A 1,087,484-nucleotide genomic window follows, 5' to 3' on the forward strand; every position below is an offset into this window, starting at 1 on the left:
AACTACGTCTTAATACGCAACTAAATTCATTACTGTTACCCTTTTTCTGTATTTTGTACTTTTTGTCTTCAGAAAATGTAACTCACAGAAAAACAAGGCTGTTATTCTGTGAAAAAATCATCTTTGTTTACCAAGTCAACTTACTTTGCTATCAAAGGTAAATTTTGGGCCTCTTAAGAAAAGCAGGTAACTTAAATGATAGATTTATATTCCTTTTAAATGTGGTCTGCTACACCTGTTTTGATTTTACTACACGAGTGCTGCAAGTAGCAGTATGCCACCACCCTGTGAAGCATTTCTACTCCTCCTTAGAGGGCATACAGAGCACAGAATTGTTCCCTGCTTACACTTGGGATGTTCACTGAAGTGCCCAGTCTTCTCTTCTGGATTGAGATGATGGATCCATCCCCATGATACAGATGAGCTTCTCTGGAGCATAAAGGTTGTGGCTTTTATTTCATTAAAATAAATTAAAATTAATACCCTGCTAACAAAACAGTTATTTTGCAAAGTTGAGCACTTGGACACCAAAATATAGAATAATGAAGACTGCTTCCCTTAGCATGGTATTTTCACATCAGATTAGAGCTTAAAGAAAAAGATCTGTTTAGGTAACTGCAACAAATGCCAGAGCTGATTTCACATGTACTGTGCTTGATTTTCACTCTGACGTGGTTTTGGTTCCTAGGCACTTGTATTTAGTTTCCTGATAGGGAGCTCTAAAATTCACCAGATGAGAAATGTGTGAAAAAAAAATGTCTAACTTCTGCTTGGTTCAGGAATTACAGACCTTCTTTCCCACTCCAACTGCAGGGACACCCTTAAACTCTTGGCTACCAGAGGCTTTGCTCATCCCTGCACATCTCAGGTTCTCTCCCTGCTGGTGCTGCTCAGTCATTACTTCTGCTAAGGAAAAGGACCAACCTGTCCCTAAGTCCTCCAAAGCCCAAGGCATCCAGTCTTGGGCCAGCTCATGGATCTACTCCCTCTTTGAGAGCCCAGGCATTAACCTAAGGGGAAAAGCAGACAGGGCAATGAGGAAGGGAAGCAGCTTCTGCTTGAGCGTTTTACATTCCACAGAACTGATTTCAGCCTTAATGACCTGTGGCAATCACAGCTGCCCTAAACCAGTCCCTTTGCTATTCACAGTCCTTTTGGTAACCACTTCTGTTAACTTGCATTTTTCATGGACCACCTGCCAGCCCCTTTGAGCAGCGGTTCAGCCACACGAATTGCTGACTGCACTGGGCAGTTTTTCTGCTCACACTTACAATGCCCATCTTTGATCCCACTGTCAGAAGTCACTACACACCCCATCTGCCTCAGTCGTCCTTTCCCTCCTTCCTTGTCCCAGAAATACAAAAGGAGAAAGGTCTAAGTGCACTGGGCAGGATTTCAATGCGAAAGGATTTGTGCAGTGCCAAGGAGCTCATGGGACGCAGTCCAGGAGCATTTGCCCATGAAAATGTGGCAACCAGCCATCGGATCGGGTGTCTATGAGGATGGGAGAAGAGCAGGGTTTGCCAGTGGGCTCACTGGAGGCTACAAGCAATGTTGTTTAAAACTCAGCAGTGTTGCATGGCTGAAATACAGAGCTGGAACAGCCCTGAGTAGGGATTACTCATATGTTAGTGATGAGGGACAAAGTAGTAATGACCTTAGGTGACATTCATCCAGACTGGATCCAGAATCCAGACAAAAATACTCTCATTTATAATGCTGTATGTTAAGGGCAGAAAACTTCAGAATACACCTTTTGCCACTTGGTCTTGCTTCTTACAGGAATGCAGTAACATAGTCCTCTACATGAAAAGGTCCATTTTTACATTAAGAAAGTAACAGTTCTTTAAAGTACTCTAGGAATTAATGAAAATTACTGTGCCATCAGAGGTATCAGTGTTGCTTTTCTTATCAGAGCTGACTAAGGCATTGAACATGATTTAAGACAAACACGAAGCAAACTAATTAGTACTTTTAAATACAGGTCACATATAACGTAGGTTTCTAAGACCTTATTTAGAAAACCCACAGTATTTTGGTTATTTGCTTTGTTTGCTAAAAAAGTATGTGATGGCACAACTTACTGTTATTTTTGGATTCTATCAAAATATGAAAAGAACAAAAAGCCAACCTGCTATGAATTGGAAATAACAAATTTAATTTTTAGATGGAAGGAATGATTGAAAACATACATGGCTGTTCATCTCTTGTTGTCTGATCTTCCTCAGTTTTTACATAAATCAAACCCTCTTGTGATTTCCAGTCGTAATATTAGAGCTTTAAAGGCCTGACTTACATTCAATGTGAGCTCTGCTGGCTGCCAACTTGGAGACAAATTACTTTATAATAGACCTCTGTAAGTTGCTAGAAAAATTATTTGTCTCACTTTTAACAGTCCTGGTTTTTAATGTGTTATTTTACTTCATTGCCTTCACTTTTGCTGGTTACATGACATCTAGTGAAAGTCAAAAGTAATACCATATTTTAAAGTTCAGAGGTTGGAACTTCTAGATCCAATTTTCACGTTTAAAAGAATGAGATGGTCAAAACCATCATTTGTTTTGTTTACACCGAGGGATTTGGATTGCAGGGAATTCTAGATTCTTACCTGACTTTCAAGATATGCTTCTGCTGGAGACACAGAAAACATGTCAGATTTTGCTCACATTGATCTGGCATCATGGAGCTTAGATGATACTAACTAGCAATTAAAACTTTTTTTAAGGGGAAGAAGAAAAAGAGGTGTTAGAGCTAATAATTTTATAAACAAACAAAATTTCCCATCTAAGATGCATGCTAGGGCAGATCCTGAAGTTCTCCAGTTCTTCCCAACTAAGAAGCCCCCTCAGCACTCGGTAACGTGAGAACAAAAACAACAACAAAAACATCTGATTACATAAAATGATCATACATTAAGCATTTACAGGATACCCAGTACATTGTTACCATACAACAAAATAATTATTACAACCAATAATTACAATCACTGTGAAGTCTGCCTTCATCTTTCCATGCATTTTGTCGTGCTATGACATTCAAGTAGAGGCCAGGCTTCCTAACAGGAGAAAGTAGCCAGCATACATACATGGAAGACACAACATAATTTCTACCACCTAATTTCAGTTAGAAGTCCTCACAATTTGTGACTTTTTAATTTTATAACCAGATTTTTCAAATGACTCCTCCAGCAAAGTTAGTGTCAAGGACAGAGGCTTTGCAGGAGTACAGAAGTTCTGTTGGAGGGTTTTGTACCAGTGAGTCGCTCAGCATATCTGGGCATTCTGGAGGAGCAGAGATCCACCGATTCCACATTGATTTCCAGTGACGTTATAAAAGCACCGAGCTGAAAAGTACTGATAATACAGAATATTTGGTAGAACTCGGCAGGGTTAGAGGATTCAAGAGAGTGCAGTTTGCTGTTGCCTTTCATTTCCCAACAAATTTGTTTTCCATACAAATGACTAAACAAAGTTACGGGAGACTCTCTATGGACCCAGTATTAAAACAAAGTGACTCTGAAGATGTTCAAATGTTTATGAAGAGTAATTACATTTAAAGCATTTGAGGTCTGCAAGTATTCCACAGGCACATCATTGCAAAACACTCTTTATTTATTGTAAAATCCATCTCCACCTGTATTTGTATATTATGTTCCTTAACACCTTTGGCCTCTCTACAGCCACCTATGTGCTAATCCAGCTCTCTCATCTCCTTTACATACTGAGATAAATTTACTTGATATAAACACTAGCTTTGATTATCCATAGTTTTAACCTCTGTTTTCACAGAAGTCTTTGTTTAAATGAGTAGAACATCTTAGAAATTAAAAATTATGTCTTTAAAATGTAAAATTACCTTTCAGCTCCTTGTTTCTTGGGTTTTCGGTCTTTCTTGTAATGCAATGTTGTATTTCCATTAGAGCTGATACAGCAAACCTTTAAAAAAATCACAGCACCCCAACACACACCAAACCTTAAGACAAATCAATGGCCACACTCCAGGGAAGACTGATCATTTTCTACTCACTGTATTCTCCCTGCACCTTTGATATCTTCATCATCAACACTAACATGGCCAAACAAGATGGTTTCTAAAATTGTATCATCTAGATCTGCCTTTGATTTTTTCCTCCCCTTCCCTGCCCCCTTATTTTTTAACACTTACAATATTGGAAGACTTTGTATAAGTATCATATTCATGAAAATGTAATAACAGTAGCAAAAAGTTTAATTTTGATGTAATTTCTTTTAGGCATGAAAGAAAAAAACACAGCTAGTACCCAGAATTCTTCTGGGCCAACTATTTATTTTCAAAGTATGTTAATGAAACACTTCTAAATGGCAATATTTCCATTAATTAGTTCTATTACCTTCATGTATTTAAAGGAGAAAATAATAAAGCATTTATGCAATCTTTTAAAAATCTACAAAAGACTTTTATACAAAATTTCTTCCATTTGCAGTTATTACCTTCTTTATCAAGACAGGTATGTTTTACAGACTTCTGTGGAATTAAAAACTTTAAGACCACTTAGTCTCAGCAATAAACCTCTGCAGAACTGTTTTTATTATTTATAAATAAACCCATAATTATGATTTTTGTAGCCATCTTCAGCACTTCTATTATTTTTCAGAGATGACGTAAAACAAAACAAACCACCCCAAAACCATCATTTCCTTACATATGTGCAAAACAGTATTTGTTGTGGCAGAAGAAAAGAGTGATTATTACTCTGAACACTTCAAAATTCACCAACATAGTTAAATGACTTTTCAGGACGTCTTAGGTGGACAGGAATCAGAGCAGGCTGCAGTAACTTTAACAGATGTCTCCAGTTAGAAGGGCTAAGACTAAAGTCCAAGTAAAAACAAAGTTCAGTTATTTGAATCTCTTCTTTTTCCTTGCCTGAAACTCTTCTGTTTTATTTTTGACAGACTTTATTAGCATTGACAGGGCAGGATCTATGACTTTCTTAGCAACATCTCCTTTCTTTGCCATCTTGCTCTCCAGGCCCTTGTTTGCTTCCTTAAGATCTTGCTCCTTTTCTTCTCTTCGGCGAGCTTTCTCTTCCAGGATCTTTTCTACTGCTTTTGTCTTCTTGAAATTTGGATCTGAAGGATCCAAATTAAACAGGGGAGAAGTAAACATGGCTTGGAATCTTGTATCAGCAACATTTACCTGAAGGGAGAAAAGAAGCATTTATTTTAGGTAAACTTTTCCCATGACAGCAAAGCTTTTAAGCCCAATAAAACATGAGCTGCTTCAGAAGTCACAGCTCATGAGATTCCTGGAACTGCTCCAGTCACAAAATCAAGGAGTACACAATTACCTGGAAGTCATCTTCTAGTAATTCTTTCTTTTTCATAAGAAGTTTCTTCTTCTTTTTGCTCAAATTCTGTTGTTCTACAATCTTTTTATAATTAAAATGTTTTCTAGTGTCCTCCTCATCATCCATCATCAGTAGGGCCATTTCAGCCTGTTACAAAATAGGAAAGTCCATGTACACAATGAAAGTTTTCTATGAAAAAATTCAGCGTCTCATTAATAAAGCCTGTATGAGTCTACATTTACATAAATGAGTTCAAATAGGGTCATTAGGGCAGTATTATTTCAGCCATAACAACACTCTTTTTAACATTTTGAGGTGTAGTATTAATATAAGTTGATTTCCTTCTTATTAGACATTAAAAAATTGCAAATACCCACATTCAATTTTCAAACACAGTAATAATCTCATCTGAAAATTGCACAGTTTAGAAATAACTAATGAATGCAATTTAATACAAGTATTCATATAGCAAAATAAAAGCTAACATATCTGGATTTAAGTAATTTCTAGTTAACTTGTTCTGAGAAAGAATGAAAAGAAAATGGCAAGCAACTCATCTTCAAGGACAAAAATATACAGGACAAAGTCTGAACTCACAAATGTTTCATATAATACTGATGTTAAAAAAATTAAAACTTGGCACTGCCCAACACACAAACTTCTTCTTGGTAGTTTTTGTTCCAAAAGCTCTCACTATTAAAATTGTATAGTTTTATTCCACTGGCATCCTATGAAATTCTGCAGTTCCGCTCACAAACACATAACAAATACTTGCAGAATTCATGCAATGCAACATTTTACATCACTTTACCTTCTGTTTTTCAACTTCATCTTCATCTTCTGAGGCACTTTCTACTGATTCCGGCTTCTTCTTTAAACCTAAGTGCAAATACAGGGCATGAACACATTTATCCAAGCTTATGCATGAGGGCATAATTTACCTACAGCTAGAACTTCTAAGTACATCTCATTTTCTTGCAGTCAGTATCTAAATGTCAGATGTGGAAAAAGGCTGCAAAGTTAAGAAAAACCAGGAAGACGTAAAGCAATAAAAATAGTTGTTCACTGAACAGTTGTTCAGTTTAAGGAGGCAGCAACATTCAAGTGGCATAAAGAAGTCAAAAACATGGTTTTACTGTATTTTTCAAAGGGCAGTAGAGAGAAGTATCACAATAGGGCAGGCAAACTCATGACATCACACCACTCCCAGAGTGTTTTATAGTGGAAATTAAAGTATGATTGACTCTGCTCAGACTGAATATTGTTCTGAGGAAGCTCCCCTACTCCCTTAGCTTTCAGATACACAGTGCTGATTAGACAGACATAATGAACAGTAACAGCATAAGATATTAGTCAAACATAACTTCTAATGAAAACAGACCTCTGTATAAATCCTACAAAATCAAATTATTCTCTTTGGAATGCCTGTAGACCTTGATCAAGAAGAAGGAGGAAAAGCAGAAGGTTTCCTGTCCTGAACCACACACTCTGACCTTTGAGCTTGGAATGACATTCCCAGGCAATTTACTGCAGTCCACTGGGGGTACTCTTAAGGAAGATATTTGGCTTCATTTTGTCAAGACAGGTTTGTACTCAGACTAGAAATACAGACATGCCAGACACATGTCAAGTTATATCACTAAGGAACAGGACATATTTCTTGAGGAATATTTTTTTTTCTGCCTTGACTATTCCCTTGACTATTTCTACATGGATTCCAAACTGGAAATGGATTTCCAGAAGAAACAAACCATCACCACCAAAAAATAAACTATCCAGATGCACAATGTCATCAGCTCCAAAACTGAACTGTTGGTTTAGTAGTTCCAGAAAATGTGCAGGAAAATCAGATTCAGATATAATATTGTTACCTAAACTCTACACAATTTAAGTTAATGTGTAGAAGGGAGAAATAGATGTCTTCTGTAAGACTTCAACAATTATGGAACTTTTTCCATCTTTCAGAAGTGGCTAAACTACAGAAAAGGAGCACAGAGATACAACTGGAGACAATTATATGAGAAGTTAGATCAGTGAATTTCTTTTCTTTCCACACATTTCCCAAAGGAAAGTCATTCAAGTCACCTTCCCTCATCTTTCTCTATATAGGGAATCACAGAAGTGATCCTTATGCCTTCAGTGTTTTCTGTGGATGCAGATGGGGCTGAACCAGGAGTTAGTATCAAACTGAGCTCTTCTACATGAAAATAAATAAATTAATAAAACCTTTATTTCTTACTTTGATACTATGCAGCTAATAAAACCAGCTCGGGACCTCAAATCACCCTAGGGATTCAAAAATTTGTATCACACTGAAAATGGTTCTGTTTAAAAATTCACAAATGCATCATTTTCTGTATTTTTAACATACTCCTGCCACAGTCCATATTCCCACATACATTCTGGAAGCCCCACCACACACACACTTGTTGCAAACTGATTGCATACCCTCAGATTTTTCCTAGCACCTCATCCCCACTGCCATCTTTTAATCAGATTTGTCCCACCTACAGCAGCAGGTACTTCAGCGTTACACAGAACCAACTGGTAGCTGTCACCAGCCAGTACAAGAAGCATCCAGTTTCTGCTGTAATCCCCGCTCAAGCTGCCATTCGACTCTTTCTCAGCTCAAGAATTTTGTTTGCAACATTAACTTTGTGCATCAACAACTTTCCAGTGCTGACGGTAAAAGCTAATCATAACTTTGAGACTTCAGACACAGAAACTAACCCCAAATCAAAAACTCCCCTCACAAGACCTCTTATCTGCCTTAGTCAGAAACATGAGTCAGGCTCAAAAGCCTTGCAAAGACACACAGTAAATGAATCTTTTCACCTACTTTATCTTCCAAATACAGGTTCTGCAAGTATACTCTGATTTTGTTGTTACGCTCTTAGGTCCCTGCACTCGTACTGCTCCCTTCCGGCTTTAAAAAGCCATCAATTCCTACATACATCATAAGTTACATCATGAGAAGGCATCTAATGGTTTGGAACTAATAGAAGTTACAATAATGTGTGAAGAATTCCTCAAAGACTCAACAGAAGCTACATTTAATAGTCTAATGTGTTCTGAAACTGTTCAGTGATCTCCAAAAGCAGGACCTTGCTCTCATGTTAATAAGCTATTAATTAACACTATTCAGCTATTAATTTTTCAGTTATTAATAGTTTAGGCTACAAGAGTCATTCTGTCTCCCTTTTCTAAGACCCCACAGAAGCTGATGAAGTAACAGTGAAACTGGCCAAGCCAAACCCAAGTTTTACAAGGCTTTTTGAAACAGTATGGGCATCAGTGTAAAACAAAAGTGACAAATTATTTCTTTCTTGACAATATGAAACTAGAGTTAAGCTTCTAGAATGCATCATCAAGGCTCATGTATCTGCAGCATCTGACATTTTAGCCCATGGTACTATTAAAAAGTCATATGAAAACTGTGCAAAGCAAGTACTACCATGAGCCCTGCACAGACAGCTTTTGGGGCACAGCAGGCACAAAGAATTTGTTCTACCTTGCCTCTCCCAAGATGAAGCACTCACACTGTAAGAATCACTGCCTCCTGTTATCAGGAACAAAGATGTACCCGAGGAACATACACTTTAGTAGATTTCCCATAATTTCCAATTTTCCTTTCAAAGCACTCAGTTTTTAGGCCCTTGGTCCAACAGCTCCTTACACTCTGGCTTCCCTTCAATTGCCTCAGCTTGAAAGAAACCAAGCTACCCAAGACGCATGCATGTTACAGCCAGCAAGTGAATCCAGCACTACTGCATCCCCAGTTTCTGCACTGGTCCACATGAGTCTGCAAATAAACCCCATCATGTGCTTTTTCAGCATAATCTAAAATAATCTGACAGTCAATTTAAGGGTGAAATTTCAATCGTTTAGGGGAATTGTGGAAGGCTTGTGAAAAAGGATGGTCATTTAAGTTGCCTGTACCCTAAATACAAAGTTGGCAGAATTATAGCCAAGTTCAAAGATGACTGTAACCCATTTTCCCTCACTGGATACATTGTGCTTAAAAGCAACCCCAACTATGAGACAGAGGTTGTTCTGGGTAAACTTGGTGAAAGCCAAAGCTGTGCCATGTAATTACCATTAAAATGTAAACTGGCTCGCAGCCAGCCACTGTACTGTCCCTTTAGAACCTCTCCAGGGCTAACCACATTCTGGTTTTCTCCTGTATCTCAGTAATTATCAGTAATCTTGAAGACAAAAACTTCTTAACCTTTATGTGTATTTTACTATCTTCTAAGACTCCACAAACATTAAAGTCTATTCTCCATGTTATGGACAAGGCTTAAAGACGTGCAGATAAGCTCATTCTCTGGTGAGCCCCTCTAGGACACAAAGAACTTCTCACATAATGCAGCAAAAAACATTTTTTCAGAGATTTCACAGAGAACATCACACATTCTATGACAGTACCTAGGTAATCTTGCTATTAAAGAAAAATTAAACAATTTGGTGAAAGGAATGGTTATCTTTACAATTAGTTACTTCAACCTATACACAAACCACCTGGAAAGCATGGTAGAAAACAGCACTGCATGACACATTGGACTGTGGTGTTTGTTTCTAAAACATGGACAGGACTCAGTCTACTGTTCTGTATTTCAGATTACTAAGCACAAAATCATCCAGATTTTGGGGTTTAGTTATTTATTTTATCCTAAGATAGATTTTAACAATCAGGACAGAAGCCTGTGCTGGGCAAGTATCAAATTAAAAGTAACTTACCCTTTTAAAATGGAACCTGGATCTGCATTGCTATGCTCAAAAAAAACCCAACCAAACAACAGAGTGGCAATATTAGTAAATCTGATGCTATATTCTTTATGTTTGTTTTCTTCTTTTGTTTTTATGTCATTTTTCTTCTTTTAATATACATGTGTAAGCCACCCTTAGGATCTGGCTCCTAGAATTACGGAACATCAAAAACCTACCTTTATTGATTTTGCTCAGCAAAATCACACTCAAATTTGATGTTACCATGGCAAAAGCTAATTTAAAAATCAGAATAAAAAGCTTGTAAAAAAGATATCTTAAAAATCTAAACTGGGCAAGTTGTTTTCTAAAATATTACATTTCACTATTCGAGTTTCTAAGCCACCAAGAGTACACCAGTAAAAATGTGTATCAGACTAAGAGAAAAGTGATTTCTTCTGAAAGACAACTTTGTTTATGATGCAAAAACATTTGATGTTTTTGTACTTCACCCAAGCTTCAAAGGGACCTATGTATATCTGGCTCTTCCTATATAAAAAGAAAAAGACTTCAAAGGCAATGGAGTTCTTTTCTCTGGAATACTTCAGGGAGCAGCTTGTTTTTAGCAGCCACCCCCAGAAACTGGATAACTAATGGTCTCTGGTGAAAGCCAAGAGAATATTCCCTACCACTCCATGTATTACAATAGGAATAATTTTACAGGAACAGCAATTTTAAGCAAATGACACCTACTTAATTTAATTCTGAACATTCTATCTCTGTGTTTAGTCCAGCCTGACTTTGTTTTGACGAGTCAGTATTTAACAAAAGGGCAGATTTACTTTCGAAGTCGCCTGTCTTGACTGACCTGTTTTCTCCAATTCTTCAGCAAAATACGGGTCATTGAGATCAACATCAGGTGGAAGTTCATCTTCACTCTCTTCTCTCTCAGCATTAGCCTGTAACAAAGCACAAACATTATTTCAATCAACATATAACTACCACTTAAGTTTCACTGGAATGAGATGTTCTGTGAGTAGCTAGCTATGAAGATGAAAACTGAAATACTGTACGTGGAACATCATAACACCAGAGTACACTAAAAATTGATAGTAAAGACAAATCAAGAATTTCAACCCTCTTTCACACATTTTTATTAGGCATATCCCCAAATTATGATGCACCAGACAACCATTCCAACAAATTACAGGATCAGCACCGTTGTCTCCTTACTTTATGTTCCACAAAAGCTCTGCTTGGGGACAAACTTGAGTAAGAAAGTTCATTTTGTGGAGCAAATTTCAAAAAGCTGGAGTTTGGATTTAAAAGAACAAATTTTCTTACTGGCAGTAGTGTGTCATACACCTTACTCCTTGACTTAACTTATCAAACTGAACAAGAATGTTATGCTAGACAAAGTTGCTCTGCTACTGAACAGTGCTACTGACTCCATTTTGAGCACTCATCAGCTTAAAGAAGTTTCTCATCAAGTGCCAGTTAAAACTGACATACACAGAGTAACTCAAGGTGTAGAGCTTACTCTTAGAAGTGTAATTGAGCAATGTGAGTTATATTGAGAGCAATTTAAGACTTTAGAGAACCTAGATTCTGCGTGCCACACGCTTTTTTTTTTTCCCCTTGCAATTTGAAATTTGAATAGTTCTTTGTAGCCATTAATTCTTTGCCATTACAGCTTTGGGAAACAGGTCTGTATTATTTTAGCCCCAAAATTCCCAAAACTACAATTACCATTGTCATAACAACTTTGAATTGATATGCACACAGTAGCAAAAAGACCACTTCTAATGCATTAAGAATGCAAATCAAAGCCAATTATTATTATGACTCATTTATCTTCACAGCAGCACAAGTAGATAAAAGATGTTTTGTGTAAGCATATGTATGGTCAGCAGTATGCTGAATATCCTTTTGCTCTGCAGGTTTGACGAAGTACTCTCAGTACTTCCACATGAATGAACACTGCATATTCTAACCTTAAAATAGCACTGGCAACTGGGCAATTTATTATTCTGTTTATCTGAAACAAACATTAACAACAAATTAAGAAAACAAACAAACAACTCCCCCTCAAATGGCCAGTAAAAACATTACCTTTCTCTTTTTCTTGAGAATTCTTTTTTCTTTCTTCTTCTCTAGGTATTTTTGCCATGGAGTCAGGTTATCCTTTCCTTCCAACCTGTTTTTGACCATTTCTTCAGCAGTTTCTTTGAGGCCTAGGAAAAAAAAAAACATAGTAAATTAAAAAAATGTGATGAATCTGAATTTTTAAAAATCAACTGTTTTCTCTTTTGTAAAAGAACAATCTAGCTTTTCTTCAACAAGTCTGTGGAAACAACATAAATATTGTTTTAAAAACCATCTTTATAAAGAAGATCACTTCACAGGATGTGTTTTTCCAAATAAAACATTCCTTCAGTAAAAACTGTACAAGAGTCAGAAGAAGAGCTTGCTGTGTGGTATCTGATTCCCACTCCTGCTGTTAATCAGAAAGGTCTCTTCTCCAGACATTCAACTGTGCAGTCTACAGATGCCAGAATGAGTAACACGATAAAACAAACAGATGTACACAGAGCCCTTACGTCTTATGTACCACACTATCATTAGTTAAGATTCTGAATTAGTTCAGTTGCTGAAACTTTGCCTCTGTGACAATACTCTGACAATGCTGCAGGATCTCTGCTGACCACTGTACTTTTCATTCTAGAAAAGTAAACCACATAGAAGTGCAACATGTCTGGCTCTTAATAATTCTGGCCTAACAGGATCAGACAGTTAAATCTGGATGTGTTAATTAGGTTTACATTAAATTCTGTAATTAGCAGGGATACCCAAGTTTCAATGCCCAGCACTTGCACCTGTATAGACAAGTGTGTCCTAACCTTTAAGCTTTTTGTAAATAAAACAGAATGAAGTTTTCTATAATATGCATTGTTAGAGTATTCAATGATGTAAGAATTTCACCTTAAAAATAAATCCATCAAATAACAGGAGCATTCCCATTTTACATGTAGAATACTTAAATCCAGAATAAGCAATTCATTTAAAAGCAATCTTCTAATTTTGGTAAAAAATTCCATACACATCAGGAATACTTTTCTAAAAATCACTGTATCACAGAGCACTTGGATGTTATGAGGATGAAAACTGATTTCAGATGCACCTTATACACTTTCAGCCTGTTCTTCACAAGATGGGCACTTGCAAAAACAAAATTTCATGATCTAAGGAGATTAACTGACCTGCCTTGCAATGCACTGGATCACAATTCAGTGGCAGAAACAGAATCCACTTCCCTGATCAGAGGTAACAGCCTGGGCAATGAAGTATTTTTCTCCTGCCTGCAACTCCTTGCTTCATTCACTACATACTTTTTTTTTAACTTCTGTGACAAAGCAGTCAAATATCCTATAGGTAACATCATCTCCCACAAAGTGACTAAATTATCTTGGGAGTAGGAATCCTGTTTCTGCTTCGCCCTCCAAGCCTGATATTTGTTGTCTCTTCCCCAGTCCTACTTCTAGTGGTCTCTCTTCAGCATTCTCTTCTGCCACCCCAGTCCAGCCCTGACCTGACCAGACCACATCCTACTCTCCCACCCTTCATTCCAGTTTTACTGCTTAGAAATCATAGTCAGACCTCTCCAGATGTCCTAGACCAGATCCCATTCTTTCTCCCAGATTTCCCAGTTGCCAAGTCCCCATTCCTCATTATTCCTTCCAGCTCTCCTCAGTATGGAGGAACTGAAAACAGTGATCCTGATGGAAGAAGCGGGCAGCTTTCATGGACAGTTCTACCTATCCCCAGAAGAGCAGGCAGAACATTTTTCTGAAAAACTGCAAACACTAATCGCTGGTTTTGTGCTTGCTGACACTCCAAAAATAATTCCAAGGCTGGGGAGCTAGTTACAACTTGTCTGAAATACGAAGTGTGGACAAGATCTAAAATCATATTAAACCATAGAACCATAGGAGGAAAAGAGTGGAGCAAAAACAAGATAAAGGATCCTTGTACTACTCTGGAAAGGTGCCAGAATGAACAGTAAGGGGCAAACTGTTACAGCCAAAAAAACTGGGTACTTAACCAGCAAACAAATCAGAACCACGATAAAGGAAGGATTTTGCATAGGTTCACTAAAAACAGGCCATTAAGAAACTCTCATACAACAAGAACAAATATTTAGTTATCTTCAAAGTCCATGAAAGCAGACTCATCAGCTTCCTTGAAATGGAACCACTATGACTTTGGATACTTTGTGGTACTTTTATGGAAAAAATTACTGGTCAGGTAACAACCTTGCAGATTCTCTTTGAAGATAGTAAATACAGAATTTTAAAAATATATGTCACATCTCCAGCAAAAGAGAAACCCAAAATCTGAAAGGAAGTTACAATATTTCTGATTTATTTGCCTGGAAAATGGAATCATTTGATCCATCTGGCACTGAAGAACTTGGAGGAAAATCCAGCCCTTTCTTGTGGTATTTGGCAGTCTCATGAAAGGCATCAGAGTTTCTCCACAGATTAGAATGGCTTAGAAACTACTGTCCAGACCACTTCCCGAGAATAAGAGTGTATTTAAGTGGTCAAAAGGATTTGGATTGCAGCAGGGGAAAGGAATTGTCTACTTTAGGTAGAAATATTAGCTGGCCATTGAAAGATCTAACTTATACACCCTTATTGAAATACATTTTTTTAGAATAAATTAATCACAATGGTTTCATTTAATCTTCACAAACGAGGGCAAGAAAAGAGAGGAAAAAGGTCATCTATGGTAAATACTACAGCAAACCTACATACACTGCCGTCACACTGCTGGGACAGCAAGAGAGAGGGGCAGGCCAGAATTTTTACTTCTCCAAACACTCTAAACTTGCAGAAGTTTAACAGCCTGCAACTGTCACTGTTATTAGAGGCCAGAGAGATACATTTCTGTTCTCAGGAAACCTAAATGAGCAAGTTCATCTTGCGTGTAATGCCTCACCAGAAAAATGAAACTCCTTGTTGCAGGTAGCTGAAAGGAAAGGCAAATAGAAATACTCTGATAACATTAGAATTTGTCACCCCCAAAGATGAAATTTGTTAAGTCAACAAGTCTTTCCTAAGACAGTAGAAGTGCCAGGGAGAACCCAGCACCCATCGCAGCTGCCAGGTGTGAGCCCCCACACAGCTCAGCGCATGCTGCTTCGTGCTGCAGCAGGTGAGGCCACTCCCGTCCGGGGACACACTCAGCAGTGATCCAGATGGAGATACATGTTCCATAGGAGCATTTCTGTGCTCTGCATGATCTCTGGCTGTACAGCTGGGCTTCACTATGCACTTTACAGACACCACAGCCTTCTGTTCTACTGTTCTTCTGTTCTACTTCGGATGAAAACAAATTTGAAATTTTCCTCCAAGCCTAGCTAAATATTTACATCTCATTCTTCCCAAAGGAAAAATTTTTAGATCAAAAAAAAAACCCTGGCTGAATATCATCAAGAAATGCAGTTGTGGTCTTCTCTCTCTTCACTTTCTAAGGGGAGCTTTGGGAACTGGATAAGGATTCATAGTAATTGTTGCTTAAATCAGATATGATTAAGAAAACAGATGGATGCTTAAATATAACACTGATTTTGTGCCTAGAAGAACAGACCAAAGAGAGTTGGAACTACATCTAATTTATTTTTGCTGGCACTGTGGTTTATTTAAAACTATTATGATTCAAGAATAACTGAATCATTGACAAAGTATGCTTTCTATAACCATGTGTAAATGACTGTGCCAAAACTCAAAATTTTAAATTAATTCAAATATCTGCCTTTCAATTGAAAAACTTCCTAGAGTTAACTGTTGTAATTCTTCCATGTATTAAACATTTGGGCAGGAAAATATTTTGCAATAAGTCAAGCACATTAAGGCAGAACTCGATAATAAAAATATTTCAACAGACATAAACCAGTTCTGAAAAAAATTAGGAGTCTTCAGAGATTACAACAAAAACTATTTTTGAATGTCCAGAATGCTCCAACTGAACATAAGTGGTTTTGAAATTTAAATAAGCACATTTGTTCAAGAAAAAATAACAACTAATGCTCCTCCCTCCCATAAAGAAGCACAACCTCAAGCATGTATATATTGCCAGAGCTATAAACTACTGTTCAGGATGTGCTGCCTATGCTCCACCATATAAAAAACATATATAAAAGAGTATCCCCTTCAGGTGTGCAGGACCTCTTCTCCAAATGTTGCCTGAAATCAGTAATGGCTGAATTTTTGATTCAAAAGCAAACTTAAGACACCCATTTTCACTTTTAGGACTTGGGTTTCGGACAAAACCGTATTGCAGGGGTCAATAGCCAGAAGTGGCACTGTTGACTTTGTGGAGGTGAACTGTCTCTAACAAAGGCAAGTGAACAAGTCCATGATTTCCAGAACCTCTGCTCTTCAATAATCCTCTACTTTTTCAGGGTAAGAAATGAGGAAATGTTAACATATCCTGTAAAACCATAGTTGCTAAAGTAACATTAAATACTATAAACTACCCATGTAAAATTCATTGCGCACACATGCACATTGAACCCAAAATTATATGAACAAACCTGACCCTGTGCATGGACATCCAGCTAAATTTAGACAAAGTCAGTCAAATTTATCAAGATAGGGGGTTTTTGTTTGCTTGTTTGGATTTCTTTACCATGCCTCCCTCAAAAGAGATGAGGACATGGCAAAAGTCTAGGAGTCCTACAAGAAGATGCAGTCAGGAAGGGGTTGGACTAGGTATAAGTATGCAACAAATCCAATTTTCTAAAGTCAAGTTCCATAGCAAAGAAACAGGGAGCCCATGCATTAAGGAACTGGATTCCATCCCTACTACAGTTAAAACTCCATTTCTACTAAATGTCAATGCAGTTTACTCGTAACATGCAAGGCACAGTCTTAAAGACAGCCTCTTAGAAAACCTCTTGTTCTCCCAGGGCAAGCAAGGCTAAAGAGTTTCCTTTGGTCTCCCTTAAAACAATTTTCCATCTCCTAAAATGAAGGGTTTGCTCTAGACTCCTGACTATGTTACCACATTAAGGTACCCAAACTTTTTTAAATTTACAGAACTTCTTTCATAAAATTTGCAAAATTCTTCAAAAAACAGAATGCATAACAAACAAAAAAAACCTCCAAACGTGTTTTTCAAAACCAACAGAAAAACACATAAATAAATATAAATACAAATATATATAAATACAAATATATATAAATACAAAACACGCTCCTAGCAGCAACTGGTTCATCTGTGGCTTCCACCTTCAATCTGAAAGGTGGCAACAAATCTCTGTAGAAATCTTACAAAGCTACGTATGTATGAAAACTCCTTGGCCTTGAATGCTCAGTGACACAATGAATTAACTACTGAGTGAGCAACATCGTGAATGCAAGTACTGACACACAGTGGACAGATGGAGTACAACGCTGTGTCAGCGAGCACTTGTCCTGGCTGCATGATACATGCTTTTCCAAAAGGGTTTTGACAGAATTCATGTCAGAAATTACTGGAATTATAAAAGCACGATTGAAAGCACACAACTATTTTTAATGCCCGTGTATCCTCTAGAACACAGATCTTATGAAGAAACAGGAATAAAATTGTTCCGTTCAGTTTAGTCCATTTCAGTGAACTGCTCCAGACCAGAGCATTTCAAACTGAGCAGAACTTCTGTTCAGCAGAAGTTATCTGAGTGAACTCAGAATAGTATTTGTGTAAATCATATCATTAGATATGCATTCCTAGCTGGGAATTCCCATCAGCAGTGAAGGGCCTAGATTCTGGTATGTGTCTGGTCTTGCTACTTGCAGTAAGAGATCAGGGCTGTGTCCTGACACAGGCTGCAGTCCCACACCTGCTGCACCTTGCTGCTCCCAAGAAGGGAATGTCATACTTCCCTAGTCTTTCAGCTGCACCATTTAACCCTCTGAACATCTGCCTATCTGACATGCTAACTCAGTGGAAAAGATCCAGATTTTTTCTTTTCCAGAGTAGTTCTGTTATTTTAGCGAACAAAATTAGGCTTGCAAGGAGACCTACCAAGTGCCAAGGCTGGTACAGGCAGTCAGAATGAGCTCTGGGCCAGGATCAAGGTGATGCCACAGTGAAAACCTTTCCCTTTGTGGCTATAGGGAGCTGTCAAACTGGCTCATTACACCTCAGGGAAAGCATTCAGTTTGAGTGGTTTTTTTGTCATAAAGAAAAAAAAAGAACTAGACACTCGGTTTTGGCTGTCAGGACGAGTTCTGCTGGGATGCTATATGATGAAGTTACCTTTCATTAATTTCCAATGTCAATCTGGATGTCACTATTCCCCAACCTTTCCTGGTACTTTGCTTTCTCCCAGAGCAGTTTCACTGGAAGGTCAGACTTCTCCCTTTTCTGCTCCCCCAAATCTTTAGCATTATGCAGGCAACATTTCCAAACCACTCTCCTCTAATTATACACTATGTTTCCAAATCATACTGGTTTTCATTTTTAAAAGTGCAAGTATGTTTTATGAATCTATAGCAAACACATAAATTCTACTTTAAAAAAAAGTCTATAAAGTGATAATTGAAAAAGCAAGTACAAAAAATCCTGGCGAAAAAATAATCTATAAAGAGAAACTTACAGCTGAGGAACTGAGTTCAGACATGTTATTTCTTCTATTTCCCTCACTGTAAACAATCTGGATTTCAATTTATGGGGAAAAAAAGGGTTTGTTTCTCCTACTATAAATTCAGCACCTTACACTATATCCCTGTCAGCAGACCAATATTGCATATCCTCCAAGGCAGGAAAATAAAAAAAATAAACCTTACCTGGAACCCATTTAATCTCCATTCCTATATCCTTTTCTTCCTGTTTTTTCTCTTTTTCTTGGATACTTTGCAAAAGTTCTCTGTACTTGGCAATTTGCTCTTCATCATCTTTTTGGCTTTTCCTCGGTTTGTCCTCTTCCATTTCATTAACTACATCACCATCTAGGAGGAGAGAGCAAAGTTATCACAGAGAGCCTCAAGAAAGCGAGCAACTGAAGTTAATCTTTAGGAAACAAACCTAAGACACACACATTACTTCTAAAAGATAATATAAAATATTTTCATCTGTTATTACCCCACAGAACAACCAGTTTAAGAATTCCCTTATTTAGATGAAATAAAAATAGTATCTGAAAAGACAAAAGAGAATTTGTCCAGTAAAGGAAATCACTGACTGGGCACAGCATCCTTTACTGTAATTTTAAATTATTAGAGTCCTTTCCAGCAGAGTAGTACCTAAACCTCTGAAACCAGTGGTGTAAAGCATTTTGAAAATAAAATGCTGATTTTTGACAAACAGCAAGAGTCTGTAAAAGAGATAATTATTCAATACCTTAATCTTCAGTGACTTGCTGAATGAACAAATGAAGCAAGACAGAAAAGAGGACTTCTTTTTTCCTTGTTTTTAGGAAAAAAATCAACTAAAATGTTACTTACAATAAGCTTTTAAACGAGTATTTCAGTGAAAACAGACTTGAAAAATGCTGCAACTCCTTTAACTGTAGAAACCTAGGTTTGGGGCAGGGTCATCTTTTCTTTTTCTCTGGATGAGCAGTAAAGCTGTGCTTCCTACAGTACTGAATTGAGTGGACAGCATAACTGGTGTCCAGAAATGTGTCCCAGTTCCAAGTCTGGTCTTTGGCTAAAACTGAGGTGTGGCAGCGTTCTCGCCCCATTCCATCACTGCAAGAAGCTGGTTGTTGGCTGGAGGCAGAAATCTTTACTGCCCACAGAATCACAGAATCATTTAGGCTGGAAAAGACCTTTAAGATCATCGAATCCAACTGTTAGCCCAGGATGGCTAAGCTGCCACTGCATCATGTCCACAAGTGCCTCATCTACATGGCTTTTAAATACCTCTGGGGATGGTGATCGAGCCACTTGCCTGGGCAGCCTGTTCCAATACCCACAGCCCTTCCCTCATTCACTAAGAGGGTTACCCTGCCATAAGAGGAGATTAATTTAGTCAAGCAGGAACCTGCCCTGCACAAACCTGTGCTGACTGGCCTGAGCCTCTGGTTGTCCTGTAAGTGCCACATGATGGCCCTCAAGATGACCCATTCCATGACCTCCCCAGCATCGATGCTGGGCTGACAGGCCTGTAGTTCCCTGCACTCTCCTTCCACCACTTTGTGTAGATGGGCATTACATTTGCTAACTTCCAGTCAACTGGGACTTCTCTGATTATCCAGGACTGCTGAAAAATGATGGAAAGTGGCTAAGTGAGCATATCATATCTGCCAGCTCCCTCAGTACCCTTGGGTGGATCCCATCTGGCCCCAGAGACTTGTGTGTCTCTAAGTAGTGGTGTAGCAGGTCACTGACCATTTCCCTTTGGGTTAAGGGGGCTTCTTTCTGCTCCCTGTTCCTGTCTCCCAGTTCAGGTACCCAGAGAACTGGTGTTACTATTTAAGACTGAGGGCAAAGGAGGCATTAGATACTGCAGTCTTTCCCTCATCCTTTGTCACTGCGCCTCTCTCTGCATCCAGTAAAGGATGGAGATTCTCCTCTTATTGTTAATGTATTTATAGAAACAATTTTTGTCTTTCACGGCAGTAACCAGGTTAAATTCTAGATTGGCTGTGACCCTTCTAATTTTCTCCCTGCATAACCTCGCAGCACCCTTGTAGTCCCCCTGAATTGCCTGCCCCATCTTCCAAAGTTCATAAACCTTCCTTTCTTTCCTAAGTTCCAGCCAAAGCTCTCTGTTCAGCCAGGCTGGGCTCGTTCCCTGCTGGCTCATCTTTTGCACGGCACATGGGGACAGTCAGCTGCAGCTGCTTTTCCACTTTCCTCATCAGAAGCTGAGATCTAAGAAGGAAGCATCTGCTCATTCAGAAAGCAAAAGGCAACTATGTTTTGAAGACAAGTAGAAAAAGAAGACATTTGGTTGATTCTTCTTCCTAGTGTCCTGAGAAAGAAGCTCTACTGGATGGGAACTGAAGAAATCTTTGAGCCAAAAGAGGATCCCTAGAACCTTGATAGGCAAGGGGCTACCAGTTTGTATTTATCACTCATTTTGCTAGGAGAAATTTAAGTGCCAGTGCATATTGTCATTCTTTCTCATTCAGATAAAAGTTGTGTTTCTTCTGTCAAAACTAACAGTTTTAAAACAAATGTTCAACATCGCCTTCAAAAGAACTGTAGGAGCTTTTAAATCTGTAAGCAAATAAAGCACATTTGACAACAGATGCAAGAAAGGAAAGTGAGCTGAGTATGTTCTCAAAGTTTGCTCAGAGTTCAAATAACCTTGTCAGCGGCTTTCAAGTATCACGCTGTATTGCACAACATCAGGAACCACTTGGATGGATATTAAGGCAGTAATGCTTTCTGCCAATAGCTTGTTCAAAGGCTTTTTGAAGAAAACACACAAACCAAAAAGTTCTGGGGCATTAACCGCTGCACTGCAAGAGAAATACAATCAACCTGGGAAGGAGAAAAAGGCAAAAACTGATGAAATCTAGAGTTTAAAATAAAGTATATTCTTATTGTTTTCAAAAGAAAGAAATAATAGAAGTGCTAAAAGATTTAAAAAGAATGAATTTCAAATCATGAGGCTGGTCAGAAACATTCCAATACAACAATTTGTTTTTAAAAGATGACATTAATACAAAATATAACCACATGCAGAGGCTCAATATGTTAAATTGGTGATTGGCAGCTGAGATCACGTTCTTGTAATCACAGGGTTGTGAAGAGATTGTGTTCGTAGTTTATCTTGCAATAGCTGAGTAGATGATTCCTTTTTTTAAAAAACCTCAGCCTTAAAAATTAAAGGCAGTAGAAAACTTGTAGCAGATATAACATTTGACAAGAGGTCTGCTGCAAGGCTGAATTTTTTTTAAAGATGAGGGGGAATTTTCTTTCCATGATGTAATGGCAAAGCAGAAAACTCAGCTAATGACTTGGATGCTGATGGCCATACCATAAAAATTGCCTTAAATGTCTCAATTTTATCCAGGGTAGTTATTCAAATTCAGATAGATAAAAAATAAAACCCAAAATACCTACAATGCATGTAGACCGACAGGATTAAAACTAAATGCTTCACACTCCAGTGTTCAAGAATCAAGTCTGAGGTAGAGGTTTTTGCACTGCACTACAGCATGCTATGAAAAATTAAATGTGCTGAATTCAGTCTTGAGCCAGAAAATAATGGCAAAGAAAACACTGGGGTTTAAACCCATTTTCCCACATTCTAAGCACTTCCTGAACATGGAGTTGTGCAAATCCCATTAGGTCATCCCAATGATAATAAAAAAATGGAAAAATTTAGAATATGAAATGAAGTTTATTCAAAGCCTGTCAGAGTTGATGCCTTTTTGGAAGATTTTTCAGAAAGAAAAGATATTAGAAGAAGAGAATGCAAACACAGATAACAGTAAATGAAGGGTAAACATTAATTTATGGCATTTTCTTAGATTTTTTTTGCATTTTCCTACAGGTCTTTGTAGTCTAACCATTGAGGGATGTGCACCGGGTCTTTAAACCTCCCCTTGCAAACCAGGTGAGTGTTGTAGCTGCAGCCTCTCAGCAGCTGTCTGTGCAGAGGTGACCTGGCATCAGTAGAGCCATGCCTCTGAGCCAGCCAGACCTAAGCCAAGGTTAACACTGGCAATCAGAGTCAGTCCTGAGTAGGGACTCACTGGCCTGCAAAAACACAGAGAGATGTGTTCTTCAAGTTACTGGACACCTCCCACAGTTTATACGAACTTCCTGGAAGGAATGCTGACATGACCCTTATTGGCCTTCCAAGCACCTTTAATTACAAAACAAACCCAACCCAACAGTTCCTGCAAGCATGCTTTGGAAAAGTATCCAACACCTGCATCAGCTGTATCCAGTTTCTGATGCTTCACAGAAAGAAAATAATCAGGTTGTGGTATTTGTATTCTGAAATTCCCATGATATTCCACCCAGGCTTGGCCAACTCATAAACTGCTAAATCCTCTTGCTTCTTCTTTCCAGAGACAATAATAAATAACTGCATGTTCTACTTCTGTCACCCTCCATTTCTTAGTCTTCTGTAATAGCTCTAGCAAATATAAACACATGTGGATACTGTTCATCTTTAAGAGAAAAAGGCTGTATTGTTATCTAATAAAATGCTATATTATGCATTTAAATTTATGTATATAGTCATGAGTTATTGCACCAAATAGTTCTCAGAATTGTAAAAAGATTTAATATCTGGTCTGACTCTATTTAACCTTAATTATTGAAAATAAGATTCAGCAGCATTATTTGAACAAAAACTCCTCCCTCCCAACCACTACATTTCCTTTCTCTGCACTTGTGCACCTCTGGCATCGGGGCAGCAGCACAAAACAAAGACCTACTGGGTTTGCAGAGTCTTATATCGGAAGTCAAATACCACAGGAGGCTGGGCTTCCTGATCAGATTCCTACTGAGGAGAGCAGGGATCTAACATGGAGTTTCCTACAAGCCTGGTGGTGTTCAGTAAGTGTTTGGACAACTCTTAGGTTTAGCTTTTAGGTTGCCCTTTGTGGAGTCACAACTTGGACCCAGTGGTCCTCATGGGTCCCTTCCAACTCAGGATATTCTGTGACTCCATGATTCTATCAAGACCAGCTAATTTAAAAAAATCCTATAAAAGTATTTTATCATATATTCTGTTTCAGTATTCGTGTGCTGTGCAAAGCAGAACAGCAGAAAAGATGTTGCTCTTGCAAAGATAAAAAACAGATGAAAAGCTTAGACATAAACCCCATAATGCTTAATTTGAAGCATATTTAAAATGCCATACACTAAGTCACTGGTGCTCATTGTCAAAATAGCAATTATGGACTGGATTTAATGAACGCCACAAACACTTCCTAACTGGGACAAATGTACCCAAGTAGCAGAAAATTCAGAAGCAATGTAAAGGAGAAATTTTGTGCTGTGAACCACAACATTCCAGGTCACTGAAATCCCTGATGTTACAGAACTGTTGTTTAACAGTAATACTAACATTCATGATGCACATATTTTAAGTTGAAAAAATTCCATGAAAAAAAAAAAATTAGAACAGGCCAACAAAAACCTGTTTATAAATAAAACATTTTAATAAGTTTGAAAAGTACAAATAGAAGTCCAGGACATTTTTTCCCTCCTTATCAGACTCCTACATTTCCATTCAAGCAGCTGACATTGATTTTTCCCATTTGTGCATAGCACCACATAATTCTGCTGGACGGAACCCTGACAGATGGAATCCTGTTTTGTATCACATAAGTGAATGGATAAAATGTCAGGAACACATTAAAGACATGACAACATAATTCCTCTCTTAATAACTTACTTTTCAAAACATCATTTGTATCTAGACATTTCCAGGTTTAAAATTTATTAGTGTGATAAGATTACTTAAGGTCATTTTTTTTTCCTTCCCAGAAATGGAATTTTACTCTTTAAAATTTCTGAAGTGTTGCTCCCATGGATATTTGCTTTCATCACCACCCTATCATAGATGCTGTAACATCATGGTAGCCTTGTACGTGAGAGGAGATGGAAATGCTTTACTCTGCATCCCCTGCTCCCCTTTACACTTCACTAAGCATTGATAGAGAAACTAAAGCTCACAACAGTGCAGTTTGTGAGTTTTTATGTAAGATGAGAAACAAATGGACATTATCCCTGCCAATATATTGCCAAGCTGAGTTTTCTGCCACAAGATTTCCCAACTCTACAACCAAAAAAAACTGCAATGTTTTTTTGCATGCTCCAAGCTCATCTCTGCTTGCAGCAAGCTGCTTTAATGCGGTATAAATCAATTTTAAGATCTGTTTGAAAGACCTAATTAAGGCTTAATGAAATTTTATTTGCCTTGTAATCTAGGCTGTAGGTATTATTAAGAGCAGGACACATTTCAGAATGAAAACAAGCAATGTAATAAGGAATTTAAACACTGGTGCACCATATGCAGAAGACTCAAGTACCTTGAGAAGTTAGATGAAATTCTCTTTATATTCTTAAGAAGTACATGAATCAAAAAGCATTTGAAAGATGTCCCTGTTCCTTTAATCATTAACCACCTTGCATTTCAAACTAGGACTTTTTCCTCTGAAAAGAAAACACTTCAACTTCTATGAGTCTGTAATTTATCTCAGAAATGGACAGATTAGAAGCAGATACTGCCAAACTTGACAAAGAGATGTCAAGGTACCCTGAAAAAAAAGAAAAAAGGGGGTAGGAGGAGAAATAAAAAAGCAAGAAAATTATTTTCCACACAGAGGTGCAAGCTCCTATTCAGAAAGCAACTACTGTAGTCCAGTGGAAGGTGTCCCTGCCAGTGGCAGGGTGTTGGAGCTAGTTGGTCTTTTAGGTCCCTTCCAGTCTGAACCATTTAGTGATTCTGCTTACAGGCTCAATCATTATACAACAAATATAATTGTCCTTGTAAAAGATGACATTCAAAGCATTTTCTATAAATATAACATTTAAATATTTAAATAATTTGTGTTTAAAACCCTGCAGCTAATGACTTTGTGTACATTTATCACCGAAGTACCTTGCTGCTGTTCCTCCTCTTCTTCACTCGATGAAGCCAAATAAGCTTGAAAATCCATGTCAAGAAGCTCCTCTTTGTTAAAAGTTCTGCTGAGTGATGTTACTCGCTCATGATCTGTCTCATCCCATGTGATATCTACCTTAAAAATAAGAATGCCAGTTGTAGAAGCTGGAACACTAAAACTAAACACTGTAATGTTGTCTTTTTAGGGAAAATTATTTTATACCTTCCATTCAAGACATAATATAAACCTGTTAGTCATGCTCTCTACTCACTATAATAACCATTTAGTAACAGGAATTTAATTTTAACACTTTGGAATTTATTCTACAGTCAGTTTCAATGAATTTGAACTACAAGAAGAACTGAAGAGATCTCCTCATGCACTGAATGGTTCTGTAAGAGCAGGTCCCACAACACAAAACCTCTGTAAGCCAAATTTCCTTTGTGGCAACAGATACTGGTGTTGAAGCAGCCACCAACCCCTCTCTTTTCCTCTTCCAGCAGCAATTCACTGGTGGAATCACATGCAGATTGCAATGGGGACAATGAAAGTGTTTGCGCAACTGCACCCTCAACCAGAACGTGAAACAGATCTGACTGAAAAATGATCCAGCAGAAAGTTCTTATTCCTCAACTAATCACTCCTCCAATCTGGTTCATTTCATGGCCAGATGGAAATTTTGGCTGTCAGTAGGACAGAGTAGGAATGAATTGCTACAAGGAGGGGAAGCAACTGTTGAAGCCTGGCATTACCACCAAAACGGCTCTTACCGATTAATACACTAACATCCATTTTAGGCAAATTAAAAGATTTAACTGTAAATAATAAAGTAATTTCATGTGCAACTTGTCACAGAGATATAATGAAACCCAATCTCTTTTAAAATGCAAACCAGGGTTGCAACTTGTGGGTCCTAACATGCTTAAATCTTTTAATACATTTGATGTCTTTATTTTGAAATGGTGAAGATAATCAGGAATCTTTTCCCCAGTACATATATCATTCAAAAGCTGACAGCAAAACTAAACAAATAAGAAAAACATTATAAAAACACTGTAAAGATACCTTTGATGTTCCCATAGCAGCAGATGTGAAGTACTTTGGCTTATAAGCAGCTATGTTCACTTCTGAGGCTACATCTTTTGGCTTATCATCAAATGTAACATTATCTGGAATAAATCTTAAAGGCAAATAAAACGTGTTATTCTTCAAATACATTGGGAAATTGCATAGTATAAACAGTCTAAGCTTTCATGAGTATGGTACATCAGCATGAAAGAATTAGCTAAAATAAAAAGGGGGTAAGCCTGAAAAGGGAACAAAAGAAATGGACAAGTACTCCACACATGTAAGATTCATTGCCTGGCTTCTGCAGGTCTGCTCCACAGGTTTTCAGTGTATAACAACACCCTGTTTGGGAAGTATTTCAATTTTCAGTCTGGTATAAACAGGGTTGCGGATGGTTTTTTGGGTGTTTTTCTTTGTTTTAAGAATCATCTTTTCAGAAAGTTTAATATTATTAATTATTTTATTATTAATAAAATTAAAAAGAAAAAAGCGAATAAAAGAGGATTTGGAAACAGATGAAAAAAAATTCCAAGTCTTTTAGGAAAGCCTGGTACATCTTGAAAATTATAATGAATAAGGAAAAAAAAAGTTTAAAAGACCAAAGTCATGAGTAGCAACCGAAGAACTTAGTTTAAAAAAACCAAAAACCTTGGTATACTACATGAGGAATTACTTGTGATTTTTTTAAAATCTTTGCAAATGTAATCTGATAAATAGTAGTCTACATTAAAATTTAACAAAGCAGAAGATTAGGAAAATCACTGGAGAATTTCAAACACCTGTGTTTGTTGTAAAACATTACCAGTGTTTAAAATATTTACACATTTTACATGTCTACATGTTCACACATGTTCACATGTTCACTTTAGCAAAGATGTCTTTTCCAAAATGGTTCAAAGCAAAGTAACTAAGTTCCCCTAGAAAATTATTCAAAGCAAAAAAAACCTTAACTTTCACTGATTTCCAAGAGTGTCCATAACGGAGGCCCCAGCAGACAAACAGGGCTTCTGCCACAACTTTTTATGATTTAGTAACTTTTCTGTTTAGACTGAAAGGGGTTTTTTGCAACAAAAGGAAATACTAACAATAAAGCAAACCACAATTTAAAATCCTTTCTTCCCCAAACATGACTTTGGAAATACCAGAGCATCCAGCTCATTCACAAGGGCTAACACATCTATTGCAGCTTTGTGACAACAGCAGCAATAATCTTGCCCTGTGGTAAGGAATCCCAAAAAAGAGCCACTTCTGGACCCTTGGGGAGAGAAAAAGAAAAAAGCAACAGTGCATTGTTTCATTTCCTGAATCCTATCACTTTACTTAATTGTACCAAAAGCTTGAAGATGTAATAAGAACATTTTATCTGGCTTTTCTGAAAATAATCTCTCTACGCAGACATCCTCTTGAACTTCCCGTATTACAATAAAATTGGTCAAAAAGAAGAAAGAAGAACCAAAGGGAAACCTAACAACTCACTGGATGCCCAATTTATCTTCATATCTTGTTTTGCTTACAGAGTGAAGTCAATAAAGTTTACTCCAAATTATTATAAACTGCCTTTAATTCACCCTCCCTGGCCCAACATGTAAAAATATCACCAGTGGAGTTACCTCAGGTCTATGAAAGAGCAGCTACTTTCAAATTCCAGTCCATCACATTCCTCATAAATTTTATTAGCTGTTTCAGGAGAATCACATTCTACAACTGCATAGAAGTATTTCAGTCGCTTAAACTGGTATTCCCGCAGTTTTTCCCTATAAATCCTGCAAAAGTGGAGAAAAGACCAGTCAGGTGAGCTGACTGTAACATCTTGTTCTTTGCAAAATATGTTAATCCAACTCGTTAAAAACATGTGCCAACCAACCACTCTTCTAATCTTGTAAGGCTCGATATTAAACAGCACAAAGTTCCACCAGTATTCAGTTTTGCTCAAGTAAAAAGACTATTTCACACAGTTTTATTAAGTGTAAAATCTGTATATGACTCCATTGAAAGATCACAAGGATGAGGTTCTGTGAATCTGAAGGGCACAGGCACAGGTATCACTGAGGTACCTCTGGGATACCTGGGTTTGTTTGTTGGATTGCAGATGCTCTCAAGCCCACTGAGCAGTAAATCTAACGCTTCAGGATGCACCTTGAGGCACACAGTGAAGAGAACCTCAGAACGCACTCTGCGTCCACCTTACACTCCCCTGATGCACTAGAGAATGCCTTCAAAGGGATCTGCCCTTATGTCAGAAGCATCTAGATTTTCTAAATACAGGGCAGTCCAGCAGGATGCATTATACAAATATGGCCCCAATCAGGCTACCAAACATCTGGGAATTCTGGAAAAATATCAAAGCAAAACCTTTAACAAAAGTTTAAAAAAAGCAAGAAAGACATGCCCGAAGAAGTCAGGACAATGGTAGGACTGAGGAGCTCAGCCTGGGAAGCCAGGGCTGCTGCTGATGGCACTCAAGAAATCTCAATCTGGGAATTCTTGGACTAAGTTAAAGTCCCTGTTGATTCACAGGTAAGAATTTTGACAGTGAGCACTAAGGGGAGTTTACTGCACAAATGGCAATTTGTAGAAGAGAAATGCTGGTTTTTTAATCTCCCCATGTATTTGTTCCACTGACTATTCCAATGAGCTACATCATAAAATTTTGAACTCACATCAACAAGCAAATCTTCTCAAGTTTCATCATAATGCATTTATTAAATGCACTGATAATGAACCAAGGGTTGTAAAACAACCCTTGAAAAAAACTGAAAAATTAAGCTGTCCACGGGACATTTCCACATATGAACTCCTGGAAACAGGAGTTGATTGGGATTTTCACTAAGAATTAAACACATTATATCTCTTATTTGAAGACAAAATTAAAATTAATACCCATCATCCTCTGTGGTATTCTCTGGAAGATCGAACAGTTCCACAGGTCCTTTTTGTTCTTCCTCTTTCAATCTCTCTTTTCCAAACTCCGAAGGATAAATCTACAAATACAACAATACAAAACTAAAGCTTAAACTGTGACACAATGTACACTAACTAAGAAAAAATATCTCTCCAGGCTTTTACACTTTACAGTTTTTATTTAAGATCAGTTAAGGGATCAATTCCATCAAATTTATTACCTTCCTAATTTTAATGTATGGAAAAGACAGCAGAATAACCAAACTGCCTGCCAGGAATCTTGAGACAGATGAAGAACAACAGGAACCCTAACTTTGCTCATTCTACTGTGGCCCTTTTCAGGAAGAGGTATCTGATTAAAATTTCTCAGAGAGCTGAGGCAGACACAAAATGGAAAAATATAACTTAATTGGCCAGAATACAACCAATTTATTAGTAAGGTCTAAGGCTGGGTTATCTGCCGTGCAGACCACTGAAAATTAAACTAATCAAGGAAATGTAGTCTCCTCCTACTAGAACTAAGAACTTCACTATTAGTGTCAGAGAACCAGCACTGAGAGCCAACCTCATAAACATGAGAAGTCAATGGCTTTGGCCTCTAACTCTGCCAAATACATGCCTGTTACAGCAAGTTAAATTGCAACACAGTTTCTCTTTAAACACATTAATATTTCTTTTGGTTCTCTACAGCACTGTCTTACTTCTTATTTTGTAGTCTATTTCTTTTATCAGTAAAAGTGAGTTCTCTTTTTAGAGATCAAGTCTTACCTTAACAGAAAACACTGTTCCTCCTTTGGGTGTGAAAGAATTAAATAGAGCCAGCAAATCCTTAGCCTTCAACCTATCCCAATCCATATTACAAACTGCCAATCTGCTTGTAATCTGAAAGAAAAGAACGTAAAATTCATAGGTTTAATTCTTAACTGTTGTGAGGAATACACAATTCTCTTGCAGAACTCAGTGGTAAAAATCAAGGTCAGCAATAAACTTTGCTGAAAAAAATAAAAGCAGCATTGTCCTCATGGCTTTTTATCACTTAAACTAGCAAAGATCAGAAGCAGCAATTACCAGAGCACATAAAAAGGACATAAATAGTGAAGCACCACAGACTGGACTGCTCCAATCACAGATTTAGAACTGCAGCGACAACATAATCACTTAGGATCCTGTTATCAAACATTGTTAGTTTCAAGAACAATCACTACCCCTGTATTGTGGCAGCACTAGAGTACTGTGATTTCTTACACACTGATTGTGCTAGTTGTGAAGTCCTATTTCACTGTCTAATGATATCTTAATTTCTTAAAGTGTGAGTTAAATAACTAAATTTTTGAAAAGTGAAAAAAATCAGTAGTGAACAAAAGCAGCACTATCCAAATTCTGGAATTTCTGAAAGGCTCAATTTTGTTTGTCCTTTCACCTGCAGACAGCTTATCTATAGGTATAGGTAAGTGTGCTTAGGGGGAAGAGGAGATACCAGTGAAAACTGCAAGTCTCTCATTGTCAGACAATTTCACCATCACTTCCATTCTGTCACTAAAAGGCTGAAAAACCTTTACAAAAAATACTCCCACAAACTGTATGAACTCATAACATTTCTGAGTTTATCATGTAGCAACTTTTCACATGCAAAGTATTGTTACCTCATCTCCACGAGGGGCATCTTTATCCAACTCGCGCCACAAGTGCTCGATCTCTGGCTCCTTTGGAAACAGCTCGTTCAAATCCTCATCATCCTCTGAGCTCGTTTCAATGTTCCCTATGCCTCTGGCTAGATCAGGCCCACTATCACTTTCTTCATCACCTTCTGAATCACTGTCATCCTCACCCATTTCCCCATCATCTTCTGGCTCCTCTTCCTCGCCTGTTTCTCCACCATCTTCTGATTCCTCTTCTTCCAATTCTGCATCCTCACTTGCAGAAGTTTCTTCCTCTAACTGGCTTTTACATTTTACACTTTGGTCACAGACGTCTGAGCACAGAAAGATAAACATTAGACACCTATTTTTATAGTAGAATTACATATGACCCTTTACAAAAAGGAAAACTTCAGGGCTTTTTCATACCTATTTACAGGACCCCCGAAAGGTGTAATGATGCAGGAGCAAATAACAGAAAACATTGGTGTTGCCTCTTTTGTTTGTCTAGTCTGGTCTAATCTAATGTAAATACTCTTTAGGCCCACAATTGTATTATCAATCTCAACTGTAATTAAATATACTGCTATTTCATTTATCTTACAGAACCAACAGGTAGAAATCAGTTTAATAATGGAGGCTATACACATGCGCAAGCAATATAAATAAAGTTTTTCTTCAAACTTTTCTTCAAGTTACCTGTTCTTTCTAATCTCCTTTAATATTAATGGCTCAATGCTGCCATGTTTACAATTTCAGTCCACAAGTTGTGATGTGCCTTCATGGTATCAGTTCATGTATCTGCTGTTCAGTTTGATAAATACAGCAGCGTATATGCTGTTATAAATTTTACTTTCCTAACTAACCAACAATTTCAGCACCAACAATTAAAAGGACAGGGATGCTCACAATCTTACTGAAGAATCAGAACTGATTCTATACAGAGCTGACCAACTCCAATCTTCCAGGAACGCTGAATCTGAGTCAGCCACCTATTTTATAACTTATCTTGCAAAATATCTTCCATGGACAAAACGAAAGCAACAACATCCAAATAAACACAGCTGAATTCTCCTCCTTATTCGAACAACTAACCTGATTCTTTTATTTTCTCTCCTAGGGAGTGGTCCCTTGTGGGAGCTTTGACTGACTTAGTACCACTTGCTTGTGAAGACTTTTCCTTGTTTTGAATTGAAATGGATCTTCCCCCTGATGCACCTCCTTGTTTGTTTTCCCCTCTGGGTAAAAGGCCCTTGTTTCCCCGAGAGCGATCAACTTCCATTGCCGTTTTCTGTGAATCCTCCTTCAAGCTGAACTTAGATTTACTTTTTTGCCCTTCTTTTTTAAGGTCATTTAGTGCCATCACCGCTTCACATGTTTGTTCCACCCCTTGTTTGGATCTTTTGCTCTCCTCCTTTGGGAGGCCACCGGCAATGGCCTTTGCAGAATCCGCTTGTCCTTTACCTTTCTTTTTCTTTTTTTTCTTTACAGTGAGTTCTTTACTATCACTTTCTGAAAGATCAGAGTCAGATTCCGACAAGGCATAAAACTTCCTGAGGTTCTCTGTAGAGGTATAGTTAACAGGGCGACCTCTTTTATCCACTGTGTATCTCAGCTTGAACTTCTTGTCATGAAACATCGCTCGGAATCGCTTGTCAATCTTGACTTTACGTTCCTTTTCAGGCATCTCCCAAAACCTGGGATCCCTTGCGACGCAGCTGAACCGGCCATCGCTCAGTATTTCCTCCTGGGATGACATTTTTGATGCCATTGAAGACTTGGACATCTACAATATGGAAAAAACCCAATCATTTCTGATTAAAAAAACCTCAACCAATGAACACAGATTTAGATATGTGACTGAAAAAAACAAGGATTAAACAAAGTTGGATTTCTAACCTATACCTAAAAAGTTCTTTCCAAAAGCACATATGACAATTTCAGAGCATCACACACCACCTGGCTGGAAAGGACCTCAAAGATCATCTGGCCCAACATTTCTTGGCAAAAGCATTGTATATACAAGACGGCCCAGCACTCTGTCCAGCCAAATCTTGTACGTGCGAATCCACCGCTTCCCTGCGGAGATTATTCCAATGGCTGAATGTTCTCACTGAGGAAAATGTTCCTCTTGTATCTAAGTGGAATCTCCCAAGGAATAACTTACACCCATTACCCCTTGTCTCTTGCTTGTGACTCCTTGTAGAGTCTCCATCATCTCTGTAGCCACCTTTTAAATACTGGAACATGAGGATAAGGTCTCCCCTGAGCCTTCTTTCCTCAAGGCTGAACAAACCCAGCTCTCTCTGCCTTTCCTCACATGGCAGCTTCCCAGTCCGTTGGTCATCTTTGTGGCCCTCCTCTGGACCCTCCCCAGTCTGCCCACATCTTTTTGTAGGGCAGGAACCAAAACTGAACACAGAATTCCCGATGTGACCTGACAAGCACCAAGTGGGATAATGACTTCTTTATCTCTGCTGGTGACGTCTGGTTGATGGAACTCGGCGCCCTGTTGGCTTTGCTGCAGCAGCAGATTTAAACAAGTCACAAATAATCCTGTACCTACCACAGTCTCAGCCACAAAGCTTTGCTTTGTCAGCTGTGCTGGCAGCCCAGAAACCCCCTGTGCCCTGGGCTGCATCCAAAGCTCCATGGGCAGCAGGTGAGGAAGGGAATTCTGCCCCTCTGCTCTGCTCAGGTGAGACCCCACCTCCAGTGCTGTGTCCAGATCTGGGGTCCCAGCAGATGAAGAACATGGAGCTGTTGGAGTCCAGAGACCACCAAGATAATTAGAGGGATGGAATTCCTCTCCTATGTAAAAAGACTGAGAGAATTGGGATTGTTCAGCTTGGAGAACAGAAGGCTTCAGAAGACCTAATTGTGGCATTCCAGTATTTGAAAGAAGCCTACAAGAAAGATAGAGAAGGACTATTTACAGGGGTCTGGAATAACAGGACAAAGGGGAATGGCTTCCAACTACTAGAAGGTAGGTTTAGATTAGATAGGAGGAAAAAATTCTTCAGTGTGAGGGTGGTGAGGAACTGGCACCGTTTACCCAGCGAAGCTCTGGCTGCCTCATCCCTGGAAATGTTCACAGCCAGGCTGGATGGAGCTCTGAGCAACGTGGTCTGGCGGAAGGTGCCCCTGCCCATGGAGAGGGTTTCGAACGAGATAGCGTTTGAGATTCCTTTCAACCCAGGCCATTCTATTACTCTACGAGAACGGACACACATGGTCTGCAGACACATCCCTCCGTGACTCCCCACCAGACCCACACACAGGGCCTTTGGCGAGCTTAGCCCGGTGTCCACCTCAGCTACAGCCCACCAGCAGCACCAGGTGCGCCGAGTCGGCTGCAGCCCCCGCTCCCGCTCCGTCCCCGACCCCAGCGACGGACGCGGCCGCAGGGAGGAGCCCAGAGGAAGCCCCGCTCGCACCGACCGTGCCCGAGGCCCGCCGCTCCCTCAAAGCGCCGCCCGCACGCTGCACGCCGCCACCGCACCGCCACTTCCGGCGGCGCTACGGCGGCCGCGGCGGGACACGGTTCCCCCGCCCGCCCGCGCGCGCGGCGCATGCGCAGAGGGGCGTGCGAGGCCGAGCCGATGAGGGGCCTGGCCCGGCCGGCGCTGAGGGCGCGATGGTGCCGCTGGCTCTGGGTGCTGCCGGCGCGGGCCGCCGCTGCTTCGCCTGCTCCTCCCACCGGAGCCTCGCCGGGCTCGGGAGCGCTGAACCCGTTCGACCGTCGGCTGAAGCGGAAGCAGAAGAACTGGGCGGCGCTGCAGGCCGAGCCCTCCAAGTGCGATTACCTGCGGGAGGAGGTGCGGGGCCGGGGGGGGCCTGGCGGGGTTGCCTTGAGTGCTGTTGCCAGTTCCGGGCCCCGCAGTTTAGGGGGGATACTGAGGAGCTGGAGCGGGTCCAGAGAAGGGCAGCGGGGCTGGTGAAGGGGCTGGAGCACAAGTCCTCTGAGGGAGCTGGGGTGTTCAGCGTGGAGAAAAGAAAGCTCAGGGGTGGCCTTATCACTCTACAATTCACCGAGAGCAGGATGTAGCCAGGTGGGGGTCGGTCTCTTGTCCCAAGCAGCCAGCGACAGGATAAGAGGACATCGTTTCAAGCTGTGGCAGGGGAAGTTGAGGTTGGACATTAGAATTCCTTCACAGAAAGGAGTGATCAGACATTGCAATGGGCTTCCCAGGGAGGTGGTGGAGTCGCCGTCCCTGAAGGTGTTTAAGGAAAGACTGGACGTGGCACTCAGTGCCATGGTTTAGTTGACGAGGTGGTGTTTACTCATAGGTTGGACTTGATGATCTCAGAGGTCTTTTCCAGCCTCATTGATCCTGTGTTTCTGACCGCCGGCTCTTCCCCCAGGTCGGCGGCAGGATCGCGGACCGGGTGTTTGACATCACCAGGTGAGCCCCGCCGTGTCCCGCGCCCTCCCCTCACCCCCAGGGGACGGGACCCTTGGGGAGAACCGCTGGGTGCGGAGCGCCTTTCCCCGCGGTGCCACAGAAGGATGCTCGACGGGCTGAGTTCAGTAAGGCCCGTAGAGATTAGTAGTGAAACTTGATATAACTAAAATCAAAAATGTTTTAAGGCTTGGTTATGTTATGTATTGCTAATCTTATCCTTTAGAACGTTTCCTCTCGCTTTGGATGTTGGCTCTGGAAGAGGTTACATAGCTCAGCACTTAACCAAGGTACTTTCTCTTCATACTTAAAGGTGTTTAAAGGGAGTTCATATGTGTTCCTCCCTTTCACAAAGAGCTCTGTTACAACTTAAAACAATCATCTGAGTCTTGATATGAGGTAAGTCGTCTCCCCCATACCTGTAGTTATCATTCAAAGCTCTGTGTTGTGCAGGCTATTCTTAATTTATTGCCACTGAAAGCTTGACAAATGGTAGTGCAAGGGAAGTTATCTGCTATATAACAGTTAACTTATAGTTTTATGTAGGAATATGCATGGGTTTTTGGGGAATTTATTGGCCACAGTTAATTGTTAAAGAGAGGTGTCATTATGGAGACTTTAAAGCCATTAACAATTTACCCTTCATGAACCACACTGTAAGTAGAGGTGCTTCCTTGGCTGTTAGTCCATGGTTTATATTTAACTAAATTTATGGCTAAAATTACAAAACGTGTTTTCTGTCACCATTTCTGCCTCAGCTGTTCTCCCTGGGAGCAGGTGCCATGTTGGGTGGGGAAAAGTGCTTTCTGCTTTATATAAAGCTTTTATCAAAAGCTGAGAAGACTCTTTCTAACTTATTGTAAATAGGTGTAAGTGCCAAAAAATGACTTATGTCCATTTACAAAACAACTTAAATATTTTATAGACTTCTAAAATTTTATTTCAGGAAACAGTTGAAAAACTTATTCAAGTTGATATCGCAGAGAATGCTTTAGTAAGTAACTTTTTGAATGCTACAGTGCTTCAATTCTGTAATACAGGAAATCAAAAGAAGTGAGTTTCTGATGAGTTGTTTGCCTTCTAACCCAACATTAGAAAAACGCTATAGAATCTGAAATCCCAACGGTCAGGGTCGTAGCTGATGAGGAATTCCTTCCTTTCAAAGAAGATACATTTGATCTTGTTGTTAGTAGCTTAAGGTATGTATTAATAATTTTTTTTTGTTTAAATTGTTAAGAATGTTCTTTTCAGAGTAGCTTTAAGAAAATAAATCTCACAAAGATTACTTGTCCATTAAAAAGCAATAAGAAATGTACTTGCATAGTTAATATGAGCATGCATTAGAAAAAACTGCTATCCTGGTGATTCTTCCTGTTTAGTTTGTTTACTTTCCTTCAAAACACTTGGAGCTTCTTTCTTTCCTGCATTTTGACAAGCTAGTCTCCAGGACTTGCATTTTCTCAACCAAAAAAAGAAAGAAAAAAGTGCCATGTGGATAAACTTTGGTTCTTGTTTAGTATCAGTTTCAAGCAGGTGTTTCAGCACGGTTGCAGCTTGAGAAACCAGTTTGTGGCTTTGGCTCCTGAAACTTACTTAGATAATTAAATAGTTACTTGAATTCCCTAAAATTTGATTTAATCTGAAATTGTAAAATGTACACTTCTGTTCTTTCAGTTTACATTGGGTGAATGACCTTCCTAAAGCTTTCAAAGAGGTAAGAAACTGGTTTTTAAAACTGTAAGTCAGCACTTGCCATTACTTGTACTCTGTATTTCCTGGTCTTCTTTAAATAAGAGACACAGAAATAACTCCTGTTGCACACAAGTATTTTTTTGCAATACTTTTGGCAGTTTGAGGAGCATCAGTTGATATTGCTGCTCATTTGCTCCCTCAAATCAGTTTGGAATAAATAGTTGAAACAACATGTTTGTGTAATATTTTGGATTCTCTACACCTGTGATCATGGTAACTAATGTCACCTGAGGCAGTGCTATTGATTTTTCTTGTTGTTAGTTCTTACTATTTGTAGTACAATACTAAGCTTCTCCAGAACTGCTTTATGGAGCTTGAGTTATTTTTATGTCTCAGCTGTTTATTTTGAAATACAGCTTTGATCAAGGCTTTTTGGTTTTGAAATGAAGCAAATTCTTGTTGAGGACAAAAATTTTTTTTTTTTTTTTTTTTCAGTAACAGTTTTGGTCATTTTGGATTAGTTCAGCTCTTCCCTGCAGGTGTAAACTTCAGTCAGATCAAAAACATGGAGCAAGGACAAGGAACATGTTAACCATTTTGCTGTTCTTTCCATTTGTTTCAAATTGATCAGTCATTGCAGTGCTGTTCTATCACCTGTTGGTAGGAATAGGACTGCCCTACTGTTACTGAAATAATAAAAACCAATTGAAATGCATTCAGTACTTATAAAAAATACTTCTAAAGAAATATACAATTTTCACTGGAACTTAAGTATTCTATGTAGTGTCAAATACTTTCTCCCACAGTAAATATAACTGACACTGTCTCACAATGGGGAGGGAACTGGGCCTCTTGGCCAACTTTCATGATTTCCTGTGTTGGTACCACTGTCTTTAACTAATGAAAACTGCCTTTAACTGCCTAATTTTCTTACCTATCAATTAAAGGCTTTTTTACTATCACAGAAAAGGCAGCTTGGTTAATACTTAATTAAAAAACAATTGAAAATATTTTTGTTTCTAAAGTGTTGGAAGCTTTTGCTGTCTTGTTAGCCTGATTATGTAATCAGGCTCTTCTGGATGTCTAAACCAGAGATCATTTCCAATTCTTAAAAAAAAAAGAAAGCATGAATTTATTGGCCTTCTCACTAAGAAGGGGGCTAGGACTTAGGAGACCAGAAAGCAGCTTGTCAGCCTTGGTGTTTGAGTCATGATATTGTTGTTCTGGCAAGTTAATAATAAGTAATGGTAGACATAATAGATATGGCATTACTTGGTTGTCTAAGAAGTGCAGAGATCACTACTGGAAACTAAAGCCTCCATTTCTCTTAAATCAAGCCATTAAGAAGTGCTTTTGCTCTCAGAAAGCAAAAGTAAATAGCATACTTATCTTAATCTACCCTCCTTTTAGGAGTAAATTAATTGAGAATATTGTTCTAGGAGTATTCTGCTGAAAATAGTTTACTCTCAATTTCCACAGTTCCTTCCATGTTTCCTGACTGTAAGTGTAATTTCTGAGGATTTACGCTTAGAAATAGAAAATAGCCTCTCTTCAGACAGAGTATTTGCTTACAGTGTGACCAGAAGCCGTGGCATAGCTTGTCCCACAGAATACAGCTAACATTAAAAGTCTGTTACAGCTCTTAAAATGATTGCTTGAGTTCACTAAGAAAAAAAGGTCTAAGAAGCACTTAGTTATGTAGGCTTCATGTAGCAAAGCTGTGACCTGTGTATTTCTGTGTTGTAGATTCACCAGGTCCTCAAGCCCAATGGGGTGTTCATCGGAGCCATGTTTGGGGGGGACACTCTGTACGAGCTCCGCTGCTCCCTGCAGCTGGCAGAGCTGGAGAGGGAAGGGGGCTTCTCTCCTCACGTGTCGCCGTTCACTGCCGTCGCCGATTTGGGACATCTGCTTTCCAGGGCTGGCTTTAACACCCTGACTGTGGTAATTATGAGTTAGAGAACAATCAGGCAGAACAATCCAGAGCATCAGAGCCGCTGGAATATAAAAATCGCTATTTGCTAATGTAGTAAAAACGTATTGCTTCCTTCTGTGTATGGTGCACCTCGCTGAAACGAGCTGCAGAAATAGCTTGGACTTCCTCTGGTTTTGGCTTTGTGGTGATTAATGGAACCAACCGAAGTGTGTCTTTGGCTCATGGCCCAGTAGAATTTGGATGGTTTTCTTGGAGAAATGTCAGAGAATGTTAGACCTGCATGAAAAACCTATAGACACTTGCTCTTTCTTTTAAAACCAAGAAGAAAATAATGGCATTTAAAATAAAATTTGATTGCATTTGGGCTACTAAGGAAAACTTTTTAGAAATGTTAAACTAGTACATGCTTCCTAGAAATACATTGTTTGAGCAGAAGAGGCAGATGAATAGAATTGCTGAGTGCTTTGGGTTGGAAGGGACCTTAAAAATCATCTCGTTCCAACCCTCCTGCCATGGGCAGGGAATAGTTTGGTGGTATAAGGTTGACATAATGCTATTGGTTTAGCTTGATATGCTCTAAAACTGAACTCAATTCTTTTAGGATACTGATGAAATCCAGGTCAACTACCCGGGGTTATTTGAGGTTATGGAAGACTTGCAAGGCAAGTATACTCTTTGTGGAAACATAAAGGTTTTCTATATCAGTGGTGCAGACACAGAAGAGTTTTACTGTGTGTTTCTTAATTCCAAATCATAGAATCATGTGGGTGGGAAAGAAGCTTTAAAGGCCATCTAGTCCAACTCCCTGCAGTGAGCAAAGACGTCTTGAACTAGATCAGGTTGCTCAGAGCTCCGTCCAACCTGGTCTTGGATGTTTCCAGGTGTGGGGCATCCACCACCTCTCTGAGCAACCTGAGCCAGTGTTTTACCATCATCATCACAAAAAATTGCTTTCTTAAAAAAATAAATCTTACTGCAACAGGGGAAGCAGTAGTTTTTTCCCTGCTATCTAGTGAGTCAGGAGATTATGCCTGTCAGGAGATTTGTGTTGGGAAGCACAAGTCAAAGATTTGCTACTTCATGGTCTGCTGTGAATGTTCTGCTTCCCTGGGGTTCCTGTTCTGCATGAGCCTGTGTCAGTGTGAGGTGCAGAAAAGCCCTTAAAGGGAGACAGAAGCCAGTATCCCACACACTGACGGTTTCCTGTGAGCCTTTCTAATTACCAGGGCATTCAGCAAACTGCTTTGGAATGAGAATAAATATATCTTTAATTTGGAGTCTGCTGAGGAGCAGCAAACAATTGAGTAACGATTTTGTTAATATTCTGATTGCATTTGTCATGGATTGTAAAGCAGTCATTCACATGCAGTCTGTTGTTACTGACAGCAACTCAGGGCATTTCTTATCTGGATCAACTGCTGTTTGGAGTAATTCCTTAACGGAAAGGCAACTTTTATTCTCAGCAGAAACATTCAGATGCAGTAAGTGATTAAAAAGATTAGAATTGTGGTTGTTTTATTTTGTATTTTAAATCTCTTGGGATAGTAATTTAAATGATTATCTGTTAAAACAATACAGTGATGTGTCTGAATAAACACTTTGTACTCATTCTTAAAATTAGTTATAACCCTAAATGTTTGAAGACTCAGGCTGAAGAAGTAATACCTTGAAATGATTCCTAGCAATGCAAACTGTAAATTGCAAAGCATGGGAATTAAAAGTTTTGGATTCTTACACGTAAGAAACTCACCTAATGATTTGTGCTATGTTCTCCCTTACAGTGAAGTGCACAGGTTCCGTACTTACTCTGGCATAGTAAGAATCTGTCCTTAGTGCATGACACTTAACTCATGGCATGTGCTATATCTTCTTTTTCTTAAAGCTGAAACATATTTTTAGGTATGGGGGAGAGTAATTGCTCTTGGAATAGAAAACCTCTGCTACACAGGGAGACAATGCTAGCAGCTGCTGCAATATACCAAGGTCAGTATTTGAGAGGTAATGAGTTCATCTAAAATGACTTTAAGAACATTTTTTTCTGTGTCTTTTTCTATGACATTTGTGTAAAAAAAAACCCAAAAAAACAAAAAAAAACCCCACAAAATACACCCGAAGCAAAACCAAAATCCCCAAATACTTCAGAACAAAATGCCATTGTCACAAGCTATTTTTAACCTTAATTATAATGCCAGGATTTGAACTATATGGATGCACCAGTATGAGATATTTTTATTGTCCCAAATCTTTCACCAGGAGTCATTATGATGAATATGTCACACTTAGTGCTGATGTGCTGAGAACTAAGTGTTTCTTAGAACTGACAGTCTGTACCTTTTCTGTCTCCCTTCCTGCCCTAACAGAAATGTATGGAAACAGCGATGGCTCAGTACCTGCCACGTTTCAGATCTACTACATGATTGGCTGGAAATACCATGAATCACAGGTAATGTGAAGCTCTTATTTTCTCTTTGAAGACACTTTTTAAAAAAGTGATGTTTTAAAAGCTTTTTACAAAACATTTTAATTTAAAATTAGCCCTTTATGTATTTTTTTCTTTTTTTTTCTTTTTTCTTAGGCAAAACCAGCCCAGCGAGGTTCTGCAACAGTTTCATTTGGAGATCTGTCAAAAATAGAAGGACTTCTTAAAAGAGGAAAAAAATAGTTGTTCATCAGAAATAATAATTGTCTTGAAACTTCTGTAAAACTTTTAATTGCAGACAGTCTTCACTTGTGTTTTTTTAGTGAAGACATCCTGAAATGCTAATAAAGTACATGCAGTAGAGGGTTTTTGTATTGTGCCACAGCATCATTTGTGTGAAATGGTGTTCATTTTTTTGTTTCTAGATAAACGTTTGAGCAGCTTGTTCTCTCAAGTCTTTGAGAAAACAATTCAACTCTCAACTTTTCATTAAATTACTATTTTCAAAAATAATGCCTCTTCCAGCATTTCAGTATCAGAGGCTGCTCCAGGTATAGTTTACATGTCTTGAATGTATTTTTGAGTTATTTCTCAAATAGTAGATCATAATAAATAATAGTGTATTATAAAAGTAAAGAATGGCAGCAGGTATGTTTATAAGACATCCTATAAGAGAAACTACCAGCAAATACAAAGATATAAATTATTATGGTTTTAATGGATTGGAAACTATGGGTAAAAAGTTATTGTAAGTATTGTTTGAGATTTGAATAATTGATAGTTAATCTAAATACTAGTTTAAAATTACATTTACACATTACTTTCCACTTTTCTATGTCAGAGGCTAAAAAAGCAGTAATTTTGTAAAAAGGAGTAATTTCCTTCTTAGCTGTGCCATGGAGCTATGACTTTTTCTGTCTATAACTGCATTACCAGAAATTTATATTAATTGCAACTGATCCATTAATACAAGAAGTTTAGAAAAAAGTATCTGCCCAGAGATTTTGCTTGATTGCAGCATTCATAGAGATGGGGAGAAACAAAAAGAACAAAGACTATACAACCAAATATACAGTTCAGTATGTTTTATCGTAGTATCTGAGTGGTATATCAATACTGGTGGAACTAAAGCCTTTTTAAGCTTATTTCCTAGGCTTTTTAAAGATTATCCACCAGGTGGAGTTTGACAGCATTTGTGTGTGGCACAAACCCAACAGGCTAGGAAGGCAGAAGCCTTCCCATCTGTAAGGTCCTGATTTGGGGGGGTTATTTTAACTACCAGGCTTTGACTTTGAATAAGAAATGGGCAGAGAAGGTACAAATCATGAGAAGGAGGGCAGGAATACTCTGTCCTGTTTTTGCTTAGCAAGCCTAACCTGTAATTATTCGAGGGAAATGAGTTCATCTTTCGTTTTCATAGAAAAGAACAGTAATGCTCCTGGAGAAAGGGGGAGAGACTCTAAATGGTCTGATAACCTTTAAAGCTGTCTAAAGACTAAATCTAAAACAAGAGCTTGTTTCTGTGAAAGCCTCTTTTTTTTTTTTTTTAATACTACATCAGTGGACTCAGTGCAAGATACTGCATCTCTTCAGGTCTTCTCGGGCTTAAATAAAATCCCTTGTTTCTGGAGGAATCTCTGGTTTCCCAGATGTAGTTTTACAGTGAAGTTATGCATCAAATTAATGTAACTTTATAAATCATTGCTTTAGTAGATTAATTTCCAGTCACTTGAGCTGGTGGTTGTGACTCAGACATGTTAAGGGAATGAGGAGGTGGAATGTGCTGGGTAAATGTTAATTGGAAAAGTGCTCCTACTGTGCTCCTTTGAAGTACTCAAGTAATGGAGAAAAGGAAGGATTTCCAGTTCTTTGATTTCGTATTTCATAGATGGCATACGTAAATAGTGTTTTGGTAGTGGGGACACTACCTTCTGTACCTTCTGAACAGGGAGAAAAGATGGGCAGTTTTCCTCCTAGTACTTGGGGGGGAAAAAAGGTGTAGATATTCCATTAAATTGGAGAAGGGCTGGGGAGTACTAGAAGTAAGGTGTAGTAAATATGCCATTGGAGCAGTGTGGGTTGGAATAAAGGGGCATGTGACAGGCAGGCAAGGTGTTCATTTCCCTGGCTATGTTTGAATAACTGCCTTTGTGTGGGTTTTTAACTGCAATTATGGGTTTTTTTTCTGTAGTACTTCTTGAAATTCTAGGTTATTCCTGGTTTCTACAAGTTGCTTGATTAAGTAACTTTGAAAACACTTCGTTTACTATGAACAGATGTTTTTATCACGAGGCTCTGTTTCATTTTACATTTTAATTCTTTTTCAGAGTTAAGTCTTTATGGCTTTCTAAAATTGTAATGAAGAAGAAAGTGGTTTCCAGTTGCTAGCCTAGTATTTTGTGTATGCTGAGAGTCAGCTTGTACAGAGTAAGTAACTTCTAAAAAGTTGTGAAAGTGACATAACGTCTCTTGTAAGCTTAGTTTAAAAAATCTTTATGCATAATACAGAGTATTTTTTCTCCTGATTACAGAATGAGAAAGATAATTATTTTGATTAATCAGAAGCTAGGAGCCCATAAATAAAATAAAAATAAGTTTAGAAGAAGCATGGTTGCACTTAATGAACATGAGTTTTTTTTATTTTAGGGTTTGAGTCACAGATCAGTGAGTATACTTGGTTTGTGTCTTTGGTTTCAAGATCTGTCAATGTATAGTTTTATTCGAGTCTGTTTAGGATAAAGGAATGAGATCCTATACTTTGAAGATTAAGAATTTGTGATGTTAAAACATGAGAGAGAATTCTTCATTACCTCTAATTTATAAAAATAGCATCCAGAAAGTACAGAAGTGAGCCATACAAAAATAAATTTAATTGTATTTCTTTACACTGTTTAAAAAAGAAAAATATTAATTACACTCTTCTAATGTTTTCTAGAAAAACTAGGAGCTAACACTGAGCTTTCAGTTGTGGGGGAGAAACACACCAAGATTTCATATAGTGTTTCATTGGAATTTCCTGAACCAAAAACCTGATCTCAGGGATTAAATTCATTAGAGCATCTTGTTTAAGAAGCCACGTTTTAGAAAGTTAGCATGTATGTTAAACCTCTTAAGTTTTCATTTGTCTAACCCAAAGACTTAATATCCACTTTTCAAAGATGCTATCTATTTTTGCCCAGGTTTTGGAGCCATTACTTTGGAGGAGTGCAATTCTTGTAGTGCTTTGATTGGAATCAGTCTGAGTACTGAAACAAATGTGACCTATGTAGATAGTGCTTTGATTTCCTGAATACCTTGGGTGTCTTCAGGTGAAGGAAAAGGAAGAAGAGAATAAAAACTTGAGATAGGTAAGTTTAGCTGAAGGCTACATATCAGAGTGAAGTGGAAAACACTGAAGGAGTGTATTTGCTGCTTGTAGGGGAAAAACAACTCATGGCTTACTTAAATCAAGTTAGAATTGAAGTGATTTGTTGATTTATTGATAGTTTGTAATTAACTGTTAGTCCATGAACTATACATGCAGGATTAATGGCAGCAATATAACAGATAAATGACTACTATACCCTTTACAAAACCTTAATAAACACCTTCACATGCCTAAACACACTCCTATAGCACCCCCCTCACCCCCCGAAATTTGCAGGTAAATGCTCACCCCTGTCCCTTTAACAGGAGGTTTCAGTGGTATGAGCCCACCCTTTTCAGAGTATGTTATCCTGTGTGCATCCATCATTTTAGGAGATGTGGATCCTGTAGCTGCATTCTTGCCTGGGCTGTTCTTATCACCCATGAGTCCACCCAGCTGTTGGGGCAGGACCCCCAAGGTGACCCCCCCAGGAGTGACCTGTGCTTGTTGCACCCTGTGCTCTCAGCCCACGGCCAGGGGAGGGTGTTCTCTCAGGCCTCCACAGAACTTGAGGTGCCAGGGGCAGCTTCTTGGTATCAGACCAGGTTTTCACTGCTTTTTTCTCCCTGTTAGGAAATGTTAGGGCTTTTTATATTTGATTTTTAAGCTGATTCTTCTTTCCCACCTGAGGTCTCTTGGTAACTGCCTGATTACTATTTCATGTGGTTGATGGTTATCTTCATTTTCAGACAATCTCAGCGGATTTGGAGCAAACACCCTCTCAGTCCTGGACATTTTGTTCACACACATAGCACTTGTATTTCTATCATAGCAGCTGATGTCCAGGATTTTCTGCCACATTGTACTCCATGTAGGTTTCCCCCATTACTTGGAGCTGTTTCCTGGGATACAAGGTATGTTGAGAAAGGAAGAGACAAATTCCTCAGAAGAAGTGTTCCTGTTTGGAACCTTATTTTGAAGCAGTGAATGATGCATACGGGGGAAGCTTATTTGGCCTCAAACTGTTCATGATAGGCCAGAATATATTAAAACTTACAAGTTTTCTAATAATAATACATAAAATAAGGAGGTTTCATTGTTATCATGCTAATAAATTCCAATTCATGCATTTGTTTTTCTGCATTCTGTAGGCGTTCCTTACAATTTGTACAAGTTGAAGAGCAACTTAAAAGTTGAGATCTGCACATTAATGTGTGACTTCTTATTTTATTCTTTTAGTAGTGCATCCACGGTTTGTGTGAGTACTCTAAGAAAACAAGTGTACAAGCGAAAAATAAAACTGCCCTTGTGAATCTACCATGAAAAATTCCATACTTCTGATCAAATATAATTTCTGGTTTCATAGATGACAAGACTACAGGGACAGAAATACATTGGGTACATTTCAGCAGCCTTCCAGTACTAAAGGAGCTGCAAAAGAGCTGGCGAGGGACTTTAAGGGCATGTAGTGACATGGGGTGATGGCTTTAAACTGAAAGGGAGTAGGTTTAGATTAAATAATAGAAAAAAAATTTTTCTCTGTGAGGGTGGTGAGGCCCTTGAACAGGTTGTCCAGGGGAGCTGTGGATGCCCCATCCCTGGAGAAGTGTTCAAGGCCAAGTTGGATGGGGCTTGCAGCAACCTGGTCTAGCAGGTCTCCCTGCCAGTGGCAGAGGGTGGGAACAAGGTGAGCTTTATCATTTCTCTCAACCCAAACCATTCTATGATCCTGTGTATAAAATACCACATTTTTAGCCAAATCAACAATGGAAAAGAATTCATTATTTTACTCGGTACATGCATTCGTTTAAATGGTTTGAATCTCTAACCTTGAACTTTTTACGTCTGAAGCACCCTAATATTAAAATATCATTTGTTCTGTGGAAATACTAGCCAAAATTAACAATTTACTAAGGGAATCTACTGGGTAACAGGCCTAAGAAGTAGTAACTTAAAGTTTTTGTTGATAGTGGAATCACTGTACTCCCTGAGGTTTTTTTTCTCCCTGGAATTTTTTCCTCCCAGAGTTGTTTTCTCCCTAAACTGAGACACTGATGGTTGTATGTAATGCCCATTTTTTCAGCTGTTCCATCATCTTCTCTTCACAAAGTGTGTATTGCTGTAGCATTCAGGTGCCAGGGGCATCAGTTCTTACCAAAAACTATTTAAGGAATGTTTTGAAGTCTCCCATTTCTTTTTCTACCATGTATTCTATTTTTAGTTTCGTGAAGATCTATTACTTTATTCCAGTTCTAGAACTATTGATTGCTTTAATTTGATGCAGAACTTGTATTTGTTACAGAACTCTTGATGTCAGTTGCTTTCACTTCTGTAATTAAAAATGTAATTGCCATTAAATACCACTTCAGATTTGGGGATTGTGTTCCCAGTCAATAGCTTTTCTGACTCAAAAGCAGGATGCCCAATCTTAGAGTAATATTGCAATTCTGAGGCAGCAGCTGTAGTGAGCTTTACTTGGTAAACTAATGCTGAACTTCATAGGTAGCTAAGTTCAAAATATAAGCCAAAGTCGTAACTCGGTATCCACTTAACACAGATTTGAATAGCCTCTTGTCCATGCCTGACTTTTTGTCTGTGAATTTTTTTTTTTTTTTTTGAACCTAGAATTGTTTCTGAAATTCTAAAAGAATAGCTGAGCTGGAGCTACTGCCAAGAGGTTTTGTTAATCACATCTCAAACAAAGCATTCCTCAGATGATTTTGCCTCCGGGATTCAACTTCGAAGGCATTCTCAGGGGGAGCTGCGGTGCTGTCACAGCACTGTTGAGTCAACAGATGTAGAGCACTTGTTTGATGCATGGATGACTGATCCTCGATTACCACCTTTCACAAAACAAACGAAAACATCTGTTCTTTTATTTATATGTGAGCTTTCCAAGTAGGAGTGTACAATTTTCTTTTGTTTATTTTTGTTGTGTGTGTTCTTTTTCCCTCCTGACTCACTGAATCTTCATTGTATGGGAAGTGAAACTTTGAGCACTGAATGGGTTGGGTGGTTGCATCTCTATTCAGGATGTTTTACAGCATGGTGGTTGGTATTTTTTGGTACCTAAAAGTTTATTATCCCTTAGAAGATAGCTAAGCACAGAGTTTTAAATTAAATTCTATCCCAAAGATATGGCATTAAGATAATGGTATGATTATTTATTAGCCTATGTTTGGAGCAGACTTAGTTGTTCTGCTTTGGGAAGGAATTCTGGTTTATGAACCCAAAGGCTTCCGAAGTGTTTCCCTGCAGAGAGTTAGTAAATCTTCACAAATACAAAATTACTCAGTCCCTGCTCTCCTTTCTGGCATTTTCTGCTGGGCAGCTTGGCTTTGTTATACTGGCTCTCCTAGATCTCTGAATAGTCGCATAGAGACTGTGCATAATTTTAGAAGTCTTGAGAATTGAAATCAGAGCCCCTTAGCTGTAAAAAGGATCTGAGAGTTAGACCACAGAATGGCTTGGGTTGGAAGGGGCCTTAAAGCTCATCTAGTTCAACCCCCCTGCCATGGGGAGGGACACCTTCCACTAGAGCACCACCCTGAGTGCTGCAGCAATACAAATGCTTCTGTGCACCTACTTGTTCAGGCTCTGTTTTTGAGTATTGCTGAATAACTCCATTTAACTGTACTGTAAATATTATTTGTTTTCAAGCAGTTAACCATCTTGAAAACACATCAACATGACTTAGTAAGTATAACACTTGATGAATTTACAAATGAATCTTGGCATAAGGCAAATGCATTTTAACACTGTGGTTTGTATGCATGCTCCCTGCATATTTATTTTCAACTTCCAGTTGATTAGCTGCTTTGTCTTGTGTGCAGAAATGGCCTGTTTAATGCAGTAGGAAGTCGAGTAGAAGCCAGCATTTGTTAATAGATGCTTTGAACAGGCACAGTCAGACATTTTATATTATTCTAACTAAGCAGGAATTCTAATTTATTTCTAAAGATAGAAGTACAACAACCCAATTACCTAGTTTCCTCACAGAGTGTAATGAGTACAATTAGCATAAAATTGGTCTATAAATTTAATGGGCAATTTCTTGTGTGGACATTGAAAACACTAGTAGAAATGTGGCAAGCTATATTAGAGTCCATATAGTAACTTGCTCCCATTGGATGCTTCCTTGACAGAAGGCATTACTGTAAAATATCAATCAAATCTGTTCAGTACAAGGAGTTTCTAAAGTATTGGTTCCAACAGGCATGCCAATAGGTTTAAAAGTTCCTTCAATAAGAGAATTTTGTTGGCTGGGTTGGCAGTAGGGTTTTTTACCTTTTAAAGATGGTATTCTGACTACAAATTCAAACTTGTAGTATATGTGAGGTTGTGGCCAGTTCTGTGTGTGTAGCCTCATAGGAACAGCTGGATCAGTTGTTCTAAATGCAGAATATATACACAGCTGATAATAAAGGTAATAATATTTAATACTCTTGAAAGTGAAAGGGGTGCTGGAGTCTTGCAGCTGATGCAGAGGTTCTCAAATCATGATTCTGGCTGGTGCCAGCACTTGTGCAGTTGGTTGGATGTAACCAGCTGTGGGCCATTTCAGAAGTTCTAGATGATGGAACCCAAAGGATAATTTTGCCTCCCTTCTACAGCTGATTTGTTTGTCATGGGAAGTTCTCTATATGAATGTATTTTCATCTAGTATAGTAAACTGAGACATAGAATAAGTTGTGGTGACCTGCTGAGACTAAAGTGGTGAAAATTAATGCTGTGAGAGAGAACACATACTTAGAAGAACATGAAGTTTCTTCTGCTCTGTCTGTTCCCTAGAGAATGAATAAACAGACAAAAAACCCAACCTTGAGGTTTGAAGATTCGGACCAAGTTCTTCAAAGTATATTTTCATGATGGATTTTTGATTTCACCCTAGTGCAAGCTGACATTACTGGAAGGAGAGAGAAATGTAAAAGACTTTTCTCTAAAACAAACTTACCAATCATGAAAATGCTTTAATTCCTTCAGGAGTGCATCCATTTTAAAGGTACTTTTATTGCACTGTGCTGTTAAGTACAATGAATAAAATTATAGCTGCGACTGTGAAAATAGCAAGTTATTTCTTGTGCATTACAACAGCAACTCTCTTAGGGATTTATGCCCTACCACGCTTTTCCCTGTCTGATAATTTCATACAGCGCACTTGCCTGCCTTCCTCTTTTGCCTTATCACTGAGCAAATGAAATAGTGTGGAGGTTCTGGGCTGCTCTGGAGAGCTGGTGGGCCACTGTGTGTACTCTGTGACTAGCAGCCTGCCAAAAAAACCCCAGGCAGTGTGTTCAATTTACTTGGTTGTAGGGCCATTAAAAGATGTATCTTTACATTTCTAGGATTTAACTCAGAGCAATGTAAATTATTTTATTAAAATATATTAACACATAATTAACAATTCTGTTCCAGGTTAAACCCAAAGAATGTTAATCCTATGGGATTTCTAACTTTGGTTTATTCAATAAATAGTATTTTAAAGTAGGTATGAAGAAAATGGGGTTTTTTTAAGTTCCTGAACTCAATGTGAACCCCACAGCAAGGGGAGAAAAGCATGGAGCAGTCCATTGCTGGGCTCCCTCAAACTGAGCTGTACGCTGCTAAAATAGATGTTCTTATGGAGGAGAAGTGTTCTTAGGTCTTTTGTTCAGAGAGAGTCACAGAAAAGATAGGTCAAAGTTTTAAATAAATCTCTTGGGAGAGTGTATTCATATCTTACCTGGTAAATCAGTGCATCTCTCTTCACTAGTAGCTGAAGATTAAAGACCTGATTCTCTGATAAGAGTGTTTTGGCAGTAGAACTAATAAGTAAAGTATTTTGTCAGTCTGTGTAGGAATTTGGGTGGTTTTGACTTGGTATGTGAGAACCACCTCACTTAATCCTGATTATGGGAATAAAGTTATTCACAGGTAGTGCAGGAAGGGGCTGATTTTTGTGGCTGTGCTCACATGGGTAGCTGCTCCTGAGCCCCAGCAGTGTTTCAGGGCTGCCCTTACTTCTGGAGGCAAAAAATTTTTTAAAAAAATTTGAAAGTTCCCATCTCTGGAAATATGGTCAAGCTGGATGGGATTCTGAGCAACCTGATCTAGTTGGTGTCCCTGCTCATTGCAGGGAGGTTGGACTAGATGGACTTTAATAGGCCTTTAAACCCAAACCTGTGATTCTGCGATCTTACTAAAGTGGAAATTATAATGTATTTCTCCCATAAAATGCTTTGTGATTAACAAAATAGAACTAGATGTAAGCACAAAGCAAACCCCTGTTTCCCAAGAAGTTTCAGAAGTTAAAAATATACGTATGGGTAAATTTGGAAGTTATCTGCAAGGTCAGGTAAGTAGAGCAACACTATTGCTTGTAAAAATAATTGTGTTGATTTTTCTCTTCTGTGAATTTTTTTCAGCACAGGCTTTTACTGTCTATTGGAAGCAGAACACTTGTGCTCTGAAATGAATAATTAGCTGTTGAAGTAGGTCTGTACTGTGTCAGTACTGTCTTCCACTTGCCTGCTCTTATGTAACAGAAATTAAAACTAAAATGGGGAAAAGTTACTAAATCCTATACAGAGGTTTAACTTTTAAGAATGGGATTGTAATGTTAGGAAGATGCTGCTTGGGAAAGACACCTTTCCAACTAGTGTTCTCCTAGTAATCATGTTTTCAGCAGTGTTCTTGAAGAACTGAATTTCTGAGCAAACTTCATTTTAAAAAATGATAGTAATTAAAACTCTAATATGGTGCCATTAACTGACTATTTTTGCGGAATGGTACCATGAGAAGCAAATCACTTAACAGTAATAAGGACATTAAATTCAGCATGCTATGAACCATGTATGGTTTGTATTTTAGTAAAACATGCACATTTCATTTTTCATAATGTATTTTGCATAAATGCTGAATGTAATTACTCTTTTTTGTCTATATTTGCAGCTATTGTCACTTGTATTAAGCTGTTTTGCAACTTCTCCAGCTCTGTGGAATACAACTAACTGTATGTTGCTGTCTATAATCAACTGTTTTATTAAAAGGCATAATTATTTATTTAAAAAATTATTAAAATCCCTGTTCTGGTAGAGTTTACTCAGCAACACAATATAAACTGACCACAGCAGAATGAAGTCTATGATGGAAAGGAAATGTAATTTGCAAAGGTACAGCTCTAATAGAGGAATGTGTGTGATAGCCATGAAGACCTGCCTCTTTCACTGAGAACTGGAATAGTGAAGACAAGGGAAGGAAACTGAAGAAAGAAAGATAGCTTATAACCTAAATATTTAAATTCATACTCAAAACTAATGAGAGAGATATTACCAGCTCAAGATTTTAAAAAGTAAAGTATCATATTTTTCATTAACTTTCTGTAATAATTTAGATTGCATGTGTGTTTTTCCATTTCACCTTTTCATGCCCTGCCTTCCCCTTTATATACTGTAGACAACTCTGCTAGTTTTTCATTTCCAAGCTCAGTTACTCAGAGGTACTCAATTATGTATCACAATGGTGTCTTTCTTTCCATTTCCTGAATGACAGAGTGCGTATCATTTCTGCATTGATTCATATGTTAGGTTGCCACAAATGCTTAGGCTTTAAGACCTTGACATTAATTCCTTCTTCACAGCCATTTATGTCAGGAAGACTCAATTGTTTGAGCACTCCTGGAAAGTAAATGCAAGAAGTGCCCAGATATCATTAGATCAAATTCACTGAAAAATATAAGAAGGGAAGGGGTACAAAGTGAAGATATATGGCTGCAGATCTCGAGTGTGGTTAGACATGGAGATAAGCCTTGTAGCCTGCTTGAGCTCAGGTATTTTTATTGCTTCTGCAGAAATTAGTTGCATGTATAATCTGACAGCAGGTCACACAGCAGTTCGGCTGGACCAGGTCTGGAACTTTGACGTCCGGATTGCCAAGTTACTGCAGTTGGTGTTTTCCTTTGCTGCAGGCATTTGTTAGCATTTTTAAAAGCTGCTCTGAAAGGGAGCAAAGGGTATAGCTACAAACAGTGAAACTGTGGCCAATATGTAAATATGTTCTAAGTGGTCCAAGATCGTTGCAGGGATGGAAGTTTAGGCTCCTGAAGGAGCCTCTGCAAAGGAAAGGCAGAAGGCACAAAGAATTGAGGAACGAATCTTAATCGTACTTTCTGTCTGCTCCTTGTTGCTCAGGCTCTGAAGTGCCAAGGTTGCTAAGTGGCTTGAATGTTTCTGAGATGGTTTTTTTTTTCCCCAAGTGGAATAAAAGCAGTTCAGAGCAGCACATTTGTTATAGTTCTGTGTTCAGTGGGAACATAGAAGGACTTCTGAGAGCAAAACCCTTGTTTTGGAACCTGACTCAAGAAAGCATTTTTGCTTGCTCTTCTTGTTACCAAAAATAAAAAGCATTACTAAGCCAATGGTGTTTGCAGTTATGCCAGGGAAGCTGTATTGCTTCCATGTGATTGCACAGAATATTGACAGAGAACACTAGGAAAAGGACTTGGAAACACGGGGCCTTTGGAGAGGAGAGCTCAGAGGGTACCACAGGCTAGGCTAAAGCCTGAGATACCAGTTCACATAAGAGTCAGAGAATTTCAAATCTGAAAATGAAAAGCCTAAGTGTCAAAGGTAAAGGAATGGTAAAAGCAGCTTGTCAAGGGTGGAGTGGTCAGCAGCTGGATCCCCAATACACCGAAGAACTCAGGGTGACAAGCAGGAAAAGGGGTACTGTCAAAAGTATCTACTATGGTTTCAGGATCAGAGAGAGAAAGAGGAAAACAGATTTATAGAACAGCATGAAAGATAGGATTTAGCAACAGCTTTGCTAAAGGAGAAATAGGTTTGAGTGTTCTAATGATGGGAAAGAAGAACAAGTTTGAATGAGGGGAAAGGGATCTGACAAACTTGAAACTTTCTTTTTGTTAGTTAGCTGGAGGTGACAAGGCACACCTTCATTTCTGGTGCTAAAAATGGGAGCTTGGAGTACAGCCAGCAGATATTTAGATCACTCAAAAGCAGAAATGACTTCTGGAAATAACTGAGAATAGGTGATGTCATTTAGGTGAAAGAGAGAAAGTGCACCAAAAGAGGCTGCAGGAGAAGGAAATCTGTCTTTTTATCAGCTTACACAATCAGATTAAGTTTTAGGAGGAGAAGCAGTTATTGCTTCTCCTTTCTTCTTTGATGTTATATAGATTGATACATGCAGTCATTGAAAATATTTTAAAAGTTATTAAGATTAGGCCTTTGTCATCCTGGTCACTCAGACATGTCAAATTTCAGTGAAGGAAAGGAGAAAGTACATTGTAGATTGAAAAGGATTGGAAGTAGTAGAGCAACAGGAATTACTTTGCTATACAAAACACTGAAAAAGTTTTGGAGAGGTTGACTGGAACAGGTTCAGTGATGAAGGTGAGGGGCTGAAAATGAGACGAGTCAGTGTGGGGAGTGGTACAGGCTGCCTCCTACTCTATGTGAAATTCACGGTCAGCTCAGTATTTCTTGGCACTGTGAACAAGGTTGAGTTTTAATGCCTAGGAGGTGAGAGGAAAATAAATTTCCTCTCCTAGAGAGGATGAAAGCTGACTCCTGTGGCTGCTGCTACCTGCCAGGGAGTGAGTAAATCTGCAGCCGTTGTAGACAAGATGTCAGATGCAGTGCCATGGCAACTGCTCTGAGACCAAGCAAGTCTGCCTCTTCTTGCTTTCTCATGTCATACTTTTTCCATCCCATTGGTCTGAAAGGTTATTTATCTTCTCTCTCCCTCCCCCCCAGTAATTGCTTGCTTTGACAATAGTGCATAAAAATGAGGAAAGATGTCATCCAAATTGTTAAGGAAAGATAAGAACACAAGGATTAAATCACTTGAGAAGGCATCAACAATACTGATTGTTTTTAATGGACAGATGAGAAGGTATGTTTCTCTTTTCTGAATAAAACATTTTCCTCAGCACAATAGCAAAATAAAGTCTGTCAGTAGGATTGATTTAAGGATACAGATGAGGAAGTGCTTCAGGATATCCGTTTTATGTTGGCAGCTTCATACAATACAGTCCGTTAGTTTTTGAAGGCTCCAATGGAGTCGTGCTGGCTTAAAAGTTTCTCAGAGTTTTCATGCTGATTGTGTAAAACTTTTTGTGCCTGGGGTCTTCAGGAGCTCGATATCTGTCTTTGGGGCATCACCTCTTAGGGACATCCTTCAGAATACTGAAGAAGCCTTGGTGATTTCAGTGAAGACATTCAATCTTGATTTTGGAGCTCAAATGCCAGAGAAGCTATCACAGGCCTTATTTCCAATGGTTAATTATTCACTATTTTAAAAATGTGAACCTTACTTTCAGCCTTAAATCTGGAGTTTGCAGCTGTTGCATTGATTATGGATTGCTATATTAAGACTGTAGCCCTTCAGATTAAAAACATACCCAAGAGTGGATGGTGATCAAATTATGTTTTAACACACTTGGATGAAAATAAAGTAAATGTCTTTAGAACTGCTTATTCTTTAAATAGCATTTAATTGAACTAAGGACTGTATATTTAAGAGGGAAGATATTTTTACCCGTTGCCCCTCAATTTTTATGCTTTATTTCTTTCAGTTTTTTGAGGGAACTTGATGACTTTTTTCTAGAAGAGATTCATTTAGCTAAAGACAATTTTTTTTTTCTTTTACTGACTGTATATGATGGTACAGAGTAGATAACTTTTGATGCAAAGAATATTTATGTATGATGATTATATAAGTGAGAGGTATGGTTTCACAACCTGAGGATGTGAAAACCTGCTGTCCATCATTTTTAATTTGCATAAAGCTTCATAGCATGCTATTTTGTGAACTGATCACAGAATAAATCCTTTGATGACAGAATAACTGCATTCTCAGGACCAAATGTGGATTGATTTCACCAGTGTGAGAAAGAATATATACAGTACAGAAGTTCTTAGAGCAGCTTTCCAGTTCAAAAGCCCTTTGGTAATGGTGGACAGAAAAGTAGCAGTAGAACTAAGTGAGATTTTACACTTCTGCAGCACAGCTAAGCAATGAGCCAGACCTTAGTGTTTTAACATGCATAAAGTATTCTATGGTTTAATGAGATCTTGAGCTTTGGCTCTGAAGATTGGTAGTGCCCTGGTGAATAGCCCTTCAGACTTCAGGCACACAATGAAAATTTGCTTCCTCTTTCAATTATTCAACTTCTTGGATAGAATTTATTATTTCCCTAAATATAAGCAGCTGTCAAAATTCATTATATATTATAGTACCTCTTTTTGCTATTTTTAACTCCATCTCATTAAGTGGATTACATGGTTTCCTTTAGTAATTAAGTGCCGATTAAATATTATATTGAAAACATAAGAAATGACAATGACACTTTTTCAACTGCCATTATGGAATTTTTAAAGGCAAAAGAGCTACTCTGATGTTTTTTTCCAGAAATGTTGGTCAATAAAATAAATATATCTTGTCCTTGCTGATGTGATTGTAGAGTCAAAAATGTCAAGATGAAATGTGCTCTGTTCTTTCCCACTTAAATTCCATTCAAAGAGAATTCGTTTTTTGCCTATTTTATCCTTTCATTCTTTGGGTAATAATGACTTCCTTCCAAGATTTTTTTGGATATGGGTTATCTGGACACCAAGAAACCTAAATATTAGTAGAGTCAGGGAACAGAGAAAACATGTAAATCTAGTAGGGGCTTGCATATTAATTTGGTAAGTATTGACTTTATTTGATAATAAAATAGCATTTCTATTTCCACCAGCTACATAGAGTCAAATCCGTCCATGAAAATTACTTGTGAAAATTCTCCTGCATGTTTTAAAATTTGATCAAGACAAGCATTATGGACCCAAACCTTTCTTCATGTGTACTTACGGAGTCCCAAATCTAAATTCAACCTGTTTAACATCAATCAATTAAGCATCTCTATAGAAATAAGGGAGGGATTAGTTCATCCAGGGATTTCATTCCCACCTAAGACTTGGCATCACCCTTGAAAGCACCTCTCTGCTTTTACTGCCCACAAGGCAGTGCAAGGCAGCCACTCTCCAGCTCCAAGTGGCATATTAATACCTAAAGTTGGGGGAATATAAACTCCGTGGTCCCCACTGAGCTCAGTGTAGCCAAACTGCTCAGTGTAACTTGGTCCTGTATCTTTGGAGTTAAGCTCTGTGTTCACCTCCTGCTTTTCTTCAAGTTTGGTTCAGGTATGGCTTAAGTAAAAAGTAAGTGTATGTTGTTAATTATCTCATTCTGGATCCTAGAGAGATTTCTTTGGGTAATACTGTTGCTAATTCTAATTTATCTGATTTCAAACTAAGTCACCAATACATAATTTCTAAGAGCTAAATTCTGCTCCCCAGGTTGGGATGTAGTGACAATCAGCCCATTCTGTCACAAGTGCTCAAGTGAAGCTACAGCATTTTCTGGAAAAGAACAAAAAGCAGCCATCATACTACCCTTATGCACCTGAACAGCTGCATTAGACTTAGCCATTATCAAGTCCTTAATGATGGCAATTTATCAAATTAGCCTTAAAAGAATACATACCTTTTTCCAAATGCTGTTATCATCGGCATGCCCTATTTTGCCTGTCTTTATCAAATAGTAAAAAGCTTTCTTCAAAATAAAAAACTCCACTCACCTCCAAAAGGTGAAATGAGTTTGTATATTCTACATTTTCATTTTGTTTCATATGAATTGAAAAATATTAAAATGCACAAAAATATGTTTCCCTGATTAGCTTTAATCTGATTTCTTGCTAAAAGTGATTATTGCACACACAGTCCCACTCAGATTTGTCATGACAAAATAGCCACAGTTTAGCATGGGAGGTGGAAAGTGGCTGAATTTGAGGTCATACGTGAAGAGTTAGATATTTCAGCAGGAAAGAATTCTGTCTAAATAACAAGGTCAGGTTACCTCTGCTAGAACCAGCCAAACCAGCAATCTGGAATGTTTATTGCAGTGCATTGGTATATATGGAAGATGGTACTTTTTATGAAAACGTGAAATAGTGTTCCAAAGTACTATCACTGAAAATACATTCCCTGCTCTTCCCAGCTGATGCTAGTATCTCTGAAAGTGCTCACCAAGTAGAAAATTAATGAATATATGTATATATATGTGTGTGTGTATGATTTATATATAGATCTTTTGAGAGGGCAAGCCTTAGGCACCAGAAACTACTTACATCTTTGTTATTTTGTACAGCCTTGCAGACTATGCTGACCTACTAAGTCAGAATTGTTCCTTCTTTTCTGACAGTGGGGATAGAAAGAAAAGAGACTCACCTTCTGGTTGAATTGCTTTTCCTACAGCACTGAAGTAGGAAGGAATTTTCTCCTAGTTTGATGCTGTCTGGCAGCCTCAGTTCCCCTTTTACTGGAGACCTAGAACCTACTTTGATTCCATATTTGCAGCCTATTATCTTTCTTTCATATTTCTGGGTTTTATAACTATTGCAATATTGGATCTTAGGATCTAGATCAAAATGTTATTATTCTGGGCACAGTGAAAACAAGTACAAAAACCAGCTTCCACCCTGAGAAGTCTTAAAATACAATCTGCTCTTCTGCAAGCTTTAAATTCTGTAGGCTGTGTCTGTGTTAGCAAATGGTGTGGAGCAGTGGATGTGGACGTGCAGGTACTCACTGTGTGGGTTTTGAAGGGGTGAGGGGTGGCTTTTCATCAGACTAGTGAAGGTCTCATTCTGTGAACTAAATGCCCATGGTGCCCTACCAATTTAGTTTCACCTTAAGCTAGTCGAGTTAGTGCACATCAAAACAGGTCCATAGTGTGAACCAAATCACATAAATGGGGACAGTAAGATTTGCTTTGGAAAGTACATTCTTGAGCACAAGGAGCAAACCTAGGACTTTTTGTGTAAAACTTGCTGTTGTAGTAGCGCAAACGTGATTGGTGTCCAGGACATACACATGCTGACTGCCTAAGGAATCCATGTATCTAAATGGATCCAGTTGAAAGCAGTGGCTTAATATCTTCTGGTAATGCCTGGTTTCTGTGATTTTCTGTGCCCAAAACACAGGCCCTAATGACTTACACACACAACACTCACAGGTTTTTTGTGTGTGACAGTGCCTGCCTTGAGCACAACTCAAGAAACCCTGTTAGAGCAGAGGGCTGAAACATATCCCCATAAACACCCAAACCACTTTTGCCTTTTGTGTTGCTCCCGTTTTGCCCCAGACCCCCAGATAATTTTAACAAAAAAAAAAAAAATCTGAGTTTCCCCCAAACCTTCTGTTACCCAACAGTTTAGTGCTTAAATGCTCAACTTTTGTCCATCTTCAATCTTTCTAATCCAACAGCAGTTGTTAAAAAACTGTAAGACCTGAAACTGAGATGAAAAAAGAGCAGTATATAGTGACCCAGAGATAACAAACAAGCCAGCTTATGCTAAACATAATGAAACTGCATAAACATGTTGGGTAACTAGAATAAACATGCACAAGGAAATATTTCCAATATTCTTTTCTCTTCTTAGTAATTATTGGATGGATCAGTAAAAAAAGAACAGTAGCTGGAAAAATTCAGTGCCAGGGCTTACATTGGAAATTATCAAGAATTCACCTGTCATGTGGTTGCAGATATAAGGCCAACAATAAATAAGAAATAATGGTCTTATTTACCAAAACATAGAGTTTCTGTTAGCTCTGTATGTTTGTGTTAGCTCTGTATTTGCTATTGCTGCACTAAGGACACTATTTCAAGACTGTTGGTTTGCAAAGTAAGATACTTTAATTTTACCATCACTCATGTAAACTGGATGTTCTACTGATGATGCTTTAAGGATAAAATTATCTCTGGCAAAAACAGAATAATATAAGAAAACTCAAATTGATTATATTAACTTCAAATGGTGAAATATGGTTTCAGCCATTACAAACAGAATTTCTTATGAAGCTCACTATGCTTCAGAAACAGAGTTAAAAGTAAAAATTTATGACTTAAAGTACAACATGGCTACTTTTTTTTTTTTTTTTGAAGTACAGCATAGTCTTGGGAATTAGGGAAACTTTGAGTTGGTGCTTCAGTATCACGGCTAGCAATGCTCTTACCCCTACCCACCTGCAGAACGGAGCTTGGCACCATTTCCCACAGGAAGCTTAGTCAGCTCTGTTAAATAAATTGCAATAGTATGGTTTTAAGTTGTATGACAAAACTTAACACCTACTCTTGCAGTTAATGTAGGGTACAGTCATTTTGAAAGAATAAAGTATTTGGGGAACCCGTAACTCAAAGGGCTGAGCTGGTTTTGCTTGTAACATCAGAGAAGCAGCAGAGGTCTCGTGAGCTATGGCTCTGTTGGCTCAGCTTGGTGTCTGAGAAGGCTTAAAAGTAGTTCTCTCATGCTCTGCAAGACTAAATAGGGTATAAATATAATCAAATATGAAGCCATTAAAGCTGCAAAACTGTGCAGTCAGGTTTGTTTCTTGGCTTAAAGCACTAGTGCACAGTTGAAATTTGAGATGCAAGGCTACAGTGGCACAAAATGCAGCAAGTTATGTCTGATGGAACCTCTGCATGGTGGGTTGTTTGGTTTGGTTTGGGGGTTTTTTTGGTTGGGTTTTTTTTGGGTTGGTTTGTTTGGTTGGTTTGGTTTGGGTTTGGGTTTTTTTTATGGAATATGTCAACTACTGAAACTAGAAATGTTTTTCAGGAATAGGGATACCTATTTGATTTCGTAAGGATTTCACAGGCACACATTGGAAATTCTGATGAAGAATTGGAAGAGATTGGATTGGCTTGTGGCTTTCATTTTAAAAAAATCAACAAAAATAACAAAAAACCACCCACCTCAAAACCTTAAGTTTTGTATGGAATTTAGAATAAAAATGGTCTTGATCACAATATCTTTAATATTTCCAGTATAGGCTACTGAGAACTGGACACAGTCCAGTGAACTCAATGGCTCAGAAATGCAGATAATCACAAAATCATAAGGGCTGGGAGCCCACAAATCAAGCCAATGGAAACGGATGTAGAGTCTGGGATATGCCATTTTTGCTGTGTGTTCCAAGATTTTTGGTAGGTACAATCTGGAATAAAAAGCATTAATGATAATTGAGATTAGAAAGATAGAAATCTACAGCAGATCCTGCAGATATTCTAGTGAAGCTCCTTCCGTGTACCCAAGGAAATAGTACTGTACCATATTCAAAATAGAGATAATTCTTAGAGATAATTCTAGATATTATTATTGTATCAGACATTATTATTTTGACTGAATTAATGTCCATTTTATGTATTAATGTATTTTTTGGTAAGGAATATACGATTCTTCAGAGCCTTTAAAATGAACGAAGGGGAAGTATAAGTGCATAGTTCATGGACAATTTACAGCCCACCATTCCACACAAGAGGGAAAGTTCAGAGAAAAAAAAAGCAATTACCTGTACAATTTAAAAGAAGTTGCTGTGATGTTAAATAAGGAAGAAATAGAACTTCTCTTCCACAGTTTCCTCTGAAATGTCAGTTAAGTCTAAAGGAAAACCATGCTAAAGCACTGGAGAGACTTTTGACCAAGGCGGTGGAGGTTTCACAGTTGGGAGTGTCAATTTCTAAATATAACTGCATTGTCGCACACTGTTTATTGCAAAGCTGTAACAAACTGCCATCCTAACAATCTCTTATTGTACAATTGCACTACAGAACGCCTTGCTGGTCATGTATTTTTAAATCTTGTCTACTGTAAAACTACAGGAAATACTGCAAAGGAACATTATAGAAAAAATAAATGTTATTTTTCAGGTTCTCTGCAGGAGACTGGAGCATGCTGCCAGGCAGAAATTTCAAAAGCAGACTTGCTGTCTGAGATGCCATGGGAGCATGGAGCAGCTGAGCAACAGAGAATTACTGTTATATAAGCCTTCTATTTCCTGGCTGAACAAGACAGGTCTCTTGTAGAAACTGAAGCCACGAACTAACATGAATCCCTAATATGTGTGACAAAGCGTAGCAGCGAAGTGGGAAAAGGCATCCAGGTGTCAGAGCTCTGCAGGATGCACCCCAGAGCTGTTCCAGGTGTCTGTCTCTGGGGTGCATCAGATGAAACGTAGGTGAGTGAAATTGTTCTACTGATAAAAAACTTTCACACAGGAAGCAGAATGGGCAGATCTGGTTTGTAGGGACAAGGGAAGGGGTAAATGGTGCTGGGCCAACGTGTTCCTTCTCTCCAGCTGGTGCCTTCCATGGCAGTTTTTATCAACTCTTTTGCAGTGGAATGCAGTCACTAAACTGTGCCACGTGTGGTATCTTGCTCCTTTGAAGTTCATACTTCAAGGGGAAGAGCAAAGAAAGATCCTGCCAGAGTATTCGAGTGGATTCAGTTCAGCCTTCTTTGTATCTTAAGAAGGAAGGAAAAAAGGCAAAGTAAGTGGAGAGGGAAAAGAAATTCTTGCTCAGTCCAGGACTGGGTAAAGTTGATGCAAATCTTGGTTTGATTAGCATGTATAGGAGTAATTTACAGTCATTTATCTGCTTTTTCCCTAGTGCTTTTGTCCTAAACTTCTTATTTTGCACTTCAAAATAAGGCAGTTATCAGCTGCTTTCTGTTATCCTCTGAGGGGAGCATTCTGCAGCTGCTCAATTGCACTCAGAACAGTGGAGAATGATCACCATGATTTACAAGGAGGCTTCAGGTCAATACCCTGCTGAGGAAGTGAAGGAGCAGGGGCTGATCAGACAAAGATAACTGCTTCTGCCTGGAAGTTAAACGGCTGCCCTTGAGGGGAGACCACATAGGGACTGCAGGTTCAATCGCTCCAGCGAAGTGGTAATCACTAGATGGGTCATTTACCTAAGGAGGCTGGAGATAGCAATAACTATTCATTACTGCAGAGCTATCAAAATGATGGCTCTCTTTTTTCCCTTATTTTCTTGGGCTTCTCTTCCCTGAGCATATAGAGAGCAAAACAGGAAAGTCATTATATTAGACAGCTCTTAAGTAAGATGTAACAATGAGCTTGGTTATAAATAGTATTTATAAATGGTACTGAAGAAGAATAAAATCCAGAGAGGACAGTCTACTGCTATTAACACAAATTATTTCCAGTCGTAGGTTTGTGAAGTTCTTAGTCCAAATGAACTGAACTTCTTACTTTGAAGAGAGTAATGTCACAAGAGATTGACAGTCTTCCCTGTCGGGAGTAAAAGGAGAAAGAAAGATGGGCATTCAAATTGGTGTCATGCAAAGAAGGGTAGACTCATGCCAAAAAAATCTTTGTTCAAACTGCCTGGGGCACTACGTGTCTAAAGAGTCTAAACATGTTATTCAAAGCTGCATGGCTGAAGAGCATAGGTTATAGAGGCCATACTGCTGATACCCATTAAAGGGAGAGCTGTTCTGGTGCTGATAAAATTGATCTGTTGGCTTAGACATTTAGCTGGGATGCAGAAGACTTGTATTCTATTTCAGGATTTATAAAGACAGCCCATGCTCCCTGGACAGTTAGTCATCCAACTTCTTCTGTGGTTCCTCTGTGAGAAATTGGTGTAATTATTCTCTTGCTCATGGTCATGTGCTGGTAACCAACAGAAAAGATGACTGCCATGGTGCTTTAACTCCATGCTCCCACTGCTAAAAGTTCAGAGAAACAAGGATGAATGTGTTTTTTCTGTGGGCTTTGCTTATGAAATATGTTCTCTCTGAAACCCATTAATCGAAGTAGAATTTGATGCATGGTTATTTGCTTGATCTAATGTTTACTGAAGTCACTAGAAATCTTTCACTGGATGTTTAATATCTTCCCCTCCCTGTCTTACTGTGATGCTTTATGGTCAGTGTAGCAGCTGAGGAAAAATGCTTGCAATTAAAAGCTCTTAGGATGAGTATTGAGGCAACAGGGATCCAGCAAAAATAAGCTGAAGGGTCACATAGTTCATATTTTAAAAGTAATTGTAGCCCTACAGAGACAGTGTTAGTATAAGGACTGTTGCAGCCTTGACGGTTCAAAGGTATATGGGAAATAAGGTTGTTTAACTCAAAGTCTAAATCAGATTTAAATGCATTTATTCTAACTTTTATTACACTTATCCTCATAGTCTGAACTGCAGAATAGAGTGCCCAATAAGCTGAACACTGACCCAATAAATCTTTGTATTTCATCAGGTAAAGCAATTGAATTTTGACATTGAAAATGCCATTGTTTCAACTTTCAGAACTCTTTGCTTGAGACATAACCTTCATTAGATACCACTGTCTTGAATTTGCCTTCTTTTCTCACAAAGACTTACAATAATAACCTGGAATACAGGCAAGGAACAGAAGCGGGAGGAGCATGTTGTACAAGGAAAGGCTGTGTCCAGCCACAGCCCACCCAGCTCTGCTCCAGGACAAGTGGTCCTGGTCACAGAGAGGAGCTTGGTGACGGAGGGGTCACATTCAAGCTCTGGGGACAGCAGTGTCAGCTCCAGACAAACTCAGTGCACAAGGATGTGGGCAGTGTGCTGAAAGAAGCCAGGGAGGTAGTTCCTGAAATTGCAGGATTTTGTTTGGACAGGAATGAGGAGGATTTCAGGTTTTACTTCTCTTAGGAAAAATAAAATTTTCACAAATTTTAGTCAGATTCACAAATCCTGACTTATTTTCTCATGTGTAAGAGCTACGTGATGAACTCTAGTCATAAATTTGGCATGTTTAGCCTCTTTTCATGTCAAATGCTTATTTAGGAAATACCTGGAGGACTATTTGTAATTACTATGACACATTCAGTATGTCCATAGAGTGTTTAAAAGGGGATTTACTATTATCTACTTTATCCTTCTGTTCATAGTTTCCAGAGTGATTTTTATGTCTTTAAGACAAATTAAGCAATGAACCTGGCCTGACAAGTAGCATTTAGATCTAAAGACCAAAATTCCTAAAAGGTCTTCAAGTTCTACAGCTATGGGATTTTTATGAATGAAGTAAGGAGCAGACACAAGAGGTCTTCAGGTAAGACACTTTCCACAGTCTCAGTAGTAAGTGAAAACGTATTGAAAATTCTGCCATCACTTGATATTTATTCTACTGTCCATTGTGCACTATCTTTTAGCCTATGCTTTCTATACCGTATTGTTATGCAGTGATAAAGGGTTCAATGAAATGAAAAATTACTAGAATGAAAAATGGGAATAAGACTATGACTTGCCTGGCTTGTACAGGTAAGGGGTATATGAAATATAATGTTATCAGTTTAATCCATGTTACTTTGGACATTACCACACTTATAGTTTATTAACAGTAGGATTTCTGCTCTGTAGGTTTTGTACCAGCTAAGTTGCTTAGCAACCTTAACTCCAAGATAACGATGTCTTGCTGCCTGTGATTAAGGAATGATTTTTCCTGTATTCTGTTTATGATCTATCTAACTTACATATTTTGTTGTTTGCGAAGTCTTTTCCTCAATTTTCATTCCAAATATAGCAAGGTATATATATGTTCCCTGAAGCATTTTATCTTTAAAGTTCACCACAGTCACCTACTTGAGTGAATGCAAGTAGCACAATAGTATTATGAGAAAACCCACACTATACTGTAATGCAAAGAACATAAAATGGAGAAGCAGCCCATAGAGCTGCTCCTGATACTGCTGCTTAAAACCTTTTCAGCACAAGTGCATTGCTAATAACCATGGATAATGCTCTAGTTCTGTGGTTTAATTCTCCTCTTAAATAAATAAATAGAAAGCTCTGGGACTTGCCCATACGTGATGCTGTGCTTTGGAAATGGTCCAGAAAAGTGAAATACTGTACTTTAAATGGTAGCAAATGTCTCTTGCTAAAGCTGGGAACTGGATCAATTACTTTAATAGTGTTACAGAAGTCCACTGGACCTCAGCACTAACAGTATTCTGAGCTAGCATCTGAAGGGTGGCACACATTAAAATGGATATGGGATGACATTAATATATTTCAAAATATTCTGTTAATTCCTGAACAGCTTATCACCATGGTTACTGTGACAGGAAATTAAACAAACAGGAAAAAAATTTAAATTAATCCATCCTGAATAAGATGCCGATGGAATCTAGACTCTTATTTACGCATTGGGACCCACAATAAAGAGTGACAGCTCTTTGGCTAATAATATAACCCATGCCTGCTGGAAGAGGAGGAGTTCTGTCCTGGGATTTGGGGTGTCTATCATAAATTACTTTCCATATTGTAGGAAGTGGTGGGTTTGCAGTGGAGGCCTAGATAGGAGCTACTGATGTAAACTGTCTGCTTCCAACAGACTGGTGTTAAATTGGTAACTCTTCATGGTGTAGAGGTTTGTAACTGAAGTACTGATATTGGTATGGATGCAATGGGAATATCTGTATGTGACAGCACCAGAAGTCACAGCAAAGTATTATGAGGCTGGAATCTGTCTTGAACTCCCAGGACATGGTACCCAGTGGTAACACTGAGGAAAATGTTCTTTAAATCCAAATGAGAAAGGAACGCAGCACAGAAGCTTCCTCAAGGCAAGACCCTCCATCCTAAATTAAGAGTGCAACAAGTTGCAGCACATAATGTGTGCCAATCCTTTCCTTTTTCCCCAACAGGAAAACATACATTTCAGTCAAACAAAAGAAAAAAAAAAATAAGGAAAAATAAACAATGCATAATGAGCTTACCAAAAGCTTATGGCTCTACTGGAATCAAAAGCAAAGTACTAGCTGTCAAAATCGGTAAATGTGTTGTCTTTGTGCTGAAGTATTAACTTAATTCTACATTCAACTCTCTTCATCTAAGAGATATGAATAAGTCCTGTAGTATGGATTTACCTGCTGCTTTGAAGAGTTTCTAACATATCAAGTTGTTTGCAGTTTCTAGATGTTTATTTGAACAATTGTCATTACTTAAAGTACAGTAATTCTGCTCTGAGTATTTGGAGTGAGTTTTTAGTGACTGACCTGCACTGGCTTCCACTGCAGTGTTGGGTGTGTGAGGGTGTTACAGAAGCAGGAAGGGAAGGTATCTGTGGTACACAAGGATGTTAATGTCTGTAGTGAACATTCTTTAGACCAATGATCGAAAAATCTGAGCATTTCTGCAGTGAATTCCTGCTGGATCAGCCTGGTGTTTCTTGAATATTTTTGTAAAAAATACTTTGAAGAACAGAAGCGTTGCCTCAATAGAAGTAGAAGTTGTGCCATGCAGGATATAGTTCCCCTACATGAAGCATTTGTTTCAAATGTCTACCTGCCAGGTGGATATCAAATCTGAGATTGTGTTTGGTGTTTAGTTTAAAGTGGAAACTCTGTCTGTTCATCCTATTGTTGCCATAGGTGCCGTGGGATCTGAAACAGATGAGAAAACTACTCTTTCTAGGGAAACTCATGCAACCAAAATGCAAAACCTTGGCAAGAGCAATACAAAGGCATAACAGGAATACAGTAACATCAATTAAAATACCCTCTTGAGTGACAGGTTTAGTTCACATTTGCTTTACTTCACGAAACAAACATGTTTATACAAGTAAATATTTGGCATCTGGAGATTCCCCCTTGACTTGAAATTAGGCATCAATTAAAGCACTTCATCTTGTGCTGAACTAAATATTAGTCTGTACTAAACAATACAGTGAGAAACATCTTAATGGATATACATGGTTGAGGATCTCATCCACTGATAATTATGAATGAAATTAATAGAATCTGGAGTACCTGATTTTGTAGTAAGATCCCCAGTGGGGAGCTCACAGTGGTAATGCTGGCTGGATTTGGAAATGAAGGTGCATTAAATGACAGTGAGTTGTAATGCGACGTGATTCTGGTATGAGTCATCAGAAAAGAGCAACTGGGAAAACCAGTATTTTTAAGGGAAGACCTTTAACCCATGTACTTGGTGCATATGTAGTCACAAAGGAGTTTCACTCAGACTAAAATTCTTCAAAATTATATCTGGTATTCAAGAGACTTAGGCAAATCAGAAAGTCTTCACTGTGAGAAGTTAAAGTATTTTCTATTTTTGAATTCTAGCTAATGTTTTTTCACAGGAAAATATTTTGACCTTGTTAGCATTTAAAGATGAACCTATAACTTTGACAGCTAAATATAGTCTTTGGTGGTAGAGTAAGAACATCTGAATTAAAATAGTCAAAACATCTCTCCCATTATGCATTCAGTCAAAATTCAGGTTTAAAACCTTCTTGGGATTCATATTTAATATTTAGTTAAACATTGCCAATTATCTTTGGAGCCACAGAATAAAACAGAACTTTAGTAATTGTCACAAAAAGTGACATGGAACAGCTTATTCCAATATGAATGAAGCTCTGAAGAAGTAATTCTTTTAAAGAATAAAAATGAAGTACATTAAAGGTTCAGTGGCACTCATTAATATTAGTTATTTCCAACATTGGTCAGGAAATGTGATCCTCTTAAAACTATTTCAAAAGGATGCTGTCATTTGGATAATTACACGTGACCCTAATTTATGCCAAGATATATGTAAAAGTAAACTACTTCTTACTGCTTTTCAAATATTTATAAGCTTTCCAGCAGAGTAGTGCTAATTAAAGCTTTATACGCTTACAAAGAAAATTTAAAATAGTGCTTTTAGCTTGGCTTTTAGAGAGTCTTTTTGTTTCTTTTCCCAAAGATGTCATGCAGCAACACAGCTGCAGTGGCATTGTGTGCAGAAGCCCATGAGGTCTGAAGAGTAAACCAGGACCTGCTCTTTCCATTGCATTCAGATTTCCTATGGCTGTTGTTTTGCTGGCATTGATAGACTCTAATTCAGAACTGAGGGGTTCATATAGAATTTGAATGTTCCTAAGGCCTTTAAGAGTAGTTACAGACAGTATACAGCAGTGGCCTGAACACCAACAGCTACTATTCCACTGTCTGCCAGCTAACTACAACACATTTTTTTGGCAACAAAGATCTTTCAAGTTCTGTTTCTCCTCCCACACACCCAGAGCTGTAGTTTCAACTTAACGTTACTACAACTTGGTAACATTAATATTAACATGAAGTTAGGGTTAATAACATCAAAGGAATAAAAAAGATTATCTCGAAGTTAACTTGCAGAAAAACAGTCTTGTTCAGGCTTACATAAAGCTTCTGGTGAGAGAGGACTTCTAAAGCCCTTTGCATTTATTAAAGGCAGGGCTGGATTTACACCCAAAGCTGCAGAAACCTAAAGGAAGCTACCAAAGGGCCAGTTAAAATACTGTCAGATTGAGACGCCGAGCCAGGGGTCAGCCCAGAGGTCTGGCTGCGTCTTGCTGAGAGACAATTTGGTGCCCAACAGCTTCAGAGGACGAGCTCCTCTCCCTAAGGAGTTAGCCCCAAGCTATGGTAGAAAGTGTGTTGGCGAAGGTAAAGGAGCAGGAGGGGGTCCTTTGTATAGGTTCCACAAGCTTGGTTTATTCAGAGAGCAGGTGAAGGGTTCAGGGACAAAGAACAAGGATAATGAGAGGGTCCAAGGGTTTTATACTTGGAGAAAAAAATAGGGCAGAGTTGAGGGGAACAGCCAATGAGGAAAAGTGGAGGGGGTGGCAAGGACAACAGAGCAACCAATAGAAGTAACACATAGGAGGGGTCCACAGCAGGGAGCCAGTGGGGTGTCGAGTAAGGGAGAACTTTCTAGAACTCATACATAAGTAAACAGGAGATTTGCATATTCAGGATCTAATACATAAAATGGGGAGAGAAAATATGAACCAACCAACATCAAGTAATCAAATTAGGAGCGCAAAGGCTTGTGGGCACTCGCCACAAGCAGGAGATGCCACACATCAGTGCCTTGCCGCCAAGGCTCATGATGCTGTGTATTGGTGGCTGTGGCTACAGCCACATGTGCAGCAGCATCGGGTCACTGACAGCCCAGATCAGTTTCTTCACTTGTGCTAGTGCAAGGGGCGGGTGGCACAAGGTAAGAATAAGGAATAGATGAATATTTCTTTTGGTGCCAATGCATTTCCAACTTAAACTTCGTGTGAAAAGGTAAGTTGTTGTTTTTGGTGTAAAGGAAATTCTGCTTGAAGATTAAGTGGAAGAGAAAGAAATGTTTTCCTCCACTCTACCTAAAGTACCAGTAATTCCATTGGAAATGTATTGTTCTGAAGCCTGATTTCTGGGTACAAAGTATGTGCTTTTGGAAACCTTGTTTCTACCAGACCCATAGAGTTTTCCTCTGAGTAAAAGAGGGACAGAGCATGTAACATATGTGCGTGTGCATCCATGTGTGCTACACAACTGCTCTGCACCTTGGTAGTTAGTCGTTCTGGGGAATAGATGGGGAAGTACTTCCATCAAAAGGAAAAATACACACCCTGAAATTGGTGGTTCCAAATGTTTGTCACTGGCTAAAAATAGCTCACTGTTGCTACTATTTGATAAGTAGAGTGCTGCAGCCTCAAGCATTCTCTCTGTGGCAGTCCTGTGCTTCAGGCCACAGTTCTTTATAGGAAGGTGCCTTAGGTGCTAAAATCTTTCAATGCACCTGTCTTATATTCTTAGTGAGCATGCTGGATGCTTCTTTTTCTGTCATAAAGATGAATGAGGGAATGCCATCAAAAGTTGTTTCTTTAATTCTTTAGTAGACTTTTGTGCTGTGAATGGCTGCTAGAAAAGTACAAATTGCTGCTCCCTCGCAAAGAACATGCTTCCTTCTCAATATATCTTCCCACATCCTCAAGCTCTAAATGAGGATTTCACCTATTTTTGTGCGTGTTTTTAAGGATTACAAGTTAACATTATCTTGCATATTTCTTCCTTTGATTTAATTATGTTAAAACCTACAACTACTTGAAGGAGAAGGTTATGTAAAAGATTGGGACCTATAAAATCTGTTAAGTCTTAATGTGTTTTATTCAGGTATGGCTGTGCTAGTTTTTACCTAAGCCGAATGAATGTCACTGTTTTTCAAAAGCTTTATTTCAATGCATAACTTTTTTTGCATATATGATATCTTATTTTTATAGAGTTATTTAACTTGTAATAGTCACACATTGATATGAGACAAATTAATCAAAGCATTTATCATTTGGGTAATCACATTAATATAACTGCATAAAGTAACATAATCTTCCTGCAATAATATTGTAAAATGATACATCTTATTATCACACTTACTGTGGAGTTTATACTGTGTTTGACATTTGCCAGTGGTCACACAGCTCAGACCACAGATCGTGTGGCCCCAGGCACTGACCAGTGTTCACCAGGTCATGTATATTTGAAGATAGCAGTCAAATGCTGTCAAGGGTGGTCTGGATCTCCTCCTTTTTTAATTTTTTTTTCTTCTTCATTTTGATCTTCCCTTCCACCTTTTCTGTTTTCTGTCTTCTGTAATTATTTGTTTCTTCCTGCATTGCTTACGGAAAACACTTCAGCCTGTCCCAAAGTGGAGACTCAAAGGAAGAGTGACCAAATGGGAATATTCTTGAAAGACTACAAAGGGGCTGAGTACACAGGATAGCTTCTAGCCTCCATCTGCTGAGTAGCTCAGAGACTTCTTGATCTAGATACAGTGCTTGAGTATTTAATAATCCTCAGTGGTTTTATTTTCTGTGAAGTTGTTCACTGTCCCCTAGTGCTCCTGCAAGTTTTTGGCACTCACCGCACCTTTTGGCATGTAGTTCCTTAGATCTCCTCTCTGCTACATGAAGAAAACTTTCATTTGTTTCCAGTGTAGCTCCCAATAGCTTAATTTGATCCCCCACAGGTTTTGTGTTGGAAGAGGCAATGAATACTTGGTCTCTATCCAACTTCTCCATGCAACTCATGATTTTGTAGATCTTTGTCATACCCCTTTTTAGTCATCCCTTTTTCAGATTAGAGAAAAATATCTTGGACAAGTTTAAGAAAAAGCAAAAAAACCCCTATTTTTAAGGCTTTCAGAAAACACTGCTGCTTATGTACTACACCATCTATTGTGTAGAACAGTGGGCAGCATTCTGCTTTGCTCCATGATTAATACATGGTGGAGCTGTCTAATTTCACATTTGTTATGCCTTTATCATCACTAGCAAGGGATTTACTTGCAAGGCAACAATCCTTACCGTGATGGAGTTTATTGTGGTCTGCCAGGTTGTTTTGCAGGCAAAAAGAACCACCCAAATAAATTACAGCACCAATCACAGCTAAGAGATGTTTTCTTTTTCCCTATCTATTATCTTACTGAAACAGCTTTAGTAGTAAATAGTTAGCAGAAACACTTCTCAATGTCTTTTTAAAAAGGACTGTCAATCACAATGAAAGTAAGGTAATCCTATCTCAAATCAGACAACATCAATAATGATCAAAAGAATTCTACTGTCAGTGCACTACTTGGAAAAATCCAGCAGTCAAATTAAATAAGAAATTACTATTTTTGAGTACTTGAGTATAGATTAGATTACATTAAGGGAAAAATACCATGACTCCAGTTTTTGTCTTTTGTAGTAAAGACAATTTGTTTTCTTTTCTTAATTTTATCACAGAATTACAGAGTGGATGAAGTTGGGTGGGATCTCTAGAGATAACCTGGTCCAGTGCCCCTGATCAGGCATGGTCTCCAGAGAGGTTGTGAAGGCTTCATCCTTGGACATATTCAAAACCTGATGGGATGGAGTCCTAGGCAAACTATTGTAGTGATCACCTTCACATAAATAAGCATTTTCTTATATTTAGCTGGAGTTTCCTGTATTTTTAGATGCTTCTTGTCTTGTCTAGATACCTCTGAGAAGAGAGTGGTGGTTTTCTTTACTGAAGGTCAGACAGAAGTGAAGAAGGCATCGATTACTTAGCTCTTTTCTGTGTCCTCTGTCATCAGTTCCTTGTCCCACTAAGGAGCAGTCCCACAATTTCCCTGGACTTCCTCTTGCTGATCTACTTGTAGAAACCCATCTTTTTGCTCCTCACATTTTTCAGTAATTCATCTGCAGATGGGTTTCAGTTTCAACGCAACAGATGCGTTTAGATAGATTTAGCTAATTCCAAAACTTCTTGCAAATTAGTCTGGTTGAGTTTTACAGATGCTACTTGTTACTTGTTTTTCTGAGGAAACAAAATGTCTTTGTTGCTCAGCTTAGCTGGAGTTTATGTAAAACTGGTAGCTTACTAGAATTAGCTTGTATATAATATATACTTTGCTAATTATATTTAATTTATTTCTGAGTAATGATAAAAATTTGGTCTAGATGGTTTAGCATTCCAAAAGCTCTAGGTTAGAAAATTTCTTTGCCTCACAAATCCCTCAGATACTACAGCACTGAAAATCACTGTTGACCGTTATATAGATCTAAAGACTGTGTATTTCACAGTTAAAATACACCAAACATTTAAGAAATGTTCATGATTTTCCTCTGTGACTATTTCTTCATTTTGATGTACTCACTGCACACTTCCCCACTGAGTCACTTTCTTGGATCATCAAACAATCTATAATCTGCATTTTACAGAACAGTTTTCAAAAAATAATAATCCACTCCCAAATGCAAATCAAGTGAATAATGATGAATTGGGTCCACATTCAATCAAAAGTTTAGGCAAATGCTCAAGCGTTTTACCACATCAAGCACTTCTGAATGTGAATTGAAAATTAACTCTGTATGGGATTAAGAAGCTGAACTGGGAAGGCAGGTCATGTGAGCACCTGGAAATCAAATATAACACCTGTATTAACTGACTCATTCATTGTCCCCTTTTATGGCAATATTAAGATTAGATTGGGGATGTATTGAGTTTGCATGACCTGGTTTTGGTAGCGGGGGCCTACAGGGGTGGCTTCTGTGAGGAGCTGCCAGAAGCTTCTACCATGTCTGGCAGAGCCAGTCCCTGCTGGCTCCAAAGATGGGCATGCCACAGGTTAGGGCTGGGCCAACTAGAAATGGTGGTAACGCCTCTTTGATAACACATTTAAGAAGAAAGAAAAAGTTATTGCATAGCTGTAATTGCGGCCAGAGAAGGGAGGAACGAGAATGTGTGGGAGGAACAACTCTGCAGACACCAGGGTCAGTGGGGAAGGCAAGGCAGGGCAGGAGGTGCTCCACGCACCAGAGCTGGGATTCCCTGCAGTCCGTGGTGAAAACCATGGTGAGGCAGCTGTGCCCTGCAGCCCATGGGGATCCACCTGCAACCCATGGAGGAGCTGTGGATGCCTGAGAGGTGGCTGTGACCCCATGGGAGGCCCATGGAGGGTGGAGCCCAGGCTGGAGCAGCCTGTCCTTGAAGGACTGCACCCCGTGCAAGAGTGACCCACGCTGCAGCGGTTTGGAGGGGACTGTTGCCCACAGGAGGGACTCACATTGCAGCGGTTTGTAGGGAGCTGCTGCTCGTGAGATGAACTCACATTGGAGAAGTTAATAGAGAACTGTCTCCTGTGGGAGGGACCGCCCAGCGTGGCAGGGTAACATCTGGAATGGACATGATGTTACATGTAAAAGTAGAAGAAAGGAAAATTTTTTGTTAAAGATGGTGCTTTAAATTTTTGAGACACACCTGCTTTAGAAAAGGTTTGTAATTCCATTGTCTCACACTGCCAGCATGCTTTACACAGAGCAAGCAGCACATGGGGAAAGCAGGTAAAGTCATGGCTCTTAACTTGCAGTGAGGCAATGTCTTCCATTCTTAATCTTTGAAATTCATTCAGTGTGTCCTGGATATGAGAAGAAAAGAAATGATGCACCATTTCTTTCAAAGCCATTGTTATTTCTGAGGCACACACACACATTTATGTGTATTTCTAGATATCATTCATCATTCATATTAGCAATAACTGACATAAAATGTCACTCAGTTCTCTACTTTTATTCTATAGGGTTTAAACAGTCTTGCTATGCTGCTGAGCTGTATTTGCAACATTTGTTAAGAATGACATCCCATACATAAAACATCTAAAAATTCAGCTTATCTGCTTTTGAGATGGCACAAATATGTTCACATATTGTATGAGCTGAAGGAATCTGGGCTCCTTAGATTGAAGAAAAGCAGGTTATAATTGGTAGCTGCAAACAGCGTGATCATTGAGAAAATATACTCTGTATGTATTGACTTCTAATAAACAGGATTAATGGCCCATTCACTGTTTAGAAGACACTTCAGTAAGTATTTAAATATTCTGCTTTACTAGCACTAGGAATTGATAACAGATATCAGAACTCTAGTGTTATCAATTAAATCTCATATTTAATGATATTTAATATTCATCAGATTTTGCAGAAAACAAAAAGTAAAAGACAATATGGTTGTGTAGTAAACATCTATTTGTTACTATTAATAATTTTGCACCTGTGCTTCTCTATTTTATTTTATTTTTTTCTTAAATTGTTCTCATTCAAGGAGGCTGCTCTTTTCCCAGACATGATGCGTTTTCTTACATGTGCACCACAGAGATTTCACCCAAGTCGACATGTTTCTAGAACTTACAAACCTGGAACCAAAACACTTGTCTCAATAAGCAAGTGAATCTGATAGACTCTTTCCAAGTATAGTATCTGACAGAATAACTGAGATCTAGTCTATTGTCATTGACTTCTACCAGCCTTACAAGTGTGACAGGCATAGAGTGAAAGCTGTTTTTCTTAGGGACAATTGTTCTGTCTAATGCTAGCGTTGCTCACATTTTGGTGACATCATTCATTATGTACTTTGAGGAGTCTTCCTGCTTAAGGCACATAAAAGTTCACCGCAATTCTCAAAAACCTTTTGTTTCATTTAGTGTGCCGTGGGCATCACAATCACTTGAACATTTTTTTTCTGAGTGTTTGCCTGATTGTGTTTCACATTAGCCTGACCTAATTTACCCATATCTGAAAGGCCATGCCAGGTTTCATTCCCTGTAAGTCAGCAGAGCCTCCACAGACAGCCTGGGGATATATACAGATCCAGTGAATGCAGCTATAGCCTTGTCTTATTATTGCTGGAATTTGACCTATAAGAAGAAACCTTGCTTCCATTTTTATCCTGCCAAAGCTGCTTCTTAAGCCAAGGAACCCAAATTCTGATTTTCCCTAAGAAAACAAACAAACTCCAACAAAACACATACACAATTTCCCACCCTTCTCCACCCACCAAAGTACTGTCCATGGCTATTGATACAAGTCTTGTTAATGCCCCTCAGTTAATGCCCCTCACTGTTACTTCCTGTTTGGAGCTATCCTTGATCTATTTTTTTCTTCCTGAAGAAAACTCTTGCAATCAACTTTTCTATAAAGGGAGTATCTGGTAAATCTTTGAAGAAATAAAATTTCAGCATTCTCATTAATATTTCTTCAGAATCTGGAGCACAGTGCTTGGTGATCAGGTAGTTCCCATTTTAGTTTTCTCTTTCAGGGTGCTACTTTTTCAGCTGGAACCTGACATCAGTTCTGAAATGGCATTTGTGACCACAGATGGTATTCAACCATCATTGAAGGCAATGGGCACTTTTGCCTGCACCATCTGCCCTTTGGGACTAAAAACCTTTTCAGGCTTCTCTCTAATCCTGCTCAGATGCAGGAGTATACCAGGAGAATCCAACAAGACTCTGACATCAGACCAGTTATGATAGTTTTATACAGTTTACTTATATTAAACTAGCATTAAAAAAAGGTCAAATGCAAACATTTTAAACTTGTAGCTGTCACTGCTGAATCACTGCAGTATTTCATTTGGATAGCACGATGTGAGACTGCCTAAAGAGGGTGATGGCCAATTAGGGATCGAAAGAAAGGCAGAGGCAGACCTTGTATGAGGGTGGATAACACACATGAAAAAGTCTGCTGGCAGAGTTATGTCAGTAAATGAGTATTTTGGCAAGGATTGGTTCATCAAGCAAAGTCAGCTGTGCTAACAAAAGCACTTAAATATCACCCTTGTTGTGTCTATGCTGGAAGGACAGTGGAGAATTAATAAAAATAAAATTCGCTGATGTTTCTACTTTAGAACTTTTTTTAGAGTGGGTTTAAATTGATTTTTCATTAAATAACTACTGCTAGGATTTCTAGTTTCTGTTTTTTCATTTCCCTCTATCCATGATTTGCACTGTGATGACCTCCTTAATCTAGGTTTTAAATCATTTCTATCAAACTAAGCTCAAACGATCTTATTTTGGTATTATAATACTAATATGCTTTGTTTTCTTACAGCTTGGCAGCCTTGTTCAAAAATGCACATCATTTATATTCAGTTAAGTCTTTATTTGCATGAAGAAGTTCCAAGTACAGCAGCTTTTCTATTTTCCCTGGAATATTTTTCACGTTTGAAACATGTAACCATTCTAGATTACCTTTTCTATAGCTTGTGGAAGTTTATCAAAATAAAATTTGCTCTAGGCAATAAAGCAGACTAAAGCTGAAATACTGACTGTGACCCTTTGGAAAAATGGAAAGAATTTATCAGTAAAAGTGTTATGTCCCTTTCGCAATGTCTCAATTAATTACCCTTGTGCCACTGTAGGTCTGGCAGCTATATTACCATCAAATGGCCAGGGTGAACTAAAATACATTCTGTTATTCCATCTCTAATATACAAACTATTTTAAATCTAAGCAGATGCTGTTATTATAGAAAGGGGGAAATTGTGCAAACTTACTGCAGAGCTCTGCTAAGGCAGATGTGGTTTAAAATGCCAGATTAACACTGTTAATCTGGCATTTTAACTTCTCATAAAGGTTGTGCTCTGTACCTTCTAACACTGTCTTAAGTTGTGTGTTTAACCAGAAAAACAGAAGTAGAAACCACAGAAAAATTGTAGCTGATCTTGTGATAGTTTAAGGTGAATATTACCTGCTGCATCTGGATATATGGCTTAGTGTTGGGGGACTGATAGAGAGTTATTCTGTCAGCTCCACTTGAACTAACCTCATTACTTTTGGATTCTTCCCTGAGGCTATTTCTACCCCATTTTGTACAACTAGAGCAACAAAATGAGACTGAAGTTTTGCAGACTCAAGTCTATGACATGAACTACTAATTCACCTCTTCTTTTTTTTCTTTTTAAGGTGAAGTTGATTTCCCTTGCATTGGAAACTTGTTAAATTGTCCAATTAGATTGCCAGAAGGGGCAATTTATTATTAAGGTCTGAGAAGTCATATTCTAGGTGGGTTTTTTGTGGGTTTACATCTGTTACGATTAAATAATATTTTTTGGTAACATTTCATATTACTTTATTTTTAGGCTGATGTTAAATAGGGGAAATTATTAGCAAGTAAGAGGAGTGTCAAACCCAGAAATTACCATGAAAACTGTTTTGCTGCCTTACAGAGGCAGTCTATAATAACATTTTTAAAAACTGGAATATATATTCTGTCCACAGAAAGCTGTTAATATTTCACGAACCACAGAAGTCCTTCATGATGAACATAGCATTTTTCTTATGGTTTACAGTGCTATTTAGCAATCCAGAAAAATTGAACTTTGGGCCAACTGAAGCAAGGCCTAAAGAACTAACTCAATTATTTAATAAATACACTGGTTTTGGATGGATTTTATATTGATAAACCTTCTTATTATCCTACATGCAAAGCATCAGCAGGAATAAATTCAGTCTAAAAGATGTGCAAGTCTCCAGCAGAAAAAAATTAGCAATAAAAAGCTTATGGAGAGCAGCCTATGATTCTCTTGTTTGCAGACAAGACTGACTCTGGTATAGCTTATTTCCAATACAAACATTCAAATGCAGCTGGATTTAGGCATGAAATAAGATTTCATTTCAAAAATTTACTACTAAAATAATTGCATCTGGAAGCAAATATTTGATAAGCATTCCTTACATACATCTCATCTATAGCTTAACACTTGAAATTGAACTCATTTAATAAGTGCCCTCTTCACAAATCACATCTACTAGGTATTGATTTGGATACTAAAAATGAGCAGAACCAAAATTAATGACCACTTTGCAATATGTGATTGTAATCAAATATTGTGGGGCAACTCTAGCTGTATGTGGTGAATTTCCATTTCCACCTGATTCCTAGTTTATGAACCTGGACTGATTCATTGGTCTTGGAAGGATTTTTCAGGTTCCTGCTTTATGAGCATCAAGATAAGGCATTGATAGTATATGCAGTTATATATAAGAGCAGCTTAATGCTATTTCATTTTTCCAATAGTAACAATATATCTCACCACAGTAATGATAGCATATTGTAAGACTTCATTGAAAATTGCAATTTTTAGCTATCACTTGAGAGAACACTTACTGTAAGAAACAGTCTTTAAGACTCAGGACTTAAAAATTAGCTCTCATTAGCTCCACCCATTTCTGTGGTCAAATGTATTTCACTGCCCTGTTCTGTAGTGGTGACCAGCTACCAGAGAGAGGGACAGATGATGAGAGATGCTTGTGGTTCAGCAAATTACTAGTAAGTCCATCTGTAGTGAGATGTGTGGCTGGGGGGAGGAAGAACAATTTCTGTGAGGTGGCAGCTGTTTACCAAATTAATTTCTTGGTCCTGGGGACAAATGCCAGGCAATGTATCCCACTGATGGTCCTGCTCCCCCTGAGCACCGGACACAGCTGCTGGACTTTACTGCTGTGTGAAGCGCAGACCTGAGATCTCCAGCAACTTCTGGTGACAAGTCATTTGGGAACATATGGTCTTGACATCTGTGGTGGCCATGGTTGGGCAGCCAAATTGCGAAGGTGGGCAGTTGCACTCTGAAGTGCACAGACTTACTTCTTCAGCATCTTCTTCTCTGTAGAAGCTGCCCTCCAGAGACTTGTTTAGATTGTATCCCATTATAGCCATTCATAAGAGCTGTGAGTGTCTCTGAGACATCTGATCTCTCTTGTTCCTGCCTGCTGTGTCCTCAAGTGTCATCTCAGTGTCCAGACAGAACAGTAACCCTCTGAGTGAGGGCTCGACAAGGAAGCGCAAGTCCCTGCCGTGTGTCCCTGGGAGTAACTGGAAATGTTGTCACTGCTTCGTGATCTTCCAGTCCTTCCAGGCTCTGCAAGTCATTCACACAAGTATCAGTGGTGCTGTTGTCTCACCTCCTGGAAACTCAGGGTACACACACTGTCTGATGCTCCCTTCCTGTTATTTCTCAACGATATGACTGGTTTATGCTGATTTTTGCCAAAACTTGGCCAACCTCATTACCACAGTATACCCAGCAGCTTCTCAGCTCCTGCTGGCCTCCACAGCACTGCTTTGGGTCACTCCAGATACCACCACAGCCTGCCTTGACCCTCCTGAAAGCTGCTTCCCAGGGGGGCACTAAGTGCTCCAGTTCCAAGGTTCTGGTAGCAGTGAATGTGTGGGACTGCTGCCTATCCATGCTACCTTTAAATAACTGTGTGGATGCATTTTGGGTGCTAGTAAAAAATACTGGTACTTCAGACAATTTTTCAAATTCATTAAGACAAGTAATGTGCAACACAGTTTGTGACTGTGTTGGAGGGACTAAACCTTCTTCCTGATAAATTATACAGTTATGCTTTCAAATGCATTTACTTGTTTTGAAACATTATTTCTCTGAAAATCATGTTTTCTGCTTCTGAAAATAAGCAAGTTATTGATAAGAGGGTTCATTTTGTTATAAAACTGTTTTGTTTCTATTCAAACATAATGTATCTGAGAGACAAATAGTCTTAATTTGCTAACTATTTATATCATTCTTTTTTCTTATTTTTTCCTTTTTTTTTTTTTTTTTTTTAGATAATTCTAGCACCTTAATAACCTCATAGGATAGTTATTAAAACATAAGAGATTAAATTCTAATGAGAACACTACAGTCCACTTCTTGAAAGGTCTTTCAGGAAGGGATTGCTAAAAGAAATAAAGAGTAAATTAATTTTCCAACTTATAACAAACAGCAGTATAGTAGTACCGAGCTGTAGCCACCTACATGAATAACCATAAATTAAGTGGTGTTTTAGCCAGCTAGTATTAGACTGCTACGCATGAGCAGGCAGAAAGTCTTCATTTTCCCTGGCATGGATTATTTGGAGAATTTGCTATATAACTACCTTAATTGTAGTACTTCTTGTACGTAAGTACAGATGAATTAACAACAGAGGATATCAGGACCTTTGTTAAGCTTGTAGATAACCCACGGAAGAGGATACACAATGCAAACTCCTCTGTGTTACTGTGCAGGCAGGAAATGGCCTGGAAGCAAGACAGCATGGGGATAAGGCTGCTGGATCACGGAGATCCTCCAAGGAGAGTGAGCAGTGACCAGCGCTGGAGTCCTGCCCAGCTCCCAGCAGGAGGGAGCAAAGTGTTTCATACTCCCTGCTCTCACTGACCATGTTAGCACCTGGATTTGGATTCAATGTTGCAAAGGACATTCTGTAGCCACAGTAAATAACTCACTCATGGTCAAAATAAAAGAGGGTTTCATGGGGAGTTCAATATGAGCAGAATAGAACTCATAATACAATTGTGACCGACTTGAGAGGGGAATAAAAGCAAACCTGCTTCCTACAGGTCAAGAAATACTTGTGGATTATGGATTACTAGTAAAAAGATTTGCACTGATTTGGGCACATAAGGAAAAGCTATTAACATACTAGCAACAACAACCACTGTAATATGGCAAAAAATAGATAATGGTGATGAGGACTATAAAAAAAATGAAAGTCAGAATTAAAACATCTTGCAAGAATTGTGACGTCAATCTCCTACTTTCCTTGTATATCATACAGTATGTCACTGATACAGTAACCACTATTTACAAAGCAATAAATTCCAGTTGATGGGGAGGACATTTTAATTAACACCATTCAGGCTCAGTATTATTATATATAATATAAAATTATTTTTAATTTTATCTCCTCTAAAACCTCAACTCCCAAATTTTGAATTAATTTTTGCCAAGTGATATAACATAATTACACTGAATACAATACACACAAATTGTTATGATACCCAGGTGCTTAAAGGTAAAACAGTTATTTTTATGACAGTTCTGTTGTCTTTTCACACTAAACAAATAATTTAGAACAATTTAATTGAGAGGAAAGTAGTGAAGTGGATATGGTGTACATTGCATTAAGATGAAAGAAAAAGAAAAGGAAAATGTAGATATGCTTGTGCAGTGCTGGAAGAATTACAAGAAAAGGAGCAGGAGCATGTGTTGCATTTACAGGGGATAAAAATACAGTGTGCTACTAATGGAAAGATGAGCAATAAACAACACAAAATGTTAGATGAAGCAAACAAAATGCAAGAGAAGACAAAAGAGTAAAATCAAATTAGAAAGAAAAATTACCTGGAAAGCAACCATGCCATTGCTTCAGCAGACACCCTCCACCCCAGCCCTTTTTTTCGTATTGGACTCCATACAGTATAAAGATACAGTTCTTTGCCTAAAAGCCACACTATCCAGCAGAGGTCTGAGGCAGCAGCAGGACCAATGTAGTGCAAGAAAGGTACAGAGTGTGGGGATATGCTCGCTCAGCCCTATGTATTGTGGTACATCAGTCAATTGAATTGAAATTCCTTGGACTATTCCTTTAAAGCTGGATTCTAGATGAAAATGTAAAAAGGATGGTGGTAAACTTCAGCAAATCCAGCCAAGGCTGGGACAGGTTGCCTGGAGAGGCTGTGAATCCACTACTCCAGGAGGTGTTCAGCACCTAACCTGTCAAATCCCCGAGCACCCTGATGTGAATTCGGTGCAACCTTGCTTTGGATGAAGATCTTCTGTTGGCCTTCCAGCCACAGTGTGTCCGTGATTCCTTCATTTTGAACATGCTGGGATTCTGTTTGTATCACACAGAGATTCTCACTAATGTTCTCTAGCACCTGTACTTCCATAATCAAAATGTGCCTTGATATTTGCTTCCAGTCTGGGCACCAAAAGATGTGTAGGAATAGATGGATTTAACAACAAAATCAATAGAAATGGTGAGAACAGCAAGCCATGAGTAGATGGCATCATTTGGAGGGAAAAAAGCTAAACCAAACAACCAAGCAAAGGAGAGAGATGGAAAAGCAGATTTTGAAAAATTAATTTAGTTATTTCTTGTTATATATGAAATAAACATATATTTGTAGGGGTATAATTCCACTGATTTTGATGATGCATGTTATCTGTTGAAATAAAAATTGTAAGATGTATAACATCTACATCCAAAATAGCCTTTATCTTTTTTAACTTTTTATCTACTGTTTTGTACCAGCTTTACACGGTATGTAATTTTAAAATTTCGAGTAATTTTTCCAATTCTTACACCATTTATCTGTTATCTCTGCTCATTCTTTCAATTCTCAACCATCTCTTAGCTTTTTTTTTTTGTGTGTCTGGTGACAAAGTTGTTATAAAAGACAAAGCAGATAAAATAGCAGAATAATGACAGCGGATGTCCCCTCTGGTGAGATCTTGATTTCCTCAGTGGAGAATGTATGACATTCTTTAATTTCTGACACTTGAAACCTTTCTTTAATAATGTAATTTCAGCCTAATTTAACAATCAGCATGTTAGATGTCTTTTAAAGGTACTCCCACCTTTTGTTGGTTTTAGCAACCAACTTCTTCCCAGCCCAACTAGCCCCAGTTCAGCTCTATAGTGGCACAGCATGTTGGAATAAATCGCTTGCCTTCTGCCCTTTGCAGTCGTAAAATAAAAATCCAAGCATAGATGTAGATGTGTGCAATGATGAGGGATGAACCAAAACAAGAAAATGCACGTTTACTTCTTCTTACGGTCACCTGCCTTGAAAGTTTCTAATGCCAGGATGTTGTTTTTCTGGAAAGAAAAGAAGCTATCATTTAAGGAATTTTATAACCAGGGAATATTTTTACTACTACTGCAGATTAACATTATGCTTTCCTCTGCTAGATGTGATCCCATTTAATTATGTTCTGTCTCTGTTGCAGACACACTTGATGATGTGATTCTCTTGATGATAAGAAGGTTGTACACAGCCTGCTGAGGTCAAGTTCCCAGCAGTCACAGAGTACGTCAGTGGTGCCAGTGAAGTCAATGGAACTGCTTTTATGTACTTCAAGTTTGAGCACATGGTTGAACCCTGCTTTTTTCTTTTTTTTTCTTAACCCTGTTCTTCTGTACTGAGGTCACATTGACTGTTTCATTCTGTTAGTGCTTTCAATCTCTGTTTTTTACTGAGGACATTGTAGGTTGAACAGGAATTCCGCTTTTTCAAGTGGCATACAGAAGAGTAATTTCCTACTTAAAAGTTTTCTTCTCTATCAAGTACTTTGTGGAATACATCTTTAGTTCATTTGGATACAGAATGACTGAGATAAAAAGGTACTTCTGTTTCCAGCAGCCCCTGGCAGAGGCCTGAAAAGCTTTTGTCAAGCACCACCGTCACACCTACAGACACCTGAACTGTGGCAAACTGCCAGGGAACCAGTGCGGCATTCCACTCCATGCTGCATTGAATCATCTCCGAGGTGGGACACTTCTCTTTTCTTCCTCTTTTCCTCTCTGAGCCAGGAATAGTTCCAGGAGCAGAAGACAGTTTCAGTCTGGATCAGCTGCTGACTTTTTAGCTTGTATTTTTATCTCTTCCATATGATGCTGATCTTGGAGAAGAGCCTAAGTTGAACATTCCTGCCTTTTTTTCCTGGATCTTCTGCTGCACATAAAAAATCAGGTCTGTGGAGTTATTGTGGAAACTCTGAAAAGCTCTTTCTCCTTTGCCTTTCTCCCCTGCCTCCTTTGCCTATGGCTGGAGTGAACAGCAGCACTCACTGCAGAACTCAGGTACAACATAGTACCAACAAGCAGTGATTGTAACATGCATCAGTCCCACACGGTGTACATAATCACACGCAGTATTTCGGAACTGTAATTAAGTCTTGGGAGAATGCTTCACTCATTTACATCACCAGACTGAACTGTGTTAAAATACTACTATATTGGAACAATGTTTACCAAAACAGTTGACTTAAAATAGGTCTTCAAGGGATCTACAAAATTCTCTTCTAAAAGTTTGTAATGCTGCAACAAATCAAAAATGAGACATGTATATCAAAATATTAAAAAATTAGTCTTGTCATAAGTGTCACTTAATAATGTGTATATATTATATTACTTGAATAATTAAATTATGTGTTTAATATTTATTTACTATCAAAAATTATGATATACAACTATAACCTTAGTGATATAGTTGAAACACTGTGCTTTTGATTACTTATAAAACAGTAGAATCATACAATCATATCAACAGACATATCAAAAGTACAGAAATATTAATTTTCTCTTTATTTGAATAGTTTAGCTATCACATTATGTGATGGACCAAAAGATAGTTCCCTGACAAAGTAGATTAAAATCATAAAGCTGTGAGTAACACGAGTATATTGCCTTTCATCTTCATCTCCACTCACCCACTTGGACAAATGGGGCTTGTAGTTACTTGTTTCCTCTTTAGCACGTTTGCCCAAGGCAACAAACCAAAGAAATTACAGGTCACAGTTTATCAAATGCTTGCAGGCAGTTAATTCCCTCTCTTCTGTCACTCAGTATCATTTTATTAATGGAACCTTGACCCAGGTGTGCCATGAGCTTGAAAGTTCAGTAGGTGGGATGCAGCTGTCACATGAAAGATGGATGATGTGCATTTATGTTTTCAGTTCATGTTAGAGTATCTCAGAATGGACGTGCTAATAAAAGGTGACATCTTAGCAGCGATATTGTGGGAGCCTTGGGAAAAGGACTCAGAACAGTTCCAGCATGTGATAGGAATGGACAGGAGGAGAGACTTCATGGTTAATGTACAGGGGCTGTAAGTTTGCATTCGGATTTCCAGAAGTGGAAACATGCATGGCACAGGGTTTATCAAAACCAGCAGGACCGTGTATAGTGCACAGTTTGCTACACAAGCAAGGTTTGAGAAGAGTAATGATGGTTGAAATACATTTTTATTAAATATAAATAATTTATAAACACATTTTAGATTATTATATTGCTCTGTTATTGGTGTAATAAATCAATTTTGTTTAATAGCTACAGTTATTATACATTTAAAAAGGTACTTTCACATACATGATGAAGGAATTTTTTCTTAACATAGGAAACTGTCCATAATGTTCTGTTGCTGTCTTTTTTAATGAGGTAGAAATTGAGGTAATAATCTAAATATAGAACTGCATTTTAAATTTTTATCAATAAAAGTGATATTTAAATTATGAAAATTCAAATTATTTAAGAATTTTTAAGATATCTGAATTTCATATTTACCTTTTTCACTGTATTCAAGGAAAAATTGAATAAACAGTGTAAAAGACAAATAAAGAACTGGTTTCCATTGTAAATGATGAGAAGAGATGCTTATTGCCATTTTCATACAAATTTTCTTCTTGTTAAACTTTGCACCTTTTGTCACAAAACTGCCCAGTTTTGCTGCCCATGGTTCAATGTCCACAAACACAGGCCCTGACTATGCACCATGTGGTCGTGAAGGTGGCACCAGTTTGCCCTTCCCTCTTTGAAACAGAATTTTTCAGATGTTTTTAAGACTGTCAAGAGTTGGAACGGCCAGCTTCCATTCCCATCCTCTATTTTTCCAGCTACTGATATTTTGATCCTTTCTTTAAAATCTGCGTCTCAAACCGGCTCTCTCCTGGTGTGCCACAGCTCCCACAGCACAGCTGACCCCCACGGAGCCAGTGCGCACCCAGTGGCCCCAAACTGCCTCCTGCAGGGCCCCGGATCTGCTCAGCTTTGCTCTGCAGTGGGCTCAGCACAGGATCTGCTGTGCCACTGCCTTTATTTTGGTCAGGATGGTTGATGGCAATGGAAATGCTGCATGTACGGGCCTTAATGCTGGTTTGGTTGGATGATCCAGCACTTTGGATTGAGGCTCTAGCTCTCCTTTGGTACATTTATTCCCTTCTATAGCGTAGTATTCATTCTCATATTAATTTACACTTCCTATTATATCTCTAATGGGAACTCTCTAACCAGTCATTACATTATCCATATGTTAAATGTTCATTTTGCAGCTATTAGTATTCTGCCTAGGCTATATATCTCTTAAATACTAATTTTGGACATTGCCCAGTTTTCCTGTCTTCCTCTGCAGAATGTCGCCATTCTGAACGAGGTTCACTGGGCCTTGGATGGACTAAATACACACAGCTCATTAGACCAACACCAATTTCCTGTTGGTGCCATTTTCATGCTCATTTTTTCAACAGAACATTTTTCAGCCCTTCTGAGCATTGCTTTAGCCCTCAATGTATACAGCTTGCTACGATGTTCTCAGAACATAACCTCCCAGTTTGTGGCATGATTGGGTTTCATCCAAATACTGAAATGCTACTTTTTAGGTAAATTTTCCCACCATGTATGATAATGCTGATTGTTCTGCCTTCAGGCCTCCAGAATCAACAAGTGTAAGAAGACAGGTCGTGCTCGTATCAGTCAGTGGCATGATTTCTTACTTCTTCAGTGGGATCAATTGTATCACCAGCACCCGAAGAAAAAAATATAAAATGCAGTAAGAATTTTCTTACTGGAATTGTAACATTTGGACACTTCTATTTTTAAGTTGAAGATCAGTTTTATTCCTGTCTTTTATTTTGTCTTTCATTTTGATGCTGGTGTAAACATCAGGGTTATTTTTTTTCCCCCTTTTGTATATGTACATACTTGCTTTAGATATTTTCCAAAATTGTGGCTATTGTAGCTCCTTTTGTGAATGAAACTGCAGAATGCAGATGGCCTCTACAGGAAGAGAGCTAAGTTTGCTCTTTCTCCCCTTCTGGTCCAATAAACATTGATTTATAAAATGTGGAACAGATCCCACAGGACACTAGAATATTCAGTAGCTTGGTAAATATGCAATGATCTAGGATATGCATTCAAATATTTTCTCCACATCATGGATGTAAAAAGAAGAAAAAAAAAATTACCTGTCTCTCATTTTTATTATCAAGATGAGAAAACTGTGCTTGCGCTACCAAGGCGTATCACCTGGGCAAAGTGAAGAAATCACGTAAAGATAACAACATCCCTTCAGGAGGTGGCCTAATATACATGTTCAAATATGCTTTGTAAAGAAGACTCAAGTCTGATTTATTTAAATGTAAACTGGGTTCTTCCCTGCATCACTGAGTTGGATAAGAGTCACGATTTTACTCTAAGGAACTGTACCAAGATTAATGGTTATAGTAGAGATGCTAATGTTTGTGTTTAGCAGAAACTATAAGAAAAGAAATGTTGCTAAGTTGTGCCTCACCTTTCTTTGATACAGGTGAAGCACTAGAGTGTGTCACCAGAGGCTGCACACAAGACATTCTCTGTATGATTTAGCTGGGATTCTGTTTTCCATATGAACACATGTAGACCCTGTGTTTGACTTCAATCAGGCATCCCTGTATCCTTGTGAACTGTTCTGTCTTGGTGAAGCTGTGTCAGATCATAAGCACAGTGAGGCACTGAAGGCTGTGACATGTCCTTTGTCACACCAGCCCCTCATCACTCCTGCTCCAAGTCAAGCACCCGCTGTGCTCCAGGGCTAAATCCATTCACCTGCATGGGGAAGGGCCTTTCCCTCCACAGGGGCACAAATGAAGCTAAGAGCATCTGTACAGCTGCAGGGAAGCTTTTCTATTTATTTATCTAGTCCATGGAAGCTGGTGTGAAGGAGAAAATTACTCTTGGTACAGAGAAGGGTGAGTGACACGGGCCAAGGTGCCTTCCCTGACCTTTGGACCCAGGTGAACCTTGGCCTCTGCTGCAGCCAGCGGTGATTTTCACAATAGGTGGGAGGAGGGGGTGGGGGCGTGATGTAGGGATCCCAGCGAGTCACAGAATCTCAGAATCAATTAGGTTGGAAACGACCTTTGAGATCATCGAGTTCAACCTTTAACTGAACACCACCGTGTAAACTACAACATGGCACTGAATGACATGTCCAGACTTTTCTTAAACACCTCCAGGGGTGGTAACTCCACCACCTCTCTGGGAAGCCCATTCCAATGTCTGATCACCCGTTCTGCAAAGAAATTCCTCCTGATGTCCAACGTGAACCTTCCTGGCCTAGCTTAAGATGATGTCCCTCTTGTCCTGATGCTGGTTGCCTGGGACAAGAGACCGACCCCCACCCGGCTACAGTTTCCTTTCAGGGAATTGTAGAGAGTGATAAGGCCACCTCTGAGCTTCCTTTTCTCCAGGCTGAACACCCCAGCTCCCTCAGCCGCTCCTCACAGGACTTGTGCTCCAGACCCTACACCAGCTCTCTTGCCCTTCTTTGGACACACCAGCGGAATCCCGCTCCCGGAAACCTCAGCCCGGCATCTGCAGCTCCAGCACCTGTTTTCAAACCGGCCGGGGCAGTTTCCTGCGTCCCGGACGCTCCAGGGCCGCATGGGTGCCGTGGCCCCACGGAAGGCGCTGGCGGGCGGGCGGGCCCCGGCCAGGCGTGGCGGGTGCCGCCGGTCCCCGGGTCCCGCCGCCGTCGCTCGGCAACAGCCCCGCCGTCCCGGGCACAGCCCGGTGCCGCCGCAACCCGGAAGCAGAGGGACGGAGGAGGCGGGCGAGGGGCGGTGGCGGGGCGGGACGGGACAGGGGTGCCCGCCCGCTCCCCTCCCCGCCCGCGGGGGCTCCGAGCGCCAGCCCCGCGCAGAGTCGCACCCAAGCACCCGCCAAGCCGTGTCCCCGCACAACACACTCCCCAAATCCTGCCGACCCGGCGCCACCGCGCTCAGGCTCCTCCTGGCCGGTGCGGGAGGAGGAGGAGGCGGCTGCTGAGCGGCGGCTGCCGGAGCCAACGGGCGGCGGGGAGCGGGGCGGGCGCTGCGGGGGTGTCGGGGTAGAGCGAGGCGTGACCCGGCTGACGGGCACCGTGCGGCGGGCGCGGAGCCGGAGCCGGACTCGGCGGGAGCAGCGGTACCAGCGGCGGCGCGGGGCGTCGGTATCGCTCGGCTCTGGCTCTGGCGCGGCGTCTCCTCCACCCCCTCGTGAGCCTGGGGAACCTGCAGCTCAAAGCCGCCGCCAGCCACACCACCATGTACCCCGGCAACAAACGGAAAAAGCTGTGGCGGGAGGAGAAAGGTATTATCGCCCTTCCCGGTGCCGGGCCCGCTTCTCCCGCCTTGAACTCCACGTAGAGCTGGGAGGGAGCGAGGGAAGGGGGGGTGGTCCCGGTGCCCTCAGAGCCGCCGCCTCACCGCGGGGTGTCCGGCAGCGCTTCCCGCCGGCCGCGGCTGAAGGGACGGGGTGGGGAAGGGGGAACTCCCTGCTCTCTGCCCTTGTCCTGGGGTCTCCTGGCTGACACAGCCTTCTTGGCAGCCCAGGCGTGCGGCAATTGGGGCTGTTCCCCCCACACCTCGGTGTATTCGTAAGGAGTGGAGCCCCAGGGCGGAGGGAAGTAAGCGAGGGAGGGCGGTAAACAACCCCCTCCTGAGGGCTTCCCGCCCCCGAGTCACCTTGTGGGAGTGTTTCAGGCCGAAAAGTTGGGCACGTGCCCTCAAAACGTGCTTTTTCTCCTTTCAATGCGTTTGTTTTCTGAGGGGAAACGTGGTTTATTGGGATCATTAGTGTAAACAGCTTAGATTCTAGTGTCGGTCAGACGGGGTGAAATGTTTGGGGTATGGGACTCTCAGAGCACCCCTGCTTCCCATCTTTTGAATTATTTATTTATTTTTATATATATTTTAAGGACCCCCACCTGTGTATTCTCAGTTTATAAAATCCCAAAGCTAAATTCTAGAGCATGAAAACTGTGGGCCAGGCATTTGATGCAGACCTTGCTGTTTCGGTACTTTATATCGATCCTGTGGAGAGCAATGTAAAAATTAAGAAAAAAATTCACGGAGTGGAAGTGCAACATTTATATCTGCGAGGAGTAAAGCTTCTTGCCCGGTGTGTTCCAAATAATGTAGTAATAGATGAGGAGAGGAAGAAAAACAGATCAGAGGGTCATATTTTAAGTTCTCTTTCTTTTCTTCCATCACCCTTGTGATTCTAAGTATGTTTCAAGCTAAGAAGGCAGAAGACTAGTTCAATGAATAGGATTCAAGTGCACCTTTCTAAGGAAAAAATGTTAAAACACAAATGAACTTATTTTTCTGTAGGTTAGTTGCTCCTCTCACACTCCTCCAAATGAAGTGAGTCTTTTTCTTTCAAACTGTCTTACAATCCATGTTTTTCTAGTAAAGGTGAGGCAACAAATTTCTACATGACAAGAGTTTCTGTTTTCAACGAAGAAGGTACAGTTAAATTGTCTCAAGCATTGTTTATGTGTGATCAATTATAACTGACTTTTCCCTTAATGCTGTTTGTTGTTACCTTCAAAAAATGCAAGGGGCAGATGGGGAAAAGTTTCTGGTAGGCTCTGGTGGATGTTCTTACTACTCCCACATGTCTCTTTCAGCTCTGTTGCTGTCTGTGTGAATTCATAGCCTGGCAGGTGAACTCAAAGCCTTAGTAAGGATGGCAGAGTGGAGAGTCTGGAGGGAAAACTGGAGCTGCTGACACACTTTTGGTGTCTCCATCAGCTGTGAGGATGGTGGTCTCTATAAGCATGGTGATGTTACTGAATGCCAACCAGTGCTGCTCACTGCTGCTGGGCTTTTTCATCCAGGAAGCATTTCTGAGTGCTGGCTGGCCACAACTCCCTGTCTTTTTGCCCAGTGAGAACGAAGAGCATTTGCCGGTCTTCTGCTCCAGTAAGTGTTCCAGCACCATGCTGATGGTGTTGGCCCCAAGTACTTTGAGTGAGGAGAGCAGAAAAAGCTTCTCTTCATTGCTGGCATTGCCCTTCAGTTTTCAGCCCTGTGACACTGTTCTTATCAAGTACCTTCTTTGCTAGAGAGGAAAACTACAGAATCCAAACTTCTTTCCTTCTTACCCAGTCAGTACTTTGGAAATCAAATCTTTTGTCAAGCCTGCCTTCACCTTTCACAAGTACCCCATAACCCCTGCAAAGCTGGCTGTGCTCACTGGCTCTGTTCTTTCCATGAAGCTCTGAGTGCAGTTGCTCTCAGCCTTTAATATTCTGAAGCACTTCTTGAAAAAAGCACTGATTGCTAGATATTGAGTTCAAACCCACTGATAATACTCTTGCTTTTCTTAATTACTTTCTTGGTAATTAAGGGTTGGTCCATGTCCTCCCTGGGGAGATCTTCCTTGAGGACAGCTGAAACAGAGCAGGAGCACGAGTGGAGGTGATTTCAGAGCCTTAGACACAGGAGTGGGCCACCTGCAAACTTCCCAAGTTTCTGCTACAGGCAGAAAATGGTACTTGCGGTGAAGGCTGTTGGGAGCATCCTCTGGGAGGTTTGGGTATAATTAAGACTCAGTTTAAGTTCTTGGCTGCTGACTCACAAGAGCAAACTTTTGTAAAACCTTCCTGTAGAGAAGAACTTGTGTTTTGAAGTCACAGGACTGGCTCTCTTGCCTCCTCAGCAAAAGGCACCTAGACTTGCTCTGCTCGTCAGTCCCTCAAAACTGACATGCTCTCTCAGGTCTGTCTACCCATGGGACTTCCAATGTGCATGTCAGATACTTGGAGTTTTGTATGCCTGGAGCTCAGGTAATGGAGGTGGGTATGTATCCATTGTGCTTAATGGTGACCCTTGTTACGTCAGTTCCACTTCGGCAGCTGTAAATATCCCAGTGAGATACCAAGCCTGAATAAGGAGAGAGAAGTGTTTTTGTCAACTGAAGAAATTGGTAATGCTGTCAAAAAATACCAAAATAAACTTATTTTGTTAAGGGAAGCTGTGCTCAAAACTTGCCTTATTAGACTGTGCTGAATGCAGCCTACATAACTAGGAAATTTATTTTGAAAAAAAAACAAACAAAAGAATCCCAAACCAGACCCCAGTGATTTTCTTTCTTGTTTTTTTTTTTAAGGTTCAATCTGACAAGCAGTTTCCATGTTCAGCTCTTCTGCTGCTTCTTCATCTTGAGATGAAAATGTTCTTTTCATGTCTGCCTAGTCCTTTATGTAAAATGCAAATAACATGGGTCTAGCCTTCCTCTACACCCCTAAAAATTCTTCAGTCATGGAAGAGCATTTATTATTGATTAACATGTGAAGAAAAACTGTTGGTGTGGTTAAAGTAGCACAGCGCTACTGGTGAAAACAGACCCAGAAATTTGAGTAGAGTATGGGTGCTGTAATGTTCTCTACTGTTCTTTTTCTTTTCCCCTCTTCTTTTGGGAGGGAAAAAGCTCTTCATCTTGTGCTGAGCTAATACTAAGCATTGATGAGGTATGGAGGGAGAAGAGGATGTGATGGCAAAAATGAGCTGAAGTACTGGGGTTGCTTGCTGTTTTGGGTCATTGGGATGGCTTTTTTTTTTTTTACTGTAAAAGTCCATTTATAGCAGGGTCTGAAGGAGAGTGAAGTTGGCAGTAGCTGTCATACTTGTGCGATGTTTGAGGCTTTACTTTTCACTAAACGTCTGAAGAAAGAGGTGGTGACATTCTCAGGAGAAAACAAAACCAACCATCTGTATGTATTTTAGTGTGGTAACCAGGTATGTCCTATTAATGTTCAAATGAAAATCTCTAAAGCTAAACTTGCCCTTCTTACCACCCCAGACACCTAGCAACTGACAGAACGTTTGCTTTAGTTCTGATCTCTTTTGTTATGTAGTAGCATTTTATTAATCTCCCACCATGCTCCCTGCCTTTACTTGAACTTCTGGTTTTTTGGTTCTGGTTTACAAATGCAGAACCTACAGAACAGACTTTGATACCTGAAAACTCCCTATAAAACAACAATTCCCTACTAAAGTTGCTGTTCTCTGATACAGGAATTAAAGTGGCAGGAAGAAGCAGCACAGTAGTGATGTGGGGAAGAAGCCTGGACAGCCCAGAGTGTGGGGAAGAGGTGTTAACTTTGCAGAACTGGGATATCCAGAAATAGGTGCATGCAGCTGTACAGATGCATCTTGTTTAGCTCCTGTTGTAACTCACTGGATCTCTCATGCTTGGTCCTCTCAGGTGGCATTTCATTCGTCAAGGGCACTGCACTGGTCACTACGTGGCTCATGTGCAACAACGTGTGAGAGCTTGCAAAACTTCTCTTATTTCTCTTTCCCCTAAACAGAGCGTTTGCTGAAGATGACCTTGGAAGAAAGACGCAAAGAGTACTTGGGGGATTACGTTGCATTGAAAACTATTCCGACATGGATGGAAGACTTAAAAAGCAAGAGCGAAAGCGATGGTAAGTGGGGGAGTCTTAAGATATAGACCACTCTGTTTTCTCACTCTGAAGTTACTTTTAGGAAGGCTAAGACTTAGAGCCCATGTTGTTATGAACAGTGATAGCCTAAAATTGGGATTGGGGGGAAAAAACCCTAGCAAAATTTCTTAAAGCCCCACTGGTGTCCCAGTACTCTGCCAGTATCCCCAGATGGAGTCACTAACCCTTAAGTGTGTAAAATTGCTCTTCTCTGCATGAGTCTTACTTTCCAGATACTCTAGCGGTCAGCCATGCCTAAAGAACTTTGTCTTTGAAACTTACTGAGCATAATGATATGGGAAATCTGGGCAAAACAGTGTTGCGGGTGACCCAAAAGCAGAGGGGAAGTGTGCGAGCTGTGTTGTTTTCTAAAAATCCAGAAACTGGAGAAGATGGGGTTTGGAGCCTCCTTACCTTTGGTCCTGCCTGCTTTCTTGGGCAGGAGCATCAGTCTGACTTGGATTAACTCCCATTTCCTTAGCGTATGCAGCCTTATCATGGTTGTGATCACCAGCAGAGTTGTCTAAATACTTGCAGTGAGAACTGACCAATGTGAATCCTATTCGCTTACAGACTTCTCCACTCTGCAAGTAATTCTGTAACTGTGCCTTGTTCTTTGTCTAGTTCCCTTTCATGCACACAAGGTTGTGGAGGAATAGGGATGACTTCTGAGCTGGTTTCCTCCTCCTCTTTCTGTTCCTGTCTTGCTATCCTACTTGGCTGAAGCCTGTGTTTTTTTGAAGGACTATCTAACTATGAGACCTAAAGTGCTTCCTGCCTCTGCAGATATAGGACTAATTTTCTGACCCTTTTGTTATCATTAATAGTGAATACTGGCCTGGGTGAAGAGGTGTGTAGAGTAATCTTGTGGCTGCAGGTGAACATGGTCTTTATGGTGATAATCCAGGTGAAATGAGGCCTGGAGCTAATCAGCTGTTTTTAATAAAATAGGAAGGCTGTAACTCTTATTTTAGCACAATCTAGAGGAGCTCACAGATTTTCAGATGTCCTTGTCAAAAGCAGCTATTGCTACTGTCTACTCCTAAAAGCATCTGGAATAACTTTTGAAGTGAAAATATGTCAAGAGTTTGTTGAGCTCTTCAGCCCTGCTGAGTAGCTGTATTATATCAGTACCCATAAACCTCTTTCTACCATTTGGGTAGGTCATTTATATCTTGCAACACTGGAAAGCCTGTCCATCTAGAAAACAAAGGCTGCATAAAAATAAAAAAATTACCTGACTTCTCGCAAGTTGATTTTGGAGGCCTGTGGTACGTGGGAATATACAGTATGTCATGTGGTTTAACTGGGAGACTATCCCTTCTAGCCCAAACTAGAATTTTTATTCCAGCTACTCTCAGATTCTCTGTAAAGCACTGAAATTCACAGATGTTGTATTACTTGGGCTGCTGAAAATGACAAGGTGTGGATTTACGTTGTGATTGCTGTTACACTTCACAGAAGCAAAATGTCGGTGTCTAATATGTGGGTATTGAATCATGGCAGTGGTGAATTTATTTCCTTGTAGCTGCTCTTACATTCTTTCTGTTAGTACCCAGTACACTGCAAAAAAATGCTGGAAGGCAAAAATTGTGCTGAAACCCTGCTCTGCTACTTGGTTTTGTTATACTGTACATTCAGGAGAAAATATCTGTAGTCACTCTTTCTTTGATGTATTTGTTATAAGTAAGCCATGTGTAATAGTGGACTGCTGAAATGCTTCCCTGTTCCCACAAATTAGTACAATTAAAAGAAATATGTGTATTAATGTGACTGTTAACTGCATCTGCTTCAAACGTTATTTCTCTTAAATGTTGACCCCATTTTGAAGGTATCATGTGTCTAAAAGCTGTCTTTTTGAGCTGAAATACAGAAGAATTAGAATTTAAATCTTCTTACTGATGAAAACTTCTGCTCCGTTTGATGGGACATATGGAGTGCAACAGGTACAGCCTGAATGAGATTCTGGAGGGAACAAGTGAAGCTCCAGGTGTGATGGAATTGGTGATGATCCAACAATGCCATGCCCAAGTTGTGATATTTTCTTCAAGTGAAAGGTGGCTGCTTGCACTGACAAACAGAAGAGGTCTGAAGGGTGGTGGTGGTGAAAATAAAATCTTCTGTATACCTGTCAAGCCAAAACAACAACTGATGGGGAATTCGGAAAAAATTCTTTACCATTTACTCCCAATACCATATACAGTAAAAAAATGACAGATTGATTAGTGAAGCATAGAGTGGCTGTTCAGGAAGAGTGATGAGGAGAAATCAAGAAAGCAACCAAGAACAAATCAAAGGAAGCAGGCACAATCAATCAGCTGCTGGAGTAAGAGGCTGTAGGAGAAGGGCAGAGCATCTGAGCTGGCAGCCAGCCCCATAGATACTCAATACTCAATTTGAGATTAAGGATGTTCAGTACTGCACAAATTTTAGTACTGGCTATTAGGAAAGACTGCGTGTACAATGTCAAATCTTTACGGTGCCCATTTTTGAATGTGAGTGACTCACTGGAGAGTGTTGGGAGGTCCCAGTTCGGCATACATTTTTGTTATGTGGAAGTTTAATGGAAGATTATTGAAAAGTCTGTCTGCAGAATTATTCAAACTGAAATGATCTAAGAGGTTCATATTGGGAAGGAACCAATCTCACTGCCAGGGTACTTCATGGGTGGTCTTTATTAGCAAATTGGAAGAACATACCTTAAGTTGTGGAAACAAACTTTTCCCCTACCCCTCCTCCTTTGAGAGGAAGTTGTGTTGAGAACTAAATTCTGAAGAAAACCAGTAAAGCTTGGAGTAAGTTTGGTGTTTTGGTGAGGATGGAAGTCTTTGTGATAGAGAAACATAACAGAGGGATGTGCATCTATGTAAAGGCTCCTGAGGAGTAAAGTTACTGAATTCTGAATGGCAGCTGACAAGGGCTTTGTCTCTTTGTAGCAGCGAAGCTATTAAAAAACTTTTGGAAGTTCAAAGAGGCAGTGTCTTTGTTAAAATGTCCTGCTCTGACTAAAAAAAAAAAACCTACATTTTTTTTGCAGGTGTCTTCATATGGACATGACTAGCCATAAGAAATTAGGTTGGTGTGTGTTTTGGCATGGAATTTGGTCAATGTTTGTGTTAAGTCTTGATTTTGGGAGGAGAGTGGCACAATGTGGAATGCAAAGACTAAGCCTAGTGCCCACTTCTCTGAGCTAAGGGAAGCAATCTAATGTGGGTTTGTGCATTTCCAGAAGGACTATGCTGTCAACACTCCTGATTTTTGGTGTGCCGCTTGCCAGGCTGCACAAGTGGATCTCAGAGATCAAGTGTTGCAGCAGTGGAAGGAAAAGGGACAGTTAGTGACAAGTGGCCCTCTTTAATGTCAAGAGTGTATGGTAGAAACAGAAAACTTGTTCTTGAAGTAGTCCTGTAAATATAAGCTTTCTTTGGTTTAACTATATTTATTAAGGAAGTGAGTTGCCCACTTTGGAAACAAAGAATGAACTTGTCTTAGAGGGCTGGATAGTGTGAATATACTGTAACTATCATTCTCCCCACTTGTTATCCATCAGATACTCAAAGCACACACGTCTCATCCGTTTTCTCACGTACTTTGAAGTAGGATGTCTTCCTGACAACATGTGAATAATGGACTTTTTTTATGAAGCTCTGGAATTTATATCCCTTTGTTTCAATGCTATATATTACACACCACTTTGTTAGGCACTCATCTTGTACAGCAACAGGAGCTAATGTTGCTCAGTGAATAAAATGCCACCATGTAGACTAACAACTAGAGTGTATTTTAAAGTTAAATACATATATTAGCTTTTTGTTGGGTACACACTAATTCCCAAAGATGTCTTTACTTTGCAGTGGTGAATCTGAGAGATGACTTCAGAAAACTTGTTCTGGAAAGCTTTTTTAAAAATTAGAGTCTTGGGAATTTTGTTGTCACTGAGTTATGTGTGTCACAGGTAGAAAAACATTTTGTTGTAATTATTGGGTAATTCAGAAAATGTACTAAGTGATATTGTTTAACTTCAGGCAGCTGATAGTCCTGCTGACTCTCACAGCCTCTGGAATACATTGCCGTGACAGTGATGCCAAGAAAACAGCAAATTTGGGTGGTGGTTCAAAGATCTTTGCTAGTGGTAAGAACTACTTTTGATAGGATGAAGTTAAAATGGAATGACACAGTAACTGAGTTCATTTTTGTCTGGGGTTAAATGACACAAAAGGTCTGCAGTCATTTTAATCAAGTCTTGAAATATGTTTAGATGTTTTGGCAGTCTCTGAATCTTTTTAATATGCTATTTTTAAAGAAAATGATATGGTTCAAACTATTCAAATTAATCTGTTTTAATCTGAGGGTTTTATGTATAATAATAAGGTTTGGATTTAATAAAAGCATCGTTGTATTAAGAATGTGTAGCTTTCTAAATACTCCCAGTGGGTTGACACAAGATTACAGAGACAAAACATGTAGATGAGCTGCTCCAAATGCTTCGTGGTGGAGAGAAAATGTGTGGTAATGCTGAGCTCTGACCAGCATTTCTTGGGGTGGATAACTAACACAAGTAAGTCTCCAAAGAACCTAGAGTCTCCGTGCAGCCCTGCTTGATATGAATATCTGTGCTGCAGGAACTAGGAACCAAGGTAACGAGTACTAGACTTTGGAAAGTGACACCACTACTCCACTACTAAGCTGCAGTGAAATTCAGCCAGATGTCTACAAGTAAGAGATGGCATCTCTCTAAACCACTCAATATTATCAGCGATTCATACAGGAAAAGAAATTATGTTCTAGTTGAACATTGAGATTGTTTGACAATCACAAGTTCTGTTTGTAACAGCTGTGTGAAACCTGTGTGGTTCAAGACCATCCCCCCACCAAAAATCCAAGTCCATCAGCTTTCATTGTGACTTGTTTTTCTTATAATGACTGTAACTACTGTCTTTATAACAGATCTTTAGCTGAGTGACAAGGATGAAAGTAAATTGAGACAGCTTAGTGTAATTTTTTGCTATCTCTCAAAAATAAAAAGAGCTTTTGCTACTGAAACTCTTTATTTGATGAGTTCAGAGTGCAGCAGTTTTTCTGCTAAGTACATGCAGAAAACAACAGTAACTTGTGTGCCACCGTTCAGGGTCTCCTCTGTTACCTGTGGCCCTGAATGTGAATTCCAGCTTTGCTTAAACTCGTGCTGTATTCGGTTTTGTCCTTACTTTCCATGTATTGGCATACCACTGTTACTCATGCTAAACATCACAAGGTCTCTTCAACACTGGTGTGTTTAAGGTTAGAAAACCGTGTCTCTTAGATGCACATGGAGAGCACTGCTTATCAATTGCTGTGTATAATTACTGTGAAAAAACTAACAACTGTGGTTTCTGTGAATTGTGTGAGGATTATGGTAATTAAGTATTTTGAATACTTAATTGTGAAATGACATGCTTTTTGTGGAAGTGGCTGAAAATCTGTTTGCTCATTTCTGCTTTCTATGTTATATACATATTAAGGAAGCAGCAAAGGAATTAGAGGGGTAAGAAGAGCAAACCATGTTTGCAGCTTCTTAGTCTGTGCTGAAGGGGTCTGTGTGTCCACGGCATAATGTGGAGTGACTTTAAGGCTGAGTTGGTATTTGTTTGGCTGCAACAGATATCCAAGGCTGCCAGGGCAGGAGGGTGTAACCAGAGCCCTGTGTGCTCTACTTTGCTCAGGCTCTTGGCTGCCCTTTTAGGATGTGTCCTGAACAGATGCAGAACTGCAGAGTTGTGCAAATCTGACTGTGATTTGGTGACCCTAGACCAATTCACACCTTGGCTATTGATTTCCAAAGATAGACTTGCACAGACATGGGAATAACTCTTCAGGTGCAAGTTTACTTGAGCATAAACTGAGAAATAATCTCTGTGTGTGAGTTGGTTTGTTTCTGGAGGTGAATAATCTCCAGTTAGTGATATACCTGATATAAGTAGATAAATTAGTGTGTTTAGTGTAAGGGGTGGAGGGAAACTACAGTAAACAAAAAGACTGAAGATGTATTCAGTTGACCTTGTAATTCCCTGGTGAGCTGCATGTGAATAACTTTTATAGGATGGATTAGCTGCCAAAGAGATGACACTTGTGTTACAGTTTGCATTAAAGTGTTCTTGAGAAAAACAAAGAAGTTTCTTGCTTTCAGCGTGAGATGATGATTATTAAAAAGTTCAGATCTGTTTACATAGATTAAGAACACAAAATCCAGTGTAGCTAATCCTTTCCCTAAGAAAGTAAATCATTTGTCTTTGATGTAATTAAGATGATGACTTCTCTTTAAGCTGCTGCTCTGTGACTTTTTTAACAAGGTAACTTCCACACAGCATTAAGCTTATACAGGTCCTGGATAGAGTTATTATTTTGTGGCTCTTCTGCATGCAGCTGAGAAAGCTCTCTTATCTACACTGGCAGACAGCTCCTTGAGGCGGAAGAGTTAACCATAGGAAAGGATGCTGCTCTGAACAACAAATTGATAAATTGGCATCCTTATTGAGGCTCTGCAAGCTCTTGATGGTTTTTAGAGAGGGCTGGTAGGTGGAGACACAAAGGGAAGTTAGGCACATCTTTGCCAGAAAGAAGAGTTCTAATGTTTAATTACTGATGACATGAATCTTGACCAGATGAATAACTTCCAAGCTTCTCTCCTGTGCAATATGAGAAACAATCCTTTTTTTTTTGTAGCTGCTGCTGAATGTCACTGCAGTGTCCCTAAGGAAGTACTAAGTAGAGTTAGGAAGTCAAGATGATGCAGTATGCTGTCAGCTGGCTTGTTCAGGGTGTGAGCGAGAACGGCTTTAGCAGCAGTGATGCTTTAAGTTGGGATGTGCTGTTCCTCAGAAACTGCTGAGAAAAATTTTAGGTTCCAGCTTGGAATATTTTGGTAGCTGACTTGAGCGAGATAGTTTAATATATGCAGGGAAAAAGTAACAGGTTATATATTTTGGCTTCTGTCTTCTCTTTGGGTTTTTTTTTTTTTTTCATTCTCCTTTTTATATATAAAGGGTGAGCTTCTTTTGAGCATGGGGAATTGCAAGATCAACTCCCCAAATTAATGTATTGCTCTACAAAGACAGTTTTAGGAAGTCATCTAGCTTTGCTCAGTATGGTAGCTTGGCTAATGCCCTAATCTATAATTTATGATGGATTGTGGCATATGTCCTCACAGTCTTTTGCAGACAGATGTGAGCCAATGTGCAAGCCTGATTAGAAGCCATGTGCCTATGATTAGGCTGAGGCCAAACCAAGCTGTTAAGTTGTACCCTTGTCGTGGCTCACTAATGTAGATCTGTTGCCTGGCTGCGTGACTTTTAGATATTTTCAAATGCAGGTGGAAAAAGCTGATGTCCTTCTGCAGAAGGTGGAACCCTCTTTTGATTAGACAGGTGGAGACTGGTATGGCTTGGTTTAATTTGATGTAGCTTAGATATGACAGGTATTTAAGAAGGTGCTGAACTATTGTCTCAACTAGGATTTGCTGCCTGGGACTCTTTATAATTAATTATGACACAGGGTAAGCCACCCAACTGTGCCTCTGTCTGGGTTTGGGGCACTTGCAACACGTTTGAAAACTAACCTCACACTCAAAGTAAGTAATGATACTGCCTTAACTCCCTTGATGGTGTTGGGGGATCACTGATGGAGTTTAAGCTCACCAAGCTCTCTGTTTGGATCATGTTAACTAACTTTCATGTGTAGCTGTATTTGCTTCATGCACAGTTAAACTCTTGATTACACGTGTTAAAAACCCAGTCACTGGCAACAACATAAGCCTGGCTTCTCTTTTTTGATTCAGTAGACCTAAACTCCTCAGCATGTAGAAATACCACTTAACAAGCCAGCGAGGGCCTGAATAAGTTGTAGTGTAGAATCATAGGATTGTTAAGGTTGCAAAAGACCTCTAAGTTCATTGAGTCCAACCATTAAATGGTAGTAGTTACTCTCTGAAGTGATACATAGCTTTCTCCATGTGAGGACATCTAGCTGATGTGTATTTGGAAAATGCAGTTAAGAGAAAATTTCTCAGTCCTGTAGGAAGTGCTGCTTATTTTTTATGATACCCAGAAAAAGCTCTTCTGTGCTGGACAGAAGGCTTAACAATCCAGTTGAAAGATGATAAATTTGAATTTTGCACAGATTTGAAAACCATTGAAATGATGCTGAGAAATATTTTCTATTTCAATTTGCAGTGTGAATGAGAAGCATAATGTTTGTGCACAGAGATTGTCCTGAGACTTGCAGGCTATTGCATGTTGACTTGGCATGTTTGTAGAAGTGTGTCACAAGGGCCTTCACCAAAGTTTCCAGATGATTTTTTTTTTGGGATGGGATGCTATAGAATGCACATGTTGGAAAATGAAACCTCTCAGCCTTGAGCTGATGTAGCCAAGACATTTATTTCTGAGAGTGGAAGTAGTTCTCTCCAAGCATCTTTGCACTAACAGCATCCCTGGGAGTTGGTGGTCAAATGCTGTGTTAGAAAAGACTGCTCTAGAGTTTACCTGAAGGCTCCTGTCCAAAAGACTCAGTCCATCTCTAATGTAGAGCAGGTATGAAGAAAGTGTAGATATAAAGAAACTGGTTGCACCTTTGTCTTTCTTTAAAACATTTCCCTGCCTTATCCTGCCCTTTGCTTTCCCACAAAGGCTTGTTTATGCAACGTTGGTCTTTTGTGATGGTCTCCTTGGTATGGCTGGTTAGACTGTAAAGGTGTTCCAAGTTCTGTGTTTTCCATTTGCTACACAGGTGTGACTTGTATTGAAGTTCAGCCTGCACTGGATTTATTCCCATGTGCTCAATGTAACCTTTTCTGTGTCCTCAAGGTACTCTACTGCTTGCCTACTGATGTATTGTGTGTTGCAGTGCTGTCCTTTGGTGGGATTTCCTAATGAGTCTACATCCACTGAAGGCAAGCCCCAGACTTCATGCAGCTGTCATTGAGAGTATGGGTCAGCCATATTTAAAGAAAAAATAGAATTCCATTCTGTTTTTTCCCCTCTTTCTGCATTCCCACCAGTGTTCTTATAGGGGAAGGACTGTAAGTGTACTGCAAATAACTAAATCCAGGAGAATAAGTGATGTACACAGACATTCTTATACTGACTTAAAGGCTTTGAGATTTGGTGTGTCTTTCATTTCTAGGTAGATACGTAAAAGAAGATAGCTAGTGAATTTGTAACTGCTTGAGAGTTCGTATTAATTTCCAGTTTTTAAGTCCTTGAATGAAGCAAGCATGACTGGCAACACTAATGAGTAGTGGTAGAATTGTCTTCAAATAGTCAAAGTTTCCTCTGTCCCTTGCTGTTCGGGTTGAAGCTCCAGTATTCTTTAGGGTAGCAAATTAAATGTGGTATCTTGGGGAGTAGGGGAAGGGAAATGCTGCAAGGTAAGAGCTATCCCAAGCCTAATGTCTTCATGTAGAAAGTATCATCTTTTGCACCTGCATAAGAACTTACCCTCTTGGTTTGCAAGACAGGTGTCTGCCAAGGGAGGTGGGAACCTCCCTTGGAATGGAGAATATGGCCCCCTTCCCTCTGACTTATTATAACTTTGAAAGTAAGGGGCTTTCAGGCAAAGATATGGGAAAAGGAATGACAGTTCTTTACTAGCTTGTGTGTGTATAATAAGGCAAACAAACAACAACACCGGCAGCAGCAGCAGCAAACAGAGCAGAAGCCCAGCACCAGCCTCTCTCGGCTGTCAGGCCCTTTCCCCTCGGGTGCAGTTCCGCTCACAGCCGGCAGGGGCGCTGGGGGCTCCCGGCCGGGCAGGGCGGCTGCGATGGTTCCCCGCGCCTGCAGGGGGCGCTGTGGCGCGAGCTCGGCCGCATCTCCCTCACGGGGTAATGGCGGGTGAGACGGCAGAAGGGATGGAAAAAGGGTTTCCTTTGCAAAGCCCCAGGGGCAGCTGATCCCGGTGCCCCTCTGGATAGCGAAATGAGCTGTAGCAGGAACCTCGGAAGCAGCAAGCTGGAACGGCAGGGACGAGCAGATGCCAGAGTAGCAAACAAAATGTATCAGAAACTCTGGAGCTGTAGCAGGAGCCATGGGGTGTCTGGGCAGGCACTGGGTGTTGGGTTACAGTGTAGCAAAAAATCCAGGGCAGCGGCAGAGAAACGGCGGGGCTGGGCAGTGGCATCCCTGTCTCCCGAACAGGGCCGGGAGAGGCTCCCTCAGAGGGGCTCATGGCTCGGAGTCCCAGGGTTTCCTCTGAGGCACCCGAGCAGATGGTGAAGGGTCCTTTGGTGAAGTCAGGTGTTAATAAGGTCCCAGTGCAATCAATGGCCACTCTTTCGAGCAGAGCTTCACTCATGGTAGGAGAAGACAGCAGGAGATGGAACCCCTCAGTGGTGGTGAATTCTTTCCAGAACAACCGCAGCCTGTTGGCCCTTGGAATGCTGAGAGAGCAAGAGAAGGCTAGGAGCTGCACCCAACCCCTTCCCCCAGCCCAATTCTCTTGGTATCTCTGCCCTTCCCAGAGAAACCCCCAGGTAAAGAGAGAGAGTAGCCAGCTGCACCCCTCCCCTGAGCTGTGGCAACTTCTTTTGTCTCTCTAAAGTACCCAATCGTTATTGTCTCCGAGCAGCATATGGGAGAAAATTCCCTGAGAAAAAGAAACAGAAGGAAAAAATCCTAAACCCCAATGTACCGACCTGTCCCCTGATACTAAAAATCTAAAGTTCCTTCTCCCACCTGGTAAGCTGTTGTCACTGTATGTCATGCAAAGAGGTTTTTGAATGACAATGCCATGAAATATTTGCTGATGATATTTTGCACAAGTTTTGGAGTTCTCTGGTAGTAACATTTTATTTCCAAGCTGTACTTCAAGTACTACAAAAGCCTGTAATACTCAACTAGAGAAGTCATTGCTCAGCAATGGTGTAGGGAATTAAAAAAGCAGAAAACATAGTATAAAAATTGTCTGACTGCTTAATAAGCTAATGAATGAAAGTAATGTTTTGGTGGATCCCCACTATAAACTTATTTTAATCCTTGATGCTGTATGTGCTCACCCATTTAAAATGTGTTCTCACATTTTGGTAAGTAAAACAGGTGCTGCTGAAGACTAAATACCTGGTTGGTCATGAAAAGTCGTTTTTTTTCCAGCCAGTTTATAAAGGTGAGTGGAGGAATGCTGCATTCCTAGTGGTATGTTTTGGATGAAGGCTCATAGTTACCCCAAGTGGTACTGGATCAATTTGAGCACACCAGGAATGGTTGTATGAATGCTGTGATATTTCCAAGACACAGCTCTTGCAGTGAAGGGATCTGCTTTGTCTTGGAAGGAATCTAGTGAAGTGGAATCACCTGTAGTCCTTTAGCTTTGTAGACAAGTATCAACATAGTCATGGGGCAATGAACAGTGATCTAAAGGAGTGTCATATGTTTGTCTCCATTTTTGAACTTCCGATGATAATTATGAACTCTCTGTAGTAGAGGGAGATTAAAAAGTAGGAATTGAGTCTGAGGCAATGCTGTGTAGTTCTTTCCTCCATGTGACCTTGGCTGACAATTTAATGTACTTCAGTACAACTCAGGCTGCCATTCACTGAGAAGAATCTATATTGAAATTCTTGGTGTCACCTAGAGTGAGGTACTGATAATCAGGCTTGGGCAAGAACTTAGCAAAATACCATATCCAACAGCATTTTTATTCCACTATATCATTACAAAGTCTGGAATCCCTCTGAAGTCCACATTATAAAACCAACCAAACAAGACAGTGATTGAATGGGTTTCTTCACACAGACAAAGCACGGCTCCTTCTGAGTCACAGCTGAACCAGCAGCCTTTTCTATGGACCCTAAATCATGAAATCTTCAGCAAGCCTAGCAACCACAGCAGCTGGATGCTGACTCTCCAAGTAAATGCACAAATACCCAAGGGCTTCAGCCTACTTATGTCGTGTCTGCTGTCAATGTGCATGCTGCTGAAGTGAGAAGACTTTGATTTATGAATTGACAGTTGCATGTCCCTGCAGATAAGGGTGCATCACAAATTAGAACTGGGAATGTATTCCTGTTCTTGTTCTCCTTGTTTGTTGTTACTCCTTTCTCAAACTTTGTTCTTTGGTACTTTTGCATTCCATACCAAGTCTTCTCTTGGTTTACAAACCTTCGTAAAAAAACCAGGCTTCTCTTTTCCTTCTACTTGTTTCTCTCCAGACTTAAAGGGTTTTTTTGCCTCTCAGCTTTGTTATTTTGGGGATACAGAGAGCTGTGTGGGATAGACTGAGAAAAAGGTTGTTTAAGGACTATGCAAGACCTTGTAACACAAGAAAATTGCATTTTGCATGAGCGTTGTGTGGGTTGTTCAGACTGACTGGCTGTTTGATCAATTCTCATGGTACACCACTCTTTATGTCTGTAATGTGTAAATATCTTCAATGGCTCCCATTTAAACATGTGGCTAAAATGTCAAGGCTCATACTTCCAACCTTGTTTGAGGGCTGCTGGTAGCCATATATCACTATGTTAAACTTGGTCTGAGTGAGCGAGCTCAGGGCTTTTTGCAGTAGTTGTGCAGGGGTGAGTTATAGCCCCTCAGATGGGGGATATTTCATGCCTCCTGTAGAACCTTGAATAGGCAATACCATGACCTTCTGACCTGGAAGATGGAGCAAAGTGTGACCTCAGCAGGTTGGTCAGTGGTGTAGAACTGAGAAGTGTAGTTAATGCACCAGATGAGCCACAAAGATCATTAAAACATGATTAGGGAACTGGAGCACCTCCTGTGCCTGGAGAGACTTAGAGAGCTGAAGTTCAGCCTGAAGAAGAGATACCCCAGATGGGATCTGCTCAGTGTTTATAAACATAGAGTGGAGGGTGTAAAAGAGATCTATTTCTCCAGATTCATCTCTGTGGCACATGGTGACAGGACAAGAGGTAGTAGGCACAAGTAGAAAGAGGAAGTTCTTTCTGAGCATTAAAAACCAAAACCACACACATACTGTGAGCCTGGCTGAACACTGGAACAGGTTGCTTGGAGAGGTTGTGGAATCTCTGTCTTTGGAGATACTTTAAATTCAACTGGGACAGGGTCCTGGACGACTTGCTCTGGGTGACTTGATGGTCACTAGAGGTGCCACCCAACCACATCCATTCTGTGATTCATGGTGTCTGTTTGCCTCTGGAGTTTGGTACTTAGCTGTAGTCATTGGCTAATACAATTACGCCTCCTGGTAATGAGCTGAAACAGACCATATTGGCAGAGTATGCAGTCAGGGAGAAGGTGTTGTGTTCATCACCAAGTGCTTTTGACTTGCATGTTGTGCTGCGTTTTTGGCTGGGTAGAAAGTGATTTGTCTGCAACAGATGTTTCTTCCTTGTGCTCAGGTTCTGATCTCGTTTAAGTCCAAGAAGTGATAGAGCAAATCTGTTCTACAAATCTGAAGTACTACAGTGCATCTGTGAATGCTTTTCCCCTGGTGATGGAACATATGGAAATAATGCTTATCTTGATTTAGATAAGCAATTGCCTTTCCTGTACAATCATCCATGCCTAGTAGGAGTAGAAGCAGACCCATAATAGTACAGGTCTTACAATCTGTCTTTTCTAACGCTCCATAAGCCTATGCAGGAACAAATGGAATGGAAAGCTGTGTTAGATGTGAGGTTAGTAATTGCTAATAGTTCATTATTTTTAGTCTGTACAGGAAACTTGCAAAAACAAAGCTTTAAGTTAAAAAAAAATAGGCACCTAAGGGAAAAAAGCACAGACCGTGTAGCAGAATTGTTGGTGCACATTCCCCCAGGGTCAGATGCACTCCTAATGCTCGCTCATCTCCTTTGTGTTTTTCAGCAACCCAAGAAAAATGGTTTAGTTTCCTAGTCAAATATTTGCTGAGGATTCTTTCAGGAGTGGAAGAGCTGCCTCTTGTCTGGGGATAGTGTGATTCTTGTCCCTTGCTCAGGTTCTTTTTCCAGGTCCTCTTACAGAAGCCTTCCTTGTGGGGATACGTGTCTCTGCTAGTAGCCATTGTAGCAGGGATGAGGTAGCGGGCAGACTTATTTCTGTTGAACTTGGAATTAATTTACGTCCTTCAGCTGTGAATTCTAAAGCTGACTAGAAATGAGGAAACTCTCCCATTTTCAGCTTTTATTTCTTGCAATCCAGTCTGCTACTTGCTTTTATGAACTTGAGGAGAAACGTGTCATGTGACTTGTTTAACAAACTTCCCTTATAACAGTGTGAGCCTGTGAGCCTCACTGCCATCAGTTGCTCTCACTTGTTCTGTCTTTGATTTCTTCTCTTACCGGCTTTTGCTCATGGAGTGCCAAAAGACTTTTACTTTGCCATAGGTATTGCTTTATACTATGGGGCTTTGGTACCTATTTTTACTACTTTGTGTGTGCTCTTCTCTTTCATTAACAGGCGTTTCAAAATGCAAATGTAATGGTTTTTCTTATAATAAGCTCTTCCAGCTGTAGGTTTTTCTCCTCCCTCTAGTGGTAAGCTCTTTGGTATTGCTGTGGGGATTTCTGTAATTGGAAGCTTGAGACCTGTTTAAAAAATTAATTTACTTTAAAGTATACTAGACTTTAAAACCCTGGCTATTTGAGCACTGATTGAGTTTCAGGGCTGATTTTCCAATGCTGTAGGTTTGTGCCATCCTTGTCCCTTGTACCAGCTGAGTACATTTATGTCCTGGGTGGGGGCTCCCTCTAGTGAGATATTCTGACAGTCCCTCATCCACTTGGTTCAGATGAACTTTACCCGTTTTCTTTTCAAGTGCAGTTGCTGCTGACTCAATCGAATGCGTGTTTCTACCCTTGTGTAAGCTGTAAAAGCCCTTTTCCTTTGGGGTGAGCTGGAAGGAGTTGTAAACAAAGCTGAGGGCTAGGACTGCCTATTTCCTGTATTTGGTGTGAAGAGCTCAGCTAATCAGCCTCATCCTACTTGAAGCTGTGGCTCTATGGACTCTTGAGATGTTTTGAATATGACTGAAGGATCAAAGGATGATGTAGGAGGAAGAGCTAAATGAACTTGGGTTGTATAGGCAGAGGGTTAGAGGATGATGGCTGGGTCTAGAGGGGAAAAAGTGGGGGTGGGACATGAATGTTCAACTGTTTCTGGTGAAGATTTTCAGCTGTATTGTGTTGCTGAGGTTGGGGCAGAGGAGACAAGAGGAGGACTTACAGCAGCGTTTCCACTCTTGTGTGTCATCAGTAGCAGCCTAAACCCTCAAATTTTGGAAAGGATGTACCAGGATCAACTCCATCATTCGTGAGTGTGTATGCAGAGATGATTTAGTGGCCATTGACTTCACTTCCTCGTAAGAATTGAAGTCAACTTGTTTGCAAGACTAAAGTTAAAACAAAATAAAAGCTGTCTTATTTAATAAATAATTTTAATAATAATAAAAAAGCTGGATTGGAAATCTTGCAGTATATTACTCCATTTGCCTAGCAGGTGTTGTTTTCTCAATCAGAGAAAAGCGCTGCCTCCTCGTCTAAGTCCTTCCACGCTTTCTTGTTCCTTCCTCTCTGGAGCACGTCCCCCCGCAGGCAGCGCTGGCGCAGGTGCCTCAGGTAGCTCTTGATGGAGGCAGAGTTCTCCTCCTGCCGGCCGATCACCTCGTCATGGAGGGGGGGGCAGTCAGCCAGGCAGCAGGTCCGTGGCCAAGCTGAGCGTGTCCAGGCCTTCTCCTGGGAGACACGGGGCAGGGAGCACGGTGAAAGGGGCAGAGGGGACTCAGGGGGCTGAGCCCCTTGGGCTCTCCTGGGGAAGCTGGGGCCTGGCTGGGCTGCCCCAGGGCACAGCTTGTGTGGAGAAGACCTCGGGCAGGATCTGTCTTGTTCTTGTGCCTCAGCCTGTCCTTGTTTCCTCCTGGGAGGAAGGGGGCTGAGCCCCACCTCTGCCTCTGGGCTCGGGCACAGGGCTGGGGAAGAGGCAGAGGACCCTTGGTGCCTGCCCAGGCTTTCCTCTCCACAGGGGCTGGCAGTCCTCTCCCTACACGTTGTAGCTCCCGGCCCCCTGGCACCATCCCAGCTGCCTGGTCCCCAGCCCTCACCTCTCTGCGCTGCCTCTCGGTTTTTCTCCGGAGGCTGCATCCAAGGCAAAGCACGGCGAGCAGCAGGGACAGGGCTAAGAAGGTGCAGCAGTGCACCTGCACCAACCACAGGCTGGCACTGCCTGTGCCAGTGTCCAGCTGCTGCACGTCCTGGGCTGGCACGTGCAGCCGGGCCGTGTTCCTGCTGGGACAGCTGTGAGCTCTGAGGGTGCTGGGGAGCAGCGAGGCCACGCAGAGCCCCAGGAGCAGGGAGAGCCCCGGGCGGAGCATGGCGGAGCTGCCTGAGGAGCTGCAATCTCTCGCCCTCACCCTGAGCTGAGCCGAGCAGTGCCCACGGGGTCTGTGCAAGGTGGTGGCATCAGCTGTGATGTCACAAGGCTGTTGCCTGGCAGCCAGAGGCTGGGAATGTCAAGGCAAGGCCAGGCCAGAGGGTCTGAGCATATGGCTGTCTCAGCCCACTGCTCTATCTTGCCATTGTGGGACTGGGCCTCAGGAGCTTGGGGATGTGCTCTCCAGTGCTCAGCAGGGAACTGCTGACACGTCTGAGTTGGTATTCTTGAGTTGATGAAAATGGAGGGTGAGACTAGAGGAACAAATTTGTTTGGGCTGTTTCTACCTTCTCACTAAATATTGAGGACTCTTCTTGCCTGTCATCAAACTTCACTTGTTCTGAAGATTTGGAATTGATTCACACTTTTGTTACCTCAAGAAATGAGTTCTATTTCTGACCAATAGATGAACTCAAGCTTCTTGAGACTTGTGTTGGAAAGAATGTTTAAAAAGTAACAGTAAAAGTGAATTTAATAATCTTCCCTCCTCAGTTCATTGCTGTGATGTGCGTGTCTAACTTGGCGAAGCTTTGGGCAGTATGTTTGTGCAAGGGTTTGAGGTAACTGAACTCTTCTATAGACTGAATCGGATGTAAATGAAGTGATTTGGTATAATGATAAAATCCACGCGTGCTGGCTCGAAGAGCAGCCCGGAGGTCTAGCTGCGCAGCTTGTGATTTACGGCGGCACACACAAAAGGATCAGAGAGGAGGCGTTCCTCATCCGAGGGAGCGGTCCCTTGAGCAGAGCGTGAGAGCACGCAGGGGGAGGCGAAGAAGCAGAGAGAGGGGACTCTCCGTATAAGTTCCACGCAGAAGGCTTATTCAGGTGAAACGATGGGGGGGGGATGGGGGAGAAGACGAAGAGCCAAATTTTTAACAGGGTCCAGGGATTTTATAGTGGGGAAAGGAAAGTCGGGGATAAGCGATACAGCCAATGGAATACTTGACAGGAGGTAGGGTAGCGGGTAAGGGAACCAATGGAAATAACACAAAGGAGGGACTTAGGGAAGGAACCAATGGGGTGTCCAGTACGACAGAACTTTCTAGAACTTAGACATATTAAATCAAGGGAAATAAATATACATAGACTCCTACATAAAATAGGGAGGGGAAAATATTAACCAACGATACAAAAGTATGTAGATAACTGAACTGGGGGATTATGGGCTGTCACCCTAATTAAGAGCAAGGCATTAAACCTCGGGGCCTGACCACCACAGCTTGGTGTCTGTTTTGTCTTCAGGGGCTGCAGCCACTTGCACCGCCACAATTTGGTGATGCAAAATCTCAGGAGTTTACAGGAATAAGGGAACTATGGTAACATTATTTAATAACAAATCTGTTGCCAGCTAGTGTACGTTGTCTTCACCACCTGCCTCCTCCTAGCTGAGCAATTTAAGGTGACAAAGCTCCAAGTTTAAAATTTGCATGGATTTTTTTTTCAGCCTTGTTGTCTGGCTACATGTCTTCAGAAGTAATTCTGAATTTTGGGGCTGTTGGCAAATGGTGTGATTGTGTATTTTTGTACTCATTTGGTATTATTCTGGATTGGAGAAATTACTCTAGTTAGGAGGGTAATCTTAATTAATTTCTCAATTTGTTTTTGCAATTTGCACCCTTGTGGTTACCAAATAAAACTACTGATGGATCTCACTTCAAAAAATATGTATGTTTTACAGTTTTGTAATCAAATGGTATATGGATTAGGATTCAGTGCTTCCTACTAGCTTGTATTTGGAAACAAGTAGCAAGCAAGCAGTGTGGTTAGGGCAGTGCTGGTGTCTTGTGGGTTGCCGGTGCCCTCTCGAGGTGAAACCGAAAGATGCTGCAGTCTGACATCAGTAGTGTCACTAGATTGCTGCCTGTTCAGGGCTTGTAAATAACGACCTTGGGCCCACGCTTGTAACCTGATTTTTCTGCTTTCTTGGTTTGTAGGTGAAAACGCTAAAGAAGATCTGCAAGGGAAGAAAAGTCTGAGTGAGAAAGTTTCTCTCTATAGAGGCGACATTACACTGCTTGAGGTTGATGCCATCGTTAATGCTGGTAGGTTGTTAAATATTATATTCAGCTATGTCTTGAAAATCCTTTATAGCTCCACAGTACAAGTGTGAACTCTGAAAAGTTGCCTAAAACTGGTGTGTCCTGTGGAAATCTGTTGGAAAATACAGCTTTTCCCCAGTTCCTTCGTATTGCATCTGGTCATCCTGCGTGAATTTACTGTGGCAGGGATTATTGTGAAACTTTTATAACATGGTTGCCATGAAAAAATTAATGTTCTCGTGTCCATCTTTTGGCTTAACTTGGTTAGCTGAGACTTCACACTTTGTGTTGTAGAAAGCCCAATTTTGATACTAAGCTAATGCAGTACATTCCAGTCTGCTTTTATAAATCAAGCCACTTGTGGGCTAGTTAATGTGATAACCTTAACAACAAGGTGATAGGAAAACAGAATTTGTTTTATGTGGTTTTCATATTTGCTTTCTTGTTGGGAGATTGTGTTTTTCAAATATTTGGCCATGATCTGCAGAGTTGTATTTTAGTACCTCTTCTTGTTCAGTGACTGTCTCCATGTGTGCAGCTGAGGTGAAGAACTGTGTGTAGCATCTTGTAACAAAAAGAGGGAAATGCCTGTGCAATTAATTCATTTGTGTATTAGGTTATAGCAAGCTAGTTCAGTTTTTTGGCAAAAAATGATGGGAAGGTTTACCCCTTCACACGTGCCCCCAGCCACATCTTGACTGCACTCTCTACTCCAAAAAGAGTGTGTGGTTTGTGTGTCCTGAGGCTGGAAATTTTTTCCCCCTAGTATTTGGGTGGCACTGATTAATTTTCGAGAACTAATTTTGCTGGTATTAATTTCTTGGAAGGAAACATACTGCAGTATCTTCTCTGTGATGGAATAAAGTTCAGAGGTTCCCAGGGTTGTAATGGCCAAAATGGATGTGTTTGCTTATCAGAGGAAAATGCCATGTGGAGCTACTGATTCATGTCTGTAAAGAGCACAGGAGTGTTTGCTTACACAGTGTAGAGGGCAGTGAACAGACTCTCTTGGACTGTTCAATTATATGACATCCACTTTAACTGTGGACATCTGCTAATGGGTTTTGTGAAGTAGGGGTGGAATCCTTAGCCATTTCGAAACACATTTTTGCATTCCAAGTACTGAGGCTGGTATTCCCATGCAAAAATTTTTAATTAATCTTCTAGTTTACTGATGCACAAAAGCCTTCCTAAATAACAATACAGTGGCATCCATGTAACATGATCCTCTCCTCAGTGTGTTGACAAGGCCTCTGAAGCATTAATATTTTTTTTTCTCATTCTTTTAAGATGATTTTCCCAGTAGTGCTTTTGCTGACTTCCTTACTTTATTGCTTTCCAGTAAGTCAATATTAGCATACTTCTCTCCATTTATATTTAGCTTTTCCTTGTTCATAGGCCTCCCTTGAATTACAGGCTGGAACTAGTTAAGGATTAGCTTTAGAACAGGAATACTTAGCATTTCTTGATTTAAATCGCCTTTTAATTCTCCTGAAAGGTCCAAAAAACCTATATCCCAGACTGCAAATGATATTATCTGCCTATAAACCTATTATATGCCTGCCATTGTGGTGAGAAATGCATCTCTCTGAGGAGAAATTAAAAAATAATCAAATCAATGCGTATTAATATGCAATTTTGAGAAAAGGTTTAAAGACCACTCAAAACAAACTGAGGTTGAAAGACCTAAAGAGGGACGTAACACTCTGAAAGTATCTAGAAAGCTTTTGGCAAAAAAAGTTGTTTCTACTGGTGCCTTCTGTTAATTGAATTTGGGTTTAATGGGAGATTCAGATTAGATGTTGGCAAAGCTACTTATTGAAGGGAACAGGTTTATACAGTGATACTTTGGTGTATCAGACTGACACAAAATAGCAGCCTTAGGGCCAGGGCATTGTTACAGGTGGATTTTTAAGATTCTTGTAAATCTTTTGTAACCTTCTATCCTTCCTAAAGGGCATAATATATTAACTATTATGAGATATTAATAATTCTATCTTAAAATACTAACCTACAGTTACTTTGGAAAAGCTGTATGTTCTCTATATGTCAGTGTAGTAATTAAGTCTAAGCCTTTGATTTGCTCATGGTTTCAGTGTTACTTTTTTTCTGTTAACCTTTCAAACTGTGGAAGATAGCTAGAAAGCTACATGAGGAAGGTGGTTTAGTTTAAGATCCGTATTATTTATGTGAAACATCTGCTGTGCTGAGATTCTTTTTAAATCAAACAGTTCCAGTGAAATTGCAGTGTCTCTTAGATGGTATCTAAACCCATGTTGCTGCACCATATGATGCTTTTGCAAAGAACTCCATTGTTTTTCCTTCTGCAACTGAAGTTATTCAAGCCTCAAAGACATAAAGCAGTAAGTAGGCACAGTACCAGTTTCTGTGTGTAAGTTGAATAAAATGCAGCCTGTTGAATATGGAATAGGAGATAGGTTTTTTGGAGGTAAATCTGTGCAAGTTCTTTTTATACTTAATGTCTTTTGACTACCCCAGATGTTAATGATTGACTCTCTCCTATCTGTTGCAAGCCCTGAGTTAGGAAGGAAGGAAGAGACCCTCCAGAGGCTTTCTCTCTGAATTTAGAAATTCCATTAACTCTCTCCTGTAAGAAATAGTTTAAAATACAGCAAGTCATGTCCAAATTAATGCCACAGGGAGATACTTAGAGGTTGAATGTTTACATTGACTTATGCAAAGAACTAAAAATGCTTGAAGTAAAGGGAATGGTCTGGCAAATTCTGGGGGTGTGGAAGGTTTCCAGGTGATTCAAATTGTCTCCAGATTTGGATGCAAACATATTGGCAAAAAAAAAAAAGTGTTCTTGAATATGTAAGGAGGAAGTGAGACAAAATGATATAAGTGGTGACCTTATGTAGCTAAATATCAGGACATCACTGAGGAACACTGCTGCAAAAGGATCCCTTTTTCTGCTAGACTTTTAGCAGACAAACTGAATGTTGCTTACTTTCCAAAAATATTTTACGCATAGTTTGTGTCATTGCTCATTGTCAAAAGAACCACATCAAAACAGCCTCTTTGAAACCATTCAACACTAGAGTGAGGATCTGAAATGCATTGTGAGAGAGAAAGGAGCTGAAAAACGGAGCTGATGTGCAATTTTGCTAAAATACATGTCAATTATCTCCCCCGTAAATGTCTTTTCCTTCCAGAATGGATTCCTAAAACTTCCTTACTACTGATTGCATTGCAGACAGGTATTAGTTTAACTTGATGTTTTGCTTAAGGTGTCCTGTTAAGCCATTTCCTCCACACATTTTTGTTAAGGATTCAGGTAAGACTTGTATGAAAATCTTATTTTTACTCCTATATACTCCTCTGCTCTTTGTTATTACCCTCTAAGAATGTAAACAGGCTCTCCTTGAGGCATGTACTTACTGCATTAATCTGTGCTGACTGGCCTTTTTAACAGATTAAATGTTCCTGGATGTCACTTCATCCTGATGCCAAAAGTGCTTCAAGCACTTGGAAGCCAGATAACCACAATTAGCCAATATCTGAATAAGTCATCAGAACGGAGCTTGGAGGGGGTGTGGTGTGTCTGTGTCTAGGGGAGGGGAGAGAGAGGTTGTTTAGTCGCTCCGGCAACCCCAAATACAGAAATAAGCAGTAAAAGCTTGAATAAGGTTTGAAAAATAATTTCTTCAGTATTTATAGTATCAACTAAGCAGTAAAGAACTGCTTTTTTACTTTCGTCTGCATTTTTACTAAGGAAAACTGTGTCGCTGTATATGTCATATGCAGTAACTATCTGAAGTAGTATTTTGGGAGTGGGTGTGCTGGGGGTGTCTGCGTATCTCGTATACCTTAAGGAGCAGTTCATCACTACTGACCTCGGGTATTCATTCACTTCCTACCTGTTAATAAATCTTACTGTCCATTTATAAGATAAGGAGGCATGTACTAATATGCTTGTGAGGGAATTTTTACTAGGAGGAAGATCAAGGGGAAACTACTATGTCGGGGAAAAAAGGATTCTCCTTATTTTTATTTGATAGGGAGGAGGAGGATGATGACTTGCAGAACACTAGAAGGGATGATATTTCTTTTTATCTTTGAAAAATATTCTTGGTATCAGTACAAAAGTATGGTACTGAGAACAGAAACCTTTAATCTTCAGGAAAAAGGAAGATGTTCAGTTCTATTGAATTAGATATTTCTGGTAATAGGTCTGTACTGTTGCGTCTAAGTTTGCAATTAGAGAGTTGCTACGGTTATAGCAACTAGATGTCTTCCTTTAAACTGTATTTGAGTGCTGGAATCATTTAATCATTGCTAATACTCACAGATTTGGGGAAGAAACTCTCAATTTTTAAAGGGAATATCTTTTCCATATGAGAAAACAAATGTGAATTAAAGTCTTCCTCTGGTAGAGAAAAGAGTTGGTGACTAACACAAGTAAACAACTCTTTATGTCCCTTTTCTACTAACCCCTGATGCTGGAATTTAGTTACTGAGCCTCATATTGCTCAAGAAGAGATTTCCTCTACAGGAAACCATCTGCCTGTGTGCAGTGAGTTGCCTCAGCTGGGAATGCTGGTTTGGCAGGCACAGGTTCCTCAGCTTGCTTGGCACAGTGTGCAGGGCCAGCTGAGGGAAGGTGCATGGAGGTGACGGTCTCCTGGTTGCTTTAAGAGACAGAGGTGTTTTCAGGGAGTGACTTACAGCTGAGTTTCTCAACAAATTTCTAAGAGTTTGGAATCCTTGTCCTCCTGTACCTCCCTGTCCCAGTACTGATTGTGCGTGGAGCTGAAAAATATTCAGTTTCAAATACTCTGTGTTTGCTTTGCTTGTTGCAGGACTGGTTTTCACTGGAGCCTCTGCATGACTCGATTTATAGGATGAAATAGGCATTTTCATATTGAATCTCACCTTTCCTAGTGAAATATGCCTTTCTTCCCTCAGGCTTCTGTCTTCACAACCATGTTTCAGTATTTTTGTGTCACAGCAATATCTTTATCCAGCTTTTTTATCTGGTGATAGCAACATATTTTCTTCCAGATTCATAACTTCCTGGCCTTGACCTTGAATATGATTGTTTAACTTAATGAGGTTCCCTTTTTTTCTTAAGTTCAGAATTACACATCAAGGTAGAAGAGCTCTGTATTGATACTGGGAACTGAATATATTATCAGTGAATTACGCTTATACAAGTGTGTAAGTGTAGATAGGGACTGAGCTCTGCCTTCCCACACAAACAGCTCCTTAATGCGCAATCAGTCACCGCAGTTGCCTTGAACTTGGTGCTTAATGAACAGGTGGGGAAAAAGGATGGATTCTAATCTGGAACAGATCTGACATCAGGCAATTTCACTGATTGCTAATCCATTTCATTTGGCAACTACTTAATTTATGGCACAGAGTTTTCATCTTGTAACTTCTGAAGTATAAATTACTTCAGAAGTGGCCTGTGTGAATATTATGAAGGTATTTGAGTCAGTCACTGAGCCTGATCTGGTGTTGTGTATATACTTATTCTTCCTTTTTTTATTTTGCAGTGACCTGTAATTCTTACTCTGGAGCTCATTTGAAATTATTCTTCAATAATTTGCTATGAAAATAAGTCCCTTAAGTAAAATGTTCCTGCTATTGAATGTGGAAGCAACAAAATGTAAAATCTGTCCTTAATTTGCTTATAGCATTTTGACATGGGATTTTTGCATTTATTAGTATTGATTTTTGTGGGGTTTTTTTTATGTTTTTTGTTTTTCAGTTGAGCTAAACATAAATGATTGATTATACTGGGAGCTTCTTAGTGAGTTTGCTGTCCATTAGAATGTTTTGTAAATATACTTTACATGTTTTATCTCCAGTGTACAAATAGGGAAATGGAAAACTTGTATTGAAATCTCCTGTATGGAGTCATCTGGCATCTGCTTATGTAACTTAGACTGTTATAATTTCCTCTAGGAATAGAACCAATATTGCTAACAAATTGTTGTTAATTTGGTTTTCATCTTTACTGTGAGCAGACTGTGGTGTTAATCAAAGGTTTGTCAAGTTAATTTACAGTTGGTACAATTACACTTGTGTGTAAAACCCCAGACTAATTTATATATACTCCTCACTTATTCACCAGGAAAGTCAATGTTAATAGTTGGGGGAATTGGTCATTCTCAGTTGTGACATCTGTGAGTGAATTTATTACTGCTTTCTGTGGAAAATGCTTTAAGCCTGGTTGGTGAGCAGTAGATGTGGTTAAACCTGCCTCTGCTTTTGGTCTAATTTAATTTCAATGCTGTTCTTCCCTGTAGTGTAATGCTCATTTGGATGAAAAGTCTGTGTATAGTGACAGTGATCAAGAGAATGAAATGGAAGGCGAGTACTGCTGGAGGTGTGGTTTAATTTAGGTGGAGAACTGTAGCTGCTGCCTCAGTCAAACACAATTTGCTGTAACCGTGTGGCCAAGACTTACGAGTGAGGAAGCTCACTCAGAATTGCACTGCAGAAAGGGTGGCTGCAATGCACTTTGAAAATATCTCAGGTATAACTAGTGTAACTCAAAACTTCAGCATTAAAAAAAGAAAGGTTTGGCAGTGCTGCAGACACATGTCAGGGTTAACTTTGTTTCTTGTTCTGGGGTGCTTTGGGAAGGGGAAATGAATTGTGGTGAAATGTTTTCATTCCAGTATTCCACCTGTGTGCTCACAGCCATCTCGTGTAGCTAATGGAGATGGCTTCCTGGGGGGAGATGTGCCTCAGACACCTGGACGTTATCCTGCCACATTGTGTGTGGTGCCAGCGAGCCAAGAGTCCTGGGTGGTGAAACGGAGGCCTAAACCTTGCATGCGTCAAGGAGAGCTTTGCCACTCAACTTGCCATATGGCCAGGCACTGCAAACAGATAGGCACTTCATGTTAATGATAATCAAGTGATGATTTCAAACAGTGGGATGTGAGTGTTCAGTGACTTACTGAGAAGACATAAAAAAAACAGCAGAGAAGAAAATGTACTTTCCACTGGAACAATACACTCAAAAGTCTCCTTAAACTAACAGATTGTGGGCTGAAGCACCAGATACAGATGTCAAGGTTCAGGGCTATGCTTTTGGACTTTCCATAGAAAGTCCACTTTTGGACTCCCATAGAAGTCTGAGAGGAATGAGATGAGCGTGCATGATCCTTAAGTATCTGATACTTAATTATTTAAAACGGTTTGCCCAGACAACTTGTGGATGCCCCATCCCTGGAAATGTTCAAGGTCGGGTTGGAGGGAAGTTGAGCAACCTGGATTAGTGAAAGATGTCCCTGCCCATGGTGAGGAGGAGTTGAACTAGATGATCTTTAATGGTTCCTTCCAAAACAGGAAATTTTGTGATTCTAGGAAATACCCTGGCACAAAGTTAATGGCCAACTGTCTCTGACAGGATGCAGCATACTCTGTTTGTCTTCTGAAAATCTAATATAAAATGGGCAAGGTAGATGTTTTAGTAGCCTAATATAACCTGATGGTCTATGATAGCTGTATTTATTTGCAACTCTTTTTTCAGTGTTGATGCTTTCAGGACAGTATCTATTTTACCTAGACCAAGTATTCTCCTTATTTCTTTGTGCATCAGTTTTTGAACCCATTTATTATGTCTGAGCCCAATGTGATTATTGATCCCTCATGCCATGGTTACCCAGGACCTTTTTTGTATGTGCCCTTTCTAGAGAAAACTAGCAGTATACAAGCAAAACACCTGCGAAGTTGGATTTCTTCAAAAGTCTTTGATTTCCCTCAGTTGGGAAGCGGGAGGTGGTGTGGGATGCCGTGAATCCTTTCTGACAGCAGGTGGCAATAGTGCCGCTGTTATCGTGAAGCCACTTTTTGGCTCGCGTACCTTAATTTTCCTGGACATAAAATCGGTAATGACTTAAGCAGAGGAAACAAAATGCATGCATTCGAGGCATGTTTGTTGGATAGGCCATCGATACAGCTCGTGCTTATTAAATGCCGACTCCATTTCATTACGTGTGTTCAGTGTGTGTTTGAAATAGAACAGGAGACAGGCGTGGTTTGGAAGAACTGTAAGCATCTGTTTTACTTCATAGAGGAAAATATTTTGGGGGGACCTTGCTATCAGCCTGTCTTATCATACATTTGACAGTGCAGCTGTCATCTTGAGTTTGCTGATGGAGCAGAGTGGTGTAAGAAACTACTCAAGGTCGTCTTGAACAATTATGCTTCGTTTCATAATATTAAATCCACTTTTAATCAGGACTTGTGGGGGATTATCTGAAGGATTGTGGGTTTTTTAAGCTGATAGTTGCAACAGTGTGTTCTCAGTCAAGATAGGCATGCAACGTTGTGGTTTTTTTCAAGCGTTTGCATTTTAAAAAACCCAAACCAGTCAAGTAATTTCCAAATGTTGGGACACAAAAGAGAAGACTTCTTTGAGGCCTCCTCTCTCTACTTATAAAATATTGGCAGCAAGAGGTCAGGCTGGGATTATCCCTGTGGTGTTAATATTGCCCCCCACATCCTCTGTCCAGATGTACGTTTGCTCTTTCCTCACTTTCTGTTTCTAACCATGAACACATTGGGTTGTTCTGGGTTTGCACAGATATCGCCTCGACATTATCTCAGTCACTGTAAGTAGTACAGTTGAGGTCAGCATGGAAATTAGCATTTCTGTATGTAATTTAATCTTGTTAAATATATGCAGTTAAATATTGAATAGGGGAAGGTCTACTTTGATTGGGACAAGTAAGCTTTAGGTTTATCTTATCTACATTCCTGGATGCAGAAAATGGGGTAAAAAAACAGTAGTCAGAGTTGATGTCCAAAACTGCTGTTGTGCAGCTGGCTGACCCTGTCTGTCTCCCCTGCCTTCTCCTCAGGCAGGGGGAATTGCTTTTGCTTAATTCTCTTAGCTGCTGAGTAAAAGATCAATGCAGAGTGTTCCACCCCTTGCTAGGATTTTGGGTTTGTGTAGTGCTTTGCCATTTGCTGCAGGTCTTGGAAATTTTAGTCCCTTGAAATACAGTTTCCATTACTTGTTAAATAAATAATTATGGACTGTGAAATGCAGTTTAGGTTTTGTTTTGACCTATGGATGTTAGCAACTGACTTTTCTGAGAAAAGAAAAATATTTCTGTTTGCAAAACCACAAGTTGCTTTCTTTAGGAATTCAGAATGCCTCTCACTTAGAAATTAGTATTAAGGATACAGCTTGGCTTTAAAAATCTGGGCTCTAAACTCCTTTGTGTGACCTGCTGTCACAGTCATAAAAATTAGTAATGGCAGCTAAATATACATCAAAGGTCGGTGGAAGCTTGTGAAAGCTGTATTTGCTTGTTAATCCAAGCACAAAGGCAAGTGTGTTTGCATCGTGTGCAAGGAGTAGTCACTTGGATGTTAATATACCGTTGTTCAGAGTTGTTTGGATGTGTTTGGGAATTGTTTTAATTACAGTATTGAAGGTGCTGCAAGGTCCTGTGCTTTCCTCACAGCAGTGGGGTGATGAGCTACTGCTGCTCCCAGGCTTCTTCCCTTTACTCTGAGGTGACAGGAACATTCAAGGTTCGTTTTTGTATCTCCTGCCTGGATTGTCACTTGCACAGTGCTGTTTGAATGGCCAAGAGGGGACGTGGGTGGTCCTGTTTCTTCTGCCCTTGGGGTACCCTGTCCCTAACACATTCCTCCTGCCTGCAGAGGAGCTCTTTGGAGCTCTGCAGCTTCTTGCCTGAGCTGCGCCGGAGGGCTGGCAGTCTCATGAAGAAAGGATGACTTGGCTCTTGCAGGAGCAATGTTGTAATGGTCCTTGTTCTCAGAGGGTTTCACCAGTGAAGCCTTGAAGCCTGGGGCTTTCATTGTCTATTGTGTCTGAGTAGTTCAAACTTGTGGGAAAAACACTGATTCGGAGAACTTTTTAGGATTATTGCTCCTTCTCTCTTTGATCACTTGCATGTCTGTGCTGCTGTAACTTTAATTTGGTGTGCAACATGAATCACTTAAATATGTCTCTGTAGCACCTTCATTTTATGCTTGTAAGCTGGTTTCTGTCGAGTAATAAATAGAAATAGTTAATATCTGGCATGCCTAGTTGTGGGCTGCCTCAAAAAGATAGTTCTGTCAGCTATATTTGATTTGTATTTAGAATGTTTTGCATTGCAAATCCATGTTAGAAATGCTTTTTAAATTTAAAGTGTGAACCATATTGCTTTTTCAAGGGAACTGTACTCTTGTGTCATGTGAAATAACTTTATGTAAGAAAGAGGTGGTATGGCTTTCAACTCTATCATACCAGGTTATAGAGGAATGTAGGTTTTCCCTGTGACTTGATACGCCAGATAATAGTAACTGGCAACCCATGCCCTTTACATTTCTAGAATTTGTGGTGTATAGGCTTTCAGAGGAACTTTCTTTTCTCATTCTGCCAGTTTCAGTCCACTTTGAAGGGATTATGTTGAGCAGGTCACTTGACTAGTTCTGAATTTCTGCAAATCTGAGTCATGATATTACTCTTTCTGAAATTAATATCAAATTTTAGAATGATTTCTAGAATAGTCAGTCAGTGAAGAATGGTGCATTTTAGCTGCAGAGTTCACCAAACTGGGGAAGCTGAGAGAAAGACAAAGCTGAGAGAATTTATTAATGGCCACATATTCCTTCTGAACCTCTAAGGTTTAGAAAAAATTTTCATTTTAGGTTGTCCATTACCTTAAAAAATAAAACAACTAAATCAACCTTGGGGGAAGGGTAGACCAGGGCAAATACTTACTTCTTGGTTTTCTTTGTTTCCTTGGATGAAGGCATCTCTGAGTGCAGGAGGCCAGACGATTTTTGCAATGTCCCAGAGGAGTTTTGCCAACCAGCAGTTCTAGCCTTGGCCATGGCTCAACTAATTATGGCTCCCCCTTCCCCCACTAGATAACAAACACAGCATTTCAGGGAGCTGAGTGATCAGTATTAGGGCTGTTTCACCACAAGAGTGATTTCTCTATCTTCCCCCTCCCTTCTGATATTAAAGAACCTGCTTAGGAGGCCCAAACTTGGAGATTTGGCAGGGCTTACAGCCCAAAGACTCTTTAGGTCAGGAGTTTACAGCTTCAGAGGCTGCAGCTCTAGTTCAGACTAGTCCCTACCACCAGTGATAGATGAGATTAAAACAGAAGCTGTTTCTTAAATTTGAAGTGAATCCTGTGTCAGACAGGCCAAAGGGGTGTTTTCAGGTGAGAGTACTTATCTCTATAGCTCTTATCAAAGACCCAGCAAAAGGTCTTGGGCTCCTTACTTCTTTCTTAGTGCCCATGTCCCAGGGGCTGAGTTACATGTGGCTTCTGCTCTTCTGTCATGCTGGCATTGTCACACTGAAACCAGGATTTGAGTCAGAAAGTGCAGCCTAGCAGTATCTCTGCTTCCTTCCTCTCCTGTCCTGTCCTCTAGTGCTAGCACCCAGCAGAGCAGCTTGGGTTGACTGCAGCCTCCCTTTCTGCCCTTATTTTTGGGGAGAAGGATGTGAGAGGGGAAGCATGCATGGTGTTGCCACTCTCCTTAGAAAGACCCCTGTGAGCTGTAACTGGATGTAGCCTTGTTACTACAAATCGGTGTCTCAAATCATGACCTCCTGCCTGTGCTTTCAGCAGCCAGAGAAGCTGTGCTCATGTATTTAAAATTTCTTATTTGGGCCACTGCTAATCATTCAGGAAAGCCAGGTTTTGTTCTTCTTGGCGGCCTCTTTTAGAGAGCCAAGGCTGTTCTGCTTTGCCTGAGGGTGAGAGTGAGATGGATGGCACTTTGGTGTCTTTGCTATAGACACCGTGCCTCAGGAGTCTCCCTGGAGCGCTGCTGGAGTCACTTCATATTTCATAATTCCTTGCTGACAATTAAGTCAATTTGCTGGTGCAGGCATGATGGAGCTAAGCTAGGACACGTTTCTTTTTTAGCCAAGATACGGAGTGAAAAGCTCACTCTTTTGCTTTGATTAAATTGAAAACTGAAGTATATCGTTACCTCTCCCTGGCTTGGAACGTGAATCTGATTTATCAGTGGCATTGTTATCCTCTCTGAACTTCTTGCTCATGAATTTATTTTCCTTTTTTTTTTTTGTTTTGTTTTGTTTAATGAGAGGAAGACTCAAGGCAGGCATGCCTTGATATTTGGTGCTGAAGGTGGTAAAGCATCACTCCTCAGTAAGAAAAGATGCAGCTGTGAGCTGGGGCCCCTGGAACTCAAGTGGGCTTGGGCTTGTTTGTGGCAGTGAGGGAAGAGCATAGTTTCATGATCCAGGGCTTTAGGAAAAGGGCACAGGCACTCTGGATCTGTGCAAACTGAGTAGTCTCTCTCTTCCCCAGCGTGGTCTCCTGAATCAAGGGATTTTTCTTTAAATTCCTTGGCCAAATGCAACATTCCTCCTGCTTTGATTTTTAATTTTTTTTTTTAACCTCTGTTAAACAACATTATCTTACATAGTCTTGCTAAATATATAATTTAGCAATTATAGTTGTTCTACCTTGGGTCTAATTTTTCTCCAGTCCTGGCATGAACACAGTGCTGCAAATGTGGACTTAGTCTGGTGAGAGAGAATGATTTAATGTCAGAAGTGGAATTTTGGGTGCTTTCTGGTTGTGGTGAAATCAGTTAATGGATTGGCTTAACTTTTTTCTTGGAGCTGTTATGCTGTTTAGACATGGGCTCTGTCTAGATGATGTGTATACACTTCAAGCATAGTATTTAATTTTCAATATCTGTACTGCAGCATATAATATGTGTATCTGCACTCTTTGTATTTTGCTTAAAAAAAAATTAGCTGCAGTTTTTAGTGTTTCTTCCAGATCAGCTAAGGAAATAGGCTGAACCATCAGCAGTCTGCGTGGCATTGTGCAAATACAGAAGATAAATCCTATATAATTAGTGAGACTGAAGAGTTTTAAATTACGACCCTGAATTTTGATCCCTTGTCAGTGCATATAATGAATCTATGGATTAGGTGAGAAAGAAAATGTGCATATGAACTGGAAATAAAATCAGTTGCTGAACAGCCCTAGGCTTTTAATTCAACTTTGGTACAAACTGGTCCAGGTAACCCAGAGGGCTGGTTCTTAGCAATATTGAGGTAAATGTGTTAATTCAGCTTCAGTGGTGCATAGGTGAAAGGACTGTTTTTATATTCCAGAAGGTTCTTTCAATTATGTCTTCTTTTAAATGCTTTTTTCTTTTTCTGTAGAGTGTCATAATTGAATTGCCTGCCATGCAATGTGCATGCTTGTGTGAAGACAGTTGATGGGAGAAGGGAATGGCAAGAAAACTGTTTGAAGAGATTGTTTATGGATTGTTATTACTGTTCTTTTACACCAGTGCAACTGGTGGCTCACTTTTTTCTTTTTAACACCTTGCTGAGAGGAGGTGTTAAGAGCTATTTGTTAATGGATGTAGGATTTCTATTCCCAACTTATATCAACTATTTCATCTTAAGGATGGGAAAGCCACATCTGGTACTTCCAAAGCATCTTTCTTCCTCCTTTGTCCAAATATTTCCTTTTCAGAGTGCACGGATGACTCTTTTTGGTACCAACACATTATGCTTCTGAAGCTTAATACCTACATCACATGTAATAGCTTGCAAGTTTAATGAAAATGCTGATTTTAAATAAGGCACTTGTGTCACTCAAAAGATTTGAGTTTAAGCGTTGAACCTAGAAAAAGCTGCACAAGTTCTTAAATTTAGTGCAGGCGTAGTCACGTTCACTTGGGAAGGATTGTTCATACATAATTTAAGGACATATAAAAGTCTTGAAAAATGGTGTGTTAAGAGACTATTTCTTATTGAAGCTCTCCCCTCCCCCCCCCCCCCCCCCCCCCCCCAGTATTTAATAAAAAGGCACTAAGTTTTGTTCTCTTTAAAAGCTGCTCTCTAATCATGTAGTTCATTATTTCAGCTTCAAAGTGTAGTCTGTACAGAGAGGCAATGAGGTGTATCCACATCTAGAAATTAAGCAATAATCATGTAGTTTAGTGTTTCAACAGGCTTTGTTCATTAGTAGGTACAATGATCCACTGTAAGTACTTGCTGTAGTCATAATGTTCTTAACAGTCTGAAACTTAAACTCTCCAGAATGATTTTTTGGAATATATATTCTTGACTGAAGTGGTGCTACCATGGGTACCAAATGTGTCTGGTGTAATGGTAATTGTTCTGCAAAGTCATTATGAGAAGAATGTCAGACATTGTGTGTTGGTGCAGTGTGTGTGTGCATATGTACGTGGCTTTGGATTAACCAATGCACTAAGATCAAGAACAACAGCTGTAGACATGGCAGAATGATTGGAAAAGCTTCTTTAATTTAAGCACTTTTGGACAAATTGAAGCAAGAGAAGGGGAAACAAAGGCACACTGGGAAACACAGAGAAACACTGGGAAAAACAGAGAAAGGGAAGAATTAAAACTGAAGTGCTGCAAATGAGTGGGAGAAGGAAGTCGGCACTGAAATGCAGGAGGGCACATGGGAAAAAAATGTAGTGGTTTGATGGGTTTGAATTATTGAGGCTTATTTTGTTGCTGAGTCCATGGAGTCACTAAGACAACACTTCCAGATTGTGAAGATTGGTCAATAAAACCACAGGATGTGGAAAAAAAAAAAGTTTTTAATTTGAGAAGATGAAGGAATGATGCACTAAAGGTGTGAGTAGGAAAGGGCCACTTGACCAAGGTGTTGTGAGTTGAAGCTGTAGTTACATGGCAATTTGGAAGCTTCTCAGCAATTGAAATGAGTAATACTTTACCTGGAATGAGAGGAGTCTGTCTCTGCTTGAACACTTCCTCTAGGACCTGCCAAGCCAGGGCTGTCCTGGGCAAGTGCATGAAAATGTGGAAGTCAGCCGTGCTGAATTCCTTTTATAATTTCTTTCTGGATTTCTTTCACTTTTCCAACCTTGGTGAAGCAATTTGTTTTGGGACTGTATATAAATATGTTTTCTTGATAGTGTTGTGCAAGGTAACTGAAAATGCTTACAGGGGGTGGGGAGGGAGAGAAGTCCATGTTTTTAGTTATTTTTGGTATTGCAAATGAACTGTTTGTTGCAGTAGCTGAACCACCTGTTGAAAAGCTGCTGATTTTTTCAGTGCAGACTCTATGTGTAGCCTAGAAACTGCAAGAATAAGCTATGGTGTGCAAAGATCCCTGGAATGTGGTGGTTTGTGGGGAGGAGTGTCCTAGTGTAGTTCTGCTGGAGCTGGGGTGCTGCTGTGGCATCTGCACACAAGTCCCACACTGTCGTTTGCTGCACGTTGGTTCTCAGCCAGTAAGACAAAGTGCAAAGCCATAGCTCATCAATGATTAATTACCAATGTTTAAATCTGCCTCAAAGAAATAGCAAACTGCGTAATAACCACAGTTGCCTTCACAGGGCAAGAGGGGAAAAAGGTTGGTGGTCCCAGACCAACACTGGTCTATCCTTTGCCTCCTAACAAGCATCAAATGTTTTAGAAATGGAGGCAGAGTTCAAATCACTGCTCTTTAGCTTTTTTGGGGGAGCTCAGCATTGAATTAATTTAGTTTTTACTGTGGAGACTTCGGGTCACTAGAGTGTGCTGCAGTCCCAGCCCTGGGCTGGTGTGAGCTCATCCCAGTGCTTTCCCTGCCACTGGGCGACTGGGAATTTTTCATCACGTTGCTTTGCTGTCGCCTGGGCAACTTAAGTGAATTTCCCTGCTATTTGCTTTGTATTGCACCCTGCTTCCCTGGCAGTGAATGACCTGGTGGCTTGTTAGCTTGGTACCTGTGTGCCCCGGGAGAGCATCTTGTTGTTAAGCATTGTATTGTCCCTATGGCCTCCTTTATTTTGCTGACTGAGGAGCCCATGAGAGGTTGCCACACTGATGGCTTATAAAGAGTAGTATCAACAGCATTTAATTAAACCATTTATAGGTGCCGGGTAGTAATGTTTATGGAGTTCAGCTTTGGAGCTTTGTAGTGGTGAATGTGGGGAAGAAAATGCAGACCTCCTGCCCAGGGCTGTGTATGGAAGAAAGCACATGGTGTATACCGAATTTGGAAATGTATTAGTTTTCTTTACCAAAAAGTATTAGTTCAGTCTTTTTAGAATAAATGTGGTCTGTTTTCTATGTTCCTGCAAGTTATTCTCTGATAGAGAGGCACAAATTTAAAGTAGTAATTTTTTTTGACATTCAGTGCTTTTTTGCTTGCTCAGGAGAAATTTGTACAGTTGAATTCCTTTCATACTTCTGGTGAAGGCTGAGGCAGTCTGGATGTCTAGCTTGAGGACAAATCCAAAACTGTAGAAGTGTAATTAAAAGGTTTTTTATTACTTCTGATGTCCTGACTTATTTTAATTAAGTTCATCCTCTGATGAAAATTGCGCTCTGAATTATAGTGGGAAATCCATAATGTCATCTCTTCTTCTTGGATGAAGATCACGGTTGACAATTCTCCACTGCGGGCACACTGTGAGTTTCTGCCGTGAGAAGAGAAGCTCAGTCGTGCAGGGAGCAGTTTTCATAGGGACAGAGCTGAAGTTGTGAGGCTTCATACAGAAGCAAGGGACAGTTGCCTTCCATCTGAAGTATGAGATTTACTGGTGTTCCATGTAAATATGTATTTGCGAGTTGTGATTTTCCAAAACCAAAGCCTGTTAAGAAAAAGCCCCATTATGTGTACATTTCTACATCTGTGCATTCTGCAAGGAGTCAAATAGATGGTGAACTTGTTACTTAAAACTCTTCTGGAAGGCAAACGAATGCAAGGGCAGAGCCCACCTGAGCACCCCTGATACACAGCAGGATTACTCACAGTTATGAGCATCAGGCTCCTCTCAAAGCCCTCTCTTTCATTTCCCTTATAGCTCCGTGTGCTGTTGCATGCTCCAGGATTCATCTCGTGACTCGTTCTGTGAAGCAGACAGACCATCTTGTGCAATTCAACAGAGAACTCTGGGAAATACGAGTGTGGATTAGGATCGTTAGGGAAAAATACTCTGCCAAAGGGCCCCCTTTCCTATTCTCTCTGATAACTTTGACTTTATGCAAAAATAGGTTATCCAGCTATTTTCTCTGTTGAGCATGTGGGTGAGGTGGCCGGATCAGAGCAGCTGAATCTTTAAGTGCTGTTAGTGTTTTATAGCAATGTGATAACATTATTTAATCTGGAAATAGTTAACAGCTGCTAATCTGTCTGGAATTTGTGCCAGATGGTCATTTTCTTGTCTAGAATGATACAAGCTAAACCAGAAAAAAACCAAACCCCAACCATACAAACAGGTCTAGCAGCTTTGCTGTGCATACACTGCACAGAGCTGTTGTGTCCAGTGTCTTTAATTGGATGTGATGAATATAGATTTGGCATAGCAACTTCTGAAAAATAAAAATTCTCTTTATAGGCCAGTGAGACATGGAGGCTTCTTGTTAATTTTTGTTTCACTAATAGGAGAAATATTTTTTTTATTATTTTTGAGCTATATGTTAAGGCTGTAAATTTCCTTGGAAAGCTAGCAAATGGAACATGCCTATGAAGAGATTAAAGTAATTATACTGCAATGCTCCACTAGGAACAGAGAGCAGTCTGGGATAAAATTATTTGGAGAGACGCCAAAGCCAAGCTTGGTTCCGTTTTAAGCTAAAACTAATTAAAGTTGTCAGGTCTTACAGTGGTCAAAGGTTGCTTAGCTGCTACTTGAAATAAATGAATCTTTTCCTCAGTCAGTAACACTAACAGCTACATGTTTGCAGCTGTCTTACAACAAAAAAAGCTCCAAGAACCTTCTAGTTCTTGTTTCCCTTTGTTCCTGTCTATTTTAGCATGTCAAATAGTATATCCTGGCCACAATATGGAGTTTTGAGTCTTTTTGTCTGTCTGCCTTCTCCTTTGTGATTTAATTTCACTTGTGAGGAGGAATTCTTATGGAAGAAACTTCCTCAGGAAGCTGATTTAACTCTTTCTGATTCAGAAAAGCTGCTTTGTGTCTGTATAGTCTGTATATTTAAAATAGCCGTACAAGACTCATGAGAACAAATACGGGTCCTTTAGAATGTAAAGTCTGATAGAATATTAGATTTCCTAAAATATTCTAGTACCCACAGGGAGCCTACTTTTTCATAGTGTGTAGTGACAGGACAAGTTGGAATGGATTCAAACTGGAAGAGAGTAGGTTCAGATTAGATATTAGGAGAAAGTTCTTTGCTATGAGGGTGCCCAGAGAAGTAGTGGATGCCCCATCCCTGGAAGTGTTCAAGGCCAGACTGGATGGGGCTCTGAGCAACTTGGTCTAGTGGAAGGTGTCGCTGCCCACAGCAAGGGGTTGGAAATAAATGATCATTAAGGTCCTTTCAAATGCAAACCATTCTATGATTCTGTAACTAAATTTTTCAAATGTCTTGTGTCAGATACAATTGATCTCAAATTTTGTTGAATGAGGAGTTGTTGATCATGAAGATAGGCATGTTTCAAATAAACACTGACATCAAAATATTCAAATCAAATCAAAATAATCTCATGGTATTTTGAAGAAAGGACAGTTTATGCTTCCGGTCATCAGTAGGCTTTTGTGAGAATCTGTATAAGGAATAACACTATATATAACAAGGATATATTATCCATATGTTACTAAAAATTAGAAATTATTTAGAAGAATGGAGTTGGAGATTGTTGTTCTTCTGTTTTTGTGATGTGGTCTTAGGTGTATTACTCAAGGTTTGATCTTGGCATGTTAAAACTGAATTTCTGCAATCTTGCATTTTGCAGTTTGTAGGTGGAAAGTTTGCAAATGTGTTTTGATATTTTACATACTCAGTTCTGGCAGCCTTACGCAAATTTGGAAACTGCTTCACTTATGCACCTGTGCATATGTGCAAGCACACATGTGTTAAAAAACATAGCCAAGCAGGCTGTTCTTCATGCTTCTCTTACAGATGAGTTGTAAAACTTAGGCACTGTTTGCCCTTTTTTTAATCAGAGTAGGGCTCAGGAGTGGTGCTGGGCCAGATTGCTGAGTGGAAGTGGTAGTTTTGCCCGTCTAGAAATGAATTTCTTTGCATTGCTCATTAGTCCAACTGTTTCCCCTCCAAAAACAACAACAACAAAACACTGATAACTTTCAAAACCCATTTTAAGTTTTATTATTAAATTTAGTTAGGTCTGTTTGTATGCTGGGAGAAAAAAAGGTCTGAGAAGACGTGTAGTACAACAGCTGATGCCAGTTTTATGTACTACTACTAATAAATAAACTTTTATCTAAAATTTCACCAAGCTCTACTGTAGATTTGCCGTGAAATTTATGTCAGACTTGACTGGCTAAATTCCAACTGGGATAATGAATAATTTGGCCTTGCAAAAAAATTTTTTTTTTAATTTTTTTTTTTTTATTCCTCTTGTTTTATTTTACCAGAACAGCTTTGAAGTGGTACTTCTAGGTATACTACCGTGTGTATATATGTATTTTACTACTGGTATCCTTTGTGTGTGAATATAAATAGGAGAATTGAGGAGATGAGCTTCAAAGTATGAGTTGGGATTGGATGTCTGTTGACTTTCCATGGTTTTGGGTGTCTCAGTCGTGATATTTCGTTGAAGGTATTAAGTTAAATTGACCTAGAGTATTAGTCTTAGGAAGAAAAAAGCTTAGTGGAGAGGCACTTTTATAGCAGCTATGTTGCCAAGGTATTTTTCATATTTGAAAACTGTAAACATATGAGATCAAACCGGTTGTGTAAGACTTGCTTTGAGTCCGTAGCGTCCGTAGCGTCTATGTGTAATGTCAGCAGTCATGTTTAAGTGCAGTTATGAAATAATACTGTTTCCTTTCCTGTGAATTTTTGGTGTTGTAGACTTTACCCTTACAGCAAATTCTTGTGTCTGTAGCTGTCCACAACAAGCTCTCAAAAGCAACTGCACAGAGAAGGCTTATTTAACCCATCGAGAGTGACAATCTAAATCGACACTAATGAAACCTGTGGGATTGGGATAACGCGAATTTAGAGCAGGTGCTCTCTGAGCTGGGGTTTAGCAATTTGTTGCCTCAAACTGTGAGGAAGGCAACCTGTCTGACCAGCACGTCAGTTTATGAAACTTCATGGAGATGACTCGAGTGATCAACATGTAATGTTAAAAACTTAATGAACCCCTTCTATTAAAAAGGGAATAATAGACTTATGCTGAGTGTTTTTAGAAGATTGAAGAAGTGCAATTGCTGGGCTTAATTTTTGGGTGAAAGAATCTTAAAACTATTTATTAACAACAACAAAAAAGGTACATAATAAGCATGTTAGACTGGATGCTGTCTTTAGGTGTTACTCACCTGAGAACTTCTTGGCCATGGCAGTTCCTCCATGTCTGTTGGATGAGGAAGGCACTGTTGAATCATAATGTGCTATTCTGTGTTCCTGGATGCAGGGAACTTGGGCTCTACATTGAGCAGCAACCTCTAAATGCCAACTTTCTTAATGCAAAAAAGTATCTTAAGTTGTTCACTCCTGTTGCTGTAAATTTCCTTGACCAATTTCTTTACTGAACTCCTCTGTTTTGGCCATTTCACTCACTGTGGGAGTAGCCTTTCAGAACACATATAGCTCCAGTGTTAAACGTCTCTTCCCAACCTCTGAATCTTCTTACAGTAGAAGTGATTAGGCAGATTCATAGTCTACAGGTCATAAATGGACAGCAATGGAACTGGACATAAATGTATGCTCTAACATCCTTAATGGAGCAGTTGTGGATGCAAGGGGGGAATGCGAAGGGAAGGGATTGCGCAGTTCCCAGGCTGACATGTTCTCCCTGAACATCATTCCCTGTTGCTCCCATCAGGGAGAAAATCCTGGTAGACAGACTATTAGTCTTGTGTGGTAAGGCATTTCTTCTTCTTAACAGTATCATGGACTAGGTGTTTCTCAGTCTTAAAATCCAAGCTGCTCAGGTTTCTCAGGCTCATTTCCACTAACTGCCCCTGTCAGCAGGAGTAAGTTTAAATTTTCATAAAATATGGAGGAAATGCTTCTGCATTTATTTTTTCCACTAGCACTGGTATCTGGAGCCATTTTTCCCTGTAGGAACAAGTGCTGTAAGCCAAGTCCACCTTCTCTAAATACTTTTTCTTTTGCCTTGTAATGAGCGACAGTTCAATTATTTCAACACCATGAAGCTATTTGGGATGCCATGGAGTGGCACATATATTCATAAAAGTGCACTTTAGTAGTTAAAGCTGACCAAGGGAGTGATGTGAAGTGGTGCACTGTACTCCTAAAATAGGAATAGCCAAGTGGCTATAACTGAATGATTGGAATGTGATACCTGTTGGGATTTGCTGTTGGGTGCATTAATAAACACTAAAATGGAGACATGCAGCTGTATATACCCGTGTTTCTTACCACAGCATTTGAATCAAGTATGGAATACATAGAGGAAAGTATTTTGTTGTTTTTGTGCACACAGGAGTCTGGAGTATTTTCTTGTGCAGGTCACAGTGGATTACCAGATTTTTTCGAATCTGCTTTCAAAACTACACCATGGCAAACTGCACTTGTCGCTTGAGTTGCTAATGATACCTAGAAACCTTATGTTAATCACTAAAATCCACAAGCCCCTGAACAAGCAAACAAATCAAAGAAGTCATGGATTAGCTTGTTACACTGTCCTGGATGACTTGTTTTTCAGTATGCTTATGGGGTTTGCTTTCTGCTGCCCACCCGTTATTTAATCCTGTTTTAACACACAAATTTGGTGGAAAAAGCAACTAAATCTCCTTTTCTGAAACAGGTCTTTATTGTTTATCATGGAACAATTAAAATGAATGTGACTGTCTGTTTATGAAAGCACTAAAGCTTGTAATACCTTTCTGGTTTGCTTTGGGTTTATTTAAAGTAATTTTGAGGTCTACCAGTGCCAGGTAGGAAATAAAGGACTTTTGAAGCAGAAACTGCATGGTCTTGTAATTTTTTTGTTTGAATTTTAGGATTAAACTATGATTATAAAGGAGACAGGTCTTCAAACAGTGCCAGAACAGTAACTGTAGTGTTTCAGTTACATGTCTTGTTTAATCAGTAAAATTAATGAACTTTCAGTACTTGTACATCAGAAGATAATTTGAGTGATACTATGTACACATCTGTAGTGGATTTTATCAGAGAGTCCTTTACTATAAGTATTGAGTATTTCTGATATTCTGTATTTCATGGAGAAATACAGTGGAATTTTTTTGCTTACTACTGGTAAAGAGTAAATAGGCTCTTCATGTTTCATACCAGTGCTTGAACAAATAAGTATCTACTGCTTTACCATGAAGGGTCCCCAAAGCTTCCAGGCTGCAGCTGGTGAGAGAGGTCACGTTTATATCTGTGAAGAGATACATCAGACCTGCTGGCTCTGCTATAATTTGGTTATTACCCATTGCCTGATCAATACTGCGCAAATAGAAAACCCCAAGTCCAGGCAGTAGTGAAACTCTTGCTTTTCCTGGTCAGCCGTAACTGAAGGGGCTGCCTGTCTCAAACAGAAAAGCTTTTGCTTTCATCTGTGGTCTGCAGTGGAAGGACAAAAGGGGAGACTTTCAAAAGCAGTAATGAGAATCAGGAGCCAAAATCCCATTGACTTTTAATGAAGGTTAGGGGCAGACGCTTTTGTTGTGCCTCAGAAACTTCCTCTTTCTCAATTGTCCAAGTTGCTGATGGTGGATGAGATCTGCCTGTGCCACCTTTTGGACTCTTACAGGAACAAAAGTTACCTCGAGTTATGTTTGCTGTGTGGCCCGAGCTAAACACTGGCTTTACTGGCTTCCATGAGGAACGGTCAGTAATCACACCCCCACCTCTGCTCTTCTCCTCTATGTGCTGCAGAGCCTCTTGAGAGATAAAAGCACTGAGAACTTACTGCTTGGTTACTCTGTGCTGCCACATTGGGTATCTTCAGAAAACAGAATAAAGGTTTTCCCAAAGTTAAGTTGTTCTGTTGTGAGAGAAACTTTATCTGCAAAAGATGCTGCAAAGGTCTCTGTCAAGCAGTGTTGGAAGTACCTTCCATGTACCTACATGTGGCTGTGCTTACAGGAAAGTGAGTTTAATGATTAAAATACTTCACTGCCTGAAAAAGTCACCTCCCTAATTTTTCTTTGATAATATGTGAAGCTACTGTAATAAGGATAGTACAGTAGTGCCAGTCACTACTTGGAAAAATGCTGCTAGGATACTTTTTTGGTCTTTAAATTTTTAAAAGACATTTAGATCTTCCTCTCCAGGTATGCTTTTCCCATGCTGACAAGAAGCTGCTCCCGTGATAAGGATTGGTTGGCACACACACACTTGCAAAATGCTCTGCAAAGTGCCCACGCAGCTTTCCGACTGTGGCTCTGGTACTCGTGGAATAGGGTCATAGCCTCCATGAGTGAAGGAGTGGGGAGGGAGGAGGGTTGTTTTGGGAATTATATGGGAAACGCAGAGACTTGTTTCTTTGAGACTTGAAGTATTCCTGAATACAGCATGGAATTAAACCTAGGTTTAAGTCTTGTTTGTGCTCTCCTAATTGCTAACTTGTTCCCCTCTCTCTGCACCTGAATGCATTGTATATTGTGTGCCATAATCTCTGGGAATTTAAGACTCAATTTGTAGTTATTTTTGAGAGAATTCTTGATTCCTTCTTTCATGCTTGAAGGTCTTTATATTTTGTGTGCTTATTGTAAGCGTAGCATTTGGTTTTAAAACATGCAACTAGTTTAAATATGGGGAATCTGCAGCAAGTCCCTCTATATTTCTGCCTTATGCTAGGAGTTGAGAAGGATCTGTATGCAACCCTCACTTCTTTTGAAGAAGGTCTTTGGATGCATTATGGATGAAGCTAGAGACAAAGTGCTTTTTAAAAAGTTTATCTTGCATAGTCACGCTATATATGAATGTACAATCTATACTTCTTACAGTGACTAGCTGGGTGTCCACCGTTTTTGCTTGTGGCTTTCTTCCACAGTTCAATAATCTTCTTTATTATTCATATATGAAATGATGAATGATTGCTTTATAAAACTTCACCAATACAGTGTTGGGAAGTATTGAAAGCAATGTAGGCTCACCGTTTGTCTTGAGCTGGGTTTCACAAATCCGTCCTCTTGCCTGACCTGGTACTCACCAAAGCTGCTCTTCCATATGGGCTGTCTGCAGGAAACCACTGTTCTTGCAAATTCATGGGCTCACTTCCATAGGTGTTGTACATGGATTTTACTTTACCATTCCATATCAGAAAACTCAGTATCACAGAACTAACATGCTTTCAGTAACATTTTGAAGTAATCTATATCAGTACTTATTTTTCTTAAAGGTTAGAATATATTTTTATAACCTGGACAGTTACTACTGGAACACTGAGCTGAGGTCTCTGATTTTGGCTATTAATACTACACCCTTCAGCTGTTCTGTCTGTGCCTTTATAGTTATGCAACTTTATTTTTGGCTTAATCTTTTCATTATATAAGCTTTTGTCATTTTTAAGAACAGATTATGAAAGCACAGGTCTGAAGAAACTAGTCTTGGGTGCTTCAGGAAAAAACTGAACATAAGGGCAGTATCTTTATTACTGATTTAAGAAAGAAAAAACTGTTGGAAGGAAGAAAGCAGGGAATTGTTTCTGAACAATGTTTTTTTGGCTATTGCCAGTAGTGTCTTTGTGCTGAACAGTAACATCCCGCATTACCTTTATCTGTGTTTTATGTTACATTTGCCCAAAACCTAAACTGTTTTCTGAGTGTTTTGATAACTGAGAATGTGACAGAATGTTATTAAAAAGTACACATCTTGGAAGTCTCCAAAATAATTTAAATGCATAAACCACCAGTAAGAAGCACATAGCAAACAAGTGGTTGAATTAAACCAGTAACTCTTTAAATACATAACCTTAGCAGCTAATGTGCTGACATGAAGGCTGTACTACAGCTCCTACCAGCATTGTTTTAATGATGGTAAGAGCTGAAATACGGTTTTAGAGACTACATTTAGAAAACAAAAAAAAGCTTGGTGGGTTTTAGGTTTGATCTCATCCTCCCTCCCCCATTCACATGGATTTTGTTCCTCAGACTGGTTTTCTGCAAACTCTTAATGTGGGCTTAAGGATGAAGTTGGTAGCTATCGCTTTTTGGTATTTAAAAATTAAAATGAAAGTAGGTTTGCCACATGAGTTTCAGTAAATATGGTCAAGGCTCAAATTGTGTTTGTTGCTTTGCGAAGGGAAGAAGTGTGATTTAGGAAGCTTTGAAGTGAGTGTAGCTGAGAAAATTGTTTTGATGGACTTTGATTTAACATCATCCCCATCACTTGCTTTCTGTTAGCTGGTGAAATTCGGACTCAGAGAATTGGCAGAGCGAGCTCTAAGAAGAGTTTAGACTGTGGCTTTTCTGCCTTTATATCCATCTGGTTATGGTACCTGCATTCTGATGTGTTTGTAAATGGAACGTTTTCTGGTTTTGCCATGAGAAGCCATGAGATTCATTTCGTTTCAGCTGCTAGCAAGTGTTATTTTAGGGCTTGTTTTGATTTTGGGCTTTGCATAGCAGCATTGCCAGTTCAAAAATGTCCTTTGTATTTCTGTTTTTTGCTAAGATTGGTCAGATGGTATCTGATGGACAAATTGCTTGCTGTGACAGCACGTACAGGATCACAACTGCTCCCTGCCTCCCTGGCAATGGACGTGCACACGGAACTCGGATGTACCTACTTGCAGTAGGAGAAATGGGCTTTGTTGCTAATTCTTCAGTTAAACTATGGAATAAATATTTGAAGGGTATTAGAGCCATTAACTGTATATATATAGTTATGGTAATGAAGACACCTGAGAAAATGCAAACCTAATCTAAATTTTTAAGAAACATGTTTTGATGGGGCATTATTTCTTTCTTATCTCTGCAGCTTAACTGACCCCATGGGAAAACAAGTTTGTTCATTGTACCCCCTGCCTCAAGTCCCCTGTCTTTCCAGCCTTGCAGACTTCTTTGAATATCCATGTTAGGCCGCATTGTGGTTTTGATCAATCCTGTGCCAATCTTCAGGACAGATGTCACACTCATTTTTATGTATCTAGCTTTTTTTCGTGAGGGGAAAGAAGAGTAAGAGTAAAGGAGAAGATTGTATTGATCCAGGTGTTAATTCCTGTGCTTTAACTTTCTCACTTCTCTTTTTTTCTTTCAATCACTTCATTTAAAAAATTAAAATATAAAATAGTACTGCAGGTTTTCATAAAGTCCCTAATAACCTTTCTTTTGGTGGTGGTGGTAGCTTTAGCTCAGCAGAATTCCTTGGAATGATTCCTTGGTGTTGTTGAATGTCATAATTAATGGGATTTCTCTGGAAATATGACAGGTAGCCAGGGCTTTGGAAGCAGAAATCCTTTGTAGGGAAGAAGTTAATGAGACCGACAAGGAGAAATGTAGTTGCAGAAGCATGTACTGAATTTCTTCAAAATTTTTCTTGTGCTGGGGCAACTTCCTGCTTCCCTTTCACTGCAGGCTGCTTCACTAAACCAAAGGAAAAATACAATTTAAACCTCAGCTTCCCTTGTCTTTCTGCTTCTTTTTAGGAAAAGCAGGGGCTGGGTTTGGTTACTTATTTGGGAGAGGGACAGCCCAAAATTTGTTTTCTGTCTGATCAATGCAGTTTCATGAAACCAGAGATATTTTGATGGAATGATAATATTGAAGATTTTTTGTCTTGAAAGTTTCATGTGACTTAATTAGAAATTTATATTTCCAAATGAGAACAAGATTTGTGAGTATCTGTACTTGGGCTTCTCTTAGTCATATTTTTTCACATTCAGCCTTCCTGGTGCTTTTGAAGAAAACAACAGAAATGTCTGAATAATTTAAAGCCATCTTTTAAAGCAGTATGTTATGACAATTTACTTTTGAAAATTTCTGTGGCAAAGCAAGATCATTCTCTTAGAACTGTAATGCAGGAGTTTAGTAGGATATCAAGATGCATCTACAGTGTATGGTAACAGAAAGGTAGCACTGGGTATTGCGTTAGTTGTGGCACTATTAAAAGTTACAGAAATATTTCCTGTTCTTTCTGATGGAAATTATTATTTTTCCTTAACTCACAACAGGAATGCTCAACCAGTCATTGAAATATCATTGCCAGATATTTTGAATACATTGTTTTCCTTGAGAAGGAAAAATTATCAACAAATTCAAGCGTGTATTCGGTTATGCCATATGTACAAATAAGAAATTTCAATATCCGTAAATAATTTACTTTGGATTGCTAATGAAGTTGACAGGCAAGAAAACAAGCGGTATGCATTTTTATTCAGTAAACTCATTATTGAATTGAAGAATATTGAAAACTTACTTCTTGAATCTTATCTTTATATCAGACTCTTCTTAATTGCTTTTAATTCCCTGTAACGTTTTATTATCCCCAGCCTTTTTAAGTGTTGTACATGATCTGAATCCAGACATGTGGGATTTGAGTTACGCTGAATCTGTTCTTCTGGTGCTCTCTGTGCTTGTGGCCATATGGACATCTTTGTTTTTCTTTTGTGAGCTTCCTTAAAAGCCTTATAGCTTACAGTTAACAGGAACACTTGCTTTGTCCTTCATTTTTATTTTTTCCACTTTTATAAAGATATTAAAATCCAGGAAGGGGAAGCAAAAGAAGGGTTATTCATGTGAAGCATGGATGTTGTTACTGGCACCTGGGTCAGGGCAGCTCCCAGTATCAATCCAGGATGGGGGATGAAGAGATTGGGAGCAGCCCTGCTGAGAAGAATTTAGGGATGCTCATGGAGGAGAGGCTGGACATGAGCCAAAGAGGAAGGCCACCAAGCTGATTAGAGATGGAGCTCCTCTGCTCTGAGGAAAGGCTGAGAGAATTGGGGTTGTTCAGCCTGGAAGAGAGAAGGCTTTGAGGTGATGTAATTGCAGCCTTCCAGTGCAGGAACATCGGGAGCTTGGGGTTCAGTCTGGACTGGGCGTAGACGGATGGTGACGAGAGATCTCTGTAGTCAGATCTTGGAACATGCGGTTTATTGCAAAGGGCGTGGGTACAGGGGCACTGCTTAGAGCTGCAGCTGGCAGCTCTGAGCAGGCCCAAGAGAGCAAGAGAGTAAGCGGGTAAGCAAAGAGAGAGAGTGGAAGTAGTAGTAAGAGTGAATAGTAAGAGAGAATAGTAAGAGTGTGTATTAAGAGTCTGTATAGTAAGAGTGTCTGAAGTCCTGGTTACAATACAATAAATCATCTTCTGTACTGAATATTCTAATTGTCACTAACCAATCTAATACAAGATACAAATCCTATAGCATTTACATACAGCCTATAAGAGTTCTTATATTACCATAGAGTGTTACATCTTAACTTCTAAAAACTACTCTTTGGACCCCTTCTGCTGAGCTAGTAGGGTCTGCTCTGACCCTTGGACCTGCCTGCAAGCAGAGGGTATTGTTCAATCAAGAGGGGATTACCTTCAGTCAGCCATACCATTGTTTTCCAGTTGTTCAGTAACTAAGATTTGGTATTTCAAAAATGGCTTTCATTTCGATGTTGCCTGTAGTTTTCATATTCCCAAAATCTTTTGTCAAGCAATCATATTTATAAGGCTTTCCTGTTTCATCTTCCCCAACATTCCAGTACCTGAAGGAAGCCTACAAGAATAATGTGGGAGACTGTTTACGAGGGCATGACGTGACAAGGGGGAATGGATCCAAACTGTCAGTGGGCAAGTTTAGATTACATATTAGGAGAAGGTCCTTTCCTGTGAGGGTGGTGAGTCACTGGCACAGCTTGCCTGGAGAGGCTGTGGATGCCCCATCTCTGGCACTGTTCAAGAACAGGCTGGATGGGGCTTGGAGCAACCTGGTCTAGGAGAAGGTGTCCCTGCCCATGGCAGGGGATTGGAATGATCCCTTCCAACCCAAGTCATTCTATGACTCTATGATTTTATCCTAACACACTAAGAAAAGTATCTGTTGGCATTTCAAACATAAATATATATATATGGATATAGTGGCATTTTACTGAGTTTGTTTGATAGCTCTATACAGACCAATTTTTTTCTCATTCATGTATCTAGAGTTTTTTCCTTGGTCTCTTTTCCTTGCTGCACAAATGATAAGTTTTTAAACAGCCAACATTGTTTTGGAATCTAAATACAAAGGATAAAATTCCTCTAAGACAGAATTTAGGTTTAAGATTGCAGTATAATGAAGAGAGATGGGAGTAGAGGTAGAGCTTGGTCTTTTTTAATGACATTAATTTTTCTTGTAGCTGCTTTGTACTTAAGCATTTTAGCTTGATTAAAATGAAGTTAAAGGTGCTCCTTTATTCTCCTTGAAATTTCCTACTGGGCTTCTGGAAAGCTTTTGTTAACTAATGTTTGCTTAGCTGATAACAGCAAAACAGTGGCTTTCAGGTGTGTGTCAGCAAGCTCGAAGCTGAGACTCACACCTGGTGGGCTGCATCAGTAGTGAGCCTCGGGGTGAGGTTCCCAATTGCCTTGGCAGTGACAAATTTCCCTCTGTCAGGTTCTGTTTACCTCTTTGTTTCTTAGCTGTTTCATACAAGTAACCAAATTCTTTAGAAATACCTGGGTTTTGAATTCGAAGTGTTTGGAAATCATTGTGGTATTTATATTCCTTAAGTATGCAGTTGTCTGGGTGACAGCCTGGAGAGGCGTCCCCTGAATGAGAGGAGGAGGATGAAGGTGTGGGGGTAACAAAGGCAGAGTGTACATCCTCTCTGAGGAGTGTGCCTGCAAGGAGAAATTATGGTTTGGAAATTGGAATGAATTTGAGAGAACTGAAAAATTTCAGTTGGATGATAGAGAAGACTTTGGAGCTTTCTCCTGTGGAAAATAGTCACAGCAGCTGAACTCCCTAATGCGAAAGCAAATGCAACACACTGCCTGCACCAGCTCCAAGATGAGGGATGGCCTGGCTTTGCACAGCTTGTGCCTCTAAAGCAGCCAGGAAGCCTGAGAGCATTTGCATTTTCTGCCTTGAATACAACTTTTTTCAACACACATTTATAATTTTTAAGTGTGTAATAGTAATGGAGTCAAAACTGCTTCATGGAATGAAATTTGCAAGGAAGTGCTGCTAAGGAGGGCAATTCAAGTGCAAGACTTGGATTCATTCATCAAATAATGCGTTGCAGAATTGAGCTCTCTCTAGGTTCAGCAGGTGAGATGCTCACGAGCCAGGTCTTCATAAAGCTTAATGGCAGGAGAAGTTTTGTGCATTGTAAACAGGAGCAGTGTCCCTTTTCCGGGAACTTGCCAGGCTTCTCGGAAGTTGCCAGGTTCTTAAATGGGTCTTGAAACAGGGCATTGCTGAAGGAATTTACGGGATAGGTTTATAATCAACTGATAGTTTAATTAATGTAGCATCTTAACTACTTGTCTCCAATTTAATTTTTTCCAGATGTTAAGTTTTAATGAAAGTCTCTTCAGAGACTCATGAGGAAGGTAACATCTGGGGAGAGCATTTAGGGCAAGCTTGCATGGAAGTAAAACAATATTCCCTTAGATGTTACCTTACATGTCAACACAAGACAATCCTGAGATTTGGAGAGGTTTTACATATTTTTACATTTAAATGTATACACACACAGACATACTCTGGGTCAGCTTGGCCTAAATACAGCTAATCTTGCTCCCGTGTTCCACTTTTCAATCCTTGTGTTGACTCTGTTCAGAGGAAAGATTGAGATAAAGACTGCTTTTCAATATCTTAGCAAGCTTTTGCTTTTGTAGTACACTATAGGAATTATAGGGCAAGTTATCTGCATTTTCTATCTGTATGCAAATACTTTAAAAAATCAGTATTATTCAAAAAGCAGTATTATCAGTCTTAGATGATCTAGTTGCTGTTTCTTTAGTTTGTGTGCCAAAGTCATTTTATTTCCAAATGTATTATGTTCTAGGAGAATACATACTAGGACTTCTAAATGGTAGTCCCCAAACCCAGAGAGTAGTAGGAAATGCTTTCCTGAAGTCTGGTCCCAATTGGACTTGGAGATACATTTAAAGGGTTAATTAAAAAAAAAAAAAATTCCCCAAAAGCTTTATGTTAAAACACATGTTTGTCCATATGTTTTAGATAAGCTATCTATATTTTTGTAGAAAACCGATATTAAATGGAAATTCAAGCCTTGGCAGCTTTCTTAACAAAAGACACTTGTGGTCGGAGCTCTGAGGTCCCAGGACAGTTCCATTACTGTAATTCCACAGCGTGAGCTTTAAATGTATCTGGAGATTTTAATGGATCACATGGGAAGTAAATCTCTTTGTACCTGCCTTAAGCCATATGTTACTGATACAAGATGTTGAGCTGCCTATCTCTTTCACTTGGACGCAGCTGTGTGCTTCCATAAGGGCCGGGTTTTGAACTGTAAAGGGAAGTTTCAGATTCCATTCTTCTCCCCTGTTACAGGAAATCTCATGCTTTCTAATTTCAATTGTGTAATTTTAAAGATTTTTCCAGAAGATGTAGGTTTTTGATACATTTCTAAATCTAATGAAGCTTTTAAAAATGCTTTATGACTTTTAATGTAGTTCATTCTTCTGTTCCTCTATGCATTTCCTGTTGTTGATCAAGTTTCTTTGTTCTTGCTATTTAAATAGCATGCACAAAACCTATTTGCACCCAATTGATATTGCTGAATATCGATGCAAAGCAAAATTAAACATTAGATTTAAATAATGGACTTGTTTTTCTTACTCCTTGTTTATTATTTTCTAATATAACTGTAATCTGTGAATATTGTAAACAATTCGTGTGACTGGGAGACAAATAAAACAGGATTGAAATTTTATGCCTGATAGGACACACAAACTGTTAATGTCTAAGATGCAATTTATTTGTAATAAACTAACAATTCTTATTTGCGACTCTCACCACTTTCCTGAAGGCTGCTTGTTTTATTTGGCTTTCAGAAGTCATATTAGTTACTTCACAGTTCTTTTGGGGACACTTCATATCACTGATTGAACTCCCCACCCTGGAAATCTGGGACTGATGTTCTCCCTCAATAACCAGGACCTTTTTTGCTGCAATTTCTGGGAAAAAACATTTATGGCCATCATTCAGTAAACCATCTATAGCAAAGGGAGGCTTCTTCCATCCAAAATATCTTGGTAGTAATTGTAAACCCAGGCTTTCTCTCATACACATAAGGGGCATGGGACTTAACGTGGTTAGTTACCACTCTTTTAATGCTCTTTTTTTTCAGTGTCAGAGGAAGAATATATTTTAAAATGGAAAATGTAGATGAGGGGGAGGTGCTTAGAAGTCTGCTCCTCACACAGCTGCTGTAGTAGGCAGCTCCTTTCTCGAAATTTTATTTTAAATAGCAGAGAGGAGGAACGTCTGTAGTAAAAGTTTTTAGTAGCAGGGGAGTAGTGTGATGACAGCAGAGAGTAACTTTGTACTACTTTTTCTCTTTGTAAGGAGTAGCTGGTTTTGAGAAGATATAAGTGAATGAAGGGGAAAAGCCTCCACAGACAATGCTGGGGTGGTGGTGGGTGTATGATGAGGTGAAGTGGCTAAGGGGGAAATTAGCAGAGCTGAGGGGGGCAGATAAAGTGTGAATGTTAGTGTGGAGGTTTTGAGAAGAAAAGAAGTTGATGATCTTTACTTGACTCTTCAGGATAGGTTTATTCCAGGCAAAGATGTAAAAACCCATTTTTAGTATGACTTCTGTTTCAGGGAATAATGACTAGAAGCTTAAATTTCTGTGGAAATCTTAATTTCTTTTAGCATTAAGCAATATGAAGCTTCTCCTTTCAAAAAGAAAATTTATGCAGTTACTCCTCATTTCAGCAAGATGCAAATTATATATGTAGTATTGTCAATAGAGTTTATACAAGATGCTCTGTATTCATTGTCTTAGGTTTAATGAGCTGGGCTAATTATACCATGCCATAACTAACAAAGTAACAACCAGATTGATTTTTTTCTTCTACAAGATGCTCTGGGCTTGTAGTTCTCAGATTTAATATACCCATGTAATTGTATAATGTTGCAGTTCAGCAAGTCATCGGGGAGTATTTGGATTGTTAGTAGCAGCATGAGAGCGTGTAGCTTCTTGTCCACTTTGTCCACACTTACAAGCCTGCCCTTGAGAATCACAGAATGATTTGGGTTAAAAGGGACCCTAAAGATCATTTAGTTTCCACCCTGCATCCGTGGGCAGGGCTTGACTGACTTCTGAGGAAAAACCTTGTTATCTTAAACACAGAGTAGCTGAATTTCAGTGGTCTGTGTGTGGGAAAGAAACCTTTCTCAATTTCACATTTTCATTTTCTCTTTTATTTAAGTGAGCCAGAGGCATGATGTTTTTGTAATAATGTATATCTTCTGTATTTTTTTTTCATCTGTGGATGAATTTGCCTCCCTTTCCACTGTCCAGTTTGTCCCTCTGCTTCTTCCATAGGCAGTGGAGCAGGAGCGCATCTCTGAAGGCAATCCAGCCTTTCCTTAGAGAGGTGCCGCACAGCTGAGGTAGATTCATTTGGAGTAACTGATACCTCTCCATTCCTTATAGACAGAGATGGGAAGTATTTAACCCAAGAAAAATGTCTAATTTAGACCTTCCTCTTGGTCATAACACATTAAAGGTAGCATCTTTCACTTCTTTGCTTGCAATAACTGTCTATTTCAGACTGCTACTTCCAGTTAGTCAGACTGGATTTTAGTGGATATTACTACCTGTTTATGTCAAGCTAGGTGGCTTCTTGCCCAGGAACATGGGCAGCCTTTGAACTGAGACACATTAGCAAGGTGCTTCCTAACGTTCTCCAAGTAGCCAGGTGGTGTTCCCAGGTAAGCCAGGTAGACTTGACTTCCATAAGCAGATATGGAAGGGTCAGAGTAGGGCTCAGCCACATAAACTGACATAAGTCTTTTTAATTTTGTAGCTAGGATTAGGCCTAATGATTTTGTCATATTTTCTGTTACCTTTCTGTAAGCAGGAAGTAAAAAAACCTGAATATGCTGTAAAATAACACCTTTCTTTAGTTCCTTTTAAATAAAAGACTTCATGGAGCAGCTAATTCTATTTAAAATATCACAGAATCTGTTATGCAGGAGGAAGAGCCACTAAATTAGTGGATTTAGAATCATAACTTGACCAGCAGAGGGTTCCTTTCAAATGTTGACCAATTAATACCAGTCTGAATTGTAAAACAAAGCAAAAATGCCTTTCTTTTTCATATTTTGTGTGAAGTGTTTTAGGTGTAAGCTTTTCAACTTGCTGTATTACTTCTTGAATTAAGTAAAACTGTTAAGCTGTAGGGCAAGTTGCCCATTATACTTGTCTTTTTAATAGCTGAAGAAGGTTTGCTTTTACCAACAGTATAATTTGTTTGGGTTTTTCCCCCCCTACTTTCTTGAAGAGTCAGCAGAATTTAAATGATAGATAGTCTTCAAATAGGTACCTGGTATTTCACATCATTAGAACTAATGCTGTTGTTGCCATAATGCTACAAAAATGCCTCCAGTGCATCTGTTTTCCTGGGACTGCATTCCAGATGTTAATTTACAGTCTGCCATCTGCTTGGTTTTGGTGGCTGTGTTAAGTTGCAGGTCAAAATTACAACTTGTTTGCTGTCAGGAGAATGGGGGCAGCATTTGCAGCTCTCAAATCTTACGCCGAATGCTTGGCTGTAATTGCAGCCTAATGTGTATTTCCCTTGCCTTGCTAGAGGGACTGCACACACAGCTTGGATCTGCTGTAATTGTATGCGGCCCTTCTCGTGTGCTCCTTGGTTTCTGGTGTGCAGAAGTGCCAGGCTGTGCCACTCTGCATTTGCTGCTTTCTGAGGCCGTGGAGCGGGTATGGCAATGCCGGGAAGCAGACGGTGACCTTCTCATCTTGCACAAGTGTTGAAACTCCTCCTTTCCGCAGCGATCAAAAGCTGTTTGTGATTTTGATTCTATAATGGCAGTAAATGTTGTAATCTCAATCTTATGACTGTAGTAAATGTTGGGTTTATTGCTGGGTGAAAATACTTTCAGCTATTAACTATGGAATTATAAACGATACCTCTGTGACAGCAAAAACTAAATTCCAGTCTCTCACTTTGAATCCTGGCTGAACAATGTGTGCTAACAAGTTAGTGTGATTTCTTTTTTTTCTAAGACTCCGTGTTTGAATTAATGTGGAATTTGTGACATGCAGCCTTACTTGGAAACTCATTATCGTTCCAATCATTATCTAACACTTCAAAAGATAACTACACTTAATCTCTGTTCAGACTTAGGTTGATAGTTGGTTTTTTTTCCACCAGAATTTGTCTTTTTTGTTGGTTTGATTTTATTTTTTTTCATGATCAGATAAAAAGGTAGTGAAGAAAGGGGATGATTGATGCTTCTGTGCTGTTGTTTTTGCCCTGGGGACACTGTAGAAGTTCGTTTTGCTCCAAAAGTGATAAATCATAGAATTATGGAATGGTTTGGGTTGTGAAAAACCTCAAAGACCATCTCATTCCCATCCCCTGCCATGGACAAGGACACCTTCTACTACACTAGACCAGGTGCTGAGAGCCCCATCCAGCCTGGCCTGGGGTCAGGTTCAGCAGACATGCAGGAGCAAAGCAGTGCATATGCACAAGTAATGGGAGCAGTCAAAACTCCTTAATTTAGCTTGTGGGCAAGCCTTCCCTGTAATTTGTCATCCTTGCCTTCCAAGAGTTCCTGATGTTGAAGTTCCTTAAAGCTGTAAAGCAGCAGCTGAGGATGCTCAGTGCTGACAGGAGAGTACCTGGGCTGTCTGCTGGGATTTTTACCTGGTATTGAGAACTGTGCTGTACACTTTTTAAGAAGTAACTGACTTCACATTTGGAAGATTTGCATTTCAGTGAATTTTTTTTCTGTAATGTAATGCCATGCATTAAATTTTAAATGTTTTGGCTTATAAGCATCACATAGAGGTAGTTAAAATGACTTTATTTTTTCATTTAGGTTCCAGTAACTTGAATTTGTGACACATCTGTTATCAGGCATATCCCTTTCATTTTTTCCTGGTCAGAAATATGTTCTGATATTTTAACTTACCTTCCCTCTTAAATGGAAGTTGCTATTGAGTCACTCTTTTGCAATGGATGGTGGTTTCACTCAGAAACCCTCTGTAGTAATCATGTCTGGTGGGTGCTTTTAACACATCTTTTTGCAATTGACTTAACTTAGTTCATGTATATTGGTGCTGTGAATGGCTGTATAAAAAATCTTTCTATTAAAATGCTTCATGCTTAGTGCTACCATGCAAATGAAATAATTCAAGACAGTTTTTTGCATGTAAATTTTTAAAAGGGATAAAAGCAGTAGAGCAGTAATGCGAGTCTCTAATGTGTTTAGAGAATGAAAGATCGGGTTGCAATGACTTCTTGAAAGGCAACAAAAAACTTGTATCTTTGCTTTTATAACCCAAAATTTGGGTGAGTAAATGTTCAGAGCAGGGAAGCACTTACAGCAGTTTAATTAATGTTTATCTTTTTTTTATATATATAAGAAACTAAAACACTTCTTGATGCAGTTAAAATGGAAATATTTTTTCTGGAAAGGTTACAACATAGAGAAAATAGGACCTTGTGTTTCTTCTACAGATTTACTTCCATCCTTCAGCTGGCACCAATTGAGCTTGCTTGCTTTGCATGTAGTGGTTTACCCAGATGTATATATGATGGTAATTGACAGCCCTGACTTAATTGCTATTTCCAGTTTATTAAGAGCTAAAATACACCTGTAAATCTCAACTACAATGGTTAGGATTAAATTGCAGCTGCCAGTTATAAGGCAGGAAAAAAAATAGTCTCTGAGTTTTCAGTTACCTATGTTAAACAAATGTGTGGGCTTGCAAACTCAAATAAGATGAATAAATTCTCCTTGTAACTTAAATTTTCCTGCAAGATTGCAAGAGAACTGAGTTTTTTGGTGTGGTTTTTATTTTTCCTCTCCTACCATGTGCTCACTGTATATTGCATTAAGTGTAAGCAACACTTGTTTAAAGAACTGAAAACCTCCAAATCCTGGAACTGGAGAAGATTATTCAAAGGAATGAGAAGCTTCAGGGAGTGCTTTTCTCCTTTTTTCTGAACATGGCTCTTCAGTGCTGGATGGCTGCACTTTTTTGCTTGTTCAGGAGTTTGGAGTGGAGATGGTGGTGGTGAGAAATTCAGGATGATGGAGAAGGTGGACAGGTGTCCTTGTCACTGCTTCCCCTTGCTTCAGTTATTGAATTTTTTCTGTCAGTGGTGTATGTGCATCAACAGACATGACATTATAACTCTTCCCATACGTTGGCATGGCCCAGTTTTTGGTCTTGTAATAAAATCTGATAAAGAAAGCTTTTGCTGTCTTTAAATAATTAATCCTCAATTAGGCATTTGTTCTAACTATTCAAAGTACATTTGAATAAGTTTTTTCCCTGCTCCTTCTCCCTAACCTACTTTTGCTTGTTTGCAACAGCTGCCAAACACAGTGTAACAAAGCAAAAGACAAAACTCAGGCTCAAGAAGTCAGATCTTGAGCATTATTGTTGGAAGCACTTTGCTGCATGTGTGTGCCCACCACCAATTTACATGGGATTTGGTATTGGATGTGAAAGAGGAATTGGTTAACCTCTTAGTTTGCATTTTGGTGCTTTAAATGACATTTTACTTAGTAGTGGTAATTTTCACAGGTTGAACTCCAGTTTGTTAGCGTATTTTGTTTCTTAGATGTAATGAAACCAAGTTCTCTTCTTATGTGTCTTGGTATGCTGTAAAAGTTAGTAAAGGATTTCCCTGGGTGGGCACAGGCAGAAGCTGATATCAGGAGCTGCTGGGGTCTGTCAGTGGTGATTGTGGCACTTAGAAAATGTCCACAAGTGGTGTATTTTTTGGCAAAACCCCCTTTTTTGCGCATTCTTATGCCCTCAATGGTGCTGCTACCAACCAGGGAATCATGGTAATAGTTCCCTTTTATGAGCTTTTTTCAGATAGAATTCACATGAGGGAGGAGGAACAACATCCCAGATATCTGATGTTTAAACTTTGTCTAAAGAATTCTAGTGAGTGTTTTTATTTCTTTAAAGAAAAAAAAAAGGGGAGTGAAGAAAAAGTATTGGTGACTAGATCGTATTTGTTATGAAAATGTTTGCTTTGTATATTAATAGAAATAGAAAAGTAGTCATTGTTTGTGCATAAAAGCAGCTGGTACTGCTTGGTGCCAAAGAGAAGTTCCAGCAAATCCTATGGAACAAAAACAGTGGGAGAGAGAAAGAGTGATTCATAGCAGTGAAGAAGTTACAATACCAAGAAAAAGGAAAGGCAACTCCCCCCAAACTGGTTGAGGCAGCGATGTTCCACGGGATGCAGTGAAATACCTTAATGGTGTTCACCTTCTACTGGGAACTCCAAGGGAATCCATTCAATGCCCATGCACAGGTGAGTGCAGTATTGGTCTCTGAAGAGGATAAGACTGTAGTAGTAAAAATTCCTTGCCCAAACTGCTTGAGCTTTATGGACACAATGCCAAACACTTATTGCAGGTACCTGTGACTTGCTGTTCTCTGTGAAGAAACACGTTGCTTTGGCTCAAAGTTTCTTAGGAGTTTTTACAGACAGGTACAAAGAAGGTTGAAGGTAGTGGGTGTTTTTCTGGGAGTGGGTGGGGAAGGTACTGCAGTTGGAATTGAATTTTGTCAAAACCCCTGAAGACTCAGCAAGATATTCACAAGATTTGACAGAATAATCCCACATAGGGTAGGTGCTGGCAAGGCCCTGAAGTGCCACATCACAGGAATGTGACAAAACATGGCAGATTTCTAATGGTCTATAAAAACACAGCCTGAGAGGCAGCATGTGCTGGTGTCTGCATCACTGAATTTCTTCTCCCTTAATAATGATGCCCTGAAGGCACCATTCAGCTTAGCTTCAAAATGGCTGTGATCATTAAAAGCAACAAGCTGCTTCAAAAGTATCTTGAAATTTCAGATACTCGATTTCAAAACAAGAAGAGAAATTACAAGGCTGGAGCAAACAAGCCAGGACATGCGGTATCAGGTGGTAACTCTTCTGCCTTACAAAACCAGCCATGATGCAGCTGCTCAAGTGCAGCCTAACATAAAGCATCAGTTGATAATGAGTGCTTTGAAAATAATGGAATTATTACCTTTCTAGAATTGAAAAACACATGAGGGAAAGTTGGTTTCTGAAAGAAATGGATTCAGAAAAAAAATCTTGAATGCATTGTGCAATAGGTGATGTTACACTTGCAGTACAAATGCTTAAATAGTTTAAAAGTTTAGCATGAAATAGTTATATAAAGCAGATGAGTAGAGTAAAATCAAACTCTTAGAGGAAAAGTAAATCTGCAAGACACAAATGACAGCTTATGGAATGTTTATCTCAGAATTAATTATTCATATATATATGCCTGTGTGTTTAAAAAAATATGTACCCCAGTAGTGATAATAGCCAGAAATTACAGGCCAAGTATGAGTCTCAGTTAATTGTTTGATTTTTATCGCTTCTGCAATATAAATTTCTAAATTTAATGTTTAAACAGTAAGTCACTGGAATGTGCATTTTCACACAAAGCGCACAAGGACTAATTAAAACAGCAACTTGCAGAGAATTGTTTATATGATGTCAGAATTCGTGTTTAAGGTAGCACATAAATCTGTAATTGCTCTTTTCTTGTTAATTACTATTACTACAAGGGTTTGGATCATTTGAAGAGGAGTAGCCATTTCTACCACGTAGTTTGAGTTGCATGTCTAATTATCAACAACAGTAGTTATGTATTGGCATTTTTTACAAATGTGACAATATCTTTTAGAATAAATGAGAATAATTTCCTCTGATAGAAATGTGAAGTGTTTCTTAGATTTCATAAGGAGAGATGGTGCAAGTTTGTTTTAGAGTTTATTAATTGGGTAAATAGTGCTCAGTCAGACCCGTTGCTTGTGCTCTCTGTAGGGTACCAGGATCACCAGCAGCTCATTGCCCCTGTGAGAGTGTGCACTGACAATCTCAAATGAGGCATTTTGATAACACTTATATAGTGCTGCCAAATGCAGTAGCTGATTTGTACTGTGGTGTCTGTTACTACTCTAAATTAATACATTTTCTGAAGTACATTTCTTATCTTCAAGTGGTGCACAGTAGTCATATGTGATGCTGCTCCTGCAGCACTGCTTTTGCATCTTTACATGGGACATACCACCCCTAGTACTACCAGAAGTTGAAGAAAAATCAGTTATCTTGTAAGCTAAAACATTATTTTTATAAAGACTGTCCTAGAAACCTGTGATATTTTAACTTTCTCAGCAATTTTATCTGAATTACTGTTTCATCTCTTACACCTTCCTGCATAGTAGCACCCGAAGTTTATTCTCATTTGATGTATTCTGGACTCTTAAACATGACAGGGATGTTGTTTTTGTATATGCTTTTAGTTTTCAAATGTTTCAGGGCTTGTATATATACAGTCAGTTTGTTCTATAAACATTTAAAGCTGGCCAGTCAACAGTTTGTGGTACGCAAGAGAGTGGTAAAATCAAGGTGTAATGGGTAATATAAAATGCTTCTTTTCTGAGAGAAAGGGAGGAGAAGAAATTGTAGAGATTAGTTGGTGTTTTTCCTTTTGCTTCTATAGTCAGTAAGCTTGGATTGAGCTTTAGACAGCCAGATTTGAAATGGATTCATTCTTACGATACTCTATACGAAAACTTAGTAAAAATTTCGTAAAATCTGGATCTCAATTAGATGACAAAACTTTTAGTAGTGATCTTGGCTAAATTGCTTGAACCTGTTCTGCTATTCACTTGAAGGAAAGATCCCTCAAGCACGAAGAATAGTATATTTTCCAGTTTCATTGTGTCACAAAACGAGGAAACAAGAGGGTATTTCGTGCTTTATATAGCACAAGAGGGTCACCAGATCCCTTTTTTCTTTACTGACTGCTTTTCATCCCCTTCATGGGCACTGACCAAGAGTAATAAACTGAACATTTATCTTCAGTATAAGCTCAGTACCGTGTCCATGCACTGCTGCAAGAGTGAAAACAATTCTCTTGTTTTTCATGGTCTAAAAGGCCCATGAATTTTTCTCTGCAGTGTCCGTGCAGATGTGCATTGATGTAAATATGTTCTTGTACCCAGATGTCAGAGTGCATCTTTCCCTCTGTGTCTTCAAATGCCATCTTTACATGTTTCCTTCTTTTTTGTTTGTCTGGTTTTTAAAAATTTTTAATATTTTTATTTTCCCACCCAAGTGCTGGCTGGGACAGAGGTCTCTGTGCCCTGGCGGATTCCTGCTTTGTAAGATTGGCAAAGTGTTAACCAGGTCTCTGTAATCCACACCAACTCAATGATTTGTTGCCAAACATACAATTGAAATACAATACAAACATACAATACCTTTAATCTCTGCCTCTGAAGTTAGCAAGCTGAAAGTTAATGCAGGAAGGAATGATCACAGAAGTCCCTTTCCCTAGGAAAAAAGATTACATTGGCAACAGTTTTGCCTATGGTGTGATATAATACTTTCCTATAAATCAGAAGTGTAGTCATTTGTTATTGTTTTATAAATTATTATAGCTCACTCAGGCACAGATGTTATTTACTGCCTTGAATTGAGTTCATGGTTCACTGTACTATTCAAATACTCCTTCTCTGCTCTTTTTGACCCCAGTTGCAGCTGAACTTCTGAATGCGAAGGCTCATTGCGGTTCGGACTGATATTGATTTCTGCTGCTCTTGTGAGGTGTATCTGCTTCCAAACTGAGTAAAATAAAGAAGGTTGTTTCTTAGGCCTGACTAATCTCTTAATACAACAGTTCTCAAGACCATTATGAAAACCAGCTGGTTTTGGCTCTTGAGCTGCCTTGGCCAATATCTTCCCTTTCTTACCTTGGAGTCACTTTGGAGGATGAGGCTCAAAGACTGCCAGTAGTTTGAGTTCTAGAAAATGCAAAAATAATATGGATCTCATACTGTACTTCTTAAAAGCAAACTAATGTTATTGCTAACAGTTGTTAATTCTGCATTTGAGAACATAGTTGCTGCTTGTGCAAGTGATTTTGGGAAGAAAAATCAGCATGGGTGCAAATGTGTAACAAAATGAGTATTAGTAAAAATTTGCTGAATATTTTATTGTGTATGTGTGTTTTGCACGAAGATGAGATTTTAAAAAATCCTAATATTGTGAAGTTCATGATCTGTCCTCTTGGTTTCCAAACTCTTTCATTCATACATTTAGGCATTCATCAGAATTTCTCATTTCCCTCAAATGTTCTGTAATTCTTAAGGGAAAAGGGGGTACTGCCCTGGATCACATTCCTGTTCATGCATAAGAATTTTCATTTCCCTGCAAATGTTCATCATTTGTTTATCAGATGTTTTCTGTTTTCATTTAGGAAAATTTCTGATACTTACTATAGCAGACTGTTTTCTCTGATACCATGAAATTTCACGGAATCTTCTCTCCTCAGATGCTTCTGAGGAAAATCTCTAGGTTTTTTCAATAACTGTGGCAATTTTTATATCTGAAGGCCCTGTATCACTCAGTCTTGCTTGGCTTTCACAGTCATGCTAACATATTTCTCAAGGTAGTTAAGGAATGATTTCTTTTTTTTTACTTCAGAGTTACTTTTATTCTTCTGAGGGAACAAGGAGAGGAAACAAAGTGGTGGAGAATTGATAGCATTACACAAACCCCTGAATATAAAACAGCTGCAATGTGTTCATGTGTTAGGGGAACTTGTGGCATTTTGAATTAACTGCTTTACCTAACTGCTGAAGCTGACTTACTACCTATGAGAAGTACTGACTAAGACTGTAAAAATCCAAGGTTTTGTGTCTGTAGTGCTGTGAAATAGGTGGTTATGAATAAGATTGGTGGTTATGAATAAGCTTATGAATTTACCTCTCTTTATTTCCCCTTCTGGGGATTCATTCAAAGATGACATGTCTAATTTCTCCGGGTAGCTTCGTTAGGTATCTCAGGGAGCCAACCACTTCATTTGTTGGCTGTGTGTGATGTATATAATACCTAGTTTATAGAAATGGGCATGTCAGTTTAGCAAAAATGGATCCAAGATCTTCAATTTTATTCCTTCCCATCTGTTAACCTGGCTCCTTTGTTCACCAGGCTTCATCTAGGAAATACAAATGCAAGAAGCCAGAAAGCTGGTAGGGATCTAAGTCTACATCGAATCAAAGTAATCTAATTCTATTGCTGCTCAGGGAATTCAAGCTTAAATCCTGGTATTCCTGATTGATCAGTGCAAGAGCATTGATCCAGAAGCCTCGAGTGCAGCAGCAGGAAGGCAAGTCTGTCCCTCAAGCCAGCACTTCTCTGGACATATGGTGGGACATATGGCTCTGGCAGGACTGCGTGCCTGGGCTGGGGATAGGTGATGAGCTCTGGATGTGCAAGGTGGGATGCAAACTGCACCTCTGATGGCTTTGTCTTTCCCTACACCATCCCAGGGACAGCTTCTTAGCTTGAATTAATCAGTTGCTCTTTTTTTTGGCAAGTGAAGAGAGATGATTGCACAAAGGTGGCTGAGACCATCTCTGACCTGATGCCGTAGGCTGCCTCTGCTGCCAGGAAGCTCACAGGGTCCTCTGCCCACTGGGTGAAAAATTATTTTTAGTGTTTTAAATGGACTTTGTCCTAGTTTTAAATACCTTTCATTGTCACATGTTTGTTTCAGCCTTTCCACAGAGGGTGCTACTTTGTAAACCGGGATTTCAGCTCACCTTTACTTTTCTCTTCCTGGTCTGGAGAGTCCCAGCCTTCCCAGTCTCCTGCTAATGTGAATGCATGAATGTATGTTTTCAGCTGTAGAGTTTTTAAATTGTAGTTTGCTGTGTAAGGTAGAGTACTTGAGGAGCATTTACAGTGAGGGTTTGCTGGGAGATAAGCAGGAGTCAGACCAAACCTTTTCACCTAAGAAAATGAATGTCCTTCTAGAGCTGTACTTAAGGGATTTGTAAAGAATTAAAACATGCTTTTAATGAAAGTTCTCACGACATTTCAGACGATGAAAACACACTGTAAGAGTGAGGCTGAGCCACTGTGTGTTTGTGTTTCTTGAGTTATTCTCAAAAAAGTCTTCTGTGGCACTAGAGTTCTTGAAAAAGAAGAAACCAAACCCTAAAATTAAGGGAAATGGTTGGGTTTGACATTAAACCATCCGGCGTCTCTTTTATTTTCCCCAGCTCAACTTTGCCACACAAGCATTGCATTCCTCAGATATCGGACATTGGGTTACTATGTGCACAGGAAAAGCTAGGAAGCTTTTATGCACATTTTCCTACCATCTGCTGAAGGCAGACAACCTGTGTGACTGGGTCTCTGATTCACACCAGTTGCCCAGCTGGGGCTGAAGTGATTAGTTCTATTTCAGTGTGAAGCAGTCCTGCCTTTTGGACAGGTTTACATCCATCTCACAACTAGGTTTTTTCAGGAATTGCATGGTTTTGTCCTTGTCTTGTCAGATGGCTCCAATTTTTTTTTTTTTTTTTGGTGTTAATTTTATGTCCATTATATCCCAATACCCAGATGGCTGGTGGCTATGTCTGCGTAGGCTGCAACTCTTGCCAAGTCTGGTGGCAAGTCACTGGGACAGGGGTTTCAGCTGTTCTGAGCGAGGCTGGTGTGTCAACCAAGTCACATCTTCTCACTTTCTAGCAGTGTTTTGGAGCCATGACTCTGGCCTTAGGCGTTACCATTGTAGCACAGTAGTTTTTACAATAATGTTTTATATAAGCAGATTAACAAGCATACTTCTAAATTTTGTATCCAACCCTTGCTTTTGTGCTCTTTTTCTATCTTAAACTATCTTCTATTTGTCTCTACTTCCACTCTCGTCTTGCTGTGTGCTTATTTCCCCTTCACGGTCTTTTTCTCAGTCAGTGACTTCTTCAATTTTCCTGCCTTCCAAGTTGCTGTAATCAAACTTTCATCTCTGTTTCCTTATAATCTGGCAATTTATATTTCACATTCTGCCACTTTCCCAGACTATGTGTTTGCTAAACCTCTTTCCATGGCTTGTGCTCCTTTCACTGTTCACCAGTCTTGGATGCACTGACATCCTCTCATGTATATTGATAGTGCTTTCGATTTTCTAGTTCCAAATACTCTTGTTTTGCTCTGGTTCCCCGCTGCTCCACTCCACTTCCCTCCAGTGTTACTCAGGAGCTAAGTTAGGAGCTCACATAGAAAGCCAATCTTTCTCCAGTTTCTTCCCAAGAAAAGTGGGGAAGAGCAGAAACTGAATCCAGCCTCCCCAGGAGCCTCTGCAACTGTGGGCTTTTTAAGAAGGTGTCACTTATGCCCCAAATAGAGAACCTTGCCCTGTACCTCACTTATTCTTCAGGTGAAGCTTTTTCCAAACATGCTTGCCATAGGAAAATGTGATACACTTTTCCACAAAGGCTTATTTTACATAATGGGATATGAGGATGGGGTCTAGATGATTTACATAAAAGTATAACAAAAGCTTGAGGAGAAGAAACCTACTACATTTTTTTAATCCCTTCTTCTAAGATAGGGTAGAAATTAGACACAGATAAATTTTATGTATTCACCACTGAGTAATCAGGTTCTGAAGTTGTTTTTCTCACTTTCTTACTTTCCTTTTGGTGTTCCATCATAAATTGTCATTCATGAAAATAAGCCACTCATTTCTGGAGACAGTGACATGAGGGACAGACAAGGTTACATGAGGCAGAAACTATATTAACATTATTTTTCTGAAAAACCTATTTAAGGGAAGTTGAGGTACATCTAGAGCTTACCATTAATGTCCAATTTTTGTTGTTTGTGGATTTTTTTGTTTGCTTCTTGTTTTGTTTTTTAAACAAGCTGTGGGTGTGGTGGTTTTTAGAAGTAGGTTTTAGGGTCCTCCGCCAGGCAGAACTTAAAGGTGGGTCTGCAGCAACTCCAGTGAATGCTAGAAGGCTTTGAAACGGGGGGAAAAAAGGGCAGGTTTTATTATACTATAAACTAGAATAATTGACTGTTTAGGCAGAAGTCAAATGATATGGGAGGTTGTAAAAGAAATTAAGAGGTTCACACAGAAGTCGTTCCTTGATCGTTGTGTCTTGGCGAGTGGCTTCATTCTCCCAGCCTTGATTTCAATTGTCCACTGACCCTGATGGCAAGTCCTTACCTTGAGATATGGTGTTTCCCTTGTTTAGTGTTCTAGTTTTCAATGAGGATGGGAGAAGGTTTTTCCAGGCCTGTCTAGGATTGGCTGCAGTGGGAACTGAGCAGTGAACATGCAGTAATAAATTTTCCTAGAGTGCTTTCAGCGTCCTCTGATGGGTAGCTCAGAGACTGCTTGAATACAGGAGCTTAACCTATAGGGTCTGAACTGTACATCCTTGACCTTTGCAGTAGGAAGGTCACTAGTGCTGTGTGCTGGAAACAGGGAACTTCAGCACATCCCTGTTTTATCTTCTCCCCAGGTCATGGTGATGAACGTCATGGTCTTATACCTTGGGGATTTCACCAATGGTACTTCTTTGGCCTTGAGACTGGCCACATGCTTTGTATTTCAGTCTCCTTTTAGCCACTTTGATATTCTGAGAAAAGAGCAAATGTTAGTAGACGTATCTAACCGTATTCCTTTGGGGCTGGTTTATTTTCTTCTGAGAAATCTTTCTTTGCTCAGCTCGTAAGCTTTTGAAAGTTGGTTTGCTTTCGGTGTGCAGTTAACATGACTTGATTGGGAAACAGCCATGTTAAAGGACTGAACAATGAGAAAACCTAATATATTGCGACAGGAAGAAATGAGAATGGAAACTGTTTCTTGTCTTCCTTGACTCAGCTTTCTATTTCAGTAGTAACTGAGAAAACAAAGTAGGGTGACAGCACTAGAAAATATGAAAACTAATTGATGAAATTGTAATTATTTTTTTAAATAACTCTTTCAAATTACAATTCCAAATTGGAAAGGCATCTGGTGTCACAGCAGCAATAAAAGTGACATAAACCTAATAGGAAATTACAAAACTTGTCTGAGACTTGATCACTTCTCTGTCACATTCAGGCTGCTGCATGTATTCGCATAGGAGTATTTTATTCTTATTAAAATAATTGTGTGTTTAGCCATTTTCTTTTTGGTGAAGAGGCGGCCTTAAAGGCAGCTTTGCAATTACAGATCAGTAGTGACTGTGTTCAAAAAAATAATCTATTTTGTTGCATTTACTGGAGCAACAATACTGTAATGTGTCTTTTTGTCCAAAGCAATCTGAGAAGTGGTTCATCATAGAATTGGTGAATTCAAAGGATAACTGTAGTGCTGACTTAAGAGTTCCTTAAATTAACATAATTTTAAACTCTATCAAAAGGGTTTTAGGGTATATTTGAATCTTAAAATGCTAGGGAAAAGAAATGTCTTTTTCTGATTAAATTTCTATTTACTTTTTGAAAATTTGGAGGGAATAACTCTGGTTTTTATATGGCAAATACATCATATTCTTTCTAAATACAAATACAGCTATTCTGAAATGGCCTCATTGACTTTGGCACTTTAACTGCATGTTTTAGGCTTCTATGTACCTGGACAGAAGAGTTCATTTTTCAAGTAAAATTATACATTTTGAAAGGACAACAGATAGCATCTTCATTTTCCCTTAAAAGAAATAACAGCAACAAACCCCCAGTCTGTAGGCAATTTTTCCTCTCTGATTTGCATTTGGGAAAGGGGAGAAAAAAGCACAGTGACATATTCAGTATGTCAATGTCTGATTACAAAATACAGGTGCATTGACACAGAACAAGAGGTCATGTGCGTTTCTAGCCAGTTTCTGCCACTCTTCTCTCAATTAAATATGCTAACATGGCAAAAAAACTTCGTGTCACTGACACACGCTTTAAAATCTTCATCTGGAGGCCTGTTCTTGTTTCATTAATTTTCCCTTAGGTAGCAGTGCATAATTATGAGCTGCATTAAAGCTTATATAAAAGAGAAAAAATCCAATGCAGATAAAATCAAATTTTCTTTCAATTTATAAGCTTTCTGGGGGCAACATTTGAACTGAAATAACTGTAATGACGATTAAAAGAAAAAGTCTCTGACTTCAGGGATCTTTTCAAACCACAGGAACTGGACAAATTGGAGTTGAAAGGACCTTGGCAATTAACATGTCATCTTCTGCTCCTGTGTTGGACAATACACTGAATACACTGACTAGCCAATTAATTACAGATGTTTCAGCCTGTGCGGTTTTAGGTCAGATCAGAGATGTGGCTCATGCCTCTTGATAGATATTTTTTTTCCCCCTTCTCTAGTAACCTAATGAGGAGAATAAGCAGTCCAGGGATGGAGGGGTAAGTTGGTGAGGTGACCGGGATCTAAATGTCGCGCTCACAGTGTTGGACCGAAACAGAACTGTTGGTGTGGGAGGTGTTCTGCTCTGTGGTGGCTTCTTTGCAGTGGCCTTGCTTCTCTTCTGCACAAAGGTTTGAAAAGCAAGGGTAGGGTAGCACTGAGCAACTTAGGATAAGTACAGATTTGCATATTCCAGTGGTTTTTAAGAAAGCTTGCAAAGGGTAATTGCTGATAATTTCCATTCACTGAAAACTTTGTCTTTTCTGCGTTGTTTTTGTTACGATAGCGTTTGGGTGGAAGAGTTGCCAAATGGCTGTAGCAGTTGTACTGCCCTGCTTATTTGCAACCTTAAAAGTAGCTGAACTTTGATACTGTTGTCTGCAGATTTAGAGATGAACCCAAATTCTTTGAGACAAGGGATTTACTGACAGCTATTTCAGCCTGGGTTTGTGTGGAAAATTTAAAATAACATGAATGAGGGTGGTAAGAACGTAGGCTCAAAAGCTTTCTACATCTCACTGGCACTCTTTCACAAACTCTTGTCCTCCCAAACTCTCTGGAAACCAAAATTAAGGCTGTTAATCTGTACACATTTATCGTACAACCTGCCTCACCCAAAGGCTCTCTCTCAGGAGACACACTTTTCCTTACTGCAGTACGGCTGTTTGCAAGGCCAGCAGTTCACTGGATGCTGACTATGGATTTCACTTGGCCTATAAACTATATTTTGCACCCACAGAGCAGAAATCTGTGCACCTTCTGCACCTAGGTACTGCTGCCAGCTTTCAGCAGCAAAGACATTGGTTTAAAAAAACCAAAATGCAGCCACAAAAGAGGATTCTGTGTTTCTCTACCTTTAGTGCACAATATTCTCCTCTACCCTTCAAACTTTAAAGGAAGTCTCCAGTGAGTGACAGATGGCTGATTAGGTAGAAAATGTGTGCCTGAGCCATATTAATAGAAATGTTTGTGGCTGAACCACATTAGTACTAACCTTGCTTGTTGTGATCCTGGGAGAGGATGATAATGCTTGTTATGAAATCTGGAAGTGACAAATTAGCCATTAGGATTTTATAGCCAACGTTTTTATTAAATGCTTGTTGCAGGGTGTTTGGGCCTCAGAAATCAATGTGCTAAGGGTGTAATGTTACTGCTGCCTTGGGCCACCCAAGAATATTATTCCCAGGGGGAGCAAGAAAAAAATTAAGGAACATCTAATTACATGCAGCATCTTAAAAGGATGCTCAGAACATTGATACTTCTAACTTTGCTCAGTTTGAGGGGCAGTTATGGCCTGATCCCTGAGAAAGCAGCTGGGTTTATTTAGGAGACAAAAGTGGGGAAGATCAAGGTGAAGATGAAGGACTGTTAGGACATGGAGGAGGATGCTGAGCACCAGTTCTATGGTTGAACCAGAAAAAACAGGAGTCAGAGCTCTTCTTCCCCTCGGTGTTGTCCCTTTGGGCTGGGCAGGGCCGGGGACAGCAGTAGGCAGCCGAACTGTGCTCTGCTGACCACTGAATGCGGAACAATGTAGATATTTAAAGCTGCCATGCTCAACAGCAGCCACAAACGTGTGGTTTCTAAAATCCTGGTTACTCTGGTCCTGGCAGAGATCTGGTGGTAATTTTAGGACTTCTTTAGTTCTTTCGTTGTGTAAGAAGCTGTTCAAGCTGGTGGTTATGGATAGTGGAAAAATTTCAAAGTTCCCAGGTATTAAATAACATCTTTTCTTTTCTCCCTGTAATGGAAAGATGGAGTAGAGGGCTCAGGAGTAATTCTGGATCTGTAAAACTGTATTGGAACAAATGAAGTGCCTCTCAAGTGCCAAATAAATAGGTATATATTGACGTCATCTAGTTTTAAGCTAATAGAATACATTTGCTGCTCAAAACCCGTTTCATTTTCTTATATCTGCACATTCAAAATAGGTCTGGCTTCAATCTATTTTCTTGACTTAAAAAAATAGTGTTTGGATGTCAAAAATTGAATTAACAATTCCATTATCCTCATCTACTTCAATTTCAGGTTTATCAGCATCAATGAAGAAGTCTTCTAGGAACAATTTTTTTTTTAACTGGAAAAAGTCTGTTATTACTTGCAAAACCTATGTAGAAAGTTGCATAGTTGCTAATAATCTGGGATTTCCCCAGTGTATATTTTTTCCTTGCTTAGGGTATTTGCAATTAGAAGTCTCCATCTCAGTGGGATAATTAAAAAATAATTTACCACTTGGAAAGAATAGGTCTCTTCAGGCAAACTGCACTGCTATTGGTTAATTATTACTAATTTTTGGTTATCTGATACAGTTCTTCCTGACCTGACATCTGCATAATGTAGAAGCTAATGAGAACAGAAATTAAGCCTGGTAGTTGACACGTCCTCTATTCAATTTGAGAGAGTAAGGTGGAAAGAGATTAAAAATAAAATTATCAAAGTGGGACTTCAGCATTACTGGCAACTTTATATGATGCACCAAATTTTTGATATAGATGGATAGATATGTAGAGGGAGAAAGACACGTGATTTAGCAACCTTCAGCTGATTTTTGTCCTGCTTGCTGAAATACTGACCACAAAACATGACTATTGCTGTGTACTTTGAGCAACCTTAATAACCAGTTGTTGTGGGATTTGCCATTAAATCAAAATTTTCTTCTTTCTTTGCAATAAATTAAATTTTTACTTTAACAGTTCTTAAGGTTATATTTCCATTGCATATCATCCTGTCTTTTACATTTTTAATGTATATGAGTAACATATCCATTTACAAACTGTACCGTTGTCACTCTCCTGTTTGCTCTACTTGGTTGGAGAGGTGAGGCCCTGCTGCAACTTGGGAGAGTCCCTCGTGTTGCACCACGCCAGCTCTTGCCTGGTGTTACACCCAGTGGGTTTTCTACACCTCTCCTGGCCCCAAAATGTCTACCTTTATGTCAAAGCTGGAACTATTAAAGGGGCTTACTTTGAGACATGATGGGAGGTGGACACTCTGAGATGTGATAGTGTTTAGAGTCACAGAACCATAGAATGGTTTGGGTTGGAAGGGACCTTAAAGGTTATCTGCCATGAGCAGGGACACCTCCCACTAGAGCAGGTTGTTCAGAGCCCCATCAGCCTGACCTTGAACGCTTGCATGGATGGAAAATCCACAACTTCTCTGGGCAGCCTGTGCCAGTGCCTCACCACCCTCACAGGGAAAAATTTCTTCCCTATGTCTAATCTAACCCTTCCCTGTGGCAGTTCAAGCCATTTCCTCTTGTCCTATTGCACTCCATGCCCTTGTCAGAAGTCCCTCTCCAGCTCTCTTGTAGACCCTTTAAGATAGTGGAAGGGGCTCTGAAGTCTCCCTGGTATCTCCTCTTCTCCAGACTGAACAACCCCAACTGTCTCAGCCTGTCCTCAGGACAGGTGCTCCAGCCCTCTGATCAGATTTGTGACCTCTTCTGGACTTGCTCCAACAGAATATTTCATATTTCAAAATAGTCTGTGTTTTAGCATCATAAAAAGCAGCACATAAATTTGGGTAAAAGGAGAAGACAGTCCTTCAGTATAAATACAAATTAAAGCTGGCTTATGGGCACAGGGAGGCAAATGGCGTAAATGGAGCGCATGTGCAAAATAAACTGTGATTGTTTTAAAGCAAATAAAGGTGAGATACATGACAGGACCATTACAGAAATGCTAATCTGATGTTCACCTTAGGTCTTGCAGCTCTTACACAGTGGTAAAAGGTTGTTCTATTTGGATAAGACCAAGTTATTCCAATTAGCTGTGGACATAGGTGTATTCAGAGACAAAAGGCCACCTACCATATTTTGCAAGTAGTTAACCTGTGTGGCTGTGGTCTTTATTGATCCAAAAGCATTATTCCACTTTTTTAAAATGTTCCATTTTGCTTTTGTTGACAGCAGAGGAATAGAACAATGTTACACTTTGAATTTTTCTAAGTGAGAAAATAACTGTATCCCAGTTGAGGGGAATTATTATGATAAATGGTCAAAATCTGCTCCCATCTCAAAAACAAAATATTTTTTTTCTTTTCAGAAGGCACACAGCTCACGAAATATGACAACAGATGCAAACAAGCAAGTTACAAAGCCATTACAATAAGATTGCAACAGAACTTTTGAAAAAGGGGGAGTGCAGCATATGAGCCGAAGCCATCTGTCTCTGTTACAGAGCATTCCTTCCCTTGGAGAGCATAATTATGGGTCTGGCTTTTCTGTTGCTGGATTTTTATACAAAATTATCCCTAAGAAAAACAGAATTTGTCCAGAATAAGGTGAAACTTACTTGTGCTACTATATATTCCTTGGACTGCGGCCACAGAGTTACAATTTCCATTGCTGTTCTCTATCTCTGCAGTGGCATTCGGGGAGAGTAGTGGAATCTGTGGTAGTGGGTTGCTGACCTTGTGGCTTGTCATTAAAAAAAGCTTTATCAATAATGGAATTTATTATGTTGGAACAATTTTTTTTAGAGGTGACAGGTAAATTCTCAGTCCTGCTGCTTTAAGTGATATATTGCTTTTGGGCTTGCTAAAGATTAATTACAACTTTTAAATAAAATCGAAACAGCAACTGAACTGTATTTCTTATAAGGGGGAAATTGAGCAAATTTTAGTATTTAGCTTAGAATTCTGGAATGTAATTTTTAATCTATTTTTAGATAAAATATTGTTTTGAATAATGCACGCTAGTACATGTGAATCATTCAAATTAGCCATCTCTTGTTCCATTAGTAATAAATGACTTATTAAATAAAAAAGTTTTAAGACTTTGTGTTGTACTAGAACTGAATCAGGTAATTTTTACTTGGACCACAGCTGACTTACAGTCCTGTCCTGAAGTTACAGTAGGTGGTGTTGAAGAATTTAGCACTGCTCTGTGCAAGCTATTGTAGTGCTTATGTAATTTCACATATTTAAAAAATGAAGTTTCTAAAAGAAACACAATGTGGAACAGAATCATCTCGAGTGGAAATAAGATTGCTTTTATCTCCTTATATTGGCTCTGAACTTTGTTTCATGATGGAGGTGGTGTCAGGTATGGAAGCGGTACTGAGATGTGTCTTGGCACAAAAAGTCATAATGCAGTTAAAGGAAACATTAGGAGGAATGAATTACAGTGATCTTCAAGTGCTTTTTACTTGGAGAAGTTGAGAATATTCAGCATGTTATTAAAATAAAAGAAGTTGGTTTATATTTTGTATGTATCTATTCCCTCTGAAAAACTCTGTCATCGATGTTACAGATGCACATCCCTCTCCAAATGCTGTCCATGTGCAGGCTGCACCCTGTTGTGGTTTGCGATTCCTGAAGTTTAATGGGATATCCGTGAGAATCCTGTTCCTTGAAATAATAATATGTATCTTCTTAAATTCCTGTCAAGTGTTTTAGGAAGGTCAGATTTGCCATCAGTTAGCTTAGCAGCTTTTTATCGTGTCGCCTCTGTGCACATGTTTGCTGCTTTCCCTACTGGGCTAGAGGAAAAGTAAGCCCGAGGAGGCAAGGGAGGAGGGAGAATGGGAGGCCCCTAAAATATCAATTAATCCCCTCCCAATTGTCTCAGATCCAGTATCAGGTGCTTCCTGACTTCAGGTGGCCAAGTATCTTTTTATTGGTGATAAGAAGGAAAATCTCTTTTTTTCTCCGTACACTCAGAATCAGTTGGCTCTATGAAATCTAGAGTTGCCTTTAATCTGTCTTTTAAATACTTGCACAAAAGTTTGGCTCTGAAACAGTTTCCAAGCTTTGTTTCTGTCCAGTCTCTCCTTTGGTCTTGCCCAAACTAGGTTCAGCTTTAATGTCCCTGTTCCCTGACAGTGGACAGGCAGATGCCAGTGACCTGCAGCCTTCCTTTTCCTAAACTGTTGTGTGCTTTGGGTAACATCTGCTTTTATGTTCTCTTCCAGTCTTCCAGTAGCAGATGCTTATTCTAAAAACAAATATTAATACATTAGTATGCAATGCTCAGAGCGGCAATTTGAGAACACAGTTAATGTGATTTTCCTGTTCTGTAACACTTGTTTTCCTTGTATGCAAACTCTGGTGGAGCAACTGTGACAGTCTTCTCAGTTGAAGTTTGAATATTAATTTTGCATTGGCTATAGGAGCTGGTACCAATGTAGACTTTAATGAGGCTGGCACTCAAAAGCATTCATGTGTAACTGGTGCTGTCTTGAGACAAGATGAAAACACTCTCAAGTCACCAAGGGGCAGCGGAAGTCGAGGAGCAGCTTGCCAGCTTTTATTATTTCCTCGACTGTCTCTTCTAGTTGTTTTTTCTCAGCTCAGCTGATGTTCTACATGAATGTGCAGGACTTCTGCCATTCTCTATTTAAGATTCTCCTATTAATTTACCACTTTTGTCTTTTTTTAAAGGGCCAAGACTAAACACTTTTGGAATCAAGTGTAAAGCAGCCCCTGACATCAGAGAATTTGGATAACAGATGCTATAGGGAACAGAGGAGAATTGTTATGGAGCTTCTGCTTGCTGACAGAAAACAAAATCTTCTCTATGTAAGACAAGTCAGTGAGGATGTTTGGACACCCAGCCCCACCCCATGCAGGGAGTGAATTGTTTGAGACAATGGTTACTGTGGTTTTGCACAATTTCTGTCTGGCGTTCAGTTAACTTAGAAGATAAATTGATGCTTAGCAGTAAGTTGCATTTTTTAATAGTAAGTTTAATCCTTTGGTGTGAGTTTTCCCAACAGGTTTTTATTTATCTTGAAGGTACATAGCTATTAATATTCATAACTGTTCTTAAAAAAAGAAACACCACCCCCCCAACCCCCCCGGCTGTAAGTAAATGGCCTTCCCACAGTGACCAAAAGTAGGTGGTAAAACCCAGCCCTCCAGTACTATTCGTTAAGGGATCTTTGGCAGAATTTGGCCAAGAGGCTTGGCCAAAGCCAAGAGCTGGAGCTGTAACCTTCTGTGCATGAGTAGGCTTTTTTTTTGTTTAAAGAGGATTAATTGGACAGATTTTCAATCTAGCCAGTTAAGGAAACTGGGACAAGTTCTGCTTGCTTTCTGCCATCAGTAATTCCTTGTGGTTAGTGGAGCTGCTTATCTGGAGAGAAACACTGACAGAATTTGGTCTGTTATGGAAAAGCACTAAAAAGTAAAATAACTGAGTCATAGCAACATGTGTGTGCTCTGTGGACAAATGCAGTGAAAACTGTGGGGGGCACATTTGAGTGGGAAAGAGACAGTATTCGCATGGTGTTGTCAACACATTTCCTACGTGGTGTTTGGAGGGGAGTTGATTCTTACTCTACTGAAGCTGTAGTAATGCCCTGGTTGGTTATGGCACTGCTTGGGAGCAAACTGAAGACTTGAATTCTTCAGAAATCTGTGAAAGGATTCTCAGTTTGAGAAACGTAGGTTGAAGGATTTTCTGCATGTTGTGCAGTGTGTATTGATTTCCTGCTCTGCACGTGAAATATGAAATGTGAGGTAATTCCCTAGTTACATGGAGTACTGGACTAAATCCAGAGGGGGACAGATGACTGACAGTGGAGCAGAGCTGGTCTGTACTGTAACATGTGTCTTGTTCTGCACAGTGACGGGCAGGTAAGCGATCTGGTGGAGTGGCTTAGGAGAAGAGGAGTCGAGGGAGTGGATTACAACCAGCAGCTCTGCTTCTAACTTGTGCCACTTGGGGCAAATCACTTCAACGTGGAGTGAAATACTGTTTTCATTAATTCAGACATAAACTTCTCTTGGTTTCGGTGGAATGTATTTTCCTCCTCTGCAGTTTCTTGTGTTTTCTTTCAGATATAATACACAGGTGGGAAAAAATGATATAATATTGAACATCATCAATGTTATTACAGTGCTGCCAGCAGAGAAGCAAGCAAATAAAGCCTATTGTGGCTGCATGTATTAAGGTTTTCCTTCCACCAATGCTTTCCTTGGTTATTGAACAATTTTGCATTTTCTCATTTCCATGTCTTAAAATCTGTTGTTTTAATGACATTTTATTGACTTGATACATTTTAAAACATATGGTTTCTGCCAAATTTGCCTGTGGTGTTTGCACATTCAGTATTATTGTACTTGTGTGACTCTTTCATCCACTGAAAAAAAACTCCACCCAACAACTGAAACAGTTTTAGGAAATGCATGTAGAAAATTATTTAACACTGTAGATACATAATTAATCTTGCCAACCATCAGAAAAAAATACATTTCAATACATTGTAATCAGTACAATTATTTCCAGATTATGACATGATAAACAATTATGTAGGGTTCCACAAATTAAAGCATACCCAATAAATGGCTATTGAAGACGGTTGAATAATTGCTGGTGGTGAAGGGTGGACTTTTCCTCTAGGTTAATCTCAAAGCACCTTATATGAATTTATAAATAAAACTCTTCCTTCCCTGCTCTCCTCCCAAGCCTGCAGTGCAGTCTGTGCAAGTCCAACTGGTCCTTCTTCTGCTGTTACATGTCTGGTTTTAGGCTCTAGATGGAGTTTACAGTATGCAAAAGTGCTTTTTATTTTTCACAGAGCTGGAAGAGCAGGTAGAGAGGAGAAGTCTCAGATACCAGTCTCCAAGTTTTTAGAGTGAAAAGAAAGATAATTATTACCGAGAAATGAAACCACCATCTAATTTTCCATAATCTGATAACTTTCAGTCACTGCTAACTATGGCCTGATTTGAACAAGCCACATAATAGTGAGCAATTATGTATAGGATTATTCAGTATATGCTAAACATTAATTGTCATGTTTGGAATGAAACAACTGGATCATTGCTCGCATGCCAGAGAAGAACGCCAGCAGTTTGTATTTCAGCATGAGAATATGCTGGGAATTGTCCATTGCTAATGAAAGAAGTGTGCAGAATTCTAGTTTTAATAAAAGGCTCCTAAGGACCTTCTCTCACTTGTTGGTTTTTTTAAACTTCAAAGAAAAACTTGTTTGCTAAGAATATTTGTTTGAACTTAGTCTTTATTTTTAACATAAAGTTAAAATCAACACTGCCAGCACAGTTCTAACAAAAGGTAGAATGCAGTGTCATTATATATTTCATTATAAGTGATTCATTGTATTATAGGTGAAATGTGTGTTTACTTCAGAGACTGAGTATGTGACAAGGAGGAAAAATAGTGGCCAAGAAACTTCTTAGAAGGCAGAACAAGATCTCATCCCCAGCCTCTTTTTTCCAGCACACTTTCTATGGTTCATTAAGGCAGCTGTTTTCCTATAATCATGACTATACAGAAAAACAGAAGCAGCTTCAAATGTTTCAGGGCAAAAGCAAAGCTGTGAATTCTGTAGACTATTGAGACCCTTAGTTAGCAACCCACCACTTTCTCACTTTGTTGGTTGTAGATGCTTGAGTAAAGAAGAAATTATTATTTAATATGCACCTCTGGTCATGAGCTTACTGGGGCTGGCTGCTGCAAAGGCACTTCTACCACATGTGGCACAACCTGAGTCTGCGTTTGGAACTGAGGTTTCTGTAGAGGGCTTTCAGGCAAACAAGTATGTTCCTTCCAAGTGCTTCTTGGGATTCGTATCTCCTGAGGAGGACTGTGCTGAAAACCTTCTGTGTGGTCACCGCAACTCTCATCTTGGGAAAGGGTTTAAAGTATTCCCCCATTCCTAGTGGTGTTTAAATGATTTTTGCCTTCAACTATGTCATCTGGAGAGAAAATATGTATAAGTATGTCTTACTATGCTCTGTGAGAAATTGAAGGTATAAAAGTACACCCTACTCAGGTGAGGTTTGCTATATGTTAGTTGTAGGGAAATGAAAAGAAAATCTTTGAATGAAATCCATGGCTTTGTATTTTTTTCTAGCTTAAAGATTAATCTCTTTGAATTGATAATGTGCTGCTTCACAGAGAAGATCTTAGTCTTTTTTAATCCAAGTCTTTAGTTTTGGAGGTGAGTTTTATGCAAGTATTCTTCATTTCAAACTATGACTATAATGTAGCCATATATTGGACTTAGTGTGCAGCAATCCTGTGCGATCCTGGAGTTCTTTGATGTGCAAGCCTTAGGAAAAAGAGATTAACCTCTCTCCCTCATAGACAAAGAGTTCTTATTTTTCATTTTTTTATGGGACCTTATCCAGAAGTCATCAAAGTCTATGGAAACCATCCTATTTACTTCAATGGGAATTGAATGAGGAACATGATTTTTGTGGTGTGCTGTTTAAAAAAAAAACCAACAAAAACTTTGCAGTAAAGTCATAATTGCATCCAGATGAGTTTCCCGACGTGGTTATGAAGCAGCTGGTGGAAACGCCTTGACATGACCAAATTCAGCATGCCACTTGTTTCTGTGTGTGGGAAAATCTGACACAATCTGGAAGTAATTAGTCTGGAACCAGCAGCACTCCCTGAGCAGTCCTTTTAAAATGAGTTGCAAATAAAAAGGCTAGAAAATTCCTAATAATAGGTATATTATCCTGTGTGTTGTGGAAGGTGTTTTTATCAGTAACATGACTTCCAGCTTTTTTGATGTGTTTTTGACCTGCATCACACTGTATGTGCAGCACACTGTAAAAATGATTGTCTTCCTATAGTTGGATTTTTTTCTGTTCTTTTGTACATTACACAGTCTTCTGGGCCAAAACGTCTTTTTTCATTAACATCTGGGACACTACATTGGAATTTCTAAGCAATACTAGTTTGGTGATGTAGGCACAGGAGCCTTTGCTGTGGACAATTTTCTGTACTCTGGCTGGTTTAAGAATAAAACCAAGAAGAAACGCAGTTAAACAGGGAGATGGAGGTAAGTGCACACATAATGTTCAACAGTGGGTTTATTCCTTGTGGTGCTGCTCTGTAGTGACTCATTCCCAAGCGCAGCCATCTCAGCGCAGAGCATCATCCTGCCTCTGATGGTGTTCAGTAGCAGCTGTTTAAAGGAAGACAATAAAAAAAGACAAAAAGCTAGTAAGAGCTCACCAAAATTATGTTCCCATCTTAAAAATGGGCTGTAAATGTATCTCCCCAATTTAAGGGGAATTACTTGTGCTGTTTCAAGTAAGGGAAAAATGAAGGCATTGTGGCCCTGTATCTTTTCTTCTGTGAGGTCAGTGCTGAATTGCTGAGCTATTACTGCTTGACTGGAGACCCTGAAAAAATAGGATGGGGCAAAATAGAGAAGAAACTAAAAAATTTAAAGATCTGATTTTTTTGAGAGGCAGCATGTACAAGGATGGAAGCGTTATTTGGTATGCTTTTTAAAGCAGCAATAGGACATAGGACATGTATTTCTTAATGTGAAATGGGAAGAGGGAACAAAAGAGGAATTTCAGAAAAATGTACTGATTGAAAACCAGCAAGACATAATATACTCTCTAGCTTCTGAAACGGAGAAATAAAATTAAGTTTTTCAATTCTGTTATGACTAGCCGAGCTGTAATGTAATATAGTAAATCTCTCAGTGTTATGTAATAAAATTAGTCAAAAGATGACAAAAGCATAAACCATGCATTAATGAAAAAGCCTTGCAGGACTTGTATTTAAATTGGATTGTGCCTGTTTGATTTATGCTGGTGTGTAAGTACACTTGGCTCAAGTGTTTGTGGAAGCACGGACAGTAACCTCTTTTTCTGTGTTTGCTGTTCCTTTTCATTGTTGTGGTTTGGTTTTTCTTAACATTTAGAAGTACATTACTAAATATTACAACAGCATTGTCAATTACAGGGTAGTGGGAATAGATAAGTCTGTTGCGTAGTCTGAGAATATAATCAGGAAGAAGCAAAAAGCCCTATTTTACTGCAGCATGGTAAATGGTAGAATTGCTAGATTGTCTTGAGCTCACTCGGCTCAGCTTAGATGCACATAAAACCCCTCAGCAGCAAACTTTTCACTCAAACAGTATCAATACATTTTAAGAGGAAGCATTCCCCTGGTTTCATTTAGATTGCAGGCCAGCTCTGCATGTGTTGATAGTTCAGAAAACAAAATATATTCAAATACCTGTTTTTTCCAACATGATTTCTGATGGTACCTCTGATAATGCTGTGGGTTTAATGATGGTAGCGACTCTTTGTTCATACATAACATGCATAAGCCTGCAAGCTGTGCAGACCCTGTTAGCAGCTTTTAAAACAGCCCCCCAAATCAGTTACAGAGATGAATATCTAATTTATAGCTGTGAAAAATGAGAGGAAACAGAGGTGGCTTATCAAGTTCCAAATCAATTCCTTTCCTTGTGTCTGAGCCTTATTTCTGCTCTCTGCTCCCGTCTGCTGATAGAAACACCCCTTGATGCTTCATCAGTATATTGTTTTCAGCTGCAGCATGCAAACACTGTCAGTGTTTTACTATCCCAAGACACTGGAGCTTAGCTCTTCCCTATTTCCGTTCAGCTTGACAGATGTGTTTGAAACCTCTTTCCTGAACAAAAAAATGCACAAATATGGGAAGCTGCTCTCTAACACAAGTTGTAAAGAAAGTAGCATAATGCTGTGGGAAATATTAAAGAAATACATTAAAATCGAGCTTTTCTTTGTAAAAATTAAGTCAGTTTAAATGAGGCAAAGAAAAGGATTGAAAATAAGCAAACATGATGCTAACTGCTCTGGAATGAAATAGCATGGACTGGGGGCTCAGATGTGTTCCTGCTTTCAGAATCCTGTTTGCTTCCAGCACTACTCCTGGATTGATTCCTGCCTTGCACTCCAGCCAGGCCAGGAGGCTCCGTGCTGTAGTAGCAGAGTGATTAGGACTGAGCCCTTTTCCCTGGTGGTGTGAGATGTCTGTCATCACATTGTCTGTTGTGGAAAGCACACCTGTCCTGTCCCTGGGGCTGCATCTTCTATGGAGCAAACCCCTGATTCGCTGTTGGGTGCCTCAGGCCTGCAGGAGATGGGGATCCTGTGTGCCAGCATGCTGGTCGACATGTGATGTGCCAGTTGGCATGGCTGGTGTGCCAGTCGGTGTGGCGTGGCGGGGTGAGCCGGTCAGCGTGGCTGGTTTGCCAGTTGGTGTGGTGTGCTGGTCAGTGTGCCTTGGGACAGCCTGTCCTTGTGTCACCTGCCACCTGCGCAAGGCGTTACCTGAGTGGGAGCAGGTGGGAGGCAGTGTCTGTCTGCCAAGGCTTTGTTGAGCTCTGCAGGGATGAGGTAACATTGCAGGATTTAATGGGATCCGTGTGACTCAGGTTGCTGATACCAATACACTGATTTATGTGCTGATGGATCTGACAAGCACCCAGTCTCCTTTGAGCCCTCCACCCTGGCCTGCGTTATGGAGATGCAACGAGGTAACGCTCATCCTGTTGTGGTTTCAGTCCACCCACACACACCATATGCATAATTTTTCCATAAAGGATGACTGTTGGGGTATACATTATCTCAATTAAAGATAGTTGCACGTACTCTTATTTTTCACATACAGCTGTTTAGCTATATAATTTATCTAACTAAACCCAGTTGTTGATAAGCCAAGCAAAGCTAATTGTTGCATTGACGGAACACATTGTGTGATGCTTATTGAACACAGGTCCTGATATTTGCTATCTTACTTTTCTATTTCTCAGTTCCACTGGATATCTTGTGTTTGTTAACAAAAATGCTCTCATGGGAATTTTTAATAGGTACAGTGATATTGTTTGCATCCCACGTTACAGATAAATGGTCGGCTTTTCAGAAGTGCTCATTGTTGGGTGACTCTCATTTAAGTTGGTGGTAAATCCTTCATTAGTATCAGAACTAGTAAAGGGAGCACACGAGCAGTTTTGGAAATGATGTGCTAAGAAGGTGTCTGCTTGCAGGACTGACAGGATAACAAGCTCATTGCTTCTGTTACAATGCTAGAATTTGGCTATTTGCATAATATAGAGCAATAACACTAATTTACAATTGATGAATAAGCCTTTCAGATAGGTTTTTCAGACACCACTGAAGTTTGTGGATTCTTCTCAAATGAATTGAAGGTTTTGAGCACATTTTGTTTATAGTGGGAAGCAGAAATTTTATTCGGATGCCCAAGCCTGAAAACAGAATGTAATTTGGCATTCGTGTGTAAACGGTTCCTGAACAAGGGCAGTGGGGGAATACTGATACAATTTGGTGTTTAGTTGTGCATGTAATAGATACTAACTTGGTCATTCTGTGCTTGCATTGTGAGAGGGAAGATGTGTGCCAATATCTTCACAAACAATTTGATGGGTGTTAACGTCTTTGAAAAAGGTCTTAATGCCTGTACTGACTTCGGGCAGCAGCTTCCTTACCGGGCCCAGACAGTGTGTCTCCTGAAATAGGCACCGTTTGCACAAGCCTGAACTTCTGAACTTTGGGGTAAAACAGTAGGTTCAAGGATGGATATGGGGTAGGTGGTTCGGGAAGGCTGTACCTTCCTAGAACCTCAGCCAATGGAGAAAGGAAGAGGGCACATGCAGCCAGGAGTTTAGGATAAACGGGAGGCTGTGCCCTCCGAAACCTAGAGAGAGAGAGAAAAGCCCGCGGCCGTGTGTCCAGTGGACTCTCTCCCTTTATTCGAATAAAGTTGAAGGACTCCTCTGTTTCCTTTTTGGACATAAACCTCTGGCTTTTGTGGATTTTCCTGACAACCGGGGGCGCGGTCCGGGATCCTTCCACCGTTCTGGGTCCGCCGTGCGGCAAGAGGAGCTGAAGGCGCGCCTCACCCAGTTTCGGTGACGAGCTCCCTTCGGCGCTGGCCAGCACCGGGCGATTGATTGGCTACCCGAGAGTGTCCAGGAGAGAGACGAGAGGCGAACCAGGGGAGTCCGTGAAGAGGTCCGCAAGGAGAGGCAAAGCAGGGGGAGTCTGTGAAGAGTCCATAGGAAAGGACCACTGGACATGGATGCCCAGAGGGAGCAGTAAGGGAAAGTCGACAAGGGTCTCGGCAAATCTCACCGGTGAGTACAACTTCGGGGAGTAAAACATGACAGGACGCCCAGGGTGGGCAGCAAAGGAAAATCAAAAAAGGGTCTCGACTGTAGAGGTGACGATCCCAGAATACCTCCGGAGGGTCCTTTAGGAGAATGTTGAGATGGTTTGCACATTCTCCCAGAAGTAGTTAAGGACATGGATTTCCAGAGTGGGCATTACGGTGTATGCCCAGAGGGGCTAGTATGGGGAACGTGGACGCCCAGAGGGGGCAGTAAGAGGTTCCGAGAAAGGGTTTTGGCAACCCATGTGCAGAGAGGGCATTATGGTGCTGGTTTGGGAAATGATTGGTCGAAGGGGAGTGTGAAGAAACATGGTTAAGGCAAATAGCAGCGGGGTGGCTATGCGATAAGGAAAGACTGGAAAGTTCTCTGCCTTATCTTCAAAATCTGCAGCCTAATACAGGACCAGCTGCAAGTCTTTAGTATTCCCGGCTTCCAGGATAGGGAAAACAGAGAGCTACACCTACACCCCTCCCCGGGTCATTATGGAGCCAGGGTGGAGGATATAGGGTTCCTCTATAGTGAGGAGTGCCGAGGCTGGGTACGACAGTGCGGGATCGGCAGCACGGGCAGGAGATCTATGGGGAGGTGCGGGACCGAGCCGAGGCTGTGGGGCGGCCGGGGCTCAGCGCCGGGCGGTGCCAGCGCCGCCACCCCCGCGGGCGGGGGCTGCAGTGGCTCCCCGGCTCCATGAGGCTGCCGGCCGCCTGCCTGTCCCTTCAGCACCGTCGGCTGTGCCCGCCCGCCGAGCTGCGCCGGCACCTGGTGCTTTACGGAGCTTGTGGTGCTGGGAGAGCGGCCCGGCGGCCCAGACGGGCGTGCTGCGGGGGTGTCTGGACACTGCGGCAGGACGGGGAGCGGCTTTGGTGTGCAGTGTGAGGTACAGCGGCTGGTTTTGGTATACGGTATAAGAGACTACGTGTCACCAAGGCCTGGCCTGATACACGAAGGGGATTTTGTTTGGGTCACTGGAGAAACGAGTGGTTTTGAGCTGTGGGAGAATGAGCACTCACAGCGGGGCTAGAGGAAGGGCAAAAGAAGTCCCTGGATGAACTGGTTAGAAAGTGTGTGTAGGAAGGAGTGAGGAAAAGGCGAAGGCAAAGGTAAGGGTGATGGCAGAGTTTTTACAGCCCCAGAGGGATAAACCCCGGGATAGAAGGCACGGGACTGTGGCCACAAGGACGTGGCAGAGGCATTCTCTCCTCGGCAGGGGAGAGCCGGCCCAAACAGCGGTTGGGACGGAATTTGCTATCGTTCCGGGGGCTCAGCTGAGAGAGTGTTTCGTAGTAGACACGGGAACTTCTCTATCTATGCCAAAGGGGGAAGAATTGTTCAAATGTTCTTTTCATAAGTGGGAAAGATGATTGGTGAATGTGTGTGTATATGGGGATGCCCGTGAGAGTTTGTTGAATGTGTGAGATAAGTTTGAAAAGCAAGAGTTTCTGATTACTCCTACTTGTGATTGTGGTTTGCTGGGAGGGCGATTTGATAGCTGGAGTTGGGAATGTGAGTTGGTGTTGTGGGGAGTAATGGGGATGCTAGCACTGTTGTGAATGCTGGAGTGAACCCCAGAGGTGTGGGCAGTCCCAGAGGAATATGGAAAACTGGATATGGAGCCTCTCCACATTACTCTGAGGCGACTTGGACAACTGGTGTCTAAAAAGCAATACCCTCCTTCAAGGGAAGGAAGGAAGGGGTTGCAAGCCTGTTGTTGAGCTAAAGGCAGGTCTTTTAAAACCATGCATGTCCCCCTATAACACTCTTATCCTGCCAGTTATGGTGCAGGACCTGAGAATAGCAGGTGAAACTGTTAAATCCAGGCACTGCACGCTACTGGACCATTAGACCATCTTGAACCAGATTCCCTCCTCACATTGCTACTATTCAGTACTTAATTTAAAGGATGCTTTCTGGGGATGTCCTAACACAGAGAATAGTAAACAGCATTTTGCCTTTGAGTGGGAACAAGAGGAAAAAGAGAAAATGGTAAAGCAATAATTGACGTGGACAGTCCTTGTGCTGGGGTATACAGAAGCACCAGTCCTATTCGTGCAAGCCCTACAAAAAATATTAAAGGAGTTTACTCCACCCCCAGGAATTAGGTTATTGTAGTATGTGGTTGACTTGCTCCTATCAGGAGAAAAAGAGGAAGTGGTAGAAGATGCCACTGTGAAATTACTTAATTTTCTAGCTAAAAGGGGCTTAGAGTATCTGAAAAGAAAGCACAAATGGTGGAGAAAAAGATTAAATATTTGGGACATATTTTAACTGAAAGGTTGTGGTGTATTGACTCAGAGAGGGTGCAGGGAATTTTAGATGAACTGTTAGCTAGAACTAAAAAGGCATTTTTTGGGATTAATGGGGTATTGCAGGACCTGGATTGAGGACTTTTCTGTTCTGGCCAGACCATTGTATGGCTTTTTAACCCAGGATAGTCCCAATGTTGTTTCATAGACACCAGAAGGAAAGCAGAACTTAAGAAATTAAAAGAAAGGTTTATTAATGCCCCAGCTTTAGCTCTCCCGGCCCAGAAGAAGAATTGGAATTGTATGTGGACTGGTTCCAAAGACTGATTTCTCCTGTGTGAATCATTCATGAATGTGGAAATACTCTTTGAAAATACTGCTTTTCTGGTGATCCCATGCCCAAACTCAGGAATGGTGAAGGAATTTTCTGAGCAGAGAAAATGCATAGGCTATTTATACTAACTGTAGGTTATACTGAAGGTACCCAGAATTGTAATACACAGTGTGGTCCTCTGGTACAGGGCTGTGCCAAAGGAATTCTGGTGCTAAAATGTTCGCAAAGCGAGGGGATGGCCCCATTTTTTGCTCTAATGATAACTGAGGCTCTGTTGTTTGCACAGTTGTGCAGCCACGGCTTTGATAATAACTGATAGCAGGATTGTTAAAGTGCAGCACCAAGTTCTAGCTGGATGACCAGCACTAGGCTGTTAAGGTGTGAAATGGAACAGGAGGATTTAGAATCGAGAACTCAGCCTCCTGTTTAACTGGCCCTGAAGAAGGAGTCTTAAAGGAGGCTCGTGACTGTGTCCAGGTGACAGATCTCCAGACTCGAACTAGGAAAGATTTACAGGACCCCTTTGTCAAATGGGGAAAAGGCGTTTATTAATGGATCTTCAAGGATAGTAGGAGGAAAACGAGTTATTGGATATGCTACAGTAAAGGGAAGGGAATTGCAAGAAGGGGAGAAGCTACCATACACGTGGTCAGCACAAAGCACAGAATTGTATGCCTTAATAAAAGCCTGCAAAGTGTATCAAGGAAAGGTAGTGAATATTTACAGATTCAGAGTATGCATGTGGGGTTTGGGTTTGGAAATACATGGGAGGAGAGAGGTTTGTTATACAACCCCATGTATACATGGGTTTGGAAAATGGGAGGAGAGAGGTTTGTTAACTTGCAGGGAAAAACGTTCGCTCTTGAGAGCTTGCTTGTTAAAGGTGGTAAATTTACCAAAACAGGTAGAAATAAGACCTGTTAAGGGACATAAGGCAGGGTACTCAGAAGAGACAATAGGTGGCCAATGGAGTGGTTCAGAAAGCAGCACTTCTGCCAGAGATCTCTGAGATCCTCTTGCTCCCTGTGGCTCAGCTGTTGCAGGGGGGAGGGGGGAAGTGGTGATGGTGCTGTCTTTTCCACCAGAGGACTGGGATATAATTAAAGGTGGTAGGGCTGAAGAAGGAGGGGAGAATTGAGTTACAAAGGACAATAAACAGTGGATGCCAGGAGCTATGAGCCTGCAAATGTTAACTCCATGGGGGAGGGGGAGTTATTGTGCCTCTCAAAGATTGGCAAAAACCTTCTCAAGATGTACTGCCTTGGGTCTTTTTGTTTAGCAAAACAAGCTATTAAGAGGTGCCTGGCTAAAGTTAATAGTCGGACTACAAAAGAGATTGCAAGTCGGGGGAGTGGCCTTGGGCTATACGGTGTATTTTGCTGAGATGCCCTGGGCAAGAAGGCTTAGATATCCTCTGGTAGTGGTATGCCGGCTGGCAGGGTGGCCAGAGGAGTTTCTAGTCGCTTCAGCACCTATTTGATCAGTTAACAAATAATTTCTGAGTAAAGGATTGTGAAGGCAGTGGACTTGGATGGGGTAACTCATTTTACAGGGGGATCCTTCAGGATTCAGTGGGACCTCCATACCCCCTGCCACCCTGAAAATTCAGGTCAAGTAAAATGGAATAAAGAAACACCCTTTGACAGAAACTATGCCATGGGTATGGCTTTGCCATTAGCTTTGGTGAGAATAAGAGCCAAACCCGAGGGAATATTCAATTATTCCCCTTTAAATTATTTGGGATTCTTACACTGATAATTTTCGATGTGGTGGGGAGGTGAAGATGTATATTTAAACCAGTCTGTGGCCAGGATACTGTGAACTGTGTAATCTTTTTGACAAGAAGCCCAGTTAGCACAGACGCTGCCTTTGGACTTTGCTGTTCATCACATGCAACCAGGACCGCAGAGACAGCAGCCAGGACAGCTGAACACAGGTGGACCCATACTTGGCTCAAGGCCTCTAAAGGCCCGGAGATTTGGATTTCTCAGCGGGAAGAAAAGGATGGGAGACCTCAGCTAGCAGTAGCCACGGATCATCTACAAGGATTAATGGGCTTATATAAACTGTTATTGTCTACTTTATTCTCTGTATTTGTTCTCCGCCTCTCTGTATTTACTTGCCACACCTGGTGCCGGGATCAGGCGTGGAAAAGTCAGGAGGGGATGTTTCAGATACTCTAGGTTGTTAAAAAAGAAAGGGTCAAGTTAATAATAACTAGGATTTATAAAGACAAATTGAGAAATAAGGAGAGGAGAGATTGAGAGGAAAGATGTGTCCCAATGGCTTCACAAACAATTTGATGGGTGTTAACGTCTTTGAAAAAGGTCTTAATGCCTGTACTGACTTGGGGCAGCAGGTTCCTTACCGGGCCCAGACAGTGTGTCTCCTGAAATAGACACCGTTTGCACAAGCCTGAACTTCTGAACTTTGGGGTAAAACAGTAGATTCAAGGATGGATATGGGGTAGGTGGTTCGGGAAGGCTGTACCTTCCTAGAACCTCAGCCAATGGAGAAAGGAAGAGGGCACATGCAGCCAGGAGTTTAGGATAAACGGGAGGCTGTGCCCTCCGAAACCTAGAGAGAGAGAGAAAAGCCCGTGGCCGTGTGTCCAGTGGACTCTCTCCCTTTATTCGAATAAAGTTGAAGGACTCCTCTGTCTCCTTTTTGGACATAAACCTCTGGCTTTTGTGGATTTTCCTGACAGTTGTAAACTTGCTTGTTTTGTTAATTGGTTGGCTATAAAGAGAAAAGGCTGCAGTTCAGAGGGACTCAAGATAAACTTTTTTAGTTTTTTAATCAATATTTAAGGGTAGTGCTAGTACCGAAGAAGGCCTGCTTCTTGCTTTAGAGCTGTAATAAACTGTGGTCTGTTTGAAAAGGCCTCCTGTTGAGTTGTGCACTTGCTGCAGCTGAAAGATGTTGCTGGAGTTTTTCCCCTGTTTGCTGTGCTGGTCTTTTGGTTTAAGGTGTGATAAAGCACAGGGTGGGGCCTGGGAAGTGGTTGGTGGTGGTGCTCCTGGGCTGCGAGAACGTGTCTCCCAGCCACGGGCTTGTGGTGTTCCCTGATGCCAGGGGAGCTGTGTGAAGATGAATGTAGGAGTAGTGGCAGATGTGCTGACTGAAGAGCTGCATCAGGAGATGCAGAGCTGAAAGAGAGATAGACGGTAAAGTCACGTATGATGTCTGTGATAAACATGATAAAAACTTGCTGAGGAGCAGCTTGGATTACAAAGAATTTTCTGCCTCTTTCATGTCTCATGATAATTAAACGGTCCATTTTTATTCAGCTTCTTTCAAATGGGGTTCTAATTAGGCAGTAACTAATGAAATATGAGATGAGGCATCAGCAGATTTCTGGTGGTCAGAGACGTGCCCAGGGCAAAGTTCAGAACAGTTTTGTAAAACTTTTTGAAACAAAGCAAAAATATTTATTACTGAAACAGGAGACAGATTCTGTGAGTGTAAATGCAGATTGAATGAATTTTCTTAATGTTATGCTGAACTGAAAAACATAAAATTCGATATGTATTCCTTTTAATGTGGTTGCTATATCATCACCACAAATTTTAAAAAAATGCATCTGTAACCAGATAAGAAGATGCTATCAGGCACTTCTAATTTTAATTAAGATTCAACCTATTGGGGGAATATATATTTAAAGAATTAATTAAAATGCTGTTTCACTGTATAAGAGATATCAGTAGAGGAAATTAGCTAATAGCAGTATCATAGAGGATCTGTGCTTTGCAAGCTATTTTGTGATGCTAAGAAAGCATCTTCATGAAGATGAGAGGGACATGTTGAGGGAACCAGGAGATGATGACAATGACCTTTCTGGGTTAGTTTGAGTAAAAGTGGTCTCTGGGCTTGCTGCATCTATGTATGTCAAAGAGTGTTATTTCAATTTTTGTTTTTCTTTGGGGTGGGTGGCTGGCACAAGTGCTCAAAATACTTGAGATAATTGGACATAATTTGATTGCATCATGATAATCCTGTCTCCTGCAAGAAGGGTTTTTGAGGTGGTTAAGATACCTTTAAAGACTGGAGTCTTTCAGTGCTGTCATTCTTGATAACCTTTTTATCGCTGCAAGTTCGTGCGAAGGTACTGCTGGAGTTCCTCAAAGATCAAATCGTGCTTTATTTAATACTTTCATTAGCAGCTTTACAGGAGAATTAAAAGTGTGCTAAATAAATTTGCCAACTCCAAAGCTGAGAGACATCAGCAAGGCGAGGAAGGACTGGATTATTATGTGAGAACTGCTTTCCTCTTCCTTTAATTGGTTTCAGGAGAATGTCATGTGCTTAAGGATAGATGATATTAATTTCTTCTATAAGCTCAACATCACCATTTGGGAGCAGCAAAGAATGAAGGTATCCTAACTGTACTTAGGAAGATGAGTTTAGACAGCCACAGGTCAAGAAAGGGTAATTAGGATAATGGTGGAAGGATCAGCCAGCATTTTACCAGTAGCCTGGAAGAGCTTGGCTTCAGCCTAGAAAGACATAAGCTGAGAGGAACTAGGATTGTTTGCCGGAAGTATATGGCAGAAAAAAACCCCAGGCAAACCACAGTTATTTAAGCTAAAGGATGGTTTTAGAAGGCGGCATGGGGCAGGAATATGGACTCCCATCTGGCAGGCAGGTGATTTCTCACCCTATTTGGTGCTTCCATGGGCATGGTGCCTTGAGCGTTTGCTAGTTTTGGCAACAAGGTCAAGTGTTGTAAGAGTCTCCCCCCAGAGCACATTTATGGGGAGCTTGCTTTAAATTATTTCTTTGAAAAGAAAGAACAAAGCTTGTAGGGAGAAGTACTTAAAAAGGGAACTTAATGCATAGGCAGCCCTGTCTTCTTTAAGGATTTACTGCTGCTCTTGGTGGGTGTGTGGATGCGCCAGACGTCTTCCAACACCTCTGAGTAGGTGCCAGTCTGTCAGATTAGCTCATCTAAAATAAACCTTTCTCCCACTCCCTGCCTGCTATCAGCCCTTTGAGAGAGAATTGGCTTTTAAAATGTACTGGGGTGTTCACTGGGCTTTTATTCTGTGGTTTTAAGCTAGTTTTGAAATTAGCAGAGAGGAGGAGAAAAATGTTGGACACTTTTAACACTGTCATTTAATGATCTCATCCCTTTGAGCCTGTTTGTGGAGAGATGGCTTATCTTGAGCTGTTCTCTCCTTTTCTTGCCTGTTTTCCAGGAGAATGTCTCCTATTGTGTTAAGCCAATAACCCTTTTTAATAGGTCAGTGTAGAGTATTAATGAGCTTTTACACTGTGGTTATAAATGTCACACATGTTTCTAAGAGTAGGAGTGGGCAATAGAAAATATTGCCTGGATTTGTTCTCTTTATTTTCAACAGTGTGAAACAGTTGATCTTCTGATTAAAAAAAGGGCTTTTAATCAGAGACTTTTAGCTTTTGCTATTTAAAATGCAATCCCAAGGACCAAGCATTGTGGTGCTTGCCTTCATAAACACCCACTGTAGGAAAGGTAAACAAATACGAATTTGCTGTGAAATAGGTGTATCTGTAAGGAGAGAATTTTGCAGGACAAATCTGCAAGTGAAAGTTGGGAGTTTTTATTTGTCTTGTGAACCCACAGTATGTTCGCTTGGCTGCGATGAACCTCTGCTTGCAGCACAGCAGTTTTGTCACCTCCTCAAAAGGCAGCAGAATTAGTGCTGACAGAGGTATAAGTGTGGCAGGCTTGGCTTATACCAGGAGTGGCCGATATGATTGACTTGGTGTAATGTGTCCAAGTCTCCATATGGGTGGCAGGTCTAAGAAAACTTATTGCACAGCCCAGAAAACAGCATAGTGGGAAAGGGACGCTGTGGTTCATAGAAGGGAGTGGGTGGCAGCTCTCCAAGGCTCCCACTCCTGCCTCCTTGCCAGTCTGAATTGCAGAGCTCCCCAGTAATGTCATCCTTCAGAGTTTCTACTGTTTAATTTCCTCCAGCAGCAACCATTCCAGCACAGCGTTGCTGCTGGCAAGGCGAAGTAGCCCTGGTGCTGTCACTTCCATTTTGTTTTCAGCCACAGTTACCTTTGTAAACAAAGGGCTGAACATCTGCAGTTTTGCTTTATCAAATGGTCCTATAATGCTGCAGACAAAGAAAAGGGAAGCTGAGGGCGTTTGAAAGTAGCTTAATAAATTAGTATTAGTATTGTAATTTGCTCACTCTTTACTTTTGGCTGCTTAGCAAAAATTACTTGGAAGACCTATTAATTTTATCGTAAGAATGATGATGCTGTATACAGAAAAATATCTGGCCATATGCTTATATCTTTATTTTAAAGGACAAAGATTAATGAAATGTAATTTCCAGGGAAAAATAATTTATTATTATACATTATGCTTTCAAAGAAAATGAAGAGTAGATGGATTTAAAGCACTAATGTTCCCATTTGCACTATGGCTGTGTATATAATACATGCTTTTGAGAGATCAGGGTAAGTGTCATGTAAAGAGTATTCTTGAATGGCAGAGTAAATATCACAAATTCTGTATTAAACAGACAATCTGATGTGGACTTGCATGGATTTCAGTATTGTATAGCTGACTTCATATCTGGTTAGTACATTTTATATTCCTCTGGCATACTGTGCTGATTTCTTCTATTGCTGCTACAGCTGAGCCAAAAAGCTGATTAGAAGAACATTTAAAAATCATTAGTAAAGGAAGAATATTACAAAAAGGCCTTATAAAGCACATTTCTTAAAAAGACTGTTCTGGACACAGAATATATTCAGTTTTTTACAATAAAGTTGGAACGTGGAAGTTGATCACTATGGCTGGAGGAGTGGGCCAAAGTGGTGCTTGTTTTCCTTTTCCTGCTAGTTTTCTTCTAATATGAAATAGCTGCAGTTATCACTGTCGCCTTTTCCTATATAGGAAATACTGGTTTTTTTTCTAGGCAGGTATAATGATTACTCCTGCAAAACTGTTGATGTAACAACAAATACCCCCAGCACTTCGCAGTGTTCAAGGAACCTGCATCATCAGCATTTAATCATATTCCACAGGTATTAAGTAATGAGTGGTTTTTTTACCATTAGAGAAATAGTCAGATCTGGGTCAGGTCCCAGAAGAATGAGAGTGTAAAGGTCTTGCACAACTTCCTAGTTGCCCATGTATGAATCGGCCGCTTCCCTGTTGTGCTTTAGTGGTTCAGGGAAACACTGGCAGTTTTTCATGGGCTCTCTGAGTCCTGTGCTGAGGTTACTCATCTGTGGGCTCACAGTGCTGCTGTCCTCCTTTGAAAGAGAGAGATGCTTCAGGCTGGCATGTGGCATCTTGGGATTGATGACAGAGCTGCTTTTAGATGTCTGTCGTGTACCTGAACAGGTGACCCCCCCCCCCCCCCCATAAATTTCTTCTGTTTACTCAGGTCACTGGGATGCATAATGCCCTAAAGTAACCCTGGTGCTCCTGTTAATTTTTCTGTTAATGGACCCAAAAGAAAAAAATAAATCAGGTCTTGCAGAAGGCAGGTTTTCTATCTTGGAAGTATTTGAAAATGGCTGTGGGAGCTCAGGACCACTCCTGGCCTCCCTGTTCTTGTTGCCATTGAGCCTGTACAGCATTCTTTTAATAAAGCACTAACCTGCTCAGCCAAGTGGTAAATGTCATAGAGACATCTTTATGTTTGTTTGGGTTTTTTTTCTGTGTGAGGTGGAGTAAACGTCAGTAAATCCCTCATCTGATCATGGAGAATAAATTTGTTGTTGCTTTTGGGCATACTTATTCCATATCTTCTTTCTTACTTGTTTTCAGGACATAAGTGACACTCATTTGCACTTGTACAGTTCCTCTATCTTGATTACCGAGCAGGCTGGATGATGTGGAGATTAGCAATGACATTTTGAAAGACCAAACCCCTGCCAGTGTCTTTAAAATTCGCTACTTTTCCTTCGTTGCATGATCAAGCCCTGGGGGGAGATGTCAGAGGCAGCTTCCTACAAATGTGAAAGCACTAGAAAACATGATCCCTAGCTTGTTTGACGGATGAAAGTTTATCCCAATGTTTGTTTTTTGCAAAGGAAGCAGCATTGACTGTTGATGAGACCTAGCAGAGGTAATGGCACCTGCTGGAGCTCCTTCTCAGCAGGGAAAAAATTTTTTCCCCCTGCACAGCAGCATTTTAGCTGGTTGTGAGACATGTGAACAGATGCCTTGGCAGGTCTCCAGCACCCATTGATACCTAGCATGGCTTATTTCCCTATCCTCAGGAATTCTGCTTCATTCCCAGGAAGGCTCAAGCATGTTCTAGATGGGTTCATCAGCTGATGGTGGTGCACCCAAGCGTACCCACACATGAGCTGCTTCTGATTTAAGACATTTTCCTATTTAATATTCTTAAGCACCAGTTTGTGGCAGCACTGTAGAGATTTCCATGAATGACTATGGGAGACTTCACTCGTAACTCACAGATTGACTTGAAAACCTTAGAAGAAGGTCAGTGGTGTGGAGATTTGACCTAATAACTTCCTAGAGCTACTGAGCAAAACAGATTAAGAAACTTTTTGAAGAGCTAGGTTTATTTTCTTTTCCTGAAGTATTGCCACAGAAATCTTCGCATCAGTCAATTGCTGCAAAAATTTTGCATAATCCAAACCAGGCTTTTGTTAATACTTCACCAGTGTCCTTTCAACCCGCTGAATGCGTTTTAATTGATTTGGCGGGATTATACTGAAGGATAAAGTTAGTCTTTATTAGCACAAAGGAGAACAGTAGGTAATTTTAAAATTTCTAAAAATTTTATTTAAATAAACCAGCAGTATCTAATGTAGCAGTGAGTGCTTTCAGTAGTGTTAGGTATTCTGTGGAGGAAAACTAAAATACCTGTCAGAAATATGCTGATGATGGCAGCCTGCCTGGAGCTGAATTCATTGTAATAAAACCTCCCGGACTGGAATTGGTGCTGTTCATGCTCCTCTCCTCCTGAGCTGTTTTTGCAGTGCGTAAACCCACAGCCAGCAGCCGTCGGGCCGTGCAGGAGGCACCGCTGGGCTGCGGGGCTCCTGTCCTTTGCAGGAGGTGTCAGTCGGGCCATGGCAACGGGGGCAGGAGCCTGGAGGAGCTCAAAGAGTGGGATTAGAGGAGCTTACATCCTTTGACTGTGTGCCGGATCACTGGATTGAAATCACTTTGATAGGTGCTTTTTGAGGATTTTGCAGGGTTGGTTGTTTTTTGATTTGTTTGGGGGTTTATTTGAAGTCCCTGGGACTGGGTTGCTTTGCTCTCTAGTTTTCCAGCAACACCAGCATTGAGTTTAAAATGGATATTAAGACAATCCAGCTTATACTGACTGTACCAGTGGGGTGCTTCTTCATGGGACATAGGATATCACCTTCAAATCCATATCAAAGACAGACATTCTCTCCCCCTCCCTTCCCAAAGTGGTGTGGTTGCTTTGGGAACAAGATGTGTTTCTTGCATGAGCAGCTCCATAGGTCCTTTTGTCAAAACAACTGAGTTTGTGAAAGTTTGTGGTTTTTTTTTTCCTTTCAGTAAAACAAAGAAAATCTCCCTGCAGCGTACAATAGCACCCTTTTCCCCGTAATTAGCATCTTGGACTGATGTCTCTGTCCTTTCCCTCTCCCATCCCTAAGACCCTAAAAAAATTTTGACAGACCACTTTTTGCACTGTTAGTATGTAATTGTTGGGGTCCGTGCCCCCTGGCGTGGGGTCCTGGGAGAGGGGCCCTGGTGGAAGGCACGGGGTTTTCCTGCCCCTGGTCAGCCTTGTTCCCCATTGCTTCTTTTGTGTTCCCCTGCGTGGGAAGGACCCTCGGGTCCCGTGACTGTAACAGTTCCTCGGCAGAGCCCTGGCCATGTGGCTGGAGAAATAAACATCTCTGAAACACCTATCAAGAATCTGTCCATATATATTTCTTTTCCACAGGCCTCCTTGTCTGATACGTGCGTTACAGTATCCGCACTGTAACATGTAATGACTCAAATGATGTAAGTGTTAAAGAAATAATTTGATAACACAGGGAAAATGGGAAGGTGTTGATGAACTGTACTGCACAAGCTGCCATTTACTTCTGTGCAGAACATGTATTGAGAAACACTGGGGAGGGCCTTACTAAACATGTGCTCATCATAGCATTGGGTACGAGTTCATATAAACAAAAAGATACGGTATTTGGGGTTTTTTTGGTTTGGTTGTGTTTTTTTTTGTTTTTTTTTTTTTTAAAAGAATAGTGTAGGATAGTAATAGATTTCAGAGTTTGGGACAAAATATTTTGGGCAAAACACAGAAATTGAGGACAATTTTTTTTTTTTTTGGACAAAACCAGTCCCTGTTAGTTTTGTTCAGGGGTATTTAGCTGTTTTTAATGCCTCTGTCTGTACCCAGGGAACGAGGTGATCAGTGCAGCTCTGTCCCTAGGCCAGCAGATCATGAAAGACCTGAGCATTTCCTGAGACAGATAAGTTATGACAAACCAAGTAGTTATTCTTTTTTTCAGCATAATTCAATTCTCAGAAGTAGAAATGTGATTTTGTGGTGTTGCACCTCTCCTCCAAAATTCTCTTTAATTGATCTTGTTTATTTGGACTTCTTAAATTTGTATATGGAACAGGGGAAAGCAACAGTAGTAAGAGGAACTTCTTAGGAATATATTATTATCTTGTTCCCCCACCCTTAATATCATGTATTTGTAAGTTCAGGGAATAGTGGAGATTTCCAGGGAAAATATTTTGTGATGTGCCTACCCTGGATTTAAGTGCAAACTCTGTAAAGAGGGTTCAGCACAATTCCACTATGTATCAACAAGTACCATTAGCAATGAAGAGGTTTTTACATGCATAGCAGTCCTGTTTACCAAACAAACTCTCTCAATGAGCTTTATTCAATTAACAATGGAAAACAAAAGAAAAAGAAGAAAGAATAGAAGAGCTTAGAGATGGTGGTTGTCCTGCTGGTGCTCAACCTTTTTGACCCTTCAAGGTACTTACAAATTTTCCTATAGTCAAAAGCACCAAGGTGCATAACTGGGAGAGGTGAGGGTCTGTCTGAGACAGCCGTGGTTGAGCTGGTGAGGCCCTACGTGCAGTTCCATCCCTGCCTTTTTTCCCTTATCCAAGGAAATTGCATGAGGTCAGCAGTTTAGTTCCCCCAGTGATATTGTCCTGACTGCTTACTTCATTTGGCTGCAAATTGCTGAATTTTAGCAACCAGAAAAACTCCCAAGACCTGGAAGTACTGTGGTGTTTTTTCTTAATTTTTATTTTAGTATGCTGTATGTCATTTCTGTATCAGGGAGAAATGAAACGGTTTTTAGTGGATGAAGTAGGTTACATGCCATTAAGGAGTTCTTAAGGTAAAATAATTGCTTTAAAGACATTAGGCAGAGGTTCTGTGTTATCAGCTAATGCTCTAAAATTGTATTTACTCAGTGGGTTAGCACTTCCCTGTATATGGCTTTCCTTCTGTTAATGAGCTCATGTTCCTCATGGGCAGTAATTTATTCCATCAGGCTTTGGAAATAAGTGTCTTAGTGTTTCTTGAGAAGATTATTGAGACCAGGTAAACAAACAAAATACCACAGATTCTGTACCTATCCACACTTTTACATTGTTGCTCAAACTGTGTAGAAAATGAAAATAGTTTGAGTTTCTAAATTACTTTCTATTACAGGAGTGCAATGCAAATAACTTGTTTCCATTAAACGTAACTTTAACAGGTGGTGAGCATATTATACACACAATCAGGAAGTGTGTAGGGTTTATGCAGGCTTGTTTGGGATGCAATTCTGGAATAAGGGTTAAAACATCATTTTTTAAATCCTCTGCTTTGTCAGCAACATTCCTTGGTAGAAGAGCTTACCTTTTTAAAAACTGTTACTTCTGTTCTTCCTTGTTGAATCCATGGAAAAACAATGCTTAAGGAAGCCAAATTAACTCCACTTTACACACACAAACTGGTAGCTGAAGATGATGTGTAAGGTAAGGAGGCTTTCTCTTACGCCTGTTCAAGCTGCTGATGTTTGGTCTAGTCATTTAGGAAATTTTCTTAATACAGCAGGCTCAGAGGTGAACAAAGGCTTCGATTTGCTGTGGCCTCCTGTGTGTAACCTGGCCTGAAAGACTCTGCTTCTAAGCCATGCCTGCATATGTAAATACAGCTCCTCGTGTGCATCTCAAAAAGTCCCCAGTTTTGATCTCACAGTAGTGAAAATTGATTTCATTACCCTTTTGCAATCCTTGCAATAAAAGCAAGGCTTCAAGTTAAAACCCTGGAAAGCATTATTGTGAGGTGAGAGGGGAAAGCAGAGTTTGTGGGGACATCTTTTATCCCACCAGCACCTGCTGTGTCTGAGGGCATTAACTTAAAATTATCAATCAGTTGACTTTTGTATCCCATGAGAAAATGGAAAGATCTGCAGTAAAATTATTTATTGTTCTTAATTACAAAAAAAAAAGCACAAGAAAAAAATTAAACAAAACCAATCCCCACATCCACAAAAACCATCTGTTTTAATGTGGAAAGCCAGTTTCCTAAGTTGGCATTTATCAGGGACTAAGGCCACTGGAGGAAAGTGGTATTACATAAATTGGATGTGCAGTTCTGAGCTAAATAAATTTTTAAATATTTTGCATAAATTAGGGAAATTAAATTATGCATAATGTGCATAATTTCATCCTTTTGTAAATGATGTTCCCACAGTTAGTGATTAAAGAACATGGTGCAGCCCCTCGAGTTTGAACAATTAGACCTTCCACATCTCTGTCTATAGATAGATATTCCTTAAGCTCAGCAAGGGGACGGGAGCGTGCGCTAGCACTTGGCTATGATCTGCTCCCTCTTTTTGATGACTTAAGAGGGCTGTTCAGGACAGAGCATCAGCCTGTATGAACACTATCAACCAGCTTGAACAAGTCAGATTATTTAATTAGCCCTATTAAGACCCTTCTATTTTTATAACTTATTTATGAGTGTTCTTGCTTAGCTTAGAAGGCCCAGCTTCAGGTATCAAGATTCAACTCATGTTGTTAATCTTGAGGGGTTCTATACTATAACTCCATTACATTTTCATCCCAAGCAAACAAAAAAAGGCTCTGAGAAGAAGTTGGGGAATTCATGTCTGCAGTCCCAACCTGCAGGTTTCAGGCATAAGGCATTTATAATGTCCATGCATGAGGGACACTTGCTTGGTTGCTAAAATGTGTATTGTATGCCTTTGCCTTAGACCATCAAAAATCCAGAGAATATTTATTTCTTTTAACAGCCATTTCGAAGTGTCTTGGTTTCTCCCCAGGGGAGAAATAAATGCTCCTCAGCCATTGTTTAAAGACTACCATGCTGTGAGTATTTTACTTGATGTCCAGTGCTGAGAAAACAAGGTGATGCTTGTTTTGAGCATCTGCTTTGCCACTGTCTTACTGAGATCCATGTTCTACTTTTATCTTATGTTTTTTGAGAGGAGCAGGAAATTATTTGATGAAATAACTATTAAATCAAGCTTCATGTTTCCAAAAAACAAAACCTTTTAAAGCAATTCTGTCCAGAATTTAATACCTTGTCATGGTTGTACTTCCAGAGTGTTTGAAAGGGCTCTAATTTCATCACAAGGGTGGGACTCTTGTCCACCACCCCAAAGTTAAATTCATTTGCAAAGAAAAAAAAAAAAAAAAGAAAAAAGAAAAAAAGAAAAAAAAAAAAGTAAAATTCTGATGTCTGAATTCAGTCAATGAGCTTTTTCTTTCTGATGGAACCACTTTGGGGTAGTTTGGAAGATGAAACTCCTATGGTATGGAGTAACTTTATGCTTTGGAAAAAAAAGAAATCACTGATGGTTAAGGGCTGGCTTGTGGCTTGAAGCTCTGGCTGTTCTGGTATCAGTAAAGAAACAATTAAACAACGATCAGTCCCAAGGTGATGCTGAAACAATATATGGATTTGGAAGTAAGGTTAAGGTGTTTTGAAAGTGGAGGGTACCCGTGTGAATTATGGGTCTGCCTGAAACTATCTCAAACAAATGTGGTTTGGATAAATCCAGGCAGATAGCATCTGCCAGCTCACTTCTGAAGATCTTATCCCACTTCAGCTGCAGGTGAATGTGCAAAATTTCATCCTCTTAGTAGGGAAGTCTATATATGTGTTTTAGTGCATTAGGTCGTCAGTAAATTATTTTAATAGCAAATAAACCTTTATTACTTTTGCTCTTGCTTTATTGCATTTGCTGCTCTACATTCAATATGTACAGCATTGGCATAAGATAGCTTGCATGCTCACTAGTGCATTAGCAGGAGAGATGGAAACTGTGTTCCAAGACGATAATACTTTGAATTTGGTACTGTTAAAGCCAGAAGAAAAAAACAAGACAAAAACCCCAACAGTTGCTGCACATCAGGCTCTGGTAGAAGGCTAGGAAATAACAGCTTATAAATGAAGCAAGTTTCTCACAGAATCATAGAACATGCGGAGTTCAAAGGACCCATCAGGATCATTGAGTCCAGCTCCTGGCCCTAGCGCTGGAAGGTGCCAAGGTGAGACAAAATTAATATGGTTTCCAAGGTACCAGGCTGTTTTTGGACACAGCTTTCAGGTTAAAACAGAACTGTGAGCAATTCAAGATAGCAATATAAATTAAAAAAGGGACAATGATAAAAAATGTAAAAGATACTTAGCATAGTATTAGAATATGGAGGGTACTGATCAAGTGAACTCTGCACATAGGTTTAGGCAACACTGAAAAAATCCCACCCCTTGCTCCACAATTAAATATTGAACAGTACACAGAAATAACATGGAATTCAAAAACCTGAGATAAATTTAATGTGGATTAATGTTATTTTGATAAATGTGTTGAGTAAACCGCCTACTGTAGTAATCCTCTTTGCCTGCATATATACCTGTCTAACAGAAGGGATTTATGATGGTGCTGGGGAGCACTGCATGCAGCAACTGCAGCACGATGATAAGTAGCAGAGTCTTGAAGAGATGGGCCTGACATGGAGAGGAACAGCAATGTGTATAAACAGCCAAAGGAAAAAATCACCCAGTTTAGTTTGAAAGCAATCTTACACTCGCCATATTAATTTTAACATTATGTGTGTGGAGTAAAAGTTGCTGTAGAACCCGAGGAAGGTCTTGTACGCTCCAGTGTACTACTTTTTGCATTGACATCACATGTGGTAAGAGGACAGCAGCTCTCCTGCCAGCCTGACCTGGTTCCCTATGGAGGACAGAGCCTTGTCCAGGTTTTCACTCCTGCTGGTGGAAGGTGAAGTAGGAACAACGGGCTGATTTACTGAAGTTGCTTTGCAATTGCACCCTACTGCCTCACAGACAAGAATGTCACACGAAAAGTCATTTTACTTAAGACTGTCATACAACTGTATCTTCCAATGCCAACTTTTCTATATCCTTACGACCTTGCATGGCATCCCTGGAGATGGTACATACCATTACCAGGTACTTCTGGCTCTGATTGTGTCAGAAGGCAAACTCACTGAGTGTTGTTTTACCTTTTTCACAACATAAATTTGGAGACAACTGGGAGAGAGGTTTTTACATAAATAGCTTGAAAAGCCAACAAAACCTATTTAATTTTGTTACTGGAGAACTGCTGGCAAAGGACTAGGCTCTCTTGCCAGTGACCCAGCCATTAAATGGGCTCAGGTATCAGGGATCCCGCTGTGCAAGTGTAGACACAGAACAGATCCGTCAGTCCCTCTGTGGCGTTTTCCTTTCCCGCTCACTGCTTGGGAAGCTTTTTGCACATCAACGTAACGGGGCTCCACATGCTCAGTCTTGGCTTTCTTGCCCTTCCCTAGACTGGCACCTGATGGGACAACAGAGCAAAAGAGTCTTGTCTGGTGCATTACACTGAGCTGAGCACACTGTTGTTTAGCGATACACTCCCCTTTCCATGGGCACAATCAATGCTCCATGCCAAGAAGACATGGTTTGTGTCAGGTGAGTAAGGAAGCAGCACAGTGCTGCTCCTCCACTGCTCAGGAAACTGTAGGAGACATTTTTGAAAGTGAGGTGTCAACAACTCCACGGTACAGGGAGTTTGGAGAGGAACTTCCCTGGGCACATCTGGAAAATGAGGATGAAAAAAATGTGTGTTACTGGAAATTTTGGGTCTGCACAGTTAGATGGATCCCTGGTAGGAGATTAATTTGTAGGCTGACTGCTGAACCCATCAGTCAGTGTTTGTCACTCTTTCTTCTTTTCATCTCCCATACTTTACTACTCTTAGGGAAACAGGCCAAGCACCACTAACATTCTCATAGAATTGAACTGCATTTGTTATACATTCCTTCTTGTCTGAGATACTGTCTGAAATATTAAATATTTTTCATTTGCTGTTTCTTTTAAAAAAACCTGTATTTTATAGGGTTGTAACTCCATGCCTTCCCTCCCTTTCATTGTTTACACTGTTCACTGTTGTGAAAACTTTTTTTCCAAGTCGTTAATAATGAAGAAAACCTGCAAGTGTAATACAGTCAACCTGAACACAGAGAGGTGAAGCTCATGACCTGAAAAGTAGTAGCTTCCAAGTGGGTTTCTTATCAGTGCACTGCAGAGATGCAGCATAATTTTGAAGTAGTTTTTCAACTTCATTAATGAATAAGACCAGTATTTTTCATAGTTAAGTTATGTATGAAAAAGTGGGTATTTTATTATTTCCTTTTTTCTTAGTTTTTAAAAGCTTGATACATGTAGCGTTGGATCAAGGCACACACAAAACTGGCCAAAGGGCGTACAAAGCACTTTGGTTTTTAGTTGAAGAAACAGAATGATTATTGCAACAAAGAGTGGCTTGGGGTTTAAACATGAAATAGCTCATAGTTCAGCAGGAAGGCAGAAAGAAACATGTTACCTTACAGATTTACCAAGGAATTTCTGGATAACTGTGACAGTAATGGGCAGTATTCCTGACTGTAACAGACTGAACACAGACTTGTATATGCATTGGAATAGCTGCATTCCCCATTTGTCTGCTCATCTTTGGGACTACAGTTTTTGAGACCTTGCTTTTATTGCCTTGGGTTTTGTCCTGCACTTTTTTCTTGTGAAACTTTTCAGCCCTTTTTCTTTTCAAAGCAGTTTCAAAGTGTTGTCTCTGTCTTCCTGCCCTTGTCTCCCAAATGCCTGTGAGCATCCATCAGTATTTCTCTGTAATATACAGACCACTGGTTCTGATAACCAAAAATCTATTCCTAAACTGTATCTACCCCCTTGGTTTGTAGAGTTTACCACTTTTTTTTTTTTTTTTTTAATTCCTTGCTAAACACTTGTCAAAAGCTTCAATCTCATGCATGTCATCAATTTGATTATTCTCTTTTAAATTGGATTTCACCGCTATTGAATTGATATATCCAGACAGCTGATATTGCCCATTACTACACACATTTTTGTTTATTGAATATTGTTGTGGTTTACAGATTTAATAGACCCAACACTGAAAGTTCTGTGAGTTTTTGTAACCACTTTTTTTGATCTTCCTGATTTGCCATGTTTAACATCGTTTTATTGATACCAAAGTGAAAAATGGCCTGTGCTTACACTTACAAGGATCTCAGATGAATGTTCTGACTGCTCAACACGGCAAGAAAATTCACTTTCACAGTCAACAAGTCATCTTACTCAGTAGAACACAAAAGTTAAATGGTCTGTAACTTCAATATTAGCAAGGAAAATACAGTACAAATTACTAAAAAATACTAAAATATAGAATTGTGGTCAGGTATCCCCACTACATTAATCGCAGCAGTAGCCTGAAATTTGAAACTTTTAATAAAAAGTTCTTAAATATAAATTATATGGCAAATGTACAGTACATTGCTTTGTCAGTCTTTTAATCCAGTGTTTTGCAGTAGAACAGCAACTGTTAAGTCAGTCTTTTCTTGTTTTCTTTAAAAAACAAAGCAAACCCAAAAAAACCAACAAAACCCAAACCAGTCTTTCATGTCCCTCAGTATCATGAGTGTGAATGATCTGAATCTGGAATACCACTGTCTCTATAGCTCCTGTTACTACTGCTTTCACTGTGGCTGTTCTTGTACAGATTCATGCCGTTAGGTGGGAAAATGGTGTGTATTACAAATTCCTCCTTGGACACTTGGTCACTGGTTATTGGTATCATCTGGAAAGAAGTCTCCCTGATTTCCAGGATGGAGTTATCCTTCTTAGTTCCTGCTTCAGCATAGTCGTCTTTTCTCCGGCGTCCCTTGCTGTAGGTGCAGTTCCGGGAGAACAGGGACCCGTTTCTATGGACATACCAGCAGACCAGGGCAAGCAGCCCTATGGCCACCAATGCCACTGCGCCGCCAATGATGGCGGCCAAGGGCAAGCTGGAGTTTTTGTAAGGTTCTTTCTCCTGCTCCCGATTGAGGGTGGTGGTAGGGTTGTACATCTTAAGAGGCGCCGTCTCAGTCTCGATGCATTCGGGTGTTTCATCGGAGAGATAGATGTTGCTGGTTTCCATGGGAACCATGCACACACGGTATGGTGACTCTGGTTCGAGAGCCGTGAGCAAATAGTCGTTTCTGTCGCCTGTAACTATTGTTTCAGTTATAGATCCAAAGGCAGGGCTGTGACCCATCTTGAGCCAGCTCAGTCTCAAAGCAGTCATTGGTAGTGCAACTTTCCAGGAGATGTGAATAGTTTCCGTGCTTACAGATTTCACAAATATTGTAATGATTTTGCGTACTGGGCTTGCTGTGGTTCTGTAGTTTTTATTTAGGTTGGGAGTCTTGATGTCTGGTTGTTTGGTCACAGAAATGGGCCAGTGTCCCTGGGCTGGGTATAATGTGTTTGGTACTGCAGTAGTGATTTGGATGGTGCTTATCACGCCATCGTCCTTACAGTCAAACAAGTCTGCGCTGAGGTCTTTGATAGCCATCCCACGTACTTTTTCTGGTGCCTGACACATCAGTCCACGTACATTCACTTTTAAAGGCAATGACTGTAACCAGTCGCGTACCCATTTCATTTTGCACCCGCAGTGCCAAGGGTTGTTGCGAAGAAAAAGTTGAGTGATGTTGTCCAGATCGTCAAAGACACCCTGAGGTAAATTGCTAAGATTGTTATTGGACATATCTAGTCGATACAACTGCCGTAAGTACGAGAAAGCATTGGGTGGCACACGGTTGATGTGGTTTTCTTGGAGATAAAGCTTTCTTAGGTTTGTTCCTGGCAAATTCACTGGTGCAGCTGTGAGTGAATTGCGGACCAATGACAATTCTGTAAGATTGACTAGATTCATGAAGACTTTGTCCCCTAATCCATGATTATTTAGAAGATTTCCATCTAAAACAAGGCGTTTTAGATTTGTAAGGTCTTGAAGGGACAGCTCAGAAATCGTGGAAATACGATTATCATCCAGGCGTAGTTCTTCTATGGTTTTAGGCAAACCCCAGGGAATGGTGCTAAGGTGATTTCGAGAGAGAAAAAGAAGTCTGAGATAGATGTTGTCCCGGAAAGCTCCATCCTCTATGCTAACGGCAGAAACAGAATTATCATCCAAATGCAGTTCTTCCAGATAAGGAATTTTTGAAAGTGAATCATAAGTAATGGTCCTTATATTATTCTCCTGCAAATGCAGTTCCTTAATGTACTTAGGGAGGTTAGTAGGGAATTCATCTAGGCTGTTGCGGTATAAATATATTCTTTCAACCCTAAGCAAGTTCTTCAGTTCTGAAGGAATCCCAGCATTATTTATTTGATTGTTCTGAAGGAAGAGGGTAGTTGCATCCTCTGGGATTCCTGTAGGAATAGACGTCAAATCGCGATCATTACAATATATGAAACCCACATCACAGCGACAAACTGAAGGGCATGGCTTGGCACTAACAGAACAAGGTGCCATGTCAAGTAACAGCCCTATTTTAGTCCAAACTAGGAAGATGCTCCAGGTAACACTAATCATGGTCAGGAATGATGAGATTTGTATAAGGTTCTGATCTTCAACAATCTAAAAAAACCAAACAAACAAAATTATCCAGATCATCAGTGAAGAAACCGCAATAAAAAATCAACTTCAACATTATAGAAGACATCTGAAATACACATTAAACCAAAATTCAAGGGCATAGATGCATTTTACTTTCTTTCCTTACACCTGTAATTCTACTACTTTTACTAATTCAATTAACTAATAGGTTATTCTGCATAGTGATTGAAAATAATATAATCAAGTATGTCTGATCTGTGAATTGTTTTGCTTAAGCAACAAGACTCTAAGGATTCCTTCACATTTCACGTGTACCAATAATCTTTGTTCACAGATACCAGATAAGTACAGAAATGAAGTCACACCAGAGTTCAAGTAAATCATTCTATATCTGAAAGATAAGAAGTAATTCCTAAGCCAGCTAACTTCCCCAGGAGCCCTTAAGTGAACTATAAAATCCAAACCAAACCTGCAAGTCTAGTGGTAGGTATTTCGGAAGGTCAGAAAAGGCCCTGAAGGCAAAGCATAAAATGCAGACAAAAGAGTGAGGGCCAGTGAAGACTTTTTCCCAAGTCTTTCCAAGTGCTCAACTTCACAGTGTGTAACTTACAAACACTGTGGACTACTTTGCTTGGTTTTCAAGCTTAAATGGGTGTTCAGAAAGGTGAATGTTACAACTGGCAGGTAACTGGTAGAGCTATTGCTGTCTAGTTCACTGGATGAAACATTTCATTACATCCTTAATTTCATGTTTAAATATTTGTCATTCTCAAAAGTCGTCTTACTAAGTAGCACACCTGTAAGAGTCTATACGGCAGCTTTAACCACATTTTCCCATCTTACTAGTAGCATAGTATAAATTAACTCTTGAGACTGAGATTGTACTTTGCATTGGTAGTGTGTTTGTACATTGAGCTCAGGTAATTAGCATTTTTATAGCTTTTAAAACAACATAATTCAATTACCATTGTAATTAGGGTTGTGAGAACTCCTGCAAGATGACCTATGCATTAAGCAGTGTCATGACCTTTTCTCTTATGGGTTCATATATTAATTGAACTTTATTCTCAGAGGCATGGAAAGGAAAATAAACTAATTATTGATCCTACCGTATTTAAAGGTATGAGTAAATTCTGTGCTCGAGGATATCCAGTAAAGGAATGTCTTTCTGCCCAGTCACTCTTACGGTTTACTCCATGAAGCAGTTTTTTCTCGATGGCGTTTACTCAGATGGTCCTTGGTGGTGGTGTGTGTTTCCTGACTCCTTGCACAATACTCAATGAGCATTCCAACCAAGATTTATCATGGTACATAAGCACACCAGGCCCCGGTGTAGAAAAGCTTCAGCTTCCCTCTATTTTTGTCCTCATGTAAAGTCTGTGAATGGAGAGCCTCTTTTGTTTGGTTTAATGCCTTTAGCAGGAATTACTTTCTTTGTAACTCTTGCAAACTCTTCTGTGCAGCGTAGTAGTCGGAGGAGGGAACTTCAGCACCGCGTGATAGAAACCATTCATTATGCTGAGGCTCGAAGGACTGCAGCCTCTTCAGGAGGTCAGGAAAAGGATGCTTTTTCCTATCCAGAATTATCCAAGTATGACCTTTGTACAGTAGCTACATCCTGATACATCCACACCTCTTTGAGAGAACCATTTTCCGACTCTCACTTTTTAACACTTCTTCCAAATTTGTAATGCAGGAAAGAATTCCTCCTGTGCTGCAAGAATTCAAGTTACTCTACCATAGAAACATCAGGCAATTCAGATGGTTTTCTTCATTATAAAAAACCCCCACAAAAAAAAAATTTCCTTCCCAGAAAACTCCCCTTTGAAAGCTTTCCTCGAACTCTTAATGTCCTGCAAAAGTAAAAACAAAAAAATCGGAATTAATAACAACTGGTGCACACTAGTTTTAAGAGTTGCATCCCCTGTACACATCAGTAGCACACCTTGTTTCCCCAAAGCATTGGTATTTCAGCAAAACACACAGAGCTCTTTCAGAAAATGTTTTGCTGTGTAGTTTCATGTTACTGCAGATTTGCTGGAACTGTATTTTCCCCCATTTCAGTAGAAAAATAAAGGCAGGGAGTAACAAAATATTTGTAAATTATGTTTTTCACCTGATGTCAAATGCCAGTGTTACCTCCTTGGAAAGGGCCAAAATGGTTTCTTGTCTTGTGTTCCTGGTAAATAGAGATAGATGATGATCCTCTCCTTGGTTTTAAGTGTAAGGGGAGCTAATTACTGTTCACTAGTTACTGGGTGAAAAGGGAAGCATTTTGCAAAAATATTGTGTGAATATTTCCCATTTGCAGCATGCTGATTCTGAGCTAGGGACTAGCCAGGCATCTCTGTCAGCTCTTTGGCAATACATAGGTGGGTTTAGTGTGTAAAATTTCAAAAAATAAAAATATTCTTTCATTTGTATTTCTTACAGAACTCTAATTATTTTTTAAACAGCATTCTTAACTTGGGCTACTTCATATCACTACATAAAGTATCCAGTGAGATACCAAGTCCATGCTCCATGTGAGCTTTTAGGTAGCATGTCTGAAATGGAAGTGGTTAAATTTGAAATTAAACAAATCCTTAATGTTTACTTGCTTTTCCCTTTTGTGACTTCACGTTTGTCCAAAGGATGAAGCACAATCCTCGGAACCAAAATGCTTGGCAGGAACAGCGTGCTGAGTTATGTTATGCCTGCTTAGCTGCCTTCCTGGGAGCAAAACTAGAACAGCTTCTGGTCCTCCATAAAATACTCGACCTAAACACAAACGCTCTCTGGTTTAAAACTATCTTTTGCAATTTGTAACAGGTCTGTTATGAAACAGACCAGTCATACTCCTTACAGCAACACAGAATATGCAGTGATACAAAGTTATTTAAATAGATACAAATTCTGCTCCACCTTTTCATAGAAAAATGCTAACCATTAAAAAAAAACCCCAAAGCCTTCCCCCCCACTTGAGAGATGATGTGACTGTCCAGTGAGGGAGTGAAAATCTTTTCTCTCCTGCTGCTGCTTTCGTGCTCCTCTGAGCTTTGTTTTCAGCACCTTGTTCTCAGCAGTTTTTCAATGAAAATAAGAACTCAAAATGAGAGACCCCCACTGTGGCTTAAGTAAGTATTTTTATGTATGCTTTATTTAAGGCAAAAACTCAATCTATGTGGCCACATTTTAGAATAGAAGGGAATGCATGTTTATTGGTAACTTATGTAATTTGGGTAAATTATATAATCATTATGAAATAGAACAAAAAAGCTCTGTATTCTTCCAGTATCTAGCTTTCTTGCTCTGTATTACTCAAGCGTTTGGGGAAAGAAGCCTAGGCCCTATTCCTAAAACTTCGAAATAAACAACAGCTTAATAGCTGTAGAAAAAAAATGGTATCTCTTAGGAACTAATGTGAAGTTGTGATAGAGGGTATTTTCTGGAAGGGTATGGTAAAATAGGAATATAAATTCCTTTAATAGGCCTTTGAAGGCTACAATAACTTTTAAGTACTTAAAATCATAAATTTTCTTTAGAACTCTGAGCTGTAAAAAACTTGTTAGTATTAAGCAAAACGTTGGCTCTAGTATGCATACATTACATAGATCCATGCACACACAGAAAGTAAGTTCATTTGTTTTACCTTTCTAGCATATAAACTGTTTCCTCTGTGCTTCATTTGATAGTCATCTCTTCATTTATTGCCACTATTATAATAGCAGCAATGTGTAGGATTAAAATGAAAGCACTAAAGCTCATTAAGTTCCTGGAATTTTTTTTATCCCTTCTCTCAAAATTACATGAAAACAAGAGCAAGAAAAAGAAAAGGTCTCTTTGGAGAAGACGACACTGTTTCAAAAATGTGGATTAAGACTATACCCCCCACTCCCTTTTCTAAACTTAGAATAGTTTTCTTCAGGTTTGATTGTTCGATATCTCGCACTTCCCTTTTATATCTCAAGCCATAGCTGAAAACAATGTTTTTGCATATCAAAGGCTCCAGTGATCTGTCTACAGAGAAGAAGGGAATCCTGCTGCCATGCTCCAACTTTCCTCTTCTTGAGCTGTCTCTAAATATTCCCTGACACCAAGTCATTATAGCTGATCTGGCAGGATGAAAAGAAAAGTGACCCCCACTGGTACAGACACTGTGTCCAGGTTTCTGCAACATCAGATTGGGAGGCTTCATGGACACATGGTTTTGAAAGAAGCCATTATTTTTGAACAGACCAAAGATTTTAGAAAGTCTGTGCTAAAATTAATTTTTAAATGCAAAAATCACTCTTTGTTTTTTGGTAACAAAAGTAACATTGAAAATTTTGAACAGCAGCCTTTTTGCTCTTTATTCTGAGTTGATGTTTTCCTGAACTTTGCTGAACCACATGGTTAAATTAGTTTTCCTAGGACTGTGTAAGCAAGTGAATTACCAGAGGCAGCAAGAACTTGTGGGCCTCGCATGTGGACTTATCGCTGTGGTACAGCTAAGGGGACATCTCATTTTAAAGTGCTCAACATAAGCTGAGCTATAGGAAAAAAAAAGTACCTAAGAAGAACATTGTATTTACTCTAAAGTATGGAGTCCAGCTGCACTCACTGTACTGTAGGCAGGCAATGGCTTAACAAAATAAATAGTTTTGGTATACTTGAAAAGTTGGGATTTTTTCTAAAAACAGCATGAAAGATTTCTTTCCAAGCTGTGATAAAATGTGAACAAAATCAAGACCTGCCTCGCTTGAGGTCACACAATGCTTATTTGAATTTCTAATCTACCTCTGTGTTCTCCAGCAGGAACTCTGGTAGTTCAGTGGCTTCTTTCTTACCATCAGAGTAACAGAGGAAAGGGAAACTACTAGGTATGTTTAGGTTATAAATGACTAAACTATCATTCAAAGCCACCACTAGAACATACATACGTGGCAAGCCAATTTGCTTAACCAGTGTACTTCTGTTCCAGAATTAGCTCTGTATTTGTTTAGAATCTGAAACATATCAGAAACACAAAATGTGCTTATTTTTTAAAATACTTGTGAAGTCCATCTACTGCTTATAATGTCAGTTGTGCTTACAAAGGTCATGCTGCAGCTTAAATAGCTTCACCAACTTTTTTTTTTTTTTTTTTAGTAAGTTCCACAGGGCTAATATAGACTTAAAACAATGTCCACACTTTGTTTTCTTCAAGTGTATTAGTCAGGGTTAGTTGATAGTGACAGCAAAATGCTTTCTAAGCACCCTGTCTAGGAGCTGCAATTTCCACGATCATCATATTTCAGGAAGGTGCCCCAGTCTTTTGTTTGGTGCTAGGCAAGCAGAAGGTTCTCTAGCGGTCTTTCTCCAAGGGGTAAAAAAATGCAAAGGAATTTGTTAAAGTGAGAGTGAGCCCTTCAGTCAGGCTGCATCACTGCGTGTTAGTGAAATTTTTTTTTGTTGTTTCTTGTTTTTTGTTGGAGGTTTCATTTACTTGCAGAAAACTCGCTCCCACTTCTTGTGCAGCAGGAATAATACTGCTTGTGTCTTATTAAGTCTAACTCAAGTGTCTTAAAAAATGGAAATTTTTATGTGATCTGCCCTCAAATGCACATAAATCTGACTTAAAAATGAATTCTCAGTAAAAGCTTGACTCCACACCTAAGATCAGCCAAACCAGTATTTGCTGTAGAGGATGGAAATGAACTCTGAGTGGTTCTCTTCTGAAGTTTACTTCTAAAATCTTTCCTAGTTTTGAAGATGCTGGGTTGAAAAGACACAGACTATTACTCTATTCCTTCTCCCTCTCTTGTTTTGACTACTCTGCTGCAGGAAAGGTTGCACGTTAAGAAAACACTTTTGAGGGGGAGTCTTTTGCAATGGATTTTTGTTTTGTTTTGTAGTGCTCTTTGAGTTTAGCCAATTATGGCTTCTAGGTTTTCTTTTGAGAGCTGCTGTTGAGGTAATTTGTCTGGGCATTAAATAAAAGAATAGAGAACAAATGCTGCCATTGTTTCAAGGGAAAAAAATCTATTTTCCCCCTCTTGACATGTTTAAGTAGAATTATACCTGATAGGGAATTTCTGGCACAAAACTCCAGACATGTAAAAACATTACTTAAACACTAGATCAAATTTCAGTAGTTTTGTTTCTTTCCTTTTTAAAGCAGTTGTTTGCTCATCTCCTGATTACTAAATTTGCTCCTCAAAAAATTATAAAGAATGTGAAGCTGTAAGAATGTTTGGATTCTTACAGGTCATGAAAGGCAAAGGAGAGTTAGTGATGCCATAAGATGTGTACTGAACACTTTTTAAGATTCCTGCCCTGAGTGGTATTTGGCTGCTTATTAAAAATAAATGTAAGCAATCACATATTAATTCTTCTGTGCATTCCTATGCTTTGAAGTGATTAAGGAAAAAACTTAAGAGCTAACTAGCCACTAGCATCCATGCTTCCTGCTACAAGGAGACAAAGATGGCCATCTCCCAACTGAAGCCACTTCAAATAACTGCGACTGCAAAGTTCGCAAACTCCAGCAATTGCTTTGATTAGTCACCACTGCCTTACACAGTATCTGACAACTTTTAGCTACTAGTAACAGAGGGGAAAAAAACCAAACCAAAACAAACACCAAAAACCCCAACCCAGAAACTCATCTTTATTTTGTTCTTGCTGTAAAATGTATCCACTTTATTTCTGGAGATCAAAGCTCGATGTGAGTTTACTACAGAGTTTTTTGCCCACTGGGGGGTGGTACATGCTACAGAACCTGTGCTTTTAAGAGCCACAAGTCAGATGTTTTTTGCTGCTGTCCAGTTTTCTCTGCTTTAATTACAACAAAGTCTCCTGTTGAGAAAAACAGAGACAGCCTGCAAAGGAGGGAGTTAAAAAAAATGAAATAAATCACTCTTTCAGAGTTTACAGAATTTCCCATGCTGATTACTTTCAGTATTTATCTGGTTATTCTCCAGTTAAAATGGTATAAGTGTACCAAAAAAAAAAAAAAAAAAAAAAGAAGAGGAAAGAGAATTAGCATTTTAAATATATGCCAAGGACTGTCACTGTTTCTGTTATACAGAAGGAGCACAGAAGACAGGAAAAAATACAGCTTTTAGAAGTGATTAAAAGGGATGGAAAAATAAAAAAGCTTGATAGCAGCATGAAGTAGAAGGATTAGAATAACCTCAGTATATTTTAAGATAATTGGCTTTCTGTAAACCCAGGTATACATTTTGTTTATGAAATATATGAAACCCTATCTTAAACAGGGCAGTATTGTATGGTTTTGGAACAAATTAAAGGAAACTTGAAGGTGGGTTTTCTTTTGAGGGAGGGAAGGGCACTGAAACCTCTTTAAGTATGACCTAATGCGTGGCATATATTGACAAGGAAAACATAGACTGATCTTTCTGTTTTAAAGCAAGTAATTCTTTCTTTATACACTTGAATTGACTAATGCATTTTTCAGTCTAATTCAAAGAAATCTTCATTAAGATGCCATATCCCCAGGCAATAGATGATGAGCATAACTGATGTTTCCATCTTTTTGGACAGTAAATTTTAGACAAGGAAATTGGGGTCAGGATAAGGAACTGCTTTTTAAAAGTCTGAACATCTTCAGCCTCCTTGTATGAATGATTTACATGGAAATGCAAAATGTGAATCTTCTTGTTTCAAAGAGGCAAAGAGAAAATACATTCAGCTGACGTGCAGGAGTAAGATTTAATTGTAAAATAAATTCTGCGTTTTGGTGTGAATCTGCTGTAGAAGATACTCCACTGTACTCTGCTAACTGAGAAGAATTGATCCCTTGCAGAAGGGAAGCGACTTGCCTTCAGCCCAAATTAATGACCCATCGGTAACAGCATTCCATGTATTAGTTAATTACCTACACTCGTCCTCGCGTTTGCAACACTCCTCGCAACTTTGCCTTGATGTGCCAGGGTTGAGCTCAAACCCTTCTGCGGTCAGAGAGATTAAAATTGAGGCGACCTCAAAGAGCAAGACTGAGCCAGAAAGGCAGCTGTCTGTGCAAGAGCTGAGCTTTTATTCACCAAGGGGATGAGCTTGGAAACTAAACAGGAATAAAAAAAAACCAAACCAACCAACCAACCCCAAAATCAGAAAGCTGTGCCTGGTGCTGTGAGCTATGGCAGATGCTGGGAAGCAGGACCGCTGCGTTGGGAAATACAGGAATACTCGGGTTTTGCCTGATCAACTAAGTTGCAGCTCCTAACTGCGTATGAAGAAAACGGTTAAAACAAAAGATTCTGGCACATCCAGCAGTCGTGAAACGATTTGGGGGTCAGAATCATGTAGAGATAAGATGTACAACGAAGTACGTGGTGCACTATTTATTTGCAAGCCATCTATAAATGAATAAGCTGCGCCTGTATGAGGGCAGACTATCACTTAAATACACCAAAAACAGCTGAAAAGTTGATTAGAACTAGGCGAGGACCTATGAAATGGCAGGAGGATTATGAGCCAGCTCTTCCTCCCAAAGAAAGTGGGGCGTCAGGGCGGGAATTTGGGCCTGTTGCATTCTTTCCGTGCAACCATTTTGTTGCCCATCTTCTCGCCCGCAGACTTTGTGGTGCGGGGGGCAGCGCTGCGCAGGGGCGCGAACGCATCGCCTCGGCTTTTTTTTTTTTTTTTTTTTTTTTTTTTTAATAGATGCCGCAAGAAGGGATGGAGGGAGGGGGAAGTTTCCCAACCGTGGGAGCGATGCGGGGTACGGGCAGGAGCACCCCCCACCATCCGCGTTAAAACGCGCGGCCGGGGTCCCAGCGCCGCGGGGCGCGGGCGCTGCTCTGCGGGTCCCCCCGCGCTGCTCTCCGCCCCCGCGCACGGCGGGTTTGCGCTGGCTCCTTCTCCTGGGGCCGGGGCAGCGCAGGCACCGCACGCCTAGCTCGGGGAGCCCCTGGGTGCGCTTCAAATGTGCGGGCTAAGCCCTCTGCGCTCCTGCGCGCCCCGCCGGGAGGGCGGGCGGGCGCTCCCCGCCGCAGCGCCGTGCCCGCACCCCGGCGCTGGGAAGCGGGTGGTGGTGTGGGGAACGCGCCCAAACTTCCCTCCACATCCTCCTCCTCCCCTGCACCCCCCGACCCGCGCAAGTCCCGCGGAGGAGAAAAAGCGCTTATCCCGCGCTTACCTGCGGAAAGGCGCGGGAAGGGGCGGTCCCGGCGGCGTCGGCGAGGCCGGGAGCGGAGCGCGGTGCGGAGCGGGCGCTGCGCTGTCGCGGGGCGGCCGCGGACGGAGCTCGGCGCGCGCCCCTCAAGTCGCGGCGGCAGCGGCGGAGCCGCGGGGGCGGGGCCGGACGTCACGGGGGGCGGGGCCGGGCCCGGGGCGTGGCGCGGGGCCGCCGCTAGGGGGCGCAGCAGGCGCCGCCACGGCCCCGTCACGCGGGGGGCGCTGGGCGAACGTGGCGGCTCTGCCTCGCACGGGGGCTTTTGAATTATCTCTGTACCCTTTTTCTAATGTGGCAGAGAAGCGGTGGTGCCGCTGGTGGCCATTCCGGGAGCGGGGTGCCTCCCGTTCATCCCCCGGTTCTTCCCCTAGTGCCCGGTTTTGGGCTGGGCAGGTGATCCCGGCTCCCCAGTTTTGGGTCCAAGGACCAAGGCAGGCCGCGAGTTTCACGAAGGCGCTTAAAAAAAAAACCTATTTAAAACACAAAAAATTTTATAAATTTCCTCAGTCTCAGTCGCCACATGACTGTGAGCGCCATCACTCCCCTGGCATTTCTCTGGCTTTGGCACTTTCTGTAAGGCATTGTAGGCTATGGCAGCTTTGGAAGATTTGAGGTTTTCCCGGGGTGATTCCTTTTGGAATCATCAATGGGTACTGTTCCACTCAGGACGGCGCTCACCGGGAGGTACCTTATCAGGCCCAGCAGGACTGAGATTGAGGGGGATTGTGTCCTGGCCAGGCTGCAGTCCTTAGGGATTTTTCCTGAACTTTCTGCTCTTCAAACGCAACCAAAAATTTATAGCAGTTAAAGGGCAAACTAGAAAACATCTTCCCTGGGTGTTTTTTCATAAAACCCAGTTTCCTTTAACCATAGCTTGCAAACACACATGTAGCATTGTTTTCGGTAGATGTGGTTGATGTTTCCATTGTTTTGGTTTTTTAAAAATTTTCCATCAAACGGGTTTTATTTTGCCAGCAGACATCTTAGCATCCTATTCTCTTCATTAGCCATGCACAAGTCATCCTGGCCACCTCATGCAGGGTTTTGACCAGCTTGTTCTCCAGCACAGAGCCAATGTCTGGGGGAAGGCTAGCTCCCAGAAAGTCTCTCCGCTGATCCTAGTTATCTTCCACTTGCACTTTTTGCTGGAATCAAAAGATTACAAGACCAAGCTCCATGAATTTCAGAGAAGGCTTGACTACTGTAAATCCTATGGAAACTGCTGCATAGGTGCACCTTCAGTGTAAAGTTTGAATACTTCAATCACTTGTGTTTATCTTTTGTCAAAAACAAAAGTAGACAAACTAAAAAGCGTCAATCCTCATCCTTTCTCAAGAGGAATTTTAATAAATTTTTGAATGCTGCTTGTTGTATTTGATATTTAGATATATGAAATGTTATATACATGCTGTATTTATTGTACAAATTAGAAAAAAAATCTGGGTTAAATTTCCTTGATAAGGAGGGAAAAGGATTTTTTCGCTGTCACTTCAATTCTAATCTTTCCCTGAAGAGAGTAAAAACTAGTAATAAATTGACTTCAGGTTAAGGTGCAATTGTCTGTACATCAATACAGTCCTGGCAGTGAGCTGTGCCTTAACCAGCTCAGAATAATCAACTGTATTGCATATACATCTTAATGCACATCTAGCATGTTATAGGCATATGGATACATATGTACATGTATTATATGAACAGTGATACATCTGGTGCTACAGCATGCCTGTGTCTCATCATGTGGGACAGAATAGTAGGCTGTGGAAATGCCAAGAGTTTGGAAATGCTGCAGCTATCCTGTTGATTTTTTTTTTTTTTAATTGAGATTCTTTTATGATTATAGTAGTATTTTTCAAAAATGTTGTGTATTTGGTATTTCTCATGCCTGACTTAGCTGTATTAGTTAACAGATTCCAGGGTTATGTTGCTGTGCCATGTTGCTAAGCCTTAACACAGATCTGTGGGATGCTCATAAAAGATGTATATGGTACTCATCCAGCTATCTCTCAGCTTAATTCCAAGGCTGGCCCAGTGCTTATGGCACTGGTTAGAAATTACAGTACATATTCCTAGAGAATTCCAAAGGGCATGTGAAAAATAATTAGATTTTACCAGGTCACAGCTGCTCTGGAGCATTGAAAGGTCTTTAATGTGCTGTTGCAAGCAGATTTTTGACTGTATTCTTTTATGTAAACTCCATAAATATACTTCTTAAGGACGTGGGTAGCCTTTAAAATACTCTGCACAAAAAACCTGTTGTACATGGAGATTTTGACCATGTTCTCCATCTTTTTCTTAAAATTTAGAAATTTAAGGTGTCTTCAATTCCAAGAGAATGAAGAAGTTCTGTTAATAAGGATGGAGTTACTCACATGTTGGGAATAAAAATATGAATATTTAACACAGACGTGACAAAGCCTAGGAATATAATGAGCGATTTTAATTGAATTTCTAAGTTAACATAGTGTTTTACCTGTATTTTGTTTATAGAATTAATTAATGCTCATGACACTGAGATTAAAGTTCTTGTCAGATCTACAGGGAAATTACCTTTCGGAAGACATGGTAATCTTGTTAACGCTTCATGGGCTGAGAGGGTTTAAAAGGTGTCGGGTGGGAAATGCAGAGTACTCACACTACATAATGCTTTTCGAAGAATTTTACTGCAAGTTTATAACAGACTCCTGTAAGGTGCTATTAGGTCAACATGCTAATGATGATGCTTGGTTTTTTTTCCCCTGAGCATCCTGATGGTGTGATAAGAGTTGAAGTTCTGGGAACTCCTTCAGCCAAGGGTTGACCTGAATGACTCTCCCTGTGACTTGGCAGGCTTTTTGGATATACTTTGTCCTGCTGTAGATCAGGTTCCAGTCACATACATTTCTGGGTAAGACATTTATGAAATGTTGAGAAAGCAAACACCTTGACTGGGAAGTGAAATTGAATCTGAGATCACTCATCCTCGGTGAAGAAGGAGAGGGCTGGCTGTCTTCAAGAATCAAAACTGAACCCTTGCTTCGTTGAGCGTCTCAAGGACAGATTTCTGTCAGATAAAGCTGAGAGTAATAGTTTGATATTCAATGGAATAAGCTGAAATGAATGTTAGTGGGTTTTAGCTTCAGGCTTTTATGAGGTTATATTGATTTTTCAAAGCAAGCTGTCCCAAATCCAAGTTAGACATAGGCTGATTTGTAGAGACATGTAAGGAAAGAGGACACTGTGATATATGGACTTCGGTATAACACATGTTCTGTAAGGTTTCGTGATACTCACTAAGTAGAGTTTCTCTGCAAATACATACTGCATTTCATATTAGACTTTAGTCTTTAAGTGATCTGAACCATTTCAGAATTAGAATCCAGTTTTGGATACATTCCTTCCAATTATAAATGTCTGTCAAATTCAGCTTTCAGCATTGTGTATGTACATATAGTTCCTTGTCAAAGTTGGTGCAGCAGCTCTGTATCCAATGCAACAAAAAAGGGAGTGTAATCATGCAAGACAGTCCACAGCAGAGCTAAAAAGGTATGAAGAGTCTAAAACTAAATCTTGTTTAAAATTAGGTGGGCTCACGTGTGCTTCTTTCTTTTCCCCTGTCAGAGGAATGTTAGCGATAATAGTTGTAATTGTAGTTATTTTGTCTCTCTGTAAAGGCCAGGAGGTTAGATCACTGCACCTGTATTTTCTGCCATTCCTCCCATTTCTCTCCATGCTTTCTCCCTGCTCTTCTTTCCAGCTCTCCTAATCAGCCGCAGGGAAAACCCCTGTCAACTGAGAAACGCCCGTGATGCAATCACATCTGTATTTTCCCTAAGGCAAATAAACAGCTTTGCTTGTGAGATCATGTGCTATGGATAGCAAAATTAAGTAGCTTAATAGGGTACTTGAAATTGCAAAGCCTTTGAGTAAGGTATTTATTTTATATTATTTACAGGACATACTGCAATGGATAAAGAAAGCCAAGTATGTAAAGTCCATACCAGGAAAGTTTGCTCCTAATGCTTGAAGTTGATGTTTGTATTTAAAAGGCGATTGCCTCTATTTATTAGATGTCAAACCACGAAGCCACCATGACAACATTTTTAGGAGAAATAGTGCTAACTCCTTCACAGCTATGAAGAACATGGCGTTTTTCCTGGCTTGACAAAGTAAGTGGTGCTGTCAGAACAGAATAGACTTTCCTTTCGCTTGATGTAGCTTTGCAAGTGTGTTAAAGAGAGGAAAAATAGTGTTCCTCCAAAACAACCTTGAAAACCTTAACTGAGATTGTTAGTAATGTCTGGTGTGTGTGAGGAAGAATCCTGTGAAGGAAAAAACCTGCTGTTCTGCCCTCAGGGTAGTTCTGCATTTGCAAATTCACGTTTTTATGGACAAGGCCTATACTGAGCTGAACTAAGTGGTAAATGGATTTTTACACCTTCCTCTATAAAAAGGGTTCCAATTGTACAGAAATACGTAAAAACCCCCCAAAACAGCAACATAAACCTTCTGAAATGGCAGAAAAAGTCTGGTGCAATTTTGGTCTTGGGCTCTTTCTTGGAGCTTTATTTGCTGCTTATGTAACAGTTGCCCAGAGCCAGCCTTTGAGGATAGATATGCATGGCAGGGGTGATTTGGGGCTTGCTAAGAAGGGGCTTGGGATGGATGACTCCTTTCTGTCCATGTTCCTGTTTTTCCTGTTAATGTTGGAACTCATTGCTGCTCCTGCTGTTGCCTGTTTAGATACTGATCAGACAATCAGTTGGGCAAAATTCATGTTTCTTGCTATATTTTCCTATGCAGTTTTCATAAATCTCAGTTCTTCATAGGTTTGTTCTGAAAGCTTGAAAGTCATATGCTTTCTCTCAAGTCTATTTTCAGGCCACGAAAATGGTTCTTCTGATCCTCTCTGATTTTACTTCCTGATAGCACCAGAGGATTTTCCACCTTTGTCTTTCCTTTCATGGTACTCGGCCTCCCCTCTGCCAGGTTCTCTGCGTACGCCCTGCCTCTTACCCACCTCCTCTCCTCTTCCTGCAGTGCCCAATAGCTGTTTCTCCACACATCAACCCACATGGCAACACTCACATTCCAGCTTTTTGTGCATTGATCTTATGCAGGGAGAAGCTGCTTCTGCTGAACTCTTTTCTCTCCCTCATTGTCCTTCTTTCACCCATTTTACATTTTAGATAGTTTCCTATTTTCTTTCCTCCTCCTATTAGTTGAGCAGTTTCACTTAGGTCTAATCTGGTAAAATTACAGTGGCCAAGTTTTCTGCAGCTGTATAATGTATGAGTTCCCCAATTTGAATATTTAGCATTCTTTGTAAACTCAAAGCAAGTGTATGGGGATACAGTGCTGCTGAAGGCATTAGGTGGTGATCTGTAAGCTCTACAAAAATGTACACCCCCTGCTTTGCAGGCAAATCAAATCAAAGCATTAGCACACGGTTTTGGCCAAATGCACCACCCTAGTTGTTTGTGTCTAGTCTCTGTTAACATCTAGCAATGAGCCGGAGTCTCTGCATTTGCTGATTTGCTTGTGTAATACCTGGGTTTGAAATTATGAAAGACTGTGCCAGTGTTGAATATATGAATAACTCAAAAGTGTTTATTCTCAGGAAGGACTAAGTTTACATTGTCTGAACAGATTTATTTAGTCGTGAGCAGGGGTTATTATTCTGTCTTCGTCTGTTCAGCAGGAAAGGGTGTTTCAGGAATGGCTTTGCACAACGGCAGTTAACGGAGTTGGCAGAATGTTATGGGTCGATATGGTCATTAAAAGCGAATTAACAGCAATTTTGAAATTTCCCTGACCGTGAGAAATGTAGTTACATTTGATGAAATTCTGACTCAGGAAAAGGACACACATGCAGAAACTTTATCTTAGTTGAGAAAACAAGTAATTTTTGTACAGGAGTCAACCCCACCAGCACCATCTGCATGAATTGGTGCAGGCGCTGGCGTTTTTTCAGCATCTGCTGGCTGAATGTGCTATGGAAAGATCCTTGAAGCTAAACAGAAAAAAAGATAGTTGTAAGGCATATGTGTGTGTTCTTTAACATTTCCTTTCCTTGTAGTACATTATTAATAGTGATTTTACTTGTTACCTGTGAAATTTTGTTTAGAATTTACCTCAAATGCAAAGGAGATCTCATTCCTAAAGCACTGGCATGCTCAGCAGAGGCATCCTATTTCCTTTGAGTCTCAGAAGCACATTCAAGTTGGAGGGTTTCCCAGGTATTTCTAGAGCAATCTCTCTTCAGTTTTCACCCAGTTCCAACACCTAGAATGACTAGGGACGCTGAGGAGTGAGGGAAGCTTTCCGCCACCAGGTCTCTGCCCAGAGCTTGCTGGTAAGCAGGGAAGTGAGGAGAAGGTCTGAGAACCGGGAATTACTTTGAGCAGGTGATGGACGTGCATTATTTAGTGGATAGGACTTGCTGCTACTGAAGATGAAGTTCCTTGAAGTGCTAAGAGGCTGAATTTTCATGGGAATCAGAATCTGAAATTCATTTTAAGCTTTGTATCTGGAGCAGTGTTGTATATTTCCTTTTTTTTTTTCCCCCCTTCCTTAATCCATCTTTAATCTCCTTCCTCAAAGGTTTTGTTCTTTGGCCTTTGGTGAAGACACACTAATTGCTGCTGCCAATCCCAAGGCCTTGGGGAAGTGTTGGGAGTCCTAAAGAGAAGTAACTTGTAGGAACCCATAAGAGACCTTCAGCTCTGTGACTCAGGAAAACATTGGCATTTTGGCTGACCTTGGGATGGATGTAGCTGTGCGTGATGTGCAGCACGTAACAGAGTTGACTTGCCTGAGAAGGTGACAACAGCAGCTTTGTTAGTGAAGAAGAGAGTCTGACTCTTTCTTTGAGTTCCTTGTTTCTCCTCACCTTAAAAGTAAGAAAACCAAACTCCTGCCTTTCACATACACAGCTGAGCATGTTTTAGTCTCCCCTAAGAGTGGTCTACACTGTAATAGCTTTGTATCCAATTCTGGTGGGGAAAAAGATTTTCAAAGCTGCTTCACTCTTCCACCTGCTTCTCCACCCTAAAGCCCACTGCTTTTTGCTGAAGGTTTGTGGCATTGGTGCCAGAGGCTTCTTCTCCATTCCCTTTGGAGAGGAGTTGTAAAAAGGGTCAAAGGCAGGCCTAGCTCTGCCAGGACAACAGGTTAAGTGCAAGCCTGTAGCAGTCATTACAGTTTAAGTGATGCCATGGGATAGAGAGATCAGTGATATACACTCTTGAGTGGTTTGGCTTTTCATTTCTTTGCTTGGAACTCTAGATGAGTTTTAAAACCAGAATATAAGGCCATTTCTAATCTTCAGGTATTTTGACAAAACTTGGAGGTGCAAAACTCAGTTTTGCACATTGCTGTGAAAGCAAAAACTACGTGGTGGTGGTATTGACAGGGCTAGCTGGACCTATGATCTGAATCAAATATGGTATGTCTGTAGTCCTAATTAAAGAATTACTGTATCTCTCTCCACATAAGCAGGCTTTCAGATACAGTAGCATGCATGAGAACTATTTAATTACCACTTATTGACAAAAAAAAAAAAAAATCTTCATTTGAATGAGAACAGCAGAGTCCCTCATTAAAACTGGAGTAGTTCTTGACCTTAGCAATGGTTCTTTAAAATCATGCATTTCTCAAACCACCAGCAGCCTAAACTAGCTCATAATTTATAGGTTTTGTTCACCTGATATGTACCTCAGCATATTAGGTAGATGAAAAACCATGCAAGATGCTTGTTACAATAGCAACATAGTTTTGTACATAAAACCTCAAACCTTTTGCAAATAAATTGACCGTAGTACCCCCTGAGATGCAAAGTATGATTTTTGAAGGTGATGCTTGAAACATCTGCTTCTGTAGTTTTAATGCACTGAAACCAGAAGTTTGCCTTGCAAATACCAGCAGATGCAACACCCAAACTCCAAGAGAAGCTCAGGAAGAGCTGTTAACAGCTGCACTGGGAAATTACCTTCATATTTAAATATGAATGCATCTAAAAATAGCCCCAGTGAGAAATGAAAACTCCATTTGTTGTTAGCCTGCCTAGTATTTGTCTTTATTTCTAGTTGATGTTATTTTACGTTATTGTTCGTGGATATAACAAAGCCTATTTCATTTCTTCTTGATCATTTTTCCCAGGGGTTGTAGAGAGGTTCTGATTGCAATTGAAAATTCTTTAGCGAACAAGTCATGATTGCTATGGATTGTTCAACCACAATCATTTAGAGCCTGTGCCAGGTCAGCTCTGTGCTCTCTGTGCTCTGTGCGCACAGTGGAGTGTAGAAGCACATAACAGAAGGGATTCAGGTTATTGAGTTCAGGTCCTCAATACTCCAGGCAAGAGCATCTAAAAATGGATTTGCGCAATACATCTGCCTGGCTCCTTCCGCAGAGGGCAGCCCCATCTCCACTTTTGCATCAGCTTGTGTTTGGCCAGGTCTTCAGTCAGCTCAGCTGCCAACTGCAGACTTCCTCCTAGAATGGAATACATTTTGCTGGTGCTGCTTTTCTGGGCAGCTCATGATGGAGCTAGACAAGTGCCTGTGGGACCATCCTGTTCCAGTGTACTTTGGTTGTTGGGTCTGGTGTGCTGCACTGTGTGGCTGAAGTTGGCTTTTGTGGTCAGCTTTAACAGTACTGCAGGTATGCTTTTCAGAGAGGTGAAAAGTCAAGTTTTAAGCCTCATTAGGTGCTCTATTTAGTCTCCATGGATTTAGGGGAAACTTTCTGTGCATGTGTGCATGGAACAGTTTCAAGTCAAATTCATCTGCTCAAAGAGCAGATGAGCCAGCTCTGAATGACAGCCAGTCACATTGCACGTCACAAATTGCTGCTGGCTCAGTTTCACTTATTTGTTTATTTACTTCACCATTCTGAGCTGCCTGCAAAACAACTGCAAAGCCATGCTGCCTGCTAGTTATGGTTTTTCACCCACCATCGCCGTTCAAAATTGACTTCAATGCTGCATCTGTGAACTTCTGCCTTAGAGGTCTCGTACAGACTTGTTCTTAGTAAACGTATGAGTTTGGCATATGCAGCTGTCAAATTTCTTACGGTTTATGTCGCCTGTCATATTACTACAAAAACATTTTTCTTCTTTGCTTTTTAATTTCTGAAACTAAAAAAAATACTCGTCTCTTTCTGTAACCTGTAATTCTACATCTACTGTATTTTTAATAACAATAGATGCCATAACATGCTGGGGCTGTTACTGTGGAATTACTTTGTTGTTTTCCTGATGGTCTAAGGATTTTAATATGTTGGCCAAATGCCTCATTGAAAGGATTGTGGTATTGGCATGGAAACTGGCACTTTCATCAAATTGTGTGGCAGCTGTTCATTTTGTCATGACTGTAGCAACCCTTTGCTCTCACAATGTGGTGCTTGCGTTACTTAAGGTTTCAAGTAGAATCAGTGTCATGTCTATTGCTGAAATGTGCAGCACTTATTCTGGGAGTCCCTGAGCAGTGGGTGCTGCCAAAGAACAGGGCAGGATCTCTTCACTCTTGTGACCAGTGACTCGAGGAAATGGAATGAAGCTGAGCTAGGGGAGGTTTAGGTTGAATATCAGGAAGGGTTTTTTTACCCAGAGGGTGGTTGGGCACTGAACAGGCTCCCCAGGGAAGCGGTCCCAGCACCAAGCCTGACAGAGCTCCAGAAGCATTTGTACAATGCTCTCAGGCACATGGTGAGATTCTTGGAATGTCCTGTGCAGGGCCAGGAGTTGGACTCAATGATCCTGATGGGTCCCTTCCAACTCAGCATATTCTGTGATTCTGTGATTATTAATCCTACGTAGCCAGCTCTGAAACCCACCTGCCTTCTCATCCTAGGGTGGTTTGGGCTAGTTCCCTTCTTCGAGATGAAGAGAAGTTACTAACATTGACCATTAGCTGCTTTTGGAGTGACTGCTGGGAAAACACCACTGTAACTCTGTAAACCCAGGAATGCTGTGTAGAAACGCAGGGAATGGGCAGTTTGTCCTTTGCTATGGTACCCCAATCTGTAGAACACTGTGTACTAGGAAAACATATTCATATAAGCTGGGCCAGAGAGCCAGGAGGACATGGTATGGGTTTGAATTTTCATTTTGTAGAGCAAACATGTTGCTGTGTTGTTTTTGTGGCAAAAGGCAGAGGTAGATGGGAATGAAGGCAGCCGTGGCAGCCAAACCAGGAGTCATTTACCAGAGGAACGATGAGGCATCACTGACAGGCACTGACCTGTTGCTGGCCTGTGAAGGGTTGTACCTTTCCACTTTGAAGCTCTACAAGTTTAATAGTTTTAACCCAGAGACTTTTGAATTCTGTTGGATATTCTTATAATACCATAGATAGCTTTGTATACGTATTTTTTATTTCATCTCATGGCAGTGATATGCTGCCTGGATTATAGGCATCTTTTTGAAATTGCTAATTAAGGTTCCTTTAAAGTTTTTGGATTTGCGGACTGAGCTGTCTTCTGTATTGTTTCAAAAGTGGGTGTTATAAATTTTGCAGGCATTAGTGTGTTGTTTAGAAAACAGATGTTATTTGATATCTTCAAGTCATCTGACTTTTTCTGGGTAAGAGGGAGAGCACTGCAGACAAAGAGGAATTTTAAAACCTGTGCTCTCGTGTGTCCTGTGGCTTGCCAGCTCTTTTACCTCTTTCTGCCTGGCTTAGTCATCCATCTAGTTAGTGGTGAGTCTGCTTTAATGTAGGCACTTGAGGCCTGTGTTTTGAGTCTGTTATTTGAAGTGGAGTTCATAGCATTTTAAAATTTTAAAACCATTACTTTGTAATAGTATATTTCAGTGATCTGCAGCAGAGAAAACAAATTGGTTAGTACAGGAGTAAATAATCTCCTAGAATAAGGAAAAAAACACACAGAAGAATAAAGGAAATATTTTATGGCTTCTAGAACTTTTTTTATAATCAAACGTGACTGCTTTTCTCCCTGGCTGTGCTCTGCACACACATGCACATACATATTTTCTTTGCATTCCAAAAGTTTCTGATCAGAGCAGCTAGTTGCAGGCACAAATGCTGTTAGGAAAATATCAGTCCTAGAAACAGCAGCTATTAAAAGATTAGAAGTGACTGAAAACAAAATCTTGTAGAAGAATTTCTAATGTAATTGTAACATAATTTGTTGCTGCTCTTGCTCTGCTATGGCATGATTAAGTACTGAATTTGAATTGCTTTTAAAGGAAAATGCTTAGTTTCATTCCACAGCACAATTGGCAACTAAATAAAAGTTCAGACTGGATTTTTTTTTTCCAGCCCTCTTTTCACAGAGAAAGAAAAATGTACATAGGGTCTTTTGTATTTTGCAGAGAGGAAGTGTAGCACAATAGACCGTCAGAGGAAAGCAATTCCGATAATCAGTTTTCTGTACTACTTACTACAACTGGTCAGGACTGAGGTTTAATTAAATTTTAGGGATAAAGGACAATAGAGTGTGCTAAGGATGGCGAGTCAGCTTAAACGTAGAATTTCCTGGCTTTAATCCATTTCTGTGCCAACTCAGTAGTACTTCAATGTATGACTTCAGATGGGATTCTCTTGTATAGAAAGTAATAACTGTTGAGGTTTTAGAAGTTTTCCAGGGTCTCTTGACTTCCAGAGTAATTATTCGTTCATGAGTGGGTAGTGGGAGCGCGGCACCTGGGAATGCCCCCCTTCTGTGCCAAGTTTTAGCACTGTGGGTTTACTCAGTAAGTTGGCATGTTTGTTAGTTTGTAACTGTTTTTAAAACTGCTAAAATATTGTGGTTTCTAAAGGATAGTTTATTAAGAGCAAATGCTTTTTGACTCTTAAATGTTTTGTATCAAGTTGAGAGAAGATGAAAATACCCTGGTGTGCCATTATGACATTTAGAGTGACCTTCTGTATAATGGGGCCCAAATAACCTCTTGACACTATTTTTTGGTATCACAGCTGTCACAGGCACAGCTTCAAAAGGCATCCTGTCTTCCAAGGTGAAGAGTCCGCTGTGTATCTTAAATATGAACTGGTGCACGCTTGTCCTCCAAACTGCCCTTGCTGTTGAAACCCGTTCCAGTTTGTGATCTGCCTGGTGTCAGTGGCATTGGACATTCTCAGCAAGACGAGTAATCTACGTGATAAGAATTATTCTGGGGTTTGATGGCTGCAGGTAGATCATTCCTACCTTGCTGTTGGATGCATACATTAATTACATTCTTCCATTTGCCCACACTGAAAAAAATTTTCAAGGTTTTGAATTCCTTCTTCAGAGCTTTTCTAGTGGTTTTCTAGAGCCATTAACATTTTTTTCCCCAGGATGGATACAGCTGCAGCAGTGATTGCTTCAGATTGTGTTCAACCAACAGTGCAAATTCAGAATCAAAAAGAATTAAACAAAATTTGAATTCTTTATTGATAGCATTCCCACTTTGGCATCCTTTTTGCTATGCTTTTTTGTCAGACTGGCAGTCTACAGACTTTTTAAAACTAGTTTTGTAGAATTCTATTTCTCAGGCACATCTAGAGTATCAAAAAAAAAAAGAAAAGAAGAAAGGACTATCTTGCAGGGTGCCTGGAATTTTGCTTTTCTATTCTTTAATGGTCACAAGAAGCTTGAGCTGGTACTTCTGCCCTGCAGTACTTCTGTACTACATTAATGTTTATTAATAAACAACTGGCACTGTTTTAGCATACGCTTACATAATTATTAGATAATTAAATAAAATATATTAACTGTGAGAACCCCAAAACACTATGTTGAGCTATGTTTAATTTTCCCGCCGTGAAAGAAGACACTGCTTCACAAGCTTTCCTTTACAGGCTTTTTCCTTCACACACTTTATACTTCTGTGGGTGATATGCTCAGCTAAACTGGCATGTTATGCACAGTCTGTGCTGCACTTTTGCATTACAATAGTTTTTCTTCAGTAATGATGTGAGAAATTCAAAAAACCCAACATGATAAATCAATATGTGTCTTAAATCTTTTGTATCTGTCTGCTTTTTAGCTGCTGTTACAGGGTACATTTGTGGTCCTACATGGTATGGGCTTTAATAACTAAAATTTGAAAAGCTTTTGGGCCTAAAAAAAAATGTTCGTAATTAGTTAATTCTGATGTAGAATTAATTTTATTGAATAAATTAGAAACTATAATAAAATGGAGGAGACAAGAATTTTGCTGATGCATGATTAAAATGAACACTGCTTCACACTACCTAATTGTATAAACAGTATTAGTAAGCCTAGTTTTATCGACTGTAAATATTTGGATTGGTATTTGTCATAGCATTTAGTTAGGACAAGCCCCTATACTGTATTTATTCCCAGCTTAAGACATGCTGCTTTTACACAGATGTTCCAAATCAGTGTATTCAGGCTGCTTATTCCCACCTACTTTCATGAATCATTTGAAAAGGGAGGATGGAAAACACTGACAATCTTAGCAGATTCAATTCCAAACTCATTAATAAATACGTTTCACACGCCCCCAAACCTTGAATTAACAATAAACCTGATATGAGAATGTGAAATTGATACCTACTGCCCATTTTTTCCAGTGTTTGTGCTGTAAATGGTACAGGAAAGGCTGTTGAGTATTCTTGCTCAATGATGGGCTACATAGTGCTTTTACAGAGACCAATTTTCTGCTTCAGACAACAAACTAGATTTTGTTGTTTTTTTTTTTTTTTAAATTCTAATTGCTGAAAAATTATTTCAGCTAGTCTTGCTTATCATATAACAATAAAGCTTTAGGGCAATTGACCTGCTGACCTTAATTCCCAGGAAACTGTCACATTTCTTCTTTATTCCTTTGTTCATCTTAACAATGTGACCCAAAATACTACTGAGCTTTAAAGTTTCTCAGCGTAGTACGGTCAAGCTTTAGTCGCCATAGTTACAGTTCAGCTCTGCAGGTCAGAGGGCAAAAAGATTAATGATGTCAGACACATCTTTAAATGGTTCTTACACTGCTTCGCCATGCGGTGAGCAGCTGAGCATATTTGAGATGACAAAGGCCTTCTTAAGTCTTGCTAATAGAGGATCTTTGGAGACGTCTGATGGAAAGGTCCTTTCCGCTGTGCGCCGGCGTTCAATATTGAGCGGCGGTGGGCACCGGCGGCGGCTGCTTCGCTGCACACTGTCAGAAGAATATTGCAAAGAGTGGATAAATAGCTGCTGCTCCCCTGCGCCTTTCGTTCTGGGCATCCAATTCCTTTGTCCAGGATTCAGTCTAGTGGTTAAAAGCCTCAGAGAGGATGTAAAATAGTAAGCTGGAAGAATGTATTGCCATTCTGGATGGAAGACGTGCTCTTTCCTTCGCATTGGTGAGGTGAAGCCAAGAGATCTGTGGTTGGCGTGCCTGTTTCCTGGTAGTTATTAATAAAAGCCCTTCTTCATACATGCAATAGTCAGACAGGTATTAAAAACATATCTACATTCTTTGTCTAGGTAATGAAACTTTTTAAATTAAAAAAGGAAGTATGGCTCGCTTGATGGCTTACATGGGTTCCTTGCGGAATAGGCCTTGGTGGTTTGGTCTCATGTAGCCCGTTTGTATCAGAATTCAACTAGACTAAGTAGCTGTTTGATCATTTTAATTTACGAGCAGGAGTATTTTTCCTTTATAAGATCTTATTACTTGCACACCTGCACTATTGCATTTTTTTCAGAGAATGAAGCATGTTGCACAAAAATGAGAAGCTGTGGGTGACTTGACATCATTGCTATGTTAGTTAAAAAAAACCCAAACAAACCAAAAACCCCCCAAACCCAAGCAAAGCACTTTCACATGCACTATATCCCAGTATCTTCAGCAAGCTGATTTTGAAATAACATCTGTGTGAACCATGAATTTATTCTTGAAATGGAAATCTAGCTGATGGCTTGTGTAAGTCTCCAAACTGAATAAAAAGAATAAAAACGTTATCTTCAAGTATATAAGCAACATCATTATTTTTTATTGCATGTGTACACTGTCTTTCATTAAAATGCATTATCAATTTATCACTGGGTAGTTGACAGCAGGAAAGTAGGAACCGTTGATGTAAAACTAATTTAGATGAAGAGTGGACTCAGAGCCTCTCCGCAACGGAGTGTCCTGATACTGCTTGATGGAAGAATATTGTCAGTCCTGGGAAGGACTTGGGTTACCTGGGGCTGCATTACAGCCTTTGCTTGCAACTGGCAGAACTGCGTAGTAGTTCCTCTTCAATCCACTGGAATTAATTGCAGCAGAAGACTTTGGACACCTTATGGTCAGCGAAATAAATGCTGTTCTGTCAGGGCTTACTCTGTTGAGCTGTATCAGGGGCATAAGAAACAAATATTTATGTTCTTTCAGAGTCTTTAATATATTACTTATGCCTCTGAAAGGTGCACTGTTAGCTTTTTGGATTGTTTTCCTAAATCTTTTTAATGTTTGATATTTAACAGATTGTTTTCCCTTCAATCTGAAGTTCAGGGAATGCAGTCTTGTCTTTATTCTAATACTAATGAAGACTAGACCACTCTAATCAGGTTTAAATACTTTTTTCTGTTGCTGTGTGGTGAAAGAAAAAGCTCCGTATTTTCCTGTATTACTTTTCCAGCCGTGTAGGATGTATTACAGCCTCTTTCTCTATAGCTCTCTTGTTCCCTTGTTGGCCAAGTGCAAAGTTTCCTGTTCTTCCTCAGAGCACTAATGAAGTACTTGAGAGTTAAGTGCTGCCTCCCATTGCTTGTGTTCACAGGTGCCCTTCTCCACCAGTCCAAATTGTTTCACTGATACTCTCACATCCTCCCCTGTGAGAAGTTGCTGCTTTAGCACCTACTTTTTCACATGAAGTAAGTTTTGATTCCTTCAATTTGTAGAATCATGGAAAGTTTGGGGTTGGAAGGGACCTTAACAATCGTCCAATTCCATCCTCCTGCCATGGACAGGGACACTTTTCACTAGACCGGGTTGCTCAAATGGGTCATCCACAACGTCTCTGGACAGCCTGTTTCAGTGCCACCCTCACAGTAAAGAATTTTTTCCTGTTGTCTGATCTAAACCTACTCTCTGTCAGTTTGGATCCATTCCCCCTTGTCCTGTCACTCCATGCTCTTGTAAATAATCTCTCTCCATCTTTCTTGCAGACTCCCTTCAGTTACTGGGAATATCACCCCTAAGTCTTCTGTTGTATAAATTCTTTCAAGCTTATTCGTGTTTTGAAGACTTTCATATGTCAGCTGAGTTTAAGAAGCTAACTGATATTTTTGAAGACTATTTCTCTTAAAGAGTAGCTGAGTTTGTCTTGGCCTTGGGAAAACTGAGGAGTTCCATGTATGTGGCATACCTGGATGTACCAAATACTGCAGCTGGGCTCATGGCATACAACCAAAGTGGGAAAGGGGGTCTGACTGCACAAGAACAGAGGCAGAGCTCCAACAATTCACATCGACAGTAAATCATAGATAGGGCACTGGGTACTAAATGAGTGAGGCGCTGCTGGTCCTTGGTACAGGTGCCATACCAGGACAGGGAGAGCTGTTTTCAGGCAAGATACTCTTGTGCAAGGTGAAAAAGCAGCTGCTGCAAACTTTCTGTAGAAAACTATTCCACTTGTTTCCTTACAGCTCTGTGCACCCTTCAATTCTTTATCGGTAGAACAGCTCAGCTAAGGGACTTCTTAATGTGGCAGGTTCTGGACTGACAGCACTTGTATCCCCTGGGAGCTGTCAGATACTGTTGCTGGGGTTCGATTTGCCTGTGATCATTCAATGATTAGTAATGACACTATTTATTTATGGTCATTATTTTGAGGGAATTTTATGTGATTGACACATAATTAAGAAAGATGAAAAAAAACCCCCACCCCAAACTGTGAGCCAGCCAGCTCTCAAAATGTGTTCTGTGATGTGGGAAAATGAAAGTGTTATGTCGTTCTGTAGATGTGTTGATTTAGACATTGACGACGTAACCTAAGATCCCTTGGTTTTTAGAGCCTTATCAGTGTGTGCTTTACTGGCCTGTTCAAATTGCTAGGAACTGCATCTCGAATTATAATTCTGTAACACTGCAGCAGACAAAGGTTAACCTTAGTTTCCATGTCCTAATCATGAAATGTATTAAAGGAGCTTGCATCTCCTTAACTGATGGACAGTGATTCTCTACTGGATGCAGACTATTGGGATATAATAAACTGATTGTAAACTTGATAAAACAAATGCTAGAAGAGTCAAAAATCTATTAGAATCTCTGGCTACAAATTTACACATATCCTTCAGAAAAAACCACTAAAATCAAGGAAATATGCCAATTTAATAATGAGTTTTGCTAGGTTTTAATTTGTATGTTTTGAGAGATTTTGTAGACACATGTTCTGATAGATTTTTTGTGTCCATTGAACACTGATATCCTTCACTGGCTTTCAGCCATGGCATGAGAGATGGCAGTGAGGGCAAAACCCAGCTCCAGAGATCCCTTGGAATGACTGACAGCAGAGCTTGCTTTCCCTGCCTTGAACAGTCAGAGTCCTTTCATTTGCAGCCAATTTTAGGATAGCTCCATAAGTTTTCTTTGTGCTCCCTAGCGTTGCCCCTCCACTAGTCCCTGAGTCTGAGCTTTCATTCCTGGTGAAACTCAAGGCGCTGCTACTGGCCCGTGTCTTTCCCTATCTGAAACTAATTCTTCTTCCTGATGGTCTTGAGGGCAGCCTGTGCTAGTCACGTCAAAGGTCTGGTTTCTTTCAGGGCAGTACTTGAGAGGGATGGAAATTTCCACAATCCTTTCCTGATGTTAATAGAGGAGCTCTGATTTATGAGAGATATAATTCTTCCAGTTTTAACTTTTACAATTCATGAAGCCACTCGTGTCTGGGATATTATTAGATTAGGTATCCATTTTCTTAATAAAAAACGTGGATAAGTGGAGCCTCAACATGAAGATTCAGAAAGGAAACTGTAAAAAAATTACTGAATAATACAATTATTTTTCAGGATAATTTATTTTATACTAATCTTACTGTGCAGAATGTGCCTAAGCACAACTTGCAGTGAATTGCAGTCTACTTCCAAAGAACAATTTTCATATATGATAATTAATTAACTTCTGATATCTCTGTGCTATCAAGTACTGTGTTTATTTCTTTTTCAACACCATGTATAAAAACCCACTGCTGTCCTCATTACTGCATCAAAATAAACCTGTGGAACTAAAGTTTTCGCCATTTTGGTGTCTCAAAAAATTTATTTGGGAAGCTTGTAATGAAAACTTTCCCATGTGAAGTACATTCCCTGGACTTCGTAAGTGGCACAAAAGCAGATTTTTTGAGGTGATTTCCTAAAACCAGAGGCTTGGACCATTGCATGAGTGGTGTGGTTACGTGAGCGACTGTGTACAGCGACTTTTAAGCCATTTATCAATTTAAGACAAATGGGAATTAAATGGTCGGGGAAGCCTGTAGTAGCCAAATTTACTGACATGCTGCTTTTTTAATGTGAAGTTTATAAAAACCCTTGAGTGTCATGTCTGATCTGATTGTCTGCCATTATAAATGGTGTCTGGCAGAGTGGATGTAACTTGTGTACAAAAATGAAACAAGCGCTTAAGAGTAAAAAGTACCGCAGCTTTTTTAATATAAACACAAGCATAATGCAGGCTGCTTATGGAGGCCTTGCTATTTTCCTGTATAAAATCTCATCATTTACTGTGCACCCGTACTTAGGTAATGTTTCATTTTAATTCCATTCATAGTGAACATTCTTATTTTTATAAAGCATCTGAGATTTCTTTTTGGTCAAGAGCTCTTTTGAAGTGCCTGGGAGTACTACTTGCAGCTGCATAAATGGTTTGGCACTGTAATTATGATCCCATTTCTGAAAGGTATACGAGAGGAGAAACAAAAAGGGGCTTTCCCTAATCTTGTTTACATCAAAAAATGGCAAGAACAAATCAGAGACTATAAAAATAATAGTAGCAGATGTAGAGAAAGTCAGGAGCAGGCGAGGAGTTGCGGGAGGTACATTTTCTTTGCAGATGTTTAGAGCAGAAACTAAATAGTGTGACATACCTAATACTGTAAAAACAATATTTAAAGAGTTGATTTAGAAGCAGATTCAGAAAGAGGGAGGCGTTTTTCCCTTGATAGAACTGGAGATAGGCTAATCATCTTAGAGAAGGCTTGAAAATCAAAAGGCATAAACAAAGTTCAATTTAGTTGTACATGTGTATCCTTTCAGCTGGCAGACCAAATTATTCTGATTGTTTCTCATCAGATTTTAGCCCTTCTGTTCCATGCTGTTTATATTAACTTCCATTAACCTACATGTTTTGAGTGAAAGTTTAAAATGGGCTATGAAAATTGCTTTCATCACTTCTCAATTTTAAAATAAGCATCAACACTGGATTGTTCTATGCCTATAATAGATTAGTTTTAATCAATAGCATATTGATAACGTACAATAACATATCCCAGAATGACTGCATGCCTTTAAATGGAAGTTTAAATGTTTAATTTTTTTTTTTTTGGTCAGTGATTTGAATAGCTTTGCAACACACAGAGAAAAAGAATCGTGCTTATTTAATGCTAGAATTTAGATATTTAGGAATTTTTGCTTTTGCAGTTGAGATGTCTCATTGCACTTTAATGCAATGCTCTTACAATAGCAAATCTATAAATTGAGAAGCCTGAACTTCCTGCCTCCATGCACGGGTTAGCTTCAAGTTTGAGTTCATTTTCCATTCCTTCAAAATTATCAGTGATGAATATAGTCCAAGGATCCAAGAGTATATATATGCATGTATTTTAAGCATTGTTGTTCACTGAATAATTAATGTGAAAGCTGCTCATAAAGCTTGGCCAGTAATGCACCTTTGAAAGGTATTACCATCAATATCTGACATGACTTTGATTTCCACTAATGATATGTAACCAGGAAGACTGCTTAATCTGTCACTGTGTATAAATCACTGTAGCTGGGTGGTCAAGGAGACCACTGTATTTGGCTGTTTGGGAATGTAAATCCCTAATCCATCACTGGCAAACTGGATTTCTAAGTGCTGCTTTATATGTTCTATTGTAGGTCTTTGTTTATAATGTATTTCATGGGTTAGGAGCTCATAAGAGGTGAAACTGGGCAGAAAAGCATTTATTTAATGCAAAAATCACAGCACATAATGCTCGTTTAAATAAGGAGAACTAAAATGTAGAGCAACAAAAGGTGAATAAACTATAAATGAGCTATGAACTACTAACCAGCTGTTACATTCCATTTTAGAAGCAAAACAAATTAATGCAAAGGAGGGGGGAAAAAAAACCCAAGGAGAAAAGAAAAGGATTTTTGAAGCAGAACACAAATAAACAAGTAGTGCCAGGAATGGAGCAGGAGGCTGGCACAGGCAAGGATGCAGGCACTAATTGTTTGGTAATGCACACACAGACACGGAGTGTGTGAACATGGAGTGTTTTATCCTCATTCCCCAGCCGAAGAAGTAAAGATGCTTTACCCAGTGCTAGGGAAAGACTTGGTACCGAGCCGAGATTGGAATTGGATTTGATCAGCCTTCAGTGAGAAGGAAGCAAAGGCAATTAGAAAGTGGTGAAGAGCCTGTCAATATACCTATAGAAGGCTTTGCTGCATGGAAAAATTATTCTGTGTAGTAAGTGACATGTTTGGGTGACAAAATATCATCAACTTGGTAAGAAATTAGTTCATTTTGTGCAATTACTGCAGTTACCTTCAGAATCACATCCTAGGCTGATCCTGGAGGAAGGCAAAGGGAACAATGGGGATTCATATTTCAAGTCTGGTGAACAGTGAAGAAAATAGCCTTAATTTTTTTATTGAGTAAAAACTGTCTTTAGTGTCCAACTAAATGTAACAGCTTTTGGGAAGGGAAAACAAAGAAGCCAGAGGATAATGGAGCTGTGAGCAGTAAGTGTGATGAGCTTGAAATAATTAGGCATTGCTGGAAAAAAAACCTTTCTGAGATTATTAAAAGTTTTGGACGAAGAACATAGGGTAGTCTAAGTGAATCCCAGCCTTTTGTATGCATCAGATGAAGTAAGCATCCTGAAAAATAAATTACCATTAAGTACTGTTTGACACTCTGCAATGTATTGAAAACTGGTTAAAGAATCATGAACAAAGCGGTGCAGTCAGTTGATGAATCGGTTGGCCATTTGCATTTTATGAAGATTTATCAGTATATATGTTGTTTTAGGGCATCAGGCTGAAATGATGGATAAGTAAACTTGTGTACTTTGAAGATAATACTTATTTTGAAGAGTTCCGAAAAGCCAATGTATAAAAAGGAAGTTAAGGGAAGGGAAAGGAAATTATTTTCTCTTGTGGAAAGTGTTCTGTGTATCGAAAGGTGCCTTGTAAATAAAAAAACAAGGTAATAAGTGGTTATGGTGAGAAGAGACTTAGTGAAAAAATTATGGGAATAATGCCATAACTTGGTTGTTCTATGAAGAATTGAAGGTTGGGGTTGTCCCTTAATTGCAAATAAAAGTCAGATACTCATCGTACAAAGCAGCAGTCCCTGGCCATTGCCTAACCGGCCAAAACCTCTGCAGCATCCCATCTCTCATACTCAAAATCCCAGGAAAGTCACCCACAGCCCCGAGACCTGCTGTACCATGTTGTCTCTTCTCCTGTCTCTCCACAGAGGAAGACGGTCTGAAGGTTGGATGTGAATAGAAAATTGCGAAGTGAGCCCTCCCCTAAAAAGCTTCAGCTCTTCACTTTTTGCATCAAGCTGAAAATGGTTCTTGTGTCAAGAACTAAAAGCGAGCTAATCTGAATTTCTTCTTAGAAGTGAGAAGGATGAAGGATATGAGACATGGATAAACTATTGAACAGAACTTAAAAGGCAAAACAACACTGCAGTGTCTTAATTGGATCCTATAAAAACATTTACATCAGTATGGTAGTTACCCTTTTATCGTTGTTTTTGCAGTCTCTGAGACATTATAGAGAAATCATTTAATTTCTATGTTTACTTTGAAATGAACTAATGCAGATTGCTGGGTTTTCTGGTTTATGACTTGCGTTATTGCTTCACTGTGTTAAAATCCTCTCAAAGTTCTTTAACCAGCACAGAATTGTTGATAATTGAAATCTAAGAATCAGCTCTCTAAACAAAGGTCAGATTTTTTTTTCTCCTACGCTAAAATAAATATTGATTAAGTAGATTACAAGGCAATAGAAAAGTTTGAGTTAAAGAGTGTTTCTGGTTCTTAGGTTCTCTTTTTCTGGTGAGTAAGGACATTTAGCAGTGTGCAGGAGAGATGATCGTGAGGCTGTATATGTGGAAGAAAAACCTGAACAGGAGTTACTTGGTCCACAAACCTTTCTGACTTGAAGTGAAATTATTTGCAAATCCCAAAGTACCAAAAATTAATAGGCCAAGTTTCCTTGGTTTTAATAGAAGCAAACTGATTTTTTTGACTAATCTATGCACATCTCCTATTACAGTCTTAACAAATTTAGTTCTGCTTTTAAGAAGCTTTTAAAAACAGAAAAACATTCCCCCCTTTCTTCTAGAGCTGAGTTTGCAGGCACTTTCTGTGTCATTCTTAAAGCCCCACTGGTCGTGGTTGACCCCCCCGTCTTTCTACCCAGTGCGAAGTGCATGTCCTGCACCCATTTTCAGCTTTAAAACTGTACCAGGAACTTGTAGCAGAGTGCAATTTTATACAGACGTCTGGCTGACTTTCTTCCCCTGTTTAAGCAGAAACAAATATTCCTTCTGATTTTGGTGACAAGGTGCTGTGTATGTAATTTGAGTACTAGTTCAGGACAGTAATTGCTACCGTGTGACGTTTTGTGAATTGATGCCACGATTTGTCAGGTTTTCATGGATTTTCGAATTATAGTGGATCGCCGGTCACTGCTGGTTATTGCTTTGCAGCGCAGAACTTTAAGAAACAATGTGAAGATGACATTTCCTGTAAGAGTGAGCCCTGAGCTGCATTCGGTTGGGTTCAGGGGAGGCTGATGAAGTGTTGTGGAGGAGCTTATTTCTGCCCATGATGAGCTGCTTAGTTGATTGAATAGGTGACTCAGTTCCTGACAGCTGTCAGTCTTGATGTTTGCTTCTGAACTTCTGTTTTGCTTCATTCATCTTAATCTCTGATTTTCTTTTCAGTTTTTTTTTTGGCTTTGTCTCCTGTGCTCATTTCCGTTCTGGTCTCTGTGTTGCCTCTTCCTTTTGCGTGGCAAATCTTTTCATTGCTTTCCTGGAGTCCCCTCCACATGCAAAGATTAAAGCTGGTTTTAAATTCTAATTAAAAACAACAAAAAAACCCAAACAAACCCAAACAGAATTTGCAGGAAAGATGTTATATTTTTAAAATCTGAAAAAGCAATCTAAAGATGAATAATGAACTTCCTTTTGTCCAGAATGGCTAAGATAAGATAGTGAGAGAGATATATAAAAGATACCTCACTTGGGAAATGGCTGGTCAAAAATCAAGATGAAAATGTCAGAATGAATATGTATGTATCTGTCTAGACCAATTTTTAAATGTGCTTTGACCATCTCCTAAATTGAGTTCCACTGAATTTTTTTCTAGGGGAAAAGAAAAACCCAACAGGAGAGGGATGTCTTTGAAAGTTTCCCAGAATTTATCCTAAATTGAATTTTTTTTGGTACACACAAATCACAGAACCTTATAAATAAAGTATTGTTTTTGTTGTATCCAGTGGTGAATTATGAATAGGAATGCCTGAAAAGTGGAAAGCTACAGTAGTTTCCAGACTATTGACTGAAATTGGAGATGTTTAATACTTCATTTCTTCTAGACTGACTCCCCAAGTACTGTCGTTGATTAACCTTGCAATTTTTAAAAGGAATTAAAATTACATACATCATGCTGTTTATTGAACTGAAAGTCAAATGCATTGTTTGTATGGATAACACTATTTAAATATTAAATACATTTTGAAAGTGAAATAAGGTTACTCCAGTGCTAGAACACTGAAGCCAGGAGGCCTTGAGCCTGTCCTCAGATGTGCTTCAATTGCGTGACCTATTGCATGCAGTCTGTTAGTGTTTGAGTCCCTGGCTTGGGGACATGTGAGTAGTGTAGGAATTGAAGTAGCTAACTGATACATTTTAATAAATGAACAGCAGGCAAGTAATTATGTGTGCCTATGTTTACGTTACTTTTTTTAGTTACACTTTACTCACTATTCCAGATGAAATTCTCATGTTATTGAAGGGATCTGGTCTTAAAACCTTAAAGTCTGTCCATTTAAAGTCTGCCCATTGTAATAATTGAAAGAGAAAAGACTGTCCTTTCTGTTGCGGCACACAGCAGATCAGGCAAAGTGTAGTTGCCCTGTATTTAGTTGTGAAGTTCAGCAGAGTTTTTCTTATCTCAGAAATACCTGGCCTGGTTCTGATTTATAGAAGATGAAATTATCAGTAACACACACACAAAAATCCCCCCAAATGCTGTATTTGCTCAAAACTCAAGTATGCAATTAAAAAAAAAAATGTTTTGAGTTCTGTTGTAAGCGTGACAGTATTTCAAAATTAATGGAAAGCTCTTATGCCTGTGGAAATTTTGCAATGGGAAAGGAGATTTTATCTCTTCTCCTATTCTGGTGCTCATGTGCTCCTCTGTGTCAGATCTGCAAATGTTTTGGATCCAGTACTGTGTGTTGCTAGGTGGCACAGATGATAAAAGATGAATTTTCACTGTTCCTCTAAATGATTTTGTTTGTGGTTGATCCATGTGTAGTGATGACTCTTTTTTCTGGGGGTGGTGTGATGGTGGAGAGGAGGAGAGGTGCTAAATTCAGGTTTATAAACTGAATAATAAAAGATGTTCACACCTTCAAAAATGTAATCAAAATGGTAGTTTGGCCAAAAGTGTGGTAGTTTTGCAAGTTTTTTTAACATGTTTATTTGAGAGTAAAGGGAGCTTTTCCGTCTCTGAGTGAAACTTGTCAAAACCAGGGTGATGTACTACTGGGACTGCTTTCCTGTACGTGGCTATAGATGATGGTTTTGCAATACACGATGCTGTTTGCTGAAAGGACAGGCACAGAATATAACTTCCAGTCCAACCCTGTTTTCAGCTAGATCAGTTTGCTCAGGGTAGAGCCTAGCCCAGCTTCCAGTGGCTCCCAGGATGCAGATTCTACAACCTCTCTGGGCCACCTTCTAGTACTTAACTGCCCAAATGATGCTAAGTTTTGCCTTATGTCTCATTGGAATTTCCAGTTAATGGAAATCTAAGATGGCATGTGCCAGGATATTGTGTTGAGGATAGATAAACTTGCACTGGGGTGTTTCTTAGGAGTCCAGTTGTATTCTGTGTGGTGTGTGGCATTTCTTGTCAGAGCAATGAGGTAAATGCTTTGACATTCCGTGTTCTGCATCTGTTCTTTTGGCTTCCTTGTTGCTGGGCGAAAGATTGGTTGGACTTCAGCTACGCTGACCAGAAGCAACATGTCCTGTTTATTACTGAAGGCATGAACGTCGGGGCTCTGGAATCCTGCATCTTGTCCTTAACACATGCCTGCAAAAATCTGGGTGTTTGAGTGATAGGATCCACTGATCATCAGTCCAAGGAATTTTGCTGCCTGCACTATCTGTGACAGCCATCAATTGTCAGATCAGATTGTGTTCCTGCTGTAGATGCTGCTTCTCTACACTCTCATTTTTTAAGCCCAGACTGTCTCTGGGCATGTGTTTGTAGCAAGACTTTGGTGTTTGCTAGCAATATGCACTGTGTGTTTTCATGAAACTGTGTTTCCACAGTTCTTAAATCCCTTGAGCTTGCTGTGGAGGAAACCTCTATTCTCAATCTCATGCTTTAGGATGAAATATGTTAGTAAGGTAAGATCCATCTTACTTCCTCTTACATGTCTAACCTTTAAACACCTGAATGTGAGCTACATCTCTCTCAGGTTAGAATCAATGGAGAGAAATAAATCACAGAAGGAGATTCAGCTTGATTAAATTAAGAATTGAGGATAAATTAGAGTAATTGCTGTCTTAAGCCGTTTATTCCTTTCCATTGTCTATAGGAAACTTTGACAGTTAAATGTGAGCTGGTTGCGTTAACCCGTGGAAACCTTGCCTGAGGTGACTGAAATCCCACCTTCCTGTTATTGTACCACACTTCATATGTTCTGCTTGCTTAATTATGGATTCTGCTTTTAGCAGACAGACGTTCTGTCTGTTTAATGTCACAAATTCAGTGCCCGATATGCTTTGGAAAGAGATTTTGGGGTGAGCGATGTGTTACAATTTAAATGATTGAATGTATTTTGATGTGACAGCTATGTTGTCTAACTAGAAAGTAGTATTTTATGAGTTCTGAGAAGGATGCAGCATTGCATAAAGGTAGCTGACAGCTTGTGCATGGTGCTCTGGAATTTCCAGACACAAAGACTATGCAAATGTTGACAAGATATAAAAATAAGTACTTGTGAAGTACTGTACTTGGTCTGGATAGTAATAAAATTGGTTTTAGCCAAGCTGTTTCCCCAGGAGGCCAGCACTCAGGTGTCTGGGAAGACACCAGTTGACCTCCAAAGAGAAGATGTGAGGCTTTTTGTTTGCTTGATGCCTTGTCAGGTTTTTGGTTTTTTTGTTTTGTTTTTTTTTTTTTGGCAGCTAAACCATCTGAACTGTTGGCATATGCTGTCAGAAAAATCCTTCTTTGAAACATGGAAGCTGACTAGTATTTTCGAGTTAGGAGTAAAGGCAGAAATAAAACTTAATGTAGAAGCCTGAATCTATTACAAGTTCGTTGGCATGGGTTTTTTCATAATACTATCAACTTTGTGTGTTGATGGCATGGAAACTGTTTTGTCTAAGAAGTGAAAAATTAGATGACCACTTGTTCCTCAGAGGTAAAAAGAAGATGCACCTGACACAGAATTTATGAGATAATTCTCTGCTAATGCTGGACTTGAACTGAACACTTGTACTTTGAGATTGGGGTAAAGTTGTGGCAGCACTCAATTGTTCAGGAGGAAAGAGCTTCTTACTTGTGGCTGGGATTTGATGTTTATTTTAGAGCTCTTCAAGAGCATGATAGTATTTGGAAGGTGCTTTAACAGCAAGTGAGGCTGTCACATATACATGATAAAATGCATTTTATTATGTGCTTTAGCAATTCACCAAATGGGTAACCCTGTGCTAAGTGTAGAATTTATAGATAGAAAAGCATTGGCAGAATATAGCTCAATATTCAGAAATATGCTGTCTATAAGAGGCAATGAAAACATGTCTCAGCACTCAGAATGGCATTCATTCATACTTCATCACCAGCTATTGTGAAAGGAACTTCTAGTAAAATACTCCACTATTTGATTTTTTCCCATATTAGACTGTAACGCCCCTGAAAGTTTTATGTAATTTTTTTTTTTGAGTTTCCCATTCTGTTTTCAATAACTTAAAAGAAGTTTTGTCTTTCTTTCCCTCGTGCATGTTTTCTTTCACCAAGATGGAAGTGTTGTGCTCTCAAAATGTTAACCTTTCCAACATCCCTGTGAGATATTCATGTGTGAATACTGTCTCAGTCTTCAGGGATGTTATTCCCCTGCAGCTACAGGAGGATATTGTAAGAACTTGGACTAAAGCTATGGAGTCCCTTGTTGTAAAGCTCATGCTCAGGGAGGTGGATGATGCTGTTCTAGGCAGTGACAGGCTTTTTGGGGCGAGTCAGGAAGTGCTGGTCGCATGAGAAATGTTTTGACTAGGAACAGGTCCAACCAACCAAATCTCTAGGGATATAACTGTCGTGTTTCTGAACAAAGAATGATCAAACAAAAGCTTACAGTGAGGTCTTAATTCAGTCCATGACAAAGCATCCTCTGACTTCACTGAGGTCAGATTACATTTTGAGTGCTGAAAACCTGTCTAAAAATCCCTACGTTTTAATAAATTTTTAAAAGTAAATCGTAGTAATAAATTTATTCCTATCAGCATATCAATATAAATTAGAAATTAAAAAGATGAGTAACTTTTCCATTGTATTTAACTGACTCCAGAGATTTTTGTCTATGTAATAAATGAAAAGTGTTGCCTGAAAGATTCAACTTGGGATCTTCGTAGTTACCAACTGTAAATTTTCTATACTGTATTTAATACTGAAAGAAGAATCCTAAAGTAATTTTAAGTAGCATCAGAATTTTGCAATGTCCTTTAAACATCTTCAGTGATGTAAGAGAGTGACCTTTCCCTGCTTAAAAAAAAAAAAAAAAAGAAAAAAAAAAATTACCTTCTACAAGAGAGCAAATGCCATGTACTGTGTTTAGATGTAAGTGTTAAAAAGTCACCCAGGTAGAAGAGGCTTCTTTCTCCCCTTGATCTGCAAAGATAATGTAAACCTTCCAGCTGCAGGCTCTCTGAGTTAGGGTAGCAACTGGTTAGACCTTCTCAAATAAAAAGGTGCTGAAGCACATTGTCTTACGGTTATTCCATGCTGTCTTTGAGTAATTCAAGGAAATACTTATGTTAAAAATTCAAGTGTCAGTTTTGTTGTTTAGCTTCTTTATTGGAACTTGTATTGTAAGCTTAAGGCTCATGGCAGTGCCTTCGAGATGCTTTTGATTTACCTATTAGTGAAATCTGAATCCTGTTCTGACTATATGTTTTCCAGATTAGTCTGAAGTTTACTGGGTTTATTTACTTTAGTGAAAAGAAGTATGTAGTCCTTTCAAACAAGAAGTAGCAAAGATGATTTTTAATTTGCTAGCTGTGCAGAAAAAGAAAGCATAAACACATTAGTATATTTGCTCAGTTTTGTGAGCAGTTCTGGGTCGTGAAGGTTATGGTAGAAGGTTGGTCCACTATGCTTGGGGGAAATGTTGAGCTTTGGGATCACCTAAATTACCTTTCCTCTTCCATATGGTCGTTAACATCATTTGATTATTTTTTCATACAGTCATGGATTGGTTTGGGTTGGAAGGGACCTTTAAAGATCATCCAGTTCTAAGCCTCTGCCATGGGCAGGGACACCTTTCACTAGACCAGGTTGCTGAGAGCCCCATACAACCTGGCCTTGAACATTTCTAGAGATGTGGTATCCGTAAATTCTCTGGGCCACCTGTTCCAGGGTCTCACCACTCTCACAGGGAATTTCTTCTTAATAGCCAATCTGACCCTACCCCCTGTCACATTGAAGCCATTCCCCCTTGTGCTATCACTCTATGCCCTTGCAAAAGTCCCTCTCCAGCTCTCTAGTATCCTCCTTTGGGAATATTTACCTATTTTCTAGAGTTCTTGGTTGTTTGTTTTAATTGTAACCAATGGAAGCTTTCTCCTTCTGTTGCTAAGAAGAAAATGTTTACTTTTTTACAGTGTTTCCATTTATCTCTTCAGCTCTTGCCTGGGGGTGTGTGTATGTGTATATTCTTTTGCTGATATGAATTATATTTTCTGTCTGGAGATCATAAGTTTTTTTGAAAGCGAAACAAAATGATTAAACTGAAGTCAACTATATTATTTGAAGCTGCTGTATGTGTTTATCCTCATAGTGCTTAATCCTTGACTTTGCCTCAGGCTACTAACCCTGGCTGGTTATTAATTCCTTAAAAATGCCCTGAGCCAACATTGCTGCTGTTATAACTTCTTTGGGGCTGAAATGAAGTTGACGTTTTTCTTAGCTACAGCATCTTCTCGCTGTAATGTCACCGGATCAATTGGTTTCAGCAGTGCTGCTATTTCACCATGTGCCTCGAAAAATTTATTTCTTGTACAGCATCTGTTTAGACTTCTCAAGTTAACGTTTAGTCTACCAGGGACATAACCTATTTTAATGAAGGGATGTCAGATCTTTTGGAAATACTCTTCACTATACAGATCCTAAGTGGCCTATTACGAAGAAATCCATGGTTTTACTTTATGAAACAAAACAAAACCCTTCGGCAGGATCGGAAACTTAGGCCATTACAGTGTGGGAAGAGGACAACTGTGAAATTGGGGTGAAATACAGTACGGTTTGAAATGCTATAAACTTCTTTCTGTATACATTTTAGGGATTATTTCATAAACTGCTTAAGAAATGTTAGCCTGGCATGCATGTGTCTGAGATATTCCTTTTCTGAACGTGCAGCTGAGCTTCTCCCAGGCTGGAGTTTAGATTTCTCTGTTTTAATAGGAGCCTTCCTATAAAAATCAAAATGCTGTAAAATTACAGATTGGCTTCAGGAGCAGCAAAACACCTTGGCAGATTATCTGCTAGTGCTCAGGCCAGTCCCTCCCTCATCAGCTGGCATGAGCTGTCAAAGCCGGTGTAGCACAGACAGTCTGTGCTGCTGGATGCCCAGCTTGGCTCTGGTTGGCTCAGCGGTAATGGGGGCCACGTCTCAGAGGCAGGATGAATCTGAAGGATGTGGTGCTCTGTGGAGCCTCTGCTCTTCTGCTCCTGGAATGCAGCTGAGATGATGTCCTGGTAAATTCCCACTGCCACAGGAAGCCTGCACACAAGCGTGTGGCTGTGTGAAAGGCCTGCCTGTGAAGGAGAAGGAGCAGGATGCATCTGCCAAAAATCCACCTCACTGTGCTTTTGCACATCTACACTTTATTTTTCATGTTAAGCAACTCTGATTCTAAGGGTTCTCTGAGACACACTCTTTTTTTTTTTCAGCGAGGTAAAACATCTTTAAAAGTAGTAGGATCACTTAAACACCTTCAAAAAATCTCCACCCTACTCCCCCCTTCCCCCACTCTCAATTTTTCGTTATGAAGGAAGTTTTGTCTCCAGGTTTCTATTTCAGAAATAAGTGACTTCAAAGACCGCTGCAGGAATCACATCCCAAACCACTTCTGCTACTTTCCAGGAAACCTTCCCAGCAGACATCTTGGAAGAAAAATAATTTGATTGAAAAAGAGCAACAGAAGGTCATCCATTACCAAGAGTAATATTTAGCAATCTGCTCCTCCCTTATGAGGACAGAAGTACAAAATACAGAATACTTTTAAGGTTCGTGGTGTGCCCAGCCTCCAGAGCATCTTCCAGCTCTTGTTACAGACCAGGCAGATAACTCTATTTCTAATCCTTGTGTGAGGGACAACACAGAGTGTTATTTCAATGCATCTTCGTATCAATCTATAAAGAAGACTTCAATATTTGAATAGTAAAATGACAACTTTTAGCCCAATACGTTACATTTATTATGTTTCATTGACCTATTTGCATCACGTCAGTGTAAAGCTTCCTCCCCTCTCATAGTCCCAGGAATGATTCAATTTACCATTTAAATGGTAGAGTTGATCATTATAGATAATTAAAGCAAAGCCTGTGTGAAGGATGCTGAAATTCTGTGAATATTAAGGCACGAAATTACTTCATGCAAGATTTCTGTAATGAATATAATATGAAATAATTTCATCCATGCTAAACAACTTTATTAACTATAAACCTGGTGAGATATCAAGTATCTCACCATTTTCCCTGTGATGACGCTTGTGGGAGACAAAGTTAACAGGATGATGAGCAGAGGCAAGTGGTGGCCCCATGGCCTGAGAGTTCTGAGGCAGCTAGTTTTGAGTCAGTGGTTATAAATTATACTTCTAAGTTTGTTTTCAATGTAATATTTATAATGTTTTTCCATTGTGATATAATAACTTACTGAAGTCAAAATGTGAGATGCATAACACTTGTGGTATGTAAAGCACTTCAGAAATTAAATGGAGACTTCCAGCTGCCTTTTCTCCAGGGAAAAGAAGCGTGTCTCCTTTGGGAGCTGCATAAATTTTCCTTAGACCTGAGCAAGTTACTGTGTTACATGGGAGGAAAAGAGAAGGGTCAGGGCTGGATCTGTAATGCTTCCCGAAACCCCCTTTTGGAGCTGCTTCTGCCACTGCCATTCTGCAGCAAACTTTCTCTTTGGATGATGGTGATCCCAAAGCAAATGGCACTGGGAAAACCTGGATCAATGTGATACAGTCTATAAAAGCAGTGAAGAAACTTATGCAGAGAAGTGCTGGTTCTCATGCATTAAAAGCTAGGAATTAAATGCTGGAAATGAAAGATGTTAATCTTAAGAAAGTAGAACAGATTTTGTTTCTGTGTTGAACTTGGTTCTTCTGGCTGCACAGAGAAATCTGTGAAGATTTTGAACGTTGAGCAGAATTGGGCTTGGCATCAAGACAGTCTGGAGGTTGAATCAAGTGAGGCTGATCTGGTTTCAGCAGTTCCCTGCCGCAAATTGAGGTTCATCTCCCTGAAATATGCAGCCCAGGCTGTGGTGCGGGAGGGATTTAGCAAAGGGTTAAGAAGCACAAGTGGTTGATGAGAGCAGCTAAAATTTTCATAGCGCTTCTTGTGTTTTCAGAGCCACATTTGCAGCTCTGAGGCTGGCGCAGGAGAAGGCAGAGAGCTCCTGGCAAGCAGACAGCTCATCCCAGCTTCACAACGTGACCGAATTCTGCCGGCGGCTGGGGCGAGGGCATGTGGTGCGTTAAAGATCTGCTAGTCAGGGGAGAAAAAAAATCGAGTCATTTCAGTCCCATCCCTCCTCCCCCCCCCCCCCCCCCCCCCCCCCCCTTATCTTGCACAGCTCCTCTCTGTGCCCTTGCTTCACACACAGCCCTGGAGGCACAATCTGGTTGTTTCAAGAGGAGTTCTGATCTGGGAAACATCCCCTTTCTTACTCGACGGTGCTGCCAAAGATTATTGAAAGCCGGTATCTGCTGACTCCAGTGACAATTTCTAGTAAGTTTTCCATCACCAATTTCTATGGTGATGCATGAAGAAAAAAGAACACAGTTTGACTTTCAGCTCCAGAGCTATTTTTATGAGGCTGGCTCTTAAAGACAAAAGAAAACATTTTCTTTCTAAACTGAGCATATTTGACACTGAAGGTCAGTGAGAGATAATACAACCAGAACTCTGGTGTTTGTGCACTCATTTGCTTAAAGAGCAAATTAAACGATTTAATGACCTGGTGACTTCCTCTTCTATCATCCCTAAATGAAATATAACCCTCTTCACCCCTTCGTGTGCCTCTCAGCCCATTTAAAGATATTTTAAGGGGTTTTTGTCCATGAAATCCGCACCTTCCATTACCCTTACCAGGTGCAGCAACTGGAATTCCTGAAATGAGATTCAGGGGCGTCATGTGACTGCTCCTGCCATTATGCAGATGGTAATTTCTTCCCGTGCTAATTATTATCAAACAGCTAAGAGAAAGATTAAAAAGTACTGTGTTCCTCAAAGCCTTTTTTTTTTTGCCCCCCATTATATTCCTGAAAGAAAGGAAAAAATAATTCTAGAAACCAGTCAGGGAAATGCAGGGAGTTAGTATCTGCTCAGAGCCTCACGTGAACCTGGCCCTCCTCTGAGGACAGGGAGAGGGAGGAAATGAGGGGGTGAGAGAGGTGTGGATGTTTTTATCAGAAGGTGCTTTTCTCACGGTGTCCAAGATAAAGGGACTGACATTCTTGCAGTGCTCTAATGGGGGTGGAAGAGTAACTGGATCCTGAATTAGGTGGTTCACTAATGTGCCTATTTTTTCCAGTCCATGTAGTTCTGCCTAGTGCCTCGGGCTTCTGGAATGGTGTTTTTATGCTACTTAAGGTCTCAGATTTGTTCTTTTCAAACCAAAGAAGATGCAAGGCTTGTAATTTCTTCAGCTTCATCCTCTTTGTTTTTTTTTTTTTTTTTTTTTAATACTAGGTTCAGTCCAACTGATGGTTTTGATTTTGGGGAATGTTTTTTGGTTGTTGTTTGGTTATTTGGGGTTTTTTTTGAATCGGCCTAATCATGACATTCTGTGATTAATTTTACTTGGATGGAAATGTAGCACACAGTGTATTGAGATCCTGAAATTTTTTTGTTTTTTAAATTTTTTTTTGTTGTTGAGTTTACAGTCTTTTTTTTCCAATGTGGGCTGTGGTTTCATTACAGTAAGTTCCTGCTTTGGATGCAGAGACTTACGTCAGATTCACCAGCTGCTGCTCTCTCAAAATAGGCAGTGTGCCAGTACCAAGGATTAGCTGCGTTACTGTTTGTCCCACCAGTTGTTTTTAAAATCTTTAACTGCAGAAACATCCCTGTATGCTATCCCTGCAACTCAGTGCCTGATGCCTTCTGCTCCCACCCTCCTTTTAAATTTTCTTCCCCAGGTCACCTATTTTGCTTGCGTTTTTGGTTTTTGGTATTCATTAACTTGATTTGAAAAACATTTTTGTCAGTATATTTGTGTTTTCTTATAAGCTAGCAAGCTTTCATATAAATATCTTCCTTGTCCTAGGTGATGGCTTTTTGGGAATAGGTTTCCTCCGTGTAGTGGCTGCAGTATTAGGATGCTGTCATTAAAATGCTTATCACAGGGGTGAATGACTTGCTTTCTAATACCCCTGGAGGAGAAGACAGCAGCAGTAAGCAATGCTCACCTAAACCACAGTTTACTGGACTAGTGGAGCAATTTTGTCAATAAAATTACCTCCATGCTACAAGAGCCGCGGCTTGGAGACCACAGCTTTGTGCGAGTTCTTCTCAGTCCATCAACTTCACTAATAAAGCCAAACTGAAATCCTGAACTGGTTCCTAAATTAAGCTCAGAGTTGAGCAGCACGGCTGTATTCCAGCCAAAGCAGCCAGGGATTTGCCTTGCAGGGGTTGCCTGAAGTGCCAAGTGTGTGTATTTCCCTGGAGGAGCTGAGGCCACGAGTGGAAGAACCCGGGGCTGAGAATCCGTGTGCCAGTGTTGGGAGCAGAGATACACACCCCTGCTACTGTTGGCACTCTATTTCTGTGCTCCCATGAGAGCGTCTTGGGACATATCATGGGTTTCTTTCTCCTAAGATGCTTCTGTAGCCTTCAACTCTCCCCCTTGTCCAAGTTAATTGTGACAGTTTTGGAGCAGGCATGTCCTTTAGGGCAAATAGCAGGAAAGTTAACGGAAGACCATGAACACTTCGATGTATTTGCTGCTGTGCTCCCTGAGCAGATGACAGGTTTTAGCCCAAGTTTAAAAAAGAAATATGAATTGTAGCTGCAGCCCAAGCCAGAGCAGCCTCCTGGAGATACAGGGTCTTTGTACTTGTACCAAATGTGATGGTATTGGGCCAAAACAAACGTAGGAGCTTTTGGGAGTTAAATGAAGAGAGACCGCAGGGCTGTTCCTCTGCTCCATGGCAGCTGCTTCCTTCCAGGCTATGGGATTTAACTTCATTAACCACACTAGGTCTATCAGAGTATGTTTTAAGACCTACAGAAGATTTATTCTCAAAAGGAGGAAGAGCATTTTGGGGCCTGTAAGATATGTGCTGTGAGCATAGAGAAGAAGTGTCTAGCGGGAGCAAGAGACTAGCTTGTCTGGAGAAGAAGTGATGGCAGGTTTAAGAGGATATTTTCCCTTTTTGCCTCTAAAACGTTTCAGACAGGTGGGTCTTTACTCTCAAACCCTGTTGTTTTCCCCCAGCACTCGATTTTGCCAGGTGGATAACTTGTGATGAGAAGTATGTGGCGTTACATTCCCTTCAGGGGTCCGTCTTTGTTGGCAGCCATGCGTGGAAGTGCGAAGTGGGAATATTTAGGCTATTGGTGTGTGTCCTGAGTGAACAAGTATTGAAAAGCTTATGTTCAGAACTCCCCTGGATGCTGCAGCTTTCATCAGCTCTTCAAAGTGTCTGCTGAGAGTGACCCAACTGCTGCTGCCCTGCTGGTCTGCCCAAGCCATGTTGTTTCTCTTCAAAGAGCTTGCCTCCACTTGTCTCCAGCAAAGAGCCAGAAACATCATCAGGTGATATTTTAGGGGAGGACACTTTGTCGGCATTCATCCATTAGTTGTCTAACGGATGTGTCCTATCCAAAGGACTGTGCATCAGGCCTCAGTGAGTGCCCACAAAAACATACTTCCACTGGATTTAGGATCACCTGAGGAAGCCAAAGTGAAAATAATTGGAGAGGAAAAAAATGCACCCTAATTCTAGTTTAATCAACTTTTATGCAGTTTTTAAAATGTATATCAGAATTAAAGCATTTCGTTAATATGCATACACATTTTATGAAGGCATCATGTAGCTATTTGAAACCACAGCTCCCAGGCCTGGGAGCACAGTGGTGGTCCTTGGGTGCAGCCTGGTGCAGGCCACCCTGCACAGGATACAGTGCTGTCCCATCAGGGAAGTCAGCAGCTGGCTGGGTGGTTGAAGGGCTTGAGCATCTTTTTACTGCTTCCAAAGTTTATTTTTAAATCTCTATCTCGTTTAAATCACTACCAGTTTAAAGGTATCAGCAGCATGTGCTGAGTGCAGGACCTCAGTATACTCCCTTCTTTTTCCCTTCCCTTTTTCTGTCCCATCATTTATGTCTTCGTTTTCCCTCTCCAGGTCTACAATGTGAGGCAAAAAACTTGCTCTCATTAAAAATTTTATGAAATCTTCCCCATCCCTGGAAATGTTCAAGGCCAGGCTGAACACTCTCTTGCTCCCTGAGTAACCTGGCAAAGTGGAAGGTGTCCCTGCCCATGCCAGGGGGTTGGAACAAGGTGTTCTTTAGGGTACCTTCCAGCCCAAAACATGCTGTGATCCTGTCAAATGTGGTAGTTGCCAAGGTATTGAAGATTAATTAATTGGGGAATTCAGTGGAAAGATCTTGCAGGTATTTTCCAACTTAAAACAATTCTATGGTTGTGTATATATGATTTGAATTCTTAAAAAATGTTTTCTTATTGTTACTTTCACAAGTAAAAAAGTTAATCTTGGCATGCTCCCCTTGGCGGAGACTCTCTTGTAGTGCGAAAGCCAAAAGGTTCCAGTGTTGTTTTTGTTTCTAACTTCAGTAGTATCTCTCTTATCATGGTAATGTGCATGGCTTGCCAGTACTCTGAGCAACAGGAGGAAAGGGTGATGTCTTTGATGCTTTGACAGCTGGAACCTACTTAGCAAGCGTCCTACCTAGAAGATACTCTTTCTTTAGCAAGTGCCATGTTTCATTTTGTAAGTGACATATAACTGTTTTGGCCCATGTCTCTATGGCTTTCCCTGGAGACAGAAAATACGAAATCCTTCGATTTTCTGGAAGCATTTCGCTGTCCCATGCACTGATACTAAAGACTGTATAAGTGATGTCTTTTTAATTGTTGGCAAAGTGACATTGCCATGTCACTAAAGGATGTTCTTTGTTGAGAGGAGAAAAATAGGCTTTCTGACTTTAATAGACTGACTTTAAAATCAACTTAAGTTAAAAAGAAGACAGTCAGAAAAGCTTTGCAGTCCAAGGAGTGAAATTTAACATTATTGATAGCCTGAACTGTGCTAGCTGGACTGTGTTAATGTTCAGGTGCCAGTTAACAGCATGATTCCAATAATACGGTTTTATTGATACCCAAACTCTATTTTGATTTGATTTACCTGTTGTCTGTGGTTGGTAAGCCATGCTCTCGATGATTCAGTGAATTGTCATAATGGTCCATCTTGTCTCTGTATCTTTTTGTTCCTATTTTCCCATGCCATCTTGTAAGGCCCTGTGAGCACAGAGAGGATCAGCAACAGATTAAGTGGGTAACCAACTGTGGACTAGGACCGGATCCAGCAAACCATTAACATGGGCCTTGTTTCATTTACGTCACTTGTGTGCTCCTGAAGGTGAACATATGCTTTGGTGCTGTAGTGAATCAGTCTGCAAGAACATTCCTCAGCTAACATCAGGCCTGTCTCAAAGAGGAAAAAGGTGTTTTTTCCTTAGCAGTGCTGATCAGTGGTGTCCAACAGAGCTTTTTGGAGACACCACCTGAAAACTATTTTAGGTTTTATTGCAGGAGAAAAAAATCTGACCTATTTCGTTGTAGATAAGAAAATCAGACTTGGCATGAAATTTAGGAAGAGATGCTTGTATCTGGCATGGAAAAATGCTGCTTTCTCCTTGGCTGAGGTTTGTCAAATTACTACGTCCAAAGTTTAGAGGCTAATGAGAGAGTTTCCTGATGTTTGTGGTTAGAGCCATGCTCTTCTGTAAAGGGAAGTAAGAGTGTCTAAAATACTTACCTAGTCCTCATGTGAACTAAATATTTTGCTTTATGCTAGCAATGAAGTTGTATGTGTGAGTTGATATAGAAAGGATTATTCAAAGCATAAAGATTAAAAATAAATTCCTTCTCAAATGTTTGTAAGAACCCGGACCATACATATTAAAGTGGCTGTAATGTTGCCACATTGTTACAGGCGGTAGTTTGCAAGTACACCAAAACAAGAGAACTGCATGTTTAAAGTGAAATGTATTGGTTTGACTATTATTTGAAGGTAGTGCAGAAATAGAATAGTGGATGATCCATTGCAAGGTTGGCTGTAATGGCTACAGTCCATGTCGTTATCAGTTCAGTATTGGGAAGCTCTAGAACCCTAGAAAGTTACGGCTTATTAGGAAAACCTTACTTTTATCTTGTATGTGAAATACTTATGCTGATGACTTAACTGCTTTGAAAATACTTCAGTTCTTCTTTCAAGATTGCGACTCTTATAGACCAGATTTCAATAATAGAAATACCAGCTTACATGAGGGCTCCTTTGCAACTTACAAGAAAGAGAAGCATAAAATGGCATGAAGATACTATTCTGCGTATAAAAACAATCTCAATATCAAGCTTGTATAGTTTATATAAAAACAATGGCTTCCTAGAACGGTGGTACCTTTGTACTTTGATAAAATAGCATTACTATAGTGAGTTAATCTTACAAAGAGAATTTTTTGAAACAGCACTTGCAAAAACTGTGGAAAAAGAATCCAGGTGGAGATGTGGCGTTAGATTTTGGATTTCTTTTTTTCCATTCAAGCTGAAGATGGCAATTAATGGAGTCATCTTGATTTTTTTGCATTTAGTCACTCAGCAAAAAGCATGAAGCTCCCAATTCAAGCCTGCATACAGTGGGTGATTGCTTCGTACTATGCTGAATAAGGCTGTTTCTGAACTGCGAGTGCATCTAATCAGCACAGAGTGGGCTGACTTCACACCAGTTATTGAAAACACATTTTCATAAGTCTTCTTTCCTGATAAATATCCAGCCAGAGTTCTCTTATATGTTGTAGTATGCATTGCTATTGAGAAATGTTTAGCGATGCATATATAATGCCAACCGTACAAATACGGGTTTGTAATATTTCTTAGCATATGTGTTATGAATTCTTGAAGCTATCTCAGTCCTACAGTATGTCTGTGCTGAGCAAACTGTGGCTGGGGGCCAAATCCATTTTACAGCTCTCCAAAACAGTCTTGTGACCAATCAATCAAGTTTACACTTAAAAAATGCCCATAGTATAAGCACCTAAGGCACTGTGCATAATCCATATGAAAATAAATATGATATACTATCTCTGAATGGTGAAGTCAGGTGGAATTAGACATGTTCCTCTGAGGTTGTAGTAGATAAAGGAAGCTGGTTCTGTAGGAGGAGATGATGAACACATGGTACAAGTGCACACAACTTGTAAGGCCAGTCGCACTTTTGAGATGTGGATGGAAAATTAATTGAATATCTGAAGGGAATGAAAGGGTACTGAATAAGAAGGTTTTATAAATGGAACACAGTCAGGCTGCTGAGATTTCTTCTGCATATTGCTGTTTAGCCTTGTGGAGAAGGCTCCTCCCTCACAAGCACAACTCCAAGAGCTTCAATTACTTCTAAAATTTACCTGCTGTTCGTAAGAGTAGACAGCCCTGAGGCTTATCGGATTTTGCAATAAGAGCATTGCAGATTGGTCAAGTGCACGCTTGGCAGCATTGTTTTTTTTAAGGAAAAGGAGATGAACTCCATGTCATGAGTGAGAAACTTATTTTTAAAAACATGGGGGCAAAGATCCTACATGGTGTGTCTGGATACTGCAGTTTATTTAAGAACCAACGAGATGAGAGGCTTCGCCCTGTTTGATCTGCACCCTTCCCTGCAAGGTTGATTTTGGCCATAGGAGGTGGGACTGAAAGTCAGGTTCACAGCAAGCTCCTGATATCTGCCCCCATGCATGAGCCTGAGCTCCAGGATCTAACCAGCATCTTCCCTTCCTTTTTCCCACTTCCCACTCCCATTTTCCCAGTCTAACTGTCCCATTTGCAGAAGCACGTGTGATCTGCCTCCTAGTTTTCGGTTCTGTCTCGTGTCCATACCAGCTGCAACTAGCAAGTAGCAGTTTTTTGTTTGAGCATTCAAAAGTTCAGTTTTGCTGCCCCCAATTATCTGCCAACCATTAGCTGTTACAACTTAAGTGACTTTTTTTTTTTTTTGCCAACAACACCCCAGCACTCAGCTATTAGTAGGCTGCTGGTGCAGCTCCCAGCATCCCGCCGCGCTGTGTGTGTCACAGCGGGAACAATCCAAAGAAAGCGGCGTTTTTTGAGAAGGGGTGAAATGGTTTAGACAGTGTAGAATTTATTCTAATACATGAATCCAGTATTTAAATGTGCAGGTAGACAAAATTGCTTCCTGTTCTGCTAATCCTTTGCTGGATAATTTACAGCCTTCTGGAACTTCAATTCTAGTCTTTTCAGCTTTCGTTGATAAAGATGCAAAAAAGACAGACATGTACAAAAGGACTGTATATAGCGTATAATTCATTTCGTAGAGCTGGGACATCTAGCTGAATGTGCCATTGATTTACCCTGGCACTAATTCCTAGTGAGTAGCTCATTTTGAAAGTAGCTACAAGTTGGCATATTTGCAGGAGCATTGAATTCTGGCATGCAGTCACTGTTGTATTAAAAACATGATGTGCAGTGAGTCTAGAGAGCCTTTGAAAGTGAGATCTCAATAGAAGCTATGAGTTGTATTGTTAACTCTCAGTACATACAGCATAAAAACACCCCAAAAAGAGTAACCTATATATGTTACCAATAGCGTGCAGTTTAGGGAATGGATTTTTATTCCAAAATGTGTCAGTGATGTTGCGTTTATTAAAAAATGGTTCTCAAAGCCACTTTGAAGTCCATATGGTATCTGTTATGATTGCCTTAATAACAATAGCATAATTATGTGTATTATATCCTCATAGGATTGAATGTGCAACAAACATTGCTTGTGAGCAGCAAGTTTTTATGAGATGACAGCTGTTTTAGAACCAAAATTATAGCTTATTTATTGTGTGTATGCATTCGAGCTGGGCAAAAAATAGCGAAAGAATGAAATCTGCTAAAGGACTATTTCTCACTAAGTGTTATTTTGCAATAAAAGAGCTGGTTATATTCTAAATGAACAATAAGAATGGGTTGGTTGGAAGTAACATATTTCTGTAAAATAAGATGCTTCAAAGGGAGGTAGAATGTACCAACTATCAAGGATTTTTTCCCTTTCCTTGGATGAGAAGAGGGACCTCCTTCAGAATTGGATTAACTTTGCATGGTAGTGGAAAGTCGTAGTGGAAAAGATGAAGGATGAGTAATCATCCCCTTTGTAAAGCAAGGGTGGGTGTGGCCTGGGTAGGAATGGAGAGGAGAGAAGGGAGGAGCTGTCAAAGGTTCACATTTTTTGTGGATCTTGTAATGAAACGGATCTTCGTGCTCTGGTCTGGCAGGGCCAGTGCTAGCCTGCAGACAGTGCACCTTGTACTGTTACCCCAAGCATTATGTACGAGAGTGAGTTGAGGTAAAATGATTGGTTGCAAGAAGGTTAAGTCTAGACTAGGGTTCTTTTTTCCCCATTTTCCTTGTTTTTTCCAAAGGTCTGCCTGTCTGAAGGAGTGGCGAGTACCACTGAAAAATGTGAGGCACCTCAAGCCTTTCACACACCGTAATCATGATATGAGAAATAATGATCAGGGCTTTAGGATAAGTTGCAAAAAACATAATCCCTTGTGAAAATGAGTATTTTAATTTAAAGTTAGTTTTCTACTGGCATTTACTTTACAGAGAAATATGTGTCAGTTACAGCTTTTAGGAACTTACTGAAGGTTACACAAAATCCAGAGTTTTAGCTTGCACATTGTTATTTGCAGAGACTGTCACCTTCTCACAGAATTGAGGAAATGCGAGGTGGGAACTTATAAAGCTGTACTGAGGAGGTTGGGGGGGAGGAGTTGTGGTGGGTGTCTTCATTCCTGCAGATGAGCTGGAATGTGGTTTTCAGGAAGGGGAAGAAAAGGTACATGCAGTGCAAATGAACAGACATTTCATAACGAGGCTTGTAAAGCATTAAAATTCAGGCACAGCTACTGCACTAACACAAACCAAGGCTCTTGCATATACAGAAAAAAGCTCTCATTCTGTGTGAACAATCTTGGCACAAAGGGAGTTTTCAAAATATTATAAGGTTGTTAAAAAGTGGCTCCCCCAGCATAAATTAATGTAAAATTTCTGGTGTGTGCTGTGAGTGAGTGTCCTATTGGTTGCATCTCACCAAGATCTAAAACTAGGAGTAAGAGTGACAGCTCATCTTTACCCTGTGGTGATCCTGTGACAACACTGTTGGACAAATTCCCTGTAACACAGGAGAAAGGTGAATCAGAAACAAACTAGGCTACAGAGAGCAACTTCAGCGATTCCAAAAATCCTGAGTGCTGTGAGAGAAAAATAACTGTGGACAGAAATTCTGTATAATCCCTGCTTAGGCTGTGGATCTCATTCCTGCAGGTAACGTGTCTGTGGCTGAGGGGCTGTTGCCTAGAAGGCTGCTGGGTTGTGTATTATAAAGAAAACCAAGGTGGAATCATGGAGAAAAGGAGAATTCAGGAAACAGCAAGGCTTTGAGTTGCTTGGAGGTACCACTGCTGAGGATCAGAGCTCAGGGGCTGGGCTCGGGCTACATCCACCTCTAGGTTTTTCCAGATTTCAACTCTAAAATGCCTCACCAGCACTCACTGTACTTGGATGCAGCTGCATGCAAGGTGGGGGGCTTGGTTTCGAGGAGTGTTTCTGAGAGCTGCAGCCATGGCAAGTGAAGGGCTGTAGAACATGGGGTGTGTGGCCCTTTCACAGGCAGAGGTGTTGCAGAAAAGCCTTCCCTGAGCTGCTCGCTGCCATGGCTCTGCTGCTGCTTGGCACCTGCCGGGATCCCCGGGGACTGCACTTTGAGCGAGCAAATCCTCAGGAGTCTCCAGCTGTTCCCTGCTGGTGCCTTCTCAGCATCAAAACAAGTGTCTGCTTGGAAATCCAGCGGTGGAGAGCTCATGTGCTCTGACAATTGACATGGGCAGAAGAGAGATGTCTCTTCTGTGGGGCAGGGATTTTTCCAGATGGCCTTGTGGAAAGAAGTACTGTTTGATGGCTTCCTTTGAAAATTCTGTGTAAACACAGAAGTCTTCCCTGCTGTGTAACAAAACAAAACAGGTTTAGGTTTGGGTTTTTTTCATTTTCAGGATCATTTTAGACATACTGGTGTGCCAGATCCTTTGAATAGCAAATACTCAAATATCTCAAATAAAAGAGATATGATCCAATGGCAGATCGGATCATATCTCTTTTGTGATAGAAATTATTGTCAATGGTGTGAAACTGTGATATTGGCTATTTATGCAGTGATAGCTGTGTTTAAGTAGCTGTAAATTGTGTAGCTCTTGTTAATCTCTCTGAAAAAAATAAGCCAAATAAAATGCAGTAGAGTTTTATAGTCTTCGGTTTTATTCTGTGGCTGCATCATTTTTTATTTTTACCAAAGCTTTGAAATGGTTGTTGGGCTCATAATTTGATGAAAATACTTTGTAAAGTAGTAAGCAGGTTATTTAGTTTTGTCTGTTGTCTCTAATGTGATTTAAAGCAGTTTTAAAAAAACATTTTGCAAATTTCCAGAGCTCATTACCTAATGCACTGAATTACAGATGGAAAGAAATTATACAAGTATAATGGCTGATCCTATTGGGACCAGGCTGCAGGATCTTTCAAATGTGTGTATCCTAAGTATAATAGAAGGTGTAATTTCGAGGCACAAATACTCATTCCAATGTTGGCCTTTGTTTGGAAACTATCTTACTGAACTCCAGAATGCCTTGCACAGAAATTCAACAGATTAGGTTATGTTAGACAGGAAAGGTGTTTATTTCTTTTCTTTAACAGTAATGTCAACAGGTTTTCCAGTGGCCTGGAAGCTTGTTTGCACTCTAAATGACTGGAGGACTGCTTTTCTTTTAGGGGAATGTTGTGCAATCAAATGCTAAGTTCTGATGGAAAAAAAGTTGTAGCTGATTGGGAATTTTTGCTCCTAGGGGACAAAACCCAAAACTCTCTTAGATGACATGTTTAGATCTAAACCAGCTTCCTAGTTCTGATTTTTGCTAGCATAAGCTTGTATTAAAAAAAATATATATGTGTATCTAGAACAAAATGTTATACTGAAACTAAAAAGTAAGACTTTCTTTTTCCAGAAATGAGCAGAAGCTTGTGACTGTCTTTTGGCTTTTTTCCACCTCAGAACATGAAGGGATTTAGATGTGGGATATTTGGCATAGCAGAAAATATAATTCTAGCTGAATTCTAGTCTCTGCAAAGCAGCCAGATGAAAGATTGTAATCTTGATTTTAAGTTTTTAAAGTTCAGACCTTGTAAGGTGCATTTTACAAAGCATTATAGAAGCATTTGGTGGTTAGGTGTTGCAATAAGATTTGAGGCAATAAATTGTGTTACTTAAAGAAGTTTTGGATTCTAAGCAAAATAATTTATTTCCAACGTGATGAGACAGGCTTACTGGATTCTACCAACATTAGTTCGGCACTGTTAATATTTGTGGTACTTCTTTCTGTCCTGAGTTTCCAATTTAGGAGTTACTCCAAGACATTGTATCTGTGGTTACTGCACTGTTGCTGTTTGTCTTTCCCTTGCTTGAAGCTGGTGTTTGGGAGTGAACAAACCATCTGTTGTGATGAATCTATTGAAGAATTGGTTTAGGAAACAGTCAGTCTTTCAGAGTTATTTTTAATGATGGAAATTACTCAAGGAGAAAGAAAAATATTGCTGATCACATCTGTCCCAAATGTTATAAATGTGTAATGCCATTCCATTAGGCTGATACAGGTCTTGCTAGGGTTTCCACTTCAGCTGGAAGATGTCCCTTCACTTAACTGGACACTAAGTCTACAATGAGTAAACACTTAGAACTCTCTTTTACCTTGTTGGCATAGTCATTTGCATCTGAGAGTCATCTGCAAACTCTGTGGTGGTGAAAACGGGCTGAAATGTATGGTGTGACACAGCAACCCTTTTTGCCAACAGGAAAGGACATGCAGTGGGGTCAGAACAGATATGTTGAAAAAAACAGTATTTAGTCTGCAGTAAGAGGCCCTTGCATTTGGGAAATTAGGGTAATTTCCAAAGTGTTACAATATTTTTCCCTCTTTGATTTTTAAGTCCCGAACATTGCAGTGGAAGTGTATGTTATATAAATTGCACTGGATGTCAGAAATCAGTTTTCAGGTGAATATTCTGGTACAAAAGCTTGTCTCCTCTTAAATCTGGGAGCGTATCATGAAGACTTTTGGTAGAATGTATGGAATGATGTTGCTGTGGTATAATACACATACCAGAAGGGATTTGCACTGAAATGCTGGTAAACATGAAGAGCAAAGAATTTTCCTTTCCTAATTTCCAGTGTCAGAGATGTTCTAGCATGGATTTAGACCATCCATCAGGGGAGAAGTGCCTGCTTGACATAACACAGGCTGAATATTGCTTTGGGATCAAATCAACACCTCTCTTGTTTTCGAGAAACATATATTGAAAAAGAAAAGAAAAAAGTGCAGTTGAATACTATCTGGTTTGCTTTGCTTACTTTCAGGTGAATGCCAAAAGTAAAACTTCAAGAACTTGGTTAATCATTCAATGAATGGAATCATCAGTTCAGTTGAAACAGCATGCTTCTTTAAGGCCTGTTTTTAAATCTAACCTGTTCAGGCTAGAAAGGAGCTTGAAAATAAAACAACGTCAGAATCTTAATGTTGCAGACAAACACCTACATATTCCCACTGAGCAATTCTGCTGCTTAAATATTCTTTGCTCTTCCGGTTCTGTATCTGCCTGTAGTCTTCAGGACAATTCCTTGGAGATCAAGGAGTCAAGCCAACCAACACAAATACAGAAGTGTTGACAGCAGAGAAGAAATCTGCCTCTTTGCAATCTGAATCTTGGGCTTGTCTGAGTTTCAGTATTGTGCAAAAGACTGGAGGATGGGGCTCTGAGGACTGGGTTGAGTTTTTCATTTTCCTCAACAGAACATTAACATAAAGTCCAAAATCATAACTTAAACAGGTGCACTTCTTTTGTAATTCTTATTTACTTATTGCTAGTTGATCAGACTGTTTGTCTTGGTTTGACTCACAAGATCAATTTTAATTATTAACATGTTTCTTTCTGTTTCCTATTAGGTCATTTGGTGATTGGAATATTTTTGCTTTGAAAAAAGGTGTAGATGCCATCAATAGAAATTGATTTTTTAACTGTGTTCATCACATTGACTTTGCCAGAGAGGTTGATAGGTCTGAAAGTTTGGGGAAAGACAAATCATCATAGTCTTTTTTCAAAAGATTAAACAAAGAATTTGGCTTTGTACAGATGAATATAGAGAATATTTAATATACTCATGATAAATGGCATATTGATGGCATTAGGTGTTCATGAAGAAGAGTTGCACAGATTAAAATATATTCATATAAATTAATATTTTTTATTGAAATATAGTTGTCTGCTATTATGCAAGTTTCACGTCTAAAATTGAGCATAAATATTCAAGTAATGTTCTTTAATACGGTGAAACTCTATGTATATGAAAATCTTACCTCATACTTGTCAGATGAAATTTGTTTCCTGCAATAGGAAAATAACAGGAGTTTTCTTAATTAAGTAACATTTTCTTATTCAAATTAATTTGTTCTCATTTAGTCATCAGTTAAAGAAGAGGTTGTGTAGACAAGTTGCATACCTGTATGCCAGGATGATCAGGTCAAAAAGCTGTTATTAATAAAGTCTTTCTGTTACAAATATATTCCAGACAATTCCATCTATTTTTTTCTCATCAGAATCAAATTACAGCAAATACTTGCTTTACCCAAGATCCTCTGTTCCCCAAGAGCCCTTCAGCATTACTTGTAGCACTACCTGGAAATACTAATGAATTTAAAAGTACTGAAAGAATTTAAGCTGATTACATTTAGTGCCTTTTTTCTTCTGAAGGTGTCTCAGGCTCACTTGTCTTTCCTTAAGTGGAACATTTCTGGAGGATTTGCACCCTTTGCATGTGATGCCTTCCAGGATAAGGCCTGTGCCATTGACGGTCTGCAGATTAGAAAAGAAAAAGCAAACTCTTATGTCAAAACTTAAGATGGAAAAGATGTGAAAATATCTTTAACGTAATTTCTGGAAGTAAGGCACATAGCAAAAAAGTCTACTGAGGGAAGGTGAGTGATGAGCTAACTTTTGTGGAATTTTGGGTAGGGATATACAAAGTGCTGTGAATGCGCCTCACCCCTGTCAACCAGAGAGATCGATGCTACAGCAAACCTTCTTGTTGGAGACTTAAAGAAACAAATGTTTCCCAAACTTCATGAAGAATGAAAAAGGTGAATTAGTAATTGTGTAAATGGTTGGCTGAAAGGGTTTTGGTGTGCAAAGTGGCAGATGTAATGTCATTATGTTGAACACAGCTTGGGAAAACAGAAGACTGTAAGCATTTTATGTCCTGAATAAGTTACTAAGAAGTGTAATAAAAAAATAAAACTTCTAACACCTGCATAAATAGAGCCAGTGCCAGGTTCAGAGTGTGCAGGAGCCAGACTTGCTGTGCAATGAGTACAAGGCATGTGAAACTTGTTGCCAAAAGGTACTGCAGTTGCTTATGGTTGAAAGAGAGGCTGAATGAGTTCATGGATGAGAAAGTCATTGGGGATTATTTAGAAACTAAAGGCAACTGAGGAATTCTGTCAGCTTGAAAGCATATGGAGTATCAATAAGAGTAACTGTATTTGGGAATACTGTGCTTGATTATCCTGTTCTTGGTCATCTTTTCATGCCTCTGTTAGGAGTAGAATCTCAGGCCAGGTGGGTCTTTCCTTTGAAAGAGTACTGCAGTTCTCATGGGCTTTCCTTCCAGAAAAGGATCTTCCAGAACACCATGTGCCATATATGAAAGGTCAGTTACAAAAATAAACCAGCAAACAGCAGAAAGTACAGTCTATTAGAAAAATCCTGTGGTGGTATGTGGGAAGAAGTCAGTAGACCAGTCGCATATCCATCATGTCTGGCTGCTGTCTCTTCCTCTCTGCAGAACAAGGCTGAGTTTCAACAAGACAAAGAAATGCTGGAAGGAAGATTAGGGCAGGGCCTCTGAGTTTGTGCTCTTACGGGGGTTGAAAGGAATTACAGAGTCTGTTTCTTATCCCGTGCTCTGGCTGGTACAAAAGGCACAGGTGGGAACATCTGCAGAGGAGTGGGAGACCTCAGAATAGTGTTTGGTTTTACTTAGTGACTTGCATTCCCTGCTCCCAATTACGTGTCCCTGAGTTCCTGCATCGCTGCTCTCCGTGCCCTGTGCCAGCGTCAGCGCTTTCTGTGGGGTTGGGGCTACTCCGCTCCATTCCCAGGCTGGTATATGGAAAGGGGAGGAACAAGTGCTTCTCCTGAGGGCAGACCTTTCAGCTCTTGTTTTGCTGCTTCTGTACGAAGTGGCAGCCTGTCTTTTTTAGCTGAGATTAGTGGGCACGAGCTTGTCAGCAGCAGCAGTCATTTCCTGGAAGCAGGATGTGGAATAGGCAGTTGCAGGGGGCAGGTTAAAACACAATCCAGTAAGAAGTTGTATGTAAAAAGCAGTGTGGACTTTAAAGTCTCCATGAGCCTCCGTATTACTGCCAAATAAGCCTTGCTGAAAAGTACAAAGTATGCATAGTGGATCATCCTTTGGGAATAAATGGCACAGGGAGCCTCATTTTTACTTCAGTCAGTTGCTTCATTATACTGGCCCTCTGTCTTTGGAGGACCTGAATTTGTAGAGGCAGAAAAAGTATCAATGTCCTTTCCCCTCTTCTTGAAAGAATAGGCTTTTGGATCTTTTTATTTTTCAGTTTCTGAGGCTGTAAATCAGAGAAGTGTTGTATAGAACTGGAATCATGGAGATCTTTAACTTCTATTTATCCAGCCATTGGAGTATTCAAACAGTATGATTAGGAAAAAATCCTATCAAACCCCTTCAAAATTTGCAATGTTTTGCAAATTTATTGGGTCATAGTAAGTTAGAACTTCTAAAGACGCTGCATAGAATCCATGCTTGCTTGAACAGGCACAGTGCAGCGTGACCTGGCCCTTACATTTCAGAGACATGTGCCTGAACAAGGAGCATGGGGAGAGGGCAGGGAGGAGGCTGCAGAGTTTATCTGGGTCTTCACCATATTGAATTAAGGGAACAAACCCTCTGTTCTGGGCCATGGTGACCTGGAGGCAGCAGACAGTGGTCCAGGAGCACTTGGCAAGGATTAAAATGCCATCTGCTTTGTCCCTAGATGCTGTCCCAGGGGTCTCTCTTCCTGGTTGAGGAACAGGCAATATGGTTGCCCTTAGAAGGCTGTGATTCTTCTAATGTAAGCGATACTTTTTGAGTGGGTTTTTTCCACATCAGTTTTTGGCAGTGTGTTAGGACCATGGAGGTGTTTAGACCTCTAGTTAGTGGCAGAAGCAGCAGTGACACTCAGTCTGACACAGGCAATTAAGTATTATATTTTCAGGATTGGAAAGGCAAGGCTGCTTTAGAAAGAAAAATCAGAGGAGAATTATGATTGCTCATGAAGCCTAGATAACACTTGTAATATTTAAGATATATATACTTGGAAAATGGCGTGCATTGCAATGATTCAGAAATTTATTTGTAGAGGCAGGTTGTAATACTTTATGTTTTTAATTACAACTGATAGCACTGAAGCCAACAGCAAAAAACCCAGAAAATTAGGGTCTTAAACCCAAACCCAGCCCTCTCTAGAGGCAATGTTGTTAACAATTTTTCCATTGTTGCAGAGCACAGATTCAGGTTTAGTCCATAATAAAAGATGCTGAAATAGATTTCCTAGAATTGTCTGTGTGAATAATCATCCTCAGTGGCTGTGAAAGTGTGGGGGAATATCTGTTTATTAAGGTTGCTCATTCTCTGGCAATCAGCGTTTACTCCTTTTAGAGAGAATTTAATTAAGATTGACTGGCATATTTTCCATATCGTATGTTGGAGTGTAGAAAACTCTCAGCTATATATGTATGTAAGTTGCACTTTTTAATTTCTGTCAAATTTCTGAGCTTCACTTTGGATAATCCTGAGTTATCCTCAATAAAGTTCCACTGACTGTGATGGGACTTAGTTGATAACTCATATAGCAACTCCTAAATAATGAGTCACTGAAGTTAATTGATTCTTGAAGTACCCAAGTTGGATTCCACTGTCTTATTTTATGTATGTACATTATAACAAGAGGATCTTTCTTAAATAATATTGTAAACACTTCTAAATAGCAGGCTTTTGACCACTGTTAAGGACATAGCTTCTGAAATACATCCTTCAGTGCAATTCAGTACCCCAGGTGTAGAAGAACAGAGGAGTACCTGCCTTGGAGCAAGAAGTTTTCTCTCTCCTTGTCAAACGAGAAAGGAAAGATACAAATGAAAAAGAACAAAACAAACCAACCAACATATACAGTGGCATTTCATAGGAAGGTCGACATGGCTGCTAAGATAAAGATGCTTGCAAATTCTTAGAAATTATATTCCTTTTGGAATTGCCTGGGAGGATATTAGCATTGGATTGTTTTTTGGTTAAGCAACCCAAAGAAATGTGCCTTAATTGTATCTCCATCTAAATTAAAAAAACAACAAAAGCACTAAACCCCTCCTTTTTTTGGCCCACAATATTTTTTCTTTCTGGAAAACTGGGCCTAGCCTGCTCTGCACCTGAGCATCTCTTCCTTAGGCTGACTAGTCAACCAGCAGGTTTTCCATCTACAAGGATGAGGCTGTTGTGATAGTATTAAGAGAAATGGTCCTTGACCTTCTAAGCCTCTCAGAGGTAGTCTTTAGAAATTCATAGCCTTTAAAGTCATGTTTTTTGAGAGTCAGTATATCAGCCATGAATTCACCCAGGTAATGCTTTCTATTGTCTGTGGTTTTATGTGTAGAGCACTGTGTTTAGTTAATGCTTTGCTATTTCTTCCTAGTTATTTAACCTTTGTTTAAAACACTGAGGTTGTTCCATTGCTGTTGCCAGATGCAAGAGGCATCTTTTTGTGTTTGTTAAACGGGCAACGATGATGTGTTTCAGGTACTCCAAAGGTTTCCCCTTTTAATGCTGTAAAACAGGAACAACAAAACCAAAAATAACTACAGTTGAACTTTTAAAGCTTTTTTTTTTTTTTTTTTTTTCCATCAGTCCTGGCACCCAGGTGAAAATAATTGATGCTTGTTCTTTGTTCTGTAGATTTGACTAAACCTGGTGCATTTTGGTGCAGGTGGAACTGAAGGCTGCGTGAACCTTTTACTGATAACATTTTTATTCATGGCTTATTCCTCATTATGGCTCTTTGTGGCTCTGAGCATTGTTGGTGTTTCAGATCCCAGTTCATACTTGGGATTGCCATGTTTTGCTATGTAAAATTAATGAAATTAAGAAGGAGAAAACAGGATGAGTAAGTGAGTTTGCCAGTATTTTGTCTTTTTAGTTTTGAGATGCTCTGATCACCTTTTCCGCATCCTAATGGGCGGCACGAAAACCGTATCAAGGGAACAATTACCATTAGGGAGTAGTGCTGAGGAAGGACTAAACCTTATAAAGGAATGACTCAGGCTTGGGAAATCCTGCACGGAGAAAACAAGCCAAACGCTTTGTAAACATGATTTCTGTATTGTCCATCGTGCTGTGGTTACTCGGTGAGGGTTGACACTGCCATGGAAAGCAGGAGTTAGCACATGCTGTTCTGTGCCTTGCCTGTCAGCGGCTGGAAAGCCGTGCGGAGCGTTCTGCCACATGTCGAAATATCGAGTTTTCCACTCTGTGTAAGCTGTTCCCAATCTGTCTCATTTTTGTCACAAGTGGCATTTTGTGGAGAGTATCCCAACAATTTTATTTCTGAACATATAAAGGGGAAATATCTTTATTCTTCCCATTGTGGAGAAAACAGCCATTTTATGTTGACGGACACAAAGTAAAACTACTTTGGTGGATTTGAACTGAGCCTCCTGAGGACTTCCCTTTGAAGACAGACTGCTTCTCCCATAATCACACTTTGTAAGCTCCTCTTAGTAAGACCTGCTCAAGTTTTACTTCAGAAGAGCTTCTGGGCCCTTTAGTATCCAAGCTCTACTGACATCCACACACCAGATCTGCTGTGGGATTTGGAGGTAGTTTAGAGTGGCTGAAGAGACAATAGTCCTTCCTGGAGCTAAACTGCACACCATTTTCTGCAGGGTTTGATCTGCACTAGTAAGTGCTCTGTATTTTCTTTGCCTTCCTGTTTAAGGACTGTTAGATGGAATTATTTTTCAAATATAACTGCTCAGTCTCTGCTTTCCAGATGATGTATTACAGTGTTAAACTTCTGGTTTAAACATCGCTTATAATCTTAACCTCACACAGTTATAGAGCCCAACTTCACCCCTGAGGAGTTCCTGTAGAGCAGGTGGCAGGACACTGGCAGGTTAATTTATGTAGTAAAGCCTCCAATTCTGTCGTTAATTCTGGTTTCCACTGTCTGCTTCTGTGGTTAGAACCTAGACATTGCCATCAGCATTTCATCATGAAAATATGGGATAAAAATCAAGACAAACGGTCATAAGTAAAAAAACTTGGGGCTTTAATCTAAAAGTTAGTTTTCAGTTAATGGAAGGAGGAGGGTTGTTGTTTGACCTACTACAGTGGAAATGTAATTTCGATATGGGATTTTTTGGCTTTATTTGTTGTTAATTGCATAAACAACTCGAAGAAAGGATGGGGAGAGTAAAGTTAATTTGAGAAGAGATAACTCTTCTGAGACAAATCTTAAATCTTGCTGAAACAGGGAGGTTAAAATACTACTCACTGAGCACTAAATTTAACTTTCCCAGTATTTCTTTCTTGTAGGCTGATTAAATTTTCTAGTCTCAAGGGAAGCAAGGGTTTTTTCCACACTGTGGTAATGCTTGGTATTCAATATCCAATTTAGGTTGTTTGTTTAATAATTCAATATTTGGATGAATCTTGGTAAGTGAAATTTTTGCTTATACATCTGAGTTGTTGTTGAAAAATGCCTTAATATCTGATGTTAAGAGTGTATATATACATTTTTGTCTTACATACTTGTTTTTCAATAAATACTGTGATTCCACAACACATTGCTGTTTGCAGTTTCATAATTATATTGCCAACATTTATAAGACGCCACAGGACAAATTTTAAATGATCAATATGGTGTCCAGTAAAATATTCTGAAGAGCTTTGATTTTGATAGAAAAAAATTACCATAATGCATAGGAAAAGATAATGGCTATTCTTCAATCAGCTACTTCCTAGTCTCCTGTGACCTTTTAACTCCCAGGCTATCAGATAAGGTTTTCCAGTTAGCAGCTGCATTCCCTCTCAAGAGAAAGCCCTCATAAATTAATTTGGATCTGAATTTTTTCTTCACTTACCCAGGAGTCTGTTGAGGTGTCTTTATTGAAGGATGACCCTGAAAGACAGAAAATAAGGGAAGTTTCAGGCACTATTTATTGGGGCAATGAAAAAAAGGGTTTTTTTTCTCAAACATGCATGTTGCTTGAATGAAACCTGCTTTAGGCACTTATAGCTGCTTGTTTATATATTTCCTTTCTTTCTAATTTAAGTCCCTTTAATCCGGTTACTGGAAACTGCATGTGCTGAAACAGAAAGGCAAAATGTCATCTCGCAGTGGAAAGCTGGATAGCAAATGGGCACAGGGCAGCTCAGGAGAGCAGCAGGCAGGGCAGAGGGGTGTAGTAAAATAAACTGGTTGGACAACATAAACCTGGGGAGGTAGAAAGCAGCTGAGAGAGAAACCAAAGAAAGGAGAAGTACACCTCTAGATGATGTGGTTGTGAGAAAATGTCATGTGTACAGCCTTGGAAAGGGGAGAAATGTAGGGGTTTGATCAAGGGGGAGGGAAACCATGAGTGGGGTATCAGAGACACGAGAGCTGAGACAAGATGAAAGAAAATTGTGCCGACAACATCTTTGTCTTTGGTAGAAAATCTTGGACAAATTGTGCTTATTGGCCCTGATAACAATACCTCATTTGGGCTCAAGGTTATCTCTTTGCTCAGAAGTAGCAGTGCCCAAAGGGTTGCTTTCAATTAAATACCACAGGTTGTGGATTTTTTGGCAACTGTTTTTACTTAAACATAACTGCAGTCATGGAAGGGTGAAATGGTCGTAGAAGACAATCCCTTGCAGGAGTCTCAGGACAGAAAGATGTCATGGGCGATGTGAAAGTACAGCTGCTAACTTTACATTCACACAAGCTGACTTTAACTTGTGTTTGTGGGTGCAAACCTGGTCGGAGTCAGCCTCTGATGCATTTCCACTTGTGACAGTATGTGCTGAGTGCTTGAACCCTCCCACTGTACCTGCTGTGCATTTCTGCACAGGACTCGCAGCAGTTCTAACACTGGATTTGTGTGTGTATGTTACTGTGGGTGAAAGCCTGGACTTCCCTACTGTGTTGACTCTATCGTACCAAAGTGAACGTGTTGATCTGCTCCCAAACCACTGGGGCCTCTCATGCTTCAAGGTTTTGAAAATTGCTCCCAGCTGTCGCTTAATCTTCTTCAGAGTGCAGATTTCCAGCCCTGAATATACATGGTGTGAGTGTTGTAAGGCCTGTAGGTCTAAAGCTAACTGGGTCCCTCGTACAATCAGTGGAAAGAGAGAGTTTGCTCCACAGGATGGGAAGTTCCGTGGCTACATCCAACTTGCTTTCTAGAAAGACTGATGGCTACCTGGGGAACCAAGGAGAGCAGCTCATTATGGTAAATTATTATTTGTGAACACCCTGTGAAATCTAATCTTCCAAACACTGTCATTTACCAATTCCCAATTTGCTTTCTGCCCATGTGGTTTCAGCAACATTAGTTGCAGTTGGCCAGTTTAGCAAACATTTTTTGTCATTATGTGTATTTGCTATTACATTCTTCCAAGTGTAAATCATGGAAAGTAAAATCATTAGGCGGTTGAATAGTAATAAAAGTATCTCAACCCGATGTTCTAGAGATACATATACAGCCATTTATAACTAGAATAAAATGAAGGAAATAAGGAAGGAATATCAGAGGAAAAAATACGTGTTCTTGTAAGTTTTTAAAGCTGCTGTACGTTTCAATAGTTTTCTTTTTCACCAAAAGAAATTAATATTTTTTTCAGTTTGATGAATTTAATAAGTAGATGACACTATGCAGAATTTATAGGTACAGCTTTTTAAACTGCAGCTGAGTAAATTCTCGAAGTATTTCTTGTTTAACAAAATGAAAGATTATCATTTCATAAAAAGATTTCTTTGGGATGCAGCAGGTGTTCTTATAGATTTCAGACTTTAAGATTTTCCATGAATAAACAATGTCTTGCATCTTTTCTCATGGATTTTGTTCCTTGTGGTGAGTTTTTTAAACAGTGTGTTAAAGTGGAACATGTCATCCTTTTTCACTGTATTTTTTAAACAAAATTCTTTCACATGTGAATTCAGTACCATTCATAAATGCTTGTAGTCCATTATGAAATAGATGATGTTAATAAAGGATTCCTAATGCATTTACCAAGCATCTTAATTAATATTGGTAAAACCTTTTTTTATCAATATTTCCAGATTCCAATATTACCAATTTTATCATTTTATCAATTACCTTGGGATGTAATGCATGATTTAGTTCCAGCTTGCTGGCTCTTTATCAACCCTGCTCAAGGCTGCCGGCTGTCAGGGTCTGATGCCTCCCATGCCTTTACCTGTTGAATATGATTTTGATGACAAATGAAATGAAAGTTCCTGTATGGAATAATACTTTTACACCATGGCAACAGTATGAAAACATCACTGCTCTTCCTGAACTTGTTTTCTTTTACTGGCTAGAAAAGTGGTTTGTGACTGGGGACTTGGGGACACTTGGGAAAGCGGAGAATTGAGCCTTGTTGGGGTTGTCTTTTTATTTTTTCCCCCCTTCACTAGATCTCTGGGCTCAGTGTAGGTCAAAAGTTCCAAGGCAGAAATTATGCATAGATTAAAATTAACTAGTACAACTAGAATGCATAGAATCAGATGTTCTGAGTTGGAAGGGACCCACAAGGATCATCAAAGTCCAGCTGCTGGCCTTGCACAGGACAGCCCCAAGAATCACACAAACTCCCCCTAAATAAATAAGCAAAACCCCCAAATAGCCTGGCTTTGACATAAAGATACATAGAACTTTTTTCTCCTCAGTAATAGCTCTACAGTTCTCTCTTGTAGTGGGTTAAATGGAGCTCTGTGCGGGCATTGGGACATTAGCCTGTAGAAAGGTTTCCAAACACTTCCTTTGCTCTAGCGATAGACGCTGTTTGTAAAAGCATAAAAGCTCCTGCGCTGTGGAGCCAAAGGCGTAGCTGGAAGCCTGGGTTTCCAAAGTGCTGTCGGGGGCAGACCTGTGCCAGCACCCTTGGCCCGGCCTGGCTCCCGCGGGGCTGCTGGGCTGGGCTGGGCTGCTCCCGGCAAGGGTGCCGGGGACAGAGACCCGTGGAAGTTGGCTGACAGCATGAATAACTGGCTGGAGGGGGAAGGTCAAAGTGTCTGATAACTGGGGCTTCTAGTACTTTCCAGCAGTAACTGCAAGAGGTATTAATTTTGTCTGTCAAAACAGACTAAAGACGTACTTAGGAGCTGAAGATTATTCATTTAAATTATGAAAAGGCTGAAGTTACAGTGATGGATGCTTTGGAGGATGCAAAAGGGGACTAAGTTCTATTTAAATATGAATCCACTGTGGAGCTGTCATAACATCCCTTACCGTAAAAAGTGGAATTGCTGAGCTGCAAGATTTGTTTTCTGAAACTATGCTTAGGACTTAGCCGGTCTTCTGCTTCAACAGTATTTCTCAGATTAGGGAATTTAATCTTTTTAAGCCTGGCTGTTTAGTCAGTAGTGACCCTCGTGGCAGTTGTGGCATGAGAGCTTTCTTTGCAGCTCTGAGCTTTGGCTGGATCCCACGGGAGCTTTGTAGGTTACATGAAAGGGACTCAAACCTCCAAAAGGACATCCTCTAGAATTATTGATTTTGAAGAACAGGAAATGCAGGTTAAGTGCATTCATTCTTCTCAAGGATCCTTTGGGCCCACCAGTAGGTGAATTTGTCTTTATGAAGGGCTGTTTCGTGCACTGGACAGACGCTTCACACCTCAGCTTCAACGAAATGGCAGTGATAGAGTAGATGTTAATATCCTGTAAACGAACACAGACTGTTTCAATTCCAGTTCAGCTTCTTTTTCTTCATTTTAAAGCACTATCTTAGATGCCTTAAGCAAATACAGTTTTATTCTTCTAAAGATTAAGTTTTAGCTAGTAATGGTTCCTTTTTATCAGTTGTCTGATCCTGCCATGTGAGATGCAGTTTGTCTGGAGTCTTCTTTAGTTTGTTACAGTAAAGGGACCCATGCTGAAGGTGGGGGTATCCCCCACTAACATGTACAGCTGATTTTTGTGCTGTTTCTTGTAGGACCTCTTGCAGCTTTTATAAACATAGTTATTTAAAAAAGCCTCATAAAGGTGTACTTAAAATGCATAATGTGAATTTAAAGTATAGCTACGTTGGTGTATCTTCTGGGGGTAAAAAAGAGACAGAGTTTTTGCAAATCTTATGTTATGTTCTTGCCTTTATGTGCTTTCTTGTGGTTGTTTCTTGGCTGGGTTTTTTTGTGTGGTTTCAGGTTGGTTTTTTGTTTGTTTCTTTGGGGGGTTTTTTATTTTGGTTTTTTTCATGTGTGTTTTTGTTTGCTTTTTATTTCTGCTCTGTTCCTCTCTTCTTCCTCTGTTTTCTAACTGCTGATCTTGTAGAGGAAAACCAAATTTTATTGTGAATGGAGCAGAAAAGAAAGCCATCAACTATTAAGGAGTTACTGCTAATAGATCCATGCTTCTGGAATATTGAAGTTCTTTCCCCATTTTAGTCATTGCAGGTTTACTTAGTGCTTCAAAAGTCAGAACTTTCAGGAATTTCAAAGTACTTCTCTGCAGCTTTCCCTATCTTCTAAGAGAAGAAAGTCTAGGAAAAACTTGGGAAAGGGTTTTATAAAATACCCTCTTAATTGATTGGGATAAAACAATTGTGATTGCATCAGGATATATGCAGACATCTTACCTAAGTCTAGAACTTGTTTTGAACTTTGAGATTTATTGTTCTTTTAGATATGCTTGATCCCATTACAGCCTTTAAAATGCTCAAGGCCAGATATTTTTGAACAAAAGTGGTGAATGAGTGACTTGAATTTAACATAAGTATGAGGCTTCTCCACCCTAGGAGTTCCTATCTCGACCTTGATTAAATAGTCCCTCCAGGAGAGCCCTGTAGACTCAGACAAAGGCTTGATGTGTATTTGCTCAGAGAGATACTGCTGCCTTCTGCAGCTCTTTACAAGCTAAGGGACTTTCTAAAGACTTCATGGCTACAGACATCTTGGCACAGAAGGGGACTTTGTGAAAAGCACGTGTGTTGTCTTGCAGCAAAGTGGCCTTTCTAGAAGAAACATGACATACTTCTCTTAAGAAAATGCATGGTTTGCCTGTTAGTAAGGTCTGTATAGTTCCCCTTTCCATGTTTCTGTGCATATTCCAGGATGCTTATGAATACTTCTGTGGTATTCTCTCTACCCTCTGGCTCCTCCCAGTCTCCATAATTAAAAGATCGTGCACACAATTAGTTAAAAACTTGCCTTGGATTTAACAAGTTTCCTTTCTGGAGGACTACAGTTTTTGTGGTGAGACAAAATTTCTCTTTTCTGCAGTGTACATTACAAAATGCAGGGCTGGCTGACTTGTGAATTCAACAAAGATAAAAGAACTTGTTCCAATCTTTTTAGACTTTTAAATGCTGCTATCTCTCCTGCTACCTATCCTTGATTTATGACAGTTCTGCTTGTGCAGGGATTGCAATGTCTTCTAGTAAGAGTCACCAGCCTGCTCCTACCCCTTCCTTGCACAGATCAGATGGCTGTGCAGTATTAGTAGAATGTAAACTAGCAGTTTAAATGAGATTACTGGGATTAGCCATCTGGATGGAGAAGATTTAAAATGGCCTTGATTGAGGTCCTTAGAATTGTGAAGTAGACAGCAAAGCCATTATGGACAAAGAGGAGAAATGAGAAATGGAAAATAGATACAATGTAAGAATGGATTTGTTTTATGTTTTGGGTATTTTAAAAGAAATAAAGGCATTATATTGCCTTTCATCGCTCTGATTGGCATGGAGGTTTTCTTGTGGCAAGAGGCAAGAGAAACATACCATGAAATAATTTCTTTTAAAACAGGGAGTTTCATAACAGTAAGAAATATTTTTGCTGTGGAAATCAAGTGAAGGAAATGTACTTTCTCTCTAAATATATCTGTATAGTGCCATGTGTGTCTAAAAGACTTGCTTAAAACACCTTTCATCTCACTATTTTTATATTACAGCAAAAAGACTTTTATATTGGGCCAAAAGACTGAGTAGGAAACACAGATTAAGACTCAGTGGATCTACACAAGTCCTGAGTAGTCAAGGTGTTGAAATATTGAAGAAATAAACTCTCCCCCCAACTTCACACCTCGGAAGTAGTCTGTGCTGAGTTTTATTCTTGGCTTGTAGCTTGCTATTTCCACCTCCTCAGTCTGATAGCCGTTGTCTAAGGAATATTGAATTTGTCTTTATTTTTGGTCATTTCCTCTCCCTCATGTGCAGTATCAAAGTGTTGTCACCCAGTTCTCTTCTGCTACCACATGTAGCTTTTCTTTGTTCTGGTGTAAGAAGTAAGGGTTTGTTGTTTTTTTTTTTTTTTTTTAAATTGTAATTTTCAGTAATTAAACTGATTAGAATTAAACTGGTGGGGAAACTGCATTTGATTACACAGGCAATACAGAGGAGGTAAAACTCATCTAACTAGGTTCCTTTCCAGCCTTTAGGCTTTTAATAGCTAAGTTAATTTCCTAGAGGAGTATGGCCTGATTGAACGAAAAACTTATAATCATTAATTGCAGTAGATTTAATTTGTTTGAAGTATAAAGAAAAGACTGCCTGAGACTTTGGGGGAAGAAAAGAGCTGTGCTCCAGTGCAGTCCCTTATTCCAGCCAGATCACTGTGGGTTTTGCTGCCTCTAACATGTTCTGGTAACATTTTGGGACCATAGGTGGGTTTTATAGATATTGGTAGGCATGATAGCAGCATTATGTGAGATAAATTAACAGGACATCTTTTCCTGCAAGTAAGGACCATAAACTTATGCAGGGTATTTAGTCATGTGGGATTTGGACTGCAATCTCCCTGCCTGATGCTTCGGGGACAGTAGATCTTCTCTAGCTCCACCAAGCCATCTCTTTGCTAATGTGTGTATAGAATGTGTCATTGATGTGGCTGCTCTTCAAGAGAAAACAGAATTTTCCGTATTCACTAAAGTTTGGGGGAGGTTATTGTCATATAATTTATTTCCCCCTGATGATTAGAGCATGTGACTGGTGTTCTGGGGCCTCTCTCTATTAATTGCCACTAGAAAAGTAATTTTATATAGAGCTTTAAAAGATGATTAATCTTTTTCTTTTCTGAACAGCTATAAAAACATACTTTACCTGCCTCACAGATGTGCTTGTGTATGGCATAGGATGCCTGTAATATCCTTTGACATATACTGGTCTCTGTGTTCGTATAAACAACATTTGTACTTTGCCTAATTTTGTCTTTGTTTTCTTAGTACATTTTTCAGAATTACTCAGCTGCCTCATAAATCACTCTAGCAGTATTAGAATAGTGAAATGAAGTGTTTGCTCTGCACAGATTAGATTATAGCATCATTGTTTGTATTTCCTAGATGTGGAATAGACCACTGGGAGTTACATACTAATCCTGGATTCAAAAGGTCTATGTGAAAGCTTGGAGCTTCTTATGATCTTAATTTTTCCTCCAGGTAAAGTATAGAAGGAAAAACAACTCATTAAAATATCATCTCATTTGACAGCAAGGCATTAGAAAGTTGCTCTAGATGGACTGCATATATTGCAGCATTTTGGAGAAAAATGATTCAGCTTGGACCAGCGTGGTTTTTGAACCAATGTTCATCCCAGCAGGGTATTTGAGCTACATGTGTTTGTCTCCCTTTTTGCCTTACAGAAAGATTGGTAAATCAAAAGCATAGAAGTCCTTATTTAAGCAACACTTTGAAAATGCTCAGTAAGAGCACAAAAAAGGAGCAGCATACTTTGAAGTGATTAATCAGCTTTCCCCAGTTTATCTTTGGTTTATTTATCTGTAGAAATTGTTTGTAGGATTTTTCTTTCTTGTTCTCAGTCCTAAGCTCTGATTCAGGAGCCACAGTCCTTTTTATTGAAATTCTCAGTGAGAATATTTTCTAGACTATACAAAATAGCTTGTGATTAAGTTGTGGCCCAGGCAAAGGGGCAAACGTGTTCACTTACTTGTTTTACGTGCTGATATTACTCTTGAATCATTGGGCAAACTGTGACTAGGAGCAATGAAAAAAAATAGTAGCAGAAATAGCAAGTATGAGTTCTTGTGGTTTTGGGTAGCAGTTATGGCTGAAAGGATTTGTGGTGGAAGTGCTTGTGGTGATGGTGGTAAATTAACCACAAGCATCTTTCCCACCAGAGGGTGAATTCTCATCATCTGTCTTGGGTTCACAGAACACAGATGTCCCACATTGCCACCGGACAGTGCCTGCCTGTCATCGCTGGCTGTGTAGGGAAATCGGTTTTCCACATGTGTTCTCCATCCAAAAATCTCGTCTCCTCTAGACTGTGGAAATATGTTGCCTAACAGGGAATAGCCCTACATGACAAGGTAGCATGACTCCTGCTTGATACAGGCAACGTTTCCATATCTAAATTGATCAGTGGAATTAGCAGGAAGCAAGGACATGAAATTCTAAGGATGACCCACTGGTGCCTATATGATGAAGTTACTGATTAGGTGTTGCAACTTGATGATTATTTTTCTTTCTGTATGGCATTATCAGCGTTGACAGTGCGACATCCTGCCCTCCTGTTGTGCTTCACAGAAAATGAAAGCTCCTTGTCCAGCATAACCTCAGTAAATTTTTCATCAAAGCCTTAATGCTGCTTCTGCCAGATATTACCTGCTCAAATGCACAACATTTTAACAACACTGCCTGTTTACTGCAAAATTTTGGATAATAGCTTTAATCTCCTTTATCATTAAGAAGTGCCTGTAATCTCAGTGTTAAAGAGGAATCTTAAGACTGTAACAGATTGACTCCTTGCTTTATTTCTCAGACAGCCATGGGGAGCCCAAGGAGCAGGTACACAGGTGATGGCCAGGGAAGTGGGGTGCAGGGCACTGTTTGGTGGGGAAGTAGCCACACAGCACAGCTCGATCTGATGGTTGTTGAGATAAATCATGAACCGTGAGCATCTGCAGCTAGGAACGATTATTAGAAACTCTCCCCAAGATGACAGGAACAAAGAATTGTCCCACACAATCTAAAATCTGTCATTGCCAGGGATTTCATCTGGGCTCTTGGCTCTGTCATGCCTTTGAAGATATCTACAGGCCATCCCATCATTTTGATTATTTGTGATCTTCCTTTTCTTTAAAGTTCCTGAATAGAGTTTTTAAAGTTTTCGGGGAATGTGAAAATGGTAAGCGAACAGTACTTTTTTACTGTATTTTTTTCAAATTTAGTTTATGTTTCTCCATTTTAAGATGTGTCATGGACTGTACGTTCCAGGAGCAGTAAAATGGAGAGGATGATTGATCTGACTAAGCTGACTTACTTTTATCATAAAAGGGGCAATTTCTGATGTCTCTGATACAGTAAGTTGATGGCTACACTTTATACTTACTGTCTTTTGTGGTCTTCTCTAGATTTTTTTTAGGCTATAACTTTTTGAAACAGACAGTTAAGATAAAGTATAGATAGTGTACTTGACAGCAGGATACAGAAATATTTGGGACAATATTCTTAGGGGCAGTGTATGATGTCCAGTCCATATTCTACCATGATGCATTATTCCTGGTTAGACTGAAATACTGAGGTTATTAAGTTCCACTTTCCCTTACAAAGGAATACATGACTGTTGTTATACAAATATTAAGCCCTATAGGAACACTTTGGGCCTATGTTTGAAAACACCCCCCTGACTTAAAAATATATAACCAGATTCTCTGTTTCTTCTGTAATGTGGCTCCCACTGACCACAGTGGGAGCTGCTTCTAATTTCACGCTATATAAAGAAAGGATCATTAGAGAGGTGATGCAACATGATCATATACAGAGCATGTTACACTCACCCAGTTGGACACATTTTAAAGTTGACTTCAGTGCTTTGCAGGCTCTTCAGCTCCTACAAGTCTGCGCTAGTTGCTTGCAGGAGCTTGTAATTCATTGTCAAAATCTTCCTTGCAGGCCGCTCTTGCAAAAACAGTGCAATAACACCTTGCCTTCTTCTAACTTGGAGGCAAAAGTTGCAAGTGAAGTCTTGTCTGTGTAGCTGAAAAAAACCAAACCAAAACACCAGGGCCGTTTTTGGTTTGTAGGACATCAGGTGTGCCTTTTTTTCTTCTTCTTGTCTTTAAACGGAATTGTTCATGAGTGTTAATAGCCTAAGAAAGAACAGTGGTGTGGACATGTGCTACTTTGGCTTGAAAGTACACCTGCTGAGGTCGCCTTGCAGCTGGAGCCATGACTGCCCTTGCTTGGTTTGCCTGTGAGTAATGCAGGAGCAGTGTGGGATGTACCTGCACCACAGGGAAACTCTTCCTGCTGGTTACCCCGTGGAAAAATGGCAGGACAACGCCCCAGGTAGCTTCTTTTCAGCAGTGGTCTTTGATTTCATAATAAATTAGTGGGTTTTTTATTGTTTTGAAGCCTGAATGTTGAATATTAATGTTTCAGAACTGAAATACTTCAGTTTTTCTTGCCTTTTAACTTTGTTTTCATTTTCAGAAGGTAACTTGCTTTATTACAGCTTTTTGCAATCTGACATTTTCCTTACAGAAGTCAAATATTAGGCAGTTATTTTGTAGCAAAATATTGAAATGAAACCTAGTGATTAGCTACACCACGAGAGCCATGCCAAAGTTTTAAATTTAAAAGTGGAAGAAAAAGCTGGTAAGATAGAGGTAGCCTTTGGGAGGTTCAGAGCTGGCTGTAATTTTGAAAAGACAAAAGCAAAGAAAGCTTGAAGAACTTCACTCTGATTTTTTTATTCCTGTTTTCCAGATAACATATTCTAGTTCCTTTGGGATACTGGAAAGATGCATGAGTTATATGAATTTCAGTAATTATTTTGGAATAATTACTACCAAAATTGTTTTTCTAATTGTGCTGGTAGAACCTTGGACCATGTCTTACTTTATTTTGCATAGGCTTTTAAATATTGATGATGATTCTACTTAAATGGATTAATTATATAGTGCAGCACTCTGATTCCCTTTAATGTTACATTTACAAACCACACAAATGGCCTAAGCTGTGTGATGAAGAATGGGCTCTAGTAGACCTGAATATTTTTGTCCTCATTATTCTGTGCTGAAAGAAGTTCCTGTTGCTTTACATTTCAGCTCAGCTAGATTGTTAAATACCTTCATGATCTAGAAGGCAACTTTTAAGTGGCTGAGCAAACCACAAATTGATGCACAAAATGGATGAAATCTTAATTCATCTCTTTCCCTTTATCTGGTAGTGTGTGTGACATTTTATCACCCTGTGTTTTAGAATGAAATTATTCCTGGTTCACGCTTTTCTGATGTTTGCTGAAATGAGAGGAAGGTGGAAAATGAGCATGGATTCTGCAAAGGGGCTCACACAAAACATGGCCATGGATCCTTCTGTGCTGACCAGCCACTTTCAGCCTTTTCTGACTCCTTCCCTTCAAACTGCAGGTTCTGATTCAACAAGTCTCTCATCTCCTCCCTCCCAAGGATGACATCAGCCTCATCAAACAGGCTCTTCTAACTGTCCTTCTTGAGGCGCTGGCAGGAGCCGTTCTCCTTTTGCATCACTTTCTTTCTTTTGATTCCAAATAGATGGTCCTGTCTAGCTGAAATTAATATCACTGGGTGGGTATGAAGAGTATGAATTTCATTGGTAGGAAAGTGTGAACTGTTGTTTTTGCAAAAATTTCACCTGGGAGTGTTTGGTGGAATTCCGTTTGGGACCATTCTTAAAAACAAGTTCATTTGGGTTTTGGGATATTCTTTTAAGTTACATTTTTTGTTGTGGTTGTCTGACTTGCCCACCAAGAAGCAATTTTGGTGGAGTCTTCAGGCTGCTGCAAAGTTTAGGCTTCTTTTAAAGCTGGAGCCTAAACTTGAGTCCATATGGAAGTTTATACAGCAGCATTTAGGAAGTACTCTGGGCCAAACACCTTTTCTCATGGATTTTTCTCAGGATGTGTTAGTCAACTTCAATTTCTGTTAATTTTCTTTCACCCTGCATTAAAGCAATTACTGTATTTCACTCTGTGGTAAAAAAACCTGTCATTTTGCTGCCTCTGCTTTGAAGTTATGCCTCCGATTAGGCCAAGTTGAAAATGTCATCTTGATAGTTGTGTGCTCATTTCTGTCCCATGCTGCTGACTGCTGCCTTGCCTATGTTGGGTTTGGTGCATTTGGTGGGTTTTCTTTTACTCTTCATATCAGATTTCAGAGATGCTTTGCATATGACTGATTAAGCTTAATGGATGTAATATATAACTTTTAAAAACAACCTTCTTGCATAAATGCACACCATGTATTGAGTTGGTAATGTATTAGAAGAAGAAAAATAACTGAGACCTTATGGCAGTTACCGTTTCCTTATTGAATTCAAAATGTTGTGAAGGCAATTTCCTTGACAGGATCAACTCGGGAGTACTTACTAGAATGCTGATTTTTTTTTTTTTCCCCTTAATCTACCTCTGACATACCCTTTACAAGCTTGAAATTAGAGACAATGACTACTTTATTTGCAAAGATAGCAAAACTTAGTTTAAAAAATCTGTTCTCTGTACAGAATTTGTGAGTGGGGAAGAGAATATCACAGGTTGTAACAAGTGAGCCACAAAGCCATTTTATTGGTTCCAAATACAGAGCCTGTGCTTCTAATCCACAAAGCCTTCCATTAGTTTTTTTTAATCTTTAAAATGGGACAAACTTGTACTATGCCGTTTCAGTATCTGAAAAACAGGTAAGACATGGAAAACTCAATCCCTTCTGTAGCATCCCACATCATCTATTTTGCTAAAACAAAGGTGATGGAAAATTCATGAGCTGAATTGTTCGGTCGTGCTTCTAGAGATCTTGGCTTTTTAGAAAGAGTGCTTGAAGTTGGTACTCTCTATTACGAATAAAATGAGACTGGGTAGATGTTTGCTTCTTTTTACAGAAGGGTTTTATGGGCAGAAGAGATTTTTTTGGTACATGAAGCTGAAGTCTTTTGAGTCTGTATTGAGAGCATGATGTGCTTTTGATCACACGTTAAAAGTAAGCAAACCTGCAGAAGAGCAACTTGTTTGTAGAAATCCTCTGTCAGTTTTTCCATCCATATTCTGGAGCTGTTTCTGGGGTACGGTTACATAAGTGGTTTAAGTCAATCTTATTTTGTAGGCCTGGTGGTTTTCTAATTTCCAGTAGACTTAGCTTTGCTTCATTAGTCACTGACATAACTTTGCCAATCTGGCCCAGTCTGTTGTTACAATGTTATTTTACTTCTCCCGATTGCTGTGGTTTTGTATGCAGGGAAGCATTTTAAATAGAGTGGTGACTGTGTTTTATTTACTATACCTGCTGCAAAATGACTTCATGATCTTTAAGCCTAAAGCTTTTTACTCTAAGGCACCCAAACACATCTCACGATAAAATTTTTGGATGTGCAAGGTACAGTTGTTATCTCACTCCTCTTTGTTCTCTCTGGTTTCTTGAGAGAAGATGAAACAAAATGCAGTGACAGGTAAGGCTGTCTCACAAAACACATAGAAGAAATGTTGCTTCCCATTCCATAAATTACTGTTACTCTGCTCACCAGCTGCCTCTTATGATGTTTTATTGATGAATAAAAATGGTGTCTGAGGCAATAGAATGTCTTGCATCTTACAATACTGCCAGTTATAAAGATGTCTCCTTGAATAAATTTCACAATTAGAAAGTATTGACAAAAATATTCAATCTTTTTTACATCAAAATAATCTCAAACATCTGCTGCCAAAGTCAGACAATATCAACTAATCTTTTAAAAGTATATTTTTATTATACTGACAGATGCATGGCTGCATGACATAGATGTCAATTTAAGTTACTAGTGCCATTAATACTTGACAAAGACATGCTCCCAGAAGAATTTATGTTCTTAAATTGTTGTCAGATGAGTATATGCAAACAAAAAGTAACCAGAGTTATTCAGCTATGTTGTTAACAAAGCTAAAAGTGTATTATCTCCAGAGACATTGCAAAAATTGCTATTCACATCTTTCCTGTTCTCTAAATTCCTCAGAATTGACAGCAGAAAAAACAATTTTGTGCCTGCAAATGCCTGTTTAACCAACCTATACATACATCCTTCTTCCCTTTTTGTATGTTCTGGCTAGCAGCGCAGGAAGAATTTCAGTTTCATTTGAGGTGAACTTCTTCAGCATTCAGTTGCTTTCCTCAAAATTTCAAATAACCTTACTGTTTGGCAAGAATGTTGATGTAAAGAGAACAGTGAGGAAAATATTAATACCACACCAGAGTTTCTGGTCTGCTTATTCAGTCAAAAAAGTGTTGGAAAGTGATACAACATAACTCATTAAAGAGGCTGAGATTTAAAACATTCATGTCCAGTTCTTACTTGTCAAATGTGCTGGTACATTCATTATTAAAATGTGTACATTTTACATGTAACATGTACATGTTACATTTTAGTAACCTGAGCTTTCATTGTGGGTATTCCATAATGAGCAACTAAGCTTACTTTAAAATCTTTCCTTCCAGGTCTTTTTCTTTTTCTTTTTCTTTTTCTTTTTCTTTTTCTTTTTCTTTTTCTTTTTCTTTTTCTTTTTCTTTTTCTTTTTCTTTTTCTTTTTCTTTTTCTTTTTCTTTTTCTTTTTCTTTTTCTTTTTCTTTTTCTTTTTCTTTCTCTTTCTCTTTCTCTTTTTCTTTTTCTTTTCCCTTCTCTCCCCACACTAGTTTTTTGAAAAGAATTTTGTTTCTTAAAGCAAGAGTTGAATTCTTGGGGTACAGCAGACCAGTGTTCACTGGGTTTCTTTAGTAGGGCTATCCTCATGCTGTTAAAAAGCATATATATCTAGTCTATTGAGGTTTTAAGTAATTTGAAATACTGAATTTTCTGGTTGAATCTGGGGCCATAAACATCTCATTAAGGGCTAAATCATTATCCTCAGTGATTAGATACTATTCTTTCATTGAAGTGATATTTTTAGAGTGGATTTTTTCTTAGAGATGAGCCTGAATGTTGTAGAAACACTTTTTCTGCTAATGGTTCTAATGTCCCTATTAAAAAGAAACCCAGAGCTAAAGGGCTGAAAGCCATCTTACGGCTTCTAGATGTATTTCAGTTCACTGTACTGAGACAGACTGTGAAGATGAGATCTGTCTCTCAAAATGCAGCATTCAAGACTTCTTTTAAAATAGTGGTGATGCACAGCATCTTTAGTGCTGTGCTTTGTGTCACTGTGAAGCCACTACTTAAAGGACACCACAGGAACTGGAACTGGTCCCCAGATACGGTGCTTTTGTTGTTGTTAAAGCCTATGTTACTGGTGTAGGCAAAAATATTTAAAATTAGATGATCTCTCATCTCTGCTGCCTCTTGAGGGCCGTCACCAGTGATGTTTTGGATGGGGCTCTATCAATGTGTGTTGTATTTCAGTTTGGCGCGGCAGTCCGTAGTCTGCTGGCTGCCTGACTGCTCTGTGTATATATTAAAATAATATTTCAAGTTTGTATTGTGAGTAGATTTTCAGAGTTAATGCCCAGGAATCTATTGTGGACTGTAGTTTTTAAGGAGGCAATTTCGGAGAGGTTGGGCAGGTCAGTTTGAAGGGGTGATATGGGGAATGAAATGAGGTGCAAGAAGCCTTTACCTCACGTTTCTTTGGAGCCCCTGTTACTCTTGTTTGCTTTCTTTAATTGTTCTTTGCCTTGGTAATTTGGTAGCAATTGAGTCTTCCTGTTTCCTCCCACCCCAGGTTTCCTATGACTTGAGAATCTTGTGCCCCTCTGGAGACGAGAAATAAGGACAAGGGGTTAGTCAAGACGGATTTACAATCTGCAGTCATAAAATCATAGAATTATAGAGTGCTCTGGCTTGGAAGGGACCTTTAAGATCATCCCATTCCAGCTGTCCTGCCATGCGGAGGGACACCTTCCACTAGATCAGGTTGCTCAGAGCCCCATCCAGCCCAGCCTGGAACACTGCCAGGGATGGGACATCCACAGCTTCTCCGGGCACGTGGTGTAAAGTGTTCTACCTAAGGCTGGGCATGCCCTGCGTGAGAGGAGTTGCAGTGCTGTAACCTGTGGGGCAATTCGGACTGTGTCAACTCTGGAGGTTCAGAACTTCCTGGGATCTTCTGCTGGTTGCTCATACAGCTACCCATAGTTGAACCTCTACAGCAGGAGTGGCTTCCAAAGTGTTTTCCAAGACTTGTCGGTTTGGGAGCACTGATGGACAGCAGCTGCAGATAAACACAGAGGGATTGAGAAGAGAGGCCGTGCTTGCTCCAACACAATATGATGTGATTGCAGCCATGGGGCTGTGCTGACCTCTGGGTGGGAGACTATTCATTAGGTGCTAAGTGACAAGTTACTTCTGTAGTGGTAAGACTTTCCCAAATATGGAAAGAGACGTGTGTTTTATTGAACCTTTCAGGGGAGTCTGAAAAATCTGAAAATAAAAGTTCTTGCTTTTTGACACGTTGTCTTTCTAGAAAAGAAACTAAATATAAATCAGTCTTGTTCTTTCCTGGAATCACAGGAAAATGGTTTGATTTTCCTTATATTATGCAAGCAAAATTTTTTTAAAAAGAGTGCCTGTGAATTATTACTGCATTTTCAATAGCTGTAATAGATGCGTTGCAGCCAAAAATCCATTTGAACTGTTTTTACTGTTTCTATAGAGAAGTGTGTGGTGCTGACTTATTAAGAAGTTTTTGGAAAGTATTGGAAAGATGAACATTGTCAGGAAAACTTAATGAGAGAAACATAATTCTCTGAGAAGCCATTGAATGAAAGTTTGCAATGGGGATGTTGGCTGGGTATCCGAAGAAACTTTTTTAGCAGTGGAAACTTTGGTAATAGGTTTTAGCTGTGTGTCTCAAGTCTCTCAAACATAGTAACTGAAATCCTGGAACGTGACTCATGTAAGGATTAGAATAGTTTAATTGTAGGTGTATTCTTCAGTGCCAAAAAAATAAGCTGGAATAGCAGACTCGTGGCAGTAGATGACACTTTGTTCCTTTTAGTTCCTTCTGATAAGAGCTCTACTGATTTCTATATCAGATAAGTACTTTTTACTGCAGGGAAAGTGATGTTACCTGTTACAGGAGGTCTTCGGAAGCAGCTGTAAAAATATGTGAGGCTGGTTTTGATTTGTTTCTTTGTTTAATAGTGAATTTCAGTCAGGGCAAGAATAGGTAAATATAGCAAGACTGACATTCTTTGCAACATGTCTGCACACATTTATTATTAAAATCATGATATCTTTGTCAAAGGCAATATATGCATGGCAGTATTTGTTCCCTGCTGGCACTTTAGAGGTGATAGCCAGGAGATGTTCATCACATATAGATAATTGTGTTGTTGTTTTTTAAAGTTTTCCATTTTGTGCCTGTTGCTCCAACCTTTCTGTGTCTCCAAACAAGCACTTCTTTGAAAATGGCTCCAAATTACTTTGTTTCAGAAAAAAGGATTTTTTGCCCCATTTTCTTTCATCTAATGTTCCAGGGTACTACAGCCAGACTTGGGTGAGAAAAATGCATGAGGACATCTCTCTAGGTCTTGGTTTTGATGATTCCTCAGTGACTGTAGGACATCTAATTCTAGGATGAGTAACTGACTTAGTTAATTTGTTTGCTTTGATTTGATATGGTCAGCTATGCTGGATATAAAGCTGCATTTTTTTTCCTTAAAGAACATTGCATTTTTAGTAATGTAGAGGTACTTCTTGAGTAATGTAGAGGTACTTTTAAAAATCACGGATCTTGCCAGTGGTACTTTGATGGAAAATCTGGCTTTCTGATGAAGGCAGTTTTACTGCAGTGCCAGGGAAAGCTGGCTGCAAATGTTTGAGCTGAAAATGGATATTAAGTCAAAGGTGTTTGTAGAATATCTGATGAAGAAGAAAACAAAGATAATTGTCAATTTTATCTGAAAGTCTGAGGAAAGCAAAGAAAAAAACCCAACAGTAGGGAATTTGCTGTTTACAGACTTCTGTTGAAGAAGCAGAGGAAAAATCATGTAAACAATAACATAGAGAAAATACCAAATTCCTTCTGTGTATCTTGCTATATACCCTTGTCCGGGAGCAGGGCATGGTTTGAGGTATCTGTTCTTCACTCGTCAGGAAACAGAAATACCTGTGGCTCTCTTTTATGCTCTTTGTTTTATCTATATTCTGATACAACAAGGATTTGTTTCCCGCACATCTAAAGGAGAGGTTTAGAAGCTTAGGCACTCCTTCTGTTTCTGCCTAGGCAGTGAAAGGAAGATATTTGGCATGGCTCCAATTGTGCCAGCTTAATTTGAAGGACCATCTTGTATCACCGTGCTCTGGAAATTGCTTTCCATAAGTGATTTATCACGTTCTGGCCTGGGTAGCGGGATGGTTACAGTGCTGAGTCAATTAAGCCTGCTGAGGGAAATCCCAGCTCAATTGCACAAACCCTTTTACATCAATGGGGCCAGGAATTCTCATCGTCATCCCCAACGGTCCCATGGCATAGAAAACAAGGAGAGATAATCAGAAGTTGCATCAAAGTCTATTCAAGTTTCTCTGCTATGAAAATTTTAAATTAATTTGGTAAGCACAGTGGTATAGGGTTTATATAAATGCAAGATTGTAATTTCATGACCTATTCAATGCGTTAGCTTTAGTAATTGTATTATTGTTTTATTTATTAGCTTGCATTTTCAAAGATATTGCAAAGGCAAAGATTGTGATTGCAATTTACAATAAGTGATTGTTTTTGCGTTTAATGTTTTTGGGTAAGGGAAGAGTAGCAAAGTTACTGAAACAATAGAAAATCTCTTGTGAAACATCTTCTGTTTTGGTTCCATGTATGTTTAGGAAGCTCAATGCTCACAATTCCCTTTTTGTTTTTCTTGCAGCTAATTCCAGCCTTCTTGGAGGTGGAGGAGGTGAGTCTTTGCTTAATGCTTTATTCATTCTTAAATATACATGAAGTATGTGCTGGACCAATGCAGAGGTTAGTTGGTTATAAAAGAATATGTGGTAAGTTCAAAAGTTGGAAATATAAATTTATTAGATGGGACAGTTCACCAAAGTCGATAATCTTTCGTATCATCAAGAGGAAAGGTTTGCGACTGCTGCTGAATTCAGTTTCAGCTCTGGGTCAGAGTAGGGGCTGACATGTAAATGACCTGACTAAAACATAAAGGAACTGAACTGCCTTAGGCTGTGTTGTGTTTTTAAGTATTTAGGCGTTCTAATTTACCCCAGGGGAATCTCAAATGTATAATTAATAAACAATCTTAAAAGAAATATTGAAATATTAAAATACAGTAAAAAGTAATTTTAGTAAATGAGTGGGGCTTTATCTTTGTCCTTTTTAAAAAATATATTTTTAAGTTTTAAACTTGATTGCTTACCTTATTCTGTTTGCCAGAATAGTCAAGTAGATTTCAATACAAGTCTTAGGTCAGAGACGCTAATAACATGTCTGCTGGTAAGGCAGGGATGCTCAAGTATGTATCCTTGTATTGCTTCCAAGTACATGGATGCTGTTTTATTTTAGTATGTAGTGATGCTATTTTACTTTTGGTATTACTGTAGTACCGTGGCCATAAAATCTACATGAGTGGTAACAATTCGGGAAAGACGAACCCATAAAGAGCTTGATCTCAGTTTGCAGTGACTTCCCCTGCCACCCAGAGGGAAGTAAAAGAGCTCAGTTCTGGAAATTTCACAGTGCAGGAGCAGTACAGGCAGCAACTAATCTTCCTTCCTGGCGGGAGTTAAAAGAACTCAATGATCAGAGCTTACATATGTAAGGATAAAGGAAAGGGCTCTGTTAAAAGACAGGAGATCTCTGTTGCTCGTGAGGCTGCAGGATAAGTTGACACAGCTTTTGTTTTAACCGAACAGGCAGCTCTTATTTTGGACTATGAAAAGGTGCTTGACAACTAAATAAAATCATCTAAATAAAACCATTCATGTTCCTCAGCTGTGTGTCTGGACATTAAAGTACAGGGCAGCCTTACCTGTTAATCCTGTTGGATTAATCTGTTTCTTTTGATTTGAGTTAGTTGTTTGCAGCATACCAAATTTTTCTTTGTTTAAAAGATAATCCTGTAGGAGGTAATCCTTCACTAGCTGTTCCTGTTCCTGCAGAGCTGTTCCTGTACCTCCTCTCCAGCACTTGCTCCCAGCTGGTAACATCGAAAAAAAAAATATAAATCAATGCCAATGTTCAAATTCCAATCAGGTTCCCAGAGCACTGCTGCTGCTGAAAGGATTTGGCTATTAACTTTCCGTGTTATTTATTCAGCTGTACTGTACTTCAGAAGTTGATGTCTGTTCAGTGTGGCCCTTGATAATGTAGCTCTCCCTCTGCAGCAGATGGGATGAGCCCATGCTGTGGGTCAAGTTGGGATTTTGCCTGTATTTTATGCGTTAAAAGTGGCAATTCAAAATATGTTCTCTCCCCTCATGGCAGGCTGAGGTGATGGCAGCCCCAGGGGCTGGTGCTGCTGCCCCTTCTCTTCCTCTTCTCCTCTCCTCCCTCCTTTCCTCCTTTGTTCCCTCACTCCCTCCCTCCTCCTGCCCTGACATCCTTTGGGGCTTTTACTGCCATTTTAAAAATCAGTGTCTTCAGGACTGTGGGGAAGGTGCTGTGGCAGGTTGACTTTGGGCATGCAGTGGGTTCCTTCAGGCAAGGGCTGCTGCAGCCCCCATGGCCAGAACCCCAATCTCACATCCTTTAATCTCTGGTTGAAGAATAGCAATGTACCCTCTTGCTTGTGGTACATGTAAAATACCAAATCTGACACTTTTATGGCTTTAGAGGGTGACTGCTCGTGGCCGAGGGGCTGTACCTATGGAGGTACCATCAGCTGCCCATGGGTAGGGCAGCTGATGTCCTCAGAGCACGTTCACTTGGGGGTTCCAAGTTTTCTGAAGAAAAATCCTGAGAATTTCATTGCCAATGAAATGCTCTACATTTTGGGCAGGCACCACGGGGTGCATGTTTTGGAGAAGGGGAAGGTGTGTGGGGTCTGTGTACCTGCTCAGGGGTACACAAGATGGAGGCAGCCCTGGCCAGCCACCCGCCTGCCACAGGCAGATGGAGCCCGGGGCCCCTGGCTTTTGGAAAAGTAACTTGCTACTCACCACATGCATTTCTCTGTAGAAGGAATTTTTTCCTTCCCAGTGGGATGGTTGTGGATTTTAAATTCTGGGTGTATTTTTCATTTTATCCAGAAGGAAGTGACAGTGGCATTCTGTGTGAAATATTGATAGTGAATTATTAAAACTTTATTATATACGTAAACACCAAAGCCTTCTTTTGATTGCAAATGCTGAATATTTATGATAATGCATAATACCAGTGTAGTTGTCCAATAATGGGATTCAGATCTCCTTGGTAGTGCTCGTTAATTTAATCTCTTGTGTCACTGCTGCAGGTGTGAATACATGTCTTAGTTTTACAGAAAATGAAAACTGGAAATTTCTGCTTGTCCAAGCTCATGCAACAGGTGTTGTGATTTGGAGCTTCTTTTGAGCTGTTCTGTGTTTGAAATCTTTCCAGAACGAAAACCAAATTAATTGGAAATAGTTATTTGCACATCCTGATCTAATGTTTGCAAATTACTTTCTCTGGGTGTTCAAACCATTTTCTGGAAGAGACCTGCTAAGAAACCCAATGGACAACATTGTGGGTGAACATCGTGAACTTACTTGCAATTTCAGGGACTGGTGGTTTTGGGTGGCTGCTTATCAATCCCTGCGTCACCTCAGAGCCACATCAGGGCATCCCTGTACTTTGATTTCCCAGAGCCAGAGTAATGGTTTGTTCTTGCATTCCCCATTTAAATGCCATCTGTTCATTTTCATGACTGTTTGGAAGGAAGAGATTAAAGCACAAAAGATACCAGAAACAATTTTTCACAGAACTGTTTAATCATAAAATCAAGAAACCCACAATGGATACTTTAGTTAAATATAGATGTTGAAGGTTTCTTTCTGCTTTTCAAATAACTCTGAAGTTTCCAGGATTTCATTATGAGTTTGGTGAGTGAGCCTTTTTTCTTTTTCATTCTTTACTGTTTTTAATAATTGATTTTTAATTAGGAGGCATATTTCACTTTCAGGTCTAGATTTATCACGCATTCAGCATCTGACTGCTAATAATTTGCATGGAGCATTATGACTTATTTGTGCATTATCTATTATTCGTCCCATTATGTTCAACAGTGCAAAGGTGAAAAGTTTTAAGAAAATTACCTGCATTTGGAGGGAGTGAAGAAAAACAGTTGGTATTTTAAGAAAAAGTAAGCTCTTTTAAAATATGTCATGAAATTTTGACTTGAGAAATCGAAGTGTCCTATTTTGCAGGGCAATCTTTTTTCTTTACACTCTTTTACATTTATGTCAAGGAGTGAAAACATGTGATTTTATGTACTATGTTCAATCAAAGTGAGCAAGAGCTGAGGTTTGTTTTCCCTTATGGCTTTGGGTAGTGTGCGGGTTTTTTTTGGGTATTGCGCCCCGCTGTTCCCACCTAGTATTCAGTTGTTTTCCTCATGGTTCATTTTTCCTGTACTTGATTTGCTGACTGTAATCACGTTCTTGTTGCATGCTGATTTCTGCATTGGCTTGATTTCTTTGAGCTTAAATTGATGGTATTTTTAATTTTGGATTCTTTCCCCCATAAGATTTTGTTGCCTATGCTAGAATTTGGGAAGGAGACATCACTTTTTAGTGTGTCCTATTACAAGCATAGTTTCTTTCAGCTCTGTATGTAAAACTGGTAATTTTGTCTTTACAAACTCAAGAGAGAGGGCAAGTTACTCTTGGAAGCATTGTTTGGACCTGGTTTAAGTTGGTTGATCCAGAAGATCTGTCTGCTTTTCTGTTTCTCTCCATCTCTGTCTTTTTTTTGGCCAGTGTGACTATTTTTTTTTCTAGGGCTTTTGCAAGCATGGAAAAAAATTAATTCCCATATAGCTATAGATATTTTAGCATATCTTAAATGTAGACCAGACCTACCTGTCCATCCTGCCAAGATACGGTTTGTAGGCACAGTTTTAAGTAATTCTTACGGCATGGGGAACTTGTGCTCATGGTCACAGCAGGGAGCTGGGTTTCTCTGGACTTCATTGCAGAGACTCCATTTTGAATGTGGGATTTTCTGCTTTTATATCTATGTTACATTATAATAGTGACAAAAAAAAGTGTTGTCTCCCGAAAGAAATTACCCCAGACTGACTTTTATCCTGGAGTTGTGTCACTTCAAATGTCTCAACTGCTGTTTGCTAGCCACCCTGTCTATTTGTCAATTAATTGTGAGCTAATGAGCTAAAAAATCCAGTGATTATCCAGTCAGTAGTGTCAGGAAGGAACAGCTGACACAAACATCTTGACATCCCTACCCTTAGCCAGGTTTTCATTCTTATTTATAAGTTTTTATTTTCACGGCTATGTCTTAGGTACATTTCTCGCCATGTCCAGCCATCTTCTGATAGTTAAATCTCTAGCAAAAAAAAAAAAAAAAGAAAAAGAAAAGAGGTCTTGCACTGTCGTAAAGCAACTTGACATCAATTTACAAAATGAATATTAATGATGCCGAGAAGTGAAAGTTGTACAAGAGAAAATTGGAGGCAGGAATGAGACAAGTTGCAGAGCACCCTGTAGCAATATAACAGCAGCAGACTTTAAATACCAGACTTGCCCTGCACTCACCCATTCAAAATGTGTAACAGGAAGAAGACAAGCCTGTTTTATCCTAAACCAGGACTAGATGCTCTCTGTTTTGGATTTCACAGGGCTTGGGTTTGATATTTACGTAATTCAAATGCAAGTAAAGCAGGGGTTTAAATCCAAAGTTCAAATTTGTGCATGACGTGCACATAACGTGAAATGCATCCCATGAGAGGGAGAAGAAAGAGTTTGGGAAAGGAGCACTGACAGGATTCTTTCATCAGGAAAATAAGCGTTATTATTTTGTATTTTTTTATGTCAGTCTGTTGGCATGTTCTTCTATCATGTCAAATGCATTTGTCAGATTGGGGTGTGCTCACAACAAATGGCTCCATGGAACAAATGTGCTTCATCTGGGATTTCAGCTATCTTCAAAAGCTTTCAGTTGCTTTGTACACTGCATAGTCATAGCCTACGTATTTAGATAATGGCTATGAAGGTACAAAGATTTTCCTAGTGAATAATGGCCATGGGAAGAACTGATAATTTAAGGCGAATGGCCATTTCCCTTTGTTGCTAATTAATCCCTTTTTGCTAGAAGATTGCTGCTGCCATTCTGTAGGGTTGTTAAAGTGGTTTATCTCCTTTTACTATTTGCATGCTGTTCTTTTTCATCTCTGTAAATAGAGTGGGCTTGAGAGGGCAGTATCCACTAGTTCCCCCAGTGCGTCAGCCAATTAAAATGTTAATATTTATGTATTTTTTTCTGCACAGCTGTAATAGTTCCATTGGTAGGCCAGTAGCTCAGGATAGACTGTAACCCTTTCAAGGCGTTTGGTCCAGCCCAAAATCTTGTTTTTCATGAGTTTTTTGTTGTATCAGATCGAAGCAAATAGATTTTTTAGTAATTTAACATCTTTAGTAGAATTTATTCAAACCTCCTATGCAAGCAAAGTCTTTCTTTACAGGTCAGTTATTCTTGAAATCAGTCTTTCTTTCTTTCTCTCATCTGTGTATATGTTTGGTTTTGCCTTCTGTGATTGCAGTGGAGTTTTAGTTCAGCTTTAAACAAAAATTAGTGGGTTTTCTCATTTCGTAGTGCATCTAGAGATATAATGATGAAAGCTCTGTAAATAAATAAGCACAGTGTATTTCAAAGGACCCTTAACATAAACTGCTGTGGCTGTATTTAAAATATGTGCTCTACTCTAGTTTCTTTTTTGTTTTTGTTAAAATATGATATATATTTTGCTCTTTGGCTAAATAAGGTGCCAGCTTCCTTTCTCCAGTCTTTTTATACAATCTTATGGGTAATAATCATAAACAGGAAGTCTCTGGATTGATTTTAAGTATTTCTCAGTTGTTGCCTAATTGTATCCTGCTAATTACTCTTTCCGAGCAGTTAGTTAAAAATAAATAAATTATGTTTTGCTATTTACAGGAACTGATACAGCTATGGGATCAGTTTGGGTTTTTCTGATTTTTATTTTTTAAATATATGTTCAGCCTGTGAATCTTTAAAGGGGTGCTCCTGTTCCAGCTGGTGGTACAGAAACATGACTGTCTGTTTCGTTCATGAAAATAGTACAAGATTTAGTCCATCCATTCATACTCACTGCTGTCCTCAACCTTTTAATGTTGCTGCTGTGTTGCCTTAATTGGGCATTAGGAAGTGATGTTTTATTTTCCACTCATCAGTTACTGAGTGCTGAGTCCACAACACTCTGAACTCCCACTTAATTGCAAGATCTCATTCTGTCTCAGGTAGACCATTGCACTGACTCTCCTAATTTTGTTTAATTTCATTATGGGGTAATTACAGTGCTGTGTACTCACAAGTAAAGCATCAACATACACACTTTCTGCTCTCTATCTATATATGACTTTCATATATATTTATGCATGTCACTATATATGTTTTTGACTTGATCTTGCAGTCTCTTCAGAAATTCAGATTTAGCATGTGTGTACATAAATAAGTGCATAAAAATAGGACATTACTTTTTTTAGACTGGGACCTTTAGTTCATGGCAACTGAAAATTTGAGGCACTCTTGATAAAAATCCAAGGTGAAAAGGCAGGTGGTTATGTAAGGAATGGATTTCTTTCCTTTTTCCTTTTTGTTTCATGTTGTGGGACAGAGCTACAAATCTGGGAGAGAGATCACAAACCTTCCCTAAATGGCAGATATCACATGATGTATGAGGGAATTCAGTCTGTTATGTCAATGCAACGTGCTCTAAACACATTAAACACTTTCCCCCAGTACAGACAAATACATGTATGTCTCACATGTGTCTTGTATGCAGAAAACACAATTTTTTCATTTAACAAGGTGCTGCTCAGTCATCTTAGGAACCCTCTGTTGAGGCTCTCCTCCCGTAGTTGAAGATGAGGGGCACAGTTGCCAAGGGAAAACGGGCTGGGAGTGCAGGAAGTGACGCACATTGCTGCACGTTGCAGTGAGAATAGAGTTGAGCATTTGAGTGTATATATGTGCCAGTCTACAGAAGATGGTTTTTAAAATTAAGCATTTCGTTGGTTTCCTTAAAGAAAAATCTGTAAATTGGGACATCTGTCAAAGCTGTTCAGTTTCATGCTGAACAATCTCAACCGTGTCCCTTTTGCTGAGGTAAGAATGAAGCGAACGTGGCAGGAAAGACATGTTTTGTTAGGCTCAAACAGGGGGTGGTAATGTTTTAAAATCTGTTATTCAGAGGTAAGATCTACAGCCATTTTCCTGGTCCTGAGGAGAACCAGGAAAGGAGGTCCTGTAGGAGGACAAGGCTACAATAGGAGGAAAATGTGAAATGCAATTTAAAACATTTAAAATTGTTTTAACTGTTTTTACAGGGGCTATTAAAAGAAGTAGAAGTGAAATAAAGGAGTGATAGAGGTACTTGACTTGTAGATATAGAGGCACTTTTGAATATCAACCTGTTTACTGAAGCTTTCATGCTGGTATGCCTAAATACAAAACAAAGTCCTTAATCAGTAGAATGTTCCTTAAAAGTATCTCTAAGCCCCAAGCTCATTAATTTCTACATCAAATGTGTATACAGGTGCGAGCAGGAAGGCATAGAAAAATGGCACCAGCTGTTTGCTGAGTCTTGTTGTTAATCTTTTAAAACGTGTCCATGTCCAATAAAATGAGGATATGGACATTACATACCACTCACACCTCCCAGAAGGAGGGAGATCACTGTACCACTGTCTGCTGATGTACTGACCCCAAAGGTCAGAGATTGGAGATTTGTCATCGCCCTTAATTCCCCACCTCCTGTTACGAAAAGAATTTACTATAGTTTCTTCTTTCTGTTTCTAATGAAAGCAATTACTTCTTAGTCACTATCTTTCCAAAGACAATTTTGAATAAAACCCAGGATTAAACTCCAGAGCCAAGGAAAACCCAAGTATCGAAATTACAGATATTACAGAAAGAGTTCACAACTCTCCTCTTGCTGCATAGAATGAAGGAATATGAAATCAGGTCTGCATTCACCTCTCACCTTCTATTTCAAATTTTCTGCTCTTTCCACAGAGCTTCGGTACTCATTTATGAAATCACTCTTTCCTGATCACATTTTTCCAAAGTTCTTTCTTCTAAGCAAAGCGCATACAGATTATAACATGCAGCTTTTCAAAAGCCAAGAAAATCTCCAGCAGAGTAGATGGCAAGATAGTCAAGTCTTGGAAAGATTTGTCCTCCTTTGTTTTCAGTCTGCTTTTCTCCCTTCCAGCTTTAGGAACGTTACATCAGACAGTGTGAAGTGGAATGAACTTGTGGCATAATACAGAAAATGAAATGTCATGATTGCTAATGAAGGATTAAAACTCTTATATCCATGGAACTATTTTTTAAGAAACATTAGTGGAAGATCTGCATGTACAAGTCTGTCTGTGCAGTTGCTCATCTTTTTGAATTGATAATACTGGATGGCAATGCACCTTTGAGTTACTAATTTTCATTCTAATGACATATGTAAGACTACAAAGTAGACAGCTCCTGTGATTTAAGAAACAAATAAAAATCTCCTTTCCCTTTCCAGGGCTTCAGATTTCACCTGAATGACTTTGTACCTACAATTTAGACTTAATTTTTAAAACCAAATGTAGTGGGGAAACAGTAACCTGAGATGTGAAGTGGTCAGGGCCAGTAACTGCTGAAGATGGCATTGATATTAAAGAAAACACATGGTAAACCTCATTTCTATGAGCATTATTAGCACAGAGTCTAAATACTCCACAGACCTAATTACTTTGTGAACAGAGATGTTTTCTCCAGTTTCCAGTTGGAAAATGAGACTAGGAAACCGTATGTTTTGCAAAAGGTCCATGTAGAAAAGAGCAGAAATCAGCTCTCTGAAGGCAAAGCAAAACTGCAAAAACCTAGATCAGTTTTGCAGATAGGAATTTTGATTCCTATTTGGAAGGAAGAGGAATCCTAATTTTTGTGTGAGTGTCATTGGTAGAAACAGGATGATGTTTGGAGAAAGGGAAAACATACTCTACTGAGAGCAACTTTCTGACAATTAGACCTTAATTGGTGATACAGCAAATTCTCTAAGGGAATTTCCAGTCTACCAAGTGGAAATAAGTACTGCTAGATAAACAGTTCTTCACTAAGGGGATGAAATCTGTATATAGAACAAATGTGATGCATTTGAGGCTACCACTGTTAATAATTCTAAATGCACAGAATTCGCTGTTCTTACTTGGGCCTTTTCTTCATTAAGTTAGAGAAACACTGTTTATTTCTAATTTTAATTTTTATAGTATTAATAACAAAATGTTTTAAAATAGTTGGTGATAAAAAGAAGTCTTTTGGATTAAGAAAATACCTAGTTTTTTTAGCAATCAAATCTAGCCTCTTTCAACAGCTGAAGAATTTCAACGATTCTCCTACAAAAATGCTGCCTTACGATTATGTGTAGAATAGTTGGGGTTTTTTCTTTACAAAGTCACCTGATCTACATATTTTTCCTTGTTCTTATGTAAAAGCCTCATAATACATAGGGTTTACAATTCAAGTTTCTTTTAAAGCTAATTTTCTTTTTAAAATTCAAAATGATGGTTTTGCCATTTGGACTGGCAGATCTGTAGTGTTGTAGTTTTGGCTACATATACAGTAGCAAAGAACAAAATATTTTTTGTCACACTTCTGTTACAGTTCAGTCTGTTCCTTTTACATTATCAGCTTGTTTCTCTGGGCTTCACAGAGGCATCTGCTTTAATTTTTATTGGGCAGGGCTGCAACTTAGCAAACTCGGGTAAGCATCACAAATAATTCACAAATGTGGTTGATTAAATCAATTATCTCTTGGCTGAGTGATCTATGAGTGCATTATACACACACAATGTTAAAAGAATGTTATTAAGGTGCAAATCCAAGTACTTAAAGTTAGGAAGTGCCAAAATTCAAGTTGCCTGGAGGCTCACAGTCTCTATGCATGTGTCTATGTATATGATATTGCCTCTAACTGTACAACTTCACTGTTCTTCCAGCTGGAACATCATCTCAGTCACCCTCCTCGCTCAAAGCAAACCCAGGGTTTACTTGTTGAGTACTTCAAGTCTGGTCTGGAGACCAGTATTTGTTATGGTACTTACCAGTTTGGTGTATGATTTCATAAGTAAATTAAAGATTTCATAGGTAGTTTATTTGTCTTCCCCAAAACAATGGTGTTACCTTCACCAAAAGAAGAAGAAAAAACCCAAAGCCAGAGATTAACGACAGAATTCTGATTTTAAGGCCCGGCTGTACAGCAGAGGGTGGATTTATTTAAAGAAATGGAAATCCTTTTGTTTCAAAAAGTAGATCAGATAAATTCCAAGCGATTCTTCAGACTGGAACTTGTATATCAGTTTCGGATGTAACACCAGATTATAAATCATCAGGTTGAAATGCACCTTGAGATTCCCACCTTCTTCTTTACTTCTTGCTCCCAGTGCCACTACCTGCATTTTCCAGTTTACTACTCCCTTATTCCCATCCATTCCAAAGACTGTAGGCCTAAATTTACATATTAAAGAGGAGCTGGGTTTAGGGAGCATTTTTACTTAGACAGTTTCAAACTGTGGTCTTGAAAAGGTGCTTTGATGTGATTAAGGAGGATCGAGCTGATTGAGAGAGGAGTGATGGGTGTGGAAACAAGTGTGGAGGGGAAGAGATGAGTGATAACTTCCCCTCTACTGCAGGGCAGATGGTAATGTGAGACTGTGTTCTCAAACATTTGGGGTGCAGGAAGGGAGTGTCCTCTTTCTAACTTTTTGCCTTAATGTTCAATCCTAAAAACAAGTCTCCATGTCCAGCCGGTCACAGTTCCTCTCTGCTCCTGGCTCACCATCCAATTTCTTTACCGGTAAATGGTTTGGTTTTAGTCCCAGGCCGATTTCCCAGATTCTCTCTCTTGGAATTTGCATGACTGTGCCCTTTCATTGCCAGCTTTATTCTTGTGCCATATCCTAATCACAACTTTATTCACCAGTCCCTCTCATCTTTAATCATATCATCAGCCTCTAAATGCAGGTAGTGCCACTTCTCCTTCCTTTCTCCAGTTTGTGCTGGGATGAAGGGAAAAGTGTTCTGAGCAGGCAGTAATTTGTCAGGCCAAATGAATTCATTACTCAGGCAAATGAAAGAGAACTGCCAATTTCAGAGCTGCTGCAAGTGAAGGAAAAGTTTATGAAAGCCTACAGTTGTGTTTGTCATCTTTGTTTATCTTTCCATCACAATTTTGATTTAAAATGTTTAATCCAGTCCAGCTGTACCACAGTGGTCGCCCTGTCTGCTGTTCCATGGCTTTTGGAATGAAGGTGGTATTGTTGCTGTAAAAGGATAAAACCCCTGGTGCTACTACCTTCTTTGTATTTCTTCACCCTTGATGACTGGGCAGTAATTTCTCCATGGGGATTATTTGTCCAAGGACGGGGCCTCTGTTCAAGGCAGATATAACCCAGCTGCAGTGGAATTTCGCCCCTTCTCTGGGCTTACAAGCAATTAGCACTGCAGGTAGGACTGCCCTCACAGGGAACAAAAGATGCAGCAGAAAACTTTTCCCTTGAAATGGCAGCTGGACAACGAATTGGAAGATTAATCAGACAATTATTTCAAGTCACTTTTTACAGCAAGGAAAAGTCACATGTCCTCACCATGAAATAAGACGAGAGCTCTTACATGTGTAAGTTTTTGCGTAGATAACTGGTGGAACGAGTCTCAAGAAAGGGATATTCTTAATAACACCAGGTACAGATAACAGTCGTGTGAGTTTTGAAGGAAATTTGCTGTGATGACAGGTCAGTTTTTCATCAGGAGCTGGAAAATTGCAAACATATGATTATTCAAATAAGATGATATCTGCAGATAAGATATACTAAGCAAATACTCTAAAGTTCATATGAGATATTATTATCTTTCCCTTTGAGACTTGATTCAGCAGGAGTAGTTGATTCTTTTTTTCAACATAAGGAATGTGGATGTTTAGAGGAAATTGTTTCATTATAAAGGAAAGAAGTACCAATGCACATCAAATATTAAATAGGATTCTCTCTTTTTCAAAATTAGTTCCCAAATTTGATGCTATAAAATTTTTGCAGTAGTGGGAGAGCTCCCAGAAGACCCTTCATTATGTCTCATTAGTTTAGCATATATAACGCCATGGTACCCTTGGTTGCTATAGTTCCTTACTTAATCAGGGAAAATGTGTTTTGTGGCTGCACAGCTGGGTAGCAGTATGTATCTGTAGTTTTCTCCAGAAACAATCTTATCTATACCCCATAATAACTTGGTTTTCCTTAAAAAGGTCATAAACCAGGCTTCTTTCTTTTTAAATTTTCGAATGTTTATTTCTTGACTACATGGTAAAGTTTAATGTCAGACCACAACTTTGCCTAGTGCTTCTCTGGGTTTCTTAATAAAGGGAAAATTTTTACCTTTTGGGAGGAGAAATTTGCAAATTTTAATATTGCAGCACAAGTATGGCAGAGTTCACACTCACCTGATGACAGGTTTGCCATCAAGGATAAGGATGTGGCGGTACTTTTCTAAAAACAACCCGAATTCTTAGGCAGGTGTTTTTCTCATTTATGTTATTTAAATCCTCATAGTTCTTATTGAACAAGTTGGATCAGGTCTCCTCTGGAACTCTTACCAAAAAGCTGTTTAAATAATATGTAGCTTTAGGTGCTAGATTTAGTTAAGTATCTGTCCTGCCGGGGGAGACACTGCGAGCAAGATTTGTTTGGCTTTGCAATTCCAGCGGTAATGTTTAAATTATTTCACAGGCGTGAGCTATCCAGGAAGGCTGCTGTGGTCTCGAAGAGATTTTTAGGGCAAATTAATGCCCTAAAACTCAGGGAGTGTTTGTAGTTTAATAATTGAGGAAAGTTGATTAAATATATGAAGCATTTAAATACCCATTTTAAGCTCACTGTAATTCCTGACAAATCGGAGTATCTTGGCATTTAGAGAACTACAAACTTGCAGTGGTGTGTCCATTTGACGTGAAATAGAACCTTTGGGATCACAAGTCTGTGACATTCGTGGTTGTCTTTGGTCATAGTGAGACTGATCTGTGATGGTGGTAGGATCTGAAGATTTCCCCTTAAGATGGTAGAAGACAACTGAACAAGTACTTGTTTGATTATAACTGTGGAGATCATTCCCTTCCTTCATGTGACTCTGCACACAGGCGTCACAGCTGCTGATCTTTAGCACGTCTGGGAAAAGGGTATTACAGCTATTTTAAAAAGTTCTATGTATGATCAGGGGAAAGCAAGACTAATTTAGACAGTATCACTTTTGCATAGGTCACTCTTGGTAGATCATTCTCAAACTCCTCCTTGTCTTCTTGATTTCTACTTTGCTGCTTCCATAGGCAATCTTTTCAAGTTCATCACTGTCTATACCATCATGCCATTGAAACATTTACCCTGAAATCTTAATTTATATTTTTTGGTTGTTGTTACAAATTTAAGCCTGAAATTAAAGGATTCCTGTTGCTTTCAGCTGGGCGAGAAGCTGTCCTTTCATTCAGTGCCTCATCTGTGAGCAAAGCAGATGCCTGTGAAAGGATCAGGGCACACAGGAGCTTTGTAGACTCATTAGTTTGGTTCACACTGTCCAGCATAAAACATCTGTCAACAACAGTGCACCTGAATTTCTGGTAAAAGAGATGCCAGCAGTACTTCGGCCTGCTCCTTTGTGGGTAAATCTCACCTGGATGCAGTTGTCCTGAAACTACAAAAGGGAGCAAATCACTGTCTCCTCCTTATCTGTGGGAATAAATCAGACATGGGAGCTGTGGGCTTGGCATTTAAGCATTTCCATTTGTAGTACACTGACATACTAATGATGGTAATTTTGCATTTGTTACTACATGCCTAATCTAATTAAGTTTCTCTTAGGGTACAATTGTTGTTTTCTGTATTTAATTATGTAACCACCAGGTGCAAGTGTTAATAGTAGCTGAATTCAGAAGGCAGCCTTTTATCTTTGTACTATGCAAGAATTTTTCTTCTGTATCTTTTGTTTTCCAGTGAAAAAAGTGCTTACTGTATTTGATTGCTCCAAGGAGTTGTGGTAGCATTTCTGACTGATTCACATAGGAAACACGAATGAGGACTGAACACCTATATTACTCTTAATCTAGATGTGTTCAGAACCATTTATGAGCTCTACATTTTTGGTTTGAGGTGTTGCAGTAGTTCAGACTCCCTTTCCCAGCCATACTGTTGATTTTGAGGGTTGGCAGGCTTCCCACACTCTCTGACAGATCTGCTCTCGTCTGTTTGAAAAAGTCTGAACTATGCGGGGGTCTGTTGTCTGAAGCTGAATTTCATGGAGCACTGGTAAAACTGCTTCTGTGGCTGCCAGCCTGGCTCTGTGAACTTTTTGCTACTGTTTCATCAATGCTTGTTCAAATGTTTTTGAAAGCGTTTTCCACAGAATTCTTTAATTGTCTTTAAATGTCTGCAAGAATAAACTCAAGTATTGTTTTTAAAGCTCAAGGATCTGAGCCTTGAAATGATGTAAGAGTGTGCTTGGAGGCAATTGACTCTCAAAAGGTTTTGAAATTATAATGTTAATTTTTAAATAAAGTGAACAGGAATGGCTGTAAACTTTTCCACTGGCAGATTGGCAATTGTTTTCATCTACTAAGTAAAAATATGTAAAGCTTGTCTTTTCTAGCTTCTAGTCATTCATTAGTAATCTATATTTACATAAATTTGGCATTAAGTGTAATAGAAAAATTAGATAAATGATTGATGCATGTTTATTCTAAAGCATAAGGTATCCATGCAACATTCCCATTACTAAGGATAGAAAATGGTCAGCAGAAGCATTTTGCAGCCTACTGGCCTTTGTGAACAACTATACATTTCTTAGTAGAAGTATGGCCTGTGTGTACCACGAGTTCTAGCCTGCTGCCAGCATGTCTTCTTCTCTTAGTTACCTTCCAAGGATTCATTCAGAGAAGGATTTTAAGTCCACCATGGACCGCATGTCAGTGGTAGTGAATCAAAATACACTGCTTTTCCTTTAAGGATCCTGTGGGATCATTTTGCCTTGAGCTGTGAAGTATGATTTTACAGTTGAACCGTTTTCAGTATAGAAACATAAAAGTTCCAATTTATTCTGGTGCAAGAATGACAGTACCCATTAGCTTAATTCTACATCCAGGTAAACAAGCTGTGTCTGATTTTTTTTTAAAATTAAGCTTTCCAGTGCTGTTAAAGGCAGAGATTTCCCCCACTCCTTCCATGTTTCTTAGAGACCTAAGTTACTTCAAGTTTAGTTTGTTTCTTACCCTTCAGGCCTTTACTTCAAATTCCACTCCTTTGATGGTTTATCACAAAATTTGTTCAGAGGCTTCCATTTTTTAAGGTAGTCTTTTAATTACTACTGGGTATGCATTGCATCAAAGAAAAGTGGTTGAAAACTTTAAAACCACAAATAAAATATACATCAATGGGTTACAGTAATGAATGCTAACATACTGTTTCTTCAGAAAGGATCTGTTAGGGACAGAAGACCATGTTTCAGGTGATGTGAAAAATAGTAAGCTTGACTTCTGAGAGAAGCTTGCTAGAGTTAGTGGTCAGGTTTCATTAAAAATGAACTTAAAAAAATATTAGAATAGGTATGTTTAGTATTAGTTCACAGAAGTCTTCAAATTAGTATCAGGATTAATGCTTTCTGGCATCAAGGCCTTCACACTGATGGGAAGAAAAACTTTTCATTTAGTTCCTATATGCTTTTGGCTTTTGGATTCGTTTTTCCATTATTCCCATTCCAGGATCTGTTTTTTCCCCCAGAAATACAATGATTTATTTGGGTGATAACACACAGGCTGTGGTATTTCAGAAGTTGTTATCAGTTTCCTTGTAGGGATGCTTGGAAAAAAGAAAATAACACTATCTTGCAAAAAATATGCTGGCCTCATTAGGTGTAAAAGTGTCTCAAATGGCCCTTAAGCAGCACTTTGGCTTCTCCAGCTTCTCAGCATGAAAACATGTCTAAGTAAGTTATATTATTTCAGGACAGTGAACAGCTTGCTTCAGATCCAGCAACTGTGTTTATTATTTGGTTTTGTTTTTTCTCCCAAGTGAAGAATGTCACTCTGCACTGTTTACATTTACATCTCAAAACAATTAAGCTGAAATGGCTTCATAAGATTGGGAGCTGGCTTTCTCTCAAGGAGAGCTTTAAATTTAGTTTCCAGAGTCATGCAGAAGATAGACTTATTTTTGTGTTTGTTTTTTTTTTTTCCCAAGCTGGTGTGATTTCATGTATGTTCATCTTTCTGAAGATGTTTGAATGCTGTTGATTTTGAATAGTGCATATTGATAGGAACACTTAGATGTATTTTCTGTATAGTGCTTTAATTATGAGAAGGACAACTGATTTATTCTGTATTTCATGATATTTCTTATTATATCTTTGGGTATCTCACTGGAATACCTTTTTCATGAAAAAGCAGAGTAGTAAGCAGTAAAAGCTTTCCTGTCTTTGATTACAGGACTAGGTACTAACAAAATGCAGAGACTTTACTCCTTTTATTTTTCCATGTCCTTGTACTGTATCCATCTGTGAAATAGATGAAGAACTTTTCTAGTCTGAACTGAACTTGATTTATAGCATAATTGTATTGTTCCAGTGCTTCACAGCAATACTGCAACATGTAGAGAACTTCGAACAGACCCAGTGTTGCCAAGTTTTAGGGCACCATCCTGCTCTCTTCTTTCATCCCTTCCCCATCTCCAGATTTCATCAACCTACTCCTACAGTCGCTATACATGTTGATGAGTGGGCAGTCCAGTACTCCTTTGCTCCCTCTTACAATAACTGGTGTTTCTTTCTCAGAAGACAAAGCTTTAAAAGTAATTTTGCCCCAGGGTGAGGCACTGGGGTGAAGATTTAGAAAAGTCTGTAAAGCTTAAGACCTGAGCTGCCTTATTTCTGGATCCTGATTCTGTTTGCTCCTTGTGGGATGAAAGGGGATGCCTGAGGTTTGAGTGACCTGCCTTCTGTATGCAGGGGCTTCCTCCCGCTGTTCCTTAGCAGGGGCAAAGCCCTGTTTTGGCTGAGAACACCCAGTGGATGTACTGGATGAGCTGTTCTGAAGAGGTCAGAACCGTTGTGTGGCTGCTGGAGTGGCCTCCCAGCAGGGCCTTCTGGTGCACGGGCAACATGGGACACCAGTTTTGTATCCTATTCTTGTTATTCCCTAAGCACATACTGCCCAGCCTCTTTGAAGTAGGAATGATCCCCTACAGACCCTCTGTCATCCTCTGACCTGAGGAAGTTCCCTGTGAAAAGTCCCAGAGTGTTTTCCTGTCCCTCCTACTTGCCAGTGGACAGAGCAGGTGTAAAGCAGGGCAAACAGGGGTTCCATCTCTTACAGTCTGAAGGAGACCCTAATTTTCCTTCCCGTGTTTGTCATGCCCCTGCCTGAAGGTTGTCCCTACAGAGTTTGGGGGCAGCCTGCTCCCTGGAGTGGGTAAGTGGTCAGCAGAGGCAGGCTGTGGGAAAGGTGCTCCCGATTCCCAGGGCTAGTGCTGTCACGTCTGACATTCCCTGTGCCCCCAGCAGCCACACTTGAGACCAGCATCATTTCCTCCACTGGTTTTGCAGGCAGTGCAATCCCAGTTCAGAGGTTTGCTGTCAGCAGGGGTTCAGAGGGCTGGGATTTAGCCACTGTTGCATATACAGTTAAGAATAATTTTCTGCTCCTTTGATAGCTCTTGATGTGTTTTATTCACTTCCAGTCTAATCAAGTTAACTGTTTTAACACATTGTCTTTCTTCAGACCTTTTACAGAAGGCTGGTGTAATCTCTCTTAAAAAGAAAAAAATAATTCCCCTTTCATCTTTCTGGAGAGATCACTTTATTCATGTGTAGTGACCTGGCTCAGCATTTGATAACTAATGTGTCACTGAAAGTTCCTCATTATGGCCCCAGCTTGCAGACCACCTGGAGTGCTCCATTATTAATGTGAACTTCAGGTTCAATTTTTAGATCCGTGCAGGTGCGTTTGCACTATTCATTGCAGGCTGGTGACACTTGCCCCCACGAAGGGACAAGAGTACGTGCAGCTGAATGTGTCTCACAGGGCTATGGAGCACTTACTGTTTTGATAGCAGCCATAAGAGGAGTGTAAGCACTGAGGCTCCAGCTCTGTGTTGATTATAATCTAACTTTTGCTTTCCTTGGCAATCGTCCTTTGATATATAGGCACTTAATCTCAGTGCCTGGAGAAGAGAAGGAGAGTAGCCAGAGAGGGGAGTATAAAGGGGAGACCACACTCCAGTTAAACCAATAACATGGGAAAACCTTAGTTCTTATTCCAGACATAAATGTATCTTTGGATGGTAGATGATAGTTACGTGGCAACCAGGCACTGCAGGGCCCTCCAGGTTGCTGCTGGTTGTAGTGCAAGATGTAAGTAATCCAGTTGATGCAGCCAGGATGCAGTTGAAACAGTGAGTTTAGGAAGGATCTTACATCTCCTTGATGGAAGCTTAATTTTGTCTGGTTTTTTTTTCAGTCGTTGCTTAAGCCACCTAAACTCCTCCAGCCATCCATCTTTGCATCCTGAAATCAAATAAGTGACCTACTGAATTAAATCTCTGATCTTAACTTGTTTGTTTTATAGTCTAAATAAATGAAAAGGCAGGAGATAACAGTCTAATGTTGCATACAAATCAGTGCAGCTTGGTACAGTTGTAGGGTTATTCATTGGCTTTACTGAGGTTTGATTCACAGGATTATTTACCTTTTTTAAGGGGGAATTTCTTTGTGGACTCCTTTTTGTTTTGTTTTCTTTTAAAAGAAATATGGAAATAGCAGAAGTGGGAGGAGAGGTGGATTTCTAGGAGCAATGGAGCTAGAAGGACAAAGGGAGATGGACTGTAAAGGAAGGGGAAAAGAATAGTTCTGAGTGTGTGAAAGGGAGTGGGAGGAACAGGAAATCGGAGAGTGGGATTGGAAGCACTGGGAAGTGTGGGCAGGAGTAAATTGGACTGGGAAAGAAAATTCCTGAAAAGTCTTGTTTTCTTTAAAGACACCAGTCTGATTATAGTAAAATAGCTTCTGCTTTACTCACTGAGGACCAGGTCTTGACATGCTGTATCTGCTAAAAAAAGTAGTAAAATACATTAGTGGATTTTTTATGAAGAGCTAAAGCACAAAAAGGAACTTTCTCAATACCTTAGTATTTTAAATAAACATCTCTCTCAAGTGCCAAAGGATTAAGGGTTTTAAAATCTTATACAATTGTATATAATTTGTGTAGTTCTTCTTTGTAGCCATTTTACTCTTATCTAAACTGAATATATGCTGATTTGGGTTTTTGACACGTGTAAGGGTGGTGCTCTGGTCTTCTCACAGGTTATTGTAGACAAATCAGAGTAAGGTTATTATGGTTTAATGTTTCTAGTTACGGCCAGTAGCACTTGAAGATGAAATTTCTGATATGACTCTGAAAACTTTGGTTTTCCTTTAAAAAACACCAGTAAATTGGATCTCTAGGCACTGATTTTCTAAATTTGCTGTTATTACAGTGATTTCGCCTTTTGGAGTTGTTTTCAAATATGTGGATATACCTATCTTGTAGCATTTTAAAGTGCTAAAATGCCATTTAAAGGATGAAGGAAGTCTAAAAATTTATTGAATAGTTTAGAATTAATTTAAAATACCAGTTAATGTTATTTAATATCTGATATGTTTTCCATCTACACCTGAAATATTTATGGAAAAACATCAAATAATTTGTATGGTATATTTAAAATGTGTCTGGTAAATGTCCCTCGTGAAATAAATTATTTTTATTGCAGTTTAGAAAAGTACATATTTAATAGGGAAATGCTTTGCTTATGTACTTACATAACTCCAGTGTATAATGTGGGTCCAAAGGTCTTTAATTCATTATAAAGATAGGTCTTTAATGACAAAATAATGGCTCTGATGTATCTGTACTGTTTGGTTTAGATTTTAGAAATGTTTCATAGCTTTCAACTCTTCCTTATGTGATGTTACATTGCTGCCCCAGACATTTTTTAATGCATGAGCAATCAACATAAATGAAAAGTAGAAAGCATTCATGTTAAGACAAGAGGCAATGTTACTTTCAATAAGGTGGCTTCAGAAAACTGTCACACAGATATTTCACTGGAGACATTCTGGTTTGACCTCTACCTCACCATGCCTTTTTTTCTTTTTTTTCCTTTTATGATTAAACAGAGGAGAAGGGGTTTGTAAAAGCCCTCCAGAAAACTGGCAGTTCCTTGTAGAATTGTAGGTCTTTGTAATTTCCATATATTTTCCTGCAGGAGAATGGCTCTCTAAGAGCACGTTAGCCTTCAACCTTGGCAAGTTTAGAAGTACATCTGCAGTATTATGATTGAAACGTTATACCTGCTTATTCTAAAACTGACATGAGAGGTGACAAATGACAGAGGCATTACTGGGTCAGGTGAAGTCTTTGTCATAATCCCTTTTCCCTGAACTTTTAGCTGGTGCAGCAAAGAGAATCCTGTTTCGGGGATTATTAACACCACCTGCTACAAAATTCCTTTGGGAAGGACTGGAGTGCTTTGGATTCAAACACTGGCTTTGAAACATGCAGGAAAATGGCACAATCTCTGCAGACACTCTAATGACTACTTTGGGTTTGGTATAAGCCAGTCTTTCCACTGCAAAAATGTGTTATTAAGGATAAATGCTATTTCTTCCATTGCCACGTAAAAGTGAATTTTCAGTGAATTCCTTAAGTTCTTGTGCTTGGCAGGATTTAGAGGTACAACCTGCTGCAATGAACTGTGCAGCAGGGTTGAACTGCTCTCTGGTTGAAGCCCCTTAGTTTTGGGTAGCACAGGTAGAAAGCTTTATCTCCATTATACAGGATTTTTTACTTCTCTTTCTTCTCAAGCACTATTTCATGTTTTGTAAGTTTTGCTTTGTGTCTGGTTCATCCACAAGGCAGATTCTTCCCTTCGGAAGAAAAAGTGGAAAGCCTCTGGAAAAAGTGGTTTTTTCTCTTTGGTAGACTACTTCTCTCCTCCTGTGTAACTGCAGCACATTGTCAGGGCAGGAATACGGTGCCTCCTGGACTGGCTGTGGGGTATGTACCTCAGCTCCAGCTGGAGATCAGAGATGAAAGGTACCTGACCAGAATTTGGGCCCCAGGTTTGACTCCTGCTCACCTGCCATTCCTATGCTGGCTTTCAGAATTTTTCAAAAGCCAGATGAGGGAAAGGTCTGCCTCCTCTTAGTCATCAGCATTGATAGGGCCGGAATCTTGCTGGAACTGCCTGAAGCGGAACAGGCAGATCAGAGGAGCAGACAAAGTCCTGGGATCTTTTCATCACAATCCCTGATTGCAGATCCCTGTGGAACTAGGAGGTGAATCTATCCCTTTGTATTTCTGAGTGAAGTGAGTGCTGATTGATTTGTCAAGTGATTACACACTCAGATGAGATACTGGGATGTACAGTTTGATTCCTATTCAGCACCACAGCAATGCCCAGGCGAAGCTTCATATAGTACAAAGAAGATTGTAGTCATTGTAGGAGAATGTGTACACAGAAATCACCTTTCTGAATGGCTTTTTTGAACCTTATTCACCATTGCCTCGCTTAGTTTGTTTTCCTTTGGTAGAGTTTTCTGACCTTGCCCTTGCAAAAAGCAGAATGCTGCTGTTTAACTGTTGGCCAGAAGGACCTGTTTCCAGATAAACAATCCCAATGTGTGCTGGAGTTAATTGCCTTTTTTGGGTATGTCCACCTTTTTCAACCTCAGGGGCCATAACGTGTACCTAGGCCATGAGGAGGTTTCAACTTACCAAAAAGAGCTTTCAACAGAGGTTCTGGTTGCTTGGCATGTTTATACTCTGAAAGATGTTGCTCCTGTGAATATGAATCCTAGCAGGTCTCCTTTTGGCAGAAATGCCCTCTTTCTCTCTCAAAATAAATCCCCCCAAGACCTAGATACCCACAGCTTGTTCTTGGCTGACCATTTTGTGCTGCTGTCCCCTGTCTGACATCATTGCAACTATTATTTACAGAGTCAAATGCACAGGGTTAGGGAATCTGCAATCTCCTGTAAGACAAAACTGTTTTCTACAATTTTAAACTCTGAAACCTAAAAAAAACGGTTGCACAGTTTTTAGGCAATATGTGGGTGCTGTTTACTACAGTTATGATTTCCTGATATACATGTGTTTCTTGAAAGAAAGTTTTCAATATCTGAGGCATAGCGTACTATGAGTAATTTTTTTTCTTTTAATTCAGGAGAGGATTTTTGTATAAGAAAATCTTAAAAATCAGTTTTTATGATGTGGCATGAATGTTGTGTGATATCTGAGCTAATCTTGGAGTCTGTTTTAGAAATTTGAGGCTATTTAAAACAATTCTTGGCATAGTAGTTTCATTTCTAAGCAGCAGCTCTGCTTTGGTGGAAGCAGGGGGGTCTTTTTCTTCTGTTGCACATTAATCACACATGTTCAGAAGAAGTGACTCTCTGGTTAAGGACATTTCTGTAAGCAGAAGAAAAATAATAGCTTTTTAAGTTTTATTGCCATCAAGCCACTACTAAAAGAAATTATTTTATATATGCTAGAATCTTGAGTTCCTTTGAAAATGTGGGTTTGAGTTGATTGTGAACTCAACCATAGCTCTTTCCCCTACAGTTTGGGCATCTGAAACCTGAGAAATAGAAACTAATTGTTACTTGTTTGACTGAGACCTGGTTGGATGTTACCAGATTGAAACTTCTGGGTCTGAAAATGCAGCAAAGAATGAATGGTCTTAAGCTGCCAAAGATGCAAGTTGATAAACCGAAGGCAGCCTAAATACTGAATATGAAATTGAGTTTTTTCCCTATATTGGTAGAAACACCAATGAAAAGGGTGCTGAACTGGGGAGAATTAAAAACACAGCTGCTGAACTGGAGTGAATCTGAATCTCTCAGCTGTCTGCAGGTCACTTGGTTGTGGTGGCCAGAGGCTTAGGGACTCTCTTGGCACTGGCTTTCTGTCCCTTTTCTTTTAGGGAAAAGTGTGGGTATCTGTCTATCCGCCTAAATATGTTTATATACACAAATATATGAAATTAGAACATTTCATTTCAGTTTTCATGCTCTCACTTTTTTGACAGCTGTTACAGTTGCAAAGGTTTGTTGCTGTGTTTGCAGTCCTGCATGAAAGATCAATTACCACAAATTACACATCATTAAAAAAAAATTGGGACTGGCTGGGTAAAATTATCTAAACTTCTGGGACTTGGAAGAACTCAAAACACAATTTAAAAAACCAAAACACTTGAGTTGTGTTTTGAAGTGATGTATGGACACAAAAGTGATTGACAAGCCACTCAGCATGGGCCTCATCTTTTGAAGTCTCAGAACAATATAGCTTTTGGGGTGGACATTTTTTGTTTGTTTATTCCTTCTCTAGAAGCTAAGTTTCTGAGTTTCTCTGCGAGGTCAGAAAATCACTTTCAACTCAGAGCAAAATAATGCTGCTCCTCAGTGGTTTGTCTTCTCAGTGCTTGCATGGAACCCAAGCAGAATTCTGCTCTGTTTGCTTGAGTTTTGTAACAACCTCTCCCAGTACTTCTTGAATTACCAGTGGTAATCCAAAACTCTGAGATTCCTTCCAGATGGAGATGGTGGTGTCCATATATCAACATCCATTATTTAGGAAGTGAGGATAATTCATGAATGAATACCAGAAAATACTAAAGGATAATACTGTTGTTCTGATTTCCTCAAGAAGGAGCGAGGGAGGATTGTGTGCCTTCCCCTTCACTGCTTCATGGATAGAGCAAGGAAAAGTGGAGATATTTGTATGGTCTGAGAGGAAATGGGGTTCTCATTAGAAGGAAGGCATGAATAAGATGAAAGGGACTGTGTCTAGTACTTAAATGTTATCTGGGTTGCTGCTGGATCACAGCGTGAAAGGGAGGCCTTTTGGGAGGAAGCCGCAAGACAATACGGCCTTTCTGGGCACAAGATCGTTGTCTCGTGTCTGGACTGATCTCTGGAAATCTAGTTTAGGGAGTAAATTTTAAACTTCCTTTAAACATCACTGACGTTGAAGTGATCGGTGTTTTCATTTCGTTTTGTTGACACATTTTGGTGGCACGTTTTAAGAAATCTATGGCTCTCTACTGACATTCACAAACATGAACAGGCAAACCAAACCCGGGCTCTGCTTGACATGCTTGTATGTGTGAGAAATTCTCTCTGTGTTGGCTGTGTGCCAAGTTCTGAACTTCCTTTGGATAGGATAGTACATCTTTTAATATAAATATGGTGTATTAAGAAGATGGCAGTCATACCTTTGTGGCCAGTCTGGAATGTGCTGTTTGTAAAATGGAGAGAAATCTCTCTTGCAAAAATAAAGATACCCTTGAAACACAGGCAGGGAATATAACTTGTTCCTTTACTCCATAGAGATATTTTGATGACCAAAGCAGATACAGAATTCCTGTGTGTTACGGTTTTCCTTAGAGGTATGCATCTATTTCCTTACTTTAGTGTTTAGCACTTCATGAAACATAGGATCATCTGTGTTGGAGTAATTTATTTTCAGTCCTAAAAGGTAAAGAGAGTGCTGATGCTCACCCAAGTTTCTTTGGCATACATGTATCTCTTCCATAAGTGCTGCAAATAACAGGGAGTAAGTAATTCTCCATTTCATTAATGCACCTCAGCTTTGTTATTTGAACTTCCTGTCTCATGTATGTAATAAATGAAAAGGAAATGAGACTTCGGAGGAGATAATGTAAACACACAATATTTCTGTGGTTTCGCTGAAATGAAATGAATGCCTTTTGTAAAAAGCTAATTATTGCATTCAGAATCTAACTTGGACCTGGCCAAGTCTGTAGTGCCTCCATTGTTTCAGGCATCAGGTTTTATGAAATATAGTATTTCATACTGTAAATATAAAGGTGCTTTATTCTCTGCTGACTTCTGCATGTAAAGCAAAAGGAAAACAAAAACCAGTTTTCTCCTGTCTTTAGTCTCGTCAGTTTCCTCTCACCAGTCTCTTGATGTTTGTTAACTTAGAGATAGGGACAATTTAATTTTTGGTGCATCAGATTTCACTGTGAGGGTGTGTTCTTATATGTGCTGCACGTAGGTAGAATAAACTGAGAATAAAGTAACTTAAACATAACACAAAAATATTTAAATGAGTGCTCAGGCTTCCCCACTTGTAACCTCTTCTCTAATTCTTAACGGTATTGTCCTGGATTGTTTTCCCACCCTTTCAACTAGGAGTTCCACAAGTCCATGTTTCTGTATACTTTCCTTCCCCTGCCCCCAAGCTGTTGTGGTTTTGTGATTCAGTCCTTAGATTAAGTAGTCCAGACATGTTCGTAAAAGTAATGAATTTTTTTTCTGAAACTTTTTTGTTTGTTTGTTTGGTTGGTTTTTTTGGTTTGTTTGTTTGTTTGTTGTTTTGTTTTGTTTATTCTAAAGTGTAAAATGTAAAATCTTATGAAGACAAAACTCTGGTCCTTCTAACAGATTTAAATATTTTTTTCTTTTTACTGATGCATTTCATCCCTCTTTGCATTACGAGTTCTAGAAAGGAAAAAAGATTTATATCTCTGCTGTGTATATTTTGCCTTTGAATACTTAATTCCTATCAGTTTTGACCACTATATCTCTATATTGTACAATACTGGGATTCCAGAATGTTAATTTTTTCATGTTTTTATCCCTCTTCCTTTGGGCAGTTCTGTGGGCTGGGGGTTGATAAGTAGAGAGCCTGTTCACTCACCCAAATGCCTGTCAGCCTCACTTTTATTTTTAGTTCCTGCATTTTGAAAAATAGAAAAAAACCCTCTCTTTGGTTTCAAATCTAATAAAATGGCCTAGACCTAATCTGTGAGTAGCATATTCAGATTAGCTTCATAATCCTAAAAGAAGGAAGTATTTGTTAGGTGATTTGTGTGTGTCATGTTTAGATGACAGAGACGACTTTGCAGGAATTACCTTTGGTCTTTTAATGGCAATTAAAAAGCGGTCTCTGCCCTCAAATATATGAACAAGGGCATAGTAACTGGAATACTTGTCATTTTAGAAATTTCAGCTACATTGTCAAAGTTTCACATAGACTTTCCTTTAAAATACAGAATTAGTGCTGTGCTGTCTAGTTCGTGTCTTTGCTTAGGAACGATAAATAGTATATAAACATCAGAAATTCTGTGTCCAGTTCTGGGCTCCCCAGTACAAGAGTGATATGGAGCTTAATTGGCTGTTAAAGGTTTTCCTATAGTCTGAAATATCTGAGAACCTGCACACATCCAGCAGCTACAAAGGGATTGCTGAAGGTTGGCCTTGGGTTTTTAAAGATACAGGAGTCTAAATGATTAAAGTGAAATACCTTTCTCATGCCAGAAAAGGATTCAAGATGACTTTTAGCATCCCATATTTTTCAGTTTGCTTCTCATGCAGGCAGTTTTAGAGAGGAAAATCCAGAGAAATGTGTCAAACTCAAGTATATTTAAAATCTGATCTTTGAGAAAAGGTTGACAGACTTGGATTTGTTCTGTATAAAAGAGAATAGTGATCAATTGTTTTCTGTGCCTGGTGGCTACATTAGCAGAAATAACAGCCTGAAGTTGAAGTAAGGGGAGAGATTTCCTCCTAAAACTAGGAGGAAATCTCAGCTACATAACCATTAAATAGTAAATAGGCAGGAAGGATTTTTAAATATTGACCAAGTGTTTGGTAGGGATAACATAAATATTAAGTAGCATGAGAGAACATGAGATGATGAACTGGGTGACTTCTTGAGGTCTGCTCTTGATTTCTGTGCATTCTGTTTGCAGCAGTATCTCCTTATTTACATCAGCATATGAAGAGAGACTTCGGGGGTTTTTTTGGGTGGAAAACCCACAGTTTCTGAGGAGTCCTTCACGTATTTCGATTTATTTAATTGGACATCCAAGCAAAGGAGGTGTCAGATTACAGAATTGAGCTTTATTGCTGCTGGATAAGGAGGGGAATGAAGGGATTGCCAGAATTACATTAACCATCTGAAGTGTAGCCTTCTTGAAATGCCTTGTCTGGATCATCCTTAGAGCCATCCACATCTTCAACATGTTTTTGCCATGAAATCAAATCCAATACCTACAGGCCCACCAAATCTATTTTCATAGGATATTAACAAGCTAGTTTTTCTGTATAAAATGTATCAAGTCACGGTGAAAAGTATGTTGATAAACAACGTAGGCATGTGAGGCCATGAACACCTTATTGTTCTCAGCAGAATAAAGGACCAGAGGAGTATCTCGGGTCTGTTCTTCAGCTGCCCAGTGCATAGAATAGGAGTAGCTGATGTCTCAGTCATCACTGTAAGTAACATTCTTAGCTTCTAAGTATATAGACATTCTCTGTGGAATTGAAATGGTTTTATTTCAATGAGCATAGAAACATTTTGCACAGTCCTCCGGTAAGTATGAAGTGCTAACCCATGCATTATAATAAAAGATATTCTGATAACAGAATGTAACTTTGCTAATAATGTTAGTTCAGGTAACAGATGATCACTTGTATGCAAAACCCTTCTGGGAGGTTCTGTGATGTAAACAATTGCCTTTAAATAAGAGAGAAATTGCTATTGAGAGCCATAATATGCTGGTGGTGTTACATTGTAGTACTTCTGAATTTGCAGTGGGAAACACAGGTTTTTGTTATGGCCGGAGCAGTGAAATCGAGTCCATTTACACACTGCTCTGAAATACCCTTTTCTTGGGCTGTGTCAACAACAGGCTGATGTGTTCCAGAGCTGATTGGCCAGTAGCAGACTTAGGTGCTGGAGAAATATTGTTCTTATGTGTGAATATTGATACTGCAAAGATACACTTAGGTCCAAAAGCCAAAGGCTTGAAAACATCTGTGTTTAGTATCCTCCACAATACTTGTCCTTCCCTCTTCTATTTTATCTTTAATTTTTGTGTTTTCTTTGTGATTGTTAGGCTTAAATTTCAGTAAGTGTTGGCGTTGTCTTCTCTGGGTATCTGCTGGGAACTTTCTCAGTCTTTAAACCTAAGAGTAAGGATTCATTAACAGCTGAGCAATCTCTGCATTCCTGAGTTCATAGTCAGTTAATATTTCAGTTGAGAGATTTGGTTGTAAAATACTACTAAGAAGTGGTTTAAACAATCTGTATGTATGTATGTTGTTGTTCTCAGAATAAAATTTAATTTATCTCTTATCTGGAATATTACTTTACCACTTTTCTATACTGTTATCTGTGAAAAATGGTATAGAAAAAAAATTGAGTGTTCTAACTAAGAATTAAAAAGCAGTGTATCTAGAGGTGTTACATGTTCTGTATCCATCTGCAAAAAAAAAAAAAATCCTGTTTCTGCAGGAGTATCAATTTAAAGATGACTAATTTCTAGGAAGACCCATTTAAAGAGATAAAAAATTGTGCAGTCTCTAAATATTGATCCTTTGTGTACAAATGTATGTGCTTTTTCTCCTACTTTGTCGGGAAGACTTGGATGATGGTGTGCAATATTAGATCATTGTGTAGAAGGAAGAGATATTAACTTCTTAGTCATTGGGAATTACATAAATTTGGTCTCTGTGCTTAGTGTGGAGTGTGCCCCACATAAAAACTCAGAGTTGATATACTCTGGCTCTACTGTGTTGCTTAATAAATTGATTTTTTTTTTTTTTTTTTTTGCTGTTACAATGTTATTTGCTGTAAAAGTGTTTTCATTTGCTTTATATGAATTGAATGTTTCCAGAAGTCAAATCGCCCAAGCAAGTATTTTGATAGCTCATGCTATGGTGTTACAAACTCCAATCCTTTGGAAAGGTATGAGAGTAGTTCAAATGTCTGCCAGCTTTTGTTCCTATTGGTAACAGTGGTACATCTATTTAAAGCTAGGTTGAGGCAACCAGGTTTTTTTAACCTCTGCAGGTTATTAGGCCTCTCAAAAACTTGGGAATGATGAGCTAGAAGATTTAGTGTTTCATTACTTAGTCCTGAGCTGTGCAGACTGCACCCTCAGTTTTCCATTCTGAAAGCTGAGGCCCGTTTAAAAGGTAGATGTAGCAGACTAGAGAATTTTAATTTCAGATAAAATAGTATAATATAGTTTATGCTGTTATTGACTCACAGTGTCAAATGTCATTAATCTTTGTGTCAGTTTTAGAGGTTTAGGAAAAGCGAAACACCTGATTACAAAGCACTTTCAGGGTGCTAAATGCAGATGTTTAAGGAAGGGTGATGGTGGGTGGGGTGGGTACCTGGGTGAAAGAGATCCTTCCCAGATCCTTTCCCTTGGGGTAAATTTTATGCAAGTTCAAAATTAGTATTTAAGCAAATAATAATTTTTTTACTATTCTGACTCTTAGTGCATAAAACTATTCATAATTTGAGAGGTGAGAGACAAGTTTTCTTTTTGACTAAGTATTCTCCATCTCCTGAATCATATAGGCACTTTTATTACAGTTGGTCTGTAAAGGGCAAAACACCTTGCTCTTCCCCAAAATGGAAGAAATGCAGAAACCTAAAATACATCAGGAGAGGGTTAGAGATTGATGAACTCAATATCTGAAGAAAGTACTGAAACATCATCATGAGATCAGAATGAAAGGGCAAATAAAAAGAGCTTAGGTCAGCTTTTAAAATGTAATATTCTTCGGCTAAGATCCTACTTCTTCATGCTTCGATTTAATCTGTCAGGGCAAAAGGGCAAAGGTTCACATGATTGCTGGGGAGGGTACAAGATGCATGACAGAGCAATTTGCTGAGTTTCTCTAGATGAATGTAGACAAAGCTTGCATATCTTTGCTCTTTGTCTTTCTGACAGTAGCCTTTAACATAGGCTTATTGTTCACTTTTTGGGTCACTGAAAGGTATTTATAAGGTATTTGCGGTGCAGAAAGCACATGAAACTGTTTTCTAATTTGTCTTAATTGCTTGTCTCAGTAAATGGTTAATTCCCATTTGTATGTGCTCAGCAGTTTAGAAAAAAGGTGTTTGTTCGTATTTGAAATCTCTGTAATTGCCAAAAGCCCTTCGAGGTGTTGATGGCTGATCAGCACTAGACCACCTAAACCTCTTTGTTCTCACTTCTCGTACTTTACTTTCAAAAATGCTAGAAGATTATTTTATAATTTGTACCACTTTGCAGAAGTTTTATTCAGTCCTTTTTCTCTTTGGAGCAATGTTTTGTCATTTGAGATTGTATTTCTTGATTTCCTTTGATGACAGCATGTGTGTTATCCCTTTGTTGTGCTGTTGAAATCCTGGGTACTCAGACTGGCCATCAAGTTACCAACCAGTTCATGTCTCTCTCCAAGTCAATCAGTTTTTGGTAGCAAATAGAAGGAAATGTGTGAGCACAGACGCGTGCCTAAAAATGTTCTCATTTGGCCAGAACACAGTTACTTCTGCATCAGGAAAGAATTCCAAAAGTCTTCTACCATTCTGTGCGTTACCACTAATATGCATAACTCCTAAGGAAAATGGAACAGTCCTGACTTTTCAGGCTTGTAAATGGAGGTATTGATCCTGCAACTGATTATTCCCAAATAGAAGGATGTTTCAACCAAATGCAATGGCCTGTTTGAGCAATTTGTCAGAGATCTGGAATTGAAGTCCACACAAAATATTGTCTTGGTTTAAAGAGCTGAATGGCTTGGTACAATTTACAGAAATAGGTTAGAGGCTGCATGTCTCTTGCTTCATTTAATTCAGCTTTACTCTGCTGATACTGAAAGAGAGAAAGCGTCTTTCAAACCTAAGTTTGCTGTTAGCTGGACAAATGTAATGTCTTTTATACATCTTGCATATTATAGTAATGTTCAGTAAAACACTCATAGTAGCAACAAATGACTTAGATCAAGGTTAATTTGGGTAAGGAATGGCAAGACCACTGGTAGACATAAAACCAGAGAAGGTAAGACTACAATATATTTGGACAGTTCTTAAAAGCAGTCTTCTTCAATCTGTGTGCAGAGTCATTCCCACTGCATCTTTGAGCAAAAGAGGAACGTGACTAATGAGCCTACAGAGGTCATTTTACGGTCCAAGTTTGTGTCACCGTATTAAGCAATGAGTGGTAGGAATTTAAAGGAGATATTCAGTGCATCACAACCTTCTGGATCTGAGCAGTGATTCCCAACAGGCAATGTAGCCATGGCATACAGGACATCAGTTTGTCAATACTTCAGTCTTTGGGAAAACACTACTTGTTGGTCAGACTTAGTAATCATCTTAGAGTCATCCTCTTTGCTCTTTTTCCTGTTTTTTAATAACTGCCTTTGAGTGTTTCAGTTGCTTTATTTGAAGAGCAGAACTACATTAGGCAGCCCATAATGCTTTGGACTGCTGGCCTGAGTCGGGCAATGTCCAGACACAGAGAAAACTTGAGCAAAGGTCAGCACCTGAGCCATGCAAGCTCCATAGTCAGTGAGTGGACCCAACACTGAGGCTTATCGAAGACTCCTAACGTGAATGTTTACAAAGTGCCAGCCAGAGTTTGGAACAATCTGAGCTGAGAAATGCTTCCCTTATCAGTTGCCTAATTTTGGCTTGTATTTTTCAAAGGTATAATTCTACTGTTTTGCCAGACATGATGGCGTGTTCATAGCCTTGGAAATTTAAGACAAATAACAATTGTTAGAGAATGCTAACCTGCTGGTTTTGGAAGTAATAGTAACTAGCCATAATTTTTGTGAGTGTGTCATCTAAATGCACCCTGCTAATGCACGCACCTGTCCCAGCAGCATCTGTGTCCATAGAGACACCCTGCCTCAGTGCCTAGGAGGAGCTGGGCATGAAGAACCTTTCCTGTTGTATAATTTCTCTATTTTTACCCTGAGTGAACAAATTTCTGTTTTCAAGAATGTTTCAGCTTTGCACAGATAGCTCCTTAAAAGAAAAGCAGAGAACTTACTTCAAAATCATTTGTTTGCAGAAGTCACAGGAGCAATGATAACCAACATTTACATTTAGATTCAATTTAAACAAATGAAAATTAAGTGGAATTTTTGTTTTGTCTTTAAGTATTTTGTACTGCATCATAGGATAAATCAGTATCCAAGATTTTAAGTCACTTTATTGTTTGTTATGTCTTTGCTATTCTTCTATTATTTTTGGCATGACTTCTTCTGCTGATGCTTATGTTGACATTTATTCTGATTAGTTTAAATGAAGGTTTTAACCCTGGCTTTATCCTTTTAGATGTCATTGCTTGTGAAAGCGTAGGAATAATAATTGTATTTAGCTATGCAATGCATTTAGGTAGTTTATATTTAGTGTCTGTAACAATATATTTCTTTTCCAAGGAAAATGAGCCATGCACTGTCTGTGAGAAATCTGTGTTCCTGCGTTCAGTGGCTCAATGAAAAATTCCCTTTTCAGGTAGCGTTTTTGCTATACTTAGGAGTATAAAGCTTTGAAGTGTTCATGCTTCTGACATTGTGCAAGGGCTGGGAAGATTGTTCTCCTGCTTGTGTGTATCCAGTGATGGGAGGTGAATGGATTCAGGGTGGTGGTAGTTTTTGTTTGTTTGTTTGTTTGTTCGTGTTTTTAAATGAAAAAAAAGTGGCACTGAAGTGTCCTGTTTCATTCTTTCTGGGTCCAGTTTGGTAAGTTATTGTATTCCTGTGACTGTTACTGATGTGGTGTGAGGTGAGGGCACTCAACACCCTGTAGGTCTGATTCTGGGAATATCACATTTGAACCTCTTCCTGAACTGTGCTGTTACTGATTTTAAGTCTTTCTGTCTTTCCCTTATTTGTGTCTACGTGTTGGAGGATTTCTACCTGCAAAACTTACATGACACTTGCCTATAAACGTTTTCAGTGAAATGTAGATACAACCCAGCTTTTCTTAATTCCTACTTTTTCCTTAATTTAAATCCTATTTTTGTTGCTTTTGACTGAAATATAAACAGGGCAGGGCATCCCCTTTTACTATTGTGATTAAAGAACAAAGGAAAACTCTTAATCCAAGATAATAGTTTTCCTTCATTGGTTTTGTGAGATGTGCTTCAGGAAAACATTTGTTCCTGCACAACCTGTTTCATTGACTGGAGAATATCACGTCACAGGCAGTTGGAGAGTATGTATTTGTCAGGATCACACTGTTCATTCCCTATGAACTAAAAGGTTTTCATGTTCTTGATGCCTGCCATTTGAAGAAGAGTTTGAGAAGAAGAGTAAAGCTGGTTTGCATTTTCTAAGTGAAAATACTCATTTTGATAAAAGCAAATCCTTCATATCCACAGCCTGCATAAATGATGTGTAAACTATCTGGATGAAATCATCAAATGCCCAGGATGATTTCTGCAGACTTGCATATCTAGCAGCATTGGCATGCAGTTACCCAGGCAAGTCTGTAAGCATTTCCAGAGGAGTAAAACCTGGCATCGCAAAGTATCCAAATCAAGCATATACAGTTAGTTAGCTGACATAAGAAACCCTTTGCCTTGTTTGAATATACATTCCAGTTTATGTGGCTGCTAATAGTGCATCTGTTTTCTAACCAGCATTGGAGTTTTTTTCAGCTGAAGGTGAAAAAAATAACTAGACTTGGTTTGGGCAGGTGTTAGTGTTGAACGTTTTTGTTTTGTGGACAGAGTAAGAAGACAGATGAATAGGGAAGCTGAAGAAGTTATTAAGACTAACACACAGTAACTCCTTACACTCTTTGGTTATATCACTTTGTCTGCAACTGTGGGTTTTGACAGTCTGGTATTGGCTTATTTTATGGTTATGAGCTGAACAGAAGCCTCCCTATTCTTGTGTGAATAAATCTGAGAGCTCCTAAAGAAAATAAAAATCTATGTACCAAAAACCATTTATGACAACTTAACTTCTGAAAGTGAAGGATATCTGTCTCCAGTGAAACACTAGTGGCTGATTTGGTTTAGTTACTCATTGATTTGCAGACAAAAAAATAAAAACAAATTATGTAAACTGGTCTAAAAACTCGAATTTTTTACCCCTAGCATTTACTTTGCATCTTTCAACCCACTTTCCAACATTTTATATTTCTACAGCAGTAATTGAACTTGAAAAGTAAGTGGTAATTGATGTACCAAACCTGCTGTAGTGTGATTTAGGTTATCCAGTAAGTCAGGCTTCTCTCTGACACTAGAGAGATGGCATAGCATGTTTCAGATGATTAAAGCCAATCCACTGCTAAGGCTTGAATTGAATGTTGTGCATTTAAACGTAGTGTGCTTGAAAATGTGGAAAAAGTGGATGTTATTTCATAACATTAAAAGAAACAAAACACACTCATGTAATTAGTACCCTAAGGAAAGGAATCAAAGCTATGTAAGATAATTAAAAAGGCTTGTGATAAGCACAGCTTCTAAACTAGTTTGTTGTGGATGCACTATTTTGATTTCTTGTGATGGCTACGTTCTTGGAATCGCGTTTGAGAGGTCAAACTGAGTCCCAGGAGCATATCAGGCACAGACAAATAACTGTCGTGTTATAAAACAGAAAATAATGCAGGGAGGAGAGAGGAGAAGGACAGGAAAGTACATTTGGAAAGGTCAAAGATATTCTAGCAAGTACTGGTGGTCAGTTTTCTACTGATTTGTATATTTTGTGTTTTAAGAGTGTTTGTTTAATTGTGTTGTAGAAATAGTACCAAATTTAAAATAATGTATTCTAAAGGTAATTATTAAAGCCAGTTATTAAGGGTGGTATATTCTGAACCTTATCTTTAGTTTACAAAGATCATAAATCTATTTGAACAAGGGCAAGACTGCTATCTAGAAAGCAGATGTGAGAGCCAAGAGCTTTGGATCTTTTCCGGGTGGTTGTTTTGGGCTGTGTACCAGCTCTACGTGCAATAGTAAGAAATTATTTTCTGGGATCCATTCGCAGTACAGCGACCACTTGATCCAGAGCTGCAGAGAGGATCTTCCCCAGCTGTGAGTCTCACAGCTCTTGCTCTGTCCTGGGAGATTTGCTCTCCTTTCTTGGATCTGTGCAAAAATGGTGCTTTTTTATTTTTTATTTCTCTCATTATCCTTTGTGAAATACTCCATACTGGAGTGATGGTTGAAACACGTGTTTGGCAAAACCTTGTGACTGTCATTTTCTGCGAATATTTTGAACAATACTGAAGCAGTTTGGAAACACCTTTTAGTACACAAATTAATTTGCAATCTTGCTATTTTTTCATATATGAAACAAAATTTTATCTTCTTAAAGTCCACACTTCTCTGAGGCAGAAGTTGTAGTCAGTGATAAAAGGTACAAGGAAATCACAGCTGTGAGTTAGAATGAACAACATTCTCATGGGTTTTTTTTATTTTAACTTAATTCCTATCCCAGTTTGTTCTTGTACTTTTAAACCATATCCTTCCTGTTATCAGTAGATGCTCCCTAATTAAAAGCTTCTAAAATGTAACATAAATTAAGTACAGAGGAAGGAGGCAAGAATAAACAAATGTTTATAACTAGCTTGCTATGAGTCTGGGGCGTAGCTGCTTTGCATGGATGGTTGAATAAAGCTTAAAAAACATCCAAGCTGTAGATGCTGAGACAAAAAATGTAGAGAAAGCTGGATTACTACCTGAGACAAAAAGCCCTGTATGATTCAGGAACTGGAAATATAAACTGGATCATTAGTGATGTATTTCTTGCTTTTCTGTCTTAATGATATCGGCATGAGTGAATCTAGATATTAAAACATTCCTTGAATTTTTCAAAGTCAGAAATGGTGACTGCTTTTTTTTTGCATTATCAAGATGAAGACGTTGTGTAGTGAGTTATTGCTTCTGACCCAGCTCCTCTTCTTCTCTGATAGCACTGAAAGTCTGCTGAAGGACGGGTGAAACATAATAAAGTACATCTCAGCAACAGTAATTCTGAAGCCATTGACACAAATTATTGCTATTATTGCTGTGGTAGATAGTGCTGTGTCAGGCTGAAATTGCATTTGGGTGCCTTTTAAGTTTCTCCACTCTTTTCTGCAGCTGGGCAGAACATCAGCTCAAGACCCCAAGGGCCATGTTAATTACAGCATCACTTTGCAAATTTACTCTTCCTTTTTTTTTTTTTTTGGTAGTGTTAATGTCAGCAGTGTATTCTAATTTCCTCAATTCAGATACCAGTGATTCTGCCAAAAATAGTTACACTGGAATTTCTTGTGGCCAGCTACATGATGATTTTGCATATTGATTTCTGCTGATTTTTTTGGAACAAATATGGGAAATGGTTTAGCTTGTAGACTCTTGTGGAATAAATGTGTCTTGTCAGACAGTGGAAAATATAAACTTCTTCTCCCCAGCCAGTGTGCCTGTGAAAGAGAACAACTAGTAATAAGAGAAGTACCTGGCTAGGATGTAAAAAAATGTGCTAATTACTTTTGATGGGAAAAAGAGATTTTAATTTATTTAATATCTTCATCTGATACATTCAAGACATTTGCTAATAGTAATGAACAACAAGGAAAATCAAGAGCAGCTGTACATTCTGAGGAACTATCTGTCAGAAACTGAGCTGAGATTACTAATATCTAGCTTTTCATATTATTCAAATGGACAGCATCAGCATTTCTCTCTATTTTTAGGGCTTTTTTCATTCTAGTATTTGAGAAGTTGGAGTCAGACAAGAACCTGACAAATTCTCAAAACCACTTGAGTAACACCTTTACTCTCAAAACATGCCATGACATTATTTGTACTAATATTTAGTGTTGCTAAAGGAATTTTCATCATCATGTTTTAAAAGACTGTGCACAAACAGATTGGAAATGTTAATCCCAGTGTACTGATAAGAAAAACTAAGGAAAATAATTTTGTATATCTTAATGGTGAGATGTTTGAGGAGCTGGCATTACATTCATCAGTTCTCTTATTTCCCATCTGTTCCTTGAGCAGCTGCATGTAGATGGATTTTTCTCTTTCCCCCAGTTGTGGGTGGAGAACAGAGATGGATGAATGGAACAAGAAAACACAGCACTTGAGCACACGAATTCCCTGATGCCGGGTCCGGTTATTGGGTGTGGATGGGTAGCTGGCAGGAAGCGGCATGGGACCTGTTGGAGCAGAGATAACACAGGGGAGGAGGGAGCAGGATGCTTTGCATGCTGCTTGGCCCTGTGTGATGTGGGTTTACCAAAGAAGAGTGCCACTGAGATGAAACAGGCTCAGAATAGAGACCGACTTGGCAGGAGCCTGTCAAACCAGTTGCCTGTGAAGCTCTCAGACACTGGAGATGTTCCTGGTCTCCCTACTCCCAGTATTTTCTATTCCAGCCTATCTGATATGCAGCTGTGTGTTCGTCTGTCCTCTCTCAAGCTCTCCTTTTTAGTCTAATATGAACTTTATTGCTATTTTCCTTTACTCTTTTTCTCTCTTTGTTTCCCTATTTTCCTTTCATTTAGTTTGATCTTCTGATTATGCCCTTTCTTACGTCATCTTCGCTGTTTTACTTTCCTAATCATTTCCTGGCAAAGCCCCTTCCAGCTGTAGGGAAGGAACATACCGAGCTCATTCGATATTTACTGACCATCATATTCCCTCTGCTTCCAAGTTGTATTAGCAAATCCTTGTGTGTTTTGTCAGCTCCTGTGAGCAGGACTGACTGCTCTATATTGGACATTTAGAGAAGGGAGCTATCATTTTGAAAATGCTTTATCCATGAGTCTGTATTTGCCTATTCATAATCTTCTGCCGCACAAGCACTTGAAAAATTCCATCCTGTGCAGTGCCAAGCTGTTCCTCCAGAGGCTCAAAGCTCTGTCAGCTCTCCCGAACTGGAGGGCAGGCAGCAGGTTAGACTTGCCCGCATCAGATCACTTCACTGTGGCCATTTATTTCCATATGTTTAAAGTCAAATCTGTACAGGGTGTTTGAAAACTCTTCGCCATAATGTTTTAAATATATAGTTTTAGCAGCTCAGGTTGCCAGTGACAATCTTGGTCTCATGTCTACATACCAAGTTAAAAAATGTGTGTGGGTTTGTGCATATACCTACAGACAGCCCTGACTTGGGCTTCTTTTGTCCATTCATTACATAAACAGATTTTTTTTTTCTTAAAATTACTTCTGGGTCATTCTAAGTTATTATACGAAGAATTAATAACAGAAATATATTCTGATTATAATATTTTACAAAGCATATCAAAACATTTTTAAATAGGCATATTTAAGCATGTAATTTAATAATAAAACATTATTAATACTGGGTATCAGTAAAGAACCTAAGAGCAGAATTGCCTGACCTTGATTTTCTGACTGTATCACTTGCATGGCCACATTACTCATTTGCTATGGTCAAAATGAAAAAAAGAATCTGGAATTGTTTTCATAGCCCAAGGAAAATATGTGAGCAGTAATAAGAAGACTGGCCATGTCAAAATCTGGAATCATTCTTCAAATTTGCTTTGAAAATTAAGCTTTTAACACCAAGCAACTGGCTCTCTTAAATATCTTGTTTCAGGGAAAATACTGCAAGCAATAAATTGCAGTATCAAATGGCCACTGTAACTAAATCTTGTTCTTCCTTCAGTGGCCTCAGGACAATTGGGCTAAAGTCTCTCTTTAAAGAAAAGGGCTATAATTACTACTGCAATTGTTTGCTTTGCCTCAGATGTAGAAAATGTGCTTCCTCCTCTTTTGTCCTTTTTATGGCTATTTTAGCTTCATCTTTCAGTGTTTTAACTGTTTATGCCTAAGTAGATTCTCTGTAAGGTTTAAAGACTGTAAGTGACTAACATGCAAATTGGCAGCTTTTCTGATAAGTTTAACATCAAAATTAATTAATATTCTAAAATAAAAATTTTGTGTTTGTTCTTAATGTACAGAAATTGTAATGTTTACATAACAAATGATCTACTGATTATAATTTTAATGAGATTAAAAAGCATGCACTAATTAAAAATATTGAAAATCCTTTGGAATTTGTTTTTACGGGAAATTAATACTCAACATTTTGCAGGACAGAGGGTCTTGGCAGATCTAAACAAAGCTGTTTCTACACGGTTGCTGATATTTATAATCTACAATAGAGAAAAGAGTGTTTCATGAATGTTGAGAAAAGATCAACACTAACACCTAACAGATGGGTTGTATCAGGAGAACATTTGCTAACAATACTTGATCTTAAAGACCTGCTGATACTTCATGGAGAAGATTTGAAAACTGATTCAGCATAGATTAGAGAAAAAGGCTTCTAATAACACAGATTTCACAACTGTATACGTTGTTTTAATGGACTAATTAAACAGATCTCGTTCTCTGAATTAGTTGTTCCACATGTCAGTTTATTTGGACGTGGGTTCTTCTATGAGACTGTAGCGTTTGGCCTCAGCATTACAAATAGACTTCTGTATATTGCATTCTTAAAATGCATATGCAGAAACTTTTGAGACAAATAATTAGATTTACATATTTAACTAAGTGCATTTAAATAGCAAGCACACTGTGAAAATATCATTTGGGCAGAAACTTTCTGGCTTTTCTAGCTCTGTAAGATGGGAAACCAGGCTTAAACAGTTTGTAACTGGAGATGAATAAGAATTCAGAGGCAGAGAGATGGGAGTTCATTGTTTGTAAAATATTTATTTTGCTACAGTGCATGAAAGTAATGGATTTCAGGGGGCATTAAATGATTCATATTCTCTTTAAAGGAAAAAGTTCTTCTTGCTGTAGTATGAATTATTTTAAAAATACATTTGCTAAAATCTGCTGTTAGCACAGAGCAGCTCTAACTGTTGTAAGTTAGCCCTGTGACTGCCAGCCAGGACAGGTGGAAGCATGTCAGTGCCTTGGATGTATTCCTCTCTTTTGCGCTGGGAACTGAAGGACGAGGCCAGTGATGGTCTAAGCTGAGGGGACATAAACTTGCTTCTCTCATTACTAAACTACACGTGTACCTACCTTATGTGATGCCGAAGGGAAAATGGTTAAAATCTTTGCGGCAGTGTTTACAAGTAAAGCTCTGGTATGTAGGGTTTGCATGGGAAGGTTTGGGGGGTGGGGGGAGTGTGGGGGGTTGGTGCTACGAGGGTGGCTTCTGTGAAGCTTCCAGAAACTTCTCCCGTGTCCAATAGAGCCAGTGCCAGCCGGCTCCAAGATGCACCCGTTGCTGGCCAAGGCTGAGCTCAGCAGGAATGGACCCACATTGGAAAATTTAGTGAAGGACTGTGTCCCATGGCAGGGATCCCATGCTGGAGCAGGAAAAGAGTGTGAAGAATCTCTCCCTGGAGAGGAAGAAGCAGCAAAAACAATGTGTGCGAGTTGAACTGACCACAGGCCACCCCTCTACCCCTGTCCCCTGTCCCCCTGTTCTCTTCAAGAGGAGACAGAGAAATCAGTTGATCCCAGGAAGAAGCAAAGGGTAGAAGGAAAGGTGTTTTAAGGTTTAAGATTATTTTCTCTCATTCCTGTTCTCTGATTTGATTGGTAAGAAACCAGATTTCCCCAAGCTGAGTTTGTTTTGCCCAATATGATAATTGGTGAGTGATCTCTCCCTGCCCCTTACCTCAACCCATGAGCCTTTCATTGTATTTTCTCTCCCCAGTCAAGCTGAGGAGGGAGTGGTAGCTGAGCTTTGGTAGGCACCTGGCATCCAGCCAGGGTCAACCCACCACAGCTGGATACTTCAGAGGTGGATTGATCCTTTGCATAAAACCATCTTCTTATAGCTTGTAAATTTGCCGCCTTACTTGTGCAAAATGAAAGGTTCATCCCTGAATGTTTGCCAAGTTTATTCATTTTTCATATTTTTCAGGTAAAATGGCTCTCCACTTCCCAAGAATAAGACTGGTATTGTTCCTTTCCTGAAATAGCTGTAACACTTCTGAGTTTTGGAGTTCAGATTTAATATTTGGCTACAGGACAAGCAGTTGCCCCTGTCTGGTAGTATTTTATTGCTTAGACAAGTTTTAACCAATAGTTGAGTTTTCAGACTTCTTAATATTTTAACAAACATATTCAGTAAAGAGGGCGTCCATGTGGAACATGGTCTGCTTCAGCGATGAAAGAGACTTTATAGGCAAATATGTTTCCATGCAGTTCTCAAATGCAAATAATAGTGCTATTTCATTAGTATGAAAATAAACTGAGGAACATTATTAAGGACACAGATAATTCCATGTCAAATGTCATGACTCCTGCCAGGATATTTTTATAAATTGGTTTTCAGGGCTGATTTTGAGCAGCACCTGAGCAAAAAGTAAACAAAAACTGGCCTCATGCTCAACAGCAAAAATGAAATTTTTTAGTAGTTAGAACATCCGTTCCTCCTTCTGATTCAGGCAGATGTTATTTGGAGAAAAACAGCCACCCATGTAGTACAATACAGTGGACCAACTCAAGGCTATACACATAAAGTTCAAACTAACATTTCCTAACTCTCAAGTGGTTCTCCATACAATAATTATCTTAAAGCATAGTTTTGCTGTAAAAGAAACATTTTCAATGTAGCTAGTGCTATTGCTATCAACCTGTGCGCTGAGGGGAGCCGTATCTGAAATAGTGCAGAATAATTCGCAGTTATTACACATCTTCAGCAGCTTTGTCCTTTTGTAACCTCAGTATTTTTTTCCCCCCAAACTACTGTATATGTATGTGTTTGCCCTTATAAAACACGTCTGTGAACATCCCATTGCTCTCTGAGTGCTTCAAGTCAAGTGTTTGCAAATGTTTTCAAAGCGTGGCCCACATTTTTGCAGTACTTTAGGTTGCAGAGTCTGTGCCTTCCAGTTCTGACTTTATATCCTGCCTTTCTGCTTTATCAATACTTCAGCTATTGCTCAGAAGAAAAATAAATATTTCAGGAGTATTTTGTTCCTCCTAATGCATTTCAGCAGTTGGAGAGGACCCGTGGCTATCAGATAATAGCAAGCTTATCTGGAAACTTCTTAGCTCAGCACTGGTGAAGCACAGATGACATTATGAGAATCTGTGCCATAACTGATATTTTTCCCACAGATACTGTAAATTCCAGGTAATGAGCAAAGAGTGCATTTCCTAACTTGTCCAAATTAGTTATATGCATCAATGCTTAACAGGAACTTTATCATCATTACGAAAATCTGGCTCTGGGAAAGAAATGTACTCCTCATTCCCAAAGGTAAGCTGCTGTTTGAATGGCAGACTCGAAGCCAAATGTTGCCTCACTGTTGAAAAAGCTTTGTTAAATCAAGCTGAATTCTGCCTCTCGTGTAAGCCTAGAAAAAATATTGTTGCCTTTGTATTGGGTAAACCAGAAGTTCTGGTAACAGAACCCACAGCAGCATGAAAATGTCCTTTGATTTTAGAAGAGAAACTGTAACCAGAAAGCTCTGTTCACAGGCCCTTGTTACAGCTTTGGGGTATAGATAGCAGGCTGGGATGGGAAAAACAATTTTCCTCCAGGAAGAAATGACAATTATGTTTTGAAAACACTTGAATAGGGCGAGAAATATGGTCATATTTTTCCGTGGCACTTGCTTAGCGAGCTCAGTTCCAAAACCTCTTGCACACAAACTAATCCTAGGTTGGTGCCCTGGGCTGCATCCAGAGCCCTGTGGGCAGCAGGTGAGAGAGGCCCTCTGCCCCACTCAAATGTGACCCCACCTGCAGTGCTGTGTCTGGGGTCTGCAGCACAGGATGGGCATGGAGCTGTTAGAGTGAGGCCAGAGGAAGCCACCAAGATGATCAGAGGGATGGAGCAGTTCTCCTTGAGGAAAAGCTGAGAGAATTGGGATTGTTCAGCCTCGAGAAGAGGAGGCTCAGGCGTGACCTAACTGTGACCTCCCAGTACCTGAAGGGAGCCTACAAGAAAGAGGCAGAGGGATTATTCACTAGAGCATGAAGCAGCAGGACAGGGAGGAATGGATCCAAACTGACAGAGAGTAGGTTTAGATTAGATGTTAGAAAGAAATTCCTTACTGTGAGGTGCTGAGGCCCTGGCACAGGCTGCCCAGAGAAGCTGTGGCTGCCCCTGGATCCCAGGAAGTGTCCAAGGCCGGGCTGGATGGAGCTCTGAGCAACCTGGTCTAGTGGGAAGTGTCCCTCCCCGTAGCAGAGGGGTTGGAACGGAATGATCTTTAAGGTCCTTTTCAACCCAAACCTTTCTAGATTCTATGATATCATAAACTAAGCAAAGGTCTGAGTCCAGCAAAGCTCTGGCAGAAATAAGGTTCATAATTAACATATATATATATAATTAACCATCTGGAGCAGCTTCTGACACAGGAGAGCTTAGGAGCATATAAGTCAGATTTTTTCCGGAAAATTTTAATTTAAAACTTTTATTTAAAGCTATTTTTACCCCAAAAAAGAGGAGGGAAAAAAAGAAACCAATCAAAACAGGTAGTAAAGATTAGAGGGGAATTTTTATAAATGTGTAACTATGAGATGGCTTTTTTTCTAATTTAAAATAAAAACACACAAACCTCAAAACCTTTGCAAACAAACAAATCTTGTAGTTCATGTGTTGCAGAATCTCAAAGGGGAATTATGCTAAATCAGTCCTGACTGCATTAATCTGCTCCTGCCCTGAAAATTGTTCTTACAAGACACACAATAGATTATTAAGGAGGGTACTTTTAAAATTGTTATTACTCATGCAGGTGAAGTATTTTAAATATGAATCATAAGCTGACACATTGCATTAAAAAATCCAGGAATCTCTATGTCACTTCTCACAAAGTAGTTACCAATGAGATGCATTAGACCATCATCTGAAGTCTCCTCTCCAGGGGAAAGTGAAGCACTAAACTGGACAAAAAGCTATCATTGCTTTTGTGGGACAGCCCTGAATGTGTCAGGAGATGGAAGAGATGACCTAACAAGATTTGTCTTCAAAGTGAGAATCTCAAGGGTTTTAAAAAAAAGAAGAAAAAAATAAAGAGAAAAAAAAAATTGTAAAGGAAAAGGCTAGTGGGAGAAACACAGTACTAGCTGCTTCCAGGAAAGGTGATGAACCAATTCATCAGGAAATTATGGTTTCTTCTTGTTAGCTGTCCTCATCAAACAGGGAGAGAGCACAGCTGCCAGACACTGCCCGGGGCATGAGGAATCACTCTTCCTCCCAGAGAGGCACCCAGGTGAGAAGCAAAATGTGCAGTTCCATGCTTCAGTCCATGGTGGAGGTCACTCAGACAAAAACAAAAATACCCTAATGGAGGTTTCCATTCACACCTTCGGGAAGTCTTGTCTTTTCCAAATTTCCACTGAAGGAAGCCCTATCTGAAAATAATTTTAAAGCTTGTTTTTAATGACATCATGATATAAGTGAACATCCAGCACTAAGGGAGAGAACACCTCCAAAGAAACATAGAGTGGCATGGTAAAATACCATCCCCAGCAGTCATGAATGGGTAAGCAAGAAGCACAAATATGAAGACATTTAAACACCAAAAGTTTAAAAAAAAGCCAGTTTAAAGATTAAGTAATACACCATAGAATCATAGAATGATTTTGGTTGGAAGGGACCTTAAAGATGATCCAGTTCCAACCCCTCTGCTACGGGGAGGGACACTTCCCACCAGACCAGGTTGCTCAGAGCTTCATCCAGCCCGGCCTTGAACACTTCCTGGGATCCAGGGGCAGCCACAGCTTCTCTGGGCAGCCTGTGCCAGGGCCTCAGCACCTCACAGTAAGGAATTTCTTTCTAACATCTGATCTAAACCTACTCTCTGTCAGTTTGGATCCATTCCTCCCTGTCCTGCTGCTCCATGCTCTAGTGAATAATCCCTCTGCCTCTTTCTTGTAGGCTCCCTTCAGGTACTGGGAGGTCACAGTTAGGTCACGCCTGAGCCTTCTCTTTTCCAGGCTGAACAATCCCAATTCTCTCGGCCGTTTCTCATAGCAGAGGTGCTCCATCCCTCTGATCATCTTGACTTGCTCCAACAGCTCCATGTCCCTCCTGTACTGGGGATATCCAAGAGTATTTTTAATGTCAGATATCTCTGCTGATGTCTGCTTGCAGGGACTGGTGGGAAGACAGCCGTCTCTCTGTCTCCCTATAATTTTCGTGCCCATTGGGGTAGAAGGTTTACCAGGGTGTTGCCCCTTCCTCCTCTTAGCTCCAGATGTGGTGGGTTCAGAACAGCCAGTTCATGGTGGACTCTTGCTTAATGTGATGGATCCTGCCCCTTGTGGCTCTGGGAAGCCGTGATCCAAAGTCTTGGTTTGTTACATCCCAAGCAGTGACAACAGTAACACCCATCTGAGCCTACCCTAGAGTCATAGCCATCAGCTGCTAGCTCCAGGTTTGTTTTTAATCAGGCATATATTCCTATTTCATTTTTTCATTTTTTTCCTTGCTTTGAAAAGATACTTGAGAACTACCTAGTATTTATTTTAATATTTACCTAAAATATTTAAATTATTTAAAATTTCTTGTTCTCCTTAGGGGTAAAGGGAAGGGGCAGTAAGGTCTCTAGATAGGTATTCATAGCAGTTAATTTGATGCCTTTGTCACCATGTTGAGATCCAGCCCCGCAGGAATTAGTAAATGGCAGTGGCCTAAGAGTTAAGTTGTGTTTGGGGAGCTCTTGGCACACGAGTGTCACACGCTGCTGCACCCTTGGCACCTCCCAGATGCAGACCTCCAGCGAGCAGCAGCATATGATCTCATCAAAGATTTATAAACTTGGAGAAGGGCACAATGCCAAGTGATAAAAATGGACAAAAGACACCAGAAAAACCTGAGGAATAGACTGGAAGCTTCTGACACCTTACATTGTAAGGGACAGAAAAAAGCAAGACAAAAACACTTTCACCAACTCCCAGAGAAAGGGAAGAATGACACTTCACGCTGGTTTTGTCAGAAAACTCTTAGTGGAGATGAATTATAGCCTCACTAAACCATACCCCCCACTGCTGCTTCTGTGTCCAAGACAAAAGATATTGTTGTTGGGAAAAAGTAGTTGTAGGGTCTGATTCTTTTCATTATCTTTTTCTTTTCGTTTAAGACAACAAAGGAGTAGTACAGCTGTGAACTGATCCGACATAAACTATCTGCAGAGACAAATATTTTTGGTATGTTTATTTTATATCAGCCTTTAATCTCTTGGCATTTTAATAGCATTTATTGATAATGTTACCATGTTTCTGTACCTTACAGACATCCATTGCCATTTCCAAAAAGGATGCTCAGCTCCACCACAGACCTAGATTTGGAAAATCTGTGATTAGTTCGAATTAGTTTCTGTCCTAGTGAACTTGTCAATATCTCTCTGAGAAATAATCTCATTCCCATATTAATGACTTCCTTTAATTTGAGTCTGTGTAAAATTGTTCTAGGTAATAAGGACTGATTAGTTGTAGAAAATCACCAAAGACAAAATCTTGATAGTAACTTTGAAGTTAAATCACATTTTTCCAACCAACTTAAAAAAAAAATCCTACAAATACAGTTTTATAATCAAAATGCTGGCAGGATTTTATTCATGGCTGCATAAATACCACTGCTAAGAGGTAATCCTGGAAGTATAGAACTACCTGTTTGTAATTTTAGATACAGTTACATAAATTTGTTCTGTTTGTGTCATGTAATGAACTGAAGCAATGCTGCAGGCAGTTAATGAGGTTAGCTCCAACTTAATAATACAATATTTGCAGAATTCTTCTGGTATGTTGTGGCATTCAAATACTGTTATGCTGTATTGCTGCTGACATTGTTGCTCTTAACAGTAAAATCGAAATGGTTGGTTACTGCTATATATTTTGAAGTGGGGGTTACATAATTTTTTGTGGAGAGTAATGTGTTTCTTTAGTCTGAAAAATGTAATTTTTTAGTCATGTCTTTACTCTGAGAGACACAAAATGAATCTCCTTTTGAAAACTAGTATCTTTCACTGACAGTCCATTCTGGGTGTCAGCTGGACTTTTTTTTTCAAGGGCAGGGTGTCAAGAGGTCTTGTAACATCTGGTGGTGTGATCCTTCTGCTTCCCCTCATAGAGTGAGGCACATTTTCTTTTTCAGTTTCCGAGGCACAACAATTCCTTGCACAAGAAAAGTATAGGTGCAAAGCACATTTTCATGGGCTGGAAAGACACTTTGCACCTCCCTGTTTTGCTGTTAGCCTGCTGGCCAGCATTTAGTATGAAGTTGCTCCTCCTGTACCCACTATGGATTTCCAGACCCATGGTGAATGGTGCATGCTGGGTCTCATGTTTTGGACTAGAAACTCACTGACTTGCATAAAATAAGTATTGTCTGGGATAGAAGAAAACATTACAGGAAGGACAATACATTTAAGTGTGGTAAAATACCCCAAATAATGTGGTCATTTTAAGTTGCATTAACTCTGGAAGGAAGGGAGAGGGAAAGTTGTTGTCAGGCCTTGAGTTGGCTGGAGCTGGGAAAGGGACCTGCTCAGTGGCAGAGCCATTAGATTCCGAAAGCCACATTGTATTTGGATGTGAACTACAATATCTCACATCTTACACAGAGAAAACTTGAAGTGATTAGGCAGGACAGAACCAAAATGAAAAGGTTTTGCAGACAATTTCCCCTTTTGTCTTGGCTGGCAGCTTCCTGCTTTGAAGCTTTGTTTCAGTCAACTCAGTGCCCTTGGATAACAGCAGGGTGATGGGAAGAAGGTTTCGGAGAGCCGACTGCCGACCCCGTGCCTCCTGTGGGAGCCTCTGTCAGAGCAGCGGTTCCCCACATCTTGCTGGGGGTTCCCCATCTTCCTGTCTGCCACGACCAGCCAGGGAAACCTTCTCTGCTGTGGGGAAGGGCCAGCTCTCTCCAGCAGAGAGCCAGGCTGTTGTGCTCCCCAGGCCCCTTTGTGGGGACAACACTTGGTATCAAGAAGCTAAACAGGATACTGCCTCTCAAAGTAGATTCCTTTCAGATACAATGAAAGATCAGTAAAATGTCAGTTTCTGGTAAAAAGCAGCTTTCAGACTGCAACAGTTTGAATTGTTCTGCAGTAGGATTACTCTTCAGGTTTGGATTAGATACTCAGATGTGTGTCAAAATCAGCTTCTTCTCATAAGAGGGTTGTGGTTTCTCTTTTTCTGTACTAAATCCATTGTTCTTGACTTCTTCTGAGGATCCCTGTGGGCTGTGGTCCCTGCAGATCTTGTCTGGGCAGTAGCAGTAACCGAGAGCTGCTGGAGCCGGGCCTGCACTGCAGGACAAGCACCCAAGCTGGTAACTCATACCCAGCTCTGTGCTGCTGTAGGGATTTTAAGACCCATGTCCGTATCTCTGCACTACACTGCAGCAGAGGCACAGCAGTACAAGCTGGCTACTAAATTGAGTCCCAATCTCTGTGATACCTGGTTGTTTCAGCCAGTAAACAGCTTTGAGTGTCCCACATACCTGTTTGCAGCTCCCTTTTATCACAGACATCCTCCTCCAACAGCCTTCTGCAGACTCAGTGCTACCTCACTCCCGCCTGCTCCAATTTCTGTGGTTCCACCTTACATGATTTTGAGTGAATTCAATGCTGTGAATTCTAATTTTCATGTCAAGTGTCTGTTCTTCACACACCAACTGAATGTGTGCAGTTTCAGAGTTTTCTTGGCCTTGTCTTTGGCTTCTGTGTGTTTTTGGGAAGGCAGATGTTCTTCCTAAGGTTTCTTAAATAATTAGTTCCCTTTAGTTAGTTTATTGTTTTCTTATATTTTGTTACATTCTGTACAAGAGTAATCCTTAGAATAACAGATATTTACTGGAACAGATTTTTACTGGAGAGATGGAAATTCATTACTTCACTGTAACATTCTGTGTCTGGTTGCTTTGTTACATCTTTGCTCAGTAGGAATTTTGCCCCAAAGCATATAATGGAAATTATCTCTTCTGCTACCCCTTACAAATGACTCCAGGTTAAACTTCCAGCGCTGTACCTTGCTGAGGACTGTTAGAAAGCATCACTGTACTGTTACATCCCATAGGTGCAGCTCCCCCAAAGTGCTGTTCATGTGACTGAAGGATTTCTGCAAGGGAGCTGAAGGTGGATGGGCTGTAAAAGGGAGAGAGTGGAGACATTTCTACTTGCTGTAAATTCAAAATTTAGCTATTGGCATTCACTGGCCTCTGCTTGGCCTCACAGAGCATTTCTATCCTATTCTGTTGTTAGACAGTACTATGGAACTTCTCGTAGAATATCCATCAGTGATCCCAAGTGTTATCATTTGTTACATGCCGTATGTTCCGACTACTTAACGAATTTTCATTATTCCTTAATTGCCTACATTTTAAAACGAGGTGTGGAGTTGTGAGACAGAATATTAAGGCACTTACCTAGACTTTGAATCATAAACTAGATAAATGTTTTTTTAGAAAGCAGAAAAGAGAACGTTATCTAAGGAAAGAATTGCACTCATGGGCTCTTGGCAGCAACATGTGGATCTCTTGCTTTTATTCCTATGAAACTAAATTTCAAAACATATTTGGTTTGTTCAGTGTACACCTTCTTTATAGAGCTTTTTAAAATTATCTACCCAGATGTTTGATCATCAAGAGGAAGCCAGTTTAAGCACAAATTAATGCAGTGCTCAGTTATTAAGTATTTAATTCTCAGCAGTGACCCATTAGAACTAGTTTTGTGTCTTTGTTCAGTATAGTTAGGTGTTGATTAAAGAGAGGGTTAACTTACACATTGAAATAGAAGTTGGTAAGTCAGCATGGAAAAACTGTAGGAAAAAAATTACTTCAAGTAATAAATAGAAATTGTATGAGTATTTATTGCCTGATGTTGAATATGGCTCTTCTGTTCTTTGCTGGGGAAGGCATTATTAGATCTGTCTCCAGTTTGTTTACAAAATGTGCCTGCATCCACTTCTCCTCATAGCAAAGGTGAAGCCTGCAGCCTTGGCTCTGTAAGCCCTGGGGCACTGACAGGGTCAGCTCAGACAGACATCTTAGCCTGTTTCAGAACAGGGACTGTACTTGTATCACAGTCACTACCTCTGTGCACCATTCAAGAGAGAAGAGCCTTGCAAATCAAGAACCAAATGAAGTTAGGACTGAAATCCAACCAGTTCACTTGAATGCCATTTTTTTATGACAGCCCATCACGCCATGCTATGGGGAAAGCTTGTTACTTTCAGCAGGAAAACAGGAAAATGGGATGTAAAACAATGTGTCTGGGGCATAAGTACCCTTCCATGTTTTTATTACAAGGAGAGGCAGCACTATCATGCTAACATGGTACATGGTGCTTCAGCATCCCTGAATCATCAGGGTCCCATGGCTCACTACATCTTCATGGCCTTTTATATGAGACTCAGTCTGTGACATTGTTCCCTAGTGGCAGAAGCAGAGCAGATGGCAAGGAGAGGCAGATGGCAAAAGCTGTTCTTCTGTTGGAAAAGCTGAGGTGGAGACTGGAAAATGGAAGAAGACGGTATCTGTATAAATGTGTACAATGAGGCAGACCAGGAAGGACAGTAAACAATGGCTTACACAGGTTAAAAAGCAGGAAAAATCAGTGTCCTGTTTCTTGTTTAATGCACCCCATTGTTTTCAGAAGATCTCTACTGCAAATTTTCTTTTTTTGCTTGTTTTTCCGAAGGCAGGTGATCCAGTGGTAATATTCTCACCATCTCTGTTTCTGCCTAGCCTTCAAAGTTAAAATTTCCTGTATGTAAAGATACTGTCTTCTGGTGTGTAAAGCTTGCTCCAGCAACAGCCTTAAGTTTTGGGAGTCTGGAGCATTTTCCTCAGAAATGGGAAAAGCAGTCAGAAACTGCGTTAATAAATGAGACAGAGAATACATGGCCATATAAACTCAGGAAAATTAAACTGGTACTACTTTTTTATCATCATGGAAAACTAAGTCACAGGTCATCAGGTTGGCAAGTACCTTTGTTGCTTCCCTACCGTCAGGCTGCAAACCCCTCAGACAGATGGTGCTTCATTGCCCTGCAACGTGCCATGGGTGCGAAGAACCCACAGCCAGTACAGGTCCCAGTATGTGCCTTGCTATTCCCACCTCAGCCTGCCGCCTCATCCTTCCCGTCACCGCCCTCACTACTGCTTTCCACTCCATCAGTCCCTGGCGTGATTTCACTTGAGACTTGCTGTTTCATAAAAAAATCCAGGAACAGGATGGTTATATATATACATAAATATAAGGAAAAAATCCTCAGCGATTCTCTAATATCTCCATAAGCAGTCTCATCACATTCTTCTTAATTTGTTTGTGTGCAAGTAATTTTCAGCAGGGATATTGGAAAGTCTGAGCTGGGTTTCAGTATGTTCTGATAGTCGACTGCAAAATTGTTTTGCATTGTCTCTTTCTTGACATACTTTTGTCTCTCAGGAATGATTTTGCATTTTTGTTTCACTCCAAGTCTTTCCACGCCACCCAGGGACACACTAGGCAGAGCTAATCCTACAGAAGTGATAGAGAAGGTGATAAGGAAGGAGGCAGCAATTTACAGTGTAAACTTTACACATTTTTTTACTTCTGTATGGAGGGGACATTCAGGTTGGACATTAGGAGGATTTTCCTCACAGAAAGGGTGATCATATATTGCAATGGGCTGCCCAGGGAGTGATGGAGTCGCCATCCCTGGACGTGTTTAAGGAAAGACTGGATGTGGCTCTCAGTGCCATGGTTTAGTTGACAAGGTGGTGTTTGGTCAAAGGTTGGACTGTGTGATCTCAGAGGTCTTCTCCAGCCTCATTGATTCTGTGATTCTATGACATAGATTAGCTATTTGGTTCAAATATTTTTTTCAAATGTTCCCATCAAAGAGGAAGCCTGTCTCACTTGACTCAGAAAAGCAAAATACTGAAAAAGTGTGCCAGCATCTGGAAACAGTGCTCTGCACTGGAAAATCATGGGCTATGGTTTGTCTACAGTGTCCACATAAATGATCAGAAAATTATTCCATTCTTGGGAAGTATAATTTTATTAGGTCTGATAGGCCTTCATCCGATGGGCCTTTGTGAACCTTTTATCTCCTGATTTCCTTAAATCTGGATTTTTATGCAAGTTATTTCTATCCTATTCTTCCCCCTGCCCTTCCACTGACTGCTTTAAAACAAGTCAAGCTCTTCTAGCACATGTGGCTTTCTACAGCTCAGCTGTGCTCCCTGGAATAGTAATTGCTTTGCCAGATCAGTATTTTTGGAAAGGCTTCCAAACAGTGATCTAATAAACCTGATATGTTAAAATACTTCAGTATTCAACAAGTGTTTGGCTAGACGAAGGATGTTCTTGGAGCCAATATCCAAGGACTACGGAACACGTAGTGTCTTATTGTGCTTGCAATGCTGTAACTGATTTTATAGTTTGGTGCCTGTAGAGTTGTTTGGGGTTTTTTGCCCCAGTCTTCGTTTTTTCCCTGTTCTGCGATCTTAATTCCTGAGGTCTGAGCATGTACATTGGGCAGGTCAGTGTTCAGAAGAGGCTTTCTCCAGCTGCATGCTCTCCGTGCTTGTTTGCCTGGTGAGAATTTGTACTAATACATTTCCTTTAACTGGATGCCGAGCTGATTGACTCTGTCATCACCTGCTGCATTTCTTCAGACCTGGGGGATTTGGGGAGGCCAGTGGGAAGGTGGAACCACTGTTCAGCAAACCTAAGCTTAGTTGTTCCTCCTCCCTCCCTGAAATGGAAGGACTGTGTCCAAAGTAATTGATAGAAAGGAGGTAAAAATCTTAATGAGACATTAAGTGGTTTTGTTAAGAGATAATTTTTCTACGAACAGATGACCTAAGGTCTTGTCAAGGACTGCTTCTTATGTCTTTTTCTTCCTGGATTTTGTGTGTGTTAACATCCACATTATATGTATATATACAAACACACACACACATACATATATGAAAAAAATCTATTAAAAAAAAGGGAATGAAGTTTCCTGTATCTGCAGTATTGACTGAGGAGTTGGCCCATGGAAAGCCCCAAATTTTCCTGTCTCTGCCCAGATCTCTTTTTTTTTTTCCCTTTGAAAAGAGTTTTGTACTTTCTAACACTTTTCCCCAGTTGTAGAAAAGCGAGGTCAGCAAATGGTAAGCTAGATGAGCAAGGCCTGAGGCTGTTTCTCTCACAAGACTGCTTTTGTTCTGTCAAGGGTCCTTGCTTTGCTGGGAGGAGCTTGAATCCTGTAGTTTTGCTGCCTCCAATGTGTCTGAAAAGGTTTTAAAACTCTTTTAAAAATTGCTGTAGGTCCAGGTGGCTCTGATTAGTGATGGCGCTGCTGTTCTCCCTTGGTGCCAACATGGAACGATGGAAGACCATCCCAGCCCAAAAGAGCTCATGGTGTAAGGAAAGCCCAAGAGACAGCAAGCAGATGTAGAAAGCAGGCCTGGAAAGCCCAGTACAATGGAGTGGTGATCATGAATTTTGGGTTAGTCAGTGGCAGCTACTGTCAAGGAATTCCTTCTGCCAGCAGCTGGAAGTGGCTGGCTAGGTGGAGCAGGCCACTCTAGGTCTTTATTTGCATGCAGTCCATACCCAGGAAATCAAACACCCAGTATCAATGGTAGTGAGACCACCTGAATTTCATCAGTTACTAGTGTGAGAAAAGAGGCAAAATGTTTTTTCCAGGTCTACCAAGTCCAGCAGAGGAGAGCGGACTAGTGTGAGGAGAAATGTGCCACATGAGGGTGGGAAATGGCAGGAATAACTCATTATGTGGTTAGGGGAGGGATCTGTGCTTACCGTGGGCTTCAGTACATGTTGTACCTGATGTCCATCCTGGGATTTAAGCTCTTCCCAGGAAGTGCACCAATTCTGTTAGCCTAAGTCACTACAGGCATTTACTGTACACAGATTTTCGAAGCAGGGTGAAATAATGGTGTTCCAATAAAACATTTGATGACTTTAATTTCTCATATTTAGATACAGTTTTTAATTGTGTAAGGACCAAAAATGAACTGAATACTTTTAGCTGGCATGCCATGTCCTGATTAAAATGTTTGAGTTAATCTATAACATATAACCCTTTTTTTCCTAGTGTTGTCTGAGACAATCCAGTGTACTAAATTTTCAGAAATAGATGTTTAAGCTGTGAAAACATGAGACTGGACTGCCTGCTTTTCTCCTTCTTGTTGTCCAAAACTTTTGGAGTTTGAAAACACTTAGATTGACTTAAATTGGTTAAAGATGTTCTCTTCCAGTCTCCTGTATTTATCAGTGACAATATTCTGCTTGTGTAATACGTACACAGCTCAAAACATCATTACAAGATCAAGTGGGTAATAGAGGTTCAAGATGCCTTGCTTTCTTCCCAGAAAAATACACAAGATGGTGAAATAGAAGCCCAGACAAATAATTAATTATTGACTTTAAAAAGAGAAAGGAAGAGACAAGCTACGTAAAAATAATTAATCCTGCCTTCAGAGACTACTATTTAGTCACACATAAAAAAGTAGTGACCTATGTTTTCTGTGAAGAAAAGATGATGCCAATTCATGTTTTTCTACAAAGGTTCCCTTCTGAAATGTTTTCTGCTGAATTACAGAAAAAGGTGTAAGTGGAATACTACAGAACAAAAAACCAAAGTGGATTTAAATTAATGATAAATAGTCATGATAAATTAGCACTCACTATCATGATAAAAATCTAATAAGGGAAGATTTGAAAAAACATATTTCCCTTCTCACCCTCCACTCCTGAAGAAATTAAATAACATTGACAATTCAGACACTTGGTAGAGAAAGCAACCTGGGTGATTAATCTGTTTAGTTCTCTGACTGACATTTACACAGCTAATTGTGTAGTGATGATGCTTCTTTAATAGGTCTGAACATTAATAGAAGATTTGGTTAAAGCTGAAATTTGTTTGTTTAAGAATATCACTGGAGAAATAAGAACGCTTCATCAACTTCAGAGTTTTATCACAGGTTTTATGACATATCATGGAACTTAAGTGCTTTTATGACTTGTAAAAAACTTGCTTGGATGTTTGACATTCTGTGCTTCAAGGAATCCTGATTGGCAGTTGATTAGCCTTTGCTCAAGTCATTATCTTCTTTAGTGAAATTAGTTGGCTAGAAAATTGCATTGTAATTCATCAAGGGGAAAGGAACATTTCAAAAGCTCTTGAGAGTATGATCCTTTTTATTTAGTATACAATATGAATTATTTTCCTAGCAAGCTCTTCTGAAATATCCTATTCATCATCATATTATAGCAGCTTGTGTTAAGTTTTTATCTTGGTCTTCATTTTAGTCTTTTCACCAAAACTAGGTGATACCCATGTTTAAATTAGCTCATGAGTAATACTGAAAGATGTGTGTACAAGAGTTTGGCTTTGAATCAGAAAAGCACTGAAACAGGCTTTAGAAACTAACCCAAATGTGTGGAAAACTCCTCTCATTATATTTAACACAATGCTAGTAGTCAGATCTTACTCATTCCAAAGGGAAGTTATCTGCAAAAACCATGTTAATAAATAATGCACAAATGTTATGGTAAGGTGAAGAAAATGTATTTGCAGAAAGAGCATTCGTTGTGCAGAGTCTGTAGTGTACTGAAAAAAGCAAAGACAATAAGTTTTGATGAATGTTCCTCATTACCTAAGTGGAAAGTAGGAAACACAGTGCTAATGAGGGGGGAACACGGTGGAGGTCATCTGCTGAAGCACTGGGGGAGATTTTCCCTCCCTTGGCTTCAGGGAGCTGACTTACCTCTTCCTGGCACCTTCGTGCTCTCCCAGGTGACTGCGAGAGCTCATGGTCAGAACATGACATGAAACAGCAGCAAGAGGACAGGAACTGCATTCCTCTGAAGAGTGGGTTCCTACCCAGTCCCCTCCAAACACCTCAAATGACATGTGCAGAGACTGACCAGCTCTGGTGTCTGGGATGTGTCATGCCCTGAGTGAGGGGCTGGACTGCAGGTTTCTTCTCACCAGTATTTCTGATTGCTGTGCACCATATTTCAGTTTGCTTTCCTTCTTGCACTTGGGTTGCAAAATATAACTGGTTCTCTGGTGTTGTTTCATGCAGTGTAGATCATTCTCTTTTTCTTTTTGTCTTAGTAGTTCTTCAATCTCCAGCCATGGCTTAAGGTCACCTTAGGCATAAAGAGGTGCTTTTTGACACACTGAGCGTCACCAGCTTCATTAACTTCAGGTTTTTGTACAGTTAACAAGGTTTTTTGAAGGTGTTTTACTGCTTTCATAGCATGCTTGGTTTTAGATATTTTAAAGTAGTATCTTGAAATTAGAATTTCTAGGTGAATTAAATATGTATTTAAGTGAAATACAGCCTTGTGTGTACCTTATAAAATTAGCTACTGTGCCGTGATTATCCAGTGGAATTTAATTCCTAGCTTGCTGGTAATCTCTTCCTACACAGAAAAACAGAAAACATTTTATCATTACATTTAGCATTCCTCCTGTGAGAGTCTGTAAGAAAAGACATGCCACATGAAATAAGAACATTCTTCGTATGTGATTTAATAGCAATTAACTCACTGGCCATCCTCTAAGTCCTTAATTAAAATGATGGGTTTGTACGTAGCTCTGTTCCAGTATTGACAGACTTGTCTGCCCAAGACCATTTAATGAATCACCTCACCATTGAAAATAATGGCCATGTCCCATAAACTAAAGCATCACCAAACTTCTCTGTCTGTCTTCTCTGTGCTGGAACAGGCTTATTCTTCATGCCGTTCCATTTTCACTGCACCATTATTCTTGCCACTGTATGCTACTGTTGCCTCTTATCTGATAGGTGAGTAGCAAAAATCATTTGGGCAAAACCAAATCCATTCAAATTGTATTTACTATAAATGATTTGAAAAAAGAGTTGCACGAAGTTGCCTCCCTACTTTGAAATTCGGAGTTTTGTACATTTTGTGTTGCATGTTTTGTATCTTTCCTACTTTTTTATTATTGTTATAATAGAACAGGTGGGGTTTTTTCTAATATAAAATGTTAAATTCCTGGATCAATAAAGCATACTCTGTACAAAATATTTGTCAGAAGGAGTAATTAAAATTAATTAGTGCTTCTGGAAAAGGTGTAATTGTGTCCTAAAGGTATTGAGCACTGGACTGGAAGATGTTTTAAGAGTTTCCAACAAAGTAAACAGAACAAATTTCTTTGAAAGCAAGACTGCTTTGAGAGTCAACCCATATCATTGCAGCCTGCCTCTCATGCTTATTGATCACTTCTTGTCTTCCCAAGAGGAACTCCATAGTCTTTCCAGGAAGCATTATCAGCTCCAAACTGTTCCTCTTGGCGACCGTGCTCTGACCACATGATAAATTATTACTCCTCATGCATAAAATATAGGATGGAGGAATTGGTCATGAGTGCTCCTCCCATCCCCAGATGTTACATTACGATATGCTTACCCAGAATAATGTCACAGCCTTTAATTATTTACTGAAGTCAGAACAGCAGCCGGTGTAATGATGATGGTGTTTGGTGTATCTTAGTTCTTCTATCTGAGGAATGTAAAGTACTTTACAAACACTATACTTAAACAAGTGTTATCTTTCCATCACTACTACTAAGTGGCCCTACTGGAATAATCAGCCTGCTGTTAACTGAAGTTTCTCTCTTCTCCAGTCATATTTAACATGGTGAAATAATTGACATATTTACTGTGTGCTCTTATTTCCTTATTTCCCCTGTTCTTTTTATTTTGTACCTTCCTCCTTTAGGACTAATTTTGGGGAGGGAAACTTGATTTTTAAAGAATGTTTGTTCTCTAGCTGTGAAACTGGAAAAAAATAATAGGAAGGTTGTTTTATAAATTGTTTAAGAAATTTTAAGAGGTCAGTCTCCAAAGTCAGGCTCTCTAAGGCCCTGTCTCAATGTGTGTTGCAGAGAACATGCTGCTTTCTTGAATGTTTGTAGAGTTGCCAGAACACCTTTTAGACAGAGGGAGAAATAGAATCTTAAAAAATTGTTTGGCAGTAGTAGTGATGAGCTACCCTGTATGGTTCTAAAGCTTCCTGGCAGTATTGTATAACTCTTCTGTCTAGGAAAAATATAAAAGTTGCAGACAGCTTTTATCTAACCTGACAGGGTACAGTAAAATGTGGTACTCACAGCTCAGGAGGTGCTATCTCTCCGAATGCTGCCAAAATATATTGGTGTGCCACAATACAGGGCTGCTTTATTAAACTCCCTAAACGAGAAAGTGGGATGGGATTTACACATTTCCTGTCTCACTAGCCAGAAGTACCTCTGTTCCCTTTCTTAGGGAAAACCATATATTTGTAGGATATTCACTTTACGATTTGAGACCTCATGTCACTCACTTGCTTGAAAAGTGTGACGGAGGAAAATAGAAGAGGTTTTTTCTGTGGCTTTGCTGGTTGTTGCTGATGGGCATTGTGTAAACTCTGGTGTTGCTAAGTCAAGAAGTCATCTGAAGGGCCAGGGATATCTTACAGCTACAAGGAGATGCGCTTTTCTCCAAGCAGAAAGAGAGTATCCTTTCACAGCATATTTTCAATTCCTTTCTCTGGCAGATGTCAGAGAAACACCATTTGAAAAGGCAGGAGATCATGGGACATCTTCTAGATTGTAACTTTAAATGACCAATACCTGTCCTGGAAGAATTTCCAAAATCTGTCCTTCCAGTCTCTGCTGTGTTTCTGAATCTTTTGAGCTAGATGAAGCGTATTTGAACACAAATAACTTTATGTTATGTTCCCATTCTTTAATGTGTTCATTGTGCTTGACAAAGGATACATATTATGTAGCAAAAAAAAAGTACAAGTGTAGATTTATGCTTAAATTTTGTAGTATTTCTTCAGCTTGGTAAAATTGACTAGAAGCATAACAGAAGGTCTGAAGCATAAGGAAAAGAAATCAAATTTCATGTTTTCTAATCTTACACACATTAAATTCCTTTTACAGTGATTTTTAAGCTGTGCTGTGTTAGGTCAGGTCTGTTACTTGCCTCTTCTGGGGAATGTCTGCATATGTTCCTGAGTGTAATAACATCTCTTTTTTTTTTTTTTTTCTTGGTAGCTTTTCTTTTCAGTAGTATAAAAGAATTACATTTATGCTCTTGGGAGCTGTTAATGGTTTTGATTCAGTAAAGTACTTTTTGCATGAATAGGTAACATTTATCATTTGCTAAATAACTGTCAATTTATGTGCTAATGTTGAATAATCAAAAGTAAGATAGAGAAAACACATTTGGTTATTTAACAATGCCATTTGACTGTTTGTAGTCTTTTAAGAAAGACTATATAATTATACATGTGAGAGACACATTGGCAGAACAGGAATTTAGAAAGAATTTGTTTGCTTGTTGAAAATAGCGTACGTTTGACAAAAGCTTAATTGTTGTTTTCCCATACCTGTGCCAAGGAAGAGGAGCACTGCAGTTCGTGTGGTGCTTTGTGCATTCACCCAAGTGTCTCTGCATCCAGTAGAGAATGCTCCCAGAATCCTCATTTATGAAGAGACCTTTCAGAGATCCACATTTACGTTCTGTGGTGCCTCGTGTATTGTATCCAATTTCATTTTTTTTTTTAAATTATGCCTTGTTTTGTACAGTGTAAATCCATTTCTGCTTTTCTTTGTAGCAGGTTTTGTTTCGATGTGTAGTGGAGCGGTATCTGGCCTAGTGTAAGTAAATGGAGCGCGAGAATTGGGGAAAAAGTACAACAATCACACCTACAGCAGCAGGAATGGGAGCAGAGCCATGAATACCTAACTGACTGTAGTGATGGCTGTGCCCATACACATGTTATTTTTGAGTGTATTTCAGCAAGGCTTGGGTTTTAGCTCTTTCAAGTTAAAGCTCAAGACCAGAATAGAAAGCTCAAGAACCATTAAAGAGACTGATGGCAACAAGGGGGAAGCTTTCATCTCAGTTAAGGAATCTTGTGTATTGCAGGAAATTGCTCTCCTTACTGTCTGCTGCATCGTGGGAACGGTTTATTTTGTCCTTGAGATTAATGTAGGAATACATCCATGGAAATGAGAATAGTGACGCTGGATACTGGTTCTTCTGGCCCATCCTAGCATTGATACTCTGCAAAAAGGTTTACATACGAATCTCTGCACTTCTCCCTTCCCCCCTGCTGCAGCCTCTCTGATTTTTGATGTTGGAAGACGTCAAACCTTGGGTTATGTAGATATATAATGTTACTATTAAAGCACTTCTGAATCATTTTAAGTTTAAGCATAGCCTGAAGCCAGTAAGTAGAAAGAGCTTTAAGAGGAGGGGAGGGGCTCTTTCGGAGCTGTTCTGCAATGACTTTGATTGTTCACGGAATTCTGGAGGCAGATGTGGCCAACGTCTTATATACAAAGGGGCTGGTTGGATTCCTGAATCACAAAGATCTTTTATGATATACAGATGGTGCCAAATTTTGGACTAAATCCATTGTGGAATTACCAAAGGACATTGTCTTTTTGGGAAATGCTGCTTAAATGTGTCTCTGTGTTTGACAGGGACAAAGTATACCTCCTGATTTGCTGGAATTAAGACTTAATTAGGCCAGGTTTCTCTGAGAAGCCCTAACAACTGTGTTCTCCCTTAAAACCTGCAGGTTAATGAATAATAGAAGAGAAAGATTGAGCATGGCTATCTAAACTTTTTTTCTTGTCACTTTTTATTCTGTACTTTTCTGGGGTATCTATTTAAAATATCAAGGGAACATCTCAGTAGTTTCACAATGCTTAACTCTGCCACTAAAAAAAGTGCAGTGCTGTCTCATGGAGCTATTTTGTTGCTTTCAAGTACGTACACTTGCAACACTAACTCATCTCATATTTGATAGGGAATCTGCTGAACATGGGAAAACATTCAGATGGAATGATGGTCAATATTCCACCAATAAATGCTAGAGGTGGAAGTTCAAGCCCTGATGTTCACTGAGTCATCCTGTCAGTCACGTCCGTGATTTTTCCTGTATTTCATAAGTGTCCTGACCACAGGTGCACACACTTCTCTTACTCATTCACAGATGGGCAGATTGCTGTAATGTGACCTGGGACTCCTTGAAGCCTGAGACAGTTTTGTCAGGGATTCTTGTCCAACTGGAAAGGAAATAACGTGATAGTATCAATTTGTGCTTTGGTTATGCCCCATCCTATATAAGCAGTCTGCAGATTTTGAAACACTCTTACTCTGGTTTCCTTGTGCTGTCTGTTACCTACTATTAATTCCCAAGACATTCTTTAATCCAAGGGTTATTTGCAGATGTGTTTGATAGAGAGTTGCAAGTTTCAAAACAAGTAGATTTCTAAAAAATTTCTGAAAACTGACTTCCATAGAGGAGCTAAAACCTCTCTTAAGCTGGGGAAATCCAGGGAGACTCTACCACTATACAGTTTGTTGGAATCATGGGGCTGGCTATATTTCAGATTCACTACAGCGCATGTGACTTTTACCTGGCCAGCAACTCACAAAAGTCCAGGTTGAAGGTGTGGAACTGAGTGAAGGGGGACAGGAGATCTGGGGCTTTCTGGAGCTACAGGGAGGGTCTGAGCAGTACTGGAAATACTACCCATCATTTTACCCTCAGTTTCCCTCGCTTTCCTATTTGTTTTCCATCTCCTTTACAAAGTGCATAAAATTCTCTGATAAAAAAGCTGTTCAAAACAAATATTCTTGTAATATCTCTATCTGTGCTGACATGCACATAAAGCATTAATGGAGAAGGAACGATATATTGGTACTCAATTAAAAAAAATCCTGTTTATTTTAAAAAAATCATGAAAGAAGTGTAGTTCAACAGAGAAAACTCTTTCAGAAGATCATGAACATCACTCTTTACAACATTACTCTATCCCACTGAATTTTGTGTTATAATTTTTTGAACTTTGTTTTAAAAGATCTTTTGTTAGGATGTTTATGTAAGGGATTTCAATGGGCAAATAGGTTTGTTCAGGCAAAGCAATACTTAAACTCCAGGTCTTGCATGTCAGTGTGAACTAATTAAAATCATATTGTGCAATAGGTCAAGAGATTAGGAAGTTGGCCTTCTAATTAGAACAGATAGTTATAAATAAAACCTTGTTGTTGAAAAGGAAGAGCAAAATTAAGAAGAAGATCTAGATGTTAGAAAAATGGATCAGAACCCTGGGTCTCTGTTGAAGTCACCCCTTTCTCTTTTGAGTCTCACTGTGTTACATAGAGAGACTTGAGGCTTCAGACTGTCCCTCCTTAAGGATCTCTGGGCTCACCCCTGTGCCAGCAGCACCTGCCCATGTTGTGCATGCCTCAGTCCTCAGATAACAAATAATAGCCTGGCCTCCCCAAACAGAGTCTGACGGGAGAATTCAGATCTGGTTTGTATTTGCTGTCAGCTTAGACCTTTCATCCTCCTTAATAGTTTAGCTACACCTATTTTTTTGTGGTTCTTGCTATCACCACAAATGGGCACATTGCCAGACTGCATAGGTGTTGTCTTGGGACTGTTTTCGCGGGAGCCTTTTGTGCCAGTTATTGTTTAGCTTTCATTCTTCCATCTTAATAATTGAAAAGCGTTTATTTTCAATAACATGTAGGTGTTGGGTGTTGTTTTCCCCTGGAGCATAAACATAATTAGTAAAAATAATAACAATAAACAGATTTTAGATGGTGGAATGGCTCTTCAACTTTTTCTGTAGATTTTCATCACTTCAGAAGAATGGAAGGCAGATCTAGTTCAACTATGGATTTGTTTTGTAAAGGGAACCTGAGCAGGGGGTGGGACTGCATACCCTCAAGGGTCTGATCCAGTCTAATTTATGCTCTGACTCTATGAAAGCATAAATGCTGAAAGCTAAAGGCATTAATAATATTAAAGCTTGTAAATCTAAGATACCCATTTATCAGAGTGAAAGATACCATCTTTCCACAGGACCATGACCAGCTTACCTTTACAGTGTGATGCTGATAATACTATAATACAGGAAATATTTATGGTTTGGGACTGTAAGTTAAACATTGGTCTTTGGGAGACTGTCTTGTAAAATGTTTCGTCAGCACATTCACACATGGTGCTTTTAGTTTGACCTGAGATGTGTATTTCACAAGGACTTTGCTGTGTAAAATGTTACGTATAATATTGTGAAGGTGGGGAAGGAGTGATTTTCTCCATCTTCCCATCAGAAGCAACTAGAACTATGGAATTAGGTTATTTGTGTAAGTCTTCCTGATGGTCTGAAAGAGTTTGTCTATCCTGCCCTCAGTCTCGTTGGTTCCTGACGCTTCATCCTTAACATCACCACTGCCAGCAGAACATATTAGTCATTGTAAGACAGGGCTTGTTTATGCCTGTACCCTGGGGTGGCTGCTGAATGTTTTTGTTCTGCCATTGCTCAGTTGTTTATTAGTGCCTGTTTACAACTAAAACCTTAAGGGATGAATATCCTATCCTGCTGACTTCTGTGTGTAGCTGATACAGAGCTTGAGTTTGGTGTGAGTTGTTACTTTGATCTTTTGAACTTTGATTCATACAGGTTGTGGGGGTCAGTACCAAGCTGCTGCTTTGAAAATGTAGAGATCTTTTTTATTTGAGCGAGAATGGGGCTTTCCCCCTTTATTTGCAGGTACACTAACTCAGGCATGGCTAAAAATCCTGAAAAATTCAAATAAATTTCAATTCAAACCATTACAAGGTACATTCACCTTGCTTTCTATAGTTAGGGCCTAGCATGGGCTTTTGAAGGAAATTCCCATGTCCCATGGCTAATTACTTTGGTATATAGCATTATCATGTACCTTGGAGCACATGAACTAGATTTCTTTTTGGTCAAAGTAGACTGGAAAATGTGTCCCTAATGCATTCCACTGGAAAACCAGCATTCAGCCCTAGGACTAGACAAGACCTAGCTCAAAGTAAAAATAAATAAAAACCCCAAAGAAACAAAAACCCTCTCCACCATCAAAAAGCACCTGAACTGTGTATATTATTTGTACAACAGGTTCTCACCACCAGCTGTTTTACTCCACAGGTGTGCTCTTATTAGTCCTCTGTATTTGCTAATGAAGATGTACCCAAAGTGGTAAATTTTAATAGAAAAATGCAGATGAGTCTTAATATTCCCTTTGTATAAATGGCTGTTCACAGTGCCTTGCCCTATTCACCATAGTCTCTTCTCATAATCTGGTGTATGACTTGCTTTTTGCAAGCCTTTGACTACTGTGAAATTAAGTAGGTGAAGCTATTTTTAAAAGTATATTTTCTGAGAGTGGGTGGAGTAATATTAAGAATTACGTTGAACTTTATGCGGCATTTGACACCACCGACATAAACGATTTAGATTTTTTTTCTCTTTTTCTAAAAATGGGTAAAGATTTTGTGCTATAAATATTTCCAGAATGAAGGCCCAACTTGAAGAGGAATTTATTCTCAGGGCTCATCACCAATACAGCCTTTGGAGCTTCGGTATCTTCAGTCAGTGTTACCTGTCCTCTCACTTTGTCATATTGGAGTGCTTGCTCCTTTTGAATGGTATCGGGCTGCAGTTTAGAGACGAACTACCTGTGGTTAAAAGCCCGGTAAATTTAGTGCCTCTGATGTAAACATTCCAATGTTTTCAGAAACAGATTAACTCTTTGTGATTTTAATTTCTCTGCAAGCTTTTTGAACTGGCACTTACCATCTTTTTTTGTACAGTGCTACAAATATATCTCATTACCTCTCCTCCCTTTAATGAAAGCGAGAAAATAAAATCTGGAGGCTTAACTAAAATACCAAATATCACAGGATATATTGTTCAGTCTTTCCACTCGTGATTATATTATTTTCTTTTAAAATTGTATTTTTATATGTTGGAAATATGCACACTTGAACGTGTTTACTACAGCTTTTATGGGCTAATGTTGAGCTGCTTTTTCATTTTAAAGCCATGTCTCAGTGCTCTTGTATTATTTTGTTAATATTGCTCAAACTACAGAGCACTTGAGATGCTTTGGCCAAAGTGTTGTTCAGAATTACCTCTTTAAAAAATCAGTTAATATTGATCCATATCCACGGAATGTTGCTGTGGAATTGATGCTGTTTACTCGTTAATCACTGCAGACTGCAGCTCACAGTGTTGGCAGTGTGACTTGTTTGTTACATGTGACGATTGCTTTATAAATGTCAATAAAATCAAGACAAAAACCTCTAGTACAACTGGAACTAGAAACTCAGTATTTTCCTCATTAATTTTGGCAGCAAAGTAGTCTTACAGAACAGTATGCAATAAAACTGAGCCAACTGAGTCCCACACTGTGGCTATAATTACATATTTTTGTTTGCTAATCAGTAGAATTTTTCTGTGTACACTATTATACTTTAATGGTTCTGTTGCAACACCAAATTTACTACAATGTTCTCTTGAAGAAAATGGCACATAATGATTTTGTATTTACTACAAGAAGATATTAAACTAAATAATACATAATGATGCTACACAGATTAACCAGCTCTTTAGTTCTTCTGTTCCTTATCTATGCTTTAATGGTGTTTTAGGACAAACATAAAGTTATTTGGGAGGGAATTACCAGAATTACAGAACTGGAAAATATAGCCATCTGTGTGGGATGTCTTGTTTTTTACTTGAAAACTATTTGATTGTAAATTTAAGCTGTGCTTAGTACTTTAATTTCCCTTCCCACAACTCCTGGAGCATAAGGAGGGTTGCAGCCAGCTCAGATAAGTAGTAAGTTCATTAATTACAGGTTTACCTTTTTTGTAGGTTAAAAAAGCTTGTGTGGGACTTGATTAAACAAGCTGTTGTGGTGTGGCCCTGTGGAGGGCTTGGCAGGGAGCAGCTCAGAGAAGCTCCCCATGCAACTTTTGGAATCAGTCTTCCATTAACTCTAAAGGTTGCTTGCTGTTTTTTGTGCTCTTCTCGGGTTTTTTATGTTATTTCTGTCCAAAGTGATTTCACTGCAAATAACCCCCGTGTACAGTGGGCAATGTGGAAGGCATGTTATCTCAAGCTTTGCCATTGCCTTGTTTTTATTTCTGACATTAAATAAATAAATAAACAAACACTCAAGGGGTTTTATTCCTTTTCTTTTTATTAATGGTTATTCTGTCACTTAATTTCCACTAGATAATTTTGAATATATCTGACACTCTTAAGTTAGTATAAAGCTTTTCCGTTTACCTTGGAAACAGAACTCTGCTGTCAGACACAATCTGTCCAGGAGTGGAAAAGGAAGGCATGGTCTGATGGTGGCAGCTTGCCCCCTCTACTGCAGATACAGTCAATTATGTGTGAAGGCTGTGGTTTTTTATAGCTTGAGATATAGCTCTAATATTTTCTATAGATCTGTCAATTTCTACAATGCAATCTGACATATTAGTGAAGGTAAACCGTTTCTCATCTGCATTTGATTTGCAGTGTGAGTCTGTATCAAGATAAGATACTGCTTTTATAGGGGAAGTTGTACTTTAGTGTATGGGATATTTTTGCATGTGGCTGAAAAACAGTTGATATTTCAGCATTGCTGAATGTTGATTGTGTCCTAGATCTTGTAAGTTATCTTTTGGCAAGGTCTTTTAAGTTATCTTTCTCTTGGTTGTGTTGCACATATGATTTGCCACAGCCTCTCAACAAAAGGAAAGAATATTTGAGAATATTTGTTTTTATGGGTAATTACTTCTCAGGCTTGTGTTAAAGTGCTGTCTGAAAGAACCTTGTTCGTACATCATTTTCTGGTTAATCTAGTGTTTACCTTTTTCTTCCCTTGTATTTATTCCATTAGAATACATTGTAATGTATTCAATTGGATTTACCTATCATGAGGCAATTTTTGTATAATTAATACTGTTAATTAATCTGGTTTGAAACAGCACTTGAAATTGAGAGGCTGTTTCTGTGATTGCAGACTGAGGAATATCTCAACCAAGTTTTCTCCCTTCAGTGGTTCACGATAAAAGTAAATTAGCACAAGTGAAAATGATTCAGGAAATAAGAAAACCAGCTGCTCCTCAGTAAATAACTTGGAGTTTTCCAATAGCCTGTTAAGCCTTGCTGCAAGCCAGAGAGTATCTCCTTTGTTGATGCTCATTCTTACTCCTTTGTACATTCCAGCTGCTGCCCTAATTCAGAGCTCCTACGATCCCCGTGGATTTTTGAAGTCCCCTTTGAAGTATGCCCAGCACTTAATGTACTTTGCTTCTGTAACTGACCTTTCCTCTGGTCCTTTCTTCACCCTCTCTCTCTCTCGCAGATGGTGCATCAGGGAAACCTCCATGAAGATTCCGTGCTGCTGCAGTCAAACTAAACCTGTATGGGTTAGAGGGGAAGGGAGGAGATGGCTCTTAAAAACAAACAATCAAATTGATTGATAAAAATCGTCTAGAATGTAGTATTTGAAGTTGTAAGTCATAAAAGCTTTTTCTTGGCAGATCTGCCCACTTTTCTTTTGAAAGATTTTTCAGGGAAGTAGAGCTATGCACCTTGTACCACATACCTCCTTTGTCTGGCCCTGGCTCAGTGTCTTCTCCCAGGCTTTCTCAGAAGCTTTAATGTATTCTTTCATTCCAGCAGTGATGTATAATGTTCTGGTGCTTGGTGCACCCTATGGCTAAAAAGAAAAATCACCTTCTCCCATTTCTGGAATAGTTATATTTAATTAGAAGTCATATTTCCTTATGGAAGCCCTTAGGCTTCAAATCCACAATGCGAGAATGTCTTCCTTCCATGTTCTCTGTCAAGAAGGGCTTATATCACCTCCCCTTGCATTTTTGTGGGGAAAGAGTGGTTAACATTATACTTTTTTTTTTAAATTTTCACTATACCTTTAAAATTCTCTGGAATGACATGCCAACAGCCTTTTGGGCTGTGAGGATGCATGACTGTTACAAGGCTCCCTTTTACACAGTCATTTTACAATTATTACTTGATAGCCTGTGCCGTCTAAATCCTTGACCTGTGCCTGTCAACTGCTGGCTGATCGTAGTGAATAAATTTGTATAATCACTGCATGATGACTGCTTAATAACTGTACTCCAAATATGCAAATACCTATTCTGGCTTAATACAATTCATCTGCTTTGACTGGCCTATGCATTTAGTATTCTTGAAGCATTTGTAAGTAATGCAGCACACCATTGCAGTCTCCTGTCCTTTTGTGCCGAGCTCTAAAATGCTGAAACCTACAGAGAAGAAAAAGATGTATTACAAAAAATCCAAAGAAAAATAGACATCAAACAACAGAGAGGAAACACTAGTCTGTGTGTGTTGTGAATGAGGGGAAAAAGGCCCCCAAACAAAAAACTTCCTTAAGGATTGTAGAAAGTTTTTCTATTTTCATTCTCTTTATAAAGTTAGCTATATGCCTTTACTCTGAATAACCTGTGGTATTAATTTCCTTGTCTGCATTATACAGAAGACTACATAAAATTGGAAGATAGAAATTCAAAAGCTTATTTTAGTCTGAGACACAAAATGCTCACAAAAAAACCACCCCACACCCAAAACAAAAAAAAACCAAACCAAAACAAAAAATGCCAAAAGCACAAGATAAAAATTGAGGCCATAGTCATACAGAAAAGACGTCTTTTTCACATTTGTGATTTTCCAGTGCTGAAGGGTGGAAGAATATTCTGTGGAAGCCATGGTCATTTCTTTCTCTCATCTTGCCCTGTTCTTTTAATCATTTTCTTTGGCCATCAAGTTACATAGGTTGCTAAGACAGGTGGACAGCAAATCATACCAGTTTGTCCATTTCTGTGTTCATTATTGCAAGATCAGAACATCAGTAAGTGGCTTTTTAAAAATCTAATGTGATTTTCATTGCACTGTAAGACATGCTTTCTATCTTACTATTAGATATTTGTTCCTTTAGTCTTTCTCAGAATTTAACTTAGTATGTCTGAACAGCACAGGAGGAAAAAGAGACACCATAGTTCAATGAACCAGACAGTGTTTGGTATGATGTCCCCTGGGGTATGAAGCCCCATGTCTTCAGTAGCTTAATAGCTATCGTGGCAAAGAGGGTTTCAGGGAGATTTTGAAGGCAATAATGTGGGTATTTACTAAAGAATGACAGTCATGTAATAATAGCACAGTAACATGAATGAAAATCCAGGACAAAGCAGGCGTCTTAGCAATGAAATGTAGATAAACCTTTCTGATCTTCCAATCTGTGCAGTACCCAGCTGGAAACAAAGTACTGTGGCTGCCCAGGAGGCTGAGGAAAGGATTTTGGAGTTGCCAGACCCATTTCTTCAGGGTGATACCACCTAAAACAACTTGCACCTTCTTAATGGTTGTTTTGGGAAGCCGGGGGAGCAAGTTGGGAGGAGCATGAGCCGAGCTTGGTTTAATAGCACAGAGTAGCCTGAATTCCTCCAGGCTTATCACTTCCCTCCTCGGTAAACAACAACAAGCAGTTTTTGCGCTCACTGCCGGGAGGTATTTAGGGCTTAGCTGTCTCCTTTCCATCTGGAAAAGAGTGTGGCATGTCAGGTGTCTCAACACTAACACAATTAAAAGGAAGTGAATGGCTCCTTCACACATGCCTTAATGTCAGCAGTTTGGACTGGGAAAAACTGGAAAAGCATTATTGGAGCCTTTGCTACTGTTTTTTCCTGCCAAAAGTGTGACATTCAGACAGGTTTATCAGCCCCGTGTTTCTCTGAGCCCTTATGCTGCTTGAGTGGGCTGACAAAAGTGTGAATCCTATTGACATTATAGCTCCGTCTACAAAATTGGAGCAGAGGGCTCGAAGACTAAGAAAGATGACATCATAAGTGTGAGATAAAATGAACACTTCCTTTATTGTTTAGTTGTTTATGGAAGGAATTTGCCAATCATCATTGCTAGCATGACAGAAGAACTTTTACTTGGCTTTTTGTTTATTTTTAATGAGTTTCTGGTATCCCGAGATATTTAACTAAAATAAAAAATCTGCCAGAATTTGTGAGTTTCCTGTTGGTTTGTGTTTTGTCAAAGTAAGAATAATTGGCTGTGTGCAATAAATATAGCACATTTAAAATTTAACAGATCCGTAGGTAAGTGAGCTTTATTTTGAATTGTTGATTTCTTTATCCATATGGGTTTTTTGCCAGTTTATGGCAAGGACATTGATTATGTTGGATGTTTCAGCTCCTTTTGTTATGCTTGACTGTGAACTGCATCTAGATAAGACCAACCTTCTCTTATAACAACCAGTAGGTTTTAAAATTTAATTCCCAGCACTTTTCACTGTGGCAGGCAATTACTGGTGGTTTGTAATGCTAAATTTATAGGATTTCAGCTAAACAGTACTCTAAAATACAAGTTTCCCATGTCTGACTTTACAATAAGGTTTACACCTGCCATTGTTACAAGTAGTTTTGTTCCTTGCAGTATATACTGGAATAAAGGGATTATTATGTTTTACTATTATTTTTCATTAAACTCACTCTGCAGCATGGCTGGTTGGAGCTGGGAGGATTCCTGATTTTAATTCTAGCTGCCGGAAGGCTCCTTGTGCAGTCTCAGAATGTTGATCCTTAAGAAAGGAAGGCACTGTACAGAGAATGTGGATTGACAAGTTAAGTAATCAGTAGCTTAAGCGTCAAGACTTGCAGGTCTCATTTTGGTCTTAAGTCAGGTGTAGGTGCTAACAGTTTCTGAAAGTAAGAATATTTAAGGAACTGTAAATGTAGATTGTCTGTGATGAATTGCAAACCTAATTCAGGGAACTAGATGTCTCAAAATAGATGATTCATCTGTGCTTTTTGTGTTTAAAATGGAGAATTTTAAGGATAAAGCTTAAGATCATGCTTCAAACTCTGAGATTTTGTCCAGGAAATACTGTATAATTGCTAAGTTTTTAAAATTAATTGTGTTGGAGGCCTATAAACCGGTGCATTGATTAAAAATCTTCAGTTCATTAAACTTCCCAATGGCAGAGGCCATCTCAGTAATAAAAACTGCTGTTCCTAGCAGTGGACTGGCATCTGTGTTGTAATCTTTTTAAGATCCCCACCTTTGTTCATTAGACCAGCACCTGTTGTCTCTCGATGGGCAGGATTTATTTCCCCTTGTCGTCGGTCTCAGAGGTGCAGTTGCAACTTTGGCATCAATTGATTGCAATGAACCCTTCAGAGGTACTTGACCAGTTTAGCAGAATAACGCTGGGTTTCGCTGTGAGTTGGTTCTTGGTTGTCTTTTGGGGGTTCAGTGGTGTTTTTTTGGGAGTGGTGGTTTTTGTCTTTTGTTTGGGGTTTTTGTTTATTTTTTTGTTTCTTTTCCTTCTGGTTGCCACACACATCTTTGCAATGGGTGTTTGTGGAAGGCCCACAAGGATGGAGGACGTGCGTAGCAGAGATGTGCTACAGTGCACAAAGCAGTTCCCTCTTCTGTCCCCAGCAGTGCCTCTGATGCAATGACGTTATCCTGGTTTTATGCACTCGTGGCATTTGCCATGTGGAAAAGCAGTACCACTTCAGAGATATATCAAGCACAGGTGACTTTCTTAAAAAAGCAAACCTCATGAATTTCCTACTGAAAATGAGAAATGAAAATCTGGAAAAGCACCAGAGAACTAGGAAAAAAGACTGTATAAATTCTTGAAATGTAACACAGTAAATCTGCATATGTTGTTTACATCATAGCTTCACTTTGTTCAGACTTGCACACAAGGTCACAGAGGAAATTTGGGCCTTATTATTCCTGGAGGAGTTTGTATTTTTTGCTGTGGTGTTTGATTACCTTACCCTTTTTTATTACCATCTGCACTGCAAGGGTAGTTTTGCTGAGTTTTTTTTTTTTTTTTAAGCAGCATCCCATGATACCCTTAATTCTGTGTTTCCTGTGCTTTTGCTTCATTTGCAATTTTAAGAGATTTTCTCTAAGAAATAGGTTTGTTCTATATTGTACACCAGTAAATAATTAGCTGTTTTTTTTACTATATAACTTTAACCCTTTAGTTCTGGAGAACAAATGCAATTGTTTTACAATAAGTTAATTAAGAAAGGATTTCACCTGTTAGCATCCTTCAGTGTACAGGGAGAAAGATGGTGCCAAAGATTACATATTTTTGTTTAACACGTTGTTATTAATATGCTGTCCGTTTGCGTAGGATTTTTATTTTGATACCTGCTTTTGTTCCTGTATTTTAAGCAATTATTTTCAGGTGACTTCTTTGTGCAACCAATGCCATTGACTGCAGTAGCTTTGAAAATAGTTTTTCCTCATTAATGGCTGCTGCTGAATTGTTGGGAGGACAAAGTGCTGTCCCTAGTGGCTCCTGAAACTTATGGAAGCATGCAATGAAATTGCTAATACTATTTTTCATGAAAAAAAAAATCAGACTACTACTTTTAATAGCTTTACACAAGCATGAGCAACTTGAACTATAGAAGTGAATTGAATGTGAAGTTTCTTGAGCCTTTTTTCAGCCCTCAAAATATAGTTAATGTTTTCAGGTCTTCAGAATCGAGAAGCTCCTTCCATCTGCTTGTCCACCCAAGCACAGTGAAACAATAAGTACAGAAACCCAATTTTTCTGGGCTGTCCACACATGATGGCACTGGGTAACAGGATCACTTTTCAAAAGACAGGTCAACCTGCATTAAGTCTTTGCAGTCATTCAAAAGCCAAAGTGTTGCGTGCTACTTCAGAGCATTTATGGGACCTTAAGGTAGATTGTGGGGTGGCCAGTTTTTTGGGATGCGGGCAGAAGAGAAGAGGGTGTTCTTCCACCATCCCGTGGGTGTTTGCTGCCTCACTGGTGGCCCCAGGCAGGACTCACTGCTATCAAAAATCCTTCAAAATCACTTGGTTTATAAGCCTGAAACTCATTTCAAAAAGCACAGTATTAATAAGATAGTTAGAAGCCCTCTCTTCAGTACCCTCAGGCGTTGCCAGTTGGTCAGCATGCAGACCAGAGATGGGATTTCTTTCAGCTATGATTGACAGTTTTGTCTGTGGAATTTTCCCACATCTTTCCCATAGCTCTTAAATGGCAGGTCACTTGTGTATGAAAATGACCCAAAGATTTCCATAAACCTGGACAGGAAGGTAGCCTGTAGAAAAAAGATGCACTGTGAGGCAGAGGGCTTCAAAGGGAAATCACATTTTTTACTGGTTGTAGAAAGCAGTGATAAACCACAATTCCTTATCACTGTCATGTGCCGCCAAATCAGATTTGACTGGGTTTTTCAGCCAGTTCCACAATGAAGGGTGGGATATGGTTTAATGTGCTCCAGATCTGTTTAGAATAATGCAGCTAAGCATGTATATAGCAAACTGAAAACTGAAAATACAGATGAAATATCTGAAACCAATATATCAAGGGTTCTTCACTTTCCTATTAATTTGGCAGCATGCCATTATTATCATGTAAATTTCTTCCTCGTTACTACAGAATAACAAAATGTCTTTGACCATCATTTTTCCCTCCTGAGGTTGTTGTCATTATCTGTAATTTCCACTAAGTTTCCCTGTTAATAGTGCTCGCCTCTCTGTACACTGACATTACTAGTTGGTGCACACTTCCAGAAAACAGAGTATCTCATATAAATACTTTGTACATGCCTGTTCCATGCTTCTTTTTTTCTTTAATTAATGTGGCTAAGACATGTTTTAGCAGAGGCTAAAAAATCAGATTTTTTAATCTGCTCTACCTTTGCAATTATTTTACTTTGTGTTACGCAGAGTGCTCATATTTGGTAATGTATTCCAGTGCTTGGGGTTTGCTTTAAGAATTATCAAACTTATGTTCTGAAGTGTATGTATTATTGGAAACATAGAATATTTCTAGCATGAGTTATCGAGTTATGAAATAAAAAATGTATACATAGACCACAGGTCAGCTCTGTTCATGTATAATAAAGTATGGTAGGAAGAAAAGGTTATTATGAAAGTTGAGAGTGGTTTGGTGTTTGGGTTTTGGGTTTTGATTTTGTTGGTGGTGTTCTCCACCTCCGCCCCCCTCCTTTCATTCTTCCATGTCATCAGTCACTGAAGTATATCAAATGCTAATTTCTACTCTTCCATCTAAGCCTGTCTGGAGTATTCAATCATTTTCTCTTGTGCCACCTTTATAAGGGAAGTGTGCACATCTACTTGTTCACTTTTGGCAGATGTCTTCCATTTTCCTTGTCATATGTCAGGATTGGTTGTGATAGAATTGATTTTCCTCTGTTAAGAATTCAATTTTTTTCAATTATTCTTTCATCTTTCTGGAGCTTCTTTGCTTAAAAAGGCTGGACACAGACATGTGTGGAATCAGCTCCAGGAAACTACTGATAGACCATTTTTGTCATAGCTGTATTTGCATTAAGAGCACCCTTCCAACATGAGGGGGGTTATAGATGGGGAGCTGGGACCTCCTATGTGATCACAGCTGCTCTGACACATGATGTGCTGATATTGGGTTTTTTAATACATCACAGGTTTAGAAGTGGCAAACCTGTGCTTCCACTTCCCTGGCAGCAGCGATTGTTTCCTTCTGCAGGTCCTGTTGTTTGGCTGTGCTCTGAGCTGGGCTTGTGCTAAAGTGAATGGAGTTTGAGGAAGAAGAGGTCGGTTTATGCAGTTGAGTTGGCTGAGAGAGTAGCTGAGTATTGCACATACACTGCTCAAAGGAGAATGCCAAGCTGGTGGGGACAGGAAGGATCTCAGGGGTGGAAATGTTTAGTCAGCCACCAAGCGAATCCTTGCATGGACTTGAGTCTTTGTCCAGTATTCCTGAGGACTTCTTCCACTGTAAAGAATCATGGAGAAAGTGCTAGTCCTAAGCATCTGAGCTGTTTTTATGTTGGTGTCTCAGGAAGTACTAAGGTTGGTAAAGATTGTGGTGGTGCTGCTTATAACAATACACTTGAAGTTTCAACGCATACTGGTTTACTTAACCTGCTTGGTTTGGAAAAGCATTCAGTAATTAGATTAAAACAATTAAATTGGATGTTATGAGCACAGGATAGATTTCAAACATTCTTTCTTCCCCTCAAGGTTACAAAATATTATTCTTGCATTAGCATCTTGGACTCTGTTGAGCAGAGATTTTGGGTAAGTTAAAAACAAAAGTTAGCTGAGGTAGAATAAGAAACCTTTCTGTCTTGGGACAGAGAATGTGCAATGTGCTTACAGCTGGTGGCTTGCCATCCATGGTCTTTTCAATAAACAAGTTTAGAAAACTTCATTGAAAGTGCAGTATCACATGATTCTGTAGTTATCTTTTTCTAATATAAAGTACTACAAAAAACCATTTTGAAAATCAGTGAAAATGTGTCCAGGATGGGTATGGCGTATTGCAAGGAACTGCTTATCCAATTCTACTGTGTCACCTGAATATGAACTCTGATATAGAACTCCTCAGAAAGGACAATCAGGTTTTTAGCACTTAGCAGAAGACAGTTTCATCCGTTTGAAGATGATATCTGCCTCCCCACTTGGGGATGCATGACTTCAGGAAATACTTAACACCTTATGAAACCAATTATGGCCTTAATACAGAAAGGCCTGCCCTTGTTTCCGCTGTTGCTTCAAGGACCATCTAGGGGTGAGGGAGTTTCCCAGTCTCCCTGCATTGCAGTGGGCACTGCGTGGTCGGTGGGAGCACTGAGTGCCATGGGTTGCCCAAATGTGAGCCTGTAGAAAGCGATGCAGCTCCTGCTGCAATCGGGTGATGTGAATCTCTTGAAAATGCATCCCCCCTCGGCTTTCCAAACCTGCTGTGGTTTAATTGCTTCAAGTGTGCTGCAGGGCACAGCTCTAACTTTGAACTAGTTAAATCTGAAATAAAATCTGAAATAAATCTTAAACGATGTTCATACAGACCCTTTCTTACCTCTGTAAGTATTTGTTTAGCCTTTATTCTGGAGCTTATTTTACCTTTTGAGTTGATATTGTAGTTTATGTGAAGATTGTGTTTTCTAGTTGAACTCCATAGCTGCTGCTGGATTAGGGCTTTACTGTAGTTAGTATGTTCATGCATACACTACTTCCTTTATTATTTTCTATCCTTTTTCTCAAACTTTTTGCTATAATTACAGTAGATGATATCTTGGATTGCATGTTGAGAGGGCAGAATTGCTGTGCCAGCAGCCTTGTTTTATTCTTTTGCTGGCTCCTGAGGGTAATAAGATCTATGCACTCTACTGATTTTCTTGCACACTTAGCTGCAATTGCAACCTTTAATAATTATTTTTTAATTAACTCCAAAATATTGCATGAATAATGCAAAATTAAAAAAAATGGAAAAATTAAAAAAGGTCAAAAGTAGGCATTTTTAATATTTCAAATCAGTAAGTATTATTTCTTGGAATTTTTATATAAGGCATTAGTAGCATGGTGACATTAAATGACGTGCACAATTGTGGAAGTATCAGAGGTACGTTGTAAAAGAGAGTTTGGCATTTAGATGGGGATCAAATTTGTTTTCATAATGTGTATTGAGAATTTCTTAGAGCCTTCAATAAGATGCTTTCCTAATACTGAAATTTTTATTCTGCTTTACCTTTCCTAGACGTTTGCTTTTCAATTAGCAGAAGTTGACTAAACACTTTGTTTTTGCAAAACACAGTAATTCTGTCAGAAGAAAGAACTGTGTATATTTAGATTTCAACTTGCAGATCAGTTGGTCTGGACTGTGGGTGTAAAAATAGGCAGTAAATGTTTATGACCATGAGTGAAGGCAACATAAAAAGTGGCTTTTAATAAATCTCAGGTTCTGGGTTTGTTTTGTAGTGGATGGCTGCATACACCGAGCTGCCGGGCCCTGCTTAGTTGCTGAGTGTCGCAACCTGAGTGGCTGTGAGACTGGACAGGCCAAAATTACCTGTGGATACGACCTACCTGCAAAATGTAAGTCAAGCCTTTCTCAGCGTTTTTGTTTCCAGCATGTGTTGCTGGTGTGCATGGTTCATTTCCCTGTAGTCTAATTCAATAGGGTATTCATTTTACAAAATTAGCCGTGGGACTTAATTAAGCATGTTCTGCAATAATGTCTTCCCCTCAAAGCAATTCAGGCTTTTCTAAACGATTATTTCACCTATGTTATCCGATGAAAACTTGCATGTCTCTAAAATATAAAGCATCTTTCATGTTTATTTTTTGCAAGCTAAAACCTGTCCTTTCATATGCATAATAAAGGATTGGAAATGCTTTATGAAATATGAACAAAATATACATTATCATATTTAAGTTCCGCGGAGACAGTTTTTGGAAATGTTGTATATTTGATGTTCTTCATGCAGATTCCTTGATTGTGAATACTTTGAGGGCCCAGGAGATCAAAGTGATGTATTGTGTTTTTAGCTGCTACGTAGTGTCTGATTGGCAATTACTGCGAAGGCATCTGTCACACTTTAGCTTTTGACGGAGTGCCGCTCCAGTGCTGGAATGTTTTTGCACCTTGAAAGTGGAATTGTCAAAAGTTTTCCTCCTCTTTCAAATAGGAAAATGGTTATTTGACTGTGTTGTGTAGATGCTGAGTTTGTCTTGGAAAACACTAACATGTTGACAGCACATTGGTTGGCCAGTGTATTATGTGAGAATATAAAGTAGGAAATCTTTGCAAATTAGGATCTTACAGACTAGTATATTAAGACATGGAGATACAAATAGCAAGAAAGCATTGCAGACTCCATATAACTAGAATTCAAGCTCTCTTTTTTTTCCTTGTTTTTGGATGTGCAGGCTGCAGCAGGAACATGGCTCATTCAAAAATATTAGATCTCTCTTAACTGTCATGTAAAATCAAATGCTGGCTGCAGTAGCAGGTATCTCTCTAGGCTCCTGTAGCCCTTAGTGTCTTAGGTAGACAAGAAAACTGTTTTAAGAAAACTGGTTTCCCAGTCATTTTTTGCGCTTTCTGTGATGATAATGTTGATGAGAGCTTCCAGTTATTTCCTTGACAGCGGTAATTTCCATGTGTGGGAAATCTTTGCTATATTTTATACACAGTTTTACCACATGATAATGGTCATTTTTGAAAGGCTAATTTGGCTAGGGGTCAGGGAAATTGTTGAAGAAGATTCAACGTGGTTAGGTAGGATGGGTTTGTACATGGCCCGAATCTTCACTGGATTCCCATAAAAGGGATGGGATTGTTGGGTAACACATTGTAATTTATTCTGCTGGGGATGTTTGATGTTTAATTCTTTCCCTTTAACCAGAAAATATCTCTGGAGGGACAGAAAAGCTGCTCATCAGTGGGTGCATAATTCCTCCCATGTATTTTAGAGTGAGAAATTAAATACAAGGTATCAAAGCAACTGATGTATGATTAGAAAGAGGAAGGGTCATGCCTTAGGTGTGACCTCCCTTTAAATCTTGCAGCAGTTCAAGGGGTTGCTTAAATTAGGTTTGAAAAACGGGATCCTGTTTGAAGGCTGTAGTAAAGTCTTTGTTCTTCATGTAGGAATTATAAATAAAACAACAAGAAAAACCATTATCACTTGAAGTTGGAAATAAAACCTGTAACCAGGCATGTGGAAAAGTCAATATTCTTCTTAATCAGTATTCTTAGAAATTGAAATTGCATCAAAGCCATGTCTATTTGTATTTGATCGTGCATCAACATGAGAGGGGGAAGGATGCCATTTACAGCAACAGGCACAGGGAGAGAAACATACAATTTACATGCAGAGGCTGAGAATTAAAAACTCTTGATTTCTTAGCTTTTTTCCTTAAAATTTATTTGTGTTCTCACCAACTGTTGTTTTCTTTTACTTTTGCCTTTACAAGCTTTAGGTTATAGGCTCATTAAATTATTAAACCATTCATCTGAAAGTGATCAAGCAATCAAGACTGGTTTCATATTTTAGAGAGCTATAGAGCTACTGGATATCTTTTGTCATTCTCTGTCCCTTTGTCTTAACAGTATGAGAGTTTAACTGTGGGAACTATTTTGCATTTGACTTCTGTGAGGAAAGCAGCACTGTGACAGGAGGTCCAGACTTTCCCATCCAGATCTGCTGTGAGGCAAGGCTGTGTGCCAGCAATTTGCTGAAGGTTATGGTTGACTGCTAACTTCCAACTTTCACAAGGAGTTTGCTTTTCATTGATCTGTTTGTGTATAGGAGACCAACTACAATAATCAATTAACACTTTTCTTGAGAAGTGAAGTGTTTATTCTGTTGTCTCTGTTCTTCTTGTGACTGTAGTTGGACAAACAAAGTTAATGTAAAATGCATTCCTTAACATGATGAATTGTTGTGTTTGGGTAGGGTTTTTTTGTTATTTAGCAGAATTATAACATGTTACAATTGTATTTCCTACCCCTGGAATTTTCCCATCTCAGGTTCTTGATCCTGAGATGCTTTTCTTGGAAACAATTTGCTGAATTCAGCAAAGCTGCTCTGGAACACAGCAGCTTATGTGTGCTGTATGATGCAGGACTTGCGCTTCAGCAAGGACTCCATATTAAAAAAGGTTTAATATTCAAAGATAATTTGTTTAATTTTTTGCTTTGTTTCATAAATGACTTGGAGGAAGCTGGGATTAAGTTTGGCACTAAAGGGAAGGTTATGCTCTGTTAGGAAGCTAGTAGTTGGTAGATAAAAACCACTCTGGCCATCTCCTTTTCCATCTATCGTATTTTTATTGAGTACTTTGCTATATTTACTTAGGTTAAGTAAGAACAGGTCTGACAAATAACTTCTTCATAGAGGGAAAATTGAAAAATAATATCTGACTGAAAAATGCAAAGATTTAGGGTATAGGCTGGCTTTCTGTCATTTGTTCTTGGAGCATCTGAGTCAGAAATCAGTTTGTGAAATACACAAGTAACAGCAAATGCTCAGGGAGAAAATACATAAAATAGTTCATAATTTTCCTCAGTTCTTTATTGTAATAATGTGAACACACCAAGATTAACATGTCTGTGGCCTGGAGATGCTTCTTTATGAACTTCTCAAGATATACACTTTTTTACACCAAAAAGTATTCTGTTTGAAAAAGTCAAATTGAGTTTTCTAATTACCACTTAATGTAACATTCAGTACAGTTTTACAGAAATCAGTGTAATCACCATCTGCCTCCTGTGCTGCAAAAGCCTACACAAAGCCCCCCCAAATGCCAACCAAGTTATTTGCTGAATACATAATTTGGTTGATGTCATCTATTGTTGTTTTTCAGCAAACACCTATGCAGGTGCCCAAGTTTCCATTGTGCTCTGGAGGGCTGAAAAAGGCCGTGCCTTTTGCTCTGAGATAGCTTCCTTTAATGCTGTCCCAGACCAATCATCAATTATTTAACTTCTGTACTTCATATTGTTGTTCCTTTTAAAGAACAGTTCATTCTAAATATTGTACAACTGATCTTTAAACATTGAGCAGTACTCTGATACTGACATGCTTTAAATAACAGATGAACAGTATCTGTTTAAAGCTCTACAAATGCTTGTTTTCTTTCTCATTTGATTAATAGTCTCAGTTGGCTCTACTGGCAGAAAATGGGCTGGATGTAAATTGTGTTTACGGCTGGAACAAGGTGTCCATAACAGCTTTGTGGATTGTTATCTGCTTGCAGAGGTTCACTATGAAAAAAGACCCTGTCAGGACACATTAGAAAGCAGAGTCCCATTCTGCCTGGTGTTTAACAGGCCTAAAAACAATTGAAAACCAGCACAGGTATGTGGTACCCTGACCTAGGCAGGAAAGGACCCCCAAATGAACTTTTTTTCTATTGTTACCAAGTCTAGTAACAATTTCTTTCTTTTTCTGAAAAATGTCTGATAATAAAACCCCTAAACCTAGGAAAATAAAATCTTACAGCCTCTAATATGGGATAGAACCAGCTATCAGTAAATCTGAAAGGTGGACTTTTGGTGGAGACACCTTGCTAGGCAGTTTCTAATACAATGGTTTATGTTCACAATAAATCTATAATATTTAGAATAAATTTTTCTGTTTGCTTGACATTTTTAGTACTTTAAGCACTGTGCCTGAGTAAATAGCATATATAGCATATATAGCAAGTCTTCTGGTCCAAGATCAGCCTAGAGTAATAATGTGAATGTGGTCTCAGAGACAGTTCCTGCTGTGAAATAAGCTGTTAGGAGAAGTGCTAGTATTAAACACAGTAGGAGGAATCAGCTTTTAAATTTGTTTAATCAGATTAAAAAATGGAGATTAAAAAGTACAGATTAAGAAGTGTGCTTCTGCTATGTAGACATAATTTCCAGTCTTTCAAAGATGAATATTTGCAGGGTATTATTTTAAAGTAAGGCTGTAAGGGTACTGATTTTTAAATCTCTCCTCATTTTCTTGGAGATCAGTTGCAGAGCTGTAATTAAAAGGTTGATATATGCAGAAATGGAACTCCAAAACTCTACTGCATTACAAAACTGACCAGTTGGAAAAACGGGTATAATGTTTAAGGATATTTTTCAGATTTCCAGGATTCCACCAAGAAATTTGTTTACTTATTTTTATTACCTTGTTTATAAAATAATGCATAAGTTTTGCTTCAAATGATCCTAAATTTCTGATATGTGAGGGTTGAAGAGTTGCTTTACTCTGCATGGTTCTGATGGTTGTTCAGTTTGCTACCTCCATCTTTATTCTGGCAAGAGGTAAGTCTGGGAACTGAAAGGGAGGTATAAAAGCGAACAATATGTGGATGAGACAGGATTGCTTAGAGAAGACTGACTTGGCTACTAACTCAGTTAGTCAAGATCCTTGATTTTCTCCCACAATTGATGTATACTTGGCTGAGGTCTGATGAAATTTCAGTTAAAAAGATACAGCATAAGGTGACACAATCATTAATAGAATATAAACTCATAAATGTTGGGATAGTTTTCCAGGAAGGATGTATTTCTAGGCTTTATCTTAGTTGAGTAGCCTCACATTATTGTCAGCCTTGTGCCCAAACTGCATGACACCTCCTGGGAAAAAAAAAATGTAGCTGGAAAAACACAAGGATTTCCTGAAGCAGCCCTGAGCTGTAGAAGCTCTTTGCCATCCCTTTAAATCTTTATCATTGCTTATACATTTAAAAGCAATTTGAAAATTAAGCAAAGCAAGTTAATACTAATCAAAGGTCCAAGACCCGTTTTTCTTGAGGGATATATTTCTTTTTCAGGTTCTTTTGGGAAAGGCTTTCTTTATAGTTAACAAAACCACTTACCACATGTTTATGTGTTTTTCTTCTGAGTGGTTTCTGGGTTTCAAAGGTGTTTTTTTATAAGATCCTATTATGTATTTTATGAACATCTTGAAAATAAGTGCAGTCATGTCTTTATTGTGTTTTAATTTGATCTAATTGGCTCCAGTCATCTTAATGACCTGCTGTATTCACCATGAACACTCGCATGCATTGCCTATACTGTTAATGTGTTGGAAGGGAAATATTAATGATTACTTCTTTGGTCCTAAAACCTTCTTAGATTTTAGAGACGGTTTTATTGTAAAGCTTTATGACTTGTCTCTTCCTTACCTACATCCTCACACCCCACACACATAAGAAAAGGGAGAAGTTAGGACTCCTGGGGGTGATGGGGAACGCATTGATCAACTTCAGCTAAAAAAGTTCAAACATCTTCTCTTCCAAGTCTGTGCAGGGTCTGTCATCAGTTTGGGAAGAAAAGGGACCAGTGGTGTAGCTACCAGAGGTTATGAATCAGCAAGAATCGTCCATCACAAGAATATATGGTCTTTGTCCTTGGATTTGAGCCTAGCTCATAGACATTTTTTTAATGGATAGATTCTTTAAAATTTAATTTGTGTGTGGACCCAAGCGTGTGTTTGTCAGTGTTCTCTGCAGAGTCGTGCTGTGGTTAACTCATGGCATGCTCTGCTGGAAGCTGTCGTTTCACATCTAATTGTTTGGTTACAAATGTATGTGTTGTGGCTAAAGGAAATGTTTTACCATCGATCCTCACTGCTAAATCTAAATCCTTCTCTTCTGGGCATCCCTTGTTACAATCTGGTCAGTGAATACTGAACTCCAGGACAGAAGTGGGCACTGAGAAATTTTAGAGTAGCCCCGAGCCATTTGCTCAGTAATTGCGTCTACCATTGGCATATAACGTGTGTGTTAATATGCTGTAATAGCAGGCGGTAGAAACCCGATGCCATCAATTTCCCTCTGTGGCCTTATTTCTGTAATTCTGGACAGCTGCATTTTCTGCAAAGGTCTAATTCTCAGTGTTGCTGAAAGCAGTCACAGAACTGCGTTTGCAAGGTGGTGTGTTGGGGACAGCAGCCCGCACTGTTTATCACAGTTACTTGGCATCAGCATCTAGCATTGTCTGGAAACCCCCTTGATGGAACAGAAAGTGAGTTACAAGGTGTAAACACTTTCCTAATGCTTAATTCATGTGTAAGGTATTTAAAATGTCTCCTAATTAGGTGCAAAATAATTTGTGCTGGAATATGCCTTTCCACACTGGTGGCATAGAGTCATTCCTCAGGTATGTTGGCTCTGGAGCAGGGCGTTGTGCCCCTTAAGGCTAATATATTTAATTTCCCCTATACTTGCATATAGTTGGTCCTTTTTGTTCAAATAATAATAAAAAGAAGAAAAAGTCTAATGCATGGCAGAAAAATAAACAAAATTCTCATCACTACAGTCAGCTGATAAGGAGAAGGGGTTGGAATGGGTTAGAATGGAGATATTCATACTCCTTTAAGTGCAGTGGAACTCTTAATATGTTCCCTCAGTAGCCAAAGCCAATGCTCAGTACTTGAAAATTAATCTTTGATGCATGAGATTTTGTCTGCCTGAATTTTGCTTGTCTCATTTTAAATGGTGATAGAAATTGCTTACTGTAGTAAAACACAACATTAACCTCATAGTGTGTTGGCACTTTGTGATTTATGCTGGATAAGTCTCTGAAAAATATGCAGCCTGTCTCCCAAACCTGGATTTAGCTTATAAAGTGTGTTGGCACAGGCTTGGAGCTTGAATTAGAACACTAACTGCTGATCCTCCATCTCCCTAGGGTAGCAAAAAGGTTTAAAATTGGAGCCTCTCAGAGGTCATTACCTTCATATCAGTTCTTCAGATTAATAATAATTATATGATTGTAGCTTGAATGTTTTAAAAACAGTACAGCCTAATTTTCTGTCTTGAAAGCAAAGAATAGGATTCCTTTTTGTGCTGAATCTGCACATTACACAGCCAAAAATATGAGGAATTATTTGCAAATGGAAGTAATCAGATCATAAGTAATAAATAAGGATTTTCTTTCTACTATTCTGAAATAAAGCAGAAGGAATAATATGAACCTGAAAGGTACGCTTGATTTTTTTGGAGTTCTTCATTCACCCACAAACCTCACCGTTGAGGTTTAAAGCTGCTAATTTGATTTTGGGGTCTTTTTTCTGATTACATTTTGAAGGAATAATACAGATGAAAAAGCAGGATTGTTTTGTGAGGACTTCTTTACCTGTAATGTGATTGCTTTAGACCAGGCTTAAGTGGAAAGGATGAGAAGGTTACGTAAAATGGTTTTTAAAAGATCTTTGTTTCACCCAGCAGAGGAATTTGGAGGCTGTTCCACGTAATAATGTTTTGATCTATGTACTTAAGGGTTTTTTTGGTGAAAACTAAGGTCAAACATTTGAAACATTTCTCTTCAGGAAGAAAACAGCAGAGACTATGGGGTGTAAATAATGTTTTAATTGCTGTAGGAAGGAATCTAAATACTGATTAATTGGATAGTAAAAAGAAATAAAGTTGGTATTATTTTACATGTTGAAGATGCTGTTTCACTGCTGGTGAAAAGTGAACACAATCCAGGATGTTTTACCTTCAAGTATGGGGATGAAATTCACGTGGATTTTTGTTGTTGTTGCTGTTCAGCACTAGAAATTAGTTCCTCCTTTATTTGAGATTTCTGATAGCATCCCCCTTTTCTTAATTCTGCCTTCACACAGTTTATTTTTTTTTAAAGTTTCATTTGACTTGTCACGCAAGTTGAAGAACATACACTAGGATTTGAGGGTTTTTTTCATTTCTTATAGTTCTCAGATTAATTTCTTCCTTTTTTGGTGTTTGTGAGTTTTCAATGATGTTTATGAAGATTCTTGAGCTGCTGTCAGTGATTTTGTATATCTTTTTCAAACATAAAAAAAGACAAAGCAGGTGATGGAGGGGACACATTTACATTGCTGTATATCTGTAGCTCTGTGCAAACTACTCAGGGTTGCAGATTATTTACACCATTGCATGGCTTGCAAGTGTTGTACCATTTATTCTTTTCTGAATAGGTGGCAATATCTTTTAGATTAATTAGCTGATAAGAAAAAGTATTTTCTGGATGTGGTTCATTTTTGGCCATTTACAGAATACTTGGAGAAGTTTTTAATGGTTGCAGCACAAGGTTCTCAGCTTTCTGAACTTGGACTGAACTTTCACTGCTGGGAATACAGAGGAGCTTTGAAATCCATCATCTGCAGGGCATAGCAGTCACTCTGATCTGGGCTTTAGACCTTTCTGGATGTCTTTAAATGTTAACAGAAAACCCAAACTGTGACTTAAAAGACTCAGCAGTACTCCAAGAGACTGATAATAGTTCTAGGACCAGGTTTAGGAGGAAACTGTATTCATGAGAGATGTGAAACGCTCAGTGTAAAGTTTTTATGGCTGTTTCTGCCCCTGTGTTGGTTTGTAGGTGAGTATAATTTGTATAATATATGCAGTAAGAAGGTAGAAGAAATTATTAATTAAACAACTGTGACGAACTTTGAATTACGTCTTCTTACGTATGCTCAGCTTTTTGTCATGATACAAATCTCTCTTCTGGCTCCTTGGGAAAGTGGGTTTTACTGAATTCCCTTTAACACAGTGGTCTGAATTCTGTATTTCCTAGTGATATGTCAGAGAAATGGACAGAGAAATGTCTGACCACCTCTATGTTTCAACATGACAATGTGTTTGAGCATCACTGCACTCTTCTAAGTATGCTTCCTATTTAGTTTTTCAAAAAAAGTAGCTGGTAGCTTTTCAAGGCTTATAAATAAATAAACACATAAATACATAAATGTGAAATGCTTTGCAACACTAAAAATAACCCCTTTGATATCTGATTCTATCTATGTCTGTCTGGATCACTTTTTTTTTTTTCAACTTTTTCGCTACACTTTCAGTATAATTTCATACAATGTTTTCATTAGAATTAGACGTGGGTTGATATTGAGAGAGTAAGAATACAATAAGAATATTGTTTAAATATCTCACAGTCTTCATGGGCTGTAAACAGCAGGTCATCAAGGCAAGACTGTAAACTGTTTGAAGTACCTATAAACACAACAATTTCTGTTGAAGCATTTTTGTTGTAGCAGCTGCATTATTCAGTTTTAATCCTCTAACAGAACTGGGGAATCTCCACACGTGTTTATATATGACACAGAGAGGAGGAAAAAACCCCTTGATACTTTGAGAGGTGTCATGGATGCAAAAAAATGTCATATAATACACTCTGATAGCTCGCAGTTTTGAAAACCACAATTCACTCAAGTAAAACATTGCATTTATATTGGGTGTAATCCTGTCAGAGGTGTAATCTTGTTTAAAACAACTTCCCCCCCCCTCCCCCCCCCCCCCCCCCCCCCCCCCAAATGAAGCAGAAATGGTCCCAGGGAAGACTGTTCATTTAAAATTAATTTGTTGCAATATAGCCCTATTCATGAGAAGCTGAAACTGAAGTTAATGCAAAATTGACTGCGAAGCCATGGATATTGTTGGATTTCTTTCGCTTCAGAGAGTTGAACAAAACAAATATGGAAAAAAAGTCACTGTAAATCACAATCTTACACTTGCCAAAGAAAGACAATTTCTGAAAGTGAGTTTTGCCTTTGAATGTTTGGCCCCAGCCAAAGGAAGGATAAAACTGCCTCCAGAACTGCCAGATCCCTGCTTTGTGCTTGTTTTTCGCAGGACATAAAAACTCTCCTCTTGTGATTTATTGCTAAAGAGTGTTTATTACCTGTCTTGCTTAAGGACTACCACTGTGTTATCTTGGGAATAATTAGTGTAGAAGTAAAGAAAAATTGTATTATACATGTTTCCCGCGTGGGGAGTTCAAAGGCATTAGAGAAGAGGCAGAAGATCCACAATGGAGGTCTGAGTCTTTCAGATACATGGATGTCCTTTTGCGCCTACACATCCAAGAGTCTTCTTTCTGTATGGAACTTCAGTTGGAGTATCTGGGGTTCTTTCTACATTCCCCAGATACTTTTTGTCCAGTTAATATAACTTGTAACACTTTAAGATTTCTAAAACCACAGTAAGATTTCCTTTCTCCCCCCCCCCCCCCCCCCCCCCCCGTCTTTTTGTTGTTGATTTTAGACAATGCTTTATTTAGCTTTCCTACCAGCCGGTTGTGTCAAAAAGAGCAGTTAGTTCATGGGTCAGAGAATCTCTTGTGATCATACACAGAGGGTGAGGCTGAAAATGAGAGAGGACTTCTTTGGTCTTTTTTTTAGTAACAATATTTTAGAGGCCCAATGACCATGAATCAGAAAATCAGGGCAGCATGAATGAGTAAATCCCCTGTACAGCAGACACAACATTTCTGAAAGGAAATCCTCTAAGGTGGAACAAACCCTCACCTCATAGACTAAAGAGCTGGGGGGCTCTGGCCTTTTTCACATGCTGTGATGCTGCTTGGTGTGTTGTGTTTGGCTGTAGCATATGAAGAAATTGTAGCTTCAGAGCTCATTCCACTGCTCCTCCCAAACAGCTCAGAGCCACCCTCATGCCTGCAGGGATGCAGAATTTAAGTGCTTGTTTAGAAATAAAAAATAACCTGTCTGGGTGCATAACCCACATTAGACATGTGGACTGGCATGACAACAACAGGAAGGAGAAAGTTTCCAAATCTGACTTAGGCTGACTGTCTTTAGTAGGAAAGGAACATATTTTTTTCAGTTTTTGGAATATTCTGTTCTTTAAAGGTATTCTTTGAATTAATTCCAACTGTGGAAATGACTTTTGTATCGAAGTGATACCCAGTGAGGACAAACTGAGGATGTTAGAGCAGTTTGAGTAATCCACTGAGCCGGCATAATTTGGTAATAATTTTCTGTCACTCCTGTTCAGTGTTGGATTTGAATCAGATGTGTATAAGCAATTGCTCTGTAACCCATTATCTAATCTGCTACCTTGTAAGAATCCCATTTTATTAAATAAATGGTGATTCATATTAGATGCAGGTGTGGTAAGTCCCTGTCTTGTGATTTTTCAGCAGTCTGAGATTTTGATGTACCCCTGTAGGGTGAATGAACAGTTTCCTAGTCTGCCTAGTTTTTTAGGGGGTGAACTCAGTGTTTTTAAACCTGGGAAAGCTTTAGGCAGGGCTGGTTGTACTGAGCCCTGCTCTGAAATAAATGCTTCCAAGGTGATAGTGCCCATTTGAGCCTCATGTGCAAAACATGTTTGTTCCCCTCCCATACTTTCCTCACTTTCCCATATTATCTAACCAGTCAAACATATGTCCCAGCCTATGGCAGAGGAATTCAATGTTTCTTTAAAAGAGGGCTTTGCATTTAACTATTCCTTCAGGCCCTCCTTAATACAAACCAGTGATAATGCTCATTTGAATTATTGTGTGTTTTGTTGGAGAAACTGTAACGGGGATGTGCTGTTGATGTTTGGATAACAATGTATTTACCTCCCAGTGTTTTAAATCATAAAAGCACTTCTATTGGCTTACAGTATCTAGATGTTCAACATCAGGAGCTGTGATTTGGCTCCCAGCCCGGCATCCATTATATGTTGCACCTTTAGCCTCAAAATTGGTAAAATGGCAGGCATACAAGTAACAGTGTACAATTAACTACAGTTTCTTCTTTAAATGCTGCTCTTGGCAACTATATCATCCTTCTCCTACCTCTGCATTTTTCTGCTTCTTCAGGCTTTTCTTCCTCTTTCCAGCACTTCATTGTGCAGTGACTTCAACCGGTGATCTCTCAGTCTTGTTATTGTGTATTTTCATGGATATTTATTTTTCATCTGTTATGCACCTTGTTTTAATATATGCATTATAAAGATCATTTCTTTTTTTCTTACATGAGGTGTGCTATGTGCCATACTCTCTTCCATACGTTCAGGGAATCCTCCTTCATTTTTACCAATCACTGCTCTTGAAACATGGCTTGTGTATCAATGATGAAACCATACCCATTTTAAAATGCATTTCTTCTTCTTCTTTCCTATCAGATATTGAGAAATGGTTGACTGCAATTTCTCAAAGTTACAAGAACTAGTCTAAGCTTGCCTTCTGATCAAATAAAGACTTAAGACATAATGCTTTATAGCAGGCCAGACTATGATTAAACACATGGAGTTTTAACTTGTGAATACTTGACCAAATAAATGCCATAATCAACTGGAAGAGATGGCATGTGATGATTTGCTGGGTGTGAAAATCATTCTTTATTACTTTCTTTCTTACCTTATTTCTTACTTTCATGACCCGAGTTTTCATTTGCAATCAGTCTCACAATATACATAGAATCTTTTAAACTATCAGTTGTTTGGGTTTTTTTGAAGAAATTGTGGCTTTCTAGACGGTTGTGTTTTAGGTTTTCATGGGGAATTACATGTTCCATTGGTGAGTTGGGCAAATATTTTTTTTATCTTGCCTACTGTGACATCACTCATGGCTAGTTCCTATTAAAAGTATCTTGAGACTTTGGTAAAAATCATGCTTTTCTCCCTTTTTAAAGGATCATTGTTTTGTAAAGCTAGAGAGACTTCTTTGTTTCTTAGCTTTTGGCCTCAAACAGAATGCATTTCTTTAGCTTTAAAATGCAAGGTTTCTGTTTAACCACGGATTGTGAGATCCCTTCTTTTGTACATTTATGTTTGAAGGTATTCATTTGAGGGTAATTCCAAGTAAAAAGGAAGTCTCTTGTTCCACACTGGATGTTTGCAGGTGTTCTAATCTCCTGCTATATTACTGTCTGGGAGATTTCACCTTCATGTTTAGGGAGTTCATTCGGGCTAATCAGGAATGGCAACTCTGTGCAAATGAGATTGTAAATGAAGCTTGAAAGTGGAATTTATTTTAAAGAAAATGTTTGGATTAAAGAGGCTGTGTCATATTTATCTTTCTAATTTCCTCTTCCTGAACACCCTTAACATTTTCATATTTTCTTTTATTAAAAATTTTGAGAATCAAAGAAATTAAGGTGGATCATTAATATAAACTGCTGTTTTTTTCCTGAGTATCTGTCATACTTAATGCACTCAGAACATAATTGTACTGTATGGAGAATTCAGTCCTAAAAAATCGGCTGAGAAAGAGACAAGTAAATTGGTTTTCCTTCTTCATTTTGAAATGTTTTCTTGAGAACAATGTTCTGCAGGAAAGAAGGTTAAATTATGGCTCCCATTTAGGTAGCAACTCTGTGTTTTAGGAGCAGTGAGAGATGTTATTAAATGCCATTTCTCTCTGAAGTCCTTCCTTAACTCAGTGGAGTTGGTTTGAAAACTGATAGCGCTTTGCCCTTCATAAGCAGGTAGCTTATCTTTATGTTCCTGGGGACTTGTGGAATTTATTAAATCCTTTAAGGAATAAAAATGGCATATACTTTATAGGCACAGATTTTTATCTATTTCTTTTTACTTTATTGACGTTCCATGCACATGCAAGGTCAGTGATGTCTCTGGTGCTGCCCGTGCTGCTGGCAGAGCTGTGCTGTTCTCACAAGCGCTCCTGGTTCTCTTCCTTCAAGTTTCTACTTGACTAACGAAATGTTTGCATTGCTCTTTTGCCCAGTTCCTAACAATTCCCTGGGGAGCTCTTTTCACTTTTTGTAGAGCATTTGCATTTTATCTTTGTAAGAGAGGAGTTTTGGCATCAATCTTTTTTCTACCCTAATGGGATTGATTTTGGAGTTACCTGCATAACCATTCTCACATTCCTGCTTAAGTATAAGCCTTCAAAATACTTGGAACAATAAGCATTACATATCAGAAGATTAACTAGACCAGAGAACAATAAAACTTAGTGAAGCAGGAATCATCAAGTGATGTGGAATGATTTTTGAAGCTTCTGTCAGTTTTGTGAGAGCTTTAATTTTACATCCCTATATGTTTCAGATTACTTGACAATCGCAAGCTAATAGTAGGGTGTACTTTTTCTACTTAGAGAAGGGAATGGAACAATTAAAAAAAAAAAAAAAGTAGTTTCTTGCTTGAGAGGAGGAATGGTGCTTGCTGTTTGAGAATTTCTATGAGAAAAAGTTCAGTTTGCCCTCTGTTGAAGTTGTCATTTCAGCAACCTGAACAAAGTGGTGGCGGAGAATTTTTGCTTGTAAAGCCTTTTGGGGAGCTTAATGTAGTTTGCAAGTTTTCCTGTGACATTTAACAACAATTGGTTAGGTTGTGGCAGTGTCACAATCCAAATTTATGCATCAGAGATTGGTTTTCTTACCTTGGCTTGTGCCCTTTCTGTTAAAATGGTTGCTGTAGAGTTAAATGTGCTGGCTGTGTAAATCTGTTTCCATATTGTGGGTAGCACTGAGTGTGTATATTCATGTAGCATATGGTCGTGTTCTTCAAACAAGGGAAATCTAAAAGTAAGGAATTTCTCGAATACATAAATGAGCACAGATCTTTCTGGAGGACAGCAGTTTCTTGACAGTAAAATAATTTTACAATTTTTTTTCTTCTCATTTTTTCTGGGCTTTCCCAGGCATGGTTAATGCATGTATGTAATTCCAAAACAGTGGAAAGAATAACATTCTGGGATGTCCTTCTGAACAAAAGAAATGCAAAGCTGGAATGCTGAAATTAAGGCTAGAATAGCTGGGAAGAAAGTTTGTTAAGAGATGTATAATTTTGAAGGTATTAATTCTTTGCAGCCCGAGCTGTCATGTTTCAGACTGCTTCCTGCAGCAGAATATCAGAAGTTACCAATTCAGATTGTCAACACAGAGTAAACAGTCAAAATAAATTAAAATTGCCCTCTGTGATTTGTTGTCCCGAGGAATTTGAAAGGAAGTGGTGTTATTGAGATATGTTATTTTCTCAGCAGGGAAAGCAAATGTGCCTTCCTAAGACTTATCTGTCACTTCCTAAATACCTTATTCAAAACCATGCATATATTTTCATTTGTTTGTGGTAGGCATAGAAGTGGGGAGTCTCCATTCATTCCTACTGCTCTCAACATAATATTTAACAAGGTTGACAGGTCTTGTAATTTGTTTGCTGCTTCTATTCTTTCATTTCTTTTTCTTCAGTTCACAAAGGAGCTGTATTCCAACTCCTGTCACTTTTTGTGTGCTAAACTCACTTCAAGTGAACCTACATTTAAATCTCAAATCTTCTGCTCTGAATTAAAAGGTGACTGCACTTACATGAATAGATTTTGGGGATGAAAATAATAAGCTTCAGGAGCTTAAAATTTCATTGCTAAGTCTGTTAATACGTACTAATTCTAACCACTCCTGTGCTGGTTTAAGATCTTACTAGGAGCCTTTTCAGAGAGATTGCAGAATGAGTGCATGGGTACTAGGCACATGGGAAAGTCTGGCCATTAAATAATTCTTCAGATTAAAAAAAAAAAAAATCAAAAAGGCACTGGGTAGCCTGAAGACTTTTGCTTAAAATGTGCCTGGGGTTGAAAATTCATTCCAGCAGTCTATGATTGCTGCAAGCATCCAAATGCCTTAAGAAAAGGTTGCAGCTACTTTATGGGGTGCACTGCTTGATGGAAGATGCTGCTGTCAAATCTCCAAGTATGCATTTGCATTGCCTGGAAGTGTCACCCTGGCTGTACAAACTTAAATTAAAGTCTTAAAGTATTATGTTATGGAGGGGAGGGAACAGAGGAGAAGAGGAATTTAGAACTTTGAGGAGAAGAGGAATTAGAACTTTGACCAAATACAGGATTTAGGCCAAAAGGCCTCTTAGCTCCCTGCCATTTTCCTTGTTAAAATTCAGTGTGATGAGAAAGGAAGAGGAATAATTGGGTGATGAGTTGCTGCATGAAAATTCCAAGGAGGAGTTTCTATTTTGTGGCTCTGTGTCAGGAGCTTCCTTACTATGTGACTGTTTCATAAAATGAGCGGAGAAGTGGTTGACAGTGTGGGTATATTGAAGGTGACTACAGCAAACTCTCATTAAATGACCAAGATCGTTTACCCTGTGTGACTGCTCTGCCCGTGCCCTGAACACCAAATCCTGTCAGGCTCTGGGCACCTCTGGAGCTGCTAGTGGAGTAGCAAAGCCACTGCTAAAATTCCCAACTTGCTTTACAGGTTTCCTGGCACCTTTCTGCAGTAGATGGAGGAAGAATGTACCAGACTTGTTGGAACAGACTGGTCTATGGAAAAAATTCTTCCGGCCATACCATGGCTGGAGATAGGGTGTGTCCCGTGCAGTTTGGGAAGGGAAAGATTGTTTCCTGGAGGCAATTACCGTCCTCCCGCGGCTGCCTCTCCCCAGAGTGAGCTCAGAGGCGTGTGTAGGAGGAGACCCATTCATCATGGCCCAGGTCTGCTGTCAGAGCCTGCTCCTGTGTGTAGCTGTAAGGATCTGCTGTGGAGTTGTGTTCCTTTAATCCATTCACGCTCTGCCTGCAGAATGCAGCCTTTGTGCTTGACATCATGGTGCCCTGCTTGGTCTTGCAAGCAGAGGAGCAAGGCAGTCTTCCGTCTTCCTTGTGCCTCATTTCCATAGCAATAATGAATGAATCCAGCATTTTAAAGTTTGGAAAGGATTTAGACCTAGCTGTGCATTCATTTTGGATTTTCTTAATTGTGATTCCTCAAGGCACAAGTTTAACACAATAAATCAGGAGGTACATATTTCCCTATCTGATTGCTAGTAATAAAATATCAAACTTAATCTTTTAGTTGTTACTAGATCAGACTTCCAGACATCTTAATGCTTGGTTCCATGTTTAGTAGATGGTTGGAAAAAAAATAAAAAAGGACTGTTTCATGGCCCTTTGTAGGGCCAGGAGTTGGACTCTGGGATCTTTCTGGGTGCCTTCTTCCAGTTCTGCATTTCTGTCATTCTGTGATCATTAATTCAGTATTTGGGGAAAGTTAGTCCAGATTCAGGGTGTCTGTTCCAGTGCGCTTCACCTCTGAGCTGCATGATTTGCTTCTAACCAAGCATGTTGTGCAGCATGGAGGATTGTGGTATCAGAGATAACAAGGGACACTACATTATGGTATTTCCCTCCATTTTCCTTTTATGCTTTCACAAAGCAGAGGAATGTTTTCCCTTATATTTCTTGAAGGAATCAGTAAGTAACTTCAAGAAAATAAAATTATTTTCTTGGGAGACATAGGTCTCAAACCAAATACTGAAGCGCAATAGGTGAAAAATCTGTAGGTGAAGCTGGTTTTAATGTGGGAAGCAGAGAATGCGTAACTGAAACAGTATGCTGATGAAAAGGCATTATGTGAAACTGTCAGAAGTCATTATAATGCACTAATTAACACTCTTTGCACCTTAGTTTATGCTGTTGTGTGCTAATATTTCCTCCTCTTTTGCCTATTATATTCCTTAACCTTTTCTGCAAGTATTTGGAGGCAGGCAGTGGTACTTCCCTTATTTTTCTCTTTTAAATGCTTTGTTAGAAAAACCTGTCACCTGTATAATATGGATTTTCCTCTTGATAGCAATTTAATGTGTGTGCTTGGGCTTTTGTTTTCCTAATGCTTAAAAAGAGATTATAGCATAGATTGTATTTCATCCTAAGCAGATAATGTCAGATTGTAAAGGGAAAACTTTATTCTGTGCATGCGACTGATACTTTCCCTTGCTTGGGGCTTATCTCCCTTATGTCATGAGCCTTTTCTGGAGAACAGAAACATAACAAATTGAAACAGCCCAATAGATCTTCATACTTCACAGGACTTCTGGAAATGCTTCAGTGTGAAATCACACTGCTTAAAATGCCATCATAGGGTTTATGCATTACCTGAGGAAATGACAGTTTAGGCAATAGGTAGGGCAGGAATTGGTTCCATGAATGAATTTCATCCAGCACACTAAATTTAGCCAATAATGCTTTAGACTGATTACCATGATCTTTACATACTTATTTTGCTGCTGCTGCTCTTCTATTCTCCCTAGTACATCTGTGTAACGTGAAGTTTAATGCCTACTACAGATTTTCTGTGCTTTTCTAGGCTCCAAAATACAAAAGACAGGGCATAAGCTGATGCCCAGCCTTTCCCTACATGCCCGCACTTTGTGAGGTTCAGTTGATGAGCCCTCCATCTCCAGATGTGCCAGCTGATTCCAAGCATTGACAGGGCTTCCTGCTGCTCAGATATGTTTATCCGTCTGCATAAACCTTACTTCATTTAATATTTTCAGAATGGAAGAATCAAAAATTAAAAATGAAAATGGGGAAATTACCATGTGTTGAAGTAAATCTGGGATGAGAACAAACGCAGTGAAATCAGGCTCCTGTTTCTCTCCCTGGTGATGGATTTGAGATGGGCGCAGTTCTTTCAGTCCTGAAGTATTTAGAGCAATTTGGCTTTTTTTCAAGGCCAAACATGGAAAACTTTAGTACAGCAGGGGGAAAAGCTCTCAACAGAAAATTCTGTTTATGGAAACCGTTGTGCAATCCGTGACTGTCAGGGCTTTTCTTGCTCCACTGTGCATGCCCACATACACATTCCTGCTGAAAAATACCATTTACAGTTAATGCCTTAGGCGCATCTCCAGTGTAGTGAACATGTATAATTTCTAACATAATATTATGTGGTAACTGTTGGCAAACTGTTCACTGCATGATGGAAGTCAGTTTAGATTAATCACTTCTTGATGTTAGGAAATGGCAGCTCTGAGAGGTACAAGCTGTCCTTTGTGCTTCAGAGGCAAGTTACTGTCACGTCTGGGCTAGTTCCTCCTGTAAGTCACTGCGTTGGATGATCTGGGAGCACACGAGTCTATTGGAGGATGCTGCTCGGGCAGGGTGTGGATACCAGGCAGGGAACAAGGTCTGGGCTGTGAAGGGGTAGCCTGGGGGAAGGGGGTCACTTCCACTTAGGGGTACTGCTGGAAGGGTGGTGATTCCTCGGGCTGTGGTTGCTATGATCTGTTCCTGAACTTTGACACTGATTGTGAAATTGTGTTTCCTTCTCTTTACGCTCTTTGTGTAATCCTGTGAGAAATCACTAGATATGCATCAGTCCTAGTGCTGCTTCAGGACTTCATGATTTCCCAGGATCCTGGGGATAAGGTGGGACCTTCTGGCTGGGATCCATTCTTCACTGAATTTAGCAAAATATGTTTTACATAGGTGAAATTTTGCAAAAGGCCAAAGGGACAGGTTTTGGCTGTTTGTGAACAGCTACCTTGAAACCCAGGCCTTTTGCTCCATGCAGAAATATATAAAAAACAGTTTTGAAAAAGCCTTCTGATTTGCTCTGTAAGGTTGTGTCTTCATAATAGCTCTTCCCTAGATTTGTTCTCAGTTTACAGATCTACTTGAGTGGTAAGAGTAGCACAAAACATTACTTAGATCCTCATCTTTTTTAATTTGACCAGAACGATTTCTGTAGTGAGACAGACCTGCAGTTTTAATTTGGAAGGTGTTTGGTGCCTTGAATAACACATATAATCTGAATTGTACCTGTAAATGATAACTGTGTTGGAATCACCTTTATCTTCTAAATAAAATCTATTTGATTTACTCAAGCTCCTTTTTAATACTAGATTGCTTTCTGTGTCTGCCATTTTAGATCGATTGGTTTGCTTGTCTGCTGTCATGGCTTGCCACTCTGTTGTTATTATTGGCAGTTCTGGAACACTTCTAATGTCCACTCAGTAAATTGAGTATTCATCGACGGTTGTTTTCCACAGCAGCTAATACAGTGCGTCATCTCAGTTATTTCCTACTTCAGTGTGTATTTGATTCAGAAAATAATGGGATTTACCTGGGCAAACCTGATTCTTTCTCCTTTGCTTAGTAAATGTACTGCACCTACAAAATTTAGGGTATGTTCAAGTAAGGAATGAATAGAAAAGGACATTAATATTGAATTTCTGAGATGAAACTTGTAGGTATGTAGTGTGCTGCCTGATGGAATAAGCTAACTTTTCATATGTGCTGTAAATACAAGAAGTGGTTTTTTTCCTGGCCATACTGTGCTCTCCACTTGCAAAAAAATTATTTATTCCTTCCTTTTTTTTTTTTTTTTTGATTTGGTAGAAAAGAAACTACTTAACGCTAACACTAGAAGACTTGCACTTACATGACAAGAGGGGAATGGCTTTAAACTGATACAGGGTAGGGTTAGATTGGGTATCAGAAGAAATTCTTCTCTTTGAGGGTGATTCAGATGATTGCCCAGACAGGTTGTGGACTTCCCATCCCTGGGAGTGTTCAAGGCCAGGTTGGATGGAGCTCTGAGCAACCTGGTGTAGTGAAAGATGCCCCTGCCCATGGCAGGGGGTTGGAACAAGATGATTTGTAAGGTCCCTTCCATCCCGAACCATTCTGTGATTCTGAGAAATCTATCAGGCAGTCAACAAGAGTTTTCTAAATCTCACTCTATTACTTTCAGTAGCACTGTCAGATATTTATAGTAAAAGCAATTATGTTTGGTGGGGGTGGTGGTGATGGGGACAGGCAGGATGGAAAGCGATTATAAAATGCGATTTCTCGCAAATGGTAGATGTCAAACAAAATGTAAAATCCAAAGGTGCCGTGTAAGCTCTGTTCTCAGAACCTTTGTTTGGAAGACATGAGTTTTACTGACAGCTTATGACAGAAAGCTTACATTTTTCAGGGTGGGCTGAAATGTGTCTGAAATGGATGGCAGTCAATCTCAGCCATTCACATCTCTGGTTTTCACATTTTGATGCAGCTAGAATGAAATGAAAAAGGCACTAAAGAAGCAAAAACGAAGTAATTGGAACCTAATCATGCTTAATTATTAGGCATGTGTTTAATTTTAGGCATATAAATAGGCCTGCTGAAGGGAAAAGGACATATTCTTTTCATTGCCTAATAAGACTTGTGTTGTGTGTATGCTCTTCAAGTAGTTGGATGTTTCTGATATTTTAACAGAAGGATCCTTATAGTCATCCAGTTACACAGGCTTTTTGTTAAATAGGCTTTAACTCTTTATTAGAGTTAGTTAAATAGGCTTTAACTTTCTCCCCGAGAATAAATAACCTGACAATAGGATTATCAAAATGGATAATGTAGCCATGTTTCATTGCCTTAGCTAGGGTTTATACCCAGGTATGCAGTTACTTTTTTTACCCTTTTTATTTACATTTGTCTTTTTCATCTTTTTTTTTTTCCCCACTGCAAAAGGGAGCACGTGCTCCACACTTTTTGCATTATTGAGCCTTTGATGCCATTGCTAAATGTGGTAGGTGGGGGCAACTTACCCTTGGTTTCAGTTAGTGATTGCACACAGCATTATTGATTTCTCATGTAGAGAGGACCTGTTGATATACTTTAATATATTATCCAGGCTGGATGCTCAGTTTTGCACAAGGACAGTCTTTTTTGTGGCATTAGAAGTCTGACCAAAATAACGAAATTTTTCTTCCTGTGTTGTACATTTGCACAGCTGGAACTTTTACATGAATGCGTCTTCCTGCTTAGAATGTCCACATCAGAGCTGGTTACACAATTACATTAATAAAAGCATGTATCTTCATACCATCATAGGAAAAATTACTTAAGCAATAAAGAATTGTATTTTTCACCATAAAGACTGAGAGTTTTAAACATGTTTTTATGTATCCAGCACAAAAGGGATGGTATTTTACAGGGATGCTTTCTGTTTGCAGCATGTGTTATTAGGGCAGAAGTGTGGTGCTTTTGAGCTTAGACTTAGATCTGCTTTTCACCTCCAGAGATATGTAGCATAAGTTTTCACTTCTGAAAGTTCATCTGTGCTGACATTCTCATTTTCAACTCATTAGGAGCCTCTAGAGCAGCGAGGCTGAGGTATGCTTTGTGGTTCTGAATTTATATATCTCTTGGGTAACAGTAGAGCCTTGAAAGCTCCAGAGAACTGAGTTTCAAAGAACATGGCAAGCCAAAAGGTTGACTAAAATCATGTGTCCCTGCACCTAACCTCATCACCCCAGTCATTTTCAATTGTTCACAGTCATATGCTTTTCAGTCTTGTTCAATAACAGGTTTGCAGACCTTTGACATCTCTATTTAAAAATGAACTGACAGCTTTCCAGCAACAGCTGGTGAAAGGCACTTCTAACTGTTCATTATGAAATGGATTAAAAGAAAGCACGTAGTTTCATATTTCCTACTTTGTCTCCAGGTTCAAACTGATTTTTACTGAATTTTTTGTTTCTGGTTGACATAGATTTAGCTTATACATGATATGTGCTTTTTACTTTACTAAACATTTCCTTATGTGGGAAGTGTGAAACCAACAGTCTTGGCATGGTGTGTTGGCATGGTGTGCCAGCATTGTGAGTAAATTTTATAAATGGTTGAATTGCTTTTAAAATGTTACCTACAATAATTTCCTCAGATGCTGCATCTCCAATTTTTCTATACAGTTCAAAGAAACCACACAGTTGATTGCAATTTGAATTGTTTTTGCAATTTAAACATAGCAAATTGAAATCTAACTTGGGGCATCCCATTGAAATACAGTGGCAACTATTGGTAATATTTCTCTCTAAATTACTTTACAAATAGGTTAATTTCTCATTAATTTTCCTGGTTAATCTAAGCAGCCAGGTATAGAGGGAAAGTCAGGGCTTTTCTGGAGTCTGCTGGCAAAGGTTGTAACAAGGAAATAGTTTCATGACATTAAAGCCTGTCCACATGCTTACACATTCCTAAATGCAAATTTTAAAGCTGATTTCCATGTCAGTATTCAGATATTTCCTTAAACTGACAGCTGGAATTTTCTTAATAATATGAAGTACACGTCTGTGTCTTTATGAAAAATCTGAAGCCTTAAATTTTCAGTGATGGCAGTAATCATCATCTAAGCAAAAAGCATTCATCTCCCTGCTCTGATCTTCAACCACTACTATCATGCTATTGAAAGCTCCCCAAATACGTCAATTTGCTTTCAGACTTTGATCCCTGACTCTTCTCTTGAGTTCCCCCAGGGCAACATTCCACTTCCCTGACCATCTTGTATGTAAATTGTTTTCAAATGAGTGAATTAATCAACATTGCAGAACCTTAATTGAAAATACAACTGATGATGCATGTCAGTTCATTCAAGTTAGAAATATATTTTAATTTTCATGTTCCCCAGAGCAATTAGCATTTCCCACTTTAACTTTTCAACCCTTCAAAATTACATAGGGATTTTAACCTGAAAAATGCTGAAATTACCATTGTCAAATGCCAACTTTTAACTTCCCTTCTGTTAAATGCCATGAAAACATCTTAAGACATTTTCATGAAAAAATTTCAAAGACAGATATGGAAGGAGCTCCTAGCAGGAGATAAACAATGGTAGTAGCTAAGGGATAGCCTTGTGGCTATCGCAGACAAACATTTGAGGTCGAGTATTTGACTTTTTTTTTTCTCTGCAGTTGTACCTCCAGTTTGTTGCTAGTACAGTTGTTATTGTTGGCCCCAAGTAATGCCTTCCCCACCTTTTTCAGGATATTAAGTGGATAAAGTGGTTCATGTGATTCAAACAGCTGTACTAGGAAGAAGGTGGGGGCTTTTTAAACTATTCTTATTTTTGAATTGAAGAGCTTATTAAAAAAGAAGCACTTCAGCAAGTTAAATTACTTAATACTGCACATCCTTGGAACCCTAATCACTTCCAGATGGAGCAATTCATACTTCTAAGAGAGCACTAATTTTTAAAGTGAATCAGGGGTTTGGGTATCTGCATCTTAGAGTACCCTTGTACATTGCAGAGCCAAAGCCCTTAAAAAATGAAGCAATCTAGTTTTGAAAATAAGTACTTTATTTTTAAACTTTATTTAAGTAGTTCCCATTAAAACCAGATTTTATTTCCTGCTGCTGTTTGTATGGTACTCATATGCATTCTTTTGAAAATGCAGTAAACAGAGGCAGGAGAGTAGGAAATGTAATTTGGTGAGATACCTCTGGAAAGGCAACCTCTGCGTAGGTGAAAGTGAAATAACTTTATATGTGCTGTTCAAGGCACTTCATAATAATTGCTGTCTTTGCTAAAAATCATCTGTTTCTCTTCACACATCTTGTTTTAAAATCCCATTTTCAAGTTATCTTTTGCGGTTAATTGCTTTCAACAACTAACCCATTTCTTTTTGTCTTGGCTTGAGGAAATGAACACACCACTCACTGTTACAGTGTTCAGACATTCTCTCTATAAAATCAATGCAAAATCACAGTGTCATGACTCACTTCTTGGCCTCTTGGGGCAGTTCCTTACAGCAGTGACAATTTCTTAGTGATCTAAACACGATGTAGAGGAATCCTTTCCCCAGCAGTGTTACACAGGCTCGTATTCCCTGGAAAAAGGGTAGAGTATAGTGGTGTTTGTTGCTCAGAGCCGTAACTATCCTTAGAGAGTGGGGAGAGAGTCTCTGTCTTTGCAGTTGAAAAGAAGAGTTAGTAAATATCAAGCAAATACAACTTCTGTAGATGATTCTTTTTGAAATTTTACGTATTTCTAATTGGGAATGTCATATTTCTTTCGGTGAGTGTAATTTCAAAAGAGAGATTCATAGTTAACCCCACTGCTCATTTCTGTTTCATTGCTTAGCAGACGAATAGAAAGAGTACTACAACTTATCTAACACTTAAAATAAGTCCTGAAAATGCTAAATCACATGTTCATTTTGCTGTACAGATATATATAAAAATTTTAATGTGGAGTTCAGTGTAATTTGCTTTTTCTTTTAGGGTCAGTGGAGGATAGGCTCATAGGAAACATGGTAAATCATGGAAGGTTATGGACATCATTTTTCTCTTTGTGCTCAGAAGAAAAAAAGGGAAGCAGCAAGGGAGTTGTACTGGGACAAACCAGGCTGTAAGGACCAAGTGAGTCATGTCACATTCACTGGCATGTTGATACCGAGATAACACCAAATATGTCATCATTTTTATCTTGGCACTTTTTCTGTTTGTGTGGTTATTTCTTGGACAGCCAAAGGCAGGTTCCAAATCACACCCTGTCGTCCCTGAAGGTGACGTGAAGGGCTGGCACTGCCTGGGACATCCCATCAGCTCAGTGTTTGAGTAAATGTGTCATTGCCTCTAATAGCCAAGGAAAAAGCTGCAGCACAGAGCATGTGGTGCTTTCCAGGCCTTCTTTAATAGGCACCATTGTCACTTTCCCCTGCAGACAGAGGTTTTATTTAATAATGAATTCTGTTAGAAAAGAAAAAAGGTGCATTTTATTATGTTTTGTGCTTGTCAGGGGTGTTTTTATTTACTTTGAAGTCAGTTGAATCCTGAAACAAGCCTGGTTTCTCTCTGTGTTTCCTCCCTATCCTCAGCCTCAGTAATTTATGTATACAGTTTAATGTTAAATATCAAAATACTTTAATTATCTGTAAATTTACATTCCACATTTTCCCATCATAGATTGTCACAGAAAAACCAATTCTCAAAATATATTTTAGATCAAAATACAGTGTATAAATTTTAGGAAGTTCAGTTGTTCTATGATTGTAGGCTAAGAATTTTTCCTACCATAACAATGAGTTTTTAAGTTGTAAATGCAACCTATTTTAATGATAATGCATTAGCAGTTAATTTCTGAAAGCTACAGTTTCTGTCATTACTGTGTGTCTATGACGAATTCCACGTACCATTATTGCAACATACATATGGAACATTTTTTCCCATTTTGAATTTGTTAAATATTACTTGAGGAACGCAGGAAAGATTTTTTACAATTTTCATGCTACAATAATTGGGTGATAATAACTTTAATATTGGGAAGAGTAAAGGAAAAGAGCAATGCTATGAAATACCACTATTACAGAAATTACCAGCTATCATGAAATCATGTAAATCTGCAGTATTAATGTCTGGCACTCTCAGTTGTTGGAAATATCCCTCATTTTTGGGTTGTTGTTGGAAGTTTTCTTCTATCAAAGGTTTATATCAACACCAGAAGTGTGTGCATCGATATATATTTACCAAATATGTTTATAAAAGCTGACACTGTAAAATGATCTAGAGTAAAACCCTTTTTTTCTGGAGCAGGTCATACTCTTGGGATACAAGATTTTATAGTGGCATGGGTTGGTTCAGCATAGAATTTGAAGACTTGAAAATTTGCTACTGCTCATTTTATGAAAGCTAGATTACAAATGAAAGACTATGTATTCATGTGATATGCAAAGCCTAGGCCTGCCTTGCCAGCTGGTCAGCTGCCAGGTATAAATTATGCTGTAGGTATTTTCATGTAGAATATGGATAACATACTGCAATTTCTGTGTTTAATTTATTAAAGTACAGTGAAAAGCAATATATAGTCAGCATTTGTGTCCTTTAACTGCACACTAGGCATATGCTTTTGTTCTAAATGTAATCAAAATTGTGGTATCTCAGATACCACTTAGTGAAATCCATTGGCAAAGGCTACAGTTTTTATTGTGATGACTATATTTTTACATGTCTTTAAACTAAATGGCTTTGCTGTTGCTGCTGATTTTGGAGGCGACATTCTTTTCCTTGCAGCATGGTGCACAGCTGCTTTGTGGAACAGGGAATGTGGTAAGGTTGGTGGTACTCCCACTTTTCAGGTCCATACTAATAACAGGGAAATAAATCAAAATCATTACGCTGATGCTCTTCCACATATTTCTAACACCTGCTCCACGGGTGGCCACGGATAAGTTCTTAAGTAGTCCCATGGCTCACTTTAAAATGCCTTCATCTATATTGGCAGCAGTTTTCTTGTGTTGAGAGAACATCCCACAGGCACAGACTCTCTTGGAAGATCATTAACAGCATAGGATATGTGGCTTAGTGTAGTTTAAAAAAATTCACATGCAAATCTTCGTTTGGACTCAGTACAGGTATAGTGAGTAGAAAATTATTGCATGATGCCTTCTTCCTTCCTAAAGTAGTTTAAAAGTTGATGCAAAGTTGTCTTTGAAGATTCAAACGCCAATTAAAGCAATAGAACATAATCAGTCATTACAGCATACTGTATTTAAAAGACCCAAAGAGCTAAATCTTCTTTTTCATCTTGACCACGTCTCCACATATTTATTTCCATCTGAGATGTCAGACATTCAAATGGTTTTCAGAAGTTGGTCATCTACTCTTGGGGGCCAGGATGTCTTTATTTTAGCTAGTCCATAAGGAAGTTTGGGTTTTAGGGAAATATTTATGCAATAAATATTTACACTGATATTTATTGTTAACTGTTACTGTCTGATCTTTGCTGTATAAAGAAGGTCATGTGTCACTTTTTAAATTCCTTTAAATTTGCTTAGTATTCCATCAATGAGGGTATAAGCTCTGTCCGAAGAAAAAGGTTTATCTTGTGGTCATGATGCACAATAAAAAAACCCAACTATCCTTTGTAGTCAGGGCAAAATTTGGGTTCTGAGCCCAAATCTATGGACTTCTCTAGCCTCTGTATAGTGAATTAGAACCCCAAGTACTTTTTTATAGCTATAACCTTGAGCAGTTGTTTTGGGATAGATACCAATAAATATAATGGGTCCACGGGGAAGAGACAGAGCATTTTCAGATTTATGAAGGGGAAAAAATCAATAGTCTCCCTGAGGCTGTATAAGTCATGAGTAGTACCAGTAGTTTTATGCAAAGTTGACAATATCATGAAATATAAACCCTTGGTTTGGAATTTTACCAGGAATTAAAGTGGCATTAAAAAGAAAAGTAAATGTTTTGGCATATGGATTAAGAAGGTGGTTTGTATTTCTTATCGTTTTGCACTGCAAATTCCTTTCAACTGAGCAATAAAAGATGGTTCAGAAAAGATTTAAGAAGAGGTTGGTTCTCAGTCCCCATGTCTCATCTGAATTATGTCTTTCACCACCCCCTATTAAATGCGTCTGTCTCTGAGGAATGCTCATTCTGTAAATGGCAGGTCACTGGGACTGCTCTTTAGCTAGCTGGATGTCATGGAATTAGGAATAGATGCTGATTTTGAAACGGTTGTACGTGCTATTCACGTAACACATAGCAATAGGAATTAAATTGCAAAAAGTCGCATCTACATACACAACAGTTTTGAGAAGTCATCTGGTTGCTCCCAAGTCTCCCTGAATGCTTGTCCTCCTCTGCACATGCAGGTTTGGTTTTCAGGTTGTTGGTGGGCTTTGTCTCAAAACAAAGTGAAAAGAAAAAGAAAATATACTCAAGTTTAGAGACATATATCTATATAAAAAAATATCAACTGTTACCTGAGTAACACAAATTGCACCGTGGCATGAATTGATGTGTACGTATTGGAAATTGTACTTCTGTCTTTGAAGGATTACTTCCATAAGAGTGACCTGTATTTGTGAGTGAAACAAAGGGAAAAGAATTCTGTACTGAAGACCTTGTGGTTCAGTTCTGTCCTTTCAAGTAGAAGTCCAGTTTGCAAACCATCTTGTTCTGTTACTACCCCATCAGCATTTTTAAAATTATCATTTTTCATTTTCCCATATACATTGGAATATATCCAAAGAGTAGCACTGTCCATAGGTGTTTCACTTCTAGTTGCTTCAAAAAGTCTGTTGGCAAGGAATTTGGGATGTACTCTGTCATGTTGTGATTGTGGTGTATTGTTTGAAGACCAGGAAGATTGCATGAGGAAGTTTCATATTCATTTTACCTCAGTATACTACAAATTTAGATACTACAGAAAAGATTACAGAATAGGAATGTAGGAATGTTACATTGCAAAGTATTGAGAAGTATTATATTTCTACTGTTCCCCAAAGAAGAAAGTGATGTTGCTGCTGGAAAATGGAGAAGCTTAACAACATGTGAAAGATTTTTTACTCTTTATCTACAGTATAAAAGACTTAAAGGAAATACTTGTTTTACATATGGACTGGAAGAGAATCCTGCTTACTCCTGGAAGACAATCCTGCTTACTCCTTGTTAGCTATGCTAATAGAGGTGTAAATAAGAAGACCTATGTAATCTACACTGGCATCTGTGGAGCAGCGTTCTGGTTGGAGCTTGAGGCTGGGCTGCCCAAGCAGGAGCTGCTGGCTCTGCCTGCACAGGTCGATTCATGTGGCCAAACCTCCTCCAGCTGCCTCCTGCCCCCAGCAGCCTTTGAGGTGGGCAAGGAGGGCTGGATGTTAGACATGTTCTCCTCCATGGTCCCAGACAGCTGTGTTGTGGACAGTGGGTAATTGTGTCTCCTCTTCCCATGTGAACGGAGTGTTAAAAAAATATGGGAACCTGTGCTTGGGTGCAATCCATGGCAAGATGGGCTTTGCAGGGCTGGTTACTTCCACCAGCAGCTGTGATGCTCACCCATCCTTCCTGCCTTGGCTTTGCAAGAGGGGAGGGGACAGGAATTCTGCACTTCGCATTTCAGGGTTTCGTGATGTCTGTGGTCCAGAAGATTGAATTGTATCAGGCTCTGTTTTAAATGTAGTACCTGCCTGTAGTTTTTAAATTGGAAAAAAACCCAAAGACAACCAAAGAAGAGAAAAAGTTTCAGCTGTTTGGGACATGCACACAGTTTGGATATGCACAAGTGGAAATAAATTTAAACATGCAGCCCCAGAGTAAACAGATATGACTGTGAATATACACAGGGAACAGATCAGTTGAGCTTTACACAGCCATTTTTCAAGTTAAACATGCTTTAATGTAAGCCATAAATTTCATCATATGAATATTTTTATGAGCTGCATTTCATCCATTTATTATTCTGGAGTTCCATATAGTGACAACAGGTAAATACAGTGCCAGTCCGCCTGCATGTTGAGTCACCGGGAGCCTTCTCTCTCCTACACATTGTTTGAGCAAGGGTAACAAATTACTGGTATAGTTTCAGACATATTTCAGTGAGATTTTTATTTGACAGTGCAGCTGCCATGATTTCATGCATTAGTTCAGGCTGCGCATTTCTGACTTCAGGTTCAAGGTGAAGGTTCTAGTTTTGAGGATTCAAATATGTTAGTAATGGCAGTTTCTTCTCAGTATTTTCACCTATTTTGGGTCAGATTTTACATTTACTTGGATCTTGACTCTCAGTTTGTAAATTAAAATAATTTCTAAATCTGTAAAATGGTAGTGCTCATGAAGCAATGAAATACACTGAAAGTAATATACATTAGAATAATTTGCTACAGATTTCAGACAGATTATTGTGCATATGCTGTATTACACGCACCTGTGTTACTAAAAAAGTCTGGAGTGACTAAGAACCCTGTGAGAAACAGGGCTGTGAAAGAGAGCTCTGCCATAGTCTGCCTTGGGCAAACAAAATCTTGATTCCACAAGAGTATTCAGGTGAGGATGTGGAGTCTGCTGGGGAGGCTGTGTCCTGCTAAGGACCAGATTCATGCTGTCTGTCTTTGGGTGCTTAACTGAGGGATCTCAGTTTAGGAATCTGCAGATGTGAATGAAGGAGGGACACCCGCCTCTCCCTCCTCTCTCCTGAGGAAGGACAGCTAAGTTGATCATTTAGGCATATTTGTGAAGTGTCTGATGGATAAACGCCACCCTTAAGCATGGGCGAAAGACAGTTTGTTACTGGAAAAGTGCTTTTAGAGGATGGCAGTACATGTCGGACATTATGTATTCAACCAAGCCTGTTTTCTTTATTCATTAATTTGGAATAAAACATCTTTTTCTGATGTGGAACCCACCTTGGAAAGATGTCTTATAAGCATCAAAGAGCTAGTAAAGTGCAAAAAACAACTTTACAAGTAACTTCTTATCCACTATATTGGTGCTTTATACATACAGCTAAATGTCCTGTATCTTTAGGAGGCAGTTCAGTGTTTTTCCTACATGTACCTGAGAAGTAACAGTCTCTTTTGAAAGCTTTACTGCAGAGAAGTAGATCACAGCGCAGTCCAAGAGCCAATGTAGCTCCCTAAATTTGCTTTTCCTGTTTCAGTCTTATTAGTATTTCCATCACTAACTTAAAATTAATCAGGGCAGACAAGTTCTTGCAGCCAGGAAGCAAAGTGCTGGAAGCAGTTACTGCTTTTATGAGTGCTGTACCCTAGCAACTCTATCTGTGGCATGTACCAAAGCACTGCAATTTGAATTTTGGGAGATGAAGGAACTAGCTCTAGTGTTAGAAACCTTAATCTGCAAATGGTATAGAGCTTTGAATGCGGAGTCACCTTGTTTGCCAGGCGAGGCGCAGTGCCTGAGAGCTGTATAGTAGCTTTCTAATTCTTTTCCAAGAGTAATGACATCTCTCATCTGTGTGTTGATGACAAAATTGCCATGTTTCTAGACAAGGGATTGTACTGTATCATGTAATCTTTTTCTCCGTCTTCACTCAGAAGGAGATTATATTTGCTTCAAAACATCGTAGCAACAAGAAACCGATTCTGTGAATTCGAGAATAACATCTTCTCTTTGCTCCAAATACCCAAACCTTTTTTTGATAGTTATTCATTTCTTTATGCAGGGAAATCCACCGTTGCCTTTGGTCATTGCAGCTTCTTATATCTTCTACTAGTGCTTCACTTAAAGATTTTGTCATGCCAATTCAAATAAAAATTATATGCTGAATTGGAAATGCTTTATGGTCCTTACAGTGGATAAAATATGTTAATTTGTGTAAATGCTCTTCTGAGTGCAGATGCTTGCACTGAAAGCATGCTTATCTTAAAAGCTGCATGTCTTTCATTCTTTTATATGCACAGTTTATTTTTTTAATACGTCTAATATTTCAGAAGAGTTTTTAAAGGAGATACTGGAAGCTAAGTGAAAAAAAAACCTTCCTTGCCTTTTTATAAATATTCATGGTTTCATAGAAAATCTTATAACTGAATTGCTATTTTCTTTTGAGGTTTTGTATGTTCTTCCCCTTTCCATCCTTTTCCCCCCTTCCTTTATGCTTCATTTCATTGCTATAGATTAGCAATGCTAAAGAATGCTAGGTTGGCTGTGCCATTATATGCTTGACATCAAATCTGGTATGTGAAGTGTTAGTCTGCTCACTTTTGTTACATACGTTTTATGTATCTTAATGATGTGCAATAACACACAAGTGAATTAAGCAGAGTTAATATGATGAACTATGTACTTTCAAGGTTTAGAGTGTAAGCTGAAGCATTTATTTGTGTGTCATAGTTATTTAGCTTATAAATAGAAATATATGCGCATTGCCTTTGAGGTCAGCAACCACAATATTGCATTATAGGTTAATTATGAAGGAAAACTTAGTAAGAAACTTATTTTGGAAGTCCTTCTTTTTGAGTGCTCCTTATTGAAAAAGATTTCTGTGCGAACTCACTTGTTAAATTCATTTTCTGAATCTAATGGTCTAATTTAAGTAAGACTACAGCTTGGTTCCCAGGCACAGGTATGAGAATGGACTAATTCTGATTCAAGGGAACTGGTGCTTTTTTTATCAGATTCAATTTTTTTTTTCATTGATGAGATGTCATCTTGGTCTTCCTGTTTTTAGTGGAACCTCTTTTACTTGAAAGAATTGGCAGAAGCCATGCCAGGTAAAGCAGAAATAAATGTCTGCTACCAGCAGCAGGGCGGGCGGTACCACTGCAAATACTGACCTATTAGAAAAACATGTGCAGCAAAATACATGTGTACATTTTCCTTACAACAAAATATGGGCATATATAATATTATAATCATTAAATATTCATTTTTTAGGTTTTCAAGTCTACACCTGCTGTAAATCGGTGCACTATATAATACATAAAAGATGGATGGTATAGTGTGGCAAGAGTAATGAATTTCACTTTTCCTGCTATGAAACCCACAGAGCCTGGTATCAACTGATCATAAATAAATGCCCAGTCAACAGCAGTGCCAGTCCCTGTAAGGAGAACTTTGGGGTAGATAAATCAAATGTTGTTTAGGACATTTTTCTCGGTAGGAAAGAAATACACAAGTGCTTTCTGGATGTTACTTACTGCTGATTATTCACTGCACACTTTTATTCCATCTTATTCACTGAATTTCAATGTATTAGACATTTAAAATTCAGTCAGATGCTGGGGAGAAAGGGTAAACATGGCAAAGGATGAGGATATTCAAATCTCTCTGGAGAAGTGAGTATATAAAGCTGAAAGCTGGCAGTACACTATAATAGCAGAGGCCTGTAGTCCTTTTTCCCTGGTCAATAACTTAGTCAAAAAGACAGCTTTGCATATATTACAAAGATATCCTTTAATAATGTATTTCTCTTTCAGAGATTTACTCTTCTTTCCCTTTTTTGCCTGTTTTTCACCATGTTCAGTTTGCATTCATGTAACATGTTCCTGTTTGAATAACACAGACACATAGTGCCATTTATACAACCCATACCTGTCCAGGGCTTTCTTGGGGGCAGAGCAGGAATGGCTATTAGAACCCCAAATTCGCTTGTTACTGCTTACCATGGATTGCACTGGATTGGAAAAGTATTGTGGAGGAAGCAGTGTTTTAGTGTTTTTGCTGAACTTAAAGTTTCTATTACTACTTCTAGGAAAGCTAGATAAACAGAAACAGAGGTTACAAATTCAGGTAATTTCTTGTCCTTTCAGTTCTTTATTTTGTGTATGGCCATGGGAATAGAAAATCCATTGATTTGTCCCTGGTCACATCTAGGACTCCAATAGAAAGGGAGGTCTTGAAGAACTGAGCATAGGGAAAGGTGAATATGTAAATAAAGTGTGTGTGTAGTTAAAAAAAAAACCCAATTTGTTTCTATGTCATATATGCTGGTCTGAAATAAAAATTGATGCAAGTCATTCCTGGAAGCAAATAATATTTTAAAAGTATCAAGCATAGGCTTTATGTCATCTGGCCTCGTGCAGCCTGTATCCCAGTGGCATAGAATTTAATGATTCAATCAGGAATGAAGCTGAGATTCAGATTTATTCCTCTGCTACAGATGAGCCACAGTGGAGCATAGGGTTGTTGTGGTCAAGTCTGAAGTTGGCCATACATTGTGTGTATTTTCTTACTGTTTCTCTTCATTAGGATTCCCTTTTGGTTTCTAGGGGTTTGAGATTTCTGCCCATTCCAATTTCTTTAGCTAGCATGTTTGAAGCTAGCAGGGAGTCTAAGAGATGAAGAGCTTCTGGGAGGAGTTACATATGTAAAACGTCACAGCAATGATGGCCCTGTCATCAACTCCCCTCTTTCAACAAATAGACCAAATTATAACCAATGTATGTAAAGAAATTGCCTCCTTCTACTTATTTCAAGTGCTTTTGAGTGGAAAAGGTCCACCAAGATTAATGTAAAACACTTAAATAAAATTACTCTGGCTGTTTGTGCTCAGCTGTGGTGCTACCAAACAGAGTTGTTGAAATAACTTCAGAAATCCTGCAGATGGTTCTCCTGGCTGTTGAAACTGTAGATTCTGATTAGCTGAAATGCTTGTCTGTGCCATGGCAGATTGGAGACTCCTCTTCCTTGTTATTTTGGCTATGTTTAATATGCATCTCTGAAGTAAAGATAACTCAGATTGTGTGACCTAGCTCACTGTGAAGGCCAGCTCTATGACCTCTTCTAATGTTGAATAATAATAATAACAACAGCAACAACAACATCAATAAAAATATCAGCTTCCAGTTCAAGTCTTGCATGCTACACTGATGCTAAAGTTGATGACACAATTAATGTCTTTCACCTATAATGCTAATATGGGTTAATATAATATTACATGGATGAGTAAAATGATTAGTTGTACTTTGTTTAAATAAAGGTTAATAGCTAAATATGAATAAGCGTAAGCTGGACACAACCAAAGTGATAGGAGAGGTGAAATGCCTTGACTAACAGTATTCTGGATGTATATAAAAGTAATTGTGGAAAATAATGTGGATAGGAGGATCTTTAATCTTAATTAAAAATATTTAGGACCTGAATGGGAAACTTTGAGGAGTTGAAGAGATAGCTACTAAAAATTCTGCAATTGGTAAATAAATAAAAAAACTATAGAAGCGGCTGTTGGGAAGGAAAAAAGGAGTGCAAACCAAGTGGTATGAATTTCATTTGATAGTTGAGCAGTGGCAATGTCACTGATAGTTGGTTTTTTCCTGTTTGTGTTTTTAAGATACTGCTTGCTTATCCAGGGTATGATTCCTGGAAATACGTAATGTGGCAAGGGAATGAAGGAAAAGGGGATATAAAATGACCAGAGAAAAAATTAGTTGCAGTTTATTCTGCTGTAGGGCAATAATAAACGAAGAGGAAATCATGATGTAAAATGAAAGAGCAAGGCAGACATAAGTTAACACGTTTAAAGGACTTGATCCAATTGGTTTGATGTGTTAAAGAGCTTAGTGTATATCCTGATGTGTCTCAGATGAAACGCTTACTGATATGCACTAAAAGAAAATAGATGAAAGACTCAAATTTTCAAGGCAGGTATTATTTTTTTTTAGCTGTGAACTCTGGCTGCCAATGCATAAAGATTTCCTGTTAAGTGAGAACAGAACAAAGGAAAATGGAGATAAAATCTCTTCCATCAAACTACTGCATCAAAGCATATAAGGCAAATCTTCCTTTCACATTTGTTTAGTGAATGTTAGTGTCTGAATCTTTGAGGAGACTTTGGTCCACAAAATGTCATTGCCCTTTGTTTTTGCCAACACTGCACTGTAGTTTTAAGGAGGGAAGTGGAGTGGACGTAAGAACTCCCATACAAGCAAATACCTCACAGTGTTGTAAGCAGCCACAGGATGAAACATGGGACTGTTGCACTTCAGCAATAAACTGCCAAGGCTTCAGAGAGCTTTAATATCCCCCCAAAATCCTGTCACTGCCATCATACATTTAACCCCTTTATGCCATGGCTTGTGGTTTTGTGCCATAGGACTTGTGGACAATGGAGCAGCTGCCATTTGCTGGCTCGCCACTTCCAGCCTTTGAATCAGACACGTCGTTGGTAACAATGGCAGAGTGAGTGATTATCTTTGGAGGAGACAGTTCTGACTTCTGTGCCTGGGTTAATAACAGTAACCAAGGAAATGCTATAAGCATCAAGGAATTCCATATTTAATGATATCATCTTGTAGGCCTGTCTGCTTTAAACATCTTAGGCTACTGAAAGTCAGATTGATTTTCAGTATGAAAACTATCTTGATTTTAGATCATAAAGAATTGTAACCTTTTCGTTGTCAGAAATAGAATGCAATTAATATGGAAGTAGTTGGATATATTACATCCATAATATGCTTTTTTAAACATACTGTAAACAGAGATGAAACCAGTATATTTCCTGCAAAAATGTCTTGAGTTACCATGGTGCTGTATTTTTTTAGTCACTACTGACTTTTTTACCCAGAGTCTCCACCCAGATGATCTCAGTATCTAGCTTAGATATGAGGTGACACAACAGAGAATAAGAAAACCTTAGGCCTGGGAAAGGGAGAGGACATTTACATAAAGTAAATGAAGGTCTTTGATTGCACTCGGTTACACAAGATAATAGGTTAGTGTGGTCATTTCTTTGGGGAAGGATTTTATTTTTTGTTTATGAATAGATTTAAGGAGCAGAAGACAAATGCTGTGGCTCAAACTGTTCAAACTGAAAGGGTGGATTTGGCCTAATACAGTTTGATAGAAGCATCTAGGAAAATGATTCAAAAGGCTTTTTCTGAATTCCTTTGATCATGGAGCTTTCAAAACATAATCAAACTGCTCTTTGGTTCTAAAGTAGGGCATTATCAAAGAACATGTGCTGCATAACATCTTGGTTCCCTGTAGTCAACCGACTGCATCACTTAGTCTTTACTTGGAAGGATGCGACACGAGCCTGTATACTTTGTCTCAGTTTCTCTTGTTTGTTTTTTACACCTTTACTGTGTTGTATTAATAGAAGAAGAGGAGCCTCTGCACACTTGCGGCACTGCCTCTGGAAATGTCATTCCAATACAAAGAGAAGTGCAACGCTATCTGCGTGGTACAGTCATGTCTGTGCAGCACACCAGGATCTAGGCTTTAGCTGCCTTTTGCATAGCCTTGTGTTTACAGCTCAGTTCTCTCCATAGGCTTTTTTCCTATATGCTTCTGCACAGCCAAGCATTCTGTACACTTACCCATGTCTTTGTGACACAGCTTTCTTTGCCTTGCTGTCCCTTGGGCTGCTTCCAGCCTCTTGAGACGAGCAGTGTTTACACTCCTTGTCGCAGATAGCAGTGAACTCTTGATTAGGCAGCCAGGCTGATGTTACTGCTTGGGAGTTGTGCAGTTGGAAATCACAGCCCTCAGCAGTAACGACCTCTGTGTCTTGGGTGTTTAATTCATGCATTAAATAGAAAGCTTTCCTGTGCTTGCTTCAGTTTTGTGAACTTACCACATGAAAGGGATTCTTTACACTCCTGAGGTCCTGTGGGCATTGATCCATAGTCTTTATCTGTGCGCATAGTTGCTGTGAGAGAATACAAGCTTTGGAAAGCTTGTCCTTTGGTACAATCCAGACTAGCAGGTATGTTTGTGTTCTTGGTGGATGCGTTTGTCTGATTACCTGGGTGAGATAGTAGGTTTGTAGATAGAGTCTGTATCCAACATTCAAGCATGTTTGCCAGAGGTAGCTGGCTGATCCTGCCTGTCTCCAAAGTAAATGAATTGCTTTTCATTTATTTTCAGCAACAAGGAATTTGGGGTTTCTGAAATGGTACATTGAGCTCAACTTTGGAAGTAATCCAATTCAAGTTTTGTAATTTGTTAGAGCTGGCATGCCCATGGGTGGCTCAGATTTGGGTGATTTAGGAAGTGTAGCAGCTCTTTTGATTACGAAATCGGGGACCACTGTGATGGGAATATTTTGGCAAATTTCCACAAACACAAAGAAGCATTATTTATGCTAAACTACTATGTTATTTATTACTTCAACAACTAAAATCGAGCATTAATGCAACAGATTAGTCAAGCCTTAGCTGTACAGTACCATACACCTGATGCTGTATTCTGGGCTCTGCTGGCTGCAAACCGTGATGGCCCCTCATCCCTGAGGTCAAGCTGGCTCAGCATGAGGAAAACCAGTGGGTGACACCTTTCTCCCCCAGTTTCCACTTGCATTTATACACACTTATTCCACACATTTTGCACCAGTCTTGTCCAAAGGAGTACGTCCTCTTTTCATAGGTCAGAACTAGTCTGTTCCAGTGTGTCCAGAGGGTTGTTGCCAGAGACTGCTCATCCATTCTGACTTCTTCAGGTGTTAACTATTTTCAGACTGGGTCATAAGTTGTCATGTTTCTTCAGGGTGTTGCAGTCTTTGTATGACTTATGACTGGGTACGATTATCTTTGCCTTATTTATTTTTTTTTCCAACTCTTCCAAGCACAGACACTACCAAGTATTTCAGTTCCTACCCTATGACATGCCCTCTTGAGGTATTTTTGGGGTAGAGGGCAAATGAGATGTGTTCCACAAATAGTCCTTATGCTGCAGTAGAATGGGCATGGCCCTGAAATTACATGCACCTCACATCACCTACATCAGATAGCATTACAGAGGAATTTAGCTGCAGCATCAGATCCTTACTAATTGAAGGGATATCACTTGGGACTCTTTTCCTTGAAGACTACCCACGCATTTTCTTTGAGATCCAATCATGAGATCCTTTGGTGAGGAGACACCCATCGAGTTGCTGAGCAGACGCCTTTGTAATCTATTTGTCTGTCTAAAGTCATCAAAGGTGCGGACTGCTATATAAAAAAGCCCCAAACCTACAACAATTTGCGTGTGTTAATTTTGCATTACATGCCTTCCTAGATTAAAACATGACAATTTTCTATATGGTCAAGACAATAAATCCCTGCCAACCTTGACTTACTCGGACTACCAAGCATGTTCAATAAAAAGCATGATGTGGGATATTTTTTTTTGCCAGGTGTACATACCTGCTTATGCAAAAGAATTTTGCATAAAAAGAATTTTAGGAAGGCTCTCTGATGGGTGACACCTTCACTTGACTTGGTTGAAGAGACCCTCCTCCAAAGTATTTATCTCTGAGCATGGCTTGTGTGCAAGGAATGGAGCTCGATAGAGTCCTGTCCAAGTCTCTGAAAGGAAGGGAAAACCTGCACCACCTGTCTTCGACTCAACAAAGTGCAGCTCAAGTTTCATCAAAGCTGTGGGGAAATCCTGTCATTTCTGCTTTATTGCTTCAACAAAATGGAAAAAAAAGCTTTTGAAAAGCAATCTTTTATCTTATTTGGCAGATATGGCCAAGTTCTGCAACCAAATTTCCCAGATGTAGTTTATGTAATCACATGGTGCAACTCCTTGTTAAAAGAGGTAGGTATTATGTATGTGTCAACATATGGCTTGCATATATTATAGTGAAGAAGATCTTCCCACGTGTGGACTTCTCCCCTCTCTGTGGCTCTGGCACAAGAAGAGCAGGAGTATCAGGATTCAGAACACATTATTGCAATCTTACTGTAAAACACAGATATTTTTTATTTTCTTCATTTCTCTGTTTTAGGATAAGAATATTTTTTGAGTATTATTATGCTATCCTGGCTTGTTAGGCACCAAGTGTTATGAAATGTTGCAGGGCTTTAGAAAAAGACCTCCTGTCATCCTCTATTTAGAGAATGCTGTCTACTAAAACATAAAACGTCTTGGTTATTATTAAATGTTTCAAAGTGAAATGATTGTGTGAGTCAGAAACTGCCATTTTCCCAGCAGAAAAAGAATTTCTGAGAATTGAGAGTTTTCTGAAAGAGAGTTTATCTTCCATGAATTGGATGCTCTGCTATAAATTTGGTTGCTCAGTAATCAGCTCTGAGTATGAACATAATTTCCATAAAACTTACCTTCTGTAATGGTTTTTCACAGGTTCACAGCATCACAGAGGCTGTGATACCCTACTACTTGAAGACAGTGTGTATTATACCATAAATACTTCTTTTGCTCTGTAAAGAAATCTCCTGTGCTCAGCGTTTGCATGTCATTACTCGCTCACAGCTGTTTATGAGCAGTGCTGCTGTCTCAGCTCTGGGAACAAACAGGTTTGGGCATGCATGTGAATGACATGGTTTGTTCCTGTCTGTTTTGCAAGCCGGAATTGTGGAAGTATCTCCATTCTCAGCTTGAGCGTTATTCTCAGTAGTAAGTCTTATTTTCCCAGGCTGATTGTTGAAATGTGCTAATGAGCCTCCAAAGATTATAAACTAAGGGTTCCCATGGTTGCACGTTTTCTAGTTCAAAAGCTACTTGTCGTGGCAGACCCAGGTACAACACGCCGATGCCATCTGAAATCATTTGCGATGCAGTTTGCCTGCCCACACCCAGAATGCACATCTAGTTTGCTGTTGTAATACTGGTGTTGGCTGAGACCTGGGCATTAAAATATTTGGCCTGAGGTACTTTTTTGATGCACAGTCATTTTCTTTCCACGCTAAACCAATGTTGACAGCTTCTTCCAAAGCAAATCAGAAAGCAAATGTATATATGTAGCATGTTGCTCAGTAATAATCTTATTTTCAGACTAAAGTAGCATTACTTTACAAAGTTAGTCTATGCCACAGCAGCTTCAGTCGAGACCCGTAAGCTGTATGTACATTCATTACATTTTGCCATGTACCACCTTCCTCACATTGAGGGAGTTCTCTGAGAAGGTGATCCTTGGAGCCTCACAGGCATCCTCTGCAATTTTTGTTTCAGGAAAACAGATGTGTTCCTCAGACAGAACTCTTTTTTCCCATGCCACAGACATTGTCTGTGGCACAATTGGATACCTGCCAAATGATGTGTTATCCTTATCACATGAGCAGCCTTAAGCGGTTCTTAACTTTATGCCTCACTAACATATGTGACTTGTTTGATTGCATGTCAGCTGGCATGGTGTCCCAGCCTCCTGCCTTTTCTGGGTCTCCGATACCTGGGGGAATGGGGAGGGGAGAAGGTGGGACTACTCCCATCACAGTGCCTTCAGTCCTCTCAGGCCCCTGCTGGGCAGTATGAGTATTCAAATTAAGTTTTCAAAGGTGGGCGGTGACTTTTTTTCCTATGTCTATAATCTTAACTTAATCACAAAGTAATTAACGTACATGCTTCCACTAGTACAGTCTTGGCTGTACACAAGCACTTAAATACTTGGCTTTGTAAAGCTGAGAACTTTGTCTTTGAAACACTTTGCCAGATTCCTAAATGGAAAATAGCTAGGTGATTTTAATGTCAATAAACCATGTCAACTAAGCTTTATTCTTTAGCATTTTACTCTATTATTTAAAAGAAAAATTTCAGTGGAAAATACTTGAATTTTTGATTACAGTTTGTTCCAGAAACATTTATCCCAGCTCAGTTCAAAATGTTCAATAAAGTTGAAGACCCAGTGGGTGTCCCTCCATAATTTCACAGAAAATGTTGATGACGTCACTTTTAGTTGTTTTTGTAGCTCTCAGTAGTTTATTTTTGCATTGTACCTGTCATTTAGGGCCCTTTCTCAGCTTTGGTAGGAAAAGAAAAAAATCACAACTTCATTAAATTGGCAACGTGCTTCTTATTTTGTCACCTATTTGGAAGTGTGAAACCATTTTTGGCAGAAAAAGTAATGCTTAAATATTTCTTTTGAAGAAGCATTAAACGTCACCTATGAATATTATGAGTAGGTAGTATTAAGCAAATCAGTACCACGTGCTGCTACACTGTGGTCTTTTAAAAGCAAGGTGCATTATTTGTTTCACTGATCAAGATGAGTTTACCCACATTTTAGTAACTCTTTGCTGACTTTTAATGTTATGTTAAGTGTCATTTATAAATGTTGTTTACGCAACTCTCTCCTTAATCAGACAGGAAGCAGCGAGTGCATGGTGGTTGTGCTTGTCCCCAGACAGTCTGTCCATGTGAATCCAGTTCACTGGAGCATCCCATATACACTGGCAGGACGCAATTATTGCTCACGTGGACAAAACTCAGGAGATATCAACTTCAGATTTTACTATCAGGAGTTTTATCTCAATCTCTCCATTCTGTGGTGTCTCTTTTCCTCCTAACTCCCACACCTTGGCTGTTCTTTTCAGTATTTTTTGAACTGAGTTAGCAATGACAGGGGTCAGAGCACAACCTCATGTGAATCACTCCTGCTCCTTGAAATGAATTAGAGTTGGACTTACCTGTTCACCTGTTTTTCATTTGTTGTCCATGGAGGAACACTTCTGCTAAATGCATTCATTAGGGATTTTTGTTTGATTTCCTTGAGTCCTTGGGATATCATTAATTATTGATCTCTAAAAGTACCTAAAAGAACAAAGGAAAATGAATTGATTTTAAGCATCGACACAAAACACATTCTTTGTTTTGTTAAAAATTTTAAGTGAATAGGAATGTTTTTTTTGGGAGGATGTAATTTTACCTCTCCCAATGTTCTTCAGAAGTGAAGAGAGAGAAAGAGAAGTGTCTTTGCAGGAGCTGAGTGCTTTCTGTAGTGTAAATTAGATGCATTAGTATCTTGTGAATAAAACAGAGTGAGTGTCTAGTGAAAACACTGCTCTAACCCGACATGAACGCACCATGTGTTTCCGTTAAGAGTGTGAATAGCTATCAGAGGTCCAATGTAAACTTTGGATCCATGGCAGGGCAAAGTGCACCAGCAATATCTAAATGAAAGTAGAATTCTTTTCAGGGATGGCAGTGTTTCTGTATTTCAGATTAATGCAATTTATTAATATGACATTTACAGTTAAGAGTATCTTCCAACCATCTGTAACGTTCAGAGATGTTAGTTCATAATGATTTTGTCTCTCTATGCAATGGCATTATAAAGTGTCTCTCCAACACTTCTGGCATTGGAGTATGTGTATTCTACAGTCAAAGTGCAGCAGCTTGAAGAAGAAGTGTGATGTTATTAGCTCTAATTGTGCGTAATTTTAAAAGCTGTTTGACATCTAAGGAGAGATAAATGTTTTCACACTTTCAGCTTTCAAACACAGCACACTGTCCTCACACCAATTACACTGCTGTATCCTATGATGTGACCTTCTCTTTAGTTTTCAAGCTTCTCCTTTTTATTAATTTATATCCTAGATATTAAGTAGATAGTCTGCTTAAAGATTTGTAAAGAATTGGATTTTACTGCATTTGTACTTTTTTGCTGTATGTTAATTCAGGTAAAGATGGTTTTGGAATTAATGTGCCCTACATACTCCTTGAACCCAAAATTCAAATTAGATTCACATCTATACAGAATAGTATTTGGAGAAGAAAAATTTCAAATTTCAAAGGGTGTATCCCATTGAGGTTAAGTTAGTATTTATTGTACAAATTACAGTTATGCATTGCATCATTTAGTGTTGGGTTTTATTGCAGAAAAGTTTGGAATTTCCTTTTATGTTATAAAGAATCAGCATTTATTTGCTTCTGAATGCAAGTAGGATCTTTCTTCCTGAGATTTTCGTATCTGATCCAAGAATTTGTATTTTAATATCTACATAATAACATTTCTGTTTAGATTTGTATCTCTTCTGAATATAATAAAGAATAAGGATATGATTGTAATATGTTTTACATATGCTATGAATACTTTAGGAAAGGAAGAAAGAATGTCAGTTAAAAAAACCTCAAAACAACAAAGGGGTAATACAAAATTTTTTAGGGAAGTATAGGAGTCCTAAGTTGTTGAATCTGGGTATTGAGCCTCTGAGGTTTGCTTTTCTTAGTCCCTCAAATAAATATTTTAATTCTCAGTCATAACTAGCAACTTCCAAGAAATACTCATTCACTCTCACATTTTGGCATAACAAACTCCACAGGTCCTTCAGGAATAATGATTTTCTGAATGGTGTTTTCTCAGTTGTGCTCTTTACCAGTTGCTTTCTCTTTTGAGTGGGCAGGTGAAATGGAACTAAGGAAGCAGAACTGACTGGACACTGCTGGTGGCTATGGTTGCAGTGGGGAGGGATTTTTAGGAAACAGATGGCTGTCTGCCAGCAGTGGAAGAAAAGCCCTTCACTTGAGGGCTTAAAGAACACCTCCCGACTTTGACTGCACTGCAGTGCGAATGAGGGGCAGAGCTGTCCTGTGCCATGGGTGGGAAAAGTCAAACTGCCAGGGAGTGAGAACCAAAAATCTAGAAAATGTGTGTTGGGTGTGTAGAGAAGCCTACATGAAGTTCTTGGTTTGTATGTATTAGGAAAAAGTCTGAATAAAATAGGCATGCAGACAGAGAACTAAATGCAGGAATGAAGAAGTATTCATATGATGTATTCAGTTAAAAATTCACCTTCAGTGGCAGGGTTCAGATGGAAACCTAGAGAAGTGAGGCAGCATTGATCAAAAGGCAGGGAAAAAAGCTAGTTAGAAATTGTCACATTTTTAGTGGAAAACAGGAAGAGGAAATCATGCAAGAGAGAGGATGGAGCAATGAATGCAGAAATACCAAAAGGAAAGGAATTGCTATAGTACTAATATTGATGAAAATGGCAGGTTAGGTAGTGGAGCCTGTGGACGAGTATCGAGTTCTGCTAGTGAACAGAAAAGCTACTTCTTGTGCTTTAGAGGAGCACAGCAATTTTCCTTGTAAGCCTTTTCTTCAAAAGTGAAAATGATGAAAGGTTAAAAGGTTACAGCACATTCTGAAAGTAGCAGAAAGCTACTCATTTTGGAGTGGATCCAAAAAACACCATCAGTTTGGGTATGTAGTGGTATGGCAGCGGCTGAGAGGAATCAGTTCAGGTCTGCAGGAGGAGGGGAAGGCAGAAAGGAAGAGATACAGAATGTTTTTGATGGAAAATGCCCAAATTTCTTAGGGCTACCTGCAGTCTTTGGTTTGTCAGTCATGACACCAAGTGTCTTCAACAAACACTAGATGGAAACCTTAACTGTTTTTGAAGAATAAAAACATAGGAGCACAAATCTGTCAAACTGTGGTATCTGATACACTAAAATAAATACTGAATTCCACAGAGACTGAAGAGACACAGTAAAAATTAGAGCACCACTGAAAAAGACAGGACCTGTGACCTGTAGATGAGTGGCATAACTTGCATGACCAAACATGCAATCTCAGAAATAAAAGTTAAAAACTGCACAGTTATGAATTGGAGAAAATCTCGAAATACTCCATCTTCATTTTGAAGACCTAAAGCAGAAAGGATGTTCCCTTCTTTTTTTCTTTGAAGGAGAGCAATCTTTTGGTCCTTACGACAGAAATGTCAGCATTGTAATAATAAACCACTGACAAACAAATGGGACTTGCCATGGATTTCAGGGGACCACAAGAAATATTGTCTGCATAGTTATTTGCTGAAGCTGATATTAAGTGATCCATTTATCCTGCTGTTTTCCAGGTGACATTTTAATGCTAGCCTATGACAGATGCATACTTTAAAAAATAATAATAAAAGCAGTCCTGATAATGTATGAAAAAATATGGAAGCGACTTATTTAGACCACACAAGTATAAAAAACATCCCGGTTAACAAGAGCACTAATTTAAGTGGCACCACTGGGAGTTCAGAGAATATAAAAAGGATGTTCTTATTTCGTAGCTTGTGGACTAAAACACAGTACTTAATAATGCCTCTTTTAAACACAAAAACTTAATGAGAAAAGCTAAAAAATCCAAAAGATTTTTTTTTAGGAATGTGTGTGTTTTCACACTCTGTTTTCTTGTTAGACACATGGATTTCAGCAATTTTCACATCACCAAAATGCTGCATCAGATATAAGTATCAAATATTTTCCTATTAAAGAAGTCTAGTTGCGAAAAGGCAAGTAAAAAAGAAATAGGAAAGACCTTAAATAGCTGTTTGAGATTCATTTATGCAGTGCTGAGAAGCCACATAGAAAGTCTAGAAAGAAATTATTTAGAGTCCCATAAAAATAAGTAAGATTTGCTATTATAAGGAAATCATTCTTATATAATGCTCATTCCACACTCCATTTGATACCGTTTCAGCACTGTGCTATCTCAGCTTCATTATTTCACGGTTAAGAGGGCTCTCAGGCTAAGCCCAGTAAAGGATGGGTGCATCTATACTCATCTGTAGGACCAGTAGATTTGAATTTATCAAATTCCCAGGCCATCCTGGAAAGGGACAGTTACCCATTTTTTTAAATTTTTTTTTTTTTTTGTCCCTAGCAGTCAGAGAAGCATGTTATGTCTTGCATCAGACAGTTTTACTGTAATAGATAGTATGTTTTATTTAACCAACTAGTTTCTGGCCTGGAGCAAGGCCAGAATAAAGGTGATTTTTAAAAAGGTTGTAACTGTGTGCACTGAGAGTTGATAGAGCCTGTCAGGGACAGGGCCAGTTTCCATCTCTGACTGATGCACAGCTTCTCAGCAGGGAATAATCAGCAGAAAGCAGCATTGTGCTTCCCCACGTGAGGCCACTGAGGTTTATTCAGGAGTCAAGGGTGTGGAGCAGGATGGCTCCAGCAGAAATCGCAGGTTTAGGGAAAGATGATACAGCTTTGTGGGGGCCCTGGTTGGGAAGGATACAGGGATAAGCAAATTGAAACTGAAGTCATCCTCTCTTTTGGTACTCAGTTTTGAGTTTGGGCTTTGTTTTGTTGGGTTTTATTTTGTTTGGGATTTTTGGGGGGGGGAGGGGGTGTGGGTTTGGTTTTTTTTTTTTTTGGGTGGCTATCATAGTGATTTTTCCAATTTCTTAGTCAATTCCTATTACCCTTTCTCTGACCTTTGTTCAGGAATAGCACATGTGCTGTGCTTATGGCAGCAAAAATGGGATCTTTTTTTCAACAGGGTCTCTGTTAGCCCTCTACCCATTTTCCAGAGATTATAAAATTCTCATCTTTAGATTCATTTGTTTCTAATTCTCTATACATTAGGAGTTTTTACTTGCCTCTAGAAACTAATTTCAGACATTGAAACCAGTAGATGCCCTATTTCCCAATGGTATAGCAGGAGAGATTAAAAAGAAAACAAACCAATATGTTGCTGAGGGACCAACATGCTCTTACCTAACTAATCAGTATTCAACCATTAATCCTGTTCTTTCCCAGAAAGCGAAATCTCTCCCTTCAAGGTTGCAGTTACGAACTATTCACATGCCCAGATGGCTTATGGGCATTATCATGACTTGTGAATTGAATTAGTCTTTATATGGAGTTCTATTTTTCTTCTATCCTGACTCGTATTTGCATAACTTATGGCAAGGGTGCACTAAGAACAAGCTTCACTTAAAGCCCTCCTTTTTCCTGTGGCATTGCAGTGGCCAGCAGTGCCTGAGAACAATAACAGTATTTCAAATGCCTGACAGGCATTCACTGGTTTACACATGATATAGGCTTTTCCTTCAAAAACAGGTTTTCATCATTGGTACTTGGCCTCACTGATAGGTTGTCAGTGGGAAAAGAGAGTTCAACATGGTCATGATGAATGAATTTGAAAATGCATGATGTTGCCTTCGAGGGTTTAGAAGCAGCATTGCCTGGGTAGATACACTATGGATACCAGCATTTTACGTGGTATAGTAATAAATGCAGATGCTCCATCTTTATCTCTATTACACACACTGACATCTGCCATAAGCATTATATTTGCTTGCTGAAAAATAGCTTTTTCCTGCACCCTTTGTGGTGCACAGCCACATTCTGAAATGAGTCTTTCTCCACATTAGCCACATTTATTAATGACTCCAGCAGAATTTTTTCATGTCTACCAATTCGGAAATTTAACACGTTCACCTGCAGCATATTGTAATTCAGGTCACTGCACAGAAATGGAAGCTCAACATTTGCAAATAGGCTCTATTTCACTGAATGTGATGGATGTGGGTATAGATTCCCTGTACACTGAATGGGGTGCACATAAAAGCAAGTATTCTGTCTTGCACTGAACGTGATGAATGTGAGACTTGAATGCCTGGGTATTGAAAACACACAGTGCCTGAATGGACAGGTAGACTGTATCCGCACTTCTGATCTCTGTTGCATACCTATCCACACTAGTCATTTTCTTTGGTGCCTGCTGAGTGCCAGATTGCAAGTCTAGTAGAGGGGGAATTCAGTGGGAATCTAAAACCCAGGATTTGTGGGCCACTAATTGAGACAACATGGGAAATATCAAGCAGCGTCTGTTCCCTACACTCACGTATTCTAAAATAAGAAAAGCAAGGGAAGTTTCATCCTTTCATTACATTGGTAGCCTTTGGTGTAAGGAATAAATATGGGATGTTAGTTGGGGTTCAGAGTACCTTTTCTAAAAGGGACCAGTTGTCAATAGCCACCTCGCAGCGATGCAGGATACCTGCTCTGCTTTTCCCTGCTGGAGGTGAGTGGACCATCACTGACTGCTCGTGTTCCAAGAGCTGCTCCAAGTTTCTTACAACTCAGGCTGGAACTGAGCAGTCTTCCCTGGAAAACACCAGTGTAACCTCTCTCACAGGGAGAAGACACTCGGTGACATGAAGCTGTGTGATCTGGTGGACAGAACAAAGGGCTGCTTTTGTCTCTGGCATGGGCTTCTTCTTGTGGCATTCTCAGAGCTGCACAACCCAGGCTTTTTGTGCAGTAAAGCCCAAGTCTGGAGAAGCTGGACATTTCAAATTTCCACTGGAAACAATGAAAACTTATTAACTCGGAGAAAAGCATGCTGGTTTTAATTCAGGAAAATAAACAGAGATTATGGGGCTATTTGGGAATAGAAGACTGATCTAGAATCAATATCCAAAGCCTTTGAGAAGGGGCTTTAATTCCTGTCAAAATCCAGGATGGAGCAGAAAGACTAGTACTAAAAGGAAGTGTAAGCAGGGAATGGCTGGCTTCAAAGAAAGTAAAGCTATTCAGTTTGCCAAGGATTTTTTTACATACTCTTCTCCCAAGACATCCTGAGGGCTTTCGCACTGTCCCTGTGCATGCTCTTGCCAGCCAGGCATCAACACCCTTTAAAGGTAAAAGTGGCCGAAACAGAAGAATAGCATTCAGTGTGGAGCTGGAAGAAGAAAATAGTAAAAGATAATTGATTCAGAAGAGAAAAGGGACTTGCAGAAGCTTAGCTGCTCCGAAACAGAATCTCAATTTTATTACACAGAGTAGATTGCAATTCTCAGTGACAGACCTCTGCTTCTCTTCTGACTTGAGTTTCTCCAGTCAATCTGACAAAATAGTAAAAAATTACTTTTTAGGCCCTCAGGGGGTGATGAGGGGCTGTTGGGATTTACGGTGTTGATTAATAGAGTATGAACTGTCAAATCTGAAAGGCAGCTATCCCGAAATGCCAGGAATATCCCTCTGACACACAGTATGAGTGCATGTGAGCTGCTTGAAATGTTTATTATAATATTAACAGTCATGTGAGGTGTGCACTGCACTCCTGTGCTTTAATGTGACAGCAGTTTTCAGGTTGTTCTTGACAAAGTGTCTGATCGTGCATCCCCACAGCACCAAGCGAATACATTTCATGGCATGTCAGCCGTCTGAGCAGACCTGCTACCTGCCACTTCTCCTGCCATTGAAGCAAAGGCCTGCTCCAAACATCTTTCTTGGTGCTCCACCACTTTTCACACAGCTTTTTGAAAGAACTGTTTGGATTTTCATTTCCCTTCATTTTAGGAACAGCATAGACAACTGAATTTGAATTGTACCTCAGTGAAAGGGGTTGGAAACATCAGCAAGTGTTTTGCAGAAGAGCAGTAAAAGACTAAGTAGGGTCCATGCCAGGCAAGTGCACAGGGCTAAGAATGCCGAGAAATACTTCTGTCTGTGCTCTTCAGATTTATGTAAGCTGGTGCTAGTTGTGTAAATTGTACTGTGCACGTGCAAAAGGATAAGTTCTGCTGAGCTGGCCTTAATTATTTATCATATATTTTTTTTCAGTGGACAATGAAAACATAGAGTTTTTTGCCTTTTGATTTCTTTGCTGGCAGTCTGATGGTGCAGTAAGCATCATACTTGTGACATTCAGTCCAAACTTCAGAGGTGTAACAAGTCCTGTTAAACTGAAAGAGAGACACTGGGGCCTTGAAAAGACTCTAGATTAAATATACATCCCTTTCCTTGATGGGCTGAAACAGGAGTGTAGGTGTGTTTGACTTTGGGACTAACCTAAGTGTCTGTAACTCTTAAGAAAATAAAAAATAAACCCCAAACTAGAATACCCCCTCACTGTTCCCGTTGTCAGCTTTCTGTATGGACAGGGCTGACAAATGTATTCAGGAAAGAGAATTTCACTTAAAAATGTAGCACTGATTCTTGCCCTGAAAAATGATGGGTTTATTTCTCTTCTACAAAGAAGAAAGTAATGTGAATATTGGGGTATTTTTGCTTTTCAAAAAGAGTAAGAATTTATTTTTCAGACAGCACACATTTGTTTTATGCTTTAGTTTGTGTTTATAAAAAGCACATGCTATTGGTAGTAACTGAAGTAGAAGGAGATTTGTGGAGCTTTATTTGGTAAAAGTTCTTCAGTAGAAGTGTTTAAAGATTATCCAATTACATTTGTGTAATTCTCTTGGTGTTTTCTGAGGTGCTTTAATATTTAAGTGTAAAAGAGACATTTGAATTATTTGGTTTTAGTTGTGTTTACCTAGAGGTCTATGGAAACAAGTTTGTTTAAGACTCTCAGAGCAAAACAAGATCCGGGAACAGTTCCTCTCTTCAATAAGAATTTGAATAACTGCAGATTTGTCTATAGAGATTTGCAGCAGTAAATGACTGTCATTATTAGGAAATATGTAACTCATAAGTTGTTTTTCTTGATAAAGTTAGAAGTTGACAGTTCAGACTGGTAGATGTGGTGTGAATTTTAAATAGAGTGCACTAGGAGGACAGACCACAGCAGGTTTAGTAGGTGAAGAAGTACTAGCACTTTAGCTGGACAGCTAAACACATTGGTAATCACAATTTTGTCTTAAATATAATATTAACCCTAAGCCCATTCTTTATTTTTTGTAACTTACAGTTGTGGGGGGTTTTATATTTATTTTCTTCATTTTTTACTTGGAAGTATTTAAAATACATTTTTTATGTACCCTTATTCAGACCAAAACAAACAAAAAAATTAAAATAATCTCTGTTATGACAATCACTTACTGACACTTATAGATCAGAAAAGAGAGAAGTATATTCTCATAAAATTTCTAGGAATGCTTGAGCCATAGTAGCCATAGTTCACTTTCTCTTTACTTCTGAAGCTTCCAGGCTGTTTTCTGACAGCCATCACAGCTTGTGCTTTGTGCACACACACATTTTGATAAGAGGGAAAATTACAAAACTGGAGAAGATGAATTTTGCCTTGAGTGACCTTGAGCTCCTAATTGCTGGCTAGTGAAGTAAAACCCCTTTGAAGTGCAAAAGACTGGCACTGCACAAGTGGGAAAACAATCTCTTGGATATTTTTCATTGCAAAAGTGGATCTGTAAATGATAGTCAAAGAGCAGGCTATTCAAGAGTTTCTTCTCCTCTTGTTCTTTTCAATGCTTCCTATTCTTGTGCCTCATTCCTTATGCCCGCTTTGGCATTTGGAGATGAATGCCATCTCATATGGCGACAATAAGGCCAATTCAGTGCCCTTCTGTAGGACATTAGGCTGTATGTCCAGCTACACGTAAGGGATTAATTAAATAGCTGTGAATAGCATATTTGAGACAGAAAGGTCACTGTCAGCACTTGGTGTGCTTATGCTAACCCGTTATGTTAGTAGAATAAAATGATGCATTAAGCATAATTAAATGTGAATTTGAGATGCTTCAAAGCAGAACCAGTTATTGTCACTTAATTGACTCAGTTGTGTTTTGTGTAAATGGTTCTTCAGACTTAGTTAGTAATGGGGTATTCTTGTATTTTTACAAGGTATTTATTCTCCTAGCAGCCTAATTCAGTCTTCTTGTCAGCTTGCCATCCTTTGGTTGCATCATTGTATTTATAACTAAGTTATTATATCTGTCTTGATTATCAACTGGTATCTGGTCTAAAAAAGAAAATATATATTTCGGAAAATACCCTGTCTAAAATCCTTTTTGGAAGAAGGCCTTTGTTGCTGCTGTTTTGTAATGGAAGATGAGCATAAGAGGGGCGAAGAAAAGAGAGAGATGAGTAAAAACTGTACATGCTGATGTTGTCAAGCCTCCATATATGTTCATGTCTTGGCCACATGGATCAGGCTGTGATGCCCTCTTCCTTTGCTTTTGTCTTGGATGGAGGTCAGGGCAAGGAGAACTGAGTTGGAGCACAACCAAAGCCTTGCACAGTTGGTTTCCTGCTCTGTCCTGAGTTCACTGTAAGTGCCAGTGAATCTCTTCTGCCTGCTCTGCCCCACTGCTGTGACCTTCCCTGGCTTCTCACCAGCCTTGGGTCAAGAGGTTAAATCACAGAGGCTCTCCACCAAGAAAGGAAAGCCCATCATCTTCATGGCCCCATTGTATCGGGCTGCTTCTCTTCGTGCCCTTTGCTGTGCCCGTGTGACACTGCAGTTGCTGTTTTAGGTTCTTTTGTACATCCGTGGTGGTGGATGGGCTGCGAACTGCGATCTCCTGGACACCAGCTCTGTGTTACAAACTGGATGATTTTGCTTTGGTTATTACTGATATAAATTGAACACCACTGTGCTGGGCACTGTAGGAATGGATAATAAATGGCAGTGATTGTCAGAAAGAGTTACCAGTTCAGATTGTTTTGTGGTAAGTGATGAGGCAATAGGCTGCTAATGCACAAATTGCTCAGGCGCAGGGGAAATACTGAAGTACTACTGTCATGATGTTTTCTATGCTTAATTTGCTGGCATTATTATGTCATACTGGTGAGTTCATCACCCTCTCACATTGCTCTGTGTTTATAATGATCAGTATAATTTAATTTGTGTACTTTTCTTGGAAATGATTTCATATTCGCAGTGTATTCTAAAAAAGAAAATACAGAGAGCAGAAATACTGACTATTGTTTGGGAAGGTTGTTTGCATCAGTTTTCAATAATGGCAGATGAAGACATTTATTACATGTGTTCAGCTGGCTTTTTTCCTGCAATGAGAGGTTATCACTTTAGTACTGTAGGGTAAGACTTTAACTGCATTCATCATATGTGGCAGGGGATTGGCTAGGATGGCCTCTGAGGATTAAAACTGTTTATCTGAGTATGAAAGAATCATTTGGTGATCTGCCAGAGCACTCTTGTTGTGAGGGGAGGTTTTGCAGTTATGCTGAAGAACCACTCAGATCAACAGGCTTTCTGTACAGGTACCTTGGCATGAAGGCATTAGCTTAGGACACCTCCATCTGTAAACCCTTGGCTTACCTGGTCTGCACCAGACTCTTGTGCTTACGTATTCAACATCTGAATTTCAATCCCTGGGGCCTTGTTAACATTCTTTCTTACCATATTGCAAATACATCACCAGAGCTGGTTTTGGGCTTTCTTTTCATGGTTTTCCTCTTCAGCTAAGGGCATCTGTCATTCTGTGCACAGTAACTGGTAACTCTTACTGGTAAAACAGGAGCCACATGTGTAGATGATGCCATATCCATCATCTTCTGGAACTTGGTGAGTTACCCAAAAGTATAACTTTAATTAAGACAAATTAATAATGCATTCAGAAAATACCACAAAAAATGCATTCTTTTTTTTTTTTTTTTTGGTGTGTTTGTGTGCTCAAGGGAAGGCAAAAAATTAAAAACAAAGGAAAAATTAAATATAATGACAAATCAATGTGTATAATTAAAAATAAACTAATAATTAAGACGTTGGCTATTATTTAATAGTTCATTTTGGTTTTGTGTCTGATTTGTACAAAGTGCAAGAGAGGAAATATGTTCTCTAGTCGTGCAATGGGAGGTGATTTCAATAGTTTTAAGATTTTAAATGCCTTTTTAATGGAGGAAAACAGCATTTGGCAATAAACTTAATAAATGTGAACTTCTTTTATTGAATCCTGCTGATGGACAAGTAACTTAAATCTTTATATGTAGAAACTTTATTTATAGGAAGGTTCTGCAACAGTGAGAAGTCAGACTCTTGCACTGCCAGCAGAGCCTTACAGGAAAAATATTATTTCATTTATGAATTTATACTGTGTCTCTGAAGCACCATGTAAAATTAACTTTTATCTCTAGACAAGATCTAAAACGTTTCCAGCAGTTCACATGAAAGGATGGGGAAAAAGAACTGTGTGTTAACTAAGAAGATGACATCTTGCCTGAGGCAGTCTGCTTTTCTCCTGGCTCCAGGAGGAATTCCCTGTCTCCTAAAGGTCTGATTCTTTGTAAGTGTTTTGTTTTCTTTTTCTTTCTTTCTTTCTTTCTTTCTTTCTTTCTTTCTTTCTTTCTTTCTTTCTTTCTTTCTTTCTTTCTTTCTTTCTTTCTTTCTTTCTTTCTTTCTTTCTTTCTTTCTTTCTTTCTTTCTCTTTCTTTCTTTCTCTTTCTTTCTTTCTTTCTTTCTTTCTTTCTTTCTTTCTTTTCTTTTCTTTTCTTTTCTTTTCTTTTTTTTTCTTTTCTTTCTTTCTTTTCTTTCTTTCTTTCTTTCTTTCTTTCTTTCTTTCTTTCTTTCTTTCTTTCTTTCTTTCTTTCTTTCTTTCTTTCTTTCTTTCTTTCTTTCTTTCTTTCTTTCTTTCTTTCTTTCTTTCTTTCTTTCTTTCTTTCTTTCTTTCTTTCTTTCTTTCTTTCTTTCTTTCTTTCTTTCTTTCTCTTTTAAAAATATGTAGCTGTGGTCTTCTCAGATGTTTTACGTGTGCCAGTTGCCAAAATGAAACAAAAAAAGAATAAAAATAACCCATATTCCTGGATAAGGTGAATCATCTGTTAGCCTGCCTCATCTCCAGTTTAAATGCAGTGTTTGATCCGCCTGGCTCTGGGAAGCATTCTGATCCTGAAACAACTGCAATCCATAAGAGCAGATTGATCCAGTTTTAAAACATGGGAGGTGATGTGTCTCACAAGTGCTTTTCACTGGGTAAATGATAATTGAATGCCGTTTCAGTAGCACTGTAGAGGTTAAGCTGTCATGTGTCCAACAGAAAGAATTCCACAGCTGTGTGCCCCAAACAAAGGGATCCTGCTCCCAGCTCCTTATACCACAGGTCTCAGCTTTACAAGTGTATTTATGGACAATGAAGTACCATCTGCTTTGTAAATGTTGAGAACAGTGAATGGCAAAAAATCCCAATCTATTAGCAAAGAAGTTTTCCACTGAAAAAGTGAGAAGTTTCAAGTGCAGTGTGACTTCATGAGCAGTTTGCCTCTGTTTAAAAGGACCTGGATTTCAGAGCGTGCTGCTAATCAGAACCCTGATGCTACTTTGAAAATCACCATGGGAATGTCTACAAATAATAGCCATTTCTGCATAAATTAAAATATAAATGAACTTGTACATAAATGCTGTCATCAGCTTTAATATTCAAAACGCTACTGAGCTTTAATGTGTTTTTCTGTCCACTTAGGCAGGAATTCTGCCCTGATTCATTTTCAGTCGTAATACTGGGCCTTGACATCTGTTTTAAAAGTCCTCATGTAGAAACTGATCCTAAGCTCCTAAAAGTCTTAGGATATCTGACATCCATCTTATTTTACTGATTTTTATTGTCAGTGATTGGGAGTAAAATTAATTTCTTATTATGCCACAGAAAAACGTCTTAACTAGGAGTCCTGTGTTGGTTTTTTTTCTCAACTTTGTCTTCCGTGACGACTTTCCATATCCATTAGGTGAGCCTAAGGTTGTAAGAGTGTGGGAATAGATGTGACACAGCCTGATGCCTCCAAAGGTTAAATAAGTGGAATAAACGTATGAAGCAGGTCAGCAAAGATGGGCATAACCATGATCACAAATTCTACACTTGTCTCTGGAAAAAGTAAAATTGTTTGGTGATGATGTGATAAGAGCTGGAAAAGTGTAGGAAGATGGAGATGTGTAAGGGAAAAATGGGAATCAAAACAGGAGAATCAGTACTTTTTGTTCCCTGTTCTTCTGTAGTCCTTAAATCTGTCACTTGAAAGGTCTCTTTCCTTTCTCAGGTGGTCTTTGCTTATGTGTTTGTCTAATGGGTATATGTAGCTTTGTTTAAAATAGGGTCTGATTATTTGTATAATCAATATAGGAGCCAAAATATTACAGACCTCCAGAGATTTCTTTAAAATTGGGAACAGATATATTTTAAAAATGTTATTTTTAATTCCAAATCACAGGAATGCCAGCTTCTGGGGTTACGCAAACCAGTGCTTTTTAATTCCTGTGCAAAATAGGCAAAAATAATACACTGGAAGAAATTCTTTTACTTAGGCACAGTCTTAATGTCATGAGTTAGATTTTAGGGAAAGCAGTAGCAGAAATGTTGGCATACCTTAAGTCAGTATTAAGCACCAAAGGATGAAAAATACTATTGGCCTTGGGGAACCTTCCTCTTCCAGTGGTGCTGTTCAGAGAAAGGTTTCCCATTCAAAGCAGGAGTAAGAATGCATGAAATCAAGTGAAAAGAGTTGTTTCTGTCACCTCATAAGATTTTGTAATAATAGGTGTAAATACTTGTTTATCACAGAGACGTTGCTTTTCATTTTGAAACATATGCTGCAGATATTAAACTGTATGTTCATTTTGGGTGAAGAGGAACTATCTCCATTTTTGAACCACTGCTTTGAAGGAGGCTGTTTTCCTCGAAAGCTTTGTTTATCTGACTATTTGTGCTTTATAACGTGCAAAACTAAAATGTTTCGGCATGTGCCGTTTTTCTGGAATCGTTTGGTCCATAAGATAGTGAAACCAGTGGGCCAGCTTGTGAACCTCTGTCTTGGCAGTTAAGTGTGTCCATACAGACCCTGGACATTTTCCAAGGACCTGCAGAGCCCATACTTCCTTAGGTTACCTATAGCTTAGGATCTCAGAGGGAGCTCTGTTTGCTGTATCTCTGTGAACCAAAAGGCCATTAACTGGAAGGGTCAAAGTGTTAATGGAAGGAATAGTCTCCGCTTGCCATTATCTTGCAAACGTTCTGCGGGAATCAGGGAAACGTAACACTTGCTCCCATTTTTCTCTAGGTGGTTTCTAAAAAGGTGACCTCAGTGTTGTGTGACTAAATAAAGAGATTAGATGCAAATACAGAGGCCAACAGACATGAACTTCCTCAAACTGCTAGTGGAGAGCCATGCTCCATTATATGGCCACTTTGGTAGCATCAGGTCAAATTCCTCTTAGATGAGTAAAGGTCACAGAGATTGTATTGCTTAATTGCCTAACTTTCTCTTTGTACTCTCTGTTCTTATCCTTTCGTGTACTCCAGGAGAAGAGCACTCACTCTCTCTGGGACTTGGCTGTATGGAAGGTACAACACAGAGAAAAGATAAAAGGAAAATTTCAGGTTAGGGTCATGTAACTGATACACTGACCACCTAAAGAGTTTTCCAGAGTGTTTAAAAATGCCCAAAAAATAATTGAAAGCATTAAAACCAAAATGTGTAGCTTTCTTCAAGGCACGCACATGGTTCCTTAAACAGAATATGACTATGTTCTTTGGAGGATTTCTTTTCAGGATTGTTGTAAAGCTGCTTTATGTGTCATAAATTCTTTTATTGATTATTAATGCTTCTTATAACCTCAGTTTTGATGCTTGGATAGTCTTCTGGAAATGTAGAAACAAATATAAAACATAAAGGTAGTCCACGATGCATATAAAAAAAGTCACTCCCTGACAGAGACGTAAGGTGACATTATATCAGAAAATTGGAGAGGATCCTGTGCAAGAAAGATTAGATTTGCTTTTTGACATCCAGCTTGCATTTGGTATCTGTCAGGCTATCCACTATCCATGTAACACTTATCTGGGAGGGTAACAGAGGTTCCAAAAGCCAAAAAGAATAAGGGGAGAGTCCAGACTGAAAATTTAAAGACATTATATGCTGATTTTTTGGTGTTTTTTTTAAAATACCTTCTTATGTTTTAGGCATGTAAATCAGATTGTGTTTGGGACAGTCAGTGTGAACTGAATTATTAGTCACATGAGATAGATTCAGTGCGGATGTGAAAAGTTTAATTGATGCGTGAACTTCAAGTTTCTTGGTCCAAAGTAGCACTTTTTAATTCATTTTTTTAATACTGTGGTAAAAATCAAGAGAGTCTCAGTTCAGTTTCCAGATTGTTTCCTTCATTTGTCTCCATATTATTTTAAAACTGGCTTAGAATTGGAGTAAGTTAACTGATGGTGACTTCAGATAAGAATGCATATGCAAAAGCAGATGATAAAGCATTAATTAAACTTACACATATGTATATGTAGAGAGTTTATCTAAAGCATATTTTCAAGAGGAGTCTAAAAGAGGAGCGTGTCCTTTGGTTATTTGAGCCTAAACTGGGTCAGAGTCATCACTGATGACGTTGTTCCCAAACCTGTATTCTGAGTCGAATGAGGTACAAGTATCCTTTTGATAATCCTGGTTAAAAATACTTTCTGTGCATGCCCATAAGGGTCCTTAGGGCACGAGGAGGCTGATGGAGAGGTAACAAACCCAATACCAGATTATACCTAAGGCATTGTATGTTCTTGCCAGCTGTGCAGATGTGTTGGCAATCCCAGGATGATGTGATCCTGAAGTTAGGTTGAGGTTATTGACAGCACCAGTTATTTCTGTTGCTTGATTGCACTGATTTGCAGGAGAACTGGGTTTTGATCAAACAAAAGGAAGAAGAACGGCTCTCATATTTAATGTTATCTGAGATGGCTCTATCAATTTCACCTTTGGCTCCAGTTATTTTGGGTCATACAGTAATTCACTTTTCCATTTATTTTTTTCCTCTTCATTCCAGTAAGATGCATTAGTGATCAGAGCCACCCTGCTGTGGAAAACATCTGGCTAAATTCTGCTATTGTCTTTGTCAGCTGTCAGTTTTTCTTTCAGTTTCTTTCCAAATTACACTATTTCTTTTTATTTTCCATGTATTAAACACTCCAGTTCTTAAATTACAAGTGTCTTGACCATTTTATTCCTGCACTGGGAGTATGCTGCTCAAGGGACATGCCACACATGTTAAACTTACACTAAGAATAGAATACACTTTGGGGAAAAGCATTAGACCGTTCCCAATTACAATTAGGAGGGAAGACAAAAATTGCAAAACTCAAACCATTGTTGAAAACCTTGCCTTCAGTTTGACCTTCATCATATGGTTTCTTATTTCATTGCACTAAACCAAAATTTGTCATGAGTCCAGTTAAACAATTTTGCATATTTAAAAGTCCCTGCAAATTGTTACAACAGCTTTCTTATTTTCTTCACTGCTGTTTTTGTTTTGTTGTCTTATTTATAACAATGTTAGTCCTTTTCTTTCAGTATTTTGATTCACAATGCTTCTTTTGACAGAAAATTGCATACAACTTGTGAATAAAATCATGTATCTTCTACCAACTTGAATTGTAGATGGGAAAACAGACTTGAGGTATTTGTGCCATATTCACATCAATGAGTTATCTCTTGCTGTGCATGTCCAATAGAAGTTACATAAATTTAACTAACAAAATAGTTTTCTGTCTTTTCAGGTGAATAAATACTGTTCATTAAGATAAATTATTAACTCACTGTTATTCATTGCAAGGGAAGAAGAATTAATTTAATATTTTACCTTGGTGATTTCATAAATAATATTCATGCAAATTTGTTCTTGACTCTTTAAAAGATTTTAAACATTTTCTCCATTCCCGTGTAAAAGATCCTTTCTCACTTCTTTTGGCTTCTGTGATCCTAACCCAGCAGACTTTGCCTTCTTTTAGGGTGGTGATTAATTGGACAAAGCATTTCTTCATTCACATTTCAAAGTCTTCTATCTGATTTTTCACATTGTGGAAAGACTTTGAACTTCTCTGGGAATTTCAGATCTCTAAAAAGACTTCAGGGAACCCAAATCTTTTTGCTCTGCTTCAGGGGTAGGGGCAATAAATGAGTTTCAGGCCTTTCTCTGAAGGCTGCACAGCTAATTCCAGCTATTTCAATTACAGTGGCCACAAGTCTCCACTAACTTGCCTTCCCTTCCATAGAAAGGGGATGACCTTTTTGACTGATGTGTAAATGAAGGAACAACACGCATGAAGTCTGTCAAAAGTATTTGTGTCTGGCCACCAAAGAGATCCTTTCTTGGGCAAATGAGAGGGAGAAGTGGGGAGTGTAAAAGCCAGTGCTGAGGCAGCTGCTGGGAATTTCAGTCAGTGAGGTAGATCAGAGCATTGCGCTTTCATAACCCCATCATAAATATTTTGTAGTTGTGAAAGCACGTGACAGGATAACTACTAATAGTGATGTACTTCTCTAATCTGTGTTTTCTGACATGGATCTTTCATCTTGTCTCTGAAATGTTTTTTTTTCATATTATCTGCTGTGTTTTTTTGCTGTACATCTTTGGGACCCAATAACCCATAGAGAATTTCCTTTAAGACAAAAGAGTGACTGCCACAGCGAGTAAGTGGAGCCTTGTCCCACGTAAGTTGTAATTGAGGTTATGGCATGGCACATTGCCTTTAGCAGAGTTCTGTTGCTGAGAAACTCAAACCGTGGTTTTCAGACTGCTGCAGTGTAAGCAAAATGAATTAATTATTAGAGACATAGGAAGAATTAGAGGAAAAGAAAATGGCTTCTGGAGTGAAATACGATGTATTGACTTTGGGAAAAAGAGAGGAGGAGAGCAAAAAACTTAGTAATGAATAATCCACTTTCATGTAGCTAATGACTCCTTAGCAGATCTGCAAGAGTTTTTCTGCTGGTTGGGTTGGGTCTCCACAGGCTACCAAATGTTTCTTAGAAAATTTATTTTTGTTACCTAACTCTTTCCATGGCTTTAACTGTGTTACTCTGTTAAGGGTCTTGGCAGGTATCAAGTCACGAGTATTATGGCCTGCAAGTTGATTTTAAATATATTTTTAAATTAATTGCAAGAGCTCACCTCAGGAAAAGAAAACAGGTGGAAAGAAACAAAACGTGGGTTTTGATAAATTTGAGTAAAATACTGGCCTGATTAAAAAACGTTTTCAGGTTTATTATTTAAAGAACATGGATATTGAAGTAAATCTTCACAGGTGTGCCTCTTCATCAGTTGCTGAATCAAGCCTTTCTTCTACAGAGGTCCACAGTACTTCAATTTTGAGTTTTGTTCTTATTATCTGCTTTGAAAGAATGTTTGTTTACAATATTGGATGGTCTCTGGGTGAATTTAGGTCTATATAACAAAATAACCAACCTGTGCTTGGATTTTCGTGCATTTGCTGATGTAACTTTGTACCCTACAAGAGAGATGGCAAGGAGAAGGCACTATTTGATAGTAAACTTGCCCTTCCTTCATTTTTGCCTCTCTTGTACTTCATTACTTTGTTGTTTACATTTTCTTTATTTCTACACTTTTATTTTTGGAATTTCTCCTTGAGCTCCATTATTTTGAACAGACATGAGTGAAGCCATTGCGTTTTACTTTCTGAGGGCCAAGGAATGCTGTGAGTCTCCCTGCACTGACAAAAAGGGATTTTTAAATCTTCTTCCAGTTTCCTCACACATTTCATCCATCTCGTGTTTTCAAAATGTTCCTGTTGGGTAGTATGGGAATCCTCTGGGAGTACCACAGGTGGATCTGATCAGTTCAGTCTCTTTCCTCTGATAAACACGGGTAAATCCACTATTGTACAATGTTATTCTGCAGCAGTCCACAGGAACTGTTGCTCATAGATGAGCCCACTGCCTCTGTGCTTAGTGCTTTGTAATGTGAGAAAGGTTTATAAACATATAGTTAGGTCACAGGTTTGCATGGTGTTTTTAAGAGTTTGCAGGAGTACCCTTATCTCCTTGTTGTACTTATTAAAGCAATTTTTAAATAAGAGAAGGATGCATCTCTCCAACTCTCATCTATATACAACTATAGTTTTCACCCTGTGAGAAAATCTAAGTTTGTCAAAAACAGTAAAAGGTAAATGTTATTTGACTTACCAAAGGTTCTGCAAGATAGAACTGTGGCGGTATGAAATCTGAGTAACTCTGTTAGTAAAATAGTTCAGATCCACGCTGGAGCAGTAACAGGAGAGGAAAGCTTTTAAAGACTCTTATCCTGAAGTTAAAAGGTGAATGTTAAATTCCCACGCATCCCAACTTCTCTTTGAGGTCAGAGTAAGAATTTTGTTGAAAGTCAGTTGGACTTACGCATTTGGAAAAGGTACCTTTAACAATTTTTGAGATGGTTTAATGTGGAGATGTTATAAATTCATGTATTAATCCGTTCAAGTTGGGTTCAGATTGAAATTCAGACTGATTGAAGAAGGGAACAGTAATCTCTCAAGTTTTTCACCAATTTTTTTTAATATGCTTGATATTTTTATAACAGACTCCAGCTTGCCTTTCTGTGCGTGGTGCTGACACCCTGAATTGAAAATTATGGCACAGCTCTAGGATGAGATCGATTGAAGTGCTTTTTATTACTGACTGTTCCCAGGCAAACTGGGTAATGGAGGGGAATTACATTATGTGGGGTGCTGGCCTTGAAGAGATCTTTATATTATGCCTTCTGATAAAACAGAAGTGCATTCAAATGAGTAATTGCAGAGTGTATACAAGGAAAAAAAAGTGTTTTGACTACTTAAATGAATGAAACTGAAAATCCACAAAATTGAGTTGGTTTTTATGTTAAGATGTTTGATAGAGGACATCTGTTGGAAGGCTACTTAAAAACTCCAACTTTTAAATTTGGAGGAGCCTGAACAGCTGACAGATACAAGTGAGCAGCTTTCCAGAAGTCTGTAGCCCTTTGTGTCAAAGTACCTATGTCATGGATTTGGAAGTGGAGTTTAAAGGTTGGAATCCCCCACAGCTATCAACAAATTGTAACAGTTTTGAATAAAGAAATTATGCTGGCTGTAGTGCATCAGACTGAAGGTGTGTTTAGCCCAGTGTCATGTCAGGTGCCAATGAGAATATTCCCAAATCTCAGGTTATTAGCCCATTTTCCAGATATTTTTAACAGAGATGTCCTCTGCCAACAGTACTGTTACTTTCCTTAAAATAAACGTACTAGATTTTAGTTTCCTGAATGTTTATTGTTGCTTTTGAACTCTTGTAGTGCTTCACATTTGAGTGTTATGTCACTTTTTTTATTCTTTTATTGCATATTTATTAAAGAATGTTTTTCTATTTGGGGTTTTCTTCAGCCTCCTTGCAGCCTGTTGTATGTGACACTAGTTCTTGCACATGAAGAGGTGGTGAACAACTGCTACTTCATCACCTTCTCCAGGCCACTCAAGTTACTATGATCCTTCTTCACAACTTTTTAAAGTAATAATTGTTAGAGTTGACATTTTAAAGTATTTTATGTTAGCTAATGAAAGAGTGTGGGGCTTTTTTTAATGCTTAATGGCTTCTATGTGTTGGTTAGGGCTACGTGCTGAATTCTTGGAGCCGTCTGTGGGGTTTGAAGGAAAGTAGTTCTCTGTTATGAGAAAAGGGTGGTGTCCATGCGTTCATATAAACACAGGTAATTACATGATTGCTGCAGGGGTGTGTAGAGATGCATTTTCTTTGTTTTGATTTGTCTATTTTTACCACTCCAAGGTAATACCTTTGATTTGTTCTTGTGGTTTGTGTTGCACCCAGGAAGCAGCCAGCACTCTCTTCTCCAGGGTGAGCTTTACCTGTGCTTCTCCTAGGAGAGAGGGACGTCATTTACATAGCAAGCACCCCTTTTTTCTTAATGCAGTGCTGCTGCTTATATGGTCAGATAACTCATGTTTCAAAGGGCAACACACTGTGGTTCATTTCCATCTGTTTTGCATTGTGCATGTTTTGCTTTGCATCTGCCTTAATGTATAAATTTGCTTTACATTTGCCTTAATGTATTGGTTTTAAGAAAGGCAGGCGTCCCTCTTAATGCAATTATGGCTTATCTTTTGGGATAGTAAACCTGCTGTGGCACAGGGTAGTTATGAGGGCTGGTAGAGATGCTCTGAAACCTCCCTTACAGGATAAGCTGTCCTTTCTAGCTGACATTGAATAGCTCAGACAAGAACCTACCTTAATAAACTGCACGTTAGCCAGCAGTGATAGCAGAGAGGTCAGTGCCACGTGTGGACCTCTTCCTTACCAATACCCTGATTCCCTCTCCTGCCTGCTGTGTTTGGACAGTGTTGGTACAAACTTCACAATCTCCTCAGAATTCCTCTCTGAAGCATGAACTTCAGTCACCTGTTGGTGACTCGATCTGGCTGGGTTTGTAAGGATAGGTAACAGGCAACTAGATGTAAAAAAAGAGGGGGTTTCATGAAATCTTGTAACAGATGATGGTGGTTTATTTGAGAAGAATAGCAGGCAAAATGGGAAAGGGTAAAAAAAAAGGGAATGCTTGTCTACAATTAATTAAAACAGACCTCAGCAGTTCTCATAGCTGTCTTCTTCATCTTGTGATACTTCTCTGTTCATAACAGATTGCCTCTGACAAGGAGATGGTGTGTTTTTTCATAGATATACTCTTTTTTCAAAATTCAAAGTACGTATTTTTAAGGATTTTTGGGGTTTGTTTGGGTTTTTTGTTTTGGTTTGTTTTTGTTTTTGTTTTTTTTTTTTAATGTGGTCATGTTGGATAAGGTGGCATGGCCACGGTTCACCAAAGCACTTAAGCATGGGCTGAAGAGCCCTGGTGAACAAATGGCTGATAAGGGAAGTTCTTTAGCTGTCTGATTAAAAAAATCAATTTTTCCTTTTTCTGGTATCCCGTCTTCCTGCCAATTGCCATGGTTTTTGCACTAAAGTTCAATATAACATGGTAGGATTAGAAGAATAGCTGTTTGGGCTGGTTTTGCAGGACGCAGTTGGGAAGAAATTAGTGCCACTGAGCTGCAGAACCATGCACTTTCCTTCTCAATTTGCTTGTGTTTAACAGTATGAAAATTGGTCATTGGGCCCTGAGGATACATGTATATATTGACTCCGCTAATTTTGGGACAGCCACGTTGTTAGAGCACAGTTGGTCTTTACCACCCAGGTGGAATACACTGTATTCAACAAGGCTTCTGAGCTCTATCCTTCTTGGGTTTTTTGGATGTCATGCCTTGGTGACCAGATTGAGAGGAACTTCATTTGCCTTTCACAGTGAATTTATGGCCCTTGGCCAAATTAAGTTCTCCTGATGCAATATGTGCATGGGCGTGGAAGCACAGATAGAAGTTCTGGCTTCCCTGTAATGGGATAATGGAAAATCTGTAGGGAATGGGACAATAATTTCCCCATTATGAATGGGCCTAAGAAATGAGTTTTCAGTTCCACTAATGTAAGTCTTCTCTATGCCCACTCAATTTACTGAATACTGTGCCTCTGGGTCTGCTCTAAGAAATGCTTCTGCACATGTCTACACTGATTAAGATTCATATAAATAGATGCTTTCTATATGAAATGCATTTTGGCACTGTATTGACATTGGAATATATTACTCTCTTAGCCTTTAACAGTTGAACAAATTTAAGTAAAGTGATGGCTCATATTTACAAGGTGATAAAATGAACATAATTGGGTTAATAACTTAATCTGGCAGCCTGGAATTAGATTACACATACCTGTATACACAAAATTTGATTAGAGAAAATCAGATTTTCCATTCCACTTGCTGCTTTGGTGACCTTTGGTTATTCCATATTGCCTAGAAGGTGCCAGTTCAGACCAGCCACTCCAAATCTGATGGTGTCACTCATTCCAACCCCAATTGCTTTTTGTCTGTATTGTTTTCTTACTACAGGACAACATTTGTTTTCCTTTCATATTGCTAAATAAACTTCCTGTAGAGATGTCAGTAGCAAGAAGAGGGCTTTAGTACTGCTTTGGCAGATGGTTCTCAAAATTATTTCCTGGCAGAAACAAATCATATTGGCTGAGATGAATTTTGGAGATACTAGCAGTGAGTTTGGCTTCCTAGAATTTGCTGTGTTAACTTACTTTGCTTATCAGTCTTTGGTTCGCTTTTTTTTTTTTTTTTTTTTTTCTTTGTGCATTTTGGTTTTTTTGTTTGTTTGGGGTTTTTTGTGGTTTATTTGTTTGGGGTTTTTTTGTGGGTTTGGTTCTTTTTGGTTTTTTGGGTTTTTTTAAATGTGTTTAAAGTCAGTTTTCCATTGCAAAAAACCCCACAGTGGAGTTGGTTGCAGACACTTGCTCAGTCACTGAGCAACTTTCATCACCAGAATTTCAGGAACAGAATAAAAACGGTCAGAACCTACTCCTGGACACACTAAAGTTACTAGCACTGCTTTCTGTTTACTACTTCTGCTTTCTAGAAGCTGCAGTAAGATCACTCTCTGCTTCAAATAAATATGTGCATTGACAGAAAATATTAAATGCGATAATAAAGCACAGCTTGTTGAGTCTTTTGCACAGACTCATAGGCAATGGTCACTAAGTGTTTTATATCACTAATCATCGCTAACCTTCATATTACTAGTTGTGTTGATGTGCCTCCACCACATTTTGCTTTGTAGCCACTCCTTTTCCCTCTTAAAATAGTAAAATACTGCCCTGGGACCACCAGGTTATATCTGTGACGTGTGCTCTTGATATGGCATAGTAAATTGATTCTAATTGATTTATTACCCTTTCAGGTTGGAACACTTATATACAACTAATTTAAATGTTGACAGCAGATGAAAAGCTTAAATACCAATTGCTGTTCCAGGAGAAAAGTTGTTTTAAATTAATCACTTAAAATTCAGATTTAGTGTAGTCAAGTTTAGCGATTGAGCACACTATTTAAATAGAGCATCAAATTAATAGATCTGGAAGTCTCTAATGTTTGAATGAACATTAAGGCATCAATGCTCATTATTTAGCCTTTTAAGGATGAACTAACGGCAAAGCTGAAGGAAGGCTGGCAAAAGTTACTGTTCATCAGTCCTTTGTTTTATTGTCAGAGACGCAATCGCCCTTCCTCTGGGTGATGGATTATATTTTCAGTGGTGGGTGCTTGGATGTGTCACGGTGGTGTGTATCATCCAGGTGCTGTGTGAAGTTGATCCCCATGCCTTGACATGCACACAATGAATGTTGTATGAAAAGTTCAGCTTAGTTTCTAATATGGGTGAATGGTTTCCTTCTGTTCCAGATGTTTATCTGCCTGTGGACATGTTATTAGCAATTTCATTCAGTAGAATCTGGAACAGTAAAATACTGTGGTAATGTTCACTTCTGGTTATACCTTTTAAATTGCTTTTTCTTGCTTCCTGTTTCTGTTCAAACTTCATGTGTGTATATCTCCTATGATAAAACAGGGTTGCATTGATCATGGCATCCTTAAAAGTTCAGTCCAATTTGTAGTAAATATTTTTATTGTGCTTGTTAACAGATAGTATATATTCTTGGTATTATATTATAGTATTATGTCTGCCATTGTAACACCTACAAGGGAATGCAGATGAAATTAATCTCGGAATTTCAGACATCTTCTTCATGACCTCTAAATTCCTTTTCCTGTACAGGTGTATTCCTAGTATAGTGTCTTTCTATGTAAACGCATTGAATCTCAGATGTCCTCCTTTTAAGAAATGATTGTTATCATGGGCTCTTGACCAATGTATGATTGCAGCTAAAAAACTGAACCAAATGTTACCTTGTCTAAGGCATGGACTGTGAGTGTGCAGAAGAGAATGGAGGACTGTATTAGTTGAGTGTTTGCACTTCAGATGCTTCTAGACTTGTTTTCTCTGAGAAAACCTGTCACAGAACATAAAATAATCCATATTTAAGGGGTGAAAATAATTTAGGGGCACAGAAAGAATTGGTCTTTTTTTACAGAAAGACTCAAAAGATTATTTTCCCTGTAGAGGAAGGCATGGAAAGCATCAAATAGTTGTTATTTACAAGAACACAGAGGGGAGAACTTGGTTTGTTTGTGGTGCATGAAGAAAATGGGAGAAGTTTAATGAAACTTAACAAGTCATGGAAATCAACAGCTGACATAAAAAATGTGTAATGTTTGATTAGTTGCAGCTCTAAAATATTAACTCAAGTCTTTAAAAGAAGTAAAAGCAAAAGGTGGAAGGTGACGTGCTGGGATTAGACCTTTGTAGGTCCAATACTTACAAGTGAAGGGAAAAGCCTCTCAAGTTACTTGGTGTTCAGTCAAATGAATGAAACCGTGTTTCCTCTGCGGATGTGTCCTTTGTCACCTGAATATCCCCAGTGAATTAACAGCAGCTCCTTTTCTTTCTCCTGCCCTGGACTGCACAGGAGACCCTTACCTCTGCTGGGTCAAAAGGCTTTGGCTTGGGTGAGGCATGATTTTGCTGATCGGCCTGTAAGTGTGATGTGATGGATTGTCCGGGTGCTGCCAAACGGGATGTTTAGCTGCAGGGAATGGCCTGTCTCTCCCTCAGCAGATGCAGGAATGTAGGTGTTTCTTTACGTCTGTCAGCTGGTGTTCATGATACTCCGGGAATTTAATTGTCTCAAAGATTTTCATGCCCTTTCATTTTAGTTTTGATGAAGTTGGCCAAAAGGTTCAAAAGTCATGTTCTGGTGATGGAAGAAGGGAAACTGTCATGGCCAGAGCAGTCACATAAGCCTTTTTGCTATGTGAAACTAGATCTAAATGAGAAAAACTGGGTTTTGGAAGTAATTTAAATAACCCTGCTTCAGGGCAAAAGACGAAGTTGGATTACGTTCACAAAGTGGAGGAGACGTTTATCTTTAAGCAAAATTTATCCTTTAACTGTGTCCATCTGGATTTCTTATATCTTCCTTGGAAGCATTTGGTATTGGCCACAGTTGGTGAAATTATACTGAGGAAGTTGAATCGTGATCTTGTCTGGCAATTCCTAGACTGCTAAGTCTACCACGTTGTCCTCATTACCCTGATTAATACAGCTTACAATTATTCTTCTTTTACTAAGTAAATTGATTGTATGTGCTAATATTTTAAGACATTTTTATTCCATCCAGAATTTTAAACCCAACTTCTCTGGCATTTGAGAGCTGAAGTGGCTTGTGAAGAAAGTGCTACCTTGCTACCTTCCTTCTTAAACGTGCCTGAAGAGCAAATGGGAACAGCCATCCCTGACTTTTGAGCATAGCATATGTTCTGTGTTGATCCAGCTCTCTACTCTTATAAAAAAACAGGAGAGCTAAAAGAGATGCTGACAGACCAGCATAGTTCTTGTGGTGTGTGATATGTGCCAAATTTCCACTGATCCAACAAAGCCATCTGGTTTCACATTTATCAAAGGTCAGTACTTATGCATTCTAGCAGCACAGCTGAATTGATTCACTGACATGAAGGTAATTATGAGCTCAGGTCGGAGTCAGGATGAAGGTATAACAGTGAAAAATTCTGTCTTTTGATGTCAATCCTTTAGACTGTCTAGACTGTACTAAACTGAAGTGTTGTTAAATTCTGTCTTTTCTTCAGGGTATATGGACTTTGGTATCCACCAAATCACCAAACCTTTGAGAGAAAATCATTGACTTATTAGAAATATCCATATAATATGGGGGTTTTTTAGCAAAACTCCTAGAAATTAAAATAAAAAACTGGGAAACTTTAAACGTGATATTGGAAAGGGAAGGGTTGAAGGATCTGGTAGATGTCTTTCTGACACAAAAACCACAAGCAGCTCTTGATTTGGGACTTAATTTTAATAGTTCCAAGCCTATAGATTGTATAATTACATTTGCCTGTTAAAATTCATTGATACAACTAATTTTCAGGATCTTTATGGAACAACATTTTTTTGGGTTAAATTTTCACTACTCCTCATTTAAAAGCAGCAGAAACAGAGCAGAGTTTTTCTCCTCTGGTTCACACATTTGTCCCTAGTTGGCCTAGAATTTGAAGCACTAGAATCTTTTTATGCATAGTCTAATCCATGAGTTTATGTGGTTTAGAAGCATCACAGCCATATGGCAATCTCTGCTTATAAACAGAGATATTGTGGCTTCAGAGCGAAACGTGCTTTAAGACTGAAGGGATATACTTATATCCAGAAAGGATCTACTATCCTTGTGTGAGAGGTTGAACCAAGAAGATCAGAAGTTCCTTGATAGTATTATATTTTTATTCACTGATATTATTCCATGATATTACTCTGTTGGTATCATTTCCATTTTACAGATGAAGAATCAGGTTCATCCTCCTGGACCTATCATAGAGGTGAAATGCAGCATATATGACTTCATTTATTCCAGTGCCAAGCAAACTAGATTAGTTTCTTTTATCATCTCCCCAGAAAATCTCCTGTGCCAGTGTGGCCATGAAACCTCAGTTAAGTGCTTTGTAGAAGAAGGTATTTTCCCCTGTAACACAGGGTTTTTCTAGGAGTCTTTAAAGAATAGGGCCCAAAATCCATTAATTTGCTCTTAAACTTGAATAAGTATGACATGTCCCACTTCTGCTCCTTCAGGAGCAAGGGGGAGAGAGATCTGTGACATAATAATCTTTACTTAATTCTTAAAACCAGGAAGGAAAGATCTTTTTTTCATTAGTGTTGCTCATCATCATCTTCTGAAGAGAAAGCTTCTAGGGTCTTGAAATTCATGGAGAACTATTCCTCCATCCCAACTTGAACTCTTCTAAGGAGAACAACCTTGGCTAAGTCATCAGCAGCCAAATTCTTCCCTTTCAACAAGAAAGCATTCAGAGGTATTGATTACTTTTCTTCCTTTCTTTTTCCTCTGATATGCTCTAGTAAGAAAAGTTAAATCTGTTGCTAAGGGTCATGTTTCCTCAGCAGATTCTGCTGCTTACTGTGGAAACGTATCTTATCGTGCAGCCTGCTGGAGCTCAAGAGTATTTTGAAAGACAAAACTTAGCAGGTAACCCATTTTTGTCCTTTGCATTATAAAAGACTATCCATCCCTCTGATTAAAGTTTTCATTTTGGCACAGAATTTGCCAGCTGACAACACTCACTTGCCATACTTTAATTACTCTTCTAGAAAACATTTTACAGGTTGGAAGATGTCTGTATAAGACTCCACCAGTCAGAACTGAGTGGAAGTTTTGCTATTGACTTTAGCGAGGTCAGGATTGCATCTTCTAGCACTGTTAAGTGGAAAGACAGAAACCCTTCCTGTTTGTAACCATCAGTTGTGCAAGTGCACTGGAATTATTGCTAGAACTTCAATGGCCCAATAAATCAAAGTGGGTCAAGCTATTAAGGGCAGCCTATGATACTGCCAGGGTACAAACCAGGGTATCATGATTCCTTTCACTGTTTTTCAACATTTATTTCTTCTCCCCTTGCAGTTCATTGTCTCAGACTTTTGGGGGGAGGCAAAGAGGCAAAGAGGGGGAAGAAGGAAGCCAAGCCTGCACTGCGAAGTTAAAATTCTATCATGATTGGTTTTTACAGATTTAAAGAAAAACCATTAAGCCATGGTTGAATACATTGCTGTAAAATATATTTATTGAGTGGTTTTGCTTCTTAGCTTTTACCTTTTCTCCATAAAGTTTCTGCTTGATTGGCCAGGATTCAGTGAAACCTCTCATTAGGGCCCCATGGTTCGTTAGAGCTTAAAGAGGCATCACTGAAAATTGAATTGACTGTGCTGTGATTCTCTAGCTGCTGTGGTTAGTAATCGTCTAATATGATGCTGTGTCCTTTGCATGCATAAATCTTTCTCAACTCCATGGTATGTGTTATGGAGTTAATTTGTTTAATAATTAAGCTCTGAAATGCAGAATCAGTAGAGAAACTTTTTGTACAGTGTAAAAGAATATAAACAGGGAATGCATTTCATTCCGAAATGTTTTCAAGAAATGGCTCTGATAATCTGTACAAAACACCAATTTTCACACTAAGGTTTTCTTCATTATCTTTTGATTTGAGAGATGAGACTCTGACAATTCCTTGGGCTTGCTACTGCCATTAGCCAGATTGATAGTCAGAGAAACTAATGCCATAATGAAAAATCAGTCTTTGAAACTTTTCTCCCCATCCCCCAATAAATGGAATAATAAAGCATAATTATGTTTTTTTAATCAAAGTTAGAGTCATGTTTGCCAGAACATGAATGTGATTTGCATATGTAATTCATTGGCACTAAAACTGAGTCTGTCCTGATTTGAATCGTGAAATAAAATATATGGAAGGGGATGGGCTGTAATTTAAGAAACTAATGACTGAACTGGTGAAAACAGCAACAACAGAAACGTTTTTGCATTTCAAAAATGCAAAAGGTGCAGAGAATCCTACTTGCCTCCTTGTGAGGACAGCTATACCTATTAACGTGTTTTTTCAGTGAAGCAGGGAGGGGAGCCCATGACGTGGGAAATGATGGTACAGTTATAGTGGACACGTGTTCTGGAGTGATGGTGATGTGACTATATTTGACCAGGAACTGGTACCTTTTTGTCCTCCAGCTGAAAATCTGATATTTTACAAATTATTTCTCTTTTAAACGGCAGTGTCAAGCTTTTTAAACAGGCAGAAAATCATTCTTTCCAAGAACTAGGCCTTCCATGCCTTGCTAGGTAGGTGCAGAGTACCTGGAGAAGGACAAACAGGGATGGGTCTTCCTGGGAGCAGGAAGGAATCTCTTTGGTCTTCTTGTGTTAAAAGAAATAATAGTTCATTTATTTTGTTGTTTTCATGCGTAAATCATCTGCTAATTGCCAAGAAATGTAAGGGTAATACATGGGTGTAGGTACACAAGGGAGGTTTTGAGTTAGGTGAATGTGTCTGAGGAGAGCTTGCAAGCCTCTGCTGTGGGTATCAGTATTGTTTAAATTTGTTGCAAGCAAGCTCCAAAAAGAATATTGTAGCATTTTTGTTGGTATCACATAGATTTGGGTTTATCTCAAATAATAGAGAGTAAGAAGCAATGCTAATCTCCATTTTAATCTGTGTACTCTGTGAAATGAAACATCATGCAAAATTACTGGGTTTTGTCTCTGAGGAGCTAGAGCATGCTGATACAATGACATATTTAATCAGAAGGAATATACTTAATAAGAAGGAGTTATGTGTCAAAAATTGTGACTAAATGACACAGGAGCTGCTTAGAGATACCAAGACACAAAATTTACACTTTCTATTCCATTTCTATGAAATGAACATTTAAAGGTCAGGAAGAAAGGCTAGCATTTGCATTTAAATGGAGATATTTTAAGTTGAAATGGTGATTGCTGACCTCTGTCCTGATTCAAGTGGATTTTTGTTGTGTTTTTAGGACTGAGAATAAGGCACAAAAAAGAAAAAGGTTAAATTACTATAAATCAGTAAAATGCTAAAACCAGTCTCGTGTTCTGCTTTATTACCACCTGTTTGCACATATTTGGTCTTCATTAAGCTGTTCTGTGCTTTGTGTAGTGTTAAATAATGTTTGGCCTCTAACTATAGCCACTGTAGGGTTTTCTGAAGGGGAATACTATTACGGTATCCCTCAGCCATAGGGAGGAGAGGAGAGATCCAACAGGCAGGAATTGTGCAGCAAGATTGATTTATTTAATTATTTTACAAACTCTTTTATAGACTTTTTTCTTCATAGTCTAATTGGTCAAAGGATCAGCCACCCCCTGGAGTGATTGGCTAAAATCCTAAATATCCATTGTCAAAGTATTTTTCTACTGTACCATAAACAAAGCTCTGCAAGGTCGCAGGTGTTCATAGTTTATAGAACTATGAGAGAGAGAAAAGTATCTCACAGGACTGGAAAGAACCAAGAAAAATTCTTGCTAGCAGTAATATTGTATCCACAGAATACTTCACAAATTTAAGGAATTTGAGTAAGAAAATACCACAGAAAAGTGCCAATCCACATGTTCAAGCTCTCTGTTTTCTCGGTGCACACACACGTCTCAGCGTGTGCGTGAGACACTTGAAAAGTTTATGCTATTCATAGGTCTGAGGTTCAGCCCAGTACGCACTTGGGAGAGTTATAACATTTTCTTTGTGCACTGGTGGTGCACAAAGTGATGTTCCAACTTTGGAGCTACACCAAAGTGTCTCAAGGATTCAGGTTTGATGGGAAGCATATTTTTCTTTCTGCCCACTTGGTGCTGATGGGTGGGATGCTGATAGCCTGTAGCTGGGTATCTCCACACTTGGCTCTGTGTTCCACTCCACAGCACGTGGTGCTTGTCCTGCACTGTGTGGTCAGGAGCTGGGGCCTGTTTCTTGTGTTACCTTGTATTGAGTGAAAATGTTAATGAGAAAATACTGGTTTTCCCATTCTCCTCCTGTTCTTGTTCTTGCTTTTGTTCACCTCCTGAGAGGTGTAGGCTAGACAAAAGATGGTGATACATCTGTGGCTTCTCTGCTGGTCACAGCCTGGGCCAGGTTGTGTAAATACAGAGGTCACAATCCTGAGATTGAGATTCAGGATTCGCCGTTCTGGTGCTGACACCTCTTCTGTGGCAGCACTTTAGGTAAGACTCGACTTGGTCTGTGTACAAGTTATTGAGGAAATTTTCACTTTTTGTCACACCACTTACAAGTGTGTGCACGAAAAATGCCTCGTTACCTTCTGAGAACTGCCTCTGAAATGTCACCTGCATCATCTTCTGAGCTGTCAAGAGTGGGAGCGAAATTTTCACTTACTTGTTAAAGAACCTCCTCACTGCAGGGGTTTGCTGTGTTGGAAGTAGTGCAGTAGATGGGAGACGTGGAAAACTCACAACCCGAAAGAGACTTAAAAAATGTTAATATTTGAAAAGAAACCTGCTATTCTTAAAACTTTGATAAGTAATTCTGTATGTTCATGCAGTCTATTATACTGTAGATAATCTCTGTTACTAGGTAGCGTTTATATTGCCTGTATATTTACTCTCTTTAAAGATAGGCTATGTATTTCAAATTTACTGGAGAAGGGAGATGGAGTAGTTTCTTCTTTTCACTGCTGATATCTTCCTGAAAACTTCTAGCCTTAAAACCACATGGTTGTGGCTTGTTTATAGAATTCTGAAATATGAAATACTCATATGAACTATTTGGAGCTACCTGTCTGGACTTGCATGTGCACATAGTCATAGAACTGGAGAAAAAAAACACAGCAGGAAAAGTTATTATTACCCTTTGGTAATGATAATATCCTAAAACTTATTGGTAATAAAATTTTCAGCTAGAAATTTGAGTTTTTAATTGATCTGCCCTTTTAATAAATCATGTCTAGGCTTAAAGATTCCTGTTCCCACAGACTTGTGTAGGGGTGAAGGTTCAGCTCTCCTTGTAACTGCTTGCCTCTTGAAAAAGGAAGAATTCCTTCTTTGCTCAGCCCTCACTTAGGGGCAAAATAACGTATTGAATTTCTAGTTGTGTCTGTGCTGCCTCACAAGTGACTTCCAAGGCTGCCAGGGTGACTCCTGGTTTTTTCTGCGAACACTGCACTGCAGTATATCTTGGTCTTGAGGCGTCAATACATTTGTTCAGTCAGAAACACTTTCTTTTTTTCGCCATGATTTCTTGAGTCTTGTTGCTCTGGGAGAAGTATTTCTTGCCTCATGTTGGTTTTGAATTATTAATTATATTAGTTATGGTTAATATCCATCAAGGTTCTTCATTTTCTTTTGTCAGTTTTTTAGCGAGCACCCCATCTTACCATGATGGACTTTTTCTTTCCTTGTTAATGCTGAGAGATGCCAGAGCTCATGGCTGAGCAGTCAAGTAACTGAAAGTTCACAGCTTCCTGCAGTTGTGTTCCCTAGTGTCAGAATTCTGCCTAAAGAGATGCTGGTTGAGTGCTGGTAGGAATGGTTTGAACACTGATAAGTTTACTTTGCATGTGTGGACCATTACATCTGTATGTAAATACAGTGATTATTTGATCTTCAGCTGTAAAGAAGAAACGTGAAATATGTTGATGAATATATTTGAGCTCTGACATCTTTATTTCTTTAAAGATTTGTCATATTTTTTGATACTGTTGGCTTTTTGGGTGATCTAGAAAAAGGTACATATGTTTGCTGGTAAACCATCCATCACGTTAGCTGCTGGAGCCAGCATAAGCGTTCTTACACGAGTAAGATTGGCATCTCCTGAGCAAGAACTTAAACTTAGTTGTACTTTTCAAATTTTGAGTATCCAACACTTACTGTTGACCTTGAACTTAAGCACTGTAAGGTTTTTTTCTGGATGGTGTGTGTATTAAACCGTCAGTGTGCCTGTTGACCAACATCTTTGCCCTAACTGTGTGACAGGAGGTTACATTGGTCTTTTTAAACAAGATGTGCTTATAGACCTAAAATCTCTATCTACTAAAACATATTTTATATGTACACATGAACATATGAATATTTCACTGTCAGGAAGTAACAACGTATTCTGTTTTAGCTGAGGAAGGTGAGACTGTTTAAAACCCAAGATTGTTAGTATAGAAGCTTCTAAATTCAGGGTTCATTAATCAATTTTACAATCAGAGCAGCAAAAATAAAAAGAGTATAATCTAGAGCTGTGATTATTTCTATCAATGACAGCAGTTTAAAATGTGACTTGTGTAACTAAGGTAGAAGTAGGAAATTTAAAAAAAAAAAATCCCCAAAGACGATAGCATTTTAAATTGGAGGTTATGTAACAAGCAGGAAGCAGCCAGGAAAACTTATGCTTCTTGCTTTTTGCAGAGTGCAGAGTGAACTTTTGACATGCTGACTTAGAGTCTTCATCTGAATTTGCCTAATTTGAGATACTCTAGCTTCATGTCTTGTGACATTCACCCAGGACTCAGTTACTTCTGGCGAAATTCATGAGTCAGAAGAATCCTTCTCTTTATCTCAGCCAAACCAATTTTTTACAAGCCGCACTAGGATTTCACATTTCAACTGGGGACATTTGTAAGGGGAAGAAAATAAGTGAAGTAATAAAAGAGAGAAGATAATTGTCAGGAAAGTGAAACAGCAAAATCGGAAAAGTGATTTAAACAAAAGAAGGAAAATCCAGCTAGGACTTGCTGATGTTTTTTCTGGTCTACTTTCATTAACGTGGAAACGAACTTGCTGAAGGAATGAGAACCTCCTGTGTTAGTCTGTGGAGAGAAGAAATAGCAGAAAATATTTGCAGTGCTGTGAACCCGGTCTTGCTGGCTTTGTTTTGATTTCCCTAGTGCTAATAGCTTAGAAAACAGCAATAAAGATGGACTGTCTGCTGCCACATCTTATTAAACACTCTGTGTTGATCCGACCTGAATGAGGTGTCTGGGCAAGGTGGCTTCTGACACCCTCTAGAGTACAAAAGGGACCAACAACCTTTTTAGTTTTATGAAAACAACACAAAGAAATAGAGAATTGTTTTTTCTTGGTATCATATGAAAACAGCAAGACAGGTAAAGAGATTCTCAGTTAGTTTAACAGGGGAAGCAGATCAGACATTGCTACCAACAGACTCCTCAGCCACTGCTCACAGAGCTGCCCATGTCCCGAGATGGTGTTTTCAGGACAACCATTCTCTATCGTGTACTTTCAAAAGATGTCTTTCGGGGGTATATTCAAAAAAGTATTTAATACTAGTGGAAATTCTGATTTTTTGGTGTATCTTTAAGTGGTATTTTGGAAAACAGATGAAGTTCAAATTGTGCCACATTGACATGGAGTAGATCTGCAATGACTTATCAAACATCAGTGAAGTCACTGACCCTAAATTTTGCATATGTCATCCTGTTGAGGTTTTAAGGTTTCTATAAATCTTTTTTAAATAAGTAACTTTCTATTGCCCAGTACTTAAATATTCCCAAGTCTGGAAAAGCTTAGTTAGGTGCCATATTCCCATGGTTGCATAAACATGCACAATATCTGAAGCCAACGCCACAAACAGCACAAACATGGCAGGCTGTGTGCTTGGTTTTGTAATGATGAGAAATTGCATTATCTTCTTTGCAGTGATGTTTGGAAACCATAAATATAACAAAACATAAAGCTGTCACAGAACAAGATAGTGTCAGCCTACTGAGAAGATAATCTTCATGCAATTAAGGTTGTTCATAGTGGGTTTGGACCAGTAAGTGATTGTAAATTGAAGATGAAGCAGCAATAGAGACACATAAAATACCCAGGTCTCCAGCTGCCCTAAGGTGTGTATGCCAGGCAGTCACTTTTGCAATTACAAACCCTGTAGAGGTCTCATTTGCTTAGATGTGTATATATATATTTGTTACCTTTGTATGGACATGATTTCCATGGAAGAGTAGTCTTGCACTGTAAAAATAAACCACTGGAAAAATGAGTCCTCTATACTCGGCTGATCGGAAGAAATTCTAGCTGAGTATTCATCTTCACAGCCTTGTATTTCCAGTTCCTTTTAAAATATATTTTAAAGAAATTTAACAAAGCTTACAGATTAAAAGATAAATATACAGAGATGTGTATGATGACAGTTTAAGGTGACAACTTCCCACTATACCATGACTTCATTGTGTGATGTCAAGAATAATTTGTTAAAATTTTCTTACTGTGTATGGATTTAGGTCCTGTGAAGTTTGAAGTCTCCTTTTTGCTCCATGTTCAGCTTTTAAAAAAAAATCTACTTCATAATATGAGGATTCTAACTTAGTCTGACAGATCAATGGAAATTTAAAGTTGTCCTGTCTTTTATTTTTATGTTCCTTTTCTGCCAATGAAAATACTGCCACATGGACATTGTCAGTCATCAAATAGCACTAGGATAGGTTTCCTTATGAGTTTTGGCTGTCAGCAGCATGTACGGCGCATAACACAGAATGGTTTCAAATTCCTTCAGTCCCCATACATTACTCAACAGGAGAATAGGTCTTGATCCTTCCCCCCTTAATTTTAAATGCTTTTCCCAATACATGCTAGATCTTTATAGATTTTATTATAGATTTGCTTGCAACAAAAGATCCTGATGTGATCACAGGATTTTCCTGTGCGTGGTCTGAATTTTGATTTAGGAACTAGTAAAGTGGAATGAGTATATAAGAATACAGTTGACAATTAATGTTTAATGTCATCAAAAGCTTTCCTATAACCCCTTTTGCATGGACTTGCAAGAAGAATGACAGACACTAAAGACGAGATTTAATTAGATGTCAGCTTTGATAGACTAACTTGTTTAGAGACGTATCTGGCAAAAAGTTGGACACTGCACTGCAGGTTCCTGTTTGTATCTGACAATTTACATAGGGCTGCCTTCATCTGCTCTCCCTTCCTGATATGATTTCTGTCTGTGGTCTGTCTCATCCCTGTGGCAGGCATTAGAGCTCAGCCAGAGTCCTTAACTTTTGTTGTCTTCACCTTTCAACTGATTTCAAGGAACCAGATTTCCATGGAAAAGCTACTTTCCCTGGACATCTGCCACTTGCTAATTGATTTAGTTTAAGCAGCAACATCCTGATCTGGCTGGGTTGATACTGAAAGTGTCCATGGGGCTGCTGCTGGTGGTGACAGGGGCGAAAGGAATTTGAATATACAAGAGAGAATCCTGACAAGGATTCCCAGTTCTGAGAAGGCCATCAAAGGCAATGAAATTTTATCTTGCTGAGCACCTGTGGCTACAAAAGTGGGTCACACTTGAAAAAATATGTAGGTGTACCATATAGTTTGTCAGCTAGGACAGAAAATGTCCTGTCTTACTTAGAACTCTTTCAAAACCAGCTAACTTAAACAGGACCTGAGGATACGAACCATAAACCAGACAAGGTTCATGACCTCTCTCATCCTGCTTGACCAGCAAGCACTGCCCTGTCTCTGAGGCTGTGCCAATCATACTTTCCCATTTCAGCTATGCACTGTGTTAAGTGTTGTTTTAATTAAAAATAAATAGGCAAAATGACTCCTTAGAAGTGGTATCCCAGGAACAGAATTCTTCAGGGTATTTTGCTAAACTTATGCTTGTTTTCATCAATTTTGCTGGCAGACCTGGAGGATAGGTGTCAATTCTGTGATCTCAGTTATGTATGTTAAAGCAAAAGGAATAGTTAAAAGGTTACAGCCAAAATTGACCTTAAAGCCATTTGATGTTCAAATCTTTCATGTGTTGACAGGCCTGCCCAAGTGAAGGTCGCTGCTTCAGCAGGAGTTTTCCACTTCTCTGTAATGCTCAGCTGCCTCTTAAAAATCTCACATTCAGAGTGGAATTTATGGGGCTGTTGACTTTTAGCTTCTGGATAAGTCAGACCGGGTCCCCCGTAGTAGTCCATTGATCCATTCCCAACAAATACACATCTTTAAAGCTGGAATAGATGGTTATACTATTACTGGGACAAGTTTGTTGTCCAGTATGTGTAAGTTTTCCTTCAGTAGATATGTGAGTAGTCCTTCTATATATAGGTGATTTGTTATGTCTTACTAGGCCTAAATTTTACAGTTCTTTGTTGAACCCATTTTACCAAATAATATATACCCTCAGATAAACCTGAATACATTATCTTGTCCTTTCCATTGATAGCCTTTACAGTATGGAAATGGTTAAGCCCCAGCAATGCTTCATCATTCCTTAGCCAAGGAATAGATGGAATTTATTCAAGATGTGCTGTTCTGCATGGGTCTTATGCTACACCGAAGTATGTCAGAAATGTCCAGCATTTCAACAAGCATGGAACTGAGCAATGGGACTAATTCCTGACACTCTTGTTTGTTCCCTACCTCCACCACCAGTGGGAGAAAGCTGCAGGGACCAGAATTCTGTTTCTGCGGGGTCTTGTGCTGCTTTTCCTTAGTGTGCATGAGCCACTCCATCTCTAATTACATGGTAGGTTTGGGGTGCAGTTATGAGTTTGTTCATTTTGTCATGGCAAACCTGTGCCAACTCCACTGGTTGTTTTTTTTTTAAAGTCTCATTTTGTAGCTTAGTCTTGCCAGCCCACAGTCTTAGGTTTTCTCTTTTTGAATCCCTGCAGTTTGTCTTCATCGTTCGTGGGAGTCAGCATGGTGTAGAGGTTAGGTAATAAATCTGGGTTCCTGGCTCTGGCTCAGACTTCCCATGTGATCTTGATAAATCATTTACCCTTATTGCCTCAATTATGAAGCAAAAAGATGTAATATTTACTTACCTCAGAGGCACTGTAAAGTTAAAATGCTTGAAAGCTCTTTCACCTGTTTCTCTGGCTAGCTATGTATCTTTTGTCTTTGTGGCGTTTTTGCTTCCATACTAAACATTGTCTTTGAGGTCTGTTCCCCCCCACTTTTCTCCCTCAGTGGCCACTACCCATTTTGTACCACAGTTATTTTCTCCATAGTGGAGGGTTACAGTCTCTGGCTTGTGATCCGTCACTGTGTGGGTCATCCTGAAACCCTTATCTTGGAAAGTCTTGTTAAATCTTTTATTACGCTGTAAGTCTTTGGTGCTTTTTTATGTCCAAACTTTGCAAAATTGTGGCTTTGTAATGTGTTTCTGCTTTGTTAGTTTTCAGTTAAATTCTCATATAAAGGTTCAAAGCCACAGTGCCCTTTCATATATTCTACTTGTGCTTTTTTCTTTCACTTAACCTTTTTATATTGGTTTAAGAAGCATCTCTAGGAAATTGCACTATATTCTCTGTTAGGGAACAGTGAGTGTTTCAGTAGTAATTACCTCCTTGCAAATACACCTGTATTTTTAAACAAAGTGAAACCTTTTTAAGTTTTGAGGTAGAATAGAAGTGCCTGAGCACCTGAGCTACTTCAATACAACTGTTCGTGCAGTGGTATCATCAGTGAAAACATATTTTATGTTCCACCATGAGCGCCTGTCACAGGGATTATGTAAAGGACAGATGGAAAAACAATTGTGTGAAGAGGAATATGCTTGAAACTTGAGTACTAATGTTCTTTTTGTTTGCACATTTATTTTGCATAATAGATTTTTAAAACAACAAATCCATAAAATTTGGGCTTCTTTTGTTCAATTTCCTTGGGACATGAACTACCATCTTTCAAAGATGTTTTTAAGTAAGTCTTGGTGTCTTCTCTGTACTTATTTTTGTAATGATAAAATATTCCAAATATTTGTAAGTTTTAGTGAGATTAATCTACACTGCCTTTTAATGAGGTTATGCCTATTTAAAATGCACTAATGATACCTGTCAGGATTGCAGGTGAAAACAGTCTTGTCCCTGCTCACTCAGCAAACAGTATGTACAGCCACGCTGTTACTGTGAAATAGGCGGTCTGGCTTTTAGGTTTTTTTCATCTCTTCCCACTGCTGGAAAACTTCAGACTTCAAATTTTTTTGGCCTGTGCTCCATACTTTCCATGATAGAACTTGGAGAAATGTTTACTTCAAATCCAGAGCCTGTCAGGATTTGCAGGCTTAATCAACAGACTCCATGAGAGATTACTAGGAAAGTGATTTAAGCTCTCCAGATTTAGACATTTTCTGCAATCCTTCGACTTCCAGGGCATGTGGTGGAGCCTCTTAACCCCACTTCTCTCCATCTCACTTCCTCAGAGGCTTTGGGATTTAGCTTGACATACCTTACAATCTCAAAGGGTTTGGAATCTCACAGAGCAGAATCAGACCTACAGAGCACAGAATCATGGTAGGCGCTTTTATTTTTAGCAACAAGTCCGTTCAGAGGTGGTTCATTTAATGATCCTGTCTCTGGCTGGAGTTCCTGTTCCTCTGTAACTCTCCCACAGTGAGGAAGTCTGATAGTTAGGCATTTGGAAGCTAAATCAATAGCATACATTCAGGAGGATAGAGATCTGCAAGCATTAGTGGGAGCAGTTCTTGCTCCCATGCCAGTAACTCTTGTGCCTTAAATACTGAGTGAGAGATACTTGCTTGAACTGAAGTGTGAGTGGGAGTTCAGTACTCGTCATTAGTCCCCCTTCTGTAGTGTTAACTCTAAGGTATCAATTAGAATAATGATTATGCTGTTTAAACAGCACCTGGTTTTTTCTTTTTTTCCTATTTTGAATTGGCACTTCAAAAGCCAGTGATCAAGTTATTGCTTTATTAATGTAGATTTGGTGAATATACTAACTAATGACTTCAGAATTTGATGTGACGTGAATGTTCTATTAATGCAGAGGAAAAATGAGGCTATCATCCCTGTCAAGCAAGAAACAAAGGGATGATAAATGGGGTGAATAGTTACCCTAGCTCCATGCAGCTTCACGCAACTTTGAGGTACCACCCTGAAATTATCATTTGAAGAGTTATTTTTAGAATGAAAAAAGAGTGAAATGGGGCAGCACTTGCCATGTGTTAGATCCCTGAATGACAATGTAATGGGACTTTCCTGGGCACACAGGGCAGGAAAGTCATCTTGTTTCAACTTCAGCATCCATCACTGGTGGTTACTGCAGTGCAGTGTTGTGAATGAGTGTTAATGCCACAGTTTTCAGTAAACTTGAGCTTTGTCTCCCTATTTGTTTTGTCATTTAAAAGGCAGCAAAGTCCCCCACAATGAAATTGCATCTGCCAAGTGTTAGGGAGCTGTTCTGTAGCATCTGCAGCATTGTAGTAAGGACTGCCTTAAGGTCTTCCCTCCTTCACGTACCATTTAATAGAATGAATACTGCAACCATTTATTCCAGAGGTATGTTCCTCTAAAAGGTTTCTTTATTGATTTTTTTTCCAGTGCTCCCTTTCTGTAATTTCTATGGAGTTTAATTATTAGCTCCAGGTATCCTGATTGAAATCCAGACTGTAGGAAATGGAGGTTTAAATTGAGACTTGTCTTTTGAAGTGCTGTGGAATAGTTTTAATATAGTTGCTGTAATGTATGTTCTTCTGTTTACATTGTTGGGTAAATGAGACAAAAATGAGAGCTTCTGTCTGAATTTTGGTATATGAAGCCAGAGTCCCAGAGCAAATGTCTGTGTGATTAAAGTGGTATTGAAGCATTATTAAAAAGCTGTAATTTCAAATATTTTATGCTTTGTTTCACATATAGTGCATCTACAGTGAAGATTAGTTATTTAATGTAATTTTGGTGCTTGCACTCTACTGAAGTCAGAGAAACTTTTCACTGGTCCCTGTTGGCTTTGAATCAAGCTCTTGGTTTAAAGTATTGATTAAAAGAGAAACTCAATCTGAATGGAAAGCCAAGATAATTGATACAGCAAATGTGGTGAATTAGCAAAAAGAGAAAAACAAACACAAAAAAGTAGCTCCCAGAAGACTGCATCCACAAATGTAATTTGTTCCTTTGATTTGACAAACCTGGTTCCAGGTGCTTATTCAAAAGGCATCTAAGCAGTGCCTTTGTCTGTGCCTACCCATGCTTGCTTTTCTCCTCTTTATTCTTTTTCTAATAACTCTGCCATTTAATAGATTTGGTTTTCCTAGTATTTATTAGATTGCTATGCAATAAAAATATGTTCAGAAAAGACCTAATTAAGGGCTGCTGCAGCTGCTGAACCTTAGAAGACAACACACTGTAGGCAGTGAAGATTGTCAAGCACCCCAATAAAAGAGGAAGGGCCCACTGGGAGAACCAATATTGTCACTTAAAATCTGGCTGCCTAGGAGGGAAAATCAGAATGGTTCAAAGGGTCTGCTATATTCCTGTCTTTCCTAAATGACGGTCTTCAACAATACAAATGCATGTTTAAAAGGAAAGGGGAAAGCAGAACAGAGTAGCTTCCCAAACAGCTCCCTGAGGTCTGCCATATCTAAATACTGTGAATGAAAACTGCTGAATGAAATTCATGCAATCTATTCAACAAATCATATGCTTATAATACCTGGGTTTTTATAGCCTTGGGAGGATTATGCAGCAAACAACTAAAAAAAGTAATGTAAATCCAGAAAACATGACAGAACTTTGTTGTGCAAGCCTGCTGCGTTTCAAGCCACATTGACTGGACAGACCAATACTTGTAGTTTAGAAACTAAATTTCAACTGAGTGAGTGATGTTATATATATCCCTTAAGGTGGGTGGCATTTCAACCATCCAGATTAGTAAAATAAAAGGAAATTCGAAGGACATCTAAAACTGCAGTCCAGGTAGAAGGAAGAGTAATGTGTGTATCATTTGTTGCAGCCCTGCCCTCTGGGGATATGGTCAGGTTTTGATCTACAGACAGAAATACAGAAGAGAAGGATGCACTTTAGGGATGTACTTTTGATGATGGTTAGCCCTCCCTCTCTTACACAACACAGCCTTTTCCCCATGTACCTTTTTCCTTTGGCAGATCTACCATGTCAGCAAAATCTATAACCCTTTTGACAGGAAAGCAGAGTGCTGCTGAATCAATCACTTTATTAGGCTGCAGATGAGACCCCTTCCTAACACACTGAGGCTAAACAATTCCTGGCCTGATCTTCATGTAGGGAGAAAACTTCGAAGACTCTTAGTGTGCAGAGACAGCATCTGCAACAGCAGAAGACCATATATTTTGTCTTTCCATCAGGCCAGCTGTTCCACTGGTGAAATTAACATGGTGGGGAAGTAGAGTTTGGGGACAAAGAGAGGAGGGGAAGGAGGAGTTCTGCACCCTTACATACCCAATGGTTTAGTCATGCACAAATCACCATCCATATCTTCAAAATGCAGTTTATAAAGTTCAGTTCTGCTCATGGGAAGGGCCAATGTGAGATGCTATTTCACTATAAGTATATGCTTTACAAATTATGACAACCATCGCTGAAGTGTGGGTCCTAGTGTCCTACAGAAATGCCCACATTTTGTCTTAGTGAAGACACAATCATATTCTCCCAAACAGATAAAATGGAATCTAGTACAGGTTTATTTTCCTATCCCTGAATTTAACCTTATTTCCAAAGAAAGAAGGAAAACATGGGACTAACAGTAGACACATAGAAGGAAAAGCAGAATTAGTCTTTTTCTGGAGAGAGATTCTTCTCATTATCTAATGTGTCTGTAAAGGGGGGTTTTTGTTCCTGTTTTGATACCCAACATTTGGTGGCTTTCATTTATGAATAGTATGTTGCAACCTTTGGTCCTTAGGTTCTGCTTTCTAAACAAGCACAAATACACAAAAAAAGAAAGATTAACAAGCTTTTTTCTATTCAGAAGTTGAGGTGAGATCACTTTTCCTTTCAAAAGATTCGTGTTTTTAAAAGCAGTTGTGTATGTTTGCTGGGTTTTAGATGTTTTGTCATTCCATCTGATCAATTACATTTCAGAGTCATATCCAGAAAAGATATATTGTATTATTAGCTAAGTATCTTTAAAAACATTTCTTACAGTCTGAGTTTGTCTGGCCTCATTGAAAATTCTGGAAATCCTGTTATATAAGTCTGCGATTTTAGGCAGAGCTAGTCAAAAATTTTCCAGTATCAATTTTTTCTCTTCAGAGCTCACCAGTTCTTCAAAAGAGAAACATTTTCAAGAAATGTATTTCATATGCAGCTGATGGACTGGAATAAGTAATTGAGATGTATCATTCTGTTGCCTGCTTTTCAAAGTTTAATAATTTCTTCATTTTCTACTTGTTCATAGTATTGATTGGTGAGTCAGGTGTGTTTCCCTGAGTGTTTGCAGTTAAAATTTCAGTGGTCCATGATGAAGGGAAGAAAGTATATTCAGTGATAAATTGTGGAAAAATTCTTGATAGATAAACCAACTTAGAAATTATTTTGCTTTTCTTCATATCACCTTATCTATGCAACAGGAAAAGAAGTAGTTTATTCAGGAATGAGAGTGTGAAGTTTTGATACATGATCAAAATTATATACTTCTGATTTTTCTGTGCTATTATTTTATTTTTACTAGAGAATAAAAGTGTCTGTGAACATCCCTCATAATGTTTTTGGATAGAAGACCAATGAAAGTATGTCAAATAAATTAAAAAATAAGTTTCATTCCAGTATTCAAAGGGGAGTTCAATGAGTTTTTCACATAGTGAACTGTAGTGGGTTTTTTACAAACAGGCCTACCATGCTTGTGGTGAAGGCTATGTAAATTACACTGATGCATATTTATCCATGTACTTCTTGTGGGAATATATTTAGGGGCCTATAAGCATATATCAGAATTTGTTACAGGGAAGGGAACTTATGAGGAAGGCTTATTATCCCAGGAGTGGAATTAAGGTGAAATTAACAAGTAATTGAAGTTATCTTTGATCATGATTTTTCATTCCCTTTTTTTCCCTGCTCTAAGGAAGTGAATATTTTTGATGTTCAGTAGAGCAGTACAATGCAGCACAGAGAGGCATAATGCTGAATTTTCATAATAATGTTTGTAATGCAAATGAGGGACACTTCAAAAACGGGTTGATTAGCATTTCTTAATAAATTGCCAGTCTCCTCCTTTTTTCTTCATTAATTCTCTCAGCAGATTACATAGCTAGATTTTAGCATTAGTGAATGTGAAGTGTGCAGTGGCTTCTTGTGATATAATTATTTGGTGGCTCTAAATAGTTTCAGATTGTGTGTTTGCAGCACTTCCTCCAGCACTAAAGCACTACAGTGAATTAATGAGCTGCTTGTCACCTCTGGGACCTTTCCTTTGAAATCCAGTCTGGCTTCAAGTGAACTGATACCATTGCAGGCCAGCAGTTGGGAAAAGGTTAGAAAATGAATGAGCTCCAGGGACATTGCTGAACTTCCACAGGAGCATATATTTACTTTAGTGCTGTTTTTCAGAGATCAAACCTGGGGAAATGCAGAGCTGCTGTGCAGTTCCTCCCACTGAGCACATCAGCCAGACAAGACTATTCCGCATTGTGTGATGTGCTGTGCTCTCCTCTCCCTTCCTTCCCTAGCTCCTGCAAACAAGTGGCTTCTCCTTCCTATGTGGCATTCAGATTTCTTCCTAATTATTTTTGTTGTTTTTTAATTGCCAAAGACTCCTCTTGTTCCCTTTTATTCTTTCTTTCATTTTTAAAATAATTTATTCTCTTCCTTGTCTCCCAAATCTTGCTTTTGCTCAGTGTGTGTTTTTTAGTCTCCTTTTCCTCTGTTGTTTCCCATTGGGAGACCCAACAAGCGATCTCCCCTCCTAGACACCTGTGAGGAGCTATCTGCTGCCCTTTTTTGTCCTCATTAGAGAGACTTCAGAGGATGAAAAGCTCATTGTGCTGCTTTGATTTTAGAGGAGAAACAAGAGTGACATTGTATGAGCTTTCAGTTCAGAGCGTCAGTTGGCAAGCGTAAGTCCCTGTCCAGTTTTGATTTCAGTTGAGCATCACTCTGCTGGTCAAATTACTTTTCCTGACTGCTCAAGACAACAACAAACTGAGTTTTCAGGGACTGTATTTAAATGATATGTGCAATTTGTTATAAGCATTCAGATTGCACAGGTGAAGTTGGAGATTGAAAAGCCGTGGAATAGAATCATAGATTCATAGAACAGTTTGGGTTGGAAGGGACCTTTAAAGGTCATGTAGCTCAGCCCCATCTTCCACTAGATCAGGTTGCCTAGAGGGCAAACTGAAACTCCAGAATGTCCCTGGAGAAGCTCTTAGTTAGGGTTATTTTCACCTGCTCTAGTTTTTGGGTCTTAATGCTGTCTTGCTAGTGGTTTCTAGTATGGGGCTGGACAGCTGTGATCACACTCTGTAACTGTGTAACATAACTCAACATTGCTGCTTCTAAGATTCTACACAGGGTTTTTTCCTCCAAATATGAATGTAGAAATAACGTATAACACTTCCTCTCATTAAGATAGTCCTGGAGTCTTGTCTTTGTTAGTAAATCATCTTGACAATCTTCTTCCTTTTGTGTGTGTTGATTTTGATGAGGTAATTCATCAAAAGTCTGTTGTAAGCCATTTCGTGGGCCTTCTGTCATTTTAACTGGTTGTAGATTACCGCTCAGCAGTCAAGCCAAGGCTGGAAGCTCTGTTCTCTGATTTCCCTTCCAACACTGCGGGAAGGTCATATGTTACTCTCTCAGTAACAGAGTCACTTCAATTTAACATTTAGGATAAATCAATGATTTGTGCTATTGATGATTACTTAAGTTCTTTGCTTTTGATTTTGTGCGGGATCTTAATGGTTTAAAAAAGAAATGTGGCTCCAAGAAGCTGTGTAGCTTTACAACACAACAGTGTGTGGCAAGTTACACTGATGACTTTTGCTGTCTTGTCCTTTCTTATTTGATTTGAGAAGAGAGGGAGATGTATTATTTTAAAAAATACTGTTACTAGATGAAGTGAGTGAAGGAAATTTATTTGTGGAATTACCTTCATTTCAAGAAAAATGTTGCTTTAGTTTTTCCCTTTTGCTTTAGGAACCACATCAAAGCATGGTTTGGAAGGGGCTTCTGGAGATCATTTGGTCTCTCTTTCTGTTGCAGGACTTAGATTTGATTATTCAGAACATTACCAAGCTGAGCCTCGATTTTTTTCCAGCAAGAAGATTCCATCACTTCTTTGAGTGATCTTTTCCAAAGTTCAGATGTTCTTACTGAATATTTTTTCCCCTATATTCATCTGTACTTTCCCCTGCAGCAATATGTGCCTATTACCTATGTTTTGTAAAAATACATCCTAATAGGAAGAGTACCCCTGCTTTCTCTCTGTGTACATTTTTTTTAGGTAGTGGAAGTTACAACTAAATCTTCTGAGCCTTTTCTTTTCCAGCCCAGTTCCTAAAACTTCTCTTCGTATGAGAAGTTCTCCAATTTCTAATCATCCTGGTTGATCCAATTTTTCAGTGTCTCTCTTGAAATGTTGAGGGGATCAAAACTGGACACATCATTCCAGGAATGATATAACATGCTGAATAGAGTACAGAAATCACATCCCTTGGCCTGCTGTGGTCTAGGACTGGTTTGTCTTCATTGCCTCAAAGGCGCCCTGCTGACTAACATCCATCTTGCCTCCTGCCAGGGCCCCCACATGTTTTACAGCAGAGCTGTTTCATGGACTTGTATGTCCGTGTTGTACAGCTGGTTCCTAACTCCACTCCACTCTACAACTCCAGGCATCTCCAGCCTGTCTGGTTGGAGTGGTGTTGGGTCATGACTCTTGAAACAGGAGATGCTGGGAGAGAATGACTTAAACTGTGAGTGTTCTGGAGGAAGGACAGGATGTGTACACCCACACAGCCCCTTCTCTGCAGTGCTGTGATACTAATGAAGGGAACTGGTGGTTTAATTTCTTTATGCCTACAGCAGCAATCTGGTTTTTGATCATAAAGAAATTGTAAGAGTATTAACTGCTTCTGTGTTGCTTAAAAATGCCTGCCTGGTGTCAGACACTCCTGGAAGTGCTGTAGGAACTTGCCAGGCTGCGTGGCTTTTTTCTCTCCCTTTTGCAAGATGACCTGCTCACTTTGCCTGTCCTCCAAGCCAGGCATCGAGATCCCAGCTCCAAATACAGAGACAGAGGCTGTGTGAGCATGACCTTTCTCAGCAGGGCCCAGGGGCTCAGTGAAGTGGTTTCCTGGCCCACCTGGACCGGAGCACCAAGTAATCTCCAGTCTGTTGTGAAAGACCTGTCATATTTCTCAGAGTGCCTTACCTAGCAAGGCACAAAGAGGGGAGGAGGCAAGAGGATGCACTGCACAGCCTCCACAACCACCCAGTGTGGCTTGTTCATCCTCTGCTACTGCCTCCAGCAGCTTCCTTATGAAAGTTTTCTTGGATGATAGGCAGCAAACGTAGTCTTCATGCAGCTCTGTCAGCCATTATGTTACAGATTTACTGCCATAATTCTGATCATTTACCAAGCTGACAATTGAATTCATTTGTTCTGTGGAAAATGGGGCTGTGCTGCCTGCCACATTAAGGTGAAACAGCTGGAAGAGCTGTGCTGGCTCAGAGCATGAGGCTGGGATGGGAGGGCTGCCCCGCCACAAAACACCCTGCTGGCTGACCAGGAAGGAGCAGTCATGGAGCTTCTGCTCCCTCCTCTCCCTTTACCCAAAACCTAATGGCTTGATGTGTTGTCAGGTGTCTGGCCAGCTTTTCAGAAGAGGCTAAGAAACCAAAAATTTATTACTGATTGTGAAGAACTTCATACCTGAACTACTTTGAGAGTCTGTGGCTCTTTTGATGGCTTGTATCACTTGAAGTAGTTACACAGGACTCTTGATAGATGGATGATACAGGGCCAACCTCTTAGTAAAGCCTGTGGGCTCTTTGTATGATTGGATTAGGTCAGTTCCTAATTGGATCTTTTTCCCTACCACAAGCCAGACTCAATACAATGTAATCAGAGAAGAGCCGCAAGAATGCTAGCAAGGCTTATTGTAATAAAGTGAAAAATCAACTTCACTTTTTCTTAGGCTGTTGCAGTAATTTATTTTGGCAATTAAAAATTAATTCAGTCAGGAATGTGTTATAAAGACATGATAGTGTTGCCGAGAGCCAGAGCTAGGAAGTTTTCCTGGCTGCCCTTAGAACCAGTGGTGAACCAAGAGATGATCAGCGTGGAGTCTGACACATTGAGAGACACTCAATATATTCAAAGTCTGCATTCTTGTTGGGTGATCAGAACTTGACTCTGAATGATTTTTTGTATGTATAGAGGGGAAACAAAAAAGGAAAACATGTAAATGTGGCAAGTTTTAATTTAGGCTTGAGCGGACAACAGCTTTGCCAGTTTATTAGCATCCACCTTCGGAAATGGTTTCGTTGCGTGGCTTATTTTATATAAATCTTCAGTGAATAAAGAAGAATAGAGACTGTTTCTCTGGTAACAAGTAAAGCACAATGCCCTTTTTAGTAATGGAGCAGAATCAGTCCTTGTTTTTTCCCATCACTTTAAGTTTCCAATTACTTTTCCCTCTCTTATTCCTTCATTCTTAACTTAAAACGTATTCAAAATGGTGCTCATGTTGTTTGATGAAGGTGAAATTTCAGAAAGTTAAATGTTCAGAAACAGGACTAATTTGATTTATGTTAGCTGTCCTCCTGGGAGCATTGCTTCACTTCCAGGTATAAAGACTAAGGAAAGTCAAACAGTTTGCATATATTCCCACTTTTAAACCCCCTGTATCTGATACTGCAAAAGCGTTTGGCCCAAGACCTAAGGGACTGTGACTTTTGCAGGCCTGTGACTGGTGGGAAGGAGAAGACAGATGCCATATTCTGATCATAACACCAAAAAGGGTCTGAAATGCCTTATTTACCTTGACGGTGTCCTTGGCAGGGCTGGACAGGAACCTACTAAATAAAAGCAGTAGCTAGACCAAAGGGGAAAGAAAACATGAGAGTATGACCCCAAGTTTGATCCTGAAGTTACAGGAATACTGGAATATTTTGACCGGGCTAATGATGGATCGCATATTCCTGCTAAGAAAATATTTTGGTAAGCAAAATAAACTCCCCCAATTAGTTTCCACTGTGATTCATTTAGATTTAATTTTCAGTTGGACTTGCATCTGGACTAATGTCAGCACTGGAAGATCAGTTTGCTACTGAAGAGTATGAAATTGTATCTGGAAGGGCATGGTAGGAAGTGGGATCCATTTCATCAATTTCTTAGGAAATTAAGTTTTCAATTAAAATAAAATGAATTTATCTTCCTAGAGATAGGCCTGTAGAGGCTTACATTTGGGACATTATTCAAACATCCACAAACAGATGGCTCCCATGTTTCTTTACTTATAGCCTACCCAAGCAGAGAAAAAAGCCCCACCAAAAATAAATACCCACCAAAAAACTGTCAATGTCTGGAACATCAAGACAGTTCCCTGAAACTGTACTGCCAGTCTAGGATACTTGACTTGATTTGATCTCCACTGGAGTGCAAGAAGAGAATATTGAAATAGGTAGGTATGTCTCAGTGTTTGGTATTTGATATTTTAAAAAGTTAATATTCTGAAAGCTGTAGTCAAAAAGGTCAGTAACTGCTTTTTGAATGTGTGCAAAAGTATTGTGGTCTGAGTTGGAGGAAATTACTTGGTCCCATGTTGAGCTGGAAGTCTCCAGCAGAGCTTGGGAAAGGTGTGGAGTTTTCCACTTGGGATCATTCCACACTTCCCCCAAAATATTCTCATCCCATAGGTTTACATAGGGCTCTTGAAGTATTTGCTAACATGTGCAAAATTTCCAAAATGTCCCGTCCTATTGAAAATTAGCCCTTTTGAACCAAGGTTCAGTCTTTTCTCCGAGACACAGTTAGATTTATGGCTGTGGAGGCAGGGAGTTCATATTTTCTCTCAGTTGGTGCTAGATAGACATTTGGGAGTGCTCAAACCCTCCCCCTCTCTTCATCCCAGGCTTTCAATTCCACAAAGCTGGGAACACTACAGATATGCCAGACAAACGGAAACTGCATTTTTAAGTCGAGAAGGAAAAAATAAAAAAAGCAAAGATCAAATAGCACTCGCTCCTGCAATTCAGTGTGAATAGCTGGAGCTGGCAAACAGAAAATGGAAGAATTAAGATAATCCTAGATTTGCATTCACAAATCCACGGCAAGAGAATTTCTCTTCAAAACTGTGCAATCCTGAGATGTGTGCAACCAGAGCATAAAATATATTATAAAGGTTGAAGGTATGGCAGAGTGGAGGCAAGCACTGACCAAGAATGTCAGTTTGGAGAAAATAAAACAGGGTGAAGGGAAAAATAAAAGAAGAATTTTGAAAGGAAACGTGTTGAAGGATAAAAGCCGGCACTGGAGAGCAGTCTAATGCACTGAGGTATTGATCCAAATGCCCTATGAGCTTTGCAGAGAATGATGTGATGCTTTGCTTTCCCTGGAGGATACAGGTACGATAATTTTGAAACAATTCAGATGAAGGGGAGAAAAAGATGTATCTCAAGTCTAGTAGAAAGATGAACCTTCTGTCATTTTCTAAAGCCAAGTTATTATGCATTTTACCACACTTGAAATGCAATCCTAATTTGGGAATCACTAGGATCTGGGACTACAAATCTCTCTTTCTGTGGTCATCTAAATTCTAGGAATTGTGCAGATGAATTAATGAGAAACCCCCAGATCAGCACATACTCTTTTTCATACAAAAATATTGTAGAGAAAAGGACAGATAGAGAAATTACTATATAGAAAATAATAGAAAAATATTCTTCAAGTAAAACTGAATTCCCAATAGTTGCTGAGTGTTGATATTGACTTGACAAGAGCAGAAAGGGACCATTTGCAGTGACTAGTGTATTAAGTAGTTGGAGTGTGAAGTGTTTACTAAAATAACAGTAATTATTCAAACCAAGCTAATGGCAGCAAAGTTGTTTAGAAGCCTGATGAACGTGATATGTTTGTTTGCTGCAGCATGAATGCTGTGGGTAAGTTGTTGTGTTTTGGTTTAGTTTGGTTTGGTTTTTTTACAAAATACTACAAAATTTTAAAGGATTGTTTATTTATTTATTTAGAATGAGCTCATACCACAACATAATCTAATCAAAAGAGAAAAATAAAAATCGTTCTTCAGCTTCTTCTATCTGTAGGCAATAGCTAACAATATATTGCAATACATTTGATTATGACATTACAGAGATTTTCTGTTTATTATAAGGGCTGCATCCATATCACTCAAATACAGCTAGAAGCCTATTAAAGAACTTTTGTGTTCTCAACTGCAAAACTAAACGGATTCTGTGCCTGCTGGCAAAGGCTGAAGTTTCCGTTGACAAATGTGTACAATATGTAGAGACTTCGATTTTGTATTTTTGACAGCCAAAATGCTTTAATGTTGTAAAGAATGTATTAGAATACTGTCAAAAGGCACTTTTAATAATTACTCAACATGTTTTCTAATATTTAGTCTTTTGCCTTTTAGTATGAAAGTGAATCTCTTATCTGCCATTATTATCTCTTCAGATATACAAATGTCCTCTTTCACAGATGCACACATGTGCAATGGAACAGAGAGTTACTTAACTATAAAACTTGGAATCCAACCCCAAGCAGTAGCTGCCAAATGAGAATTGATTTTTTTTTCAATTTATATAAAGGCAACAAACCACTAACATGCTGTCTTTAGAAGAATTTTTATTTAAAATGTTTTTGCCCTTTTAATTATTCACATTTTCTCATGTTGTTAAACTAGTTGACAAAAACATCCCTTTTCCAGGTATTGCAGGTATGATGTGTTGTGGGAAACAAGGTGTTTCTTCTTCTAACAACCTGCTTTGTTCTTTTTATAATTTATAGGGGAAGATATAAGGTAAGCTAATGAAATAACTTACGGATTGGCATGTCACATACAGGAGGGCACACAGCCCTCATTGGAATGACTGTGATGAATGGTGGGCATTGGTAGATGAAGTGGTTGCTTGTGCTCAGTATGATCCATAACCTCCAGCTTCAGAAAGCATCCTTAATCATGACAGCTGTTGTAAAAGAGAGAGTCCTGTGGATGGCAGGGGAAAAAAAAATCCCTGTGTTTTCTCAAAATTTCTGTTGCTGGTTCCTGAACCCCTTCAGCATTCTGCAGCTATTTCAAAGCTGGGAGCAGTAGGAACAGCTGTCTGGCATCTGTGGGATCTGCCCAGCAGGGCCAGCCCTGCAGGATCATCTCACTCTTGTGTGGGTGTGAACAGAGGGGCCTCCCCTCTGCCCACCTGTTGATTTCCCAAACTGAAGGGAAATTAATTGCCTACCATTTTGCACTGCTCTTCCAGGTCTATTTGAGGCTGACTAATGGTTTCCAAATGAGTTTGAAGACATTTTCAAACAAAATAAGAGAAGGAAGGAGAGGCAGGTAGGTGGGAGGAAATTGCCTGGGCCTTGTTTATTCTTGGGAGCCAGTATCAAAGCAGAGCCCACATGTGCATTGTATGAATTAATGTAGGATTGGGCTCTCACCTAGGGATGGATCCATTGCAAACACCTCCCTTTCCAACACTGTGAGTTGAGACCTTTGCCTCACAACTCTGCATTTTGAGTGGGGCTGCTGCAACTCAGGCCTTGGCAGAGTATTATCAGATCCCGTGTGTGTAGGAAATTCATTCTGAATGGTTTTGCTACTGAGGGTCGCTTATTGAAAACTGGGACCGTCAGTGATCTTTGGGTCAGGTGAATAAACTGCTCTGGTTACAAGGAAGCACCTTGTTATTGAGAAATTGACTGCTGAGTAGTAGTAATTGTATAAATTAGCATTAATTTCAAAAAACCCTGTAGTATCAGGAGATTTTGCAAAACAGTTTAACAAACATTATATGCAAAAAGAATGAAGTAGTAGGCCTCAGGGGTTAGGCTGGATGAAGAAGCAAAGAAAACTATTACAATAACTGCTACCTGCAGTGATGGAAGGTGTTTCAGCAACTTGACTGTCTGAACATAAAAGGTGTATGTCAAGATGCCAATCTAGGGGAAAGTTGCATCTCTAAGTATTTCTGTAGTATAGATGATAATTAATCAAGATGGAGCCAGCTGGTTTGGTTTAGAACATATCCAACAAGTTGTGTATGGTAGAAGCCAACTCAGCAGAGCTCAGTTTAAAAGCAAAATCTGCCCTGTGTGAAACTCTACGTATTTTCTGTGGATGCAGTCTCTTGGTGGCAATTTATATTTTAGGAACTGACATGTTCACTTTCATTAAACTTTCCTGAAAATGGAGAGCAACTGTTTAAGACCAGAGCCGTTGACCTTATATTTCACAAGTAATAAGATTTTATTTACTGTAGTTACTGCAGGCTTACTAAAACTGGGAAAATATTTTTTTAATACTTTGCCATTTCTGATACATAAATGTAGATACATACACCATTCCTGTACATTGTTTAAATGAACAACCAAAAAATAGTTAAAAAAATATGAAACTGGGCTGAAAAACATCTGAATGCACAAGTGCTGTTTTTGGTTTAGCCCAGGAATTTTCAAGCCAAAGCATGTACCAGTTTCACAGAGGTTTTTTTTTTTTTAAATTTTGGTTTGACATGCTAGTCCTTCAGGAAGCAGATGGACTTGTGGTATCAGTATCGCCCTTAGAAAAAAACAGGTTTCATTTTAGCCAAAGAGCGGTTAAACGTATTTTTCTTCTGCTGTGTATATTTTCATTTCTATGCCTGTGATTTCTGCCAGTTGTTTTGCTGTACTATATTGTAGCAGTGCTTTCACATTGAGTTTTATTTATAATTTTCCTGTGTTTGACTTTCTGAATCTTCCCAGTAAGCAGAAAAAGCCCCCACATATTATTCATAATCTGAAATGATTTCTGGTTTAGGTAGGCCCCAAAAGATTTTGAAAAGCTCTTTAGTATTTTGTAAGGGTTTGATTGTCTCTGGAGTTGTACTGACTTCTCTTTTTTCCTTTGGACTGTGTCATTTTGCCCAAGTTACAGATCTGAGAGAGGCTGGGTTGGGCTTCCAGATGGGAAGCTGCTGGGGTTTTTTAATTTGGTTTTCATAGTTTTTTGTTTTGTTTTCTGAAACAGTACGGAGAATGAGGAAGTGTATCCAATTAAGTAATAAAGTAGTTTGCAATGAAGATACTTCAGTTTTGGTTTTTTTTCAATCATCTGAAATGTCACAGGCAATTACAAGGAATTACTTTTCTTACTGGGGTGCTTCAGCTGGGGACCTGCACATCAAACTGTGGAGTAGGGATTTTGGCTGTGTCCTACACGAGGCTACAGGATATGTGGAATTCCCCATCTTGCTGTTGTTTCTGGCATTCATTTGCTAGAACAAAGCAAAGGGGCTATATTTACTTCGACATCCATGGCCGATCAAATAACTCTCATGACTGTCACTGATCAAATAACTCCAGCAGCTATGCACTGCAGCCCTGTCAGAAGGGGAGGAATTCAGAGAGGGGAAATGCTTCATTGGCAAAAGCGTACAGAAGGGGTTGGGAGAGGTAGTCTGAGGTGGAAGAAAGCAAATGAGTCCTTTTTGATAACGAACTGTCCCGTTTGAGTGCACCAGCAGCATCATGGAGGAGGGGGTGAAATAGATGTTCCATGAGTTACAATAAATAGCAAATAGATTGGTTAGGTCAAAAAATGATTTGCTTTTCCTCCATGATGAAAACTGACCCAGGAAGATGCTGGCAGATCTGCTTGGTTGCTGTGTATCTTTCTTTCCTGCTGCTGCATTCAAAGTACACAGAGAATAATTTACTGCAAGTTTCAGTACCGATAATTTACCTAACCCTGTCAACATTAAGTGAGAACAGAGAGAAAATACAATTTTTTTTTGATCTTTCCATGACCTGGCTGCTTGAGGACATAAAAATATGTACTGTGATTATTATGGTTTTTTATTAGTTAGTTGGTTTATTTGATACCCCTTTAAACAAGGGACTGTGGCATGACAGTATTCTGAATTCCTAAAACATGCTTATCTTCCATTCTTTTTTAAATCAGAAAATTGTTGTTCTGTGTAACAAAATGACTAAAGCTGACAGTTTGATGGTGAAGTAAAGGCAATTGGCTTAAAGAAGTTCTTTATATACTTATGGAAAACTCAAAAGAATGGCTGATTTATACCTCACTCAAATCACTTGCTGATAATTTAGGTATCTCTGTCTTCTGGAAGTGTCAGGCTTGTGCTTCAACATGCAAAGTGACATCTAAATTTTAACTCAATTCCATTTAATTTCCTGAATGGATTCTTAATTACTTGCCAAAACAATATTGATGTTAGATTATGGACTAATTCTAGTCCTTCTCTGATGTACAGATTTTTAGCAAATAGGCAGGAGGTCTAAGGATGAAATACTTTAATATTTTGCGTTGCCTCGTTCTCCCTCGTTGGCACATAAGTATATGCTCCCTCTCTTGATGGTGAGCTGGAAGTAACACTTTGCAAAATAACTTGACAAAGATGCTTTCATAACTGCCACTTCCTTATGATAATGTAATTATTCCTTATTTCTTCAGACTTTCAGCTTCTCATGAACATTTTTATCTATTGCTTTTGGAAGTGCAATATTACTGAAAGGTAACAGTGTAAGAAAAATCTAGTGGTTGTTGGTTACAAATGCAGTTTTTGGTCTTACAAATACACAGTTTTTGGAATTGAAAAGCAGTATTTAAATCTGACCCAAGTGCTGATTTTGCATTTGAACTGTCAAATATTCACTTACCAATATAAACTTAATTTCCTACGTTAATGAATTGCATATTAATGAATACGAATAGCAACAGGCTAGATTGTAATTTCCCAAGACTTAATACTATGCTTCATAAATTGTGCTTCAAGAAAATGGGCTTTTATTATAATATATTTTTTTTTGTGGACAGTTTCACTTTCTCTGGAAGGCCCAGGAGAGAATTTTAGACTATTAAAGTAGAGTTTCAATAAAAAAGTACAGATATGTTTAACATGATTTAAATGTTGTGTTTAATTGGATTTTTAAAATGATTTCAGGTTAATTATGTGTAACAGAACTTGATAGTGGCAAGACTTAGACAGGTAACCATTCTGATGAGGTAGTTCTCTTCAAGAATACTATTTATTTTAATGCTATTCTTTCCTTCAGTGACAATATCTACGGCTATAAGAATGTGTATTTTAGAATTTCATCCAACTTGAAAGACATGATGTTATGTGGAGCCTTGCTCAGTGTTTGCTACCTGCCTGTCAGGACGAACTGGAGATCCTCTTTGGATGCCAGAGCTTGAGCTGGCAGCTATGGGTTCCTGAGGCACCTTTACCATGCGAAGTTTTGTGATGTTGGCTTTTTATTCTTTTATACGTATGTGAAGCCTGGTTGGTTAGTGTTAGTGAAATATTTGCAAAATTCCATTCTAGTTTCTAGGACAAGAGCATTATTTTAGTGACTTTTTTAAGCACATGCCTCCGTATTTGGGTTTACCTGTCTACACTCACAAACACCATGTATATTATTCACATTACTCTCCATATAGAGTTATCTATATTTTTAACATCAAAACAGTGATGGCCCTAAAATATGTATTTTTTCCATAATATTGACAGTTTTAATTTATGGACAGACACTTGCAGATGGAAAGGAAAAAGGGACACTTTCAGAAAATAGTAATGTCACAGTAGTACAATCTCCACATAGGATGTAATACTGTATATACTGCATTGTAAATATTCCCCTCCAAGGGGAATGGGATGTCTGTAGGCATGTGCCTAAAACTTCTGTTAATTGTTAATGTCTAGAGTCACTGAATATTGTTGTAAAGACATTTTTTTAAATCTCCAGTAATGGAAGAGTCAGCTGAAAATAGCTGTGTGACATGCCTGAAACAGATTCAGACATCTCTGCTGAGCACAAGGGAAGACCTGAATACCAGGATTACAGATCCCACAAATCCCCTGCTCAGTTTTACAGAAGGATCAGGCAGTTTATGTATGCAGTTAATCTATTTTCACTTCAGTGGAGTGACTTGCAGCTGCAGCCCGCTTCATTGGCAGATCAGAAGCTACACTGTAATATCTGTTCGGCCTGTACCATTTTTCTTGGAAGGCTAATTGTTTCACTTATGGCATGTTTTATTTTCTCAGGGTATGCTGAGAAATAAACAGAGCTCAGGCAACCTAAACCTTCCTCCCCCGCGGTAACTCGCCCATGTCTGTGGCAATTGAAGAGCAATTGGAGGAGCCCAGGCATTGAAAATTTATCTCACTGGGCTGTGCCTGGGTGGTCTGTCCACACATCTTGTGGGGACACTTCCACAGATCCTGTTCAGATGTTTACTACAGCCGGTGCTTGAAAACCTTTTGGTTCACCCCAGCTGGAGATGCTGTCAGCAGGACAGGCAGGTGAGGCAGGTTTTCCAACTTGTCATTATTTCCAACTTGTCTTAACTCCAAAGTTACGACGATAACAGCCTCCAAAGCCACAGTGCCTCTTCAGGCCTTCAGTCTTTTATTTATTTTCAAAACATCCCTCTCAAGCTGTGTTATTTCATTTCACAAAGAGCAGTTTCCTTTACTGCTGTCAAGTGTTTGCACGTATCAAGGGCCAAGTCTGTCTGGAAGTCTGGCTCTACATTTTAGGGAAAACAAACTCAGAGCCTGGCTGCTGGTATGCAGCACCTACAGTAGCTGAGCCATCATTTGGGAAGCATGTTTTGTAAAGTTTCATAAAATTGCAGACACTCTGATGTTTTGCTGAGCTAGGAGGAAGTTTGTTGGTGAGATCAATGAACTCTCAAGTTCTCAAGTCATCAAATGACTTGAAAATGAGAACGTAGTTCTTTTCTGACAAAAAAAATGTTCAAATATCAAAGTATGAAGTGATTTGAGCTCATAGAATTGGAAGACCTATTGGCATCCGTATCACTTTGGGAGGTGGGACCAAGTTATCTAGGCTGTTAGGAAAATTCCACATCAAAGCTTCAGTGTGCCTATACAGACCTCTGGTGCATGAAGACCAGGATAGGAAGGCATACACTTGTCTGTTTTCTGCCAGGAAACAGAGTGTCCCCTGCCATGAGCCAGTGCGTACCTGATGGTGATGAGAACTTCTGCATACAAACACGGTGCCTGACGAGCAGGGCTCAGCCAGTGTTTATTTATTTGGGTGCAGATTTTCATCACATCAGCCTTTCAATATTTGCATATGCAAATAGGAGATCTGAAGGGTAACAGCTGTGAAAATACATGCTTATGACCTACCTTACGCACACTATAGGCAACCTTGAGATGTGAATTTTATGCGGGTTAAAAAAATTACAAGCACATGTACGTAGGCACACCATCAAGTTTCCTGCTTTGCTGTGTGTATTTTGGACTTCATTAGCTTCCATCCACAAGTAATTAGATGTACAGTCCAGAAATACTTAAGAGTGCTCCGTTTCTTCTCCTATCACTTTGGATTCCAATCAACTAGCTTGGAGCTTGGCATTTAGTGCAAGCTCCTGCAATTAAGCCCTTCTCCATGGCATTTTACCACACGGTGTCATGCTACAGCGCTGTTTACTTAATCGCCTTACTTTGCTAGATGGCAAGTGTTTCATTAGGAACTGTTAGGAATGTGCTGTAATGCAACATAATCTAATGAGGGCTTGTCTCTAGTCAGGACACGTTTGCATTACTGGTTGATGTGATTATGTAGGTAAAGCTTCAGTATAAACTGGACTAGGGAGTCTTTTGCACACACATTTAAAAATAGAATTATGTTATTGCTAAATGAGTACCTGCAAGGCTTGGTACAGTTCATTTCATAGCTCAGCTGTGAAATACGCAAAATGCTTTTCCTTTAAAAAGTTCAGACAATTAATTTAATATGTAAACAGTAATTCTTTGGAGAGATACCACGGCTGTGTAATATTATTGTCATTCTTGTTTTATTGTGACAAACTTAAATTTAGCATCGTGTCATAAAGACATGATGCATGCTTTCAATTTGAACTATAAAAGTAAGTTGAAACATTGCCTTCCAGATATTTGAACTGAGTCTTCATCTTCGATTTTGCTAAGAGAAAAGTTAGTGGTGGAAGTTGGTTTCAAGGATGTGATTCAAATTCATTCGCTGGCAAGAGCCTCAATTCAGGGTGTAATGTAGAGTTCGGCACTGCTTACGAAGGTGAAGTGTAATAATTAACCAAATGGCATTGAATTGGCACCTATGTTAAAGACTAAGCACATGCTGAATTATTTGGATAAAGATAACCTGTGCTTTCAGTGTTACTTGATGGGAAGAGGCTGTGACTTCCTATAGGGACCACAGGAATGTTCATCTTCATTTCCCCACTGTGTCTCCTTCACCTCCTTTTCCAGACTTTGTGTAAATCTCTGAGCCAGATTTACTGTATCTTAATAAGAATGAAATACAGATTTCTAGGAGACTAGGATACTTACAAATGGGCAACTTAATATTTGGAAATGTTTTTACATCTTATTAATTAAATGTTGTCAAGAAACAGAATTTTGCAATTTTTTTTTCTCCTTTCTCTCACTTCTTGGGATTTTTGTTCTCTATTTTGCTCTTTTTCACCTTTTCTGCTGTCTTTGAATTTGCTTCCTTGATTGCAAACATTTTGTAACTGTAACATGTTGAGCAGTGAATCTCCTTTTGCACTATTTTCACCCCATTCTGCAGTTGATTTACACCTTGGTGTGCAACCCCATGTTACCAGACTCCAATGTGCAGCAGACTTGGCTTCGCACATGACAAAGGCCTTGGGAAGGACATGGACTACCACTTCAGCGAGTTGCCTTTGTGTGCAAAGATCACACAAGTCACTGTCAAATGGACCTGGCAAATCCATTTCTGCCTGCAGCATGCAGACCTCTGAGAGGTGAGCTGCATAGGAACCCAAGTAAGACATGAAGGCCAGAGTATTCATCATTTAGGACACATTTTAGCACTGCTTTGTGCCCTTATTTTTAATAGAAAAAGGAAAGGAAACAAACCCTTCACAAAACCCCAACTCCCAAGCCTTTACCTCCCTCTGTCTGAGAGCTGCTAGCTTATTTTCTAGAATATATGAAGTCTTTGGTGCTAAACTTCCTTTTAGATGAAACTTTGAAGGGCCTTTACAAGATACGTGCAAGAAATTATTGTTAGCAACAGATGTTTAAGCTTTTCCTAAATGAAGCATTCTTTAGCCAGATGATGTAGCTTGTTGTTACGCTGAAATATTGATCTAGAAACATGAATTTCTAATCTGTTCCTGAGGCTGCCATTGCTGGATTCCAGATGTGGAAGATAATGTGTTAAAACAGTGCTGCTTCTTTTCCATCCCACAGTTTCAGTTCTTTCTCTTTTGTACTCCATCTCTTCCTCTAAGATATGATTTATGGATTCTTGAACATCATCAGAAGCTAGTAATGCCCTTCCCAGCACCCTAATATTAATATGATTGTATTTATGCTCAAGATTAACAGTTCTTTTGCAATTTGAACTCAACCTTTTGCTGTGCCCCTACACTTCAACTAACAGGTGCTTTTAGGACTTTTGCCATAGTAATGCTTTTGAACATGAATTAAAAAAAAATTGTATAGTCTGATTTAATAAGTATCAGAAGCATCAAAAGCAGGTATTTTGCAGTTTTCCCAGGTGCAGGTTCTCTCAAACCTGTGGACAAGTTGTTCTTTGCATGTATTTGATGGCAATTTAATTTACAGACTGTATTAAAATTATGAGCAATTAATAATTACTATGAGGTATCAGAAATACATATATTTAATAATAACTTTGTCACATTCCAGTCTATTAGCATTTATTACTTAGAAGATTTTCCCATAAACAATGGAAATATATGGCTTGCATAGCATAATTATAGGCTATGGTTTCCTTCTTCTGATGCTGTTCTTGGGATTGGTTAGTAGGAAATCAGGTGTATCTCCACTCCAAGGACACCTTTGTGCTTCTGTACAAGTATGCACACAGGTAAAGTAGGATTTGAGAGCTGTTTGTATTTGTTTCCAGCCCATCTTGTAGGATGTTGTATAGACTAAGGGAGTACACGATACATTTTTTTAACATACAGTTTTAAAATGTGAGGTAACTGCCTGTCCTTTCGTTTCTTCCCAGCTCTTCCTGGAAAAAAACAAACCTGTAAGAAACAGGTAGGAGAAGTAGTCATTTGAGTTTCGTACTGTGGTATGGATGGCCTTAAAAGGATTTTATAAATTTATGGCCTCTATCATCCAAAGTTCTGCTCTTTCATAGCATTACAATGGGTTGACTGCCGAGTTCTGTGTTACTGTGCTGTACTTGAGCTGTTTGGAATATTACTTTGAGAACTGGAAGGACTCTGGGGTGCTAAAACTGATTATGAGATTTTTCTTTGCTTGACAAGATGAGCAGGTCCACGTGAAGTATAAGGCAGTTATGTGGATTGACGGCAGACGGGTTTCAATCACAGAATCATGTTGTGATTTGCTCATCTTTGAGGTGGGATGCCAGTGAAATTGAGTTTCAAGAAGATAATTGCAGCCCAAATTCTCAGTTCAAGTTTCATGCCATTTTTTTAAAAATTATTCTTAAAAAGATTTCTTCAAGTGACTCTGTGTATTCTGGGAGTTCTTCAGAAACTTTGTTTATAATTTGAGTTTCTGAAAATCAGAGTAAAAAGTGGTATATTGAGCAAAAACTCCCAACTGTCCAAAAATCTTCATTTTAGAATCTAAATAATCAAGGATCCCTAGTCCTTTTCAGTAAATATTTCCATCTATAAGTGAGTATTATCCTTCAGCATGCATTTCACAGTGGTTTTGTGTGCTGATGCCTCTGCTGGGTAGGAGTCTCTGCAGCCTGGTTAAGTGATCCTGGCTTGTTACTTTCTACCCCAGAGATAACCTTCCCTGCTCAAGTACCTGACCCTCTTAAAAATCAGGAATTAATTCTATGAATGAGGACTATTTTGAGTGGTGAAATAATCCCTTTGGCTGAGCAGGATAAGCCCAGAGACCAGACAGAGCCGTTTTAGGAAATTACAGTAACACTTCTCCTAATAATTGCACAACTTTCCCAGCTCCCCATGGATCATGATACAATTTATTGGGCTCTGCCCACAGAGGCTGGGTGAGGGCTGTGGCTTTTTAAATCTACTTTCTTGGGAACCACTTGCTGCAGTTCCTGATTTTCATTTGTACACTGGAAAGTCTCAGTTCAGGCTCCTGTTGCTTGAGTTGTCCCTCTTCCCAGCCCCTTTATACTTCCAAGCTGAGTCAGTCGAGTCAAACTGCTTCTCTGCTCATCAGGCTGGTCTCCTGCTCAGCCCCAAAATCCATCTCCTCTCACAGCAGGTTTGTCCCTTGCAAACCTCCTCAGAAGGCTTTCTGATGTGATGGGAATACTCCACTAACACCCAGAAGTTTTGGAAAGACTGATGCCTTCCTCTGAAGTCCCTGGTAGCTGACATCTCAACGCTGCTCTCTGGAGCTGCTGTTTATCCCGCCCTGTTTTCTGGTGTTGCACAACAGTACAAATCATTTCATGAGCTGGGGGCTCTGTGTGAAGGTGCTCATCACCCTTGCAAGGTGACACATGATTCTTTAGATTTTGAGACTGTAATAGACAGTTCTGCAATTTTAAGATATTCCTGTTACTTTTGTTAGTTGTAATAATTCTTTTGTACAATTCTGGGCTTTCTCTACTTATTCCTTCTTCTGAAATTATACCATGCCTGAGTTGTAGGAAGCTGAGTTTTAGCTCTGAAATGATGCTGGTGTGATTCAGCCGTGTTCCATATGAGCTGATAGATTTTGTTATGCTAAAGTTCACTTTTGGTCTGGAAACCAAACTCCCAAGATGCCAGTGGAGAAATTTAAATTCCTTGAAAAGAATTTTGTTTTCATGTTCCCTGAACCAGTGAGATAGGAGTCTGGCATACCATATTCAATAGACTCAGAAATTTTTGGTAGTTGTGTACAATAATGGGATGGAAGCACAGAATCAGGTGAAAATAATGTAGCTTTTCATCACTTCTAAATAATCTAGAGACTGTGGACATTAACCCTGGGTCAAAATTCAACTGAAGTGTACCAGTCAAGATCCAGTTTAAGTGATTTTGATGTTTTTCTTTCAGATTCATTGGTTGGCAGTGGGTAATTCTTTAATACATAGCAGTTGTTTCCATTTTTAATGTTAGTTACTGGAAAATTTATGATGTATTTGTACTTCTCTGCAAATACTGGAGTGCTCCTCTGGAAGAAGGTATGCAATAAATAATGTTGCTTCATACACAGAGTGGACATGAAATCATTTATTAGTATAATAAGAAAACCTTGAACTAAAGTCCCTGTGGATTTTCTAAAAGTGTTTTTACTAGATTTTGCAGTTATGTTCTTTAATGGAAAACTTTCCCTCCTGCTAGTGTACATTCAGTAGTGTCTGAAAATTAGCATATGGCAAAATATCTGCTGTAACTACAAAACTGAGCTATTCAAAAGACAGAAAGTTTATCTGTATTAAATCATTATGCTTTAATCTAAAGTATTTACATGCCTTTTAAGAATACTGACAAATCAGAGTGTCTGACAGTGTATAGTGGTACTTGCATTAGCTTAAGTTTGCAAATACCAAAATCAAGAAACAAGGAGTGCGGTGTTTTGGTGGTCCAGTGATTTCTTTGAATTACTTCAAACTCATGGTTTCTCTGAAAATGGGTTGTTGGTTTTATTTCTTAGGGCTACTGTTACATAAACCGCACCCCCCCCCCCCCCCCCCCCCCAACTTAGTACTATAGTTTTCTCCTTAAGTAGGCTTAAAGCACACATGGAAGCTTTAACATCTAAAGTGATACATATTCAGCAAGGACTGAGTGCAAGACTGACAGTGCCAAAGCCTCTGAGCTGGAGGAGTGACTTCATTAGCTGGCGTCACCAGCAGCCTTTTATGATCTTCTTAGGCCTCATCCCGGTGAGGGCTAATTCCATACACCCAGACTCATCCCTGCAGCCCCTTTTAGCTTAGTAACAATTCCCTGCATGGGAAAGCACAGTCCTAAGCCTTTTTCTTTCAGAGACATACTCATACTCTGAAAAGTGAATGTAGGGGATGTAATCATAGATGTGAAGCTTTTGCATTTCATTTGTCTCAGTGACGCAGATTAAATGTCATGTGCACAAATAAAAATATTTGTCTGTAGCTGGCTATTCTTCCAAGAGTGACAGAGTCAGGGCTTTGTCCTTTCTAACCAGGTAAATATCATCTCCCTCTCTGGCCTCAGACTAAATTCTGGAGGCACGTGCAGGAGATCTCAAGATAGGAGGAACTATCTTCAGCTTGTCAGCCTTCAGGATAAAATTGCACTTAGAAAATTCTGAAAACTGAGAATCAAATTGGTGTTTCTTCTTTGATTTGTAGGGTAGAAATTCTGTGTCCCTTAGGGAGAACCTAGCCTCAGAAGAGGTGCACATAACAATTTCTCCCTCTGCTATGGTGCAAGGCTGGTATTGGATTCTGTCCCTGCATCCCTATATAAAAATACCTTATCAGAAGTGATCAGAATTAGATCAGGTTCTTTGTCTGTGAGGGTGACATGTCAGAAGATGTTAAATTCCCAGTGAAATAACTTGTATATCAAGCAGTGAGATATGCCTGCATAGATTCTTGTGTACAGTGCGAACACCCACGGATCTGCTTTTATTGCCTTCTTTCCTCCAGTTGAGATCCTGTGAAATCCCACTCAGAGGGGGGCAGATTTTATGACTGGATTGTATTTTATTGCTTCTGCTTGTGCATTTACTCCATGTATTTTTGAACTCCCTATGTATGTCTGTATACAGTGTTAGAAATTTGGGAATAAATTTACAACTAATCTTCAAGAAATCACTGCAGTGCAATGATTTCCTTCAGGAAGGCTTTTTGGTCCTGTCTTTGCTTTTATGAAAATGTGGAAATAGGCTGAAATACTTAAGAGAAAATATGAGAGAAATTTACCTTGCACTTAGTGTAGATTTTAAGCTGTGGTTAACAAAACGTTAGTGCCTTATGCAGCACAGCAGCTCCTCCAGCAATACACATTCACTCTTTCGAGACATTACACCATGAAGGACTTTGTTGTTGTTGTTGTTTTTACTTCAGTGTCTTTTAGTCCCCTCTTTGTTCTGCAAATGTGAAGTGTGGTATGTTTCAATTCCTTTGCTCCCTGGAAATGTTAAAGCCATTTGCTGTTCTAACTGATCCCTGCTTGGAGTGTTTCATTACTGACGCAATCTCGAGGTGAGCATTATAAAGTGAAGTATTATTCTTGATCTCACTGTGAAGCGGTAGGGAGTCAAACTGCAGGCAGCCAATGTCAAAATCACCTTTTCTAAAGGATTCTTTTTTTTTTTAGAGTGAGGGTGAAGTGCATTTAAGGCTGTGTTTGCTGATCTTGAAGCTTGGGATGTAACAAGTAAAATGACAGAGAAAAATATGACCTTGCAAAGAATGAGAGGAATAAAATCTACATGAGCTTTGGGAATAATGGAAATGAGGCACAGCCCAAATGAATGAGACCTTTAAAGGTTGCCTTTCCCTTCAAAAAAGGTTTTTGATACAATATGAAGCTTCTAACAAACCATTAAGAAAAGACAATTATGGTACTATCCATAGGGTTCAGAATTCAAGGTGTTCAGACTGGCTGCAGTTTGACAGCCATAGAAATCGTTTCCCATTTAATCTATTTAACAAGAATGAAAGAGTGTTTTCGTGCTCTTAGTATGTAGAATATTTAGTCATTAATTTGGTTTTATACTGTTTTCACTGCTGAGATTTGAGCATATTGTGGAAAATTAATTATCTTAATGCATACCATACTTACGAAGTATTGATTTGCCTTTTCCAGTTACAGAAAATTGTACCTTTCTTCCCTCTTAAATTGAATTTATTTCTTCAGAGGAGTTAGACTGGAAAATACTGCATGAAAAGCCAGGATTTTGAAAAGCGAGGTGTATTGAGTGGATCTTTTGAAACAAATTTGAAATATTTTGGGCGGCTTTCTTTCACTGCCCCTCTTGTAATGTATCAGTCCCCAAAGAAAGTATGCAGTGCATCTTCAGCCATTAAAGAATGAGATGATGATGGTTATTATTATTATTATTATTATTATTATTATTATTATTATATCACATCCAAAGCTTCTTCCTCTGTCCCTGCCTTCATGTAACTGAACTGATGGGTTTTTTATATTCATTCTACTGTGGCTGGTTTTGGAAAAGTGACAGAGAGATGGGAGTGGGAAGGAAGTTGGTTGGTTTGGTACATGGGGTTTGTTCTAGTTGGGTTTGTTTTCATTTTGTTTTGTTTTGTTTTCTTGGAACAAAATCTGTAGCTTTAACAATGGAAAAAGAAAAGATGCATGTTCACTTTAATTTTCCTGTTGATTTTTGCTTTCTATGCCAAATGCCCCTCAACACCTCTTGTGACTGGCACCAGTTGCACATTGGTGCTCTTCTTGCACATCCTCTTGTTACTACACTGTGTGTAATGAACCCTCTCCCTCTGTTGCCGTGCCATGCTTTTCCTTTCTCCTGTTCTACCAGATTTCACTCGTGATTTCTGTAGCTAACATATGAACGCTCAGAATTTCAAAACAGCCCACAGCTGCAATTAGCCATTTGTCAAGGTGTGCATGAACCAACGGGCCTGCTCACTGCAGTTACATCCTTCACTTGATCTGCTGACACACAGCAAAATTATCCTCTTAGCTCAGTGAATGAGAAAAGTCCCACAGCAACAGACGCTAGTCTGGGTAATACATAAAAAACCCATTGTGTGCATTCACCCTTCCCCCTCAATGTAGAGTTGTTTTCCCCTTTCATCTCAGTGTTTCTAAAGGCAGTAAAAGCTTTGTCCACCAGCAGTTATAAATATCTGCTGTGCCACACCTCCAGTTCAATGCTATTATACTTTGGCTTGTATGGCTGGAACCCCACGAGGCATTTTCAAGTATCTTCTCCATCCAGCTCAAGCAGTTCTCATCACTCCAGAAATGTCTTTCTTTAGCTTATAGGACAGAAGAATGAGCTCCCTTCAGAGCTTAATAGACCTCTGCTTCACACAGCAGCTGAAGGGGTGCTGAGGTAGTGTAATGAGAGCACAGGCAATCCAAGTTGGAAGTAAAATACATTTTCTCTGTGATGTGCTCAACCTTTTCTTCCCTGGGGCTTAAAAACTGAAATAGACTCTTTAATTTAGCGTTCTCCTCCTGTACACTGAAATGCCGCTAATGATTGGAGAGAGTTAAACAAGAGGGTAGCAAAAATGATGTGTCAGATATGTCTGAAACCATAAAAATTCTAGAGGCAAAACAATTTGAGTCATGTCAATGGATTTTGAAAATACCGTTTTCTCTCTACTGGAGGACAAGGAAGAGAACATACAGAGTTCATTTGTGTCGCAGTATTTTTACAAACTCCTTATTTTAAATCAAACTTGAATCAAAGATTGGTTTAACCACAGTTAGAGTGCTATTACCCTTATTTCTTTAGAATAGCAAAATAGATTAATTTTCAAGTTTAAAAAGAAAAAAACCTAAAGCACTTCAAAACAGAGATATATTTTGTTGGGTTTGTTTGGTTTTTTTTTTTCTGTAGAAGCAATGCTCTTGGGAGAAGGGCTGGGATTTGTGATTCACCAGTTCAGTTGTTCTTACAAATGTGTCATGTGTGTCAGTTTTTCTGGTTTTTTTCTTTTTCTTTTGTTTCAATGAGCTTTTACTGGGCAAACTTGCTGTGCGTCATGAGCACAAGGTTTCAAGGAGATCAATATCCGTTTCCAGAAACATGGCAATTTGTTATGATTTGAGATTCATAAAGGTGGCTATTTACACCATCTAAAAATGTTGAATAGGTCATCTGTTATTTGACCTGTCTAATTTTTTTAAAGTGCTATAAGGAAGTTCATTTTTTCAGTAAGATAGTTGCTTTTCATGAAACTTTAACATCTCTTTCCAAATGATATCTTCAGCTCTGTAGCAACACTTATATCTACTTTGGAGTTGGAAGCTACTGCATGTTAGCAATGGCATACAATGCAATTTTAAGCTGTTCATATGTATTTAAAATAAGATTGATTTACACTCGCTTCTTTTCCAGGGAACTACAACATAAACTAATTCTTCATGATCCAAACACATTTAAAACTGGTTCATAAAATCCTCACTCAAAACCACAAAACTTGGAAATCTTTCAAAGCCAGTTTACTCCAGCATTACTGTCATGGCTGAAAAAGCCCAGCCTCCTGGCAACTGTTTGGTCGGCTTGGTTTTTTCCCTTGATATTGCCTGTTCTTAGCTCACAAAATGTGATGTAAAAATAAATTCCTGCAATATATCCTTTGGTGCAAATCAGCTGGAGATAAAATTGCGAAGGTAGATTCCTCAGCGAATAGGTGTGGGTTTTTAACAGAAAGCTTGCAGCGAAGAGCAAACGTCCAAACTTGCCTATATGCACCTGTGTTCCACACACCTATTTGGGGTGTGTAATAGTGCCTGGTCCCAAATTGGTCTCTGGCTGGCTTTACCTGTATGGGCCCAGCTGAGGAAAGTGTCCTGAACTCATCATGAGAGTAAATTTTTACTTATTTTTATTTTTTAAAAATAATGTACCCTTGGCAGCTACTCCCATCTCATGATGGGGCTTGTATTTGGCTGGACATCATATCTGTTCCCTGGTTTCCTCCAGTTAGGAAGGGAGCTGTTTCAGCCGCAGTGAAGCCTCTATTGCTTTTGAAGTGGGAATGAGAAAGGAAGGCAATGAAAAGCCAGTTAATCGGGCAAAACATGAGCTGAGCTTTTCTCCTGCCCTGTCTGGTGGGCAATCACTATTTCAGGTTCCAGATTTGGAGAGGGTATTGCAAAGGTTTGAACACAGGTGGGATGCTCAGCACAATGGATAACACTTTGGAAGTACCTCTTCCCTGGGAACTCCACAGTTCCTTCCTTGTGACCTGCAGGCAGGGCTGAATCTGCGCTGTGTTGTGACCAGTGTTTTACAGATCCTTGGTGTGATGGAAATGCGGCCAAATGTCCTATTAGATCCCATTGTCAAGGCAAAGGAAGACATGAGTTGCTGTTGTCTGATTAACAGCACAGTAAATTGAATCTGTTAAGTCTAAACAAAATTTGCTTTAGTTCCCACTTTTGAGCATACCTTTATTATTTTTAATGGATTGAAGCTGACAGGAGATTTGTGTAAGAAGATTTTGCAGAATTCTAATGAGAATGAGTTCTTTGTCAGCATGCGACAAAATCCTGAATCATTCACAGAATGAAAGATGGTGTTAGTGTTATCCAAGATTATTTACAGAATATTTATAAATGGCTAAATGGTTCTCTGTTGAGTATTGGAGATATTCGTGGGCTCTGGAAGCCCTGAGGCAGCAAACACCCCTCTAACTGCAAAGGGAGTGTAGCAAATGTCAGTAATCTATCAGGAGCCAGGGAGGGCTGTGTGGGCATGGAGGCTGCACACTGTGTTGGGAAGGGTGCAGGTAAAGAAATCACAGAATCCCAGAATATTCTGAGTTGGGAGGGACCCCACAAGGATCACTGAGTCCAGCTGTCAGCCCTGCACAGGACAGCCCAAAGAATCTGTCACTGGTCAGCACAGACAAGAGATCAGTGTGTGACCCTCCTCTTCCCCTCATGAGAGGAAGTTGTAGGCTGCGATAAAGTCTCCCTGCAATCTCCTCCAGCTGTACAGACAAAGTGCCCTCAGCCACTCCTCCATACCACTTCCCTTCAAGGCTTTCCACCATCTTTGTGGCCCTCCTTTGGATGCTTTCTAATAGCTTAATGTCTTTTTTATATTGTGATGCTTAAAACTGCACACACACAGGACTCAAGGTGAGGCTGCTCCAGTGCAGAACAGAGTGGGACAATCACCTCGCTTTACCAGTTGGTGATGCTGTGCCTGGAATATGGCTGGCACAGGGCACGCTGTTGATTGATATTCAACTTGCTGTCAACCAGGACTCCCAGGTCCCTTTCCATGGCCAGGTGAGAGCTGTATAAACCCAAAGGGAGAAAGCAGAAACCCTCAAGGTCCTCTCAAAGTTGCTGCCTCCCACCTGGCCCCACACACGTGCTGCAGTGGTTTCATGGCTGTGAGGAAGCCAGCAGTGGGTCAGCACCTCAGCCAACCCCTGCCTTGGGTGCTGGACACTGAGCAGCCGGTCATTTCCCAGGGGAAAGGTGGTGGTGGTAGCAGTGGTGGTGGTGGCAGCAGCAACACGGTGTCATGCAGGTCCGGTGTAGCTGAGATTTTTGATGGCCGTTCCTGAGCACACCTGCTTCTCTCCCAGCAATGCAGGTGTGCAGTAACCATGTGATTGGCTCTTGTCTGAGGGGGTAATTGCAATATCCTGTGTGTAGCCATGAGTGAATATAAACTTCTGCAAAGGCAAGAAATACTGCATGAGGTATTTAATCCTTGTTACACATCTAGCCTGTTTTCAATAACTTTCTCAAGTCCTTTTTTGCTCTCTGGGAGCATATGGGCACTGCTAAAATAATATATTAAGGAGGAAGAAGAATTTTCCAGCTGCCTCAGTAGTAGACTTCAATTTCTGGCATTTGTAGATATGTGTAAAATTTATCTTATCAGTGTCTCATGTTTTGATGACTATTTAGTAATAACGGTCACCCACACAGTGTGCTGGGACACCATGCTGTGTGGTAATGAGCACTCCTGGAGTTCTGTGAAGGCCTCAATTAATCATCATAGTGCCAATTAAAAAGGCCATTAGAAATACTGTCCGTAGCCATCAATTCTGCATAGCTGTTCTTTCTCCGAGAGGTGCATGTGTAATGCACTCAGATATGCACACATATGCAGACTCCTTTTTCCAGGTCGATACGACCTGGCAGAACGATTGGGCAAAATATATTGGCAGTGCTAATGAATTTATATTCTGTCTTACATCATAACTGTGGTTAGATCCCAAATTTATTTTGCTCTGCTAAATCGTAAATCAGGTTTTGTTTCTCCAAGTATCAGCTGGGTCTTCATGTGGCACAGTTGTACTCAAGATCTCTTTGGAGTTGCACTGCTGTATTATCAAGGTATGATTTTTAAAGCCTACATACATTAAATCCTTTTAGAACTGTGACTTTGTTATCCCACAGTTCCTGGTGGCTTGTTGTTGTTATTGATGCTGTTGTTGCTGTTTTAATTAGGAAGCAGAGCTCATGCTTTGAGCAAGGGTCAAAAAATTCTTAAGGGGCTATGGTTTTGTTTTTTTCTTGTAAAACATCTGCCTAAGTTGTTCAAAGTTACAATGAGGATCTGGAAACCCCTGTTTTCTCATGCTCAGCAGAGGTGAGCTGTGCTCTGCAGGAAGAATGGAACTGGATGGGATAGATAAGTGCACCTTTATCAAGAATCTGGAACTGAACTCAGGATTTTTCTCTGCTGTTAGCAAATACTTTATGAAACAAGTAGCAGATATGTATGCTATTGCCCTGTAATCACAGAAGATAATCTGCTACCTCTATCTTTTACTTCAATTGTTTAGGTACCAGATTTTTGATAAGTGGATCTTGTAATGGATGATATGGATGTCAGCATCAATGTGCTGCTTCATAGTGGGATATCAGTTTGGCTTTTTAGTTAGCAGAAACAAAGCAAGAATCCAAACAACCAGTTCCCATCAAAACATAATAATCCAAACAAACCAATTCCAAGTTTTTGCACTTTCCAAATTCCAGAAATTACATACAGAAGCTACCCATTAAAAGAAGCTCAGAGAGTTACAAATACTTGCAGAGTTTTGCTTAAGTCTTCGCCTTTGTATATGATTGTCATCATTTTGTTTTTGATAATGTGATCAGGGAGCTCAAAAGATTTTTTGATTGCAGAAGAGGATATGGCTCTAGGAGTCAGGCTTGTGGCTCCAGGAATCGGGTCTTTGTGGTGAAGGAGCTCAGTGTCTGGTTTATTTGCGGAAAGAGAAGAAATAAACCTGTTATCGTTTCATTGCATGGCCACTGTCCTCACCTTGGTGGAGGACCTGGCATCATCATCTCGGGCAGACAGCACCAGCTGACATCCCCATTCCCAGAGCAAAGAGCCGTAGGCTGGGGCAAGCAGGGTTCCTACAGCTGCCACTGAAATCAGTGGGGAGATGCTCTGAACCCAATAAAATGCTAACAAGTGCTGAATACCCATAGTGGGTGGACCTGCCAGCTTTTCACACAGGCATGCAGCAATCTTGGAGTCAATTGACCTTCATCTTGCTGTGCCCCCATATCCCAGCTTTTATCCAGGAAATGATAAAATGCTTTTGTCAGAAGGGAGTGGGAGAGTTTGCAAACAGTAAATAGCTTTGTTGTAAGTAGTCACATGTTAGCCTGCTGATCACCAGGAAAACTTGATGATATTAAGCATTTTGCATTCAGAGCGAAATCCGGAAGGGTGTTACAAGGCAGCCAGAAATCACAATAAGGCAAATTATTAACTAATTTCTTTTCATTTAGTGAGACCCTGTGTTCATCATGTGTAGTGGGGTAGAAGAAAGATGCAGCTTGTTAACAAATGTTGGGAGCTTTAAAGGGTGACATTTTAAATTAGTGTATTTGTAATAATAAAGGAACATAAAGCTTGTATCTGTTAAAAGGAAATTTTAAAATGAAACGTCTTTCCTGCCCTTTAACTGAGAATCTTAAGATTATGCTAAATCCCAAAATGTGGCTTCATTATTCATTTCCTTTTTACCAGAATGTAAAATAACAGGAGCTTGAGGTTTTAGTGTATTAAAAAAAGAAGTAATCCTTTTTCATTATAACTTCTGGTAGTGTTTTAATTAAAGGTATTAGGAGAACCGTCATGGGTAACACATTTTTAAATTCTTGTACATTGTGCTGAAGAGTATCTAGGAAGGGGATTATGTGCATAACTTGTTCACTCACAGTGAAGTAGACCAAATTTTGTTATTCTTTACTGCTTATCACCTACAACTTGATCATGTATATTTACATGGCAAAGAGGAAGAATAGGAGTGTCTTTGTGTGTGAGCTCTTTGCGATTCATAACAAATGAGACTGTTTTTGGCAAAGTTCAGTGTTGTTTGTTCATACTGAAAGAAACTGAAACTACCGTAAAATTTGACAAATATTTGAAGATAAGACCAAGAAAAGTATTTACCTGTCTTTGTGGTTTTATTTTCTTCTTCATTTCACCCCACCACCTTTCCCCGTATTCCTCCGAAGTATGCCCCCAAAGCTTGTTTCAGCCTGTATTTGCATGTGCCACCTTCAACAAAGGATTTTGGTGATTCATTTTGATGGCCCTTGCTGTTCTGTTGCAATCATACGGTGTTACCTGCCTGGCATCCTGGGATCACTCTGCACTTCCCCAGTGATGAGGCATTACCTTTCTGCAAATTTCAACAACTTCAGAGAGTAATCCAACAGAATTCTTTGCAAGCTTCCTCTGATCTGATGATCAGCATTTTATGCCAGTGTTTTCCCTTTTTTCTTGGAGAGTTTCCATGATGTCACTGCCCTGTAGAACTGTGTCTAAAGTACTTTACAGGAATGACGATGACTAGTACAGAGTGATGTATAAAAATTGCACTAGTTGCTGTTTGGAGTGAAAAGTTTGGGGTTTTAACCTCCCAACATTCTGAATGAGAAGAGGGTGGAGGAAGCAAGTGGGGTTGTCTCCAGAAATGTTACTTTAATATTTTTTGGTATAGATTTTGAAACGCTTAAACTGTAAGCTTCTAGGAGGATATTTTAAAAGTAGAATGGTTTTTCCACCAACTCCCGGGCATCTGTGTAAGCTAGGAGTGTCACCACTTTAACAGCTGCCAGTGCAGCTGATCTGGGTTTGAATGGAAGGATCTTGTTGATTGACGTTTAAACAAAATGTTAATTTGTTTACGTGCCATGTGGTCCCAGTGGACTTACTTAGATGACCAGATGCCTTGAAAAGCCAAAGTTTTGGACTGGTACAGGGAGTTTGTGCAATTTTTCTGTTTGTTCTTTGTACTATTGTTTTCTTCCAGCAGATCTGATTCACTTATAAGGTGGCTTTAAGTAGAACTTTTTACTTTCAAGTTCAGCTAAAAAAGTTACACTTGTGCCTGTGTTCAGCTGCAGTTACTGTCTATAAGCACATACACCCAGTTATTAGATGAGGCAGGGTTATTTTTCAAGGAGAAAAGTATACCCATGAAATAATAGCACGTGCTGGCTTCTCTGCTTGGATGATAGGAAGAGTTGTGTGGTTTCACTACTGTTACGCTTTTTTTGAACAGTTAGTAAATAATCTGAGATAACTTTTTCCTGTTTACTTTTTGAGTTATTTAGCTGACTGCTGATTGACCAGCCATGCTGAAAATCTGTTCAGATGGCACTATTTTTTCTTTTCCTACTTTTATTCCTTTTTACTGTTTTTTTCCTTCTTTCTTTTTTTTTTCTTTTTCTTAGGATCTCACCTAATTACAGGGTAGGCAGGGTGGCGGTGGCCTAATTGTTTTTACCCAGATAATTAACATCCATTCAGAAATGTGAGTCTTCCTTGCATTTTTTCCTCAGATGAATGGTTCTCAAATTTAGTTCCAATAATACAATAAATGCAAATTTATATTGCTATGAACATAGCAAAGGGAGCATAAAATAAATTCATACTTATTCCCATCTGTTCTTGGTACAAGTGCTGATTTACTCCTAAAGAAAATTAGGTCCACGTGTTTCATCAAACACAAAATTTTGTCTTTTCTTATTGTGCAAAAGCTAACTATTTATCTTGTAAGTATTTGAAGATTTATAGAGTCCATGTGAAGAAATTTCTACCCATTAATGCACATTATTAATGAATGCCTCTGGTTCATTTGGGAGTTTCATATGTAGGAAAGAACCTTAATAGACTGGTGTCTGAAAATTTGTCTGAAGTGCCTGCAACAGTATTTACTTAAGTGCAGATGTCCCGTGGAGATTTGGCAATGCCAGCACTTCAGCAGAGTGCCCAAGGTGAAATTTTATAAACTATATGTTGGGTGTTTCAACTGTTTGTAACATTAACTAACTACATCAGACATAATAGAAATAAATAGACTTGTAAAAAGTAAATAATAGAATTGTTTGAGAAGTTACTAAGAGTAAGTAGTTATAATTAGTATTTGTTGAAGTGATGTGAGATGCTAAATCTGAAAGAGTATAGAATTGTGTAGTGTGTCAGCTAATATGTCAATGGGTGAGCTGTGTCATTCTGCTGCCCCATTTAATCACTCCAAGAACAGAATAAATTTTGAATAGCAGACTAAATCCTTTTCAAAGTACCCTCAGTTAAATGTTTTCTGCCTTTCTACTTGAGAATGTGTATATGCACACAGAGGCACACTGTTTCTCGGACATCTCAGAAGACAAAACTAGAGTCTCTGTAATTTTTGATTTCATGGCCATTGTGGTCTCTCTCAGTTATTAGCAGTTTGACACTCATCAAGACCAGCTTTTGCAGTACTTTAGGCCATTGAGTGAACTGAAATTCTTGGCTTGACAACAGATTTCAGAGAAGTCCAGAGAACTGTGGGAACTGGTTTAAAATCCCAGATAAGATAAAGAAACAACCCCCAAGGTGTCAAGTGTCTCTACAGTGAATTTGAGGGCACTTTTCATGTCCTTGTCAATGAAATGAAAATGGGGCTGTTTCCCTGAGAAAGTGTAAGAAAGCAACCACACCATGTAATAGCATTTTGCAGGAGGGGTAACGTCTTCTCCCACAGGAAGCAGGAGAGCAAGCTGGTGTCTGTCACCTTCCTCCCCTCCACAGCTGCACATTAAGCTTAGGCTGTTGTGGGTAGAGGGCCAGGCATTGGGTAAGTGGGGAGAACAAATAGCTCTTATGGAGTTTATTCCCATTATGCCTTCTGCAAAACCAATGGAAGCCTCTAATAATTTACTGCTGGTAAAAACGATATATCCAGTTTTCACTACCTCGTGCATTTTCTTTTGGTATGTTGGTCCAAGTGAAGAAGCGTAAAATTGAAGTAAGGACAGAGGAGGGGAGGAAAAAAGGAAGAACAAGTCCTAAAGAGCGAGTCATACAATGCCATACAATGCCAGCCCTTAAAGCTAGATAAACGCTGTAAATTGCTGAGTATGAAGCAAGCATCATCTGGATCAGCTTTCCAGCATGGCAGTGATAAACATGTGACCAGTAATTCAACCCGCCAGAGGAGCCATTCAGAAGTACAAATATCATTAATGCTCTGTTCTGTTTATGCACCAGAAACAGGATATGTGAGCTGGGACTTCCCTGACAGTGTGCTGTCTCTCCTGGCCTCTCCTTTGATGAGCGTCTTCCATCGGAAAGCGCAGCCTTTCTGATCCCATTAGAGGAGAGAGGCTCTGTCTCTGTGGTCCTTTTTGCAACCTGTGTGCTTTATGAACCACGCCATGCACAGGGGATTTGTTGAGAGATGTATTGGGACCTAATATGTCACAGGCAGGCTTGTTACAGATGAAACCCTGTTGACAGAAAGGATTAGCTGCAACTGAGAGAGAAAAACAAGAAGTCATATTTTTTAAGGACGACCATGGTACAAAATTTTGATTATTTATTGGGCAAGAAGATAGTCAGGGCTTTGTGTTATTAGAAATTCTGTACCCTAGGAAACTGGCAGCGATTTCGGCCTGGTGCTGCCAAACTGTACTCCAGAATCTGAGGTTTCATATGAAAGAGGGGGGAAAAAGCAAAACAAACAGAAAACCCTCTATACCCTGCAGCTGCAGAGAAAATACTCAGAAACTCACTGTGACCAGGGTTGTGTTCTTGTCTTGAGTCAGCAATCAGCTTGAAGCAATACCTTTGAGAAGAGTGAATTGTGCTGGTTCATTTCAATGCATGTGAGGTATGAAGCCTGACATGTTTACACAGCAGCTAGCTCATTTCAGTGCTCTTTTTTGAAAATCTCAGTGTCATGCATGCTGTTTGAGAACGTATTTTCTTAGGACACAAGAAGAGAACCAGAAGGAAGGTCTATTATTTGTCACGTAAATACGAATTAATGTTAAGGGTAACTTCCGCTCTTCTTCTCTCCCCACCCCACACCCCCCCCCCAAAAAAGGGGGGAAAAAAGCGCAAGCAACTTTTCAAATTGTGGAGAAATGGATAAACAAGGGTTATTTTCTTTGCCCACCGGAAAAAGCTTTAGTCATATCCGGACTCTTGAAAAAAATCAAAACAAAACCCCCTTCTTCCTACTAACCCCTACATTCACTAACCCCTGTAGTACCATATGCCCCAACATACAATTATCCAGCTTTTCATACATTCCACTTCTGCTCTGACAGCTATACAATGTACAACAGTTCCACAGAGTCAGAAGGCAAATCTGGGAGGCACCAAGAAGAAAGAATTTGGTGCCAGTTTGAAACAAATGTAGTGAATATGGAAGTAAATAACACAAGTAAAACTGGATACTGATGGTGTTTTTTCATTTCTGTGTGTTTGTCTAAACGTGCTATCTCCCATTTATGTAAAGAGTACTGTGAATTTCCCTTTTTGCATCAGCTTTGCTGAATTTACATGTAGAGGCTGCAAAATGCAGGGGATCTTGAACCCTGTGCTCCTGATCCCCCCAAGCAACCTGTTAATCAGTGGAACTATTGTATGGTTATATGGCTCACATCGTGTTTGAGCATTGGAGCTCAACATGAGAAAAGCACTGTAATTGCAAATAATTAGTACTGGGTAAGCCTCACAAGGTTTACTTAAGAGTCCCCTCATGCCAGATTCATATCCAAAATGTATCTGAAGTATCTGAACCATTTAGGAGTCTGGGAGGTAATACTTTGTCATTGTACAAGGCAGAAGACTTGTGTATGAAAGGGCAAGGGGATTGTGAAATAATTACTGGCTCTGCATTTAATTTGAGTCAATGAAAATGCCAGAATGATTGAAGTGTTTATGCTGAAGATCAAGGAGTTATGTTGGAATAGAGTAATCAATACCAGGGACATCTCCTTTAAATTTTTTAATATTTCTCAGGGAGGAGATAATGCAGGACTCTCAGAGTATAGCAGGGGAGTGTTGGAAGGAAAGTCAGGATCAGAGGTCACACCTGTGTGAAGTGATGGTTTGAAAATGACAAGTAAAAGCAGAAATATGCTTCACTTGACAGTGATGAATGGGTTCCTTGACCTGAGGAGGAAGACTAGAGGTGGCTTTGCACTGTGGAGATGGTAATTTGATAGTGGCAATTATAGGTGAAAAAGTTACCCAGTAAAAATACGGTGGGAAAAATGCCTGGTCTTAATTAGGTATGGTACACATGCCCCTGGGCCTCGATTGCCAGGGTAGCTGTGCTTTTCTACAGCCTGGGGTGCTTCCAGTTTGCCATTTTTCATGCTTTCAGTGTGATTCTCCCATCCCTATTTTCATTCCACCTGTTCCCAGTATGGCTTTTACTTTGTGTTTGTCTATGCTTTGCTTACCTTCAATGCAGGAATATTCTGCATCACTCACCTGTATTCCTCTTCTAACAACACAAAACCTCATAAAGTTGGTGAACTGCTGGGCCTGGCTCAGTCAATATTGCTAAACCTGGGACTGTACATATAGTTTCCACAATGTGGGAGGTGGGATCAGTCATATCTTGCTCACACATCTCTCATATCTCAAGGGCAGGAAAACATTTGCCAGTGGCCTATAACTGTGCCCTTCTGCAAGCAATAAATGCCAAGAGTCTTGTCAGCTTTTTACATACTGAGGCAAAAATGTTACAGGCTGCTGGTGGCCTCCGTTAGAACATGAAGCATGGGTTTTGAGGTTAGTAGAGGTTTGCTTGCTTAAAAGTGGTTCTGATCAAGATGAATTATGAAAACAGCAATAAATCCTACATTTTAAAAGGTAATAAACTGACAATGTTTAAGGCAGAGCTCCAGGCAAACATGAGCAGCAGACTGAACCACCTACCTTTATGTACCTTCCTCCTCCACAGCACTCAGCATAAGAAGTTAAAGGATACTGAACCCTAGAGGGTCTTCCTAGAGGCCCAAAGAGTCATAAGTGCTTCAGACACTATGTTATTGGGTTTTGTTCCTTTATGTGTGGGTTTCCGTCTATCTGACCGTGTTGAGTCCCTTATGTACATGTGACATTGATCCATTTCTCAGCTAAAAGTACCGAGTATGTTGCAGTTTAGTATGGTGCAATTAATTGTGTGTTTGGGCACCACAAGTTTTATTTTGTTGTGAAATAAGGGGGATGGAAAATTGGAATTAAAAAACAGTGAAGTGCCATGTTTAGCACAGTTCTTTTCTTCTACAATTCTTTGTAAAAATGTACCAAAGGTTTCTTCTGAAGAGTTGAGTTTAAAGTGAATAATCTTACCTACATCAGATCAGGGTTTGATTGCTTGCCCACCCAGTCAGGAGATACCAGCTACTTGCCAACTTCCAATCAGTATGCCATCATGACACCAGTTTGGAGACCCTCAATGCCAGTGATCCATTTGGGGGGCACTCATACCTGTAGTTGTCCCTCGTTCTCCTGCCCTGGACTTGAAGTCTGATTAGTGTTCAGACATTGCACTGAGATAATGTGCCTTTTAATTAGCATCAATATTTCTAGTCTTTTGGGAAATAATAATGTGCTTCTTTTTTACTCCTTGACTGTTGACAGATGGCCACTTATTAAACATCATTAAATTCTGATATCAATCATTTTTGTGCTTTATAAAATATGCTCATTGTTTAAAGGAAATGATAAATATAGGAGGAAGATTTTCCACATGGATTGTGTAGACTTTGATGCAGTGCTGCAGCAGCCATTGATGGAGGGAGGCCTTGTTTTTTAAGACATTATAAGTATAATCTGAGGCCTTGTTAACTCCCTTTCAGTGTATATGTGTATGTTAGAAGCAGCTCTTGTATGGAAGTAGCCCGAATGCTTTTGAGACAAAGCCACTATTTAAACTTTAAAAAACATGAACTTCTGAGAAGCCTGTGTTTATGTGCAGAAAACATTTCATGCATTTACACAGGAATCCATATTGTATGTGGTTTTGTGAATGCCATGAAAAAGTGAAGATGGATTCCTGTATGTCTGTTATTTGCAGCAAGGCTTTATTTGACTTGATGCATTCTTGGCAAGAGCCTCCAAGTAATTTCTTGTGAAACTTTGTTTAATGGGTACAATTACGATCTGCATTGTGCCCTTGCTCATCTTAATAGCAGTATTAATTTGCAGGAAGGGACAAAAATCATCTTGCAGAGTTATCAAGCCGTGTTTAGGCTTTCTGAATGCTAATTAATTCAGAGCTCGAATGCTGTACCTGCTGTTTAAAAGGCTGGCAGCTTGTATTCATCACCTGAGTGACAGCTGTTCCTTGCCTTTTTTACTCTTAGAAAAAGAGTGGGGAACATTAACTCCTTCCATGCTAATGACTACCATATTGAAGTAACAATTATGGCCAACATTTAAATGTTATTTCTTTATCAGATTTGCTGATTTTGACAGCATATTAGAGAAAGGATTGGTGACTGTATGTTATTAAGAGAAATTACTAAATATTTATCTAAATCACTGTTATTTTTTCTGAGCAGGACCAAAAAACCCCAAACAGTCTCAGTGGCATTTGATGCCAAAACCAGATTTTCCATCTAAGCTAAAAGAGAAAGAATTAAAATATTGCTAAGTCAGATTTGAACATTTAGAGTGAGTATGGAATCTGAAGAATTTTTTTCCTGGAAACAAATCCCTTTTTTTAACATTTACTCTCAAGAAAATATTTATTAGTTGCAATTAAATTAAATGTTCACTTAGGCCATTCAAATGTCACAGAAAATAGTAAAAGTAGAGTTTTATATGCTGCATTCAAAGCTCATCGAGTTGCTATTTGTTAAACTGAACTCCCCTGCACTAGGAAGAAGTGGTAGTCTTTGGTAGTAAAGAAGGGGGCTTAAAGGCATGCAGGTGATTTAGTTTAATTCAGGCTGAGAAAAAGTATCAACTGGTACAATGCAGATGTTCATATGCAGGTGTGAGAGGATTACACAGTTTGCCTGAGTGACTGAGGAAGTGAGATAGTAACATTGGAATAAGTTCCTTCTTTTTTGTAGAGGAACAGGTAACTAAAGTGTGTTATCTCCATTCCTCCATTCCCTCTTGTCCCAAATCAAAACACTTAAATTATACTACATTTTCTTTCTGGAGGAAACATGAGAGGAATCAGCAGTTGTTTCAGGTCAAAGGGTTTTGCTGAACTACTTACACCAAACAAAATTCTGCAAAATCTTCCGGTTAGTATTTTAGGGTAAATCCAAAGTTTTTTCATTTCTTACTTTAAAGACCTACAAAGCCTGGTATGTGTTTTGCTACATAAATATTTCAGACATACGGGTGTGCAGTAGACATGTCATAATAATACAAAATTTTCATTCACATTTTGGAGGCCCTGTATCTTTAGGGAAACTCAGGGTGGACTTGGCTAATACCTCAGGGCTTTGATTCTGCTCACACTGGGTTTTACGCATTCTGACTCAGTAAATCTCATTAAGCACATGCTTAACTTAAGTATTCCCTGTTTGTTCTGTTGACTTCAATAGCAAATTAAGCACATGCTTAAATGTTTTTCAGAGCCTTAGGGAAAGATGATTAAACTAAATAACAAAGCTATGCTATTAAAATATTTTAACTCATTAAAATCCAGTGGATTTGCTGATACTGATTCACTGAAAACTCTGTATTGGAAGTTAAGCAATTGCCTTATAACTGGCTGGCTGTCTTGTGCAGCTCAGAGCACCAACATCAGGATATGAGATGGGTATTGCTGTGACAATACCTTTCCTTTTACTTGTGACCTGCTGTTGCATTCATACAAATAATTAGTGATTATAATGAGTGATTGAAAATATTATTGGTAATAAAAAGGTTTCCAAGTTTGTTTACAAAGTGTTGTTGAAAATGAAAATAATTTTAAAGAATTTGTTGTTTTTTTCCAGGTTACTAAAATATCTTTTGTTATTACTCATTAACTTCAAAAGACGTTTTTTGTTTCCGTGCACAGGGAGAATTTTTGAAGCTTTAGCAGTATTGACTTAGTGCTCTTTATGTGTGGACAATTTCGCTGTTAATTATGGTGGAGTTTGATACAGAGTGATTGTGCTTTAGCAAGACTGAGATACAGTCTTTGAATTAGTGTGCAAGATGCTCTGATGAGTCCAGCAAGGATTAAGAAAATGCACTGCAGTAATTCTGTTTTTAACACGTTATTTCTTAAAAATTCCCTCACCTTTTTAGAATTTTGTGAAATAGTTTCTGTAGGGGAGATGTGTTTCTAAAATAACCCCTTTATAATTCAGAAAGCAGAAGATTCCTTAATTGTTTGGGGCTAGGGGCATTTGAGCAGCAGGAGCATGGAGGTCAGAGGGAAGAGCTAGGTGCTTTTTATTTAGTTTACCATAGAGGAAATAATCAGATCAAGACTGAAATATTTTGGGAGGCTGAACATGGCATTCTTAACTTTCCCCAGTTCCTGTCCTGAAACAGTTGCTGTGTGTGCAAAGTCATGAGCTCATTGAGATCCTGGAGTGAGTTATTTGGGCTCTGTAGTCTGTCTGCAGCTTTTTGAAATAAATCTGAGTGATAAAGCTGCATAATTGTTGTTACTGTGGTGTTAAAATCTTGGGATGATTCAGTCTCAGCGTGCGCACTGAGTCAGACCAAGAAATTGTCGAGTCTGCTGATTCGTGTTTGCCTCTTGACCTTTTGGCAAAGATCAAGTGCAGCATATGTTTTTATCAGTTTAATATCTGTTATGTCCTCAACTGGAGGATTTTATATTAAATGAGTTTGGGGACTGGGAAATGTACTAGGAGTTTACGCCATCCTCTCCATGTGTGAAGCCTGCTATTGCTGTGTTTCTAGAATGGTGTGAAAAGAAAAAAGAAAAAAAAGGCAACAAGTCCCTTAATGACCATAAAAGAGTGCAAAGGGAAGAGCAGGAACAGAGCAAACATAGATTATGCCTCTCCACAGTGTTCTCTTAATTCCCACCAATTTTCAGCTCAGGGAGTTCCCAAGCCTCCATAAAACCCCTGTAAAAATAAAATAAAATAGCACTTCTGATTTCATTTTAATCTTTTTTTCACTGCCTTCTCTATCTATATTAATATCTATTTTGTAATGTCCAGTATTATAAGATCAGATTATCATTGCTTAGGACTGGGCATTACCTTGTACCTACGGGATACAGTGAGCCTACGCTTGGTCTCGTCCTTGCCGAAGAGCCAGTTCTTGCATCACTGGTGCTATTTATTTTCACTGACCACTCTTACAAGTGGTGTTTTTCTGAAAAATCAGATTAATAGCAATCAGAAATAACTGCAGGGTCCAACAGGTAGGAAACACTTTGCATGATGGTGAAATGCAACATTCAGGATTTGATTTGGTTTGGTTAAAGACCACTGGAAAGAAATACATGTGATCAGTATCATTGAGGAAACACTTCTTTAAACACAAGTGTTTAAAATATATAAACAGGCCAAAAACTATGGAGAGCTGGTGTTCACTTGAATGTTTTTGACTGATTAAATACCAACTCAGTCCATTTTTTAAACTGGAGGTCCAGAACTGTTCGTACATGCTGCAGTCAGTGGGTGGCTAACAGGAGCTGGTTTTATTTGGCCTGTGACAGAGTCACTGCTGAGGTCCATGTAATACAGCAGGTGATGACAGGCATGGCTCATGACATCTTTTGAAACAGAACCAGGCCACTAAAGGCCGCGTTGATATGACAGGGTAAAAACTGGGTGTTCTATTAGAAGCAAAATTAATACAGTTCAGATAGAGAGTGATCAAAATAATTTTTAGATGACATAAGAATTTGACCCTTCAAGGGTGTTTTATTAAGTACATGAGGTAATACAGAATGGAGGAACCCATGTCATTGTAAATTAGTGTCCTTGAATTAAGTCTCATCACCAAGACACCTTCACTATTTTAGTTATTTGACCTGCCATGGTTAATAAAAAGGAAGTTAATTTGGTGTGACATTTTTGGTGGTAGCTTGGTGCACTACCAACTTAATTGCAGTACAATAAAATAATAGTTTCCAAATAAACCCTAAACTTCACGTTCCTTGCATTTTGAATCACTGGGTGATTTACCAGTCACTGTTTATAGCCTCAGCATTTCAATTAGGACACATTTAATAAAGCTTATGTGGGAGATGTGGAAATGTTTGTTGATTGTAATTATTTTAATGTTACTATTTAATGGAAGATACTGCATTTTGGTTCTTTAATATTTCTGCTTAGATCCACACCCTGAAATCTACAAGATAAAAATCCACTGCAGCAAAATGCCATCTTATTACTATGCATGCTATGATGCTCACAGGTTATTGTCAATATACAGTTTCTACTGGCGAGGAAGCTTTTGTTTTTCATGGGAACAAAATGGTTGCTCCTTGTTTTTCTAGACTGCTGAGTTCTTTAAATGGAAAGCATTTTGATCCTGGAGTAAATATTGATTCTCTCTTTTCTCTCTCTGAGAAAATTAATTTAGTTTGTGTTATATGGACCCAGGTGAGGTAAGACCAGCTCAGGACCCCACAGGCTGCTTAAACCTGTGACACAGTGGTCTGTGGCATTCAAGAAGTGGGTTCATTACCCCTAGGTCAGCACATACATGCTGGTTTTTTTGGAGAGTGTCTCCTGCAGCAGAGCAGAGAAGGATTCATGTGCCACTTGCCTATAGCAATAGGACCCCAGATTTCTCATTTTCAGCCAAAAAGTAGTGGCATCAATTTGCCTTTTTTCCCCACCCCCTTCTGAGTGGTTCTGTGCCTTAAACCCCAGTGGTCCGAGTGAGGCCACGGGTACTAATGCACTGTGCCTTCCAGAGACAGCCTTTGGAGAAACAGAGAGATCTGCATTTTGCTGTGCAGACTTTTAGCATGCAGAAATCCTTTTCACAGTGCATTGGGGCAAAAGTAGAGTGGTTGGCAATAGCCAAGTCTTCCCTTTATAAATAGACTGAAAACATGGAAAAGGGAGTGCAGAGTGTTGAGATAATTCATTTAAACTGAGCATCCACTGCTGTTGCCACTCCTCAGCTGACTGGGGGCATTCTGGGAGAGGGGCTCATTGGCACATCCTTAATGCACAAACTGAAATAATTAGCAAGAGCAACAGAAAGAGTTGGACAGATTTCCTTAAAGAATTGTGCACTGCCACCTCCTCCTTTTAAAGAATTACACATTTCCACCTCCTCGTTTTTGCAGCTCTCTTTAAGAAGAAACTGAGAAATACCTGCAAATGACCACAGTATGTCTGCTGCTATCACAGTGTTTGGTATCAATCCCTGTCTGTGTGCATCCCTATCGGATTTAAAGCATAAGCTCAAGTTATTGTGAAACTGTGTCATGCAAGTGCAAAGTTTCTGCTGCCCCAACTTCAAACTTAACTTTCATTAGTAAATTAACAGTTACACCAGATTGATTGGTTCCCTTTACAGAATGATACGATGGGATCGTGATTTCACCATTATAAAAGCAACAACTAGCATTCTAAGAAATTAGTTCTAGTGGAATTTATTGCAACATGATTAGCTTTGTTATTTGTAAAGTCTGTGTAAGCTTCTGACATCTTGAATTACTGAATATCATTGTGAAACTGTTTTTTCATGTTTATGTGCTATACATTGGGTTTTGCATTATATCATCAGCCATTTCCTTAGTAAAATATTTTGAAAGAATGAAGAAAAATTTAAAAAGAGAAGGAAAATTTAACTATACATCTATAATTTTAACTATACATCTCTAGCGCTATATTAACTGTACATCTGAGACACTGTGTTATCATGCCTTTCTTCCAGAGCCAGCACTCTTGAATTAATGTTGAATTCACATTTAGTTTCATTTTTCATTTTTGACTCCTAATTTTTTTAAAAAAACTTCCACTGCAAATAGAAAAGAATTAGAAAAAGGGCTAACATATAACTTGCTTCTTATGTGCCTCAGAAGGCGCAATCCTACTACTGACTTTCTGAAAAGAGTTAAGATTGTGTAACAAGGTTTGGAGTTAAAACAGAGACTTCCATGTGACCTGTATTACCTCTCCTCAAGGGAATGCATTCTCTTAAAGTGATGATTTATGAGATTCAATACTAATGTCAAACTTCATTCTGCCATGTGAAGTAACATAATTAAAACACCAAAATAGCAGAACACAAGCAGCAGAACATTGTTGAACTTGTAGGTATTTCCTCATAGGTGATGTAAAGTTTGATGGAAAAGTGATATGAGTGTTTTAGGCATGTCAATGTGAGATGTAAGAAAAACAAGCCTTAAGCAAGTCTGCTATTTCCCTCAGAAGGATTTTATCCAGAGAGGAAGATGGAATATTTATGTGCAATAGCAGCTGCGTATTTTTAGAATACTTTTGAATTCTTTTATAGTAAGTCTCTGTGTGATTAGAAAATAGATACAAATCAGATGAGGTAACAGTTTGTCCCATTTGTGTGAAGTGGTTTTCCAGGATAAAATTACAATTTATTTCTTTCTAAATGCGGTATCCATTTGAGAGTAAATTAATTACGGCTGAGTGGATAAGTATCCGCTGTCGTTCTGCAGTCATGACATGGCAAGACTCTAACTATCTACGTGCAAAACTCATTCGTACATGAAAAAAGTAAAGTGCCTGTGCATGTTGCTTTTAATGCTGTTACATGATACTTTGAATAAATAACTTAATTCCATTGTTTAAAATACTCAGAGGTATAGTATTTTATTATTGGTATTCTTAACTTGGATTGCAGTAGTGTAACAGCTCTTTCCTCATTTGAGAGCTTCACTCATGAGACAGGAATGTGGTCTCTGCACTATGCCCTATCAGGTTTATTGTTGTGCTATGGCTTGAACAATTGAAGATGAACATAGTGTAGACCAGGCATCCCACAATGACTCTCAGGTTGGGCTCCCTCAGTGTTCTTCATTGATGGGTAGGATTGATGGGGAGGTTTTGTGCAGGGGTTGTGATTTGAGTTGCTTAATTCCTCTGTACATGGTGGAAAACTGGGTGGTTTCCTTGTTCTTCTTCGAGGGGAGATTTCATGCAGCAGAAATGCATGAATTTCTGTCATGTTTGAAGCAGTCCATTAGGAAAACAGAGAAGTGCACATTGGCTTCCCATTGAGCAGTTGCAGATCATTGGCTTGATGTCTACATGTGTTTAAACAAAATTGCTTTCTGTGCTTAGTCCAGTCATCCTGTGTCATATTCTGTTGAACTGCTTTTCTATCCTAAAATTAAACTAATTGCAAAATGGTTTTTACATAACAACATTGACTGTAAAGGTACGTGCTTCTACATAAGTGTTCTTTTGTAGGGCTTCTCTGCAATACCATTTCAATGAGGTGGATGAAAAATCAAGTGCTGAATCTTTGCTGTCTTCAAGTGAATATTATGAGGGATGATACAGCTGGAGTTTAATCATAAACTTTTCCCTTTCCTGACAGTACTGACATTTATTTTCTAGACAAACAGATGAATCTTAGATAACGAGTTGTTTTGATCATGTATGGTGTTGATGCAAAACTAAGGCCCGTATATTCTGAATTGTCTTTAAAAGACTGAATGCCTAAAAGCTAGTATTGTGCAAAGACTTATACACTACTCTAAAAGTTACTCCATTCAGCTGGCCTGGGGTAACAAAGCACTGCTGATCCATGTGTAGGGCAATCCATCATCCAGTGGACATGTCCTGGCACATAGCAGTGGAGGCTGAGTATTTAGTAACATTCCTTTTTTTTTTTCATGTGAAACTTTACACGTGGCTCTTGCTGTGAGTGAAGTTGAGTGGTAACCTGTGATCCCTGTGAGTCTCATTCACACTAACCTTTTTAGTGGGTTTCACAGCACTGTCTGCACTTCCTACCATGTAATTGTCCAAAGAGCCTCCACCAGAACAAGAAAAGGAACTGTGGGTATGTGAAAGAGAGAAAGACTATTAACAGAGGGATGCTAAACACAGGAAATACGAGGGGAAACCCTGATCAGATTGAAGCTGAGAATACTTACCTCTTCCATTTTTAGCATCCCTTTTTGCATGAAGAGCAACGTAAAGGAGCGTGGAGTTCCAAAGTGTGGGGATTTGCATCTGCGATACGTTGTTGGATACTGGAGCAAGATTTTGGTCCTGTGGTTGGCTTCCCTAGTCAGTTTGGGAAGCATGATGTTAAGTATTTCTTTGTGGAGGAGTATTAAAGCATGTGTAATTCAGCTAAGGTAGCAAATTTAGTCCTTGAACCTCTGTGTTTCTGTGATTTTAAAAATATTTTGATGTGTTGTTTTTTTTTTTTTTTTTAAGTGGGATGTCTAATCTAAAGGCCACATACAAGCCTTCAAATCTAACCTTTTCATTTTGCTTGACACTGTTGAAGAAGATAAGAAGGGAATGCTGTCAGAGAGTTTACACAGAGGATGGAGAGTGGTGGTGGTTAAGGGGATAATGACTTTGCCTCTGATTTTCTTCCTCCTGCTGCAACAAGGCATCTGTATTCTCTGCTGGGTGCAACCAGCCTGCAGGAAGCTTTCCTTCCTGCAAGCAACAAGTAAGTCAGGAAATCATCTGGGAAATTAAAGAGACATCAGAGCTGGACTTGTGGTTACTCGTTTAAAAAAAAAAAAAGTGTATGGATGGTGAAGGGTAATGATGGGGAGAACATGAGGAAGGACTTGGGTATACTTCCATCTGCAGTATTGTAGGATAATACTGCTATGGCATCAGGTGCCATGAGCTTCCAGCTATCCATAGTGACAGACCTTTGTCTTCCATTTCACATACAAAGATGAGAGCTCAGTCCAAGCTCAACTTGCAGCTGCCTGACACTTCAGGGGGACCACTGGCAGTAGTGAAGGAAGAACATGGAAAGATTAGCTGAAGCCTTTTCTTACCATACAATAACTTGTTATATCATCCTATTCTGGCAAATATTTACAGTGTAACAGTACGTCAGTTATTTTGCCTATCAGACTCCTTAGTTTTTGCTGCAGAAATAAATTATTTCAATTGCTTTAATATGCTATGCTCTTTAATAAGATGGTCTATAGGCAGCACATAAACAGCACTCTCCAATATTGTTTCAGAAAATGAATAGCATGTGTGATGCCTGCCATCAGCTACAAGAGAAATGCAGACTGACATAAGTTCTTGTTATTTGCTTCCATATGAACAGCTCTAAGTGTCCCTTCTCAAGAAATGCACACTTGCTGCATTCTGGCTCTGGGGAGGCTGCATGTATATTTGACATGCTCTCAGTGGAGAATTGCTTATCCATGCCTGATCCTGATGGGTTTCACCTTCCAAAAGTAACTAGCATAGGTCAAAAGTTGGCAAGATGGATTGAAAAGTGTTTCCAGCTGATGGAAAGGCTTCTGGTAACTAAGTGGGGGAATTTGAAATCCAATCTATTCTTAATGGAAAACCAGCAAATAGTCCATGTTTCAACACAGACAAGCTGTTCCAGTATCTAAGTGCTGGCATACAGGAGTTTTTCAAACAACACAGACTTGAATCAACTAGTTTTGCTTCAAAGTACAAATTCAGAGTATCTTCTTTAATGGTCTGGGATATGCCAAAAGAACTTCGTTTACTAGTTCAGTGCAGTGTTAACGGTCACACCTGGATGTGTATGTCTCCAGACTCCCCTTCCTCCTCCAGGTCTTACATTCATTGATTCTGGCATTCCAGATTTCTCATTTCTTTCCCTATCTAAATTCATAATATTTTCCCTTCTGTAGCTGAATCTTTCCTTCCTTTGTCTGAATCGTCAACATTTTCATCGTTCCTATTTTCTCATCCAAATTCTTTTTTCCTGTTTACTTTTTTCACTCATGCCTGTTTGCCATGTTTAGGTTCTTCCATATGCCATTTCTTCACAAGTCGTTCCCATATTGTCCAATACTTTGAGGAAAACACAAGTTCTCAGTTGTTACCTATTTCTCTGCATGAAGGAGTGCATGCTGTAAGCGTGGGATGACAGAGTGGGTCTTGTTGGGCAAAGTTGATTTTATTCCTCTGTGATTTTCTTAGCTGCTTTTCTTTGCCTTCCATTCCTTCCATCTGTCTCTGACTGTAAGCAGAGAGTAAAGCAAAGGAAGGGCCAAGTGTCTTTTAGGTTTCCTGTTAAAATACTGACGCCTTAGGTTTTAACTTCCCTATTTTTCAAATCGTGTACTGTCTAGTGTGTAACTTTGAAGTTTCTTGTAGCCTGTTAATTTCTGCTCTCTTGTGCTAGGTAGACATAACAAAGCCTCTCCAGGCCTGCTCTTCAAGGACACTCAGACCGTCCTAGGCCCAAAATGTGTAAACCAATATCTTAAGAGGGGTGTGAGCTTGGGGAAACGACATCATTAAGTGAAGCTTTAATTGGAGAATTAAACCTGATACGCAAATGAGCCAAACCTGTAAAAGTGTGAAGAACTCGTGACCTGTTGTCCATCTTGGGGTCCATCTTGGCAGTGGCCTCTGGCTCCCCAGGCTGTACCTTTGAAGGCCCTTCAAATAAATAAATACCTACATTTATTCCCTTATTCTTGTCTAGTCTGTTTTTAGGTGGCCTCTTCAGGCATCAATACAGAATAATGATGAGGATGTGAGTCAGAGGCTGAGCACAACAGCTTAGTAGTGCTTTATGTATATTTCTTCATTATCGTTTTCTTTTTTTTTATCCCATCGTTTACATTTTTTTTTCCTGTTTGTACCTCTCGTAGCTCATGTACATGACGAGTTGATGTATTATAGGAGATCTTTAATCAAACATGGTTACTTTCTCATTTGCCTGGAACCGGGGTCTACTTTGGTATAGAAACTGTGCCAGGAGTGCCAAGCTGCCCTTCATGGCTTTGTGCAGGGCTAATGAAACCCCTTGTTACACCTATACTCATACATCCTCACCCTGCCCTTTGCAGATCATGGATTTCTTACTCAGACTGGGATATACAAATCTGTAGTTTAAATTCAGAACTAAACAAGGCGAGGAGCTCTTGTAGGTGTTTTGGTATAATCTTTAAAAACAGTTTCAAAACCTAAATTCTCCCAACAAGGACAATCAGCAAAGACAGATTTCCGTAGAACTGAAGCAATCTTGTTTGACAGTCTTGAGCAAATTCTCCCACTACCGGCCAACTACTGAGATTAAGTGGAATTTCTAACAAGTCTGGTTACAATGGCTCAAGCACATCTCTAGTTGTACTTACGTACTGCAAGCCTTGTGTGTTGCACTAGAGGTTTATTTTAGCACAGTTATTTTATGGTGCTTGGAATATTTTCCTACTCTACATTGCTGCTACTAGAGATAATGGATGACCACTTGGTTAATGTTTGATGGCAGTTACAATGCACCTCTCCCAATGTTAAGTGTCCTTATGTCTTTATACTAGAACTGACCTTCAGGGACAGTAAACATATTGTTTGGCAACAAGTTAATTACAGACTTTATCTTCCAAAAACATTCATGTCATGGGTGGGATAATTAAGATGTCCTTGCAAGTGAAAAAACTTTGTGACTTATCGTAATGCTACAGTGTAGGTGTTAGAAACCGAGGTCACAGCAGTATTACAAGAGCTGTGTACTCATGTTATTTTGACTAAATAATTCTCGTCTTCAGGCTATAAAAGTGAAGGATAGACTTAAATGATATGTAGGGCAATATATCCTGTAAGTCTGTGAAGAAAAACAAAGGAATTGGGCTGTCCAGGGGTATGATGGGCAAGCAGAACTGATTGCATTTGATTTACTGTGGGATTCATTACTATGGTTTATTTTGGTTTTCTCCCCTTTCCTCCTTTTAAGGTCTTTGTCTTTTGTTAAATGGTTAGAATCATATTGACCCTTTCTGATTTTGTAATGTGAACTTCATGGTGATAAATAGCTAATTATTTGCAACTGAATTGGGCTATGAATTTAAATATGACAAACAGATGTACCTGTGATTACCTTCAGCATGGCTCAGGGGGTTTAAGTTTAACACAGTATAAATACTTCGCAGAAATATTATTTCTGAAATGGAGCATTGCAACTGTGGATGCTATAATAAAGATGTTAATGAGCTCTGTGGTACATGAATTTTGTTGGGTTTTTTTTCCTGAAAACTTTCGGGGAGGGAGGGGAGGAGTGTCTGCTGGTGACATCTGAAGTCCCACTTCTGGGGTGTTCAATCTCTTAAGATGGAAGCATTTAGTTTGTGTGAAGTTAAGAAGTACTTTTTTCACAACGTACATTCACTGAGCATTCTCAAAAATTGGAGCCCCTGGAGGGGCACACTGAAATGTTATTTTGTGAGTGCCACTTGAATGAAAGTCCTTGTTGGCTGGCAGAATTAGGGCAGGATGCACAGCTTAACAGCCCCAGCATGTCTTTGGATTAACATGAAACTAAGGATGAATACCCACATCAGTGTAATTTAAAGATCTTAATTGTAATATTTGAAAAAGCGTGGATTCTGCACATGTTCTCTTTCTCAAAACTTGGCTCAAGAAGATCAATAGGTCTGCTAATGAGCTACTTTGGAGCTGCTGTTTTCTGTTTCAGGTTTTCTACTCAGAAACTTACATTCTAGCAGAAATAAGTAGTTCCTTTTTTAATGGTTGGTATCATTGTGAACAATCAGATAACTTCAGAATGAATTTTATTTTCTTCAATAGAAGGAAAATCACAGTACAGCCACAATATATGTCAGGTGATGAGTCATTCCTTGCCAAAATGTAGCAGGAGTATGAAGGATTCAAACATACGTTTTGAGATCTTTTTCTGGGTATCTGTTTGTTACGATGAAAATATTTAAACATCCCAACATTAGAGAGTAAGAGAATAAAATAGGATCTAAGCACAAAGACTTAGATTGATAGAATGCTGTCATTCATGTGTAATGCAGCACTGTTAACATCCTCATGTGTAAGTGATGTAGTTACACAGAATGTCCTGGCTGGGTGTAAACTAACTGCAAAGCTATAGAATAACACCTTCAAAATGATTAATTTTGTGGCTGTCTTGGTGACTATCTTGAAAGTTAAATCCCTCTATCTTTGCACTTATGAAAATGTTGTCCATATATTTGGGCATGGTGTGTTCAAGAAAAGTCACATAATCTCTTCCAGATTCCTTCATTATTAAATAGCACTGGAATGTGATTTTTACTGTGCAAATTGATCCAGGGGTTCCATATTTTGAAATTCCATCTCTAGCCCTAATCCGAAAGCTAGTTCATATTTGTTTTACCTTCCGCAGTACATGAGAGCTGAGTAAGTCAGCTGATCTCTCAGTCAGGACGAGGTACATCTTAAAATGAAGTTATCAATGAACATCACATGCACCATATAGCATTTTTATTTTCATATAAACTAGACAGTTGTTGGTGAACAAGCTTTTCACTTTTGCATGTTTTAACTTTTTAAACATCCAGTTTCCCCTTTGATTTTTTTTTTTTTTTAGAAACTTCATAGCCTATTTTCACATTGTCTATGTTGTTTATGAGGTTTACTTGTGTTTTCAGCATAAAATATAGTTCTGTTGAATTTCATTCGAGGTGATTTTTTCTGCATAACTATGTGTGAATAAGGGTTCTGATAATCCCTTTCTTTTTAAATCAACCAGTTTAATACTTCTGTCACTGTTGCATGGAGATCAGAGACTTGACCTATTTTTAAAAATGAGCTTTTTAGCTTTGTTAGCTACAGGGGAACAGAATTATAGAAATTTTTTTTTTTTAGAATTTATTATTTAATTAGTTAACATTAGGATTTTCTGGTGCACACATAGATGATATTTTCCTTTTAATTGTTATCATTTTCAGTGGAACTTAGTGGAATTTTTTTATTTTTGTAACTCCTTGGTGCTTCCTAACTTTGTTAGTGTTCTTCAGCTTTTGATTTTGACCTGCTGTATTGGCTTCAGCTTTCCTGCATAAAAATTGCTTGGATTCTGCTGAAATATATGGATTATTCCATTTCATATCCATTCCAGCAAAATGCATGAAAAGTGATTAATATATGATTACAATTATTTCTAATGTGACACTTACCCTAGAACTATATTAAGTTGTTAGCCATGGAAAAAGAGAAGTATTTTTTTAATGCTATTCTGTATTCAGTAGCTTTGATGGTACTTTTTGCAGATGTTTCAGATTACTGTCAAAATTTCATTATCAGTGATAATATATTAATGCAGTAAGTTGACAGAGGAGTTGACTGAATGACTATTGCAATATATAATTAGGTTGGTGTAGTATGATATGTATCCACTGATCCTCCACAGCCTTTATATGAAATCTGTTAGACACTGAATTCCCTTGCTGCACTGTTACCATTCCCAGAGTGACTCCTACCATTTTTTCCTAGGATTCTTGAAGAGAGTATGCATATGTTAAAGAAACTCCATGTTACAGAGTTGCAAATACATTTTCTTTCAATTTTTATTTCAATAGTAGTATCACTGAAACTAATAATATCGTTATAAAGTTAGCAGAATGTGTACCCTTGCCTCAGTCTAATAAACCAGATCAAAACACAGTGTTTATATTATATATAATCAGTGTACCATATATTACCAGTATTTACAAGTATTAAGTAATTTGAGAGCTCCTGTAGTTTCTGTACAAACAAAAAATTGTTTGCAGAGATGTTTGCAAAGCAAAAAAAATGAAATTTTAATGGAATCCTTCAAATAGCTGTCAGTTCCGTCCTTAGAGTTTGATAATTGAAAGGTTTGTTATTTTTTTAGAAAGGGAAGATGGTTTCGATTATCCAAAGGCAGTGGAATGTTTAACTACCCTTCTGCTATCAGTGGACTTGTTTACATTAGGATTTTGACTAAATTGAGGTTGCACGTATCCAGATGTTATCTGCCTGGGTGACTTTTTAATTTGCTTTGGCAACAGATTTGTTGGTGTATTGCTACTATCCCTTTGTCATTTTTCACATTTTTCACATCACATTTCAGGCTACACTTAGCATTTCCTTTTCTAAACTCCCACTAAATTTTTAACTCCTAAACTTTTGCCCTTTTTTTCTAAGGACCAATCCTTACTGAAACCACTAATAGGATTTTGATCTTAACTGCAGGTTTGCTCATTGGGTGTCATGACTAAAGCCAAAGTCCCAGACAAACAATCCCAAGATACAAGACAAACTTTTTTTGTTCTTAATTTTTATCTCTGCTTTGTTGTGCTGAGGGGCAAGAGATGTATCTCAAATGCATCCACTCTGCAATGTCCTTTAGCAAGACAGGAAAGACAAAGCTCTCCACCAGGAATGGCTTTCTTCCCAGCACCCAGTGACCTATGGTGCCAGTGGCTCACACAGAGGAGCAAGGGCTCCTCAAAAAAGTAGGTTACAGGAGGATAACATTCCAGAGGGCATCAGTGGGGAATTGTAGAAAACATTCGCTGGGACTACTCAGTAGAAAGAAACAGTCTCTAGTTCTGAAGCACAGCAACAGTTGGACAAGACTGTCATTTAGTTCACTACTGTCATGTCATTTTTCAGCACGGTGGGGGTTGCGAGTGGGTTGGGAGGGAGAAATACCCAAGCCCAGAAACCTGCTGCTTAGGATGTGCCAGGTTGAGAACCAGCTTGAATAAAGAATTCCGTTTTTTATATCTTTAGAGTGCTAAAGATGTAAAGTGGGCGAGTGCTCAAGCTCCCAGCAGTGATCAGACAGAGCTGCAGCCAACAGAAACAGACGTTTGAAAGTGTAAGATCCTAATCTATGTCCTAGTGAACCTTTCTGCGGAGTTGTTTTACCTCTTTCAACCTTCTGGCTGCAAATTAAAAAGAGTTCATGCTGGTCTTCACGTGACTCACTGATACATTAGCTCTGAATGGAGCTCCACTTATTAATGTTTATATAGTCTTGGTAGATCTAATCCTATTTGCAGGCCTTTAAAATGCCAACTTTTTATTTTAAGCCTGGTTTACTTTTAACTGCAATATTTAGCCTCAGAATGTGTTTGTGGGATTTTTCCTCAATGGCATTTTCCCTCAGTGGCATTTTAAAAAGTGTAGGGTTTTAAATCAGCAAAAGTAATGAAAGTTTTTGTTCTCTTTTGCATATCATTTAAGCAACTCTGTGGTGTAACCATGCATTGGGGGATTTGAATCAAGCAGATCTAATCGCTGCTAATAATGTTTATTTTGGTAATGCCTAGAAAACAGCTACTATTAGCAATGCAGAAACATATGGAGACAGGTTTATGTTCTCTTGTAGTAGCTAGGGGTGAGTGATACTGGTAGAAGTTTAAGTTAAAGTCCACAGTGTTGATGTCAGCAAGTATCAGACTAGTTCCAGTTAGAATACAGGAGAGACAAGAGGAAAGGGAGAAGAAAAATTGGTTATGAAGATGCAAGATAGTTGGAAGGAAATGTGATACTGAAAAGGGAGACATGAATAAGCAGTGAAACTGAATTGAATGAGGGGAGAGTGAAGATGATCTGCCAAGCAGCAGAGCAGTTAGCTCAGGAAAACATAACAAAACCAGACACTTATGGATCACAAGAAGTACCTCTCTTTGGCAGCTGTTGCTTTTACAGGTTGGAGAGTGATAGGTCTCTTTCTGAGTATCTTCCCCCAGGACAAGTGATAGACTGAGATTTGACATCTGCAGTGAACTATCTGCTGTCAATAAATTAGTGCCAATAATGAGATGGTTTTAGATGTGTGCCTACAATTTGCACAGGGCTGTGCAGGAGGTGAACACACAACTTCTTCCAATTACTTCCCAGCCTACCTGACAGGCACAGAGCAAACAGGTTGTGCGTCCTTTTCTTCCTTTTTGTGAATTTTATAAGAGAGCAGGGGTTTACTCCACATTGTGAGTGAGTCATGTTTGAAATAGGCAGCTGACTCACTGTATAAGGGCCTGATATCTCTATGAGATTTGAGAAAATTATTTTTAAATGTTGGGTCTGAAAAACAACATGAAAGTAAGTCTCATGTATCTTAGGACATCTGCTGAGTGGGGAGCTGCCCTACAATGTTAGCTTTGTGCACATTTGAACAATCTCTCGTTTAGGACCAATGTCAGAGTATCATAAAAACGATGAGGGAATCAATTACCCTATTTTTTCCATTGGCATCTCTGAGGACATGTTTGCTCTCCATAGATTTTTTTTGAAAATGGTGTTGAAAAGGTTGGAATTTTGTTTTTATAGCATTACTTTACACAGAGGAAGTAAGGCTTGTGGGCGAGTGTTACAAACCTGTTTCTTTCCTCTCCCTTAGTCCTTTACAATGGCACTGATTGGATGCTTGGTGTTTAATTGCACTGTATCTTCGCCAGTTATGGCATGGTCAGAAGGAAAGGGCAAGGGCAGGGGAAAATTTACCAGTGTTGCTTTTCAGTTCAGCCAGGTTGCCTTCAGGAGCTCCCAGTAGATAATTCTGCTCTTTGCTCCTTGCCTTGTATATAATTAATTTGGGCTGAGTGACTGCTTTTAAATTGAGTTTTGTGGTAGCTGCTGGTTCAGAGAGCAGGTCTGAGCTGTCAGCCTCTGAGCTGTTTACTGCTCACAGGTGTCTTCCCAATTGATGGTAATAATTCACTTAGAACAAAATAACCTGTGGGCTGAGATTCCTGTGTCCTCTTCCCCTGCAGAGGTGTGAGTCTTGAAAAGAAAAGGAATTTGGTAAAAACTGGAGCAAAGCAAAGCAACCAGGATTAATGGTAGAATCAAAATAGTTCTGAAATATTTGGGGAGATGGAGGAATGTGGCTGGAGGAAAGAGGGACACCGTTGCCTAGAAAGAAAACAGTGTACCAATGGACATCACTAGAAGGTTCAGTTAAATTCCAAAGCCATTCAGGAGAGAAGAAAGTGAGGCTTTGGGATGGAGGGGTTTAATTTTGTTATAGACCCTTCCATCTCTTGTTACGTCCAAAGAAGAGGTTCATAGGACCCCTTTACAAAGCTGTATGGCACATGTTATCATCCAGCCCTGGTTGCTGGAACAGTGATGCACCATAATCCAGGGTCCTCAGAAGGAAGGGGCTGTGAGAAACGAGTAGATTTAAGCAATCAGGTCATTGATTTTTTGTGTGAGATGTTGTGAAGGGAAGCTGGGGATTATCCCAGTAACGCTTGCCGGAAGGCTGAGCTGGTAACCAGCTTACACTAAAGGAAACTTGAGAGCACCTGGATACGTACCATGTTTAGTTACAACATAAGAACTGCAACTGACACTATTTCCCTGACAGCTTGGCAGGTTGAAATAACAGTGGGAGACTGGAAAAGAGCAGAAAGAAATATTGTACAAAGAACTGCATGGCTGGTTGCATTGGTGCCTTTATGTCTTCCCCATGAGACATACACAAAGGCTCTGGAGCTTGTATACACATAGGTGGCACACACATCTTGTGAGGTGCCGTTAACAATAACAGCTCTTTCTTCTTACGATTTCTAGGAATTATATTTAAATAAAATGATCAGTATCAATTGCTACATTAAGCAGATTTTCAGACTCTAATATTCAACCATATTCTAATATTCAACACCGTATTTCATTTCATGTTGTGTTCCTGTTAATATTCCTGTCCAGACAGACAAGATTAGTTGGAAGCAAGAAGGCACAAACTCGTTTTTAGGAAAGGTAAATTTTGCGTTATGAAATGAGCAAAACTCAAAGAGAATTCCAGCTTTAAATTCTTAGTTATTAATTACTTTGGTTCTTGAGTCTCTGAATTGTAGCTCACAAAAGCGAAATGAAACAAAACTGTTACCAAAACTTTATCAATCCAAACAGAATGTGCAGAGGTCGGGAAGTGCCAGAAATCCGTTTCCTTCAACCCACTGCAGGTCAATGAAGTCTGCAGATACCAACTGTAGTTCACCAAGTCCTGCTCTGGTGACTTGACACCCTCTCAGTCCCATTTCACAAGTGGGTTCCCTGATCCCAGGTGGGCTTTGGAGCAGTGTTCTGAGCTGTCTGCATCTTCACTGATCTTGGAGATCGGGATATCTCCAAGCCTTTGACTAGAAACTGAAAAAAAAAGGAATATGCTTCCAGATGACTTCCTAGTATCCCCATTCCCTCCACTCTCATATTCCTTTAATTTGGCCTTTTTATAAAAATGCTGTTAATCCACTTTCTCTAGACTAGATTCAGTAATTGTTCACCCACTTCATAATGGCACTCACCTATATTTAATACTGTTTCCCAAAGTAAATTTGAACTCAGTGGAACAGTATAATGCCAATGCAACAAGGACAAAATAACATGTATAAATTCACTGGCTGACATTTGCCCTTGTTTCTAAAAGAAAGGCATAAATTCTTTACTTTTTAATCTTACTAATTTCAAGTCTCATGCAAAAGCTTTTATCTTTTGTAGAAACTGCAAAATCAGTGCATACATTTTGAATGCTTTAGGACTAGGAGGTGTTCATCTTTTTCTCTTGAGTTCAGATGCTTTTCACCTATTCCTAAAAGTGTTTCCTTAGTTCAAATTTGCTATGCTTGTCTCAACCACAGGAATGTTGCCTTGGATCATTTGCAATGAACAGCTGCAAGGAGATCTCAGAAAGAGAATATGCTAAGTAAATTAGAGGGTTTAACTGCACAGCAGTCAGCAGTCTTTCATCTGTGATACTGTGTGCTTGTCTGTGAATTTGGGAATAAGTTTCCAGAGTTCCAGAAAGCTCTTGGTTTTGATGTGTGGAATCCCAATGAGCAGGAACCTCTGACAGCAGCTTTTTCCAATATTTAATCTTCACAGTGTCAATGAAGGGAAGCTCAGGTTTTATTTTTTACCCTCATCACCCCTTTCTGCACAGTTAACAGTGACTATTCAGAAACTCCCTTCCTGAAGGTGGGCTTTGCTGATGAACTTACCCAGAACATCACAGCATAAAGCAACATCCCTTGACCTTCTTTACATCAAGAAGGAAGGTGTTCAAACAACCAAATTTTATCCATACAGCTACTGCCTTGGCTGTCACTCATGCTTTAACAACACTCTTTGATGTGGGAGAATTTCAGGGTAAAGTGACAGCCATAAATGTTCATATTGGTAAAATTCCTGTGATGTAGTCACTACATGCACTTTATTGTATATTCTGTACTTTAGCCTGCTGCCTGCTAATGAAATTGAAAGCATTCGGGAGAAGGAGGAGAGAGAAAGAGTTGGGTGGATTTTTTACATTTTGAAGTGAAAGAACATTTAATATATTCATGTCATTATAGTATATGACATAATTTCATGGTCATTTATGTAAGGTAGAAAAATAACTATTCCCAACTGCTTCTCCATTGTGAAGTAGCACGAACTGTTAGGATAACTCTGTGAAACAGGTTTGAAAAAGAATGCTGTCAAAAAATGGGTTTAAAATGCGTATAAAGCACAGCATATTTGAGATTAAGGTCTATGCAAAATTTAATTTTCTCTCTTTAAAAAACCGAGAGCAGAGAAGTTCTGAATTCACTTGACAAATGAAAAAATTAGGAAAGTATGAACTGAGCAAAACTTGTCCCTGATTTGCATGTTGTATGTCAGGACAGAGGCAAATTAGTACCTTACAAATAAGATGCTGATAATAAAGGTTATATAAGATATATAAGTTTGTGCCATCTTTCAGAAACTTCTGAAATACACAGAGATTTTGAAAAATAATAGTAGTTGCTGAGCCACCCTAAGAAGCACCACTTTCATCTAAAAAATATGGATAAATCTTGTTTACCTGCAGAACTGTAATTTGTCATCTTAAGGTTTATCTGTCATTTTCTGTAGGCACAGCAGCATGCTTCCTCAAATATTTTATCTGTAGCCATCACAAAACAAGCTGGTTTTCATTTTCAAAGCAGTATTTTCATTGTGTCCATAACCAGAATGTACCATATTTTCAATTGGTATGTCAGAGACATTGTTATAAATACCCTTTATACTCCTTGAAAAGTTTTGGCTTTAATAGAGATCATGTTTTAGAATGTTTTCCTATTGGAGCACTGGATAGGATGGTTCTACATTAGCACTTCTGAGATTTATGCTGGATTTTACACTACAACTGTTAAAAATTACTCACACAAGCCACCTGCATGTGCAGAAGAAGAATTATCCTAGACCAGTAATAGTTCCAAAACCTGTTATTTTGCTGCTAGGAACCAGGATTTCAATGCAGCATTCCAGCTGCTAATGGATATGCAGGGTGCTTCCGGATGAAGTCTTGATTAGTAGATGACAGATTAACAGAAGAGCTCTGTTTTATGGTTATGGAGGTTAAACAAAACTCATGTTGCCTTTTGGATGGAGAGGAAGTAGGATCATTCAGAGACTTCACAGGAAGTCACAGGAGGAGAATGCCATGGTGATTGATAGAGGGGGTCCATTATCAAACACTTCGAGAAAACTTTTATTTCCTCTGAGTAAATCACATAGTGTGTGCAGGGCACAAGTAGAGAATTAATTTTGTTGCCTTTTGCTGGAAATATGTCAAATGGTATTCAAGCCAAAATTTAGGAAGGGAAATTGCATAGTGTATTTAAGCCAATTGTGTGGCTAATGTTCCCTTTCAATTTAGCAGCTTTTATTGTTTGGTAAATTATGTTTTGTTGAAAATTCTCTCTTTAGGTAAAGGTCATTTAGATTTCTGTGTCCAGACATATAATACACCAACAGAAGTTGAAAACTTTCCCTGTAAACTAAATGTGTAAATAGGTTGATTATTTTCATCTAACTTAAAATACTGCAATTTTATTTTATTAATGCAAAACTCTATTTAAAGTAGTACTTAAGGAAATTACATTCTCTCAGTTGCTATTAGCATTTGAGTCTCATCTGTTCCCTAGGTAAGGAAATCCAAGCTTGGAGAATAATAATTTTGTGTATGCCACATATTGAGAAAGTGTACCTTTGGCTGGGGAAGCTGCAAAGGAGTTCAGACTCAAAAAATACCTTTGGCAAATCCTCCCAAACAAGAGTGGTATGGGCAGCCACCCAAGGGCTTTACGGACTGCTGAGTCCCCAGCGACTGCAGCCCTTGGTTGGTAAAGACAGGACTTGTTTTGTTGGATGGCACTGGAGATCAGGATTGAGATTTTCAGCCTGAATAAATGTGAGCTGGAATCTACCAGGAGAATAAGATAATATCCATGAGGGAATGTGAAACTATTCCCTTTTAGTTGCAGAAAGGCAACTGAGTGTTTCTGAGCAGCCACATTTTGCACCATCTTGAACCTTTGTATTAATTCTAAGTGTGCCTCTATATGGCAGGAGAATCCATATGGTGCATGTCTGAATCACCATTGAGGGGACCTTGTCTGCTAGTAAAGGATCAGGTTTTAAGCCATGTGCAATCTGGAGAGAAGCTTTCTGCAGGCAATTATTTTAGTCTATCATCTTAATTAAATAATAATTCATGTATGATTCAAAGCTTCCCATCACTCGAGAAGAACAGATGGGGAAGACATTCCTCAGGAAGTCCTCTAAAAAATATTCACATCAGACTTATTCAGGTGTATTTTGTTCCAGGTGTTTCTTTGTGCAAGAAACCGATACTCCTGGCAGTCCAGAATAATCAGGATTTACACATCTTCGTTTACACTCTGGAATAGCTTGTAATCTGTGAGACAAAAGAAGGATTAGGTTTAGCTCTTTTTATCTGACACTGAGTTTCTGTGACCTACATGTCTTGTGGCAGATAGCTGGAAATCCTAGCGCAGTTGGCATCTTTATACACTGAAGTGTGTTATCAGCTGAAATATGCAAAATTAAATGTTGGCTACACAGGTGAGCTGTAAGCATCCGATGTGAGCCAGAATCCAAGGGTTAAAGTGTGCCATTGTTCCCTTAAAGCCTGCCAGCCAACCCAAAGGTGCCAAAATTCAGGTCTACACTGCTTCTGTAAAAAATTCCCCACATGGCTTCCTGACTCATGTAACACAGGTTGTGCTCTGCAAGTCTGAATTTCCATCAAGCTCCTTTAAAATTTCAGTCTAATAAAAGTGAATAAAATGAAAGAATCTGAAGTTCAAGGACCTCAGAAGCCAGTACAGATTTTTTCCTTGCATATATGGCTGTTTGAAGATAATTTTGGAATAGATCACAGTTGTTAAAGAACCTGCAGCAAAAATCTGTGGTAAAATTTCCTTGTAAGAGAAGGATGCAGGATGCAGGTTTTCCTGTCCGTTTCCTGTCCCAGTACCAAGTTCTCATCTTTTGATTACTTCGCATTTTGCTCCAAATTTTAATGAAAGAGATTCTACTGAGACGTTAACAGCCTGTTAATGGACCTGGGTTTCTGCCTCAGAAAGAGGTGTGAGTTAGAAAAAGTCAAAATTTTAAGATCTGATTCAGTTTTACTGCTTTTGACTTCAGGTTGGATGTAAAGCCAATTCCTAATCTCAGTCAGATGCAGCAAAAGCTTCTATCCTCATATACACAGACAGCGTCATTCAGGCTGGAGAATTTCACTGCCTCCTGTATTACCCAAAGCCAGATTCCTGGGTTTCACTTCCTAGGAAGTTCAGCAAATGGAAGCACATTTATACTGAATTCTGTTTGTTGCTTAGTTTTATTTTTCACTCCTTTATTTCTTCTCCCATTCTCTAATACAGTTTATCCATTACTTTATGTTTGTTTTTTCTTGCCTATTTTACTTTTTAATTTTTCCCCTGTCTTTCCTATTCTCCATATTTTCACTGCTTTGAAAAGTAAGTGCTTCTGTCTTGGTGCTATTCGTTTGTCTGTTGTCTTTTGCTTCTTGTGTCATTAAAAATAGCTAAACAACTAGCCACATTCTTGTATTCTGGATGGAGAAGCACAGATAAAGGGAGAGACTGCTCATGGCACAGGATTTTTAAGTGATAATTTCCTGTGATTTCCCCCTCTTAAGTTTCCTGCAAACGTGGTGCCTTTGAAAATTTTGCTTTATTGCCATGATTTGCCTGGAGCAGAGTGTAAATAATGGAGTGAAAATACCTACAGTTGCTCCATAAATTGTTCAGAGTTGCCTGATCCCAGATGAACAGCATTGCTGGTGGGGTGTTGAGAGAGTTAAGAAGATGCAGGAACTTCCCTGACATCAGGCAGGGTACTGACAGCCACAGAGCTGGCCTTCCCTTGCTGGAGTAGGAAAGCCCTTTGTAAAATAAAAGTGAGAACAGGTGGTTTTCAAGAGCCTGCCAGGGGCTTACACAGCATAACAAAGGTTTTCACACGTTATGAAAGGTGCTTTTAGGACTTCAGTGAGAGATAGGGAGATCTGCAACATCCCAAAACCACAGTGGGCTGTGGGACTCCCCTACCCCTCCCTGCTCATTAGGAATTCTTGGAAGTTTGACTGTGTGCTTATTTTCAGTTCCAAGACCCACAGTGCCTTGCTCATGTGCAAATGCTTGGAGTATTTCAGGGTGTTCCTTCACAGGGAGTGAGGGGGTTGCAAAGTGGCCTTTTTTCCGGTGCAGTCCCTGGTTCTAGCCTGTTCTATCAGTACAAAATGCTGAATGAAAATGAATTTAAAAGAAGCTTTTGAAGAGGCCTCCATTACGTAGTGATGGTTGAGTCCTCTCTATTGTGTTTTACCCTATTTGACACCTAACAGTTATTGGCACTTTTAAAATTTAAGTGACTTTGGCTTTTTAACTTTAAATGCTTTCTCCCAATTAGTATGACCAGGTCTTGAACTGAAGCCAGCTTATCCCAGTTGATGGTCCTCTGTGTAACTCTCCTGACCAAATTTCCACAAAGGCTTTTGGAGGGGAGCAAAGAAAGGGATTTAACTTCTCTTTTTCAGTCTTTTTAAAACTGACCTCTCTGTAGAGATGCCTTTAATTTCAGGAGACATGCAGCATAAATCCTGTGTGTTCTATTGCTTGATGTAGTGAACAGGCTTTCTGTGCCTATGAGATGAAGTGTTACAGTAAAACAGCCTGTTGTTGCTATATTTTCATTATGTGTTACTAAAGATTCCAGCTGACTCTAGAATTACCTGGTAACCAACAGCAGAGGCTTTAAGTCTGTGATAAGAAAATGACAGAATGTTTTCTACAAATAAATATAAAGGAAATAATAAATGCAAAAGACTCTTTAAACTCTCCAGCTTTTCTATCCAACTGATTCACTCTAAAGCCTACAGAATCTGGAGAATTACGTTGCACCTTCCCTTTATGGTAGGTCTTCATGCCCACACCCAGCCTAACTTCCTTAGGCTGCATAGTGACTTCTTAAAATTTTTCCTGTGTCCATATTCCCCACAATGCTGCTTTTAAACTTCACTCGAGCAGCAACACTTTATCCTCCACAACTACTTTGCAGTTCTTATAATTTCCTTTTAGTAGAATGAGACACCTGGGGGTAGAGCTGTGAACAGATTTTCCGCAGTGGTTTCCATGTCCTGCCTCCTTCCATCTTCAAAAAAGAGGCTTCCAACTTGAATGATATTTTAGTGTCAAAAGCCATTTTCTGTTAGATTCAAACTGGGTTTCTCATCTATCAAACTCTCCATATGTAGAAGATTCTGAACATCTTTTGCACTCGTTTTGCTATATTAATGAGAAACTGTTACAAAAGGTTACCAACAGCAATAGAAGCTCTTGTATGGAAAATGTTATCTAAAATAGAAACACAGATTTTTATTAGTTACTGCTGCTAGCAGTAAGCAGCTGATTTGTTCCTGGTTCAAGGAATTTTCAGTGTGATCTGTTTGGGCAATGATAATGTGCACCTGAAGACAATTTCAAGCAATGGCGCTTCAAATTGTCACACACCTGGTGGTATTGCATATTGCACAAACTACTCAGGCTATAGCAAAATCCTTAGTATCTTGAAAATAATATCTTATGTGGATGACAATTTTGTCAAAAGATGACCTCAGTATTCATGTGAAACTTCATCATCCTGGCTCATGATTTGAACTTTGTTATGTTCTGAATGCAAAAACTGTGACTCTTTAGATTTACTTACATGAGACGTGTTTGTTTCCTTTGTTTTGACAGCTAGCCCTACACACTTGCTTTTAAATAATTTAAAGAAAACCTATATGACTCCTTTCACATAACTTCTTTAGGATCTACTTAACGGTAAGCATAAGGCAAGTTCAGATGGTTCGGATAGAAGTTAACATCTGAATAATCATGTCCTTAATTGCTTTGCTAAATTGAGCAATGGCTTCCAGTCAGCAATAGCATGTAAGCATGTCTCTGCTTAACTTCATGCTCAGATGTTTTTTTGAGTAGGGATATTTTGACTGTGGGCCTCCCATCCCCCTAGGAGCTGACTGATCCAGAAGAAGGAGGTAATATGAAGAATTGCTTTTCAGAACAGAATGGTGGACTGTTTTTTGGAATTACTGTTGCAGAATTTCCTTTTTTCTGAGCTTCACAGGTACAGGCCGGTCCATTTCCAAACCATCACCCTTCTGAGTAGTGGCCCAGGTCTCATTTTGTTTCGTTTGTAGCCCTGGCTTTGTTATTTTGGTGGCTGCTTTTGGCTTGTCCCAGGAGTGCATCCAACTGGGGCATTGTTCTGAAACTAGAAATACACCATAGTTTATCGCATTACATTTTTGATGATAAAAATCCTTCCTTTTTGAGCTTGTGCATTTTTCACTTTGACTAATTAAGGGAAGATGCTTTAGCTACTATCATGTAAAGAAGTTTGGTTTCTTCATTGCATGAGTGTTTAGTTAGTGCCGTCTCTGCCATTCTTACAAGGGAAGAACAGCTGTGAAGAATTTTAAGACTTTGATAGTGAAGGTCATTGAATGGGCTCATTTTCAGTGTTTCCCTAGAAATAGACCTTAAAAAATAGCAGTAAGTTTTTCCCCTTATGTGCAGTGATTTAAAATGAGGTGTAGAGGATCTTGTGAAATCAGAGAATACTGAGGCCTTTTTGTATTTATCACAGTTTTTTTCGTTAATATAAAAAAGATCAGGGATAAGATGTTTTGTTCTGTTACTTCTTATAACCCCTTTCCAGCTCCCTAGATATTTCTGAAGGCATGTGCAGGAGCCTGGGAATGTTATGAGTTACACACGACAAATTAAATACAGGGGTGACTTGGCAAAGTCTGTTAAAGAGTTCTGTAGCTGCAGCAGTAAGAAGAGGTAAGGGGGAAAATGGGGCTTTTATAAAAGCAGCTGTCATTTTGTGGGGGCAAGACTGCTGGAATGGGTGATGGTGAGAAGGGCCCCAGGTCTGCTGGATTCCCAGGTGGTTCATGTAGGAGAAGATGGGAATCAGCAGCTGTGGAAGCATGGTAAGAGAATCACGGAGTCACAGAATCAACTAGGTTGGAAAAGACCTTTGAGTCCAACTTACGGCCTAACTCCACCACGTCAACCAGAGCATGGCACTGAGTGCCACATCCAGTCTTTTCTTAAACACCTCCAGGGATGGTGATGCCACCACCTCCCTGGGCAGCCCATTCCAGTGACCAATCACTCTTTCCATGAAGAACTTCTTCCTAATATCCAGCCTAAACTTCCCCTTGTGTAGCTTGAGATGATGCCCTCTTGTCCTGTTGCTGGTTGCCTGGGAGAAGAGACCGACCCCCACCTGGCTACACCCTCCTTTCAGCCAGTTGTAGTGAGTGATAAGGTCTCCCCTGAGCCTCCTTTTCTCCAGGGTGAGCCCCTCCAGCTCCCTCAGTCACTTGTCAATAGGACATTTGTTGCAGACCCTTCATTGGCCTTGTTGCCCTCCTCTGGACACGTTTGAGCACCTCAACATCCTTCCCAAACTGGGGCATGTTGCAGTGGGGATACTGCAACATGCATATATCAAACCAGGAGTCCCGTGGAAAGGAAATATATATGGACAGACAGATTCTTGATAGCTGTTTCAGAGATGTTTATTTCCCCAGCCGCATGGCCGGAGCTCTGCCGAGGAACTGTTCCAGTCACGGGACCAAGGGTCCTTCTGCCCGCGCAGGGAACACAAACCAACCCATGGGAACGAGGCTGAGCAGGGGCAGGGAAACCCCGTGCCTGTGCCCTCAGGGCCCCTCTCCCAGGGCTACACAGTGGGGAGAGGAGACCCCAGCAGGGGCACAACTGGACACAGTACTCAAGGTGTGGCCCAACCAGTGCTGAGTACAGGGGAAGAATGACTTCCCTAGTCCTGCTGGCCACTATTCCTGACACAGGCCAGGTGCTGCTGGCCTTCTTGGCCACCTGGGCACACTGCTGGCTCATGTTCAGTCAGCATTCCCAGGTTCCTTTCTGCCTGCCCGCTGTCCAGCCATTCTGTCTCTGACCTGTAGTGCTGCAGGGGGTTGTTGTAGCCAAAGTGTTGGACCCAGCACCTGGTCTTGTTAAACTTCATATCATTGGATGCGGCCCATCCATCCAGCCTGTCCCGGTCCATTTGCAGAACCTTCCTACCCTCCAGCAGACCGACACTGGCACCCAACTTGGTGTTGTCTTCAAATTTGCTGATGGTAGACTCAAGCCCCTCATCCAGATCATCAGTAAAGATATTAAGCAAGATTGGGCCCAGCACGGATCCCTGGGGGACACCACTAGTGACTGGCTGCCAACTGGATGCAGCACCATTCACCACCACTCTCTGGGCTTGGCCATCCAGCCAGTTCTTACCTGTCCAAGCCGTGGGCTGCCACCTTTTCCAGGAGTGTGCCATGGGAGATGGTGTCAAAGGCTTTGCTGAAATCCAGGTAGACAACATCCACAGCGTTGCCCTCATCCACCAGGAGGGTCAACTGATCATAAAAGGAGATCAGGCTGGTCAGGCAGGACCTGCCCCTCCTAAATCCATGCTGGCTGGGTCTGATACCCTGGCCATCCTCTAGCTGCCATGTGATGGCACTCAAGATGATCTGTTCCATAACCTTGCTGGGCACTGAGGTCAGGCTGACTGGTGTGTGGTTTCCGAGATCCTCCTTCTGGCCCTTCTTGTGGATGGGCATCACACTGGCCAGCTTCCAGTCATCTGGGACCTCCCCACTGAGCCATGGTGGTAAATGATGGAGAGTGGCTTCACAAGCTCATTTGCCAGCTCCCTCATCACCCTAGGATGGATCCCCTCTGATCCCATACACTTGTGAGCATCTAAGTGGCTCAGCAGGTCTCTGACTGCTTCCTCCTGGATAACAGGGGGGCTATTCTGCTCCCTGTCCCCATCTACCAGCTCAGGAGGACAGTTGTCCTGAGGATGAGCTGTCTTACTGTTGACAACTGAGGCCATTTCCTCATCTTTGGTAACTATATTTTCCCCCAATGTCCAATAAAGAATGGAGATTTTCCTTGCCCTTCCTTTTGCCATTAATGTATTTATAAAAGCACTTTTTATTATCCTTCACAGGAGTCACCAGATTAAGTTCTAATTGGGCTTTTGCCTCTCTAATTTTCTTCCTACCTGACCTAGTGACATCCTTAAACATTTCCTGGGCCGGTCATCTTCCCTGTCAGCTCATTTTTGGCACATAGGGACAGGCTGCTCCCGTGCCTTCAAGATTTCTTTCTTGAAGCATGCCCATCCTTCTTGGACCCGTTCGTTTTTAAGGGCTGTTTCCCAAGGTACTCTCCCAATCAATCTCTTGAATAGGCTGAGGACTGCCCTCCAGAAGTCCAGTGTGGAAGTTTTGTTGATGCCCCTCCTTGTTTCACAGAACATTAAGAACTGTTATGCCATGGTCACTGTTCCCCAGACAGACTCTGAGCACCACATCTCCCACCAGCCCTTCTCTGTCTGTAAACAGCAGGTCTAGCAGAGCCCCACCCCTGGTAGGCTAACTCCCCAGCTGTGACAAGAAGCTCTTCTCTGTTCACTCTAAGAACCTCCTGGATTGCCTCTTCTCTGCTGGTTGAGTTCCCAGCAGATATCTGCCATGTTAAAGTCTCCTACAAGAACAAGAGCTGGCAATCTTGAAACATGATCCAGCTGCTTATAGAATAATTCATCCACCTCTTCATCCTGGTTGGGTGGTCCGTAACAGACTCCCACCAGGATATTGGCCTTGTTGGCCTTCCCTGTGATTTTTACCTATGGGCACTCAACTTCATCGTCATTAGTCTCAATTTCTATGGTGTTGAGAGCCTCCCTTATATACAGAGCCACCCCTCCACCTCTTCTCCCCTCACCTGTCTCTTCTGAAGAGCTTGTAGCCATCCATTGCAGCACTCCAGTTACGTGAGTCATCCCACCACCCTTCCATGATGGTGACTATGTCATACCTTTCCTGCTGTACCATGGCTTCCAGCTCCTCTTGTTTGTTACCCATGCTGTGTGCATTAGTGTACATGCACTTCAGCAGGGCTGCAGATTTCACCCAAATCTGGCTTAGCACCCTTAGGGTCCTCTCTGGAGAGCCTGGTTTCATCCCCCTCCCCCTTCAAACCTGGTCTAAAGCCCTCTCAATGAGTTCCGCCAACTCATGGGCTGGAATCCTTTTGCCCTTGTTAGATAAATGGAGCCCATCTGACTCAAGCAGGCCTGATGCCTTAGAAGTTGCCCCATGATCAAGAAATCCAAAATTCCACTGATGGCACCAGCCCTTTAGCCATTCATTGATAAGGTGGGTTTCCTGGGATGCAGTGCACCCAAGAGCCCCAGCAGAGTGCAGGGGAGGGTGAGCTCCTGAAATCCTGTATGATTCTGATCCTCAAGAGAGATATCTCTGGAATAGCTGATGAGTTCTTGGATTGTTGGAGGAGACAGAGTTATACCTCAGAACAGGTGGATGTCAGGTAGGGAGCTGGGAGGGAAATACTAATTAGTGGTAGCATGAGCTGGCCCTGTTTGGGGCCTCCAAAATGTAGGTTCTGGTGCTGGCTTGGGGTGATGGGGAGAGAGTGAAGATGGAACTTAGAATGGTTATGAAAGGATTTATGACATGTTGTCCTTGAACAGGCATGTTTTTAGTGTTTATGTTATGAACTCTTTATGTTCCCATGTACTAACTGGATATTAGGACTTACTACTACCAGTTACCCTGTTAAGGGAAACGTGGTTTTCAACGAATTGAGGTAAGAAGCCTTTTATATACTGCAAATTATTTCATTAATGTGTTCTTCAGGTGTGTTTTTTCTGCCGTTACTTTTGCTGAGGAAACTTGAGCTTGAATTGTATTGCATGCTGTAGTGGGATGGGTTGAGTTTAGAGAGCAAAAGATAAGGTGATGAATATGTACTAAAAATAAAAAATGGTCATTTGCTTATTTTGTTAGGTACTGATTATTGTTTTCTGATATAGTGGTGGAAGTGAATTATATATAATCTAGTTTATGCAGTTATTCAGATTCATTTGCTTTTTCATATTGTACCTAAAGTTCTCATCAAAACATTAAATATAACAAGTCTTTGTTTAAAAAAGAAAACCCGAAACCCAGCAACCACTCCAGCAGAGTTAAGTGTTTTGTTATGCCCTTAATTCTGTATTTTTCTTTCTGCACGCAATCATTTGTATTATTTGGCAATCATTATGTGGTGTAATAGAAGTGAGCTGAAACACTCTAAGTGCAGAGCTGTCTTTTATAAAGAGATTTTTAGAAAGAAATGGGTTGTGGCAAGGGATTATTATATAAAATACATCAGCATACACAGAGTTTCTTTCATATTTAGTGGCAATACAAAAATATTCGTAATTGTGTTATGTGTGGAGTCATTCTTACGGGAGCCATTTAATATAATTAATTTCCAGTAATTACATTACTATGTAATATCATATCGTATGTGAAGATGGATACTCTGTATGGTAGCTGGCAACTATAAATGGCTAATTCTTTAGTTCTTTAAAGAGAATAGATCCATACAGAAACGACTTTCTGCAAGGAGGATAAGGCAGATGAAGTGTTGCTTCCTCTGTGAGGAAGCAGCATCAGGCTTTTTCCAGGTCTGTATTAGGAGTGCCGAAGAACTCATGCTTTGGGTCAGGGTATACTTTTTTATTTATGGTTTTGGAGCTTACTTGGTTCAAGTCACAAATGAATTTGGCTTTTTATTATTTTTACCTCACTTCTGAAATCACAGTACATGAGAATTCTTTGAAGTAAATTTATGTATGTAAGCTGCTGAATATCACATTTTTTCATTAAAACACAAGTCTTCTGGCTTACAGTATATTCAAGTTCCTTATATGTCTTCTAATGGCTAATAGGAGGCCTGATTAAAAATGCAAAGGGCTTGTCAGACTGTGAGAGGAGCTTTACAGAGCTTTTGGGCCAATTTCTACATAGAAAACCTGAGATCTACCTTTCACAGTGTTTTTTAAATCTTCCTTTTCTCCCCACCCACTTTTGTATTACCTTGTACAGTGATGGTAATAACAATAATATGAAATAAATAAGAAATGTCACTTAGAAGCCAAATCTCTATTATAACTAATGAAAATATATTAAATTTAATATACTTGGTTGGAGATATTAGTTTCTGACAGTAAATGATTGCTCACTAATTATGGCTGTCCTCATACCAGTAGAGTGAATTCTTAGTAATACCTGAGCTATACTGGTATTTGAAAGTCAAAACATAATTATTTTATTTTTAAAGTTTAAAGATTTTAAGCTTATTTCCAATGTTGTTACTTTTTTGGCCACTTCAGGGTGAGTCCATCACACCTTAGTACTGACAGGGAGGTTCTGTGCGGTCTGAATGACTTGGCTTGCCTGAGAAGGTGGAGGAAAGGTGGCATGTTGACTTGTGGATACAATATTACTGCTAGCAAGAATTTTTCTTGCTTCTTTCCAGTGCCGTGAGAGACTTTTCTCTCTCACAAAAGATGTTAGCAGAGTTCTAAAAACTATGAACACCTGCGACCTTGCAGAGCTTTGTTTATGGTACAGTAGAAAAATATTTTGACAATGGATGGTTTAGGATTTTAGCCAGTCACCCTGAGGGGTGGCTGATCCTTTGACCAATTAGACTATGAAGAAAAAAGTCTATAAAAGAGTTTGTAAAATAATTAAATAAATCAATCTTGCTGCACAATTCCTGCCTGTTGGATCTCTCCTCTCCTCCCTACCACTGCAGCATACCATAATATTGACTTGTTGGGTCTTTTCTTTTTCCAGATCTTTTTATTTTTGCCTCTTAATTTTCGCCATCTTCATTTGATATGTGTAGCAAGGATAAGGGGAGTGTCAGGGTAAGTGATTCAGTTAGTTAGGATAACAAGGGTCTTCTTTGGTATATGCGAAGAGATGAAGGATAAAGAGAGGAGAGAGAGATAAGGACATACAGCTCTCGTGATCTGTTAGGATCTAAACCAAAATACTTCAGCTTTGTTCCTGCAATGGAGAGGGGGGCTCCCATGAAAAAGTAGCCTTCTTCTTGTGATAACAGCTGGGAATAGTCAGGCTAACTCACATTTGTTAAAGAAAAAGGAAAAAATAGTCTTTAGCTTCTGTTTTGAAAAGTCCGTGCTAACAAAAATGTCAGATCGGTTCCTTTGGCTGTTGCTTGGCAGACAGAGCTGTGCCAGTGCCGCCCCTGCTCTGTTGATTGTAGCGCAGTGGCTGAATGACATCTCTGCCCTGCTGTGAGGTTTTTGCCAGACATGGTTTTCTGAACTTCCCATGGGGAGAGGGAAGAGGAACTGTTTGAAATTCTACTTGAATGATGATTTTTAAGTGAATACTTATTACAGGTGGGTCAGCACCCACCCATAAGTGTTGGCTGTGCCTAGTGACACTTGTGTGCAGCAGCTCTTCAGCACGAGTGTGCGTCCCTGGCACTGCTCCAAGCCTGGGCTGGCCCGTGTCATCCACCCAAAGGGTGCCATGAGTCTGCTGCTCTGTAAGGTGCTTCTCTACAGTGAAACAATGCCAGAAGACATTACAAACCTATTTCTGCTCTATGTCCTGAGAGAAATGGGTTTGAGAGGCTGAGAGAATGGGGTTTGTTCAGCCTGGAAAAGAGACGGCTTTGGGGTGACCTTAGTGCAGCCTTCCAGTATCTGAAGGGAGTGTTGAGGAATACATCTGGTGCAGGTAGCTGGGCATGCAGGTTGAGTTCTGGGTGGGAGCCTGACACAAGAGGCCATGAACTTCGAACGCACTGGATAATGAAGGGCAGGAAGATGGATAGTGCCAGCCAGGTGAATGAACATGGAGAGACACAGCAGGAACCGAGGACTCAGGAGGAAGAGTGCGACTTGAGTGGGGGTAGACTGTGAAAGGGGTTCCTTTGCTGGGGTCCATCCTCGGAGGCACCATCTAAGTTGTTGCTCTGTTGCTGTGCTGTAAATAAATTGCTTTATGGAATGAGGCATATGAGACTGTCATGGGAAACCCGGGGTCAAACCGGTGAGGAAACCTAGTCTGACTGTGTGAGTGTGGGCTGTGCAGGGAGTCAAGTGGGGACCCATCGGGTCACTGGAGCCACCATGAAGGGACTTCAGTGCCAGCTGTGATAGTCTGTGGCACTGGGAGTGTGACTGCCAGAGAGTCTTGTGGATGGTCAGAATGGGAAATTTCCTTAACAGGAGCCTAAAAGAAAGTTGAAGAGGGACTTCTTACATGAGAGGTAGTGACAGGACAAGGGAGAATGGATCCAAATTGACAAAGAGTAGGTTTTGATTAGATATCGGGAGGAAGTTCTTCCCTGTGAGGGTGATGAGGCCCTGGCACAGGCTGCCCAGAGAAGCTGTGGGATGCCCCATTTCCAGAAGTGTCCAAGGCCAGGTAGGATGGAGCTCTGAGCAACCTGGTCTAGTGGAAGGTGTCCCTGCCCATGGCAGAGGGGTTGGAACTGGATGATCTTCATGGTCTTTTTCAACCCAAACCATTAAGTGATTCTGTGAGCTTATATATCAAGTGAGGGGGGATGGGGGGGAAGCAGGGACAAAATCCAGGTATTGTTCTGTCTCTTCTCTTCTACACAGCAGCACAGCTGCCAGAGGTTATTATATCTTTAATTGTTTCAAGTAACTGTAGTGGCTTTCAAGTGTAGAGGATCAAGAAAGCCCTTCTCCAATGCACTGCTCATTTCTCTCTGGAAAGTTTGTCTCATGTTATCAGTGAGTGTTTGTGAACAAACTGTACCCTAGCACTACTTTCCTATGCTATTCTTGGGAAAATTTCTGTATAAATCTAAATTTCCCAATTCCTGATTTTAAAGAGTGTGTTTTCAGAACACCAGGGGTGTTGTCCATAGGATGAGGCTGCTGTTTGACATTCTGTTCTTTACAATAAGTTAAATTAAAAGTGGAATGGGAATTCTCAGGAAGATCTATGGAACAATGTTGTCCTGAAGCTGAATATAAGCTGGTTTTCTGTTTTAAGAAGCCACGTGGCTTAAAAAAATATTGGGACAAAGCGTTTGGCATCATTTGACCACTCAGTTTTTTGCACTGTCAGTTCAGTTTAAAACAGAATCTCTGACTGTATTTTTAGCCAGTGTTTCTTTTTTAAATATTCTGAAGTTCATGAAAAACTAAGTAGCATTTAATCTATAAACAAGATCTGACTTGATAATATCCTGTACTAATGATTCTAGTAATGGTGTAATAGGAAGTCCATTGGAAGCTCCTGATAATTTCCAGCTTTTTTCTTCTTCATTGCATTTGAGTTTATAGGGCTTTGGAACATTCCCACAGTCACAATTGTCCCCCATTTAAGATGAGGACATGTTTGAATTATTTAATTTTCCATGTCCTGTAATATAGTAAATCTTCTAGATATTTGTGAAGACAGTAACGGTAGAGGCTTGGTACTGTGGTACCTGGTTCTCTTCTTGTGAAGATGTGCCAAAAGGTAGGATTAAGTACTTTAGTCAGAGTATTTCCACTCTTTTTTTGAGCTTGAAATTCTATTTCCAAGTTAGTAGAAGATGAAACAGTTCTGTTTGTGAGTAACCTTAGAATGTATGTGCTTATTCTGTGGTAGTGTGTTTGCCTTAATAAAAATAGCAAGATAGAAAGGAGAACTAAAAACTCTTTAAGGCTTAGACTTTTTTTCCTATTCTAAGCTAATGGAAACAAGCCCTGTGGTTCCAGTCTACTCACAGTTGCTTAAAACAAATAGCTGAATCTGAATGTATTTGTAATTAGGGGCTTTTGACTACCTTTTTTTCTTCTGATTTCCCTCCATACTTTTTTATTCAGTTTGTGATACCTATAGTTCATACACAGTAATAAATCTCATAAGCTATCAGACAAATTACATTCTACATTCTTCTTCTAAATATTTTGAAATATGGAAATATTTAACAAGCAAGAGATTATTTTCAGGATACCTTTGTTGAAGCTCCCCAAATTGGCAAAATGTGGAATCATAGGATGGTTTGGGCTGGAATGGACCTTAAAGATTATTTAGTTTCAATCCCCATGCCATGGGCAGGGATGCCACTTACTACACAAGGCTCAGGGCCCCATCCAGTCTGGCCTTGAACACTTCCGGGGATGGGGTGTTGACAACCTCTCTGGGCAACCTTTTCCACTCATTCAGCTCCCTCACAGTAAAGAACTTCTTCCTAACATCTAACCTAAGCTTACTCTCTATCAGTTTAAAACAAAATCTGTGTGTGACTAATGGAATACATTGGTATTAGACTGTGAAAACTTTTTTTTTTTTTAAATAGATGTTTCACTTTTATATGGTAATAAAATGCTGAATTCTACATAAAATGTACTGGACTTAATATACTTTTTGATTTTGAGAAAATCTTTGTCACTTGCATCTGACTGTTGAATAAGACTGCAATTATAATATGGTAAATGGGATGCCTCTTGGTGATGAAATCATAAGAATATTTTTCCTTGCCCCATCCCTCAAGGCCATGGAAACTGAGAAGAATTTCAGTGGGTGCGTGTGCGTGCCTGGTTTTTAGACTTGGATTTTAAACAAATGCAGGATGAAACTGTAAATTGTGCATTTTTAGGTATGCATCATTGGCTGCTCTTTTGCAGTTTTAGTGCTCTGAAGGAATGGTTGTCTTGATCGTATTTAAGTCATGAGAGATGAGTGATTTTGGCAAATCAAGAATGTAAAAGAGATGTTTCCACTGTTTAAAAATGCAGGAGTATATTCACTGATTTGTTAAATCTTCATGTAAATGCCTGGTGTGTATTCATTTAGCATGTTGTGTGGACTGGCAGGTGGATGACTAATGGATTGCTTCATATTAGTCAGCAGATGCAGAGGTGAAGAAGAAAAAACACCCAGAAACAGTTAATTCATCTGTTCATCCCACCTGAGCAGCTCTTAAAACTCCTGCAAGACCGAGCTGCCTCTCCAGTTTTCATAATGTAATGTAGCATCTACATTAATTAGTGGTTTTGGTAAGAGGCCAAAAGGAATGTATTTGTTTCTTAATAAGAAAATAATTATTGTATAATTTTCTTTGACTGCATCAGCATTTTGCAGTAGTTTTCATATGAGTTAATGAGAATCTCTTTGCAGAAGAATAATCTTTCCTCTTTTGGTGGGTAAAATTCTGTGCGGGAGTGAAAATCCTACTGGCCCATATGTTTGTAATGTCTGTAGCACTGTGTACTGCTCAGAATACACATATTCCTTTATGTTTATTTTCCATGCTTTTTAGGAATTCTGTGTTGGTTGTTTACATGAGTAGTTAATGGACTTGATTTTTTTATTCTTAATGGGAATGGCCCCTCCTGATGAGCTAGAAGGTCATCTGCTAATTTGTAAAGTGTATAACTCAAGGAAAATGAGTTCATTTACTGTATCCACATTAAAATTAATATAATTTTTATTTAAATATATTAGTGTCTGCCACTTGCTAACTACCCCACCTTATGTAATGGAAACCTGACAGTCTGAAGGAAGGTAGGTACTGGTGGCAGAAGATTTTTAATTACCTTTTTTCCGAGAGGTTGTAACAATGCTGTCCAAACCTATTTGATGTTTCAATACTGCTCTTTCTCCCCACTGCCCACCCGTCCATGATTTGTGAACAGACATTTAACAAATGATCATCTAAACCCTATGGCTCTAAAAAAGGATAGAAAAACTGGTAGGCAGGAAAGATCCTCTAAATGCAGGGGAATTAAGTGCTTGATACTATTGATAATGGTATGGCCATCACATGGCTGACATTTCTTAGTTGACAGAAAGATGAAAAGAAAAGCAAGCATTTAGACCATCTGTATGTCTTTAAAGTGATTTGGGATCTAAGAAGACATCTGATTTCACTAAAGAAGCTAAACATTCCCAAGAAGACGGCAGTAATAGCAGGAGCTAAAGGGTGATCCTATTTTATTTTTCTGAAGGATAATGGGAAACAGCTCATCAGAGATAGCTCCCATTTTCTCTAAGAAGAGGCACAATTTGCTTAAACTGGAAGACTTAACGGCACCATTCTCCAGGCCTAAAATATTTTAATTTTCTTTAATGAGATTTTCTTTCTGCTTCTCCCCCATGCACTCAAAAGTTTTGGCTTGGAATGGATCCCATGGCAGCATTGCTTTGGTACAGTTAGCCTTATAGTATCTATTTACTTTTGTCACATGCTTGATAAAGATTAAAATGGCATCGTTGTTTGGAAGAATACCAGGGAAATGATACTCTAAATAAATAATATACCATCTAAATAAAAACAACCAATTGTCTGTACCCAGGAAGGGTAAATATCCCTACTAAAACTACCAGCAGTACTTTCTTGGGTCAGAATGAGCATGAACATTGAATGTATTTTTCAGATCTGTGGAAAAAAATTTTGAGGAATCGTTATGTCATTATTATGCAGTGAGACATTTGGACTCTTACTGTGTGTTTCCAGATTGTGGATAGGTCATGGTTTTGGTGTTCAGAGAGCTTCAAGTTTTGGGGGGAGTGAGGTTTGCTTTGGCATGATTTCTGCTTATGACAAAGCTATGAGCAGAAAAGTATATGTATTTCTTGAGTAGGAGGTAACTTGCAGGGTCATGGCTCTTGGATCATCTGGCTCTGGGATGATCTTGATCTGCAAGACTGATGGTAGTGCATTTTCCAGCAGCATCCTGCAAACAGATAGGATCTCCTTCCTTTTGTGTCACATTAAAGAGCTCATCTCTTCCCTCTCCGTGCAGGGCAGCAGGTACATGTGGCTACTCACCACTGCTTAAACAGCCCAGCTTAAAGGACTGATGTGTTGTCTGACTAGAAATGACAAAGATTTCGCACTGTAGTCTGGTTTCCTTTGGGTGTTTCTAGTTGGTTGACTCATCATTGGAAGCTGTTGTCTTTTGGCAGTCAGCTCAGATTTACGGATGTTTCCAGCTGTGCAAATTAAAAATCCTTACCTAGTGCTTGCTGTATCAATTTAGGATGGCTACTTCATGTAGGTGAAGTAGCCTATTATCCACCTAGTTCATGTTAGTGGATAATAGTTTGTGGTTGATTAGCAAATAAACATGTAATTTTTTGGTGTTGCCTGTGCTGGCACCTGGAGATGAATGAGGCAAATGCTCCGGAGAGCTCATCTCGCAAAGGTGATGAATGAAAATACTCCTAAATTGGTAGCCTCATCATTTCTCTGAAATGCAAAGAAGTAGGTCCAAATTTGGCAATTCTAATAATATGATCTGTTAAATACAGAAAGGAACTTTAACTCGTGACTTTTGAATCTTTCATCTATAGGTCTGGAGGTTCTTTTGAAGAACTATCAATGGGAAAAGACTAGGTTTTTTTTTTTTAAATCAAGAAAGCTTTATTCACAGGTATATAAGTTAGTTTATCTTAAAAAAACAGCACTTACTTTTGAATGAATACAGTAGTTTCTGGCAAGTAGGTTTAACCCAGTTTTTCAATACAACATCTGTCTGGGAAGGTTGCAGGGATGATACCTTGACTTGTTAATGTGACTGTGGAGTCAAAATTGTGTGTTACGGATTTGTATTTCTAAAGGCAAATACTCTTTGTCACCAGCAAAGTTATCATGACCTTTAAATGGATTATGGTTATCCCTTGGAAAGAAAAACTTGTATAATGATTTTTCATTGCAAAGGAGTGATGAAAACACTGCATATGAAGATGAGCAAGTCTTAGGTTGCATAAGGTCATACTTTTACAGGTTTTCTTTTTAATCTGAAGTGCCCCTTCATAGGCTAATCTTGTAATAGTCAATCTTGGTATAAAAGTCACCTTATCAGTGTAGAAGGAAATAATACTTAAAAAAAGAGCTTTGGCTGAGTAACATTCTCAAAGAGCACAGCCTTGTTGAAGATGCCATTTTTAGATACTGTACAATTTTATACATTTTTCTTGGTTTCTGTCCAAACCCTTAAAATAATGGACCAGTTACATCGGGGACTTGCAAAGGACTTCCTTCTATGTTCTCTACGTGAGATCATTTTGTGTCTGTTGTAGTTGATGCTTAAAATGGTTTACCTTACAGTTTTAAGACCAGAGAGCAATCATGACATAAAATGTGATACTTTACAACATTTGTAGTTGTGTCCTCATTTATGACGGTATAAATGCATTGTGCGGATAACTGCATCCTAGCGGGCTTAATGGTATTGATAGAATATCTCTAGTCTTAATCAGTCCCTGGAGCAACCTAAATCTGTATATAATGAGCATTCTGGAAACAGTGTGTCTATCTTCTATTGTTAGAAATCAGAGCTTAGTGGTTTTTTTTTTTTTTGCTTTTGTGATTGGTCTGATGTTCAACTTGAGTAAATTTCATTCACATTAACCTTCAAGTAAGGAGCTTCAAGTTGTTGGTTGTTTTTTCATGTCTCAAGTGTTTTGGTTCTCATTTCTTTGTGCTTTTTATCAAAGGAAAGTGAAATGGAGTTAATAACTTTTAGTTCTATCAACGTCTTTTATATTCTTTGTTTAAAAAGAACTTATTTCAGTTGTTTGCATAAGGAATGAAAATTAAAAACAGGTGGTATCAGCTCTGTTGCACTTTTAAAGAGACGCTAACAAGGCTGCTGGGTTTATAAGCTTATTGACAGAAAACAAATGAATTTCATCTCTTTTCTTCTCTTCACTGCTTCTTCCTTCCTTTTCCTCTTAGTTGCACTTTTCTGGGCAGGCATAATAATTGAAGTGTACAACACATGATTGTTACTGACTGACAGTATGGCAATGTGATCCAGTCTGCACATGGCTCTTGACTTGGCTGCATGTGAATTGGAGTCAGTTGTTTCACAGCTTCCTTCAGGAAAGATTTGAAAATAACTGAGGAAAGGTAGATTAAATTTTGGTGCCTCACAAGACCCTGTTCCAGGAGTAAAATACTCAAACTTAATTTAAGGCTCTGAAAAATACTATCAATATTTTAAATAGAATAGTACAAGAATTGCTGTGTAACTTTTTGTCACTAATGTTACCCAACTTTGTGAGTTGTTTCTCACTCAGAGACATAACTCAAGGTGGAATGCTCTTCTGAGGGTTCTTCTTGGGTTTGCTGTAAGTTTGTTGGGTTTTTTGGTTTTTGTTAACTAGTCCCAATGTACAGATTGTGGAAGGTAACACCAATGTTCTACAGAGTAGTCCTTTAGCTGGTGCCATGGATGTTCTGTTACCCAAGATAATTCTGTTTCCTTCTTCACTGAATTGTTTTCCACTTTTCCTTCTCAGCATTCCTTTTTTTGTGCCTTTATATGTAGATCTGCCTTTTAATGGATGATCTTGTTTTCTCTTTTACATCAAGGCATTGTTTCGCATTTCTTCATCCTTTCACTTTGCTGATGTTGGGGGTTTTTTAAGAGCAGTGTTGCAAGACCTTCAAGCATATATGTTGGTACATGTTTAGAAAAGATGAGCTGTGTCCATGTAGGTTTTTCTACACAGTAAAAACAACACCAAGAATGTCTGGGTCTGTGCTGCAAGGAGAGGTGTGCTATGGAGCGCGTTACTAAACACAGTTTCCCTCAACATGTGTATGTTTATTGTCTTGGTTGTGTATTTTCCAGCCCTTTCATACGGAGATAGTATTGAGCCAAGGAAGAAAATAAATAGCTGAAAAGGAGGCAGAGAATGTGCCCAATCCTTTGTATCATCTGCTAAACAGGGTATTATCTGGTTGCAGACATTCTTGGCCATTTGAGCAGAGATTTATCTAATAAGTATTTTATGTCTTGCATGTATTCCCTTCTCATCTATCACCAAGCTGGGATTTTTCACTGTTGCCTCTGATTTAAATGGAGGAGGCCCCTGCATGTGTCCTGTTGCAGAATATGCATGCAAAAATGGGACTTACCCTGGTCGTCCTTTGCACAACAGGAACGATCATATTGCACTGCATGTTACCATGTAATACAGGATATACTTTGTTCTGGTTTGGGTTTGGTGTTCAGTGGCAAAAGCATGTGGAAGTTTGTAAGAGATCTAGTACACATTTGTTTTTCAGTGGTTGCATAATGCTTTGTTCTGGGTTTCTCTTGGATTTGTCAGTTTTCATGTATGTTCTCTGAAACTGCTGATCATGTTTGAAGAAAAGCATTAGGTGGGAAGTGTCATGTCTTTGTCATGAATTGAAATATTGCAAGTAATATTTCTGTTGAAGGATTTGTTATGAAATACCCAGATTTTCCATATATTTTTAGTATATGAATTTATTTCATAGATGAGCAGGTCTTTCAAAACGTACATTTGTTTCATTTTTAATGCTGTATCATGACATACTAACAAGTTGCTGTCCTTTACAGGTAAAGACAAATCCTTTTACTGTTTTATACATCACATGAAACTTTGAGTACCATGAGTGAAATTTGCATATTACTTTATAAAACATTATAGGAAGCTGCAATTTAATGATGTTTACAGCAATCTGAAAGATGCAGAATTTTTTCTGGTGGTGCCATACTGAAGAACATTTGTGCATAAAATTATGCTCATAACTTATTAAAGCTAGTGTGAAATTTAAATAAAACGGAGTTGAAATTGTACTGAAATTTGTTTAGTTGTGGAGGTTAGAAAATTACAAATCATGTCTGCTAAGTAGATAGGGGTTTTTTCCAGTTTTACATTTAATCAGATTTATTCCCTGTTCAGCCACATTATTTGCTTGTTAAATGCACAGGAGAATATTTTTTGTAAATTATCTAAACTTTTAATAGCTTATGCACACAGATTCCAAAGAGAATTAGTTCTGCCAACAGACATACATTTTAGATTACTTGCTAGTTAAAATGTCTAGATGCAGAGGTCAGGCAGATTTTGTATGTGTACTATAGATATGTCCCCCATAGCAGATCTGTGAACTGTTAAGATTCCCTGATCCAGGGTGAGTTGTATTGGAGGGTAGATTTCTCACCTGTTTTGGGTCTGTGTTTGCAAAGATGGGGGGAATTGTTTAAAGCTTTTTTTTTTGTGCAGTTCACACAGTGCACAAAACGTATTAGTGTCTTGTATAATGCCATGTTTGAAACCAGAACCCTTCTTGGTCATCTTGCTGGGGTTCCTTCTAATTATCTTTCTGATTATGGAGAAAAGCAGCTGTTGGACTTTCAGAAGGAATACTGTGGGTGAGCCTGGTGCCACTCCTACGTGTGGGAATATTGCTGAGGTGGAATCTCCATTTCTGCTCTGTGGGCTGGAGCAGCATTAAGCACTTCCCACATGAATTTGCAATGGAAAACAGAAGATAAGTTGGATGGATGTAGCCTAAGCTCATTAGAAAAAAACCAAACAAACCACCAGAATGTTTTGTACAAAAAGCCATTCATCTTGGGACCTCTTGTTTTGTTGCTTTGTTTATTGCACTGTAATTCTTTTATTTGTTGTGCACAAGGAACATCTCAATGATGTTTCTGTGTAGTTAATAATTTTTTTTTAACTACCAGTCAAAGGAGTAAGAACATGGCTGTGCCTAGCCAGAAGTTGCATTTCATGAAGCAAAACTGCAAGTTCACAGAATATTCAAGCTCAATTCATTAATTACCATTTTAAACAAGGTTTGTTTGGACAAAAAAATTAAATTAAAAAAATCTAATTGAGAAGCTGACAGATTGATGCTCATAAACCCCTTTGGAGGTACAGAGTGCTGTTTCCAGTAGAAGTCATTTAATCTGTTTGGGGTTTTTTTCATTATGGCATGGGTTTGTTTTGTTTTGATTCAGAATGAGCTGTTGCAGTTGGAGAGTTCACACTTGTAGGTACCAAAGATGCTCAGCTTCACCCAGGCACCTTGCTGCCCAACTGGGGATGTGTATCATCAGCACTACTCTGTCTTGCTGGTTAGTTACTTTGTCTACAAAGCTGGAAAGAGAACACAGGAAAGAAAAATGTCTTTGCACAGCAATAATCAATAAGACCAGCAGTATTTTAGGCCTCTGGTGATCACAATTTAGTTGTTTTGAAAATAATCACAAGAAAGACTAATGATGTAGAACTTGTCATTTGCTGTTGTTGCTGAAAATTCAAAAGGAATTGTGTTAGGAACGGGATTAATTAAATATTCTGTTTATCTGATCTTGTTTGTGAATGTTTGAAATATTGACTGTAAATTGTACTACAAGGTTTTAAATCAATGGCCAGCTTTACTGCCCTTCAAGAAGAGTAAGAACCTGGGGGTCTCCACACACCCTGCCAGGTCCAGCTCCATTTTAACTTCTGGGAGTTGAAGCAGCTCTCAGCACAAGCTCCTGGAATAGTACTGATTTTTTTGCTTAAAGAGGTTAATGACCTTTATCTAAAAAAAATTATTCTTTTTTTAAATGAAAGTGGATTAGGCTAGAAGTGCCAGGATTATTTTTTTCATATTTATGTGTCAGATTGGAGGGGAAATGCTATATAATTTTCTTTTAGGTTTCTGCTAAGCAAATTAATTGGCCTATTGGAAAGTACTTTAGTTGTAAGTGAACAAACTAGTACAGTCTCTTTTTTCTAGAGTTAAAATGCAGATATATTTTCACTAGGATGACTTTCTTCGTTGGCTTTCCAAGGTGAGTGAGCCAGATAAGTACCGATGGGTATTTGTCATCTTGAATGGTAAAGGCAAGTTTGCTTTTGGGTATAAAATTCCTAGGTTGAAGGAATTACCAATGGGTTAGCATGCGTCTTGTCCAGCAAGTAATATGCTATGTTCAGACCATTTAAGATAAAGAGCTACACATAAATAACTTAAAACTCAGAGGACCTAAAAAGTGCAGCCTTTGAGATCCCAAATAATGTGTCTGAAGACAGGCTTGGGAACAAAATGTGATCTCCTTATGAATTTGTTGTAAATATAAAGTAAAATTTATTAAGAAGCAATTTTGACTGAGCTGTAGAACTGCATAGCAGCTGCTGTGAGGCCAAAAGCAACAAGGATACAAAGTGTAGAAATGTCCAGTGAACTCTCAGCTGGTTACTGTGGCATGAAGGCTATCGTGGGCTGCTCATCATCAGGGAGAGAGTGTGTAAAGGCTTCCAAAATTAACAATATTTTTGAAGTTATGTTTTGCTGACCACAGTGTCTTCAGTGTGATAAAGATGGAAAAAGTGCCCAAGTGAGCATGGAGCTAGGAATTGCATGCCTGAGTTTGGGGTGTGGAGCAACAGTTTTGTATCAGTGCTGAGGCTACTCACTCACAGCTAAACTGCCTATTCCAAAGAAGAAAAGAGACTTTGTACGAGATCTAGAAATCAGGAATTAAGAGGAGAAAGGGTAGGAATCATCTCAATTTACAAAAAAAAAAAAAAAGGAAGAAGATAAGTACAGAGTATAGGTCTTTCATATTATAAGGTTTCTGTTTAAAAAGACAGTAGTCATTAATTTTCTGTGTCTTTTGGGGAGAGCTCAAGAAGCGATTGGTTCTATTTGAAGCAAAGATGGTTTTCTGTGGATGTCCAAAACCCTTTTTTTAAGTCATAGACTAAAAATAATTTTAATGGAATTTCCTTTATAGAAGAGAATTCGTATATACTTATCTGTTGATCTAAAGCAGCCTTGTAGATATGCAAATCTATTTTTGTAGAAGTTGTATAGAAATGTAATTGCATAGAAAGCTTGAGACTCCATAATGTCTTCCAGCTCCAAATTTCTGTGACCCTCTGGTGATTCCTTTTCTTGCTTTTGCCAAGAGAGCTATTTGAAATGTGCATTAGTAGTTACTACTTGTGGTGGGTCCTTGAGAAAATGCACTGAAATTCATTTTAAGCTGCAGGCACTACAATCTGTAAGTCTTGTAATTTTTGTTGTAATTTTTTTTGCCTTGGAGATTGAAGTAGTGCACAGGACTGTGCATGGAAATGGAAGAGAAGCCTCAGGCTACACCCTACTGCTCTCCTGGACTGGTACATGCTCTCTTGAGGTGATGGGAAGAAAGCTGCTTATGTAAACTGTGTTTATGAGTTTAAAGGCTGGGCTTCGTGATCGAAATGTAACACATGACAGTGTTTTAAAACGTGTTCATGTGCTTGGGGAAAATAGTGGAAGGAGGATTCCTGATCTAGTGGGAGGTGTCCCTGCCCATGCCAGAGCAGTTGGAACTAAATGGTCTTTAAGGTCCTTTCCAACCCAAACCATTCTGTGATTAATTAAGTTTAGTTTACATAAGCAGATTCTCATGCAGTTCTTTGATACCCTATTCTTTCTTCCGAGTAAGTCTCACTTTCATAGGAGCTTGCTGAAAAACATCTGGGGGGAGGGGGTTGATCTGGTTTTCAGCCAATAAATTTAAATTTGCATTAAAATCAGGCAATATTCACTTCAGCAGGACTTCCCAGGATGTGGCTCAATGACTCATGGCTGGAGTTGTGTGTAGTGCTCCACTCCTTGCAAACAGTCACAAGCAAATCTTCCCTATACTTGTTTCAGGGCTAATCATTCCAAACAATGATGCTTTTGTTGCTCCTTTGGAGTTTTACAGGACTAACAGTTTATAAATAATGCTTTTGGGCTGTTCTTACACCTCCATTATGTAGATTAGAAAGAAACAATAGTAATTTTTTTTATTACTACAATGATCTTTGCTCATCACTAAAAGCCTCCATTTCAACACAGTGTGGGGAAAGTGTTGTACTGGGGGTTTCTCTGCAGTTGTACATGGAATCTGATGGAAGCTGGATACATGTGGCATGCAGAGGGCTCAGGGATAAGAAGTGGCCTGTGCTCATTTAGGTCAAGAGGCCTGTTCTCTTGGAGCCTGAGGTTCCCAGCAAAAATGTTTTCCAGAGTTCTCTTCTTTAGCACCATTCTAGGTACAGGACAGGGTTTCCTTTTACCAAGAATGACTAGAAACACATTGTATTAGAGAATGCTTAAAGTAACAAGCAAGCAGGCAGTAGAGACACGGATAAATTTTTTCCAATAATCTGCCTTTGATACTCTAGGATTTATTCAGTGAAAAAGGAAGTTAATATTTCGTGAGGCAACATAACCTATTGAACAAAACTTCAACATTTAAAATGTTGCACTTCTAAAGCTCTTTGAGTCATTATGAGTAAGGTTTCTAGAAATGACATGCTGCTGTGTGTCAGAACCTCTTCTAACATGACATCAAATGCAATCATTAAAGTTTTAGAATAAGTGAAAAGTGTAATTGGGTTCAGCAGCAGTATAGATAGGCCTTGTGGCTTATCCTGGAACTTTGTGACATCTTTGAAATGTAAACTGCTGTTCGTGTCTTCTGTTTGCTATATGTCGCTTCAGAAGGGTAACAGTATGTGTGGTGCCAGTATCTCCATAGTAAGGAAGATAAACACAGGATGAAAGGAGGAGCTTTAATATGTCACCAGAGTGGTCATTTACGGTTACTGGCTATATTTTTCTGTATGTGTGGGAGAGGGAGAGTAAAAATTTAACTTTCCAAATGAAAAGGAAGATGAAAAGCAGGGATAGAGTTTCACTGATTGAAAACAAGAGGGAGGGAGCCTGCTGTGCTGGAAAACTAAGGGAAACCTATCCAGAGTGAAAATATTGGGAAGCAATTGAAGCCTTGTTACCAGTGTTAATGCTTGAGAGTGTCAGTGCTTTGTCTTGATTTTCTCTGATACCTGATCCAAGGGCAAGTTCCCTCTTTGGCATGTTTATGTTGCCCCCATCCCCAGACCCTGAGGCCCTAAAGGTGAAATGTGACTGATACATGCTGTGGAGATCCTTCCTTGTGTGGGATTTATTCCTGTAGAGTTTGGAAACCCATGAAAGCAGCAGGGCAGTGTTTGGGCCCACCAGGTCCATTTTCAGCTCTTGTGTGCTGCAGAGCTTCTTTGCTGCCCTGGCAGGGGTTTCTGAGTGTACTTGGCTTGTAGGAGAAATCTGCAGTATCCGTAATCTTCTAAAGTCATAATTGTTTTTCTACAGGCTATTGTAAACTTTATGTTAAAGTTCTAGTGAAAATTTTAGTTGGGAATTGTATAGGAGACTTGGTGAAATTTGAGATGCTCTGGGCACCTCACTTCTGAAACTTCCACCTTGAATATAAAATATATTTTCCAAGCAAAATGCAATTGACTTTGCATGCAAATATTTGCCTTTGTAAATATCTTTAAACTTTAATTAACGGGAAGGTATTTTTTGGCTTTGCTGCTGTGGTTCAGTTCAGGCCAACTTCTACCAACATGGAAAAAGAAACATTTATGTATTGCGTGTTTGCACGTGAGCTTTGACTTTCAGTGTGTGCAATATCATTAGCTTATGGCTTGTTGGTTTGGGAAGGCTCATGTTGAATATTAAGGAAAGAATTTTGGAAAACTTATTCTAGCTAAAAAATTTAATCAGTTGCATATTTTGATGCTTATGCTGTAGTTCAGGTTTTCCCAATGCACAGGACAGAAAAAACCTTGAAAACACTCTACCTTCATTTTTGAAAGTTTTCTTGAAATGTTCTGTTTCTAAGCCATGCTATTCAGAGTATGAATTCAGACAAGGAACATACCTAGTATTCTGGAAATTTTTACATTGATTTTAACTTAGCAACATGACTAAATCAGGTAAATTTCTTCAAGGAATTTATTGTTATTTGGTGAGAAAAGAAAAAAAAACCTTATTGAATTTCAGTGTGCATTTAAAAATCTGGTAATAAAATAAGTAATATGGCTGAAAAATGCACATTAGAATTAGATTTGACACTGTTATTTGCTTTATGTCTACCTTTATCTTATGATGCATTATTCAATGGTATTACACAGACTACTCTATTAAGTCTTAATCAAGTGCATTTTATCTTAAGTGTCAATTCAATATTTTGCTATTGTATTTCTGTTTTGAAATACTGAGCTTTTTGTAGGGGAATGATAAATGTATGGCAGTTTGGTCAGGAAGGGACAGTTTTATATTGGCATTTTATAAAATTATCTATAAATTGCAATTCTACATTCTGCTCTAAAATGCCTATGGATTCAGTCTGCTCTATTTGCTTATATGAAATTGAAAAATTGAGGAAGCAAAGTGGCTGATGCATGTTTATCATATTTGGATGTGTTGAAAAAAGTGTTTAGATGTGCATGTGAATTAAGCCTTTCTGATCAGTGCAAATTGTTTGCCCTAGAACTACTTGGAGTTATGTGTATGTGACATTTAGGGTGTGTGTCCAGTATTTTGTGTGTAAAAATACAGACCAGGTAATTGTCTGTGTTGCTGTAGCCAGTTGTGTAATTGCATAGGTAAGGATAACATGGTTTCATACATTCGTACAGTCTGCTTTTTGGACTCTTAGGTATTGGATTTGCATAGGCTATACTCAAAAAAAATCATTTTTTCTGCCTTGAGTTGGGTGGATAATGTAAAATACCAATTAGTAGCTGTTTTAAATTAGAATGTTGGTCCTCATTCCTGCTTAGTAGCACAGCCCAATTGTGCTCTAAGAACAGAGCTGTGCTCTAAGAATGGCCCACCCCACATAGGGCTGTAAGAAGGCTGGAGTTCTGCAGGCAGGTTAAAGATGATAATTCTGAATTTTCAGCATCTCAGCAGAAGACTTGCATTTTCTTTACAAAATACAAAGAGGTTAAATGGTTGCTTAACAGTCTCCCATCTGGGAAGCAAGAATTAAGTGGTTTCTATGTCACTAATCAATTTGTTTTGTTATTCCCATAAATTTACATTTCTCTGCAGCAACAAAGACTTGTCTAACTACAAAGCATGCTTAGAAGGAACTGCTATTTTTCCTTGAGAGGCACCAAAAGACAGAGCAACCCATTTACTCGGGCTAATACAAAACCTCCATTTTTCTCTATAAATTCTGCATTTAGCTACACTAATGCTGATGGGAATTAAGCCACGTGTATGGCCTCGGAGGCAGGAACAAACTCTTTCACAAACAGAATAGATGATGTTCACTGCTGATACTTTTTTTTTCCCCTCCAGGCTGACTGAGCTGTGTGGTAGCAATACACATCATGACAAACAAAGCAGTATTTATAGTAGCATTAGGAAGTTTATAAGCTCAGAAGTCGCACAGCAGTTTGCACTGTTACAAGTTCTGGCTCTTTTGTCTCAATTCTATGACCCTGAACATGTGGCATCTAGAGAAAGTTATGAAATCCAGTCTTGAAGAAGGGCTGGGAAGTGTCTAAGTTTAATTTCTTACATCATTTGTTAATAGAGCCAAAGTTAAAATAGAGGATAACTGACCTGCCAACGGCCTGATGCAGTTATGGCTGGGAACTGTGAAATACAATCACGACTCTCAGTGCTTCTCTGGTGTCTCCATCAGGCAGTGCTTTGCTGCTGATGGTCTGTGTATTTAATGACCAAAAAAATAAAAAGCTTATATGAAAGTACTGCTGTGCCAATAAGATTCAGTCCTGCCATTCTCAAATACTTAAATCTGCTTAAATGAAGTGATGCCTGTGTGTAGAAGCAGCCTTGAACTTGTAAAAAAAGGCAATTTAAATATGTGACCAGCCTTTTCTTGCATGAATGATACTGGATACTGTTTTTCCAAATGTTCCTGAGTGAATGAAATTAGGCCCATATAAAAGAAATACAAGAACCTTGCTTTGAGCTGTGAATAGCAGATGGAGCAGTGCTGGAGTTGACATACTTGACTTTTTCAGCCTTACACACAAACTTCACTTGGATGACTTTATAATTTAAATTTAATAGGTCTGTAGGGTTTTTAAGACAATATAAACTGAAGAATGGATAGCTGTAGCTCAAGAGCAGTTAGGAAATACTTCTGTGCTGAGAGCATGGGAAGTCTGCTGAAGTTTAGTTTCAGAATTTTAAGGGGTAGAATAGAAGTAGATGTCAGAAAATGTGAATATTTACTATGCATTTTATAGTGGGTTTTTTTGTGTTTGTGTTTGGTTTTTTGTTTGGTTTTTTTTTAATTTAGAAATACTAAAATGCATTCTGAAATTTATTCTCATTCACATTGTAATGCCTACATCTTCTCTTTTGGGAAAATGACCCATGGTTCAATAGGAGGCTTTCCTGAATTCCTACTTAAGTTGCTTGGGCTTAGTAGGGTTTTTTTTGCTTTGCTGGCAGTGCTGTGGTCTGAGTTGTGTGGACATTCCATGAGTCGTCCTTTCTGAAAACAAAACGAAATCTTAATTGGATACTGTGATGCTGAGTTTGCATCCTGGGATATGTTGATACCAATTCTAATTTCCTTAAAGATTTTGTTATTGTACTCAAGCAGTGCAGAAGATTCTCAGGCCTTCATAAAACATATATATATAGTCATGATACCTAAACAATGCATTCATAAAACTGCTATTTTGGGTGAGTATTGTGTTAATACTTGATCCTTCTGTGAAAAGTGTTTTCTTTGAAAACACTAAGTCATTAAAGGGAATGGGGAGAGAGGTGAACATAACAGCCATAGAGTATATGGAAAAAATGGTACAGCTTTTTTAGTTACTTATATTCCTTTTTTTTCCCCTGGCAGTCATTGGATCTCTTTGTATTAAAAAGTTTGACAGATGTGATGATGTTTTCCTTGCTTTACCTACTTTGTTTTTACGGCTTCCAAAAATTCAGTCTCACTGCACTTAATAAGCTGGCACCACAATGCATGTTTAAAGTCTCTTAAGAGAAGAACATACAAGAGCTACCGCAACCTTTTGTCTTCTGGCGCATTTCTACTGCCTAATGGACTTTAGCCTCCTCCTTGCTTTTAGAATTTTGCCAGTGGGATTTACAGAGGATTTTCTTTAGGTTTTCTTCCTTGATTTGCGGAAAAATATGTTTTCAAATCTAACTATTTTGGGATTCAAAGGTGCCTCTGGCGTTGCCAAAAGATTTTTGAAAAAAATTTCTATATTGAAGTAAAAAGTAGCATAAAGCTAGGGAAGTGATTGACTGAAAATTTGTTCATGTTTTGTATTTCTTATTTGAGTTCAGACAACAGGTTTTGTAGCTTGAATAAAAGAAAACAGTTTGTAGTTCTATGTATATGTAGAGATATTAAACCTATTGGATTGTTGTAAAAACAAAACAAAATGTTTTATTTCGAGTTCCTCTATTCTTTATTCTGGATTTATTTTAAAGAAGTGAGAATGGTGCTTGCCTTGTCTTGCAGAGAAATTAATAGTTCTCTTTTGAAAAACGTATACAATTCCCACAGGTATATAGTAAGCATCAGATATATGCCACAGTTCACTGGAGGGCTGGGAAGAGAGAGAGAGAGAGAGCTTATCATCATTCTGTGTGACTCTGCCACCCTCTGAAGTAAGAGTAATTTCTAGGAATTGCACCCATTCTTTCAGTATTTTCTATACCTTTATCTTCCCTTCCTGACCACTGTTTTCCCACTCTGCACAATTAATCTGTGGGAACTGCTCATGCAGCTCTGTACCCAGTTGTGGGAATTGTTCCTGGACCCCGTATTTCAGGTCCCCACAGATATGTGTGTTTCTGAACCCTGTACTTTATGTTCTCGGAATTATTAATTACCAGTATAAACACAAGTATAAAGAACTATAAATATCAAAACTATGAGTTTTAAAATAAAACCTGTAGAAGAACCCATTACGCATGTCCTTTTTGGGAAGATGAATGGCCTTTCAGGGTAAAAAGTCCTGATCTTACTTTCAAGTATGTCCTGGGCTGGGGATTTATTTCAGGTCTTCAAAACAGGAACCCTTAGGTCCTGGAAACATGATATCTTATAAATTATGATAGTATCACTCTTTTAAAATGTATTTTAAAAGATATGTAAAAGTGTAGGAGTAATTTGCAAGAGAAGCACTTTTTCCCTTTGGGATGTTGTAATTATTTTGGAGACTTAATTTGTCACGTATTCGCGTGAAGTCCTTGAAATATTAGTTTGCTTTTTTGAGGTTTCTCTGATGAGCAGGGGCAAATTTGGATATTTGATCCTCCAGCTAGAGCTTCTGTTGATACGACAAATAGATCAATTTCTGTTTCTAATCATGCTATATGATTATAATGTTGTATTCAAATGACGATAAACAAACAGATGCATACATTGTGGAAGAAAATAAGAAGTCTTTTCCAAAAAAGCAGGATGTTTATCTGAAATTTTTTCAGTCATTATACTTTGAAATGTACCATTTATCTTGGCATTCAGTTTCATTCTGTACTCTTGAAGGCCCCTCTCTCATTTATTACTGTTAGCATACCAGAACAAATGTCTTTCAGATGTGAAAAATCAATCATCTCAAAAACGTTGCCAGTAGTTATTTGGGTGGATTAATGCAAGGTGTTGGGAGAGGAAGGTTGAAATGAAATGTCATAATTGAGCAGCACAAGTCACCAGAGAAATTATAGTCAATTGATCAAGGTTCCAGTCTGAGAAGCCTTTTAAAAAATAAAACAGGAAAAAAAAAGCTGCCTAAAAAATAACATAAAACCCTCTACCAAAAAAAAGCAACATAAGGAAGGAACTGGGACAGTGATATACAATACATTCAATGCTGGAATGTGCACACACTTTGTGATTTAGGTTCATTGAATACAGCATGAAGTTCTTTTCAGATTTTTATTTGGTTTTTTTATTTGAATCTGTTTTCAGAGGTACTTCATAGTTGTCTGGAAAATAGAAAATGGAGGCCCTTCATGGACTTAGTCTGTAATCTCTAATGCTGGATTGTCAAATCCAAAGTCTTTCTCATCAAGTCCATGTAGCTTTGCACCTGCAAAGGAGAAGATGAATAATGATGGTCTTGTCAAAGGGGTTGCAGAGAAATAATCTATTTTTCTTCTACTAACAGCTTAAATCAGCTGCCTACGAGTGTTGAGTGTTTTAGCTGATTTGAGGTAGGATAAATCCCATAGCTGAGAGGATGTTGTCCAGAAAACAAACAAATTGTAACAAATCTCTTTTCCCCTGTAATGTGTGAAGAATAACTCTTATGAATAAAAGATCCCACATTTACACTGTTCTCGGCATAGTCAACTGAAATTATGGAAAACACATTGCTGACTCCTGCCACATTCCTACTGTTGTCTTCAGTAACTGCAGCTTCCATGAGAGGGAGGAGGAGGGTCATTAATGTATTATTAAGATAATAGTGTATTATTAATATAGAATATTTTGAAAGCAGAGGAATCCCTCAGTATCCTGATGTTCTTAATTTAGTATGTAGATGATTTTTGCGTCTCCCTTTGCAGCACACAAGTAAACGTGGTGGAATGAGAAGTATGTTATGTAACGGTGGTTTTCAGAGAAGGCATGTCTCCATTTTTTTGTATGGATGGACTGAACACTGAAGGTGATTTTGTGAGAAGAAATATTTGTGAGAGCTAAATGGTTTCACTTGGGGGAAGAGGGGAGGTGATTATCTTCCAGTAATGCTTGCAGTCATTTAGATTTTAGAGCAAGAAAAAACATGATGGGCTTGTAATACATAAGGCTTCATTGTAGTATATCCATTGCAGTAAAACATAGGGACTCAGAAGAAGAATATTTTGAGGTTTGTTTGGGATTTTTTTTTTAATAATTTATACTAGTCCACGACATGGGTTAGCTTAATTTGCATTGTAATTTGTATTGTAATGAGCCCTTTCTTTTCCAGAAAACATCAGTGAGGGTAAAGTGTCTGTGTGCAAACTACCCACAGGTCATATTCTCTGAAATTAAAGTGCTTTTGTGGAAATTGGGAAGCTAATTATTAAATGCCAGTTGTCATTGCTGCAAACTTGTAAGACTGTAAGAGAAACAAGATTTTAATATAAAACACAAAGCAGAATATGACAGATGTTTCAGAGTTAAAAAGGAGTTGAAAGGGAGTAGGGGGGAATAAAGGCATCGTTTGATAGTATTTTGACATAGATTTCAACTCATGGAATTGCGTTATGCACTGTGATGATTTTTTAGTGCAAATGCAAAAGAGGGTATTGAGAAGAAGCAAAGGAGTGATTCAAGGTAGAGGAAAACAAAATGTTGATTTGTGAGCTCCTTATATACCTTCTCTCAACACAGGTTTGACAGGTCTCTAAATAACTGTTTGTGGTGGTGGGAAGTTTAGGTAAAAATTAAAAGTTTGCCCAGGCTGATTAGACAGTGGTTTGTTAATGATAATGCTGCCAATATTCTGCTTATAATATTCAGAATATTTGCTTAAGCAGGGAGAAACAATTGAGTTTAGCAGTATATATATTATTTAAGTTTGGAAATGTAACTGGAACTGCTACTTCCTTCTTTTCTCAGGCATATTCCAGGGAGTAACCCTTGGTCCCATCGAGTTAAATGGCAAAATTAATATGGAATATGAAGTCAGAATTTTTTTTTGCCTGTATCTCTCTACAGCCATAGAAAACTGGTCTGTTGAATACAGTGTATCTTAAAACAAAACACTTATGTAACATGTTACTTGCAAGCTTTCCTTAGTTATATATAACTAAATTGAGACATAGATACAAGTTTGCTAAAGGGTGATTTTCTCCTTCCTTGCCCTCAGTTCACTTGAATGTGGATTGGTTCTTCTAACTGTGCTATCCCTGCTCTGACTTGGAGATCTGCATTCATTTGGGAACATCCTCCAAAAGGGAGCACCAAGTGATCTGTGGTTAAGTTCTATGTATTAATTTGGATTCAGTATAGGCCTGCCAGGAGACCTAAACACAGCAGGTCTATGCAGCCATACATCACACTTGAAGGTACCTCCTCCAACGTGAACTGTAGCTTCTTTTTATGAAAAGCATTTAGAAATTAGTAAAGATGAAACAAGAAGATTCAAACCCACTAAGAAATTGAATAGTTTTGTTTAGATGCTAAGTAATTCACCATGGATCATTAAAATTAATTAGAACTGTGAGCTTATTTTGAAGCTGTAAGAATTCAAAGCAGATGGGATTTTGAAGGAAAGGATAATCACCCCTTCTGTATCTTTGAAGAGTTTTAAAAATAATTTAGTGATTTTAATGACACTCAGGCCAGTAGGTTCCTTCAGCTGGTGTGCTAATGGTGTAGTGGTGCCTTTCCCTTCTATATAGCATCCCTTCAGGTGCTTCACTGAGTTTTCTAACTCACACTTTGTTAAAGAACAAAGCTTTTGAAAATATTAATCTTCCTATTAATAAACATGGTATTTTTAAAGTTTATCAGGAGTCTCCAATTAGGGAATGCTCACTGTTATGGAAGAAACTGTGGCATGTGGACTGGAACAATGATTTAAGCAGTATAATTAGTGACTAAATATTAAGATGCATTGCTTTGTGCCTTGGTTGGATTTGGTGCAAACTTGTGCTTTCAGTTTGCCATTGCCAATCCTGGCTCAAGAAGCTGAAATTGTAAGGCTGGATGAAGGCCAATATGCAGATTGCACAGGTGCTTAGTAAGTGAAGAAGAGCAATAAAGAACATCCTTTGGAATACCCACTTAATTACTTTACATTTTAGCATTCCAATTTCTCCCACGTCCAAATGGCCATTCCTAATTTTCAGCCATTACTTTGACCTGGTAACTAGTCTGGCAAAGGGTACCGAGATTTTGTTCTTTGTATAGTAGTAGAGTATCTGCTATTAGTATTGGAGGTAACATGGGTGTCTGTGGGATTGTGAAGGTCCAGACCAAGGACATCTTGTCATTCCCCAGTCAAGCAGTGACTGGGAAGCAGTGTGATCATACTGGAGTATCTTCAGTAGACTGGATGTCTGAGGGAGCCTTTGGTTTGAACTTGAGCCCAATTTAGAAATAGCCCCCTAATTATTCATTTACTGGTGTTTTAGTTTATTTGCAGAACATGCTGCATTCTTAAACTTTTCATGCTTTTGAATTTGAAATACTGAGTCAAAAGAAATAAAGATTCCTTTTTATTCAACATAGGTCTCAGCAGTACTGTCTGTGGCCTTTCTGAACAAATAGGCTGTGGCCAGGTGTTTTCTAGGTGAGCCAAACTCCTTGCTGGAAACCTAGGTATTTGAAGCTCATGTTACATTTTCCATGCACTACGTAGTCTCAGTTCAGTGACTGCAAAGGAAGCCTTTGCTGTAGGCTGATGGAGATGTGAGCTTGTCACTTCATAGGTTCCTACTCACTTCTCAGAGGACCAGAGATCATAAAGTAATTTAAAGGTAAGTCAACGGCTTCTATAATCTATTAATTGACACCATGTAAGTTTAAAGGGAACATTCAGTGAGTCAGTTAGCCAAGTGTCAGTGCAGAGCCCTGGGAAGAGCAGAGCTTTGAAACAGCAGCTTTTACAAACGAAGCTGCAGGTTAGGGCTAACCCAGTCTATTTCTTTTTCTGTGTGCTTGTTCCTTACATATACATTATCTTCTTTGGGGGAGAACTCCCCCTTTCCCTCACCTCAATTCTTCTGTGTTAAATGTATGCAGTTAGAACTCCTTTAGTATGTTTGGAAATAAGTCTGCCAAACCAAAGAGCTATTTTAATATAGCTTTTTCTAAAAGGAGAATTAAGAGATTTCTCTCCAACTGCAGTATTTTTGACTTACTCATAGCCTCAGCTATCTGCTCAAACTAGGGAAGTTTACAGGAACTTGTCCCTGTGAGGGTTGATATTTACCAGTTCTGAAATGTTTTTAAGATTGGGGAAAAGGGATTTGAATTACGCATGTGTCCATGTACATCTTTTGGGTCAATACTGAACCTGTATCTTATTTCCTTATTGTTTTATGGGGCTAGTGTAAACATGAAAAGATGTTGTTTATGACACCCCAATTTCTGTTTCCTACGAAGATGTTGAAATCTGTAATATGGTTGGATTTAATGAGCTGGCAAGTGTCAGGGCATGGCTTGTCCCCCATATCCTTTATTTCCTTGTAAGAAATGTGTATCAGCAGGCATAAACCTGATCAGTATTTTCTTTAATGTTCTGGGTGATGCAATGGAGTGTGTGCCCACTTGGAAAGACAACAACAATTTAAAAAAATCCAAAAATCCAATGGAGAATGATTTGAGATATAGAAAATGTGACTCCATGAGGTATGAACAGGGGAGGAGAGATTTAGCTTGAGGAAAAGAATGAAGGAAATGTAAGGGTTTTTTTAATTTGTAGTTTTGCAGTTTAAAAAATGGAAAAATGTGATTTGCCTTTGTGAATTTTAAGAGGAGTGCAACAGGATAAAAGAAAGCTAAAGCCTAGGAAAATCTGTGTGTTTATTAAAATAGCAACGGAATAAAACAACATGGGAAGGTGATGGAGGACTCATCTTTGCAAATCTTTTAGGACAGTTAGAAAAAGCACCTTATTTAGTTGATTTTATTTTAAAGATGGGAAATAACTTCTAAAATGCCTGACAGCCCTGCTCTCTGATGGGGAACTATGTCCCTATTTTGTATGAAAGGGGTTGCTGCACTAGCAGATGCTTGGGAGTGGAACAGAATGACTGGGTTTAGACTTAGTGGGGTTTTATGTATTTAGTCGCTTTGCAGGTTAGAATCATAGAATCATTTAGGTTGAAAAAGACTTCTAAGATCATTGATTCCAACCATTTAACACAGAAGAAATGCAAATGCTTACATATCTTGTAAGTGTTGACAGCTTTTTCCATAACTAAAGGAGGTCTTTTGCAGCTTCATAGGAAGCCCTTGTGCTGCAGGGAATTTTGTAGCAGGGGAGCTACAAAATTGTCACATGAAAATGCAGATTGAGTTATGAAAAACTGGCTTTTGAAATATTTCTTCGTTAACACCAAGAATGTGTAATATGATGCAAGACTTGTCAGGAAGCTGACAGAGAATAAAGTTGATAGCTTTGCCCATAGGTGAGGTCCTGATGGGCTCCCTGTGGTCAGTAAGATAGCTCGAAATAGCTTGAAATAGATTGTAGGGTTTTTTTATTTCAATGAAGAATATGAGATGAAGTTCATTACAAATACAGCAAGTAAGAAGGTCAGACACCTCACTGCTTCGCTGAAGAGTCTGATTAATCAACTGTTGATCTATAGTGAGAGAAACAATGTAATTACAAAAATGGATTAACTGTAAGTGAGCTTAAATCACACAGTTTAAAAAATTGCCTAGAAGAAAATCCTTTCTCACAAATTAAAATAATAATAAATTTGAGGTTGCAAGCATGTTGCTTTTTCTTTAAAGATGAAGCCTTGTCTATGTTACAAAAAAAAAAAAAAAGAAAAAAAGTGTATATTTTAGCTAAGTAAGTGTGGTGATAACCATATCACCATTCCAGACTTGTGCAGTATGGATTTTCCTCTGCTGGGAGGGCAAGTGCTGTCAGGAGAGGGTGTAAGCTGTGCTAGTGTAATGCAACCATACCTGTTATCCTGGAGACAAAGACAGACCCATTTCTTGGGGTGGAAAACTTTAAAAAAAAAATCCAGCAACAAGGTATCTTCCAGACCAAACCAAACAATCATCAGCAATTAAAAATGCAGTTCTACCTCCTATCCAGAAAGGGATTTGTGTGCCTGTAAGTGCTGTGTATCTTGGGAGCAGCTATAGTGCTGCACTGTGGAGGCTGAGGAACAGCTGATCTCTGTTTTCTAGGGCCCAGGAAATGTTCAGTTGAGATTACACTTTGAGACTCCAAGTTGGTGTAAATGTGGAAGGGAATGTAGTATGAACAGTGAGTGAATACAACTTACAAAAGAGTCTTTTCTTACCTTTTTTTTACCTCACTATATAAACCACTGCGTTTCCCTCTCCAACAGAGAAAAGCAGTGCCTCGCTCCTCTGCCTTCTCCTCATTTCTTTATTTGCCTTGTTTAGCTTGAAGCTTGCTGGGTTGAAGAAGACAAATGGGTGTCTCTTAGTGAAAGAGAGCAAAGCTTTCATTTATTTGCCTCTTCTGAACAGGAGCATGTGGATGTAAATGCTGTCCTACCTGATTGGGAAACAACATTGTATTTCCCTCCTCCCCAACCCTGAGATGTGGCTCATTCTGTTCTGCGGCCCTTCCGGAGGCAGACATCCATTGTGCAGCTGGCAGCCCAGCTGTGGCAGATTTAAAGAGTCACCACTGCTGTAGTTCAAGCAGTCAGCAGGAATTGAACCACTAATTTTGCTCAAAGAAAGACCCAAAGGAATAGCTTGTGAGCCATTGAAGCTAAAAGCTGTAGGAGGCTCAATTGGTGCTCTCTCTATCTCAGGACTTGACTTGTATTTGGTAGTGCTCAGAATTTTTGGAAGCTTAGCCTAACTTTGTTTCTGTTGTCAATAAATGTTTAATGTTACCCATTTTGCATTCGATGTGCATTTTCTCCTCTCGACCCTAACCTACTTACTCAGCCAGTGACAATGTTTAAACCTTTCTGTGTGTTGCTTTCTCAGTTATGATCACAGAAGTATCTGTGGGCTGGAAAGCCTTTCTGGTTACTAATGTGTGATGTGAGCTCTCTTTGTATCTTGCAGAACTGGTTTTGGTTTTTGTTTCAGCTGGTCATTTTTTCCCAACTATCTTCCAGCAGGAGCCTTGTATTATGTGCTTATGGTGGGACACCTTCCTCACAGCCTGTTTGCTCATATGCTTCACTTACCTCACCACTTTCCCAGACTCTCTTGTAGTTTTCTTTCTTTGCTTTGCAGTGACCTTCTCATCTTCCCCCTGTTGCTCTTTTCCATTGTTCCTTTCTCTTCTGGGGATTTTTTTCCCCCCATTTTGTTTCATCTCCCTTGGCTATTCCCTACTCCCCCTCATCCCTTTGTGGTTGTTTGCCAAGTGCAGGACATCCAGTGGGGTTGGCCAACATGTGTTTTTGCAGCTGCTCTGTGAGTCCAGAAGGGACATTCTGGATATAGAAGCTGCCATTTGCTTGTTACTCTGTATGCATGAGTTATGACCTTGAGCAATAGATCTGCTCTGAGAACTAAGGGAGAATGGGAAAGGGATTTTGAAGGTGCCGGCTCTTTATCCACAGTTTAGGGATTATGCCCACAGTGGGTGGGTTAGATATACAACTTTGCAGCTCTACAACTTTTATCTCCCCTGTATCTAGCAGTGCAAATTCCAATAGGATTTCAAGCAGTGAACACACTTTTGTACTGAAGTTTAAATCAATTATTGGTTAGATTAAGCCAAGTTCTGTAGAAAGTATGCAAAGAGCTTCAAAGGTCACAGAGTGGGAGGTGGTCAGAAGAACATGCCTGCAGCTGTTACAGGCGCCAGGGAAAGATGGTTATATGGGCTGAGGCAGGGCAAGGAGTGAGGCTGGGCACTGGGATTTTGTGGGTGGTGGATTAAGGGTGAGCTGAGATTTTACTTGTTTGTGTTTTTCATATGGTTCACTGCTCTGGCATGTCTAAGCTTAGGGAAGTATTGTGTGTTGTTAAGGTGACTGATTTCTGAGAACGTCTAATACTAAGGGAAGCCATGCAGCGTGATTGGGTACGTTGGGTGGGGTGGTGGGAACTGAAAATCATGGAATGGTTTGGAGACTGAAGCCAACAGATGCTAAATGACTTTCCGTTATACCTATGAGCTTGCATTAAATTCAAACAATTGTAAATCCTCAAATGTAGTGGCTTGGATTGCTCTTAAATTGGATGGGTTTTTGTACTAGTCTGTTCTTCAGATGAACAGTCCTTAGTTTGCAGGGGCTTGGTAGGAAACTTTGATTGCTGCTTGGGAAGAAGCTCTGGGTGGTTTCTGGCCATACGTGGATCCCAGTTTCTGGACGTAGAGCCAGGCCTGGGTGATGCCTGAAAAGGGGATAGCAGCTGGTCATACCTGGCTGCCAGAGGGCACTCAGGGTCACAGTATCCATACACAGCTTCCCCAGAAGGGAGCTTAGCAGGGAGGGTTTCAGGTTCAGCTTCCCTTTACCCTTATTCTGCCTAGCCCTACTACAAGTGGTTCTCCTATTTTAATTCCAAATTAAGATACACAATTAATTTCACAATTACCTACTATCAGGAACATGATATGTAGTTTCTTTCTAGCTCAAATACTATGTGGACAGAAAATCCACTGTCTCATTTGGTGTAAGGGGTTTGGTGTTTTTTTTTTTAATTTGTAACAAGCATAGAAGATTTATAAAATATGTTGAGAGATATGAAGTTGCTTAAAACTTACAAACTTTGAGATACATTTTTCTGTGAAATGATGTTTGTCATTATTGTTTTCTTTAGCTGCAGACATTATTTGATATGAAATCTGGCTGTAAGCTCTCTGGAGCTGTAGATGTTTAATTTCTATTTCCATGGCATCCTGCTAAAATCAAAATTCAGTGTGATTTGTGATTGCTTAACTGCGTAACATGTCTTGTTCAGTCATGGTTCCTATCATGTTTTTCAGCCAAGAGTCCCTTTTAAAGTGACAGGAATAAAGTAATTTTACATCCTAAGATTACAATAGTTGGAAGCTGATAGCTTCTCCTTCTTCCTTCCTATTTCATGTTTCTATTTTCTTTTGGATTTTAAGATGGATAGGCCAGCTCTGTTGAGCCAGCTTTTCCCTGCATTTTTTTTAAATAGGAAAGTTTTCGTAAAAAATGTGATTCATTGAACAATTTATTATTTCATGGTTTAGAAAACTTTTTTTCCCCTTTTAGTTAAATACATCACTTTGTCTTATGCTCATGAGTTAAAGGGGAGCCTTAGCACCGAATTGTTCTGTGGTTGTCTTTTTTGCCCTAGTTCCTTACTCTATTCTATTTCTTGATCATTATTGAAAGAGAGTTGCTGGGGGAAGCACAGAAATGTCATGTTTGTGCAATGTAGACCAAATCTGGTGTATGTCAAAAAAGGTTGAAGTTCTGACATTCTAGTGAGTTAAATTGCTCGACATACCTGTGCAATTACTGCTGCTGCGGCAAGGAGGGAGAGGGGATTGTTGGCCACTGACCTTGCAAGTGCAAGGTGAACCCCCCCATGCTGACTCAGACGTGGGCTGGTGGCAGCTGATCAGTCAGTCATGTGTGCCAGTCCACCTGTAGTGCTACAGCCAGCAAATTAAATCACACTGCCTAGGAGTGACAAGGGCTTTGGATTTTTAGCCAGCAAACATCAGCTTTAATGGAAGCTCATGTGAGAGAAGGCAGGGCTGCCTTTGATGTGTGTGGAGTGCTTTTTCACATTAATACAGTCTTAAAAAACAAAACCTCCAAACTTATCCATTGCAGAGGCTGGAATTCAGTCTGGTGTGGCTTTACAAAAAAAAAAAAAACAAACAAAACAAAACCAACCAAACAAACAAAAACAAAAAACCAAAACAAAACAAAAAAGCAAACCAAAAAACAAGCAGGTTTTCTAGATAACTGAAGAAATATCAATTTTTGGAATTGCAGTGCTGTCTTCAGTTTTGCTCACATGCTAACATACAAAAGATGATAATGGAAGAAATCAATGCAAAACCATTTCAGTAACTAAATGGATCCCTATTAGTTTTCAGACAATTCATTTTTAGTGAGTATTTGAGTGTTAGCTGCTCTACTGCTGGCAGGGAGGTGGTGTTAGACTTTTAACTGTCAGTTATTTACCAAGCATATTTTAGTATTGACTGTGTTCTGCACAAGGGATGGCGGTAGAAAAAGGCAAAAAATCTTTTTCTGGTCCAAATGAAGACAACATTTTCCTGTTATGCCTTTGTTACAGACAGCTTTTCTAACACCTTGATTTTTCCCAGTGCCATTGCTTTTCATTACTAGGTTTGGATTTCTGGGGAAGTTTATGCTATTATCAGATTGGCTTCATGGAAAATTCTGCTGCATCATTACAGTGATGCAGAGAGCACCCGTATAAAGCATAAAAGAGGAAGAATGGTTTCAAATTTTATATTTGAATTTTACTGCTTTTTTGGTAGTAGCATCAGTCCTGATTAGATTTAGTCAAATAAACTCAAGGCTACTGTGTTGGGGCTGTGAAGCATAATGGAATGTATCAGATAAATCCATTTTTCTACTGTAGGGCACAGCTACTAGAGCTACTTTGCCCCTTTTGAGGCTTGTATTCATAATATATTATTAAAAAGAAAATAACACTTTGCATTCATATCTCACCTGTTAAGCCATTTGAGTTTCACCAAATGAGACTGAATTTGTAAGCTACTAAAGGTGACTAAAATGAGAGTGGCAGTAGCAGGAAAATCTTGCATTGCAGTAAGCTAAGTCTATTGATCTTGAAATGAAAGTTCAGTGGAAAAGCTGATGGAAAAAGTAGCAGAGCACAAAAAGACAAGCCGCACAACTAATTCAAATGAACTGGCTGGCTGTGAATATTCGTGTGAAAGAAATGCTAATGCAAACACTGCAGAAGAAACCCAAAATGAAAAAAAAAAATACTGCCAGTATTGTCACTTCTCGAGCATACATAAGACATGGTTTCATATGAAAGAAGAAGTGTTAGTGGTTAGTCAAATAAACTGAAATGTTCTGTGATGTCTGTGATGGCAGGAGTGGAATACCTAAGGTTTCTCTGCAAACCCACTCTTGAGTAATTAATGACTGGAAGTCTAAAACTTCCACAGCATTTTTAAGAGAATATTGTGAACATGCTATTTGATCATAGTGTGTATTGAAAGGGAAATGCAGTCAAAGTCCATTATAGTTTATCACTGGGTACAGTAAAAGAATGTCAACTCCAAAGACATTTTGAAAATAGCTAACAGGCAGCTGTAGAAAGGATGCAAATTGCTGTTCCTTGGTATGCACCCATGAACATGTGGCTTACATGATGTAAAGAATTCAACTATGGGAAGGATGCCCTTCAAAAATATAATTGACTTTCCTGGAATGAGATGTAGGAAAATCTGACATGGCATCTCACATATTCAGGCAAGCCTACTGGTGAGTGAATCACATTCTTTCTCAGAGATGTACTTCTGAGTTTAGAGTCTCATCATATATGCAAAAGGATGGGGTTGTTCCCTACAAGCTTAACTGAACAATCAGGAACAGTCAGAGGATGACTCTAGGAACATAGATTGAAGTTGATCAGGGAAGATGTCCATCCTGTAAGAGGTGCTATACAGGACACAATAGGAGAGCTTTTTAGAAGAATGTGGCCAGGTACAAGGAAGAGTCGGAGGAGCAGTTTTATTTTCTACATTATTATTGTCAGTATAAAAATTCAAAAAGTGATGTATTCATTTTCTCTTAAATCAATCATACAACATAGCTGGTCTCCCATAAGACTACTGAATTTTCTGACTTCAATATTACAGGTTACAAATAGGGAGATAAAAAGAGATAGGGAAGATGATACCCAGAGTTACCAACAACAACAAAACACCTAACCCAAATAAATACTCTGATGTATCTGTATGCAGTTGCCAAAAGGCCAATGCTATACAGATTCATAAAATTGCATAAATTCACATTGCATGGAAAAAGGATGTGATATAAATCAATTCTTTTGTGAATTGTTTAGAGTCTGGATCTTGTTTTCAGGTCACATCCAGCCAGTATTGTCGGAAAAGCCTGTGGTATTTGGGATTTGGATTTAGACTGTTACACAGGTTTTAAGTTGGTTTATGACTGAAGTTCTAATTTTAAGGTGCAACCTTCATTGCAGTTGGGAAAGAAATAATTGTTCTGAAGTGTTTCAGTTTTCCAGTCTTCTGACCATCATAAAAGCCCCTGATACCCCAGGCTGTTTCTTTTTAAGGGCTGATCTGCTTATGTTTTTCATAAGCACTTCTTGATCTTGTATGTATTCTTAATGAGTTCTGTCTGTACTGCACATAAACTGCACAGCCACAGATAGTGGAGAAATGTGTCAGGATTTATTTTTAAAAATACTTTTCAGTTTTCATATAAACAGTCTGTGATGATCAAAATGAAAGACAAAGCATAACCCAGATGAAGGGTCAGCATCTGTGCAAACTTGTATGCTAAGCACGTGTGGCTGGGTTGTATCCTGTGCAGGAGTATGTGTTATTTATCATGTGGTTTTACAGCACTTAAAAACCCCCCAAAACCAGCCCCCTCCAAAATGAACCCTGTACATCTCATTTTTAAATAGTATAGATATGTGTGCAAATGAACAATTCAAAGTTGACATCAGATAAAATACTGTCAGAAATCCTGAAAGAGGTATCCTGATGCCTAAGACTGAACCACACAGCTATTTCCTGGATCAAGACAACCAAATCAAGAGCAATAATGTGTCCCCTATCGTGTTATAGCTCTACAGTATACATTGACCCCTGCCATTCTGTAATTTCATTTTTCTGCAGGAATTTAACAGGTATCTATAATTAATAGAATAATTAATCTGTGTTTCAGCCTCTGCCTTGTGTATTAATGCAAGCAAGCTGACAGCTTTAAGCAGAGGAAAATATATAAAATGTGTTAGGGAACATTTTGGATAGATTCTGCTTTAATTGGGGAGGATTTCGTAGCATGAAAGCATGACAACAGAAAGTTCAGTGCTTTAATATCTAAAATTAGTTATCACTGTAAGTGGTAATTGAGTAGAAATGTGTTTTCAAAAAGCTGCTATATAGTGTATACTCATCTGATGACTCCTCCTCTTTAACAGCTCTGCTTTTATCCGTGAAGGGTATTGCATCAGTACAGATCAAAGTCATCAGATATATGCTGCTTTACAAATAATGGATCTATTTTCTTCTCCTTCTAAAAGGTATTCCAAATAAAGAGAGTTATTAGACCTTTCAAGACAATTTGAAGAAGATGCTACTTGGTGGTGGTGTTGAGTTTCCAAAAACAAATGATACAGTGTCAACATTAGAAGAACAAACTATTCCTCAAACAGTCTGTTGGGCTTTGATGCCAATCAGACTGCACCGTGTTCCATTCTCTAATATTGTCTCTAATTCTCTGATAATTCCCCCAGACAGTGATAGAAGTACTTCAGGAAGATTTTGAGTGCTTCTCAGCCTGGGTTAGGGAAGGATAAAGAGTCCCCGTTGTGTCGGTGCGGTTCAGGCAGCGTTGCCTCTGCTGTCGATGCCTGCTGCTGAATTTGCAGCTCCTGTAAGTGCAGATGGGCTGCAGGGGGCTGACATGGCTCGGATAACTGTCGGTTTTACATCCAGGCTTGTGAAGTTTGGGTGGAAACGGATCATAATAAGATTAAATTCCAGTGAGCTTGCCTTTTGTATCTCTTGCCATGTGTGTACCAGTTGCAGAAGAAATTACAAACCATCAGCCTTCAAGGGTTTATCTCCCCCCACCCCACTTTTCCCTTCCTTGCTTTGCATTCAGTGGCAGCAATCAGGAGAAAACTAAGTACCCAGATCATATATTATTTACATAGGTTGACATAAAGAAAAATAAAACCTTTGCTGTTGCTGCTGCTGTATTTGTGAGACTCTGCAGCACATTAAGACATCTCCTCTGGTTTAAAATACAGGACTGGAAGTGAAAAGATGGAACTGTCTGCTTGAGCAGAACTGTGCTAACATGGTAAATGTGATGGTTGTCCAAACAAATGTCATTTTAATTCTTTGCAGAGAGCATAAGGAAGCATAAGGAATTTATAAACTTTGCTGAGGTAACAGAGCTCGAGTTTGTGATAGTACACATTGGTAGTGGATGCTTATGAGACATATAGCTGGACAGATGAGAAGAAAATGACTGGAGGGATGAAGGGAATGTATGGCAGTGTGGCAAAGTGTGTGGTTTTGTACAAAGATGTATCAGTTTCATTTCCCAGCAGCAATCTGTTTAGAGAAGTAAAGTGTTTCAATTACCTTATTACAGATAGTGTCTGAAACTGTCTTTAAAAATTAAGAAAAAAAAATTCTGATTGCCTTTGTCTAATTACCTGGAAGCTTAAATGTGACATCTGTTACTCTATAAAGTTTCCCAACCTCTTTTTTGTATCCATAGTTTATTATTGTAGGATTTCTGAAGAGATTTGACTTTGTCAGTTGGCTGTTTTGCAAAGCAAAAGGCAGTGTGAAAACACGAGCTTTTCAAAAGAATCTCTAAATAAAATCAGGTAGACTTACAGCATAAAAAAACAGGAGAAAATGATAGCCTAGCCTTAATGTCCTGAGGGGCATAATGTATGTTTGGCATTTGGTGTCTGTTTTTGCAGGATAGAAGGCAGGATGGGTTCAGAGAGGGCAGACCTGGGACAGGTAGACCTGGACTGTAAAGACAATCTAATCCTTCTTCAGGATTGCATTTTTTAATCCTAATTAGAAGTTTGATATCCTAGAATTTGGAGATGTTCCTCAAACATGTAAACTAGGAAGGGATAATAGTTTAAATTCAGATTTTTCATGTGTATAGTCTGAAGCACATTGACTGTAGCTCCCTTGCTGTTTTCTGCTGTCTGTGCAAGTCTTTGCTCTTTCATTCCAGATAATTAGTTCCTATTTTGCAATAATATCAGAAACCATTGGATTATTTTTGTCTATTGGAAATTTCTGAGTGAGTTGGACAGCTTTACAAAACATCCAATCCTGAATCTCTGACTGAAGAGTATAAGAGATTAATTGAGAGGGAAGTTGAGAAATTTGGCACAAGGTAATATTTTTTAAAAGAAATTATTATGCATAGCTCAGGTTTAGTTGCTTTCTGAAATTGCGTAACATTCTGCAAACACAATAGAACTCACATTTTTTCATAGTTTGCAGTTTGATATATTTGGACTCTGATAGTTTCAGAAAGTAAAACATCCCCCAAAACCAGTTAAAAGCAATTACTCAGATTGTAGCTGCAGAGGAATTGATTGTGCTAATGTGTCATAATGTGTGGGTACATCCATATATTTATTCCAGGAAACTGTGTGATTACTTTTTTCACCTCTTACTGTGGGAATGCTTTCTGGCTCTCCAGCACATCTATATGTGATTGTATGATTGTCTATAACCATATATACCATAGTTAAGATTATGTTTCTGTCCATAGGGGGATAGATAAAAAGTTTTGCTTAATTTTTTTTTCTGAATATTGATAGGAAGATTTTCTGTACAGAAAGACTTAAAATCCAAATCCAAACTTGAATTTGGGACGAGCCATAGGAATAAAGAAGAAAAACAGTTAAGACTTTTCGTAATGCCACACATAGGAAAAAGGGATCTGCACTCTAGGTAAAATAAATAAATAGTCTATCCCAGCTGGCTGCATTGATCCTCTTGCACACATCTTTGTAAGCTGAGGAGTAACTTTCCTGTGGCGTGATCCTGAGTCTTCCCAGAAGATTGCATTGTAAAACCCAATTAGTTATTATATAGGAATAATAGCAACGTGCTCTTGCAAGAGTGGGTAAACTAGTCCAGGACAGTCCCTTGCTAAAGTGTATTTAATGCTATGCTTGTTATGCAAAATATATGTAAATTTATGTAGATATACATGCAGAATAATAGCTTTGACCCTCAGGCTGTTGGCAAGATGCCAGCATGGCCCTGGGTACTGTAGCACTTTCAATCTCTATATCCTGGCAATTTCCTGGGATTATGTTATCATTTGATTTTTAATGTGAGTTTCAGCCACTTAAGAGTCTGATCAGTTTCCCTTTTACCACCAGCCTTGCTCATGCAGAAGTAAACAAACATATTTATCACCCCTGGGATCAGTAAGTGCTAATAAAGTTGCTGTTGCTTGCATTTTGGGTTTGGTTTCATGACAGACACACTGTAAATGAACGAGTGGTGTTGTACTTGTGCCACAGTGCAGCAGGAAGGGGGAAGATCTGAGGTGAGAGCATCCATGGTGATGGATGTGGGTAGTCCCTGCCTCCCCAGGGTGGATCAACCCTGGGATGAGTTTCTCACCAGCCTAGCAAGCCCCTGGAGCTCCTCAAAAACCAACCACGTTGGTGGCACTTCAAGACTGATGTTTTGGAGGTGTCTTCATTTGGTTTTAGTTCCAGTAGCTTGATGTTTACAAGGGAGTAGAAATCAGTCTGTAACAAAGCATGGAACTGCTGTGGGGGTTTTGCTTTTTTAAAAAGTTGGCTACGGTGTGTCAAAGCTGGTTTTTGGAAGGGATACTGCTTGTCTTGTTATGTGGGAAAATCCTGTGATTACATCTCTGAAAGTGTACTTAGATGTCTGGTCTTACGTGTGTCCCTCTGAGAATCCATACTAATATATTCCCTTCCATTAAAAAAAAAAAAAAGAAAAGTCTCTGGCACCTCATGTCATCACATTGCAGGACATTATCATCCACATTTGTATTCTAACTCCCGGCCTCAGCTATGCCTTTTAAACTAATTTTTTTTGCTGTTCCTGGCAGATATTTCCAGTGGACATTTTCTGTTAAAAGTTACAGGTTTGGGATTTTCAAAGCAATATATATAGATGTAATTAATTGCTGAAGACTAACCGACCTTATTATGTCACCAGCACTGGCTGTGTGGCCCTGGAATTTCTTGCAAGGTAATATTTGTTTTGTTGTACAGATTGTTTTAAAATATAAAAAGTAATTTCCACATTAATGGGTGATGCTTGATTTATAGAACAAAATTTTACTGTTTAATTTGCTCACGGAAGCTATTTCAATTACAGGCTTCCACTCATGTAATCGAATTTGTAAAATAAATAGAAAGAAAACAAGTAAAATGTCACCTCTCTCTGCACTCCAGCCAGGAATTTTGACTTCTTTTAAATTAGCAAGTCCACTTGTATCTTTGATTTTGTCATTTCCGATGACAGTAATGTTATGGGACTAACAACGCTTTCTGAGCACTATTTAGTTCTGTGTGTTGAATCGTTCCTCTTGCATTTTCATTTCCTTGTTCTTACAAGTGGACTTGCTGTTCATCAGCTTAGGACAGACCATGGAAATGTGACCAGACCTGTTCTCATGTATGTCAGAGCACACTGCTTTTCAGGAACACAGAAGCAGAAAGATCATGCTGCCTAACGTGTGCATTAAAACAATGAACTTTCTATCAAGTCACACAGAAAATGCTTAGATAAATTTGCATGAAATAGTTGTGAGAACAAAACACTAAAAGAGCTGTTGCATTCCCTGATCATGTTTTTCACTTCAGAGATGTCTTCTTTTCACGTTGTCCTTGGTTTGTGACCTTCACCAGCTTGCAACACAGTCGCTTTCCCTCTAATTCATGGAATCATAGAATGGTTGGGTTTAGAGAGAACCCTAAAGATCTTCTCGTTTAACCCCCTACTCTTAGACAGGAATGCCTTCCAGTAGAGCAGGCTGCTCCAAATTCCATCCAACCTGGCCCTGAACACTTCAAAACTGCTTTAAGGGTAAAATATGAACCTGATATGATTGAGGTGTGCCTCTTCCCAGAGGGCTGTCTCTTCTGTAGTCCTTCCCAATGGACATGAGATTTCTAGAGCAGGTATAATACAGTACTGGATTTTCTTGAATGGTTTGGCAACCCACGCATTGGCTTCTGTCAAGCCTTGTCACAACTGTGGCTGGTATTTACAGTGTTGAGAAGTCTATTTGGAAAAAAATTCTTGTGCGTACTCTTGTTCTTGGATTGTGTTGGTTTTTTGTGTCTGTTAGCTGTAGATTTTCTTGTTAGCCTTGAAGGTCACTTTCTAAATAACCAGCAGCTTCCTTTTTTACTGAATGGAAAAGTCTACCGATAGAAATGGGGTATGGAAAATGAGAAACCATTCCAAAAAAACAGTGGAAAGTGTAACCCAAGTAGCTTCGAGCTAAAGATTTTGTGGTTTCTCACAAAGGCAGACAGGATCTCTTTGATTTTGAGCCTCTTGTTGGGCTCATTATATTTTCCTAAATATTTTCCAAATAATAATGCAGAATGAAATTTAAACCAGTATTTCTATCATGCTTTTAGAGCTCTCATGCTTACAATGACATCATAGTAGCATTACATTTTGGAGAGAAATGGCATACAGAACAAAGATGCTGCACTGAAAGGGTTTTTGATTTTCTTTTGTTTAAAAGGATGTTTGATGTTTTTACTGACCTGGACTTTGATTGCAGAGTCCTGTAGTGTTCTGTGGGCACTGAATCCTCTGGAATGCTAAAATATCTTAGAATCATAGAATGGGTTGGGTTGGAAGGGACCTTAAAGGTCATCTGGTTTCAATCCCCCAATATACTTTGCAATAAAGAATTTTAGTGATTTTTGATAAATAACTTTAATTTCCAGTCTTTCTTCTTTAAGATGATTAAAATACTGAATTTTCTTACAGAATGTAGACAGTTTTAGACGGAAAAAGAGGATTATCTTGGGGGGGAGTTGTTTCCTTGTAAGTGAAAAGACTTAAGGAGGTAAGTACTTAATAAGTGAAAGTGCCATGTTTTTGTTATGATCTATCTTTGGAGCAACACTGAGCTGGATCAATGACTGTAATGGTAAAGGGATTATTTAGATTAAAAAAATGAAGATTCAGTTGTGTTGCCAAGCAAAGGCGTCATTGGAGCTTAGTTCTAAAACTATTACAAAACTGTTGTACTGCTTTTTCTGTAATGCATATCATTCATTTGTGATAACATTCATGTAGCCACTTGAGTTGGTGGAATTGGACAGATGGGGAATTTTTGCCTTTTCTATAGGACTTTGTTTCATTAAGACCTCCAGGAAGATCTAACTTCAGTGATGGTCTTGAACTGCATGGTCTTGAACCCTGGGCTTTCCAAAAACTTGTTTCCACAGAGAATTTTCTCTCCTCCTTCGAAATAGTGCTTTCCATCACCTCTGTTCCTAGGAGGATAGCATGTGCAGTGCTTGACCCTGGACTCTGTTAGGAAGGAACACTTAAGTTGGCAGTGTTTCTTTCTTTTCTTATTGATATGCATTCATTTCACCATCTCAGTACTTTTTTGTTTTTTGGACTTCACGTCAGGGGACTTGCAAAAGAGGAAGAGGGAATGAAGAAAACCTCTTATTTGTACATTGTGAGGGCCAAAAGTTTTTTTTTAAAAAAGTAATAAAATCATTACTTCTCTGCAGTAGTGTCCTTGTAATAACAACATTTTTCTGGAGTCCTGGGATTTTAATAATCTCAGTTGGGAGATGGATATAGGGGTCAGTATGTTTGTGTGCTCTTGCTTGATTGATGACTTTTGATAAAGGTCTGCTTTGGTTTTAGCCTCTGGGTTCACTTTTTTATGTGTGCAAGAATGATACTTTTAGAGTTTACATAGCTCATCCATTCCTCTTCTTCTTTCATGCTGCGGTGTTTGGGCAGGAATGTCACATTTGGTGAGGAGTGTGGACAGGGTGGTACAGAACATGCTCTGGTGAGAGAGAAACCTGGGGATTAAAATGAGATGGTAAAACCTGGTATTTTTTTCCAGAAATAAGTTGTCTCTGAAGTTAGTGCAATTTGTTTTGATTTTGCTATTCCTTGTTGTTTTTCTGAATTTCTCTTACCCCCATGTTCATGTGTATTTTAAAGAATTCCAGCATTTTTTGTAACATCTCATCCACAATCTGCTTCGTTTTGTTTAAAAATAATTAATTAATTTTTTAAAAAATAGAGATATTAAAGACATCCTGGTAAACTGCTGGCAAGTGGCTAATTTGTCATGCAGATATACGCATCAGACGTCCTCACAAATAGAAACACAAACCGTCTGGATTTGTTCAGTTGCAGTACAGAAATGTATGTTCTTTAACTGTTCACTTCAGGATCACAGAAACACAAACGCAATCTCATCACTATGCACTCGAGGCTTAAGAGCTCCATGCTGTTACATCTGTGTAATTTAGGAAGTTTAATATAGGCTTTGCAGATGTTGGGAGGAACGGAGTATGTTGTTTATTTTTTATTCATTTCCATCCTATGTCATACTCTGTATATAAATAGTCAATCACGTTGGAGTATGTCTTCCATAAGGATTTCCTGGGCTTCCAGTGTATCTTGTTTATAAATATTTAACTTTTGTTTCTTGAATTTGGGTTCGGCAATATTTCACAAGGGTCTCTTTTGGAAGTATGAAACACAAATTAATTTGTTTTATATGTACCAAATCCTTGAGTTATTGGTGGTTTTGCCGATATGGGTGGCTTGCATTAGCATCATAATCCTTCTAAAATAAGATGGTGGAGTTTCTTTGAATATGTATTGAAACAGCCAGAAGTTAATACCAAAGATCAGTCATTGTCACTTGGTCTGTGCTGATGTGATTAATGTTCAGTGTCCTGCAGTTTATAGGTATAGTGATATCAACAAAGTAAGAAACATTCACTGTAAACTGGAAAGTTATTGCTTTTCCTAAAAAGATGCTCAACAGAAAATTAACGTGGCATCAGTTTAGCTGGGCAATATGTCTTTTGTAATGCTTTGAATTTAGCTTCAACATGGATCCCAATGTGCAAATTGATTATTATTCATTACATTAAGACGGTTGAGACAATGTTATGCCTGTTACAAACAGGAGTAATTGGTGCTGCTTTTGTTACTGCCTGAATGCACTTTGACCACTGCAATAACACATCCTTCTCTTACCTGAGTTACCACTTTTCCTTCTCTGTGTTTTGCATGCATATTTGCTGTGCTAAAGAATAAAAGTGAGATCAAATTCAGTCACAGACCTGGTCTCCAGACTCACCATCTTCTAGGTCAGTCCAGTGGTTTTTTTTGAAGGCACAATAGAAATATTTGAGCTTCAGAAGCACATTCCAGACTAAAACCAGAAAATCCTATCCCTCATTTAAATCTTCTTTTATGTAAGATTAGGAAATAAGTAGCACGTATTTTTCATCTATCCTGAAAGAGGAGGAAGTGAAGCTGAAGCTGGTCCTGAGTATTATTATCTTCTTCCCTGTTTCTGGGGGAGAGCTGCATTGCTTTAGGAAGGAGTAAAATGTCAAATGTGCGTTTGCTGTGGGTATAATGAAATTTTCTGTACTGATTTTACTAACAACTGCAGTTTGGGAAAGAAGTGTTTATATTTTAGCCAGCTGGAACTGCATTGGACTGTAACTTATCATTCATGCTGGATTTTTGGTGTCCATGTGTTCATAACCACAAATCTTGTTAATTAGATCCAGCACTTGCATTTATGTGTGTAGTATATGATATTTAAAAGATAAGCTGTTATGCATCTGTGTATTTTAGTGTACAATCAGACTTAGCAAGTATATGATCATCCTCAACGCCAAATTTTACTCATCAGTTACAGTATTAGACTCATTCTAAACTGTAAGGTTTTTATTACATGATATTATAGGTATTCAATATGCAAACAAAGAAATGTTTGGGCTTGACTTTCCTCCATATGCAGTGCTTTATTCATACATTCTGAAACTAAAATTTGGAGGCTTTTAATTTTCTAAGCAACATGCTGCTAGCACTTAATATTTAAAATAGGCACAGAATGCAAGTAATTGTTTTATTGCCATCGACATATGTCTCTCCATAATTGTTTTGGCTTATGCCCTGGGTGAGTTAGGAGGTGGCAACCATGACTTTTAGTGTTCTCACCCCCCTGCCTCTTTTTCTTTCCTTGTTCTTTTTTCTTATTAGTTTCAAAGAAATCGAGCTTTTAAAATTTTTTAAGCTAGGCTCATACTTGTACCCTACTGTCTTCCATTTTTTTTTTGATTGTAATGTGACCTGGTGAGAGAGAGGAAACAACATAAAATCTAAGTTTTATTTTCTCTGGTAGGGAAAACATCCCTAGAGAAATTAGTGAGTGACAGACATAGTTTTTTATTCTGAAGCCCAGAGAACAGCATAGTTGCATCTTCAGCCAGGGACCTAAAAGTAGAGAAGTATTACTCAGAGGTTTACTGTATGAAAAAATCTTTACTTGATAGGAGGAGCCCAATTCCTAGGACTTACCAGGAGAGGAACAATAGTCTACATGATATGGAAAAAATGAAAAAGACTTGCCAGCACCTTTAGAAATGAAAGATGTTTAGTTGTCTCTGGAATATTACCCTCAGTAGTACTGTCCTGCAGTGTTGTGTTCTGCCATGCACAGACTTCCCAGTGGAAGTCAAGGAGTTGGTCTCAGCTTCGAACAAATAAGTAGTGCTACAACTTTTTTGTAATCCATCAGAAAATTATTACCTTTATAATTTTTTATTTAGCAGAAGCCTGTCAGCTGGAAGAGGTTTGGAGTTTTTTTCTGCGTTTTGTTCTGAGCATGAGGGTTCTGTAATGCAGGATTCTGCCAAGACTTTCGGCTTTGCAGCTAATTCCCTGTGTGGTCCTTCTGGATGTGCTTGAAAAGCTGCCTTCCTCTGAGGCTGGGGAGGGTTTGTTTGGTAAGGTGAGGTTTTTTGAGGTGTATGAGATAGGAGTAAGGGCATGGATGGCATAGTGATAAAGCTAATGGTCAAATTTGGGTCCAGCTGTGCAGTTACCAGTGTGATTGTAAACTGAAAGTATGAAATATCTTGAACTGAAGCTCATGAAAAGGCTTCTAAGAAGCAATGTTACAGGGAGGTCAGAATAAGAGGAGTAGAAGGCTTTGGGTTGACATTTTTTGTTCGATTGGCTTTTAAAGCCTGTTTGGAGTGGAGCGAGTACCCGATGTTTCTGTTATGGGCTCGCACTGCTGCTGCAGCAGGGGTTGGCTGTGAGTGTCCTGGTCTGCTCCAGTAAGCTAGATTTCTCTGGAGACTTCTGAGAGACTCTATGGGAGTAACCTCCTCTGAAGGAGAAACCCTTAATACTTGTAATTACAAAGCACAGTAGGACGGCCACAGACAGGAGGCCTGACAACAGTAGATGGGTGACAGCTCCCTCAGTGCTGGTATTCAGCTCTGCCCCAGAAATAGGGAACAACATGATAAGACCAAAAACCAGCTTCAATTTCACTTTCTTGTCCTTCAAGACTAATTTCAAAATAAATGTGTAGGGATCCTACTTATTTCCTGATCATTTATAAAAGTTATTTCAATGAAGGATAGTAATTTCTTCTCTTAGCCTAAAACATTCTTCTGAAGATCAAATATTTCTAATATTTGAAAAATATATTGAAAAAGAAGTTTATTAGTAGCTGGAGAAACAGTGCAAAAGCTCAACTATGCCTAAAATGTAATATATACCACATCAGTGCTAATCACTTTGTGCTATGTGGCATGATGCCTTTAATCACCTATGAGAATTTTCAGGAATTGTTAACATTTTCTTTCATTTGTACAGCAATGTCATTCTCTGTTTTTTGAGGAAAGAATAACCCTCTGTTGGCTTTTGCAAATAAATCATCTCTTACTGCACTTAAAACAGAACGATTCCCAAAGGAAGATGAGTGGCAAATCAAACTGGCTGCAAATGAAGATAACCTCTCAGACCAGAGTTACAAATGTTTTATTCAGATGAACAAAGCGTCTTTATTTTAGCACTTTAATCTATTTTCCTTTCACTTTTTTCTAAATAGTGCTGTCATTCTGAAATGGCAAGGATTGATCATTAAATTACTGTTGCGTAATTTACCTCATTGCTCCTCTGTATACAGTGCGTGAAAGTTCAAGTCTTTTGATGGGTATAGCTAATACAGAATTTTTAAAGTTTGGGGCAATATATTTCAATTTTTGACAAAAATGCAAACAGTTTGCTACTTGGATAATTAACATTTCAAAAAGAGATGATTAACATTTGCAAAGAATCAAATGTCTTGGTTTTAATTAGTTAAAGGATTGTATGCTTGGTGCATCCCAACATGATAGATTTTTCCCAAGTCACCTCTGTAGCTGCTTACTTAAAATTCTGCATGTTGCCTTAATGTGGATAGCTTTTGCAGTCAGTATATTCCAAGTTCACTTAAGTTTTTCTTCTCTGTTATTCTGCCATGAATTATCTGGTGAATAATGTTTTGTAAGCATTAATGTAGTATTGTCATATTTGAACACTATAAGAATGTCATTGTTATGGTTAGATAAAAAAAGACACATTTTTTGGCAAAAGTCCTCCAGATAAGCCAGTATGTTTCAGTGAAACTGCCCTCCACCAGCTGTCATGGATTATGTAGCTGTATTTATACCTGCAGGATTGATGGGGAAAGTTTCATCAGAAAGGAAAAATGAAGCAGGGAAATACTGTATTGTTTTTGCCAATTTCCAAGGCTGAATGAGAGAGAATTGGCTGGTTTTGACTGTAAGCATGAGCTTTTCTATTTATTCCTTCCCTGAACCTGCCTTTGCTGAGTGTATTGGATCACTGTCTCTCTGCCAACACTGCATGTGTTTCCATGTTCAGGAGGATTTTTGATGATCCAGCTCTCAGCTGCCAGAAGTGTAGCCAGTGAACTGATGCTCCCAAGGTCATCCTTAATGCGCGTGGGTGTATTTCCTTGCTGTAAACTGTGTTCACAGCCATCCCAGGAAATGGAACTGGCTTTGATTTTTGGCTTTGGCCAGAGCTTCAGACAAATCTGCCTCTTCACTTAAAACTGGGGAGAGAGAAAGCTAATGTATAGAGGGGAAAAAAGAAGCAGAAACAATGCAGTTTGTACAGCTGGTGGCTTTAATTAAAATTCCAGTGCAAAGTTTACCAAATGCACGCTTAACAGTTTATGCTAAATTTTAGTAAAAGCATTTTTAAGTGCTCATTTGTTAAGCAGTTGGTTTTTTTAGGCAAAGGATAGTTGATGCTGGCAATATAGAAGATTCAACTGTATCTCTGGATTGCAGTTAGCACCATTCTTATGCTGTTGGTTTTATTGGTTTTATAATATTCTGATGCCAAGCAAAGGAAACACTAAATTTAATGAGGCATTTTAAAAAGTGTTTGAAAGCAACAAAAATTCCTGTAAATTAAAATCAGTTTTCTGTAAAGCAAAAGATGAAGATCTCCTTACATATATGCATGTCTGTGTATGTGTGAATATATATTTATCAGTAGAGGACCTGCATTTTTTCTATGAATGCTCATACAGATGAGCATTTCTTTCCTTCTTATTGTCTTTTTTTTTTTTAAACACAAGGTAGTTTTTTTATTTATAGAGGGCAAGCTTTGTGCTTAGTTTTGCGTGAATGGAACCAGATACCAAAATCATTGCAGTCATCTGACTTTTTATGCCTCTTCTGTGCAGCCTAGGAAGTGTTTCGGCTGGATTCCCCTGATGTATCAAGTCATGTGGTGCAGGCACCTCTGTTGACATTAGCTGCTCCCTAAAACAGAGCTTTATATTTGTCGGTGTGTTCCCAGTGGGTAGCATATAATATACAAGGAACAGCCTCCTCAGCAGGACACCCAGACGCTGGCAATCGTGTTTATCTCAGTGGTCTTTTGACTACAACTCCTCTGAGAGTCCAGATAAAGCCTAATGTGTCATACACTGTAATATGAACCTTTTGTCCAGAAAGCCCAGAAAGTAAAAAGTAATCGAAGTCCCCAGTGTGATTCTATAGGCAGCTGGGGAGATGTAACCAGACGGCTGTAGGCTGTGTATTGATTTCTCTCTTCTTTAAATTCAGGACCTATGACCATGCCATCACCCAGTCAGCAGTACAGAAGGACCATGACCTTGTTCTTGCTGAAGTCAATGGGGGTTTTGCTGTTGAGTTCAACAAGAGCACAAGTATGAGGTGAATGCCTGCTGCAGATCTTTAATAGAAAATGCCTAACAAGTTTTATTTCTTTGGGATAATATTTAACTATTTAGGTTTCTCTCTCTGACATATACACAGAAAAGAACGTTCTTCCCTGGAGGAGTTCATTGCAGGACTTAATGTTGAAGTTTTATACTGCTGCACAACGTTACTCAGGTTCTCTTGTAAGGATTTTATTAATTGGCATTATTATTTTAGGTGTAATGAATGAAGGATGAAGAGAAATTGTGAGATTTAGTGAAAACTTTTGTCCCAACAGCATAGTATTAGTTGTGCTTTTAAAGATGAGGAACACTGATGGTTGTTTAGTGTTCCTGATAATCAGGCCCATTGCTCTGGCAAACAAGTTAAGCATCCCGATGAATCAGAAGTAAGACGCTGGAGAAGTGCATCAAGACCAGAAATCGTTTTCTGAAGAGGGTTTTAATGATTTTTTTTGCTTTATGAAGACAGGCTGACTCCCAGAGATTTGTCCCTATAATCCTGGGGAAACTTCTTTACCAGTTAACACAGGAATTCTCCCATATGACTCCACGGACACCTGTTTAGCAGCAAGAACCAAAAATAAACCCCTGGCAGAGATATGATCTATTGAGGGAGGAGCTGAGAGCTGGTTAGGTGTTTTAATGTTTCTCTAGCTATACTGGCACTTACACATGAAGGGTCTAAATATGCCACCTGAGAACTGATAGAATTGAGAGCAGGATGCTTATAATGAGATCAAAATAAAACTGAGGTCCTTACCCTGTTGGTAAGAGTCTGGGGCCATGTATGACTACTTCATTGACTATCGTCCACAGTTGCAAATATTGTTCATATCACATTATATGGGTGTTTTTAGATGGAATTCATACTTTCATAGTCTGTCTTTATTAGGCTGCATACAGACTTCCTTTCTGATTTTATGGTGATCACAACAAAAGGTCGAATACACAGTCTCCTCTGTATCTTGCTTCACTTTCGTATCATTTCGTTACTTAGTTCATTCCGTCTATTGCCTTCACATCCAGTTGGGGCAGCTTCTCAATGAGCAACCATCTGTTATGATTAAATATCCTTTTGTGGAGCTTGGATTCAGGTGCTTCTGCAGTTTTTAAGGATAACGCTGGAGAAAAACTAGATAAAAGTCAGCTGCCTTGCCCCACGCAGTCTATTAGTTTGGTTTGTACTTTGAAGATAGCTTGTCAGAAGGATTAGAACTTGATTTTTACAAAGAATAAGTGGAAGGGGGGAAGGCAGGTCCCAGGACTGTGCTGTGCCAAATAATGTGATGCTAATATTTCATATACAAAATAGTTTGCTTTAATCACGTTTGCAGTTACTCAGAAGGACTGAGTAAGACATGAACAAGTATTATATCCTAATGCTGCTCCTCGTCAGTAGGAGTTGATGCTCTGTTTTTCCTTTCCTTACTCTTCCTGTTTTTTTGAAGAAGGTAAATACCATTCTAGTTTTTCATTTATTGGAGAAAGTCAGCAGGTGTATGCTAAGTGACTTGCCCAAGACATGCAACCTGTCTGTGCTAAAGGCTTGAACAATAACTGGATTGTCTTGTGTTCTTTATTGCATGTATTTGTGAGAAGTACTTCCTAAGCTGCTTGAAAGGAAATGCAGGGAGGACGGGTCTTCCAGGCTTGTTTATCCATAATAATATTTGCCTTTTGAATACTAATTTTTCAAGTTTTCATAAATGAAAGAGAAAAGAATGAATTAAGTAACCTTGTAAAAATGATTTTCCAGGTTTTGAAAGAAGTGGAAAGTCCACTCTGAAAAACTCTGGCTGTTCAGAAATCCGGTTCAGTTTCAGTAGCTGTCTCTGATCCACAGCTTTCCAGTTTTGCTTTAAGGATGTGAAGTTATTGACAGTCCTACACATCCGTGAAAGGATAACTAAATGAATTGTCATTAAGGAGTGTTGAAAGAAGTGATTGTCATTGAAGAGTTAGGAAAATGTTAATGTTAGGATTGACAAGGAGGTAATTATACTTCAGTAGCTTTGTATTCAATTGATGTTTACTGGCAGGAAATCTGGAAAGTATTTCAGAGGCCTGTGGCCTGCCTTCTCCTTATTTACATTTTCTGTCTCTTCTCTGCCCTCTGCTCCTGTTTGTCCCTTTCATCTATGCACACTTGTGAGGGGTATTCATTTGGGAGGGGTGGGTTTAAAAAGATGCGACCCTCTTTCTCCTTTCACTGGATGTAAAGGATTTTTCATTCCAATTACAACTGAGTTCAGTTCACTGGAATTCATTATTAATTATGAAAACAATATGGGCCCTATTCTTACATTTCATGTACTTTCTGTGCCTTTGGTTTCCTGTGTCAGGGTCAGGGGGACAGTTCTCTGTTTAAATTATGAAATGTTGAGGTTCTCTCCTCTCAAATGCCTGAGTGTTTTTAAGGTACTTCTCAGAAAACTGCAAGCACTGGGCTTATTTCCCACAAGGAGCTAAAAACAGCAGAGGAAGGAATGACTGGGGACTTGGTGTAATGGATTTGGGTTTATTTATTGATTAAAGTATTTCAAGGCTGAAGTTTGCCATGACTGGGAAGTTGCATGTTCCGTCTGGTCCAAAGCTAGAGGCTCTGATACCTCAAGAACCTTCCCATGTCCTATCCCCATGTGCCTGGGAATTCATGCCATTTCCTAGTAAGAAGGACATTTTTGTAACATTCTGTGAATGAAAAGGGTTTTTTTCCAGAGCCATCTATATATTCCTCTATTGGAGGTTTTGAGGTCTTGCAGCTGCAAGATGTGTTTGGGCCAGTACCAACAGCAAAAGAATTGAAGATAATTTTATATGTTTAACACCAATACTGCCAGCTTATTTATGGAGGAATTACAACAGTTGAATCTTGCTTCTAAAGTGCCTGAGCAGAAGATGCAGGTAATTGTCTCACTGTTTAGTGTACCAAGCAAATTATGTACTTGCTGTGGTACAACAGTCCTTTCTGAGAATCTAAATGGCAGTGGGAATGTGACAAATGGCCTCTTCAGGTGAGGGAGCTTCTCTAGGCTGCTCTCCAAAGGACAGCTGCTTGAGCAGGAGAGACCCAAAAGGTCCAAAATGTTTGAAAGCTGCAGAGCAATTCCTGACAGTGACATCTTCCCGGGCCGCTGCTCCTGGGGATGTTACTGGTGAGGAGAGGGAAGAGCTGGTGCTGTTGCTGTGCTCTCATCCAGCCAGTCGCTAAAGGGCTCCTTCCTGTGCTGTGGCAGGATCTGTTTTTTCTCAATGCAGAGCAGCTTCAGTTCCCTGCTTTAGTGATATGAGATCTTACCTTTTTCCTCAGAGTGCCAAAAATGAGCAATGTGGTTGAGTTTGGTATTTATTTGGTACCAGCACTGCAGAGACCATTGCGGTAAAGCTGTCTCAGTCCTGAGGATTTGAGTCCTTTTCAATGTGCATCTCCCGTGGCAGAGGTTGGCTCTTCCTGCATTAGGGCTGGTGGACACAGGAGACAATGTCCTTGGCCTTTAGGAACTGGGGTTTGAAAAACAAATGCTGGACCATGCTGAGCACCTGCTATATCTGTCAGTAGTGCCAGCAACTCTCCATAACTGTCCTTAGCGAAACAATCAGCTGGCAATTTACCAACAGAAATAGCTGCAGTGCTAATTTTTAGAGGTGCTCAGCACCATCTGCTCTCATAGGACTCACCTTATTGAAGAGAAGGTTAAGTGGCTATTTAATCATGGTCTGTAAGTACCCACTGAGGGATAAGATGTCTGGAGCAAAGGACTCTTTAGCTAGCAGGCAAAGCCAGAGAATCCAGTGGCTGAGAGTTGAAGTCAGCAAAGATCAAATGGGAAATGCAAGGCGTATTTTTAAGAGAGGGTAATTAGTCCTTGGAACAACTTGCTGGTGGATGTGGTGAAGCTGTCTATCACTGTAAGCATTTAAATTGCATCTTATGCTCTATTGTCATCACAAGTAGTTGGGCTAGACGGAATGGCTTGGCAGGGAGGAACACTGTGACCTGCATCATGCGGGAGGTCACCCGAGATGGTAATGTAACTCTTCTGTCTGTAAAGCAATCCACCTGGAGTCCAGGATGCTTCACAGAACCCAGCATGAGAGGAGGATTCCTTACAGCACCTCTCCAACTTTCACAATTGGTTTTCATTCCCTGGTGAGCCACAAAAGCCTCTTTGTGTGCAGAAGATGTGTAAGCCCTATGGACTGACAGTTACATTACCGAGCTGGGGGTAAAAATTTAAGTCCCTGATCTGTGTCAAGCAGGGCAAGCTTTTTTATCGAAAACTGCAGAATTAGACAATGTATAGGATTTAGTCCAGTCCACCCCATCTTCTTAGCGGCTCACCTGTTGACTCAAACACTTTAGGTCTATCCCTGAAAGCTAGTTTGAAAAAGTGTGTTTCTACGAAATTATTCAGCTCCAATTAAATGTGATATTTTTATTAAAATTTTCTGTTAGATCATGTGCTCAGGACCTGTGAAAATCAGCTTTGAGCAAACAGGAAATGAAACAATTCCATCATGGTTGGGGCTGGAAGAAGTTTTGCTGTTGCATTGAAGATATAATGCCACCCTGCAAGTGAAGAATTAACCATGACAATCTACTTGAGGGGCAGAAGGAGACATTTTCTTGTGGTTTCAAAAGAGAGAGGCCAGCTGGGGCAGGCAGTGAAAGGTCTTTCAGTTGCAGAGTGCACTGTGAATTAAGATGCTGAGGATCATGGGAGAGAGGCAGTCGAGAAGGAAGGGCAAGTGTTGTGCTTGCTGCCTGGGCAAGCTCCCCAGCTGGGATCACTGGACATGACTTATCAGGCTGTGCCAGAGATGGGATCAGATCTGTATGTGCAACACTCGTGTCCATCCAGAAAGCAGAGCCTGAGAACAGAAAGGCCGAGATCGTACCTTCTTGCTCCTAGTGTATGGGGAGCTCTACACTAAATTAATGATGATATGTGATTGTTGGACTTCATGTAAGTGCTTGTGTGTGTTGTTCTGTAGGGTGTTTTTATGAGGTGGTTGCCTAGATGTTGGTTTTGGTTTATTTGATGGGTTTTGGGTTGCTTTCCTGATGCTGACAAAACAGTCAAAGTCTGAACTCTGAACCCATAGCAGGAAGGATGTTTCTGCTTGCAGCATGATATTTGTTAGCTCTCCTGTGATGACAGTAGTCACCCTACAGATACACCCTTTTTCTGATGGTGAACCGCTGTGTTTGTCCCTGTATCTGAAATCTTGGTTCACACGACTGGCACTTCAATCAAATACGCCTGGTGGGTCAGCATTGCCCAGGCTCTAGTAATACATCAGACACATAAAACACTCCCACACCCCCAAAAAGTGATACAAGGATGGGGAGAGAAGTTAAAACTCAGTTCCAAGACAGGCTGAAGGGAAAAAGTGTAGTCTGTCTGGGCTCCTCAGCATTTCGTTTTTGTCAGTCTCTGCTGTTTGTCGCCCATGGAGGGCTTAGCTCCACAGGAAAAGCTTTTCTTTATCAATGTTGCCACAGAGCACAGGGGTTTGCTTCTAAAGAAAATCAAGAGGTTTTAGAGATGTAAGCTTTCTCTAGAATCCACTGTCACTTGTATGTTTCACTGTCAATACTAATAAGTTAATACTTTATATGCCTGGAAACAAACACTTTTTCATTAATACTGAGAAGGTCTGGAGGCTATTTGATTTGTATGCTTGCTTGATGAAATTACAGTATATCGGTGGTCAAAAGGATGTTACATGGTAATTTACATGACAGGGCAAATCGGAGAGCAGTTTTAGCTGACACGCCTGGTAAAGTGTGCAGTGGTTACAATATTTTTGGTTCCTTAATTTGTCTCTGAGGTATTACATGGGTTTTGATTTTGCACAGGCAGTTTAGAAGTGAAATGTTTAGATTTAGTCTTTTGAATTGTTTGGTATGCGATTTTTTTTCCTGCATATTTTAAGCATGTCTGAAAGAATTTGTAAACTTTACAAAACAATTTAGAAACTTGATGTGGAAGGAAAGTATAGCCCTCGATAGCTGGATGATTTTGGACAATAAATTTGATGCAAGGTTTGTCCTGTGATATTCAGAGAGGAGTTACAGATGCCCATGCATCACAGGAAAACTCTATTGTGGTCTCTATGTCCAGTTTGAACTAAATTTTGCCAAATCTGGCTTTTTTGTTTTGTTTTGAGAACAGCCATATTGCTTAGCAGCACACTGCTTTGCCTCCTTGTTGAACACAGTCTGACCTTTCTGAATAAGATGTGACAAGTGTAACAAGGTATAGCAATAACAGAAGATCAAAACAAGTGCCTTCAAAGCTTGGACTGGAAGTCCCCAAAGAGGTCTGCAGTTTTTCCATCCCCCTTTCACAAACAAATATTAGAATAAATTGTCCAAATAAAGTGTGCCAAGGGGAAGGGGGCATGTTCTTCACGTTGAAGAAGAAGAATATGCACTCAGTTGCAGTCGGGTAACCACAAGTAATTTGGACTAGCATCTGGTGTTTTATATCTGTGGGCTTCATCTGCAGCTATTACCATCAGGGGATTGGGGTGGAGAAGGAAGGAGGGAGAAAGGACTAGACTTGATTGGTTTCTGTGTTTTGGCTAAGACAATTTAAACTTTGTGGGAGTCATCTGCTTTATTTCACAGAAACAAAAAGCAGATGGGGAAGAGGATATAAACCAGAGAACAGTTAAGGTGCAAGGTTAACAGGAATAGCTGTGTCTGCTGTTGGGATACCTGCATATTTCTTTGAATAACATAATAAATGATCAAAAAAAGGGGTGTAACAAGATGTGTATTCATTAGCAATAATGCAGTTGTAATTGTTCTATTATTGCCTTCATACCACATTAGCAGAAAAGATTTATGTTTGCTGACATACACTGAAAAAAAAAAGCTGGATCAGCAGTAATAGGATAAATGGATCTGTTTTGAAATACACGAAAAATATTATAACACTGCCAGTAGCATCATTTAAGAGGGTGTTTCCATTTTAAAGCTGACTGGGGGAGAGTTGCTTCTGCCAACAGAAGCTTGAGTAGACTTAACCCATCCCCTGCGAGACTCGTAACTGGAATTGCTTTGCCTGAGTGCCCTGTGCCAGCCGTATCAAAACGGTGAAGTGAACAGTCCGGGTGAACTATAGGGGCTGCTGGCAAAAGCTTTGCTGACCTTATTTCAGCAAGAATGTCCTCTAATTTGGGAAAGAGAGAGAAAAGTATTTCTAACCCTTTCTGTATCACAAGACCAAGTTGCTGTTTAGCTGCATCTTTAACTACACGAGTTAATTGAGAAGAAAGCAGCTACAGTCATGCTCTCATCTGATGCCAGGCCAAGTACAGCATTGGAGGGACTCAAAGCAATAAATTGCCAGTCTGCTCATAATTCAGGTTTGGATAATTTGCACATTCATTTGAGAAGGATCCTTTGTATCTCATCTGTAAAGCCCTTGGTATTCTTGCAGCTTTAAATACAATTTGAAGGAAAGGAGCTCAGAACATTAGGGTTTCACAAACAGTGAAATAACCAATGTCAGGTAGTTTCTGTAAATAAATACTGGGTTTTTTTCCTGGGTAGGTGATATGTAATGTTGCCATTCCTGGAAAGTGCCCAAGGTCAGGCTGGATGGGACTTTGAGCAACCTGGTCTCGCTCTCCATCACGAGATACTTGTACCCTTCATCACAAACTTTCTGGGCTATTTATCCCATAAAAACCACAAGTTTATGGCCTCAAACCCAGGCTTGCATCAGAGGGGGGGCTCAGGTGAGACTTAGCCACCTCCAGCCCCATGCAACAACTGTCATCTCTCTGCCAAGCCCGGTACAGGTTTTACCTGCAGTGGTTAAACCCTTCCAGCACCCTGGGCTGCTCAAGTCACTCAGACATTTTGGCATTAGTGTTTCTGCAGAACTTTAATGGGAAACATTTAGTGTCAACTTCTTGCATTCTGTTTGCTCAGTCATATGCAACAAGGCTTTGGGAAAGAAAATTTTTTTGTATCTTCATAATAACTGCATATCTGTGTGTGTGATGAAGAATGGAAACACATGTCGAGGCAAGCAATCAGGCACACATGCATACACGCGCACCCTGCACGTGTATGTATGCACACGTATACTTTCTTTTATGTTCTGGTATCATCATGATATATTTTGTAGAGATACTTACATAGTTCTGGACTAAATACTTTCTTTTTCCTAATGTTCTAATAATATTTATAAACGTAGCCACTGAAGTATGTTTTCAGATGACATCTAAGTAGTTATTTGTGTGTCCACTAACACTTTATGTGCCTAGACTATTTTAATGACAGTTTTCCGAATACATGTGCATAGCTATTTCTTCACTATTCACTATTTAACTTCTTAATTTAAGAAAATTAAGGAGTTAAAAAATAAATTTAAGAATCTTCTGGTGTTAGAAATGTATTGATTTTTCTCCAATGCTCCCACAGACTTCAGTCGACAATTTCTAATGAAATGCAAACGTTCAGTCTCCATGTTCATTGTGAGAATTAAATATGACACAAAAGTGTTTAATTCTGGTATTGTTTAAGCTCATCTTTTCTCTAATACCAGTAGAAATAGAACATGTCCACTGGTATCCAGTGCTTTGCACCTTTTTTTTGTGCAAGCATAGATTTTTGGTGGTTTTTATCTTAAAATATTAGTAAATGTGTTTGCTACTATGGAAATACTGTTTTTTTCTGGCAGTTACACAAACTGAAATGTTTCAAGATGAAACATTTCAGAACTATGGGAAGCTTTGGAAAAAGCAACCAAATTTCTTTTTAGTCTCTGCAAACTTGATGGTGTTAAATGCGAATAAAAATAAGAATAAGAATAAATGCTATTATTCTGCTTTGATAGGATGTGCAACTTGTGTGCATTTCCGTAGTCAAAGACATTTTTAGTGGTCAGTACTAATTTCATTTATATTGTAACAGCTAAATTATAAACCTAGGACACAATTCACATTAATTATGTCTCAGATCAAGCCCCAGTTTTGGTAGGAATTACCAGGATGACAATCACAAGTAGAGTTTATGGTTTTTGTGTTAAATTTTTGTGGACTCTGGCTGATCTGGGAACCTGGATATTAATTCCTGAATTACACCTGTGTAGTGATAAAAATTGTTTCTGTACATGTGGTGTTTTTAAACCCAAGAGTAACCTGCACAATGGAAAGTACACTGAGCGTCAGATGGAAAAATCCCACAAGTCTGAGGAGGGAGAAGGAGGCAAAATGTTGTCAAGATGTGGGATGGGGTGATTTCTGATTAATTTTTTTCATATTTTCTCTATTTATTACGTGAAAGGCAGTACCTTATTAGACGTGGCAACTCAGAAAATCATTTTCCAGTAGAAAAAGGGCTACATTTACTGAGTATGGGTGAAAAGACCATTGTTAAATTAATCTAATTCTGCACAACACAGAGTTCATTCTCTTTCAGGAGAATTTTAGAAACTGGCTGGATTTCAAGCAATGTTTTAATGTAACTTTTTGGCTGCCTGCCTCCTTAGAAAATCCAGGGCCTCTGCTCAATAACTGAGTATAAATACAGTCAGTGCAGTAGGCCTTTTTTTCAGTCATGCAGAACCAATTTCTAGTTTGATGGTATCACTGTTGCATATTTTTAATTGAAACTGTTGTGAGAAATACTGACGTAAATCCTCATTATTATTCTGGTTTTCCCCTGTAAGGTTATGGTGCTGTCTGACTTTGATATTGCTGTGGTCACCAGCACTTATATTCAAACATAGACGTATCCTCCAAGTCTGGGAATTGGGATAAGAACTACCTTTCCATGATTAAAACCAGAGTACCAGAGAGTAACAGTGTGTTCATTAGCCTGTTAATGAAATGCTTCTGCTAATGCCAATTGTTACAAAGATTTAATAGGTTTAACATGGGGCTGTGGCGCAACCCCAGCAGCCTTCAGTGCTCTTACTGAATCTAAATATTCATCTTGGCAAATAACGCCTGATATTTATTCCATAGTGATGATTTCCTCTGCTGCCCAACAAAAAGAAGTGAGCCTCTAGTGTATGTTAAACACACCCTTCAAAACAACATTTTTAAAATAGCAAGTGTTCCTTGAAAGTCTGGTTTTCTTCCTCCTTAAAACTAAGTTACCATTAATAAGGCATCTCTTTTATAAGGAGATTCTTTTAATCAGTAGTTCTTTCTGTCAGTGGCTCTTGTACAGAGAGTTAGATGCTGAAAAAAGGTGTCAGCCTAGTTGAATTGTAAGTCACAAAAAGTGAAATAACTCATACTGTGTCTATAAAGTTTGTGTTTGGAAAATTCTTCCTTCTGACCCTAAATGGTACCTGACTCCCAGGAGGAGGGTGAAAGTCCTAAACAGTGAATTTAGAAAATTAATGCAGTCATAGAGAGAGGAAAGTTTCCTTTTCCAGCAAGGGTCAGATTTTGAAATCCATCTACAGCTTTTGCCTGGCCTTGCATTTGAAATGGTTATCTGAGGTTTATCTTGGTGACCTCTTCCATCCCCTTCAGTCTTACAGATATCTTGGTAAGGATTTCAAATACAGTTCTGCAATACCATTGCTATTCAGGGAAATACGACTTTTTTTAAAAGGTTTTTAAAGGGTGATGCTGAAGCAAAGGCAAGACAAAAGGATGTAAGCTGTTTGCTGAGTGTTGCTATTTTGAGGAAATTTTTTCTGGTCCGTGTATTTTCAGACAGCCCCTGAGGGGCTTGGGGGATAGATGTGTTCCATGAATTGTCCCAGTGAGGAGCCCAGCACACTGAACACTTTGCCCCTTTTTTAAAGGGATTGGACTAAATGGGTTAATTTTTCTTCATATATCTATAGCCATGAAAGTAAATCTGGTCCTTAACTGATTCATAGCTCTGCTCTGTACTGTTGTAATCTCTCAGCTCTTTATGAGATAAGGTGATAGAAATTAGTAGCAATATTTAGCACAAGTGATGACAGCTACAATGCTTTAATATCAAAACATCTCACTTCCTTTGGTCCTCAGTGCCTACCACATGGTTGTTGTATTGTCTTATTTGATTTTGCCATGTAACAAACGTGGAATTTTAGAACTGATGCAAGGTTATAAGTAGTTGAGTTTTATGTTCACCTTTGGTTCACCTTTCTTTTTAAACCAATCTTACTGTGTCTGCTCAGGGCAGATCTGGTTATTCCCTCTACTTTTTAATGCTTATATGGTAGTTAATGTGTTTTTGTCACTTCCTACTTCTTGCTCTTTACTCTGTAAATGTAATTTAAGTGATGAAAATCCACCTGTAGCACTTTGCCATCCTAGTCACTTTAAATGGGTGACATTCCCTGTTGGAAAAGTAAATTTCTAGGTTTTCTGTGTGCTGACTGAGTAGTTAAATATTTGAATGTTCTCAATATTTAATCAATTAGCTTTTTCAAAGGCACACAAAAAAGCTGGCAATCCTCTTGTTTGTTTATTAGTAGTAGGCTCAGGTAGGGTGATTATATGCTGTGTCACTAGCAGCCTGAAAGGAATATTTGGGAAGACTCTGAAATGTAAATTTGGTGAACAGTGTACCAGGAGGCAACAAAGATGGGGATTATAGGAAAGAATTTGCAAGCAAAGGCAGATTAAAGGGACTTTGTTTTACTCATTAGTTTCTGTTCCTTCAGGAGATCAGCTACAAATCACCTGAAAAGCTCAAGAGTCCACTTGCAGGCTCTGTGCACTTGAAACTGTGTTGAGTTTTGCCCTCACTTCTCCCTTGGAAACTAAATTAATTGGAAAGAAAAAGTATGACTGCTTCATGCATGCTGATGGGTCATATAGAGTGTTACAAAAAGTGTGCAGATCTACCTTTTTAGCTGTCTTCCAGTATTGTTGTTCTGTAAGGAAAACATGGCCCAAACTCTGCCCTGGCTCACTAGGGCCAGGGCACTGGGTAGACTATCTGGGGCAGCATGTTGCTCTGAAATTTGAGTAGTAGATACCTAGGAAAATACTCACTGACGGCAATTTCATGGGTGGACTCAGTTTCCATGGGCAGTTTTAGGCAGCACAAGATAAGAAGGACATAAAGCTGTTAGCATCCAAAGGAAGGCTACAAAGATATGGTGAAGGGCCTTGCGGGAAGCCATATGAAGAGTGGCTGAGGTCACTTGGTCTGTTCAGCAGCCTGGCGAAGAGGAGACTGAGGGGAGACATCACAACAGTCTCCAGCTTCCTCTCATGAGGGGCAGCAGAGGAGCAGGCAGTGATCTCTTCTCCCTGGGGGGAACCAGTGATAGGACCTGGGGCGAATGGCCTGAATTTGTGTCAAGGCGAAGGAGAGTGGGCGGGATGTTAGGAAAAGGTTCTTCCTGCAGAGGGTGCTTGGGCACTGGAACAGGCTCCCCAGGAGAGTGGTCACTGCACCGAGCCTGCCAGATTGCCAGAAGCATTTGGACAACACTCTCAGGCACATGGTGTGATTCTTGGGGTTGTCCTGTTCAGGACCAGGAGTTGGACTTGATGGTCCTTGTGGGTTCCTTCTATCTCAGCATATTCTGTGATTCTTAGTAGGAAAAGCAGTGTCAGGATACGAATAACTTACAATGCCTGGGGCCTTGCAACCCTTTCTCCTTCTGTCTCCTGGGTACGTGTGGGCTGGGAAATGTATTTGCCTTCTGTGGTCTCTATGGGTATCTAGTTTTAAGTTGGAACAAGCTTTACTCTTCACTCTTTTTCCCCACTGAAGCCTTTGGCAAAGATCCCTAACATTTGTAGGCAGTGCTAGGTCTGTTTTCTAGGAAGTGTTTTAAGTACCTTAGTTAATGGTGTGAGAAAGGAATTTTGCTTCTAGCTCCCAAGAGCTGCCAGAATGCCATGGCACAGGAAACCCAGGAGGCCTGAAATCTCCTTTCCAGCTCGGCATGGTGATCAGGCAAAGTCTCGTGGTGATCAGGCAAAGTCTCATGTTGATCACTGAGGAACATTCAATTACAGGACAATTTTCATAATTCCATCAAAAGTAATTTATCCAATGGCTTGGCCAGCCGTGTAAGTACAGCTTGAGATTCATATTAGGTAATCTGAGCAGACAGGTAGAACGAATTAAAGAAATAACATGGTGGCATGGGGTAGGTTGGCGGAGCGTAGCTTCTGCTCCCTCATTCCCTCTCCAACTGTGTGAACGCCTGTCTGAATTGTTCTAGACATTTTGAGCCTCATATTTTGCTTTGCTCCTACTTTCATCAGGTTTCACTTGGCAAAGACTTGTTGGGACTCCTCAAAGCCTAATCTGTAGGGAGACAGGAATGACCAGTTTATTTCCTTGGTGATTTTTTTTTTTTAATTATAGACTTTTCTCTTGCATGTGGCTTCCCCTTGCCCTGCAGCTCAGTCTCTGATTCTGCACTAAGACTAAAATCCTTCATCATTACAGAAATAGCAAATTCTTCATGATGAGGAATTACTCTATGGTCTGCCAGAGTGAAAAATCCTTTTTAAAATTGCATGTTAATAAGTTTGATGTGGATCATGTTCTGCAGTGATCCCTAATGATTTTTTCTTTTTTGCACCCCTATTTTAACTCTGAATGCAGTTTGTGTGGAGGAAGAAGGGCTGCCATTCTGTGCAAGACACACTTGCAAAACATTTTGTGCCTTATTGTACTAGGACTTAACGCAAAATACTTCAGGGTTGGGGTTTTTTTCACTAAAAAGCAGTTATTGTGTGCAAAATTTGAAATTTGTGTGATGATTAACTTTTTTGTCTCTGTGTTATCAAATTAGCACATCCTAATATACTGTAAGTGCTAATAAAGTGTCTGTTGTAAGACATGTAGCAAGTGAACTTAGTATTTCAATTCTCTGCCTTGCATTTGGTAATGTAACAGAAAAGGTCTTGAGCACATGGCTCCTTATGCTTGAAATAAAAATAAAATCCTTTATTCAACATTCAGAAGATTGACTCTCAAAAAAAAGGTTAAAACAACTTGTTATGAAAATACTAGCTGCTGAGAAAGAGAATAAACATGTCATTAGGTTTTCAAAAATGTTAACCAGAGTTTGCCTTTAACACTGTACTTGTCATTCACATTCTTTTCTATTGAAAAGATTTTATTTGTCTAAAGTATTGACTTTATGCCTGCAAATTATGCTTTTTGCTGATAATATAGATGAAATTCATGAAATCTGCCAGTAAGAGACATATTTGCAGGCAACAGTCCCATGCAACACTTCAGTATTCCATTTAAAAATAAAAACTAGAAGTCAAATAATTGCAGATTATGATAGGACAGCAATTTACATTGGGTGTAAATTTGGTTACATGCACTTTGACTGTTAAATACTGATTTTGGATCTAGATTGTTCATAACACAATGTTTTCCCGCCTGCTGTCGTGGCCAGGAGTTTGTAGGAGAAGCCTAGGGATGGGGTTGGAACTAGTGCAGGGCTCATAAATACAGTAACATGATTTGGTTTTTAATTGCATTGGAACTTATGGAATTTTCACTAAATTTATACTGCTGCCAGAATGCCATCAGGCAGTGAACTTACAAAGGCTTTTACATGATGTCTGGACTGCAGTGGATCTCTCAGACTTTAGTGATCTAGCATTTTTTTCTGTGTGAAGGCAACAATATGGTCACCCCAGGACACTGGTATACAAACTCTTCTTGGGGTTTCAGTTGATTCAGTGCTTCAGGACAGAGAGTAACTGGCCAGCTTTCTCAAAAAGGCTTTTGCTATTTTGAAGTACGGGATAACCTTCTTTGTGTTGAGATCTTCCAGAGTAATGCAGCGTTATAGTCAAAGATCATGATCATCCCTCTAACTCCACTGACAGGGTTTTGGGGATCTTAACATCTGTTGTCTAACTCTTCCCAGTAATTTTGGCGCTGAGGAGGGCTCTGTGATGAGAAGCAGCATAGTGCAAGACACAAATAATCTGTATTTGTGAGCCATCCTTAGAGCCTTGCATCTGACTCATGGCCGTGCTGTCACGGACTTGCTATACTTGCTTTTTGTTCCACTTATTCACAAAATAAATTAGTTTCAATCCATCTGTGTTGGAAATGTCCACAAAACTTCCTCCAACATGGACAGAACAACAAGCTTTGCATTTGCATCAAGGCAGCTGGTCCTCAAAATTTGCCTTTCATTCAGTGCTTTGAGTTTTGAAATGAAAATACAAAGTCTGCTCCCTGACAGCTGGTGAGGGTATTCTTTGTGATGGCTTGGAAAGTCCTGGACTCTATAGATGTGACTGAATGGGGCATGCGGATGGTTCTAAATGATTCTGCTAAAATTGGTGCTTCTGGTGCAGATAATAAAAATTATATAATCCCAGGCAATAACTACTAGTCTTGCACTGAAGGACTATCTGTTTTGGATTATTTTTGTAGTAGGAATTATGATTTCTTTCCCCAAAATACTAATGAGGTTCTTTCAAAGGGATGGTCAAATGATGGGGAAAAAATTACATCTTCAGAGACATGATAGCACAAATACTTGTTTCTACTGAAGGTCAACAGTCTCTTCTTGCAAACACATTTTTTAATGTGTTTACCATACTGGCAACCTTTCATGTGTGTTACATGGTCATTCCCTGGTGTCTGAACCCTATAATTAAGCATCTGTCAACACTGTAACCATGACATGTCATCATGTCTAGGCTGGCATTCTTTTTCATGTGCTCCAAATGTTTTAGCTTTAAATCTCATTCTTCTAGCTGTACAGTGTTGTTTCTCAATGATTTGCAATGTAATTATGCATAGCAATACAATATTGTTTTGAAGTTGCTAAAGAGTTTTTTATAAATCAGTTTATCTAGTCTAATAAATCAGATGGTGGACAATGCATTGATTTTGGTTTATTCAGCTGAAAATTTGATTCTTTGTAAGCGATGGGAATGCTCTTATGCTAGCTAGTGCCCAAAAAGAGGAATACTATCCTTCATCACTGAGTTAATTAATGGCAGTTTACATTCTATCAGGGGGACTGGCCCAGTGTTGTTAATCATGTCAAGCTTCTCTGACTTATGTTTAGTGTAACACTTTTTTGATGTAAGGCTGATGATCTATTTCAAAACACAGTGGTCCAAGGATGGGTATAAAATTACTAGATGGGTTTGAATGACTCACTCTTATTTTGCTGCTGTTATGCTACTCAAAATTCGGTACAATGCTTCTTCGGAAGGGTGTGGGGTACAGTTTGTTTTATTTTAAAATAGTGTGAAAACGATGTTAAAATTAAATTCAGTATTAAGTTTAAAATTCAGCTCGTTACTGAACAATGTCACTGTCAAATTCTTGTACTTGCATCTGTTTGATTCTGGTAGAATTGAAATATAAAGACATGGTTATGTGCTCTGCTGGATATACGGAGTATTTACAGTTGAGCGTCCATTTCAGGATGGGGATGAAATCTGTGGAACTGACTGGTTTCCATCTTATTCTGTGTCTGATTTTTTTTTTTCTTCCACATAAACAAAAGAAAAAAGTAAAATACTCTTCTCTTTGGTTGGTCTGGTATACAGATACTGTTTGAAGTAATTGGCTTTATTGTTTGAATATCACATCTATGCGAAGAAGCAATGCTTTAAGATGCATAACCATGCTGACTTCAAAGCATCAAAGAAAACAGTATCCTGCCTGGTTCCTTAGTACACTGCCCTGCTTTTAGCCTAGCATAGCTTTGTTTTCTCTGCAACAGATTTTTGGGCTAAGGTGGGTAAAGAGCATGTGAAATGTGATGGGACATCGGACCCAGATCTGAATATGTTGGTGGCTGCCAAAGTTGGTCATGTCCAGGGTCACTCTGGGTCCTAGTGGCCCTGTCTGAGATGCAGAGTGAAGTGATTTTTCTCTTGCCTTACCAGCCAGGAAATTATGCTGTGGAGGTATTAATTGAGCCCAGAGAATTGACCTCTTGCTCTTTAGAAGGAATATCAAGTCACTGGTTAATAGTGTTGTATGCTTCCACTAACAAGGAGGTTGATTTAAAGTCTTTTCAGTTGGTATTCTCACATGGACCTACATCCAGGAGACTTGGCTGAGAAAACTGCCAAACTAAAATGGAAATAAATATACACTAGGGGGGAATAGCAGTGCTATAAAAATATTAATAATGTCTGTGTTTAAATAACACAGTGCAGCATCTTTTGGTGGGTGCATATTGTGTGTAATAAAGTAAACATTTTAGGTTAACTGCTGTAGGTGGAGGTTATATGCCAATGAAGCAAACCCTTCTGTCCTTCCTGTAACTTATTTACATGGCAGAGCCTGACGGATGCAATCCTGCTGCATCACTTCACATGACACTATTGTGCCCTTGGGAGCAGAGGTTCTTCTGTGCAGTTTAAAGGGAAGAAAATGCCTCTGCACATGCATCATCCCTCTTGCAGGGCACACGGTGATTGCAGCAGAGCTGTAGTGGTGGAAGCCTTCCTCTGCTATGGACACAGGCTGGGAGAGTTGGGGCTGGAGAAGAGAAGTTTCCAGAGAGACCTTTATAGCAGCCTTCAGTACCTAAAGGGGCTGCAAGAGATCTTTTTACAAGGGCATGATGTGATAGAACAAGGGAGAATGTCTTCCAAGTCACAGAGCACAGGTTTAAATCAGATAATAAGAAAAATTGCTTCACTGTGAGGGTGATGAGGCACAGGTTTCCTAGAGAAGCTGTGGGTGCCCCATCCCTGGAAGTGTTCAAGGCCGTGTTGGATGGGGCTTGGAACAAGCTGGTCTAATGGAAGGAGTCCCTGCCCATGGCAGGGGAGCTGGAACTGGATGATCTTTAAGGTGCCTTCCAACCTAAACCATTCTATGATGATAGGTGATGTCTATTCTGATGGCAATTACCTTTACAGCATGCTGCCTAGTTTCTGAATTATTTGCCTTAAGTATGTAATAGCTTGCTTCAACAAATGTGTTATTCTCTACTGATGTTCGTTTTCAATTTTTCTACTTCTCCTAAATCTTCCACACCCCTTATTCTCTCACTTCAGTGTAGCTTAGTTATAAAAGTATGCAACTATAATAATCTAGTAATAGACATGTAGTAGATACTCTTGACTATTTCCTAAGACAGTATATGATTGTTTCCCACTCTTCATTGTAGGGATAGCAAATAGACAGCAAATAAAGCCTTGTTGATGGCACTCCTTAGGCACACTCTGTGCACGTTTGCAGGGAGAGTAGGTGGATGTCCAGTTTTGTGTGGGTGTTCTTACTCTGCACAAGATCAGCTGCTTTAATTGCTCATTCTCCTTCATTCATCTTCCTTAAGATGCTGAATCAAAATCCCATTCCTCTGCTAATCTCTCTCCACATCATGTATTAGATTCCATAACCGGTCCATAATTTCTACAAGAACTAACAGATCGTCAGACACTTGTAATAAAAGTGCTGTTTCATTCCAGTTGACTACACAGCACAGTCATACAGCCTGAGTATCAAAAAGCTTTGAACTGGCTTATGGAAAAGGGAGCAGCAAGAAAACGTGCCGAAAATGCACCATGTGCAGCAGAACTGCACTTTAGTCCAGAGCTGTGAGGGGTAAAATACTGCACCTTTCAGCTAATAATCTGCAATCCCGTTATCTCTGAGCCATGAACTGCACTGTTGGTGATGTACAGGCTGGATTATCCTATCTACTTTTTGTACCATATATCCAAAAGTTGACACTTAATTATGTTGTCCGACAGTAGATCAAGTTTTACAACGGCAACAAAGGATTAAAACAGTTTTATATTGGGGACATTCAGAGGATAAACAGTGCTGTGTTATAAGAGGAGACGGCAATCAGCTGTGTTACCATCTGGGAGAGAAACACTGAAGTGCTATTAATATGTAAACCTTCTAGATTTTTTTGTTGTTGTTGTTTTTAGAATTGGTAGCATTCCTAAAGAACTGATTACAATTCTGTAGTCAATTCTGGTGCCAAAGGATGCTGCAAATAGTATTATAGCAACAATTAACATGAGCACAACTATCTTCTCATTTAAGGTGTCTTCTTCAGACACTAGAGCAGCGAGGGTAACATCAGATCAGGTTTTGTGCATGGCAATAAATCCACTGTGTTTCATAAGCACTCCATTTGCCATAGAAGAGGACAGTGCAGAGTCTTCTCTATCTCAGCAGAATTTGTCCATATGTATGGCAGTTATTCTTTCAATTCAATGTGGTAATCACTTAAATATCCTAATTGGCTAATTTTATTATTGCATTCACTGCTAATGTGCTAATTGTTTTATTTCTGGGAAAGCTGTAAAAATGCTTCTTGATATTGATTTATTTATCTTCTGCTCCATTTAGTTTTATTACAATATGGTTTGATTCCATTCTGTATTTCAGGAAATCATTATCATACATAAATATCTTAGTGAAGAAGGGTAGGGGAAGAGTAAAAAAGGGAAAAGAGAGATAAATACAAGGTAGAAATTTTGTGATTAAATTAATTTATTTTGTGATCAGAACATGTTTGACTGCATTTAATTCATTTTGTTTCCTTGCAATAAAACACAAAAATAAAAAGCCAATCAGTACAAACTCTCCAGGGTTTTACTGTCCTGGATTCTCGTCATCATGGCCCAATTGCCTCTTTACTTTCTTGAAAGCATCAGCCCTTTGAAAAGGCTCATACAGCTGTGCATAATCGCTGAGACTCTGCACAGCCCTGGGCTATGGAAGGCAATTAGCTCCCCAGAGCCAGGGTGCTTTCCTTTGAGGGAAAGGAGGGGAGGAACTGCTTCTCATCAAGATGATACCAGGTGAAGGTACAGAAACTTCTAAGTCCCATCTGGGAAGTCCAGCTCCCTCTCTTACAGGCAGAGATTCATGTAATACCAATTCATCTGCCTGTTTGCTGTACTTTTGCTGTGCTAATTATTTTGATGGCTGTGTTAGTGTCTCCACAGGCCAGTCCTGACACTTTCAGGGGTGAAAAGCAAGTAAATTCTAAAGACAAGTTTCAGTTCAGAAAATAAAGGAATGCTTATGCTTAAACTTTAGCCCACACTGGGTATAGGTCTGCAGCATTTTCCTCCTTTTGCATTTACTGGGTCAAAACTTGGAGTAAGACCCATGATTTTGTCTCATCAGTTGTAGGTAATTCTAGAAACTCTATTCAGCTTACAGCATTTGTGGAAGGCGCACAGGTTTATCTTGATTCAGAGCTATTAATGACTATCAGTATGGTTAATAGCTCATTCTTTTCTCTTTCTGATATGGGAGAGGGAAAAAAGCGCGTTCTGACCTCTGTAATTTCTCTCTTTTGTTGCAGCTCACCCTAAACTCTACATACGCTTAATTTCTAAGTAGTCCAAATCTTCTGGTTTTGAATTTTCCTTTTAGTCATGGAAATAAGGAAAGAATTTGAATTCACTGAACCATGAAACCATTAAAGAATCAAATACAGCATTTGGAAGGATCAGCTGGATAAAAACTAGACTTGAATATCCAAATAGCAGAGAATGCTCTTCTTAAATGCTCTCTTTTTAAGAAGTTATCGAATTGAAAAAAAGTGCCTCTTTTTATGAGAAGATATATTTGGCAATTTTATAACTTACTGGTTAAAATATACATTTTTAAAGTGTGGTGCCTGTTTTCTTTTCATAAACATCCCCTTTACATGACCTTAGAGATGCCTCATTGACTTTCTTGTAGTCAGTGGACTTTCCATGTCATCCCTGATGACCTTTAAAAATCCTAAGACTTTCTCTTTTTAAGGGTCTTTAGGTTCATTCTCTGATGTAGATATCCCTCCTCTCTCAGAAGTCCTTTTCAGCACTAAAACATAGTGTTAGGTTTTCCTAGAAGTCAAACAGTTTTGGGGTATGAAGTTTTCAGGATTAAATACATTGTGCTCTGTCTTGCTAACTATATTGAGCACACTTCTATACATTGTTTTTCTTTATCATTGTGTCTTTTAGTGAAATATGTGGGGTTTAAAATCTCTGATGAAAGGATTTGGGCGAGGGTGCAAGCAAGTTCACTCCTAAGGCTATTGAATCTTTTTGAAAAAGCTTTCTGTGGCCTTTAGCAAGACTGGAAACTAGTAGAAAGGATACTGTTCAGAGACTGAAATAAAGGTGGGTGCCAACAAGACTTCCATGAATTTTAAAGAACCTTTTACCTGTCTCTCTGTGTCTGTATTGCAGTGTAAGAAATCTTTGCGTCCAGAGGAAGCAACTTTGTTTCTACCCAGGGCAGTATGTTTTATGTGTGCTATCTATTCTTAATAAGAAGTTTCAACAGTATGTGCAGCTTACATTCACAGTAGCCATCTATCACTTGAAAGAAGGCTTTAATTAACAGAACCCTAATTTTAATGAGGTACTGAGGCATGATCTTGTAAATTCTGCAGCACAGAGAATTGCTTAGTTCAGGTTCACTTGTAACAATCCTCAGCATCACAGTGTGTTTTATGACTCTTTAACAGATTTTGATGTTAATCTAGGAACCCTTTCTGGAGCAACTGTGTTCTTTACCTTGTAAGCATATTTTGAATTAATTGTGTCAAGTTTTTAAAGCATAACTGTTACTTGCCTTCTGATCAAAATGTCTGGTATGCCTGAACTGTTCACCCTGGGCCTTCAAGGGGATTCACTGCTCTCAAATCCTTTCCAAAAGCGTCTTTGCTGCAGTACCTAGGCCAGGGTAGGTATTATTTTTGCATAAACCACTCATATTAACAACTGCAGCAAAGTAAACACGTTATGCCGTTTCCCTTATCTCCTCCTGCTGTGACTTCAGGAATGTGCTGTGCAGGGGGAAAGGGCAGTTTCAGTGGCATGGTTGATGCCCTGGCTGAGATGTGCTAATTTAAATGTGCTGCACTTGACACAAAACCAGAAGGTGGGAAGTGAGGTATTCTTGCATTTCTGTATCCTCACATCTGAGCTGGCCCATCGCCGGTCCACGACTGATCCAAAGTGACAGCAGCACGCTGAGCTGCTTTAACCTGTAACAAGCTCTCCCTGCTCCCGAGGGGTAATTCCAGCATGCTGAAGACAGAAAGACGTGTCTACAAGATCTCTTTCTCTGAAAATGCTACGTGGGGCGAAGATGGTGGCTCTGCAGCAGTGTGAAAATGTTCCCTTTGTGGGAGGGATGGCCCTGGGGCAGCAGTGCCTGCTGCTTTCCCTGCTGTTTCCCAGAGCCCTCGCTAAGCAGGGCACGTAGGGGGATTTAAGAATGAATCCCTGTGTGAAAGGGTTTTTTTCCCCCTCTTTTGAAGTATGATCACTTACAAGAAGCCATTCAGGTTGTTGTGAATGTTTTTTTAATGGAGACATTGCAAAGACAGGGCTCCCCCATGGAACCAAGAACCAGAAATGTTGAAATAGTTCCCTGACAATGGAAATAGAGCACCATTCTGACAGATTTTAAGCATATAACAGATATACAGCTGTTTATCCATAGCAAAAATCCTCAAAGTATGGGGTACACTTTTACAGATAATAATCATGCATTAAACAATTTTTTTTTTTATTTCATAATCCAAATTGCCCAGTATTTAACTGGAGTTTTTTAATTATTATGGACCTTTAGTAGTATTTTTTAAAAAGACTGAGTTTGGGGTCAAAAAAGTTTGGGGTTGGAAAAGACCTTAAGACCATCTAGTTCCAACCCCTTTTGCATGGTCAGGGACACCTTCCCTTAAACCAGGTTGCTCAAAGCCCCATCCAGCCTGGCTTTGAACACTTCCAGGGATGAGGCATCCACATCTTTTCTGGGCAACCTGTGCCAGTGCCTCACCACCCTCTTAGTGAAGAATTTCTTCCTGATTTCTAATCTAAACCTATCCCTTCAGTTTGTAGCCATTCCCCTTTGTCCTATCAGTCTGTGCCTTCTTGTAGCCCCCTTTAGGCACTGGAAGAGGCTCTAAGGTCTCTCTGGAGCCTTCTTCTCCCCAGGCTGAACAGCCCTTCTCAGCCTGTCTTCAAAGAAGAGGTGCTCCAGCCCTCTGAGCATCTTCATGGTCCTCCTCTGCACTCACCTCAACATGTCCACATTCTTATGTTGGGACTCCAGTTCTGAACATATCACTGCAGGTGGGGTCTCACCAGAGCAGAGGAGAGGGGCAGAATGCCCTCCCTCACCTGCTGCCCATTGGTGCTTTGAATGCTACACAGGTGGTTTCTGGACTGCCAATGCACATTGCTGGGTCCTATTAAGTTTCTGCCCCACCAACACCTCCAGTTCCTTCTCTTCAGGGTTTTCATTCCATTCTGCGCCCAGCCTATACTTGTGCTTGGGATTATGCTGACTCGTGTGCTGGAAATATGTTTTTAGCAAATGGATATGTTATTTAATATCTTACTGATTCACTAATGCTATATGAGCACATAACACTATACCCATCTCTATACTGCCAGCATTCATACTTGAAGTGTGGACTTCTGTTTGCATTTTTAAAAAATGTGCATTTCATAACATTGGAGTTCAGCATAATCTTTCGACTTCACCATCAAATTCTATTTCATATTATCAAGGATTTCTACTTCCAGAATTTAACTGACGCTTTTGTTCAAATTACTGGTAACTTGTTTTATACTAAGATCAGCAAACGATGAGAACAATTTTATTTGAATCTAAGTAGTCTTCCTATTCAAGGACTGTTGAAAGAAAACTTAAATTAGCATTCGAATTACTATTCAGACTCTTTTTTTTAAGTGATGGTGCATTTTCGTTGTCTTGTCCTACTCATGTTGTGATGGGAATGTAGAATTAGACCTTCTGGTATCTGTGGTTTGTACCACAAATAAATATAACTCTACCTGACTTGTTCATCAGCTGGTAATTGAGAACATCAGCAATGGTTTCCATTTGAGTTGCAAGCTCCAACAGTTTTGTTTGTGGATTGGGTTTTTCGTTGTGTTTTTTTTTTTCTCCGGAATTTAGTGGAAGTGAATGTGCATTTACTCTGGAAATCCCATTTCAGGGGATGTTATTAGGAACTCTTTTTCGGAAGCATCAGTGTGTTGTTCTTGGACCTGAACCCTTGCTGAACACTAAGAAGTACTCAACTAGTTTTTACAATCTGTTGTCCTGTAAAGTAATAAATCGCCCAAATTTTCTACACACTAATTAAAATTCCATTTCTCATGAATTCCTTAATTGAGAGCAAGTCATTATGTGCTTTGTTGATTCTTAAGTGCAAAGATAATTGCAATGGGCAGCATGAAAGTGGTTTGATTATTGCCTGTCGACTCTTGTGAATTCTAATAGGTCTAATTGCATAGCATCAATTCATCATCTCAGCATCACTTTTTATTATTAGCTCTCTGAATTGTACTGTGCTCATAAAGAAGTGTAGTAGTACATCAAGGATGACATGGTACCTGGCCTATTGTAATTTTCCTTCCTTTCCTAATGTTACTATTGAAATTAGATGTTTATTATATGGTCCCCCTTTGCAGAAACTACTTCAGAATTTGTCTCCATGAAGAAAAGGATACTGTCTTCCTCTGAATTTGCATTTATAATTTCTCTGCTAAATGATAGTCAGTCCTATTTTTTACTTCTCTAAATCGTTCCCATAAATCCTGACCATAATGTGTTGGCTACGAAACATCTATCAAAAGCTTTATGACAGGGTTCTTTGTTATTGCTGAATATTGTTTAAATGATGAGGACTCTAATGAGGTGAAGTTCCTAACAAAGCTTCTATTGGTTGAGAAGCAGGGGAAAAGGAGCACTTGGTTGTATTAGAATTTCATTCTGTGGGAGTCTAGGAAGGAGGATTGGTTTTGCAGGGTGTCCTTTTTTTTTTTTTCTTTTTTTTGTCCCTAAAGCCAGTTTAGAAAATCTTGAAGATGGCTGAACATAACTAGAGAGGAACGCACAATATTTTAGCTAAAGGTTATGAGGTTCTGGATCAGTAATTTTTAATAGGTTTTACTGCAAATATGCAGAAAAATCCTAGTTTCTGTGAAAGATGAAGTTTTTACCAAGCCAAATATTTAAATTATAAACCATGAACACTGTCAGTACTAACATGGGGTAAAAGTTTCCTTTTGAGTTTTTTTGAGAATGAAAAGATGCCTTTTTGCTTATGCTAAAGCTTTCCCTTTTTCTAAAGCTTTAAAGTATAGTGAAATCATATCATCCAAGATTCCTCATACTTGGCCTCTTCCATCTGGTACTATTTACAGACTTCTCAAACAACAGCCACCAACAGCCAGTGCTGCAAAGTGATTTTCCAAGTCATACAGCAGCCCAGGTGGGTTTTAGCACTTGACTGCGTAAATGGCACTGATGAAGCAACTGGATTTACCTTTTTCAGTGTGTTGCTTTCTACACACTGTGTGGCCCAGGATCCACATTGAAAATACTCCCGTGTGTAAGGTTGGGTGGTTTGCATTAGTATGAAGCATTTGGCTTGCTTTGGAAAAAAAAGTGCAGTGGTATGACAGGAACACGTGAAAGTACATGTGTTGTGTTTGATTTTCTTTTCTGCTGTCTTGCCCAGCATGTTTTTGCTTGCTTGACTGTATGTTGCTCAGCTGGCAAGGTCAGCCAAATGCTTTGCTGCTTCAGGTGCTCTGATTTCTAGCACTTTGTGAACAATAAGAGCTGACATTATTCTTGAAGCAATCACTTTCACTGTGAAAATACCAGTTTGTCTTTCCAACAACCCATGCAGAGGGAAAATGGCGCTGTGAAGTACAACTTTGTACACGGACTTCTAAAAAGTCCCTTTAATCCTCAGGCTGGTGTTCAAGTGGATAATGTGATTTTGCAGACATTTCTTCTTTTCCTGGCGAAACAATGCATTGAACTTGTGGGCACTGCAGGTGGCAAAATAACCATTTGACCTCAATAACAAGTCCAGTAAAATTGACAAATATTTTTCTCAATATGGTTTCCCAGAAACGAAGCAGTTCCCTTCAGCAAAGGACATTGGAAATGGCGTGGTTCTTACACTGGTTACCCTCACAAGTTTTGCCATCTTCTGTTAGGTTTTTTTTTAAAGGTATTGCTGCCATTTCTAGCCCTACTCTTTCTGGTTCCCAGTTCCTAAACCCCAATATCCTTTCTGAGCAACTTGAGTTAGAAATTCTCCACTGGTGATTATTGTGAAATGCTTGTGACAGGCTAGTTCCATGCTACAGTATTACTGAGAGCATAAGTTGACTTTATTTACATCTGTGTTTCCTTTACAGAAAGTTGAAGCTCAAGAATGTCCTTCAGCAGCTCTTTTAGCTCATTACATGACTTTCCAGAAAGTTGTTTAAGTACATTTTTCTCAATTGAGCTGAACAAGAGGTGACACCAGTATTTCTCCAAGGGCCCTTCCTAGTGACATTGACATGGAAAACATTAGCAGCGCAATAAGCCTCAGCAAGTTGCTAACAGTTCACTTTGCAATACATTTTTATCTTGAAAAGAAAATAGTTTCCCTGTTTCTTATTTTGGTATGTTTGTTCATGCTGGAAATTCAACTGTTTACAACTTACACTGATGCAAAACACTCTCAAGATGTTTGTCAAAGCTTGTTTTTCACTTGGAACCACAGGAGCATTACATATTGTGTGAAATATCATACCACAATTTTTGCTAAATACCCTTGTTGGATGCATTTCATGTTTCTACTTAACTTTTTTGTCTGCCAGTGATTCTGAACGTTTGCTGGAGACTTTTAGCTCCTTTCCACCTGGTGGCTTACCAGTGGTGTTGGTGAGCTGATCTGCATTGTAAGCAGGCAGCTTCTGTACCCCAGCCAGTGAGTAGCCTCTCAATCCATGAGAGGGTGTATATGCCTTAATAAGCAGTATTGCTCAGTTAGATGTTGTGATATGAACACAATCCAGAGAGTAAATGGAGTAAAGATGGAGTGGCATTTTCTTGTCATTTTCTATTCTCTCCTTTTGGTATCTTTCTGAGCTGGAAGGCTGAAGAGATTAGATGATTTCAGTGTGATGCTTGTGGTATCTGTGAAAGCTCAGTTCTGAAAGAAAACTGGTAAAAGTACTAAGGGTAGAGCATCATGGCCAGGCGCAGCCATGTTAGTTTCTTTGTCCCCTTGCCTGCCGTGAGTCACATCCTGCTGCCCTGTCAGCGGAGGTATGAACTGAAGGGAAAATTGTAAACTTGGGTTCATATTTAAGGAGTCCTGGGAACAAGCAAGATGTAAAAAGTCGTGGGCTGTGCCCTTTTTGCACTGGGCAAAGGCTCTGGTCAGCTGCATGTGTGTGGAATGAAGTGATGTTAGCGCAGTTCTACCTCCATTGTACCCCTGCTCTCCCAAGCAAAATGGCTGCTCTCAGTCTTGATTCTAGACTTATATTTACTTAGACTTATATTACTTATATTTTACTGCTAAAACAGTAGCTGGATTTATTAACAAAATAAATCTTTTCTCTTTCTGTTTGAGGTATTCAGAGAAGTGGTAGCTGTTTATTACAAAGCATGCAGGTAGCAGGGTTGAAGCACTGAAGTTCTTCTCTAAATCTGTTATTTTTTTTCTCTGTTCCATATCTATAGCATAGGTAGTCTGTCTATAGTCTGTGCAGACACATGTCTTTCTATTCCCCTCCTCCCTCTAGGATCAGGCTTGCATGTGCCCTGCCTCCATCACCTGCTGGGTTTGCTTTTAGGATGGATTGCAGAGCACTAGATTCCAAGTGCTGTACTTGTCTTATTGCCAGCTGATGAAACTAAACTATCTTTCAAACTAGAGAGCACCTCTGGGGAAGAGGCAGGGGGAGAATGGTTAAAGGAATTTATCTTGGCATGTACAGCATTCTCACAACTTGGTGTCTGGAATATGTTGATATCAGGAGGGTGCTTTACTGTGGTTTCAACCACCTAAAATGAAAATACAGTTGATGATAGAAAGTAAAATTCCTGTCCTAGGCAAGAAGTCTTATCCAGTGGTTCAAAGAGCTGTCCAGTTACTTCACTTATAACACTTATATAAGGCAATTAAAGTGGCACTGGCAACTGGAAATTTAGTCAGCTTTTAAAAATGAGTTGAGCTTACTTTTGGGTGCTGCATCATATGTCCCTGTTTCCATTGACTGTGTTTGACTGAGTTTGGGATAGAGGTGGCAATAGTAAATTAAATTTTTTCCTCTTTTTGTTGTTTTGTGATGGACTTATAGGTGTAGCAAGGGAAGCCATCTCTAAAGGAACTGACTGTAGACAAAGATCTGTTAAATGCAGGTTGCTAAAAGTACAGAAGAGAAATACTTAAGGTCAAGTAAATTAGAGACTGTTTTTCTTGTGAAAGTAAAAAGGTAGTAAGAGCGAGATTTTTCAGTGATGCCCTTTAAAAGATGAAATTATAAATGTGCATTCCTTCATCCTGGAGGTGTGCTCCCATTTCCTTTGCTGTTGTTTGGATCCTTCTTACCTTTAAGCAGTAGTCTCACCGATTTCTGTGCGATTGCTCCCAAGCTTGGAAGCAGATTGCCAGTGTGGGGCTATAATCACTGTGTTTATTGCTATGAGGAAAATACAGTATTTTCTGTAGAGAATGGAGACCTGTAGCACAGTTCAAATGAATCCTCGCCTCTGTCTTTTAAACTGGGATTTATTGTATTTTTTAAAATATTTGATCGTTTCAGTCTTTTTATTTCTAACCTTCTCCTCCATCTGTATCTACTTGGATCTGAGAGGTGATAAATGGTACCAAGAGGCTGCACAAGGCTCTCCTATCTGTATTGCAAGAGCTGTATTTTCTTGTTTGTGGCAAGGGAAGTACTGAACTTTCCTTGCATAGTTTCCGGTGTTCAAAGTTGCAAGTTAATAAGGCTGATTTAGCTGCCACTGGTTTCTTTCAAAGATACACAGAGAACCTGTAATTTTATCACCTTTTTCTGTTCTTCTTAAAGAAGACATGCAAAATCCTTAGCAAAGCATCTAATTTCTGCTGTGAGGGATATGTAGTTTAGAGAAGTGTCAAACAAAAAAGATGTGCTGCAATTTCTGAGGTGAAAGAAGTTTGTTTATCCCCAAGAAAACTTATAGAAATAGTAAATGAAACAAACAAATGTGGGTAACTTTTTGTAATGTGCTGCCCTTAAGGAACAGATGCACCAGTGAAGCTATGAATGTAATAAATGTCTTTGAAACTCTAAGTCATACTTTGGCTCTTGAGGAAGCCTATAAAACTTCCTATTAAGGAAACAATTTTTCCAGTGTTTTTAAAAACCCTTTTACCTGAAGTGATCTGATTAAAAAATTTGTATCACTTCAATGGGCAGATAAAACCAATGCTGGCAGTTTCCCCTCGTTTCACCTGAGGTTATTCTGCTGCTAATGTGTGATTAAGGGTTGTTTAGTTTGGTCCTCTGAAAACTTTCTGCTATAATCACCAGTCCTTTCAAGTGAAGATCAGTGTTTTGGAAGTTTTTATGCTAATATTCTTAAATCTTATATGAAGGACATATAATTTGAGTGATTCAATATTTTCATGAGGGAAAGAAAGCCTTGAAGTATTGGCACAGTATCTGGGGATCTGTTTGTATTTAAGATGTCCCACAGCCATGGTAAACGTAACATGTTGGATTGTTTTCTTTGTTTCTTGGGATGTCTTCCTTTGTTTCAACATCCCTACAATGAACTTGACCAAATAATAAAGAAGATTTTAATAAGAAGTGCTGGAAGTTATCAAAACAAAATTTGCACAGGAAAAATCCTTACAATAGGAAATAAAGAGCTTTTGCTATGGCTTGTTGGTAAATTATCAGAGCACTCTCTAGCACTGTTCAGCACTCAGAGGAAAGTGTAAGAAATTTAGTTCTGAGTATTAATCTTTTCTGGATAAAAGTAGTCTGGTACTATGTTTTGTAGTGAGGCTGAGTGAGGTTTTTGTGGATTTTTTGTGAATGGTTGGGTTTTTTGTTTGTTTTTGGTTTGGTTTGTTTGGGATTTTTGTTTTATTTTGTTTCGCTGTTTTTTATTTTCCCCCTATCCTAAAGGGTATTTGTGCTTTAACTGTGCAATACACCAGCAGAGGTATCTAAATTCACTTCAGCGGAACCGGGTTGGTCACTGTGAACAGATGAAGTGTGACAAGGGGTCTATGCTTTGAGAAGCTGAGACCATACATTAGCTCATTTCTGATTTCTGTGCCTCTGTAATTAATCCAATTCCAAAACTAGAACTGAAGTTAACTTAATTTTTATTACTTGATTTATGTTGCACATTTTTTGGGGTAATATTTGCAAGAGTCTCTACTGAATCAAGAATCAAGTGGGATTAAATATCCTTTGAATTTACATGGTTGGTGTTACATCCTTTACCAGGCTGTGGATTTTGGTGTAAAATTTTTGTGGAACGGTAGACTAAAACTCTGTCTTAGTGTCTGAAGAATAAATACTCTATTTAGGGCAATCAAGTTTATTTTTGAGTGTTGAACAGCCTTATCAAATGAATTAAACCCAGACTTGCTCACGAACATATTTTGCTATTCAATATAGTGAAAATAGAGAATCATTGTGGCTCATTATTTCCTACGTGTAGCAAACATAAACCAAAAGACAGATCAGGACATTTTTGTCCATAGCCTTGTCCACTTGCAAAGAATAATAGTCAGTGAAAGGTGGAGAGCATCACTTGGGTCAAGGGGGTCGCTTGGTATTTGTTTCATGAGCCACTCGATGAGGAGGGTGCTTGGCTGAGCTATTTTGCTGCTACAGCAAAATGAGGTTTGCTCTTGTGTGTGGAGGACAAAATCTGCTTGGGGCAACATAATTTCATCTCTTCTGGTTTTGCTAGGTATATTAAGGTCTTTATTTGGGTGGGAAGGAGGGAACAAGGATAACATTTGAGCATTTCTGCTGCAAATTCTTCCAGTAGAGATTAAAAAAGAAACCAGAAATAACAAGTTGTGAATGTCATAATTTCATGTTCAGTCTTGTCATATTCATTTCATGTTCATTCGTATCACACTATGAATATCCCAAGTGGAGCCATTGCCGTTTAGTTCTACACATAGGTAATTATTTCCATGGAAGTTGTGGGGCTGTCTGTCTAGCCGCTGCTTTGACATCTGTCATCGTGGCACTAAATTGCTTTGTAAAACCTATTACTTTGGGATATAGTATAGTGTCTCTTAATTGCACCACTTGCTTCTCCTGTCTGAACAGAGCCTACTTTTGTTTCCGTCGTTAATGGTGAGGCCCTGATGGCAGAGTGATGCTGTAAGTTCATTGATTGGAGGGCAACTGCTCTGGGATTACACAGACATACTTGGGCCTTGTATTTTATGACAAGCATGAGTGCCAAAAAGGCCTGGGCTTTGACTTGTGTGACTTAATTCTCTGGCCGGCTGTTGAGGCAGTGGTGTAACCATTGCAAACAAGCCCTCTGTGTTTTTCAGCTTCCTACGGATGCTGAGCGGTTGCTCTCTGCTAAATGCAGGCTATTGAGTGTAAACTTCTGTGGCTCCCCAAAGGATCTCTCAGGCTCAGCAAATCCTTCGCCTCTCCCTTTGGGAATATTGTTTTCTGACTCTCTGTGCTGTCTTGTAGTTAGGATATACATCTAACCCACGATGCGGGATGCTGGTTAATAATTTACAATAAATATATTCTTTACCTTTCCTTGGCAGACAATGCCATTTAGGTGAAAAATGGCTTAAATATTTTACACAAATGACTTCTAGATATTGTAGCTTTTGCAGCTAATGAAAAATTTTTTTGTGTTCACCCCAAACAGCTAATTAATTACTGAAGGCAGCTATAAAAGGTACAAAGTTCAGATTGAGCAGTGCTTATTGCCTCAAGCCTAAAAACCTGAGACTGGCTCTTTAACTGCTCATAAACACAATATATACTTATATAAAGCAGAGAAATGCTTTTGAACATAGGGGTTGTATTGTATGTAGTCACACAGCATTCCATGATTTATAAAAGATGTCTTACATTTATAATATTCAGCTCTGCTAATCTACTTTTGGAGACACAAAATTAGACTGTGGTCCTGTGGGATTCATTTCAGTTGAACTTAAAATTAACAGTTGTTTCTTGCACACTGAAAATGCACTTTTTATGTGCAAGTGCATGTAGCTAGAAATAGAAAATGAACAAGCTGAGCAATTTGTATACCAAAGCAATAGGCTGTGCACATTCCCGAAGAATAGGGATAGCCAGTAGGTATGAATATACGGAGGTAATTCCATTTGCCACCAACTGAACCTCAGCTATTCCTTTTCAGCACCAATATGGTGGGTGCCTATTGTGTAAATCAACCGGTAATATTTACAAATGGAGCCCTTAACACTCTGACTTTTTATCAGATTTTTTTTTAAATTCAGTGGAGCACACAGTGTGGTACCTTCCTTCTTGAAATTCATATGGTTCCCGCTGTGATTGACAGGGTACAACTTCATTATGCAGTTGGCTGGATGGGCCGATTACAGCTATGAATGTGTAAAAGGGGTGAATGAGAGAAATGTGTAATTGATTCTGGCTGTGGTTCATTAATAGTGTGAATGCACCACACTCACATCTGTAAGGGAAAGAGTCAGAGAAACTTATTTGTACTTTTTCAGTTGTTTGGAAAAGCTCACTGTGAAAATATTTTCGCCATCTAGTGTCACATTTTCAAAGAACAAGGGAAGAGTAAATTACATTGAAAGTAATTTACGTCAGTCCTCCAGGCTGGTTTTTGAAGCACAGTCACTTCTCTTCACCTTTCTCAACTGGCAGTTGTGTTTCTTACTTGCCCCCATGCTGTTCTGCCCTTTCTCCATAGCAGTGCAGTTAAAAACTCATGTGAGAAACAGCAAGTTAATCCAAATTTTTAAAAAAAAGACCTGAGAAAACAAGCCTCATTGGCCTTTTATGTATAAAGTTTGTACTTTACAGCAGTTGTAGTTTCATTTCTCCTTTCCTTATAAACAGTTTTAAACCAACAGCTTCGTTAGCATTAGAAGCACTATGATCCACTGCTGTGGCCTGAATCCCAGATGAGGATATACCTTTCTTCTGGGCTCTCCACCTCAGTGTACTATTAAAAATGTAAGCAAAAATCTCAACTCTGTGTACACAAAGGGATTTATGAACCCATGGACTGCAGCTTTCTTTTTAATGAAGTTTCCTATCAGTGAGCTTGGCTGAAAGACTGACCACAGTAAATCAGCAGCTTCACAGCAGTGCTGGCAGCTTCATTTGACATAAAAGTTAAAATACTACAAATGTGTGGTGTGTGTGGTTAGTGTGGCATTCTCTGAGAGATGACTGTTCCCTGTTTTGATCTGTTTACTTGGTTTTGAAGATCAAAAAAACATGTTTTGGTTTTTGGGAAATGTTTGCATCCCTTATGCCTGTTTGACCTCACTGAGAAGTTGTTGGACCTCAAAGGGTGCAGACGCCACAAGAACAAACAGGAGCCAGCTTTTCCAGCCCAACTAAATCTTTCTGGAGTTTCTCTACATTTCCCCCAATTTAAAAGCCTTTAGGTGATGAGACCAATTCGGTTTCATGCCATTGTGGCCACAGTGTGCCTTCAGACCATGGTCATGCTCATCCCCATGACTGGTGCTCCCACCTGCCTTGCTGCTGCAGTCAGTTTGCCTTCCCTGGTGAAACTCATTCCTGTGTATGTGTCCTGTGGCAATCCTTTACTGTTCTGTTTTCCTTCAGAAAGGCCGTGCTCTTCCCCAGGGTGGATTCTTTTTCTGGCCGGGTGTGGAAGGTGCCAGCTAGGGCTTGCACATCCATGGTTGTCCTTGCCAGCAGTGCTGGAAGTTTACATTTGAGGCTGGCTGCTGTAGAGGGTAGGCAGAAGAGCAGGGCAGCAGTTCTGCCCTGAATTTTCTTGTGGACAAATGTCTTAGATCTCCCCTATGGCACATGCTCCTCCATCCTCCAGCTCTCTGTGGGGAATAATGTGTGAGTGGAAAGGAAACTTTACTGTGACAGCCAAGCTTGAGGTTTGACAGTCTTTGTTGATATATTAAAAATAAATGGTGCTGCTTCTGCCTGTGAAGTCTGATTCTCAGGTAGTAGCTGCATGGGCTGAAGGAGGGGGAAGATCTGTTTTGTTTCTGGTTTGTTTCCTTTATGCCTGTGTAATCTCAAAGGGTTTTTCCCGCCTGCAAACCTTAAGGTATTTTGGAATAGCTTGAGCAGAATAATATGTAGTTTAGGAAATGTATGTTTTACTGATTTTATTGACAATGTACAACAATAAAATTATTACTTCCCTGTTTGTCTGCCAACCATAAAGCACTGGCATATTAGTAATGGTGCTCTGCTAATAAAATCTTTATCACGTGTTTCAGAAAAATAATGTGCCTAAGAAAAGCATTTCTTTTCCAATAATATGCTGCAAACAATTACAGTATTTGTGATATTTTGTAAACCAGTTCATAGAATCATAGAATGCCTTGGGTTGGAAGCAGCCTTAAAGATTATCTAGTTCCAAAGCCCCTGCCATAGGATGCTTCCCACTAGATTGGGTTGGTCAGGGCCTATTCAATTCATAACCGTCTTCTGTGTCCTGTCTAAAGAGACACCTATGATGGAAAAATTAAAACATAAAAGCTAATAACTGCATGAAAGGTTACCTATTTACATGAAGGGTCTGGTGCAGTAATATAGGATGGCTGACAAGGTGCTATGAAAAAATCTAAATTGGGAAATTCTGAAATAAAGATGACAAAATTCTGAATTTATTGAGCTGCGGCTTAAAACTAGTGCTTAATTATGAAAGACTAAATGAATGGAGTTAAAGATTTAGTGAGTGAAATGCATCTAGAAATTATACTGTGGGAATTTTATACAGAAAGACCCCAGCAAGAATTTGGTACTTGATCTGTTCCCCAAAATTCCTTCTTGCCTTTAAGTAATCAATGAATAATTTAAGCCATTATACTTCAGCTTTCGAGGAGCTGCACCTTGAAGTGCAAGAAACTCAGCCTTAGCCAAAAGAGTGAAATCTGTATGATTCTTTTCTTTTGTTATTCATCCTTTACACATTCTTTTCAAGTTAGTTTTATAGTTGTTCCTTTATTTGCTTGTTGGCTGCTGGGCATTGTGAATTTGAAATTCATCGTGATAGCTCTGATCTTGGTGTCTGTAAATGTAGAGTGAACTTGACTGAGATGAGACTCAGGAGTATATTCCTTTAGGCTGGAAAAGACCTCTAAGGTCATTGAGTCCATCCTGTAACCCAGTCTGCCAAGTCTAATGTTGAATCATGTCTCTGGCTCAGTAATTAAAGTTCACCTGTCGTAAAATAAAAAAAACAAGAGAAAAAAGTCAAGAGAAGGGGTTTTTTTTCCTTTCTCTGAAGTTGCCAGCAGTTCCAAATAGAAATGCTCCTTGGAATGTTTTAACCTCCAGGAAACTGCTATAGTCATGAACAGAAATTACAGTCTTTGCTAATGAAAGTACTCACACAATATTATCTCTGCACACAGAAGCAAATTTTAAACTAGCTCTTTCCTTTTTTCAAGTCCTTTCTTAATAGTTCTCAGTTTATGATAGTACTTAACACATCTAAGAGTATAACTCTTTTCTGAACTCAGAGGTTGTTTTAGTGTCCTGCTGTCATCTTGCTCATCAGTGGATAAAGGCTCTACACCTACTTGATGGTTCAGTTGTAGGGAGGGTTCTCTGGAGTCACTATCTGGCAGCTGTGACATTCAACAGAAATTATCCAATCTGTCCATCTTGTTCCTGCAACTGGAGAAAATTACTGTGATCAAAATGGAAAGAAGAGTACCCAACCTTTTATTTACTTCCCAGGAGGCAGGTTTTCTGTAGCAGTTGGGAAGTTCAGCTCTATGCTGGTTTGAGACAAATTTGGAGGAAAATATCCTCTGATAGAAGGCAGGTTAGAGCCGCCCCTCCCCCACCATGTTCAGGAAAAAAAATTTCCTTGGAGGAAAGTGAAGGAAAAAACCCTATTTATTTAACAAACACACGGGAACAGAATAATAATGTTAAATAATAAAACCTCTCACTGTGGAGAGAAACCTGGGGAGATTTCAGAGTCCTTCTGTAGGTGTGGTCTCTCTCCTCCTCCTCCTCCTCGGAGCTGGGTTGTGGGCCCACTTCCGAGGCCTCAGTGGAAAATTCTCCTGATGTGGTCTGATGTTGAAACAGTCCAGAAGAGAAGAAGGGAAAAACTGAAGTCCCAGGAAAATGAAGTTCAACTCTCTGTCTCCCTCCGGAGAAAAGGAGCCGAAAGCTGGCTGAAAAAAAGAGATGGCTGCTTCCTCCACTCTTGCTGCTGCAGAAGCAGAGGAGTGTGTATGTGTGTCCTTGGACACCTGCTTTGAAAAGTCCGCTCGTTTTTTTTCCTCTCTCCCTCCTCTTGGGCTCAGTTTAAAGGCACAGAAAGGTGCAAGATTCATTTCTGGGCATAGAGTGGCAATAGGGGATATAACATCAGAAAGTCACCCCAAGACAAGCTCTTGTAGGTTTCAGTTTCCATCACAGTGAACTCCTCAGCATTTCTGGGCACTGTAAATTAGACGTGCTTTTATTTCCTGATATATCAATACTCAGTGGCTAATGTATAGAAAAATTTTTGCATTTTTCAGAACATTATGGCTCAGCATTAAAGCCACCTTTAATGTAGCAGAGAGCAGGACTTGACAGAGTTAGAAAAAAAAGACAGTGTACATTTTAATGTTAGTTTGTCCATTTTCCCTTATGCTTTGGCATATGTTGGATGGAGATCATCAAAACCAGCTTGGACAAAGAATAATGGTGTTAATTCTGTAGGATTTGTGAGTAAATTAAAATATTCTGGAGTGTAGCAATAGCAGATGTTGCTTGGAAACCTGACCCAGACGGGACAGAAACACAACCTAAAAGGGGACAAGCAGTACTGCAGTTGAAAGTGTTGGCCTAATCCCTGTTTGTGCAACACTGGAAAAAAAATAAATAAATAGTGCCACTGTTTATTTCTGCTATATATTATAGGAAATTATAATGAAAGGGAAAAAAAAGAAAGTCTGCCACCATAACTAATTTTATTATGTTCACATGTACTATAGAAGAATGATGTTTAAAAAGTAATTGTGCTTCATAATAATGGGGGGATAGGAAGGGGGGAGATAAAAACCAATCATAGTAACTTTTAATTTGTAGTTTTCTTTTCAAGATTTTTTTGCTCCAGGCTCTTAAATTCATTTTTCTTGTAGTATTTTAGAGACTTTGATTGACTGCAGCATCTGATTTTGATGACTCCAAAGGCATATACCTAAGATGACTGTGCTTTGTCTATTTGCTTGTTATAAAGTTCTTCAAACAGACTATTTTGTTTTGTTGCATGGCGTCTCCATCTGGTCTGATGTGAGAGGAAAGCACATTTTTTGAATAACCAACACATTCCTAAGTCACAGCTTTTCTTCTTTTCACATGGTTGCTGGGGGAAAACAAAGATGACCTGTGTATCGCCAACGATGTGCTGAGGTTCTGTGTAGTGAACTTTCCCAGTGAGTGGACTTCGAGGAGTGAGAACAAGTGTTTCAAAGTTCTACAGTGTTTACAGTTGTAGAGGCTGAAGATTTAGAGGATTTCTGCAAACCTTTCATCTCTCCTGCATGTGCATTGCAGTAGACCTGTAACAAGTATTCATTGTATCTTTCTCATTTTCTCCTTTAGTCCAAATTCTTCAAAATTTAACCTTTACTGATGTATATTTAATTATCGCACATGGGGATTATGATGTGTTTTCCAGTTAAATACATTTGCTTGCATTGTTATTCATACCATTGTGTATAGCAACAATACCAGATTGAATTGATGTGTGATACAGTAGCATCTTTAATGTTTATCTTCTTTTTCTATTCACTGCAGATGTGATCCATACTGTTGGGCCGATTGCAAGAGGCCATCTCACCGACACTCATAAAGAAAACTTAGCAAGTTGCTATAAATCCTCTCTGAAACTGGCAAAAGAAAATAACATCAGATCAATCGTAAGTATTGTGGGAGAACACATTGTTTTTTCTAATTTGGATCTTAGTTTCCTTGATGTGGAATAATTATGATTGTAAGCTTCCAGATATATTTCTTGCTCTTTACGATGCGAAAACCCAAAAATTTAAACATTATTTGGCCAAAACAATTGCGAGATGAAAGGGCTAAGCTTATTTTAGGAGTTAGGGAAAGTGTGCCTGGTAGTAGGAGTACAAACAGCTGTCTCATTAAAGAGGGGAGGAAGCTGGTCCCATGGCTCATTCTTATACTGTATTATTTATTAAGAAAACCCTTAGAAGCCACTGGTCAGGAGGATAACTGTATGCAGTATAGCCTCCTAAATAGCTGAGAAGTGACTAATTTGTTGCTTATTCTACCCATTAATATTTCTTCCTAAAAATAAGGGTATTGGTCAATTGTCACTGGTTCTAGCACCTTCTCACCAGAATCGATCATAAAATAGCCTATTATATGATATTCCATTGAACTATTTTCTTGGTTTTGGCGGCAAAACTTCAGGAGGAAACACTCTGGAGTGAGTGTCTCCTCCGAAGGGAAAAGGGCCTCCCCTTTTCCTCCACCAACAAGACAAGTGGGTCACAGCAAGTGAAAGTGGGAAAAAAGCAAACTGTTTATTAACACACAAACAAAACCGGGTAGAACAGGGAAAAAAAAAAACCTCAAAATACAACAAATTCCCGGAGAGGGAACAGACACACGGGCTTGGACCAGCAGGCTCCCCAGACTGGCAAGGAGGGAAGGGAGGCAGTGAGGCAAGGGGAAGGGAAGGGCAAAAAGAAAAAGAAAAACCAACAGAACGTTTTTCCTGCTAGCCAGAACACAAAAGAAACCCAAAGAGCAGCACGGTGCTCCTGGCGCATCCCTCCCGAGCCCTGCCGAGCCCCACAGAGCCCCTGAGCCGTTGGGCCCAGCCCTTTGAACCGCCCCAGTCGGTCCCGTGGCCATCGTAAAGGCACAGCGTCTTTGGACATTGGGCGGACGGTTAAGGAATAAAGTGGCCTCGTAACATCACCCCAGGACAACTATACAATTCCTTGAACTTGAAATACATGGTACGGTTTTGTACCTCAAAGTGCCAAATTTTCAAAGGCCACAGAGAAAAGGAGCTTTTCCCTTTCCCGCTCCAGAGATTTAATTCTGTAGCTCACACCACTGCAGCTTAAGTCTTCAGATATGCATAGGTTAGTTCCTTGTAGCATTCTGAGCCTGACTTCACACTTTTGGGGTCATTTTGGCTCGTTATATGATAGCACATATGTTTGGCAACTTAGAATGAAAACATACAATCTTAAAAAAAGGTAAGCTGAACCAATGGTGTTATAGGAGGGTGTAATATACAGTAAGGGAAAGCTATTAACACTGAAATATCACAGATGGAAAATAAAGCTTTTTGAGGAGAGGGGCAGGACAGTTTGTAGGGCTTTGAATCCAAGTTAGATAGGCCCTTCAGAGCCAAACCTGATGAATATCACTTATTTCTTTCTTTTTGGTGAGAGCTGTGCTCTTGAACACTTTTTGTGCTCATGACATCCTCTCTCTGCTTCTCAAAATGATGTCCAGCAATCCCTCTTTTTGCCATTATACAAACCATTGTGGGGTTTGTTTTCTTTGGTGGGTTTGGGTTTTTTTTTTTTTAATTCTAGGCATAAAAATAAGAACTGAAAACAACCTTGGGTTGGTGGGCATGTTTTGGACCTTTTCTGTTGCCATTTAAACACCCAAGGATGTTCATGTCCTGCTGTGATTCTCATTGGAGACCTTAAGAGCTTTGTGCAGTTGCTCCTACATCCATCCTTGTTTCTGCCTGTGCAAATACAGGCTTTTGGGGCACTCAGGTTAGTGTGAATAAAGTTCCTAATAGGATGTGGGAACAAGAAAATAGAATAATAATTATGAAAGGGTGTAAAAAAGAATATTGAAATAACAAAGGAAAAACTTTAGTAGGCATTGGTCAATGCAGGTAATGCTTGTATCTGTAAGGAGTCTGTAATTTTTAGGACATTCTGGGTGGTAGCATGCTGTTTAACATGGAATAATTAAAAGGAATTGTACTCATGGAAACTAGCCTGATATTTTAATAAGAAAAGATAACCACAGGAGAAATCATCCACAGGTTATTTCCTTGCTGGTTAAGTGTTGTTGACTGTGCACCTGTTTGAGATAAAAAATACTCAGCACCCAGACTTGCAGAACACAGCTGCACAAGCTGAACAGGAGCCAAGAGCCATTCATTCATACCATAGCATTTAGTAGCTTAGCAAGCAATATGGATTTTAAAGTCCACATGACAGATCATGGACTGTTCTGAAAAGCCCTAAGTCCAGTGAATTCAATGATGCCCTGGGAAGTGAAGGCTACTTGAGTGTCTGTCCTAATGAACAAATCAAGCCTGGAGAAAAGTAAAATGTATAATTCATTCAATTAGGGAGCAGTAGATTTCTGTGAGTCTGAAGGCACAGAATGCAAAGTGTAAGTGGGTTTCATGAGATCCAGTATAGTAGGCATAGAGGGAAAGGAAAGAAAGTGAATAAAAATATCTGTAGATTTCTGAGGCTTGCAGAGACCCGATAGAGGGAGCAAAGGATTCAAATTGACTCAAACAGACATTTGAGTGTAGACTGGATTATGACAACAGAAATAATTGCAGTACAAAGAAGACAGACAGAAATTGAGGGGGGGGGGGGGAAAGGTTACCCATGTAAAATAAGCAGAGAAAATCAGCTGTGCTGCTGGATGGCCTATTTTGGCTTCCTCTTTAACAAGAAGTTTAAATAAGTGTGTGAAAGAGAAAAACAAGGAATTTAAAAATAGATAATGAGTTAAAGCAGGAAAAGCCCTATATTTATGACTCGTAAATAAATAGGTATTGGTGATAGCAAGTTGCAGTATGCTAAAAGAATTAACTAAACCAGAGAGCATTGGTGCACTAGCAATTGTAATAACTGAGAAGGAAGCAGGAAGACATTAAAGGATTTTAACTGCACAGATGTGTTACCTTCAAAACAGAAAGGACAGTAAGTCTAGAAATTCATGTAAAAACAGGAAAAAGCCCGACCACAACTGAAATTATTTTGAACGTGAATTGTGTCAAAGGAGTTAGAATTGCTGGAGGCATTATGAATAGAGAGTGATGATGAATGGCAAAGTATTGAGCTGGACCGAAGCATGTAGGGTGACTCAGGGTGCACCACTAAATGCAGTTTAATTTAACATCTTAATGATTTTTGAAGAGTACATGAACAGCTCATTAATTACATTTACAAATGATACTACAATAGGCAGTGTTGCAAACACTAGAAAAGGACAGAGATATATGATAACGATTGGAATCTGTGAATATAACCTCATCATCATCCACTCCAGTACCAGAAGGGAGTTTCTGCCTTTGTTGCAATGGAAGAGAGGTCAGAAATGGAGCTGAAAGCTACAGAGGAACTCAGCACAGGAATAGATGGAGTAGCATCTGGTAGGGAAAAATAACCCAGTTCACAAATAGTCAAAGTGTGTCAAAAAACCTGCACAATGAGGAAATGGTCTTGAATAATCAGTCTCAAATTGGATATACTTAAAGCAGTTACTTGTTTCACTATTACATATTGTTGATCTGCCTATGATGAGAAATGATGGATGCCATAGAGATTGTATTTCAGTTCAAAGTGGACTGGGGAGGACAGGAATAGGATTCAAAATAGACCCAAACTCTCTTACACGTATGTGTATGTAGTAGTTTTACACACTGAGGAAGGAAAGCAATAGCCTTGAAATACTGTGTGCATTCTGAGGTGCAGCTTTATGGAGGGAGAAGAGAACAATATCATTGCGTGTATGACAACAGGGCAATTGTGTGGTGCAGCTGATAGTAATTTAGGTTGCGTTCACATCCAAGGTGTCCAGGCATGGATGAGAGCAACTCTGGCTAACTCCTGAGGGAGCACTGATATATCATCTGATCACGTTATCATCTTGGTATCAAAAAAAAAAAAGGTGGGTACAACTGAAAATGAGATGAGGGAATGTAATGAAATGCCAGTCAGAGTGATTGCTAAGGCTCATAATCCACCGGCAAGCCCAGCCGTGGGTGAGGATCTGCATAGCCATTAAGGCAGGAAGAAAAGCCTCAGGAACAAATTTGATCATCTGCATGATTGCTCAGAGAAATCACACAGCCCCTGACATGTGTCTCCTGAGCCTGTTTTCTCAAACGTTTTATATTCAATATGAGGTTTCAAATGCCATATCAGCTATTTTGTACGGAGTTTGTCTCTCTCAGGTCATCTGCTCCATCTGCCTTCTAGGTTGCCGAAGTTTGTGTTAGTGTTTGTCCTTGTTATCTTGCATTCCCAAATCCACGCGTTGCTTTTCCCTCACTTGTTCATGTAGCTGTGTTCCCTCGAGGACACTTGAGCTGCTGTCTGACTATTTGTGTGGTCAGGGTGAACCTTTTGTATTGGATAAGTCTTATTTATACAGTCCTCTGTCTGGTGAAAGAGGATACTTGAGACGGGTTTCTGTTTATCTCCACTTAAGTTGGTACAGCTGAATGAGAGAAAAAATACTTAGGGCAATTCAAAGAGAGTAAAGTTAGCATTTGAGCAAATTAATTTTCTTAAATGTTCAGAGTAATCTCTTAATAATAAAAACTTTGTGTTTTGATGTTGGTCTCTTTTGCACAGTACTAGGGATTGCTATCATGCATCAGCTAAATCTCTGCTGCCTGAAACACTGGAAATACATTATAGGTACCGAATCTTTACTGAAAGAAGATACAGTAAAAAATAATCTAATAGATACTTTCCCCCCGTTTTTCTGTACTGGTTTTCTAAGTAAGAGTTTTACGGGCCAATTAGTTGTTGGGTTATCAGGCAGACTCGGGGAGTTGTAATCACTGTTTTCAGATTTTAAATTGGTCCGCTCTTTACACAGTCTTTGAAATTATTTACTCTGTATGCTCCTAAGTTTTTCATGGGACCTCTCATCCTGCTTTTCTTTGCATGCACTGCTTTGAAGCCATCTGATACCCTGGAAGCTTTCTGAACATCAAACACTTCCCTGCCACCTATTTCATTCAGACTTAGCTTGTGGTTAAAAAAATTTCAATCAATTGCTGTCAGTCAGAGCCAGGACTGCAGTTAGACAGGGACTTTATGAACTGCACAGAAAATACGAAAAGATGGTGTGTGTTGCTGTGGGTGGGATCCAAGCCAAAAGAGCTGCAGTGTGTTTGCAGAGAAGAAAAGCTGGTGCTGGTCCCTCACTCAGAAGGCAGGGCAGGCTTCCTCCACAATGGTTAAGGAAATGGAGGAGTTCTGTTTGGGACTACAACTCTGCTGTTGTTCAGGACTGTGTTCAGAATTGCAGTCTTCAGGAACACTTCATGTTGGCAGGGGGTGAATTGTAAAGCTTTAACAAGAAGCATTTCTTTAGCCCACAACCTCTAACCTCCACTTTGAGGGAGAATTATGGGGGACCAAAAGGGGCAGGAGAAAATCCTCTAAGAATGTGGCTTTTTGAGTTCCAGAAGGAGCTCTGCTTATCACCAACAAATGTATTAACAACATTATATACAAAATACAGATTTTTTCCTATTGGTCCCCAAAGTTAGGTGGGGAAGAGTTCATGCAGTTCTAGAGTCTTACTAGATTAGCTTTGCTGTGGCATTAAAAAAACACCACACCAAAAAGATCAGTCTCTTTCTGCCTGGGTGTTTGTGCTGTGAATGCAGAAAGTTGTCCTGCTCCAGGGAAAACCTCTTAGCTGGACTTCTCAGAACAACCAGACTGCTCCTCCTGTCTGAAGTATGTGAAAAGGCAGAAGGCCATCTCAAAATATCTCAGCAGTGAGGGCCTATTCAAGGGCTGACTTGCTCATCATCAGGTCGAGTGGAAAAGCCATTGCTTGGTGGTGGGATGGCCAGTGACCTGTAATGATGGGATATTTCTGGGAGAGTAGGTTGTCTCTTTGGGCTCTGAATAAAGTGTGTCCCTCCTGTGCACACAGCTTAATACTGCATTTTTGGGAGCTTTTTTACAAAAGCATGTTGAATAGGATCAGGACGTGCTTTTTGAAATCCATGTTTTGCCTCCATTTCTGGGGTCTTCCGTCACTGTGTACAATGCATGATACTAGCTGTGCATTTCCAGGGGCTTTACAATTAGAGTATTACTTTAGGCTTTGTTAGATAAATACTTCTTTCATTTATAATTAAGTTAATCTACAGGGAATTTCAACATGTATCCTTTTTGTAGGTGTTTTTCGTAAACAAGAGTCATTTAATTATATTTTGTCTGATTAGCAAATACAAATACTAGTATAACTTGTACAGAAACACAACTTAATAATTTGTACAGAAACACAATTATTCAGAGCAGCATATGAAAATACATCAGGAAAGGTACCTGCCACTTACCCATTTCTAGCACTTAAGAAACAAACAAATCTTTTCATTGTCTAAAATATTTGTCTCCACCTGTAATTAGGGATTTTAAAAATAGCTATACACCAGTATTCTTGGTGTTTGTATCCACTTTCAAGAGGAAGCTGTACTTCTGCTAGGCTGCCCAGTTTCATTGAGCTTCATTTGAGTGGAGACACGTTTAGCCTCTGTGATGCCTGAATCTTCAATTATAACTCATAGACTGAAGTTTTCAATATCTATTTCAAACCCAGTGTGTTCTCAGCTCCTCCTGTTGTAAATTATAAAATTCATGAAAGAGGAATTTTGTCTGAATTGTAGGAAAATGCTTAAAAAGGTGCACTATTGTGTATTGGTCTAACAATTTGGTTTGCACTCTTGCCTTTACCTGTCTTGTTCTCTTATGCTGTAGAGTTATGTTTTAGGGAAAAGTAAGTGATTTTTTTATTATTTCCAAGGAAACTTATTTCTTGCTGAGAATGTTGCCATAGCAATGAGTTCTAAGTCTGAAATTCCTACAGGTTGACTTTATCATCTTGTTTTCTGATATAGATTCATATCCATCAATCAGAAGAGTTGCTTTGGAGGGAAATTTTCACAGTACCATAAATCCACTTAATTTGTTTCTTCGAAACACTTGTTTAACTTCTAAGCTATGATACGATTGATGTTATGTTTTTAGACTCAGTTTTCTCTCCAGCTTAGCCTTCCTCTTTTTTTTTCCTTTTTAGCTTTCTTTTCTTAGATATTTTCCAGATAATATCCTTAAAAATTAATCTACTTACTACTTTTAAGTTTTTCAGTTTGTTTAATCATCACATTGGCATCAAATGAGGGGTTTGTGATCTTTCCTTGTGGTTCCAGAAATTATTATAGTTTGCCATACTTTTCTTAATCAAAGGTGAACCTGCTGCTTTGTTTTGGATGTGCTTCCAACCATTTCTTCCAAAATGATCCTGGTAGATTGACTTGCAATCCTGTTTCTTCGGTAAGGGTATCATTAAATGAGATGTATTCAGTGAGATCAAGTGTAAATTGCTTCACCTAAAAATAGAGATGCTCATTCAATTGAGAAAGGCTGAGGAATGACTGAAGCACTGGGCAGAGATTCCTCAGAGAATAAGCTGAAGTTGGCAGTGGGTCATGCACTGGAGGTGGGGTGAGAACCTCACACTGGTATGGGAAAACCAAGAAAGGAGCAGTTATGACAATTAAACAGGAAAAATTGTGAAGCTACCTGTTGTGGTACTGTGTCCAATGTGGGCAAGACAGTGTCTTAGCCACAAATGGAGGTAGAAGGATGCCAAAAGTAGAGTGACAGTGAAAGGATTTTAAGCCCAGAGTAAAGAAGACTAAAGATGAGGAGAGGAAGATAAAAAAACCCTAATACATAAGAAACTACTGAGGAGTAAAAGTAAATTTTTGTCTGGGCTGGAGACAGGACAAGAAGAAACAGACTGAAGTTATAGGACTGGACATTTAGGTTAGAGATTATGAGTAATTTCCTAACTGGAAGGTTGGTAAAACATTAGGAAAATTGCTTAGGAAAGTTGTGGTTTCCCCAGTATGTGTAGGTGGGCCATCACTAGCATTTAAATTTTGATTCTGCTGCTGTGTGGTTATATATGCAGTATATATTTCCTAGGAGGAAGTGGATTTGTTTGATTTGATGCTTGAAATGTATTACAGTGTTTGCTTACTATGGCTAAGAGTGGCAGAAGCAGCTCAGAGGGATACAATGATCCATTGTGAATATGTTTTACAGCAAGACACCACACAGAAATTTTTTATTGTAACAGTGATGATAGTGTGACCTGATGTGATTCTCCCTTTTTCTAAAGTATGTAGTGGACTATGTATGTGATGCCTCCTGAATAGGAATATCCACCCCTCCCCTTAGGGATGAACACCTTACCTTAGGTGCTCAGAAGTGTTTTGAGTACAGACAGGGACAGGAATAGCCCAAAACTAAGCAAGTGCTTGAAACTCTGACAGCAGATGGATCTCAGCATGCTGGGGCTCAGATACTGCACCAAGGGGCATTAACAGAGGACAAAAGCTAATACAGCCCTTTCACACACCTCGTTCATCTTGGACCACAAACAATCTAGATGGTATAAAGAAATAATTGTGGTGCTTTAATAAGCTGCATTACTAGGCAGTCTCAGTTCTCAGTTTTGTTGTTCTGTGATGTTACTGTTGTAGCTGTTTTGTAACATGGTGATCTTTGTGATGAGAAGAGGGAGAAGTGTGAGTTATATTTGGGGAGGGTTTAATGAAATACTGACTAAACACTTTGGAAAAAAACCAAAATTACTTGTTTGGGAATAAATTCTGCAAGTTTGTATATGTGATGGGTTTAATGTGTGATAATTTTCCAATCACCCTGTGGGAATTCTGTGCTTAAAAGGGTGAGACTTTCTAGAAACACTGCCTGTTGGCTCAATAATTGGGCAACTGTCTCATTAGGAAACGATAAAGTACAGATCTGTCAGACAGTGGACCACAATGTTGGTTATATGAGACAGCTCATAAAAGCCAGGGATTGCTGGAAAGTCTACATCATAAAATGTGAAGGAAGAGAATTTTTGATGTTTCTGTGAAGAGGATATCATGCTTCATTTGGATTTAAAAAGAATTTTAAAAACTAATAAAAGTAGACTAGAGGTATTCTTATTTGCATGCACATCTCAGCTGTGCAGAGTCAAGCATTTAAGAAGCTTGTCATATTTGAATAGCACATTCTTGTAATGGAAATTAATAGTAAAAGTTGATGGTATATACAAATTCCTATCAAATCCCAGAGAAGTGGTGAGCTGTGGCCTTCAGGCTCTGTGCAGTCATTGTTGTCCTTGTATCTTGCTTCCTTTCATTGACCTATTCCCTGTCACCTTGTTGGCAATTTGTAGGCTCTTCAGGAGGGCTTGTATTTGCTCTGTAAGGTCAATCAGTGCAATCCCTGTTAAGACTCATGGGATTCTCAGCAACAGCATTAATGCAAAATAAAAGTTGCAACAGGGTTGGTTTTTTTGGGGGGTGTTTTTGGCACTGACTGCAGTGCCATCACCAGAAGTGGAGTCAAATTCTGCTGAAATTAGAAATTGCTTATTCGCGGGTTTTTCTCTTGGAGGTACCTTCTGTGATCCGTAAAAATGAGTGAAGGGCTTTCTGGCAGATAGTGACTTATCAGTACCAGATTTTTTTTTTTCCCTTGAAATTTGATGTTGAGGAAGAGAACGTGTGATACTGCATTTTAGCACTGCCTGGTTCTCCCGAGGTCCCTGTCACTTGGTGTTTTTTCATCTGTTAATTTTGAAACACTTCTGTACATCCCATTTGCATTTTTTAAACATTAACTTATCTTTGCAAAGAACAAACAATAGCATGAAATTTTTATCTGGTTTTTTTACTTGAAATCAGTCAATTTTTCAAATAGCAAATTAAAAAAGCAGTCATTTTGAACATTGTTTTCATATGTACATAGCTAATATGAAGCAAAGAAATGAGCAATTAAAAGCATAAATTATTCTGTGTATTAGATGGTCATCATAATACTTACATAGGTTAAAAAAAATCATGACAGCATAATATCTATTTAGGATCAGAGTAGATATATTGGAAAGTAATTTTGCAGAATAATCAGAAGGGGCATGCTTTTGTCACCTTATTTGACAACTCATTAAATATGATTTTCCTGAATTGCTAGTAGTTGCTTGGAGCAATTTACATTATGCAGAAATTATATATTGAATCATGGTTCATATAAAGAAACAGCCATGTTCAGTAGTCAGCTACAGAATTTATACCCTTACCTGAGAGGTTTTTTAATATTATTACTGTGGGATGATGTCAAGTTATCTTTTAAGGTCTCTAAAGCATTAAACCACTGTAATTGGAGTAATATAATTTAAGTTATATGACTGGTATTTATCCTGATGAAATATTAATTTCTTTCATCTGAAAAACTGTTCTCACCAAATATAAAACTACATGCAGTCCATATTCAAGTAAACAGTTTAGCAGCCTGATTTTTCAAGGCTGACTCCCGTATCAACTCCTAGTGATGCCTGTCAGTTAGGATTTAGAGTTTTGTTGATAGCAGAGATGAAAACAAATATAACAAATAGAGTTAGTTGCTTTGGTAACAGAAAATATGATATAAAAGATGTTATTGTAGCGTTTTTGTAGTATGACTTCCTGTGGCTTGTCATGGAAGGGCATCACTGCTAGGGGAAATAATAATTTTAAATTGGGGCAATTATACGTAAATAAATTTTTCATTTGCTCTTGTTAAGCCTTTCCTAAAAGATGACTGCGTGAGCAAAAGCCGTAAGCCAAGGACACACATTTCTGCAGACTATAATTAGCTTTAGCACATTTCGTTTACTAGTGGTCTTACTAAAAATTATTATTTATTCTATTCTCATTGAAATATCACATTATAAATCTTCTTCTAAATAGAAAAATCAGTGTATTGCTGGGTTTTATGAGTTGCCATACCTTTCTGAACTTTCTTTGACATATACTGGCTGTATTAAACCTTTATGAATTAAATCTTAGCCTCAGAACCATGCACTTCTGGAGAGGTTGAACTCACATGAGACAGTGATTTTAGTTCATAATACTTGATGTAGTTTGGACAGAAGCCAGGCTTAGTGTTTGGGCAGAATTATCCACTGACATGTCCTCTTTGAACAGCTGAGTCCATGCTTCCGTAACCAGAGGGCAGTTTTTCCCCTGCTTGTGTGAAAGGGGAAGACTGAAAGCATGTCAGAACCCACAAGAAAGGTTAGAGAGAATATTCCCACCAAATTTTTATATTCATTATCTTTTGGTATTCCCCATTGTGGAATGCATCCCTCCCTTAGTCAAGCAGAGAGAGTCAGGCTTTGTGGCAGATTGAATTCTTCTGGCGTGGTAGTGATGGGATTGATCCCCCCTAGTTTGTAAGCAGATGATGTTGTTTTAGTGCGACTTCTCTGTGTTCATTACTTTGGCATGCCCTGGATTTGTCTGTGCCTGCCTTTGTGAATGTGCTTCTTTGTGTTTTGTCATGCTGGAACTGCAGCGTGCCCTCCCCCCCCCGCCACCATTGTCACGTCCCTGAAGCTCAACATCTGAGCATCTGAGCGTGTGCAGTACAGAAAACTTTGTACCTGGCTGCCTCCTGCAGAAGGAGGAAATACTGCCATTAATGATTCTGGATCACTAAAATGTGTCTAATACTGGTCTTAAATCTCCATCTCCTACTCAGTTCTCATTTATGTCTCAAGTATCTTGTGTGAGCGTTTTTCCAGCTGGATCATTGCATATTGGAATTTTGGTTTTAAAGCAAAATACACAATGATACAAAGCATTTCTCACAATTCTGTGACATGCCAACATTCCTGTTTGACATTCCTTATCTATTCTTCCATTTTCAAATACACCAAGAGTAAGTTTGGTGGTGAGGATGAGCTCAAGACAAATGTAGGTCATTAAACTGTCACATTTTCTTTCTTTCTGCTGAATTCATGTCTCCCTTGAATTCTAATTTCCCTGTTTATGTACCATCGTGCCATATTTTCTTTCTTTAACAGAGAAACACATTGTTCCAAACACGATATTATTACTTACTGCAATCTTGAATTGTTATGTTGTTGTCTGTAGCTTTGTTTTTTTAAGTGTTTATGTACGTTCCTTCTTTGATCCCTCAAAGTGTGCTTCATAATGTTTGAATTCCAAAGGACATTTATTTATCCATTTTTCTAATCTTTCCTCATCACCCTTTTGTTCTTTGTTCTCATGTGTCTTCATTATTTCACCCCTTTTGAATAATATGTTGAATTTTTAAGGGTCTGTGACTATCAAAGCTGCTGAGTTGCATTAAGTAGAAGCAAAGTTGTGTCCAGGCCCAGCTAAAACAGCAGATACGTAAAGATTGTCATTTGGTTATCTCTCCCTAACACATCCCTTCTCCATTGCCCTGGTAGAGAGATGAGGAATATGACATAAAAGCTAAATTTTCGCTGCAGTATTAATATCTGAATGCTCATAATTCACCAGTTCAGTTCCCCGTTTTCTCAGGAAAGCAAGCAAAGCCCACTGCACCATATCCAGGTATATTAAAAATAAAATAGAGAAACTCTGCTAAAAGAGTTGGTATTCTTAAAACAAAAATACAGTCTCATTAGACCACCAACCATTTGGTGCTCCAAGAACCACATTGCTAGAAAACTGTGAGGTGGCAATGCTGCCGGACACTGGTTCAGTTGGGTAAGCTGCCATCCGAGCTGATGTATATTCATCATACTTCACCCCCAGAAGCTAATGACATTAATGACAGCTAATTCTGCTTAGGCCTGATGGTGGTGGTGACTACAGCTTGTAATCAGGCGTTAGAAACATCCCACTTGATAAATTCATGGATGCTGAGCCAAATCACCCACTTCACTGTTCACTTTAATTAAAATTGCTCATGATCGATGTTTTTAAAAGCAGGAGCTGCTGATGTTGTTAATCACTATTTATTGTGCATCATTTCAGTGGTACATCTGTTTCCCTCATTTATAGTTGGGGAGGGAGATATTTTGCTGTTGTCATGTATTTGGCCTTAGTTGGGTCTATTTTTTGGAAGGCCTAATCCAGTGTTACCAACATTGTCTGAAGGGTTTCTGCAGGAACCAGAGATGATTGAAATAACTTACCCTATTCTGACTAAATACTCACTAATCTTGACCATAAAGAGTTTCATCATAGTCACACCATCCGTAGTCTCTGAACTGGGTGGCTTGAATGTGTTAGTACAATTTATCATCATACCTTTCTTTTGCAGTGCAGATGTACTTTGAATAAATGAAAAAATTTTTCTTTATTATCTTCTTGTTAAGAAAACCAGCCCTTGCATTCTCCCCGAGTGAAGGGCTTCTCTGAATAAATATGCAAGGTATCATTTCACAAGATGACTTTCTCCTGAATCCTTTTGTACTTAATCCCAGCAGAGAAGGGAGAGCTGAGATGGTTTATAAAACAAATGTGTGCACCTTGCAAGTCTTTATGAGGTAGTTTGGGGAAAAAAATGGAGTGCAACAAAAGAGCCAGGGAGATTCTGGTTAAATGACAGGCTCCAGAAAATGCCTTGGAGTAGAAAATGCGAAGTTAAATTCTCACTAGTACCTAAATTATAGTCTGGACTTAATAGAAGCATTTTCAGCCAAATAAAATGTTATGTAGTTTGGACTGAACTGTGAAAGGTTTTGTTAGTTAAAGAAAACAATTCCCGTGTAATTCTGGCTTCTGAGCAGAATTTCAGCAGTTAAATCTAAATGGGAGAAGAGCAAATAGGCAGGAATACTCAGGCATGAATGCAGTGTAAGTATAGGTCAGGAAGTGCTTGAAAAATCCTACCCAAGGCAAACTTGCAAATTGGATGAACACTTGTGGAGAGGCTAATGAGAAGCAGATGCTTAGTCCTTTGGAGTTCCAGCAGGACTGGGGGCAGGTGTTGGGAAGGTCAGGTGTTTGAAGTCAAAGTCTTCCTAAAAGCACATATATATATATGTGTGTGTGTGTATTTATATATGTGTGTGTGTGTGTGTATATATATATATATCAGACATATAACCTTTCCAGTTCTTGTGAAGTTACAATCATACAAGTGATGTTGTTTAATTAAATTATTCCTAGAGAGAGAGACTTGGTGCTTCCTGGTTGTGCATCCATTTTTCACCTTGGTGTGTGCTGAGAGTGTGACAGCACCAGTGTCTGCAGGAAAGTTTTTACTGAGATGTTTGTATGTTTCATCTGTGTATCTTCTGGTATGCAAAAGAGCTTGGATTTTTAATGAAATGGCAGCTAATCGAAGTTAAGTGCTCCTCTAAAAATTAGTAAGCAACAGCGGCACTGGTAATAGTCCAAAGATTTCTCATTCAATAGGAAGAACTGGTTCATATTAATAAAAAACTTTAGCTGTTACGAATGCATGTGGACGCTTTTGCCTTGTAGAAGTCTCAGGAAACTTCTGTGCACTTAGAGTATAAGTTGGGGGTTTTTTTTTCTTTCTTTCTTTGAATATGGCTCAGGAGATCCTTTTTTTTTTTTTAATCCTGTGGGTTCTGTGGACATCAGGGGAAGCACCATCCTGAAAGACTTAGGGTCAATGAGCTAAATTCATGTCAAATGATGGCTCACTTAGAATAAAAGTGTAATTATGTAAAATTTTGGGAGGCATGAAATCTGTAAATAAGGGCTATGTGTACGATGGTTCACTTTCCTACTTTCCTCAAGGTTTTTTTAATATATTTATTAAGCTACTCCAGAATACATTGTGATGTTTTAGACTGAAGAATAAATAAATTGAAACCTTTAATGCAGTAGGGTCTCTTAATGGTGAAGAATAAGCTTGCAGCTACGCCACTGTCCTCATCTGAGTTACTATCAGCAGAAATCAAACCTGTCAAGGGCTCTTGAACACAATGGTATTAATTACGTGCACACATTGGGAAATGCTTGGTTTTAGGAAAAACCCCAACCAACCCACCGAAACCAAACACACACCCCCTCCCAATCCCCAAAAGAAATTAAAACCTTTGACTTTAAATTGAATGATCGTAAGTGCTTTCTCCCAGCCACTGAGGATGAAAAGTTTGGACTCAACTGAAGCTACTGGTGTCAAACTCCCGTGTTGTGTATCTGAAGCAAATCTCATGAATTCTCAGCACTTAAAATAGCTTCAGCTGGCATAACAACTGCCAACAAGAAGTAATAATCAAATCTCAGACTGGCAAAGGGAAGGCTCTGTAAATATTCTTGTAAATCCCTCATTACCATGTTGATGTCAGAAAACAGCACCAATGAAAATTATCAAAGTGGGGTAATATTCTAGAGCAGAACAGTGTCAAAAAATTAAATTTTTTGCAAAAAGGCTCACACAATTTCCTGTAAATTTTCATTTTTATTATGACGTTAATCACCATATACTTGGGGTTTCACTTCAGAAGTGCCTCAGCTTTTGCTGCAAGCCATTTAAATGTGCATATCACAGATTATGGTACCTGATTTCCAATCACTTAAATTGAACAAAAGTTATTAAAGGCTTATGGAAAGTCATAATTTAAAGGACCAAAATGCTGGTATACTTTGAAAGCTAATAGGTGACATTTGCCATAAGGAGTAGTGATGGACAAAGCCCCAGCTGTGGAGTTGCAAATAGCTGGACATCTACTGGGAGCTAAGTGCAGGAGTAAGGCTGCCTCCGAGGAAATGCCCTGGCTGCAGGGAGATGATTCATATGGGCAGATTTTGGATTAATAAACTGTAGCCAGTTCATGAATACAAACTGTGTATGGAGAACCAAGGCTGGTCTTAATGTTTGATTTGTTTTCTGTGCCTTGGTTTTAATGTTTTTTCCTAGCGAGGTAAGGTGAAAGCTTGTGTTTGGGTGACAGGCTTGAGTGTGAGAGCTGCATGGGGGAAGGATTGTGTTCTGTTTGGATTGACTGAGAGGGGGTTAAAAACCTTGGCACACTCGGAACCTGGAGGCATTCCTGTAGTAATGTCCAGCATGGAAAAAGACATGCTTAAGTCATTAGGAAATTAATCACTGACAGAAAGAGTGAAGAATAATACAGTTTTAAAAATTATCTGGTGCAGCACATAGTTTGAGGTACAGTACCTTGGAACTGGAAGGAGGCAGAATACATAGCAAGTGTTGGATTTTTATTATTTTGGGTTTTTAAATTAATTCTGGGTCAAGGTACAACAAAATCTTGGATGTTTTCGGAGGTGACTTGAAGGTTGCATCCTCTATGAAAAAGGGCAAAATGAGAGGCTAGTGAAGAAAGAATTAAAATGGAGGGTCTCTGAAAGGGAAGGAAGAAAAGACAATGAGGCATTTACCAAGTAAATATTTTCATGGTACAATTTGGAAGTCTGGTTTTTTTCCTTTGAAAAGCATATAGGCAGGTATGGACAGGGGCAGGCTGGAGCAGAAGATGGTTCCTTTCAAAGCAATGGAGTATTGCCTTGGCCACCGCATGGAGGCCTTATTCAGACGTAAATATTTACACGGCAAGGGAAGTTTACTTCTCTCTGCATGGTGCAGCTGTTGTGAAACAGGTATTTCTGAATCCTAATGACTCACTTTCCACCTGTTACTTAACTGAAGGAGTGTGGAAGTGTGTAAAAAAACTAGGAACTGTCAATGGAAATCATAACCTGACTCATTAATGCAGTCTTCATAGCAGTGGGATGAAGACTGTAACTTTTCCCTGGTACATACGGAGTCAGTAATTAGCCAGTGACATTGTCAGAATTGCACTAGTATTTTTATAGTACCTATGGATGAGCTGTTCTTAGGTGACTTGTCATTGTAGAAACTTGGGCTCCAGTCCACTTGGAATTCTGAAATACAGCAGATGGGAGAGGATCCAAGACTTTTCTGAAGCAGATTAATAAGAAAAGCCTGAGGTAAAGAGCTGGCACATCCGAAACACCAACTTCTATGTGTGCTGCTGAGCAGAGGGCCTGGCTCTTTGAGTAATCAGTGATTCACCTCAGCTCTTGGTGCTGCTTATGGTGCTGTGTGTGCATCCCCATCTGCTGCAGACCCAGGGATGTGCAGCCTGGCACACCAATCTCCTTCCTTAGCCTGGGCTTGAGGCTGTTAGAGTGCTGCCTGCTGTTTCATGTGGGGAAAATAATTTCTGCTTCTAATTCCCATGCTCCCTCTTTACTTTTAGTTGACACAAGAGTCTGAAGGAGAGATTACAAATACATTAGAAGTATGTTACTGTTAGACACTCTACTGCATCTTACACGTTTTCCCAACAGATGCAGATTTCTACATTGTTGTTATTTTTTATTACATAGACGGTGTTTAAAATAAGGATTGTTTTGGAAAGTCTTTTTATAATACTGCCCGAGTTTGTAACGTGAGCACCATAGCTGAGCCTCAACTATTTTTAATTAGCAGTGCTTTATTTTCTCTACATTGTTACCCAGACAAATGGAACAGAGAAAGGCTAATTGATTTACCTTGCTCAATTTATGGTAATGCTTTTGATAACATTTGACATCATTTTATTAAACATGATGGAGAAGGGAGAGTTGTGGAATGTTTTGTTCTTCCTGGTGTGTTATTTTTGGTAAGTGTCTGGGGTGCATTTAGATAAACTACAGTGCTGAGTCTAAGCAAGAAAGACCTAAATATCTGCTGAATGACTCCTATTTGCATTGAGAAATTAACTGTAATTAGCATTCAAGTTTTAATGATACTGTATTTGTGAAGCTGATAAGGCCTCTGGGAGTGCGATTGCAAGAAACTTCTATTGTTTACTATATGCAAATTGAGCCACTTAGCTTTAATTAGAGGTTGAAACCTGGAGCAATTATCAGCAGTTGCTTTAGTACTAATGAGCTTGACAAAGCTGTCCATCATAGTGTTTTATATGATTGAGAATTAAAATATTTAATCCCAGTTGGTTCACTATTCAAAGAATGTGCAGCCTTCGTCAAGCAAAACCATTTCATTTTGTATGCCATCCATTTCATTGGTTCCAGTCATTGCAAAGACTGAAATCCTTACAAATTTGTGTAGCTGCTATTTTCTGCAGGATGGTTTGAGAATATGAGACAATTTCCTTTAAGGCTTATATTGCCAATATTTTTTTAAAAACTGAGTTGTTCTAAGAGCAGTTGCATGGTTGCAATACAGAATTTAGTTGCTTGACATCTGAATATTAGAGCTTACAATGACAATTGACTGATGAGTTTCCTCACAAAATTAGCTGATGTCTCCTCATATGTGATGGTGTTGGATATTTCCTTTCACATTCTGATTTTAGTAGAAGATAAAACAAGAAATATAAGGGAAAGAGAAAAAACTTGTAATTCCTAGCCCCTGAAATGGTTTTAATTTCTCTCTCAATGCAAGCACTAACCATTAGGGCTTTCTGTTGCTGCTGTTTAATGGTTTTTTTTGTTTTGTAAAAGCAGTTTTTGTGTAAAAGAATTAAAAAGTTTACACAGAAGATCTATACAGCAGGGGAGGGAATTTAGAAAATGCCACTTGATGTTAGTGCTTTTGAATATACTGTTGAGAGTTTTCTATTTTTGGATTAATTCTTTGTCTCCTCTCTTCCACAAGCCTTTAAGCAATTAGAATAGGTACTTTATATAGGGGGAGATGTAGATAGATAGATAGATAGATAGATAGATATGTAATAAAGTCTTCATATTTTTTTTATTGTCATTTCATAGAGAGCAAAACCTAATTGTGAACGTTCTTATGCTCTCACAGGTGAGGTTGAAATGAACCCACCCATGGGTTTGTTTAGCATTTCTCAGGTTTCTTAGGATGCAAAAAGCTTTACTGTATTGAATGATGATGCAAAGCTGTCTAACTGCTGACCATTTGGGTATGAAATGTGGTTTTAGTCCATCTCTATTTAAACACTGGAGGTTGTGTTTTCAACAGGATGGCCGACAGAAGCATTTACAGAACATTATTTTATGAGCTGCTATTGAATGACCCCAAGTTTGAAGGTACAAAGTGGGGCAAGCTGTGGAAATGGCTTATGGCATGTGAGAAGCATCTTTTGGGGGTCCTGTTCTGCCATCAGGATGGACATTTGGGTTCTTGTGTGGACTGTGGTTGCTGCCCTCACTGCAGCGTGGATTCTCCCTTCTGCTGGGGGTTCAGATTGCCTCCTGTCCCCATGCCACTCCAGAGCAGCTGCCACTCAAAATACAAAGCCTGGTTACATGCTTAGTGTTGGAAGGCTCATATTGAAAAAGAAAGCCTTGTTTTCAGGGGGAAGGACAACTGTAGAAAGTTTTAAAAGGTTAAATAACTATGTTCTAGATCCGTATCTTTGACAGCTGAATACAAATGATACGCTGAGTATCATTTATTTGTAATTCTCAGTAAGCCAGCCAGAGCTAGATGGAGGAGAATTATGAATCACATGTGGAGATGCTAGTACCAATTTATTCCTCCAGGAAAACACAGCTTCTAAGCCATGTGCTTTTTGGTGAAACCACACTTCTGAAGGTTTCCTAGGTGAACAGAATTGAGGTTAAGGGACTAATGCTCTATCTCATAGGCAATCGATTGGGTTGTTACACAGATGTGTTGTATAGGAAATGTAGTATGTAGTAATTTTCTTAACCATTTCGTCTTTGGGAAAAGGCTAGTTAGGGATCATCAAATAAGTGATCCAGCTGGCTGATTAGAAGCTATTAATTACTAACTAACTCCCAAATCACTGTCCTTTCACTTCTGGCCTGTGAGTTACTGCTCTGATTGTCCATAGTGGGGCCAACTTTGGTATAATCATATATAGCAGTGTGTATATATAACAGACTATATTTTACATGTCAGGTAATTTGATTAAGCAAGACACCAAACAGACTACTAAAGGATAAAAACCAGCGCATAAGTTACTCACCGTAGTGAAGCTTGTTTGATCTGTGCTTTACTAGTTTATTATTAAGTAGTTGAAATGGGATTCATTTTGCCCCTTTACCCTCTGGCATGAGAGGTAATTAAAAAATTGCTACATATATAATTTCCTTATTGATACTTTCCCTGCTATTAACTTTATAATAATACCATATTCAATTTTTAATGCCTAAATTACATAAAGCATTAATTAATCAGAAGTTTGTTTTTCTTATATTGTCTCAGCAAGGAAACTGTGATTTAGTCTTATCCTAATTCACTCTGAAGGTTAAATATGGTTTCAAGAAAAGGAGAAATTGGTGGTGGTGTTGTTCCTAAATGCTCCAAGACTTTTTAAGTATTTTTGCCATACTGAAAATTTACCATCATTATATAATAGTATATATTTAGCATTTGTCATCCTTTTTTTTCCAGCTGCTTTTAGTTATTATATTCATAAAGATAAAAGACCCATAAATTACCCGTTAATCAAAACCACATTTAGCTGTAGTTACTAATCCAGTCAGGCAACGTTTCTGGTTTTGTTTAGAGCTCTTCATGTCCCATTACTTTTTTATATTTATAGCCATTTACCCACAACAGCTTTGTTTATTTTTTTGCAAATAGGTGATACACTCAGTGTTTCTTAAACCCTTCCAGTGGCAGAACCTTTTGTTGGTGTGTTTTCATTTTCATGTTTTACCCACTTTATTTAAAGTTTATTTGAAGTCTTGGTGGCAAAAACCTGGAGGGGGATGGTTTGGGTATTTTTATTATATTTATTTTATTTTATTTGAAAATTTGAAGTAGGCTTAACATTAACATTTCTCTTGGGAAAGATTTTGCCTGTTCCCTGATCAGAGGTGAACCCTATCAGACAAGCATCACTCTGAACATGATAAAATTTGGAAGTAGGGATTGCATTTGCTAGGCTGCCATAGGCATTTTAGAAGGTACAGTGTTATTTGTTCTAGATATAACTCTCTGAGTTTGCTTACATCAAATCTCTCTTGCACTCTCCTAAGTGGTAGCTCTGATAAGTTCCCCAGTAAACATCACAAGGTCATTGCAATTCATTCCCGGGAGTTGCTTCTCAATGTGGAGCAATCACTTCAAGGCACACGTTTGTTGTTTAGCAAAGAGCCAAAGAGGGATGGGACATTGTGGCTGCTTTAGAGCAGCTTTGATCTTCTCTTTCCTTACAACAGTGCACAATGGTAATTACAGTTCCTTTTAAAACGTGTTACAGAGGTAGGATAATAAGTGAAAAGGGAATTTTCAGTCATTTTCAGTGTCGATGAATGCGTTATTAACTCCCAGTGATTTTGCAGATGCTATTTCTGCCAGATGAGCCTGAATGAGAAGTGCTTGCCAGATCAGCTATTTCAGGAACTCTGTTTTCTGCACTCAGCAAGGGATGGTTCCAGTCAAGTCTACTTGTAAATCTGAATCTGGGAGACGGGGTGTCTGTTCAGTCTGCCAGCATATTATGTTACCCCATCTCTGATTCTTTTGTCTAGAGCAAATCTGAAAACCCTGCTAGAAAATTCCATTTTTGATGACTGCAGCCTCAGCTGGCTGGCTGACTTAGTTCTGAATCATGGAAGGGCAATTAGCTTTGCAGATGTCTCTGGGCAAGGCAATGAAACTGAGGAGGGCTGCAAAGAGAGGCCCTTCCAATACAAAATGGACCACCCCAGATGGATATTAGAGCTTCAGCGCCCATGCAAGGAAATTCTGGCATCCCAGAATCATAGAATGATTTCGAATGGAAAAGACCTCTAAGATTATTGAGTTCAACCATTAACCTAAAACCGCCGCGTCACCAAGTGCCGTATCTACAAATTCACGTTTTGTCTTTGCGAGGCTTACTAGGGAACCTTCTGGGCTCCTTCCTGTTTTGTGGTGTATGAAATTTGAATAAAGACATTCCAAGTGACTGTGACTTCCTGAACATCAAAATATCTAAATCTACCTGTCACTGGGCAACTGGTATGTAATTTTTTTTTTTTTTAAGCAAGAATTTGGATTTTTTTTAAGTTAAAAAGTTTAAAAAGTTTTAAGTTTTAAAAATTGTTTGAACCCATAGATTTGTATAATTTTTTTTTACATTAACTTTAGTGTTTAGACCAACTCCGTGTTTAGCGGAGGCTGTAATGTTAGCATTCCTAAGCTTATAAATAGCAACAAAGCTAGCGATCAGTTTTAGTAATCCATTGGCAGCATTGCCTACCAAAAAAATTGTGTACATTTTGAAATGACTTCAGCAAAAAGCTAATCAAGCTTAGTCACACTCTCTGAATGACTAGCTTCTGCCTAGCAAGTTGCTTGATTCTACATATGCTACAAAAATTGCAGTTTTATGGTTTCATGGAAGATGATCTAAACTAATAGCTTTTCAGAACAACTCTGCTGTTGAAGAATGATTTCCTTGATTTTTTTTTCACTTGTTTTTCCCCTGGACAATATTGCAGGACTAAACTTGTCTTTCATTACTTCATTCAGTCTTGACAGTTGTACCTCCTAATATGCTTTAGTTATCATTCTCTACAATAGTTTTGAGGCGGTGAAGGAAAATAATTACAGACAGTCAAAGTACTCATGTGAAGCTGCAGAGTCTTTGCTCATGTTATATTAGAAAGTTGAATCTCAGATTTGTAATTTGAAATTTGTGTGCCATAAAATTGGAAGCCAGAAAAGAATTTTTTGAGCAAGCAAATAATGTAGCACCTGTAGCAACACGACTTCAGTCTGTTTCCCATGTTATCTTTAAAATGCTTATTTTTTTAGAGATCTGTCAAAATCTCTGTTCCTAAGAGATTATTTTTATCAGATCACTTGGGAAGATTTCTAAGAGGACTTCTTTGATTTGTGTTCATTTTCTTGTATAACCTGATGGAAAACATTTGGGGGACTGGTAAATGTAAGTAAAATTCATTTAATAATACAATTAAATTAAAGAATTGTTCTTATTTTTTTTCAAAGTCAAAATAATATTACATACTCTGAGCAGATGTTTTCTGAAAAGAAAGCTTTGATCAAATTTTCTTGTGAAGATAGTGGTCCTTTCTAGAACTCCCTTGCAGCATTATTTCTAGTAAAAGGTGACAATCAAAAACATTTTCAGAAGACTTGGACTTCATGCTCTTTTCTTGAACACTGAGGAATTTAAATGGAGTTCTCAATTGTTTATATGTACTTTTCTTGGATATCTTTTGATTTTATTTAATGTCCCATATATATTCGAATAATTTTACTTTATTTCTCTTTTGGCCCCACAGTTGATGCCATGATGATTTTTTGCCTTTTCTTTTATATACCCTTTTATATAGCTTTTATGTATTCTCAGTGATTTTAGCATGCATACTTGTAACTCCTTAAGCCCGATAATTTAGCATAGTCCTAATATTCCAGGAGACCAAACATCTTGGAGGCCTCACAGTTGGAGGCCAGAAAGCCCTACACTACCCTGAGAAACCAAGGTCCTTTCTAGAACATATCCTATAAACTAAGATAGGCCCACCCAGGGGGGAATTTTTCAGGATGGGGGGATATCATGCTATTCATTCAAGCCTCTCATTGGGAATCTTTGATAGATATGCTAATTTGCAAGGTCTGTAAATTGTATATGCAATCTATCGTGTGTGTGTGCATTTCCATGCATTCCACCTAGACAAAGTGGTGTACCTTAAGGATCCTTAAATAAATACCAAGGTAAAAACGCCTTTTCCCTTAAACCGTGTTTGGCTCTTAATTTCAAGACCAGAGAAAGGCAACACAATGTATCTGAGGTCTAGAATTCACAGACGTGACTCAAAGGTTTTACAGTAGAGTGGCTTCAGTAGGAAAAAAATTAGTTTTACAGTATATTTTATATAACTGTCTTCTATTGAGAGCTGGTAGCAGGAGCATTTATAAGGAAGCATGCATATTCTTGTTGCAGTTGTCTTGAATAGCTCGTCAGGATTGAAGCCATTAAGCTGGTGGTGACCCACCATTGTCACTTGCACACTGAGGAGTGAGTTATTTTAGAATCATAGAATCATTTAGATTAGAAAAGCCCTTTAAGATCATTGAGTCCAACCATTAACCCAGCACTGACAAGTCCACTGCTCAACCTTGTCCCCAACTGCTGCATCTTTTACTACAATATTACTGCAGTTTTAATTGCTTGTCCTCTATAACAATTTTGGATGTTTTGAGTTTTTTTATACAGGTAAAAGACTTCCCACACCCTGTTGATCTCGGTGGGATTTGATTTCAGTCCATATTGAGCTAAAAGTTCTTCTGAAGAGCTCTATAACTGACCTCATTATATATTCCTTATTTTGGTCAACATTAATAAGCGTAGTGTTATAGATGGTGTTGAGGCACCTTGAAACCTAATTTGTTTCCTTTAGGCCTGCACTGGCAATATACAATAATAAACCTTTCCAAATTTATATCTGTTTTTGTTGAGCCATCTGGCTCATCCTGTAAATAAAATATATAACAATCAGGAAAGCATTTATAGATTATCTAGTGCTGTTACTATTAATTTGAAATTCTTGTAAACTTAATAATGTTTTAATTCCAGTCCCTTTATCAAATGGTGCTGTTCTTGTAGCAGGAGAACTAGAAAGGTTTCACTGAGTCAGACCACAGATCTGTCATGGTTTGACAGGATCTCACTAACTCCTGTGTCTGCTCTCGAGGAGTGGCGAAGAACAAATACTTGGGGAAAGGAATGAGCGAAGGAGAAGCATGCAGCAGTATTTTTCTTTTTTCTCCATTTGCTTTTCTTAATCTCCACTAAGAACTGAGCCGATGTTATTTTTTCACAATTACACATAACTCCAAGCTCTTGTTTCTGAATTCTAATGGCTAAATTACAGCTTATCATTGTGTAAGTAAAGTCAGGAATGTTTTTTTCAATGCATGTTAATTCACATTTGTCAACATAGCATTTCATGTGCCATTTCATCACCTAAGCGGTCAATTATTGTGGCATCCTTCCACAGCTGTTTGCAGTGGGATTTATTTGTGAACTGTCTCAAATAGCTTTGCCCAGGCACAAGTCCCCACCACAGGGCAGGGTTGATGGTGGGTGTAGAGACGCTCTCTCCATGGCAGTCTCTGTGGGGCCTTAGGGGTGAGGTGACAGTGGTGTGACTGTCCCAAGACATTAATTTTAAGGCTTGTGGCTCTTCAGAATGTTTCTGTGGGGGCTGAGCTGCATGTGTCAGTGTTAGAAATGGTTTTCAACTTTTGTCGAGCTTCCTTTCCTTGCCTTAACTTCTTGGCTTAAGTTTTTGAAATAGATCACTGGAGCTTTCTTACGGCATTAGAGATGGCTCACTGGCTCTTCAAAGTCTTTGTCATTTGACATGCCCATCTGAAATGGCACCTGACTTAGTCTCATTTCAATTCTATAGGAAACATGTTTACAATCAGAAAAAATACACCTGCAAGATGGTGGGGATGCTTTGGTACGGATAAGGCTTCTTACACAAGACACCCCTTTTGCTAGGTGATAGTCCAAATCTGACAGATTTTATAATTTACCACTTCTTCTGGATGTTATGCCCCCAGTCATACTGCTGCTGGTTCTGAATGACCAGACAGCCTTTTCTGCTCATATCATTGCTTGTGCTGTTATTGTTGTCCCTGCTTTTTTCAGAATTGATCCTTTCTCACTGGATTGCCAAAGAAGTTCCTCAGCACATCCTTTTTCCATGGCACTGGCTAAGGCATCTTTGATGAGCTGCTTATAGCAACCAGGCTGTGAATTTTGGTAGTAGGAAACTGAACTAAACTGCTGCCAGCTTTTTTAGATAGATACTGATGAGAGACATTGGGATGCTTGGCTCCCAGTGGAGTGCAAGTCAACAAATGAGTGCTGGTGTGAAACAGTAAGGGAGTTTTGCTTAGCATTTACTTCTTTGTCTTTTCTGTATCTTAAGAACGTTACTGTCAAAAGATTATTTGTCTCCTCAGAAGAAATGCCATACATTTGTGGTGGTGTATTCTTGGGGAAAAAAAAATGGAACTACCCATCTTAGGCAGCATCATTAATTTGGATTGGGTGTATTTTGTGGGGGAAGAGTTGGTTTTCGCTGCTTATTATTGTGGTTTTTTGTTTTGTTGGGTTTGGTTTTTTATTAATTTTAAATATGTCGCATTAGATGGTGTAGATGTGTAAATCTTCTGCCCAGATATGTCTCTTTTTTTGATCAATGTGTGCCTGGGAAGAAGCAGCACTTTCCTACCTCCTTAGAGAAAATTCTGTTAGTGTGATGAGGACTGTGAGCACTGTTTCTGTTTTTAATTATTTTATTATGTGCCTTCCAAATAAACTTTCTCCTAAAGGAGTATTGTACAGGGGGAGTTAGAAAAGCTCATTAATAGTGACAGGATATAAAACACAAACCAGTAAGAAAGGATGTGACTGAATCATGGGACTGTGTCTGACTGATGATATCTTGCTCTTAAGCAACTATTTTAAATAAAAAAACAAAGTCCCGTCCTCATTATTCCCTGGCTAAGTGGTGCTTTAGAACGCTGTCAAGGTGTTGTGTGAGATTTTATATGTTCATAAGTTGATAAAGAAATACAAAGAAAGGTTTAACAGGGGATTTATTTGAAAGAAAAAAACTTAATGAATGCTTTAGTCATTTAAGAGACTACCATGGGACAGCTTATTTTCTTAATAATTATTACACTTAATATTTTTTGATGATTCATCTTTTGCCACAGAACACAATTAAAATGTCGGCTTTTAAATAATAGTTTTAATAATTTCACTGGCTTTATTCATGTTACTGGGAACTTCTAATAAAGATTTTAAAAATCAGTAGCAGTTCCATTTCTTGATAATTAAATGCAAGTTTCATAATCTTACCACTTTTAATTTGTCTCTGAATGATGCAAGACAATTGGGAGGTTGGTGTAATGCTCATAGTCGAGGACACACTGTTTTAAATCTGAATGTTAGAAATCTTGCAAAACCAGTGTTTGGGCAGCTTTCTAAAATGCATATAAATCCATGCTTACTGTTGGAAAGTGATAGACAGAAGGTTTTGAAGTAGAAACAGGTTGTGACAAAGCAGTTGGCAAGAATATGGGATTTTTGAAGATTCATTAAAATCTCCAAGTCTGATCTCACAGGCAGGGAAGAGTGATTTTCTTTATTTCTGAATGATTTTTGAAGGACCACAGGAAGATGCAGCAGTTTAACTGCCTTATTAATCACACTTTACTGCTGCTTTACCCACTGGAAGTAGGGTAGCCAGAAGTGTCTTGCTGTTTTGGCATTACAGGTTCCCATTTCACTGGAGTTGGGTGTTAACAGTTAATATTTTGATCCAGCTGAAAGCTTTAACTGCATGGTGATTCCAGTAATGGATAGATTTAGAATTCTGTTCTGAAAGATTTTGGAGGGAGTAGGTTTATGCAAGCCTCAGTATTTTTTTAAATCAACTATTTTGAGTTCTAATGCAGTTTTTGGAAGGAAAAAAATTGATGATTGAAAATGTCACACAAGCCCATTGAGATGTCTTAGTGAAAAAATATAGAGAATGAAAGTGATTGTCAAGCAGAGTAAGAAAGACGTAGGGAAAATGCTATAGGGTGCAATTTTGTGAATAAATATCAGAGAAAAAATAATCTTTACTAATAATGAGAAAGCCCATATGGATGTGCTTGTCTTGTTCAAATGTTCAAGAGAAACAGTCAGCACTCTGTCCCATTTCTGTTCAGATGTGTAATCGGGCTTATTATACCTTGCTGTATTCAGGCAAACAACTGCAATTACATCATCAAAGATTTTCAATTCCTTAGCCTCCACAGGAGACCCCCCACCCCACCCCCGATTCATTCTCAGAATTCCCATCTAAACTTTGAATTGATGTAAATATTATCTCTTACTCAATATTAAGAAAATTCAAGCTTTACTGAAACCTTTGGCAAGAAGACTGTCATGCAAATTTATTTTTTAGCTGTCCTGTGACAGGGAGATCCACAGTTCAATCTTATGTTATTGGTAAGTGTCGGTGGCAAAATGAAAAAAGGGAAAATAAGTGATAATTTGTTTTTCTCTATATTAATCATCTGCTCTGTAGTTCAATCTTCTTCCGTGCTATGCATCTTCCTTTCCAACAAATGAATGCACCAATGGTTTAAATCAGTGTAAAATGAGCCAGCTGGGACACCAAAAGCAGAGCAGCAGTACCGTACAGGCATTGGCACAGCTGGATTTGCTCTGCCTCATTGCACGTAACCCTGTGTGATGTAGATGCAGCCTAAAGTAAATGATCCCACTGTTTTCACTCTTCTTTTCATGAGGGGTTTTCTGGGCAGTTCAGGAGTCTTTGAACCCTCTCTAATTCTACAAAATACTTTTGGTGTGCTCATAACCTCTCAAATCATCCATGCTGACACCTGTCTACTGCATGCCCCACTGTTTCCAGAGCTTTTCTGATGGCAGCAATTCCACTTACCAGTTTTGCAATATCAAAATACATAGAAACTGTTATGAAATATTTGTTACCTTTAACTCTGGGTTAACTTGATTTTATTAATGTCAGTCCATAAAATTTAATGGAATGCTTTATGTGGTCTAACATTCTTAGATGGTTTGTTCCTGTACTTTCTCCCCTTTCCTTAAGGCTGAATGTTCTTGCTTTCCTATTCTGCCGTGTACAAAAAGTTGTTTGAAGAAGCTAATACTCTCCTATGTTGGGAGGTCAGTATGCACTCACATGAAAATCTGAAAGGGAGGACTGGAAACAAAGGAAAGATCTTTTTTCAAACTAGATTTTTTTATATTATTAGAGAAATTTGAAATACAGAGGAAGCCTTTGTCACAGTTTGCTGTATTTCTAGAATGGAAGCTTCCCAATGAGGAAGAGGTGAAACTATGATTTAAGTGAGCACAGAACTGCCAAAGCAAAACTGTTTCAAAAATACCATCCCACTTGGTTTTTGTAGTGGTTGCATATGTTGTTGAGCTCCCTTGTCCTTTAAAAATCATAGCACACATTAGCTTTCTCTTTAGTTCTATATTTAAATGTATTTAAAATGTAATGATCATGTTTTTGACTCAGGAGAAGATACAGCAAGAGTAACCAAGTAGATGTTTCACATATTTACATCTTTTGCATGTAGGTATTACAATATATTGACTGTTATTCAGAAAATATCATGTTGTTTTAGAGTTGTGATACTACAGTTAAATTATCAGACAGCCTTTTTTATGGCAACATGGAGAATATTTGTGTCAGAGTTGTTTCAGTATTCTAAATACTTTGTAAGTGAGGCAAATAAGGTTATTTTAAATGCTGCAAGGCATATTCCATGAACAAACATATTTTATGGATTTTCCTATTCAGAACCATTAAAAATGCAAAAGAACAGTGTAAGATGTCAATACATAGGTTTGAAGCATTGTTTCTTTTTAGTTATGAAGTGTTCAGTATGAATAGATAGTTTGGAAGAATTACCCTTCTAATGATGATTTGTGGCCACTTAACAATATGATATACACCAGAGTTGCATTGGCATGATGTTATTGATGATGCACATTAGAAGGGATGGGTCATTTGCTCCATTAGTTACACCAGCATCACACAGCTGAGATGACAGAGTAGGACAGAATGACTGGTTGCTGTGACACAGGAGGACTTCTGAAGAAGCCGAGGCAATTTAGAGGAATTGCAGAGGAGAGGCTTCCTGGGAGTGGGCCAAACCACCAAAGTTTCCTTATGTGTTACATCTTTTCTCCTTTCTTTCGCCAACCATTTTTTAAGCCTGCTTCAATTTCTCTCCTCTACTGTACCCTTTCCTTGCTGCTTCACCTCTGAACAGCTGATTCCTGTTAAGTTTACCATGGAGGTTAGTGGTTCTGAAGTGCTGTAAGCCAGGAGAAAGCCTTAGTTATCTCCCAGCTCTATTTCAGATTTTCACAGTGGCAAATGACCTAGGTAATCGGCAGGAGAAAAGCAATGGGACCTGAGAAAAACCTTCTTTATAGATACTGCATGATCTAGGTCATGTCTTCTGCTCTGGTGTCAGAAATAAATGGGGCAAGAATATCAGGAACCTGAGGGTGAGGTACTTGTATGTCTCCTGTGGCCCAAACCTTTGCTCAAAGTCTTGCTTGAACCAAATTAAGTGCCTAAAAGTTTGCAGTACTTTTGGGAAGTGAGGAATGACTTAGACTGTTGGGGAAGCTCCCTCTAACATTTTATATCCATTAATTCATAAATAACAGCTTAGATTCATAGTGGTTTGCTGTAGGTTTAACTGGTAACTGTTCCACGGGAACATGTCTGGACATGAACCAAGCCATGTCATGGTTGTGTGTCTGCTTTCCAGCACATTCAATGCATGTGGACATGCTATGGATAAATTCTTAGTGGGCAGATATGTTCTTGTCTCCTTTGTCTTCTGGATGGAGGGAAGGAAGAGGAAAAGAGGAAGTGTCTTCCTATCTGATGCATATAAATACAAACATAGTAAGCAAAATTAGGTGATTAGAGGCATAAAATAAAATATTACTCACTACCAATCTAGAAAACATGAATGTCTGCACTGTGGAAGTTCCTTCTCTCTAAGGGTTAAAAATAATAAAAATCCTTCCAGAAGGAACTCCAAACACAGAGAAACAACCAAAAAATCTACCTCACAACCACATTTCTGAATTGAATACGAAACTACCAAAACACATGGGCGGGATCAAGGCAAAATGCAGATTTTCATTTTTTTCCCTCCCATGTTCCTGGTTTTTCCTGTTTTAAGTCAAGCAGTGCATGATTTTCAGTCAGCAGTGACTTCTTCCCTGCATATAAGGAATAAGAAAATGAGGCTTGAAGGTACAAGGTAGTATGAGCTAACTTTGGTTATCACATCATACCTGCCTGTGCAGTATGCCATTGCTCCCCTGAGAAAAATCACTTGATTTAATTTGTCACTTTTGTTCTTAAGAGTTTTGTACATTTTCTGTGAATAGTTTCAAAAAGCTTACTGAATCAAAATACTGTTAAATGGAAAACTTAATTACTTATCACTGAAGGATACTTTGCAGAAAAATGTCATTTTTTAACTCCCAGCTGTTTCAGTGCTGAAGAAGTTGAACACAAAGATTTTTTAATTTTATTTTTTTAGGAAAAGTGTGTTTTGACTGTTCATGCAAAGGTGGTTAAATCAATTTCTTCCAAGTACCTAAAAAAATTCAGCTTAGGACGTAGCCTGAGATGGAAATACATGCTCCATCCACAATAAAAATCTGAGAATTTATCTAATATTAATTCATAAAGTTCAATTTAGCAAGAGCATAGGTTGGTGAGGACATTGTATTAACCCAAGTAACTTGCTGAATCAGGGACTCAAACATGAAGTAAAATGAACTCTTTTAACTTAAATGGTTAAAAATGAACAAGGGAAGTAGGTGATACAGGGTAAACCTTTAAACTCAAAATTTTAATGTTTTTTTCCCTTTCCCCATTCTGCCAGTTGCAACCTGGTATGGAACTGCCAGTATCTTTTTGGCACAGTGGTTCTGTGGGTCATACAGATTCTACCTGTTCAAATTTTCTGAATGTTACACCCATTTTTGTAGCTATGGGGTTTTTTCTGTCACTAATATGCTTTATGTATCTATCCTGTAGTGACTTTGGCAGTATTAAGGGATCCTTCATCTCTAAAGTTGGAATTCTATTGTTGCAGGTAGATTTTACACCCTACATCTCTTTAATCACTAGAGAAACAAAAGACTCCTTTTTGTTTGGTTGGTTTTGGTTTTGTATGTTTGGTTGTTGCTGCTGTTGTTGGGGTTTTTTGGTTTGGGGTTTGCTTTTTTTTTTTGGTTGGTTTCCTCCAGTGTGCAGGAGAGGTTTCCACTCTAGGGTGTTTATGTTTAGGACCAGGAACCTACAACACTTATCCCCACCTTTAGAGATCCTCTTTAGGGGAAGTCTGCAAGCACAGGCAGGTCATTTCTTGCTCACTCTCAGTCGGACCATTTCTCTGCAGAACTGCAAGAAGTGTTTCTTTAGGAATAAAAGGGAGGCTTATGTTCTGGTGCAGGCAGATGCTTCCAAGGATGAGAACTGCAGGCTCCAGCTCTGTTACCTGATGGATTATGGTATCAGTGCATTTATGAAATGTGGTTTCAGTACTGAATCAGCACCTTAGTACAGATATTACTGTAACATCCATTTGAAATGAATGAGAGCTCATTTAGTCAACCTGCCTGTTGTTTGTATTTGTAGGTTTGTCTTCACAAGAGCACCTTTCCGGAGTCTCAACAGAAAATACGAATATTATGGTCTGGCAGTAACAAAAATGCATTGCAGCTCTTCAGAGCAGCCTTACCTTGCTGATACTTCACTAAATCTGTCTCAGTGTGACTTGCAGATGTCTTGGGGTTGGTATTTCAGGCAGTCTTCCAGCCTCTACTGTTCAGCATCTTCTCCGTCATACTTCAGCTTCTTCCTAATCTTATTTCTCTTTTCAACAACCTTCAACCTCTTAATGCCTGAGAGATGTTAAATACAATTTTTATTACTAAAGTACAACCAGGCAGTCACATCTCTGCTGTTGTCCCTTGCTCTAGATTCAGTCCTGAGATAAGACTTGCTTAACTGCATCAGACTTGATGTCACTCCATTCTCAGCCCTAACAGTGGTGTGTCTGGCTGCTTCAGGGAGGCAGTTCTAGTACTGAGCTACTGAAAAACAGGCAAAAGCCATTCCTAATGATTTGGGAGATCATGTTGAAAATACTTATGCTTCCTTACTTTTTTTTTCTTAAATAAAGGAGATGGGGCAATGTATGGACAACTGAGCAGCTGATCTCTGACAAATTCCTAAGATATCTACTAACAGTTTGCCAAACCTCACTGGCAACAATTTCTATCTCTAAGTTTGGGATATTACTTCTTTTTCCTCTAATTCTGAAGGTTGGTTAATTAAAACGCTCCAATAATGAAATGGTAATAATTGAACTGCTTGGGGGACCAGTTTTGCAAATAATTTTTAGGTCTGGAGTTGAACAAAAGTCTTTTTGTGACCAAAGAAATGTTTTTCCCCAAACAAAGCAAGATGTAGTAACCTGCTTTAGGCCTGCAGGAGCCTCATATGACAGGGTAATCTCCTGGGCTGTAGGAAATGGATGCTTCCCTGGTGCCACAGCTTTCCTCTAAACCTCAGGTGATTTTGTCAGCCTCTTCCTCCTTTTGTCATCTTCTCCTGATGTCCCTGTTTTACTTCTTTCAGATAATTAAATATTCTTTTGGCCGAATACTTGATGTGAAGAGACTGATTTTTTTTTCAGCATTTTGGAGACCCAGGTTCCCTGTAACAATCTGTCCAGTTGTCTCTGAGTTGACTGTATGAACTGGAGCAGCTTCAACAAGACAGACTGTGTGAGAGACACCAACTCCTCAATCTGTTAGGGAGGGAAGTGCTCTTGATATATGAGGAAAAAGGAGTTTACCTGTTTTCATCACCTTATACCATATGTGCTCTTCTTTCATACTGAGGGAACATTTACTAAGGGACTGTGTGAGAAATAGCTGTGGGTTCTCATCAGGTTTTAGAGAACCCTTCCCTTGTGTTATTTGATTTGTGTATCTGAAGCTTCTAGTCAGTCACGGCAGAAAGCTTTATTTTCTGCTTGACAGAAGAGGAAGAAACACGTATGAGTTGGAAAGAGATGTCAAATAGGTCACCTCTGAAATCGGTCTGTTTCAGTAAACGACCTTATTGATCTGCTGTGTTCTGCCCTTAAAGCAGAGCAGTCCTTTCCAGCCTGTGGCTGGAAAAAAGTCTGTTTCTTTAGCAAAAGTTGATATAATATGATTGCCTGCTTCACAACAGCTTCTCTTTCTTTTGTCTGCTGAGTTCAATACAGTGTCGATCAAGTATGTGTAAGGTTTTTTTGTTAGATATTGAGTCGCTCCTTAATCTGGGTTTAATTGAAGACTATTGCATATTAATGGCACTGTTTTGCTCTCTCACTGGAAGTTAGATTCAAGATGCTAGAAATCAGTATTCACTCTCTCTGGTACTTATTTAGAGTTTTTCTTTGGGCTGAAAAAGGAAGGTTTGTAAGAAGAAAGAGTGTGTTCCAGAAAATGAATCAAATCAGTCTCTAAGGAAGGTTAATGAGTCTAATTACTAAAAATTATGTGATGCTTAATTGTTTTAATAATTTGGGAGGAGCTGGTGTTTTATCTTGACTGCAGTAAGCAGTTTTGATGACATTTAAAAAACCTTTTTCTTCAGGGAAAGAGTGAATCCAATTTTGGTTTATTCTTTCATTTGCTTTTGGTTCCGGGCAAATATTTTCAGATTATTGTAAAAAAATTAAGGTAGGATTCTGTTTTGGTTTTCACAGAATATTAATTCCCTAAATTATTATTGTACACAGTGAAGATTAGATGAGCTTGGGTAAAGGGCAGATGTCTTAGAGATATCTGATGCTTTTTTTATGATACATCCTAGAACCTTTGTTCTGATCCTTTCAAATCACATGGAGAAAATATTGAATCTAGGTTAGAGTCAGGCAAATAGTTATGACCTTCATTTGAGGCATTAAACCTTTGTTTTGGAACCAAGATTTTGTTAGGCTGAAGTGTTATAGTTCAGATTTAGAATGATGGTTGTGCTGAAGTTGAGAATAAGCTAAAGCAAGTATGTGAATACCCTTTCCTTTTGACGTAACTCATGTAATGACACCCAAGATGGCAATTCACAAACCTTTTGGAGGAAATGACCACTTTCAGGGTCTCAGCATTTGGGGCAAAACATCATTATTCTTCACAGTGGAATGTTTTAGAGCTGAGACATGGCCATGTCATCAGTTAAACTGATTTGGTGGTTCAGCTGCCAGTTACTGGCTGTGCCACGCTGACTATCAGCACATGGGGAGCTCTGGGGTTGGAGAGAGTTCTTACGTGGTGTCCTCTAAAAATGAAGATGTAGCTGATGTAGTGTGCATTCACCTGCTGCTCTCTGCCAGTGCGTTTGTCACTTCACAGCCTCAGTTTCACTTGGTTTCTTTGATCCACTTCATTTGTGAAATTACTTATTATATCTGGGAGATGGAATTCATAATTATACATATTTTTAGTTCTCTCTTATTTGATGCCCTAAGAAATGATGCTTATAATAGCTGAGAACTGTTTAACCATTGCATGCCTTTGTGAAAGGCTAACCATTGCAGTTAGCCTTTCACAAACGATATGTAATTTTACTTTTCCCTCTCACTTAGTTGGTCTTGGGCTGGCTGTTTCATTTCATGTGATTCCATGTACAGAAACAACTTTGCTGATGCTCCTGCACACATTTATAAGGCCAAGCATCATTTTCTTTGTCTTCACTTACTCTGTATCTTGGTTCTGAACTTAACACCATGAATCAGATGCATAAAATTGTATCTCATTACTTAAGTCACCAATCTCTGTTAGCTACAAAGGCTGGGCCCTTTTTTTTTTTTTTTTTTTTGCCATGACAAGGCCTTTTATGATTAGCCATTTTCTTATAAGACAAATCTTGACCAAATAACCTGAAAAAGAGGCAAGCTAAAATTTGCCTAAGGAGTACCCATAAATTCAGCTGTGTTAATACTGTGGGTGGACGCTATTTAAAACAGAACACTGCAGAGATGAAACTGGTTGCTGATCTTCCTTATCCATTTTGAGAAATTCTCTGCCAAAGGGTGCTATAACTTTTCTTCTGTTCCTTTTCACTTATGAAGCTTAGTGTTATCCCAGAATTAACAAAGGCTGCATTTTCTCTCTTCCTTTAGCCTTTTCAGGATGTCTATGTATCCCTCCATCATTATGTGTGATATATGAATATGAATGTTATATATAACATGAAAGAGTTTGTGCCTGACGGATTGATTTTTTTTTAAAACAGTGTTTTACTAATGTGCCATTCTGAAAAATGAAAGGTAGCTGCTGAGGTATTAAAATACTATTACTTAAAAAAGAATATCCTTTAACACAACGCTACATAAGATAAGGATTTTAAGCTATCTCATCACTATGTTATGATAGGATAAACTGGGTCAGAAAAAGAATCACAGAATGGTTTGGGTGGGGAGGGACCTTAAAGATCGTCTAGTTCCAACCCCCCTGCCATGGGCAGGGACACCTGCCAGTACATCAGGTTGCTCAAAGCAAGCTGGCTTTGAATGCTTCTAGGGATAGGGAAATATCAGTCCATTTGTGTTACAAAACTTCTTTTGGAATGGCTGGTGTAGACACACACACATAATTTCCACACAGTTGTGGCAGTCCCAGCCACAGCCAGCACACTTCCTCTCTAATTTTGGCAGTAGCTTTCTCAGTAAGGCTTTCTTCCAGAGTTTTAGAAATGTCAAACTCCCATTAATATCTAAGCAGTGTCTTACAGACATGAAGCACTTACCTTGAAGAGTTGCATGTGCTGTACTATATTTAGTCCAGGACTATTTGTTTGACTGTGGTCGTGGTGGTGGTGAAAGTAAAGATACAGATATTTTTATGAACAGTGCCCTATCCTTTGAAATGAGATTAGTAGATATATGTACATCTGTGTGTGAGAGAAGTGTTTATGGAAATGGGAGAATAAAAGGTGCTTGGGAAGTTTCACCTTAGAGATGTCATAGCACCATGTCCTTGTTTTCCATTAGGTTTAGCTGTGGCTATAATAGTGAGAATAAATTGCATTTATACTTTGTGCTCAGCATGTATCCATCCCCAAATACTTTAACTATGCTTGATGTAAGCACAGTTAGTTAACTTTTGTATAATTGTTTTAGTCAAACTATTGTAGACACTACAAATACAGAGAAAACAGCTTAAAACCACAAAATAATATACCTGGAATGGGGGAAAAACATTCATGAACATTATTGTATGTGCATGCATGAATATCTGCTGTTAGTGGAAGTTAATTTGCCTTAGATCAGTATTAATTTATATCAGTAATAATTTTAGTCAAGGATCTGGCTGAAGGTTTCCAAGTATATTAGATTCACTAAAGTCAAGAGCAATTCTACCCTGACTTCATAAAAAATGGATTGAGTGGTGCTCAGAAGTTACTGAAACAGCCTTCTCTTAGTGTTTTTATGGTCAATGGGGAATGTGGTGTTTTTCAGAAATTTCCATATGGCTGAAGTAATGCCCCCTTCCATGCTGCAGCTGGGCACCCAGTTCTGCAGTGTTTCTTGTAGGGCTCTATATGCTCTGTTGTGTGCTCCATGGAGATCTAAAGAAGTCTTCCCTTTCCTCACCCTAACTTTAGGCCATAAAGGAATCATGATGGGAAGACAGCAGGGTGCATAACAGAGATAAATGGATTTGCTGAAATCTCAAAATGGACTTCAACCAATCTGAGTTTTAATCTGCTGGAGTGTGGGAAGGAAATCTATACTTCATTTTAGACTTGGTTGGTGGTTTGAGCTTTTTATTATCTAAGCGGGTGCTGGTTTCTTCCATTCCTGTTGTCAGGCTCACCTACATGAACATGGTAAACCTGTAGTAACTGAACTGCCATGGAGAGAGACACAGATATGAATGGGCTGGTATAGCACTATATCTCAATGATAAATTTGTGGTTTGTGTCTTATTGTATACTACCATGCTAAATGAGCTTGAAGAGCCCAACTCTGACCAATGGATAAACTGCCTCAAACATTTGCATAGAATTGATGGGTTTCTGTGTTCACTAGAGGCTTATGCTATGAGCCAGTACAAAAATGGAATTATTTTTCTACTTTATAACAAATTTTCTACAGATTATTATTGAGGTCAATGGCTTGAATGTTTGAAAAAGTATCTGCAGGGTTATTTGAAAGATCTATTTCTCTAAGGGACAATTAAGTTAGTTACTTTTAAAATATTTATGTAACTGTCACCAATGAAATTGGATGATTATAAAAGCGAATTCAGTGACTGAACACAAAGCTGGAGAAAGGACTACGTTTGTTGTTGAGATAGACATAAGAAATAAGCAATAGCGAGTAAAAGCCTTGCATTCCCCTCGTTCCCCAATATATTATAACCGTAAGATTCATGGTATCATCTAGAAGCAGTTCTGGCACTTCTGCTCAGTCGATGATTATACTACTGTCCCTTTGTACACTTGAACATGTCCAAGAGTTGAGTTAGTATTCAGAATAAAATCACTTTTCTCTATGAGGCAGCAGAAAATGGAGGTGATTTTTCACATTAGCACATTGTGTGCTCTCTGGTGGTAATCTGGGAGTTGGGGATTACATAAAAACCTGATTTCCTTAGTGCTGTACTGTCTTTCTTTTCTAAAATAAGGCTGAGTTTTATTTTTTAAAGCGAAAGGGAAAAAATCACCTCACTAAAGCAGAGAGTGGTGCTGACCCAGCACAGCAGCGTGGTTCATTAACAGAGGCTCAAAGCACTCCCATTTTCATATCAGTTCTCAGTAATATATGGGGATCTGTAAAAGCAGATAAGATTTATTATTTAATAATATGTCCTTATCCTTTCCAGTGGCATATAAAAGATATTTGACAAACCCTTGCTCAGTGTTGACTTTTTTCCTGCATGCATAAAAAGCAAACTGTAGTTTTAAATGCATGGAGTAACTTCTTGATATAAAGAATTGTTTGGTGGGGAGGGTGAAGATGTTTCTGTGACCACGGATTTTTTCTCTATGGAATCTTCCTGTATTTTGAATTATAATTAGTTATTAATGAGCCACATGCAGACTAAAATTAATGTGATCTTTTGTAGACTGCAGTGCAATGTTCTCTATAATTCATGAATATTTTTCACATAATCACAGAAGACTGGACAGGGCCTTTGGAGATCTGGAGATTTTTTCTACTTTCTCTACTCAAAGCATAGCCACCGGGAGCAGGTTGCTCAGCACAATGTTCCTTTGGGATATGAATATCTTGAAAAATGGGAACCCCGTGACTTTGCTGGCCAAATTGTTTGGTGTTTGACCAGCCTCTCAATAAGTGTTGTTATAGCAGGCAACCAGAGAATTTTTTATGCGAAGTTTACATTTTTGGGAAATGTTAATTTAACAGATGACACAGATTTATTAAACAAAAAGAAAGGAGTTTATAAATAACTCTTGAGAGCTGAGTAACATCTCCACTGTAGTAATTTACTCAAAGGTACCTCCAGCTGAAATCAGTAAAAATCCCACTGTCAGTTTTGGTGGGCGCTTGGGTAAGATGAGAAGACTTGAGCTTGTGAAGGTAACTGTGTCACTGTAGTCTTTTGAGGACATGAATCAGGACACCTACTTCAGCAAGGTGTCGTTTAATTTCAAATGTGGGTTTTTTCCTCTCAACTGAGGAGGCTGATTCATTTTATTTGTCAAAGTTGCATTGAAAGGAGAAAACATCAAATGAATTCTCCGTGAGAAGCTTCCATTTCATTTGAGAAACCCACATCTTCCTTTTCAAGTCTGTGTCAGTGTTTTACAGATACTGTTTTGGATGGAATGATCAACGACAAGTTATTTTGTCATGGAACGAGTTAACTGATTTTTGCTGCAAAGCTTATGAGAACTGAAGACTACCAGGAATCATTTCTGTTTATTAGAATGAATCCTTGAGGTCATTCTCTGGATATCAAAGCAAAGATCTTAATTAGGATAAGTTTCAGGTCTTAAAAAAATTGATTGTGATAGCTTAGGAAATTGGAAAAGATCTAAAGTGTGCCGTTCTTAGCATTGTCAGAGCTGAAATTTTTGATTGAATTAAAAGAAGAGTTTTAATGGCGTTTTTTTCTAGGCAAAAGAGACTTTTTTTTAATGTGCTGGTTAAAGAATTTCTTTTTTTTTTTTTTAATAAGGCTTAATCTCTTGAAACCAGACGGAGAAGTGCACATAATTAAAATAACTCCTGCATTCCTCATTTGCATCAATCCAAGGCTTTCCAGTTACTGTAGAGCTATAAATCCACATATATGTATGGATTTTTATGTATTGATAGGTTTGTGTTATATATTTTTGTAGAATCGCAGTGAGACTTGTGCAATACACAGAAATAACCTAGATCAGGTTTCTGCTTTACATTTAAAATTGTTGCATATAATGATTTTGTTAGTTTACTCCCATTAACAATTTAGCCTAATTTCAATCCTCAGGGGGGAGGGAGGGGATCAAGCTGCCAAATGATACATATTGCTGCCAGGTTTTCCAGAAACTTTAGGTTAGTTGTTAGTCTTTCACAACAAGAAAGTAAATCTTTAGATCAAAAGAGAAGATTAATTTGGCAATGTCAGCCTTAAGCTGCATTTGTCAATGTTGCAGAATCACCACCTAGTTTGACACTTTCGCTTGCCTGATTTCAGAGCAATTTAGAACTGAAATAATGGGTGTACTTAAGATGAAGCAAGCAAGGCTCTACAAAGAGGTCGCTCATAGCTGCTGGCACTCTGCCTGGGGCTGGGTAGGAATTGCCCTCACAGATCAGAGGCGGAGTCCATCCAATTCTACTTTTGCTCTCCAACAGCTGCTTCAGAAGAGCAAGTTAAGAAGCCTGTGGCACAGAGTTAAGGGATATCCTGCCCCTGAGCTACTGTTAATCCCTTTTTAGCAGGGTCTAGCTTCAACTGTCATGCAAGAAGACATTGCATTTCTTCCAGAATGCTTAGAATGCATTCAATTTTATCAGTTAATATCTTTGTATACCATTTATTTGCTGTGTAAAAACCAAACAAACAAGCACCAAATTGAAAATGTTTCTACATTTTCAACTATTTTTCTGTTTCATTCACTGCCACTTTGACTCTGAGAGGGACTAGAAATTCATAGCACATATTTCTTGTGCAATTTATTTTTGCATCATCTTGTGGTTTGCGTGCCTTCCTCTTTCTCGGTGCCTCCTGTGCTGTCTGGCAGGATAGCAATCAGAGAGGGGTCATGCCGGGTTGGAGCAGGGAAAGCCATTCCTGGTCTGGCATACAGCTGGCGTCATGCATGCAAGTCAAAAACAACAGCAGGAGTCACTTGCAGGCAGATCTCTAAGGCAAGAGAATGCTTGTTCTCTATTCAGTGCAATTAAAACAGACCATTCTGCCTGTTCCCTGCATTACGTTTTGGTTGCTGCTTTTGAGGTGCAAAACATACAACCTGTTCCTACAGAGTACCACTTCCCATGAACTGACATTGAACAACAGTATCACATGTATTTTCTAGTTGCAGAATAGATTGTAGAACAGATGGTGGGCCTGATATGTAGATTTTTCTTTTAAGTGGTATCTTCCTTGTGAACAGTGTATTACAAAATTATTACTATTGGCAAGAGAAAATAAAAGAAGGTTGAAGAATGTACAGAATTTCTGTTACTGTTACGGACGTACAGTTGGTCACTTGCTATAATTACTTTATACTATAAAGCACCTATCCTGTCTAGCTTCACTGTGATTTTCTTATAGCTCAGTTTGATTTATGGTACATATTGAGCCCTCTTGGAATGCTGCTATGCATTAGTATGAGCATAAATCTTTTATTTTCTTTTTGAATTCAACATTTTTGCTTACCCCAACTTGCCACTATTAAATTCTACAATTTTCTTTGCATGTATTTTCCGAGAGTCAAGCCCATGGTGGCCAGCTGTGTTTTGTTCTCTTTATAGGTGTTAAAATGATGAAAGACCCTATTCTTGAGCTCCACTGCCCTGGGTGCATCTCAGCACTTGACTGCATAATGCTTCTCTGGGCCTTTTTCTCCCTATAAAAATGGAGAGGAAATGACAATATATGGAACAGTTTGGTGAGATTTTGATGCCTTAGGTTTTAAATTTTATAGTTTTTCAGATCCTGTACGGCCTAGTGTGTAGCTCTGAAGTTTTGTGTGGCCTGTTAACTACTGTTCTCTCATGCTGGTTAGACAAAACAAGCCTCTCCAGGTTTGCTCTTCAAGGACACCAGGCTCCAAAATGTGTAAACTAAAGCCTGGGGGAGGGGCAAACTTGGGGTAATTACATCATTAACGGAGGTTATAACTGGAGAATTAACCCTGGACCAAACTTACGAAAGTGTGAAGAACCTGTGACCCAGGGTCCATCTTGGGTGTAGCCTTTTGACTCCCCAGGGTGTACTTTTGAAGGCACTTGAAATTAATACCTACTGTTATTCTCTCATTGTCTAGTCTCTGTTTTTAGGTGGCCACTTCAAGACATCAGTTTGGGGTTCATTTTTTTACAGCTATTTGTCCTGCCTATGCTGCATTTGAGCAGTGATGAAGTAAAGGTGAAGGGTAACCTGGAAAACTTGAAAGCTTTAAAAATAGTTGGAGAGGAAAAATTTTTGGCATCTGGAGCAGAAAAGAGCAGACTTAAAGACACATTGCCAGCTTCCTAATCAGCAGTAACAGCATGCTGCTGCTAAACCAGCTTGGTTCTTTATTATTTATGATATACAAGTTATTTTAAAAGAGCTTCATAATAACAGTCCCATTTCATTCCTGTCTTTTCTCTAACTGCTTTTCCTCCACAACTTCATTTTCAGCCCCAGCGTTTCAATTGCGTGGCACACCCGAGAATTGCCATTCACTGCTGGTTTATGGTGGAATATGTTCATGCTCAGTAGAGAAAGTACATTATGTGTAGATCAAAGGTGATGTATTTTGTCTCACACATTGGTTTTGAATTTGCTGGTTTTAAGAATGAATGGATGGTGTGCAATCCGAATGCGGCACTGGGAGGGTATAGCAGCTCAGCCAAATCTATCTCTGACTTTACTAAGTGACAGAGGCAACACTGAGGCAATCAGTGCAACTGTCTGCTGTGCTTGCCAAGTACCTACAACTTGCATTATGTGCCAAAAATACTTTCCACAGCTTGCCATGTATTTGCTGTAATGACTTGTGTCAAATGTGAGTGCTGGAGGAAAATAGCAAGGAGTAAGGAAACCAGTTTGTGAGTTCAGTGTGAAGCTGCCACTTAAAAAGGCATCAAATTATATTCATGGACCCTCTATGGTGGGTTTCAGCCTTTAAAAATATCAAACAGGGGATTAATGGTTTTGTCTACTGACCTTCTGCTTCAGCATGAACTCCAAATCTCATGCTGATCATTTGGTCTCTTGTTGTCACGTCCTTAACATTTTTAAGGAATTTTATTTTTTTCCTTCTTATATTGCCTTCTCTCTACAACTTACAATTGATTCTGTTTGGCTAAAAATAATATTAGAAATACCCATATCCAGTCCTGATGTTGCCTTTCCTAATGAAAATGATTGAAAAAGTGCTTTTAATTTTTTTTTTTTCTGGGCACCTTCCCCAAAGATTTTTTACAGCCTGGGTTTAGTTTTGGCTGTAGGACAGAAGCAGCTTTCTTGGGAGTTTTATGTTCTCCCTCACCTTTGTGGTTATGACAGTCCCCTGTTTCCTCCCCCTTCTACTTGCCCTTTGAAAACATGGACTATTACATGTGCCATTATCAATGCCAGCAATTTCTGGTAGGTTTGCTTGCTTTCTTCTGCCATTCTAATGCTAACCAAGAAATCAAAGTGCTTTCCCTTTTGCTAGTGACTGTCCTTCTACTTTGTAACTTTTGAGAGGGACAAACTCCTTCCAAATGTGACTATTTCAAAACCTCCAAACATCCTTTCCCGGGCTGTTTGCCAGAGGGGACCAGCCTGATATCTGCATAGGGATGCTGCTCTTCACTCACTTGGCACTTGATCCCATCAGTCCCCAGTCTGAACCTGGCAGGTCCCGGGAAGGCTGTGCCTGGGGCTCTGGAGAGCCACACGACATGTGTGGAGTGGTGGCACCATGGGTTCTGCCCCTTTGTTTATTAGTAAGAAGAGTTGTGACAGCTCCTGAGGGATCCAAGGTCTCCCCACCTGTCCCCTCTCCTAGACATCTCTGCCACCCAGGATTTGTGAGTGGAGACCAAATGTGTTGATTTGATTACAGTAAGAGTTAAATAGCTGGTAGGAGATTGGAAATAAAGTTGCAAGGTGACCTTACCCTTGCGTTGCTGCCAGCCCAATAACTGGCAAGTCCCTTCCAGGGTCTGGAGTGTGTCCTGCTGCTTTGCTGGCTGTATCCTGCCATGTCCCACTGTCAGACCACAAGGTGAGCTGCTTGTGGAGTCTCATTGCTTGTGAGGGACCTCCAGCCGCCACGTAATCAAACTGCCAGCTCAGAGCAAGTCCGGGTAAAGCAGAGAGTAGAATTTAAGAAGCAAGAGATACACCGACAGCTGATTAATATAGCACCCTTGGCTCTGCACAGAGACTAGGCCATGACAGTTAGCTGGAACAAAAGGGGCTGGGAGAAGGGATTTTGACCTGCATAACACTCCCTCTGTGCTGATCGCTCGATCCATGGGACACTGTCAGAGAGCAGATGAGAGACAAGCTGGTGGATGTGAAAGAGAGCAAGAGGTTGTTAGGAGAACTCACTAAACTGGAAAATTAAAAACAAATGCTTCTTTGTGTACTATGTGCTAAGAAAGGAATGGAACAATACAACCTCGTTCAACCTGGAGAAGAGAAGGCTACAGGGAAACTTTAGCACCTTCCAGTACCTAAAGGGGCTCCAAGAGAGCTGGAGGACTTTTGACAAGAGCATGTAGTGAAGAACAAGAGGAAATGGTTTTAAACTGACAGAGGACACAGTTAGATGAGATATTGGGAAGAAATTCTTTACTATGAGGGCGGTGAGGCCCTGGAACAGGTTTCCCAGAGAAGCTGTGGGATGCCCCGTCCCTGGAAGTGTTCAAGGCCAGGCTGGATGGGGCTTGGAGCACCCTGGTCTAGTTTAAGGTGTCTTTGCCCACAGCAGAGGTCTTGAAACAACATGATCTTTGAGGTCCCTTCCAACCCAAACTATTTTGTAATTCTGTGAATACAAATTAAGGGAAAAACATTATCACATGTAATTCTTGAAATCTGAGAGATTTTGCTTCTAGTGCTTGGGGTATTCATGTATTGCCATGTATTTCATTTGAATGTTGTTTTATTTGCAACCACTCCAAACTATTGTGACCACTCCAAACTTTCTTTTTCACTTATTGCTTAAATTTGCAGGCTTTCTTAAAATTGGAAAAATACTAATTAATCTCTGTGTGAACACATCATAGTCATATCCAAGTCAAAACATCAGGGGCATATCATAGCAAGGGACTGGATTTGCTCCATTCCCAGGCATCTGCAGGGTACACATGATACAATGCCAATACTTTTGTATACAAAGCTTTGTGATGGAAACAACCCTACCTCGTATTCTAAATACACCTGTGGAATTAAGGAGTAAAGTTACATTTGAATCCATTGATTCATTATGATGTAATATATACCTGATTTAATGTATATTGTTTATTTCAGAAATATACAGGGAGTGTGTAAGATATAAACACCGCAAATTCAGTGTAAACACAGGTAGAACCTTGTCAAAACTACCAAAAGAGAATTACATGATGTTTGGAAATGAAGAAGTTGAGCCCACAAAACAATAGCTGCAAAGATTTTATCTTTAATGTCTCCAGTTGTGATGCAGTGAAAATGAAATCTTTGAGCAAGAAAACAGTTTTCCATTAACTTTGCTCAGTGTTCTGCAAGGAATAACTGATTTGAAAGAAATACTGAAAATCACTAATAATTTCCTTTAGATCTTGCTTAAGGAAAAGAAATACTGCTTCTGCAGTGGAAAGGCTCTGATAAGTAGAAGATAAGTTACCAAGGAAATATTCTCCAACAGCGCTTGGGATCCCTTCTCCTGCTGAGCTGTGGGCGAGAGAAGTGTTTCAGCAGCCAGTTCTTCCATCTGTACTCCAGCAGGCTGACAGCCAGGGATAGAGCATGATCAACAGCCTCAAGGGGATATGGCTTACCAGCCAATGAGTAATCTGTTTGGCCGTTTTGTGTTTTGTAGATTGATTTAATTTTTTTTTTTGTCCAACTCGAAATTGCCAGAGTAGCAGCCCACCTGCCAGCAGTCCAGCCTTTGCCAAATAATTTGTGCTGGCATCCATATTATCTGGAAAGTCCAATTTAAAAAAAAAGAGCTGCCGACAGGAGAAGAAGAGCATTGAAGACATTTTGAAACTGTTTCACTGACAGGAAAAGACCCTTTTTTTTCACAAAGGAATACAATTCTGCTTGATTTCTGCCTCCTGGAATGAACACTACTTCCCTACAAATTGTATGGCCTGCAGTGGGGTGCAAAGCAGTGATTTAAGAGATCTGAGCTGCAGAGACCTTGATGGAAGCTCTCCAAGAAAAAAATCTGTGTACTTGAAGGCACATGAAGAGTGGGTTGGATGGTTCGGCAGGTGGCCCTCTTTCCTGTGAAGTTTTTCTGTCCCCCAGCTGACTGGTCAGTGGGTTTCCACAGCATGTGAGGCTTGGGTTTACTGAAATGGTGCAGTTCAAGAGTTGTATTAATTAACAAGAGAGCAGATTGAATTCTAGGTGAACTGTTCATTTTTGCCAGACATACGAGCTAAGAAACTGGCGTAAAAAGGATATGGATGTAGAGATAAGTAAGAACAGGAGATGGCAGATATGTGGCATCATCCAGCCAGTGTGTTCTGCAGAAGGTGGGTCACTCTGGAAACTGAGACATCCCAGAAGGCCAAAGACTGGAATGCTTTTTCTTTAGTGGTGAAGGAAGGTCAGTCCTCCCTTATCTTTCATAATGCTGTTCTATCATCTTTAAATGTCAGATGTTTTCTTCTGGTAGTGTCATGAGTCCAAAACATTCTTTAGAGAAGGAGGTGTTTTGTAGCAGATTTTAGCAGTTGATTCTTTGCAGTAAGAAACCCTAGTGATGTCTTACATTTGGTTGTTCATCCCTTTACATTAAAACAGTAGCTCAAGGGACATGTCCCACCTAGAGACTGAATGATGGCAGCCAAGACAGGTGATGTGTCCATGCAGAATGGTGAATGGAATGAAGGTCTCCTGAACTGCATGGTGCTCTGGGTTTCTGGTGTAACATGTCCGTTGAAGAGGGTCTTGTGCTGGTGTGATTCAGTATGAGCAAGCTGCAGGCTACTTTTCAAACTTCTTTTCTTCTTGTTTACTTTGGACAGAGCAAAGGCCTTCTGCAGCCAGCAAGACCTAGTCTTTGGTACGTGAAGTTTTCTAAATAAATGTCTAAGGCTCACACTGTGGCAAACCTTCTGGCATGTGAACAAAGTTTTTTAGGCCAGCTTGTACAAGCTTGGCAGCACATACAATCTTGTGCAGTTGGGTTTAGCAAAATGCTGTATTCAGACTCTGCAAAGTATTCAAATATGTGCTTAACTTCATCACAGTTTAGCAAAACAGGTAAGAACCTTAATGCTTTGTTCAGGGGTGGGCCGTAGTGCAGGAGTTTAAGTCATTTTCACAATCAGAGCTCATGTTGTTTCTCAACAAAGGAAGAAAAATAGCAACAGAAACTTCTGTTAATTCACAGTTATTCAGTTGCTACAGTAAATATAGCCATTTCAAAAGACTTATTATGAGACTACTGTAGTTGATAAAAAGCATTTACATTTCAAATGTGGAGAGCAAATTAGATATATTCTAAAGGAACATTCACTTTTGGGAGAACAGTGGGGCTTGGGTTGCCGTGATTACCATGTTCTTTTCCTCACTGCATTGTTGGCTAACACAGCTATTTGTTATAGCAAAGGAGAATTTGTCTAAACAAAGATGTATTGTTGTATGTTGATTTTGGCGAACAAAGTTGTATTTAATGATTTCTTTTGTTTGCATGAATTTATGGAGTGCACTTTACCAACATTCCCAGTTGCACTCTCTAATGGGTAGTTTTCTTTCTGTGTGTTTCATTTGCATGCCAGCATTGCTTACAAATAGTATATCTTGTGCCTTACTAGTCATTATAGGATTGTTTTTAAGATTCAGCATCTTCATTACTTTTGCGAGTGTGTTTTTCCCTTTCTTTTCCATTTGCCATAATTATGTCCTCATGATTATTACCTGCATAAGTCAGCTAAGCACTTCTTTGCTTGAATGTTAATCTTTGTCAATTCCTCACCCACTAAGTGTGAAGGTAATAGTATTGCTAACTGGTTTCTGTGAAGCTGCATGCTGAAAAACGTTTCACATTAACAGGGTAATTGAAACTGTAGCTAATGTATTGGTCAGAGTTGGTAAGCTTTCTAAAGGCTTCTTGCAGTGATCATACAGAGAAATCCTGTGGCAATTATCCTAAGAATAGACAATGTATGTAGTGAGCTATTCAGGCTGGAAATTCAATGCTTTACATGCCATTTGGGGTGCTGATTTCATCACTCTTCCTCTTTTGGACATTGGAAGGACTATTGGAGTAAAATCTTATTCAAACAGAATAAAAGGCTCCGTAATTTTGTTTTGTCCTGTAATGAATGATGCTTATGATTCAGTGCATGGGTCATGCTTGAATTCTGTGGACAGACTTTGTTTTTCATGATTTTTATGTAACTAGAGTGGTTTTTAAAGTTTTCAAAATGTTCAACTCAACAGAGAGTTCTGAAAATCCTTACATTTCACCCACCTGTTTTTAAATTTAAGGACTATGTTTGCTTCTGCATTGCTAAGGCTGAATTTGGTTTTCTGTATAACATCTGTGTTCCCTCTGTCTCTCTTTTAGCTGTCTACATAAGCCAGTTGTCTGAAATTTTACATGGCTTTGAGTTTTCCCCTGGGGCAGCTGGGGAAAAATGAGAACAAGAGGTACAATCTGTCTATCTTAAAGTTAGCAGCAAAACTCTTGTTGTAAAAGTGCAGTATCCTTTTAGTCTGTGTGCTGATTCTTTTAGATTATAGGGCAAATTGGTTAACATAGAGATTGAAAATTGTTTTGATAAATTTTGTAGACTAAGCCTGCGTTCATCACAAGAGGCTGAATCACTGGAGGCAGCAGGGTGGAAAAAACTGGATGTTGTCCTCAACTCTTCTTTAAAAACAAACCTGAAACCAAGAAAACCTGTGAAACAAAATTGATGCCTGTTCAACTGTCCAGTTGTGGGCTTTTATGCCAGACCTCTGCCACTTTAATAGTTAAAATAACTGGAAGCTACAGGCTGGTGGGTAGGGAGAGGAGTCTGGGTCATGGAGGTGGGGAAGCGGAGGGAGAAGCAGTATAAAATGAAAACTTGGATGATTTCCTTCCAAAGATGGGTTTTGTTTTGAAATTAAGTTTTTGGTTTCTCTAAGCTGTGTCCAGTGACGTTTTTAAAGTAAAATGCAATATCTTTCCATAAATATCTTCTGGTGAAGTTCAGTTATATACTACGTAATAAATATTCCTCAGCAAAATACTATGGATGTGTTGCAGTATGGTCAGAATACATTATTACAGTGGTTATTTCTGGGTTTGGAAAGCAGTAAACATTATAAATGTAATTTGCCTTGAGGGCATGGAAAAAGGAAGAAATTCAAATGTGTGGTTACTTCAGCAGCTATGGGTTTCTCCATAAAACTTCACAGTTTATGTGGATGCTATGTGGATCAGTGCCCAAAGTATCTAAGTATTTTTGCATTCCATGTGCATGCTGAACTGTGGTGTGATGGAGCAGCTCCGTGGAGCTCTGCAAGGAGGAGCCTCAGGGATTGTAGGCTGGTCCTGTTTTGTCAGGGCAGTGTGCAGAATCCTGATACTAATCCAGCTCTTCAACACGGTAGCATGTTTTTATCTTTAATGTTTTTATCTTTAACAAAGAATAATATTCAGGTCAGGTACATGCAGCCATTTTGCAGTGAGCAATAAACAAAATAAAACAGACCCCTGGAATGTTGCCAAGAAGAAGGAAATCCAGCATTATCTGTGCATGGCAGAGAGTCACATGGTGTCAGGTGAGGATGTGCATGCTTGCCCTTCTCTCTGTACCCTTTCTCCATAGTCTGAACAAAAAAGGAGATGGCAGCAGTAGGAATACAGTATGAACTTACTACATTTTGAGTAAGGACCAGATGGTGATATGTCTGTCCACTTGTGCCTCATAGACAAAAATCAATATTTTCAATCAACCAGCAATAGTCCCAGTAATCCCCTTAAACTGCCTCCTAGCCCCTAATAGCTAGCACCTACCAAGGCCACAGCACTCCCAATACCTCCAGGAGTAGACTTTGGCATGACAAATTTACCACTAATCTCATTTACCTACACAGGCTGGATTGATGGCTGGATGACAAGTAGTCACAGTCATTAGTCTGACCCTGAATTTAAAGGATTTTGATCAGCATTAATATGCAATGACAGATTTCTTTGTTTGCTGCAGTTCTCAGCTGGATCTCCAAGCACTGGTTTTCAGGATTCCCCCTGCCCCTTTCTGAAGATCTGCTTCCAGGAAGTCCCTCTGGAAGAGATTAGAACATATGAGCAACAAGTAGTTGTGAACTAATTTTTGGGATGCTGAATGCAGTACCTATGTGGACACTGCAGACACTGTATCTTTTCTCTGTCAGCTCCTACGAAAGAGACATTTTCTTTATGTTGGACTTAGCAAAGTTCTTTTGACATGTAATTTCCAAATTTCGTAGAGACAACACCTCAGATCTGGTCTGAGAACAGGAAAAATTAAGATTTGGGGTTGGTTTTGCAGTTCCGGTGCAATATGGTCGTTCATTGCAGCAGCTTGTCCCTTCAAGGTCAAGAAAGCTTACTGCTTGCTGGTTGTTAGCATATCAACTTGCAGCAGAGCTGAAAGGTAATCTTACAGCTCAACAGGGATTTTACAAGATATTTACAGTATTTTAAGGCTGTTATCAGGAAGAAATATATGTTTAAGAGAGAAAGGTATTTGGAACAAAAATTGGAAAAAGTAAAAAACTGTGCTCCTAAACTAGGTGCTATGTAATTTTCTGTAACTAGTCTCACAGATTTGTATGATCTGAAGAGAAACCAGAATATTGTCTTTATCTAATTTGGTATGAAATTTTTTGGAGAGGGGAGGTGGTAATACTTAGGGACAGTACTCTTGGTAAGGTAACATCAAATTTAAGACCTCAAAGTTCAGATTTTCCTTTCATTTTTCAGTATTGGTTTTGGCTTTTGCTTTGCATCCACTTTCCTTCCTACTTACAGGCATCCTTTTGAACACCTAATTTTATTCCTAGACGCAGCAAAAAAGCAACTGGGATCATATCTTCTAGCAGATCTTGCATTAATAAGGGCGTATTCTGCTGCAGAGCGTTCCTGGTGCAGTCAGACACCTGAAAAGTCACAGCCAGCCATGTTCCACTACACACTTGAAAAAAAGTAGTTATCCAGCAACAGCTCTCCAGATAGTGCGCCATTTCTTGCTTTCTGCAGTTGCTAAGTATATTAATAGCATAACAAATCCTTTATCCATTGTAGATATTAATTAATATGTTGTCTTTTAAGATGAATTAGAGTGGCATCTAAAAAAGTCCTGGCAGGATACTGGAAGTTAAAGTCAGTAAAAAAAAAGGTTGCTTATGGTATGCACACTCTTGTTTTTCTCCTCTAAACAGTCCAGCCTGAGTAAGCTGAACATTTTAATTATTGATACTACATTTACCTCGTGTTTAATTTTTGTGTTATTATTGACCAAAACATGGCACATATTTAAAGAAAACCTAAAGCTGATATCCTTACTTGATAAGATGTTTGTTGTGAAATTCTGTATCTTACAGATCTCCAGTGTTGTTGAAAATACACATAAGGTGAAAATAGTGCTATATTAGAAGCACAGTTTTATAGACACTATATTAGAAAATGCCTATTATATATTATTTTAATATAATAAATAATTGTCATTTTAGCAATTTTTAATATTTCCTTAGTAATTGGCAGTGGTATAGTGATAAATTTAGTCACAGCAAAGTTTACTGAACCTGGATTTTTGCTTACATGATATGTAACATTTATGCAAAAGAAAAATTAGATACTATATTATTAGCAATGATCTATAATCAACACATATGAAAAACCCAATTAGTCTATTAACAATCATGTATGATATAGGAACATTTCAGAAGAGAAGACTAGAAAGATGAAGGCTAGAAAAGGCAATGTTTGATGTGTGTGCTGAGTTAACTTGAAGGTATCTAGTTACAGGTCAGGCTTTGTGATCATTAATAATCTCTTCCTTTAGTCTTTTTATTATTGTTGTCCTTCTCTGTTATTTTTTTAACATTTGTCAATCATGCTTCTGACTCTTACCTGTAAACTTTTTTAATCTTCTTAACTCTTTAAAGACAATCCTTTATTTTCTGCTTACTTCAAACTACATGCTGGAAGAGCACAGAGGTTGTATTGTTGGATTCACCACTACAGAGTACATTGTATTTCCCTCTTCTAAGGGACTTCACCTGATTTTATTAAAATAATAGAGACAGCTAAGATCTCCTGCCAGCCCCTCCCCGTTCCTCCAAGTCCCAAGAGCTTGCTTTTTCATTAAAACATAGATGGAATATTTTGCAAAAGGAACTTGAAAGCCTTAGCCATCATCTCTTACCCATTAGAGGTATAAGGAATTGTTTGATGTGTTTTCAATAGGCAGAGAATGAGGCTGGAAAGGCTGATTTGCCAGCAGATTGCTCAAAACTGCAATAAGCATAGAGAACAAAACAGGGGTTTTTCTACCAGATAAAATCTCAGACATATGTTCAGCAAAGGGAAAGACTAGTCTACAACAATCTGCTACAGCTAAAGACATGTGAGATCTTGACAGCCAATATCACAATTGCTCAAAATGTTACCCTGGTAGTTATAAATTCCTTCCAAAAGATGCCCAGTCTCTCTATGGATCAGCTGGGGAAGTAGGATCTCTTTTTTCAGGATCCCTTTCCAAACAGTTTAGGCAAATCCCAGTCTCCAAATGGCAATTCTATAAATTTTTAAGCTTTGGCTGGGCTCCTACCCTAGTAGTTATTTTGGTACATTTTTTAGCTGCCTGTTTTTTAGCTTTGCAGTTAACTGCGCACTGAGGCAAACAAACCACAATAACAACTCTCTGGTTGTTAGTCATGTCCATCCTGCACCCTTTGCAGTCAAAAGAGGTATACACGTCACTTCCCCAGTTTGGATAATGAGGTTTTTCTGTCAGCACATTCACTACCAGACACCCCTCTGACTGCCACAGCTGCAGTCTGTGTGGGCTGGCACGCAAAGGCTTTGTCATAAGATCTCTGGTGTGTGGGTCTTGCTTCCAGGAAAATGATGTATAGGGTCTTTTTCCATCCCCCTGTAATTAAATCAGCCCGCGATGATGATTGAATTATTGGTCTGACTGAAGAAAATCCATCTTCTAGCAAGTTGCTAAAGTAGCAGGAATGATTTCTGTTGTCCCAGGAATTAACAGAAAAAAAAAAAATCATTGATTTTGGGCAGTGATATACTGACAGATTAAGTCAGAGCAAGCTTTGGCCGTAACCATGTTCCTGCTAACACCCAAATGGCAATGACACAGTTGGTAGAAGAAAGGTAACTCATGTAACCATCTTCAGAGAAGGGACAACTTATATTAACCTACCTAAAAATAGCTCCAAGAAGTAACCTACAAAAATAGGTTAATTAAATAGTGAATGGGCATTGGGAGAACAGACAGGGACTAATGTGATCATTAAGTTGACTCTGTGCTAAATTTATTCAGTAGCGGAATTCAATTTTTCCTCAAGGTTAAAAATGATAATTCAGGAGTGCAGAGAGTTGTAGGGCCGCTGACGTCAATTCCCGTCCCCTTCCACTCCACAGCACAAAGCACATCCCTTTTGGGATGGTAACTCTATAGAGATAATAATAATAGTACATTGCACAATTAAAACTGCAGGGCTTTCTGATTACTATTGTAATTTTAAAATGGATATATTATGTGAAGTTTTGCCATACAATGGTCAGATTACAAAGATGGGTCTGGTGAAACCTACTGTGTCTGTAGCTCAAGACAGTGGGAAAATATTTTGGGAGGTATGTCAACATTTTGGATCTATTCCCACTTTACCCTGTTCATTTTTAGTTTTTCTGAGGTATTTTGTTTTAATGGTTGAAGCTGAAGGGTGTTGATATATATGGAAGCTGTAAACTTCAGCTGCTGATATAAGATTAGTGATCTTTATGCCTGTCTTTATAGTTGAACTCATGAATAATAGATCAGATGAGGAAAATGCAGTACTGTCAAACCTTAGGCAGCCCAACCTGGCCGAACTCAAAGACAAGAGAACAGTGGAAGATAAATAATCATTTTGCCGACTTTTTCTCAGCTTGTTTTTACTGGGATCTTTTGTTTTTTGCTGTGGACCAGTCAGGAGCACATCAGCTTCAGCTTTGGTGTATCAGCTAGCTGTGGTGTACCTACCTTGCAAGGGGAATGCTGGCCATGATGTGACTATGTATTGATCCCACATCTCAAACTGAAGAACACGTCTATTGGAAGAAAGCTCTCTTATTGGTCTTCTACCTGGCCACAACCTCTGCAAGGAGGAGGAGAAGGAATAACTGGAGTTTGGTGGCTCTGTAGCACTGATGATATTCAGTGTTGTAGTTCAGGATCCAGAAAAGCCTGGGAGAATTGCTTAATGCCTCCCAGGGTAGAGAGGGAAAGCTTTACAGCATGAGGCTTCAGAACCAGAGAGGCAAAAGAGATTTTGCAGGTGAGCTTCAACCTGCAGAGACATTTTCCTGAAACCTGGTATTTACTCCGTGTTGTTAAAAAGAACAAAATGACATTGGCAAAGGCAGGAGGTGATGTACTGGTGCTAAGTTGGATGTACTTAGTGAGGAGAACAGGAAAAAAAGTAACTTGTGGATGTGACCAAAACCAGAAATAAGCAGGTGGGATGTTTTGGCCATAGGGTTTCTCAGAGTGGCGTTGGGGTTGACTATTAGAACTTCTAGTAGTCATCTCTCCAGCAGAAGTCACCGTCCTCCATTGCCATGTCACATTTTAGTCCTTGGCGCGTGACTCTGGCTATTTCCCTGGAGCAGGAGCTCTGGGGTAAGAACTAGTCATCAGCTCAAGCTTCCAGCCTTGGATGACTCCGCAGGCAAAGGGCTGCTGAGCTGAGGAGCTGCCTGAAGCTCTGTGTTTCTGCTTTGTTAGGGAAACAGGTTTTTAATGTGTGGGGTTTTTTGTAAGCTAACAGGATTATTTAATGATGTACCTGATTCATGTTGGTAATTTATTACATCACGAAAATGACTCTATGAAGCCCCAGCCTTGGGCTGTGCTATGAGGGCAGACTGCAGAGAGCAAAGACAGACTAGAAAAGCTGCTCAGAGAGCTTTTATATATTTTTAAAATATATAAATTCAGAAAATTCTTACAGGTAGAGCACACAAGGCTATTTCTGCATGAAGTTTGATTAGCAAAGTGCAGCTAGCGCGGGAAACTTCCAAAAAGATATTCGAGGTCTTTTCCAGAAAGAAACAGCAAAGGAGAAAATATGCAAGCATCTGTTTGATAAAATATAATCCAGCTGGGGTAATTAGATCCCAGTAGGACGAATTCTGGTTTTATTTGTCTCCAACCGAAGGTTGATCTACAGTAAGATGTCATCACTTCGAGAAGGAAAATGGCATATTAAATAAAGATCATGGTAACAGAAACAAAAGCAATTTAATTTTTAATTTAGGAGTGTACCAAAATGTAAATTAATTCTAAAGTTTCTCACCTCTGTATTCTGCTAAGGTGAAAAGATTTTTGCCTTTTGATTGTTTTAAGTTTTTTCAGTTGGTTTGGTTTTTTAAGTGGCTGAATGTTTTCTTTGATGCTCTGTAACCAGACATTGTCAGTCCAAAAGGTCTTCTCACTGTGAGAGTTGCTTGTATTACACTGTTAATATAGGAAGGCAGATAATGTGGCCAGTGTTTATTAATGAGCAGCTGATGGACATCATTTTACTACTAAAAAAACCCAGGAAAATTATAGAGCCTTGCAGACACTGTGGAAGATGTGTCTGATCAACTAGTTTACTGATGTTTGAAGTCACCAGAAATAGCAGAATTCCAGTCCATGCTGTGCAAGCTGATGCTTAAGATGCAGCGGAACATCTCAAAGTGGGACTTCAGGCCTCTGGAGAAGCAAATCCTTGAGGTGGTAATGTGATTGAAGCAAATGTGTGTACTGAGATGAAATTCTTGTTCAATTGTCAGAGAAAAGCTACTGCTTTTAGCAGAAGTCCAGGAGTGGCTTGTTTCCTGTGCTTTTTTGTGGTGGCTGGTGAGCCGGTGGTACAAAGGACAAAGAGAGTCCACTGGTGGGACAGTCCCTAGTACCGAAAGATCCTCCCCAGGTTACGGTGAACAGAAGAAGCTTCCCCCAGGATGCTTTACTCTGCTATGTTAATGTTCCCCAGTTCTGCTTGCCTCGTTGGCCCGTTGGCTTCCCTGCCCCTTGTTACCTTATATGTTCCTGCCCTAGAAGGTTTTCCACTCCAGATTCCCCCCACTGGCCCTTGCCCCATCGCCACTCCCCCAGAGTTTCCCTGTTGGTTCCCTTATCCTAGTCCCACCTGTGTACTGCCCCTGTGCCCTCAGATCATTGGTCCCTGATGCTTGATCTGCTCCCGTATTAAAGCTGGACCCTCCATTGTTCTTTGTCCCTGGAACCCTTCACAGTGTGGCTGCAATAAACCTCCTCCCGTGGAACCCCATATGAAGATCCTTCCCGGCTCTTTGTCATCGATCTGTTTACTGGAGCTATCCATGCATGTGTGCGTGTATGCACGTGTGTGTGGGTGGTGGTCCTGCTGAGCGGCTTTGCTAAGGAGACGCTTTTAGGAAGGTCGCGACACCTCCCGCTCCAGCACCGACAAGCCGCATGGTCTGCGACAGTTTTTGTTTCTCAGCTCCTTGTGCCTCATGAATTCATGTTTGCTCTGAACATTAGGTTCTTTTGACTACAGTTTTGAAGTCAACGTTTTGAAGTTGTAAAGAAATAATTTATTTCAGTAGTTGAAAATGGGAAAACTGTCTGCTGTTGGGAGGCAGCTGTATGAGGGATGCTGAGCAGGGCTGGGAGTGGTGTTTTTGCAGTTTGAAGGCTGCCTGAGCACCTTGGACTGTGGGATACAGCCAGCTTTCATAACCCCGCATAGTACTGGGTCAGTGCTTGCACTGTGAGTCTGAAAATAAAACCTGGGGTTTGGCAAGAAATGTGTTTACTCTGCATTGCTTCTGTTGATGCACAAGCTCAGATTCCATTTAATCACTGCTTGGAGTAGAGGACTTGGCTGGACTGGGGATGGAGCAGTGCAGTTGCATGATGTGATGCAGGCTTGCGTTCTAGATCAGACAAACTCAGGGATGGGTGTGTTTCCAGAATTTCTTCTGCTGATGTAACTCAAAAAGGCTGAGTATAAGGAGAGTTCATCAGCAATCAAAAGAAATGCCCAGATTTGCACCCCAGCTGCAAATTTCTAGTAAAAAACCTAAAAACAAACAGAAAAACCACAAGGAAGATGCATCAGGCAGCTACATTTTGAACGCTGATACTGATTTGTTTTCATTTCACATTATTTTTCATTTCACTTTTTTTTTGTGAATACACTAGGAAATGAAGTTGTTTCATTTTCAACTGTGGTTTGATGATACAGTAAATCTGTTCTGGGGCTCTCAATGCTGCAGAAAGGCTGCCATGGCCATGTGCTGAGCAATACTGGTATGGCATAAAATCATTAAACTGGTTCAATTTCTAAAACCTTGTCATATTAGGTGTTACATATCTGCACCTCAATAATTTTTTGCTGAATTAAAATTTGTCTGTTATAGTACAGCCAGCTAAAAGCCAACAGAAACTTTGTGTATGGGGTTCTGTTTGCTTCAGCAGAAACACAATCATGAACCCATCAGAATCACAGTATGTTTTATGCTGCTGATGTATCCAGATATTCACAAATCCTTTTCTGGAGTGTGCTGTGTGGCTGTAGGAATGCTTTGGAGAGTTGGGAACGCCCAGGAAGCTTGAGGCCCTCCCTTCAGAAGATGCTTAAAATTACCCAGCTCATGCTAATAGCATGAATTGTACTTTTATAAACTGAACGAGTTAAGGCTCAGCAGAAAGAAATGCATGGAGATGCAAAAAATATATTCAAGGCAGAGTAAATACATGAAGAACTGTGGAACAATCCCAATTCTAGAGTTTTGTGACTTTTGAATGCATTGGCATCCCTAAAAAACCCTTTTAGACCTATTTTTATATACAGAGTATTATTATTACAGTAGATCCCAGGAACTAAATTATGTAATAGGTAGCTCAGGGAGCATATCTTTCTAGAAATGTACAGGAGATAGAGATGGCTGAATAAAAATTGTTTTGTTTGCCAAAAGAAATACCTCGTGAGGTTCAAAACCACTTTTGTTTGGAAGTGGTCTTGACAACACTTGTTTCTCCCACTACCCCCTCATCTTCAGTGTCATGGCAGGCTCTTATAGCAAAGCCTGTTTATATATAGATAATTCCTTGGTGGAGAAATTGGCTTAGTCAATATGCAGCAGCCTTCCTAGGGCTCACAGGTTTTACAGGGCCAATAAAAGCTCTTATCATGGTGTGCTGCAGATAGGTTCATTTGAGTGGCATGTTTGTAATATTTCAGTCCTTAAACATTGTCACCCAGCAACTAAGACCCACAGAGCCGCTTGCTTGCTCCCTCACCAGTGGTCTGGGGGAAAGAATCAGAAGAGTACAGTGAGAAAATTCGTGAGTTCAGATAAGCACAGTTTAATAGGGAAATCAAAAGCTGTTCACACAAGCAAAGCAAAACAAGTAATTCATTAACGGCTTCCCATGGGCAGGTGGGTGTTCAGCCATCCCCAGGAAAGCAAGGCCCCATCACACATAATGGTCACTTGGAAAGCTAAACGTCTTCACTCACAATGTTCCTTCAATCTTCCTTCTACCCTCAGCTTTATAGGCCAAGCATGATGCCATGAGGTCTGAAATATCCCTTTGGCCATTTGGGTTCAGCTGTCCTGCTTGTGTCCCCTCCCAACTCCTTGTGCACCCCCCAGCCTTCTTGCTGGTGCGGTGGGGTGAGGAGTACAAAAGGCCTTGGCTCTGTGTCAGCACTGCCCAGCAATAATTAAAACATCCCTGTGTCATCAACACAGTTTCCAGCACAAATCCAAAGCACAGTCCCACAGCTACTAAGAAGAAAATTAACGCTATCCCAGGCAAACCAGCAGAGAAATGTTGGCGTTTCCCCCTACTCTTTCAGCATGGATAAGTACCTCACCAGAAAAATGGCTCCTTGATTTGGGTAGGTTCAACTAGGCCTATTGCTGCAGTTCTGGTAACATCAGGAATATGGTTTTCTTGAAATGAGAGAGACAATGACCTATCCAAAGACTACACCGTGGGTCAGATTCAGATTTTTACGTACCTAAGTTGAAACAGGATACGTGATGTCTGAGACACCTCTGCTGGAAGCATTTCAGGTGATGGCTTCTATGCGCTCTTTCTGTAGGGTTTCCAATTTACCTTGGCCTTTTTATTGTGATGTTTAATAAAATATTAGCGGTTTGTCCTTAAAATTTGATTGAATATATAACAAAGCTTACATGAGGCTTGATGTTCATGTAGTATGCATAATCCACCTTTAACTTTGTTTCCTTCTCAATTTTTCTCTCTTGGGAGAGACCTGAACATATTGGTGAGATATATATTTTCTGTGGCTTAACTACCTCTGTGTTCAATTTATGTGAAAGAAAGGTATTGACAAAAAGGCAGCTCCAGTAAAAGGTTTCAGTGGTATCAGAAAGTGAGTAGACCACATTAGATGCAGCCACTGACAGTCCATCATGTGACAGGATTGGCCTCACACCCACAACAGGGTCAATTACAGAGAACAATGTGCGATCCAGTTATTTTTATTTGAGGAGATCTCTCTTTCCACTACCCAAAAGCCAATATTGCAAAACTTGAACAATTAAGGCTTCAACAGAGCAAACTCAATGTCAGCAGAGGCAAATATTGGGAGTGGCATCCTACTTCATCCTCAGGCATTTTGTTGCTGATCCTACAGCCTATTCCATTTTAGCAAGGATGTGGGGGTCCCCCTCTGAGTGCTGTACTGCCTTTCAGCGCTAGACTCCGAGCACAGACTGTGTAAAATGTACTTCCAGTCTCTATCACTTATGGATACTTTCCCTCTCTGACTAGTGAAATAAGAGGTTGTTTTTGTTATTTTCATTTTTTTTTAAGGGAAAGAGTTGCCTTATTCTAATTTATGATGACAAAGCTTGATCAATTTATGCTGTTTCTCATAATAATTAATAGCCTAGACTCAGGATTAAGACAGTGTGAATTTCATTGTGAAACACAGGATCTGGGTTGCGGTGAAGAGTACTGCCTAACAGCCTAACAGCTTTTTTCTTGTGGAGTAAAGTTTATTTATTTGCTAGTTTCCTTTTGTATCTAATAATTAGGAGCAGCACAGCTAAATGTAATTTTTTTGGCATGAAATACAAAAATATGGACCTTCCTGCCCTTCATGAAGTGAATTATTATGCAATAGAAAAACATTGATACTGCACTATAACTCGAATTATTCCATTGTTGAAGTGCATTTGGAAATTAGAGATATACAGTGAAAAAAAAAAAATCACATTTGTATACAGCCATCTACTAACTCTCTACCATCATCTATCTCTTTTGGGGGTATTCAATTCATGATAGTAAGGAAACATAGTGAAACTATTGGTTTGGGCCATTGCTACTTGTATTTAATTCACTTCTTCAGAATAAAAGTAAAACAATAAGGAAAATAATAGAATTACAGAATGATTTGGGTCGGAAGGGACCTCAAAGATCATCTTGTTCCAAGACCTCTGCTGTGGGCAAGGACACCTTCCACTAGACCAGGTTGCTCCAAACCCCATCCAACCTGGCCTTGAACACTTCAAGGGATGGGGCATCTACAGCTTCTCTGGGAAACCTTTGCCAGGGCTTCGCCACTCTCACATTTAAGTTGGGGATGGACACTTTTCTCCCTCCTGCTCTTATTTATCCACACAGCTACATGTAGCTCCTCTCGCTAGCCATTCAGGCACAGGGAGGGGCTTCCTCCAGCCATCGGAGGTGCGACTAAAAGAAGGCTTTAGGGAGCGTGGCAACCCGGAGCGCAGCAAATGGGAGTGGACAAACAGGAGCATCATCTCTGAGGGTGTGGCACGGCAGTTCGCGCAGGCAGGGCAAGCAGGCAAGGTTGAAGTCATCCTCCTGCTAGTGGGGCTTTTATTTTATTTTGCTTGGTTTTGGGGTTTTTTTCAGCAATGGTCTCCAAACAATCAAAAGCTATAGCTTGCAGAAGTGTACCAATCCAAACAGAACCCCTTAAGAAGGACGCATCTATCCAGACCCCTCCTGTACAGAGTGTCTGAGCCTGTCAGTAGTACCAAGGGACAATGCAAAAGATGCCTGCCTGCGGTACAAACAGGTGAATGATCTCCTCTTTGTGGTGGCCGAGCTTAAGGAGGAAGTAGAAAAACTAAGGAGTATTAGGGAAAGTGAAAGGGAGATAGACTGGTGGAGTTTCACCCTTCCATCCCTGAGAGAAGCCCACAGGAGTCAGAGGACTCCCATGCCTCCTACCATCAGACAGAAGGAGGAGACCCAGTAGATGGAGTGGAAATGGGTCCCAACTTGGGGAGGTAATAAAAATTCCTCCCAACCCCCATCACCTACCCAGGTGCCACTTCAGAATAGGTGTGAGGCCCTGGATCCAGAGGGTTAGCCAGATGACACGGAAGAAAACAGTCTGCCCATAGAGCCTCCCAGTTACACTTCCTCTGTCAGACAAATCATTACCTCTAGCATTAAAAAGAAAAGAAGGGTAGTTGTAGTAGGTGACTCCCTTCTGAGGGGAGCAGAGGGCCCTGTATGTTGGCTGGACCCATCCCTCAGGGAGGTCTGTTGCCTTACTGGGGCCTGGGTACAGGATAGCACCAGGGGACTCCCTGGGCTGATTCAGCCCTGTGATTATTACCCACTGCTGATACTCCAGGCTGGCAGTGATGAGATTGAAAAGAAGAGCACCAGAGCAAATAAAAGGGACTTCAGGGCTCTGGGTTGAGTGGTTGATAGGGCAGGAGCACAGGTAGGGATTCTGCTCAGTCCCTTCAGTGGCAGGGACAAATGATAACAGTAACAGGAGAACCCACTTTATCAATGAATGGCTGAAGGGCTGGTGCCATCGGCAGAATTTTGGGTTCTTTGATCACAGGGCAACTTTCATGGCATGTGGCCTGCTGGAGCCAGATGAGCTCCATCTATCTGTTAAGGGCAAAAGGATTCCAGCCCATGAGTTGGCGGAACTCATTGAGAGGGCTTTAAACCGGGTTTGAAAGGGGAGAGGGATGAAACCAGGCTCTCCAGAGAGGACCCTAAGGGTGCTAAGCCAGATTTGGGTGAAATCTGCAGCCCTGCTGAAGTGCATGTACACTAATGCACACAGCATGGGTAACAAACAAGAGGAGCTGGAAGCCATGGTACAGCAGGAAAGGTATGACATAGTCACCATCACGGAAAGGATGACTCACATAACTGGAGTGCTGCAATGGATGGCTACAAGCTCTTCAGAAGAGACAGGTGAGGGAGAAGAGGTGGAGGGGTGGCTCTGTATATAAGGGAGGCTCTTGACACTCCAGAACTTGAGATTAATGATAAGGTTGAGTGCCCATGGGTAAAAATCACAGGGAAGGCCAATATCTTGGTGGGCGTCTGTTATGGACCACCCAACCAGGATGAAGAGGTGGATGAACTATTCTATAAGCAGCTGGATCATGTTTCAAGATTGCCAGCTCTTGTTCTTGTAGGAGACTAACATGACAGATATCTGCTGGGAACTCAACCAGCAGAGAAGAGGCAATCTAGGAGGTTCTTAGAGTGAACGGAGAAGAGCTTCTTGTCACAGCTGGGGAGTTAGCCTACCAGGGGTGGGGCTCTGCTAGACCTGCTGTTTACAGACAGAGAAGGGCTGGTGGGAGATGCGGTGCTTGGAGTCTGTCCGGGAACAGTGACCATGACATAACAGTTCTTAATGTTCTGTGAAACAAGGAGGGGCATCAACAAAACTTCCACACTGGACTTCTGGAGGGCAGTCCTCAGCCTATTCAAGAGACTTATTCAGAGAGTTCCTTGGGAAGCAGCCCTTAAAAACAAAGGAGTCCAGGAAGGATAGGCATGCTTCAAAACAGAAGTCTTGAAGACACAGGAACAGACTGTCCCTATGTGCCAAAAGATGAGTTGACAAGGAAAATGACCAGCCTGGATAGGCAAGGAGCTTTTGAAAGAAGTAAGGAAAAAAAAGAGGTTGTATCGCCTTTGAAAGGAGGGTCAGGTATCTCAGGAAATGCTTAAGAGAGTTGCTAGGTCATGTAGGAAAAAAATTTGAGAGGCAAAAGCCCAGTTAGAACTCAATCTGGCAACTTCTCTGAAGGACAATAAAAAATATTTTTATAAATACATTAATGGCAAAAGGAAGGAGAAGGACAACCTCCATTCTCTATTAAATGCAGGAGGGAATTTAGTAACTGAAGATGAGGAAAAGGCAGAGGTACTTAACACCTTCTTTGCCTCAGTTTTCAGCAATAAGACAGCTCATCCACAGGACAACTGTCCTCCTGAGCTGGTAGATGGGGACAGGGAGCAGAATAGCCCCCCTGTTATCCAGGAGGAAGCAGTCAGAGACCTGCTGAGCCACTTAGATGCTCACAAGTGTATGGGATCAGAGGGGATCCATCCTAGGGTGATGAGGGAGCTGGCAAATGAGCTTGTGAAGCCACTCTCCATCATTTACCACCATGGCTCAGTGGGGAGGTCCCAGATGACTGGAAGCTGGCCAGTGTGATGCCCATCCACAAGAAGGGCCAGAAGGAGGATCTCGGAAACCACACACCAGTCAGCCTGACCTCAGTGCCCAGCAAGGTTATGGAACAGATCATCTTGAGTGCCATCACATGGCAGCTAGAGGATGGCCAGGGTATCAGACCCAGCCAGCATGGATTTAGGAGGGGCAGGTCCTGCCTGACCAGCCTGATCTCCTTTTATGATCAGTTGACCCTCCTGGTGGATGAGGGCAACGCTGTGGATGTTGTCTACCTGGATTTCAGCAAAGCCTTTGACACCATCTCCCATGGCACACTCCTGGAAAAGGTGGCAGCCCATGGCTTGGACAGGTGCAAACTCTTGGTCTAAGAACTGGCTGGATGGCCAGGCCCAGAGAGTGGTGGTGAATGGTGCTGCATCCAGTTGGCAGCCAGTCACTAGTGGTGTCCCCCAGGGATCTATGATGGGCCCAATCTTGCTTAATATCTTTACTGATGATCTGGATGAGGGGATTGAGTCTACCGTCAGTAAATTTGCAGATGACACTAAGCTGGGAGTATCTGTCCTACCTGTTGGAGGGTAGGAGGGTCTGCAAATGGACCTGGACAGGTTGGATAGATGGGCCAAGTCCAACGATATGAAGTTTAAAAAGTCCAAGTGCTGGGTCCTGCACTTTGGCCCCAACAAACCTCTGCAGCGCTACAGGTCAGAGACAGAGTGGCTAGACAGTGGCCAGGCAGAAAGGGACATGGGGGTACCGGTCAACAGCCAACTGAACATGAGCCAGCAGTGTGCCCAGGTGGCCAAGAAGGCCAGTGGCACCAGGCCTGTATCAGGAATAGTGGCCAGCAGGACTAGGGAAGTCATTCTTCCCCTGTACTCGGCACTGGTGAGGCCACACCTTGAGTACTGTGTCCAGTTCTGGGCTTCTCAGTTCAGGAAGGACATTGAGGAAGCTTGAGCACCTCCAAAGGAGGGCAACAAGGCTGGTGAAGGGCTTGGAACACAAGCCCTGTGAGGAACGGCTGAGGGAGCTGGGGTTGTTTAGCCTGAAGAAAAGGAGGCTCAGGGGAGACCTTATCACTCTCTACAACTGGCTGAAAGGAGGGTGTAGCCAGGTGGGGGTCAGTCTCTTCTCCCAGGCAACCACTGACAAAACGAGAGGACACAGTCTTAAGCTGCGGCAGGGGAAGTTTAGGTTAGATGTCAGAAAAAAATTCTTCACTGAAAGAGTGATTGGGCAATGGTATCGTCTGCCCAGGGAGGTGGTAGAGTCACCGTCCCTGAATGTGTTTGAAAAAAGACTGGATGTGGCACTCAGTGCCATGGTTTAGTTGATGAGGAGGTGCTAGGTTAGGTCATAGGTTGGACTTGATGATCTCAAAGGTCTTTTCCAACCTAGTTCATTCTGTGATTCTTCTTCTGTGATTGTGTGATTCTAGTGAGGAAAGTGTTTTGTGAGAAGGAAGCGTTAGTATTTTATGAAGTAGGTTTGCTACTTGTTTGTCCTTGGAGTTTCTGCATTAAGATCCTGATACTGATAAATTTATGATTTACAGTGTCTGCAATTACAGCCAAATGCTCTCTGAAACTCTTTGATCTTACAGGTGCTCTCAGAGCAAAACTCGTTTCCTCATCCTCTTTCCCCTTCTATCCTACATCATCACACAATTTTCCTTTCAGTTCTCAGACAAGGCTTTTCTGTAGATGGAAATCCATTACAGGTGTCCTTCACTATCCTGAGTGATGGCATAACCATGTCCTGGAAACTCTCAGGGCTTGAGGAGAAAGGACTACAATTTTTGCCAGATCACATATGGATTTTCCACGAGTCACATTATGGGATTGGCCACTTTTTATTCCTACCATAATGCTAGACTTATGACCATACTGGTTCTAATATGGTAAAACATACTAATGTCGATGTTAATTACAGGTGAAGTGGTAGCCAAAATCCTGAAGTGTATTAAAGTGGTTTAGCTTAATCTGTGTACTTTAAGTTTCTGCTTTTTAGTTCATAAAGAATTTATGGGTTGTCTGGACTGATCCCAGCAGCTGAAGAGACCAAATCAGTCATAGCTTATGTTTTTTTATTGCTGTTATATTAAAGATGGCTGTTTAAGGACCAGGAGCCCACTGAAGAGGTAGTGTTAGCTGTTAGGATTTGACAAAGTGACACACCAGCTTAAAATTTGTGAAGTTTTTTAGACACTGGATTTGAAGGAATATTTTGAAGGTGAGAAATGAGACAGCTTTGTGTTACACTTGTAGTACTATGTTGGTAATCAGCCAAATCATCCCAAATATATTCCATATACAGCTCAAACCACAGTATTTTGATGTATCATTAGTCATTGTGCCACTATTTTTATGAGGAGTGCTTACTGTCATAACATCTGTAAAATAAAATAATTTCTTCTTCAGAAGAAAAACCAAAACCTTTAGCAGTGCTCTTTGTCCTGTGGCTACAGCTCGCTCGAGCGAGCTGAAGCCAGGGTTGCTGTCACAGTGCGCCATGTGCCAGGGAAGACAAGGGGTGACGTTGCTTGCGGTGTATGGACTGGGAAAGGTCAGGGTCCACTGCTCAATAATATGTAATGTTTAATCTATTTCTCTGGTTTATTATTAGAACAGCTCAAAATTTGTCTGGAAAGTCACATGTATTGGTCTCCCTGTTTTCTGTTTGCTTCTACTTTCACTTAGAATTGCTGTTTTTGCCCAGCTCTACCAATCTGTCCTGGGCAGTGTGTGCCCCCTTAACTGAGCTAAGGATGAAAGTCTTAACTGTCTAGTCTGGACACTCTAGAGAGAGTCTCCTACTTTATTTCTGTCACCAACTAAACCACAAAAGCTTGTGCGGCAGCAGCAGCCTCCCTCCTTGCTGGCTATTTTTGAGAAAATAAGCAGCATTGTTTATTGACCAAACAATAGACCAGAAAAGATTCATGGGATGGAGAAATCAATAGCCTTCAAAAGTTATGGATTAAAAATCAATTAGCAAATGAGAAATTAATACAAAGAATAAAAAAGCTGTTCTCTCAATGAAAGAGGTTAACAGCAGTATTAGGGGGAGTGGTGTCAGGACCAGATTTGCTCCATATATTTAACGGCGTTTCCAGCAGCACAGTAAAGAGGGTTGTAATTTACTGATGACTCAGAATGACTGACATTATATATAAACTTCAAAGACTTTAGATAAAAATTGCAGAATCCACAATGGAATCATGTAAATTACTAACCCATGAATGGATTCTTAATTAGTTGTAACTCCTTGGGGAGAAATTTTCTGAAAGTGATTTTGGATGACTTCTTGAAAACAGTTCTGTCTGGAAAGGTAAATCACATGCTCAACTCTTAAGATGTTGCTGGGGATGGTATGTTTCTTAGGGGGCTCTATAATGAGAATGCTGCTCTCAGATGGAACAGTGAGTTACCAAAAAAAAAAAGATACAGCAGAAGTAGAGATTTGTCAAATATTTAAAATATTATGAACATCAGTGTATTCAGTATGTTTATGAAAGGTGAGCATAAAACATGTCTTCTTTTGTCATAAAGATAAGGCGATGTAGTATTTTATGTTTCGGATTCAGAGGCGTTCATTGTGCAGTGATGAAGTCTTTCCTAAAGCCTCCTACAGCAGCACATTGGGAAGAAACAAAGGAGGCCAGAGGGAGAGAGGCTTCACAAGGGAAGTGAGTAAACTGCCAGGTGGCTGGAGCAAATCCATTAAGGATAAGGAGAGTCTGTAGTCCCTTTAATGATTAGCACTGGCATGTGTGTTACATGTTCCTTGTTCATGCCACGGAGAAGCAAGAGCATGTCATGCAATAAACTCCCCTGCCTGATGATCCTGATTATCTTTACAGGGAAGGATTTCTCAAAAGGCATCCGCAGAAGCAAATGGGATGGAAGATTTGCTCTCTAAAACCCTGTCTTGGTCAGGGCAGAGGAGGCTTGTGGTCATTTCCCATTTTGGCAATTGCTGCTCTGATGCAATTTGTTGGTTTCACAGATTTTAGCTTACAAAAACCCCCAAACCTTCACCTCTTGCCAGTTTGTTCAGAATTTTCTCGATAGTTATGCAGAAAGTTTGCTGAGGAGTGTATGAAGGGCCATGCTGGGTCAGACCAAATGTGTGTCTTAGTCAGTGCCCTGCCTTTGCTTTGGCTGAAAGGTGATGCTGAGTGGGGAGTGTAAGGATGGGGTAAGCATTGAATGGCAGTTGTCAGAACACTTTCCTAGCCCTGGCTTTTCATCATTTAGGCACTTTCTGATCCACAGGTTTTATCTTCCTGCTTTAAATAGCTCTTTGGCTTTTTTCTTAGGTGAATTCATATTATTGATTTTCAGCTCCCATAAGCTTTTCTCATTTCTGTGGCATCCACTGTTTTATGTGAAAAAGAATCTCCTTTTGTTCATTTTTAACTTGCAACACGTTGGTTTCATCTGATATCCCCTATTTTTTTTTTTTGTTCACCTGGAGGGTTGAATTGAAGGGACCTCAGTTGTTGTAACTACAAGGTTGTAACTACAACCTTACTGTGGTAACGTAATGTCACTGTGTGCCATGTTATAATAACAGTTTTGTTGTGCTGGTAATTTCTTTTTAGAGCTTTGCTGATGTGTAAAGGGGACAATGCTTTAGATGAAAAGATTTTATTTGTTGTTCATTTTCACTTTAACTTGAGCTGTTTGGGTTTTTTTAATTAAGAGTTAGTCTTGATAATCTATTAAGTTTAATGCAGTGTTACTTAGTGCTGTATTGCAAAGGATTTAGCATTGTAATTCAACTCTGCAGTGTGGTTATTATTCAGATATATTTCTTTTTTCACAGCTAGGTAAGTCTTGACTGTAATAATTTTTGAATATTACTTGATTCTTGAACTGATGTTTAATAATGTCAGCTTTTAGGGAAATAAACACTGTGTCTCCATCTACTGGAAAAATACACAAAGGGACCTACACATTTTGCCATATATAATCTCCTCTTTGCTAGCTAATGTGGCAAGAATTTAGAAAACATGAGTGGGAGGTCTGTCAGATGTGGGCAGTGGATAATTGAGTCCCAGTGAGGAGGGTTTGAGGGGAGGAAGGACTGAAAGGGATGGAGAGACACACTTTCCAAAGTACAGTGTGCAAAAGGTCAGAGAAAATGTGGCAATGCCTATAGGAACAACAATAAAATCCCTTAACTAGTTGAAGAAACATTTAAAGGACTGTGGAAACAGATGGTGCATGAGTTAAAACTATACAGGAGCAACTTACCTTCTGCAGCAATTTCAGCAAGACAGTTATTTCCGTCGTTGTTACTCTCTCATTCAATCACAACATGCAATTACTATAGCAAACCTTCTGTCATATTGCACACGTTTTCACACTTGTCAGAGGAAAAGTCATAGATTAAACAATATGGTTTAAAGTACTGTTTAGTTATGAATTTCCTAACTGTATTTTAATGCAAGACAGAAGCATTCTGTTGGAGTAGACCTTAAAAGTACAAGAGCCAGGGGAACAGACTCAGGAAGAAAAACAAGTAGTTTTGGCCATACAAATCCCATGAGCACAAATGGAAATTTATGTGTGTTTATGCCTTCACGTCAGTCTGAAAAGAAGCAATTAGAGCCCCGTTGTGGAGTCACTACATGTGAAGAACACTTGCTGAAATCAATGGGTGCTTGGAGGAAAGACACAAAAAAGAAGTGGGGCTCTAATACTATATCAGTATTTCTCCCTTTGCTTTGATATAGTCATTACCACAGCACATGATACGGAACCTTGCAGTTAACTCTTAATTCTTATCAAGGTATTTGAAAACAAGAAACTGTAAAACCATTTAACTGTGCCAAACCTTTAGCATCCTCAGGTACAAGTTCTTAATTTCATTCATTTTTCTCCCTCCTTTGGGATTTTTTGGTATTGGCTGGTTTTTTGTTGGTTTTTCCCCTTCTCTATGTTTGTTCTCCAGAGCTGGTATCTCTTTGACATACACATAGCTGTATGTATATATTTAAGCTGCTTTTGTCTCTCATGCTAAATAGTTTGCATGAATGATAAAGTATTAGTAATGCAAGTGGTTATTTCTTATAATGTTTCTTGAATAATAATGTGTCACTGGTTCAGATCTTTTCATGTCTGTCTTTCCATAAAAAAAAGGAAAGCAACAGCACAGAGATTTCAATATGCCTTTTTTTTTTTTTCCATGAAAAAGGCGTCTGGGGGTAACTCAACCAGAAAAGACAGGGAAATCAAAGTGATAGTTATATTTTTGTGTTTCACTTTGATTGCTCTGTGCTGTTTTCTTCATTTGGGAAAAATGTATTTAAAAAGAGAGAGAAATCTTTATGCCTTTTATTCACTTCAGCTGTTTTTGCCATTTTAAAAATATACATACCAGTTATTTCCATACAGAACATTTGAAAGTAGGAAGAATTTGACAAGTCATTGTGTTACTTGAATTCAATAAAAAAACCTGTCTGGATCATTATATTAAATAGGAGGACATAGAAAATTAAAGTCACAATTCTATTTAAAATTGTTAACCTTGTATTTTTGCAGCAACACCTCCTGAGACGAGGATAAATGTCTATAAGAGAATGAAAGCTGAAGTAACTTAGAGAAAATAGATGTATTTTTTCAGATTTTGGGGTTTTTTTCTTTCTACTTTTCCCATATGTATGAGAGCCTTTCTTGCATTGACATTGAAGTTTTATTGAGACAAATCCTGACACATTTACTGATGCCAAGGAAAGCGTTATGCAGATTCATTCAACTTGGTAGAAACAGTGTCAGGGTTACTCAGAATGAGGAAATGTGTCAGAACCTGCAAACCTGGATTGGTCTCTCTTCAGGACTCCTCATTTTCTGAGGCCCCTGTTGAACACATTGCCACTGATTTTTCCAGAACCTTCTTTCAGGCAGCAAGTCGGTTGTTTTCTGAACCAAACCCAGTGTGCCAGAAATGAGGTATCCAGAGTTGCTGACCTGGTTTTGGTAATATCGGTGCAGTTTACCTTGTTTATTTGTGTCATTCAACAGCAGTTTGAAAGAGAAAAACCAGTGGAAATAGTGTTTGGATTGTAGTTGAAGCTGAGGGTTTCTTGCTGCTTGCAATGGCTCTGAATCAAGCCACAGATGGTGGCTAGTTTTCTGTAGCTGCTGCCTTCCTTGCACAGGCATTCCAGCAGTGCTGAAAGCAAGGCAGGGCCTTAGGAAAAATTGTAAAGTGGATCTGAGAGCAGATGTGCCCCAGCTGTAAGGGAAGTGATAATGGAAGCAGTGAATTTGGAACAGGGCATATGGCAGCAGTCTGTGATCGGGGAGGAGTGTGCCGAAGGATGGAAAGGAAAAAATGATAGAGTGGGGTGACAGCAGATAATAAATAGGGAGGGGAAAAGCACTGCACTGAGGGGACTCATGATAGCCATAGAAATATCTGTAGGAACTGTGCCTGGGAACAGTAGAGTATAAGCTAAAAATACGAATAACCTGCTTGGTCTTTAAAAAGAGTCTCAAGTTGTCCTTACTGTAATTTATGTTACCAGACCTTCTCCACAGAATTATAGTCGCATAATCCACAACTGCTGTTACTTATTTTGGATAAAGAAGGCAATTTTGACTGTGATCTCCCTTGACATTTCCCAAGGTCTATGCCTGTCTCATACCTTTCATCACTGTGTACTTCTTCAAGGCATCTCTCTTACCTCTCTCAAAAAGAAACATGCATTGCAGTTGCTCACCCTGGACCAGAGTGACAGAGACGTTACAGGTTATGGGAGATCAATTGCATAGCCCTGCTCCTCTTCACCTGGGAGGATCTTTGATGTGTTGACAAGGTTGGAATCCAAATAAGACATTAACCCACTGTATTGCAGTGGTTAGGGTGGCAGGAGCGATATAAAATAGCATCTCACTCAACAAGGTATTCTCCCTTTTCCATTTTACAATCTGTGTCAATGGCAGTTGGAACTATTAGACCTGCATTAAAATTACATATTACTTATATAAATGGGAGCTATAAATATCACAAATAGTAAAAAACTAAAATTGCACTGAGGTTCAGGAGACAGTATGTCTAAAACCTTCCAAATTAAGGACATTTAGAGGAAAGCCTCAATATCCATCTGCCCTAAACTTAACTCATTCTTGTTTGTCAGAGTGTGATCTCACTACTATGTTAATGTCATTTAATAACTTTCTTGCAAGGTTGGCTTAGATCTGAATCAAACCACAGTAAAGGAGCAGCAGTATTTCCTTGGGTGTGTTGGTTTAGATGAAGCAGTAAGAACAGGCCAACCTAGTGTTAAGGATGAAGTAATTGTCACTGTGGTCAGTAAACACCTCTGTTGCTGAATATCTCCTTTCTAAAGTTTTTATATCAATATATAGTCTTTCGGTTTCTTATTCCTTTTTCTTTTCATTTGAAAATATTATAAATGTAAATCTAATATTGATCTGTAGATGTGGCACAGTATCGATTTGAATGAGGGACCTAGACACGAGCTCATTAAGAAGTTGCTAGTAAGTAATGACCTGGATGTTGGAAATGCTGATGCTGAATTAGGTGTGTCCTCTCCTACCAGCCCATGTGGACTTGGGCCAGGCTTGCAATGCCTGTGTCTTCTGGGCACCATGTGTGGCTCAGCATTGGCATTTTCTGGGGTGGAAATCTCCCTGGGCTACCAGGAGCCTGCACTGAGTATAGCAGATCTGATTCTCACAGCTGTGCTCCTGGACATGAAACCAATGCACAAAACTGAGGGTTCTGTGTAGTTCTTAATTGACTCTTTGGAGAAACAGAGTGGGTTTTTCTGGCCTTGGAAGTCCCTGCTCATCTCATGAAGCTGGAGAAGTCTGGCTCAACATTTTTCATTAAAAGTAATTTTATATTGAATCAATGGAATAATATTCCTGTGGTGAGGACTTAGAAAATAGAGAGAGTTCCTGAATCTTTCTGGCAAGTACATATGATTTCCTGTTCTGAGGGAAAGATTTGTTTCACCTAAATTTAGCTTGGGTAAATTTAGGTGAAATCTACCACAGAGCTTTGCTCTGTGGTCAACAGTTCCCCACAAGAGCCATTCATTTGACCTGAAACAGATTAATTACCCTCTTCATTAACTGTAGAGAGAACCAGGCCAGAAGTCCAGCCTGGAAATGGGCAAGCAGAGATGAAACTGGATCCCAGATTTCCTCTTAGCAGTGCACACATCAGATGAGGTCTGTGATCTGTGGATATCACAGGATCTTGTGAGTAGAAATATAGCAGTGGGGAAGAGGTGCCCAGAGCCTGCTGTGCAGGTGGCCTGTCAGGCTGAAAGAATGGAATCCCTTACTGCATTAGGGATTTTTAAGTTAATATGATTAAACAGTATTATTAGTCTTCTGAAAATAGTCTGTAACCTTCATTTTAAAAAAAGTAATAATAAGGACTGTATCTGCATTGTTCTTGTAAAGGAATTTGCATCTTCAAAATTTCCTCTCAAAGTAATTAGCCACTGAGAGCTCAGGGACTCTAGAGGCAAACCTAGAAACTGCTCTGTGCTCTGTAGCGCCGTGAGGCTGATGCAATATGGGGCACGCAGGTGAATGTTCCTTTCTTTTCTTGAAAAAGGAAAGGGGATTTTTAATTTCTTGCTCTTCAGCATGAAGGAAACTTGTAACTGTTCTCTACTGGGGCTAAAAGCACATTACAGATGTGGTTCAAAATCAATTTGTCATTCATTTCAAGCCTGCTTTGGCACAGGATGGTATAGAAAGAAAAAATAAATTGTTCTAAATTTGCATTTGATATTCTATTCTTTCCTTATCATCTGCATTTTTGCTGCTTTAATTGGTATTTCAACTGCAATGGCTTCTAAACATCCTAGGCAGATGCTGTCTTATAAGCCCAATTATTGTATTTCTGTCTTTTTTTTACTGTGCAAGAGGTGGACTAAAAACTGGCTGAGCTGCTGGGATTTACAGGGTGGTGGTCAGTGGCACAAGGTCCAGCTGGAAGCTAGTCACTCGTCATGTACCCCAGGGGCTGACTGTGGGGCCAGTGCTATTAAAGATCTTCTTTAGTGACTCAGATGATGGGGAACAAAGTACTCTGGGGAATCTTCAGACAGCAGAGAGCTGGGAGGGCCAGTATTTAAACACAAGAAATGACTTATTTATTCTCTGGTTGGTCAAACTGCAGAAGAGGTTGCCCACAGAGGTTGCCCACAGGTCAAACTGCAGAAGAGGTTGCCCACCCATTGTAGGGTCTCCATCTTTGGAGATACTGCAACCTTTACTGGCCATGGTCCTGGGTGACCGGCTTTAGGTGGCCCTGCTTTGAGCAGTTGAGTTTCATATCTCAGTATTTCTAAATATAAATGGATGATGATTTTTAAAATATGTGCCAAACTGTTAGTTTGTACCTCCCCCATAAGTTTTGCACTCTAACTACAAATATTCAAATAGTTTAGGGAAAAAAACAGGCAACCCCCACTCCAAAACCAAGTTCGTGTGTGGAGAAATCAAATTATTTGATCCAGTTAAAGTCCAAACCTTTATCCAGGCAGTTAATTGAGCTATTACTGAAAGATTCTAAATTTGAAAAATTTAAAATAAAAATTTGCTGAGATTCCTCAAGTAGTGAACCATCTTAAGTTAATTCCATATTACAGTATTCCATATTCCATATAGCTACTGTCTTGTGAAGGTCATTGTAGCATCTGGTTTCTGTGTCTTCAAAAGTCTATCTTAAATTCATGTAAAGTTAGAACACACAGATGCTAGAAAGAATTTGTAATTCTTAGCAGTCATTCCTCGATATTTTTTTGCCACACCCATTCTTGAACGAATGTCATTTGGTTGAAGTTTTTGATTACTTCAATAAAAAAAAAAAATTTCGTTCGCTGTGTAAACTGAGACACATAATTGAACAATGAGAATATTGCCACGCAGCAAACAGGTCATCAAAGGAAGATCCTCCCCTGCAGCCACCTGATCTGTTTAGTTTGGTTAACAGGAAATTTTAAAGGTACTCTTTTTTGCCATCTTAACCTCTTAGGTGGCCTCTCTCAGTAAGTGCTCTCTTGTGTAAATAAACAGACTTAAAAGAAAACCTCAACCTCTGTGGTAAATACTTACCTGAAGTAGTATGACCAGCATGGAGGGGAAACTTGTGGAGGTCCTGTGGAAACTCGACAGACCTTTGTTTTCTGAGTTGTGTTGAATTTCTCTATGCACTTGTTGCAGGTCGTTTTAACTAAATAGTAGTCCTTCAATCAGTTGTCAGTGGCTTTGTGACAGGTTCGCCACACACCATTTTGCCACACAGCTGCTGGATTTTTATTTTAAATTTGATTATTGCTGCATATAATTTTCTAAACCTGTTGTCCTTTGGAAGAGTCTTAAGCCGCAATACAGAAAGGATGTTTCATGTTGGGTTTGAATCCGAGCTTCAGCTGTAGTTGCTTGACCAGCATTTTGTTAGCTGTCAGCATCCTTTGAGAACCTCCCCACAGCCGGTATGTAAACTTTTAGGCTTGTGAAGTAGCTGAATGTTTATGTTTCTACCAAGGAATTCCCTCCAACTCTTTCGGCACTTGCGTGTCCAGTGTGTGACTCTGGTGAAGAGAACCTTCCAGTGTGTGGATGAGGGAGCTTGTACAAATGCCTAAAGGCTTGTGTGTGACATGCTGTGTTCAAGACATTGATTATTTTTGAGGTGATAATTGCTTTTTTTTATTCTTTAAAGACATAACAAACATGCTAGTATTGTCTGTAGTGAAAACTTCAGTTCAATTGTTCCTCTTTTTTTTTCTCTTCACTTTCAGGATGGGGAATTATGTTGGAATTTCCTATTCACATATGTTTTCTTTGAATGATAGTTACTTCCAGAATCTGTTGTTTGCTAAATTGTGGTTCAGAATGATGACAAAAAGAGAATTAATTTCAGGAGAGAGGCTAGAAAATAGCGTAAGATTTTAATTTATTTTTTTCCAGATAGTAGTATGAGGATTTTTAAAAGGCAAAAGAGTAGTATTATAGTTACTGGTTTATAAAATAATTTGCTTTATAAGTTTGATCTAGTCAAAGCAGCAAAGCTTGACTCTGAGTGTTTGATGTTACTGATCTTAAATATGTGTATAGGTACCTTGTGAATAGTTCATGCAGCAAAAGACATAGAATAGTCCCTGAAGTTTATTGTTTTATTGTGCTTTTTGAAATTAAGCACTTTTGTAGAGCATGTTATTTTGGAAAGCATCTCAGGTGCGCAAGCTTTTTAGGAGCTTTGGCTGATGAACAGGAATATCAATTATGCAAGGAGCAGGAAGGAATGGCTCTCAAACGGGAGAGTTAGTCCTCTTCATAAGATGGTGCAGTGAAATCAGAGAAGGATTTGTGTTTGATATTATTTTTGTCTGCTGTGTTATGTGCTGGAAGAAAAGTGCTTACCTTGCATATGGCTTGGTTGTGGCAGAAATGACGCTGGGAGACCGGTTCAGAATGCCGAGCACTTAATTTGAAGAAAGTCCTTGCTCTGTGGAAGCAATTAGGAGCTGTGGCTGCAGTAGGAGGCGTCTGGTCATGTAGACTTAGCAATTGTATTCATCTAATATATAACAGTTAATACATTGCAGCTCAGTGTGAACTAGAACCCCTAGATGTAGATAAGCCCTTAAGTATTTAAATACCCAGGTCCTTCTTACTGAAATGTCGTAGAGTCCAACTTGGCCTCCACATGGTGACTATTGTAAATGTTCCTCATAGAGCTGCATTACATTTCATCCTAATTAGCACTGCTGCTGTAGCCTTAGTAAAGACACATTGGATTAAAAAGAACCAGAGGCTGAGTGCCCACATCCTGTCCTACAGGAATTAAATAAATTTCAGTCTTATAGTATTCACAGACCTGATTTAATTTGGCCTCTTTCTCTAGACAATTGCAAAAGCACAGTAGTAGTAGGAAGCTCCTGCCTTTATTAATTATGTTTAACTCCAGAGTTGTGTCTGGTTTGAGTGCTATCAGGGTAGCATTTCTTAGTAGTCCCCAAATAAAGCAAACATGCTATTTTGGTACCAAAGAAATTAAAGGTTCATCAATAAATAGCAGTTACCAGCAACAAATTAAGATGAGAAACATTTTTATTGTGGACATAGGAATGAATGTTACCTATTGTGAAACAGATATTTTAAATTGAAATCAGATATATAATTAAGTTATTATTATGCACAGAAAAGTTTAGAAACCTTAACATCTTTTGTCCATAAGCCAAATATTATAGTATGTTGATATCCATGCTGTGAATTCCCCATTACTGCTCTGTCAGTAATTTCAACCTGGCATCTAGACTAAATTGTCTCCCTAGGAGCCAAGAGGAAACACGGTTGATATGTGATCTCAGGCACGGGTCTTTCTTGAATGAATAAAAGCACTGTCACATTTTACAAAATTACATCTGCTGGTTATGTGCTGTGATCATCTCTGAATGAGGGAGAGGGCAGAGCTTATCTGAGTTACGGCTCAGATGTATATTCCAGAGGAACTTGATAGGATTTTATACAGTCTTGTAGCTGCATTCCAGATATGTTTCAGCTGCATGACAGAAACTGAAAGCAAGGTAATGATTGTGCCTGCACAATAATTTTTAAAGTGTTAAGAAATATACACAACACACAAGTTGCCAGCCAGAGCTTGCTGAGTGGCCTAAGAGCATGTTATTCTGTGAATGGAGATGAACAAGTTTGACAAGTGGCTGCCATGCAGTGCTGAAAATGCAGTTCTCATCTTCTCTCTCTGAGCAATGATGAGAAGGAAGCTTGTTTCCCTGGAGCTCGCAGGTGCTTGGATCCAGCACCCCAATACACAGCTGTGGTGCCAGATGTTGGCAGTGTGTGCTGAACCTGTCCCATAGTGCATCAGCCAGTCTTGTAAATCCCTTCAAGGTCCCTGTCATGGCTTTAAGTAGGCTCATTTAATGGTTGGACTCAGTGATCTTAGAGGTCTTTTACCACCTTAAGGATCTGTGATCCTTAAGGATCTAAGCTGTGACACAGCTTAGACACTGTGTCAGTCTGATGCCCTTTGCTTTGCAGCAGTCACGAATCTGCAGTGACCTGGGGGGAGCTGGTGCTCTTTGCTGCTGGAGGGCTGCAGAGCCACTCCAGCCCAAGGCCCACCAGGTGGCTGGCTTTGTCACACATGTGGGGATCTGAAGTTAGTAGTTGAGCTGTGTCCCCTAGGCGCCATGTGGGGTGTTACCCAAGGAGCCACGGGACTGGTGGACTTTTGGAGGTGCTGCAGCACTGTTTCCCCTCATCCACATATGTTACAGGCCAGTAAGAGAAAACCATGAATACTCAGTTACTCACTTTCTGAGGCAAATGAGTATCCAAGTCCTATGCTGTTATTCAAATTCTGCAAAGAATAGAAAACAAAACACTTGTTTGGAGCAAAGGTCTCTTAACATGTGGAAACTGCTATGGTGGTGAATTTTAAGATCTTTTTCTAAAATGGACAAAATCTTCCTCTGTGCTTCTCTCTGATTGCTGAAATATCTGTTGCCACCTCAGCCTGAGCTCTGTAACCATGTGGTGGTTGTTTTTTTCTTTTTTCTACTCTATTCTTCATTTCTTTAAAGAGCTGATTCTTGTGATTTATTGGGTACAAACTACAAAGCTAAGTACTTTTCAGGATGTAAGTTGTAGTGGCTATGAGAAGGAATGAGACTATAATTCTCCTCCATTTTATTTTAGTTAAGCATTTTCAGAGGGGAGGGGAGGATGTATTCTTTCCATTAGACCTCTCCTTTCTTAATCACCATTCCCTAATTAATTCCCTGGTTAAATATAAAGCAAGCATTAGCTTTGAATAATGTTCTCCTGTGTGATTAAGTAAAGGAGAATTTCTTTCTTTTGTATGATGACTCATTGCTGGGGGATCTGGAGGGAGCCTCAGGGTGGATATTTGAGACTTTGGTCCCAGGTGCTCTCGTACCTTTGAGCTGTGCCTGCTGTCAGTCCAGAGGCGGGAGGCAAAGGTGATATCACATATCAGCTGAACACGAAGAAAATTGCCTCTCTTGTGAAACGACAGCTTTGTTTTTTCCTGGTGGAAAACTGACTCTGGCTCACAGAAATGCAAATCTTGAGACAACACATACAGCTAGCAGAAATGTAAATTATTGTTCTTGCTGGCACAGTGTCTGTAATATTTCTTGTTGCATGATGTATATTCTTTGGTGTCCAAGCTGCCCCAAAGATGTACTCTTTCTTTTCATCAGCGTCTCCCAGTTCCTAGCCCTGCACCAGTTTGCAAACCTTTGGCTTGTAACAGTACAGCTGTGTTGGGTCACACCATGAACCACATGTCTGAAAGAACTGAGGTTAAGAACTGAATCAAAAAAGGAGATTATACTGAATGAGGGCATGGTGAAGCGGCATAACAGGGTCTAAGCTGGCCAAGCTTGTTTTACTGATGAAGAAACATTATCTAACTCTACCCACATGATATGACTTTTTTTTCCTACCGTAGTAGCTTATGGCATTAATTTTTAGCTCATAGCATTAAATTTTAGCTCAAAAGACAGTTTTAAGAATAATTCTGTGTTCAAATGTTGCTTGGAGCTCAAGATGAGAAAAAGAATGCAGCTTTATTAATGTGGCAGCAAAGAACACATATGGAATATTTGAGGCATACATTCACATACATGAGCATGCCTGTGATTTGACTGCTGTAACAGTGAATGCTACAACATATAATCTCTGGGTGTTGAAAAACAGGCATTTAAAAACACTCTTGGTTTTGATAAAAAGTATGGTAAGCAGAAATCCTGCTGATTTTTTTTTTTGTTTCATTTGTTTTACAGGCCTTTCCCTGTATTTCAACTGGAATTTATGGTAAGACAGACCTTCAATGTCACTTATTCTTACTCGTTTTTCCCTATTATTGGTATTTCAAACAGTGATATTTTGTATCAGATGTCTCATCAGTCATTTTGTCTCACCAGTACATTTATACTGTGTTAAAAAACAGAGGCCCAAAGCCTTCCGCTGTGACTGGATGCTGGTGTGCTGGTAAGTGGGATATACCCTTAGCATAACCCTTAGAGCTTGTGAGTGAAGACTTGCAACTGTGATTACACTTCTGCAGTAACTCTTAAACATGCTGCTGTGGCTTCAACAGGAAAAAACAGGGGTCTGGCAAAGTTTTCCACCCAGAAGGAAAGCAAGAAAGATGCCACAACGTTTGAGACTGGCAGGAAAAAAAAAATAATAGCCAAGCCAACATGCTCAAGTAACAGGAAATTATCTTAGTTCCCTTGAGTTTTGCTTCCACAATTTTAGTTTATTAATTTACATGCAAATTAACATGGCCTGAAGGAACTGGAAGGAAAGGGTTATTGTAAGTCTCTTGCTTTGTTGTAATCATAAGGTAATCCATCACTAATAGTCAACTTGCTTTTAGTTGGCCAAAAGAAGTGAGCATGATATTTGAAGGCGGAAGAAAACAAACAGTTCAATATTTAGCAAAAAATTGAGAAATTTGAGAAAACATGCAATTTACAAAGGGAATTTTTTTCATTAAACAATAACCTACGTTGAGTTTTCTTCCATTTAGGTTCAATAAATGCATAGAAATGATTGTACGTTTGATTACTTATACAATTTCAAGTTTTTAAATTAAGGATGTTTTAGAGAAACACATGGTTGCTCCATCCCTGTAACTGTTGAAGGTCAGGTTGGATGGGAGTCTGAGCAGCTTGGTCTAGTGGAAGGTGTTCGAAGCAGGGTTGGAAACAGATGATCTTTAAAGTCCCTTCCAACCCAAACTATTCAATGATTTTATGCTAAACAGCAATAAATTAAAAAAAAAAAAAAACATCATGTAACAATGTAGTATGACATAAGTCATAACATACAGTAATTGTTAGATAATTTGAGCTTTGACTAATTAGGTAATTTAGATTCAAGAGGGAGAAAGGAAGGCAGGAATATTAGGCTTGTTCCTTCTTTTTCAAGGACCTCGTTTAAAATTATTTTATGATTGTAAATATGAAATAGGCTTTAGAAGGTAAAATCTAATTCAATGTGGGTGCTTTATTCCCTTTTACTTGAACTGCATTTGCATTGTTGCAGAATATGATGCAGAGCACTAGAATTGGCTGAATATAAATCTGGTTTCAGAGAAAGCTCTGCCTCAGTTCTCAGTTTTGGTCCTCCTTTTGAACTTGGAGGAAAGGTTTGCATTTTAGGCCTTGACTCATTGGCTTAAATCTTCATCTTTTACATAGATACATTTTTGTTACTATTTTACAAAATCAAGCAAGTTGTGCTATAAATATATGGAAATTACTAGTAAGTGGAATGTACAAATAATAATAGTTCACTTTTTTTTAGAATTGGCCTAGTTAATAGAAAAGTCTCAGCAGGTGAGAAATATGGTTCCCCAAAGCCAGCAGAGAAAGTTGGAAAGGATTTCTGATAGGAATCTTGAGTTTAGGTGAGGTTTATGATGCTTTTCTCGAAGGTAGCTGTGGCATTACTGAAACATTTTACACTGTGACAGATGCTTTTTCTGTAATTGTTTTCTGTTTTCACTGTTGGAAATAAAATGCATTTGTGCTAAAATGCTCTGTTTTTCTTAGGCTGCTTTTGTGGCTTTTTTGGGGGGGAATACAACCTCTAATCGATGGTACTGTTTGCATTTTAATAAATACTTTCTATTCCTCGCTTAAAAAAATATTTTCCTTCTTTACAGACTTTCAGATGTACTGCCTGAGAGTAATAATTAAGCAGGCAGCCCTGCATCTGGCTTCAGGTGTCAGTATTTTCAAGAATATTTGATAGCTGTTGCATTGCTAAAATTATGCTGTGGGTGGTGACATGCTTGCAATGTAAAATATACACAAACCCCACAAAACTATGCTTTCATCTTTTTGGTTTTTTGGGGTTTTCCCTTTATCTATTCATATTCCTTTAGATAAAGGCAGTGTGTAGATGAAAATGTGGATCAGCCTCATTCCTGGTGGCCAAGCTGATTAGGATATCCTTGTGCTGTGCACATAACGCTGGACTGTCCCAGCAGAGTGTTATAGAAGGAACACACTTGTTTCCTCATCTTGGATCCATACAAGCAAATGCTTTCCCTTCAGAAACCCCTGGCTGAGGACTCAATTTCTCCTACAAATTGAAGCAGAGAAATTTGCAAGAGATCAACTGAGTATATCCAGTTTTAGAATCTGGATTGAGTTCTTCTCCAGACTCATGTAGATGTACAGACTGCTCACCTTCACTCTTGTCATTAGAACAGTGTTCACACTTCTCTGGGGAGCAGTCCATTCTTGTTTTCATCATTGCAGAGCACGCCTTTACTCCCATAAAAAGGAAGCTGGGAAGAAACAAGCAAGCAAGGCTCTTTCTGAGGTCTTGGCAAAGGGCAGATTCCTTTCTGTGGGCAGGGTGTTGGATAGAGGAAAAGTCTACTTTTCTTCCACACTTTCCTGATGCTCCATCTCCACCCATCACACAGTGGATGTTTCAGCTTGAACAAGTTACAGCCTTGGGAAGGCCATTTGACTGCTGCACTGTGCCAGCAGTTAAAACTTGAATTTTCATATACTCCAGTTTAAAGAGTGCTGGCAACAAATCCGCTCACAAAGGATCTTTGATTTAGAAGTTTGATAGTTTCAAATGAGGGATTTCATCTTTGAAAAATGACATAGAAAGCAACCAATGCTAAATGTTTGTAAGGACTACACAACACAGGAGAGTCTGCCCACAGGCACTCTGGGAAAAAAAAAAAAACCCTAAGAGATCCCCAATTGCTAATATATTTTACTAAGAGATCCCTATCACCTTTAGTAAGTTTATGAGCTGCTAATCAGTCTAAGAAAGCAAAGGCTGTGAAGGTTTATATCCCTGTGGATGCCTGGGTTACTCTCTTCGGTTGCAATAAATGCTTTCGTTTACACCAAGAGCATGAAGTTTCCTAAATAAAGCTGTTTTGCGAGAAGGTCTGAGGGATTTACATCACTCCCATGGTATTAGGGGGTATTGGAGTATCAAGCTACACATCCTCAGCAGCTGTTAAGTAACACACAAACATAAGCCTAAGTGCAATCTTAACATTGTCTTCTTATTTTTTCTTTTTTTTTTTTTAAGCCAGACCAGTTAGATTTTTAGGAATTTTCTTACACTTTGTCTCTTTTTCCTTTTTAAAGCGATTTTACTATCTGTTTGGAAAAAAATCTGTAGACAAATCTATAGTTCAGAGGGTACAAAGTGCTATTTTAGGCTGTAGTGTGTCAGATTTTCATGTTTGTGCTGGTTTGGGCAAGTTTGGAAATATCCCCTGATAGAAGGCAGGTTACAACCACCCTCATCCCACCAGGTTCGGGGAAAAAATAAATTTTCTTCGAAGGAAAGTGAAAAAGATAAAAACTATTTAACAAATGCACCGGAAGAGGATAATAATGCTAAATAATAAAATCTCTTGCTGTGGAGAGAAACCTGGGAAGACTTCAGAGTCCTTCCGTAGGTAGCCTCTCTCCTCCTCCTCAGAGCTGGGATGGGGTGGGCCTTCCTCCAGGGCCTCCACCTTGGTGGAAAAAGTCCCGATGTGTTCTGATGTTGAAACAGTCCAAAAAAGAAGGGAAAAAAACGAAGTCCCAGGAAAACCAGAGAAAGTCCCAGAGAAAAAAAAAGCCAAAAGCTGGCTGGAAAGCAAGCAGGGTGCTTCCTCCTGCTCCTCTCTCTCACCGCAGCAGAATGCAGAGCCGACTCTATCTCTGTGTGTCCTTGAAACACTGCTTTGAAAGTTCTGCTCAGTTTTTTTTTTTCTCCCCCCTCTAAGGCTCAGTTTAAAGGCACAGAAACGCACGAAATTAATTTCTGGCATAGAGCAGCGATATGGGATACACATCATAAAGTCACCCCAAGACAATGTTAAAGCAGTGGATCACCATTTACATGTCCAGTTTCCCCATAACTGCTGTCTTACTATGTCTGAGGTACCTTCAGAAGGGGGGATTGGGGGGAAAATGCCATTTTATTTGGTAGATTTTCTGAAAGAGTTATTGCATCTTTAAGAACCTCTCTACAAATTGTGGCATTTGCAGCCTGCAAAGTGAACAAGGATGTTGGATATGGTGCTACAAAGCTTCCAAGCCACAAAATTAAAACAGGGCTCTGCAAATGGATGTAAGGAGACAGGAATTTTCCTTTTTGTCACAAATATGTTGAGAGATAATTGTAGGATAGGCTGCATATGGAAGGTATTGAAGATGTTATGGTCTATGCACACCTATGTGTTCCCTCCATACTGTTACTTTACAGTAATATAGGGTTTGGCTTCATTCCGAGATACTTATGTTGGCAAAATAAACTGCTCTCTAGAAACAGAAACTAGTATTTATTTTAAACTTAACATAGGGGGGAAAGAAGAAGAAAGAAAGTGGGGGAAGAAAGATGAAACTGAATTCTCCAACTGGTGTGTATTTCTATCTCTACATCAATATAGCTGTATGTTGTACCTTAGCTTGATTTCATGAAAATTATGTCCTCTACCCTTTCTGAGAAGAAAGACAGTGGCAGCTCTTAGTTTTGTTATGAATTTGTACTTGCATTTCTTTTAAAAACACAGAGAGAAAAAGACCAAATGCCATGGAAGTGCAGAATGTCTGTGGTAATTTAGGTGGTGGAAATGCAGTTTCACCACATTTTAAACATCATTATTACATTGAAGTCTTGCTGCTTGTAGAATCAGGCCACTGAGGCTTACTTGTAGCTTCTGGCCTGGTCATGAGCAGAACATTGAACGGTTTTATTTGTTACGTGTTGTGAAAGGGGAGTCTTAAAAGAAAAAAAAAATAGAGTAAACTAGGCTGTGTGTATAGGAAATAGAAGCATATAATCCGTTCTCAAGGGTGGATGCAGGGAGGGAGCACAGATCCTCTGGTCTGCTTTAGATTTGGGGGAGGAGGTCCTTTGGTCGTGTGCCAGCTGGTGTCACCGCTGTCCTGACCCCCAGTGTATCCTGCTCAGGGTCCAAAGAGTGATTCATCCTGCCACAGAGGGCTGGGAGCATATCCATCAGCTCTTCTCTATGAGGTGATCCAAGGTAGATTATAACAAGGGATTAACCGGCAGGTGTTCTACTAAAGGATTATAAAAGCCCTCTGAAAATCTGAGTCAGAAGACTAAACCAAATGTTTTCAAAGGCAGCATAAATTCCTGACACAGGGTTAAAGGTTGAGGCCGTCTATTTCTATCTTTCTCATCTGTTTCTTCTCATTTTCCTGTTGGCATTTCATTTCTGGGATAGATGTTCCTTTAATGAGCAATTCTAATAAGGGTTGCACTGTCATCTTTCCAAGGAAGGAGTTAGCTGTAAATTTTTCAGAGCCACTATACACAAATGTGTAGTAAGTAACTATGAAGTAGTTTTGTATTTATCTCCAGTCTGGTGCTTTGAGTTCCTGTCACCATTAAAAAGGCCTGAGGCTTATGTGATCATCAGGATTTGGATATTGTGATGTCAGTTGAGGTTATCCCAGAAAATGAATATTATCATATAAATTCTTTGTGATAAAAATTCCCAATCCAGTAGGTCACATAAGGAAAGTTCCTATTAATAAGATTTTCATAACTAAGGTAATTTTTAAACTTGATCAGTAACTCCTCATCCTTCAACGCAGACCACATCAACTTTTTTGACACTGTGTGGTTTTAAAAGACCTTTTTTGTAACTCATTGGGAGTTAATTGCATTTTGTTATTTGCTCCATAATTGGCATAATGTAATATGTTAGAGAAAATGAAGATATATGAGAATTCATTCTTTGATGCTTCTTTTGGGACTGATCACTGGTTAAATAGATTATTATTAAAATTAATAATGGTAACAGCTATGAAATTGCTATTATAATATTCACGTAATCCTAGAAATCTCATTACTACTTGTATGAAAATTTGTTACATGCATTATTTAACAGTGTTCTTATTTCAGACAGTGAGGTGTCCATGATACTAATTGGTGTCTTCCCATAATTTAAATACTAAAAAAATTATTACAGGGAAGTGTAAATCAATGAGCTCTCAGCAGTCTAAAATTAACATTCATATGATGTATTTAGCAAAAAGAAGCTCTAACTTGACTCCAGACAAGAGACTTAATAATCTCTCTTTTTCAGTGGAAATTGGCTTTTTATGGATAATGTAGTTTGACTATCTAGAATTTTATCTATTCTGAAGGTCTTGCTGACTGGTCCAGTTTGCAGCATTTCCCCTGAACACTAGAGGACAAATCCTGTCCTTCATTCAAATGGCATTTACTGACTGTCCTTAAAAATTTCCCTTTGAAAACTTAGACTGTTGATCACTGAATAGTCAGTTGCCTCGTGGCCTCTCTTTTAGTCTTTTCTATGTTCTCTTTAGGAAGAAATAAAAGTCTATGTAGTTACTTTTTCCTTTTAAAATTATATCTATATGTATTTATATTTCATCCATATTTATATTAGATATGTATTATTATATTAATTGCTCCCTTCAATCTTGCAGCTGCTCACCCTCTTTAACCTCACTGTCTGGGTTCTACTCCGCAAGAAACAATTGTGCACTCTCTTGCTCTTATTTCATAGTGTTTTCCATCTTGAAGCTCCTAGCATGGAGTTCCTTTTGCAATGAGCTCTATAGGTATCTCCAGACTGCTGAGGAAAAGCCAGGAACATCTCCAAAGGCATCAAAGACATGTCGAGCTTTGGGCACTTTTCCCCTTTTTCCTTTCACTTTTTGTATTTTTTTTGTTTTTTTATTGGGTAACTATCCTTTAAAGCATAAATAAGTTGGAAAAGTTCTCTGGTATTCAGAAAGCATAATGCAGAAATCATAAACAGGGCTTCAGCTGGTCAGATATATTGTTTGTTTTCATATTTATCTTTTTCTATTCAAAGAATTAGGAATGTCTTAATTACCATGATGAAAGTTAAAACTCTTATTTTGTTGTATACCAACAGAATCGCTTATTCTCTTTTCTAAATTTTCCTGGCTGATGTCAACAAGATAATCTGATGTGTTTGTTCTGTGGCTTTACACTCCAGAAAAGCTTAAGCTCTTTGAAGCTAATTTATTAAGAAATGAATTGAAGTAAGAAAATAAAGCTATGCGGACCTCATCCTAGAGACATTACATTAAGATGATACATGAAGTATAAAATATTCCTTGGTAAAAGGCCCAGTTATTGCTATCCTAATTTTTTCTTTGATGTAATCTTGCCCCTTGCCCCAGGAGAGAGTATGTGTCTAAAACTTAACTTGGAGCCCAATCCATTAGTGAATTCTATCGTGTTGTTGTGGGTGTCTTTTAACCATATTCATGATTAGATGTAGTGTGAAAACATAGTCATTATAAGAATATCTTTTTCATGCCTTCCCACATCTTAGCACTTGGCAGATTTCATTTACCTGTGCACTCTGGCATAACTAGTCTTGTATGTAATCCTAGTTATACCACACACGTCCTGTATACTTTAGCAGCTAGAAAAAGCTCGCCAAGGGCAAGATTTCTATTCCTAGATGATCACCCACAATCATTTTAATACCATGCAATTGTTTTATCTGGAGTTTACAAAAATAAACAGAAGGAAGCTGTCATGAAGCCTGATGAACATGATGCACTTAGTCCCATGATTTAATTTTAGGTAGTCCTGTGAGGAGCAGAGAGTCTGACTCAATAATCCTCATGGTTCCCTTTCAGCCTGAGGTATCCTGTGACTCTGTGTGTATTCAGTTGACTCCCACTCAGAGCTTAAAACTCATTCTGTGAGGACAGAATAGTAGTACAAGCCTGTATCTATGTGTCCTTGTAGAGCTTTTAAAAGCCCTGACACACTAAAGTTGAGTAGGAATAATATTTGTGGCGTCATGTACATCAAATAGTTTTACCAAAAAGGTGTCGACCTTTGGTATCTTTTTGAACTTCTGCAACTGCATTAGATAGTAAATGCCTCAGGAAAACAGCTTCTCTTTCTCATTATTACCTTATTTTTTAGTGTGGAGGGATAGTTCTGTCTTGGTCTGGCCGCAAAATATTGTGGTGCTGGGCCTTATTTGTCCTACTTTTTATTCTCCATAGCAGACTTTGCCTCTTATTGTTTATTTATGCAATATCTATTGCAATGGTCCTAGTCAGTGTTGGAGACCCTTAATATTACTCCAGTACAAACACTGAAAGTCGCCATATACATAAATTTACACTACCAAGGTCATCTCTCATTCTTAACTTTGGTCACTTCAAGAAGTTCAGAAGAAATGTGTGTGATAATATGGAGGCTTTTAGGTGGCTTGTGAAAGGTAAAAATGTGTTGCTGTTAGGGCAAATATCTTTCTCCTGAAATGAAAGAAAAGATCGACAGAATAGACTTGCTATCATCAAAGCACCTGAAAGTCAAGCTAAAGGTGTCTCTGGCTCTGAGGGTCGTTCACTGTATTGTCCTTTGTCCTGCGTCTTTGTTAAATAGGAATGCTGCCGTATATCACTGGAAAGGGCAACTGCCACTGAGGCAGAATAGCAGAGCTGGATGATTCTGTGTAGTGAATGACTAATCCTGTTTCTAAGCCAAAATCCTGTTTATAAGATGTATTCTGCAGCTCTGCACACCGCAGACTGTGTTGGCAGCTGGGTTAATAGAAGGCCACCTTGGGCCTGGAAGAGGCTTAGTTATTCCTTTTTGTCTTGGGAATGCATTTAGAGCTGTTGTGTGCCGCACATGTTGGCAAAATGTTAACCTGTCTTTTGTCTCAAGGTGTGATGCACCAGAAAATAGTATAAAATACTGTGAATTACAACAATGGAAGGAAGCATCTATTACAATGGTCTGGTTTTGTTTTTTTTTTTCCAGAAGAAAGGATTTTTTTTTTAACTGGTAATTTCTGAGGTAATAAAAAGTTAGATTTGTACACATACTTTGAATTTATGCAACTCAAGTAACTTGCTGGTGGTTGTATCAGTGAATAAAACAAATTGCATGCATGCGTTGCCAGGACTGAAGTGTTATTTCTCAAATTCCATATTTATAATTGTTAATAAAATATCAGGTTGTTATGGAATTGTTTCCTGTTTGACTAATCTATCAGAATCTGATTATTCAATTTAAGCTAGTTGCCTGTATCAATGAAATACTACACAGCCTGTAAGAACACATGAGGCTTATTGCAGAGAAAATGCAGCAAGAGTCAGAATTTACCTTTCTCTGAGTACTGTTGGGGAGGAAGTTCGAATCCTTTCCAGAGCTTCTGTGCAGAGTAGAATCATTGCTAGGTTTGTTTACTTGGCAGTAATTGTATACATATTAAATTCCCCTTCAGGTTTATTCAGGGTGAGGCACGCAGAAACAAATGCGCACCTTTTTGTTGAAGAGTGTTAAGTCAGAAATTTGGTGCATATTAACAAAGTAACTATCAAAACAAATGTGGACAGGCTCTTTGTGTACCTGCCAGGCAGACAGGATAGAAGTCAGTCATTTACACTGAAGAGCTGGTTTGGGCAGGGGGAAGTCATCTTCTGCTTTAAAATACACTTTAAGTCAGGCTTCTGCTCAATAGAGCTGCATTTGGTTTATTTCTGAGCTGTCACTACTGCAGAAAAGGACCAGTTCAAGGGGTGTTCTGTGAGAAGATAACTGTAATTAGCAATCCATTTCTTCATTTCCATGCTATAGCCAGCCTTGATGAATTAATCACAATCAAATACAGGCTGCGGGAAGGGGGGTGACCCACGTAGCACAGAAGAAAAATGAGGCCCTGTACTGGCATGACAGACTAATCCTTCAATTCTCCCATTTGACTGAATGAGGGGACTTGTTGGTGTGCTTGTCACCAGCACCGCCCATAAACAAACTGTTCGCTCTCAGTCAGAGGGTTTGGTGGGTGTGATAGAGGTTACTGAGAGCATCCCAACACTTCATCCATCACTGATGTGGGACAGGGAGCTCCTGGATGACTTCTGAGGAGGAAAAGTCACAGTGGCTTACAAGATCCTACTTTAAAGAGAGAACAACTTAAACTGTGTTTGTGGAGTGATTTTTTGTCTGATCCCATGGGAACCAAAATGACTCCTTGGTTTGGCTGGATGTGTTATGGCTACTGAAAAAGACAGCAAAAATTTGAGGTTGAAGTTTAGATTATATTAGGGTGCCTTCCAACACAAGCTATTCTATGATTCTGTTGTTATTGCTGGCAAGTCTGAGCGGCTGTAGCTTCACATAGACTCTGATTTTGTTCCAGGGGACAGGAGGTAAGCTGGTTCCAGGTGGAAAAGAAAGCAATAGCAGCCTAAAGAAAATTATTTACTCTGACAGTTATGTAGAGAACTTGGGAACTTTCGGTAGATGTTTGCTTATTTTCTTCTTTCTTCTTATCTAGTTTTTGGAATTGCGCAGCAGCTGTGTGGCTTCTAGGGTTATATTAGGAATATGGGACTATTTTAACTGGCCTACTCATAGTAATGTTCTTTACTTAATAATGTTCTTTATTTTATCTATGGCTATGGTTTTAGGTTTTCATCTGGTAACTGAAATGGAAGCAGCTGACTTCATGCTAGGGCACATTGGTTTCAGAGAAGCTACGGTGATTTGCGCCAGCTGTGAAATATTCCATTGCACTGAGAGAAATAAATGTGTTTTTTTGTAATTGACCCTATTCACTTTGAATAACTGCATTGAGCTCAGCAGAGGAGAAATCTTGTCCAAAGTATGGTACCTTTTTAAAAATATTTGATTTGGGCAGGGAAGACTTTATCTTACTTTTTCTTGAAAGAGTATCTAGCCCCTTGAAAAGGAGATTACTTTAAAGTCTGATTTATAAATGATTTGTGTACCTCTTTTATTCCTTTCAGTATATTACTTATATGTAAGAGAATGAAAGTACTTGCTTTCCTATATGTTACTAGATGATAATCTGTATGTATTCTTTTCCAATTTAGTTTTGGACAATGCAGCATATCATTTTTTTTCCCTTCTCTCTGTGATGTTTGAAAGAACCCTTTTACAGAAATACTGTGTAGTACTATTTAAAGGGTAATAACTTACTGTGTGTGATGCTGTGGCAGTGGAAGACTTTTTGCCCCCTTCTGTTTCATTTCTCTCTGGAATATGAACACTAAACCTTCATTTTCAGGGAGTATCCCATATAGAAAATATAATCATTCATCACACATTGTGACTTGTTTCTGTTACATACCAAATTTTGGGTTGCTTAGTCCAATTTAGTAGCACTTCCAGGTCACTCACTGAGGAAGGTGCTATTCAATGTGAATAATTGTGCCACTTCTGCATGGGGAAGACCTGGTTCAAAAACCCCTGAACTAAATAAGAGCCAATATAAATGTCAGCACATTGTTCTAGCTACCAGCCAGTACAGCATTTTCTGTATCCATTTTCTTGTTTCTTAGTTCTGACGAAGAAAAACATATTTTTAAATTACAAAAGATGCCACGTGAAGTGTTTGGCATTTTGGTGAGAAAAATACAGAATAGGAATATGTAGAACTTACAATTAAGAAAAACAAGTGCATCCTCAGCATGAGAGTAAATCGACTGTTCAAGCGGTGACCAGTGTGAGGTGCATAGTTTCAGCTTTATATACCAGCTCATTATCCAGTGTTGGAAAAATGGAGTATCCGTTTTATGCAGAATGCTTTTCACCGTAAATTGCCCAGTGTAGGCTGTGAGCTGCAGACAGTGCAATCATAATAGCTTCCACACCGATGCAGTTTTATGGATTCAGAACATTAATCATTCTCTTATGCCCTTAATTACCATTAGGTAGTTACACTCGTGTCTGTAATAGGTGCTAAACATTCTGCCACTGATAGGTTTTTAACCATTATTTTTGTTGTAGTAGTAAACATGCTATAGCTGACTGTTAGGAGGCCAGAACATATTTTTTAGCCTAGTGCCATTAGGAACATGTCCAATGACATTTTGAGCTGTATTTGCTGGTTGGTTGTAGCCTTCTGGGTTTGGTTTGGTTTTCAGGATGTTTTTTTTCCTGTCTTTAGGAATGAGAGTAGAGAACAATTCTGTTGCTAAGCTGGCACTGCTTAATTAAGAGATGATGGTTCTTTTCCTTTTGGCCTAGTTTACAAAGTGAGAAAGGAAGGAAAAGCTGATACATTTTTCACAGTACTAAAAACCATATAGAAGAAACAAGTGATGTTATTTACGTGCTGGCCATGCCAGTCAGTGCTCTAGAAATCTTCTGTTGTATTTTGCTACCAACATTATGAGTTACAATTTACTGGTTTTCAGTAAAGTAGTGAACTACTGATACATAGTAGGCCCTTCCCAAAAAACGATGTAAGATTCAAATCTCCCTTCTAATCAGAGCTGCTAGCAATGATTCAGGTAATGAGAATGCATATTGGCAATGCTTCTGTGTTATTCATAATGAGGATTTCATGTTACGGAACCTTATACCCATCTCTCAATTGTGTAGCTTGGTGTAGTTGACACCATTTTATTGGCTATAGGTAATCAGAAGCAATGACTGTAGTTACCCTCATTGGGTACCCTCTTGGGTGGCCAAGAGTGTGCACAAGTGATATGGGAATATGTAACTACTCTGCCCTTCTATTTCTTTAATAATGCCAGCATGTTCAAAATTGTCTTACTAAGGGCAGTCAGTGATGTTCTGGCTGTGGAATGTGAGGCATTTGATAGTAAAGAATTAGCTTCCAAATACTTTCTTAACTTGTTTCATGTTTTCAAGATTCTCTTTCCTAGTCGTTGACCTTCTTCTGTGTTTCCCATGTTGATTACATGGCATTTATGCTGACCTTAACTAAGCTGAGCATTTTCTGAAAAGGAATAAATAGAAACATTTCTCCATCAGCACTAATGCCAATAAAACATTGGTTTGAAGTTCATAAACATATATTAAGTTTAAATTACATATGATTTCAAGAAATTATCTGCTTTTTTAAAAATTGCATTTGATAACAAATTGCGTTTGCTAACCAAGACAAATTTTCACAAATTATTGAAGTTCCATGGTATCAAAGCTAGGAAGAGGTCACCTTGATATTTGTACTGAATGCATTTCAGCCTTGGCTCCATGTTTTATCATTCTTGATGTCTTAAATTTTCCCTTACCTCTGCAGTTTTTTTTAATCTACTTGTTTTTATTATTTGTTTTTATGACTTACTGTCAACATATTTCATTGATTTTCTACTTACTAAACAAAATGGTTCTGCCTGAATTTCATGTGTAGCCTTAATTTTGTAACTTTTAATGTATGATCCATGCTACTTAGGTTACTCTGTATTTATTGCTTATTTTTGTCACTGCCTACTAAATACATTAATGTCTGTGGATCTCTAAATTGTAAGGCTCCTCTCTTCCTCAAAAATGTCAAGACTGATGATGAAGCTCTCTTTCTCTTCCTTCACAACAAATCTAAATATCCACAAGGTAAACACTAGAAGATAATCGTGGGCTTCAATCCAATCCTGGATTATCTGTTTATAATGTTCAGCACTTAAGACAGTGTCATCACATTAGCACACGTTAGATGCAGTTATTTAAAAGACACTTTGTTTTATCAAAAACCGCCAAACCCACCACCATCAAACTCCTAGACAACCCTATCTGAGCACTCTTTGGCTACTCCAGTTCCACCTGCTGTGAGGATGCTCAGCCCACAGCTGCCCCAAGACTCATGGTCTCCTCAGGTCTCTCAGTCCGCCTCCTAGCCAAACCATTTCAATTCCAAAAAGCATTGCTCAGTGAAAAACCACCTAGACTGAAGATGCTGAATCCAGTCTAACCCACTGATTTGGCCCAAAGCAAAGGATGTCCACACAAATGTTGCATCTAGCAGGTCTGAGCATGGAGTAACTCCTGGGGGACAAGGATGTGGCAGTAGCACCTTCATTTGTTAAAACTGGATTTAGAAGATAATGTTTTTCCATGCTCTGAACTTGCTTTGTTCAAACTGATTTGTGGGCTTTTTTATTTGTCTACTGGATTTTCAAAGTATTTCAATCCTTTAGAAGCATCAAGTCTTTTTGGTGTGTTTCTGGTGGTATTATCCCATGCAGCACATGAGAAAGATGTGGAATCTGATGGGAAGTCATAAGAAACAAGACTGATGTTAAAATTTTAGCACAAGGAATGTCCCAGAAGCTCACACATTCATTGTTTTCTCCCTTGGCTCTGTTATTGCACACTAGCTCTTTCAAATGTGTTCCAAGCAGTTTTTAAACTGTTTGCAAAAGTTTGTCTGACTGCTAACATTTTTTTCCTCCTTCCTGCTCTTTCAAGCTGTTTAGAGGATTTTTTTCCAAATTCCTGCTGGAGAGGGGATGTCTTAATTTGACTTCAGTTCCCTTCTTTTGGTGTTTGCATGAACTCAGATAACCTGCAGCAATTAGTCTTCTGGTTTCTTCAAATTAATTTGTTTCATAGAGGTTTAATTGTAATCTCCTATTTTCTAAGGAATACAAATCCTTCTTCTTTAACCTTTCTGAATTTTAGAGGTCCTTCTTTCATATGGATGCCCACCACTTTATTCCTGTGTTCCTAGAATACTTTTAAGTTAAATACTGGGTGCTGGTTATATGGTGGTTTCAACATAGATTGATTAGTATCTATTACAGTGCTAGTATAATTTATTTTTACTTATTCTTAAATGGTTTATATAGCAAGTGCACCTTTCCTTTCTGTAGTATTTTTAAATAATAGTCTTCAGACTTTCAGTGGCATAACACCACAGACTTTGAGTATGTTCTTCTTTTTCTGTCTCCTGGTAGTTACTGAAAGTTCAGCAGGTTTTATTTGTATCAGCACCAACCTGCATGAGATTATTTTGCGAAGTTCATATATAAATATGTATAATTCACATAAACATAGGTATTGATCTCATTGGGTTTGACTCATCAGAACTGCGAGTTTTCCTGCTTTGTTTTGGGAGTCCTTTCTTTAGCAATTAATCTATAAAACACAACCATGATTTTGTAGAATGATGATCTCTTAGTTTTGTAAATCTAACTGGAAATGTCTAACTAGAATTGGTGTATGTGTCCCCAAGTACCTTATGTTGATCTCACCAGCACAAGTACTCTCATGCCTTAATTTTCCATTCCCTTCCTTTCTTATGGTTTTTCTGCATGTGATTGCGGCTTTTTTTTTTTTTTTTTTTTTCAGGCTTTCAAGTTGTGTGTTTTGGTGAAAAAAAAAGTAGAATATGTAGAATATTTTATGGAAAAGGAATCTGTGGTTGGAATCTGTATGGTGGCTTGATGTTTGCTGCCAGATGCCTCACCTGGCCACTTGCTTACTTTTACTCCTCCTCCGCAGGACAGAGACAAAAACAAGATGAAAAAATTTGTGTGCCAAGATGAAGACAGGGAGATGACTTGCCAAGTACCATAATGGGCAAAACATTTCTGACTTGGGGAAAATTAATTTAATGTGTTGTCACTTAAAATAGATTTACCTGGTGAGCGGCAAAGGTCTCCCCTGAACCCCATCTTTCCCACGCTCAACATCACCCCCTCACTACCAGATCTCCTCCCACCTCCTGCAAGGGGAGCTTGCAGAGCTGTTTCTCACTTTTTTTTCCCCCTCAACTCCCAGGTACTGTTTTGCCCTTTCTTGGTTTTGACCCATACGTTGATACATACATACAACTTTCCCTCCTTTGTGCAGTTTTGGGAGGTTTTTTTACTGATTTCTGTTCCCAGAGATGTGAGGAAGACTAAGCTGTGGAGGCTGGTGTCTGCATATCAATAATTCACTGAAATAATCCCAACCCAACTCAATATTGCAGTGGTATTTTTCACAATCTGGAGATGTGCAGCTGTCATGATAAAGCGAACTATATTGAGTGTAATTGTACATATAGCAAGGATGTTTTGATAAATTTAATCGAAATCACATTGGCTAAAGCTGTTCCCTAAGGCTTACATTATTTTTGATTATGTAACAAACTCTATTGAATTGACACAATTTCTTTTTATGTATCCCCCAATTAAAAATCTCCTCTTTTCCCTCATTTGCCTCATTGCTTAACAATCAATGAGGTTTCTCTATGCAATGCATTTAATGCTTTTCCATATCCCATCTGCTAATCTTCCTGGGATGTCATGTTTCTGAGAGGATTACTTGTGTTTAACTGTGGCATGGACCTGCCTTGAAAGGGTGGTTTTCCCCAGGCGTAGTGTGGGTCATCGCATGCCAACCATACACATAGCCTAAATTTAATGAAACGCTGGAACAAACAACCTCTTTACTGCCACATGGCCCCATTTACAAGGAAATTGAGGTGGGAGGTCAATTTTTGAGGTTTGGAGGTGCCTGGGTTTTAAAGTGGAGGTCTTTAAATCTCAGTTGTCTGACAGGTGGTAAGAAATTTACATTTAAATTGTCCAGATCAACTTCTTATTTGTACTGCATTGTTGGACAAAAGAGATTTCTTAGTCTTTCAAATCTTTTGCTGCTTGATCTGACCAATCATAGCATCAGTTCCTTCGTTTCAAATCTGGACATTTCTTCGGACTACAGTAATTGTCATTTGCTCTGTCATTGCTTTTTCCCCTGTTTCAATTTGAATATTGTTCAAAATTATTTGAAAAACGTGTGTTTGGGCTTTTGGTTTCCTTCTGAAGAGTGGCATCTTACAAAATTAAATGATTTTACTTTAAGGCTGGTTTACTGCTGTTGGTCTAACCAGAAATGCTGACGTTTGTTAAACCTTTCTGAACTCTAGGAAATCCCATTCCTTACTAAAGGAGAACATGGTTGCTCATCTAATGATTTAAAAATAAATTTTAAAAACCCCAACAATACACTGGCACTTACCAGAATGCATGTTGAATATGCTATTTAAAACAAGTGTCAAAAAGACCTAAAGTTCATATCAAGACTAAATTGGATTTGCATTTCTGGAATTGGAAGTGCCTTAAGTGGCTATTTAATTTTCTTTTTGATTGAAGAATGCAGGCTCAATAAATGCATGATTTTGAGTGAAATGCAAATTAGAGATTGGAGAAATTATATTTTTAACAAATACTTGTTTGACAGTTAATGCTGTGATCTTTTGAAACGCTGAAGAATCTGATGAGATCTGGGTTATTTTGTTGATCAACTACCAGTATTGGGCTTAAAAAGCAGCTGCTCCTTGGGGAGATTGTTAGTCAAAAGTGCGGTGGTGAGGGTGTTCCAAGAGATAAGGATATTTTTAAATTTTACCCATTAATGGTTTTTTTATACCCTTTAGCATTTGAGGTTTTGCAAAGAGCAGCAGAAGTGTGTAATGCACTCTTGTAACCAGTTTTGTAACCTAAGGCAGGTTTGCTGAAATTAGAGTTTTAAATTTCAATTTTTCCTTATTTTTGCTTTAGTCCAGTTTTTCCCTTTTTTCCAATCCTTAAAAATCTTTCTAATAACATTTCATCTGTTGTGTATACTGCTGTAATCTCAGAACATGCAAAAAGTTTTTTTGGTGCAGCATTGGGAGGAAGGTTGAAGAGGTGCTGGTAGCTTCCATGTAGTTTTTCTTGACAAAGTTGTTGCTGCGATACATCCTGAAATGATGATAAATAGAGTAGATTGGCTGGTTGCTGATACATACAGGAGCATAAAATCAAATAAGGCACATTGTGACCCTTACAGGACAAAGAGAAGGATATATGGTGCTGACCTCTTGCCAGGCAAATGACTACTACAGAAATTAAGCAGCATCTGGGCAAGGGGAAAAAATGTTTCCTCTTAAAAAATTACTTCAGAAAATTGTTGAGGTAGTGCAATGATGCTTCAAGTCCAACAACCTGCACAAGTACTTGTTTAAGCAGCATACATGTAGTGTGTGTTCAGGTAGCATGAAGTCCCTTTCTGTACAGCAAAGAACAAGCCATTAAGCATCAAATTTAGAGTGCACACCCTCTCTGTTCCTCCCAAGTGCGCTGGCATTTTTGAACTCCAGATTGGATGGAAGTATTTTAGTTTTGAGTTTTTGTAGATTTCCTGAATACAATAGCTGCTGGTGTGACCCTTTAGTATGGTTTATTGCTGCCTGAGGCAAGAATGGAAAAAAATCCTCAATGTGAATAATAAAGACAAACCATGAATCAGTAATGTATTTGTTAAAAAGACTAAACTAAGTAGATTAAATGTTCCAGACACAGTATCTTGCTTTTTCACCCAACCTGCCCTATAACTTTCTTCTGATGTATCTTTTGGGAAAAAAGATAATAGAACATCTTTATTTCCTATTTTTTTTCCTTTCATGAGGAGTAAGTATATATTGTTTCAGCTGATTATGTGCTCTTAAGAAATCTTTGATTTCACTTGGACAGGAGATACGAACAGTACTTCAGTAGAAATAATGTCAGATAGTTTTGTTTGTTCTTTGTTTGTTCCTGTGCATGGATGGCCTTCCCCAAATACTCTTGGTTTTAGATAACCGAGGTAGGTCTTTGGGTTGCATCTGTTAGAGCAATTGAACACGGTGGAAGTGATTTAAAGGCTAGAGCTGGGCTGGCAACACTGTGTTCTTTATGCAACTTTGTATTTTTTTCACTATTGCTTATGTATGTTTGATTCCTCTGAAGTTTCTCAGACTTCTATGCTGCCATCTCCCTTAATTTTGCAGTGGTGACTCATGTCCATTTCATACATGAGTTTCCCCAACTTCTTGTAACTCCTGTCACGGTGTGCTGCCTATTTGAGTCGAAGTACTGAGAGCTCCAGCAAAGCCAGCAGCCCTGATATTGTCTCTCACATTCAGCCCTTCCCCCCAAAATCCTACTCCCTGTCTTGCAGCAAAAGGTTGCATGCTCCCACCCTCTAGTCCTCTTCCTCCACCTCAATCTGCTGCTCTTCTGTGCATTCTCCTGGTTCCCACTGTGGGCACAAAGATCCTGTCAGCAAGAAGAGTGAGCCTCTCATGGCAATTCCTACCCCTTCTCCCCCTGCCCAGCCTGTAGTGGCAGATGTATTAGTAGACATCAGAGACTCAATAAGGAGTGGCACATCAAGAATATCTCTGCTTCAGATGAGCCTTCAATTAGAGCCTGCAATCAATAGCAAAATGCCATGAGGAACAGGGCTTGGCAAGGTACAGAATCATTACTTTATTCCCACTGCAAAACAGATCATCCCTTGGTGCTTAGAGAGAGTGTGTGTCAAGGAGGGCCTGGGATAGTGTCAGTGCAGGCTGAGGTTACCACTGCCCCTGACCACACTTTTCAAGAGAAAGTAACAGTTTCAAGTGGAATTCAGAGTGTGTGGGTGCGTGGGGGTTGGTTTGGTTGGGTTTTATCTCCTGTGGCATTAGCAAGACAGTTTGGGAAGGTAGGATTGATTCCTTACACTTCGCTTCACTTGAGAGCAACAAGGCATTTTTATTTAAATCAGTGGGTAGAATAAATATTTAACCTTGTTGGAATTGTAGCTACACTGAAGCCAATATCCCATTGCTGTGCAATTCAATGTATGATGGGAGATTTCACAGCTGACTAGTGCTTTACACTTTGTTTCAAATTACTTTGGCTGTATTGTGTTGCCACCCTAAAACCCGACTTGCTTGCTATATATGGCTAAATAGAAGATTAAATACTCTGTATTAGGAAGCTCATGTACACTTCGAAATCTCTTTCAATTAACATTTCTTTGTACAATGCTTGTTTCTGGAATTCTGGATATGGTGTAAAGTGTGTTTAAAGGAGAATGATGTGCTTGAGCTCAGGAACAGCTGCATACATGTGTTTAAACAGCTCTGTAATTTACACAGACATTGCATATACACTCTCATAGGTAGATTTTATAATTGCAAAACTGCCTGCGTGAGTATATCTTCCACTTGCATTTGCATTGTGTGTGCTTTCTCTTACCATGGGAGTATGCTAATGGCCAGAGCAGTGAGATCTTTTTTCTTTCAGTGTTGCGCTGGTGTCTTTCTGATCTTTTCCCTACTATGCTCAGCTTGAAGCCTTAATGTTCTGCTTGGGCATTAGAAATTCCCTGACAGAAAGAAGAGCTCCAACACACAGCACAGTAAACAGCACAGCTACAAAGCAGTTTTGCTTCCCAGAGTCTCCAAGTATGCCTTTCTACGGTTTTTTTACAAGACTGCCAGAGAATCCATTTCTCCATGATGTGATCCCCCTGCAAGCATAGTCCTTTACAAATGATGGAAAAATGAAACCAAAACCTTGATTTCTAATAAAAAAAGTATACTGACTACTGCAGAAAAGTGAAATTCTTACACTCATGCAGCTCTCCTTCAGAATGGCATTATGATACTTCCTGCAGCAAGGTTCTCATAGGGGAACTGTGTTCCTCCTCAGTAGTCCAAGTGTAAATGCATTTTCACTAAAACTTCTTCCCCCCTCCAATGCTAGTTAATACCAAACAACTCAGTAAACTTGAAATCTAGTTTTTCTTCAGTGGAGTCTTTAGGCTTATTGGTGCAAGCCTATGCTCCCATGACCTACATAATTACAGTGTATATCTCTGTTCAGCTGACACTTTTAACACAATTATATGGCAGGTATTTTTCCAATGATATCAACATGGCAGAGTGTGAAGTGAAGCATGGTGTGACACTGTGTGTTTCAGAGAAAACATCAGTGACACTGTTTGTCTTGCATCTTAGCCACCTTTTGGCAACTGACTTCTTTCAGCCACAGCCTTAAGCTGAGCCCAGGCATACAACAGAAAAGCACCTGAGTTCTAGATGGTGCAGGTGAGTTGTGCTGATGAGACGAGAGGCCCCTGTCAGACAGCAGACACTGGGCACGTTTTCTGACAAGCCAAGGCTGAGCAAGCCCTGTTACCAGAGAGTCCATGTATCTTAACCTGCAACTTGTCTTGACTTCACTGGCTTGCTTGAATTTCATCATGTTCCCTGGTGCCAACATTGACCCTGACTGACTTAACCAAGGATCCCTGTGCTACCCAATGCACTTTGATGGCTGAAGAAAGGCTCTCCCTTATTTCAGTTCTCTACCAGCTCTGTGTCACTGTATCAGAGGAGAGAAGTTCTTTCAAGATTCTTTATTAACCACCTTCTACCAGCTGCATCTGTCATGTCAGTTGAATGCAAGTGGAAATCATTCTTCAGGAACTGCACGTAGTTTTCTGTTGCTGCTGAATTTTTTCACTCGAGGAAAATGTAAAGGTCTGTATGTTTCTTGGGAGGAATCGAGTAGCATATAACAATTTCTTCAGAATAATGTTTTGTTTATGCATTTTTAAAATTTCTTATTTCCCCTTTTTGTTTTACATGAATGATAATTAATTACTGTAGCACAGTCCACAAAGGATACAGTGAATTGGAGCAACTTTGTTTCTCGGGGTAACAGAAAGGTTACTGGCTTTTCACAGTACTTAATTTCACTGTCTTTCTTAGATTTACTTTCTGAGTGGACAGCAAATAAGGTTTTCTCTGGCTGAATGAGCTCAATAAGGCAAGGTAGGTTATTTAGCAGAAGATTCATGGCTCATCTGTTTAGTCTTCAACATAGCTGATCCAAATGAGGGTATTTTCTTTCCAGGTTATCAGTGTCCACAGAAATGATCAAGGTAGGAACTTAGCTTGTTTGTCCAATCACTATGTGACAATGGTTATTAAAAAAAAAAAAAAGAAAGAAAAGAAAGAAGAGTGAGAGAAAAAAGAAAGAAGGTCAAGAATAGCAACACAATAAGCTTTTTGGTAGAATACTATCATCTCTGCTTCCAAACAGAACGGATTTACCATAGCAATGGGAATCAACCTAGCATGAGTGAATTCATTTTGACTACTAAAATACATCTTTGACAAGATGATTATATGGGATCAGTTGCAAGATTATGCTGCTTATTTCACAGCTGAAGGACAAGTGGATGTATTGAGTTAACCCTATCTCAGGCATGCTGGGCTGTGCATCTCATTTGTTCTCTTTTATTGTCATAAGCACTATCATCTGTGTTGTCAATAGCTGGCCTTAGCCCACATGGCCCTAATGAAGCTAATGTGTCTGTTGTGATTCAGAAGGTATTTATAGTACCAATACTGGATTTCAGAACATGTATGGAATAAATGCTTGGAACCTTTTTTCTCTTCTTTCCCCCCCTCTTCTTTCCCATTCTTCTTTTCTTTAAAACATCTTTATATTCCATGCCATCTGGTGCTGATGATTCCCACACAGCAAGTACTTGATGCATGGTGGAGATACCCTGTCATACTGGCTGCAGAGAGCCTTCAATACAGTCCCACAGTTTAAAAATGTGACAAGCTACTATTTGAAGAGCATCATTTATATATTTATAAACATATTGACAAATTTATAAATTTAAAACATGGAAGTTTTTCCATTTTAACAGTCTTGTTGATTAAGCCATGGGACTCAGGGTTGATTTTAGCACACAGGAACAGTCTGCAAACTGTTACATCTTGATATATGCACAAATATGCCAGTGTAGATATTTTTCTGAGAAAATATGAAAACACATAATTATTATTTGTGTTTATGTGCATTTGGTTCTTTTCATGATTTGCTTCAAAATGAAACCATTAAAACTGGCAAATAAGAGTATTAAGCCTGTGACAAGCCTTTTAGAATCCATAGAGAAGGGAACATGTTTTAAATGAATAAAAACCTGCCCAGCACTTAGGCTGTGCTAACAAAAAAAAAAAAAAAAAAAAAAAAGATAGACTTTTTTTTAATCAGGATGAGTTGATTTACAGAAAACATTAGGCATCTCAGTTAAACTGACAAATTGTAACACTTATCCCTATAGCTACTGAAGTGATTTTCTGGATTGACATTTGCTTGTTAGTATTATAGCCCTCCCATTATAATGTTATCTTAATCCTCAGATAGATCATATTAAAGTTTGATTACTTAATACCTGTGTTTTGTTAATGGGCTTTTCATGGAGAGGTGGCATTACCTGATTGTAAGTTAGACATTTTTAGTGAGATTGGATCAAGCACAGTAAAAGAGGCATATAAACCTACCAGAATCTCCACATAGTTTGGGAGTACCTGAAATAGATTTCTGTTAGTTTTGTGTCACAAAATCCTTGTTGCACTGTTATGCTTTGAAGAACATTGTGCAGGGCCAGGAGCTGGACTCTTATGATCTTTGTGGGTATGTTTCAACTCAGAATAGTCTATGTTTCTATAAACTACTGGTGTGTGTTTTTCTGATACTGCACAGATAAATTAGGCAAAGAGTAACAGACATTCACAATTGAGTAAATGTTTCTCTGCTGAATCCCCCAAGCACAAAATATTGAGCATTTACAAAAGGGTGTCTAACAATAGGGAATTTATTGCATATTTTCTCTACATTGATGAAACAGGGGGACTTATGTTCTTACCAGTTATGTTCCAGGGAATAAATACAAAATGTAATGGGAATGTCAGTGTGTATCTCTAGTTACTATCTTAGTTCTCCTCCACACTCTTCTCCCTAAAACAGCACATTTATTTCATATCAGATACTTCAGAATAATTCTGCCATATCTTATCATGACTTTGCAGGAAAATTATTGCCATGATGACTGCAAGGACTCAGCCTAGAGCTTGCTTTGCCAGCCATTTCACAGGTCAGGGTTACAATTTCCAAGAATAAGTTGGTAAAGCCCTAGAAAGAGTTGCAGAAGCTCATAAGTTTTAAGACCTCTCAAAGCTTCCCTAGGCTTTCACTGTGGGTAGTATCTGTGCAAAGACATACCAAAAGCAATAGAGTTCAGATGAGGTGTACTTTATGTGATGGTAGCAGCATGCACACCCTTGTTCCTACTGACTTAGCAGGCTTGCACCCTCTGTGCTATCAGCTGTAATGATGAAAGGTGTGTTGTTAAGGACAGCTCCTGAACTCAGAGGGGCACTAGAGGAGTGGCTGCTCACATCCAGTATTTTGCTGTACTTGAGAAGTTGGGATCCTGGTAATGGATGGTGAGATGTGATCAGCTGGCACTGAAAAATGCAGACTGTGGCAGTAAAATTCTCATTTGCTGAAGCAGCTCTTCAGGAACCAGACACAGCCTGCGCTGTTTTTGTGATATAGCTGGGTATGTTGCCACGGTGTTCACTGTGGCAGTGGAGGATGTAGAAAGCTCAGTCCAGGTTAGATACCTGTGTGTGGGTAGGTGCACTTCACCACACACCTGTCCATGACATACCACTCGCCAACCCTCCCTTTTTCTCCAGGCAGATAAACCCAGTGAAGTGCTGTACCTCATGGCCAATGTGTGCTTTTATGTGCCCTTGTTCTTTTCAGTATGCTGGAGGAGCACTCACTGCAGTAACACGGCCGAGTGTCACTCATTACTTTACCTGTTTTATCTTTTGTGAAATTGAGCCTTTAGCCAGAATTGCCTGAGCTGCTGCTCCAGCAGTCAGTTAACTGTGAGGCTTCTCGAGCTCATTTCTCTCAAGTAATTTGATTCCCACGTGCTTCCTGAGATTGCTTTCTCGCTGAAAGTGGGAAAGGGGGGATGGGGGTGCAGATGGGAGCAGACCAGAACTGTTATGGCAGGCAAATGTAGGTTAGAGATAAAAACAATGCAAAAACATGTTTTAAAAGATCCCATCTCGCTTTATCTTCCTTTCACCCAGTCCTATAAACAAAACTGTTTTTCTGTTTGAGAATCAGAGACACAGGGGCTTTTGTGCTGGTGCAGGGTTTGCTACAGGAGGCTAATTCCATCCTGCTTCTGCATAAAGTCAGTAAGATAATCCTTTCCTTAAAATTAACAGAAATGTGTGTAAAATGCTAATTAGATGATTCTGTTTGGGGGATAGGTAATCATAAAAGTCTCTGATGGATTTCAACAGATTTTCTGAAATCATACACGGAATTCAAGGCTGTTTATTTAGGTTGCTGATTTGTTTCCTTTACATTGTGGTGACTGAGGAGTAATCAAACACCAGTTTTCTAGATAAAGTTCTATTTAAGACTGGTTAGTATGGCAGCAGTTTCTAAGTAGTGTACAATTTATGGAGAGATTCTATACAATCCCCAGTGCTTTATCACCGTTTTGGCCAACTACTCTGCTGCAAGGAAGTGAAAAACAAGCCTGAAAAGTTAATCTTGCTGGAGGGAGAATTGTTCTGAAAATAAACCATTCAGTGCATAAACAATAGTATATCAGTTGTCTGAAATACACATTTGTCTTTGTGCATGGTGTTCATTTTATGTCCGGGCAGAGCTACCGCACTCAGGGTATGCAATTTCTATGTGAAAAAGTCCCAGTTTGTTAGCTAGAATATTACTAATTTGAGCAGATGGTCTGCTTAGAGCTCTGTTATTTTATATTATGAAAATGAGGCTATTGGAAGTCCCCGCTTTGGGTTTTGCTAGTGGTCATTAGTTGGTGCCATGAGACATATGCCTTGATAGTATCAGCAGCATTATTAAATGTTATAAGAATGTATTTTCCCAGCAGCAATAGAAGTATCCACAGTAACATTTGTAGGGTCTAACCTAATTTTTTATCTTGGACTTGGTAAGTATGTTTTTAGAAATGTTAAAATGTGCTTTATTGAGAAATGTATTCAAAGGAAGCACATGCTAAATGTTGGTATTATCCAAAATTGACTATTTTACTTGCTTTTCTTGATGAATGGTTGTCATCTGTCATTTCAAAACAGTACACATGCTGCTGGAGCAAATCTTTGCAGAGTCAATTTACAGGGAGGGATGTTTTGGGAATGTAATTCAGTGGAGGTATTTTGGTTTGGTTTGGGGTTTTTTTTGTAATCTTGCATTGCACAAGTTCTGAAAAAGGGTTAAAGAAGATGTAAGTCAAAAAGCTAAAAATTTGTCATTTTTTGCAGTATCTGTGTTTCAGTTTATGATGCAAGGGTGATGTATGATGTAAGAAAGGCTGTATCTACATAGCTCTATGCCAAATTTCGTGACTCTTTCTAACCCTCTTGCTTGCTTGTCCACTGTGCCTGCAGCTCCACCTTTTCAAAGCCTGTTCTATTAATCTAACCTACTGAGAGCGATTCATACAGCTTATGAGGTTTTGTTTTTAAATCTTCACAGAAATGATTTGCTGCCCCGAAGTTAGGAATTTAAAGGAAAATTAAATTAAGGTGCCTAAGTAATGAAAGCATCCTTGGATTTGATAGGTAGAAACCATCAAAGCAAAAAGTCTGTATCTGTGGAAAGATTTCTGATATTGTTTACTGCTGGGGGGAGTTACTATTGCATATATATCATGCAACATAAGGCCTTAAGTTCATATGCTTATGCTTCATGAATTCTTTAATTTCCAAAGTTGTTTGTTATGATTTAGGTCATAAATTGAGAGATTTCCAACTCAAACATCCCTCTCTTTATAAGGCCTATGGCACTGGGGTCATAGTGTGGTATAGTTTTGCTGACAGATGGATTAAAGAAAGAAAGCCTTAAGAAAGCCCTTATGCCTTAGTAAATGTCTGATTTTTTCTTGCTGCCATGAAATGTAAGCCTAGTATTTGTTACTGTGATATATGTATTGAATAGTTGCCTGCCTAGAATGACACATGTATAGCTCTCTATTGTTTCTTCTTTTCTTAAGCAGTGGACCTTTCTTAACTAGAGTCAAGTAAAAAAAAAATCCAATAAAGCATTGTTAGGCCTATTTTCAATTCATTTAACTAGGGAAAAATGTAACTGATGTTACCTAAAATCTTTATGCAAATCTCTGAAGAAGGGAGTTGACCAAATGTGGTTCTAAAATATTTTAAAGAATAGGGAGGAAAAAAAGCCCAGATTTTTATTTTCTTAAGTATAAAAGAAATATATGCCTTTTATTTATCTCTCATTTCTTCTCTTTTTAGGTTTTCCAAATGAGCCTGCTGCCATCATTGCCCTTAACACTATTAAGGAATGGTTAAGCAAGAATCACAATGAGGTATGGAATAAATTTTTTTTCAAATTTCTGTTTAAGGTTATGGTCTTTGACTCCAAAACTGTGAAAAGAGTAAACATAGGCTTGAGCTTTGCAGTATTTTATTATTTATTCTTAAGACCAGTGAAGTCAGGTCAGGACAATATAGCCAAGGGAAGATTTTTATATCTAAAAGCTATACTAGAGCTCAAAAGAAATACCTTTGTTTGAAACCATACTGTGCATTTCCTGTGCATTGTAATCTTTCCTGGCAAAGCAGAAGACTATTCTTTTCCTAAGCTGTTTCTGAGTGTCAGAGTTTTTGGATAATAATGAAGAGATTCCTGGAAAGGAAATATGTATACCAGTTGTCAGTGGAAATGGCCACAAAGGTCAGTGGTGTTCCAGAGGTCACTTTACAGTAAAGAGCTGTAAGATTCCATTTTCTATTTTTATTATTTTGTTTGCTTACTGTTAAGTGTTCATTTTCCCAGAAACACTAAATATGTGAATTTTTAGTAGTACTGGTCATCTTCCAGTGGCAACAGTCGTTATTTGTACAAGACAAAAAGTGCTTTTAACAGAATGATCTGCATCTCTCTCCTTTCTAGTTTTTGTCTGTGTTCCTAGTGTTGGATTGGAGAAGTGCAGTGAAGAAGTGGCAAATCAAATATAATAATCAAGTCTTAAACTAACAGTCTGCCTGTTTCCTTATGACGACAGCCAGCAGATTTCAGACAGTTAAAGCTGTTCAGCATTTTGTCTGAAAACATTGAACAAAGCATCCAGTAGAGAAGCACTGCATACAGGGACATAATTAGTAGTATTTTTCCTCTAGCAATATATTCAGGGAGCCTATTTTTTCCCAAAAATCTGGTATCTGATCAGGGTATGAATTTAGTGGGTTTGTGTGGTTTGGTTTGGGGTTTTTGCCAAATTTGAATTGAAAGAAGTAGTATGTTGAGATTTGAGTGATACATTGAGGTTTTCAAACCTGGAAGTGCACTAAGGAGCTTGGACACTGGTTTTTTTGTAGCGCTGGTTGCTTTGGCTTTCGCTGCTGTCACAGTTGCTTCCCACATGTGAGGAACGAGACAACTCTTAGAAAAATTAAAATAATTTATTAAGAACGGAAAAATTGAAAAATTACAAAAATCGGAAAAATATAAAATTTGGGATCCTAATGGCTCAAGAGGTATGCTCCAGGAGCGCAGGGATATGAGATCTTTCGGCTTGAACAGCACTGGACCTCTGGTGGAATAACTTGCAGTGCTGGGCTGACTTTTAGTTAGTCCAAAAGTCAAAGAAAAAATTATTAAAAGCTCCTAAACAGGAGTAAGGCTTAAGCGCCCAGCACCAACATCCACCACAGCTAAATCTGCAGTGATCTGCACCTGCGCTGAGGCTGACTCACTATTTTATAGTACCTTTGCTCCGCCCCAGTCCGCCCCCAGACCGCCCATGGCACACCCCTTTGGTCCCAAGTGATTGGTGCTTCCCTTTTGACAGATCATCTCTGTCTACCAATGGCTCGTCGTTGTCAGGGGGGTAGTAGCAGCCGGAGTAAGGGTGGTAACATGCCCTCATTAAGATTCAGGTTGCCGTGGAGCTTAGTTACAGGCCAACGGCTAAAGGTCTAAAATTAGCTGTTGGCTGTTAGAAACTGGGGTTTGGAGCTGGTTCTGAGACTTAAGGAGCAAAGTAGAAACCCTTAAAATAAATATTAAAATACATCTAGCACATCTTAAAACATTTGTAAAAGTATACAGAGAACATGAGAAAAACAACTCTTACAGTGTACAAGTGGTCTAAAGTTGAAAAAGGATTTTAACTGGGATACTTTTAACTGGGGGATTTTAACTGGAACTGGTGCAGAAAAACTACTTTGAGCAAGTGAAAACACTAACAGCAGAACTTGGTATTTGTACCTGGACTGATGGGTGAACATTAACACTCAATCAAAATTGTTTAACCCAAAATTAACTAATTAAAACACTTAACATGCAAAGACCAAACCAATTAGGGGTTTCATGTATGACACCACAGCTAGAAATCTGAGCAGTGAAGCAGGAGTTTTGGATGGACAGGCTTCATTAACACTGTTAATGCCTCAATCTCATGAGCTTAGCCCTAAACTTTTATTTTTGGGATCTTGTCTGTTTGTAATTTTTACCTTGGCGTGTAAGGCTAAAACCAATATGCTTGTGCTGCTTACCATCTTATAATTTCTCCTAGCTTCATTTTTATCACATAATTTAAAAAATAGGCTAAAAGGTTTGGTTTTGGTTTCTCCTTCAGAAATAAGCTTTTCTTCCTCAAAAGCTGAGTCTGTATTGTATAGACACTTCCTGCCTTGGTCCTCACAAACTCCAGTTTGACCAGAATTACTTTTAAATAAGTAGCTGTAGTTTATAATGTTGAACAGTGAAAGTAGCCCAGGCTATCCTAAAGCAATTGCTTAAAGTTATCCTACTGATCTCACACCACAGCTGTTTTTTCAATTTGGACGATTACAGCTCATAGTTGTCTTATATGTTGTCTTCCTGATGTCCCGAATCCTAGCCTCACCAAGCTGTGGTCTCACGCTGTTTGATGCACTTGAAGACATACGGGTGGTGCAATTAGTGGAAATCATATCGCCATATTGATTATGGTGATTCAGAGCTGGTCCCCCAGAGTTTTTGTTGATTTTCGAAGGAAGTGGAGTATTAGGTCTCCATCAAGATACATTTTGAGGGTGTGGTTATCCACAGCTTTGTACTTTCTCGCATAAAGCTTACCGTCTTTCTAAGGTTTTTCCACAATCCACTGGCTTGAGTTTTAGACTCTGGCACGCTAGCATGTTTTACATATCATAAATAGGACAGCAGCAAAATAAAGATGCTTAATTTTATTGAAGACAGCAGTAACTTAAGCAGTAAAAGGGATCTTTGGGAAGCATACCATTACTGGGCTGCTGTTATTTAATGGGTATAGCAAGGTGAGCATAGTTATCTGGTTTGAAGGAATTGATGTATCTCTGTGCCAGGTGTCAATCTGATCAATTTTATATTATGGTATCACAGAATGGTTTGCATTGCAAGGGACCTTTAAGTACATCTAGTTCCAACCCCTGCTCTAGGCAGGGATGCTACCCACTAGACCAGGCTGCTCAAGGGCCCCATCCATCCTGGCCTTGAACACTTCCAGGGATGTGTACACTTACTCCCTTGGATTACATTTTGTGCTTTGAGTAGTAATATTATACATTACCCAAGCTTTTCCCTGAAGTAGCTCATCATACAGCAATGGTCTGAAAAGGACTTTTTGTTCTTTAATAGAGTTTCCTCTTACTGCACACAGCCATATGATATAGTCCTTTCTACAAAGTTCTTTCTTAAAGACGAGCGATTCCCACTGCACCCACTGGATATTTAAGTTCACATTTTCTAGTCTGGGAGCAAAACCTCTAACAATCTGGCACGAGGGCAGCTTTTCAGAGTGCTGTCCACATCTCGTTCCTGTTATCACTGACCAAACCTGCTCCCCTGGTACTGCCTGCACTGTCAGGATGGGTTGGTGTGTCCTGCTAACAGCCTCTCCTTAACAAGAGAGGCCTCCTGCACTTGGCTGTGCCAGAGTTAAATTAATCAAAGTCAACTACTTTCCCTCAACCTTTGTTCTGCAATCAGCCTTACCTGTGAGAAGGTTCTGCTCCTTTAGTCCCAAAGGTGTCTGGCAGCCAGTTATGCCCTTGAACCTAACCACTCACTAAGGTCTCAAATTCTTTGGTTGTAGAATGTGAATTGACTGAGTGAATTCAAGAAGTTTTAGTGCAAGATAGATAGCATGCTCACTAGGGAATCTGCGTCCATAGAAAGACACCTGGCAAAAGCAGGTGTATAAGAAGGAAAGCTGAAAATATTCCAAGTCTTTTGTTGTGCTCTACAGCAGCCATGTCTCCTCTTCCTTCCAGCAACCCAGGAATCTGTGACAAATTTGGGAAAGATAAGGCAATATTCTTGTTTTCACCTCTCTACCTTCCTGTAGTACTTCTTTCCTTTGATGCTATAATGAAGATTTTTTACATATTGATACTAATTCCAAATATAAATAAATCAGTTGCTGTATTTCTTAGTCAGCCCAGGGGCTTGAAAATGTAACTTGAATTACTCCTGCAAGCTGTGTTGGAGTCCTGCAAATTTCTCTGTCATAGTATTGAAAAGACAAGTGATTTGCATTTAATAAAAGGTTTTCTTATCCAAGCCCATGGTTGTGCTTGACCCCTCAGGTGTTTGTATAAAAACTAATTAGCATGCTTAACTCTGATGTCACTCAGATCAATGTCTCATTACCATGCAAATGGAGTTAGTGCCTTTCTGAGCTTAATTGTTACAAAGCAACAGAGATATATTTCTATTGTAATTTACTCAACATACAGCCGCCATAGTCCAGCAGCCTAAAAGTCAACTACATAAACTTGGCTGGGGAAAACAACCCTATTGTAAGTAGTGGTTTGGACTGAGTTGTGTGTAACGGCAGCACCGATCCGCTCTTGAAATGAAGCCCTTAGTCAAACTAATCTCTGGCCATGCTTTACACCAAGGTCTGCTGACTTGCAGCCAGAGGGCAAATCTAGTTTAGAAGTTGGTAAATGGTGTTATGCTGTAAGTGTAGAAATCCCTTGGAGCAAGCTTCCCGGTATGGCCTCAGTCAGCAGTAGTGGTTAATTTACTGCAGACCACCTAGGCTATCTCCTTAGCAAACTGTGTTTTCACATTTCACAAAGTGCTCTAGAGGTTTAATAGAATTCTTCAGAGCACAAAATAGAATTTGAGTCCACTCTTTGGGAAATTATACCCTGGGATTCATTTTAAAATGCACATTAAGTTCTTTGAACCGGTCAGAATATTTCTTTCTGGGATAATTTGGCAAGGTCTGAAGTGTTGCCACCTGATTTCCCATAATGGTATCTCAAAACATTGTGACAACTTTAAATACTGTCCCCCCTACATTATTGGGGGTGATGGGGAGAGGCTTATCTTTGGGTTTTTGTGGCAGGTACCTAGGAATGTGTGCAATAATAGAAACTATCTACTTTTGCTTTGCTATGTTTCTCAAAAGGTTGAAAACTAAAAAGGTCTCAGTGTATGCCTCACCATACAATACACTGACATGAAAAGCCTCAGGACTTTTTCACTGCTCAAGGAAAGACTTTAATTTAACAGCACATTTAGTTCAAAGTATTGTTCTTTCTCTTGCACAGTATCTCACAACATTTATTTTACACCCTGGTAGAACAACAACTAGGAAATTGCGATGGCAATGTATGTGCTGTTGAAATAACTGATACAAATTAAAAGCACATAAATGGGAAATAAATCAACACATTCTTGATTCCTTTTATTAGACTCATTGCTGAAGAGAGACTTTTTTCTTATTTTGCCTGAAATACATGAGGTCCTTCTGTTTTAGCAGGTACTAATGTGTCATCCCATAGCCAAAAAAACCCCATGACCATTTCCAGCAAAGCAGGGTGGGCCCAATCCCAGTCCAGCTGAAATTAGTGAAACTCTGTTTTAATGGGGGTGGGGAGGTGGTCAGGATCACACTTGCTATACTCCTCCTGACAGAAATGTTTGTGAGGAGACCCCAGTTTGTCTACTTAGGCACACTCCAACATGGGTGCCCTGCGCCCGTGCTTCCTTTTGTACTGTGCTCCATCCAAATATAATATATGGGGGTATTTTCCACTACTGAGGTAGCTAAAGGCAGGATATCTCACACACCTAAAATGGTGCTGGGTACTGGTGACCAGTTTGGAGAGAGATGTTGTGATGACCAGCTACTGCCTGGGAGGGCAGAGCAAAGGGAGTGCTGCCACCGCTCTCTATTGCACAAGGCAGGCTTGCCTGAAGGATCATTTCACTATTAATTTTATTTTGTTTTTAATTTCTCTAACCCCCTCCTTTTGGTGGTCTCAACAATCTAATTCTGGCTCTTCATTCTTCAGAGACAATTAAACAAAGTAGCATCTTGAGATGAGGTCTACTCTTTATCTCTGCAGAAGGATGCCGATGGAGACAGCGTGTCTTGGAAGATGTTTCCTGATGTAGTTCCATTTAACATAACCTCAGTTAAATTTCTCTAGGGCAGAGCAACTAACTTGCAAAATGTATTCCAGAAAGGAGTAGAGTAGCTAGCTGACAATATTTAATTAATGAAAGCAAGTTGAAAAAAACCCCAAACGTGTATTAATGCAAACAACTCCCCTTAAGACAGCATGACTTTTAGTTTTGATTTGTTAGGTTCCATGTTTACAGTTTTACGGTTGTCAACAAAACCATGTGAAATTTTGGCAAATATATATGTATTTATGCCTAAGGTGGTATCTTTTACAGCAAGTTTGGGCCTGCGGTGACATGTATTTATTTTAAAGAATATTTATTACTCAGAAATAAAGCTCTGAAAAATACAGGTTTCTATTGAAGCCACTGACAGATCCTCAAGGACAGTAAGCATGCCAATAAAAATTCATCTGGCTATTTTGGTCGCTCTGATATGCCAGTATCACTTGATTAACATCATCTCCTCCCCTCCCCCAGAACTGTTCTCTTGGGTAGGTTAAAAAATGATCTCCTTTCTATTTCTACATTCTAATTAGGTGGTAATCATATGCTGCTCTGATTGAAATGAAAATCAGCCATCATGCCACTGTCATCTTGCTGAAGTCGAAGAAAAAAATGCTTTTCAACTGGTACAAAATTAAAATGATTTACTTGCTCTGTGTAGCTGCTCTCTCACCAGGCTCAGAGAGATTCAGTGCTGTCCCCAAAGCCCAAATCTAACTATCATCCCAACAGACAAGTCATTTTCTGAAATGATAAGGCAGCTGCCAAGGCAGCAATGCTTTTCTTATATGTTCTTCAGGCTGCTGTTTAGTTAGAGGGCTGATAAAGCCAAGTGGACAAAGCCTGTCTTTGTTACACATAATGCTTTATTTATTAACTTGAAAAAGTTTTAGTATTTTTGCTACAGCTACTGAGAAACAGGCAGGAAGGATCCCTCCTGGACAAAACTCTTAGAGCTCATGATGGCTGGGAATGCCCCAGGCCAGTGTCCTGTGGGATGGTTTCTGAGATACTTGTTTGTGACCAAAATGAAACTGGGAGAAAAGAGTTGGGGACGTGGCTTTCTGTCAGCCGTTCCCTCTAAAATTTGTGGAGGAGCAAGGAAATCCATGCATAGTGTAGATGTTTTTGCTGAATACCTCTTTCTAAAGGTTTATCTAACCTTCATGTACTGCATAAAAAAAACCTTCAGTAACTCTGCTACAGCTAATGAGTGTCACTAATACAAGACAGAGCTCTGCATGGGTACTTTTCTGTTTACAGCAGTTAACTATCTAATAATTGAAATTTGTCAAAGAATTTATTCTTTTTATCCTTACAGTTTAATAGCAGTTATGATAGCAGGAGCCTGGATAGCTTGAAAATTCTACAGGCATGTAGCTAAATTAACAAAATTGTCTCTACTTCAGGGCTGAGATTTTGTCTTGTTTCTTTGATTTATATTTTTCCTTGTGATTTCTGGATGTTTGGAGGGGCCTTACAACTGTAGTGATCTGTGTGAAAAAATACTTAAAAATAAGTAGAAACAGTGGCCTTATTTTTTTTTCTTGTAACTTCTTGCATGGCAAAAAAGATCAGGATAAGATCTTGTTATTTCTGTACTGGCTTTCAGCCAGAAATCTGATAATTTCAACTGGCTCCTCAAATCAACACAATGCAGAAGAGGTCCAGCCTTCATTTTGGAAAGATTCAGCTATTGTTGTTGCCCTTCTGGAGACTTTAAACCGGCTCATGTTCCTCACCCTGTGTGTGTGTAGGAATAAATAACTGAGGAATAACGATCCATGTAGCTCAAGTGAGATTCATGGATAAAATACTTCATGAGTAATGGAGAAATTGCCATTACAATCTTTGTTTTGCTTCTGAGCTCTTCACATTAGTAAATCTGTTGTGATTTATGTTTTGCTCTACTTTGGTGTCTGACTGAACTGAATCAGTGGATTACAGCTGGGTCTTAGCAGGAGCTGCACTGAGATGGGGTAAGAGGAAGGAGACGGTGGAGAAGGTTTTCCGTCTGCTCTGTGGAGGTTTGCAAGGAGGCTCCTGTTGTGGAGACAGTGCTTTGGGAGACTCATAGGAGAAGCTGCCTGCCAGGGATGGGTTTGGCTGGCAGTCACCAGCAGATATAAACCAGGTGGGATGGATGGGTACCAGCTGCTGGCCAGGCTGCCTGCCCAGCCACAGTCCCCAGGGAGAGAGATGGCACTCTGCTGGCACAGGCAGCAGCCCTTCCGCACAAGCCAAGAGCATGTGCTTGGTTTTGTTGGCACTTCCCTGGCATCCTGCAGAGTGTTTGATGGCTTCTTTGGGTGTTCTGTTTCCAATAAACTCACATGGCTGTTTTGCTTCTGGAAAGCTGCCACTTTGGTTTGATTTAAATTCAGTTCTCTTGCCTACAGTTTTTCCCAAAACAGAATGTCCAGTGTGGAATGTGAGGGTGAAATCATACTAAAATACAAAGAAATACATTAGGTGAGTCTCATACTGAAGCAAACATTGGATCACCCCATGAAGAACCAAACTGGTATGAAAGAGATAACTGTAAACAGAATATTTTGTTAGGTTTTATTCCATTTTCCCATCTAAGATCTGGCCAACTCCTACCATCATTTCCGACCACATTAGCCATCACCAGTAGGTCACAATCAAATGTATACAGAAGGAAACCCACATGGATCCTTATAGCCAGAGTGCATTCCCTGTGAGGAAAAGAATGAGTTTATTGCTGCTAGACTTCAGCATCTTGACATATAGCTTGAGATACATGATTCTGACATTTAATAGGTTAGATGATATTGGCCACATACTTCATGGGTTCTGTATCCTACTGTATTCCTGGGAAGGTGAAAAAGAGGTCTGTCTATTAAATATGAAATGACAGAGCAGATGAGAAGAGCACTGTGGATGTGGAGAGCATTGACAATGAGGGCCAGTGGAAAAATGAGAATGACGGCAGGCTTCCAAGATAAAATACCTGAAAATTAATACAGAAAAAATTGCTTAAATTCAAATGTGAGCACAGTTTAAGGGTGCATATCACCTTCCTACTTAGACTTCAGGACAGATTATGGGATTCTTTCATTTATCTGGGATTAATGAAAAAATGGAAAATAAATTAGGTGAACTAGGAAATTCTTCACTTCCATGGGAATTGTAAACAATGCTTTGTGGGAAGAGGTTTTGAACAAACACCACACAGAGACTTACTCAGGGTTTCTCCTTACTTCTAACCTGATCTCTCATGAGATAAAACAAAGAAGACTAACTTTTACCACCACAGACTGTTTACAGCTACTAAATCTAAATAGAATTAATTTCTTGAAGCCTTATTTTTTTTTTACCTAAAAATAAAAAAAGGATAAACATACTTTGGGACTAGTAAAATATGTGGAAAACAACCAGTGGTTAGATGATAAATACAGGTGAGGGTGAAAGCAGAATTAAGTAGCTTTAAAAGCAATATAATTTTACAGTTAAGATGGAAGTTTCCATAGCACAGAGCACAGCTCTGACTTGCGGTTATGCCTTGTAAATAACAAGGTGGCGTTGCCATGTCTCTCTTATTTTCTGTCTTCATCCTGATTCAGGAGCACATTTTCATTCAGGAATAAATTTGCATTTACCAGAAGTGAACTTGGGATGCTTTTCTGAACCAGGAGTATTGAACTTCTCCAAGCTAGTATATTTGTCTCATCTTTGCTATTAGACCTAAGATACCCCTTGGTAGGATGCTTCCCTGCTCTTTAGTACGTCAGGCTGAAAAGAAATACTAAGAACCAGCTGCTATATCTTCGTCCACATGATCAATGCACAATAAATCCAGGGGAATAGGTGTCTTCCTGATTTCTCCCCCTTGCAAAACCTAAGGTCTTTCAGGAACCCATCTCTAAATTTCCTAGATTTGATGATGTGTGAGGAAGGGATTTTTCAGGTTCTGCATTCTTTTCTGGTTTCTTCTATACAGCTTTTCCACACACTTAAAAGGCACTGTGTATTTAAACCTCAATCCAGCTACATAATTTCAGGTTGGGGAAAGGGTTTTATATGTGATTTTCAGCCTCTTCTGCTGGAAATTTCACCTTTTATTTAAAGCCCCTTTGGCCTTTGTGATCCAAAAGGTTAGAAAACCTTAGTCTTATCCTTTAGTTGTGAGTGATGGCCTGTTTTATAGACAAAATGCAGTTTATATGATTAATTTCGTTTATTCGTTTTGCTTTCACATTTTTTAAAAAGTGACCGTCAAATGTCTTCTCCATGTATGGAAACAAGTCTTTGAACTTGCACTGTTGCTTATTGTTCTGGAGTGAGTGCTCAAACCTAATACGAAACAAACTTATCACACAGCACTTTGACTCCCCTGAATTCAATCCTGATGCCTGTTGGATGATAACCTCTTCCCTGTGGACATTTAAACAAACATTTCCCTTTGGGGTGGCATATAATAATATACGGTCTGTATGATGATAACCTCCTGATGGGAAATGTTTCAGAAGGGACAATAGAAATGAAGTGCTTTAGTCCTGCTGACTGTGTTCCCTGCTAAAATCTCTCCCCACAGACCTCATATAAAGTTCATTAATATTTACAAAGCAAACATGTTTCCCTTCAGACAGTTGAGGTGCCACTGCCCTTGATTTTTGTTGTATTCTATGAACTTTGATACAGTGTTATATAGCATAACTGCAATATCTAATTAATATGCATACTTAGATTTGTAGAATATCCTAGACGTTTTTTATCTAGTGTGATTTTTACGGGGTGTATCATTTGAGAATAAAATCTCATTATAACTACAGGTTGCTTATGTGTGTATGCTCATCAGATGGGGTCTGAGTCTTCATGGGAGTTTGGGAAATGCCTGCCATGCTGTTAGTACTGAACTGTTTATTAGCAAGGTGGAGTTGTGTATATAAGAAATTGCTGTACTGCAAGTTATCAAAGATACTTGTAATTCAATGCTCTTAGTGTAAATCCAAACGGTAAGCTTCTATAAACTACCGCTAGTCCTCAAAGCCTTCCTAAATTTTACCAGAGATTGAATTTTTGCAGTGAAGGAATTTTTGCATCACAGTTGCTATTGAGGAAGGGTGGGCATAAGGATCCCTAATCATAGAATCACAGAATGCTCTGAGTTGGAAGGGACCCACAGGAACTGTCAAGTCCAACTAGGGTGGCAGTGTTAGTGTTTGTTACAGGAGATAGAGGAAAAGCCTGAAATAGCTCCCATGTTGAAAGCACAAGCATTTGGAGAAAATATAGTGGTTTATTTATTAGCACTTGTGGTAGTGTGAGAGTAGTGCTTCAGTTTCTGCAATGCTCTCTTTGAGACAGAGATGTCTTTGAGGGACAATCCTATGACATGCAATTTATACCTTAGTACTACAAAAAGAAATCTAGCTTGTATGATGCCTCCAAATAGCAGAAGCTGAGAGGGAAATAAGCAAATGTACATTTTTTCTGAGATACTAAGAGAATAAAGAATTCTTTGTAGGTATATAATACCACATATAAGTACTACTTCAATATGAGATTGCCCAGTGAACTGGGATTTCCACCTAAATGATGAGTGACTCGTCCTTATTGGTGATTTATGGTTACCTTCTATGTTGTGTATGTGGGAAAAAGGGATCTTGCTGCTGTCAAATGAGCTAAGATCTGGGGCAGATGTCAGTCTGTGGATAGCCATGGAGACCCTTTATGGTTTTTCCCCCTGGCCTGGACTGGGGCAAGGGGGCTGACATTGTCTCTTACACAGAGTATTACCTGAACTTTAGAAATGATGTGCTGAGAAGCTGTTTGATCCAGATTTTTAGTTCCCAGATATCTTAGTTGAAACTAAGGGAGAATTGCAATAGATTTTATAAGTCTACTTTTAGCTAATGGGTCTTCTGAAGTGTGGAGGTGGAAAAAATTGATCTTGGATGTCCAACACATCCAAAGCAGTCCCATGGAGTAAAAATGGAGTGCTGTTACAGGGTATCTGGCAGTTTCCAGTATGCTTTGCTCTCCCCTCCTTTGTACTTTCTTTCCCTTTGCAGTTTCTTTCTTTCAACCCTCCCTGTTCTGCCCCCTGTATGAGTGGTGAATTTGTCTATTTATATTCTGCTCTATTGCCTGGGCATTAAGCTGAGTGCTTTGGACCAGGAGGTGGAAAACAAAGGCTGTACCTCAACTCTAGGTCTATCTTGTGTGCTGCAGCTGTTTTTAGGTAGGGATTTCAAGTCCAGCTGCTCCTTATTGACCCTGTGGGGAAGTGGCAGGTTGAATCAATTATTTGACATGTACATTCTCTGTTGGCACAATTCTCCAGAGCCTTATAATGGCACAAATTATGATACTTGCTAGTGAAAAAAGAAAGTTACAATTTTGTATAGCAATTAATACACAATTAAGAAGGCATTCTTTTATCTTTCCAAGTTTTTATTTTTTCCAGTTATTTTTAGATTTGAATCAACTGAATAGTTAAAGAATTGCTTTTGGAAAGGAGGATGGGAGTAGTATTTTTTCCTGCATTAGCTTTGATTTTTCTTCCTGCAGGGACAGCAAGAAGCACAGACAGATGTTATTTAAAACAAAATTGAACATGAAATGCTATCAAACCATTTACTGTCTCTGAACTATAATGCAGCAGTTCTGTGTTTTAAAGATGTATTGTTTTTTATTATGCACTGCATTGGTGTTCAAACTTAAATCAGTTTAGAAAAATAATGAGATTTGAAGGTAAATCGAGTGTGTATCTGGAAACAATCTGTGTTTAAGGTATTTTGTTAATTTCCTTGCTGCCCAGGGTAGTGACATTGCCCAGCAGGATGAAAGGAGGAAGAGGTTGAAGGGTGTTGGGCTGTGCATGGGTTGAGATGTCAGCACAATCTGAAATGACAACGTCTGGGAGCAAAAGAACAGAGCACTCACAACCTCCCTTTGGCCTGTGGCAGCACCACTGAGGCTCCAGCACGGGTGTCAATTTGCGCCACTGCCTGGAGCGCTTTTTGTAATGGTAACACATTGTCACTTTGGACCTGGATTGAGACATTCAGGGCCACAAAGCAACCCCAGTTCAGCTGCTGTGCCCCCTCAGACACGTGTCACCTGTGCTGTGTTTGACCTTGTGATGTACAAGCAATAAAGGCTCTATATTTTATAATTGTCTCCAGAGCTGTCATGTCCCAGTTTTCAGCTAGATTAATTAGCACCCATGTGAGCAATTCCATACGCAGTCATTTTGAGCTGTTAATTTTCTTCCAGATTATTTTCTTCTAAATGTTCTAGAAAGTGGTTTGGAAGAAATATTCAGTAGTTAAAAGAAGTATCTATGCATGTGAAGCCATAGATGGTGTATATTCTATAAAGCTTTGTCAAACAAAAATATATGACAAGTATAAGGTTTTGCTGACTGGGTGGCCTCTGCGGGCTTTTGCTAAAAGAGGTCAGATTGGTTCTGTGAACTTAAAACCATAACTGTACTAATTAATGTGATAGGAACGTGTTAGGAAATGCAATATAATTATTCACATAACTGGGTCATAATTTCATTTTCAGTTAGTTTTTGAGCATGTTGCCACACCACAATGCTTTCCATTAATAATGAAGACATTTTGGAGAAATAGTATTAGCAGCTGGTTGACTGTAGTTAATTGATATATTATTGTATTCCAGCACATTCTGTCAGGGACTGCTGTGAATGGCTTAAGGGCTTCTAGGGAGAAATAAAACTAAGATAACCACGGAGAAGTTGTTTAACTTAATAGTTCTCAGGCTCTGTGTACCCTGATTCAAGGAGGCAAATATGTAGAGAATTTTGATTTAGAAAATAATGATATAATGAATTTAATTAATGTTGTCTGTGGGAATAGCACATCAGCTCTTGTAGGGTAATGCAGTGAGGCTCCGGAGAGTTTTAAAATCTGAGTGACAGAACAACATAAATCCATTTATTTATGGATTTAATCCAGGCATCTTTGTCAAAAATTGAAGTAATCAATTGACAAGGAGGTTAAGGAATGAACCCTTTATGTAACTGAGGCATACTAATTACTGCCTTCCACCCTCCCAGAATTAACAGAGCTTCAAATAAATGCATCTTTGTTTTCAGAGTGAGGACTAGAGAAGAGAGGCAGAGTAAAGCCCTGAAGACGATTTAGCAAGTCCTTCACCTTCAGGTCACCAATTCCAATCCAGACTATTTTTCCCATGTTTGAGAGGTTCCCAGCCTTTGTACTAGTCTGGCCCCTGTAGAATGAAATGGAGAACATGACTTTGGTCCTGATCACGACTGACAAGACTCTAGTTGTACCGATGGAGATTATGCATTGAAAGAGTCTTAATCTTCAGTCACAGCACCCACCTGGAGAGTTTGCTTTTCTCTCCAGAGTACCTGGGATTAAGCGCAAAACAGCAGCCTTTGGTGTGGATAATTGCAAATGTTCAGGGATGTAAGCAGGAATTTCTTCTGAGGTGTGCATATTGCAGGAAATGGAAAGTGAGTACTTCAAAAGAACTGAGCTATTTGATCACAGAACATTTTATTGTACAGTTAATTACGTCAAATAGGCTGAACTGAGATAGAGTTCTTACTGGCTTTTTTTGCTGTGTGTATAATTAGATCTACAGAGCTGTTTCCTCAGCTGGCGTCAGGCTGCTTAGCTCTATTTAAGTCAATTTGCATCAGCTCAGAAGCTGGACCCCAGTATTTATGGAACCATTGACTGATTATTATACCAGAGTAACACACAGCCAAGTTCTGTACCCTAAGGAAATTTAGGCCAAGATGTATAAAGTCAGAAAAATGGTACTGTGTTCACTTTTAAGTAATGATGGGCTAATCTCAACCTTCAGCACTCTTATTTTTAGAACTTACAGCAATTGGATACAGAAGTAAAAAATTGCCACAGTGTTTTGTGGATGGACTTGAAATTCAGAGGAAAACTTGTGGTGGGGGATTTTGGTCTTTGCAATCTGTGCAGGTATGGAAAAGTTCTACAACTGAAAAATATAGAAACTCTCCATATTCAAGCTTCCAGATTCTGTTTTAAAGGGTGACGCTAAAAATACCAACTTTCCCCTGCTAACTGCTTTTTAAGTGTAAGGCCAGTGTTACCCTGATGCTTCCTACAACTGAAAACACAGGAATCCCAAGAGTAGCACTCTATGTATCAATTAAATTATTTTAATACAGTTAATCTTTCAAAATTGTGCTCGAGCTGTTCATGGATATTTTTAGCTCTGTGGGCCTTGGAATGCCCAGTTTCTTGCACTCTGCTTTTATGTTCATAATTGCCAGAAACAGGCTTAACAGATGCATTAAAAATACTGTAGAAAATGCCAATGTCTAATCTAGTGATTAATAAAGTTACAGTCATTTACCTCAACTACTGCTTTGAAAAAATGCTTTGCCTCACACTAATTATTTCTGTATTGTCCTTATTCGCATCACAAGCATTTCACATCACAGGCATTTTGCTGTTCTTCATCTTAACTTATTAAATCCTTCTTGCTCATGCATGAATCTGGACAGCTGGGTGCCACTAATGGGGCAGCTAGTGCTACTCAGTGGTCTATAATCAACATTTTGTTGCCACACATTAGCATCACCCTGCATGCCTGAAAGGACTAAGAAATTTGATTTGTAAAGCAACAGCTGATTAGAAATGATTAACAAAAAAACTAGAGGGTCATGGATATTGTGTAACACTGACTCTTGTCCTTTCAGAATCCATCCTAGAATGGCATATCTGCTATGTCAATGCAAACAGAAATAGATGAACCGTTATCCAAATGTTTTTTATCACTAATCATTTCTCAAAGGCTGTTCAAAACCAAACACATTTAATAGCATTTAAATGAAAACAAAGATGGAAATTGTCATAAAACCATGACAAAGAAAATATGTCTATTTTAAACAAAACACCAATTCATTTTTCTGCAGTGTCAATGGAATACAAGATGCCATGATAAAGATATAAAAATATTGCTAAATCTACCTTAAATGACTTGGTGGATACCAGAGTCTTCCACACATTGAGGTTGATTTGAAGACTGTAAAAAGAAGCAGTTCATTTTGGATGGAGAGTGAGATACACTGGGAAACCCAAAATTGTACCAGGCACCCTTGAATGACCACTGAAGAGTATCGTCAATGGTTTTAGTGTAACTTTTATACATTTATGATAGCTCAATTTCTTCAGAGTGCTCCATAACTATCATCTGCACCTGTATGCAGGACTGTTTCCAGTTTACAGTTTTGTACGGCAGTGCTTCTCTTCATTAAAAGAAAAACAGTAACAACAAAGACTAAAAGAACCCCACAGCACAGAAACTCATGAAACATCAACCCCAAAAAAACAGCCAAACAGAAAACCCCACCAAGAGCCTCTGTGAATCCAACAGTTCCTCTTGCATATCTTTCCTCATTCCTCATCCTGGGGACCTCAGTGTATGCCTCTGTTAATCATGGAATGGTTTAGGTTAAAGCTCATCTTGTTCCAGCTTCCCTGCCACACCTTCCACTAGGCCAGGTTGCTCAGAGCTCCATCCAACCTGCCCTTGAACACTTCCAGAGATGAAGCATTCACAGCTTCTCCAGGCAACCTATTCCAGTGTCTCACCATCCTCACAGGGAAGAATTTCTTCCTAATATCTAATCTAAACCTACTCTCTTTCAGTTTGAAGCCATCTCCCCTTGTCCAGTCACCCCAGGCCCTTGTAAATAATCCCTCTCCATCTTTCTTATAGGCTCCCTTCAGGTACTGGAAGGCCACAAATCCTTTTCTTTTCCAGGCTGAACAATCCCAATTCTCTCAGCCTTTCCTTGTAAGAGAGGTGCTCTAATGCACTTCTAGTGCTACAGATACCCAAGAGAGGAGACAATGCTTTCTGATATTATTGTACTTGTTAAAGAGTGAATTTGGATGGGAAGCACCGATCATCTTTGTGCTGCCTGTATTCAGCTGTTATCAGAGCTGGAAGAATCATTCAACTGGGAAATGCCCTTTGCTGTGGGATTTTCACAGTATTCTCCTTATTTCAGATTCTTGGCCACCCCAACACTTGGCTTCAATTGGATGCCAGCAGCAGTTTAGAAAGTGGACAACATGGCATTTCCATGTTTCAGTAATGCTGAGTCCAGATGTGGTCTGTATTTGCCAGGAATTACTTTTGGATATTTTTTTTTTTTCTGACAACAGAAAAAAAGATGTGATGTAGTTGTCTAGGTTCCCATTTGGGAAAGGTTGGGAAACAAAACCGCAAAAATTATTTTGTAATGATTATAAAAATATTACACAAGAAAAGGTATAGATTACGTGCTTCCTTCTGTCATACTTTCACTGGTAATTATTAAAACAATTACGTTTGTATTAAAAATTGGGAAGAAAGTGAAATACTAGTTGCTGCACTCTTGATTGCAAACCACAAAGTGATGTGGATTACAGAGCTGTTGGTGCGCTCCTGAGGTGCCTCTAGGCAGCGAAACTTAATGCAATCACAGGATACATACTAATGTACAAACTGTTTCAGTTCATCATTGTAGTGGACATTATTGAGATAATTATTTGATCCTTTGTGACTCACCATTTTATTGTGCTGTTATATACATCAGTCTAATCTAGTGAATATGTTTTGAGGTACAGTTTTCATCTCTTCTTGCAAAAATGGTTTATTGCAGAAGGCAACCTTATTAAAGACTTGTCACTTCAGAGATCTGGTGACAATAAATGCTTGGCTGTTCATTTACTGGCAAGTCACACAGCTAAAAACAAAAGCAATGCAGAAAGTGACATTAAAAAAAATGAGTGTTTAGCTCTGTGCTTTGGCTGGTTCTATTTCTTCTGATTTTGCTTGAGTTCAAGTCGGGCTTAAAATAGGACATTTTGTTCCACCTCCTTAAGCTCAGAAGGTGTCTGAACATACGTATAAAATGCAGTTTAAGGTCCAAGTGGAAATTTATTCTTGACCCAAGTCTTTTGTTTATGTCTTATGACTCTGCTAATATTTTTGCTAGCTGATTAGTCTGCAACTACCAATTCTACATGTATGTTTGAATTACTAGAGAAATGACAGTGGCAAACAAAATCCTATAAGTAATACTAAAATATCATTATTTCTGTTGCTTTTTTTACCCTGTGAACATCTTCATCTGTGTTTTCTGAGATCTGTGATATCAGCTAGAATACAGTAGATATAGATTAGCTGTATTTCAGCTGTACTTTCAGTGAGAATATGTCAATAGAGAGGTCATAGGGTTGTTCACAAAAGAACACTGATATTCACATTGGATAAAGACTTTTGGGGAGGGGGTCAGAAGCCTACAGTTTTGATGAATTTGGATGAACACACAGATACATGTGTTTTTTGTGGTGCTGAGCCTCTAGGTGATGTTTTTAAGATTTTTAGGTCTGATTTTTGCCAAAACTCCTACAAATTTTGCAGCTTAGAGAGAAAAAATAAAAAATTGCAATTCACTATGTGCACCATATGGCAAAAACATAATGTTTAAGAGGAGGCAGCACTAGAAAATTAGATCAAAAGCAATTGTCTGGAATTCAGAATGTTAATAGCAATTTGTATCTTTAGAATGGGAATGGAAGAACACAAGGTATTGTTTATAATTGCAATTATAAGCACAATAGAAATGACAATAGGCAGCCAGTTTAAGGCAGCTCTGCCAACGTGTTCCACGCAACAGTTCCTTGTAGTGGCCAGCAGCTGCAGAATGCAGAAGCATTTTGCATTGGGGAACAAATTCAACAAATGAACGCTGATGCATTTGCATGTGGCAAACCAGTGACTGGCAGCTGTTGATAAAGATGCATCACCCTCTGGTTCTGTTCTTCCTCATCAGCACAGAGGTTAACCGGGAATTTGTAGGCTCTTTATCTTTTCCACAAGGGTTGTCTTTGCCATACGGTGACAGCACTGCAAGACTGGGCGCTCATTTCTTGTTTTGTGAAACGGTGAAGAGATCCAGTTATTTCCAGTGCTTCAGAGGCTGGTCTTCTGTACAATCATTTAAAAAGGAAGAAAACAAGTACATATTAAAGGGCTCAATGGCTTTTCTTCTGTGTTTTTCTATACCTTCCTCTCCTCTCCTTTCCCTCCACACAAGTAAAGAAACAAAGCAGCAGCTTTCTGACATCATGGACATTAATTATACTATCTCTGGCTTCCAGGACTAGGATATTATGAGGAATGTATTACCAATTTAGGCTTTTTGAAAGTGGTACATTATTAATATAATTAAGTAGGGGTACAGGGTCAGCAAGTGAGGGGAAGTGAGTTCATCAAGAGTGTTCTCTTGATTTTGGAATCGAAATTTTATTTCATAAAGCGCTCCTTAATTACTTATGGGTAAACATATCTGGGGAGTGTGTATTAGCTACTTGTTTATCTCAAAACCTTGTTTTCTGGTCTAAGCAATGCAAAATCTTTCTTGAATTAAAGTTAATTCTGGGGAACAAACTGAATTGTTTAGTGCAAAATTATGAATTAATGTATTGATTCTGTATGATTCTGTATAATTCTAATTATTTTTTGCTGTAGGAAATTATACCTTCAACATTTTTCAGCAGAAACATGTGCATTATAAAATTTTTAACAAATGTCTTGGTAGTAAATAACCTGAATGCAATCTCCCTTTTGATGAAATCCTAAATTAAGTCCTCCTGTCCTGTCATTATTATGGAAGGATGCTGCAACAAACTGATAATTATTTGTCCAGGAAAATTCGTCATTTAATTCACATACTGATTCTTTTAGAAGTGACACAGAAAATACTTCCAGGAGATGCCAGTTTAAAATCATACTTTGAAACCAAGCCCTACCATGAAAAAAACATTATATTGGATATGTGTTTTTGAGGATCATCAGAGATCTCTGAGAGATAATGACAGGGAGGCTATTTAAATTTAGATGTACCCAATCTACTTCTTGTAGTAGAAAAGTAGGTTTACCAAATAGTGGAAGAAATTGACTTGAACTGTGGAATAAAAATGATGAAAGAAATAGAATAAAAGTGTATGAATATATGGTCAATAAAATATATTAAAAAATAGTTTTGAAAAATATATGGAGACAAAACAAAAATTAAGATAGTTTCTCACCACTGAAACATGATTCTAGTATCAGTGCTGCTTCCCAGCTCCTGTCAGTGAAGTTTAGAAGCTTTATCACACATGAAGACCTGACCCTACTCTGGGCAGCTAATTTAGCATTTCATCTCTCAGATGATACAATTTGAATGAAGAATCCAATCACTTTTTATAATCTTGTAAGATTTTTCCTTTTAATTCTTACAAGGGACATATTTAGGTGTTCAGGGCTGTTCTTGAATAGGGTTTACGAATTTAATCTGATTAATTTTATGTTCCTTAATGAGTTTTCCTAATCAAAAGCAGAATCAGATTTCAAAAGCAACATAGGTCCTACTTTAGGCTAATGAACAACTGAGTAAATTTTAAAATGTGAATTTATAGAGCTTAGCACATTTTCTCTGCTTTTGGTGATGGTGGTGAACATTGAGAGCACGGTTTTGAGCAAGAGCCATTCAAATCTGGATACAACATTGACAAATCTGCCAATTTATACTGTAGCTATTTCTGCTCTATTGTAGGAAGTTCTCCATGCTTCCAGACAAGGCATGCATGATCTTTTTCACTGTTATGCTAATGTTGAGGAAGATGTTGTTTACAAGTGCTTTCTTCCTCTTGGTACTTGCATCCCATCAGTGTAACAAAAGGTCATAAATGAACAATAGAGTGGAGTCATGAGTGAATTATTCTCTTTTAACTACAAGTATGCCACACTATTTTTATCATTTCCCAAAGAATTATTAAAATGTCCCTTGAGACCTAGAGGAAACTGCTGAAGTTTTGGGATAGTTGTCTGTCCTTTTTTTCTGCATCATTTTAGGCAGATACAGCTTGTAACTTTATCTGAAAAAACAAAGATGAAACTTGCAACTGGATTGTATAGGATGGAAGATGTTGTAGTTTCAGTTATTTGTTTAAAAACAGTTTATTTTTCTGTGCTTGAAGTCTCCGTGGATCCGAGTGCATCATACATGTTTTGGTAACACTGGAAGTTGTCTATTCTTCATAGAACATGTGTGTATAGGCGTGATGCTGCAAAAATGGAGGGTGGTTTTACTAGACATAGTTTAGTTGAAATAAGTAGCTGTTTCAGTGCTATTTTCTTCACACTAGTTCTTCCCCAAAACACTAATTAGGTGGCCTTTTTATTACAATTGGCCAGATTTACATCTCCCTTTTCCTACAACTAAAGACACTTTTTGCACGGGTAGAATGGAAAAGGGTATGCTCTATGTCTCAGAGCATTCCCTCTTGCTGTGAAGGATTGTACGGTCTTGTGCAGGAAAAATTCCCTTTTTCCTGAAAACTGTGGCCACTGTAGAATTTTTTCCTGAATTGAGCTATATAGGTTGGGTGTGCAAGCAGCCGGAGGATAATGAAATAAAAGCATTCCCATAGTGCCTTCTTTCATCTCTGTTTAGAAGCAGTGTGTTAGGTTGTATCATCATGGGATTATTTACTTTAAAATAGTGATTCCTTCCCTTGCCTGGTTTTTTCCAGACTTTTATCATCCCCATGATGAGACTAACATGAACCCTAGAAGAATTTCAGTTAGAGAGAAGTCTCTTAGGTAGAGGTTCAGATAGTATCCAGCATCAACACTGCTCTGAGTATGCTTATACTGATTTTACTCTATGTTCATTCCCTTATCAGTTTCAGATGCTTTCATAATACTGTCATCGTCTTCCAGGATGCAAGGAGTAACATCTATAAAAATAGAGTGATTCAGAGGCCCAATAAAACTGGCTAAAATTTGGATTTATTACCAGATGTTTTGAAACTTTGCAATTAAGTCTCTAAGTTCAGAATGTATGTGGGGCATACAGGTAAGTATTTTACATATGCTTATGTTACTCAGATTTTTAAATCTTATGCCAAGCATAACTCACACACCTAGGAGCCAAAGTATCATTAACTTTCAGTGAGAAATCTCAAAAGCTTTCCATGAGAGCTGGTGTTCTGGATGACTAAGTAATCTCTGGAAAGGTAACTGAAGCTCCTAGACAGTGAAGTACTTCTGACAGTTTCTTTACTTCAGTTGGACTCAGATACCCCCTCATGGAAACACAAACACTCCTGAGCTGACAAGACTGTGCCTCAGAGTAACTCTTGCCGTATGGCCTCTGTCACTTTCACTCTAAGGTTGCTTCCACCAATATCATCCTATGATGGTGCTATGATGTTGTTGGCTGGTTTGTGGGCACCATGCCCAGGAGAAAAATCAACGTGCCCTCAAGCAAAATGATAGCACTATGATTTTAGAAGGTCACTGATCATCTCTTTGGCATCTGGCATTTATATATTAATTGGGGAACCCTTCAAAATGACATTTCAGGTAATGAAAACTAAACCAGTGTGAGGCCTGGTACATACCCATACAGATCTGAACTGATGCCAAAGCACATCAGTGCTTTGCTGTGGGATCAGTGACATTTAAGACCTGATATTAGAAAGCCGTCAGTCAGAAGTTTAGGCCTTCTATTAAGGACAAGTTGGAAGCTGTTATTTTGTGGCGCTCTAAAAGTATATTTCTCCAAATCTTTGAACTGATGCTAATAAGTGTTTTTCTAAAATGGTTTTATCTTACAGAGCAGGATTTGTGCTGCCCAGTACACATTGCCCACTTGGGGCTATTTGGCTGTCACTGTGGTTTTTGTCCATAGCTGATGGTTGAGTGCTGCTGTGGGGCAGCACAGAGCTGGTATTATTGCCCTGTTTTTACCTGCGTCCACTAGCAGATAGGTCTGGACTAATGGATGTGACTGGATCATGGATGGTCTCAGAGGAATCTTGATGTAAATCTGTTACGTCAGCTTTGTGTGAGATTACCTACAGCCCATTTCCACTACTGGAACAATCAAGATTGTTTATATGAAGCAACACATTCAAATATGTTCTGTTTTAAGACTAAAGACCCTCTGAAGCAGCATATCATATCTTCTTGTGCATAACAGCAAAATGCAACTGGAGATTTGATGCAAACAAAACATATTATGTGACTTACAGAGCAGAACAGCTCACTGAGCTGTATCTAAAAACCTTCTTATTTTACACAGTGTCTCTTCAGCAGAATACATGCTAAATATTTGACAGCTGATATACCTTTTAACCAACTACAGTGTACTGCCATCATGCCCTGTCTCTTCCAGGTTTCTTGATTTATGGTTGCCTGAATTGCAAGGCATTAATCTATGGATGTGGTCCGTTTTTGTAACCACGTCTCACCAAATCCACTTGAGCTGTGTATAGAAGTGGAGATTCCCACATACATACATTCTCACAGTGAAGTACTTATTTAATTTGTCCTTTGTTTCCAATGCAGGCATTTTAATCAATATATTTATTATTAGGGAGGCTTGAGCTTAAGGAGAAATCCAATCAAATTATGTTCTCTTCATTGAGAAAGCATTTATCATTTGGTACTGCAGCTGTTCAGGATGCTGGAAAATGATGACTTTTGGCAAATGTACCAGAAGCACATTGAAAGTTGAAAGAATTTCATGGGATGCTCACAGTCCACTTAATATCTATGTGCCTGTAAATAGTAGTACAAGGTAAATATTAAGCTGCAAATTAGCTGCATGAGACTCCTGTTGATCATCTAAGGCAGTCCTGATAAACTGTTTAGTTCTCTGTTGTAAGCTTCTAGACTGTCATCCAAGCTCCTCTTCTTCCTGAGCTTTAAGAAGAAAGAAAAGAAAAAGGTATTTTTCTAAGTTTTGTTGCTCAGAGAATTGACCCCTGAGGACTGCTAGACACATGCACAGCAGCTTGGGAGAATAAATCTCTCGCCTTTATGAATCCATGGAGCACTTGCCTTTTTTTCTCAGCAGGATCAAACCCTTTAGGCAGGCAAAAGCAGACAGCTTTTTACATCTGTTTAACTCTTTCTTCTCTAATTTTGTACTGAAATCCATCATTCTTTATTGCTTCTTAAAGCTTAGACGAAGCCATCTGCTAAATGGGAGAGAACAGTGTGTGTGCATAGATGGATAAACATTTTATAAAGTTTCTACAGTTTTCATAATATTTGAAATTAGATGTGGATTGACTCTCTTTTAGGAGTTACTGTCAGAGGGAATGATGGAAATTAATGATTGAGCTATCTGTGCCCCACTGGCTGCACTAAAGTAAAAAAAAATGCTTTGCAAATCTTTGTAAATGTGCTCCTAACTTTGAGATGTGTGTTTGTCAAATATTTGGATTATGCTTTTGTATACTATCAGTGCTTCCAAACTGATAGTTTCTATGAGTTTGGCATAGAAGGAAGGATTTGATTGATTTGTGATGTCACTGTCATAAAGATTTGCACAGAGCAATTGATTCTCTAGGATTTAACACAATTCAAAAATGTAAACATACAAAATAGAATACAAAGTTATCCCTTTTTTAATGAATGCTTTGTTAAATAAATGTTCACAGTCTTAAACAGTACCAGTAGAAGTGAAATGATGGAAGCTACCTTGGGAGCTATATAACCTATAGCTCGTCTTAGCACTCTCTAAGTTTAACAGCTGCACTAAGAGTTCCTGTGTCACAGTATGACACCAGTGACAGTGTTTTGCTGTAAACAATCTGTCAGAAAGTGTTCCTTTTTTTTTCTGAGGTTTTATAGCAAAGCTCTATGTTATTGTGGACCTGAATACCCATGAGATGATAGGTTTTCATATTAGGCTTTGTCTTCTGGTTTCTTCTCCTTTCCACATCTGGGAATTGTTTCTTGAAGGTATCCTACCCTATTCTATCCTCTTCAGTAGATGTTTTTTTTGATACTGAATTTGCTTTGTGTTAGGATAGCTGCATTCCTGCCTTCATCAAAGGTTGTTTCGCTCTGTTTTGCTTTTATCTGGACATTTCCAGAGAAGATCTTTTACTTTGCTATCAAGTTCCTTTTCCTTTTCTACCTCTAAGCCATTACAGATCTTGAACAGAATTTAAGTTATAGCATTACAAAAAAATGCACACCACTAAATTGGATGCTAGAGGCTTGAAACACACCCTGGATGTGGTGGTTTGGTTTGAGTTTTTTCTTCTTCTTCTACCAAAATGTTATTTTTAAGGGATGGTACAGAAAGCTCTGACTGATAATGTTCACTTCTTTCCTCCCAGGTAGACTTCCAGCCAAATGTTTCTTGCCACTAAGAGTCAACTACAACTTGTGTCACAGAGAAAGACGAGCTACGAATGTTCCTACTTGTGCCTTTCCCCAGACTGCAAAATTAGTCAGATTCTTGCATGGAAAAACCCAGAAATTCTTAGCTTTAGCCAGAAAAAAAAACTTCTAAAATGCCCCCATTCTTTCCAGAATAATTGCAAATTGTATTTCAACACCTTGCCATCCTCAGTCCCCTGCAGAGTCAACAGGCAGAGCTGCAGCAGAAAGCAAAAGCACCACAATACCTTTTCCTGCCCACCCACTGTTACTGAAGGGAATTTGGCCCCCCTCTTACCCATCACAAAGAAGAAAATGGAAGTGTCAATGGAAACATCATCCTGGCCCCACAAAGAAAATTATCAGCTGTTTCTAATCAGGAGCATTATTAGGGTGTATCTCTTTACAGAAATGTTTCTGAGTAATAGAAGGGCACTTCTCTCTGTGTCACCATAACATGTGAGTCTCCTCCACGCCCCTCATGGCTGTTCCTTTGCTGAATCCAAATTCAGTGGCAAACAACTGAGTTGCTTCAGGATCTCTGGTTACCTGGTTTTATGAAGCCAGTCTTCATGCTCTGCTTATCTTTTTCTTTGTCCAAATCTTGGCCTTTCCTTAATTAATCTTTCTGAAAGCAGAATCAGCTTCAGGTGTTTGATGTGCAGCTCACATCCCTGTGTCCTGACATGCTGTTCTCTTCTGATGGATGTTGGTGCAATGATTCCTAGACATTCTGCCAGAAGCTGCATCTGGTTCTTCGGTGCTCTCCTCTGGTACTATATTTGCAGCTTTGAACTTGCCTCTGTATATATCCCACTGTTAACATGTCACTGTCTTCCATTAGCCTTCCCAACTGCTGTGCACTTGGTTGGCAGTTTCCAAAGGCAACCTTTAAATTTTGAGTAAATTGTTGTCCCCGTGAGTTTTTGAAAGTCCAGCTTCAAAGGAAGATCCTCTCTTCATCTATCATGTTGCACAGTGCAGGAGTTCAGGTCACACATTCTTGTGCAAAGTAGATTCAAAGATCTATTCAAGACCACGGGAAGGCCATCAGAATGCCTGCATTGCTTTCACATGATATTAATTCCTGATAAAAACAGAACTTTTTTTTCCACTAAAAACCCAGAACAGATCTCTAATATGTGCAAAGGCTCTCAAGCTATTCTGTTTGAAACGACTATCACTCATCAATGTTAGTTGTGGCAACAAAGGCTTTCTGTTATGAAATACTTGCTTAGTTTTTGTAGGCTTGTCAATGGGAAATACGTAATTCTGGATTTATTGCCTTGGCATGTGCTAATAGACAAGTATTTTTAAAGAATCATATGATTAAGCTAATGTAGTTCAGAGTAATTTGTTTTCACTATATGCAAAAGGGTTTGAAAAATTGGCTTCCTATTTTTATGGAATTTTCCTTTGTCTTGTTAATGCCTGGTAGCTGTAGAATCACTTTTGTTTATCTAAAATGAACTATGCATGAATTTACACCTAATGTAAGAGCAGCACCAGTTGTGATGAGATCGATACCCATTGTGGATAAAATTCAGCTCCATGCTAGTGGCCAGTTGAAGGCATATGCATCACATGCATTAAGTCCTAATTTAAAGTCTTAAATGAGATGGAAGTAGTTCACCGGTTTTATGCTGTCCCTCTTCACAGGAATGAGTGTCACCCAGTATGCACACAGAGAAGATACGTGTCAAATTACTTTGATTTCTCATGAAAAATACTACAATTATTTCTTCTGATAATTTTGGGGTTTTACTGACGTGTTTTTATTATGAATTTTGCATTGTTTGCTCTCCTTAAAGCTCCAGATCCTGGTATGCTGTAAGAATCACATAGGAATCTTGTAGCTTATATTGAAAAGGAAAGAGTTTTTTCCTCTTCTGGTGGTTCTAAAGGAAACTGAAGACTCAGTGTAAAAGGAACCCAGAAGCAGAGAACAGGAACACCATTCTTGTAAAAACATGATCTAACCATGTAGAAATGTCAGGCTGGCCCCATTTTGTTTCTCTGAGTGACCAATGCTAGGCGCTTAGACAAGGAGAAAATAAAAAAAGGAAAAAAAAACAGAAGAGGAAATATAGGGTAAATGCAAAGTGTTCTCCCCCACCTCTTTGTTCTTTTCTGCCAGTCTACTAGTCATTTCTTTTGGTAATTTCTCTGATTTGTTTTTGTTGGACTGATATAATAAGACAATTAACTTTCATGAAAGTACTAGATGTGCTGTACTAGATTTAAGATTGTCCTTGAGTCTTTTGTCGTGGCCCAATCCTGCCTCCAAAACTCAAGAGATTGATACATATTTGTATTGTGTTGGCAGCATGAAATTTATTTGTTGCTGATTGGTGCCACTAATGAAGGTTCATTGATGTAAACTGAATATTAAGTATTTACTTGTGTATGTGCCAGAGCAATCATGGAGTTTTGGCATAGAAAGCTAGATGTGAGTTTATGGAAGCATCAGGAAATACACACTTCACATGTAGTGTGACTGAGGGTCTTCTGCTATATCTTACTCAATTTGTAGGGGATTTTACTCAGGGAATACCAAGTAGTGGCAAGAGCATCTGGCTACGAATGTTTGTTTATTCTCACAAGCAGCCCTTCACAGTAATAGGTCCTCCAGTCTCAACAGGAACTGCATAGGAGATATGTGCACTTACATAAGTAAATGGAATTTTATTCTGGTTTAGTCAGTGTGTTGGGGTTTGTTTGTTTACTAAATGATCAAATGCCTCCCTGAAGCTGCTCATGCTTCAGTCCTGAATTGGACATTTAGTTATGTATCAGTTAACTCAGTATTGAAAGAACAGTCATCACACAAGTTTCTTAATCTTCAAGTTTCTATCTTTAAAATTCTGCTTAAGGAGCACTGATGGCAAGAGGAGACAGCAAGTGCTGATACAATTTAAGGAGAAAACAAATGCTAATCCTATCAGCCAGCTAGTCTGGGGAGCGGTGGTTATGTATGGAGTTGTTCTGCATGGGAAGTAGATGCTCTTCTGTAGTTTGCTAATTCCTTAGACAGTACAAAACCTTTGGCTCAAAGTCTTACTTTATGCTTTCCTTTGGTGCCCAACAACTGATGGTAAGGCAAAGTGAGGTATAGTCACAAACCTAGACAGATAAACAGAATTCTCTTCCTCTTGTTGCTTATTCTTTATTTCTGTACTTGTTAACATAGCCAGAACCTATTGCTCAGCTGATATATAGCAGAGAATCATTTTTTCCCAATAATAAAGTGATGAATTTCTTAAATATGAAAAGTCGTAAAAAACTTCTTCTGTGTTTATTTCTCAGTCTTCAGAGTACATGAAATGGTTCACTGGAAATATTTGCCATTCATAATTTGTGGAGTGCTAATTAGACAGGGTTGAATGAACAGCCATCTCAGCATGAATCAGAAAGTCAGCACATGAACATACTGTAGATAATATTCTTCTGAATGTTTCTTTAACTACCATCAAAATGTGCTGTTGATGAGCAGCACAGTAAGTAAATCCATGTGCTTTGGATTTTTGTGGGTAATGAGCGCAAAATAGATATTCAGAAATGCATTGTGAAATGAGTATTTGCAGAGTATGTTTTCCATCATTACTGATTTCCTACTCTGTAAGAATGCTGGTTGGATTGCTGTGAATAACATTTCCAACTGTAGAAAGATAAGTAAAACTATATAATGTAGACTTAGAGTTCTCTGCTGCTGTAGTTTCAGCTATTCAGAATATAAATTCATTTTGTGATTCTGTTAACAATTCCATGTCCTATCAATACAATTTAATCTAAAAGCCATTGCAGTGAAGTAGCCTACTGGATGGTGTCATGAAGATGGTATCATAACCAGGAGGATTTGCTCTTAGTTAGCTAAAAATAATTTACTGTGAGCATTGCAAGGTCCAGTGAGATGCTGTTGAGAACTGATGACATTTCAGGTTTATGGCCTATGCTTATCTCGTATTCTTCACCCACAGCAATTCTGCAAATTAGTTTGGTGATATTTCCAGCTCTGTGGGATGTTCAAATGGAGAACAAGTGCCCGAGTGAAGGTTCTTTATCTGGGATCCAATGCCCTGATCCTTCTTTCCCAGGAGTCACAAACAGAGTGCTCACTTTCACCACTCTTTGAGACCTGCTGCTGAACTCTGTCTCATTCAGCCAAGCATATAAACTCAGAGGAGGAAAATGAAAAAGGGTCATATAAAGCTTTGTTTTCTTTCAAGCTTGTCATGAGAACAGCCATTCTGGGAACCCGATAGGAGCTTTACCCATCTGTCCAGTTTGGACCATTTGGGGAGTCTTCAGTTCTGGCATCTCACTGAATAGTGCTGTAATGACATGATGCATGTGAACAAGGTGAATTCCTGGGATGCTGAAAATTCGATGCAAGCAGTGGATTGGTGTCATTTTTTTCATATGGAAACATTTAGATTTATGATTCTCCGGAGTTAAACTATGAATTCTTGCTTGTTTTTCTGAAGTCCTTGTTTATATTGAGGTGATTTACTTTCAACAGAAATGAGCTTACTGTGTGAGTTGTATCAAGTAAATAGCAGGTTTTTGATATACTGCTGTCTTACAGTTTCCCTATTAAACACAGGATGTTATTTACAGTTATATGCTTCCTCCTCAGTGATCTTGAGTAGTGAAGTGTGTAGCACAGTGCAATAGCTATTTTTAACTTTAGAAGACCTAGTTTAAGGTTAATGCTCTTTTTCTTACTTTAATTAGTATACTAAATAGTTTGTGTACAGATACACAAACTTTCTAACCTTATGCAATATATATTATGCACTCTAGAAGGTTTTTTCTGAGAGGTGGAGTTTTTCCTTCATTGTTTGACTTTGGGAAAGAATGGAGTAGTGTGGGGAGAGCATTTTGCTCCAGTGAACACTCATCAGGCTCTGGGAATAACTATTGGAAAGTCAGTGTATTCAGTGGCATTGCTCTACAGGTATGTCCTCCACCCAGCAAAGTACTAAAGCATGTGAAAAATTTCTCGGATGTGCTTGAATCCCTTGCTAACCCTTTTGAACATGTGATAGAGCACATTGCTCAATGTAATTTCAGGCTTGCATTGTTCCTTTAGATGTTTGATGGCAGTAAGAGCTGAAATCAAATGAAGTAGCTTTGTATGGAGGATCCAGATTCAGCTGCCTGTCCAGCCTTTTATCTTTTTTGGTATTTTGGAGTGGCATGAAACACTATAATACATAATATCTGTACATGTAATATAAATATTTATTCTACAGGAGAAGTAGAATATTGAAGCAAAGCTGATATCCCTCATCTCTGCTAAGCTGTTTGTCTTTTGAGCTGCAGGGGAGGTTTAAATCTTCCTGTTTCTTGATTTGCTATCACATTACCTTCTAAACATATTTAGCATACCATTTATTTTTGTGTATGCTGCTCACCATGCAGAACATTGTAAGCTACTTTACAGTCAGAGAGAGATAAGGCAGAAGAAGAATTCTTTAGTTACAGTGAGTTGCAGTCAGCCAAAAAGGGAAAGAGCAGTGCATTAAGATGCAGTAAAAAAATGAAAAGTTGAAATTTTAAAGTAGTAAAAATGCTAATCAGCATGCTGGAGTGATTCATTGCAGCCTCTTTTCAGAGATACGCACTGCTGTACACTGCTTTCAGTGCTGGTATTTGCAAGTATCAGCATATGCTGTGTATCTTCCTGCCTTCTGAATGCTGGAGTGTGGATGTGAATGGGACAGAAAAAGCACAACTTTTCTGGGAAATTGGATAAGATCTGGGAAAAGAACCGACAACACACAAGTGAATGAAGAATAAGTGCTGTATTTATAATGATCAGAAATACCTGCTTTGAGAAATCAGCAGCTTGTTCCATTACTGTTGTCAGGACAGAGTTGGTATTTGAGGTGATCTAAAAGCTTTGGTGAGCTATTTATTTGTTTAAAGCATTGCCTAGATGCACTAGAAGAAAGTTTTCTCTATTGCTGTGACCAAAAAAAAAGTTTAGTCCCTATAAACCAATTTGAGCACCCCATGCTCAGCTTGCTTATGCAGTCATGGCTTTGCTGAGAAGACAATGATGAACACTATTCTTGGTATAGCAGAGCTGTTATTTTAGTGTGAGGAGGCATGTGGGCTCTTTTACGTAAGATGTAGTGTGCTTGATCTACTTTTGGTTGCCAGTATTCTGCTAGCTAGAGAAATCTGCCAGTTAGTGGTCCCCGAACTACTAGATCTTATTACCTTTTTTTTATCCCCCTCCTGTGGATAGGCAAATGTGAGAGGTGTGATTCACATGGAATAAGAATAGCCTTTAAATGTAATCTCTGAAATAAAAAGGAACATCAGGGTAACAGAAATGCATGCAGTCAGTCTCACCATCAAAGTATGCCATTATCCTACATGTCTTGAATATCTTTATTTTTGGGATCTAGCTAGAGCTCCAAACTCCATAGGAAGAGCTTTTCTTGTCAGACTGTCAGCCCTGTTCCATTCACTGCAGAAAATGGTGTAAGTTACAACTTCTGGGTTTTTTCTTTGAAGAAGTTTGGAATGTATTGGTGCTCATATACTGTGTCAGGCAGGGCACACTAAACTGTATTCAAGCTTTCCCCTTAATGGTGTTATTTCAGTGTAAACTGATTTTTCACAAGCTACTGCTTCCAAAAATAGACTATAATATACTTGATAATGTTCAGGAAGTTTTAATTTGACTGGAAATAACAATATATTTTAGAACCTCAACCCTAATGACATCATAGAACACATAGTATTACTAATCAAACATATTTTTCTGAAGATGTACTTAAAATGGAGATTTAAATTTCCTAAGAAAATAAAAGTGCTGGCTTTTAAAAATAAACCTTCCACTACAGGTTATCATCAGCTGCGTGCCAGCATAACTAGAGCAGACTTTTATCATGTTTTATTAGTGTATTCCACAAGAAGTTGTATAAAAGTGACATGTCTGCCACCAGTAGACCAAAGCTAAATGCTGTCATCATTACAATGGCTTTGTTTTGTGAAATCAGCATTTTTTTGCACTTGTCAGTGACAGGGTTTTGCCTTTGGCTTTTGGATAAAAATCAGACAAGATCTTTTGGCGCTGAAATTGAGATGGTGAAGGTGCACAGAATGCTCCTGTGGCATCTTCAGATAACTCTTTAGCCTTTGTTGTTTTGCAGTAAATTATTTAGCAACAGTTATCATTAAACTGGCACATACAGGGGCTTTGAGGTGCTTTTTGCTTTTTAACAGTATAAACCCAGGGTGATGCTGAGGGGATTAAAAGAAATGATGTAGATCAAGACATGATGTAGTAAGAGATATTGCAGAATCTTTTCCTGTCATCTTTATGTTGAACAAGTACCTGTTTAGTGCCCTGAGTACGTACTATTATGTATTATTTTAGAATGTTCACCATTTAGGTCATTGTGCCATACAGCTATAAGCCTTTTTCTAAAGAAGTAACAACCTAATTTGAAGTGCAAGTGTGACAAATGAAAAGGGAAAACAGCAAATAGTGTGAACTAAAATTGGACTCTTACACTGGCTATTTGTAGCATGATTGTTTTCAAAAAGCATATTTTTTTAATCAGCTGTCCCCAGTACTACTTAACTATAATTGGTTAGCTGGGTTCGTTTTGGGTTTTTTTTCTGGCTTCAAAGTAGAGGGTGTATTTGTAGTGGGAGAGAGATAGTGCCGCTTAGTTCAGAATCGAGGCAATTTTGTCCTGTGGCCAGCCATGCTTTGGAAGGAATCATAGAATCTCGAAGCTTGAAAAGACCTCTCAGATCATTGAATCCAACCATCAGCTCAGCACTGCCAACCCACTACTGAACCATGTCCCTAAGCACCACATATACATGTTTTCTGAACACTTACACTTCCCTGAGCAGCCTACTCCAGTGTCTGGCTACCATTTCAGTGAAGGAATTTTTCGTAATATCCAGTCTAAGCCAGGCTAAAGAGATCTGTGCTGGACAGTGGCATTACTCTGTTGTGTGCTGAGATAGTAGGTAGGAATACAGATGCAATTGTCCTTTTGTGTGTTTCTTACTTATGAAATTGTGACAGGAAATCAGGAAAAATACCTTGGATTTCCTATGGTATGGACATGATTGTCCCTGGGAAGGGCTACTTCATGACAAAGGCCAGGATAATAAAACCACTTTGATAATTTGTTCTATTTAACACCCTCTGCTCTGCTTCAGAAAGACTCCGTCTCTGACCACTGTGGCTACATTGCCCTATTTAGAAGGAGCAGCTTCCTGACTTTCTGCCTTTGTTTCTTCACTCTTTTTCTTTTCACTCTGTGCCCTTGCTGACACCATCACACTTTGCATTCCTTGGATAGCAGAAGCTCTGAGCCCTCCTACATCTTAAACAACTTTTGCTTGCCATAAAGGCTTGGCATTTCCTGCTCCTTATTCCAGCCTTCCTTTCCCAGCAATGCCTGATCACGCCTTTTGCTATAGAAGTGCTGCTCATCCCCCTTAGTTCACACATTCAAAAGCTCTCTTAAACTGTCAGTTTTAGCTGCCCGAGCTGACACCTCTCCTCCTCATATAGATTAGTTTCACGTTCTCAGCTTAAGTATAGATTAGTTTCATATTTGTGACCCAGCAAGACGCTGCCTGTCCCCGGCTGCTGTCAGTCTCTCTTCTCTCTCCTGGTAGAAAAATGGGTGACCAAGGGAAGGCACTGCAAGTGCTGCTTTTCTTCCCTACATGATACAATCTGACAGGTGCCCTGTGCTACTTCCTATCTCTGAGAGATGCAGGCTTTCATTTAGAAAAGTGTCTCTTCTTCCTTCAAAGAAACTGGCCAAAGGATCTCCATTTCTTCTCATGCTTGTCTCAGAGGTGTGGAGGCAGTTACATTTCTGCTTTTTTTTTTTTTCTCACAGAGACTGATTTTCTTTTCCTTTCAGGTTAATCCTACAGATGTGTTTCAGTTGGTCTGTTTCTCAGAGTAAATCTTAAAAGCCTTATGCCATCTCTGCTCACATCAAATCATTTCTCTTCTGTGAGAAACCCTAACCAATGTCCCCATAACTTAGGAATTCACCTTCCTCAGCATGCACGTGCATTCATTAATATTGACTACATCATAGAAATACACTTCTCTGCAAAATTAAAGCTTGCACAGATACAGTTCGAATAAAGACATTCACTTAAAAGGTAGGGCAGAGGTAGGGTGCCTCACAGGAATTCGTATATGGAAATTAACATTATCATAATAAAGGTGGAAGCCAGGCTCTAAAGGCCTTACATAAATGCCCTGCAGTCATAGGAATCAACATAATCTCCTTTCCAGGATTCAGAAGGACATGATAATATGAAATGGCTTCTCTAAGAGCAAGGATTGGTAATAAATCTTTCAAATCAGGGATCCCAAATCAACAGAGGATGATAAAGTGATCTGGCCTACTACAAAACTGTTAGTCTGTTCTGAGCAATATGCAGGTCTTTTGAATACAAAAAAGAAAATGAAGAGTCGTTAAAGTCACAAAGGTTAATGGGGAACTCAGATAAAATGCAAAGACATTGTTTCAGATATTACTGAACACCTTTCTTTGATAAGGTGCTTGACTTTCTATTTGAAGGCAAAACATTAGATCTTACCTGCATTTTGATAAAGCACAAGATGCAATATTCAATAGGAAATTTTCCTGAGCTAAAGAAAGTGAAGATCTGTAGAAAATTGTATGATGACCAGCTGGAGATGAAGAGGTGATGAGGTGCCTACAAGCAGTTATGAGCTAGGGAAAGGCCACGGTTCTTGAACTGTGGCCATGGTTTTGATTTTCTGTGTTATTTCTAGCAGTGGCTTCTCTCTAAGAGGTAGATGAAACCAGTGGAATTTCGGGATGAAAGTTGTGGGGCTTTTTCTGTCCATAACAATAATAGATAATGTTGAGGACTGAGTAACAAAAACATGATTGAATTTGCAGGGGAGTTGTAAGGTAATAGACATTGGGGTTAATAAAATTTTTTGCTATATTAAGTAAGTTCATCAATTGGAAATGACAGAGGAAAAGGACTCAGAATTATTAAATCACATAATGGCTGGAATGAGTAATGTGATGAAGCCATGGCCAAGGCAAATGCAGTCTGGGGAGGGATGGTATGAAGTATTTCAGTGAAAATAGGCACACATTCATGATCTGAAAAACACTTCAGAAACCTAGTCTGAAATCATCGTACCATTGTGATCACTTGTATTTAAGAATCGTAGAATGTTTTTGGTTGGAAGGTACCCTAAAGTTCATCTCATTCCAACTCTCCAACATGAGCAGTTCACCTTCCCCTACACCAGGTTGCTCCAAGCCCTATCCAGCCTGTCCTTAAACAGTTCCAGGAATGGGGTGTCCATCACTTCTCTGGGCAACCAGATTTGAAGGAACACACACTGGATCTGGAAAACAATGGCAAGGACTTACTCATTGAGAGGGGGATATAAAGTTTGGCTTGTTAAACCCAGGAAAAGTTAGCTGAGAGAGGGGATATCGTTGCTGTCTATAGATACATCCGGCAGGTAACAGCAGAGCAGCTGCTGAAGCAGGAGGGTAGCCCTGGCACAGGAGCAGATGGAGATAAACTGGCCACAAATGACCTTAAGCTGCTGAGAAAGTGCTCAACTATCCAAGTGGGAAATTGTGAGCAGCCTGTCCAGCAGCAGACAAAACAGCTTAACTAGTTGTAAGACAGAGCTTAATCCCTTTATGGGAGGGAGTTCATGACTTGGTTGTCAGTGACCAGAGGAATCAGAACTCAGAGAGGAGGAGTGAGAGAGTCCAAGTTTTCAAAGAGCACCACCTAATGTTACACTGTTAATTCTATATTTAAGCAGACAAACTAAAACAGTATAGAGTTTTTAGGTTTTGGTTTCCCTAGGAAGTACTACTTGGGTTTAGAGAGATATGTATAGAACTCAATTTTTCACAGTTGCTTTGGTATATAAACACATAGAGGGGGTTAACACCAAGAAGAGCTACTGCTGCAGCAAAATAGTTAAATATCATCATTCCAGAGGAGCCAAATGTGGGGTTTCAGAATCTGACCTCATTTTTTTACTAGAAATAAAAACATTCTATCTAGTTTTCTTTAGTTAATATTTATAAATAAGTGCATCATTAATGTGTACAGTTAGTATGTACATTATTAGGATCTGTACAGTTACTAAAATGGATATGACAGCTTCCCTATGTTATTTCTGTCTAAAAAGGGTATTGGGACAGGGTTGCAATTTTCAGAGGGACACTTGGCAGTTAGACACTGGCATTTATGAATGGTCATATTACAACTTTTTTTTTTTGTAATGCATGTAATGGGTGAGGCTTACATGGTTTAGAAATATTACAAAATGCAACTGTCAAATCTTAGCAATGTTAATGCTTCTGACATTAAAATAATATCCAAATGATAAATCAAAGTATTTTTCATCACTCCCCCACCCTTTCCCATAAAAACATCAGCACGCACCTCTCCCCCCACATAAAACCCAAACCCAGCAACATAGAATTTTTCTTCACTGAGCAGAAGAAATAAGAAGTGATTGTGCAGATAAGATAATATTACTTTATCATTCTCCAGAGTTTAAAAATGAGCACTGGACTGGACTGGAGCAGAATCTCAATCAACTATTTAAAGGGTTAGTTAGGTAGGAAAAGGAAAAGGAAAAGGGAAAAGGAAAAGGAAAAGGAAAAGGAAAAGGAAAAGGAAAAGGGCGTGGTGTACATCCTGGGCTGAATGTGGCAAGAGAAGTTTACGCAGTCTTCCACTGATCTGGTTTGATCACTCTTGAAAAAAGGGACAGCATTTTTTTCTCTTCCTTTTTGTTTCTACATTGTTTCTTGATATTAAAGAGATTTGAATAAGTTCGTTTAAATCAGCCAAAACTTGTGCTTTAAATAGATCCCCCAAACTACTTTGTACGTACATTTATTCCAGATTCTCCTAGCTCAGCCAGTGATACTGAAAGAGTACTTGTGAAGCCAGTTACTCTGTCCTTTGCCATCACTTTAAATCATAGAAATTAAGTTATTCAGTAAGTATATTACAATACAGCCCCAAAGCAGTAACAGTTTGAAATAACGCATGAAGAAGTGTTAGCACATTTGAGTTGCTCTCCTTTTAGGTTGTTACACACAACCGAAGTGTGACAGGCATTGAAAGAAAGTGCCTGTAAGTTATCTTTTCTTACAGGCTGTAGAATATGTAAAAAAATTAGAAAATGTGAAAAAGATGTATCTTATCCCAGAAGAGCTGATATGAATGAACCTGCTTTCTTTTCCCCCATACCATTTCTCCAAGCACATATCAAACAGTAATTTTATTTTAGACGTCCTTCTACTCCTGCAGCAGCTGCCTGCACACATCACACTGTAGTACCTCACAGAAAACAGCTCTAAACCACTCCAGGTGCTGTGGAGGATGTTGCACATCCAGTGTTGATATAGATGGTAAAAGGCTGGTGGATGGTACCATAATCCTTGGTTAGCAAAGCTACAGATCACAGGAACACAGAGTAGATCACTCTGTAGTGTACTGTAATAAAACTTTTATTTACACATAGTATTTTTATGGTCCTTTTTATAAATGATTCAATGTTTTCCATTTGTGAGCAGCTCCACTTAGCCTGTCAGTTAACCTGTAACCTCAATACAGGTTATCTTTATTTTCAATAAAGGGTTCTGAGCAGAAGGCTTAACAGATGCAAATTTCATTTCAGAATTCTTAAGGGAGATTGCCTATAGGTGAAAACTGAAACAATGATAAAAGATGCTTCCAAGGACAACTTTTAAATCTGCTAAATGCTCTAGTAACTGTATGAGGGATTCTATAATCAACTCTTTCAGAAGGAAAATGGAGATGTCCTCATTAAAAAATTTCTACTATGGCAGCTAATAGCTTGGGTGGTGTTCTAGGGGGATTTTATTTGCCTGTTTTGTTTGGGAAGAATTGAATAATTTTAACAGAAGACAGTGTTGTAAATGAATCATCTTGCATGATAATGCTGAAAAGGGTTTTTCTGTGAATCTGAACAGAACTGGCTCAAGTATTTGAAAAATGGCATCGAGACTTTAATAAAAAATAAATGTTATTCCACAGACATGGCAAAATGTCAAGGACATATGTACACTTAAGCAGCATTAATGAGGGTGAACTTTGCTCATATGCAGGGTTTTTGATGAAGTAAAAATTTGAAAAGTCATTGTATTTAAACCATTTCCACTTAAAATGAGGAAAGTTGGAAAAGGACTGAATTTCTGCAGTCTGGTGGTAAAAATACAGCACTCTTCACCTTAAAGACATATGCTTCATTCTGTTCCTTGGTTCTTATCAACCCATCCTAAATCAAATGCTTCCATATAATCAAGAAAAAAAACCCCACAGAGTGAACCACAGCTGTTTCTAAAATCCTCACAAGTCTTATAGTTCATTTTCTATGTTCTCCCATCCCTTCCAGTTTCACTTTCAGACCTAGCATCAGGAAAACAAGTAGAGACTGGGAGCGTCCCAAGGCTGGTCCTTTCAAGACCTCTGCTGAAAGGTAGCAGCACAAACAGAAATGTGCTTTTGAGCCCCAGGCAGCAGCAGAGTAAAATGGTTAGAATGACTGGGTTTTTGGTGATGCTACATATTTAATAGGAAAGGAGAAAAGAGGCAGAACATTGTGACAAGAAGATGCCACTTCTTTTATTCACTTTCCCTCTGTGTCGCTGTCATATGCTTTTTTTTTCCCCCCCAGAGTTTTCCATAGAGGCTTTTTCTGTAGTGGCCAGAAATCATGATCATTTGACAACTGCTGGCCTCTGTGAAATGAGCTGAATAATCCCATGCCAGGTATCCATTTCACAACACTGAAAGCATTATCGTCGTTGGCAGCAATTAGCCTGTGTGTCGGCAGCCTCGCAGGGGATGTGAAGGATTGAATGGTCAAGGGGGGGTAGTGGTCACCCTTTGAGGTCTCTGTGGAGAGGCATCTTGGCAGAGCATTAAGCTCTGTGTCATAAAAGTTAATGAATCATATTTCTTTACCAGGCTTTTGCCATTTATTTTTAGCTGTTTTAATTTTTTAAAAGGCAAAGAAAATAAAAACCTTGATTAATGTTAACTGGGGTACACTTGCATCCTGAAGTGCTGTCTCTAACTTCTGGTGCTGGGGGATTCTTTCTTTCCCCCTTCTCTAATCTCAGGGAGTGGAATTACTTAAGCTTTTACATGAAAGTCCCTCTGTTCCCATTGAGGAAGAAGGTCCAGATCTTCCAGATCTGTGGTGATTGTTTCAAGTGCTGTGAAATGCATGGACTTTATTTTTATGTCTCCCCAAATCCCCAACAGAGCAAAACCCAGTAGTGATGGTCGTGGCTTGTCATGTAGATTTGTGGTTTAGATTTGTGTGTTGTATCAATATGCAACAACATAAAATGCCCTAGATGAATAATTTAGGGAGGGCTGATTTCAAGATCTGTAGCCCATTATGTCCCATTTTATGACCTGCTTTCCATTGCTTAAGAGTGTGCCATGCATTCACTAGCTGCAGGGTTTTTTCTTTCCAGGATGCACAGATGGTATGTGCTTTGGACAAATCACAGCTAAGAAAAAGATGCTGTTGTTTCAAGGAGTTTCATAAGGATGTTGTGTCACACCATATGTGGCAGAATCAAGAAGATGGAAAAAAATTATGGATGCTTGTAAAAGAAAGAAAGGATCATATGGTGGCCAAGAAAGCTGCCTTGAGAACTAGTGCCTGTCTGGGCATGTGAATGAATCATCCTGCATGACTTTAATAGAATTTCTTGACGTGTCTAAGGAGAAGTATTAAGGTCTGGCTTTTGATGGCTAAATGACTAGAGTCAGCACTAGTGAGAATGTAGGTTCCTCAATTAGGGTGCTTAAAAATAGGGGACATTTCTTTAGCTCATGCTTCTTGCTGTCCCCATTTCTCTGCCTGTATGTTGTATTGCAGTAGTGCTTGTTCGCCCTGCTAACATAAATACACGAACGTCTCTAAAATTTGGAGACACGCTGTACTTGGATCCTAGGGAAAAGCTAGCATTTTTTAAGAATGCTTTCAATAGCATGTGGGTATAACAAGATGGGGATGAGAAGAAAGTGTACTTTACCTCTTTAGTTCTTCATTTTGTTCAGAGGTACAGGATATTAAACCCATGCTTGTTTTGTGAACATTAGTATTGTGTGTACTAGTTGAAGGATAAAGAATGTGCAGAAATATGCTATACGATCATATATAATTCAACTTATCTCTTTCCATCTTGCTTCAGCAGGCTTTATGTGTGTTTAAGGCAGTAAACAGAGCAAATGGGAGACTTTTCATAGCATAGGGAGGGCAATGTCAAGCACAACTTAACAAAAGTTTGTATAGGTGCATTCTTGCAGATAAGGAGCAGATCATCTTACCAAAGGACAGGACACACACAAGAACAATGTGATTGCATTAAAACTTCCAGGCTATGCAATTGATTTGCTGCAAGAATGAGTCATTCACTCATTTACCTTGGGGAGAGTGCATATGACATGCAGGAGTTCGTTAACAGCATGGCAAAGTTTGTGATTACACACGAGGACAATAGAAAGGGATTTGTGCATTTAGTACCTCTTGTCACTTTTCCTGATCGGAGTTTGGAATGGCTCCATTACCATTCAACTACAGAAATGTTTTCCTGGATACTGAATGAGCATTAAGTCCTATTTTCCAAGCTACAGGGAACAGACTGATCTGATCGAAAGGAAGTGGAACAGAGCAAGTATCATCTTTTATGCACCTTACTGCCCATCAGATCGTTGTCCATACAGATAGTTTAACATCTGCACCCACCAGGTATCTGTGCTGAAACTTCTTTCAGTCCTTGGAAACACTTGGAGAAGTGTCTGAAGATGTGATGAATTGGCCGAGTGTTTATTTCAGAAGTGTGTCTTATTCAGAAGGATCAAGTGGATGACTCCTGAGAGAGGTGGGATATATTTTAACTACTGTTCCCAAAATCTGAGAAAGGTGATGGGGGATACAAGATAGGATGCGGGAGGACACATTTCTGACCATGTGGGCATTACACCAGCATGAATCTAAATATGAGAACAAAGATATACTGTAGAATGAAAAAAACCTAACTCCCCAGAAAAATGTATTAACATCATGTAACGCAGTTCTTGGGCTCAAGGCATGAGCTCTGGCGTGCCCCAGGTCAGAGAGAGTCCAGCTGCGTTACTTCTGTGCGTTGCTGAAGCGACTTCAGCATCAGGAAAAGAGGTGCTGGCTGAGCTAGCTAGCTGGCTTCTCGGCAGAGGGAACACGGCAGGAGTCGATGGTATCGGCTCATATTAGCTCGGAGACAAAGGAAGAGAGAGGCTGTTCTGGTCAGGCTTCTAACAGGTTTATTGTTAGAAGTTTCGCAACCAGAATGAGCTCGGAAGGGATGGAATGCGATGGGATGCCTCCCTGAGGCTCGTCCTCAGTTTTATAGACAATTTGAAAACCGTGGTGAAAGGGGAAAACAACCAATAAGTTACAAGCCAGGGGAGGGTACAATGTAACAAGAGCCACTGTGGGGGGAAACCGAGAGGCGGGAGTTATAACAAAGAACCAGTGAACAACCGAGTAACCGAGAATTTTCCTGAACCGGGGGAGGCGGCTTGTACCCGGGCACTGCCCACGGGGTGCAGCTTAGGCTTCTGAGCCGCCCCTCGACCCACCCTCTGAGTCTGCCTCTTCGGGAAACTCGATCCAGGCTGGGATTGATTGGCATCACCCTGCCCCAGCCCCGCAGTGGTCTGGGTCACCACAACAATCGTGTTTGTCCAGAGTCAAACCAGAAGTTCACGTGCTTATGTACCTGTTAGGTGTTGATATCTGATGTAGTTGTAGTGGTCAATACAGGAGCACTGCAGTAAGTCAGGAAAGCAGGGAGAGGTTTCCTTTCTTTGTCAAAGGAGACAGAACTGCTCAGTAACTACTCCGTGTTGGCATTGTGTATAACAGATACATTTGCATCTCTAAGGGAGGAAACCAGTGATTATTTTACTAGAAAAAATAGTAAGACCACCCTCTGGTTAAGATGCAATTAGAGTGCATTTTGGAATTAAAGATAATGTCCGTCTGGACACCTGGGAAACTTCAAATGAGAGATTTGCTATAAAAGTTTGAAGGGAGGATGGAGACACTGAGGGTGAGCTCTGATAGGTATTTCTGAGGGTTTCCTTTTATTGGAAGCTGTCCATGGGGAACCTCTCCCTTACAGGGAAATTTTCTGATAAAACTCAGGTGTAGGCACTGTCTAGCAGATACACCCTCAGGCATAAACTCTGCCCAGAGCGTGGAACTGTACAATGAGCAAAGAGATGTATAAAGGAAAAAGTATTATTAGAACATTGCTTTCCTTTCATTTCTTCACCTATGTCTTTTATAAAGTTGTGTAACTGTGTTGCTTATTTTGGATAGTCTAAATAAAATTCTTTTATATTAGTTTATATTAAATTGTCCTCAAACTGTAGCACCATTTTAACTACATGAGCCAGGTGGGAAAGCTTTGCACCACAGGGGTCAGGAGAGGAAGGAGTTTCAAGGGATGAGCCTGGCACGTGTTCTGGGTGTCTGCACAAATCCAAAACCTTCAAGGGAGCAATGCTGCACATGGCTGCTAGTCTAAATGTTATGTTACTCATCTTTTTCTTGTATTTTAGGAGCATGGTGTGGCCAAACCACTGAGCTGGGGGATATGTTGTGATTTATCTGGATTTGGTTCCAGCAATTGTGACTTAAAGGTGATTAAATGGATTGAGCTTTTGGCCTGATTCTATTACAGTTTCATTACAGAACTCTGAATTTAGTAAAAGGCAAGCTTGGCTTTTACCTAGGAGCCTTGTTCCACAGAGAGAGTCATAACTTACAATTCACAGTTTGTTAGAGAGGGTTTGGTAGGACTTTGAAGTGAACAATACATACCTAGATAGAATCTTATGTGCTGTTTTCTGTTTGAATTCATCCAGCCTAGAAAGGCTGCCACAAGCTGCTGATTGTTTCCCAGTGTTGCCTCATCAAACCTCACTTTGCGCATGTCTGATGGATTCTGTTCGAAGTTTTTAGGATCTGCAAGCCTCGCTAGCTTTCTCAGGTTTGCCGAAACCAGCTGTCCCTTCCTTGCTTTATCAGTATTAGCCAAAATTTACACTCTTGCTGCATTGATTTGATCATTATCTTGTGAAGCTGTAAGAATTAACATAATGAAGTATGTTTTCTTCTTTACTTAGAAGGCATTTTTAGTTTTATTGAAAAAGGTGTTTGTACTAATTGTCTGTCAAATATTTAATCTTTACTTATCCTGATAACCTCCTAAAATGTTGCAAGTTTCCCCCCTAGGGGAGAGAGAAGTATTATTGAAACTGATACTTAATTTAAAGCAGAAGTAGCAGATCTGTAAAATGATTTGTGCATTATATATGGTGTTGAGTGAATGCTGTGGACTGTCTTCATGTATTTATTTTGGATGATTACGTACAATATCCAAAGAAGCTGAGCAATGGTATTAGGTGCCCTTGGATATGACAAATCTATGATGGGACTTGCAAATATCTGTTTTCCTTGATGCAGTGTGCATCCCTAGGCTTCGAACAGGGGTGGACAAGATAACATCCTAAACAACTCTTCGGTTAAAACTGTCTTTTCTGGCAGTAAAACAGATTGGGATGTGGGCTTCCACCATGGAAATGCTCCTTGCAGTGTGATATTAAGCTGTGGGAAGAGACAGTAACACTATTGGTTTTTTTGTTACAGCAGTATGAGTGCTTGCCAAAACCACTTCTATAGATCAATACACACAGAGCTATAAATCTTAAGCATTTAGACCAAATTAATAGCATTGTTTCTTTATAATATTTATCTTTTGCCAACCCGTGCAAACATTTAATTGAGGCTTTTTGCTTTTCCATATTTCATTTTCAAAAAGGGTAGTCAACATTCATTACTCCATTGATCTAGATAGCTAGTTGGGGAAGGAAAAATGGGGGGGGATTGGTTGGGGATAGAGAGGGGGGTGTTTATTCATTTAGAGGGGTTGTACTGGTTTTTGTTGTTGTTTTTGTTATTTGGTGGGGGGGGGGGGTGTTTCTCTCTCTTTTTTTTTTTTTTTTCCATATTGGAGAAATTTGGGAAAATACAAAAGGTCATTTTTTTTCTGAAGAATATGATATGGGCTGACAAACTAGTACCTGAACTGTTGCAGTGTTACCTTAAAGGCAGGTTTATTGAAAGAAAAAACAATACATGTACATTTTTAGGGCATATTTGATATGTACAGAGAAGCTCAAAGTGGTCATCCAGGAGAAGCCAATGGATAATCACACTCGCACTGAGGCTCTGTAGTTAAGCTCTTTGGCACTTGACTGGCCTCAAGCACAACTTGCTCATTTTATTAAGGGTGGAGTGAGAGTGTCAGTGTACATTTTCATAATCCTGAAAGGAGTCAGAAATTTTTAGGTGTTCCATCCAGCCTTAGGGCTAATGCTACTTATTTTGCACTGTATAATCATAGTTACCATTCCCCAAGGCAGCAAAGACTAACAGTGTGGAAAGTCTGTGAAGTAGCAAAGCCTGAAGTAATGAAAGACCGTAATTTTACTACTTTTTAAAGGAGATCTCAGAAATTCATTTTTCAGTCTGTTTTCATTTATAAAGAGTTCTACAGATGAAGCCTATTTTTTAAATTATTACCCATTTTCTGAAGAATACTTTCTCTAACCTCTAGCAGGTTTTGGATACAGAGCATGTATTTTTAAGTGGATTTTACAGGAACATGTCAACATATGCCTCATGGAAGGAGTGAAAGGTATGACTTTAAAAACATGATCCTCTAAATCAACAGGAGGGAGACCTTTTTTTTTCTTTTTTTAAATTGTTTGCATCATTTCTGCTTGGAAGCATCTGAAACTAAAGGAGTTCTGAGCTACCCTAAGTCTACATTTTTTCCTTCTGTGTTTTGCCTGATTTTGCATACATGATGCAGTCAGTAGAATCTAACATCTTGTGAGGGACAGATCAAACTCTCCAGTATGTTATGCTTAAAATCTGGAACAAGATTATATTTATTGCTGGCAAAGGGAGCTAAAGGAAGTGGAAGAATGTAGTTGTTCATGATGCAACAGTTAGCTAATCTTCCAGATTTCCAGCTCATGACCGGACCAGGATTGTTTTCTTAATTAAGTTCATATAGTAACTTACTTTAAACTTTTTTCAGCCATGCTCATAAAATGAAATATTAGTTGAATTAGGGTTGTGATAATATGATAATATGAGATGCCTTTTTTTTTTTTCCACCCTAATTTCCTTGCCTGTGAACATTTTTCTGGTGTCAGATGAAGGAGACCTTGCCTGATTTTCCAGACTATGAAATGTCTCTTGAAACACCACTATTCAATTTTTTTTAATGTATGTTCCTTCAGTATTTGCAAGAGGATAATTACCTTATCTGAGAGAAAGAACCTGGTGAAATATTTGCATTGCAATTTGGAATTTGATGCCTCTCCTGTATATAGTCTGCCAGTCCAGCTGAAAGGCAGCTCATGTTGCAGTGAGGGCTTTAGTTTGTATTTCTCTCCGGCACTTGTTTCTTCTAACTGCTCACTGTCAATTGCTTTAAAATTACTTCTGTTCCTTCACTAGGAGTACACTTGGTTTTTTACAGCTTTCTAGCATTCTTCCTCATTTTCCTGAGTAATTTTGAGAACCCAAGGGCCTCCCTAAGCAAAGAATCATAGAATTGCTTCAGTTGGAAGCACTTTCCACGGGACCAGGTTGCTCAGAGCCCTATCCAGCCTGGCTTTGAATACTTCTCAGGATAGGGCATCCTCAGCTCTCTGAGCAACTTGTTCCAGTTCCTCACCATTCTCTTAAGTATTTTTTCATAATACCTGATCTAAACCTACTCTCTTTCAATTTAAAGCCATTATCTGATAAAGAACAGTGACCGAAACATTAACAGAGAGAGATGGTGTGTTGCACATGAGTAAAGGACTTTCCATTAGGTGCTTAACATTTCCATCAGATTCCACCAGAAAAGCTGATGTAACCCTGCCAAACCAGTCATGGCCCTCTTTGGCTTCAGTCAGCACTGGCTCATTTTAAAAGATTAAGACTGAGATTTTGAGAAAGATGCTACTCTGTTGTCAGGTTTTATCTCTGAACTCAAAGGACCAAACACTATCTGTAAGAAGTGTACCTTAGTGGATTTGTTCTGGTTTTATTTCTGTGACTGAAATCAGAATCTAATTTCACGTTTTTCCTCTCTGCTGTCTGTCAGAGTAGTCTTATGTTTGATAGTCATAGGTCAGAGCTCATCCATCTACATTAGAAAGACATTTTTCATTTTCTCAGTCAAAAATATTGCAGGTTTGCAGGCAGGAATAACTGTTGTGAAGATAATGTTGGTCTTTTATAACTTGAAGTCTTCAGTACTGACCTAGGGCTGAGTGTCTGCTCCTCATCGTCTGCTCAAAGTGTGCCAAAAACTGGGAAAAAGGTAGCAACTGAAATTAGAAACAACCTTTGTCAGAAAACTTTTCTTCTGTGAGAAATACAATTGTTGGAGATGCTTTGTCTCCCACATCTACATTCCCTAGAAATTTTAGAGTTAACACTGTCCTGAGTTTACATTTCTTTATGTTTTATTATTAGTAAATGGCTATTCACAGTTGTGAGATGATTTTCCTTTGTGAGTTCATCAACTTGTATTGTTGCATTGCCATTTTGATAACTGTTGGAGCTAGTGTTTTGGTCCCAGGAGGATGTGAACCAGTGAGTAATCCCGAGTTGCAATTTGAATTATGCATGTAGCTATTGGCTGCCACCTTCCATTTCCCAGTGTACTTCCAGATAATGATTCTCCTGATTATAGACTTTTTTGATACACAAAAATGTACTCCTCTGACTAGATCGTAATTAAGCCAGGAAGCAAGTATGTTTGTCACTTACGCTGTTTAGATATGTAATGATTTACTATTTGCACTCATAAACTATTTTAAGGTATTGTAATGGAAAGCTCTTTAAGGACACCAAGTTTAGGACAACCTGTTAATCTCTTGGCATCCTCCATGCCTCTCGTAGTATCATGAATGCCTTCCAGTTTATTCTTACCGTGGTTGCATATATCTGTCCTTCATTCTATTGATACTCAGTTTATGGAGCAGGACTGACTAGGTGACCACCTATTTCTAGTTAAGCTAGCACAATTGAACACCAGCTTTAAAGAAAGTTCAGTGTTTAGTTAATTAGTGAATAAAGGATCTGGAATATGTAAAAGACAACCAGGTCTATGGCAGCAATAGATTCTTATATTCATTTGTTGTTACCAAAGAGGTACTTAAAGTTTGAGGGTGTCTCTGAGGTATTAAAATTCCTGTCTATTTTTTTGACGAAAGGCACAGTGGATTCTTGAATGTGTTGTCTCTGCCTATTAATAGAAATGTCCTACTGACACAGCAAGGTGAGTGGAATGGGGCAGGTGTTACAGTGGGGAAACTGCAACATGCAGTTTCAGACAATGAGGACCATGGAAAAGAAATATATATATGGACCGATTCTTGATAGATGTTTCAGAGATGTTTATTTCTCCAGCCGCATGGCCGGAAGTTTGCCAAGGAACTGAGGCAGTCACGGGACCCGAGGGTCCTTGCCCGCGCAGGGGAACACAAACCAACCAATAGGGAACGAGGCTGAGCAGGGGCAGGGAAACCCTGTGTCTCCCCCCCGGGGCCCCTCTCCCAGGACCACATGGCAGGGGGGAAGGGACCGTGACATTTCACCCATTTATTTTTAACAAAAGGGATTTAAAACTTAACATTGAAAACAACTGGAGAAACATAACAAGAACAGTTTTAAAACAAAACAAGCCACCCTCCTGAGTCTTTAAATGTCCGAACAGATTCTCTGGAACATCTTGAGGCTGACAGAAGGGAGACAGGACTCTCTGAGCATGCTTTGTGGGGAAACTGAGGCAGGAGAGGGTTTCTTCCATTTGTACCTGTTGGAACTCTAAACAACAAGGGTTAATTTCTTCCCTCCCCCTCTTCATCCCCCACTCGGCATTGGAAAGGGATTTTTGGGGAAACAATTGGCAAAGGCATGGGTTTGTGAGGGAAACCATGGGTGAAAAATCGGATTGGGAATACACTGGGGGTAATAGGATATAGGGTAAAAGGGAAAGGTGGAATTAGGAAAGGGAGACTGTAGGGGGGGCTTATAATGGGGATATTGTCTAACATGACTACAATTTTTAGCATATATACTGCCTTTCACAGAAACACCATCAGGTCAAGTGACCTCTGCTGCTTGTAACCCTTTTCTACCTTGCACAATTTTGAACTCCACCACCTCTCTATCTCCCAAGCTTGGAATGCATTTTTCAGGGTTATTCTTTTTAATAGCAGTTCTATGAACGCATATGTCTTGCTGGTTGTCACATCTCATTATAGAACCATAATGTTGTTTAACACTATACCATTTTACTATTCCTAAAACCTTGGCTACAATGATTTTTTCCTTTTTCCGAGTGGCTGCTGTTTTCTGTCTCGCTGCATTTTTGCTTTTGCTTTTGCTCACTCCCGTGTTGGAATTGCCAGGGCTGCCAGGGCTGTCAGGGCTGCTCGTGCCTGTGCGCTCTTCCTGGGGTCACACTTGGGGCCGTGCGGGCCGGGCCACGCTGCTCAGCTCCCCACGCGCTGCCGCCTTTGTTCTCAGCTGTGTTGCCACTCCCTGGGGCCGCGCCCACGTCTCGGCTGGGCCTCTGAGCGATGACCCCCCCGCGCCCTGCTCCAGCGCGCATCTCGGCTGGGTGCGGCTCCGCACCACACCCGCCACTGCCAGCAGCCGCTCGCGCACTGCCCCTCTCGATCGGGCGTTCACGGGGCTCGCTCCACCACGCGCTGCGTGGGACTGGGCGGGTTCCCGCTGTGCCTCGCTCCGCTGCCGACACTGCAGCTCGCGCCGCTCTGCCTGCACGTGGGAACTGCCTCACTGCTGCTCGGAGAGCACTCGGTCCATGTGGTCTGGATTGCACGGACTCTGAGGCACACTTCCCTTCGCCAAGACACAGGTGACATTGCTCAACAGTCTCGGTAATTAAATAATATTCACGAAAATATTCTTCCATCAGCATATATTTTGACTCAGAAATTAACTGTGTCCAAACAGTCTTCCAAAAGTCTTTGGTAAGAATCAAGTCCCAAGAAATGTAGAAAAAGTTTTTAAACAACCATGCCAGGAAGTGTCTCAGTTCCTTTTGAGCTTGAATTAAGCTAAAATTTACAAATCGTTGTTCAAGAATCTTTTCAAGTTTAAGATAAATGTCCATATGCGGCTCTGAGAGCCAAGAGTCTTTCCATGGTTCCTCCATGGTTTAGAGATGAACAGCAAAACAAAAACAAGAAGAGAAATCCAGAGTTGACTCACAAATCAGTCGCTGTCCTTAGGGATTGGGGATCGTTCTGCTCACATTCTCCCACCATTTGTTACAGTGAGGAAACTGCAACACGCGTATCAGACAACGAGGCCCGTGGAAAAGAAATATATATGGACCAATTCTTGATAGGTGTTTCAGAGATGTTTATTTCTCCAGCCGCATGGCTGAGGATCTGCCAAGGAACTGTGGCAATCACAGGACCTGAGGGTCTTTGCCCATGCAGGGGAACACAAAACAACCAATGGGGAACGAGGCTGCCAGGGGCTACGGAAACCCCATGTCTCCCTCCCAGGGCCCCTCTCCCAGGGCCACATGGCAGGGGGAGGGCCCCAACAGGCAGGAGTGGCTGATGTTTGAGCAGCTGTTTTAGACACTTCACAGTCTTGTGTATGTGCATGTACAGCTATCTGTATTTGTGCTGTTTAGGCATCAAGTTGATTTTTGTAGCAATAATACAGAAAGTTATGAAGCAGAAGTACCTTCAGGTCCCTTTGTCCTCCAGTTCTGTAAGTAGGGTCTCCAGTTCATTGCTTCTACTGTCTCTCCACCCTGTATCCTCTGTAAACAAGGATCATGATCCTGACAGTCCTGTCCTGTCAGACCTTGTGGGTGCATAATGACATCCTAAGCCTTCACGCGACAGTGACCAAATAGCTGCATATCAGTAAAAAACTTAAGGGCAGATGAGTTTTGATCTAATGACAAAAGTCTCAGCCTTGATTTGCAACAACCAGGCTGCTTTCCATCATTTTTCCTGTGGTGTATCTCCATTTTCCATCCTGCCTAAAAAAATGGAAGCAGGTTTCTGCTATTCTTCCACTCAAGTTATTTTGCCTTTGATCATCATGCAAATTTCTGGCCAATTCAGGCAGAGCTTTTCAAACCATGTTCCACTGAGCAAGCAGGGGTTTTCAGTCATTCTTCAGCACAAAGCCTCGCAATCTAGCTCTTTGTTGCTGGTGTTCAACTTCCAGGCCGTACTCCCTCTTATTAGTGACTCTTCCCCTATAATTATTCACAGCCCTATTTTGACTCTTTATGAGGAAACTTGTCCCAGCATCCGGTACACTGCATCTGTTGCAGATGATGCTGCAGTGGCTGTGTCTTCTGCCTCCATGGTTTAAGATTGGTGCAGAGCCATACAAGCACCCTGAAGCATTTTTTTGCTTCATTTATTTTCAACCTTTCAAGGCAATAAGCAACAATGTGAATATCATTACTGTACCTTGTAAGACCATTTGGCCACATCCAACGTTATTCCCATGATGATGTTGTCTTCACGATTGGTATGGAATAGATCTAGGAAATATAACAGAATTGGCAATTATTTTGCAAGTATGTGGTTTAAAATCAATCACCTATCAAGGTATAACTTGGGGGCTTTTTAGTACTGTCTTGTTTCTCATTTCAAAGTGTACTTGTAGAGCAGCTGCCAAGAACAGGGTCAGAGTCTCCTTCTTCCAATCAAATGCTCAAACATTAATCTTGACTGTCATCCTCCCTTGCTCTTTGCAGACTCCTGTTTGTCCCTGTATCGTCTCTTTCCACCAGAGGAATGGGAAGCACAGTCAAGGCAGACTGTTGTCTATGCCTGGTTGTGTTGATGCAGAGGTACAATACCTCACGTTGCTGCACCCACCAGTGTAGCAATGTCCTGTTATCCCAGGTGGGAGAGTTTTAACTCTGCCTCTGCCAGGACACAAGTTCTCCAGATGGGATTAGGGCTTATGAGCTGCAATGTGTATCTTCTTTTTCTGAGTGCAAAAATTTCTGCTTTTTAAGTCCAAGTGATATACATTAGATGGGCTAATGCGTTTCAGGTTTGTTTCACAAGTAGGAGGATGTATAACCTGGACTTTCGTTAAAAGCCAAGCACTACAATGTCTGCAGCAATATTAACCCTTATTGCACTGGGACTATTTGATACCTCCTAAATTGTTAGTTGGATTTAGAAGAATAAAATTATATTATAATTACAAAATTATGAAGAATTAATTGTACAGTATAAAATTATAATTTTGCAGTGTTTGACTGAATAGATGTTGACTTTTGAGTTGTAAATTCAGTTATAATACTTTAATAATAAAATAACTTTCTTTAGTAATAAATACTGGGTTATTGAAAAATTCAATATTTATTATAAAAATAAAAATATTTATTGAATAATTATGTTTCTCATGAGATTTTGGCTGAGTTAATTTACTTTCAAAACTATTTTTACCTCTCTGCCTTCTCAGTGGTTCAATAAATTAGTCTTGAATGTAGACCTCAGAAGTTCTTGTTTCATTATTAAAGGCTCTATCATTTCTAATAGACGTGGCCATGCTTTGGTGATGCTGTCTCAAACCCCTTTTCCCTCTCTGATCCTTTATTACTTGTTCCTCTAATGGAAGTCTTTTAATTCAATTTTGCAAGTTAAAAATATTTCCATGTGACAATTTGTATGGAAACTCTCCAGGCTGGTTTTATAAACACATACAGCCCACCTAGTGGTGTTTGCACTATATAAAGTCCTGTCATGATGCCTGTGCTGTGTCCTCATCCCACATTGGAGAACTTGCTGCACTGTTGTTTTTCAACATGAAGTGTGTCTTTTGTAGGGTTTATTTTGAAATATTTTAAAGATATTTTAGCTAAAATCCCTTCTTTTCTCCAACTATGGAATAGTGTTGTTTACATCCTGGACTTCAACAAGTTCTGACTTTTATTTCATTGTTGATGAGCTTTTAAAGGTCCTTCTTCCCTGAAATACACTGGAGGCTGATTTATATGAGTTTTGAATTCTGCACGTAAAACATGGTTTATAATCACTACTGCACAAGTGCTGTTCCTATAGATGAGGATTTTTATTAACACTAAGTATTGCAATCTCTTTCAACCGTAAGTGTACACAGGTAATTTTTTTCTCTATACTTCACTGATATCTTTGATTGGTTTGACTTTGTGTAATTATAAACAAATCCTGATAAATGAGGGTGGGAGTACTGTTGGTGGGAGTACCTGATAAAAATTTCTGAAATAAACCATTGGATTAGATTGTTATTTTCAAGATATCTGAAATGTTGGGTAATTTTGTTTCTCATCAGGCTGAGTTAAATTTACCTTCCAAACCATTTTTTACCTCTCTGCCTTCTCAGTGGTTCAGTAAAACAATTTTACCACTTCTGTAGTGAGAGAAACAGCTGCTTATTACTGTCCAAAACAGAGATAATGCAAGCAATCATCAGTTTTGAAAGAATTGTAATTACTTTTGGCCAAGGCACTAGTGCACATTTAAAACCTGTGTTCTTAGAAAACTGAATGGGCTTGGCATCTGACATTTTCATTCTGTGTGAGCCAGGCTCTTTGAAATCTCTCAAAGTAACTTCTAAGGCTTGTGTGCAGGCTGTATCAAATCTAAGCTTTGAATTGCCCTGCTCCATATCACTGGACTTCTCTTCCATCCTCAAGTATAAGCAGTGCATGTTTCTCTTAGTTTGCAAATTGATGCAGAATACTTACCTTTTGATTTAGGCTTTACTTGATGTTGAATTTTATGTCAGGGTTATAAGATCCAGTGGTGTTTTATCTGCTGATTAGTTTTATACTGTAAAGTGCCTGGTGATGCATTGCATAGAAAATGCTATAAAAGTAGTTTATGGTGTGATAGCAAGGAGAAAATGTAAGGAGAGCAGATTCACTTTATTAGATGAGCAGGAGTCCCCTAGTAATCATTTGTCCATAGTAGTTAACAATTAGTTTATCTTCAATCACTGAACCCTTGATAAACATGTTTTTAGCTGAAGTGAAATGGTTATATTGAAAATAAAGGGAATTTATAGGTTTGTATCAGTTTTTTCTATTAAGAGACAAAAATTGAATGCATACCTTATTTTTCCACTAAATATCTTTTCCAATAACCATGTTGACAAAAACAGGAATAATAAAAGAGTCTTTCTCAATGTTATGTGAACAAAGTCCTTTTCTGTGGAAAAATCAGATGAAATTATATCTATTCATTTAATTCTGTTGTGTCTATTATATTTGACAGGAATAAGCACAATCATTTTATATCGAGAGGTCCTGTTACCTGCAAACACAAATGCTTCTTCAAAGCTATTTGTCAGGTGCAGTCTATCATGTTGTGTCCTATTTGGTAGCGGGCAGTTTATTTTCAAGCCTTATTGGACTGTGGCCTTGGATAGTAAGAATTTTGAAAAAATCATCATCAAAGGGCAACTTTGGCACTTGGCTCTACACAAAGGTTAGCCAAGGAATTTCTAACAGCCCTGGCAGGTAACATGGGCATTTTCATCTTAGTTTTACAAATGGAGAGCCTAAGACTTCGGTTAAAGCTTTCTGATCATCTGAACTCATGTGCACTTGGGTTGGTTTTTTGTTCGGGATGGGGCTTGTTGGACAGATTTCAAAAGTATTATCAGAATTCCTGAATCTTGGAATAAAGTTTGTTGTAAGACCCTTTAAACATTAGCAGTAATTTCACAAGTGGCTTTGTGTGACCACACTGCGTAAGCTTGGGCTGAAGTTAGGGCTAAGTGCAGGAGAGACACATTTTTCATATGTGGACTCACTTCTGCTGAACATAATTTTGTCGTACCTGAGCTTCAGTATGAGATTTGGGTGAATTTTTTTTCAGAGGACATTAATGGGATATAATTGTTAGCTGCAGATAAAAGGATTGTGTTGGGCTGGTTTTGCTCTGCTTGTGGTTTAGGGACAGTTTTGCTCACCCACTATTTCTGAAGTCAGTGAAATTGAGGGAAATTTGCTTTCAGCAAGTGAAGTGTGTGCCTTAACTGTGATTTTCAAAATATAGGTGTGCTTTGTATGTAATTGGATAACCAGCACTTGTGACTGAGACATCTGATCTTTTTATCAAAGATGAGACTTCTAAATAATTACTGTTTGAAAAGTAAAGATTGGTGTGGGCAACAGCAACTTCCTGTCTTTTCTCACATGTGTATTGAACTCTGAGCATGATTGTGGAAATGTAAATGTAACAAGCTGTAGGGCATTACAGAATGCTTTGGGTTGAGAGGGGCCTTAAAGATCATCTCATTCCAACACCCTTGACATGGTCAGGGACACCTACTAGACCAGGTTGCTCGAAGTCCTGTGTCAAACAGTTGTGGATTCCACTGAATACTAGGTATGTACATGCTTTGGAAACCCCTTATTGGTGTTAGGTTACATACTTGTGAAAATAAAAGTGTAAATTTTTTCCAACGGTTGCCGTGCCTCTGACTGGTAAGTGGTTTTCCATCAGCTGAGATACACAATTTCATTCCTTTGGTGTATGTTGTAGCTGTTATTACTAATTCACGCTCATTAGCAGTTCTTCTTCTAATTAGCTTAATGGTAAGGCATTAAGCCTTACCATTGCTTCCTTTAAAGTTCTAGATAGCTTAAGAGGGTGGGAAGTAAAGTGCAGGAAACATCACTTTATGCAAGAGCCATTTAAAGATGACTTCTGCCAAGGGCTTTTAATGACATGGCATATGACCTGTTTGTATTGTAGACATCTAGTTAATGAAAAATAAAAATGTGCCTATTAATAATTAAAATGAATAGTCTTGCTGCAAGCTACCAAAATCTACAGGATAATAGTTGTGAATTTCAAAATTTTTGAGAAGAAATATAATAATGTGAAAAATATGAACAATTTGAACAAAGCTACTCTAAATTAGTCCTTTTGGGTATATGTTCCATTATGGAAAAATACAGAAATATATATTTGTCATTATTAATGTAAAAATAGGGGAAGTTTCAATTTTTGTTTTTAAGTGATCTTGCTTCAAGTTGTAAGAATTTTAGTGCAATATAAACAGTTTTTTCCTGTTTCTGAAGGGACAATGAGTAATACATGTTATTGTTGAAACCGAAAAACAATTTTGTGAGTCTTCAAATTGGTCAGTTATCATTTTCTTAAAATCCTCATCTCTAACAAAATTCAGTGCAAGCCCTCCTGAGTGGCATTGTTATAATAATTGAATATCAGAGTTAATGAAATATTCAAAAGATTCCCTTCCTTGTTTTCTCTTTTGCCTGTCTGTGCGTGAGATCAGCAGTTAATGAATCTTGAGGCAGCACAATTGTTCTGTTAGCCTCTCAATACGGACTTTCAGTAGAAAGGGAATTTTTAAATCTACAATTTAATGTCTTTTCATTGTCTAGGAGCTGTCTTTGCTAGAAAATATTATTTCTATGTATTGAAAGGCTTGGAAATGAAATATTCTAATAAAAGAATATCTGATTCATTATCCAGAGAATAATTTAATGGGGGGAAGGGAAGGAGGTTTAGAAAATTTATGATTCATATTAAAATGTGGGTTTCGGTTGAATCCATGGCACATTTTTCTGGTTTTCTTTACAGTAAAAGATAGATTGTAACTAATATTAAATGGGTTATTGGAAGGTAAAAGAAGAGGAAGTTTTACAATGGATTTGGATCCTCAGGGCCAAATCAGCAAGCCAGGCTATAGGATTTGGAGGGCACATATATGGAGTTTCTAATTATTTAGTTTATAGTAGTACCAAAAGCATTGGCTGCTGCATAGACACCCTTGATAGCATAAACTCTGTCCTGGAAGTTTCTATTCTTAAGAAAGTTTAAAAATAGGGTGAAGAAAGGGCACAACTTGTTCTTTTTGTCCTGCTGCATCTGTGACAGTTCGGAGCTTCAATAAGCTCAAGGAGGGTGTATGGGAGCTGCAGTGGAGCGTCCTGTGTCCCAGTGCCAGGGCATGTGGTTCCACCAGTCTCTCCTGTAGGAAAAGGTACAAAGGCAGCACAGAGGAGCTTGAGTTCCCTGTGGGATTAGCCTGGTGTTCCTCATCTCCCTATCTATTTAATAAGGGGAAGAAATTGGCCTTTTATTTTAAAATACTGCTGTCCAGGCTGACTTTGCACATTATCGTCATCTCATGCAGTGAGACAATACCATCCAGTTCTCTCATGTTGGGCCTCTTCAGGCAGATTGATAACATAGGCTTGTTTTAATCTTCACTGTGTTAGAAAGAGCATATCTAATATTTACAGCTGCTCTTAAAAACATGTCCTGATAGGACTTTTGTCCTGTCATTCACAAGATTGATTTGTGCCCTGATTTCTGTGGCAGCAGGACTCCTGAAGCTACTCTAGATAAGCCTCCAAGCTAAGCTGCACTAGTTCTGTCATCATCTTCATTACTGAGAAGAAAAGCATTTTTCTTCAGAAAGTACCCGCTGCTTCTTCTTTATTGATAGAAAGTGCTTTGCATGTGCTGTTCCTCTCATAACACTTTGTCTGTCATGTCAACAGTCAAGTGGAGAAACAAAAGTGCAACTTGCTCTCAATGAAGCAGAGAAGGAAACCTTCCCACTCTTCTCAAGTCAGGTTTACAGAAATAGTTGTGCCTCTTCAGCTGTTTGTTGATGTTTAGACCCAGGGATTTTAGACATCTTTTCCAACCTTAATGGTTCTGTGATTCTGTGATACGGCATTGCTGCTGGTGGCAGCACCATTATCTCTTTGCTGTTAAGGACTATGGCTCCAGGAGCACTGTCTACTGCTCCCAGCCTGGGAGGGCAGTGCAGGGATCATGCTCAGACCTCATTGAAGGCCCGAGGATTTAATTTCTGACCAAAATATCTGAGTGCCAAGGGGAACAGAGGGGCAGGCTGCCCTCAAGTGCTGAAGCCTTGCTTGTACCTACCAGGGCTTCATGAAGTCACCTGCATGGCTGTAACTCTCTGGGAGATAAAGTGACTTAAAGCTACACCTGGGCAACAGTAGTATAGAAATTTGTGCATCTCCTGAGGATCACAGAGCTAATGTAGTGCTGTGAAAACTTTTGGCATGGTAGTGAAATTTTGAGTTAAAAATATCCCTGTAATCATGTTCTTTGCAATAAAAGCTTGTATGAAGCTTTGTATGACAAGATTTAAAAATCTCTCTGCCCATTAGTGCAAATGTAAGATAGTTCAGATTCCATGACTACATAAGCATTGAGCAGTGCCTTGAAGTATATAAAGTTCTCAGACTTGTGTAAACCCCATGGTCATTAAAGCATTACACATGCAATCTTAGGTCATTCTTCCCTTGTAGGTCCCAAACCAATGAATATTCATGAAATGGTGAATGCCCCTTATTTTTTCAAACCTTATTTTTAATGATTCTGATTTATCTAAATGTTTTCAGTACATTTGCAGGTTTACAGAAACAGGGTCTTACTTTTCAGCCTGCAACAAGAAACCTGAAATTGTTGTGACGCACAGTAATTTAGTTTTAAGCAACAACCACTTGGTATAAGCTGATGTTTTAAGGTACAGTAAAAGAATAGGGATAAGAAACCCACAGATAATAATTGTTTTCATATTGCTCTCTAGTCCTGCTGTGGGAAAAAAAATAATATATCTTCCACTTAGCAAAGCTGGCAATTGAAAAACTTAAGAATAGAGATTTATGGCACAATGACAATTTCATGACTTTTCATGGTTTCAGGGGGTTTTCCCCTATTCCTGATTATTATCAGAGGTACTACAGTAAACAGAAATTGTTTGCCTAATAATAATAATTGCTAACACATATTTTCTAAACTTCTTCCATAACTTTCTTGGTTTCTAAACCTAGCATCATTTAACACCAGACATTTAAATCTTAAAATAAACCGTCAATGCTGGTTGTTTCTCACAACTGGTATAAATATGAACAATATAAGTAGGTGAACATTCTTCAAGTAACAGCACATCCAGTTGTACAACTGAAATGCAGAATGCTGATTGCCTCTTTCAGAGTATTTTAAACATGGGTTTTGAATGAATTAAAGGAATGGATAGACAATGACAAATGGTGCAAAAGGCTCTATATAGTAGGATTTTGTAGACTTCTAATGCAGTCAGGCTTGCTTGTATGTTTGATATGGTTTTTGAAGAAGAAAAGATCAGGCAAAAATTTTGGTGTTATTCCATACATTGCCATCCTGCCTTCAGGTATTGGTGCATGTAGATGTCATGTATGGATGAACAACCCAACTCAAAGAAGCAGTGCATTTGTCCAATTGCCAAAAAATGTTTCATCATCCTTGTATTCTGCCACTTTCCTTGTATTTGATCAATAATGCTTAGTCTAACATCTGCCAGATGCCAGTAACCCCATCATACAAATGAAATGAGCTCTGCTGTTGTTTCTGTGGATTGTGATAATGTAAGCCAGACTGCAGCCAGCTGTTATGAGACCATTGGTTCAGGTGCTCAGGTGAAGGCTTATATAAGTCTCTCATATGGGATTAAATGTCAAGCTACCTTGTATATTACATGTCCATAACATGGCATAAGCTTTCTGTACTGCAGCGCTGGGAAGGGCTTACTATGTTCTCCAGGAAAAAAAAAAAAAAAAAAGAGTTCTCTGGTACTTTTCTTGAGGAAAGATCTAGACAGCTACTACTGCTCTGTTTCACCTCTGACATTTGACTTCTGGCTGCCTTAAGTCCTCTTCCCCTTTCCTCCTGAGCTATGAGTGCACATGAAGCTTGCTTCCCCTGTGTGGTATTTATTGTCTTTGTCATAAGAAAAATGTGAGATACCTTCCTTGCTTCAGGCCAAGACAGGTATGTTCATGGGCCCTACAGCTACAGCCAGCCAGTTCCAATCTCCAGTTTTCCCTCAACCTTGACAAGAGCAGGAAAAGACTGATGACTGCTCAGCTTGTCTCCTTTCACCTGGTCTCCTTTCTGGGATCCAGAGTATCAGAGGAAGAATAAACAACTTGCCTTGTGACAGTTCAAAGTCTGTATTTCTTTCCTGACCAGTCAAATGCCCCAGTTAGTGAAATCATCACAGCCCATAGCCATGTACACACTGAAATGTGACTACAAGTGTATTAACACTTCTGTTCATCTGTATCTGGCAATTCCAGGATTGGGCCTGCTTCTTTTTAAGTCTCAAATTTTAAATTTCGTAGGGGAAATTAGAATGAAAATTTAAAAAAAACATAGTAAAGGATTCCAGCAGTACTGGAAAGGGTAGTTAGCAATGTTGTGATCAAAAGCCAAATTTAAAAGTGAATCTGAGTAAGAGGCAATGAAAATTGAGGACAATTCTTATGTTTATCTTAGATAACTACAGGAATTACTGTGCTGCCTTTAATAATGGCAGAGAAGGCCAGTACCATTTTCAGCTAAATAAAAGGAACCACAACGAGTAACTACTGATGCAGTGCACTCACAGAAAATTTACACTTTGAAAGGTATAACAAAAGCTATATAGACTAGAGTTTTATTTAATAATGAAAGTTCTTCCTAATTCTTAAGGAAGTCTCCCTCAAGTGAGATACAATATTTTTATTCTATGCCTTTGAAAGACATGCTGTGTGTCAACTGACTAAAAATTGTCATAAATGCCTATTTCCCCTGTGTAATTACATGAATTTAGTTCAGTCACCCTCAGCTTGAGAGTTTAGAACAGGAATTCTGTTCAGACCTGTCTCTCCATAGTCACAGAATCATAGGATCATAGAATGGTTTGGATTGGAAGGAACCTTAACCCACTGACATGAGCAGGGACACCTTCCATTAGACCAAGGTGCTGGCCATCCAACCTGGCCTTGAACACTTCCAGAGATGGGGCACCCACAGCTTCTCTGGGCAACTGTTCCAGTGCCTCATCACCCTCACAGTAAGTATTTCTTGCTAACATCTAATCAAAATCTCTCATCTTTTAGGTTAAAAGTGTTCCCCCTTGTCCTATTGGTATCTGCTCCTGTAAAAAGTCACTCTCCCTCCTTTTTATAAGCTCCTTTAGTACTGGAAGGCTGTTAATAAGATCTCCCTGGAGCTTTCTCTTTTCCATGCTGAACAATCCCAGCTTTCTCAGCCTGTCTTCACAGAGGTGCTCCAGCCCTGTGAGCATCTTCGTGGCTCATATTGAAGGACTACCTGAGCCTTCCTGAGACTGACCACGCACACCCCACATTACATGAGCATTTGATGGAGCTCAGGATCATTACTGGTCATGTGGATAGGAATTATCAATGAGGTTTTAAAGAAATAGGGAAGAGCAAGGGAAATTACTGCCTGGGTAAATAACAATTGTAACGGTGAATAGCAATTGCAATGCAATATAGACCACAAATTTCTGCTTGTAAATATTAGATCTGTGCATCACCGTATCAAATGGAAGTACAGATTTTATCTCATCTGGTGTAGATGTATGATCAAATTACCTGAAGCATGTGATATGGAGCTTATGATAGCTTCAGTTATTAGGAATGAAGGTGAAAAGACACAGATAATTCCTAATATATGGCTTAATCCCTCTATGGCACTGTTAATCCACCAAAACAATTTTTGACTAGTGTGATTCTGTAGATTAAATTTATTTCAGTCAATCTTTGCATCATGGAGTTGGAGACTTTCATAACTTAATGCTCGGTATTCAAAAGCGGGACTTCCTGTGTCATTTATCCCACAGATCTTAGGGATCTGTCTACCCAAACTTACTGCCATGTGGGCCCTGTTACAGGGCTGCCTGTCTTGGTCTACAGCTTCCACAGAAGGGGAAGAGGAAGGGCCAGCACCTATCTCTTTCTTCTGGTCACTAGTCACAAGGCCCCAGGGAACAGCATGAAGTTGTGTCATGGGAGGTTTATGTTGGATATTAGAAAAAGGTTCTTCACTGAGAAGGTGGTTGAGCACTGGAACAGGTTCCCCAGGAAAGTGGTCACAGAACCAAGCCTGACAGAATTCAAGAAGCATTTGGACAACACTCTCAGGCACTCTCAGGCATGGTGTGATTTTGGGATGGTCCCATGCAGGGCTAAGAGTTGGATTTGATGATCCTTATAAATCCTTTCCAACTCAGGATATTCTAGTAGTCAAAGTTTAATTTTTAACCCCTCATTACTGGTATTATTTGTGTCAACTGAATCAGATTGTCTCACTAGAATGCCAACATTGGGTCAGTAGCAGAAATGCTTTAAATCTGTCTTCATTTGTCTGACAAAGGAGAAAAGCAGTCCCTGAAATTCTAAGGAAATCCACTTAGTACACTATGAAAGTATACATGAATATGCTAAAGTGAGTCACTGAAAATCCTACACAGAGGAATCAGGAGGGAATAGTAGGTAGCTAAAAATATCTATAATTTCAGAAGGACTGATGAAAATATAAGTTTTACAAGCTAATGTGAGTAATCTGCATGCTTGTAAGCACTTCACTGATGTCCACATCTTAAACAGAGGACTCTTAAACAGAGGACTCTTCGATAGTTTAAAATACAGAATTGGCTGCTAAGTTGCAGAAAACAGAAATAAAATTTGTTGCCCTTGTTAATGCCATTATTAAATATCCTTGGCACTTTGCCTATCTCTTCTTAAACCACACTAAACAAAGCTCAGAGTTATACAGTCACAGTTGAATGCCCTTTCTCTAATGCATACATTTAATGCTTAGACTTTGCATCTTGGTGAGCTGTATGTCGTGTTTCTTCGTCTCTGTGTGGCAGCACTAAAGTAACATGAATATTTATCAGGTAGATGGAAAGTATATTAGAAGTCAGGATTGTTATATTAAATTAAAAAAACTAATCAGTGCTTAGTATCATGATAATTTTACGTAAAGTCAAATGATATAATCTTTTTAAATGTTCTTCTTCATATGCTCATGCTTATTGAAATTGTTTATTGTTCTGCATCATATTTTGGCCAAGGAATTTTCCAAGGGTTCTACAAGCCTGCATCCAAACATTATTTTACATTACTTTATTATTAATATACAAACTTGTATTTTAATTTTATTAGCAAATATCAAACTGAGAACAAATATACTGAGGACATCATAGTTGCCAGTACATTAATGTATGTCATTATCATAGAATGGTTTTGGTTAGAAGGGACTTCAGAGATTGTCTAGTTCCACCCTGCCTCCATACACCCATCTTGATGCATACAGGAGTAAACCACCAGTCTGGGCAGTTTGAAGATGACCATTCCTTCAGTTCCTGGGGACAGGCATAGCACGGGAGCTGCAGATGGAATGATGGGACCCACCCCAAGTCTGCACATCTCTTCAGGATCTCATTTGACATCAGTTCTTAAAAAAAGCCTCAAACAAAACCTATTTTTTTTTTCTTCAAGGGCATGTGTATTTTAGTGTATCTGTCATCTCTAAGTTCACATTAAGAGGTGCTGGTTCTATTGAAACATAAGTACAGAAACCACAAACACACAGATATTCAGGATGCAATGGTAGACACAGACTGTGCATTGCAGAGTCCACAGCAAACATTTGCTGGCATGACACAGAAGTTGTCCAGGATGGCATATGTTGAGAAAACCCGTTCATTTTTAAAACCAGCCCTACCTTGTTTTTATTTTCTTTTACTTCATTTTATTAGCATTGGAGAGCATGCTTCTGTTCTGAACCAGGCACAGGCCATTTTGTTCTTTATCTGAGAATTGTTCTGTATGGTTTCCATGATTAATGCTAACCAGCAATCCTGTACTGTGTGAGATAGCATCACCTTCAGATTCTGAGTCTCACTGAATGCTTGAGTTTCTGCTTTCTAATAACTGGGGAAGCAAGAAGCATTGTTTGAGTATAACCTAGGCATTTTTCAAAATATGGAAATAATCGCAAATGGCTAATCTAAGTGGTAATCCAATATTTGCTGCTAAAATGTAAGACCCAAAGTTTCAGAATAAGACACACAGCTTAGTCCCTACCTTCCTTTGGTAGCTAGTTTATGGGTTCATTTAGATTTTAGCTTGTGTGCTTGTTTAAGATAGAATTTCATACTGCTCTATGAAGCTGTAAACCACTTCTCCATTATTCTATGCTGTTCATACTCAGAACCTTACAAAACTTTTCATGGCCTTTAACATAGATGACAGTGCTGGGGATTCATTACATGGCTGCCTAAGTACTTTCTTTTTATATCAAAATGATTGATATTTTCTGTACCTTTCCTATTTCCTCTTTGGAGAATGCCAGAAAAGTAAGGCCAGTGCTGCAGTCGCTATGATTGATACTGTGCTCTTGAAGATAGATGGGAATTATTTAATCCTAGGGGATTTTCCAATTAGGTCTCTATCCTACCCATGTTTGGAATTATCAGTTAACTTTGTGTGCAGGGTTAGCTCAGCAGCTCCTGTCATGGGCACACTTAGCAGCACCAAGAACTGAGAAGCTAGTATCAAATAAATTTCAGCTGAATATGATATCACCTGAGCTGGAATAGTTTTCCAGGTATTTATTCAGGAGTGATCTTTAATATTGAAGATATTTTACATCAGTATAGGGCCACTGCCCTTGAGGAAATCTTTCCAAGTCCATTCACCTTTTATTACCTTGTTTTCCACTGTTGATGAAGGGAAGCAATGCTAAATGTGCTTCATATTCTATTCTTACTGCTCTACTCCAAAATTGAGCAAATAGAGGTGAAGCACAGAGAAGTGGAGGTTTTAATGGTTGTTAAGTGGCTAGAGACTCTTGGGACACTGGTTTTTTTGCAAGGCAGTACTCTGACACCCAAAGTATAGAGTATAGAAAATCCTGACATATTTCGGGAATTGGATTTGGACAGCATCTCCTGAAATTGCCATTTTAACAAATGTGTTGGCTGATGACTCTGACACTAGAATGTTATTGTCTGCTTTTTAAGAAGAGGAGTAAGACTGTTGTAAGTGAATGCTGGAAATTTGTAACAAAAGTCTGTGCAGGCAGTTATGAATATTAGTCACTGTTAACAGGACACACAATGTTTTCTCTCTGATAATGACCCAATACTTGGCATGGTTTCCTGTTCTCCAGCTCCACCTGATTGAGCTTTAAGTCACCTGACAAGAGCATCCAATTTTAAGAATCCAGCTCTTTGCAACTGTGGAAATACATTGAACTTTGCAAGAACCCAAGTGATAGGGCTTTACTGGCAGATTGTAGATTATTATGCTGGTTTTGTAGCATTCCTCTCTGCTAAAAAGCTTAGATTGTACTGAGTGATCAGTATTATCTCCCTCATTCAGGTTTACAGTGGCAGAGACAGTAGTTTGAGTAAAATATTTTCCTAGAAGCACCCTTTCCTGTAGAACCATATTTATCAACAGTGGGTTTGTTTGCACATGACATGCATTTCTTTAAATACCCAGAAGAATGTGACACACTCCTGCACTTATTCGAGGAGTGAAACTACTATTCATTGGGAACAATGCAATTCAATGTAAGAGGTTTTTCTATTTTCTGGGCTAAACAATAATGATTATGGTTTCACTGCTGCACAGCCATTCTGAAAACAGACATTTGCCTTTTGCATTATCAGAGCAATATGAACACCATCAATAAATATGTCATTTATATGTATACTATATGCATATTTATCTGTATATTGTGAGAATTAGTTACAGTTCCTTACTTCCTACCAATCAGAGTAAAAAGACTGACAGGTAACATGCAAAGGAATTTATCAGTTATTTTCTACATTAGATTTGCTGCTATCCTTTGTTTTATTAGAGCAGTTTCAAACAACTAATAATATTAAATCATTAAATTCTCATTACTGAGGAGATTGAAATTTGTGAAAAACCTCACATTCCTTTAAGGGAAAGGGAGAATAAGGAATGTGTTAGTCTAGAAATCCCAGAGAAGTAAATTCCTTAAGAAAGAACGCTTCTGCAATTCTAGTGACTGAGCTTATCAAATGTCACCTACACTTGCATAGGTATTCTAGATTAATTATTTTTTACTAAATCTTTTTTTTTTTTTGCCTTGAAAATATTCATTTTTCTTTTGTTCAGCTAATCAGGTAACAAGTACCTGCCCATTGTTATCTCCATGTTAACTTGAATGTTGCACCATAATTGAACTCTTTCTGTAACCTTATCACACATCAAACTTAAGTGAATTGAAAATCTCTAATATCATCATAAGGCTTTACTTATCTTTCCTTGCTTAGGAGGTAAAATACCCATTGAGCTTGACTCACCTGGAAGATTTATAGAATATTAGTACTCTGAAAATTGCTGGTTCAGTCTCTTCAAATTCCCATGGTTTATGCAGTTGCATTCAACTTACCTGACTGTCCAACCATTGGTATGCTGCTCTATCTCTGCTTTTCCTAGAATTTAAATTCAAAAGCTCTTTGCAGCAGGGATTGTAGGCCAACTCCAGCTCTTTTAACTCCAATGGGAGTGTCATCAGTAGTTTCTGTAGGTCAGGATTTACTTCCTAACCTTTGCTGTGCTCTTGAATCACTGATTAACAGTGTGATCTCAGTAACACGATACCAATATGTAGAATTTTCTGTGCTTCTGGTGTACATGTATAGTCATGTCTGCCACACTGATATGAGGACACCTGCCCCATAATAGTAAATGCAGTCTCTGATTGACTTGGGTATGGCAGAAATTGCTTAAAATGCTTTTTTCTTATGCTGCTTATCATAAACAGACATAGCATGTGGAGGGTTCCTGACATTCATCCTGCATTCAGTGTATCTTATACCTGGATTTTATTTTCACACATCTGGAGATTGCCTGCCTTCATGGTAATTAAAAATAAATCACAGAGGAAAAAAATGGGATTTTTGCTTTCTTTTTTGTTAGTTCATTTCTGGAGCCTGAGAGAGATTTTCTTTCTTGTGCTGCATTGTGATTGAGATGGGATATGATCCACTGTTCAGGTAGCTGTTTAATAATTATCCTCAAAACCATAGGTAACGCCATCAGGTTTGCAGAACACCTCCTCATCTTCCACAGCACTGCACTGTGTTTACTCCTAAAAATCCTTCCTCTTTCTTCAGCTCCCAGTGCTCAAGGCCAGTGTAATAATTTTTAAGCCCATGCAGCTAGATTGTTTCTCTCTCCTTTTTTTTTATTTATCAGAACTCTCGCCATACTACTTTGGGTTAGTGGAGAAAATCAGGCAGTAAGCTCGGAGCCTTATTTTTCCATTGTCTGTCTGTCTCCAGCTGTTTGGCCAGAATCTGGCTGTTGAATCTGGCTCTAGAGCTTTAATGGATTTTGGTAATGTACGTTTGGAGACCTGTGCCTCTCCTCTCTTAGCTGTGGGGGGGAAAGGAGGAACACAGCCAAGTCATGGTCTGGTGCTGCAGAGCTGCACGTGCCTTTCCAAGGGTTCATGGACCCTTTCCAAAATCCAAGGTGTATTTGTTACAGGTGTAATCACCTTTACAGGTGTGATGTCAGGTACAAAATTCTGACTTAAAGAGAATCAGATTTTAGTAGGTAAAAATTTTTAAAAGCACCTTAGGACTTCTAATTTTATCATTATCATGGTAGGTAAACTGTTAGGGTTGATGTGTTGTAGGCAATTGCATTCTAGCTACTTAAAATCTGGTTATCACAGAATCTAATTCTGCAATAGAAGGTCATCTAGTTCCAGTTCCCCAATGAAAGTTCATAGTCTTTGTTTTAGCAAATCCTTTTCCTGGCATGTTGTTTTAATATGACAGTCAAGCATTATAAACCTATTCCCATCAGATCATGTTCAACTTCTCTCTTTCCTCTTTGCAAGTTTGCACTTGCCTAATGTCACTTGCAAACTCAAGCAGACCCAGGCAGCCTTGGTGCTTGTACCCCTCCTAAATGCAGACATTCCGGATGGTACTTGTCACCAAAATGGCCATGACTGCACACCCAGGCATTTCCTAGGAGGTGCTCTTGGCCTCCCAAAGCCTTGAAGTTTATGTTATTAATGGTTGGGTTGTGGTCTGGACTGTTCATGCCAACAGAGATCACACAGGTCCCAATTATTTTTGCACTTGTCTCACCAGTTCCCATTTTCTACTCTAAGTCAGATGTTTCTGGAGAAACAAAAGCGTAAGAGCAGATTTTTGTTCCTTGACAGATGTTTGAAGGGGGAAGAGATTTAACAAAGCTATGTATCAGGAAGAACTAAATTAATTAGAATCAATGCTTTAGAAAGGGATGTTTTCAGTGCCCCATCGCTTTACATCAGGCATGATTTGGAATCACAGGCTGAAGTCATACCATCCTACATTTCCCTTAGATCTAACTTTATGTAAATAAAATATTGTCAAATTAAAGGGAGATCATTCTCTTCTCCCCCTTTCCTCTCTATTCCTTCTCCCTCTTTCCTTTCTGTTCCTTCTCCCTCCTCCTCCTGGGTTTTCAGGGAACAGATTGTGTCACTTCTCTTTTTTCAAGGTCTGTTTCTTTTAGTGAACCTGACTGCTGCTGTGTTTGTTTTGTGTACTGCAGCATGCTACAGGAAATGTCTAATTGATTGTTATAATAGCAGTGGGCAAGAAATTGTTCAAAGTCCATTTATTCATGTTGAAGTAGTTTTTTTGTCTATCTCTTGTTTCACAGGATCTCCTCTTTGCTTTATGCCCGATGTTTGGTATGTCAGAAAAATGCTCTTGTACTGAACAGAGCAATTAAACATCTGGTCAGTCATGTCTCAACAGTATTTTTTCTATTCACAGAAAGCACTTGTACTTGCTTTGTGAAATTACTGTGCCTGCTCTAAAGCTACTCAGACTGCTTCATGGTTTTAGATCAGCTGCAAGTTCTGCTTTGGCTGCTCCAAACCATGGAAATTGAAATAAATACTTCTGTTAATGTGACAAGATGTGATAATACAAGATGGAAGTTACTTATGTTATGCCATCTACTGCAACCAATGCCTGTTTCTGCATTTCCTTGGAAAAATCCCCCACTCCATCATAGCCAGACATTTCCATCAGATGACAGTAAATTTATTTGTTTGCTGATTTGTATGTTTGGACTGGTAAGGAACCACCACCCAGCAATTTAAGTTGTCCTATGTCACAACAGGAACTTGCTCACGCGTGTGATGTGCCTGAATATCTGAGTTTTAATGCAGATCATCCTTCCCATGCTGTTTGCCATGATGTAAACAGGATGGATATGTCCCAGATGTGTTCAACTGAAGTGCCTCTCAGCCTGATGGATGGATGCAGCAGGTCATCACCACTCGCTGCTTGTGCAGGGAGAAGGAGAGTGTGTGTCACAGGTGCCATTTGCAGTGCAGAGGATTCCCAACCCTGCTCTTGCTGCTATTGCAGCTCAGTGGCTTCCTATGGAGCAAATCGGTGGTGAAGATGGGAGCCCTGCTCCTGCACACCCTATGTGCCAGTTAAAACAAAACCATAAGAGATTGCAAGATGGGAAAGTGCTGCATACAAGCACATTTCCAGTGCTGTCTTCACCTCTAAAGAACATGGATGAAAGTGGCATCACGCAGACCTTGTTAAAAAGGAAAAAAAAAAAGCCACCATAAAAAAAGGATCTGACGTATCTGTAGCTCTGTGTTGCAGAGCATTTTAGCATCTCTTGTGAATTGCTGGCTGCCCTCAATTCACACTTATTAAATGGACATTCGAGGCACTTAGCACCTTGCAGGGGGCATTCAGCACTGTTTAGCATCAGTGTCTTCCTAGGTCTTCACTTCTGAAACAACCGCCTCTGCAAAGCAGAATAAAAGTTTGTTTTGACAAGCTGTTGTGATGTATGGGTCCAATTACACTCACGTTGGTTCTGGAATTTTTATTTTTTTTTTTTTATCGTAGAAGCATAATCTGAAACAAGGAATTCTCCTTTATGTTACATTCCCTCTAGGCAAAAAAAGTAAATACAAGGAGGAAAGCAATTAATGGAGCCTATAACTCATATGGGTGTTTTTTGTTCATATACATCACATTACTCTGCCACGCTTACTCAGTTTTTCTCATCATTCTTTCTCCACTCCCAGCTCTCCCTTCCCTTATCATATTTTTACATCAGCATAACATTTTGGATTTCGTAGAATCCACTCATAATTTACTCTAATGCTAACAATATGGATGTTGGAGATGTAATTTACACCATTGAGTTGAACTGGAGCCAGGCACTTCTCTAAGAGCTGCACCTGCTTTCTCTAGGCTGTATTTAGTGTAATTTTTCCTATAATGTTTAATTCATATTCCTTCAGGGAAAATATTTAGTGAGCTAACAACTGAAGTTAGGGATAGGGGAACTTAGTACAACTTGAAGTTCTGTAAAGTAGATAAAACATTTTCCAAACATTTTGGGTATCACAAAATGAGTTTTGAATTATGTGAGTTTCTCCCTCTGCTCTTTCTCATTATTAAAATCCATGTTCACTTTCATTTCATTCCCATTAAGAGCATATCCTTTTTCTGCCTCAACAGGAAAACAAAGAAAAAAATCAACACACACATACGAAAAAAGCCCAAACCAACTGACCAACCAAACAAAAACAAACAAGCAAAAAGCACACCAAAAAAGAATCTCAAACCCCGAAAACCCCACAACCAAATAAAACCCACTGAAAAAAATAAGCCACCAAAAAAAACCCACCAAGAAAACCCTTTTGTACAAGTAAGCTTTCTAATTTATCCTTCTGTTCTGGAGTGATGGTCAGTCACTGGCCCTTTCCTCTTACAGGAGGGAAAGAAAGAAATTTTGTCTTGTGAAGTAATGTCCCATTTCCAACATACAGCATGGAAAGCACATGCTCAGAGACATATCAATATATATATAAATAATTTTAAAAGACTGTTACTTGTGGCTTTGATAATTGCCTGATGAGCATGTTGTTTTCTGAAGTTATGTAATTTAGTCAAGACAATTCTTTTTTCTCTGTGATTCTACATTAAAAACTGTAGGCCAGGGATACAAATCTGTTGGAAGCAACCAGATCTGTTGGAAGGTGTCCCTGCCCATGGCAGGGGTGCTGGAACAAGATCATCTCTAAAGTCACTTCAAACCCAAACCATTCTATGATTTTCTAGAAAATGAACTTATGCTAATTATCAACAAAATTGGAGCAGCTCCCTCCCTACTTTTGGCACAGATAAATGATAGATTGTTCTACTTGGGATTAGGAACAAGCCATCTATACTTAGAAATGTTTTTTGATCTCTTGCTGCCTAATTTTTCATCCTTAAATTTTTTAAGAGTTAGCCCCTGAAAACAAGAATATACTTTTTAGTGGCATGAAACAAGATTCTGTGACCATGTGTTAGGAGCTCAGTTCTGAGAGGCAGCAGATGATGACAAGAAAAGGCTTCTGATCAATATGAGGGGCAGTGATGCCAGCAGGTTCAGATCCTTTCTGACTCTCAAATTTCTTGGGGTTTCTAAATGAGGTAATCATTCTTGCCTTTAAAATGGGGAAATCGTTTAGATTTGGTCAAACCAAAGGCAGTCAAAATTCTCTTCTCTTTCAACAGTATTGAGTCGCACATCCATTAGCAAGTTGGGATGCATTGACTTTCAAGTCTTCTTTTCTAGAAGCCTCTGAGGCAGTTTTTGTCTTTTATGTCTCTCTTATGCAAATGAATGGAAAGTTCTCTGCATCCCATGTAATACAATGGTTTGGTGGTTTTGAGTGCTACAGGAGGGCAAACCTCTCGGTTGATCTCTTTAAAGTACCAAGAAACTGTCTTGGTTGGTAAACCTAAGAAAATACATGACCTAAGCATACTTGTCATTGGGCTGCATGAAGATACCTGGTACAAGTGCCTAAAACTGCGAAAATGTCTGGGGTCTTTAACAGAGGAAAAGATGTTTATAGAAATTCCCTTTGCAATTTATTATCAAAATTATACTCCTGTGCAAGGTCTTGTGTCAAAAATGACAAATGGTCAAAATGACAATTGGTCAAAATGCTGGTAGCAATTTATGTTTGCTACTGAATTTCTGCTCAGCTAGTCATCCACTTAGAGCATGTACTTTTTGGTAAAAAACACTGAAATTCAAGATGATTTTTTGTTTTCTGGTAGAAAAAGGAACAGCTTGTGGTACCTTTAAAGAGCTCATTGTGGTAAAGCCAAGAAAGAAAAAAAACAAAACAAAACAAAAACCCAGAACAGATTGCTCAGCCTGTGGCTGGACTGGTACAAGCAATCTGTACAAGATTTCTCCAGAGGAAAAATCTTGAGGCTTGTGCTGCTGAGAAACACAGCATAGAGTGGTGAACTGAAAATTGTTGAAAAAGCAGAACCTTTACTTAAGACGAAAAACAATCCCAAAGAGTTCTGCTGTGCCTGCAATTCTGTTGTTCAGCCTGCATCCCTTTCTGCAGTGTTTTTCTGTTTGAAATGAGTATTCAGCTGGGCTGGAAGTGGAGTCTGCAAAAATTTCACTCCTGGTCTGTTACAGGAGCAACCTGGTCCTGTAATTCAATCCTTCAATTTAATTTCTAGTCTACCACAAAAAAATTCCCTTATTTACGAAAACTACATGGTTGCCTTGGTTCATCTTGCAGAGCATAGCTGATTACAGATGAAAATTTAATGCCAATCAATACTACAATACCTTCCTGTTTTCATGCATGTTTATGCATGTTTACTTTCATAGCACTAATACTGTCAAGGATTCACTTGATCCCTTGTTCAGAAGTGAGGAATTTCCTTTCCTAGAGGAGACACAGTTGGAATAAAAATAGTGATTTGCATAAATTGTGTCTTTGCTTGTTATGCAATTTGGAATTCATCTGGAATTTGTTACAAAAAGGGAGGCAAATGGCAGCTAATGATGAAGGAGTAATGTCTCACTATGGCAGAGCCGTGTTCTCTTTGCTGTTGAAGCTGTGAGTTGTGGGGAGAATCCACATGAGGTAATCAACACTGTGCTCTCAGAGGGTAGCAGGATGGGGTAGCCTGGATGAAGTGGAACCTGGATCAACATGGAAATGGAACACAGTACATCACCATTAGTACATCCCTTTTTAAAATAGTGGCAGGTGATTTCTGCAGGCATGAGGCTGACTGAGCAGGAAGTGGGACTATGGCTGAACACCCAATGCAGTGCTTGGTGTTGTAAACAGCACAGTGCTGGACTCTGGCTACTGGTGTGGGAGGAAGATGAGGGCTTGTGTTATCCTCAGCCTAGAGAATCTACTTACTGAGTATCAAGTGCTGTAGAGTAGAGCTTTCTCTGTTGGTTCTACCCTCCCCTCCTGTTAGCTGTTTGCTTAAAGCTGATTTCTCAGAGCTCTTCCACAGGATGGCAAAACTACTCAAAATGAGTGGTGGGGTAATCTCTGTAACCTACATGTTGGCACAGTGTGTTTCTGTTCCACTATAACATATGTCAGACGGGATTTTTTTTGTTCTAAACACGTCCTGCAAAAGGGTTTTTGTTGATTTGGGGTTTTTTTATATGATATTCTCCCCCCTGCCCCGCTCCCGAGCTAAACAAGATATTCACATTCTTTGGCGAATGAATCAAACAACACCTTCTTCTCATGCCATTAAAAACATATTTGTGAATTTCCCACTCAGTCTTCCGAAAATCAAGCTAGGTACACGGCTTGTGAGTATGCACAAAGTGTATCACCTGTTGACAAGCTTACCCTGGAGTGCTTTAAGACTGTCTGGATCATTGTCGTTCACCCTGTTCTCATTCTGTTTGAAGAAAATATCACTTTTATTTCAAATTTAAATGCCTGCAAATTAAATACTGTGAGCTTCTGAAAGACTTCCATAGGGATCTGTGCCATTTGCAGTAGATATTGTCAAAGGCAGTCAATGAGCAATGACAGCTATGTCATCTCATGTCTAATTGCCTGAAATACATTGCTCTTCCCTCACAGTCTTTGTTCGTCTTTATGACTGAAACACATAAGGCATAATGCATTAAGGGAGTTTCTTTCAGAAAGCTGTTTCTCCTAACAATATAAAGTATTACAGTTCTGGATATTTGGGAAGCTACACCAGTGCTGTCAGCCCAATTAGTTCTTTAGGGCTGTCTGGGAGAGAGAGGGAGAAGTGGTTTTCGACTGTTGTGGGGTTTTTGTCTGTTATTCAGAAACCTGTTAACACATACAGAAGTGAGGGTGAACTCTCTTACCCAAGCATGAGGGTTTTCAATCCTTGTCTCAGCTCTTAAGCAGTCACATTTCCCAAAATTCCCTCTGTCTCCTTCACTTGTCACTGCAACCTAAATTGCTACCCCTTAGCCTGTAATGAGTAGCTGCTGCTGCTTCACTAGATCTTCACTAGGGCCTCACGTGTCTGAGGCTGGAAGATTTTTTAAATTAATGTTTTGGTTTTTTTAATTAGCTAGCCACAGAACTGAAACTCTGGTCCAAACATCATCTCACTTTTTGGTTCCAGTGATCTTTTCTTTTAATTTCCCAACTTCAATTGTGGCCTCTTCTTACCTGTTTGGGATGTTGCTGTAAGGGCCATATCCTTCTCTCTTGCCTTGGCCATTTTACTCCTTTTTTAAAAATTTTGGTTTTCTCAGTGCCTTTTTCTAGCACAACAGATGGATGTGTTCACTTCTGTGACTTTTTTCCTTATGATTCCACACTGTGAAGTCACCTCTTCAGCTAGGCCAGCTTCTCAGTTATATTCTGAGATAAGACCTTTTGTACACCCTGCAAATTATTCCCCTTGTTCTCCCTGAAAACATTTGTTAAAATTTGCTAAATCCTTGAAGTCCTTCCTTAAAATATCCTTTGGCATAATAATCGCAAAGTAGTTGACATCTCTCTGCATCCATCTGTTGTCTCTTATAATGAGGCAGTAAAATTCAGGGCTATTTTTCTCTTGTTCACACAGTATTTCTTAAGTGAGCCTTGCCATTCCAGTGACCTCTGTCGAACAGGCTGTGGGTAACTGAAGGGGTTTCTCCCTGTGCATTAGTATCACAGTCTTTGCCCTTAGCATCCCCTTTGTGTAACCTATTTTTAAGTGACATCAGGGGGATGTTCCCAGATAGTGAGAAGAGTGTATTTCCTTATGCTTTGCTGAAGTGTACTATACGTAACATCCCTGGCAATCCAGAAAATACACTTCATAGATAACCAGCTGTTCTTCATTCTGAGAACAGGTTCTGCTACTGGAAGTATCAAATCTCATCATTAACTGTATGAGGCACAGTCTTGTCTGCGTTCTGCATTTAAGTCCTCAGAAAGAAGAGAAGGAAGTAGTGTGGATTTGGTGGAGATTCATCATTGTGTAAACAAACAAAAAAATTTACCTACATTTAGCAGCAGTTGTGCCCTTTTAATGCTAAGCAGGCATTTAGCAGTTGCAGGTGATGCTGAAATCAAGGTGCTTACAGAGTGGTGGTGATCCTCTCAGATTCAGAAAACCGTATGGCACAAGAACTGCTGGCATCTTTCTCTAAAATGTGACAACAGTGCCATCCATTTGTACAGTGTGATCAAGGGCCTTTTACTAGCAAGAGCTGTGTCTGTATCTTTTTATTAATTCCCTTATAACAGCACACGTTCAAGGGAATTCTGCACGAACAGTACACTTCCTCTGAGGCATCCTGAGGAAATCAGATATACTCAGTAGTAAAGTGACAACTAGGCTGGACATGACCTGGTGTCCAGACCATGCCCCTCAGTGGTGCACAGTATGCAGACAGTGGTTCCTGTAGCACTGCTGCAAAGAAATCATTATGAATTTTAAGTGAACTGAAACTAATTCGTTAAGACCTATTTCTGAAGCTTATTCTGGCATAGTTCTCATAAGAAAAAAAATCAAGTCTTGGACTGGAGTCTAAAATAAATGAGGTGTGGTTGCATCATTCATGGTGTTTATGCTTTGTTATCTCAAGGTGACATTTCCCACGGGCACAACAGAATCACCAGTTAGGGGCAAAGCAACAGCATTGACACAGTGTAAAGGCATTCCTAATTATCTTTTTCCCTCGCTTTCCTCTAGTAATAGATCCTTTATGTGTATCACTGTGCCAAATTTTTCTGTCTTTTCCCTCTCCTGTTGTTTCGTCTTCCATCATCTTTCATGGTGGCAGCCCATTGCATACAGGCTGAAGAGCTCTTGGGAAGTATTTCTGGATTTCTAGTCTCTGGGAATCTGCCTCATTCCATAAAGAGCCATCCACTCAGGTAGAGGGTGTGTTACTAGCTGGGAAACCAATACCTGTATTATCAGGATAAAAGGGAGAATTCTTCTCTTGGCTAAGTTCGAAAAGCTAGGCTGGACTCTGATTCCTTTGAAAACAGGGCATCTTTATCCATCTTTTTCCACTGATTTTAGCAGCATACACTGTTAGCATGGTATCAGCAATACATTTTTGCTCTGCTGTTTCTCGTCGTTATCAGATTTATGTAGCTGTTGGGTGTGTATTATTTTCTAAGGCTAAGAAGACTAATATCATCAGCCATAATTCCATGGGTTTCTCTTGAAGCCATTACCATAATTAAGATAACAAGATTTAATGCGAATGTTTATTTCATACATCTTTGTATGGCAAAATATAATTAGATGTTTGGCTAGATATGTGTATGGTTGAAAAGGATTTTAGAGACTGAATTAAGTCTGAATAAAGCACTAGTTTAACTCAGAGTGAATCTGAAACTTAGAGCAAGTATGCCATGAGCACACCATGCAGTCTGCTAATAGAGAAGGAGAAGACTCTCTTAATTCACTTGTAACACAGTTCTGTGCTTGTGGCACGAGCTCTGGCGTGCCCTCAATCAGAGAGAGTCCAGCTGTGTTACTTCTCTGCGTCACAGAAGCGACGTCGGCATCAGGAATGGCGCTGCTGGCTGGGCGAGTTCGCTGGCTTCTTTGCAGAGGAGACACGGCAGGAGCCGATGACCTAGGCTCACATTAGTTCGGAGATAAAGGAAGAGAGAGAGCATTCTGGTCTGGCTTCCAACAGGTTTATTGTCAGAAGTTTCACAACCAGAACATGGCAATGATCTTAATCTGGGATCCCCCAAGAAGCTTTTCCCTCAGTTTTATAGGGGGTTTGAAAACTGCGGTGGAAGGGGAAAACAACCAATGAGTTACAAGGCAGGGGGAGGAATCAATTCAACAAGAACCAATGGAGGAAACCAAGAGGCGGGAGTTACAACAAAGAACCCATGAACAACCGAGTAACCGAGAATTTTCCCGAACACAGGGAGGCAGCTTGGGATTGATTGGCATCTCGCTACCCCAGCCCTGCAGAGGGCTGGGTCATAGCAACACACTTCTTGCACTTCAGGAATTCTTTGTCCAAAGTGACAACTGCACCTTTAAATTTACAAAATTTCCACAAGTCTTGTGCTAAACTGTGCCAAGTTAATCTTGTAAATATGTACCTGCCTTACATTTGAAGCAAAATAAAGAACAGGTTCTTAGCACACTCTGCAGTGCAATGTGGGCTTTTCCCGCTCTGTAGGAACTTGTTTGTGTTGCCCACACAGACACTTGAAGCCTGAGATCCCAAGCAGAGAAGCAGATTGCAAGTGAAGAATTTAGTTGGCTGCCATGTGGCTCTAATCCCTCACTTTTTCATTTGAAATAGCAAGTTTTGCAGATATTGATATGGTTAAAGGTGTGTTAAAAAGGAGTTGATTCAGTGCTTCACAATGACATTTTAGGCTTCTCTTGATGCCATTTGTCTTTTTTATTTTAGACAGAAGTTCTCTATTTTTTGAATGTTAGCCAAGGGTAAGACACAACCTGAGTCGATGAAGTGCGCCTTTTATGTATCTCACTTGGCATTTAAAAAATAACAGAGAGAGAGAAGAAAAGGATGCCCTATCTACTGAGTAACAACACTGTGAGTAATATGAGGGTCAGAGAGCATGGGAAGAGGAAAAAATATTTAAGCTCAAGTATGTCAACTTTTTTCAAAACCAATTGAGTGCTGATTTTGTTATTTAAGTCAGTGTTTGTTGCACAGAGTACTAATGCTTCAAGTTCAGTATTAAGTAAAATGTTTAATCACGGAATCACAGGATGGTTTGGATTAGAAGGACCTTAAAGGTCATCTCATTCCAACTCCCCTGCCATGCTTAGGGACACCTTCCATGAGACCAGGTTGCTCATCCAAGCAGGTTGCTCATCAAGCCCCATCCAACCTGGTCTTGAACACTCGAACAGTAGTTTAAACTATTATATCTTTGAGGAAACCATTTCTTTGTTGGCATACTCCCAGGAACTCTCATCCTAACACATGCTTTCTCAGCCAAGTCCTGGAGAAGGTCTCTCTTTTCCAACCATTTTAGCACACACTGCATCCTTCATCCATTTCGCCTTTCCAGATACTTCCTTTCTCAATACTTCTACCAGCATTAAAAACAATTTCTCCATTTTCTGTCGGTCAGTGATCCCTGAAAATATTTATCCTTCCATCTATTAGCACGGTGTCATGGACAGCATCCATTTCAATGGAATAACTCTGAAAGTCAATTTTTGCACCAGCATTACTCTCAGAATTTCCAGTGAAAGCCTTCTTCTATCATATTGGCTATACCATTTTTCTGTGTCTTCGGAACTTTCTTTGCACCTCTTAGTCTAGTTTACTTAGGCTTTACTGTCTAGTTTACCTAGGTGTCAGACTGGAAAAGGTGGTCTGTTTCAAGACATCTGGGGAGCTTAGAATGTGTGGTAGAGGGTGTGTCAGACCTTGCTCTGGTGAGGTGGTGCCCTGCCCCTGACACCCCCCAGCTGTATAGTGTCTGTCAGTCATGGCTCACTGGAGGCAGCCCTCCAGTGTCACCTAAGCCACCCCTGAGTGGCTGAGAGACCAGAAGTCCCACCTGAGAAGAAGGCCCAGCATGGGCCAAGCCTTTAAGAAGCCTGGCCATGAGGCAAGCACATTGTTCTTTAACCCTACTTGCATGTTGGAGCCTTACATCACTGGAAACCAGGAGCTATATGTCAGTCTTTCTATATCTTTCCTGTCTTTCTGGTTTTTTCCCCTTCTTCTTCTTCTAACTCTCTTCTCATGGAACATAACATCAAATGGGTTAAAAGATTTTCTATGTTCAATGGGCTAAGTCTGTGCTGTGTTGTTATGCAGTATTTACTCTTTTTCCAATGTTCCTTAAGTTTCTAGTTTGCCTTTTGTGTATTTTCACCTCTTGAGAATATTTAGTTGGAATTTTCTCGTTTGTACCTACCCAGAGCAGAAGAACCTTGGTTTAGCTCTAGGTTTGAGTGACTGTGGTATAAGACTAGGCAAGACACTTCATCCTTTATTAGAAATCCCACCATAAAAGCTCTTCACCTCACCAATCACCTTTTGTGCATGAAATGATCTAACTTCTAACTGGGATGAGCATCTGAAAGGGAGACTGTGCTCATGTATACACAATGTAGATAGAGACACAGGAGCTAGCAGTGAAGTCTGGCAAAGTCTGGTGCTGTATTTTCAAAGGAAGTTGGTCATTTTAAGCATATTCTGTTTTGTTCTCAGCTTGGTTTAGTCTTAAATCTTTCTGTGGTTTTAATTTGTTCTCAGTTCAAGGCCTGCCCTTAAACGGAAATCTTATTCCCGTTGAATTTCATAGCAAATTTGCTAGTTTCAGTGAAACTGGTTTTATTTCCTGTGTTTAGCTGTACTTTAAAGCATGGTGCCAAATTTGGCAAAATATAGGAAAATTAAAAATGAAGTAAAAACTAGGCCATGTATATGATTTATCTAGTTGATGGACATACATGCCTCTCACCTGAATACAGTAATACATTTAAAATTACGAATTTGGGTACAATTAAGATTTTTTAAATTAGACCTATGAAGATGCTTATCTTAAAAAGCTGTTTCCAGTATTGCATTTTGCTATAACTGAGGTTTTCCTTCAACTGAAGTCCAAGATGAAGTTCCATTGAAAAACTGAAAAGGGGTACATAAAGGACTGTACAGTTTTGTGGTAGGAAGAGGCATGTTGAACTCTAATGTATGTGTGAATGTGTTTTTTCCTTCAGTGGCCAAGGATGAGGGTACTGCTATTATTACCACATGGAGCAAATGTCCTTTAGCTCTGTTGATGAACAGACAAATGTTTTGGAGATAAAAGATAAAGAGTCCAGTTCTGGTGACTACATTAGTGATTGCATTTGTATATGAGCTTTGTCTCAGCTGCATATTTCTTCAAACAAAAATACTGCCATCACCATTTCTAGCATTCCTAATAAGCTGGAAGGCTAGAAAAATGCTTTAAAGAAAAAAAATCAAGAGTGCTGTAACATTGTAAAAAACCTTTGTTAAATGTTTTACCAGATGAGCTTTTGCCAGTCTGTTTTGTGATACTTAAAATCATGAAGTATCAGAACTTTTACCCATTGTTAAGCTATTTTTATTCAAAGTTACCAAAAACGGACATTAATTTTTTTCTGAGCCCTTTACATCTCATGAGGAGTGTGCAGGTTACTGGAACTGGCTATATAAGTATTATAAATTCCTTTGTAAGAAGTATGGTCTTTGTACAGTAAAAGAAAGATAGTTTCAGATGTCATGCTACTTGCTCTGTATATAAAGATATTTTAAACATCGCACACAAGGATATAAGTTTACTATGAGATTTCTCTGAGAATCATTCTTGACTGTGGAATTAGGCAGGTTTTAGAGGAGAAATTACTTTCAAGTATCAGGTATCTAAGATTGAAATGGCTCCTTTTGTGGAAAGAGCTGTTTAGGAACTTCAGTGCTGGTGGTGTTTTTGAAAATACGTCAAATTCAGTAGATCCTAATAGCAGCAAATTATTTTTCAGTCTGTGTCTTTTAGAGTTCTGTTACTCTCGCTTTCCACCACTTTCCATCTTTGATTTATGGACTTTGTGTGTAAGATTCAGTACATTTAGGCAGATGTAAGCAGCTGGAAGCAATAGAGTTAGAGCACTTTGAAAAGCTGAATTTTCACAAGTGGTTTGGGGTTTAGATGCTGGGAGTCATTATCTGGTGCTTCAGAATAACATTTAGAGAATTTGCTGTCATGGCAGAGATTTGAAAGAAGTTATTCATGGGTTGTATTTCACTTCTAAAAAGTTGAATAAAATTACATTGCATTATATTTTTAAATGAAGAAATCTGATTGAGCCATGCAGACACATTTTAGAAGAATATATATTCTAATGGTACAAATAACTACTTTTATTCCATGTATTCATAAAACGTATGCTCCCAGAAGCTCTGGCAAGAACCTTTTTTCTTGCCAACTAAATATAGTATAGTGAATGTTTCCTTTAAACTCAAGCCAACATCCCATGTAAACATGATAAAGTTAGCTACAGCAGTTTTATAGGGGAGCAAGAATTTGTGGTCTTACATTGCGCTTTTTTTTCTTCGTTGCTGTGTTTCTTTCACAACTATCCTTTCTATCTTTGGAAGCTGGTTTCATTAATTGTTATACAAGTTTCCTATGTTTTATCCATACCTCTCTGTGATTTCATGTCCTCCACTAATTATATGTTTTCTTTCAATAGGCTTTTTGCAATACTGACAACATTTTGAGGGGCACCTAATTATAAGCCACACAGGGCGTTATTATTTGCTCATATTGTGTCCTCTTCTTTATGATATGTCAGATGGAGTGCTCCTTTCCTTATTAACAACATAGGGAATGGAGCCACCAAAAGCAGAGTAGCAGTCCCAGATTGTTTCAGTGGATGTGTGTTTGCTGTAATTGCCATTCCAGCTACGGTGCGCCCATTCCTGCAACAAACTGTTCCATAGACATGGGCACTGGGATTTATCCTTTCCTTAGCTCTTTCACTTGCTACTTCAGTAGAAAGGTAAATTTTCCCACATCTGTCTCTTCCTGCTCATCCAGCACATTGTAGGAGAGGAGTGCCATACCAATTATTCATGGTCTTTGGATAGTGTTGTACACTGACACTTTCAAACAGAAAACATGGATGTGTGTGACATAAAAATACATCAGAGCATATGCCGCATCCCTGACTTCTGCAGAGCCCAGGTAGCACAGAACTGATACCTTCATCCATCAAGTTTTCATTTCTATACATCTTTACATTCTTTGAACTAAACAAAATGTCTTGAGAGGGACTTTTTACAGGGGCATGCAGTGATAGGGCAAGAGGGAATGGCTGAACGAGGGAGGGTTTAGCTTAGGTGTCAGGAAGAAATTCTTTACTGTGAGAGTGGTGAGGCACTAGAAGAGCTTTGTTCTCTGGTTGCCCAGAGAAGCCGTGGATGCCCCATCCCTGGAAGTGTTCAAGGCCAGGTTAGATGGGGCTCTGAGCAACTTGATCTAGTGGAAGATGTCCCTGCCCATGACAGGGGTCTTGGACCTACATGAGTTTTAAGGTCCCTTCTAACCTAAACCATGCTATGATATAAGAAACCATTAAAATAGCTTCAGCCACTCCTTTTTCAGAATCAAACAGAAATTACAGTTTTGGACTCCTTTAGGATAAGCGTGATCAGAACATCAATTTTTTTAGGAACATGATCATGCAGAGTAACATCTTCTGGAAGCTGGAACCTGACAGGTTTTCTGTGCTAGATTTACAGAACAAATAGCAAAATACTACTGCAGACAGAACTGAAAAGACTAGGATAAGGCTGTACAGGATACAGTGAAGTCTGGAATTCTTCAAAAGAAATTATGAAATATCGTAACATCAACTTCTAGTAACAATACACATGGTCTTAGTGGATCTGTAGCTGTGTAGGTTTCCATATTTGTAATTGTAGTGGCAATATGTGTTCACAACCCATTTTTTTCCTTTCTTCCTTTAAAAAGATAAGCTATCCAGGCAGACTTTACTATCTAGCTTAATTTCAATCTGGTTTGAGCTATTTTTTCTCCTTTTTAAAAGCATCAGGCTTTCAGTGTCTCCAAAAAGGTAGTTTTAGAAAGATTATAACCTCCACTCTGCTTTTGTTAAATAAGAAAATACTCTCATTCTGTTATTAGAATGTCTATTGCATGGAGGTGATTTGAAACACACCTTTAGCAGAAGTTGCATTTTAATGATACATTTACAGGTGGTTTCAAAATAGTATCAAGATAAATCTTTTACTTCTCTATACAGACTGGATACTCTCTGGGGTAATTTCTAGAAGATTCTAGTGATGATTTATATAGTTGATATATTCTACCTAGGGAAATAAAAAATGTGAAGTAAAAGTTGGAATCAGCAGCTAAAATGGTCCTATTTCTTGCCAGACTATTTGCTTTTTGTTTGTATTGAAGTTGATGTCAGTCTGGAAGAAAATAATGCACTAGTTTTCCATTGCAGTTCTTTAAAAATAATTACCCTAATCTTCTATTCTGTTCAACTCTACTATCCCAGTTTAAAAGAAATTGAGGTCAGAAGGCCCATAAATAACCATCTGGTTAGTAACAATACAAGAGACTGATAGTATTGGTATTTTCTACAAAATTTCAGGTGCCAGCTGTCACTTGATGTTTGCCTACTCCACATCCAAAAAAAAATTCATCAGCTTTGTTTTATTTTCAGAATACTCTAAAGTTTGCATTTGGAGTATGAAAGGAGAAAGACATTTTTCTTTTTAAAGGGGAAAAAGAGGAAAATAAAATAATAGTATCTATATCTTGATTTGTTTTCCACTCAGTGCTTTCACTCTGGAAAATATGTTAGTTTTGTTTTCTGCATTCCCAGTTTTTAAGTGCATTTGCAAGGCACAAAAGGTCTTGCTGACAATGAAATTCTGTGCAAGGTGTCGTTTCTCTTTGGTGCTTCATATTACCGTGTTGAAAGAAAAATAAAGCCCAAGTTGCTCAAGTAACAGATGTTTCTACCTATACCCACAGTCCATTTACCAGTGTTGCATTAGACATTTTTCTCCTCCAGGGGCCAATCTGAATTTTCTATGATTCTAAAGTCTTAGCATCAGAAAGCAAATGTTCATAACATACAGCTTTTGACTTACAGACTGTGAAATTCCTTCCTGAAAGAATGAATGACTCATTTCACTGTTCATCTTATAAGTGCTGTATGGACGACATTATTTGGATTGATTTAATGCCACCCAGCAGATTGCAAAATCCATCCCACTTGTGGGGAAGCACATGGGAACAGGTTCATTTTTGGTCCTGGAGAGGCAGTAAAATCACTGTTTAGTGGAAAGATTTGTGTGCAACTTGCAGTGTACTCTAGAAAGAAGAAGTCAGGGTTTGGTGGCCTCAAGATGTGGCTACAGATGATCACTTCCATGGGTGAGTCATCCCCACTTTGACCATCAGCAAATTCAGCTGCAGCTGCTGCCATATCACCTGAAAGTCCTTGGCCTTTAGAAATGCTTTCTTCCCGCTAATGAAATGGTGTTCAGGGGAAGTATCATTATTTGCATGCCCAGTTCATCCCCTCATCAGGCAATTGATTGGGCCCCTGGTAGACCTGTGTCTTGGTCCAGTGTAATTGCTGTTATGTTGGAGTTATGGGTTTATTTGCAAAGGCTTCAGTGCAGGGTTACGCCAAAATGGGTAAAATCAAAGTTCAAAATTCTGCATTTTTTCTACTAGACTTAATTTTATATGTGTAAAAACATCCTAAGTACAAATATAAATACACATATTAAAACTTTTTTTTTTTAATGTTTTTTTTTTTACTGCCTGTCCTGGACCAAAAATGAACCTGTTCCCATGTGCTTCCCCACAAGTGGGAAGGATTTTAGGACATTTTGGTAAAGCAGTTCTCACTTCATGCTGAAGACTGTTTCCACTCTGAGCTAGATATTGATAACTGCCTGGTCAATACAGGTTAAGAGGCGGAAGTTGACACAAAGGATAGTAATCATTTCATTCACAGCAGTGCCATTGGGTACAGAAGCCACGTCTCTAGGCCGGGCTAGATTGTGGGCTATTATGTAAGAGTACAGAAATTCTGATCCTTTTTTAACCTTTTCCATAAAAAATGAGATAGATTGTGAACAAGGGCAGATAGTCGATTTGATTGTAAGAATGAATGATTCTTGAGATTGGCATTAGTATATTTTACAAATATAATTATAAAGTGCTCCCAAATGGTTGTTCTCTTTGATACATAACGTAAATCAGAATGCAGAACTGTACAAATAACATATTTCTAATACAAGGTTAATGTTGAAACAGCTTGTAGCCAAATTGAGCTGATGTTGCTTACTTCGAGGCTGTGTTAAATCTCTCTGGGCAAGGAAAGGCAAACAGGCCACCCAAACTTCAAATGCTATAAATTCCAATGTTCAATCCCAGCAGACATTTACTTATACAATTGGATGGGCTCATTAGAAGTTAAGCTCAACTGCTGCCAATTAGGATGTGCTAATTTGCATAGGCAACTTGATTGTGTGGCATCCTAACAGACTGCAGTAGAATTGCTGTGGGAGGAGGCAACAAGTAAATCTTTGGGTTCAGCGGATTCCAAAGTCAGCTGACCAAAAGTGACTTTGGCATCTGTAGCTGATGATATGTTCATAAATTTTTGCAACATATTCATATCATAATTTCACTGTTTAACTTTGGGGCAGAATATAATTTTTTTGTCTGAGAATTGGATATTTAGGTATATGTCAATCCTCCAACTTTACTAGAGGGAATGTGCTTGACATGTCATGGAATGGAACTTTTATGAGTATTGCTTACCAAGAGGAGAAGAGCACAGCAGGCAATTCCCTGAAATGCATCATGTCTAGTTCAAGTTTCTCCACGTTACCTAAATCTCTTCATCCTGTGTCTTTGAAAATAACTAATGATATAGCTTGTAAGGTTGAGAGACAGCAAACTGGCTCAATTTCAAGAAAATATACATTTCTGCAATGAGTGTCAGTGTATTCACTTTCTTTAGGGACACAGGCACATTAGCCATTAGAAGAAAAACGCATTGCTCAGCAATACTGACAGGCAGGAAACCTTCATGGTGTCATCCCACTTCATTACCTGAGGACAAAGCTACAGGAGAAAATTATATAGGGCTTCTATGCAATTTTGAAGGGTTTGTTTCTTCTGTTTCTTCTGTTTCTGGCTTTTCTGAGTGGAATAAGCTACAGAATATTGTAATACACATCAAGAAATAAAGCATTAGAATTCTATTAGAAGTTTAGATGTGACTACAGTTTTGGTATTGCTTATCCAATAATTTGGTATTGCTGATTTCCCAGCAATGGATTTCCTCACTGCTTACTTCTGTCCTTTTGTTTAATTCAGTTCCTTTTCTGCTTTTTCTAAAATACCTGTGGTTTTCAGTACAACATTCAGGTTGGAGCAACACATTGTTCTGTGTTACGGAACACCTCAGACTGCTTGGAAGAAAACTTGCTGTTTCTGGCGAGTGTTAATTTTATTGTAGTAAAGAACCAGTCATTGAGTGTTTACTCCTCTATGAAAAAAAATTGCAAAGAGATACTTCAGCATTTTTAAATAAAGCTTCACTCACTTGGGACTGTAACTCTATAAGGTTGCTCAGAAAATATTTGTTTTGTTTTATCAACCACAGCCAAAGATTATCTTTGAATTCTAAAAGTTTGTTTTATATGGTATGTTTAGTCTTAGACATGCAGGGGAAATACTAGAAGTTCAGAGGCTTTAGGCTCAACCACTTGAACTTGAGTGTGGGCAGAAAATTAGAGAAAATTGTTATGTTGTTGGATGGCCAATTTTATGAAGTGGTCTGCTGGGGAGCGAGCACACCTTTTTCCCGCTTTTCTGTGTTTCCCTAATGCATGGATTTGACAGAGGTCAGGGGTGAAATGGGCAGAAAATCTGATAGCTCTCTTCAGTCTGAAAGGTGGTGGCCTTTCTAGAAGGTTTGGGCAGATTTCAGGATCGGGGACCATTAACTTGGCTTTTCTGAGCAGTGACATTTTAAATGTAGGAAAAGGAGGGCAATAAAAGCAAGACTAAGAGCGAGAAGAGATTTTTTTTTTTTTAGTTTTCACTGAATTTGTCATGGGGAAAACCTTTCAAATTGAGGCATTATTCTAAAAGAAGTTTGTGGGAGTTTATACAGTTTTTAGTATCTGAGCAGTTACATAAAACTTTTTGAGCTTTGGCTTTTGTTTGCACCATGAGCTCAGCGTGGCTATTCTAGCAGCCTTTGAGAACATCTGCACGTATTTATGGACTCTCAAGTTTGAAAACATCAGATCTTCCAGTTAAGGTGAGATTCTGGCCAAGTAAATGCACCATTATTCATTCCAAATATTACCCAGAATGATAACATGCCATTTCCATTGTTATTCAAATAAAAGAGCCGCTGAAAGGTTTTGGGATTTTTTTTGGGTTTTGGGGTTTTTTTGGTAATTTTAATTCCCCATTAAACTAAAATATGGAGAATATAGGAAGTGTGCAGAAGTGAATTCCAAATGTCCTTGTGAATTGTCAAAATTGATGTTGAAATGAACTGTTAGAACACAGGTTGGAGCCAGGAAGTTGGTTTTCCTTTCTAGAGCCCAAAATGTACTTGATATAAGGGGGAATTTAAGGAGGGAGCATCACTCTTCAGTGAGTCCTTGGTGCCTGCAGTATGGGGAGGGACTGGATTTCCCCAGGAATGTTCTTAACTCCTGTGGGCACTTCCTAATTATGTGGCTCTGTCCGGAAGAGCTGAAGGAAGCCCTCCCAGGATCACGGTTGGAACCTGTTTTTCCCCGTGCTGTGCCACATGAGCCATGTCCATGCCGCAGGAGCTCTCTGACCACCACTGAGAGAACTCACTGTACCAGATTTTTTACCAATGTACAGCAATAACAGGTGTGAAAATTCTTCCTTCATTAAGTATTGAGGTTATGTCATGGAATCATAGAATTGTCATGGCTGGAAAAGACCTCTAAGATCATCAGGTCCACCTGTTAACCCAGCCCTGCCAAGTCCACCACCAAACCATGTCCCAAAGTGCCACATCTACACACCTTTTGAACACTTCCAGGGATGGTGATTCCACCACTTTCCTGTGCAGCCTGTTTCAATGCCTGACCACCCTTTCAGTGAGGAAATTTTTCCTAATATCCAATCTAAACATCCCCTGTTTCAACTCAAGGCCCTTTCCTCTCATCCTGAAGAATCCTGTAATAAGATTAAGGACAAGTAGCAATTTGGAAACCAGGGGCACAGAAAGACTTTAAAGAGAACGAAAATGTTGTTAGAAATACCGCCAAGTTGCTGGCAGATGTTCATCCTTCTGTGAAAGGTATAGGAGGCTTTACTGGTGCCTAAAAGCAGGTAGGGAGCACTGTTGTCCAAGAAAATACGTAGTGTGGTGCCGAGGAGCTTAGAGGTTGGATCCCCTGGAGCATGAATTCTGGGATATGACGTTTGCTGCCTTATTAACATCATCGTTAACGGTGTTACACACCTGGCAGGGGATGGCTAACTGGAAATCGATCTTAAAGAGTTGGAGAATGTGATCTTAAAGAGTTGTGTGGATGCAAATGGAAAGCTCTGTGCAGGTGCTACCTCCAGTCACCACCATCTCCTGTCCTCACCATCCCCACCCATCCCAGCTGCCTGCAAGAGCCTTGTGCTATTCTCTGCTCCCAAGACAAGGCTATCCCTGCTTGGAATCTGATCCCTTGAAGAGTAAACCTCCACTAAATTAATTAATATATATTTTTTCTGCCAATGATTTTTATTATTTCAGGAGTATTGTTTATTATTTCTATGCAGAAATCAACTCTGGCATGCCAAGGCTTCACTGTACTTAGCAATAATTTTTCTGTTACATCAAAGATGTGTTTCTTGAGATGGTTTTTTTGGGGTTGTTTTAAGTTTGGGGAAATTTCACTTTTATTCATTAATTTTAAAATTCAGTATTCATTTATATATCACCAGTTAATTGCTTATAGTGATTAAAAAAAACAAAACCAAAAAAAAAGCTCATGCTTGTGAAACAGCTTATAGGTACTGAACGTACTTTAAATATGTGTGGAATTGAGAGAAGAACTTGAATTTAAAACAGTGTTCCCGGGCAATTAGATACTAACTTCAGATGCTCTAACTGAAAACCAGTTAATGAGTGCAGTGTGTAGCCACCAACATTGTCAGTGTTAGCCTTAATAGGGCAATAGCAACTCAGCAACTCTAATATTTTAAAGGGAACGAGTTCCTGGCATGAGATAATTTAAAGAATTGTCCTTCCTTTTTCTGGGATATACATCAGTGTCACTTTAGTGGCAGTTAAAGGACAGGGTAACAAAGTGAAAAATGACAGCTCAGTCCTCAAAGTGAAAAAGTACTTGGCATATATGGCCAAGAAATTATGTGATGGGACATGGCGAAAGACTGACCACAGCAAATTGAATAGCAGAGTTGGCACTGACCTTACCAGGCTGCCAGAATGTCATTTGTAAGCTACTGTCTGTGCTCATTCTGTTCTTCATGGAGTAAAATTGGCTGAACTGCTTCTCTTGTTGCATGTGTCTGTTCCATGCTCTCACAGCTCTAAGTACTATCTATTGCAGCTTATGAGTCACGGAGAGACAGTTTTGAAGGATAAAGTATCATCATCTTTGTTGTCCTGGATTTATTGAGGTGATGGCCCAGGGGCATTATTTTAATGATGCACAAACCTTCCTAATCAGTTTACTGTCCTACTTTTTACATTTTTACATTCTGTTTGTCATATTGCAAGAGAGAGATCTTGCTTTTTTCCCCTTCCCAAAGGGCTGTTGATTTTTGTTGAGAAAGGTCTGGAATCACAGGGAACATTAGTTTTTTAAAGCTGGACACTGGTCAGCTGTATCTAAAGGTTTTCCATCTTTAGGAAAATGGGTTTGCACTCTTTACAGTGGTTATCAGTTGTATCAGTTCTGATGTTTTGCTCTGCTAGATATAAAGTATGATCTGAAATGTTGCTCTCTCCCAGTTCACTGTAAACAGTGTATTTTAGAGCTGTCAAGTCTGTGTATTATGCTCCTGTCCATGTGCTTTTATTTATTTTTATGACAAACCTTTGAAGTTCTCACTAATAAATCGGGATTGCAGCAACTAGTTGAGAAAAGTACAAATCTTGGAAGTTTTATTGGTTCCATAATTTACCCAATATTCCTGGTTAATGCCAACAAAACTGCCTAACTTTGGATGTTTTCCTAGTCAGCTAATGCATCACAAATATATGTCTGTCTTACAAAGAGGAGGGGTAAAGTACCTTAAATTTAAAATATATAAATATAAAAATACCTCTATGCAGTATTTGCATAATTGAATTATTAATTTGTGCCATACTTTTAAAGTGGTCCACGTGAAAACACAGTATCACTGCCAACCCCAAAGTTTGATGTTAACTGAGTTTTGAATGCTTTAACATTTATGTATGTTTTAACATTAGAGACCTTATAAGTCACTTAGGAGAGTAAATGGTGAGGAGGTGCTTTAACAGCTCATTGTAGAGCATGCCATTATAATTCAGTTATCTATACACTGACCTTGGGGGCACTTTGCAAAGGCCCCTTTCTTTTCAGAGCCACCAGTGGTAAGTAGGATGATTGGAAGAGGAGGATGTGAATCTATTGCTTGTACCTGTACATGGCACTTTTACACAAACATTTCAACACTACTCAGCTTTATGCATGCCATTAGTCACAGCTTGGATTTAAGCAGATTTTCTGTTTTTCTTGAAACAACATCTTAGTTACTGCAGTTTCTGTACGTGCTTTTAGATGGTTATGATGCAAGCAGGTAAGCATGGGGATAAAATGAGTTAAAGAGTTAAACATCCCTTTCCTGATGCATTGCTTCATGGCAAACTTGAGGAATTCTAATCCCATTCTATTACATAAAAGTTGTTGAAAAAAAGATGATAAAAACATAGAATAGTTTGGGTTGGAAGGGATCTTTAAGATCATCTAGTTCCAATCCCCAGTCAGCCAGTCACTGTGAAGACGTAGAAGTACTCTGTAGAATACAGGATATCTTTTCTTGTCGAGCAACATACACAGAAACCATTATAGCCAAGTCAAATCGTGCTCTATGATGGCAATATTTTGGTGTCTGATGTCTGTTGGTTAAGAATGTGATGTTTACAACAATACACAGATCTGCTGTGTTTGAATGAAACTTAACCCAGGGCTTAATTTTCTGTCTATCTTCAACTGTGTATGACCTGGAAAGGATTCAATATGTCTGTTGGCTTTGTAAGTGCAGAATCAGTTTCTGGTGTTCTTGATGGGGCAGATTCAAGATCAAAGGGAAGTATCAAAGTAGAAAGTATGCAGCATTGGTAGGTGAAGATCCAAGGCTGGATGCCCATGACTGTAACCACTGCAATTCAAGAAGATGGCAAGAAAACGACTGACTGAAAGCGTGCATGTTTGTGGCAAAGGCTTCCACTGTGAGTGTTTTTCAGCTGTGGCCTTTTTTTCCCAGAAACTGCTATGTTTTCAGTCCTGGCAGGAGAGGGCAAAGTGTTGAGGTAGCTTGGCGTTCAGGGTAAAGTCTCGTAAAATACTCAAGTATTCTCTGAAGTATAAGGTCAGATCTACAAACAGAGGTATATCTGAGCTGTTCTGGCATGGGATGTTCAGTCCTGTAGTTGACTCCCTAGGTGAGGTGGTAAAGGAGCTACCCAAGCTGCACATCCCTTAGGGCCAGAGTTATCTGCTGAAATTCTGGGCTTCTCTAACAGTCTCAGCTTCTTCCAACCTGTGTGTGCACCTGGGCACGTAAAAAGTGGTGGCAGGTGGCTAGCATTGGTAAGTTTTGCGTCATCAACCACCGAAAGTCGTGGGAGGAGAGCTGAAGCTAAAGGCAGTTGCCAGATGCCCTTGGGGATTGGAATCTCACTTGAAGGACTTACGCTGATTTACTGCTTGCTAATTTTCTTCTTTTTTCCTCATGTTTCTTCCTTTCCCACTTACCAGCAGAATTCTCAGTGTTTTAAACCCTGCAATTCAATAAAGCAACCGTACAACTCAGGAAAAAACTGTTTCCTACAGAGTTTGCTCAAGGGAAGTTATCAAGATTTCTCACATTTCTGGGTGGGGACCCAGGTGGTGGTATTTAACTTTTAAAGAGGAATCCATGGATAATTGAAAATGGTTCTTTTTGCTACTGACTGCACCTGGAAGAACCAGTGATAATGGTAATTGAGGGTTGCTGTACACTTGTGTACAGTAAATCACTGTTATGCCGTGCTTTTTACCTGCATTTTTACTAAGAAGAGAACAATGCAGTATCATTTTCAGTGATGTTCTGAAGACCACAGGAACAGAGATTGCCATCTGGACCAAAGCAATAGTCCATCTTATCTCACTTTCATCCCTGACAGCTTGCAGAACCTGAAACTAAGGATTGTTTCTCTTTTTAAGCATTGGGACATCAGCATAAACTAATTACTTCATCCCTAACCTTGGCTAATATCCAGCATTTCTCAGTGCTGCTTTCCTGCAGGTGGTGTAGCCAGGACCTGGGTTTTTTTCTCGGTGCCAAGGTTTTTGTGTGCCGTTTCAGTCTTAACCTCAACAATTTGTACTAACAACCTCCTGGGGGAAGGTTGAAGGTTGCTGTGAATTTTCGTTATGATGAAATCAAAAATGGATGATTAGACAGAGAGATGCAACTAATATTAATCAGTCAACAGTTTCATCCTGAGAAATCATCACAGACATCATCTGCCCTTCCATTTTAACGTCACAACAAGAATTTTCTTTTGAAGTATGAATGGTAGCCATGAGGCACTTTGAGGCCATTTATACACTGGCTTTCTATGTTGCAGATTTTGGTAAAAATTGCTTTGGGGGATTTTTGAGAGCTGTAATATGAATTCTTACTGCTGCATTTGAGTATATATTGCAAATATATTGTCTTAGCATGCAGTCAAATTTCAGAAACAGAGATGTGAGTGACTTGGGAGTGTTTAAATATCAAAGTTTTAATGGATTTTCTTCATTTTACAGATTTAATCACCACATAGTCATTGATTTTTAAGCATATTTCATAACTGACTCCAGTTGGGAGTTTATTTTAAAAATCAGTGGCATGATATGGCCATGTGTCTCTGTATTGTTCGCTGCAATTTGTGTACGGCTGGGGTTTGGTCACTGGTTTGTATTGAAACATAGATTTAGAAGAAACATAAAAATTTTAGTTAGAGGCTAGCTGTATTGAAATAAGTTAGAGTAAGAAGGAATTCGGGCCCAGCTAGAGTTAATTAAAATAGTTAAGAGAGCTGGACCTGAAATGGGTTTTAAGATGTTAGTAACTGATTGCCAAATAACTGATGATCTGTCATTTGTATGTTTGCTTAGCTGTGCTTAGAACGAGGAATAGAAACTTTGATAAGTTGGTGTAGGGAACAAGGACAATTACCAATTTCCTCCCTTGGTGGGAACCCATTCAAAAGTCACACAAGAGGAAACTTAGAGGTCACTAAAGTAATTAGGACTGTTAAAGTCCAGAGAGGCGAAAAGGTCAAAATGAGGAAGATGAGTTACTTCATCTTTCTTGGGACCACTGACCCAATTCAAGACCACCGACTCCATTCAGGACACACACTATGCATGCTTTATGACATTTAAGCTCATTTCCATATGAAGCGGAGAATGGGAGGTGTTAATGTTATGAATATGCATTTGTATTTTGGATATTCATAATATGTGGAAATAAAAAGTGTCGTGTTTGCTTGGATCGGGGCCCTGCGTCTTAGGGAGCTATCCCACGCAGCGCCTGGCACCAAATAAAACATACACTTTCTAACTCTAAACTGTTAGAGAGTTTTTGTCCGTCTCAGTTGAATATCGATATTAGATCGATATTCATATTTTGGTAAATTAGTATTAATTCCATGAAGTGGTCATGGTTTATATGGGAAACACTCTGCTGTCTAAAGTTGCTTCATAATTTTTGAGTATCTGAAAGAGAGAAAATAAAAGGTAATGAGTTGAATTTGCTAAAGTACTGGTTGATAGATGTGGCAGATTGAGAGAAGCGGAGCAGCTTTGCCACCGCTGCCATGCACCTGACAGGAGGCACCACTGGAATGGGCTCAGATTTCACCCCTTACACCCAGCAATCCGCTGTTAACGTCAGAGCATGAAAGGTCAGTGGGACCTCAGTATAGTTTTCAGATCTTTGTGAAAGCCCTTTACATCTCATCTCTCCATCGCTTATCATTCTTTCTAAGCCTGCACTGCTTGTATTTTTCCCTGATTTTCCACGTACATGGGTGTCTGCCACCATTTCTGGCACTGGCAGAGGTGTTAGAGATGGAAGGGGGAAAAAAACCCCAACCCATCAAATTTGCTTACTTCAAAGTTCTGGTCTCCATTTTGGGTAGTAAATTGATAGGACAAAACAGAATTTAATTTTTCACTGTTCATCACTTTACTTGAGCCTGTAAAATATAGATAGAGAAATAGCGGTCAATGTCTATGAAGTCTTGAGTAAGAGCAAAAAATTGGATAAAATCATTTTGTGTAGGGGATGGTTTGGTACAAAATAGCCGAGTGAAGGAGTTTAATGATGAATGATTAGAAGGAGTTTGAGACATTTATCCCCAGGGCAGGAAGAGGGAATGGATGGATGTAGGAAATGATTTGGAGGATTAACTGAAGTTTAAAGAAAGAGAGGAGAGGGAAAATAACTGACAATAGTTTGCAGCAATGATTTGTATCACAAAAATAATGTTTCCAACCAATATCTCGCACCCTGAGGTTTCCAGAATATAATGACTGGAAATTGTATCTTTACTTTGTTTTAAATAAAGATGGGTAAATACAGAAAAGTACAAAATAATCAGAAAATTACCTGGAATTGATACAAACTATTAATTTTTTATAGGCATGTAAATGCACTAGTTTTGTTGGGGGGAGGATAAGAAGTACGGAAAACTAGTAAAATCTCATTCTGTGTGATTTGTGCAGACCAGTTATATAAATGACAGAGGGAAATGTTGTCTGCTTTGGGGTTTTGACATTTTAACAACAAGAAAGTATGTTACTTTTTCAGCTTGGCATTCCCAAGACTTAAAACAGTATCTCATAATCTGGTTTAGGAAGCAGTAAGATTCAGTGGCATCACGTCTAGCATAACACTTCCAGATTCATAAAACTGTATTGACTAAATCTTTTGTATTCATATGGGATGAAATTCAAGAACATATAGATACAGGTCCAGTGTTGCCAGTAGCAACACAGCAAAAGGACTTGTCTAAACTCTGTAAGATGTCTGCTTCACCTGCAACATATTTGTAAGAAACTGCAAGTGCCTATCTGACATTTGCTATCTGTAGTCCAAGGACTAATGTCTCATTAATTCTGTCTGGGACTTCAGTGTCCGTGATAGTTTCGAGCTACTGTAAATGATAAGCTGAAAAATTTGCTTGTCATGTTTTACTGTCAGAAATCTTTCTTCTGTAGCCTTCCCTGGTTGTGTCAGTGGAGTTTGTGTAGCAGAGGGTGTGCTGGTCCTCATATCTAGTGACATTTTCAGCAGAGATCATTATTTTGTAATAAGCACATCTAAATTGAAAGGTATTAAATTTTGCACGCTCTGTCATTGCCAACTGTTCTAAGTCCTGGTGCTAATTCACATTATTCCTCTTATTTAAACCCCATAAATCAGTGCTTTCTGATTTATGTATCTTGATGCCCTATTGCTTACCTATCATATCTTTCCTTCTAAAAGTGACCGGTGTTGACAAAAATTGATTTTTAAGAGTAATAATAAAACTCATCATTAATGAACAGATTATCCACAGTATCTTAATTGATAGCTTGTATAATATTTAGAAGTCACTGCCTTTGCTTGCCTTGAAAACTAGTATTGAATTTATTGAACACTGTGGATAAGCATTAGTTAGAATGACAAGAATAAATTAATGGCTTTCTCCATGATTTTTCAGGCAGGAGTGATGCTGCAGCAGCACTTAATCTCCTCTCAGCATTTATCATAAAGTGCAGAGCTTCTCTGAGAGTAATTTTGTATTGTAATGGTTGGCTACAGATTTAAGAAGTTGTTTTAGTGCATACATAACTTGGGAATTAAATGTTCAAAAGGCTGGGGGAATTGTGCTGCCAAGGATTTAAGAAATAATAGCATCTGGAATCCCTGTTTCACAGCTTTTTTACAAGACTTACATATTGTGGGTGCCTTTAGAGAGGTATATGCAGCACAGACAAGACAGCATGCCATAAGTAAGAACATCGGGCCACAGGAAAAAATTCTTTATAAAAATCCTCCCTCTGTGAGGGGCTTTTATTTTCCTAAAAGCTTTATTGTTCTAATAGACTTTTCTGCTTAAGGGTGTAAAGGGGATCGGGCTGGAAATGTGAACGTATAGATTGTTAACAGCTCTCTACTGCCCTGTGGCATGGACCTGCTTGCCCAGGCACTTTTTTTAGAAGGTAGTGAAGTTTTAATGGTGGTTCAGAGCAAGGACCTGCCCTGAGCATTTCTGCAGATTTCTTCTCTGTGAGAGAATATCCTAGCTGCTGAAAAAGACTAAATCTGGTCCTACGGATACTCAGCTCCTGAGATCCTACTGCATGTGTAAATTCAGGTACTTCTAATGCTTCTCAAACACATTAATCTACACCTGTGACACAGATAGAAAATAACTACCCTGAGAGGGCATGAAATAGCACATTTGCTATTTCTAAAATTTCTAAACTACTGTCCATTTTCTACATGAGTTATAGTGATAATTATTTAATAACTTTGTAGCTAATTATTTTGAGAAAAACTGGGTAAACTGTTGGCAACTTTTTCCATTTGGTTAGTGTCACACAGCCTGATAAAAACCCCTTTCTCAGGTGCAGCAATGTTGTCAAGAGCTACATCCAAAGAAATAGCAGGTTTCCTAGCAGAAAAAGATACATATATACACACCTGGGTACTCGAGTAGCTCTCAGGAACTATTACCTTGGCTGGTTACCAAGGCTCTTGGTTTTGAACACATGCCAGGGTGCAATAAGCTGAAATTACTATGAGGATGGTATTAAAAATGAGGTCAAAAGTTGCCCTCCCCAGTACAAGCACTGAAGGCTGGGGATGTTGTTAGGTATGTGCTCTGAAGGCTGTGAAAATATGGAACAATTGTTTGTATATATAACAGATCTTTCTACTTTGCACCTCTTCAGGATTTTCTGGCTCAGGAGGAACCATTACATCTCATCTAAATGCTAGCACAGGAATTATGTCTAAATTTTCTTTGAGACATGATTCTTCCTGTGTCTCTTTCCCCATCTGCTGCAATTTGGCCTTATTCTAGCCCGCTCTGTTTTCCAAATGGACCCCATATGGGGTATGCACATAATGTGGTCTCTGTGAGCCAGGCCTTTCCCTGTATATTTTCAGCTTTTGCCCCTCACATGTGGCATTTCCTTTATTGTTTGCTTTCTGCAGGCCTGATAGTCATTTTATATAGCCCTGTCCCTGATGACTGCAATACCAGAATGAAACCTTTCACTTCAAATTGCTTATAGATACAAAGCTAAAGGGCTGAAGTGGATTTGTGACCCTGTCTGTGTAAAGCAATCTGTAGAATGCCATGATTTTGAAAAACTCAGTCATCTCCGTGGGTATCTGTAACGTAAAAAGCACATTAAATAAGTTTTTCAGGTGCCCCTTTATTACCTTATCACTGTTCTTCACAGTAGCTTACTGTAATGGTTTGAGCATATAAAACACCTGTGATAAAACTGAATTTCTGATAATGATTTGTACTGTGAACTTAAGAGAATTCATTTAAAGCCTCCTTGTGAACCTTTCCTTCCATATCAGAGCAGTTATTTCACAGAAGTAGTACTGAAACAATGCAATGATTCTAGGGGGCTGAAATGCTTCCAACCTGGACCTTGATCTGTCTCCACTTGCTTTCATAAAAAGAAATGGGATATTTGCTTGTCTCACAAATGATTGTGAAGATCAGGTGTTTGGTGTTTAGGATCTGTTCAAGCATAATTTTTTATGGAGGAAGGGAAATTAATTACAACTGCTCTTCTTTTTGAAACCTAAAGTTAGTGTGCACCTTCTCTGTCATTCTGGGTTTCAAGGAAGGTTTCACATTGCATTTTATTCTTTGGCCAATTTATCTATGGCAGCATGTACTTAGAATTAAGCATGAAGATTTTCAAATTCACCAGCCTAATACATGAAAATACAAAGGCAGTGGGATGAAGCTCACATTTTTCTGTTTTTCTGGCCTGATGCCCTGCTAATTGTAAGAAACAGAGAATGACATGCTGAAGACAGGTCACTGCATGTGTCAGGATCCGCAGTGGAAGGGACAGCTACATGCAATGAAGTCTGCTTTGCATTCAGGGTTTTTCTTCTGGCATAAATTATGCATCTGATACTGAAAATCTGGTCCAGAACGTTTTACAAACAAACCCTAGAGGCTGCATCTATGCTAAAATAGCACTTTATATTTTGTTTACATCCCTTGCAGAAGATTGGTATAATATAAATTACTAGTTGAGAGATCCTATTTCTGTATTTGCTTAAGGCACATGCTCATTTTAGCTTTGCAGTTCTGGAATCTTAAAAATAAAAAGCTGAAAAATGAGAAGCCCTAGAAAGTTTTGAGCAGAAAAAACATTACTCTGTATTGTTGCCTTTAGTCCAAGCAGGCGGAGTTTACAAGCTCTCACCCTTAGGAGACAGGCTATCTGTACACTGATTTTGCTGGCTCAATTTGTGACTCAAACTGGAGAAGTTCAAACATCTTGTAGTTACTGACACATATTCACATTGACAGCCCTGCATCTTTCTCACAGAGTTTTTTCTTTTGATCAGCCTTGTTGATGTTGAGCTCTTGCCAGGTGTGTGTTGTGATTGATGTGTTTGCCCCATTGAAGCAGGGACTAAGATGGAACATCCCAGCCACTCTATCTGTGTCAGCTTAAGCAGAAAGCATCATATTAGTAAATACTGAGTCCTAGCTTGTCTTGAGAAATGGCACTTAATCCTGAGACTGAGATCTAACTATATCTTGAAACAGCCCCCCACTTACGTGGATTCTGCTGTTTCTTTAGGTTTCTCTGTTCCAGTGCTTAACTGCATGTACAGTGAGGTAATTTGCTTTAGTACCTTAAATTTATATTGCTCCAAGTTCAGGGCGTGAGCTCTTGTTTCCCCAGCCAGATGCATTTGATGGTCCCTGTCCACTCAGCCATGTCACAGTGTGTTCTTCAGTCATCTTTTATCGTCTGAACACACATAAGTATTTCTCCAAGCCTTTCTTAAAGCACTTTTCTAAACATTTCCTTTGTGGTTTTCTCTGAACTTTTACCAGTTTACCATTTTCATACTCCACATGAGACCTCATTGTTTTTGAACCAGTGATAGCAATGGACCAGTTGCTCTGCCCATTACAAATGACACTCTTTTTAGTGCATTCCTAGAATAATGTTTTTAATCCTTTGTGGCAAATTTTGCATCACAGTGTTTAGTCACTTATCCTGTGGTGCATGTCAAATTCCTCAAATCCTGTTTTCATAGGCTGGCACTAACCATTTTTATTTGTGACTTGTGTGTTGTAGGTGAAGGGCTTCTTCTCTTTATCTCAGACTGCTTCTCCATTTCAGCAAGACTTGTTTTCTAACTTCGTACTCAAAATAAATGGCTCTTCTAGTCTGTTTTTTCACTGGCAAGTCTTGTATGTGTATTCATTCCATCATTAATGGTTTCAATAGCCAAGCATCAGAGCCCAGAACAGAGCCATTGATGCCTGTTTTGATACATTTTCTAGTTTTGCCAGGAAATCACTGGTAATTGTCCCTGGGGGCATGGATGGACCTGCATCTGTTCTGTTGTGGTTTCATGTTAACCTATATTTCTTCGGAGCATGTCATGTGGAATACGTGGTTTGCTTCAGAGCATGTCAGGAATAGGAGTGAAGCCAAGGTAGATCCCAGTCAATGCTTTCTCTCTAGTCCACATCAGGAAATTAGGTTGGTTTGACAGCATTTGTCTTTAGCAGCTCTGTGCTGGCCATACTCAGGCATTCTGTCATGTGGAATATGTCAGGAATAGGAGTGAAGCCAAGATAGATCCCATTCAATGCTTTCTCTCTAGTCCACATCAGGAAATTAGATTGGTTTGACAGCATTTGTCTTTAGCAGCTCTGTGCTGGCATACTCAGGCATTCTAGATGTTTACTTGGGGATGGTTAAATGTATTTTCTAGACTAGAGCCTTTCTAGTGTAATGTATTGCACTGTAATTTCCTGAATTGTCATTCTCTTGAGTTTGCCCTTACTTATTTCCTACCTATCCTTTGGGATTTCTCCCATCAACCATGAATTTTTCAGGAGAATGGTCAATATTCCCCTGGAATCTATGGAGTGATTTCAACAGGCTTCAGTGTCAATTTTTTACCTCCATATGTCCAAATGCACTCTTTCTCAGTTTTGTTCTTCCCTTTTCTTTGTTGAAATTGATTATGCTTAAGGGTTTGCTCACAATGGAACATTTTTGTGAAGAGTGAAGCAAAAAGGCATTGAATGCACCAGTTGTCTCCATTCTCCATTTACCATTTATAAGTAAAGGATCTTCCCTTCCCTTCCCTTCCCTTCCCTTCCCTTCCCTTCCCTTCCCTTCCCTTCCCTTCCCTTCCCTTCCCTTCCCTTCCCTTCCCTTCCCTTCCCTTCCCTTCCCTTCCCTTCCCTTCCCTTCCCTTCCCTTCCCTTCCCTTCCCTTCCCTTCCCTTCCCTTCCCTTCCCTTCCCTTCCCTTCCCTTCCCTTCCCTTCCCTTCCCTTCCCTTCCCTTTTATTGCTCCTGATATATTTACAAGCTCCTTTTTTACTTCATCTTTCTTTACAGCATTTTATATCCTCACACCAGAATGTAGGATCACTGTCAGGCTCATAATCCATTAGCTCAGGAATTTTAACCACATAGTAACTGTTGTTCATTCTGCATGATAGTCAGGAAAATCCAATAGTAGTCATGTAGAAGATGCTCTCTATTTGTTGGCTTAGCATTTTTTCTACAAGTGGGGCAGAAGACAAAAACTAGGAAAATAAAAAACTGAAAACAAAACCTTCAAAAACAAAACAAAACAAAAAAACCAAAACACCAAACAACCCCCACCCTGAAAACCAACCAAACAACAAGCAAACAAACAAACCTAAAAAAAAAACACAAACCCCAACCAGCTAACCAGAAAAAGGGTCTGGGAAATATATTTCTAAAGTTGGAATTTGGCAGCTTTACTCAGTGTGTTACTCTGTGGAAGACTTGGCATGTTTTGTGGGTGGTCATCAGCAGTACTCACACATCCTCCCATGAGGACCTAGAGCATAATGGCAAGTGTGTTTTTTTCTTTGGCATTCCAGATGTTTATAGCTCTAGCCCATGCTTTCCACCTTTGCTTTGGCTTTATCACCTCTTGTGTTTGCCAGTTCACAACTTGCTACAGGGAAATCATTTCTGTTTTATAAAGGACAGGGATTTTGCCTCTGTTTTTCTCCCATCTCCTCTTTGTTTTTCTCAGTGGATGGGGAAACATTTGGCCCTATTGTCATGAAGTGGTGTTAGAGAAGTCCTGAGAAAGTGGTAACAGAAGTGCGTATGGCAAGAACTGTATATATTGTGGGCATCACAGAATGTCTGTTCCACTGAAATTCAAACCATGAGGCTGTGTGGGTGGTCAGAGATGAAAGCAGGAGCTGATAGCAGAGAGAGGATAAAAGGTAAGTGTAAGTGGCACTTGAGTCCTTACCTATACTTAAAGTGGAAAATGTGTGTCCCTAAGTGTCAAGTGTAGGAGAGGGCAGATCCAAACAGGGATGAACTGCTGAAGCTGCATCAGTTTTTGTGGCACTCTTTTCTCAAAATCTGGCAATATCTTGGATTTTTATACCTCAAATTCATTGGGCTTAGCATTTGTTATTTGGGGAAAAAAACCAACAGAATCTTACAATGGAACTATCGTGATGGCAGGAACTAACTTACACACTGGTCAAAATTCATTAATGAAAGGATGTAATTATGTTAAGCAATGCTAGTTTCAGTTCTGTTTTTAATTTGAAGACAGAAGCACTTTGAATGTGTAATTAACTTCTTCAAATTGCCTGTGATGCTATGACCAATCATAATTAATTTTATTTTGAAATTGCATCCATGCAATTCAGTGCATTGAATAACATTGTAATCAAAAGTAAAATTTTCAAAATATTGTTTTCAGTGGAGAAGGTTGTAAAAGGAATCTTGTAAATCTTGTCATTTTGGGTCCATATAAACATTACGGGCAAAGTTTTATGCTCTGACTACATTCTGTGTGTTTTGCAGGTTTTTCTACTAGTGACTATTTTTTTTTTTTAAGTCTCTAACTTTTTTAACTCTAGCAGATGTGTACATCAAGCATTTATAGGGAAAAATATTTTTACTAAAAATGAGGTCTCGTGAAGTAGAAAGAATTTTTATTATGTAGCTTTATGCACAAAGCATTTGTTTTCTAAACACTATGGGCATATAAACATTTAAGAAGTAATGCTGTATATTCACAACATGATGTGTCTATCACTTCTTTTTGTCACAATTTCTCCCCAAGTGATACTTGTAATTGTAGAGTTTGTAATAGTTTACTCGGCTTTATACTTCTGATGGCATCCTGGAGAAGTGATTTAATGTTCTGCCGGGACTAATTTCAGTGTTTGAATTCTTGAATGCTGGAACATTATTCTTGGTTTAATTGCGCTGCAGTTGTTTCACCTTCCCTTATTATTTCTTCCTTCCATCTACGGGATAATAGAGTATTACTCTCCTAAGAATTAGAATGGGGAAAAAAACCACATCACTTTCTTGTCAGAGATGCACAGATTATAAGGCTGGAGAAGAGGATGGTGATGAACTCATAGGCTTTCTGGAACATGCAAGATGTGGAAGTACTCTGACTTAAATGTCTTAATTTTTGAATGCATCTTAGAAAATCCATCACTGGTAAGGTCACTAAAGTTCTAGTTACATTGCTGTTAACTTTTGCCCCTTATTTCTAGCCTGAATTTAGTGAATTTCTCTTTTTTTTACCCATTTTCTTTAATCTGCAAGGTTAAAGACTCTATAATGTATTAGGAGCTCATGCTTGGTTGATTGTAGAGCTGAATCAGAGTAATTCAGATTGGCAAGAAGCTCTGGAGACATGTTCTCCAATTTCCATGCTCAAAGCTCTGCTATGGGCTGTGTCCAGCTGGGTTTTGAATCTCTCCAAGATTCAAGATCCCACATTATAAATCATTTATCCAATTATACAGGGTACTGTAGTGAGTATAGCTTTACCAAAATGGAGGTCCCCAGTCCTCTTTCTAGTCCTACTTTATCCTCCAAATTGTGGAAGACAACCAGGTTTGTCAGGCAGGATTTGACCTTGGTGCTTCCTGGATGTTTTTTCCTGTCCCCTTCTTGTCCTTTATGTGCACGGAGGTGGCTTTGGGAGAATTTGCTCCATAGTTTCCCCAGGAAATGAGGTGAGGTTGACTGGCCTGTTGTTTCTTGCAACCTTCTCTTCTCCCATCTTGTACAAGGGGACAGCTGTCAGAAGTTTTTGAAGATGCAGTAGCATCAAGTGGCTACCCAACACCCTTAGTCATCGTGAGCAGCGTGTCCTTTTCACTTGCTGCTTTGTAGGATAAAGTCCTCACTCCTTAAATATGTTCTTTTTTCTTTGTTTCTGGATTTATGTTCAGTAACAGTTGTTTGGTCGTTTCTGGCCTCTGCTTGGAAAACATCCAATTCAATTTTAAAACCTGTCAGTTAGCTGATCTTTGATATATTTAATGTATTGCATTAAATTTGTAGTTTCCCTATTTTTAAACAAAATATTATATGGCACTGAATTGCATACCTCGGGGAAATTTATCATCTCAGCACCTTAAACTTTATTAACCTTATAGTGTGTAATGTCATTGCCACAGATCTTGAGTTAGATTGACAAGACCATAAACACTTTTGATTTATATAGTCCTTCTGTAATTGCCTTAAAAACAGTTGTGTTCCATAATTTTGCCCAGGACTGATTTTACTTACTTTTTGCTATATTAGCATATTTGCTTTTTTCCAAACCTCTTGAATTTTTGTTCTGTTCAAAGAGTTATTCAAAATTGATGTTGATGGTAAAAATTGCTCCTTGAAAACTACTCTTTGAAGGTGTTGCCCTGAAGCTTATGCAGGCCTGCTGCTTTAAAAAGGTCTAACTTTAGAAGCTTCATTTAAACATGAGCTTTGGTTACTTTTTGAATGAAAGATAAATGTTATCATCATTAAGTGGTATGACTATATCTACTGCCTTATTTTCCAGACACAGAAGAGAGATTTATTGACTGCTTCTACCTTTTACAGCATTATTAACAACTAATCATTTTTGTTTGCTAATCAACAAGAAAAATTGCTGTGATTTGTTTTGTTCCTAACACAGTTTTAAAAAAACACCCTTTTATTACTCATGTTTCCAATGATTGCCAATTTCTTCTTTCTCCTCTTACCTTCCCTTTTATTCCTACTTGCAGTAGGACCACCTCTGTTAAGTGCCTTACTGATACAGTATGTAGCAAAAGTAATGGAATGTATTTCTATGCTGATCTCCACACATTTACATCACAAGGTGATGCATATCCATAGACCGAATCTTTATTTTTCCTTCATGTTTTTAATGGACATCTCTTTTTTCACTGTTGAAGCCATTCACTTTGTGTATGTGCCTGTCTATTCATGGAAAGCTGTTTTCCCTCTTTCTTGTGCCAATTTTTTTCCTGTATATAGACAGCCATCTTTCTTGATTGTTAGTTATGAGGCAGTTGGTTCTATATTTAAACAGTTTTTAATTACCTGACATAGTTCTTATTCAGTCTTCTTATTCTTTGTTTCTTGGTACATAAACATTTTTGATTTTGATGGAATTGCTTTTCTTAAGAAGCCTCAGACTGTTACAGATTATTTTCTTTGTACAATGAAAATAACCATGTCTGTATCATTTCCATGAAGGCGCTCAAGGTTTTTAAATGTGATCAATCTGTTTTTATTTATCCTGTTCATATCTAATGCTGAATTTATCTTTGTATAGGCTTTTGGAATTTTTCAAAGTTTTGAAATTCTGAGGGAATTGTTCCTACAATTTATGGCTGCATTGAAAAAATTATCAGAAATCCACTGTGTAATATTAGCTGTGAAATTAAACTTACTTGGTGCTCACCATTGCACTGTCTCTGATGATCTGAGCAGGGTTTATGTCATTTCATTAGCTAAGATAGCCTGTAAGTATTTTTCAGGGAATCAAGAAATTTGAAAGATGGATAGAATTCTATTCTTCATTTTTCCTTTGTACTCTAATCAAAAGGAATAGAAACACATGCTTTTGAGTAGTTAATAAGCAAAAAAACCCATAAAGCTCCAGGCTTCATCTTATGATATGCTAATTCTGGAAATAAAAAAGAGCAATGAAACTCTCTGTAAATGGAAATTGCGGAACATTTGACAACAATATCCTTGCCAGAACGCTGAGAACCATTTCTTATCTCAGCAAATCCTTCCAGCCTTGACTGTCATATTAGCCAGTTTTATTCTTCATTGCTTGTGTTTGATCATCTACTGCACATTCCCATGGGAGAAAGTTATGCCCATTTGCCTGTGAGCAGCTCGCAGTGTTTAATGAGTATCTGCACGTTCTATCAAGGTTTTAAAAGCACTCTGCTTGGATAAATTGAGCAGTCCTTTCATTAACTTTATGTAGGCAGACTTGCTGTTCCTCTCAATGACAATAAGACACTTGAGTATTTTTTCTTGTGGGTGGACTTGCACATTGCTTTTTGTTTTTAAGGACATTTTTGCCAGTGTTTTTGTTTCAGCTGGATCTGAAGACCGAGTTTATTCTGGTTTCTGCATGATGGTGTAATGGTACCTCTGTCAAGTCTTTTTCCAAAGAGGCAGTAAAAGATTACATTTGTAAACACTAGTGTGTAACATATTTTTATAAGGTACCTTATTGATTGTGACATCTGACAAGTTTTTTATCAAGTATATCCCAAAAGAGACCAGTATTTCTTGGCACTGTCTGCCTTAAAATGATTTTTGGTCAATCCCTTAAAAGCAGGTGCTTAGAAAATGCTTCATTAATCCAAGTCCTTCGTTTTTGGTTGTTTTTTTTTTTTTTTAATATATATTAAATTTCCTCATTTTTATCTTGCATGTTCCTAAAGTTAATGGTGTCAATAATATATAGGTGGAAGATTGACCTAAAGAACTGCAATGTAAGCATATACTGGGTAAATCTCTTGTCCATTGCATTTAATGTTGGATAATAATTTACTTTCTTTTTATCCTTATTTTATACTGCCTCAATTTAATTTTAATTTCCTCAGTACCTCTAAGATGTTCCAAATGTAGTTAAAGATGCCTATTTGTGACAGCATTGCTAATTTCTCAAAAAATATTTTGTTATCATGGAACATTATAACTTCAAGTATCCTTAACACTAAGGACCTTGACTTAGCTTTGGTATCTCTGTGATAATTAAGAAGAAAGGGGAGAAATCTGACTACTGAGAAATGTTTCTCAAGGCTGTAAAAGAAAGTCAAACAATGGAGCACTAGGGGCCCCATGAGTCAGCTGGTTCCTGGGACGAACCGGAGATCTTTTTGTGCCCAAATTTAGATAGCAAAATGCATCTGTGGTACAAGCACCAGTTAGGAATCAGGCCAGCTAGAAATTGGAGCCCTTTGAAAAATTAACTATTTCTTTTTATTTCCTTTGTCAGGGAAATTTAATTTCATGCATAGATTTAAGTTACTTTTTGTTATTATGGAGTGTTTTGAAAATAAATAAACTTTGAAAGATAAATTTTGTTGTTCTTTAGAAGAGTTTTGGAATAAGCCTGTGGACTGTTCAAAGTTTTCATTTAAAATTAAAACATGGAAGGTTCTTTTTGATGTTGGCAGACTGGTGAGGACAGAGACCTCTTTGCTCTGCCAGCCTTGATTGTGTTGGAAACACATGTCAATTCTGTGTGTACAGAGTACAGACAGCTTCTGTTTAAAAGAATATTCCTCACCTTTAGTGAGGCATTAAGGGTAAAAAATGCTGGTTTTACAGCAGATAAGATGGAGTTAGTATTTCCTCCCTGTGCATCTTTTCACCTTGTGTACCAGCACATGTACTGCTTCTTTCTTAATAATCACGGAAGGCAAATGGTAAAGTGTACTGTGACTTTAATTATTAGAGGACATGGGCCAAAACCTGCTCAAGAGTTTTTTCATTACTCCAGTGGACTTGGATGCTTGTTGTACTGTCTGCCAGACAAGGATGTTCTCTAGATATGGCAGCTGCTACCTTGGGGTTTCATAGCTCACTCAGTGCCTGGTTAACAGAGCAAAGCTTCAGAAAACAAAAACGCATGTGGCAGATGATTTCCCAGCATGGAGGGGCTGACAGACTGCCTCCCCTCTTTTGCTCCCTCCTTAAAGGAAAAAGAAAGGGTAAGATGAAGTCTTAAGTAAGCAGGAGGAAGATGGAGTAAACTTCTGCAAAATCAGTGGGTATATTTTCCGGTTTCTGGAAGTAGAAGTTTGGAATAATATAACTCAAGGCTTAATAGGTAATGATAGCTAAGGAGGATTTATTTAACTCATGTAATAGATACTTTAGTTTTGAATTGAAGATATTTTTCTTCTGAGAGTTGGAGTTATAAGTGAGCTCTGTTGGTCTGCAGGAAGTATCTGAGAAAGGGAGGAAAGTTTGGACAACAGCACTGGAGCAAGGGGCAGGACTGGGACAAGCAGATACGTGTCACTGTGCAAATGTGAGAAACTAAATGATGAGAAGAAAGTCATTTACTGTTTTGCAACTCGGTTATAGATTGTAAATATGCCTGGTAGGCAAAGGGAGTGTGTGCATGGACCAGCAATAGGAAGTCAAAATTCATTGACACTTTGTCAAAGACTGCAGTGTTTAACCCACAAATCTCACAGCCAGAACTTCACTGGACTATGATTGAAGTGCTGCAGTGCTGTGAATCTACTGACATATTTCTGCACCATTCAACTCATTTCAGTGCTGGATCCCTTGTGCTTTTCTCAGATTTTGTTACCTTGTGTAGGTGAATTCAGCATCATCTAGCCAGTTGCCTGTCGGAATCTGCCCAAAGCATAGTAAGTGTAGTTGATGTTGGCAACAGAAAAACTAATCAAACAAAACTCTTCCACTCAAACTCAAAACTTTATTACTCTTCGAGATACAAAAAAGGAAAAGGAGTTAGTTCAGTAATTGGAGCTCGTAATTCAGAAAATCTAGTTGTCAAATACTCAATAATAAATTTTAAATCCTAGTTTGAGTGTATATATTCATTGGCTGTCCTTCAATTCTGTGATACAGCTTAGCCCCTTTTTCGTGAAAAGATCATTTACTAAATGTATTCTGAGTTATTTAGAAACTTGTATGGTACAGCTGGCAATGTTTTTCCCTTGAAACTGCTTGGTTACTGTATGTGACAGCCCCTCCAGTTTTATACCACAGTAGATCAGATACATCAAATCACTTCAAAGATAAAAGTAGTTTGAATGTGTTCATGATCCTTTAAAAGGCACATTCCAGATGTTTGTTAACTCCTTGACCACCAGCAAAAGAATGCTATAAATACTCATGTAGCACAGTACTTTTTAATGAAATGGTCTTCAGCTATTAGCACAACAAAGGCTAACCAAACCTATTTCTTTATACATGTACTCCAAGTTCCATTATTAACTTGGCACAACTTAAGCTTGATAAAATAATGTCAATATACTGCTCAACAAGCTTTATTTATAACCCTCTCATTCTAATATTGCTCTTTAGTTGTAATTAGCACAAATAGAAAATTGTGGTGCTAGTCACTTTCTAATTAATTTAACAAATGATAAATAATTTTCAAAACTCTATAAACAGATCTTCTAATAAGACATCCTCAGCAGAGACTTTTACTGATGACATTTCTGACTGTTGCCTCAACAATTCCATAATCAGTTATTTTTAAAAAAAGAAAATTCTTTTTCATTTCTAAATAAATACAATGGCATAAATAAAACCTGAATCTAGTAATGTTGGGTACAAAGTTTTCCTGCCTGGATTTCCTTCCTGCTTAAGATACCCATCAGTCTGAGATTCCTGATCTGTGCTAGCAAGGCGGATTATTGATTTTAGTTGCCCGTAATCAGGTTGGTCAGAACAGGATGGTTGTGTGCAGTAACTCAAGGTGGGATTTATCACAGGACATTACCTACTCTGCTTTAACTGTCATGTGAACGTACTTGATGCACACTAAGAGTAAAACTGGGTGATGTGGCCTGCTGAATTTTGACTTGGGGAACTTGAGTTTGCCCCCTTTAGCCTCAAAATGCAGAAGGGTTTCAATTCCTGGACGTCTCTGATGTTCGCGGCATTTTTGGGTGACCATGATGGGATCCATATAAAGGATGATATACAAGCATAGTAAAAACAGTAACAACTGGAGAGATTTAATGGAATTAGGCTTCATTTTGCTCATTTGCATGGGGTGATTCTCAAGACTGTCCGAAGAGCAGTCGGCCAGCAGGTGGCAGGCAGACAGCTAGGGATTGCATCGGCACCTTCTTAATGACGTCTCCATAAAAGTTCTAACTTCCAGAAACATTTTTTTCTGTGGGACCATCTTTCCAGAAACAAAGCACCGTGGAAAAGTTATCTAAAAAGAGAACAGCTGGACAAAAAAACATCCTCTCCTGGTCTGGGAAGAGGGAAAAGAGCTTAATAATTTTTCAGATATGCAGGATCACTGGTTAACTGTAAAAAAAACATAATGAAACCACCCTGAGCAGGTGCCTTAACAACTTCATAACATATAAGTAGCTAATGGTGAAATCATTGTAGGGTGGGTAAAAATTAACTGAAGAGAGGACACAAAATTCTACGGATCATTGCTTAGGTTCTCACTATCCATTCACTACAGCCCATTGTCCCCATGTACATCTTTCTATTGTACTTTGGCAGGAGAACCATGTGTTAATATTGTAGTACTATTACACCCAGTACATAAAACGTTGATACGTTTCTTTTTCACAATTGTGTAATTCCCATAAAACTACTGAAAAAATCCCTGGGAATGGTTTTAAGGATCTAAGACAAACATCTCAATATTAAGGAAATGGTCCAAGTTCTTTATCTCATTACACTGCCAGAATGACTGTTCTAACAGCTAATAAAGACACTTGTAAATTTTTCCTCATGGAAGTCCGTCTTGATTTGGTTTTGTTGCTTCTAAATGATAAAATAAGCTGAGAACAGCAAAATATTTAATTAGGTTACTAATTAAATGTCAGGCATTGGCTGCCTGTTAAAATCAAAGGTTAACTGGCAGTTGAGAGCATTTATGACGGATTTCTAGATCCAGTGTCTAGAGATATGCAAAATAATAAGATAAACTTCTCTGGAATGTGTTGCTTTCCAGCCCTAAAATGCAACTATTTTTTAGTTCATGGTTCTGCCAAATGCAGGGAATCACATATTTCCTTTCTCAGTAAGTGTGCTTTTTAAAATCAGCATATTAAAAGATACAGTAATTACTATGCTGAGATTGCAGCTAGTTCAGGAGATTATTTTTGTTCAGATTCTGCAAAGGAAATAGATTTTATGTTTTAAAGAGAGATGTTTAAATACAATACTGAATTAAAGCTCAAACCTTTTTTACATTGGACTCAAGTGAGCTTATTTGCAGTGGTACTTAGGAATTTGCGGTTAATGTGATTGAAGAACATGACACTAATATATTGCAGAGCTCATTTTTGGCATAGACTAATACTCATTTTATAGATGGGGAATAGAGTACAAGGTATCAAAGTACAAAGAGATCAAGGTATGTTGACACTCACAGTTGGAGTTCAGTCTAGATAAAAGCTTTAGAGGAGCTATTTAGCTCTAGAAGTGTATGAAGGCTCTGCTTAAATTTCCCTATCCTGGTTTTCATCAATGTAAATGAACCTTTATGCCAATGTAGCATGCACATTTCTAAAGAAGTTTGAAAATCTCACATTCTCTCATACAGAAGAAAAAAATATCTTTTTATTTCCAGAAAGAATCTGTTTAGAATGTCTTGCTTGCATTAGTGCTGATAGAAATATTGGCAATTATAAACCATTTGAATACATATTGAATACATAATTATAGGTATATTCTTTTATTTATATGTGTGTGTGTATATATATATATGTATGAGTGTGTGTGTATCTGAAACTGAGTTTCCTAAAAAAGATGTTGAATGGCAGGTGAGTTTTTCAGATTTTAAGAAGCTTTGAGCCACAGGATGCTGGAGAAGAATTTATAAACCTCCACCTACTAAAAGTGTATTGCGACATAATACTGCAAATTTCACTTCACTGAATATATTTTTAAAACCAGAACAAAACCACCTTACATCTCTTATCTTGTGCTGAATGCTTCATCACCATCATGACGATGGGCAACAAATCCTTGAAGTCCTTGTATTAGCTGGGTAGTATATTAGTATTAATTGGGTGAGACAGATCAAGTAATGCCAGAAAACATTCAAAGATTATATTCTTGTAGCCTCAAGGTAATTTCTTGTAGGCTGACAGCTTTTTGCCTTTTTTATGTCAGACTTGTGGCTAGTTCACCACTTCATCTGTTGTTGATATAAAATGGAGATCAGATGGTCTGTTTGGCAAAGGCAGGTGACCTGCTTTGATCGGGATCCCCAGAGATTACAGTCAAGCCTGTTTTTCTACTTAAACAGAACGTCAGCTGTCCAGAGGAGTTTCTTACTTGTTTCTCAAAAGTCTACCCTTTCCCTTTCCTGTCAAAAACTCAACTTGGTCATTGAGAATAAAACCTTAATATTTCATACCAAACCATCTTTTTCCAGTCCTTTTACTTTTTTTGAAAACTCATTTTGAGCAGCAAAGAGCATGTTGTGTTTTTCTACGTGCAAAGTTGCCAGCCATCATCTTCAGTCAAGAGGTTTTCCTCCTTCTTCTGAGCTGTGAAATCAGCAAAGGAAAAAATTCCCCAACCCCTTGCAAAGCGAAATACAGATTCACGAAGGCACTTTCAGTATTTTTGCATACTCTGAAATACATGTGGTTTAATAGTGAAGTGTTAGCTCACTGAAACTGAACTACTCAGATTGCTACCATGGAGTAAAGCACACATTTAAGGGCTTTCTTGGATTAGGGACTACTCCTTCATCATGTTCAATTTGCATCTCAGAACCTGTGTGACTAGCAAGAAGTTGCTCCAATGTGTGCTCCAGGTGTGCCAAATTCTGAAACATTTTTGCTACAAAAGGAGAGAGGATGGAAGGATGGCACTTTATATGAGAAAATTAATTCTAGCACATATGGTCGTTGCATTGGTCTGACTGGATGGATAAAATCAGCTGCCCCTGCACCAGAAGTACTTATTTTCAACCCTTCTCCAAAAGGACTAATTTCACCCAACTTCTTTTTTGTCTTTGTCCTAAAAATAATGGAAAATGGGATAAGTCTTAATTCAGTTGATGGAGAAATTTTCTCAAATAGAATCATAGAATGGTTTGGGTTGGAAGGCACCTTAAAGCTCAGTTGGATCCAATCCCTCTGCCATATGTAGGACACCTTCCACTAGACCAGGTGCCCCATCCAACCTGGCCTTGAAAACTTCCAGGGATGAGGCATCCATAGCTTCTCTGGGCAACCAGTGCCAGTGTCTCACCACCCTCATACCAAAGAATTTCTTCCTAATTATGATGAATTCTGATTTGCATGTCCACCAAAAGAAATGCAATGGCTTTTTGCACTTCAAATTGACAGAAGTAGTCTTCCTGCTCAGGTTGCCATAGTGGTCTGAGGATCTGCAAGGGATGGGAAAAAAAGAGATCTACCGAAAACCATTTAACTAGCCAGCACAGATTGTAGTACCCAATTAAGTTGGCTCCAGGGCTGTAAGGCCATATTAATTTCCCTGTAGCTCTGATGAACAAAGGAATTTAGGCTGAAGATTTTGTAAAAACCTGCAAAGTCTGAGAGATTTTCCATTACAGATCGCTCAGTGTCAGAGCTTTATTCCTACTGTGTGGTGCTGTACTTCACGTGCAGTCATTCAGCAGTCTGTCTGAGATTTATTAAATCTGTCTAAGGTGCTATTAAAATATGAAGGAAAGGTGCATCTTAAAGTCCAGTATGTCTGGGAATTGCAATTTTTACGTTGAAATCTGGCTTTTTTATCTATAGGTAAATCTATAAATTTTTCTCTGTAGGTAAATCTCTCTGAAAGTTCATCCTGAAGTTGAGCAAAGCTGTTGTGAAGAACAGCTCCTGCTTCGAAAGAGTTACGGTGTTTTCCTAGAGCAAGTCAGTGTGTTTCTGAAGATTTCTTATGCCATCTATATGGCCAGGCTTTTCCACCTTTATTCCAGTTCTCATAGAAATGCAGATTGAGGCTACTGATGAAATTTCAGGGGGGGGTTGCTTTGGTTTAGTGGTGTGGAGTTTGGTTTTTGGGTTGTAACACTGCTGTGCATGGTAGTACCAAAGAATAGACTTTCTGTAAAGAAGTTTCTGAGGCTGAGGACTTGCAGGAGGAGTTGTTTGGCATGTTTTTAGTCAAAATCTTAAGCAAGTCACCTGTAAAAGTAACTGCTTTGCAATTGCTGCAGTCAGAATTCAATGAATATATTGTTAAAACCCTCATGCAAGTGATACGTGTGTTACACAGAAAAAAAAAACCTTATTTTTTTTATTTGAAACATTTTTTTGAGCTCTAGCTCTTAACAATGACTAACAACTCTTTCAAAAACTGACCAGACTCTGGTTCTCCTCCTAAAGCTCGCTCCTACTGACTTGATCTTCTACTGTCATGTGAATTACTTCAAAATTGCACCCCCCAAAAAAAAAAAAAATCTTATTAATTTGTGATGAAGTGACTGGTACAGGAAGGGTATAGGTTGATTTTCGGTCCATTCAGGACTGTATGGCTGCCAAATATTAAGAAGTGAGTGAGATACATGAATGAATGGAGGTTATAGTCTCTGAATGCCATGGATATATAGCACGGGTCTCAATCTTTCATCTGTGTAAAAAAGACAGAAAGCTCTGTGTGATATTGTTGGCTAAGAATGAAGAAGTTATCTGGTGCATGATCTCTGTTTGGAACACAGATAAAAGACCAGCTGTTATCTGTATAATGCACACATCATAGAATTGGTTAGTGAAGCAAAGTTTGCATTTAAAATCATTTGGATCTGTGATACCAAGTCTATTTTAAATCCAGAAAGGCATCATATGAAATATTAGTGAATGCAGGTATTCTTCCAACATACTAATAACATCCATTTCTCTTTGTTAAAGTGCTTTGTTTATTTAAATTGCTCTGTTGTGATGTTATATATGTAGTAGGTGGTGCTCTATACACAGTAAAGAAATCAGATGATGAAGAAGAGAGGAATTTGTAACCTGTTCATTAGAGAAACATCACAGGTCTGAGTTCAGAAGGGAATGTAATGTGAACTTTCCTCATGACTAGTAAGGTCCAGCTGTTGTTACTTGACAGTGGGCTCACATATTATAAGGATAAAATATTAAAATTTGGAAAGGTTCTTTCTACCTGCAGGAAAGCATGACAAATGAGAATTACAGCATACCACATATTTAATTGCATTAACCATGACATCTAGCAGATGCTGGACAAAATGGGATCAATAGTTTTGTGTCCCAATGGAAGGTCAGCTCACACCAGATGTACCAGTTTTCTTCCCCTTCCTATATAATAAAAAATGTGCAGTGAATTGATTTAAATGACTTGAATCTCCCTAGAGAAGGATGTATGTAACAGCATTTCAGCTTTACTGACAATATAGGTACCATTCATTTACCCAAACGCATTCCACCATGCTAATGAGGTAATGAAAGAACAAGCCATTAGGAGGAAAGTTTGTATACAGGAGCATAATGCTTCTTAATGGGGTAGACAGAGCGTTTTGCTAGCAATCACTGGAGAGTCTAAAATAGGAAATAATGCATTTTTGCCAGATAAATTTTTATATTATTTACTTTATCAAAAATGCAAGCTTAAGTTAAGCTTGGATACAAGCTTAGAAACAAGAACGAAAATCACCTTTATAGGAGAATATAAAGTGTAGCGTGATATGTTGTGTGAAATGTCATCCCTGTAGCACTGGAAAGAAAAATGTAAACTTTAGGAGGAGAATCAAAGCTGGTGGATGGTGTGTTATCAAAGATGAATTTTGATACCTGCCTATCTTTTGATCTCAAATAAAGCATCTACTCAATTCGGAGTTTGTTTAATCCTTACTTTATAGGCATATTCTCTGTTAGATAGCTCAAGTTCTATCTTAAAAATGGCAACGGCTTAAGAAAAGAGATAATTAATCTGTGTTCACCTTCAAATTTCAGACTGCTGAAAATAGGGAAAGTTACTAAATCTACTTAAAAGTTAAGTCTGCTGGATGCTGTCATACATTTAAATTGATGAAAGAATGATTTTACAGATAGGTCTGTCATTTTCGGATACCACCTGAGAATTTACTGTTAGGTAGAGGTCATCTGTATGCGTAGAAGTGTGTAGTCACTTGGCAGTTTGGAAGAGATTTCCTAGAGAAACTGTTTATTAACTCCACGGTGTGGTAGGCAGCCTCATACTGTTGATCACACACAGCAAGTGGTTATCAAAGAGAGGGCATTGCAAGGTCGTTAAATTCCTTTCCATATTGGGTAATCATACCCTTTGTGGATAACCAGTTGCCCTGTACTCGCAGTCTTGGAGCAGGGTAAATTAGAGAATCCCTACAGGTGCACCTACTGATTTTGGCATGTCATGTCTGCAGGCCAATTATTTACTTACAGCAAGCACAGGGTGTGTAGTTGGCTATTACTTGGTGCTTATCCACCTTCGTCTGGCATCACCAAAATGCAAGGATGACAAGATCCTTCTTCTGTTTCCTTTCTGAAAGAGTGGCTCTACCTCAAGCATTTGGTCTTTTCATTTATGCCAATTAAAAATGTAAGTGATGATGGAAGATTCTGTTTGGAATGTTTGTTCCTTCATGACCATCAGCCTTTGAGGTGAACTTATTATTTGGTTTATCTGTCTATTAAGATGATAGAAAGTCAGGTACAGTTGATGAAACAGTAATAAATAATGTTCCCTGAGACTTCTGATAATATGAACAAATAAGTTTAGTCACTGAAAGTCAGGTTAAGAGATGAGGATACTGAGGATCATCAGTGATCCAATGAGTTTTGCCTTCAGTGAGTAGAAAAGTTGATGACAATAATTGTTATTTCTAGTTTAATTGCTTATCTAAATGTGAGCTTGAATAAAGTTCACAGCAGTAATGAGCATCTGATATTTTCTTGTGAAATTTCAAAGTCTTTCTAGTTCCTCAAAGACAGGCTAAGCACTCACAGTCTTTATGTAGAGTGAATAGGGAGTTCTCATCCTTGCAAGAAAAGGTTGAAGACAATTTTTTTAAAACATCTCTTTTCTGGCTTCTACAACCTTAGTGCAGAGGGCACAGGCAATGTAATAGGTAAGCAAGAAATCAGCTGCAAAAAGGGCAAAGCAGAGCTGAGGTGAAGTTGGAAAGGGGAGGTTGAAGGAAACAAACCACAGCCACTGTGTGCACACTCAACAGATAGGCAGTATCCAGCTCTGCATTTTACTGCCAAGTAGCATCCTTGGAAGATATTACCTAAATCCATTGAACCCTTTATGTACTGTTTGCATTTTTGTCATAGAAATTGAAGATATAACATGGTAACCAGAAAAGCAATCTTTGCAGACTGAATATTACGGAGTTTTAATAGTTTTGCAAAATGAGTTCTCAGTCTTGAGCCTACAGATGAAATTTTATTGACTGATATAATGTTCAACACCTCTTAGAATCAGGGCCTTTCCCCATGTGAAATGAAGAGACCATCTGGGAAGACAAGATTATTTGGGGCTTCCCAGAAAGGGTATCCTTGTAAGATTTTCAGATGCTTCCTAATGGCTTTGTTGCTGCTCTTTTTGGCAGACTGGGGAGCAAGCTGTAAAGATGTTCACTTGATATAATGAATAGTCATTAGTTAATGTTGTCAATAACACATCAGATAAACACATCAGAGGGAATTCCTCAAGCTAATGTTTCTTACTGCAAAATCCTACCACATCTCCTTCCTCCTCAAGTCAGTGTACAGAATGTGCAGGGAAAGAAAATTAGTTCAGATAATCTACCTACCCAGCCAGAAATATATATAACCCCAAAGAACTCTGAAAATTAATGTTTTCTGCTGGAAATGAGTGTTTCCCAGATATTTTTAGATTGGGTTTTTTTGTTGTTTTGTAGGAAAAGAGATACGTGAAACACATTATTTTGGTTTATATACATTTCTTTCCTTATGCAACAAAGATTGGATGGGTCTTATTATTTGAAAGTGTTTTCCTTCATGTCAGGGTTTGACACTGGCCCAACGCCAGGCACCCAGGAGAGTAGCTCGCTCACCCTCCCCCCCACCACAGCTGGGCAGAGGAGAGAAAAAAAAATTAACAAGGGGTTCATGAGTTGAGATAAGGACTGGGAGAAAAACACTTCAAGGGAAAAACAGGCTCAACTTAAGCTGTGAAGTGAATTTATTACTAACAGAGACAGAGAAGAAAAATGAGAAGTAAAATAAGCCCTTAAAAACACCTTTTTCCCTCCAGCCCCTCCCTCCTTCCCCCCAACAGTGCAGGGAGACAGCGCGTGGGGGTTTGGTCAGTTCATCACCCGAGGTTTTCTTCTGCTGCTCAGGGAGAGGAGTCCTTCCCCTGTGAGACCTGGGGCCCCTCCCACAGGGGACAGTTCTCTGTGAACTTCCCCGGCGTGGGCCCACTCTCACGAGCAGCAGTCACACTGCACCTGCTGCAATGTGAGTCCCTCCCACGGGCACACAGCCCTCCCAAAACTGCTGTGCCGTGGGTCACTCTTCCACAGGGTGCAGTCTTCTAAGGACAGGCTGCTCCAGCCTGGGAGCAAGGGCCCTCTTTCTCCACCAGGTCTTCCACTGGAACACAGCCTCCTCCAGGTATCCATCCACTCTGGTGTGAGCACCTCCCCCACGGGCTCCAGGTGGATCTCTGCATCCCCCGTGGATCCCCATGGACTGCGGATGGATCTCTGCATCCCCCATGGATCGGATCTCTGCATCCCCCATGGATCCCCATGGGCTGCGGGTGGATCTCTGCATCCCCCATGGATCCCCATGGGCTGCGGGTGGATCTCTGCATCCCCCATGGATCCCCATGGGCTGTGGATGGATCTCTGCATCCTCCATGGATCCCCATGGGCTGTGGATGGATCTCTGCATCCCCTATGGATCCCCATGGGCTGTGGATGGATCTCTGCATCTCCCATGGATCCCCATGGGCTGCAGGTGGATCTCTGCATCCCTCATGGATCCACATGGGCTGTGGATGGATCTCTGCATCCCCCATGGATTCCCATTGGCTGTGGATGGATCTCTGCATCCCCTGTGGATCCCCATGGGCTGTGGATGGATCTCTGTATCCCCCATGGATCCCCACGGGCTACAGATGGATCTCTGCATCCCCCATGGATCCCCATTGGCTGTGAATGGATCTCTGCATCCCCCGTGGATCTCCACGGGCTGCAGGTGGATCTCTGCATCCCCTATGGATCCCCATGGGCTGCAGGTGGATCTCTGCATCCCCTATGGATCCCCACGGGCTGCAGGTGGATCTCTGCATCCCCCATGGATCCCCATGGGCTGTGGATGGATCTCTGCATCCCCCGTGGATCCCCACAGGCTGTGGATGGATCTCTGCATCCCCCGTGGATCCCGAGGGGCTGTGGATGGATCTCTGCATCCCCCGTGGATCCCCATGGGCTGCAGGTGGATCTCTGCATCCCCCGTGGATCCCCATGGGCTGCGGGTGGATCTCTGCATCCCCCGTGGATTCCCATGGGCTGCAGGGGCACAGCTGCTTCACCATGGTCACCACCACAGCCTGCAGAGGAATCTTGGCTCCAGCGCCTGGAGCACCTCCTCCCCCTCCTTCTCCACTGACCTTGGTGTCTCCATGTTGTTTTCCTCACATGTTCTCACCTCCTCCTCTTCCCTGGCTAGCAAAAAACTGTGTGCCCTTTGTTTTGATTTTCTTCTTAAATATGCTAGCACAGAGGTGTTACCAACCTCTCATTGGCCCAGTTTTGGCCAGCACCATGTCCATCTTCAGAGACATCAGGGATTGGCTCTGCTGGACACGGTGGGAAGCTTCCAGCAGCTTCTCACAGACGCCACCTCTGTGGCCCCCCTGCTACCAAAAACCAACACAATTCATTTAATGACAGTTTTCCCACACTTTTCAACTGTACACAATGAGGACTTTTCAATGTAATGAATTTTTTTGAGAAAAGAATGAAATACTGCTAATCTGACCTGAGTGCTTTGAGTACCCAGATTAGATTTATAATCTGACACAAACCAATTAACCTGGGTTTACTCTGGGCTCATAAAATATGAATTATGCCAAAGCATTTTGAATAATTGAATAATGGATGTGACTTCTAGCAATATGAAATACAGGCAAATTATTTGTGTTGGAGGGAAAAAAGGCCCAAGGCTGCAGGCACTGTTCTGGGGGTTTTGCGTTGCAGCCTACTTTTTTGGTTCACTAACAGTACAAATATTGATTGATGAGTTCAGTAAAGATGTGACAAAGCTGTTGCTGCTGCCTCACGTTTGTTTTCCCTTTTCATGATACATTGAGCAAGATATGGAATCTTGTCCAAAAGATTGTAAGTGATAAAAACATTACAGTCAGGGGAGAAATGTATTGTAAATGGCATCTTTTAGCTGTGATTTCTGCCTTCCATCAGCAAATAGTGATTGAATCTAATAAATGAGAAAAGGCTGCTGTGCCAGTTAGAGTATTATTGAAATGGATTTTGACATAGACTGTTGCCTAAACAATCAAAGATATCAGCAGGAATAGGACACTAGATATACAATGTATATATCCAGTCTGTATAGTGTTTAAGCAACTTGAGGGCTTTTTTCTGACTCCTGCTATAAGCTCCTGACTATAAGCATTTTCCTACTCTATGTTTCTGGTGTCTGCAATTGGTATGGCTTGACTTTGTTCCTTTGTTGAAAAACAAAAAATCATACGAGTCCCCAGAATATTGGAATAAGAACAGAGGTTAGTCTTATAGCCGAGTTAAGCTTTGTGAAAACAGAAATAATGTGAAAGTATTTGAGTGAGAAAAAAGGGGAAACAGAAGGAGCTTTTGAGAGGAAAATTATCTCAGACTGTAGTTAGAGTAACTGTGGTACTGTATACCTGGATTAAAGAGAAAGTGCTGCAGTCCTTTAATCCCTGTGGTCAATTTCACCTTAGGTGTTGTGTCCCTGCTTACAATAGGGCTCCTCACATAGTAGGATATTATTTATTTTGAGTAGCTGCTTCAAAGCACAGCCTTTAAAAAGGCAAGTGAGTTGTGAGGGGTTTACATATGCAGAGAAATTCCAGAGAGTGCTTTTTAAAAAAATCCCAAAGGGCAGAAGCAGAGTCAGGTACATGGAGTGTCACCTAGGCCATTTGACAGTGTTAGCCATTCTCTCCCAAGTGCACTCACACTGGTCATATGGGATCTAAAAGTACTTATGACAAATCCTATTGTGCCACAGCTGCCCAAGATTACTAGGCTAAATTTACTCTTAAACCAAGGCTCATCTGGCTCCTGTCTTCTCCTACCCCCATCTTTGCTCATGCTTTTTGCTGTTATTGCCATTTGTAATGTGTAACTCTAGGAATGAGCTGAATTCTTCAATTGAATCAATCTCACACCATTGAATGGAGTGGTCCAGTGGGGAAGTTGGCTGGTGTAGATGAATGCATGCTGAGCAGTGCTGCCATCTGCATTTCATATGATGATCAATTCATGGGCTGTTCTGGAAAACTGTTTTTGCTCCTTGTAGGCAAAGGGAATTAGGAATGCTGTAAAATACTTTCAGTCATTTTATTCTTTTTGTGTGTTTGGTACAGGGAAAAAAGGTAAATGACAGAATTGTTTTGCATTTCTGTAAGCAGTGATAGCATTTCAGAAAGAATGCAGTTGGAAATATTACATGGCAAAATCATGGTACAAAAAGATTACTTATGTCAGGTGGATTCATGTTGCATTCTCTTAATTGCTACCAGAGCCATGATATATAAAGTCTCCAAAACATCTGGAAATGTGGAGACATTATCAACAGGAAAATGCTTTAAAAATATATGAACACGGCTTTTTATTAAACTCTGGTGATTTTTCTAGGAGGATTAAGATCTCCTTCACATCAGCAAGTGAGAAGCTCATGAGGTATATCATTAGCAAGTTGCTGCTTCTTCCAGATCTTTTTCTGGGCAAATCTGTTTTTATCATGATCTTGGTCTGATTATATTCTGCTATTGGTGGCTTGTGCAGAGGAGGTTTCTTCTTTATTTTCTTTGTGTGAGTTCTATACTCCTTTAGCAGCCTAGGGATGGAAATTTTTTCTGGAGCACTTTGGTTTCCCTTTCTCCCAGCTTTGCTCCTGGTGGGTGGTTGTTGGAGTGATGCCTCTGTGTTGGACTATGTGTTTGTAAGAGACATCAGGCTTTCAAAGGATTATGGACAGACCTGAATAAAACTTATACAGGCAAGATTTCATGAAGAAGTTTCTTTGCAGACAAGCAGAACTGTAAAAATACATACATTTTAGTGGAACTCCTCATTCAAAATCCCTCAGGTAAGAGAATACTGAAATGGTGGAATAGGTAAATACGCTTCTTGCCCAGTTCTTATGATCTCTCTGTTGCTCCCATGGGAGCCCAGGTGCACCTGTCAGCACCCAGGAGAAAGCCACAATTTAGGAATGTTTCTAACCATCCTCCCAGTCCTGCCATTTCTCTTGTAAGCTCCTGCCAGGAAAGCAGGAGATGACACATCAACACCTCCTACTGTGGCAGGCTCTTATCAATCCAGCTGGTGACTCCATCCATCACTTTTCTCCCAAGAAAAATAGCAGAAGCTCCTCCCCTTGCCACTTAAGATGGTACTGTATTTTGTGAATGTAGGACCTGGCAGTGTGTATTACAATCTGGAATAGTCTCCTTTTTTATAATAATTAGCTATCTAATTGCATGTCCAAGCCCTGTTGATGCATTTGCATTTGTACATAATTAGGATTTATTTGAAAGCATGCTGGTTTAATGGTTTGTCTCCACTTTCTACAGATGAAATTAGAGATAAATTTAATTTGAAGTAATAAAGTTAAAACAAGCAAACAAACAAAACCCAACAAAACAAACACCAATCAAAAATAGAACAAACAAACAAACAAATGCCGTAAATTGCACTGAGCATATTGATCAATCCCAACTCATGCAGCACTAGTTTCTGCAAGCTTTCATCATTGAGGATTTGCCCTGAATCCTCTTGAACTTGCCTGAGTAATATTTACTCTCTCAAGTAATAGCTGGAAGCACATTGTGGTCCTATTAAAAATGTACCATATTTGTAATAAACCTGCAGAACTAAGTACCAGTTACAGGTACATACCTGCCCAATAATTTGTCATACCCAAATTATATCCCATGGTATCTGCCTTTTTGTCTAAATGCCAACAATCTCATTTGTCTTGCTCCTAGCCTGGATGCTTAAGAAAGATGAGACAGAATAACAAATGGTATCGTTATCTTTCTAAATGAATATAACGGAGAGAAAATAAAATTAGGAGTGAGGCAGGAAATTGTTAATATGTTTATGGAATTATTGTTATTGCATTAGTGAAAAGAGGTTTTCATCTACTTCTAATTTTCCTTTCAGTTGCAGCAGTGATTTGAGTAAAGGCTTTTTAAGTTGTTTCTATGCAGTTGCAGGCAGGCAGATATTACATTGATAAGTAAGAGGTCAAAGATAGATATATTATCATAAAGGAAGAGTACTGTCGAAGTTCAGTTGTGATTTGCCATTTCAGATGCTCTGGTTAAAGATCCATCTGTAGAAGTTACTGAGAAAGTACAGAATCATAGAGTCATTAAGGTTGGAAAAATGAATGGTAATATGTATTATTTGGTTGTGTTTATGTTCTTCCTTTGTTCCTTTTCTCTGGGGAAAAAGGCAACACCTTTGGGGAAAAAGGCTTTGTGTTTGAAAATTCACTAATGCTTTTCATAACTTTCCTTCAGATGCCTCTGTATGCCATGGCCTCATAATTTTAATAGTGTGCTGGGAAAAAAAGGGAATGCCCTGAAGTGTCAGGGCTGCTCTATTCTGGTTTGGGAGTCCAGAGAACAAAGAATGAGATCAAGAGATGATGCGCAGTTCCTCCCCTAAGGTGCTGGGGTGGTCGGTGCTCTATGGCTGGTTTGGGTTGACTCTGCTCTCAGGAGAATGTTTGTCACAAAAAAGTGGAGCAAATCTACAAAGCGGTTACCTTTGGAGAAGCATTGAATTGGCATAAAACTATTTTTCTTATTTGAGGATGAGTGCCACCTGAAATATAAATGGTCCCTGAATGCATTGATGATCAAGGTCAAAGTCTCTGAGGTGCCATTAGATCATCTGACAGGGTTAAGCTACAATTTCTGTGAGGCCATGGACATGTGTGCCCATTACAGCTGTGTCAGTAGGGGGAATTTTTGCTAAGAGTCTGGAAAAACCCTCTGCATCTCTAGCAAGATGCCACAACTGTTCTGCCACTGTTTCTCCTCTGCTTCCACAAGCAACTTAATTTGTAGTGTGGAAATATTCCAATTTATTTTTATGTGACACTATACATATGGTTAGACCTTATGGGATGCTTAAAATGTAAGTTTGAAAAGATTACCTTTTGGCTTTGTGGCTTTTTTTTTTTTAACTGTGGGCGACATCAGCCCAGAACTAGATTGTTATGAAGTATTGTCCACTGGCAGTGAAGGAAGAGGCAGATAGTGTTTTATGTCATGATGACAGCTTTAAAAACAGCTCATTCCAACTGTTTAGTCCTGGAGGAAAAAGCATTAGTGTGTGCCTGAAGGAATTTTATGCTACAAAACCTACATATACGTTCATATTAGAAAAAATTACACACATTGAACAAAAAGGTTGATGATCTTAAGGAGATTCAGTTTCAATACTGAGCCTCTGAGAGCAGGTACAAAGAATGTGATGTTGCATGTGCCCCACTGTAATTATGGCATTCAGAAGTCCCCTAGTAAAGAACATAAAAATGGCATCAAGTGTTTAAAGAAGCAATTTTTTTCTGGTTGCAAAACAGTCAAAAATTAAGAAATTGTAATTTTGAAAGTGTTTTTCCAATATGAGTCCTGCTGCCTTGTATGGCTTGTGTTCTGGGTTGCCACAACATCTGTATATGGAGGAGGGAGGTTTTATGAGCCATTCATTTCATGCATTTCTTAATTTCTTAGCAATGACAGCCTTCCTGATGTTCTTTTGTGTAGGTCTTGAATTGCAGCTGCCTATGATTTTAAAGGAAGAAATTGTAATGAGGCATCCACTTGATGTCTTTTGTTACTCATCAGGGCCCTCTGTCCTTGGCTGAGAGACGAGCTGGTGGCAGAAGTTGCTGTCCCTGAGAGGCACCACAGAGCCTCTCAGGAATGTTTGCGGGAAGACAACATGGCAAGATGCCACAATGACTCCTCCTCCAGGCACCCTGTAGGAGAAACTGCCCAGTTCCCTAACCTGGTCATTTGTGGTATCCCCTAATTATTCCTGTCCCATTGTTTTTCCTGATGCCTAATGAAGCCAGGTCTTTCCTAGTGAGGCTCCCAAATCTCTTCATGGTCTTTGTATCCAGACAGAATCCTAGTCTTGTTCTCCAGCCTCATGTTTTTCATCCAGTTTTAATGATACCAGTCTGTCTAACGCAGTTTTCTCCTCTCCCAGTTTACATTTACTCATGGAGGGCTTACCCTTTTATGCAGAGCAAGGCCAGTCCCCATCTCACAGCTGCTGTCCTGACAGATCTGCTACCCCCCTCATCTTTTATGGACCCATTTTTCACATTCTATTTTAGTTTCTCATCAGCAATTTTTTTTTTAATCACTCTTGAAAATTAGAGACAAGTAGTTATTTTAGAATGACTTCTATGGCAGTGACTCTGACACTGGATAATCCTTCAATAATCAACATTTGGAAGTAACATTCTTGTCAGAGATTTGATAGTAGAAGTGTGAAGCCTGGTGGTGTTTCAATGGTTCCATGGACTCTCACCGCAGTCCGTCCTGCTTGATCTGGATTTATAAATATCGGAGCAGTTAACACTACCAAGTTTATTGGCTATGTCCAAATGTAAGCTGTAAAGTAAATATGAACAGGGATGTAATGTGCAATATGAACAATTTGCATAGAGCTAAGCGATCATTCTGCTGTGTGTGTTAGATTAATTGGCAACATCTTGGTGTATCCAAACTTGGATTTCAACAAATGGAGAGAGAGAAAAAAAAAAGATTTTGAAAAATTAGTGCTTTATGCATTTATGGATGTGGTCTGTGATTGCTAAGGTTAACAGCTGCTCATTTTATTTTTGCTGATTTTTCAATCATAAAATAATGTCCTATTCCAAGCAGAGGATTTTAGGAAAATACTGGAACAGATGAATAATATTAGCAAGTTACTAGATAGAGGAGGTATGCATTTCAATGTATTCGATTTTGTGGGATTATGGAGTTGGCATAGCATTAAAATGGGTCCTTACTATTAAGCTATCAGACACTGAAAATGATTGCATGTCTTCATTGGACAAAATTGGACAGTCAGTGAAAGCCTGCTGTTCACTATGACTGAACGAATCCTAGGTGTTTACTAGTGATACAAAAGCTATGTAGGCAGATATAAAAAATCAGTAGGCAGAAAGAGTAAGGGATTTTCTTCAGAGGCCTTAACATTCTCAAGCTCCTTTGAGCAGTATGTACAGGGTAATAATGATATCTTAATTAGCAAAAGTTACAGCTGCATCTCACTGCTTGAAGGGACCGCTTAATAATGTAAAAAAGCAAGGTTGCACTTTTTATAATCATTACTTTTAAAAACTGGCTTGAACAAAGAATTTCTTTCGTTGGTCTTTATAGATGTACGTTGTGGCTGGGGAGGCTATCACCCCACAAATCCTCTTTATTGGGAACCTGCCATAACCAGCAGCTCAGGATCTGAAAATGTATAAATTTGGTGTGCCTCTGTGAGCACTCATTATTCTTTACTTTTTTTTGCAACTGAAATAAGCAACATGGTATAATTAAAAAATGAATGTTTTCTTTACCAGTATAAAAACTAGGAGCATGTCATGTCAGGTATTTGTATTTGTTATGTCTTTCAGGATCATTGCAATGTTTAATAAATATTTGTATTTAGTGTTTGATTTGGCACCTGGAAAAACCATACCCTAAATAAATTCACAGAAAATCTGGAAATACATATTTTTATAAGAAGTTTCACATTAACTACTATGCTGGATATTTCAAGGTATATTCATTTGTGGTATAGCTTTCATAGTATTTTTAGAAAATGCTAGAAAAAGTTCTTTTTAGCCAAAAAGAGGAGGTGCACTGTAGTTTCTAGCACGCAATGATAGTGGTTGAGGTTTTAGTACAAAGCAGGGAAATGGGCTGACAAACATATGTTTATTCCCAGCTCTGAAATAATTAGCTAATGAGCTAATGAGATGCAATTGTTTTCTTTACCCATTTCTGCCAGAAATATTCACTTAAAATTATTAAAACTGATATCTCACCCCCCCTAAAGTAATGACCCTTCTGTGGAGAATAAGCAGAGAGGGCAGAGGACATTCCAGTCTGGGGAGAGCATGACCCAAAATGACAGATAGCTTACAAATAGCATGATGTGGCAGAAATATCAGACATCCAGAAAGTACGGCTTTCTTTTGAAAATTGTGCCACTACTGGCAGCTTGGCAGTCTTTTTTTTTTTTTTTAGAGTTTTGGATGAATATGATGAAAAGGGTACACACTTCATTTATCTGTTGTTAATTTAGTAGCCATGGATAATTCATAACTTACAAATCTCACACACTATTTATATTTTTTGAAGGCTGATACAATCCCATTTCCCAGATGTAATACAAGCAGGGCATCAGTTCACAAGCTGCTGCCATATCCTCTTAATTAATAATATTCACCCAGTTAAAAATCAGGGTGAGAATAATGAATTAGAGTAACAGAGATGTAGTCAAGATGTCAAACACCTATCTAGCATCAAAACTGAAAAGGCAGAAAAAAATCAACTTCAGCTCTATTTCAAGTGTTTTCTTGGATTTTTTTAGTTTTTATTTCCTGAAGCAATGCATGGGGTAAAAGCACTCCAGCGTTTGCCACAGCAGCAGTAGCCATACACTTAGCACACAGCAGAGTCTGGATCACTTCATAGCTGTTTCAGGGGAAAGCATTTTATCTCTTTTTCTATGCTGCCTCAGCGCAATAGCCGTGCTTCCCACGTAGGTCAAGAGACCATGATGATGCTGGTGTCTTTATGCTGCCATCAGAAGTGTATAAGCGTTAGCTTAGAGTCCCAGTGGGGCTTGCTTTCTGATGTTTTATTTTTATTATTCGGGTGCAGAAAGGGTGAATAAAAGGTCTTGTTAAATGCAAATAGGAGCATACAAAGCAAAGAAATATATGTATTATAAAAAATAGAGAAGCAGTGCTCTGTGTGATAGCAGTGTTAAGCATCAGTGGATGCAGCTTTTTTCACAGCTGTCTTTTTGCTGACGTCTTTTTTCCCCCTTTCTCCCTGTGATTACACTTTACTCCCTCCCTGGTCTCTTCCACACCTCTTGGCCTTTCCTGACCTGTGTGATACTGAAACGACATTGAGCTTGTAGAATGCCCCCATCTCAAGTTCACTCACTCTAATGCAGAGCACTGCCTTCAAGGTTCAATGACGGCAGAGACCATGCTCAGGCTCTGCCATCGAATCACTTCCCCGCTGTCAAAACACACTTTTTAAGTATGAGCAGCAGCCCAACACAGAGTGAAAATAGAAATACAAAGGATAGCCAAGGTAGGGGTAGAGACAAGATGGCTTCAAACTGAAAGAGAGTAGTTTTGGTTTGGGTATTAGAAAGAAATTCCTTATTGGGAGGGTGGTGAGGCACTGGCACAAGTTGCTCAGAGAAGTCATGGGTTCCCCCATCCCTGGAAGTGTTTGAGGCCAAGCTGGATGGAGCTCTGAGCAACCTGGTGTGGTGTCCTTGCCCATGGCAGGGGGATTGGAGCGAGATGGTCTTGAAGATTCTTTTCAACCCAAACTGTTTTATGGTTCTTCGATAAGACAGCAACTCTGCCTGCTCCCTCTGTGTCCCACTCGATCTCACCTAAAGCTTTTTCATGTCAACATCTAAAATAATCCTGTATGTGCCTGTGTAAACCAGTGGTCTTGAAATTAACTCAGTCATCGGTGGTGAAAGTTCAGCCAATAAGATCAGGAGTCATGTCAATAAGACTAGAAGGAGTTGTGGTTGCCTCCCAAAAAGGTGAATGGGCTGAAGGTTTTAATCTTTCAGTGAGGCTGGTCTAGTACATTCATTTCCTTTAAGGCATGAGGAAGGCTTATTTTGTAAGGAAGAATATTGTGATATTTTGTGAAATGTCAAGTGATTATCTCAGCAAAAATTGAATATCAGTGGCTTACCTGAACAAAAAAATAAGAGAGAATCTCATCTTTTCCATAAATGAGAGAAAAGCCTAAATAATTCTGTGGGCCCTGATCTCCAGTTCATTGTAGAAGCACATCACAAAGCTTCCCAGAGAGGAACATGGCTTCAAACAGGGACCTTGAACTCACTGCTACATCCTTCAAGCCTTGCTAGTGATGCCCAATAAAGAAAATTGTTCTATATATATGGTAATAGGAAAATCAAGATCATGTTAATATATACTGCAGGGCAATTGGGAAATTGGGATTTGCTGGTTAATTCCACATGTGGGGCACAGACGCCTATTACAAACTATGAAAGAGTGATACTTTAAATGAGACTAGGTTTGAGTATAGCATATTCATGTCAGATTATTTCTTTTTCTAAGTAATTTCAGGATTTTTGCCTATGTCATGACTTCAGATGGGGTTTAGGATTGCTTATTCTTATTCCCCTTCTAGAAAAAAAACAGCCTGTTTTGCCTGAGGTAGGTAAGATGAAATTATTCGTTGTTCTAAAATAAGAACCTAAAATAAGAAATGTTAATATCTCAACAGATATGCCTAAACCATTAAAATTACTGCTTCAATAGAGAATTTGGCCTAAACGAAAACACAATGCTGGATCTGGTCTTTCAGCAAGACTTCCAGATATCTCAGTTTTACGATTTTCAGGTCATGATTTCTTTCTCTGCCGCCAGCAAAGCAGCAGTTTGACACTTATTCCTGGCTCCTGCCCCACCTTCATAGAATCCTTAAGGTTAGAAAAGGCCTCTAAGATCATTGGGTGCAGTCATTAACCCAGCACCACAGTGCTCACCACTAAACCATATCCCCAAATTCCACATCCACATGCCTTTTGATCACTTCCAGGGATGGTGATTCCATCCTTACCTGGGGAAATGGTGAATGACAACGATGAAGAGGAAAATTAGACCTTCTCATCCCAAATCAGTTTTACCGTGAGGTTGTGTCAGGGTGAAAGTGGCTGAGGAGTAGGGAAGCAGTTGGGGTGGGTGTGAGAGGACAGGCTCTCTTATTTTAGCTGTGCAACTCTAATATCCATGAACCCATGTTATTAAAAATTTGTCATCAGTCTCCCCTATAATTAGGGGATTAATAATGTGAAGTTAGCTACTGCAATTAAGCATTTAATGTAATTTGAGATGAACATGTCTACATGTCCCCATCTACACTTGTTTGTACATGCTGGGGTTTTTTTATTAGAATATGCCAAAATACTAATTTTCAGATTATAAAATAATGAAATTACCTGTATTCCATTCATTTTAAAAGAACCCTCCTGAAATAAGAAAAATGCCTGGTTATCTTAAGCATCTGAACATGCATGTTATCAAATCAGTGAATATATACTTATAAATACATGAAAATATTTATTTGTATGTATATATTTTAAATTGTATTCATATTGTATATGTATCCATGTAGGCATTTGCTGTAAATACTGGATCAGATGCAGGGAGGTCAGTTGTACTGAATTTGTTTGCAAATGACACTAATTTGTTTGTGCAGTATGAGAAAAGCACAGTCTTTTCCTTGCTTGCTGTGGTTCTGTTATTGACTCACATCTCATATCTTGAAACACACTGACAAGAAACACCAGTGAGCAAATAAAATACTCTGCAAAATATTCTGCAGGATACTTGTTGCTCAGCGTAATGACTTTCTGAGCAGTGTCGATGCTCTTTGATGGCTAGTGCTTGACAGACCTGTATTTGTCTGTTGACAGTGTAAATTTTAATTCAGTGGATTTAATTTGTATTTTAAGTGGCAAGAGTGTGTGTTATTGGAGTAATTACTGTAAAGCTCTTTAATTATTGATTTCCCCAACATAGCGAGCTTGACAACTTACCAGATAAAATGAAGGAAAAGATACACATTAGCAGGATGGATATAGAACAAACAAGCCTTTTCAATAGAGACATAATTCATTTTAATAGATATACAGTAATTACCTAGGAAGTAAGACTGTTTTCTTCATTGTGACATAACGATTCAGATGAAGCAACAGAGAGGTGATGTATAGGTATATTATAACTGTTTAAAAGACCACTGTTGGCTTATGGAGGACACCAGGGTTGGCTTCAAAGATGAGTAAAACCTTCAGATTTACTCATTTCTTTTCTTTACAGCTAAATAGAGTTTGGTAATTACATGTATGCATTCCCCCATCCCTCTCATCTTTTAACAATTTCTCCATCTTCATTTGAATTACCCAGGAGAAAAGAAATCAGCGTTGCTCCTAGTTAGAGTGTGCAGGGCCAAAGGAATCAGATGACACCCCATGCCCTAAAGCACACCCTCTGTAATTTGCTTTTCCTAGAGAGCTGAAGGCATGAGGCAGCCCTGCTGGGGTTCAAATGTCTGATTTTGGGCATCCCCAGCCATTTCAAACCTGCTTTGTGGGCTGGCAAGTCCTGTATCTCTGTATGTGACCATCCTGGGACTGCTAATTGAGGCCGTCATTATGGGGAACTTGAATTGGTGCAGATGCCACTTTTTCCTCATTTTTTTAATATGCTTTTGTTACTTTCCATTTCTTGATGTGCAGTTATAGGACAGCTACCTTCCCTAGAAGCACAGCCTGGGACAGCTCCAGTCCCTGGGAAGGAGCTAGCTGCCATGCCCACCATCCCATCATCATCAGCCTGTTCACAAATTCACATAGTACACTTCTAAAAGTAGCATGAATGTGTTGTTATGGAGAAGTGTTGTACCTGATTTTAGCCATGTTATAGACCATAGATAAGAGCACAGAAGAATGTTCCAAGGGCACAGGTTTATCTAGGATCTGAGAGGTTTTAAGCTGTTAGTGTGTATTCATGTCCAGGGAGAGTAAATATGCCTGTAAGTGCTGCAAACTTTCTCTACAGCTGATAATATCATATAAAAGGCAAACCCAGGTACTAGCAAAAAAATAAAAGCTAAGAGTGATAACAAGGCACCACTTTTGAATATTTCCTGGTTCTAAAATACAAGTTCCTCCAAGCAAGAGGGGTTATAGGGCTTTCCCATGGACGAACAGCACTTACATGATGTGTGTTTTATAGTCATTGCAAGACGAGGCTTTGAAAGAGTTTGGGTTTTGTGTTGGGAAGCTGTGGGTAGTCTGTCTGGTTTACCCAAAGCAGGAGCTGGAGGAGCATTACTGAATCAATATAATGCCATACAGTAACAAGTCTTTAAATGTTTTTTTTGACAGAATCACCTGAAATTTCAATTCCTTGCTTGAATTTAAGAGCTTTGGAAAGGAAATGAGTGCACAGAGGCAAAGGAGACAACAAACTGGTCTCACATTGTGTGTGGGGTCGGTATGGGAGCTCCCTGTGGGAACTGGCCATGCTGTGGGCAATGGGATGGAGAGTGGGATGCAGCATCCTTTCAAATACACACATGCAGTTTCTGGTGTTGTTCATAAGTTAATGTCAGGAAAAGTGTAAAAAGCTTCAGTAGCTTTGCTGGCTGCTGCAGTTCCTGTGGAAGTGAAATGGAAGATTTGCTGGTATCTGCAAAGGTTTACGCCCTGACTGAGGGCAGCTGATAGTGAAAACTGCTATTGTTGTACAGTGCATGACATAAAGAAAGAAAAGGCCGGATTGCAGCTAGGCAAGTTGTCTTTATTCCTTCGAAGCCAGCTGCCCAGATTGCACATATTACCAAGTGAGAGAGCCAGCTGAGTGTAGCCATGATGTTTGCAGCTGGGGTTGGAGCCAGCACTCTGCAGGGAATACCTCACAGAAGGTCTGTGCTTTTGATGGAAAGCTCACCTTTACAACCAAAGGGAAAACCCGTTTGGCCAGCACAGCCTCTTGTGACAGACTCTTTGCATGCCCGACAGCTGAGAAAGCACAGTTTTTTGCCATGTCTGTCTCATGATGGATCAGTTCCTCGCTGCCGTTTGCGTGCTCAGTGTCTGGGCTGGCTGTGGAGAGTGGTGTGGGGCAGGTCTGGGGCGCAGATGGGGAGACTTGAGGGAACACTGCTACCAACAATGAATAGGTCAGCAATAATAAACAACTCCTGGTAGACACTAAGTCGAATAGTCAGGAGACTCACGAAAGGCTGATGCTCATGGCATGGCTGTTTCACAGGCATCAAAGCAGAAACACAGAAACAAGGAGGACAAGGACTCAATGCTATTATGGTGCAAACTGGGGGCCTGTCATGTCTATGTCTCAGCTTGTCAACAGCAAAGGGATGAACAGACCTGGATACCACATTGTCGCGGGTTCGGTTTGTAACCGGGCAGAAACACCAATTTAGTGTAGTGGTTTGGTCCAAAATACTCATTACTGTTTATCTTCTGTGAGATAAGAATTAGGAGAAATGCAAAGCAGGCACCAAACTTAGAAGAATATAAAGAAGTTTATTAACAGACCTAAAAGAGGAAAGAAAATAATTATACCACCTTCAGAACTCTCCTCCTCCCCCCACCTTCCTCCCTTCTCCCACTGACAATGTAAAAAGACAACCCTTAAGATGTTCAGTCTGTTTACCACTCCATAATAACCTTGTTCAGTCCATTTAGAAAGAGAAGTCTCTTCTTGCTCGTGCTATGAAAACATTATCACAACGAGACAGCCGCCCACTTCCAAATATTGTTCAGTCCATTTAGGAAGAGGAGTCTCTCTGCCTGCATGTGAGTCCCTTCCCCCGACTTGCAGCTTTTCCCGCAACTGCTTTTGAGGGTCCTCTCTTGAAGTTTTTGGGGTACAATTTTAAGGTTGAGCCGTTCAGAAACAAAAACAGAGGCCCTTCTCCTTCCCTGGAAGCAAAGGGTCTTCATCATCTTCATCGTTAGGACTATCTCTGGGAGCATCTCTAGGAACTGAGGTTTTCTCCTTTCCCGTTTAGAGCAAAGTCCTCATCTGGTCCATCTCTCCCTGTCCAAACTTCTCATGAAATTTCAGCTGCTTCAGCATCTGCCTATCTCAGCGCAGGTGCTTTTGCTTACGAGTTGAACACTCCACCCCCCATATCCTCATGAAATTACAACAGGATACTCTGATATATCATAGCTTTACAACAGAATTTCAGCTTTAAGCATCTCCTCTCTCTCTTCCCTCAGGTTTTCAGCTCTTCACAGCAGTAAAAGGGTTAATCTCACCTCGGCCTTGCAGCCTTGCAGCTGGAATGTTGAATTTTTCTTATCGAAGTGGAGAGGGGGGAGAGCCGAGCCGCTCCGGCTGCCCACGGCAAGGCAGTGGGGGGGGTTCCATGGCTGGAACAGGTCCATGGCTCCAGGATGGCCGTGGCCTGGCCCAGCCTGGCCCAAGCAGGGCCTGGCCGGGCCCGCTGGCCCCCACACGGGGCCCGCAGCCACCTGTGCCAGCGCCAGAAACGAGAGAGAGCTTGGAGGGGGAGTTTGCCTATTCTTAAATGTGGATCACAGAGGTGGTCACAACTTTAAGTGGCTTAGAGAATTGTCCATATTCAAACTGGCCAGCTGATAGGTTCTATCAGTTCCCAGAGGAAACTGTAAGCACCCCTTAGCAAGGACATCCCTTCCGGGACTATGCTTGCTAACCTATGACACACATGCACATAGAAAAGCCTTATTCACGTGAATAGTTTCAAACAATTACAATGAAGATTTCATGTAATACTTTTACTAATAATGTGATTATATCATTTTGGGTGTAGTAGTGATAGTGCTAGAATGGGTGACTTAATTGGATGTAAACTTAATTGGATGGTAATTTGTTTTCCAACGTAAAAGTCATAATGTAGTAAAAACTGAAGAAACAATGTAAATATTAATTTGTGAGCAAGAAAGCTGTAGCTGCTACAAATCTGCCTACAGATGTCTCCATACAGGCCTGTTTACAATAAGGGCTAAGGAAGGTATTACAGACCACTGGATTCATGCTCAGCATGTGGCTGTATGTCAGCTTACAGGACTGGAGATAGAACTCAATTTCCTTCAATTTCTGTGCAACTTAAAAAATCTGTAAAATCACAAAAACGAAAAAATGCTTATTCATGAAGAAGATAAATGTGAACAAACATTTTTGTTGTAATCTTAGTTTGTACAACAGAGGAAACACTAAACTTTTTCACTTCAAAGGACTTGACAAGTAGAATAACAATACTACTGCCTGTTTTATATATCCTTGGGAAATATTAGTAAAAACTGAGTATCTTACTCTTTGTGAACCCAAGTTTGCAGTACTGAAGATTGCTGAAAATCTAGGAGTCTAAAAGCAAATGTCTTATTTCTTGCCATCTGTATGAATGCTGTTTTTTGAGAAATTGTAACCTTTCATTGACTAGGAAAGGTATTTCAACACCACGACTGAATTTCAGAGGGGTACTCAAGATAGCGTAATTCTGTGGAAAAGTAATTCTGCATTTTTGGGAGGAAAATGTAAACATATTGCAGAAGTTTCCTCTATTTTGAAACTTTTCAGTAATTTGAGAGCTAATTTTTGCATGTAAAATGAGGGACCCTTGCTGGTCTCATTGGTATTTCATATAATAAAGCAGATTTTTTAATGCTGTGGACCTGCTTGTAAAATACTGCACACTGAACTTCAGCTGTAGCTTCTGTGAATTATTAACAAGAAATCCATGAGAGAAAATAGATATAAACCATCTTCTGTAAATTAATATCCTCAGATAGCTTTCAGTTGTTCCTTACCTTTTCTTTGACTTGTCTACGTGTCAGGCATGAAGAGGTGGGTATGTAATTCATTAGTGTCATTATTTTTATAGGCAAAATTCTTGATTATTTTTTAAAACTTGGGTAGAGAGTGCATCTTCTTACAGGTTAATGCATTTATGCCATAAGCAGTATGTATGAAGAAGGAGGGAAAGACATTTACATACTGATAAAAAAGTGAATTTCTGGGCCTGTTCCTTGTGCACTAATTTTTTGGCCTCTCTAATGTACAAAAATTGCCAACAAGAAACATTTGAGCTTTGAAGGTTGAGGCTGGGGCTCCTGCAATTGTGCAATCTATTCTTATAACGGAATCTCATCCACTTGCTCAGTCTTAGAGATAATCAGAGTCCCTTCCTTCCTTCCTTCCTGCCTTCCTGCCTTCCTGCCTTCCTGCCTTCCTGCCTTCCTGCCTTCCTGCCTTCCGCAACAGGCAAGGAAATGTGTTCAAAATGATAAACAGTATTCTTTGAGGAGATGTTTTCTCCTCAGATGAGACTTGTGATGTTCTTTAAGGCCTGTAATTTTCAAATTGCTTTCACAATTTGTTCATTAGAATTTCTGCTTGGTTTTTTGAACTTTTGGTCACCAGACTGCACCAGTTGTCTATTAAATAATTTAAATGTTATTTTTCAGCAGAAAACAAAGAATGTTGAATGGTTTGGGTAGAAAATCTCATAAAGATGTAGTGAAATGTGCTTATGAAACTATGATAATTGCTTTAATGAGCAATCAAATGTGCATTCTTAAAGGATCAAGCAGTAAAAAAAAAAAAGCCATTTTGAGAGTGACAAATCTTCCTTTTGTTTTGACATTCAGCTGCATTAGCGTATACTTGTTATACTTGTGGCTCTAAATCCCACTTGTCAGATATTCTGAAATCTACTTACACTTTCACCCAGGGCTCAAGTTCCGTCAGCCTCAAACCACACATTTCAAGTGCCTAAGTGCCAACAAAGTCTTCCCTCCCTCACAGAATGTGCTGCTATTATCACTTCCCAAAAATACTTCTAGGTATGCAATGGGTAATTAATAAACTTGAATGCTAATAAAGGAAGAAATAATGCTGCTAAAAGCAAAGTAGGGCTGAAAAGGAGTCTTTCATTACAATTCACTTAAAACACTTAAAATCCACTTTGCTTGCAGAAGTCGCCTTAGACAAAATACCCTGGCCATAGAGAATAATGTTTTCAAATGTACTTTGCCATACTAAACTTTTTTTCCTCTTTTTTTGGATTTCTGTCTGAGTTTTTCATCCTTCTGTAGGTTTAAATTATATACTATATATGTATTAAATAAATATAACCTCAAGGTTATTCATTTTTCTTTCTTCATGGGATAAAAATGGGGATGTACTGTATTCCAAAGTGCTGAATTTGTTTTAAAGGAGGAAGAACAACTGATCTTCAGCCTTAGCACAGGTCTGCCTCTCTTCCTTACTGCTGGAGACATGGATTCTAGCTGGTGTGTGCACACCCAAACTTTTCAGTCACCTCAGCACCGAGCATTAGCAACTCTCAATATAATGGCAGCTGATGGTGTTTGTCTACTGCAAGATTAAGCTGTTTGGACTCAATTCCAAACATAGTTAATTCTGTAGTTAAGCATTTGCTTATGGTCCACTGGCTTTAAAGACCCTCAGTGCTTAGCTCAGGGGTTTGCTAAAGTACTATGCTGAACAGGAGCCAAAATTTGTACCCAAAACCCCTTGTTCCTCGTGCCCCCAGGTCATATATAGAAATGTTCTCTGATTGACAGCACTTCACTAATATAATTGCATTGCTGAGCAGGTTGTTTTAATGTACATAGCTGTCAAAAGGTTATGTACACCTGCAGGATGCCATCTCCTTTCCTCCGTGACTAATAGCGCTGCCTGCAAAATGTAAAGGAACTGGTATTGATTGGAATGAATTGTAGAATGAGCAGCATTAGACTTTCGCAATACTTTGAATGGTGATGGGCAGATGAGTTAAACCCTCTTAGGAGGCTGCCAGTGCCAGTGATGACTAGGAAGGATACGTGCAGCAGGACAATGAAAGGTTGTTCAAAATATTTGCTTACCACATGAATTCAGTGACCTTAAGACGTGCCTACTAAATAGGTGATTATTGTTCCTTCCAATTTGTGCTTATAGATGGAGTTTTATTCTGTATTTGCTTTCATGTTTGGGATGTATCTTATTTTCATTACGGCCAGAAACCCTGTCAATGAAAACACCAGGTCGGACACAGTGTGGAGGGACAAGATGTACAACCCTTTCCCTTATTGGTAAATGCAGCATACATGGGACCTAAACGGACACTCCACTTAAGAAATGAGGGATTTATATGGATGATCCAATTCATTAATCATTCAGAACGTCTGAATATATTTATCACAGAGGAACTAACCCAAGATTTAATGTTTTGTCTTATTTTATTTCATTTTATTATCTTTATTATATGTTGTGTGTCTCCTTTGGAACATAAATTACTGTCAATAAATTAATAACCCTCATTGAGACACCCCAGATTATGAATGCAGTCTTTCACCAGTACAGCCAGATTAATTTCATTGATATTAAGCTGATATGAAACAGAAATAAAGACATAGTAAATCTGATTAAAAATTTCTTTATGGAAATCTGTGTTTGTGCCACTAAAACACTCATATGACTGTAAAAATTGTCATAAAAATAGCTTGGAAAATATATTTTGTAAGGACTGCTTATACATTTAACTTCAAACACTGCTGTTTCTCAGAATTATTCATTCTTCTATACATGTTTTCCTTAATGGTAACTCCATATAAGCAACATATTGTTCATTGCATGTATTCTTAAGGTCCCACAGTAAACTATAAATTAGTGGGGAAATTATGAGTTTAAACTAATTCTTACACAGTACTCTTATTTATGGTTGATAGAGACCAAGACATTTTAGTTATCCACCACACCAAATAGGAAAAGAATTGAGCATCAATGGTGCTTTTAGCCTCTCTTTTCAAGTAAACAATGTTCCTGAGACATTACTTAGCCTTAGTGGTGCTGGCCCAGCTGTAAGGTTATGACTTTATTTTTTAAAATTGTTTAGTTCAACTTTATTGACTTTTTGGGGTCTTTTGGAATAGTGAAGTTCTGTTCAGCAAAAATACCAAGACGGTGTGTATAGTAATGATTTCCTAGTTCACTTCTAAAGGTTTAATCCAAACTTGTGATTCATTCTGATGGTGAATTTTTTTTTCAAGTTATTTACCGGATTGATGGCTAGATATTCTGTGCATATAAATTGCAGTGGTTGCTTTTGATTGCAGCGAGAGGTTGGCATCATCATTTAGTCTCTGATGGAAATATGTTTTGAAAGTCTGAGTTGGGAAAAGTGTAGCTGATGTAGCATAACCTGCTGTTTTCATTCACAGAAGCAATTCAGATGTTATTATAAAGTAGTTGTTGCATTTCTGAGCTATGCTTTCATGCAGCACTTGTCTCATCGTGGATCTAGAGGCTGCTAAAAGTGGCCTGAGGAGCACATGCAGGGCTTCTTTGGGTTCTCTACAAAGCAAAGGCTGAAGCTTCAGCCTGATCTTGACCAAACTTTCCTTCCTGTCTGTTCAACCTCAGAACCATGGGGTTGAATTTGGAGCAGAATTTGGTATTCCCTTGTGAACAAAAAATAAAATTTTAAAAAAAGAATCTGACAAGTTTGGGTTTGGGAACAGCAGTGTTCTTTTTAAGTCTTTTTCTTAACTTAGAAAATACCAGAAAAAAAAAAAAAAAAAAAGCCAAGTGGAAGTGGAAGCTCTTCTGCTTAGGTGTTGTTAATACATCATATGTGGTCTATTGATCCCTGGGTTGGCCCTTCTGAGAGCAAGCCGTGAGAGGAAATTTAAGGATGAGATGAAGCCAGCAGCTTTCCAGAGTCACTGCATCCCAAATCTCATGCTTCTTCTGTTTACAGCATCACTTTTGGCAGGGATGAGAATGAAGTTTAAGTTCCCATCTTTCTTCCTGCATCAAATTATCATTAAATTTGGGGATATCAGTGTTGTTGCCTGGCAACACAATGCTGAATATAAGTTATATTTTCAGGTCGCAGTCCTGAAATGTATTTACTGTTTAAAAATCTACTGAGGTCCTTTGCTGTTCAGTGCAGTGACACAGCAGTGGTGGGGAGGAGGCAGAAGTGGATGCAGAAGTGGATGGGACTGCTGTTGTTTGAAGGCTAAGTGCAGCCTTCCCTGTATTATCTGTTCTTCTTACAGCCTGTTGTACAGAATGAAAGCTGTCTGCTGGGAGCAAGTTGAACAAATGCTGCATGAATTTAATTCATTCTGAAAAACATAAATGGTAAAACACATTTGTTTACTTCATCCTGTGGAATGGGGCCTTTAAGTCTGTTTCTAATTTATTCCAAGTTAGAAATATGAGGTAAATGCAGAAATCATGCATTAATAAAGTCTCTTTATGTTCCCAGCTGGCATGAGAAATAACAGTTGTGGTTCACTGAAAATGACTTTGGGCCAACACTTCTGATGTGATTTTAGGTTTTATTTTCAGCCATGCAGGAATTCTCCTGCAATGCTTTCTTTTTAGTGTTTTATGAGCAGTTAGTCTTTTTGTTCCTCCCTGAAGAATGAGTAAGGAAAAAAATGTGTTGGGTTTTTTTTGTGTCAGAAAAGAGCATTAGAAAAGTCAGTGATTATCCAGTGTTTGTCACCAGTGGAAGAGCTAGTAAAAGTAAATACATAAAATGAAAGGACACATTTGCAAGTAGTTATTTATGGAGCAGACAGTATTAGCGAATTATTTGCTTCTGCCTAACAGTAAAATTTAGCAGCCAAAAAATAGCTTTTATTTCTGAGATACTTTCTTCTGTGCTTAGCATCAGCCTTGCTTCTGATCCCATTCCCTTTCATTTCATCTCTCCATAGAACATGCATCCTTCCACTTCTGGTTTCTTGCCATCTTTTTTTCACTGTGCCATTCCCTGTTTTCTAGTGTTGTCTAGCATCTTTATTTCTCCACTTTACAAATTTTTCCTCTTCTGGATCCTATCTGCTCCATGAATTCCAGAAGTCCTGTGATTACCATATTTGCAAATTGACATTGCCAGTAAGAAAGATCCGCTTTAAGCTGTAACTTGACAGTGCTCATGTATTTGTATTTTCAATAGAAGCTGTTATGCCTTGTCAATTTGTACCACATTTTGTGAATGAACTTGTTCCTATTGTGGAATATGGAAGAGAAGAGGAGCATGATTAGTATGCCAATTGACCTCTGAAATACGAAAATGTACAAGACCAGAATCTCATTTTCAATAAATTTTCGTATTTCCACTGGAAAGAGAGAACATTACCTAGGTAAAGAGACAGTTCCATACTAAAGAGAGAATATTATCTAGTAATAAAAATGTTCTATGATTTTTTATTTCAACCTGATCTACAGAAAGGGTTTGTTTTATGTATAGTAGAGCAAGATAGTTGTTAGAAAGTCTATTTTGCTTTATCTCATTGCTCCTTAAATAAACGATGTTGTCATTTTCTTCTGTATTGTTAGAACATGGACATAGGCACCTACTGCATTCCCACTAAAAGCTCCTTAAAGGTACAAGATGCAGTCCACTGATTTAAACAGGTTGGACTTGGGTTTTTCCCCTCTCCTGAAGGAGGAAATTTTCCTGATTGTCATCTTCATTGCCATCCTTATAATGACTGAGCCTAAACCTGTGTGGCTAATGATAGGGTAGTCCTTTCTGAAGCAATTTTCAAACATTCTAATACTCATCTCTGAAGTCAGAGCCATGCCAGAGTCAAGGGTTTTTTGGTCCCCCAGCATTTCATTCTGCTGCTGCAGCCATTAGTGCCATGGGCAGTTATTTGTCTCACTGTCAACTTAACTATTGTTATTTGAAAACATTGTCTGACTTGAGCTGTGACCTGTGGTATTCTCTTAAAGATCTGTATACAATTCTTTTGCATTATTTAACTTGAAAATGCAATCTGAGCATCAAAATATGATTTCTTATGGGGCAATTGGTTTTTGTTGTTCCTCAACATGTCAAAACAGATAACAGAATTATAAGAATAGTTCAGAACTTGTCTACCTTTGCTGTCAGGGAAGTCAGGATTGAAACGCCCTTTTTTTTTCCAGCACTTCCAGAAATGTCACACAATTGAGCCAATACTTTATTCCAAGCTCCACCCAGAATCATTATTTCTTGTGCTATTTTATTGCTGAATGCAGTAAGGAATACCTTTTCCCCCACAAAGGAAATTCCAATATATATAAGTTGAAAACTTTTAGGAAAATTATTTCCTGGAGAAAAAACTCCAAAACTTCTCAAATAAATATGCACAGCATTTAGTTAACATTCAGCAAAATGACATGCTATTTTTTTCTTCTTTTTCTATTTAACTGGATGATACTTATCTACCTAACAATATTTTTAAAATGTGGCTTGAATTCTGCAAACATTTTCCTATGTATTGATTGCATTTCTCTCTAGCTTTACTCCAGGTTTCTCACACAACCTTGGCAAGTGGCTTTAGCTTTCTCATAATAAATTTCCTACATGTAAAATGAATAGAATAATTCTTACCCCAGGGGGATCCTTGTGGCTTAGTTCATTAATGGGAGTAAAGGACTTAATAGAGAAAAGAACTGTAGAAGTTTGGAATATCACTACTACTACTGATACAGCTGTGAGTCTACAGGTGTTCAGTTGTCACAGACCAGAGGATGAGAGAATTCAAATCAAAGCCACAGTGCAAATTTATATAAATGCAATCTACGTCTGGAGTGAGAACCAATTCCTACATTATGTTCCCCAAAGAAATATTTACTCAGCTGCAGAATATGTATTGTTTTAGCAAACATCAAAAATGATGGGAGTTTACAACACTCTACTGGCAGTAACATAATTAACTCACTGTTTATGAAATATTTCAGATGCCAGAACCAAAATAATTATATCTGCAGTCCCAACTGAGGACAGTATGCTGAGAAATAACATAGGGTCAGTTCCTAGACTAGTGTTAAATAGCACAGATTTGTTGATTTTGGTGGAGCCACACTGATTAACTGCAGCTGAGGGACTGGTCTGCCCCGTTTCAGCTGGAAGCTAGAAGAGAGTTGAGCTTTCAAAAAACAAGCTCAAGTCTTTTAAGCCAGAAAGGTTATACTTTTCACTGGCACTGAGTTTTGCAGAATATGCTGCACTGGAGAAACTTTAGTTCTGAAGTGTGGGTGAAATACTGTGTTTGTTACTTTGTCCCCTGGGTTGATTAAACTTGGACTATATCTAGCAGAGTATGATGTTAATTATTCTCTCTGTTTATTCATCTTCAATGGATATTGTGGGGTTTAATGCCTAAGTTGCTTGTTTTTCTTTTAACAAATTTAGCATATCACACTATCAATTATTGAGTGCTTTATGTTTATCTTGCAAGATACACTTAACCAAATGCTAAACTATGCCAGAGTATGTTTTGATCGAGAGGGAAAAACCTCAAAACCTAGCCAGGACATCTCAGATTCTGGTGGGGATCCCTGATGTCTCAGGCTCCTTGGGAGTGAACTTGACCAAACAAAGCAGAAAGAGGACAAAAGACTGGATATAGGTCAGGAATTTCTAACAGTTAAATGCTTTTTTTAAAAATTGCTCCAAATGACTGTATGTTACGAAATGTTGGCTAGGGAGCAATCCCATGGATGATTTAAGAAGCTTGTTTGAGAATGCTCAACGTAGATAAAACACTGTAAAAGCTGAGTCATGGCTTTATCACTTCTTTGCTTGCTTAGCATTCAGTGTGAAAGCCTCAAAAGTCAACTCCCCACTTTTAGACCTTCTGGGCCAGTTTGTCAGAACATAAGAACTTCAGAAACAGCAATAGAGCATTTTATTTCATTGTGTTGGACTGCCATCTCTCATCTCCCCAATTCAGTCCTTGGCTGTTCTGCCTTACTCAAGTGATTGATTAGTTTGTGCAACTGTAATATTTTACAGGATTACTTCATACTATTAGGGAACTTTATATCTCTTGAATATTAAGTGATTTACTTCAAACTCAATCAAATTACTATTATGAAAGTTTGCAGAAAAAAGAGATGGGCACTTAAGTACTGTTTTCCCCAAGAAAGATTTAGTGGCAGAATCCAGGACTCTCCTGGCTATCATGCTTCATTGCCTTTCATAAATTCAAATGCTCCTCATTCAGCAATTTTTTTTTTGTTGTTGGGTTTGTTGTTGTTGTTGTTGGGGGGGGGTGGTTTTGTTTGTTTGTTTTGGGCATTTTATTTTTGCACTTCATTATGTATTTGCTGACTAAAACATCTCAGCATTGTCTTGTTTTCTGTTATTTTATGATGTTAGAATATTTGCCACACCTCTTCCCAGTGGCAGGCTTTTCAGGTGACACCTCCTTATGGCTCTCTCTCTTTCTATGGAAGAAAGGACTAGGGACTTTCTAACAGCTCTAGGATTAGCCCCTAGACAAAGGTGTTAATAGTGCCTTTTTTCCTTGTAAAGTACACCCAGGAATGTGGACCTGCTAGTAAAATAAACACCTCCTGTGTTCTTTGACTTAGGATGTGATAACATCAAAGGGTCATTTATCATTCTGTTTGCCAGGTGTCACTTTGTTCACAGGGCTAATTGAAGTTGTATGGGGATATATGTTGGTTAAACAGTGGAAAGATCAATCAATTCATTTATTGTAAACCACTGTCACAAATTTTACCTTTTGCTGCACTTAGCAGGCAGACTTTGTGTGTAGTGGGGCATGAATGGGCATGGAGATATACACAGGCCAGTCATGGTGCTAATTCTTTCAGTGTTTTAGAAGAGATTGAGCTTTTGATAGTATCTTTTCACATTTTTTTGGCTGTCAGGTTTCAGATATACCATAGAAATTGGTAACATGTGGAATGTGGTGTCTTATGCTTGCTCCTGTGGTATCATTCTCATTGGCTCTGCAGGCTTGGAGAAGAGACTATGTGGCTCTTTTGTACTTCGGAATGCCTCAGTTTTTACTGCTGTTGTTGCAATAGCCAGGGGCAAAGGCAAATAAGGTATTTCCTTGCTTTTAGGCCTCCCATTCTTCCCCTGTGGCCACTGTGCTGTTCAGCCCTGATGCAAAGGCAGTGGCACAGGCTCCCTATACTGCTGTTCGTGGTGGGCATTCAGGAATGGAATTCCTGCCCCATCCACCCAGTTCTGTTGTGTAGAAACCTGCAGAGCTAGGTATGATGCTCCAGCGAGAAGGATGTAGGACTGAGCTCCCAGTGTCCACCACAGGCCATAGAGTTGTCTGGCAGCATCTCAGAGGTACCAGAGGGAATATGGGGCTGATTCCAGGAGCACTGGCAGTCACAGCAATGGGTACACCATGGCATTTGCTACACAATCCCAAGACTTGGCTGTTTACAGCTGAGTCTTCCTGTGCTGAGCTTGCTTTAGAGTCTGATTTAATATTTAACATGTCAGCATACACAGGCTGGCTATGAGTATACTTGCAACCAGGGGTGTGAACATGCCAGGCTTTTCCCGATTTTAGGAATACTTAGATGCACATAAATTAAATATTTCTTTTAATTGATGCATCATTTAATAAATCTTTTCACTATTTGCTGTGTATTTGTCTGGTTTTTTAATGCATTTCCAACTGACATATCTTCTGCTGTTGGTCTCTGGTGGCTACTCTGTACATATGCAATTATCACATTTTTCATAATGAAGTAATTATTGAAATATATTTCTCTCAATGCTTGTCTTTCCCTTCAGCTGCGCCAACAGTAGAATTTGTTATTAAGCCAAACATATTGACCTTCTTGTCACTGTGTTTTTGCATCTCCCTCCCTGATTACACCTAAGCACTACAGCTGGATATCCATATTCATATTGCTTTACCACAGGAAAAATAGTCCATCTGCATAGACTTAGCAGTACATTCCCACCTGAAAGAGAGCTTTATCCCATCCATCAAACCTTGGAATACAGTTTCCAAACTAGGAGTGATAGATGGTGTTGTTCTGGGTATGTCATTTCAACATTCAGTGTAAAAAGAAAACTCAGAGAATGGAATCTGGGAGAATTAAAGAAAATGGCCTATAATTCCAAGGGAAATGAAGATTCAAAGAGATGAGGCTACACAATGAGCAGAAAGAGAAGTCTGAAATGTTACATTACACCAACAGAATTTAATTAATGGTTCAAGGAATCTATCATCCTGATAAGCTGTTCAGGGTGAAAAATAAATAATGAGGTATCATTAATTAAAAACAGTGTTCAAAATGAGTCGCCTTGCATTTATGATGCATTTCTTACCCTCACAGTAAGCAAGACATACTCTGCCTCTGCAATGTGCCTCCTGAAAGCTCTTCATGCGAGGAGAGGAGCTGGGAAAGCAAAAACCAGACTGCCCCAGGGAAAGTTCTCATTAACGTTTGGGAAGGGGGAGTGTCTTTGCTTCAGCTGGCCAGATAATCTCAAACTGGGGACTTGTCCGTTCTTCCTCCAGCAGACTCCTGTTTCTGATGTTTTTCCCGATGCAGTGGGGTGAAGCTATGGAGGTGTGGCAACTTCTACTCTGCTGGCTGTGAAAAATTGCTACAGGACACAGGTGGAACAAAAAGTTGCTTCTGCTCCTTCAAAACAAGTCCCATGGAGTTCACAGTGCAAAGCCAGGCAGCCTCTCTTGGTTTACATCTAAAATTTCAAGCGTATTGGCAAAGTTTTCAAACATCCCTGGGTGATTCAGTGTATTAACCTGCTGAAAGCCAGCAGAGCCAAAGGGCAAAGGTTGCTTGGGCTCTTCTGAAAGTGTTATCCTGTAACGTTATTCTCAAGATCAAAACCCCAAATTGGTTACACCATCTTAAATGAAATTACCACTGCATGCCAATCTTCTCTCAAGTCACTTTTGCTCTGGCACATCATCTGTTGTGGTCAGAAGAAATCTTTCTTATTTCTCATGCTGAAAATTGTACAGTAAGGGTCAAAATCTGGTCTGGGGCTCACCATTGTCATGGTTTCAGCTGAGTTGATTAGTAGGTGAATTAATCTTGCTAGCAGCAAAATTGAATCTAACTTGTTTTGAAGCATCTGGCACTGACAAGGATGCTGGACCCTTCAGTCTGTTTTGATGTACCAGCTCCTGTGTTTCTGAGCTGAAATTCACATACTTTGGATGTGAGCCCACGGTCAGTGACCATCTATTTAGCGAGATTGCTGCTTAATGCAAAGCTGCCTTAGTTCAGTTTAGTTTGAACTAAACTCAGGGAAAATAATTCAGAGTTTGGGATTTCTTAGAATCACAGGATGTTTTGGGTTGAAGGGGACCTTAAAGATCACCTTGTTTCAACCCCTGCTGCCATGGACAGGGACACCTTCCCCTAGACCAGATTGCTCAAAGCCTAGAGAAGAGAAGCAGAAGGGAAGGAAATCCTTCCCAGATGCCCTTGCACAGAAGGCACAGGCAGGACTGGAACTGCACCCCATCCCAGCCACCAGCTCTGTACATTAAATCTGTGCATGTCTTTCTCATCCAGCCAAAGCTCCACTGGAGATTATTCAGCACAGAACCATAATCTTCATTTCCTCGAGCATATGCAGTTAGGGAGAGAGAAGAAGAGAGAGAGAAATTTTATATATATAATAAATATATATACTCTTATATAAAATATAAATAATATCAAATACAAAATATTATATAAGATATTAAATATAGATACATAATATTTTCTATTTAAAACAAACCTTTACATGTATATATTTATATATAGGGAACAGTAGCTGTCTTTGCAACTCTTGCCGTAATTTTGGTTTAACCACAGGGGGCCCCTATTACTAATTATACTCCTTATGGAAAGAGGGGTTTGACTCTTTTTCCATTACACTGGCTGGTATTTCTCAGGTATGGATATGTGCTCTTATCAGATTAATGTGTTTGCACCCAAATTAATTAAGGATGACTTGCCTTACTGTTTCCACAGAAAGTTAACAAAGTATTTTCTCCTTTTTGCATGAGTTTTACACCTGAAAGTGCTGAATCAGAATCTACTACACTCAGAATAGTGTATAGCAGCAAGGCAGAAATGTCCTATATAAATATAGTTAACAACTGCCTCATATATCTGCAGAGCTTTAGATGGGTTCAGCTGATGTTTTATTTAGTAATAACATGATGAAAAGGCTTATAGAACATTAATAATGCTGAACACTTGGGCCCTGTGAAATGTCTCAGGCTACTTGTCTTGAAAATTGGATTTTTCAAACCGTTTTTGAGAATAAAAAGCTCCTTTTTTTATGAAGTTAAAGGGAATACTAAAGGACAGTAAAATATAAGGTACCTGTTGGTGTATAAACCTATGGTATCATCTATGTGTGGTGCTGAGCATGGAGAGCTGGGTGCACGCAGGTGCAGGGGCAGGTGGCCACTCAGGCACCTTTGCCATCTTCCATCATTATTCCATAACAAGCAATGAGGTTTGTTGGTTTGCGCCCAACACCTGACTAAACCTGTCTGCACCTTTGCACTTCTGCACATGCAGAATCACCACCAGAATAAGCTGCACAGACCTTCCATGGTGTTTTATTCATAATATTACAGAGCAGTTAAGTGCTGCCTTTCATAAATATGTATTACATAATTTATTATGTTAGGTAGGGAATATCAGTGCTGCATTTTAAAAGCAGCTATCTCCTTCTCTGTGCATTTGTCTTTATATCCTCAAAGAGAAAAAAAATGTTTTAACTACCTTGCTTCCCGCACAGTGTCAGGGATGTGTTTTAGTGACATTGTTTGGTACTTAATTAAAATAAACATCGAGAGGAGAGATTTCCCCAAGGAAAGGAGTTGACTAATTGCAGCTTCTCCACGCTAATTCTGAGCATTAAAGCATTAATGCTTTTATAAAACTTTTTGACCTGCCTAGGTTCAGCTGTGATTAAAAGCTCCTGTCACTGGTTCGGACCTGTCCACGTAGAAAAAAATGCAGGTGTTTCTGTAATGTTCCATTTTAAATAGCTTGTGATGCTGTGTAATAAGTGGGCCTGACTAAAAGTTACGGGGTTCTTGTGCTGCCAGTTACTGTTTCACTTACAAATGTCTGATGCTGGGAGGGATGAGTTACTGTGCTCAGGTGAGGAGCTGGAAGTTGTTAACTTGCATTAACTTGATCACCTTTCTTTGCTCCTAACCTCAATTTTAAAATGTAAATTCACAGACTCAGCAAAAAGCATCATGTTTTATGACTGAAAGGAACGAACTCAGTAGTAAATCACCTCTCACCTGCAGAGGATGCCTTCAGCAGGACATGGTGATGCCCTCCAAGGTCTCCAGATTCTCAGAGGACACCTTTCTGCTTCACGTCAGCCCCCTGCTGGCTTTTCACATGGTGGCTGTGAACCTCGAGCTATCACTGCTCTGCTAACTGAGGGGAGAGAGCACTCCATGTTCTTAGGGCTGGCATTTGGGATTCCTCCCTTAGCTCTCCCTTCTGACCTTGGCAGGATCCATGATGCAAAAAGCAGGCTAGAGCTAGTCTGCATATATGTCTAAAAGGGTCTTTATCCAGTCTTTATAGCTGTATTTTTAATAGCCTCTCAAGTGTGGGCTATAGACAATGTTCCTTTATCCATTTTGGTTCGGAATTTTGTTGCACCATGTCTTTAAGAACTTCCATTTGTTTTCATTCTCGTGTTTTTTAAATACCCATTTCATTTATTTTTCTCAGACTAATGCATATTCATTTAAGTATTTTTTATGTACTCTATATATCCCCAAATGTGAAACTATTTCCCTCATGAAAACTCACTGTAAAATATAAATGTCCCAGTTTGAGAGAAGTAATGGTAATACTTCTGCAGAGGTATTTTTTAAAAATGAAGGAAAAAGTGTTATGTCCATGACATAGAAATTTTAAGATGGTTCAAAACTGTATAAAAAGCTTGCTTTCTCTGATAAAGTCTTCATCTTTTCAGACTATTTTCCTATTCAACTCAATTAGTTTCAGCTAAAGGCATCTAGAGGCATCTTCCTTATAGGAATTGATGAGATTATTTATCCAGTAATTCCTATGTTGTAATTATACATAATTATTAATTTTTCATGCAGAATGCTTAACTTTTTTTCCTAAAATGCATTTGGTAATTTTTATCATAATCCAGCATTTCTGGAAAAGACCAATACAAGTGAGTAATAATGAAATATATAGTTTACCTGGATATTTACTATATCTGTGCAGTCATTGCCTGGAAAACAACCACATTTAATAGTGAATATGGCACTTTCTAAATGCTGCTTTTGTAAGAGGATACTGCATCACATAGTATATGTGGGTCATATGCTTCCTGCTCTTGGCACATCAGTGCTCTTCATCAATACAGTGTCTGAGAATCATCCTAATGGATTTTGAATGTGTTTCCACTTTTAAAAGTTCAGAAAATATAATTTGGGTTTTCTCCTGTAGGAGCTAGGAAACAGTGATTCCCACTTTTTCTCGAATAATGTTCCACAAATACAGATGCTGCTGGGCTTCTGTTTCAGTTTTCTAATATATCCTATTTACAGTAATTGCAATCCTTCTGGCTATTTTAGGTGGCTTTTGTCTTCTGTTTTGTATTTCAATAAATTGATGATAAATGACCTTTAGATTCTTTGGCACTGATGAATTCCAGTTCTAATGAGCTGTTAAAAGAGTAAGTGCAGTAAACTGTTCGTCACCACTAACGAGGACAGAGAGGGCTGACTTTTGAGAGAAGTTAAATTAATTGAATTTAAAGTAGTAGAATGGCCCCTGTGGGTGGCAGGCTACAGGCAATCTTTTTTTTCTTACTGAACTCAGAACTTTTAGTATGTTTGTACTACTGCATGTGCATAATCTGCCCTTTGCATTAATTATTGGTTCTGTAGTGGCTTTAGAAGAGGGTGCTGAAAGTAATGGCAATCTTCCAGTTAGCACCTCTGAGACATGGCTTGAAGATTAAAATAACTCCATGCCAGTGGAATTTCTAATAGCTGTTAGCCTATCCAAATATTGCTATTTTTGTGTGGAAGATGAATGGATTCCAGCCTTCATCCCTATGACTTTAATGGTACTATGCCAGTTTAGATCCATTTAAAATCTGTCACATCCTTTTAGTTTTGCTTTGTCCTTTTGCATTGTGGAAGCAATGATAATTTGCATATTTTCTGCTCTAGTAAGTTGAAATACCGTATACATTCTTATACCTCTGTGTTTGTAGCAGGGGACAAAAAGGAAGGCAATCTCATTTTTATTTGACTTTTAATCATACGTGGTTCTCTGCTTACATTTCTGTAACTCAGTTGTCCTCACTGTGTGTTTGTTTATATATTAATAAGATATGTGTCTATTTACGTTGATGTGTCAATTGAAAATGCACTTTGACATCTTCAAACAGAAGTTTCCAGTGTGGTTTAAAGCTCAGGGACCTGTTCTCAAAATGAGAAAACTGCACTGCAAATTTTGGAATTGTGCCAAGCAGCTGTACCACAAGGATTATACAAGCCATATCAGTTACGTGATAAAATAGACTTAATTTGTGCACTTTGTTACATGGAGTCAGAACTGGCTAGGATTTAGCGTGATTTCTCAGCCTGGAATACCAAACTGCAGGTAGCTCACATGTTCCACTGCCCAACTGTTGGGTTAAAATAGTGCATTATACAGATGAGCTAGAGTAAGTATCAATAAATATCATTACAGAAATGTTCTGTTTTCCCACATTTAAATACTGAATTTCTGAATGCTAATTTACAGGATGCTGAATGTCATAAAATATCCAGAAATCCCTGGGTTGTGTTTAGTATCGCACAGCCTGGATGCTGATTTCTTCTTGGAAAACTCAGAGGCAGATTGCCTGCAGTGGCATTGGAATCTGGACACCAAAGCAAAGCTAGGAAGATTGAGGGTGCTGTTTGTGTGTCATTATCAGGAATTTATTTTGGAAGGATTCTGAATCAAAATATCAGAAATTCATTTTATTTGTCAACTGTTTTTTCTGTTGGATGGGGCTCTGATCAACCTGGCCTAGTGGAAGGTGTCCCTGCCTGAGGCAGGGGAGTTGGAATGAGATGTTCTTTAACATCCCTTCCAACCCAAACCATTTGATTCTGTGTAAAAGCTAGGCAGGCTCTTTTGGCGTATGTGTTTAGAAGTGTAAAATCATAATACTTATTTCTGAGCCAGACTTACGAAGTTTCCTAAAACACCACATTTCACCCACATGGTTCCAATCAAAGCGGTTCTAGCAGTTCCCTTTCCTTTGCCTTGGATCAGACCAAGGGGGCAGGGGACAGGTTTTAGAGGCAGTGTGCAGGAGGACCATACGCAAGACTGCTTGCCTTTTAAGCAAATTTAACCGCGTACCTCCCAAGTACCTCTTTGAAATATTACTCTCAATTTAGCTCTTTGCTGCAGGTGTCAAGCAACAAATTTCAGATCCCACTTGTGCTGACATTTGCTCTTGGGGAGAAGGAAATTAGATTTCTACTAGTCTGAAACCAGAAACAAATGTTAGAACTGAGAGCAGTTTGTTTGAGCCGTAATTTGGAAGGATGCAAAAATAACGATGTTGGTAGCTGAAGCTGCTTTTTGCCCTTCCATCCAGGAAAGCCAAAATGATTCCTTCTTTATTCCCAGATTTTCTTTTTTTCTCAAATGTGTGAGGTAAAAGGAGGGAATTTTCTGATTGTAAATCCACCATTCAGAGTTGCCTGGTCTTTTTGCTTTTGCATCTGGCTGACGCTTGTGCAGATTTTCCTTCCTTTCTGTGCAGCTTGGCATAGAGGCTGAGGAAGAGGTTTTCCCCAGTGTACACGTTAAAGTTCCTTACAAGCTAGGGCCGTTTTGGTGCTCAAAGAGAAGCACAGAAACTATTGTTATGCAAAGAAGCTGTCCTATGAAAAAGGGAAATAAGGACAGTGCAAGTCACATCAGTGAGTCCCTGGCTGCCAGCTCTTTCAGGGACCACATGCAACCCAGTCCTTCATGAGCACATCCCTGTGTGGAAAGAGAAGGGTTGAAAGTGCCCCAGGACTCCCAGTCTCATGACAGTTTTCTTCTTGCCTACACAGGTAACAGCTTAGCTGATCTAAGGGAAGGAAGCCATGAGCAAGCCAAGCTCCTCACTGGAGAGAGCAAGAACATCTCATAGTTGTCCTCAGCATATGCCAGAGCTGCACTCTATACACAAGCAAAGAATGGGACCATACTTCCCTCTTTAAAGAACAGCTCTTTTCTATGTTTATTGATGTTCTTAGTTTATTTATCAAGCCATCTGCCAGGTATGACATGAAGATTTTGACATCAATATGTTATGAATTACAAGTTCTCTTCTTTCCGTCACATCCAAGAGAACGCTATAGCTAGCTAAAACTAGGGGAACTGGAGGAATACATCCTGCTTTTGTTTAAGGGGAAAAATTGAATGAAAAAGAATTAGAGAAAACATTTTAAAAGCCTGTCCGTGCTCACAAGGGTCCTTCAAAGCAGTGTGAAACTTCATAATTACTGTTTGTTCCCTGAGAATAATTGTTCCATCCAGCTTGTACTTGTAAAAATCAGAGAATGGTTTGGGTTGGAAGGGACCTTAAAGCTCATCTAGTTCCAGCCATCCTGCTCTGGGCAGGGACATTTCCCACTAGATCAGATTGCTCAGAGCACCATCCAGCCTGGCCTTGAACACCACTTTTCAGGTTGGATCTAGTCTACAATTCGTTGAATGCTAAAGTGCAAGTTCGGTCCCAAGACTGAGGAGTTTGGGGTCAGTTATTTGACCCAGAGAGGTATACATGTCAAAAATCTTGTTAGCATATAGGTACCAATACTTTCTTCTCATCCTAGGGGCTTATTTTCATAAATCCGCATTTTTGATAGGAGATTTAAGTACCCAATTTTTCTTCACCAATTGAAATTCATTATAGTATATTTTCAGTAAAATACACGGCATAATGTATGTTTTGGGGTTTTAGTAGTTACTGTAATTAGTCCCCAGCCACAGGCTCAGAGCAGGCAATTAGAGAGAGCATAAGACATGTATCTTAAAATGTTCTTTAGCTGTTGGGAAAAGGCAGATAGACATTTCTGTGGTACCAAATGATGTCAGAATTTGCTGGACTTAGCCAGTGAACAAATCTGACATGTCTCTTCAGTGACGCTGCCCTAGATATTGCTTCTGCCATTTCTGTTTCAGTAACATTTTTTGAGACTGTCAAAAGTTGGTGCTTTGACTCAATATACTTTTGGAGATAACTGATCAGTACTGGAGCTTTCCTGTTTTTTATTTTTTGGTTACCAAAAGCTAGAACTTAAAAAATTTTTAAAAAAACAAAAAAAAAAAACAAAAAAACCAAACCAAACCAAAAAAAACACCAAACAAAAATTAACCACAAACACAAACCGACATTCTTTAAGTTTGGATTCGGTATTATGGCTTCTTATCAACACTGGAGGCAGATTTCTACATCCTCACATAGTGACAAGCTTAGCCTTTATGATCCATATGATGACCAGAATTTCCTGGAATATGTTGGACAAACAGGGAAATGCAGTACCAAGAAATGGTGAGAATTCTTGTCTGCCTAATTTGCTTTTATGGATTGAAATTGGTTGTGGAAACTGGTTCCTGACTGCCATCCAAACCTCCAGCAGCTTAGGAAAACTAATCAAAAGCACCAAAGGAAGCAGCTTGTTAGTGGTAGAATTTCTGAAAGCACATCAGAAAGGTGCTTCAAAATAATTCAGACTCTTTTGAATATCAGGTGAAATCATCATAGTCTTCAGAAGTGCTGCAGAAAGAGGAGAAAGCAGAATTACTTTTTTTCACAACACATCATGACTTTTTCCCTTGTTATGCTCTAGAAGGGTGATGTATAAATATTTGTTCCCTCTTTCTTTGACCTTGTGGTGACTTCTACCAGAGTATCATCCATAAATAAGGAAGTGGTCTTCATTTAATTTAATACCAAGCCTTTGGGAGGTATGTTTTCTGGCCCCTTGCAAATGGATATTAAAATATTTTGGCCTCTCAGCCTACTGCATCCATGTTACCAGCATTGCAAGACTACAGACACAAAAAATATGTCAGGTTATTTTTGACATATTTTCTGTACCTTATTCACAGACTTTTTTATAAGTGAAATAGAGCAATCTGAGAAACCTCAGAAGAGTGATGTAGGATGCTTTTTAACAGAGACAATAATGTGATGACTAAAGAGATGATGAGCCCAGTAGTGCTACCAGCCAATAAGTGAATGAGCTGCAGACAAGGTGAGAGAGATACATACATCCAAAAATGCAAAAGCACAACTGATCCATAGGCTGAGCATCAAAATAACCCCTCAAGTGACTTCATAGCCCTGGCACTGCTGTAAGGAGTGTACCGGTGTCCTACTGATTAAACCCCAAGGTTTAATCCTCTTCTGTGTGTTCCTCCAGAAAATTTTTTCTTGTTCCCTTATCTTGTACTTGATTTTTATTTTTTTTTTCCAATGTCCCCACCGTGGACATCACCACTTGGCTTTCCTGGTAGTGACGTGGAGCCACATCTGCCTGTGGTCGATCATACCAGGCACTAACGAAGCTTAGCAAGCAGAACATCCAAAGTGGGGCATTAAGCTAATCTTAAAACTCTACTATTGTGCCTCCTTGAGAAGAATGGTGGTGGAAAATGTTGTTTAGGCATCTCTCTGGGTGCAGGGAGCTAAAGCACTAGAAGGACGGAGAACCAACTTCAGGAGATGAGTCCTTGGTAGAGAAGTTGCATATAAACCTTTTTTTTTAAGGCAAATTTGGAGGAAAGTTACAGATGGAAGATGACCGTTAAGCATTTTGAGGGGAATTGATATATTAAGAGTACTTCAGATGATGAAAGTAGCCAACACACTGAGGTCTAACTGCTTCAAAAGTCAGGGGAGTCACAAGGCAGTGGTGGGATTACAGCTTGGACAAATGGGGATGGAACAAGACTTTAAGGGGTGGAGCAAGTGCTGTGAGCAGCTTCCTTGGAAGAGAGAAAGGATTAATCATAGTACACAGTCAAGGATTTAGGAACAGTATTTCTTCATCCAAGGAGACTTGGGGGGCTAGAAAGAGTAAGGGATAGGTAAAAGGTAAAGTTGAATGAGGAAGACCTTGTGCACAGGGCAGTCCCCTCACACACATGACTGTGCTGTGCTGGAAGGACCACATGCCATTTGTTTTGGGCTCACAACAAGGCAAGGAGTTGTTAATCTAGACATACGTGGATCATATCGCCTGTGCATAGCAAGGAGCAGAACATTGCTACTTATAATTAATGCTACTTAACATGTAAATTTATTCACAGAACCAAAAATGTTGTGAATATATTTTAAGTTGATACTTCAAATATAGGCAGAATGAAGTAAGGAAGAGGTAATGTCATCGTATTTATGCGGGCTTGTTATAGAAGCATGTATTTTCATAAAGCATACATCAGAGGCCCAGGGAGAAGGCAGTACCTTAAGAGGATAAACATACCTTCGGCATGGTGTTCAATCCATGCTTTTACTTCTTTACCCTCAGCTACTTAATAGCCCACTAGAAATTGTCCTCATTAGAGTATCACTCAACAACATATCAAGTGGTTGGCTTACAACAATGGAAGCTAAAGTATATCTTTACATTAAATGAATACTGCAAAGTTAAGATTATTTTATTAATACTTCTCAGTGAAAGGAGAACACAGCTAGGAGGTGGAAATCTTAACACATAAGTGTTAGTGTCTGGAAACTGTACAGAATTATTTAGCCTATTAGTTTGTTAACCAGGTGCTCCTTGCACTTAACCTTGTTTTCTAAACTCAGGCTGTGCCTAGTATTTACCTGCAGATAATGAAGTAATATTGTTAGATGTGGAGGACACCTACTTCTTTCTTGGACTTCTTCCATTTTCAGCCTTTGGCAATCTAACAGCTTGTCAGAGAGAGACATCTGGAATGTGATTGTTATTGGAGATGGCTGAAAATGTCTGTTACAGCACTTTTTGTGCAGAAGATGGGGGATCTGTTCAAAATTGTGGAAGGTATCTTATTTTCTTAGTTAAAAGCAGAATTCTTTGGAAGATGCAGCCTCCATAAAAGATGCAGTCTTTTTATGCCCCTGGCTTGGGGGCAGAAACTAGTTTTTGAGCAGAGAAATTTTAGCTTGAGATTTATAGTGTTTTGTAGTATGAACCTTTCTAAAAAGAGACACCACCTTACAAGAAGACACTGGTTAAATGTCTGTCTGCCCACAATGTACATTTGCCTTTGTTACCATATGTAAGTGTCTTGGAAACTTTCATGTTTTTCAGGACTTGTAGCCTGAACTTGTTTCACTTTATTTCACCATTTTTAAAATACATCATATTCTCATTTAATATAATTCTCATCTTTTCCAATCTGTAATTGTGCTCGTTTTAGTCAGGGCTGAAAGAAGTCTCAGCACAACATCATAGCTGTTCTTTTCATCAGTCCGGCCCTTCTTCTGGCACATTGTGCTGCCTTTCCAAAAATACAGCTCTCTTCTGCTCCCCTTATGCGCCTGGAATAGTCTTTTCTTTTGTATGCAGCCTGAGCCCTGTAAACATGGACTCAGCAGGAGTTCCTTTAATAAATTAGCTGTTAGCACATTCAAAACTTTTAAACGATGGGGTGTTTTGCTGCAGCAAGGGAGGAATTTGCATCAGATCAGAAGTTATCACACTGGGAGTTACAGCTCAGGAAACTGCCACCAGTGTTATTAACAGCAGATCCCTGGCATGCCAGAGGAACCCAGAGATCGATGCTTAACCCTTCCACTGCCCTTGTTTACTTAAGTGGTCATCAAAATGAGCGTGACAGAAATCCATCCATAGGCACTGTGCAGAGAATCAAAGAGTTTTCTCTAATAACAGAGGTCTCCAATGCAAAATGCGAGCAATCAAAAGCATTATTTTAGTGCAGTAACCTTTGGTGCTGAGTCAGGTCCAGCAGCAGGAGGTCAGCCTGTATAACCCATATCTGGTTTTATTTCCTTCCCTATATCATAGGCTTTGCAGAGCAGCTCTAAACAATGTGCCAGTTGCATTGGAGGTTATGTAGTTGTTGGAAATATATTCCTGCAGGATTAGAGGTGTGATCACAGTGCCTGATTCTTGAGACTCCTCTCAATAACAAGTCCTCTTACTGATTTCCCTTTATGTTGAGAAGTGAGGCGATCAGGGGAGATGGATAAAGATAAGCACATTCCTACTTAGATGAGGACTGGTTAGAGTCTGCTGAAAATCTCATTGCTTTGGAAGAGAAAAATCCCCTGTTGCTTTCCAAGTTATTAATCTGTTTGTGATTACTTTATTAAAAATACTTCTGGCTGTTCCCATAGCATTGTCATTTATAGGTTTAACCACATAATCATCTCCTTATATTTGCTAGCTATTTTTGTTCCTTCTTATTTATTTAAATATTTTGCCATCAAAGACTTAAGCGATGCATTCAGATAATGGCCACAGATAATTGCTTTAACAAGAGAGCCACAAGAGAAACTGCTGTTTTATTACCAGCCTGGGATGACCATTCTCTGTCAGACTATACAAAAAGCAGTGTCATATTAGGGTAAACCTCACCACTTTCAGGGGAAATCATGTAAATACCAAGCAGACGGGAGTTTAGCAGCAGAAGACAGGAAAAAAACACAACTATTTCTTTGTAGACCATCCAGCTGTGTATTAGGTATAATATTCCTAGGAGTGGTTGCCTCTGTAAATGGAAACAGATGGGGAAAATGCTGTATGCCTGCCTAACCTCTGCTCATGCTAATAAGAAAATCCTTGGCCTGGGTTCAGTCGGTGTTGCTGTTTTTCTTGGACAGCTTGCTGGGCATCTTACATGGTATATAATGCACAATGCCTGCCTAAATATGCTATAAGAAGTGTTCTGTGTATATCTGTTCTTAGAGATTTGGCATTGTCTGTTGGGCTTTGATAGTATAGGCCTTAAAAAACAGCCCTCTTCCAAAAAAAAACAGAGCAGAGACCCAAACAGCCTCCCAACACACCAGCTTTGGTAATTCAAAACCACCACCCATTCCTTTGCTGTTAAATTGATACCTTTTGGCCCCTAAAATCATGAGCCAGACAAAAGAAGTAGCAAGGACCCCACAGCTTAAAATCTGAAGCTATTTTCGCCTCTAACAAAAGCCTTTGCTTTGAAAAAGAAAATATATTTGTTAAACTACTTAAGGAGTTAATTTTCAGACACTGAAGGCAGTTGAGATACAAAAAAATGGGGGGGAAAAAAAAGTTAAAACAAGCATGGCAAGACATTTTTTTTCTGTCAGGAAATTAAAAGAGTAGTTTGTAGATGCTGATTCTGATCCAGATTCAGTGCTGAAGAAGAATGCGGCCCAAGGTGTCTTGGGGTGACGATATGATGTGTATCCCATATCGCTGCCTATGCCCAGAAATTAATTTTTGTGCCTTTCTATGCCTCTAAACTGAGCCTGAGAGGGGGAAGAGGAAAAAACTGAGCAAAACTTTCTCAAAGCAGTTTGCAGCTCGTTCAAGGTCATATAAAGATAGCAGGTTTTTTTTCCCCCCAGCTGCGGCAGGGGAGCGAGGAAGCACCCGGCTTGCTGTTTTCCACTCAGCTTTTGGCCAGTTGTTTTCAGTTTCTCATTCTCCGGAGAGAGACTGAGAGTTGGACTTTGCTTTTCCTTCTCTGGAATTCCGGATTTTCTCCCTTTCCTACTGGACTGTTTTCAACCTCAGAGCACATCGGGAGGACTTTCCACCAGGCACAGAGGGCCTGGTCCTGGCCCAAGCCCCAGCTCCGAGGAGACCAAAGGGAGGACTCGAACGCTTTCCCAGGTTTTTCCTCCACAGTGAAAGATTTTACCATTTAACCTTATTTTCCTTTCCCGGGTGTTTGTTAAATAAATAGTTTTATCTTCTTCACTTTCCTTCGAGGAAAATTTTTTTTCCCAAACCTGGTGGGGGAGGGGTGGTTGTGCCTTCTCTCAGAGGATATATTTCTAAATTTGGCCAAACTGGTACACAAGGGAAAATCCTTCACCCTGCACATCAGGGATGATCTTCCAATTTAATGTGTGGTTCTGCCCTTTCTTGTTTCCAGGCTTATGTGAAGAGAATCGGGCCGGGGGCTGGGGGGTGGTGATTCCTTTTCCTGGTCTTAAAATTAAGAGTCAAACACGGTTAGAAGGGGAAAAAGGGATTTTACCTTGGTATTTATTTTAAGGATCCTTAGGTGCACTACATCCAAGTCGAATGCTCCAAAATGCACTCCACAATTCACACCCCCAAAAGATCTGGTATAACATTATAGGTCTTACTATGTAGGCTTGAATGAGCCTCCTTCCCCAAGGAACCTTCCCCTGGATGGTTCTATCTTAGTTTACAGAATGTGTTCTGGAGAGGACCTTGGGGTCTGGGGCACACTGTCCTCTACCTATGAAGCTTCCAAAATGTTTAGTCTTCTAGCTGAACAAACAAGTCCAAGAATGTAGAGAAAAAGCACTAAGAATACAGAAGTTGTAAAAAAGTATAACAGGGGTATAAAAGAAAAGGCAAAAAATCTTCATGGCATCATTGGGGAGGAGGGGGAGTGTGGGGTGTGTGTTCTGCTACCTTTTATTATTGATTTCCCAAAATTAGAAGTCTCTTTCTTCTAAGAGAGGAGGCTTAAAAGCAATCAATAGTGTTTATCTTACAAGACAGTAGTTCAAACCACAGTGGAAAGTGCTGTAATTCACCCTTTCCCTTGTTACTGATCATCTCATTTAGTGCAGCACTGCACAACAGCTCCGGGTTTTAATGCTGTAAATTCCTTAATTATGCACGCCCCAAGTGTATTAAAAATAATATAACAGTGGCATTTCTGGGTTTATCTCCTTCCTCCAGTACTCTTATTCTGTTTGCAACTCACTATAAGTTAACTCTGTGATTTGTATTGGAAAGACTTTTTTTTTGGTTCATTTCACTTTATTATATTTCAGCAGACCTGTGACATCCATTTAGATACCTTTACTGCAATTGTTTCATGATGAGATCAGATTGCCCGCTGTAGATACATCACCGTAACAACTAAGAGAAAATTCGGGCCACCTTGCTTCCTTTTGATGAGCTGCTGTATCCTGGCTTCACAGGAGAGAAAAAAGAAAAAGGGAAAAAAAGACAAGACAAAGGAAAAGGAAAAGGAAAAGGAAAAGGAAAAGGAAAAGGAAAAGGAAAAGGAAAAGGAAAAGGAAAAGGAAAAGGAAAGGATTTTAAAAGTTCAATCAAAATCGCTCTGAATTAAGGGAGATTGAACCTTTTAAATAAACACAACGTGAACATGAAGGAAGTAGATCGTTCTGAAAGCTATGATGGGGTAAAAAACCCATAAAAACTCCTAAAAATTGTGATTTGTATATTAGTCTTATTTCAACAGAGATCATGTTTTGGTTCTTCTGATTGAAAACATTTTCAATGGCTACTTTCTGCAGCTTTCAGGCTTCAAAACTTGTCTGTGGCTGTACTTTTTATTGAAAACAACCTTTTCAAGTTGTACTGATGTTCACTGAAGGAATCCTGTCTGCAACACCTCCCGACTCACCAGCTCGCATTGTGGACCCTCAGATCAACCAACTCACACTCACAGGAGTTGGCAACAGGCAATAGGATTTAAGTAATTAACTTTCCAGATAAACGTGGATAACAGGTCACGTTGAAACCTTATATACAGAAAGCCCCACAAAGGTTTCAAAGGCTACAGGCAAGATCCTCTCAAGATTATTTTTGAGTTTTCTGGAGCCTTTTTTCTTAATGAAGGAAAGGTTAGGATAGTGATAGCTTTCTGACTGGGAGCTCCAGCTGACTGCAGCTCCTTGGCTTGCTCCATGCCTGGCAGCATTGCAGCAGCAGGTCCTTTATTTCACTGGGATTATTCCCCAGTGCAGCATTCCAGGCTCCTATGAAAGAGCTCTTGCAGGGAAATGAAGCCTAGAAACACAGATCCAAGTGACTGTACATCCTGCGGCACATGGCAAGAAAAGTGCAGCAGAAAAAAAGCTTGTTTCCAGAGCTGTTCCTTCTGCTGCTGCTTCAAATCATCAGAGCTGCTTCTTTGATGTTCCAGGAGAAAATGACCCATTCTACAAAAAAAGATGCCGCCTCCCTTTTCAGCACAGTAAAGACAAAATATCCATTCAGAGACATTTATATGCAGCTAATGGCAGGAGAGATGTGACCCCTCTTCCATGGAGGCAGAAGTGTGCAATAGTCATCACAGGTGAGCCTGGCCCAAGTTCTCTCACAATTAAAGAAGCCCAACTGAGTTCAGTGTGAACAGGTCAGAACCAGAGAAACCTTGCAAATCATATCAGAGAGTTTCAACCAGGTTGCCTGCCTCTGGTTTGGTGTTTTTCTGGTGTTCCTCAACTTCTGAAGAAGGGACAGTGCAGTCTTACTGTTGCCAGCTCTTGTGATATTTGATGTTTCTCTGAAAGCTTGAGCTTTGAAGGCTTACAAGACAAAGATTTTTTTTTAAGCTATTTTATATGTGCTTTTAATATGTTCTAGTCTTTTATAGTTGGAAAACACAGGTGAAAGCTGACCTGAGTTCCTAAAAGCTCAGAAATGACAAGGCAGAAGAGATGCCCACATTTATTAGTTTGTGAAATGCTGTGATTTTTTAAGCTGTCATCATTTAGGCTGTAACTATGGTGTTTACAGCCACAGTATGTTTTTAGTTCTGCAGACAGCATGAGGCAGTATGAACAGAATGCGATGTTAGTCCCACAGAAGTTCAATCACTCCAACAGAATTTCTTAGTAGGTAGAGTTGCCTTCTAAGGAGGAAGATGTCATCTTCATCCTGCACAGTAATTGAAAAATAATGAAAGTCTTCCTTCCCCAGGATAGCATCATCTTGCCATTGATCAAGAGGCAGTTCAAACCATCAGACGACATCCTTTGAAAACTGGCATTTTTAGAGATGTCACATTTGAAATGTTACAGTTATAGGCCTTCCATTATATATATTATAAATCCACATTTCAGAGAGTTGTAATTTAACCATAGACAGTCACTGTGCTTTGAACTTGGCATAAAAATCACAGCCCTGGAGCGGATGTTTTTATAAGAGAAGATATTTGAGAAAATTGATTTGACTTTTCAGAGATTTAGACATGTTCAGGTTATCTCTCAGCACATTAGACGTACAGAAGTGAAATTTGAGTGAGCTACCAGACACAAGGATGTGGAGCTTTGGGTGGGTGTGTGTGACATGATCCACAGCGTGATCCACATTTGATTTTGATGATGAAGAATAATGTAAATGCAGGGACATGCTGTATGTGTTTTAACATGGGACTACTGAACATTGGAGTCAGAAGCTAAATCAGTTGGAGTTGTCTCCAGGATCAGCTTTGTGAATGCTCCATGCATACTTGCAGGTGAAATCAGAAGTAACAAATCTGGAAGGAGCTGCTTGACTGCGTAAGTGTTACAGTCATGTCCTCACTGGGTGATAGGGAAAAGGGCCACAAATTACCCTTTCTGTGAGATCAAGAACTCCCTGTCCTCTCAGCACTCGAGGTTGCAGAGAAGTGGGAATAGGCTGGAATTATTGTAAAGAGGTGCCAGCTAGACTCACATCTGTTCTGGGAGTTGGTTGTTGGAATTGAAATGGTTTATCTACCTCATTTGCATGAGATATGCTTTTATTCTTTCTTTTGTTCCCCCTCCACCTGCAGCAGATTTACAGCCAGTGTAGAGTGTTACATAAGTCTGTAACTTATTATTATTGAATAATGTATATATCTGGAATCCTGACAGTGCCATATTGATTTTTTTTAACACCAAGTATTACTGAACCTTTGGAGCAACTGCATGAAAGCAAGGTGTCAGGCAAGAGGCTTTGCTGCTGGAAATTGCTGTAGTCCTCCAGGAGCCACACTGACGTGCCCAGCCTACTCTGTCACAGCAGCTGACTCTCCTTTGCCTTCCCTGCTCTTTCCCTATTTCTGTCTAGATAAAATGAGATAAAGATGTTGCTATGTGAGCAGGAAAGACTGAGAGCTCACCAAGGAGCCAGGCAGAGTTAGAGCAGGAGCTGAGAAATGTTTTGACAGGCTTTGGGCACCCTTCACTTTGACCATGGGGCCCCCCAAAGCTCAGCTTGGCCTTGCAGGTCCTGCACAGCCACATGATGCTAAGAGCTAGTGTGGGATCTCACTGTGTTTACCTTATGGATAAGATATGCAGTGTAGCTGCCCCCAGAAAGGTTTGTAAGCTGACACTGTAAACCCTGTAAAAGGTTTCGTCTGTTCAAAGCCAGTCAGTTCAAATATCCTTCCTTTCTTTTCTTTCTTTTTAAAAATCTCTGAATTCATTTCTCTGTTTCAAATGGAGCAAATCGGTCCAAACTTTATAGAGCAATGTTGACCACTTCAGATATTTCCCACTCTTGTTTTCTTTTCTTCATTAATTGGAGAATAAAAAATGATGCTCAATAAATATACCTATCAGTTATCAAAGGTATAGTAGGGGAGTTGTTAATAGAGATGGGTGCAGTGTGTTACAGACAAGGTTCTTTAAAACTCTTTAAATCTGAACATCCAGAAAGACTTTTACCAGAGAAATTCTTGGCTTGGTTAATCCCACAACCTAATTTATTTTATGGATAGGCATGTGTTTAAACAAATACAAGGCATGCATAAAATATCTCCTGATTTGAGAGCTATAACAAGGACGGAGTGTATTACCACCACGTCAGCTGGAAACATGGGGCTGATCTGTTCACAGGTGGTACTCAGGCCAGCTGTAAGTCATCACTGTTCCTGTTGACTAATCAGGAGAATGATGTAGTTTTTTTGGTTTCTGGTTATTTTAGACTTTCCCCTGTGAATGTGATCATGGAGAAGCAATTTTGTGCAAGGCAGGGATAGCCAGGCTTATTTTTTTCAAGACAGATGCAACAGATGTGCTTGTAGATACAAAACATGACCCTTGTGAAAGCTCCTCGAGCTCTCATTTGGGAAGGACAACTCATGGTCATAGCATCTCCTCGGTCACAAAGGATAGAGGGTGGGAAAACAAGCCCAGTCAGAGGAGGATTAGAGGGAAGCAAATCACAGTGATAATAGGGATAGATAATGATGAACATCAAGTTCTTACATAACACTTTTCACCAGGAGATCAGAAAATAATCTGAGATCTACAGCTCTTACGAAGATGAATGGGAATCCCAATCCTGTGTTATATCCATTACACCTGTTGCATCTTGTACAGGTTAAAGAGAAGGAGTTAAATCACAGCTAACACTAGTGAGCCACTCTTCAAAAATATTTTGTACAAATGAGGAGAATGCAATGAAGTGTTTGCAATCTCTCTATACAGTGTTAATTACAGAGTTTTGAAGGCACTGTATACCTGGTATATATTGTGAAGGACTCGGTAATGAATGGGTTGCAGAAAATTTCCAGCTGGAATCCAAACAGGACCATTTAAAGATGTTTTACTGAAACAGAAGTGCCAAATCTCTAGGTTAGGTTTTGGCAGTAGACCAAAAATACATTCCACAAGAAGTGATTATTAGGTATGATTCATACAGTGCGTCCACAAGTGAAAATAATACTGTTTAGCTCTCAGAGCTCAAAGTGCTTTTACATTTTAAAAGTCCTGTGCACACATTAGTTAATTACTGGAATAAAATAAGTTACATTTTTGTGCATTTAGTGTTGACATTTTGACAATAAATGGTTTTGGAGACTTTATATGCATCAGTGCAGCTTGTATAAATTGTGCTGATGTTCTCAATTGTATTTGAGCAGCATCTTAGCAATTTAGATGCATTTTACCTTATGATGAGCAGATAGGTAGAGCAAAGGTTATCTTTAGATAGCAACGTTCCATAAATAAGGCAACTTCTTGTCCTTTCTAATAAATCATAAATCTGCTCACTTGCTCGTGCTCTGCAATCCACGGCAGAACTAAACGCACTGGTGGAAGTCAAAACCCACTAAGAGCCATCATTCGTATTCTAGCTGCAGAAACAGAGCTCCATCCAGAAGACGGATTTTGTGGAATTGGTATACCCAATGTTAGGCATAGGGACTTGGTAAAGTGCTGGAACATCTGCTGGCTATTTTCAGAGGACTGTCAGCCTATTACCATCTATTAAAATTAATTTTAAAGTGATCCCATAAAGATGAATCTTGTTTTTCACTTCCCAGTCCTTATGAAAAGTGTTGGCAGAGTGTTGACATTTATATCCTATTGGTTGGTTTTTTTTTTTTCTAAACAACCTATATTAGAGTTGCAGTATCCTCCGTGGAAGGCATCTGTCAATCATATCAGGCTGGCTTAATGACCTTTCACATGAGGACATTTTGGCTGCATTGCTATCCCAGCTCACAATGCCAAATCTATAATCATATCTGCTCTCAAGCACAGATCTTCCTTATTGGTCCTAGCCTCTCACAGCTACAGACATCCCAAAAGCAGGCTCTGAAGTGCAGCCATTCCACAAGTTGACCCAGTCACCAGCCCAAGTTCTAGAGTTTTTGGGAATAAGTATTTTACATCCAATTTGCCTCACTTTCTGCTCATTGTTCCTCCTGAACTCCCTTCTGATCAGCAAGAAACATGCAGAGGTTGCATTTAGGTCATGCAGACTCTTGGCATGGATTCTTTCAGGATGCTAGGAATCAAGCATTGCAAAATCTTATGAGAATAGCTCATCATTCTACAGTCACTATTTAACAAAAATGGCATTATTTTGTTGATGGGTGTACCCAAATAGGGTGTACCTCTAGACATGCAGTAAACAAATGATCCTGAGTTGATCTCATTTTAGGAAGGGACACTGGAGTGAGCATCCTGGGAATGGAAGTGTTTTTTTTAGCGGTACTGTAAATTTTGTCTGGTTCTGTCATTTTCTGGTGGCAAAAAGATTATCTCCAGCATTAGAATGAGACGCATACAGTATTTAAGAAAACCAGCCTTTGTCCTTGGAAAATAGTCTTTAATAGCTTGCATTAATTAGTTTAATTTGATCTCTAAATGACAATTTAATCATAAAACATTTTCTTCAAGGAGAAAGATAAGGTAATGTTTACATAATGAGATTCAGTAAAGGTTTTAGTAAGACCAATGGTTTCAGAGCTGTTTCAAGTTATGCCGTGTGGCCTTTATTCTTGGGAAAGCAGGTCTGTTACCCCTTCACTTTGCTTCCACAACAGGAGTTTTAATCACCTCATTGCGTAAGAATTAATAACTTTCTATACTAGTGTTATCTCTACCCATGCTCTTCCTCAAACAGAGGCTATATTGAGGTGCTGGGAGGAGAATTTGCAGTACATTGCCGCTAATACAGGTTGGGTGAGCACTTTTCATCCCCTAAAAGTGCAGCTTTTATGACATCTGTTGAATTTTTGGAAGCCTAGATGTAGTCAGACAAAATTGGTGTCCAAGTGCTGCTGTCATCTTCCCAGCAGGGTGGGAAACATTTGCTTGCACTGATCCTAAACCCCTGTGAAATCATCAGCCTTTGGCTAAAGAATGACAAATGTGAACATTAACGGAGGATGAAGGCAAGAAAGATAAAAGAAGTGATAGCAAACAAGGGAAATACTCAGTGGGAGTTTTGTTCTGGACTGCCCTCATTTACATTAGGTTTGAGGGACTTCATCAAATCATGTATTTTGAAAAGCTTTCTGAGGTGAAACTTTCTGGGTTTTAGATGCTTATATAATTTTGTATGTGGGAGTCATCTGTCCTCTTTTGATGAAAATACTTTTTAAAGTTGAATTTTAAGCCAACTTTGTAAGATCCAGCCAGGCTTCTTTTCTTTGTCAATAATTCAGAAAATAACATGAAAACAGTTGGGAAGTATCCCAGCCCGCAAGGTGAGGGGAAACCTTTGCTCAACCTCAGTGAGAAAATTGTTGCTGAGTTTAGCATGACTGCCATTTTACCCTGCCTGTAACAGTGCACTTAAAAAGTTGTTTAAGCCATCATCATCTTCCAGGAATTGTTTCTCCTGCCCTTTCTATGCAGTTCAACTATTGTGCACCCTTCAGGAGCCTCAGCAACAGCAGTAGGGAGTTTGCTTTCCAGGACAATGGATCCCCATTGCTCTTCCTGGTGGTTCCCAGCATCATGCGGTTCTGCCTCCTCCTGGCACTGCCTCTAGCATCCAAATTTAAATTATTCATAATTTAGGTGCTGGAACAGTTTGCCCAGAGAAATTGTGAATGTCCCATTCCTGGAAGCATTCCAGGAAAGGCTGGATGGGGCCCTCAACAGCCTGATCTAGTGGTAGACATCCCTGTCCATGGCAGGGGGATTTGAACTAGATGATCTTTAAGGTCCCTTCTGACCCAAACCCATGATTTTTTGATCCTCATATCTCTCTGAAGGGTAGGAGGTACCATTACTTGGTCTCTCTGTGTGGTTTTAAGTCCTGGGGTTGTTTTGTATTCAGAATCTTCCAGCAGCCACTAGGATAATGGCAAGGAGGTGATCACATTTCTGTGTTCAAGCATAGTTTGGTTTTTGAGTGGTGGAGTCTGAGCAAGTAGTGCTGATTCTCCTGCTGACCCTGGGAAGGAGTGGGACTTTTATCAGTAGATATTATGAGGTACCACAACAAAACTGGTAAAAAACATCAAAAACATGAGAATTTTCCAAAGTGACACCTTAATCCAGCAAAGAGCTGGAGCACAATACTCTTGGGAATTAGTCTACCACAGGTTCAATGCACAGACAGGTTTAGGATGCTCATAGTCATAGGGAACTTCGGGGTCTTTAAGTCCAAGTTGTACTAAAAAGATAGTGAAAAACTGATGTTGTAAGGCAAAATGTGATGCAAAAACTTGGCTTATGGGATCACAACGCCCTGCTTGATTGTATGCCACAATTCCATCTTATTCAGCGGAGCTCCACAATGAGGATATAATGATAACTCTAAGTAAGCTCATGATTTATCTCCTCCAAAAAGCATGGTTGTTGTAAAACTGACTATCAGATATTTTCAGAGTACTATCCTTCACAAGCCCTTATTTAACACAGTTATATTTGCATGCACACCCTCTCTTCCCATTTGCCATTTGTCACTGAGATAGCAAATTACATTCATCAGAATCCATTCATTCCCCCGGTTTCACTGAATACAGGATTATCTTGGCTGTGTCAGCTGCCCTATGACTGGGAACTGTGAAAAATGGAGGTCGCCTTCAGATATTCCAAACATGTATCTTCAAAGGACAGTAGGTATTAAGTTGGAAAAGATTAATGGGCTTTATGTCATCGTATTTGTGTGGCATAAAAGTGAATTGTGAAGATTGATGTGTGTCTTGGTAAAAACAAATGCATTCTTAAACTACTCTCCTGGCCCTAGCCTGACAAGTTTTAGTGACCATCAAAAGAAATATACTGAGACGTTCCCTTAAATCCTAGGCTGGTTTTACAGGTTTTTTCACCTTTAGGAAAACTAAAAACTTCTTGTAGTTGAGAACAAAACCACATGTGGACTATTAAGGACTGGTTATTTTATAGTCTGTCTGTGTTTATATTAGCACTACAGGACTGTCACATCTTATTTGTCATATCATCGTGTAGTATATAAGTAACTGGAACATACACAAATGGCCAACAAAAAAATTTTTAATTCCTCTGAAATGCTGTTATATTTTTCTGTTTGAGATCCAGGTTCATTCCTTAGGATAACTATTCTGCTTGTCAGGGAGATGCTTTGCTCACGCAAAAAAAAGTAACAGCTCAGCACAAAGAAGGCCAAAATGGAAAGCTCTACCTGCCCTTGAATAATACACTGTATTTACAAAGTACTGAAGGTATTCACATAGTGAATTCTCTCACAAAGAATAAGTAACTTTTAAAAAACAATCAATGTATAAGGGAAAAAGAGTTACCAGTATTGATTCACACAATATATGGATGCATTGAAAAGATATTTCCACCAGAGGAAAAGCAGTGGTATGCAGTGAAGCTTGTGAACTTTGCATGTGACCATTGACGGGATTTTTTTTTTTTTTTTTTTTTTTATCTGTAGCGTCTTTGGTCAAAAGAGAACAGGAGAAAAAAACCCAGGGTCCTAGTCTATTTCTGCTGTTGTTGTTTCTCTGTGACCTTGGGCACATCAAATCTTTACTTGGTGGCAGGGATCTATCAGAAATATCACAAAACTGGAATGCTGACCTGTGCTTGAGAACTGTGGGTAAAACTTCTCCACTGGGAAGTTTTACGGGTTTTAATATGCTTCAGTTATGTGGAGAAAGGCTTGGGCCATAGTGCTAACTGCACTGGTGTGTCTGGTACCTGTGTGATACTGGGAGTATCAACAGCCCTCAGCTGTTGAAGATGAGCAGACCTGTAGGAACAGGCAGAAAGGACAGGGAGAGACATTCTGGACATATTTTGAATTTTTATTGAGTTTCACTGTTAAGTGTGTTGCTACTTCATTTTGGTTTAGAGGCAGAGATTGCTGCAAAGCCTTATGTACTAGGATGTTGTTTGTATTAATATTTTAAACTGGTAATAAATATCTGGGGGGGCGTTTGTTTTTGTTTTGTTTTGTGGGATTGTTAAATTGCCATTGGGCTTTTAATTATCTTTCACTCCAAGCTAAGTATGTGTTCCATCATGAAGTAGGATATTAAAGCACTAATAATAACTTTCCGTTTCTGTTTTTTAACTACAGTAGGACCACCATAGTAACCATTCCACTCTGTGATGAGCATAAATAATCTTATAATTTATATGGTTTGTATTATTCTTTTCTTCCATGGCTAATTAAGTAATGTGATGGTTTAAGTAAGAGTTGCTTCTTCACAGCTAGTCCTCCACAAGTATTTGCTCTTGATGTGACATCATAACGCTCCATTAATACCCTTACTTGCAAGAGGTTTGCAGGAATATGGATTTTTATGTAGGCTTTTGCTTTGGATTCCAAAGAATCTCAAAATTCAAATCCATGAAAACCAGAGAGCAGTGTCCTGAAAGAGTACATTTCTCCCTGGATGGACGGGTAATCCAGAGATGTCCTATTTGCCTGAAGCTGGGCTCATTTGGATGATTGTAAGGTCAAATAAACACAGGGTGTTTTGGCTCAGGTCTTAAGAGGATTTGAAGCTGTGCCAAGAGAAAAGCTCTTAAGGCTAGGTGAATAGCTTTGTGAACATCATCACACAGTTCATTGATTGTCAAATTCACCGTATCACCAGTCTGACACCTCTGCCCTGCTTAAATCTTGTTCTGAGGATGGAGGCAGCACCAAAGCTTTCTAGTTGCCATAAATACGTGACTGAAGTTCTTTTTGAGAGTAATTCTGCAATCATAGACCATGATGTGATGCCAAAAAGGAGCCGACAGTCAGCTAGGCTTTATGCTCTAATGGTTTCTGTGAAATCAGTACTAATACCAGGAGGCTGAATTTTAATTTACAGTGCTATGAAATGAGTAGTTTTTATAGGGCCTGAAGCATTCAACTTCAGAAAGTGTGTGAAAACTTCTGACCTCAACCCCACTGGAGATGCAGTCCTCTCTGCTCTGTTTGGTCAGATAGGCTGCTGTCTGGACAGCCAGCCAGATGTTCATGGTACTCAGGAAAGGTAGCATCTCTGGCAAAGTGGATCACAGCTGCTGGGTGGTATATGGCAGATGCCTGTGTTATTCTACAATATTTCCATCTGTTGGTATTTCCATCTGTTGGTTGCAATAGGATTACCAGAGGATCAGATCAGGCAGAGGGTAGGCTGAAGGGGAGACTGTCAGCATCAAGAGAGAGCGTCATCTATCAGTTCTTTAGCAGGGCAGAAAGAGATGTTGGTCTCTGTACTTCTGTATGTAGTCAGTTCAGTGCATCAGCTCAGTTACAGGTAGAGAGGAGCTCTATCAGAAAAACAGAAAAGAAAGAGATGGAAAATACAGTCTCTGGAGATAAACGAGAGATACAGACTTCAGAAAACTGAGCCCTTGTCACAGAAATAGAAGAGATTTTACATCATGTGCAGGGACCAACTAGAGCACTCCTAATCTGGTCCTAGAGTGCATTAAAAATCTCTTGCTCCTTACTCTGTGCTTCTCACAGCTGAGATTTTGATTCTGTGAGAGCATGCCATGGAAACCTGATTTAGGTTGCTTTGTTCTCACTGGTCTCTACAAGGGAAGTTTTGCCAGGCAGTGAAAGCTAACGGGGCTGCCCATGCAGTCATGGTCCAAACAAAGGAAAATGTTCAGCATTGATGAATCATAGAAAGGTTTGGGCTGGGAGGGGCCTTACAGACCATCTCATTCCAAACCCCCTGCCATGGGCAAGGACATCTTGACCAGGTTGCTCAAAGCCCCATACAACTTTGAAGGTTCAGAGCTCCTTTCTTACAGGCAATGCAGTTGAGGCATATTGATGGGTTCTGGCAGCTCTGAACTGTAACTGTTAAGGATATCTTTGAGAAAGTATGTAACATTCAGGGTAATGAAATGTCTCTATCCGAAGAACTTGAATTCTTGAGGAGGTAAGTGTTCTGTCTCATGCTACAGAGTATAGGTGACGATCCAAGCATGCTGAAGTGAATAAAAAAATGTCTGATTTGCTTCACTGAGTTTTGAATTAAATCCATGGAATTTTGATAAACTAAAAATGTTTCAGCAAGCTTCTGGTGTTCACTGTTGCTTTATGACAGTAGATCCTGATGTGATCAGGCAGGAGTGTTTCATGAAAGGGATTTGCTACACCTACAAAGAGCAAAAAGCTGCTTCCTTCTCTTTGTTGTTTATTATCATTCATTTGATTTGGGATTGGGAAAAAAATTTTGCAAGTTCACATTGTTTTTCTATTGTGTGTTTTCTGGTAAGATTTAAGTGATGATGAAACTTTTTGTCACATATAAAAAGCAGTCACTTCCTGCTACGTAAATGTCCTGGTGCTGGAGACATGCATGAAATACTTGGGAGTGCTGAAACACAGTTGGGTTTGTTTTCATTGCAAGCTGTTATTTCATTAGGACACAGGCTGGCAATGACATGGAAACACTCCCTACATGAAATAGTCTAGAATGCCTTTTGATCAGTGTTCTACTTCAGATCTGTGTTTGATATATCCAGCTTGGCACTTGGGTATACGTACAGCTATACCTATGACAGCATTTGACATGTCGTGTGGGTTGTGCTTGGCAATAACTCTTTAAAGCAATGCATAAGTGCACAGCTAGGTATTCCTGTCCCCTAGACAGACAGGGAAATGAAGCCAGGGGAATCACACAACCTGCCCGAGGCCACAGCAAAAGAGCTGAGATAAAAACATAGATATTTTTAATGCTAAAATATATAGAGAATCACAGACAGGCTTGGGTTGGAAAGGACATTAAAGTTCATCTCATTCCAACCACCCTGCCATGGCAACAGACACCTTCCACTAGACCAAGTTGCTCAGAGCCCCATCCAACCTGGCCTTAAACACTTCCATGGATGGGACATCCCCAGCTTCTCTGGGCAACCTGTGCCAAAGCCTCACCACCCTCCATATTCCACAGTAAGGAATTTCTTCCTAACATCTAATCTTAATCTCTTTTAGTTTAGCCCATGTAAGAAGTCACTCTGTATTTTTTGTATAGATACAGCTGTAGATTACAAATTCCTACTATAGCAGCAGCTGCATGCAGAGATGTACATTTAAACATGCAGTGTCCTCCCACACACTGCAGTAGAGGGCAGGGTCCTTTAGTAGGACTTCAAGCAACCCTCAAGAGCTTTCCATCATTTTAGTGCGTGTCCCTGAGCACCCACCCACCCAGCCTTCCATGGAGCTCCCATAGACCGTCAGTGGTCTGTGAGTGAACTCACCCAAGGTGCAGCAACACACCAATAAATTGAAAACTCACAGCATGTAAAGTGCTCTCAAAGTCACCAACTAACAAAACCCCAAAGATCAAAAGCCAGGAGGAAATATTTTTGCCACTTTCTTTGCACTAAGGTCAGTGCTGCTGCTATTAGACCAACTGTGCTTTTATACCCAAAGGAGGGGTTTTCAGTTCATGAAATATGGCTGTACCCTTCTAAAACTCTGGTGTTAGGGTCCATTCTACTGCAAAAAGTGTGTTCAAGACCAGTCTGAATCAGATCTAGTGGAATGTGTTCTTGTCCATGATGGGCGGATTGGAGCCGCATAATCTTTAAGGGCCCTTCCAACCCAAACCATTCTGTGATTCTTAAAAAATAGCCTGAGTCCTGTAAGCCTTGCAGAAGTTTACTAATTCTTATCAAGTGCTGCTAACAAAACCACCTGGAAGCTATCCCCATCAAAATTAAATAAAGCCTGGCAAGGAGAGCAGGGCCCAAGGTAAAAAAAACCAATCAAATGTACTCACAGCCTTGAGCTGTGAAGGTGCCTACTAAGTGAACAGCTCATGCATTTTAACTCCCATCTTCCTGTGCTGCAGTGCTCTTGATTTTGGGGTTCTTTGATCCACCTATTCATAGCTGCGAAGTGAGCAGAATTTAATCAGGCTCTGACAGGGCATGGTTGATTTTAATACCAGCCTTCAAAAAAGAGCTGTCAGTCAGGGGCGAGCTTTAATACCTTCAACGTGGAGCTCCTTTACACTTCTGCTGCAGTTGACTGGTGCTTGGTCAGCAGTGGAGGAGCTGGGCATCTGCAGAAAGCACTGGGGGTTATCTGGACACTATCGGGGGAGTCCATGGGGGCTATTCCTCACCCTCTCTAAAGGGGTGGTGTGACACTCTAATGAAGCTGGCATTTTCACACCACATGAGAGGAGCGATTTCCTTGTTGAATAAGGAGCAGCTTTCCTAACTGCACATCCCAAAAATCCTGCTGAGCTTTTGTGGGCCAGCAGGCAAAGTAGGTTGATAGTTACTTGGTTTAAACCTTTCCTTATTGTAGCTGAAATGGGCATAGTGAGGACAAAGGTTACTTTCCCTACCTAATCTCAAGTTATTTTAGCTGGGGATGTTAGATAAAATAGTCAGTGACTGGCAGAATGATAGAATAGGGTTTAATTTCAGATTTACTATCTGCCAGTACATGCCATTCAATCAGATAAACACAGGATTTCAGCTGTCATCACAATATCTTATGCATACTTAGAAATAGAGCAGGTTTTCTCACACCAAGAAGAAAGGGAACAGGTTTATATATAGGATGTGTACAGTCAGGAAGCTATAAATTTTGAAATAGTCTGCCATTTCTAGAGAGATTCCCTATTTTTAAATTAAGGAATTATATTAGAAGTAGTAGAAATTCTCATGGAGAAGTTTTATCATTTTCAGCTGCACTGAATAAATAAAAGTAAAGGGAACACCTTGAGAAGTTGGACTATACAGAATGAGCCAAATGTCTGTAGGATTCTCAGCAGAGAATATGAGTCTATGTAGAGACTCAGAAACTTCTCTGTGTGGGAATATTCTTCCTCCTCTGCTTTATACATTTCCGTCCCTGCTCTTTTGTCTGTTCTGGTTCATTGGGCCTATCACTTTTAATGCTTGAAAGTCTGCAAGACAGAGATGGACAATGACAATCTAGCAACACCCCAGCAATATCTTACTCCAATTTTCACAAGAAATGCAATTTAAGCAGTGGCTGATTAAAGCTTCCCTCCTGAAAACACCCAACTTAGGCAGAATCATAGAATGGTTTGGATTGGTAGGGACCTTAACGATCGTGTTAGGTAAAATGTAACACTTCTTGGCAATGAGGCCTTACGTTATTAATTTGTGAGTATGGAGGTGAGTATGGATATGAGTATGGCTTTTTGGCTTGAGCCCATAACTAGTATTTGAGTTTTTTATTATAGTCCTTTTGAAGAGCAGCTGATGCCATGGTCAAGCATATTTTTAAGGTCCAGCCTGGTTTGTTTATGAGGGATACACAGAACACCTTGGCTCTGTAAGCATCATATGAGCAGACAGCAGCAGGCAGTTTTCTTGCTGACAAATCTGCCAATAGGCTTCCCTGCTCTGCTGTGCTGCCTTCTGTCCTGCTCACAAGCCTCCTTCTTCCTTTACACCGATGTAGCTTGTACCTTCAGTCTCATAGAGTGTCATAGAATCAGTAACATTGGAGAAGATCTCCAAGGTCTTCAAGTTCAACCTTTGAGTGAATTCCACCTCTCCCACTAAACCATATTGCAAAGTGCCACATCTACTCATTTTTTGATCATTTCCAGGGATGGGAACTCCATCACATCCCTGGGGAACCTGTTCTAGTGCTTAACCACTCTTTCAATGAAGAAATTTTTCCAGATATCAAGCATGAACCTCCCCTGGTGCAACTTGAGGCCATTACCCCTTGTACTATTGCTAGTCGTGATATTACCTACCTAGGCTGATCATTAAGGTTTTGTCATCACCTTTAGTTCCGAGATGTCCTTGTTAGAAGATGCTGGTATTTTTCAGCATAACCAGTGCTTGCCGGCTTTCATCCCCTTCTTTATTCTACTGGGCTGCTCCAAAGTGAGCTCAAAAATTATGTCCTGAGCTGTTCAGCATAACAGTGTGTTTGAAGCCAAGGCTTGGACTTCACTTCTAAGACCAGCTGCAGCAAAAAGACAGCATTTTCTACTGAAGATAAGGGAAATAATTCACGTCTTGAGATCATTCCTCTCACCGTTTCCCTGCAGAGGGAGGCTTATGATTTTTCTAGCACATGCAAAAGCACTCTTGAGGAGTTCTGCTATGATGGATTGCCTTATTGCGCATGGAAACACCAGGACAGCATAAGATGCCAAATTTCCTATTGCTTGTGCTTCATCCCTATGTGGATAAGCTCTTATGCACTTCAGAGAATAAGATGATAACTGGGTCGCAGGTCCCTCAGCTCAGCTGTGAGAGGGTCTTTTTGCTTTCCACAGACCCCTCCAAGCTGGGTTTTGGTTAGAGGCATTTTGTACTGGGCAATGCAAACAAATAACATAAAGGAATCACAAGGCTTAAGTCCAGTGTGGGTGTTTTTCAGCCTTAAAGGCTTTTGATTTCTGGGCTTTGCTTTGTTTTGCTTTTTTTTATTTTTAGTCTGTTTCAGAAAAGTTTTTCACATACAGTGATCTCCCAAAGAATTTATTTGAACTCATTGGTGGGTGGTGCATACATTATGGGCTGTGGTTTCACTGATATGCTCAGCCTCGCTAAGTAGATGACATATTAAATGATTTACCCTGTGTGCGACCTGTCATCTAATCAGCTTTTGTGTTTCTGCTGCATTCTGTTTGTATTATAGTGAGAATAAATGGTTTCATGTAAATTAAAACCACATGAAACCTTTTAAAGCCATTTTAAAATACTAAATGGGTTTTCAAATAGGTTTGTTGGACAAGGGTTGGAAAAAGAGCTCTTCGCTTACCCATTTATTCTTCTATATGCTTATTAGAAGTCCCTATGTGACTTTTTCATCAAACTTTGCATCCCAGTTCTCATCTAGAATGCTGAAGTCATTTATACTGTGCTCAAGAGCAGTTTGCATAAACAGGAGGTAGTTAACAAAGAATACAGTTGTGAGCTGCAATTGCAAAGGTTATTTTATAAATTACAACACAGATGTACAATAAAGTCAAGAAATGTAGCCCTGTTTTCTTGTTTGCCTGGAGCATAAAAGTGTGTTGGCTTAAAAGTTTCTTTGCCTTTATTGACTATTGTTGCCAATAAGGATGATTTTGATGCTTTCACTGTGAATCATTTTTTCTTGCAGGTGGATCGTATCATCTTCTGCGTCTTTTTGGAGGTTGACTACAAAATTTTCAAGAAGAAAATGGGCGAGTTTTTCCCTCTAGGTAGGTATAGTAATCAAGTACCATTTGACTTTAAAAAAGGATGCAGCAAAAATGCAGCAGATGGCATCTTTTCTTCTTTCCAAAGCCAAATATTGAAATGTGAACTTTCTTTAAAGATCAGCTGCACATAGAGGCTCTGATCCTGGACAAATGCAGACATCTAAAATGTGTGAACTATTAAACTACTTGTAATACTGCTTTTGTATGCTCAGTACGGCTAATCCCTTTATTCCATGCTGTATCTGTATCTTTTCCAAAACTTGGTGTATGGCACTGGTTCTCTTGACTCTTGAGAGGGAAATGATTTGCACTAATGTAGCTCCTAGTGTATATTCGTTTTCCACACACTTTGTACACACTTTCGTTTTTCATTAACAATGCTGGTAGGGTTTCTCCAGGTCTGAAAAGATACTGGGATGAGAGCCCAACTGTGTCTGAATGAGGACTTTAAACTTGAGCTGTCCCTGTGCAAGAATGAATGGGAGAAAGATGGCTCTCACTGGAGCACTTGGGAAATGTTAGCCATTCATCTTGGATTTCACACAGGAGGTTGCTTTCTAGATTTAAGGAAACCTGGTGGATAGTAAATTTGCTAATCCCCCTCCTCCTATAAGCCTGTGATTTATTTTGATCATACATCAATAGAAATCTGCTCTCCATAATTTTATCAACCCTAAAATGCCTCCTATTTTATTTTCCTTTGTGCTGACATCAGTCTGACTACATGTGAAAAGATCCATATTTTATTATTTTGTTTTATCTCCCAATATTCCCCATGCTGTCTGTCTAGTGGAAACAGCCCTGGAGTAATAGGAAGCAGAGCTTTGGTGTGTTCAGAGTCCCGTTAATTTCACGGGACTGTGTTTTCACTGTAGCTACAGTGGCTTTTTCCTTTTGCTTTGCTTGGTAGCATGGAAATTGTGATATTTTTGTCTCATCTCACTAGAACAAAGCTTTTTTGTAATGACTTTGTAATCACCAGTTTGGAGTGATTGGCAGCTGAAACTTAAAGACCTATTGAATTATTCAGGTAGCATCGAATGATGTCTAACCGCTTAATAATATTTTTGTCTGGAGCACACTGAACATGCATTTCAAAAAGCTGCATTCATGTCTAATCCATTCATTGTATGGTTTTATTTTTTTGTCAGCGTACCCAACCCAAAGGATAAAGTGGCAGTACCCTGCCTACTGTTGCTGGCTCTGTTTCTGCCCTTTAGTTTAAGTGAGAGAAGAACATAGCATCAATTTGTCAACAAATCAAGGGTATTAATGCTCACTTTCATTGCCATGGCTTTGAAATTGTGGTGTAAAGCCTGGTATTGTTTCTATAAATGTAATCCCCATTTGTGTTTGAAAGTCTGAGGGACAAGAAGATGCTTCAGAGCTGTATCATGACAAGCCCAAAAGCAGAAAGAGAGCAAAGAGGAAGATTTATTTTGTTTGTTTTTCAAAACCTGACACTGTTGAACTCCTGTCTACAAAGAACCTGTGTGGCTGGGTCTCATGTTATAGAAAAACATATAATTGCATTACACCACATTAGGTAGATGATCTGCCATACCATAGTTTTAAAAGTATGTTTATTCTCATGTATGTAACAGTTTTATGATTTTTTTTTTTGCTCAAACTAAAATTTGGATTCTGATATGTCACCATAGAGAGGTAGTCATGGTAGGAACCCTCTAAATCCAGTGTTTTGCATATGTGGCTATACAAAAGGTTCATCCAAAGTTCACAACTGTCCAGAGAAAGTTTAGTTCTCAGTATCCATAATTTAGGTAGATTATTATGGGATTAGGTATAGATTATTAAAATACCTTAGGATCTATCATCATAGATTCCTCATTGCAATTTTCTCATAACTAATGATTTGGATTTTGATATGCCTTAATGTTACTAGGCATTTACTGTCTGGTGAGCCAGAGCCTTAAAAGGAACCAGTTTTGCATCTAAAGCTTTTTTTCTGACTCAGTGAAAGATTTCCTGTGGGTGGATCCAGTAGCCAGGGATTCAGGAGGTTTTTATTTTAGTGGGTTTTTTTTAGTGTCTTTAGATCTTCAGCTTGTGAGGAGACAGGGAGAGGCAGGACAAATGCATGCTTCCCAAATGACTCTCTGTAGTGTCACTAGAGAAATGGTCAGTATCGGGGCCTCTCTTCTGGAGTGCCCTAACCATTAATGTACAGTCTCAGGCTTTCTTTGCCAACTTGAATTGACACTTTTCCACAAGGTACCAACACTTCAACAGATGTCAGCTGAAATTAGCCCCATGCTAAACTGCCTCCTGGTGAGAACATCAGCTAAAGGTCTGGATGGAGATCACCAGATGACCATCATGTCTGCTGTTTGTTCCTTTTATCAGGTGTCTCATGAATTGCCATCTATATTTAATATAGCAGACTTGGACAAGTTATCAGCAGACTCCCCTACTGTAGAGATATCCCATCTCTCTGCAGGACTGTTTTCCCGCACAGAAGACTTAGCTAACATGGTTCTGTGTCAAGGAGTTAGCAACTGCCTTTGGCAGTAAATTCCTGATATTTCTACTGTGGAAGAAATTAATGAAACTGGTGGCTTTGTTTTGGTTTAAAGGAAATCTGTTAATTTAGTGAAATTAAAGTCTTTAAGGATAGACTTGCCCTAAATTTAAATCGATAGGACACTATCTAAACACAGGAGAGAATAACACTGAGGTATTGCTTTAAGCTTAGAGAAAAAACATCAAGGCATTTTAAAAGTGCATCTTGCATTCAGAAGCATTGTGAAATATATCTACTTTAATAGATGTGGACAAAACTGCTTAGAAAGAAGAATATATTCATGGAGTTGTATACATAAATAGTTATTACTTTAAACCCACTGCATTAATAAATCCAAAAAGACATGCAAGTGCTTGAGCTAGTCAAGTGATAATGAAATGAAGCTAGAATTACACCTCAGTGCATTAGAGTAAGTGGAATATAGATACAGGGAAATTGTTCCATTAGTTGAACATATCATTAAGCCTATTTTGCTAGTGGAATGCCAAAGAAATTAGTCAAATAATAATATTGATATTAAGACAACTGCCAAGAGCCTTGTCATTTTCAAACTTTAAATATATAGGGGAAAGAGACAGACTTCGAAGTAATGTCATGTCTTAGCAGTGTAGCAAAGTTGTGCAGTAACAGAGCAATTGTAACTGTCTCAGCATTTCTGATTCAATCTCAGTAATAACACTTTACAAAAACCAAGCCAGAGCCAGCATGCTCCAAGGGGGAGCAGAGCACCACTTAACTCAGACATAGGTTCTCATGCCAGTGTTGTCCAGAAAAGTCCTGTTTTGTTTAAGTAAAAGGTCCTAGTCCAGGCAGAATTTTCTGTTGATCCTCTGAGGTTTTGCTGAGAAGTTTTTGTATGTTCTGGTAGGAAAAGAGCAGTAGAAAGAACAACTTTGTTGGCTTAAGATGGATCACTGTTTTACTATATCAAACAGTGCCACAGTGATGGTTTTTTTTCTTTATATGAATTGAGTCCTATCTCCTTGTGCAATGAAATAGCCCAGCTATTCTCTCTTCACCTGTGTTGTAACATTTTTCCTATGTAAACTGAGAGAATGTCTTTCAAGCAAATAAAATACCTTTGCCTGCAGTTCTGGCTCACATGTGTAGTTGTTACATTGCTGGATTCATCGCTATTAGTAGTATGAGTGAGTTTTCTGGGAAAGGAACTGCTACTTAGACCATCTTTTCTTTTGGAATGCATTGCTTCTTCTAACAGAACTCTATATGGAGTCCAGACATTAGGCATTACTTTTATTGCTAAGTATACATATTTATAAGACTTAGCAGAAAATGGAATCCCCCTTGAAAATCTAGATTTGCCAACATTTACTTTGAACTAATGCATACTTCTAGGATTCTATACATAGGAGGAAAATTAGGAGTATTTGTAAATAGTTGCCAGCTGGAGGCAATGATACCTTTTTTCTTTTCCTCCTATATTCCGTGTACACAAAGCTACTTAATATGTCAGACAGATAATCTTGTAAGGACCTTTGGCAAATGCTTATTTTTCATGGTGGCTGTCATATATTATAAACGGTTTATCTTCAATTGTAATGCTTAAAGTATTACTAAATCTACCACCTGTTATCAGTGGATTGGAGAGGAGAAACTTTTTTTTCTGAAAAAGGTTTTTAGACAAAAATAATGCTATAAAAGGGATGTCCTGTGAAGCTGAACCATCCATGGTTATATTAACTTCTTGCTACTTTAAACAGAGTAACAAAATTACTTCACTAAAACATTGCAGAAATTTTTGGAGAAAGGACATTTGCACTTTCATTAGGCCAGCTGATAGATGGTAGGTGCATGCTTTTAGACTTGTGTCCTTTTAGAGCTAATGAAAGGATGCTGAGCCTAAGAGATTTTTTTTTTTTTAGTCATGATCAGTTGTGTTAGTAAAAAGAGAGCGATATTGCTTCATCTTGAGAAAACTTTCCCTTCCCTCTATTACAGGTTATTACAGGTTATGATATTTAATGCGTTTTCTGCTTTCATCCTGGTTGATGAAAACACTATTTCCCCTACTCAAACCATATGGATAAGAGCTACTGCCTTACAATAATTCTCCTATTACTTCAGGAGGATGCACAGCATCCTGCTTGTGCATAAAATGTGCGAATATATTAAAATTGCAGAGGAAATTCATTGTTAAGAGATCTCCCAAGCTTGGAATCAAATTGGAAACTGTCTAAACGGCTGAATGAAGGGCTTTGTATTAAAAAGGCCAATCCCTGTGCTAATACGTGAGCGAACTCCTAAGCAGGGACTGTAATTTCTGTACTGGTATTGAGAGGCATCGCTCTCTCTGCTTACTATGGCAGACTGCACTGGGGCTGGAGCAGTCCTCTGCATGAGCAAAGGAGTCATAAGTTAGCCCTTAGCAAGTAATCCAGTATCAAATGGGTAATTCATCTGATAAATTTAGCCTCTCTATTTGCATTTGCAGTGTTCATGAGCCAATTTGTTTCTGTAATCCATCACCTGAATGTATTCCACAAAGTATTTTTCATGGGCTTTATTTTACTCTGTGGAGAGGTGCCAAGCAGTTTACTGGAAGTGCCCAATATCCTTTATGGGAGGTTTCACCTGGGCAGTGATTTGCCTCATAAGTCACAAGGCTCTGTTTTTCTGCGTTGTTATGGCTGGAGTACAAAGGCCACCGGGGCTTGGGGTCCTGCAGAAATGTCCCTTAGCGAGTAAGATTTGGGGCAGTTTGATATCTCTTTAGCTTTCTTCTCCTCATCAATAAGGGCCATCCTGAAGGTTTTGGTTGCAGCTGTTTTTCCTGCCTTCATGCAGATTTTCCAAGTTGCTATCTTCACAGCTGATGAATGCCTGTGATCTCACAGGGTGAAACTGGAAGCAGTCAGACCATTGTATTACTCTCTTCACTGCTTTCCCTCACAAAGCTTGCAAGGTACTGTTTGCTGTCTTGCTTCCTCAACCCCATAGTTCCAATAGAGCTGTTGTATTGGGTTGCTTAGGGGACTCTGGTTTCTCTGCCTCTTGAAACTTTTGTCTTGTCCCTTGGAGATCCTGCTTGGCTTTTCAGATGGTGACTGTGCCATGACCATGCATCCCTTTCCTTTCTAGTGCTGTGTATCAAGCCACTGAGAGCATACCAGGGTACCCCTCAGTATTTATGCTCTCATAACCATCCAGCATGCTCTGGATTCCATGCCAGCATTGAACATTCCCCTCAGATTTCCAGTCTTGTGTAAGTCTTGTGTTGAGGCAGGGATGAGTGAGGATTTTTTGGTGGGTGGAAGGTGGAAGGCAGCAGTGGGTTTGGAGAAGTTGTGGCACACTGATGTTTTTATGAGGGTACAAAATGCTCTCTGCATCCCTTTGAACTGTCTTTATATTGGAAGACCTCATACTCAGATGGCTCCTGCAAGGCCCCTTGTTGAAGAATTTATTCAAAACAGCTGGGGAGAAGCACAGCCCCAATGTTTCCCCTGATGGTTCCTCGGTCCTCAGTAGTGGAGGTTTCCAAGGAAGCACTGCCCATCTGGGGGAGCTGGAGGAGCCTATGCACTAAAATAGGATGTTGGCTTTGCTCTAGTTCTCTCCCACAGCACCTACAGATCCTGATAAAGTACCCTCCAGTGTAAATAGGTTGCTGTAAAAATTGTTCTCAATCCAAAAGTTTAAATGTTTAAAATACCTGTCCATTTTGAAACATGTCTGAAAACAACTTACCTCAGAAAATCGCAAGGTCACTTAAAGCTAAATGTGTTCATAAAACTGTTAAACCAAATTCTTCTATGACTTTCTATCTTTATTTGCCACGGTAAAGATTGTGCCAGTCCTACCACTCATTGGGGTTGTCTGTTTTGCGCATTTTGCCAATGTCTCAGTGTAGTGCAGGAGGGTGATCAAGCAGCAGCTCTGGAGTGGTGCTTGGGGGACAGAATATATAGCTGATGGTTCAGATACTGTTTTCAGCATCTTAGGAGATATACAGATCAAGAAAGGGTTCCCAGCACCTTCTAACATCGCAGTAGGTTTCCAGTACCTAAAAAAAAGCTAATGGGTAGCTTCCCACTTCCTTTTGAAGCATAGTAAAACTTCCTGAAGTTATTTTATGGCCAACTGCTGAATTGCTCTAGACTTTGTGTGTTGCAATTATTGGTCACCCAAAAACATGGTTTGATAGAGGCTTGTGATACTGTCTGCGCTGTGGTCTGGAAAACCGTTTGCTTCCTCAATCCTGATGGCAGCAGTGTCACAGCTTGGAGCAGGGCATGGATCAGCAATGGGACCATAACCTATAAAAGTGCTGTTGTCAGGAGCTTTTGCTTTTGCTTTGCTAAATGGAGCCTCATCTTCTATGCTTCTTGGCATCTTGTAGAGATTTTTCATGTCTCCTTTTGTGAGACTGACAACAGAGCCTGCAATCAATCCAGAAGTCGGGGGAAATGGCAATTTCTATGTATTTGTCCATTCACTCCAAATCCCTGAGATTTCCAGTTCCTGGGAGACACCTGTATAGGAACTGCATTGAAACAGCAGTGGCAGGTGGATGAGGATGCCCTTGAAGGCACAGGGGTCATTTAGGTGCAAGGATCGGGTTGCTATGCATGATAACAGCATGGGTGAGCACAGGAAGATGATGAGCTTGGTAATTAGGTGAATACAGAGCAGATATTTACCATCTCTTGTACCACAAGGAGTGCAAGGTGTCCCAGGAAATGATGAATCAGAATGAAAACAAGCAAAAGGAAGTAGTTTTTCACACAGCACAGAGCTAGGATCTAAGAGTACTTGGTATGAGGTGCTGCAGAGCTTGTAAGTTTTAAATACAGTTTAAAAAAGGATGAGCTCAACCAACAGAGGACTGGTGCAATGACAGCTATTCATGGCCTACGTGTGACCTTAGGTTCAGGGAGTGACTGGCATAGGGAAGTGTGTTGCTGTTCTCTTCTGTACTCAGCCCTTGACACATGGATCCCTGGCACCAGAAAAAGAACAAGCAGCTTTTTCTGTTTAATACGTTATGTGAATACATCTTTGATCAGAGATCTTTTCTTCCTATTCTGTTGGGTATTGTGGCATCTCATTAAAGCATTCCAAATATCCTGTCCTCTCTTGCCACAGACTCCAAATGACTTCATGTGCTCCACTGCTTCTTATTTCCAAGGATGCAGTTAAATTCGGGTTTGTCTCATTTGATTGCCTTTGCCATAGGTTACTGATGAGATATTGTTAGAACCTTGTATTTGCAAATGTATGACCACATGCAAAACATGCCATTTTGTGTGTGTCTACTAGATTAACATCCAATTTAGCACTTGTGTGAACAAAACTTCATTATTTTCAGTATTTTAGGGCAGAGAGGAAATAAGGAATAGGTTATTTTTTAAAACCTGAAACCTGTTTCCCCAAGAAGTGCCTTGGTCCTTTTACATAAGGTAGAAGCATCTGGAAAACAGAAATCCAAATGGGATCCTGATGTGAGTACCATTTCCTTCACTGGAATAAGGTTGTCCAGCTCCCTCACTGTGAGAACAGCAGTTACTGCATAGTCTTCGTATGCAGCTGAGGTTCATATGGTTTGTATGGTATGTATTTTACAGCAGATCAAGTGATATAGTTCATAAAAGAGGTCATCAATGTGATGACAAAAAAGCCCCGGTTCCTAACTTCTTAGGAGATTGGTACTAAGGATTTCTATGTGATGTGGCTTCAAAAGCTACAAACACATTCTACCTTCTGTGAGGCTCCAGTGTTGTGGGACTGGTTTAACTAAACAACACAGGAAGGAAACCAGTGCTACTGCTGCAGTATGGCCAGGATGTACAGAGTGTATCAGTGAAAGTTTCTTTATAATCAGACAAAAAAATTCAATGAAACTTGCTCAGTATCAGGTGGAGGTTTATATAGTGCCTGCTGCTCTGTATGCAGGATTGCATGATTAAAGGATAGAAATGTTCAGAACAAAAAGAAGTCCTATTTTTACTTCCAAAGCAGAAGAATGCACTTTTTTTGTTAAGGATCTTTTTGTTTTGCCTTTTTCTTGGTTTTTCCTTCATCTTAGGAGCACTGAGGATGAGGGAAAGTTTTATAGAAAATACAACATTTTACTAGGAGAGGAGAAAAGAGCCAGGACTGTTTTAGTTGATCTCATCTGCCGGAGATTTCCAAACCTGCTTCTCCTCAAAGAAAATATTGCCTTTTTTTGTGCTATTTTCTGTGACATTTCCTTAGTGGAGAACTGAGTTGGAGGAATCAAAACAACCAAAAGAGCTGGGGAGATCCTGGGTTATTGCAAGCCTCATATGTACGTTTGGGCTTCGAGAAACCTTCCTGTGTGGCTCACTGTGCTACAGCAACATTGACTCTCATGCTGAGGTGGACATAAAGCCTGTACACTGTCGTGAAGCTCTTTTTGGGTATCAACAGTGGTTGTAAGCCACCAAAAGAAGTGATTTTTCATTTACTAGGGATTGTAATAAGATATGAGATACGATTATAAATCTCCCTAAGGCTGTGAAGGTGATCATGCAGTCATGTGGTTGATGCTTTGGGATAAAATTTTGGAAAGACAGGTGTTGGAGAGAGAAATACAGAGAGTGAGAACCTGCTTGGTCTTTTCAGCTTCTGGAAACATGATATTATCATGGTTTAGATGGTTTGCCTCAAGCGGGTACCCTCGACCACACTGCTGGCTGCTCCAAGACTGGACACAAAAAGTTTTTCAAGACTGACCCAAAATGGGATCAGTTTTCCTCAAAGGTAAAATGGGATCCGTTTTCCACTGCTGCACTGCTCCTCCTCTGTTATCCCAGTGGAAACTGTACAGGCAGATCATGGAATACATGCTAGGGAAGTTCTTGGCAGTAGGAACTTTTCAAGCCAGACCCATGTTTTTGCACTGCAAATAGCTCAAGAGGATGGCTGCAGATCTCAGTGATGAAATTTTCAGGGGTTTATTTTTGTTTGAGTTTTTATTTTAAGACATCAACAGTATGATCACCAACTTGTCATTTCAGCCTCCTGTACAGCTCTGCCCATCTAATTTCTCTGTTTGCCAGAGCATGTTCATACAAGCTGCAGAGGGGATTTTTAGTCCATTCCCACACTACCCTCCCTGTTCTCCCCTGGTTTTGGTCAGTACATGGAGCCACGCTTGCAAGGAGGAGCAGACTGAAACATGTAGGTTGACTGACAATAGGGAAACATCTGGAAATCAGGAAACTGCAGAAAATGCTGGGAAAAGAAAAAAATCCTGAAGGATGCAATTAGGCAGCTGAGGAAAGGTTAGAGGGAGGCAGGGAGGAGCCAGCAGCATGCAGTGCTGTTGGGGAGTGCCAGCAGCCCGGGATGCAGGACCTGAATGCAGATGAAGCAGCAGCCGCCTGCAGCATGGAGCTGGCTCTCATGTAAGGGCTTCTCAATGCACACACAGTTAAAAATAAAAAGTGTTTGTACAGTGCTGGCTCTCCACATGCTAACATGAAGGAGAATGCAAATGAAAGTGTGAGCAACAAGGAGGAGGTGGTTTAATGGCTTTGGGGATTAGCAGCAGTATTTAGAGCCTTTCACCTCTCTGTTCCTAACATAAATCTTAACTCAGATTGATGGTTGTAGCCATCTGGCTTGTGTCTGCTTGTATGCCACGACTAGGGAGACAGGGAAACAACCTGACCAGCAAGGCAAAAGGCAAAACAAAATGAACTGACAGAAGAAGGCATCCTCTTTTCCAGTGTCGGTAAGAGCAGATATGGTGTAATTATTCCATTTCCCAAAGCTCAGCAGATAACAAGGGAGAGGGCAATGAAAGAGCCACAGGCATCACTTAGCACATGACCCCACCAGGGAACCTGTGGCTTGCACAAAGCTTATGCTCTGAGCAACTTGCTCCCAAATGTAAAGCTCTCATCTTTAGAGATCTAGTTACCCCAGGTAGCCTGGGGGTTAAAGGGAGACTTTCAATCGTAGGTTGACTTTCAACTGTAAATTATTTTGTACTTGAGTGGAAACTGTTCTCCCACACATCACTGATCTAATACCTTAATTCTATGTAGTATACCTCAGCTTATACACTGGGAAATTTTGCACTCTCAAACCATATGACACATTCTGGATTAGAAGGTTTTCTTGTCTCCTAAGCCTTCTAAATACTGGTGTGACTTTTCCTGGGGATGGGCTGACCCTTTCTGGTAGTCAGTGTCAGTTTTCCTCTCACTCCAGACTGCAAGATCAGTCATTCCTTTTCTAGCAAGGTCATCTTGGTAGAACTTCCCAAAATCCAGGGCTTTAATGGGGAAGCGATGTGAAAGGTCATTGTTCTACTTCTCCAGCCAGAGGAATAACCAAGTGTGGATAGATGTGTGCACACACTAGAGCATGTTTTGCTAGTCAATTATCTTTCAACAGCTCTAAAGTGAGGGTGAGAGGTACAGAGGATCTCACCTCTGGTCTTTCCAGTGGGGGAGTTTGGACAAGAAATATTGACAATATGTATTTAAGGAAATGTTTGCAGCTGACAAAGATTCACTCTTAGGTTCTTCTGTCATTTTATCCAGTTATGCTTTGGGATTGAATGTCTGTGGTGCGTATTTCAAACAAAAAGAAACTTTTCAAAGGCTTCCTCTAGATGGGGTAAGAAAATGTATAAGGAAAATTTTAAAAAATTTAAAAAACAGAAACAAAAACCCATCAAACAAAACTACGTATAACAAATCTTATGGTAATCTTGGCACTGATTTTGCTTTGTATTAGGCATGTAGAGCTTCAGTAAAAAATACTTTTACTTCTTTAGAACCAGTTGCCAAGAAACTGCCCTTAATATCATTTTTTTCGGGGGGTAAGTGAATGCATTTTGGACATAGACTTCTACACCACTGATTTTTATGTCAAATAATTGGTTTTGGCATAGAGCTCTGTCAGCTAAACATGGTGTTCATCACTTCAGCCAGCCACACCAAGGTCAGTGAAAGACAATGTTTTATATTTAACAGGGAAATGCTTCCACCAGATGGATTAATAGTGTGAGAGTAATAATTACAGACATATGAAGTGTCTGGGGATTGCTGTGTGCCAAAGTGAAACTCAGACTCATATCTAGATTGGGGTAAATTTTTCAAAGGCACCACAATGATTCAGAGATCATGTCACCAAGTTATTTGGAGCCAAACTTCCATTTTCAAAAATGGTATGGAGACTCCGCTGCCTTTCAGCAAGCCTTAGGTAGCTCTTCCCAGAAAAAAAAACAGCCTTTAATTCACAATTAGTTCACAAAAGCAGTCTTTGCCCCTTCATAATTATATTGCATAATGACTTCCCTACTTTTTAATAACACCAGATTTCTTGTCTGTGTCCATTATCACCAGCTTAGAAACTATTCTGTTGCTTTGGGAATTTTATTATCCAAGTCACTTACAGAACTATAATTAAGAACTTCCACAGAAGAACAGGTGATATATGTATGTTAAGATATTATATTCTGCTGATTTAGTGTCATATCTTAGATTAATTTGAAACTTTATCATGCTGATTTCATTACAAATGCTTCCATGGAAAGAACATGTTATCGGAAACTGAATAATTAATAATCTCTATGTTACCAAATGTTTTCTGAGCAGTTTGTTGAAGAACAGCAGAGCTCCAGTTGAAAATCCTGGCTCTGTTGAAGCCAACTACAGAATTCCCATGGGCTTTAACAATAATTTTCATTTTCTTATCTTAAAAATTACTTGTCAAAGCTCCTTAAGGTTATATGTATGTTGGGGGTTAGGATTTTTCCTTTTGTTTCTTTCTCTTAGGGAATTCTCTCCCATTTGTTGCTGAGAAAACATAACGACCAGTACTTAAGGGAGACAAAGAATGTAGCCACGGAGGATGGGGATGAGTGCAGCTGGTTGCTACTCTCTTAGCTGAGGGATTTTCTCTTGGGAAGGGCAGAGTTACAGCGGGAATTTGGGCTGGGGGAAGGGGCTGGCCACAGCCTCTTGCTCGCTCTCACTCTCGACATTGGAGGGGACACAGGCTGCAGTCATTGTGGGGAGAATTCACCACCACTGGAGGGGTTCCGTCTCCTGCTGTCTTCTCCTACCATGAGTGAAGCTCTGCTCGAAAGAGTGGCCATTGATTGCACTGGGACCTTATTAACACCTGACTTCACCAAAGGACCCTTCACCATCTGCTCGGGTGCCTCAGAGGAAACCCTGGGACTCCGAGCCATGAGCCCCTCTGAGGGAGCCTCTCCCGGCCCTGTTCGGGAGACAGGGATGCCACTGCCCAGCCCCGCCGTTTCTCTGCCGCTGCCCTGGATTTTTTGCTACACTGTAACCCAACACCCAGTGCCTGCCCAGACACCCCATGGCTCCTGCTACAGCTCCAGAGTTTCTGATACATTTTGTTTGCTACTCTGGCATCTGCTCGTCCCTGCCGTTCCAGCTTGCTGCTTCCGAGGTTCCTGCTACAGCTCATTTCGCTATCCAGAGGGGCACCGGGATCAGCTGCCCCTGGGGCTTTGCAAAGGAAACCCTTTTTCCATCCCTTCCGCCGTCTCACCCGCCATTACCCCGTGAGGGAGATGCGGCCGAGCTCGCGCCACAGCGCCCCCTGCAGGCGCGGGGAACCATCGCAGCCGCCCTGCCCGGCCGGGAGCCCCCAGCGCCCCTGCCGGCTGTGAGCGGAACTGCACCTGAGGGGAAACCGCCTGCGGCCGAGAGAGGCTGGTGCTGGGCTTCTGCTCTGTTTGCTGCTGCTGCTGCCGGTGTTGTTGTTTGTTTGCCTTATTATACATACACATGCTAGTAAAGAACTGTCATTCCTTTTCCCATATCTTTGCCTGAAAGCCCCTTAATTTCAAATTTATAATAATTCAAAGGGAAGGAGGTCATATTGTCCCCTCTAAGGGAGGTTTCCACCTTCCTTGGCAGACACCTGTCTTTCAAACTGAGACAGTATACAAATTTATATTTGAACGGTATATGCCTATGTGCCTTTTTCACCTCCAAAGCAATTGTTTGAAGAAAAGGAAAAAGGAAGTAAAATGTGCAGTGACTTTTTTCAGTCCTTTGGGCCAGTACTAAAATGTACTCAAGAGAAATGTAATGTGCTGTTGTTTAGTGCCTTCTGAAAGTTCTGCCCTCCAGATCATGTCTGAATGAGAGGGAAAGGGGAGAAGGGTGGATGCAGATCCATGTACTGAAGATTCAGCAAATTCTCACACTCCTGACTTTAATGCTTATAATGAATTATAATTCCCACTGGAGGTCTGTATTATTAACCAATTTTTCTGCTCTCATGATACTTGGAATAAAATTTCAGGCTCCAAATCTTGGTAAGAGCAGCGCCTAATCCTCATAGCCAGTCACATCATTTGGATCTCAGCAGAGTTTCTGGTGTAACGTTCTAACTCTGTAAAAATGGACCTAAATACTGCTGTTAGTTTCCATTGGCACTGCTTATTATATTGCAAAGCTCCTTTGGCCGTCATAATATGCATATATTCCTGTTTGAAAGATATTAAGACTCAGACAGAAGTTGTGGGCTTGCTACAGAATTTGCACAGGCCCAAATTATAGAATTATAGAATGATTGGTTGGAAGGGACCTTAAAGATCATCTGATTCCAACCCACCCTGCCATGGGCTGGGACACCTTCCACTAGACCAGGTTCTCCAAGCCCTGTCCAGACTGGCCTTGAGCACTTCCAGGGATGGGGCAACCACGGCTTCTCTGTCAACTTGTTCTACTGCCTCAACACACTCACAATGAAGAATTTCTTCCCAATATCTCAATTAAACCACCCTTTTGTTAGTTTAAAGCCATTCCCTCTTGTCCTCTCACTACAGGCTCTGGTAAAAAGTCTCTCAGCAACTCCATTTAAAAGGATATAAACAGAGTTTGTATGAATCAGGAATATAATTGACATAAACGTCTGTGATCCGTGAGCTCTCCATTAGATGATTAAGGCTCTGGAACATTGAATTACCAAGATGTTAACTAAGGCTAATAATTTCTCCTTTTTTAACTCAGCAAAACAACTTGTAAGAAATTCCTTTGTTACCAAAATGGAACTTTTTCAAAAGGAATCTGCTTTCCTTGTCTCTCATCTTAAGCTTAAAAATGTTTTGTTCCTAGCTAGCCCAAGTTCAGTCTTCACAGAATCATTTTGTTCTTAAATCAATTTGTCTGGCTGGCAAATATTTAGTAACTTCCTTGTGTGGTTTTCTAGTAGGGTAGCTAGTTCTCTTCTTAGCATAGCCAGCTGTTCCAAGGAAACCAAGCAAACTGAAATGTGTCAAGTAAACCAAAAGCTCTGAAGGAAAGAGAATGGAATTTCGTATTATACCTGTCTTAATTTGTAGAATTGTGTAAATGATGCAGAATTTTATTCCCTGTCTTTATTCCCTGCATTTCCTGTATCTCGTAGTAACCAGTATCAAAACCTCCTTTCCCCATCCAGCTCCAGATTTCACTGCAAAATGTTAAATAGGAGATAAGTTATGGGCAATTTGAAACATGGAATATTTCATTTTAGATGTTTGCCGGTATTCCTAGTAACCTTTTTCCTCTAATTTTTTTTTGACAGACGATGCTAATGAAGAAGGGGCTCAGCTGAGTGAAGAGAGAGGTGAGTAAAGAATATTTTACACTAAAATATATCACTTCTCTGAAGCATAAACCAAACTGAAAAAATTCTAGAAATTAATTGCCTTAGTCAAGATAAGCAGTGCTAATCATTATTGCCAATGTTACAACAGTCATCTCTGGTTTTTAACACAAAATTAGGGTGAACCATCCCTGATAATAAATAGTGCAGGGTAAGACTGGCTGAGACTACTTTTTTAATGTCATCATCTGTTACGAGCTTTTGGGTGATACTTCATTGCTTTTTATCAACAGCTAGTTTAACATGAAGGGGAAATAATAACAATTCTTCAGTGTCTTCGTCTGTAAAAAAGTGTGAATAGACCAATTCTTGAGTCATTTGCCATTCTGAATTGTGGTAGTGATTTGTTCGCAATGTAAACAGTAGCAAAACTCTTCCACAAACTCTTAAATACACTGAGCTTGATCAGACAATGGTTCAGATGATTTTTTCCTGGTCCTCATAATTTGCTGTTTAAAACAAGTGTCACTGTTTAGGGTTTGTGGATGACATGAAATGGAAATGATGGATAAGTACTAGGGGAAGAAAGGCCAGAGGAACAAGAAAAGGAGAGGACAGAGGATCAGATAACTCCCGTAAGGACAAAAGCTTCCATTCAGGAGACTTCCACTAGTTTTTTCTAGAAAGCTTCATCCACTTAATCTTGACCAGGTTTTTTGTAACAGGCTTCCACCACAGGACCTTGTGATACTTTCCCTGCTGACTTCACCTGGAGGCCCTCAGTGAACATCTGTTCCATATGGATCTCTATGCAGTGAAGGACCTCCTTTTATGTGGATATACTCTTCTGCCTCTCCTTCCAAAACAGCTAATACCCCTAGGTCTTTGTGACCCTGATCACATCATGGTCCAGTGACTGGAACATCCAGCTCTCTTTATGAAAACATACAGGATCAGAAAGAGCCACATGGAGAAAGGCAGGGATATACTAGCCAGAAAATAGAGGTAAAAGCTTTTGAAGCAGTATGTTGGCTACTTAAATTGGCAAGATTGTCCTAAAGACAAATGGATTATGATCATTTATACAACCACCTAATTACCTTAGAAATTAGAAATACTTGAAGAATGGTGCATATGCATAGGTGTGAAAACACAGATATACACAGATAGATAGGTGTTATAGATCAGTACATTCTTTTATGGCTGTTCTGGCCTGTTGATTTTATTACATATAATTGTAATTACATTTTGGTGTCAAGATTACTGGATAGGAACTTTCAGTAATTTTAATACAGTTAGTGTGATTGATATAGTTGTATGAACATACATAAAAGTAGAAAAAAAGAGCCCATCATTATATAACAAACATTTGCCAAAGATAATCCTGCAGTTAAATTTGCAGTATTCATCTAACATTTCCAATTTCATTTTTTATATTTATCATGACGTGTATTTTTATAAGCCAAATTATTTTGCATTTTTTGTCTTGTTGTTTTTATGGAGATTATGCAAATTAAATTGGTGTGGGATTTTTAAAAAGCATTTTAAATTAGAACTAAAAAGAAGTACAATTCTACTTAACAGCCAATCTACTTAATCTCTTATTTTTTGTCTTGTATCCTTCACAGATTCATTACTGTAGGTAAAACTACATAGCTACTCTGGGAAATTACCACTGAATTAATTTGAGGAAAATATTTCCTTACCTGTCTCTTTCTTTTGTGCATATGAGATAGATCACATCAGAGCTGCTCTCACAGGTCTTGGATGCTATGAGCTTCAACAGCACATCCTTGGTTATTTCCTCATCAGTTGGAGACATTTTGGGAATCAGTGCATTGGCTGTCAGCAATCAATACCTACAGGGCTAAAAATAACTATCTTTTGTATATCCACGCCAGTAGTGTAGCAGATATACAAAAGTTATTCCTTTTTGACCTATTTCTGTATGGAGTTTTTACTGATTGTAAGATGCGTTTACTGGTATTATAAATACAAACACAATTTTTACACTGAGGGGAGTTTTCATTTTTATACTCAGATTTTTACCAGTTTGGAGGATATCTGCTTTTTACTCTTCAAAGGGGAAAATAGAGAAGTAACTTCTAGTCACCACTTCAACATACTAATTGAATAATCATTCCTCATTACATTTGACTTCTTGGGTCATGACTGCAGCAGATGGAGTCAACAGTTGGCACCAGTATTGATAACCCTTTGTCCTTGAGCTGTCCATATCCAACCTGCTTTGGGGTGTTTCTTCCAATTCTTTTGCTTAAAGTGAAAAAGAAATGTTGGATTCCTAGAGAGCACATGCTGCAGACTACTGACATGTACAGAACCTTGGTGGAGATTCAAATCTGAATTTTACCTAAATCCCTGTGCCTCAGCTTCCTTTTGGCTGGGCATTTCAGAGGGCCAATATCAGACCAAGAGAAAATACAGAGAAATGCAAGGACACAAATGAGCTGTAGGCTCATTGTGTCTGTACCAATCACGTTTTGAAGAATGTGGTTGGATGATGAGATGGAGGTTACAGAATCAGTCCTAGTTTAAATCTGGTGGCAAAAATCAAAGGGAAAAAAAAAACCTGATCCTGGTTTGGTGTCTGCTGAAGGCAGTGGCAATATGTCCATTGGCTTCAGTGCACACCAGATTAGGCTTTAGGAATAGATAGAAAATTTCCTGGGAGTAAGAAATAAGAGATTACCAAATGAGTGTATTACTGAGTAATGGATACATTACAGAAGTAATCTATCTTGTGTTTCTACCACCCTGAAGTGCAAATACCTCATTACATGCAGAAAGGCCTTTTTTATTTGATTAATCTTCAAAATAAATAAGAGAATATCCTAATTACATCTGTGTCCTGGTTTAAAGGACAGGTGTCTGCCAAGGAAGGCAGGAACCTCCCTTGGAATGGAAAATATGACACTCCCCCCCCCCCAATGATTATAATTTTGAAATTAAGGGGCTTTCAGGCAAAGATATAGGAAAAGGAATAACAATTCTTTACTGGTACATATATGCATAACACAGCAAACAAACAACAATGACAGCAGCAGCAACAAACACAACAGAAATCCAGCACCAGCCTCTCTCGGCTGTCAGGCCCTTTCCCCTTGGGTGCAGTTCCACTCACAGCCGGCAGGGGCGCTGGGGGCTCCCGGCCGGGCAGGGCGGCTGCGATGATTCCCCCGCGCCTGCAGGGGGCGCTGTGGGGTGGTCTCAGCCGCATCTCCCTCACGGGGTAATGGCGGGTGTGCTGGCAGAAGAGGGAGAGAACGGGCTTTCCTTTGCAAACTGACAGGAAGCAGCCAGTCTCAGTGCCACTTGGGAAACTGAATGGACTGCAGCAGGAAACCTCAGAAAGAGCAAGCTGGAACAGCAGAGGCAGGCACACCCAGGGATGGCAAACAAAATGCAGCCGGAAGCCCCAGGGTGTTTGGGTGTCAGGTTACAGTGTAGCAAGCAGCCCTGAAGCAGTGACAGAGAACAGCTGGTCTGGGTGGAGAATCACTCCCCTGGGCAGCTCACCTGTGATGGCTGGTCCCCGGGGTCAGGCTGCACAGAGGGGGCGGCTCCAGCAGGGGACAGGTGCTCCCGGGTGCCAGTGATATGCGCACTGGCTCTGGGCTCCCAAGCAGCAGAAAAGCAGAGAAGCAAACCAGTAAGCTCCAGTCACAGTGCCAAAGGAAAAGAAAAAAAACAGGCAAAAACACACGGCAACAAGAATCTCTCTTCAGAGGGATCGTGCCGCTTGGCCGTGGAGACAAAATTGCCCCGCCAGAAGGAAGCAACCATGCTTCTCCCCAACTCCCACAGGTTAGTTCTCACCCACTGCAATACTCCTGGAGCTAGGGGGGTTGGGGGGGGAGCAGCGACCACTCTGGACACGAAACAGAAACAGAAATAAAAATTAGTATGGGATAAAAAACCATCCCCAAGCCAATCTGCCAGATAATATCCATCAATACCTACATTGATACTATAAAATCACCCAGCAGGAATGACCATTTTGGCAAGTTTATCACATAACATCACTGCATATACTGGACATACTAGAATAAGAAAGACATTTAAAAATAAAAATAATCCACTCTTACTAAATATCCACACTCAAATCCAGTCTTGTAATGGCATTTGACTAACAGGATTTTAACCCATCAGTCTGTTATTCTGAATGCTGAGTCTTGTAACAGTTGCTGGCTTAATGGCACCATTTAATTTGAAGTGCTTTGAGGCTGTCATTCGTCATGCAGTAGGTGTTAGAAGGGTTTGAGTCAAAAGGGCAGATACAGTAATAGCAGGTCCGGGCCTGTGCAGGTCTACATCTCAGCTTTGCTTTGTGAATGATTTCCTACATAAGACAAGGACCGGATGACCCAACAGTCAGTGTTTCCTGAGTGTTCTAATTTCCTTTTTTCTTTTTCCTTTTTTTTTTCTAATGGTAGGAGAATTGACTTATGTCACCACATATTAATGTTATTATGTGCTGACATAAGTCAATTCTCTTACAATTACCATTTAAAAAAAAAAAAAACACTCAGGAAAAACTTTCAATTCTGAATCTGTATTCTCCCTCAACCTTGTTCACCTTCAGTCTCTGCCAGGTACCAAAGCCTTTTGACCTCATCTCTAGTCTGTTGCCACACTACTGTCATTTCCCATCAAGTAGTTGTTCCTAATAAAAGCCCTGCTGGTTATGCTGTTTCTATTCTGTGCATCCTAATTAATTACCTATTCATTACTTAGAAGCCACGGGCAAAGATGAAGGATCTCATTCACATTAACAAGGCCTAATACCTAATAACACCCTATTACAGTCAAGATACATAAATACAGAATTTTTTTGCATGTTCCACTGTATGCACACCCTTACACTTGGAGATTGTTTTTTGGAGGGACTATCTTTTTTCCTGAGAGGAAAGTAGCAATCCCTTGCAGCAAGGCAAATTTGGAAGTTGTGAAGGATTTTGGAAATAGGTTACTTGGAGACAGACTGAGATTTAAATGACTTGTTGACCCCCTGAATTAGCCTATAAAGAAGAAATATTTCTCCCAGTAGTAGAGCTCAGAAACCTTTTTGCACAAATGATCACAATTAGAAAAGCTTTTAATATTATCAGTTCAGACGCCTGTCCAGGTGTGCTCTTTTTAAAAAGAAATTTGCAGACAAAATTTCTGTAATATTTAGCTAACTGTTTGGAACTGGTGGAGAGCAGAAAGGGTTAAGAGTTGTATTTTGATCATGGTAAACACAGATCCTTTTCTGTCTCTGGAATAAGGGATGTCTGCTAAAAAATAGTGAAATTGTGATTGAACTCTTGTTCTCCTGGGACACTGCCTTTACATCCTTTTGTGAGCATTTTGAAAGCTCTTTATAGAGTGCAAAAAGATCATTTCTTCTTTTATCTACTAAGATAGTAACAGTTCTGACTTCTCTGAATGTTCACCTCCTCCCTCTCAGTCTTTGGCTTGTCAATTAAGATGTTGGTTCTATTATCTAATGTATTCTAATAGTCCTGAAAGACCTGGCTGGACATTTGCACTTTAACTTGATTGACATTAGACGTGTGGGACTGGAGGAAACTTCACAGATTGGTTAGATGGACCATTCATCAGTAGAGAGGCAAGTGTTGATTGAAGCATTCCTATTGATTCAGTCCCCTAATGTCAATTATTCTCAGCCAAAAAAGAGAACATAGTAGGTAGTTCAGAGTGGCATTTCAACCAAAGAAGCCATTGATATGGTCCACCATAAATATTCAAGTTATTTTTTAAAAGAAATTGAAAGCATTGGCATGAAAAAGTCATCACAAGTCTGGTTATTTTCAGGATCTCTCTTTTGTATCAAAGTTCTTGTTGAAGTCTATCAGCATTGCTCTTGAGCCCTTTAAAGGGTTGACAAAGCATGTCTTTATTTGGCAGGTTTTGCCTTTATTTTTCCCCACAGATTTTCGTGTGGTTACTCCTGCCTTCTTCACTCCAGAAAAGAATTCATCTTAGCACTTGAAAACTCCTGTTTTCCTCAAAATACAGCGTCTGAATTTCAAATTCAGATGAGCAAACATGATAACATGACACATGACATGTCCTGTATTAAGTGCACTCAGGAAGTCTACCACATGGTATGAAGTCAAACCTCAAGGCTTGTTCTGCTTTGCAGTAACTGGCTTTACTTACTGATTGCTAAGGACCCTTCATGCTCTGAGCTGTATGTAGTTCTAGAAAGAAATGGAAATTCCCTTCTAGTAGAAATTTATAAGAGCAATGATCAGTTCAGCCTTTTTTTTTTCATAGTGGTCTTTCATTAAAATTAAGAAAGTGAGATAGAATTTAATTACTCACATACAGATCTCCATTTTGGAATTTTTGTTGATATTTTGAGCTCTCTTGCATCTTCCCAATCCATGGCTCTTCTGGGTTTTTTGGGCATAAGTAGGATTGAATAACTAGTTTTCCGAGAGGAGGGGCAGAGGATGTTTCTGTGTTCCCTGGGCTCCGTGCAAAGCCAATCATTCACTCCCTTTTTGTCTTTTGAATGAACACAATATTCTTAAGAGTTACAGAATATCCTGAATTGAAGGGACCCACAAGGATTATTGAGTCCAACTAGTCCAACAGTCCTTGAATCTGCAAGTGCCCTTTTCACATCCAAACTACTTTCATACCTCCTGTTTTGAAATTTTCAGCATTTTGCTTCTAGATATATGTCATTGTGGAAGGCTAGAACATAAAAGGGGAGGATCTATGGTTCTTAGCAGAGCCAAGTCCTTATGAGAGCTGGGAATTTGATTGTCAAGAACCATTTAAAACTCCAGCAACATAAAGAGTAGATGATTGTGTGGCATATATGTGACAGCAGAAGAAACCGTGGGAATTTTTGAAACACTTAAGCAATCTTTAAAACATGTGTAGATAGTTCTTTCCCAGTTGTTAATTAGCTGATCAGTTTGAAGTAATACCATGATTCTTATTTTCTAATGGCAACAGCAATAAGGGCGAATGAAGTTTCCTAGTTACAAGTGGTCAAAGTTTATTTCCAGCACACACAAAAATATGCTTTCTTTAGGCTTCTCCTGCACCCAAGCCCTCAGTTAGCCACAAGGAATCAGGAGGTTTGACAGAAAGTAGTTTTCCCATCATGGCTGAATACATTCAGTAGGTGCGATGAATTGAATTTTAGTTGTCTGTCAGTCGCTGCTTTCGTGGTTAAGCAACAATGTTCAAAGAATGTTTTAATTAGAGAACCTGCTTGCATGAAATGTCTTAATTTATGAATACCTTTTATGCTTAATTTCCAGCTTGGCCTCCCTTTTTACTAACAGGCATTCTCTGCTACCAGTTTGTACCTTGAGGTGTGTCATAGCAAACAAACAGTAATGTCATAATTTATGTTATGATGACAGGATATTTTGAAAATATGTAGAAAAAAAATCATAATTTTTAAAGTTTAACCAACTGAGATTAAACACTGTGTACTTCAGTCCCTATAAGTAAGGGAGATTTCACATTTAATGGACCTCAATTACTTTTTTACTCCCATTCCTCCAGCTTGATATTGCCTACTGTCTGAAAGGCTGGAATGGATTTTTTTCAACCCTAACGTTTCTATCTTGTAAAGCTTTCGTTTCCTTAACTTCACTATCAAATTTATTTCTCTACCTTTCATTTAATTATTCATTTCAGTCTATATTCATTTGTTATGTTGAAACAGTGACTGGAGAATTGAGCTGAGAGAAAAAAATCATTTCGTTCAGATTATTTCTCCACAGTTTCATAATGCAGTATAATAAATATTATGTTTAGAAGTACAAATTAAAACATTATTTGCTTCGGGTTTTTAATTACTGTTTCTGTAGAGATAAAGAGCTTGTGAAGCAGTATGTTATTTCAGTATGAGCTTTCTTCACTTCTGTTCTGTGAAAGTCAGAGAAAGTGCAGTCCAAACTGAAAGACAGATACATGTTATAAATCTCATAAGAGATGATGCAATAATTAACTTTAATAACAGAAAGATAGGCATTGAGTACTGAATGGAGTGCTGAGATAAAACATAGAGTTGTGTTATCACACATGGTAATATCTGATAAAATGAAACCATTTCCAAATAACATATGTAATTTATAATTTTTTATGTTTAAAGAAGGCCAGACTCCATCTCCCACAAAGAGCAAAGAAGAGCAGCCTGAGGACCGGCAGGATGATGCTGAAGGTAGGTGGTCTAACAGCTTCTCAGGGCTATTAATCAATTCACATTTGGAGGAAAAGTTTATTTTGAATTCTTGGGAAAGAACTGGAAAGCTTTCAGTTAAGAATGCCATTTGCACACTTGGGAAGTTCTTTTTGGCCTGGATAAGTCTTACGTAGTATATTTCATCCTAAGGTAGATTCACAATTACAAATCCTATTTTTGTATGGTAGTCTACTGATTATTGCTGATACATCTTAATAAATTGCTGCTGTTTTATCTCTAACCTGTTCTGACGATGTAATTAAAAGCCGAAGTGCAATCCACATGGTACAGGGCTTGGGTCATAGTCTGATTGGTTAAGTTGGCCAGGTACCTGCAGCTAAACATGGAGCAATATAATCATCACTTTCCTTTTCTACAAGAAATTTTTGCTGTTTTCCTTTTTACAGTGTTTATGTTTCTAGACCTTACACAGTGTAGTGCATCTATCCGCAGTTAGAAGTCACAGGTGATTAACGTTATGCCTATAGTGTTGCTCCTCTAAGGATACTTTCCTCCACTTGAGTCTGCTCAGGGAAGCTTGTCCATGTGTATGGATGTAAATGTGGTCTATGCTGTTGTCAAACTGTATCAGAGTGTATTTTCGTAATCTCTATCTCTTTGGGAGAGTTGATTAAAGATGTTAACATCAAAGGCTTATTTTCAGAGTGCACAGTTTCACACTGCTTTCAGAGATGTGGAAGAGCAAAACACCCCAATGCTGAAGAAATTCCCCTTCTGTGAAATAGTTAAAAGGAGGAACCTTAATCTTTAATCCATGACAGTTCCTTATCATGGGTTCTTTTTGACCTAATATTCCTCAAATGACACATCTCCTTTTGCGCCTCAACCAGTGGCTCCACAACCTTCAGCATTTTGACCTAGCACTGTGCATTCAGCTCCTAAAATATTCTGACTAGTGTATAGTGTGAGTCACAAAGAGCAGAAAAGGGTTAACATCTATCATTTTAAGTAACTGCTAGTAACATCCTGTCATTAATGTTGTGGCTGGTTGTTAATGGCAAGTAGTTAAAGCAATAGCTGTCATCACCTGGAAGGTGTGGAGGGACCCAAGAAATTTCATCACTCCTGTGTGTCTTTCCTTTCATGCTGCACTGAACCGAGATTAAATTAAAATACCAATTTTATGTTTGGATTAGAGAATTTAGCGATGACAAACCACATGTCCATTTGTATGGGGGCTAACCCACAGGTGGGATCGTGGTGACACTTTCAGTGTTCCTAAACAGGCAGAGCAATAGCTGGTTTACAATATATTCTTACATGGAGTGTGGCTAAGAGTTTTCCTTGTATCTGTGTCTTAAAAGAAACCAAAGCAAAACAAAAAGAAGAGAAAAAGTATTGTCAAAGTGTAAACTTTTCCTTCCATTCAAAAATTAACTGATGATGTTGTTTCATTCTTTCTGTGGCTCCCTAGATACTGTTTCCTATTTCTCTGTGCCTATCCATGTTTCCTGGTGACCTACAGTTCACTTTGTGAAGCACAAATAAATATGTTGGAAGGGCAAAGTAAACAGTATGGCAGTAGAATTATTGCATTACTCCTGAGCTGTAAAATGCCTGAACTCCTTGAATTTGATGCCATACAGAAGATTTTGCTGGTGCAGAATTGAAGTCTGTAAAACGTAATCACTGCTGCAAGATTTAATATAGCCAGTGGCAGATCCCCCATCTCCTAGGCAGGAACCAAATCTGTAATGTTTAGGATTGAAAGTCTAAATTTGGCCTTGAGAGTTGTTGTGATGGAGGAAAGAATAGGTGATTAAAGTGTTTGCTGAGGGGCCTGTGGAGAAACCTGGATTGGGTTTCTTTGGCATTATCTGTGCCTCTGGAAGAGAAGACAAGAAGTTGGGCTCCAGACACTGAATTCCTGTCAAGTTGGCAGGTGGCCGGAGTCTAATGTATCATACCTGTGAGCTATTTCCATTGAAGTAAATGGGATTTGCATGTATTTGTCTGAGAAGAGGATTTAGTTTCTCTTGGTCCAATTATTAGCTGTTGGTTTTGACTAATAAAAAGAACTTTTAATGGAGCACCTTGAAGATTATGAAAGTTCTGAATATGTGACATGAACCATAACTACATGTCTGAGTAATTTTATTTAGGTAGGGGTCTGTCTTCACTTCCAAAAAGCTACCTTTTTTTCTTTTTAATGGAAAAACTGAGTAGCTTATGCATATAAACAGTCTTGAATAAAACACAACAAAGCCAAACTCTGCCTGAGGTCAACTTGGTTGAATTTCCCTTAGGGTAAAACTGAAGTGCTTTGTGGTGTGTTTAAAATTTGGGATAGTTCACTTTAGGTACCCCAGGTTGTTTTGTTTGGTTTTTTTTTTTTTTTTAAAAAAAAAAAAAAAGAAGAGAGGAAAGAAAAAACCACCCAAAATCACACACACAAAAAAGTAAACAAATATTAAAAAAAAAAAACAAACCACAAACAAAAACCCCCAAAAGCCCAACTCTTACCTTTTAACAATAAAAGCAAGTCCAAATTTAACATAAGGTATTATTTTCCCCTCGGTAACATGACCAGCTATAAAATATTTAACAAATATATACTGAGACATGGGAAGAACCCAATGTATTTTACTCTGCTTGGTTGTGAGTGTCCTTTTAGATTGAAGATGGGAGTACAACTTGCAATGATATCAGCCTCATGTCTGCCCTCGTGGCAGTCTCTGAAACCTATTCCACTGAGTTCAGCAATATTTCTGCTGTAATATTTTTCTCCAGCTCACCAGGCTGGTTCATTGGCTAGAGGCAATGGAGCAATATCTTTTCAGTGCATGTAAAAACCTCCACAGAAGATTGGGTACAGTAAGTTCCTTTATTATTACCTTCCTTGTAATCAAGGAAAGGCGAGTAAGGAGCTTGTTTTGCAGTAAGCTAAAATAAACATTTGACATGCTAATGAAAGCAATCTTACATCGAACCACTAAAGTATTAATGGTGTCTGTTATTATGCTATTAAATATGTTGTTCTCCACCTCCAGACTGTTGGTAGAGAAAAGTGTGAGCTGCACAGCAGATTCTTATGTCAGTGGTTGTATTCCATAGATTTTCACTGCAGAGGTATTGTCTGTGAAAATGGATAGACTGGGAAACATCTTTTACTCGCAGATTCCCTGCAGTATTTCAGGTTTGACATGTGCAAACTTGCCATATAATTTTCTGCTTTTTTGTTCCTTTTTTTTTTTTCTCCCACCACTTTCCCGCATCCTGGGAGAGTAAAAGCAGGCAGGGATAATTTTGTCTTTCCCTTGGTCAGGTGCATTCATTGATTGACTGATTGTAAAGTGTCAGGTGAACAAAATACATTTGGCACTAAACAAAACATACACACATCTTACTTCAGTAGCTTCATAATGCAATCTTAAAGTGGTTACATAAATAAAATGGCAGTACTTGTCACAGCATAGCAGCCATGAGTTGGCACAAATGCCACAGTCACCCGTTCTCATCCTACTTATTGTCACCAAGCTAAGGCAAATCATTTATACAAAAGCTTAACAAAACAAAAATTTTAAATGTTCCTTGTTTCTCTTACCTACCTCCCCACATGTCCTCCCATATCTAGTGAACAGCATGGTGTGTGCAATAAATTTTTCCGATAGTGGGAGAAGCAAAACTGTTTGCCCTTTCCTTCTTTATGGGATTTCTCAGATATAAAGCAGAGCCTGCCCAAGAGCTGCCCCATCCATTCCCTTCATGGTCTGTGTGAGATCAATATTGTATCAAAGATGAGTAACACATCCAGTAACAGCAGCACAATTGCCTGCTTTTTCTCTTCCTCCAGCAGAAAAATAATCAATCCATGCTGCAAAAGCCATTTCCTTGCCCTCCTTCAAGGGATGCGGAGACAGAACTGGAGCTCTGGAAGTTGTTTTACTCCAGCTTCTCTCAAAAGCTGCTCCCCAGATGAATGATCTGATTCATCCTGATAGACTGATAGGCTGTCGGTCTCCCAGGATCACCTGTGCAAGGAGCAGGTCTGTTGGAGTTATTTGTCCAGGATGAACTTTGTCTGCTTTCCATTCACTTGGTGGGAAGGAGAACAGGTTGATGAATAAGCCAAACCACAAAGGTCAAAAGGAACACAAATCACCTTTAACAGAGTTGATGGTGTTGGTTCCTTTGCCTGATGGGGTCATCACAATCTGGCCTCTTGGCTTTCTAAGCTAACATCACATGTCTGAATGTTGTGTCAGAAATATAGGCTCACCAGCTGGCACCTGCCTGACTTGGTGGATGCTCTGTCCATGAGAGATGTCAGTCTGGTGATTGAAATACATAGCAGAAATAAGGCAAAATAAAACTATATCTTATTTTGACAACTCATTGGTCCAGCAGGTCATGGCCATTCAGTAGGATTTTCATCAAGAGGGAGACACACAAAAAGTTTTTGTGAAATGGTAAAAAGCATATAGTCTTGGGACTAGAAAATAAACCTCTGTTCATGGCTTAATCCTCTGAGATTAACATAAGGCTTCCTGTTCCTGCTTCTCCTGTATGTGCCATGAATTTTGCAGCTGTGCTGCTCACTCCCTAGCTTCATGGAGAGGGATCTAGTGTATGCACCCACCATAGTCCATGGTACTTGGCTTGTGCTACATCCCTCCAACGTGGGCTCAATCCTCTCTGGAGCTGGTGGGATGCACAGAGTAGCTGCTCTTTCTGGCCATTACACAGATGTTCTAAGCATCTTTTCTAAGGCTCTTCTAACTGTGCAGGCCTGATTGTCTCTCTCTTTAACATATGAATTAATATTATCTAGATTTGACTTCTGATTAGTTTTAATATGTTCTGCAGTTTATAGCAAGCAGTTCTTTTATCCCAGGATAAATTGTAGCTACATTCTTACTTTGCATCCCATGGGGCAGTCATATTCTTCAGTAAATTTCTGCTCCAATCATAATGTACTAAAAATGAACATTGAGTCACATAATTATACTTCAAAAAACACACAGTCACTTATTCAGCCTTAAGAGTGCTGCTTTTTATTACGATGGCTTAGAACTGAGTGTCTTCTTTTTGCCACCAAACCTAATCCTTTAGTAAAATGTTAAACGAAGATAAAGTGCTACAGAAGAAATTCCCTGGGAAAGATGTGTATCAAACATGTCTGTGAGATGTTCCACTAACGGTGTGCTGTGTGCTAGTCCAAAAGAGAGCCCAGAGGTCTAGCCACGGACCCGTCCACACTATGGCAGGCACACACAAATATATGCAGGCAGACAGGGTATGCTCCTCACCCTTGAACTGTTGTGAGCACACGCAGTAGCAGAGGCGAAGAAGTAAAAGAGAGGGGACTCTTCGTATGTGTTCCACACAGATGTTTATTCAGGTGACAGGGACGAAGAGCCAAATTGATAGGAGGGTCCAGAGATTTTATACTCGGTACAAGACAGGCAGGGAAAGGGATTACATCCAATGGAATAGGGACAAGTAGGCGGGGTTGACAGTAAAGGAACCAATGGGAACAACACATAGGAGGGACTTAGGGAAGGATCCAATGAGGCATCAAGGAACAAAGAACTTTCTAGAACATATGCATATTAATCAAGGGAAATGAATATATGTAACTCCATACATGAAACTGGGAGGGGAAAACAGTAACTTATCAGGGGAAAACATGCAAATATCAGAATAAAGGAATCATGGATTCTCACCGTAACTGCAAAGTGATATACTAAGCTTGGATTGCTGACCACCACAGCTGATGGTCTGCATTCTCCTCAGGAGACAGAGTGGCTGGAGCCACCTGCACTGCCACAGTTCACCTTAATGCAGATGGGTTATATTTAAAAAGTGGCAATTAACCTCCATCCACTGTGGTTGATAGCTTCTCTTTTTGCTTCTGTTTTGAAGTCTACCATCTGTCTTGACTGATTGCAGCTTTCAGAATATTAGGTGATCACCTTGCACTTAGCCAGGAGTAAAATAGGTTGTTATCTGTATTTTCAGTTGTATTTTCTCTCTGAGCAAACATTTCTTAGAAGATTCTTTTCATCGGTGAAGTGGCTTCTGCTGTTTCATCGAATTGCCTTGCAGTGGCTGTGCAGAGCTTGGAAAACGCAGCTCATTTTGGCCTCTACAGGTGATGTGCAGTCCTATTGTGTTGGCCATTTACCCATTTGGGTTTCTTTTAGCAACTGAATGTACATCTGTGTAACAGAACCAGGAAGACACTTGCAATTCCTGTTTTCGCCCTGAGTGCTTCAGAGTAGATTGTCTTCCTTCTGAGATGAGCTAGGGTGCAAAAGACTAAGTTACTGGGGTGACTAATGCAGTGTTGTCAGAGGAGAATTCTACACAGTGACACACCCCGAGTCACCTGCCAGGGACTCATCTGTCAAGGAATTCATTGCTCATTTTTAGGCGTGATGTGAATAACAGTAAACCGTCACAATTGTTTGGGTCCAGTGCAGAAGATGGGGCTGGTCCCTTCATTCCGAAATACTGATGCCAAATAGTCCATGGTTTTGTTTGCTTTTTGTGTGGGTTTTTTATGAGTGTAGTCTTCTCTGTGGCTTCTCTGTCTGTTTCTTCAATTTGTGAAAAATCAAAATAGGTCTCGAGTTTTATTTTGACTGCGGCTTGGAAAAGAAGCCATGTGGCTGTCTGTCATGGTACATAGTTACTCAGATCTTAGGCAAACTGTAAAAGTATGAACAAAGAGTAAATTTATATAGTAACAATAAAATTTGTGCGTTTATTTTGCACTTGCCCTCACGGGTCGTTTTGTTTCTCTGTCTCTTGGATAGGGCTAATTGTAGGGCCAGGAGTTAGGACTTCTCTATAGTGCTGTGAACTCTGCATCAACTCACAGGAGCAATTTCTGTCCACTTTTATACACTACGAGAACAGTAGTAATACTGTGCACCACACTGTGTGTATTTTTTTGCATCAAAATTCCAGTTCTATCTTTGTTCTCTGCACAGACTGCCTGTGACATCTAGGGTGTGATATCCATCCATATTCTGGTTGTGTTGGTCAGCTCAAGCTTCCAAGAGATGTCTCCCTTCATTTGTTTTGAACCATCACAGGAATAGTGATGCTCAGCATCATTGGTTCCACACCCCTTGCCCAGCACCTGTATTGCACAATCTGAGTCAATGGAGAGTTACATCCAGTGAAAAGCCGGGTGAGCACCATGTTCCCAGCAGTGAGTTGAGACAAATGGGCATGCTCCTGTCTTCCCAGGACTTAATTTGATGCTTGTATTGGGTTGACCCTGAGTTGATGGACAGTCTTTAAGACCAATGACGCTTCTCACAATTTACATATTTAAACCGCACAGAAAGGCGGGACTTCCCCTTTTGGTCGGAGCTCGCTTGCTGGGAGGTGGGGGCAGCTCGGAGCCTCCCGGCCCCGCCGGGCCGGGGCCACTGCCCCTTTCCCCCTTTCCCAACGCTGTGGCACGGACCCTGGGTGGCTGGGGGGGACTGCCTCAGAGCCACAGGCAGCTAAAACCAGCCATGGACTGCCACAGCTAAACCCATCCAGCGCGGCTTCTGGGGACCGGCGGGTCCCTCTCCTCTCCATGCGGAGCCGGCGGAGTCAACGGGAGCCGGCAGAGCCTCCTGTCTGCAGCCAGCACACTTCGTGCTGAACTGAAGAAGACACCACGCAGCCAGCAGCACAAAGGGAGCGAGGCTTTCCCCACCGTAAAGCCCGAACAAGAACACTCTTCAGCATGGCGGCGTCAGAGTCAGAGAGAAAGAGAAGTGAGCCATGTGGGACGGAGCTGAGCATGGCGATGGGAGAAAAGAGGGCGGTGCCGCGATTCTGGCGTGCAGCTTAAAAGAAACCTTCTTGCATGCCGCGGTAAGAAAGTGTAATACCACAAACTGTTTGTCTCTTTAATCCATTTGAAGAACATGGGGGGATGGAGTATCTTCGTGTGCCTGTGAAGATTGTGAAGAATGCCTATGCCAGGCTATATAGTAGTAAGAGGCTGCTAGAGACTTGTGGCGAAGAAAAAGTTTTTGTGTGCAGGCCAAAAGAACTTATCCTTAAAAAGATTAATAACCCCATGTGATGGCCCATGTTTTGTAGTGTGAAGGAACTGTGAGATTTTTCATGGGAGAGATGTTCTACACACAGCAGATTGTTTGTTTCCGGGCGGATCTGCTGTTGGTGGCAGTTTGGGAACCACGTGCAACTGAAGGAAAAACCCTTTTTTCCCTTAAGCATAAGAGAGAGACTTTTCAAGAACTGGAACGCTGACTAACATCCCATGTTCTGTTATCCCTTGTGTGAGCTAGGTAAAAGGAGAGAAGTGCTGGAGGGGGGGGGGGATTTGCTTTAATTTTGTTTTGTTATTGTCTCTTTACTTTTAATTCTATTAGTAATAAAACTCTTTCATTGTACTGCAACTGTTTAAGGTTTGTGCCTGCTTTGCTTTTCTCCTAATTCTTATCTCACAGAAGGAAAATAAGTAAGTAATGAATATTTTGAACCAAAACCACTACAATGCTGTAGCTGTTGTTGCCTGCTTCTTCCCTAGCCAGGAGAGGTATGATGAAGCTTTAGCTGAGACTCTTGTATTTCTCAGGATGTTAAATAGGTGCGATACAATCATTTTATTTTTAACCTCTGAGATAAGCCACTCAAGCTACAGGTTTCTCATTCTTTTCCCACACTCCTGGACAAAATGCTGCGTGGAAATGAAACCCTGTTATTTATTGGGCTGACAAGCTTCACTGGGCTGGGTGCATTCACAGTAGCATGTTCAGGGCTGCACCTGCAGCACAGTAGTTTGTTGAAGCAGCACAGAGGGAAGAAGTCTCATAACTCTATTAAACAATTACTGCAGATAACTCATAATTAACCCTTTTTAAAATTTACCCCAAAGGGGTTAAATACAAGTAGTGATTAAAAGTGACCTAAATCATAATTTAATTAAAAGAAATTAAAGTGCAAACTGAAAATGTTCAGCAACTCAGGCCACCACCCTAATGATTCACTTTAATGTGTTTGTAGTTCTGCAACAATGGCCTTTGTGTGTATGTGCTTCTTGGTTTATGTCTAGTATTATTTTGCCACTGGAATAGTTTGAAAATAGTTGCAGGCTGTATGATTTCAAGTGTCTATATGGACGTACATGTGCTTTCTTCTCACATTTTAGGGATTTCACTGATGCCAGCGTATCTACTTGTGTGCAGAATGCAGATCAAGGCCTATATTTTAAATTTTCTCATTAATTAGTTTCTCTGCTATACTATAAGGACCTTCACGTCATTAGTGCTATGATTACCATGGCAGTATTTTTGTGCTGTAAAAAAGATAGTTGAAAACTGGCATCCCTTGTCTGCCAGATCTTGGTTACACTTGCATTTGTTATACAAGAAAGAAGCACAGGTCAGACCAATGGAGAGATGCCACAGTCACTGGCCATGCAGAGAAGCAAATGATGCTCCTGGATTTGCATGGCAGAGCCATGCAGAGATGCAGCAGGATCAAACCTGCTGTTCCAGGATGTGGTACCTGCACAAATTAAGATGAAAGCCTCAGGTGTTGGCCCTTTGTCATTTTTACTTCTACCCCAGGAAGGAGGAGAAGGTTTGAGGAAACCTTATTCTGGGTGTTGACACCCTATGGATGATATAAATACAGCTTTCTCAGTAGCAAAAACAATTTTATTATTAATAGCTTATGTGTTCATGAGTTGGACTTGATAATCCTTTTGGATCCTTTCCGGATCAGATTCTGTGGTTCTGTGTTGGAGGGGTAAAAATGGACTGTTTCTTCCTGGTTATACAGAATTTCTTCCTTTAAATAGAAGAATACAGTATCTGCAATTCTGTTTTCTTCTGAAAAATGTCTTTTTGTACCATTTTTTGGGGCACTGACTTTAGCCTCATCTCTAAGTATGTCGCCAGCTGCTTGTGAAGAAAGATGCTGCTGAAGAGGAGTAGGTGTGTGAGCAGACCTAGCACTTCCTCTGCTCTGAAATGGGAAGAGCCAAGAGGCCAGCAGGCTATTAATATTTTTGACTTGCCATGTTTGTCACAAGAACAGTGGAAGATGTAAGAAGCCACATGCTTCCAGGGTCTTGCAGAGAAAATATGAAGAATACTAAAACTGCAAGGGTTTGTCCTCTGATCTTTCATCATGATTTTGTCTGATACCTTCTCTTGTCTGACAGCCTTCTCCTGTCTGATGGCTGGCTTATTATTTATCATATTATCTGCTTCATGTGGGGGCTGCCACTGCAGCTTGCACCTCACTGTGCATGCTAAATGCCTCTCTGTAAGAGAAGGTGGGCAGGCACTCCTGGAGAATCCTCTTTGCTGGTGGAGTTAGAAGTTCCACTTGCTCTGCCAGCTTGTTGAGCATGCTGATTGATCCTTGTTTAGCCTCTTTTCTACCAAATATATCATGTGGGGAAGGGGCATGGCGTTTTTTTATGACCTCAAAGAAAATGCTAAGGGGAGACAGCAAGAACCTATCAGGCAGTAGTCAGCTTGGCTATATATGGAATATATAGCCAATATATGGACAGAAGTAGGTCTTTTAGCATCTGATGTGCTTTTTTTTTTTGTATGGTGCTACTGTGATCCTCAGACTTCTGGTTTTTTAAGCCGTTATGCCAGGGGGAAAGAAACAGATGTTCCAATTTGTTTTTTGTGATGTGGCTCAAAATAATTTACATTTTCTGGCCTGAAATGACATGACATGTCATTTGCTACTTTTTTTTACCTCCTTTGGAGTGAATGACAAATTGTTGTTCAATTACCAGTGTAATAGAAAAGTAAATATTGTGAGGACAGCTTTCACCTAAAGAAATGCAATCACTGATTGCTGCAGTAGTGGGAAGAGAAGGATGGTAGATACTGTAGAAGCCATCCAGTGGAAAATACATTTTTATTATAAATAATGTCATGGGGAAGACTCAAGGAAAATGCACTGGCTCTGGCTTTTCTGCCTGGAGAAAAGGAGATCCAGGGGTGAATAAAAATATGGTGGAAAAATTGTCTCACTTCTCTCGTAAAATATATTTCCATCTCTTTGCCTTGAGGACATGCTCCTTAAAGCCTTTCCATTTGCTCTGCACCCAGTTCCAGTGAAGAGCAATAACTGCAGAAAGACTCTTCATCAGTCAAACACACTCAGTGAGAGACTCATTAGGAGGGTTTTTTTAAAGTGGAAAAACCTGTTTGTCAAAGACTTTGGGATTAGTCACTTCTCCACTCAATAGTTTGCTTTCTTATGAGTGTATTCATGCTCTGCTTCCTCCCTTTCTAATGAGATTAATAGATACTCTAGGCTAAGCAGAGTTTAACTGTTCCTTCTGCAAGTCATTTACTTGAGCATCACTTGTCCAGTCCTAATTTTTAGCATTTCCTTTTCTCTATTTCTTCAAAAGTCTCTTGCCAGGCACAATGCTTACTTATAGTACACTGATCAAGATGACTTTTCATGTCATGATCCAGTCAGTCTATTGGGCTGGGTCAGAATACAAGAGGTGAAGTTTCTGTTTAAAGTCTTTCACATTTTTCTTTCTAAAGGAACAAAATGAAGTGAAAAGATGTTGAGAATCCTGTAATTTATGTTCTATCCGACCAGTTCTAAACAGTGAATGTCCAGTGAAATAATACATTTAGGATTGAGAAAATGTGGTTTATCTGATAATCTGCCGAACCAGATGATCATTTAAACTTTCTCTCATAGTTTAAGTTTTCTCTGAGTGACTTAAGCCAGAGATATAGTTTCTTTGCAATAAATATGAATGAACCCTTGAAATACCTGGTTTTAGTCAAGTAAGTTGTGGCTATAGTCATCATAATGGATGTAGAACAAAGCATCATCTGGAAATAGAGTTTTAATTGTGAATGCGGTAAGGTAATGGCTGAAATTAATTTCAGTAATATATCAGTAGTTACCATTTATGCCTAACATGCTTTTTCTGGTTGTAGTCTTTCTTCAGAGAGTGAAACATGTTACACTTGACCATAATTAAGTCCTTGAAGCTTTGGCACTGCTCATTTCACAATGATGTAATAATCTCTTTGGGGCTGACCTATCAGTAAAGATTTTTCCAGTGCCGCCGCACTGTGGTGTTACAGGATTGTCTTTATTTATTAATTGCTTGCTGCATAGCTTGATGACACCAAGCCTGTGTTTTAAGAGAAAAGGGATGAGGGAGAGAAAGTTTATCCTCTAGTATAGCTAACTTTCTATTGTGCACGTGGTCCTCCCGTTGTGTGTCGACAGGCAGAATGGTGACTTTGAAAACAGTACCTTTTGATTTCAAGTCAGGGAAAGAAAAACTCCACAGGTTTTGTCACGCCATTTTGGTCATCCACATAATGCAATTTTTTACAGGTTAGAACTCAAAAATGTGCTAAGAAATCACTATAGCAAGTCATCCATTAAGGTTAGAATTCGTACAAAGAGTTACCAGGAGGGCAGGAAGCCCAAGTCCCCGCTGATGGCCATCACCTGCAACCTGCCTACCTCTCTTCTCTCAGGTGAGGGGTATCAAGTTCCTGCTCCATCTCCTCTCCTCCTGAGAGCAGCTCTGTGCAGGGCCAGCCTTGGAAATAATTCTCCACTAGTCCCATCTGCTGGATGCCAGGAAGAACTGCCTGCTGGAAGGAGGGACAGCATCATACCTCAGCCTTTAAATATCAGCTGGGTGCAGTGTGCCACCAGATGTACATCTGCCTGTGGAAAACATCTGCTCTGTCTGTTTTCCTTCCATCCACCTAATCACATTTGGACCACTGCTATTCCCTTCACCAGGTTCCATGTGTTAAGTCAAAGCAAGGTGGCTGCGCAAGGAACTTTAGCCGTGTTGCTTTAGAGAAGCTGTAATCAGAAAACGCAGCAGCCAGCAAAGATCACAGCAAAAAAATGCGTATCATCATCAAGACATTTTCAGGCCCGGGAATAAATTTCTTTTCTTGCAATGTGTATGCTCAGCAGTCAGATTTTCAAATACCTCATTAAGGCTGGCACTCAGCTTGTGGTGCTGCAAAGAAGGGAGCATGGCCATGGCACCTGATCCTGCATGCAGCACTGCAGCCCTCTCATGTTATTATGACGCTAAAAGAGCCTTTTCCATCCCTGAAAATAGAGAATTCCTGATATATTTCTAATGAGGGCAAGCAAAGTTTAAGAGACCCATAGATATTTTTCAGGGTATTACCCGTTCTCAGTGGTTATTTGCTGTTTGGTACCTGCCTTCCAAAAGAGAGATGGAGGGTAGAAAATGGATAATGAATGTGAAGTAGTGGAGAAAATTGGGAATGACTGTGAATGTAAAAAGGGGGAAACTTCATTCAGTCCAAACAATCTTACTTTGGTTTAATGTGCTCTCTTCATTATAGCCATTTGTGATGCGTTTTTATACTTTACATTAAGTGGCATTGTGGTTTCTGCTATAAAATTAAATTCAGTTGATTCTTACTTTCTATAGGCATTGAAATATGTTCTGCAGGTCAGAAACACAGCCACTTCAAGGATTCTGTTGAAATGTTACTGGAGGAAAATAATCTTGGGAAAAAAACTCTTTATCGAATACATAGAAGTTCAAGCAACTTTATAAAGTTCAAGTGCAATTTCATTTATTGCAGACTGTGTTTAGGGAAACATCCCTTTATTTGGTATTGTTATTTCCAGTGAGCCTATTGAGATAAAATCTATAATTCTCATCTTGAGATATAAAAATATGACTGGTTTAAATGGAACTGTTCCTGTTGACAGTTTTTTTCAGCTTACCTTTACACCTCTCCTTTTTTATCACAGCACTTTGTTGTAAATTAGCAGTTTGTGCTAAATTGGTTTAAATTAATATTGCACTGCTCCAGTTACCAATAAAAAGATGTATCATAAATAATTTTTATGTGTTTTTCTCAATAGGTGGTAATGGCACAGTGGATAAGAAAAACACCAATGAAAGTAAGACCCAGAGTCAAGAAGCAGGTTTGTGCCCAGCTCCTTAAAGGCCTATCTTAGGTTTTATCCACTTGGTGAACAATAACCTTAGTCAGTGCTTTTGAAGGGGAATGTTTGTACATTTCCACCAGATTAGCTCAGGTCTTCAGCAATTCTCCCATTAGAGACCAAATCTTCATTCATTGTGAATGAATGTGTTGCAGTGCAGGAATGCAGACCCCTCTCCAGCTTACCAGCTCTACATTCTCCCTTTAAGGTGCCTAATCTAGCTAATCCTCTCACAAGGAATAAATAATTTTTTCTCCTCTGCATAGAATAGAAATGAGGTAAAAGAAATGTGGGGAAGGGGGAAACAAGCAGCAGTCTCCTTCTGATGAAAACATAACTCCTGATGATTTTTAAGGGTATTTTCAAATTTTAAAAAATTGTCTACACAAGTCGTAGTGGTTTGAAGATTTAAATCCATAGAGAAAAATATTGCATATGCTGTGAGTGAATGTCAGAGTTCACAAGCAGTGGGTTTTGCAGGTGACATGCTTATAAATTATAGTGAGTTCAGTATGTTGGAATACAGTGTCACTCTGTGCTCACAAGTGATTTTTTTTCTGTTTAATTTTTCATGCTACACAACTCTGTTCCTTGCAAGAGACAGCTAGAATGAATTAGCTACCAAAAGACCTGAAGTGGCAATCAAAATGTCTATCTCCTTATTTCTTAAGTATTTCTTTTAGTGTAGTATTGCATGTAGCACTCTGCTTTTCTCATTCCATCAGGATTTTTTTCCCATTGTAGTGCAGAATGTTCCCTAAGCATATTTAAACCAGAGAGAATGAAAGGGTTTTCTTTGGAGTTTCTTGAGCTGAAGGTGGCCAGTCAGCAAACACAGTAGCTAAATTTAGAAGGTCTGGATTCCTGACTTACGTGATTTGCTTCCTGCATTGTGGTAATGAGAAATCCATTGGATGAGTGTCTTCTTTTTGTCCTATGCATTGGCCACTGTGTAGGTGGAAGGGCAGCTTTTCTCCCTGCCCTGCACAGGTCACTCTTCTGCAACTGAGTGTTAACATCTGATGCTGTATGTCCTCATGCAGGGCAGGCAGTGAGAGACAAAGCCAGAGGCACACAGTATTACAGAATAAAATAGATTCCCATGGACTTCAGCAAACTATATCCTCCCCAAGATAAGTGCATGGTGGTGTTTTGTAAATGCTGGAGGGCAACCACATGTCCTTCCCTGGGTTTTTCACTTTCATGCTAGTTGTATTTCAAACAGACAAAGGGGACCAGGGAGAAAATGAGTTATTCCATGCGAATTGAGATTCTGTTTTGAATCTCTGACTAGACTGGGGTATATCTTTTTCCAAGCAATTTTCAGCTTTTAACTATACTGACTACTGCTTGACTGTTAGCTCACTTAAGAGCTAATACTGCCTGGAGCTCCTGGCTCCAGTTGTAGAGGTTCCTGTTAAACCTGCATCTGGAGATGCCCAATACAGCCTGCTGTGCTTGTCACTGAAAGTCACTCTGATGGGGTAAGTATTTCAGTTTGATTGAATAAAATTCCCTTTTTCCAAAGAGAATTAAGGAATGTTTACCTCTTGAAACTACTACTTTGCTACTTGTATGTGTTTGAAATGCACTGTGCTTTTCCCAAAACTGCTTGTTATGACTTGTTGCAATACGAGCTGTCAGAGCTGGTTCATCAGAGCCGTGATGTACATTCTTTTGCTATCTTGAATTGGTACTCATGTTTCATTTTTCTCATGAAGAGTGTCAAAGAAAAGATCCAGACATCTGAGATCCCAGATCCAGAAAATGTCATACTTTAGGAACACAGTTTAGGTACATGCCTAAATTTAATGTCGTGCCCACTCATTAGTCACCTCCTTGGCCACAGGCAGATGGTGTTACAGGAGAAAATGATCTGGCTTAGCAATTTTCCCTCCTAGTTTACATAGTGACAGGAACAGAGAGGGCCACAATTACCTCCAGTTAGTTACATCTACCTAGTGAGTCTCTGCTGCTTTCTGCTCTATGCATTGCGGAGACAGAGCATTACCAGGAACTTTGAGATTGCTGCTTTTTCTTCCTTTCATGGCAGTAGAAAATTACCTGATTTTCCAAGGTACACAGTTGTATGCCTAGAAGATTGCTGAACACTACAAGTGACCACTGTTAGGAACAATCCCGTCAAATGTTAAAGTTCTTATTTGTATTATATAAACCAAAAGGCATAAACTTCCTCTGAGTGTGACAAATCATATACTTCGACATTGTGAAAGAAAATATAGGACAAAAAATTGATGCTCTATTCTTACTCGGTCCATTATATAAAGATTTACATATTCTCATTATAGTGAAAAATATTATGATATCATAGAGAAAAGTATATATTATAAAGAAAACTATAGTAGTGGTAAAAGCACCAATAGTCTAAAAAGACTGAAAGTTTTCAACTGTGTGGGGTTTTTTTAAAGTCTGGCCTACAGTCTGTCATCTATGAGCTTCACAGTTAACACATGGAAAAACAACATGGCAGGTGATTCTGAGCTCTTGTTTCAATCTAGCTAAAAGTACTAGTTGTCTATGTAAGGAAAAAAATTTGTCAGAATCATCAACAACAAGTCTTTTGAAAGAAATTAAAGTCTAGAAATGAAAACAAAAGCTTATAAAAATTTTACAATTATAAAAATCAGCAAGAAATAGCAACAGTGAAAGTGAAAACATTTTATTAAGTTCATGTACCAGTTGTATCTATTAATATTAACTACAATAGGTTTACCTATGTGCTCTACCATTAAAAAACTCCAAGCTGCAGATTTCTAAGAACTTTCTAATTTCAGGCCTGATTCATGAAAGCTTCTATTTTCAGGAAAGCATTTGCGTCTAGTAATTTGAGTTCCAGTGGGATTCATGGACATGATTCAAGTTAAGAATGATTTAATTGTTTTTTCTCAAAATATATGGATTAAATGAAAGAAAGAAATCTCAGAGCAAATAGAACACCAGTCTACGCATGAAACCAATAGCTGTATGATGAGATATTGAAATACAGATTTGATCTGGCTGTATTGGAATGTTAGTTTACATCTTTCTTAGGGAAGACAATCAGACCAGTAATAGCCAGTAAATAGATGGAAGCCCAGTAAATGAAATTCAGGTCTAATACCTTGTCTCAATAAGGCGTAACACTTTTTTTTTCAGTGAAGTGGTTCATCAGTTTTCTGTTTAATGAATAACTTCTCTTTCATTACCTTTGTTCTTATAGATGAAACAAAACCTTCAGCTGTAGCCAGCCTGTCATCAGAAGACACTGAGCTGAGTGAGAATAAAGGTACAGATTGGAAATTGTGTTTTGAAATATCCCATCCCAAGAGGAAATTTCATGAAACTGTTTTTTCCTTTGTCTGGAAATTGCCAAAATCTCAGTTAAACAATACAGAAATAGGTAAACACCTGGATTTTCATTTACAAAAGTCTTTGTAATGAAGCACTTGGCACCAACTGTTGTGCTGGTAGCAGAAATGCCACAAATTCCTAAGTCCCCTTGTTACAGAGTTAATACTAAAATATCATACATGACGTATCCGAAATAAGCCCAAAGCTTGGGCTCCCTGGGGTGACTCACAGGAATATAGCTAAGCATGCATATCTATCTCAGCAATATCATCTCCCTGTTCAGTGCTCTCCTGATGCAGGAAAAGAAAATGCAATAGCTATAAACGCATCAGGAGGAGACAGGAGGAGATGAAGTCATAATAGAGAGGCAGAAAGTATGTTTATCTTGTGGAGACTGTGCTGGGCACTCAGATCATTTAGTTTGTGATAAATATTTAAAAGTGTCACAGGGCCAAATGACAGGGAGTTTAGGAAACAAGAGAGATGATCTAATTTAAAAGTTTCAAGCTGAGATTTTTCCTGTGGAGCTGTTCGTTTACCAACAGATAGGAACCAGTGGACAGCTGTATTGTTTTTGATATTCCTGTGATAATCATGCTATTAATTGCTTGTGCTGGTCTACATTTTTTAGCGTTTTTGTGGGGGTACGTCAGGAAAAAGTCTGGGTGATATCCAAAGTGTTTGCTACCGATAATCCCAAACAGGAGTTATGCTCTCTATAACAAATACAATCCATCAGTACAGCCTTCAAGACTAATAGAAAATTTTCATGCATTTTACTGAGATAACATAACTACTAACATCCATTAACTTATTTATTTTTAAAGATTTAATGTTTAATTCAGCATTGCTACTTGTCTCTCTTCTCATTTTTCTAGATAAGTGTGACAGGGTATGAGATCCTGCCCTTTTGTTCCAAAGCCATGTGCTGGACAGCCCACATACTTACCTGATTATGAGTCCAAAGCCTTGTGCAGGTTGATTTAAGTGCTCTTTTAACTGATTGATTGATCCCGCAAAGAAAAAAAAGAACCACAAACCTTTGCTGGAGCACTGGCGTTTGCTTTTGATACACCACAAATTTAAATCGTGGCAAGGGTAGTGGAGCAGAAATAGTGATGGATTCAGTCCCAGCATGGTTGATGATTGCCTGTCATTAACTTTTCTTGTTTTGATGGTCTTCAGCCTGTTTATGTATTCTGTATCTTGAAGACTCCCCATTAGATATTTTTGTGTGTTTCACAATGTGAGGGTCACAGTGAGGCTTTGGGTTTGGATTTTTTTTTCTGTCTGCAGTCAGTGGAAGATCCCAACAAATTGCTATTGTTTTGAGTGCTTGTTCCTAACTAAGATGACTGTCTTCTGATATGCTTCTCAGTGTGTAACCCCTCTGGGTTTTTACACCATTGTATTAGAATTGTATTCCTCTTCTCAGGAAAGAAATCATCTTTGTGTGTTAAAGTCTCACTTTTCATATAATATACTAAGAGTATATAGAGTGTTTTTCCCTCTTCTCTTGAGAGGCTGATGGAAGAGACAGTGCCCTGAGAGATCAAAAGTGCATTATCTCTTTGATGTCCTACCTCTCCTCATAAGTAAGATGGAAAGCGTCTGGGAGGGAAAAAGGAACAAGACATGGATTTTGTTTGTAAAACTGTACAAGTTTAAAAAAAAAAAAAGAGAGAGAGAAGAGACCATGTTTTTGGATTTGATTACTAGTTTCCTTAATGGACACCAGAATTTTGAACAGCAAGGCCACCATGGACCAGGCCATGGTTTTAATCCTTATTTCCATTGGTAGATTTTCAGCTTTGCAGATTTTTACTGTGAAGGTGCTGAAGCATTGGCAGAAGTTGCCCAGAGAAGCTGTGAGTGCCCCATCCCTGGAAGTGTTTAAGGCCAGATTGGACAGGGCTTTGAGCAACCTGGTCTAGTGGAAGGTGTCACTGCTGGGGGGTTGGAATGAAATGATCTTCAAGATCCCTTCCAACCCAAACAACTCTGTGATTCTTCAATGATTCTATAATTTTAGATTTTGAGGGTTTTTTAATGAATACTAGTGTTACCAAAAAAGTGCTACTTCTTGGGAAATGGCACTTTTACAAAATCCTGGCATTTCTGAAAACACGTGATGCTCCCAAAATAAATTCCAGGTTGCAAATTATTTGCCCACTGAGTTAACATGCCTAAAATCTCCAGGTTCTGGAACATACTCATTTCTCTAGTTTATCTTCAACTAAATGAACAGGACATAAAGCATTTAGAGAAATTATGTTTTCCCAGTCCTTCCACCTAATTACTGTGAAAGATTTATGGCAAATAAGTCTAGCTGCATATTGCCAAACTCAGAATGGGAAGTTTCCTGCTATAAAAGTATAAGTCTTTCAAATGTCAGCTCACTTGTGAGTGTACCAAAACAAGTATTTTGAGTCCCATTAGAGTTGACTAACAGTTTTTCTGCTTTTTTTTTTTTCACTTCATATTTCTGGGATTAGAATATAGCAAACACATTGAATAGCTATTTATTGGTCTAAAATGTGATGCTATTCAAAACAGAGTACATCCATCTCTGCTACTGTGAAGATCTAATATTTTTGGTTTGAGTCCTCTTTATCATTTTTTTAAAGGAAAAGGGGGAGGATGGGAACGTGAAAGGGATTTTCATTATAAGAGTGGGGGACAGTGCAGGAATTACATTTTGAGGGGCTTCGATTAAAATGAAAACCTCCTGTGAGAGTGCAAATCTCAATTCATGTAAAAGTGTATGTCTTCTGTTACTATAGAGGATATACTGTCCAGGAAGAAAGTCCACACAAACCCAGTTTGCACATGGCCTTTGAGCAAATGGAATTTTTTGAGTCTTCATCTGTCTACAGAAAAAAAAATGGGGGGGGGGGGGGGGGGGTGGCGCAGGGGGTAGAACAGTCATATTTCAAGAGTATCAGGATCTTTCATGCAACACTGTAGAGGTATCCTCCTATTCTAGTCTGTGTCAAGTTTCTCTTTCCACTGTCTGCTAAGAACTGTTGCAATTTTACCCTTAAAAACTTACATGCTTGGCTATGATCTTTTGGGGGGAGAGCTGACATCTCCAGGCAACACCTTCACAAGTGCTTCATTACTGCATATATGGAAGTAGATCCTTTTTACACAGCATATTTCACATGAGCGGTGCTTCTTTCTATGAAATGTAAGGGCAGAACAAAGTGATTAAAGTCATTAATGTTTATGCAGCAGATAAAGGACATATCAGGCAGGCTGCACTCAGTCTGGTATGTCTGTCTGTACAAGATTGTGCTGGGGCTACGAACTCATTTTAAATTGACCATGTAGTATGTAGATTGGATTGAACCTGTGATTATCTTTTATTAAAGAGAGTATGTGTGCATGCATGTGTGTGTGTGTGTGTGTGTGTGTGTGTGTGTGTGTGTCAGAGAGTGTTCTGCATCTTCATCTCAGTCTACCAATTACTATTTAACTCAATTTAATGATTAGATTTTCTGGCAGGAAAATGTAAAAAGGAGCTGGATTTAGTACAGGTGAAGCATAACTCCATACTATGCAAAGTTTCTGCGCACAACACCTTGATTATAATTCATTAGCACTTAATAAGAACTGAATTTTTATTTGAAGGTCAACTAAATTAAATCACATACTAATTAATTTAAAAAATAAAGTAGTGATTAATTATTTCCAGGTGTTCACCAAAGTCTGGGCTTCTGTGGGAGGGCCATTGAAAGCAAGTCACTGATTTTCTGCATTCTCTGAAATGGAGTCAAGTTCAGTTGGCTGGAGGGTTTGTGTTTTCAGAAACAGAATTAGGTATATGACTTGGCTAGGGGTTACCCCTAAAAATTCTCTTTGGGCAACCCAGAAGCCAGTTAGTATCCTGCTTGTAAAATGTAATGGGTATAAATTCCTCTTTCACCAGCTGTAGCTCTCTGTATGGAAAAAAATTTATGTCCTAAAGACATAAATGATTGAGAAGAGATAAACTGAAAGATAGAGCATTTTAAATGCAGGGCAGCTGTGCAAATCGACATAAATTAGTCATTGGTAAGTGCATGAAAAAGATTGACTGAAAGGCCAATATGTGCAGAAAGAGGTGTTTAAAATCAGCTCCTAGGTATATATTAAGACATCTAAATGACTGACCTGATTTTCAGAAGTGCTGAGCATTCAGCAGCTGCCAATGAAATGTTTTTACTTCATCCTTGGGCTATGATTAGACCTAAATTTCAACCTGAAAAATTTCAATTTTAGGTAACTGAAAAAGAAACTTTTTTAATGAAAGAATTTCAACATCCTCAGCCATAGCTGTGGCTTTGCATGCCTACTACAGTGAAAACAGTCTTCTGTCCCTTAGTTGGAAGGCTTTCTGGGAAAGCAAAGTGGCTAACACAAGCTAATTTGCAGGCTTTGGGGTTTTTTAACCAGGGACATCAGCACCACGATCCAACCAGCCACTTAACAACTTCCACAAGGTTCACTTTGAGCTGTTTGTAACGTGGGTTTTTCACTTCTTCACATTTAATTTGACCTGAGTTGTGCATCCAGATGGGGTCCAGCCCCTGAACCATTCAAGAGGTATTTCTGCTTTACTCTTCACCAGTACTGGCATCTGCAACAGTGAGCACTAATCTACTTAGCTGGCTTATTTAAAGCCTCCTTATTTTTTAATGTTAGCTGACCTGGAGCCATCCAGCTGCGCTCCCGTCAGTCCAGTGTGAGATCCTGCTCTTTCATCTCATCCCTCCAATCCTTTCTCCTGGACAGGCTCTAAACAAGATGGTCAGGTTTTTCTCAGCCTTTTTTTTTCCCAGAGCCCTGTACAGCAGGTCCTGCCTCTTATGGCAGGAGAAGGGTGCCCGTAGTTTTTATACCAGCTGCACCTGGAATTTCTTGGGTGGACAGAAGGTGAGATGCCCTTCTGTCAGCTTGAAGCACAAATGGGTGGGAGAAGTATTCAGTGGATGCCACCTGCAGAGATGAGCTGCTTGGTCTATTACCTGAAAACTTGCTAAAATATCTCTACGAGGTGTTGCACCTAAAAAGATCTGGTTTACCAAACCATTTAAACTTGGGCTCCAATAAATCTAATTTGTTATAAAGACAGATTAAAATGAAATCTTGGTGGATATAAAAGTTACATCTTAAAGTCAAAGCTCAAGAATCTCCTCCTAACTTCTCATAAATCACCATTTTATAGTACTTCATTTTAACATATTTTCCTTGTTTTATGAGGTGAATACCCTAATCATGTGGCAGCCTCCGTGCACACCATTACCTGTAATTTTAGATGTCTGCTTGATTTCTTCCACTCTGGAAATATTCCACTCATTTATCACAGTATCATGCTTAAAAAAATAAAATGCACTGAACCTGTTTCTTTCCTAATGACCAGCTTTTTCCCTCTTTAATCTTCTTAGAGCTCCCTAAAACATGGGGATTTATCTATGCTGTGTACAGGACCCAGGTGTTTTGCACACTAGAAACTACTCAGTAAATAAGCCATACAGAGAGTAGCTGGGAATGTGAATTTTAAAAGATCATTAAAACCACTTAACATGCAGTTCTTACCATCTCCCTTCTTCCTTAGCTTTTGCAAAATCGTGTTAGAACAATGTTGCCTTATACAGCCAAAAGAAAAAATGAATGGTATGGAAAAGCATGGGGATTTATGCAGGATTTAGACAAATAGTGCATGATTATTGGTAGGAACGATAGGATTGACAGTTTACTGCAAGCTACATGCTTTTCTTGGATATGAATTCAACATGCGGTTGATAGAAGCAGTGAATATACTTGGGAAGTATTCTGATCAGTTTATTTAAAGCCTAAATATTTTGTTCACAGGTTGTTAAAGACTGGGGCTAATTCCCTGGTGGATTCAAGCATGAATCACTTCCAGAAGTGTCCCATAAGACACTTGTTCCAATAAAATGGAGGGGTGCTGAGGCAAGCACTCCTGACATGGACACTGCCACTCCAGCCAGCAAGGAGGAGTTTCGAGGGAACTAAGGGATGCTCAGACTTCAATGAGTACTTAAGCTCCTGATGTGCAGTAGATAAATGTGGCCTATCTTTGGCTTATTTATGCAATTGAATGTCCTGTTTGGTTCATTCATGTGTGATGTTAGGAACTGTGCTCCAGTGTGGTATCAGAAACACAGATTTTTTTTTCAGTCCTGACTGGAGGAGTGTTAACCTTTACAGTCCCAATTTGTACTTACCCAAAGTAAGTAGTGCTCAGTATGTATGTTATCAAAAAGCTAAGCAATACTGTGCTGTGAAAGAATATCCTGGCTTGGATTCTCAGGTATGACTTAACAGATAATTAACTGTGTTAGGAGAAGACTAACATTGCTTTATGCCATTTTAAAAAATCAGGTGCATGAGAGGTGAACAAAGGCCTTAGGGATGGCCAGAGGCCATGTAGACCCTGGAATCATATAGTACTATAATACTAGGCTTATGCACAGTTGCACAAGGCTCCAAAGGGTTAAGTGAGCACAGAGGATCAGCTGAGTCTGAGGAATACCACTGCCCTACTGAAAACTTGCACACAGAAAGTAGTGTATCATCAGCATTTTTATTGATCACTGCCTTTGGTTTTACACTTCCACTTTTTCTTGGCACAGATTTGCTTCATAAATCTGGGTTTATTCCTTTGCTTTATTTTATTCTTGTTAATCTTGAAAGCAAATCTGTCTTTGAACCTTTTGGCTTGAATATTTAGTGCAATATTTGCATTTGAAAAGAAGGAACCTTTGATATGGTCTTGACCTTAAGGATATTGGAACTCAGAATCTGCATGATAACATCAATCAAGATGTTACAGCTAGGCAGTAACTTCTGTCCATTGTCTGTTACTTTCAGAGACATGCTTTGCAAAAAAAAAACAACTTGTGAAAAACTATCAGTGTATATTGCCTGGTATAATTTGGAATTCAGTGCAGTTAAATTGCTTTCTCAAATACTGGGGCAATAGGACAACTGTTTATGACAAAAATGAAAGTTTAACACAAAACTATAATTCCTTAAGAATAATGCCCATGGAGCAGACTGCCAGCTGTGCCAATAGGTGGGAATAGCGAAGACACCCCTCCCTCTGATGCTCCACAACAAACAGCAGCATGATAGGGCACATATGTCAGCCAAGCTTGAGGCTTCTTAAAATCCATTTGTTATCATTGACCACAGCACGTAATTGTGCCTCTGATGCTGTGGATTGATTTTTGCATTAAATTGGAGTCATTCCTCATTCTGGGAAAAAAGGTGGCACCTGTGAACTGGGATTAAGGGCGCCAGTCTGGAAGTATGAAGTATTGTGCAATAGGTATGGGATAAGAGAGCTCTAAGGGAGTGATGGGGCAGAGCTGCTTGCATGTCCCCCTCTCAAAGACTTTGATATCATACTTATTGTCACTTTTGACTGCTTGAAGGGCTGTGTTTGGGCCCTGGCATCATGGCACTCAAGGCAGAGGACTTCTTATTCCAGCTTTGCCAGTACAGTTCCTTTTACTAGCATGCAACTGTATCATACAGAAAAATATATCAATTTAGGGTATGGAGTTACAGGTAGTACAAATCTTGTCTTGTCTGAAATCCTAAAGCTTTGCCAAAAACTTCAGCAAACCCAGAATTTCCCTTTAAATGTGTTAAAAGCTTGCTTGAAAAATTCCCTGTAGAATTTTTGTGCTATTCCCATTTATACCAAAAGGTCCTTCAACTGGATTTTTGATTAAACTTGGAATTTGATAAAATTCTAATTTAGTTTTGCTCCAATTTAGGCTGATAAGGGTAATCCTTTGAACCTCATTGTACAGTATGTATGGTATGAAAGACTGGTGCACTGGTCTACCCAAGAAGAGTGGGTAGACATTAAGTTCATGGTAGGGTAAAAAAAAAGTGCAGCAAGTATAAAGTTTAGCAAATTGTACATCAGTGAGTTATTCTACTTTCAAACTTGGGTTTTTTAAACTTACTGTCATGCCAGAAAAGAAGTAAGAAACTGTGCAGGTAGTTATATATTTGCCTTGGGGGATTATTTGCAGTTAATTAAAGCCACACACTTTCAGCACATACCTTTCCTACAGATTATTACATTTGGATCAGATTTTAACAACCCAGCTTTCTCACTTATCCATCTGAGATTATTTTTGGACACTTTCAGGAACTGAGTTTACAGGGACATTCTTTGGTATATTGTAAGATTTGCTCAGCTATATTGTAGAGAGGGACCTTCCAGAATTTAAGCCATAGAAACACTGTCATAACGTAATTTATTATCACATGCTGTAGATCTTTTAGCATTGTCATTTTCTTTTTCCATCAAGCAGCATTCTAGAAAGCATCTCACACGGGAACACAAATACTAATTATCTGTTGCTGCTGTTACGACCTGGAGTGGACTTACCCCTGGCGTCTGCACAATGTCCGGTTAGATCAGCACTGGTTTTTAACTAGGCTCAAAGAGAGCTCTTTATCCAGTGAAATCTGTGTGTGATGAGGATGAGCAAAACTAAATCAAGTGTCTGTGTTGCTGTATTACCTGAATGCAGTGGAATTATGCATTATGCATTTCTCGATCCCCATGCAAAAACTGACTGTTGTCAGAAAATGCTGTTTGACACAAAAAAAAAATTCCCTGTGTTTATGAAGACCCTAGATAGCACAGCAATTGGACTTTCTGGCATGTAATTTAAGTCTCACTGTGCCACTGGTTCCAAGTATCGCTTCGGGCAGTTTGTTTTGATAGTCTGCCCCAAAAAAGGAAAGCACTCTTGGCCACAATAATGACCTTGGGAGTTCTGTCATCAAGTGACATGAGGCTAGGATTTGCACAGGGATTTATGGGATCTACTGTTTCTGGAAAGATTTAAAGTTTCTAGAAATCCAACCATGAAAAACTGTTATTCTAAATAAATAACAAATCACTTTATTTATCAAGTAGGTGGTTCATACTATTTCTCATAGATTTGTGCCGCTCCACTCATTAGGAATAAAATTTTTGGTAGCGCTGCTGGTTATTCTTATGCATCCTTCCTTGCCAGCTTCTGGTTTAAGGTTTGTACTGCAGGCAAAAAACTGTTCAGTAAGGGTAGGGATTCCGAAATCAGTTTGAATAATTGAAACCCACTAGTATACTTCTGTAGTTTATAAGACTGTAGTTAAACAGATAGAAAATCAAAGAGTGTATCAAAATGCCAAATATGAAGCTGGCACACCTGTGGGCTACCTCTAACTTCAGTTACTTTTCCAGCATGAAAGCTGCTTCAGGATTTATTTGTTTGTTTGCTTTTTCCTCAGATCCTCTGAAAGACTCCAAAGGCACACAGGGGGGTGATTCAGTGCATCCTGTGGTGTGTGAACAAGATCAAGCCAAAGGTAAAAGTTTTGTATCAAAGTTTTTTAAGACAGATATAATGAACCAGTGTGAAACTTCAGTTCTTCCAGTGTCAGCATCCAGTGGGTGTCAGCCTGACCTCTGCCACCTTAAGGAAACGCTGTTGGCTAGTAGAGGTTGTGTGTCAGCCAGTCATGGGGCAGTAATCCCTGATGCTACTGGGAAAGCCATGCCTCTAAATAGGTTTAGCCATACTGATCCTGGGTGCATAGCATTATCATTGTCTTCTTATGTTGTCACTGTGGTTCTGAAAGCCTGTGGGCTGTTTCTGTTCCTTCTCCTGACTGTCAAGTGCAAGTGCTTTACAACAGCTCCTATGAGAAACAGTGTCAAGGCTGAGCTGAAAAAGAAGAAAAACCTGTAAGTGCTGCAGGGTCAGTTTTGACCAGCTATTTGACAAACTTAATGTTTTGTATTGTTAAGTGATATTTTCATATATAAAATGTGTCTGACATTGTTCACTTAATAGAAGAAAAACAGTGCTTGGCTGAGAAATACCATGCTGTGTGCGAGATTCATGTTCTGTTTTGATGAATTTAGCATTGCCTGCATGCAACATCATCCCGATACCATTTTCTGTTTGTTGTATTAACAGGACAACAGGATGCTTCTGCAAATGAGGAGATTAAAACTGGGGCAGATTCCCAAGGCTCCTGCATGGAAATAGAAGGTACTCTATATGTGCCTTGAAATCAAAAAACAAGATTAACAAGCAAAAACACTTACATAGAATCATGGAATCATAGAATGTCTGGGATTGAAGGGACCTTAAAGATCATCTAGTTCCAACCCCCCTACCATGGGAAGGTACACCTTCCACTAGACCAGGTTGCTCAAAGCCCCATCCAACCTGGCCTTCAACACTTCAAGGAATTGGGCATGGAGTATATGTGTCTCTGGGATTGCAATGAGTCCCGGTGAGGACCCATGCTTGGAGTAGGCACATGGGATTTTGTGCTAAATCCCAGAAAGTTCAGTATCTTCAAGACTTTGCTCTGAACTAGAGCCCCTTGGATTTCTTTGGACAGCTTTTTCATTTTTACTCCTGGAGGAAAGTATCCTTTTCCCCTGTCAGTGTTTTTAGTGGCAAGGTCTCTAGTGAGTGTTAATCCTTTTCTGTCCATTTTGAAAAGCCTTATTCTTCATCTTTTTATCAAATTTATTCAGATCCACTGTTGAACCAAGAAGACAAAACAGAAGCTGAGATACCTTTGATTCTTGGTGCAGAGGAAAAGGAAGAAGAAGGAAAAGAAGAAGGAGGTGAGCCTATTATAAAACAGATGGAGACAGAGAATGCTGCGGGACTCATGTTATCCTTTTCTATTGTGAGGAAACATGGAAAGAGCACATTAAAGCTTTTTTTTTCCCCCTAAGAAAAATCCTTTTTTTGTCTTATTTTTGAGTATTATTTTGATATATTGGACTTGAATTTGCATAGGAAGCTAAGTGCAAAAAAGTGCACACTCGAGTTCAAAAATGATGTTTAAATACGCTTCTCATTTTCAGCTTTTGCATTTAAGCACATAATACTGATTAAACAACCAATTTATGTCCATGTAAGTATACTTTTGATCATGTATGCTAAAAGCATCCAGAGTATTTAAAATAAATGGGTTTGATAGTTATTTGTGAAGTCATTAGTAGAGATTTAACTAAAGATTAACTAAAACTAGTAATTGTCATGAAGAAACCAGTATTTGGAGCGAAAATGCAGAGTCTTCTGAAGCAGTAATTTTTTTCTGGGTGTAAAGTATTGAAAACCTTGGGAATGCTTTTGCAAGGAAATGTAGAAGTTTAAGTGTTGGATACTTCTGAGAACCCTGCAGTCATCTCACCATTTGTAAAGGCACACGGTTATATAAAAAATAATGTATTATGTAAATAATTATCTAATTTTAAAGTAAATGCAAGTTAATTATATGGTCATTTGTAGAGCCTAAGGTTGAATTTTACAGTTCCAAATTAAAATGCCAACATGATTTTTACTGAAAATTCTGGTCAATACTAACTGTGTTGTCCTAATTATGAAGTCCTTTTCTCAGCAACATTGACACCAACTTAATTGCAAACCTGCATTAGCAATATTGACAGTTTTCTTCACTGCAAAGCCAGGTTAATAGAACCTCTTTGTTCATATACAGCTAAACAATATTTCCTTCCCTGTTTTTTTTTTTAATTTCAATTGCCTATCTGAGTTGAGACTAATCACATCTCCTTGTTATCATTTGTGCTAATGGTATTGGTTTTGTGCTGTGTTAATGATGATGAAGGTAGAATTGATATAATTCTTATGTTCAAATTCAGGTAAATGGTACCACACTACCTCAGTTGCAAACCCAGGTCATACAATACAGGCTCACTCTGATTGCAAATACCAATGTTGTTATGTTAATCTCCTCCAAACAGAAATTATTTACATTTTATTTTATGCATCATCACAAGCAAATTGGACAAAATTTATCTTCATTATTTGCACATTTTCTCCTCTTTACTACTGTAAAGTCCCCTACAGGACTGTCATTTAGTTGCCAGCAGAGAAATTATATTTCAACATCTGTTCTACTTACTACTAAAATATGCAACATTAAGGAAGAGCAGGTAATGTCAGAAAAGGGTTGTTCTTGGCACCTTTCCTTTTCCAGACCTTGATTTAAAAGTTTTAAATACTAAGTAAAGAGTTCTTGCTAAGTATTTTGGAACTTGTTCCTACCTGAGATCTCAGGTGTTGATACTGTGCAGGATTCATCTGATCCAAAGCTTGTTGAAGTCCATAGAAGGAGTGCCATCAGTTTAAGTGATCTTTTGGTAAGTTCCATGATAAGAGGAAATGTGTTGAGTCTGTGTGCAGGATAACAGCATAAATATTCTGTTCAGCTTCTTGCACATATACTATCTTTGGCACAGGGAAAATAAATGGGTGCTCTTGCCGAGCAGGAGCAGAGAGGGACATAAAGACTTTCCCTTACATTGTTTCATTCTTGTGGGTATAACCACCCTCGTAGCTCATCTTGCTAGACGCTTCTTGTTCTGGTGGGCACAAATTCTGCCACATGGGTTTTGAAGGTTTACCATAAAGTGAAGTGGGTCTCAACAAAAAGAGGTAAAAAAGATCAGCTGAAGCTAAAACTGATAAAATAAGATATATTTCCCAATGAGAGGCTCCTCTTAATGGAAAGAGATTACCTGGCATAAAAAAGAGATTTAATATGTGACAGTATTTTATGTAACCCAGGTGCTACTTCCTAAAGTAATTCAGCTGAACAGTTTTCCAACAGCACACACAGTACGTTTGACATAGAATGAAATACCATATTTTTGTCTAAGATTGTGGGAAAAAAGCTAACGTGGGACTGATAGTCCTGTTAAACAGAAATTCATGGATCTTAAGTTAGTTTGACCCATTCTAGATCTATGTGCATAGCCAAATGTAGCAACTACTAAAATGCAAACTACCTGGTCTTTCTGTTCTATGTGATATCTTTTGTGTGTGTTTTCAAACGCATCCCAGAGCAAAGGGTAGCACATACCTGCCTCTCTCTTCTCTCTGTCTCACTGGGACCACTAGATTCTTGGGAGTCATCTGCAATCCCTTCAATCCTCAGCACTGGAGCTGTGTAAGCCACTAAAGGACCAACAAAGAACAAAATCCCTTTTCCAACCTAAAGCTGGATTTCTGCTCAGTTACTGATTGCGGCTTTGAAATGTGCTAGGAATTTTTTCAATGATGTGGTTTTCCGTGGAAAAAATGTCTCTTTCTTGCTGTTTTAGAGATGTGTCTCAGTGTACATGAACTTCTGACAAACCATAGGTTATCTTCTGATTTAATTGCACAAATTTTACTGCCAGCTCACCTCTGTCTTTTGGGGGTTTTTAGAGCTTGCAGGGTCCTTTCTGTATAGCTCATTTCACTTCACAGCTCCAGAGTCACACCATAGTGCGTATTCCCACGGAGTCCCAGATCCTGGTGCTTTCAAGGCTCTGGGACGCTGGGAGCCTGCAGGAACGAAGAATCAAAAACTTGGCAGTCGCACTACTATACCGTGTTGCCAATAGTAAGAACCAAGCCAGATTACTCTGAAGAATATAACAATGTGAGGCATTGTGTGTTTCATAAAAACCTGCTGTTGCTTTTTCCTAAATCAGTAATAAAATATCACGTGTGCCAATTCATTCCCTTTTTTTCTACTGTAACTTGAAGTTATATATTATGAGGGAGCAGCTGAAGAGAAAAGGCAAACTAAGATGCTTTTTAATTTTTTTCCGACTACTATAATGCACTCATTCTGGTTCACAAAAGAAAAATGAAAATCTATGTTTCTTATAAGATTAGGGAATATTCTCAAATCCCTTTATTAAAAACCAGAGTAAGTGGTGATCACTGACCTATTTGCTGACTAGATAAGTGTACACAGTTTTAACAGACCTTTTGGCAGTCCCTTTATATATGTACACTTGGAAATACTCCTGTTGTGTTGTAATGACCATGCACTCAGCACTTATTTGTAGGTTTAATCAGCACATTTATTCCACAACACAGTTTGAAGCATGTGGAAGTAAATCCCATATTTATTTGTGTGAATATGCAGCCAATTTCTCCTCTGAGCCCACTCTCACCTCTGTCATCTTATTTCCCATCTCTTTCTATCTCCCTTCAGCAAGACATTCAGTATGATGATTTCGCTCACTAATCACCCTTAGAAGTTGTTTAACACTTTGAAGGGGTAGGATTTCTGTCAGAGCACTAGAAAATGAACAGTTATTGCTGTTATTTCTCTGTTTTCTCTCTTCTCTATTTGGGCTGAAATATTTTGTCATCTTGTGCCATTTGGAACATAGTTGGAGCTTGACCTGCGATGTTTCTCCACATGAAAAACATTAGAGTGGTTGGGTAGCATCCTCACCTTAACCATGAGGTTAGGGCTGGCTTGGGGGCAGGCTAGAGGAGGTTTCCATCATTTGCAGTACATTTGTCAATCTTCTGGTCAGTGCTTGTTTACTCTAAATCTGAAGTCTGCCTCATTTCAAATTTGAAGTCTGCCAAGTTCTCTTCTAGCTAAGACCAGTTTTGCTCAACAGTCTTTGTAACATGAATAGCTGTAACCTGTAACTCTGTAGGCAACATTTTGTCCATTCTTCACTTATTCATCTTACTTTAGCAGGAGTAGATAATTTTATGGTATAATCTTGGAGAGAACTAAATATTTTAAAACCTGGGGAAAAGCTCTCATGTTTTATACCTTCAGTCTCAGGCATTTATGGGATTTTATATGCATTGGTAGAGTCGTAAATAATGTCAAAATAATGGCTCTGTTATCAAAGTCAAAAATGTCAAAATGACATTTTGGCTGTAGAGAAACAAAAGATGTCTTGAGAAAGATCATTTTGGAAAAATCTGACATTTTTAATATTGATTCATGGCAATTTTATTGCTTAACCAAACTCCTTTAGTTCTTCAAGTGGAGAGAGATGAGACATTTTCGGGGGGGGGGGGGGGGGGGAAGGGGGATAAAAGTCTTCCCTAGAATCTTTAAATAGGTAATTTCACTTTTTTTGGAAAGAGATTAATATTTTGGAGTGTTGTGACTTCTGAAGCTCTAGTAAAAAGGCTCCAACTTCTTTTATTCAGTTGCTCAAAGAGGAGAGGAATAAATATCCTGAACCAGATGTAGTGTGTTTGGTGTTTGATAAGAGCCCATCCTGAATAGATCAGATGCCATTTTTTGGGCTGTTACAGCATATTCAGACACTAAATATGAAATATATCTTTAAAATCTTATTCTGACAAATGTTTAGCAAAGAAAAAAAAGTTCACCATTGGACCTTTTCAGAAATGCTGGAAAGGCTGTGGAACCAGAAGGCTGCAAATGGGTATTTAAAGCTCTGCAGAGATGTGGATTGTTGGGAAGCAGTAGAAGGGACTTGTGGGAGGTGCGCTGAGAAATTATGAGTGGATATCCTAAAAGGTGCCTCGCCTGTGAAGCCTTGCTTTGCATGCCTTTATTTTCTTGAGAACCTTGCGAAACTCCAGTGAACTTTTCAGCTGAAGTATCAGCCAGTTGAGGAGATTTTGTGACCAGATTATGTTCACCAGCCTGCTCTGCTGTGTTTGTTGTGGTCCAAGGGCTGTTTGGTCTATATCAAGCACTCTGCCCTCCTGAAGGCATTATAGCTGTAGCAGAGGAGGATATCCAATTTCTATGCCTCATGGAAGTAGCCAGGTGAGGCTTGCCTGCATCTTCTCTGCTCCACTTAAACATTGCAGACTGCAGAAGAGGAGTGGGAGTCTGTGGGTTTATGTTTGTGGTGTGGGGGCTTTGGCAGTTGTGAAGTGGGAGGTATCCAGGCTCTAACATAAACAAAGAGGCTTCACTGATGGTGCAGGATGGGGCAGCAAATGGGATGCAGAACTCCTGCAGGGCTTTCCTGAGGGTTCTTCCCTAAGAATGCTGTGCAGCACTGTGCATTGGCAGTCAGGGCCGTTATTACACTGTCAAAAGTCTGCTCTAGATATTGATTTCAGTCTCTTGAGGGGAAAAAAGTCATATTTTTTTTTCCTGCCACAGAAGGAATCTGTTTATTTTCATTATTCTCCATACATCAGGTTCTAGCCTGAATGTACATAAAGAATAGGTGGTGCAAGATTAATTTGAAGTTATAATTATTTTTCATCCCTTGCAAGAAAAAATAATGGATTTTTTTCTGTGTGCTTTTCTAATAAAAAAGTAGAAAATGTAAGGAATTTTTCAGCTTAAATATTTTGCTTGCTGTCAGAGTTACTTTGTGTTATCAGACGTGATGATAAGGGTAAAACACAAAAAGCCAAAAGGAAAGAAAACAGGAAAACAACAATAGGGAATACTGTAAGAATGATAGCATTTAAGGTTTATTATCTCTATTTGATTGCTTTCTTCATTTCATTTGCAGTAAGCAGAATAGAAATAGTATTATAAATTGGCAATTTTTATTGCATTTTAAAATATCATCTCTTTGTTCCTGCTGAAAGTGTTGACAATGCTGCCTTTGTTTAGTTTAATTAACTCATGTTACAACACTGAATTGAATCATATGCAGCATTAAATCAAGTAAAAGAAGCTTTAGAATGCTTTACCATACACAGAAAATAAAAAGAAAGAGAACAAATTAAATCATCTGAGGAGCTGGAGGAGAAACTGGAAATTTTTAGTGGAATATATTGAAGTGCCATTTCTACTTTAATTTTCCATGGTGGTGTCCTAGGTTGCAATGTAAGATGTGGCCACAAGCATGTATTCTATCACCATCTTCATGAGCTGTTAAAACCAGGTGGGGCAGTGCTCCCTGTGCCTCCTCCCTCAAGACAATGTCCTGTTAATGGCCCATCAGTGCCTTATGACTCATCATTCCACTGTGAGATGCTCCACCCAGAGGGAGAAACCAAGTATCCCATCCTGGATATAAACTGTGATTTTTGAAGACCACAGGCAGCCTTTCCCACTGGATTTCCAGAGGACAAGAGCTACATACCTACCACTGGACCTTCTGAGGAAGACCAGATCTTTCTACACAGGATCACTGCTTCAACAGAACCACATCCATTCACTTCAGGAGGACAGCAGCCACCACCTTATCGGACTGCTAATGCTACCCTGACTAACAGGGTCAGGTCGTATCTGACTCTGTCAGTTTAAATCAGTTTTTTTTCCCTGCCTTGTTTTAGATATATATATATAAAAGTTATATATATATTCTTAGTAAAGAACTGTTATTCCTATTTCCCATATCTTTGCCTGAAAGCCCCTTGATTTCAAAATTTTAATAATTTGGAGGGAAGGGGGGTTGCATCTTCCATTCCAAGGGAGGCTCCTGCCTTCCTTAGGCAGACACCTGTCTTTCAAACCAAGACAGGTGGGAATGCCAAAAAATATAAAATCATGAAATGCCAGTGAAAAGCAGATGCTATGATGTCATTCTGAGTCCTCACGTGTTTATGTGATGATGTTACATGTTTTTACATGATGTTACATGTTTTTTACTTGTAAGCTACAACTCTCAAAGAGCTTTAAGATACTGATAATGTTCTTTTCACATACGAAAATTGTGGAGATAATAGAATCTATATTCCAAATGGTGGGGTCCAAGTCTACCAGACTTTGGTTTTAGCTCACCTCTCCAGAGAGACAGCAGTGACTTAAGCAAACAAAACATGTATCTCTTTTAAAGTATCTCTGATAGCACCCAAGAAATGAGGGAAAGGAATATGGGAGAGAGTCTGACATCTTAGAAACATTTTCCTGTAACATATTGAAAAAGTAGGGCTCACTGGCCAAGGACCACTCTGTTACAGATGGCATCATAGCCAACAGTATTTCTGGAAATAAGCTTTAGCACCTCCGGAGATATGGCACCACTTGAACATATACTGTACATCTACAGAGGCATCTGTTTGAACAGTCAGCTTAGTTCCTGTGTGCCACAGTAAGAAATTCAGTCTTAAATTAGAATAGGTCCAACAGACTAGAGGAGTACAGGCAGTTTCACCAGGAAACAATTTGAGTCCTCACAGACAAATTTACATTTGTTACATTTTTGTGCCATCTTCTACAAAAGAAGTCTTCATTTTGTTAAGCACTGATAAATTTTAGATTCTTACCTCTTCTAATAAACTTTGTTTATGATGGAATACACACAGATCCAACTGAGCTGGCTCTGGAACTGGAAATTCTGTGCTCCCACTTGCTTAGGTTTTGGATGGATGTACTGCATTGCCAGGGTTATGGCACTATATTATAGCTATTTCAAAAATTCAAATGGCCACCCACTTAGGGCAGTAGGGAGACAAACTGCATTTCACCAAGGATTTTCATAAAATAGAGTGGAATCCAGTCATAACTGTGTGGAAACCACAGCCATTGGGAGTGGAGAAGGGATGATTTGGAGAGCTGTCTTTTTTTTTCAAATATAGAACAGGAAGGAATTAAAAGAAAACATGATATGTCCTAGGATTGAAAGATAATCTGGCTTGTTCTTTGGGGAGTGCAAGAACATGTTCACTTCTGTCTCAGTTTGAGACAAGTTTAGGGGGAAATGCTCTGGAAGGAACGTCTCCTCCCCAGAAGACAGGTTTCAGCACCCCTCCCCCACTGACACAAAAGGAATTTCTTGGATGAAAGTGAAAAAAACTATGTATTTAACAGACAAAGTGCCCACATGACACAGGGAGAAAAAATTAATAACTGTTAAAATATTAAACTTCCTCAATGCGGAGAAAGCTGCTGGATTTAGACTTCCCTCTGTAGCTGGCTCTGCCCCTCCCGAGGTCTGAGGCCAGGATACAACAGACCTGCAGCCTGCCTGCCAGTCCACGGGGTCCGACGATCTGGTTCTCAGATCACAGCTAGGCTGAACAGTTCCAGAAGAAGACAAAGAAATTACTGGAGGATTTCAGTGTCCCGGTATAGGAAAATTTCTTGCCTCAGCTAACAGGCTAGCTAAAAGCAGGAAGCTGCTGCCTCGGCTCTGCAGCGGTGAGAACGCGGGGGAGTGTCTGTGCAGTGTCCTTGAGCACAAACCTTGCTGAGGAATTCACCTGGCTTCCCCCCTCCTTTCCTCAGACCCATTTCTAGGCATGAAGCAGACAATAGGGGAATACAGTATTATCATAAAATCATACCAAGACAACTTCACTGTTTATTTCTCTAGTTTTGCCTAGTGCTACGGTGAGGAGTAAATCTATGTTCTCATAGTCTTTACTCACTCTGTATACTGTCACACAGATCAAGATACACACATTTTGATTCAGCTCTGTTCTATTTTCTCTTCTGTGCATTCCCATTTCTGGCTCTACTAGTGAGGTATTGTTGGGGCCCTCCCCCCTGCCATATAGCCCTGGGAGAGGGGCCCTGGTGGGGAGGCATGGGGTTTCCCTAGCCCCTGGTCAGCCTCATTCCCCATTGGTTGTTTTGTGTTCCCCTGCGTGGGAAGGACCCTCTGGTCCCGTGACTGTAACAGTTCCTCGGCAGAGCCCTGGCCATGTGGCTGGAGAAATAAACATCTCTGAAACATCTATCAAGAATCAGTCCATATATATTTCTTTTCCACGGGCCTCATTGTTAGATACATCGTGTTACAGTATCCCCACTGTAGCAAGGTATACCATGGCTTCATAGGTGTCCTTGCTCCTTGTGCTTGGAGAGGGAGGCCAGAGCTGTACAAGAAGGGACTGCTACACAGTGAGGGGAAATGTATGTACTGCCTTGTAAAGTAGAGCTTGCTTTGCTAGGGCATGAGCCCAACTGAGATTAAACCTTTCCCACTGCTGCACACCCCAACTGAGATTAAACCTTCCCCAGTGAGATTAAACCTTTCTCACTGCTCCAAAGATGGAAAAATCCCACCCAATCTCACTCAGATCTTTGAAGCATAATTCTTTCCTCGGGATTTTATCTTCTTTTTTTCTGCACTTTACTCATAACTTTTTGGCAGCAGGTTTTCTGCCCCCTCACCTTTTCCTAATGTGGTTGACAGGTGAGTGTTCTTTTGAGGAGATCTTGCCATCTAGAGCACTTTTTCTCTGCTTGGTTGGCTTTTATCACATTTTGCCTCCAGATCAGCATGCAAGGTCATCACCAGCATACCTGCCCATAGTATCAACCCAACAGCCCAAACTGACCCTGTCTCTAGCCACTCAGAATGATCTACCTGGGAGAAAACTCTTCCCTCCTACACCTCTGGGACTGCATCTGAATCAGGCAGTAGAGTCATCTCAACATATTGGTGCAGAAATGCAGCTCTTTGGGACTTTCTGTTATTTCACAAATAATTCAGCATCTCGTTTTTGGAGTCTTACATGCTCTCTGAGGGGCCTTTCCTGGAGCACTCCTGTGTGCTGTGCACATGCTCATAGCTGCAACTAAACCAGTGCTTTGAATGATGAACTGTGAGTTGCAGCTGCAGACAGTCTATGGGCAACTGTAAAAACACTTGGTTTTGTTTGAGAGATCCAAGAGAAACATGAGTATGAAATGGTGGGGGTTTTTTACTTACCTGTACACATGCTTCAATGCTTATAATGTACTTACTTGATTAACACTGTACTTTGCTGAAACAGTTGCTAATGATTTTCCTCCCAGGTTCAGACTTATGACTTCTATCCTGAGTTCTAAAATCCATTGCTTTCTACCAGCAAATTTAAACCAAAAGATGACCTTCATTACTGTTTCTCTGTTGCAGGGTCTTTACACTGAAATTTTGGGGTATATAAGCCCTTTGACTCATTCTGCTTCGTGGATGTGGATGTGCCTTTATTGTTTGTTTGTTTGTTCTGCAGTCACTGTGCAAGTAATGATAGCTACCACAGAGGCCAAAACCACCTTTATTCCATTTACATCATCCTAAAATCTCTCAATACTTTCATTAATTGACAGCCCTTGAAAAACAGCATGTCTACACATTCAGCATTTTCTCTGTGGAGGAAGTAAGCAGTTACTTGCAGGCTATACCATTCTTACCTGGACAGAAAATTTGGTTAAACTCTGTTCTGGATTTTGAGCAGAAAAAGTCAATAGTCTCTTCTCCATTGCCCCCTGGTTACAGCTAACAATGGTGTATAGTCAGTGGGTCAAGATGGCAAATTCACTCTATCAGGGCCTAGAAAACATTGAGGTTCCCAATTTGTGGCCAAATGCTATCACAGTTACAAGGTGTTTCATCACTTAAAGTACATCTGCTGGGTGTTTTTTTATGGTCTGTCAGCCTGAAATGTAGCACAAAGGTGTCAAATGAGAACAAATGGAGATACCTCAGGTGCTTCAAAATAAGATGTCAATGTGCTGAAAAATCAGTGCCTAACTCCAGCTACTTAAGTCAAGGAAATTACTTTGCCTGATTCTTCCTGCTATCCCAGCTAGAAGGAAGATTAGCAGGAAGCTCACAGACTGAGCAGGAAGGTAGTCAGCACAGCTGGGTCTGAGCATCACCCCCTCTCTGGGGTGCTAGTACCTTAGCTTGGTGCCTGCATCAACCCAGCTGGTCTTGAGAGGTCAGAAAACTGAGTAGGACTTGCTGTTATGAGTCTTCAGCCGCTTCATTGCTTTTTGTTTTGCTCTTTTCTGAGCACTGAAAGGTCTTTGCAGGTGACACATTCTCATTAGTGCTGTTCCAGCAATGAAAGGGGCTTCCTGCTGTTTTGCAGGAATCTCAAAGACACAAGGATCAGGGGTGGAACGCTTCCAGCATTAATTCAGATTTATTTCCAGCATGCTCTGATCAACAGGGTATGAGGCCACTTGTAAGCACTGGCATGGTCCCTCTCCCTCACTTGGGTTCAGATGCTTATTGCTTCACATTTTGCATGGCTGCCGCCATCACATCTCATTTAAGCCCTTGGCACTTCTTGTCATCTCACCTCACAGATTCATGGCATTTTGCTGTGACCCTTACCAGCACACCCAGTCCTTCCTTTAGATATCAGGAGCTCCTGTCTGATGGTCACAGTGATCTACAAAGCTGGGTCACCAAAAGAGACAAGAGCTGTGCTCTCATTTTTTGGGACTTCCTCCTTGGGAGAGCAGATATTTTACAATTACCCTCACATGAGTGTAGCTAACAGCTTCCACACTCATCTTGGTCTGGTAAAACTGGCATCCTCTGTGATTTTGGTTTATCTCTCTGTCTTCCAAAGCAGTAACTGTCCAGTGTGTGGTAGGTACAGCTATTGTGGTCTTTTTAAACTGTTTTCAATGATTTTAGTACCTGTATAATCATAAGTCTGCTTGCACATAGAAACCTGAGTCTTGAGTTGCAGATGACTGAGGTTAACTGGGAGGTTACTGATATGTCTCAGTAACCACACAGTGGTACTGCAGGCTCCTGCAGCTGGAACACAGCTGGTTTTCAGGTAAATGTCCAACCAAGCTTTTGTAGCTTGGTTTTGAATCTAGCACTGCAATATGGGCAATTTTGCTTTAAAAGAAAGTTAAAGGAAAAAGTCTTTAAACAGTATTTCTAATATTGCCTGCTTCCTGCATGACAAAGGGGAATAAATTTCCTGGATGCAGTTCCACTTGCAGTTCCAGCTGGCTCTTGAAGTGTGTGAGCATGAAAAGCAGATGATAAGAAATACATATATATCTTGTACCTATCTAAAGTAACCCAAGTTATCTTAGAAATTGATGCATACAGAGATCACAGAATCTGCTCATGAAACTGTTCCACTCTGGCATTAAACACAGCCAGTGTTTAATGGTACTAAGTTAAAGGAATGATGTTTAAGACACAGGAAATCTTTCCAAAGGGAAAAGAACTTTCAAGGGGAGCCTGGAGGAGTCATATTGATGTCAAGAGTTGGCTGTAAAATATGGTTAATGCCATTTGTTCTTATCACAACTGCTATGGGATATTTAACCACCAGAGGTAGCCATGATCTGAGGGTTATATCTGATCCTGGAAGAAGCAGTGCCATTCAATGTATTAGATTGCCAGAACCATTTCCTTCTTGTAATGACTGCCATTCAAGGATGGATATAGCTTTCTCTTGCCCATCTTGTAAATCTGACTGGATAACAGCGCACAGCTGAAAAAATTGGAGAAGGATCTGCACGTAGGAGGGAAGGAAATCAGTCACACATATTCACATCCCGAAAGTGAGAATGAGCACAGCAATGCTTTTTGGCAAAGGTTTGGTCACAGCTTTGGGCGCCGAAGCCAGCTTTCTCCTTCCTAACCTGAACCTGTAATCAGCTGGATACATATCCATCTCCTCCAAGAGGAGAAGGCAGGATGGCACTGGCACTTTCACAGCTCAGAGCTGACAAGGCCATTTAAAGCAAAGATAGTTCAGATTTTGCTCCAGTGTGTAAAGTTTGCCCTTTGAATGTTGTGATTTTTCTCTAGCTAGTCTTAGAGATAAGAAAACACAGCTGAGTCTTATCCAGGCCTGAAGAGGCTGGAGCACATCAGCTGCTTGCCATATTGCTGGAACACCTGGGGCATTTGCTTTGAAATCTAAATGGAGGCTGTTCACCTGTATTGTCAAGTACAACAGAAGCTTCCTTCTGTCTGGCAGGGTAGTATTAATTTAAGGAGAACACCAGCTGTGGGGCCTTGGAAAGCAGCAGTCAGAAGAGACAGGTAGAGAGGTCACCAGGAATAGTCTTGTTCTCATCTGGGAGCCTCGCCATCCACATCTATTACCCATCGTTTCTAATTAGCAGATGTATCTTGGGGAAAGCTACTCCCATTTGCTTTCCTGAAGATGCTATTCTTACTAAGAGATGTTGTTTTTGCTGAGCTTTCTAAGCTAATTTTGTGAGCTTTCACAGGCATTTGGGGCAGTAATGGTCTTGGTAACCCAGTAATTAAGGAGTTCTGTACTTCCCTGCTGCACACTGCCCCTTTGTCCTTCCCCCTTCTTCTGAATACCACTACCAGATGGTTGGAGATTTTTCACCCTTTCAAAAGCTTTGTATTTTCCCATCTCATCAAGCATGTCTCAGGCCTGCTTAATTAGCTTAATGCTTTTCAGGCCCCTTTATCTGCCCTCCAGAAGATCAGTTAAGGACTTGAACATTTTCAATAAAGTGCTTGGAAAGCAAATCCTTAGAAGCACATGTAAGTGCAGGAGAATGTTATTTAGTACTATTTAGTTGTTTGTTCTTTCTTCTCTCTTTTCCGTCTGTCTGTCCTCTCATTCATCCATCCTTCTGCCCAACCTCTTCTTGTCTCTTGGAACATTCAGGAATGCCCCTTGTTTTTTGGCAGTGGTTGACAGCAACTGATATCTGGTACAATTCAGAGAGCTCTTACCCTTGGGCCAGTTCCTGAGTACTGTTGTTTTTAACCTGTTTTAATCTGTTTAGATCCCCTGAATAAAAAATGGCAAATATAATTAGCTAACCAGTACTAGGAGACCATTGAGTTAAGGTGTTTTGGTTTAGGGTTTGGGATCCTTTTTTTGTTTGCTTAATTTCCCACACTTGTTTGAAACTAGCTTGTAAGCTTTATTTACAAGATCAGAGCAGTTGAAATGAAAGGTTAATTAACAGAAAAATATATTTGCATCTTGCTTTGTGTTTGACACTGAACATCATTTGTTTCTGCATTGACACATAACACTCTTTTATTATTTATCTGTAAGCTTTAACTGTACAGCTGCAAATGTGATTTTAAAAAAAACACAAAGCACAACTTTTTCCTTTCTTCCCTCTCTGAATAAAATATGAGAGGTAGCTGCTTAACCATGTGAAGCACAGGTTTTGTGTGGGATTCCAAATACCCCAGAGGTAACTGTGGACATTTGCCACATAATTGAATTCAGTGGCTGGTGTTTTGCATTTACAGGTAAATGAGAGCATCCAGCCATCAGGTGTTTGCATCACTAGAATTAAATGCTTACTAATTTAGCTGCTTGGGAGATAAATATTTCAATATCATTAAAAGGGCTAGCTGTATATACATGGAAATGTCCATGGATGATGGGGGAAAATGTGTGAGGGGGTTTCCTTGCAATTACAGAGGATGTGACCTCAATTACTGCAGTTTTCTCCCTGACACGTTCCTTCATGTTGCTTCTGGGTGCTCGCTGCCCAGAGGAGGACAGTGCCTTATCTAAGGCTAGATTAAAATGCTCTGCATATACTAATCTGATTCTTGGCATTTTTTTAAGCCACTGAGGGAAATAAAATGCAAAGAATGTGTCTAAATGAATGTACAGTGTAGGTTTGTGTCATGGGGGCGAGTGTTATCTCTGTAATGGTGCTCCCTCCATTTGCATAACTCAGGCTGTGGCTGAAGAGGAGCACAGCTCCTTGGCGTATTAACATCCCTGTTTATAGACCATGTGGCAATATTTGAAGTGCTAATTGGCTTTCTTATAGAAGAGTTGTTTATTTTTCTTTTCTATTTCTACTAAAAGGAATGTTAGTATTTTTATGATGGCTGGCGCTTAGCAGATCTCCTCAGTGTAAGGATAACAAATGAGTTATGCAACCCGACATTCTCCCTGGGACTGTGCTCAGAACAAAGCAAGCCAGTGGCATTTCAAAGCTTGCTTTTAAAGTACCTGGTTATATACTCTGTTTATCAGAATCACTAGGAAATGTCATTTCTCTGGTATTTTGCACCTTCTCTTAATTGACTGGGAGGTGCAAAAATCTTTGGGCAAAGACTTATGGCAGGGGTGTTGGAACTAGATGATCTTTGAGATCCCTTCCCAAACCATTCTATGATTCTATGATCCCAGGACCCAAAGGACACCTATGCAGAAAGCTTGAAGCTGCTCCATGCTTTTGGTATCCCTGTGCTGTATCCAAGAGCTTCAAGTAGTTAGGTCTGCTGCAGGCTTTGGGAAAGAAGAGGTGAGCTCTAAAGCTTTGAGAGCAGCTACAATTTCCAGGCACACTTAGGAATTGACACCTCGATTTTCTTCTGCCCTGCTGCTGGGAGTTTCTGAGGAGGCATTGCCCAGAGCTGCAGGGGCTCCCCAGTTGCTCACGGAGCACCCCTACTGCTGATAATATGGAATAAATCAGAATTTGGAGGGTACGTCCAGAGGGAAGCTGGAGGAAGGGCAAGGGGATGGTTCAGGCTTGGCTGTGCTCAGCCAGTGTGGCTGAGGATACTAGGGGGACTGTCACTCAGCATCCCCAAAGCCTTCATGATGAGGTTTGTGCAAGTACTGTGTTTCTGCAAAATACTTTGTCTTTGATCCAATACTGAATATAACCAGGAATTTTGTTTTGGCAAGAAGGCAGCTCTTTTTCCCCACATTTCACAGGTTTCTAGTTTCTGGAGAGACTTCACAGTTTTGTTGCTATAAACCATCGCCTACTTAGACTGATTGGCCCACTAGCAGCCCTTGCTAAAATTTTTGAAATAAAGCCATCTTTTTGAGGCCTGATATTGAAATCATTGCTGTGCTCCCCTTGGGAGGGATGGCCTTTCGTTATAAGCGTTGCTCCATCAGTGGAAACCTAGCTGCACATGGCCACGACAGCACTGATCCAAGGATTGGACTGTAATGATGAATGCGAAAAAGCACGCTACATAGGCTTACTCTGGGGAAGTCATTCTGTGCACAGAATGTGATCTATAGCATCTAGAGTTCTTATCATTTCCTTCAGCTATTTGTACAGTTCTTTCATGTTTGGGCTGTGGAAAGAGCTGCATTAATTCAGGGTTTGTAAATCGGAGGACAGGCAGAAATAAAATGGGTCTAAACTTTTAAGCTTGCTATAGTAAATACGCCATGAGATGAAGAGTAGGTTAACTGAATTTCAAGAACTTTAATTTGGGTCTATTTTCATTATACTTTCTGTTGTATGTTAATGGATACACTTATTAAGTTGTCGCTTAGGGTATTAATTGCTCTCTGTTAAGGAAATGAAACTTAAGTGAAGAATTTTGCTGATAGGAAACATACAGAAGGATAAGCAGGATCTTTTTACCTATTAATATTTTTACTATCGTCATTAATGATTACTGCTGTACAGTTCAGTCTCTAAACTTAAAGTGCCCTTCACAGTTTTCTTTACCCAAGGAGTGCACAGCCTAAATTCCAAGACTTTGCATGCTCATCAGCCTAGTTGGAGCATCCTTTTCATGGGCTGCCAACTTTGCGACCAACAGGCTTCCTCCAGCTCCTGCTGCTTAAAAAATAGCTTGCTTGCCTCTACCAGAAGTACTCGTGTCATGAATGACCAATAAACACATTCTTAAATGCTTCCTGCTGGCTAATCAGAAGCAGTTCCTTCTTGTTCCTCCCTCCATGAAAATGTCTGACGAAATTGAAAAATCTCATGTCCTTTTAAATTGGGGGAGAGGTTCACTTTTCTTTTAATTTTTTTAACAGCAATCTGGTATCTTCAGTTTATAGTTTTGGCAAGAGCCAGCAACATTTCTCTGGAAATCTTGAGCTTCAGAGGATACACTTGTATGACTCCCTGAAAACATGACATTTCCCGTTAAACTATCTGTTCTTTTAAACCAGAAAAAGCAAAACATAATTTGATTCAGGAGAAGGTGTCCTGGTTTGAGACAAATTCGGAGGAACGTCCAAAATGAACATCCTCTGATAGAAGGCAAGTTTCATCTGCCCCTCCCCCACCAGGTTTGGGAAAAATTCTGCGGAGGAAAGTGAAAGAAAAAAACCTATTTATTTGACAGAAACAATGTGCAATGAGAAAAGAATAATGCTAAATAATAAAACCTCTCGCTGTGGAGAGAGCCTGGTAAATTTCAGAGTCCTTTCTGTGGGTGTGGCTTTCTCCTCTTCAGACCTGGATCAGGTTGGGCCCCTCCAGGATGAGGTGTAAAGTCTCCCAGTGTGTTCTGGTATTGTTGAACAATCCAGAAGATAAGAAAAAGAAACCAAAGTCCCAGGAAAAAAAGGAGTTTAACTCTCCATCTCTCTCTTCTGAGAAAAGGAGCCAAGAGCCAGGAAAAGCAGGAAGGTGCTTGCCACCGCTCTGCAGCAGCAGCAGCAGCTACCTCTGTATCCTTGGAGCCCAAACTGCTTTGAAAAGTTTGTCTGGCTTTTTTTCTTTCTCTCGCACCCAGTTTTAAAGACACAGAAAGACACAGGAATCATGTCTGGGCATGGAGCAGCGATAGGGGATACACATCATAAAGTCACCCCAAGACAGAAGGTTTTCTTAGAAATATTTTGATGGGACTCCACATGTGCTGTTGCAGTGGGTTCCCTGTACAGTAGGACCACACCCTGCCTGCAGGAGGCAGTAGCTGCAATGGCTTTGTCGCAGTGTCAGGGCTTCTGCCAGTCTCCAGCCTGGCACAACATTTCCATATTATGGCAGGTTTTATCAGGCTGAGGATCAGTGTTTGGGTCCCTCATAAGATTTTCAATCTATTTTCAACATTGTCACAGATATCCAGGGTGAATTGGAACAGCCCTTTAAGGCACAAGGCTTATTTCTTCCCTACCACCCCAAATAATCTCTACACCTGCTAACTGAAATGCCACAGACTTTGGACTTAAAGCACATCTCACATACAGACTTCTTTTTGGTGCTTACATCAAAGTAACCAGACAGCTAAGTAGGGAAGATCTGGATTTGCCGTGAGCTGTACATTTTCTAGGCAAAGACCAATTTTCTGTCTAATAGCCTCTGCCCTTTTAGGGTCTGTATCATTTAAAATAGGTTCTACATGAAGAGAGCCATAAAGGTGTTTATTTTATTTCCTGTATTTTCTTAGATACATAAACATCCAGTGCACAGTTGTGAAAGGAATTTGTTCGGATAGTCAGATTGATGGGTTTTAGTGCACTGAAGTGTAGTAAAAAATGGAAACTATACCATGTGAGTCATCTAGACTTTTAAGCCTACTCAGGAAATCAAAATATATATCTAAAATACATTTATATATACTTAAAGAAACATAATAAACTTATTTTTAAGATGGTGAAATTTGCTATTTTCGGTGCCCAACAAAACCATGACTCAAGGCCAGTGACTTAATTCTAGGTGACACATCTCCTAATCCTTTATGGCTTAGTCCTTCAGTTTTATCTGTGACTCTGAGGAAATGTCTGTCAGGGCTGAAGTCACTTGCATCAGGGGATTAGCACTTCTGCATTCTTTTGAAAGCTTCAGTAGTTCCCATGAAAGTAAGAGATGCCAAGGTATTTGTGGAGACTGTGGGCAGTGACAATCCTTACACCAGTGTACCAGTTATTGCAGACCTGGGCCATGTGCACATCTGTAGAGAGCATGCCTGTAGCCTCTAATTCTTACCCTTGTGCTGTGTGCTGGCAAAAGCTCTCTATTACCTTCCAGCGGTGGGTATTCAAGGGAAGAAGAAGAGGGGAGATGTTGCTGCTTGTTGACCCAAGGCTGGAACCACTATGTCAGGTTTTTTTTTCCTAAGCTCAAAATACTTGAAAGATAATGGAAAGGCTCTAGGCATCTTCAAGTTCCTAAGCTAAGAAGGTCTTAATATGAATAAATTGAAAAGTATGGTCCGGATCAAGCAGTCTGAAGAAGTTTAGCTTGAGGAAGTATTTTTAATGTGTGCATGTCATCCTGCTTTAGCAGGACAAAAGTCTGCCACTATCAGCTGCTAATACAGTTATTCTCTTCTGGCTTAATTGGTAGAGGTCTTGACTTTGGTGCTAAGATTGCAAATATAAGCCCTTATTTTGTCTGGCACTCTGCAGCAGGGAGCTGGCATTACGGGAAGGGCTAAGTACTCCAGCATGCCAGCCTGGGATTCAGTACTTTTCTATGGCCTGTGGTATTTCTGAATATCCCACAGCCCTGGCTGCTGTATTCTGGCTGACATTCAGGACAGCTTTTTGTAAGGAACCCATGTTATCCATACTAAGACGATTTAAGGAGGTGTTCCTGACTAGTTTCAAGGAAAATTATAGTTACCGTGTTAGATTCAAGTCTGCCAGTTTTCATGATAGACACCAGTTTTATTAGGAGTTCTGCAAATTCTCTTGAAGCAAAAAGAAGGGAAAAGCCAGATTGTTGGTTATAATGTCACTGAGCTTTTTAAGCACAGATTAAAGAGGTGGTGTCACTTAGTGCAGTGAAAATTGGCATGGATTTTTTAAGTCCATGTTCAGGATTCAAAATAGGTGCCCTGAATTTCAAAAATGCTGAGCACATCCAGAATACTTTGTGAAGTGAGCCCCCTTTGAAGCCAGCTGGAGCTGCTGGGAGCTTGGAGCTTTTGAAAAAAATGGATCTAAACTCCCTTTTAAAGTTCTCCTAACGTTAGTCACCTATTGTTGAAAATGCTGACCTATGTGTGCTGGCATCTGGAACAACCTCTGTGGTAAAAGACTGCTGGAAAGAGGGGATATGATCTCCAGTGCTAAAGGGAAAAATCCTTCATTTTTTTGAATGTGTGTTCTCTGATAAGAAACATACTGAGACAGTTTCGTCCCCCTCTTTTTCCCCCTCTTTTTTTTCTTAAAGATTTTTGTTCAGTCCTCCAGTTTCTATTTGGTTCTGGGAGGTACAACAGATTTAGAGAAATTTTCAATAATAGGGAGTGAAGGCAGGGTGGTTGAGGAAAAACGTGCCTCAGCTTTCCAAAAAAGTTGCTCCAGTTTTTACCCAATGTCACAGTAACAATCTAGCCGTAAACCAGACTTGGTCTAACTTGCTGTTTAAATTTACTATCTTTTGGTACAAATAAGTGTCTGATGTATGTGAAACCTTCTGTAAATTTCTGAGCCCTTGTTCTACTGCTTGTAAAGTTGCCAGAGTGACTGCTAACAGCAGGGTGGACTTCTTCAAGCAGTGTGAATGAGGTTGTGTAAGGGGAAGTGTTGTTTGGAATAAAGTGTTTTGGGAGACGAAAAAGCCCACAGTACATGCCCCCTCCACCTAAACTGAGCAGAAAATTTCATAAATCACAGGACCTGGGTGTTAGTGCTGATAGATGGCAGAGATGATGAACCTGACTGAGGACTTCTCCACAGCAATTTATTGTAGTTCTGATGCATGTTGCTAGCTCTTTGCCTGCCTACTACTACTGAGTCCTTGCATAGGGGTTGAGAAGAAGAAAAGCTGCCTCTCTTAAGTGTCCTGAAGTCAGAAGGCTGTTCTTGGTGGTGTCTGCTAACTACTTTTTTAGGTGACTCTGAAAAACACAGTAGCCTTTCTCTTGCAGTTACTACTGTGCTGAGGTTCTTTTCCCAGGCTTTTTCCCAAACAACAAACTGAAGCCACCTCCGTGACTAGAGACTAATTCAGCACAAGCACAGGGAGTGAGACTCTCTAAAACCAAGAAAAAGCAGGAAGGGACAGGACACAAACAAATACTCATCAAAAAAACCCTCTAACTATGTTATATTTCTCCTAACTGGAGAAAGAGAAAGAGCTGTTCAGTTTCAAGCAAACAAGTCAGATCCCTGTTTCACAAATCTGAGGTCAGTTGGGAAGTGCTCTGGAGCTGTTAATAGGGAGGGAGGATGATGGTTGTTAGTATTCTTTGCATTATGTTATCTAAATGTAAATTCCTGTCTCTGATATAAGGTCCTAGCTAGACCCTAGAATTTACGAACCAAACAAAGAATGAAATGTGAAAAAGTTTAGAGGAAAAAATCTGCAGCTGTCTTTGTGTAATTTAAGCTGATAGAAGAAAAATCAAAGGCAGCAGTGTCACTGCATGTTTTATCTCACACCCTGTGATGCATATCAGTGTTCTTTCCCATAGAGCCAGAAAGAGCATTTACAATTTTAGAAAACACTGCATGATGGCTCTCTGCAAGGAAAAGAAGCAAGTGTGCAACTGCCAGCACTGACACTTGGTTTTTCCTTGCCTGCCAAATCACTGTTCTGGAAGCTCTGTTGTGGGCAAAATTTTTCTGTTTCACACTGGTAATTTCGAATTCGGTCCTAAAGTTTTCTTCAAGAAACAGAGCAAATAAAACTCAGTAATTTGACAATCTAAATCCAGTCTTTAGTCTTGCCAGGAAATATTGGCCAAGTCTATCATCATGTGGAAATACTCTCCTGTGGTGCAGATGTTAGCACCCAGGCTGGTGGATTACTTTATTCTAAAGCAACCTACAGCAGTGATCTTCTCCACCGTGCTTTTCAGTGTTCTGGAAATACTCTTGGCTTCATGCTAGGAGATGAGTGTCGGGAGGACAGGTGGGTGTTTCAAGTGTTAAGTAACAACTATGCTGTCAGTGTCTGGCTGTGCACTTTCCTTCGTCCCCAAGAAATCTGATTCTTAAGAGCTGCCACTGAAATTGGTAGAAGAGCATGATTGCCACCATGCAGCTGAATTGCTTGCTGTAGTATGGAGGTTGTTCTTTTAGTCTTGTCTCAGTTTGGGAATATGTTGCATGTGATTACGTCTGGCACTGCTGTTATCATACAGTGGTTTGGATTGGAAGGGACCATAAAAACTCTTTAGTTCCTATCCCCCTGCCATTGGCAAGGACACCTTCCAGCAGACCAGGTTGCTAAGAGCCCCATACAACCTGATCTTGAATACTTCCATGGGTGAGTCTTCCACAGCTTCTCTGAGCGACCGGTGCCAGTGCCTCACCACACTTGATTTAGGGTTCAAATCACCACTCATTATTTAGGTCCTCACATGCCTTAGTTATATACAGTCTCTGTTCAGAAGAGGATGTGGTTGTTCCCTGCTGGCATAGAGCAGCTGAAGGTTACAGCAACCCTTCCTCTGATTTAGTCCTGTTATTTGCTGGGGAAACATCTTACTCCATGTTGCTGCTATAAAATTTTTTGCTCTTATATTCATCCAGTTATCAGCAGAAATTAAAAACGGCATCCATGCTTAGGAGGTAATACACATTTTCAGTAGGTTTGCTTTTCCTCCCATTCCTTTGAGGCTGGCTCACTGCTGTGAAGAAGGATGCCAGGCTTTCAGAGGAGAAAGCAGGGCAGCCATCAGCATTAATGACATCCTCTGACAGCAAAAGCTACATGGGTCTCCAAAAGCCAGATTTCAGCCTTGGCTTCTCTCCACAGGCGCTTTCAGAGCAGGGTGGGAAGTATCACCTTGGGTAACATATCCATCTCTCTGCCTATTCCCTTCTTTACAGAGAGAAAACAACTCCCAGCAATTTATTTATGAAAAATTGTTTACTGCCCTTGAACACAGATATACACAAATGTGTGTCTGTGTATGTGTCTTATTTAAACACCTGCTCTGTTTTGATGAGTCACCATCAAGATCTGAAAAAAACAGTCCTGAGAACTTGAATAGGTGAGGAGCTCAGTAACAAAATGAGTCCTTTAGAGCAGATCTGTATTTGTCACCATATAGTTAAAGCTGACTGTAAAATTTTGGCTTTGAAGGAATTGGAACAGGGTTCTGCTAAGAAAAAGAAAGAATAGTACCTTTCTGTCTCAGTTTGAAAGACAGGTGTCTGCCAAGGAAGGGGGGAACCTCCCTTGGAATGGAGAATATGACCTCATTCCCTCTGAATTATTATAACTTTGAAATTAAGGAGCTTTCAGGCAAAGATCTGGGAAAGAGAATGACAGTTCTTTACTAGCATGTGTATGTATAATAAGGCAAACAAACAACAACACCGGCAGCAGCAGCAGCAAACAGAGCAGAAGCGCAGCACCAGCCTCTCTCGGCCGCAGGTGGTTTCCCCTCGGGTGCAGTTCCGCTCACAGCCGGCAGGGGCGCTGGGGGCTCCCGGCCGGGCAGGGCGGCAGCGATGGTTCCCCGCGCCTGCAGGGGGCGCTGTGGCGCGAGCTCGGCCGCATCTCCCTCACGGGGTAATGGCGGGTGAGACGGCGGAAGGGATGGAAAAAGGGTTTCCTTTGCAAAGCCCCAGGGGCAGCTGATCCCGGTGCCCCTCGAGCTGTAGCAGGAGCCTCAGAAGCAGCAAGCTGGAACGGCAGGGACGAGTGGGGAACTGCTCCCGTGGGTAGCTCACCTCTGATGGCTGGTCCCTGGGTGCAGGCTGTGCAGAGGGGGGCGGCCCCCGGAGAGGAACAGAGTGCTGCTGGGTCCCAGAGCGGCACGCACTGGCTCTGGGCTCTCCAACAGCAGAGAAGCAAAGAAGCAAGCCAGCAAGCCCAGTCACAGTGCCAAAGGAAAAGAAAAGAAAAAGAAACAGGCAAAAAACACAAAGCAACAGTATTCCTGGTCAGAGACACCATGCTGCATTGCCAGCTGAATCACCCTCTCAGAGGGAAAGAGCTGCCCCTTGCGCACCCTCCGCCACCAACTTTTGCAGGAGCCCCCAGACTGGCTCTCACCCATCAAGATACTCCCAGAGCCATTGAGGGGGATAGGGGAGGGGGAGGAGGGAGAGCGCCAGCGACCACCCCTGACACAAAACAAAAAATCAAAAATTGTATGGGATTAAAAAACGTCCCAAGACACTTTCTTTAATTGCTTTTTGAAAAATTATAATTATTTAATTATTGACACAATTATTGTGTCTTGGCAGGAGAAAAAGATGTGATAAGGATCATCTGTAAGGTCTTTGTTATTGAGTCCTGCTAATTACTGCTTCTTTACGAGCAAATGTGTTTCACTTTTAAAAGAAAGGTGCTGGAGCGAATCCAGAGAATGGCAGCAGAGCTTGGTGAAGGGTCTGGAGCACAAGTCCTAAAAGGAGCAGCCAAGGAAACTGGGGATATTTAGCCTGGAGAAAAGGAGGCTCAGGGAGGGACCTCACTGCTCTCTACAACTCCCTGAAAGGAGGCTGTAGTGAGGTGGGTGTTGGTCTCTTCTGCCATGTCTCAAGTGAAAGGATGAGAGGAAATGGCCTAAGCTGTGCCAGAGGAGGGTCAGATTAGATATCAGGAAAAACAAAATCACTGAAAGAGTGCTTTGGTATTGAAATAAGTTGCCCAGGGATGTGGTGGAGTCACTATCTCTAAAAGTGCTCAAGAGCCATCTGGATGTGGCACTTACGGATACAGTTTAGGCCTGATTTTGTGGTGCTGGGTTGAGGGTTGGACTACATCATCTTTGAAGGTCTCTTCCAACTTTGTGATTCTGTGATTCTATGATATGATGATCACCTTGGTTTTAGGAAGCTAACAGTTTTCTAAAATTAAAACAGAGTACTTGGGCAGGAGCTGATGAACCTTCAGAAAGGCAAGTGCTCTTTCCAAATAGCAAGACATTTCAGTCAAGTATGCTCTATCTCTGGTTATCCAAATTTTGAGGTTTGTGGTGGGTTTTATTTGTTTTGGGGTTTTAAAAATATTTTTTACTTTGCATGCTGGCTGTGGTATACTTACATCACAAAAGGTTTGAGAATTACAGCGTACCTATTCCTACCTGTTCCATCTATTACCGAAACTTTGTTCAACTTCATGTGCCTCTCCTTGATGTAAATATTGTGTTTTATTTTAAGCTGCAAAATTTAGGTTGGGGTCTCTGGATAAATATCAGGGAAGAATCTTTCTTCCACATTATATATTGTTACTGCATTTCATTTAAGTCCATACACTCTCAGCTGTTGTCCACTGCTACTTTGAAGCTCATTCTTCATAATTTTGGTAATAGTCTCCTTGAAAAGGAATTGAACAGAGTGTTTTCTAAAGCTGCTCTTTTGCTTAGCAGTAACCTCTTTCAGAAGCAGTGGCCTCAGAAATAAGTGGTTGCAAGCCAGAAGGATGAGAAGCCTCCTCTGTACATTATTATAAGCTTGGGCAAAGCCTCCTTTTGCCCTGTGTGGATGAAGTAGGTCTCCATGAAAGGTGAGAGTGCTTGCCTGAGAGGAACTCTTCTAACTTCCAGCTCTTCAGCAGTTTGAGGTTCTCTGAGGTTCTTCCCCTCTTCTTCCTCATCTTTTCCTTATACTTTCAATTATAAAGATTGTTTCTGTTCACTACAGGTACCCATCTGGTTCTTGCCCTGCTGCTCAAATCTGAGAACTGTCTGAGTCTCCTTTATGTTTGGAGTGATTCCTTTGGAGAAAAATGGAAAGTTTCTTCCCCTTTTTTTGAAATAAAGTATCACATTCTGACCAATCCGTCCTGCTTAGGAGATCCAGGATCTCTTTGCTATCACAGTCTGCTTTTCTGCAGTTTCCTCAAGATCATTTGAAGTGCTCAGAAAATACAGTGAATGCAAGATTGGAAAGGAGTAGGGGCAGAGTATGTGCTGCTGATGACAGCACAGGCTATTAAGTTGTTCTGGTTTTTAGTGGGTGGACTGAAGGGAAAGAAGGGCCTATTAAAGCCTTTGGGCTCCTGCATTGGTTCATCAAAATTAAGGCCAGGAGTCTGCACCAAGGATTAATGGTGCAAAGAGGAATTAAAGCTGCTGGAGAGAACTGTTGTGCTACCAAGTATGTGGTGATGAGCATGGTGAGTGTGTGGTGAACACTGATGTTGTGATGGGAGTAGAGGTGCAAGTATCATTCAGCAGGTGGCTGACTCACGTGGCCACAGAATCCAGAAGATATTTCTGAATGCCCAGCATCATTCCTTTTAGTGAAAGGAATGCCTTAGGAAATATGGAGATGTCCCGAGGCTTACACAAAAGGGTCCCATAGTGCTCTCATTCCTCACACCTACACAGTTTTTTTAGGATGAGGCAGGTAGTGATCAGGAACTGAACCAAATCATTCATGAGTTTCATAAATGGCAGGAAAAAATGACTGAATGGGAAAGAGAGGTAAATAATCATCCATTTCTGTTCCCTTCCCTTGTCATAATGTTACTGAGCATGCTATCTGCCTTATTTGTAGGCAGGGATGGAACACAAGTGCTTTGGAAGCCATTCAGGACAGGTGATCTACTAGTTTGATCACAACCGGGCAACATTTTAGTTGTGTGTCGCGGGTTCGGTTTGCAGCCGGGCAGAAACACCAATTTAGTGTAGTGGTTTGGTCCAAAATACTCATTACTGTTTATCTGCTGTGAGATAAGAATTAGGAGAAATGCAAAGCAGGCACCAAACTTGAAAGAATATAAAGTTTATTAACAGACCTAAAAGAGGGAAGAAAAAAAAATTATACCACCTTCAGAACTCTCCTCCTCCCCCCACCTTCCTCCCTTCTCCCACTGACAATGTAAAAAGACAACCCTTGAGATGTTCAGTCTGTTTACCACTTCCATAATAACCTTGTTTAGTCCATTTAGAAAGAGAAGTCTCTTCTTGCTCATGCTATGAAAACATTATCACAACGAGACAGCCGCCCACTTCCAAATATTGTTCAGTCCATTTAGGAAGAGGAGTCTCTCTGCCTGCGTGTGAGTCCTTTCCCCCGACTTGCAGCTTTTCCCGCAACTGCTTTCGAGGGTCCACTCTTGAAGTTTTTTGGGGTACAATTTTAAGGTTGAGCCGTTCAGAAACAAAAACAGAGGCCCTTCTCCTTCCCTGGGAGCAAAGGGTCATCATCATCTTCATCTTTAGAACTATCTCTGGGAGCATCTCTAGGAACTGAGGTTTTCTCCTTTCCCGTTTAGAGCAAAGTCCTCATCTGGTTCATCTCTCCCTGTCCAAACTTCTCATGAAATTACAGCTGCGTCAGCATCTGCCTATCTCAGCGCAGGTGCTTTTGCTTACGAGTTGAACACTCCACCCCCCATATCTTCATGAAATTACAACAGGATACTCTGATACATCATAGCTTCACAACAGAATTTCAGCTTTAAGCATCTCCTCTCTCTCTTCCCTCAGGTTTTCAGCTCTTCACAGCAGTAAAAGGGTTAATCTCACCTCGGCCTTGCAGCCTTGCAGCTGGAATGTTGAATTTTTCTTATCGCAGTGGAGAGGGGGGAGAGCCGAGCCGCTCCGGCTGCCCACGGCAAGACAGTGGGGGGGGTTCCACGGCTGGAACAGGTCCATGGCTCCAGGATGGCCGTGGCCCGGCCCGGCCTGGCCCAAGCAGGGCCTGGCCGGGCCCGCTGGCCCCCACACGGGGCCCGCAGCCACCTGTGCCAGCGCCGGAAACGAGAGAGAGCTTGGAGGGGGAGTTTGCCTATTCTTAAATGTGGATCACAGAGGTGGTCACAACTTTAAGTGGCTTAGAGAATTGTCCATATTCAAACTGGCCAGCTGATAGGTTCTATCAGTTCCCAGAGGAAACTGTAAGCACCCCTTAGCAAGGACGTCCCTTCCGGGACTATGCTTGCTAACCTATGACATTGTGTTAACAGCCAGCAATTGAGGGATCAGATGAAATTTTCTGTGTGCTCCATTTCAGACATTCTATGCTCCAGGCTTCTTCTCTGATGAGATGTTTCAGAAAAAGAGCACCTGGAAAACAATGACACAGCCTTTTACACAGCTAGGCCTTTTCCAGAATAAAACAAAAAATCAAAAAGGCTTTTCTTAAAACAATGTACCTTATATTATTATATACCTTGGGTATATATACCAATGTACCTTATTATTATTTTAGATGTGCCAAATTTTTATGGCTCTTACGGACCATATTGCTGAGCGACAATCCTCACTAGCCTCCCATTCCCACCTTTGGAGAACAGTAGGCACAATGAGATTTACTAACAGTATGTTTAATAAAGGGCTGGAAGGGGATAGGGATAAGCAAATTTTAGACACTTTTAAAATGCGTTTTTGAAAAATTGCCATTCAGCTTGAGCTGGAAATAACAGTGGCTGGGAGCACAATGCCTTTAGGTACAGTCGTGTGCACAAACCCAGAGAGCTGAACTGACGCATATTGCACTGGAGGGACAGGGAGATTCATTGCTCTTTGTTACTTTGGAAAACAAAGCCAAAATGCCAAAAAAGAGGGTAAACACTCCATTTAACAATGAAGGGGCTGCAGAAAGAATCCGGAATGATGCTCGCTCAGTGCCCTGAAAAGCCCAGCAAAGCTGGTACAGTAGCCAGCACACCCTCCTCTGAAATCTGCATCCTTGAGTTTTCTTTCATCTGTGGTAAATAATTGCTGGGGATGGGATGGTAGTTGATCAAGGTGTAATATTCCATGATATAACAGATGGAGTTGTTTGTTATTTACTGAGCCACACTGAATAGCGAGAGGCATGGTGGTGGCAGTGCCATTCCTGCAGATTCAGAGCTGTCGAGCTTGACCTGTGCATTTCAGAAGGACAGCAAGGGAGAAAACTGCCCTCCAGCTTGAACGTAATGAAGTAGAGATGGAAAATGATTGCTGTTTTTTTTCTTAGAGCCCTGAGAGCAGCAGGTTGGGTGCTTATACCTGTAGAGCCATACAAGAAGACAGCATAAATATTTGATGTGGTAGAATCCAGTCTGATTAAAAGAGTCAGTCATCCCAGATGGATATTGAACAGGAGTCAAAGAGAATCCTTGTATCACAGACAGCTTCAGTTTCTAAATGAGGCAGCATTTATAACGGTACTAAAATACAGCCATAAACAAAGTACATGAAGGCTTGATAGTCACATTAGCAAAGCGCTACAATGAAATTACTGGAAAGAAGGAAAAAAACAACTGGCTATTTGCAGAGCAAGAAAATGGGAACTGGTTTTGACAGATAAGACAATACAGCTGTTGGTCAGAAGAGTTTTGTCTCTTTTTTGTTGTTGTTACTGCAGATGAAAAATGGCGCCTTCCAATTCTAAACAGAGAAATTTGGATTTTTTTTTTTTAACACACCTGACTCTCAGAGTCTCATGATTAGGGGAAGCATGTTTACAGCTAAACTCAAAACAATAAATTTTATTCAGTGGGTATGAATTGGGAAAATCTGGGCTGTTCAGAATAGCTGTAACATGGTTTTCATATTGCATAATGACAGAGGTAATTTTTTCTAAGTATGTAACACGAGTAGAAGCAACTGTTCCACAAATAATTTAAAGCTAATTAATTTCTTCAGGTTGCAAATTGTCCAGGAGCAGGATAGTATTTTATTTGAATCCCTGTGGCAACACCCAAAATTGCTGAGCAGACCAGCTGTGGGAATAATGGCATTGCCATTTTGCCTGTAAAAATAGTAGTTTTCTGGACTGTAGTAATATTGACAACTCTTTTGTCCCTCAAATATTCAGAATGATCTTAGGGCCAGGATTTCCCACTTATTACAAGACTTCTAAAATTGGGGAATTTTTTAAGATATAAGTTATCATGGAGTATGTGATTACAGTGACAGAACTAATTTACACATGAAACTTGTTCTTCTGTTTGTCTTAAAGGGAGTCCCTGACATTATTAACCAGCTAGAAACTAAGAGCAGGAACCCAGGTTCCTGTTTCAGAGCTCACTTGACATCCCTTACCCACACCCAATGCCAAGGCTGGTCTTGAAGGCTGGGCTCTGCCAAGAGAACCCCCCTTGAGACTCATCAAAGAGGAATAAACATCCTTAAGGCAGGCAGCTCAGAGCAGAAACTCAGTTCTTGGGTTGTTACAGCTTCTAAGCCTACACTGTTGCCTGCTTTTATTGCTTGAAATAAATGTAAACCTTGTCCAAAGGGAGAAGGAGGGTGATGAGGAGGACAAGAGTTACACTTTTTACTTGTTAGAATTTCTTGGGAGTTTGGAAAACAGATGTCTAACCTCTATGCTTGGGCAATTTTTAAATTGATGCTAAGGTATGAAGAGCTACGACAACTTCATGTGAGTCTTGTAAACAGTACATTAATCTAGAGCAGGAAAAAATCATATTTCTCTAGAGAGAATTATGTATTAACTGTAAGCACATGGAACAAGTAACGTTGTGACTATTAAGGGGGAAAAAGAAGAGATGAAATAAGAGTACAGAGATTTCTATCTTCCTGGTATATACTTGTCTTATTCATTGGAAAAGGCTGGGAGCCTTGCTTGCCCATGCCAGGAGCCCATTGTTTCTTAGTGCTGAGCTAGTTGTGTAACCAGTCGGCAAAGGGCTCAGGTAATGAGCTCTGGCAGGAGCGCAATTGGAAATGGGAATTGATATTGAAAGCAGTATCTCCTGTGCTCCCTCCCCTTCAGGAACCCTCAGCTCCTGCGTAGAGACCTGAAATCCTTTGCTTGTTTGTGCTTTAACCTGAAGCAATCAAATCAAGGGAGAGGCCTCATGAATAAATTGGTTGTCAAGGCAGTTTCTGGTATTGATCAAATTCTGCTGTTTATGTGAATTGAGCTGATCTCAGAGTGGCACTTGAATTGACTGCACAGCAGAGGAGCTATTTTGGATAGTACCCTTTCCACATGCATGGCAGTATAGTGAATGTTCCTGTGCCCATCCCACAGTAATAATGAAGGAAGAAATTAAATTTATATTAACTGAATCTGTAAATCTTCACAAAAATGGGACAGTGTACTGTGCAAGCCTCTTCCCAAGATTTGCAGTGGTGCTCAACTTTGTAAAAGTTTAAAATATCTTCTGCCTAGTTTGACCCTGAACATTGTTTCCCACTATCATTTTCTTGCTGACAATATCCAACAATAAACCCCCAATGTAAAAAACCACTGATACTGCAGCAATCCCCTTCTAGAAAGGATGGGGAATCAGCATTTTGGACGTGGAAAGAAGGTGAAAAAGCAGAACAAAAGCAACTCTTCTGACAGTATTTATGATCCTAAACCTCTGAAAAAAGTAATTTTGCAGATCGGTTGATATTGTTGTTACTCCTCCTAGCCCCTTTCTAGACTTGCCATCCCCCATCCCATGCCTGATTTTATACCTGCAAATGGGAGAGAATTGGGACAAAGCACACGTGCAGAAATTTACACACGGACATGTGTCCACAAAATGCCTTCTCTTTCATTAGCCTCCATCATCATCACCTCCTGCTATGCCAATAAACCTTTGCACCTGTCAGCTGCATAAGAGATTTCTGAAATGGAAAGCGGGAAACCTTTCAGCAGTTTGGTGAAGCCAGGCATGCCAGCTGTTAACGATCTTGCAGTAAGGGCTGGGAACTTCAGGTCATCTTCAGGCAGTGACAACAGGAGAAACTGGGAGGCAAGACATAACCTGTCATATCATATCTCCTTTATTTTGTTAACAGATGGTGGTTTAGAGGAGTCAAAGTCAGAGTCACAGGCAGCAGCTGCCAGTCAGAGCACATTGGTGTTTAGCAGACATCCCAAATACTGCATCAGACATCAGGGTGTCTTGGCGAGAAGGGCTGCAGGCTGTACTCACGTAGAGACAGTCAATAGGACAAGAGGGAGTGGTTTTAACCTGAAAGAGTAGGTTTAAGACTGGATATTAGGAGGAAGTTCTTTACTCAGAGGGTGGTGAGGCCCTGGCACATACTGTCTTGTGAAGCTGTCGTTGCCCCATCCCTCAAGGTGTTCAAGGCCAGGCTGGATGAGGCTTGGAACAGCCTGGTCTAGTGGAAGGTGTCTCTGCCCATGGCAGGGGGATTGGAACTAAATGGTTTTTAAGCTTCCTCCCAGCCCACACAATTATTCCGTGATTTTTCAAAATTTTATTTTTCATAGAGCTGCTTCCCTCAGATAATCAAAATGTATCACAATCTGAATGTCTGTGTATCTTCCTTGATTAATCAGTGTTTTCATGGTCCCTCAAATTTCATATTGATTTTGCCAGGAGAAGTCAGGCAGGGATTTTGAAACACCTGCTCAGTCTTGTACTTGACAAATTCCTGCCATATTTGTGTGGGGTCACCTGGGTTTATGCTTTGCATAAGCCAAAAAGACAGGTGGGCGAGCACTGGGAAATCTTGGGGATGTTGGTGCATAAAAAACTTCAGGAGATAACCACACTCACTCTCATGAACTCCCTGGAGAAGCATCTGGGGTTTGATGCACCCACAAAGGGGCCATTTAAGGCACTCGCAGATATGCAGCATTCTCAGTCACAGATGTTTACAGGCATTTTGTTTGTGTCTGCGGGGAGATGACTTTAAACCAGTGAGGAAGAGGTGAAGCTCGTGATACAATGATCCATGGAAAAGTTTCTGCATGAGAAGTAAGGTCTGTTAAAATTATGAGTAACATTTCCATCACTGTAAAGTCATCCATCCCCCAAGCTTGGTAGGACCATAGGTCAGGCATTGGAATAGGGTGCCCAGGGAAGTGGTGGAATCCCCAGCCCTGAAAGTATTCAGAAGATGAGTGGATGTGGCACTTGAGGACATGGTTTTGTGGTGTACGTAGCAGTGCTGGGTTAACAGTTGGACTTGATCATAGGGGTCTTTTCCTACCTTAACAATTCCATGATTCTGTGACTCTATAGGTAGTGTGCCAGAAGTTGCCAATGAAAATAGCATTGCCGTCACAGCAAGAAGAGAGGAAACTAAATTCCCCATGACACCATTGGCTTGCAGATAAAATTAGAAGGAAAAGTGGCTGAAATTTTCAATGGTAGATACATTTTTATGGACAAAATAAATGTAGTACACTCCAGTGGACTTTAGAACCGCACTTTAGAATTCCACAGGAAAAAGAAGGAGGTTTTTCAGAGGTGGTGAAGGTTTAATCTGTTTTGCTGAAGGGGCACATTATTTCAGTTTAAGAATAAAATATTTTTGAAATATCTGAGTCCTTACTATACTCTGCTGTCTCATTATAACCACCCAAATGCCTGGATCACGTAGTGACCAGTCACCTGATATCCTGTAGTTCAGTCACAGGATGGGTGCAAAGGCTTTACAGCAGCCACAAAAGTAGAGAAGTAGCATGATGGAATGTAAATAAAAATTGGCTTCTTAGCCAATGGCAGAATAGAAGAACTCTGTCTAAAACAGCAAATCCTTTTTTTTTTTCCTTTTCAAATATTGTTAGAGTTTGAATGCAAGCTTCCAGACAAACCTGAGGCAGAAGAGATAAAAATGTTGAGTTATAGTGATATGTTGAGTTATAGTGATAAAATGCATTTTCCTACATTCATATTCTAGTTTGTGTCTGAATACCTAGTATATTTGAACTTTTCACTGTATTTCTTTTCTTTCTGCTAGCTAGAGAAACTTTATAACAGTTGAGTAAGTCCCCATCATATATTTCATTTTATGAGCAGAAGGAATTCTCTAAAAGTGATGAGAAAAGAATGGTGGGGAGGCAGAAGCACACACCACGATGCGGTTTTAACAATCCCAGTTAAAAAGAGCATGAATTGCTAAAAATATTCAGGCAATTATTTTCAAAGCATATTCCTCCCCCTGTATCCTCTGTCCTCTTCTCTAATGGGTGCCACTATACAGCAGTGAAGTCTACAAAGGTAAGAGCATGCCAGAAGGAAAACAAAAAACCAGGCATGAGGAGTCTGAGAATTAGACATCAATCAGGTACTGTGAGTATTGATTTTTCTCCTTCTTTGGCTTATATTATAGGGATACAAGAGCAAGAGGAAACTTCTGTGGAGCCTATGAAAATTGACCTTGCAAGTCAAGCAGCAGACGTTTCAAATAAGGATGGTATGTTGTTCTATTGTTTTTAATTAATTTTTTAGGGTAATGGCTTTAAACTGAGAAAGGGCATGTTTAGATTAGATATTAGTAAGGAATTGTTCACTATGAGGATAGCAAGGCAGTAGAACAGGTTGCCCAGAGAGCTGTGGATGCCCCATTCCTGGAAGTGTTCAAGGCCAGGCTTGCAAGGGCTTGGAACAACTTGGTCTGGTGGAAGTCTCCTTGCCCATGGGAGGGGAGTGTAACTAGATGGTCTTTAAAGTCCTTTCCAAGCAAAACCATTCTATGATTCTGTGTACTGTCCTGAAGTTGATACCTAGCATTGCCTTTCTGGAGTTTGTTTACATGTTTCCTCCTAAAAAAATTGAGTTATATTTATAATCTCTTCAACTGAGTAATTTTGAGAGTTTCTACTGTCTTGTGAGTCTGGCGGAAGTAACTTTCAGCACTGTAGCCCTGCTTTTTGAGTTAATTGGGTTAATATGTTCAGTTGGTATGTTCCACACTGCCTGCCTTTTAACTAAGTAATATTTTAGACCCAGGGTAGTTTTGGTCTTGATATCGAATTGGCCAAGAGGTTGGGGGTTTAATACTGCACTCAGAAGATATTTCTGAAAATTTCTGGTCTAGGGTCCAGGTCCATCAAGGGGGAAGTGTTTGGCAGTATAACCACTCTGAAGTTGTGGGTTAGTCTCATTCTAGGTCAGCTCTGATTTCCTTTCCTCCTCCTTCAGTGTCCATGTATAGGTCAGTCTGGTAACCGTTCTCTCACTAGAACTTTTACTGTTAATAAAACAACCACAATTTTATTGACCCAACAGCAGTTCCAGTCAGGTTTGTGGACATAATCAACCCAAAATTCCTGACTTGGAATTCCTCCAACATTGACCTCAGTGAGCTGATGACCTATCTCTGTGGCAAATTCCAGCAAGGGCCGAGTACTAGGAAGCTACTCAAAATCTGCAGTGTGTAACATCCTTGTAAACAAAAAAATAATTGACCTTCTTGATTTATCCTGTGTGTAAAGAAATAGTGGCAGGAATCAGCATACTGGTGCTTAGGTTTTGGCGAGGCAGACCCTTTATCACTTGTCTTGGTCAGTTCTTGTAGCGTAACAGAGCTACATACAGGGTTTTTTTGGGTTTTACGTGAAGGGGCTTTTTTAGTGCCCCAAACAGCAGTGGGTTTGGGACTGGGGGTCCAATCCTCATTTTATACCCATAGACTCCTCTCTGTAGTGAAGGCTATTTTTAAACTCTTTCTTTAACCTCCTCAACATTGCCATAATATAAATTGAAGGCACACTTTTTAACATCTCAAAGACAAACCAATTATATTCTTTTTGCTATTACATGAAGAATCTGATGTTGATTTCCTTTCTCTGATGTCAGATTGTGCTGCAGCATTTGAATTGGTGACTGATTAGATACTGGCCTGTAACAAAGTTTCCAAGCACAGGAAAAGAAAGTGTGCATAATGAATTTTTTTTTTTTTTTAAATACTAGAGATTATGCTATTACTAGTAGAAGTGCAGAATAAAGCCAAAGCAGCCTTCTTGACTCATCCTTTGAACAAACAAACCCAAAAGTCATAATACATTAAAACATTTGAATTGTGAATCCATGGGATAGTTTGGGCTGCTTAGTGAAAACAAATCCAAATTTACTGAAGGAGTGTCTTAAGGGATTTCTGGGCTGGAAAGGAAAGCAATTGCATAGCTGTTTTAACATGTGCCATAGGACAGGACAGCAGGATCAGCTAGTGGTTTCCAAAATGAGGATCTTGATAGGTTTCTCTGTTTCAAATCTTGCTTGTCTTCTGCATATGACTCATTTTGTACCTTCCTTTTCTTTGAACTTTCTAAGGTGTATGAAAGGACAGGAAAAGGGTGTTTGCTTAGGCTGCCAAAAAGTGCTTCACTTGTCAGGCAAATCTTTGTTTCTAGACAGCTTGAGTTGCTATTAGGATTATATTACAGGATGTTTTTCCTTGTGGACATATACTGCATGTTTAAAAAAAAAAAAAAGAGAGGAAGGATCAAACTCATTCCCTTTGACAGTAATTTTTATGTAAATTGCCTATTTCTTTCTCTGGTCTTCTTTCTACCCCAGAACATCTTATTGCTTCACAGCTGAAAGTACAAGCATATGTCACCGCATCCCCCTTGGCAGCCTAGCTCTTGTGGTTTAATTTCATGTACAATGGCACAGCGAAAAGTGCATTAGAGATGCAGAGTTTAGACAGCTTAGGTGGATTTCGATATTGGTTCATCCAGTGGGCAGGTCCATGAAAGTGATAAATATTTGAGAAATTACTATTATTTGAAACCTGGGCTTGATTCTCCATCAGGAAAACAGTCAGAAGGTGCATCTGTAGCCTGGACAGGGCCGTGTGTACAGACACATATTTGTCCTGCCTGTTTCCATCAGCCCCCAGAGCAAAGACCCCTGGATATTAAATTTCTTGTACCCAGGAGAGATTTGCTGATTCGTTTTTTTTTTTTTTTAATGACGGCAAACCCCACCTTTGGTAATTGGGTTCTTAGATGGCATTTCCCTGACAGCAGCCTTCTTTTTCTTTCTTTTTTTTTCTTTATTCTTTCTTTGTCCCTTTCTTTTTCTTTCTTTTTTTTTTTCTTCTTTTTCTTTATACCACCAAAGCTGTAGAGACTACTAAGGCAGTTTTTCATTTCCAGCTGGTATTAGTCAGGTCAAACGTTTCACAATGGGGTGAATCACCTTTTTTATTTCAAGCCCGTGGAAAGATGCATCCTGATTTAAATCAAAACACTAGTATTTTGGTGTCATCTGCTGTCCAGGCCTATGGCATAATATCCTGGGCTAAAGAAATGCACTCACTCTCTTACAGACGACTTTTACTTGGCTCTCCAGGTCTCCCATTTGACTGTCTTCTCCACATAGATGCTGTGCTGTCACTCCTGGCTAGCTGACCTTTCAGCACATAGCTGTCTTGCAGGGATGAGGAATAATGCTGCACTGCCAAAGCACATCCCCCAGGTCAGCAGCAACGGCAGTGCTGTGAGGGATGGGAATTATTTGCTGGGTTATTCCTTCTCCTCTTGGAAGGAACTTTCTTGCTTTTGGGGGAGAAATCCCTGCCTGGTCATCATTTGAGAGCTGATAGTTTTGGCCCCCAACAGCTCAAAATTTAAGAAAAAACAGACAGAGAATGTCAACATCCATCACACAGAGATGTCTATTTCTGGCATAAAAAGCCATCCATGAAGGTGCAGAAGGAGGTGCAGGTAAAACTGAATTTAGGAGACGTGCACCTCTTTGCACTCCAGGTGCTTCTCTGAGTTGTTGGATGATGTAGCATATGATGGGGAGGTGCCACAAGACCACTAAAGTGAATTAGCAGTTTAACACCTCTAAAAACCTTGTTTACTGGGGAGAAGTCCCATTTCGGCTTGTGAGGCGATTGGATGTAGAACACCCAGGGCTAACGATGCCATTCTGACACCACCTCATGCTGGGAGGCAGCAAGGACTGTGAGTCACATCCCCACCATACCTGGTGGCAGTTCTTCCATGTGTTCTTGTGCTATGTGCTTCGCTGCTGTGTTGTTTTCTGGCTAAACAGAGAGAATTTTGTGGGTGGCCTCATAGTGGCATATGTTGGGGTTCACTCAGTGGTCTGCAGAAGCCTATCCTTCAGTCAGACCTTCCTGTCCCTACCAGAGCTCATGCAAAGAGCCAAGCTCGGTCACAAACACACAGGAAGAAGTTCAACTGGGATGCTGACAGAGCCTAATCACAGGTTCCAAGTCCAGATTTATTTTGCAGGAGGTTTCTGTAGAACATGAGTGAAGGCTGATGGTATTTTCAACAAATAACTGCCAGTGAAGCTGTCCAGCATAATGAGGCTGGGAGAGGATGCTGTTGTCAGTATGCAGCAGCCTTCCTTCAGTGATTTTTTTGTTAAGCATCCTGTCTTTGCTATGCAAATATGGTAAAGAACACAAGCTTGCTAAATGTGATGCGCATCAGAGCTCTGTAATCAGGAGAAGATACTCTTCTTATTATTCATCACATACATCCAGGAAGCCATTACAGTATCTGCTCTGCATATGGATGATCTATATGAATAATTTACAAATAATTCATCAAAACCCTAACAGGTACATTGACATGATATTGATTCAGAAAAGAGATCGTACTGCCTGACTGGAAGTAGCATCGTTATTGATTTGGGGTTTTTTTCCTTCCTCTCTCCCATCTTACCTTAATTTCCAAATCTTCTACTCATGTTTGAGGTTTTTTCCTGTCACCCAAGTCAAATGACTTGTAATCTGCAGGTGATACCACAACACAAAGCAAGGGTAAAGAAAGAAAAAAATGGTTTTAATAAAAATGGCTTCATTCAAATTCAGTGCAGAATACTAGATAATAGTCTTAAAACTGCAGGTGTTTATGTTTAGCCTCACAACCAATCATACCTGCCGTAGTTTAGATGATAGTTTTGACAAATGTCATGGTGAAGTGAGTTTAAGCCTTCTATTTAATTTTTTTCGGGGGTTTTTTTGGGGTTTTTTTTGTAATTTTAAATGAAAATAAGGTTGGCTTTGTAAGTGGATCCTACACTAACAAACCATTATTGTAGGAGTATAGCAACATTGCCTCTAAATCCTCCCCTAGGTTCCAGCAATTTGCAGTTCAAGAACTTCGGGAAGCAGCATCTCTGTAACTGAGACAGCGTCAAAAGCGTCACAGCTTGACTCCTGCAATTTAGGGACATGGTTTAGTGGCACTTGGTAGTGCTAGGTTTTTGGTTGGACTCAGTGATCTTAAGGGTCTTTTTCCAACCTAAATTATTCTGGTTTTCTATGGAAGTGGATCTGTGTTCATCCTATGGCTCAACCCTGAGTCCTACTAGGGACTTTGTCAGAAGGCAGTGTTTGAATCAGAGGGTCAAGATTTGAGTCTGAGGGTCAAGACCACTTAGTCCAGCAAAACTCTGTATCACTCTTTGGCAATACCTATATCTCTGCCTGTGGCCTACAGAGAGAGATGAAGGTCATTATGACCTTGATCTGGACTCCTTGGTTGGGTGCCAAAGTCAGACTGGATGGATGTGGACCAAAGAGAAAATCTAGAGTCAGAGGCTTGCCTTTCTAGTGATGCTAAAGCCTGCATCCTTGCAGGACTGTTTGTCATGTTGTCCAGGGAACTCCAGGTTAGGATGGGTCCCCTAAGAAACCTACTCAATGACTTAAGAGATTTCTTAATGCAATAAATGTCCCTTTTGGTTTAGAGGCAGTTATTACTCCACATGATAAACTTAACGAGTATCATTAATAGAGTCTAATGACCATCTCATTTCTTTTTCAGCTGAAGTGAATAGTCAAGTTGAAAGTATAAATGATCAGATGGAAACAGAGCGGAAAGCTTAAGTAACAGGTAAGATCTTTACAACTATTTTTTCTCCCCTATTTTTCCATACAGTTTCTGTATGAAAACTTGCTTTAAAAACACCTGAATTAAAGTTAAAATTCACCAAACTTAAAAAATAAAAAATAGGAAGTCAGAATACAAAGGATGTCTAATATGGCCTGTATTTCATCATAAAAAGAAAGACTTGATTTGTCAAGCAAATATTATAGCTGCAATCTGCAGCTGTAATGGGTTTAGGTAGTGCATGGTCTTAGATCATCAGAGGGCAAAACAGCACTGAGATAAGGAACAGAAGAATAACTGACCAAACAATTTTTGGCATTGCTTTGGAAAATGACAGGCAATTTATATTGGTTGGAACCAAGCTCAATTCTGTATGAGCTGTGTTCTGGGAACAAAAGGGTCACATGATAAGGGTTTTTTTGCCCTTGGCTCTCCAGTACCTAAAGTCTCTTCAGCAATACCACTGAAAAACAAGCCAAAGTCAGAGAGTTACCTTCTGGAGCTCTGCTGCCTTTTGGAGCTTTTTTTTGGCTTTACACACTAAATGATAGTGCTGTGGCTGGAGCAGTGGTAGTTGTTGAGGCAGTGTTTTTCATAGGCACAAACAGCATTTCCTCTAGACTAAAATGAATAATGTAGTGGGAAGACAGAAGTCCAAGGCTCTTTGTTAACAAAAAGAAGCAGTAGCCATTTCTCCCTCAGAAGTAGCTTTCAGTGCACACTGCTTCCTTTGGTGTAGGGTTTTTGAGAAATACCAGTATCATCAACTGCAACATGCTATATTTATCCTTGTAATGGGGTTCCATGTAGCACAAGAGCAAGCTATACAGTGGAGGCAGCTGTAACACAGAGTTTTAAAACACAAGGTCTTATTACTGAATTAGTGACTCTTGGTCCTTATCAGCATACAGGTGATGTGCTACTATACTGCTGGAGTGAGAAGTAGCCCTGATGGTGTCCCGTTTAAAAAGTACTGAAGTAAAAATAGGATGCACCCTCAAAATACTAACTAAAGTACAGTGTCCATAACTCTTCCTCCCCCTCCCTTAGCTTCTTGTTCAATCAGAAAAAGAGGAAATAATGAAATCCTTAAGTTAAAAATACATCAATATGTTAATATCCTTCCTCTGTTTAAAGACATTTATTTGAATATTACACTTTTCATCTAGCCCTTAAGAAGTCTGTGTCTCATGCTGCATTTTCCCATAGAAATTATTATCTGTGAATGTTTAGGGCTGGAGTAATTTTTGCTCATGAATTAGCAATCAATTAATAAATCTCTTCACTTCCACTGCAATATGTGGCTTTGCAGGCACCTTTCTGATGCAAAGGGGCCGGATCCTGGGCACACCATGTCTTGCTCAGCAGTTCAATGGCACGCACAGGATTAGAAGCAGTCATCAAATTCATTGCAACTCTCTGTCAAAGTCATCCTAACTCCATTGCTACTGTTTTAATTACTAAGAGCAATCCCCAGGGAGGATTGATCAGCCTGTTAAGCTTCAGAGAATCTCACATGGGTCTTTTTGGAGTCAAGGAGGTCCATGCACTTGCTATTTTTTGTACTTTAATGTGTTGTTTGTATCACCAAAGTACCTGCCAGAGCTGGGGATCTCTGGTATCAAGCTGGTGCTTGATGGTGCTCTGGAAAACCAAGACACCCTGATAAGCACAGATAATTTGCTCACCCAATATTAGCTGTTATATATAAGCTGTGTCACACACACACATTGGACAAAAAAAAGAAACTGTAGGCATCTGTTGCTGGAAACATGAGACCTGGGTTCTGTGCAGACATTTGAAAATTTTACTGTTTTTTTCCACTTTTCTCTCCACTGCTGTAGTGAAGGAAGGATGCAGGAGAGGAGAGACCCAAGGAAACCCTACGGGAAGGCACTGACATCCTACAGCATCATTCTTGGCTGAAAAGAGCACACAGAGAAGATCAGTGGGTTGGGAGGGGGGGAGCTTTTGAAGGAATGAGTCTTTGCTTTAATTTCTCTTTGTTCTTTGTTCCATTTCGTTCTGTAAGCCTGTTGGAAAGAATCATAACTTCCCAGGTCTAATGATGTTTTGCAATTAACCCTGCATTTACAACAGTTTCTTCTGAAATGTGAGTCCCTCGCTTATACTGGGTCTCTTTTCCTCCTGCATCATACCATCAGTAGCCTCTTTCCGGGCCCACCCCTTTTCTAGCATCATTATCTTCTTTCCCATGATCAGCCTATGCTGTGCCATGTCCTTACATGTGAATAACACATGCAGCCTCAAACAGCCAGCACCCCAAATCCAACTTCCTTTTTCCAGTTAGTTCTGCACATCTCAAAACCAGTGCTGTAAGTACGACCTTTGGGTACAGGTAGGCAACAGACATTTCCTCTGTGCTGGAAAGACTGTGCATTTGAGGCATCTTTAAATACAGCTCCTGGCTTTAATAGCTTCACACAGCAGCTTTTGTGAACCCTCATTACATTTTCCACTGCATATGCATGAATTTTTATTTTTTTAAAAAAGCAATTAACAGTTATTTGAATGTCTCTCCATATGTCACTTGTTCTGCCAGCAAATGCTGCACTGAATTTGTAGAAAAGGAGCAAAAGGTTTCCATGTACATTTCCCAAAAGTGCTGTAACCAAAACAGACAGAAAATACACTGGATGGAAGAGCACACAACCTGTGTCCCTAGTGGGATGTGCTACAAATTGTATTTTAAAGAGCTGCTAAGAATAATTTGATCATTTTAAGCAAAGTAATTGATTCTAATTTGATCATTTTAGGAAAAATAATTGATGATGGTTTTTTCTTTCACCCCAAATACTCCTGAATCATAGAATAATATTTGGCCAGAAAAAGAAAGTTTAAAAAAAGGTTGACATATCTCTATCCTTCTGTAATCTGGGTTTATCCCAGCTAGAGTAGTTTCGATGATAAATCCTGTGCTGGAGTAAAAGGAAGTCAAGGGGGACCCAAGCATACCTAACATGGGCTACAACAGTCAGTGCTTGTTAATTCAAAAGGGTGTCAAGGAGAAACAAGGATTATAAAGGAAAACAGGAAAAGCATCAGATTACACACATAGAGTACAGCCCCTAGAAAGGGAGCCCCCCACACACACCTCCCCTTCTCTGTGGGATTCCAGCATGTTTGCTTGAGGTGGGATCAGAAGCGTATTTCTGTGTGCTGCCTCCAGTGGTATATTCACCCAAGTGTGACTAGTGCCAGAGAGGCTCTCAAGGAGCTTCTTCATCACCTGGAGTGGATGCACAACTCCAAATTGGATTGATTGTAGGAGTAAATGAGTTAATGTAAGTCTATGTATCAGTTTGAGAATTTTGTTAACATTACCTATAGTTGATAACTACAGTTCCTCTGGCTCTTTTACTCTCCAAATACCCTTGAAAGGACTCCTTGTTCCCTTTGAGGTGCCTCTGATGCTTTCCTTTCCCATCCTTGGGGTCATGCTTGACAGAACATGTCTTTTGGGATGTGGACTTTTCTGCATGGTCCCTTGTGTTTCTGTGTATTTTCCATACTGGGTTATTATGATTGAAACAGGCTGTCATAATAGGTAGGTCAGGAGTAGATAAATACATCAGGAGGATGGTATAACTGTGATAACTTCAACAAACTATCCAGTCCCCTGAATGTACTGCTGTACCTGTTTTGATCGTGCTTCCCCATGGGCAACATTAACATTAGCCATGAATCAGATGTCCCTCTTTTTTTCAGCAACTTTGGTTTTAGCAAGGGGGCCAAAGGGACAGCCCCACAGGAGGCTGGATGCTGAAGTGTGATCATTCAGAAGGAGATAAAGATTCCTTAAATGTCTTGTGAAGACTGACTAGCAGTTAAAGAAAAAAATTAGCTGCAAAGATGCATCATATTAGGCACCCTCTAGTCCCTGACAGTAATTTCATTTTGCTTTTTATTTAACCTTGGTAGACAATAGTGAGTCTTCGAAACAACCATTTGCCCAATGATGTGTCAGCAAGGCATGAATTCCAGAAAGTGTAAAGCAAGGAAACCTATGACTAGATTAAGTCCTTACTGTACTATTTGCAGCCTTGTTTATAGCTGTGTTCCTTTGGCTTGGTTTTGGTTTGAGTTGTTGGCATTTTTCACTACTCATAAAGTGAGTATACTTTGGCAGCATGAGTTCTCAGCTGTGTTAATAATAGTCCATGCAGTCAGTCTCTGATGTTCTTCTGGAGATGCAGAAAAGTAACAAGCTGGTTTTGTAGAAGAGCAAGCATTAGATCGAGAATCACTGGTATTTATGTCAAGGATTTGGGTTTAAACTCAAAATGTATTCACAGAAGGTGGCATAAAGGAAGTAGCAGCCTTTGGGTGCTGATGTTTGCATTCAACGTAAGAGGCTCTGCTTGATTGTTGTTTCTCCTGTGTCTGAAAGTGCTCACCCCTACCATTAGTCATGATATTCCTCAGGCTGGTGACTGCTCCCATGATGACATCCAAAGGTAATACTTAGACATAGTCTGTAATAATGGGTCACTGCAGCTAATTGTCACTCTTTCTATAAAGCACTGAGAAAGCCTCTCTTTGAATTAACACTGTTCTGCTTTAGGACTTGAATGAAATTGTATTTAAAAAAAAATAAGAGTTTTCTCTATATGCAGTGCATGCTGGCTTTGCTTTTAAAATTACAAAATTTAACAGAGTATGTGGATCTATTTTCTCGAGGAATAGGGATTTTTATCATATGATTCATCCAGGATTTGCCTTACCCTGACATTTGTGATATAAGTTTTAAAAAAGTGTAAAAATCTAAAAAGGTAATTTTCTTGACCAAAAAATATGTTTTTACTTCAATGCAAAGAAATGTAGAATGTTGCTTGCAAAATGTCTTCTAATAGATGGTCTAGCAGTTATATGGGTTAACATAGGCCTTTTTTGTTACTTTGTCATTTACATGATGAACCCGTCTGAGTCTCATTACTTTCCTTGTAACTTAAAGAACTGATGCCTTCATACTACCTTGTTAAAGCAAAGTGTTAATAAAGCTTGTCCTGAAGACAAGGCAATGCCACTCCCGTGTTTATTACCTCCTCACCATGCCAATGGTGCAGAGGTCATTTTGGTTGTCCATGAAGGACATTTAAGTTTGGATGTGCCATCCGCAACACCTGCAGCTAGATCCTCACTAAAATTTGTCATTTGGTGGATTCTTGTAAGAACCAGATACCTCCTGACGGGGGATTTTTAGAAGATTTTGAAGCTCAAAGGGGAAAAAGTGTCTTGGCTGGTCCCATTGCTGCACAAGAGATGTTACAAAAAGTGTCCTGTTGCACTAAATCCCAGCATCTGTTATCTGTCAAAGAATATTCCATATATATGGAGTATAATGCTCCACAGGTATAATAGAGAATTATGTATGCTAGATGTTATCAGTCCTTTCTACCATCACTTATTTAAAAAATGGGTAGGTAGAGGATACTTCAAAAATCGCAAAAGTAGCTTTTTTTCTTCCTATGAGACTGACATAGCTGAACTGTGTGTACTGACCCAGCCTTACTCTTCTCATCCAAGGCTTTAAGTGAGGGAGTCGGCTGTGTGGGTTCAACACTCTGCAAGAAATGGCTTCCTTCTCTGAAATCTCACCTTTCCTTGCATGCAACCCTTGGACTGCCAAGTGGAAGAGGACAAGGTATAGGAGATCCATGGCAGTAGGGAATGTCTGCCTTTTTGCTGGATGCAGGCCCCAAATGTATATATGGTCTGAGCTAACCTGAGAGAGATAAATACCAGCAATAGCTGTGATTCTCACTGGCTTCAGCTGTTTTCACTTTGTCTCCAGAACTGTACAGCAGTGGAGGTACCTACTTTACCCACGCTGTAGCCTTTTTCTGCTGCAACAGTGTGTGTGTTTAAAGGGAGAACAAATAAATTGCCTTCTTAGCTAGGAGAAAGTACTGTCCATCCCACTCTTCTTGACTGGCACAACTTCCAGTCCTCCATGCCTTTGGAGTATGAAGAAGAGCATGTGTTTGAAGTGGCACAGATCCTCACAGAGATGGATGTTTTTCCAAATGATGTGGATTAGGAGAGTCATCTTGACAGATTTCTAAACAAGCACTGAAATGGAAGGTGTTAAAGTGGTGGATTTGTGCCTGGGAAAGTGTTTTGTGGAGCTGATTACATTAGATGTCAATCTACATCTACAGAAACAGAGGCCCAATTACCAATTTCCCTAATCTGCTTCTCAGAGTCTCCAAGAGAAATTGGGCTACCTTTCAGGATTTCCATGTGAATCTCCTCAGAGGGTTACATGTATGCTTTAAATTGGCTTTAATTCCTCTTCCTAGCCCCCTCACACAGCAGCTTCTGAAGGGGTCATTATGACCTTGGTCTATTTGTAAGGTAAAAACTCTGCTTTGGGATTTTAATTAGTCTTGGGGTTGGGCTTTTTTTCTCTTTTTTTACTGAAGTAAAAGTGTCCAGAGACATTTAAATACCCTAATTTCTCATTCCACTAGAATTATCAGCAGCTCCTTAAAGTAAATGTCAAATCACTATTAATTGTTTCAAAATTCACTGATAAAATATTTATCATAATGAATTCCTTCAGAAAAAAAAAAAAGAAAACCAAAAAGATTACTGATGACAACACAGATGTTGGAGGAGGTACTCGGGGAGGCTGCTCCATCTGGTGGCAGCTCAGGGCTCGTGGTTTGGGAGTGTACCTCTATTTGCATTACACAGGTGACATTTTCCTCCAGTTGAACCCTGTTGAGCATCATCCACTCCTTAGTAGAAGAATGTAAGTCCATGTGCTTGGTTGATGTTGGAAAACATGGTTGGCATTTGCCACTAGACACACTTCACCTATTAAAAACAGACACCCAAGATCTTCCTGGCTTTCCCCAGGAAGAAATGGAACAAGCTTTTATAAACAATTTCCAGTGCAAGTCTGTAGCAGTGCTGCCACTGGCTGCTGCAGATGCCAGGGAGCCTCTTTGGTCTGTGCTCTGTACTTCCCAGTCCTACTTACTTCACAGCAGTTTCCAAGCACCTGCTTGGTAGAAGTGTCCTTCTAGATGGGAAATGTAAGCCTAAATTATAAGATTTTAATATATTTTTAAACTATATCCCAACAGCAAGTCAGGAAATTAGTTTTGAAATAGAAGCAGAAACAGAAAAGGAGAGATCAAATCACAAGACAGTTGAAACAAGCAACAGAGACCCACAAATCCAGAAGCACACAAATGGGCACCATGAAATTAAAAATCCCTTCTCTGTGCAGTGACTCACAGCACCTCCACACCAGAGCAGGGTGTGTTTATTTTTTTTCACAGAAAAGTGAAATGAGAGGCCAGGTGCTGAGGAGACACTGCTTACCTCTTTCCCTCAGCCAAAACAATTTTTATGCAGTATATAATCTGTATTTACTATAAACTATATATAGCAGATGATGGGTAGTTAATGTGTTTCAGACCATATAGTATATATTATTATATACTGTATGTGTACTATACCTAATTTAATTAGATAAAATGTGTGCTCTTTAGAAAATGCGTTAGATCAAACTTGGGTTTATATAATCCCTAAACACATGTAAAAGCTGTGACAAAGTCAATATTTGCATACAAAGTATTTTGTATTACATAAACTAAACCATCTAGATATCATCTAACACGGAGATAATACATACCAGCAGTCTACTACAAATACTGTGGTTTAGACCACATATTATAGATAACATATAAACTATATAATATTTAATATTCAATATAAATGTAGTTACATGTACACTAACACAATAGTGGTACTTTATATAGGATAAATGTAACTTGGGATATAGCTGCACACAACAGAACACTCTATATTATGCAGTATATAATCCCTATGCTATAATATTCCATTGTATACTACTCCTTTATATCATATATTGTATTTGTGTCATACCATATAGGAATTATGTCATACTACACTGTTTGTCTAGTAAATGTCACTAGCAAGATACAATACATTACACAATGAAACATAATATAATAAATCTTACACTACACATAGTACTTACTGTAAACACAATACATACGTTTCTATTACATGATGCATTATACAGTAATTAAGTTTTAGTATAGACTGTATTTTATATCTTGTATATATCTATTGGACATTATGTCATTGTAGTGGTTTTTTGGCAGTATATCCATTTAGTGAAATTGAACAAAATTCATTTTTGTTCCTATTATGTAGGATCTATCATGTCCCAAAGACAACTCCAAGAATAGCTATATATGCAATCCACATGTATAACATAGAATACGTAATAATGCACACTAGATGTTATTGAGGAACTTTATATCAGAACAATATTATGATGTGGGGGCAGGAGTCAGAGAACAGGACTCTGTGGTGAAGTTGATTTCTACCATGAGCTAAAAACAGAAACTGAATTTTTAAAAACCATGATAACAAGAAGCACTTCTGAGTGTTGTTTAGTTGCTGTTTCTAGTCAAGCCTAGTAAAAACTGTAAAATAGAAAAAGTAGAGTTTAATTTCAGAAAAAATAATAAAGGCTGCAGTCCCCTCTGCTTTTACCCTACCATACAGTGGAAGGCTGACAAAACTTGTGATAAAGATAAAACATTCTGACAGACCTACAAACTTGTTTCTTTTCCTGATGCAAAGGGGGCCCTGGATCATGTTTTGGTTCATTTTTTCCACTTGACTATATTAATACACAATTGGATGTGGGGAAAACTAACGTTTTTTAGCCCAGTGAGCACAGCAGCAGCTCTGGAGCTTGAGCTAGCCACCCACTAATCCTATGTCAGAGCCAAAGGCTCTGAAAGAACAGCCATTGTCCAAAGTTCAGGCCAACTTTTCAGCAGGATGCTGGAGAATTGGAGGGGGAGGAAGATGGGGATATAGCTGTGTGCTTGGGAAGAGGAGGCAATGATAGACAGTGGCAGACAGAGACTTTGATCCAGCTGTGGAGAGCACGTGGCAGCCCCAGCAGTGTGACCCCAAAGAGAAAACACACTTTTAAAACCCAAACAAACAAAACCAAAAATAAGCAAAAACAAATAAAACCCAAACATTAAAAAAAAAAAAAAAAAAAAAACCAACAAAACCACAACACAAAACTACTTTTATTTAGCCAAAAAGAGATATGGAGCTGTGAGCAATGAAAATGCCTCCTGCTGTTTTAGCCTTGCTGTGGATGGAAAGAATAGGACGGAGATAAAGCATTGCCTCCTTTGCTTCAGCAGAATTACCCAATTCACGAGTCTTTTTTTTTTCTACTGGCAGAGACAACCTGCTAGACCTTCCCTGCAATGACTGGCCTTGTATGTCAAGCAATGGAAACTACTTCTGCTAAAACTCTGACTTGCATTGCTGAACCTCGAGGAGAAGACTTAAAGATGGGTTATGCTTTTGGGCTTGGTGCCTTCCCAAAAATGCCTAAAAGAATAATAGTGCCATAGGAAAGCAGAAGCTCCCATGGGGAGTTAGGAAGGGGTTGTAGGCAGCAAATGCCTGTTTTGGTCTACCACTGTTACAGAGCACACCCCTCTTAAGCCCCCTATCCCCAGGGACCTACTCAGAAGAGATGATGTCCCAAAGACATCTGCAAATCCTGGGCTGCCTCTGTGATGCTGGGCTGCCACGATCCTCTGGTCCTCATTGTGAGCCTGAGCTTCTGGTAGCTGGCACCTTATTCAAGCCAATATGAAAAGAGAAGCCTATCTCGCAGACACTCCGTCAACACAACCCAATACTCACTGTCTACAGTCAGCTTAAACTAAAACCAGCCTTAAACAAAGCACTTGTTTCAGTTAAGGTGCAGCACCTGTTATGATCCAGTCCTAAGGTTCTTAGAAATGCCTCTGCCCAAATTAAGGTGCAAACGAGACCATATGCCAGTGACAATAGTAAGGATTTTATTTGATGGTAAATATGAGAGAGAGAGAGAGAGAAAGAAAGAAAGAAAGGAAGAAAGAAGTAGAAAATAGGTGGGGGGACAGAAAGATTGACAGGGACAGAATAAGGAAAATATCACCACTCCATGGATCCCAACGATGTTTGATGATCCTATCCAGCTGGTCTCTTGGTGGTGAAGGTTCCCCCAAAAGGCACAGAGTCCAATGGGTGTATGTGCTCAGACTCTCACAGTCTCTCACAGTAGACTCTGGGTCTGTTGCATCACATGCAATCCTGTGGGGCCAAGCCTCTCACATGAAAGTGCTGTGGATGTGGCCTGTGGGGTTGGAGGTTCCACAGCTGGGCCAGGTTGTGTAACAGAGGATGGGTCTTTATTGCCTCTCACCAGAGGTTGCACCATGCACCCAAAACCTCCTCCTCCCCCCTCATTTGGGGGGAGTCTGTGTAAACCTGGCTTATGTGAGCTGTGCTCTTCCCCCACCCCAAACTCAGCTGGGGATAGTTGCAGCTGGTGGCTGTGGCCTTTTGTGGATGCACACCTTTCCCTCAGCCTGAAATGATTGAACAATGTGTTTCCCTTTATCTAACCAACAGTTTTACTTTCAGTTCAAAGTCCCACTCTTCAGGGAGGCTTCTTCGGTTGTAGCTTCTTTATAATGAGTAGAACTTTATATCAATGCTTGAGGCATGAACTATTTTCAGTCTCTGACAGCACCTCATACCAAAGAAAGACCCAACTGTATTATTTGATTTACCTCGTTCTGCTTTTACAACTTGTCCGTAATGTAGAGCATGAAAAATCCAGGAAACTTAAGAGGGGGTCAGGAGCAACCCTTGGTTCTGGTAAACCATAAACAAAGATGGCTGAAGTACTGTCAATCATTAAACAAACCACCCAAAGACACCCTTGCTATGAACAGGCCAAACAGAAGCAGGATGTGTCCTTGGCAGCTGTGGAAAGGTACATCTTCATACAAAACTATAGAAAGCAAAGAGATGCAGGGATCTGCAGCCCTAATATTAAACAAAGGGAGACAGAGCAGGGAAAGCAACATACACAACACAGGACATCAGTGAGCACCAGTTCTAGTGATTCAGGCCAGCATCACTCCCTCACATGAGCCTCAACACAGCAGAGCTAAGACAGGAGCAGCAAAAAGAACAGTCCCAAAACCTGGATAAAATTACATCATTGCACACATCAACTCTGGGCCTGGTAAGGGAGAAGACTGAGATGCCTGGATCCAGCAGAGGCAGTGATAGGATGGAAGAACCCAAGAGAGACAAGGGCAGGATCTCAGAAAGTCAGGAGATGTTTCTTCTCTCCCACACTTCTTACACAGAAAAAGCCAAGCAAGCATGTAGTATATGACTGTATCCCTTTATACGCCTTATCTCCACATAAATAACCAAAATTTGAAGGTATTTATGCTAAATCCTGTTAAATTGTTTTCCTCACTGCTTCTGCAGAGCAGTCAGTGCCACAGGCTCAGTTGCCTGTCAAGAGGATGCATTTTTCCTTGTTGTTGCATTTAGCACCTTCCCACTTGTTGGGCATCTGCACCTTGGGCCATATTCGTCATTGTTGGTAAGGGAGCATGACTTAAAAATTTCTTGTTTCTCCTTTGGGGTAAGGCATCTTACAGTCTGCAAGCATGAGAAGAGAAGGGCAAACAAATACAGAGCATAGAAACAAAGAGAGTGGCTGGAAATTACAGTCAATCTTTTGAATTAGCACAGGTTATGCTGGGTACAAAATAGAGCTGTTGTCTGTCAAGGAGATCTACCAAATGTCCTTGACTAATAAATAAATAAATAGCAGTGAGAGGGACCAATATATGTGCCTCAACATACGTCACAAATGAGGTGAAGAAAATTCCTATTAAAAAAAAACAAAAACCAAACCTGTCACCCTGTGTCCATAGAGGCTTCACCCAGCAGCCAGTCAGGGCAGAGAAAACTTCCATGATTAGACTGCGAGCAGCTCCCCACCCACCCACACCCACACAAACACCCACACCCACACGCTTGCTCTGGAAGGCAAGTACATAGATCCCCGCGAAGCCGAGTTGGGGGAGGAGTTTGGGGGCATTTAAAAAGCAGCTAGCCGCAACACCACGAGGTCTTTTTCTTTTGTGCTTTGGGTCGCTTGGAGGGTTAACTTGGCCCCTTCTGCTCCCGCCTTCGCGCCCTCTTCTCTGTGGTCCTGTTTCCCTGCCCGTGCCTGCTTCGCCCTGCTGTGCCAATTCCGGGAACTGGCTTGTTGCCGTGAGGATCTCGTGCTCCGCGGTCGCCGTCGCCTGCGTTCCGCATTTGACTGCGACTGCCGTCGCCGTTTTGTTTTTCGCCCGCCGTGATCGCTGCCGCCGCTGTGTTTTCTGCGCTGCCCGCCGCACCAACTTGCTATAGCACCAGCTCGTAACGACCAGTCTGTCGCCGCCACTTGCATCTAGCCGTGACCACCGCCGCCGCCGTGTTCCCCGTAGCAACGAGCCCAGAGCACAACCCTGCGGCACCCATCCTGGAGCCACTGGCGCCCGCAGCCACCGCGTCCCGACGCTGAAAGTCCGCAGCTGCTCCAGGAGCGCGCCTGTAACCTCAGTAGCCTGTTCCCTGCCGACGGAAGGGGCACGCAGCCTGATGCTCTTTAAAAATCGCGCCCAGCCTGCCACGGAAGCTTCGCAAACTCACCTCCGTCTGCCAAACCAATGCTGTCAAATAGCCGGGGTTCTGTGGTAACGCTGCCCCCTGCCTTCTATTTCTTTCCCTCTTTCTCTGTTTTCTCTCTCTCTGCGCCTTTTCCCTGTTCCACTCCCCCACCCCCGGCCTTTTTTTTAAATAAGAACACTTAGTTGGATTTTTTTTTAAATTTTATTTCAATAAACGGTTTTCAGATATAATATTGCCATGTTTGTGCTTGATTTTTCGTCAGAAAAATATATCAAAAGAATCCTTCCCGGCTCCCCCTTTTATAGTGGAACGGGACAGGCAGGAATAAATGAAAAAAATATATAAATAGTTAACAAGAAAAGTGAAATTGGTAGTCAGTCTCCTTTTCTCCTAGGGTGCCAGGTATTCTCCTCTGGTCACTGCTGCTGCCCCTCATCTAGACAAGCAGCAGAGCATAAATTAGGTGGAAGCACTCACGTCCTGGCTTTAATTTATTCCCTACTGGTGAAGGTTACACCATGCAGTTCTCTTGGGTAAACTACACTAGGTGGTGGGCAGGCACTTTTACAAGATATTAATGCTAGTAACCCGGCAACCTGCAGTCAATCGCTCACTCCCCCACCAGCAGGATAGGGGAGAAAATTGTAAGGGTGAAAGTCAGAAAACTTGTGGATTGAGCTAAGAACATTTTAATAAGGGAAGCAAAAGCTATGCACACAAGCAAAGAAAAATAAGGAATTCATTCACCACTTTCCATGGCCAGGCAGGTGGTCAGCAATCCACAGGAAAGAAGGGGTCCATTACATGTAGAAATACTTAAGAAGGTCAATACCATAACTCAAAACTGTCCCATTTTTCAGCCCATTTTATATGCTGAGCATATGCTCCAGAGTATCCCTTGGGTCTGTGTGGTCAGCTCTCCCATCTCTGTCTCCTCTCAACTCCTGAGACTTGTAAAGCCAAGTGCATTTCCATAGTAGGAAAGGGGAAAGAGATAATAAAACAATTACGGCTTTCTTTGAGTGACCGAGCATAAAGGGAGATTTTTTAACAAAAGACATAATGAAAAAACCTCTGTGTATTCTGATCTCTGTCAGAGTCCTTCTGCTGCTTACTTAACCCACCCTGTAATGGGCAGGGGAGCCATGGCTGGCAGGGTGACAGGAAGGCATTTTCTTTCCAAGGATAGACATCACATTCCCGCAGCATTCCTGACTGTCTCTCCTGCTTCTGCCTCCTCCTCCTTCATGATTTCCTAGTCTCACAATAAACACATTGCCTCCAGCCCAAAAGCATCCCCTTGATTAACACCAGCTTCCACCTGCAGCTAAATATCCGCAGCTTTCCCTCCAGGACATGAGCTGCAGCAGCCAAGTACATCAGAAAAGACAGGCATCCATGAAAATCGTCCTTTGAATCAGGTTTTGCTGCCAAGGGGGGAGGACTTCAACTCTGGAAACTTGGGTTCTTTAGGAAGTGAACCTGAAATTACTGGCCCAGATCAACGAGAAACTCTTGATCTTGAGAATCAAAATAGTGGAGTCCCTCTTATTGCTGCTATTAGGGCAAAGTTTGTATCACTTAGGAAAGCTGACAGCCTCTGTATACTTCTGGTTTGTGTGTGTGTCTGAATATTTCATATATTCAAGAGAGAATACTTGACCTTGAAGGGTGAGGGTGTGCAAGAAGTGGTGCAAGCAAGTTTCATGTCCCTGCATACACATTGGTAACACTTGGGAGAAAGGCAAGAGTTAGTGGTTTATTTATTGCCTTGCTTTTTACCTGCTTTTTATTTATCTATTTATTCTCATTCTTTTCAGTTAAGCGTTTCATTTTTTCCATGAATGCAGAGGGACCTGGACAGGATTAAGAAGGGATATGTCACATAGCAAATATGTCTTGGGCCAGTTCACTGCCTGCAATCCTCTACAGCACCACAAAATCACCAGCAAGAACTATACGGCTTTGCAAGGCATCCCCCAACCTCTTAACACTGGACACATGATACATTTATCCCAGTTTTCCCAAAGCCTAAATTTATTTATCCAAAATTATGAACATACAGAGAGCTCCTTTTCTTCTTGTGTCTAGGTTGCACAAGGGCGAGATGGGTGGCACTGTGAAAAACATGTCTCTGAAAAAGAAGTTAAAAAATCCCACTCCAACCCTGAAGAGGAGAATTTGGCATCACGAGATGAAGCCATGCGTGGAGTTAGATTTTACCCTGATGCCCTCATTCTGCCTTGCCACATCTTCTCCTCCAGGATGGGTTGGGGAAAAATTGGATGGCTGATTTCATTAGCATCAAACTTCATTTTTGAAAAGCAGGTGACAGGAAGGGTAGAATAATTGTTTTAATTTGCCTATTAATTTATCAAACAACTTGTTCCTCAACATGCATTGGTCCCTCGTTTCCTACCTCTCTTTGCAGTGGTGGCCACACAGAGGCTAATGCCTGACCTGTGAACCTGCATGTCTTCAACGCTCATCCCCTTACCCAGGCCCACCCTCTGCATCCACTATTTATTTTATTTTATTTTACTCCATTTTATTTTCTTTTATTTACATAAATTACCTTAGCCAATCCTCTAGCTCCATGAAGTAATGAGGAACCCTCCTACCACAATATTTTTTTTTGACACAGAGCACAAGAAGGATGTAGAGGGGTCAGAGTAACTCCACTAGAGAGTCTGTATCATCACATGTCCCTGCATTCAGGAAACAGCCCCCAGGGAGTCAAATGTCAAACTGACACTATACAGGAGAAACCATGGTACATTTGAAGTGTGTTTTTCCCCCTGGCATGACATTAGATCTGCAGAAGAAAAAAATGTGTTCTGGAGCTAATTTCTGAGAAGTTTTTAGTCCAATATATATCAAGATTGAATCTTTCCCTGTGACATGTGGTCCAGGAAGGAGAAAAACTGCCTACACAACCCCAGCCGAGAAACATCTCCCGATCACCATGAGGAAGACAATAAGTGAAGACTAATGGCACAAACAAATTTTAACAATAAATATGGCCATGCTGCAGAGAACATTAATTTGGATATAATGAATCTATCTAGGGAGATCTTTAGCTATCTGCAATGAAAACGGGAAATATGCCTCAGAAAGTACGCTAGCAATGCTATGGTGTAATAGCACTTCTCACCACTGCACCCAGGAGCTGTGTGCTCCACAGACTCCATGCTGCATCCTTATGCTGAATGCACTTTTTCTGTGCTGGATTATTTATCTCTTTGCCTCGGGCAAAAACCACATTTGTGTGCTTTGGTTTTTCTGGAAGAGAAAGGAAACATTTTCAAACTGAAGAAAGCCAGAGAATTTGCCAGCATTTACTGAGCTTACAAGGGCTGCACTCCAGTGTACTGTGCCAGTGTTTATGTGTGAAATTAATTTACACAATAAAATTTTTTAAATGATGCTTCATTAGCGCTCAGCTGTGCTTTGTCTTTGCACAGCTGGGGATTCTGTGACTAAACACGCACTGCTAAGTGGTACAGGAATTAAACTGACCCCAGCAGGACCGAGTGCTGCCTTGGACGTGGCCTGGGCTTGAACCTGGGCACTGGGCTCAGACCCAGCCTTTCCTCTTGTCACATTGGGCAAACTTTCAAAATAGGGGATTCCAGTGCCTGGGAAGGTCACTGTAGGTGGGAGCCAACTGGTGCCTGTGCTGGGCTGGGGGTGTATGGGGAACTCAGTCTCTTGCTTGCAGAGTGAATGATAGGCCCAAAGTCCCCTGGTCCTCTGGCCCAGGGACCGCAGTGCTTAAGAGCACTGGGGGTATCTATCCTGGTGCCCAGCTCTATGTTGGGATGCAGCTCCTAGACTCATAGACCAAAATAAATAACCCTCAAATCACAAGGATGAGAAAACAGAACATTCACAAATGCTATCAAAGAGATGAAGAGGAAATTATTAACCATATGAGCATCTTACCTTTATTTTTTTTCCCACTTAAGAAAGTGGGTCAAATAGATTTTTGTTTCCTTGAAAAAACACCCCTTCTTCTTTTAGAGCTGTGTGCCATGACAAATCAGACAGAGGTCTGTTTTGTGGTTACCCTGCTAACCAACAGTACTATGGAGGCTGTGGTCTCATACCCTTCTCAATCCTTCTCTGCTCTTTTGCTTCAGTGGCATCCTCCCTTCCAAATTTCTATTGCTTTTATATATCTACAGACAAAACACAACCACCTTCTCCATGTTCTCCCTTGCAAGAAGCTCAATAGCTCATCAGGGACGCATGCTGATATGAAATGCTCAGCAAAATAATTAAGTCATCTCTAATTAAGTGCAAGATGACAGTATTCATTTAAAGATGCCGTATCAACAAGAGCTAATGGTGTGCCAATCCATCATTCAAATATAAACTTCCTGCCTCTCCAGGAACCGATACATGCAAAGAAAACTACTAGGCAATTTAGATGGTTTAATTCTTATCAAAACTGCAGAAATCAGAAAGATCTCAAGAAGAAAGTTTGGATGGGTTTTTGAGCAACCTACTCTGGTGGAAGGTGTACCTGCCCATGGAAAATGGGTTGGAACTCGGGGAGGGGAGATGGGAAAGCAAGGCAAGGCAAGGCAAGAGAAAATGGCCAATTTTATTAAAAAATCCTCTTTGAAAAGTCTGGTTTGAAGTCTGAATCTGTCAGAGAGCGAAAAAAGCGCTTCCATAACTTCACAGGATTTTCAAGCCATTACAATGAAAGCAATATTTGGAAGTGGCCATCATTTCATCATGGCCCATCTCCACTGTTCACCACTTTCAGGCTCCATCCTGGTAACCTGTGGGTGAAGGTTACCACATTTTGAAAGGAGGGAAAGTGTTTTTTCATCTGTTTCTCAGGGAGGAATGACAACCCCTTTCTTTGGTCAAGTTCCTCTCTTCACTTACCTAAAAGATTGTTGTGGTCTCTGAGAGACCACTGCTTCTCAGGGCAACATTATCACAATTAGAAAGCCCCTAATTAGATCCCCCACTAGCCTGATGGACATTTGAGTAACAACAGGATCCACTCAAAAGCTCTGATGTTCTCCTGAGAAATAATTGGAATATCCCAAATTTTGACATTTAAATTATTAGAAACTTTTTTTGTGGATACTAAAAAGCTAGGAGCAGAGGAATTTTCCAGCTGCTGCAGCATCCTGTGAAGTTTTCCTTTCTCATGCAGCTAGCAGAGAAACAGTTTGAGGTTTTTGTAAACCAAGACTTTATCTCACAGCTGCAAACTTGTTTTCCAAGTATTATTATGGTACATTGAAGAAAATATTTTGAATATTTCACCAATCACTCTAAGAGGTGCTTGATCAAGGGACCAACAGTATCATGCCACTCTTGTGAACCAAATTATATAAATGGATTTATAATTAATTAAATTGCGCCATTTTATTCCTGGACTTGGACTCCTGTCGTCTTCTTGCTGTTCTCGGTACAACAGCGCATTTTTTGTCATTTTCTTTCCTACTTTACATTTGCCTTTTCTGGGTCTTCTTGCAGGGTACAATTTGTGGAGGACTAGCAGCTTCAGCTGTGAAACCAAAGACAAGAAGACACCAGCAGGAAGCTCAGGATGCTTGTTTTAGGCATTTTATACTGGCTGCTGCTGAGTGACCCCAGGCAGGCTCATGTTACGTGTTATCCAGGGATTATTGACATTTTTTTATTCTCTTTGGGAGAAATATGCCTTTCTGAGGGTTTGGGAACATTAGGGGAGGCCCTGCAAGCACTCATTGCAGGGGACAGCTAGACAAACACAGCTGCAGGGAGGGGGTAAGGTTTTTATATATTTTAACTGGTTGGTAACTAGTTGTCAGGCACCTGTACTAGTTTGAAAACAAACCAGTGGAAGGCACCAAGTCAGAATAACAATTTAATGGGGAAGTTTAAAGAAAAGGAAAGAAAAAAAACTAAAAGAAAACACTGGTTCAAACTGACAGTCAAGATACAACCTGAGTCCCTGTTAGGCAGGGTGGTGATAGCAGTCTGCTAGAATGGTGGCTGCAGTCCTCTGAAGCGGTGATCCTGTAGAAAAGAGGGTCTGCTCTTCCTCAGAAGGTCCAGTGGTGACTGTGTAGCTCCTGTCCTCTGGAAATCCAGTGGAAAGGCCTCCTCTCTGGTGTTCAGCCTCAGCTTATATCCACACTGGGATGCTTAGTTCCTCCCTCTGGGTGGAGCATCTCACAATGGGGTAATGAGTCATGAGGCCAGGTGTTGATTGGGCTCATTAACAGATGATAGTCCAGAGGGAGTTATCTATGAGTCAGGCGGCAGGACAATGATGGGCCATTAACAGCAAGATAGTCTGGGGGGAGGAGGCAAGGAAACACTGCCCCACCTGATTTCAACGGCTGATGGGGATGATAATAGAATACACTGCAACCCAGGACATTATCCACCCCTTATTCTATTACCATCTGCATCATCCCAAATCAATACCTTCTTTAAACTCTACACACACATACATATATATATATATATATATATATATATATATATATATATACATATATATATATACAATGAAACCCTACGCACCGTTCTCACCTAAGATTAGGTCTCCTTGTGGTACACAATGGGTTTCCCCATCTTTTTGCATTACCCACCAAGTGCAACCAGGTCCTTGAGCAAAGACAATCCCACGGATGGGTTTGCCTTTGCCTGAGGTGGGATTGATCCAAACAGTCTTTCCTAAAATACCCCTCAGGTGTACCGCAGGGACTCTATCTCCATCCACTGTGTGCAAGGGTTCAGACTCGGCGGGACCAGCTCAATTGATGGACCCTCGGGTATTGACCATCCAGGTGGCCTTTGCTAAGTTCACTTCCCAATTTTTGAAGGTACCCCCACCAAGTGCCTTTAGGGTGGTTTTAAGTAGTCCATTGCAGCGTTCAACTTTTCCGGCAGCTGGTGCATGATAAGGAATATGATATATCCATTCAATACCGTGTTCTCTGGCCCAGGTGTTGATGAGGCTGTTCTTAAAATGAGTCCCATTGTCCGACTCGATCCTGTCAGGGGTGCCATGTCTCCACAGGACTTGCTTTTCCAGGCCCAGGATGGTGTTCCGGGCTGTAGTATGAGGCACAGGGTAGGTCTCCAGCCATCCAGTGGTTGCTTCAACCATGGTCAACACGTAGCGCTTGCCTTGGCGGGTTTGGGGAAGGGTGATGTAATCAACCTGCCAGGCTTCCCCATACCTGTACTTTGACCATCGTCCACCGTACCAGAGAGGCTTCACCCGCTTGGCCTGTTTGATTGCAGCACAGATCTCACAACTGTGGATGACCTGTGAGATGCTGTCCATGGAAAGGTCCACCCCTCGGTCACGGGCCCATCGGTATGTTGCATCTCTCCCCTGATGACCAGAGGCATCATGGGCCCAACGAGCTAGGAATAATTCTCCCTTGTGCTGCCAGTCCAGATCCACCTGAGATACTTTCACCTTAGCAGCTCGGTCCACCTGCTCGTTGTTGCGATGCTCTTCATTAGCCCGACTCCTGGGTACGTGCGCATCCACGTGTCGAACCTTCACGGTCAGCTTCTCTACTCGGGTGGCGATGTCCTGCCAAATCTCAGCGGCCCAGATGGGTTTTCCTCTGCGCTGCCAGTTGGCCTTTCTCCAGCGATCCAGCCATCCCCACAGAGCATTAGCTACCATCCATGAGTCGGTGTAGAGATAGAGCCTCGGCCACTTCTCTCGTTCAGCAATATCCAAAGCCAGCTGGACGGCTTTAAGCTCTGCAACCTGACTCGATCCACCTTGTCCCTCGGTAGCTTGTGCAACTCGTCGTGTGGGGCTCCATACTGCAGCTTTCCACTTTCGGTTAGCGCCTACAATTCGGCAGGAACCATCAGTGAAGAGGGCATAACGTCTTTCAGTCTCCGGTAGCTCATTATATGGTGGGGCTTCCTCAGCACGAGTCACTTGCTCTTCCTCTTCTTCAGAAGATAATCCAAAAGTCTCACCTTCAGGCCAGTTTGTTATAATTTCTAGAATCCCAGGGCGATTCGGGTTTCCAATACGGGCACGCTGTGTGATGAGGGCGATCCATTTGCTCCATGTGGTGTTGGTGGCGTGATGCGTGGAAGGAACCTTTCCCTTGAACATCCAACCCAGCACCGGTAGTCGGGGTGCCAGAAGCAACTGTGCTTCAGTGCCAATTACCTCAGAGGCAGCTTGGACTCCTTCATAGGCTGCCAAGATTTCCTTCTCTGTGGGAGTGTAGTTGGCTTCAGACCCTCTGTAGCTTCGGCTCCAGAATCCCAGTGGTCGGCCCCGAGTCTCACCAGGCACCTTCTGCCAGAGGCTCCAGGACAGACCATTGTTCCCGGCTGCAGAGTAGAGCACGTTCTTCACCTCTGGTCCTGTTCTGACTGGGCCAAGGGCTACCGCATGAGCGATTTCCTGCTTGATCTGGGCAAAGGCTTGCTGCTGTTCAGGGCCCCAGTGGAAATCATTCTTCTTGCGGGTAACCAGGTAGAGAGGGCTCACGATCTGGCTGTACTCGGGAATGTGCATCCTCCAGAAACCTATGGCGCCTAGGAAAGCTTGTGTTTCCTTCTTGTTGGTCGGTGGAGCCATTCCTGTGATCTTATTGATGACCTCGGTGGGAATCTGACGTCGTCCATCTTGCCACTTTACTCCCAGGAACTGGATCTCTCGAGCAGGTCCCTTGACTTTGCTCCTTTTGATGGCAAAGCCAGCTTCCAGGAGAATCTGGATGATTTTCTCTCCTTTCTCAAACACTTCCTTTGCTGTGTTTCCCCACACAATGATGTCATCGATGTATTGCAGATGTTCTGGAGCCTCACCCTTTTCCAGTGCAGTCTGGATCAGTCCGTGGCAAATGGTGGGACTGTGCTTCCACCCCTGGGGCAGTCGATTCCAGGTGTATTGCACACCCTTCCAGGTAAAAGCAAACTGGGCCCTGCATTCTGCTGCCAAAGGAATGGAGAAGAAGGCATTGGCAATGTCAATAGTAGAGTACCACTTCGCTGCTTTGGACTCCAGCTCGTACTGAAGTTCCAACATGTCCGGCACAGCGGCGCTCAATGGTGGCGTGACCTCATTCAGGCCACGGTAGTCCACCGTCAGCCTCCATTCTCCACTGGACTTACGCACTGGCCATATAGGGCTGTTGAAAGGTGAATGGGCCTTGCTGACCACCCCTTGGCTCTCCAGTTTGCGAATCATCTCATGGATGGGAACCACAGAGTCTCTGTCGGTGTGGTATTACCGGCGGTGCACTGTTGCTGTGGCGATTGGCACCTGTTGTTCTTCAACTCTCAGCAGTCCCACAGCAGAGGGGTCATCTGAGAGGCCAGGCAATGTACTCAGTTGTCTGATATCTTCTGTCTCCACAGCAGCTATCCCAAAAGCCCAACAATGTCCTTTTGGGTCCTTGAAATACCCATTTCTGAGATAGTCTATGCCGAGAATGCACGGGGCCTCCGGGCCCGTCACGATGGGGTGTTTCTGCCACTCGTTCCCAGTTAAACTCACTTCAGCTTCCAGTACAGTCAGCTGCTGGGATCCTCCTGTCACTCCAGAAATAGAAATGGGTTCTGCTCCCACATACCTTGATGGCATCAGAGTGCATTGAGCACCGGTGTCAACCAAAGCCGTGTATTTTTGTGGGTCAGATGTGCCAGGCCATTGGACCCACACAGTCCAAAAGACCCAATTCTCCCTTTCCTCTACCTGGCTAGAGGCAGGGCCCCTCTATTCCTGGTCATGTTGCATGTTGCTCCCTTCCGGTGAATACGTTCCTGAGGTCCCTTCAAGAGGATCGGTCATATTATCATTCCGGTACCGTCTGGAGTTCTGTGTGCGAGAGACCGGAGCAATATTGACTCTAGATGCACTTCTTGTGGTAGTTGTCCCTCTTTTTAGTTCACGTACCCGAGCTGCTAAGGAGGAGGTGGGTTTTCCATCCCACTTACTCATGTCTTCTCCATGTTCCTGAAGGAAAAACCAGAGGTTACCTCGTGGGGTGTATCCTCTCTCCCTGGCTGGGGGACGCCGGCTCCTAATGGCAGAGACTCTTGTTGGTTCTGGCGAGATCGGGTAAATCCCTTCCTTAAGTTCCTTTTTCAGTTTCTGATGGCCTTCTTCAATCAAGCTCCGGACTTGCTCAGCCAAAAGACTTGTTTCCACAGATGAGACATGGGTGCGAAACGGGGCTGTGACGGTGTCCTTGTAAATCCTCAGTTTGTTCACCAAGACGCCCACCCTGTCCTCGCCTTCCCTCCATTGCAGCGTTGCCAGGTAACGGGAGTATATCTCTGGTCCAAGGCATGCAAACCTCAACCACATCTGTGACGTGCACTGGACACCATCTGGGCTCTTAGGAAATCTCTCATCTTCTGAGAAAATGATCTCCAGCACAGCCAATTCCCTCAGGCACCGGATACCTTGTTCCATTGTGCTCCATTTCCCTTGGTGCACCTGGAGGTCTTCTTTACAAAGGTACCTGTCCCTTACACTTGTAAGCAGTCGCCGCCAGAGGCTGAGAGTTTCTTGGGTTCTCCCGATCCCCTGGTCAATGACCACATCCCGGGACAGAGATCCCAGCTGCCTGGCCTCACTTCCGTCCAGAATGGTGTCATTGGCTGCAGTGTCCCAGATGCGGAGCAGCCAGGTCAGGATAGACTCGTTCGTCTGGAGGGTGAATTCCTTCTGCAGGTCACGCAGCTCACCCAGGGATAGAGACCGAGTGATGATCTCTGGCTCTGCCTCTTCTGCTGGGTGCGAAGGTCCTGCTGCATCCTCGTCAGTCACAATGCGGGCTGATTTGCTTTTTGATTTCTTCTTCTGAACGGGGGCAACTGCAATTGGTTTAGGCTGTTCTGGTTTGGTGACAGTTTGCATGGGGACACTGAGAGTGCTTTTGGTTCCCTTCTCCTCTGTGTCAGTCTGCGTGGACATGGACGCTGTTGTCTTGCATCTGGGTCCTTTCTCTTCTGTGTCAGTCTGCGTAGGCATGATGTTTGTTGCTCTGCTCTTTTTCCCTCCCTCATCCTGAGGATGCTGTGCCATGGCTCTGATCCTAAGCATGGTGTACATGGTGCAGGCTGTACAGAGAAGACAAAGCAGAACTGACAGCAAGTTTATGCCGTCTTTGACATCCAGAGGGAATTCAATATTTTCAAAAACTGCTGTGCCTGGCCTGAAAGGCTGGAAGAAACCACTCTCTACTCCTCCCACCAGGGGCTGGGTGCGATTGTTGAGGAGATCCCAGACATAGGAGCCCAGACTAGGACAGCCAAACAAAACTGAGTATATACTCCGAATGGTATTCATCGCCTCGCAGGTTATTATGCTGTAGACATAATAAACCATTAAAGCAATTCTCATACCATTCCCTGGTTTTAACAGGAGTAATACTACAGGCAGGTAGTTCCCCATGTGAGGAAAAATATAGAGAGCAAGATACAGTACCCACATAGACAAGCTGAGCACCATGGTGAATAGGTTTCCATTAACACAAAATTGTAATTCTGACTTTCTCTCAGAGCCGCCCCACGTTGGGCACCAAATTATGTACTAGTTTGAAAACAAACCAGTGGGAGGCACCAAGTCAGAATAACAATTTAATGGGGAAGTTTAAAGAAAAGGAAAGAAAAAAAACTAAAAGAAAACACTGGTTCAAACTGACAGAGTCAAGATACAACCTGAGTCCCTGTTAGGCAGGGTGGTGGTAGCAGTCTGCTAGAATGGTGGCTGCAGTCCTCTGAAGCGGTGATCCTGTAGAAAAGAGGGTCTGCTCTTCCTCCGAAGGTCCAGTGGTGGCTGTGTAGCTCCTGTCCTCTGGAAATCCAGTGGAAAGGGTTGTCTCTGGTGTTCAGAGTCTCAGATTATATCCACGCTGGGATGCTTGGTTCCTCCCTCTGGGTGGAGCATCTCACAATGGGGTAATGAGTCATAAGGCCAGGTGTTGATTGGGCTCATTAACAGATGATAGTCCAGAGGGAGTTATCTATGAGTCAGGCGGCAGGACAATGATGGGCCATTAACAGCAAGATAGTCTGGGGGGAGGAGGCAAGGAAACACTGCCCCACCTGATTTCAACGGCTGATGGGGATGATAATAGAATACACTGCAACCCAGGACACACCAAACATATATAACTTTGTGACAGAAAAAAAAACTGTGACAAGGTATGCTACAAGACAGGGCATCTCAGCATGGTCAGGTTGCTGCTGAAGGTGTTTGAAGACAGATTAACTTCCTGTGCTGGTATAGTCCACAAAGACCAGAAGAATGGATAAGGCCAATGATTAAGGAGCTCATTTATCTTTGTACATCTCCCTGGGTCCATTCTTCAGTTGCTCTCTTACAGTGTCTCTACAAATGCTACTGGCATTCATGCAAGGCAAAGCCATATCCATCTTTGAACCTGGGTGAGGTGATCATTGGCCATTCCAGGACCCTCTGGATCCCAGTAACTGCGGTGGAGTAGGACCCAGAGGGTTATCCACATAGATATGTGAGTGCATCCAGGATGAGTCCTGAGGCACCTTCATCTCACAGTGGCAGCAAAGCTCCCCTCAGATATCTACACCCTCTCCAGTTTCAGCTCTGCAAGACAGGCATCATACTCCACATCATAGATGATAACCTGATTAGGTGATATGGCACACTGCCTTCGTTAATCCTCTGAACTGGAACTCACTCTCCTCTCTGTGAACTCTAAAATGGGGAGGCAGGTCTACCACTTTCCCTGACAGAGGCATCTCTAAAAGTGGATGATACTTAAGAAGGACCCAGCATTGTTGGTGGCCAATTGGGAGGGTCGGAGATACTGTGTTCTTCTGATTCTGGATCACATTGTCCTGATCAGGATTATTTGGGGTTTAGCAGTTGAAATTTGTGGAAGTTCTGATTGGGGGCATCTAACTCTGCCCCTAGCCCTGATGGCACCCATGATGATAAGGTGTACTTCAGTCCGGCATGCTATTTCATTAGCATACCTCCCTGCAGGGACATCTTTACTGGGCACAGATCTCCTTGGGGCACCCTTTGTGTGTGCTGGAGGGTGAGCTAATTAGAGAGGCCACAAGACACCCCCTGCTCATCTAACAGCCTCAGGAGTGACAGGACCACTCAGGGCATGAGGCATGTGGTCATCAATCACGTTGCTGTAGGGCACTTTATAGTGGCATTTTATAGTGGCATTAAAATATTGCAACACATACGAAGTCCTAAGTATGGAGTATGATGACCATGCTCTGTGTGAGTATTCTGTTCTCCTTTTACAACCCTGCAAGAAAAAAAACACATGTAAGAGTTTTTGCTGCAGATTAAGCTTTTTCTGTCAATCTCAGTTGAAAGACAAATTCTTCTCAAGCTCAGCTTACAAAAGCATGTATTCACTGAAGCAAAGAGCATACACAAACACAGAAATAAAGATGCATATGCATAAACAAAAAAAAAACCAGAAAACAAGGCAATAATTCTCTTCTTAGGAATTAAGAGCATTGACATGATCATTTTCCTCATTGTAAACACTAAGCAACCGAGTCACGGCTAATTAAGGCTGCAATATTCATCAAATATGCCATATTGATTACAACGTGCTCTGAAACCAGTCTCTCCATTTTAGGTATTGAGCCGTAAGTGAAGCATCAAACATAGCCAACACTTCCTGATTGTTGTCGATAATTTCACACCCTGTTCCAACACCCAGAGACCAAAAAGGTTTCAATCCCATCATTCTAATCTTTTAACACCATATCTCTCTTCCCATCCTCCTCACTCACCTTATTTTGGGGGATGTGCAGTGTACTCTTATTTGGGGGAATCTGCAGTGTACTCTGCCATATCAGCCAGAAATGTGGTGACAAAATCAAAGTATGACTGCTGGTCTCTGTGAATGCTTGAATGGCACTTAAATGCATTTTTAAATATTGGAAGGGAATCTGTAAGCAGTGGATCAGCTCTCCAAAAGGGATTTATTTCATTTTTAATCTGCTATTTACAAAATTTTTAAATCAGCCCTTAATCAAGTGGATTTCTATTTCAATCCATTGGGCCCTATTTCCTGGAGAGCTTAAAATACACACTCATCATATTTCTCCAGACACACATATGTCTGCCCTGGAGTGCAGAAAAAACAGGGTCATAAGCCCAGGGTTTCCCATCTAACTGATTTCCCCCTTCCTCTCCAAATATCCATTATTTTAAAAATATCTAATGGGCATTAAGAACTGGCACACATACACCCTTTCTCTTCTAGCTCAAGTTTAAATGGGAAGGTAGGTCGCAGCTTGCCTTGGGCATAGACTAGGGGAGGTCACACTGCATGTGATGAGAAAGCACCTTTTACCTTGCATGGGGGCCAAAGAAGCAATGCATGGTCACAATCCTCATATCATCTGAGTCTGTGGTCTGAAAGACAGAAGCAGCAGCTATCACCTCTGAGGAGACATTTGGTACTGTCTTGGTTTTGAAAGACAGGTGTCTGCTAAGGAAGGCAGAAGCCTCCCTTGAAGTGGCAGATGTAACCCCTTTCCCTCCGAGTTATTATAATTTTGAAATCGAGGGCCTTTAGGCAAAGATGTGGGAATTAGGAATAACAGTTCTTTACTATTATATATATATATATATAACCAGTCAAACAAAACAACAATCACTATAGCAGTAACAGCAAACAATCACAAACCCAGTGCCAGCCTTCTTGGCTGTCAGGCCCTTTCCCGTCGGGTGCAGTTCCGCTCGCAGCCGGCAGGGGCGCTGGCGGCTCCCGGTGAGCAGGGCAGGTGCGATGGTTCCCCCGTGGCTGCAGGGGGTGCTCCGGAGCGAGCTCGGGGAGCACGCGGCACCGGCGGCCCGGGACCCCAGGGAAGGATGGAACAAAGGCTTCACAAACCCCAGATGGCTGGCCCCGGTGTCTGGCTGGAGCTTCGGGAACAGCAGGCTGGAACAGCAGGGATGAGCACAAATCCCAGGTGGCAGACGCGATGTATCCAAGTGGGGAACCCCCCTGGAGGTCTAGGCAGGCAGGGCAAGCACAGCTACAATGCAGCAAAGGCTCAAATCAGCGGCGGGGCAGGGCGGCCACAGGCCAGCCTCCAGCGGGGCAGGGAATGTGGGCCGGGGGTCCTGGGATCTTTCTCTGCAGAAAGAAAAACGGCCAAAAAGAACCAGCAGCTTCTCCCTCCGAGAACGCAGAGAGCGAACTTACCCCACACCCAGGTGAAACAAAGGAGTAGCCAGGCCCACCCCACTCTCAGTGGGCAGCTCTTTTGTCTTCCTTAAGTACAGCCATTTGTCCCCTAGCAACATGCATATGGGAAAAAATTCCTTTAACAGAAAAAAAAACTAGGACTAAACTAAAACCCCAACAGGTACCCATGCTGTTGGAGAAAAAGTGCTTCAAGTTGTCTCAGCACAGCACTCATCAGACAGGAATGACAATAAAAAGTGAAACACCTTCTGTGTTTACAATTTTAGGCCAGTTGCCCTAATTTGGTGGGGAAGGGTATTAACTCCTTGTTCTGAAAATGTGGGAGTGGTAATAGCAAAAAAAACCCCTGTCACTTTCTGACATCTCTGGCAAGAAATAATTTACCATTTGGAACATTTTTCAGAGTCATAGAATGGTTTGGGTTGGAAGGGATCTTAAAGATCATCCATTTCCAAGGCCCCTGCCACACCTTCCACTAGAGGTGGAAGCTCCTTGAGTCAACATGCTCAAAGCTCCCTCCAGTCAACATTTCCAGAAATGTAGCATCCACAACTTCTCTAGCTAATTTCCCAAGGCTCCTCAGTCTTATAAATCATGAGTGCATGTTATAATGCACCAACATTACATAAGACCTGAAGTCTAGAAAGATGAGCAGCATGTTACGATTTAACTTAGTAAACATAAAAAATTATTTTCTCAGTTGCAAGCTTTGGTGAGAAGCTTGCAGCAGTTGTTTAGGAGCCCTGGACAATAAAGAGAAAAACTGTAATTAAAGTAAATATTTTGCTTGAAGTGAGTATGGCATGTTGTCTCCTGTTGGGGTTCCTCCCCCCTTGCGTGGGGTCCTGGGAGAGGGGCCCTGGTGGGGAGGGACGGGTGCCTCTGCGTCCTTTTTGGAGCAGTTCCCACTTTGCCCGGTCAGCTCTGGACACAGGAGACTGCGGGGGACAGCCTCTGGAATCCGGGAGACCAGAGGTCTGGCTCGTGGGTCCTTCCACAGGACCGCGGCAATAGAGGCAGGTGGTGGAAGAAGGAGGCAGGCTCAATTGTGGATGAAATCCAGAAGGTTTATTGTGTCTCCGAACGGGGGGCGTCCAGCAATGAGCAACCCTGAACGCGCCTGCCAGGGGTTTTATGGGGGGGTGGCGACAGGGGAGGGATGACAACGGCATCGAATCAGGGAAGGAGAAGAACGGGTCTGCGGGATGAGGGACACACAAGGAAACCTATCTTGGGAAAGGAAGGGAGGGATCCTCCCCCCAAGACCAATTACTCGACGCCCCTGCCAGAACTTTCTAGAAGCTTGGGAGGGGTGCTGGAGCGATTGGCAGGGGTCTGGGAGGAGACAAATAGAGAAAGCAGGGTTATGAACACGAAACCAGGAGGGTATAAACTGGGATGGTACAATAACACGAAACCCAAAGGGGAGACCCGGACTGAACCAAACAAAACACACTCCCACATCTCCCCCGTTTTTGTTTTTTAAGATGGTTTAAAGTTCAGCTGGGGGTAATATTCAGAGTCCGGATAAAAGACCTCGAACTCTTGCAACTCAGGAGCCGTAGGTTCGAGCTCCGGTTCTTGCAGGGTCTCTGCATCCGGGAGTACCTCGGCTCGGTCAATATCTGTAGGGGAGGGGGCGCTTGTAATCAACTTTACTAACATTCTCTTGAGGAGTCCAAACAAAATTAGGGCAACCAACAAAACAAAAAAAAAAATCAGTCCAGATCGGAAAATAGATCCTGCCCATCCGGATAGTCCCCATTTGCTGAAGATGTCGCCGAGCCAGTCACCAGTTTCTTTCCGAATTTGCATCACCATGGCCTGCATCTTGTCTGTGGATGTTCTCCGCCCTTGATGTAAACATATGTGGTCTTGGCCCATGGTTTGCGCCAGGACTGACCACACGTTTGCTGCCGGTTGGGGAACTATCCACGGCGACGCAGGCCATGGGAGCAGCCGCAGGATGATGACAGGCTTCTGGCGACGGCTCAGATGGACAGTGCAGGATCCATTTCTGTAGTCTCTAAACTAGAAAGAAACTCAAAAGGAAGAATATCAAAATTGGGAAGAATACCTGGGGGCGAACTTAGGGTCCAAAGGGGCGTAGGATTAACCCACCCCGGTTTTAGGGGGTGCTTGACTCCTTCCTCAGGTGGGCTGGGAAATACACGGTTTCACCCATTTTGATGGGATCCACCTGGGGCCCTCGGGGGTGGATATGCATGCATATCCCTTCCCCCATGTAACTAGTTCATGAGGGCCCTGTATTTCCCGAGTCTCCGGGTCTTTAACCAACACCGGAGGCCTTTCTTTTATTTGCAGCTGCTAAGACCGCCCGAAGTGCCGCACGATCGGTGGATTCAGGTTCTCAAAGGCACAGTTGAGGAAGTTTAGCGTGAACAGTGCCCTTGAGAGCCTGACAGCTGGGGATTCTAATTTCTTTGAGGACCTTTGCCTTTGTAGCATCCTCTTGATATTTTGGTGAGCCCTCTCGACTACCGCTTGACCTGTTGGGGAATAGGGGATGCCTGTCTTGTGCTCTATTCCCCATTGCTGTAGGAAGCTCCTGAACTCCTTGGAGGTGTAGGCTGGGCCGTTACCGGTTTTAGTAACCTTGGGGATGCCCAGGGTAGCGAACGCCCGCACTAGGTGCTTTTGGACGTCGCTAGCCCTTTCCCCTGTGTGGGCAGAGGCAAAGACGGCTCCAGAGAAGGTATCTACTGACACATCTACATACTTCATTCTGCCGAATGAAGCGACATGTGTCACGTCTGTCTGCCACACCTCACAACTATTAAGGCCACGGGGGTTTGCACCGGTGCCAATGGCGGGAAGAGCTAATTGGTGACATTCAGGACACGCTGCCACAATCGCTCTGGCCTGGTCGTGCTTCAAATTGAACTGCTGAACCAGGGCAGGCGCATTCTGTTGGAACAACTGATGGCTGATTTTGGCCTGCTCAAATACATTTGGAATCGGGGCCATCACGGCTGGGGCAGCGAAGGCATCTGCCTTCCTGTTGCCTTCCGCGATGAACCCAGGCAGGTCCATGTGTGACCTGACATGCATCACGTAAAATGGTTGCTCTCGGTGGGAGACTAGGCTAACCAATTCTGAGCGCAACTCATACAAGGCTGTGTTGGAGACCTCTCGCAATATGGCATGTTCAACTCTGGAGACTACCCCTGCTACATAGGCAGAGTCAGTTATCAAATTAAAGGGTTCGGGGAACCTTTCAAAAGCCCTGACGACTGCGTCTAACTCAGCAACTTGAGGTGATCCTTCCACCTCCTTAATATCAGACTCCCACCGCTGAGTTTGGGGGTCTTTCCAAGTCATGACTGACTTGTGGGATGCCCCAGACGCATCAGTGAAAACGGTCAAGGCCTTTAAAGGTTCCTTGCTCCGAACACTCTTTGTATTTAATTCAAATTGGATTTCCGAATTAAAAATTTTGTGGGCTGGCCTATGTAAGGAAATTTGGCCTGTGTAGCCCTCCAGAGTGAACTGCAAAGCTTCACAATCATGAAGCAAGCTCTCCAACATTGCCTTGGTAATTTGGCCCGTTTGTGTCCTGATTGGTACGTGAATGCAGTCGAAGTCACATCCCGATAACTCCCTGATCCGGACTCTAGCCTTCTGGATCAGTTCAGCCATCAGCTCTTGTGGCTGTGTCATCCTTTTGGACCTGTGATGACTGAGAAAGATCCACTCTATTATCAAGAGAGGGTCCCTCCGGTCCCGGTCCTCTTTGCTCTTCTTTTTGTCTTCCCATTGGAAGACAACCCCGTGCAGGTGTGGCAGATTACCCAGGATGATGAACTTAAATGGCAAGTCAGGTCTATACCTGCTTGCTTGCCTGGTGGACATCAGGTATTGCACCCTCTCCAGGGCTGTCCGCGCCTCTGGGGTAAGTGTCCGGGGAGAACTAAGCTCCTCTCCCCCTTTTAGTAAATCAAAAAGGGGGGTTAGGTCTTCGTTGGATAGACCCAGCCATGGCCTTACCCAATTTAGTGACTCACACAGTTGGTGGACATCTGCTAAGGTCTTAATATTTGTTTGAATAGCCAATTTTTGTGGCACAATGGTCCGCTTGGTAATTTCCAGGCCCAGGTACTTCCAAGGTGGCATCCTTTGAATTTTCTCTTCTTGGAGCTCGAACCCTGCAGCAACCAATGCACTGATTGTCAGGTCAAGCACATTCGCAAGCATGTCATTGTCGGGGGCACACACAAGGACATCATCCATGTAGTGGAATATGATGGCCTCTTTTGCAGCTGTGCGAACTGGGGCAAGCAAGGAAGAGACATACCATTGGCAGATGGTCGGGCTGTTCTTCATGCCCTGCGTCAGCACTTTCCAATGGTATCTCTTCCTCGGGGCTTCTCGGTTGATAACCGGAACCGAGAAGGCGAAACACGGGGCATCGTCAGGGTGCAGAGGAATTTGGAAAAAACAATCTTTTATGTTGACTACGGCCAGATTCCAATTTTGAGGAAGCATCGCTGGGGAAGGCATCCCCGGTTGGAGAGAGCCCATGTCCTCTATCACGTCATTAATTTGGCGAAGGTCCTGGAGGAGCCGCCATTTGTCTTTGTTAGGTTTTTTGATGACAAAGACCGGGGAATTCCAGGGGCTTTTGGTCTCCACGATATTCCCCTTCTTAAGCTGCTCTTCCACGAGCTTCTCGAGCGCCTCTAATTTCTCATTATAGAGCGGCCACTGCTCTACCCACATCGGATGGTCCGTTTTCCAATTCAGTTTTTGGGTAGGGCGCTCTTCAGTGGCCACCAAGCAAAAATTTATCGGGGGGTCAGGTATGTCAATTGTGACTCCCCATTGTTGCATGAGATCTCTCCCCAAGAGGAGTTCCTTGTAATCCAATACGAACGGACGTATGTTCGCCAGTTGTCCGCTCGGCCCCTTAATTTGCATGACGCTTTTGGACTGTTTTGCTAATTGGATGCCCCCAACATCCTGCACGTGTCCAGTCACGTTTTGCAATTCCCAATGTGCCGGCCATTCCCATGTGGGAATGATCATCACATCTGCCCCTGTGTCCAGAAGCCCCTTGAGATGTAGGACTTCTTCCCCTCTGTTGATCTTACAGTCTACCCGCGGTTTCCCTGTTCCTATTACATGTGCGGCACACACCGTCGGGTGTGGCCCTTCTGCAGGGATAGCCTGGGCGACCATCTGCCCTCTAGGTAGAAACAGAGGTGGACGGACACAGCGCAGCCAGAGAACGAGTCCTTCGGGACTGGATGTCATGAGTCCCGGAGTGACTTCGATCTCTGGTGGCATTTAACATCTCCAACAATGACATACCTGCTAGGGCTTGGGTCCCACGTCCCCAGCTCACCACCGACACTTACTGGTGCGGCGTGCCACTCGTTGGTTTTCAGGAAGAGCGGTGTCGACAGCTGCAACCTGAAAGAACCATCAGCAGGAGAAGTGAAGTCAGGCTGAAAAGTCACATCTGGTAATTTTGCATAGTCTTTTTTGGCCCCTTTCTGTTCCCTCTCCCCCTCGCGGCCTGACCTTTTTATATCGTCACGCGGGTCGGGCACGCGCTCCCCACTCAGTTTTTTTGTAACTGGCTCCCTAATCCCCCAGACCCTTGCTCCTGTTTAAATTGATGAAATTGCCGCTTGAGCGGGCAGTCTTTGGTCCAGTGCCCGGGTTGGTCACAAAGGAAGCAGGTGTTTTGGGTCTGCTGTTGGGCCCGCTTCTGGCTGTTCCTCGATGGAGGTTGTCCGCTGCTTTGGCCCGTGGTCCTCTTCTGGTCCACAGCAGGATGGTGTGTTGTTGTTCCCACCGAGACTGCTCCTCGGGACCGTCGCTTGTCCGAGCTGGCAGGTTGCAGGTGCGGTGCTTTCGCAGCACAGACTTCTAACGTGGCTTGGATTGTCGGCGGGGGGTCCAGTGGGAGGCTCAAGATAGCTGTCTTGCATTGGGAATTAGCATTTGCCATTGCCATCTCTGTTATGACCTCATCTCTGGCCGCCGGCTGCTGCTTGGGTTAGTCTCTCTACAAACCGGAGGAACGACTCCAAGGGCTGCTGTCGGACCCGTGAGTAACTTTCCATGGGCGCGTCCGGTCTCAGGCCAAGGAATGCCTTACCGGCCAGTTCTTTGACCTGCTGCAGCACCTCTAGGGGCAGACTCTGGGCCTGCTTCGGCACCAATGCCCATTCCCCATCGCCGCTTAAATGGTCCATAGTTAATGCCTGGTTGTCAGCATCAATAGCCGTATCAGAGCTCTGCAGAAGCGCAGGAAGGAGTCAGCGGAGCTCCTTTTCCCATGCCGCCCTCCAGAGCAGAAACTCTGCCGAGGAAAGCAAGCACAAGAAAAACTGACGCAGGTCAAAAGGCATCATTACTGCTCCGGAGAGATTTGCCTTTAAAAGGCCACAAAAATATTCACTTTCTCTCCCGAACTCTTTCTGTGCCTCGCAGAGTTCTTTGATCGTTTGGTGGGAGAGGGGTTCCCAGTTGGTGTGGGTCATTCCCCCTCTCCTGGACCTTTGATAAAAAACCGGAGCGGCCGAAGGAATGGAGTCCAGTTCCGGGTTCTGGTCCTCAGGCCCCTCCCCTTCCGGCCACTCACTGTGGGAGCCGGAAGGCCAAGCGTGGGAACCGGAAGCAGGAAGCGGGTGGCAACCAGACACGGACCTACAACAACTCCTAGGGGCGGAGCACGGGGGCGTGCACTGATGACAGGTGGGAGGGGCAACAGGGGTGGACCCAGCTTGGGTGTGGGAGGAGTTAGGGTACTGGGAGGAGTCATGACGAAAGTGGTTGGAACTTGGGAGAAAGGGGTTTTGGGATGAAGAAACGGGGAGGGCAAGAGGGGGTTTCTGCCATGTGGCACCCGCCATCTTGTCCTCGTCGGGCAGGGAATCCATTTTCTAAGTTCTCAATATAACTAAAGCGAACCCGGGGTCTAGCAACTGGGGAAGTCGGGGAATGGGATAAGCCCCAGGCAGTCTGGCCAGGACTGTCTCGGCGGGGGGGCCGAGAATCCCGAGAAGAAGCCAGGGAGTCAGTGGCAACCCTGCACAGCATCGTGGTTTGCTTCCCTCAGGATGCCCAGTTTAGGGGACACGGGTTTAGGAGAAGGCTTAGGGGCAACTGGGGAACCGGGGGCAAGCTGTCCTTCCCTCTCCCTTTTTTGATTTAAAGCAGACCGAATTTGTAGGTATAATGAAGAAAATCTATCTAGATCTTTTTCTTTTGTCAATTCGGACTGAGCTATTTTTGCTCCCATGGCATTCCAAAAGGGATCGCTTAAAACCGAACTGTGGGAGCATTGAGGGAAGTGCTGGAACAGCCACCGCACAAACCGTTTTAAACACCCTTTAGAAAAACTTCCCCCCCCCCTCCAGGAGTCCCGCAACTTGGAAAAATACCCCCTTTTGTGCTGTGGACAATTTTGCGCCCATAATCCACAGCACGACGTCTGGAGCTTTAAAAATAAACCAACCCTCGGACACTGATTCCCCGAAACAAACCGGAGGCAAGCAACACACTCAGCCCGGGGCTGCACAGCCTACCCTGGGCTCCTACGAGCCGCGGACCGTGCGAAGCCGTCCACCACGCGCTGCGCGCGGCCGGGCGGGCACCGCCGGGTCCCGCCCCTCCCGCCGCGCCTCGCTCCGCCGCCGACACTGCGGCTCGTGTGGCTCCGCCCGCACGCGGGAACTGCCTCGAAAGGCTTTACAGTAAGTTCCCCCCCCCAGGGAAATACTTACCTGCTGGTGTCCAGGCGAGCTCCAGGCGTCCCGATTTCCACCGAGGACGACTCTGCTGGCGCTGGCGGAGCTACCGTCCTCCTCCCCAGGAGCGCAGCTCACTAAAACAGAGCCTGCTACAACTGGGGTAGCTTGACGTCCCAAGGACGCACTTGGAAGTCCAATCAGTCCCTTACATGGGGTCCGGTGGAAACGGGGGCCCCGCGATGGGCGCCAAGCTGCCTCTGCGTCCTTTTTGGAGCAGTTCCCACTTTGCCCGGTCAGCTCTGGACACAGGAGACTGCGGGGGACAGCCTCTGGAATCCGGGAGACCAGAGGTCTGGCTCGTGGGTCCTTCCACAGGACCGCGGCAATAGAGGCAGGTGGTGGAAGAAGGAGGCAGGCTCAATTGTGGATGAAATCCAGAAGGTTTATTGTGTCTCCGAACGGGGGGCGTCCAGCAATGAGCAACCCTGAACGCGCCTGCCAGGGGTTTTATGGGGGGGTGGCGACAGGGGAGGGATGACAACGGCATCGAATCAGGGAAGGAGAAGAACGGGTCTGCGGGATGAGGGACACACAAGGAAACCTATCTTGGGAAAGGAAGGGAGGGATCCTCCCCCCAAGACCAATTACTCGACGCCCCTGCCAGAACTTTCTAGAAGCTTGGGAGGGGTGCTGGAGCGATTGGCAGGGGTCTGGGAGGAGACAAATAGAGAAAGCAGGGTTATGAACACGAAACCAGGAGGGTATAAACTGGGATGGTACAGTAATACGAAACCCAAAGGGGAGACCCGGACTGAACCAAACAAAACACACACTCCCACACACGGGGTTTCCCTACTTCCTGGTCAACCTCGTTCCCCATTGGTTGTTTTGTGTTCCCCTGCGTGGGAAGGACCCTCTGGTCCCGTGATTGCAACAGTTCTTCGGCAAGTCGCCGGCCATGCGGCTGGAAAATAAACATCTCTGAAACATCTATCAAGAATTGGTCCTTATATTTCTTTTCCACAGGCCTCGCTGTATATACATGTTGTAGGAATCCCCACTACAACAATCTCCCATTCATTAAAAGCTGGGAACTGAAGAGTGGACTGGGTTTTTTTGTTAAGAGTCACGTTTCCAGTCAGTTATGAAATATAACAAGAATCAATCAGAAGCAGATAGTGGAAATGCTTTAAGTCCAGTCGTGCTTTCTGCACTCTTTTACAGAAAGGCTGTTGGTAATTTTAAAAAACGACAGTGAAAGACAGGAAGAAAATAAACAGCCAAAGAAAAGAGAACAGGAAGAGAACAGCCCCCAGACCATGGCATTTGTTCACAGATGAGCCAATCTTTTTCCCACTAGCTTGGATGAGAGCAGAGTTGTTCTGCTTGTCAGGCTACCAGCTTCCCAAACACTTATGCCATATACGTACAGCTGATTGGATTCCTCTTCCAACAAAACTAATTGCGCAGTTTCCCTCTGGTGAGAATTGGATGCTTTCTCAGCTTCCTTTAAATTTTCAGCTTTGTTCTCAGGCAAAGCTTGTCCTCAAACTTGGTGTGTGAGCCTGTAGCAGAACTAGGAAGGGAGGAGGCCAAATGATGAAATGGCACTCCCCAAAGAGGCTCTTCTCTATAGCAGGGGGCAGTGGGCTGGAAGAGTGTGGACTGAAGGCTCCAGAGGCCTTTGATGCTAACAAAGAGCAAGATCCAAGCACCATGCATTCAAGAAACCTACAGGGGGAAAAAAATTGGATACATTTGCTTATTTTGGAAGAAAGCTTTTGGATGCATTGACTACACACACCAGAAATTATCACTAAGCTTGAGATGTGCTGGAAGCTGTCCTGCTTCTGCAAGACAGAACTAATTCAGAGCATCTTAAAGCAACTGACAGACTTATCTGGACTTCATCTCTTCTGGATAAAGTTCCTGAGAAAACGTCTTGAAAACGTCAAATTCCAGAAAACTTTTAAGTTCCTAGAAAGCTCTTCTAGATTTTCATTTGAGAAAATGTATAGCTATTGGTGTGCTGAAACGAGACACCCTGAATGATTTAAAGAATGATTGAATGTTGAAAAAGTAAATCTTCAAATAAAAATATGAACGAGCAAAAAGTAAAGTTCATATTTAAAGTATTGTCTGTATTTTGTAGTCTTTACAAAGAGATTCACAAGTCATTTCTATTCCTTCCCTTAACAGCCTGATTTTGGACAAGATATAATAGCTTGACAGAAAAGAAAGCACCTTTAATTACTGTTTGAGGTCAAACTCTTGTGCAGCCTTACCCAATGGGAGCTTTGAGTAGGGGTGTTGGGGAGGATGAAAATTTGGTAATAAAGTTTCACAGGTATGTAGGCTTGGCAGAAAGATCTCTGAATGTAGAAACTGGGGATAAGATAGAAATGAAAGCAAGTTTTGATATAGAGTAAAAGATGTTTTGCTGAAACACTGATCGCTGAGTAACTGAGAAGGCAAAGGTTGGAGATGAGTTGGAAGGAGATTTTTAGGAATAGGACAAAGGTATGTGACTACAAACAAAGACATGTTTTTCACCAAGTAAATAAGTCTCAAGAAGAGCATAAGTAAATAGAAAACATGTCTTTACCAAAAAGAGAGATATGGCAGGCAAACAAGAAATGTTGATGTAGGAAGAAGAAGAGAGGTCTGAGAGTTTTCCATTGTAAGCTTAAATTGCAACTTACTCTTGTGATTGGATAATAATGACTATAATATGGTGATGGTAGTAGCTATGATAGGCTATAGGCAAATGTAAAGGTATTGTGAATGGTGCTTATTGGTTGTTATGTGTTAAGGTACTCTGCAAAGAAAAGTATAAAATGCTTTGTAACTTGAATGGAAAGCAGCTTCAGGTATGCCTACAGCTGGAGCTGGCAGCTGTAGGGCTGGCTCTGGATACCCACTCCCTGAAATGCTGTAACTTTGCCTATGCAATATACAGCTTTCAAGAGAGCTGCCTGAAGTCCAGACATCCTTTGTGAAACTTTCTCCTATATTAGGGGGGGTTTCTCTCAACCCCAAAGGCATCACTACACATCTCATTACAAAGATACTCATCCTCAGACTAGAAACTAGCTAATCTGGTCCTACAGAAAGTGCTGTCAAAGGATTAAAAAATTATTTGGAGTTCAAGTTTGGATCAATTATATTAATTGAATCTTATCTCTACTGCTATCTTCTGTGCAAAGGACATCAAATTCAACAACACAGACCATCTAGATGGCCTGAATTGATACGGATCCTTCAGAGACAGCAAGTGTACAATCCAATATACACAGAAAAATGACAGATGTTTTCCTCCAAATTTTGTTGTGGATTCAAGGTCTCTGAGGATATGCAATTTAGTCAAGAGATTATCTGCTTCAAGCACCCAAAGTCCAGAGGAGAAATCTTGGCACTGTTGACACTGAAGGCAGCGCAACCTCGATATTAGACATCTGGGGGTAGACATCCTGTAGGAGATCCCTGTATTTTTGGAGTCATGGGATATACAACCACTCTATTCTTCATTTCCAGGACCCTCTCATATTTGAAAGCTGCCAGTTTGCCTGGTTGTATCTTGACACTGCCTTCCTCTGCTTGGCTGTACAGCAGTCCTGGTGACACAGTGCCTGGGTTCCTGTTTATTGTGTGCTTTAAGATCCCTCTGTCTTTTCTCTGTCCTTCAGCATTCCTTATCAAGGCAATGGTATTAAAGTCAGGAGCTCATAAAGGAGCAACCAAACTAAAAGGCAGAGTACTTATTAACTCAGCAGTTATTTAGCTCAGTGGTTTTCTTCTAGAAAGCAACAAAGATTTTGAGCCCATTATTTAAGAAAACCTGTCTGCAACTTTTAAGAATCAACATTTGAGAAGAGATGATGGTGATTATTTTTAAAAATCTGTAATCTCTTTCCAGTCATCTACACATAAAGAAGAACAACATTTTCATTTTTATTGTTGCCCATACAGTTTCTCCAGTGATAAAATACTTATTTTCATCTTTTTTCTGGTAAAAGCCTTCATGAGCAAGAATTCCCTCATTAAGCTGATAAGACAGTTTCACTTTACTAAACCATTCCAGAAGTCCCTCCCCAGGTTCTGAGGTGGCTTCCATCTCTAGGTCATGCTAAAGCATTTAATCTTGTAGGTAAAACCATCAAATTTAGGAATAAGAAAATAAAAAATATTGAATAATAATACTAAAAAAAAAAAAAAAAAAATACTGAAGCCAGAAAGAATTTGCAGGAATCTGTGCCTGGTGGAGTTCACCACAGTGCAGCTCAATCTGACCATTGTGACGCCTTTCTTTTCCTTCTCCCTACTGCATGGTTATTAGCATGCCATATGTTCTGGCTATTTTGTATTTGCATCACCATATTTGACCTTTCAATATCTTGTGGTTATGTCAGAAAACATTTTGCCCAGCAAACTATCGGAAAAGGAATTGGCTTGCGCAGCCCACTCCAACATTTCTGAGCCAGGACCACCGTAGTTCCATGGGGTAATAACACATTAAAAAGCCCCTTTTGCCATCTCATTTATTTCCCGAAGTGGCATTGCACGAAAATATTAGAAGATGCAGTATCCACAGAGATAGGCTAATTTTAATGACTAACTAAGGAACTATTAAATTTGACTTCACTGCTCCACTGTCATTACGGAATTAGTATTAACAGCCATCTACTTACTGCAAGATATGCAATGAGACTTGCTGGAAATGACAATGCCAAGGAGCTGGATCTCTATAAACTCATTTAGAAAGAAAAAAAATTTAAAAACTCTCATGAGCCTCAGTTGCCAAATTGTGCTTGGGTCTCTGGAATGCGAAGCCAAATAATTTAACTTTTTCCTCCCTCTCATCTTCTCTCTGAGTGTCTTGCTCTCTCTGGTTGTTTTTAATTAAGCCTGGATAAAACTAGCAGACAGAAAATCAACACTTTTAAAAATGTCTCATTGCAGGATGATGGCAGGACAGCTTCCTGAAAACTCCAGTAGTTTTTCATTGCAATGGCCATAGAGTGCAGTGATGTCAAGCCTCCTGGAGAACCTGTCATGGCCACTTGGGAAAACAGGGGACCAGAAGAGATCAAATCCAAGACTTGTGGTGTTGCCCTTTCCCCCATTCAAGTTGTACGTTGGTACGTTTAAATTTGCCACTCTTTGCTTTGGTGGCAATTCCCTCCACATGAAACACGTCTCCCTTTGGTCTCCACCAGCACTGTACTGTGTGTCATTTTTCTTCAGCCTTTGACTTCATCTCTACCTCCTTTCTGGCCCTTTTCAATGCCTTTATGACTGTATCCTTTGTTCAAAGCATCTCAATCCTCCAGTGAATAACCTGGTGCTCTTTGAAGATCTTTGAATAACCTGGTGCTCTTTGAGGCTGCCCCTTCATCACTTGTTTTGGCTGTTCTTTCTTTTCTGTCATGAGTGTCTGATCCACCCACTGGAACTTCCTATTCGCTGACAGCCATTTATGCCTCATCATCTCCTCCACAACAGCATTTTTCACTTTGTCTTCTTTTCTTCCCAATCCTTCTAAAACCTTTGTTTTCATATATATTTCAACTTTCTCCTTTTCTTTTCTTGTAGTAATGTCTCATGTCCTTACACCATCTTCAGGGCAATGCTCATCTTTAAGTGATAAATCTGCCTCTCATTGTGAAGACCTTCCTGCCCCTTCAGGCTCTCATATATTCAGTAGGTGAACAACTGACTCCCTGGACAGTTTAATCAAACAGAAACATTTTTTCCATGGTGAGTCCCAGTCTGCCAAAACAAAGAATATCCTCTGAATGGCAGAGGATCTAAAATGGGGGCTCTTCCAGTACAAAGAGACATCTCAGCTCTGATATTTTTTTCTCCTATCTTTTTCTCCCCAGGGATGATGGACAAACATAGTCCTTGTTCTTACCATCATTTCGTAATACCCATATGGTTTTGATGTGCCACCTTCTGTCCAAAACTGAATTTTATCTCCAGTCCTGCATGTTCTCGGTTATCTTCCAGACAGGAGTTATTTATCACTGCCTTTGAATAGCAGCTCTTGCCCCCAAAAATGTCTGCTGTTCCCATCTGCAAATTTATGTAAATTTCCCTTTTTTTCTTTAGCCCAAATGCAGTGCAAACACCTGCTCTGTATTAGACAAAATACAGAAATGGGTTTTTTTTAAACTCTGTTCTTCTTCACAAGATACAGGCAGTGCACTGTTTTGTTACCTGTAGTAGATGTCTTTGCTCTCTCTTTCCTAACTTTCCTCTCTAACATTTACAACTACATTTGATACTGTTTTAAGATTTTCTTTTGAAGTGAAAATGTGGGAGAGTATTTTTACTCCAAAATTCTTATCAAATACTCTTCCGTGGCTCCTCTTCATGGAGACATCTCTATTGAGTTGAAAGTGTCTATAGAACATCCTAGAAAAGTTGTCCTGAGCTGTCCCACACCTTTTAGGATATGACACTATGAATGTGTTAAAGCTGATTCTACAGATGCCCTTCGGTGCCCACACTGGCAAATTGTCAGGAGAGCTGAGGATCTGGCAGCAAATGACTGTTCTAATTGTGCAATTGTTGACAGTATTTCTGTAAACTCTGCATCAAAACAGAGGGAGATGTGCAGGTGGCAATGCAGTTCAATTGCTGTGGATTTTATCTCTGGAGAAAGAAGGGATTAACAAACTTTTCTTAGATGACTCTGACTTGTGCCTCCTCCTAGAAAAAATTATGACAGTTTTTTCCAAAGCATATAGCTTTGGGATTTAAAAGAGTAAATTGGCAGTGGTATTGTAATGACAACACAAAGCTGCACAAGGACAAAAATGGCTGCTGGGATTCATTAATCTGGGCCCTCCCCTCCATTTTAGCTAAAAACTTCTTGCTTACACAGAAAAAAAAAATCTCTTGACTCTTTTCACAAAGATCCATTTCCTATCACGTACACTCTAGATTTGCCTGTTCATATGGTTCCTTGTAGAACCAGGATATTGGTACATTAGAGTTTTACGTTGCAATTTAACTGAAATTGAGGATTCAAATGCCTTTTAAAAACTCTTTAATTGAAAACCCAGCTTTATGTCACAGGCACTCACAGGTTTTTCTTCTGTATGACCACAGTCATTAGAGGAATTTTTCTGAAAGGGTAATATCTTCCCCCATAATTAAACAGACCTTTAAATTTCTGAAGATATTGCAAACTTTCAAATTAATCTCATGGAAATAATTTAATTTAATAACCATATTTTCCGGTATTGAACTGTGGTCGCATTTTTTTGGGCATCCGTACATTCCTTGGGCATTTCTGTTTTCTTTCAGACTTGGGTTGACATGCCTGACTAAATGTGACACTGTTAAAATTGACTTCATAAAGATGATATGAATGTTTAAATGAAGAAAAGTGAAGAAAAACACATTCCTACACCGCCAAGACTTGAGATATCTGTCAAGAATGTGAAGCAACTTTATTTGCCTAATTTCTACCTTTGGAAATTTCCCTCTGGTGGTTGTCCTTTTGTCCCAATCTGCAGTAATCACAACAATTGATAACACTGGGAGGTTTACCTTTTATGTCATTTTTGTTAACTGTATCTGCAGGAAAACAGGCTTATTGCAGTCCCTGAGAGCGTTCTCTTTCAGTTTTTCCAATTTCTTTTCCCAATGCTGCCTGCCAGAAGCACTGTCTTATGTACTACTGAAGAGACTCCTGTGCAATTTTTTCATTATAAATGTGAGTAAGCAATTTCCAAGACAGTCGCCTGTCTTATTTCCTGGAAAGTCCTGTGTTTTCAAAAAAAATAGTTCTTTTTATAAACCCATTGAAAACAACTGCATTTTAGTAAAATATGTTCAGTAATATCTCTGCTTTGGAAAACTATCACGCTGGTGGATGTTGTGCACCAATTGCCTTCTGCAGGCAGCTGCTCTCACATACCACCAAGCGTTGCTATAGTGCTTCAGAATAAATTAGCCAGAAGAAAGAACATGGGAAAGTTGTTAAAAAACCCACTAAAACTAGATTTGAGATTTCAACACAGTTAAAATGTGCTTCTTTATTTTACTGACAAGTTGGCCTCTCACATAGAAATATATCTGTGAGAATTGGGTTTGTGTCAATGGGCAAGGACAGTATGAGTAAGGGACAGTATTTGGGCCAGATTTACCATTTTATCGATTATCTTGTTTGCTCATGGAGCTCTCCACAATCAATTCAACTGAGGTCCAACTCTCCCAAATACCTCCTGTGAGATTTACCAAGTTGTTTATGCCATAATCAATAATAACAGATGGAATGAGGAAAAATCAAGACCATGATGATCTAGAGCTTAATATATATGGGAGAGAAAGAGAGGCAGATACCTTATTGAGACAATCTGATTGGTAAAAGAAAGAATGGAGGAAAGGAAGGATGTCTTAGAAGTGATATCTGCATCCTGAAATGTTGCACTGTAGACATATTGAATGTGTTGGAAAGGATCACAGTGGGAAGGAATACAAAGATATATCTGTGAATGAAATAAGACGTTTGTAGGTACAAAAATGCTGTTAGTGAGGACTTCTTGTTATTTTTCTAAGTCCGTGAGAGATTTTTCTCTCTCACAGAAGAGGTAGCAGGGAATGTAAACAACCAAACCACCTACAACCTTGGAAAGTCTTGTTTATGGTATAGTAGAAAATATTTTGACAATGGATGTTTTAGGATTTTGGCCAATCACCCCCAAGGGGTGGCTGGTCCTTTGTCCAATTAGACTATGAAGAAAAAAGTCTATAAAGAGTTTGTAAAATAATTAAATAAATCAATCTTGCTGCACAATTCCTGCCTGCTGGATCTTCTCCTCCTCCTCCTCCCTATGGCTGCGGGACACGGTGATATACCGTAGGAACCAGGCCTGCGGTAATATTTGGTGCTGCCTGACGTGATTTGCACTCTCTGACGTGTCCTGCTGCTATGAGCCAAGCCGAATTCCTGTAGAGGTACGCTGTTCCTTTTTCCCCCCGGGACCGGGAGGTCCGACAGGACTGAGAAATGGCGAACAGCGGCTCACAGAACGACACTGTCGTACTGGTCTGGAAAGGTGTGTTTAGCATATTGCGCACCTCCATTCCCGAAAACTCAGTTCGGGAATTATTAGACTGGGCTGCTTTAAAAGGGATTTCCATGGACAGAGATACTGCCCTGGACTTTTCCTTATGGCAGGAACTCGGCTGTGCTGACCGACACGAGCTCCCGACTGGGGACCCAGCAGCGTTAGAATTATACAAAACTTGGCGTTCATTATTTTTCCTGCTGACAGCCCTTGACTGTGATAGCAGGGCTGGATCGCCTATTTCGGTGATGAGTGACGGAGGAATGTCCGAGGAGGGCCCCGCTGACTGGGCTTCCGGGGCAAGTGATGGTGGATTTGGAATAACCCCCCCGGCTCCACAGGCAGAGCCTGCGCCGGCTCACCCTGCACAGTCTCAGGACTCCGCAGCCCCCAGGGACCCCGCACCGCCAGAGGCGGGGGGGTCAGGGCAGAGGCAGGGCGCACAGCCTGCCCTTGCCGTTCGGCTGGACGGCGACCACAGCTTATCCAGGGCCACAAATCAGCGGGTTGGCAACTTGGACGCCCAGAGAGGCTCCTAGTTCGGTTCCATATGTACCTGGATCTAACTTAGCGGGCGTAGCGCCGGGCGTGCCCCCCCGGGACTGCCTGGCTATGGTCCGCTGCCCTCCCTGGCACTGGACTGTTCTGCACAGTCGCAGAACCGAGCCATGGACCTTTTAACGCAGCATCTGACCTTTCTGACAGAGCTACCAAACCTATCCCGAAGGATGGAGGACTTGCTCAGCCTGTTAAAGCGGCGAATGCCCGAACCCGCGCCGCCCACGCCCCCACCCTCCAGACGCAAGAGCCGCGGCTCCGAGCCAAGAAACAGCGCACCCGGCAGCGAAACCGGAAACAGCGCTGCTGGGGGAAAACCCGGAAGCGGCGGCAGAGCGGCAGGCAGAGGCGGCGGCGCCAGGCGCGTCCGCAGAGAATGGGCCAGCAGCGGTGCTGGGCGCATCCGCAAAGCACCAGCCAGAGAAAGCGGCGCCGAGGGCGCCCGGGGAGCGCGAAACCGCAGCGGAAGCAGCGACCGCACCGAACGCGGCTGCTGTGCCAGAGACGAGTGCAGCGCCGGCCACAGTGCTGGCCGCAGCGCCGGGCGCAGCCATAGCCCCAGAGTCGGCTGCAGCTTCAGTACCGGCTCGGTCGGAACTGGCCAAGATGGCCTCCTGTAAAGTAACTGCTGCAAAAACTGCCGCGCAGCCAGCTGCAGTCTGTGCTGTCTGTTCTGGCTCTGGCAAACTTAGCCAAAGTGCCCCTCCTCCCCGTACATTTCTGTTCACTCCCAGCACCCCAAAGTTGCCTTTGCCTGATGATTCCTTGTTCAGGCAGTGAGGCAGATGAGGTTCTGGCTCCAGGTTGTCAGGCGGCTGTAGCCGCGCGGCGAAGAAAAAGGCTGCGCTGGTTTCGCCCCTGGACCTTTCAGGACTGCACGGTAACTGTACGTCCGAGGCATTACAATCGCTTCTTAGAGTCTCTTAAGATGCAAGCATTGGAGGAGGGTGACTGGAGGTTATTAGAAACCCTTGGAATGCCAAATAGATCTGAGGATTCTGGGGGTAACAGGGGAGCTGTTACACTCCATCCACAGGCTGTGCCAGAAGTTCAGGATGGTAGTGGTTCCCCAAAAGAAATCCGAGCTTTCCCAGTGTATAAGGCTCTCCCAGATTCAGGGGAGCATGATAAGCATGAGGCATTTGCTTGGAAAGTTGCCCAGGACCTCCAATCCAAGGTGGCACACTATGGGCTAGGTTCTGCTGAGGTTATGCAAATAATAAGGGTGATAAATACAGATTTGCTTTCTCCATTTGATATCAGACACTTAGGTCAAATTCTATTTCAACCTGTACAATTTACAGTTTTTGAGAAAACCTGGAGAAAGCAGGCCGGCAAGGCTGCATTAGCAAATATGCAGCTCCCTGCTGCTGATCCTAGACAGACGGCAGGAATGGATGCTTTGATGGGGACTGGTCCCTTCTCTGATCCCAGTCTACAGGGTACCTTGTCCTCTAGCGTCCTGCAGCAAGCTCAACAGGTCGGCATGGCTGCCCTGTTGAAAACCATAGAGTTGTGTGCGCCCAGAAAGCGATATACTGAAATAGTTCAAGGGAAATCAGAGTCATTCCTCTCTTTTGTGGAGAAAGTCGCTGCTTCTCTCGAGAAGCAGGTTGAGGATGACGGGTTAAGACAGTTGTTGTTAAGGCAGTTAGTGAGAGATAACGTAAACGAGGAGTGCAGAAAAATCATAGATGCCTTACCAGGGGATCCTGAGGTAACAGACATGGTCGAAGCCTGTGCTAAGGTGGGATCTGGGAACCAGAGAAGGTCTGCTTTGGCTGCGTTCCTGCAGCCTGTTCACACATCTTCTGGTCGTGAACCAAAGCAACCAAAACAGGTGAAGAAACGGAAGCGGCCTAAGCCGAGACAAAAAGAGAACACACCGATCCCCCAGTGCAAGAGGTGTGGCAGGCCAGGGCATTGCACGGGCTACTGTAGATCCCAGACTCATGCCAGTGGTCGGCCGTTGTCGGGAAACTTCCGCCGGGGTGCAAGGAGGGGGAATTGCTCTCCGATGCAGTCGCTCCCCCAGAGAGTGGCACAGGTACAGGCACAGGCCTACCCAGCCACCCTAGAGACGGCACCCAGGGATCAGGCAGCACCCACGGATCAGACGGGTTTGACGTCCACACCGCAGCCACAGTCGTCTTAGACTCTAGCGGTATTTATAAGGTTCCCTTGGACGCATATGGACCCTTAGCCCAGGGATCCAGTGCAATGCTGGTGGGAAAACCTGACATTGCCCATCAAGGAATCTTAGTGCACTCAGGAGTTATTGATGCTGCATTTAAAGGTCAGATTTGCGCTATGGTCTCCACGCAAAAATCCCCTGTAACTATTCCTGAAAAGACCTGCCTTGCTAAATTAGTGCCTTTTAAGTCTTGTGTCCCCAGGATACAACAACAAACTCACGAAGATAACGGCAGTGGATCTACGGGACTTCCGCAGGCCTTTTGGACTGCAGACATCTCTGACCAAAGGCCACAGATGACATGTACCCTGATCCTGCCCAACGCCCATCCACCCCGGATTCAGCTTTGAGGTTTGATTGATACGGGTGCTGATGTAACGATCATCTCCTTCTCTGCATGGCCTCCCTCGTGGCCCTTAGCCCCGGTGGGATCGGCCATCGCAGGATTAGGAGGAACCACACAGAAGTATTTAAGCGAACGGCCTGTGGTGGTGAAGGATTCAGAGGGGCACACAGCTACAATTAAGCCTTATGTTGCTACCACTCCCCTTAACCTTTGGGGACGGGATGTGTTGGCAGCTTGGGGTGTACGGATTGGGACAAATTTTTAGCAGGGATCACTGTGCGTAAGGGTGCACAGTATCCTACACTGCCTTTGCGGTGGTTCATTAACACACCAATCTGAGTGAGACTCTGCTCAGTTAGTTGAATTAAGGGCTGTTACCATGGCTTTTCAGCAATTCTCACAGGAACCTTTGAATTTGGTTACTGACTCTGCTTATGTAGCAGATATCACCCAATGCTTAGAGTGTTCGCTTCTGAAGGAGGTGAACAATGCGGCTCTGTTTTCGCTGTTGCAAACCTTGTGGTCTGCAATTCAGGCTCGAGTGCATCCGTATTACATTCTGCACATTCGAAGCCACACCAATTTACCAGGGTTTCTAACAGAAGGCAATGCCAGGGCTGACATGCTGGCCACCTCTGCGTGGGTAGGGCCTCAGCCTGACAAAATTACACAAGCCAAGCCATCACACGGTTTCTTCCATCAAAGTGCACATACCCTGCAGAAGCAGTTTCATTTAACGCCAACCAAGGCGCCCGACATTGTCACCACTTGTGCTGACTGTCACGGACTCGCTGCGCCTTTGCCAGCGGGGGTAAACTGCAGAGGGTTAAAAGCCTTGAAGATGTGGCAAACAGATGTAACTCACATCCCAGAATTTGTTCGGCTGAAATATGTGCACGTGTCTATTGACACTTTCTCCTCAGCTATGTGGGCTACTGCTCACACTGGAGAGAAGGGCCATGATGTCATTGCCCATTGGAAATTGGATTTCTCAGTCCTGGGCGTGCCAGCTTCTGTGAAAACTGATAATGGTCCTGCCTACGCCTCGGAGAAGACGCGGCAGTTTTTACACCTATGGGGTGTGGACCATACCTTTGGTATCCCACATTCTCCTACTGGCCAAGCCATTGTCGAACACGCTCATGGTACCTTGAAGCGTGTTTTGGACAAACAGAAAAGGGGAATGCATGGAGAAACCCCACAGAGCCGACTAGCAAAAGCTTTGTATACAATTAATCACCTTACAGTACCACAAAATTCAAATAATCCTGTTATTCTGAATCATTTTCTCTCATTGCAGTCTGCAGGCGACACACAACTGCCCCAGGCAAAAGTCTGAGTACGGAATTTACTCACTAACCAGTGGGAAGGCCCGCATGAGCTTATCGTTTGGGGTCGTGGGTATGCTTGCATTTCCACAGATACTGTGGTACAGTGGCTACCTTCAAAATGCGTTTACCCTGACCTACGGCACCAGAGGCAGAACAGGCAACCTCCAAATAATGGCCAGAACGCCAACCATCCAAATGGCAACCAGAATGTAGATCATCACCCTAATGACTCTATTGATGATGACCAGGATGTCAACCATCAGGCAGATGGCCTTCTACAAGCAGAGACTGGGATGGTCCTTCCACAAGCAGAGACTGAACTTTAAAATTCTTGTTATGGAGTCAGATAGTTAAAGCCTTAAGGACATATTTAGAATTAATAACTGATGTAGATTTCTATTTAGGATTAATAGTAGGGTTGTTATCTTATAAAACAAAAAGGGGGAATTGTAGGTACAAAAATGCTGTTAGCAAGGATTTTCTTGTTATTTTTCTAAGTCCGTGAGAGACTTTTCTCTCTCACAGAAGAGGTAGCAGGGAATGTAAACAACCAAGCCACCTGCAACCTTGGAAAGTCTTGTTTATGGTATAGTAGAAAATATTTTGACAATGGATGTTTTAGGATTTTGGCCAATCACCCCCAAGGGGTGGCTGGTCCTTTGTCCAATTAGACTATGTAGAAAAAAGTCTATAAAGAGTTTGTAAAATAATTAAATAAATCAATCTTGCTGCACAATTCCTGCCTGCTGGATCTTCTCCTCCTCCTCCTCCCTATGGCTGCGGGACACGGTGATATACCATAGGAACCAGGCCTGCGGTAATAAGCCTCAACTTCATCCACCACTGGGAAAAAGGAGAAATTAAACATAATTTCCCAGGGGCCAGGAATCACAAGAATACTCACACACACGAGAAGAAGACACAGGCGTCCGGTCTTGGAAACAAAAAGGCACAGTGGGGTCCTCCGGATCAGGCTGCTCTCCTGGCTGGAGTTGGCAACCTCCTCTCAGAGTGCGACTTTTAAAACAGAGCGCACTGCCGTGAGAGGCATCGGCGGCTCCGAATCACTAACACTCGCAGCCATCTGGCAGCGGGGACAATGCAGGAATGCACGTGTGTGTCGTCCCTGTTCAGGGCACCAGCCTAACGCAACAGGGGGCTTGTAACCACAAGCCTCGGCGTGCCCTTGGGCAGAGGGGACGCTGTGTTAGCCTCCACAACGTCCTCGCTGGATGGCTCAGTGGAATCAGTGTGGGATGGGTGTGTGCGCTGGCTCCTCCTCAGAGGAAGCACGTCAGGCGGCCAATGGATTAGGCTCGCGTTAGCCCGGAGGCAAAGAAGGCGGGAGGGGCTTCTGGTGTGGGTTCCAACAGGTTTATTTGCAGGAGGGTCCAGGAACCAGAGAAAAGCGTCAAGGAAAAGCGGGCTCACCCTTTTGGGGGGGGGGGGGGGGGGGGGGTGGAGCAAGGCGGGGAAAGAGAAAACAACCAATGGGGTACAAAGCAGAGGGGAGGATACAGTTTTTCAGAACAAATGGGGAAAACAGGGAGGCAGGAGTCATAACAGGGAACCAATTAATAACTAAAAAAGGGAGAACTTTCTGGAACAGGGGGAGGTAATTTAGGATTGGGAGCCACCCATGGGGAGGTAACCTAGATCTCTTCTGGTCCGCCTTCCGATCCGCTGTCCTGGGTGGGGAAATCCACCCAGTGGATGGCCCTAGTTTGACTGACATTTGATGGTTTCAGCCCGAGAGCAGGCTGAGCCACCCCAACATGAAATAACAGATCAAGTGATCGCATTAGTATGAGATGTTGAAATTCCAAAGAGATCTATTAGAACAATTACAAGCAACCATTACATTTAAGAATGGGGAAATTATTCTGGAGGTAGATGACCAATAGTACGTGGAAATACTGAGCTTGATATTAACAACTAAAGGCTCTGCAGAGGAAATTAGAGAAGAGGTAACGAGTCAAGTGTTCCCAGGAGTCTGGGCCACAGATGTACCTGAGAGAGCCAAAAATACAACCCCAATACAGATCAAACTCAAAGAGGGAAAACAACCAGTTAGAATTAAACAATACCCCCTCAAAAAGGAAGACAGAGAAGGAATTAGCCCAATAATTGAAAAATTCTTACAGTTAGGACTGTTAAAAGAGTGCCAGTCTGATTTTAACACTACTATTCTGCCTGTCTGTAAACCTGATGGGTCGTACCAGGTGGCACAGGATTTACGGGCTGTTAACAAGATAACTGAAGATCTCTATCCTGTGCTAGCAAATCCTTACACTCTGTTAACATGCTTAACAGAGCTAACTTGGTTTACCATTTTAGATTTAAAGGATGCTTTCTTTTGCTTCCCTCTCCATGAAGTCAGCCAGAAAATTTTTGCATTCGAATGGGAAAGCCCTAAGAGTGGGTGCAAAACGCAGCTCACATGGACAGTGTTGCCTCAAGGATGTAAGAACAGTCCCACTCTGTTTGGAGAACAACTTGCAAAAGATCTAGAGTCCTGAGAAGCCCCACCAAGAGAAGGGAAGCTATTGCAGTATGTAGATGACCTTTTAATAGCTACCCAAAGAGAAGAAGCTTGCGTAGCTTGGACGGTAAGCCTCTTAAACTTTCTGAGACTCCAAGAGTACAGGGTATCTAAGAAAAAGGCTCAGGTGGTGAAACAGAAAGTGATCTATCTGGGCTATGAAGTTAGCACTGGACAACAGACTTTGGGGGAAGATCACAAAGAAGTGATACGCCAAACCCTGAAAGCCCAGACAGTGAAAGTGTTACGGACTTTTCTGAGGATGACAGGATAGTGCAGATTATGGATTTACAATTACAGACTGCTCGTGAAACCACTATATGAGCTCATTACAAAGGAAAGCAGACATCACCAGTGGACAAAGGAGGCCATGCAGGCCTTCAATCAGCTAAAGAATGCCCTCATGTCAGCTCCAGCTCTAGGACTTCCAGGTGTGAGTAAGCCATTCTTTCTATTTTCCCATGAGAAACAAGGGATCGCCTTGGGAATACTAGCACAGGACCTGGGCCCATACTGACGGGCAGTTGCCTATTTCTCTAAGCAGCTAAATGCAGCAGCCAAAGGATGGCCTGGGTGCCTCAGAGCCATTGCAGCAGTCGTGCTAAACATCCAAGAAGCACGCAAGTTCACCTTGGGTCAGAAAATGACTGTGCTGGTATCCCACAGAGTGTCCACAGTGCTGGAAGTGAAAGGTGGACACTGGCTCTCCCCACAAAGGTTCCTGAAATATCAAGCCATCATGGTGGAACAAGATGATGTAGAAATAGTGGTAACTAACATTGTCAACCCAGCTTCCTTTCTCAGTGGAAATCAAAAGGAACCAGTATGCCTAGAGACTATTGAAGCCACCTACTCCAGCTTCCCGAACCTGAAGGATACCCCTTTAGATGATGCAGAGACCTGGTTTACTGATGGGAGCAGCTATGTCATCAGTGGAAAGCGGCATGCTGCGTATGCAGTTACCACCTGCCGGGAAGTGATAGAATCCGGACCCCTGCCAAAAAACACCTCTGCACAAAAGGCTGAAATAATCGCCCTAACCCGTGCCTTAGAGATAGCAAAAGGAAAGAAAATAAACATTTATACAGACTCAAGGTATACATTTAGGGTTGTACATGCACATGGGGCCATTTGGAAACAAAGAGGACTGTTAAATTCGCAGGGAAAGGGCATCAAACATGCACAAGAAATAATGTGGCTGTTGGAAGCAGTCCAGCTACCTGAGAAGGTAGCAATCATGCACATTAAGGCACATCAAAAGGTGAGCTCAGAATTGGAAGAAAGAAATGACCTGGTGGACACAGAGGCAAAAGCAGTAGCAAAAATTGAGGTAACGACAACTGGAGCCTTGATCCCAGATGGACAACTTTCCCTAGAGGGTAAGCCAACATATAGCAAAAAGGACAAGAAATTGATTAAAGATGAAGGGGGAACATTTAGCCAAGAGAAATGGGCTATCACTGCAGAAGGAAAATTGGTTATTCCCTCCCATTTGCTGTGGTCACTAGTAAGAGAGGAGCACCAGAAAACACATGGGGGAACAAATGCCCTATATAACTACTTAATTGGGAAAATTATAGCTAGAAATCTATACGAAACCATTGTGCAGGTAACTCAACAGTGCAACCTTTGCCTCCAGACTAATCCCAAAAATACCCCCATACCAAAAATGGGTCAAATTAGAAGGGGCCATGGGCCTGGACAGCAGTGGCAGATTGATTTTATGGAACTTCCAAGAAAAGGAGGGTATCGATATTTACTAGTGCTGACAGATACTTTTTCAGGATGGCCAGAAGCTTTTCCTACTAGAACCGCTAAATCTCAGGAAGTAACCAAAGCGTTACTACAAGAAATAATACCGTGCTTTGGAGTTCCAGCCACAGTATCTTCAGACAGAGGACCACATTTTATTTCAAGGGTGGTACAACAAACTGGCCAACATTTAGGCATAGATTGGGAACTCCACACTCCATAACACCCCCAGTTGAGTGGTCAAGTAGAGAAAATGAATCATTTGATTAAACAGCAAATTGTGAGATTAGGGCAAGAAGCTAACCTACCCACAATCTCTTCCACTTGCATTGTCATGAATTTGGACCAAGCCCAGAATTAAGGAAAAGCTAAGTCCCTTCGAAATACTTTATGAGAGACCATATGGGGTACAGAAAAGAATATCTACCCAAATTAGAGAGGAGATGTTTATTACCACAGGCCTGGTTCCTATGGTATATCACCGTGTCCCGCAGCCATAGGGAGGAGGAGGAGAGATGATCCAGCAGGCAGGAATTGTGCAGCAAGATTGATTTATTTAATTATTTTACAAACTCTTTATGGACTTTTTTCTTCATAGTCTAATTGGACAAAGAACCAGCCACCCCTTGGGGGTGATTGGCCAAAATCCTAAAACATCCATTGTCAAAATATTTTCTACTATACCATAAACAAGACTTTCCAAGGTTGCAGGTGGCTTGGTTGTTTACATTCCCTGCTACCTCTTCTGTGAGAGAGAAAAGTCTCTCACGGACTTAGAAAAATAACAAGAAAATCCTCGCTAACAGCATTTTTGTACCTACAATTCCCCCTTTTTGTTTTATAAGATAACAACCCTACTATTAATCCTAAATAGAAATCTACATCAGTTATTAATTCTAAATATGTCCTTAAGGCTTTAACTATCTGACTCCATAACAAGAATTTTAAAGTTCAGTCTCTGCTTGTAGAAGGACCATCCTAGTCTCTGCTTATAGTAGGCCATCTGCCTGATGGTTGACATCAGAAGAGTCATTAGGGTGATGATCTACATTCTGGTTGCCATTTGGATGGTTGGCGTTCTGGCCATTATTTGGAGGTTGCCTGTTCTGCCTCTGGTGCCGTAGGTCAGGGCGAACACATCACCGTACCACGGTATCTGTGGAAATGCAAGCATACCCACGACCCCAAACGATAAGCTCATGCGGGCCTTCCCACTGGTTAGTGAGTAAATTCCGTACCCAGACTTTTGCCTGGGGCAGTTGTGTGTCGCCTGCAAACTGCAATGAGAGAAAATGATTCAGAATAACAGGATTATTTGAATTTTGTGGTACTGTAAGGTGATTAATTGTATACAAAGCTTTTGCTAGTCGGCTCTGTGGGGTTTCTCCATGCATTCCCCTTTTCTGTTTGTCCAAAACACGCTTCAAGGTACCGTGAGCGTGTTCGACAATGGCTTGGCCAGTAGGAGAATGTGGGATACCAAAGGTATGGTCCACACCCCATAGGTGTAAAAACTGCCGCGTCTTCTCCGAGGCGTAGGCAGGACCATTATCAGTTTTCACAGAAGCTGGCACGCCCAGGACTGAGAAATCCAATTTCCAATGGGCAATGACATCATGGCCCTTCTCTCCAGTGTGAGCAGTAGCCCACATAGCCGAGGAGAAAGTGTCAATAGACACGTGCACATATTTCAGCCGAACAAATTCTGGGATGTGAGTTACATCTGTTTGCCACATCTTCAAGGCTTTTAACCCTCTGGGGTTTACCCCTGCTGGCAAAGGCGCAGCGAGTCCGTGACAGTCAGCACAAGTGGTGACAATGTCGGGCGCCTTGGTTGGCGTTAAATGAAACTGCTTCTGCAGGGTATGTGCACTTTGATGGAAGAAACCGTGCGATGCCTTGGCTTGTGTAATTTTGTCAGGCTGAGGCCCTACCCACGCAGGGTTGGCCAGCATGTCAGACCTGGCATTGTCTTCTGTTAAAAACCCTGGTAAATTGGTGTGGCTTCGAATATGCAGAACGTAATACGGATGCACTCGAGCTTGAATTGCAGACCGCAAGGTTTGCAACCGCGAAAACAGAGCCGCATTGTTCACCTCCTTCAGAAGCGAACACTCTAAGCGTTGGGTGATATCTGCTACATAAGCAGAGTCAGTAACCAAATTCAAAGGTTCCTGTGAGAATTGCTGAAAAGCCATGGTAACAGCCCTTAATTCAACTAACTGTGCAGAGTCTCACTTGGATTGGTGTGTTAATGAACCACCGCAAAGGCAGTGTAGGATACTGTGCGCCCTTACACACAGTGATCCCTGCTAAAAATTTGTCCCAATCCGTACGCCCCAAGCTGCCAACACATCCCGTCCCCAAAGGTTAAGGGGAGTGGTAGCAACATAAGGCTTAATTGTAGCTGTGTGCCCCTCTGAATCCTTCACCACCACAGGCCGTTCGCTTAAATACTTCTGTGTGGTTCCTCCTAATCCTGCGATGGCCGATCCCACCGGGGCTAAGGGCCACGAGGGAGGCCATGCAGAGGAGATGATCGTTACATCAGCACCCGTATCAATCAAACCTCAAAGCTGAATCCGGGGTGGATGGGCGTTGGGCAGGATCAGGGTACATGTCATCTGTGGCCTTTGGTCAGAGATGTCTGCAGTCCAAAAGGCCTGCGGAAGTCCCGTAGATCCACTGCCGTTATCTTCGTGAGTTTGTTGTTGTATCCTGGGGACACAAGACTTAAAAGGCACTAATTTAGCAAGGCAGGTCTTTTCAGGAATAGTTACAGGGGGTTTTTGCGTGGAGACCATAGCGCAAATCTGACCTTTAAATGCAGCATCAATAACTCCTGAGTGCACTAAGATTCCTTGATGGGCAATGTCAGGTTTTCCCACCAGCATTGCACTGGATCCCTGGGCTAAGGGTCCATATGCGTCCAAGGGAACCTTATAAATACCGCTAGAGTCTAAGACGACTGTGGCTGCGGTGTGGACGTCAAACCCGTCTGATCCGTGGGTGCTGCCTGATCCCTGGGTGCCGTCTCTAGGGTGGCTGGGTAGGCCTGTGCCTGTACCTGTGCCACTCTCTGGGGGAGCGACTGCATCGGAGAGCAATTCCCCCTCCTTGCACCCCGGCGGAAGTTTCCCGACAACGGCCAACCACTGGCATGAGTCTGGGATCTACAGTAGCCCGTGCAATGCCCTGGCCTGCCACACCTCTTGCACTGGGGGATCGGTGTGTTCTCTTTTTGTCTCGGCTTAGGCCGCTTCCGTTTCTTCACCTGTTTTGGTTGCTTTGGTTCACGACCAGAAGATGTGTGAACAGGCTGCAGGAACGCAGCCAAAGCAGACCTTCTCTGGTTCCCAGATCCCACCTTAGCACAGGCTTCGACCATGTCTGTTACCTCAGGATCCCCTGGTAAGGCATCTATGATTTTTCTGCACTCCTCGTTTGCGTTATCTCTCACTAACTGCCTTAACGACAACTGTCTTAACCCGTCATCCTCAACCTGCTTCTCGAGAGAAGCAGCAACTTTCTCCACAAAAGAGAGGAATGACTCTGATTTCCCTTGAACTATTTCAGTATATCGCTTTCTGGGCGCACACAACTCTATGGTTTTCAACAGGGCAGCCATGCCGACCTGTTGAGCTTGCTGCAGGACGCTAGAGGACAAGGTACCCTGTAGACTGGGATCAGAGAAGGGACCAGTCCCCATCAAAGCATCCATTCCTGCCGTCTGTCTAGGATCAGCAGCAGGGAGCTGCATATTTGCTAATGCAGCCTTGCCGGCCTGCTTTCTCCAGGTTTTCTCAAAAACTGTAAATTGTACAGGTTGAAATAGAATTTGACCTAAGTGTCTGATATCAAATGGAGAAAGCAAATCTGTATTTATCACCCTTATTATTTGCATAACCTCAGCAGAACCTAGCCCATAGTGTGCCACCTTGGATTGGAGGTCCTGGGCAACTTTCCAAGCAAATGCCTCATGCTTATCATGCTCCCCTGAATCTGGGAGAGCCTTATACACTGGGAAAGCTCGGATTTCTTTTGGGGAACCACTACCATCCTGAACTTCTGGCACAGCCTGTGGATGGAGTGTAACAGCTCCCCTGTTACCCCCAGAATCCTCAGATCTATTTGGCATTCCAAGGGTTTCTAATAACCTCCAGTCACCCTCCTCCAATGCTTGCATCTTAACTGACTCTAAGAAGCGCCTGTAGTGGGTCGGATGCACTGTTACCATGCAGTCCTGAAAGGTCCAGGGGCGAGACCGGCGCAGCCTTTTCCTTCACTGCGCAGCTACAGCCGCCTGACCACCTGGGGCCAGAACCTCATCTGCCTCACTGCCTGATGATGAGTCATCAGGCAAAGGCAACTCAGAGATGCTGGGAGTGAACAGAAATGGACGGAGAGGGGCACTTTGGCTAAGTTCGCTAGAGCCAGAACAGACAGTACAGACTGCAGTTGGCTGTGCGGCAGTTTGGACAGCAGCTTCTTTACGGGAGGCCGTCTCGACCAGTCCCGACCGAACCATTACTGGAGCTGCTGCCGCCGTCTTTGGGGCTACAGCCGTGCTCGGCGCCGCGCTTGTCTCTTGCACAGCGGCTGCATTCGGCGCAGTCGCCACTTCTGCTGCTGTTTCTCGCTCCCTGGCCGCGCTCGGCGCCACTGCCCCCGCAGCTGTTTCGCGCTCCCCAGCCGTGCCCAGCTCCGCCGTCTCTGGCCGCGTCTTTGCAGCCACCACTGCTTCAGGGTTTTCCCGTGGCAGCACTGCTTCCAGTTTCGCCACTGGCTGCACTGTTTCTTGGCTCGGAGCCGCATCTCCCGCGGCCAGCGCGGGCGGCGCAGGGTCGGCGCGCCCCACACCGCAGGGTGCCTCGGGCATCCGCTGCTCTAGCAGGCTGAGCAGGTCCTCCATCCTTCGGGATAGGTTCGGTAACTCTGTCAGCAAAGGCAGATGCCGTATTAAAAGGTCGATGGCTCGGTTCTGCGACTGAGCAGAACAGTCCAGCGCCAAGGAGGGCAGCAGACCACACCCAGGCAGTCTAGGGGCAAGCACGCCCGGCGCTACACCAGCTAAGAAGTTAGATCCAGGTGCATACGGAATCGAGCTAGGAGCCTCTCTGGGGGTCCAGTTGGCTAAGCCGCTGATTTGTGGCCCTGGATAAGCCCTGGCCACCGCCCAGCCGAACGGCAAGGGCAGGCTGTGCGCCCTCTTGCTGCCCCGATCCTCCCGCCTCTGGCGGCGCGGGGTCCCTGGGGCTGCGGAGTCCTGCGATTGTGCAGGGTGAGCTGGCGCAGGCTCTGCCTGTGGAGCCGGGGGGGGTTTTCCGAATCCACCATCACTTGCCCCGGAAGCCCAGTCAGCGGGGTCCACCCCAGACATTCCTCCATCACTCATCACCGAAATAGGCGAGCCAGCCCTGCTGTCACAGTCAAGGTCTGTCAGCAGGAAAAATAATGAATGCCAGGTTTTGTATAATTCTAACGCTGCTGGGTCCCCAGTCGGGAGCTCGTGTCGGTCAGCACAGCCGAGTTCCTGCCATAAGGAAAAGTCCAGGGCAGTATCTCTGTCCATGGAAATCCCTTTTAAAGGAGCCCAGTCTAATAATTCCCGAACTGAGTTTTCAGGAATGGAGGTGCGCAATATGCTAAACACACCTTTCCAGACCAGTACGACAGCGTCGTTCTGTGAGCTGCTGTTCGCCATTTCTCAGTCCTGTCGGACCTCCTGGTCCCGGTGGGGAAGGGGAACAGCGTACCTCTACAGGAATTCGGCTTGGCTCGCAGCAGCAGGACACGTCAGAGAGTGCAGATCACGTCGAGCAGCACCAAATATTACCGCAGGCCTGGTTCCTACAGTATATCACCGTGTCCCGCAGCCATAGGGAGGAGGAGGAGAGATGATCCAGCAGGCAGGAATTGTGCAGCAAGATTGATTTATTTAATTATTTTACAAACTCTTTATAGACTTTTTTCTTCATAGTCTAATTGGACAAAGAACCAGCCACCCCTTGGGGGTGATTGGCCAAAATCCTAAAACATCCATTATCAAAATATTTTCTACTATACCATAAACAAGACTTTCCAAGGTTGCAGGTGGCTTGGTTGTTTACATTCCCTGCTACCTCTTCTGTGAGAGAGAAAAGTCTCTCACGGACTTAGAAAATAGCAAGAAAATCCTGGCTAACAGCATTTTTGTTCCTCCAGACGTTAACCACCCATATGATTGCTTTAGGTAAACAGCTTAGAGAAACTGAAAAACATGTGGCTGGAACCCGAAGTCGAGTCTTGGATGGTCCTGTACATGACATTCAGCCTGGAGATTATGTATATGTTAAGTCTCATACAGAAAAATTCTGGAACCACAGTGGGAAGGAGCATTCCAGGTACTTCTCACCACTTACAGCACGATTAAGATCAGAGAACAGAGTGCCTGGATTCACCATACTCAAGTAAAGAAGGCTCCAGAAGCCCCTTGGAAAGTGACCCCTGGTGATGATGAACTGAAATTGAAGTTTACCTGAACCAAATGAAAATGTTACGGTGGCACACAAGTATAACTCAGAAAATTGGTTTTTTCACAGTCATAATTGTAGCTTTAAGTTGGGAAGTTATTCATGAGAGAAAAGACATATGGTCCCAAGCCTTTTTGAGGTTTACTGGACTCATGGGGAAATATTCTGATTTAAAAGATTTAAACCCACTGACAGTAGTCATGCACAGAAACCAAGTGTATACAAAGCAAGAATGGAAAAAACAAAAAGCTGCTTCAGGGAATTGTAGGAGAAGAAATCAAAATAGTATGCCAAATGATTAACGGAACTACTCATAAAAAAGCAACCCAAATTAGTGTCTCAACTACTCCTACAGACAAACATAATGAAATCTGTAGTCATTCAAGTGAAGCAGATTGTTGGTATAATTTTACATTAGTAGAGACCATTGAAGTAGTTTGTCTTTGGGCCCAGGACAGTAATGGGCTCTCATTCAAATTCCAGATAAACTGTGGCTCGGCCTACTACAACCTATGCCAGCAATCGAATTCAAACCCAGGTCACGCCACTTAAGCCTGAACCAAAGATTTATGAGACTGGCCCCTATGTAGTGAGGAACACAGAGCAGCAATTACTGCTGTTTAATCCAGAGTGGTCTCTTAAGCGTGTAGAAATACTAATGCAAATTAATATTTCTGATATTTCTGAGATCCAACCAGCCTGTTCCCCTTTAATACAAACATCCTTTGAAGGGTGGACAGCCTGGCTGCAGAAGCAAATCCCCTTCAAAGGCAGAATGTGGAGAGACCTGACTGGCATGCTGGGAAGAGGACTGGGAGTCATAAATGGAACTGATTCAGAGATACTGATGAATAAATTTCCCATGGCAACCAGTGACCTGACCAAATTAAAACAGCCCCTACAATCCTCCCTGTTAGCATTAGGAAACAGTCAGTGGCAAGTCTCAAAAATACTCCCAGACTTCACAAAGACCAGTGACCTGGACCATGAACTGGTATTAAACACACTTGGTACAGCTCAAGACAATGTATCATTAGCCCTTAGCATACAAGCCCAATTATGGATGCAGTCAACAGCTTCCTTAATTATAAGAGAAGGAAATGAAGGGGTTTTCCCTATTGAAATCCAAGAAGCTGTTTGGAATAATGCTTCTAAGTAAGAAAGAAAGCTCCCATCCTGGTGGACCTTGGTAAATTTCACTTATGACCCAATGGCTAACATAGCTACTGCCTTTGTGCTTACTATACGTAATGCCACAGTAATTCATCCTATTGTTGCATTGGGACTAAACTACAAAGGAATAGTCTTTTACCCCTCTGAACACAGAGTATGGGCTCAGATAGTAGAAGAAAAATGGCAAACAGTAAATTTAGAATCTTGCATCACACAGGAACAACAAGGGTTTATCTATGAAAGTAATACACTTGGTGCCAAAAACATATGTCTTGACGTAGAACAAGGCATTTGTCATTTCGAGGTCCACCCAGACACTACACCGAAAACTGTACTTGTATATATTGGCCAAGGCTGTGTGTGCTTAAGAACTATCTGCACTTCTATGATGATAGATGACAGCAACATAAATGTAGCTGCCAGGAACCACTCGAATTTTTGTATTTGTAATTTTACCAAGATTGTTGGGTGTGACTTCGTATTTAGCACCAGTTGTGTCTCATCAGTTGATAAAGTCTAACTACACCATATACCATAAATTGCTACCCACACCTATTGGGATGGACCTCACATTAGTAAAGCAATTAGTGAAACATCAGGACCTAACTGAGATTATAGAAGAAATCCAAAAGAACGAGAAAAAAACCTTAGTCACCATCCATCATGACACACAAGAAATAAGTAGAATCTTGCAAAGAGTAAAACAAGATGCAAGTCATAACTGGTGGGATGCAATTTTCGGATGGTCACCTACCGCAACTGGCATTCTAAATACGTTATGTCACCCCATAATTGTTTTATTAATTTTGGTGATTTGTGTTGTCTGTTATGTTGCTTGTTTAGATCTATAGAGTGCTAAAAAAGTTATCAGTTTTAACTACTTTGTCAAATGCACATGGGAAAGCATTAAGGGATGCTTATCGCAAAAGATTATTAGGAAAAGAATTTACGTATTAGTAAAAGAATTTACTAACTCTATAGAAAAGGGGGGACTGAATCGGGGGAGGAGGGGGAAAGCAGGGGTTAAATGATTTGCTAAGAAGCTGTTTGTTAAAAGCAATGCATACAGCTTGCTCAACACTTATTGTGCCTACCAAAGCAGGATGAGAAGATATAAGACTATTGATAAAAGGAAGGAATCTTGACCAAAGATCCTGTTTTCGAACCTAAAACTAACTTAAACTTGAAGTTTGGACTTGGGCCAGAGACATAAAGAGCATGTGCAGGGAAGGAAGGTGAAAAGTTCAGAATGAGGAAGACCCTTTACTTCATCTGAGGAAGACCCTTACTTCATCCCGAAGACCCCTGACCACGACCACCAGACGGCACTACACAAGTGCAACGCTGATGTAAATGACTTTTGGGCTCATTGTAATACGAGGCAAGGCTAGGCGGGGCTAGGTAACGAATATTGGGAAACTTAATGAATATGGAACTTGTAACCCGGTATGTACCAAGCTGAATGCAGCTGTGGGCATGCATGACTTTGGAGGAACTATCCCCCATGCGTCCCAGCACTGGAATAAACATACCTACTTTACTACTTATTCCAGTAGTGGAGTCTTTTCTGCATATCATAATCATCTCCTTTTTTTAGACCTGTTGCTTTTAAATCCTTGGGGCAGGACGAGAGGAGGTCTGTGTTGAGTTTTGAAGATGATGCCTACAGACTATTTGCCAGAAGTTGTTTCCAACAACTCTGCTCTCAAAGTTTCTTTTCTGCAGTTCTACAGCTGGTCCCCCTGTTGTGGGTTAAGTTTCTCAGTGAATTTTTTCCCATTTGTTACCTGAAAAGACACTGGGAGGAGGAGATGATGCCCCAGGGATGTATGGCAAGGTAACTGAGTTAACCAAAGTGTAGCTGATCACTCTGGCATACCACCAGAATGGTTTGGGGGAGGGGAAAGGAAGCGAGTGGAGGTTCGGCAGGTTTTAGCAGGGTGTGTGCAGTCTGTCCATGCTGGGAGCAAGAACAGTGGTCTTGCAGTTTTTTTCCTGGACTTTCTTGCCTGTGACTGCTGCTTACAAGAGAGAGAGGGTCCCCACTGGCCCCCGTTGACTGAGGCTTCAGCCACAGGCAGGGCTGAGAGAGACCTGCCGCCTGCATGAGTTTCAGGGCAATTATCCCCCGCACTTCATCCTATGTCCCTCATGAGGACTCACATAGGATCTCCCCCTGCTGGCCGTGAGTGAGCCACTGTAGTCTCTCTGCCATGCCCACACCCATGTCCAAGCCTGAGCCCGCCCTGTCCCCTGCTGGACACGAGTGAGCCGCTGCAGCCCTCACCTCACTGGAGCTGCCAGAGCTCCCTGCCTGTTGTGGTCATAGCTACACCAAAGGAGAAACATAGTGCCTAGCATTTGGGAAGCTTCTGTTATTATGTTGATGTTTGTTCTGTTATGTTCTATATATATATTATAGTAAAGAACTGTTACGCCTTTTCCTACATTTTTGCTTGGAATCCCCATAATTTTCAAAGTTATAACAATTTGGAGGAAGGGGTCTTCTTCCCATTCCAGGAAGGTTCCCGCCTTCCTCTGGAGACATTTGTCTTTTAAACCAAGACACCCTCCCATCTGTGATTTGGGTCTAGAGAGGGTAGATTCCTCTTGCATTCCAGCTCCAGCCTCCATCAAAGATTGATTTCAAGACCCTTAACTCAAGTACCTCTGAGACTTTGGTTCATTTTGCTGTTGAGAGGGCAGGTGTCCCCAACAGATCCTGCTATCCGATCTTGACTAGCTCCTCCACTCATTTCTTTTTCCTTCGTCCTTGGTTTTGCTAAAATCCAAATAGTCACCCCGTATCTTTGTGTATCCTGCTGGTGTGCTGTGACCTCTCTTTAATGTACTGTCAAGGAAGGATAGGGAGGGAATCAATCCCAGCATATTGGTTATTAGATTTTTAGGAACCAAAGGCTTTTTCTGGCATTTCGATCACAGAAGGAGACAGCTCTGTTCTTCTTCAGTGGAACTTATAAATATGGAAATAAGGAAAACTTCAGAAACAAGAGGCAGGGAGACGTAAACAGGCTGGCTCTGACCTTGGGATGGGTGCTCGCTTGCATATTAGCTTTGGTGGTATTAAATCTGTAAATAGATGTATATATCCAGGGCAAGGCTTTTCCTTTGTGTGTTTGCTTTCTAAAAAAAATGGGTAGAAAATCCAGATTATCCTTTGGGTGTTCGGCCACATCACAGCTTCTTAGGAAGAGATTTGCATATTAAAATGTCTTCTCTCTGCTGGAAAACTTGTAGCTTCTCCCTTGGCACCTCTGGGTGCAGCCTTGGGCACCAAGGAACAGACGAAGGTTCTATGTTGCCATGTCTGTCCACAGAGGGATAAGGAGTGAATGATGGCACAGGGGGAGTGCAGAAACCCCCCATTCCCTGAAGCAAAAGAGCAAGCAGGCACACAGATTAATTTAGAGAAATTAATACTTAGCTCGCCAAAAGACCTCAAGGCATCACTGAATACTTGCAGAGAGAAATCCATGCTGGGGAGCTTTAATTAAACTAACTAGCTTGCAAAAAAGGGTAGCAAAAATGGATAAAAAATGTGCACAGCCAGTGAGTTATTAATATAAACACTCACCTGAAATCCCACCAGGGCTGAAGTCCTTCCCTGCTGTTGCAGAAAGGCCAGCTCTTCATCCTCGCTGTCAGCTGATTTAGGCTGTAAAGATCTCACCCTGAAGGATGGGGAAGCAGCATGCCAGAAGGAATTCATGCTCTTGTTGGAAGAGGGAGAAATTGTACGTCTAGGAAGACAGCTTTCCTCTCATGGCACCAGCACTGGCTGATGGCCAGGTCTTCCAGTGCTGCATCACCTTGGCTGGGAGCAAGGTGTCAGAATCACTCTGTCTTGTACTTTGGAGAGTACAGAAATGGGTTTTTCTTTAAACTGTCTCCTTTCAGACAGTGCTGCTCAACTCTCTCCAGATTGTGTAATTTTTCTCCAGGGTTGTCTGGACAGTGTTGTGATATTTTGCTTGGCACCAGGATTTTGCTTCCCTTTCCATGCTGACTATCTGAAGTTGGACCATTTTGCTCTGCTCTTGTTTGCAACCCCAGTCTGAAAAGTTGAGGCACTGGCCTTGCTGTTAAATTCATTATTTTTTATGGTCAGCACAGAATAAAGATATTTTTATCTGGAAAGCTGACTGCTTTGCTTAAATGAGAGTGGGGGAATCTCAAAATTCTTAAAAATTAAGCCTCATATCATAAAATAAGTGGACACATTCAAATGTGAGTCCTCTTTATTTCACAGAATCTATCATTCAGCAGCAAACTCTATGCTTTACACTACAGTGCACTGCAGCTCCTAAGTGAACCTGAGGATTTCACGATTCCTCATAAGAGGGGTTTGTCACATGAATATTTGAGACAAGCTGAAAAAAATCAATGGGTGGATCAATGCAAGTGATATTTTACCTCAGGGCACAAAGCATCATCCACCCCAGCTCACAGTGCCTGACTGCTGGGGAGGGTTATCTAGGATACTGACAGAAGTATATGGAATAAGGATTTTTAGAGGAAAAGGTTCAAAATTAATTTCAGGGTTGTTTTGCTGGTCTGCAGGGTTACAGGGGGGTGAGTTCAGTCACAGTTGGTTCAGAGGCACCCCTTCTGGGTTTGAAAAACAATAGGCAGATGATGAATCACTGGCAGCAGTGTTTCCTGGCCCACGAAAACACTCATGTAAAGGAGGCCAAGCATGAACTTACTTCCTCTATTATGCACTGCCATGCCAGCTCTGAAGACCAAGAGCCCAGAAGATGCAGATCACAACCCTTGGTGCTGAGCATTGCAATGTGCTTGGTGATGGTCCTTGAAGCAGCACATGAACCTGTGATGTGATGTGATGTGATGCACATCAAAAGTCAGTGGGGAGTGAGGTTTCTTCCCCCACCACGTGGAATTGTGACAATGCACACCAGAAGTCACTCTGGCCATGATGGGGCATGTTGGAGCCAAGAGGACCTGCTCCTCAGCCACTCACCTCTGCAAGGTCTGTACTTCGCTGTCATGGGTTAGCAAACATAGATCCAGAACTGATTTTCTTGCAAAGAGGTGCTTACAGCTTCCTCTATGACCTACCAGAACCTATCAACTGGCTAGTTTGAATATTGACAATTTTTTAAGCCACTTAAAAATTTTTGACTGCCTCTGTGGTCCACATTTAAGAACGGACAAACCCCGGGAAAGCTCTCTCTTGCTTCCGGCCCTGGGACAGGTAACTGGGCTGGGCCCCTGTATGCAGCCCAGTGGGCCCGGCCCAGGCCCTGCTCAGCCCGGGGCCAGGCTGGGACACAGCCATCGTGGAGCCGTGCAGCCCTGTTCCATCCACGGCCCCTCCACACCCCTGTTACATGCAGACGGCGCAGCCCGGCTCCACACCCCCCCTCCAGTGCGGCTGAAGATTCAGCTGAAGCTGCCCAATGTCCAGCAAAGATCACATGACCAACAGCGATAAGCAAACTCCAGGGCCTGGGTGAGATTAACTCTTTTAGTGCTGTAAGTTTCCTCCAGAACAGATGAAGCCTGCACACATTAAGTAAAGAAAGAAGAGCTGAAAAAAACCCTGAGGGAGGAGAAAGAGGAGATGCTTAGAAGCTGAAACTCTGTTGTAAAGCTATGGTGGTGATGGACTATGATATATCAGAGTACCTATTGTAATTTCATGAAAGCATGGGGGGTGTAGCGTTCAAACTGTAGTTGTGAGCAAAAGCACCTGTCCTGAAATAAGCAAATGCTGAAGCAGCTGTAATTTGATGAGACGTTTGAACAGGGAGAGACAGAAGTGATGAGGACTCTTGATCCAAATTGGAAAGAGAAAGACCTCTGTTCCTACAGATGCTCCCAGAGATAGTCCTAGAGATGAAGATGATGAGGACCATTTTTGCTCCCAGGGAAGGGGGAGGGCCTCTATTCCTAGAGATGAAGATGCTCCCACAGATGGGTGAAGAGAACCTTTGTTTTTGAACAGCTCAGTCTTAAAATGGTACCCCAATAGCTCAAGATTGGACCCTCGAAAGCAGTTGTGAGAACAGCTGTAAGTCGGGGGAAGGGACTCTCACATGTGAGCAGAGAACCAACATGGATGGCTGTCTCGTTGTGATACTGAAGCCATGAGCGAATTTCTTGTGGCGATATCTCCATAGCATGAGCAGGAGAGACTCCTCTCCCTAAGTAAACTGAAAAAGGTTATTATGGAAGTGTTAAACAGACTGAAAATCTCAAGGGTTGTCCTTCTACATTGTCAGTGGGAGAAGGGAGAAAGGTGGGGGGAGGAGAAGTGTTCTGAAGGTGTGGTCTGATTTTTTTCTATCTTTTAGGTCTGTTAATAAACTTCTTTATATTCTTTTAAGTTTTGTGCCTGCTTTGCTTTCTCCTAGTTCTTGTCTCACAGAGGGTAAATGGGTGAGTGGTGAGTATTTTGGACCAAACCACTACACTCTAATTGGTGTTTCTCCCTGGTTTCAAACTGAACCCACTACATTCGCATATTGCCAGTCCATGAGAACTTTTGAATAATCATAGTTTGAGGGAGGGATAATTACTAGCTCTTAGTTTGCCCACTGACATCAATGCTATCAAAGGAGTCTAAACCCATACTCCCTTTTCTGAGGAATTATCACACTGTAACACAATATCTTTGGCTCTTATTGATTCACCCTTTGAGGATTATGCAGAGCTGTTGACAGATAAGACTGAAAATATAAAACAGCCGCCTTGAAGTGCTGGTACCATACAAAGCCTTTATTGAATACCAATCTAAACATTCAGACTGCTCCTCTCAGATAACCTAATCCTTTTCTATGTTAACACTCCACAATGAAAGGAATCAATTATTATATATCAGTCCATATAGATTTGGTGCTGCGTTTTTGGAAGCTTAACCTGTTCCTTCATTATTGAGCGATCAATAAAAAATTTCAGTAGGAGCATTTTACGATTACGTAATGCAAAACCCCAAATACGTTTGGCTTCAACTGATCCTCTGTGGTGTTCTTTTGTGGAGGTTGGATTTATAATTTTTTTTTACTCTATGACTATTAATTAATTACCTAAAGCAGCCCTGACACAGAAATCCAATCTGTCCTTTCACAAACAGAGCATTCTTTTTGCTGCTTATAAAGGAAAAGCAAAAAAAAGAAAATTAGCAATAACAAAACTCAGATGTAAATATTTCATATTTTCATTTTCCTTTAATTAACTGTGACTCTTCCCTTTATAATAAGCTACAGAATAATTGTCACAGCAACAGTGGAAGCTCATTGAGTGAACTAGAATTGAAATACCGTCCTAGCTGTGCAGAGGGGGCTTCAGCAGTGTAGTAGGTTGGTAGGACTGGAGTGATGATCCAGCCAGGCCATGAACACAAGCAGCCCACAAAAAAAAAGTTGTCAGTAAGATTTTACAGCAGTGTTTGGGGCAGGGGATGCTGCCTCTTTTCCTCCCAGGTTTTCTTACATTGATCCCCTTAGAGAGATCTATCACTCTCCCTGTATCCTATTATATGTCCCTCAAAGCTTCTTTAGCACTAGTCTGCCAAAAAAAAGGTGAATAGGACAGTGAATTTAAGCAAAAACCTTCCATAACAAATACTTGTTTTGCCAATTGATGGGGGCAACAGAAAGGACACAGACACCAATGGAAAGAATGCCCTTTTTTTACTATTAATATCAAGGCAACACAGAAATAAAATGAAACATTTAATAAAACAATAAGCTTACTATGCACTCAGTTTCAGTAACAAACAAAATAAGGAAGATATCAAATCATTACTATATGAGAAAGGGAATAGTGATTGAGAAAGATACATCCCCAGTTGCTCAACTATGTTACCATCATCCAGATCCACAGTTGCTGGGGAGCCCCTCTTGCAGCCGTGATTTGGAGAATTTTCCCAGGAACTGGGAGGTCCTAGCAGTGTGTCCACTCCTAAGTGAGGTCTCCAGAGTTGCTGCAAGAGGGTCCAGCTTTTATAGACCCAGATCAGCAAGCCAGAATGACTTGCATATCTTTCTGTGTGGAAACATCTAAGTGTCTTTCTCACAGGCACTTCAAATTTCAAGTTGGATGCCTGCATTATATCCAATTCACAGTTTTCCCCTCTCACCAACTCCAGCACATTTATCAATTTCCACTTTTCTATTGCTCATGCAGTTATTACTACTAAATAATGAAACAAATAGATATATGATAGGTTAAACATACATATAAAAACCACAAAAAAACAGGTATTATATTAAAGAATTACAGTCTTATATAGGCACTAACAACGTCCTGGGCAAAAACCAAAATGATGCTGTTTTTCCTTTGCAGTTCTGCAAGATACAGTGAATCCACAGTCATCAGTGACCTGTCCTTAAATCCAGAGGGGTTTGGGGTTTTTTGCCCCACATTGGCTTTTCATTTGGCTAGGTTGCTTGTAGCACCTGTGGCATAAAAAAACTTAGGAACAATTAGCTTTCTGTAAAATATTTATAAAAGCAAACATCCAGTAATTTGTAACAATTTTTGCTGGAGAAAAAACCCACCACGTCTATTAGGAGCACTTCTAGATGCAGATTTAAAATTCATAGATACTGAGTTTTGAAATTTTCTTTTCCAGACTCAATTGCTCTTACATATGTGAACTCCAAAGAACTGGAAACAAATCTATTTTGACTTTAGGCAAAGAGGCAATTTCCAGCTGTATATACCTAACTGTATGTCTATAAAAATAGGTCCTTTTCCCCCAAGCCTTGTTCACAGTAAGTGTGCCCGCCCCATGGTCTCTCCAAGGGAATGGTAGATTTTAAACCCTCATATCTACAATTCTCTCTAAGGCTCTGTTTGTGTCTAATAAGGAGAATAAATTATTAATATTGACCTAATGTGTGGGATTGTTTCTGTAAAGTAGCTCACAAGTACTGAATTAATTAAAAAAAATTTTTTGAAGGAATTGTTATAGTGCTGCAGCATTTGTTCAGAAAGCTTTGGTCACAAAAATGCCTGATCTAAAGTATTTCCTACTGCATGGGAAACTGAAGTGTTGACTGAGTAGCAGTTATAGCTCTTGCTTTAACTATTGGTGGAAACTTGTCAAAAGAAGGAATAAATCAACTTAATAAACAAATAAACAAGCCTAAAGTTTATCTTTTCCTCTAATGCTTCTCGCAATGGCTACTAAATCAAAGACATCATAACAAATTAGCAAACTATGTTACAGCAAAAAATGAAGTTTAATGGCATACATAAATTGCCAAATTTTTTAATCAATTCTTTGCAACCTGGGTCCTTAAACATTTAACAATGGAGTCATAATGTAAAGAAGATTACCTCAGAACAAAAAGGAAAATTCCCTCGTAAAGTTAGCAACATGGAAAGGACTTTTTCCTCTTCAAAACTCTCTCTACCATGCTACAACATTTTCACACAAATTTCAATTGTTGTTTCGGTGCCACTTAAACTACTAAAACAAAACATAACTGCAAATGTGCAGATTTGTTCATAACCTCCTACCTTTTCAATGGTATGAAATGGAACACAGGAAAATTACTAGGAGATAATCAAATTACAGGATCCTCTTTCACACAAATAAGGTCTTCTCTTGGGAATCAAAACCAACATATTTTGATGTCCTTAAAATTGCTATAGCTCTTTGCAAATTTTGCATGCTTTTTTATGTCTCCATTGATTATATAATATCTTTAAGATGCAGAATGTTTTCTCAGAAAAATGTTGACTTTCCTGAACCATTTGCCTTCTCCAGGAACACAAAAATTTTTCTGGTGCAAATCCAGCCCATTTGAAAACATCAAACACCAAGGTAGACATGAGGGGCAGAGGTAAGAAAAGAACACAGTGTATAGGCTTTTAAGCTGTGTTCACTACATTTCAAGTTCTTGTCTAATTTTATGCTGCTGTAAAGCAGAAGACACTAATGGTGTCCTCCAGCAATTCGTGGAATTACATTCACATGACCAAAAGGAGGAAGAAAACAAACTGCTAAAGCAGCTGCAGAGAAACGGGATGGGTGTACAGGTCTGAGGACAGAGATATTTGTGACTAATTGGGCAAAGGAGAGAAATTATGAGGGGATATATATTTGCAAGAATAAAAACATAGGGATGACTACTGGGACCACTGCTGGAATGTCTAAGGAGAAAGGCAGCCTTTGTAGAGAGAAGGGGTTAAAGTGCCTCCTGATAAACTTTACAATCTGTCTGCAAAGCTAAAATTATTAAATTGTCTATGTGATTAAAAGCTGCTATGCAAATTTGAATATTGGCAAAAAAAAATCGTGGGATAAGAATAAGTTGCTAGCTTACATAATGTCATGACATCAACAACATTTGTCAGGAACATTTGGCACTTGCCTGTTCACCTTGGGATTCATTTTCAGCAGATTTGTGTTCCTTTCTGTGCATATGTGCCTCTGTGATTTTGAGAAGGGTGAGCCCAGAGAAGTCAGTGTTGACTTCTCTGCAGATGGGTTTTATCCCTGCAGTGTTGGCCATTGAATCTGTGCCTCTCAGCCACTCTGCTTGGCCTTGCAGTGTCCCCAACACCTCTGACAACCCTCCCTACGAAGATAGTGTCGGCTTATCCTCGTGCATACACCAACTAGGACATGAATGTCGCATTGGGTTCACTGCAGAGTGCTTAAACACAGTGTGTGTGTTTTTCTGAGGAGGGGAAACAAAGTTGCCTGACTTTACCCGCTGCTGCTTGCAGGAAAGCTACCTGGTATTGTCTGTACTGCCAAGGTGGGGGAGCAAACCAGTCAAGAGCTATGTGATGAGGCTGCTGCAGCACCCTAGGAAGCACAAGTAAAATGCCAGGTGCAAGAGATCTGAGACCCACACCAGGAAATTCTGTGGTTGGAGATGAGTGTCAGTGTTGCAAATGCAATGCCAGTTGTGATGGGGCCATGGAGTGGGTCAAGGCTGCTGGGCAGAGACTACACACTCCATACTTTCTATAATTCATTTCACATCTCATTTCCTGAAGATGAGACCATAAAGTGGTTTTTCCCACAGGGCTCACTAGTTATTCCCTATTAATTGTATTTTTGTTGTTTCGGTATTTTTAAGCCCCGAGAAGTGGGATTTTGCTACGTGACACTCTCTCTACTGATAGTATCCTAATCCTTATAGTATTATCCCAGCTGCAAGGAGTTTACAGTCTGTGGGATGAAATGCCACCCAAATGCTTCAACACCTTGGAGCAAGGATGAGTTTTGCTATCAAGTGTGCTTTTTCTGAAGCAAATTCCCAACAGGAATGTAAAGAGAATACTAAGCTCAGCATACTGCAGGAGATCCAGAGGGAAAGCTCTGTGCAGCGCTGGCAGGGGTCTCTCTGGCTGATGTGCCGTGGTGAATAGTAAAGAATAAAACATCATACTATCTCCTTTCTTCTGCAGGTATCAATGTGGCCCTGATGATCTAGGTAAGTATACAATGCAAGCAGCAATTTCTACACAGCTTTCTGGTGAGAGGTCTCAAAGCTTCCTTCTCTATCAGATACGCATTTTTTTTAACTGGAGATTTTCGTTTTCTCTCCTCGTGCTTCCCAGTTGCCACCACAAAATCTTGGTGTTACTCTTATGCCACCCTGGCTAAGACCTGTCCCAGCACAGTGACATTGGTGACAACAGTGATTGTGAAAATAATCCTGGTTCCAGACTTCATTTTTACAGCTGCACCATTGTTCTGGGTTTGGTTTTTCAGTGAATTTTCTCCCACCTGCTTTCTGGAAGAAGGACAATATGTTGCCTGAGAGACAAACAGGGGCAATCAGAAAACAAAATATGTAGTTGGGTGTCACAACGTTCCACTGAAAGAGTCCTGGCTGGGGGTGGGTTGCAGGTTATATTATACCTTGAGAAAAGAGGTGAGGGGGCTACCCCAGAGATTTGGCTATCTTTTTGGGCAGTCTGGTTTCCAAGTTCAGGGGAGGAAGGAGCTGTTTGCCGTTTTCCCTGCCATCTGACTGCTAGAATCTGTCTTGGTTTGAAACACAGGTGTCTGCCAAGGAAGGAGAGAACTTCCCTTGGTATGGAGAATATGACCGCCTTCCCTCCGAATTATAATAACTTTGAAATTAAGGGGCTTTCAGGCAAAGATATGGGAAAAAGAATAACAGTTCTTTACTACTATGTATGACAAGGCAAACAAACAACAACAATGGTAGCAACAACAAAGAACAGAAAACCCAATAAACAGTCTCTTGCCGCTCTTTACGCCATTTCCCCCTCGGTGCAGTTCCTCTCACAGCCAGCAGGGGCGCTGGTGGCTCCCAGCCAGGCAGGGCGGGTGCAGTGATCCCCTCGCGGCTGCAGGGGGCGCTGTGGTGCAAGCTCAGGGAGTACACACTAACGGCAGCTTGGCCAAGATGGGAAGTCACAGGCAGCAGGTGATCGCAATTGCTGAGCTACCACTCAGAGGTGGCCCGGAGACCTCACATGTTGGCTCTGGACTGCCCCCAACCAGCCGAGAAACAAACAAACAAAAAGAATTAAGTAGACTTGCAGTGCAGGAATACCACAGCTGACCGGGATCTCGGAGTCCAACACAAAGGAGTGCCTGCAGCAATACACTGCGGGCAGAGGATCCAGCGGGAGCCAGTCCCCATGTTCTGGCACCCACACAAGCTGATCCCAAGCTCCAAGCGGTCAGGCAGTAGGGAAAACGGAAAACAGATCCTTCCTCCCCCAAACCTGGAAACCGGACTGCCCAAAAACACAGCCAAACCTGCAGGGTAGCCCCCTCACCTTTTTCTCTCCGTATCACCCACAACCCACCCCCAGCCAGGGCTATTTCAGTGGAATGTTGTGACACCCAACTACATATTTTGTTTTCTGATTGCCCCCATTTGTCTCTCAGGCAACACACTGTCCTTCTAGAAAGCAGGTGAGAGAAAATACACTGAAAAAACAAACCCAGAACAACCATTTAGCTCAAAACCATGCACATAAATATATGTGAAAAAGCATTTTAAAGATGTTTTCCACTATAATGAGATGCAGAAATTGTAGGCAAAGCTCAGAAGGTGATGAAATTAACTGTCCTTGCTGTTGAAAACGGCTATGAACCAACAAAAAAGAATCCTTAAAGTCGCTCTTCAGCTTTTTAATCTAATTTTGCTTTTGTGTGTGGTAGGGAGAAAAACTCTTCCTCCTTCCCTCATGTGGTTCCCCCAGAGGACAAGGTTTCATCTAAATGGAAGTATGAGCATCCATGCTGCCAAGTTGGATGAGGAGGGTGTCTTCACCACCTGTGACACCAGCAGCAGACAATACACCAGCATGCACACTCTTTTTTGCTGACACCTTGTCAAACAAGAGGACAGGGATGATGGAGAGAGAAGATCTGAGCAAAGCACTTCTGACTCACCTGAGATGACACTGAGCTAAGGTTGGACAGGCTGAAGGAGTGGAGAGCAGTCACAGATACAAAACAATATCCAAACACCTGGGTCTAAACCAGGCTGGTTTCACTATAAAGTATTCATATGGCAATATGTGGAAACCTAATTCAAAACAACACAAGACCCTTCCAACCACATCAGTTCTGCAAGTCTGTGACTATCATAAGATTTCGCCTCCTGCTGTGGCCCTGAGCATATCATCCTTTGTCCCTAAGGCTGACACATCATGAGCAGTGTCTGTGCTCCATCTTGTTCGTTCAGTTGTATTGAGGAAAAAGCAAAAAATCCAAATGAAACCCAGGATGGCAACGGTCTGTTGAACAAGAAGTAGTTCATTCTGCACTGGTCTCACAGTGGTGACTGCACATTTGAGGATGCACTGGAGCCACCAAGGGATATGTCTGGATATGAAGTCCTCCAAGCACAGAGGAATTTAAAGAAAACTTACCTGATAGCTGAGAATTGTTTTCCAGAGGTATTTATCTTTCCTTGGCTTGTTAGGAAGACCACTGGGGTGCTTTTGTGGCAAGGCCATGCACTGGGCAAAGGAGTTCTCAGCCAGGACACAGCAGAACTGAGAAACATTTGGTGCTGCAAGCAAAAATGAGAAACATCAAAACCTACATGTTTTTGAAGCCCACCTGATGATGCCTCCTGGTTCCCTGATTAATCTGCTACCCTGGAATGACAGCATCATCTCTCACATGCTCTTGTTTTTTTCCTGTTTTGCTTTTAGAATCCTATAATCATTTGGGATGGAAAGACCTTTAAGATCATAAAATACAACCATTAGGCCTTTTCCCCAGCTGCCACACATACACATTTTTAATTACCTCCAGAATATTTTCCCCATGTTTTTTCCTTTTTTTGACTTGTTTACAGTCCTTTAAAGTTAGTATCAGTGAACAGCTTTAGAGTTAATATTTAAGCAGGAAAAAAAGCTATTTTGAAGAAAAGCAAAATGTTTTAAGGAAAAAATTGAACTTTTCTTCTTCCCCATCTGTCTATTGCCTACTGGAAGTGAACATTTTCAGCGTTCCTGAATATATCACCCTGGAGAGAAAAAACAGACAAATATATCTGTTTTGTACAATTTATTTTAACACCACATCTTTTATGTTTATAGCTTTACCAACTACAGTGCACAGCACAAAGGACAACATTACACCTATGGTCTGCCCCTGGGCAGCCTGGAGACATCTCAGCTGTGTACAGACAAACCTTAACAGCCAGATTTGTCCAGAGTAGCTAAGATCCTCAAAGAAAACCTGCAAAGCAGGTAAATTTTCTTGGATCATTTATTTTCTCTTTTCCTGCTTTCTCAGAACACTGTCATAGGGCATTATGTAAGGGTAGACTTCTGTAAGAACTCAAGGCTGAGTTCAGCACATGGATGCCCCTTCTTCCTTGTAGATCTGAAACCTTCCTTCTATATCCCTTTCTCCCACTGCCAATATATTTTTTCTTTTATTTAAACAAATCCTCAGCTATGTACTCTAATGAAGAACAATGATTCAGGAGGAAGAGGTGTCTGGGACTGTGCTAACAGAGCGGCATTACTTGCTGTATCAGGTGCCAAAACAGCATTTATTAACCATCTCTGCTGAGGCCTCAAGAGCTCAAAGGTAGATTTTAAGGCTGGCACACCAAAAGGAGAAACAAGAAATATCCCACCATTAATTAAACATTTACAAAATATGTATTAAATTTTAACTTTCCCTGATGGGCAAGATAATGGAGGAGGATTGTTGGGATTGTCAGGTTTGGGTTTTTTCATTTGGATTTGTTCAGATTTAAAGACTGTTATTATGAGACTCAGGATACTTATAGATCAATAAGAAATGCTTTGGTGCTTTTTATTTATTTTAAGGAAACTCTACAGGCATAATTATAAGTTTTAATCTTATTTCAGAGATGTAATTAAAATCAGAGCTTCTAAGAAGGTCAATATGGCTTGATGGCAACATTGATTTTTGGAATATTACTGATGCACATACTGAATTTTTTTTTAAGATAACTTCCATCCCTTCAAGACCTCTGTCAGATATAATTTGATTGGTAAATACCTACTCTAAATTAAACTCACACAGTAATTACAGCGCCTCATGAAGATTTATTGGAAAATTATTCAAAATGTTTAAGCAAGTAATAAATTTTCTTCTCCTTCACATTTGGGGCTAGACTCTTGTTTGTGATGGTTACACGGCACAGGAGATCCTTGAAGTGCAAACTTGGTCCTGCTGAACTTACAGTGTGTTGAATATTAATTTGCAGGGGATGACGATTTTCACTCTGGTTTTTAAACCAAACTTCTTTGACAAACTGGGTCTTTCTTGCCTGCAAATTGAGGCACATAGTTTGCTGTCTGTCTCTCATAGCCTTACTGTAATTCATGCTTAGCAAGCACTTTGGAAACTTTAATTGAAAGGGTCAGGTGTTTAATTACTCATTATTGTATTGTCCAGAGAGAACACCAGTCTTGGAGAAGCGATCACCACTGCAGATTAGCTGTCTGATAAATCTGTCTCGTTCATTTTTGTTTTCCTTTATGGGCAAAAAAAATTGGATTAGCCTTCTGCAGGGGCTAGAGTGAGAATGAGCTTGCAGCCGGTGTGGAGGGCTCACTCAAAGGGACAGATGAGCTATCACTCAAACACCTTTAGTTTCAGCCTACTCTGGTCTATGTGTCGGGACAGATGGTCTGACTTGCCTTAGCTCCACTTTACTAGCAGAATCAGCCGTTTTCCATAGTACAGCAACACCGTCAACACAACAGCCTGCTTACTGCATCTCCCACTCAGCTCTTCCATGGCTCATTTAAGTGATTTCACACTACTATTGCATGGGAAACAGATTTGTGGCTGTAACTTTGAGGGGAAGGAAAGATAAAGGTGTAATTCCCTCTGAAGTGAGCGACTTCCAATAACAAAGCAGCCTTCATTCAACAGGTACACCTTGTTAACAGCTTTCACTAAAGAGAAATCCCAGCTGTGGCCCCCTTCATTGTTCCCATGGTGATGGATACAGATTGAAAATGGTCTGATTTATTCATCGGAAATAACACGTATGACTGCAACAATCCTAAACAATCATGTCCCACAAAGTGTATGGCCTTCAGGAATGCTGTCTGAGAGATGAGGCCCAGATACTGGAAATGAGTACCACACCATTTTGGGGGAAAATCCTGCTTTCAACCCTCTTAGTAACACCAAAGATTACAGAAGATGATCTGTTAGCTTAAGAAGTAGACGCAGTGCCACATATAAGTAAATTCTTTGCCATAACCATAATTTTAAAAGCTGTTACTGAACACTGAATCAGGTTTAAAAGCTGTTCTTGTATCTTTATACAGTGAAGGAGGTGCCAGTGATTGCTGCAAATTTTCAGACAAAAATAGCATCTTCGTTGGTTTGGTTTTGTTTTTTTTTTCTCAGCAGACAACTGGCAAAGTCTCCAAAGACATCTGCCAACACGCAGATATTTGGGTTATGTCCTGCAAATACCTCCTGGTTGTCATTCTGGTGCAAGGAATGGTGTTTTGCCTGAAAAAGCTTACACAAGAAAAATTATCTCAAGCACAGAAGTGCTTGTGAATCTTTGCTGGACTCCACCGGGATGTTCCATAATGGGGACATACGGACTCCCTGGACTAGGAGGCTTGAATGGGGCATTTGCGAAGGAAATCCCGATGGTGAGATTACTCCTTTTCTGATGAGCATCTGCTAGTACTCTCACCCTTCCAAACACAACTGCTTCGGAAGCCCGATGCCCAGGGTTTTTCCTGTCCTGCCTGTGCACCCAAAAGATGCACAACCTCAGAGTGGCCCCATGTCATGCTGAGCTGGCCACAAGCCACCTCAACCAACCTGCATGCGAACACAGGGAGAGCACCCTCGTGGGATGGGTTTGCAGAAGCTGCTGTTCCTGCAGGAGACCAACAAGAGTCTTCACTGCCAAGAGCAAAATGAAATCATTGCTTGAGACACACAGGAGATGAGCCTGGGGGATCACCCCAGAGCCAGTGAGCCTCTGCAGGCAGGCAGCTGTATGCCATTACTCTCTCACATGTAACCTTGAAGCAACGCCTGGAGCAGAGTTTGAGTGCAGCATTTCAGAGGCAAAAATCATTCCCTCTTTCCAGCCAAATTCTGGCAGATATTAGAAACACATCAGAGTTGCCGCTTCGCTGCAAATGAAAACCACTAACATCTGTGCATCTTTGAGGTTCAGGAAGGGTAGATGAAGCATAGCAGAAACAAAAAAAATACTAGTCGACAATGTCTAACTCCCTGCCATTCTCTCAAGTAACCTGAAATAATTCCTGTTCCACGCATACATGCATAAATATGTACAATGTACCTTATTACTTGGCATTGCAGCCTGCTGTACAAGCACCGGTCAATTTGAATTAGAGACTCTCCACAAAGTGCTCAGCAGGAATTTAGCAATTGAGTTCATAAAGGGGAAAAAAATTACCACACTTCATACAGTGTTATTTTCCAATCATAAAAGGTAAACATTTCTAACCTTTGTGAGAAATGAGACAACTCTTAGTTAAAAAAAATGAAAATAATTTATTGAAAACAGAAAAACTGAAAAATTACAGAAAGTAGAAAAATATAAAAATTTGGGATCCTATGGCTCGGTAGATGGTATGCCCCAGGAGCGCAGGGATTTGAGATCTTCTGGCTGAGACAGCACTGGACCTCAGGTAGAGAAAAAGGACTTGCAGTGCTGAGCTGACATTTAGCTGGTCCAAAAGTCAGGAAAAAAAATTATTAAAGGCTCCTTAATAGGAGTAAGGCTTGTAATGCCCAGCACTGACATCCACCACAGCTAACCCGCAACAGGACAGACTCTCCCTTCTCTCTCCCTGAACTTTCTGAAGCTTGTCTCGTTGTTTTATAGTGCCTTTGCTCCACCCCCACAGCCCGCCCCTTCGGTTTAAAGTGATTGGTGCTTTCCGTTTGACAGATCATCTCCGTCCACCAATGGCTCATCGTTGTCAAAAAAGGAGTGTCATACATGAAATCCCTAATTGTGCTTGGTCTTTGCATATTAAGTGCTTTAATTAATTAATTCTGAGTTAAATATTTTAAATGTTAAAATTAGCCCATCAGCCCAGGTACAAAAAATCAAGTTCCATTTTCAGTGTTTTCAATTGTTCAAAGTAGTTTATTAAGAGAGTTGCACCCTTCCCAGTTAAAAATTCCCCAGTTAAAAATCCCCAACTTATGCTCCCTTTTCAAACTTCAAACCACCTGTACACCACAAGAGTTATCTTTCCTGTGTTTACTGTATACTTTTACAAGTGTTTTAAGATGTGTTGGATGTATTTTAATACTTTTTTTAGGTGTTTTTACTTGCACTTTGGTTCCAAGGCTAACTCCAAAAACCCCAGTTCTAACAGCCAGCAGCTACTTTTAGCCCCATAGCCGTTACCCTGTAGGCAACCTCCATGGCAACCTGAATTTTAATGAAGGCATTTTAGCACCCTTATCGCAACTAATACCACTCCTCTGACAACGATGAGCCATTGGTGGACGGAGATGATCTGTCAAAGGGAAAGCACCAATCACTTTAAACCGAAGGGGCGGGCTGTGGGCGGGCTGTGGGCGGGCTGTGGGCAGACTGGGGCGGAGCAAAGGCACTATAAAACAACGAGACAAGCTTCAAAAAAACAGACAGTGTCCCCTGCCGGTTAGCTGTGGTGGACGTCAGTGCTGGGCATTACAAGCCTTACTCCTATTAAGGAGCCTTTAACAATTTTTTTTCCTGACTTTTGGACCAGCTAAAAGTCAGCCCAGCACTGCAAGTCCTTTTCTCTACCTGAGGTCCAGTGCTGTCTCAGCCAGAAGATCTCAAATCCCTGCGCTCCTGGGGCATACCATCTACCGAGCCATAGGATCCCAAATTTTTATATTTTTCTAATTTCTGTAATTTTTCAGTTTTTCTGTTTTCAATAAATTATTTTATTTTTTTTTAACTAAGAGTTGTCTCATTTCTCACAGGGAGCATATGTTGGGGATTTTTAACTGGGGAATTTTTAACTGGGAAGGGTGCAACTCTCTTAATAAACTACTTTGAACAATTGAAAACACTGATAATGGAACTTGATTTTTGTACCTGGGCTGATGGGTTAATTTTAACATTTAAAATATTTAACTCAGAATTAATTAATTAAAGCACTTAATATGCAAAGACCAAGCACAATTAGGGATTTCATGTATGATACCTTCAAAACTAAAGCTCAAGCAGAGGAATGCATAGAGAAGTATCAGATCCTGGTGCTCATCTCAGCAAAAATGGTCATTCCTTTCTCACATACCAAACTGGATTCATCATCTTCAATACCAGCATTATGAATTAACTTTTCATTGCACTGCATCAGACAAATGGTTTCCATGTCACCCTGAGATACATGCAACATATCTTGTAGCTGCATATGCTCAAGCTCCCATTTTCGCCCCAAAGTACATGGATTTCCCATCTTTATAATCTGCATCACTCCAGTGAACAAGTATTGGGTAAGAGAGAAAGGCTTTTGGAGCAAAGCCAAACACTGCGTGATCTTACTGGGCAAAATCAGAGTTACGGCACAGGCCTCCCTTTCCCAAGCTGCCTGAGAAGAAAACAGGATCAGCAGAGGAGACTGGCATAGTGAGGGAAAGCAGTATTTCCCTAGAGCAAAACTAGTCATAGGTCTATCAAGCAGTTATGCTCATCTTTTAGTCTAACTCTTCATCTTTTCATTCACACTGAGAAAAGAGATTTTTGTCAGACTTTGCCACACTTTTTTTCTCTTTTTGATAAATGTGTTTACAGGAAACTTAATCCTTTAAAAGACAGTTAATTCCCTTGTTTTAGATTACAGTGTAAGATGTAACCAAAAGTATGTGTTCTATCACCATCTGTTAAAACCAGGTGGGGCAGTGTTCTCTGTCTCTTCCATGACACATCCCTGATGACTCCCACTGGAGAGATATTTTTCTGTTAATGGGCCATCCAGCCTCACTGAATGACTCATAAAATTACATCATCCCATTGTGAGATGCTCTGCACAGGGGGAGGAACCAAGCATTCCATCCTGGATATAATCTGAGGTTTGGAACACCACAGTCAGCCCTTACCTACTGGATTCCCAGAGGACAAGAGCTACATAACCACTGCTGGACCTTCAGAGGAAGACCAAACCCTTTACAGGATCACTGTTTCAACAGAACCACACCTGTCACTTCAGGACGACTGCACCATCTAATTGGACTGCTACCATCACCCTGACCGACAGGGTGTCAGGTTGTATTCTGAATCTGTCACTGTTTCTGTACTACTGCATTTATTTTTTAAATTTTCCAATTAAATTGTAGTTCTGATTTCAAGTTGCTCCCTGGTTTGCTTTCAAACTAGTACATCCCTAATTAAGCATTTTTTCCCTCTCTCATCAGTAACAGTGAAAACATATCAAGACAAATTCCCCATATGCAGATGCTTGACAATGGCAGCTTTTCTTCCAATATCCCCTGGACAAATTCAGTTAATTGCAGTAAGAATATGAGGGATAACATCTGAGGCCTCTCCTGCCTTGCAGCCTGGGACCAGAGATGTCTGTTCTCTTTGTTAAGTTTTCCATCTGCTACCTTTGATCACAGAGAGAATAGAGAGAAGTACACAGTGGAAGTGAACTGTCACTTACACCCTGCATGAGACTCCACTTCCAAATTAAGGGAAAAACAGAGGGAAAATATAGGAGTGCTTATTAAAAGTAGAGTTTGCAGTGGCAAGAAGATGCCTGGCAGGGCAGGTGGATGTGGGCAGTGCATGAGCTTGATGATTTGGTGCTGGAAGAGGGAAGAGCTTCAGTGGTTTGCATTTTCCTTTGTCTCACTTTTGGTTTATAGCAGGTAGAGGTTGCTCTTGCCTTATGCAGCAGATTACGAGAGGCAATGGGACTGAATCTGTGCTTAAGGTATCAGCATTTTGGTAAGCCACAGGCTGCCTAAGAAACCTCTCTTTTGTTTAATTTTGCTGCATAAATAATTCGAGTCAGACATTTCATGCAATGAGAAATAAGTCATTTGCCTTTGAGACTTTGGGAAACATCATGAAAATTATTCACTATCTCTGGGAGCATGATACTTCAGTGCAAAGGCTCCTGGCCAATCCCTCCTGGCTGGCCAGTCCCAGGTCATTTCTCAAAAAAAGGCAAAGAGAAGCCACTGCTGAGTCACAACTAGGACTTGGGTTTCTCCTGTGATGCAATTGGTCAGCCCCATGGAGGCTCTTTCTGCACCTCCCAGCACTCAGCTGGTCCCTAACATCCCTCACAGTGGCCAGAGAAACCCACCCTGGGCACTAATAATATACCCAAATGTAGATATACTCAGAGCACACTTAGCCGGCTAGGCTCATAGTTCGGTGCTTTAGAAAGCCCCGAGCTGCCTAGAGAGACTGCATGGGCGATCTAGCACTTCAGTAGCTCCAAAAAGCAGCAAGTGATAGCTGCAAAGCTAATAAGAAGAGCAGAAGCAGAGAGGTAGAAATACAGCTCCAGCCTTGCTTCAACCCTGTTTGTTTTATTTCTCCCGTCTCGGGAGAGAGACAGGAGCAGCTGTTTGCAGGAGGGTAACCAGAGCAAGAGAGGGCGGACCCCCCTCAGCTCGTCTTTTATTTGGGGGAAGGGAAAGGGGAGAACTAGGGGTTTATCTGGGATAGCCGGCCAATCGGACTCTGTTTCGGTGGGGTCTGAGTTACTTTCAGTTTTACCTGCACTTAGAACAAAGGAGGTCTCAGAGCACATGGCAGGGGCAGGTCTGGACCTGCCCCAGCAGGTCCCAGGGGGTGGAGGGCAGCCCCTTTGGGCAGGCAGCAACAATTCCCCTTTTTTTTTTCTTTTAAACTGGGTTGTAACTCTGAGTAACTTAAAGTGCATAAAACAGTAACAAAACAACAGTGCAAAACATAATTAAAATCTACTGTCCCTACAACCTGACAGTACCCAGGATGTCTTTACACTAGTCCCCCAGTTAGAAAACTCAGGTGGTTAGTCAGGACATCTATGATATGGGATATCAGGATGAAGATCTACAAAATACAGTGCAAAATGTGAGTGCAAAACAGCTTAACTTAAGGGATCAACATCGAAATCTGGTGTAAGGGGCTTAAATGAGGGTGCAAAATCAGGATCTTTTTTACAGCATGTTCTCCAGGAGGCAGTCTTAACCTCCTTGACTTTTGAGGAAGTGACATAAGGTTTCACCCATTTCCGTGGGATCCACTTCAGTCCCTGAGGAGTAGATACACTGGCATACCCACGTCCCCAAGTTACAAGTTTGTATGGTTCTTGGATCTTTTGAGTCTCTGGGCCCTGGATCAGGACTTCTGGATTTTCCTTCAGTTTCTGTCTCCTGGTGTTCTGGAAATGACGATGGATCGGAAGGTTCGGATCCTTAAAGGTGCCATTCAGGTAAACATTTATGGTAAACAATGCTTTGCTGAGTCTGAGGATGGGTGAGTTGAGTTTAGTGGTTTCTGATTGTTGTAGCAGCATTCGTTTAAGAGTTTGGTGGGCACGTTCAATGTAGATACAAAAATACTGCTAGCAAGGATTTTCTTGCTATTTTCTAAGTCCGTGAGAGACTTTTCTCTCTCACAGAAGAGGTAGCAGAGAATTTAAACAACCAAGCCACCTGCAACCTTGGAAAGTCTTGTTTATGGTATAGTAGAAAAATATTTTGACAATGGATGTTTTAGGATTTTAGCCAATCACCCCCAAGGGGTGGCTGGTCCTTTGTCCAATTAGACTATGAAGAAAAAAGTCTATAAAAGAGTTTGTAAAATAATTAAATAAATCAATCTTGCTGCACAATTCCTGCCTGCTGGATCATCTCTCCTCCTCCTCCCTATGGCTGCGGGACACAGTGATATACCATAGGAACCAGGCCTGCGGTAATAGTTCAACAATGCCTTGTCCAGTTGGGGAGTGAGGAATACCTGTAACATGTCAAAATCCACACTGCTGATGAAAGTTTTTAAACTCCTGAGAGGTGTAGGCAGGCCCGTTATCAGTTTTTATCTCCTCAGGTACACTGAGCACGGCAAAAGCTTGGACAAGATGTTTTTCAACATCCTTAGCTTTTTCACCAGCATGTGCAGAGGCATACATGGCACCAGAGAAGGTATCAACAGAAACAGGAACGAATTTTCATCTCCCAAATTCAGGGAAATGTGTGACATCCATCTGCCACACTTCACCACTATTAATGCCTCTGGGATTAACTCCCATGCCCAGTAGCTTCTGGCAGTTGGGACATGCTGCCACTATTGCTTTTGCCTGTGTCCGTGACAGATGGAACATACAAATAAGAGCAGGGATATTTTGATGGTACATGGCATGGCTTAATTTTGCTTGTTCAAAAACTTCAGGAAGCTTTGGTAAGTCAGCTGATAAAACTATGTCTGCTGGCATAGCCAGAGCATCAGCTCTACGATTACCCTCTGCAATAAATCCTGGCAGGTTTGTATGTGACCTCACATGAGTGACAAAATAGGGATGCTCTTGGTGGGAAACCAGATAAATCAGCTTCGAGAGCAGATCATAAATTTTTTTGTTTGAGACTTCTTTTAGGAGAGCATGTTCAGCTCTCACAGTTACTCCAGCGACATATGCTGAATTAGTGGCTAAATTAAAGGGTTCTTTGAACCTCTCAAATGCTCTAACAATGGCTGCTAGTTCAGCTACTTGTGGTGACCCCTGGATTACCTTGACGTCAGATTCCCACTTTTGTGTCTTTGGATTTTTCCAAGTCAGGACTGATTTTTTAGATTTTCCCAACTCATTTGTAAAAATGGTTAGAGCATCAAGGGGTTTTCTACTCTGAATTTCTCAAAGGATAAAAGAAAACGCCAGATTAAACAAATGATTTTTTGGGTAGTGATTTGATATTTGGCCTGAGTAACTATCTAATGCAAATTGTAAATTCATATTATTTTGAAGCAGGTGATCTAATGAGTCTGTTGTTACAGGTAAGTAGATGCATGCAAAGTCACATCCTGCCAGGATGCGGAGCCTTGATCTACCCTTCATCATGATTGTTGCCATCAGTTCTTGTGGCTTGGTGATGGTCTTAGGAGGTTGGAGTGGGAGGAACACCCATTCAGTTATGATGAGTTGTTCCTTCTGCTCTTTGTCGCACTGAAAAATGAGGCTGTGAAAGCGTGGCACCTCCCCCAGAATGACACGCTTAAAGGGTAGGGAGGGCTGATAGCTGTGTGCTTGCCTGGTGGAAATGACCTCTTGTGTCTATTTGAGAGACTGCTTTGCCTCTTCTGTCAGGGATCTAGGGGATGCTGGACTGCCTTCCCCTGACAGTAGGTTCACAATAGGAGCTACATCCTCTGTGGTGAATCCTAGCCAGTGTTTTATATAAGTCAGTGTCCCACAGAGCTGTTGCAATTCTACTAATGTTTTTGGGTTATTATTAATGGGGATGAGTGTTGCGGTGATAGACGTCTCTGTGATTTTGAGTCCGAGGTCTTCCCAAGGGCTTGTTCTCTGCATTTTCTGGTTGTAATTCAAAGCCCTTGACCTCTAGGGCCTCAATCACCATATTAAGTGTCTGTTTGAGATATTGATTATTGGGAGCACATACCAGCACATCATCCATGTAATGTAGGATGATGGCTTTCTCTGCTTTGGCACAGATGGGAGATAGAATTTTAGCAATATACTCTTGACAGAGAGTTGGGGAATTTTTCATACCTTGGGGAAGCACAAGCCAATGGTAACATTTCATGGGGGCCTCATGATTAATAGAGGGCATGGAAAATGCGAATGGAGGGGTGTCTGCAGGGTGGGGTAGAATATGAAAGAAGCAATCTTAATATCAAGAACAGCCAAATGCCAATGTTGTGGGAGCATTGAAGGTGATGGCATACCTGGTTGAAGGGGTCCCATGTCTTCAATAACTTTATTGATTTCTCTGAGATCTTGGAGAAGGCGCCACCTGTTCTCTCCTCGTTTTTGTATTACAAACACGAGCGTGTTCCAGGGGCTATTGGTTGGTGTGATGTTCCCTTTAGCCAATTGTTCATCTACTAATGTTTTGAGTGCCTCTAAGTTTTCTTCTTTTAGCGACCACTGGTTAACCCACACTGGTTCATCAGTTTTCCAAGTTAATTTTTGTGGATGGCACTTAGCTCCAGTGGCCCAAGGGAAAATTTTGATGTTTAGGTGTGATACCAATTTTTGTTCCCCACTGAGACATGGCATCCCTTCCCCACAGGGTGAATTTGGTGTCCAAGACATACAGAAAAAGTGTCACTATTTGTACTTCTGGACCTTCAATTTGAATGATGTTTTTGGATTGCTTCACAATTTGGGTACCTGAAATCCCTTGCATGATACCCTGAAATTGCAATTCCCATTGTGCAGGCCACTTATCAAAAGGAACGACAGACACATCAGCACCTGTGTCTATCATTCCCATGATACTGATTTTATGTGATCCGTGATGGAGCTTACATTCCACTAAAGGTTTATCATTTCCCAGAACTTCACTCCAACAGATGGCTGGGATATGACCATCTGTGGGCAGGTATTTGGGCAGTGGAATGGCTTGTGCAATGACTTGACCCTTTGACATAAAGTATGGTGGACATATACATTGTACCATTAGGTTAGAACCCCCATTCTGATCCACTTTCATGAGTGTGGGTGTAACCTCTATCCCAGCAGGTGTTTCCCAAGTGTCCCCAATAACAAAAAGGTATGTAAAGTCTGGTACGTGGTCCACATTTTGGAATGTGATTGGTATCACAGTCTGTTTGTTGTTGTTGAAATGGTGTGTTTCATCACAGGTTACATTAAACCTAAGTCCAGGAATCCATGTTGCTTTGTCTGCAGCTCTATTTTTGTCTGAATGCAGAACTGTGACGCGTTGGGTCATTAGTTCCCTGCTGTTGACCTGAGAAACAGTCTTTGAAGAGTTTTTATCAGCAGTTATAATTGCTCTGCAACTCCAAGCCACATGTCCCTTTTTCTGACAACGATAGCATATAAGGTTACCTCGAGATTGAGTTTCCCCTGTACCTATAGCATTCTCCACAACCTCCCCAACCATCCCCACTTTTTTTCAAAAAAGGAACAGTTGTGTTCAGCTGCACCCTCTTTGTACAAACTTCGAGGATGGTTTCATCAGTTGGGGGTAGACACAAGGGAAGAGTCAGGATCACTTGCTTGCAAGCATCATTGGTATTTGCTTGGAGCAGTTCGAGTAGGAATGCTTGTTGGAGGTCAGGATTAGGGACCTGGGAAAAGATTGCTTCACGCAAACAGTTATAAAACTGTATAATATTTTCAGTGGCAATTGTTTGATGTTGGTATAATGAGATTCAGGAGTCTGAGATGGTGGTAATGTTAAGGCCTTTTCAGCAGCACTTGTTATTTCAATAAGAACAGGACAAGGAATAAGCATTGCTTGTTTTTGAGGATTTCCCATATTATTGTCACCAGATAAAAGGTCTAATGACATATAATTGTTGTCAAAAGTATCTGGAGTTTGCCACAGAATTTGCAATAAATCAGATAAAATTAATTTCCATTGTTGTTTCCACAACACAAATTCACCAGGTGAGAGAAGAGTTTGCATTATTGTAATCAGATCATGAGGTACCAGCAAATGTGTTGAAAGAGTAGCACTTAAAAGGCTCTTAAAATAGTTACTATGCATCCCAAACTCCTTAATTGCCTTGCATAAGTCTTTGATATTAGAATATGAGAAAGAGGTCCAGCCAGGGTTCGCTCCTGTGCTGCTACAGGGAATGGTAACAACTGGAGATACTTCCTGGTAGCCATGGGTTCCCAGCTGTAAAAGGGTAGTCACATGACTGTGGGAACCTGGAGCAGGACAAGGGGAAGCAGGAGCGGGGAGTGGAGGGGCAGGGGCGGAGAGTGGAGGGGCGGAGGCAGCAGGAGGAGGGGAGGGGTTGGGGGCGGGGTTGTGGGAGGCAGGGATGGTACTTGCATCATGGGTGGGAACAGAGGGAGGGGTGAAACACAACCCTGTGGGGGCGGGGTTGGGGGCGGGGGTAGGTTCCAATGCAGGAGTGGGAGGGGATGGGGACAAGAAGGGATTTGTGGGATGGGGGAGAAAGGTATTGTGGGAGGTGTAGTTCAGAGATGAGGACACGTGATCCGCCATTACTGGAGACAAACCTGGGGAAAAGGGCTTGGGGGGAGGGGTTTTTTCCTGGGCTACGAGCACATGGCAGTTGTTGTCCCTGGGAACAAAGAAATCAGGGGAGAAGGGGTTTTTTCATGCGCTTACAACATGTGGACTCGAAACTGGGGCAAAGGAGTAGAGAAAAGGGGTTGGAAAGGTCCTGGGATGGGCTCCAGATTCCCGTCCAAGGCAGGGTGCTGAGAAGACATGGGTGAGCCAGGAGGTTGGTAGCTCTCCTGTGCTAAAAAGCAGGTTGCTGTAGCCATGTTTTCCAGTGTAGGGGAAGAGGGATCAGGGACACAGGGGTTGGAAGAGGCTATAAGGGAATTAACAGGGGGGTTTTGCAGTGGCTTTTCCCGTACTGCATTTTTCTCCGGCAAAGTGTAACTTAGTAACAGGAGAGGAAAAAATTTTGAAACTGTTTCATTTCCCGATCCTTTGAGAGAGGAGAGTTTTCTCCTGACACTATCCCAAAATTCAGGAGATCTCATGTCCTCAGAGGTTAGATTAGGAAAGTACTGAAAAAGCTAGCGTACAAAAGGTTGAACTAGATTTTTAGGGTATTTATGCCTAGTACAAGAAAGGTACCTTTGAACTTGGTAATATATTTCTCTGGGGTGTGCAGAAACTTCAGATCCCATTATGAAAGCAACACCACAAACCTCAGCCCCAAATCGCGAAAAAGGAGGAAAAAAAAGAGAAAAGATTTGCACCGAAACCAGCTTAAGACACGAGCCCCCAAACCAACAGGGAAATACTCACCAGAATTCTGGATTCACAACAGAAAAGCAGGTCCAGAGAAAAGAAATCAGCGAAGTGGGTCTCCCACTGTTTCAGCCGTCCCCTTGCCACGTGGTGTGGGGAAGGGTAGGCTGAAGCTTTGAGCTTGCTGCTACAAAGAAAGTAACAGCTGGGCTGCAAAGTACTGGCACAGCACACACGTGGCTTACTGGGACACCCCAAAAGTCTCTCCAGAACCGAGGTTCAGAGATAGCATGTTGGGCGCCAAATGTAGATATACTCAGAGCACACTTAGCCGGCTAGGCTCATAGTTCGGTGCTTTAGAAAGCCCCGAGCTGCCTAGATCTAGCACTGGGCGATCTAGCACTTCAGAAGCTCCAAAAAGCAGCAAGTGATAGCTGCAAAGCTAATAAGAAGAGCAGAAGCAGAGAGGTAGAAATACAGCTCCAGCCTTGCTTCAACCCTGTTTGTTTTATTTCTCCCGTCTCGGGAGAGAGACAGGAGCAGCTGTTTGCAGGAGGGTAACCAGAGCAAGAGAGGGCGGACCCCCCTCAGCTCGTCTTTTATTTGGGGGAAGGGAAAGGGGAGAACTAGGGGTTTATCTGGGATAGCCGGCCAATCGGACTCTGTTTCGGTGGGGTCTGAGTTACTTTCAGTTTTACCTGCACTTAGAACAAAGGAGGTCTCAGAGCACATGGCAGGGGCAGGTCTGGACCTGACCCGGCAGGTCCCGGGGGGGATGGAGGGCAGCCCCTTTGGGCAGGCAGCAACACCCAAATGCCCCAGCCCCACTCACTGCATCAGGACAATGCGTTTGCTCTGATCATGAAACTGGGTGCTGTGCATTTCCTGGACACCAGTCACCTGTCTGCAAATCCTCTCCAGCAACAATCTCATATATGCAATCCTTCCTTTTTACATCTCAAGACCAAGAACAAACTCTGCTCCCAGCTGCCTTTCCAGTCTTGGGGTGATTTTATGATAATAATGTATTCCCCTATGTCATAGGTTAGCAAGCTGAGTCTCGGAAGTGATGGTCTTCTTACAGCTTCCTCTATGACCTGACAGAACCTATCAGCTGGCCAGTTTGAATATGGACAATTCTTTAAGCCACTTAAAATTGTGACCACCTCTGTGATGCACACTTAAGAATAGACAAACTCCCCCCCCAAGCTCTCTCTCGTTTCCAGTGCTGGGACAAGTGGCTGCGGGGCCCAAGCAGGGGCCAGTGGGCCCGGCCCAGGCACTGCTTGGGCCAGGCCATGGCTCCAGGATGACCCCCCCCAGCAGGGCTGTAGGCAGCCAGAGCGGCTCGGTTCCCACCCCCCCCCTCCACTGCGGCCAAGATTTCAGCAAAAGCGACACCGTTGTCCGGCAGAGGTCAGGTGACCAACAGCAATAAGCCACATTCCAGCTGCAAGGCCGAGGTGAGATTCACCCTTTTATTGCTGTGAAGAGCTGAAAACCTGAGGGAAGAGAGAGGGGAGATGCTTAAAGCTGAAATTCTGTTGTAAAGCTATGATGTATCAGAGTATCCCGTTGTAATTTCATGAGGATATGGGGGGTGGAGTGTTCAACTCGTAAGCAAAAGCACCTGCGCTGAGATAGGCAGATGCTGACGCAGCTGAAATTTCATGAGAAGTTTGGACAGGGAGAGATGAACCAGATGAGGACTTTTGCTCCAAATGGGAAAGGAGAAAACCTCAGTTCCTAGAGATGCTCCCAGAGATAGTCCTAAAGATGAAGATGCTCCCAGAGATGGGTGAAGAGAACTTTTGTTTTCTGAACAGCTCAACCTTAAAATTGTACCCCAAAAAACTTCAAGAGTGGACCCTTGAAAGCAGTTGTGGGAAAAGCTGCAAGTTGGGGGAAAGGACTCACATGCGAGCAGAGAGACTCCTCTTCCTAAATGGACTGAACAATATTTGGAAGTGGGCGGCTGTCTCGTTGTGATAATGTTTTCATAGCACGAGCAAGAAGAGACTTCTCTTTCTAAATGGACTGAACAAGGTTATTATGGAAGTGGTAAACAGACTGAACATCTTAAGGGTTGTCTTTTTACATTGTCAGTGGGAGAAGGGAAGAAGGTGGGGGGAGGAGGAGAGTTCTGAAGGTATAATTTTTTTTTTCCCCTCTTTTAGGTCTGTTAATAAACTTCTTTATATTCTTCTAAGTTTGGTGCCTGCTTTGCATTTCTCCTAATTCTTATCTCACAGAAGATAAACAGTAATGAGTATTTTGGACCAAACCACTACACTAAATTGGTGTTTCTGCCCGGTTACAAACCGGACCCGCTACACCCTATCATCTGCTTATTGCCCAGAAATGGGTCCCATAGCTTCAAGCTGGGTCCAGGCGAGGGGAGAGAGAAGCCAGGCGAATTCTTCAGCACAGTTTGTGTTCAAGGACACTGCACACACACTCCCATGCGTTCTCACCACTGCACAGCTGAGGGAGCAGCTTCCTACCTTTAGCTAGCCTGTTAGCTGAGGCAAGAAATTTTTCTCGGGACTGTGGCTTCTTCTTCTTCTTCTGGAACTGTTCAGCTTTCCTCCAGTCTGAAACACCAGAACGGTGCCAGGAGCCCCACACCATGGCCTGGAGGGGAGGTCCTGGGGCGCCACATCCAGGCTCTGGAGGACCTCGGGAGAAGCCAAGCAGGACTCTAAAAAATCCGCCATCTTTCTCCACCTTCATCTTTTTCCTTTGTGCCTGTGTGCACCCTGCTTGTTAAATAATTTTTTTTTTTTCACTTTCCTCCAAGAAATTCCTTTTGAACTTGTGGGGAAGGCGCTGCCAAAACCTGCTTCCATTAGAGGATACATTCATCTCAGGATGCTTCCTCCTAATTTGTCTCAAACCGAGACATTTCCCCATGCAGAAGCCAAAGTTCAGCAAGAGAGCCATAAGACACAGCTGCGCAACAGAGGAAACACCAGAAAGACATATGAGCAACATGATAGTGAATATTCTCTAATTATGCTGAAAAAAAGAGACTAAAAGCACACACCAGCTGACATTTGGCTGCATGGCCATGATGCTAATTGGCTGCAATTAATGAGATGGCAGCACTGATGCTAGAAAGAACCCAGGCCAGAAAGGAATATCACTGATTAGCTAAAAATTAAGGTAAACCCAGAAGAACATTTCCCCACAGTACTTACATTCTGCAGCCAGCCTTGGAAAAGCTTGCTAGGAGAGGAGCAGGAAAATATGAAAGAGAAGTCGCAAAATTCACTGTGATGCTTCAAAACTGACCAGAAAAGTCACAGCTTGTCCATCAACTCCATGCACACCATAAAACCCCATGACAGGTGGCGTGCGTAGGTGTGAAAATGAATTGTACATTCAGGCTGTTAATGTTGTAATCAATTTATATGGATTTATTCGCTGCCGATGTCTGTAAGGTGATGCAGAGAGAGAGGATAGAAGACACCTTTGAAGGGCCAAGAGCCAGAGCCACATGGGACCTATGTTGAGATCAAGAACTATCCATGAGGGAGCAGTTTCACAGAGCCAGTGCAGCTTTCCAACTTCAGCAAAATCTTTGTCCTGCAAGAAGCAAACACTCGGCCAGGAGCAGGGATTCAGACTGGAATGAGCAGCCTTGGCTCAACTCTCATCATGTTTCTTTACTGAATCAAACTGAAAAAGAACCACAAACCAGGAAGCAAGACAACATAAATGGTATTGAACTGCCACACAAATTGTTTCCAAGAAAATGTTAATGTCTGATCCAAGGCTCTGGAGTCAGTTGTCATCTCACTGTTCCTAACAGCCTTTAGATCTGTTCAGATATGTATAACATAGCTTGTCCATTTTTTGTCCACATAGAAAGCTATAAAAAAGCCAAGAGAAATCGATTATTTTTAAAGAACAACAGGGCAATAATGCTCACTCTCTTCACAGCTGTTGTGGGGACTAGTACTAGGTTCAGTGCTTTAAAAGATGTCAGTCCTGTGTTAACCACAAAGTAGTATCAGGAAAAATGGCTGGCTCTCAGAAATAATTTGCTTTGTATAACTCTCACCTCTTTCTGCTCAAAAGATAAGGTATGTCCAGCTTCTTAGTATGTCAGATTCCTATGAGAGTCATATATATGGATAAGTATGTACAAAAGAACAAAAGAAACTAAAATCCTAACCAACTAGTCAAGGTTCTATTTTATTAAAAACATATGGCTTGATTTTCTTCTCAACTTGCATTAAGGGGAATGCAATTACTAATCACCCATTCATCAAGTGAGCCCTGAGTTTATCTTGTTCCCTTCCCTGGGATACCCATGGCTCACAAATTTAGGTGTGTCCTTCCCCAGACCAGGAAGGCATCCAGATATGAGGAAGGGGCTAACTAACTCATGTAATAACTAACTCATGTAAGCACAAGTTAACTATTGGGAGACAGCAAATGTTAGTTCAGACGCAGATGTTAACTACAAAACCTGAGAAACTGAATTCGCCCTAATCTTGTCAAGATAGAGGGGACAAGGATTATCTCAGAGACTGCTGCATCACTCCTCAAAGGACTACGCATGCCCAGGGAGAAAGGTGAAAAGTGCACTGTGAGGAAGACTACTGGTCTTCATCAGAAAGACCCCCGAGGAAGAGGAGAGGCCTTCCTCAGCGCGACCACCAGGGCACACAGCACATGTGTGACCCGTATGCTAATGATATTAATGACTTCCGAGAAATAATTTGTATAACCGCGCCTGTCCCAAGGAATGTGATGAATATTTAACCCATAATACTGTGTTGTAGGGAGCACCGGTGTGTGTGTTTGGAGGAGCGATCCCCACACACCCAGGTGCACCAAATAAAGCAAATACCCACTTCTCTGACTCTGTCTCTGAAGTGTCTCCTGGCCCGGTTTCAGCATGATTCAGATAAGAGTAACAATAAGCAATGATATAATATCCTGCCTCTTTTTTCTTCTCTCACAACATTGGCACTGCCACACAGCCACGCAGCTCTGCTTTCTGTTGGCTTGGGAAGTGTCGGGGTGTTGGGGTGGCTCAGCCTGCTCTCGGGCTGAAACCATCAAATGTCAGTCATCAGAAGAGATCACTGAGGTCTAGGTTACCTCCCCATGGGTGGCTCCCAATCCTAAATTACCTCCCCCTGTTCCAGAAAGTTCTCCCTTTTTTAGTTATTAATTGGTTCCCTGTTATGACTCCTGCCTCCCTGTTTTCCCCATTTGTTCTGAAAAATTGTATCCTCCCCTCTGCTTGTACGCCATTGGTTGTTTTACCTTTCCCTGCCTTACTCCACCCCCCCATAAAGGGGGCTAGCCCACGTCTCCTCAGCGCTTTTTGCTGGTCCCTGATCCCTCCTGCAAATAAACCTGTTGGAACTCACACCAGAAGCCCCTCCCGCCTTCTTTGCCTCTGGGCTAACGCCAGCCTGATCATCAGCTGCCCGATGTGCTTCCTCTGAGGAGGAGCCAGCGCACGAACCCATCTCATGCTGATTCCACTGAGCCATCCAGCGAGGACGCTGTGGAGGCTAATGCTGCATCCCCTCTGCCCGAGGGCACACCAGGGCTTGTGGTGACAAGCCCCCAGTTGTGTTATCAGGGTTTTAGGAGTTCTCCTTTTGTTTTTTTTTTCCTCTCAAAGAATTATCCCCCATACGTGTTGCTAGGAGACAATAACAACTGGATACTTAAGAGAGACAAAAGAAGTTGCCAGAGCTCAGGGTGGGGCCCAGCTGGCTACTCTCTCTTTACCTGGGGTTCCTCATGGCAGGCAGAGATGCTGCAAGATTTGGACTGGGAAAACGGGGTTGGGTGCAGCCCCCAGCTCTTTGTTCTCTCACCATTTGGCATTCAGAGGGAAGAGAGGCTGCAGTTGCTGTCACCACTGCGGGGTTCTGCCTTCTGCTGCCCTTCTACCATGAGTGGAGCTCTGCTCGTGGGACTGCCCATTGCGCTGGAAGCTTGTTAACACCCTTACTAAAAGAGGGACTTCTCACCATCTGCTGGGGTGCCTCAGGGGAAAAACCCTGGGATCCCAAGCCCGCCTTTCCCTGCCCTGCTGGGAGCCAGGCTGCCACTGCCCCGCCCCCGCCATTCCTTTGCCACTGCTCTGAGTCTTTGCTACACTGCAGCTCCTCACTCCCTGCCTGCCGAGATGTCTCATGGTTCCCTCTACAGCTGTGGAGTTTGATACATCTCTTCTACCACCCAGGATTAAAAACGGCTCATTCCTGCCATTCCAGCTTGCTGCTTCCAAGGGTCCTGCTGGGGCACTGGGATCAGCTGCCCCTGTGGGTTTGTGAAGCCTTTGTTCCATCCCTCACCCAAGCCACCATTACCGCGTGCTCCCCAAGCTTGCTCCAGAGCGCCCCCTGCAGCTGTGGGGAAACCATCGCACCTGCCCTGCTCACTGGGAGTCACCAGCGCCCCTGCCGGCTGCGACAGTAACTGCACCCAAGGGGAAAGTGCCTGCAGTCAAGAGAGGCTGGTGCTGGGTTTCTGGTTCTGTTTGTTGTTATTGCCAAACAACATGTTGTTGTTTGTTTGCCTTGTTATACATACTAGTAAAGAACTGTTATTCCTATTTCTCGTATCTTTGCCTGAAAGCCCCTTGATTTCAAAATTATAATAATTCGGAGCGAAGGGGGTTACATTTTCCTTTCCAAGGGAGGCTCCTGCCTTCCTTAGCAGACACCTGTCTTTCAAACCAAGACAGGAAGATGTAGAAGAGGAGTTTGGGTGCAATGGGAACACAGATAGGGCAACAAATAATTGCTGAGTCACTTCAGTGCATGCAGCTGTTGCCATGCACAAAGAGGCTCTGCAAAGGCGATCTTTACCATGTGCCCTGGCTGATGGCTACCCTCGGGGAGATAAAACTAAGGGTCACTAAGATACCCATTGCCTCCAGTAAGGTGCCCTGCAAACCTGTAGCACTGGGAGAGCACAGGGCTAGTGGGCAGATCTGGAGCATGGCACTGCTGAGTCACTTGACATGATGCCTGCAATGCAAGAGCTTTAGTCACCATGGAAATAATGGACCAGCATCTTTCTTCCACGTATGTGGGCTGGGAACAAACTAAATTCTGATAATAGTGTTCATGTTTTCATAAGTGAGTCAAAAGTCATTCCTTGCCTTTTATGGTTTGACTTACCACTTTGAACCAGTGTATACTGGATCAGCTTATTCCATCTATTTCATTAAAAGAATTACTGTAAAGATTTACACAATCTTTAGAAGATTTTTTGCCATAAACCTAATTTGTCTTCTGTGTCACTCATGGGAAATCAAAGACTGAAATAATCAATTAAGGGGGAGTTCCTGTATGAAAAAAAAGAGAACAGAATTTCTGTGTGAGAATGCACTTAGGCAAATACTTCATTTTCTTCACTCATGCTAATCCACATGCTTGGTGATAATAATCTTCATGTTAGATTGCTTTGACCTATCACCACTGCTCAGGATTTGGAGCATGATAGATCCTAGTCCTGACTTTTTGCCACATAAAATAAAATGAAAAAGCAATTTATACAACCTCTTGTAGGAAAATGACAGTGCTCAAAGGAAATGGGGTCAAGCTATAGTTTAATTTAGGTGTGGTAAGCTTCACACATCTCTCCTGGGTAAATCAGTCAATGAAGCTTTTATCTCATCCATTAGAAGGGTTAAATTATTTTAAACTTTTTTTCAACTCTTATGGAGGCAACTGAAAGATAAAGATATTAAAAGATGCTTAAAACAATGTAATACCTAAAAAAAAGTGAGGTACTACCAGCCTGTGGCACAAACAGAGGGAATCTGTACCAGAGAATAATAAAGATTTCTGAAGAGCTGAGAGGTGCTCTTGATGGAAGGTAGTTGGATGTGGGCTCCTTCACCATTCCCAAATTTGCTCTCTGTTTGCTGACTCTACTTGATGACACTTCATCCTTTCATAGCTTTCATCAGCCTGGTACAGCCCTGTCTCATGTAACTGTGGATCTAGGAGCAGATGTGCACAGCTGGCATGAGGTCAGAGCTGGATAAGAACGTACCTGAAGGCCAGGAGAAGCTGTGACTTTACATCTCATTCATGACATATTGCTGTCGGCAGCAGGCTTTTATGCACTAAAACACTTCTGGTTGTCACATGGACAGTGACCAACAGAGTGAACAGGAGAAAAGACACAAAATACACAGGGGCAAACCAACAGCAGACACCATTATTATCTCCTTCATTTGTTTTAAAGAACTAGAGTAAAAATAAAATATATTTTGTCTTTATTTAGGTCACCATCCACCATTCCTGCTTCCTTCTGCTGACCCCTCCAACAAAAATGGGCAGCCTGATCTGGTGGAATGTGTGCCACATCATGGCAGGGAAGTTGGAAGTAGATGAGCTTTAAGATCCCTTCCAACCCAAACCATTCTGTAATGATATGAGGGCTGCCTTTCCTCAGTGTGTTTCAGTATTTACATGTACCCTTAGAGGAACCAGAGGGGAGAAAAGCAGCATCCCAGCATAGCCCACTGGTGATTACTGCTGCTTGGAGGAGGCTGATGCAAAATATTTGCTCAGATAATAAATCTTACCTTGAAAAAATCCCTCAAGTGCAGAAGCAAACCAGTAAATTAACTTTTTTGAGGTCCTCCATGGCAGCAGAGTATAGTAAAACATGTGGCACTACCTCATTTTTCACCTCTCCCCGACTTGTCCACTTACAGGGGACTTTGTCCTCTGTCACGGGATGTGAAGCCAAAAGTAAGGTCTGCCTGGCCAGGATAAATAAGTAGTGGTAAGTGCTTAATGCAAACACTTCTGTGCAGATCTTGTATTGGGTGTTAATCAATCCGCTTCCTGATCTCTAATTGCCACATTGGCTCGGGTTTTTCCTCTTTCTATAAAGGCAAGGTTGAGTTTTTACAGCTGGAATCAAAAGGAACCCAACATGCTTAGTGTGCATGAACTTGAGAAGAGACTAGGCTTGCGACTCTTAGTGTATGAAGAAAACAAAACAGAAAGGTTTTGGGGGGAAAAAAAAAGAGGGATATTATCCAAAGAGATTCAGGTAAAAAGGGAGCAAGGGTAAGAATAGACAAAATGAAAAAGCATTTGTAGAAGTGGAGGAAATTTGGTAACATGACAAAGGTTTCATGATTGGTCAGGAAAGCAGCCTCCTCCCCTTCACAATTTTGAGAAAGATGCTTGAAGAATCAGAAAACCAGGAAGGTCATGTAAAGCCTTTGCTGCAAAAGAAAAGCATATGCTGCCCAGTGATAAATACACTTCCGCATGCAGCAAAAAATCTGAGGAGCTCGCTGTGTCCAACAAACAATAAAGAAACAACCTAGGGTGGAAAAGATAGGAGAACAGTCCACACATTGCAGTGACTGATGCAGCATCTTCCTGCAAGAGAGGGGCCACTGCCCACTCTGTGCCATTGCTGGGCCGGACGCACGGGCACTTCTCCATGGGTCGGAAGGTGACAGGACTGGCTGGTGACAGAGGAAAGGTGCTTGAGTGGTTTCTGCCTGGGACACTGCATTGCTGCAGCCCTGAAGGAGAAAAGATTGCTGATGTTGAAAGCAAGCAAGATATAAAGTGTTTTCCACAGCTCTGCATGATTAAGTACAGAGAGGTAAGTCCAGAAGTTCCAGACTACTAACAACACTTTGGGATGAAACAGGTAAGAGGCAAAGGTTTGTGTTGGTTTTGTATGGCATGGTTTTTGGTAGCTCGGGGACCACAGAGGTGGCTTCTGTGAGAAGCTGCTAGAAGTTTCCACCATGTCCAGCAGAGCCAATCCCTGATGTCTCTGAAGATGGACATGTCACTGGCCAAGCCTGGGCTAATTAGAGGTGATGGTAACGCCTCTGCAATAGCATATTTAAGAAGAAAATCAAACCGAAGTGGGACACAGTTTTTTTCTAGCCAGAGAAGAGGAGAAGGTGAGAACATGTGAGGGAAAACAACATGGAGACACCAAGATCCGTGGAGAAGGAGGGGGAGGAGGTGCTCCAGGCGCTGGAGCCAAGATTCCTCTGCAGGCTGTGGTGGTGACCATGGTGAAGCAGCTGTGTCCCTGCAGCCCATGGGGATCCATGAGGGATGCAGAGATCCATCCACAGCCCATGGGGATCCACAGGGGATACAGAGATCCACCCACAGCCTGTGGGGGAGGTGCCCGTGCCAGAGCGGGTGGATGCCTGCAGGAGACTGTGATCCAGTGGGAGACCTGGTGGAGAGAGAGGGCCCTTGCTTTCAGGCTGGAGCAGCCTGTCCTTGGAGGACTGCACCCTGTGGAAAAGTAACCCACGCCACAGCAGTTTTGGGAGGTGTTGGGATTTTAGTTTAGTCCTAGGGGTTTTTTTTCTGTTAAAGGAATTTTCCCCCCCATACATGTTGCTAAGGGAACAAATTGCTGATTGTTGAGTGCTTAAGGAAAGACAAAGGACCTGGCTGCTCTTTTTGTTTCACCTGGGGGTGTGGGCAGTTGGGTCTTTGCGTTTGGGGACAGAGGAGCTGCTGGTTCTTTCTTCTGCTGGAAACAACACCGGGATCCCAAAGCCGCCTTCCCTGCCCCGCTGGAGGCCGGGCTGTGGCTGCCCTGCCCTGCCGCTGCTTCGAGCCTTTGCTACGTTGTAGGTGTGCTCCCCCTGCCTGCCCAGACCTCCGGGGGGTTCCCCGCTTGGATACATCGCGTCTGCCACCCGGGATTTGTGCTCATCCCTGCCGCTCCAGCCTGCCGTTCCAGCCTGCTGTTCCCGAGAGTCCAGCCGGACACGGGGGCCAGCTGCCCAGGGGTTTGTGAAGCCTTTGTCCCATCCCTCCCGGGATCCCAGGCCGCCAGTGCCGCGTGCTCCCCGAGCTCGCTCCGGAGCGCCCCCTGCAGCCACGGGGGAACCATCGCACCTGCCCTGCTCACCGGGAGCCGCCGGCGCCCCTGCCGGCTGCGAGCGGAACTGCACCCGAGGGGAAAGGGCCCGACAGCCGAGTAGGCTGGCACTGGGTTTGTGATTGTTTGATGTTACTGCCATAGTTATTGTTGTTTGCTTGACTGGTTATATATATAATAGTAAAGAACTGTTATTCCTATTTCCCACATCTTTGCCTAAAAGGCCCTTGATTTCAAAATTATAATATCTCGGAGGGAAGAGGGTTGCATCTGCCATTCCAAGGGAGGTTTCTGCCTTCCTTAGCAGACACCTGTCTTTCAACCCAAGACAGGAGGACTGCTACTTGTGAGATTGGAACCATGCTTGAAAAGTTCATGGAGAACTGTCTCCTGTGGGAAGGGCCCCCACAGTGTAGCAGGGGAAGGACTCCTCTTTCTGAGCACTGAAAGAAAATCTCGGGTGACGAACTGACCAAACCCCCACGTGCTGTCTCCCTGAGCTGTCGGTGGGAAGGAGGGAGGGGCTGGGGGGGAAAAGGTGTTTTTAAGGGCTTATTTTACTTTTCATTATCCTTCTCTGACTTTGTTAGTAATAAACTCACTTTGTACTTCTAAGTTGAACCTGTTTTGCCCTTGGAGTGTTTTCTCCCAGTTCTTATCTCAATTCATGAACCCTTCATTTAATTTATTTTTCCTCTCCTCTGCCCAGCTGTAGCAGGGGACGGCGAGTGAGCGGCTTTCGTGGGTGCCTGGCATTAGGCCAGTGTCAAACCACAACAGTCTAGAAGTAGTTTCTTGCACCTCTGCTGGCACAAACAGGATTTTGTCATCATCTCGCTCAGTTTCAGCAACTTTCTTGTGTTCAAGTTGCATGTTAACAACAGCCTTTGACTTCTTTGTCCTTGGCAAGGTCCAAAGGTCAAGCATTTCTGTGGCTGCTCCGTGCCACAGGACATGACAAAACTTTTTAGGTTGGAAACCAAAACACAGCAAAGAAATAGAATGTGAACACTGATAGCAAGCAAAAATTCATGCCCTGTCTTTCAATTTCAAGGCAATTATCTCACTGTACCAAATTGCAGAGCAGTTTGGTTAAGTAATTGACTTCTTTACATGCACACAAAATAAGAAAGAAAATGTTTCTGATACCAAAAGGCTCTAGGTGTTTGCCTGTTCTCCACTCCCCTGGTTGGTGTTCAGTATTTCAGCCCTTGGCTTGGCTACCCCCATGCTCTGAGGAGGCATTACATTCTTCTAAACACAATTTTCTCCTATTTATATTCTTAGGTACATCTAAAATTCTAAAAAGCCAATTTGCCAGTTGTCCAGGGGGACAATGAGCCTAGAGGATTGCAGTGTTCCTCAAAGACTCTGGTAATTTCCCAAAAGAGAATGACTAAGCAAATCTGCCTTTTCATCTGCAGCCTCCAGTTAAACCACATTCAAAGTGTAAGGTTGGGAAAGCAGCATCTAGTCTTCCTTGTTTATCCACAACAGGCTCAGCTATGCAGTGGAGCAAAGCCTCCTTTCAGAAGTCTTAAAGCAAGAATTTGGCATCAAAGCCTCCCAATTCCTGCAAGAGAGGAGATTATGACCATATGGCTTTGGAGTTGAATCAACTTCTTGGAAGATTCATCTTCCAAGATCAAGGTGAATCTTCATCTTCCAGTCCTACTTGTATTCAAACTTGCAATCTCTCTGAGATATAACATGGACAAAATATAGGTCAAACTGACATACATAAATGAAAGTTATTCAGTGGCCCATAATATATTAATGGAGAACATCTGTAATTTTTTAAGAATGTTAAAAGAAAACCTCAAAGGCTAATTAAGCCTCTCCTCCTGAGCTCTCCGACTTCTGTTTTTTATCAGTCCCCATGCCAGATTCCTCACTCTGCACATAAATTATCTTCTTGCAAAAGAGCAGTTAACATTCTTGACGCTAACTCTGAAGTATTATTTTTGAGTGAAATGTACATACTGCAATAATGAGATGACCTAAAAAATTAAAAATATTTTTTGAAAACAGCATAAAGAAAGCCTAGATATCTAGTCCTAGATACAACAGGACTGAAGACAGTACAAGGGGCTGTAATGTTTTCCCATTCTGTCAATGTGAATGCACTGTAGTGATCTAAAGACCTGCCATAGAGAGCACAGATGTGGTTACATACCCAGAGGTGAGAAACATTGATAGCACAGCTGTGAAGACCTGGCTTCTGTCTGCAGGGTGAGGAAGGGATTCAGAGCATCTCTATAAGCCTGAGTCAGGTTTCTGACAAAGTCATTAAGAACTATTAAGCAGGAAACATCTGCTGTTCTCTGAATGCCTCCCAGATCCAAGCGTAGTTTGATGAAGTGAACACCAACCACAGCATCTGGCTTTGATCAGGACAGCAAAGCCTTTTACTACCTAACCGATTCAGCTGATTCAACCAGCATAGAAACAACCTTCCTCTGGTTCTTGCCTCAGCATCATTTGCATGGGGCTTTCCAAGCCCTAGGATTGCTTATTTTCCATGCCTTCCTAATTTTGCTTTCACGTGAAAGGCTTGCCTGTGCTGTCAATCACGCTTTCAGTCCTGTGGCCCTGGTGAGGGAAACCTGCTGCATTTTATTAGGTTCTGGTAAATCTTCCAAAGTCTGAGGATTTTTATCAACTTCTGCGCTTCATCTTGTCACTGATCTCATCCTTTTATCTTGTCCCATTCATTCTCTGAGAGAACTTCAGCCTTCAAAAGTCTCCTGATCCCACCTTTCCCTCAGCTCTGCTGCTCTCTCTGTTTAGTCCGATTTTGTTGGTTACTGATGCTGTTCACCTCAGATGCAGGGGCAAATCACACCTGAATCTCAGCAGATGAAGGATTGCTATCAGTCTCTGCCTTGCACCTTTATCCAGAAGGAAGTTCAGGAAGAAGTAGAAAGGGGTTTCTCAGAGCCCTTTCCCGAGATGATTTTGCAGATTGAATCTGCTTTAATTATGCTTGTGCATGAATTAAATATCACCGCTTCCCCAAGCACACTCTTTTCCAGGTGGATGTGGGGAGTGAGCACAGCCAATTACAGTGTGATTTACGTTGGACTGCCAAGGGAAACATCCTGTGCTCCTCCAAAGCCTTTTATTTTTCACACGTTCTGAGATGAGTTGAATTTAAGCATAGACATGAAACCTGACAAGCACACTTTATACTTCTCAAGCACATCCTCAGAGCATTGCCACATAAATCCCCTGGCACCCTTCCAGACCATATTCCCCTTAACCCTTCCACAGCGCCTTTATCTGCAACATTTGATAGACAGGGGGAGGCATCAGGGTTTGCTCACACAGACACATAATATCCATAGGAGAGTAAGATATGAACTTCAAATCAAAGGCTTTATCAGCACAGTTGTGAGATCATAGCATCAAATGGGAAGAAGTAAAAAACCTTGAGGAACTGGGGAAAGTTGAACCAGAAAGAAGCTCTGTATTGCAAGGAGACGGTCAGGCACTTGAGGATTAACAAAACATTTACCCTGTTTTGGGGTACAAAAGATGAGTGTGTATTAAGAGGAGGAAATGTAAAGCAAAAAATGACATGATTTTGGCAAGGGAGCTGGGCTGAACCACCATCAGCTCACAGAAAATTTCCTCCTTAATGGTAGTATGAACAAATATTTACAGTGGAGCCAGAGATGCCAGTATCAGTGCACAGCAGTTGTTGCTACATTTACTTTTATGAAGCATTGAGATTCCTGGAGTATACTGCTTAACTCTTATTGCTGCTGTGATTTTGTATGCCATATAAATTGTATCTTGGTGAAAAATTATACCTATTATTTCTGAGCAAGGGGGGAAAGGAGCACTATGGGATGAGATGCTGAGTGAACCTGGCCGTGGGATTTGCTTGGAGATTGTTTGATCACTTCCAAGCCTTCCTGGGCCAAGTAATTCATGGTCACCACCACAACCTCTCCCAACAGGTGCTTATTTATACATACAAATCATAAAATGATCATAGATATCCTTGGAAGTGTTCAAGGCCAGGGGCCATGAGCAAACTGACCTGGTGGGGGACATCCTTGCCCATGGTGAAGGGGTTGGAATGAAATTATCTCCAAAGTTACTTCAAACCCAGTCAGTTCTATGGTTCTATGTTCACTCAATGATACTACTCCTGTACACATTTACATCAAAGGAGCTTGGCATTACTCAAGCAAAAATGGTTTTTAAAAGCCAGCAGCAGAAAGGCACCCTGTTTTGCTCCCAAGCTGGGTATTTTCTTGAAGACCTGTGAGCCAATTCAGCTGGAGAACACATGGAGCTGCTCTTCTTCCTGGGGGATTTCCTGGCTCGGTTTTCTTAATAACACCTCTCAGTTGTCAGTCCTTTTCTGTACCCATGCCCTTCTCCAGATTTCAGGCAGGTGAAATCCCCATACAGATAATTTTGTGGTGAAATAACTGGATATTACAGGGTTCTATATATCCCACTGAGAGCAGTGCATACGTACAGACCATCACTCATGGAAAAGTGAGACAGAATTAAGAAAAATCACTATAGGAAAATAAGACCAAATTAGCCCAAATTCACAGAAACACACTATCACAAGTATATCACAAGAGACAGTTTCACATCTGAAAGGGCTTTCAAATCCACATCTGAAGGGTAGTATAAAAATGTTATAGGTTACTTAATTTGGCCTTTCAAATAGTATAAATTGGCAAGTCAGCCCCAATATTAATTACGAGATGTTAAGTCAACCTTAGTTCTTTTTGTTGGATTTTTCCGCCTGCAGTACCACATTTGTGATCATTTTGCTCACATCATGAGAACTGAAGTACAAAATACAACACTTCTTTGATGAAAGTTGATATTCAGAGAGAACCCAAAAATTCCCACTGCCTGTGGTGCTTTATAACCCCCAACACCACAAGACATGGTAGGAGCTCACAACAGTGAGCCCTCCGCAGGGCTGTGCCTCCATCACAGTCTGAGCCCTCATCCTTGGATTGCTTCTCCCAGAAATGCTCCTCTGCAAGATCTCACACTATTCCCTTTGAAAATTCACCAGATTGTTTTATATATAATGATACACAGTGACAAATAAAATGCTATTTGCTTTATCCCCAGAAGGCAGCTTTTTAACTAGAGAATAATACATTATTTACAAGATCTCTTAGCGACACATTCAAACAGAAAAAGGACCCTTTGAGCACAGTGAGTCTTGGTATGAATCAACATTCTATCCATCTGTTTAATTACTCTGAGATTACAAGTGCACATGATGCTCTGCACTTTATTAATGAAAATACTCATTATTTTTCTTTTATGTAGAGCCGGGGCGTACTCGGAGGTGGTCTGCAGCTGAGCCCTTTATGCCTACAATATGACTTAGGTAAAATATGCCCTCAAACACTTTTGGATCGTAATGGATTTAACTGCTAATGATCCTGGTCTAATCATAAAGTGACTTTGAAATACTATACATTTGGAAAAAAGGGCTAATTTCTTCAGGAAACAGGCTTTGGGCATATTCAAGTGATAGGGAGGAACATGTCTGGCTGAGAACAGCACTTTGAAGTTGCTCCCAGCTGGATAATGAACAATTAAAGAACAAATGAGTTAAACCTAGTTAAATGCATAGATGTGCCCTGAGCACCCTTCATCTGTGGAGCACCCACAGAATTTCAAAAGAGAGGAAGTACCTCTGTGCAAAGGAGCATTAGATACCAGATCTGCATGCCCCCAACTGCTGACAGTGCTCAGAAAAGCTCGTGTGACCATGCAACCAAAATGATGTGTGATCCAACAAGCTCAGTTCCACATGGATGACATGCATGAGATTTGTAGCCCTGGCTTAAGAGATGCATCGTTTGTAGTTAGGAAAAAAGGCACCTAAAGACTCATCTAAGACTCATGGGTGCTATCTGGGAAATATCACAACATCTGGTACGAAAGCATTTGCCCAAAGGAAGAAAGTCGTTGTCTTATCCCTCAACACCACAACTTATTTTCTAGGTGGTGCTGCAGAGAAGGGACCAGGTACATTCTCCGGCCCCTAAATTTAACTGCTGTGTTAATTCTTATCTCCCTTTCAAGGCTGTCACCAATGCGGTAATTGTTGTTGCACCCTTTTTCTGCACCCAGCTCTACATCTGCATGATGGCAGTGCTAAGAGCTTTTGAGCTTCTCCTTCCATCTCACACAGATAGGACAGATCCATACTTCATGCCCCTCGGAGAGATCAGGGAAAGAATTTCCATTTGGGAAACTCCTCCCTGAGTTACACAACCCTTGATGGAGCAACTGATGCAGCACCCTGAAGAGATAACAGATAATTAATTACAGTGGAGAAAAGACAGACTCCTCAGACATCTGGGCTTTTCCTTTTTAAAATCAAGGGAATGTCAGTAAATAAATAAACATGGAGGAACTGAGGACAGAAAAGGCAAATAATGCCTGCTGATCCCCTGGAGTTAAGGGATTCCCCAATCACCTGCAGAAACACCATCAGAGAGAAAAGCACAAACAGGAACTGAAAGCAAAGATATTTAGCTCAAGAGGAATTAGATGCAAACTACTGGGATTCCAATTTGAAAAGCCTCCCCTGAGAAAGGATACCAAAGGCTAAATCCTCTTTTTTCAATCTGACAACCCAAACTGGGATTCCAATGTGGGAGTATGTCCAGAAAAACACCACTTAGATCACCAGAGGAGCAGCAAAAGCCTCCAACATCCATTTTTTAGCTCTGGACATCACTGTGTTGCTGTGAGCAGCAGGGGATGCATAAGGAGGTGGCATAATGCTTGTCTGCAGAACTTTTATGGTTAACTGACATTACTGCAGAGGTCTCCAGAGAGTCTCTGGTACCACTGGATGGCTAAGCCGTGTAAAGCCGTCTAATGCTGCATCCTGTATGGTACCCAAAAGGGGGCCATATTTCTGACAGAGACTCCAGCAAAGAAGTCATGGACATAAATATATCTAAATGTGTTAAATCTGAGCAAAAACAGTTGTAACCAATCCTTCTTCAACTGGTATGATTGTCTTACACATTGCATATTTCCTTTAATTTCCACATTCTTTGGGTTTGACACTGGCTAGAAGCCAGGCACTCACAAAAAAAACCCATTTATTCATTCTCCTCTGCTATAGTTGGCAGAGGAGGGGGAAAGAAAATCAAACCAAAAGGCTCATGGGGTGAGATAAGGATTAGGGGAAAAACATTCTAAGGCAAAACAGGTTCAAAACTTAAACAGTATAAAGAAAATTTATTAACAGAATTAAAAGATGATAATGAGAACTAAAAGAAACCTTTTAGAACACTTTTCCTTCCTAGTCCCTCCCTTTTTCCCACTGACTGCACAAAGAGACAAAAACATGGGGTTTTGGTCAGTCTTTCACTTCCTAAAAATCTTCCTTCAGTATGCTTAAGGAAAGGAGTTTCTTTCTTCTGCCGTGTCATGGGATCCTTCCCACGGAAGATAGTTCTCTGCAAACTTTTCCAGCGTGGCTTTTTAACTTTAATGAATAGCAGCCCGCCCAACCTGCTGTAACATGAGTCCCTCCTCCCATAAACAGTGCAGTCTTCTCAAAACTGCACATTGTGGGCCATTTTAGTTCATAAGGTTTAGTCTTTTAAGGAGAAGCTGTTCTAGTTTGGAAGCAAAGGCTCTCTTTCTCTATATCTAAAAACAAGGGTCTTCTCTCTCTGTTCAAGTTCCTCACTAGATTACAGCTTTTCAGCATCCACGGGCTCCAGCGTGAGCACTGTTCCTCACGGGCTGCACGTGAATCTCTGCATCTCCCCCATGCACTTAAGGAATTACAGAGAAACAATTTGTCCTATCATAGTCCTCACCATGGCTTGCAGAAGAATCTCAGCTCCGATGCCTGAAGCACTTCTTCCTCCTCTCTCCTTTCACTGACTTTAATGCCGTCATGTTGGTTCTCCTCATGTCCTTTTCTTTGACTCTGAAGAAAATTGTTGTCCATAGGTATTATTGTTTACAAGCTCTATCAACTGAAAAATTCTTACAGAGCTTCGCTGCACTGAAAAGGTTGATCTTGTCTGTGTTCTGTGTCGGGGAATTGTTTGCCATGTTTTTGTCGCTGGCCACGTGGTCCCTGTCAGCACTACACAGGCGGCCTCAGCCACGCCGCTCCCGGCCTCGGAAGGGCCCCGGGCTCGGGAGGGCTTCTGCCTTGGGAGGGCCCTCGCCCCCTCCACCCCCCCGGCCCCGAGAGGGCTCCAGCCGTATGCTTTCGGCCGCACTGCCCCGGCTGCATGGGCGCTCCCGGCGCTGGTCCCGGCCACATGGTCTCGGCTGCATAGCTGCTTGCGGCATTGGGATAGCTGCTCCAGCAGCACAGCCATGGCCCCGTGCCAGGAAGGGCCTCAGTGGCCGTGCCGGGAAGGGTCCCGGGGGCCCCCTTGCCACCCCTCACCACCCTTCCGAAGGGAGGAAGAAAGAGAAGTTTTCAGGTGTTTTTCTGTTTCTTAAATATGTCATCACAGAGACGTTACCAACTTCTCTAATTGGGCTACCAACCTGCCTATCATCAGAGCCTTCAGCGATTGGCTCTGTGCAGGACATAATAGAAGCTTCGAGCAGCTTTTTCCTGCCCACTAAAAACTAGACTGTTTTTAAACTAACACACACATTCATTTTGAGACAAGCTAAATCCCTAAGGGACCATCAAAGCATCTCATTTAAGAAATATCAACATATACAAAGGGGAGCTTTCCTTTCAACCAGAAAGACCAGCTGCAGAAGCTCACAAAGGGGTTTTTCCTGTTTTTTTTATTCTCTCTGTTTAGCTCATCTATCCAGGGAAGTAACAGGATGTGAAGACAAACTGCAGTAGAAGAGGAATGTTGCTAATGATTTCCCTTTCAACTGCTTGCTCAGCTTTACCTTTGCTAGGAAAGATTACCTGTTACTGACAAAAGGTATCATCTTCACTCAGATTAATTGCACTCAAATTAGTTACTGGCATGGACCAAGGCTGGCTAAGTGTAACATTCTTTCAGCATGTTAAATCTAAAAAGTTTTAAGCAGAACTTGCTGTAATAGGACAGCACATTGTTCGTCCAGTTAGATATAGAGTTTCTGACTCCATTACATCTAAATAATGTTTTTTAATGTGATCTGAACCATGATGCTTGGGTTTTCAAGCCTTTTCTTTCTCATTACATCTTCTCCCTTTATGTCTGCTTTTCCTACTTTCCAACATGGTTTATCACAGCACGTTGCCCCAAGCTTTATTAAGTGACTTGTGGCAGCCCATTTCCCAGCTAAGAGCCCTGCTAAGAGCCCTGCAGGAGCAGTGTTCTGTGCTGCTGAAATTCCATCCCCCTAAAATATGCCACTTTTATGATTATATTTCCCCACAGCTCATGGTGAGTGCCTCGCACTCTATAAAACACTGTAACACCACTGACTTCACCCAAGGCCCAGCAGCAGGCGCATGTTGAGGATCGAAGCCAGCCTCAACAGTCCTGTTTAAGATTTTGCTGACACAATGAGGACAACAAACCTCTCCATCTACCAAAGCCTCCAAGAAAATTCATGTATGCTGTGCTGGTGCAGCCATCAGGTGATACAGCCTTATGGAAGATGCGCTGATGCCACTCCAAAAGGGAGAGGAGCACAATTCTGCCACCAAGGTTTCGTGACAGTGTTGTTGAAATTAGCATTAGCTTCACCACCTGTAAATTTTCACTAGGTTCAGCACCTGCCTCATTAGCTATGAAAGAATATGAGAAGTGGAGATGAGAAACTAAAAGAACATTAAACATTTCACTCTATCCATACCCAAATTCAGCACTCAGCAATGTTTGCAAGTGTTCATTTGCCACCAGCCCAAGGGACTGACCCGAGTCAAAGTGCTGAAGGAATTACTCCCCCTTCCCAGCAAGGCTTTACCTGGAGATCAGAGGAGCAGAGACAAGGAATCGGGTTTCCTCACCTCTAGCTGCAATCTGCTTTGAGAGGCAAAGCACTCCAGAGCCTGGCCAAAGCTCTTTACAGGCTAAACCAGGTGTCCTGAGCTTAAAAGAAATGCTCATTGATGGGTATATAAAGGGTTTTCTTTTATTAGAACTTAGCTTGATTCTTGATAGGATTTCAAAACCAAGAGTTTGGGATCACAGTAAGCAGAACAACTTTGCATACAGGGAGCTTATAAATGTCAATGATTTCTCACATAGCCACAGGGCAAGACACAATGATTATACCAAACAGCTTGGCATTTTCTTTCATCTCTTCTATCTTAATAAACCAATAATGTGAAATGCAAAAAGTCCAGATGGCCCTTGTCAGACACTCTGAGGGGTCTCCGTCTCTGGCTACATCCAGGCCAGCCTTACCATCAGGGGATGACCACAACATGACATTGTGACTGGTCTGCAGAGCCCCAGACTACAAATGCAACCACTGGGCACTCCTGTTCATGGTTCTGAGCAAAACCCAGACACTCACAGTTCCTCTTAGGACCAATCCTGGAGACTGATCAGTCATAATCAAGGCTGTTATTTTTATGCAGGGCTTACTTAGGCAAAGCTCTGTTACATACCTCATGTGCCAAACTGTGGTGTCCCACAACTGGAACCCAGGAGAAGACATCCATGGGCCTGAAGGAAGACAGCAGGATCTGCTTCACAAGCCCCATGATCCCACACGAGCCTCTTCCTTTGAGCTGCCACCACAAGTCCAAATAAACACCGAGCCCCACAATGCCCAATCAATATGTGATCAATTGTGCCCAGCACAATTCAGTTGCTTTGTGCAAACATGTAGCCCCCGTTACCAAAAGTTCTGTCAATATGCTGGCAAGCAGCAAGAAAGTTAAAATTAGTTCAGTTCATACATATTTAAGTACCATGACCTGCATTATCAAGCTCAGGCTTCAAATATTTGTAATGGCACAATTAGCCTCAGGCACGTTATCTCACCAGTATTAGCAACGGTATGTATTTATTTACAAATCACACGGGGGGATTTAAATGTTGCTGTCACTGTTGTCAGGGAAACAAACTACTTCTAAATTTTTAATTTTTTAATTTAAAATGTTGTATTCTAAGCAGGGATAGTCATTAAAATTGTATGAGGAAAAAGGGAAAACAAAATCTGGTGTATCTACGTATGGTAGAATTGATGTACACTGTAATTACAGCAGGTTACGGGGAAAAATGTAGCTTTCGTGCAAGTGTATTTATGAATGTTTCTGCACATTACTTATGATTACTGTTGCTTAAGAAGAAAAAATAAGTTATTGTGCATGTGTAAATTCTTGTCAAAAATTATACATTGGAATACATAATTTATCTTGTGTACTGCAGTTTTTATGTAAATAATAATATCACCATAAAAATGGTTGCTCAGTAGAGACAGACTTACAATTATATAAATGGTAATTTATGTAGTAATATTTAATAACTAATATTCTAATTTAGTATTTTCACAGAATTGGTGGTACAGGGAACACTACCTCCTTGAGCAAATATCTTCTAAAGCTCCCAGAGATGGACTATCATATCTGTTGGGAAAATTGCTGCAATGCCTTGTCAAGGAATTTCTGTAGAAGCAAAAACAGGCAAGACTAAGAGGAGAACAACATACTCTGAATAACATAAGGTAAGACAGCCAGTCTCCAGCCTTACAGACCCTAGAATTACTTGTAATCCGTGTTTCACTGAGCAAGAGACAATACATATAAATCTTTTTTGAGCCTGCTCTTCCAAAAACCTAGATGCCTAAAGATTTACCATCCTTCGCAAATTCAGACTCACTGCCACATTCTCTCCACTTTCCGTCTCCCTGTACTAAATCACATCCAGAGTTTGCTTTTCAAACTAATGTGTGATCTGTGTAGCCAGAAAATGATGTTGTGTTCCTAGTCCATATCCGAGCAGTGAGAGAAAAGTGGCAAATCGCAGTGCAGAGCCGGGAGCAGAGGTGGGCAGCACTTGTCCCAGGGCTGCTTGCACCCTCGGGGTGCTCCTCACCATCTGGCCATGACGCTTCTTTCGATGGCATGCAGGGAAGGAGCATTTGGCAACAGAGTCAGAAGGAAAGCTTGTTTTTCTGCTTTTCCTGACCTTGTTTGTGTTACCTGAGCTAATGGCTAGCAAGGAGGGCTCTCTGCATTACCCTGCATGGCTGCAGAAATCCTGGCTTTGATTTCTCAAATACGCAAACCATCTGTGAACAGCTCCTGCACTGGGAGCATGGGCAGGAGGATGCCTTGGAGCCTTTCACTGCTCCTGTGTCCTGGCATGGTCCTCTGGAACATTGATGTGCCCTTACCCAGCCCTGTGCCTGAGCTGGTCTCATGTATACATGGCTGCTAGGGGACATGCCCAGAGCTGGGAGATGTGCAGGAGAGCTTGGCTAAACCCAAGAGCCCTCCTGCAGCCAGCCACTCCAGACCAGTCTGCCCAGTCCACTCCAGGCCCCTGTGGTGCCACTAGCACCATCCCACTGCAGCTGCACTGAGATTAGAGAACTGGAGGAATATTTTACAATCAGCAGTTGGGTTTGGCCTATGGCCTGTTAACATGGGATACAATTCTGCTGGTTTCCACTCCCAGGCCCTTTATTATTTTTCCTTTTTACAGCTGTGAATTTGTTTGGTTTTCTCTCAAGTCTGTCCCTGAATAAAAGACCTAACAATATCAGTCCTTGGACATTTTTTGTGATGGGGTTAGTAAATCACCGTAATCTACAGCATTAGCTGTAGATTTAACTCCTTGGTGTGTCAGTAAGTTTCCAGCTTCAGTGACTTCCACTTGATAAGAGTTGGAAAACCCTTGACATTTTGCACCAAGGGGTTAATTTGAAAAGGGACCAGAGTTCAGTTTCAGTTACAAGCTTAGGTTTAATAATAAGGGAATGAAAAATTTAGGTTACCTAGAGACCAACCAGTATAAAATTGCCCTTGAAGGTGTAATTCTGTGTGAAGGTGAAAACGGAGGGTTTAAATCATAAAGCTGGAGGAAGAGAGAGCAACAACAACAACAAAAAAGAGTACTTCAGCTTCCTTTTCTTTCCCCCACATCTCTGCAATATGTAAGGGAACAGTAAACAAATTGCACAAGGCAGTGAAAAAGGATCAAAATGACACATGCTTTTAATCAACAAAACAAATGCAACTGACAAGTGATTTACTTTAAAAAGGGCTTGAACAAAGGAACCAGAGAAATGGAACATCATTGGTAACATGCAGAGAAACCACAGAGCAGCTCCTTCATCATGACTTGTGGGAAGTGGTAGGAAGTAAGCAGTGAGTCCTGAGTTTCATCAAGCAGGATAACCTGGGGAAGGAGTGTTAGACTTGGCTCTTGAGGTGCCCAAGTGGCACCATCACCTTTCTTGGTCCCCTTTTGCCTCTGTCATCCTGCCACCACTAGTTTCTTGCCTTTTGAATGGGTATCTGCCAAGGGAAGAGAAGCATCTACTTGAACGGTGAATACTGGCCAAAGTACAGACAAATCAAAGCCTCACAAAACAAATCCGTTATTGTAAGTTCAATGTATCTTGTCCTGGTTTTGGCTGGGATAGAGTTACTTTGCTTCCTACAGCCTGGTACAGTGCTATGTTTTGGATTTAGGATGAGAAAATGTTGATAACACGCCGATTAGCTGATGCTAAGCAGTGTTTACACTAAGGCAAGGACTTTTCTGCTTCTCAAACCACACCACCATGGAAGAGGCTGGGAGGGTGTAGTGGTTTGGTCCAAAATACTCATTACTGTTTATCTTCTGTGAGATAAGAATTAGGAGAAATGCAAAGCAGGCACCAAACTTGAAAGAATATAAAGAAGTTTATTAACAGACCTAAAAGAAGAAAAAAAAATTATACCACACCTTCAGAACTCTCCCCCTCCCCCACCTTCCTCCCTTCTCCCACTGACAATGTAAAAAGACAACCCTTAAGATGTTCAGTCTGTTTACCACTTCCATAATTGCTGACTTCGGTGGGGGAAAACATGCAGAAAATCAATGTGATTGATAAAGCAAGCTTTGTTTATTAGCAATACAGAGGCACTTATATAGTATCAGTATATACGCTTGTCAGTTCTTGATTGGTTTAAGCTTACAAAAGCGCATTCTTACTTCTACATAATTGGGTTAGATAAAAGACTACATTTGGCAAGCTTCTATTATTTATGTTTTGACTTGAGAGAGCAAAGATCTTCCTCCCTTCTCATGGTCAGTACATTTTATCAGCACAGGACTGTACCGCCTTAAAACTCCCTTTTGGTTCTCAGGCCTGTTTCTCACACAGGCATTTTCTCATGGAGGCATTTTCTTGTGCAGGCTTTTGCTTGTACAGTTCTTTTATTGATCTGTACCCTTTATCAATAATCCATGTCCCTGATCCTCTAACCATTCTCCAACACATAATAACCTTGTTCAGTCCATTTAGAAAAAGAAGTCTCTTCTTGCTCATGCTATGAAAACATTATCACAACGAGACAGCCGCCCACTTCCAAATATTGTTCAGTCCATTCAGGAAGAGGAGTCTCTCTGCGTGCGTGTGAGTCCCTTCCCCCGACTTGCAGCTTTTCCCACGACTGCTTTCAAGGGTCCACTCTTGAAGTTTTTTGGGGTACAATTTTAAGGTTGAGCCGTTCAGAAACAAAAACAGAGGCCCTTCTCCTTCCCTGGGAGCAAAGGGTCTTCCTCATCTTTAGGACTATCTCTGGGAGCATCCCTAGGAACTGAGGTTTTCTCCTTTCCCATTTGGAGCAAAAGTCCTCATCTGGTCCATCTCTCCCTGTCCAAACTTCTCATGAAATTTCAGCTGCGTCAGCATCTGCCTATCTCAGCGCAGGTGCTTTTGCTTATGAGTTGAACACTCCACCCCCCATATCCTCATGAAATTACAACGGGATACTCTGATACATCATAGCTTTACAACAGAATTTCAGCTTTAAGCATCTCCTCTTTCTCTTCCCTCAGGTTTTCAGCTCTTCACAGCAATAAAAGGGTGAATCTCACCTCGGCCTTGCAGCTTTGCAGCTGGAATATTGAATGTTGCTTATCGCAGTGGAGAGGGGGGAGAGCCAAGCTGCTCCGGCTGCCCACGGCAAAGCGGGGGGGGGGGGGGGGGGTCCATGGATGGAACAGGTCCATCGACTCCAGGATGGCCGTGGCCCGGCCCGGCCTGGCCCGAGCAGGGCCTGGCCGGGCCCGCTGGCCCCCGCACGGGGCCCGCAGCCACCTGTCCCAGCACCGGAAACGAGAGAGAGGAGATGCCATTTCTCCCATTTGTTGCCTAAGAGATGGTAATGAGGATACTTAAGAGAGACAGAAGTGGCCAAGATGGGGGGAAGGGGTGCAGCTGGCTGCCCTCTCTTAGCTGGGGGGGCTTTCTCTTGGGAAGGGCAGAGATACCATGAGATTTTGGAAGGGGGTGATGGCCTGGGCTCAGCTCCTCTCTAACTCTCGGGACTGGAGGTGAGATGGTGCTGCTGTTGCTGTGGGGAGAATTCACTGCCACCGCAGAGTTCCATCCTTTACTGCTACCATGAGTGAGGCTTTGCTCAGAAAAGTAGCAATTGCTTTTGGGACCTTTTCAACACCTGACCTCACTGGGAAGGACCCTCACCATCTACTCAGGTGTCTCAGGGGGAAACCTGGGACTCCGACCCCCTCCCTCCCCCCCTCCCTCCAGAGGGAGGGAGCATCTCCCAGCTGTTTGTGGGAGCCCAGCTAGTGCTGCCCAGCCCCGCTGGTTTTTTCTGCCACTGCTTCGGGTTTTTTGCTTCACTTTAACCCTACACATGTCCACCTGACCCTCGCAGCTCCTGATACGTCTTCTGAGATTTTGCTACACTTCGTTTGCCACCCTGGGGTACCTGCCATCTCTGCTGTTCCAGCCTGCTGCTCCGAAGTCCCTGCTATAGTCTATCTCACCATCTGGATTGGCACCAGGACCAGCTGCCCCCCACCCCATGAGTTTGCAAAAGAAGCCCCTTTTCTCTCTCTCCCGCTGGTGCATCCGCCATTACTCATGTGGAGATGCGGCTGAGCTCGCGCCACAGCGCCCCCTGCAGCCACGGGGGAATCATCACACCTGCCCTGCCTAACCTGGATCCACCGGCGCCCCTGCCGGCTGTGAGCGGAACTGCACCGAAGGGGAAAGGGCCTGAGGCCGAAAGAAGGCTGCTGTTGGGTTCCTGGTTTTGTTTGTTGTTGCTGCTGTTGGGGGTTGTTTGTTTGCCTTGTTATACATATATGTATTAGTAAAGAACTGTAATTCCTTTTCCCATATCTTTGCCTGAAAGCCCCTTAATTTCAAAGTTATAATAATTTGGAGGGAAAGGGGTCACATTTTCCATTCCAAGGGAGCCTCCTGCCTTCCTTGGCAGACACCTATCCTTTAAACCAGGACAGATGCTGACCAAGAAATTTCTAGAAGAGAGCTCTGTGCAGCCTTAATAACCACAGCCCAAGCCTTCATGCCTGGATAATAAATCACTTAACCCAAGAGAGTCCTGTTGTCTCTGATTTTCCAGAGTATCATCAAGGCAGTCTCATTTACCAGCCTTATCAAAGGTAATCCAACAGTCTTCATAATGGTATAGTTAAAATTATTCTGTGCCTTTTGTCCTGCAGTATGCAGGATGCCAGATGAATGTTAATAAACAGGCCAAAACTTGCCCTGTAAAATCTCATTATGCTTTTAAAAGCTAGATTACTCCATATGACTTTTAAATTCCACCCTTGATTTAATTCACACAGAATGAAATACATGTTGTCAGTACATCCAGTGGAGTACCAGTCCCCTAAAACCCTGTTCCACCACTACAAGAGAACAGGGGTAGTGAAATCCCCTTGCATATGAGATGAGCTGTGCTGAGAGATGCTCTCATTTGCTGATAGACTTGACAAATTGGAGCAATTCTGGTTCCATTCAGTAAATAATGTTATGCAAATGTTAAATTACCATAGATTAAGAAGTTTGTGATACATTTAGTTTTTGAACAAGCACTTGGTTTTGTTTTTCTTGTTTGGTTTGGGTTGGTTTCTTTTTAATTTTCTTGCAACTTTTTTTGCATACTTCCCTTCTCTGTTGCCTTTCCTGACAACACCTAGTGCTACTCACACAATAGATACAGCCAGAGTCTGTCATGTAATTTAGATGTTAAGAGGTAACTTCACCTGGGCACATAAACCTGAGCACCTGCTTATGAAAGCAGGTGCCAGAATCAATACGCTCAAGCAGCTTGGAAGCTTGTCCAAAGTTCTGATTTCACACACTGCTGAGCAACCTTTCTGTGTTGGAGCACAGAGGGTGTCTGCGGTACCTCCTGGAAGCACTTGCTTCCCAGAACTGGCGTTTTCTTTTATCCACACTGCATTAATGAACACTCCCAAGCTCAGAACAGGACAGATCTGAACACAAGACAGACTGAGATATATATCTAATTGTTCACACTCTCTTATGGTAATCTTTCAGAGGGCTCCACTGCCTCTGCATTGTCCAGCACTATTCTCCTGTTGGTCAGCTACTAAAATAATAAGAATTTGAG

At 40.0% G+C, this 1,087,484-nt stretch overlaps 4 protein-coding genes across 9 annotated transcripts; 2 read left to right on the forward strand and 2 right to left on the reverse strand.

Moving 5' to 3' along the window:
- Positions 1-2,251: 2,251 nt before the first annotated feature.
- On the reverse strand, positions 2,252-34,724 carry ESF1 (ESF1 nucleolar pre-rRNA processing protein homolog). Its single transcript, XM_082276680.1, has 14 exons — positions 34,658-34,724; positions 32,312-33,002; positions 31,223-31,551; positions 30,348-30,461; positions 29,559-29,659; positions 28,289-28,441; positions 26,676-26,790; positions 25,607-25,745; positions 18,874-19,035; positions 12,149-12,270; positions 10,905-10,995; positions 6,141-6,208; positions 5,330-5,476; positions 2,252-5,178 (listed from the first exon to the last, which is right to left on the reverse strand). Exons 2-14 carry the CDS (start codon positions 33,000-33,002, stop codon positions 4,879-4,881), a joined length of 2,532 nt encoding a protein of 843 aa, XP_082132806.1. The 5' UTR covers positions 34,658-34,724; the 3' UTR covers positions 2,252-4,878.
- An 86-nt stretch (positions 34,725-34,810) lies between these two features.
- NDUFAF5 (NADH:ubiquinone oxidoreductase complex assembly factor 5) lies at positions 34,811-42,053 on the forward strand. The gene is made up of 11 exons (XM_082276715.1): positions 34,811-35,034; positions 35,582-35,622; positions 35,846-35,909; positions 36,566-36,613; positions 36,715-36,818; positions 37,294-37,333; positions 39,058-39,255; positions 39,849-39,909; positions 41,147-41,230; positions 41,608-41,690; positions 41,823-42,053. The coding sequence occupies exons 1-11, from the start codon at positions 34,819-34,821 to the stop codon at positions 41,907-41,909; spliced, it is 1,026 nt and encodes a 341-aa protein (XP_082132841.1). The 5' UTR covers positions 34,811-34,818; the 3' UTR covers positions 41,910-42,053.
- A 47,591-nt stretch (positions 42,054-89,644) lies between these two features.
- On the forward strand, positions 89,645-974,329 carry MACROD2 (mono-ADP ribosylhydrolase 2). 6 transcript variants are annotated; one of them, XM_082303078.1, is made up of 19 exons: positions 89,645-89,877; positions 93,887-94,003; positions 112,317-112,424; positions 279,522-279,551; positions 356,254-356,370; positions 596,480-596,601; positions 675,999-676,029; positions 702,950-703,023; positions 879,427-879,508; positions 894,606-894,647; positions 902,776-902,844; positions 916,753-916,815; positions 920,057-920,122; positions 929,500-929,577; positions 930,192-930,266; positions 930,764-930,856; positions 964,238-964,321; positions 969,666-969,734; positions 971,576-974,329. In XM_082303078.1, the coding sequence occupies exons 1-18, from the start codon at positions 89,832-89,834 to the stop codon at positions 969,725-969,727; spliced, it is 1,359 nt and encodes a 452-aa protein (XP_082159204.1). In that variant the 5' UTR covers positions 89,645-89,831; the 3' UTR covers positions 969,728-969,734; positions 971,576-974,329. The 6 variants fall into 6 exon arrangements, with proteins under 6 accessions (XP_082159204.1, XP_082159206.1, XP_082159205.1 ...); XM_082303080.1 differs by having other exon boundaries at positions 916,753-916,791; XM_082303079.1 differs by having other exon boundaries at positions 902,779-902,844.
- On the reverse strand, positions 196,096-198,045 carry FLRT3 (fibronectin leucine rich transmembrane protein 3; the record flags this gene model as incomplete). The annotated part of the gene is made up of 1 exon (XM_082277273.1): positions 196,096-198,045. One exon carries the CDS (start codon positions 198,043-198,045, stop codon positions 196,096-196,098), a length of 1,950 nt encoding a protein of 649 aa, XP_082133399.1.
- Positions 974,330-1,087,484: the final 113,155 nt, after the last annotated feature.

The sequence above is a fragment of the Coloeus monedula genome (assembly GCF_965178545.1).
Source record: "Coloeus monedula genome assembly, chromosome: 2".
Lineage (NCBI taxonomy): Eukaryota > Metazoa > Chordata > Aves > Passeriformes > Corvidae > Coloeus > Coloeus monedula.

Coding starts and splice junctions, on each gene's coding strand:
- NDUFAF5 (XM_082276715.1), top strand. CDS start 34,819: ATGAGGGGCCTGGCCCGGCCGGCGCTGAGGGCGCGATGGTGCCGCTGG. Junction 36,614..36,714: donor ATATCGCAGAGAATGCTTTA/GTAAGTAACTTT, acceptor ACCCAACATTAG/AAAAACGCTATAGAATCTGA. Junction 41,231..41,607: donor AGCTGCTGCAATATACCAAG/GTCAGTATTTGA, acceptor CTGCCCTAACAG/AAATGTATGGAAACAGCGAT.
- MACROD2 (XM_082303078.1), top strand. CDS start 89,832: ATGTACCCCGGCAACAAACGGAAAAAGCTGTGGCGGGAGGAGAAAG. Junction 920,123..929,499: donor TGAGCTGAGTGAGAATAAAG/GTACAGATTGGA, acceptor CTTTTTCCTCAG/ATCCTCTGAAAGACTCCAAA. Junction 964,322..969,665: donor AGACGTTTCAAATAAGGATG/GTATGTTGTTCT, acceptor TTTCTTTTTCAG/CTGAAGTGAATAGTCAAGTT.
- ESF1 (XM_082276680.1), bottom strand. CDS start 33,002: ATGTCCAAGTCTTCAATGGCATCAAAAATGTCATCCCAGGAGGAAATA. Junction 19,036..25,606: donor AGAGGAGGAACAGCAGCAAG/GTACTTCGGTGA, acceptor CTCTCCTCCTAG/ATGGTGATGTAGTTAATGAA. Junction 12,271..18,873: donor GGAGATTAAATGGGTTCCAG/GTAAGGTTTATT, acceptor TTTTTTTCCTAG/GCCTCAAAGAAACTGCTGAA.